Source organism: Vicugna pacos, chromosome 33 (assembly GCF_048564905.1).
Source record: "Vicugna pacos chromosome 33, VicPac4, whole genome shotgun sequence".
In the NCBI taxonomy this organism is placed as follows: Eukaryota; Metazoa; Chordata; class Mammalia; order Artiodactyla; family Camelidae; genus Vicugna; species Vicugna pacos.
Window position 1 is genome coordinate 11,974,411 of NC_133019.1, and position 1,143,766 is coordinate 13,118,176.

A 1,143,766-nucleotide genomic window follows, 5' to 3' on the forward strand; every position below is an offset into this window, starting at 1 on the left:
AGGAACTGAATTGGAGCAGTGTCATTTACAAAGTCAAGGACAACGTGGGAGGAGAATCAGCTTGGTGGAGGGTCAGGTGATGGATTCAGCAGGGGCACCGCTGAGTCCCTGGAGATGACTCTCTGGGTCTCTGGGGGAAGGACCAGGCTGGAGAGCCTGGGATCATCAGCACTAAGTGGGTGGCAGAACCATGGATGTGGATTGGATTGTGCAGGAACTACTCAGGGCAGAGGACAAAGGGCCCAACACAGCTGCTGGAGGGGGAGAAGCCAAGGAGTCTGAGAAAGAAAGACCAGGAAGGGAGGGAAGGGATCAGGATCAAGTGCTTTTGAAGGCAGCAGAGCTCTTTCAGAAAGGAGTTAGGAAATAGCTCTGCCCTAGGGTTTGGGGGCTTAGCATTTGGCTGAGGTCGGAGAGAACACTCTTTCAAATCTGTGCAAAACGAAGTATGAATGGACCCAAAGTAACAGTCGATGGGCAGGGCCTGCTCTGGTTCTGCAGTCTGCTCCCAGGGATGAAAAAGCACCCAAAGCTTCCTGTGTCCACTGGGACCCGCTTGGTGGGGCAGGGTCTCCTTGGACGACTCCTGGTCTCCACCCCTTTAATTTTCCCTGTGGGCCCTCTGCTTCCTGTCTGTGGCAGTGTGACCCAGGCACTGACATGTTGAAGGGCTATTTCTTTTCTTGTCTTTATTTTTTTGATTGAAGGATAGTTGATATATTAATGTTGTGTTACTTTCAGGTGTACAGCAAAGTGATTCAGTTTATCTACCATCTATCTATCTACCTACCTATCTATCATCTATATTAGTTTTCAGATTCTTTCCCATTATAGCTTATTACAAGGTATTGAATATAGTTCCCTGTGCTATACAGTAGGTCCTTGTTGTTTATCTATTTTATGTACAGTAGGGTGTGTCTGCTAATCCCAAACTCCTAATTTATCCCTCCCCCCTTTCCCCTTTGGTAACTGTAAGTTTGTTTTCTATGTCTGTGAGTCTGTTTCTGTTTTGTAAATAAGTTCATTTGTGCCATTTTTTTAGATTCCACATATAAATGCTATCATATGATATTTGTCTTTCTCTGTCTGACTTATTTCACTTAGTATGATCATCTCTAGGTCCATCCATGTTGCTGCAAGTGGCATTATTTCATTCCTTTTTATGGCTGAGCATACTGAGGGCTATTTTCACCGCAGCACAAGGAGGCTGGGGGCAAGTGTTATCTGGATGGGTTTTTAGCTGCACAATTACAAGGTATGTAGTCAGCTCAGCACAAGTTTAAAGCATGGACTAGTCCTTTATGCTCTCAACAGTTACACTGTCCTTCTAAGCGCTAGGTCTTTCCATGGCTCTTATTCGGGGGCTTGGGGAGGGTTTTAGGAATAGTTTTTGTATTTTTGCGTCCTACTCCCGCCATGGCCAGGCACCCCTGCCCCAGCTCTCTCTTTGCTCCTTGGCCTCTAGAGAAGCAAGGCTCTCTTCAGTTGGGATCCAGGCCCATTTCTCATCTTCACATTAGCACCATTCTCCTCACAGGTCCTGATCCTTGACTGTAGGGTCCCCCTACTTCCAGAACCAGCCACTCCCTAATTCTGGCTTGCAATAGTTTTCTTAATGCCCCTTAGAGGCTTCCCATTGTCCTGGGGATAAAAGCTGGATTCACTCAGGAGCTCTCAGGCCTGCTTGGTCTGGCATTTGCTTCCTTCCTCTGTTCCAGAGCCACAGTGGCTCCTTTCATACTATGTTCCTTCTGCCCCAGGGCCTTTGCACATGTTGCTTCTGTTCCTGTGTCAGGATCATTTCCCAACACTGCCTGTCACTCCAATTCTTGGCTCTTTCACTTCGTCTCCTTAACTCCTCCTAACCCTTCAGCTCACTTCTCAAATGCTACATCAGGGCTCTAAACCCTGTTTTAATTACACACTTATTCATGGGACTATTTGATAAATCTTTATCTTGTCCATTAGCTCCAAAGGACCATGACTTTCTTTTCACTATGTAGCCTGGAGCTTGGCCCCGGGCTCGGTACCCAGTAGCTATTCATACTGATAAATGTGTTGAAAGAATGGAGCAGCTGGTGACCTTTTTTTACCCACGCCCACTTGCTTCACAGGGGCTAGATGTGGTTAGAAGTGAGACAGGATGCCCCCCAGAACAAGCTTGGGTGTGATTTTGTTGCTGTTACCCCAAACGCCTTCAGCAGTGCCTCCAGGTGGGCTGGGAAGAAGCACATTTGAGGGGCAAACAGGGGCCCTTTCTCGCGGGACTGGAGCTTCTGCCGCCTCCCAGGGGCTTTTTGCTGCTCAGAGGCACCAGGGAAGTAATTTGGCCCAACACCTTGGAATTCTCTGGCAAGAAAAGGTCCGGTACTAACAGGTGGCTCGGCTTTGCAGTTCCAACTCCTGGCCCGTCCTTTCCCAAACAGGCTTGTAGAGCCCGGGCTTGACATGTCCCCACCAGCAGGAACTCCAAAAAGCAACACAGAGAGGCGGCAGGCAGGCAGCACTCAAGGACATCTGGGAGGAACTAATCTACTTGCCCAAGGATACGGGCCCAGCAAGTGATGGGGCTTGGTCTCTCTCGTCTAGAGGGAAAGGAGGAGGACAATTGTAACCAAGACCTCATATGGAGAGGAAAAAACATGGACAGAAGGGTTACCTGATCTGTGTAAAGTCACATGGCTCAAAAGAGTTAGGTTAGGTTTTGGGGAAAGAGCTCTGGTTTTCACAGGCACCCAAAGAAGTTTGGGGCTGGGCCGGAGCAGCATCCACTCTGAGGTTCTGTGTCACAGAGTCTGAGCTGTCCTCCCAAGGGTCCCCACTCTTTCTCAGTAGCCACTTATGGCTTCCACATCTGTGCAAACCTTCTGGAATCCATATATATTCCCTGCCTTCGGGTTTTGAGACTGGACTAGTAAAATAATCCAGTCATTTTGGGTTCAAGCTGGAAGGGGTGTCCAGATTATCTGGTCTGTCTCCTTCATTTTACAAATGAGAAAACTGAGGGCCAGGGCTGGGGGTGTTAGAGGTAGGGATGGGCCTGTTCCTGGAAGTACCCATCCTCCCAAGGTTCAGGGTCTGTAAGGAAGTCTCAGGATTAGACATTTATAGCCTCCTTCAGGAGCCACCCTCACCCCCGATCCTGCCAATCCCCCTCTTGGCTCAGGCCAGCAGCCTCATGGCCACCAGCCTCATGGCAACCAGCATGGTTTCCTGGCTATCAACCAAATGGCCAGCCCTTGGGGCATCTGTGGTTTCTGCCAATGCCTGGCCTCAGGCCCTTCCCACAGCCCCTGCTCCCTGCTGACTTGCTGCTTATTGATTACTCACATTGAGCACTGGGCTCAGCCTTGGGGGTCAAGTGTTCTCAGACTCATTTCACAGGGGACAAAACTGAGACTCTAGAGCTTCCTTCAGTGATGTGCTCAGGGTCCCATCACAGGTCGAGCTGCAGAACTAGGACTTTAATCTTCTAATTCAGTTTGTCAGTCTTGTGTTTGGACCTGAGGAGCGAACTGGGGAGGGGAGTTACTGTGACCTGAAAGGGGTAGGATGAGAGGCCGTGAAGCAGGGTATCTCGGCAGCGCACCTGTGGTTCTCGTGAGCCCCCGCCCCCAGCATCCCACCTGGCTCCCGTCAAAAATGACGACTCCAACCAGAAACGGCTCGCGCGCCTACGACCCAGCCATTCATGCTTTTGGTGCACATCCCCCTTAATTGCCAAGTCTCCCAATTAACGTGGGTTGCTGCGTCTGGTGTTTTGTTATTTTCTCGTATTTTCCCGTGTCTCCCTCCCGACCCCCCTCCCCCACCCCAGTTTACTATTTCAGAGACACACTAGCTCTGTCATCGTGTTTGTCTCGCTCCCTCCCCACCCTCAGCAGAGGAAAACCGAAAAGCAACAGCTGGTGGCGGATGCGCGCCGGCGCTGGCCCGCCCCCTCGGCGACAGTCTCCTGTTGCTTCCCGAGCCACCCTGCCCTTTGAAAGAATCCCTCCCGCACCCGGGAGCAGCGGCGGCGCGCTCGGAGGAGAGGGTCTGCGCGCGGACGCGACCCGGAGGCCAGCGGACCGTGACACCGCGGTCCCCGGAGCCCAGCCCCCGCCCACCCAGCCCCGCCCCTGCAGAACGCGCCTCTCCAGCCCGCCCCACCCCTTCCCAGCCAGGGAGGCGGGAAAAAAGGCGAAAGCCTCGCCCACCGCCCTGCCCCCAGCCCCGCCACTCCCAGGCTCCTCCGGACTGGGCACGTCCTCCTAGATTGTCTCGGAGGGACCGCGCCGTGCAGGTAAGCGGCTGCGGAGGTGGCGAAGTTGGGTTCTTCTTCCGAAGAGGGAGAGAGGCTGGGATGGGGACCGATCGCGAGGCGCCGGGATGCCGCCGCGTTTTGTTTTTCTCGGTGGGTGTGAGCGGTCCTCCCCAGGCGGCCGCCGCTTGGGCAGCGAAAACCAGGTTGGGGATGGAAACCAGGAGGTGGGCGTCGGAAGAGAAGAGGGGCCTCCGAGGGGAGGCAGGCCGTGGCGATGGGGGCGAAGCTGTTCTGGAAAGGCGCTTGCTGCTGCCTGGAGCTTGGGGCAATGGTTTCAGGAAAAGAGGAAAGGGCTGCTCCCCACTGTATCTAGGGAGAGTTTTCCCTTTGTTACTTGGAAGCTGTGGCCACTTGAGTGGAGTGTGCTGATGTGAAGACGGGGAGGTGGCTGGCTGTGAGTGTGCACACATGACCAACACAAAATGGAACTTGCAGGCTTGGCGCCTGGGGGGCAGGGGGAGCTGGAGCTGGGCTGTGAGCATGGGGAGGGGGGCAGGTAAAGAAGGGCTGGGGTTCCAGGGTGTGGGGTTCATGAGAATGTCTGCGTCAATTTTCTTCTCCTCTTGTCTATCCAGTCCTGTTTTATTCCAGTGCACCATGACCCCCCCCTTTTCCTGGTGCCCAGCCCTCTTTCCCCAGCAGGGCTGGCCCTGGCAGGGCTGCCCCCATTGTGTCTCTTGGGCTTCCCGGGTAAGTTGGAAGAGCAGCCTGGGGCTTCTGGCACTTGCTTCTGGGCTCTTACAAGTGGTGGCTGGTAGAGAAAGCACCTGAGGGTGGGAGCAGTCACCCTGGAGAAGTGGGCCTGGCCAAGCCCCTGCTGCCAACCTCCAGACATGGGAGGCTGTGGCTGCCAAGGCTTCTCCCCATGAACGTGGCCTCTGTCTCCACTTCCTTTGTCTCCTTGGCTCTGGCTGGCTGGCTGGGCCCAGATTTCCAGGTTTGGAGATGGACCAATGGTCCCCATGCCCTCTGTGAATGGACCCCATTCTGGGGGCCCAGCGCCCTCATATTGTGTATGTGTGGATGTGTATATCTGTTTCCGCAACTTAGCCTTTTTCACGTGACCTTCCTGGTAGTTGCCATGGAAACTCCTCTTCAATTCTCAGCCTCCCTCCTTTTCCTGCCCATTCCTCACCTCTAGATCTCCTCCCCTCCCCCCAACATGGTTGCCTAGATACTGGTTAGCCCTGACTTCTCTGGGTAGGAGACCCTTGAGAGCTAGCTCCCACCTCAAACTGATGTGGCCCCTACCCACTGCAGGACCCTCCAAAACACAGCACGTGTCACAGACACACGCCAAACATGTATACACTTGCCACACTACACACATACACACACATCACACATCCTACTTGCCACACACACTACATAAACACACTATACATACACATATCTCATACCACATACACACCATATACACACCAAATACACCATATATATACCACACCACAACACACCACTCACAATGCTACACGTACGCCCTACCAACGCACTATGTGTGCTTTCGCATACACCAACAATAACATGTACCATTGCTTCCCCCGACACACACAGATATACACACACACGACTTCTAAATAGGTCTCCAGCTGGAAGACAGAGGGCAGCTTCCTGCCTCACCTACTCTGTGCAGGGGAAGGCTCAGGAAGGCCAGATGGAAACATCTTCCCAGGAATCCTGCAGAAAAAGGTGGAGAGAAATGCGTGTCCAGATTCCCTCAGAGAGGACCCGTCTCCTGGGCGCCGTAGACTCAAGAGGCTGGGCATGGGCCAGAATTCAAATCTCTCCACGGCTGCTTTCTACCTGCCTTGACCCTGAGGACGCCCAGGGCTCCTGGCCTGTCCTAAGGAGTCTTCCTTCCTAACGGAGGATCAGGCAGCTCAGGAGCCAGCAGAAGGCTTCAAGCCTCCGCAAAGGAGGGAGGAAAGGTCGTGACTGTGCTTGGAGGGCAGGAGAGGGGCAAGGAGAGGGGACAACGCCGGGAGGAGGGCAGAGAGGAGAGGGACAAGGTGAGTTTAGGAAGTAGGTGGGACGATGCGGGGGAGGGGGTCCAGGCTACCCTCTCTCCCCCAGGAACACTTCCCTGCATCCTCTTTGGCTCCTCCAAGCACATCTGTGCTTCTAGGAGAGGAAGCAGGTTGGCAAGGACTCGTGGATTGCCAGGGCTTTCCCAAGACCTGTAGCTGCTCTGGGGGTCTGGTGGTAGACACCAGAGGCAAGGGTCTCCTTCCTGACCACCTGCCGAGGACCCATTTCACTCAGTCATTCAGTGAACTGCTTAAATTGCCTACTGCGTGTTAATTGCTAGGGTCTTGTGGGTGAGGTGGAAGACGTAGTTCCTGACCTCAGAATCCTAGATTTCTCAGAGCTGAAAGGGGAACTTCTGATCAGGACATCACATAAATGGGGAAACAGGCTCAGAGGTCCCACCACCCCGCAGTGGCTGAGGCCTCTGACTCTTTAGCCAGGACTTGTGACCCCACACTCCCACTTCTCTTGCTGTTTTTTCTCTATTGCCAGCAATCCTCTGGGGACTGGGATGTCCCTTCCAAAGTGTGGGTGCCCCAGTGGCTGAGGAGCCCGCTCCATTTTATTTCCTTGGAGGAGAGGGTGAGGAGGAGCAGTTCCCTAGACCCTGGGAACTCCGCACAGTCACAGGAAGCCAGCCCACCAGATGCCCCCTAAGTCAGAGCCCGGCCCTGTTGGACCTAGCTGGCTGCCATCTGGGTGGCAGACTGTGCCAGGCAGCCCCCAGGACTCCCTGTCTAACAAATCACCCACTAGCTTCTGCCCAGGCGCCTTGGAGGAAGCAAACCAGTCATGACAGCCGCAGCCACTGGGGACAGAGACCCGGCAGCATAAAGGCAATGATCCCGGAGGTGCAGACTCAGGTTCTAGTCCTGGCTGCGCCCCAGGGGCAAGTGCATTCATCCCACAGATGTCACTTTGGAAGCAAACTGGCTGTCTGGTGAAAGTCTTCCAACTGAAAGCCTGTGAGATTTTATGTTCTTATTTTTTATTTTCTTCATACAACTTAAGAATATGTCTTTCCGATTTCATAATGTGGAATTTAATTATTCGTAGTGTGGAATAACATGACATGTATTATAATATTTTACTTAATCATGACCCTACAGAGTCCTTTAAGGTTTCCAACTTTTAATTATTATAAATAAAACTTGATTAAACATCTAGGTACATGAAAGCAGCCATTTCTTCCTCTAAATTTTTGTACAGTCTTGAAAGAGATCCCTTTTCTCTCCAGGAGCCAAACTGCACTCATGATTTCATAACACGGGGTTGCGGCTGAGCTGAGCAGGAAAGAGGCTGGTGTCTGGTTCCTGGGGAGAAGGCCTCCCCTCTCACCCCTTTAAGTTATGGAAACCGAGACTGGGTTTACTTCTCTCAGGCTTCGGCTGCTAGCGCCTCCTGAGCTCTGTGTCTCTCTGGTCTGTTCTGCTAGGGTGGAAACTGGGGCGAGGTGGAGTCTTGGGAGACGTGGTCTCTGGAGAGAACGGGGTCCAGGGCCATCGTTTGTGCGTCTGTGAAATCCTTCGGAGGAAGAGCCCTGGGCCAGCTGGAGGTGCTGGCCAGGGCTTTCTGTCCCGGATGAGAAGAAGATCTCTGGCCGAGACGAAAGCATAGAACCATCTTCTTTTCTCTGGAATGGGAGGGAGGAGGGGGGACTCTGACCTGGGAAAGTATGAAGTCAGCTTGGAGCCCACACAGGAACACACTTGTTACAAAGATACGTGGGGGTGCTGGAGGCTCAGGATTGGGGCTGGGGCCATGGGAACGTAGCTGCTTCAGCTCAAAATATCTGATGTGAGGCCAGGGATGACGTAGGATCTGGTTGGAACGACAGTGACTCCCCACATAGCTGGAGTGCAAAGCCAGGCCTTGGAAGAGACCTGAGACAAGGTCTTAATTCATACATACCTGCCTTTAACAAGTGCTAATTGAGTCCCTCCCCTATGCCAGGCTCTTGTGGGCTTCTTAGGGCCCACACAGAGCTGTGAAATGATGGTTTCATTCACCGGAACTCTCCCGCTCAGGTAGATCATTGATTTGTCCTCTCCCCGCCTCTCTCCCCGCTGACCCCACTCACACTTCCCACCAGGAAAGCTCCGGAACTTCCTTCTTCGACAGGAACCTGCACTCACTCTCCCTTTCTCACACATACATAATCTTCCAGCCCTGACACACAGGCACGAGCTCGCAGGTTCCCGTGCACCCTCTCACCTTGTCCAGCTGCAGTCTCTCACCTAGACTGGTGACGGCCTCTTCCTTTCCATTTTCTCAGCCTCCATCCTTTTACCATCAATCCTGCGGATCAGGCCCAGCGTATCTGACCTTCTGGGCCTCTCCATGGCCTGTTGATGAGGACAGGTGTCTGGCACTGGTCCCCAAGGGCTGCAGCTACCTCTCCAGGCACCCTCTCCAGATGGTTGTCCAAGCCTGATACTTCCTACCCTCTGCCTCTCTCTGCTCAGACCTGACCAGGAATGAGCTCTCTCACTCCAGCCTGCTGAGGAGGGGTGGTGGCCTTTGGAGACGCATAGACTTGGGTTCTAAGCTGGGTGCTGACACTTCCTAGTTTTCGTAACACTTCTAAGCCTCAGTTTCCTTATCTGTCAAATGGGCATGAGGATTGAGGGGGTAAGCTATGTCAAGTGCTTCTCGGGTGCCTAGCTCGTAGTAAACACTCAGTAGATGTTAGTTGCTGTAATGATGATGATAATAATGACATTGTTATTATTATTAGAATGACAGTATTGTTGGTTATAGCATCTTCTGAGGCTCCCTCTTTCAAACAGCTTTTCCTAATTTCCAGTAAACAGATATGCTTTCCTTCCCCCTCCTCGTACCCTGAAATGCTCTGTTGATTCTTCCCTGAGAGTACACACCCACCATGCCTGCATTTAGCTACTTAAGTACACGCCTGTTCCCCACACCCGCTCCTACCTCTTCAAAAGCAAAGTCTGTTTGTCCCTCAGACAGTGCCTGGCATGGTGTCAGGCAAATGGAGAAAGCCCAGTGAGCGTCCGTGAACTGAACATATGTGGGAAGAAGTCCTCACCCACCAGGAGATGTTGAAAGCCCACTTGTCCCCCCAAGCTGTCTCCCGCCTGTCACTCATAGCCAGGTGCGCACCACGCATACCTAAGGGGGACCTTCCTTTATGCCCCTGTGTCATCTCAGTCTGTCTGCTCCTTTGATGGAGTCTGAAAATAAGAATTTGACCCCATCAGAAGCCTGGGAGGCGCCTACGGGCTGAAGTCAATGGAAGGAAGCTGATTCATCCTAGGTTTTGGTGATTGGGATCTGCCAGAGACCTAGTGAACGGAAGGAAGAAGTGGGGTGAGGGGTCACGGGAAAAGTTTTAAAATTCCTTAAAAATTCCATACAGATCCTCAGGTTGTTCTGAGCTTAGATTGGATTATGACTTAAAGGGATAATGATGCCAAAGCACCCGTTCATTCCCGCATCAGCCTTTCCTGAGCAGCCACTGTGCAAAGTGTTGGCGATTCAGAGATGCCTAGAATGTGCCTCTGCTTCCACAGAGTTCATAGTCTAATGGGGGAGACACACACACGAGTGATGGAGTACCTGGAAAGAAGCGTGGGCCTTGGCTCTGTGGGAATGGGGGGGAATGAATCATGTGGCTGGAGGTTGGGGACAGTGTGTTTCACAGTGTGTTTCCTGAAGCAGAGACAAACAAGGTCAGGTCAGCCTCCAGACGTGCACGTGACCAGGTGGGCAGAGGGCCTGTCCCCATGCCTTTTCCACCCCAAGCAAGACAGTGTGAACATATACACATGCTCAGTAGGCTCAAACATGCCGGCCAGAGCTGTGCTTTCAAGGAGGTGGGCTGTTGGGCAGAGAGAGTGGATGGGGCTGGTCAAGCTACCTGGTACTGTGGTCTGGCTGTGGGCAGGGTCGCCTGGGCCTCTGGCCCTGGCAGCTGCTCTGAGTTTCTGTTTCTGCTGCTGAGACTGTTGGTCTGGCCTGTCTTGAATGGGCCTTTGTCAGCAGGCTTGGGGAGGAGACGATCCCATCACTGGCCTGACTTGCTCACGCCCGCCCAGCCTGCCAGGGCCCCGGCCTAGGGCTTCTGAGCAGTGCTGCCCACCATCCAGACTCCCTGGAACTGGACTGAGATCCCCTCGGGGGCGGCAAGCCTGGTCCCGCTCCCTGACTCACCCTGGGTGGCTCGTGTCATTGGCCTGTGCTGGAGGCTGGAGTTGGCCACACATCCCTGCCTTATGTGCCTGCCTCTGAGCGCTGTCAGGAGAAGCCCACGGGGTGATGGCTGGGAAGGCACTGCAAAGACTGTCACAGTCAGAAGTGATGGGGGGGTGAAGTGGCAGCAAGGCCCTGTGACTCAGCTGATGGGCCAGCTTGGGGTCTTTGTAGAGACTCTTACTTTTATTTTTGTTTTTGGAGGGACGGTAATTGGGTTTATTTGTTTATTTATTTAAATGGAGGCCCTGGGCATTGAACCCAGGACCTTGTGCATGCTAAGCGCCCACTCTACCACTGAGCTGTACCCCCCCCTCCCAGACACTCTTTTTAGAAACCAGTCCTGTGTTTGTGCTTTGTGTACTCCAGGGAAAGGCCTTATTTCTTCTCATGGTCAGTTCCTTTCTTCCTCTTCCCCAGAAGTAATTCCTCATTAAAGATAAAGGTGCCTCCGAGTTCAAATAGTAAGTTCTCTGCTACATGATAAAGGAGTTCTGTCCCTCCCCCTCCCCCTGTACAGCCAGGCTGGATTGGGTCTGGGCTGGAGAGAGACAGCTTTGAGTCATGGGGACCAGCGGGGGTGCCCTCCATGAATGCAGGGTGGTGGGGCAGACCCAGAGATGGGGCTACTCAGGGCAGTCCTGCCAGGCCCGAGGACCCTGTGATGAGAGGGACCTGATAGGAAGGGGACATCCTGGAGGGTGTCAGCAGTGATGATCTGGACCAGAGGCCCCTGCCTTGTGCATAGGCTGTCCAGCTGCCTCGGGGCAGTGCAGGGAATTCAGTGACGGCAGCCCCTGTGAGCCCCTCGGCCCACCAGAATGTCACCATACTCTGCTCTCTCTTCAGTCCCAGGCTTGAGTTCTCTCTGCCCTTTAGCCCTTCTCTGGAATTCTGAATTCTGTAAGGGGGCCAGTCATTTCATGTTAGGCTAGTAAACAGAATTATTGATGTTCAATGCTTGTTTGATGGCATTTAACATGCAAATTGAGGGAACAGGTTGCATTTTCCTCCGAAGGCCACAGATCCATCAATGACCTCTGGTTGGGCCCAAAGCTCTTGTTTTAAAAGACAGCTTTAAAAGCCTTTGCTGGATTTCAGCTCTGTGGTTCTGAACCACAGAAGCCCAGCCCCTGCTGCAGAAGCAGCGGACACCACCGACAGGCCGCTGGGCTGCGTGCTGCTTGCCGGGAAGGTGAGCAGATGTGGGGGTGATGGGATGGGGTTGGAGAGCTGTTTTGTTTTTAACTGAATTAACATTTTTTAAAAATTATTTTTAATAGATCTTTTTTTTTTAAGAACAGTTTTAGATTTACAGAAAAACTGAACAGCTAGTACAGACAGTTCCAGTATAACCCCCAGCACACAGGTTCCCCTATTATCTTATGTTCATATGGTACATTGTTGCCATTGATGAGCCAGTATTGATGTATTATTATTATCTATAGACCACACTTTATTCAGACGTCTTTAGTTTTTACCTGATGTCCCTTTTCTGTTGCAGGATCCCACGCGGGTCACCACGTTACATTCAGTTGTTATGTCTCCTTAGGCTCTTCTTGGTGTGACAGGTTCTCAGCCTTGCCTTGTTTTTGAAGACCTTGACCTTGACAGTTTTAGGGAGGACTGGTCAGGCATATTGCAGGATACTCCTCAACTGGGATTTGTCCGATGCTTTTCTCACAGTTAGGCTGGGCCGATGGGTCTGGCGGAGGCAGATCACAAAGGGGAAGGGCTGTTTTCGTCACATCAGATCAAGGGTACGTATATCAGCCTGCTTCATCACCGGTGGTGTTGACGGGACTGGGTTTTCAGTCCCTTTTAGAGCCACCACTCCAGCACGATGCCAGGGCCTCGTGATTGGAGCTGTGTTCTTTCCACTCCCCGAGACAAACATCAGTCTGTCAACCAGCCCTCACTGGCTGTCTGCACTGCCCCAGCTCTTGCAGGTCCTGGGGTCACACAGAGACTTTTCAGCCAGGAGAACCTTATTAAAGAGAGCATGAAACAGACTGCGCTGTGTGCCAAGTCAGTGCTAATGACAAGCCACAGGTGCTCTTTGAGTCTGGAGAAAGAAATCTATAGTTCAGCCTATGGGCTGGAGTGGTAATTGGACAAAGATAGCATTTCTCAACCTTGGCTGCCCGTTGGAATGAGTGCGGCGATTCTAAAAATTACTGATGCCTTGGTCACACCCCCAGAATTTAGAATTTAATGGGACTTAGTTGATTCTCAGGCATTATTGTTATTATTTGTATTATCGCGATTATTAAAAAGCTCTCCCTGTGCTGGGAGGGTGCAGCCAAGGTCGAGAACTGGAATAAACAGGGAAGGGAAGGGCATTCTAAGTGGAGGGAACAGAATATACAGTGGCCTGGAGATCAGTACACACATGGCAGGGGACGGGAGTAGACCATACGAGCTGAAAGTAATGGAAGAAAATACTGGAAGGGCAGAAAAGGGAGAGGCTTAGAGGTATTCAGATGCCAGAGTAAAAAGTTTTGATTTTTAAAAAGTAAAGAGAATATAGAAGCACCATGAATACATTTGTGTTTGGGAGAGAAGTGATCAGAATATACATTAGGAAGATTAAATCATACAGTTGTCAGTGTCCAGGAGCAATTACTGGAAGCAGGTTAAGGGCGGGTGCAGCTAGCACAATATTAGACAAGCTACCTACAACGGCCCCGGTGGGTAAGAATGAGGGTCTGAACTAGACCGAGCAGTGGGAGAGAGGATTTTAGACCTACTGCGGGAGGAAGCATGTCTAGGGCTTTGCCACAGGTACAGTGTGGAGATGGGACGGGAAGGGAGGGAACCCTGTGAACTCAGACTGTGAGCTCCGTGAGGTAGGGACCGCGTTTGTGCAGCACGCCCAGCGATGACTACGTTCTTGGGCAACAGCAGGCTGTCAATAAATGTTTGTTAATTTGGTTACTGGAAGAATAATGATGCTCTTCTTTCCAAAATTACACCTTGTCCCCAAATTACTCTCTTTTTCTCCACCAATTTCTTCACCTAAATGCAGGCAGATCTCAGCTGTTTGAAAAGCAATCTGATTGAATAACTCAGGCCAAGATGTAAATGACTGGTAGGATTGGAAGTATTTACCTTTTAAATGAAGCATTTGGTGGAATTAAGAACTCTCTCCCTGGGAGAATGTCATGGGTGTGGATATATTTTTGAGGAGGGGTGGTCTTTATTTCAATTCTGTAATTCTGAGCCGTACCAGGAATAAAAGGGGTCTGTAGCTCGGCAGCCCGCTCTGAAAGGCTGCCAGTTGGCATCCCCTGTGAGCCTAGCTTCGATGGACAGATCCCCCCTCCAACTGGTCTGGGACACCAGACCATCTAGCTCCCTGCAGCAGCTGCTGTGAGGAGGCTGGGGAGGGAGAGAAGAGAGCCTGAGCTGGTGCTAAAGCTCCGCTGGGAGTGATGGGAAGGCCTGTGAGTCGCTGGGGACCAACAATGGCTGATGGATGTGCCAGACCTCCTCCCGCCTCCACGGGGGCTGCCGGGTCCTAGCCTTAACATCAGTCATAGTGGACAGAATAGAGTTGGGCAAGAAACCGGGAAGGGGAGAAAATGACCTTATGCGTGCCAGAGTTAAATAAACGTATTTAACTTTATCTGGATTATTCTCACCCTGGTTTTTCTGCCCTGGCCTGGGTATGAATGCTCCCATCCAATGAGCCCTGCTTGGTCTTGAGTCAAGGTCAGCGTTTTCATGTCCCTTAGCCTCCACGCGTTGCCACTCTTGCCAGGGAGGCAGCAAGGAGGAGTGGAAAGAACATAGCCTGTGGCATCTGCAGAATTAGGATGGTTAGCTGTGCAAGCTTGGGCGGGTGACATGACTCTGAGCCTTGCCTTCTCTCATCTGTAAGATGGCAACAATACCCAATGCCTGCCGTTGTGATGTTCCTTTGAGCTGATGCTTTGGAAGTTGTCTGGGAGGTGAGGTGTCTTACAGATGCTTGGGGTTATCAGCATCACTACCATCTCCAGTATCTTCCCCTTCAGCCATCGGCGGTGGGGAGGCGGGTAGAAAATACAAAACACAGCTGGTCCCCCTTTTCTCGTGACAGCTGCAAGTACTCTCGAGAGTCTGGGGCTGAGGACCCAGGAATCTCTGTCCTGATGTATTTGCCCCAACCTCCCTTAAACCCAAGAGGCAGGAGGACCAGGGCTGCCTTAGGCCCAGCATCGCGGTTTTACTGAAGTCCACTTAGCCTAGGAATCTCAAGGCCCAGCCCTCCTAGGGAGACACACCCAAGGGGCCCCTTGAGGGAGACAGTGGCTTCTCCTGGAAGGACTTTGGGTTAGGAAGAATACTTGGCACACTGGCCAAGGGGGTGGGGCACCTGAGGCCCTCCAGGGCCAGGCCTCAGGCTCCTGGACCCTGACCAGCAGGCGGCTTAGACAGCAGAAACCCTGTGTCTTCCACTGGGCAGCTGCCCTGCAGCCGGAGTGGCATGATGTTTTTTCCTACAAGCAGCAGCTGTCTGTTGACTTTACCCCCCACCGACACCCCACGCTGGTGCATCTCTTGCTCAGTTTCTGCCAGGAACGCCTCCCCTTGGCCAGGCTCCCTTCTGTCCTGCAGCCTCTTCCTTTCTCTTCCCTTTGCCTGCCTCTCTGGCACTTCTCTTTGGCCTCTCTCCTGTTCAGTCACTCTTCCTCTGGGATTCCTTTCCTCTCCTGCCATCTCATGTCCTCTCAGTCTTGCTTCTGTGTCTCTTGGTGGGGGCTCCCCCGTTTTTGCCTGGGAGGACGTGTCACCGTCCCTGGCTGCCCTAGGCAGGTCTGTGCTCCCCACACCACCTGTCTGTGGCCCTGGATGATGCAGCCTGTTTTTCTGGAGGGAGGAGAAGGCAGTAGCTCTGGGAAGCCTTTTGCGTAGATAACGCCATGCTCTGCCTGCATCTGCTGTGGCTCGTGGCCATCCCTGCCTGTGTCATGGGGACACTGGAGCCTTCCAGTGATGAGAGACAGTTAAAGGAGGAGGGAAGGGAAGTGAGAGGAGGCAACTGGGGCCTTTCCCCAGCTCCATTCTCTGTTTGTCTTCCCCATTTCCCAAGAGAAGCTAGAACGTGAAGGTGGAAGCTGAGCAAAGAGTTGGGGGAAAGATGATCTATCAACACTTGATGCTTAAAAAGCAGTTGCTGTTTACCAGGCAGAGCGCTCAGCTGGGATGTGATATCTCTTTTCATTGCAAATGACAGAAACTGAGCTGCATCGGTTTCGGGCAGGGTGGGGATTATGGGTTCTTAGAGCCAGACTGCGGGACGGGCAGGGCAGCGCTGGCTGCGGACAGACAGGCCAGAGCACCGCCAGCCAGGACTCTCTCACTGTCCTTTCTCTGGCTCCTATCTCCCGCCAGCTCTTCACCTGCAGGATGCTGACTGAGTACCCTTGCCCCGTAGACTCCTCCAACCCCACATTTCACAGCCTGGCTGCTTTGACCCTTCTTCCCTTGGTTCAGGAGGATGTGACTACCCGTGGGGGAATCCTGAAGTCTCAAACCCAGGCCTTTTAGCAACAAGGGAGGGGCTGCAGTTGGCAGTCCCCAGTAGGTCTACAGGGCTGGAGCTGGGGAGGAGCTGTCTCCCCTGCAAAAGGAGATGCCAAAGGGGCAGGTGTGGGCAGACAGTGATGCAGGGAGTCTACGTCATCTAAGCCTCGCAGCTCCTCACATGTCGGTTACTATTCCCGTTTTACACGTTCCGAAGCAAACGCTCCGAGAGGTAGAGCGACTTGTTCAAGGTCACAAAGCCCCCGAGTGGCAGAGAGGCAGGATGGTAGAGTGGTTCAGAGCAAGGACTCTGGAGCCAGATTGCTTGGGTTGAAATCCAGGCCCTGGGGCTTTAGGCAAGTTGCTTAACCTTTCCGACCTCAGTTTCTCCATCTGTATAATGGGAATGATCATAATCAGAGCCACTTCCTAGAGCTGCTGTAAGGACTGAATGAGTTAGTACATGTAAACCACTTAGAACAGGACTTGGGATGACATGAATGCCTAACAACTGTTAGGTACTGTTATCACAGTGCTTTACAGTTTACAGAGAACCTCCACATGTATTATCTCACTTGACCTTTATAATAGCCTTGGCAAGTGGACAGGGGAACTGGCTGATCCCTTACTGTCCCCTACCCCGTGCTTTCCCTTCCGGCCGAATCAGCTGCACAAATTCCATAATCTCTTTTTTAAAAACTCCCCTTCTCAGGGGAACAGCTCTCTGTGCAACAAGGGAATAGACATTCTCTCTTGGGGGTGAGCCGGCAGGCACTGTGCCTTCTGCTCTCTTTTCTTTCATGAGTGTGTATGAAGCTAGTGATGTTTGGAGGCTTAACAACATGTTAGGGTGACAAAATGTTCACCCAGAGGCAGGAGCCCCCTCTTTGTAGAGTTCACATGACTCTCTTGTTTGGCCGAGCCTTGCAGCCTAAGCCTGCTGGACGGGTATAGCAGCAGGGAGCAGGGTGGCAGCCGCCTGGGAGGTGATCCCTCTGGGAGCCAGTACAGGTAGCCCCTCTTGGCCCTTTGTTCCTCGGTGGGTGTGAGCCCCCCTGGAATGTGGGGCCAGGGGCTGGAGTCCAGGGCTCCCAGCAGGAAGACTACCTTCCTCCTCCAGCGGGTGGGCAGGCTGAGCTGGGCGGAAGTCTGGAATCCAGCTTTCTCTCACCAGGGGACCACTCTTTCCCTGCCTCAATTTCTTCCCCTTTAAAATGGGTTTGATGCAACACATATTTCATGGGCTATTTTTAAGAATTAAATGAGAACGGATATTTAAAGTAGTGAGAATAGCACTTGACCTGTATGCTGTTTGTTGTGATTATTATTATCATCTCTTACATCCAATCTGGTCCCCAAAATGGGCTTCAAATACGGGCTTCCCATCCCAGAATTTTCAGCTCCTCTCATTTCCTTCTGTGGAGTCCATAGGATAATTCCGATGCTCACCAGCACCTTGCTTATTGCCACAGCCAAGTTCACTGCCAGAAGACTCACCTAGAAGACTCAGCTGTCCTGGTTTTACCTTTTCTTTCACACTTCGGTCACGGTTGCTGCCCCAGGAAGTGGAGCTTGGCTCGTGGAGCTGCAGGAGCTTCAGCCCTGAATGTCCCCAAGGTTCATGTCCAGCCATGGGCTCAGGTCCTGCCTGACGCGAATGGACCTGGGGGCGGGGGCACACTGGCCTGGAGGGCAGCATTGGGTGGAAGCTTTTCCAGTCAAGGAGGCTGCAGCTGTGTCTTGCAGCTGTATGAAGAAAGGGTGTTTTGAGCCTTCCAGAAGGGGCCAAAGATGGAGAAGAATCCACCCTGCATTTTACAAAAGCAGATGATGAAACTTGGTCTTGGCTCTGGGTCACTGTGTCTGGGAGCCCCAAGGCCAGAGAGTGTAGGGCACACAGTGGGGATTTGAGGCCACAGGTTGCATGGAACACGAGGTGAGGGGCAAACTCCCCATCCTGAAAACAGAGAAGATGGAGGGGAGTGCTGAGCTCAGCCAGGAAGGACCCCGGAAGTGCCCTCGGGAGTGCTTCTAGACAGAGCAGTCAAGTAGGTGAGGACTGTCCTTTTGTTCTTTGCTTTCTTTTCACGCCTGTACATCTTAAGTTGGGAGGCAGAAGGTGATGAGCGGTTTAGGGAGGAAAAGTGCAGCTGCATGTGAGGGGAGGCGGGGGTTCACTTGAGCGCCAAGGACGCCCGGCTGCCCCAGCGTGGATGGTGGAGCAGGGAGACACCGGGGTGGAAGGGGTGCCAGAGAAGGTCCAGGAGAACATTCCAGCCTTTCCAGCCCTGTGGCATTATGACCCCAACGTTCTCATAAAAGGACAGCACATCCCAAAGCCAGGCCGCGGGTTGGGCCTCATCAGCCGGTCTGTGCTGACCCCTCCCCCAGGCCTTGCTCGTGAGCACGTGTGACTGAGAACTGAGGTGCCATTCAGACTGTGCACGTGTGGCCCTTTCATAGAATCTGAGGCTAAGGAGGCCTGAGAAGTCTGCCAGGGCCAGTCTCCTGTCCCCAAAAAGATCTTAGCACAAATAGATCAGGCTCCCCTCCCCCTATTTCCCTCCCAAACATTAAGACTTACTAATGTCTTAGAATGTAAAAAATCCATCTCTTTGCCCAGAAATCAGACCAATTTTCTGTGATAACTTTCAGTCCTGGGCCTTCTCTGTTTTCGAGCCTTAGCCCAGCCTTAGACCACTCAGATCTAGGCCACAGTGATGCCGCCTACACCAAACTCCCCCGCACTGCACTTCACCAGGATAATCAGAAAGGGCTTTTCTGACCATCTCTTTGCCCCCTGTTCAGAGAGTGAGGAGGTGGGCTCCAAGCCACCTGAAGACCCTTTCTAGACATGATTCCATCACTCACCTTCCCAGAAGCGAGCACTGGCCCCCCAACATCTGAGCCACCAAAGGTGGTCTTCTAATGGGAGAGCCAGGAGCCTGTCCGTGCTTCTCTCCTACCCCTCTCACTGCCCTGGTCCCCCTCATTCCTGTAGGTGCCGTGTCTTCTGTCCTGGCTCTGGCCAGGCTGCCCGAGGACTCTCAGGCATTGCTCATCCTTTCCTACCACCCCCATGGAGCTTTTCCCTCCAACCCTGGCTTCCCCACCTCCAGATCCCAGCACACCAGCTGGAGGCATGGGTTCTGGGCCCGGCTCTGCCCCTGATCGGCTGGATGACGTGGCTCCATCACTTCTCTGTTGGGGCCTCATCTCCTCAAATAAAAAGTAGGAGCTTTCATCTCAATCATTGTAACTTGCTGGCATTCGGTGAGTCTAACTCCATCTGGAAAACCTCACATCTTGGTTATGTCCTATTTATACACAGTGGAATCTTCTTTGTTGCAAAGATTTGGATACATCACAGGCTAAATCATGCCCCCTTGGCATGTGATAACAGTCTAGGGTTGGCATGTGATAACAGTCTAGGGTTGGCATGTGATAACAGTCTAGGGTAACCAGTTAGCCTAAACAGTGGGGCCCAGGCATTCTGTGACCCCATGAAAGTCTCCCTTCTGGTGTGTCCTCTCTGGAGAGGGGATCTTTGGGGATCCTGCCAGGATTCAGTCCTTGGAGACCCTTCTGGGCATGTTTTTGATGGGCTGAACCCAAAGGAAGGCAAGCAGATGGGATGCAAGGGAAGGGAAGGGAGGCTTTGGGGGCCGAGTGAGAGAGATGAGGATGAGATAATGACGGTCCGCTGTAATCTGGAGCCTGTGCATTTTAAAGGGCGGTCGTTTCTGAGTTATTTTCACAATAGAACTGGGTATTCTGATCCACCTCACTGCTGCGTGGAATCAAAAATAATATAGCATGATGCTATATCATCAACTGGTGGCTTCTCTTTCTGAGCAGCTTTTACCCAGCAATTATGTGAAATTATGTGACTCAGTATAGAAAGATAATCACCGGAGAAACTCTTCTGATTGCTTTCTCCTGCACATTCAGAAAGCAACTGCGCAGTCGGCAGGAAGATCAGGGAAGAAAATTAACATGGACGTGCTGTTGCCGCCCGCCCGACGTGTCAGCTGTTTCCCAATGTAGAGATATGAGAACATGGAAAAGAGCAGAAAAACAAGTGGGAACTGAATTCTTTCTCAGAAGGTGCTACAGAGGAAGTGAAGTGTGGCTAGTCCTGTTTTCCAGATGGGGAGGATGGTCTGAACCATCTAGAGTTTGAGTCCCCCATCTAACAGTCATGATGTCACCATGAGCCCCATCCCAGGGAGCCAAGCCAGGTCCCCAGGCCCATCCAAGCAGAGGGGTCCAGGGCCTCCCTTGCACAGCAGGCTAGTGTAATGTTCTAAAACCCCATCTCCCGACTCCACCCAACTCTGCCTTGCTTTCGCCTCTTCCAAAGATCCCTCCCTTCTCTCTTCCATCTACTTCTTGGACCTTGTGGCCTGAAATGAGATTTACCACTGCTATCCCCTCTTAACCTCCCCCTCCCCCACGCCAGCCCCAGGCAGCCCAGCTTCCTTTCTGGGAGAAAGGAATGTGCAGTAACTGGGAGGGTGTAGGACTCGGGGTGGGGGCAGTTGTGTGGGAGGGTGGGGAGGCAGAGAGTTTCCTGGTGCAGCTGGGGGGGGGGGGGAAGAACCCCCTTCGGGGATTCTGCGTGTGTTCTTGGCCACTCGACTTGGGGGCAGTGCCAGTGGTATCAACGAGATTTTTAAAAAGGGTGGAGGGGCCACGAGGCCCCTGAGGAGGCCTGTGCTGAGCGCGGCTGGTGCAGCCCAGGCCTGGGCAGCAGCTTGGAGGAGGAAAGTTGGTCCCTTTCCAGTTCTATAACAGGATTCCTTTCAGCACACTGTAACTTGATCAGAAATGTTTTCTTTAGAATACAAAGACAGGTCTTTATTCTTGAGCTTGGCATTCAAGATCCTCTCCAGGCTGACTCTGACCGTCTTATCAGAATTCTTACCACCCACACCATCATACTTTACACAACTAGATCATTCACTGTTTTGGAAGGTGTCTTACTTGGGAAAGGGCAAATACTTGGCAGATTTCCGTCACAGCTCCCTCCTGCGCTGTGCAGACCTTACTAATGGACGAAGGCCCTCTCTCTTGCTGGACCTCATTCAGAATCCCCAGGAAGCCACTTCAGGTGGCCACTACTGAATGAAGTACCTTGAGGTTCCACTGGGTCTGACTTGAACTTGAATTGGATACTGTTTGTGATCCCTGCCTCCTGTTTCCCCTTCTTACCGCCTTTGCTCATGCTGTTCCTCTGCCAGAATGCCCTTCCTTTTCTCTCTCCTTATCCATGTCCGTCTGAATCCCATCCTGTTTTCAAAGTTCAGCTAAAATGTCAGCTCCTCCATGGACACGTCCCAGGCACCCTGTCATGTTCCCTGCTCCCCCTTTCCATGCCTGGCTAGATGCCCCTTGAATGTAGTCTTGACTTCTTGTGAAGTTCTCTTCACATTTGCTGATATATCACAGCCCTCTGTTTTCAGACTCCCGCCTCCCTGTCCTGTTCACCTGTTTATCCTTTGCAGAATCCAGAAGTGTATGGTCCTGTCTAGGAACTCAGTGTGCGTGTGTGGGACTGACTTGAGCCTGGGCATCAATGGAAGTGGTTGGGGAGGAGCCGAGGGAAAGGTGCAGCAGCCTGGAACTTTTGACATGCGTCCTTCCTACTCCCAGGAGGGGCCCTACTTGCCTAATAGCTGCTCTCCTGGCTAGAAGCAAGTCCCAGCTGCTGCCCCCGCCCGAGGAAAGGGGATTCTCCAAAGGCCTGAATACCAGACAGTTGGAATTATTGGGGATAGCGTTAGAGTCTGTCCACCAGAAGGGTGAGATGAAAAATTTTCAGATGAACAAAATCTGAGTTTATAACTAATAGATCTTCTTTAAAGAGAATTCTAAAAGGTGTTCTCCAGGAATAAAGAAAATGGCTTAATGGGTGTCTGAGATTCGAAAGAGCAAATCAGTGAGTAAATGCTTTATGTTAGTTATCTGTTGCAACATATCAAGTACCCCCCAAACGTAGTAGCTTAAAATGACAAACATTTGTTATCTCACACAGTTTCTCAGGATCAGGAATCAGGGAGCAGTTTAGCTGGGTGGCTCCACTCAGGGTTTTTTTTTTTTATGAGGCTGTAGTCAAGCTGTTAGCCAGGCTGGCAGTCAGTGAAGGCCGGAGGATCTGCTTCCAAGCTCACTTCCAGGGTCCCTGTGGGCTTTTGAACTGAGACCCACGGTTCTTTGGCACGTGGGCCTCTCCACAGGGATGCCTGAGTATCCTTAAGACATGGCAGGTAACTTTCCCCAGAGCAAGCGGTCAGCGAGTGAGCGAGCGAGCGAGAAGAGAAAGCTGTGGTGCCTTTTATGATATATTTTCAGTGACCTATCAGTTCTGCCATATTTTATTGGTCACACAATAAACCCTGGTGCACTGTGAAAGGGGACTGTACAAGGATGTGAAGACCAGGAAGTATTGGGGGCTAGCTTAAAGGCTGGCAACTGTACACATGGGTAAACCTAACAAGCGTTTCTGAGAAATACAAACACTGATAACTACTTCATAGGATTAAGAAAGCTGAAATTTTGTACAATAATAGCATATATATCAGGAAGGAGATGCTTTGTATTTTTCAAGAAGAGTATTTTACCTAATAACTATTATGTTTTAACTTTAGATTTTTAAAATCTTTGTTAGATCGAGTACCGTCTCAGTCTGTTCAGAGGCTGCTATAACAGAACGCCATAGACTGCGTGCCTTATAAGCAATGGAAACTGATTTCTCACAGATCTGGAGGCTGGAAAGTCCAGGATCAAGAGGCCAGCAGATTCAGTGTCTGATGAGGGCCTGCTTCCTGGTTCATAGATGCTGTCTTGTCACTGACCCCTCACATGGCAGAAAGGTCAAGAGAGTTCTCTGGGGTCTCTTTTACAGGAGAACTGATCACATCATGAGGGCTCCTCCCCAACCTCCCCCCACCTCCACTCATGACCTAATCACCTTCCAAAGGCCACCTCCAGATTCCATCACATGGAGGACTGGGGACACAAACATTCAGTCTATAGCAAATACAAATGATAAAATTTCAAAGGTAACCACTAAAGGACTACAAACAGCTTGAATAATTTCTCAGCCTGGAGAGGGAGAAAATGAATAAGAAAGTCAATCCAAAAATAAAAAAAAAGGTCAAAAGAGAAATACACACAAGAAAAGTAGGGGAAAACAGATGGTAGACATCAGACTAAATATGTTAACAGTCACAGTAAAGTTAAACAGAATAAACTTGACAGTTAATAATCAAATTGAATGTTTAAGGAAATTTAACTCTTTACTGTTTATAAGACACACCCAGTGCATAGACACAGAAAAGCGGAAAATAAAATAGAATTTAAGACAGGATCCCTATATAATCATAAAAGATCCAACTCACAGGGCAGTATAATAATTTCAAACTTTCTGTTACAATATTGTAAGAAACACAGGGATAAATTTATAAATCCTTCCTCATGGTGGTAGATTTTAAAGAACCTACCTCAATTTTTTGATAGGTTACATAGTCAAAAAATGAGAAAATACATAGAAAGTTAAATAACAGTTAATAATCTTAACTTAATGGGTATACAGAACTTTCTTCTCAACAATGAAGGAATTAATAATTGAATACATGGAATATAATTTTTAAAATAAGTAACCCCAGCCTAGATCATAAAGCAAATCTCTGTAAATTTCAAGGCATCTGATTCCTACAGACCACATTTTCTGACCCCAGTGCACATTAAGTTGGAGGTCAATAACAAAAGTAAATTAAAAATCACTATATATCGGGACATTTAAAAAACATCCTTAATGCACAGGTTAATTAAATTATAATGCAAATTTAAAGTACTAAGAACTAGGCAATAATGAATTAGCCACATTTCAAAGCTTGTGTTTGGAGTGAAAGTAGAACTTAGAGGGTTATAGTCTTAAATGTTCATTAAAAGATGACTGGATAAAGAAGATGTGAGATACACATATATATATACAGTGGAATATATATATATATATATATATACACACACAATGGAATGATACTCAGCCATAAAAAGAATGAAATAATGCCATTTGCGGCAGCATGGATGGACCTAGAGATGATCATACTAAGTGAAATGAGTCACTCAGAGAAAGACAAATAGATCATTCATATGTGGAATATATAGAATGGCACAAATGAACTTATTTACAAAACAGAGACTTACAGACATAGAAAACAAAGGGAGGGGAGGGATAAATTAGGAGTTTGGGATTTACAGATAATAACTACTATATATGTAAAACAGATAAACAATGAGGACTACTGTTTAGCACATGGAACTATATTCAATATCTTATAATAACCTGTAATGATAAAGAATATGAAAAAGAATATATATTTTTCATATATATAGTCTTCACATATATATATGTATAACTAAATCACTTTGCTGTACACCAGAAACTAACCAACACTGAAAATCAACTATACTCCAATTTTAAAAAAGATCAATATATACAAATCAATTGCCTTTCTCTATACCAGCAAAAATTAGACATCACACACGAGATGGCATTTAAAATAGCAATAAAAATGGTAAGATACCTAGCAATAAATCTAACAGAAGATGTGCAAGATCTATATGAAAGCATTTATTGAACTTTATTCAAAGACACTGAAAAGGACCTAAACAAATGAAGAGATTTATTGACGGATAGGAGACTCAAGATCACAAAAAATTTCGGTTCTCCCCCAAGTTGTTCTGTAGATAGATGCATTGCAATTCCAATGAAAATCCCAACAGTTTTAGGTGAATTTGACAGGCTAATTCTAAAATTGATATGTAAGAGCAAAAGATCGAGAATAGTGAAGACATTCCTGAAGGAAGGGGCAGGAGAGGCAGAGAAGAAAGGAAAAAAAGAAGCGGAAACTGCTCCCACCACGTGGAAAGATGACCACAAAACCTTAGTAACCGAGACACTGATTTTGATGCAGGAACAGACACACTGGCCAACAGATCCAAAGAGAGAGCTCAGAAACAGACCCACACCTGGACAGAAACCAGACCCACCAGACACAAGTGGCCGTGCACATCACGAGGGAAGATGGTGACAAATGGTTCCAGGACAACTGGTTGTCAGATGGGGGAAAAGCAAGAATGCGATCCCTACCTCATGTCTTCCATAAACATCAGTTCCGGATGGAATAAAGATTTAAATGCAAAAGACAAAACTTTAAGATGTTTAGAAGAAACTGCTTCCTGACTCAGAAAATTCTGACAAGGAATTTTAAACAAGACACAAAGATCATTGCATCTAATTACACCGGAGTTAAGAAATTCTGTTCATTGAAAGACAATTTAAAAAGTGGAAAGACAAGTCACTAATTAGGATGGGTTTCTTTTGGGGATGATGAAATGTTAGTGATGACGGTTGCATAATTTTATGAATATACTAAAAATCGTTGAGCTGGACACTTTCAAATGATGAATTTCATGGTATGTGAATTATATCTTAAATTTAAAATTTTTTTGAAGAGGAGCAAGGGACTGATTAAAAATGGATATTCAGGATATTCAGGGACTGTTTACCTCTGGGAGTAAGGCAGGGGGTTGGGTTGGAGGAAAATATAAAATGTAGGGGTATTTGTAAAGCTCTAGTTCTTAAGTTACTTGTTTATGCGTGTTTTCTTAGGGCCATGCTTCATTATACGTGTGTTACGTATACTTTTATATGTATAAAATGTAATGTAAAACTTAAAAGAAATACAAGTATTAGATGAAGTAGCACTAAAAACAAACGACTGCCTTTTGATAAATGCTTCTTGAATCACCTGTGTCCGTGTCCTGGGTCTGTGCCTTGGCCTGACTCTGGATGGAGCGGTTCTGACCTCTGCTGGCTGAGAGGTGAAGGGCAGCTGGGGGCTGCGGGCTGGCGGGCGGCCCCCCCCCCCCCGCCCCCGGGGCCGGGAGAGTAGGGCGTGGTCCTGACCATTGGACAACGTGTAGGGAGTCAGGCCCCGGCTAGTCTCTCTCCGCCAAGACTTGGGCTTTCCTGGTTCAGGTTTCTTTCCCTTTTTCCCGCTGGCTCTTTACCATGCTCCTTTAAGCCCAGGAAAGAGGTGTGTGTAACTCTACCGAATTCCATCCCGGGGAAGGACCCACTGGCCCTGCCTTCTGCCTCCATCCAAGTGGCCCATCCAGGGTCCACTGACCCCGGAGACCAGGGGCTTGAGCCCGTGAGCAGAAGTCTCAGGCACCAGCTGGGGAAGGAGAGGCCAGGGCGCTGATGCTCAGAGAACCCCTCTGTCCCCACGCTCCCTTTGTTTCATCAGACCAACGGAGGGCTATGAACTAAAGTCTACGGGTTGATTTGGGCATTTTAGAAGGGAGAGCGTGATGGGTAACGAGGAAGAGCTGTCAGCATTTCAGGGTTTACCATACAGAGTCCGGGAACAGCAGGCCTCCCGCCTGAGGGGCGTTAGTTTACCTGCCTCATTTAATTTAACTTCTGCCAGCAGGTCTTGGCTATAGGGAACCAGGCCAGGAAGTCCCAGACATCTTAATGAGCTAGAGATGGCCACGTGTCTAGGCGCCACGGAGAGAGGATGCTGGTGAGGTCATCTCATAAGTCCTCAGGGTTTTATGCTTGGGCACCAGAGAAGCAGCATGGTGGAGGCGTTCCTGAGCTGGGTTAGGATGTGGGCTCTGCTGTTTACTACTGTGTCATTTCACCTCCTTAAGCTCAGGCTCTTCACCTGCAAAATGGGGTAGCCACAGTGCTTGCTAATGGAATTGATTTGGTTGTAATTGAACTGCTGCCTGGAAGGAGTCTATAAATGTCAGCTGCTTGCATTTTGTTGTTTGAACTCGCACGGTGTGGAGAACGCTCAGTGTAGAGGTGGGAATCAGACTGGGGCCCTGGTCAGGCTGCGGCTTATAGTGGGGCGTCTCCTGCCCAGAGGGTCATTTTCCTCCCTCCGTCTCTAGACGTCATGGAGGTGGTGCTGATTTTCCTGTGCAGCCTGCTGGCCCCTGCAGTCCTGGCCAGTGGTAAGTACCCCTCGGGGACCTGGCTCTGACAGGAGAGCAGCCATGGCCCTTTCTGGGGCAACATCCTGGCCCTTTGGGTCACCAGGGTTGGGGGGCCCTCAGATTCTACGCGTCTAACCAGTTCCTCCACCTTTAGTCAGCAAAGAACATCCTGGAAGGCAGTGGCTATTCACAGACCCTCATCCAGCCTGCTCGTCTCCTCCCGCGGGCTCCAGCCCTGAAGCCCACTAGGGCCCTGTAGGCTTTTAACCTGAACTTTGGGAGCTAGACCTGCCTATCAGTCTCTAGATTGTGCAAGTCACGTGTCCTCCTTTGGTCTCAGTTAACACGCTTGCAACAAGAGGAAAATAGACCCTGTCTTTTGGGGATGACGTGAGATAAAAGGGGGCAGTAAATGTGGATGCTGTGAACACTGACCCTGGCAGGCAGGCCCATCCTTCCCGGCTACTCTGGGCATCTCCTCTTCATGGGTCCTGCTTCCTAGGAATCCCTCGGTGGGGAGTGAGGCGTGTGAGACGGTAAGATGTTTGGGAATCAGGGTGTGCAGCTGTCTTCCTCATCATCACGCGTGTTTGTTTTTCCAGCAGCTGAGCAGGAGAAAGAAAAGGACCCTTTTCATTATGGTGAGTGGTGATGACGACCCTGGGTGGGAGGGACAGACACACTGTCCCTGGCTCTTCCCTCTTCCGTCTTCTCACCCTTGTTCCTTTGGCAGACTACCAGACCCTGAGGATTGGGGGGTTGGTGTTCGCTGTGGTCCTCTTCTCCGTGGGGATCCTGCTTATCCTAAGTAAGTTTGTTTGCTCCTGTGTTTGCTCTGCATGGGCAGTGTCTGCCGCTGTGAAACAGGTGTGAGCGGTGCAAGAGCCTGGCTGCTCTCTTTCCTGGAGGGGAGGGAGCCTGTCCATTCTGGTTATCTCCGGCACCTAATACACTGCTGGGCACATAATAGGTGCTCAGTGAATCAGTGAAGAATGAACAAAATGAGTGCTCGGTGAAAACAGGCACAGATAAGAAGGGGCGGGGTGGCCATCCTGCTGCTGTGGGGCATCACAGGAGACAGGAGACGGGGGCTGTCCTTAGAGTGCCCCGAGGGATGTGCCCCCATGTTTGTCCACATCCCCCGCCTCCCACCATGGACCCCTCTGCTCTTGGTATCACCATCCAGAGTGCTGAAGGGTGAACCTTGGCCTCAGAAGGACCCTGCTCCAACCAAGGATTGCCATGTACAGCTCTGCAAGCTGTGTGCTACCCCGGAGAAGGGCTGCTGTTTACCCAGACTCAGCGCGGCCCTGCTGTGGCCACCCCGGGAGCATGACCTTGGATGGTTTTTTGCTTTTCAGGTCGCAGATGCAAGTGCAGTTTCAATCAGAAGCCACGGTAAGGATGCCATGGCTATGGACCTCTGGGGTGACACTAGGAGGGGACAGGGAGGGGTCCGTGGTGTGTGACCCCAAATGAATGTCCTTTTGAATTCTTGTCTCAGAAACAGGCCGTGTGTGTTGGGGTAGGGGTAGCAGTTTTGAGGATTGCAGGTAGCCCTTGGGAAAAGGAGAGGTCAAAGCATCAAGGTTTAGCCCTCCCTTCAATCTTCTGATGTAGGGGTGGGGGTGGGGTGGGGCAGGAACATGCTGGATCCTTGTCTGGAGGCCCTTGAGACAGCTGGGCTTGGGAGAAGGGAGGCAGAGGGCCTCAGGGCCTCTCTTGAGGTCCGTCCCCTCACTGCCCTGCTTGTCACCTACTCATGAGGCTCTTTGTGGAAACCTGGGCTCCCATTCATTCACCGTTCTACCCACACACAAGGGCACACCCCACTGGTCCACCGTGGTAACCCAGGCCAGCCCTGGACCTCAAAGTCCAAAGTCTGCGGCAAGACACAACCCAAGGCCCCAGGCGGCCGTAGGCCACCCCTCCCCAGTACTTAGCTCTCTCAGGGACCGACCTTGAAGGGTGCCCGTAAGTTCCCCTGACTCCATCCCCTTCGGCCCTGACCTCCCCGGGCCCCATGTGCCGCATGATGGAGAGAGATCCACCGGGACTCAGGAGACTGATGCCGGAGCCCTGCCCCAGCAGGGCAAGAGGGACGCTCTCTGGGTTTGCCCTGGAGACCTGATGGGCCTGCATCCTATTCTCTTGCAGGGCTCCAGGGGATGAGGAGGCCCAGGTGGAGAACCTTGTCACCGCAAATGGTAAGTGTTAGGACCGCCTGCCCAGGTGAGACAGAGGGAGTGGGCAAGGGTCCTTGTACAGCTCAGGGGTGGGTAGCCGACAGCTGCCAGGTGCTGTGGCCTCTTGAGAGCTGGCTGGCCAGACATGCTTCCATAGTTATGCCAGATAGGGGTCCCCAGGCGTCGGCTCTGCGTCACCTCCTCACCTCCACCAAACAGGCGGCTGCTCCTGACAGCTGCTGTTTATGGGGACTCTGCTTAGTGTCAGGCAGGATACAAGGTGCTTGACGTCTCATTTAAGATGTGAGCATGCAGTCCCATGAGACAGACGTCACTAACCACATCTTAGAACCAAGGGACTCAGAAAAGTGAAGGAAACTGCCAAGTCCTCTAACCAGCAAGTAGCAGGACAAGGATTTGCACTCAGGTCTGTCTGACTCGGAATCCACGTGAGTCACCTCCACCGTGCAGGTCAGGCTCCCCCAGAGACAGGCACAGGCAGGGCCGCCGCAGGGGGTGGCCTGCTGGGATGAGGGGTTCATCCACTACCATCCATTCTGGTTCTCTTTCCAGCAACAGAGCCCCAGAAAGCAGAGAACTGAAGTGCAGCCCTCAGGTGCAAAGGTAAGATGCTGCCTGTCTGCATCTGTTTGTCACCATCTGACTGAGGTCTGGCTGCAGAGCCAGCAGGGAAGAACTGGGCCAGCTTTTGCAACATGCACAGCTTTTATTATGAGCTGCGCTCTGAGGAGGCTTGTGTCTGAAAAGGGTGATGAGACAGACAGACTGAAACCTCCTTCAGGAAATAGGGCTTCCATTCAACCCAGTGGTCCAGGTAGCAGGGTGTCATCCTTTTCCCTAGAGTAACAAGGGAAAGTAATAACTTAATTGCTTTACAGTTTTCAAAATGCTGCCCCGTACACAAACTCACTCAAGCCTGCCAGGAGAAATAAGTAGGACAGGTGGGGTTTAGCCCCATTTTATAGATGAAAAAACTGAGGTCAGAGAGAATAGCCATAGAGATAGTAAGTAAGAGATGGAACTTGAACTCAGGGCTTTGTAGTTGGGTCTGGATTTGATCACACCCCGCTGCTCCTGTCTTCCTTTATGACATGTCCTGGAATATACTGGACTGTGAGGTTGGGGGAAATCAGTCTTCTTTCAGCTCACTTCTGCCTTTTTTTTTTTTCATACAAATAAGGCATGATAGAGAGGTATATAACTTTCTCCTAAAAAAAGATTTCTGGGTGTAAAATGCCCGGTACACCAGCTCCGACTGTGATAGTAATAACACAGTATACTTGGGAGGCATCAGAATTCTTTCCTAACTGCTTTCTTGCCGCAACGACAGCCCCTTGGAGGTGCAGCATGGGCTCAGTACCTCCATCTTCTAGCTGGGCCTTGGGAACGTGGCCATAGAACCAATCCAGGGGGCACGTGTCCCAGCTGCAGCCCCGTGTTGTGTCCGAGCCGTGGCAGCCGGCAGCTCAGAATCTGGGGAGCAGTGTGCAGAGGCCCCCGTGACGGAGTCTCCAGCCAGCAGTTGTCTTTTTTTTTTCCCCCTCACTAGAACTTCCTCAGAAACCCTGTTGTCTTGAGTCTCAGGGCTATGAGCAACTCTCGGGGTCATCCTGATATGGAAACCCCGAGTTTGACAGTTTCCTTTCTGTGTCCACCAGGTTCCACCCCCCTGAGAGAGCCCCTCCCCTGAGTCCCACCCTCTCCGCCCTCATCTTTCCCTGCTTCTCAGACTTACCCTCCTTGCTTTCCCGAGAAGTGGTCTCATCCTGGGAGCTTCCGCGGGCAGAGGGGCTTTCCGGGAGAGGAGCAAGTAAAGACTTTTGAAAGGAAGCCAGAATTTTGATTTAATTTAAATTCTCTCTCTCTTCAACCTCCAGAACCTGAAGGCAGCTGCTTGAACCTTTAGATGCAAATGCTGATGCTTAAGAAAAACCAGCCACTTCAGCAACAGATCTTTCCCTGGGAGAAGCCAAGAACTTGTGTGTTCCCCTGCCCTTTCCCCAGCCCCTCCAATGCCTGTCCTCAACTTAATGATGCAACACCGCCTCCCCTACCTGCAGCCTGTGGTCTCATCCACCTCCTGTGACGTGTTGTGTGTGTGTGCGTGCGTGCGTCTGATGACTGTGGTCTTTGTGGCTGCTTGTTCGTGGATGATGATGTGTTGTGGTGAACCTGGACTCACTTTCCTGGGCAGGAGCTGAGCCTTGTGGCCGTCAGCTCCTCCCTGCTCTCCGTGGCCCCATCCCCTCCCACTTCCACGAGCCTGCTTTTTCCCTGAGAGGCCAGTCCTTCTCTGGATGCAGGGATGGGTGCAGGGGTGGGGCACGGGCGGGAGTCTCCAGTTGTCCTGGGACTTGGGAGAGTTTACATCACGTTACAATCATCCTGCCTGGCCGCTCTTCACCCCTGTTACAAGCACCTTGCTTCCGTGGTCCTTCCTGGACCAAGTCTGTTCTGAGGTCTTTGGCAGTGGGAGGTTCCCAGAAAGAAGCTGGAAGCCCGTTTTGCCCTCAGGCGGCTACTCCCCTTCCCTGGTCCCCATCTGCCCCACCCCCCACTTACTCTGCCCCCGGGGAACATGTCCCTTGCCTGTCTTCTCAGCAATAACCCCTTGGGCTCTGGAACCCTACTCCCCACTCCAGCCTCCCCGGCTCCCGAGGCTCCCATCTACAGCCCAGCTCGCCTGGACTCAGACTCCCCGTCCCTGAATTGGGTCTCTGGCAGGAGATGACTGAGGGCTGCATTCAGGTGAGGCCAGTGCTCTGGGGAGGGGCGGCAGGGAGAGCAGGGGTCCTTTGCTTCTCTGTCCACGTCCCATTGGCCAGGCAGCAGCGGTGGCTCCTGGGCCCTGTGTTCTGCCCTTCGCTGGTCAGAATGGCGAGGGCAGCAGCCGTGCTGCGGGTTGGAGACCGGGCAGGGCTCCGCGCAGCCCTGCTGCGGACGGAACAGCAAGAGGTTGAAGGCCGTGAAGAGAGTGGAAGATGAGACCCCACCCCTCCCGCCCATCGTGTTCTCGTGAAAACTAACCAAACCCAGACCGTGCCGCCGTGACCAGGACTGCTGTCCTCTGTGTTGTGCCCTCCTCTCCACAATGACAAAAAGGAATAAAATACCACTTGTTTCCTAGTGGCTCTGAGGTGTTTTCCTTTCTGTGAAGGAACCCGATTATTTGAAGGGCCAAAGGGACCGTGTCCTTGGTCAGAGGGAGGGAGCGGTGGCTGCCGAGGCAGTCGGGCGGTGGTTATTTCAGCTGCTGGACCGCTTAGTTCCTCCGGGCTTCCCCTCCCTCCCCTGCCCCTCCCCTCCCATATCCACACCTCTCCTCCTCACCCCTTCCTCCTGCTTCCTCCCCAGGTCAAAGGGCTCAGGCTCCACCCCTAGGAGGACCTCTGCCTCCTAGTGTCCTGGAGAGAAGGGAGTCATGATGGCCTGACCCAAGGCTTGCTGGCCTGGAATGAAAGGTTCTAACTTGCCCCTTTGGTCAATTCTGGGGCCACTACCTAAGGACTTGACAAAGAGGAATGTGGTAGGTCACCTGGGTAATGACCAAAGCCCTTACCCCCTTTATCTTTCTCTAAACCCAAATACCCGCTTCTGCAAAGCTGTCTTGGCCTTCCGGTAGAATGAGTCCCTTCTCTGTGCTCCAGTCTCACTGGTTCCTGCCTTTATCTTCACGTTTGATGCTCTATTTCTTGGGTCCAAACTGTAGTGGTCAGGAGGATAATATCCCCTTTGTAGTGACACGATAGATGGGGCCTAGGGGCCTGGAGTCACCTAGAGTATCCTCCCAAAGACATTCCAATTCAGTTTTTTAAAAAGTACTATTGGCCGAACAAACAGCTGTGAGCTGGTTCCCTTGGCAGCCGCCCGTGTGTGGCCCCCACCCCTACATGTTCCGTGTCTTCATCATGAGACATAGTTCCTGGAGGGAAGGGCTATGTCTTGTTCTGACATAAGAATGTAAGGAACACCTTACAATCTCAAAAAATCTTCGTAGAGTCTGTCTAGATTCTGTGAGTTGTTTGGGACTGCAGAATCACGAGGCCCAGGTCCTGAGGAGTGCGGCAGGGAGGGGAGTGGTCCAGCCACTCTCTAGCCACCCCCAGGACATGCATGGTGCCTATCCTACTTCTGCTTGGACCCCCAGCTCCCCCAGGGCTTTGAAAAGACCAGGGCTTGTAGTTGAGATCAAGCTCAACATTGACAACCCAGAGATCACGGTGGTTAAAACATCTCCGGTCACGCTTAGACTTTGTGAATAAGCCAATGACCACCATTCATGGAACACTTCTGTGTCAGGGAAGATGGAGGCTTTGCAGCAATGTCAGAGAAAGGCCAGATAAAGATCCTTTGAGGCCCCAGGTGCACTAAAGTTGGTGGGTATCTCCTCATATTCATTATTAAAAATGAAACATAAAGAGTGAGGAAGTCCGATGAAGAGGTTCTGATTTTTCTCATAATAATTATATTAGCAACAGTTCTCATTTCTACCGCATCCTGGTATAGGTATGAAATTGTTATCTCTACTCTGCCGGAGTCTAAGCCCCCATCCTTTTCTCCACGTGGGAATCTAGCACAATCTCTGAGCTAGATACTCACAATTCACAGATTCTCTGATGAATTTGTGGCTGGTCTAGGGCCACACAGCTGGCCGAGGGAGCAGCCAGGAATTGAACCCAGGCTGTCTGTCTGCAAAGTGCTTTACAGCACCCCACGCAGCCTGGCCTCCTCTAGAAGGCTGATACCCAGGTGGAGGAGGAGGATCATCTGAACCGATGAGGCTACACCTGGAGCCTGGCCGTCCCTTCAGGACATGAACTAGCTGAGCTGTGCTCTGAGGCAGGTCCTGTGGGAGGTAAGTGGTCTGAAAACAACACACATAAGAAACAGGCAAAGAAGCAGACTGTCAAAATAATGATGAATGAATGCAGTTAACATTTACCAAGCACAAACTATGTACCAAACACTGGGCTGAGGACTTCGCATGTACCAACTCATTCAGGGCTCACAACCTTTCACAATGGCATCCCTAGCTTACAGATGAGGAGACTGAGGCTTGGTGGGACTTGCCTGAGTTTGCACTGCTGGTGGCAAAGCCAAGGTCTAGCTTAGACCTCTCCAGCTCCAAACCAGGGTGACTGTGCTGCAGAGGAGAGGACTCAGGCCCATCAGGTGAATGTGGGAGGGAGGCAACACTTGGCCGAGTGTGAGCGAGTCCTCGGTTCCCAAGCCACGATGTTCCAAAACTGGAGTGAGCTCCCCATCACTGGAAGTGTTCAAGGTGAGGGAGAATGACTGGTAGGTGGGATCCTCTAGGCAAGATGGACTCTGAGTCCAGCCCCAAATGGAGGACCCCCTCACGCCCCACCTCTTCTCCCTCTCTGGTTTAGCACCGCAGGGCCAGAGAAGAAGAATCTAGAATCCAGGAATGAATTGCTGCTTAATGTGTGTCTACCTTCTGGAGCAGCACTCTGTGCAGGCAGGACTAGGTCTGTCCACTCAGCCTCTAGGCACGTGACATATTTGTGATCTGGTTGGAGTTTTTGTTGTTGGGGGTGAGGGGTGTAATTAGTATTTAGTTATTTATTTAAATGGAGGTACTGGGGATTGAACCCAGGACCTCGTGCATGCTAAGCACACACTCCACCACTGCGCTATACCTCCCCGCTGAACATAGCAAGTGTAACTTGGTTGAACAGGAAAGCTGTGGTGCTGTGTCATCTCCCAGAAGGGAATACTGAGTCCCCTGGTCTCAGAGATTTCAGGTGTCCTGCACATCTTACCTCCCAGCTACTCCCCTCCTGCCACTCCTCACCCCCCATGAATTCCACTGCAAAGATTTTTCAAGGCTATTTACATGGAACTGTTTGTGCTATTTGACACCAACAGAAAAATAGGTCAATCTGCCTTCTGGATCCCCCCGGGCTGTGGCCCTCCCCATCACTTTTTTTTTTTTTTTTTACAGGTTGTGGGACTGGAACTTGCCAAATTGTTCTTGGAAGAGAGTCAGAGGCAGAGTGCAAGCAGCAAGGTGGGGGTGGGTGGGTGAGGGGGACGCCAGGCTGGAGCACGCCTCAAGGTCACCGGGCCCCTTCTCCCCTTCCTCCAGGGAGGAGAGCTCTGCCCTCCCCAGGATCACAGGCTGGCAAGGGTGGCTGGCAGAGCCGGGGTGGGAGAGCCGTCCAGCTCTGTCTGGTTCACCCCACCTTGTCCCTGGCTGCTCTGCATCACCCTGGGCCCATAGAGAGAGAGAGAGAGATGGGGCGGGGGGAGATAGGTCAGATGTGTTTGCCTGAGCCAGTAGCGGAGCCTTGGAAATACCTGTCTCCAGGCCACCTCTCAGCATTAGTGTGATTAATTGCTGTCACAGCTAAACTCCAGGGGGCCAGAACCAACCAGCTCAAGCCAACCGACTGTTGATTTTACGGAGCCAGCCCCAGCGCTGTGCCTGGTTTCACAATAGTGGGGCACCTGCCAAGGCAGTGATGGCAAAGCAGGTGATGCTGCGATCCGGTGTCCTGAAGGACTTGGAGTGGTAGGGGCTGCCGGGGGGTGGGCCCCCTGCACCATCTAGAAGAGTGCGTTCCTGCCCTCCAGCTAGGCTTGGAGGTGATCTGGTGGAGCAGAAAGAGGCTCAGGGCATTGCCTTGTGTTCCTTCTAGCTGTGTGAGCAGGGGCAGACCCCAGAACCTGTGTCAGTTTCCTTCTCTGCAAAATGAAGTCCTTCCTAGCCTTCAGGTAAGCTGGGCTCCTGTGTAAACTGGGGAAGCCACTTAAGCCTTGGTTTCCTCTACTGTACAGTGGGTCTGTCAGTATCGTTCCTATTAACGCACAGCATCAAAATGATACAATGGACATAAAAACACTGAAATTTTTAATGTAGGTATTATCTTATTGTCAACTGAAAAAAAACCCCCACACATTCTGAAAGTTGAGAAAGAATTGTTTTATTCAGGGACACTGCTGAGGACTATAGCCTGGGAGACAGCCTCTCAGGTGGCTCTGAGGAACTGCTCCAAAGAGATAAGGGAGGAGCCAGGATATAGAGGAGTTTTTACTAGGGGGGAAGAAAAGCCCATGTAACTGAACTTGAAAAGATTACCACTAATCACACAAAAATACAAGCATCTCAAGTTAATGATTTTAGTGCCTTCCTGTGTATGGGGAGATGCAAGAGTCTGGGCTCTTTGAAATTATCTCTTTGATACGCATCTTAACTATCTAGGGCCAGTATCCTATTTTTCTCCACCCTGAATTCCCCTCGGGGTGCATGGTCACTGGCAGTGGCAGGTGGTTTGATGGTGGACAACATTGGTTGTTTACCGGAATGGCAGGTAACATTCTTTGTTTGTTAAAATGACAGCAAGACTTCTTTTGTCCACATTAATGTTTATGTTACCATCCACTTCCTTATGTGCTCTTTCTTTGATAGCAGGATTCCCCTTCTGTCTTTTAGACCTGGGTTCAAGTTCTGGCTTGTCCAAATACCATTGGAGTTTTCCTCTTCTGTAAGATGAATATCACAAAACCTGCTAGGCTGAGTCTTTGGGAAGAACAAAGCAGATCAAAGAGACAAGGGCTCTCTAGAATTACTGAGAACCAGAAAATGGACAGAATTGTTACCAAGTCACCAGACTCACTGAAGACAGATGTTTAACAGACCCCATGATCTGCATCCCCGAAGAAGCCAGGATAGACTAGGCAGTCTGTGAAATAAATGGCAAAGGTGGTTACAAAGCCGAATGTGAACCGCTTGGGCCATGTCGGTGGAATCCAGAAGGTCACTGAGGGAGGGCAGGAGCAGCAGGGGGCGGGCTTGCTCCTGGAGGCCTTCTTGGAGGCGGTGAGTCTGGAGCTGCTTTTCAGAGATAAAAGAGGGATGTGGTTACTGGAAGGAGAAGGACTGCAGCTGGAGAGAAACAGCCTCTGTTCTAGTTCAAGCCCAGATGTGAATTTTTAGAAAAATCAGGAATGCGTTTCTCTCCAGGGTATTCACTGTGGGAGAGGTAGGTCAAACGAGGTTGCCTTTGTACCTTCTGTAGAAACAGAAGAGGACGTCCCCATCTCCTGCCTGCTCAGGGAGCAGAAAGGCCTGGGTGACCTTGACTGAGTACATTGCCCTTTGGCAGCTCCCAGGACCTGTGTGCCCCATAGCTTGCACCATCCTGAAGGCAGCAATTAAGAAATGGACCCTCCAGGTCCCACCTCTTCCCAGCCCTGCCTTATAAGACCCCAGCAACCCTGCATCCGCAGCCATAGCAGGAGACAGGAGCCAGCGTTCCTTGGGGTTCAGGGACTCTGGGCAGCACAGAAGGGGCCTGAGAGCCACCCGCTTCCCTGCCGAGTGACCACGCATGCCACACAGCTGAGGACAGACCTGAGCCAGGAATCAGGGCTTTCTAGGGGCTTCTGGCTTCTCTCCAGCTGCAAGCCAACACCGGGAGGATTGACTGGGGACCTGGAGTCCAAGGCCATGCACTCTGCCACGCAGACTCCCATGCCCGGGGCTGGTGGAGCTGGAGGATCCTGTCTCAGGGAGGCTGGTGATGAGGGCCTTTGCCTCCAGCACCAGGCAGACAAAGCTCAGCGATGTCCCAGCCTGTTAGCCCCTTACCCCACTGGCCCAGCAATGACCATCCCAGACGGCTGCCCAAGACTGAGGAGTCAGGGAACAAAGGAGGGGAGACTGGAGCCGAGCAACTGAGGACATTGTCCCTTTGGCCGTGACAGCCCTGAAAGAGGGCTCTGGGAGTTGGGAGTACCTCTCCGTACCTCCCAAAGAGCTCCTTGGGTTCGGGGTCCTGGGAAAACGGCAGAGTATCCTTCCATTTGGCTCCAGCCTGGTACAGTCAGTAAAAGGGAGTCTTTGGCCTGGAGCCTCTCTGGGACACAGAGTAGCCCCCCTGCCCCAGTAGGCCCCATGTTCCAGGGAGGACTAGAAGAACAAGAAATGGGGCCAGATGCCAGCAGGAAACAGGCACGCCACGTGGGGTGTCCGGGGAGGAAGCGAAGGTTGGGGACGCTATTTGGGTGGTAGGCCAGCAGAGACCATGCTGTGGAAAAGGCTCTCTGAGAACCTGCTTTAAAGATCACACCACTGGGGACTAAGCCCAGGGAAGGGACTACTGTGAGTGTCCTTGTCTCCTGGGAGGCCAGCTCGGGGTGACAGTGATGAAGTTGGCACTTACTAGGACCCTCTTGGCCAGGCATTCTACCTACATCATCTCTATTCCTGCAACAGCCCTGCAAGGTAGGTGCTATCATCCCACTTTACAGATGGGAGAAGGGGACTCGGAGAGGTGACCTTCCCCAGCCTCACACAATCCTTAAAGAAGAGTCAGGATGCCACAGGATTTAAGCCTGGAGGCATCTGCCGGCAGGGGGCCCCCTACCCTGCTCACAGAGATGCCTCAGGGGGAAAGGGATGGCCTGGGCTTCTCTCTGGGGGATCATGGGCCTCACTAGAAGAAAGTAGGGTGTCTCTGAGGGAGGGGCTTCTTGTCCCCAGTGTCAGCTAGGCTGATGACTTCAGTTAGGACTTGGGCGTGAGTGAGGGGAGAGAGGCAGGACTTCCTTGACTCTTAACATCTGCCTTCCCCCGAAAGGACAAATGAGCTTTCATGAAAATTGCTGCGTGGCTCCAGGTGAAATGCTGGAGTGGGGGAAGCAGAGGGGCAGGGATGTGGGACTCCCCAGGAAGCCCTCTGGTGAGCTGTCGGCAGGGTGTGGGGTGCTGGTCACCCACTGTCTCTCTGTGAAGACAGACTAGTTCTTGCTAATTACAGGGCAGGTGATTTCATGGGAAGAGGCTACATTAAGCAAGTTCTAGGTCTGCCTGTGCCTCTGGCAAAATTACTTCACCTGTGTAACTGATTTTTTTCATGTAACAAAACTGGAGGGCCACCAAGTGCCAGGCCTGGTTCTAGGCCCTGGGGATCTAGGAATGACCATAACAAACATCCTTGCTCTCCTGAAGCTTATATTTTAGTTGGGAGAGAAATGAGAAGCAAGATAAGTAATATACATGATTGATCAGATATAATAAGTGCTACCAAGAAAAAAATAAAGCTAAGAAGAGATTTGAAATGTTGCAGAGTGGGTGTGTACCTTTTAGGCTGGGAGGCAAGGAAAGGTCTTTGACGTCAGTCTATGAAGAAAGACCTGAGCAAGTTCAGCCAAAAAGTTCTCTGGAGGAAAAGTCTTTGGGAAGAGGAAACAGCCAGTGCAAAGGTCCTGAGGCAGGAGTGTGCCTAGAGGGTTAGAGGACCATTAAGGAGACCAGATGGCTGGAGTGGAGAGAAGGGATAGGGAAGCCATTGGAGACCAGGTCAGGCCAGTTGAAGAAGGGTTTCTAGAACACAGGAAAGGCTTATACTCAGCCCTCATAGTGTGTGAGCAGGAGAGTGAATCCTTTACAAAGTGAGGGGGTGTTGAGTGGGATAACCTGGGAGGTGCTTTCCAGTTAGTTTATGACACAGGGACTCCATTTGGGATGGAGATGCCTTTCTTCACAATATTAGTGTCTGGGAGTGTGTGTGTGTGTGTGTGTGTGTGAGAGAGAGAGAGAGAGAGTGTGTGTGAGTGATAGGGGTCGTTCTGGCTGAGGTCTCTTCTTTTGGGATCTCTGATGTGTTTGGACCAGGCAACCTCTAAAGGTGAGATTTAGGAACATCTCCAGCTGCCCTACCTGGGGAAGTTCTGCTCGGAGGCTCGGGGCCATGAGTGTGCAGGTTTCCACTTGGGAATGTGGGTCGAGGCCTGGTCTGGTGAGCAGCTGGGCCCCTGGGCAGGTTGGTCCCTGCCAGGTGGGTGGTGGGGAGAGGAGAGAGGAGGCAGGGCTGCCTGCTGGGGGGTGGTCCCCCAGGACAGATCTCAGCAGCCAGACAGCCCCTTCCAGGCCTGCCTGTTTCCATTTCCAGAGAGTTTTCCAGCCCCAGGCAGCTCTCTGGGGGGTTCATTAGTCATCCCCTCAGGGCAGAATGTGTTGCTAAGGAGGGACAGAGTGGTGGGTGTCGTCTGACCAGAGCCAAGGGGCAGAGGCTGGAGCCAGACCAGCACCTCCCAGACCCTGCTTCTCAGTGTCCATGTTGGGGCTGCTGAGCAGGGTGGCCCACAAGGGACCAGAGGAAGATCCTGTGGTTCTAAGTGAACCACACAGAGGCTGCTTGTTGTGCAGCCTTACTGCAGACCCTGTCAGGGGCCCCTGTGGCCAGGGAACAGGGGCTGGGCTGAGCCAGTGTGAGTGGCTGCTCTGCCGCTCCTGCTTCCACTGCCGCCAGCTGGGAGTCAGACCCTTCACACATGCCTTTGCGCCAGAAGTGCTGTCTTCCGGCCACTCCCCTTGTGGCCCCGACCAGCAGCCCTCAGAGGCCTCATTAAACTGCTGGTGTCTCCAGCTGCTGAGGTGTCAGCCGCTTATGATCTCACAGCCTGAGGTAAAGCTCCAGGAGCTGAGTGAGGGGTCCCAGCCGAGGGAGAGCAGGTTACACGCCGGTGCCCCACCCCCAGCTGCTCCCCATCTTCACCTGCTAGCTGAATGACAGGGGGCTGCCGCTGGTGCCTCGGGCCCAGGGCTACGGCCTGAAAGCATTCCCATCCCACCCAGGGCAGCTTCTGAGGGGCTGCTGCTATTCTGCCCAGTCTTAGGGGACTCCTAGCTCCAGGACGGGCCCTGGGGGCAGGACACATCAGGGCCAAGGCCAGACTGGGCTGGAGGAATGAGGTGTAGCTGAGTGGAGGCTTGGGGGGCGGAAGGGGCGCACGTGCCCGTGAGTGTCTCCCTTGGCTGCCACCGGCCCAGAGGCTCTGATTCCACTGGCTCTAGCCCTGGCCAGTGCCCTCCTGGCTTCTGGTGACCTTTGTAGGCACCTGGGCTGCATGGAGGCTGCTGGCCTTGGCATCTTTCCCCTGGGGCCAGGGGCCAGGGTCGGGGCTGCAGTTTGTCCACGGTGGCTCACAGCTTCTCCCTTCCTCGGGTACCCTTGGAGGTCAGAGAACCTACCTGGGCTCTCACGTGGTTCCTGGCTCCCTTGCCAGCCCCTCCTCCCTGCCTTTGTCTCTTTTTGCCTGTGGGTTTGGCTGGGCCGTGGAGGGAGGGCCACGCTTTCCATCCAGGCCCTCGGGAACCAGCACCCCACAACCTTCTCTTCCACGGAGGACACAGCCAGCAGCTCCTGCCATGGACAGGTGGTACCTGGGTGAGTCCCCTGAACCCCATCCCCTACCTTCTCAGACTCTGACACAGGTGTCCACTCCATCACTTTCAAGTACACCCCCAGCTCCCCAGAAGTGCAGGAAAAGCAGAAATGAGAGGCAGGATTTCTAAACAAGGCGTCTCAATAGAGAGTCCCAAGCGAGCCGTCGTCCCTGCTTCCTGCATCTCTGAGCTGCAAGGGTTGGGAAGGCAACTTGTCCAACAGCTCCCTGTCTGTGTGTCAATCCGTCTGTCCTTCTGCAGGAACTCTGAAGCCAGGCTGCTCGGTTCAGAGCTTGGTTTCCCCACTTCCTAGCTGCCTGACCTCTGGCAAGTTGTTTAACTTCTCTGTGCCTCAGTTTCTTCATCTATAAAATGGGGATGATGATAATGCCTTCCTTGCCTCATAGAGTTGTTGTGATGATTAAATGAGTTAATTTTTGTAAAGTGCTTAGAACAGTGCCTTGCAGAGTTTACAAATGCAGCTGTTGACTTCTCTCACTTATTTCTCTTTTTATTTTCCTTCTATCTCTCTCTCTCTCTCTCTCTCTATCTATCTATCTATCTGTCTATCTATCTATCTATCTATCTAACTTTCCCCCTACTTTTATATTGCAGTGAGACTCCATGAGAGCTTACAAAAACAGACAAAATGTACTAAGATACCAAGATAACGTATAACCAGGGGACACCAGCGTCTGTGGAGAGCGGCGGGAGCTTTGGAAGCACAGCCTTGGGGGTTGGGTCTGGCTTTCTAGCCCTGGTTTTGTCACTGACTGGGTGTTTCAGGCAAGCCCCTCAACCTCCCAGGGCTGCCCAGCGGGACTGCCCTGGCCACCCCTAGGGGTCGTTCCCTTCGGGGGGCAAATGACCAGCTGAGTTTCTCTATCTATGGAATGGACAGCAGGACAGTGCATGCAGGAGTCTGACCTGTGCTCAACCCTGACCAGATGTTAGCTCTGTTGTGCTTTCGTAAGTATTTGTCAGTTGGCCCTGAAAGCAGAAGGGCTGAAGGGGCATCTCTGCTCCTGGGCAGCAGGGCTGCGCCATGTTTTTTCCAGCTCACCCCCGGGTTCATTTTCGCTGGAGGGTGGTTGGCTTTTGCGGGTTGAATAGCATGTAGCAGTCACAAAGACTGCATTTACTGTGTACCAGGCCCCCTGCCACATGCTTTACTTATGTACATTATCTCCCCTTCTCCTCACAACAACCCATTTTACAGAGGAGAAGACTGAGGCTCACAGAGGCTCAAGAGGCCATACACTTAGCAAGTTGAGGAGCCAGAAATGAACTCAAATCTTGATCCCCTGCCACTGCTCCAGGAGGGTTAGCAGATGGAGTTATTCCCTTTGGGAGCACTAAACCACCCTTGGTGGACCTTGACCTTGGGCCTCCGCCCTTCAGCTACAACTGAACACCAGCCTCTTCTGAGACCAATTCAGTTGACTAGAACTCAACCAGGATGTGAGCACCCATGGAGGACCCAGCGCCCGGGTCCCAGAGGTGAAGGGGGCCACAGTAGAGGCTGAGGAGGCCTCAGAGTTGTGGGAAAGCTCCTGACTCCGAAAGCTGGGAGCCTGCTGTCAGTCTCCACCTTACTGCTCACTGGCTGTGTGACCTTGGGCCAGGGCCCTACCCTCTCTGTGTCTCAGATGCCTCATCTGCAAAATGGGGAAATAATACAAAGCACAAGGAAATAACAGTAAGGAACGTGCTTTGCGAATCGTAAAAGCAAGGCATTCTCCCTGTGGTGGGGCTCGGCCCCTTCCCGAAGGAGCCTACGTGGGACACTGGCATGGGAGAAACTAGAAAGGGCCACTTCACGGCTGTAGAGGGAAAGTGCCAGGGGCTGCAGGGAGATGGGGATGAGTTAGGGATGACTGGAGACTTTCTGACTGAGGTGTGAGGGGCTAGATGTGGCCTGGATGGATAACAAAGAGAATAGAGCAAAGGGCATTCCAGGACATTCCAGACACACATGGACGTGTGACCGTTCGGTGGGGGTGGGGGGCTCAGGTGGGCTGTAAGGTGGGAGGAGGGCCAGGCTCCTTGGGACCGCCTTAGGGAAGCCTTGAGTGCCAGGCAAGGCACCTCAGCCAAAACAGTGATCTGGACAGAGGTGGGTGAGGTGGGCAGGGGCCGGGGCGGGGGCCCCTGTGGGACGTTGCCCCCCTGCCGTATGTACACAGAGTATACTGGGAAACTCTCACTTCCCCACTGTCGCAGCCCCGGCCGTGGCCCCTCCAGCTGGTGGAAGAACACCACACACATCAGTCGCTGGCGCTTCTCTTTGGAAATTTCCTTGGCAGGGGTTTGGAAAGCTGTCCAGCTCCCCCCGCCCCTCCCAGGCCTCGCACCTCCTCACGCCTCAGCGGGAGCCCCACCGTCCACACCAAGGTTTTTCTTGTGACCAGGGTAAATATTACCTGGCACTGTTAATGTTTAATGCCCCCACCTCACCCTGGCCACCCCACCACCGGGCACTCTCCCTGAAGCGAAGGCAGTGGGAAGAGGGCAGCGGGGAGAGGCCAGTCTGCTGGGGACATGGCAGGGTTGTCGACAGATGACGGTGAGTGTGTGTGTGTGTGGCCTCTGTTGGACCCCTTTGCAGGACAATCTGGACCCCACTCTTTTGTCTCCTGGCACCCTTGCCTTCCAGGGTACCTGGCACCCCTTCCTCACCCCATGCCAGCTTCCTCTCTAAGAAAACTTGCTTTTAAAAGAGGATCCCACCTTAGCGCCAAAGAAATACAGCTGAATGGCAGAACCTCAGGCGCCAAGTAGGAGCTGGTGGAGCATGGGGGTGAGCTTCTATCTTGACTTTCCTGCTTCAGTTCATCTTCTGGACTGTCTAAGCTCAGAGCAGGAGGTGGACAGGGGTCAGGCTGGGGAAGGAGCGGGCCCCTCTGGTCAGGCTGGCTTTGCGGGATAGCCCCCCACAAGCTCAGGACACGCTCCCTGAAGGCACCCTGCGAAGGAGGGTGGTCAGGCCCAGAGCCCAACAGGGCCCCTGTTGATGGCGGTCTTCGAGCCAGATCTAGAAAAGGTGAGGGCTTGGGGTGGGGACAGGCTCTTCCAATGAACGCCTCCAGACAAGGTGATCAGGGAGGAGGCAGTTTCCTGGTGTGATCACGGCTCTGACACTAATGCCCCATTTGACCCTGAACAAGAACTGAACTGAAGCCGGGAAGACAACCTTGGAGGCCTTCCACATGGGGACGGGTGCCTGGGTCCCCCACAGCCTCCCCTTGGCCTTGGGCCCTCTAGGCCTCGGAGTTGCGCCGCCTCAGCCTGTTTTCTCCGGGCCGAGGAAGCAGGCCGTCAGGACAGCTGGGCTCACCAGGCCCCGAGGCCTCCCACCACCCAGGGCGCAGTTCAGCACGGCCTGGGAGGTGCCGACTGGTGCATTCCTTTGACCTTGGGCCCTGCTTCCCTAGTGCCAAGAAGAGGCTCAAACAGGGCAGGGAAGAGGGGTCACTCCCAGCCTCAGCAGAAAAGCTCAGGCCAGGTGCTCTCCAGCTGCCCAGCGGCAGGTGTGCGCAGTTTACAGGACTGGAGGGCAGAGCCATGACATCCGCTGGGGGCTGGGCCGCTCCACGTCAGGGTGGGAATCGCTGCGGGAGGCAGGAGATGGGACCAGACCACTTGGCCTTGAAGTGTCTCCCTTCTCCCAACCATGTGAGAGGCACATAGATTCTTAACACCCAGTTGCCTGGGTTCAAAATTCCAGCCGTACCCTTTCCTAGCTGTGTGGCTGTAGGTGAGTGGCTTAACCCCGCTGTGCCTGCATCGTCTCATGGATCATATTGGAACAATATTGATGCCTCACAGGGTTGTTATGATGGTTAAATGAGCTACTGCTTTGTTAGCCTTGGCCTGGCACAGGGTAAGCACAATATATTAATGGTCCTTAAATAAATTTGCTTCCCCCTGAGGATAGCAACACAGGAGAGAAGAATCTAGAAACATGGGTTCAAGACTCAACTTTCACTGGGAATTTAGACAAGTCTTCAAACTGGGCCTCAGTTTCCTCCTTCTGTTCAGTGAACATTACAGTTCTATTTATTGATTCATTCATTCATTTCACAAATATTTTTAAGTACCTTGTAGGTGATTAGTCATATGGAGAGAGGTGCTCAGCGAGTCTTACGGGAGATGACTCTGTTGGCCTTTTCTTATTTTTTTTTAATTTTATTGAAGTGTAGTTGATTTACAATGTTAATGTCAGGTGTACAGCAAAGTGGCTCAGTTATACACATACGTATATATTTTCTTTTCAGATTCTTTTCCGTCATATGTTATTACAAGTTCCTGAATATAGTTCCCTGTGCTGTGCAGTAGGTCCGTGTTGTTTATCTGTTTTATATGTAGTCATGTGTGTCTGTTAATCCCCAACCTCTAATTTATCCCTCCCTGACCTTTCCCCTTTGGTAACCATAGTTTGTTTTCAGTGTCTGTAAGTCTGTTTTAGGTTTGTAAATAGAATTTGTCTTTTTTTTTTAGATTCCACGTATAAGTGATATATGATATTTGTCTTTCTCCTTCTGACTTCACCCAATATGATCATCTTTAGGTCCATCCATATTGCTGCAAATGGGGCCTTTTCTTACTTTTGCATGAAGCAAGGACAGGAAGGAACTAGCTCCTTCCAGAGTCACTGGAGGCCCCCACAGGCAGCATGGGTCCCTGCTTTGGATGCACAGTGTCGGGTCCCCAGCGGACTCTTAGGAGCTGTCAAGGGCAGATGCCCCCCGACTCCAGCAGTGCAGTTAGCAGAACCACCAGCATTCCCTCCTGGGATCTTTCTCCACTGGCCTCTCCTGGCCCACTTGGACCCTTGGTGGGGCTGGGGTGGGAAGGATGGGAGTTGTCCTGTTTCTGTGGCTGCCACACACCCCCATCTGTGACTCGCCCCTCACCCACCTCTGGGTCTCTTCTCAGGTGGCAGCTCCAGTGGGGACGTGGACCCATTCTACTACGGTAAGCCTGGTGGGCCCTCCTCCCCACCTTTCCTGAGTGCCCTCCAGGTGTCCCCGGTTTCTGGCCCCTCCCAGCCCTGTGTTAGGTGCCCCTATCTTCTCCAGTCACTGTGGAGCTGCTGCTGGGTGGGCTGCCAGCAAGGGTGCTGGGGTCACCCGCCCCATCTCCTTGCCATCCCCCTTCTCAGACTATGAATCCGTTCGCAACGGGGGCTTGATCTTCGCTGCCCTGGCCTTCATCGTGGGGCTCATCATCATCCTCAGTAAGTGGGGCCTTTGGGAAGGGGGTGTGGGGGGCACATCTCTTCTCAGAGCCATGAGCACACTGGCTTCCCAGGGGAGGGTGGGGAGAGCCCCCCTCCAGATCCTGAAAGAAGGGAGTGAGTCTCCTGGCTCCCCTCCTCGCTCCCTAGAAGGATGTGGGAACTGATGGACACCCGGATGGAGAGAGGGGTCTTGGACCTCTCCCTGCTTGGTCCTTAGACCACCCAGAGGAAGTTCCCTCGTCCTCAAGTGCACCCTCTAGTGGACACAGGGGAGCTGCAGAGATGGGAGAGCTGGTTCCCACAGGCCCTGCAAAGATCCAGGGTCCATGTGGGCCAGGGGAAGAGAGGGAACCAGCCTCTACTGGACACCTCTGTCCCCAAATCTGGACACTGTCTTGGCTTGAGCTACATCTCGGCCCATTTAATCCTTTTGGCAACACTGAGGGATGTCCACCACTGTCACCATTTTCTAGATGAAAAACCAGACCCACCCTGACAGGTGCAGCCACTTGCCTAACATTCTGCAGCCAGTCAGGAGAGTGGGTTCAGTTGTACCTGGAGGTGTCTGCCCCTCCCGCCTGCTGCCGGAAGGCAATGGTGCCTGAGAGCCAGAGGCCTTAGGCCCCCTCTGAGTTTACTATGGAGCCTCTATTCCTTGGTTTGCTTATTTGTTCAATGGGGAGGATCCCACTTGCCGCATAAAATTAGGGCTGGCAGCCAAGAAGGCAGGCACGGGGTGTCTGGGGGAGAAAAGTGTCCCTGCCTCATCCCCTGCCCCAGTGGGCATACAGCAGGAATTTAATAAACACTCGTGGACTTGTTTTGGTGCAATCAGAATTAAAATACACAGAAACACACCAGTGAAAAGAAGACACAGAATATAGCAAACACAGCTCTGGGTCCTGGGATTCTAATACATCCATGAGTGGTGCCACTTGGGTCTGCAGGCGTGGCCAGTCTCCCCGATTCACGTGGAGGCTCCCCGAGGGCAGCACTGTGTAGCGGTTGAGCACACAGGTGCGGGAGGCAGGCGGGTGTGAGCAGGGATATTGGCCCTGGACTTCCTGCCATTCTTCTTCAAGAGCTTATTGAGCGATTTCTCCAGGCCCAGCACCGTGCAGGGGGCACCACGGTGGGCCAGGCTCAATCACCAGTCTCAGTGTGCTCACCGTCCTCCACGGAGCCACTGCAGTAAATGCTTGTTGATTGGCCAATTGACTGACTTGGGCTCCTGCATGCTTATGATTCAGCTCCACATAAAAAGAGAGACAGTCTTCTGGGGCCTCCAAGTGGGACACCGTGTGTGGTGCCGGCAGGAGGGAGGAGAGACAACAGAGCTGAGTCCTCCGGGGTGGAGATGGTCTCCTTGCATGCTAACCTCCTTTCTCTCTTTAAGGCAAACGGTTCCGCTGCGGGGGCAAGAAGAGACACCGGTAGGTGCCTGACTGGGTGGGATGGAGGTGGGCGGGGTCAGGGAAGGAGGGGTGGGGCTAGGAGTTTGGTGTTTGAGACCCTGTGAGGAGGGTCCTCAACCTCAGGATGCCTGGACTCACTGCCTCCCCATTGCCCTCTTGTCTCCTCTCCTCCATCCCAGGCCAGTCAATGAAGATGAGCTGTAATGAGAGGTAGGTTTGCGTGGGGCGGGCGAAGAGGGCAGCCTGGATGGCTGCGGGATAATAAGGAAGAGCTGGGACTGGGCCTCGGCCCGGAAGGATTTTAGGGTCTTCCATCTGTCAGCCAGGCATCTGTCATCTTCATGTGTTTGTTTCGTTTCGTTTCGTTTTGTTTTATATATTTACCTTCATGTGTTTTTAAATGATGGCCGAGTGCCTGGCGTGGTGTGTGTAGCCAACGGTGGCTGCAGAGATGTGCTGGAGAAAGGAATAAGGAACCAAATGAGAGTCCCTGCCTCTGCCCCCTCACAGCCCCAACCATGCCTTTGTCTTTCCAGAGTCAGCTGTGCCCCCCTTCACACCAGGGCCTCTGGGGAATCCTCCTCTGAGCTGTAGACCTTTGTCCCCCGCGCTGCCAGGCCCTCGGGCTGAAGGAAGCTCCGGTCTCCATGTGACCCCTGGGTGGGCACCTCCCACCCTGTGCTAATAATAAAGCCCAGCCTCAGAGGTGGCTCCTTCCCTGGCCTGCCTCCCTCCCTCCTCCTCGCCTGTAACTGCTGCCGCCCACCCCTCCAAGTTGGAGGACATACCGCCTGGTCTCTTGTTGCTCAGTTGTTTGCTCAGGTGCCCATCATCAAAGCCAGACGTTCAATATCATCATCTGTAGGCCTCTCCTAGCCCCGGAACTGCTTTCCAAACGCCACTTAAAGAGAAAGCCGGGAAGGCTGAAGGTTGCAGGTTCAGAGCTGTTGGTCTGCCGGAGCTGCTCGGGCATCTGTCCGCCCCAGGCCTCGGTGGCGCTGCTGGAGCTGTCCACTGGGAGTGGCTGGCTGGGTGGGTCTGGGGTCTCAGCACATGCTCTCTCCCTATCCCCATCCTGACCCTGCTGCTAAGCTCTGGCCACCCCCTTTCCACTCTTGGGGCAGGGGACCTCAGCTGGACCTACTCCTGTCCACCTATTTAGGTGCTGGCTTGGTTCATCCCAGCACCAGGGGCCAGAGAGTGGACAGTGAGGGCAGGGCCTTTGTGAAAGGTTCCTCCAGCCCCTTCCTGACCCCACCCCCATCCCGACAGTCAGCCCCCCAAGGGCTACTTCAGCCCTCCTACAGTGCCTGCCCTCTCGTGGCCCCCTGGCAGCACTGCACGCTCCCTTCGTGCAGTTCCTGTTTCTGGAAGGAGCACATCTTCCCTCCTGCTTCCCTGACAAGACCTCTGGAGGCTGGATGGGATGGTGGGATCACAGCACCACCTAGTGTCCAGTTTCCTCATCTGGGTCTGCAAGCATCCGAGGGAAGGAGGGGGAACTGGCAGGAGAACCCAAAAGAGCAGCAAGTTAGGGGAGTGTAGATTGAACAGGGAGGGCATGTTTGGGAACCAGAGGCAGAGTAGGCATCATTCTGCTTGAGAATTGAGTTCTCTGTCTTAATCCACTGCTCCCAGGCCCTGAAGACCATCAACCCTCATGGAATCACGGAAGACTTGAGCACCAAAGTTCCTTAGAGAGTAAAATAGACAATTCTCAATTTTCAAAAAGAGAAACTGAGGTCCTGACTCAGGCAGTGACTTGTCCAGGTGACACAGCCAGCCTGTGTCGGAGCCAGAGCTACAACCCAGGTCTCTGGCTCCCATTCCAGGGTCCTTCTCACAGGCCCCGTGGGGTTAGGGGGAGCTGCTCCAGGGAGACACAGAGGGGAAAGCCTGGCTCCTACAACTCAGGGCCAAGGTCTTTGTGGCACCCTGCTCCAAAGGTGGGCTCACCAATGACAAATAAAACCTGAAGGCCAAACTCCTAAATAAAATTCACTGTTTCCAGACACAAGACAGGGGCACACTGGAGCCATCCACAGTGGTGGGAGAAATGAACAGGAATGGGGCAAGTCCAGCCAGGGGGGATTTTGGGAATGGGGTGGCTCCTGAAGTTTCCTGGATGTTGAGCAAGGCAAACAGGAAGAGGGGTATTCCAGGCCTGTAGCCCACCTGGGGAGAAGTAAGACCGTGGGCCGGAATGCTGTTTCTAGAATGTTCCATACACAGGCCCTGAGCCTACCAACCCAGAGGGGAATTCCAGCTGCTCCGAGGGAATGGTCCTGGGTTAGTCACTTCCGCCTTTGCCCCTGCGTCAATGTGAGGCCCCACTGGGTCCCAGGCTATCACCCTGGAGAACCTGGGGTGCTGTTCAAACCACCAGCTATCCAGCGTCCCCTCCAGAACTGCTGAATACTAATCTTGGGGTGGTTGCATGCAAGCTGATGCTTAACCAGCTCTCAGGAGAGCAGCCAGTGCTGAGAACCGCGGATCCAGGTGACATTCAGAGCCCTCATGAACAATTTCCCTTCCCTCTCCGTGAAGGTCACATGGACTGGAGCTACTGAACTTTTGCTTCATTTGGGGATTTTCCACGATTCAAACGCAAATTTAGTCACGAATAACAACCAAGCCTGGGAAGTGGTTGGGCGAAGTACCTTTCTTCACACGACAGCAACAAGAACAGCCCGTTTGAGGGGGTGAAATTCCATTTGTCACCACCAGAGGGAGCACGCATCTTACGCCAAATCCCTTTACGTGTGTTTTCAACTCAGTCTTCCTAAGGGCTGGGGTGGGGGGGCCTTTGCTGGGAGGAGGGGCCGCTCAGTCTGCCAGGTGCCTTGGTTCTGGGAAAGCCCTGAGCACTTCTTATTCCGTTTGCACACCCTTCAGGTGTGTCACTTGCCCTGCTGGGGTGGGGGAGGGTAATCCTTGGCTGTGGGGTCTTGAGCCTTCACTCCCTCTGGAAGGCAGAGCTCAAAAGTGACTTGCACATCTTCCCCAGCTTGGGGTAATCATAAAGTCCCCACCGCATGGTTTGAGTTAATCAGCGTCCTGAGCAGGACCTGGAGAGAGGCGGGCAAGGAGGGTGCGTCCCCAGGAACCCACCCTCACTGTCCTAACCTCGTCAGAGGCAGTGGGTTCCCTGACGGGGAGGTGCTGAGCTGAAGAGGGGCCCAGGGTGGAGGGAGATGTTGACTCTTCCCCCAGCCCTCCTCCCACTCCCCCTCCACCCCTGCTGGAGAGATTAATGGCCTCCCTGTTGATCCGTGGCCCCAGGCAGCTGAGCTCTGAACTGCAGTTCAGCAGGGCCTCTGGGGCTGCCGTGACCTGCTCCTTGCCAGGCACCCATTCTTCATCGCCCTCCTGACAGACACCGGGCCAGGGGAGACCAGAGGCCAGTGCCATGGCTGCCCGGCCTTGTTCTGTCCTCGCAGTGAGTCTCTGGCTCGGAAGATGGATCGGGCCCGGGCCTTGGAGTCAGGGCCACAGCAGCCTCCATCAAGGGCCTTGGGGAGCCCCGGGGCTGGGCTGGGAGGCTAGGGTGGCACCCAAGTGACCCAGCCTTGGAAGAAATCCTCGGTTTCCCCCTCCCACACTGGGGACACGTGATATCGTTTGCAGTTGAGAGACTGAGGGCTGGGGAAGAAATCCCATTTATAACTTGGGACCTTGGTTCCTGGGACTTCAGCCCAGCCACTGGGGGCAGGGGGGCAGTGGGTTGGGGAGGTGGCCCTGGAGACCAGGGTGAGGGTTTTCCCCAGGTGTGGACGGGCCTCATGCCTGGAAGGCACTGGAAGGAGCTGCATCTGGGGCGGCAGCTCCCCAGACTCTGAATTGGATGCTTCTTGGCAGGGCATGTTGGGCCACCTGCTTGGCTCGCATGGCCTCCCCCAACCCCCTCCCCCGCCGGCCCTTAGACACTCCTGGTGGCCATTTGTCTCCAGATCTCTTAAACTTGGTTCCTTTTTCAAGAAGTTCTCACTGTCGCTTCCCTAAAGGGGTTTGTTGGTGTCCCCAAGAGGAATTCCCCAGGTGAGGTGGCAGAGGGAGGGTAGAAGAAGGGAAATTCCAGGCAGCGCAGCAATTCGAGGCCCAGGAGCATCACCCACAAGTCAGTGCATCCATGCTGGAGCCAGTGGGAAACTGGCCTCTCGGCCAGCTTTGCCCTCAGCCAGCGGTGTGACTGGGAGACTGCCCTTGTCTGTCTCTGGACTTGAATTTGGGAAAAGCAAACACAAGACCAAAAATCCAGGCGTTGGCTTCAAAGCCAAGAGGCTCTGGGAAAGGGCAAATGGAGACCTGTAGCTCGTCCCCTTGTTTCCTCCGGCCCCCGGGAGAGTGGTGCTCAGGGAAGCTGGGTGTTTTCACGTGTGCGCCTGTACACACACGCGCGCGCACACACACATTCGCTTGTAGTTAAAACAGAGGCGCCCAGCAAGTAATGAAGGCAGACAAAAAGACACACTTGACAAAGCAAAGGAGATGAGGCTGGCTTGGCCCAGAGCCAGGAGCATGTTGAATTCTCCCGTGGTCTTTGTTTCCTGAAAGGCCTATCAATCAGTAACAGAGTCGTGCCAAACCCAGCCCCCGCATGGGAGCCGAGTGTCCCCCGCCCTGAAGTAAATAAAATTTCAGGCCTCACGTCCACTGACCATATGCTCCTGACGCTGTGAATCACATCATCAGGGAGTGTGGCCTCAGCCCTTGGACACCACCCAGGGCAGGAGTAGGGTGGGCCCTGCTGGGCCTCCGTGACTCCCAGACCCTTCCTGACCCCTCTTCCCAGGACCCCTGGGGAACTGCTGGGGATTCCAAATTTCCAGCGAGTCTGACCAGCCCTTCCTGTCTGTCTGCCCCACAGCCTGCAAGCCACATGAGGGCAGGGGTGGTGTCTGATGGTTTACCCACCAATCCCCAGAGCCTAGTCCATCCGTGGCATATAGTATGTGCTCAATAAATGTTTGTTGACTGAGCACACAACCAGATGACCAGAGGAATGACTAGTGATTACTCACATCTGGACCCACCACTTCCTAACTTCTTGGGGCAAAGAGAGCTGCAGGGCATTGCAGCCTGAGCAGGTGGCTGGGTGGTGAGTCTGGGTGCCCTCAGGGAGCAGGGATGGGAGGGGGCTTCTAGGGGCCTGTCCCAGTGACAGCTGGCATTTCGCCTCTGGCATCACAGTTAAGATCACAGGCTTTGGAATCAGCCGGTCTGGATTTGAGCCCTGGCTTGTGAACTTTGGGACTGTGGGCAAGCGCCCCTTGAGCCTCAGTTGCCCTAGGTGAAGAAACAGTGTCTAATGTGTGGAGTTCCTGCTCCTGACCGGTCGTCAGTGACCAGTGGCTGCTGCTCCCTTTCCCTGGACCCCTGCAGGCACCCCAGCCCTTCTCATGAATGCTTTACTGGCCAGCGCATTCTTCTCAGGACATGGTTCAGGACCAGGAGGCAGAGGCCCCTGAGTCCACGCTTAGCACCAGACACTCCTCAGCACCATCTGAGCCACAGCGTGGCCTTGGCCTGGCCCATCCTGGGGAGACACTGGCCCCCTGCCCTCTGCCAGCTTGGGCTCCCACGTTCCTTTGTGATCAGTGGAGGCCACTGTGCTGGGACCAGGGAAGTTCACCGTCCCACGCAGTAGTTCTTCGAGGACACGTGGACACACCTGGAGCAGGTAGTGAGCCCAGATTCCAGCTTCACCTGTGCAGCACGACTAGGGGCAAAGGGCTGCCTGTGTGGTAGAGGATCTGAGCTGTGTTGTGAGTGCAGCAGCCTGGGGTGCCCACCCCCCATCCTGTGGCACTAGGGGGAGGCAGATAACCAGATTCCCTGCGCAGAGGCCTAGGCATGGAAGCGTCCGCAGGGGATGTGGAGGCCACAGTGCAAAGGCAGTAGGATGTCCCCTCCAGAGAGCAGGGCCACACCCGGGACCGGGGGTGGGGGAGTGGGCTCCTGGGCTTCCAAAGTGCCCTCGCCAGGAAGTTCTGAAAGACTCACCCACTTCTAGATCTGATGTTTTTCCTCCTCTCAAACCATGCATCAGAAGCAGGAATAGTGCAGTGAGAGAGGCATTGGAGGGGTGCAACACAGACTTGGTCTTGAAGCTTGGCTCTGCCACTGACTAGCTGGGCAGCACCAGGCAAGTCCCTGAACCTTGGTTTCCTCATCTGTAAAGTGGGAATCGCAATGCCCAACTCCTTAAAGAGGCTGAATGAGATCATGTGTGTAAACAAGATACGTAATCCACAGAGCCCTGCGGAATGCCATGTGGGTTTAACTGAGGGGCAAAGCAAAGTCAACCAGAGTTTTCATTGGGCTGGGTGATTGCATGCTTTCAATACAATTCAGCAAAATATGTATTGATTATTTGAGTATCAATTATGTGCCAAGCACTGTGTTCAGTATTTGATGAGGCTTCAGTGGAAATTGTTTATGAAACCAAGGAGCACAAACTCATAGATCTTCTGGTCACGTTTCCCAAATGCCAACCCCAAGACCCCAGCTCAGCTGCTTACTTTCAGATTACCTGGGGAATGTGGAACACAGATCCCTGCTTCTGTAGCCTGGGATCTCTCTCTCTGTCTCCCTGTCCCCACGGTGTGTGCGTGTGTGAATGCAGTTGTACAGTGGAATCTGGGAACCACTGATCTAGTTCAGCCCCTTGCTGCCCATCCGTGGAATCTGAGCCCCAGGGAGCGGAGACACTCTCAGAGCACAGCCTGTCACATGCCAGGGGCTCTGGGAGCACCTGTGCCTTTTACACTTTTCCGAGGGGCAAGGATAGTCAGTCCCAGTTCTCCTCAAAGGTTTGGCCTCAAAGGATGTGCCTCAGCAGAGCATCTAGAATGTGGGAGCAGAAGACTCAAGCTGAAATCCAAGCTCTGTCATTTAGTGGTTGCTTAGCCCTTAGCAAGTCACTTGCTTCTTGAAGCCTCAATTTCCTCATCTGTAAAATGGGGCTGTTGATGCCTGTCTCTCTTTGGGATCTTCCGGTGAGCACACTTTGAAGGCTGCACAGCTCCACTTTTGATCTTTGGGTAGCACCAGACCCAGACTGACTTTTCTAAGGAGAAACCCCACAGGCTGAACTTTCTTCCACTTCCCCCAAGTCCAGCTGGGTCTAACATGGAAAGATTCTCCTCTCACTGGAGCAGATGCCAACCCCACCCCCACCCCAGGTTTCAGGTGCTAGCCTTTGGGTGCCACCTGCTGGCCAAGTCCAGTACCGCACCTTTCCGTAGCCAAAGGACTCCATGGAGAAATTTGCCTGTCTCCTTGAACTTTCACAGCCACCCTGCAAGGTGGGTGTTACGCTTCCATTTTACAGATGAGGAAAGTGAGACATGGTCCTTCCCGTTCATGAGAGGCACAGTGATTCTCTGATTCCAGGTGCTTCAGCTCCATCTTCTCCATCCCTCTTGCGCTTAGACTGAGCAGGATGGGGAGTCCTTCTCTCCTGGGCAGAGGAGAGCATCCTAAATCACCCTGAAACAGGAACTGGGATTAGGGGATGGCCAGAGTTGGGGGCCAGGTCCAGGCTGGTCCAGACTGTTGTCATTGTGGCAACAACCCCACCAAGCCGAAGACCTGGTGCTCCCCATCTCCGGAGGAGGCAGACTGACGGCAGGGGCTTCCACTGCAGCAAGACATTCTGAGGAGGCCCCGGGAGGCTGTTTGGCTTGGCTGTGAGGTGAGGGCTTGGGACAGGCTGCCCTGGGAGCTCAGCCGTTTGGGGAGGAGGCTGGCCTGAAGCCCCTGCGTGTGTGTATGTGTATGTGGAGGGGCTGCTGGCGGGTTTTACTTGATCTAAGCTACTTCTCAGTCAGCATGGCATAAAGTGTAGTGATTGAGAAAGGATTCAGCCTTAGCTTTTAGAGATGTACGCTCAAAGAGCTATGGGTGCATTTATATAATGCGTGAGATTTGCTTCAAAAAAAAGTCCTTGGTGATGGGAAGGGTGGGGTGGTATGGAAATACAGATAAGACATGATTGACCATGAGTCAACAATTGTTACCTCTAGAGGATGGGAAGATGGCAATTCATTATATACCCTTCTTTCTACTTGTGCTATGTTTGAAATTTTCCGTACTGAAAGATGTGACAGCAGAAATACAACCAATGGCAATAAAGAGAATGAAGACTCCGAAGTCAAACCACCCAGCCCAGCTCAAGGCTTGGGCATCTGACACTAGCTGTGCTAATTTCTCTATATCTCAGTTTTGGAATCTGTAAAATGGGGATAATCATTATACCGGTCCTATAGGTCGTTTTGAGGGTTGACTGAGATTATGCATCTTGAAAACTTAGCACCGTGCTGGACCCATGGCAAGTGTTCAGTTATAATAATTGTTATTATGGGTCCATGGCTCTGGTTATAATTTGCCAGAAGAAAAAGCTACTTTGGCTGATTCGGAAAAACAGTTGGTCAATTCAGTTCAGCTCCAAGATTTTAACCAATGAACCTTGGAAGACACAGCCCTGAACCACCTCGTGCAGATGCGTGGGTGTTGTCTCAGATGGGTAGACACACATCGCGGAGCCAAGTTCATGAAACCCCCACAGGGAGGCCCTTCTCCTGACACCTGGTATGTCCGTTTCCATCCAGCTTTGACTGTCCAGGCTCCTCCCATTACACAAGCCCATTTACATCCTGCTTGATTTTGCCTGACCACTCCTTTCTCCGAGCTTAAGCAGCTGTCTTCACGGACTCACTGAATCTCCGCAGGTAATTAGGTTTGTTTGTTTTCAGAGGAGGATTGAACTCAGGACCTCATGCTTGCTAAGTACGCGCTCTACCACTTGAGCTATACCCTCTCCGCTAGGTGGGATCTTTAAAGTCTTCGTATCCAACTCTATGGCTGCTGGGGATGGAGTGGTGAGCAGGCTACCCAGCTGTGGGCCTGAGACAGAGGATAACACGACCTGGACCATGAATGCCACAGTAGACGGAGTGCAGGCCTCGGGGTCAGGAGCCCTGCATCCAAATGGTGCCACTGACCTTCAGGCCACATGGCCGAGATGTTCTTCATCTGCACAGTCGCTGTTTCCTTCTCTGACATGAGGTGCTCGCAGGAGATGGCCTCCAGCTCCCTTCGCGCTCCGACCTGCAGGCCCAGCACACAGCCCTCCCCGTGCTGCTTTCTGTGCCTCTCCCCCCACCTGGGGAGTCAAGCTTCCCCAGGGCAGGGGCCGCCTTAGAGTTTCCAGTGATGCTGGGAGCTCCTTGCACAGGGACTGAGCACAAAGCTGCTGAAAGAATCAACAAACCCACAAAACGTGCTTCCTCCAAGTTGAGCCAGTGGAAGGACAGAGGTTTTAGCCCAAGAGAAGTGGGAAACATCCTCAGATGCCTCATCCTGTGCCCACGACTAGGAGGTTCCCAATACCTTTAAGGGTACAGATAAGTTTCATTCTTTTTTGGGAGGAGGGGAGGTAGTTAGGTTTATTTATTTATTTGTTTGTTTGTTTATTTAATGGAGGTATTGGGGGTTGAACCCAGAACCTCGTGCCTGCTGAGCATGCACTCTACCACTGAGCTATACCGCCCTTCCCCACAAAACATTTTAAAGGCTCTGGGAAGTCCTGCCTGAAAAGAAACCAATTTACCTTTGGTTATTCTAGTGTTTTCCAAACCTATTTGACCATAACTCAGTTTTTGCACATCCTCTCTTCCCGTCCCACGAAACACTTGGGAAGAGCAGTATTAGATCTTTTTTCCCTTTCAGCTGGGTTTGTTTAAGGAAGAGCAAGTCTGGTAGAGAAACTAAAATTTCAGTGCCATGTGGTCTGAAACTGGGCCCCCAGCTCCTCATCCCTGCAGTCCCCAGTTGAGGTCTGCCACCCTCACTGCAGCTGAGCTCGGACTTCAATGGTTGTCCAGAGTCCTTCCCCACCTAAGTGATGCCACCTGACCCAGGCAGGTTTTCCTCTTCCAACATTCAACAAAGAATGTGTCTAATCATGTCCTCCTCCCCAATAATCCACATCAGGGTCACAGCTCAGCGGCAGCTCATTGGAAAGAGGCCCAGCTTCATTGGCGTGTCAGCCCCAAAGAGCCAATCAAATCTCAGGCAACAGTAAGAGAAGGTCAGATACCTCTCAAGGGGGCGACAGTTCTTGCCTTCAGAGCTGCTCAGACCTCTTCTGGAGTGCTGGGTCCATTCTGTTTTTAAAAGTTATGTTGTTGAATTTGGAAAAGGGGAAATCAGGACAGGGAAGTGTCTGGAAATCATGTCAGAAAAGGAGAGGTCGACAGACCCGCGATTTTGAGCCTGGCAGAAGGAAGGCTTGGGGCCGGGGGGGTGGGGTGGGGTGGGGCGCTGTGGTGGCTGTGCCAGGGGGGTGGGGCGCTGTGGTGGCTGTTCTCAAATATTTGAAAAGCTGTCATCTGGCAGATCCTGTGAGCTCCAGAGGGCTAAGGCAGATTGGGTACAGTAAAGAAAAGAGTGTGTGCCTGACCGCAGATAGTAAAATTAGGATGAACGTCTGTGTGGGTTGGGAGCCCCTTGTCCTGGAAGCATTAACCAGTGACTGCGTCAGCATCTGTTCAGGGTATAGAGATAGCCCATGGGTGTGAGATGGGACCGGTGAGGTGAGCCAGCCCCCTTGCTGCATCTGTGGCTTTTGGGCTGGTTTTGCCTGCTGTCCCCACACAATGTCTGTTTCCTGTTTTGTTTCCAAATAATGTTCCACCCACAGCAACGGCACCCTGGCTCTGTGACTTTGCCCCTCACCCCACCACCCCATCGCAGGTGGATTTTCCCTGCTCACCGTGGCAGGAGGGGCTTCCTGGTGTCTTCCATGACCCTTGGGCTTTGAGGGACAACTCAGTCTTTCATGCTGGTGGCCCCCTCCCAGTGATGGGATGGGTGTGGTCCCACAGAGAGGTAAGGGGACTTGGGCAGCATTAAGCTGTCGTCCACCCTTGAGATCCTCCGGTTTGTGGACTGACCAGTCAGGCCTGTGGTGAAATGGCCAGGTTTCCTAAGAAGAGGACTTTCATCATCCAAATCAAGGCCACTTCCATCACCTCCCAGGTTTTGATCTCCACGTCACCGGGCACTGTGTGTGTGGCACTATACAAACCTGCTGTCTGACATCTCTGAGGCAAGGGACTGTGGTGGGAACAGCCCTGGGCCAGAATCCAGAAAACCTGGTTCCTGGTTCAGCTCTGCCTCCACGGTGTGAGCCAAGATACATCCCTGAGATGGACTCAGGTTTTGTAGGACCTGAAGCTTAGACCGTTTGGAGGGACCTCATTAAGGAAAACAATACACAATGATGAATACAAAATTAGGTACAAACGTGATCATTTAGAATGCTAAAGAGAAATGGCTGCAAATTACAAATTCTGAAAAAAAATGGACAAATACCACAAACATCACAAAATCTGGAAAAATAACATGATATTTGTGTTAAGTTGCTGACTGACACACCTCTATAATGCCTTTTTTTTACATTTTTTATTGATTCATAATCATTTTACAGTGTTGTGTCAAATTCCAGTGTTCAGCATGTTCAGCACAATTTTTCAGTCATTCATGGACATGTACACACTCATTGTCACATTTTTTTCTCTGTGATTTATCATAACATTTTGTGTATATTTCCCTGTGCTATACAGTGTAATCTTGTTTATCTATTCTACAATTTTGAAATCCCAGTCTATCCCTTCCCACCCTTATAATGCCTTTTAATTCTTATTTTTTAGCATTTCTTCTGCTCACAATTTTACAGACGAGGTTTTGGCTCAATACCTTTTCAACCTGGTTTCTCTTCCACTAAACACACATCTCTGAGTGTAGGCACCTCAGGCCATAATCATGTTGTGATACAACTCCTGGCCTTGCAGCTTTATGTCACAAAGCCAAGTGAGCTGGCCCAGTGGGTGGTCGTATTCCTGCAGCCGTTCCCTACCCTGGGATGGCCATGTACTGGTGCCCAGAAGTATATCTCGCCAATCCCAAATCAAATGAATTCCTCTCTCACTCGCTTTGGGGGATCCTGAGTCACATCCCCAAATGTACACCAGACCCCAAATGCACACTGAGCAGAAAAACAGTCAGAATTGAGTGTAGGCTATCCACAGTAGTCAACCGAATTACTAGTACTGCTTGGCCATGTGAACACATTATCTGGGCGCTACAGGACCCTGGAGCTTAAGTTGTGTTTGTTTCATGGTGGATCTGCCTCTGGGCACATCACAAACTTGTCTGAGTTTCAGTTTCTTCATCTGTACAATGAACAAAACACTTGTGGCCTGATCTGTTTTTGATGAGGATCTGAAGTGAAAGCAAATGTGAAGTCTTTGGATCCCAAAAGCCCTGCATGATGGTGACAACGAGGAAGACACTGGTGATGCTGGCTGAGCAGGGATCTGCCAAGACTGAGGCTTCAGGTCAGTACTCCTGGAGCTCCTGGCGCACCCTTCCAGGCCAGGGACTCTCACATGAGAAGGGCAAAGCTTAAGGCTTTGATTCCCCTTTAAGGACATGCCTCTGGAGGGCATGACCGGTGAAGCTGCAGTGAGGTACTTGCAACCCTCTAAGACGCTTAAGAACAAACTTGTCTGGTGGTGAAATCGACATTGAGCGCCCCCTAGTGCAGGCAGGCATCAGGCTAGGCTCTGCAGGTACAGACTGAACGTGCTTGGAGCCTAGTGTTTGGAAGAGGAGACAAGTCAGATGTGTGGGTAAATAATCACAATGCAGGACAAAGGGATGAGAGCCACAGGCCACTCGGACGTCTGGGGCAAGCGGAGCCCAGAGGAGGGCTGGCCCGGGCTGGTCCAGGCTGGTCCAGGATAGCTGGGGGTGCCTGACCAGGAAGAGGAGGCTTACACAGGTGGAGAAGGGGCCCTGGTACTTGAGAAAGGAGTGAAAAACATAGTATATCCGCTTTCCAGGAGAGACAATGCTTAAATATAATCTGATGAACGTATTTGTGAGTGGCTCGTGGGTCAGAAGAACTGCAAGGTGACCTGGGGAGCCAGCAAAATTAGCCCTCATTCAGGGAATTTTTGTCTTTTTTTCTTACTTAGACTCTCCCCATTCCTCTCCTCCCCACCCCTAGAGAGACACGTGGCAAAGAGCTTCAGCTCCACGGCATTTGGGCTTCATGGACCATCTATGGGTTGGCCTTTCATGCAGTTTCAGGGTTGGGAGCAGAGAGGATGGCAGGAGAGAGGTCATGGCTGATGAAAGGGCTCCCTCACACCCTGACCAACTGTCCTGAGACAGTGTCCTGAACAAGGGCACTGAGACCCCAAGGACCTATCTGTTGGGTGGCGGGGAGGACGGACTCAGGGATTTGGCCTCTTTGTTCAGTGGACTTAGAACCACGATGCTACAAGCCAAAACGTTGAGAGGATAAGTGGTGAAACACACCTAGACATCCTCTGAGCTACATGTATAGAATTTTGGTTTAAGGAGCATCTGGGTAATTTAATGACCCGCACTACCTTCAGATATAGGTATCGTAGTCTGGGAACTGCAATGATTCACCCTGTCTCAAGAAGACAGAAGTGTTTAAAATATACGTGTGTGCATTTGAAGGAAAGGTGGTTTATTTGGTGTGGGGTTTTGGTGTTTGTTTGGTTCGGGAGTGTTGTGCATGAAAATACGTATTTTTGTTTCTTTGCCTGCATTAGAGAATGTGTGTAGGTGAGGAAACTGAGGCTCTGAAAGACAAAGTGACTTGTCCCAGATCACACAGCTGGCTAAGGTGGCAAAGATGGGACTAGAACCCAGGCTTTCTGAATCACAGTCCAGGACTCTTCATATAACATTAAATCAATTACAAATTGAAAAAAAAAGGCAGGGAAATCCTTATTTTTTTTCTCCTCCAATCGATAAATAAGTACTATGAAGGTCAATCCCGAATTAGCTCTATAACCCCAAATGTCAAGTTTTTACCATTGACCTGGTTCAGTATTGATTCCTTTTATGACAACCGTATTTATACTGAACTTGTTAAAAAAAATTTCAGAGCACATAAGAAAGCTTTGCTAAAATAATTACATACCTTGGTTTTTGAAGAAAAGTATCTGAAATATATAAGCTGTTGTTTGAGTTAAACAATAAAAACATCTGTTGTTTTCTCCTGATGGCTCTAGTCCTAATATAACATGGCAAAATATTACCCCCCAGATGTCCATGATTAACCTGAATTGGGAAGGATTCGCCTCCCAGTGCCTTCATATAGCTGCTTCAGCCATCATCAGTAAAACACACACATACCCACCCCCACACCTTCCGGCTACACCATCACCCAGAATTCTGACAACAAAATATTCAAATTAATCAGTGTTTAAATGGACGGTGTGTCCCTCCTGGAAATACATCCCACACATTTGAGGCTTAAAAAAAATATATGAAAGCATATGCATAGGTGTCAGTGCAGAGTGTTTGGATTGTATTCAGATTGCGTCCGAGCACAGGTGTGTCTGTCATTGGTGTTTCTGTTTACCTATGCACATGGGTGTTTGCCTGGGCAACTGTGTTTGTTCTCACATCGGCGTGCATTTATCTGTGTGTGGGTGTGAGGGCTTCCATCCAAGTTGGGACTTTGAAGAAATTATCCCTTTTTTTCCAAAATAAAAAAAAATAGCCCTTCCAAGATGTCGGCTGTGGGAGGAGAGCCTGAGGCTTTGCATGGGCGTGGGTGAACCAGCATCCCAGTGTCTTCCCTGGAGGCCTGCTTTTCCCTTGGGTTCCCTTGCTAGGCTTCTTGCCGACTCTGCCAAGCTAGCTCCCCCTATACAGTTCCAGTCAAGAGGGGACTTCTGAACACATCTGAGCCAGAGTGTCACTTTCAAAGATATTTCCCAAAATACTAAGGAGGGACCAAACCTGGGAAATGGAAAATACAAAAACATAAGGACTGTCTGTTTTCAGGTCCTTTCCATGCAGACGATCACTCCGTGTTCTTCCAGGTCCGAGTGAGTGCACCTTCCTTCCGTGTTTCCGTGGTCTCTTCCTGGATTCCCAATTCCTGGCCTTGTTGCCGTGTGGTGTACAGGACATCATTCCAACACCCCCTCTGTTGAGCTGTTCCCTCCCCCATGCCTACAGGTCAAGGTCCTCTGAGCAAAGCCAGTAACATTAGTGATAGACGTATTTAAAGGGCTTATTGCGAGCCAGCCACAGGGCTTGTCTTATTTAATCCTCATAACAGCTCTCCGAGGCTGTCCCCACTTTACAGGTGAGGGGACGGGGGCTTGGCCCACAGTAATTCCTCAAGGGGGCACAGCTAGAAGGTGGCAGTGTTGGGCTGAGACCTCAGCACTGATTCTAAAGCCATGCTCTTAATGTCTCCATGACACTATAAAGCCCCCTCATGCAGGAGAGTCTGGAGTCTGCCCTCCTCACCTGCCCACCCCCAATTCCCATATCCACGCCACCTCTTCAGGGGACAGTGAATGACCTCACCCTTCAGGTAACACCTGACTCTCTACACATAGTGCTGGAGTCCCTCAAAGGCCTGCAGGTATAGCAGCATAAAAGGGACACTCGGGTTATAGGATGCATTGCAGGTAAATGGAGAGAAGAGGGTCCTCCTCTCTCCTTCCAGCACGTGGGGCACGAGCAGCTGTGCTGACACCCCCAGGCCCACTCGGGGCCCACCCCCCCCAACAGACAGCAGCCCCTTTCATCCTGTCTGACTTAGCAGTTTATTTTAGGCATGGCCTGACCAGGTGCTCTGGGTCAATAGGCTTAGTTTTAAATAACTGGATTCCTCTCAGCAACCGTCTCCTTTAGAAGGGGAGGGACATGATGGAAGAATGAGCCTAGCAGGCTGCAGGCGGGGAGGGAAGCTCTCAGCCAGAGGACTGTAGATGGCTGGCCTCTGTCACTGCCTGCGTGACCTCAGGCGGGTCCATCACTCCTGGCTCTGGATCTCAGCTTCCTCGTCTGTACAGCAGGGGGCTGGGTCATCTCAAACACCTGTTGCAATCTGCCCCGTGCCTCTGTTCACAGAGGACAAAACACCTCGTGGAGAAGCATCTGCCTTGGAGTGGTGACTTAGTGTCTCAGAACTGGGCCACTCCGGGGACAGCGCCGGGCACAGCAAGCAGCTCTTCTCACAGGAGAGTCAGGTTCTGGTCTCGCTTGTGATACAAACTGGGTGCCCTTGAGCAAGCTAAGCTTTACTCTTCTCACCTGTGTTAAAAGGTGGAGCTAACCTTCACAATATTTTCTGGAGCTTTACACAGAGCAACCACAGGTGAGAGCCCTTTAAACTCTTAATGCACTGTGCAAAAAAAAAGTCAAGGCACCTGGCAATTCCTCAGACAGTTAAAAATAGATTTATCATACCATCCAGCGATTTTCACCCCTCAAAGAGTTGAAAACAGGGTCTGGAAGAGATGCTTGTACAGCCATGTTCATCACAGCCTTGTTCACAATTGCCCAAAATTGGAAGCAACCCAAGTGTCCACCAACAAACCAACAGATAAGCAAAATGTAGTCTATACACACAATGGAATATTATTCATCTGTGAAAAGGAATAAAATTCTGACACATGTTACAACATGGATGAACTTTGAAGACAGTATGCTAAGTGAAATAAGCCAGACACAAAAGGACAAATATTGCATGGCTCCACTTATGTGAAGTACCTAAAAGAGGCAAATTCGTAGAGACAGAAAAGCAGATTAGTGGTTACCAGGAGCTGGCGGGGAGAGGAGAATGGGGAGTTACTGTTTAATGGGTCCCGAGTTTCTATTTGGATGATGAAAAGTTTTGGAAATGGATGGTGGTGATGATTGTGCAACATTGTGAATGTACTACATGCCACAGAATAACACACTTAAAAACAGTTAAAGCGGTAAATTTTATACCATGTATATTTTAACAAATTTTAAAAAGTAAATTCCCACTTTAAAAATTTTAGTTAAAATCTCTAGGGATATTTTGGCAAAACCTGGGATTCTAGTTCTCCTGTCTGATCCAGAGCAAGGCATTCTGGGGAAGTAAATTTTCTTCCTCTCAAGTGGAGCTAAATTGCAGCCTCTCTCCTTCTCTCCCTCCTCCGTTCTCCAGTCCCACTGCACACCTAAGAGAACTGGGTCAAAATTGTGCCCAGCCAAGTGGCCAGGGGGCATCAAGGTGGCCTCCAGTACCCTTTAGGAGAGGAGGTCCAGTCCTAGCTTATTCCATTCACAGGGCTACGAAGGACCCCTCCTCTGGATCCTGTGCAGGCCCTTGTTTTGGAATTACGACATGAGGAGGGCTTGCCAACCATCACAGCCTTTTCACAGCGGTCCTGACAGCCATGCCTCAGTCCCCAGTGCCTAACCCATTGCTTGGCACACAGCAAGCACTCAACATTCCTTTTGTAACTGAAAAGATACCTTCTCTCAAGCCCTCAAGTTTAATTCCATGCCAACTTTATGCAGATTGGTATAAGGAATAAACCAGTTTCTGCATAGTGACAAAACTGTAGGGTGGAGGTAGTGGGGGTAGGTGAAGATAAAGGAGGAACATGCGATGTACGAGATACAGCAGACATTAAACTATTGCAAACAATGTCTAGCTAATCATCATGTGCCCAGTGCGAGGAAAATTCCCACAGAGTGCTGGGGTGGCAGACTGGCAGACGTAACTTGGGGTTGGAAGGGCATGCAGCTTTGAGGTGGGGCAGCACCAGAGGGTCTCAGTCTAGATTTTACTCCCAGCATCCATCCTACGCCTTCCAAAGGGGTAAACTGAGCCCGAGAGAGGTCAGAAGCATCGACCCCAGGTGACTGGGCTAGGAGACACCGGGCGTCCTTGGCCCGAACAGGGCGGGCTCTTGGCACACGTACGACACAAGCCTGTGTGCGACCGACCGCAGGCTCCTAGCCGGTGGGTGGCGGGAACCCTCTCGCCTCTCAGACGGCACACCCCGGTCAGGGCCGTCAGGGCCGGGCCCCCGCCCCTGTGCCCGGGCTTGCGGGGCTGGGGACGGTCCGGGCTCAGGGCTCGCGCGGCGCTCCCCAGCCGGGGTGCCGCGGGGGGGGAGGGGAGCGCGGCCGCCTAGCCCAGCCCCGCGGATGACAGGAGCCAGGGAGCCGAGGAGGGAGGAGCCGCCGCCGCCGCCGCCGCCGCCGCCGCCGAGCGCCGGGCTGAGGAGCGGAGAGAGCGGGGCGCGGAGTGCGGGCGGCTGGGAGCGCGCTGAGCGGGGGAGAGGCGCTGCCGCACGGCCGGCCACAGGACCACCTCCCCGGAGAAAAGGGCCTCTTTATGGCATGTGGCTGGTAACTTTACTCCTGCTCCTGGACTCTTTACACAAAGGTGAGCCCCGCGCGGGCAGCAGGGCGGCGGAGGCAGCGGGGCCGGGAGGCGTGCGGCTGGCGGCGAGGCGAGGTGCCGCGCGGGCCCCAGGGGCCCGGGGGGGACCGACCCCAATGCCGGGTCCGGGGTGGGGAGCAGCGGGGGCGGGGCGGGCGCCCGGAGAGCGGCCAGGTGAGAATCCGCCCTGGACCGCTCGGCCAGCCACCCGCGCCTGCGGTTTTGGGGCGCGCCCGGTGGGGCGGTGGTGAACCAGCCCCTCATCTCCCCGCTCCGTGCCGGGCCGCGGTTCTGCCCGGCCCCCTCCCCCAGCCCCTGGCCCGCCTTCTGCGGCTGGGTGGCGCTGGGGCCCCGGGGTGCCCTCCGAGTCCAGGGCTCCTCAGGCCGTGACTGTTCACCTGGGAGTCCTGGCCGAACCTGGCCGCGGACTCCGCGGCTCACTCCCCCTCTGCCGCCGCGCGCCCCTCAGCCGCCCTGGACTCCCTGCACAGCGCCGCATGGCGCTTATTCGCGCCTTGGCTGGATAGAGGGCGGAGAGAGCCGGGGGTCCCGAGACCTGGGGTCCCGCGAATGGCAAGTTTGTTCTCCAAACCCAGAGGTCGACTTCGCCCAGCCCCACCTCACCCCCTGCCCCGGGCACTAGCCCTGGCTTCGCCGCGCCGCCTGGCCACCTCCGGCAGCGCACCCCAAGGTGCGAGATCTCCGCTTCGGCGCCTGGTCAGCGGACATGGGGACGAGCCTTCGGTTTTGGGGGGGGGCGTGTCGCTTTCCTCGGAGAGAAGGCATTGCTAGGGGTGGGTCCAGGTGTCCAGCATGTCCAGACCTGCTGCTGGGGCGCTGCGCACCTGATCCTCGAGGTAGCTGGGACTAGGGGTTGGAAGCGGCCAGACATTTCCGACCAGAGTCACCTGGGCACCGAGTCGGGACCAGGCCTTCCCCGGCGGTCGGGCTTCCAGGAGATCGCGGAGGACGTGCCCCCCCGGGCGCGCAGATGGCGGGAGATGAAGCGGCCGAACTCCGCGCCCTTGCGCGGCGGAGCACACACGCTCGTGCAAGCTCGGCTTTACCTGTTCAGCCCTCTAACTTTTCTCCTTCGCGCCCAGAGGGACGGCCTCTCCCTCTTTAGCCCAGGCGCCTGCCCTGGCCCGGCTGCAACTCTTGACCCCTAGGCGATGGGGGAAGGGCAATCTAGCGGAAGGTTGGCGCTCCGGAAGGGGTCCAGTCTTTCCTTGACGACGCCCCAGGGGTCTGGAGTCTGCAACCTGCCGGAGCTGACTGCCATATCTCTCGGCTTTGGGGGACGAGGGTGACCCTTATTTTATTTGTAAATACCGCTAGGTCAAAGCCAGACTGAAGGCCGAGATACTGCTGGGGTTTGCCTAGAGACCGAGGTGCGGCGAGGCTGGCCTCTGAATTGTGGACAAAGTAGTTGAATTTCTCAGACCCAGTGGGGTCCACGGGGTGACACACCAAGGCTGGTCTAGGCCGATTAGGCCCTTGCCCTCCCACACAAGCACCTCTCACCGCACCTCAGCGGAGCAAGAAGCCTGTCTCCGGTTCAACTGCGGACCCCCACCCCCCAAAGTCTCCCTCTCCCCAGGCTCTTCCTGCCTCCCTCCGCCCCCACAGGCTGGCTCCGCTCGCAGCTTTAATTACATTAATATTAAAAATACATAAGGTGAGGAGCGGCAGCTTTCTCTCTGGATGGTTCTCTCTCCAACCACCACCCCTTTCGGGTTTGTCAGGGGAGAGAGCACAGGCCAGAGCTGCTGCCACACTCTTGCCCAGCTTTGTCCACTCTACACCCCCGCCCCCTTTCTGCAGACTTCTCTGGGAGCAGCCCATCCCCAGGCGTGGAGGCCCCTTAGCAAATACCTGCTGGACTCTCCCCACCCCCTTCCAGAAGCCGGGCATTAATAAATAAAGCCCAAGCCATCTGATAGGGAAGGGGCGGGTAGGGGTGGGGGTGAAGAAAGACCCAGAAGGCCGCTGGAGAGCCTGAGGGGCCAAATCCTTTCCGAGGGGAGGAGGAAGTCACCCTGGCCTTGGGCCGGTGGGAGGCTGCAGGTGCCAGGTGAGGCGGCACCTAAGTGGCCTTTAGGTCTGCAGATCCCTGGCGTCCCTGCCATTCAGAGGCTCCAGCGTCTGCGTTGGGCGCCAGGGCGATTTGCCAGACAGGCCTTTCTTTGCCTTCGTGCCTTAATTGGGTCTTAGGTGCCAGGCTGGTCCCCAGGGCCTGTTCTCCTTGGGGTGGCGTGGGGGTGGGGGTGGCGGAGGCGGCTGGGGGAAGATGTCGATGTGGCGAGAGCAGCGGAGATGGGGTTTGGTGTATTTTTCTCTCCCGTTGCCAGTCACCCCCGCGGCACCAAGAAAAATGTAAATTTGAGTGTTCGAGCCTGTTACAGAAAACAATATCCTCTTGCAATAATTTGTACGTCCATCTGTGAGGAGCAGGAGGAGACAGAGAGAGAGAGAGGCGAAGGAAACAAAATGAGATGGAGCGTCCTCTGGATGGAATTAAGCAGTTATTGAATGTGTTTTAAGCTTCTGTTATTTCCATTCCTCTCGAAATACCTTTTTTGATGAAGCCTGAGCTCAGACCGATTCCCCAGAACTAAACTGGGAAGGTGTTTTAATAATCGGTTATCGAGTCTCCAATAACTGCCTTATTATTGCCAAAACAAATCCAGGTTTGGGCAGCCGGATGAACCCCAGCGAGGCTGTCTCCGTTGTTCCAGCCAGCGTGCCAGCATCTGTGTTGCCTGCATTTGCATTTTTACTGTGTAAAAGAACAAGCTTCCCCGGCACTAAAATTCCTGTTTTCTAAAAGCCAAAATAATGGGTTGCATTGATTTTTTTTTCATTTCCCACCCCAACCTCTCGGATGGGGACTCATGGTTCTCTCTTGAGAAGACCAAATTAAAAGCCTTCTTCAATCCATTAAGAAAATCTCTAACACTCTGTTCAGTGTCTAATTAAAAGGTGTGGGGGGGTACTCGGGGAATGTGTTCTTAAAATCTTGAAATGGCAAACACAACTTAAGGGAAGCAGGTTGAAGGATCAGTGAGCATTGCGGCCGGGGAGGGTGGGGGAGGTGGGCAGAGAGGCCCTGGGTGCAGAATAACATGGGGGAGAACGAGATTGCCATAATTTCAGATGCTTCATATTTCTGGGCATCAAAGTCAGCTGCCTTGAATATATTTCTGCAGCAGACTGGGGAGCTCAATTAGAAACAAAAAGCAAGTAAGCAGTTGACCCAAAGGCAGCTCTTAAGTTGAGCAGATCCTGGGAGACTGGCTGAAGAGGCTTATTTTTCTCAGATTGAGGAATGGAGAGGAGGTGGGCAAGCAAATGGGTAGGGGTGGGGGGGTTCGTCCAGCAGTGCTTTGCTGAAGAAGCAAGCCCCGCCAGCAGGCAGGCTTGGAGTCCCGAGACATAGGGTGGCTGTCTGCACAGGGCACCTCATGGGCTATTGGCCTTTGACAGAAGGGTGCAGACCTCAAGCCCCCCTTACCTTCTCCAGGTCTTCCAGAATTCTATCCTTGTGACTTGCTTGGTGCCCTGCTCAGCCTGGTGAAGGATAATTTTATTTGTGGATGAGTTGAAGGGAGGGTGGACGTTGAGCCAGCTTTTTTTTCGGGGGATGAAGGCCAGGCTGGGAGAGTCTTCCCTACCACATGATCTTGGAGGAAATGTTTCTTGGGGACATTGGAAGCAGTCAAGAGGAAAGCTTTCTCAGCCCCTAGCTCGGTAGATTCTAACCAGCACCCAGGTGCCTGAAAGGGGTGAGCCACAGGCAGGAAAGATGGCAGGGTGCCAGGAACCCAAGGGCAGGCCCTGGGTTTGCATATAATTTGCATACAGATTTGCATGCTCACCTAGCCAGGCCAAGAGCCCTGCCCTCTGTGAGGAGCATCTTGCTGTCAGCCTCAGCAGCAGTCAGCCAGTGAGTGGCTTTTCCCTTGCGTGAAATGGGGGTGGAGTAAGAGTGGGGAGAAGGATGGTGTTTTTGGTAGTGCGTCTCTCTTGCCTCTGAGTTCTAGGCCCACAGGGGGCTCAGCACTGAGTTCTCCTGGCAAGGCCACCCCTGAGCTTGCAGTTGGGGCAGAATGGGTGACAGCAGCAGAGACACCCAAAGGCGAACCAAACTTGGGGGGATGGATGATCCCTCTTGTGCTGCAGGAAGAAGAGAGGGGCACATCAGCTAAGGGAATCTGGGCCAACATTAGCCTTCTGGTGAGTGCACCCCCAGAATAGGGGGAGCTTAGGGCTGTGGTCAGTGGATGGAGAAACAGCAGCTGATGAGAAGGGGGTATCAAGGGAGGCCAAATGCTCTTTCACCCTTTCGCTTTGTCAACATCCAGCTTGGGAGGGGGTTGTGGCCTCTGAAGGACTGGAGGGAGAGCCCCCAGTTTCTTATTCTACCATTGTTAAAGTGGCTTCTGGCACGTACGGTGGGGGTGGGGCAGTGGGAAGGCAGGCACTGTGGTCGGAAGGACGGTGTGTAAAGAGTTGGGAGTAATGCTTGAAGAGCAAACAATTCGGGGCAGCTGGGGTGCTCCTTCCAGGGAGCCAGCTGGGATGCCCACAGTGGGGAAGTGACTTTGGGAATGATTCTGTATGCATTTCCGGGGTCCCTGGGCAGATCCCACCCTGGCAGGTGCAGCTTCAAGGCCTCCCAGAGTGTTTTTCTGCACATCTAATAATCCAGGAGGGCCCTGGTCTGACAGAGGGCACAGAGGTTTCTGACGGATGCAGGGTGGAACCTCAGGGGATGGCTGGAGGGAGAGATGGAGAGGGCCAGTGGGCAGAGCTTCAAGCCTCCTCCTTCAGTTCTTCCAACCAAGTTTTGAAATTGTGAGGAAAAATGAAAAAGATTGCAACTCATTGGTGTGGCAGACATTCTGAGTCAAGGCACACCTGTCATTTACATCCTGGTTGTGCACTTACTCAGTGTGTGACCTTGGGCCTCTCTGAGCCCCACTATCTCCAGCTGTGAAATGGGATTAAAGGAGAGATAATGCATATAAAGTAACTAGAACATAACTGGTTCTCAATAAACATAAGACCTCTTTCTTTTTTTCTGCACTGCTCCCACCCAAAACAGATCATCAGATTCTGTCCCGAGGCGTCGTGTTAATGAGCCACAGTTTTGGCCAAGCCAAGTGACTTAGACTTTGTAGCAATAAGAAAGAATGGCGGTGGCCAGGGCAGGAGACATCACTGTTTGCTTCTGTCACCTGCCTGGGTAGTCTGAGGGACATCCTTTGCCAGACAGCTGGGGCCATGCAGGCACTTCGGTGCCCCTAGAGGGCTCAGCACCCTCCCTTCCCCCAGTCATAGCTGGTGGCATACGTGGAAAAGGTGAAGGCACAGGTTGGCTCCAGACTTGGATCTGAGGGTGAGGCAAAGGCCAGTCTCATACCTGCCAAAGGCAGGCGGGGGTTGGTTGGTAAATCTCTACCACGCTTGGACAGAGTAGGAGCAATCCTGGGTGTAACGCCATGAACCTATGTAAATGGGCTTCACAGGGTGAGCCCCCATACCTTGTAGCTGGATGGATCTCTCTGTCTTTCCCTGCTAGGATGAACTTTGAGGTTTTTCAGGTAGTTTTGTGTATAGAGAACATCCTTGAAGGCCCATGACCTTGGGGGTCCCCAGACCCCTCTAACCTCCATAACCCAATCAGCCACAGGAAAGCAGCATTTGACCCAGAGGTCAAGTGCTGCTCATGGCAGGTTGTGGCCTGTGGTTCTGTGAGTGTGGGGGAGGCTGTGGCACAACAGCCTGTGTGCCCTGTTTAACAGATGTTTGTCCCGCGCTGCTTTAGCGTGAATAGCATTAGCCTTGGGCACCGCCCCTGCCATCCAGCTGCTATCCCTTCATCCGTTCCGCCACCCACCCTGCCCCACATCCCCATGTCCCTGCTCTTCTTGACGCCAGCATTGACAGTTTCCAAGGTCACCATCTTCATTGGGAACAGTTATTCAAATGCTAGTTGCATATCCGTTAAACTCTGTGTATGTATGTGTGTGTATCTGTGTGCTTGAGGAAGCATTGTCCATGGACCTAGAAACAAAGCTCAGCCTGTCTAAATCAGACAAATGACGTAATAGTTCATGTGCCTCTGTTTCCTAATCTGTAAAATGGGCAAATAACCCCTGTCCTGACTGTCCCCCAGGGCGATTGTTGTTGCATGTGCACAAGAAGGGTGAAGGCCGTACAACTGGACAGCGTGTGACAGCGCTTTGTACACTGAAGAGGGCAACATATAAACACACATGTACAAACCACAGCAAACCGGTTTTAGCCTTTTAAATGCTCCACTGAAATGTGAGGTCTAATTACTGTCATTTCATCATACAGGAACAACGGAGGGCTCACAGCTGTGTGTGGCTGGCTCCCCCTCCCTGGGCCCCCCACATTTGGAGAATTTTCCTAGCCTTTGCTTTTCATCAACATGAGGAACCGCTGATGAGGCACCGGCAGGCTGGCAACAGTCTTCATGGAGCAGACTTGACAGATTCCCTGTGGCCCCAGTGCCCAGGGGGTGTGGGGAGAGCTTACCTCTGCTCGCTCCCAGGTCCTGAGATGCGACTTTATTCCACAGTCCTCTGGATACTCTCCCCTGAGGGTGTTCTCCCTGCTGGGAACCCACAGTCTTTCATGGGAAGAGCAGTAGAAACAGGGTCCCACCTTGAGTGACCTTGTTTGAGGTCACAGCAGTTGCTGGCATCCAGACCCTGAGAACCCATCTGAGTCAGGGTCATGGACACCCTGTACCTGGGGTGGCGTCCCAGAGCCATGGGGCTGGGGAACCTGCTTTGAGGGATGTGGCTGACACAGGTAAAAGTCTTTTCAGGTTGTCAAAAACAGACTCAGCCACAGGAAAGCAGCATTTGACAAGGAAGCCAAACTATGGTTACTAAAGGGGAAAGAGCAGGGGAGGGATAAATTAGGAGTTTGGGATTAACAGATACACACTACTATATATAAAACAGATAAACAACAATGACCTACTGTATGGCACAGGGAACTATATTCAATTTCTTATAATAACATAGAAAAGAATCTGAAAAGAAAATATATGTGTGTGTATATGTAGAACTGAAGCTCTTTTGCTGTGCACATTGTCAACCAACTACACTTCAGTACAAAAATTTTTTTTAAGTCTTCCGGGTTGGAAGACACCTTCAGGGACGTGGGATCTGTCCCCTGTTCGGCTACCTGATCCCCTCTGCGCTGCTCATTCCCAGCAGCATTGCTCTTCCTCTGCTCCCGTGCTTCCAGCCAGAGGAAACTCCTTCCTTTCCAGGCGGCGCACCCCTGGTCACGCAGCTCTGACTGTTACAGAGCTCATCCTCAGAATCTGTCCTGGTCCTGTACCTTCTCCTCACTGGTTCTGGTTCTACTTTGAGGCTGCATGGATCCAGGTGAAACCCTCTTCCACTTGACAACACTTTGACCACTTACAGAGAGGTGTCCTGCCCCTCTCAGCCCTCTCCTCCAGGCAGCCAGCAGCTGGTTCCTCTTGTGCTCCTTCATATGACATCATTTTGTTTCTCCATGATGCCTCTCCGTGCCTGGGTTGCTGGGTTCTGAGAGTGGAGTGGCCAGAACTGCAGGAGCAGTGGAGACACGGGTCTCGTCCACCCAGGACGTTGGCCAGCTGTGCACCTGGGGTGAATGACTCTACCTCTGTAGGCCTCACTCTCCCCATCTGTGAATGGAGGAGATTGGACAAAATAATCTCTTAAGTCCCTCAAGCGTGAACAATCTAAATCTGGGAATCTCTGGGGACAACTGTACTGTCTGAGCCAACTCCCAAGAAAGACCTTTCTGGCCATAAGGGGCCTTCCTTTGACAGGCCCTGTCTAGAAGGGACTGGAAGATTAAAGAGTCTGTTTGACTGTCAGCTGTTGCTCATAACTTCTCCTGGAGCTGATGGTGAGAGGCCTTGTAGGTTGAAAGATGACTGATCTTTACTGGATCACATAGGTTGCTGGGTACGGGAACTATGTTTGCGCTAAGAATCTTAAAAAAAAAAAACCCATGTTTCTGATGGATAGAGGTGGACACTGAGGCACTGGAGCAGTGCTTCTCATTGGGGTGGTACTGCTTCCTTAGGGCTGTTTGGAAGTTGAGGGGATATAATTTTGGGTTATTTGAATGACTAGGGTAGGGAGGATTTAGTAGGGGGCAGGAAGCGATGACTAGGGATGAAATGCCTGATGCCTAGGGCAGTCCCAAATAACTTGGAACTGTCATCCCTAAAAATGCTCTCCTTCTTCAGAAACCGCTTATAGGACGATCACATCTTGGAGGCAGTCTGAGAATAAAGTGCAGTCTTTCTGTTGAGAAACGCAGCCAGAATAAGGGAAACCCGGGTTTGAAATGCTGCCCTGCCAGCCCTGGCTGTACCACCTAGGAAATTACCTGATTTCTTGAAGATCCTGTTTTCTTATCTGTAAAATGGGGTCTTGGGCAATAGCTACATTAGAGGGTTGTTGTAAAGATTAAATGCGCTGTAATGTGAGAAAAGGACTTCTTCCAGTGGCTGGCATGGAATAAATGCTAAAAAGAAATGGTGGCCTTGATGATGGTGAGGATAGAGGTAAATTAGTTTTGCCGGGTCTGGGGACTGAAGCTATGGGACTTGGTCCCAGCTGCTCCACCCTGTCCCAAGGAAATACCAATTCTGGTTGCCCGTAGATGTTCGGATGCTGTCTGGGTAGACTGGCCCTTCTCCTCCTCCCGGTCTAGACTCAGATTATCTCCCAGATGTGAGCACACCATAAGGGGGTTTTCTGGTGGAGGGGCCAGACCCTGTCTCCCTGGTCCTCACCTGAGTTTTGGATGTACATAGGTGTTGAGCTGAGGCCCCACTAGTTGATCCTTTCCAGACCCGGTTTTTCCAACTGTGGAATAAGATCAGACTGAAGACAATTAATATATCTCTTTTATGAAAACCTTTGTGTGGAAATGCGGTGGAGTAATCAACCTTGCAAATTAAGAAAGCTCACCGGGCCACATCTGCCTTAAAACAACAACAGCTCTGTGTGAGGCCTGGGAGCCGCAGCAGTGTGGTGAGATGCTCTGCGTATTGATCACACCACTATTACTTTATTAACTTGATCGCCAAATTAAGTTAATTAATGTGGTGCTAAGATCCTCTCAGCCAAGCCCGTAATGGTCTATTGTTGGGAGAGGTGAATTGAAGTCCTGGATGGCAAATCTACTGTTTTCTACAAAGTGTTATTCTGAGTGTGGACAGAGGACCACCTGCCTCAGAAATCTTCCTGGCCCTATGAGAGACACGGTGAATCTGGTATCTAAGGATGTGCATGTTTAACAAGCTCTCCAGGTGGTTCTTCTACATCGTAATGTCTGAGAACTATGGTCTGAAATTGTTATCCTCATCATCATCCCCGGTGAGAGCTAAGTGTGGCGTGGGATACTTACTCCGCAAGTACTTACTGCTTACTGCTGCAATGGTGATATTTATGACAGTGGCGAGGAATACTTAGGTGTTTATCTACACCACTTACATATACTGAAAACTGTCATGTATATCAACTCATCCAACCTAACAACCCTTGAAGTAGATATGATTAGCCCCATTTTGTAGATGGGGAAACTAAGGCACAGAGAGGCAAGGTAATCTCGCCTGAGATTACACTACTTCTTAGTTGCAGAGCAGGGATTCAAACCCAGGGAGCCTGGCACCAGAGTCTGGGCATTTAACCACTGTGCTAAGACCGCAGTGTTGTGCTAGGCTAGGGGACAGAGTGGTGACCAAGACAGGGAGCTCAGAGGCCTGCAGGGGAGCCTTGCCAGTTCCTCCTGTCTCCCCACTCCCACTCCCCTCTATCCATGCTCACTATACCCAGGCCTGGATACCCCTTGCAGGCTCTTGCCCATCTCTCTGGGGTAGGGGAGTGGCAGGGGCCCCAGCATTGGCAGATGCTCCTGGATGAAAGATCCAGTAAATAAGACACAGAAATATTGTAAAGGAAGAGAAAAAAGGGTTCACTTCACTCTGTAGAGGTGGCGGGGGGTTACTATTTCAGTCCTCTCGGGTGGTCATTTACGATGATTGGAGGTGATGACATGTGGGTAATTCAACGTGCACCTGAGAGGAAGCCTCAGTTGGCCAGAAACCTCCATCCCAATGCAGGCAGGTGGGGTGGGGCCCCTGGGTGTTGAGTTTCCTTTGCCCAACTAATCCCAGACAGCGCAGGGCGGGTGGGCGAGTTGATGTTGATGGATATTTAGGTTTCAGGGGTGACCCTGGGGCAGCCCAAATGCCTCGGGGCGATTTCTGGTTTAAAAATATTGCTGTGCTATTTCTACACGTCTAATCTCCCAGCCATTTGGAGCCTGTTTTATGAAACGCGGCATCGGGGTGGTGCTCGATGTTAAACGGCAGAGAAGATTAAATGGGTTTAAGTCTGGGCGTCTGTCACATCACAACCAAGCCCATAACTTCCATTTTCTATTAAAAATCTATTTCCCCCTTTGACCAGAAGAAGCTTTGCTGTTGTTGATCTGATCTCTCTCTATTTATGAAGTGTTTTTCCCTCCTCTCGTTCTCTCTGTAAATATGCCTGGTTCTGTCTGCAGAGGAGAAAGCCAGGTGGGGTAGGGCTATGGCTGAGATTTAAGGGGAAAGTCAGAGTTTCCTGTCCAAGGATTTGCTGTCCACTGAGGACCGGCTTCCCGAGAAGAAGTGAAGGAGAATCCTTACAAGGCCTCGAACTTTGAACTCTTCTGTGTTGTGATGGAAGAAACTCAGGCTTGGGAGCCAGGCAGACCTTAATTGACTGTTGGCTTTGTCTCCTTCCGGCTGTACAATTTGGAGACTCTCTCCCTCCGTGAGCCTCTTTTTCCTCACCTGTAAAATGAGACTAACAGGACCCACCTCATATGATCTGCACGAGGATTACGTGAGAAAACACCCTTGAAGCACACAGCAGGCACCCAATCGATGTTTGTTTCCTTTCTTCTGAAAATGCTGTGCCATCAGCCAGGCCAGAAAGCCTTCAGGGGAGTAGGTGTATGGCCACAGTGAAATTAGACCAGGGGCTACAAGCCCTTCTGCTGACCCTCTGCCCTGGGCTGTACCTTTCGTGCTAGGTTAACCCTTTCCTGCTCTTCATCTTCTTTGCAAGCTCCCAGGCGGTGGGGGGCCATTCTCCCTTGCTTTTGATGCTTTCCACCACACCTGGGGTCCTGCTGAGCACATGGCTGGTGCTGGAGAAAGATCTGAAGGAACAAAAAGTCTTCCCTGGTCCCAGGTCAGGAAGGACCTAGGAGAGGAGAGTGCTGAAGGGTGCAGGAGTCACCTGTGGGTTCAGGGCTGCAGAGTGGGGCCCTGGCCATCCTTTGCAGTAACCTTCACCTCCCTGGTCCCCTCAGGGAATCACTGGGACACGAATCACAACCCCACCCCTTATATTCACTCATCCTTATTATGGGGAACCACATAATTTTCCCATGTTTTTACCTGCTCGGCAGCACTGGGGAATGGGTAAGACGGTACAATCCTCCCCCTTTTGTGAATCAGGTTCAGAAAGGCTATGTGGCTTGCCTGATGTCACACAGCAGGTCAGGATTGAGCCCCAGAACGAAGCTCTGTCAGACTAGTCCCAGGTCTCCATCAATTGACCCACACTTCTGTGCTCCTCTCCAAGCCAGCTGAGGCTTTGTCACTTCTCTGAAGATTCAAAGAGGAGCCTGAGAAGGAGGGAAAATCCCCACCAGAGAAGTCTCTGTAGTCTCCATGAGGTCGGAGTGATGCCCCCAGACCCTTGCTAGTCCCCCTTCTATGACTAGTGACTGAACGTACCCACTGCTGCTGCAGCCGCTCACAGGTGCCCTGCACCAGCCTTCATCTTGGCACGTGGCAGAGATTTGAGGGGGATTCATGCCTCAGTTTCCCCTTTGTGGAGTTGCTCACTCCTTTCTCCTGGCAGGTGGGATGAGGCTGAATTAATGTTTATTTAAAGGCTTCTGCATTCCAGGCTGACAGGTGCCTTGTGATGGTAAAATGTGAGCCCAACATAAGTGCAAAATGCTATTGTTTTACACCTGAGGGTGATGTTTCATGACGGCAATGCACTGTCAGAGCCTTAAGCAGAAATGAATGGTTTGTCTAATCCTCCCCAGCTCCCTCAGACTCGGAGGACAGCAGCTCACATCCAGGGGTGGGAGAAATATGAGGCTACTTACCTTTTGCTATAAATCTGCCGTTTCTTCAGCCCTGACAGGTGATTGGACAATCCCAGTCAATTCATCAATTAAATCTACCCATTTGTAGCTGCTGAGAACCCAGTGTCCTTGGCTCCAGCAGGATCCAAGGCCCAAGTACAGGAAGGCTGTTGCTATTATGGTTGATGGTCTTGCCAGGAGCTGGTCGCCGAGGGAATTCTGTGGAAGGGGTTGTCTGCCAGCAGGACAGGTGGGGTGGATTTCCAGCCAGGAGAGGAGACTAGGAATGTGTATTTAGAGTGGGTTTGGGATGGAAGACAGGATGGGGAAGGGTACCCAGACTGGAAAACCAGATTTTGTGGTTGGATTCCTCTTGTCTTCAGCATGGATCATACAATAGAACAGTTTCGTACCCCCCTTCTCTGAAGTCAGGCAAAGTTGGGACCTGGCCCAGATCCAGCACTTACATTCTGAGTTACTTTGAGTAAGTTAGTTAAGTTCTCAGAGCCTTGATTTCCCCATCTGTACAATGGGAATAATAATAATAACATCCCCTAGAGAGTCATGAGATTATGTGAGATGTTACCTAAAACAGATCTAGCGCCCAGCCTGGCCTGTAGTTAGTGGTCTCTGTGGTGTCTATTATTAGTGCTGCTGGCATTACCATCGCTGAGGGTGACAGTGTACTCTTCCTTCAATATTTTCTTACCCTGCCCCTTGAATCAGATGATTCCTGAGTTCCTCTCTATCAGGGATCTTTCTCAGCTTCCTAAGTCCATTTGTCAGGCATAATGTAGAGTCTTTCTGTTCCTTGATGGATTTTGGCTTCCAAAATCCATAAAGCTGCCACGGTGAGGATGTCTGATTAACTAGGTTGTCTCAGGAAGTACCCAGAACCCCGGAGTGATATCCCTGCTCCCATAGTCTGAAATGTCAAGTCCAACAGGAGCCCCTCCTGGGATGAATGTGTGTGTGTGTGTGTGTGTTTGTGTGTGGCTGTATTAATTCAGGTCCTAGCCAGCTGAATATGAAAGTTGGTGGCCAGGTGGTGTTTGAGGAAGGTATCTTTATAATTGCAGTGGTTACAATCACCGAAAGGTTAAGAAATCAGACTCTGGGCTCAGATTGCCTGCGTCTGTGTCCCAGAGGCCCCACTTACCGGTTGTGCGGTCTTGGGAAAGTTGCTTTGAAACTAAGTGCCTTAGTTTCCTCATCTGTGGACCGGGATAATGATAGTACCTCCCTCATGGGGTTGTTGGGAGGATTAAAAGAGGTCATATAAGTAAAGTGCTTACAATAGTGTCTGGATGTAGTTAACCAGTCTTTGTTGACTGAATCTCAGTAAGGAAGTCTTTCAAAAGGTGAGCAGGCTCCTGCCAGGGGAAGCTGGTGAGTGTGGGTCCTAAGAGAAGCTTCCGAAGCCTCAGTCTGCTTACTTGTGAAATGGTATGATTTCATGACCTTGGAGGATACTCTAGCCCCTGCGAGTTGGACAAGCTTCTGAGGGTCCCCTTTGGGTGGGCCACTTCCTCTTCCACAGAGCAGACTGGCTCAACCAGCCACACGGGGACTGTCACAGGAGAGGCAGCGTGCGGGGGCAGATGGAAAGGCCGTGCTGTCCCCCTCTGCAGCCGCTTAGGGCACAGGGCCAGGTGGGGACAGCAAATGCATTTGCTGCTAAGAGGAGGCCCCTGACACCGCAGCAAGGAGCCCACGGATGCGTTTTCCAGCACTGCTGCTAATGGCTTCATCACAGCTTTTTATGAGATGATGTGAATTGCTCTGACCAATGAGGCTTAATGGCCTTCCTCAACGAGCTGCCCGGTATATTCTCCCTGGAGGCTCAGCTCAGCGCTAAGCCGAGAATATTAATATGGTCCGGATGCGGGCCCTCCCCCTCCCCATAAAGTTGTGGAAATTGAGGTCAAGTTGGGTCCCCGCAACGTTCTTTAAACAAGCAGCCGAGTGGTTTGTTTGCTCCTTGATCTTCCTGGTGGAGAGGGAGTGGCTTCCAGCTGGAGACCGGGGACCAGGCCCCCTTTTCTTCTGGGTTTGCCTCCACTTGCTCAGAGCTGGCCCTTCTGAACAGGGCAGGCTGCTTGGAAGGGAAGGCGGGCCCTGATACCACCATTCAGGGCCGCTTCCCACAAGGGTAGGGAAGACTGGGGTCTGATGCTGGGATGAGAGTTGCAGACAGGTGTCCTCCTGGTCTGGTGGCCTTGATGTTGTCAGATAGCTGCAATGGTGAGTGTGTTCTCCTGTGTGGTTGAGTGTTGCAGTGGCAACACGTCAGAAACCCACGGGGTCTTTGCAGCCTTGTGCGTCCTCCCTCCATTTTACGAGTGAAGGAGCAGATGGTCAGAGACGGGAAGGGAATTCCACCGTTGGTCAGTGTCAGGGCTGGGTTTAGAACTAGGGGTGGGCAGGGGTGGCGGTCTCTTGTTCCCGAGCTTGGATTCATCTCCCCACGGTACCACCGGTCCTCAGCCTGCCCTCTGGGGCAACACATTTTCCAAATCGACTTCCAGAGGGGGGAGACAGCTCCTAAGGTCTCCCGCAGTCTTCTCTCGTTGGGGCAAGCACTCCCACTTCCTGCAGTGCTTCCTCTTAGAACGAAGTCTCAGACACTTTACCTTTCAGCTATGACATGGTAGAAAGTACGCTCAGGTGCTCCTTAGAGCAATGAGTTCAGATTTCAGTCCTGTAGCTTATTAGCTGTGTCATCTCAGGCAATTCACATAACTATGCTTAGGCTCCAAAAAGGAGTGACATAAAAGAGGTGAGACCATCTCCTCTCAGGATTGTACGGATGAACCGAGGGACTCGGTGTGAAGCTGCCAGCGTATAGTAGGAGCTCAACAAATATTCATCATCAAAGCAATTTCAGTGTCTAAGTGTGGATGCTGGGTGTGGATCATGGCTCAGACCCTTTAATATAGCAGAGTAGTGGCCACCTCTGTCCATGCACTTGGCATGGAGGATGGACATTTTAACGTGTGACACTCCTGTGCTAGGCTGGAAACTTCTGCAGGGCGGGAGCCGTCTCTTAGTCACTGTTGCTGGTGCCTGGTGTAAAGTGAGTGCCCAATAGTGCTTATTGAATGACTGGTGCTTGAGCGTTTTATGAATGAGCTGCAGCCTCTGTAACCTATGAGGGTATCATTAGCTGGCGCTAACCAGCCTCTCCACTCCCCTCTCCCCTCTCCTCCCCTGCAGCCCGCCCAGAAGATGTCGGCACCAGCCTCTACTTTGTAAATGACTCCTTGCAGCAGGTGACCTTTTCCAGCTCCGTGGGGGTGGTGGTGCCCTGCCCGGCTGCGGGCTCCCCCAGCGCGGCCCTTCGATGGTACCTGGCTACGGGGGACGACATCTACGACGTGCCGCACATCCGGCACGTCCACGCCAACGGGACGCTGCAGCTCTACCCCTTCTCCCCCTCCGCCTTCAATAGCTTTATCCACGACAATGACTACTTCTGCACCGCGGAGAATGCTGCCGGCAAGATCCGGAGCCCCAACATCCGCGTCAAAGCAGGTAAAGGACCAGACGCCGGCTCCTCTCCTGGGAGAGCTCACTCTGCAGGGTGGGAATGGGGAGCAGGCAGTGCCTGTCATTCTGAGGATGTGTGTGTCACATGGAGGAAGTCAGCCCCTCAAGGAAAGTTTTGCTGTTCTTTGGAATCTTAGCTTTGCTGCTTACTGTGTCTTTAGGCAGAGAACACACCTTTCTGAGCCTCTGTTTCCTCATCTGCAAAGCTGATGCCAGCACCTACCCCATTCATCACTCCATGCGATGCTTACATGAGCTAGCACCCCTTTAAATTAAGTAATGTGCTCATTTCAGTACTTGATTCATGGAAAACATTCAGTGAGTTTCTTTTGTTAAAAAAAAAACCCTTTTACTGAAATAGAACATATAAAAAGAAATGCACACATTGTAAGTATATAGCTTGATGAATTTTCACAAAGTTTAACTAATATCCAGATGAAGATAGAAGTGCCTCCAAAAGCATCTTTGGGCTTTTTTTTCCAGTCACTCCTCCCTTAGGGGAAACCACAATCCTGACTTCTAACAATATAGATGTTTGCCTGGTTTTGCACTTTATCTAAATGGAATCCTACGGTACGGATGCTCTTGAGTCTTTCTTGTTTGTGGGGTTTACCCCTGCTGCTGTGCGACGTTACAGGTCTTTCGTTCTCATTACTGTGTGGTCTCCTCTGACTACACTGCACTTTATTTATCCATCCCACTGTTGATAGACATTTGAGTAGAGGGTATCTCATGAGAACAGGCATTTAGGTAAATTTTTTATGATGGAAAACTCTTAGCAGTGGAGGATCTTGGTCTTGGGAAGAGTTGAAGGAGGCAAGGAAGTGAGGGCTTCTCAGCTGGTCTCTTTAAAGATGCTAGAAAGTCTCATTTCTCTGGGTTAGGTCTGGAGGTGAGGGAATGGCTTAAATCACTTACTCTACTCTTAGCTGGGGTGTCATGATAAACTGGTGTGTCCTAATCCCTTGTAAAGTGTACCTCAAATAATAATAAAGCACTGAAGTTTGGGGAATGCTTTTCTTAGAAGAGTTTTTTGGTGGGAGAGGACAGGGAGTGTCCTAGCTAGCCCACGTGATGGCACCAGACTTTGGGCGCGCCATCTTTCCTGGAGATTGTGTTGGGCAGAGGAGAGTGGGTTCCGGGGAAGTCTCCTCAACCTGCACGCCTGGTGACAGATCCTGCAAGATCTCTGACTTCCTGGGCTTGCAAGAAGTCAGCCCCTCAAGGAAAGTTTTGCTGTTCTTTGGAATCTTAGCTCCGCCACTTGCTGTGTGTCCTTAGGTGGAGAACACACCTTTCAGATCTTCAGTTTCCTCGTTTGCAAAGCTGATGCCAGCACCTACCCCATTTATTGTGAGATAGTTAAGTGAGATGGGGCCCTGTTGAATTAAGGTCCTTCTGCCTCAGGAGCACCTCTCACATGTACAAGTTTCCAGGTAGCTGGGAGTGGGTGTGTAGGGGTTGAGGTGGGGTGAGAGTTCTTAATTAGAGCTAGTCTTCATCCCACTGGCTTGTTGGTGGGGAGGGCGGGCATTCTTAGAACCCAGGGCCATGCTGAGGTATCTCCCCTGGGGCTCCCATGGAACCTCTTTTCAGGGGGCGGCACCATTCCTCTAACATGACACGGGTGCTGGACTGGGGGCCCCGAGGCCTGGATCGGGAGCCCAGTTCTGGCTGCCAAAGCCGGGAGGGTTGGGCTGAGAGGAATTGATGTCCTGTTTCCTATTACACGCCTGTTGTTGGGTTAGGATGCAGTATTCGCAGTAATCCCGTCTAGTGTTTCTTGCCAGTGAGGGAACTAAGACAAAGGAAGGTTAAGCCACTTGCCCAAGTGTACATCGCCAGGTAGTCACGCCATGTGGCTCTAATGACAGCGTTGTCACAGTGCTTTCCATGTGCCGGACCTTCTACCTGCTGCTGCTATTACTATTATTTTATTACTATTATTTCCTTTTACCAGCAGGGAAACTGAGGCTGCAGAAAGTTAGGTAGCTCTTATGCAGGGTTACACTGCTGCTCAGAGGAGGAGGCAGGACCTGCTTGTTTGATGCCCCTAACCACAGGCCTCTGCTGGCTCTTGGGGACTGTCCCAGCGGTGTGCTTTCCACTCCCCACTCTGCTTCCCTCCAGCACTGACTCCCCTTCGCCTCCTCTGTGCTCTCCTTGCATCCACATCCTCATGCACAGACAGTGCCACACCCAACCCACGAAAGGGCGGACCGTAGCCCCTCGGAGTGGGCAGTGCCTCTCTCCACGCCTCTCCCCTCCACCTCAGCTGTATCTCTTCCCATCACAGCCACAACATGGGGAAGGGAAGAATAAAGACCTGGGGAGGGCTGGACAGGGCTGGCCCGTTGGGAAACACAGCCAATTAAGAAGCTCTAGATGAAGCCAGAGGGGCTGCAGGTGCACAGCCGGAGGGGCTGCAGGGCCCTGAGCATCACCCTGGCAACCGTGGCAGGGAGAGCAGCAGGGCACGCTGCCCAGGTGCCTGCTGAGGGACAAGGTCGGTAGGCAGGGGGGTCCTGGCTGCACCAGCTCTGCCTGGCAGAGAAGTGGAAAGACCGAGGAGGTCTCTGGGAGAGGCCAAGCTGAGGAGGACAAGAGAGAGGCAGGCCCCTTGGCCCCACCCCTCAGGTTCGTCCAGCTGGCCAGAGGGACCTGACACATAGAATGCCTGCAGGTGACAGTGTCCCGGAAACCATCCCTGGGACCGAGCCGGAGGCCCCCACTGCACACTGTTGGGGAAGGGATAGTCTGAAGGCAGGGCAAGACTGGGGGTGAGGTGGTAGGTGGTGTCAGGAGCGGAGGGAAAAGCAGCAAGGATTTTTGGTGCGAGGAAGGCAATTAGGTTTACTTATTCATTCTCAGAGGAAGTATTGGGGATTGAGCCCAGGACCTCATGCATGCTAAGCATGCAGTCTGCTACTTGAGCTGTACCCTCCCCACCAAGGATGCTTTGTTTTGGAGAATCTTAGAGATGGCCCTGTCTGTGGGGTTCTGCATTTTCAGAGATAATCACAGTTTCAAATATTCTTCCCCATTGTCCTTGTAAACCACCGACTCCTGCAGAAAGTTCGGTATGTAAACTTACATTTTCCCAGGCTGCCTTTCACATTGAAGTGGTACGGAAATCTGTTGCTAGATCATGTGTCACAGTGGTTATTTTGGCAGATGATGGTCCCCATGCCCCAAACTCTTACCACCCTGGGCCCAGGAATAATGTAGGAAATCAAGTGTGGTTCCCTTGGAAGGGTTCCGGCCTGTCTCCTCATTACCCACACATTGTTGAACACAACCCCATTGCAGGGCAGAGGTGCTGCCCTCAAGGCCTTTACAATCTAACGCCGTTTGCTAAAACTCACCAAAATTGGCAAGGCTGGAAGTTGGATTTATGGTCTTGCGGAGGGAGGCTGACTATTTCTGAGGGAGAGAGGGTGCCGGCTGGAGCGGGAAGGGGTTTGCTGGAGAGGAGGTGTTCAGGCGGGGGGGGGGGGGGGGGGGGGGGAGGAACTTCTGAGCCAGGTGAGGTGGAGGCGGGGAGAAGAGTTAATGGGGGGCGTGGCCTGGGGTTCTGAGAGGTGGCTTTCTTGGGCCCTCCACTGTGTCCCAGCCGATCCTGTGACACCCTCTTCTTTCTGCCCCACCCCCAATCTCTGCAGTTTTCAGGGAACCCTACACCGTCCGGGTGGAGGATCAAAGGTCGATGCGTGGAAGCGTGGCCGTCTTCAAGTGCCTCATCCCCTCTTCAGTGCAGGAATACGTTAGCGTTGTGTCCTGGGAAAAAGACACAGTCGCCATCATCCCAGGTAAGCGAGAACGGCAGGGTCGCACAGGCGGGGGCGCGGTGGGTGGGGTGCGGCCGGAAAAGCAGAGGTGCTGAGTTGGTGGTTGAGCTTAGCCAGGTCTTGCCATTGGTTCTGGTGAGCGCTTTTTATTGTTCTGGTGATACTGTGGCAAAAAAAGCGTGTTTGGTCTTGGCTTGGTGCGTCTCTGTGTGGCAGGGTGAAAACCCACCTGCCAGTGGCTTCTGTTGCGTGTGAAGGTCGCGTCAGACACTGGGTGGTCCTACTCTCCCAGAGCAGTGGGGTCACCATCTTTCCTGACCACCGGGTCTTTGCTTGCCCTTGGCCTTAGGGATGGGAAGCAAGGCTGGAAGGAAGGACCTTTTCTGTGAATGATCTGATATGTGGTCCGTGTTCCTGTGTTGAATGACTTGAGCAGTGAGCGCCGGATTCTCGGAGGACCAGACTTGAGTGAGCACGCACGTGGGACTTTTATTTCACGAGCTGCCTGAAGACCCCATCAGAATTCTCGCCAGCCTCACGCCAGGTCTGGTGGTGGGAAAAGTCTGATACCATGTTGTAGGGCCACCTTGTTAGAGCCACTGTGATTGCAGGCTGGTTCCTTTTCCCTATCCAGGGTTGTTCCATCAATAGGAAAGCAGGTCTGGAAACCCAAGAGAGGCCCTCAGAGCCTTGAAATACCTCCAGGCCTCCAGTTACAAAACTATGGGGTTTGTCCACCCATCCAGCTTTTCCCCTCATCCCTGCACATTGCAGAGGCTCTGTTGATTTTTCTTCCTTTCTCTACCAAGGACGTTGGTTTTCCTCTCTGTAAAATGGAGGGATTTGACCAGATGCTCTGTGAGTGCCCCTCCAGTGTTGATGGCCCACCAGCTGGGTTCTAGCTGCTCAAGGTCTTCAGGTTAGTTGGAGAAGATAGACTTCTATTTATGAAACCCGTGAAGCCAGGGTTCTCAATCCTGCTGTGTATTTGGATGCCTGGGGAGCTCTTTGAAAAGCAGCAGTGCTTGGGCCCACCCTGAATCCGTGTCTCCAGGAGTGGATCCTGGGCGGCAGCAGTTTTAAATCTCCTGAGGTGGTTCCAAGGTAGAGCTCTCAGACAAACCAATGTTTAGGTACCGTGGTCGTGAACGTGGCAGGATACTTTTTTTTTTTATTTGAGACAATGATTTGTGTTTTGCTCTTGGAACTTCTTCCTTGTCTCATCCCCCAGCGGACGCCCAGGTCAGTGTATCTCTTGGTCTCAGAGCTTGTAGGAGGACCGGAATCAGAAGCTACTTGAAGACACCTGCTCTTTTTGCCTCATGTAAAGCTATAAGTGAGCAGGAAAGGTTAGGACGGGTGTTCTGCCTGGGGAGGAGATCCTCTGAGAGCAGTGAGCAAACAGAAGACAAACGGATGCCAGAGGCGGGGGTGCTGTAGGGTACTCAGTGGGTGCAGCTGGAGGAAGTGGTCGGACCTCGCAGGGGTGGCGGTGTGTGTCTCCGTGGGGTCTGGGACTGAGGCCAGCCAGGCTCTTGTGTCCGAATGAGGCATAAAGTGCCCAGCTCAAGACCCAGAGTGACCCTGCAGGCAGGGAAAAAGGGCTAGTGAGGACCACAGAAACCCTGCGCCTTGGTACATCCCTGGCTGGAAACCCCAACAGTGATGCAGATTGGATGTCCTGTCTCTCCAGCAGAGTCAGACTGAGGGTGATTTAAAGAACTGTGCTATTTCTGATACACTTGAATTTATGGACTAAGAGTTATACTCATTCTAATAATAATATTAATATTAATAATAATAATAATAATAATAATTTTGAGTACTTTCTATATGCCAGGCACTAGGCTAAGAAACCTTCATATATGATATCATTTTATCCTCACAAAATGTCCCTCAGTGTATTTTTTTCCCTTCCACTTTACTGAAGAGGAGACGGGCTCAAAGAAGTAAAGAGACCTGAGGGTCACGCACCTTGTCAGGCAGAGGGCGGGGGTGAACCTGGGTCTGTTCTTTCAGCCTGTGCCCTGAACCCCGCACAGAACCTCCTCCCGGCCCCTGTGCAAATGTACCCAACAAAGCGTTACTTGGAGCACAATGGAGGCTCATGTGCTGCAGGCATGAGGGCCTTGGCCGGAGGGGGAAAAAGTCAATGTTGGTTTTTAGGGAAAGGTCTGTGGAACTGTGTTGCGCATAGTGGTTAAGAGCCCAGACTCTAGGATCAGACTGCCTGGGCTCCAAACTCACTCTTCTGGGCAAGTCTTTTACCTCTTTGGTGCCTCAGTTTCCCAATGATAATAAAATGGGGGTGATGATGGAACGACTTCAGAATGAGTTCATGTATGTCACGTGTTTCCAGCGCCGCCTGGCACCCACTGAGGCTGGGCTGGAGCCGCGATGGTGATTATTAGGGGGGAGGAGAGCATCTTCCGCTTTGTGCCGCGGTTTCCTGTTGCGGTGTCTGCATTTCTGTGTGACAGGGTCTGCATCCTCCACTAGACGAGTTTTCCGAGGGTGGGAATGGGGTTGTTTTTGTGCACACATCCCTGGCTCCTAATGTACCACTTTGCACCTCCAGGACAAATGCTCACCAGATGTTCAGTGGGTGCAGGAATGGATCGTTGGGAGAGTTCTGAAAGAATATGGGAACAGCGTGCACAGAGGCACTGAGATATGGACGAGTGCCGGGGGCATGGGCTAGTCAGAGGCTCAGCTCAGCAGGAGAGACGGAGGTTAACCTGGCTCCTGGGCGTAGGAGCTGGAGGCAGTGAGCTTCCCCCAGGCTCACTGGGGCTGGTGCTTATAGTTGGTGCTTCAGGGCTGTCTTTGATGTCGAGCCTGGACTCGGGGCCCCAAAGGGCATAATTATCAGGGAAGTGGGCTGGACGCTAATCTGTAGGGCTCTGTTAAATGCTGGTTCTGTAGTACCCCGTCCTTTCCTTGAGCCTTGGAGAATTTGCCTCCCCTGCCCAGCTCTCTGGCCCCATCCAAAATCATTCTAGATCCTTGTATAGCTATGTTTTAGATCCATGGGTGGACTTCCCAAAGCACACGAACCCAACTAACATGTTCCCAGAGGACCCCCCGAGGACGAGAGCGGGTGGAGTTTTGTAGGTGAGGGGCCAGAACTTGGGCCCACACGCAGCAGGCTTTACTTCTGGAAAATGCAAATTGTTTATTGATTCTTTTTTTTTTTCAATAAAAATAGAATTCTATGTCATCCATTCCACACTGTACTGAGTGTGTGTGTATGTGTGTGTGTGCTGGCTTGGATGTTGGACGGCAGCTTCTCATGGCGGGGGTTGCATTGAGGTTAAGTAAGCACCAAGGAGCCTGAGTTACTGCCCTCTGACACTTCAGGATCTGCTTCTGGAGCAGGGAGAACGAGGCTGACTTTGCTCTCTGGATATGCAGGGCTGGGCTCAGATCTCCACAAGCCACAGGGCCAGCAGGAGTAGGTGCTGGGGAGCAGGAGGAGGAGCAGGAGGCTGGTGTGGGCCAGTCAGGGCCCACAAAACATCTCCTTGGGGAGAGCAGGTGCTCTGGGAGGAGGGGCCCTATGGGGTGGGTACAGGCCCCTGTAAATGAGGTGCCGGCCCTCCAATGCCTCTCTGAGGAACATTGGGAGGAATTAGAGCCTCAGGTCCTCAGCAGGCTCCAAGAGTTGGGCACTGGCTCATGGGTTGGCTGTCCTAGCTGTCCATGCTGGGAGGGGTAGGCAGGCATCCAGGAGATGGCCTCTGAAACTCTGAGCACCCTTTGGGCTGTGCCTTTCACAGGGTAAGGAGAGGCTGGAGAGACAGCCCAAAGTGCTCCTAGAGCGGCCCGCTGCACCTGCCCCTCTCCTCCATCCTGTCCCCGAAGCTGGTCATCTTCCTCCCATCTGGCTGTTCAAAGAGGTGTGTGTGTGAAAGCACAGAGCCTCTTACCTATGAGCTGGCCGACTCCTACTTCTTACTTCTCTCCCTGGGGACTTGGTCTGGAGGTGAACTGGCTCTCCAGAGCAGGCAGGGTGGGGGTAACAGGGCAAAGGGCCGTGCACAAACATAAATTAAAATTAAGGCCTCTGGTGAAGCCAAGATGTGGTTTAATTTCCCATCTGCATGATCACCATTACAATGCATGTTATTGGATATAAAGATAAATCCAGCCCTGTTCCTAATAGCTTTTAATTTCCACCAGACCTGATTATATTGATGCAGGCTCCTTGTGGGAGTTTCCCAGCATGCCCTTCCCCAGCATCCTGACTGGCTGTCTGGGCCCCAGCGGGGAGTTTTGGACACTGCTCAGATGCGGGCCAGATGTATCTGCCAGTGCGCTGGGAGACCAGCCTGGAGCAGCTCCCTTGTCTGTGTGGACGGGGCTCTCGTATGCTGGGTTGTCTTCATGCCTTGGTCAGGTTGGGAGTGCACTGGGGACACTCTGTGTTGGGGGAGGGGAGAAGCAGGAGCAAGGAGAAACTGGCCAGGGTAGGGGGGTCCTTTCTGAAAAGTGGGCGGTGCTCCCGGACCACTTTTGAGAGTGAGAGTCAGTGAGCTCCCTACCCTTCTCCCACCTCCCTGTTTGTCTCCAGGGTTCCAAGTTGCTCACAGGTTTTTGTATCTGAGTTTTGTCCTGCGTCTCCTCTGCCTGGTCTACACTGATCCCCTCTTCTCCTTATGAGAAGGATGCTGTGCTCCTCTTTTGTCCTTTAAACTTGGTTCACATGTGTCCCCTATCGTGAGGCCTTACATAAGCCTTAGCAGAACTTACCGCTCCTCTGATTCCATTCTCGGAGCACTTTATTGCGTCTCCCATTATAGGCAGTTGATTCTGTGTGTCTGCTGCAGGAGGGTGTACAACTGTATCTTTTCCATCTCTTTATCCTGAGGGCCCTCATAGCACTTGTTAAAACAACAACAACAACATCATAATAATATTCACGATAATATTTATCATGTATTGAGACCCCCTTTGTGTTAAGTGTTATCTTGAATCCTCACAATAACCCTTTAAGAAAGATAAAGTTTTTTTAACTGATTGGAACTTTTCCCCTACTTGTATGAATGAAGACAATGAGGCCCAGGGAAGTTAAGTGACTTACCCAAGACCACGCAGCTAATAAGTGGCCTGGGTTTGAGCTGGGGTCCTCTGGGTTACTCTACTTCCGGCTGCCTCTACAGAGCAGACTCCTCATTGAGAATGGACGATCCTCCATTTCCAGAATAGGAGGAGGGCCTGTTCCCTGTCTCTTCTGCTTGCTTGGGGGCAGAAATGTGTCACCAGGCCTTGCATTGACTTCTGGCTCTGTGTGTGGTGAACAGAAAGGCTTTGGCTTTTTTGAAGGACAACAGCTCTCCAGCTGAAAGATGGGTGAACAAAACAACCATTCTCACAGGGAGGCTTTATCAGGCACTGGCTCTGTTTTTGGGCCCAGCGGGAGACACAAAGGCAGTCCTGATCTGGGAATTTAGGATTCTGTTCATGTTGTCAGCTCTGATGGACAAGGATGGATAATCCTGGCACAATAAACAATCAAACATGATCTTGGTTTGCTTTGGAATGCAGAGTCTGTATATTAATTGCATTTGGCTCTGGCTGATACTAAAACTACTTTGATCCCATGAGTCTCCTCCAACTTGGACAGGAGATGGCACAGACATGAGAGAGCCCAGGTGGTGCCCGGAAACTAGTTGGACACATGTAGGCTACAAATGGATGAAGTCACTGACTGTCAGAGCTGGGAGGGCCCTGGAGGTCACGTGGTCCAGCCTCCTCCTTTAGCGATGAAGACTCTCAGGCCCAGACCAATGCCTCTCATTTCCCCTCCCCTTCTCTCCAGCCCATCCTCAAAGTGCATTATCTTAATACCCATGGGGTGCTTTTCTTTTACTACCGGACTTCTTTCCTTCTTTATCTGTCTAAAACCTACCCATCTTTCAAAGTCTGGTTCAAATACCACTATTTCCATGATATCTTTCCCAATTTCTGCTAAGAATGGATTTAAAAATTACCCAGATTAACCTCCTTCTAGGGGATCCTTTTCTGAACTCCCTCTGAACTTTATCAGTTCTTCACTCAAGACACTAATCGTATTTTGTCCTGTAATATTTTAATATAGGTTTTATCCCCACTGTGAGAATGTCTAACCGTCAAGAGTGGGAACTGTATTTCATTCAGACCCCTTTCCTCTCCAGTGCTCATAGAAGATGATTAACAATGGAGATGAAATGACAGTCTCTCCTCTACTGGACTGTCCTGCGGAACTGCCTAAGGTCACATGAAAAGTGGTGGCTTTACAAGATCTAGGCTTGGTGGTCCTTGGCCTCCATTACTCTGAGCTGCTTCGGAGCTACCCAGAGAGAGGCCACTTCTGTGGGTTCCTCCTGTGACACTCTGATGTTTAGTTGCAAAATTGGGCATCCCAGCTTTCTACTACTTAGGGGCACGGAGAAAATGGGCTGGGATGGCCAGTCTGTGCTAATATGAAATAGATGATGTGTTCAAGGCAATTTAACCAATGGGGTTTGGGCTCCTGCTGAGTGCTAGGCAGAGTCTCAGGCCTTGCAGAGAAATTACACTGGACCATGATCTGTTTCTTCCCTTTAGCATCTCCTATCTAGGGGTAATACCGTCTTCCCAAGAAGAAACGATACAACAGAGGCTGGGATCCTTTCTGATGATGGCAGCTCAGCAAGGCTCCTGAAGTGGGGGTGGGGGGAGGCTTGCAGGCAGGCCTTGGAGCAGAAATAGCACGTTGGGTGAGGTGACAGCGTGGGGAAAGGCAAGCAGGAAAGGAGAGGATGGGGTGATCTGCAGACATGGCCAGAGGGTAAGTAGAAGTGGTGAGAGACAAGTCAGGAAAGGACGCCAGGACACTTAACTCACAAAGGTTCTATCCGGTTCTAGAAAAGTAAAAAGGACAACTTGATAATAATGACCGATGTGGAGCACTTACTAAGTTGCCAGACTCTGTTCTAAGCATTTGACATGTGTAGCCCATTCAACCTTCCCAGAAGTCTGAGGTTGAGGGAACCATTATTCTCCCATTTTATAGACAAACAAACTGAGGCACAAATATGCTGAATAAATTGCCTACAGTTAGCAAGTAGGAGAGCCACAATGTAAACCTTTGCTTTCAGACTCCATTCTGTGTGCTCCTGAGCGCTGTACTAAGTTGTCTCATAAAAAATTAATATACAGAATATATTTTCTTAAAAACTGCTGCAAATCAACAAGAAAAAGACAACACAAGAAAAAAATTGGATGAGCAGACAATTTATAGACAAGGTAGAAGTAGGGGATGTGGCAGAAAGAAGACAGGCTGTGAAGCCTGCTGGTCCTAATCGGTGACCTTGAGGAAATTACTTTCAAAGCCTCAGTTTCTTCACCTAGGAAATGGGAGCAGTGACACCTCCTGCATGTGGAATCCTTTAGATGAAAATTAGGACTCTGAGGAGACTTCAATTCTCTGATGGAGAAAGAGTGGCCTAAACTCAGCAGGGAAATTGCGCCCCCAGCTTCATGACGCAGTCCAACCTTGGGCTGGGCTACCCTTTCTGGGTTCTGGGCTGGAGGCAGAACATGGGTCAGCTAGGGATGCTGCCTCCCAGGGGAGCAGTGGTACTGGCATCATGGACTGGAGAATGCCTTTCCCTAAACGTGATCTTGAGAAAGTCATAAACAGCTGGGGCCAGGGAGATGACCCCTGTGGCGTTTTTAACTCAAATAGGCCGCCGTACTACTTGGGCAGAATGAGAGAAACAAGATGTCGTATTATTCATCTCTGTGTTCACTTGTGCCTTGCGTGGTACCTGATCAAAATTATGTTGAGGAAGGAATGAAGGTGGGTGGTTTGGTACCAACCCAGCAAAGATCAGCTCCACCAACCACCTGGGTCTAATCTGCTCAGTCTCAAACCCTGGTTCGGTAATTCCTAGTATCTCCACAGCAATATACAGCTGACAAGGGGCCTTTACGTGATGCCGTTAGTTCCTCACAGTAACCCCAGTCCCTTCCCCATTTTACAGATGGGGAGACAGATGCAGTGACGTTTAATGACTTGTGCAGTTAGAAGAAAGGTCAAAAGAGCAGATGAACACATATTAAGACATATGTGTATGCAGGGCCATGTGGCAGGTACCTGGATGTCATCTCATTTAGTTTTCCTCCCAACCTTGTGAGGGTGGCATGCTACCCCCATTCTTAGGTATAAAGAAATGAGATTCAGAGAGGCCAAGCAATTTCCTCTAGGTCACACAGCTTCTCCGTGGCAGAGCCTGTGCCTGGACCCAGAGCTTTGTCCCCCAAGCTCAAGCTGTTTCCTTGTAACATACTTTAGTGACTGCAGCCTGAGGGCTCTCCCAGGACTCATGACAATTTCTTTCATCAAGGCACTTGCACAGAGGAAAAGGCAGCGATTTTGTTGTTGCTGTTTGCTTATTGTTTGCTTCTATGAGGAAGGGAACATCTGATTCCAGACAGCCTAGTCTTCCTCCTCTGAGTGCAGAGAGAAAAAAAAATCCCACCTTCTAATGCCTCAGAAACACACTTTGCAGGTTAGAGATTACGAGGAAGCATCCAGTAGCAGCAAAGGAATTCTCTCCTAAGTCAGATGGCCTAAATCAGAATGATAATCATCGTGAGAATAACAGTAAGAAAATAAGAGATCAGTCATTGAGCTCTTATGTAAGTGCTTTTTACGAGTCATTTCGTTTCCTCCTCATGAGTGTGCTGTGCAGAAGGTGGTATTTCTCCACTTTGCAGATGAGGACCTTGAGACAGAGAAGCCGGCCACCTGCCCAAGGCCATAGTGTGAGGGCGGGTTGGGGCAGGATCTGAGCCCAGAGCAGTTCGATTTCAGCTCTCAGAGGTGACTTGGGCCACCTCTCCGCTGTGCCCTGATGTCTGTGTCACCTTTCACTTACATGATGCTCTCTGGTTTATAAAGTGGGTTTACAGGCAGCATCTTATTGAATCCTTCCAACCCCATCCAAAGGAGGCACATCCTTCACCTCACTTAACAGGCAGGGAAACCAAGGCTTGGGGGAGCTGAGGGGTCCTCCCAAGGTGACACAGCCAGGGAGGGGTGTACCAGATCTCTGGTTTGATGCTTGCATCCCAGGAGCTCTTGAGGCCCCACCTGGAGCGCATGCCCACGGCTCCCCTTCCAGGCTCCCGGCAGTCGGGCTGCTCTGCATTTGCACGCCAGTTGGTTAGTTCCAGAACCGTCAGCCACAGCTCCTCGGTCAAGCAGAAATGTCTGTGTTCACAGGTGCCTCTGGCGGCGTGTGCATGTGTCGTGTTTTGCTTTTCCATTTAGTTCATGGCAGGTGCTGCATTTCCAGAGCACCCACTGGGTGAATTTCAGTAGATTTAAGACAATTGCAGGCAAACGCTCTGCCCCAGGATCACGTCGCGGCAGTGGACACAGAGCAAACGGCATTGTTTGGTTAAGTTGGCACCTCTGTAAGTTACCCTGAAATCAGAGCAGAATTCTTTATAGAAGGTTATCCTACACATAAATCATCATTAGACTACCTCATTTTTGTTTAATGCCTACCTAACTGTGCTGTAGTCTAAAAATGTGTGTTTAGTGAAGTCAAGGGTTGCAGGGAAATTATAGGGTTTTCAAAAACCCATTTGCTTTGCTGGTGTTCACATCAGAATCAATCTTGCCTTTAGTTCTCAATCTCATTGCAAACATGCTGTATTTCTCGCCGAATTCTGGCATTTAATGTAGGGTAGCATTTATTCAGAAGAAGCCAACGGTGCTTACAGAATGGCAGAGCTATGTATAGATGGCACTTCCTGCCAAGCCTGTGATTTTGAACTCTGTTGTGTGTCAATGAGACGTCGCAGCCATAGCTGGAGCTACGTGGGGAGGGACAGAGCGGAGGCCCGCACTGGGTGGCACTGGGAGGGGAGCCTGCATCCATCATGCAAGCCTCATTGTGCCAGCACATAGTAGGTGCTCAGATGATGTTTCTTGAGTACTTGGAGGAGCATTTAACCAGGATGGTAACGGACCTTTGGATTAGGTTGTAAATAAGATGAATTTAAATGAAGGGAAAGGTGTGGTTCTGTGGCTGCTAGAATAAAGCCTTCATTTACTCCTGTTATGTCCCCAAATCATCAGGGCTTGTTTGCCTTTTTGGTGGAGTGAAGCTGGGTAGCAAAGCTAAAAGGGTGTGGACTCTGGCCTCAGAGATACTTGGGTTCAAATCCCAGCCCTGCTCCTTACTTTCCACATGATCCTAGGTAAGTCCTTTAACCTCTCTGAGCTTTGATTTCCTTGGATGAAAGGATTAGAAATCATGTACTTTTTCTATATAGGGAAAACATATTTTCCATGTATAGTTCATATTTTTCTACATAGCTCTTTCCTATATACAGAACCTTTATATGTAGGTTTCATATAGATCCTCTGTACATAGGTTTTCAGTTTTTCCTAGTGCTGAGCAGACATATGATTAACTGTCCCAGGATTAATCATCTCCTTGAGGAGTGAGTGTCCAGGTGTGAGCATCTAGGTGTGGCTGCCCAGGAGTGAGTATGTAAGAGTGAATGTCCAGGAGAGAGCATGCAGGTGTGACCATCCAGGAGTGAGCATCCAGATGTGAGTATCCAGGTGTGAGCATCGAGGAGGGAGCTTATAGAAGGATGTGCTTGGCTCTCATCCCCCTGGGGGTCACTTGGCCACGAGGTTAGGAGGGACAGAAGACAGCTCTCACACTGGCAGAGGCAGGGGAAGCCCCTCGTGTCTCCCCACATGGCTGAAGCCCAGTCCCTAACATTATGACCTTGGCTTTGTGGTCTACCTGACATCTTGCTGTGTGCAAGATTCTCAGGAGTTTTGACATGTGTCTTTTGGGGCTGCAGAGTCTGCCTTTTGCAGCGGAACCAGGTACAGCCCTCTGCCTTCCAGTACAGGGGGCAGCGGGGCTCTGAGGTGTCCTATAAATTGCAAGTATTTTCTTCTCATACGTGGAGATTTTCCACTCTCCATCTCAGGGTCAGAGCATATCTTTAGGGACATGGAATGTGCTAGAATCTGGAGAGTCAGCTGAGAAGCAGATGACAGAGTGGGAGAGAGACGCCTGTGACAGTGAGTGGCAGTGGTGGTGGTGGCAGCCGGGAGGGAGAGGGGGGCTGTGGCGGAGTCTGGGCTCCAAGTGCAGTTTCTTCTTGTGCACCAGAGTCAGCCAGGCATTGGATGACTTTTATCCTGTGTGTGGTGGTCTGATGGGCTCTCAGACTTTGTGAAGCAAAGGAATCTCTTCCCAAAGCACATGGCAGGGGTCCCTGTTCACTGCCCTTCAGAATGGGACACAGAAAAGGAAAGGGCTTATCTCAGGAATATTCTGGAGCCTGCTGTTACTGACACAGACCTCAGGAAACAACTGCACGATGCCTGATGGGATGAGCTGTACCCTTGGGGCGTGCACCCAGGAAGAGGCACAAACTCCGTCAGGCTGCACCTGGCAATGCCATGTCTTATGTTGACTTACACTGACTTCATCCCCTAACTCTCTCTAATGGCTATGTTGGCATAAGCAACAATCAGTTGGTTGAATTTTCAGTTCATTATTTAATTTAGCAAATGTTTTTTGAGCACTTCCTGTGCGCAAGATGCTGTGTTATGTAGACAGTGATTCCCAAGGGTCTTTGCTTGAGGATCTCAAGGGATTTGGAGAAATTCCTCTTCCCACACACCAAAGAAATTCATTTTAATTAAAACCCATACATGTGTATTTATATGAGTAATGTGCACACTGTGAATTCCACATGTTGGCTGTGCACACCTGTGTACTCACACTCACCCTTCTTTGCTGTGGAAAGGGAAGAGAGAGTCACCTGTGTAGGCCCCCAGAAGCACCTCAGAGCAGAGACACCTTGGCCCACTGTCCATGGGGAAGGGCATCCCCATGGCAGCATCTCTGGCATGAGCACGTCTGGGTGAGTGTGCGGGTCTGGGCCTTTTTCTCCTGAACAGAGAGGACAGCTCCTCCTTCCTTCCTCATCTTCTGGGTGGGAACGTGGGCAACCCATGTGTTCTGAATTTCGTGGACAGTCTTTGGTGGTTTGCTATTTAATGAGGCCTGTTCGGTTCAGGGAGGGTGAGCAGAAGCATGGAAGATGTTGGGATGCTCTGCCTCTCTTCAGGGGCTTGCTGTCTTGGGACACAGGTGACCCCAACACAAGGCAGAGTGTGATGCGGGGACGCCCAGCCTCTGGGGCCTCAGGGACGTGAGCCCTGCCTTCTCTGATTAGCGCAGGTACACTGCTCTGTAAGGTGGCTTTTTCCGTGGGTCCCAGACAATGGGTGTTTTCCTCAGGCTGAGCTCCTGCAGGGGAGAGTGTTCTAGACCTGTCAGCTCTCAACTTTAGAATCACCTGGGGAGCTTTTAAAACACACTATTGGCCAGGCCCAACCCCAGACAATTAAGTCAGCATCCCTGGGGGAAGACCCAGGCATTGTATTTGTGAAGCCCCCTGTGTGAACCTGGTGAGCAGCCGGGTTGCAAACTCCAGTTCTGGTCCAGGAGGCCATCGGGGAGCGGGGCTAAAATCCGGGAGTTCTGAGAACAAAGCCAGTGCTCTTGGGGAAGAAAAGCCTGGTTGGGCTGGAGCTCACGACCCATTTGACGGTGGGGTAGGGTTGATGCTGCACTGAGTTGTGTGTAACTGAACGGCAGTGGGGAGCCACTGAAGATTTTGAGTAGGAAATGTTCTGAAAGGACTTTGGGATTTGGTCTTCAAAGATTAAGGATGTTCATAGAAACAGTGATTATCCCTGCTCAGCCTCCTGGAACCCAGGTCGGCCCTTGGATTTCCTAGGACCTACCACTGGGCCTCACTCAGGCCAGCGGGCTGCAGGCAATCTCTGCCCCACACCCTACACTCTCCTCACTTTCCTGCCCCGTCCCCAGGCAGCTGTCCCGTAACCCAGGTACTGGCCAGGTGAGGGTGGGAGCTTGCCAGTGAGGCCTGTGGGATGTAGGGCCCCACAATTCACACCCAGAATTTAAGCAGTAGAGGGATCTAAAGCAAACTCAACAGTCTCTTTACAATATTAGTGAGCAAATTGGAACTGTGCTTTTAGAGTTTACAGGTCACTTTATATATGTTACACTTCGGCTCATAACAATTCTCGGGTAGCATGAAATGGTTATCCCCACTTACACATGCACACACAGAAGCTCAGAGAGCTTCGGTGGCCTTACTCTGCTGCTTCTCCTATACTTGGGAGAAGAAAACCTTTGTGACAGAAGTAGGTAGCAATGCGGGCCAGTGTCTACTCGACTACTGGACTGTGGACCAGACACTATGCCAGGCACTGTCACAGCGGTGACCTCCTGTTTTAAAGACAGAGTATCTTTTCTGTCTTCCTCATGGTCCGTGGCCCATGAAGAATGGGAAAATACTTGGCTCTATCAGCAGTTGTATGAGTGGATAAATGAAACCATGCTACTCTGGGTCTCTTTCAAGAGTGTACCTCGTCAAGGCCCTTTTGTGTTGTTTGATCCCATCTTATTCTTGTGATGGTTGGTATCAGCCTCACTTTCAAATGAAGAAACTGAGGCTCAGAGGAATGCCTCTCTCCGGCCAGGTAGCAGAGTCAGAGTGGCAGGTGAGGCCGTGCTGTGCGGAGGCATTGATGCTGCATGTACCTGTTGTATGGAATTGCGGGTGGGAGGAGGTAATAATAAAACACAGAGCACCTACCTAGCCATTATGGAAAACAATGTGGAGGCGCCTTAAAAAACTAAAAGTAGAGTTGTCATATAATCTAGCAATCCCACTCCTGGGCACATATTTAGGAAAGATGAAAATTCTAATTTGAAAAGATACATGCACCCTAGTGTTCATGGCAGCATTATTTACAATAGCCAGGATGTGGAAGCAACCTAAATATCTATCAACAGATGAATGGATAAAGGAGATGTGGTGTATATATACAATGGAATATTGCCTGGCCATAAAAGAGAATGAAATAGTGCCATTTGCAGCAACATGGATGGACCTAGAGATTATCATACTAAGTGAAGTAAGCCAGACAGAGAAAGACAAATATTATATAATATCACTTACACGTAGAATCTAAAAATAATACAAATGAATCTACATACAAAACAGAAGCAGACTCACAGATACAGAAAACAAACTTATGTTACCAAAGGGGATATTAGAGGGGAGGGATGAATTAGGAGATATGGGATTGGCAGATATAAACTGCTATACATAAAAGAGATGAGAAACAAGCATTTTACTGTATAACACAGGGAACAATATTCAGTGTCTTGTAATAACTTATAATGAAAATAATCTGAATTGTGTATATAACTGAATCACTTTGCTGCACACCTGAAACTAACACAGTTTTCTAAGTCAGCCATGCTTCAATAACAAATAAACAAAAAATAAATAAAACACACAGCACCTGCCATGTGCCAGGCAGTGTACAAATTGCTTGATACAAACTAACTTGCTTAGTCCTGCCAATATCATGTTAAGGTAGGTAGAATTTTCATCCCCATTTTAAAGATGAAGAAAATAAGTCACCTGGAAGTGAAGTAACTCACCTCAGGCTACACAGCTAGTACGAAGTAGACTGGGACTCAATCCTAAGCTACCTGGCGCCAGAACCCACACTTCACCTCCAGGCCACCATGTCTGTGTCTCCTGGTTTCCGGTTCCAGGCTGTTCCACTGGGCGGGGTTAGGAGGGCGAAGGGAAGACACAGAAGGCAGGCTTTAATCTGGGCGCTGAGTGTGCAGATCTGAGGCAGCCTCGTTGGGAGGGGGTGTGCCCAGGTGGGAGACCACCCCCCCAGAGGCTGGGTGTCCAGGTGTGAGGCCTACATCTGGAGGTCAGGTAGTCCTGATGTGACCCCTTTAAGCACTGTCTGCCCTCTGCCTCTTCTGTATCTCCTTTGGATCATTCGTTCTGATAGTCGCCAGGTTCCCCGGAGCCTGGTAAGAATCTGGCTAGAAAGGAGGGGAGGGAGTCCGGGGTTTCCAGTTCTAGCTGTCTCACAAAATGACTTTATGCCCTCTCTCTGGATGTCAGTTTCCTCATCTGTAAGTGAAGGGGCTGCAATGAGTGATCCCATAGACCCCTTCCAGGTTGGTTCAGTTTACAAATCCTACCGAGCTCCATGTGCCCTCCATCATGCTGGGCACTGGGCACACGGTGACAGGTCTGTGACCTGCTGGGGTGACAGACATGTTAAGAAAAGAGCTCCAACATGTATATGCCTTAAAGAAACTGGCACAGGTGCAAGACAGGAATTGTCACGGCAACCATGTTTGTGATAGCAAAAAAATGGAAACCAAAATGGATAAATTAAATCCATTGTATTCCTACCATGAAATACTATACTGCAGGGGAAATGCATGAACCAGAGCTTTACAAATCAACCTGGACATGTCATTTAAACCCGTTGAATGGAAAAGCACATTGCAGAAGGATCGTACATTATGGTACTATTTGCGTAAAGTTTGGAAACATGCAGAACAGTATCCTGTATTGTTTCTGGATACATACATATGTAGCCAAAGTATAAAAACATGCTTGAGAATGATAAACACCATATTTAGGGTAGTGCTTACCTCTGAGGAAGGAGGCAATGGGCTCATGGAGGGAAAGACAACTGTTTTCAGAATGTCTGATTTCTTAAAATGTTCCTTCTAAAACAGACCTGAAGAAAATATAGTCAAAGTAAATATGGACATTTTCATATTATTTGTTTCCTTTTTCTATATGCGTGATATGTTTCAATAGAAAAGTACCCGTTTCAACACCATATGCAAAATGCCAGGAGAGGGGTGAGGTCGCTGGTTGGGTCCCTCTGTGACATTCTAGGGTGGGGGCGGGGTACTGGGAGCTGGGAGAGGAGGCTGTTGGTGAAAGTGAGATGTGGGGGCTGATCCTGGGGGGAGTCTGTGCTGGTGGGGTTGTGGAGGGGCGGGCACCCCCCCACCCCCCACCTCGGCTATGCCCTCTGTGGGCTGGTTCCTGCTGCCTCGGCCTCGGCCACCTTGGCCCAGCAGCTATTAAATAATAAGAATGAAAATGGTACAAATATAAGAGGAGGAGAGACATGTCTGTCTCAGGATCCCATTGTAATCTGTTTCCCAGTTTAATGAGAACCTGGAGACCCAGCATGAGACCACTAAAAATTAAGAAAACCAGGAGTATTCATGGGGCTTCGAGGCCCCCTTGCTCTGCGAGTTTCCAAAGCCAAGAACCAAGGAGAGTCCTCATAGCCTTCCGTCTGTCCTTCTGCTCTGAGGGGCAGCCATCAGTCAGTGTCAGAGGCCAGCTGGGTAGGGATAAGTGACTTGAGGTGGGGGGTGCCCAGATAATTACCCTCTTTGAGAAGTCTACTCCCAATTTCAGCTCAAATTACGAGAAAAAGCTGGGAGCCCAGGTCATAGCCCTCAGGGAAACCCGAGCAAGAAAAGTGATCTCCTGGTTCTCCCAGGGCGCAAGCTCTCCCTGGGGCTGGAGGACTCAGGGTGCGCTGGGCAGAGGGCGTGCGGGAATCACCAGCTGCCACCTTATAGAACATCCAGTTTTATTCCAATTTGCCCTGAAGCAATAATTTCCCCTGTCCTGCCCTCCCTCTGTTTCCCCCACCCTCTTACAAACTCGAGTTCCCAGGTGGCACGTGCAGACGGTGGAACTGGTTTGTCAGGGCTGGAAGGGGCCTTGGAAGCTGTGAAGCCCAGTCCCCTTCCTGCCCATTTTCTAGACGCCATTGGTGGTCTTGACTGGGCCTGGGACTCAGGCCTCCAGAAACATCCTGCTACAGGACGAGGGCCACCGTCAATCTAAACAGGGTGGAATGGGATTGAGACGCCCCAAGGTCTGGAAGGTTTGCCAGAGTTTTCAAGGAGCAGAGAAGGAGCCAGTGTGTGTATCAGGGTGTGTGTGCCGGTCAGAGCTTGCACCCTGTTTATCATAAGCAGGCAGATAACAGACGTGTTCCTGAAAAGTGTGGTATCAAATCTCATCTGAAAATGAAGTGCTCTTTTTAGGAAAACCTTGAGGTGATGTTGGCAAGTGTGGGCAGAGTTGGGCAAGCTCGCATGCCGCTGATGCAAGTAGACACCAGGACAGCCTTTCAGGGAAGCAATTTGGGAATAGGTAGCTGAAGCCATGAATGCCATGTCCTTCAGGCTCTGTCCTTAAGAAGTGTCCAAAGATGGCAATGAAGATCTGTGAACCACAATGTTATTTACAACAGTGGGGAAAAATTCTAAATATCTAGTAATGGAAAGATTAAATGATTTATGATACCATAATAGAAATGAAATATTCCAATGCATTTTCAGTTACTGAAAAAAAGATCACAATATGGTGTTAAGTGGAAAATACATTATATACATACGGTAGGTTCACAACTGGTTAAAAAATACACACGCACGTGTATCATAGATGGCTATCTTGACCTACTTCAAAGCTATTAGTGATTGCCATGGTTATTTCTGGGTGGTGAGATGAGGAATGATTTCTGTTTTCTTTTCTTATAATTTTCTACATCCTGCAAGTATGTTTTGAGGAGATTAAACATGAAGTGTTTTTGAAAATGGAAAAAACCATATTTAAGTGTAGGTACCTTGCAAAGGAGCAGCGACTTCTACTTACTTAGGAATTTCCTCTTTTATGAAGTTCCTTCTTCTGCTGGGCTAAAATTTGCTTTCATGAAATTCATCCCTTAGGTCCTCACCCAACCCCTGCCTGCCCCCAGATTCCCACAGAATTACACAGTTTCCTTGTTTCTCTGCGGCGCCCTTCAGTTACCTAAGGACAGCCCAGCCATCATCCTCTCCTGCCCCCACCACCCCCTCCGGTGTCCCATTCTCCGGGCTCTGTTTCTGCAGCAGCCTTGTATGATGTGATCAGATCTGATCTCATCCTGGGTGCCACCTCTCGTCACACTCCAGTTTGTCAATGTCTTTCTCAAAACCCAGGCTCAGAGCGAGTGCCCTGCACCACAGATGGTAGGAACAGAGGGTTCTGTGGTGTGCTCGCCCCCTCCTTGGTGGGAACACGCTGTTTCCACCAGTACAGCCTGGGATCAGCTTTCCCATCATCCACCTCGTGGTGTCGGCTGCTTCTGAGCTTCCTGGCTCTCAATGGTCCTGGGCTCTTTACCTAAATCTCTCAACCTCCTCGTTTCTAATAGAAGAAGAAGAAGAATATTCCATAACCCAGGTATCAATAGGTTGGTCTCTGCCTCTTAAAAGCTATCAAAGCTGCCTCTAATCTTAGTTCCACATCCTTGGGAATGTCCTATGTCCTTCCCGAGATGTCTGCTAGTTCCTGGGAAGGTTAACAGCCTCAGAGCCATCACTCTCTCCTGCTTCCCAACTCTTCCAAATTCTCATTCTTTGCTCTGTGTTTCAGGGATGCTTTGTCTCCGTCCTGCTGCTGACCAAATGTGGTCTTCCTGATTTTCACAAAAATCCTCCTCTCTCATGGGCCCACATGTATCTTGCAAGACCTACCTGTGGGCTTTTGGCTGACCAGGTGACGTGGAGCACAGAAAGACCTCCTTGTCCCTAAGGGTCCATTGGGTACCCACCATGTTGAGTGGCCTTCCTTCCTGTCCCCAGGTCTGAACTGGGACTGCCAGTCCCATCTCTGGGAGGAGCCCAGCATCACTTTTCCTTTTTCAACTTCCCAAATCAACCTGCTAACAAGAAGGACTCAGAGGGTCACTTGGATGTTTCAGAGGCTTTACCAAAGGACCTGCTTCAAAGACAAAGGGCCTTTTCCCCATGGGGTAGAGGGTGTAACAGGGACTCCAGACATGCTGGTGGCTGTGGTTTCAGGGGCATGGCTGCAGGTGCATCAACCCATCTCAACAATGGATGGGGGACAGGCCCTCAGTCCGTGGCCAGGTGCTCAGTGGTGTCAGCCCCGACCCACAGAGCCCACTGCTCCACCTTGGGTGGGGAAAAACTGACAATCTAATTTTGTGACTCAATGAAAAGGAAATGTCAGAATTTCTTAAGAAGGTTACAAAACAAAACCAAGAACTCTTTAAAATGGCTCATTTTGCATTTCTGACTTGACGCCGCAGTTTGATTACAGTCAAGAAGGAGATGCTGTTTGGTTGGCATTTCTGAGCAAGTGGGGATCTTCCAAAACAGGGACGCTGTGGTGTAGAGGAGAGAGAGCCAGCCGGAGGAAGAAGGCGCCCAGGGACTGGGTCTCGGCCAGGGCTCACTTTGGGCAATCACTTACCTCTCAGAACTTCCTCATCTGTAAAATAGGAATGTTGATGAAAGTTACTGTTTCACTAGTGTTATTTCGTTGGCTAGACCTACCTCAGCCAGCAGCCTGGATCTGCTGTTCATTTTCCTTTGGGGGGATCTGCCTCCTCCTTTTGGGGCAGTTGCCCCTTAAACCTTCCATCATAAATGAGTGTTCACATCATCCACGTTCCCTCTCCCTGGTCTTAGGAGTGTTATATTTTTCCTTACAAGCCCTGGACAAATCTTTCAGGGCTCCATGGAGAAGGATGAATTCAACTCAAGTGCTGTCCAGTGATTTACAATGAAAGTCACTAAAGGCTTTTGAAACATTGTTTCCTTAGAAAGACAGATCTCAGTGTTTGGTGGCCTAGGGCAGTGCTTCCCAACTGGGTTTCACTTCTCAGCACAAGTAGAACAATGATCGTATTGATTTGGCATCTTGGGGCCAAAGGAGACGGTCACCTCCAGTGGGGGTGACCGCTTCCCACGGGTGGCGGTGAGGATCTGCCTGCCCCAGGTCCTGCCCTGACTCATCTCAGGCTGAGGGAGCTCTGCACATGGGTCACCCACCTGTGGAGTCAGCAGGGAATGTCACGGGTAAGTAGGAAGGTACCTGCAGGCAGGTGAGGGGGTCTCTTGGGAAGCTATGATTTTCCCATGGGCGAGGCAGTGCTGTGACTGTGCAGAGAGGCATGGGTAGCTTCCCTGCCGCCCCTTCTCTTTTTCTTCCTCCTCTGTCTCCACATGACTCCTCCCAAAGGGACTTTAATTATAAAGTCACTGTTTCAAGAATAGCTCAAAGGAGGTGAGCCAGTGAGCTGTCACTATCAGCTTTCAAATCCTTGTTTCTTCTGCCAGTAGTGGGGAAGGATCCGTCACAGCCGTGGTCCTTCCTTCACCTACTTCCTACGAAGATGTGTGTGTGTGTGTGTGTGTTAATCCATCCACCCACCCACCCACCCATACATCCCCGCTGTACCCTCTGGATCTGGGCCCTGGGTCCTGGCCCTCAATATAGTCATAGCACAGGTGACAGTCAAGGGAAGCTTGCCTTCTCAAGGAGAACTTTCGACATGAAGGTGGGGGAGATCAAGGAGCAATGGCTGTTGAGGGGAAAGGGTGACGGAGACAGAGTGACGGCAGTGAGTTGAATTAATTCCCTGGTGTCAGATTTAATGAAGGGCTGCCTTCTGTGCTGCCTCAGAAAGGCACATCATGGAGCGATCGGTGCTGGATGCACGCACAGCTCCAATTAAGAGTTTCTGCATCGCACAGGGCTGGGCTGCCTTTGAATCTCTAGACTCAGGGGGCTTTTCGGCCCCCTCCCCCTTCCAGGCTTGCACAGCCCTCATCCCAAAGTCAGGGATCTTTGCTTCTCTTAAAGGGAAAGGACTCTAGGATCTTTTTTAGCTGCATACATACATCCCCAGTGGTCCTTTCTTCTCCCGTCTCCCTTAGTTGTTCTCAGGTGAGGCCCAAGCCTCTCCTTTGCAAATGATGCCTATTTCACCTGGTCCCCAGTGGCTGACTCCTAGAATCACAGAGGTTTAGCAGTGGGAGACCTTGAAGGTAATCTTACCCAGAGTCCCATAATTAGCGACAGAGCTGGGGCGAGAACCAGGCTCTCTAAGACAATCTCCCTGGCCTCCTGTCTCTGTTCTGGCAGCTCACAGGGTGAGCAACAGCTGCTTCGAAGCCCCACTAAGTCACAGGTCTCAGCTGACGATTCAGAGTAATTCTCAGCAACCATCGCAACTTAGCCACGTATCACACGTGACCATGGACAAACGTGTACATGCATCATCTCGTGTTATCCTCGCTGCACTGAAGGCCAGGGAGATATTCTTACCCTTGGGTTTGAATCCCAGCTCAGTCACTAACTAAGCCGTGACCTTGTGCAATTTCCCGTGCTTCACTTCTCAAAGCCTCCTTTTCTCATTTGAAAATCAAGAAGAATAACACTTACCGCACAAGTTCATGGCAGAGTAGACTCATTTTGCAGATGAAGAATAAGGCTCTGAGATGAAGTGATGTGTCCCCAACACAGTGGCAACAAATGAGAAAGGGGGAACTATAACACAGGGCTTCTCTGTGCTGTGTTTGCATCACCTTTTGGTAGAATGATGTTGCCCCCGCCTCCTCCAGCATCCTCATCACCATCTCAGCTACCATCGATTGAGCCTTTCCTATGTGCCAAGCACTCTACTGAGTGTTTATAGATTTCATACCATCTAAACCTGACCATAAGCATGCAGTAGGTTTTACATTTATTCCCATTTGGCATCAAGGAAACAGAGGCTCAGAGAGGCGGTGTGGCTCAAGGTAAAGAGCTAATAAGTGCCTTCTGCAAGATTCACAGCCAGGTCTGCTGGACTCCCACGCTGTTACTCCTTGTATCCCCACCACTTCTGCCACCATCCCAGGGTCACAGCTCCTCTGGGACAGCTGCATATGAACTGAATGAGAGGAGAGGCTTAGAACTCGCTCTTGCCAGCTCGCCACCCCCAGGTGTCCCTGCATGCCAGGTTCTGTGCCCAGCCGGGATCGGGGACCTGCCAGGTCCTCCTTCACCACAGGCCCTTGCGTTCACCCTACCCCTAACATTTGAATTTGCAGTGTTTCTCAACAGTGGCAGAAATAGGCATCTTCCCCCTCGTTCTCAGAGCGGGCAACTGAGGCCCAGAGAGGAAACAGTACACAGTAGGTTCACACAGAGTCTTTAGCAAACCACAACACGCCGGGCCCCAGACCCTGGCATTTCCTCAGGCTGCTCTGCTGAATGTGCCCTGATCCCTCCGAGCAATTCAAAAGAGACCATCCTCTGGTTAAGAAGTATTCTCTGGCCCAGTGACCAGCGCTGGGCTCATTTCTTCGATGAGTGCTGGCCTGGAGGGGTTGAAATGAAGCCCCTTCAGTGACTCAGTGTCCTTTTCTGCCCCCCAGGGCTCTCCTTCCCTAACTCACGGCGGGGTCGGGGTGGGGTAGGGGGACGCTGCCATGAGATACACTCACAATGTTATATGCCCCAACCCCCTCACTCTTTATCGCTAGGATTGCTAAGAAGACCCTAACATGACCCACCGGAGGAGATAAATGCAAATCATGTCCTACCCTGCAGGTCTGGGTTGATGAAGCTTTCCCCTTCTTGCTCAGCTATGGTTTTCATCATGAACCTCTCTTGGCTTTTATGGGCATGAGTTCAGCTTCCTGAGGCTTCAGTGAAAGAGGCCTCCAGGAATGAGAGCTCAGATCTCCTATCTCCTCTACCCAGGAACTGGGACTTTTGATAGAAATGAGAAAGCTTATGCTAGTGAGGAAACTCCACTTTCTATAATATACTCTGGATCCTTTCAGTTACACAGGCGCACACACAACACACATACACAGAGATAACAGAGGTTCATGAACTGCTGGTGTTAAATAACAATTAGGCCAATAACGCCCTTTACAAAAACCTTTTAATAAATTGCATCCATTAATAATTAGCCCCTGTGAGGATCTTGGTCTGGGGAAGCCTTGATGGAACATGGATCCAGATGCGGACCCAGTGCTGGAAGATGAGACTCTCCCTTCCAGGAAAACCTCTTTCTCTGCTCAGCTCTACTCGGGAAGGGCAGAGCCACGGCCCTGGGTCAATTTCTGCAACTCCTGTTGCCTTGACCTTGAACAAGGGCACCATCTTTCTCCCCCTGGGCCTCCATTTTTCTCCCCAGGTGGCTCCAGGGGTTGCTGGGGAAGCTGTGAGTTGAGGACATGTTGCCAGTTCTGTGGCTGAGGGCACAGCTTGTCACCAAAAGCATCTCTGAAAGATGAGCACTGTCCTCTGCTTGTCCAAGTCTTCCCAAAGAGGTGGTGTCTTCTCCTCTTGCTTGCCTTCCTGCCCAAGCCCAGAGATGGTGCCCAGGCATGTTACAGAGAGAAGTAGCTTGAGAGGGGTGAGAAACTGTCTGAAATAATTCCATCCTTCCCTGGAGACTTGGCGTGAATTTTATCTAATCACCATGGCAACAGATAAAAAAAAAGAAAAAAGGTGTGAGCATATCGCCTTTGCTGTGATAATTCAGATTTATATATTCAGATCAGATTGGAGTTGGAGATTTTTTTTTTAAGGGAGCAGATGCAGCAGAAGGTGTGACTGCAAATAATGTAGCACAAATGTTTGATGATCCTGCCCTTTAAGAAGTGGAACGCAGTTTCCTGCAGTTTTTCCAGAATATAATTATTCCATCAAACCCATTGCAATGAGGACTCATTACGGGCCTGAATAATGCAGAGTCACGTCCGTGCCAACAACACGCCTGCGCACACACAAACACACACAAACACACTTGCATGGGCAGCCCCAGCCCCCGCCCTCAGCCTCTGGCCTTCCCCACACAGAAACCTTGGAAAGCACCCAAAAAAGCATGAGGCCCTGGCAAGGGGCCTGAGAAGGCTGTGACCAAAGGGCCAGAAGGTACATCTCAGACTCCATCCTGCAAGGGAAGGTATTTCCAGCTGGTGCGCGGGGTGGAGAGCCCTCCTTCCCCTACTGTCTTGTAGAACATAAACCCTTCGAGGGCAGGGGTTGGGGCTGGATGGTCAGGTCATACAATCTCTGTTCAACCTGGGGGATTAATTCAGACATTAAAATATGTGATTCTGCCCATTTGTTCAAGGTACCATCTGATCTGAACCAGTCTGCTGACTCCCAGGCCAAACATCTTCCAGTAAAAGCCTCACTTTGGGATTAGTTAGCACTGAGGCCTACACTCTGTTTTCTTTTGCCTCTGCCTTGCTCACTCCGGGGAAGACTGGTGTGCATGCAGTGGCCCATGTGCTTGGCAGAATAGACACTCAGGAGACGTGCTATCAGTGTTTATGGGGCATTATCTCCCCCTTCTGTGTCTGACACTTGTGCCTGCAGGTATCACCTTTCAGTAGCTGACAGTTTCCCTGGATCTCTTGGTCTCCAGGCATTGGGAAGTTCCCACAAAGGGACCACCATCCTAATTCACGGCCCCTGGTAGAGACTGAGAGTCTTTCTCCCATTCTTCCCAAGCAGCAAAGTCCCCCTCAGCTGCACCTCCCCTGGGCCCCACAAAGGCACAGGTGTCTACCTGCCCAGACCAGCCCTTCCCAGCTCCCCCTAGTAAAGAGTAAGGGCAGTGCCAGGATGTGCAGCAGGAGGAGGTAGGAAGGGGGGGCCTTGAGGGGTCCCCTCAGTGCTGCCCCCATGTCTTGCTAGAGGATGAGACCTCCGTTATTCTCTCTCTTCCACCACAGACACCCCTGAACCAACATTTCCCAAATGAGAAAGCCAGGCCCAGGAGGGCCACAGGGCTCGTTGGGGACAAAGTGAGAACACGGATGCAGGACCTCCAGCATCTAAGCTGTCAGTCCTCGGTGCCTCTTGTCAACCACGTCAAACCCTGATATGTCAGTGGCCAGACACAGGCTTGTCACCCTATGTGCCCGTGTTCCCTCTCAGCGTCCCTGCTGGCCTGGGTGTCTGCTATCCTGAAGACCAGGAGAGCTCAAGTTTGCACAGACCCTTGGGCTGTCTTTCCTGACACCTCCCCTTCATCAGTCTTTCTTGGGGTGTGGCCGCAACTCTCCCTGCTGGAAGGGGAGTTCCTTCCGTCCTCTGGCGGAGCTCCCAGAAGACCTGCCCTTCCTGTGATTCAGCTTAGCCTGACTGAGTTCCGGGCCATTAGGAACCCCCACCAGCAGCCTGGGTTCACCCGTGTCTCGGCCCCAGCATCTTGCCAAGAAGGGCCCAGGTCACCCGCTGCCTCCTCCCCGGCAGACGGGCTGGTTCCGAGGGCTAAGTTCTGCTGATTGCATGGTACTATTCTCTGCTGCCCTCTCAGCGAAGCACTCGGAAAGTTCCTCTTCCTGTAATTTACCTGAGATGTCCAGGCTAAAAGGTATGGAGTGCTTGAGACAGGGGGACAGTCCCTACCCCCCACGAGGAAATAAAGCTGCTTCTCGGAAGACGGCTCATTCCCTGCGTGCACGCCGCCCTCTGAATGGGGAGAGGCAGGCAGCAGATTGTTTGTGTTTGGTGTGTAATTTATTTACCTGGGAAGGCACAGCTCCACGGCAGCATCTGGTTACCAGCATGTTTCTGGGCCCTCGTCCTGGCTCACGCCCCACCCAGCCCAGATGAGACCAGGGAATCAGGGTGCGGGATCTGGAGGAGGAACCCATAGTCCTGGGCCTAATCCTCTCTTCCGCGTCCCTGGGCTGTGGGTCCTCTCTAGGAATGGGAGTGTTCCACCTGCAGAGGGGAAGGCTGAGAAAGAGCACAGAAGCCTTCCCTCAGAGCCCAGCAGGGCCCCACAGGGCATGTGTAAGGGTGGGTCCTGGGTTGTAGGAGCACAGAACCGGCTGGAGCTCACCTGACCTGCTCTGCTCTGCCAGTGGCTAGGCCTGCACAGTGGGGCCCAAGAAATTGCTGCCCACAGCACCGCCCGCATCTCCTGCTGCCACCTCAGGGGGTCAGCCCGACCAGACTGAGGTGGGCAGAGAAGAGGCAGACGATGCAGGCCCCTCTCTGCCTCCCTACATAGCTGGGTCTCCCTAAGTGTGGGTCAGCCGAGCATCCAAGCCCCAGGTTCCTGCACACAGTAGCTGGGATGGGCCACATGCAATGCCACCAGCCTGGAGGGAGTCCCAGTCCCCTCTCCTCCAAGCCACATCGCCAAAGGGGACTGCAGGCAAGAGAGGGCCTGAGCCCCTGCCCTCTGCACCACCCAGACCCCTTGCTCCATTCAGAGCCACTCCAGGAAGTGTATCAATGGCTGGAGACCAGGGAGAGTCAGATCTTATGAAAAAGCTGATGGAAACAGGCTGTGTGGCTGGAGATGGGAAGGCTTGGGGCACATGGTTCCTGACTCCCTTCCGATGTCTGAGATGTTATTGGAGGGAAGGGGGAGCAGGCCTACCTCCCTGGCACAGCAGGCTCCAAGAGGCAGAACCAGGAGCAGTGCACAGGAATTACACAGAGGACGGAGGCGGTTCAATATCAGTATGACTTTTCCAACAATTAAATCGGTCAAGCAGTGGCTCAGATGCCCTGATAACGTGGTGAGCTTGCCATTACTGTATCTAAGGCAGGACCAGGTGGTAATAATATTAGTTACATTTACTGAGTGCCTACTATGTGCCAGGTGTTCTTGCTCTGTGTGTTTACTTTCTCATGACAGCCTGCCATTTAGGTCTTACTGTCCCCATAATGCACTGGTGGTAGTGAGCTCAGAGAGGTTAAGTAATTTGCCCAAGATCACACAGCTTGTAAATAGCAGAGCAGACCTGTTCCACAGAGCCTGTGCTCTTACCAGCGTTTTATGAGACTCATGGAAGGGAAACCAACTGTGTGGGGGAAAGGGTCCCCTGATGACTTCTATGAGCCCTCTTACTAAAGATGTGGTGGCTTACTCCCCTGTGAAGTCATCTTTGCTTAACCTTTTGCCTCTGATCATCTTGCATTTCAGCCTGACCTCAACACTTGGGCTCACCGGCCCCTTAGGACATGGCTGCGGCAGCTTATAAAACTCTACCCAACAAGGTACCGAGTTCTATACACACTGCATTGTGTGATTTGGGCCTCATCTTCCCCCTGCATTACTTGAGGGAACTGAGGTCCAAGGACTTGGGTGGTCCACCCCAGGTCACAAAGCCGCAGGTTCTGTGACTAGATAGACCCGCTGCGTTCCCAGGTCAGTTTGCCATCTGACTGCCATAGTGTGCCCAACCCAACCTCCTCCACACAACTCAGTAGGGCAAGCTGTTTTTATTTGTTCATTTCTTTTTTTCTTTCTAATTGGATGGATTTTCAGAGTCACCTCGAACTCCAGCCCTGCCCTTAGTAATGTGCTGAAGCTGTGGGAAGGCTCCCTCTGGTCAGTGCTGATCCACTGCTGTGTGGAGGGCAGAAGGTGGCAGGGTTACTGCTCCCCTCACCCTGTCTCTCTCCCCTAACCGCACCCCACCTTGTCCTTCAGGGAAGGAAGGCTCCCTTGGGATAGAGCAGCCCAGACTCCCTTGGGAACCTGCCCAGGTTCTGTTTTCTTTTGGCAGCCAGATTTTTTTTTTAATTGACTTTTTAATGAAGTATGACTTATACACAGAAAAGTACCCAGACCCCAAGTGCACGGTTCAATAAATCTTTACAAAATGAACATACCCAGGTGGCCCCTCTTAGATGAACCACCCCAGCGCCCCAGAAGCCTCCTGTGTGTCCTTCCAGCTGTTACCTCCACCCCTCAAAGTGACCACCCTCCTGACATCTGTCACTGTAGATCAGTGTTGCCTGGTCTTGGACTTCCTACGAAGGGAAGCAGGGGTGTGTTCGCTAAGCCTGGCCTCTCTGACCCAGCGTGACATCTGGGAGGTTCTCCCAGGGTTGTCGACCTGGTCTTCAATCCCTCCTGCTGTCAGGCAGCCCCTGTCCTGTCCACCTGCACCTCCTCTGGTGTAGCCCGCCCTCCGTGGTGAGGCGAGGTTGGCATAGGACCTGTTTATCTCAGAGCCGATCTGCCTTATTTCTGTAACTTCCTTCATTTTCACCTGTGGTTTTGAGACCTTTGCCTTACGTTACCGATAGGAAACCACTGTCTAGATTCAGGACCGGCCTTGGGGGCGGAGGCTCCCTTTCCTGCATCCTGAGTGGGAGGCACAGACCAGGCAGAGAGTGAAGTTGGTGTGGTGTGGACTTTGCCCCCCTGGGGCCCTGGTTATTAGAGAGATCAGTGGCTGGGGCTAGTTGGAGAGTGAGGGGAACACCCACCACCTCAGGCCTGGCGGGGTCTGAGGAGGCCTGAGGGATGGCGAAGGTCCCTTCCAGCTCAGAAATCCCAGGAATCCAGGTTGCTTGCAAAGACCGTCTTTCTGCAAAGGGGAAGATGCTAATGTGCACCCTTGAGGCCTCAACCTGGCATCCCTGGGGCTTGTCAAAATGCAGAATCTCAGGCCCCACCCTGTTCTACAGGATCACAAGCTGCGTTTTACCAAGACGTGTTGCTTCAGCACTTTAAGGTTTGAGAGGCTCTGCTTTAGGTGGTGACTGAGGTGGTCAAGAACTTGGACTCTGGAGCCAGACTGTCTGGATTTGGATACTGGCTCAGCCACTTACTGTGTGACCTTAGGCAAGCTGCCTAACCTCTCTGACCTTCATCTAGAAAATGAAGGTAATAATAGTACATACTTTAAGGGGTTGTTGGGAGATTTCATTGAGATAACCCACGTGAAGCCCTTTGAGCAGTACCTAACCAGGGTTAGCGATGAATATTATCCACAGGAGCCGGGCAGGGGGTAAGGCGCTGTTCTCCCATCGTCTCGTCCAGCTCTCATAATAGCCTTAGGGTCAGTAGTGTGATTATGCTCATTTTACACATCAAGGAACTCACCTCTCAGATGAAGAAACTGAGGCTGATGAGCTAAACTTTTCCAAGAGACGGAAGGAACGGAGTTTGAAAGAGGAGTTCTCTTCTGGCTTGGGATAGAGTGGAGGAGTGGCCAGTAGCTACTTGCTCCCCAGATAGGTCTGTGGATGTGATTGATACCTGCAGGCCATAAACAGGCTGCTGGTGTGTTTGTGGATATTAAATTCTGCCAGTTAATCGTGAAGGATTAATTGTAAAGGATAAACACAAGGTGTTTCTCTCCCAGCAAGCTCTAAATTAAATGAGAAAGAGGGAGGAAGAGGCCTGTTGGAGGATAAGAGAGAGACTACTCAGAGGATCTGAGCTTCGGGAAGGACCTGCTGCTCAGGGAACCGGGCCGGGGACTAAGCATGTAGATATGCCAGAGAGCGGGAGACAAGGTGCCTGGGGTCCCGGGCTCCGCTCAGCATCCTGCATCTCAGGGAACTGGTGGGTCGATGGGACAATGAGCAGCTGGCTTCCTGGGGAGGGCCCTGGCTGCTCAGAGATGAGGCTGGAGACGCCCAGGGCTGAGGGACATCTGTGAGGCCTGGGGCATAATTTGGTCACAACTGGGCTCTGTGTCTGGTTTCGCTCACGTGTGTGTGCAGCCAGGTTGTTCCTGTGGCTCTCAGGGGGGCTGACCTGGCCTCCTGCCTGGCACGCAGCTCCTCTTCCTCCTCCTTGGCCTCTGCCTCTGGGCCTGGCTGTCTCCTGCTGCCGCCTCCTGACCTCTATCTGCCTCCTGCTCTTTCTCACCACCTTCCCCGGGGTCTGCTCCTCATCTGTGCTACCTGAGGCTGGGTTGTGTTGCCCATTTACTTGTCTGTCTCCCCACTGACTGTGAGTGCCTGGGGGACAAGAAACCCTGTCTTATTTTTCCCTGTGTTCCCTCACCCTCGCGCGGGGCTTGGCACAACACGGATTCTCAGTACATGCTGGCTGGCTGGCTGGATAGATGAAAGGAGGGAAGAGTAGAGTGACCATTTCCACGGATGCCCTCCTAGAAGGGACACCAGGAGACAGGAAGTGGCTACCCGAGGCCACAGCATCACGAGTAACCCTGCTGTCATCTGACATGGGTCTTTCGGTGTGCCAAGGGCAGAGTGTAGACAGCCAGTTTTGAGAGACAAGACCAGCCCCCACCCTGCCCCAGTGGCCTTCTCCTCCTGATGTTTTTCTCTGATCCAAATGAATTGACTCTCTAAAGACGGAACTGGAGCTGAGGGGATAAACCAGCCCAAATGCTGCAGGTGTTTGCTGGTAAATGGAGTCCCTGGGAACTCCATTTCCTGGGAGTAACTGGGTATGTGCACAGTGCAAGGGCCTGGGAGGCTGATCGGTTGCAGGTCCCCTCCTGGCTCGCTGCGTGAAGTTGCCCTACTGTCTCACCCCAGACACAGTCCACCAAGCCACTCCCTCCAAGCCCAGGGTGTCACCAGATGCCCTAGGTCCTATTACTTTACAGAGCATTTGAGATTCTGTGTTTGTGATCAGGAGTGTGCCACCACCAGGCTTGAGGAGGGGCCCCAGGACAGGTGCAGTGTCCCCACTGTCCCCAAAGGAGCCTCTGACACGCCCTGAGTACTTGGCACTGTTGGTGGATCAGTTCCATGTTTGTCCTGTCATCCCCGGACTGGGAGTCAGGAGCTCAGGTTCAAATAGAGGCTTCCCGCTGAATGTAATGTATGACACTGAGTGAAGTCATTTTGTGGGGTTTTACAACTCCTCATCCATGCATCCCTGAGATTCACATGAACCCAGTATGAGAGGGTGTGCTGTCACCTAACAGGGGGCCAGGGGGGCTCCAAAGGCCTTTTGTCAGGGACCTGGAGCCCAGGAGAGACCATGCCTCCTTGTGCTTCCTCCAGAGTAACCCCTCCGCAGCATGGAAGCAGTTCGTGACCATGCAGTAGGGACAAAATCCAGCAGACACCAGCATGCACTCTGCCTTTCCCCGCTTGTCCTCTTTTCCCACCATGTAGGTGAAACTGAAGTCAGCCCAGGCTTTGCCTGAGGCATGGAGCTGGTATGGAGTAACATCCAGCCTCCCTCAGGATGCAGGCAGCTCTCAGGCTCCTGGTGATGCTGACAGGTCCAGGATCAGAGTGCACAGTCCTGTAACCTCGGGGGAGGGGAAACTGGACTTGCTTAAATACAAAGAGCATCGTGCTGTGTGGAGGAGCCTGGAGAAGTGGAGGAAACGAGATTGGAGTTCCACCTCCCCTGATTACTGTGTTCCTAGGAAAGTCCTGAGCATCTCTGAGCAAAGTTTCCTCTGCTGTAAGTGGGAATAAAACTTTAATCATTAAGGTGATACAATCTGTCATATTAGAAAACCCCCAAAGCTCGGTGGCTTAACACAGTAAACTTTTATCTTGCTCATGGAGAATCCAATAGGCAGTGGGGTCTGCTCCGCACGGTCATCCAGGGATCCGGACTAGCTGAGGGTCCACCGTGTTTAAGGATCCATGATTTCAAGGTTGCACAGGATGTCACCATCCAGAGGTGGTTGGTGGAAGAGAGAGAACGTGGAGAAGAAAGGGAGGTTTTTTAAATTGAAGTATAATTGGTCTACGATGTTGTATTAATTTCTAGTGTATAGCACAGTGATTCAGTTTTATATATATATGTATGTATGTATGTACACACACACACACACACACACAAACACACACTACATATTCCTTTTCATTATAGGCTATTACAAGGTACTAAATATAGTTCCCTCTGTTATACTATGTGACCTTGCTGTTTATCTATTTTCTATGTAGTAGTTATTATCTGCAAATCCCTAACTCCCAGTTTATCCCTTTACCACCCCCCAGTCTGTTTCTGTTTTGTAAATAAGTTCATTTGTGTCCCTTTTTAATATTCCGCATACAAGTGATATCACATGGTATTTTTCTTTCTCTTTCTGGCTTACTTCACTTAGAATGACGATCTCCAGGTCCATCCGTGTTGCTGCAAATGGCATTATTTTATTCTTTTTATGGCTGAGTAGTATTCCATTGTATCTATACACCACAATTTCTTTATCCAGTCAACTGTTGTTGGACATTTAGGTTGCTTCCATGTCTTGGCTGTTGTAAATAGTGCTGCTATGAACACTGGGGAGCATGGAAGTGTGGGTTTAAGGTCTGCCAGGCCCAGGCTGGTGTTCATCGCATCCACGATCCTCCCACAGGCCAGGAGTAAGTTACATGCCCCACTGAGATGTAAGGAAGTCCCTGGCTGGGCAGGTGCTTCCCAGCAACATCTTCACGCTGTGGACGGCGAGGGGGTTGGGAGGAGTGGTCCACAGATCTCTGGTGCATGGCTCACCGTCTCTACTGGAGCACATGCCTTCAGGATTGTTGTGAACATTTATCAATAAGAGCACAAAGAAAAGGCGCCGGCACGTAGTGGGTGCAAGGTCAGTGTCCTTCCGCCTTTTCTTCTCAGACAAGGAAAGCCTCCTTCCCTTTGCCTGATGTCTCCATTTGGATCAGGAGACCCGCTCAGGGAGCCTGCACATGCCCAGGCGCTTGTCACAGGGACATCCTTGGCCTTGGCCTTGGGCTAGCTGAGCCAAACCCAGCCGTACAGGTCCTCCTAGCTGAGCCCAGCTGTGGCTTCTCATCAGCACGCTCTCCTGGAGATGCACATGTGCCAGCAGCAAATCCTATGGCCATAGTTATTGGCAGACGTCATTTCTTGAACAATAAACATACAGCCTCAGAGTCAGGGAGGCTCAGGACGCGGCAGCCATGGTGAGGCCGTGGTGAGGGCTGGTCGCTTCCTAAGACCAGGCTTGTTCCTTCTCAACATGTGTTAGGTTGCTGGCATCACTGGAAGACAATATCAGAGAGGAAGTGTGCAGGAGTGAGCTTTTCCCACGATGCAGCATGCAGCTGGACAGAGGTTTTTAGCATCAGTAAGGAGGTCCACTGACTGCAGCTGGAGTTGGAGAACTCTCAGTATTAGACAAGGTGACCCCTTATCCCAGTAATTTCCTGGTTTTAGCACTGGTTTTCCATGTTCCAGGAGCCATCCCAGGCAAACTGAGATAGGTGGTCACCCTAGTGTTGGATAGCCCAAGTCTAAATTCTGCCTGTGCTATTCACTGGCTGCACAACCTAGGGCAAGTTCTGTATGCTGTCTAAACCTCAGTTTCCTCATCAATAAGATGGGGTTAATAGTGTCTATTGCACAGAGCAAGTTCCAGGATTAGATAAAATAATATGTATAAGGGGTCTGTTCTCCGTTGCTGTGAGTAATTGTCCAGCTTCTGCCTGAATCTTCTCTGTGACCAGGAGCCACCCCCCCCCCCCGCAAGGCAGCCTGTTCTCTCTGCCTGGCTCTGGTTGTTGAAAACATCCCTTTCAGGAATCTCTACTCACTGATTCTTCTTCTGGACTGGTCCACATCACAACCTCTAAACTCTGAAGATGATGGTCATGTGCCCAACTATGTGAACAGATGGATCGAGTGGAGGTTGAGATGTGCCGTCTCCAAGGGGACTGGTGCTGGGTCTATGGTGAGGAGTCCAGGGGCTCTAGAATTAGAACCAAAAGGCTCTGGGGATGTGATGATGCTAGGTTCCACCCCCTCATCCTGTTTCTGGTCAATCTCAGTTTTGCCCATTGACACCACCATGTGAGACCAGCAGCATGGCCACTGTGCATGGCCACCCCAGATGTCTGTGCAGCACATCTCCAAGGGCACTGCTTCTTCTGAGTTGTGCAGTGCACAACCTGAATAACCATCCACAGTGTCCAATACACACTGGAGGTTTTCGTGGGTAACTAAGGCTGACTTCAGGGAGAGGACTCATACTGTGTACAGTTGAAGTAAGCAACCACCACCTGCTCTCAGGCACTTCCTGTGTGTAGGCTTTGTGGGATTAAAGTCCTTTTATCTGTTTTATCTCATTATCCATCTCCCTGTCCTAGGAGAGTGTTCTCAAACTTGTGTGCGCATCCGAGTCAGCTGGAGAGCTTGTTAAAACACAGATGGCTGGATCCCACCCCCAGAATGTCTGATTCAGTAGGTCTAGGATGGGGCCCAAGGATTTGCATTTCTGGCATCATCCCAGGTGATGCTGGTGCTGCTTGTCCACGACCGCCTTTGAGAACTGCTGTCCTAGGTTGATATTTCCTGGTAACCTGTGCTATGGGAGACAGGAGACCAGGGTTCAAGTCCCTTCTTTGGCTCTTATTAGTGGTAGCAGTTTAGGCATAGCATCTCACCTTTCTGTGCCTTAGTCTCTTTACCACTTAGGAGTGGAAATGCCTGCTTTGAGTACCCCGGTGTGTTGTTTGGAGGACCAGCTTAGACAATATGTATTCAAGAGCTGTGAGTTGTTTGCTAACTGTGTAGTGTGGTTTGCAGCTGGTCATGTCTTCTCTGGGCTGCAGGTGTTTTCAGTCTGTCTTCAGGTGGACTCTCCTTCTAGTCTCCTCCTTTTAGGATGTAACAATACATCTCTTCATCTCTTATCATAAAAATTACCATGATTCAGGGAGAGGGAATGGTGGTACAGGGTGACTTCTGGCTGGATACCTGGTAGATGTCAAAGTTAGCCCTCCCAAAACAGAGATACGGTTGTACTGGTGCAAATCTCCAAACAGCACAGGTCATGGAAGTCAGTCTAGGAGAGACCTGTGCTAAACTTCTTCTCTGGGAACCATGGAAATCTTTGCAGAGCCAGGGAGAAATGCAACCCAAGGCTTTGGACCTGGAACCTCAGTGGAGAAGGCCAGTAATATGATATTTTTAAGAAGACACATGTTGGTACATTCTATAGAGAGATCTGAGCAATGTATGTGGGACTGAGTGTGCACTGAAACCTGTGCGCACAGACACATGATGGCAGGTGAGGATGAAGTGTAGCTGACATTGACGTTGTATGACTAATGCTGACATCAGCCAGAGGGGCGTCGCTGATATCGGCATCCAAGGAAAGACTTGAGAAACAGTGAGCTAATTACTGCTAGACCCACAGAATTCTTTGTAGGGAGAGAATGACCTAAAATGCAAAGTAGGTTTCATTCTGTTTGGGAAACTGGGAAGATTCTAGCAAGAAAAGTCCTGAGAAGGTAGGAATTGCTAGGGTGGTGGCAGAAGGTGACAGAGGAGTTCAGAGTGTGGGTGGAGAAGAAATGTGTAGGTGCCATCTGAAATGGCCTTATTCTAGAACAATGCAGAAAATGTGTCTGTGTATAAATGTATACTCACACATAGTCATTCAACAACAAGCAGCTATGAGGTAACCTGAATTCTGCAGGTTTTAGGCAGCCGTCATCTTTCATCCATGCAACCTGCAATTGCTTCCTAGCTGATTTTGGTGACTCCAATTTCTCTCCACCTCTATCTAAAATAGAAATCTGATCATATCACTGCTTGGCTTTAAACCTTTCATGACTCCTCACCATCTATGTAATAACGATGTATACCTGCTGGACTTCTCCCAGTCCCTGGAGCCCACCACATCATCTCCCGCCTCTTCTGGCCTTTCTCAACATGGGAACCCCAAGTAAATCCTTCATGAACCCTCCTCTTTGCATGTGTCTCTCAGGGAAGTCTTCCCAGGGGCCAACAAATGAACTCATCATGGTTGCTGGCTTGTGAAATGTCATTGATTCTGAGCTGGACCACCATCTTTTTCATGATGATAAACAGCACCTTAAATGTATCCTTCCACCATACCATGTATCCCAGGTGTGGACCAGCATGCCTCTTAGAATGGTACTTGTTCTCTGCGCTGAAGGCCCGAAGCTCCCTGTTGTAGTCTCATAAAGCATCACCCTGAGTCCCATAACGGGTGCTTGGTGTGTATCTTTGCTGACCGAGCGACAGACTGGACTCTATGTGGACATAAAATGAAGCAGATGCCGAACTTGGCCCTTGTTTGCAACACTCAAACTTGAAATCCTGAAAGGCCTTGTACCCCTATTCTTCCTTTTCCATCCTAGCATTACTGGAAAGGATAAAATAATTGAAAATGATTTTTTCTAACTTATAACTGGGGGAGTGGAGGCCCAGAAAAGTTTAAAGCACCTCACCCAGAGCCAAGAACAGAGATGGCGCATCCTGACTCACAGAGTGTTCTTGCAGCTGGACAGCGCCACCCCCTTAAGTGGCGGAGATTAAAGAAACACTGACGGGAGCCATGTAACCATGCCATGTACAGTGTTGTACTGGATTCCTACTATGTGCAGGGGGCTTAACACACATGATCTGGTTTACCCCTAACAACAGCTCTGCATGCTGGGTCTTTTACCCCCATTTCCCAGATCAGAGACCTAAGGATGAAGGGTGACAAATGACTTGCCCACATTTACAGCAGCTCAAAGAGGGTGGGCTCTGCATCCAGGTCTGAATGACCCTGGTCGTGGTTGCTCTCCTCTCCCACTTTACAGCCATCATCCGATTACTGCCAAAGCCATTTACGAACCAGTAAAGGGAGGGAATGGAGCTAGTGGTCCTGTAAAGCTTTGGAAATGTGTGGGGTTGGGGGGAGTAGAGGGGTGGGGAGGGAAGACCAGGGGTATGTTTTAGCTGTAGTATGCCTGGAAGAAGTATTTTTCTAAAAGTCACCGAAAGAACTTTTTTTTTTTAAGGAAAGTGTTAAATAGTCTTAACTTATGTAATAAAATGCGCCCATTTGTACATATATCCTTGTCTATTTAAATACCTGCCCTCAATTGGCATTTAGAGGGCAGGGGCCCAATGCCACACCCAGTGAAGAATTGACTCAGCCCAAATGCTGCAGCACCCCCATGGCAGCCAGCCTCCAGGACAGTCCCCAAATCCTCCCTTTCTTGTATCCATACCCTCGTGTCATGCCCTCCCACCTTGCACCTGAGTGGTCTCTGTGGCCAGCAGCATTTGACCAAAGTGATGAGGTCCCTTCCAAGGTTAGGTTATAAATGACTGCGGCTTCTGCCTTGGTCTCCACCCTTGGGTCACTGGCTCTGAGGAAGGGCAGCCAGTAGGTTGCAGGCTGTCATAGAGAGATGCCCACATGGTGAGGAACTGAAGTCTCTAGCCAACAGCCAGAAGAAATCGAGGCCTAATACAACCACATAAACAAGCTGGAGATGAATGGAGTTGAGCATGGAGGTGACACAGCACCCATGGCCAATGGCTGTACAACCTCATGAGCCAGAAGTGCACAGCCCAGCCACTCCCAATTCCTCGCCCTCAGAAACTGTGTGAGGTTATAGATGATAGTTGTTTTAAGTTGCTCAGTCTTGGGATAGTTTGTTATGCAGCAGTAGCTAGCTGATACAGCCCCATTAAGAGGTATTGCCAGTCTATGATTTCTATATTTGGAGTTAGGTTCTGAGAATCAATAATACTATTACTGTAGGAGTGTGAGTCCCTGTTTGCTCCTGGATAGCTGGGCTCTGGGCCTTCTGGCTCCTCTATCAGTCCTGCCTGAATGTGGCCATCTTTCTGTACCTCCCCTGGAGCCCTGGAGTGAGAGGCAAGCCTGGGTGCAGAAACAGCCTGGCTGCTGTCTCCTCAATGGTGACAGTGATAGGACATGCTGGGCACAGCTCCACAGCCGACATAGACTATGCTTTATTACAGCCCCTCTTGTTTTTCAAAACCTCTTTCATTTTGTATGAGAAGACAGATGTGAGGGCCTTGCAGGCTCCCACGGGCTGCCATTCTGGGAAAAGAAAAAGATATTTTGTGTTCCCCTCTCTTTCTATGGAGGTCCAGGCTTCTTCTTGCTTTGTTTTTTCAGGTGCTTTTTAAAGGGGTGATTGTTCCCTTCTTGGACACACACACACACAGCCTCTACTTTCTCGAGGGGCAGGTGTCTTGGATCTGCCCTTTTAACCTGTGTGACCTTGAACAAATGTTGCATCTTCTAGCTGTAGTTTTCTCATCTATAAAATGAGGGTAGTAATACATGCCCTGTGAGCTTTGGAATAAGATAATGAAAATGAAAGTCGTTTCTAAACTAACATTGTGGCTCTGCCTCTGGTGTTCTTGTGTATCTGAGCAGAGTTCTCTCTGTCTGCCTCCTCCCTCCCTGGCCTCCGAGGGAGGGTGGTGGCTGTGAGCTCCTGGGGAGGGACTCGCTGTGGGACCCAGACAGTCTGTCTCCTCCACTCTCTGCCTCCTTAGCTGTGCAGTGTGGTCCTGGCCCCTCGGGAGGAGAGGGGAGCAGTGAGTGCCTCCTGCAGCGTGACTTGGAGTCCCATTAAATAGCACCCAGGCCCCGGGCTTTCTCATGGGAAGGTGACCAGCCACCCAGATAGGCACGCATCAGCAGCTTCAGCAGCCCCATCTCCTGCTGAGTGCCGCGGCTCAGTCCTTACCCTCCAAAGCTCAGCCCCAGCCTTGCCTCCTAAGCCATGTTTTCCCCCTCCCTGCCTCGTCTCTCCATCCATGAACTACTTATTCAACAAGTATTTAGGGAATGAAACAGTCATGCACCTGCCCCCACGGAGCTTACAGAAGAGAGCAGGAAGCAGACGTTAACCAAACACCAGTGCAGTGAAGGAAGAGCTCACACAGAGAGAAAAGGAGTGGAGGGGTGGGGGTCCCAGAAGGCTTTTCTGAGGAGCTGCCCATGAAGCAGAGGCTTCCAGTGCTAGTAGGAGTTGGCCAGTTTGAGTGGGACAGAGAATCCAAGGTGGCCCAAGTCCACTGAGAGCTTGGTGCTGGCTGGGAGTGGGTGAGCCAGTGCTGGGGAGGGGAGTTCAGGAGGTGAGGGAGGAGAGGCAAACAGGGCTTTCTGGGGTCCTCGGTGTTTTGGAGATTCAAGGCAGCTCCACTTGGCCTTTCCTCTCTCCTCACCTTTTCCACCGCTGGGTTCCCCTCCCTTGCTTGCTAGGGAGACTCCCCACCTTAGGGCACGTAAATCGGGAGACAGCCTGTGCCTTTGGGGGATGTCCCGGGAACTGACTGGGTGGTGGCTCAGGGAGGTAGGAGAAGAGGTGACTTTTCCAGATGGTCTCCCAAGAGGAAAGACTCATATGTGCCTGCTCCGGAATCCTGAGACCACCAAGGGCTCTTTCCCACCCCTCTCCCTGCCCCCTCCCCACTGCCTGCTTCCTTCGGTGGCTCAGGAAGGGACCCCATGCCCACTGTGTTCCCCTGACTGCCGTGTGACTAGGATTGGGGCAGCAGTCACCGGCAGTCCATCCGTAATCCTTTAGTAGTCAGTGAAACAGCCTGCTGCCACCTGAGTCCACCACCTGGATGCCCATAGGAACAAAGCAGCTATTTGCAGGGAGCAGAGAGCCATGAAAACTCAGCCACATCACTCCGCCTACACTTACCGGGCCCTTTCCGGGTTCTGAGTGAGGGCATGCAGGACGGGATCTCTGCTTCCTTCACCATTCGTTTGTGATTTGTAGAGAGCCTACGGCTTGCCAGGCAGGCACTGCATGAGGCCTAAAGGGGGAATATTTTGAAGCACTTTCAGCAGGAGTTTCACAACATAGAGCCAGCTAAGGGCCAGCTGCTCTGGTTTCCTGAGTTAGGCTGGGCCATGGAACCCCCTCCCAACTCCCCATCCATTCATTTTGAGTTTCCCAGAGGCTGGACCTAAGAGAACCTCTAGCAAGTCAGATGCTTCCCACCGCAGCACTCTCCGCCCCCAGCCCTCCACTCTCCCAACCAACCCTGCCCACCCTGGGCTGGCTGTCCTTGGTCACCAGCTCCTCCTTCCTGCCTCCACCTTGGCCACAGCCCTTCCTGTCCTCCTCTCTTGCCAGTTTACTCCCATGATGCTATTCCTACTTAAAAATAAATCGCTGTGATCTTTAATTGCAGACTAAATAATTGCTTCATTTTATTTAAATGTGGCTCTTGGAGGCTCTGGGAACAATTAGAAGAAAACATAGGGCAGTGCTGGGTTCATGTTTTCAAGCATATAATTTTTTTTTATTATTATCATACCAATGTTTGCAGGGTCTGGAAAAAGAAAGTGCGCCCCTCCTTCCGAGTTAGTCATGCACAATTTACATGCAATAATAACAATAATAATGATAATAATAATAATTCCTGGCTTTTTCCGGATTTCATGCTTGGCTCCCAAGGAAGCTGGGCAGTCACCGTGCACTTCCCAGGAGAGAGGTGAGAGCAGCCCCAGCTGCTTCCCGCAGGCCTCGGGAAGGGACTCATGCCCTGGTGCTTCCTGTTGGGGTGCTGGATTTGACGTGGGCTTAGAGCTGACCTTCCATGTGCATTCTGGGACGTTCTGGGAAGGTTCAGTCATCTGTCCTCGGGACCCCTCACCATGTCTAAAATTCCACCATTCATCCAATAGTCATCATAAAAGCTGGATGGAGCCTTCCACTCCAAGAATGTCACTGACATTCTTCTTTTTATAATGGAGGAAACCAGGGGCCAGAGGAGTGACCTTCCCCTCCAGGTCACAAAGCTTGTTAGCAATAGAACCAGAAAGCATCCTCTGCATATGAAATAGGAGAACGGAGCCCTTAGGACCTGGAAGACTAGACTCAAATACCTGTTCTTCAAGTCACTATCAGTGCGACCCTGGGCACATTTCTTCATTTGGAAAAATGAGAAATGCTGACATTTACTTATTGAGGAATGAAGAGTGTAATCTACATGAAAGTTTTCAGACCAGCACCTGCAGATAGGAGATGCTCAATGTTCATCTTCTTTTCTTCTTTCCAAAGCTCTCAGCCTTTGAGTCAGGTAGTTGTATGTAACTATCCTGGGATGGCTGGCAGCTTTGACATTGGGACTAGATGACAGCTGGAGGAGAAAGAGGCCACTGAGCACGGTGGGGGGGGGTGCCTGCTAGAGGAATGGGGGTGGGCATGACACTATCCGGGCCTTGTGGGGGCCCTGAGACACCCTCTTCTCCCCCCAGTCCTGATGTTGTGCCTTCCTCTCTGCTGGGTGTCCCAGCTGGGTCTCCCCAGGTCCAGGCTGGGAATATGGCCTGTCAGTCTGATTAATGCACATTACTGAGAACCTACTGTGTGCCGGACAATCTAGATAGTAACTCAACAAAGGCAAGTAAGAGGTGGCTTCTACCCTCAAGGAGCTTGAAGTCGGTGGTGAAATAGACATGGAACGGTTGTATTTATTGTGATGTTAAGTGATCGGCAGGGCATCTTCAAGGAGCTGGGGAGCCTGAGGAAGCATGGGGGAGGGCAAATTGCCCAGCCTCTGGGGATTCAGGGAGGCCGCTTAGGGAAGCCACACCTGAGAGGGGTCTTGAAGGATGTGTAAGAGTTGGGCAAAGGAGGTTTATGAGGAGAAGGGGCAGCCAGGGTGTGTAGAAGACCTCAATGGTTCAGAATTATGGCCTGTGCGCTGGAAGGCTGGAACAGCGGGGGACAAGGCTGGCGAGGTGAATAGGGATTTTTGTGGACGGTTTTCCAATGTCCATGCTGGGGACTGTGGGCTGTGGGAAGGCAACACCTACCGTAATCTGAAACCACAACTCAGGCCGACCAGAGGGCTGCAGCTCTTTCTATTGGACTTGGTTTGCTTAAGTGGATCCGAGGGGCCTTTCCATGATTAACTACCTCCCTAGGGCAGGACAGGGTAGGCAACCTTTCTTTCTTAAATAAGAACTTTATTGAGAATAATTCACATACCATACAACTCACGATTTACAATTTTAAAGTGTACAATTAAATGGTCTTATTGTAGTCACAGATTTGTACAACCATCACCACAATGCATTTTAGAACATTTCATCCCCCTCAGAAGAAACCCCATCCCCAGCTTTAGTTATTCCACGTTTTCCCTCCCACCCACATGCTGACCTAGGCACGTTCTCATCTGTGCCTGCATAGCTTTGCCTGTTCTGGACTTTTCACACGAGTGGAATCATACCGTATGTGACCTTTTGTATCTGGCTTTTCTCACTGAGCATGTTTTTGAGGTTCACCTATGTTGTAGCACGAATCCACATTTTATTTATCCATTCATTCATTGACAGACATTGATTTGTTTCCACTTTTTGGCTATCGTGAATAACGCCACTGTGAACGTTTATATACAAGTTTTCACATGGACGTATATTTTCATTTCTCTTGGTAGACACCCAGGAGTGGAATTGCTGGGTAACACAGTAATTCTTTCCAACGTAGCTCCCCCATTTTATACTCCTGCCAGCAGTGTTGAGGGTTCCAGTTTCTCCACATCCTCATCAACTCTTGTTGTTATCTGACTTCTTTTAGTATAGCTGTGTTGGTACCCTGTTGCTGCTGTAACAAATTGTCACAAACTTAGTGACTTAAACAACACAAATTTATTATCTTATAGTTTTGGCAGTCAGAAGTCTGAACAGGGTCTCATGGAGCTAAAATCAAGGTGTCAGCAGGGCTGTGTTCCTTCTGGAGGCTCTAGGGGAGAATGTCTCCTTGGCTTTTCCAGCTTCTAGAGACTCTCTGTATTTCTTGGTTCATGGCCCCTCTGTTTTCAAAGCCAGCAATGGCATCAGTTTGACCCCAGCATTTGTAATCACACCTCCTTTTCTGATTCTGGGCCCCCTGCCTGTCTCTTTCACTTCAAAGGACTCTTGTGATTACATTGGGCCCACGTGGATAATCCAGGCTCCTCTCCTCATCTCAAGATCCTTGAGTTAATTGCATCTACAATATTCCTTTTGCCATGTAAGGTAACATATTCACAGGCTCCAGGGGATTAGGATGGTGGACATCTCTGGAGGGCCATTATTCTGTCTAGCACAACAGCCACCCTAGTGGGTGTGAAGTGGTATCCCATTGTGGTTTAGATTTCTATTTCCCTCATAGCTAATGATGTTGGCCACCTTTTCACGTGATTATTGATCATGCATATATTTTCTTTGGCAAAATGTCTTCTCAAATCCTTTGCCTGTATTTTAATCGAGATGTCTTGTTATTATTTAGTTTGGGTTATAAGAATTCTTTATATATACTAGATACAAGTCACTTTTCAGTATATAATATGCAAGTATTTCCTCCCTTTCTATTTGTTGCCTTTTCTCTTTCTCTGTGGTGTCCTTTGAAGTACAAAACATTTTAATTTGATGAAATCTCAATTAACTATTTTTTCCTTTTGTTGCTTGTGCTTTTGGTGTCGTAGCTAAGAAACTGTTGCCTAATCTGGGGTCAGTAAAACTTTACCCCTATCTTTTCTTCTAAGAGTTTTATATTTTTAATTCTTACATTTATATCTTTGATCTATTTTGAGTTAATTTTTTATATACGGTATAAGGTAGGGATCCAACTCCATTCTTTTGCATGTGGATATCCAGTTGTCCTAGCACCATTTGTAGAAGAGACTGTTCTTTCTCCATTGAATGATCTTGGCTCCCTTGTCAAAAATTAATTAACTCTAATTGTGAGAGATTATTTCTGGAGTCTTATTTCTTTTCCATTCATTTAAATGTTTATTCTTATGCCAGCACTATACTATCTTGTTTCTGGTAGCTTTGTGGTAAATTTTGAAATCAGGAAATGTGAATCCTCCAGCTTTGTTCTTTTTCAAGATTGTTTTGGCTTTTCTGAGTCCCTCACAGTTCCTTATTTATTCTAAGATCAACCTGAGGATCTCTACAAAAAAAATCCAGCTGGAATTCTGATAGGGACTGTGTTGAATCCACAGATCGGTTTGGGGAATATGGTCATCTTAACAGTATTATGTATTTCAGTCTATGAACATGGGCTATCTTTCAGTTTACTTAGGTCTTCTTTAATTTCTTTGGATAATTTTTTATACTTTTCAGAGTTTATGCTTGGCATGTCTTGTTAAATTTATTCCTACGTATTTTATTCTTTTTGATAATATTGTTCATTGCTAGTGTATGAAAATACAATTGATTTTTGTGTATTAATCTTGTATCCTGCAACCTTGCTGAACTCATTTATTAGTTCTAATAATATTCAGTGGAATCTTTAGGACTTTCTATATATCGGATTATGTCATCTGCAAATAGAAAGAAGACAGTTTTGGTTCTTCCTTCCAATATGAACGCCTTTTATCTTTTATCTCCTTGTCTTGCCTAATTGCCCTGGCTAGAACCTCCACTACAAAGTTGATAGACATGAGAGTGAACATCCTTGTCTTGTTCCTGATCTTCAGGGAAAAGCACCTACTCCTTCACCATTAAATAGGATGCTAGCTCTAAATTTTTTTTAGATACCCTTTATCAGCTTGAGGAAATTTCCTTCTTTTTTTTCCCCTATTCCCTTGCTAAGAAAAAGCAAATCAGGTTGCAAGGACAGTGAGCTCCAGGATTTATCTTGGTTCTGAAATTCTTCCTAGGATCTTGAACTGAGTGGCCAGCCTTATCCCCTGCTGACCAGTGCTGAGGGTAGCACATAGGAACCAGGCCACTCCTTGATGATACAGGCAGGAGGGATCCCTAAGACCGTTGTGAAGGAAGACCCCACCATGCGCAGAGGATCACTTGACCAAGAAATAGCCTCATGGAAACCCTCAGTTGCAAGAGACTGCAAACAACCATAATAGCAATAATCCAGACATTAGCATGGTTTACAAAGCCCTTTCGTGTACATCATCCACTTCTGGTTTTGAGTTGCCCAAGAGCCTTGCAAGGCAGGCAGAGCAAGGTCCTGAACCTTCACATTATACATAAGGAAGTTGAGACTCAGAAAGATGAGTGACTTAGCCAAGGTTACACAGCTGGTTAGGACTGGACCCACTTCAGGGTCTCTCAACTCTTATCCAGTGCTCTCTTCATGCTGCCGTGTCTCCACTCTGCCCAGGCTCCCCACCTGGACTCAGGAGCTAGTTAGACCCCAGCACTGAGCACCCTGGAAGGCTTTAGAAGGTGACTGGCCAGCAAGAACCTCCATCCGCAGGCCAGCAGCAGCAGTTCAGGCTAAGTCAGCAACAATGACAGTGCGCCAAAACCATCAGCAGTGGGAAGGCCAGGAAAGGAGGACCCCACCATTTCTAGAGACAGCCAAGCCCATGGTGAACCCTAATCTCTGGCCCCCAATTATCTTAAGACCTCCAAGAAGCACCTGACCCCCAGTTTCTTTCCCTGAGTAGTGGGTGTGAGGATTGCCTTCTGAAAGATAAGAACTCTTTGATTGTGACCCCCCTTTGCTGGAAGCACTCCAACTTTTGTTGGGCACCTTTGTGTTGTTCAGGGATAACTCCCTGTTCTAAACCAGCATCTTCGCGGAGTCAGAGATAAAGTACAAAAAAGTGAAATGGACCAGCCAGGTCCTTCTAATGGGAGGAGGCCAAGATGAACTTCTTTAAGTGGACCAGGCACTGCTTCTGACATGGGCTGTGTCCAGACATGCATGAAGGGATTCTTGACCCCTGCCAATGTTGGCCTGGCTTCCCTCACCTCACTGGGCTCTGATATCCTGCAATTAGAGGTTCATTCCTTTGACTTAAGAATTTATCCCAAGTTAAAAGGCAGATACATCAGAAGTAATGTGCTAAACTGCAGTCACATCTAACCTACAGCGAATGAATCCATTCTCTCTGGAGAGAGGGTTTTGCTTGGGGTGCTGGGGAGGTAAGGACAGAGGGGAGGTGCTAGGATCATTGTTGGCCCCTGGAAGGTGACCCACAGTTTTCCTGAGGCTTGTCCAAAAGCTATGGATTGTCTTAATCCTACAATGTTTCAAAGGGTAACATGGTCTTGGTGGTTGGAGTAGGGGAAGATAAAGTTTTATCATCACCAACGATAAGAGTGAACCTGGATTTGAATCCCAGCTGTGTGACTTTGAGTAAATTATTTACCCTCTTTGTGCCACTTTATTTATAAAGTTGAGGGTAAGAATAGTACCTGCTTACTAGCGTTTTATTAGAATTAAATGATTCAATGAATGTTAAAGGTATGGAACTATCTGACATACAGCACATGCCCAAAGGATTTCAACTAGCATCATTACTAATGAGCCAACATTTATTGACTACTCTATGCCCAGTATCAGGCTGCATGCCACCTGAGGCATTCATGATACCGCTCTGCCTGCTATCCTGCAGTCTCCTCTTCTTACAGGTTGCTTCTGCTGGTCCAGCTCCCTTATAAGTCCAGAGGCCCCCACACCTTGGAGCCAAGATCTTGGCCCCACCATCATTTCCAAAGCTCATCCTGATACTGGTGGTTAAGCAGATCCCTCACTGTAAGTCCCCCTTTGTGTCCCTTGGGGTCCTGTCCTGTCATCAAACTTCTGCAGTGCCACCCTAGTTTACTCAACAGATAGCTTTAACTTCAGACATTATAGAGAAAGAGTTGAAGTCTTGGTCCCCTCCCTCCTAGAAGACCCTTGAGTCCTCCTACACATGGTCCACCTTCCCACAGTCTGTACATGTGGGGAGGGGCAGCCTTTCTAATACATAGAGAAAATGGCCTGATGGACCCTTTGCTTGAGCCAGGAATTTCTCAGTGACCTTATATTTGTATAAATACAAAATGTAATATGAAATAAATATAAATAAGTCACCCAAGTGATTTTTCCTATATTAACAAGAACAGCAACAAACAATTGCCCCAAGTTAATGTCTCTCCTCTCCCTTCCAGAAGAATCTGGCTTATTGGTTTAAACATCACCTCCTAAAGCGCCCAGTGACACGACCTCATTTAATCCTTCCAACAGTAGATATTGTTACCTTTCTAACAAATAAGGAAACTGAGGTTCAAAGAAGCCCAGCAGTTTGCCCCAGAGCCAGTGCTCTTGACCCCCCTCACTGTCCTACCCTCACAGTGGGGTGGCTTGTGGGCTGCACTCACTTCTGGGGGTGGTGCGTCCAGAAAAGGTGGCCAGTCTGGCTGCAGGAGCCAGGGCTGAGAATGCCAGGTATGGCTAGGTTTCTTCTGTCCCCTGGACGTGGACCTGCGGGTCAGGGCAGGGAAGATGTGAGTCTGGGGAACAGGCCCCACCGGAGCAGTTTTGGTGGCACAGGGCACACTGGGGTAGGTAAGGGGAACAGTGAGGCCTGAATGGATGAAGCCTTGGGGGCTGGGCCTGTCAGCTTCCAGCTCCCACCCATCCTCTCATTTTTTTTTTCTTTTTTTTTTTTGTCATAACTGTGGCCTGTTCCCTTCGCATAGGCTCCCAAAACCTCAGACACTCCACCTCCCACCCCCTGAAGCCAGGGTCTGGGGCCAGCCCAGTCTCCAGGAGGGTCTCCCTGAATTCTGCAGACCTCTCTGCCCCAAGGCAGCAGGAGGGGTGCACTCTTCAACTCTGCGATCAGAGCCGATTGGAACGGATGATCTGTTTTCACTCTGGTGTGTTCAACCGTGCGGATCGGACAGGGAGCGGAAACGGGAAAGATAAGTGGGAAATAAATCACCCAACTTGATTTAGTCATAATAGTAAGGAGAGGGTGATTGCCGAGCTGCGATCAGAGCCGCAGTCAGCGCTCCGGGGGCAGCCGGTGGAGCTCCCTCCGCTCTGCGCCAACCTTCCAAAGCGGCCCCTGCAGAAGGAGGTGCTGCAGGGTCAGAGACGGGGTGGCAGCTGTCCTGGCCACACTCCGAGCTTGCTGGGAGCCCCCAGGCACAGAGGCATGCTCTGCCGATAAGCCTCTGTCCTCCGAGGGGACAGACAAAGGGAATACAGCGGTGTGGAGAGCCAGCCCCAGCCGCCTTGTCCCATGGAGACCCCTGCCCAGCCAGGCCTGGGAAAGTGCTCTGCCTATGGGCCTTCCCAGTGGGAGGCAGTCAGAGTTGGTGGGAGGGCGGGGAAGTGCTGGTGGAATGTGAGTCCTTTTTTTTTTTTTTAGTTTTTCTTTTTTTTTAATTGAAGTACCATCAGTTACACTGTGTCAATTTCTGATTGAGTTCTCTTATTTTTAATGATCTCCAAAAGGCACCTTAGCTTTCCATTTTTCCAGGCAGGACTGGGCCAGTGCTGCCAGCCTGGCCTTTGGGACTGTCCAGAGAAAAAGGAGTCACACTGTCCCTTTGCCTCTCCGTGCTCTCCCCTCATCATATCCCCATTCCGGAGTCTCGCCCCGTGGAATGAGCCCAGGTCTAACCCAGAGCGCCCCCCCCCACTGCATTTCTAGGCCATTTCCCTTCTGCCTGTGTGCGGTGGCAGAGGGTGACTGCCACATTCCAGGAAGACAGGCTCTGTGTTCTTCCATATGCCCCTCACCAGGGTTCCCACGTATGGGCCCTGGAGCCCAGTGTCATGGGGCTGGGGAGGAGGGCAGTGATTCTAGAGGCCTGGGCTTTACGGAGAAGACAGCTTAGGTGACGCAGGAATATCTATTCCAATTCACTAAGGGATATCTGCTCTGGCAAGTTATAAAATACCATTTCCACCGAGGCTGTGGAATTACTTACAGGAGCCACAATGAAACCAGACAACCTTTCAATCAAGCTGCCTGTTGTTCCCGCTTCAAGGCTGGCGAAATAAATACTGAGCAAATAAAGTTAGTCGGCATCTGAGCATTTTAATGAATAAAGAGTAGCAGGCGGGCCTGGGGAGTGGGGAGCTGCGGCACGTCCCCCGTGTGCAGACAGATGAGACCCCTGTGACAGCTCCAGGCTGCGTCCCTCCTGCTTCCCATCCTGCCCATCCACAGCCCAGCCCCCTCTTCCTCAGGCTTCCCTCCCTCCGGCTCCAGAACTCCACCTCATCTCCTGAGGTGCCTGGCGGGGATGCCTGTTGACAACCCAGCGGGGCCAGGGGTTCAGGTAACCTGCCCCATGGCCTCATCACCGTTCATCCAGCCCCTGAGGGATTCACATCCTCAGCAGACTCTAGGAGGCCTTTGGGGTCAGCCTGTTGCACTCCACAGGGCAAGGGTCAGGAAGGCTAAATCGCAGATGAGATGAGACGTGAGGGAAAAAATGACATGAAGGCCTTAAGAGGGACTTTGAAAGCTGCTTTCGTCGTCGAAACAAGGTGCAGGGGTGCAGATGTGTGCAGTGGTGTGCCTTTCACGGGAGGTAGGGGGCAGGCAGCAGAGCCACGCCCTGTCTGAGAGAAGGATGCTTGGGCTGGGAAGGAAGGACCTGGTTGGAGGGAGCCCAAGGTGACACAGAGACCTGAGGTTCCTGGGTGGTATTGGGGGAGATGCTCCGGTGAGCTGGCTGAATCACTGCAGGCCTCCCTGGGGACCTGTGCAGACCTGGAAGGAGGGCCATGAGGGGAGAAAGGTAAATGTTGTTGTGCTTTTCAAGGCAGGAAGCAGGGGAGGGCTGCAGCTGGTCTGCAGTGGGGCTCAACACCAGCCCCAGGCAGGCTTCGGGCCCAGATGGGGCGTGGATGACTGTGGACGCAAAGGGAAGGTGGGGGGGTGGGCTCGCTGAAGGCTGGCTGTGCCAGACAAACCTCGTTTTGTTTTGTGAAGTACAGGTAGGTCAGAAGAATGTTCTGGACGTAGGACGAGGATTTCAGTTTGGCATTTGTCATAACTTTTCATGGCACCCCTGTGGACAAGCTGGTGATTTGTAACCTGGATGGTTTCCAAGGAGGAGCATCTGTAACAGGGCTAAGACTGAGGGGAACGATGCCTAATGATTGAGATCAGCCTGAAGGGAAAGTTCTCAGGACAGGGGGACACCCTTTTCTTTCCAAGATGTGTTCTCAGTGACTTTGGTGAAAATGTGGAGGACATACTAAATAAGATTTGTGAATGACTGAAAGCTACAAGGAGGTAATAAATACCTTGTATAATAGTAATGAAAAAAATAGCTAATACTCTATAGCACTTACCACATGCCAGGCTCTGTTCTAAACACATTGCATGTGTTAACATTTAATTTTTTTAGTATCCTAATGAAGTAGGTAACATCATTATTCCCATTTTACAGATAAGTAAACTGAGGACAAAGAGCTTAAGGTAACCAGTTGCAGGACCAGGATCTAGTCCCAGGCCATCTGACCCCAGAGCCTGTGCTCTTAACTCCTTACTATGAAAAAAAACATGATACAAAGCAATTTTAGTTACTAGAATTATGGGCAGACCATGAGATGAAATCTAATTGGAATACACGAGAACTGCTGTTTCTAGAGTCAGAGGGTATTGAGACAGGATAGGGTGTGAGGCTTGTCAGCGGCATGTCTGAAAAACTCTTAGGGGTTTGATTCGCTGCATCTCGGCCTAAATCAACATGTTGACAAGGCCCCCAAGAGGGCTCTGGGCGGTGACAGGCTAGTCAGTGCATAGCTGTGCACTCCAGGCTCATGTTTTTAAAAGGACATTGACAAAATGAAGCAGGCCGCGGAAGAAAGAGGGGTCAGGAGAGTGGAGTCCAGAACCTCTGACCATAATAACTAAATAAGTAATATGTCAACCATTGCAGGGTGGTTGAAATAACCAGAGACAGGTTGGGGGAGGGGTGATTGTTGTCCTGGGACACCTGGGGGGGGCCTGCACATCACCAGGGGCTGGACCGACTGCACATCTCCAAAGAGAAGACCCAGAACTCATGCGCAGACAGTACAGAGAGATACATTTTGGCTCAGGGCAAAGAAACACATTCTAGCTCTTGAGGCTGGTCAACCCTGGGCCAGCGGCTGGAAACTTGTTTGGCGAAATGGTGCCTACCTTGCTTAACGAAGTGCTCAGTGCATTATAAGTGTGCAAAAGTGGTGCCATTATTGTGGTTATGATGATTAACTTCAGCATGTGAATCCCGAATCTACCACTTGTCAGGTGTTTGATTCTGAGCAAGTCTTTCCATCTCTGGGCCTCAGTTTCCTCATCTGTAAAATGGGGATTATAAGGCCTACCTTGGACAATTGTTGAGGTTGAAATTAGTGAGTCTGCCTACGTGAGGGGTCTAATTAAGAATCTAACATTTAAGAGGTGCAGTGAATGAAAATGCATGAAACCGTGAGCGTCACAGCAGCCGTTTCTTTCTTAAGCGCTTACCGTGTGTCAGGCGCTTTGCTAAACCCATAGAAGGCATTTGCTCCTTTAATCCTCATGACCCCAACTCGAGGTAAGCAAGGAAAGTGGAAATTGGATGGCAGGAGAGCCCTTGTTTGAATGTAGGTCTGGCTGATTCAAGTGCACGACCTCGGCATCACTCTGCTGCCTCCCCGGGACTCAGCAAATTATTCCAGGAGTGAGAAGGAGGCAGTCCTGCTCCAGGTTTCCCTCTTTATTCAGTCACTTTCGAGGAGCCCTGGAGAGGGGAGCTCGGCCCGCCTCCTGATTCAGCCCCTGGCTCCCTGCCTCCCTCCCCTTCCAGCCCCACTGCAGGCGTCCCTCTTGCAGCCTGTCTGACTCCATCTTGGCACTTTGTCCTGCTAATTCCGAGGCTGGAGGGCGTGTGCACTCTTGATGCTGTTCAGCCCTAATTAGAAGTTCCTGACAGCTTGTTTGGGGCCCTGTCAGGCTCTCTGACTGGCCTTGCACCAATAAGTAAAAAGGAAAATTGCTATCTGCTCCGTACCTGGACGCCTGGGTGTCATTCTGAGTGGCGTGTGCAGGCGGCAGGCGCCCGCTGGCTGCTCCTATTCTGGGACTCCTACTCTGTGCTGATTCTGTGCTAACTCTGCACCTGCGGGGCTGGCCAGGGCCCCTGTCCCTCCAGGGTCCACCCAGGGCTCCGGCATCTGGACCAGGAGGGACCTATTGATCGAGCCTTGACAGAGCCTGGAAGAGGGTGGGGACAGACTGCTGGGATATTCTCATTTAGATTTCAAGTCCTTTCTGCCTTGGAAACCCCACCTGTGTTCAGGGCCAGAAGGCCACAGAGCACAGTTGGCTTTTTGTTTTTCTCATGATCTATTACAGGGGATGGGTAGGTGTGGTGTGAGGCGAGATTGGAGCTTGTATTTTTTCAGTGATGATGGAATGATATAGCAGATGCCTAAACTCCTGGACCTTTCTGCCCACTGACCTGCCTTGAAGAATGCCTTGAGAGTTAAAGAGTTAAGACCCAAGGCTGTGAAACTATACCACCTGGGTTCAAATCTCTGCCACTGATAAACTGTGTGCCCTTGGGAAGGTCATTTCACCCCCTCTGGACTTAGTTTCATCATCTGTGAAATGGGAATAATAATAAAGTTGTAAGGATTAAATAAAAAACTTCAGGATAGTATATGACTCCTAGAAAGCATTCTATAGATGTCACCTAAGAGTATTATTTTTACAAGATTTTTAACCAAAACAGTATAGTTAAATAGTTTGAATTCCAGCTACACTGCATACTAGCTTTATAATCTTGGGCAAGAAATCTAACTCTGACCCTGGATTTATTTCTAAAAATGAGTTTAATAATGGTACCCATCTCCTAGGGATATTATGAAGATTAAATGAGAATATGTGCCTAAAACAATTTGCACACCCCTTAGAACAGGAGTCAGCAAGCTACAAGCCTAATCAGACCCATCACCTGTTTTTGTTTAAAAAAAACTTTTATTTTAACTCAGCCACTGTCTTTCCTATAAGGATTGTCTCTGCTGATTTCTTGCTACAATAACAGAGTTGAATCTGGCTCACAAAGCTGAAAATATTTCTTTTCTGCCCCTTTGCAGAAAAAGTTTGCCAACTCCTAGCCTAGAACTTAGTAAGGGCTCGTTAATGCTGTCTGTTGTTTTTGACAGGTAATTGTCATTGTCATCCCCATGCTGTGTCACAGAAGAGTTTGGAGGCTAAGCTTGCAATAGCAGGAAGCTTCTAAGATTTCTAACCAGAGAGGTTTTTTTCAAAGATCTTATATGGCAGGGAAGAGGAGGGGAGGAGGATTTTTTTGAATGTTCATCTTATTTGTGTGCAGTCTTAGAAAGGAAAACTGGGCGTGGTATTTAGTATAGCCATATACTTTCCCCTAGTCATGTATTTTCTGTTTTGAGGGACGTCAGTCATTTGGGAGCCATTAGATTGATCAATGAATCTCATTGATGAATTCCATCAATGAGGAAACTTTCACATTCCCCACTGCACCTGCTCCAAGAAAGTCCTTGCTGAATTTCAAATATCCAAAGCTGTCTGAATGACTGGACAAAGGCCACTGCAGCTGGGCTTAGAACTGAGTTTGTGGTCCCCTCCACCCACGTGGTCATCCCAATGTGGGGGCTTGTGAAGGGTCCCAGGGGCTGCCTTGGGGTCATTCAGGCCAGGAGAACCCTGCCTGTTCAGAGCAGTTCAACAGATGAGGTGTGGGCTGGTGAGGTGAGTGTGGCTCAGGGAGAGGCTGGAGCTGGCGCCAGGGATGCCCCACTGACCTCACGTACAGCCAGACTATTATCACTCAATTTTTACTCTGTGTTCCGGACACTGCTCCGCCTGCCAACGACATGCAGCCGTTAAAATATTAATGTCTGGCATGTGGCAAACATTTAAAATATGCTAAGATATGGGAGCTGTTGAACTGGGCCTGGTTGACACACTGCCTCACCTGGGTGGTGTTTGCTCTGTAAATGCCAAGGATTCCTCCCCAAAGTTGGAACCCACACTTCTTTTCCGACCTCCCATTTCCTCCTGTGATCTGATTGGTGAGGCGGGTTTGTTTCCTGACCCAGCAGTGCCTCCCAGGGCAGTTCTTTGAGAACAAGCCAAATAGGCGTGTTTTAGTGCCAGTTACCAGGAGGCATCTGAATGGGCTGGTGTCAGGGTATTGTCGCTGGCAGCTCCCTGTGGGGCTGGGGGAAGGGGATGCCCTGAGATCAGCGCTGGGCCAGGCACAGCAGGGGGGCCCAGCGTGGGGTGGACATGGCCACTGCCTGCTGGGAATTCACAGTACATAAGGAGGAGTGACAACATTCTCCAGTGCTCAGCACACAACAGAAGGGAGAAAGCAAGATGCCCACACTGGGCTCTGACCCTCCGTGCTCACAGCAGCCATCCCTGGCTGATCAGGACAGTCTTTTTCGCTCATCTCCAAGCAGCCTCATACTCCTTATCACACAGGAAGCCACCTCCAGTCAGTCAGAACGGCATGAGATGAAACCAATTTGCTGTCTTCGATGGAGGAAATGATAAGGGATGCCAGGGAAGTTCTGAAGAAGTGCTAAGGGGCTCTAGGGGGATGGATCCCTTCCAGATGGGGAGAGGCAGGGCTTCATGGAGGAGGTAGCCTTTGGGCTGGGGAGGAAGGGCATTACAGGGAGAGGGTGTGTTTGGGCACAGGCTTGGAGGCAGCAACATGCTGGGTGGGTGCAGGAGTGACCAGCAGTGACTTTGGCTGATCTTGCTCTACCAGGTGGTGGGAGCCAGCTGGCCCGGCCATCCCAGTGGTGGAGGCTCAGGGATGTCTCATCCCTGGCTTCCCCCAGCGAGGTTTCTTTCACTGGTAAAATCCTCAGGAGAGCCTTTCTTCCCGCTAGGAGTATCTCCATCCCAAACTAAACATAATGCAAACACCACACACCCAGACACAGGCACGTCTAGGATGGAGATGTCTGGCCTCGCCAATCATCTAGCCAAAGCTTGGCAGACTTTTTCTATAAGGACCAAAGAGTAAACATTTTAGGCTTTCGGGCCATACGGTCACTGTCACTATTCTTCAACTTTGCTGTGCTGAGTAAAAACAGCCAAAGACAATATATGACCATTGGGTGTGGCTATGTGCCCCCTAAACTTTATTTACAGACACCAAAATTTAATGATGCAATATTTACGTGTGATGGAATATTATTCTTCTTTTGATTTTTTTTTTCAACCATTTCCACCAGGTAAAAAGCATTCTCAGCTCTCGGGTTGCACAAAACAGGCAGCGGGTGGAACTTGGACTCCTGATGTGGTCAGACCATCTTGTCTGAATCTTGGTCGGCACGTCTGACTCCTCTGGGCCCGCTTCCCCACTCTTGCTCAGTGAGCTCACCTGCTCCCACAGGTGGGCTGGTTTTGCAGAGCTCCAGCCCCAACGTGGAGAGTAGGGAGTCGGGGGTAGAGTTGGCCGGGTTAGGCTTTTAAAAGGCGAAAGCCATAGCCCTTGTGAGGGGACAGCTGTGCAAGCTGCCTGTGCCCTTTCCCAAGACCTCAGTGGTCAGAGAGAGTCAAAGATGAGGAGCCGGAGGCCCAGAGAGGGGAAGAGCTTCGCTCAACATTGCTCAGCTGGTTCACAGCACAGCTGGACAGGACCCCTGCCATCCAGGCCTGGATTCTTTCCACTCGACTCGAGATAAAAGGGTCTCCAGGTTAAGCGTCTTCTTGTCCCCCAGCTCCAGGCCGTCAGGAAGCGGCCCTGGACTTTGCTACCGTGATCGCTCGTGCCCGCTTGCTGCATCTTTCTGAGAAAAGAACACAACCAATGGGCCTCAGCGTTGGGTAGTAAAGGGGGAAGTAAACCATGATAAATTGCTGCTAATGCTGCTGGGTGACTGAGATAAAGGCTTGATTGTTTGGGCAGCATAAATCAACACCCTGAGCTGGATGGGGAATAAAGCAATAATTTAAATCTGTTTTCAGGGTCTTGTAGGCTGAGTGACCGACCAGGAATTGATATCGGAGGATGAAATAATGGATGGGGAAGGGTTATAGATGTTTACACCACACTGAGTGGATATCTCTGTACTCTCCTACGCTTGTCGCAAGTCCTGTGGGTGGGCTCCAGGCAGAACCATAATTCCTGGCCTGCTCTGTAAAGAGGTCCCTGTAATCCACCTACCTGCTGTCTTCTGCAAACAGCCACTGCTCCTCCTCCAGGCATCCCGGCCACTTCCTCATCACATTCATAGAGGAACCCGGGACTGGGCTCCGAGATTCAAAGATGCACAGCGCGAAGTTAGCTCCGCTAGATCGTAAGTTCCCTGAGGTCAAGGACTAGGGCTGTCTAGTTCACCACCATGTCTCCAGTGCCTGGGACAGTGCCCGGCATGCAGTAGGTGCTCAATATATTTTTTGGTGAATAAAAGATGGACCAAGCCAAAAGAAAAAAAATCACAGTGAAGTACATTAACTGCTGTGTAAAGAATGCACTGTGGCAGGGACACAGGGAGAGAAGAGGGGAGGATGTGTTGTTTCTGGGAGTCCTCGGGGGGTTAAGAAGCTGAAGAAGTGGTGAGACTTGAGCTGAGTCTTGAGATAGGAGTAAGGGACCAAGGAGGAGAGGAGGCCACTCCAGGAGGAGGGAAGAGCCCACGCAGAGACTTGGAGAAGGTTGCACTGTGGCTTCCGAAACCAAAGAGCACCGGTATCTTAAAGAAAGGGGAGGCCAAGCTAGTGGCTTATGATTTCCAACTTCGATTCGTATTTTCTTAACTGACTTTCTCTTCACCGACCACCCTTGGTGCTGTTTCTTTGCTTGTGATAATCCACGTGGGTGGGAGGGTGGGCAGCACTGCATGCCAGGCATGGTGCGATAGAAAAACACTCGGACTGGTCAGGGGCCCTGGGTTCTCCCTCCAGCGGTGTCACCATGTAGCTCCATGGTCCCTTGGAACCTTTTTTGTTCCTCCTTTTCCTCCTGTGGAAGATGGTGAGCTGGGAAGAGTCCCCTCAGGTAGCCTACCGGGCTCTTGCTGATGGCTTTAAATCATTTCTGGGCAGGCACCAGCTGCGGAGGCTGGGGTGCCTTTTCGGCCCCTAACCAAGGGTTAGGCACTTAGTAGACTTTAACAAATACTCGGTTATAGGTTACTTGAGGGCAAAATTCCCTGTCTTTTAGAAAAAGAAGAAAGATGAAGTTCCCCGAGAAATACAGAAGATGGTCTTTATCTACGCAAATATCAGTAACAATAAGGCCAAAATAAACACGGGTACCGTAGCGAGTACCACGCACCAGACAACAGTCCAAGCACCTTAGATGCACTCAGTTAATTCCAGCAAGAACCCCGGGGGGTAGGTGCTATTATTACCCCCATCTCACAGCCCCAGACAGATGGGCTAACTCACCCAACACCATAGAGTTAGTAAGTGGTGAAGCCAGGGTTTGGACCAGGCAGTCAGGCCCAAGAGGCTGGGCTGCTAACCAGGATGCTATGGCCATTGTGCTGACCTTTGGTCTGCGGGAGAGACAGGTGTGATGAGCAGCCTGAGACAGCCAGGGTTTGGACCAGGCAGTCAGGCCCAAGAGGCTGGGCTGCTAACCAGGATGCTATGGCCATTGTGCTGACCTTTGGTCTGCGGGAGAGACAGGTGTGATGAGCAGCCTGAGACGTGGCTCTAGGCACTGCCCTCAATGGCAGCATCTGAGCTGCTGGGGTGATTCCGCCTCCACTTCCACCACCTCCCACTACCTCTACTCGGCCACAGGCCGTTGGCTCTACCAAGTGTCGGGACGGATGGGCTCCACTGCACCTGTCAAGGCTGGACAAGGGGACACATCTGAACCAGTGACGGAGGTCGTAAATTTTTCTGTTCATTATGTTTGTTTTGTTTGGTGTAATTAATGGATCTGTTAAGCTTAATCAAGCTCCAACCTCTTTTATAACCATTATAAATCAGCTCAAATAGCTCTGGGAGCAGGGTGGTGGTGTCATTTTGCAGGCCTCCCTGGGAGGGAGTGGTCATTCCATGGAGTGAAGTCTCAGAAATGAGATACCGGGCAGGGCGAGGGCGGCTCACGTGGACTCTGATTAGGGATGGGATTAGAAGCTATCACCAGGGCATTGAGAGCGGAAGGGAAAGGAGCCACGGAGAAACCGAGGCAGAGAGCCTTGTTGTGTGAGCCCCACCGTAGTGACACTTAATCATTGGTGTTTCTATGAGTCCCGGCTGGTTGGGAGTAGGGGCTTGCTGCAGAAAGGGGTGTAAGCAACAGAACGTCTCATACTTTGACCTCTTTGCCCTACAAATGACTCCCTGACAAATAAACGCACTCCATACAGTCCCATGGTAGGGGCTGGGCATGGTGGGGGCCGGGAGAGAAGACGGGAGAAGGAATGGGAGGCCCAGAGCCGCCAGCCCAGAGTCTGCAGCCGAGGCGATGACGTCCCTCTTTTCCGTCCCTGCTCTCGCTGGTTTGGTGAGCAGAGTGATTGAGTGTGATTGAGCAGGGCTGCAGAAGCTTGTTCTGGGCTATTAGGATGCATGGATCCCTGGGATACCAACAAGGATGCTGTGGGTCTGCGTGCGCTTTAATAATAATAATAAAATAAAAGAAACTAACAAAACACCATTCCCCATCATTAAAATGCAGAAGCAGATAAAAAGCAGCTTCTGTGTAATTACCCAAAATTCTTATTTCCATAAGAAACCAGCACTTCATAAATGTTCCAACCTGAGCCTTTCTCTCCAGGGAAACTGGATTTCTATGAATATAGGGAAATTTAGTAATTGCCCCTGAAACTGCTTTTCTGTGTTAATGAATAGCAAGAGCTTGCTTTTGCTTACAACCCCAAATGGAGCAGTTTCCTTTCCCATCACTGGGTCACTGAACACCCACTCACCACCATCACACACATCACACCCATTAGGGACTCAGGGCTTGGGTTTCAGGAGGAGTGATTTCTTCTGCAGGGGAAGAAGGGAGTGGGAGATGGCCTGCCAGTCTGAAGCCTAGGTCTGCATTTTCCCAATTGCATCTGTATTCTTTCTTACCATAAGTATACATTTTATTTCAGTGCAGTGTGTTTTTAAAAAATGAAATCAAACAAATGCACTGTTAGATTAAAAATATGTACAGCATTCTATAGCTCATAATGCCACGGTAGATTTTAAACCTCTAAAAGCATATGCATTAAAGCAATTTTCTAAACTAATATAGCAAGAGGTCCACAAAAGCACTGCAACATTTGATAATAGTTGCCATCTTCAGCTGAGGATAATGATGTTAACAAATGTAATGGGAGTAATGAGTGGAGATTCAAAAAGCTGCTTTTGTTTAATTTTTTGTAATGCAAATTAGTTTGGGAATGAAAGAGGGGCGAGTGGGGGGGGGCTCTTATTTGAAATGAATCTTTATCCTAGCTGATGGTAGGCCAGTTGTAAGCAGAAGTGGCTTCATCATAGAATTAAACAATCCAGAGATGGAATTGTTAAGGTGATGAGGATGAAATTAAAAAAAAAAAAAAAGGAGAAGAAGCAGCTACAGAATCGAATCTTCTTTCTCGAGCCTGGAACTGCAGATGTTTGAATAAAGAAGCCTCCAGATGCCACTGGCATTGTCCCTGGAGTTCTCCATGCCAGTGACTGGAGACCTGTTCCTGGTGGACAGAAGGGTGGGGACTTGTAAACTTGGTTTTAGGAGCAGGTGGTGTATGGAGAAAGGGGTGGTGAGGGTGGGGACCACCCTGGACCTTCCCCCAAGCCAGGTTGCTCTATGAGACCCTGAGGTACTTTATCAAGCCCCACCCTGGTTCCCTTCAGGGACTTCAAGAAGCTATTCTGCCCCTCGGCTTTTCCCTTCTGTAAAATGGGAGGGCGCTTTTTTTTTTTTTTCTTTTTTGTCTTCCTTGTTCCTCTGTTCTCCTTTCACTGCTCAGGGCGCATTTTTGAAGGTGCTGGAGTTCCCATCTTAATTTCTCAAAAGAAAGGAGGGTGGCACAAAGCAGAGCAGCCATTAACATCTCCCAACCTCGTTTTTCTTTGCCCTTGGTTGAGCTCAGCCTGCCTCGCAAGGCAGAAATCACCACCATGACTTTGATGCACAAAGGAAAAATCCTGTTCAAGAATGCCGTCCTGGAAGGCTCCTCTGTGGTCACTCAGAAGTGTGCTCAGTCTTCTTAGTTTTCTCTAGAGAAGGCAGGAACAGCAAAGCTTGAGCCACTGGATAAGGTTCTCGAAGAACCAGCCCATCTTGGGAACAGGGATGGATGTAGATGTAGAACAGCCCTCACTAGATACAGCTATGTGGCCTTGAACTGATGACATGTACCAGGCGGGTCAGGGCTTTTATGTTCTCTCTTTAGAGTATGTTTCATTTCCCCGATTAGATTGTCAACTTGCAGAGGGGATGCTACTGTCTCTATGGTATTGTCTGCAGGGGCCCATCCCCATGCTGGGCCCAGCAGACACTGCCTAACAGTTACCAGTTCCTGAACTCTTTACAAGCAGGCACTTTTCTAAGTGCTTTACATAGTGCATTTCACACAATCATCCCCATTTCACAGCTGGGGAAACTGAGTCCCTGGGAGGTTAAGTCACATAACGGAAGCAACAGAGCTGACCTTGAAACCAGGAGTCTGCTTCCCAGGTTCTAGTCCCTAAGGATCATGCTAAATGCATTAGTGGGTTGTTAAAGTTGGGGGAGGAGTCTCTTTGCCCAGGAATGTGTCTAATTCCACTGCCCACAGCCAAAAAGCCATGACTGGAGTACAGCTCTGCCTGAGGGAGGCTGCCCACTGACTAAAGGAAGGTTTGGGGAGATAAAATTACTTTTAGGGAGAGTATCGTAAAATGATATGATTTTGAGAGGGTGCAGAGAGGTGGGGAATATGACTTAGAGTCACTGGCTTGCCCAGCTTACAGCTTTAATTAATATGAAATTGCAACATAGATTTTTATGATTAGCAGGGACGTCTCAGTGAGCAGAGAAGGAACCTTTAACGATGATCCCAAGATGAATCTGGGAGATGAAATATCCATGCAATAAACAAGGCAGTGTTAGAGGAAGCAAAGTAAATGCAAGTCCCAGGCCATCAGAACAGTACTCTGTCAGCAGGACGAGGCCTTCCTGGACCTGTCCCTTGCAGAGGGGACAGCCATCCTTGCACCAAGGGCAGGACCGCACTGAGGCTGCGTCAAGTCCAGTGATTTATTCTTTGTATGTGTTACCAAGAAGGCCTAGTCTGGGAGCAGGAACACTGAGGCAGCTCCCTGTTCCTTTGGTCTGGTTTGTCCCTTTGTCATTGTCACCTTCAGGGACTGGCTCCTCAGGGACATGGGCCTGGACCAGCTACCTGCGGGGGAAGGTCTCACCGTTCTCATAAATGCTGCTGAGGCTGAGGGATCAGGAAACATGCCTGTTGCCCTGAAGATGCTGATCTACTGGCTTCTCTTTTATGAAGTCTTACCCCAGAGCCAGTGGACTGAGAAGGAAGAGGCTCGGGGAGGGGGGCGGGCTGGGGTTATCTACCCGTCTCCCTCTCCAGGAAACTTGTTGAAATGAATAACCACTTAAAAACTGCTTTTGGCTAATTTTATGGACTGAATGTTTGTTTCCCCTCTGTTCTCCCTACCAAATCCACATGTTGAAGGCCTCTCCTCCCCATGTGACTGTATTTGGAGGTAGGACCTCTAAAGAAGTAATTAAGGTTAAATGAGGTCATAAGGGTGGGGTCCTCATTCAGTCGGATTAGTGCCCTTATAAGAAGAGGCACCAGAGAGCTTGCTCTCTCCTCCCTCTGCCACATGAAGATGCAACAAGAGGGCAGCCATCTGCAACCCAAGGAGAGCACCGTCACCAGACACTGAGCCTCCTGGCATCTTGATCTTGGACTTCCAGTCTCCAGAACTGTGCGAAAACAAATTTCTGAGATTTAAGCCATCCAGCATGTGGTATTTTATATTATGGCAGCCTGAGTAGACTAAGGCAGCCCATCTTGTTTTGCAGTGGCTAATGGCTGACTGGACCACAGACTGATACTAGGCTGTATCTGAAGCCCTTAAGTAAGGGACAGAGTTTGGCGTAAGTCAGGGACCTCATTTCAGTTTATTCCAGAATGAAAAGTCCATGAGTTGTGTGTTATTAATATATTCATTTCACAGATGAGGAAACTGAAGCTCAGAGAGTTTCCATTTCTTGCCCAGGTCAAAGAGCTAGTGAGTACACTTGAAGGAGTTTCTCCGACTCTGACAGGTGATGATTCTGGGATAGGACTCCAGCCTCGGATGAAATCAGGATGATTTCCTGGGTGGCATGTCATGGGAGCCCACAACCCTACCCACCCCCTCAACTCACGCTCTGCCGAGTGTCTGCGTCCTGGAGTGAGAAGGAAGAGAACGCCTGTGGATAGGTGGAGGGGTGTTTCCCTTGGGAGGCTCTCCCAGCCTCCAGCAGGACCCGGGTAGCCTTGGGCCCTGATGGAATAATATTGTTCCAGCCGGTACAGTGTGCCTCTTCTGACACATACCCTCTCCCACGTCTCCAGAGCACCTGAGAGCACCCACTCTCAGGACAGTGTGTGTCCTTTTTGAAAATGAAGATATCAGGAATGCCTTCTGTACAAAGGAACCTATCAGTTCCTCCAAAGCAGAGTATTAGCCAGTAACATTGCTCTAAAGCTTGCTATGTGCCAAGCACTGTATATGTGCTATTTCATGTGACCTACACACAGTCCTCTGAGCCTGGTATTACTCTTATCCCCACTTTATGAGAAAGGAAATTTGAGGCTGAGAGAGGTTAAGAAACCTGCCCTAAGTCAAGCCAAACAGAATTTAATCGGTTAGGGAAGAGCAGGAGGACCTTGGGTATCTAAGATGGCTTGAGATTTGACATCAAGCCCACTTTACAGCAGGGCTGTCCAAAGAGATTTGGCACCTTGGCAGGTAGTGAGTTTCTTGTCGCTACAGGTAGTCCAACAGAAGGGAGACACTCACCTGATGGGGATGGGGTGGGGATGACAACAGAGCTGGAGCTTTGGGTGTTGGGGTTAAACCAGACAGGTTTGAAGTCCTTTCCAACCCTGAGTCTCCTCGGGATTATGGGATTTGATTCTAGGTCAGGAGTTCTGTGAAGACTTCAAGAATCCACACTTTAAAATAAGGGCCCCAGATGATATTTATAATTGAGCAAGTTTGGGAAAAGTGAATTAAGGGACTCCCTGAGATATGAGTGGCCCAAACGGAGCTAGACACCAGGCCTCCTGCCTCCGCTCACTCTACGTGTGTGTGTGAAGATGAGAGCGTCTGCTTGGGCACACAACTGTTTGCACAGATGTGTCTGCCTCCGTGGATGGCTGCCACATTCCTGGCTCATAGTTCACCAGGAAAAGTCAGTCTGTCCCAGAACGCAGGTGATGAAAGGACTGGCCACACAGAGGGTCTTCCCGTTTATACCTCTGCCTTCTAGCCCTTAATCCTGCTGGATTATCTAAACTAAACACTGAGCTCTGATTGCTTTCCTCTCTGGGGAAAGGCCTGCACAGAGTCATGGGAGAGTTAGGGGTGATCTGAACTCTGATCTCTATCTGCCTGTAGGCTTCAGTTTCTCCCAGTATAAAATTGGAGAGGCTGACTTGAAACTAACCAGCCAATCAATAAAATCAAACCTAGGCAAGACCACCTCCCAGCAGGGACTGCTCATGGAAGTTGGAAGAGGAAAGATGAGCGTGCTGGAGAGGGCCACTGGGAGGGGTGATTTTGGTGTCCATAGTCCGCTGGAGGAAGTCTGGGTTGGTATGTGGAGATGGGGATACTCAATGGTTGATTGAGGGCCCTTTATTCCTGGTGGTCTCTCAAAATAATGCTCCCTGGGCCGAGAAACCCTTATGTTTCCAACTCTATCAGGACCAGGTGAGACAGAGAAAGGAGCATATGTTCTGAAGTTGCTCTGCCTACCCAAGTTCACGAACAGAGGTCGAGAGTGAGTCCCACTTAAAAGCACAGCTCTTCTGTGCAAGACAGGGTCCTAGACACATCACCCTGCATGGTTCATATTCTGTCCCCATTGTACAAGTGAGAAAATTGAGGCTCAATGAGGTTAAGCATTGGCCTAAAGTCATACTTCCCACCCTAGCCTGCTTCCCATCTCCCCCACTACTGAACACATGGGAACTTAGAATTCCAGACTTGATGACTGAAGTGGCAAAACATTCTGAGACTCTGGGAGGAGGTGGGTGGAAGTAATAAGACATTCATTTGTGTGAGATTAGTTAGCTGTAGTTCTGCTTAGAGGCAAGTTGGTGGACAAGACATGTGGTTGAGTTGATTTGGCCCTTATCTGGCTCTCTGAGTCTCAATTTTTCCACTCCTAACTGGATACAATTCCAGGGTGCTCCCATGATGGTTTTGAGCCTTGAAGAAGTCCCTTGTTTATCACAGAGGGAGTCTACTGTACAGAACATATGTTAATCATGGTAGATGGTGGGGGTGAGAAGAAGAGGAATTTTTAGCAGGGAAAGAAAATCTTTCTCTTCCTTGTCTCTGGAGGATGAAAGTTTCTAGTTTCTAACACAATTAAAAAATGTAATATTATCTTAAAGAAAAATAGTATTCATGCATAGAGTAAATTGGCTTTGGATTAGGACTGTCCAAGACAAATTTAGACTCTCAGGTTGGATTTACCTTCCCTGGCTTCCATAGCCATCTGAGTGTTCTCTGAGAATGCAAACTCATTTTAATAACAGCCGAAGCAAAATAAAATTAGAAAGATGATTCTGCTGGGGGGAAAATCATATACTGCCAGTCAAAGGCAAATGCACACTATTTTTAGGTTATTCATTGTAAGGGGTTATCTGCATTCTCCGCCCCTCCCCAGCCCCCAGACTTCCCTCCCCTGGCGTGGGTACTGGGGGTTGACACACCGCACACACATCCGGGGCGCACGGGCATACCTCGACAGCGCTCTACTTAGCTCACTGCCTTCACCACCCACCTAATGCTCACGGGGAAATGGAAACGCTTTTCCAATATTCCTCTGAATGAAGAGCTCGCTATTAGTCACCACCAGCCTGGCTCGGCCCCCAGTAGATAGTCCCATCCCCGCTATGAGGTACCAAAATAAATGGCTTTTGAGGCACCACGGGGAAATAGGCTGAGACTCACATACAATTAAAACAGTTATTAATACTTGCATTGTTCCTGGGGTGTCGGTGTGCATGACATCTACCTTTTCCCTTTGGCTGGAGTGAAACAAGAGAACATATGTTCTCAGCGCCGGGACTCCCAGACCCGTCACTGGGAGGAAGGCAAAGTGTATGGATGCTCAGCCCCTCCTCCAGCTCCTGGAATCCCCGCCAAGCTGCCTGGCTTGGCCCATGACGTCTGGGCTGCAGATGTCCGAGTTTTTCCAGACCTCAATTTTGCCATCAGCCTAAACAAATTTTTTAAGTGTGTGTATGATATGGGAGGGGGTGAAAGTAGGGAGGGGGGGCGGGGAGAATGAACAGACAGACTGACAGCTACTCTGACCCACCTTGTTGGGTTGTAGGAAAGAAAGGAACAGATGTGAGGGCTCTTTGCGGTTTGCAGAGAATAAGTCTGAGGAATGATAATTAAGTCTTTACCTTTTCTTTCTTTTTTTTTTTTTTTTGAGTTAATTTCATTATCGTCATCTTGCCTGGTTTGCTTCAGGTCAGCCTGTTTTTCCTTCCTCCCTTCCTCCTTCTTTTCCTCTATCCCTCCTTCTCTTCATTCCTTCCTTCCTTTTCTATCCTTTCTTTCTTTCTCCCTTTTCGTGTCATTTTCTCCTTTTTTCATAGGAATTAGGAGCAAGAACTTGGGAGTCTGCTGTGTAATCCTAGACAAGTTATTTAACCTCCTCAGTTTCCTCATCTGTAAATGGGCACAACAATTCTTGTGAGAATTAACCTGGGTAATACAAGTGAAGAATTTAGCACAGGGCCTGGCACGTAATATGTAGAATATAATATGATGTGTCCCTTAAAATGTGGGGCCGGGGACAGGGTAGTGGTAATAGTTACTGTTGTTAAATTATCATCATCATTCTCTCTCCTTCCTCCCATCATTTGTCGGGCAGCTTCTAGGTGCAGGTTCTAGATCAGGCTCTGGAGATGGACCATCCAAAGTCCCTGTCTTCAGGACACCCACAACCTAACAGGGTAACATGTTTGCTTCCACTCAGCTGCCTTTAGAGAGAGAAGATTCTGGATGGTCTCAGGCTGACAATTGAAGGAGAAACCTTGATTCACAGGTATTAGGAAAGGTCAGGAGTAGAACAGAGATTTATACTTTTGTGTTTTGGTGATAGGATCGCTAATAGGCCTAAAACCCATTTGTCACCTGGGAACCGAGGTTTCCTGGGACCAGAAAACTAGCAACCACAGAAGCAGAGTTGGTTTCAGTGTCAATATTTGCCACAAGTGGTGAGTAAACAAAGTCTCCCAGGTCAGAATCCAGCGTCTGGGCAGGGGAGAAGGTGGCAGGCAGGGGCCAGAGCGCAGCACAGGCTGCTTTCTGAATTGCAAGCAAAAGGATTCCAATGAGACCAAGAACAAGAAATATCTCCCCAGTTCCCCCTTAGAGCATAAGGTGGGTGGTGAAGGCAGCCTAGATAATCTCGAGATGAAATAGCCCTGGGGTAATTGAGAGTCAGAGGCCTGAGCTCCGAGCAATATTCCTTCAAAATCACAGGTTTGCATAATGGAGTTGCTAAGCAGCCCTGGAATTCTTTGCAGACTCCCTTCTCCTTTCCCCCCTGTTTACACGCTCACCCCAGGCTGCTGCACTGGTTCTAAGCCCCCTTTTCTGCATCTTCATGGGATGAGACACAGATGCAGTCACAGTGTCTGAGAAAATGCAAGTTTGCTCTGCTAATTTAAGGAAACCTCCAAATTCAAATTTACCAGGTAGATAAATTAGGAGATGGTTGTAAGCATTCCAGAAAGTCTCCTATTTTACAATGAGGCTTAACCACAAGGATCCTTTAAATATCAGCTTCTACTAGATCATTTCGGGCAGGAGTTATACCTGACAGAGGCTTTGGGGGAAGACACATAAAGTTAAAGAATTAGAACTGTTGAAAGTAAGGATAAGGGATCTCTGATATTATAATGAAGCTCAATGGGACATACTCTTTGAGTCACAAAAACTTGATAATTACACAATTTTTATAAAGCTGTATTAAGCATCTGTCCATCCATTCATGAAACGAAAGTATATTGACTACCTACTATATGCCAGGAAATATGATGTGAATAAGACATAGTCCTTGTTTTCAAGGAAACTTCAAGGAACAATAAGTCAGTGGTGTGGAACAGGAATTGCTATGAGAAGGGTAAGCAAACATAGTGGACTCATGGAGGAGAATCTAAATCAAACCGGAAGAGAAGCAGTCAGGGAAGGCTTCCTGGAGGAGGTGAAGTTTATGCTACAGAGAGCCGGTGTTTGTTAGCCAAAGAAGAGGGGAACAGGCAATTCTAGCAGAGGGAACATCCCACAGGAAGACGGCATGTTCTAGGAGACACCAGTCGACAGTGTGTGGAGTATGTGTGCATGAGGGGAGATTAGGTTAAGAAGAAGGGCAGAGGCCAGCCCAGGTCATGAGAGGTTTTCCATGACTGACCAAAGAGTTTGAACTTTTCCTAAAAGTAATGGGGGCCATTGAATGATGTCAAGTGATCCTATTGGCATTTTTAGAAAGATCATTCTGGCAGCAGCAAGGAGAGTTGACTCAGGAGGCAGCAGGAACGAGGAAAGCTGGAAAACAATTGGTAAGGGCCTGATGAAGGTATCAGAAGGACCGGAGGAGCAGTCTCCCAGGCCAGATGAGGTGGCTGAGTCCTTGGCACGTGTGACCGGAGGGTGTGGATGGGAGGGAGGGGAGACACCTACACATAGAGCAGAGCAATAGTCACAGCTGCCAGGCATGGTCTGTTCACCCTGCCCAGTGCCATGCCTGTTGCCTCCTGGATGTTTGGTGTAGGGTGAATGCCCTGGGAGTTAGGAGGCTGGGTGCTGGGGTGACATCCCCAGGATGTCCAGGCCACCAGGCCTGAGGGTAGGGAGGTGGAGACCTGAGCCAGGAGCTAAAGCAGCACAGCCAGGAGTCAGTAGGTGACGGAGCAGGACAGCAGAGGGGCTGGTGGCATTTTTGTTTGAAGATATGGGAATAACCATTTGGAAGTGGGAAGGAGGATGGAGGAGCAGGTGACTCCCACTTCCCCACTGGCTTCGCCGAGGCGGACCTTTTCCACCCCCCCGCCAGGGGCTTGTCCCTGGGGAGCATCCAGCCCTTCCTCCTCCGAAGGAGGCAGCCTCGCCTCCCACCTGCCACAAGATGCAGCTCATTCCGAGTTCAGTGGCAAATATTGAACTACTTTTCAGGAGTGTTAATTGGGATTTTTAATTGACCATAAGCAGGTTATCAAAGCCTGTTTGTCTCTGGCAGTTGTTTATTCTCCAGGGGACAATCCCACCCAGAGTGGTGTCACCTCTCAGCGAGCACGTGTTCCCTACCCCCCAGTCGCTTCTCCTGCTTTAGTTTTGCCTCACTTAAAAATAAGAACAGAGCAAACTCTGTTCTGTCCCGGAAGGCAGGACCTGATGCGGTTTAAGTGCTGTCAGTGAGCACTGAATGGCTCTGTCCCTAGTGGCGATCCGGTGCTGCCCCGTATTGTTAGAACATCCTAGAAAGGGCTGCTCTGCTCCCGGCTGGAGGGGGCCCCTGGCCTGGTAGGGCTTCTGCTCCCAGCACCCGACACGGCACTGCCTGTGCATGGAATTCACCTCGATCCCAGTGGCCACCCCTGCTGGGGAGTTAGCAGTGTTCCTCGCTTCTCCATACTGACCTGGGTATCTGGGTTGTCATGATTGAGATGTTAGTTATTACGGTGTAAATAGGCCAGCCAATTGCTAGTTGGCCTCACACATCCTATTTGGGGCCTGATTCTGGCCTTGTGCTCTAAGCTGCTGCTTCTCTGGGCGTGGATTGGAATTGGCTGGGGGCTGGGGAGCAAGGGCCATGCGCTGCTGTCCGGGGGGCTCTACGTGAAAGCGCTTGCTTTCTTGGCATGAAGGAGGAACAGGAAGTAGGGTAGTCTAATCTGATAGAAAGAGCCTCGAGGCTGCAGTCGACTTCCTCAACTTCTCCGAACCTCAGTTTAGCATCTTTGAAACCGTCTCTGCCCAGAGGAGAAAATGAAATGAGAAGCTAGGCTTGGAAGATGTGGGGAAATGTTCGAGCACTATTATGATGAATAAACTCATTCATTCTTCAAATATCTATTGAGCAGATGCCAGGCACTATTCAGAGCCCTCTGGATTCAGAGTTGAATATGGCCAGGCTTCTGAACCACCCTCCACCCAACTCGTGAGTTCCATGAACACCACCCAAGTGTGAGGTTGTTACCCAGTCCAAACTCGTTCTGCTAGCCGCACGATAGGCCAATAAATTGAGAGACAAGGTGTTGGGGCAAGGAAAGCGATTTTATTCGGAAAGCCAGGAAACAGAGAAGATGGCAGAATAATGTCTTGGAAAGCCATATTACTCAAGTCAGAATTCAGGCTCCTTTTATAATAAAAAGGGGTTGGGAGCGTGGCTGGTTGGTGCAAACTTCTTGGTGTAGGAATTCTTTGTTCTTGTAGCTGTCCACCTGGGTCAGGTCATGGTACCCCTGTCAAACCTCTAAGAAAACAAATGTTATTTTCTATTCTGCAGCTTGTTATCTTTATATAAGTACAATAGCATCAATATCCTTAAAGGTCAGAGCCTTGAGAATAGGCTCTCCTGTGTATTTCAGGCTAAAGGCAACATTCTTTTACAAATGGTGCAGAGCAAGCAAGACTGAGCCTAGAAAACAGGACACAGGGTTAAAGCCAAAGAAACAGATTTAATACGGAGTCAGAGTTGTTCTTTTCTATTACAAGTTCTCGTTATTAACTGTCCTCCTACCCACTGAAAAATGAATGCATTGGTCAGCGCATGCCTTTGGCCATACTTCTTGTTGCTAATTCTCCATTGTCTATAAGGCCACCCTTGTGGTGATTACCATTCAGCTGCTGGAAGTGATGATGAGGTCAAGCCCAGGATGGAAGTGAGCTTTATTGGAAAGCCAGGTTGGTGGCGAGGGGCGGGGTGTGTGTGTGTGTGTGTGGAGTGAAGGGTGGTGTTTAGATGGCTTCTGTGTCAGTTTGCATCCTCCAAGAAGTAGATGTTAAATGGAATTAGAGGTGCAGCCAGTGTACTGGGAGAAAGTTCTGTGGAGTATCCAGAGGGAGTGAAGTCGGCGGGGCGAGCCTTCAGTCCTGATGCAGGTGGGGAGCACGTGAGAGGAGAGAGGGATGGCGGAGGACTGGGCAGGAGGGGCCTTGGAGGGCAGTGCAGCTCAGAGAAAGCCTCAGCCAGGCAGGCGGGAAGCCCTAGAACAAACGTCCTCTCTTCCAGCGAGGAGGCCTGTATTGAGCTGCGATGGCCAAGCTCTAGACCCTGTGCTGTGTTCCCTTGCTGGCTGACAGTAGCCAGGAGAGAGCCTGGTCTTGGCATCAAAGCTGCTCTGGGTGAGAAGGTGCACCAGCTGGTGGCTCCTCACAACACTTTTCTTGTAAAGGGAGGTGGGAGCAGCGTCCTCCCGTGGCTGCCACACCCTGTTTTCCCAGCCAGCTCCATTTGGCTTCTGGCCCCTCCATCTCCTTCCACTGCAAAGCCGACCCCTGTGCTCTGGGGCGAAAACAAAAGCTCCCATCCACTCGCCTGGACCAAAAGTCTCTTCCCTTAAGCCCGTCCTCACCTTCCTCCTCCCATCTGAGACCGAGCCTGTTTCCACCTGCTTCCTGTATAATAATCCCTCCACACTCTGGTCATCAAGGCGGGCTTGTCCCCGCAGGTCGGCTTCCCCGCCACCTTGGTGAGCCCCTGCTCTGTTGGCTCAGACGCTTTCTGCCTGGTCCCCTCTCCTCTTCACCACTCCATTCCACCAGGGCCTGCCTCCAGCCTGTCAGGAGTTGCCTGTCCGGTGGCCCTTTCCTTGATGGATGGCCAGGTCTCTCCACAGGTTAAGGAATCTAAGCTACAGTGTTAACGAGTCATGGTGACTTGATGAATTACCTCTTCCGGGTAACATTTAATACGCAGACAGATCTTTTCAGTGCCTTAGCCCCAAACAGTGTGGTGTTCTGCATAAATGTTCTGTGCTTGGCAAACCTAGTAGGATGATGTGGGGCAGAGGAATTCCTTTGGCTCCCTCAGAGCGCTGCCAATGAACTGTCATGGGACAATGTGTGGAGATACAGAGGGCAGAGGGTCAGGGTTTTTTGTTTTTTCTTTAAGTCATAGTTTAAAGAAACCCGATTCAAAAATGAGTTAAATAGACATTTCTCCAAAGGAGATATAAAAATGGCCAATAAGCAATTGAAAAGATGCTCAGCATAACTAATCATTAGGGAAATGCAAATCATAACCACCATGAGATAGCAACTCACACCCATTAGGATGGCTACTATCAACAAAACAGAAAAGAAGCACTAGCGAGGGGGGCAGAGAAATAGGAGCCCCTGTGCATTGTTGGTGGGAATGTAAAGTGGTACAGCTGCTATGGAAAACAGTATGGTGGTTCCTCAAAAAGTTAAACAAAGAATTACTGTATGATCCAGCAATTCCACTTCTGGGTATAGACCCCAAAGAATTGAAAGCTGGGTCCTAAAGAGACAATTTGTACACCCATGCTCATAGCAGCGTTTTTCACAATAGCCAAAAGGTGAAAGCAACCCAGATGTCCAATAGCAGATGAATGGATAAAGAAAAGGTGGTCTGTTCATACAATGGAGTATTATTCAGCCCTAGAAAGGAAGGACATTCTGACACGTGCTACAACATGGATGAACCTTGAAGACATTATGCTAAATGAAATAAGCCAGTCACAAAAAGACAAATACAGTATGATCTGACTTATAAGAAGTACTTAGTCAAGTTCATAGAGACAGAAAGTAGAATGATGGTTGCCAGAGACTGAGGGGTGGGTTGGGAATGGGGAGTTATTGTTTAAAGGAGTATGGGGTTTCAGTTTGGGAAGATGAAAAAGTTGTAGAGATGGATGGTGGTGATGGCTGCACAACAATATGAATCTACTTAATACCACTAAACTGTACACTTAAAATTGTTTAGATGGTTAATTTCATGTTACGTGCATTTTATCACAATAAAAAAAAATTTAAACCAGAAAAAAAAAGTCCACTTTACCATAAGAGAAGAAAGAGACAAATAGATTGACCCAGATTTGCCTGAGGATCTGCATTTGTATCTTGCAATCAGAGAATGTGACAGGGCAGCACCAAAGGCCTGAAGCCAGGGGGAAGCCAGGAGGGACTGCCAAAGGGCACCATCCCTGCCAAAGAGGAGCTGCGTGAGGGAAGGCAGCTGGGCGCAAGAGGAACAAGAGTCAGCCAAACCACGGTTGTATCTCAGTGCTGCCAACCCAGGGCTGTGTGACTTTGGACCACTGATCATACCTCTCTGAGCCTTCGTTTCCTTGTCAATAAAGTAGGGAAATGGTGTTAACAACACCGGAGCTGTTGTGAAGCTTAGTGCAATCTGTGTGGGGTGCATAAGGAGGTTCCTAGCAAATAGAAGGCCCTTGTTAAATGTTAGCTCCCGTCTTAGTCCCTGAAGTTTCTGCGGAGGAGTTAGGGTTTTCAGGCTGTTTAAATGCCAGCGGCTGCTTCAGATGACAAGGGAGGTTGTACTATTAATGGGCGAGCATGTGAGATGTCCTTTTCCATGGTGTTGAGCAGAAATTTAACATGTTGGAAGTGAGCTGAATCGTGAGCACTGAGCTTGTGATTGTAACTATGGGAGATTAGCACTTCCAGCCCCCATGTGAATCTAGATAACTTTGAAAAGGAAGTAATTAAATACGTGCTTGGGAGCCTCTGCTCTCTGCTGGGCACCATGGCAAACACTGCAGGAGCACAGATGGGAGGAGATGGGTCCTGCCCACCAGCTGCTCCTAGGCTCAGCAGCGTGAGATGGAGGAGCCAACAGCCCACCCTGGGGGGGGGGGGGCTTCAGGGAAGACAGAAGCAGCCTCTCTTGGGAAGATGATGTCATTGATGGATGACCAAAACCAAAATGCACCCCCGACATGTGCCCTAGCCTTCATTCAAATTAGCTGCTCATGGGTCACTGGAAGTAAAATGTATATTCATGCCGGCATCACAGAGCAGGCAGTTGAGATCTATCTGTTGCCTCATGCTTTCCTCAACCAGGATGGATGGCTCCCTCCTCCTCCAACTTAGTTCAAACCACCAACGTGGTGCTTTACACAGATTTTATGGCGAGTTGTTCAAATGTATGCATCTTTGACTAGATGGGGCAAGGCCCTTGCTCTTTTCAGTTGTGGCTCCCCGGGGTCCAGCACTGCTGTGGAAGTAGATGGCATGGAGGTGTAGCACATCTCAGGCGCTCTCTAAATGTTACTTTCCCATTGTTTTGACACATAAACAGAACAGGTGCCAGGAGATTCTAGATGGAACCATAGCTTACGCTGCAAAAAAAGCCGTTAAGCCACACTGCCTTTAGAAAAGAACCAACTTGTGTTCAATCAGAACAAGTCAGGCCAAAAAATTCATCTCTTGTTTGCATAGGGATACTGAACTGGTAGGAGAAGAGAACACTGGAGCCACAGGAGACCTTGTCTTGAATAAGGCTTTTGACAAAGTCTCAATGTTCCTTGTGGGCAAGGCTGGGAACAGAGGTTGCAGGAGAGTCATTGATCTGTTGGTTGAATGGGAAGAGAACTTGGAGCCATCCAATCTAACCCTCCCACATTACAGGTGAAGAAACTGAGACTCTAATGGCTCATTTTTTTCTGAAGAAACAGCTTATTAGTGGCACAGCAGGGCCCAGGGTCTGCCTCTTTCAGTTCCAGAGCCCCTGCTGACATAAGGCCTTTCCTAAGTCTATTGGTTTGTAACCCACTAAGCAATCATGCCCAGAGAGCTTCCTCACCGGCTGATGGGAGGTGTCAGATGAAATTCTACGGGGCTTGAGCCTTTACTCTGCCCATGCAGTAATTGATCAGACTTTGGAATAAAACCCAGAAGGTGTGTTTTTCAAATAAGTGAATGACACAGATGCGGAAGGGCTAGCTGATATGTGGGGGTCCAGAATCAGGATCCAGGATACATTTCAGGCTGAAATGATGGGCTGAGAGTAAGGAGTCGAAGCTTAACACAAATAAATGGAAAGTAAGTCTTGCACTGAGGTTTCCAAAAAAAAAAAAAATCGATTCCATAAATACAGGCTGGGGAAAACTTGACTTGATGTAGGTTCAGGAATAAAGGCCTATGGATTTGAGTTGAGTGCAACAGGATCTTAGCTGCTACAATAGCCACAGCAAGGTGCTAGGGACCATTCTTGTTCTGAAACAATAAAACACAGATTCCAAAGCAGAGAATGGAGTGCTTCTCCTGTACTCTGCACTGGACAGAGCCGGGGCTCCAGTTCTGAGCATCACACTTTCAGAGGGGTTTTGACAAACTGAACATGCTGGAGGCAAGTGCTCAGGATGGTCGTGAGTCTGGAAAGCCTGTCAGATGAGGAACACTTGGGAAAATGAGAACCCTTCATCTGGAGAAAATATCAAAGATAGTTTTTATGTAGCAGGGTGGGTAGACTGGCTCCCTGAGCTCGAGAGGGCAGAACTTGGGAGTTGGAGGTCCACTTGGTTCCACGCAGGGAGAACATTACAGCTGGGTTTCCATGTCCTGCAATACATCCGTGCAAATCATGAGCTCTGTGTTGCTGAAGTGGTGACCCTCCACTGGGGAAACAGAGGGGAGTCACTGTTGGGAAAAAGGTTGATTTAGGTGATCTTGAGGGTCCCTTCCAATTATCAGCTGCTATGGTTCTATAAGCCTACATACTTTCATAAAAGCAGACTTGGAAAAACAGTTCTCCCCTTTCTTGGCCCAATCCCATTCTCCAGGCTAAGTGGTAGTTTTAGTTTCAAATTCCAACCAACATTTAGTCATTGAGCATCTACTATGGACAGAGTCCTAAGTGTCTTTTTTAAGCTGAACAAATTAGTTTACCAGATGACTAAGAAAAGAGGGCAGGAAACAATGCTGATTGTAAACTTAGGGTGTGATTCATGTTCTAGGCACACTACACAATTTACACTCATAAATTTATCCTTCTATTGATCCCTTTTAAAAAACATTGAGATATGATTGACACTCAAAAACCCTTCCATATTTAATGTATACCACTTAATGAGTTTGGAGGTAAGTATACCCCTGTGGAACCAACACTATAATCCATGCCATAAACACATCCATCCTCTTCGAAAGTTTCCTGCCCTGAATGCCCCCCTTAGGGGAGGGAAAGTCAGCAGAAAGAACGGCCTGCACCCTTCTGTATCCCAGAGCAAGGCCCAGTGCGCCGGCGGGGGGCCGGCGGGGGGCGAGCACGGGCCGGCCACAGGAAGCAAGACTGAGGCACAAGGGGCTGATTTAGCGAAGTGAAAAGACGGCTGGGGGAGGGGGCGGGAGGATACCTCAGGCGGGGGGGAGGGGCGGGGGAGAGGCCGAGGTGTGGAGGGAGGGAGAGCGGGACCTGGCTGAGTGTGCTGTGCCCGAGGACTGTATCATTAGGAGCCTTGCCTCAGGAGAAGGAGGGCACACGCGTCCCGCTGCAACGTGGCTTAAAGACTTCGCGCTCCCTTAGGCCCCGCTCTCCAGCCGAAATGGACTTATTTATTTTTAATAGAGCCCATTTGAGGTAGTCGTGTTTTCAAAGGCCGATGTCCTCCTAAGTACTTTTCCTTCTCACAGGTTTTAAAAAAAAATCCTTTCATGGTGGGAATGCTGAGCTGGGGTTGGGTGGAGGGAGGCACCCCGCAGCCTGACGCACTTACAGGGGGGTCGCACGCCCACCGGCGAAAACCAGGGACCAGGGATGGTGGAAAGGAAAGTTGTGATTAAAGCGGCAGCGAAGGGAGGTGGAGGAGGGGAGGGGAGGACAGACCTTCCCACCCCTCCCCCATCCCTCTTCCTGAACACGGAGTGTCGATGTAGTCATGGCTTTTAAACAACATTACACACACTTGTCGTCCAAGATAAAATGTTATTAAGATTAAACGCCGAGCAGGGAACGGAATCCGACTTCCCACTGTCATATTTCAGCTCTGGTGAGTGATTGCCTTTCGGTAGCCCCAGCTCCTAAGCAGGGAAACGGCATTATTATCATTAATAAGCCCATAATGGGGAAGAGAAATTATAAACATTTCTGCAACAAGCGGCCCTCCAGTGTTAATATTTTATGAGCACACAGAGAAGACGGCAACTGAATGTAAATGGCAGAATTATACGTAACCATAATGTAAACACGCATAATTGGGTTGGGTCGGGGGGAGGAGGGGAGGCCAGTGGTGATGGGCGGAGGGTGGCACTTAGGGGCCCCGGGGGCAGGGAGGCTGCCATCTGCCCCCACATCCTACACGTCATCCCTTGGTACTGGGTCGCTTTAGACTTTACTTACTCAGAGGATGGACAATTATGGGACTAAATGTCACTTCCTGGGGCTTTCAAGTCTGCTCACATGTGCGTTTCCTCACTCTTAATGTAGTTTATGTGTCTGAAGGACAGAGAGCCTGTTTTCTACTCCTTGTAATTGCTAAGTGTACTAGTATAACATGTGTTGCAGGAGCCGTGTGTGTGTGTGTGTGTGTGTGTGTGTCTATTTGTTGTTGTTAGTTGTTTTGGTTTGGGTTTTCAGCCATGGAATCCTGACTTGTTTCATGGGAACCCAGTGAACAAGGGAGCTGCTCTGACTAAAGCAGGGTGGGGGCCCAGAGCCCCCATGGCCAGCCCCCTCCTCATCCAGCGGTCCCCAGAGTCACCTCTATGGAGCACAGCATGGGGACTAGTGAAAAGCGCCCCCCCCACCCCATTTCCAGATGACAGAACTGATTTCCAGGGAGCTGTGACCTGCTTGTCCCAGGGACTAGAACTGAGCCCCCCGCCCCCTTCCAGGGAGATGCACAACTTGGTGGAGGAAAGGGAGTTGGTCTCTTCCTCCAGCTCTGCCATTAGCAGGCGGGTGGCCTGAACAAATCTGGCTGCCTCTCTGAACCTCCCTTTCCCCTTTGTAAAATGAATGAGACAACTAGAGATCTCCTACACTCCTTCTAGCCCTGAGGTCTAAGCCACGTACGGTCCTGCAGAAAATTACATTGTCCAGTGCAGTATCCAAGGTGACAGATGTTGAAAGCCCAACAAGGGACAACCTGGAGACCCATGGATGTTTCCATACCACGTGAGGCCATTAGTCATTTGCCTGGGTTCTGCCTCTTGGGCTTTAAGATTCCTAGGCCGGGATCTTGATGGAGACTCCCCGTGGCTGTGTTTGCCCACAGCGGGCTCAGCCCAGGACTTGAACTGGCCAGGAGAGCAGGGACTGTAGTACCCAGCACAGTGCCAGACTCAGCAGGTACTCAGTAGACTCTGTTGAACAAATGAATGGTTGGATTAATGAATTAATGATTAATGGATGAGTTAGTTAACAAACTGGAGCAACTCTCTCTTCTGCTTTACTTTGTTGTTTTTATTTTCAATATAGTCTGTGGCTTTCAAAAACTTTTTTTGAATACCTATTATGTGCCAGCACCATCCAATTGATGTTATAAAAGGACAAGAATGCCGCTGGCTGGAAAACGGTCTCTTTTCCTTCCCCGTCCCCCGTTCCCCGCCTCCTTGATTTTCCCTTTCCCTCTGCTCCTATTCATTATTTCTCTCTGCAGTTATGTTATTATTGGCCTTGGCAAAGAGTTTCAGGGGTGTCGTTTATCTGAGCAACATTATGCAGAATTAAGTTCCAGGGTAATTTCTGATGCAAATACCTATCCTCCAGGAGAATGTGAATTAAGCCTGCTGGTCTCAGCTCCCAGAGGCGGCTGCATTTGAATCCAGGTCTCTAGCATCAGGGAAGCTGACTCCAGGGGTGTATGGGACCCCTTCTCGCTCCTCCTCAGGAGCCCACTACGTGGCTCCCACGGTGGGAGGGAGCCTTGCACAATCGAGATGTTCATCCCCCATAGCTCATCTGAGCATCCCAGAAAGCTGAGGATCTCTGCCCTGGCCTCTTCCCTCCCCTCCATAAGCATATTTTATAACCAGCTGGCAGGAAGTTTTTCTTCACAGTTAACCCAATCTTTCTTGCGATGTGCTGTTATCCTTTAAATACATGCTTCTCAAGTCGCTGTGTGCCTACCAGTCACCAGAGGATCTTGTTTTAAAAAAAAACAAACCAGATTCTGGGGCAGGGCCTGAGATTCTGCATTTCTAACCAGCTCCTGGCTGATGCTGTTCTGCAAATCACACTTCCAGCAGCAAGGCTTTAGAAAATAGATGGGCAAAACATACATAAAGAAGGCAAAATGAACAGAAAAACAAAAAACAAATAGCCCTGCTTATTTGAGTTTATCTGTATGGTATGGTCCCTTAAATATTTCCGTCTCTGCTGAAACTACTCTTTGTCTCCAAATTCCTTAGCCTCTGTGGGTCTTGGTTTCCTCATAAGCAAAACAGTAAAAACTCTCTCTGGGGTTGGGATGCGGGTTAAGGCACAGTACTTGGCATGAAAGGAGAACTCAGGACCTGTTGAGGTTACCTGCTGAGACAGAAGCCCCTGGAAGGAGTGGGGACGGTGGTGGCTATGCCACTTCCTGGGGTTGTTAGGGGCTATTAGACAGGGTCCATGCAGCTCAGGAGTCTGATCCAGCCTGTGGACCAGTGTCCTCAATGGCACCTGGTAGCCACGCACTGAAAAGGTACTCAGCTCCCACGGGGAGTTCAGAGAGTGCCAGCAGGGGAGAGCCAATCTCAGTTTGGTTAGGTTGACCTTGATTTAAAAGGAAAAGAAAAGATGATTTGTATAGCTCAGGGTATCTTAGTTGCACTTAATCGATTTGAAGAAGGTGCTGGTGATTAGATTGTACTCATTTAGGGCTTTTATTCTCTTAGAAATTTTCCTATGGCTTCTCTTCACAGCCTTTTAAGGGCAGGTAAGGCAGGTGTTTATCATCCCCTCTCCCCTTGCCATACCCTCACTGCAGATACAAGGCACAGGGGTTCAGGGACTTGCCCAAGGTCACACAGGTTGTCTTTGGTGAAGCCCAGCCCAGAAGCCTGTCCCCTGCCTCCTGGTCCTGTGTTCTTCCTGCTGCCCTTAAAGAAAGGGGCTGCAGGTGTGTGAGGGGAGGAGGCAGGGCAGGGGTGGCTCTTTGCTCTGCTTGGCTGATGTTGGGCCGAGGAGGTGGGAAGGAAGCCACTCCCCTCCCCAGCACCTTCTGACTCTTGTCCTGCTGGGACTCAGGACCCTTGTCAGGGTACACGGGCCTGACCTGGGCCCAGTTCAGAGAGCAGAACCTCCACACTCCCCTGCCTGGAGATGAAAGGGGATCATGGACTGTCGGACCCAACTAGGAGCCGTACTCAACGGCTCATGAGCACAGCCAGCTGTGTCCCTCCCACTCTGCCCCTTGGGGCTGGCACCTCAGGGGCAGTTTTACAGGCCAAACTCCGAGTCAGTATCTTCCCAGATACCATTCTCCCCCCTGCCCTCCGCCACTGCCCCTTGCTATTGCTGCTGCTGAGAATTCATCCCTCCCTCCCCTTCTCCCAGCGCTGGCCTTCTCTCCGCTGGGGGTGCTCCAAGTAAGCTGCTCCCTCCTCCGACAGCTGTCAAGGAGAAGGCATTGGTTGACCTGTGCCTGTCCTGGGCCTGCAGGGGGAACTGCCTGGGTTCCATCTCAGGGCTGCCCTGAGACTCCCCCTTAGGACTTGGACCCCATGGCTTGTCCGGTCACAAGGACAGTTGTGGTCAGATCCGAGGTGCAGGCCACCTACCTGTCTTTCTTCTGAGGTCCTGGGGGCCTTTGTGTGGGAATGCAGGTCACCTGCTTCTATAAGCTTCCTTTAACAGTCTTGCTAATTTTTCAGAGCTGTGATTTCTTCCCTTACAGCCTAGAAAAACCACTTTTCTAGGCTTTGATTCCCTCCCTTTTCAAACCAAATGGTAATATTAACCTCCCAGGCTTTAGGGGCACGTTCAGGATACCATAAGGGGCTGGGCACACAGTGGATGCTCAGTGAATGGTTATTGGATCAAAGCACTACAGAAGAATTGGGGATTTAAATTCAGACGGGTTCCCAAATCCAAATAGCCCTTGACTTCTCCCTCCTCTATTAATTTCTTCAACTGTGAGTTTTTTGGTTTCCTCTTCCCTACTCTGGTCTCTTCTCCTTTCTTTCCTGTCCTGTGCACCCTCCCCTACATCCAGTCCTTGGCTGCTTCTCACTGGTCCACATTCTGCGTGACTTCCTGCACCCCCATGCCTGCAGCCCCTGCAGAGTTGGAGTCAATAAGACTCCTCAGCCAGCAAACTCCTCACAGAGTCACGGCCTCTTAAAGAGTAGAAGACACATCCGGGGTGTCACAATCCACTTTCCCACTCTTGCCTGAATCACCCGTTCCTGGGGACAACTTGTAAAGACTTTGCAAAGACAGAGCTAAATCAATGCAGGCCATCATCATCATCACGTAAATCATTGTCACCAGACTGGTAGAAGGTGTGTGAGATGAGGCCAGGGTGGTCCTTGCCTCTGTGGTTAGATTTCAAGGCCCTGGGGTCCTGGTGACCACCCCCAGGAATATGCCTCCTCTTTAATAAACCTCTGAATCCCTTTACACCACGTGCTCCTAGGAGAGCCGACTCGAAGGCTTTACAGTCACCTACACCTGAGTAATCCTGAATTGGCCACAGGCAGCGGGGAGAGAACTTTGCTCAGGAAGGAGACACCAGGTTTCAGAAGCGCTCATAACGGGGACTCTGCAGAGGGGGGCCAGGACCCTGGGTGGGGAGGCTGTGGAACAATCACACCTCTAGACTAGGTTGTGCCCTTGGCTCTGCCAGCGGCATGATTGTGCCCAGTTACTTTTTTCCCGAAAGGAAACCCAGTCGCGCTGTGCTGTGCTCCATAAGTGGCTCACAGGTGACCCTCACGGAGGGCTGTATGAGCACCTTCATGGCACCTCTGGCAGCGCGAGGGGTGGCTCCACCCACGTTGAGGATTTCCCCCAGCTCCTGAGCTCTAAGCCGAAGAGCATCCGACCGACCGAGGTCAGCACCCCTTCCACCCTCCTTACCCCAACTGCTGTTCAGAGTCAGACTCAGCTCTGCTGGTGGCTTGCAGGTCTCCGGCCAGGAGCTGGCACCCCTAGAGTCAGGAAAAGGAGGCTAGGGCCTTGATTCCAGGTCTCAGCTTCTCTCCAGCTCTATCCCAACAAGCTCTTGCCTCTGGGTTTGGCCTGACAATGCCCGTCAACTGGCAGGGCAGGTGCAGCTGCAGGTAAGAAAGTCTACCAGTGGAAAAACCTCCCAGCCTCAGAGAAGGCGGTCACAGCCCATCTTCAGGGGACCCGGCTCTCCCCAGGTCCTTCTTTCCAAAAGTAAACTTGAAATAAAGTGGATACTAAGTGTCCACGCTCACTACCCATGGGGTGGCCCTCATACCACCCCCAGCCATCACCATTTCCCTCCACAATGACAGGACTGTGCAACTTTCAAGATTTTCCAACCCACAACTTCCTGGTCACAACACTGGGAGAAGGGCAGATAAGGAGAGGCTCAGAGAGGTGGAGTTGTTCCCCACAGTCACTGGGAGGTAAGAGTGCTTTCCTTCTCCTCTGGGGGAGCTCAGAGCTCACAGCAGTTCCAAGGGTACAAAGCAAAGCTTTGTGCTTTTCTAGAACATCTGTAGGTACCCATCCAGAAGCCTCGTCCCCTCAGCCGGCAGGCCTTACATCCTGCCATAGGACCTCTTAGCTGGAGGCAGTGGGGCTCCAGACCTGCTGCTGGGGTCATGTGTGCCCGAGCACCCTGCCTGGACTCAACTCTGCATGCCCTGCCCGTGACCCTGTCCTTGCCCATGCTGACCTGACCAGAAAAGGTGGGGAAAGCCAGTAGGGATGATTGGGAAGTGGAGTGATGAAAATAGCACCTACCTGGGAACCAGGAGGCCTGGATTCTAACTCTGGCCATTAATTTCCTGTGTGACCTTGGCTAAGTCACACAGCCTCTCTGAGCTTCACTTCCTCATCTATAAAAGGAAAGGACTTGACTGAACAACCCCTAAGGTTCCTTCCAACTCTGAAATCCTGACGCCTACAATTTGTCCCACAATTACGTTGCTCACTGTATGATTCGATGCCAGTTAACATTGAGAGGTCTGAAGGAAGCCATCTGGAGATCCCCAGATGCCTCCCTTTTGACAGGGGACCTGCTCTTCTGCCAAGTTTCCTGTGGCAGATTCTAATCACTGGCCAGACTGGCCCTGACCTCCACTGGGGCTTTTTCACAAGGGGATGTCAGAGCCTTCTTCCTCCTGAAAAACTGCAATTAGCAAACAAATTCTAACCCCACATTTGGCTTAAGATTGGAGACTCCGGCAAGTCCCTGTGATATATGAAGAAAGGGGTCAGTCACTCAACACCGAGTTCTCTATTTGTTCTCCAGCACTCACACAAATACCCTTCAATTTTACATTATTGACTAATAGTGTTTAACATTCAGTAATACATTTTAAATTACACAGATGCATCTTATCGGTGGAGAACAACTAGCACAAAGACAGAATGGGCCACCTCCTTCTGAACCTGGTCTTTTCTTAATGAAACTCCATCCTTCCCCGCCACCCTGCTCCTGGTTAATGCCACGTCTCCGTATATAATTCAGTTAAATGGATTTGATATGCTGGCATCTTCACCCCACACATCCCTTTCCTCTTTTTTTGGCTACTGAAATGTGAGCAGTTTACTCTCAGCTGAAAACCAGCTCCGATGAAGTTTCATACCTTTCTGCGTAGGAGGGAAAGGCAATTTCTGAAGGAGGCACTGGCTGGCCGTGGAGGAGGCAGGGGAAAGACCAGTACAGAACCTTGTGGATGATGTGTCCTCTTGTATTCTCCCCCTGGGCAAACCCCACCACGGTCCTTCTGTTCAGTGCGTGGGGACTGGAGGTGGGTGGGGTGGCCCACCACTCTTTTCAGAAGTGAATCAGCACACCCATGGCTTAGGAGGAAGGGACTGACACTTGGGATGGCTTTCACAGGAGAAAAAAATCCTCTGAAGGGTTTATTCCTTGGTATCTATTCCCAGGGAGAGAAAGCAAGGATGGATAAGAAAATTCCCGTTGTCTGGCTTGGGGATGCCAGCCTCACACACATATCTGTGTGCATTAGTGTCCGCCCTTCTGTGTTTTTCCTAGAAACCCCTACTGGACTTTGATGGGGGTCAAGGGCAGGAGAGAGCCAGCTGTGTGATCAAATAATAGTAGCGAACATTTATATGATACAACCTCATGTAAGCCAGGAGATTTAAGTGCCAGGCTCACTTAGGAGATGTACCTTATTTCCCCCATTTTATGCACGGGGAAACAGGGACTTAGAGAGGTTAACTTGCCCAAAGTCACACAGCTTTGAAGCGTTGGATCCAGGACGTGAACCCAGGCATATTGCCCCCCTACCCCCAGTCCACATGCTTAACTCCTTGCTCTACAAGAAAGGGCCTGGAGGCAGAGGCCTCTGCTCCCTGTCAGCTGGGTGGCCTTAGGCTGGTCACTCACCTCTCTGACCCTCCATTTCCTTGCTGGGTTATTAGGAGACTCAAAGACAGAAATGCATGCCATGTGCTTTGCAACTTTTGAAGGAGTGTTGTTAACTCCTGAATAACTGAGCCCAAGCTTTCGTCGCTATGTTCCATCACTATGTTAAAGGGATAACATACTTGATACATACTTTAAACATAGTAGGTCTGTCACTTCCTTCCACTTAGAAGCATGCAGTCCAGTTTGTATTGACCTTTAGGAACAATCTGGGTCTGGATGCCCTGGATGTCCTGGGGACCAGCCCTCCATGCACGTGTCCTGGTCCTTCAAACATCAGCACTCTCTCATTTCATAACTTGTCCCACATTTCATCCGATTTCATGATGTTCCAGGTATCTTTGGAAGCTGCCTCTAATTCCTGCTAGAGCTGGATAAGACACAAATAGTCAAACAAATAAATATAGTGAGTGATTAGTAAATACTTCTCCACTGATGGAATGAAGGAATAACTGAGGGAGAATGAGTGAATTGATTAATGAGGAGGCGTAACCAGGGACGGGCACACTTTCTCCAGGGGAGCAGAGGAATATTGTGGCACGGTGGGGAGTAGGGCCCATGTGGGTCTGATTTCTGTTTCAGCCATTGAATAGCAATGAGATCTTGGACAAGTCACCTATTCTCTTTGGGCCTCAGTTTCCTCATCTGAGGAATGAGGGATGATGGGGGCAGAAAGGGCAGAGACGCCTGCTCAGAAAGCTCTCTCCCCTCCCCTCCATGGCTACTTCAGGCAGCCTTGAGCCATCCTACTCTTCCCCAGGAGGGTCACATGCCTGTTACATACCTGTCTGTCACCCCCAGTCTTGGGGACGTGGGCCAATCTCCCTCCAGAACTCTCTGCACTGCATGGCAGCTTCCAGTCCCAAGAGCCAGAGTCGGCTGGGGTGAGGGGCGCATTCTCCTCGTTGCTCCACGGGGAGGGAAGACAGTAGAAAACCTCTACCAACCATCCCTCTGTTGGAAGAAACCCTTTCCAACCTTGACTGGAGTTGGGCCTTGGGTCAAGGCTGCCAGACACATCCAGGTTGCCTTATAGCAAGTCCCGCAGAGGAGGATCTGTTTCCTCTCCTTAGAATGTGGGAGTTCTTGTCATCTGTTGTGTTCAGAGTTGGGCTTCAACTGAAATTCAAATACATGTTGAAAAGTCTCGCTTAACCTCTGGCAGAGGGAGGTGGAGGTTTGTGTCAGATCTGGAAGAAGGATGAACAGGAACCCATCAAATTGAGGCAGGGAGGGAGCATGGAGGCTCTTCCAGGAAACAGGGAGTGAGTGGTTCCTGTGCGAGTGAGGGCTCCCCGGCTGGAGCAGGTGAGAAAGAGGGAAGGCAGCAGGGTGGGGGTGTACAAAGTCATGGGGAGACAGGACCGGAAAGGCAGAGGCCAGGCCAGGCTAGGGCAGCACCTTGCTCGCACACGACTCTCAACGGGGCACTGCTAGCATTCAAAGGGTGATTCTTTAGCATCCAGGCTCCCCATCTTTGTGATGACTAAAACCCCCCAATTTCCAAACCCCCCCAAGGAGGAGGGACTCACCCTCCTTGAGAACCACTCTGTTGATGATTAGGGACCACTGACGGATGAAGCCTGTGCCCTGGAGAGGCCTCTGGGTACCCAAGTGGGGATGGTGGAGACACTGGAAGCCGGGTGCCAGTTAGGAGTTTAAACAGTTCTATGCATTTATGGTAATATTAACAGCAGAGGCTCCTGCGAGCTGGAGGGTTTTATGTGGGTGTTTGTGATTCTGCCCAGTGCCTTAGGAGGGCTCCCAAGGAGGCAGTGAAGAAAAAGCCCAAGGATTCATATTTTAAATTAATTAAAGAAACTATATCCATTTACGACATCCTCACGTGGGTTTTCTGTTTTCTTTTCAGAGGGTAAGAGGGGAGGCTGCTGGCCTAGGAAAGACGGGGTGAGGGTGGGCGTGGCCGTGGAGGAGAAAGCAGCCTTCAATCAGTCATCACAACTCTGCAAATTAAAAATGGAAATTCAATTATGGCCCAGCATGTTGAGAGATTTTTTTTTTCCCCAACTTGAAATCCTGCTGCTTGTCCAGGGGGCCTGGCTTGGTATCGTCTGTGAAAAGGAAGGGCTGCTCTGCTTTCCTGGGCTCTGTGGGACTTCCCTGCCCTGTGGTCCAGCCAGGGGCCTCCCATCTGAGGACAGCCTGTGTGCCCAAAGCGAGGCTTCTTAAACCAGGTGATGCTAACGCTGGACCACACTCTTGAGTGACAAGACCCGAAAGCCTTGTTGATCCCACCAGGCCCATCCATTTGCAGAGGAGCTATGGGTATTGACAAAGTTTGGAGAGCATGGGAGGAAAAGAGAAGGGCAGGTCTGAATCTGAATGGGGTTTTTATGCCTCTGGTCCAGAAAATGCCAGGTGAGAAACTGAGCTTAGAAGGAAGATGGACGAGCAGGCACAGAGAGCAGAGGCCCCTCCACAAGGCTCAGCTCTGAGTAGTGACCCCTCTCTGCGCCTTTGGAATAACTTGCCACCCTGGGGGCTTCATCATGTCACCCCTGTGCTTCCAGAGCTGATCATTTCCTGAGCAGGAGTAAAAGCTTCTGGCCAGATGTCCCAGGACCACTCCCAAGCTGCTTCAAGCCCCATCCAAGCTCCCCTGAAGGGGAGGGGCCCCCGGAGACCCTGCCTGGTGGGGAATGAGGGGCTGCCTGAGCCGTCAGATCCGCCCAAGGTGCCCTATTTGATCTTTACCTGGCCAAGTGGGCAGATTTGGGAAGCATGGCCCGGGGAGGAGCAGGGAACAGCTCTAGAGAGGAACGGAGGCCTGAAACCATGAACAGCAGCCTGGCCGGCAGGGCAGGGCTTACAGGGATGAGGAAGATGCAGCGCGGTTGGCTGCCTTGTTAGACTCCAGCCTAAGTTACTACTCCCAGGTCCCAGGCAATTCCAAGCAGTAAACCAGAAAGTCCCTTCCAGTCCTGGACCTCTGCTTCCGAGCCTTGTGGGGAGAACTTTCCAGATCCCTGGGGAGGCCGCTACAGCTCTCTGAGCCCCTCTGCAAGAGGGCTTCTGCCCCTTCTGCTCACGGGCTTGGCTAGTATACAAGGACACCCTGTATGGTCAGATGGCATGACCGGCGCAGGGTCCCTCAGGGCTGGGGGCTCTGGGCCCCCTGGGCTTGGGAGTGGAAGCTGGTTCTGCTTCTCGCTGGCGGCGTGGTCTGGGACAAGTCACTTGGGTTTTCTGACTTTGAACCCCACATGCATAATAGAAAAACCGGTCCTGGTCTTGTTTTAGCTCAGGACGATGGTAGAAGGAAGAAAAGTGTGTGGTAGAACTGGGCTAGAACCCCACAGCCCCCATGGTCGGACACCTGCCTTCAGCCTCAGGAAGGTGTCACCTTCCCCTGAGGGCTAAGCAAGGATGCAGGCGGCCCTGATGGGTCACCTAAGCTGTTGAAAGGGAAGGAAGCAAAGTCTAATACACAAAGCTCTTGCCAGCGAGGAACTGTCCATGTCCAGGGGATTATGAGACAGCACTTGTGAGCCTCCCTGTCCCTCACTGTCCCCCACTGTCCCCTACACATCTGTCTCATGGAGAGCTGGGACTCGGATCCAGCTTCGAAATTCTTTGTAACCACTGGCGAGGGAAGTTCTTCGTGGTGAGCATGTGGTATCCATTCTTACTGGAAAAATTTGCTAAGCTTCATTTCCTCTTTTGAAGAGTAAGCTGCTGGTGGGTCCGTAGGCCTCCCCTGTTGTTCTGGAATCCAGGAGAACTCGGGCAGGTTTTTGGTGGATTGCATTAGAATAGGCTTCCCCAGGCAGCAGAGAAGATGATGGTGTTGGGCACAGAGGCCTAGGGACCCCCCTCTCCCCGAGGACAACCAGGGATGGGGGAGTGCCAGAGGTCGCCAGGAGTCTGAGCGAGTTATGCTGGGGTGTGGGGCACGGTCAAGGTCATGGGGGCATGGCTGCTATTCAAGGGCCAGAAAAAGCACCCATCACCCATCAGCAGCCAGATTTCAAAACAGCCATTGCGTAGAGTTACGTTTTAATGTAACCCAATCTCAAGGCCTTCTCAAGTGCCCCTCCTCCTGGAAGTTTTCCCTGGTTCCCTCAGGAAGGAAGGGTGACTGTCCCCTTCCTGCTGCCCACTGCTGCCCCCTGCCTCCTTGCTGTCTGGTGGTGAGAGCTGCTGGAGGCCAGGACCTGGTTCACGAATCCTGGTGTCAGCCAGGGCCCTGCCACCTGCCAGACTCGGCGGGTCTAACATCACCTGTAGCTCTCCTTTTGCTCGTGCCTAGCACTGATCGCCAGATGGCAGACTAACCCAAAGCCATCCTCTGGGGTGGCAGCAAGCTTGTCTCTGTCCTGGTCGAGTCCCAGAGGTGGCCCTTCCATCCAGCAGAAGGCTTTGTGGCCACAGAGCCTGGGAGCTCTCCCGATGTGTGTCCACATATCTTAGCTTTGGCCACGGGTGACCTCAGCTTGAATCCTGCATCTTGGGTCTTACTCTGCTCATCTGTAAAACGGGGGACCTATCCCTCACTTGGTAGTGTTACAAGGATTCAGTGAGACAGAAAGTGTACATACTTAACACAGCACCTGGTACCATGACGTGCTCAGTGAAGACTTGCTGAAAAGCTTTCCCAGAATCGCATAAATCAGCGCTAATGTCTCCACTTTATTGAACAGGCTGGACTCATAGGGTGTACTCCGGAAGTGATTTGAATGTTTCCCCCACTTCTGCCCTTCCAACCTGCTCTGTTGCATTTTCCTTCTCTGCTCTGCCTGGCATCTCAGGCAATCCTGTGGCATTTCTTCCCTCTGAAGTTCTAGGATTAAAAACTCTAGTTATTCCCTCACTTAAAACCCTCTGATGGCTCCCATCTCATTCAGAATCAAAGGCGAAGTCCTTGCCTGCAGACCCTGGCCCCTGCTCCCTCTGACCTCAGTCACCCCCTACCGCCACCCGCACCCCCGTCCAGGCACAGCGGCCTCTTGCTGAGCCTCAGACACGCGACTCATGCTGGCCTCCGGCTTTCCTTACACCAGATATCCACGCGGCTCACTGCCTCACTGCTACTTGGACTCTCTGAACTGTTGGGAATTATTAGAAATGCCTTCCCTGACCCCTCTATAAAAATAACCACCCCTCCCACCCATACTTTCTCTGCTCAGCACTTCCCCCGCCCCATACTACTAAACTCCACCCGACACACACATATTTACTTGTTCATTTATTGTTTGCACTTCCTCCCCTGGATTATAAGCCCCAAGAGGACAGAGATTTTGTCCACTTTCTTTATTGCTGCATCTTCAGGACCTGAGACAATTCCTGCACGTAGTAGGTGCTCGAGAAATATTTGTGAATCTCAGTCAAAACTTCAGTCTCTCATCCATCAAGGCTTCTCCTCTCCTCCTCCCCCAAGCCTGGACCTCACCTGGGCCAAGCCACCTGCAAGGAGAAGGCAAGGTGATATTTTTGCACACGCCTGGCTTCACCACAGAGGGAGCCAGGGAAAGGGCAGGAGGGTCACTCACTTGGCCGCTGCTGCTGTCGCTCCTGGTGACTTGTGAGTTCTCCGGAGGCAGCTCTCTGGAGCCGGTGACACTGCACCACTCCCACATGCTGGTGATGACCTTTACAGTTGATGCCTCCTGTGTTTTTGTTAGCACCTGCTCTAGGACATGCCACGTACATAGCCTCTTTCTTTGGCCCCAGCTGGCAGTCCTTGGGAGCAGTTTCCTTTAAGGCAGCTCCTGAGAGGGGCAGTGCAGCACGGAGGGTGATGCAGGGCTCAGGAGCAAGGCTGCCTGGGTTCCTACTCTGGCTAGATATTTAGCTGCTCAGTGACCTGGGGCAAGTCCCTGCACCAATCTGAGCCTCAGTTACCTTACCTATAAAATGGGGTATTTTGTAGGTGTGATTTTTAAATGAGATGATATGTGTAAGGTCTTTAAAACAGAGCCTGGCCCATAGGAAGTACTCATAAAACTTAGCCATGGTTATGGCCCCTTGTGCCCTTTGCGGTGTCTTACTTGACCCCTCAGTGAGCAGGAGCCCCCGTGGCCCCCAACCCCAACCCTCCAGAACCCTTTCTACTTCCTCCACCCTGGGCAGGGTCATCACCAGCCCCTGCCTCCAGTCCCAGAACTCATATCTAGCACACCTGAGGACTTCCTTGAACTCCCCTACCAGGTTTCCAGAGCTGCCCTGGGCTCACAGAGCCCCTCACTCGGCCACACACATACAGAAACCCAGAGCATTCCACTCTCTTCAAAGAGACCCTCAGTCTACCATCTCATCAGACATCTGTGCTGCTTTGGCCTCTGCTGGAGTGATGATGGATGGCCCCGGGCCTCCGCACCAGCTCCCCCAACCCCTGAGCAAGCCCTTGTGGAAAGCCTAGGGCTTCTTAGACTGTGCAAGTCCATCCTTGTCCTGTGATTCTTAACTCTGGGCTTCACGAGAAATTCTGAGACCAGGGGAAATGTCCTGTTTTACATCCTGTTGTAATAAATTTGGGGTGTTAGAGCAGAAAGGAGACTTGATAACCTCCTGGTTCAAACCTTCCTGGAAGATGTGACAAAACCAAGACCCAGAAAGATGAAATGATGGACCCAAGAGTCCTCCATGTGTCAGTGCTTTGTAATGTGCCTCTCAAGCAGAATGGGGCAGCCCTGTCCCTAGGAACGGCCCTCCTTTGGTTAGCAGCAGTCCCCGGGGCTTGCCACCACCCCTCAGGAAGGAACACTGGCCAGGGTCCAGCTGGGATGGGCAGGACCCACAGCCCGCCCACATGCCTCAGCTTCCCCATGACGGTGGCCCTGGACTCGCTAGGAGGCCTAGGGCTCTGGGGGCTGCCTGAGGGGAATTGAACACGGCCCTGCCGCCTGGCCTTGTAAAGTGAAGCCCCAACCTGGCTGCTTGTTTGGCAAGACATCTCCTGAGCAGACGCTGGTCCTTCCAGATAGCTGTAGGCCCTCCTGGGTACCTGTGATGGAGGCTGACTTGGAGGGCAGCCGCAGCTCAGGAGGGCAGAGAAGGGCTGGTCTTGGGAACGGCCTCCTGTCTGCACAATTGTGGAAACGCAAAGCCCTGGACCCTTTGGAGGAAGAGGGCCTGGGCTGTGAGAGGCAGGTCTGGGGCCTGCTCTCGTGACATGGGACATGGGTCTGGGAAAAGAGACCCCTTTTGTGCCCTACAGTTGTCCAGAGGTACTTGCATTTGAAATGCAGTGTTAAGATACTGACACTTTGAGAAGAGTTTTCCTAACTCTGGTCCAAGCTCTTTGCTGCTTCCCTTTGTTAGGTTTGATTTGTAAAAGCTCTACTACCTGACATGATTGTTTTCTGCTCTCTTCCTCCCTTGCAGTTACTTTCCTTGGGGGGAGGGAGGGAGGGTAATCAAAACCAGCAATGATTTTTTTCTGCCAATTTGTGATACAATCGCCAGTCCTTTACTTGGCTCTCCACTCTATTTTATCCTCTCAATCATAAGGAACTTTATACGAAAATCTGGTAGGTTTGGAACCCATTAGCAGAATTGCAACCCAAAAGCTCTATTTCCTCTGCTCCTTCTTGGTCTCCCCTTCACACCCCTGGCCCCTTAGTCATAGAAAGCTGTCCCCAGCATGGGGATCACTCAGTGTGAAGAGAGAATCACAATCAGGAGAGGGAACCATTCAATGCAGCTTGCATTTTACCAGGAGGAGATATTGATAAGACGGAGCCTGAAGCGGGCAGCTGAGAGTCTGCGGGTTACTTTCGGGACTGCTGGCAGATGAGGGATGAGAGCAGATGTCGATAGCTGACCTTTACACGGAACAAGAAGCAATGCCCAGGGTACTCCAGCCTGGGCCTCTGCCAGGGAGTGAGGGGGGACTGGCCCTTAGAAAACCAGTGTCGCGGCCAGGCCTGTCTGTATAGTGATCACGTTCGTGGGCAGCTTTCTTCCCCCAAGTCCAATTGCATACTAGGAGCCAAGCAGAGAGAAAGAAGGCCCTGATGGCCAGGGGTGTGAAATGTAACCCTGGAGTTTTGTGGTATGTTTGAAAGTGTCTGGAGCCGTGGTGTTCTGTGTATGTGTGTGTCCATGTGTATAATTACAAAAGCTACACTTACACAGACTCTGTTCTATGTCCTTCACGTATAAAACTCATTAAATCTGCAGGACAACCTTGTGAGGAATTGGGCTATTATCTTCATTTTACAAATCGGAACCTGAGGCGCAGAGTGGGCAAAAATTTACCCAAGGCCACACAGCACAGCCAGGATCCAAGCCCCGGCAGCTGGCTCTGGTGTCTGTTCTCTTAACTACTCCATCATACGCCTAATGAGATACTTTACGTGGTTGGAGACAAGTATGTCAGATAGTAGAGCTTTTACAAATCAAACCTTCATCTCCTATGGTCCTAAATATCCCACTAGGGCAAGCAGCCAGGGCAGATTTGCCCCATTTTACAAATGCAGAAATCCAGGCTCAGAGAAGTCATCTGATTTGCCCTAAGTCGCACGACAGGCAGCAGCCCAGAGACCGGAGCACACAGGCAGGAGAGATTTAAAGGCCACTTCTTTGAGGGCTTTTGAGGACATTCTTTGTCTTGCACTGCTCGCTCAGCCCTCTGCAGCTGTAATCACCTATCTTCAGTCCATTCTGAAGAAAGGGGGACTTGGCAAGGTGCCCTGTGAATGATGGGGGGTCCTAGATCTGTACAAGGGTATTTAGGGTGCAGGGGCACTACCTTGGTGAATATTCCATTAATATCCAAGGGAGGGCTTAGCACATGGACCACTTGGCACAAAGCATGGGGACACGATGCTCTTGCCATTTCAGGGCCCCAGTGACTGAGGCGAGCATAGCAGCTCTATCTGGTCCATCAGAAATGCCTCTACCTAGAAATGCCTCTTCCCTTGTCACGGAATGGGAATACTGCTTCCACTCCCCCTCCACCAAGAATCCAAAATATGCCACATCAGGAGTGACTGCACCCCACTGCCAACCTAGAAGCCCCCAGTCCCTGGAGACAGGCCTGGCTGGGAATCCTCAGAAAGCAGCACCAGCTCTGTGCTGGGTACTGTCCATAGCACGTGCCTTGCGTGAGTCAGGAGGGGATGGGGCAGACAAGCAATCACACAGAAATATGTTAAGGCGAACACAGAGGACCCAGACGAGTATTGACAAAGTAAATTGTTCTGGACGTAAGCACCGCTCTCGCTTCCTCCCGTGGAGAATCCTCTATTGAGGGCTCACAAGGTAGGGGAGTTGAGGGAAACACACTGCAGAGGCGAGGCTCAAGGAAGGGCGGGAGTCTAAGGGGAGAAAGCGGAGTGTACGCTTCTAATTGAATCCATTTCTTGGCACCGTCTTCCCAGTCCTGGTCTAACTTGCACGTGTGCACGGAAATAGGAGATAAATAAATGGAAACACCGAGTTCCAGGGCAGCCTAAAAGGTTGGGGAATGAATCGATGTTCTCCCCAGGCAGCTGTCCGAATGAAGTGTAATAGTTAATAAAGGCTGATTGTGCACACACAGCTGGGCCAGCAAACAGAGCGAACCCAGGCCTGGGAGGCTCATCCTTTTCTCCAACACCCCCTCCCCTCAGTGGCGATCACAGGCTGATTAAATCAGATTTCTCCGCAGCGGATCCAATTAGGGGGGGAGCGGGAGCTTGGACGTTACCAATGGCTGCACAGAACATGTCCAGTAATCCTTAAACTCTCTGATCTGCTACCCTGGGTGTGGGGGCAGGGGGTGGATTTGGTCGGTGGAGGGTGGGGCAGAAGGGATCAGGGTAGGAGATAGACCCCAGGGGAAAGAAAAAGAGCATCTGACCATTTGCACTTGGGGTAAGCCCTGTCGAAAGCACTGTCTCGAGCACTGTGGGGGAAAAAGGAAGAGGCAGGATTCCTGCCCTTGGGGAACTGCCCAGCTCCTGGTTGGAGTAGCCCACACACGGGATGCCTCAAGAAGGCGCTTAACATAAGCAGAAACACCAGCAAAGATCTTACAAAAGCTGAGGATAATTCACAAATCATTGATATTTGGCTTTGGAAGGCATTGATTTTCCTCCCAGAAGATTTACCTACCTAATTCCGCTTGGCTTAAGCAGGTAATAAAAATGTGTTTGCCTTTCTTGATCACATTTAGACTGGCAGCAAGGGGCAAGGGGGCTCCGAGTCCTGCTGGCTGGCTGGAGAAAGGTGCTTTGGGTTTACAACTTGTCCGCAGAGAGCTATAAAAGCAGGCGGCAAAAACCGCCTGGGGAGGTGGATGAGCACAGCAGAGCTTGAGTGGTCTGAATAGACCGGCCCCTGGCAGGTGGTCTAGGGCGGCTTCCTGGAGGAGTTTCCACCTACCTTTGAGAACAAGTACAGAAACTCACAGCCCACCCAAGTGTTTCTCCCTGCCCCCTTTTACTACCTCCAGATATAGGTAAACCAAATGGCATTTGTCTCCTTCCCTGGGAAAAAGGCCACCCCATCCTGCGTGGATGATGGCCCTTCAGTTTGTCACAATACGCCTTCAGGTCTTTGAATCAGTTCAACAAGTATGCCAGGCCAGTAGTGGTACCCAGTCTAAGGGTACAGAGGAAGAAGCATCAGGCGGAAGCCTGAATGATAAAGACGTGGGCTATATAAGAAGTTGAAACACCTTCCACATACAGCACAGAACCTGGACTTCCGTGTGAGTCGTCCACTCGTGGGACCGCCCTGCTTGCCCGTGGGCTTCCTCTGAAGTTGCTGCAATTGCTTCTCTAGGAACTGTTTCATGCACGTGTGCTCATGTTGAATTTCCTAAGTGGTAGCAAACCCTCATCCTGGGAGCATCTTTGCTTCCAACTTTGCCCAAAGAAGGGCTTTGGTATAAGATGCCTCCATGAATCTCTGTGTTAATGGAGAAACCCTGTGTTTGGGGTGAGGGGAAAATGGTCATTTGGAAATCTAGTTAGCGTCCCCAAGGGAAGAGCTGCTGGAAAAGCATTGATGTTACGGCCACACCCCAAACTGTCCAACACGGACTGCCTGCCCTTCTATTAAGGGGCACTGGGCTGGTAGGCAGGATGCCTGGATCTAGTCCTTACTTTGACACTAACACACTGGTTCCCTTGAGCACAACCTCAGCCTCTAAGAACCCTGGTTCCCCATCTCCAAAATGAGGGTGTCAGACTGGATCCTCCCCAAAGTTTCTTTTGACTCCAAAGACCTATGATGCCATGAGATAAAGCCCACCCCACCTCTCTATGACTTTCTAATACTATGGCCACAGGGCTTCTATTTTTATTTCCTTTCATATTCCAGGATCTGAGCATCGCTTTTGACTGACTGTAGGTGTAACAGAATTTGTACTTTCTTGAAATTTAATTACTAGCAGTAAACGATCAATCAATCCATTGATTAACTGCTTATTGATTCCCCCTGACAAGGCTCTGAGACAGTTAGGCTGCATTTGGAACACAATCCTTTGGTAATTGGCTTATCCTGCCGGGCGCATAGCCTCTGTTAAAAGGCATTTGGGTCTTGGTAAATGGCTTTTTATCTAAGTATTTATTTCTCAGATCCCAGGACTGCTGTTGGGAGGCATTTTATGTGTGCGCTGGGTTTGGTAGGTAAGCCCTGAGATGTAAACATAGACTCCACGTGGCTGCCTGACAGCTAGTGCAAGAGATTCAGACCCTTTAACTGAGGGTCCCAGGATAAGTCATTTCAGCTCAGTGCTCCTCTGGCAGCCAGTCTATAAAATGAGCGTGTGGGGCTGCATGACGTCTAAGGGCTCAGATTCCTTAACTCTGATTCTAACTTTCTGTTTCCCAAACAATCTAGCTTAAAGGGATGGGAAATTTGCATATCAAACACCTCAAAAAACCTCAGGTTGCCCAGACTTCATTCCTCTTGGGGAAAGATGTGGACCCTGTTGGTGCTTTGAAGTATGAGCGTTAAGCGCGTTCCTTATGCCAGGCTCAGGCCACAGGGAACTGGCCCCACAGTTTCCGAACGTGCGCCACTTTCAAGGTGCAGCTAGCTCTCAGTTATCCATATGGACAGAAGCAAGGAGAAAAGAATTCTGGTCCGACGTCCTCTGCCACCCACGCCCTCTGGGTTCCTCCCTTTCTGTCTAGTTCTTGCATGCCCGAGAAGGCAAATGCATTTCACCATCAACGTGGGCAAGACGACACTGCAGATTAGATCTGTCCCTTCTTCCCTGTGCCTCTGCCTAGACCCTTAGTGGATGCTAATGTCAGGAAGAGAGGCCCTTGGATTGTCTGTTGGAGTGCTGTGTCAGATTAGGACACTGTTACAAGTAATTGGAATACACTGGAAGCAGGAACAAAACACCACCCGAGCACAGAAGTGCTTTCGTTCCGTGCTGGGAGTTGATGAATGCCTCAAGGAGGAGTTGCCACCTCTCACTGGACAATCAGAGTGGCCTTGGGCTATAGCCATGGTGGACCCGTCTGGTCCCTCCACACTGCAGCCAGAACCTCCTTGTGTAGCTCAGATCTGAGGCTATCACTCCCTTGTTTCAAAGCCTTTGTTCAAAGAGTCTCCAGGGTCCAGAGTCAAGTCCATGCTCCCTGACGTGACACCCAAGGCCCTCCCTGATCCGGCCAAACTTGACACTTGCTTCCTGCCTGCCTACCTTTCTGGCCTTCACTTAGTAGGTGTTCAGTATTTACTGTAGTAAGTCAGTGAATGAGAGGGTTTGGTCTAGAACAATAACAAGAAGTTAAGGTTCATAGAACATACTTAAAATTCTGGTGACAAACATCAGAACTGCTGTTGTAATTTCCTTCCTTTCCTTCCTAAAAGGCAGCAAAGGTCCCTGAAGACCTGGGCACCAGGAAGTTTCCCTCCTTTAAAGAGGCTCTAGCATCACAGGCTTGGCCAGGCCACCAGCCCAATCCTGATGTTGCCACTGTTAAATCCAGGTGTCACTCTGGAGTCCTAAGGTCCCCATGGTCTGGCCCTTGCCATTCTCTGACTCCATCTCATGCCTCAGCCCTCCTCACTCATTGAGCTATAGCCACACCTATCTGTTTCTCAGACAAACCAGGGTTTTTCGCCACCTCCCCCAACCCTGACCTTTGCATGTGCTGCTCTTCTGCTGGAAAGCCCTTCCCCCATGCATTTCACATTTAGCTCCATACCACATCCGTCTGTCTTGGACACTGGTATTTCCCCATAGCCTAGAAGAGTGCTTGGCACCAAGAATATCTTTTAAATAGTTGTTGAATGAATAAACGAGCCGACATAGAAGGCTTGGATTGGGAGAAGCAGCGTCGGTTCCGGCCTGCCTCCGTGTCTCACGCTCACCCAGTTCAGGCAGATGGGGATGCTGAAGTTCTCCCAGGGTGAGATGCCACAGCCAGCCATGCACAGCAGGGCTTTCTCAGAGCCTGCCCGAGGGCCCGGCCATCTGCTCACCTAGTACCCATGCAGGCCAGTGCTCCCATCGAGGCTGCCCTTCAGTAGAGGGCTTGCTTTGAGAGCCGCTCTCCCCCATGGGAGCCCTTTGGCTTTCTCCTTTTACGGGGACTTTTTGCTGCCGGATTGACTGTAATTGTCAGATTTGCATTTGGTACACCTGCAGCAAGAGGCCCTGGGGGCACATAGGCCTTTGGAAATCAATAGGAATAAACAAACAAATATATTCATAGGATGGGGACCTGGAGAGGGGCGGCTGGAAAGGAAGGGAGAAAACAAATCAAAGTGCCCGGCTCACCAGCTCACTGACTGCAGCAGGGGACCCACCCCCTGCCGCCTCCACCAGACAGACCCACGCCGCGCTTCTGCTAAAGTTCCTCTTTCCATCACCACGGTGAAACTGAGACTGTAATTCCAGTGCTAGCCTGAATGGGTTCGTTTCTTTTTAATTACTCCAGCATTGGGGTTTTAGGCAAGTTGGATATTGTTCAAGCCACGCTCTTCTCCACTCTGCTCCCCACACTTTGAAGCAGCAGGAACAGCCAGAAGGAGATGGCACTGAGTGGCCAAAGTAGCTGGTGTGAGACCAGGCGGCCCTGTAGTCAGTGGCGGAGTCATGGAGGTAGAGCTAGGAAGGGCCAGCTCTCTCGGCCTGGGACCGAGTGCTATTCAGGGAGCGGCCCAGGCACCTTCCTGGGCGCACCGATTGGGGTCCTGCAATTAGAAGAGGACCTGGCCAGGCTCCTTGGCACCCACTGGGCTCCAGCATCGTGAGACAGAAAACCAGTGGCAATCGTGCTCTGTAGCTTACGAGATGCCTTTACACATCTGCGTGCATAAGCCAGTTCCTGCTGAGAGCTTGCACCAGACTCCTGAGACACCAAGCAGCTGGGGTGGGAAGTCCCGCTCTGGCATGAACTAGTCCCATGGGGTTTGTAGACGGCAGAGCACCCTGCGGAGAAGTCTGAGGCATGAGATCACTACCAGGGACAGATATTACATGGCTTTAGCCAACCTCTCTGGGTGTCAGTTTCCTCATCTGGATTGTAAGCTCCTGTGAGCACAGCTGTCTTAGTCATTGCTGACTTCCTGGTAGTAGACATTTTAAAATACTTTTAAAGGAATGAATAAATGAAAAAAGAAAGAAAGAAACTGGGGATAATAATACCCATCTCCTAGGACTGTTGTAGGAACAAATGAGATAATGTGTCTAAAAGCCTTAGCGCAGAATAAATGCTAACGGTGTTTGGTGGTTTTCTTGTTCTCGGAATGGTTAAGTTACTTGCTCCAACGTCAGACACCTAGTGAACGGTAGATCTTCTGGTGCTCGGTCCCATATCCCTTCCTCTCCAGCAAAGCAATCGTAAAAATAAATGCAGCTTTAATGTGTTTAGATACAGGGTCACTCCTGGACAGGAATAAGCACTGGAAAAAGCTTTGAGAAAAATGAGTGGATATCTGCATCTCCTCCAACAAGTGCTAGGGACAAGAGCCAAGGCAAAAAAGGGTGCCGGGCCTGGGGATCCCCAGGGCACTGGGCGAGCCGCAGCTGCTGCTGATAGATGTGGCTTTGAGGTGCCTAGCAGACTTGCAGCTGGGAAGGGACTTGGTAGCTGCTGGCTCAGCTAAGGTGAAGCCGGGATGGATGGGGACCCAGAACTCCGCTGTCATGGGTCCGTGGGCTTATTCGTTCAAAGAGAGCTGGAGGCTTTCGAGAATGTCAGGTCTCCTTCACTGCACTATGTATTGTCATTAGCGCATACACCAGGCCATTGGGAACCGGTTCTGCAGATCCTGTGAATATTCGCAATATTCACCAACTGAAAATGCACTGGGCTGTCTTTCTGAAATATCCATTAGGTTCTAGGCATTTGTTTTGTTAATTGAGGTGAGATTTACTTAAAAGTGCTGGATACTTTCTTCGACATGAATTTAAGGCTCCAAAACAGCAATGCATGGTGGGTCTGAGTAACCCCATCTCTGCACAAAGGGAAACTGAGCCTCAGGGAGATGATGTGACTTGGCCCAAGCCACGCAGCAGGGAGGACGGCAACATAGATTTGTCTGAATCATAAATCCATACACTTTCCATCACACCACAGTGTATAAATGTGCATATTTATATAAACTATGAGATAAAATATCTGCTCATAAAGCCTGTCACTAGCCAATGCTTCCTCGAGCATCACTGTGGATTTGGTTACTGGCCTGCCCCAGCCCCCTCGTGAGTCCAGGCCTCTGGTTCTCTGCAAACTTGGCTTCATGGAAGCTCCTTAGCTCCAGCCTGGAGACACCTACCATCTCACCCTCTCTCTTCCCAGGCCCTGCCCCTCTGTCCCCTGGTGCCCTCCTGGCTGCTGGGAGCCACAGCGCCTTCCCGGATTCACTGGATGCACTGCTGTGTATCAAATGCTTGGTGTTCGTGCTGAGTGCAGCCTCACTGTACTTGTTACAGCTCAGTGGAAACATCCGTGCTCTTTGGAAGAGCAGGGGAGGAATAAATGTTTCAGTCACGCTATAAATAATGTAGCGAGGAAAGATGTTGTGAAAGTGGTGCTCTGGGTTTTGCCAGGAGGTATGTTTTCCTTCTTTCTTTTTTTTCCCCCTTTTACCTTCCTCCCCTAGCCCCCCTTTATTCAGGCTGATACAGAATGCCTCCCACCAGGGATCAGAGGAAAAAGCCCTGCGCCAAGGGGAGGAGAAGATTAAACTGTTGAAACTAAACAAATCAATTCCTGTAGGGAGAGGGCAGAGGGGAGGGGAGAGTCTGGCCGGCCAGGCCCTTGGCAGTGATTTGGGGACTGAAAGAGAACCTCCTGGAAGAGGCTGGGTGTCATTCATGCCAACGGAGGGTGGGAGAGGAGCAGAGAGCTGCCTGGAAAAGGAGGGTTGGGATGAGATTCTAGACCTCTCATCTTTCTTTCTCAACCCAGCAAGTGAGGGAGCTCCTAGGGGGAGGCTGGCTGGGTTCTGCTTGCAGGACTGGAGCAAAAAAGGCAAAGGGGTGATGAGGGACAGCCCCCAAGGTGTAGGGGCCTGGCAGTCGGGATGGATAGCCAAAGACAATAGAACGAGAAGCAGAGCCCAGATCACAGTAAAGGTGGGAGCCAAAGACTGAATCCAGGTAGGAGGGCCAGGTGGAGCTGTAGACAGGAAGGTAAGCTGCAAGACCAGAAGCATCGAGGAGCTGGGCAAGCTCCCAGGACCGAGTCTGTGACGTGGCAAGGGTATTGAAGGCCAGCTTTTCCGTGGCATCAAATGTATTGTTTGGGGATGGATCTTATGTTGAAAAATGCCTTCATCTCTTTCTGGCTGCTCTGGGCTTCAGCCAGATGAGATGGGGCCTCTCCTTTCTCCAGGGGCAATTGGATGTGGAAAGTCAAAGGCGGTGGCAGCTCTGATGGTGCTGATATCAGGGAACCAGAAGAACCCAGGACTTTTTATTCCGGGTCTGCAATTCTTAAAGTGTGATCTGGCAATCCCAGGCATAGGCATCATCTGGAGCATATTTTAAAACACAGGTTTCTTTCTCCCGTTCTAGATTTACCAAATCCAAATTTGAGATGGGGCCCAAGAACCTGTGCTTTAAATAAGCATTTACACGACCCCTATTTGCATGAATTTTGATAGCCCCTGTTAGGAACTACATTCATTACCTTTGGTTGGAAAGAAGTTTGCTAGAGAGGGTCTTTACCATCAACTTGAAAGCTGATTTCCTCATATAATTTAACCTTATCCATTTGGCAGTCTGGAAACATTGATTGAGTACTTACTGTATACAGGGTGCTGTACCAGGGCTATTGCCTGGAGTCATAGGGTAGAAAGGACCTCAAAGACCATCTGCCACCCAGAGAGCATCCTCTATGGCCTCCCTAAGGAGTGACCATCCACAAACTCACTAGCTTGTGAGACGGCCAAGTCCATGGTTGGCTGGCTTGCAGGTCCCGATTCTGCCTCCTGGCACACAGACAAATCTGCTCCCTCTTATACGCAACAGCCACTGTCATGTTCCCCTGAAATCTCCTTTCCACGCTAGAAACTGTCAGTTCCCTGAAAGGAAGGGTTGGTCCAGACTTCTCATCTTCTGATTTCTCCTCTCTGGGTCCTTGGCTGGGTGGCTATCCTTCTTAAAGAGGAGGACTTATTCCCGGAAGTAGGTTGACCAGCCAAAGGGAGAGACAAACAAACCCACTTCCCCTTTTCTGGATACAGACCATCCTTTCCCCTGGAAAGTTGCTTTTAGAATAAGGAGGCTGGTTCCCCCTAGGATGACTTTTGAGGGTAGAGGGACTTCAGAGGAAGGCAAGAAACAAGTGGATGCAGGCCACTCCAAGCCTTCCTCTCTCCTGGCCCAGAGTTTCTGTAACAGCATCCAGCCTTCGAGGAGCCAGCAGATGAGCCACAACCCTGGGCCACACTGGAAGGTGCTGATCCCTGGTTCACAGGCTACCTCCCTTCTTCATAAGCCCAGTCTCCACGACTCTGTTCATCACTATCTGACATCCTCAGCTCTTCCCCTCCACCAAGACTACACCAGGAGAAAGCTGCTCATCAGCAGGGAAAGAAAAAGGGAGGAAAGTACCCTTTGATGGAGATGAGCCACAGAAAGAACTATGCCCCAGATCGTGCTCTGTCACCTTGGCCTTGGAGAGGGATGCAAGAGAGGAGACCTAAGGAGGACCAGGTGGCAGGCGAGGAAAACGATTTGAGCAGTGGCATTTGGATCTGATTGGAGGGGAGAGAGTCTGGGGCTGGGGAGGTTCATTATAGTAATTGTATCCTTCCCCTGTAGTTACAACCTTGCAAAATGTAACTTGATGTTTGTAATGAGCCATAATTAGACAATCACCAAAAGTTGCAGTGAGTAGAATGAATGGAAAACCCAGCCAGCAATGGAATTCACTGTTCTTGCACACCTGTTTTGTTCTCATTTTCCTTCTCCCTGTGATAGAAGCCCCAGGAAAGACCTTCCATTGCCCTGACTACATCCTCCACTGCTCTGCGTTTACTTGGCCAGGATCTGTGGTCCTGTGAGGCGCCTGCCTCTGGTTCCCAGCTCTTGGATTTCCTCCTGCCGTTGGGGTCAAGTCCCAGGATCATCAACACTGAGAAGGCTGAACACAAGCTGAGGATCCCAGGTCCCGAGGGAGGGAGTCCGGGGCCAGGCTGCGGTAGCATCCTTCCTCCCTGGAAATGAGGCCTGGGTGTTCTCATCACTCTTTCTAAGAAAGCACAGGACTGGTGCCCGAGTCTGCACAGCTAGGAAGTGACCAGTAACAAAACCTATTACCTCTCTTGTGCTATTTGCCTAAGTGACAGGAGCACCATCCCTAACTCAAAGGAGCCCTTAGTGATGAGATTTTATATAAAATGTATAAATACAATATACACATGTGCAAAGTGTATGCATGTGTATATGATAGGATGGAAAGATATTTAGGGACAAGGGCTCTTTCTCAAACTCAAGCCACAAAATCACCTCTAGATACAGGTTGCTAGAGGACACCCCATCTCTCCTTGCATGGGTGTTCCATGTGTTCTATGCGAGGTTCCCACATAGAATTTTGCTTTGGCACCAGTTCAGGGCACCTGTTAATGCTGATCGTGGCAAATGGTGCTCTGACCTCTCTCAGCAGCTGGGCCCGGGCCCCTAGGGTGGAGCGAGTTTGAATGTTTACAACATTTACATTTTAATTAAAACCCTTTTTGGACTCTCCAGAGTTTCCATGAATCTATTAGTCCCTGCTACATCCTCCCCTTTATGACAGAGTCATTTCAGAACATGGAATTTATACAAAGGCTTTGCTCTTACTGCTTATCAAATGAGGCCTTATGAGACTCGGGAAACAGGAAGGAATTGAGAGATGACAGGATCCAGCACATCATTTTTTAGATGAGGAAACTGAGGCCTGGAGGAGGGAAGGCCATTTACCCAAGGACACATCGACCGTGGCTGACCTGGGTCTTCAGTTCAGACCTGGCTCCTCACTGGAGCCTTAACATTCGACCATGACCCCTTCTCCTTCCTGGAGTGGAGGGACTAGGGAGGGGCAGGCCTTTGGTGGCTTCAGGCTCCCTTTCCTGGGGCTTTGAATTCTGAGCTCCTTCTCCAGGACTGGAGCCCCGAGAGGGGACTTGGACTCTGAAGCAGGAGACTCTGCTGATGCAGCTGGACCGTTTCCTACAGCCTGTGTCAGGGAGGAGAAATGGAGAGAGAGAAGCAGGAAAGGAAGGGAGGGAAAGAGAAATAGTTCTGGGTGAGTAAGGACACGGGTTGGGGGCAAAGATGTAGGGGAGGGCCAGGCAACTGAGGAAGCCCAGGAGCTGAGATGCTCTGGCCCAGAGCAAAGCCAAGCCCAGGGGCCTCCTCCCCCTCTGCCTCTGCCTCCCCAGGGGATGCTTAGGCAAGCTGACTCTTGTCCCACAGACTGGGGCCTTTGGACCTCAGAAGGGCCTGTGCTTAAACAATAAAAATATCTTGCCCAGCTGTTTTGGAAGACAGTCTCATTTTGCTAAAGAGGCAGGAAATCTGATTTGTGGTCCGGACTTTTCCATTAGCTAGGTAGCCTTGGTCAAGGTCTCTGACCTCTGGTGGCCTTGGTTTCCTATGAGAAGAGGTTTCCTATGACTAAATGAGAAGAGTGTTAATGGCTTTGTACTCAGTGGTCAGGCTTCTGTTAGGTACATGTGAGAATACTCCATAAACTAGAAAGCACCATAATAGTACCCTAGGGCTGGGTGGATTACCCCTGCCAGGGAGCCTTTCCTGTGACATCTACCTCTGGGGGCCAGGGGAATGTAGTCTAGGCACACAGGTAAAAGCCTTTCAAATTACTGGCCCCTTGTTACTGCAGGACTACGCTCAGCTAAGCTCACCTTAAATCTCAACCACTTACGCATCTAAGAACTCTGAAATACCAGCAACGCTTACCCCAGATTGGGAGGTGCGCGCGGTCCCCATCACCTGAGCAGGCTGCCCAGAAGTCAGAAAGGAAGTGTGGGTCAGTGATCTGTTTACACTTGAGTCATGGTCTGGGAGCCAGAGCTGCACCCAGCCTGGTTGTAGGGGCAGATGGGCTGATGAGAGAAGCAAGAGGCCCCGTCTTCGCCTGATGACCCAGTTTACCAATTTTTGCTTGAACGGCACAAATAAGAAGTATCTGGACGTTGGGATGCTGGGGAAAAGGCACAGATGCCTCGTTGACACTTTGGTTTATGGAGATGGTTCCCGGCTAAGGAATCTAGTTGACCTAAGGAGAATCTTTGCCACTTGAAGATGTGTTTATACTAATCCTGAACTGTTCATTGCCTCTTTCTCTGGCTGGAATGGGTTGTCTAGGCTTCTGCCGCTCTCTTCTGAGTTGTTAACGCTTTGTTGGTCCAGTTCATAGCTATCGACTTGGGCCCTGGCATGGGGTCTAGCCTTTCATGAGCCCTGCTGTGAACTATATCTTCTTTATACAGACAACACCCTGCCAACGCCCAGTGTAAGACCCCAGGTGATCTCAGATCTCACTCTGAAAACACGGGTTTTAGTTCTTGCTCTGCCAGTAGGCTAACAATGTGACCTTGGGCGAGTCATAAATTTCTGGGCTTCAGCTTGCCGATCTATAAAATGAGGGAGCTGGATTTCATCGCCCTGAGGAAGTGGATCGAGAAAGCCTCTTTGACACCAGAATGTGAGGGGGGCACCCCATCACATGGGCATGGTATCGGCAAACCGCTCAAGCTAAGACCATCTGACTCTGTGCCTCAGGTGAACATGTAGTGTAAGCTCTGAAGACTCTGAAGGGACACCGGGGTGGCTCCTGTCGGTGCTTAAACATCGATCCTAACAGAGGCTCACTTTCTGTTCTGTGCTTGTTGGAAAGACAGCCTGGTGACTCCACAGTCCCCGCTAAGCCTTTGTTGTCAATTAACAAGCAGCTGCATTGTGGAGAGACCATTGTTCTTAAGTGTTCAGCTCCCTGTGCCGTGTGCCAGCTGGCATCCCTGTGACCAAGCCCAGCCCCAGCGCCGTAGGTGACGCCGGCAAGAAGCAGGTGTGCACTCACTGTGCTGGGCCAGTGCTCACACCAGAGTCCGTCACTCTGACATTCCAGAAGCAGAACGCCCTGTTCCAGGAGGCAAAGAAGAGGCTCAGCTATTTTTTGTGGAGGAAGAGTACGGCAGACTGCTGATCACAGACCCAGAATCTCAGAGTGAAAAAGGGATCTTAAGAGGTTGCCAGTCCCACTTCCTCTCGACGCTAAAATCTCCCTCTGTAATCCAGCTCCTCCCCACTTCCAGAAAGGAGAAGTGAGACCATGGACAGTTACAAATAAAGTCAGAAAAGGAGATCCCCTATCCATGAAAGGATGGGGTGAGGAGATTGTGCTGCCAGGGACCTAGGATTAGATGGTTACTGACAGTGAGCATTAAATTCAAATCTGAGCTCCTTGGGCAGCAAAGGCAAAAATGGAAATGTGATTGTTATATGGGTGTCTGACAAAAGACTCATGGCAGCAGAGACACTCTTTTCCCTGGTACTAAATTCTAAAGCAAGCCACAATCATTTACCGGCCAGGGAAGGGGACCCTGGAGGTTGGAACTTAGACTTCCTGTTTCCCTTTTCTTACTCCGATGCCGTATGGTCCAAGATTCTACACAACTTCACAAGGCTTGCTCTGACTGGTTCACTTTTCTCCATTTCGTCTTTGGGGAGCCCACTGACTTATGTGTGAGCCTGAAGTCCTATGGGGGCAGGTCCCCTTTGGAAATTCCACGGGCTTTTGAGAATCTGGAAGGAAGTCGCTTGACTTGGGATGTGGATGCTGGTAGACAGGGCAGGGGCGGGGACATCACCTGCAAGCACCGGCTGCTGTGGAGACTGGGAGCCCTGGGAAGCCTGGGTGGCGTGCACTGTTTCTGGCATTTCAGCCCACAGACCCACAGACTCACACAGCTGGTGGGTTCTACCAGCCTTCAGAAGCTGGTTTAAACACCCCTTGTATGAATCAATAGTTAAGTGCTTTATTTTATTTTTTTTTTTTTTTTACTTATAGAGTAATAAGTACATTTCCAGTTCTTCATGTAATTGGTCAATGGCTAGATCCAGGTGACATCACACTGGCATCTCCTAGTAAGCCTCCAGTTCCTCCAGGTGGCCTGAGGTGTTTGAGGACCATATATGTGTCCCTACCACCGTGAGGCTCTGTGCTGGACACAGTCTGGGCACCATTGCTAGACCCTCCATGTGTGGTCTTCAGAGACCCTGTAAGGTGGTGATTAAGACCACAGACTCTGGATTCAGGCTACATAGTATTCAGATCTCAGCACCCCCACTAACTTGGTTCTGTGACTTGGGTTAACCCTTCTGAGCCTGAAATTTTTTTCATCTATGAAAGGGCAATAATAATAATACCTTACTGGGTAGTTGAGAAGCTAAGCTGATAGATAGATAGATAGATAGATAGATAGATAGATAGATAGATAGATAGATAGATAGATAGAAAGAAAGAAAGAAAGATAGGCAGGCAGGCAGGCAGGCTTAGAGATATTTTGATAGACAGTTGTCCTCAGCACACAATAAATGTAACATCAGCCTCTGACTATCCTCATCGTCAGCATATCTCAGAGGTGTAGACGTTATTATCCCATTCTATAGCTGATCAAACTGAGATTCAGAAGAGCTAAGTTCCTTGTTGAGGGAAGCGTCACTAAGTGTGGAGCCAGGATGGGGATCTGGCCCTGCCTTACTCCAGACCCTGATCCCCCGTTCTGAAGCCTGTGACCCTGTTCATTCCACCTTCTGAGCTGGCAGGTGAACCCTGCCCTGTCCCTTGGTCTCGAGGCACACTGCCGGCTCCACACCAGCATGCTGACCAGGAGCTGCTTCTCACAGGGCAGTGAGAGGCCAAGGTGGTCTCCACAGCTGTGATACAAGGAACTGAGGGGCAGTGCTGTGGCCAGACTCCTCCTGAATCCAGGTTTACCTTTCAGCCTAAGCCCTTCAAATTACATCTTCTCTCCCCAGTATCTCCACCTTGAGGTTAAACAAAATCCCCTCTTGGCACCTGACAGATGTGGCTTGAGACTGAACCCAGCCCCAACAGGGGCTGGGGCAGAGCTGAGATGGCCCTCCACAGGGCAGTGGTTTTCAGGATCCCTAGGCTTTCCGGCACTGGGGCTAGGGTATGGATTAATATTTTTCCACCAATTTTGCTTCAGACAGATCTAGTTTTAAGTCCTATGTTTACTGTTTACTAGCTGTGTGACTTTGGGCAAGATACTTAACTTCTCTGAGTCTCGCTTGCCTCATCTATAAAATGAAGATGATAATATGTCCCTCATAGGTTTGTTTTAAGTACTGAATCATAATACCTGCAAATTCTATGCCTATAATAAAGTAGAAGCTCTTCGTGTTTAATATTGTTTTTATTAGTAGTATGATCATTATGATTATTGTATCCTGCTGCCCCATGATACACAGGCCCCAGCAGGTGTGGGTACCCCCTGCAGGTGGACCCCAATATCAGGGTATCAAGATGGCAGCTGGGACTTCAGGCCCAAGGGAGCCAGGCCCAAGGGTGGTAAGAAGGCTCGCAGCCATAGCTCAGCCTTGGGCTGTGCACGTAGGCTTTGGACAGAGGGAGTGTGCTGAAGGGCTGCCATGACATCTGGACACCTGGCATTGGGGCTGGGAGGCAAACGTGGGAGGAGGGTTTTCTGTTTCAGGGAGGTTGTTGCATCTAATTCCTTATTTGAGGAGAAATGCCATTCCAGGTGGCCCCACTAGGGCACCCTAAGAAAAGCACCGCCGTTCCTTCCTGCTGCTTCTCCATCATCTCAGTGCCCTCCATGCTTCAGATAAACATTTGTGGATAGTGGGGGGAGGGGGAGCACGTGTACTTGGGCAAGAACAGGACAGTCCCAGCTGTGTTCTTGATTGATCTCTAAGCTCCCCTGCAATTTAACATTCTGCGGGACTCGGAGCCCGTAACTCAAGGATGCTACAGCTTCCCAGAGCAGTGACATCTTGACAGTAAATCTCACCCACTTAAATGATGCTTCTGTTCCTATTCCACTTGCCAACCTACCTTCCATCCCCTGACTCCTCCTGATGCCCCTCAGAGGCAGGAGTCTCAGTCTCTCCTGTCTCTTGAATGGGCCAGCAGAGACTCAGGGAAGGAAACGGCTTTTCCTGTGTCACACAGCAAACTGGGGGAGTCTCCAGAACGTCAGCCCACATGTTTCAATTCCAGTATAATGTCCTGGTTTTTCACATTTTATAACGACTTTATTGAGATGTGATTCATGTACTGTACAACTCACCCACTTGAAACATACGATTCAGTGGGTTTTACTACATTCACAAATATGTACAGCCATCATTACAATTTTAGAACACTTTTATCACCTCAAAATGAAACCCCTTACCCTCTAGATAGCACTCCTAAACACCCTCATTCTCCCCTAAGCCCTAAGCAACAAACAGTCTACTTTCTATCTCAATGGGTTTGCCTATTTGGGACATTTCATGTAAATGGAATCCTGTAATATGTGGTCTTTTGTGTCTGGCTCCTTTCATTTAGCATAATGCTTTCAAGGTCCATCCATGTTGTAACATGTACTTCATTCCTTTTCATTGCTGAATAATATTCCCTTACACAGATATATCACATTTTATTTATCCATTCATTAGTTAGTGGACTTTAGGTTGTTTCCTTCTTTTGGCTATTACGCATAATGTTGCTATAAACATTCACATACAGGTTTTTGTGTGGACATATGTTTTTATTTCTCTTGGGTATCTGCCCATGAGCAGAATTGCTGGATCAATGGCAACTCGACGTTTAACCATTTCAGGAACTGCCTGACTGTTTCCCAAAGTGGCTGCCATGTTACATTCCCACCAGCAGTGTATGAAGGTTGCAATTTCTCCTCATTCTCACCAACGTTGCTGTTCTCTGAAATCCTCACCTGGCTTATGAGCAAGCTAGGGGATCTGTGGGGAGGTGAGGGTGAAATGAGACAAGGCTGATTTAGGCCAAGTGATAGATGAGGGGCTTGGGGGAGAGGGAGTAGGAATCCCTTCTAGAAGGCGCTGTGTCCAACCTTCCAGAAGCCATCCTCGTATCAGTCTTGAGCAAAGACCAGAGCTGGTCTCCGCGGAGATCATCTGAAGCCAGAATATTGGATTCACTTAGTGGCTGGGGTAAAAATCACAAGATAGGTGACTGTGGTTCCATGTAGCTGATGATAACTTCAGTATTATAGATTTTGTGTGTGAACTGGCCTGGCTGGGGACCTGAGTTAGTAGGCGAAGCCCTGCTTGTACTTTGGGTAACTCAAAACTTCCCAGCAAGGCCAGGGAGCGGGCTGGTTGTCTTAAGTGGCAGGAGGCAGAGAAGCAAGTGCACGAATTTTATGCACATCTTCTCCCATCACCTTTTAGATACCAGGACCTTAGATCATCACCCCAAAGTTAAGCAAAGCTGCATATTGAACTCTGAAGAACCTGGGAACAGGCTAGCTTTGGTGAGAGGAAGAAAAACCATAATGAGCTGAAAAAATGGAGAAAGAGGCAAAAGCATCATGGTGGGAGAAACTGGCCCCAAGCTTCCCATGCCTGTGAAGAGACACTAAGCCAGCTCGTGCCTCCAGCAGTAGCTGAGGGGATGGTGACGAGAGGACATGGTTATAAACGTGACAATACTTTATGGCTAGTCGCAGGCCTTTGTCTGCTAATCCAGATGCTTCTGGAGGGAAGAGCCAGGGTCTCATGGCAGTTTGAAGCTGAACACGTAGATTCAGTCTTCCATGGGTCCCCTCACTCTCCACCACACCTTCTACCCACCCTGGGTCTACCCAGACCAGAGCTGTAGCTGCCATGAGTGTCAGTGTCTCACTTTTAAATGGGAGCGTATTGGAGCTGGAAGGGCTCAGTCACAGAGCAGGAGGGGAGGCCTGGGAGGGCACGGCAGTGGTGGGACAGGAACTCTGGAGGAGTGGGCAAGCGTCACCTTCTCCATCCCCTGGTCCTCTCCTGTTTAAGAGGATAACACATAATTGCCTTTCCTGGCACAGGGGTAACCTCATGACAGCCTCCAGTCACATTTCTGCATCCCAGGTGGCTTCTGATTGAGAGGGAGTCCTGGGACCAGAACAGGCACACACTTGAGACTAATTCCACCAGTGCTCTGTCTCCAAAAAGCAGAAGACTCTACAGATGCTGAATATCTGTTTCAAAGTCAGGGGCTTCCCTGCTCAGAGGCTGCTCAATCAGTCCAGCCTGGTCCAAGGATCCTCTTTCAGCCTTATAATCTGAGAACTCTGGTGAGGAAGGTGGTGCAAGGAGGAGCCAAGGCCAAAAGCCCAGGCCTTGCTGGTTTAGAGGGACCACTCTGAAGACAGAGAGGTGAGTCTGGGCTACCCTGGGTGATAAGAGATGGTGGTACCCACAACTACCTCGTGCTGTGGGCACTGGCATCCCTGATGTCCCTCTGGGCTACGTGAGGGCCTGAGAACATCTTCCTTGAAGGGATACTCAGTATAAAACCAGACAATGGCAAGGAAGTACTTTGAAACTCTGAGGGACGACAACATTTTAAAGGTCTAATGATTCTTACTTTGCTCAAATGCAACGCAGGGCTCAGACAGCTGAGCAGAGCATCCATGAGCATTGGAGCTGGGAAAACGGGGGCTACAGGACAAAAGTACTGCTGCTGTGGCCCCTTCCAGGGTCTTATGAGCCATTTCTCTTCCTTGCCCCCTTCCCGGGCTGAGACCAGGGCAGTGGGATGGTGGTCTGGCAGCTGTGGACAGAGTCTGTAAGAGCAAAGCACCCTGGACCAAGACTTCAGTCAAAATGTGCCCTTCGTCTGCATCCTATGCTTGTGGGAAATGGCCCACAAAACAAACCACAGTCACAGGGCCAACCTCCAGGGTCCCTCACCGTTGCCCATCCGCCAGGGACAGTCCTGCTTTCTCCCTGGAGGTCTCCGGGGAATCCACACCTCCTGGATTTCCCTGCGGCTGGTCTGGGCTGTTGGGAAAACCCACTGTGACCCCACACTCACTGCATGTTCCCTCTGGGCTTGAGGCCCTGACTGCAGCCACAGTGGGGAGCTGGGCACTTAGCTGCCTCGTCCTGAGCAGCCCTTGGCCAGTCCCAGGCATTACGGCAATCCTAGCAGGCCACCCACCTGGAACCCCAAGCCCCACCACGTACATTTTAAACAGACTGATTCAGACCGGCTCCGAGGAAAGCCTCTGATCCACAGCTCAGCGCCGTGCCCTTCCCTTAGGTGTGTGTTCAGAACGTCAGGGGCTCTGGCCACCCCTTTGCATGAGGCCGCATGTGATCTTTTCTGGCTTTCTACTTAATTGTCCTCAGAAAGCTGGCGAGGAGGGTTTCTAAAGAGCTACAGCTGCTTCTCTTCAGGGCATTCATTCATTCATTCATTCTACTAACTTTTATTGACCATCTTCTGAATTCCACCGCTAGGACTTGGGAGCCTGCTGTAAAGACATGGGTCTCATCCTCTTGACATCTGTTGTCTGCAAAAGCCATCTACACTAGGCCAAGCCATGTTTATAGCTTCTCTAGTCCAGGGGTTCCCCAAACTGGCCGTGGCTCCAAATTCCCCGGGGGGGAGCGTTCCTGAACTGATTCCTGGGCCCCACCCTGCAGATCCAGACTCAGAAGGCCCAGGGTGGGGCCTGGAAATCTGTGCTTTCTGAAAGTTCCTGGATGATGCTGCCAGGAGCCATATCTGGGGACCGTGGATGGAGTCCATTCCCTGAGTTGATAAATGAGAAATCTGAGACCCAGAGAGAATTCATTAGCTCTCCCAGTTAGTGGCGCAGCCCTCTCTTCAGCACCCTTTCCAGGATGATCTGCCAACCAAAGGAAGGATGGGATCAACCAAGCCAGGGTCTCTGGCAAGGGACCATATAAAAAGCCTCCCACGAGGCAGCACCTGGGAGGGTGTGTCTCAGACAGGAAGGAGGAAGGTCTTTGCAGGCTCTGGGGGCATAAAGGGAGCAAAAGTCTAAAAGTGTGGATGGCCTGGGCCTGTGGGAGGAGGGGGAGTGAGAACTAGGAGAAAGATCCAGAAAAGTAGACTGGGGACAAACTTGAGACCAAGGAATTCATATGCTATTCAGGAAGCATTGGGAAGGTTTTTTAGTCCTAGGTATTTTAAGATAAGTACTCTCCCAATAAAATGAGCAGCTCGGAGCAGGGAGATGAGTGAGGAAGGAGAGCAAACCTGACCCTTGTGTGGGTGGGGGCTACGGTGGGCCCAGGAGCCAGGTCCGGAGGCTGCAGGTGATGGTGAGTCAAAGATGTGATGGTTTGAACCTTTGTGGCTGGAAGATCGGGAGGGTGACTGGTGGAGATGGGGAACCTGTCCGGGCTGGGGAGAGGGATTTTAAGGAAAAGGCTTCTGCTCTGGGTGTTTGGCAGAGATGATGTAAGCAGAGCACGAGGCCAGAGCGAATGCTCAAGAGTTTGTTGTTCTACAGACAGCCCAAGTCCGAGCCTGTGGGAATCCGCATTCCCCACCTTGACTGATTTTCAGTGGTGGACTCCCACCTTCCCGGGGATGACCACGGCTTTGACTTTGCAAAGATTTCAGCCCCTGTTTCTAGAGGAGCAGCCTCGGAGTCTGGGCCGCCTGGGGTTGCCGGAGCCTGGAAGGGGTGGGAGAGGAGGGGACGAGACATTTATGGAGGGACTACCAGGAGGGAGTCGGCCCCAGGCCTCTGGCTGTGCATTATTTCTCTCACTCCACACAACCACCAGCGAGGGGTCACCACTGTCCCCATCTTGCAGAGAAAGCGAGTCACATCTGGGTTACTCTGTGACCTGGGCTTAAGGCACTGAGCCAGCCACAAAGCCAGTGTCTGGTCTGCTGACCCCAAAGCCTGTGCCCTTTTCCTGGCAAGGGCCACAGCTCCGTCGAGAGTCCTTTTTATGTTCCTTGCTCACATTTGATTTCTTCTGACACATGAGGAATTGAACTCCGCTTCTGAGTGACCCGCGGCCGGCCAAGGTCAGCTGCACAGAAGCCGATCCCACACTGCTCTCGGTCCTCTTCAGAAAGGGCTCCGGTGCTCGGGCAATGGCTGCCAACTCAACCTTGAGCCTGCCCCTCCAGGGAAGCCCAGGAGCATCCCTTGCACTCCCACCCCTACCCTTCCCCTCGGTTTCCAGAGTGGAACTAATTCACCCCAGGGACACACAGCTGGGCAGAAAAACTGGTCCTCCTGTTTTCCAGGTCACTGCGGCTCCTGATGCAGAGGGTGAGAGCGTGGAGCTGGGCACAGATGGTGCTGGTGGGGAGAGGGGGTGCAGGCAATCGGGGATGGGGCGGTGGTTGATCGCTTATAGGCGTGGGCTGGGCAGCGCCTCGGTGCAGGGCTGGATGACCCAGCCACTGGTGGGCTGCTTCTGGGCCCCATCGTTTGTGTTAGGGCCCCCTCAGAGCTTGTGTGTGGACCGCTGGACTGCAAGCTCCAACAAGCAGGCCACTAGGGCACAGGGTCACCCATGCTGCCATGGGGAAGGGGAGGACGTCTGAGCAGAGGTCAAGAAAAGCTCCCTAGGGACAAGTCTCCTTTGCTCACCATTTTCCTTTCCGGGACTCCCTCAGCCTCTCCCACTCCATCCTCCTCCACTTTCTCTGCTCTCATCTCTCAGGCTCCTGCCTCCTCTTTGCTTTCTACTAACCAGAGGATTCTTCTCTCCCCATCTCCCTTCCTTTTGTCCAACTCATCCCTCCTCTCCCTCCTCCTCTCCCTATCCCTTTCTCTCTCCCTTTCAAGTCTGTTTTTACTTGAGCGCCTGCCTCTTCCTCTGTCACGGGCACCATGCTCATGCTCCAATGACATAAAAGCCCAGGGTGGCACCAGTTTGCTTGCTCCCATCTCCTTTATGTCTCTCTACCTCCTGGCTCACACCTCAGTCTGGGGAATGAACCCCTGCCCAGATCATCTCGACACTGCCCACCTGCCTCATTAGCCTGAGTCCATTCAAGAGCCTGCTAAGCACCTACTAGCCCTTTCCTGGGAGAGCAGGGTGAGGGCAGAGGGACAAGAAGTGCTCAATGTACCATCATTCCCATCTGGGTGCCTTTGCGGACATCACTTGGGCTCTTCCTCAGGTGACTTCCTCTCCAGCTCCAGCTGAGCATGCTCAGGAGGAGGCATAGGATTGAAATACAGTGTAGAAAGTACTAGGAAAGGAAGTTGTGAATTTTTAAGCCCACCTGTGACATTAATGAGCTTTGTGACCTTGCGCAAGTCACATAACCTCTCTAGACTTTGTTTTGCTTTCTAATGTGAGAGGATTGGACAAGATAACTTCTAGGGACCTGTCTAGCCACAAAATACTGAGCAGTCGCTGCTTGCTGAGGTGAAACTCCTCTCACTCAGTCTCAAATCTGAAATTTGACCATTTGTGATTCATTCCTTTGGCTATTGAGTGTTTTTCTTCTCTAGGAGAAACTCTTGAATGTAGGTATTCTTGGACCAGTTAATACCAGTGATGTGCTGGCAAATGGTTAATAACCAGCTCTCAGGGAGAGGGGAAGCCCTGGTCTGTAGTGTTTGCAGATTGATTTTCATGACTTAAATACCGCTATTGTGGCCAATTACAAGCTATCAATATGATATCCCTGAATGAGAAGTTGGAAAGAGAGGCACAATTGGCTCTCGGAGCTGGTATGAGCAGCTCCAGCACACTCCATTCATGATGTACTGACACCTTGACAGTGTGTGTAACAGATGCTAAATGAAAGCTGTAAGGAAAGAAATATCTGGCAGTGGCCAGGAGCACAGCCTGCAAGAAGGGGACAGAGGAATGTAATGGGATGGAGGTGGGAGGAGGAGAGGAAGTACTCTAGGCAGGCAGGGGACCCAGCAGAGCCCACCCAAGGTTGAGCTTCCTACTCCTGCCTCCCTTCCTCTCAAACTCTTACTTCCTCATCAAACATTCTGGATAGGGGTCCATCCCAAAAGCTTAAAAGAAAGCATTTCCCAGGGATTCTGCCTCTCCAGAGCCTGGGAAATCTGTAGCAACTTCCCTCCCCTCCCATCAGGCCAGACCACAGACCCAGAGACCGACTTTCCAACAAAAAATCAGGACCCCTGGTCTGAGAGAGGGCTTTCCCCAGCCCTGATTTTGAATGTATTTAAATGAAGTCTTCCAAGCTCTAAAAATTAAATCCTGGTTATACATTTAATGAAATGCCTTTATTGAAAAGAATAAAATTATTTTACATTTGAATAGAGCTATAAAAATTCAGCTAACCATATAGCAGCTAACACCATATTTGAAAATAGAATTTGCTCAAGTTATTAGGATTTGTTAATACTGAGTAGTGGGTACACAGATGTTGGTTATATAATTCTTTATGCTCTTCTGTACATTAGAAATATTTCATAATGAAAAAGAAAAGAAATGACTCAAGAAATCAAGAAGCTTGGCTTTCCTAATTTCAGTCCTAATCCTCTCAGGAGTTTCTCTCCCCATCCCTTTAAATCACACGGTGGGGAAAAAAAATAGCCTCAATTGTCCTGGGTTCTTGATAAAGGGGCACAAAGGGGACCTGGGTTCCAGGAGGTGAATCGGATGTGCCCTAGTGGGTTTAGGTGCAGGACCCGAAGCAAACCTCTTTTCTCGCTGGGACTCGTTGTCCTCACCCATCAAGTTGGGGAAGGAGCTTCCGGAGCATCTGAGATCGTTTGACATCCTTTGAGATTGCAGCTCTATCGCCAAACCTCCTTCCCTGGGCCGGATGAGTCCTGCAGGCTTCTGTGGAAAGTCTTTCCAGGCTCCAACGTGAACCACCATGTGGAGGGATCTCCGAAGTCATGTCCCTGTCTGAGCTGGGACAGCTCACACTGGGGGATGTTGGTCCCCATATCTATTGGCTCCCGGATCCCATCTGTGACTCTGAGGTGACCTCATGGGGTCTGGGACAGAGTGGGAGCGTATTTTCTCTTCACTGCAATGTTTGAGGTGGGGTTCAGTGCGTGGGAGGCGGGTGGCCTGCTGGGTGGGCTCTGTCCTTGGCTGGCCAGCCCCAGCTGAGATCCCTTGGCCACTCCACTGTGGTCCCTGAGTGCCAAGTGCATCAGAGCTTGTGGTGCCCCTTCAGCTCTGCTGTTACAGAGAAATAGTTGCCGAGGGGGTCCCCTACCCGGAGGTTGAGATGCAGGCTGCGTGGCTGAGGGAGCTCCCAGCCTCCTCCTCGGCTTCTCTGTGACAGCTACAAATAGGCTCTTGAACGTATTTAATAAACCCAGGGAAGGAGTTGTGGCCGCCTCGCCTCTGCTGGGGAAATTGATGGATGTCTTCAGTGGGGAGAGGAAAGAAAACTTTCTAAATGGGCTCAATTTAGGGAAGGAAAGCGGTCTGGAGGGAGCTTTCGGGTGCCAGCAATGCGCGTGAATGTGCAGGGGAGTATAAGCGTCTTTGTGGCCCTGGCTGGAGTTGGGGTCACCCGGGAGCTGCCTGTGCACACACTCGGCGCCCAAGACAAGTGATCACTGCCTGGAGATCCAGGCAGGCCCTGCAAAACTCTTCTCTACTCAGGCCTTTAGGTGCCTAGCTTTTCAAGTGAGGGTTGGAGTAGACGAGGTTTGGCACTTTGGGATTCCAAAGTCACCTCCCTGTTTCCCAAGAGGAGACTTTGCGTCTTGTACCAGAAACTTTGCAAGATGTGAGTGATGTGGTTGCCGAGTGTGCTTCTCTTGGAAGAGAAGAAAGCATGCAGGGCGAGGGGTCAGACAGACCTAGGTGCCCGTGAGCATAGGACATGACCATGGACCCTAAACAGAGCCCATCCTCGCAGGCTTCCTAGGAAGAGCTGTGACCCACAGAGAAGGAAAACTCTTTGGGTAGGAACCGGCGTAACCGACAGGTGTCTGACCAGCCTCTTCTCTGACATTAGTTCCAGAACCCAAGGGAGCTCTCCATGTGCTTGGCACCCAGACGGGCATGTTTGTGACATTTCACTCCGCCACCACCCACCTTCTGCCTGTGAGCTGTGATGGGTCCTGCTACTTTTCAAACCACTTTCCTCACCTAGGGAGTACAAATAAGGCTTGTCCAGCTCACCCCACGGGGTGAGGGTGAGGATCACCAGATCGGAGGAATGCGGGGCCTCCGAGCCTGCTGGAGGGTGATAAGTGTAAGTGTTAACAGGGTGTATGATGACAACCAAAGCATTGTCTCTATGGGGTGGGGACGCCATCCGTGCTGTCCCCTGCAGAGATGAGCATCTGAGCCAGTACTGAGGCTTAGGCTGGGCCACCCAACTCACCTAAAACTGGACAGGCCTAGACTGGGTAGGATCAGTATTTTAAAAATGATCCAGCAGTTCTTCTTGGGCGAGTAAAGGGCATATAGAGAAGAATCCTCCACGTTCAGGAAAAATAAAATAAAAGGAAAATTTGCTGAATTCTTCAAGCGATCAGCCTTGAATTTTCCTCCCCGACACCAGCCTCAAAGAGTAGGGATGTGGAACAGAAACATGGGAATATTTATTGCGGGGGTGGGAGGTACTCCCCCCGCCACATACACGCACAAGCTAACAGCCAGATGCACAGACAGTCACTTTGGTTTTCTTTAATTATCCATCATAGTCTGACATCCATGAAATGAGCTCAGCCCTTTCAGAAGCTATTTATATTTTCAGCTTGCCTCACCTCTTGGGGTTAGATGTTCCCTAAGTTTGCAAGCTTCCGTGTGAAGTCCCACTTTCACAATCTTAAACTAGCCCCATAAAAGCTTCAAAGAGAACTACATGGAAACAAGCGGATATAAAGAGAACACAGGGTGGATAAATTCAGACTCAGAACTAGGTAACAAGTATACCAGGGCAAAGTCTGAAATCCCTGCAGGTTGAGGGGTAAAGGTTTTAGTGGAGAGCTTAGTGCGGGCGAATCAAAGGAGTTTTTTGTTTCTGGAGAGGAAGGTTGGGGAAACTATCCTGACTTCTTCTCCTGTTGCTCCTGGAGGGCATCCTGGAGGAGGCAACATTTCCCAAGCTGTTTGAACATGGGGTGGCTTTGGCAACCTGGGCCAGGAATGGTGTTCCAGATAAAGGGTCAGAGGTGGAAGGAGGAAGGTGGAATCCTAGAGCAGGATGGGTGTTTCTCAGCCCCTCCACTCTGATGTCCTCATCTTAGCAGCAGCAAGACCTGGGATCAGGGCAATCCACGGCCCAGGAAGGAAGCAGGACCCGCAGAGCCCACTCTGGGCCACCGCAGCCATGGCTGTCGGGTGCTCCTTCCCATCCGCAGGAACACAGCCCTCCTCTATCTCAGAGCTGCTCCCTTTCAAACCCCTGCCTGGAGCCACGGTGTGCCTACTCTCCCAGCAATTTTCTTGCATTGCCAACCTGGGGTCCCACCAAGCTCCTTGGCAGTGGGGCCAGATTGTTCCCATTCTTGTCCCCCAGACTGTGCCCAGGTGGCCTGTGGGGGCAAGGCTTATGCACAGACCTGTATGGAAATGCAGGTTCTTGCAGATAAGACCAGAGCTTGGACAAGACCAAAGAGGGCAGGTAGGAGACCAGGAGGAAGAGAGCTCAGAGCTGGACAGACGGAGGTAATACCACCACTCACCTCCTAGGGGCGCTGTGGGGATTAGAGAGACCGCACTTACCGTACTTAGCACAGTGGCTAGCTCGTAGTAAGTGCTTAATGAATGGCAGCCGGGAGCCTGGAGCCCTAGAGGAGTCGCCTGGCCTCACTCATGTGACCAGCCAAGGTGGGGTCTCTGTGCTTGTGAGAGCTCAACCACTTCCTGTTTGTTTTCTGCCGTTCAGGGCTGTGAGAGGTGGGCTGTCTCCTAAGGGAAGGGAATTCAGTCTCTGGGGAACATGGAAAAGGAGAAATACAAAACTGAAAATAATTTAGTGAGCACCTCGTATGTGCTGGGGCAAAATCCTAGATGCTTTTAACATATCCTTTTCTCTTGAGTGTGTCATGTTTACCTTTTTTGGTATTATAATTATGAAAACAATTTCAAACATACACAGAAGTCGACAGGCTACCCAGTGAACCTCCTTCTGCCCGCCACCCTGTTTTCACAATGAGCGAGATTTTGCCCCCTTCATCTTCTACTTTCTTGCTCATTTAATTTTGACTTTTGCTCAGCGATTTTAAAGCAAACGCCAGATGTTTCATCATTTCACCCCTGTATGTGTCAGTAGTCATTTATACAAAAGATGGACATTTCCGTACCTGACCATATGCCACTAATCACACCTAATAATAATGACTTGGTGTCTTCTGACACCCCAACCAGATTCAAATTCCCCCAACTTTAAACACATTGCTTTTTTAAAAAATAATTTTTTTAGTGCCTATTACCTCCCTGTTCCATCAGGATGTTTATTTACTCTCATTTAACCACACAACTCAGAGAGGTTAAGTGATGTACCCAGGCCCCAGCCATCAGGAATCGGCCAGGCCCCACTGAGTGTGGGCTGTACCCACATGCTCCCCCAAAAGCCAGACTGAAGGTGGGGCGGCCTGGGAAGCCTCAGGGACCGAGGGAGCAAGGGAGTTGCTCGCACTGACATGTGCTTGTGCTGGCCCTGGTTCACTCTGGCTGGTACCACGGGTCTCACGTGATAGCCGTTTTTAAGGCCTGAAATCTGCTTGGTGAACAGCACTATGGCGTCCCAAAAGAGCTAGACTCGGATACAACAGGACCCCAAGTCATGGCTTCTGCCCTTTAGGAGTTTATGATTCAGTGGTGTTGGGGGGTGGGGCTTACAAACCACAAACAGTTCAAGTGCAATGGTATAGGCTAAGTGGGAGGTGGAGTGAACCCAGAGGAGTTCAGAGGAAGGACTGGTGGAGTGGGGAAAGGTGCTGCTGGAGAGAGAGAGGCAGGGGGCATGTGGCAGGAGGACACTGGCTTGGCAGCCAAAGACATGGGTTGGAATCCTAGCTCTGCCACTTCCCAGCTATGTAACATTAGGCTTCCAAGCCTCAGTTTACCTCATTGGTAAAATGGACTCAATAATACGTCTTCACAGCCCACGAAGAGCCTAACTGTGAGTGATAAGCAGTAATTTCTTGTTTCCTTCCTCCTGTAGTTCCATGGGGGTGGCACGTCCTGGAATGAGGCTGGTTGTAGGGCAAGGTCACACCCTCAGCCTCAGCTCCATTCGAGTCCTAGGCCAGGAATCAGCAATCGGTGATGCTACTGCCCTTTCCCCCAGCCTCGGCCTCTCCTCTCTCCTCCAAATCTGTCTCCCTCTTCCCAGGTAGGACCCTCCCAACTGGGAATTTAAGGAGGTTCTGATCTCTCACTGTAAGGCTGATGCTGGCCCCACATGCTGCATCCCTTCCTAGACAATTAAAAAGCCTCCCTTTCAGTACCCGCCGGCCAGGTCACATGGGAAGGCTGCTATAGTCACACGCAGCTGTGTGTGGAGGCAGAGTGGGTGTCTGCTGGCGGGGTGGGGGCAGGGGAGCTGGGTGTACGCGTGCATGAGACACCAGGGAGGTCATTAAATCCTCATCTTGGATGAAGACAACTAACCATAAGAGGCATTCTCGCACTAATGTGATCGCAGAGGATGCTGAAATGAGACTTGAAAGATAAAGAGCTAAGGCTGGCGTTGCCCCCCTCCCCAGCAGTCCTGCAGCCTTCGGAGTGATCAGCCTCATTGTTACGGGGTGGGGAGAAGGTGGTACTTAGCCATCTGTGTCACAGTGATCTCTGTCTGGGACCCTTGGGTCAACAAGCTCCCAGTCCTGGCATCTGATCAGACCCAAATTACTTGGCAGGATGGCAGGGGAACTGAGATGTAGCCTTGCCCCTACTGGAAACATGCAATCTCATCTTGCCAGTTGGAGTGGTTCTAACCTGATTAGCTACAGGATGCAATGTGTGTCTTCCCCTCTCTATAGAAAAAAAGTAGGGGTAGGATAAATAAGCTTTGGACAAGAGTAATGGCTCTGTGCCTGGGTTTCATATTCTTTTGGTTGAAGCCAGAGCTCATACGTATGTGCTCATGGACACACGGGTGCAAACACATGCACATGCATACACACAGCAGGAAGCAAATCTTGTCTGGGTTACGTGGCACATCTCAGTGAGTTGCAGCTCTGGCCTCGCAGTGTATTAGGGGGAATTGAGGTTGGAGAAGAAACTTAAAACACAGAAACAAAGGAAGAAGCAGGAGTGTGGCTGGCCTGTTTTGGAGGCCAGTGAGGGGTTGCAGGAAGACACAGGGAAGACATGTATGTGAGAGAAAATGGTGGTTTGGGCCATGGTGTGGGGATGAGAAGTGATCAGGTTAAAGACCTATTTTGAAGATAGAATGAGGAGGATTTTCTGATGGGTGAGAGGGAGCTGTGTGAGAGAGGGGTCAAGGAGGATGCCCAAGTTTTTGGCCTGAGCAACTGAAAAGGGGATAAATGGACCAGACTCAGAGGCTGGCTTTGAGTCCTGACCGTGGCACTTACCCCTGGATGATTCAGAGCAAGTCATCCAAATCAACTGAGCCCTTCTGGAAAGGGAGAGCAGCAATCTCTCCCCTCCTTCCTTCCCATGATTTTCCTAAGGACGGGACAAGATCTCAGACATCAGGGTTCCCTGCCAACAAGGGGTTAGGATAACAATGGTGGTGAGTTGCTTAGCAATTGAATGGGCTGCGGGGCAGGGAAGGAGCCCTTCGTCCATCAGTGGCTGGGATGTGGGTTTTACATGTGTGTGGGAAGGGGGTGAGGAAGAAATTAGGAAGGAGAGAGCCACTGCCACAGCCCAGGCACTGAAAACTGAGCCGTGATTATGCTGTGTATTTAAGACTGTGACAGCCGAACGAGATGCAGCCACCGCCTCTGAGGCTTTCCCGACAGCCGCCCACCCCCACCCACCCAGCCCGGAGCACCCTGCCTGGGCTGCTCACTTCTTCATGAGAGAACATTCCTGTGTTAGCTGAAAAGTCCTTTCTGTGGTGACAAGATAGAAGCAGAAAGGCCAGGTGTCAAAGGGAAGAGGAGCAGATGGGCAGCAGAGCCCCACGAAAAGCAGGCAGGAGGTAGAGGGCGGTGGCAAGGGCAGGGTGGTGGCCGCAGTTCCTGGGATCTCTGCCACCGCTGCCAATTCTCCCATGCTGGGCAGCGCCCGCACCCCGCCGGCCACACCTGAGCCATTTCTGCTTCCCACAGCAAACCCACGGCAGAATCAGGGTGCAGCAAGCAGGAGGGTCTGCACCCTCCCCCCAGCTTGCATTTGGATTCCTTCACCATCTGTCCCCCTTCCCGAACCTTCCTCCAATCCCCTCACCTGCAGGAGTGGGGAAACAAAGCCAAAGACTTTTAGACCTGTTTTCATCCAAACCCCCAGCCAACGCAGGCAGCCCTTCTCCCAGCTCATCTGGCTCTCCTGGGGTACTTGTGACGTCAGGGGTCTCACCACTTTGTGGGTAGCCTAGTTCATTTTCTCGGGGCTCTGACTGTTAAAACATGCTGGCCACACCTGTTAGGATGACTATCCTTTATAAAAGACAGATAATGCCATGTCAAGGACGTGGAGAAGTCAGAACCCTCGCACACTGCTGGTGGGAATATAAAATGGTGCAGCCACTTGGAAGAACAATCAGTTCCTCAAATGGTTAAACATGGAAGTACCATAAAGAGAAATGAAAACACATCCACACAAAAGCTTGTCCACGAATGTTCATAGCAGCATTGTTCATAACAGCCAAAAGCTAGAACCAACCCAAAAGTCCACTAATAGATCAAATAAATGATAGATAATGTAGTCTATCCATCCAAATGGAATATTATTTGGCTGTAAAAAGAAATGAGCTACTGATTCAAGCGACCACATAAATGAAACTTGAAACATGATGCTAAGTGAAAAAAACCAGTCAAAAATACCACATATTATATGATTTCATTTATGTCAAATGTCCAGAACAGGCAAGTCTATAGAAATACAAAGTCAATTAGTGCTAGAGGACAGAGAGTTTTGCCCAGGACTCAGGGGTTTCTCAGATGTGGGACTTTCAGGACTAAAACTGAGACAGTCCAGGGCAAACTGGTTGGTTCATCACCCCATGCAGAACAAATCTGCCTTCCCATAATATACGCTGATTGATTTAGGGTCTCCCCCTGGAGTCACCAAGAACACATTCCAGTCCCTGCCTTGCCCCATGACAGCTCAGCTTGAAGAGAGCCCTTTGAATGGGTGGGTGGGGCCAAAGTACCTCTGCAGAGCTAACATCCTCAGACCCTCTGCCATGTCTCAGTACATGAGGATGGGGTCCCCTCACCATCCGGGAAGGGCTCTGCCTTGCAGGTCACTGTTGAACAGAGGGACCTGGAGCAGCACCCACTGTGATTTACCTGTGCAGGGGAGCAGAGCCATCACCCCTTCTGGAGATTATTTCTCTATTAATGCAACCATGTTGCATTGCCTTTGCAGGGGAAGCTGTATCTCAGCGTGTGGTCCTGGTAAGACCCCCTCAGTTGTTTGCAGGTGAAATTGTCACTTCCACTGCTGCTTTTCCCTACTCATTTTTATCCGGTTGTATCTCACTTTGTCTCATTGCTCTCATGTTTCTATGTATGGAGCACCTACTGCGTACAGTGACGGGGGTAACACCACAGTGCCCAAGGCCTGGTCCCCGCTCTCAGGGAGCTCACAGCCTCCAGGGAGGACACCAGACCCTTACACAGACGTCTCAGAAGCCCTGAGAGGCTGGGACTCAGTGAGCACAGGCCCCTGGGCATGCGGGTGGCAGGCCTCCACCTCGGACAGGGAAGGCTTCTCCCAGGAAGCGACTTCCAGGTCCGGAGTTGATGGATGAGCAGGAGTTAACCAGGCAGAGTGGGCAGGGACGTGGGGTGAAAAGTGGGTTCCTAGTCAGGGAACATCATGAGCAAAGGCCAGAAGCAAGAGAAAGGGCGACCCACCCGCGGGGACAGTTCATTGGAGAGACCGACGTGGACTCATGTGCTCAGGAGACAAGGTGTTTTATCAGGAGCTCCTGGAAGGCGTTCCTTGCTCTTGTCTGCAAATGAAATGATACTAGGCAATGAGAATGGCTCCTGTTGCCTGACGACTGCTTAGGCACTGTACCAATTTCTTTTCATAAAGAAGTTCTAATCCTTTCAACAACCCTACAAAGGAGATGTCAAGTTCACATTTTAAAAATGAGGAAATTGAAGCTCAGAGAAATCAAGGCGTTGCCTAGGGTCACACAGCTTGGAGGTGGGGCCAGAGGGTTTCAGCCCGGGACTACCCCATTCTAAAGCAGACTTCTTGCCAGCAGTGTGTTGAGTAGGAAGCTTTGGAGGAGGAGACATGGCTTCCTATGGCCTCCCTCAAGGAGTGAGAGGAGCATGGGCCTGCCCAGGATGGAGCTGCTGGAAGCTATTTACTTCACTGGGACGGGAGGGGCAGGTGTAGAGATAATTTCTGAGGAAAATATGTCTGGTTACTGTGTTCATACATGCTGAGTTACTGGGTCTCAGGTGCTGGTTTTTGCTAATCCCAATACATTGGGAATTGTTTAATAGGATTTTTCCTTTTAATTAAAATATGATAATGAAACCTACTGCTTCGCTCTTAAAAAGGGATGCTTGAAAATACTCACCAATTCCCCAAATGTCTGGCCAGGAGAAACAGGGGTGTAATTTTATTCAGTGTAGCCATAATGCCAATGAGGGGCTCAGCTTTTCCTCAAATGCAGTGCCCCCATCATTAACCCTTCCCGTGTCTGACCCTCCTCACCTGCTGGGGCAAGGCCCCTGGCTTCAGGGAGCAGGGCAGGTGGTCAAGGCCCTGGGTGTGAGCAGAAGAGCAATTATCAAAACCCCTGTGTCTGAATACAGTTTGCTTGACTGCTCTTTGGGAGGGGTAGGGATGAAGGGATGGAAGTCCCGGGAGCCTAGAGAATGGGGTCAGCCCTTGGACCAGTCGTTTCAATGACTGGGGCATCCTCTGTCTCCCTTGCACCCTGGTGGGTGAGTTTCCATGATTTTAACCCAGTTTGGGCTAAAGCCACATTTCCCAACCAGTATGATGGCTTTGCTACATCATCACCTCCTCTTTTGCATGTCATAAAGGATGGATTCCTCTTTTTCTCATTTGTTCTCTTTTCTCATAAACTCTGCTCTTCCTTTCTCCTCCCCACCTCGATCCATCTTGTTTGTTCCTTCTTTTTCCTCCCCATCTTCTTCTCGGTCCCTCTGTCCTCCCGTTTCCTCTTTTTCTATCCTTCTCTCCTCTCTTAGACACAAATAATGCTGAGGCTTGTCCCTGTTCCTCCCTCTGAGCCCCTGGGGCACCCTGGGAAAGGGAAATTGACAAATGAGTCACGGAATTTAAAAAAAAAATACAAAACTCTCAGAAAGTTCTGTATTTAAAGCCATAAAACCCAACCACTGGCACCACTTCCCTCGGATACCCGTGATTCTGGTGCTGTGGAAAACAACCCACAGCTTGCTGAATTCCTGACCAGCCAGGGATGAAATGGTGAAACTGAATTTGCCCGGAAAGAACAGGCAGACAGAGCTGGGTTTGCTCTCCCCGTCCCTGCGCCCCCTCCCTGCGCCCCTCCTTCCTCCCCCCACCTCTTGTGCACCAAACCGAATGTGATTGTTTGCCGCTGCAGAACATCAAAGAGCAGAAGAATTGCTTAAGAAGAAAATATTGGGGTTATGCATTTGAGAGCAGCCTGATCTTCAAGTAACCTCAGGGACTGTACATCCATCTTTAATCAGCCCCCATAAGGATGATTTGCTCACTGTTGAGCAGCCTGTCCGGGGCTTGGTGGGTGGCAGGCATGGCTGTGCCAGCCAAGGAAGGACAGAGTTTATGGCTTGGCCACAGTGCTCCCCATGCCTAGCCCCAACCCAGACAAAATACGATTTTGAGGCCTGTTTTTAGCCAAAGGCCTTGGCTCTTGAGAGCTACCCACTTCAGCTCCCTCTGCAACCAAGAAAGGAAGGCCCTGCTCCTGTGACTAGGGAGGCTCAGGACCCACCAAGCTCTGATCTGTGATGACGATATGGGGGCCACCTTGCAGCGGGGGCCCAGATGTTGATGGGAGTGGAGGGGATGGGGGAGTTGGTAGGAGGGAAGAGGATTTGTGAGGGGATATGGCTTTGGGTCCCAGCTGATCAGCTGCTGCCACCAGAGCATTAGGACAAATCACTAATGCAAATTCCAGGCAGCACAGACTCCAGCCTTCCTCCAGGGCCCTGAGCAACCTGGATGAAACTCACAGGCCTGCGGCATCTTACACAGTTTCTTACCTTTTCCTGACCTTCTGAAGCCTTGTAGTGGAGCCGGAAGGGGCCCTAAAGATGGCTGGTTCTACCAAGCCTGGCAGGAGGCGGGTACTGCTTCAGCTGAATGCCACAGTATGAAGCACAGGCTGGGAGGGTGTGATGACACACCAGAAGTCACACAGCTAGTGACAGTCTTGCCCAGAACCCAGTCTGCCTGATTCCTGCTGGCCCTCTTTCTGCTCAGTACAGGACAGCATTTTGAGACATCCAAGCTTCCAGCCCACAAGAAGCACAGCCCCCTCCATGTTCCCCGACGCCTCCAGGAAGCCTTCTAAGAGAGCGGAAGAATCTCTTTCTCTGTCATCTGCTGCTCTGTTGTCGCCCTTGTCCCAGCCTGCCCTGTGTTAGGATTCTCTAGGTACGGAGCTGCCTTCCCTGATAGGCTGTGATTTCCCCAAGACAAGAGTTAAATTCATTCATCATTGTGTCCTCCAACAATCCCAGCACAGTACACGGCACACGATAAGCTATTAACATGTTTGTTGAACTTGAATTTGAACCTGCCCTGTTGCTTCCCCGCTTTACTCATGGTACCACTCAGAGCACAGGGTCATGGTTAATGCCAGCCGGTGCCAAAGCCTCCGACCCTCCCTCCTGTCACAGAGCCCTGCTCAGCAAGAGGGAAGGTCTAGAGGACAAGAAGGGTCCACGCCATTAATCAGCCAGGTGGCCCTGCACCTTCGCCTCGCCTTCCAGGAGGACGAGCTTCCCTTTGCCGTGTTGAATTTTGAAGAGACAAGTGTCTTCCCCAACCCTTCAGTCCCGAGGAGGGATTTGCACTTTGATTATTTTGGAAAACAGGTTTGTGTAAAATTTGATTTGAGAAAACATTCTTCTCCCACATGCTGAAGGATTGCGGGCCTGTAATCCCTCTCAAATCGCCCAGACGAGGTTGGTATTGCAATGTCGGCATCAGAGCTAACAAAGGGGGATTAGCAAGGAAAATTCTACGTGAAAACCTGCCATGCGCTGAAGGCTTTCAGTGTAAAGCAGATAAGATAGGTGCAGCCAAGCCATTTTTAACCCAGTTTTTAGGGCACTCAGAGCCCTCCTTCGGCACTGACAGAGAGCAAGGGCTGGATTTAGTCATGTCTGTCTCTTCCCTTCCCCTCCCGCCCTCTCAGCTGGGAGATGTGTTTTTCTCAGGAGGACGAGGATCTCCTTCTCTGAAGGGTGATCAGAGCCCAGGCTGGCCGAGGTGTCTCCTGCCGGCTCTCTCAGCCAAGGGAGGTCACTGAGAGACACAGACTGTTCCCCACAGCCCACCCATCTCCTCAGCTGTCACCCCAAATTCCAGACAATAAAGAGCCCTTGCTTTGTGTTGACCTTCCTGACCAGAAGGCTGACGGATGAGGAGTGGTAAGACGCTTGGACCAGCCCTGCCTGGTCCACCTTCTCCTGAGAGGTCGCAGAGCCTCATGGCAGAAACTCTGGCTTTGAAGTGACCACACGCTGTGTGTGTACATGTAGGCACCTTACTTCCTGTAAGTGTCAGTTTCCTTTCCTTTAATAGACAGTGCCCACCTCTAGCTTTGTTGGGAGAATTAAATGAGGTAATACCTGTAGAGCTCTCTTCATGGTGCCTGGCACATGGTGAACAGTTAATAAATGGGTAGTAATGGTTATTCGGAGTGAATTTGTACCACTATTACATACGGGGAAATCAAAGGGAAAGAAACCCACGATGAACCTGATTTTTTTTGAGGAGGGAAATCTCTTGGGCTCTCTCCCTTCCGCAAAACCCCGTTGCAGGCGGAATATTGCGGCTGTGACGTAAAACCCAATGCAAGTCTTGGCCACCCTCTAGAGTGACTTTGTAGGCACCTGTCTTTTGACCAAACTGGCTGGTGGTGTCTCAGCTCCCAGATTCAGTCCCTTTGATGGCCTGCTCCCCACCAGGATGAGGGGGTTCCCGCCGATGAAGGGACAGAAAAGTTTAGAAGAGAAGGCTTAGAGGAAGCACAGCACCTACCCTCAGTTACCTACAGGCCCAGGAGAAAGCAAGACCAGCCAAGGGGTAGGGGTTGGAGAGACCTGACTGTTTCCTATAACCCGGTAGCTGGGGCAGCCTGAGAGCGCAGCGGCCTCTCTGGAGGGATGGTGAGCCTCCCATCCCCTGGGAACGTCTCAGACAGCATGTGGATAGCCTCTGATAACCAGGCAGTAGGAGGCATTACTTTAGGGGGTGGAAGCTACAGCTAGTTTACTGCCAATGTCCCTCCAATGGTCCGTGGTGTCCCGGGGCCATCCCACTTCTGGGCTCCAATGTCCTCATCAGCAAGTGTGAGGCTCTGCTGCCCCGCCACGGCCCCCTCCTGCTCTGACCTGGGACAAGCCTGCAACTCAGCCAGCTGTTCCTGTCTGTACACCTTCCCCCCTCCACTTAGGGGGCTTCTCCCAGGGACAGGGACCAGTTTGCTGTCCTGTCACCCCAGAGCTTAGCTCAGGGCCTGGCCCAGGGAAGAGGCCCAAAAGTGGAGGTAGTTGGATGGTTAGATGGGCAGATGATTGGCTTAAGGAGTAATGGATACCTGAACACACACTCGCACGCCCATACCTGTACACACACACACACATTCACAGAGGCATGCACACACTGACAGGTGCAATCATACACACAAACACACACATCCACACCGGCACACTGACACACGCACACACACGTCAAAGCTCACTGAAATAGCTGTCTGCCCCCAGTGTCTGACATTCTAATGTAGTCTTTCCTGGTAAGCATTGTTCTCTCCCTTTGGGCTTCTTTCAAAATGCAAATGTCCCCAAAAAGACTGCCTTTTAGGCTGAGCTGAATGAATTTCTCTTGTCTCTGAGAGTCCTGGGATCCGGGGGAGGGCAGACTGTGAAATGACTGTTCAGGGTGGGCTAGTGAACATTGGCTGGGAGCTGCAGCCCCGGGGTCTCCTCTCAGGCTTCCTGGGGAGCACTGGGCATAGAAACAGGTGAGGCCGTGCTTCCAGGAGCCCTGGTGGAACTCCCACCCCCCATCCCGCAGGGCAGGTGTCTGCAGGAGAGGCTGTCTGATGGGCCCCATCTTCTCCACTGAGCGGGGGTAAAACGGGGCAGCAGCAGGAGGACCAGGAACCCAGATTTGGGGCTTCTCCTGAATTGACCTCTGGCCAGAAGGCTCTGATATGGGCACGGTTGTCTTTCTAAAGACCCCCTTGCTCTTTCCTGAGGGCCCTTGCTTCTCTTTCACGGACCCCGCCACACCTCTGCCACCGGTGCTCTCCTGCCTGTAAAATAGCAACAGCTCTCATGTGCTGAGCACCTATGATGCGCCAGCCACCCTTCTGAGCACGTTATGCACCCTATTTCATTTAATCTTCACTACCGTGGAGCTCAGTGCTTTTGTTCTAGTTTTATAGATAAGGAAGCTAAGGCCCAGAGTGGTCATGTGACCTGCCCAAGGTCATACATCTAAGAAGCGGGTCAGAGCCAGGATTTGAACCAGGCACTCTGTGCTCTCGGTCACGCACTAAAATAGTCCAATAAGGATGCCCTCTAGGACAAACTCGTTCTCTCTCCTAGGATGTAGAATCTCTCGACCAGACGCCTGTTTTCAGACCCTGGCCCTCCCCTCTGCCCACTGGCTAACCTTGGGTGGTGTGTTTTGTCCCTCTGTGCCTCTGTCTCCACATCTATAAAATGGGGGCAACACCAGTTCTTATTTCTTGGGGCTGCTGTGAGCCTCAGTTCAGCAGGGCCGTCAGCTCCTGCCAGACTCACGAGCGTGTGGTCAGCACGGGTTAGTGGTGGCTGGGACACAGCCAGGACTTCCCTTTGCCCTCAGGGGGAGGCTGCTTGGCCAGGTGGGCTGTCTGCCTCCTGCCCCCAACTCCTGCCATGTCACCCCCATCCACACCCTAGAGCATTCTGGGAGCCCAGAGCCGGTGCCTTTCCCTGGAATGGCAGAAGTCGCTGCTGGGTCTTGGGATGGAAGTCTGCGTGGCTCCGAGGCCTCTGAGCCAGCTAGCGACAGGCATACTAAGTGCATTCAATGACCAGTCTAGGCCATGCGGCCGGGCCCCCTTTGGCCTGTCTTGCTGTCTCTTGCTCTCCTTCCAGCGAGTTAGGAGGAAGGAGGAGCAAGGAGGAAGGGGCTCTGGGGTGGAAGATGGCATCCCATGCCCTACAGCAGGGGCAGGGGCGGTCTGGCTGCTGCTCCAGCAGGACTCTGAGTGGCTGTCTGCAATCCTGCTACCTGAATTTGCTGTCTCTCAGGTCCTGCGAGGCTGTCTGGGCTCCCCTCTCTTTTCCAGTCTCTTTCTGACTTCCCTCCCCTCCCAGCCGTTTCTGAGCCTTCTCTGAGTCTCACTGACTGTCTCTGTCTCTCCCACTGTCTGTCATTTGCCGTTTCTGTGGCTCTCTCTGACTGTCTTACTAGCAGTTTCTCATCATCCTTGCCGAGGTCCCTCTGGCTGCTGCCTCCGGAAGTGGGGGAACAGTGTCCTCTGTCCCCAGGGCTCCCCGAGGGCTGTCCCAGATCCCAGAGCAAGCCTCGCGCTCGCACGTGACCCTCAGGCCACCGCACGGCCCCAGCCGGGGCTCAGCACAGCAGCCATCAGCTCTGAGGCTTCCTGGCTTAGGGAGGAGAAACCTTGGAGCTTCCTGGCCCAGTCAGGAGAACCGGGTGGGGGCGCGGGGCTGCGGTCTCTGCACCAGGGAAGGTGCCCGGCCAAAGGCACATGCCCGTCAGCACCTCTGAGCCTCCAAAGCAGACCTCACACCCCGCGGGGACCCAGCACATGCACACCCCACCCCTCCCCCAGGCGGTGACGTGTCTCAGTGAAAATCCCCAGACTCCTCTCTGTAGAGCAGACTTAAACTTGAAGTAGAGCTGACTCTTCTTCATTTTTTTCCAATCCCTCAATCTGTTGCGATTTTCTTTAAGCCTCATTAACACTGATCAACCTGCCATTTCTAATTTCCATCTGAGTTTGGGAGGTGCGTGTTCCACGTGGGTCAGCCATGCTCGGGGCCAGGCTGGGGCCACACAGTGGAGGGGCTTGCAGTGACTTTGGCAGATGGAGGCAGGAGCAGGACTGATGTGACAGTCACGTGGGCACATCAGAGGGAAGGGAAAGCAGTGGCAGAAGTACAGATTCTGGGAAGCCAGGGTGGTGACCTAGGTGTGGAGAAGACGGGGAGGAAACGTAGGTGGGTGGGTACGTGCAGATCTGGGGGTGGGGCATGCATCCTGGAGAGGCCAGGTGTGCCGGCTGCGAGCACCCCTGCAGGGAGGTGGCCAGGGGGCAACAGCCCGGGCAGACGGTCAAGTCCCATCTGGGAGCAGCAGATCTGGGAGGAGAGGCAAGCCTGCAACCAAGGGGAGTGGAGTAAATGGTCAAGGGAAGGAAGAGGGTCCGTGCAGGGCACTGGTGGGGTCTCTGTCAGGAACTTAGCCGTCCTCCAAGGAGTGTGTCCCTGGTGCTGGAGGTACATGGCCACATGAGGAACCACCTGGGCCCACTGGTGGACTTAATAGGACTTGGCAACCCATCAGCTGTTGAGGGCAAGAGGGAGGAAAAGTCAAAACAAGCCAAAATAGTAAAACGCTGATGCTAATTGAGTGCTTACTACACGCAGGAGGCATTGTCATCATCATCCCCATTTTACAGGTGGGGAAAAAAAAGCCTGAGATGGTCAGTATCTTGCTCAAGGCTATGCTTCTGAGAAGTGGGGGCTGGAATGTGAGTCCAGGCCTCCTGGCTCCAGAGTCCAAGCTCTGAATCATGACAGCTACGTTATCCAAGTCTGAAACCCAACTGACAGGGAAAGTGACGGTTCTATGAAACACCAACACGAAGTTCATGCTGATAAAATCCGAAGTCCGGTCTACAAGCCTTCAACCATCTGGCCCCAGCCCTCTCTCACCCTGGCTCACTCTGCTCTGGTCACACCGGCCCTGGCCTCAGGGCCCTTGCACCTGCTGGTTTCCCATCAGGAGCACCTTCCTCCCAGCCACCCATGTAGCCCCCTCCATCCTGCCTTTGAGTGTGTGCCCCAGTGTCACCTTACAGCAGAGGCCTTCCCTGACCCACTGTGTGAAATAGCAACCCCCATGTCCTTGTCCTTCCCTCTTTGCCCCACTTGTTTCTCTTCCCAACGCTCATCAACCACTGGGCCTACAATATCAATTTCCTTGTACGTTTATTGTCTCTCTGCCCCAAATAGAATGTAAGCTTCATGAAGGCAGGAATTTTTTTCCCTCTATTTTCTTCACTGCCATGTCCCCACAACCTAGACCAGTGCCTGGCACATAAAAGGCACACAATAAAGCTTTTTAAAATTAGTGGTAAAATATACATTACATAAAATTCACCATTTTAACCAAAGTGTAGTTTTGTGGCATTAATTATAGTCACCTTTTTGTGCAACCATCACCTCACCATCTTCCACCCCAGAACTTTCTCATCATCCCAGACTGCAACTCTGTACCCTTTATACGGTAACTCCCCATTCCCCCTCCTCTCAGCCCCTGGGAACCACCATTCTACCTTCTGTCTCCATGAGTTTGACTACCCTAGGCTCCTCATGTAAGTGAAATCGTGTAATAGTCGTTCTTTTGTGACTTATATCACTTATCATAGTGTCTTCAAGGCTCATCTATGTTACAGCATGTGGTCAGAAATTTTTCCTTTTTTAAGGCTGAATAATATTCTGTTTATCCATGTGTCAGTGGACACTTGGGTTGCTTCCATCTTTTGGCCATTGTGAATAATGCTGCCATGAATGTGAGTGTACAAGTATCTCTGAGTCAATAAGGAATTTTTGAAGGAATGAGTGTAGTCTGGAGGAGGAGCTGTGTAGGGTCGGGGAGAGACGGCAGGGGACATGTGTCTGAGGGGCAGGCTAAAGCTCAGGGGAGAGGCTGGGGCTGGACCCAGGTTGAGGGGCCGGCAGTGCAGTAGTGACAACTATAGCCTTAGGAGGGCAAAATCCAGGAGGCACAGGGTGTGCTGAGATGGAGAGCCTTGTCTTGCTCTAAAACCAGTGGTTCTAACTGTACCAGGAATCTGCGCAGGGAAGGCAGGGCTGCCTGGGACACGGGCTCCTACTGCTCCCTCCACAGCTCGGAGGACATGGGGATGTCTGCTCTCTCACCCTGGAGAGGGGCCATGTGCAGGGGCTGCCCCTGTGGGTTTGGGGGCAGTAGGCAGAAGGCTTCATGGCATCCTTTATTCAATTCTATAAGCTGATGTGGCGGTAGGGATATCCCTGGATGAAGGGCAGATCTGATTCTAGTTCTGTCTGTATGTCCACCCAGCTGAGTCATGCTGGGCAACTCAGGCTCTCATCTTTGGAATTGGAATAATGACGTGCGGATGTCCCCCTCACGGGAATGCTCTGAGGTTCGAATGCAGTATGTGATGAGCAGGTTTTATCAAACATAAATCCCTTTAACATATCAGGATAATGACTGAGAAATGCCCGGTGCCCAGGCCCACAATGGTCTCTGGGGAAACACAGGACAATGGAGTGTGCATGGTCCCCTTGGGGAATAAGAGTGGTCTTGAGCAGAGCTGGAGGAGTTTGGGAAACCAAACACTCATGAGGTCTGAGAGGGACACAAGGAGCCCAGGGTGGAAAAAGGAGTGTCAACAATGGGGCCAGGGGATCAGGAGACCGAGCATGGGCTCCGGGCCACATGCCCGTCCAACTTGGCCACATCCTCAGGTGTGTGATCTTGGATGAGGCACTTAACTTCTTTGAGCCTCAGTTTTCTCAGCTGCAAAATAAGGGTGTTGAAACCTCCTTCAAAAATGTAATGAGATAATATATGCAAAGTGCCTGGTGCAGGAACTCCCCGAGTTCCCTGCTGAGCACTGCACAGATATGTTCGTGCAAAGAGTTGTGGTTATGGAGCTGAAAGCTGAGTGAAGCCATGGTCCTGGACAGGTTTTGTAGAGGAACCGGGTGTCTAGACATCCAGATGGTAGGGCACACGAATGCAGTGGCTCAGAGGCGGGAGTGCGTATGGGGATGGGGGCAGTGAGCGACAGGCCGGCTTTAGCAGGTCCTCCACCAGGAAGAGCGTGAGACAGGCCTTCAATCAAAGCTTTGAAGATAAGCACCAGCCCATGTGCCCAAGGCCTCAGGGAAACTGGGCAGATCTAAGGAAAATCATCCTCAGATGGTGACAAGGAAAGAGCCGTTGCATGAGAACTACGTTTAAGGGGGAGAGGAAGGCTGGGGAGCTCCTGCAACCTCTGGGAGCCTCTTGATGGACTAGAGGCTGGAAGAGGAAACCTTTCCCTGCCACCTCAGGTTCTGGTGGGAAGGATGATGGGATGTCCCCTGTCATCTGCCCAGGAAGAAACGGAATAAATTATGTTTCTCTTGTAATATGGGGCCAGCTTAAAAAAAAAAAGAATTAGAAAATTAATTATCTGCTGTAATTAGTGTAATGACCTACACCATTAGAGGTTATTTACCATAGAGATAAAACTTCCCACCATAAATGTCAGCTCATCTTCCTGCATGTAAAGTCTCATAGGAACCACTGCTGACGGGCCTGGCTGATTTCTTTTGCTCTGTCTGTCTTCCTAGGGAATTAGGGTGCTGGTCATGGACAGGTAGCAGGCAGCATGAAGTGTATTGTGAGATTTGCCCTACTGTGTGCCTGCTGCTTGTTGCCAGGCCCCAGGTGAGCAAGATGTGGGGGACAGTCCTTGGGGATAGCAGGCCAGGGAAGGTGGGCCAGTCCAGGCCCAAGGTTTGCAGGAAACCAAGGGGCATTGAGTGCCAGGAAAGGTGATGAGAACACAGGCACCCCCTGTGAAGAGGGGACTTTTCTGTGTAGAGCTTTAGAGCTTTTGTGTGCTCTGCCTCATCTGAGCCTCACTGTGATGGGACCAGCAGCTTGCCCACCCCCTTGATGGATGAGAAGACTGAGGCTTAAGAGGACATGGGATGGCACAGTGAATAAATAAAATGGCCCCGGACTTTTTTTTTTAAGGTTGATTTTAATTGGTTTATTAACTAAGATTAAGTATTATATTATTACTGAATAATTTTTTGCATTTAAAAATTATTTTTAATTTTATTTTTTATTGACGTGTAATTGATTTACAATGTCAGTTTCAGGTGTACAGCAAAGCAGTTCAGTTCTACATATGCATACTTTTTTTTCAGATTCTTTTCCATATAAGCCTATTACAAGAAATCAAATATAGTTCCCTGTGCTATACAGTATGTCCTTGTTGTTTGCCTATTTTATGTACAGTAATGTGTATCTGTTAATCCCAAACTCCTAATTCATCCCCCTGCCTTTCCCCTTTGGTAATTATAGTCTGTTTTCTATGTCTGTGAGTCTATTTCTGGTTTGTAAATAAAATTTGTTTGTTTTTATTTTTTAGATTCCACATATAAGTGATATCATATGACATTTGTCTTTCTCTGTCTGGCTTACTTCACTTAGTATGATCATCTCTAGGTCCATCCATGTTGCTGCAAATGGAATTGTTTCTTTCTTTTTTTATGAAAATAGCTCTGGACACTTAACTACTTGCTAATGTCCCATCAGTCTAACCTCACCTCACTCTCAAATCAAGAAACCGTAAACACCTTAGACTAAGAGAAGAGGGGTACCTCCACTAGGCAATAAGGCAGCAGCCTGGATGCCCAAATTCACTGATCAGTGTCCTATCCATTCAAGAAAGGGCAGCTCTCCCTGGCAAGCCCTTTGCTTCACGTGGTGTCCACAGGGGACCAAGGACACTTGGGCTGATTCGGGGGCAGATGGCTATTTGATCTGACTCTTTGCCTAGGTCTGATGCCAGAAGAGGGGAGGGGCTCAGCAGGAGCAGACTGTGTTAACACCACCCAAGCGGCGTTTGTACCCTCTGACCTGAAGCTGGTGTGGGGGTCTCCAGCCTCCCTTGTATCCAGGGCTTAGCTCCAGATAATGGGGCAAAGTGGCAGATGTGGGAAACCCTGCTGCCCATGGGCTGGACACACAGTGCCTGGGGAGCCTTCCTGGGGGTCGTTGCTTTCTCTGCCGACATCGTGGCCGAGCCCAAGACATGGGACCAGCATTCCTATAGTGGGTTTAGGGGAAGGAGGGCCTCATAAGCTGCTGTAGCCCAAAGATGAATAGTATTTCTACAAAGGACACTGAGGGCGTTGGGGGCTAGACTGTTCTTCCTTGGGCCGCATTGGCTCACAGATTACAGGACACTTGGTGTCCCTGGACCCCACTCACTGATACCAGCAGCACCCATAGGTGTTGTTAACAATCAAAAAAGTGCCCCAACATGGTTCCACATGCCATTTGGTGGGGGCAGTACAGTGTCTAATACAAAACTCCACTGTGGACCCCAATGGGGTGCACATTCATTTTTTACAGTCAAGGCCAGGCCCCCATCAAGTTGGGTCAAGGACAAAAAGGATCCTCTCTGGCCCCAGGCTCTATGGCTGACCTGCCAAACAGATGACCTTGCATCATCCTCCTTAATTCTCACAATCACCCTATATAGTCATTATTATTGTACCCATTTTGCTGTTGAGGAAACTGAGACCCAGAGAGGCTTAGTGATTTGCCCAAGATCACACAGCTAACAAGTGGTAGAGATGGAACTGGAATTCATCTGTCTGACTCCAAGTTCACTCTTTCTAGCTTTCTACACTGACTCTTAACTCCGTATATTTGGTCTCCACTTGTCCCTGTGGGGTGGGCACCCCCATCCTGCTTGTTTGGGTGTAAGATGGGTTTTCAGGGGCAAGGGTGTTTCCTCTGTGACATGCAGGAGGTGTGGCAAAGGGGGAGGCCCGAGTCCAAACTGATGGCAAGCAGACAAGCCTGTCTGCGCAATGGCTTGGAAATCTCCCCCTCTGGAGTTAATTTCAATCACAGTGTCTTTCCTATTAAATGGAGCAGTTGGTTGGCTGTAGGTGTCAGAATGGACTTATAAAACTGGAATCCAATCTAATCTTAGGGAGAGGCGAGTGTGTGTGAGAGAAAGAGAGAGAGAGAGAAAGAAACAAGAGGGAGGAAGGAGAGGGGAGCGAGTGGGAGCTGGCGGTGTGTGCATGTACTGGTGGGGTAAAGAGAGCAATTTGTTAGTTCTCCACTGTTGGTGGCTGATGAAATTCAGACCTACTTCTGGTTTGTACAGAGAAGCTGGATCATGTCCCCACATCTGCTGGTCTGGGCTGCTTCCTCATCTACTTGAAGAGTGGTAGCCAGGCTTTACCTGCTGTTCTGGGGGAGCTAGGACACTGTATGGGGACTGTTCACATTTGAGGACGTCAGAGTCACAAGGCTGTAATTGACCAGGCTGATCTTTATTCAGCAATGATTTCTTGTTTCCAGGGAGTTCAGCACTGTGCTAAGCATATTGCCAAATTGTTTTTAACAAATTATCTCACCACATGTATGGCATTGGAATTATTATCCCCGTGTTATGATTGGGAAGCTGAGTCTCAGGGAAGTGGCCCAAGGCCACAAAGATAATAAATATAAGAGTGAGAATCTGAACTCAGGTTTTAAAAATTATTTCCCCTACTTCATGCCTTTGAGTGCCCTGTCAAAAGAATTTGCTGAAGACGGGGCGAGAGAATTAGGTACCCTAAGACCTATGACCTGCTGTGGATGTGTGAAAGCATATAAAGATGTTTCTATAGACTGCTTCTTCACTACCCGAAAAAGGAAGATAAAATAAGAGAAACCTTGCATTTCCCAAAATGTAGCCATGTTTTTCAAATCTTCATTTATACCCCCGTAAGTATACCAACATGAACATTTTGGAATCAAAATATGTTATCCACAATCCACTTTTAAGTTCTTTTGCTAAAAAGGAACTACAGATTTGCAAAGGGCACACAAAAAAAGATTAAACATCTTTTCCGTTATCTTCCAAATCTTCATTTTTCTGGAATGGATCTCCGCCCTGTGGTCTACACATTCACAGTGAGTGGGACTCTGCAGCTTGGGAGGGTCTTGTTTGTTCGTACTTTTCCAAAGACCTGGGTCCTAAACAAGGGGCAGCTCCCAAGGAAAGTGGCCTGGATGCCCATCAGGTGTCCCAGGCCAACGGCCATGGATGGCCCTGCCACACCACCACCGTGTGGGGGCCCCGCCCTGATGCAGCAGCCAGGCTGTTTCCTAGCGACCCGATTGGGCAGAGGAGGCCTCAGACCAGCCGCCCAGGCTGGAGTAGAGTCACTGAGCACCGGGCCTGACTTGGCAGTCCTTGCGGGGAGCATGTGGGACTGAACAGATGGGCTGGCACGGGTGCCCCCGAGCTAGAAACATAAAAGCAAGAGTGGAGCTGGGGAGGGGACAGAGAGAAAGGCAGAGAGGACGGGTCAGGAGTTGGCTCTCCGAGCCAGCCCGGGCGAGGCGATTTGGGGCAGGCTCGGCGCAGACAAAGGACACAGTGGAGCCCTGGATGGAGGGTCCCATTTTCCTGGGGACACCTTTCCCCATGAGTGGTGGTAGCACCTGGCCATCCCAAGAGGGGGCTGAGGGACATGCCTGCAGGTGACAGTCTTGGGCTGCCTAAGGGAGCCTTACCAGCAAGAGGTCCTGCCTCTCAGGCCTGTGCCCCCTTTTTCCCCATTGATATGTCTCTCCCCTCCCCACCCCCCGTTTTCCCCAGCCCAAATGCAAGCATCTATTTGCCGACAAAGACTGATTCTTTTTTCTTTTTTTGAGCAAAGTAAACCTGAAAAAGAGAGGATGATGGTCACATGAACATTTTACCCTAGGGATCTTTTTTGTTTTAGGGTTAGAATTTGTTTGCTGTTTAGATGGATGGGTTTCGGAAGCTGACTTGGAATGGTAGGAAAGGTTATAAGAACAGAGGCTCACCAGCCTGCAGAGGGAAGACTTGGGGTGTTCAGGGGAACACGACTCACAGGTGATGAGAAACTGAAGAGCTGTCGTATGAAAGAGGGAATTCACTTATTCACCAAAGAGTGGAGCCAGCAGGTGGGAGTTCCAAAATGGTACGTTTAAGGTCCATTTATGGAATTTTTTCCTCATAATTAAAGCCATCTTGAAATGGAATGATGCCTTTAGAAGGTAGCAAACTCCCCACCAGTGGAAGCATTTCCGCAAAGATTGAACATCCACCTGGTAGAGTGTTGGAGAAGCCATCCAACCACTGAATAAGATTAAGGCCCTTCCAGCCCTGCGTGTCTATAACTGTATGAAAGGGGCTATACCGAGCAGCTCGACATTTTGATTCAAGTAAGGTTGAATTCCGTGTTCTTTGGCAATTGTCCTTTTTGAATAAGAAGTTGTCCTGGAAAAGGTATTGTTGAGATCAAAGGTAGCATGAGAGAGCGGGCGAGCGAGAGAGACTATTATACTATTACAGACCTAGTATATTAAGGGTCTTTGCCAATCACTCGGGGGCGTTGTTTTGCATGGTCACCTGGGCATGGATAGACAGTGTGTCATTCAACAAGTGCCAGCAGGACCTGGCTTTGGGTCTCCTCTTCCTCACTAGGTGGGGTGGAGGGAGGGAGGGGCGAGGTGTACTGAAATGTGACACTAGCCATTTCTTTTCTAGTATCTCAGAAAAGCCCCATCATCCTGTGGCCTGGAAATGGGGACTTGTTCTGGGTCACAGGACTGCAGGGAGCATGTGAGCATGTGTGTGCGTGTGCCTGTCTGTTGTCTTGTGACAGTGTGTTGTAGCTTGTTGTTTTTTTCCTAAATGCTTTAATACACCAATGTTTGTGGAGCATCCTTGGAATCGAAGCGTCTTTGGCATAATTATTGTTAATTGCTTAGACTATTCTATAAACTCATCCAATTAAGAGAAAGTTATTAACTTTATAAAATATCTCAGGCATCCCACAGTGCCATGTGTAGATGGAATAACAGTTTGAGAGGCAGAGTCAGCGTGAAATATCATGCAAATCAGGAGGCTTCTTTTAAAAAATACAACAACATCCACACCATGGGGGTGGGTTTCCTCTCAGTTGGCCAGAAACCCTTGGGCCAGTAGCTGAGCCTGGAGGGCTTCCCAACCTGACCCAGCTTCCCTAGACCTAGCCTGGGGGCACCTTAGTTGAGGCATCCAGGAGCTCAGAAGGTGTCCCCAGTAGACTCCAGAATCCCTGCTTTACCACTTATCAGCTGTGCAACCTTTCAGTGCCTACCTAACCTCTCTGGACTTCCATTTCCTTCTCTGCAAAATGGGAATACTGACCTAGGGTTGTCTAGAGGAGTCAATTAATTAATACACAGAAAACATTTGGAGTAACAGATGACATGTAGTAATAATCAACAATTTTTGGTGAATAAGGATATCTTTATAATTGCTGGACTTTTCACTGTAACTCTGTGAAAGTGTCGGTATGTCCCATAGAGTTCCTCTCACCTGTTGTACCTTAGTAAGAAATTGTAAAGTCCCATAACGCTAATCATTATAGTACTATTATTGTAAGAGTAATCATGGTTGGGCTGAAATTTTTTAAATAAACATTTTAATAAAGTATAACATATATGTGTCAAAGAACATAGTTAATAGATGTATGGCTTGATGATGTTTCACGAACTAAACATATCTGTATAATCATTGTTTAACTCAAGAAATAAAACATCACCAGCACCCCAGAGCCCCCTTATGTTCTCCTTTCATTCACTAACTTCCTCCTCCTTGAAAAAAGCATAACATCAAATTTTACAAAGTGTATTCTTTTGGGGAGATCTGACTTCTTTTGCTCCACCTTATGTTTGTGACTTACATTCATGGGAGAGCCATTCACTCAAGACTGGAACAAATGTCCATGAGCAGCAGAATAAACAAACTGTTCTGTATTTATACAATGAAATACTATACAGTAATGAAAAGCAACAAACATATACTCCAGTGGCCGTATGATCTTCCCATTGAGGACTTGAGGACTATTTGTCAGCACTAAGATTACCCAAGATTACTGAAATTCTTGGGCCACCAGCTGTGGCCACATTGATGAGCCCATGTGTCAGCTCCAACAGCGGGCTCAATTTCTCAAGCTCCAGCTCTTCCAAAGGTCATGGTCCTGGTGATGCCAAGCCATGTCCCCATCCAATAAGACAATGGGTAGTGCATTTCAGTGCAAGCCTTAGTAGGTAGTGAGCACCCCATCACTAGAGGCATGTAAGTAAGCACTAGAAGGCTGCTTGTAAAGAATTTTCAAGCATCAAATGGCCAAAAATGGGCTACAGCTACAAAGACTGGCAGTGGGACAATCTCAGGGCTACCTGAATTAGATAAAAATGGTGATTGTGAGCTGGCCACTGATCCTGGCTCCATTCAAGTGAGCAGAAGCTTTCCAGTAAGAAGTTGCATGTTCCTGCTCTGCTGGGACTCCCTCTGCTGCTCCTAGCCTTGGTTGTGGGAGTAATATTCAGTAAATGAACACTCACCAATGTCCAAAGGGTCATTGATGAGGACACTTAGGCAACAGCTACTTGTTCACCTGGTCCAGTTCAGCTATGGGAAATTCCATTGGTGAGGATTGCCTTCCAGGAAAGAGATGCTGCCTTTTCAGCCACCAGAAGTACCTGCTTGGGGCTTAAGAGGTCCACTGCCCAGATGTATTCCCTTCTTTATAACCCAGCAAGCCACATTGTCTCAACAAGAATGGGGGACATCTGGGAAGCTGCCCCCACCTCTCCCTAAAAATGACTTTGAAGACCCACAGGTTCAAGTCATTGGACTTCCGTCCACCTGCTCCCCTGTATACATGCCTGGTTCCATGAAATCTTCCCCAACTTCAAGAAGGAAACTCACTCTGATCTGAAGTACTTACAGTGAGGGTCACAAGTAGATTAGCCAGCTCCCCTGGCGTCCCAGACTTCAGGGTGTGATGGGGGCTCAGGGGTGCAGGAAAAGGGGACAGAGGCCAACAGCTCTTCCCCAGGATGAAGGTCACAAAGCAGCATCTTCTTTCCGTTTCAGTGTCATTGTCACCTTTGTTTTCTCGTTTTCCCATCGCAGCAGCCCAGGAGGGCACATCTGTCCCCATTCCCAGGGGGAAACAGATCCACCAGGGACCTAAGTCACTCTCCCCAGTTGGACAGATCTCTGAGCCAGGTGAACAAGGGGCAGCCTGGGATGGGCTGATCCACTGTAGATTCTTTACCAGTTTTCTCCTGGGCACAATTATCTGACCACAGATTGTGCCCTTGTCTGTCAGTCAGCATCGAAGCCACCCCCTTGCCCTGGGCTATCCTCCAGCCTGTCTGCCCGGGGCCAGGATCCCTGCAGGGGGGGTGCCTGCCACACTGTGAAGGGGCAGGTGCTGGGTCTTGTTTGGTGACCCATGGCTTCTCCTTGGCCACCTCGGCTTCTCCTCCCTCTCCTCCAAGAAATGAGCCACATTCTGTTGCAGGTCTACTTTCCTGAATGTCCAGATCCCTCTCATGGTTTCCACTGGAGCCAGGGAGGTCAAACTAGGCTGGGCACTGCCAGGACCCAGGCCTCCGTCTCAGCACGCTTGTGCATTAGCTGTGTGACCTTGAGCAATTCTCTCAGCTATTTCGAGCCTGGCTGCTTCTTAAGTCTCACAGGAATAATGCTCCCTGCCCTGCCTACCTCAGGAGATTGTTTTAAGACTCGACAATAGGGTATTAAAGGGAGAGGAGGAGGAGAAAACAAGAATCAGCTGAGAGAATGAAAGCTTTTTCATTAGCTAAGTGGCTTCGCTTTAGAATCACGCCGGGAGCTTTTAAAACTCCGGATGCCCACGCCGTGCCCCAGACCAATTCAGTCAGTATCCAGGTATCCAGGTGACCCCACTGAGCACAGAGTCGAGAACCAGTGTTACAAAGTCCTCTACCCACGTGAGGGGTATTGGCAAGACTATCATATCATCTGCTGATTCTCTCACCAGGAGCCTCTCCACACTGGGCACTGGACTGGATGCTGGGGGTGGAAATGTGAGCAGACACATAGCCCTTGTTCTCAAAGAGCTGCAGTCTATGGAGAAGACAGACATCAGATGAATAACCATCCATGTGGGTGCAGAAGTGCCAGTGGGGACCATGCTCTTTGGGAAAGACGTGCAGAGACATACAAATCTTGGGGGTCTTTTCTTCCCTGTAGCCCCTTCCCTCTGCTCATTCCAGGGAAGCATGCAGGAAAAGTAATCATAAATATCCAGAGAGCCCCTAAACTTCCCCAAAGCCCTGCCCACCCCAGCAGCCAGATCAGGATGCAGCCAGTAGAACTCAGTGACCCTCCCTCCAGACTCCTTGTATTTGTATAAGGGGAGGGGTGGCAGGGAGGGAAGTGGGGAGAAGGAGTTGCTTGCCACCCAAACCTCGGTGCTCTGCAGGGACTGTTCCCACCCTCCCCTGGTACCCTCCCCTGGCTCTGGCAGGAGGCAGCTGGGAAGAGCAGCCTTAGTCCCACACCCCCTGGGGCGGGTTATATTTGGATGTTAAAAGTAATGATATATCTCCACGCAGTCCTCCCTCCCTCCTGCCTAACACGGTGAAGTCTCCTGGCAGGGAGGGGGCTGGCTTATATTTAGGTCTGGCATTCCCTGGTAGGCATCCTGTTCCGAAATGGAAATTCTTTTAATAGCTAGCCAGCCCCGAGCATTTAATGAGCTGGTGTTTGACTTTTTGATTTCTTGTTCTTGGTGGAGGACTGTGAGCTGCCTCAGCTAATTAGAGGGCCCCCCCCCAACAAAACATCGTATTTTTTGAGTACGAGGAAGAGGAGAGAGCACTCTATTATTCCTCAATGCTCCCTTTCCCCTTTAGGTTTCTGCCTCACCTGAGAACTTTGATTTCTTATAGAAATTCACCTCTTCCAGGAGGTCTTCCCAGATTTACCCATCTGCCTCCAACCATCTCTTTACCATTACTCCAAAAGTGTCATTGAGTCTTTTTCTGAAGTGCCTACTATGTGTCCACGGCAACATCCGCAGCACTGCAAGAATGCCTTCTCCTTTTTGGAATCAAAGAACGTTAGGGCTGACATGACCATCTATGGTCAAGGAACCCTTTAAGAATCTGATTTTAAAGGGGAGGGGATGGTCGTGGGGGATGATAGGGAACATGGACCCTCTACCCAGAAAGAGATATGCATATATACAAAACTTGAACACAATTTCAGGGGTACTCGGACCCTCAAAGCCATCCATGAACCCTAGGTTATCTAGTCTAATCTTGATTCACAGTAGACGTTATGACCAAATCAGAGATGGAAAGTGATTTGCCCAAGGTCAAACAGCCAGTAGGTGGCAGAACTGGGATTCGAACTCTGGCCTGCTCTCTGCCCCCCTCAACCCACCAGGCTGCTTCTCTCAGCACCACCCTATACTGCCTCTTCATAGGCTCTTCACCCACCCTTCAGGCCATCAGCTGACAGGGTCCAGCTGACTCTGTACTCAAAGGACGCTCCCCTCCTGATGATAACCAATGACTTCTCAGTGAGGCAAGACAGGCTGGCTTGGTCCTGGGCACACTGAGCCTCTGCAGGTGCCAAGGGTACGGAAGGAGGGAGCAGGGAATGGGGAGGGCTGCTCAGTGTGGTTCTGGCGGTGGACAGTGGCAGGGATGTCACTCCTGAGCATTCCAGTATAACCAGTATTGATCTCTTTATTACCTCCTGGAAGGGCAGCTTCATTTGTCAGGCAAAACTACCTTTGTATCTGCAATGTAGGAATTGATCCACAGAGGAGCTAGTGGTTGGGGTGTTGGGGGAGGGAGGAGAGACAGAAGAAAGCAGGCTGGAGGAGAGATTGATAGCACGATGCTGATGTGGAAAATGAAAATAGAAACCTTCCAGACTGATGGGAAACATCTGCCTTGTCTGATGATATTTCCTGAGTTCTGGGATGGGGATAATGCAGTTTGAAAGTTGGCGAGCCATGGGGTTTGGCGTGCCTGCGCTGGGGAGAGGGGGGAGGAGGGAAGAGGCTCTCAGCCTGGCCTGGGAGCTCTGTCTGGAAAGCCTCTCCAAACGTGTGAGAAGCCAAGACCGGCTCTTTTTGTTTAAGCACCATTCGTTTCGATTCTATCCAGAGTTTATTGAACAGCTATTGTGTAGAAAGCGCTATGCCTGAGGCTGAGAGGCATTTGGAAATGCACAAGGATGGCTCCCTGCTTCCCAAGACCTCGCATCCAATGGAAGGACATGAAAATCCATAGGCTACTCCAAAATTCAGCCAAGGAAAAGGCCCTGCAGAAAGGATTATAGGGCTGTGGGCGAGGTTAAATTCGACTGGGGGAGCTGGCAGTTTCTTAGAGAAGATGCAGTATGTCTTAAGGAAGGAGGAGGGGGCACTTCAGGGGAGGAAAAGACATAAACAAAGGTCTAGAGAGGAAGGAGGAGTTTCTACAGTTGTGTAAGGTGATTTGACAACTGCTGGATATGGAGGGAGGAGAGAAAGATGGAGTTGAAGAGAACCATACGTTTCTTGCCAGGGTGCTAGAGGGGTTACTGAGCTTTTACTAGGAAAATGAGCACAGGACGAGAAGGTAGGAGGGGGAAATGTTGAGTTTGCTTGACTCCTGTTCTGTCATCAAATAACTGTGTTTTTCTGTAGACCAGAGTCTGCATGTTGCCCTGGGAATACCATGGTGGTCAGACCTGGTGCCTGCCCTCTTGGAGCTTAGAGTCCAGTTAAGAGACATTTATCAAATAATCCATCAAACCACTGTAGAGGGCACCGCACACCGAGAGCTCAGGGGTTCAAGAACTTGCTAGAGAAGTGGTGCGTGGCTGAGATCTGAAGGATAAGTAGGACAAGGCAGAGAGGATTCTGAGCAAGGGAATGGTGTGTGCAAAAGAGGGAGGGGAGAAGGGTCACCCTGCTGAGACTGAGAAGAGGCAGGCTGGGGCAAGACATGGGGGGCTTCATGGGCCACACTGAGAGTTTTGTCTGTTTCTAATTGTGCTGGCTGGTATGGGCAGAAGTGCTCTTCTGTGCTGCCACTGGGGAGGGGGGTAAACAGGTGTTACCTCTCTGGCTGGGTGACTTGGTGGGAGATAGAAACGGTGGGGATGTGGGTACCCTTTGACTCAGTCATTCTACCTCCAGCAGTTCCCCCCACAGAGATGTAAATATCCACTAGCACGTGAGCAAGGAGATCTACAGACGGATTTGTTTGGGTTTCTGGCATTATTACTTGTAGTCGCAGAAACCTAGAAGCAACTTCAATTCTCAGGAATAGAGAGAGAGCTGGTTAAATAAATGAAGGTAGCTGTGTGTAATTGAATACTGGGCAACCGTTACAAAGAATGGGGTGGTTCTGTGCATACCAATAAGGAGTAAGCCCCAAGATAGCTTAAGTAGGAAAAGAAAAGCAGAAAAGGAGAGACAAAGTACACAGTGGACTCCACCAGGAGGTCCGTGTTGAAGACCTTACCCCCCCCCCCGTTAACCCTTCATTCTGAGCCTGTCCTCACTGCCTGCCCCCAGCAGCCCTGGCTCCTGCTAACTGATGCATTGTCACCTCATTTGGGGTGGGGGAGAAAAGAGGTCCCCCACCAGAAACTAACTAGAGATGGTGGTTGACAAGGTTTCTGTTGACATAGCAGTCCCATAGTCAGAGAACCAGATAAGAATCCCCACCACCCACTTAACACCTAACGTCTAAGGTCTAGGGGGCGGGGACATGTGCGTGGAATGTGTAGCTGTGGGGGAGGAAAAATGTGTGACCAGAAAATACTGTTGTAGCAACAAAAGCGCGCAGGGGAGTTCCCTGTTGACTCCAAGGGAAAGGAGCAGAGTGGTCAAGAGTGTCTTATTGGCATGAAGAATGTTCCCAAACAATCCATGGAAACCAGCCACAGTTTCTCACCCCAAGCCCTTGGCTGGGGACAGCTGGGCAGCACAGATGCGGATGGTGTTGGAGGGGCAGGTTGCTCTGCTGGGTTTGCTTGGGTGTCTGTTCCTCTTTTCTGGGGAGGTGGGAATGGGATGGTTTTCAGGTCAAGAGTGACTGCTGGGGTACCCTCAGAGGTTCGTGTAGGGAAGTTCAGCAGGGTAGGCTCTGAGGAGCACAGGAGGAATGGCTCAGGTCCATAGACTGTCTCTGCACTGGCCCATTACGGCCATGGGGGAAGCCAGAGTGCAAAGCCAACTTCCAGACCCTTAACCATTACCCCTACCACTTCATTTCATCCAACAGATACTGAATATAAAGTTAAGAAGCAAACTAAAAGCCAAAAAAAAAAAAGTGTTTGAAACAAATATAGCAATGGGTAAAAATAAAAACCCTTAAATATAGTACCTCTTCCAGATCATTAAGAGAACACTAACACTCAAAAAAAAAAAAAGGAGCAGAGAACGTGATAGGGAGTCACAAAAGAAATAAAAATAGTAGAAACAAATATATTTTAAAAATCAGCCTCACTAGTCGTCAAACATGCAAATTAAAGCAAGCTGCCATTTTTGCCCCTTCAGTGTGGCACAGATTTTAAAATATATAATGCTCCATGCTGGCAAAGGTGAGAAGGACACTTTGGCAAACTGCTAATGATAATGAAAATTGATACAATATTTACAGTGATATGTATCAACACTTATGGCAATATGAATCAGAGTCTCAAAAACAATATTTCCTGTAGACCTAATAATAATTTCATTTCTAGGAATTTATCCTAAGAAAATAAACAGAAATGCAGATAAAAATTTTTAATAGTAAAAAAATCAGAAATAGTCCAAATAGCAGGAGATTGTTGAAATACATCACAGTACTTCGGTACAGTGGACTATCCCATGGCCACGATATATACTGATTTATGAAGATTGTTTAAAGATATTAAAATGTTCTCAGCTGATTGTGAAGTAAAATGAACAGGAAATATAACTGTGTACAATTTCACTGCAACTGTACTGAAATATGTGTGTTTGTGGATATGTGTTGTGTATGTGTGTTTAAATACACATATAAAAATTTGAAATAATATTAAGGAAATCCACTGAACTATTAATAGAGAAAGTTGGATTGTAGGTTTCAATTCTTTTTTTAATATGTTTCAATTTTTTATAATAAGTATATTTTATTTTTACGATCAGAAAAAATTACTCAATAAAAGTTACATCTATTTGCAAGGTGGTGTTAACTGTACTAAATCTTTAAGTATTGGTGTCATCTCTCCAGTGTGGAATTGCTATATTCCACAGTCGCATTGCTGTTAAACTTTTCATTTGTTCATGCATATGTCCCACCCAGATTTCCCCCAAGGTCTCATCCGCCTTGCCATCACCCACAGTCTTGGCTCAGTGCTTTTACACAAGAAGTCTCAAAGCACATGTCATGGGCCAAATACATACACCACAATGAGGATGAGACTTCTCTTAGCTTCCATGACTGAGTTCATTTCTCAGGAGCTGCCTTCCCTCTGATGTAGGTGGAGAGAGGCAGTTTTAAACTCGCCACTTAAAGAGACTGCAGTCTCTACCAATTTAAAATAATCTGTTGGGACTTGATGAATAAATACTTTTGCAAGGTTCCCATTCGTTACCAGGAGTCTTTCTCCCCTATTAACCCAGCCCCTGGACTCTTCCTATCCAAGATGCCTACTGGGCTCAGGGAAAGCACCCTTCCCTGTGGCATTCAGAACAGACCCCTCCGGGTCCTTCACTGCCCTCTGGCTGCGAGGTCCTCCCGCACCACCTGTCCTGCTAAGGTCTCCACAGCTGGTATGACCCAGCATCTATTCTCTCAGCAAAAACAAGGCGTGGGGACTGCTTGCTCCAGCCAGGCCCCCTCCACCTGCTGCCTAGAGCCCCGCGTTTCACAGAGGTGCTGTGAATCCACTCGCGCCTGGCTGCAGGTCTCCAGGTGCACCAGCCCCCTTGCCCACACCTCTGTAGCCAGTCCCTTCCTTAAAGCCTCTGCTTTTTAAAAAAATTTTTTTTATTGAAGTATACTTGATTTACAATGTTGTGTTAGCTTCTGGTGTACAGTATAGTGATTCAGTTATACATATATATATATATATATTTTATATTATTTTTCATTATAGGTTATTACAAGATATTGAATGTAGTTCCTTGTGTTATATGTTATACAGTAGGACCTTGTTGTTTATCTATTTTATATATAGTAGTTTGTATCTGCTAATTTCTCCCTCCTCCACTTTTTCCTTTTGTTAACCATAAATTTGTTTTCTACTTCTATGAGTCTCTTTCTGTTTTGCAAATAAGTTTATTTGTATCATTTTTTAGATTCCACATATAAGTGATATCATGTGGTATTTGTCTTCCTGTGTCTGACTTACTTCAGTTAGTATGATAATCTCTAGGTCCATCTATGTTGCTGCAAATGGCAATATTTCATCTTTTTATGGCTGAGTTGTATTCCGTGTGTGTGTGTGTGTGTGTGTGTGTGTGTGTGTGTGTGTATTTATGCTGCTTTTGAACCACCTAAGTTGAATTCTGTTTCCTGCTGGGGCCCCAGTCTCTGCTGTGGATGGTGGTCCCCAGGTGGCCAGGATTTCTTAGGAGCATGAATGGCACAAACCCAGACCAGAGCCACAGATGGGGTCACTTTGGTTCTGCACCTACACGTACACACCTTTTTTCTGAGACTGATAGGCTGACTTCCCACTCGGGGTCAGTGGGCCACCACCCTGTCTGCCTCTCCTTTTCCTCCCTCTAAAGCATGTTCTGGCCTAGTCTCCCTGGTGCATAGACTCAGCCACACAGCACCAAGAGTTTGTGCTGAGGTCAGGAGACAAGGTAACAGGGAACTTGCCACTGGAGTCATGGACAGCCAAATGGAAAGAGTCAGTTCTGCCCTGTCCCCTCCATCAGCTCCCAGGCATCCTTATGAAAGAGACCCCTACTTCTAGGTGAGCTGGCACCCAAAATACCGCTTGGTCCAGGGAGTGGTGAGCTTGCTGAGGGCAGGACTGTGATTTTTGTCGTCTCTGCTTCCTCACCACTCAGCACTTTGCCTGGCACATGGAAAGTTCCTATTGCCTGACTAAATGAGTCAAGGCCCTTCCCCTAATCAATTTCCCTTCCAATTCCACCCTCCCTCAGCAGCCCTCTTCCACAGGAAGCCCCTCCCAGAGGAAGAAGCCGAGGTCTGATTAGCAAATTTGAAGAACACAGACATCAGAATCTGAGTCCAGACTCCCTCCTTGGGTGGCAGTGATGGGATAGATGAAAAGCCATGGAGAGAAATAAGATCCCTAAAATCTCCTGTAGACGCAGAGAAAGGGGGGATCTGACGTACTGATTACCCACGGAACCAGAGCAGGGTTGGAGTCAGGGGGATGAATGGGATCCGTGTCAAATTAAGAATTCACTCACAGGAAAATCTCAGGAGGGAAGGAAAGAACCCTGAGGGTGGGAGCCCCCAGCCCCTAACAAACCTGAGAGTCGTCACCGCTCCAAGAATGGCTGCCCACACACCCAACAGAAGAGCCTTTACATTACACAGAAGGGAAGACGGAGACTGCAGAGTGGAAAGGATGATAAACTATTGCTGTTTTGTGAGCACTTACCAGGCCCTGAGCCAGGTGTTGTGCACACACAGCCTCTGAACCTTCCAACTGCCCACAAGGAGGTCAGGGTTGGCCCCATGGACAGATAGGGAAACCAAGACTCAAGGAGATCAAGTGACTGCCCCGCCCCTGGTAGCACAGCGAGAAAGAACCCATGCCAGGGTTCAAATCTAGGTCTGCCTGGTTCCAGTCCATCGCAGTGCTTCCTGGGACAGGAGGTCCTCACTCAGAAAGCTTGAACCAAGGCCAGAACCTCCCTCCCACCCTCTCACCTCTCCCCATCACCCCAGCCTCCCCACCACTTGTCCAACACTCCCTCCCGAAGCACCTGCCTCCTCCCACTGCAGGCTACCCTGACCTAATGCAGAAATCTAGTCCAACAAAGACAGACTCCATGTGCCCAGGACTAAAAGAAGCCAGGTGGCAGAGTAAATGAAAGTTGGCTGAGGGCCTCTGCTTAAGTGCTTTTCCATTCTGCCTTGTCTTTGCATTCTGGGCTGTGCTGGGTTTCATGTGACTTCGTGCGTGGTGAGAGAAGCTGTGCTTGCTGCAGAGGGAAGCTTTCTGAGCTGGTGATGCGGGATTGGTACCAAAATGTGGGAGGCCTGAGCTGAGCTCTGGGAGATGAAGGCGTGGTCAGCCCCATCTTTCCCGACCCAATTAGTGTCCCTAGGAAATGTCAGACCAGCCCCGCAGTGGGGTGGGGGTAGAGGGTATACAGGCAAGGAGGAGGGTCATGCTAATCTAAAACCCGGGAGGGTGGAGGGAGGCAGAGCCGAAGGAAGAGGTGGCCCTTCAGCCGCCATGGTCCCCATCAGTAAGAGCCCCCCGATCAGGTCCCCACTGAGACCCACAGCCAACAGACAGCCTGTGCCACAGACTAGGCAATGGTGGTCCCCAGAGCACCTGCCTCGAGTCCCCATGGCAGGGAGCCCTGGATCCCAGACAGGCCTCGTTGCCAGGGAGGCAGGGCAGGCAGACTGGCATGGGAAGAGATCTCCTTCCATTTCCGTCTCTGGCGCCTCCATCCTGGGCTCCCAGGACAATCAAGCTACTTCGCTCCCCACCTCATCCTCCACTGGAGCCCTTGGAGAGAAGCTAAAGGTGGAAGGAGAGGTGGGTGGAGAGCAGGATTCAATGAGGGAAAAGATGTCCATGAACGGGCTTGCCCCACCCCCCATGGATTCAAGCATGAATAAATAAACAACTGCAATAATGAGGCAGCCGCCTTGCCACACAGTCCCACCGCCAAGAGAGAATTCCTTCAAAAGAAGAGAGCGGGTGCGGGTTCATTATTCATGAGCAGGGCCCTCCAAGGTGGGGGCCTCTGTTGTTTGCTGCAATTTAACACGGGCCTTGGTGGAGAGGGAGGGATGGGGGATACAGGGAGGTGGGTAGATCTCTGCTCAGCAGCCAAATACATTAAGAGGCCAAGTTCACAGAATTACCTCCAGAATCACGGTCGTGCAGTTTGTCCTCTCACGATGGTTGGGGAGCTGTAGCCATGTTGGACCACTTCGAAGACACGGCACCCCTCCATCCCCTGGTACATGAAATAGTTTATGCCGCCAAATGTTCAATTCTTTGTCAAGTACTAAACTGACCATGGGCCAGACATGGCGCAAGCATGCGGGGCTCCTGAAAATGAATGAGACGCGTGCATTACCTGCAAGGATCTTGCGCTCTGGTGATACCAGGGTGTGGAAGGCAGTCTACTTAGAAGAAAGACCTGGGCTTGGAGTCAGACAGGCTTGGGTTCGAATACCAGCTCTGCCAGTGCCCAGCCATGGCCCCTGCCCATCAGAGCTTTCTCACCAATTAAATGGGGATAAGAATGCCTTCCTTGAAATGTCATTTTGAGGATTATAAATCAAGTATTTGGCACAATCCCTGACATATGGTAGATGCTCAGTAAATTAGAACTGCTCTTGGTAGTAGTAGTAATAGTAATAGTATTTGACCTTCCTACAAATGCTTTCATCTTCAGGATCATTCGGGAAATTGCCTAAGTGTTTCTGTTTCTATCGAAAGGTTTGACATGTCTTAGAGTAGCCCTCTTCGTCCTGAATGACACCGCTGTTGCACCTTGCTGGAAGAGAGGAGTTGACCTGACTTCTCTGAATGTAAAAATCTTCCTTCAGGATGGATTCTGCTGCACTACCCTTATGACTTTAGCCTTATGCTTTAGGAAACGATGAAATTAAGTAGCTAACATTTATTGAGTGCTCACTATGCATCCGGCACTGTGCTAAGGGACTTATGTCCTCTGTCTCATATAATTTTCACAGGAAGCTCTGACACAGGTGGCTCTCTATCACCATTTTACAGATGAGGAAACCGAGGCCCAGAGAGGTTCACTTGCCCACAGTCACTCAGCAAGTGACAGAGCAAAGGTTCAAGTATGCCTGAGCATGGTGCTCAGCCACCATGGTACTTACATGTGGGTTTCCTTCAGCTTGGAAGCCATGTGAGTGGCCTGTGATGCAGGAAAGGGGCACCACAGATGGACAAGATTAGGACCAAGTTTAGTGGCAGTTTTAGGGTGAGTGTTGCAGCACATTGAGAATTCCCAGGCCACAAGCTAGAAGGTTCTGTCTCCCCTCCATAGCCAGGTCAGTAGACTCTGTCTTCTCCCTCTCCTGTGGGGCCGTGCTGCTCTCTGAATCTTAGCTGTGTGTGAGGTACTTGCCTTTCTGAAGACTCTGCATTACTCAATGGCAGGGACTGGCAAACAATCAATTAGCACTTATTGAGCACCAGCTGTGTGCCTAGGCTTGTGCTGAGTGCTGCAGAGTCAAAAGAGAGGGACCCTACCTTCAAGAGTCACAGGCAGGGGGAGAACAGACAGACACACATGTGCCAAGACACCAGGCTCCTATGCCCAGGTCCTGATGTGGAGCAAAGGGACCACTCTTGTCCAGCACCAGATTAACCATCTCCCTTTATCTGGAGGCACAAAGTAGAGGCTTGTACCTACCTGACAAACTGAAGTTCCTGTTTTTCGAGATCACCAAAAGGCAGCCCCTCTAGGCATGCCCAGCTAGATTTGCTAATTCTGAGGTGGGAACAGAGGTAGGAAATGCAGTTGCTCTTCTGATAAATTTATGCCTTTAAAAGAGAAACGAGCTTGGGCCTGGTGGGCATGTGGCCTCATCACAGCAGCAGGAAATGCAGTGAGACTGAAAGGTAATCCTTCCAGCTCCTGTCTGTCTGGGGATTGAATACAGGACCCTGCTGTTCTGGGAGACCTAATTCAGAGAGAGGACACTCCACTGGGTTGCCCTGGACCACAGCGTGCCCAGATCTCTTCATCCCAGAAACCAATTAATCAGAACTGGCTCTGGGAAAAAAAATATGAGGAAAGCCGGGCTTCCCAACACAGATTCCTCACTCTTCATTTTCCCTCCTACTGGTGAAAGCTGCACCCACCCATTCAAGGGTGTGAGACTCTCATGTCCCTCTCCCTTCCTTTATAGTCAGTGCTTATTCTCAGCAAAGGCTGGAGAAATTTATTCTACGGAGTAAATAACCAAACACATTTTATAGTGTTGCCTCTCTTGGGGGTATTTGCATTTAAACCAGGATCAAATGTTTAAGTGAAAGGAATAAAACATGAATAGTGGAATTTCAGATCATAGTGGATGCTGAGCAGCATTTTGGATGGTGTGGTGGTTCTGGATCTTTCCAAACCCTACCACCTACTCTAACTCAGTATAAGCTTGTCCTGACCTTGGGGGCCTCAGCTTGGCCTCAGAGGGTTAAAGTAGGCTCCCTGCTGAAGTGTTTCTGCCCCCTCCCTCTTGCCAGCCCTGGGAATATGGCCTTGGGACCCTGGTTTCATGATAGGCTGGTTTCATGCTGGGTTTAGGATGCAGGGTTGGGGAATCAATATAAGATTCTCAGCCTTTAGGTCTTTTTTGTCTCTCTTTTCCTGAGACCAGAAATGCTGGACCAGCACAACTAGGCATCGTAGCATTTGGATCTTACTGTGGTTTATTTAGAGCTGGAGGTGGGGGAGGGACAGAGGGGAGAATTAGTGGGTGTGGGTGGGAGAGGGGAACAGCTGCCACGGAGCCCGCTCTGTGGGTATACAGCAAAATTGTGGCTTTTAATGATTTTTGAGGGATAATCTCGTTCAATAAATTCCAGCTGAGGAGGTGGGAACTACCCTCCGATGATTCCTGCCCTCCCTCTGTCCTCCTGCAATGTCCTCCAGAGACCCTCCCCAGTGCCCACACTCTGGGTCCATAGGGTCCTATCACTTTATCACCACTTCACCTCCTCCCCCAGCCCTAGCCCCCCGGGGCCTCCTTCAGAGGCCAGCTAGGGCAGGAGGAAAAGTCCATGGCCCTTTGTCAATCGCCTCTCCGGGGCTGGCAGTACCAGGGAAGGGAAGCCGCCATCTCCGCAGCCACGTGGCACAGTCACCAGCAATGCCAGGAGATAATGACAGGTTGAGTGTTCTCTGCCTGGCGAGGAGTTGCATGCAAATGACTCGGTTCTGAATGGGTTTAATTGTCACTGCCCGATGTGGTGGCTCAGACCACCCCTCCTCCCTCCCCTGAGGGGTGAGAAAAGAGAGCAAGGAGCAAAGGGGATCCTGTGGGGTGGGGAGGAGTGGCTTAGAATGGCCAGTGGGACCTGGAGCCCACGGGCGAGGGGAGCTAGCATTTCCCCTCTGCAGGGCCAGCCTGCTAGTGCACAGCTGTGAGCAGGGAGTGGGAATTCACTCCCGGACATGATCCAGAGTGAGATGCGGCTCTACAACCGTAAATCCCTTTACGCATCGCAGCTCAGCCGCGAGAGGCTGTCACGTGCCTGCAAGATGTTCCCGCTTGGCCAGCCAGACTCCCGGAAGAGAGGGGAGGGGCCGCAAAGAACAGGCAATAAATGCCCTCCCTCTGTGCTGCACGCAACCCTGCCCCAGCCCACCCTCCAGGAAAATGGGGCACAAAGACAGACAGGGAAATTGTGAGGGTGATCAGCAGTAGAGACAGCCGACGCTTATGGAATGCTTCCTTCAGTTCAGTCATTTTCCTAAATCAGTGCTTATGCTCAGAATAAACTCATCCACTCCTCACCGTATCTCTATAATGTAGGCGCTATCAGTGTCACCCACTGTGTTTGCAGATAAACAAAATGAAGCATACAGAAGTACAGTTGTCCCTTGGTATCCTTGGGGTATTGGTTCCAAGAGCCCCGGTGAATACCAAAATCCACAGACACTCTGGTTCCTTATGTAAAATAGCATAGTACAGTGAATACTGTCAGCCTCCCATATCCACAGATCCAAAATCTGTGGATACTTGCTCCAGATCACACATATTGGCAGAGCCAAGATTCAAATGCAGAATCTAGCCCTACAGTTTACACCCTGCCATTCCCCTGTGGATGGTAATACACTTATCCTGTGCTCTCCTGGAGTCGCTGATCAGTCCTGGATGCTATGTGGGGCTTTAGTGTCTGTCTGAGTGCACATCACTGTTGGTCTGATGTTTGTACATCCGTGTGTGTGTGGCATGCCCATCTTCTGACCCAGCTGGAAATCATCTGACCCAGCCAGAGCCAGGGTCTTGCAGACCTTACTGGATTGGATCCTGGATTGGAGTTCATTTTGATGAAGAAAGCACAGGGTGGTGGTAGATGTCTTGTGTTGAGAAGAGAAGGCTGGGTAAGAACTCAGTGAACATGTTTGTACAGTGTGAACAGGGACTGGGGTGCTGCTGAGCAGAGAGGGCTCTGAGCTGCTCCCAGGGGCTTTATCCAGAGTGTCACCTTTTTCACCTGTTCTACACCTTGAAATCCACCTGGGATTTCATTTGGAGAAAGACTTCTATACTCCAAAGAAAAATATCTGACACTAGAAAGTTTCTAAGGGCTCATTCCTTAGTTCTATGAGTCTAGGTAATAAGGAAACACTCAAGCCTTTTGATGGAGGGAAACCATTTGGAAATCCCCTTCTAGTCACAGGCATCCCAGGGCTAGGAAAGAGTTTGGACCAGAACTAAACTTGGACATCCAGTGGCCAAGGGCTGGATGACAAAGAGGAGGTAGCTGCACATCCCCAGTAGCAACTGGATCTGGGTCTGAATCCAATGTCACATCCTCAGAGTCATCATAGGAAATGGGGCAAGATGTGGGGGATTCACCTGTGAGGTGCTAAGGTGTCTGGTGTTGCAGTTTACTCGAAGCTACAACAAAACGTTTCATGTAATTGGTCAAAAATTCTCTAATCACCAAAAGGAAACTGATGCTGAGATCTGTATCACTGTGATAAATCTGTGAGTTTACCATATTAGTGTTATTAACTGTCACTGAGTGATTGCTTTCCAGGTGTTTAAATTCTTAAGTGTTTATCCTTTCAAAACTTTGGGCACTGATGTGGAAAAAAAAGACACCAGAGACCCCACTCCAAAATGAGATAGTAAGAAGCCTTCCTCCAAAATCTCAGAGCTCTTAATCAATTTAAACCAAAGCAATTCAGCCCTGATTGTTAGTTGATGACAAATGTACTTTGGATTCTGTGTAATTGTTTCCCCAGGATGCTGTCGTGAAAGTTGGTACTGCTTCCCCTTACCACACAAAGTGCCTCCCTGTTCCTGGTGCCCATTCTCCAAACCCTTTCCCTAACCCCCATCCTAAACCCGGGAATTATATAAACAAAAGCAAAGAAATGTTTGGAGAATAATGTTTGGGGAGGTGAAATCAGTTTTGATGGACCAGAATGTAGACAGAGTTGAAAAAGCGAGAATTTCTCCATAGTCAAGAACTTCCAAGGTAGGTGAAAAGCACAATGGAGCCCAAACGCAGTTCAGCCTAGTTTCCAATGCTGTGCGCAGCCTAGTTTCCAATGCTGTGCGCTGGACACTGCCATCTCCTGAATCATCCTAGACGCCCATGATATAGCAAGATGTACCTGGGATTGGAATACTAGGAAACCTGTGTTCTAATCCTTTCTTTGCTCTTCAATCTTGGACAAGTCACTGAACTAATTCCTATTCTTTGGTTAAATGGGGTAATAAGTTCTACCTGTAGAATATGGGAAAAACGTGAAGATTTTATGAAAACTATTATCATTTTTCATTTTTATGTTGTAAAAATACATTATACCAAAAGATAATCCCCTTGGAAAGGACCAGGATGCAGAAATCTGTTGGGCTGAGATTCCAGAGCTCTTAAACTTATACAGTGTAAGAGAGGAGAGCTGGAGAGAATGTTTCAAAGTATTATATTCTGCTTTCCGTCATAAGCAGCAACCATCCACCCTGCTGGGAGAAGATTTTAAACAATTAAATGACCAACAAATGGTTAGCTTCTCCATTCTATATTTCTTGTATTCCTCCTACAGGTCCCTATCTAAGTTTATGGATAGGGCTATACCCAATGTGCTCAGACTTAATGTGTCTTTGGTTGAATTTTTTTCTTCTTATTCTAAATAATGACAATATTCCCAAAGGTGCAAACAAAAAGTGATTTTATGGAGGATGATTCTGGGGTTGACAATTGTCTTTTCAAGTTAGAGAAGGAGCATTTAAGCTGTGAAAAGAGGAGATCAGGAGAAGGTACCACCCAGATGAAAAATCAAAAGTAATCCATGGCAGCTCCTTCTCCGAGGTTGACAAAGGCCTTGGCCTTGAACTCAGGTTGGATCTTAACTCCTCATGGCCCTGCTCACTCACATCTTCCTTCCAGTTCCCGTCTTGCAGAAATCTTTCTGGCCAGTAAGGTGACTTGAGGCCCTTCTGGCGCTGTCCCAGGTCCTGAAATGCCACGGGTTCCCGTCCTGGTGATTAAAGTGGGTCTGGAGCTCTCCCCTCTAGTCAGCTGTGTTGTGTGGAAACTAATTTCCATATAATAACATTTTGTTATTTGTAATAAATCATGCCCACAGTAAGGTGACTGGGTTATGTCATTATTTGCAAACCTACAGAATGTAATTATAATATGTCTGAAAAACCTCCATGCAGAACAGTGCAGTTCCAGCCACAGCACCATCCAATAATAATAAAAATTTATATTGTGCTTTATGTGACCGCTCATCACAGTAACTGTTCTATGCCAAGGGAAAAGAAAGCCCAAAGCAGTGACAAATTCACGGATGTGGAAACCTTGTAAATGCCAGGCTAGTTGATTCCAAAGCTAGCCACTGGGTTTCCTCCTCTTTTTTCCTATGAACCTTTTATAGTAACAGACTGGATGTCCAGGTTTGCCTCTGCATTCAAAACAATGAGCTCTTTTTGGAGTTCCCTTTTTATGCATTAAATGCACGTGCATCCACCTTCACTGATGTTGGTTCATAAGGATTAGCTTTTTGAACAGTATGCCTGTGTTGCTCCCTTTCATGTCTTTTGCCCTGTGTCCTTGTCTCCCACCTCTCATGCCTCATCTTATTTTTCTAGAATGCATAGTTCCATTGTTTTCTGTGAGCATGGTAAAGCGCGTTCCATGGGCCATAATTGAGACACATACTGTATTCATCTTGCGTGTGTTTCCAGCATTTTCTCTCTTGTTGAATTTCACCCAAGCATAGAAATATATTATTACACAAAGAAGTGGGTTCTCCAATGCTACTGTCTCTCCTCCCCAACCTACTACTTCTCAGGCCTTTAGCATGCCCTGCTGGGATTTTTTTTTTTTTGAGAGAAATTGCAGATATGACTGATCAGAAGATACTCTGAACTTCCAGGGAGGCTGTGTTTCCTGGTAGGAATCCCATTAAGAGCAGAGCTTATAGTTTCAAAAGATCTGGATTTAGAGTAGAATTCTTCACCATCCGGTGCCTGGAAATATTTTATAATGTTCCCGCATTTTAGCTGCAGTGGTCTTACTTTTATTACATGTGTGGTGATGGCAGATTTCTAAGATATGCTTAGGGCTGTGAAATTTGCCCTCAAACCCAAAATTGAATTCAGTCCACTGCTTTCAGCAGGAGCAATGGGCTTGTGTATAACCTCTTTCCCAGGTATGTCTGCACTTGCTGATGCTGAGTGTGGCCGTTTATTATGGACAATACAGAACAAAAAAGAATCTCTTAATAAGTCTCCTACTCTCACGTGATTTTGTCTTGGCACTTAAGACATGATACTTTGTTTCTTAGCCACTTTTTCCTGCATATTTCCACAACTGCCTCCTTCCATCCTTTCACTTAGGGAGGGTTTTTGAGGAAAGGTGTTCTTAGGTTGGTTGTAATAGAATTAGAGCTTGAAAGGCTGCTTTTGTTACCATTCTTGGGGTTGGAAAAAAATCCAACAAGCTTTTCTTGGCTGTAAAGTAAGGTAGGAAAATGAAGAGATTTTGTAGAAATACTGGGCAGAGCTAACTCTAACACCTTAGGGCTCTGGAAGATCTGGGAAGTCTATCACAGCCTTAGAAGGGAATATTTTGTAGTCCTTAAAATGGTATTTTTGAAGATGATTTAATGATACAGAATAAAAGTTCTTACCATAATATAAAGTAGGGAAAAAAGCAGCATATAAAATTGCATAGACAGTGTGATCTCAGCCCACCTCCCCCCGCAAAAAAGACTGGAAGGAAATGTACCAAATGCACCAAAAAATAGTAACTCTCTCTCTCATGTTGGTGGAGCTACAGATAATTTTTATTTTCTTATCTCTGCTTTTCTAAATTTTCCAAATTCCATACAATGAATATGTATATTTTAATCGGAAAAGAAACATATTTTTAAAAGCCCTTCAGAGACAGGGGCTTCCCTGACTTCCTTGATCCCTATTCTAATGAGTCCCCAACCCTCCCCCATCCCCACCAGGAAGAAAGCCTTCCTCATTAAAGTTCCCCTACAGCCTTCCCTCACCCTCATCTCTTCAGAGAAGAGTCTTAAGGAAATATCAAAGGGTGTGTGTGTGTGTGTGTGTGTGTGTCTGACTGTGTGAGTGAAAGAGAAAGACAGAGTAGTCATTATATCAGGAAGGAAGAAACCCACCATAGAAATGCAAAGCAGAGCAGATGAAGAGAAAGGCTAGGGTGAACTGTAGAGGAGTTCCATCTTGACAAAGGTAACAATGAGGAATTAAAATCCCACCACAGAAACTGTCAGAGGGCAGGGGATGACAAGAGAACTGAATAATAGAGAGGATCTTTCCAGGGGGTGAAGGGACACGCCCTTTACCCTTCCCTCACCCTCTTCCTCCCTTCAGCTCCAACCACATATGACTAATGATAAGACCTCTTGGGAGAAGGAGGAAGATGTTATAAACCAGGGAGGGGTCTGGGGAGTCCATACAGGGAGTGAGGACCAAATAACTGGAATCAGAGAGAGAGCTGGGGCTGCCACAGGACATTAGATGGCAGTCATCTGACTCACTGGGGACACCTAGAGCACAGATGTCAAAGCCAGAGTACAGCTCCCTGTTTTACAGAAGAAGCTGATGTCCAGAGGAAAGACATGACTGTTTCTGAAGTCTTGGGACAAGAAGCCCAAGCAGGTGTGTGTGCCCTGCTAAGAGCATTGCAAGTTGAAAAGGGCAGAACCACTCACCCCCAACCCCACTCCACCCCAACACGACATGGGTGTTTGAACATGGGTGGCGGGGGGTATATCTTATTGTCACAAGTGACTGAAGGTGCTCCTGGCTTTTAGTGCATGAGGACTAAACGTCCTTCTTTGCCTGAGGTAGACTCACAAAACCAAGTGCCTGCCCAAAATGCCAGTGTTGCCCCACATTAAGAAACAGCGGAAAATTTACTCTAGGTTTGAAATGGAGCCAAAAAAATGGACCCAATGTTGTACACCTCTCCTGCAGTTCCTTGAGGTTTACCTTTAGTGCCCCTTGCTCCTTTTTCTGTCCTCTGATGAGTCTGAGAAAGGCTGGTGTCTCACCTCCCTAGATAAACGTGCCAGGAGAGACCTGGCTGCCTTTTTTAAGGGGCGCTTAGAAATGTAGATGATTCAATACAGTGGCTTGAGGAAGATGGGCACCCCATCCCTGTGATGGATGGAAAGGGGGTTCCCACTTTGCTTCTCTGAGGGTCCCAAACCCAGCCCTGGGTCTGTTCCTAATAAATGAGGCTCTAGCGCTGGCCTGGCCCCAGACCTCTGGGACTGGAGGTCGTAAGACGGCTGTGAGCCAGCCGGGGTGGTGGTCAGCCTGATGCCCCGACTGCACGTAGCACAGGAGCTGCTTCCGAGCTCACATTTTCTTTGTCAGACTCTCACTAAGGGGCCCGCACAGCAGCCTTGAGGTACCAGCCCAGTGACCCGGGGCCCACAGCCCCAGTGAGGCACAGGGAGAGGCAGCTGTGCTCTGCCTGGGGGAATCTGCCTTTTTAGGGAGAGAGTGCAGGAGGTGGGAATGGGTTGAGGGGTGGGGTGTGGAAGAGCAGAGGGCTGTTTTTCTTGGTACTGAGACCAGTTTGCCCACCTCTGAGCATCTCTCTGTGTGGAACAATTTGGTCAGATACTGCCCAGGGCAGGACAGGCAAACACATGGCCTTTGACCCTTTAGCTGGGCTACTGCCCCCACTGTCCCCTCGCCCCTAGTAAGTGATTCATAAGTGCCGGGTCCTGTGCTGGGCACTTTGGGTGTCTTACTTCATCTCATCATCACAGTCACCCTCTGAGGGGGTTGTCATCAGCCATTTGTGGGAGAGAATCCCAAGCCTGGAGAAGGTGACCACACACGGCCACCCCATGGGACGGAGTTCACGCCAGAGCTGCCCGCTGTCAGAGCCCTTTCTCCTGAGCCCTGGTAGGGCAGCAGTTTGTTCTGGCGGCCAGGAGCTTGGGCTCTGGAATCAGGCTGCCGGGGTTCAAATCCTGCTTCTCCATTTGTTAGCTGTGTGACCCTGAGGCAAGGAATCAATCTCTTTATGTCTGAGTTTCCCCATCTGAAAAATAGGCTAATAACAGTACCTATCTACCTATAACACTGTAATTGAGTGCTGTAGAGCACTTAGAACATTGCCTTGCACATAGTGGATGCTGAGTAACTAACTCTTAGCTGTTAGTATGATGACTATTGTCCATTAGTGAACCCAGGCTTCGATAACCTGTCTTGGGTAGTGAGAGGCCTTCACTGTTAGACATCGGGGGTTGGGCGGATCTTTGTAATCCTGTGCCAGTCTCCAGGGGAGATTCGGAGAAAGGAAAAGACACAGACCTAGCCCTCGGGGGGCCTTCAGGGAGATGAAAGGCCCTGGACCTGCGTGCTAACATACACGCGCACACACATTCAGAATGCTCAGGACACCAAATGGAGACAGGTCTGGGTGCCAGTGCTAACCAGCTGCACTGCCGTGGCTCCATCCAGGCCGTGAGGCATCCTTAGCTGAGATGGTGTCCAGGAAGAGGTGCACTGTGAGATGGGGAGCAGTGGGGTGACAGGCTAAGACTTGGCAGAGAGAGTGAGATGGCAAAACCAGCAGCCCAGTGCTCCCGAGAACCCAGTCTGGGTCACTGGGGCCCCAATGGCTGGCATCCAAGGCTCCTGCCCTCCCAACCAGTACAGCTCCCATCCTGACCCAGGGATCCTCCACCTGCCCCCTCTTACTGGAGATGATCGGCTCAGATCAGGGGCCCATGGCCCCACCTGGCCCAGGGCATGCAAGCCAAAACCTGTGGTTGAATCCCTAGACTGTGGCCTCTCCTGCCAGGTCCTTTTGGGATGCCGCCTTCACCAGCCCTGCCTCTCCTTTGTCCAGACCTGCAGAAACCCACTTGGAACCAAGGACAAAGCCTGAACAGCCTGTAGTCTCTGATTAGGAGCCTTCAGTATAGAAGTGGACCTGTTGAGGGGCCTGGACGCACCAGGAGGCAGAGTCCTGGGGAGAGAAGGAATCCTGGGAGCCACCTCCCTGGGAAGTGCTCCTCCCTCTTTCCAGAATGTGCAGTGAACAGGGCTGCCTGAGGCTTCTGTGACACAGACGCCTGAAGGAGAGGAGTTAGACGCCAGCGCCGGAGTCCACTAAAAGCGCGTCAGAGAGCAGAGGTAATTTATGAGAAGGACGCCGAGGCAATGCAGGCAGAGCGAGGGAGGCAAGAGGAGTGCAGCCTGGACACATAAATATCAAAAACAGGAGCGTGGGTTCCTACCTCTGCACGTCCCCAGACATTTAATATTACAGATCGCAGCTTGCGTGGCGCTCGCCTATTCCTGCAGCTCGGCTACGATACAGTAAATGCATTGTGACAGTAGCTGAGTAGATTCTATGTGCTGAACAGATGTCTCCTAGCAGACGAGGTTTCTGTGACTGTATCACATTGTGCTTTCATCAATTATACATCACTCCTCATTACAGAGGCAGGCGCTCACGACGGCATGCGGTAGCCAAGTGAGAAACCTGGCCAGGCTGAGAAGTGGAAGGCAAACTTTGGGGGAGCCAGGACGTCCATCACGTTCTGAGGATGTCAGAAACACCTCCTCTCCCCAAGACCCCCAAATCACCCCTCCTCCCTGCTACCTCTGTCTAGGTCTTAATGTCCCCTTTCGTACACTAGCTGAGCCAGCGTCATTATTTGTCCACTGAAAAAATAAGGATTGCAAAATATTTCAAATTGCATAAAATAATGAATTGCATATGCCCATCACCTCATCACTCAGTTTAACAGCGATTAAGCTTTGTCCACGTTGGTTCTTATCTCTCTTCTACTTCGTGCTGGGGTTTTAAAGTTAATCCCAGGCCTTCTGTGAGTTCACTTCTGTGCAGCTCAGTGTGAATCTTTAAAAGAAATGAGGCTGTCTCCCATAGAACCGTATGGTCATATCACTGCTTATGAAATCAACAATACTTCCTTGTCCTCATATAGTTCTCAGTCTGCATTTGAGGGTCTTGGTGGCTTATGGCCACATGTCTCAGAGCCATTGCTCTGGGACACTCCCCCAACCCCACTGCACTCTCCTATTAGAGTTTGACCTGTAGCCCTTTCTGCAGCGGCTCTGAACTCCCCCATCCCCAGACCCCAAACTGGGCTCAGGTAGATTCTGTCCTCAGCCTCATGCTCCTCCTCTGGGCTATGGCAGGGTCACAGGTCTGCCAAGGACGTACTGCAGACCCCTAGCAGGACTCCCATGGGAGGAACAATCCTTTCTGGCAGGTCCTGGGGGCGGGGCAGCCAGTAATGACAAGAACATCCGGGTCTTGCAGGCTGCTGCTTTGGGGTGTAAGCCAGTACTTCTAAAAATGTGGTACCAGTGCCCTCGTGGTACACTGGGTGATTCTGTGAGGTGCCTAGACAAGCAATGAAAAAAAAAAGAAGTTTTGTATTTATTCCAATCTTCATTTTGAAAAAGTTAGAACCAGCTCATCAAGCCCGTGGTTTCATAGATATCATTGTAGATGAGGCCAGCCCCAAAAGTCTGGTGATTGAAGGTCAATTTTGATGATATTAAATAAATAATAATGCAGATGTATTTAGATAAGGCAAAAAAAAATTCCTAGTGGGACCCAATCCCTGAAGTCTAGGAGCCCAGGTATGGGGAAAGAAATGGGAGATTTGAACCAAGGTCATTTGAATTTCAGTCCATTACTAGCCAGTAACCCAATCACTTCACCTCTCGTGGCCCCACCCTTTCACCGGGACAATGGGGCTGTGCCTGTGTGTCTTGTTGATATCAACCTCAAAAAGGGTAATAAATTATTTTTAAACAGGGAAGCCCTCTATAAAGACAAGTTTTAAAATATGCTAAGAACTCCCCAGTTCCAAGCCTTCTGTATCTCGTCACTTACCCCACTCCCAGGGTCCTGTGCAACTCAAAATTTGGATCCATCCACTCTGATCAGCTCTAAGTGCTGCAGGTCATTAAGCCTGGCCATTGTAATAAGCATCGATTATCATTATCAACATTATTATATTTACCTAAGATCCCTGGTGCATACAAAAAAGCAGAGGGCTCTCACGCATCTTCTGCTTTACAAGGATGATTTGCCATGTCTAAAAACCATTTCTAGAATTAATTTGCCTACTGCAAACAATTTATATTAATGAAAACACATTGAGTTGGGGGAAGTTGGTGGATGGGGGTGTTCTGCCTGCCGAATGTGTTTGCTTTGTTCACCTAGAATGAAAGGAGTTTGAGCGCGTGTTTGTTTTGAATAAATGAATAGCTGGGTGACAGGAGGAAGGTCTGCCCGTGCATCTGATCCAGCTTGGTCTAACAGTCTCTCCAAGGCGGAGGGGGACATCGGCAGGAGGCAGCGCTGTTCGCTTGCATTTTAATACGCAGTGATGCCTGTCATCTGCTTCTCTGTATTTACAGACCCCCTCTCAGGCTGGTATTTGATCATGGTGGAGGAGGAGGCCGCCATCCACTTCCCCAGTCTCATCCCAGTCTTGGAATAAGCCAAAGTGGAAGCCTCTGAGTCCCCGACCCCAACTCTCCCTGCCAGAGCCTCCAAAAATTGTGCCTTGTTCTTCGCAGCAGCTGCTCTCCCCCTGCGTGCACTTATTTTATTTATTTGGGTCGATGAGGCTCATTTTCCTCTCTACAGATGACAGCAGGGTCCCCTGATCCTGCATGATGCTCTCAATTGTCAGAGGGAGAGGGAGCTGGGAGCAGGAGGAAGAGGAGAAGGAGGAAAAGGATCCAGTGAGGTGGGCTAGCTGTGGGGACGGAGACAGGAACCCCAAGCTGACCTCTCCCACCCACTTCCCATCCTGGGTGTTGATGTCAATGTTTGGAACTCAGCCTGCCCCACCCCGCCCCATTGGATCCTTCTGTTTGGATACAAGCATCTCAAATGTTTAGCACTTGACAGTCCCTTGATGACAATGTACTTTGGAGCTTTCTCCAGCAGCCCGGCCGGGGCTGTGGGGTGTGAAGGCTCTGGCTCTGCCTCACTGGCATCCAGGGCGCATGTGTGTTTGCATAATAACCTACAAAACGCTTCAGGCCCCTCGATGCACCCGCTCAGGGGCCTCGGTGGTGGGGGAGGAGGGCTTTGTCAACACGGCTTTGTGTGAGAGCTGCAGCCCGTGTTATCCTGGGTTAATTTGCCCCTGCAGTTTGCATGGACAACCTAAGGCAGACTGGAAACCAGAAGTGACCAGATAGGCCCCCTGATGACCAAAGGGGCACTTGATCCTCAGCGAGGGGACCCGTTTGTCCCAGAGGGACAGGAAAGGCACTAGCATGTTACACCTTCCGAGAGGGGCCCCTGACGAAGCCAGCAGAGAGGCAGCCTCAGGGGTAGTTAAGGGCACAAACCCTGGTGCCAGGCTGCCTGAGTCTCCTCCTGGATCTGCCGCCTTCTATCTATGTCACCTTAGCACCCCAGCCTCCTCAACCTTGAAATGGGGGTGACAGTGGAACCTAGCCCAGAGGGTGGTCATAGGATTAAGCAAATTCAAATCACTGACGTGCTTAGAATGGCGCCTGCCACGTTGAAGTGCCATGTCAGTGGTGATGGTGAGTTACAGTGAGGTTTAGAATGATGGTGTCACCAAGTCCCAGGATGTCAGACTTTGCTATCCGAGGATTCTGGGCAGAGAAGGGCAGTGACTCCTTCAGGACCACGGGGCTCCTGCAGGCACAGAAAGACTCAACACAGCCCTCCCACTGCCCCCGGGGATGGGACCCTTCTGAAAGGCCCCTGTCAGTACAGGCTTGCTCTGCCTCTGACTCTGTCAGGGTGGGAGTAAGGGACAGAGAGGAGGTGTGAAGATCAAGAACGGCTCTAATCCTGAAAACCAACGGAGACTTTTTCTTTTGTAAAGTCACATTTTCCTTCCCTTTCATTTTCCACTCCCAGAAGAGTAACTGCTCCGAACCTGTCCCCTGCTCCTTCAGTTCATCATCTCAGTGATGGCTCTGCAAGACAGCCGGGGCTCCAGGCTGCAGAGAGACCTCGAGAGCATTGGTCTGACTCAGCTCTGACAGGCAGCTCCTCCATCTGGGGTCCCAGGCTCCCTGGGGAGGCGTGGGGGTGGTGCGGTGAGAGGGAGATGTCATCAATACTCACAGCCTGGACCAGGATGACAGCAGTCACTGGCATCCCGCAACCTGCAGTGGGGCTGAGGAGCAGAGCAGGTGCTGGGAGGCAAAGCCCAGGGCCACAGAGAAGTAGCGGGGAGGGGGGCAGCGTGACGGGGAGGTTGGAAGGAGCACAGAGTTGAGTGTCAAGAGCCTGCCTCGGGGGATTCCTGGCTCCGGCATTTTCTAACTGGTTGACCTTGAGCAAGTTACTAACCTTTCACTCCCAATTTCTTCAACTATTAAATAGAGATAGTGTCTACATCATGAGTGGGGAGATTGAGAGAATTAAATGAGATAATGCTTGTAACACTTATTCATTGCCCCATGTGTCAGCTCTTTCTGTTACCGAGAGGAGTGGGCCATGGTGACAAGGTCTTGGCTTCAGAAGGCACCCCGGGGGGAGCAGCAATAGGAATGACCTCTTGCCAAAAAAAAGAGAAAAAAGTTGCATGGCTACCACAGTGTGTGGCCACCTGCCCGAAGAACTTGTCCAGAGAGGGGCCAACCTGGCTGTGTGTCTGTCCTAGAGGATAGGGTCAGATGGGACTGCAGGATACTGAGGGGTAGCGCCCCACGGAGCTTCACTTTGCAGTCATCACTATACTCCAACAAGGTCAACTTGGGCTTGGCGCTGGGCAATCTTTATCCCCCGAAGCTAAGGTGCCCGACAACTTCAGCAAATCACTGAAACACTGGGAAACAATCTGAGTCTGGAAAATGGTTCCTCCTACAGGAATCTGCCTTGAGCAATGCCCTTCAGAGGATGAGAGAACATTGTATTGCCCAGCTGGTAGAAGAGCTGGATCCTGAAGGCTCCTCCCTGCCCTTGGAAACCCATCCTGGAAGCATGAGCAGATGTGACCGACTGGGCAGAGGGAGAGAGGGAAGGCTGCAGGTAATGAGAGCCTCTCCGGAAGTTTCTAGCTGGCTCCCTAGACCCAAAGGGGCTTCCAGAAGACCTTTTCTCAATTCTTTTGATTGAGCATATAAGGCCCTCCTATCCAGCATTTCCCCTCCAAGCAAAGAGAAGCGAGACCAGAGAATGGGGAGCTGAAAGAAGCAAGGCATCAAGGGGGAGTCCCTCCGCCGCTGTCAGGGAGGAACACTGGGGAGAGCTCAGTGACCCTGTGCCGTCAGCCCCCTCCCCAGCACAATTTAAGCATCACCCTGTGCTTTAGGTAGGGAAAGGGGAACTGGAGAGAGCAGGGTTAAATCCAGTGCTGCTATGGACACCCGATCTCCCGAAAAGGTCCCAGATTTGGATTTCATGTCTCGTGGCAAGCTTGGGTCTCCCCAAAGAGATGAGCTGGATGTGTCTCTGGAGCATGGGAAATAGGGTGTCTGGGAAGGGAGCATTAGAAAAAGAGGGTGTTGCTTCCAGGACTGAGTTGGGGGAAGGAAGAAGGGTGAGATGCCCCTTTAACTCAAGGTGGGCTTTACCAGGAATGATACCCCACTTTGTGGACCAGGGCATGTCAACGGGCAGGCTGCCCTAAATCTAGGGGTGGGAGGTTAAGGACAAAAGTTGGTCTCTCCACTGGAGTGTTGCAAAGGGGTCCTTCCCCACCCAGATGGCTATCTTGTGGGGTCACAATGGAAGACTCTGAAGGATTGGTTGTTTCCTGTGCCTTGGAGGTGGGGTCCCCAGGCCCCACACATCCATCCTCCACAGAGCACAGATCATGCTCTAGTGTCCACAGGTGGAGGAGAGCGGGTAAGATGGGAAGCAGGGAGCAGGCAGCTGCCAGGTGCAGGATAGAGTCAAGAGACCTGCATTCTCATCCCAGCTCTGCCACCAAACATGTGATCTTAGGGACATCACTTCCCCTCCCTAGTTTCTGTAAAAGGAGGAAGTTGGTCCAGTTGGCTCTCAGGTCCCTCCCCTCTGCCTTCTGAGGTTCTAGAAGTGGCCAGTCACACAAAGGGCATTCATGCGTTTCTCAGCAAACTTACTGAGAAGTTCCCCTGCTCCAGGCGTGGTGCTGGATGCTTAGGACATTTGGGTGAATCAGAGACCAACCTGTCCTCGGGGTACTCAACAGGACTGTCAGTGAAGTCTCGTGGTATAAACACAAACGCTAGGAGAGCATGGAAAGGTGTGATTCATTCTGACAATAAATTGGCCAAGAAGGTTTCAGGGAGGAAGTGACATTTCAGCGCGGCCTCCAGGAATGAGTGGGGTCCCCTGGCCTGGCCACTCACACTCCCTGAGCTCCACGACACCCGTTTTGCCACCAGTCTTGTCCTGCTGCCGCACCCGACGCATTACCGCTCGGTGAAGATCAACAGGGTATGCTATTAGAAGTCAGCTGTGCGACCTCAGTGTCCCGGCGACATCCCTGAAATATCAGCGCTGCTCCACTTATGCACTTGCACAAGATGTATTTGTAGAAACTGTGAAACTGCTCGCTTAAAACAACAGATAACCGCCCCCCCAAATCATCTCCATTTGATTTAAAATGCACTTCTGGGGCTAGAAAATATGAATTCCTAATTCCGTTTCGCTGAGCATCAAAATGAAATGAGTCACATGGAAACACTGGATGACTGTAAAGAAAGGAAGCCCAGAATAATCCTGGGGTAGAATATTGACAAGGGTGATCTGGATCGAATCATCAAAATGAGATGGTAGCAAATAGTCAGGCTAGCCATGACTAGCCAGTAACAGTTGCTCTGAATCCAAGTCATGTTATAATAACAAGGGCTACCATTTACTGCAGGCCTGCCGTGTGCCAAGCGCCATTCTGGGTAACTTCTCCTCATCCTCCTCACAACTCAGTGGGTGAGTCCTGCCGTTAAAACATTTCACAGATGAGGAGACAGTACCATGTCCCAAGCTCATGCTCTTTGCCACTGTGTTGGATGTGCCATATCCTCTCTGTCCCAATTTAATAATCAACATGCAAAGCTGTTCAAAACCAACACGGGATGAAGCACACATCTGATTTTTCCTGACTCAGAACCCAGAAGCTACCTGGGCCCTGAGAGCTTTGCTCTGAAGACCCTGAAAGGTGGAAACAGAAGCAGTCTAGTTTCTCCCTGAGCAAGTCTTACTGATTCCGCCAGGTAACCAAGGGGCGCCCTCTGGATCTGGGCAAACCCGGTCCCTTGCAATGCCTTGATATAGGTCTGATGCAGACAGATGTCTTGCTTTCTCACTCAGCTTCGGGATTGATTATTCCTCAAAAAGGTCCCACCTTGGGATGGAGTCTGGCCCCTGAGGGCTGGTAGGTAGGACTCTAGCCTGGTTGGGGTAGGGGCAGATGGTGAATCAGATCAAGAATCCCAGCATCTGAGTTTCAGATGTGAAAATGGAGCTAGAACAAAGACTTATTCCTGCCCCTTGGGGTTAGAGCCCCGAAGTTAGAGACAGGGGAGATGAGGCCGGCATGAGTCAGTCATCTGAATGCAAGAGGACAGAAGCGGAAAAGAATTTAAATGTGTTTCTATTTTCTTAGTTCCCTGAGGATCCCTTAATGCTGCATGGGGAAGTGGGGGAGGTGGGGGAGGAGGGAGTGGGGAGTAGAATAATCTCCACAAAGCAGGCTTGGCCCTGGGTCCTGAGGAGATGGCCCCCCGCAGGGTTCTAGGAAGCACCCCACCACCACCACCATCCAAAACGTCAGTGCTTCTTCCCTTTGGCCGAAAGCCTTGCGCCTGTTAAAATGCAAATTCGAAGAGAAGAGCAATGTTAGCCGTATCAGTCTTTACACCACTGTCCGCGCTGGACCACAATCGTCGGGAGCGTGGAGTTAGAAAGGGCTGCTGAGAACTCCGGGTTCAGCCGCTCCCCACGCTGGGGAGGAAGACGTGGAGACAGTGCACTACAACCGGTCCCAAGGCAGTGGGGGTCAAAGGTATAATGTCAGACGCTCCCTGGAGGGCTCACGGGCTAATGGGAGGCAGGCAGACACGTACATGGACAGGGGTGACTAGCAATGCAAGGCAGAGAGTAATGGCGCTTGTGACAGGGTTAAGGGAGAGAGCAGCGTGGGCTGGGATAATCCAGAAAGTCAGCCAAGGAGGCGGGACTGCAGCCGAGCCTTGAAGGAGGGCAGGCATTCCGATTCCAATGGGCACGGGACTCATGTGGGGTGAGCCGAGTCAGATCGCAGAGGCTAAAGGGGCAGGCTTGCACTTTGAGAGCATCCCTTAGGTAAAGGGGGGCAGAGGAATCTTGAGCCAGAGGGATGCTGAGGTGGGAGCAGTCTTGCCTGGCAGAGGAGCAGGAGGAATTGGAAGGGGACAGACTAGAGGCCAGGAGACTCAGATGTGAGAGTTCTGGTGACAGAAGAGGCAGTAAAAACAAAGAAGAAATGAGAGGCGAGGATCCCAAGACTGTCCAGACCCCCCGACCCCCTGCAGAGCAGGGTGGGGAGGGAAAAAGGCTATGGTATCATGAATTCAGAAACCCCCTAGTCACTGGGTGACTGTGTCATTCACTTCATCCCCCCTGGGCCTCAGTGTTCTCATCTGTAAAATGGGAATGACAGTGCCAATAATATCACTGCCTCCTGTGCAAACTTGTTGTAAGAATGAAATGAGATTATAATACGGAAGTGCTTGGGAAAGAGTGAAGGACTGTTAACATTTTCCGGTCTACTGTCCCCCTCAAAAATCAGTATTGAAATTTCCATCCCAGCCCCCGCCCCCCTCCCCAGCCTTCTTTACCTTCAACCTTATTTACTTCAAAGCACAAAAAGAAAATCTTTCTTTCCAGATCACTGGGAAGAACTGACCAGGCTGCTGGCAGGCCGAAGTCACTAGTTGGGGCTTTCGGGGGCCACCCCACTGTGCAGGCCAGACCCGGGGGGACCGAGGGGGTCCGCATCCCAGCACAGACATGATCCACTGGCCGGGGCGCCAAGCTCAGCCAGTCTCAGAAACAGACGGTCCTGGCACTGAGGCCAGGCCCTGTAGGTTCTTTCCTCTCCCTCAGTCTAGTCCTCTCCGGGTTTCACTCGGCAGGCTTGAGGGGCCCCTCACTCTCCATCGAACCATGAGCAACTCTCTCCCTTCCTCCCCGCACACTTGCCCAGGCATCCTTAGGCGTAACCATTTAATTTATTTATATTTATGAAACCTCCAACTAGGTCAATGCACTTTCATGCACATCTTAATAATTGTTGAGATAGTGGGGGGTGGGGGGAGAAAAGGGTCACGTGGGCTGTAGAAGCCGGCTCATCCCTCCCTCCACCGGCAGGTCATCAGGGACCCAGCATGAGGAAAATGCCTTTGTTGGTGCATTAATTGCCGAGTCCGTATCAACGCCGCCTTCCACCGCCCCCGTCAGCACTTCTCCAAAGAAATGGAGAATGGTTTTGTGGTTTCAAACCACATTGCACCCCAGATCCCACTGGACTTGTAAATGGCTACAGAGCCCAAACTCAACAAAGCAGCAGCTGAAGTAAAATGAGACACCGAGTCCAAAAGAGAGCAGGCTGTGATTCTTACAATGCAAACAGCTTTGCCCTTCTTTTCTGCAAGTCCCAGATGCCCCCTCTCGTCCCCTGCACTCATCCTTATCTTCTCAAAATACACTTGCTCTTACTTGATCCAGAGTCCGCATCCCACGGTCACGCGGGTTTCTGCCTCTGTGGAAACTGTGGTGTTTCTTATAGGAAGTTGTAATCTAGGGCTCAGGCGTGGGTCTCTAATTCACATACAAGAGGAAGTGAATTTTAGGAAGATGGAAATGAACTCAGGGGACAAGAAGGGCCTCTGGAAAAGAGGGTAGAATCAATTCAAACAATGAACCAAGTTTGCCATGTTGGTTTTTAGAAAGGCCATACCCTGCTATGCCTGGGGATTGCCACGGTGATATTAAATCCACGGGCTTTGAGATCAGAAATCTGAGTTTAATTCTAGATTCCTTGATTTACCAGCTGTGAAACCTTAATCAAGTTAACTAACATTTCTAAGCCTCAACTTCCTCATCTATACAATGGGGATACTAAGAGTACCTAATTTGGAATCGTCTTGAGGATGAGAAAAGGTAACATGGGCATGTAAGATTCTCGGTGCGTGGATTTTACATGCATAAATCTTAATGCATTATGCTCAGATGCATTGTACTAGGTGAAAGAAGCAAGTCTTGAAAGGCTACCTGTGACATAATTCCGTTTATATGATATTCCAGAAAGGGCAAGACTACAAGGACAGAAAACAGATCGGTGGTTCCCAGGAGCTGAGGATGGGGGAAGGGCTGACAACAAAGGGACATGATGGAATCTGGCAGATGAAGGAATGTTCTGTATCTTGATTTTGGGGGTGGTTACAAGACTATCGATGTATGTTCAGACTTTCAGAACCGTACCCTAAAAGGGTGAGTTTTACTGAATATAAATAATTCCTTGATAAAGTTGACTCCTGTGAAAAAGAGAGAATGCATTCATGTAAAAATCCTGAACGCCAGGCATTTACTAGATCACTACACTTTCATGGCGAGTCGGTGATATGTGGTAACTGGTGTTAAGTACAATCACTCTGGCCAGGAGTCCCTTCCTGTGTCGAAGCCACAGGCACAGCACATCCTTCAAAGGGGCAAAAAGGCCACATTGGTTGCAGTTCTCTTCCAAAGAAGCAGCCTTGGCTCAGCGACCTACGATGGTCCCTTCCAGTCTGTGACATTTGTTGAAGACATTCAGCCTCCTGGGCTCACCACGGAGTTTTGCATTAGAATGACTGTGAGTTTTTTGTTCTGGCTTGAATACCTTGGCAGGCTGGCAGAGCTGGGGCCCCAGCCTCAGAGCTTAATAGCCACTTTCTCAACTCTCCTCATTGTTCTGTAATCTGTATAATTTTAGGACCCTGTTCAGCACCTTCTCTCTGCTTGTGGCTCCCATTAATAATCATGATCAGCACTTACCTAGGTGCTTTTCATTTTCAAAGCCCATTAATTAACACTAATTAATCCACACAGCGGTGCTGCAAGGAAGGGGAGCTATCATTATCCTGGTTGTAAAAAAAAAAAAAAAAGGCAGAGAAGAGGAAGGCTCCAGATGACTTGCCTGTGGCTGCAAAGGGTGAGGAGAGATAAGGAAGTCCTAGCAGAGCATCCTGGTACCCAGGTCCCAGCTTAAGGTGGTAACTCTTAATGATGATTAAAATGGCCAACATTTATTGAGCAACTATTGTGTGCAAGGCACCCCACAAGGAGTTTTCAGACATTTCCTCATGTCATCATCACAGCAATCCTGTGAGCACCTCTGACTGTGATTTATTCTTTTTTACAAATAAAGAAATGGAGACACAGAGAGATGAAGGACCTGCCCAAGGTCACACAGTGCACTCACGGTCCAGACTTAACCCCTCACCGGCCTTACTCTGTCTACCACCAGATGGCCCCTTGGAGCTAAAGTTGACCCCAGGTTCCTAGAGCCGGCGCGCAGGTGGGACAGGTGCTGGGGACTTGGCTCTGTTCTCACCGTGTACAAGGAAGGAGCTTTAGAGGCAGCCAGCCCAGGAGGTAGAGAGCGGGGCTGACCCAGAGGCCCAACCAAGTAGCGATAGCATCCTGACCCCACCAGGGCACATTCCTCCGTTCTTCACCCCATTTCCTTACTTAGCCCAGGAGAAGACCATCCATTCACTCTCTTAACAAATACTTGTGCAGCTCAACCCTGAGCTCTGGGAACACTTGAGGATGAGTGATGCCTGGTCCCTATCTTCACAGAATTCACCGTGTCTCCGAGAAGCACAGCTAAAACATCCAGAAAGCTCAGTGCCTATGAGAAACAAGGAAACACTTCCCAATTACTCCACATTCAAAACTACATTCGTTATTAAATAATCTAAATATATCATGTACCTCTAGAACTGAGTGGGATCTTCCATTTACTCACTTACTTAATAAATATTTATTGAGTACCTACAACATGCCAAGCTGTGTTCTAGGTACTCAGCATATTGTGGTAAACAAAACGAATGATGTTCTAGAGGAGACAGGTAACAAACCAACAAGAAAAACAGCCCGCATGGACGAGTAAATAAATATCAGGCTGTGGCCAGTGCTGTGCAGAGAATGGAAACAGAGTAAGGCAAGAGAGGGTCTGGATCCACTGCAAAGCAGATTGTCAGCAAAGGCCTGTCTGGGGAGGTGACATTTAGCTCAGACCCAAAGGACAGGAAGGAGCCAACTGTGTGAAAATCAGGGGCAGGGAACAGCCAGTGCAAAGGCCCAAAGTGGAAATGGTCTTGTCCTCAAGGGAGCCACGGTGGCCGGAGGAGTGTGAATAAGAACGAGGGGGCCATACAGCTGGGGGGCTTGTAGGCAGGGACCAGATTACGCGAAGGCTTTGATTAAGTCATGGGAAGGAGTTTGGATTTTAAGTGCTGTGGCAAGCTACTGGAAGAGATGACAGGTGTTTCTTTTGTTTAGTTTTGTTTGTTTTTAAAGAATGCTTTGGCTGCCGAGTGGAGAGTGGATGATAAGAGGGCAAGAATGGAAGCAGAAAGAACAGTCAACCCCCCAGGGCCTGGGTAGGAAATAAAGGAAGCTTAGACCAGGTCATGGCAATATACTCAGAGAGAAGTAGATGGATCTGGGATATATTTGGAGAGCAAGCCAACAAGACTTACTGATGACTGGATGGGGGCATAACAGAAAAAGGACAATGCCTCTATTTTTGGATTAGCATCTGGAGAGATTAGAAGGCCCTGTATGGAGAATGGGAAGACTTGGAGAAACAGGTTGGAGTGCCGGGGTGGAGCTAAAGGTTCTGTTTGGGACATGTCACTTTGAAATGACTGTTAGACATCCAGGTGAGGGTGAAAAGGAAGCAGTTCTTTTCTTACTTTGGGAAGATCAAGGTAACATTTGGACCTGGGAAGCCATTGGCATATGGGTGGGATTTAAAGCCATGGAAGTAGATGCAAAAACCAAGGGAGAGAGTCTAGATAGAGAAGGAGGGTTAGGACTTTGGGGCACACTCACATTCGGTGTGGGACAGGGAGAGGAATCAGGAAAGGGGACTGAGCAGGTGTCGCAGGGAGGGAGTGGGGACCTGGGATAAAATGGCATCATGGAAGCCAAGGGAAGTTAAGAATCTCAGTAAGAAAGAGGTGGTCAGATGGGTAAATGCCTCTGATGGGACGAGTAAGATAAAAATTCTTCCCCTGGCCACATAGTTCCCCAAACCTGGCTGTGCATTAAAATCACTGTGGGGATTTTTATAACTATAGATGCTCAGGCCCTACCCTAGAGCTGTTCTATGTTGTAGAAGTTTAACTCTAAATAAAGGGCCCAATTTTGAAATTAAGCCCAAGCCATGTGGAAAGTGCGTTGCCTTGGTGTAAGATGCCTAGAATAGCCCAATCAATGATAATTGGCCTTTGAAGGCCACCGTGGCTGTGGCTCCAGCCCAGTTCTCAATTATCTGCACTTGGATTATCCACTTGCACTGATGAAAATGTTGACTCTGCAGCTGATTGTTTCCTGACACTCAGGACACAGCTGGATTCCTTCTCTCCAACATCTCTCCTGCCTGCTCAGGAACTGACAATGAAAAGGGTTTGGGGTACAGAGAGAAAAGAGATTGTTGAGATCAATCAGGCTGCACTTGCATTGTAAGAGGCTTTGGGAAGGGGTGGCAGGGAGATTTCCATTTCTAACCACGGCTCGTGTGCCAGACACTGTGTCACGAGCTTCATGGATGCTCTCTCCCTCCATAAGCACATTAGTTCTCTAATTCATTTCCAGTGGCTAAAAGGACACTGGAAGCTAGAGGATGATGAAAATGCTGGCAATCAAATGAGACAGGCTGGAGTAGAAAGCAATGGAATAAATGTGAGGAGAGTCCTCTGCCGGGGAAGTCATCTGCTCGCCAATGGGATGGTGCGGGGCTAGGCTGGCCCTATTGGATGAGCCAGGTCAGTGCCTGGGGTCCCTGGTGTCAGCCTCCTCACATCCAGGAATGGTAGGTTGACCCCTCCCCAAGGATGAAAACCCCTCATTGACCAACGTGGCATTAGTAAAGTCAAGAATGAGGCCCCCACCCCCACCAGGCCAACTGCCCTCCCAGGGCAACTTCCTTGCCGGTCCTGGTTTGAAGTGGGAACAGGTGGTCCCAGAGGATTTGGGTGAGGGCACAGCTGCCTCGGCACCAGAGCCGTCACAGGGAGCCTGCGGGATCCAGCTCGGAGCCTGGGCCCTGCTGATGGAGGACAGGACAGAACATCACCCCAGCAGCAGGCAGGCCTTTTTCGAGGCAGTGCCTGGGTATTCGGGCCTCCATGCATCCTATCCAGAGCCCAGTGAGAACCCAGCCACCCTTTCTCTGTTCTGCAGTTCACACAGGCCTCACCCCAGTCATAAGGGCACAAGACTCTTCTTTCTGATCGCCACCCGACAGCACGCCACCCTGTGTAGAGAGAAGAGCTCTGCCTGCTTTAGAGACCATGATTCACAGCATCTTAGTTGGGGTGGCTGGAGGGTGCAGGCCTCTCAACCCCCGCCATGCAGCAGGATCACATGGAGAAGCTTTATACAATCGGATGCCAGGACTTTATCCCAACCTACAAACTCGGAAACTTCAAGGGTGGAACCTAGGCTTCTGAACTTTACAAAGTTGTCCTAATACGCAAGATTGAGAACCACTGATTTTTAAAATTGAAGTATAGTCAGTTTACAGTGTTGTGTCCATTTCCGGTGTACAGCGTAATGTACATACATGTGTTCCTTTCAAGATTCTTTTTCGCTACAGGTTACTACATGATGTTGAATATAGTTCCCTGTGCTACACTGTAGAAACTTGTTGTTTATCTATTTTATATACATTAGTTGGGATCTGCAAATTTCAAACTCCCAATGTATCCTTTCCCACCACATTTACCCTCTGGTAACCGTAAGTTTGTTTTCTATGTCTGTGAGTCTGTTTCTGTTTTGTAAATAAGTTCATTTGTGTCATTTTTTAAGATTCCACATATAAGTGATATCATTTCTCTTTCTGGCTTAGTTCACTTAGAATGATGATCTCCAGGTCCATCCATGTTGCTGCAAATTACATTATTTTATTCTTTTTTAGGGCTGGATAGTATTCCACTCTATATATACACCACAACTTTTTTTCCAGTCATCTGTCAATAGACATTTAGGTTGTTTCCATGTCTTGGCTATTGTAAATGGTACTGCTATGAACATCGCGGTGCACGTGTCTTTTCAAATTAGAGTTCCCTCCAGATATAGGCCCGGGAGTGGGATTGCTGGATCATATGGTAAGTCTATTCTGAGTCTTCTGAGGAACCTCCATACTGTTTTCCATAATGGCTACACCAAACTACATTCCCACCGGCAGTGTAGGAGGGTTCCCTTTTCTCCACACCTTCTCCAGCATTTATCATTTGTGGACTTTTTAATGGTGGCCATTCTGACTGGGGTGAAGTGATACCTGATTGTAGTTTTGATTTGCATTTCTCTGATAATTGGCGATACTGAGCATTTTTTCATATGCCTATTGGCCATTTGTATGTCTTCATTGGAGAATTACTTATTTAGGTCTTCTGCCCATTTTTGGATTGGGTTGCTTGTTATTTTGTTATCAAGTTGTATGAGCTGTTGAAATATTCTGGAAATTCAAGCTTTGTCTGCAGCATCATTTGCAAGTATTTTCTCCCATTTGGTGGGTTATTGTTTTATTTTGCTATGATTTCCTTTGCTGTGCAAAAGCTTGTTAAGTTTAATTAGGTCCCATTTGTTTATGTTTGCTCTTATTTCCATTGCCTGGGTAGATGGCCCTAGGAGAGCATTGCTAAGATTTATGCCAGAGAATGTTTTGCCTGTGTTTTCTTCTAGGAGGTTTATAGTGTCTTGTCTTATATTTAAGTCTTTAAGCCATTTTGAGTTTATTTTTGTGCATGGTGTGAAGGAGTGTTCTAACTTCATTGATTTACATGTGGCAGTCTAGTTTTCCCAACACCCCTTGCTGGAGAGATTGTCTTTTCTCCATTGTATATTCTTCCCTCCTTTGTTGAAGGTTAATTGACTGTAAGTCTGTGGATTTATTTCTGAGCTCTCTGTTCTGTTCCATTGATCCAAGTGTCTGTTTTTGTGCCAGTACCACACTGTTTTGATTACTGTAGCTCTGTAGTATTGTCTGAAGTCTGAGAGGGTTATTCCTCCAGCTTTGTTCTTTTTCTTCAGTATTGCTTCAGCAATTCTGGGTCTTTTGTGATTCCATATAAATTTTAGGATTATTTGTTCTAGTTCTGTGAAAAATGTCCTTGGTAATTTGATAGGTATGGCACTATATGTGTAGATTGCTTTGGATAATATGGCCATTTTAACAGTACCAATTCTTCCAATCCAAGAGCATGAGATATCTTTCCATTTCTTTAAGTCACCTTTAATTTCTTAATTAACGTTTTGTAGTTCTCCATGTATAAGTCTTTCACCTCCTTGGTCAGATTTATTCCTAAGTATTTTACTTTTCGGATGTGATTTTTAAAGGAATTGTTTCTTTCCTTTTCTGATATTTCATTGTTAGTATAAAGAAATGCAACTGATTCTGTATATTAATCTTGTGTCCTGCTACCTTGCCAAATTCTTTTATCAGTCTAGTAGTTTTAGTGTGGAGTCTCATTGATGCTGATGGACCTTGCCTCCTGTGTGACTCCTGGTCCCTAACAGTGTTCACCTCTTGACTGTTCCACCGAGTGTGAGGGACTCGTAACAGCAGGGGAAGGCAGTAGTAGCCGGCAGACTCTGAGCCCTCTTTTTCAGCTGTGCTGGGGTTCCCAGAAGGATGTGGTGGTGGGCTGGGTCAGAGAGAGGAAGATGAGGTTCTCCTTCACCAGGAAAGGAGGGCAGGAAGGGGCATTCCCCCTCCAAAAACCTCCTTGGGATGCTGCCCATGGGCTCTCACCTGAGAAGGCGTAAGGGAGAGCTTGGTATAAGGGAAGACTTAGCACTCCAAGGGGGTCTGAACCAGCTTTGCTCCCCTCACATGGAGCTGGTGTGATGGCACAGGAAGCTGCAGAGGAAAGAGGCTGCTGGCTTCACAGGGAACCGCTGTCTCTGCAGGACCCTGCCCCACCTCTAGTGTTGTGACTCAGGAGTTCCCACCTGAGAGCAGGATCAGCTGGGGCTGGCGGAGCCCAGGGGTGACACTGTCTGGGGCCTGGGACTAACAGGTCAGGGAATGCTCTGGGTTGGAAGGTAGATTCTGCCTCCCTGCAACTGCCCAGAGATGAGAGGGTCTGGGGAGATTCCTCCACATTGGAATCTGATTGATCAGCATCGAAATCTATAAATGAGGCCCCCTGGAGGCTGGACACAAGCTTGCAGAGGGCAAATGGACAGTCGACCCTGGGCATCACCTGTTGACAGTAGCAGATCGGGCTTGGATGTTCAGACCCCTTCCGACTGCCTCAGCACGTGTGTGAGCTTTGAGTGCTGCCTGGCTCCCCTTAGTAGCAGCAGCGTGAACTTGAACAAGTCCCTTAATTTCTTCTCCCTATTTGGGGAAAGGGATGCTAAAACAGTGCCTCTCACAGGGCTGTTAGGAAGAACAGCTAAGACTGTGAACTCACTGGGCTTGCAGACTGTTAGCGGGCATCACTGTGGTCGCCACTGTGACCACAAAGGATGGAAGGGACCAGTACATGGAAGATGTGGAGGTCTCTTCCCCTCCCTCTGCCTGGGGCAATAGCTAGCAGTCTGTGAGAGCAGGGACTCTGAGGCCCTCCTGCAGGGTCTGGTTATATCTGCACTCGAATTGGCAGTGGGGATTTTGAGCAACAACCTCTTATCTGAGGAGGAGGGTGCGGCAGATAACGCACATTTATTTCCCCTTCATTTGACGAAGACCAATCGCTCATCTTCACTCAAGTGAATTTTGAGGAACAGCTCTTTGCCAGGCCCATCCCCTAGACGTTGGTCTTCCTAATAATTCACCCGTGGGGACTTTTGGAGCACCTCTTAAGTGCCATCATTGGTGTTAGTTTGGAACCAGAGCTAGGATGACCTGAGCACACACCCCAGGACCAGATGAGGGTAGCAGGGCAAGAAGGCCCTGGCAGGAGACCAGGAGTGGGGAAGGGGAGGCCTGATTCCACAGCAGGAAATCCACATTGATAATGATGACAGCAAAATGCCAGATCAGAAATCAGGATGCTGGTTCCTACTTTTGGCTTCCCCACTGTGGACTGGGTGACCTGGGGTAAGTCGCAGCTCCCTTCTCAGCATCACTTACCTCCTTTCCCAGGACTAGGCTGGGAATTCAAAGAGGCCACAGCTGAGTGAGCCCTCGTGAGAACTACAAAGAGCTGCTGCCTGGGGAGAATTCTTTTTTATTTGAAGACGAAGGCCAGTGGGGTGAGGACCATTCTCCCCCCACCACCTTCCTCTCAAATCACCATTCTGAGCAGGAGAGCAGAGATCCTTCTGGGGCCCAGAGTCAAGGTTTCACTGGGGAATGCCTGGATCACAGCAGCACAGAAGGTTCCAGGAAGCCACAGAGAGTAAAGGAAAAAGCACTGGGCAGGGAGCCCAAGACTGGGTTCTTCCTCCCAGCCTGGCCACTCACTCACTCCAGGATCTTGGAGAAATCTCTCTCTCTGAGCTTCAGTGTCCTCATCTGTAAAATAAGGACAGTAACACTTACCTCTACGGTTGTTGCGAGGACTCTCTCAGTGTCTGGTGCATAGTAGCTGCTCAATAAGTGCTAACAATGACTGCAGTGATGAGGGTGATCTCCAAAGCCATCCTGCTCTAAGGCCTCTGCTCCCACCCCAGAGACACTTCTCAGGCCCCCACCACTATGGGTGCTCAAGCAAAGTGGGCTGAGCACCACCGCAGGCCTTCCAGAGCTCTGCTCCCTACCACCACCCCCACCTTCCCCACCAGGCCTGGGCTCGCTGGGCCTGCTGCTTCCCCCGATGAGGCTTGGGTTTCATTATCTCATTTCTCTGGGCTCCTGGTGCCCAGCTGAAGATCCTTTGACATGGGAGCTGGGTCCCGCACAAGGCCAGCATTAATCCTTGAAGCTTAGCCTCTTTCCTCAGCTGCCACGTGTGGAAAGCTGGCCTTGCAGCTGGCGTGGAGCCAGGCTGGCAGGGAGCAGGAGACCTAATCCTGCTTTGAGCTCTCCAGGGAGCGAGGCTTCAGCCTCAGCACCAGGTTCCGGCTGCCTTGGCCAGTGGCATCTTTGCGTTTTAGCTGAACGTCTCCACCCCCAACACCACGAGGGGGCTTGTCCCTCAGGGGCCCCTGGAGTCGGTCAGCAAAGAACTCTACCTTCTGCCACTGGCCACTAGAACAGCATTTACGAAATGTGTTAGTCAAGGGAAATGTTAATAGGTTTTACACACACAGGAAACCAATTCTTTATACAGGACTTCTCAGAGCCTTTAATCGCTGAGTCGCCAAAAAATATATTGCGCACCTATCCAGGGCCAGGTCACCATCCAACTGCTGGGAATAGGTGGTGAATAAGACAGATAAGTTTTATGCTGTCAAGGGGCTTATATTTCTCATGTAAGGGGAAGATCAAAGATAAATGTGTAAGTCAATAAGAGCTTCAAATAGTGGCGAGCACAATGAAGAAAGTAAACCAGGAAAGGCTAGAGAGGGATTGATGTGTTAATGTGCATTGTGAATCTCCAAGGGCAAGCAGACCTGCATTTTCTATGAACTCTCAGGACTGGAATTCCTTGGAAAGGTCTTGAGGAAATAAGCTCTAGAATGATCCTTCTAAAACTCAGATTAAATGTGTCCGTCTTTGGCATAAAACCCCCTAAGGGCCCCCATCATCTCCAGAATAGCATCTCAGGACTTCTCTCAATTGGCCCCAACCATTCTAGCTCATCTCCATAAATGTCTGCCCACCCCTCTCCCATCTCACAGAAGGAACCTGCTCTTCTGCAGCTCTGAGCTCCAGCACACAGGGCACAGGGTCTGCACTGTCCCTGATCTGCCCACACCCCCAACTCAGTCTTCCAGCAGCCAAGCTCTGAGTGTGCCTGGTCATGCCTCTGTCACACCCAGAGGGTGAGCACTGTGGCCAGGCACTCCTGGGCCCCGAGACAAGAATAGCCCACAGCCAGCCATCATTGAGGGTGAGGAGAGAAATGGGACAGCCACCATAAAGGCAAAATAATGGTCCTAACTACAAGGACCACAGCTGTTTTGTTTCATACATAATGAGCCCTTCTATATGGTGGATCTGAACCGAACCAGGACCTTAGGACAAACCAGTGGGTACAGCAGGGACCCCCACCTTCATGGGGCATATATCCCAGTGGGAAGAGACAAACAGCCAACATAACAAGTAAGCATATTATGTACTGCGTATATAAGTCCTAAATGCTGAAGGGACAATAAAGCAGAAGAAGGGGCGTGAGGAGGACACATGAGGGTGGGACGCAGAGTGGTCAGGGCATCCTCACTGAGGTGGGGTTTTGAGCGAAGACTCCAAGGAGGTGAGGAGTGAGCAGGGAAGACCCAGGGGAGGGTTTCCTGGGCGGGGAGCAGCAGGGCCTGAGACAAGAGTGAACTTGGCACGTTCAGGGCACAGCAGCAAGGCCGTGCGCCTGGAGTGGCCACACCACCAGGGCTTCACCGCCTGTGGACTAAGACACGATTCTGGGGCAGAGAAACCTCCCACTGGCCTCGGAAGGCGTATTTCCTCAGGGGAATAAAGATAATAATTAGAGCTAGACCTGCCTTCCTGAAGTGTTCGAAGTATTTCTGTGGAAAGTAGAGAAGCTTCTCCGCTTACACATGTGTCCGTCGTGAAGGCTGTGAGCCGCCCCCTCACTCTTAAAACCACAGTGACAAGAAGAGGTTCAAGTGGCTGCCCCCACGAAGCAGGAGTGTGAGTCATCCTTTGAAGCTTGAAGACCTTCTTGCGGATGTGACGTTTCACAGGCAGCTTTCCCCAAAACAGACCTGTTTGCTTGACATTGAAGGCCTCCTGAAGCGGTCACCCTCCACCTTGCTGGCCTCCCTGTGCCCAGGAAGCTCCATCTGAGGCAGCTACTCCACCAGCACTTGCAGTCCCAGCTCAGCTGGATGGCAAGAGGATCCCGATGGGCCTCGGACCCGAAGAACCAGGCTTGGCTTGTTGCAAAACCTTCGAGCTCCTGGTTAGACCAGCATCCGGCATCAAACACTGCCATTTTGTCAGTCCTCTTACCTTGCTGCTTACTTCTATCACCAGGTTACACGGGCCTGGCCCAGCCCTTTTCACATCTGGTAGGATTTACTTCCTGTCCTGGGAGGGGTCCTCGCTGTCAGAGTTCATCCCGTAGGCAAGCGGCGCAACATCACTCTCTCTCAACTTCTCGTCTTTTAGATCCGCCGCACTTTGCTGTCCATTCTCCTGGTTTTCCTCTTCTGCCCGGCGTTTTTGGCACTTACTGCTTTTACACTTTCCAGGCAAGAAGGGGTTAATGTAAGAGGGATAAAATGCCCTAAAACTAAGCACACACAACAAATGCGAGAGATGCGCATTGTGGCAGAGGAGACCGCAGTGACACGGAAGGGCATTAAGAACTCCCAGGACAGCCGATGAGACTCAGTTCCCCTCTGGCACAGAGCTTTGTTCACCTCGGTGAAAGTTTGGAGGGAGAACTTCACAAGGAGAGGAGCTTTTATCACACACTGCTGGCCCCTGAGCCCTCCTGTCCAGCTCTTCCTAGTTTCCACCTCAGCTTAAGGTTCAGAGGCTTTGGGGGAGGTAGGTAATTAGGTTTACTTATTTTTTAATGGAGGTACTGGGGATTGAACCCAGGAGCTCGCGCATGCTAAGCACACACTCTACCACTGAGCTGTACCACCCCCACCTTGCTCACAGTTCAGTATTTAACAAGCTTCTAGAGCTGGGGGTCGGGAGCACGGTTGGGGGGCCAAGCCGAGCTGCAGCGCCGTCCATCTCAAAGGATGCTGGTTTGTTCTTTGAGTTTATTTTTTCCTCTCTTTTCTTCCTCCCCCTTTTCCTGAATCTCTTAACTTTACTTCAATGTGCAAGAAATAAGCATACTCTGACAAAGCGGCAAACTGCCCCCCACCCCCAAGTTAGCTGCAGGCGGCCTCCTCCCCAGGACTGGGGTTGGTGGGGGTGACACGGCCAGGAAGGGGGATTGGTGCTCCAGTGACAGCTTTTGACGTTCACCTCATTTCAGTAAGCACTAGGCTGGGCTGGGGGCACGGGTGGGGGGCTCACCAACGCGGAGCAATAATAGTAACCCTTTATTTTCTGTGCTGGATCCTTCCAGCCAGTATCTGTCAGCCTTACCACATCCCTGTGATATGGACATGATGATCCGAGTTTAGAAAGAAGGAACTGGAGTCCAGAAAAGTGAAGCACCTTCACTGATTCACTCATTCATTCACGAAGTGCCTACTCCATGTCAGCTACTGGCAAAAATCTAACATTCAGCCCAAGTCTGCTGGTTTCCACTAACTCATGCTTCCTTGACCTCGAGCCTCAGAGAACTTGCCTTCCACCAAGGAGTCCCAGATGTCAACATTTCAGTGCAGTTCATAAGACAGTGTTAAACACATACCATGCGTAATGGCTCAGAGCAAGAAATGGTTCCAGGGAGGTCTGGGAGGCACACAGAAGAGGTGGCATTCGCCTGGGCCTGGGCCTTGCATGGAGTCCAGGCACAAGGCAGGGAGAGGGGTTGTGATGTGTCTGGGGAGAGGCATACCCTAGGTCTGGAGCGAGTGTAGGGCTCAGAGGGCTGCCTGGGGACCTGTGACGTGCTATTAATGAAAGTTTGGACTCCTCAGGCCCCACACGGCAGGACAGCATCTGAGAGGGCCATTTCTGTGCCCTATCAGACCCAGAGCCCCAGGAAGCCCGCCCCTCTAAACCAAGGCCGCAGGCAGAAGAGCTCCCACCATCGGCAGCCTGTGATACCCTGTTCTCTCTCAGCATGGTCTCCCCAGCAGAGGCTGAGAGGCTACTCTGACTGACTCCACACCCTACTCTTTCCCTCACCCCCCATCCCTGCCCTGCCACATGTTCCTCCTGGGCTTCTGTGCCCATTGCATGCAATCATCTCTTCATTCCACGTCTACCAAGCCACACTGTGCAAGGCACTGGGGATACAGCTGGGGTCAAAACAGATGCAGCCCCATCTTCAGGGAGCACGTACTTGAACAGGACAGCACGTCAAAGGCAGACACAGGGCAGTGGTCCTCAATAACCCCTGGTGCTCTGCGGCCATGCACAAGAGGTGTCCCTCCCGTCCTGCGTGGTCCCTGAGGGGTTCTCCGTGAAAGTGAAAGCTAGCTACAACTGAAGACAAGATGCTAATGGAGGGGGTGGGGGGAGTGAGAAGCAGAGACCTAGACCTTCGCAGGCAGAGGGACCTGCATGTGGAAAGGCCCCGAGGAGAGGGAAGGAGAACCAGGGGAAGTACACGTGGTTCTGGGTGGATGGAGTAAGGGGCCAGGGACAGCTGGAGATGTGGCTGGAGACGCAGCTGGAGACGTGGGCAGCACCTCGTCATGAAAAGGCCCACTGAGGTTAGAAAGGAGTTCAGCTTTCATCCTGCAGCAGCGCAGAGCTGCCACGGGGTTCTAGAAGCAAGAGTGGCAGCATCACAGAGTGCTCTAACTGGGCAAGGTCTAAAATGTCCTCTGGCACCAGTCCTCACTCTGCACAAAGAAGCCAGGCCTGGAGAAGGGGAAGCATCGGGTCCGAGATCCCTCGGCTGAAGTGGTCAGAACACAGGCCTCCTGGCTCAGGGCCCAGTGCTCACTGCCCTGGGTGCAGTCTAACTTCCAGTTAGTGGGGAATTGAAGGGACCCGAGGAAGAGGGCTCCCACCCACCTTGTGCTACTCTGGTGAGAGGAGGGCCTCGTTCCCGGGGGCTGCCATCCTGCACGGTGCACAGGCCCTCTTCACTGCGTGTTCACCAGAGCCCTGAGCCCCGATCTCCTGGGAGGGTCTGCTCCTGCAACCCGAGCTCTCTTGACTACCTGTCGGCCAGTGGTGGTGCCTGGGGGCCCCGGCGCCCACCCTCCATCTCTGTCCCTGAGCAGCCCAGAGCCCAGCCTTCAGGACAGCTCGTGGTCCAGGCCAGCAGGGACTGAGGAGTTTATGCTTTGTTAAGCACTTCCTGTCACTGCCTCATGAATTATTTAGTAAATGAAGATTAATTTTACAATAATGAGTGAAGCCTCGAGGGGATGGGCAGTGGGGGAGAAGGGGTGCCGGCGTGCCCAGGATGAAAGTCCTTGCCCCTGAGGCAAGGATGGCTGGGCAGGATCTTCTGCCAATTTGCTCTGACACTCAGAGCCCAGGGCCTCTCCCAGATGTGGTTCAGGAAGCTGGTATAGGAAGCTGGTGGTGGCTCTGGCAAGCCATGCAGGAGCGAGACTCGGTACCACCCCCATGAAGAGGCAGTGGCAGAGCAGGGCAGGAAGGGTTGCCGTCTCCGAGTTCTAGAGAGTTCTGGAAACAGCCCCAGCTAGGAGTCAACAGACTGAGGCCTGGTCCTGGTACTGGTACTTGCCCAGGCTACATCATGGGGTAACGTGTGAATCAGATGAGAGGGTGGATTTGAAAGCACTGATACAAGTTATTCCAAGGTTATGACTGTAGAGAAAAGGGCCTTGGTGGCGGCAGGGCTGCTTCTAGACAGTTTGGACCATCACTTCACCCCTCTGGGCTTCTTAGGAGCTGCCATGCTGATTAAATGAGATCTTTTATTAAAACACCTCCCATTGTGCCTGGCACAAAGCAGGGGCTCCACAGACAGCAGCTGTATTAGATCTATTATTATTCCATCATCCTCATTATCATTACTAATAAAATGCAGTCCATACAGCCCTTGAATTCGTCAGTATGTCCCTAGACAGAGTGGTCCCTCCTCCTTTCCAAGAAGAGTCTGACCTCAGCCCCTCACCTGTTCATTCTACCCCCAACCCTCTCCCAGCAGCTGGAGTGGTCTGGTTCACTTGGGGAACTGGCCCCAGGAGCTCTGGCCTGGGCTGTAGCTTCTCTGGGCTTGGGGCCCTGGCCCTGACTTATACCAGCCAACCCGCACCTCTCTGTGCCAGAACAGCCCCCGCCCTGTGTGACCTTTGGCCTTTTCCAGGTCCGTGTTCCCGCCATCCTCTTTCTCCGTTCGGAGCTTGGTAACCCTCCTCAGCCCGCCTCCTCCTTACTCCTCCTTGCCCCCCCGGGCAACTGGACCTGGCACAGTGGGTCCTGACAGTAGCCTCTCAGCTTGTACACAGCTTAGACGGCCACCACTCCTTTCGTCAACCCCACAGGACCCAGCATTGCCCTGTGCCTGGGGGACACTGGTTAGATTTGACTGTCCATCCCCCTCTTCCCTGCTTTGTTCCTCTCTCCTCTGATTCTGCCCCACCAGGGGTTCTCAACCTCAGTACAATTTTTTTTTAATTGAAGTATAGTTGATTTACAATGTTGTGTTAGTTTCTGATGTACAGCATACTGATTCAGTTATACATATCTATATACATATTCTTTTTCGTATTATTTTTCATGAGAGGTTATTGCAAGCTATTGAATATAGTTCCCTGTGCTATACAGTAGGACCTTGTTGTTTATCTATTTTGTATGTAGTAGTTTGTATCTGCTAATCCCAAACTCCTAATTTATCCCTCCCCCTCCCCACCTTTCCCCTTTAGTAATCATGTTTGTGTTCTGTTTGTGAGTCTGTTTCTGCTTTGTAAATAAGTTCATTTGTGTCATTTTTTTAGATTCCACATATAAGTGATATATGATATTTATCTTTCTCTGTCTGACTTACTTCACTTAGTATGATGATCTCCAGTTCCATCCATGATGCTGCAAATGGCATTATTTCATTCTTTTTTATGGCTGAGTAGTATTCCATTGTATATATCTACCATAGCTTCTTTATCCAGTCATCTGTTGATGGACATTTATGTTGCTTCCATGTCTTGGCTATTGTAAATAGTGCTGCTATGAACACTGGGGTGCATGTGTCTTTTTGAATTAGAGTTTTCTCCAGATATATGCCCAGGAGTGGGATTGCTGGATCATATGTCAACCTCGGTACTATTGACATTTGGATCTGATAATCCTTTGTTGGGGGGCTGCCCTGGGCTTGTAGGAAGGTTAGCAGCATCCCTGGCCTCTACCCACTACATGCCACTAACAACTCCCATGACCTAGTTGTGACAATCAGAATGTCTCCAGACACTGCCACATGTCCGCTGAAGGGCAAAATCGCCCCCACTTGAGAACCACTGTCTAGGCCTTTCCCCCCTTGGCCTGTAGCGCCCACCCCCAGCCTTCTCCCTATGCTTCATTCTGTCTCACTGCCCCCCTCCTCGGCTCAGAGCAATGCCCCCATCCCTTCCCACTACCACCACACACTTAATAGCCCAGACTGGACTAAGCACCTTCTCTGGTTTGAGCCACCGCTGTTTCTTCTGGCTGCCCAAAGCCAGGCCGCTCAGGATGGAGACAGAAGATGTGAACTGCACACAGCGAAATGCTTTGCTGGCACCTGGGGACTCTCCCTTGGTTTCTGCTCAGATGAAAAGCAGGAAGAGGGGCTGGGGCTCTGGGAAGCCACAGGTCTACTCCCTTTCAATCCCTACTGCACCATGTGGGATTGGGGCTGCAGGCCCAGAGGGGCCTGGTTCCCTCCTGGACAGGGAGCCGGGGCCAGTTCCCTGCTCTGCAAAGGACCAGAAGGCAGGTGGGAGCAGGATGGAGCCTCTTCCCTGGAAGTCAGGGGTTCTGAAACCCAAATCTGTTCCAGGGAAGCAGTCTCATCCTGGAAGGTCCTCTTCTACTCTTGTCAGAGCCTCTCCTCCCAAACTCTGCCTTTGTACCTGCATCCCCAGGTCCCCACAGAATTGACTTCCCATCCATGACACTTGACCCTCACTAGAGTTTCTAGGGGACATTTTCAATTCCTTCAGCATCACATGAAGGGCTTAGAAGAAATCCGTATGCCTCTTTTAAAGATCCCACATCCAAGGCCTAGTCCAGCTTCTAGCCTGCCTGGTCCTGTCTGGTTCCCTGCATCCATCTCCAGGAAAGGTGTTATTCCCTTCTGACTGGGGAGATGCTAACATGCACCTCTTTATCTAGCACCCTCTTCCCCACCAGAGCCATTTAAGCTGACAGAAGTGGGTCAGCACCACTGCTAGGAAGGTGTAGGTACGTGAGCTGTTAAGCTGTAGGTGGGTGGCTACAAGAGGGTGCCAGCCCTTCCCCAGTGCATGTAAAATCCTGCTGGACAAGTTGCCTTCTCAAGGCACTTGACCTTCACTGCGAGGTTGAGGACATGACCACATCCACTCTTTGCTCTTAGCATTCATGCAGGCACGTGGTGGTGTAGCTGCAGCCCCAAGTAGAGTGCCCAGGTAGTGCCTCGAGTCAGGAGGGATCTCATGTAGGGCATGTCGGTAGGATGTGTCTTTGTCTCTAGCTTTTCTCCGCATCGCCTCCACCTGCTTCCTCTTGGACCCACTAGTAGGGCCAAGTTGGGAGGTGAGAAGAGACTGGACAGGACTTAGGTATAAGCCGGAAAAGGAAAAGGAAAAGGAAAAGGTCTGGTCTTCTCTCACACACCTCCCTGTCTCCAGCCTCTCTCTCTCTCTCTCTCTCTCTCTCTCTCTCTCTCTCTCTCTCTCTCTCTCTCTCTCTCTCTCTCTCTCTCTCTCTCCTGCTTCCCAGAGGCTCCCCACCCTATAATGCCTATGCCTTCACCCCCACACTGGGAGGCAGACACTGGTGCACTGGGAGACGTCCTTCAGGCCCCAGCTCAGTGGTGACATCCTCAGTGGTGATGTCACTTGGTCCACTGGGCTTCAGGGCCTCTCCTCTCAGGGAACTGTTTCTGGATTTGAATCCTCCTCCTCTAATTGTGAGCCCCTAGAAGTCAGAAGTGTTCTGGCCCATCCATCATTAGCCAGCACCTGCCATCTGCCTGACACCCACGCAGCACTGGGGTCCAGACCCGAGCAGATCTCGACCTCCAAGGAGCTCGCTGTCTAGAGAGGAGAGAGCACGAAAATAGCCCACTCTTGAGAACAGTGGTAGGTACCATGCGAGAGGTGGGCCTGGGGTCCTAGCGGCTGCAGTGCCCAACCTGAAGGCAGAAGGTCACGGAAGAAGCTGTCGGGCTGAAAAAGGAAGTCGATCAGAAGGAGGGGCTCACAGAGGGCCTGGCATGCACAAGGCACAGAGCCTGGAATTTCCAGGAGATACAAGGTTCCATCACGGCAGAGAAGTTTGAGCAGAAAAACAGTCGTACAAGAGGCAGGAGGGGTGGAGGCAGTGTTAGAAACCATCTCCATTAGGATGGCATTTGGCTGCATGTAACAAAAAGTCATTGGCAGTGGCTCAGCCAAATTGGAGAGTTGTTTTTCTCATGTGATGAAGTCTGGGAGTAGGCAGCTCAGGGCTGGCCCAGTTGCTAAGAAACCAGACTCCTTTTCCCTTCCTGCTCTGCCATCCTTATGACTACAAGGCAGCCTCTGTGCTTCTGAGCCACATGTCCATCTTTTCAGCAGGAAACAAGGAGGAAGAGCCAAGGTTAAAAGGTTTATGCCGATAGAATCTGCCCTTTTGTTGTTACTTTTAATTATGCTACAATACAAATAACAAAAGATTTGCCATCTTAACCATTTTTAAGTGTATAATGCAGTGGCATTAAGTACATTCACATTGTTGCGCAATCACCACCATCCATCTGTAGACAGTGATGTGTAAGTTCAGTTTCATTTTGCAAAACTGAAACCCTGTACACATGAAACAACTCCCCATTTTCCCCTGCCTCCCCCCGAGCTCCTGACAACCACCATTCTAATTTCTGTCTCTGTGAAGCTGACTACTCTAGGTACCTTTTATAAGTGGAATGATAAAGTATTTGTCCTTTGGTGACTGGCTTATTTCACTTAACATAGTGTCCTCAAGGTTAATCCATGTTGTAACACGTGTCAGAATTTCTTTTCTTTTTAAGGCTGAATAATATTCCACTGTATGTGTAGACTGCATTCTGTTTATCCATTCTTCTGTTGATGGGCACTTGGATTGCTTTCGCTTTTTGGTTTTTGTGAATAATGCTGCTATGAACATGAGTGTACAAATATCTTTCAGAGTCCCTGCTTTCAATTCTTTGGGGGATGTGCCGAGAAGTGGGATTGTTCTATCATATAGTAGTTCTATTTTTTATTTTTTGAGGAGCCACAAGACTGTTTTCCATAATGCTGCATCATTTTGCATTCCCCCCAGCAGTGCACAAGGGTCTAATTTTTCCACACTCTCACCAGCATTTGTGAGGGGCTTGGATTTGACCTTGGACTTGACCTCTAAAAGGTTTTAAGCATCTTTGTATCTGTCCCTAATTTATCACAGCAGCAAGTGCATGGTAAATGTTCCATAAATGTCTGTTGAAAGTTCCCCTGATTTCTCTTTATCCATCCACATCACGCACATTCTTTAAGACCCACCACGAGTCCTGAGTCCTCCGGGGGGCCCTCCCTCGTGGCAACAGCCCAGGGTCTTTGCCCCTTGTTGTGCATCCAGGGGATGTTTTGTCTGGCCCTTTGCACTACGCCCTTGGGTATTTGTGGGGTGAGGGAGGCAGCCTGACTTGAACCCTTCCCCTTGCTCCTTGGATCTGACTTCTCCTCCCCACCTGGATGCCAAACTCCTTGAGAATCAGTGCTTTGTCCTTGACCCCCTTCTTTCCCCAAGCCAGCCCCAGAGAACCCGGAGTGTGTCATGGGCCCTCGGTAAACAGATACTCAGGTTTGTGCCAGTGGAAGTCCCTTGTGATTGTCTGGTCAAAGACAAGATCATGGAGTGATGTCCTGGCAGTAGAAATGACCCTGGGTTTGAAACTAAAGGTTCAAGCCCTGCCTTCCCACTTCTACCTGCTTACATCCAGGAAGACATTTAACGTATTACCTCAACTTCAAAATGACCATAACTCAGGGACGGGGAGGGGTAAATCAGGAGTTTGGGATTAACAGATACATGCTACTATATATAAAATAGATAAACATGGACCTACTCTACAGCACAGGGGACTGTATTCAATAGCTTGTAATAACGTATAATGGGAAAGAATCTGAAAAGGAATGTGTGCGTATGTGTGTGTATAACTGAATCACTTTGCTATACACCTGAAATTGACATAACATTGTAAATTCACTATATTTCCATTTTTCAAAATGGTTAAAAAAAGAGATCTTTGTGCAAATGGCTCCCTGAGAGTTTGGACTGTTTGACGCTAAGAGTTTTCTCCTTTGGGCCTAAAGTATCGTATACATTTCTATCTCTTCTTTTTGAAACAAATCTTTTGATGCTTTGGGAAAATGACAAACACTCATAGTAAAAAGAAAACTTCAGAGACTGTCATAAGGAGAATTTAAATTACCTGGATGATTTAATTATGTTTTTTTTTAATGGCCATAGCAACCACTTCTTACCTTTTTTTTTCAGTGTTTAATTCAAACCTGTATTTGTAGTTTCTAAAACATTGATCCACAGACCACTTTCTTGTTACACATGTGCACCAGCAGAAATGCAAAGAGAATCGCAGCTGTCCCTACAAAAGGAACGGCTCCTTTTCTAACCGTCTTTGAAATTCTATGTCCCCAGGTCCCAGCGCCCGTCCAAAGGTGGCAGTGCAATGAACACCCGGCCCGCCCTGCTCCCCTCAGTTCAGCCGGGCCCACCACTACCTGCTGTGGGGCCTCTCCTTGGCTCTCCCCTCAACATCTGGGGGCAGAACCATCTTCCCTTGGGCTTGTGGGTCAGCCCCATGCGGGAGAAGTGGAACCACTCAATGGGGCACTTTCATTGTCACCACCGATCATCTCTCCATAGGAGACCTGATTGCGCACACAGTACATGGGCTAGTTTGGGTCGATGGGAAGGTCTTCGGGGGAGGCTTCCCTTTCGGCCTTGGCCTTGGAGCGTTTCTTCTTCTTGGGGGCCTTTGCCTTCTTCTCCTCAGGCGTCGCAGAGGAGATGTCTTTGTGGTCATGATTATTCGCTGTGTTTTCCTGATTCTCACTGTTATGCTGTCGCCGGGATCTGTTATCATTGGGCACTTCTGCCTGCATGATTGTCTCATTTTTTGACTTCTTCTGGCCAGCTTTGCTGTGGCCAGTGTTGTCGCTGACCTCCTGGTGTGCCTCAAAGAGTTCCACGTGACTGTCCACCTGCCTGGTCCTGTTCTTCACCACCTCTACCATCTGATTCACGATCTGGGTCATCACGTCGCCCAGCTCCTGGCTCCAAATCAGGGCCCTCCAAATGCAGGGCAGCACCCTCCTCTTCTGGGCGCCGTCTGTCTCCCACTTAAACTTCTCATAATTCTCATCCAGGTCCTTCAGGATTGCTTCCACTGTTCCTGGGGCCTGGGCAGAAGGCCCAGATGCGCTCTCGGCAGTCCCGGCAGGAAGGACTGCCAGCCTCGCCCTGTCCTCTGGGCTCCACCATTGCTCTGCCAACAACCACTTCTCTTTATGTAAATGGTTCACAGATCACAAAGTCCTCTTGCCTACACTGTCCTTTTTAATCCTGACGAGGACCTTGTCAAGTAGGTAGGGCAGGATTTACTTAATCTCTGTTTTCAAGACAGAGATGATTGCTCAAGGAGGTTAAGTGATTTGCCAAAATGCTCAACGGGTAAGCGCCAGAAAGGGCTCTCTAACTTTCTAGGCCCTGTAAACGCCTCCCTGCCCATCTCACAGAGAACAAGTGAGAACCTGGACAGGAAAGTGCTTTGTAGACACATGGTGTTCTTCGCCTGGGCAGCGTCTGCAGAGACAGGGACGGTCCTCTTTGACCTACGGGAGATGAGACAAGATGTTGGATTCGGTCAAAGAAAGGGGGCTGAGAGCCTGCTTCCTCCCTCGCACCTGTGGGTTCAGACACCCGTCAGGAAGGGTGTTCCCAGCAGCCCAGCAGGGAGTTGGCTGCCAGGGAGAGTTTTTGCCCCGGCCTCCTTTTGAGGAGAGCAGAGACGGCGCAGAATCTCGTCCCTCTAGACGCCTGCCACTCACACGCCTACTTCCCGAGAACCTGCACTCTCTGTAACCACAGCTCCCCCACCTCTGTCCTTCCTTCTCCAGGACTAACCCCCCATCACACCCTCCCCCTACCTCCTCTTCCCCGTCTTGCTCCCTCCTTTCAAAAGCGTAATGAGTTTGATAAGAAATTGTCTTGTTAACAGGATTAGCCACGGAAATCTCTGGTCCCCTCCCATTCATTCTGTAACGCTCCTGTCTCATGTCCTGTAATTTTCTGCTGGTATCAGAGGCTCTGGACCACCTCAGGGATATTAATTCCGACTTGTTCTTTGATCATGCGACTGCTGACATGCCAGGACGCCCCCCACCGCCACTGGGCTGCCAAGGCCTTGTGGGTAAATTACACCGGCGCCCTCCCTGGCTGTGTCCCTCCAGTGTCAGACGTTCCCTGATTTTCTGCTGCTGTGACCACCCTCCCCCCAACTTCTACCTGCCTCAGCTGCCGGTTCTGGGTCAGCAACTAATCTAACTTACAGGCCCAGGAGCCAGATCTAATGCTAGACTTTATGTGGCAGAAGAATGATAAATGAATGCCCCTCACCCTGCTGCCACTCCTTCCCTTCCCTTCCACCCCTCCCTACACACATCCCTAGAATACTCAAGTGAGGACGAGTGCAGAGGTGGCTTGGCACAGTGCATGAGACCTGGGTTCACTCCTTGAGTCTGTGGCACAGACAACAGCTTGCCCAGCCTCTCTGAGCCTCAGTTTTCTCATCTGTACATTGGGGATGACCATGGCCATCTGGCAAGGCTGTGGCAATGCGCAGAGTACAGTCTCTGACACACAGTAGGAGCTCAATTCCTGCTATTTTCCTATTCTGCTCTTTCAAGACTGGAATTGGTGGGGGTGGGGTACACCGTACTTGGAATGTATCAAGAAATTCTTGTTTCAGCTTTAAGTTATGTCTCCACACTCTTTCCTTGCACTGATTCCCTCTGACCTTTCTCCTCCCAAATTTTCCTTCTCTTTACATGTTTTTAGGGACCTATACAGAGGAATCCTTATGGCTCCTTCAACCCAAAACATTAATTAAAAGAAAGCTCAGTGTATAGGGTGCATACCAAGAAGAGATAGCAGGAAAAGGAAGAAATTGCCTGTTCTATGCCCCTAAACCCTAGCTGAGGGCAGAGCAGAGAGACATCCTGAGAAAGAGACCCCGAATAGTCCTCGACCAGGGGCAAGAGGGTCACACCGGGCAGGTACCCAGACGCTGGGTCAGCAGGGAATTTTCAAGGAGAGACAGAGATACGAGGAGCAGTGCCTGGAGGAGGTAACCTACCTAGGAAATTGCTAGAGCTGAAAGAGGGGAGACGCGAGTTAAATCTAGGTTAACTTGGAAACAGTTTTTTGATCGATCGAGCAGAAGGTGCCAGAGAGTGAGAGGTGAGAAATCACGCCTATCCGGTGAATGAGCTCAGAATTCCTGGTGTGTGGGGAAGCTGGGGAGCTGGCGCCACTCTGGGCAAGATGGGGAGGCAGCAAGTGCCCAGGGAGCTGGCAGGGCCAGTGTCCCACTCGGAATACACAAATACACACGTGCAAAGAGCCCAGCCTTCACCATGTGCCTGGCCTGGGGGAGGCCTTACCTACATCTCCTGTTTCTCCTTTCACGTTTGTACCTCCCTGAACAACGGCCGTTGTCAACAGCTACAGTCGATCTCAGACCTTGGGCTTCCAGGCCAGGCCCATGGAAATCCCGCGGGGTGATTTGAGGCCTCTGTCCTCAAGGAGCTGAGGAGTCAATCTGGATTCAAATCCCAGTGGTGTTCTAGCTGTGTGACCTTGGGCAAGTTTCTGCATTTCTGTGAGCTGCTTTCTCATCTATCAGATGGGGTAATGTTGCCTGCTCTCGGGGTTAAACTGAGGCCATGCACATGAAGTAGCTGGTCCTCTGACGGGCACCTAATGGAAATCCATAAGTGGGAAGGGTACCGCCCCATCGCCCTTCCCTTTTCCTCCCCTGTGCACTGCCGCCAAGGAGGACAGCCACTGATGCATTTTTTTTTAATCAATGGTAAAAGGGGGGTTTGTGATGAAAGCTGGGTGAGGGGTACAGATACCACGAGTTTGGGGAGGAAGAGCTGAGGGAGGGCTGGGCAGGGGAGGGCAGGCTCCCAGAGACGTCGGATGTAACTTAGAGCCTAAAGGTGCTGAAATTGCGTGGCACTAGGGGAAAGCGAATGGACCAGTAGAGTTGGGGCAGAGCGCTCGCTTGTGTGTTCACGTCACGTCAATGGGACAGACTTGCGCTGGGAGCTGCTGGTAAGACACAAACGCCAATGGGACTCTGAACATTTCTGCCTTTCCTGATCATCACAGATGTGCGTGCAGTCAGCTTATTAGCCTGAAAATAAAAAAGGTAGATGCTCAACATAGCAGAATTGCCTTGCTGTTTGAACAGTGGTAGAGGATTTTTAGGGTTTTAAGAAGAGAGAGATGGGACTCGGGAGCCATGCAGAACCAGCAACACGAGTGGTCCCTCCAAGCCCCTGAGTGGGCTGAAGTGGACGGTAGATGGATCTACCTTCCCCGGAAGCTGGGGAGCAGCAGCAATGAGAGCCATTGCTCATTGAGCCATCACTGCGCAGGCGCTCAGCTCTCATTCTGGCCACAATTCCAACTCTGTGTGATTGGAATATTATTGGCACAGTTTTAGAGAAGAGGAAATTGATCAGCGAGGTTAGGTAAGTTGTGCAAGATCACACTGATGGAGCCAAGGTCTGGCTGAGTTTAGAGCCTAAGTACTGACCATGGAGGCGAAAAGGCAGAGATTCATACACTCATTCATTCATTATTCCACTCATTATTCATTCATTCATCCATTCATTCAACAAATATTTTTTGAGCATCACCACATGCAGGTGTGGTGCACAAAACTGAGCCTAGAGCAGTGGACAGACAGGCAGCCCCCACCCTCCTGGAGGTCGGGGGCTCATTCACGAACATGCACTGGGCCAGGCCTGGGTGGTGCTAGTGACTGGGAGGCAGAGGTGGACAGACCTGCCAGCTGCTCTTGGCCCTCTGGGGCTCTGACGGCTCTTCATAGGAGCATCTTCCCTCTGCGAAGTGTGGACACTGCCTCTGGACCAGGCAGGCCTCGGGGGTAGGAAGGTGGTAGATCAGGAGGCAAATACAGGAAGGACAGGGGGATGGTCTCCACTGCCATTGCAGGGCCCTTGGAGCCACGTCAGATGGCTGTGAGAGGCCACATGCCAGGCCCCCTGTTTGCTACATCCCCTTCTGGGTAGGTAGGAATGGCAATGCAGTGTACTAGGAAATATCCTAGCAAAAGCACGGCTTTGGATTCCGAGGGCTCCAGCTTTGTGATTTGGGGCACATTGCTTTGAACTCTGATTCTCAGTTTCCTCATCTATTAGATGGGGAGAAACCACCCCCCCACACCTCAATAAGGCTGTAGCAGGATGAAACAAGATATCATATAGGGAAATTCCAGACCAGTGCCTGGCTTCCATCCCATTGTACTGAGTCTTTACCCCAGAGCAGGGGCTGGGCCCACAGCTGTGGCCAGGACCCACCCTGCCCTGCCCTCAAGGGGCTTGCAGTCTAGGGACTGTGCCAAGTCTCTGATGACTCAGTACAGCGGTGACAAGCATGCAGGGAAGAGGACAGGAGACAGAAGACTGGATCTTCTGGAGGAAAAGAGTGTGAGCTGAGCTCTGAGAGGTGGGTCAGTGGGAACTTTGGGAAGCAGGTGAGAAAAGTGCTCTGAGTAGCCACAAGGCTTGGGGAGGAGGATGGAGCAGGCAGTCTGGAGGACCAGAGGGAGGCCAGTGTGGCTGGAATTGGAGCCAGGGCCAGAGATGGGACTAAGTTAGGTCAGGGAAAGTATGGTGAGCTTTGGCTGCCCCGTTAAGGACTTCGGTCTTTGTCCTAAGGAAAAGAGGAAACCACAGATGGTTTTCAGTGAGATCAGATGTCCGTTTTAAGAAGATCTGGCTATAGTGAGGGGAGTAAATTAGGTGAGACCACAAGTGGATATGGACACTTAGTAGGTTGGCCCTTGATACACAGTAGGCTGTTTATGGTGCATACAGTGCACCATGAGGAGTCTGCTCTCTAGGGAGAGGATGGAGCAGGAAGCAAGGCCTCTTGGAGGGCCAGGCCCTGGTGTCAGAATGGATCTCCTTCTCTGCCTGACACTTCAGAGCCAACCGGCATAAAAGAAAAGCTCCAGCCACTTAGTGGCCCATAGGGGTTTGGGCTGCAGGTGGTCGTGCAGGGAGACACAGAAGGGTGGGGGCCACGCCTTAAAGGTGAGCCCTGTGGTCAGGGTTGGTGAGAGGAGAGTCACCATCCCTCCCACTTCCTGCGTTCGGTGGGGGCATGGCCATTGGGGGTCTGTCGAAGCGAGGCAGCCTTACCAAATTGTAATAACAGTCATTTCTATTACACCATGAGCATCTGACACATGGCTCGAGGAGCCATGAAGCCCCCCCAGCGGGCAGCATAAAAGTCGGGGTGGGGGCTCCAGGGGAGGGCTGGAGGCCGCAGCTCCCTGGCTGGGTTCTGCCTTGTGCAGAGGAGGAGGACTGGGGAGAAAGAGGCTTATTTCAGCACCCTGTTATTATGGCATCTTGTTTTCATAGTTTGTTCAACAAACCTCTCTCCCTCTCCCTCTCCTCCCCTCGCCTCTCTTTTTTTTTTTCATCTTCCTCTCTCAGCAAATCCATTTAAATGCAATTCTATTCTTAAAGCGCCCCTCTCATGCATGTCTAATGAATGTCAGGGAAATGCTATTACAATGGGGCCGAGGAGGATCCGATCGGCAGTGTGTGTACAAGTCATTTGAAAGGAAGCCTGGGAGCGCTCCAGTTTTATTACAGCATAATTAGAAATAAAATCTTGTTGCAATAGGAGAATGAGAGATGTGTGCTAATCCTGTGGTGGAGGAAGATAGAGATGTGTTTAAAGGAAAGGGCTCAGGGAGAGAGAACCAGCCACTGTCCCTCTGTCCCCCTCCACCAAGGCTCTCCTGCTTGCTCCCCTCCCCCAGACGCTCCATCCTCACCACCCCCACCAACACCCCACCCCTGTGACCCCCAGCTTCTTGGTGGCCACTCCAGAGACAATGCCAATCCCCTTCTAGAGCTCAGCTGCCCAAAGCAGTCAGTCTGCAGGGTCCTGGGGAGCTAAGCCTGATACCTCCCTGGAAATCCACACTCTCCCACCTATAAGAGGCCAGTTGTGAGCAGCTGGGAGGTGATGAGAATGATTGGCTTGGAGACTGAGACCCAGGTCAAGTTCTGAGTCCCCTTGCTTAGGAGAGTTATACATTCACTTATTCGTTCAGTCATTCAGTCATTCAACAACCACTAACCCACCTCGTATTACGTGCCAGGCACTGCGTTGGGTACATTCATTCACTTAATTAATTCTCATAGGAAACAGGTTCAGAGAGGTTCAGTGGCTCACCCAGCATCATCCAGCTCAGAAGGGGAACACAGTTCGAATCCCCCTTCTGACTCAAGCCAGGTTTTTTCTGCTCCACCATGTTATCCACTTGCTGGGTCCTCCTGAGACCTCAGACACCCATCCCCCGCAGTAACCCCATCTGCTGTAGAGCCCCAAAGGCAGAGATAAAGATGGGGCACCTGGCTTACCCCTCTTACAGGGCAGGCAGGGGCATCGCTCCATAGTCCCATGTCTTCTTCTCTGACCACTCGCCCTCTCACCTCAGAGGTGGTGGTGGTGGAGGATGGACAGGGGCCGCTTCCCCAGGCCCCCAGGGACCCATGTGGTACGTTTGGCCACCTACCCGGAGCCTGGCACGTCAAGGCCCTGCCCAGCCTGGCATCGAGCTTTGAAGGTGAATTTGAGACCAGGGTGTCTTCCCAAGGGCCTGGGAGTCCCTGAGCCAGGAAGCAGGTGGCGGACCTGCCACCTGCCACGTGGAGCTTATTATCTTGTGATGTCCCCTCTAGCTGGGCTGCCCACCAAGCTCCCGCTGTCTTCCCCTCGCTGTTTCAGCTGGCTGAGGTGGGCCAGAGGTTGCAGCTCTGCGTGCCTTGTGCAAGCTCAGATAGCGAAGGTCCCATCCATTCTGGCTCCTTGTGACCCAGATATGTCCCCTCTGCCTGCTTTCAATTCCGTGGGGAAAGAGCCCTCTCTCCTTGGTTTGCAGACGGCTGCCTTCCCACTATCATCACAGGGTCTTCCCTCAGTGCCCATGCATCCTGCTGTCTCTTCTTCTAAGGACACAAAGTCCTACTGGATTAGGGCCCCACTCTTGTGACCTCATTTAACCTGTATTACCTCTTTAAAGGTTCTAGTTCCCAGTACGGTCACACCTGGGGTTAAGGTTTTAATGTATGAATTTTATAGGGACACAAATCAGTCCATAACAGGGAGGATCCAGGACTTAGAACCAGCCAGGCCAGAGCTGGGACATGAATCCAAATCCCGAACTCACGGGCTGTGTGTTTCCACTATGCTTTAAATCTCTCCCCAGGGTCTGGGGTATAGGGCTAACAATCCTGGGAGTCCAGAGTCCAGGGGGAGCAGAGGAGGCCGAACAGAGCCTTCGCCTCCCTTGGACTTTTCAAACCCAGGCTGGCAGGTACCCCCAGGGCCCCCACCCTCAGCAGGAATAACAAAGGAGGGAAAGGAGGGAGCTCTGCAGAGCCAGCCTCAAATAGCTCCCAGCAGGCTGCCCTGGTGCTGGGGCCCTGACGGGGCTGATTTCTGCCAGCCCAGAAGTACTGATCACCCCCACCCACCCTGCCTCTGGGAGGAGGGAGCAGCCCTGCCATCGGGGTGAGTTATCTCATTAGTCTCATGAACCACCCACAGGCTCCAAGCGGCAGGATGACCACATTGTTTTTATAAATCTATATTGGATAGAGCAGGAACTGGTAACCTGATTGACTGCAATTTCTCTTTTGGAATTGGGAGGCCCCTGGGGGCCAGTCGAGGCATCCAGAGGCCACCCAGGGAAACTTTGAGCTGTGACAGATTAAATGTCTCTTCTCTCCCAAGACAGGTTGGTTTTTCTGCCCTGGCCAAAGCCTGATCTCAAAGCAAAATTCCATCCGTTCTTACCCCTGCTCTCCCTCCCCGACTCCACACCTCCTGTGGCCTCCTGGGAGCTTCCTTGTAAGGGTGGATCGAGGGGTGGTGCAGGCCAGGAATACAGGAATTCCACCACCCCCTCCCATCCCCAAGCTTCTGGCTTTCCTGCTTCAGGAAAGGCCAGGGAGGACGCTGCTGCCCCTGCTTCATTCAGTAATCCCTTTCCCTTGTTCTAGAGGCTGGAGTGGGATCTGTCCAGTTCATACGGTGCAGCAAACCCTCGGCTTCCTTCTCTGCCCAGCACCCTCTCCCCACCAACTCACCCTCACGTCTCGCTGAGAGCAGGGAGAGGGGGCCCCACCTTTGCGGAGTACAGATTTTCTCTTCCAGCCCTCTGGGGCCGCCAGAAGCCCTGAGGTTTCTGTCCATTACCTCTCCATGGCTCCTGCAGCTCTGAGGAGTCTCCAAGGCCCAGCTCTCTGACCTCTTAAAAAAAGACAGAAAAGATACTGTCGGCTCACTTAGCACCTGTGTACAGGGTCTCTGAGCTGCCCAGGAGGGCCTCCTTATTTCCAGCTCCTGAGAGGAAAGGGGAGACTTTGCAGGAGGCCTGACCACAGGGAGGGGTGGAGAGCCACCCCGACCCCAGTGGCCCCCAGCCCTCCACCTCCCTGAGATGGAACCGCTCATGCTGACAGTTAACGAGCACCACCTATGTGCTGAAGGCTTTCTTACACAGTAACTCATCTTTCATTTAATTCTCCCAACAACTCTGTGACCTAAGTCCTGTTTATTATCTCCATTTTCCTGAAGGAGAAATGGGACTCAGGTAAGTCTGGTGTGATCCCAGAGGCATCAGTTATGAGAGAAGGGGCCTTACGAGTTTATCTAGTCAGTGGTTCTCCACCCTGGCTTCACGTGACATCACCCAAAAAGCTTTTTTAAATGCTAATGCCCAAACCACACCCCCAGAGATTCTGAGTTTAATTCTAAAAGCTCCTTAGATGACTCTAATGTACAAACAGTTAAAAACACACACCTACTCCAGCTCTTCCCTCTTTATACAGACGGAAAAATTGAGGGTCAGAGAGGACTGGACTTCCCTAAGGTCACCCTGTTATCAGTTTCCCAGGGCCGCATTAACAAATTACTGCAAACTGGGTGGCTTAAAGCAACAGAGATTCCTTGTGTCCCAGCTGTGGAGGCCAGAAGTCCAAAATCAAGGTGTGGGCCGGGCGCGCTCCCTCTGCAGACCCTAGGGGAGGGTCCTCCCTTGCTTCGCACCTAGCTTCTGGGGTCACTGGACATCTTTGACTTTTCTTTGCTCGTAGGTGCATCACTCCAATCTGTGCCTCTGTCTTGACATGGCACCCGCCCTGTGTGTGCACCTGTGTCCAAATTTCCCTCTTCTTCTAAGGACACCAGTCCTACTGGATTTAGGATCTAACCTAAGCCAGTATGGCCTCATTTTAACTTGATTTTATTTGCATTCACAAGTTCTGGGTCAACATTAATTTGGAAGAGACACTAACCCAGTGTATACCCCATCATTAGTGGCCAAGCTAGGGCTCCAACTCAAGTCTCCTAAGTTCCAGGACTGGGCTTATCCTCCACCGCGGGGTGGCTTGGCCCCTTTTAATCCTCGTCTTCTCACTAATGGCTTCCATTGAGCTCCCTCCTCATCCTTCACTAGCCCCCAGCACTTAAGGCCAAACCTTTCCTGGTAGAAGGATATTGCCTTCTAACTGTGGAATCCCAGAGAGCAGAGACCAAGTTCAAGACTTCTCCGTGGAGCCCTTTCTGGTACCTAGAGATGCTTCATAAAGACTTTAAATTGAGCCAAACTGAATTGAATGGATGAATGCTCCTTCATGAGGAGGTGAGGACCCCACTGACAGAAGCTACCAAGCAGAGGCTGGCTGGATGTGTGTCCCCATAAGAGGTGCTGTTATTCTAGGAGAGTCAGCCTAGCACAGAGCTTTGGAGGAGCATTGGAAGTAGACTAATGGTCCAGGCTCTACCACTTATCAGCTGTGTGACTGTGGGTGGGTTATTCAACCTCTCTGTGCTTTGGTTAGTAGTAACAGTAATATCCATTTCAAAGCAGTGTGGGGAGTAAATGGGATACTGTTTATAAAGCCTTTGGCCTAACATGTAATAGGTGCTCAATAAATATTGAGCTTTACGAAAAGGAGAGGCCTGCTCCAGATCAGCAGGGGAAAGGCTAGGGAAGCTGGCGTGTGCGAGTAATAATAAAAAGAAGGAAAGGATTGATTAACCACGCACAGCGCTTCCCTGGTCATCGGCGTGCTCACAGATGACACCGCAGACTTTGAGGTAACAGTCAAGCAGCACCAGTGGCAGAGTCCACGTTTAGACACAGTTCCGTGTCCCACTCCTAGAGCCCAGGGGAAAGTGACCCTCCAGTGGATACCTGTAGGGACGCAACTGGCATTTGGGATTGGAACATTGTTGTTACTCTAAGCTGACCGCTAAATGCCATTAGTGCCCCCCAGGTGTAGAGTCAACCAAAAATGATCCCGGACACACATGTCCAAATGGCCTTCAGAATGGGGGCTAGACACGATGGTCTTGGCCGCCACTCTGCCCTTCCTGCAGCTGGACACAGCCTACCCCAAGGAGGAGGAGCCAAGATACGGGATATCGGCTCCTCTACCCAGTCCTAGACGGCTGGTCCCATTTGGGCTGCCAGACTGCCAGGGCACCCCTTTGGAGCCAGCTTTGGAGGCCAGCCGTGTTTGGAGCCCCAGTCCCTCTGAACCCCCCACCAAATGGCTGTGCCTCCTCCTCTCTCTATACGGTACACCGCTCACTCCACAGGCCCCATTCTCCTTCCTTCCCCAGCAGGGCCCATCATCTGATTCTCATCAAACATGCAGAACTGATGTTGCACAAGTCCCCCCCAGTGGGGATTAACATAATACCCCTGATTTCTCCTTCCCCTCTTGCTTGCTCTGCATCCCCCTGGCTGTGGCCCGCCTTTGTTTCAGGAAGAGCGATACACTGTATCTGGAAATGTTACTGCAATTAAATATGCACAAGAAGGGGGAAGGGAGGGGGGAAATGAGGACAATGAAGGATGTGAAACATCAGATGCAGCAGCTGCTTGTTGCTATAGAAACCCCAGCTCCCCACCACCATCACTGCAGCACCCCTCCCCAGCTTAAAATTCCTGAGGGCCAAGCACATCATTGTCAACACCATTGTCATCGTCCTGGGGATAACATGGTCCTCCCTGTCCAGGCCGGAGCACTTGTGGTTGCTAGGGTTGATTTTAGGGATTTTCTTGCTTTTCGTTATCCCACCACTACCACCACCACCACCACCTCCAACCCTGGTACCTCTGACTGGCAGCAACACCCTCCAGTAGTTCTGCATTCCAGTCCCAGTTACATAATAAATGACGACAGAGCTTCCGCCTTTGACTTTGCGATGTCACAACATGGAGACAAAACGGCACATGCAGAATCAGGCTGGGGAGCCAGGCTTTCTCTGCACTTCCTGTGGATCTTCTGACTGCTGGCAGTGGTGCCTGGCTCCCTCCTGCTTCCTTTTCATCTTTTACCCACAGCACTGAGTGGGGGTCTACAGGGTGTGGTCTGTGCGTTGGAGGGGGCAGGGAGGGGGTCCAGAAGCTCCAAGCAGGCTACCAGCTGGCCAAGTGTCCATGTAGGGAGACCTCAACAAAATGCCACTCAATAGGGATCCATGTGAAGTCCCAGACCTGGCCAGGTGTTCAAGGGTGGAGAGCAAGAAAGTGGCCTAGCAGCAGCTCACAGACACACGACCAGGGCCTTTAGCTAAGGACAAGCAGAGTAAGAAGCAGTGGTGTAATGGGGCTGCCTCCCACTCCCACTCCATTACCCCTAGAAAGTTAATGCAGCTGAGGCTGCTGGCTGGTACCCTGGCTCTCCTCCACCCTGGTCAGATAAGCTGATCCCCACCACTTGGCAAAGTGCTTGGCACATAGTAGGTTTAGTCCTGTACGAAGATACATGGGAGGGAGGGCGGGAGGGAGGGAGGAGGGGAAGGAGAGAGGGAGGGAGGGAGGGAGAGAGGGAAAATTCGGAGATTTGTAGGTAAATCAAAGTTTATTAAGAAGACAGGAGACCAACCAGATTAATGAAGTTATTTGAAACCATACTAAGTAACTATTAAAAACTATAATCCTAAGACTGCTTAGCCTGAAGAAACATCAAACGGCATGCCAGCTGCCTTGTGGTTCGTGAGGCAGTGTAACATGGATTTAGGTTGGTTCTGTAGGGGTCCAATGAGTAGAACATAGTATCTCTCCATGGAGAGAGACACAAGAGACCAATGTGACCAAGGAAGATCTCTCTAAAAGTCAGAGCTGTCGACTTTGGAATGGGCCACTGATTGCAGTAGTGAGTTCCCCACCCCTGGAGGTATTCAAATAAAGGCCGGACAAGCTTTGTCAAAGATGTGGTCAAGCACATGCAGCTTTCAGCCCTGCAATTCTACAGCGTTCGTTGTTGGAAAGTCTGCTTTGATGAAGTCCCTGTCTGCAGGTGCTGAGGTCTTGAACTTGTGCTTGGAGGGGTGGTCAGAGCGCTTGTCAGTGGTTGAGAGGGCTCGTTCAACCCCCAGGTGGGAGGAAGCAGACCTCTAAATAATACAATTTGAAGGGCATGGGCTACCGCAAAACATTTCCCTATGAAAGCCTGACAGTCCAGTGTTAGCAGGTCCTTCTTGTGAGGTCATCCTTACCCCGTCCCCAGCAGCTTTCTTGCAAGTCATTATCACTGTCCTGATTCTGATGCCCCCTCTGCTGGGAATGGCAGCCTGAGGTCTTCTGTGGCCACGGTGGGGGGGGGGGGTCACCCCGCCCCTAGAGAGCAGGCAGAGGGACTCAAGGTTAGCTTCTCAGCCTCCTCCTGGCTGGGTCTTGAGAGGGAGGCCATGAGCTTAGAGAGTCCCAAAGCCAAAGGCAAGCCTCTCCCCAACTCTCAGGTCTACATTCTCCCCTTTTAAGATCAGTCCTGATTAATTCAGAGTTTGCCTTAGACCTTGGACAAGAAAACCCACTCTACCTCGGAGTGGAGTCTTCTAATCAGCCAAATGGGTATACTCTGTCCTTTCCCCGTCTCTATGAGTCCTGGCAGTGAGACTGTGGAGAGGGCAGGGAAAGTAGCCGGCACCTTTGCCTTGCACAAAATGGTTTTAAGAACTGTATGATGAATTAGTATCTCAAATCTGCATTGTCACACCCGCACTCCTGGTGCGGCTTAGCCTCAATAACTGTTTCTGGGGTGAATAGGAATGCAGATTAACAGAAAAGGATATAGGCTTGTGTTTGGCTCAATGCAAGGGGAGAGCTGGGAGCCGGAAGGCCTGAACTCTGATCTACTTACCGACTATGTGACTTAAAAATGGAGACAACACTTCTAACAGTTGTAAGAACAACAAGCAATGAATGTTAAAGCTTTGCAAGCTCTTGCAAAGAGATAGGAAAGATGAGGACTAATATTCACTAAGTGAGCACTTACTGTATGCCAGATACTTCATTATTTTTTTCATTACATCCACTCCAGGAAGTGTTATTTGCTCCCTGTTACACCAATAAGGCTCAGAGAGGTTAAGTAAATTTCCCAAGGTCACACAGCTAATAAGTGAAAGAATCACATTGGAACCCAGATCTCGGGTCTGACTCTCAAGCCCCACACCTTCCCATAAAATGCTGAAGCATCTGCACTTAAAGGATAATTACCGTAATATCTATCTGTTTGCACATAGAAAATCCTCATCTACTAGAGACGCTCCCCTGCCTTTGGGGCTGCACCAACTTCACCCCCTTGCTTTCCCCATCACCTCCCCTCCCCTGGGCAACAATCCTGGGCTGAGAGAAGGCCAGCTGCAGGTCTGAGTTGTGTCTGGGGGTGTGCCCAGCCAGGGGAGTAATGAACTGTGTCCTGATTATGTCTCCAGAAAACAGGTTTTTTATTACTTCCCACGGCGGGCTGTACATCTCTGACGTGCAGAAGGAGGACGCCCTCTCCACCTACCGCTGCATCACCAAGCACAAGTACAGTGGGGAGACCCGGCAGAGCAACGGAGCCCGCCTCTCCGTGACAGGTAGGTGAGAGGGCTGCGGAGGGAGGGCGCCAGCCCGCCCCTGAGACGGGGCGGGCATGTCTGCACCGTGGACCAGGGAGTCGGCTCTGTACTTAGGGGATGCCGAAAAGAAGATTAAAGAACACAGGTACAGAAACCACTGGGGCAGACCTTGTCTGGTTTGGTTTTGGGTGTCCTTCAGATAAGGACTCTACAGATGAATTCTTTTCAGAAGTCTGTACCTGAGAAGCTTGACTCTCCTGAAGAACTGATATATCCTCTCTTTTTTGCCTTTGTTGCCAGGAAGCCCATAGATAAAATCTGTTGCTCAAACATAGCAGTGATTCAGTTTGATTTGGTTTGCTTTGATTTTTTGATTTGATTAGAGAGATCTTATATTTCCTGGTGTCTCTAAGTGTTCTTTAAGATTCAATTTTATCTATTTATGAATACGTATATATCTGTTATTATAGCCCACCTCACAACATTTGAAAGTAGACAAATAATGGGTAAAAATATATTTCTAAATTAAATAAAGGATTTTTATTCTGGAGTGATTGTAGCTTCTATGGAAGGATAGAAGCTGATATTTACTGAATCCTGCTGTGTGCCAAAAATTTCACTCACGTGCTCTTAGGCACCATAATAGGGTGAGGTGTCCACTGCACTCCCTATTTCTTTGGGTGAGAAAACTCAGTGAAGCCAAGCAACTTGCCCCAACTGTTTAATCAGTGGGAGGCACAACCAGAATTCACACTCTGAGCCCCCAGTGTCCTCCAGCTGTAGGCCCCCATGGAAGGGGCTAATTGAACACCACACACACACCCCAGTCCAGAGCAGGGAAGGGCACTTGGCGCTCTTCAGGGAAAGCATTCTGCAGTAGCGCTTTTTAAACTCCTGACAGCGATCCACAGACATCATAACCTATGCAGTGCACGCTGGTGTTTCCTACCTCGTGCATTGCAATGCACTCTGATATTTTTTATTCTGTTCTGTCCCATTTCAATTTCTCTAAATGCTGGTTGCAACTCACCAAATGGATTTCATAACTTCCTAACAGTTTGCGACCTGCAATTTGAAAATCTCTGCTCTTGAGGACTTGGAATTGGAGTGGCTTTGGGAGGGAAGGTAGACTGATAGTCAGAACACCAGGGTTTGGAAACAAACCCCACCATATCATGTAGCCTCTCTGGGTCTCTGAAACAGGAACTAGATTAAGTGACCGCTCAGATTCTGTTGACCTCTGACATTCTGCGGTTTGGTGATGACCTATCCCAACCAGCAGATGACTCTATTCAGGACTCCCTCTTAATTGGAGGCAAGTCCAGAAGAGTGAGAGCCAGGAGGGCAAGGAATCAGAGAGCCTGGCTAAGTAAATATTTGTGGAATTAGCCAATGCCCAGGGAAACTGTGCTGTCGTGTGGGGAGGAGACGGGGCTACACCATGTGGCCCCATCTTTGTGGCTAGACTTTGCAGTCTGCAGCCCAGTTCCCAAATGTGTCAGAGTGGTTCCCTTCCAAATTATAGAGACTTCTTTCTGTAGTGTTTTGCATCTCATTTGCATGCCTCTCATACAATGTGGGAAAGGCACAGAAATCCAGCCCTTTGCAGGCCTGCTCCTTCCCCCTGCACAGAAATTTAGCCCCTTCATCCTATTAATCTTACCTCCAAATTGAAATTTAGCCCCTTCATCCTATTAATCTTACCTCCACTTTGGAGGGAATACCTCCACCTTTTTTTAAGATAAAGTTAGTGTATTTTACCTGCAGCTCTTCCAATATAAACCAAATGTAAATGCTGATACTGAGAAGTATTAGGAAGAATTACTGATAGGTGTCAGAATACCATGCCTTCCAATCCAGCCTCAAAAAAAAAAAAACACTCTTTAAACTGGAGGATATGGCAACAATTCTCCTTCTGCTCTCATTGCCCCCGACACCCCGCTGGGTGGGAGGAGGATGGGAGATGCTCCCCAAAGACAAAGCCCAAATAGAGAAACAGAGATAGCAGAGATAGGGAGGTACCCAGCCAGACAAAAGGGGAGAGAGAAAGACAGAAACCTAACAGAGAGACAAGGACAGAGAAGATGACAGTGACAGGGTGAAGGAGACCTAGAAGAAGACAGAAGAAGTGGAGGGGAGCCGAGGGGAAGGGGCCCAGGAGTGACGCCGGCCCTGATGCGATGTGATATGATGTGACAAGACGATCTGCAAGCTGCTTGTCTCGGCAAAAATGCAACTGATACCCGAGCAGGCAGTGCAAAGGGGAGCTCGTGTTGGGGGGCTCAGGCCTCAGCCCCCAGCCTCACCTTTCAGATCCACTCTGAGTCAAGGGTGGGGGTCAGTCCTGAGCTGAGATGCCTTACTCCTTAGTGGCCAGAGCCCTGTGAACTCCTAGGGCTGGTGGCCGGGAAAAGCATCATCCTGCCCTGGCCAGAAGCTCCTGGGCCACCCACTGGATTCAAGGGCAAGGAGATGCCACTGCATGTCCTGGCAGAGCTAGGTCCCACCAAGGCACCTGGTGGCTGAGGAGACCTGAGCCCAGCACGCCCTCAAAGGACGGCCACCTCTCCTGTCCCAAGGCCCAAAGGCAAGAGGAAGGGGCAGGTTGATCTCCGTGGCATCGCCTTGTAGACGGTCCTTGGATGACGGCAACAACTACCCTTTGGGGCCTCTCAGCCCTTACCAAGTGTTTAAGGAAGAGGGAGGCGAAGGGTGGAAGGGAATGAGACGTATTGAAAAACGGACTTAGGAATCAAGTTGAAGTTTCAGTCTTAGCCCCACCACTCAGCAGCTGTAGAACCTGGCATAAAATAAATAATGTCTTCAAACCTCAGCTTCCCCATCTCGTAAAATGGGAGCGACAACATGCTCTCCTGGGGTTGCTGGGAGAATTAAACAGGATGCCACACGTAAACTGCTTCCTGTGGGGCCAGAAACCAAGGAAGCGCTCAGCAGGGCGTCACTGCTGACCTTGTTGTGGTCCTTGTGGCTGTTGTTCTATTGTTGCTGCATTGTTATTCCTAGCACATTTCGGGGAGGGGCAGTGGTGGGCAGGGGGATCGACTTTTATTCTTCTGTATTGCCCAAGGTAGAAGAGGAGGCAGTTACAAAAATATTCTAATATTCCCCTAAAATACAACCTAGTAACAACCATTCTATGCATCGAGATGCTTTTTAGGGTTTACCAAGTGCTTTCATGGGCATTAACTCAGAGGAAGAGGCACCATCATCTGCATTTATAAAGAAGGGAACCAGTGACCAGACAGGCTGAGAGACTAGACCAAGGTTCACCAGCTCACAGGGTGCCGATCCAGGTGCAGAAGCCATCTTCCATCACAGCACTGTCCTGACCACCCCCCACCCCCACCCTGAGCCCAGTCCAGCCTCAGCCCCAACCTACCCCAGCGAACCCCAGAGATTTCCCAGAGCCAGGCCACCTGTCTCCCCTAGCCCTGCACCGGCCCTGGCGGCACCCGATCCCCCCAGGCTGTCGCCGAACACGCCACAGCATTTTACTTCTGCTCTGGAGTAATGAAAGAGGTTTCTTTCCCTCAGAATTTAATTTCACGCCTGAGACTCGGTGATTAATTCCCTCCCCCCGCCCCTTCCTCCACCGCCCCGTCGGCCCCTCCGCTTGTAAATTCTGCGGTGTGCCACAGAATTTGTGTATTTTGCATCAATTAAGTGTCACATTGAGTAATTCTTCCCTGGCACTGGATTTGTTTATCCCAACCATTCCCACAGGGTTGTGGGGGGAAGAGGCCGCAGAAGCTGGCAGGGAGGGAGCGTGGCGGGTGCAGAATAGTAATCGCCCAGCACATCTGCGGAGCGGTGTGGCGTCAGTGGGCTCTTTGACATACAGTTTGCTTTGTTCCCACAACAGCCTTATGAGATCTGGAGGCATGTTATCACCTCCACATGCAGAGGAGGAAACTTGGGCTCTGGGAGATCAGAAGACTCACCCAAGGTCACACAGCTTATCTGTGATCCAGGCAGACTTGCACCTGGGTCTCCTGATTTCTCATCCCAGGCTCCTTGTGAAAAGCCATGCATGGTGGGAAAGGAGCAGAGAGTCTTCTAGAAAGTCTTTACCCAGCAGGGAGAATTCCTCGCCCAGCCCCTCTCTCAGGGAGCTGAGCTCAGGACAGAGGAAATTTCCCATGAGTCAAGGAGGGTCCCTACTGATGGTCAGCTGCTCTCTCCATTCCGTCTGGAGCGAAGTCCAGTATTAGATTATTCTGTCTCAGCCCCCGCATAGTGAACATGAGAGAGGGGGACTGGGTTTCGGATCTTGGCTCTGCAGTGTGATTCTGGGCCGGTCCTGCACCTCTCTGGTCTCAGGGTCTGCATCTGGGTGTGCTCTCCAAGGTCCTTAAGCCAGCTCTGCTACTCCATGAGCCTATGACGTTCTGCACAATGGAAAAATCAGACCACTGGCCCACCTCGTGCCCTCCTGCCCCTGTTCATCCTCCCTCAGATGTTAGTGGTCCAGCAGCCCTACTCTGTGCCAGGCACGGGGGACGTCGCCTCAAGGAGCTCGCCATCTGCCAGGGCAGACAGACACGAGGCCTGGTGCTAACTGTTGTTGGCAAGGGCCGCGGGGAAAGAGGCGGCAGTGGTTGCCTCTGGGAGGGACATGGGGTGGCTGGGTGCAGGGGTGAGGGGTACATCCTTTTCCCTGTCTGCTCATCTCTGCTTTCTGAAGTTTGACCATGTGCATCTATTGCCCTTTAACTTTTTTTTCCTTTCAAAAGAAAAGGTTGCTTGAAAAGAAAGGAAAAAGGAAATTTTATGGGAGTCCAATGAGAGTGGGCTGCGGGAGACATCCCAAAGGGGTGACATTGAAGCTGGTTTGTGAAAGATCAACAGGAATTGGCCAAGCAGAGCAGGCTAGCGGGGCACCCAGGTGGAGAACAGTGCAATGAGAGCGTGCCACGAGGGGGGACGAAGTGAGATCAGAAGGTGAGGGAGGCAGGCTAGGCCAGGGACCTGGCAGGGGCAAGATCACAGATCTTGATCGGGAGGCCTGATTCGGGATAAGCAGTGTGGATTGGTGTATGTAGGTAAACGGGGCCTATGGCGGTTTTACAGCAGGGGCAGGTCCCCACTGGGCAGAAAATCCAGGGAGGCCTTTTAGAACTAGACTGAGGCAGCAGCCAGAATGCTGCTCAGAAGTGGCACAGGCATCGCACACAGAATCCCACCAAAGGCCATGGCTTCTGCAGGGGAGGGCCTCAGTCCTCACAGTCACCGCTTTCTCTTGGTTTGGGAAGGCAGAGGAGAGGAGCATTGTTGGGGTGGCAGGTGTGTTTTGTAGAAGGCTTCCCTTCTGAATCCTTCTGGAATGGAAAGGCACTGCCTCCTCTGAGCCTGCCCAGATTGCAGGGGGGAGGAGACAGGATGCAACAGGGATGCCCATCCCTGATGGGGGCCTCCAGTCCAGTCTGAGTCCCAGATGGAGACTGGCCAGGAATTACAAAGCCAGGATGTCATGATTCTCACATCACCAGGACTGTTTGTGTGAAAGTCTCTCCCTCTCAGTGCCTCTTGCTGTTTCCCTTTTCCCCTCTATCTGTCTGTGTTTGTAGCCTGGTCTGCCCGCCATCCTCCCTGCTCCCAGCCCCTGCTCCCAGTCGTGCTTCTCAGGCCTCCGTCTGGCCTGAGAAAGAGATTTGGGCCCAGAGTCTGGGGCACAGGGAAACAGAGTGAGCTCTCCTGCACTGGGTATCACTCACTCCAGACATCAATTCTGGGTGCCTGCCTTCCCGCCCCCACTCAGGGCTGCCCAGGACCTCTCATGCTCTCTGCCTTCCAGACCCTGCCGAGTCAATCCCCACCATCCTGGACGGCTTCCATTCCCAGGAAGTGTGGGCCGGCCACACCGTGGAGCTGCCCTGCACCGCCTCTGGCTACCCCATCCCTGCCATCCGCTGGCTCAAGGATGGCCGACCCCTCCCAGCCGACAGCCGCTGGACCAAGCGCATCACGGGGCTGACCATCAGTGACCTGCGGACCGAGGACAGCGGCACCTACATTTGTGAGGTCACCAACACCTTCGGCTCTGCAGAGGCCACAGGCACCCTCACGGTCATTGGTGAGCAGGGGAGCCCCTCTTCCAGCCACAGTAACCATCGAAAGCACCACGTGTGATGGGGAGGGGCACGGGGGCAGCTGTACCTGCTCTGGCAGGCCCCAGGGGATGACTCTCTGGTTGGGAAAGGCAGGTTGGTGTCCTGGGGAAAGCACTGGGTTTGAAATCAGAAAATCTGCCTTTTGATTCTGACATAATCAGATAGTAACTGGCTTTGGGAAAATCATATAATCGTGATGATCACCTCCGTGCCCTTTTCTGTCAAAGGGGATGATAACCCAGGCCTTCCTACCTCCCAGAGCTTACGAGGATCAGAAGGTGATGTGATGAGCTCGTGGGCTTCTCAGCTTGTTGGGAGGAGGCAGTGTCTGTGCTAAAGTGCTAAAGGAAACGATGCTGATGTGAATCCACTAGAGGACACATAAACCCATCAGAGGTGACCTTCAGAATATTTAGCAATAATTGATAGGAGTACTGATCGATCAGAGCAGACACTGGGGGTAAACAACCAAGGCAGACTTTTTAGGACCTAACAGTTAGGCATTAACTCTGGTCCCTCCTGTTCCTGCCCTGTCCCAGAGCCCAGGGGTCCAGGGAGCCCACGTGGAAAGCAGGAGGCCTCCGTAGACCCCTGCTGCTGCTGAGCATCTGGAAGGGCAGAGAAGTCAAGGCAGAGGGGCTGAGGCCAGGGAGAGAACCCTGGAGGGGGTTCATGGAACCTGGGAGCATCCTTTGCACCCCCAGCCCCTCCCTCATGTGACCCAGTCTCAGGCTCCCATTTGCAAAGTGAAGAGGCCCCTTCTAGCTCTGGCTTCCGAGTCTGATTTCCTGAGTTCCCTGCTCTCGGGACTACAGGGAAGGCATTGGCAGCAGTGGGGCTGGGGTTTGGAGACCCTTGTGGGGTCTCACGCCTGTGCAGCAGCGATAGCCTGAGTCCCTGAACCTTGTACCTGATGGCATCATGAGGGCCTTTCAACCTGGGCAGTGGGAAGAGGCTGTCCCGAGGTGATCCCACCTCCATCCTGCAGAAAAGTTCCCTCTGCTGTGAAGACTGACCACAGATGCTCCCCTCCCGGCTCCCCACCTGTCTCGTGAACACAAAGCTGCAGGTCTACGGACCAGAGAACCACACAGAGCCCACCCCTTCCTGGGCTGACCTTCTGGCTTTGGTGTCCTGCCACCTTCAGCCTAGATATGAGCCCAGATTCCTCCCCACAGTCGAGAGGGTCCTGCCAGTTGGAGAACGTTTATTTGCCGTGCCAGGAAGAGACCCTCCCCGTGTGAATTCACTATGAAGCCAGAAGAGCAGAAAGAGCCCCAAGGGAAGCTCTTTCAGTGATAACAGTGCTGTGATACACCTGCTTAGGTTAAAAGGCTGGGAGCTTGGAGGCAGGAGGCTTCCTCTCGTACAAACAAGCCCGACCACAGAGTAGGCAGGTAAATGGACAAGGATCAGCACCCACTTCCTGTCCTAAGCACTGTCCAGAATTGTTTGGTCTAATATTACCTTCTTCCCCGCCCTGTCCTGCTACACACATACGCACAAACACAGACTCATATTCACATTCATACAGACACGCCATCTTAGGCTACCGATCAGGAGGGCTGCATACCCCCAGATCCTCAGAAAATTGGCAGACCTGACTCTGGGTCACTCGGCGCTCATAGCCCCTGCCTGTGTACGTCAGGCAGGCAGGTACTTACACACGCACACACACAGGCACGTGTGCTGAGATTTCCCACGCCCACTTCCCCATGCTCACGTGCACACATATATGGCGCCTTCAGACACACATATCCCTCTGCATAACATGCTCTCATCCTGGAACGCACACAGACATGCGATAAGTAGCTGTTTACAGCTGTAAGCACCCTCCACTGCTCCTGTGTGCACAGGTACCCCAGATCCTCCTCTGGGCTCCCCACCCTCCCCTACACTGGGCTTGGCTGGACAGCCAGGTTCTGGGGGAAGTGTCATGGCTTTTCTGTGTCTTCCATCCTCTTTGATAGCCCCTCTCTGCCAGGTTCATGAAGAGGAAAGTAATGCTTTTCATACTCCCCCTCATTCTGCCACCAAACCTCCCAGCCATCCTGCCGTGAAGCCCGTGCAGGGGCAGTGAGGAGAGAGCAGCTGGCTGGCAGGGCCCTGGGTGCCCTGGCTGGTGACTGGGACGAGCAAGATGCCATCTGCATCATTGTGCACTGACATCGCCTGTGTAGTGGGCAGAGGCTCTGGGAGCCACTAGGGAGAACAGAGAGTGAGCAGACTCGTGTGTGCTTTGACTGCGCCCACCAAGACAGGCCTGCCATGCCCCCCTCTCCTCAGTCTCGTTCACTGGGGATTGCAGGCTCCTGCAGGCCTCGGGCTCCTATACAGAACTCCAAGCTCGTGGAGATCAGAGAAGAGAGACTGGCTCGTGGCTGGTAACCAGCCAGCCAGCCAATCAATAAACATGACCCAGACAGCTGTAGGGATGTAAAGATGACAGACACTGCCCTGCTTTCAAGTGGCTCACAGTCCAGAGGGAGAGACAGACACAAAGTGGTGATCAGAAGACCCTGTGCTTAGTGTGGTGTTAGTTACACACAGGGCACCCCAGAAGAGAGATCCTTAACCCAGCCTGGGAGGGGAGTGGTGCCCGGGAAGGCTTCCTGGAAGAAATGCCACCTGATTTCAGTGTGAAAAGATGAGTAAGAATTAGGCAAAGAGGGCAAAGTATACTCTAGGTGAGGCCCTGGGTGTGCAGGAACCACAGGCAGGCTGCTGCCCTAGAGAAAACAGCTGAGAAGAGGGCCGGGTCCACAAGGGCCTTGATGGTGTTGAATGCCACTGAGTCGGGCACCGTGGGAGTTCCGAGCAGGGTAGTGGCTGGCTGCAGCGGGGAGGACTGATGGAGGGACACAGGGAAAAGGGAGGCGGAGGGGGGTACTGCAGCAGGACAGGGCGGTGTAGGGAGTTGACTGATGCATCTAAAGGAAGTCAGACCAGCAGAAGGTGGCGCCTGGTGATCTGCATAAGTATGGGAGACAGGTGGCTGGGCTACGGGGGCCTCCCTGGTTTCTGGGGGTGACAGCAAAGACGATGAGCCAGACAAGCTCTCGTCCTCCTCATGAGCCAGAAGGAGCTGCACAGCCCTGCCCAGGCGAGGGGCCCACATCAGGAAAGCACAAGCCATCAGAACGAGAGGTGCAGAGACACCTCCTGGCCTGACCAGGCCATTTAACAGATGCGTTAACTGAGGCCTAGAGCAAGGAATTCACTAGTCCCAGGACCCTCGACAAGGATTCTTGGAGGCAGAACCAGGGCCTCCTGAGTCCTGGGGCCATTTATGACCACAGCCCACCCCAAGCCACACTCCACTCACAGTGAGTCCTTTTTTTCTCCCTCCCCATTTCCCCTCACCTCGCCCCTGCCTGGCCCGGCCCAGACCCCCTTCATGTGACCCTGACACCAAAGAAGCTGAAGACCGGCATTGGCAGCACGGTCATCCTCTCCTGCACCCTGATGGGCTCCCCAGAGTTCAGCATCCGCTGGTACCGCAACACCGAGCTGGTGCTGCCCAACGAGGCCATCTCCATCCGTGGGCTCAGCAACGAGACCCTGCTCATCACCTCGGCCCAGAAGAGCCACTCTGGGGCCTACCAGTGCTTCGCCACCCGCAAGGCCCAGACCGCCCAGGACTTCGCCATCATCGTGCTCGAGGGTGAGCCGAGGAAGCTGGGTGGGTTCAGGGCTTCCACAGCCCGGCGGGGAGGCGCCCTGCCCCAGGCCCCGTCCCAGCCCTCCTGACAGAAGGCATTCATCCAGCACTCACAACACACAGGCAGGTGCCCGCTCTTATTTAATCCTCCCCAGGGCCTTGTGTGGGGATCCTTTTTTTTTTTTTTTATATTACCTATTTTGCAGTTTGGAAAAAAACTGAGGCTTCAGTCACCTGCCCAAGGTCACACAGCTCTGCGAAGGGACAAGGCTGGAATTTGAACTCAGGCCTCTTAACCATCATACTTGATTGCCTCTGCCCTTCGAAATTACTAGAATTTCACTATTAGAAGCGTCTTCTTTAGGGTCTTAAAGACTCTCAGTCTCCCAGAGGCCCTGGAAGGCTACCAGGAACCTCTGAACTCTTGAATCCTCTCCTAGCCTGGGGTCTCTTCACAGCAGGCCCTGTTTCTTACCACAAACCCAGGTTTCTTCCTGCTTCTCTCTCCCTTTAAAGCTGCCACCCCCTAGATTTCCTCACCCAGTACCTCTGTGTATGGTTGTTCAGGTTGTTCACTGAACAAGGTGCCCAACCAAGAGGGTGAGGACTGAAATCCAGCTTTCACTCCACTGATCAAGCCATGACCCTACACCAAGCTGCGACCACCCAGAGGAGGCACCTCTTATTTGTACAAAGATGAAGCAGGGGTTTGAGAAGGCCCGATCCTTACCGACAAATTTAGTGGTTCCCCAGCTCCTTTGTCGCTCCTAAAACCAAAACCAAAACATGCGTAATCCTATTCCTTCCAAGGACTTTTCACTATGGTAACAAAGACACCAAACCCAGGCAAACCCCACGGGCATCAGTCTCCCTGTTACAGCCCGTGGGTCCTCGTCCCTCAGGAAGTGGGACGTGAGAGGTGACTACCCATCGAACCTGAGCCCTCGCCCCTCGCCAGTGCCCAGCAAACTGCCCTTCTCAGCCCCCACCTCTTCTTGTTCTGCCCAATCTCCGCTCTCTCTCCCCACTGAGGAAGCCCAGCAGCTGGGTGCAGACTAGTGGGAAATGGGTGCCTTTCACCTCAGGGGACCTCCCGTCTGAACTACTCCCCACCCAGGGGAGACCACCCCACCACCCAGCACATTTTCTCTCTGAGGGGCTGCCCCCTCACAGTAGGTGAGATTGTGAGCTCTTAGAGGACAGCCAGGGCTGGCCAGTTCAGACCAGGGAATATGGAAAATGAGGCTTGTGGGAGGGCGGAGAGTGGGAGGGGCAATGAGCTGGAAGGGAGGGACAGCCAGAGAGGGAGGGCCGGGGAGAGAGGCAGGGGAGAGGCCAAAGGCCGTCACCCCCCAGCAGGCAGTCCCAGCTCTGCCAGGCACCAGGCTCTCCCTGGATTGGAGACATGAGTCTCCCCCAGAAATAGGGCCAGGGGCTGGCAGCCTGGGTTAACATCAGCATTTGGGTGTGAAATGCGGGTGGGATGGAGAGTGCCACACTGCATTTGCCTTGCTTTCACTTTTTTTTTTTACTTTTTTTGTGTTTTACTTTTTCAAGGACCTAGCACCTATTTTAATCCTTTACAACTATCCTTTGTGGAAGATGGTCAGGGTTAATGATTACATTCCCCCATGATCCAGCGGGGAAGTGGGGGCCCCTGGGGGAGGGTTAATTAACTGGACAGGTTATCCTATTCAAGGTTATTCTGCTAACCAAGACTTTAGCCCCATCACAGATCCCCACCACTACCATCACTGCCTCTGGGGAGCTTCCATTTTAAGCCTCAAACTTTTGCTAACAGGACAACAGCACCACCACTGCTCCTGCTGGAATGAGGGCTGGAATCGAAATCCAGACGTCCAGCCCGGTCGGGACCTGGTTCCACATATAGTTAACCTCTGAGCTTCTAAGTCTTTATTAATAAAGGGAGGAGAAAGAAGCAGAAAAGAGAAAGTTGAGAGGAGCTAACATTAATTAAGAACTTGTAAAGTGCTGTGTAAGCATCTCTAATGCATTAATTCATTTCCTCCTCGCAGCATCAGTACCAGGAGGATATAATCGTTATCCCTTTTATCTCCATCCTCTACAGAGGGGAGGTGGAAAGACTCAGAGAGGTTAAGTAACTTGCCCCAAAGACACAGAGCTTACAGGTGGTTGAGGGATGATTCAAATCCAGGAGTCTTCATTCACATGCAGCAGGAATGGGCACCAAACAGGGTTTTGTGGATAGTGCATGAATCGAGGTACACGGAAGTTCTTTGTTAGTATTATGGCCGCTGCTTTGCCTCCTCCCCTTGACAAGGTGGGGTGCCTGGTGGGACGGTCTCTCTGTGGCTCGGTGACCCTGAAGGGGGCTCCTCGCTCCCTGCAGACGGCACGCCCCGCATCGTCTCGTCCTTCAGCGAGAAGGTGGTCAACCCCGGGGAGCAGTTCTCACTGATGTGCGCGGCCAAGGGCGCCCCGCCCCCCACTGTCACCTGGGCCCTGGATGACGAGCCCATCGTGCGAGACGGAAGCCACCGCACCAACCAGTACACCATGTCCGACGGCACCACCATCAGCCACATGAATGTCACGGGGCCCCAGATCCGCGACGGGGGCGTGTACCGGTGCACCGCACGGAACTCGGTGGGCAGTGCTGAATATCAGGCGCGAATAAACGTAAGAGGTGCCTGTCTACATTTAAATATCAGAATAGGCTTTTGAGTTCCTTTGCCATCTCTGTGGTTACCATTATTCTTGTGGTGATTAATACTTCTTATTAATCGTCATTTTGAGTTTAGTAGAGGTCTCTCTCCTCTTTGTCTCCCTTTTCCCTGCCCTCTGCAAGTCACATCATCCATTCTTGTGTGTGAGTGTCTGGTACAGTTTGCCCCCTTTGCGTTCCCACCCCCTCCCCCCTTCACCCCTCCCACAGTCCTGCCCCCCCTCCCACTCCTCCCCATCAATCTGGCCCCAGGTACACTAAACATCCCACTAGGGCCTTGCAAGGACAGGGGTAAGGAAGGAGCAGCAGGGCCAGGCTTGCCCTCTGACAAGGATGCCACTGAAGCAATATCCCGGTGTCCTCCCACTGAGCCGCCCTCCAGATGCTCCAGGAGGTGTAAGCAGCCAGAAGCCAGGGCACCATCTCTCAGTCCACCATCCTCTGACTCCCCTTACTCAGCCATCAAGAGTAGGGGACTGAGGCTGGGTGGGGGTACCCCAAGGCAGGTACCTCCCAAAGCAGGGGAGGGAGTCCTCAAAGTGGCCATCTCCATGCCTCAGTTCTTCAATGTTGCTGTGGTGAGAATAGAGGTTCCTCTGAAGCTTTTTGCAGCCCCATGGGGTCAGACTAGTCCTCACCTGACACTACCAGTGAGCCCTGATCCAAGAGCAGAAGAGGAACAGGGGAGTGGGAGAGATGGGGCACTGGTCAAGGAGGGCTTTGGGTTGCCACGGGAACAAGGGGGGCAGTTCATGCTAAATTCACCTGTGCCAGGTCTCCAGCTCCACAGCAAATGTGGCCTCCCTTTGTCCACCCTCCCGCCCTCTCTGAATTGGAAAGGAACAGAGCTGCAGGGTCGTGGGAGTTGCCCTGGTCCAGCCCCTCATCTACTGGGTGGCGAGCCAGAAGCCAGAGTTTCTGGTACCCACTCCAGCACTATCCAGGCCTGATGGCTCTGAGCCCCCTTTACAACACCCACATGGCTGTCTGCCCAGCTGACCTAGCTGATGACACTCCCTCCCTTCTGCCAGTGTGATCAGAGCCTCTCTTTTATATCCACTTCTCAGAGGCCCGCACAACATATTTACCTGTCAAAAGACAACCATCAACTCATCCAATGAAGACCTTCCTATTGTCCCTTAAATATTTAATGTGTCTAAGATCCTTTTTAGTACAAGACCATTATGAGCGAATTGAATGAAAATAACAAAATCTCCACATTTTCATTTTAACCCCCAAATCTTCATCTCCTCATAAATGAGGACTCACCCTCCCAAATCCCAGTCACTTCTTGGTGAGGCTTCAGTTGGCTCCTCTAGCCCAACCCATTAGGGGAATGGATTCTTGCCCCGGGCATGAATCAAACGTGTCTGTTTGCAACTATTTGAAGTTCATAACAGTGTGTTCTGGAGAGACCACAGGTGCCCCCATTCCCAGCATTCCCAGCCTCTGCCTTTATTTAGCCTTGTGAAAAAGGCCTCCCTCCCACCCCACCCCCTGCCAAATTTCCATCTCTTAAGAGTTTCCGAGGCCAAGCAACTGAGAAGCGCATCACGGGGCAGTGTCTGGCTGTCCCTGGCTAACCACACCATTGCTCCTCCTCTCCTCCTCCCTCCTGACTCCTGCCCAGGCCCCCCCAGCATCCGGGCGATGAGGAACATCACAGCTGTCGCTGGGAGGGACACCCTTATCAACTGCAGGGTCATCGGCTACCCCTACTACTCGATCAAGTGGTACAAGGATGCCCTGCTGCTGCCTGACAACCACCGCCAGGTGGTGTTTGAGAACGGGACCCTCAAGCTGACGGATGTGCAGAAGGGCATGGACGAAGGGGAGTACCTGTGCAGCGTCCTCATCCAGCCCCAGCTCTCCATCAGCCAGAGTGTCCACGTGGCCGTCAAAGGTAGGCTCCCGCCCCAAACCAGAGCCCTCCTAGTCACCCAGGATTGCTGGCCTCTCTCCAGCCGGCCGCTCGGGCCGCAGCAAGCAATCCTGAGTGAGTGGAAGGCCAAGAAAGATAGGGCTTCAGAGTCTGGGGAAAAGGGGACACGGTGGAAGGTTGCAGGGGACACAAGACAGCCGTGAGTAACCTCTACACCCAGGTTCGCTCTGTGGGCTGCAGGTGAAGGCAGCATTGACCCGGGGACGTGAGGGGTCAGTGACACACAAAGAGGAGTCAGGTCACCTGAGCAAGAGGCCCAGGTCAGATAGGGCACGCTTATTGTTCCCCTGATGTCAGCATGGAGCCATCCAGAACTCAGCAGGGCCCGCCAGAGATCAGCAAGTAGAGGGGCAGGGGACAGGAGCTCGGAGAGCGGAAGCAGCAGGGCGCTGGGTGCAGGGAGCACATGCTGGGTGCTGAGACGCCCTTCTGGGCTCCGATTGGCAGGGTGAGGCTGCTTTTACAGGATTGGCAAGGACCTGGAATGATGCTGGAGGCCTGGAAAGCACCGCCAGGTGCCTGAAACACTCCTCCCTTCCAGGCCCTTCATGCTCGCCTGGGTGAGGTCAATGTTTTGTGCAGGAGCACCTAATACAGTGCCTGGTACCTGGCAACCATCCAGTAAATGTCCATGGATGAAACAAATGAATGCATATAAATGAGCAAACGAATGCATGGCTAAATACGACGTCCAGGGCTGTGTGCGGGTGTGAAGCTCCATCCCCAACATGCTCTTTGGGACTGACAGGCCTGGAGGCTGGACAGTGGGTGAGAGCAGGGTAGCCTGGTTGCTCAGGGGGCAGGATGGAGAGGACAGACCTGCCAGGCCCGGCTGAGGAGAGATGAGTGAAAGCCGGGCAGCCAGGGTGGAAGGTCACTGTGTCAGTGGTGGCCATGATGGGTAAGGGGCTTATGGCCCTTTCTGAAGAGCCAGAGTGGGCTCAGGCATTGGGAGGATATGCAGAGGTCTGTCCCCTGCAACCTGAGGCTCCAGAAGCAGGAAGGCTTGGGCTGGGGTTCACGTGGGAGGAAGGAAGGCCGTGATTTCCAGCCACCGTCTTGGCCTCTTGCGCCAGGCTGTGATCATTACAGTCATATGACGATAGCATGATGGAGGGTCCGCTCGACCCCATCGCTGAGCTTGATGCTCTATACACTCCATTCCATTTAGCCCTACCCCTGCCCACTTATCTAAGACAGCTACCATTTTAAGTAAATTGTCATTTGGAATCAGAATTTTTTTTCCGGATCTAACTCCAAACCCTGGGCTCTAACTCAGAATGACCCAGATCCTGGGGTAGGGCAGGCTGGGAGGAGGAACTTCTGCCCAGCTCAACCTCAAAAATAAAGAGAGTGAGCTTCCAGGGCTACCTGAGAGGGAGTCAGGAAGAGACAGGGTCCCTGAGAGCTCTTAGAGCACCTGTCACCAGAGCATCTGTGTCACCTCCTCCAAATCCCTAAGGGACAGCCTGAGCCCAAAGAGGAAACTAGGCTGGACCTGAGGCCCAGGGATGGGGAGCTAAAGCAGCCTGTTAAGGGGCCCTGGCACAGGAAGGCCCCAGGGGTTCCCAGACTCCTGAAACAAGTTGGAGTAGAGGCCTTCCTTGTGGACAGGAAGAGGGGAATTGGGGAGAAGGAAGGGTTTAGGAGACAGGTGCTGTGTCTGTTTGAGGCCCTTTCAAGCGCACAGTGATGATGGGACATCCAGGTGGAACTGTCAGGAGAACAGCTGGGAAAACTGAAGGTAGCAGCAAAAGATGCGATCCGTGCTTTGCTCCTTTGCTGCTTGTCACCCGGGCTCACTCTGTTTGGCACACAAGGGCCGTGTCACATGCCTCCTCGTGCACCTACCACCCGTCACAGTGCCAGACAGTGTGTGTTCCTTGAACTGAAACTGAGACATCCGTCTGGGTTGGAGTGACTGACTGGGGAGCCTTGCTTTGAGCCAGAGCACTGGGGGAGGGGCTGTCTCTGTGGCCATCGCAGGCCTGGGGAGGGGAGAGGAGACCCTAACAGCTCCTGGCTCCCTGCCTCTCCACTGCTGCACCCCAGCCAGGCTGAGGGGCACCCTGGCCCCCCTTTCAGCCTAAGAACCACCCAGCCCAGGGGCCTTGTGCCAGCAGAAGCCTCACAACCCCTAGGCCACATCCCCAGCCTGCTTCCCTCCTCCTGGCATGACAAGGCGCCAGTATCCATTTCTGTTACAAGCAGTGGACCGAGAGTTTACAGTGTAAACATCACATATTAAAACATCTAACCTTTGCTCTATTCCCTCATCCTCCCGCACCAACGAGCATTTGGCCGGGTTTGTTGGCTTAAAAAAATTAAAAAAAATAACAGGGCTCCAGCAAGCCTCAGAGTACGCAGAACATCCTGAAAGCTGCTTCTGCTCATCAATTATTCAACCCCATTCAGGGAGAGATCAGTCCTAATGAATTGAATCTGATGCATTCCGTCTCAGCGACTCACTGGGCCTGTTGTGATTGTGCTGAGCGACAGTGTCTCCCAGCCCAGGGAGAGGGAAGCAGGGGGTGTGTGTGCAATCCCAGAGGGCAGAGCCCCTGCACTGGGCACGTGTGTCTCCTGGAACGCAGCACGAGCTTGGTGTTCAAAAGCATGGGTGTGTGTGTGTACAGTGCATAGGCATGTGTAAATGCATGTCCCCTTTCCTGCCCTCAGGGTCTGCAAATCCAGCCCCAGAAGGGGTAGAGTCACCCATTTGCTCTCCTAAACAAGAAGCGACATTTGTATGGGGGCTCTGGGACCCTGTACCCCTGCCCATCCAAAAGCTCAAATTTATCATCCCCGCTCTTTCCCAGGCTCCCTCCCCTCCACCTCATTAGAATGCACTTTTGCAGAAGAACCCATCAGAGCTGATTATGAGCACGCTGCTTGATTAGCTGATGTGCTGTTCTAAGAGCTACTCCAGGAAGAGGGTGGAGGAGGTGCCTCTGGGCGTGGAAAGGGGCCCTGACTTGGGCAGAAAGGGACGGGGCCCAAGAGTAGCACTCTTGACTCCTTCTCTGCTGCCTGGCTGGGATGTGTGTCCAACCCAGAGGATCAGAGGAGAGACCTGGAGTGTAGGAAAAGGCGAGTGGGGGCAGGATGAAGCACTAGAAGCTTGAGATCATTTGGAAATCCTACCCCCATGTCTCTGGGGTACCCAGAGCTCGTGGGCAGGGCAGGGCAAAACCCACCCTGCTCCATGAGCTGGAAAAACCGCTGCTGACTCCATTCCTTCTGGGACTGCTTGTCTTCTGATGAATTTTCAAACACTGAGCTGAGAAAAGCAGAGCACAGCAGGCACACATGCACATGCATGCACACACGTGCCAGGACCTGTGTGCCCGAGCACATGAGCGTGTACACGCTGTGTGCACTATACGCCTGTGCATGCAACCGAGAGACACACATTAGCCCGTCCACACTTGGACACACACATACATGCCTGCCAGCAGTTGCAGATGTACAGATGTTTCCTCTGTCCATACCCTCCTGTGAGGCAACATTCCTGAGCCACAAAAGGTGGCTGCAGGTGCTACCTTATTAAATATTGCCCAAGTGAGCCTGCTGTGACCCAGCAAGGTGGGAGGGGCCGAGGGGAGAGAGGATGAGGATGTTTTGAGGACTGCCTGGTCTTGGGTGTGCATGACACTGACCGGCAGGGGAGAGCCAGGCTACAGGGAAGGAGAGTGCTTATCTCTGGGCATCCGGAGAGATCCTTGGCAGGATGCTGAGAGGCAGGCACAGAAATCCAACCTAGATTTGGTGTCTTCAGGGCCCCCTGTAGCTGAAAAATAATGTAACATAAAAGCATCTCTGGGCACGCAGGCTGAATGTTTAATTAACTCACAAGGCAGGGCTGCAACTGGGGCTCCTTGGCTTTGGCTCAGTGAAGGAACATCTCCATCCCCACATCTGAGGCTGCAGAGCCAAGTCAAGGGTGCGAGGTGCTTTGTGCCCATACTCAGTGAGGCCAGGACCCAGACGTAGTGCCAGGTCCCTATGGAGAGCCAACAGAGAATACACACACACACACATGCACACACGCACGCACGCACGCTCGCTCGCTCGCTCGCTCACTCACTCACTCACTCACTCACTCACATATACCCCCGCTCCCAAGTGCCCTTTCTCCTCCCCGACACTCATTCTTTCCTTGCTGCTCCACAAGTCCCTGCTATGTGCTTGGAGCCTTCAGAGGAGGCCCCCTTTCACCCTAGAGAATGGATTGGGGGTTTCTACGGTCATGGAGCTTAAGAGAAAGCCAGCCCCCTGGCCAGATGCCTGCCATTGGCACAGGTGGAGGTTTGGAAGGAACCCCCTGGAATCTACAGGAAGGGGGCGCAACAGGTTCTACGGGGGCAGATTGCCCGGTGTACGGGGCGGGGGAGGGCAGCAAGGATGCTGCTGCCGTCAGCCCTGTTCCTCAGCAGAAGGAGCCAGGAGCGTAGGAGCCAGCATCCTCCTTACTGGACAGACAGGGCTCGCGATGACGGCCGTGCTCATGACGAAGGCGAGGATGATGAGGAAGAAGCATCTATTTATCCATCCAGTGACGTAGCGCACCTGCTAGATCCCAGGCCCTCTTCTATGAATACAGCTGTGCTCAAGGCAGACAAAAATTCCTGCCCTTGGGGAACTTACATTCTAGAGGGGAAATGGTTAATACACGAAATACATGAAAGAGGTCTCATGTCAAATAGGGAGCGGGGATCAGAGCACCAAGGGGAAGGGAGAGTGGTTTGCAGTTTTAAACAGGGTGGTCAGGGAAGGTCTTCCCGAGAAGAGAGGGTTGCATAAAAGAAACTGAAGTGAGTTATTATTATTCCTAAAATATTAGACTTGTTACAACTGGAAAATTGGCACCAGCCTTTAGAGATTACTTGGTCCAACTCCTCCGTTTTGCAGATGAGGAAACTGAGGCTCAGGGGCAGAGGCAGGGTGATGGGGAGGAGGCAGCTTGCTCACATGACTCATGGATAACAAAGTCTTTTCCCATCTCCGTGCTCCACAAGCAGAGAAGCTCCAACTGTGCACAGTGTCCATTCTCTGCTAAATAGGTGCAATAAATAAAAAGGTTCAGTCTCAAAGAGAGATCAAGAGAGACACCATGAAGTGTTTATGGGCCGAGCTGGTGATCAGCATGCCCTCTTCTATGCAACACCCCCAAACAAGTGGCTGTCCTCGTGTGCCTGGAGTTATGGGGTTGTTGGAATGCCAGCCTGGAGCCGAGAAATTGTGTGAGCAGCTCTGGTCCCTGAAGAGTTTCTAGGGGGCACTTATCCCCTCACTGCACCACACCTGCCGCATCAACCCGTAGCAGGAGGGAGGGAGAGGGGAACAAGGAGCCTGCCTTGGACCTCTGGGGATTGTCTGCTCATCTGCCTCCCACAGGACAGCAGCGCACTAGGGAGCTCCGGCCAGCCCAGGTCAGTGTCTGACCCCCTAGGACGGATGCCAGCTACTCTCTCCTTCGCTCAAATTGCAGAAGACCAGAAAAGAATGACAGCCCCCGATTGGCCTCTGCCTCTTGGTTCAGGCTTTTCCCGCTCTCTCACTCCATGTATTACTTTAAGGCATGTATGTCCTTTAACTCTCAGTCCAAATGCCACCTCCTCCATGCAGCTATGGTCACCCAACCAGATGACACCTCTCTCTGCTCTGAGTTCAGCATCTATGTGTTCCGGTCGTGCTTGTCCAATGACCACAGAGGGAATGTCTCACCTTCCCGAGCAAATGCTAAGCTTCTGGGAGTTCTAGCCATGTTTTAAGTCTGCTTCTACTTTCCCCAGCTGACACAGAGCATAACGCCTTCGTGGAGCAGGCATTTCATAAATATTAGATGAATTAGTTAATTAATGAATTAACCTGCCTTAGTAACTTTTCCATTATCTGAATCCCTCCTTACTGAGAGAGCCAATCTTCCCCTCACCTGAGCTAAATCTTCCTGCCTCATTTCAATCTCCACTTGTTCTCTGCTTGTTCTGTCCTCTATGGAAATGCAGTACTTGACCATCCATCCCTGGGGCATGGCCCTCCAGGCTTGACAATCCCTCCTCCCTCTCCTCCCTACGCAGCTCCTGGCTCCGTGCTCTGCCGGCACCTTCCCCTCCACAGTCCCTTGTCTCTGCTGTGACTCTCCCCTTGTCCACAGGGCTCTTAAATCAAAGGAGCTGGCTCTGGTGCTGGGACAGCAAGGGCCTGACCCCCAGGAAGAGCCAACGGACAAGCTCCCAGCTCCAAAATTCTGTGGCATAAATACAGCATCTTGAAGAACAGCATAGAGCTCCTTCTTCTTCTGGATGAACCCCCACCTGTGCTCTCCCTGCCCCTTGCCCACCTCATAGGTGAACTTCTAAGATCAACCCAGGAAATGCTATCCAGACATATACTTATTCATTTACACATCCCACAAGCTTTACTGGGCTCCTGCAATTTGCCAGGTAAATAAGTCCTGGTTACTGCCCTATAGGAGCTCCCAGGCACACAGGGAAGGTGGTGATGCAGTTACCCCACTGGTGTGTGATAAGGGCCTTGATCAAAGTGTGATCCAGGAGCTGCAGGGCTGTGCAGGAAGAGGGCAGGCTTCACAGAAGAGGTGGTACTGGAGCAGGGTCTGGAAGGATGAAGAGGAGTTTCCCGTCAGTCCTGCTGGGCCTTAGCTTTGGGTCTCTGTGGGAAGACTGGACCAGAATTGATTCTGCTAAGCCTAGGGAGACAAACTGGGTGACAGATCTGCAACAATTCCATCAAAAAAGTCCAAGGAGGCCAGAGGACTCAATCTGATATAAGTGCCCCAAAGAGGGGGAAATGGGAGGCTCCGCGAGCCCAACAAGGAATCTCTGGGAAATCACAGCAATGAGCAATGGGCCATTACTAGAGTCAAGGTTCCAGAGACATCTATCCGGAGATATCCAAGGCCCTGCAAACCACTCAGAATCCTGGGGACAAGGCCCTAACCCAGGGAGTAGTGGCAGCCAGAGATTGGGATGGGGAGATCCGGACAGTGACCAGAGCCCCAGAAAGTCTGGCTGGACTTAAGACCTGGGTTGGGTCCCACAGTGAAGCCCATGTGGTGGGACCGGTTGTGTCCACCGGCCTGGGCTGAAGTCTGGAGCTGTGGGTATTCACATCCACAGCCAAAGTGAAGGGTGGGGTGGAGATGACACTGAGGTCAGTTAAGGGCCCTGCGCAGGCATATGGCTCTCATCTCATAGGTCATGGGGGCAACATCCACCTAAACATCACTTCCTCTGGAGCCAGAGCTCTTGGTCAGGAACTTTCCCATAGATCCAAAGAGCTGTCAAGGGTTTTGCCTTGTCCACACCTGGCCGCTTCCCAGGGGCAGCTCCCTACTGAGCCCTGAAAATCCTTGGGGTGCAGGGAGAGCCTTGGGCATCATATGATGTCACTCATCCTTTTTCCCTCTGGGTTCATCACCTGCTGTGGCCGCTCTGGGTGGGGGGAGTAGCAGGCTTGCTAGGAGGGAGGGGTGGGGCTGGTGCCTGGGAGAAGGCTGGAGGACTGTGGACTGTCCTGTAATTTAATTATTTGACTGCAGAAAGGAGATCGCATCTACTGGGTGCTCATCCTTGTTAAGCTAATTGTCTGTCTCCTTCTGTCTCTTCTCCCCCCTCTTGCTGGGGAAGTGGCTGTGGCCTAATTGAGTTATCATGAAGATAATGGCTGATGCTCTAGCCAGAGCTGAGAAAGGAGGACCCCTCTCAGAGGCCACTCAGATTCCAGACAGGCCCCTCCAGGGGCTGAGATGTGGGTGGCAGGAGAGGGGAGGGCCGATGAATCTCTAGGGGGAGGGAGGCCTTGCAGGTGAGTTTATGAGACAAAAGGGTCTCTGGTCTGGGCACGTGTGGGGCTTTCTCAGAGGCAACCAGGCAGCATAAGGCAATGCACTTGGACTTGGAGACCAGATCAGGTTTCAAATCCCACTGTCCCCTCTTAAAACCTGGGTGATCTAAGGCAAATTACTTTTCTGCTCTGAACCTCAGTTTTCTCATCTGTAAAATGAAAATAGTTAAGCTCACATCACATTTTTGGTGGTAGGACCCAGTGAGGTGGTGTGTATAAAGCAACTGAAACAACCAGTGATGGGAGCTTCCACTCACCCGTCCGAACCCGTGATGACAATGGAAAGGGCTGGGGTGGGTGACAGGACCTCCACAGGAGGAGACCAGGGTCCAGCACTCTGGCTTTAGATGAGCAGCTGTGGGGTATGGACAGCCTCAGCATCTGGGGCACATCATCTCTGTCCATTCCAGGCCCCCAAACAGCTAGGAGATGCAGCTCTGGGATAGGACATTGGGCACAGGGGCGCCGGGGAACGGCTGGGAAGTCGCGGTAAAAGCTGAACAGTGTCAGAAAACAGACGGGAGTCAAGAAGCACATGAGTCATCACCATTCAAGTTTCAGGACAGATCTGAAAGTCACGATTATGGCAGGCCAGCCCAAGCCCTGAACAGAAACAGTGGGTCCAGGCCTGGGAAGGCAGAGGGATGGGAACCAGAGAACAATGGCAGGGCACCCCAAGAGACTGCATGTATAGGAGAACAGGCACCAGGACCCAGGGAACTCTATTCACAACCCACCACAGTGTTGGGAGGAGCCCAAAGGCGAGGCAGGTGAGGGCGTGCTGTCAGCCAGGCTGGGGCAAGTGGGGGCCTGACAGCAGCCCTCCCCTTGCCTTCCCAGTGCCCCCTCTAATCCAGCCCTTCGAGTTCCCACCTGCCTCCATCGGCCAGCTGCTCTACATCCCCTGCGTGGTGTCCTCGGGGGACATGCCCATCCGTATCACCTGGAGGAAAGACGGACAGGTGATCATCTCAGGCTCGGGCGTGACCATCGAGAGCAAGGAATTCATGAGCTCCCTGCAGATCTCCAGCGTCTCCCTCAAGCACAATGGCAACTACACGTGCATCGCCAGCAATGCAGCGGCCACCGTGAGCAGGGAGCGCCAGCTCATCGTGCGCGGTGAGTGGAGACAGGCCAGCGGCCGTGGGGAAGGGAGGGTCCAGCTCTGTCTGCTGCTAAAAACGGCCTCTCTAGAGTTCAGGTTTGAATGATGGGCTCTGGCAAAGTTGGCTCTGGCACGTGCCTTAAAGATCAAGTGGTTCAGACCTCTTACTCTCCAGACCTGGAAACCGAGGCCCTGATAGGGGATAACACCAGCTCAGTTGGTCACTGGTGAAGTCAGAATTGGACTCAGAATTCCCAACTCCCAACCCAATGCTACTGGCAAAAGCCCTCAACATCTTGGGTTTCAGAGGTGCCTGCTCCCAACTTTAGAATGGTCCAGGCAGGGCTGACGTTGAATGGAAGTTGTCCAAAGCCGAAGAAAACCTATCAGAGGCCGAGATGACCTGTTCTTCCCCACCTTCTCTCTTTCTGCAGTGCCCCCTCGATTTGTGGTGCAGCCCAACAACCAGGATGGCATCTATGGCAAAGCTGGTGTGCTCAACTGCTCGGTGGACGGCTACCCACCACCCAAGGTCATGTGGAAGCATGCCAAGGGTAAGCCCCTGCCAGCCAGCATCTCTAAGTACGGCCAGGGATGGGTAGGGGAGGATGCTAATGTGACTTGGGCCTGGCCCCTACCCACAATTCCTAGACCTAGGTTCTGAGCTCTAAGGGGACCCCAGGCTGTACCTGAACTGGAGGTTATCCTCAGCCACCCCTAGGGTCTGTGGACCAGGGACAGCTGTCATGCTATATCCAAATTTCCTCTTGTCCCCATAGGTTGACCTCTCCCCCTCTCCAGCCCTAGAACTCAATATAATCCACTCTCTCTATTCCTCCCCAACTCTCCTCACCCCATCCTGGGGTCCCAGAGTTTCATTGGCCCATGTTTCTCACCAGTCAAACTATTCTGGGATCTTGATCTTTTGTGGAACCCAACTTCATCCCAAGGATGCATTTGGTGTCTGACTAAGCCCCGGGCCAACCTCTTCTCTGAGACCATGTCCATGGCCAACTCTGGGGGACCTGGAGGAGGTACCCAAAGCCCCCCGTTGTAGGATAGCTGGCCTCTTTCCCAGGCCTGACTCCTAAGGCCAGAAAACTGCCATCTGTGGGCTCCATCGTCCCTCTGTCTACTGCTAAGTGGCCCAAAGACAACTCTTTCTTCTTCTCCAAGGAACTCACCCCAAAGGAAGCTAGTGCTAAGACAGACATTGAGCTGAGGCCCCCAACTCCATCTCCCTACCTCAGATCTGGGGCAGGGTCAGGCCTCTGAGAGGATCTTTCCTATTGCCCAGGACATGTGAACTGTGTGAGCCCACAGCACTTTGGAGATGCTACAAAATGGCCCTAGATCAGCAAGGGAAAGGTATCAGAGCCATTCCTTGGGGTACTCCAGTCCACCCCAGCTTGCTTACCCCTCACCTAGACACCAGCCCTCCTAACTGCCACCTCGTTTCAGGGAGCGGGAACCCCCAGCAGTACCACCCAGTGCCCCTCACCGGCCGCATTCAGATCCTGCCCAACAGCTCGCTGCTGATCCGCCACGTCCTGGAGGAGGACATCGGCTACTACCTCTGCCAGGCCAGCAACGGCGTGGGCACCGACATCAGCAAGTCCATGTTCCTCACCGTTAAGAGTGAGTTCTGCCCCCGTTCCAGCCTCCCGGCTCCCCCAGTCATAGGCCAAGGTCCGTCTCTGTCCTCACCCCGCCTCGCCACTTGGCTCCCATTGTTCCCTCTTTGAAGGGGAGGCAGGAAGAATTCCTAGACGGAGGTGGGCTTGGGAACCTTCAGTGAGGGATTCAAAAGCACTCTCATCTAAAACAATGACCTCACACTGAATGACCCAAGCTCACAGCACTGCAGTCATGATAAGCTCATGATTTGTTGTACCAAAGTATCATGTGACATCGCAGTTACTTGGCTCTGTAGGTTGGCAATTCCGTCTGAATAGTCATATCAGACAGTTTATCGCTGCTATTCAATGTGCACGTGCTTGTGTATAACCTGTCTGTGGTTTAGAAAGGAGGAGACAATACACAATGTAGGAGAAAGGTCTGTGGGCGGAAAACCTGGGTTCCAATTCCAGACCCACCTGATGAGCTCTCTGGCTTTGGACAAGTGACTTCACGTCCCCAGGTTCCTTTTCTCACCTGTGTTAGAGGTTCCTTCCCAGCCCACTCAGCTCGCAGAATTGTCATGAATAACACAGGTACTGACTGGAAAGGGAAAGAAGCTTCAGAGAAGCCAAAAGAGCAACAAAACTCGCTATAACTTGGTGTCTTTGGCTTCTAAATCTCCAGACACAGAGCCAGCATCAGTGGCCTTGGAAGTCTGGAATATCCCTGAATTCTGTTAAGTCACACACAGATGTTCCTACCGGGCGAGCCTATTCCCTTATGCTCTTGGGGGTCTGTATAATGGGCCCCCAAGAATCATGTCAGGACACTATCCGTCTGGCCCTCTGTTATGAAATGGACCACGGGCCATGGGGAACAGCAGTAAGAGCCTGAGTTAAAGCATCTGACCAAGCTGACTGTGAATCTGGGCACTGTGACATGATTCCTGTGACCTGTGTAAAGTACCGGATCACGTGGCCTTGCTGTACCTCATTTCCCTGATGCACAAAAATGAAAGTCACAAGATCACCTTACCTGTTATGTTTTGTAGCAAGAGCAAGTCAGATGACATGTGTAACGCAGCCAGGGGGTACCTGGCACCCAGTGGGCCGTCAGAAATTCCACCACCAATTTTGTTTTTAACAGGAGACCCTCCAGGGTCCATGTAGGAAAGGCTGCTGAGAGCAGCGCCCGGTGTGCGGTCTGCCCGGCATCTCCCCAGAGTCCCTTCCTTTAAGAATCATAGCTTCTTTATCGCTTGCCAAACCCGTGTTCAGCTCAGCACAAGACAGGGAAGCCCCGGCGATCGATCGATGCTCCGGGAGCTCCAGGCGCCGGAATCCCCGCCCTGGGGAGCGGCTTCCCTCACACTATCAAAAAGCACTTTGTCCTTAATAAACCCAGGCAATCAATCTACATCCCTCAGCCAGGGAGAACTTTGCTAATTCTGCCTGCGTGAGGGGAGAGGAATGGTAGGCGCCTCGCGGAACTATCCTTGGTGTTTGATCCATATCTCTCCCCTCTGTCAGCAGGAGAGAGAGCCCTAACTCGCAGGCCTTTTTTTTTTTTTTTTTTCTGTCTTTGCTCTTTTTCTCTAAGTTAGGGGATTCCACTGAGCAGGTGTGGCTGTGCCTGTGTGGCCTGGCAATGAGGCGGGCATGGGTGTGGGAGACGCGGTGGCCAGGAGGTGGGCTGTGTGCGAGGAGACCCGGTTCACATCAGGCTGTCCGTGAAGTCCTAGGGGGTCCTGGGCAAGTCGCCTCCCCTCTCCGGGCCTGCATTCTTCTGTGCCATCCTCACTTCCCAACCCACGCAGGAGCCATGAAAGCACATTGTGTAAATCCAAGGCAGCCTCGTGAACACGTACAACACAAAATGACGCATGCGCACACACGCGTTCCCGGTGGTGGTGACCGCTGGCCCCTCCTCCCCAGGGGTGATGGGAGTCTCGTGTTCCTCATCACCTGTGGGCAGAACCTGGACCTCGTTCCTTCCTCCCCCCTGCCGCGTCCTCATTTCGGCTGCTTTGCCACTCTGCTCTGCTTCCTTCCGTAGTAAAGCACCCACACCGCCTTCCCTACATCTGCTGCATCTCACAAACACCTCCGGGTCATGTTTTCTCACTCACTGCAGCTCCCTCCTCCACTGCCTGTGACACAGCCTCTCCTCGCTTCTCACTGGGCGCCCCCTGCCTCGCACAGCCCTCCCCCGGCGGCTGCTTTCCAGCGGTGCCCCCACCCGCTCTCTGCACACTCGGGGCCTCCAAACCCTCTCCCGCGTGTGCTGCCTCAGGTGACCCTTTCCTCACACCCCCTTTCTGTCACAAACGCCCCCTTCCCCCTCTGCCTCACTCTCCCCAGTGACCTGCCAGCCATGCTAGAGGCCCCGTGCCCCCCTGAGCGCCAGCAGGAGAGGAAGAGGCAGGGCCAGGGGTATCTGAGACCTGAGGGCAATCGGCGTGGAGGGCTGAGCATGGCCAGGGCCTCTGCCTGGGGTTGGAGGGTCTGACTGCTTTCCTGTAGCAGCCTGGATCATTCCACCCCATATCTGGCTCCCAGAAGATGCTCCCGTGACACTGAGACAGTGTGAGGGGGTGGGGCCTGGGTGCTCCTAACCTTTGGGAACTTCCCTGCTGCCTCCTGTTGCCTTTAGGTGGGCAACCGGCTCCAGATAACCCACCCTCAGCTCCACATCCTTCCCCCTGCCTGCTCTGCCCTCTTCCTCCTTCATCCTCCCTCAACCTGCCTTCCCAACTCTGACTTCAGTTGAAAGAACACAGGTAGATGGGGAAGGAGGTGCAGGACCTGGGCACGTGGGTCACCGATGGGGTTGCCAGGGCAGAGCCCTTCCTGGTCATCCTTCAGTCCATCTCATACACCCCACACCACCAACTCTCCCTCTCACCCAGCTGCAGAGCCAGCAACAGTAAGACCTGCCATTTGCAAAACCAACTTCCCGTCTTCCCTTGATGCCTCTAACACACTCAGGAGAATGTTGACCCAATTCGGCTCTACCTTGTCAGATCTCATACTTGCATGAACTCTCAGAAGGCAAACTGACCTTAGTCTCCACTTTTGCCACATAGAAGTAAGGAGGTAGATATATCAAAGGAGGACATACATCATAAAAAGCATTCAAGTGTCAAACTGGACATTTGTGGTTGGCTTTTGTTGGGGAGTGTCTACACCATTGACCCCAACATTTTCCAATGATAATTTAACAGATGCTCACTGAGCACTCACTGAACACTCATTGAACAGTCCATAAAGCTCCGTGGCTAAGAGTATGGACTTTGGAACCAGACAGACTTGGGTTCAAATCCCAGCTCTGCCACGTGGTAGTTGTGGGTTCTTAGACAATGATGTCTATAAGCCCCCATTTCCTCCTCTGTAAGTTTAGAATTACAATGCTTTTGACTCGTTGGTAAGATTCAAGTGAGACATTCAGTTAGAGAAATAAACACAGGATCTGGCACAAAATACACATTCCATAATCATTAGCAATCATTAGTTTTAGGTGCTGAAAAATCTAGTGATGGGTGAAATGGAATTGCTCCCCCCAGGGAATTTAGAATCTTGAAGAGAGGAGCTGGGCAGATACCCAAAATAACTATAATACACAAAATGGTAAGCGCCTTAAAATGCAGCAAACAAGATGGTACAAAGAGAATCAGGAGTGGAGGGATCAATTTTAGTTTAGGGGGCCAACAAGGGAATGTCAAGAAAAGCTTCACCAAAGCAGTAGTTGGCAAGTAGGTCTTGAAAGATGAGAAGGATTCTGACAAGAACCAATGGGAGCAAAGGGCATTCCATTCTAGGATGAGGACAAAGTATAGCAAGAGGGTGGAGGCAGGAAAGTCCGTGCATGTCAGTGGATGAGGTGGGAACTTACAGTGTCCGGTGGAGAAGGAGGGGAGGGTGGACAGGGAGAAAAAGTGTGAGGTGCTTACGAGCTTTGGAAGCTAAATGTTTCTTTCTATGCAGTAGACATTTCTTTGACTCCTGATAATCAGGCACCAAACCAGAGTTCCAGGAGCCCAGGGGTCTAGTGGGGGCTGGGACTCCAGAGCTGGTTCTTGGAGAACTGCCATCTAGAACCTTTCCTCGGGGCCTCAGATTTCTAAGAGTTTGTTAGAGGAAGCAAAATGCTTTCCTAGTCCCTGGACACCCTTGCTGGCAACCATCGAGGCCCAATTGATCCCCACTCCTTCCTGACCCCCAGAGTGTGTTGCTGAGCCCATGAAGTCCTGAGCACACAGCCCAGCCTGATACAAGTACAGCGCTTGACAGTGTACAAAGCTCTTCCTGTATCTTTTCTGAGAGGCTGGCAGGGAATAGTGTCCTCTCAGGGAAGGGAAGGTACCGGATCAGTCATTGGGTGACACAGCCCCAGCTAGACAGGAGCTTGCCTCTGTGGACTCATGGTTTGGTAGAAAGAGCACAGACCAAGAGACAGAAGCCTGGATGCTGGTAACAGCTCCGTGACTCATTGGCTCCGTATCCGGGAGCCATCCCTTCCCATCCCTGGACCTCAGTTTCCTCGTCTGTACAATAAAAGATCTGGAATAGAATCCACCTGCAGCTGATCCTGAGACCCCTGCCATCTCAGACAATCTATGATTCTACCTTTGTGCGTGGTCCTTTCAGGGCACCAGACTGCCTCCCAGAACTAGGTTGAAAAATAAATGTAATTAAAAGAGGAAAATACTACATCTGTAGAGCTACCTTTTATCTCCCTTTTAAAATGTAAAGTTAAAAAAGGAAGATAATGACCAAATGAGGAGGAGGCAATCCCTCCTCCAGCTGACGTGGGGTGGGGGTGGCGGGGAATAAAGCATCTTCAAAGACAATGCTTCACTGAGAGGCAGGTACAAAGCCGGACTGCTTAGTCCAGGGTGCAGGGGGCTGGCTGTGTTTTGATGCCACCACTGCATGGAACTTGGCAGCCCACTTGTGCCAGAGGTTACCTGATTAGACAGGTCCTATTACATCCCCTAGACTCCCCTGCACTCTGTGAAGGCTCCAGTGGTGGAGCCAAGGCAAAGCCCATGGCCAATTAAATCCATAAGGGCTCTTTGTTTGGTCTGAGTTTTGATTTGTTTGTTTAGCAAAATGTCAGACCAATTAAAGGCAAATCCAAGAGCCCTCCAGAGCGCACATGCAGCTGCAGAGTCACAGAACACAGGAGGGAAGAGAGGAGAAGCCAAGTGGGGAGTGGGGGAGTGGGGGGCCCACCCTGGTAGAGGGAAGCCCCAAGCCTGGTTGGACAGGGTCACCCAGCCAGTGGTTCACCATTGGTGCAGAGGTCTGGATGTAAAACCTTGGAAAGACAACTGTGTATCCGATGACCTGAGATTGTCCTAATTTCAAATTTGCCCAAAGGAAACCCTTCCTTGTCAGGCAGAAGCAACACCTCCCTTACATCTGGTGACTGGGGCTCCTGCCCTATACACAGCAGCCCAGAGCCCACACCTCCCCTTCTAGCCCATGCTCAGGGCACCTACGCAGGGAAGTCCCTGCCCCGATGCCCCAAGCTGACTTCTAGGACTTGCCAAGGCATCTTTTCCAGTCTGTCTTCCCAAGGACACCCTGCCACCAGCGAGATCTCCAGACCTGGGTGGTGGCTGTTTGCAGGGGGAGCTGGACATGTGGGTTGGGATGTCCACACGTGTATTTGTAAGCCTCTCAGCTCATGGAGGAAACTGAGGCCCCAAGAGGCCCAACCCACAAAGCAGTCACCACCTCTCTACCCTCACCCCCACAGTCAGTCCCCAAGACCGTGAGCACGCAAGAGCTTCCAGGTGGGTCTGGGCTCTAAGGCGTCATTCAAGGCTTGCTGTGTTCAGCTCCAGCAGGTCTAGCTATGAATAACAAAATTCCACTCGTCATACTTGCCAACCAAGGAGAATGTGCCAGTAAACATTTGAACTATCACTGAGCACCTCCGTTTACTAGATCAGAAAACACAGACAGCCAAAGCAGTGCCTCCAGCCCCTGCCCAAAGTGGGGAGCCTAGAACTGCTCCCCCAGTCAACGATCAACGCCCCTCTCAATCACAGGGGGAGGAATAAATGATCGGCAGTCAAGCCGTAAACGCGTAATTCCTAAGTAGCCCCTCTGTGCCCAGCATGGGGTCAAGGTCTGAGAGAGAAGGGCAAGATGAAGTCAACTTCACTGCCCTCAGGGAACTTACAGGCTCGTTAGGAAGCTGGAACTAACCTTCAGGAAACCAGGCAAGATCACACGCTAAAAATTTTGGCTCTACACGTGCAGTGTTGGGTTTGAGAAGGAAAAATCTGGTGTGGACAGACATGGTCAGGCAGAGCTTTCTAGAGGAGCAGGACTCGGAGGAAGCCTTAGGAATAGGCAGGGCTCAGATAGGCAAAGGGAAGAAAGTTGGGCAGGCAGGTGGGAGGAACAGGAGGAGCCAAGACACTGGGGTCGGAAATCCATGTGGGAAGCAGCGAGGAGGACGTCTGCTGGGAGGGCAAGGGGGTGAGGTGGGATGGATGGAGGCATCAAAGTCTGGCTATGATACTAGGACCCTGAGCAGGGAGTGAGAGAAAAGGGGGAGCCTAAGAGTCATTGAGAAGGAACAGGGGATGACAGGTCGCGTTGTCTCCTTTTGTGTCTGAAAGGATTCTGATGTTCAGGGTCATTTCGGAGTGGAGTGTTCTCTCATCTCGAAGACAAGGACGAAAATACGACCTCGTAGGGTCGACGGGGGTGGATTTCATGAAATCATTCATGTAGAGCATTCACCAGGGTGCATGGCACATCATAAGCATTCAATAAACATTAGCTATTTTAATTATTACTAACATTTTCCCGACATTCTGGGGAAAGTAGAAGACCAGAGGCAGTAGAGAACCAGGTCCCACCCCCATTAGAGGGTACTACCCCCAGCTCCCAACCCCTGGCCAAGGAGCCAAGAGAGGACCAACGGATCCACTTTATGGGTGGAGAAAGCAAGGCCTGGAGAGCTAGAGTGTCAGCCAGGCCCACCCTGCGGCAGATACGGGGCTCCAGTCCGAGTCTCAAAGGTCCTGCCGTTGTCCGTGACCGGCGCCCCAACCCCCTTCACACACCGACTGCTTGCCAGCTCTGCTCCCCTTGTACACGGGCAGTGGACAGCTCAGGTCCCTCGGCCCCCGGCTCCCTGGCACCTCCCCACCAGCTCTCAGAGCCGAGGCTGATTGCTTCCATGCAATTTGAATTAATCTCATGCTTCAGGTGGAGCTTGGCTAATCAGGGGCGACAAGAAGCCGAAGTGGGTGCAATCAAATTAACAACGCTAGGCCCTGGCTCTTTAAGAAGGGAAAAACAAAGCTGGCACCAGAAGGCTCCCCCCCAACCAGCCCTTCCCAGGGGAAGCCTGGAGCTGCTGCCAGGGCTGAGCACAGAGAGCTTCTCCTGGGGCTGCCACACCCCAGGCCGACCACCCCACACGCCAACAATGCCCCTTTGTGGCGGCTTATCTCACGCCGCCAAACAGGACTTCGGTTCTTGTCAGGATCTTGTTAACATGGAGCAGGGACACAAGCCTTTCGGAGGAGGGAGGGGAGTGGGCTGGGTTCGGGGAGGGAGGGGCCCACGCACCTCAAATGGGTCCATGTAATCCATTCAGAAACAAAAGGAGACAAGAGCCTCTGAGCCAGGAGGCCCCCTTCTCCCCTGGCAAGGTGGGTTTGCAGAGCTCTCTAGGGTGTGTGCTGTCCCCTGGAAAAGCCTCTCCAAAAGCAAGGAGGAGGACGTCCAGAAAAGCATTTTTGTGTGCCCAGAGAGAGCATCCTTTTTAGCAAAAAACTCTGAGACTCCTGGAGAGACTTCAGTTAGACTCTCAGAGGGACTTCCTGAGAAGGTCAGGTCTTGCCTTGGGATTGGGAAAGAACGTCACTACTTTGCTGCTCTTCTTCCAACCTCATTGGCTTTGAGGTCATCTTGCCTGAGCTAGAGGAAGGACCAGAGGGGCATTTGCAAGGGTGGGGGTGGAAGAGGAGGGTCATCCTACCCTATAGTTCTTCCTTCAGACTCTGTGAGATGCTCTCACCCCCCTCCCCCAAGCCCATCACCTAAAAGAGCAGAACAGCCTTACCCCTCGCTGTCCGGGTTCCCAGACCCATCTGCTTTCCCCCAAGTCTGACTGTATTTCTATTCAGAGAAGCTGGGCTCTTTGCACCCCCATTCTGCTCCCCTGCCCACCGTCCTTCTCCGACCAGCGTCACATCACAGATAAAACAACAGATGCCCTCAATCCTGGCTCTGCCACTTACTAACTCTGTGGCCTCAGTTTCCCCATCTGTAAGGTGGAAATAAAAATAGGGTTGTTGTGAAGATTGAGTTACTGCGTGTAAAAGAATACAGAATAGTGCCTAGCACAGAGTAAGCCCTGCAAGGATTATAATATACTTTGCCCACGAATGGAGTTAAAAAGTGCCCCAAGCTTCCTTTTGGAAATAACATTATATCAGGCCTCTCCCAGCAGCTGGTGGCATTCCCGTCCATCTTCTTCCACATCCTCCTTCCCACACAAACACACTGCGCCTCTCCTTTGGGTATTCATAACTGCATTTTCCCTCCCTGGTGACTCGGGTACTGTCAGAAACACCAGCTGAGCTCCCATCACCAGCAGGAGGAGAGGGAGGGAGACGGAGACAGAGAAGTCCTGACTCACCACTCCCCTAACCCCTGCCCCAAGCCCCGGCCGACCCTAGACTGGCCTCCTGGCCCGGCCAAGCTCTACCCCAGTTTTCAGCCAACTTCTGCACTCCCCTCAGAATCCCTCCACACCGTGTCAGCCCCACCCAGCTTCTCACTCCTGGGACAAAGCCCGGGATGGAAGAACAACCCACCAGGCAGAAGGAGAAAGCTGGATGAAACCAGAGGAAAGGGCGCCAGTGAATTATCAGCCGACTTGGGGCTTCGTCATCTGCCTGTGGTTTTCCAGCTGTGTGACTTTAGACAAACCACTTAGCCTCTCTGAGCCTCCGTTTCCTCACTGGTACTCTGGGGGCTAAAAGCTCCGGGACCACTTCCTTAACAAGAAGGAAGCTCCTGATCAAGGGTGTGCTGGTGCTGTGCAAGCTGCAAGGAGCAGCTTATGAGGTGGGACCCCAGAGAAGGGGGGAGAATGAGTAAGGGAGGGACCAAGTAGGCGCAGAATTTATCACCCCCGCGGCAGGATCTAGGGGCCCTAGAACTCCATCCCCAAGCCTGGGGGTTGGACTGAAAGTCTGTGGATGCTGGGGGTGAGCAAGGAAGCAGAGCTGTCTCGTGGTGTTTTTGAAAATCTATCAGCCTCTCACATCAAATTAAAATGTAAATAGCAGCTGGTCCGGGCAGGACCTGGGGGTGACAGGAGCCGGCCTGCGTGTAATTTCACAGACAGGAACCGGTTACATCGGATTCTGACAACTGTCTTGTTTCTGAAATTGATTTCCTCTCCCCTCGGCTTGCTGCCCCAGGAGGGCCCGGCAGCGAAGGGAGGGGGTGGTTCCACTGGCCAGTACCCATCTCTTCTCTGTGACTCCTGCCAATAAGGCCCCATCAGAACCAGGAGGAGGAAATCTGAGACTTCTACGGGGCTGTAAGGCTGTGGCCTGAGCACCCCCGGTGAAGCCCCTCCCTTTCCCTGGAGTGAATCTGACTGTGGACCAGGACAGGCTGCCCAGGGACCCTGGGGGAGCAAGACAGGCACCCAAGGCTTGGGAGCCGGCCTTCTTTCCACAAGTGCACGCGAAGTCCTGAGCGGGGATGCTTTTCCCCTGGAGAGGTTCCCAGTCAGACAAGGAGCCAGGGATGCTGCAGTATGACACGTGCCGTGCTGGGGGTGCTCAGTGCCCAGAAGAGGGGCATCTGCAGTGACGGGGGCGTCAGGAGTCATCAGGAAGCCTCTTGGGCTTCTACCAGGCTTCACCCCAATTTGGCTGTGTGCAGACTGACACTGTACCTGGCACTGAGGTTGTAAAGCTTTGAATAAGACTGGCCCAGCTCACCCCAGGACCCCAGGGAAAAGCCCGCTCTCCCCACCTGAAGAAGCTGTGTTGGAAGGAGCTATGTATTAAGAGGCAGCTCACCCACTTGGGTCTCCTTGATGCCCTTAAGCCCAGCCCCTCCCTGTTCCCAAGTCCCCAGAGAATCTCCCACTGCATCCCTCTTTGTAAAAAGAAATTAGGTTTCCCTGGCTGTTAATTGAATTACACTGCAGGGAAGCAGAGAAGTTGTGTCTCATTAAAGCCTCCTGTGTTCTCCTGGAGCACTGTGTTGCCTTTGTGGCTGCTATCAGCTCTGGTCACGCAGAACTCAGCCCTGCGTGTACAACCTCCTCTCCCTCCCCAGCTCCCCTTCCTGTATCCCTAAAGCTGCAGTCCCTGGTGCCTGCCCTAGGAGTGGCCTGCTGAGGCTGCCCACCGCAGAGCAGTCATAGCGTTTTGGTGACAGCCAAATTCCACTTCCCAAAGCCAGATACTGTGTGCACATGTGGCAGACAGTGAGAGGTGGCCTGCCCCTGCAACCACAGTAGCACAGGCTTGAAGAGGGAAGCACTGCTTTCTGGAAGTCTCAGTTTCCTCATCTGAAAAGTGGAGATAGTAAGACTTACTTCTCACAGCTGTTGTTAGGGGAGGTCAGTGAGCAATGAACCAAGGGGCCAAAGCATCCAGCGATTGCCTGCTCCATCAGGGCATCACGGCCACAGGGAGGCCATGGCACCGAGTCAAGAAATACATCAGGACCCAGGCTTTGGAGCTGGAGAATAATAACAGTACCTCCCCCACATGACTTTATTCATGAAAAGTACTAGAATACTGCCAGCGTGTGGTACACAGTCAGTTCCCAGTAAAAAGTAACCATAAAAAGTGTGTGTGAGTGTGTAGTGGGATCATGCACTTATGCAGTGCAAGACTGTGAGTAGGTGCGTGTTAGACAATCACATCAGGATACTGACATGCAATTGACAATTGCATCAGGTTACATGTGTGACACCACATGTGAGTTTACAGTAAGGATATCAGAGTGCAGGCTATGAGGGTGTGACTGTGTGTGTGTGTGTGTGTGTGTGTGTGTGTGTATCTGTGCTTCTGCAGGTGACTCCACATGAACATCTCTAGGGAATTCTTGGGATCTGCCTTCAACCCAGAAAGCGCTCTGGGGCACAGCCGGGTCTCAGTGCAGTGAGGGTTCAGTCATGTTTACTGCTGCGATTCAGTGGAGCCGAGACCTTGTGGAATAATACCCAGATTTCTCGAGGAGCCGCTACACGGCAGGCACTTTATATAGATGGACTGTTTGCCCCCATAATGACTCTGCAGGGTCAACAGCCATATCTTCACATCACAGAGAATGAGCCTGAGGCTCAGAGAAGTCAAGTAGACTGTCTTGAAGCCCACACAGCTGGTAGAGACGAAGGTAGAACTCACATCTGTCTGGCCTCCAAGCTCTTCAAGCTGGGTGGGGTCCTCAGAAGCAATCTCCTCTTCTTCACTGATGGGCTCCCCTGAACCTGCTGTGACAACATCGGGTTGTGCCACATGGTGCTCGTTGCCATAACAGTGGTGAAGGGAGCCCACCCCTAGCCCCAGGTGTGGTTATTACTCGGGGCTGAAGGACCAAGTGGGCTCTTGAGGTCCTGTTGTCTCTGGTTTTCCCTGTCTGTCTCTTCAAACAAACCTGATTGGGAAGACTCTGTGAGGTGGGACGGGCACGTATGGATACACAAGTTGTGCACTGCTCAAAGGTACGTAGCCTAAGGGGCAATTGGAGCCTGGGCCCCAGTCTCTGCTCCCTGGCACCATGTTGCATCCTGCCAGAGGGGTGCCTTTATAACTACACACAGGCCCTGGACAGGCTGATCAGTCCTACCTGGAGAGCAAACAGGGGTGAGCTGCAGATTTCTCACTCTGGTGCAGAGCCTTGAAGTTCTCCTACCAAAGGAAGACTCTTCCTTTCCCCTCCCTTCCTTGGAACTCTGAACTATGCTGAGGCTTGACCCTGTTATTATCCCCCTTGTGCATACATACGCACATGCATGCACACACACACACACGCACACACACCTCGATATGAACATCTCTCAGCTCCTCTGTGGCTTTAGCAGCAGCCCCTTGGGAACAAGGACTCCTCTTCCCCAGGAAGGCCTCAGGGCTCAGGCCCCCCAGCGGTGCTGGGCCCCAGTCTCTGATCGACTGATCACAGTGGGGAGAGCAGAAACAGCCCACGTGCCCCTCCCTCCCACACCCCCTCATTTCAATCCTCTAGGAAAAATGGAGGCTTCTGCAATGCAAGGCCTGACTTGTTGATGTAAAATCTTACTCTATATTCCACCCAGGTTTATACGAGTGAATTATGCAAATCTTTGATGGAAAAATATTCCTCCGCACATCCTTGAGAGTGTAAAACCTTAGTCAATAATTCATACTCGCATGTCTCTGACTGCAGGCTTTTTCTTCATTATAACTTGCACCTCGTTATTTGTCTTCTGAGTTTTATTGTATATCCTGGTGTAATGCCGTGCATTATAAAATTTATCTGCTTCATTATTTGATGAGCCAGTGCTAGGGATTGTGCTGAGATGCTGGTGCAGGGGCCGGGGGCCAGGACTGCCCTTAGTATCACGTCCCACACGACAGAAGACAGTAGGAATGGCTGGCGGCATGGTGACTTCAGGGATGCCAGAAACCACCCTTCATCCCCCACTCCTGTTCCCCTCCTGACCCACTGACTGGCATCTCAGGTTGCACCATTGCAGCCCCAGGCCTTCCTTCCTTTCTCCAAAGGCTTATTTGTCCTTAGAAGTCCAATGACCCTGGAGAGTTTGCTGGGAAGAATGTTGTTTAAAACTGGAGGGGAAGACAAATCCAGAGGACCCTAGGAGGGGAAGAAAGGGCAGCCACTGAAGTGGAGCAGGGACGTGGTACCCAGAGGGGATCCCCTGGGTTGAGGAGTATAAAAGGAGAGAAGACAGAGCATCCTCTTGTCCCACCGTCCAAGCAGGCTGAGGGGGATACGGTGAGCGGGTGAGCCGGGTCTCGGCTCTGCAGAACTCAATGTGAGGAGGCGTCCTCCCCGCAACAGCGGGTGGGGAATGCAGTCTGATTCTTACAGGCACCACAGCGCCCCCCAGCGTGTGTACTCCAGGATGGTTCATGGGCACTCCCACGACAAGAGCACTGGAGACCTGCACTCTGAGAGGCAAGGTTTCCCAGGAAGGTGATGAGGGAAAGGCAAGGGCAAGGACAGTTTCCCAGCTGCATCAGACCCAGTGTAGGTCTCTGGGAACTGCCCTGCACATCGCTGCCTCTGGGCCTTTGCTCCAGCAGGTTCCAGCGCCCCGGTTGCCCTTTCCTCCGCTCTCCCCGTTGGCATCCTGCCCCGTCAGGCGCTGAGCCCCTCTCCTAGCACAGAACTCGGCAGTCATTCCTGGAATGGCTATTTTGTTGTCTGTTCTCACTACTGCAAGGAAAGACCCTGGGACGGGGTTTGTCCCGCTCACTGTTGGCTCCAGAGCCCAGCATGAGGCCCAGTACATAGTAGGTGTGCAGTCATTGCTGGCTGAATGGCTGGCTGATGCCTCCCCAGACACCCCTCTGCCAAAGTTAGTTTCTCCTGCTACCTCTGTGAAACACACTCATCAGATTTTGCTCATTTTCATGTTGCTCAAGCAAGTCTCAACCTCCTCCCCCCCCTTCCCCACTCCCAGGGGGGCAAGGACCCCATCTCATGTCATGTGTATCCCCCAGCCTGGTACCGTGCTGTGTACTGGCATAGGTGCTGGACACGTGTTTGTTGAGTTGATGAAAGAGAAAGGGGACAGAATTTGACTGGCAGCAGAGACCATCTTTCCCTCTGCCCCTCCCCTCCCCCTGCTGCTGGCCACGGTGCTCAGGCCTGCGGAGGGTCAGGACTGAGATTCCTCTTGTCTGGGCAGTGGGAGGGCTCTCTCGATGGCTAGCCAGGGCCTTGGCTGTCCCATGATGATTTTCTCAGGTGAGTAGTGGGCAGGGGGAGGGAGCTGTTAGTGCACTTGAAAGAGCTTAATTATGGTGCTGCTCGCCAGGGTTTTCCGTTGCATTTTGTTTGGAAGAACAGGGGAGTTTCTCAGCTGTTTGGGAGGGCCCTGCTGCCTAGAAGCAGGGGGTAAACCATCTGACTGCTGTGGAAGAAAGGGCTTGAGCCTGGACACAAAGCAGAGGCCCCAGTGTTTTAGAGCAGTGCTTGCAGCCTTGGGTCCACAGAGGTCCATGCATCCAACTCAAGGGGTCCATGAATTTGGGCAGGGGTAAAATGGCATCTTGGGTTTTTTTCACTAACTTCTAGTTGAAATTTAGTACTTCTTCCATTTTGAACATAAGCAACAAGCCACTGCAGTAGCAGTACCTGTGACTATGACCAATAGGTATTTTCATCACAGCTGTTGCAGAATATCTCACAATACGTTTATGCTCATCACTACTACAAAATTGTTCTCATGTGGCCCGGCAATAGGTCTTGTTTCATAAGGAGTAATAAAGAGCATGTATTATAATGTGATATGCTATTTCAAAAGCTTGCTTTTGAGTGTCAATATTTGTATGACCATACTTCCATACATCTGGTTTCCTTTGTCATTTTATGTATGTTATGCATTTTAAAAGATTCTGAAAAGGGGTCCATGGGATATCAGAACCCCTGGTGAAAAGAGAGGCTACTCCCGCCATGATGGGCAGGGAAGAAAGGGGACAGGCGAGGGGCTTTTCTGTATCCCACCCCCAGCCGTTATTAGACCCTTTCTCTGGGGCTGAGATGCTCTGCGGGAGGGGCAGCGGGGGCGGGGCCTCCGCGCTGGGCACCTGCCCCTCCCCCGCCCGGCCTCCCGCCCTCACTGGGACCTCCTGCGCCTCTTCCCCTTCCCAGTCCCGGCCATGATCACCTCCCACCCCAACACCACCATCGCCATCAAGGGCCATGCCAAGGAGCTCAACTGCACCGCGCGGGGAGAGCGGCCCATCATCATCCGCTGGGAGAAGGGGGACACGGTCATCGACCCGGACCGTGTCATGCGGTATGCCATCGCCACCAAGGACAACGGCGACGAGGTTGTCTCCACGCTGAAGGTGAGCATCCACGGCCCTGTCTCAGGGGGACCCCGACTCTCAGAAAGTAGGGAGCTGGCAACTATTACATCTATAGCCAATGGAGATAAATGGGGAGTCTGGGAACCCCTCTCCCACCCCCAAAAGTATCTTCCCTTTCCTACCCATTTCCCTTCTCCATCCAGGAACCTCTGCCTTAGAGCACCGCTCTATCTTCTTTCTGACAACCCCACAGCCATTAAATGTGTGGGCCCCTCAGCCCCTCCCTCCTGGGACCCCTCAGCCCCTCCCTTCCTCCTGGACCCCTCCGCCCTTCCCTTCCTCCTGGGATTGCCTTAAGCACCTCCCTGCATGGACTCTTCTGCACCTTCATTCATTCTTTGAACTTTCTGTGAAGAGGAGCCCTTGACAAACCGCTGGTGGATTCCCTCCCAGAAGAAGGTGGCCTTGCTGATGCCCCCTAGACGGGCCCCCTTCAGCAAACTGGCTCTAAAAGTCTCTCCCCATTTCCTCCCTCTCTTCCTGCCCTCTGCCCCTGCTGGCCACTTCCCAGCTCAAGCCTGCTGACCGTGGGGACTCTGTGTTCTTCAGCTGCCATGCCATCAACTCATACGGAGAGGACCGGGGCTTGATTCAGCTCACTGTGCAAGGTACCTCACCTGCCCCACATTTCCAGCCCCTGCCCCAGGGACCCTGGGTCTCACTGCCAACCCCCTCAAGAGCAGGGACGCCACGCACACCTGGTGGAGGCTGACAGGAGACAGCTCTGGGGAAAGCCTCTGTACATGCTCCCTCCTGTGCAGAGTGAGGCGATAGCATTCTTCCAGGCGCACGGCAGACAGCGAGGTTTGCAATGGCTGTGGTCCCTGTAGAGCACACTGCGGCTCCCACCAGTGGGGGGCCTGGGTTTGTGGGGCCAGGCCCCGGAGGAGGTGCGGGAAGGGAAAGTCAAGCTGGGAAAAGTTGGGAATTCTGCATGGGGGATAGCAACTCTGAGGTGGAAAGGGGCCAAGGAAGAGACGGAAACAGAGCAGGAACCAAGCAAGGCCCCCTCTGCCTCTGAGCCCTGCTGACTGGCCCCCACCCCCACCCCCATCCTGCCTTGCGTGAACTCCAGGGTTCCAGGGCCCTTGGATAGACCACAGGTGACACCAATACCCCCGGGGAGGTCCCTGGTCCCTTGTGGGGGTCGGCAGGAGGCCAAGCTTCCTGCTGCCATCCTCACTGCTGCCCCCTTCCCCTGCCACATCTCAGAGCCCCCCGACCCCCCAGAGCTGGAGATCCGGGAGGTGAAGGCCCGGAGTATGAACCTGCGCTGGACCCAGCGATTCGACGGGAACAGCATCATCACGGGCTTTGACATTGAATACAAGAACAAATCAGGTGGGTGAGGGGCGGGCCCGCTGTGGCCCCTGGCACCGCGTGCCCGGACATGCCCCTCCGGGGGGACAGCCCCTGGGCCGCAGGGCTGCCCATCTAAGGCGGACACACCAACATCTACCAGTGCAGAAGCTCCTGTGTCTTCCAAACGGAGAGAATTGGCCTGGCTAGGAACCCGGGGGCAGATGGAGGGACCCCCAGCTGATGGAGAGGGGGTATCAGCCCCTTCTTCTCAGGACTATGTTTGGGCAGGTCCACAGGGTGGTCTGATTAAAAGCAATTTAAAGGCCCTGAGCCAGGGACTATGGGCTGTATCTGTGGCGTCAGAGACATCACAGGTTTAACTGGGTCATCTGGGCACTCCTGGTTTGGGATAATGGGGATACTTGAAAGTCAGAGAGCTGGTTCTTGCCAAGAGTGGATCACTGGGGGTTGGTAATCCCTGGAAAAGCTTAGATCTAGCTTCTTCCTCTAAGAAGCCCTACCAGACCCCTCCCTTGGGACCCTAACTAGCTTCTGTGAGGCTGCTCGACCCCGTCAAGCACTGTGGAGCAGAGTGAACAATGAGACCCAGGGACCCACAGTCAGGTGGCAGGAATGGCAAGGAGAGTGCCTCAGAGGGATCAAGAAGCCTGGAGTGGACCAAGCCAAAAAAGAACCATACGCGATCATGTTTGTGTCTGTGTGACTGTCTCTAGAAGGTACATGAGGAACAGGTGACAGAGGGCAGCCCCTGAGAGGGCATCTGGGTGGCTGCCACCAGGAGGGACGAATGAGAAACATATTTCCCCTCTGAATTCTTTCCTACCTTCAGAATTCAAGACCATAAGCCCATATAAGCTTTTCAAAATAATTTTAAAATAAAACACAGAAAAAAAGTCTGGAGAACTCAACCCTCTCCAGCCCCCCTCCCCCCCACCAACTCCAATGCATCTTTCAGGTCTTACCATTGATCCAAGGTTTTGTTTTCCTCAGAAGCCTTCCGGACCCTTCCTCTCTTCCATAGTACAGTACATGGTCACTGGCCAGCTGGCTGTCCTCTCCTCTAGCGTGACCGAGTCCTAGTCTCTGCTGCTTTCCCAGCACCCAGCCCGGAATCCACAGCAAAGCTCAGAGCTGTGTTCCTACTCTGTCCAGGGCACTGCGTTCATCACCCTTGATACAGGTTTCTACAGGGAGGAGCCCTGCCCTCAGAAGTTTACAGTCTGGTTGGGGAGAAAAGTCCACTTGTAGCCAGCCACTCAGGAGGTCACCCTCAGTGCAGGACGAGGGCCGCAGAGAGAAGGAGGGGTCATCAGGGAAGCACCTCTTTGGTCCCTGTTGACATTGCATTGAGCTGGGAGATGGTTGAAAGATAATCGGCTTAGATTCAGGGCAGGGGGAAGGGGCAGCCCTAGCAAGGAGCCCTGTGCTCCAGGCAGCAGCATGTCTAGCAGAGCGTTCACAGTCCAGTTCCAGGGCAATTAGATTAAAAAGTGCTCAGGACTCCAGGTTGGGAGGGGGCCTCAGGGCTGAGCTTTTACTTTGTTGGGAGGGTCATTGAAAGCCACTTACAATGTCTGAGGTCCCAGAGAGAGACTTAGGCAACATGGCACCTTGGAAAGATTCAGCTGGCGTCAACGGGGAGGAGGGGTATCCAGGAGGTGAGCAAGCGAGCGGGCTGCCCGCAGCCCCGCAGCTGGGACAGGTGATGAGCAGCAGCCGACCTCGGTGGAGACAGAGGGCACGGAGAGGAGAGGAGCCCAGCTGTGTCCATCTCACACCTCAGGACTTCCAGGAGCCAGATGAGAAAGGAGGGGTCTGTATGCAGGCCAACGTCTCCCTGCCAGGCTGATAAGACTGGCAGGACTCTGCTCCTGTCGGGGGTAGGGAGTGGATGCCTGGCTGTCACTCATGCCCCTCTCCCACTGCTCCTTGTAACTGTCTCCCTGCCCTCTTCCCCCATGCTACCCTGTTATCCACCCTTCCCCTCCACTGACCACCCTCTAATGTGTGGAAACTTTTCCTGGGGCACTGCTCAGCAAGGCAAAGCTGAGAACATCACATATCTGGAGAGCAGGGCAGAAGGGGAGGTGGGCAGGAAAGATGCTATTTTCAGAGCTCAGCCATGTCTTCTCCCAGTCCCCTTGGGCTCTCCTGAAAGATGAAGAACTGCCATGCCCCACCCCAGAGCCAGAGCCGGGGCGCTAGGATGGGTGGGCAGGGTGGAGGGGAGGGTGATGAAAATTCAGCCTCAGACTCTCCCATCCACAAGGGCTTTGCACCTATAAAAGACGTAAGTCACAGGATCAAGAGCACAGGGAAGCCAGTTGGTCCTTTCTCCTGCCTTTGGGTAGGACTCCTCCAGACCATTCCACTCAGATGGGCATCTATTCTGGCATTTAGTTTCCATCAGAACCACAGTGAATTATCACTGGAGACAGGCGGAGGCTGTGAACACAGCAGAGCTTCCTCATCTGTGAGATGGGAACAGTAATGCCTACCTTGGTGGGATTGTTTTAAGGATTAAAGAGAAAGCACTTGCACAGAGCTACATTAAACTTTTAATAAATGTAAGTTCCTCTCCTCCTTCTAACTCAAGTACCTCATGTGGCAAGTTATAGTCCTGTGGGACTTGCAGGCTGAAATAATTTATCTGTCAGTCAGCAACATGTATTGAGTGTCAGTAATTTTTTTTTGCAGAATCATGCACCAGCCATGTGGTAGGGAAAGAAAAAGAGGAGACAGTGTTGCCCTTGGAGCTTACAATGCAGTTGGAGTGAGACCATACATTGTGTACACAGGCAGGTGCATACCCAGGTGTGCACATGTGCACCCACGCACATACTTTCAGAACCATTACAAAGCAATATCCAATCATGTGTAATACACCACAGACTGAATTACATGAGAACTGAAAAAGGTATCCTAGGGAACGGATGGCTGACTCAAAGGAAGGAGGGGCATGTGTGTGTGTGTCTGTGTGTCTGTGTCTGTGTCTGTGTGTGTCTAAGTAGATCTTCCACCTGCACATGGAATAGTGGAACAATTCTCAAAGCAGAAGACTTGGGTTGACCAAGTGTCAGAGCTGTGTGATCTTCAGCAAGCTACTTAAGGTCTTTGGACATCTCAACCTATTAAATGGAGATGATAAGACATAATTCAGGATAGTTGCAAGGATTACGTGAATGTGGTAACTTATGTGGGCATGCCCAGCACAGAGCCTGGCACAGCCTCACCCTCCAAGGAGCTCCATCCTGTGCCTTTACTCTCCCTTCCCCTCCTCCTCCTGCCACAGACCAAACTCATCCTGGATCTGGACCGCCTAGTCCTGACCCCCTTCTTTGTCACAACTGTGCCTTTGCCAGGCTTTCTGCCATGTTGCTCATCGTGTTAATTTTCCAAGGGAAATTACTAAGTCTGCCCTTTCTAAGCCATCCCACTCACGCTGACTTCTCCTGGCCCCAGGCAGCAGAGTAATAATACATGAATGCTGAATGATAAATAGCACCGTCCACACAAATCTATCAGATGGCGCTGTGCAGATTTAAAAATGCAGATGCCACATTTCGCCCCTGTTCCCCAAGCAAGGAGCAGGGATGGGTTCTTTGAGGATGGCCTTTCAAGGCCAGAAGGCAACTTTGTGGTGCGAGCCGTCAGCCACCGTGGGGTGAGCCAGCCTGGTGTGGCATGGCATGGTGTGGCATTCTGTGTGAGCTGGAGTGGGGCTGTGACCCAGGGAACCTCTTCTCAGTGCTGCGGAGAGATTGCCATGTTGGGCTCAGAGCTGTGATGCAGGGAGGAAATCAGAGATGCAGAATGGATTTGTTTCCCAAGCGCAGGCAGCTGAATGCTCCAGATGTGGCTTTTGTCCAAGCTGCTCCCCCTCCACCATGAACGTGTCTCCCAAAAAAACCGAAGGCCCCAGGTCCCCTCACAGCAAGCAGCCCACAGAGTAGAAGGCACTGACATCTCCCCAGCCACTTCCTTATTTTTTAAGAAGAATATTTTGCATCATAAGCCCTTTGATGAAGAAAGGGAGAGAGAGCCCTTAATGAAATATGTTAATCTGGGTAAGCCAGGCTCATATGAAAGGGAATATTAAAAGAGACAATATTCGCCAAAGCCAGCTCAGTACTCTGAGAGCTGAAAAGGAAGGCGAAGAAAATAGGGCCCCTAATTTCAGCTATTCAGGTCAGAGAGATGGCAGTGATCAAGTTGGGAAATCAGCTAGAGCCCTCCAGATCTGACTCTGATGCATCAGCCTGGGAGGCTGGGGGGAGAGAGCTGTTTTGTGCCAACATCAAAGCTGATTTGGGAACACAAGGTCAAATCCACCTGCAAACGACTGGCAAAAGCAGAAAAAAGGGGGGCCACTTTCTGAGATATCCCCCAACCTTCCTATGATTGGCAGCTGAATGAAACAAGGGAGGGGAAGGCAAAGGGTACTTATTCTGTCTACAGAATGCAGAGGAACTGTCAGTCTAGAGTCCAGGACAACAAAGTGGCTCTAATCTAAAACAATTGGTGGGTTTTAAGCACCCATCACATGCCAAGTGGGGGAGATGGGCAAGGTTTTAGACATGGGTTCCTGCCTTCAAGGAACTTAGTGTCTCCTTGGGCAGTTGCCATGGAAACAGTGTGCCATCAGAAGAAGTTACTGTTTAATGAAGACGGGTTCTAAATGCTGTGGAGTTCAGAGAAGAGTGGCAGGGGACAGATCTTAACCCAAGTCAGGTTAAAAATTTTTCTTCTTATCCCAAGAGCAAAGAACCATTGAAGAGTTTTATTCAAGAGGATGTCAGTACAAGGTTTGTGTTTGGGGTGATCACTGTCAATGCCAAGAGTGTTTGGCCTGCAAGAAGTACTCAATCATATTTATAGAATGAATCATGGCTGAGTGTGGAGGGCAGGTGGTAGGGGGCACACTGGGTTCTGGGAGGCTGGCTAGTTAGGGTGTTATTTCTCTTGTCAACATGAGAGATGACAGTGACTTGGCCTGGGGTAGGGCTGGAGATGAAGAGAAGTGGAGAGATTCAAGACACACATGGAACTCGAAAGCTATAGGACTTGATAGGGAGAGAGAGGGAGAAGTCAAGAAGAACACCGAAGGCTTGGCACAACATGATGGATGGTGGTGCCATTTCCTGAGACAGGGAACCTAGGAAGGTGACGAGTTTACAGGGTGTACGGTCAAGACTCCTGTCTTGGACGTGTTGAGTGTGAGGTGCCTTTGAAACAACCAAGAGGAGACATCAAGCAAAGAGTTGGCTGTTAGGGTCTGGAGTTCAAAGGAGAGATCAGGCTGGATATGCATCTGTGCGTTTTCTGTGTGTAGATGGAAATAGGAGCCACAGGTGGGGAAAGTGTAGGGAAAGAGAGGAGAGCCTAGGATGGAGCCTTGAAGGATTCGAATTATTAATGGTAAGGTAAGAAGAGGCACCTGCAAAGCAAACAGAGAAGAAGTGACCGAAGAGATAAGGAAAATCTAGAGAGTGTTTTATTAGGAAGCCCAAGAGAAGAGTATTTCAGGAAGGGAGCAGTCTAAGTGTTGAACAGACCTGAAAGGCCAGCTGAGAGGTTGGGCCTGATGACATGGGCATCATCTACACCGTGGAGATATGGTTCTGATGTCAGGGGAAGCTGTGAGGAGTAAACAGTGACCCGCACTACGCCTGGCACATCACAGGTGCTTGGTAAATATTAGTGCCTTTTTTTTTAGCCCCTCTGTTTTCAGACACATCATATGGGTCTCCTCCCCCTGCCTGCACTCATCAAAAATGAATGCACTGACTTGTGATCACTGTCCCTCTCCTATAAACACGGGCAAATCAAGTATGTTGTGTGAGCTGGCACCAGCTCCCAGGATGCCGCAGAGAGAAGTGAACACCTGCCTCTGCATCACTAGCCCATTTCCTCCCAAACCAAAGCGGTGCCCACAGCAGGTAGGAGCCTGCATATTGGCAGTTCTGGCTTAACCTGCCAGCCACAGTGACTCTTGGGCAGTTAGGGTGTTTTAAAAAGAATGAGAAAATAATGTTTTTCTGAGCATCCACATTCTGCTGTTTGTGACTTTGGCTCATGAAACCAAAGAATTAAATGCAAAACTACAGATGGGGAGCTGGGCCAGTGCCCTTCACAGATGCCAAGTCTGTGCGGCTGAAAGTGGTGTTTTGAAAAACGTCAGGACCTCAATTAACCAGAACCTGGGAGGATGGGGCAGTCTCTTCGGGTGAGCCGATTCTCCTGATTTATCAGGCATTAGCTTTAAAAAAAAAAAAAGGCTTCTTAAAACTCTTTCTAGAATGTGCTAGCCTCCCTCCCTGACTTAGGGATTAAATGGTAGTGAATACAGTTTAATCTTTCCTACTGAGAATTTTCAGGATCCTCTGCTGTGGATTTAAAAGACATGGAAAATTAGACTGAATAGTGACATCAGGATGTGCCCTGGGAAGATTTTTAAGCCCCACTATCAGCTAGTTTCCTGGGGCTTTGCTTTTTTTTTTTTCTCTTTTCAAAGCAAAGTGCCAATAACATAATCTGGTTATGAATTCTGAGTTCAGAAAGTCCTAGCTGAGGCATTGCTGTAACTGAAACCCCTTCCCATTTCTCTCTGGAATCCCCTGGTAGGCACACAGCAAAAATATATTGAATGAATGACTGGATTCCTCTGGAGATCTAGAGTGTTTGCTGTCACAGTATCCCTGAGTGGTATTTATCCCATTCTATAATTTTGCTAAACATTAGCCCTGGAATGGGCTGCCAGTTCCCCTGGATGAATTGGGAACGTGCTCATCCCTTTGTTGGCTTCTGACTCTAAAAACTCAGAGACCATTCTCTTGCTGATGAGACAGGGTAGGGTTTGGGCTAGGGACTCTGGCACTAGGTTTGTCCTCCTGACAGCCCGAGCCACACTCAAGACCACCAGCACACAAATGCACAGGGAAAGGAAATACAGAAGCATACATAGAGAGGAGGAGAAAGGGGGAGAAGACTTGGCTTCCTCCTTGGCACTGGGATCCTGGGAGGATGGAGTGTCTCACATTTACAACAGGTCACTGACGTAGTATGAGAAACAAGGAACAAAGACACTTGACAATCAGACCCTCAGAATAGCAAGCAAATGGGGATCTTGGAAGGGACCTTGGGAAATATCTTGTCCAACCCCATCTGAGGTTTGAGCTCACCAGCCGGCCCAGAACAGAGAAGGGTCAAGCTTCCTGACTCTCCAGCCATTGCATTTGCTGCTCACATCCTCAGGCAGCCCTTGGTCCCTTGAGCTTCATGGAATAGAACGCTTGCACACTCTGTGAGCTTGCTGAGGTCTGTGCCCTCTTGCTGCAGTCTGCGTGAGCAGGACCTCTCCTGGGCATCAGTGTTGAGACGGGAATGTGCTTTAGTGAGGCTGGGGAGGGGTTCTGGAGTTTGCCTGGCTGTGTTTAGTAACGGGTGTCCTCTCTCCAGATTCGTGGGACTTCAAGCAATCTACACGTAACATCTCCCCGACCATCAACCAGGCCAACATCGTGGACTTGCACCCAGCATCTGTGTACAGCATCCGCATGTACTCCTTCAACAAGATTGGTCGCAGTGAACCAAGCAAGGAGCTCACCATCAGCACTGAAGAGGCTGGTGAGCACCTTGCCCTACCACCCTTACCCATGGGCTCAGGGATCAGAGACATCTGGGGCCCACACCCACCCTGTCCACTGGCAGTAGGCTTACAATTAAAAGAGGAGAGGGGGTAGATTCCAAGGTGTTTGTTAGTGTCTGCCTCTAGGCCTTGGGTCTAATCTTTTCTGGATGAGGTTCTAGATATGATGCTTTCAGGAGCTGTCCGTGGTCCTACCCAACTCCTCTGGCCCCAGCCTGTCTGGAAAGGACAAATATGCTAGATCTGCAAAGGATGGGGGTACTAGTGCCCTGGGTTATTCTCTGTGACTTTTGTCCTGGAGTTTTCCTGAAAGTTTAAGCAAGATCACCCTTGCTGTATTTACTCCCCTATCTGTCATTGCAAAATATAAATTAATGCAAAAAAGCACAAAAACATATATGTGCCATTTTATAAATAATAATAAAGCAACAATTAGTATAGTCAATGGTCACTGTCACTTACCAGAGGTTCTCCTTATGCCCCTTCTCAATCATAATCCCATGCCTCTCCCTGAAATAACCAGTTTCTCAACTTTCTTGCTTTTCTTTTTCATACTATCACCACAATGTATGTACACATCAACCGTACAGTTTAGTGTTGCCTATTTTCCCATAGAGAGTATGCATAAAGTCATACTGCATAAGTTCTCTTGCATCTTCCTTGTTTTGATCGATGTATTTTTGTGAGTGTCATGTCATTGGCACAGCTGTATCTCGTGTGCATTTTCACTTCCCTCAGGGGATATAAGCAGTTGTAGAATTAGAGTCGTCAGATGGACATACTTCAGCCTTCAACCAAAAAAAAAACAAACTAAAACGTCTCCCAAAGTGTTGTACCCACTTTCTCTTTCATGATTAGTGTGTGAGTGTTCCTGCCACTTCATATCCCTGTTCACGTGTTGCACTATCAAACTTTAAAAAATTTTTGCCAGCCTGCTGGATGTAGAGCAGTATCTCATGGTCATTGCTATATTCTCAGCAAATTCTGGAGAATGAAGAGGAAATTTAAACCCCATGATTGTTTCAGGGGGGTCTCAAACAAAGATTCCCTGCTTCTGTAGACAAGCATTTCCTTTCTCCCTAGCAGTCCTCCAGCTCAAAGATAGGAACAAGAACATAGGACTCTTTTCTTCCAAGACTTGACTTGTAATGTTGTTTCTCCCCACCCCGCCCCAGCTCCTGATGGGCCCCCCATGGATGTAACCTTGCAGCCAGTGACCTCACAGAGCATCCAGGTGACCTGGAAGGTAAGTGAGGTCGGCCTTCCTAGTAGATACATAGAGCCATACTTCCCTCCAGATTCAGATCTGGACTCCAGGGCTTTCCTCCAAAACTGGGAATGAAGCCTGGAGACCAGTCCCCAAGTCTTGTCTGCATCCTAGCTCTGGATGCATTTCCTAGAAATACTCCAAGAAGCCTGGAGGTGGGGCGTGGGGATGGATAAGTCTGTAAAACACTGAGACATTTGGCTACAAAGCTCCAACCTGGAGGTCGATAAAAATTTAGAATCAGATTTATTTCTCCAAAGTCTCATAATGAAAAATAAAATTGATTAGAAAGTTAGAACTTCAGAATGAACCAGCCCGTCAATAAATTTTGGGCTGACTTCTCAGGGGATTTTTTTTTTAACACCAAGAAACAGATTAATGAAAAATAAAGATTCACTTGAAAGATAAGTCACTTCATTTTAAGACTCTTTCCATGAGATGGATCACCACTGCTTTATGACATAAATTTGCAATCAGCCCTATTGATTTCTTAATGCTTCAGAGAAATATTGTTAAGATTGATTTAAATCCTGAGTATGCCTGTTGTTGGGGGAGCAATATAGGAGAGAGAGAGAGAGAAGAAAGGAGAAGGGGAGAGAGGAGGGATGGGGGAGGGAGGGAGGGAAGATCTGTCAAGATTTGTATGAATGTGTAAATATCTATCTGTATGTAGCAGGGTGGGCCTGAATGCCTGTCCAAGGCCTCTGCCAGTGTGTGTTGATGTGAATGAAGGTAGTGTGAGCTTGTGTGTATCCTGCATATTACAGGTATATATCATGGTGCAGGTGACTCTGGGTATCCAGACATGTGTGTCATTGTGTAACGATGTGTATATCAGTGTGTTTCGATATGGAAGTGCATCTGTAATCTGAAAGTCTGTGTCAGCATGAAGACGGGCATGTTGAAGACACGTTTGTATCTATAACAGATGTCTGTCTGAACGTGTGAGTGGGCAGATCCCAGACTCACATTCAGAAATTCGCCCACTTACAAGCTAGCAAACAGGACTGCCCAAGTGCAGAGAGAAACATTATTCAGACATTAACAAAAAGTCAAGTCAATTAAATACACACACACCTATTTAGTGAGTTCAAAACAATTATGTTAAATTAAAAACTTCCTTTTATTGAGTTAACAGTGAGCTTAAAAATGCAGTTCATTTAAAACATTCATTCAATTTAAAAAAACTGCTGTTTTACTAACTTAATTGTTTTTGATCGCACTATTTTTTAGTACAATAAAAGGTGGGCTTTTAAATTAACTTCGTTGTCTTTAAAACCCTGATTCAAGCTGTTTTTATATGCACTGGGTTGTGTTCTCTCTCAGTATGTAGATGGGCAAGTCCCCTCATTAAAGGAGCTGGTTTCTGTTTGTGGGTCTAAGTGTTTCTGGCTGTGGGTATTTGTGGATTGGGATGTTTGCTTTGATGGGTCTGGCTGTGTGTGTTCATGGTTCTGGATATGAGGGGATATATCAGGATCCTGTGTGTGTGTGTGTGCGCGCGCGTGCGTGATCATGTATGAGAATGTCTGCGTCAGTGAGTGTTTACCTGTTGGTGTTTCCTCTCTATGTGTGTGTCTGGTTGTATATCAGGGCTCAAGCTGGGGGTGAGAGCATGTTTCCAAGCCCCCAGACTGATGTCAGTGGAGTTTTCTCCATTCGCCTGGCTGACCGAGATCAGCCCTTCATTCTGGCCAGCCCAGGCAGAGCTCAGAGATGCCCTCTTCTCACCTGCGTGTCCTTATCCATCTCCTGTCCCTCCATCCAGGAGCGAGCTTCAGACCTCAGTCCTCAACACACGCCTTAGCCATTGGCCAGGGTGTTCTAGGGTAATCCAACCCCCAGAGGGGCTGGACCTACACCAAACTCAATAGCTCTTTTTTTTTTTTTAACTTCTGGTAAAATATACACATGACTTTGTTTACTTAAAACTGATCATTGTAACCATGGTCATGTGTACAGTTCAGTAGCATTAAGTACCCAGCATTGAGCACCCGTCACCACTATCCATCTCCAGAGCTTCTTCACGATCCCAAACAGAAACTCTGTGCCCATTAAACACTAACTCCTGACCCACCCATCCCAAGCCTCCGGTAACTTCTCTTCTACTTTCTGTCTCTCTAAATTTGAATGTTCTAGGTACCTCAGAGAAGCGTCATTACAGTATTTGTCCTTTTGTGTCTGACTTATTTGGCATAGTATTTTCAAGATTCATCTAAGCTATAGCCTGTATCAGGATTCCATTCCTTTTTAAGGCTGAATAATATTCCACTGTATGTATATACTGCGTTCTGTTCATTCATCTGTCTATGCACATATGGGTTGCTTCCACCTTTGGCTACTGTGACTAATGCTGCTGTGAACATGTGTGTACCAATATCTGTCTGAGTTCCTGCTTTCAATTCTTCTGGGGTATATACCAAAGATGGAATTGCTGGAGCATAGGGTAGTTCTACACTTAACTTTGTGAGGAACTGTCAAACTGCTTTCCACAGTGGCTGCACCATTTTACTTTCCCACCAGTGATGCACAGGGGTTCCGATTTCTCACATCCTTGCCAACACTTGCTACTTTTCGTTTTTTGATAATAGCCATCCTAGTGGGTGTGAAGTGGTGTCTTGGGACTCTCTCTTCTTACAGAAGCCAATTGCTTACCTCCTTCTCCAGTCTGGTTACATTTTGTCTACTGTTGCATTTCTCCCAGGCCCCCAAACCGAGGCCAAATGATATCTCTATTCATTCATTCATTCATCTATTCAATGAGTCATTCATTCAGTAAATACGTACTGAGGGCCTGCTACATGCCAGGCACCATTCTAGATGCTGAGAACACAGCAGGAAACAAAAACAGACAACACTCCTCATCCTCATGGCACTTATATCCCCATGGGGACAGATAGTCAAAGACACAAGTGAAATAAACAGACTATCAGAAGGCGCTATTGCTGTGGAGAAAAAGAAAACCAGGAAGCAATGTAAGGAGTACTAGGCAGAGGGCAGGGAGCAATCTTCCCTAAAGAGCTCAAGGAAGGCCTCACTAAGAAGGAGGCATTTCAGCAAGGACCCCACAGAGGTGAGGAGGCAAGCCATGTGGATACCCAAGGAAAGAGTGTTCCCCTGCATGGAAATGTGCCTGGTGTGAACCACAGAGAAGCGTGTGCTGGACATAGGAAACATAGTGGGGAGGAGACGGGTCCAGGAGGCAATGGGGGCAGGGGGCAGATCATATAGGGCTCTGCAGCCATTGTAATGACTTTGGCCTTGACTCTGAATGAGATGGGAGCCCTTGAAGGTGCGGGAGCAAAGGAGTGACATGATCTGACTTTTTAAATTATTATTTATTATTATTATTATTATTATTATTATTATTATTATTATTATTATTAAAGTATAGCCAGTTTACAATGTTGTGTCAGTTTCTGGTGTACAGCACGATAGTTAGTCATATATATATATATATATGCACACATATTCTTTTTCATTATAGGATACTACAAGATATTGAATATAGTTCCCTGTGCTATACAGTATAAACTTGTTGTTTATCTATTTTATATATGGTAGTTAGTATCTGCAAATCTCAAACTCCCAATTTATCCCTTCCTACCCACTTCCCCCTAGTAACCATAAGTTTGTTTTCTATGTCTGTGACTCTGTTTCTGTTTTGTAAATAAGTTCATTTGTCTTTTTTTTTTAGATTCCACATATAAGTGATATCATATGGTATTTTTCTCTTTCTGGCTTACTTCACTTAGTATGACAATCTCCAGGTCCATCCATGTTGCTGCAAATGGCATTATTTTATTCTTTTTTATGGCTGAGTGGTATTCCATTGTATAAATAAACCACAACTTCTTTATCTAGTCATCTGTTGATGGACATAGAGGTTGCTTCCATGTCTTGGCTATTGTAAATAGTGCTGCTATGAACATTGGGGTGGGTGTATCTTTTTGAGTTAAAGTTCCCTCTGGATGTATGCCCAGGAGTGGGATTGCTGGATTATACAATGGAGTGAAGACAGTCTCTTTAGCAAATGGTGTTGGGAAAACTGGATAGCTGCATGTAAATCAACGAAGTTAGTATACTCCCTCACACTATACACAAAAATAAACTCAAAATAACTTAAAGACTTAAACATAAGACACTATAAACCTCTTAGAAGAAAGCAGAGGCAAAACATTTGACATAAATCTTAGCTATGTTCTCCTAGGGCCGTCTACCTAATAAAAATAAAAGCAAGCATAAACAAATGGGACCTAATTAAACTTACAAGCTTCTGCAGAGCAAAGGAAACCATACGTAAAACAAAAAGACAACCTACGGAATGGGAGAAAATATTTGCAAAAGATGAGACTGACAAGGGCTTGATCTCCAGAATATATAAACAGCTCATACAACTTAATAAGAAAAAAAAAACAACAACCCAAACCAAAAATGGGCAGAAGACCTAAACAAGCAATCTCCAATGAAGACATACAAATGGCCAATAGGCACGTGAAAAAATGTTTACTATCGCTAGTTATCAGAGAAATGCAAATCAAAGCTACAATCAGGTATCATCTCACACCAGTCAGAATGGCCATCATTCAAAAGTCCACAAACAATAAATGCTGGAGAGGGTGTGGAGGAAAGGGAGACCTCCTGCACTGCTGGTGGGAATGCAGTTTGGTGTGGCTATTATGACTTTGGTTTTAAGAGCATCATCTCAGAATATCACTGTGTCTTTGTCTCCTCCCCACCCAAGGCACCCAAGAAGGAGCTGCAGAATGGAGTCATCCGGGGCTACCAGATCGGCTACAGAGAGAACAGCCCTGGCAGCAATGGGCAGTACAGCATCGTGGAGATGAAGGCCACCGGGGACAGTGAGGTTTACACCCTGGACAACCTCAAGAAGTTCGCCCAATATGGGGTGGTGGTCCAGGCCTTCAATCGGGCTGGCACGGGGCCCTCATCCAGCGAGATCAATGCCACCACCCTGGAGGATGGTGAGGGCACCAGTAGAGGGCAGTGGGTACAGATCTCAGCTGTGGGCAGAGCAGGGTTACCAGGGAAGGCTTGGGGCACTTCCCTGTTCCTGGGCCCCACTATGGTCCTGTTGTCCACACAGGCTCCCTGGTTCCCTTCAGATCCCTTCATCTCCTCTCGTGCACTGGCTCCTCAAGGGATGCTTGGTCCACTTAGCACTCCAGGTCTCTCCATCCGTTGGATGGCTCTCTAACCATCACTTGCTGATGCTCTGCCCATCAGTCTCTTTTGACCTATTGGCCTGTCTGTGCACCTGTCTCACTCTCCATCTATGCTTCTTCCTCTTCTTTTTCCTCCTCCCTCCTTCTGGCCTCTCACTCATCTCTATCCCCAAGCACTTTCATCTGTACTCCGGGTCCTGTTTTCCCTCCCTTACAGCCTCCAGGTTGGAAACGCCTGGCTTCATCCTCAGAGATTGCCATTTAATTGTTCTGGGGGCACGAGGTTGGCTTTGAGAAGGAGCAGACTTCAGTAGCTCCAGAGCACTGGGGCCCTGGGGAAAAGAAAGATCACAAAAAGTTGCGTAGGATGCAAGGAGATACAGAGAATTTCCAGAGTTACACTGCTGTCAGCTCCTCTGCCCCCTCAACCATCCCACACCCTCACCATCAGCCTCTTCCCCTCCATGACGCTGGCCACCAGCCTGGCTGGATTGAGGAAGATCAGCTTGTTACCTCTTAGTACCAGCAGTACCAATCCCAGACAGTGCCCTGACACAGTGGTTCTCAAACCTGAGCACACAGCAGAGGACTGTAAACAGTTTGCTGAGCCCTCCTCCAGAGTTCTACTTCAGCAGTTCTGGGGTGGGGGCCAAAAATGTGCATTTCTAATAAATTCCCCAGTGATGCTGATGCTGCTGGTGCAGGGAGCACTTATGAGAACCATGACACTAACGGCCAGCTCATTACCCTAACAGGAGCCAAAGCTCACAGAGATTAAGAACCTGTCCAGAATTGCCCTTCTAGTGAACTTCTTCCAGGTCAGGTCAAAAAATCCAGGCCTGACCCTGAATCCCATACTTTCTACCTCACCACGTGGTTACCCTCTTGCTTGGGAGCAAGGCTGGATGCGGGACCAAGTGACACGGATGCAGGATGCTCGGGGAAGTCACGTCCAGGGCGAGTAGCTGCTCTGAGCCCACACCAGCATGCCTGACCAAACACTGAACTCCACCCACCAGGGCCGTCCCAGAAAACAGCCAGGCCAGGCCCGCCTTTGGCCTCCATCAGGGCCCCACCTCCCTTGCTTTGGGAGGGTAGGAGGCGGAGGCAGGGCCTGGAATCACCAACAGGGAGAGATCAGCATGGGCCATGGAGTCATTTTCCAAACAAAGGAGGAGAAGGGGGAAGAAAGTTTCCAGCAGCATTTGCTCAGCAGTTTTTCATACTTAATTAAGGCCCTCGTTAGCCTGTCAGATCCTGATCGTTTCCTGGCAATATTAGCACTCCTCTTGGGGTATTCAAGGGCCCCTGCTTTAGCAATAGTGTCTTTTCCATAATTATATTACCTTCATTTTGTTCCAACGGGCGATCTGTATTAGTTTATTACACTGGGTCCCTAATTACATGGTGCTTATATTTTTACACCTAAGTAATATGAAACAATAATCATTCTCAAAGAGGATCGTTAGGATGATGTATTATCAGTTAAATGCTCGTAAAAATTAAGAGTTGCCTCTTGTGGGGCAACGGGATCTAATTACCTTCCATCCAGCCTGTGCCTCCTTTCTCCCACTCACAGCGAAGAAGACGTGGCCTTTCCATTTGCCCCCAGCTCCTCAGAAGCCAGTGGAAGTGCCACCAAAGTTGTCCCTAGCCAGGGTGGCTCCTTAGGGCCTGGTGTCACCACTGTCGTCTCAGAAAGGGCGAGCTGCAGCAGGGCCACCCCCAGGAGTGGGACTTAGGTTAAGCTCAGAGGTAGCTCTCAGATGGAGAGGGTTAAAAGTGGGGCGGACAACCCAAGTTGGTCTCTGAGAGTCTTTTCCCATCACCTGAGCCGTTTTGGTGTGTTCAGGTGCAGGCACGAGGGATAAAGATGCAACGACCCCCGAAGTCCTAAAGGTGTCTGCAGCACCTCTTCTCCCCTTCCCTGGGGTTGTTTGAGATCCTCTTTCCTTCCCTTCAGCTTGGCACAAGGACACAAGTGTCCCTAGAGCCAGGCCTTGGTTCGGACCCGTGCTCAGGTGTCACAGAGGGCTGGCAGCCATCAGATAAGAGCATCAGTTGCAGATCCCTCCAGGGCTTGGTCTTCTAGGTTCTGTTATGTTCAGCAGAGGGTCTCCCTGGTGCCCGCAGGTGCATCCCAGGGGCTTGTTCCCGGAGCTCATCACCTTCTTTCCCCAGCATTTACCCAGGACCAGGAACATGCCACCCAGAGCCCAGGAACCAAGTCTGTCAAGATCTCTGTTTACCCAAATCTCCAGGAAAGATTTGGTTCACTTCCCAGCCACTAGCCCAAAGTCTCCTGACTCACTAAGTCAGGAGGGGCTCCCACTGCTCTAACTCGAAGCTCCTCTGGCTGGGCCCCACCTCTGGACATGAACGTTGTGCTGTATCTCCCTGACTGTGCCCTTTGGCTCTCTCCCTGCCCCCTGCAGTGCCTAGCCAGCCCCCCGAGAACGTCCGGGCCCTGTCCATCACTTCCGACGTGGCCGTCATCTCCTGGTCAGAGCCCCCGCGCAGCACCCTCAATGGTGTCCTCAAAGGCTATCGGGTCATCTTCTGGTCACTCTACGTTGATGGGGGTGAGTCTAATGGGAGTGGCCTGCCCTGGTTTCTGACCTCCTGGAAAAGGAAGTTTCCACTGCTCAGCCGCCGAGGTTCCCCAGCACTGACCTGGCATCCCTCAGGCTGGGCCTGGCGTCCTCACCCTCTGGACCATGGCAGACTGCTGCCTGCCCCTGGCCAGAGCCTCTGCGGGGCTTTGCCTGTGCCAGGTCCCCAGCAAGGCGCCAGGGTGGGTCTGCCAGCACTTGTCCTCTACAAGGCACCCCGTGGTCCGGGGGTGGGTGGTTGTCAACTCAGAACCTCTTTCCTCCCTCTAAGACTCTAGCTGTCTCCTGGGACCTTCTCCCTAAGCTCATCTTCAAGCAAGTTCCTTGGCAGAGCCCGGATGATGGGTCCTCACTGAGCCTGAGGATGGCCTGGCCCTTCCTGGCTGCCGTCACTCCACCAGCCCCGCCCACATTCTCTGTGCGGGGTTCTTTGCAGGGAGGGTGTCCTCGATGACGCGGAGAATGTGACTGGGACTCAGCCCTTATCCTCTTGAGAGTTCGGGGTGCTGGCCCAGGAATGGTCAGGTGCAGGGGAGGCAGCCTCAGCCTCTCCTGAGTCATCCAGATGGAGCCACTGCCTGGGGAGAGCCGAAAGCCCAAGGAGGCGCTGGGCAGCACAGCGGGATGGTCATCTTCCGTCCACCAGGCGCAGACTCCCCTTCGGGTCCAAGTCACTCCTGGGGTCCTTTTCATGGAGAGAGGGTTGGGTGGAGAGAGGGAAATGTTGCTTGGAGAGATGGAACTATCCTATCAAGAGAGTATTGAGTTGAATTTGGCACAAGGTTGCCTAGGGGCTCTGGCCCCGCTGGCATTTGTCATTCACCCTGGTTGAGCCACTTGGGGAGGGATGTGGCCTGTGAGCCGTGCTCCAGATCTTCTCTGTCACCTTTAGGTAGAGGGTCCCCTTAGGAGCCACCACCACCATGGAGTCCAAGGCTGAGCCCAGTGGAGCAGGCCTGACCAGAGCCCAGGCGGCAGAGGGGCATTGGTGGGGGGTACCGAGGCGTGGGCGGCCTGGGCCGCACTCAGAGGCTGCTTGTGTCCGGCAGAGTGGGGCGAGATGCAGAACATCACCACCACACGGGAGCGGGTGGAGCTGCGAGGCATGGAGAAGTTCACCAACTACAGCGTGCAGGTGCTGGCCTACACCCAGGCCGGGGACGGCGTGCGCAGCAGCGTGCTCTACATCCAGACCAAGGAGGATGGTGAGTGCTCTCCCGCAGCCCGCGTGGCATCAGCCCATGGGGCAGGCTCCCCGGGCCTGTTGCTGAGCACTGCCCTTGAGCTGTCCCACAGCTCCTTCTCTGAGGAGAAGGGTAAGAGCAGAGCACCATCCTTTCCCCTCTGATTTGCTGTATTTGGCTTTGAGGATGCTGGAGCCCAGCTTTGGGAGAACACAGCTTGCTGTAGGTGGTAGTCACATGCTCTGAGATTCTTGCATAAATATACAAGCCACTGTCACCCCCTCCCCCTGCAGCATTGGGTCAGAGGCCAGATAAAGCCTCTCCTCCCCACCCCCACCCCAAGATCATCTTTTTTGTGGCATCTGCTCCCCTGTAGGGTTCAGCCTAGTTTCCTCTGGATACAGATGGCAGGGGGAGCATCACCCCTCACATCCCGGGTTAGGGACTTGGCGGTCAACCCGCGGAGGCCCCAGAATGAGCCAGACCTTGGACTCTGGTGTTGCTGGGGGCTCTCAGGGAGGAAGTGAAATGTGCCTTTATTCACAGCTAATGATCTGGAAGCCCTTTCTTCCCCATACTGGGTACAGCTGGAAGAAAACCGGAGATAGAGTCAAACCTTAAGGGTAGAGTGATGAGGTCAGGTGAGGCTGGGAGCTGAGCCAGCCCAGGAGGGAACAGGTGGGGAGAAGAACCAGACTTCCCACCTGGGCCCAGAGCTGCACACCTCCGGGGGTCTGCCAGGTCCCGGAGGTGCCATGTATGACCATGTGCAGCTCTGGGCTCCTCTTCCACTTCCTTCCTCACCCCCCAACCCCATCGCTTAGTTGATTCTAACCTTCCTGAACCAGGTGCTATATTGTTACAAGAGTCTTTATATGAAGTGGCTGGCATACAGTGGGCACTTAACAAACAGTAACCATCATTGGCCCTTATGGCTTCCTTCCCACTCAGCCTCAGTTTTTTCAAAGGATACAGAGACCCACAGTCTAGATCCCACTCATCCACTTTGGCAGAAGGAGCTGGAGGGGTGAGGGGAGTTAAGAATGGGCTGGGAGTGATGGTGGAGAGGTTCCCAGCGCAGCCCAGTACTTGGCTCAGTGACTGGACCGGCTCGCAGCTCAGATTAATGCTCCCCACTTGCCGTCAGATCTGCCCCCTCCCCTGCTTAAGCGCTGAGCAATTAAATATTTACCAACCTGCCTGCCCTACATTTCCTGTCATTTGTCCCCCCATCAAGATTTCCTGGGATGGCTCCAGGCAGAGCCACCTGCTCTTGTGTGGAGATCGAACAGGGATGATGCTCAGAGCTGGCCCTTTCAGGGCCTCGGGGACACACACACACAGGCACCTTCCTGGCCTCTAGAAATTAACCGCCCAGACCCCCAGACTTCTTGTGTCCTATTCTGATGCAAGGCCTGAGCCATAAGCAACTCCACGTGTTTAACTGACCAAAGTGAGACCCCACGAGGGAATTCAAGGGTCTAGGACCACCATCCCTCCCCACAGGGAGCTGTCACCCTGAAGCTGCCTACAGAGCCACACACAGGGACATACACAGGCAGGGGCCAGGGACCTGGGGCAGCAGCTTCCCAGAGCAGAAGGGACACTGAGAAACACAGCAGATGTGTGTTCCCCAGCCCTGCCGCTTCTTGACAAATCACTTAAACTTTCTGACCCTCAGTTTCATCATAATAAAATGGGGACAGTGCCTCACTGAGATGTTGCAAGAAACTAAATAGCTGTAGAATCCTTTCTAAAATATCAAGGGCTAGCAAATGGTAGTTGCTTTATACCTACCAAGAGCTGGCAGTGAAATGACTGCTTCCGGTAGACCCAGGTACCCTGAGGGAAGGCTGAGCAGAAAGGAATCCACTGTCAGATGAGATGTTATCCAGAACAGGGATCATAGCTTGACACATGTGTGATATGCCATCACATACATGATTTAACCTTCCAGTCGCCCTATGGGTAGAGTATTGTTCCCATTTTAGAGATGAGAAAACTGAGGCCAAGAGGTAAAGCAACTTGCTGAAGGTCAAGAAGCTACTGGGTGGCAAACCAAGGCTTTCTTGCCTCTGTAGCCTCTATACTTCCTATCATACCACTTGTATCAGTGAGGAAGATTTGGGTTGTGAGTAATGTAACTAAAAAAAAGGCGTACGCAATAAGAGCACTGATTATCACACATAACAAGACGTCTCAAGTAGGGCAGCTCCAGGGTCGGTTAACCCAGTAGTTCCCATCTTTCCGCTCTGCCGTGCTTAGCCTGTCAGCTGTTCCTCCCGTGATTTCAAGATGACTGCAGCTCCAGGCATCATGCCAGACAAGACAGCTCCAAGTGAAAAAGGCAGTCTCTTCCTATGGGCCTCTCTTGGGAGTGAAAGAAACCTTTCCCAGAAACCCCCTCAACAGATTTATCCTCATTTCCCATCGGCCACCATGGGGCAGTATGCCTCTTGCTAAGCCAGTCACTGAAAGGAGAATGGAATTATCATGGCTGACTTACTCTAAGCATGATAAATCCTCTGGTGGAGGTGATAGAGACAGCTTTCTCTGAGGGGTGGAGGAGCATGGGTTACCCATGCAAAAGTGAGACTCCGTTTGCAAGGAATAGGAAGGGATGATGGCAGCGGGGTAGACGGACAACCATGCCTGCCTCACCAGTGCTGCTCCGACTCCACCAGCTCCTCCCTTTTGCAGGCAGCAGTCATGACAGTTTTTACTCCCCTGACTTGGAAGGCAGACAGCCCCACGTTCCAGTTCCAGCTCTGCCATGGGACCTTGGGCACATATCGTAATCTGAAGACGCTCCCTACACACCACCACCACACCTCCTCAGAATTTTGCATTTTGCCAGAGGAAAACATTACCAGGAAATTGAGAGAAAAGCAAGACAAATAAAAGGATAAAACCCAAACATATAAATTCAAGCTCATTTCTTAAGTCCAGATCTCTCAGTCTGAGCTTGATTTCAGACTGGCTTGGCTGCAGTCAGTTTGTGAGCTACAAAACCTCTTGCCTACTGCTCACCTCCTTGGTGAATTAACAAATCTAACCAAGTGGCCTCAGAGTACAAAGTTTGTTTGGATTTTAGACCACTTTCAAGGTCTTTAACTGGGGAAGAAGCTTGAACTAGACCTGTGTTTTAGGAAGGTAACTCTCGTAGAGGAGTGGAGGATTGATCACAGGAAGGGGATGGGGGATAAGGACTCGTGTCAGAGAGGCCTATTAGGACCTGTGGGCATCTGGGCAGAGAAGAGGGTGGTATGTGCTAGGGCAGCAGCAGTGAGGATGAAGGGAGGAGGATGGACAAGTTTAGAGAAACATATCAGAGGATTTCCACTTCTAGGAATGGTAGATGAGATAACTTAAACCCTCTCTCCTCCTTGCTGAGGACACTAGGAAATCTGGATAAAAAAATCTTAACACTTGCTTGAAGGCATCAGAGAGCTGGCAGGAAAGTGAAGAGTTACTGGGCCAGGAACCAAGGGAGAATGGCAGTTCAGGAGATAAGCCAGGTATTTGGAACAGGTCTTCCCCTGGGGGATATTTGCTGAATCTGGAGGCAGTGACTGAAAAACTGAGCAGTACTAGACAGACATGAATTGGAGGCTGGAGTCTGCTAGGAGATGTGGGTCTGTCTGGTGAACCACGCCTCCACTTTGAGTCGAGATCATGAAGGACAGAACTCTAAGAGTAAAAGTGGACAAAAGTAGACAGCTCAGCCTCAAATCATGTCAGCGCTAGAAAGCAGATTGAGGTGAGCTCAGGTTGCTAGTGCCCCAGATTGCAGGTGCATGTAAGAAACAAACATGAATTCTCTCTTTAGAAAGATTATATCATCTGAGACCTCAAATTATTTTTGCAAACAATGTTGCAAATAATATGTCTGCCATGCAATAAAAAAATCATGAGAACAATGTGAACAAAAACCAGCAGGAAAAAAGACAAAAGAAACAGAGCCACAAGAGGTCCAAATATAGGTTTTATCAAATATGGACTTTAAAGTAATTATTCTGAACAAGATTGAAATTTTAAGAGTATTGGAAACTATCAAATGGAAAATCTAGGAAAAAAAAGCTACAAATGTCTAAAATTAAGAACTCGCTAGATGGGTTTAGTAACAAATTAGACACAGCTGAAGAGATAACTAGTGAACTAGAAGATAGGTCAGGAGATAATATCAAATGAAATGCAGAAAGACGATTGGAAAATAAAAGAGCAAGTAAGAGATACAGAGCAGTGATTTCAAACTTTATTGTGCGTACAAGTCACTTGGGGATCATGTTAAAATTCAGATTCTGATTTAGCAGGTCTAGGGTGGAACCTGAGATTTTGCATTTCTAACATGCTCCCAGGTGACACTGCTGCTGATCCATGGACCACATTCTGAATATCAAGGAAAAGACATAGAAGATATGAGAAGATAACCCAAAGAAAAGGAGAAAGAGAACGGAACAGAAGATAAAACTTCTGAAAACTTTTCAAAGGTGATGAAAGACTTCAGGCCACAGATGCAAGAAGCTCTACAAACTTCACAAGCAATGACTTAAAGAAATCCACACCTAGGCTCATCACACTGAAGCTGCTTGAAAAACAAACACAAAGAGAAAAATCTTTAAAGCAACCAGAGAGAAAAAAGACCAATTACCTTCAAAGGAACAACAATTAGATTGTCAGCTAACTTATCAGAAACACTGGAAGCCAGAAAACAAGACAATGGTATATTTAAAGTATGTATGAAAAAAATAGTTCTCAATCTATCATTTTATACCTAGCAAAAATAGTTTTCAAGACTAAGATTTAAAACAGACATTTTTAAACAGAAACTAAAAGAATTTATAACCAACATACCTGCCCTGGAAGAAATATTAAAGGGTATTCTTCAGCTGGAAGGAAAGTGGTCCCACATGGAATCTCAGTGATGTAGGAAGGAAAGAAGAGCCATTAACGGTGAATATATGGGAGGGATCAAAGTCAATACTGATCGCATAAAATGATGATGACATCATCTTAGGGGGGGTCTAAAATATATACAGAATTAAAATATACAACAATGGCATGTAAACTGAGAGAGGGTAAATGGAAGTTCTAAGTCCTTGCATTGTCTGAGAAGAAAAGTACCAATTAATGCTATTAGACTTTGGTAAGTCAAAGATTCACATTGTAATCTAAAAGCAGTGAAAGACGGTATAATGGCAAAACTAACGTAGAGGGAGAAATAGAGTGTTTTTTAATACTCAATCCAAAAGAAGGCACAAATACAAAGAAATAGAATAGGTGGGACAAATAGAAAGTGTTTAGTAAGACGGAATATTTAAACCGAAATATATCTATAATTGCATTAAAGATATATTGACTAAATTCTCCAATTAAAAGGTAAAGACTGTCAGGCTGGCTAGCAATGAAACAAAACCCAAGCATGTATTGTTTACAGGAGACGTCTAAAACATACAGGTATAGAAAAGTTAAACATGAAAGAACGGAAAAAGATAAAGACTATACGAAACTAAGAAAAAACTGGAATTTTGATATCAAATATAGTATGCATTATTAGAAGAACACCTTGTTATGATAGAAGACTTAATTTACTAGGCAAAACAGTTCTAAATTTTATGAACCTAATAATATAACCTCAAGATACACAAAAGTCAAAACCAACAGAACTAGGGGGATAAATAGATAAATCTACAATCATAGTGGGAGATTTCAACATGTTTCCCTCAATAACTGATAAGAAAAAAAGTATGCAAGGATAGAGAAGATTTGAACATTACAATTGCCTGGTAGCCATCCGTAGACCCACAGCCCCACCCCACATCCCCAAACTGCAGAGACCCCTAGCAGAGGCAGCAGTGGGAAGGGCAGAGTCGAGGATGACTGCCAGCCTCTGGGCTCAGGCCCCTGGGTAGATGGTGATGCTGTTTCTAGTTATTTTACTGAATCTAGAGTTGTTGACCACTTAACGTTTTTTAAATTGCGATAGGTGCTAAAAGCTGAGAGGAGGAAATGCAAAAATAATCATTGTTACAATTTATTGAGCGTCTTCTTTGTGTTAGGCACTGTGCCAAGTGTTTTATTTTAATTGGTACTAATTCTCACTACAGACCTTTAGTGTGGTTGTTATTATGTCCATATAGATGGGGAAACTGAGGCTCAGAGAGGTAAAATCAGTTGAATAGGATACCATCACTCTCTTCAAAGGAGCATAAAACCTCCCAGGAGAGAAGACGAGTCACAACAGTACAAGGGGAAGGCAAAGGAGAGTGTGGGAGCTTCCAGTCTCCCAGGCAGAGCCCTGGGGTCCCAGCCAGGCCCAGACATGGGGTTGAAGGGAAGGTCAGAACCCATGTGGACTGGGATCCACATAGGATGGACTTCTGAGCCAATTCTAAAGTAGACTTTCCCTCCTGAAAGCAGAAAGGGCCTAACCATCACCCCAAGGGCAGTGACCTGAGCACGTGGCAAGAAACGCAGTCACACACTGGCTGGCCACCAACCTCTGACCTTCAGGAGGAGGCCTGGTCTGTGAGTCTCCAGGGTCCCCAGCCAAAAAGAGCAAAATGGCCAGCATATTTGGCTTAAATGCAAGCCACTTGTAGAGCATGAGAGCTGGGATCTAGTTAGGGTCATAGAGGTCAAGATTAATTCCTCATGGGTTCTGTTTCTTTCTTGTGCTTCGTAAGTCCTTGGTTCTGGCCAAAGAGTTCTGAAGCTGTCCACTCCCTATGCCACCATCTCAAAGACTTTGTTCCACCCCAAAATGATCACCTCTGTTCTCCCACCTGTTTGCCATGCTAGAACCTCCTCCTTTAAACCATAGCTCAAGGATACCTCCTCCAGGAAGCTCTCCCAGATTGATCTCCCCACTCTCCCAACCCTGTCATTCTTTCCCAAAGGCTGTGTTCCTCCTTTCTCTAAACTGACCCAGCCTTCCCCCTGCTCAGTTCCAGGTCCCCCCGCTGGCATCAAAGCTGTCCCTTCATCTGCTAGCAGTGTGGTCGTGTCATGGCTCCCCCCCACCAAGCCCAACGGGGTGATCCGCAAGTACACCATCTTCTGCTCCAGCCCTGGGTCTGGCCAGCCGGTAAGTGGGCTCAGGGCCGAAAGATGAGCAGGACAGGAGAAAGGAAAAAGTACCCTACAGATCAATTAACTTCCAGGCCAAATCCTGGGGCTGCTTATATCTGTATTTCTATAGGATTCATGGAGAAGTATGGGCACTGATCACCTAAGAGTGGCTGAAGACGTACCCAAGTCCATCTTGGGTCAGTCCCCTGTTCCAGGGGCTGCAAGCTTGTCACAAGCCCTGGAAGTTCCTTTGAGTCAGAGGTCACATTCAAGCAGGTGGGAAAGGGAGGACAGAGCCTCAGTTAGGAAGGTCGTAGCAGACCCCAGAGGGCTGCACTGGGGACTGGCTAGTCCATGGCCTCTGGAAATGAATCACTTTTCAACATGGTCAGTCTGGGCTTGGAGGGTGGCTGGAGCTCTGCCCTGAGTGGCCCCCTTGGCATGGAGCCAGTTGAAGAGAGGAACAGATGGGGGATAGCTGAGAGGAGGCAAGGGCATCTCTGGGCCAGGGGTCTGGGGATAGCCGAGGGGAGAGCCCTGAGAGATGGTGCTATCTTCCCAAACCCGGGAGCACAGTGGGCAGCCCCCAGGCTGGGTCACAGTGCAGGGGCTGAGTGATGCTGAGAGGGGTCCGAGGGGCCCCAACAGAGAGGTAGGAGGAGATGAGGGTGGATACAGTGAGAAGTGCGCCCATATCCCATAATAAGCATCCTTCCCTCTGCCTCTTATCTCCTGCCACTCAACCACACACTGAGTTCTACTGAGTGACTGCTCTGGAGCACACCTGTTCTAGTTAAGAGAGCAGGTGCAAAGACACCTGCCCTCAAGGCGCTTCCAGTCGAGTAGGGGAGGCAGGGGGTGCTCCCTGAAGGGCCGTGAGTACTATCAAGAGATGTGCTTGGGACAGGGGAGGGCAAAGAGCAGGAAGAGGCCAGCTTCTCCCTCCATCAGCAGCTTATGATGTGACAGCAGCCCCAGCACCTGCAGATGAGCTTCTGGCAGCCTGGAAATCTAACCCTGAAATTGCTCAGTAATTGTGTCATCATCTTGTCCTCTGCTCTCTGCTTTCCTGTGGTCTTTCTGAATTACCCTCTGAGCCGTAGGTGGCCCCGCTCCTTGCCAGTGAAGTCAGAGTTCTATTACCAGAGAGGAAGCCCAGAAATATCTTTTTAGTGATTTCGTCCCCTCCTCTCCGTCCTCATGGCCACCACCTCATGTGCAGTGTGAGGTGACCATACAGCCCCATGAATTTTTACAGCGCACCCAGGCAAGCAGCAGGGGGTCCCCGGAGCAGGGAACAGGACATTACAACCCCCCAGAAGGCTTTCTTATGCCCCTTCCAGTCACTACCCCCCACCACTGCCAGCATAACCACCATCTTGACTTCAGATTAACATTGCCTCTTTTTAAATGTTTTATACACACACACACACACACACACACACACACTGTTTGGCTTCTCTGGCTCAACATTATTTTTGAATTTGTGAATTTCACCCATATTGTTGTGTGTGGTTAAAGATTATTCACTCTCACTTCTGTATCATTTTCAGTTGCTTGTGTGTCTCACAATTTATTTATCCATTGTGTTATCCATTGATAGGCATTTGGGCAGTTTTCCGTGTGGAGCTATTACAGTCGGTGCCGCTGTGAGCACTCTTGTCCATGTCCCTTGGTGCTCGTGTTGTGCGTTCCTGTAGGGTGTATGCCTGTGAGAGGAACTGCTGGGTCGTGGGGCCTGCAGGTGTTAGAGGGCGAACACCCTGCCATTGTCGGGGGTTGTGCCAATTTTCCAATAAACTTACTCAGCCATGTCTTCTGCTCCTCTTTCCCCTCTCCTCCTGCCCCGCCTCCCCACACACATTCTAGGCTCTTGTTACACTAGGCTTGTCACCGTTCTGGACACCCGCTATGACTTTTCACTCCCCGGCACCTCTGCCCCTGCTGATCCTACCACAGCATCCTCTTCACCCTCCAGCACAGGCTGAATGCATTAGATGGCGATGAGCTGTTCACTCATCTGTCTCCCCTGCACTGGTCTGTGGGGCCCTGTGAGGACAAGGGCAGCGTCTTTTCATCTTTGGGCCCCTGGCTGCGGAACACTGTGCATGGAACTTCACTGTCACTGAATACATGTTTGATGAATGAATTACTAGCAGCCTGGCAATTGTAAAGCCTTAGATGTTGGGCAAGTTTCCCTTCATAAACTGATGAGAGGGTGGGTCCTCATTCTCCAGCTTGGGTTCTGCAACCATGACCTTGTCTGATAATGAAGTCTTTCAAAGGGATTGTATCAGGGAGCGCAGCCTCCTGATTAACTCAGGCCACCAAGCCCCAGTCCCCTGGTGGAGGACACCTCTTCCAGGCCCCAGAGCAGAACTCCTGGTCCCCGTCCCCTCCTCCTGCCACTAGAAACTCTCCTCTTTGTGTCCCAAGCATGGAGGAACCTCCTCTCTTCTGGGGAGATTTCCCATCAGACAATGTCACACGAAGGGCCAGGTGTGCTAGTGTCATGAGGACTTAAGTTCAACCACATTGCAAGGTAGGGACTGGGTTTAGCAGGGAAATGAGGGGACCTGACTATCACGTGTGATTGTGTGATGTGATCACTTTGCACAAATATATTCCAGATTCCAAACAACTGCATTATAAATTCATTTATGAAAGAGCTCCAGGAGGGAGGGCACACTTGTACGTGCCCATTTATAAGTGACAGTGCAAGATGGTGGATATGAGTGTGAGGTGAGAGGCAAATGCACATGAGTCTGAGTGTGCCCAGACACACTGTAGTGTATGAACTTGTGTGTGCGAAATCCTCAGAATAGATGTGGGAAACTGCATATGGTGCAGGCTCCCAGGAATTACACCCTGGGGTGGCCAGAGCTGCATTGTGTCCTGTTAGAAATTTTACCAAACATTTTAGTATGTTTGTTGTTTTTCTCTAATAATCAAAATAATATAATTTTATTGTAGAAAATTCTATAAATATCTAAAAGAATAAAGTAAAAATTGCTTGTACTCCCATTCCCTAAAGAGCAACACTGGCAATGTTTTGGTATATAATCTTCCAGTCTTTGATCTGTACTTATATGGTTCTGTTTTGGGGATTTTTTTTTACAAAATTAAAATAAAATTTTGCATAATGTTATATAACCTACATTTTTTCATGTAATCTGTGTAGGCACTTTCCCACACCATCAAATATTCCTTTTTATTAAAACATAGTTGCCATCAAATATTTTTTAAAAATATTATCTTGAATGCCTGTATGTACATAATCTATTTAACCAGTCCCCCAATTATTCTATTATATCTATTTTTAATTTTTCACCATTATAAATGATGTTTCATTGAGAATTCTTTGTAAAAGACTTCATGCACATGTTTTATTATTTTCTTAGGGTAAATTTCTTAGGAATTCCTGGGTCACAAAGAGTATGAATATTCTTAATGTGCATTCTTTGCATACACATTTGCAAATTACCCTTCAGAAAGTTTTCATCTATTTATGCTTCTACCAGCATTGTTAAATAGCATATACCTTTTCCTTGTGCCCATGCTAATCCAAGGTATTATGTATTTTTTATTTTTTGATAGTTGGATTTGGGAAAAAAGATATCTTGTTTTAAGCTATATTTCTTTGATTACTAGTCAGGTTATGTGTTTTTTTGGCTGTTTTATTTGTCTTTGGGTCATTGTCAATTCATGTCCTTTGTCCATTTTTCATTTGGGTGGATCATGGTTTTTTCTTATTGATTTGTAGGTGCTCTTTACTTATGAAGGATAATAACCATTTTGATCACATAGGTTGCAAGTACTGGCAGTTCATTACTTTCCTTTTGATTCTAGTTTTATTGTACCATAGGGTTTTCTTTTCATATAATTCATATTTATAAATCATTTCCATCTTTGATGTTTGCCTTTATCTTTTTGATTAGAAAGACAAATAAATATTTAATAATTTCTTCTTTCATAGTTTTGCCCTTTTTTAACCTTTGAGGCACTGGGACTTTATTTGGGAGTACAGTTGTGTGTTTGTAAAAGTGATTTCAGGAGATTCTTGGCAAGTCCAGGTTAAAAAGGAAGGCACCCAGGATCTGATACCTCCAAGGGGAAGCCAAACCTTTGTTGCTCTCTGTAGACACAAATGCACTCATGTACACACTGACACACACAAGCAAGTACACTCAGCTTTTCTCTACATATGTACACACACATACCCTCCTCAACTCTCGTAGGAAAATGCACCAGGAGAAGAACATGTCCCCATTTACAAAGGATTTGCACACCTCTTGCCTCATTTGCACTTCGTGGTAACCACACAGGGTAGGTAGAGCTGTATTGCTGTCTTAGTTTGCAGGAGAGAAACCTGAGGCCCCAGGAACCACGAGAGACACTATGGGTCATACAGTAAGAAGGCAGGCAGATGCCTCGTGCTCAGATGTGACCTGCAGATATGCACCCGATCCCCGAGCACTGCAGCCTAGCCTGAAAGGACTTCCCAACTACCAGGGCTCAGAGTGGCTTTCAGGAACCTCCTGAATTCAGGCCCAGATCTCCATAAGGAAAAGGCAGGAGGAGGAGTTTGCCGGGGAACGCTGTGTGTTGCGGGGATGCGTGTGCCTTCTCCCTGGCCTCTCCCGCAGACAGCCTGGGGCCAAAAAGGATATTTTTTTCCTGTTATAAGTCACTGGGCCCTTCAACCCTCCCATGGGGGACAGAGAATGTCCCTCTGACCCCGTATCTGTCCCTCAGCATGTGCATGGATGTGTCCACATGTCCCCTGTGCGTGTGAGTGTGTGCATATAAGCATGTGTGTGCAAGGTCCCGTGACTGCAGAGATAACTAATTATTAGCTCCCTCTGGCCTCAGGGCCCCCCATCTGTTCCGGGGGCTGCTCCCCCTCCCTAGACTTCCTCCCTGATTTCAAAGAGGCCCTGGTGCTGTCCTGCTTTCCCTTCCCCGCGGCTGACCAAAAAATAAAATAAAATGAAAGTCAGCCCCATCCCGCCTGCACCAGGGAAGGGGCTGACAGGAGGTCTGCAAACTAGCGCTTATCAAAAGCTCCTTCTCAAATTCATTTCAATATCTGAGCCTCTGGTTTCCAAGGCAACATAATCTTTTCATCAAAGCAACTGGTAAAACCACTGGGATCCGATATTGTTTTGTTGGCAACTTGTCAAAACTGTCATTTGGCTAAAAAAAAATTTATAGATTTATATAACCTACAAATACATACAGTGATCTATACCACTAATAATCATTAATAAAGTGTTGCCCCATTACGCTTTCATGGTTCCCTCTCCCACCCCTTCCTCCCCCGGACAGAGGAGTGAAGGAGCAGTAATAAGATGGCAGGGGTGGGAGGTGACTCTGAGCAGGGACAGGCTAGGGGAGCCTGTCTACAACCCTAATAAGGCAAATGCAGTCATTAAGCTTCTTCCCAGGGACCCTTTTCTCAGGGCTTTCCTGGGACCCTCCCCCCTCCATTCTCCTTTTTCCTGACTCCATCCATCTCTCACCTAAAACACACTCACGTTTCCTGGCCTGGAGCCATGGTGGTCAGTGCCTGGATCAGTTCCAAGAGGTGAACTGAGGCTGACCCAGCAACACTCCAGGTCCTTCGGCTCCCAGGTGTTGCTCCAAAACCAGAAAAGGCAAACTAGGCAGGATCCTGCCTGCCCTCACCCCTGACCCGGTCATCACCTCTGCTGAGCCCGGGGTCCCCAGGAAGGTTGGAGTTGGAGGCTGGAGGCCCGGGGGCCTCGTCTCAGTACACATTCGCCTCTGCCCTGCAGGCTCCCAGCGAATATGAGACGAGTCCAGAGCAGCTCTTCTACCGGATCGCCCACCTAAACCGTGGGCAGCAGTACCTGCTGTGGGTGGCCGCCGTCACCTCCGCCGGCCGGGGCAACAGCAGCGAGAAGGTGACCATCGAGCCTGCTGGCAAGGGTGAGCGGCCTGGGGCTGGGGCTTAGGGCAGAAGCTGCCAGAAGCCCCCTTCTAGAATCCTGGTTCTCCCCAAGTAGGGGAGGTCTCCCCTCCATACTATCTATGACCTGGCTGTAAGGAGCTGGCTGGCCACCTGCATCCCTCCTGCACCCACCAAAACTGGGCCTCTGCTGCCCCCTGACTCCCAGAAAGCCTCACAACAGGCTGGAGGCAGCACCGTTACCCAGGGGCTCAGGGCATAGCGCACCCTGGTCCCCGAATCCAGACTCTCCCCTGGGGTTGCAGGAGGAGGCATTAGCTCCACCCCCAGCCCGATGCTCAGCTCCTCCAGTAGGGACTGAGGTGGGGTACGCTGCTTCCACGGAGCAGAGAGCTGCAAAGACAGCCCCCTCATTCCAAAGCCTGGACACCTCAGGCAGAGGTGATCCTACAGAAGGTGATTCACTCGGTCAACAGACATTCATAGAGGGCAAACCATGAAGGAGGCTGCGGGCTGGATGGGGCGCACAGGGCGAATAAGATTTTATTTGTTCTTGTGGGGTGAACCCATCAAATGCCTGACCTGGGCATAAGTGTGGCACAGGGGTACGAACACCCTGACTTTGCAGGGAATGACAGTTCTCCTCAACGCCAGATCAAGACAGAAGCCGTCACTCAGAGCTGCTAGGCTGCCCCCCATGCCAACCCTGGGGCGTGGGATTTACCACATAAGCCCAAGACCCCAAGCCTCTACCTTAACTCTGGGCCTCCCTGGGTCCTTCCTCTTGGCCCTGCCTCCCACCTCAGCCACCCGGGCCCCAGCACCAGGACTCAGAGGGGGTGGTGCCTGCCTCAGCCCAGCCGCCCACCTGGGGTGACGTGCTTCCTTTGGTTGAGAAACAAGAGGCATCAGCCCTCCCCTGCCTCAGGGTAAGAGTCAGCCAGCACTGAATTGAGGGCCTGCAGTGGCCCAGGGCCTCCAGCTGCCTGCAAGTGGAGGTTGTTACCCCATTTTCCAGGGGACATTCTGCAGAAGGAGTGGCACAGCCTGTGAAGCCGGCTTCCAAGGGGGAGGGGCCCCTCTGGCTCCAAGTTGGGGCTCTTTCCCCACGGCCTCAGGTTGCTAACCCCCTGACCCCTCCTCCCAGAGGTGCTACCTCCTCCTGAACTGTCTCCTTCAGGAGGAAAGGGGCCTGGGGCCTCTGATCCTCGCAGGACTCCTGGCGCTGGCCTAGAGCCGGGCCTGAGGGTGCCTTCCCCTGTGGACATTAAACGTAACTCATTCAAGAGGGCATGTCCTCCTCTGACCTCACAGCAACCCTGGATAGCAGCCCCAGGAAGTGTTGTGGTAGAAGGTTGCTGAGGTAGGAGGGACGGGCCCTGCTGTTTCCTCTACACACACACACACAACCTGAGACACTGAGAGGTCCCGGGAGCCACCCCCAGCCACAGGGTAAGAACTAGGTCTGAAACGGGGTCTCTGTAATCCCTGCTGCTCTCCCTGAGCGCCCCCCACAGTGGAGGCCACCTTAGCTGGGGCCCGTCTGCCCAGTCCAACTCTTTCAGCCCTCTGTGGTCCTCCACCGCCCTTCTCCTCAGCAGCCCCTCTGGACGCCACTACTGTCCCAGCCCATCGCCCCTGCACTGCCCTCACAGGAGAGGAGCCTCTATTCCCTGCACCCAAACCTCTAAGCACCGCTTCCCCGGCCCCCTTACATCTTCCCTCTCCCCAAGAAGGGACCCATGGCAGTTCGGTGGGGCTGGCTCTGGTCCCCTGAAGCACATGGTCACTTGGTTAATTTAACACTTTCAACTCCAGGCCTGGAATTCACCCTTCCCCACCCCAGTCACTGACCCTGAGCTTTGGTCACCCCAAAGGGTTTAGCTCCTCCCACTTGCCCTGTGTTTCAGGCGTCCATGCCTCTCAGTGCTGTTCCACGTCCTGACATCCTTTCTTTCTCTGCATGGTGACTTCCTTCTTAGCCTTCATGATTCAAGTCAAAGCTTCCAATTCCAGAAGCCACCCCTGGCCATCACTTCCACCGACACTGGCCAAGTGCATTCCTCCCTCTTCCTGCTTCTGGAAAGAATTGTATTTTTCACCCTAGTGATTTTTTTTAAGTGTCTGTCTCCCTCTTGCATGGTGAGCAATGTAAGGACAGGGAATAGGTCTTATTCATTTTGTGGGTCCTCAGAGCCGCCTGTGATGCCTGGCCCAAGCAGGTATTTGATAAATGTTTGTTGAATCGATGACTCCCATCAGAAATTCCCTGCACTCAGCCCCCACCCCAAGCCCAAGGTAGCAGTCAGGTAGGGGAGGGAGGATTTGAATTGTAAAGTCAGGAGCCCTGAGAAAGGGGGGCCAGTGCAGTGCTGGGGGTAAAAGTTGGGTGGCCCTCTCTTCCCTGTAGCCCCAGCAAAGATCATCTCCTTTGGGGGCACTGTGACAACACCCTGGATGAGAGATGTCCGGCTGCCTTGCAATTCCGTGGGAGATCCAGCCCCTGCTGTGAAGTGGACCAAGGACAGGTGTGTGCAGGACCCTGCAGGGATGGACAGAGCAGAAGAGCCATGAAGAGACCCGGGTGTCCTGCCCTTCCAGCTGACTCAGTCACCCCTAGCCGTGTGGAGGCCCTGCTGGATACCCAGCTACCACCCTCACAAGCAGGCCTGGCCTCCTTGGCTCCCCTCTGTTGGCTGCCAAGGATCTCTCTTCCCTAAGTGGTTGAAGAGGCCAGGGTTATTGGATAGCAGCCCCAGGAAGTGTTGAGTAAAAAGCCAAGAATCCAGGGTCCCCTGGCCAGCCCCCTAGGGCTCCCAGCTCTAATTGCCTACATGCCTGGGGGAAGCTCCAGAGGAGGAGCTGTTTGCCGTAACCCATCTCCCCCGCAGTGAAGACTCGGCCATCCCCGTGTCCATGGACGGCCACCGGCTCATCCACACCAACGGCACGTTGCTGCTGCGCGCGGTGAAGGCTGAGGACTCGGGCTACTACACCTGCACGGCCACCAACACTGGGGGCTTCGACACCATCATCGTCAACCTTCTGGTGCAAGGTGAGATGCTGCGAGGCCAGCAGGGCTCTGGGGGGACAGGGATGGAGAAGGGGGAGGAATTCCATTGGGTGAGCGAGAGGGCCATTGAATGGAAGACCAGCTTCTGGGGAGACAGGCTCTCAGTGGGTCAGAGGGACCACTGGAAGAGGAGGCAGGAGGGGTGGGGCGGAGAATGAGCAGGGGTGAGGGAGGCACCAAGAGGGTACCCTCATCCCCTCATCATCAGAGGTTAACCCTTTGTGGTGAGGGCTCGTGGCTCTCCCCTCACAGTTCCCCCGGACCAGCCCCGCCTCACTGTCTCCAAAACCTCTGCTTCATCCATCACCCTGACCTGGATTCCAGGTGACAATGGGGGCAGCTCCATCCGAGGTGAGAAGGGTCTGGATGAGGAGCGGGAAGACAAGGGAAGGAATTATGGGCCGAGGGGCAGGGGAAGGGCTTCACCCACTCCCACCACTTGTCCCCATAATGCTTACTTAGCAAATGATGGGGGGAGGGGCGACTTGGACCACACGGAAGTTACTCAAGGGCCATGGAAAATATACCAGCCTAGACGTCTAGGCTTTAGAACACCCACCCCGCTTGTCACTGGTGGGCTGTGCAAGCCTGAAGAAGTCAGTTTTTGTCTCTGGGCCTTAGTTTCCAAATCTACAGAAGTAACAAGTGTTCCAGACAGCGCTTCTCAAACTTGAACTTGCATAGGAACCACCAGGGGATCTTGTAAGAATGCAGATTCTGATTCAGGGGGTCTAGGGTGGGGGCTGAGAGTTTGTCTAACAAGCTCCCAGGTGATGCTAATGATTCAGGGTCAGGAGTGGAGTAGTAGCAGGGTCTAAATAGGACCCCTTTTCAGCCTCACAGCTCTGGCTTCTACTCCCCTCCCCACCTTGGAGCCGAAGGGAGAGAGCAGTAAAATTCACTGAAGGTCCTTACAGTTTTGCATCTAATTTGCATCCGCTCTGTCCCAATGGCCAGAGGCCCCCCGCCCCCTACAGAGCCCAACCCCATGATGCTTGTCAGGGTACCCCAGGCCCCGCCCTGCCCCCCCTGAGCCAGGCAAACCTCCCGGGCAGGCTTCGTGCTTCAGTACTCAGTGGACAACAGCGAGGAGTGGAAGGACGTGTTTGTCAGCTCAAGTGAGCGGTCCTTCAGGCTGGACAGCCTCAAGTGTGGCACGTGGTACAAGGTGAAGCTGGCGGCCAAGAACAGCGTGGGCTCCGGGCGCATCAGCGAGATCATCGAGGCCAAGACCCACGGGCGCGGTGAGGCCTGGGCCTGGGTGGGAGGCAGCCAGGGTACGGAAAGAGGGAGGGCACAGGGAAGCATGGAGACTCAGGGAGACCCCACCTAGTTCCCATCACTGTAGCATCTGGATGAATCATAGCGGGAAAAACTGGCCCCACTTCCCTGCCAGGGGTAGCAGATGGGCAGCCCTCCTCTTCCTTCTTCTTGCATCTCTCTTCCTCCTTGGCTGGGCCTTTCTCCCCAGGTCCTTCTTCCTCTCCTCTTATTCCTCCTCCTCTGCTTCCTCCTCCCATCCGGGCCTCCCTTTGATCCCCCAGTGCCACTGCAGTCCCAGCTGCCCCAGGGAAATCCTTCCCAGCGTCTCTAACCGCTGTCTTTCCCTCTGGCCCCCTCAGAGCCCTCCTTCAGCAAAGACCAGCACCTCTTCACCCACATCAACTCCACGCATGCTCGGCTCAACCTGCAGGGCTGGAACAACGGGGGCTGCCCCATCACAGCCATCATGCTGGAGTACCGGCCCAAGGGCACCTGGGCCTGGCAGGGCCTGCGCGCCAACAGCTCCGCCGAGGTGTTTCTGACCGAGCTGCGAGAGGCCACGTGGTACGAGCTGCGCATGAGGGCTTGCAACAGCGCTGGCTGCGGCAACGAGACTGCCCAGTTCGCCACCCTGGACTACGATGGCAGTGAGTGGGAAACGGTGGGAGGGGCCGGAGCCAGCTGCTGCCAGGGGAGCAGGCAGAGAGGCAGACAGATAAAGAGGCAGACAAGCAAATAGAAAAAAAGGCAGGACTGTAGTCAGGGACAGAGGCTGACAGGTGACTAAGCTAGCAAAGGTCAGGCAAAGAGGGCAGGACACTGGTAGACAGGTAAGTAGGTAGACGCACCTGTGATCCACAGGTCACAAACACTAGGTCAGTAACACTAAAGACAGAGGGTCTTTGAAGGTGCACTTGCTCTCTGTTGCTTCAGTGAGATGGAGTTAGAGGTCCTGCCATGTAAGAACCCTCTGCTAAGATGGTATATTAGTCAGGATTGGGTAGCCTATGTTGCAGTAACGGATAAACACTAAAAGCTCCTTGGCTCAACCCAATAAAGATTTGGTTCTCACTCTCATAACATCTTGTGAGGGTTGGCTGGCCACCAAGTTCTAGCTGTGCCATGTAGCCTTCAAGGTCACCAACAAGAGAGGCAGAAAAGGCACACCAGTTCCTAGCAGCGCTGGCCAGGAGGTGACACTCCTTACTTCTGTTCACACTCTGTTGTCAGAACTAGCAATATGGTTCTCATCGAACCACCAGGAAGTCTGGGGGATGTAGATGAGCACGTGGATATGTGGTGAGCACTAATCGGAGTCTGCCACGTGGGGATACCTCACACACAAGCATTTAAGGCACATAGAAGGCTGAATTCACAGGGACCAGTTGTCACAAGCTAGATTAAGTCTACCTAGGTCTTAAGGAAACAGAATAAAAGTGGTATCGGAAGGGGTTGGGCTCCAACAGGGAAGCCTTCATGAAGGAGATGACTCTTAGGTAAGGTTTTGAAACAAGCAAGCATCAGGGCTTGGCAGAAAGCTTGCCAGCAGGAGAACTCATCATTGCCTCCTTGCGGCCCCCAAGGTTAGCGGATATTGCCTATGAGACTAGGGGGAGGGAGAAAATGCAGGGTGTTTAGTGGCTTTTGCCCCCATCACCCAGGATCCCACTGCCCTGACTTCTCCCTACTGTGAGCCTCACCGTCCCCCCCACAGCCTTACCAACTGGATATGGGAATCTCAGCCCATCAATTCACCCTCTAGAACTGAACACTGAACTCCAACAAGCAGGAGACTCTGAGAATTCAGGATAATTCTAAAACAGGCCTAGTGAGTCATTAATATCATCCCAATATAAAAAAAAAAACTGTTCATGGCTGTCCTGATGGGAGCAGAATTTGAGGGAGCAGAATTGGGGGGTTGGGGCTCTGCACCAGGAAGTAGAGGCCAGAGTGAGACCAAAGGTAGCAAGAGAGGTCAAAGGGCTACCTTGCCCCTGAGACAGCATAACACTCAACTCACAAGGGACATCTGATCTGACTCCCTACGTCACCTCTGTTCAGGCACCATCCCGCCCATCAAGTCTGCACAAGGCGAGGGGGATGACGTGAAGAAGCTGTTCACCATCGGCTGCCCGGTCATCCTGGCCACACTGGGGGTGGCGCTGCTGTTCATCGTGCGCAAGAAGAGGAAGGAGAAGCGGCTGAAGCGGCTCCGAGGTGGGCGAGTTTCCCACTGGCTTCCTGGGAGGGAGTGTTGACCCTCAGCCCCGCCGGCCACTTCCCATGGACTCTCAGCACCATCTGCACAAGAGAGAGTGCCTGGGTCCCCTTGAAGGAAGAGCTGCCACTCCAACCTTCTGAACCCTCCTTAGTTGTTCACTGCTTCCTCCTCTATGCCCACAGGACTTTGTGCCCACCCTAACCAGGGCTGACCTTTAGAGGTACACCTTGGTGGAAACCATATTGCTTGTTAAAATATTTAAACATTTCCATGTTGGTTGTAAATAGATGTTGCTCCCTTCTACCCTGGATGCTTCATTCTCTTATACAGGATCCCTGTGACTTCCCTATGAACCCGGCCACTAAAGAGTAGACCTGCAAGTTGTCTCTAGGACCTTGACTAGCTTTGACTGAGCAGTTTCCATGCCTTGTCAGTTGTTAAATATTTTTAATGTCATCCCCTGTCCCAACACCTGATACCATAACCTGGCATGAATGGGTTTGATTTACCTCAATTTTTCCAAGGCCAATTAGTTGCTTGATGAATGTCCATTCACTCATTTGGAAAACATTTATTGAGTATCTTCTGTATTGTAGCTACTGCCAGACATTGGATATATAAAGATGAATGAAGAGGAAACAGTCCATGCCCTTCTAGGGTTTATGGTCTAATGTGAGAAGTAGGGCACAGTAACATCACAGAAGAGGGACTGACTAAGACTACCTAGGGTGTTTAGGAGTTGGGTAGATGAACGGATGGTTGGATGCATTGATAGTTGAATAGATAGATGGTTGGATCAATGGATGGATGGATAGATGATTGTATGGTTATATGAATGGATGATTGGATGATTAGTTAAATACATGAATGAATAATTAGATAAATGGTTGGATAGATGGTTGCACAGATGATTAGATGGTTGGATGGGTTGATGGTTGAATGGATGAATGGTTGGATCAATGGATGGATGGATAGATGGGTAGGTAGTTGAATGAACTGATGATGGACAGGTAGGTGGATGGTTGGAAGAGTGGACTGAAAGGTGGATAGAGTAATGATGACTGGGTGGATGGGTGGGTAGATAGATGGTTAAATGCATTCATGCAGCTAGATTTGCTCTAACAAATCATTCTTCATTGTCTGAGGTCTAATGGATTAACTAGGGCCTTTGCTTCTTCTCTCTTGTCAATTCCTAACCTGAGAGTCCAGATCCTATTCAAGGCCCCTCTGAGACAAAGCAGTGACCCTCAAATCCATCCATGGACTTTTTGAGGCCAGATGCTCTAGAGAAGGAAATGAAGCTTCTTGGTTGATGTCATCTGGAGGTGCCCATTCACCACCTCTACTTCATCCCCCAAACTCTCCTTTCTCCAACAGATAACTGAGGATAGACCCACCACTGATGCCCATTTCCAGCCTGCTATGATGTCTTGTTTAATTAGAGTCAATTCAGGAACCAGATGGAGCACTTTATATATCCTCTTCTTTGGGAAGGACCGCCCTATTAGATAAAAATCTGAGGAAAGGAAAACAGACCTGAGCCAAATCCTGAACTGGGAGTAGTGAGACCTTATCATGTGTTGGACTATCTCAGAGGTCCTTACATTGCCTCCCAGGAGCCCAGCCCTGGCCCCATTTTAGGGAATTCTCCCACCTTGTTCCCCATGCGTCTTTCAGTTCTCATTCTTCTGAGACTCCATTCTCACTCAGTCTCCTCTCTCTTCTGTTTTGCAGATGCAAAGAGTTTGGCAGAAATGTTGATAAGGTGGGTGTCACATAACTTCATCCTCTCTCCTCCACCCCCCTCCCCCACTGCCGGGCTTCCAAGACCCCGCTATCCTGCAAAACCCCTCCCCCACCCCTTATGGCTCTGAGTCACCCACCTCCAGCTCTTCTCCCCACAGCAAGAACAACCGAAGCTTTGACACCCCCGTGAAGGGGCCACCCCAGGGCCCGCGGCTACACATTGATATCCCCAGGGTCCAGCTGCTCATCGAGGACAAGGAGGGCATCAAGCAGCTGGGTGAGTGACAGGTGCCATGAGCTCTCTGTCCTGTTCTGAGCATGCTTTCCCAAACCATAACCCATGAAGGGCAGCCATGGGTCCTCATACAATGCCCAGGGTTCTAGTATTAGCCCCGCCAACAACTCAACAACTTGAGAACTCGTTGAAGCTTCTCTCAAGAGCTATGTTTCCTCCTCTGTTAATGGGAAGAATTGGCCTGACCTTTCTTGGTTTCAGTGTTGGATAAAGACAGAGAAATTTGGGAAGCAAAGATGGTGCCCAAAGGGAAGGCTTCCTGCTGATTTTACTTCTTCCTCCAGGAGATGACAAGGCCACCATCCCTGTGGCGGATGCTGAGTTCAGCCAAGCTGTCAACCCTCAGAGTTTCTGCACCGGTGTCTCGTTGCACCACCCAGCCCTCATCCAGAGCACAGGACCCCTCATCGACATGTCTGACATCCGGCCAGGCACCAGTATGCATTCTCCCCAGGGAGACAGCCCTCCTCCCACACGGGGATTTTTGGGCACAGCATAAGGCAGAGGTGACTTTTATTTTTTTTAAGTAGGGAGGAGCAGGATGGAAGAATGGAAAGAGCACTGGAATTAGAGTCCAGAGACCTTGACTGCAGACTCACTAGCTATGACCTTAGGCATGTCACTAACCTTCTCTCTCTGGGCCTCAGTTGCCTTACCTAGAAATTTTAAGAGGGTTAGGTGTTCTTTCTCTCCAAGGGCCTTTTGTATCTGCCACTGTGACTCTGGACATAAAGCTAGACCACATCAAGGACTGTAGGGAATGAAGAGAGAGTCATGAGGCAGCAGGAGAGAAGGTGACTGTCTTCCCAGGCTGAAGGAAAAGATGGGGTGTCTGGGGAGGACGAGGGTGCCACCCACCGCCCACATGCCTCCACACTGTGGCTCTCCCCCTCCATGGATAGCTGTGTGGTCCGGGAAGGCGGCGCACTCAGCATTCCCAAGGGAGCTCCTGTGGCTGCTTCTGCCTCTTCCCTTGCTCCCCGCTGCCCTTTCTGGTAAATGCCAGCTGCCCAAGCCTGAGTGCCCTCAGTTGGGAGGTGCTAGCTCTTGCTTCCTCTGTGCAGATCCAGTGTCCAGGAAGAACGTAAAGTCAGCCCATAGCACCCGGAACCGGTATTCAAGCCAGTGGACTCTGACCAAGTGCCAGGCCTCCACACCCGCCCGCACCCTCACCTCCGACTGGCGCACTGTGGGCTCCCAGCATGGTGTCACTGTCACTGAGAGTGACAGCTACAGTGCCAGCCTCTCCCAAGACACAGGTAAACCAGGGATCTGCCTTCGTCCTGCTCGCTCTCCTCCAGCTCCCCCATTATTCATTTCCACCTTCTGTTTTCCCAGCTCCTACTCACCCGATCATGGGGTCCAAGGTCCAAGTCAGTTTCATTTCCAGCTGCCCACTGACTCACTCTGTGGCTGTGACAAGAACGCTTGACCCAGCCGAGCTCTGCTTGGTGAAGGATTTCATTTTGCCCTCCCAAAAGATGACAGAGCTAATGGTACACAGAATGTTTGCTGGAAAAAAGGCTGAGTGTCACTCAAGAGGTGGTTGCATATTATCAAGAATGAAGGATGTTCGGCCCTTCATTAGTCACAGATCTGCCACCACCACTGCCTTCACAGGGGGAGAGCAGGATCTTGTGAGCCTGGTCCACTCCATAGTCCGGCTTTCAGTGGCTGCCAGGGGGAACTGCTCAGTCTGGTCTCATTTACACCTTTCTGCCCATAAACCCACTCATTCCCTTTATTTTTTATTGAGCTGTAACTGACATATAATATTTAGTTGCGGGTGTACAACATAATGATCTGGTATTTGTGTATATTGCAAAATGATCACCACAGTAAGTCTAGTTAACATCCATCACCACACATAGTTACAGTTTTTTTTTCTTATTCTTACAATGAGAACTTTAAAGATCTACTCTCTTGGGGAAGGGTAACAGCTCAGTGGCAGAGCATGTACTTATCATGCACAAGGTCCTGGGCTCCATCCCCAGTACCTCCACTAAAAAAATTAATAAAAATTAAAATCTACTCTCTAAGAAACTTTCAGATATTCAGTACAGTGTTATTAACTATAGTTACCATGCTGCACATTACATCCCCATGAGTTATTTGTTTTATAACTGGAATTTTGTACCTTTGGACCACATGCACCCTTTTTGCCAGCCTCTCACCCCCACCTCTGCCAATCACCAATCCATTGTCTATATCTGTGAGCGTGGGGGTTTTGGTTTTGGTTATCAGGGATTTTTTTTCTTTTTTTTTTTAAGATTCCACATATAAGTGAGATCATACAGTATTTGTCTTTCTCTGATTTATTTCACTTAGCATAATGCCCTTAAGGTTGATTCATATCGTCTCAAATGGCAAGACTGCCTTCTTTTCTAGGCTGAATAATATCCCATTGTATGTATATACACCACAGTTTCTTTATCTATTCATCCCCACCCCACGTGGAGACTTAGGTGCTTCCATGTCTTGGCTGTTGTAAATCATGCTGCAGTGAATATGGGGGCGTGCCGCTCATTTCCTCTTAACTCTGTGCCTTCCATCCCCCCAAGACAAAGGGAGGAACAGCATGGTGTCCACTGAGAGTGCGTCTTCCACCTATGAGGAGCTGGCCCGGGCCTATGAGCACGCCAAACTGGAGGAGCAGCTGCAGCACGCCAAGTTTGAGATCACCGAATGCTTCATCTCCGACAGCTCCTCCGATCAGATGACCACGGGCACCAACGAGAACGCTGACAGCATGACATCCATGAGCACGCCCTCAGAGCCTGGCATCTGCCGCTTCACCGCCTCCCCACCCAAGCCCCAGGATGCTGACCGGGGCAAAAATGTGGCTGTGCCCATCCCTCATCGGGCCAACAAGAGTGAGTACTCAGACCACCTCCTTTGCTGTGTCCCCTGCCCCCAAACCCGGTGAGCCCTGGCTCGACCTAGCCCTAACTGCGCCGGATCCTGCCAGCCCAGGGTGGCTCCTGGGCAGGGGTGGGTGGTGCAAAAAGCAAGGACTTGGGAACAAGCAGATCAGGGTTCACATCCTGCCTCAACCGCTTAACATTTCTGTGACCTTGCAAGTCATTTAGCCTCTCTGGCCTTAATTTCCATGTTTGTAAAATGCAAATGAGAGCACGTACTTTGCATTGTTTTAATGAGCATTAGAAATGATATATGTGCCTGGCACATAGCAGGTTCGCATTAAGTAGTGATCATTCCCTTAATCTGAGGCTTTGCCAGGATGGAAGGAGACTGCTTACAGGCTCAGCTAACCAATGGCCATGGGTCTCAATGCTGTTTGAAGTTAATCTAGACCCAAAGGAGCCATCCTGGCAGCTCAGCCTGTGGTCACCAAACCTCATGGTGGTCCGTGACCTGGCCTGACTGGGAACCATCTGACTCCAGGGCCCTGGCCAGAGCATATGCCCTTTGGGGTCAGCAGGGAGGGTCTAGGGTAACCCGGAGGAGGGGAGTAGGGAAGCCCACCAGCAGACATTAGGGCCATAGTCTGCAAGGCTCAGACTGTCAAACCAGGCAGTCTGGTCTGCTCAGCACGGGCCTATGCTAAGTGACCATGCCAGCCCAGGGGCTCAGGGTCATCCAGAGAAGAGCCTGGGGTGACAGAAAGGACAAAGACGTGGGAGACCAGCAGCCCGGAATGGCCCTCTCACCCCTCCCAGCTGTGTGAATTTGGGCAAATTACTTAAATCTCTCTGAGCCTCAGTCCCCTCACTTGTAAAATTCGGGCAAGTATTAACCTATGCGGTGGGGGGCTGAGGGGACTAAACGAGGCCCCTGAGGAAAGCGCCTGGCACAGTGGGCAGGATAGAGGCATGTGCAAGGCCCGGGTGCTCACAGAGCAGAGGGATCAGGATGTGGGGTTCCCAGAAGCATGTCCCCTGGAGGCACTTTAAGAAATTAGGAACATTCTGCCTTGAGAAGCAGGATGAAGGAAAGGGATGAGAAAATGCAGCTGACGTCATCCAAAAGGCTGCGGTGGGAAAGGGGTGGGGGCGGCCTGGCCCTGTGAGTCCTCAAGGGCCGGAATCAGGGTAAATGTAGGGAGGTGACAGGGAGTGACATTCCTTTCCTCCTCGGGGTAGAGAAAAGCTTTCTAACAGCCAGAGCTCTCAGGAAGTCCCTGTGTGAGAAGTGAACTCTGCACCCGCTGAAGCTGACCAGCTCTAGGGAGCAGTTAACATTAGGTGTCAGTTTACTGCGCAGCGTGGCAGCCGCTGCCTAGAGGCACTTTCTGTACTTTGTCTCATTCCCTCCTCCCACTATTCCTGTGGGGAAATGTGAATATCCCCATTTCCTAGATAAGGAAACTAAGGCTCAGAGAGGCCAACTAACTGATGTTTACTTGACTCTCCTGCCCACTGGGTTGGAGGGACGCCTGTGCCAGATCAGGGAGAGGACTGAGGGTGGGCGTGGGGGGACAAGCTGGTTCCCAGGGGCCTCTGCTGCTGACACCCTCACCTGCTGCCTTCCAGGTGACTACTGCAACCTGCCCCTCTACGCCAAGTCGGAGGCCTTCTTCCGAAAAGCAGAGGGGCGCGAGCCCTGCCCCGTGGTCCCGCCTCGCGAGGCCTCCATCAGGAACCTGGCTCGAACCTACCACCCCCAGGCTCGCCACCTGACCCTGGACCCTGCCAGCAAGCCCTTGGGCCTCCCGCACCCAGGGGCCCCCGCGGCCGCCTCCACAGCCACCTTACCTCAGAGGACTCTGGCCATGCCCGCCCCCCCAGCCGGCACGGCGCCCCCAGCACCCGGTCCCACCCCTGCCGAGCCCCCCGCGGCCCCCAGTGCTGCCCCTCCGGCCCCCAGCACCGAGCCTCCGCGGGCCGGGGGCCCACACACCAAAATGGGGGGCTCCAGGGACTCGCTTCTCGAGATGAGCACGTCGGGGGTAGGGAGGCCTCAGAAGCAGGGGGCGGGGGCCTACTCCAAGTCCTACACCCTGGTGTAGGGGCCCGGCCGGGAGGGCAGCCCTGCGCTCGGACCTCCATGCCTCCAGCCCTCGCACACCAGCTCGCCTGGTTTCCTGCGTTATTTATATTCAACTGACAGACAAAACCGACAAGGAAGAGAAACCCCCAAGTCATGAACGCTTGTACATAGAACTCTTTTGTACAAATGAAACTATTTTCTTCTTCTCCATGAAGCCAGGGCACAAAGAATTTGACAGTACGAGTCAAATCCCCCACCACACACACAAAATACGTGCGGAGAGATATATACATATATAGACAGATAGGAACACATGGACAAGCTATGTATCTATATATTTCTCTCACCTTATTTTGAGACAGAGGCACAAAGACTCAGCAATTTTCCCCTCCTACTCACCCTCCCTCCAGTCTAGGTGGTTTTGACAAAGACCAAACTCCCAACTCAGAGACACTGCATGCGATTTTACTGTTCCAAGAAAACCAGGAGTTGCTTCAATTTGCAGATGCTTATGTGTTAATACCTTTTTCTATGAAAAAAGACCCAGCGCGGTGTGCAATAAAGGTTATGTTTCTACGTGGTGGCTTTTTTCCCATCTGGCAAGAGCCAGTGGGGAGGCAGGGAGGCGAGGCCCCTGTACCAGGCCGCCTGGCTCTCACGGAGAGACTTTGAGAAGCCCGGCTTTAGCTCAGCATGCTAAACTTTTTTAAAGGCTTTCCATTAGCTCAGGTGCCTCCTCGAGCACCTGCTCTGCTCTCAGATCTGCGCTGGGCCCTGCAGGAGGCCTGCGGTGTGGCTCTGTGCAAGCTTCTAAACCTCTCCAAGCCACAGTTTCCTTATCTGTAAGATGAAGCACCCTTGGCAAGAGCTCTGGGGGGCTTGTATGGGGTTGGGGGGTTGTGTCTACTGGCTTCTCTCCTTTGGGAGAGTGCAGCGTAGCCAGGGCAACAAAGCAGATCTACACTAGTGGGCAGTTAAGTTGTGTAAGTGGTGCCTCTAAACTGGGAAGGTGTGGGGAAGAGATCAAATTACCCTGGGGGTCCAGCCAGAGCCTGAAGTTCTGGGCTGTTAGGGCAAAAGGAAGAGTGAGGTCATTAGAGGTCAGAGAGGTGAGAAGGGCTCCTGGAGGAGGGGAATGGAGTTCAGCTGAGGATGATCAGGCCAGCGGGCCCACCAGGTACCTCACCTGGTGTGGGAGGAGCTGCAATTAGGTTCCGGGTTGAAAAAAGCGCACCCACATGCAGATGCGCAGGGGAGCCGTTTCTGACGAGCGGGTCAGAGGGCACGTGAGCTGGGCCTCCTAGGATGTGAGGGTTTGCACAGGCAGAGGAGAGGGAAAGACCCAGGAGACTGCAGAAGTCAGAGGCGTGGAGTTCATGGTCTCCCTTCACCAAGGCCAGACCCCCTGCATGAAAAGAAAGTGCCCCTTGGAAGTACAAAGGGGGCTCCTGAGGTCAGCACCCCAAGTCAAGGCCGCGGTGTGGATCGGGAATTGGAAGGAAGGTGAGTCTGGGTCCTGCTGTTCCCCCAAAGCTGAGAGGAGGAGCTGGGGAGGATACCCAAAGGCTGGAGAGGGAGGAGGGGGCCGTTTGTGCAGGAGGTGGGTTGTACCTATCTGCCCAGGCTACAGTGAAGCCCTCCCTGGGGTGCATGACCTTGAATGGAAGCATTTCCCAAAAAGCAACTCAGTTTACAAACATTTCCTAAGCACCAGCGAGTGTGGACACGGAGCTCCTGCCCGTGGGTAACTATATTTAAGGGCAAGGGCTGTCGTCCCAGCACGAAAGAGGGGAGAGAGGGCAGAGGTTATGTGCGCCTGGGGAGCTCCACACCCAGGAACCACCCAGGAGAAGCAGCTAACAGCATTAGTGAGGAAAGTCCCTGCCCCTTGACTGCTGGTGACAGCCCAGCTTCCCCTCCATTGCTGGAGGACAGGTCTCCTCCCAAGGTTCCATGCGCCATCTGCAGGTCACCTCCCAAACTGCAGGCATAATGATCAAGCGTTGAGTTCTTCCCCGAACTTGGCTGAGCCCCTCCCCTCGACCCCCACCGCTGCAGGCTGGACATGGGGAAATAAACAGGAATAAAACCCAACTCCGACCAGCATGAGGGAATGAACAAATCCCCAGAGGCTAGAGTGGCATGGAGCCACTCTCCTCAGGGCTGCAAAGGGGAACTTTGTCATGAAAACACATCACTGAGCCAGCCCTATACTACACTCCGGGTGCTGAGTAAAAAATCGCTTTCCTCATTGAGGAGTGGTTGATGTAAACTCATTGCAGGTTTGGGAAGCAAGCATCATGATCTGCACCCAGCAGGTGAGAAAGCTAGAGCCCTAGAGAGTTGAGGAAGTTATCCAAGGTTAGAGGAGCAGGAAGAGACAGAACTGAGGTTCCATCTCAGGGGTGTCTGAATCCTTAAAACACTGAGCCGTACCGCCCCATGTTCTGCTTTTCAGAGGCTGAATTTCAGTTCTACCCTAGGATGACGCTAGGTGTAGAATCCACAAGGACCAGGTGAGCCCGCTGGACTTGCAGGAAAGCAGCTGGTGTGGAATGTTAGTGAGCCGTTCAGGGAGGGACGCCAATACCACATGCTGGGCTGCATGGACTGGGAAGCTCTGATGTGCTGACTTTGATGAGGGGCAGTAATAGTAGGGGCAGGATTCAGCTCTAGGGGTCTGTGGGAGAAGGCCTGGGACCAGAGGTGGACCGGGTAGGAGGAGAAGGACTTGAAGCAGGAGTCAGTTTCACTTGTGTTCAGTTGAGCTGGCTTCCTCACTACGAAACACAAGTTCTGGGAATTCAGACAGACTTGTGCAAAATCCACACAGTGTTGTAAGCTGGTAATCTCTTACCTCGATGCGTTCTTTAGCTAAACCACAAGCCTGCCTGTTTGAACTGCACCCTGGAGAGTTCAAGGAGCTCTCCTCTAGAAGGGCTCCCAGAAACCATGCCCCTGCTCTCTCCCTTCTGCCAAAAGGCAGAGCTAGACCAGTGGGTCTCTTAGCTACACATCAGATTCACCTGAGAAGCTTAAAACAAAGAAGCCCAGATCTCACCAATCCCATTGACTCACAATTTGTAGGGGAGGGGAAGTCCTCAGCTCAGTGGTAGAGTGCGCGCTCAGCGTGCAAGCGGTCTTGGGCTCCACCCCCAGTACCTCCGCCAAAACAAACAAACTTAATTACTCCCCAACCGAAAAACAACAGAACGATCTGAGTGTGCAACCCAGGCAACTGTATTTTTTTCCATGGTAAAGATACACAACATAAAATTGACCATTTGAACCATTTTTATTGCATTAATATTTTATTGTTTCAAATAATAATATACTTGTTTATACAGGCAAATAAAAGTCTGGAAAGATGGTGGCCAACCTGTTAACACAGGCTGTACATGAAATGTAGGATTACAGGCATCACTGTTTTTCTATTTTGCATATACATATATATTCCTTAAATATTCTTCCAAGTATTTTTTTTTTAAATATGGTGAATTTTCATTTCTGATACTGTATTTTTCCCATCTGGAAGTTCAATTTTGGTGGTTTTTTATAATCTATTTCTCTTCATCGTGCTCCAATTTTTCCCTCCTGTCTGGGGCATACAAAGCACATGTAATATGGAATCCAATGTTCTAATCTGCTAATTCCATCATCTTTGCCCTTTCTGGGTCTGTTCCTGTTAATTGACTTTTCTGCTGGCTATATAGTTCATATTTTCCTTCTCTGCAAGTGTGGTAATTTTTTTAAAATGGATGCCAGTCGGTCATAACTTTATGATGTTAGGTCATTCAGAAAGCGTTGGATTTTATTCTCGTGAGCAATGAAGCTAGTTGAAATCAGCTGGATTCTTCTAAGTCTTGCTTTTGGAGTACCTCCACAGCAACTTACATCTAAAGCTAATTTAGGGAGGAAGGTATAGCTCAGTGGTAGAGTTCATGCCCAGCAGGCACAAGGTCCTAGGTTCAATCCCCAGTACCTCCATCAAAATAAATAAACCTAATTATCTCCCTCTGCAAAAAGAAAAAAAAGGCACTAATTTAGCCCCACTACTAAGACAATCACCTATCTATGGATACTACCAATATTTCCCATGTGATGAGGTCTTTCCACTTCAGCTGGGGAAACAAATCATTTCTAGCCCTGTATGAGGTCCAGGAATTCTTTTGACATGCTGTTTTCCATTAGTTCGCTTCCTGGCCGTAGGCATGTCTGTTCTCACCCAATGGCACATCAGTATCAACCACAGAGATGAGCACCCTCCCTGCAGGTCCACACGTGCTCTCCGCAGCTCCCTTCTCTCTGGTACCCTAGCCCACAAATTCCAGCGGCCTCGGCCTCTCAAACTGTAGTTTCTGTGCTACAGTCGGAAAACCAATTGCATGTAATAAACTGGGATGATCACAGGACTCATGGAATTTATTGCCTTTCTCTCAAGGTTCAAGTTTTGCATATCGTGTTACCCAAGCGTCTAAAAGCAAATGTTTCATATATTGTATAACCTTGTCTAGTTTAAGGCTTCTGCCAGGAGGGGACCTGTATAACAGCAAGGTTTAAAAAAAATTTTTTATTGAATTATAGTTGATTTACATTGTGTTAGTGTCTGGTGCTCAGCAAAGGGATTCAGATATATATACACATTCTTTTTCAGACTCTTTTCCATTATAGGTTATTACAAGATACTAAATATAGTTCCCTGTGCTATACAGTAGGTTCTTATTGTTTATTTTATATATAGTAGTATGTATCTGTTAATCCCAAACTCCTAATTTAGCCCTCTCCCCATTCCCCTTTGGTAACCATTGGTTTGTTTTCTATGTTTGTGGGTCTATTTCTGTTTGGTAAATAAGTTCATTTTATCATTTTTTAAATTCCACATATGTTACTGCAAATGGCATGATTCCATTCTTTTTATGGCTGAGTAATACTCCATTGGGTGTATACACCACACCTTCTTTATCCAGTCATCTGTCAAAGGGCATTTAGTTTGCTTCCATGTCTTAGCTATTGTAAACAGTGCTGCTATGAACATTGGGGTTCGTGTATCTTTTCAAAATAGAGTTTTCATCTTTTCCAGATATATGCCCAGGAGTAGGATTGCTGGATCATTCTACTTTTAGTTTTTTATGGGAACCTCCATACTGTTTTCCACAGTAGCTGCACCAATTTACATCCCCACCAACAGTGTAAGAGGGTTCCCTTTTCTCCACACCCTTTCCATGCATTTATTATTTGTAGACTTTTTAATGATGGACATTCTGACCAGTGTAAGGTGATACCTCACTGTAGTTTTGATTTGCAGTTGTCTTATAATTAGCGATGTTGAGCTTCTTTTCATGTACCTGGTGGCCATCTCTGTGTCTTCTTTGGAAAAATGTCTATTCAGGTTTTCTGCCCATTTTTTATTCAGATTGTTTGGGTTTTTTCTATTGAGTTGTATGAGTTCTCTCTATATTTTGGAATATTAACCCATTAACAGAGGTAAGATTTGCAAATATTTTCTCCCATTCAGTAGGTTGCCTTTTCATCTGTTAATGGTGCCTTTTCATTCTGTTAATGGTGTCCTTTGCTGTGCAGACGCTTTTTAGTTTGATGTAGTCCCACTTGTTTATTTTCACTTTTATTCCCTTTGCTTTTGGAGTCAGATCCAGAAAATCATCACCAAAAATGATGTCAAGGAGCCTACTGCCTATGTTTTTTTCTAGGAGTTTTATGACTTCAGGTCTTATATTCAAGTCTTTAATCCATTTGGAGTTAATTTTTATGTGTGGTGTAAGACAGTGGTCAAGTTTCATTCTTTTGCATGTGGCTGACTGATTTCACAATATTTATTGAAGAGACTATCCTTTCTCCATTGTATATTTTTGGCTTCTTTGTTGTAAATTAATTGAGCATATATGTAGGTGTGGCTTTATTTCTGGGATCTCTTTTCAGTTCCACTGATCTTTGTGTCTGTTTTTATGCCAGTACAATATTGTTTTGATTAATGTAGTTTGGTAATACAGTTTGAAGTCAAGAAGCATGAAGCCTCCAGCTTTATTGTTCTTTCTCAAGATTGCTTTAGTTCTTTGGAGTCTTTTGTGGGGCCATACAAATTTTAGGATTGTATGTTCTATTTCTGCAAAAAAAATGCCATTGGAATTTTGATAAGGACTGTATTGAATCTGTAGATTTCTTTGGGCCGTATTGATATTTTAACAGGATTAATTCTTCCAATCCATAAGCACGAAATATCTGCCCATTGATTTGTACCTTCTTCAGTTTCTTCCGTCAGCATCTTAATAGTTTTCAGAGTACATCTTTTATCTCCTTGGTTAAATGTATTCCTAGGTATTTTATTTTTCGATGCAATTGCAAGTGGGGTTATCTTCTTAATTTCTCTTTCTGATAGTTTATTGTTAGTGTATGGAAACAACCGATTTTGTATGTTAATTTTTGTATCCTGCAACTTTACTGAATTTGTTAGTTCTAACAGTTTTTTGGTAGAGTCTTTAGGATTTTCTACATACAGTATCATTATTATCTGCAAATAGTGATGGTTTTACCTCTTTCTTTCCAATTTGGAAGCCTTTTATTTCTTTTTCTTGCCTAATTGCTCTGCCTAGAACTTCCAATATTATGTTGAATAGAAGTGGTGGGGGTGGGCATGCTTGTCCTGTTCTTGATCTTAGAGGAAAAGCTTTCAGCTTTTCACTATTACATATGATGTTAATTGTGGGTTTGTCTTATATGGCCTTTACTGTGTTGAGGTATGTTTCCTCTATACCCACTTTGTTGAGAGTTTTTATCATAAATGAATATTGGATTTTGCCAGCTTCCCTCTTAGAATTGCTTTTGCTGCATCCTATAAATTTTGGTACTTTGTTTCCCTTTTCATTTGCCTCAAGGTTTTTTGTTTTTTGGTTTTTTTTTTTTCACTTTTGATCTGATTTCTTCATTGACCCTTTGTTGCTCAGTAGCGTGTTGTTTAATCTCCACATATTTGTGAATTTTCCAGTTTTCCTCTTGTAATTGATCATTCAAACCATTTTTAAGTGTACAAGTCAGTGGCATTAAGTACATTTGCCATGTTGTGCAACATTATTGCTATCCTTTCCAAGAACTTTTTATCTTCCAAACAAAAACTCTATACCCATTAAGCACTAATTCCTCTGCACTCTCCACCTGGCCTCTGGCAACCACAATTCTGTGTCTGTCTCTATCCATGTGACTAGTCTAGGTTCCTCATGTAAGTGGAATCACACAGTATTTCTTTTTCGTTTAGGTTACTTCATTCAGCGTGCTTCCATGGTTCACCCATGTTGAAGCACGTATCAGAATTTCAGTTCTTTATAAGGCTGAATAGTATTCCATTGTATGTATACAGTACATTATTTCTTTGTCCCATACACTTATTGATGGACGCTTGGGTTGTTTTCCTTTTGTGAATTATGAATACTGCTGCTATGCACATTGCACCTGTTTGAGTCCCTGCTTTCAGTTCTCTGGGGTATATAACTAGAAGCAGGATTGCTGGATCGAAAGGTAATTCTTCATTAGGAGATTTTTTATTACTGATTCAACCTCCTTGCTAGTAACTGGTTTGCCTTCTTTCTGATTCAGCCTTGGAAGTTTTATGTTTCTAAGAACTCTTCCATTCCTTCTAGGTTGTCCAGCTTGTTGGTGGATAGTTGCTCATAGCAGCCTGTTAGGATCCTTTGTATTTGTGTGGAACCAATGGCAATGCCTCCTTTTTCATTTATAATTTTGATTTGGGTTCTCTTTTTCCTTGGTTAGGCTAGCTAAAGATTTGTTAATTTTGTCTATCATTTTAAAGAACCAACTCTTAGTTGGGTCAACCTTTATTATTTTCCTGTTCCCTGTCTCATTTGTTCCTGCTATGATCTTTATTATTTCCTTCCTTCTAACTCTAGGCTCACTTTGTTCTTTTTATCCCCCCCCCCCCCAGCTTCTTTAGGCATAGGGTTAGGCTGTTTATTTGGGCTTGCTCTTGCTTCTTAATGTAGGCGTTTATTGCTATGAACTTCCTCCTTAGAACTGCTTTTGCTGGGTTCCATAAATTTTGGTCTGTTGTGTTTCTGTTTTCACTTTTTTTCCCTTTTAATTTCTTCTTTGATCCACTGGTTGTTCAGGAGAGTGTTGTTTAACTTCCACATATTTGTGAATGTTCCATTTTTCTTCTTACTGCTTTCTCGTTTTGTACTCTCGTGGTCAGAGAAGATACTTGGTATGATTTCAGTCTCCTTGAATTTGCTAAGGCTTGTTTTGCAGCCTAACATATGTAGAAAATCCTCCATATGCACATGAGGTTAGGGTTAGGGTTAGGATTGTGACAGAGCATCGGTGTATGGCTATTAGAGCCACCTGGTCCATAGCCGTGTTCAAATCCACTGTTACTGATTCTGTCTAGAAGATCTGTTCATCGTTGAGAGTGTAGTATTGAAGTCCCCAACTATTATTGTCTTGCTGTTTATTTCTCCTTTTAGGTCTTGGCTTTTGCTTTATGTATTTAGGTGCTCCAACATTGGGCATATAAATATTGATATATTGGCCCCTTGATCATTATATAATGATCTTCTTGGTCTCTTTTGACCATTTTAAGTTTAAAGTCCATTTTGTCTGATAAGTATAGCTACCTCTGCTTTTGTTGTTGATGTTGTTACAATTTGCTTGCAACATTTTGCCATCCCTTCAGCCTCAATCTATGTGTCCTTAAGGCTGAAGTGAGTCTCTTGTAGGCAGCATATCATTCATTGGATCTAATTTTTTTACCCATTCAGCCATTCTATGTCTTTTGATTGGAGAGTTCAATCTGTTTACATTTAAAGTAATTATTGTTAAGTAGGGACTTGCTATTCCCATTTTGTGAACTTTTTTCTGGCTGTTTTGTAGATTTGTTATTCCTGTTTCTTATCCTGCTGTGTGTGTGTGTGTGTGTGTGTGTGTGTGTGTGTGTGTGTTTTGATGTCTTGAGGTATCACAATGCTTTAAATTCCTTATGTTCTTTTGTGTAATTGCTATAGGTTTTTCCCTTGTGGTTACCATGAGGCTTATGTAAAAGACTTTAAAATTATAACACCTTATTTAAACTAATAACTTTAACTTCAATAGAATTCCTAAGCTTTACACTTTTACTTCTCCTCCCCCTCACATTTTAGACTATTGTTACAATTTATATATTTTACACTGTAACAACAGATTATTGTAGTTATGGTCATTTTTACTACTTTTTTTAAACTTTTAAACTAGAGTTGTAAGTGAATTATGCATCACCATTATCGTATTACTGAATCTAACTCTGTATATTTACTCTTACCACTGAGTTTTACACTGCCTTCTTATATTTTTATGATGTTAATTAGAGTCCTTTTATTTCCACTCAAAGAACTCCCTCAAACGTTTTTTGTAAGGCAGGGCTAGTGGTGATGAATTCCCTCAGCTTTTGTTTGTGAAGTCTTTATCCCTCCTTCATTTCTGAAGGACAGCTTCACTGGGTACAGACAGTACTGCTGACTGACAGTTTTCTTTCTTTCAATATTTTGAATACATCATCCCATTCTCTCCTGACCTGAAAAGTTTCTGTTGAGAAATTTGCCAACAGTCTTATGGGGGTTCCCTGGTTTGTAACTTCTCTTTTCTCTTGCTGCTTTTAAAATTCTTTGTCTGTGACTTTTGACAATTTAATTATAATGTGTCTCCACGTAGCCCTATTCAGGCTCAACCTGTTTGGGTTCTCTTGGATCTGGAAGTCTGTTTCTATCCCCAGGTTTGGGAAGTTTCCAGCTATTATTGCTTTAAATATACTTTGTGTCCCTTTCTCTTTTTCTCCTTCCAGAATTCCTATAATGAGAATATTCTTTTTTCATTGTGTCCCATAAGTTCCATAGGTTTTCTTTACTTTTTCCTTTTTGCTCCTCTGGACAATTTCATATTTCCTGTCTTCCAAGTTACTGATTCACTTCGCTGCACAGTTGAGTCTGCTTTCTCACTCTCTACTGAATTCTGCAGTTATTGTATTTTTCAGCACTAGGATTTTTTCTTTTTTGATGGTGTCTATTTCTTTGCTGAACCTGTTTTGTTCATGCCTTGTTTTCCTAATTCCATTTAGCCACCTGTGTGTTCTCATAGTTCACTAAACTTCTATAAGAGCACTACTCTGAATTCTTTGTCTGACAGATCACAGGCCTCCGTTTCTCTCGGGTCAGTTATTCGAGTTTTATTGGTTTCCTTCAGTGGTGTCATATTTATCTGATTTTTCATGATCCTGGAGTCCTTGTGTTGGTATCTTCCCATCTGCAAGTAGTCTCTTCTTCCAGACTTCGCAGGTTTGCTTCGGCAGAGACAGTTCTTCACCTGTCAGCTCAGTTTGGGTTTCTGGATGTGTCTGCTGGTAACATCCTCGGGCGGGTAGGGCCTGCTACGAGGATCTGTTTTTGTGTGAGGCAACTGTTTAAGCTCTGAGGTCGGAGGCGGGTGTGACTGGCTAAGAACAGCTGGGTAAGACTGCTGGCTTGGTTCCCTAACCGCGTGAGGCTATAGATGAGCTCTGTGGTTGCCTGAATTCTGTGGTTAGGCTTCCTACTTAGTTGGGACTGGGTACAATACCCAGCAGTAGGTGGGGCTCTGAATGAGCACCCCTGCCCTGGAGGGCAGCAGGATGGGCCCCAGGGCCTGCATGGCTCATCTGGGGACCTAAAGCAGGCAAGAGCGCATACCGAATATCCTGGTCGGTGAGCCACCAGTTTTGCTCTGCAGACGGGGAAAGCCATGGGATGTGCTCCCCATCCAAATGCCACTGTAAGCAGTGCTGTGGGATGGGCCACACAGCTTCCAGTGTGCTCTAGTCAGCGTCCCTGGTGAGATAAAGGCTGCACTCCGCGGTAACGGGGGCTATGAATTACTTTCTCTCCCGGGGGCAGTGGGAGAATAGCTCCAAGGCCATTAAGGCTCATTGTGGCCTTGACTCAGGCCAACCTATGCCCCAAGTTCCCTGGCCCGACAGGGCCACGAGCTTTGCTCTGACGGCAGGCAGTTCTGCCTACCTGCCTCTCAGGTCGAGCTTTGCTGAATGGGCAGCAGCCTCTACGTGTTCTCGGCAGCCCTTCCCATTAGATGGCTCAGGAGCCAAACCCAGTGGGTAGGGCTGTGTCTGTTCACCTGCCTGGGAGGCCCACTCCTGCCAACTCCCAGATGTTCCCGAATAGGCTTTTCGGTCGGGAGGGGCTGGGAGGCACACTTCACAGTGGGTGTGGCTACGACTCCGCTCTTCTGCCTGGAAGTGAGCTGACCAGCGCAGGCTCCAGGGCTGGTAAAACTCCTCATTTGAGGACCTGAGTCCTGCAGACCTGCACCCCACCAAGTTCCCTGGTACACACTGCACCATCAACTTGGTTCTGCAGCTGAGCAAAGCCACAGGCTGGGACTATTACTTGGGCTCTCCAGGTAGGAATCTGGGCTGTCAAGACTGAGGGCTGGAAGCCCCTCCTGCTTCTCCATCACGATCAGATTCCCAGCGGTTGAGCCCTGCAGAGTCCCCTGTGATCCCAGTGGGATGAAACCAGAGCAAGGGCTCCCATGAAGTGACCCGCAATGCTGGGCATGCTGGATGTCACCACTGGGTGTTCTTTTCCCTCTGGGGGCCCATAGGCTCAGGGGAGACCTCTCGGTTTGAAGCTGAGCTGGCCTAGGGGAGGGACTATGCGGTCAGCATGCAGTTGCTCCTCTTACCCTCCTAAGGTGTTGTCTGTCTCAGTCTCTGAGGTACAGGGGTTGCTCCAGCCTCACTGCTGGGCTCTAGAGTTCTCTGAGGTGTCCATCCACGAATGGTTCTCTTAAGGAGGGAGGAAAGTCAGGAACACCCTACGGCACCATCCTGATGACATCATCCCCCTTACTATGCATCGAACACTGTCCTGAGAACTTTATATGAATGGACTTCTTTAATCTTCACAACCACTTTATGGGATAGTCACTGCTATTAGCCCCATTTTACAGATGTGAAAACTGAGGCAGAGAGAGGCTAAAGTGGGAACTTTTGTTTGATTCACACCTCCTCCACCTTTAAACCTGAGCAGGACCCCAAAGAGCAGACATCCCTCTCCACCATCCTGGCAAACAGTGTCACACTGCCCTTCAGTAGGCCCTCTGTGTACATACCTGCTAGAGATGGCAAAGCCAATGGGAGAGGCCGAAGTAGGTCGGAGATGCAAGAGGAAAGGATGAATTTCCAATTCATCAGCTCTGGTGATGGCAGATACTATAATTTTTAAGCATCACTTCCCCACCTCCCCCGAAGAAGCTGCTGGTGGGACAGGCAACCCCCCTACCAGCACCCCTCCGCACCTGAGCCCTATTTTAGGCCACCGGAGGTGTTCCAGCCCGTCTCTGGATGCCAGCAGCACCCTACCCAAGGCAGACCCCTCAGAGTCACTGAAGCCTAGGCCGCCCTCCAGCGTCATCGCTGGAGTGTGGATTTGGGCTTCAGGGTTTTGACCAGGGCAGACATGGGCCCAGAAAGGATTTATTCTGGTCCCAGAGCTTGTAGGTGCCAAAGCCAACAATAAACCCGGGGTCCTGAGGCCAGGGTTCTTTCCCCACTCCCCGCACTGCCATTCTGGGTGGGAGTTTTTGTGGTCAGGGGGCTATTACCATGCCCAACGTTGCTTCCTTAAGAAATCAGGCAATGAATGTCTCACAAAAGAGCTTTGGAAAACCATCTGAGCCTATGGTAGGAATGACCCTTACCCCACCAGTAAAAGGGAAGAGACTCAAAACAGTCTCTTTTTTTCCTTATATTTGCATAAAATCTCTAGAAAGAACTGGTACATTCATTACCATCAAGAAGCCCACGGATGGACTGACTTTTGTACCATCTGAATATTGAGATGTGAACACAGAGCCTCTTCAAAGTGAGTATCCTTTTGAAAATACTCTTCCCTGATGCCCCAGGCTAGGAGTCAGGACAGCGCAGATCTGGTCTCATGTCTGCCACACACAGACCGTAACTCTAGCCACTCACATCATCTCTCTAGGCTATTCCCCCCACCCCCGTGTAAGGGCCGAGTGGGCCGAACAAGCCAGCCACAGGCTCCCCTTCCTCAAAGCGGCTCGGACACTGGGACACAGAGGAGGCTGACTTCGTTTGTGCGTTTTGTCTTAAATCGGTTTTCTTAAGCAAGTCCCTGAAAATGTGCCTTCTCAGGTGGTGGTTCTAGCAATTTTGTTATTATAAATCCAAGACTACACAGGCTGTTCACACTGCTGGAGCAGGAAAAAAAAATCCCTAACTTTGCCAGCTTGGGACTTCCAGGGGGCTTAGCTCTCATTTGTCTGCATGGAGTAAACAATGCCAGGTGGCCTTTGGGAAATGGTAGTGAGTCTCCGGCAGCGGCGGGTGGAGTTGGGAGAGACAGAAGGCCGGGGAGCTCTGGGGGCACAAGGATGGAGTGTGAGGTCCCGATTTGTAGGGAGCCCAGCTGCTTTCTCCAGAACCTCAGGCCCTTAAAGATAGCTTTGCCTTGGTTTTCTCATCCACAGAAACAGCTGACAATCTCTATCACAGGTTTGCAGTGATTAGACCTGATCCCTAGACGTTCCATGAATATTAATTTTCTTTCCTCTATTCTTAAGAGGAAGGAGGCAAAGGCCTTCAAAGAGAAGGAGACACATTCACACAACTGCCTGGTAGCAAATGGACCTGAAGAGATTTAATTGATGTAGAAAACACAAGACGGTCACCAGAGTTAGCTGTAACACATGAGTTAGTCCCAAAGCACGCAGCATGAACCAAATACAAAAAGGATGTTCTTCTACATGGTAGACCGAAGCCTAAAACGTATCTGCGGGGTAAACAGGCCAACTGGATCTTAGTCTTATTCCATGACAAAGACGAGGGGTGGGGTGGTAGAGTTGGCTGCTTTGCATTGGAGAGGCAAGGGCAACCCCACAGCTCTCAAGGCAAGAAAAATGGGGGTGTTTAATGTAAACAATGGGGCAGATGTCGGAGAACACCCCCTGCAAGTCCCCCTGAGGAGCCCGCTGAAGGGAGGTGGAGCTGCTGCCCCTGGCACAAGCGCCCTCCCCGCCAGGCCAGGCCCAGGCCCGGCCGCTCGCCTCCTCCACAAGAAGTCTCCAAGCTTGGGGATGGGGTGGGGGGTGGCACAGTTAGAACAGACGGAAACAAGAACCCATGAATGTACCAAAGGTGGTCCAGGAAGAGACAACCAAGATGAGGACCAGAAGCCATGCCAGTCTTGTCCTACGGCTTGTTGGCTTCCTGAAAGTTGGGTGCTTGCGCCCTGAGAATCAAGCTGGGACGGGTCTGGGGAGGAGCCCCAGGGAAGGGAAAGGGAGGGCTCCTGAGGAGAGCCCAGTGCCGGGAGGGGGAAGACATGCAGCCAAGCTCCAGCAGCCTCCCCCAGGGCTCTGGGCCTAGTCCTGAGATAGTCAGAAGGAGAGACAGAGCGCTCAAGAAAGGGGACATTTTAAAAAAAGGAAAAGGGTCAGGTGGCTACGCAGCTGAGGTATTAGAGAGAGAGAGGCCTGGTCCCTGGGTACAGACAGGCTGGGGGGCTTTGTTCTGAATTAAGGACCGCACACACGACCGTGGGAGCCCCAAGCAGGCCTGGCAGCCCCAAGAGACCAACTCTGCTCTGAAGGGAGTCCCCTGGCCTGTGAAGGAAGCTCTTTCAGTGCCACTTCTCCTTAAGGTGCCCCGGTCCCTGCTGCCCCACAGCAGTGTTGCCAGGTCCACGCAGGAGCCTGAGCTGTGCTACGCGGTCACAGGGGCAGCTTCCTGTTTCCGGTCGTTCTAGCCTTGGCCTCTGTGGTTCCTCTAAGTTGGGTAAGGCGAGCAGCAGAGGGGACAGGAGAATGTTTTATCCGAGGGAGTTAAAGTGCAGGCAGCTCCTCGGGCCTCAGTAGTGATACACCTTCAGTCTGCTGTTCTCATCCAGGCCCAGCTGCAGGAAGCCGGAGCTGGCTGTGGACTTGGGCACCGAGGAGAAGAGATGTCTGGCCACAAGGTGAAGGAAAACTCTGCAGTCAGCTGAGCACAGCCAGGCAAGGGTCTAAGGTTGAACAGGATCCTCCTCGGACCACCCAGGGCCCACATACAAGTCCTGCAGCCACCTTGGCATTTTACATCAGGAAGGGACTGGGGTTTGGGAAGCAGCTAAAAGGATACGACTTGGGGTCATTCCTGTAGCGTTCCAGCCACTTTCGGTTAGCCTCCATCATGTCCTGGAAGTTGGTGCTGCCCGCCTGGGGGACTTGGGAATGGGAGCGCTGCAGGCAGCGGAGCTGCTCACTGAGGAGAGGGGAGAGGAGGCAGCAGTGCCGGAGGGAGGGGGCTCCTTGACCAGGCAAAGCTCCCTCCACGGGCGAGAAGGCTTCTGCAACGATGAGCATCAGTTCTCGAAAGGGCAGCAGAGGGGCACCCCCCACCCCGGGTGAATGTTCCTGCCAGGGAAGCGCCCACATCTGCCCGGTCCCAGTCAGTCTCTTCCACGCAGGCTTTCCTCTTGGCCAACTCACGTACCTTCCCCGCATTAGCTCCTGAACTGGCCAAAGGGTGAGGGGGGTTGTACTTGTGGTTGGGGGATACATTTGGCAAGGAATAAGATGAATGGGAAATTAATAACAGGTTTAATTGCCCATCTGTCTCCCCCACGGGGCGCCCCCTCTCGCTCCAGATGCTGCTCAGCAGGCCTGGGGGGAGAAGGGAGCCATGTGAAGCACACAAAGAGCTCAGTGGCAGAGACGAAAGCCCTACTCCAGGGCCAGAAGGGGCAGGGTGGTACCTGGGGCCAATTTCTCCCCCCAGTGCTTCCTCATGGGGCTGGACCAGGTCAGGCCAGCCCGGCCCCCACTGGGACCGGGGTGGTGTGGACTTTTCTCTGGTTAGGGGGGAGGGTGTGGGGTGCCTCAGACCCAGGCAGCTGGGTGGACTGGGGGTCTGCCTAGCCCCTCTGAGCGACGACCAGATGGCTCCACCCTGAGCCCATGTGGAGGCTTACCTGGCAGACACGTATCCCAGCCTGTTCTCCAGCGGGCCAGGGCTGCTGCTGAGGAACGGGATGCCAGCTAGAACAGTGAAAGGGAATCGTTCAGAAACGGGCAGTGGTTCAGCTGAGCCAGAGCCAGCCAGCTACTTCCTGCCTCCCCCCAGACAGAAACAGGAAAAGTTTCTGTGGTTGGAGGTGAGACATGACAGACAGCACCTGTCCTATTTCTAAAGCTTAAACTTGGGTCAGGACAAGGAGATGCAACTTTTTCCTTCAAATAACTGTTTTTATGGCTTTTCACATTCCTTAGCAGGGCTATGAGACCAGGGCAGGCCACATGTAGCCAAGGGGTTATAAGGAGAGACATGAGGTCAAAACCCAGACTGCTGCTCACTTTCTGGGTATCCAGGAGCATATTACAGTTACCTCATCTGTAAGGTGGGGATAAATATTATAGAGACCAAATGAAAAACCATATACAAAAGGCCTGGCCCATAACACACGATGGCAGCAATCATGATGATGACAACAGGGACCTTCTGAGTTCTGCTGAGCTCTAGAATCCATCATAAGGGCCCCATTAGGTAAACCATCATGACCCATAGGGCCTCCAGTGACCAGCAAGGTCTTCCCAAGGACCCACAGACCCCAGTCAATGGACTATGGTTCCTGTCAAAGCTGGGGGACAAAGGGTAGGCAGAGGAGGAAGGCGGGGAGGCTTACTTGGAAAATACTTGTGCCACTTCTCCACCAGGAAGTCGTCCACAGTCTGAGCCACGGAGGAAGAGAGCCTAGGGCCCAGCCCTGGGTCCCAGGCCCACTGGGTGGACATGGGGGTATCCGAAGACAAGGCTGAGACCCGAGCCGAGGAGGGGCAGGGGACAGTGGGGGTGCTCCTGGAGGCCCGGGGAGGGAGTGGCGCGGGCGTGGAGGTGAGGAGCGGGGGTACTGGCTGCGTGTTCAGGCTGCCCAGCACGCTGAGGACCCCGTTGAGCTGGCTGCTGATCCGCTGCAGGGAGCTGCTCAGGTAGTGGATCTTGTGGGGAAAGGTGGGATGCAGGGTCGGGCCCACTGGAAGGGAGGAAAGATCTCCGGTTCAGGGCCCTGGACTGGCCCCAGGCTCAGCTGGTACTGTGCGTCCCGGGGGCCCGCCCCTTTGTTCCTCCAGACAAAAGCCCCAGTGCTGTGTCACTGGCCGTGAGAATGAGCCTCTCAGGGACCAGGCCCTCCCCTCCGCTGCAGCCAGGAGCGGCTGAGAGGGACACTCCTCTCACTGTGGGTGCTCTGCATGGTCATGAGGCTTTCCCTGAGCTTTGGGCTGGGTGTGCTGGCAAACCCAGAGTGAGTTCACTCCCACCTAAAGCATCCCCTGAGCACTAGCTCCCAGAGGCCCACCCAGGCCGGACGGCGTGAAGGGGGCCACATCTCTGCTCCTTCCTCTCCCTGGAGACTGGGGTCCTCCCCCACCACTCACTGTGAGGCAGGGGCCAGGATTCGGAACTGTCGCTGCTCGGGTCTTCCAGGTCGCTGAGGTCAAAGGTCACCTTCTTGGTGGGGGGGCCTCTGAGCGTGTCCTCGTCTGCAGCCTGGCAGGTGGAAGGTGCAGTTAGGCCTGGCGCTTGCCCTGTGGCTTTCTGCCCGTTGCCCTCGTGACATGTGAGGGCTGAGGACTTGGTGGGTAGGCTCTTTGGACCCAAGGTTCTGGGAGAAGTCAACCGCCTAAGAGGAGCAGTAGGGCCACTGGCACCAAACTCCCCACCCTTCCCCCATAGTGTCCCTCCACCTAAGCTTCCCTTCTGTCGCACCCACACCTCAGGCATCCAAGGTAAAGTCTTCAAGGTCCCAGGGAAGACCTTCTAGGAGCGTCTAAGCCTGACAGCTGGGCCACACCTCTCAGGCACCAGGGCATAGGGTAGGGCAGGGGCCACGCTGCTCTCAAGCACCTACAGCAAGTGGCTCCAGGTCCGCTCAGGCGCACTCGGCCCAGATAGCTAAGCTCCCAGATTTGTTCACCAGCCCAGGAGACCTACCTCCTGCCGATCCTGGGCCCTAGCGGCCTGGCTCCCCCGACACAGGACCAAACAACCCAACCGAATCCCAGGAACAGAAGAGGGACGCCGTGGCTGTGCTGGGCCGTACCTCTTCCCGGAGAGAGGACTCCAGCTGATGCAGCTTCTCCTCTTTCTTCTTCAGCAGGTTGTGGCCTTTCCGCATGGCCGACCTCATCTCATCCAGGTGCCTGGTCTCCTGAGGGAGAAAGGGGAGAACGATGGTGTCTAACCACACAGATGCAGGAGTCCCAGCTTGGCCGCTTATTGGCTGGGTGATCGTGAACAAATTACTTCTCTCAGTCTGAATACTCATCTGAAAAAGAAAAATACTTTTCACATGGGTCATGAGAATTAGATGAGACAGAGTCTGCTACATGCCTAGCCCTACGCCCACACCCAACCAGGTCTCACATGGTTTCTGTTAACCAAATGGTTATTGTCATCACTGTTCCAACTACCACAACTCTCACCACCATCACCAGGAGGATGCAGCAGATGTCCCTGGGAAGGCTGCCCCTCTGCCTGTACCAGCCTCTTGCCCTCTGCCGCCCCCAAAGCCGGGCTTAGGGGCCACAAGGCCTCAGCCCCCTCATCAGCTCTGAGCACCATGAGAATTCTAAGGGACCAGACATGATCTTCTGCCAAGACCCTCAAATGGCACTAATGATAACCACCAAGTCTCTGCTTTTCACTGCCAGTTAAGGGATGAGGAGGAGAACAGAACTCAAAGTCTTGCGTGTGAGAGAACGGACAAGCGAGGCGGAGCTGTGAAAATCTCACGCGTCCTCTTCGCCTAGAAAACAGGAATGATCCCACCTTACGGCTCTTGTGAGGACCAATGACTTCCTGCGAGAGACAGCATTCCATTCCTCACACTGCACTGCCACGTAGATGTCAGGTGCTTCCATCCTCGTGGAAATACACCATCTGCATCTCAAGACTTCCAGGGACCCCAGGCCTACACGGCCACTCCGGTGGAGTCCCCAGAAGGACCAACCGCGGGCAAGCCCAAGGCGAGTGCTCCAGGTTCCTGACCTCCTCCAGGTTCTTGCACACGTCCTCCAGGGCCTTGGTGCCTGGGGGGTCGCTGGCCAGTTCGTGGCGCCAGTGCTGCTGGGCCGCTTTCAGAGCCGTCTGCCGCCTCCGCATGGAGCGTGTCTGCTGCACCAGGAACTCCTTGGCGCTGCGCAGAGCCATCCCCTCGGCAGAGAGGTAATGCCGGACGCTGTGGGAGGACAGGCCAGGGCAGGGATTGGGAGGGGGAGACGCACGCTCTGGGAACCCCTGCTGTGGAAATGCACATCCTGAGCACAGACTAGGCGGTGGGGCCGGGGGGCCGGGCAGCGCGGGGACGCCGCCACTGAACACCCACAGTGTGCCGCGTGCTACACTGAGTCCTCCCACCCTGGGTCTGAAAGGGATCGTGCCTGGGACCTCCAGAAGGACAGCCAGACACTCCCATGAGACTGACCCTCCAGCATGCTGTGTCCATGGTCACAGTGGCTGCCTTCTGGGCTTCTCAGAATAGATTCCTGTCTCCCAGAACCCCTGCCCTAGACCCAAGCCCCACTGGTGACCACTGTCACATTTCAGTCCACCCCGGCTCTGTGATGTAGGCACTCACGCACCCCTTCCTGGCATCCTCAACCCAAAATAAGATAGGTTATTGGAACTCACCCGTCCAAGGACAAGTCGGTCTCCTCCTTGCTCTCAGGGAGAGAAAAGGCTACCTCTTTAGGCTGGTTCTAAGGACCAGAAAAGACCCAATGACTGTAACATCAGACACACTACAGGCGCCAAGGACCCCGAAGCCCCTCCTAGTGGCCTAGACACGGAAATGGCTCTGCCGGCCGTCGGGCAGGGCACGACTCACTTACAGAGAGATAATCTGATGGATGGAGGAGGAGGACTAGGAATGATACGAATAGGATGCTAAGGTCCCATACAGAGCAGAGCCAGGACCCCTCCCGGAGCCTGGCCAGGGCCCAGCCACCCTGACCCTCCCAAGGCACAGAGAAGCTTACTGTCCCTAAGGATTTCCTCAGGTCCTCAATGTGGAGATCTGGCTCGGAACGTGGGGAAGCACTGCTCTCCTCTACTGCCGGCTCTTTCAACAAGTGCTGCTTCCTCTGAGCTTTAGCCTCCAGGTCACTGAAGTGGGAAACGGGAGTGGGGACAGGGGTGTGAGGCAGGGTCATATGATGAAGCAGGCCGGGCAGCACAGTCAGGACTGACAGGAGGTGGTGGCAGGGGGTGGGGAGGGCATCTCCAGAGATGGACCACCTCATCCCTTGCTCCTGTCAAAGACCTTGAGGCAGGGCTGGGTGTGAGTGTGAATGGTAAAGCAGGGACCCCCAGGCTATTCACAGCCTCTTAACACCCCAGTCCCCCACCTACTCCCCACCAAATGTAGCAGGCAGCCCTTCTGCCTGACTCCACCTCAGCCTGTTAACTGGGCGGTGGGCAGACAGGGCCCAGGAGCGGCAGAGGACCAAGGGCAGGTGAGAGGTAGCAAGGGGGGCTAAGTGCAGGGGCCCAGACCACCTGATGTGCTTCTGCAGCCTCTGACTCTGGGTCTGCAGCAGATCCACCTGGGACTCCAGCTCCAACTTGCGGGCCTGAAGCTCATCAAGAATTTTTTGGAGCTTCCGGTTTGACTCCAACAGGTGGGTGTGCTCCTTCTTCGCCTCCTCCAGCTGCTGATGGGTGGTGGTGGCTTTCTGGGGACAGAAGGAAAGATAGACACACCCAGAAACGTGGGTGGGTGGTGAGGCAGGGAGCAGGCAGCACCAGATGACAGAGAAGCCGGAAGAGCGCTGGAGAGAGGGTGGGACCAGGCCCACTAAGGCCTGTGTCTGCACCAGGAGGTGCTGGCCCCTTCCCCCACCACAGGCCCCCTCCTCAGAGGGCCCTACACTGCGGTGCTGTTTGTGGAAACCGGGAGCCCAATGCCCTGAATAAAGGGTGGTGGGGAGGGAGTCAGGAATGGGAGTAGGGGAGACAGAGAAGAAGGACAGGAGAGGCAAACAGACCTCACTCTCCAGCGCAACCTGCCTCTGCACATCAAGGAGCTGCTGCTGCTTCTCCTTCCGGGCCGCCTCCTCCTATGAGGGAAGGAAAGGACCAGGCTCTGTGGCCGTCTCGGGGCCCCAGGGCTAAGGGGCAGGAAGGCCCATGCCCTCCTGGGGGAGCTGACTCCATGGTCCAGGGCGCCTGAGAGCCCGTCCTCCGCCCCTACTCCCGCACCTGGATATCCAGCTGAGCCAATCTGGCCTTGACATCTTTGGTTCTGGTTTCAAGTTCCACCTCTAAATCTTGGAGCTTCCTTTCCTGCACAGAAGTGTAGGTGGAGAGAAAGGTGTGTGTAGAAAGGGCACAGGCCCGAGCTGAGGCACGGGAGGGCAGGAGGGGCTCCTGACCCCCCACGCCATACCACATGCTCCAAGCCGGCTGGGCTCCCCCATGGTCTCCCCACAAAGCATCACCCCTTGGTCATTTCAGCTGGGGCGAGGAGAGGCAAAGGCACCAAGCCCAAGGCCCTAGAAGAGCTGACCTCCTCCTCCAATCCCAGGGATGCTCCCTGGCCCAGAAAACAAAGGAGCAAAGATGCCCTTGCTTGGGGATGGCCAGCAAGAGACACCCTCCCCAAAGCTGTTGGGCTCCTTCCTGCTGCTGCCGCAGTGCCCGCCCCCAGCACTTTTCTACCCTGTGTGGAGGTGTCAGAGCTGGTGGGACCCAAGGGACTGTCCAAAGACCCCACCTGCTCCCGGTGCCGCCGCCGCAGGTCCTCGAGCTGCCGGTCCTGCTCCTGCCTCACGGTCTCCAACTCCCGCTCGTGGGCCCTGCGCAGGCGCTCCAGCTCCCCCATCAGGTGCCCCAGGAGTTCAGCCCGCTGCTTCCTCTCCTGCGCAGAGGGTGGAGCCACTGGTGGGAAACCACAGTGGCCCCTCACACTCCTAAAACCACAGCCCCACCCCAACCCTGCAGCCTAGGGTCAGTAGGATCAGGGACCCCATCGGCCCCCTAAGGCCGGTTCTTGGAGGGAAGCAGGAGAGCACCCAGGATGGCACAGTCCCACCCCCAGAAAGCCTATAGCCTCTCTCTGCACTGACACAGACCCTGGTGAGATGTCCTAAGCAAATGCCCGTGGTGGGAGCCTGCCTCTCCTACTGCCCCCACACGTACAGCCCTCCTTCCTTAAGGGAAGCAAGATCGTTACTAAATGATCACTATCCTTCAGCAAGGGCAGCAGTGGCTTGGGAAAGGAGCCAACAACTTTGCATCACAGGCCGCTACTCCTGCCCTGGGCGAGACTATACAGAGTCAGAGATACCGGCTCCAGCCGCAGCCTAGAATCCCCGGGCAGAGGTTCAGCTCTGGGCTCAAGTCAGCCACCATCCCTCCCCATCACTCACCCCTAGTGTCAGCAAGCTGGCAGGCCCACGCAAGTCACTGAACTTTCCCACCCAAGGCCAAAGGTGGGCAGATAATATTCATCTACTTCTCGGTGTCCTGGGATTTCGATAAATCCTGGTGGCATGGTGTTGTTGGGTGCTTAAAATTAAAGGCTTTGGAGTCAGCCTGGCATGAATTCTAGCTCCTCTGCTTACTAGCCGGGGTAGGCCTGGGAGAGCTGCTCACACTCCCCGAGTCTTCGTTCCCTCATTTTTAAAATGGAGATGATGATAGTCCGTGCGCCCTACGGGTGCCGTGAAGACTAGATGAGTGAACACCGCTAAAGAGCTCAGGAGAGGGCCCGGCACACAGGACAAGCTCCATACACATCAGCTATTATTACCATGAGAGCAAAGTGCAGGCTGCTAGGGAGGAACCACTCCTCAGCTAACGCTTTAGTAAAACGGCAAAACGCGATTTCCCCGCTGCAGGGTGTCAGGGAAGAAAGCCTCCCACCACCCCGACAACAGTCCGTCCCCTTCCCAGGCCCTCCAACCAGCGGGGAAGGACCCCGGGGTGTCTGCGTGTGCACGTGCGCACACGTGCCAGGGCACGCGGCCAAGTCACCTCGGCTTCGTACTGCTCTCTGGCCTCAGCCACCACGTGCTGGTGCTGCTCCTTCATCTTGTCCATCCTCCTCTCGTGTTCCCGTTCCACCTCCTGGCGCCTCTCTCTCAGGAGGCCACTGAGCTGCAGGGCAAGTGGCAGAGATGCGACATGTAGGACAGGGTGGAGCAGCACCCGGGGAATGAAGCACTCGAAGGTCTCACATGCAAACAACATACACCCGCCTCCCCAGCATCCCTGCATGCCCACCACATCCACATCACACACACATGAGACACCCACAGCCACATCCAGCACCCCCGCTCACGTACAGGGCATGGGGGCCTTGAAGGAACTAAGGCATAAAAATGGACCCAGAAGTCCTAACCCTAGCTGAACTATCTGAAGCAAAGCAGGGGCCCGTGGGCCAGGACAGAGCGTGCAGGACAGGGGCACACAGACTGGAAGCAGCGGAGCAGCATCTACCTCTTGCTCGTACTCGAGCACGTGGTGAACCTTCTGAGCCCTCTGCTCCGCCCGTCCAAGGCTCTCCTGCAGCTGGGCCTCCTCTTTCCGTTGAGCCTCCTCTATCTTCTTCTGGAGGCTGGAGACCACCTGAGGAGACCCCAGCCCAGGGGAGCGTGACCCTTAGAGGGCACTGCAGAGCGGCTAAGGGGCACCCGCTCCCCAGGGGCCCCTACCCATCTCCATGGGGCTGCGGGAGAGGGAGGCTCCTTCTTTAGGGGCAGGGACGGGGTGAGGGGGGAAGGTCTTCGGCTGACCAGCCCAGCCATGAAGGGGGTTCTCAAGGCTCATACCCACCCTGGGCCAGGATGCCCAGGCTCTGCCCTGCAGGCCAGGGCCACCACACCTCACCTCTCTGTGCTTGGCCACCAGGGAGGAAGAGAGCCGCTCTAGCTCCTCCTGGTGCTCCCTCTCCAGCGCTGCCACTGCCTGGGATGCAACAAAGGGCGTTTGAGGAGTGCAGGGCAGGCTGGCCGGGCTCTGATGAGCCAGGAAGACTAACCCAAACACCCCTCGAGCCCCAGGGCCAAGGGGAACCATGGGCACATCTTTGTTCCTCTGAGATGACTCAGTCCCTCAAGTCTGTAACTAGCAAACAAACAGGGCTGTGAAGGCCAGAGTGGAGGGGCTTTTTATAAGCCTCAGTTATGGCTTCTACCCACCGCCTCTGGACTGGGCCACAGGTTCACAGGTGACACTCCGGCCTGTGAGCAAGGACAAGCCAGGGAGGCCTGGAGGTCTCGGCAGCACCTCCCCGCGCACGTGCACTACAATGGCGTTCTCCCCCTGCCTCGCTGCAGGCTCTCCTGGCCTAAGAGCTGAAGCTCCACCTGTCACCAAAAGTTCCACGTGGCCTGACTGTTACTTACTTCAGCTTCTTCCCTAGAGACAGACCATCAAATTGGAGGGACAGGGAGTAAGGACAAGAGAGAAAAAACTCCACTAAGTGCGCTAGCCTCTCCCTCTGAGGGCACACTCTGTGGGGCTGGAGGAAAAGGGAGACATGAGAGGTGATCACAGCTGCCCCTCAGGGACAAGGGCAGGGACAGGGCACTTTTGTCTCAAGATCTCTGGTCGGTTTAAGTTCTTTCAGTCATGAAATCTTTCTAAATCCACGGGCCTCGTCCCCTCAAACTTCCTCCCTGCCTTTGACAACACAGCTGCTGCCAGCCCCATGGGCCCTGGAGGGAGCCTGTGGACCATGCAGCACCCTCCACTATGCCCTGGAGATCAGGGCGGCACCTGCCCCGAGACACGCCAGGTCCACATGGGACACGGGCCCAAACAGCGGGCCCACTGTCTCACCACCCGGCCGGCTCCCCGCCTAGCGCGCCCGAGACTGGCTCTTCCCCTCCCGCAGGGCTCAGGCCCTCCCCGGCAGCCCAGGGACACATCAGGGCCAGGGGGAGGTTCCCATCTACATGCTCACTTCTTTCCTCTCCCCTTCCAGCTTCTCCCTCAGCTGCTGTAATGCCCTCTCCTTCTCCGCTGTCAGGGCAGCCTGCTCTCTCTTCTCCAAAGCCTCCATCTCGTCCCTGAGCTGCTCCAGCGTCTGCTTGTTTTTCTGCTCCAAGCTGGCCCTCTCAGCCTTCTGCAGAGCCTCCAGCTCTTCTCTCAGCCTCTGCAGGGAAGCCTCTTGCTCGGCCCTGGGCAGACAAGGGGACAGCTGTGGGCCTGGGCACTCGGGGAGTAGGGGAGCCTCCGCGGGGCTGGGCAGCCCACAGTCGGCGCTCACCTGATTTGGTCCTCATCTGCTCCCATGCTGGACTGGACCTGGGCCCGGAGCCGGGACAGCCTCTGGCTTTCCTGCTCTCTCATCCGGGACTCCTCTTCCTCAGTGGCTCTCTGCAGCTGCTCCTTCAGGGAACTGCCAAGCAAAGACAAGTTAAGCTCGCTGGAGGGATCACAAGGTCTACCCTCTTCTACTCATCATCCCTGGCTCCTGGCCTACAAAAGCCCAGAGCCTGCCAGTGAAGCCTCCGAAGTCTTCAAGTCAAGTCCGACCTCAGCCTCCGGGTCCTGCAGCCTCCCTTTAATATCACCCAGGGGAAAGAGGGGCTATGAACCCCACCTGCCCTTTGCCACAGGAAGCAGATTGCAGGCTCCTTGGTCCCAGAACACATTTTTTCCAAAGGCTCCCCTCTGCCTACAGGTCCACCTTGGCATGGCACTCACTCAAGGCCGGATCCAGTCTGAGCCTAACCCAGCTCTGGTTCTGTACCTGTTCACTCCCCACCCGACAGGCTGCTCCAGCCACGTCAGCCGGTCAGCTGAGCCACCGCTTCTAAATCCCACCACCCTTTTCCCTGCCTCTTGGTCTTTGTTCATGCTGGTTCCCCCGCCCAGAATTCCCTTTTCTACCTGACGAACCCATGTTCATTGTTCAACACCCAGCTCCCTCCTCTTAGACAAGTCTTTCCAACTCCCCCCAAGTTTATTACCTTTCTGTTCTCCACACTTTATGGGAAGCCCTTTCTTACGCATGCAACTCTGTGCCATGAATCATTTTGCATCATAATTCTTTTCTGTGTTTTCCTTACAAGTCTGGGAGCTTCTCCAGACAAAGAATCTTGTCTTAAAATCTATTAAATCCCAAGTGCCAAACACAGTAGCAGATATGATATAGGTACTCCATAAATGTTTGTTGCATTCCAACAGTTATTGCCCAGGCCCAAACCGTAAGCAAGCTTTTTCCATGAAGGGTGTCTTACTTACAGACCAACAATGGTAACCATCTCATCCCAAGCAGACACATCAACCCTCTGCTTACACATACCAAACCACGCCCCCCTCCCGCAGCCTCTACATGATCAGGGGCTGTGTGCTGTGCACCCAGGAAACCCAAGCCTGAGAAAAACATGATTCAGAAGGTAATTTCTTTGAAAAGCCTCTGCAGTGAATTCCAAAGCCAAAAAAGATTTAGAATCATTTTCTACTTCAAGTTATCAGCACTACCACTCTCTTCCATTATGACAGAAAATTTGAGTTAAGTAAAAATCCTTCCTTCTAGATTTCCCAGAAGCCCTTTCTCTTGGTCCTGTGGCTAAATTTTACATGTAGCACCACAGAATGGTAGTGCTGAAAAGGTCTTTACAGGTTAAGTCCTGCATTTTACAACTCTCTCATCTTACAACTAAACTCATAGTCTTTTTGTTTTATAACTGAAGAAACTAAGGGTCAGCCTGCTTGTCTTCCCTGCCTGCCTTCTCATTCGAGAAATATTTGCAACAACGTCAGCTTCGGCTTCCAGAAATTTCTACCAAGGGGAAGTTTCCCAGCAGAGAGGAGGCCCCACCCCTCAGAAAGGCTCATGTGTAAACAGAAACAGGGTTCTCACGATAAACTATTTTGAAGACAGCCAAGCAAGGAGAAAACACTTAGTCAAGAGTGCCGAAACTGTACTGATTTCAACTGAAAATACAGTCAAGAGCCACCATTTACTGAGCAACTACTGTGTTTCAGGACCTGAGTCAGACACTTCTGGCATGCTAGTCTTCACCACAACCTAGGAGGGCTGTGGGATGCCCTTCTAGAGTTGAGGGGTTTGGGGAGGGGACAGAAAACACAGTCAGCCAAGCTCAGGGTGGCCAGGGAGAGAGAGGAGCCTGGTAGATCAGCAGGGAAACACCACCAGGATTCCTCCTAGGCACTGCCTCTCAAGGTGAGCTGAGTGGCACCCTGTATGGATGGGCCTCTGCCCCAAGTTTCAGTTGGCTGGAAGAGGAGGAAGATCTGCTCTTTGGGATGCTCCCTGGCAGGGGATCCAGGAGGGGTGATACAAGGATGGACCCTGGGTCAGCAGACTGAGAGGGCCACTGAGAGATCACCCCAACCCTCTGGGTAGCTGGCTGTTAGTTTTCTGTTAGTTTCTCTAAATTAAGCAAAATATTTTATATGCTCTTTGCCATGTGTGCTATAAAAATAATTAGTCTCTACTACTTTTGGGTGTTTAGTCTAAGAGGACAAGATTTAGCCTTTAACTGCCAAGTAAGTGAAATACATTAACATCTTTTTGTAGGTCCTTTCCTATCCTGGGAATGTAATAGAGAGTGCTTATTACCATCTCAATATCCATTCTCCCATTTTTCTTTACTAAGCGAACCCTGATTTTATTCTATCAGGTACAGAGGATCAGCTAAAGGACTACATTTCCCAGTCACTCTTTGCAACCAGGGGTGAGATGTAAGTGCAAATTACCAGGTCAAGTTTCCAGGGAAACACCTTTAAAGAATAAGTAGAAGTTACTGGGTAAAGTTTCCAGAAAAGTGCCTTCAAAGGGACTGAAAGCACTAGAAGGTGCCCCTGTTCTTCCTGCTGGAACACAGATACAATGGCTGGAGACCCAGCAGTTATACTGGCCTGTAAAGAGACTCTGAGAGTAAAACCCAGCACTAATGAAGGCAGAGAGATTAAAGAAGTCCGGGGATCTGGTGAATCTGTGGAGCTGCTATGCCAGCCCTGAAGTGCCTTTTCTTATAAAAATAAAACCTGAGCACATATACACACAGTCACATACGCAGAGGCCCAGCCCAGGCTTAAATGTTGTTTGTCAAGGGCCTCCCAGCCAGCAACTCAAAGAGTAGGAACCCAAATAGAATCTTCTGGATCTGGGGCAAAAGCACTTCACACCATACCATGTGGCCCCTACCCACCTCACTGGGTCCCAACAGGGCCCTGACTCCCAAGAGAGAGGATGACGTAGTCAAGAAAATGGGCCCCAGAGACAAGCTGCCTGGGTTCATCTGGGCTCTGCTGTTTCAAGTCCCAGGACCTTCGACAAGCTATTTAACCTTTCTGTGCCTCAGTTTCTCCGTCTGTATTATAGATTCTATGAAGCAGGGCTGATGACAACACTTCATAAGGGCCATTTTGAGGCCTAAACTAAACGAAATCATAGACATAAAGCATGTGGATCAGTGTAATCTCTCAAAGAATGTTAGCTACTCCCTCATTATCACACCTCCCAACTCCCTCCCCAAAAGGGGACAGGCACGAGCCTTGGCCTGGGAGCCAGCTCCTCCACGTGGGCCACCGAGCAGGGGTCCTGGAGGGGCCTTGGGCATCCCAGTGGCCGCCAGGGCAGGAGGAGGGTGCCACTGTGAGGCCCAGGCAGCCGGGCTCAGGGGGTTGGGGGGCAGGACCTGAGCGACTTCTCTTTCTGCCGGTGAAGCTGGAGGACCTCCTCCTTCTCCTCCCGCCACAGCTTCTCCCGCAGCCGCTGCATCTTCTCTCGCTTGGACTCCAGGAGCCGCCTCCGGTCTTGTTCAAGTTCTTGGGCCACTGCCTCTTCCATGGCCTTCAGTACGGCCTCTGAGGGCTGCGCAGAGGAAGGACGGGGAGCCGCAGGCTCCGCAAATCGCCTACCAAGGGGGAGAACAGCATTTCACTAGGTTTACTATCCACCTGCCCTTTGGTACCAGGACTTACACAGATACAGAACATCACACACAGAACCCTGACAGAAGGCCCAGGGTCAGGAACCATAAATGCAAATGAGGTCACCCAAGGGTGGCAGCAAGGCTCCCCTCTCGAAGACACAGACAGCATTTGTTCTATAGGACGAGCCCTACCTTGGCCATCCCAGGCCCCGAGAGCCTGGGGAGGAGGGTGGTCCACAGGAGGCTCTCAGGGAACCTGGCAGGTTGTGGCCCGAGGTGAACCCCCAAAGCTGTGGCCCAAGAGCTGGCAGCAGAAGAAAGAGTGAAGCCCTGTCCCTCATGGATTCCTCCCCAGAGTGGCTCATGGCCCCGTTTCTGTCTCCCCACCAGGGCTCTGCCTGCTACTGAAGGCTCATGCCAACAGCTTGGGAAGTCCCCAGAGGCCGCTGTCTGACTCCCAAACTGAACCGAGGCCAATGCATGAGAGCCAGTGAGAGCAGCAGCATGTCTGCAAGCCCTGAAACCTAGAATAGCGCATGGAGGTCCAAAAATGGGAAACCCTCCTCCCATGCTGCTGAGGGAGGCAAGCAGGAGCCCCTTCCTGAAGCCAGAGAGTAGCAAGAGCATAACCAGAATGCTGGCCAGGCTCCACATCCCCCCGATGATGCCACAATTTCATCTTAGTGTGAATTCAATGTTTGGAAACAGGTAAAAGAAATTCAGGGCTAACTTGGATGCCTCAGGTGGATGGTAAGATACGGAACAATGGTATCAGTTACACAGGTATGTAAAGTAGTGAGGTTGTTATGTGGCTTGTATTCTGGTTCTTGAAGGAAATACACAGAGAGAAACCCCAAGAAGATTTTAAGCGATGAAAGCGTAGGTGGGATAAAGTATTTTGACTCCCAGAGTGGCTTTCCTAAAGGCCAGGACATGTCTGCATTCCCATGTCCCTAAATCTTACATTAGAAATTGGTCTGACCACCCAACCACCTTCTCCCTGGCCTGGCAAGGTGGCCCAGTTGGGGTCCAGTTGACCTCAGCAGCATGTGGGTGTGGTCCAAATCAAGGAGGAGGGGGACCAGAGTCCAACGGGGGAGCCAGCCCTGCTGCTGGGGACACAGAATCCTCTCCTCCCTCAGCTCCCGCACTGCAGCAGATGGATGGCAGTGGGCAGGATCAGAGCAGAACAGATGAAAACAAGGGCTCTGGAATTCCATTTCAACCCACCCCCCGCCCCAGGCCAGAGACAGAAGGAAGACACAAAAGGTGACTGACATCTCTGAAATATCAGTGAGATCTTTCCTAAAATCGTAACTCAGACCAGAACAGTCTTGAGCCTTCAATTCTTTTCTGCTCTCAACCTCAGCTCCCTCCTTCCATTCCCGACTTCCTTTCAGTCCCCTGACTCAGCCTAGATGTAAGTGGCTGCCACCTTCTCTGACAATCCCGCGCTCGGAAGGCGCCTCCCCCCACAGCTCTCCGCCTCATCAACCCTCCAACTCATTTCCAACCTGAGCTGAAAACATCTTTTTTTTCCCTGAGATGGTACCTTTTAATGTCTCTCCCCTCTGTGAGCTGTGGAGCTACGTGGAGCCCCAGGGACAGATGCTGCGGAAAGACGGGGCATCAGACGGCGTGACAGCATGTGCCCAGCTGCACGCACCAGTGAGCCTGCTGGCACACCTGGCAGGCAGGCAAAGGGGGCCTTTTTCAGTGGGACTCTTCTCTGTGTCCCCATTTTAAAGATCTAGGATCCCAAAGTCCCAGCTGAGGTCCAAGGCCGTCAACAATGAGCCTGAAAGATCTATGAGACAACAGGGAAGCAGAGGACTCCAGAGGAAGAGGCAGGTCGGATTTCCAGGCCCCTTCTTGGGTTTTGGCATCAACGAGACCCAGTTTTCAACAGCGAGTGGCCAAGAGGAGGCTCTGTAGGAGCAACACTATTTCAGACTGGCCACCAAGTAACTCTGAGACACGTGGAGGAAAGCAAGGAGGGAAGGCAGGCAAGGCAGGACAAGAGGGAGGAGGACATGGTACCCACGGTCCCGAAGTGGCTACAGAACCCCTTAAACTGGAATCCGTTAGCAGGGATCTCATCTCTGCTCACTTCCAACCCAGCGGTTCTCATTCTTTTACCCTCTCTCTATAAACCTCATGAAAGATGCTAGGATGACCAAGGGAAGGATAGCCTTGTTTCCCAGACCCAGGCCTTCTGGCCATAAAGCATGCAGAGCGGTGGCTGCCTGATGGCCCTGCCTATGCACTCTCATCTGCCCTTTGTTCTTAACTCCTTCAGATTCAGCTTGACAACATCTATGGAGGTGACACTCTACTAATCATGTTTTTTATTTTCTGTATTTTATGATGCTTTGATGTCTGAGAAAGCTTGCAGGTCAAGGAGAGGATGCCCCTCCCAGGATGAGTCAATCTTTACAGAAAGCAAAGGGAAGGTGCCTTTCATGTGCAAATCAACCCAATTCCTACACCCCCATCCTCTCCTCGTCTAACTCACACCAAGCCATATTCCCCCCCACCCCAAAATCACCCAGGGCCAGGCAGCAGACAACTAGAGACCATGTCCATAGCTCAAAGCCCACCAAAATTATTCAAACTTCCCAACACTGCACTCACTCAGGGTACTTACCCTGCCTCGCCTGCTGCTTCCCACAAAAACCCCAATTCAGGCTCTGGGTCACGCTGTTCCTTCTTGCCTCCTTCACCTCCTGACCAACTCCGCCCCTTCCCCACGTGGCTCCTCTTCTCTCTGGAAATGTAAGCAATAAATTCTTTTTTCAGTGGTATTGCCCTCTCCATGTTGTCACTCAGTCTCCTCCGCAAATTAAAATCCTACGGGTACAAATGAGACACTCCCCACAAAACCCAGAAAATCAAGCCATTCTTCATACAATCGTAAAGATGAGTAACAGGGAAGTTATGGAGCCTGCAAAGATTCAGGAAAGGAAGAGAAGACATTTCCGAAGGGCACTGTGTAAACTGAAACTGTGTGCTCAAGGAGAGTGCCCCCAGGCAGGGGCAGCCTCACTGGGATGGGAGGAGAAATACAAAGGATGGGACCCTCAGCCCAGGCGGCTGGGAGGAGCCTCACTGTTTCTCTCCCAGAGGCCCTGGGAAAATGCCCTCTGACCACTGCCCAACACCACTCTCTCCCCCGTCCACATCAAAAGCATCCTGCTCTGGCTGTCCAAAGCCACCAAGGAGACCTGCGAAAGCCACGTTGTTCCTCAGGGTCAGAGCTGTCACGGTGGGATATATCCCCACCCGAAAAATGGGCTACCCCTTCCCTAAGTCATTCCTGCAGGGCCATGGTAATGACGCGAGACTGTGAGCTCCTGTGCCCTGCCAGCTCTCGGTGCCACTTCCTGGGAGAAATCAGTGCGCGAACCTGTCTGTGCTCAACGCTCGGCCTGAATCCTGAGGACTCTTAATCCTTTTGTACTGCTCAGTTCACAGGCAGGAAAAATTGGCTAACCCTGACCCCTGTTTCTCTCCACGCAGAGAAAAGGCACAGTGGCAGCAGACCAAGAGCCAGAAGTCCAGGCTCTGGTGACTAGAGTCTAGTCCCAATTCTGCAAATGACTAGTGATGTGAACTTGGGCAAATGCCTTTGCCTCTCTGAACCTGTTTCCTCATCTGTAAAAGGGGTGAGAGAGGGGAGGAGAAAACGGGAGGAAAAGAGCTCTGAACCCAAGCACAGAAAATATAAACTGGGTACTATGTAATTCTACTCATATGAAGTTGGAGAACCAGAAAAACAAATTTATGGGACAGAAGCTAGAACAGCGGTGACCTGGGTGGACTGAGGAAAGGGGCCTGAGGAAGCTTTCTGGAGGGGTGGAAACATCCTACAGATGAGCTGGGTGGCTGTGAGACGGTATATACACATGTACACACTCTTGATTTGTACAATTCAGGTGTATGGACTTCAATGTATATAAATACCTCGATGATTTTTTTCTTTTTTTAAATATAATAATTTTTTTCTTAAGAAAGAGAAAAATAGTGCTTAGTAGAGAGGCAAACATTGGTTACTGGGTTTCTGCTAATGACCCAGAAGGTACCCTACCCCCTCGCTTCCAGCCTCATACCCCAGGAGCTGACCAGGGGAGCCCTGGGGCTGCTTAGGGGTCTTAAGGCTGCACACCGAACCAAGGCTACACGCTCTTCCCCTTGAGCCGGGGCCAGAGCATCCCCTCCCACCATCCAAGACTGGACGGGCACAAGCAACCCACACACAATGGAGGACAGGGACAGACATGAAAACTGGCCCTTACGCCTCTGGAGAGACTGGCGGGGTGGGGCTGACCACCACCTTCTCCTCAAGCTCCTCGGCCTCCTCCTGCCCAGGGCCCGGCCCCTGGGCCTGGGAGCGCTGCTCCTTGCCCTTCTCGTGGGTGGCAGGTGGGCTTGGGACCTCCTCCCTTGACAGCAATAAGGAAGCAACTGTGTTAAAGCCAGAGGAAGGCGAGAGGCTCCAGACGTACCCCATTCGGGGGCAAAGGGCTGTCAAGGATGGAGGCAGCCCCAGCAAAGTTTCCCTACCTACCTCAGGTCTCAGATCTCATCTCCCCTCCCTGCCTCTTCCCGAGCTGTTTACACTGAAGACCAGAGACTCACATCCCAGGCGGGATACAGAAGGGGTCTGGAGCCCTAGGAGCAGCTCTGCACACAGCAGGTGCTCTGTGGATGCTGCTGAGAACACCCCCGGCTGCTCAACTGTCCCCAGGACTCACTGCACCTGGATGAGCGCTATGACCAGCGCCTTTCTCTAGTCAGGGGAACAAACTCAACACATATGCACAAGGCTCTGGGCCAGGCTAGGGAGTAAAGGTCCTCTTAGCTGGCCCAGAGAGGCCTGGAGCTCACGCCTCCCTCTCCCTGGGGCCGGGCACACCACAGGGAGTGCGGGCTTGCTAATGACAGGCGGTGGGGTGACTGCTGGGAGGGAGGGGGCTGGCAGGTGGGGACGGGGAGAAATACCCACCTCCCCGGCCACAGCAGGAATGGCCCAGCCCAGGGTGACAGCAGTCCTTGCCCTAGCCTCTGGAAGGGAGGCAGCTGGGTCAGAAGTTTCTAAGCTCTAATCAGACTGTGCACCCCAATTTTAGCTGCAGACCGTTCACTAGGAAGAGGCAGTTTCCCTCACTCCCCAGTTTGTGTGAAACACTAAGCAGAAACCTCAGTTGCTGATGCTCAGGCTGCAAACCGGCCCACTCTCCCCACCGCTCCAGGCCTGCCCTGGGGGAGGCTCTCGGCTCAGCCTTACCTCTGCAGGGCAGCAGGCGGGGCGGGGCTGCCTGCAGAGCCCTCCCGGGGCTCCTCCATCTCCTTCCGCTCAGGCTGCCCCTGCTGAGGCCCTTCTTCAGGGGCTGGGCTGTGAAGGGGACTCTGGAGCCGCTCCCCATGCAGAAGAGGAGGGGACAACCTGGGCAGAGCAGCAGAGTCAGGGCCTCCACTCGGAGAGCAGGAGGAGAACTGAGGATGTGGTACGTGGACCTAGGTCCATGCCTCCACTAGGCTGGACCCCAGCCCTGGCCCCACCTCCATGGAGAGCCCACAGACGGCAAAGCACCCAGAAATTCAGTAAGGAGAAACTCCCTACTGAGCAGCCCCCTGGTCTGGACTGGCCTCAGCCTTCCCAGGTCCCTGTGCTGCACCTGCTTGGCCCAGGAGTGAGAGCCAGGCACACTCACAGATACACATGTTCCCACCATCCCTGGGGCCAGGGGATGGAAGGACTGAGCAGAAAAGAGAGAGAAAAAGAAAAGCCAGACTCCAGTGGTCAGACTATAGAAAATGCATGAAGCGGTAGCTTTAAGGAAGTAAGAATGCTGATAGCTTTTCAAGGCCCAAAAAGTAGAAGGACCATCGAAGTCCCTGTCTATCTCACACATGCACATACACACACACACACACACACACACATTTTGCACACACACACACATTTTGCAAGGCCATCCAGTCAGCTCATTTTCTGCCTTCAGGCAGAAGCACATTGAGCTCCACAGCCCAAAGCCAGGAATTCTGCCCAAGCCCATACCATCCCAAGGGCCCCTAAGGGCGGCCTCCCACGTACTGTACCTCTCCGAGCCTCTGGACTGCTTGCTCTGAAGCTCATCTCGGCTGGACTGGCTGGCATCCTTGTCTTCTCTTCCCAACCTCTGGGCCTGTAGGCAAGCAGCAGTGGAAAGTGTATATGGCGAGTGGGGGGTGGGGGGGTTCTGCACTGTGTCCTTCAATCCTCTGACTCCCATGCCAGCAGGAGGCACTGAGAGGTGGCTTTTGAGTGGATGAGGACAGGGCGGGATGCGGAAGAGGAGGCCTGTCCACTGTACAGTGAAGACCCTGGGGCTTTGGCTAAGCCCCCGGGCTCACAGCTGCTCCCAGGGCCGACCTTGCTGGCCTGGGGAGGATGAGTCAGATGCCACAGACACTCAGGCTGAGCCAGAAGCCAGTGGCTGAAGGACACACAAAAAGAAAGTCCTGCCTCCTGCAGGTGGAAGGCTTCACTGCCAGCTGCACAGAGAAAGCACAGACGTCCATGAACGCCCCAAATCCACAGAGGCCCCAGACCTCCAGTGCCGAAGACATACAAGGGATGCTAGAATTAAGACGGCAGGATTAGGGGCAACAGACAAGTACGTTAAAAAGGAAGGATCGTGGAGAGATGGAGACCTGGTGAAACGAGAGAGAGCAGTACTCCAGACAAAAAGGGCACCATTTGGGCACCTGAAGGAGGAAGACGGAGTGCTCCTCTGCTCCATTCCGAGTTCCCCAGCCCCCCGGTGACAGTCCCTGCCTCGTCAGGGATTATATCACCCATCCATTATAAAAAAAAAAAAACAACCCACACACAAACGGCCCAAAATCTCATTTTAAAGTTTGGGTGTCTGGGCAAATTTAGCAAGCTGGTAAAAAAGGACATTTTTGATACATTCAAATACTTTCCGCAGGGGTGAGGTCACGGGTATTGTGGTGCAGTCAGCCTGGACCCAATCCTTTCTCCACCACAAAATGCGACAGTAACCCGCAGCTCACAGGGCTCCTGGTGAGGATTAAAGGAGATCATGTACGTAAAACCCAACCCCGGGCCCAAAAACAAGGCGCACCACACGTGAGCTCTACCCACACTCCTCTTCCTCTCCCCGAGCCTGGGGGGGGGGGGAGAAAAACACCAAAAACCCAGCTGTGCCAATGCCCGTCCCCATCCCAGGACCCGCACTCCTTCTGGCACACTGACAGGAACCCCGTCTGTTCCGGGACACGAGGGTTAACAGGAGAGGTGGGACAGGAGACAGCTCACTCTATCTTCCCCAGCGGGGTTCTGGCCGGGCTGGCACACCTCCGTGTCCCCAGCCCCGTGCCCTCAGCCCCCGACGCCTCTCCACTGGCAACCTGAGCCCCAGCAGCTGTGGCCAGCTGCCATCTGGAGGGGTGAGGAAGGGCAGGGTCTGAACTAAGAGCCAGCTCCCCCAAATTACATTAAAAATAGAACTGCTGCCTGGGAGTACCTCCCGGTGCCGGCAGCAGAAGGGCTCCCCGCCAGCGCTGCCACTCCTAATCGCGTCAGCCGGGCAGAGCCCGCAGACAATGGCAGGGCGGGCCGCCCCTCTCCCGCCCCGCTCCTTCCCTTCCAGTGCACAACTCACAACTTGTCCTCCCCACAAATCACACCAGGCTTAGCAGATAGCTCCCTGCTCTCTTTTCAAGGAGAAAAAAAATCACATAGGCCCATCTATTTCACAAACTAAAATATACGATAGGACGAAGTGCAGTGATCATAGCAAATACTGGCAAGTGAGCCCTGGGTCAGAAAGGACAAGGTGCAGACAAGGTCTGTCTCCTTGTTTCATCTTCTCTATTTCTGCTAGAAACTCAACTAGTTCCCCTGCTAGGGGGCACCTTGGGAAAGTACCCAGACAGAGATCCTTCAAGCAGAGTTTCACTTGCTCCCTAGAACTTTTCGTCCCAGAAAAGGAGTCAGAGGAACCAGACGAGGAAATCAGGCATGCCAGCGCTCTTCAGAAAGGGGAGACAGCAAGCATGCTCTAATAGGCCTCTGACCTAAGACTGCTCTAACCACTTCCCCATCCTCAACTCAGCTCCACGGTTTTGCTTTTATGATCCAGTTCTCAGTTAAACGGTGCATTCATTAAACAGAATGCTATGCAACCAATAAAAAGGGAGGCAAGGGAGGTCTGAAATAGCTGAGAAATAAGTGAAGGGTCTATTCTCAAATTTAAAGAGCATACACTGCCAAGTGTATTTACAGCATAATTCTAATTTTTGTAGGAAGAAAAAAGATTAATAGAGAATAGATATATGCTTATATGTATACAGAAACATTTCTGGAAAGGCACATGGAAAATGTTAATGGAAACGGTTAACAGTCCCCGCCTGTGGGAGCAAGGCTGCAGGAAGTGGAAGACTTTGACCTGTAGTATTTGAAATAACCTTATGGTCACTTTTATAATCTATTACAAAATTCGTCATATTTATAATACATTACAATCATTATCTTGACTGTGGTGATGATCTGAACGGTGTATACATATGGTAAAACTTATCAAATGGTACAATTTAAATCTGTCCACTTTACTGGATGTCAATTATAGCTCAATAAAGCTGAAGAAAAAAATTTTTTTAAATGAACTGAGTTTCGCTCAGTTCTAAGCCTCTGTACTGGCCCTGGCCTTGGGAGAGATCCAGGGAATATGGAATATGGGCAAGAGCCCCCAGGAAAGACAAAGGGGACTGTACTTAAGGTTTGATCTGTCCCATAAAGAGGCTGCTGCTCCTCCCTATAGCTGCCCCCTCACCGCCGCCTCACCAGCTGTCTCAACCCCTCCACACCCTCAGGCGGGAGAGAGCCGGATACTGAATTCTGAAAAGGGCTCTACACGGTCAGCCAACCTGTGCGCCCAGTGCTGCTCCACACCCTGCTATGCTGGTCTTGAGACACAGCTTAGGGCTTCCTCCGCCAGGGCTGGCTGCCTCAGAGGGTGCCTCGTGAGAGCCAAGTCCAAGCCAGGTCCTGCTACTGCTTTATACCAAGTGGCGTGACCCAAAAAGAGGGTGCTCACCTCATGAGGTCTTAGGCAGGACCCAGAGATCTATCTTTTTTAAAACCCCCCAAGTACTCTAATATTGGCCAGGTTCTGGAGCTGGAGCAGTGAAAATTCACCCTGCCTGGCCCACTTGGTAACTTTCCCACTTACCTGCTGCCAAAGGTGCCCCACAAATCACCTGCTCCAAACGCTTCCTGACTAACCCCACCTGGCCTTGTTTGTGCCTTTACAGTCTTCTAGGGCTGCAAACAGAGGGACCAAGGTCAGGCAGGGACCTGGTGGCTCAGCAGTGGCCCTGGAAGGCTTCTCAGCCAGAGCAAGAAGAACATGTGAGGCTCAGATGCAACCGGCCTCACAACTCTGCCGTGTCCCAGGCCTCACTTCACTAAGGGCTCCCAGCTTGATTCACATTAAATATCTTGTGTGTTTCACCTAAACCAAATGTTCCCTTAAAGTTGCAGAGACCATGTGCCAGAATCTCTCTCTTCTCAACAGCCCCACAGAGGAGGAAAAAAGGATCTTGACTTCAAGCCCCCTAAGGTCAGGATCTGTGTCTGAGTCACCCTTACACATACCCTACTCTGCGCCCAGCACCACCCATGCCTGCACAGAGCTCACAGGGGAGACAAAGAACCATAAAACAAGAGCAGCAGCACTAAGGGCAGCAAAGGGAGGGAACGATTCACCCTGCTTGGAGGAGGTGACACAGAGGTGGGCCTCCAAGACCAAGAAGGAGCCTGCCAGGACAGAAGAAGGAGCAGCCCGACAGGCAGAGCGGTGAAAGAGGTGGATGGTGTGGCCCCGGGAATGGTGAGTGCCAGGCACAGCTGGGGCATGGCAGGTGGGCTGATAATGAGGCTGCAGAGGTTGGATGGGCCAGGCTGGGAAGTACCCTGAAACCCACAAACTACACCATGCTTTGCACAGGAGCGAGTAGTCAGCGTTCAGTTGCTAAATGAATGGATAAGCAGACAAATATATGGGGGAGGAGGGCAGGGAATGCCTTAATTCATGGCAGCCACACGGCACGAACGTCAGAAGCCCCATCATGGCACAGGCAGGGCCCAGCCTTAATGAATTAGAAGGGAGAGAACTCCCAGAGATGCACCCTAGGATGGGTAGGACTCACCTCTCGGTTATTCCCAAAATAAAGCCCCAGCCCAGCCCCAAAGAGACTCACCTCCCAGCGGGCTCCACCCAGTACCGAGGAGAGCATGTCCTCACCCAGCAGGTGCTCTGAGACCTGGCTGCGAACACCGAAGTCCTGGAGACAGTAGAGACAGGGAGGTCAGCTCTCCTCCGTCACGGTCAGTGCCCACCAGAGATACAGGACCTCTCCTCCACCCCACCTTCCAGAAAGATGCCTACTATGTGCCAGGAGCTGTGCCAAGCATTTCATTCACTTCATCTTCAAAATAACACCGTGACTAGATGGAAAGGTGTGTGATAAAGTAAGTACAGTAAACTGGTCATGGTAGACTCTAGGTGGTGAGTATGTGGGTATTCGCTGTAAAATTCTAATTTTTCAGTATGTTTGCAATTTTTCATCATAAAATTAAAGGGAAAAAAATAACCCTACGAGACTGATCCTCTTATCCTCATCTCACAGATGAGGAAGCAGTTTGAGAGCCCACGCAATTTGCCCAAGGTCACACGTACAGAAAGCAGGAAGCCTGAGGGGGTCAGATGTGCCCTGGGCCGACTCCAAAGCCAAGCCCTTTGCATGACACATGCTGCAAAGCAGGTCACTTCCCAGCTGTCCCTCCCTCCTGCTGCCCAACCAGGAGGCCAAAGTGCCCAGAAGACCCGTGGGCAGCTTGGAAACAGGGCCTGCCAGGCCCCTCCCGGCTTGTTCTTTCCCTTCCCATACAGGCGCCCCTCTGGACAACGGGGACTAATTAGTGACACATCCTCACAGGCTTCTCTTTGGGATGCGCAGCAAGTGCCCACACAGGTGCCAGCTCCCCGCTGCCCTCTGGCTGCTGCAGGGCCACGGCCCCACCCTCTCCGAGCCCACCATACCCACTGGGCCAGGTGAAGGATTGCTACCTGACAGCATGCGAACGGGGACAGTTCTGTCATCGCCCTGATAAACGACGGGCCATGTGGCCAAGGTCTGGTCCTGCTGTCCATGGCTCCCTCCGCCCACTCCCAGAGAGAAGAAAAATGCCGACAGGCACATTTCTCCACCCCGTGACTCCTTTAGAAGGGCCAGGGCCCTTGCTTCAGAGGGTTCTGTGACACGGCGATTCTTCATGACGGTTTCTGCCAACCATGACTTTGCCTCCCCTTCCTAGCTTGTGGGTTTTCTTTGTTGATGACATTTTCCTTTCAGTGTGAGTTCTACTCCACTCAATGCAGCTGCCATCTGGCTCCTAAGCCCAGGACTCAGTGAGGGGCTTGAGCACACAGCCTCCTAATTCCTCTGCACCCCCTCATATCATTACTGTTCATCCCTGACCCTCTCCACTAATCCCTTCCCTTTGATCTGCCTCCTCCAAACAGATGGAGTGTGGTTTCTGGAAGAAATGCTCTGCCAAAAAAGCACCCTGAACTACTCCCCTTAGATACAAACCTGGCAGTGAAGCCAGGATACAGCAGGCTGGGTGGAAGGGCTGAGACAAAGACACCATGGATGTTGGCATTCCAGAACAAAGTCTTAACTTTGGAAATGACACCACACCACAGCATCCTTCTTGGTCAGAGTCTGAGGACTGGTCCTCACTACAGCTCAGTGATCACATTCACACACACACACTCACACACACACACACCCGGTCTCTAACCTCCGAATCACGTAATGTCCCTGCTAGAGCCCAAAGGCAACGACCTCACCTGATCTCCCAGGCAAGTCACAGGGCAATAATGGTAATAACAGTTACATTTGTTTAATGTTTATATGATAATGTTTTATATCCTTTACCTACTCTTTACCCCACTTTTTTCTCACAACAAACCCATAAAGTATGTAGTGTTATCCTTAGTTAATGGGCTGAGAAAATGCAGTTAGGATAAGATCCACGTTTGAATCTTACCTTTCCCACTGACAAGCTGAGAGGCTGGTAAATTACTTAACCACAGGAACTCGCAAATCCATGCCCTTCACCACCACCCTGCTGCCTCCCATCTCAGACTCAGACTCACCAGGCCAGGTAAGGACTTGGGATCAGAAGCAGTGGAGTCTGAGAGCTGCAGTTCCTTCACATGTTCACTAATCTCCAAATCCTGGGGAGACAGACCCACAGAGAAGTCACTGGAGCAGAGGACAGAGGGTCATGATCACTACCCATGGTGCCAACACAGGGCTGTGCCCAAACCCAAATCCACCTCTTCTGGAAAACCTGAAAGAGGCCTGTGGATCCTCCCATTCTCTCTGGACACACCAGCCGCCAGCCCACTCAGGCTGCGCACACAGCTGGGTACGGACAACACTCCTTACACGTGGAGGGAGAACCGAGTAAAGGGGAGCGAAAGATGCTTAGAAAGTTGGCAGTGGGGAATGTGATGGTATCCTAAAAAAAAAAAAAAACAGAATGACAGCAGCTCTCTGAAAAGCAGCTAAAAGCTCTTTAAATGAATTCTCTCATCAGCCACCTGAAGGAGGAGCAGGACTAAGGTTTGAAAAATCAAAAACGCCAGCGCTCTCCCCACGGGGTCCTACTTCTGTCCATCTGGGTCACTGGCTTGATCTCGCCAAAGCAAGGGTTGTTCCGAAAGAGCCGCAGAAATCAATGAGGAGTCTTCTTGTACCCAAACGGACACTCCCAAGTGTGCCCCCACATCCCTCAATATTCTCCTCTCTTTGTAGGAACACAGGCTGCAACCAGGGCTGACCCCAAACTGATGTCAAGAAGCAGGAAGGGGAGGCAGGAAATGGCAAGAGGAAATAAGTGGGAGACAGAAGAACATGAATATCCCAGGAGGGTGCCGATGGAAAAGCAAATTTCTGCTCTGAATTTCTAGTGCCAGCAGGTTTGGAGTTTCATTCAGGATTTTACTGCCTGCTGGGTCTGGGCATATTTGTCACAATTAAGGCTTCTGGCTGCTGTTGACAGCCCGTTGCAGGGCCTGCAAATGAAGCTCTTGACTCAGTAATAAAGATGAAGGGACAGGAATCTGCACAAGAGGGCAGCACAGGGGTGCAGCCAGCGACTGCCTGTGGGGCAAAGTGACTTACTTCACTCACCTCTGATCTGCTCTCTTTGGAGACAGAAGCCTCCTTCTTTGGCTCCGTTGCTGTCTCTTCCTTCCTGGACCCCTTCTCTCCTGCATCCACCAGGTCCTCTGGTGCCTCTTTTTTATTGGCTTTGGCAGGCTGATTGCCCCCGGGGTCCACCAGTCTCCTGGACGTCCTAGACTCATTCTTCTCATTCTTTTCTTTTTCTGGGAGCCAAGCTGCCCCTCTTCCTGGCCGCTCTTTGCCCTCAGCACTGCTCAGGCTGCTGTCTGCGCCTTGGCTGAAGAGCTTGCCAGGAGTAGGGGGGCCGGCAGCATCTGAATCAAGAGAAGCGTCCTTCTTCTCCTCTGGCTGGCTTGTTCTTGGAGATTCCTAGGGAGCAGCAGGCCATGTCAGAAAGGAAGACGTCAGGAATTAATAAAAGGAGTTTAGAGACTTGCCGCAAGACGGAGGTGCCACTCCTTGATGCCTACAGGCCAGTGCTCTAGCTCTGATACCAATGGTTATCACATCCCCTCCAAAAGCTTTTAAAAACACAGATTCTTCGCTCCAGCCCAGATCTACTGACTCTGAACTTCTATGGTGATTTGGATACTCTCAACCTGACCCTCATCCACTGAGGGGCTTAGAATCCACTGCACTGGACTCTGCAACTTTGTCATCACCCATCATGCACTCAAGTAATAAATCTCTCTCGTTCCAGCCCCATCAGCCACACCATAAGACTGCAGGCTCACAAGTCAGCATTTGTTTACAATGATGATGATGGAGAACCACATGAGAGAAAAGTACCAAAGTCAAGAATTTATATTTTTCATTTTTAAAAGGCAGCAAGGAAGAACTGTCAGGAGGGTGCCCTTCTTCCACGGCAACGAGGTTAGCTCTCTCCCTAAAGCCTCCCCTTTCAAGAAGCCCCACAAGCAGCCCTGGAGGTGGGCTCCTCTGTTGGAGGACCATCGAGTGGGTCCTCTGAGCAGCAGGTGCCAGGTGGGGCGAGGTGTGTAGGAGACCCATGGGGGAGATGCCTATGGAGGATAAGGGAGGTGAGGAGAGGCTTCGGAACACAAGCCTGAGGCCTGTGACAGGGGAGGGGGAGGAGGGGGCTTGGGTGAGAAGAGCCTCAGGCCACAGCACAGTTTTGCGAAGGTCCCCAGTCCTGGACAGAGTCCAGGGCAGCCAGGCAGAAACGACCCTGCACGAGGGCCCTTCCTACCCCATCAACTTCATCAACAAGCCCAGCTTCGGCAAGAGCCAGGGTGGATCAAAGGTGCAGCAGCTGCAGACTCTCAATCCACTCGGGTCCCTTCCACAGGGTCTCTCAAAAAGAGATCGGAGCAGCACCCCTTGCCGGCTGCAGCATCCTATTCCTCACTCACAACCCTCATGGTAAAGACCAGGAAAAACCTGTAGAGCCGGCACGACAGACAAAGGAGTCCCTCCCTTGGAACTACAGCCAGCCATCTCTCCTGGGCTCACGCAGAAATGCCTTCGTCCCAGAAAACATCTATGCTAACACTTGGGCTGCCAGTGTAAACAACTTCCCTGCTCACAGGGATTTCTGAGACTTCCTGATTCCTGACCCTGGAGACTCCAATAAGGAGCATGATGACTGGAGTCCAGAGGGCCAAGGAGAAGCCCCAAACACGGCATCCATCAATGCTGTTTGTTGAAGGAGCCACTGAACCCAAAGACACGACCATCCGCCTGCAGGTCTGGCAGCCGACAGACAAGCCAACCCAGACTCCAAGGACAGTTAAGAGGCAGGAAAGCAGAGCAGTTCAGAGTGCGGCTTCGTAGACAGAATCCCTGGGTTCAAATCTTGACTTATAAGATCGCACAGATGGAGGTATGTGACCTGCCAGTGACCTTAGGCAAACTGTTTAACTTTTCCATGCCTCAGTCTCTTCCTCTAAAACACGGGGGTACAGTAGGGCCTGCCTCACAGGATTGCTGGGAAGATTAAATGAGTCAACCCTCATCGAGTAAGTTACGGAATGGAGAACTGTGCCTGGCTCACCGTGAGGGTCCATAAATGCTAACGGATGTTTTGTGATGAGACAGACACACACGTTCATTCACTGAGCACCTTCTGGATGTGCCAAACACCACCGTGGGGACCCGGATACAAAGAACAAGACATAGCATCTGCCCTCGAGGAATTCAGCCAAGTACGGAGAAAAGGGAAATGTCCCAGGTGACCCTAGCTAATGAGCCTTTCCTGCCCAAAGCAAAGGGCACTGGACACGGAGGTGATGCTGTCATCAGCCCCAGGCCTGCCCCAGGGAGAAAAGCAGAGGACAAGAGAAGGGTGAGGTCTTCCCTCAGTCCTTGGCAGCACAAAGACAGGGAACCCTCCCAACACCCACAGCGTGGAGGGAATCTGCACGGTCACTGGGCTCAGAGGGGCCGAGATGAGCCCCTCCTCTTCGAGAGGCATCTTCAGAGTGAGGCCAGGCCTCCTCCCCTCAGTGTCCACACAGCGGCCAGCTCTCAGCAGTGGCCAGCACGCAATGACCAGCCTGTGGGGCTCATGGACTCCACGAAGGATGTGGGAGTGTCTCGGGGGAGGTCAGCAGTGTCTGACTCAGTAAGCTGGGCCAATCCACCCTGGCCACACGCATCTCATGGTGAATGAAAGGCCACGGACCTTGGATTAGGGGACAGAGGTGTCAGACCACAGGTTCACATCTCCTCACATGGCCCATGGCCCTTCTCACCCAGCCCACCCCCTGCCTGCCTCCCTTCGAGGTCATCTCCAGCCAGACACACTAAGCCTGTAAACAAACATCACTATTTGCCCGCTTCGCCAGGCACATTCTTAACACACACACAACCTACCCCAGCAAACTCCCATTAGTCCTCATAGCATCCCGTCCTGCAGGGAGCCTTCTCCATCCTCATCCTCTTTCACAACAGCTACTATATTATAACTGCGGACTTCCTGGCCTGTGGCCCTCACCAAATTAGCCCCCTATTATCCTCAGCGCCTAGTTCTTGGCACATAATAGGTGCTCAGTAAATGCCTGTTGACTGAATTTTTAAAACCGATTCAGTGCGTCAATGGACATAGGAGTTTCCACCCTGTAAAATGGAGGTGTGATACTTACTTTACAAAGTTATCCAGGGATCAGACTATATTTGTTATAGAGCTTCTGGAATGGGAACCAGCCAAACAAATGTGAACTATTAATATTCAAGAGGATGGAAAAACAGGCGACCTATCAAAAATCAGAGGACACAGATCCAAGTAGAGACTCCGCTGCTTACACATGAGAGAATTTGGCCGGACTCTAGGAACCCCAAGCCCAGTTCCTGCCATGCTCAAGCCAAAATTGTTTTAAAGAAGAGTTTCCCACAATGGAGCTTATCCTATCCTGTCTACCTAAAGAGTAAAATATTAAAACATGGCTAATATTAAAATAAACGAACTTGCATTCCCTGTGCCCACATCAGCTAACTGCAACGACAGGAGAACCAGAGGGACATCTCAAGGGCAAGGACAGCAGAGGGGGCATTCGTTGTGGGTCATCCGCAAATGGCTGAATGAGAGCTGAGTGTCTGGAAAACACCCAGTCAACTCCACACTCCTCTCCTTTCACTGGGCCCCTGCTCCTTATCGCATCTCGGGGCCCACGGCCTGAGGCCCTGCCCAGGATGCACACCCAGGGCCGGGCATCCAGTGTGGGGTATACACAGGCAAGGACAGGGGGTGGGACCCCAGCACGGCTCTGCTCTCAGCTCAACCCTGCACACGCTCTTCCTGTCTCTTCCTGTCACAGCCCCAGTCCTTGAGTATCTTAAGGCAAATTCCTGCTGTTTTCCCCAAAAAGACCTTGCCGTCTGCATGAAGACAAGGGTGCAAGGAGAGTGTTCTAAGGACCGTTTCATGAATATTTAACATACCCCCAAAAGTTACTAGGTCTCCCATAGCTATCATCTCCTTCTTCCGGCCCAAAGCACAAAGGCAGGGGCCCTGTAATCCACACAGCTCAGGAGGGAGGGAGTGGGGGACGGGGCAGCTGCACACGACGTCCATGCATTGATCCCATTCTGGGGAGACCCGCACCAAGCCAACCATCAGTCTGGTTTTCTTTCCATGTCTCCTGCCCACTCAGTCGGTCTCAGTCCTTTGCGCTGCTCCCCGGTGTTGTTAGCGCCTTTGCAATCGCACTGACATCATCCTGTTATTTCTAAGCCCAGCTCCCTCCCTCCCCTCTGATCTGCTGATGGGCTTTTCACCGACACCATGAGGCCACCTGCTGCCTGCTCGCCTGCCCTTCCCTTCAGCCTCCCTTCTTTCACTCCCCATCCGTGCTCAGTGTCTGTTCCAGGAACCTATCCCTTTTGATTCTGTAATAGACTGGAAACCAGTTTAAGTTGAAGGCAGGAGAGGAGGGGGAAGGAGACAGAGAGAGAGGCATTCTTGTCATCCTACTGCCCTCTCGTGGAATCATGAGCAAAGTGACTGCTGACAGCGAGACAGTAGAACAAACCACGGGATAAGCCCTCCAGCTCGGGCTGCCAGGGATGCCCAGGAGAAGGAAGAAGTGGGCCACTAAGAGGACCCAAGGGCTATAAACTAGGACAAAAGCCATGTTAAAAGGCATGGTCCAAGCAGCTTTGTCTGTGCTGAAACCCCCGTTCATCCCCACCACTAACCTTCCCCACCAGGAAAAGCCCCAGTTCCTGCCTGAAGTTATAACACAAGAATCCAACACTCCGTGGGGCAAAAAGAACTAAATCTGCTGGGACACCAGAGACAGGGGTGGGGGGGTGTATTCAACACCTCCTACTCCAGACATTTCTCCCCATCACACCAGGTTACCTATTTATATTAAAGAGATTATTAAAAAAAATATGTTAAAAGCTACCACTCCCCCCAAAGAAGCACGTTAACGATCAGAAGGGAAGCTTTTGAAAATCCAGGATGCATCAAAGATGAAAACCCCTTTTTTTGTTGGCATTTATAACCTATTATAAAGTAAAAAGAAATTAACTAGCACAAGTCAAAGTACATTATGACTGATTCACACTGGGATCTTTAGTCCACCAGCTGAAGCAGGGACCAAGTGTCCACTGTACCCAGGACCTGGGAAAGCCCAGGGAAGAATAAAACACAACCAGGATACCCTCCGGTCCCAGCATGGCTCATTCATTCATTCATCTATTCGTCTCAACTGCTCAGCAAAACATACCCACGCACTTCCCAAGTTCCAGGCAGTGGGCCAGGTGCTGGACCTACAGACATGAACAGGGAGAATCTCTGCTCTGTTCTCAATTTGCTTGGCCTTGTGCAGACTGTCCTCTTTTCCCAAAATCCAGCATGTCCTCCTGACACCCCATCCCTGCTCCTGGTCATCCTTCCAGGCTCAAAACCTGAGCTACTGATGCCATCAGCATCATAAGTCTTGGCGGTAGATGAGACGAAATCAAGTTATCATTCCAGAGAAACAAAGAGATGGAAGGCTTTGGATTTAATGCCAACAGACCAGGACCAGGCCCCATTCAGAAGGAAAAGTTTCAAAGTAGACCTGGATCAGGTGGATGACTCTCCGAAAAAAAAAAAAAAAAAAAAAAAAGAAAGTGTTACAGCCGCAATTAAAGCATATCTGATTGAGCAGAGCCAAAAATGAGACAGTTTCTGAGGCAACAGACAGAGCCTAAGCATAAAACGGGGCCTGTCCAGTGGCTAGAGCTGGACCAGCAGAGAAGACCCACCTACACCTCAGGGCCTCTCCTGGAAGAGGCATCCTCAACCTCAGCCAGCCTGGGAGCTTCACTCTGGCTCTTGAGGTGAGCTAAACGCCAAGAAAAGAGTCAGAAACAATATGAATGTGGAAAAGAATGATAAGGACATAATAATAAAAGATAATAAGGAAACATTTAAGTCCATGACATAGGCACTGTTGTTTCACTGGTCAGTTTTGTGATGATTCTAACAAACCTGAGTGATCTCTCTCATTTGAAAGTGTTTAAAGTCTTTAAAAGAATTTCCTGTTCTGTGAAATGTTTAACTGACCCTGCAATCAATATTTAAATGTCTGGGGAAATCTGAGCTGATGTCGTGATTTACTGGTTTTGTGAATACTTTGGAAATATTTAGAGAAAGTTTAATTGTTAAAAATTAATAAATTAGACACTAGACCAAGAACATATAGTAGTGAATGTTCCTTCTCAAGTAGAAAAATGCATGGGGAGCTTTTGGCTATTATGATGACATGATGAGTTTTGGGGTTGGTTGGTTGGTTTGAAAAAAATATTCCGGTGGGAGTGGAGGACAGACCGGAGAAAAAGATTAGAAGCAGCAGGACTGTTGAGGTGATATTCTGGAAGCTATTCCCACCCATGTTCTGCAATTCCCAGGCCTCATGCCTTTGCTCAAGCTGTTTACTTGCCTAAAACACCCCTTACACCCTCATGTCTAAAATTACCTATGCTCCAAGACCCGGGTCGAAAGTTGTCTCTTCCAAGCTCTCTCTGATCTCTAGGCAGGTAATTTCTCTCCACTCAGAACTCCTCCAAACAGTGTACCTATGCTAGAGCTCTTTAAACACTCTGCCCTGCGTGATAGTTTCCTAAATATTTATTTAAGCAACAGTTACTAAGCGCTCATTAAACACAGAGTACCCAGCATCCTTCTCTCTCTCCAACTGCACGCTCCTTGAGGCCAGCCCGGACCATACCTCACTAGTGTCCGTATCTCCCACAGGGTCTAGCACAGAGGCCACTACACAGCCAGCATTCAACAAATGTTAAGAATCTGGATGGCATCACACCTCTGTTCCAAACCGTTGATGGCTCCCAATGCTTGTGTAATCCAATCCAGACTTCTGAGCTAGCACTCAGGTCCTCCACCATCCAGCCCAACCTACCTCAGAGTCCCATTTCCCACTCTTGTCCCACACGCGCTCTGTACTCTAGTTGAAGGAGATGCCCTCGTCCTGCTCTCCTGCCCCTGCCTGTGTTGTGCTCTGCATCTGGACCTCTCTCTCACCACCGTCTGCCCAGTCCTGCCCATTGTCCTCCCTGGCTCACCTTAGAGGTCAGATTCTCAGTGAAGCCTTTCCTGGTCAATCCAAGCGGGCAGGAGACCCTGATTTCTCTCTGCCCACGGCACCACATTTTACCTTCCCGATGGCCTCACTGCATTCTATTCTGAGTTCCAGTTATGTAAGTCTCTCTTTTATGAGGCTGTAAACTCTCAGAGGGCAGTAACCACAGCTAGTCAAGGCTTGTGTGGCCTTTGCACCCTAGCAAAGTGTCTCATGTAGAAAGAGTCAGTAAATGGTGGTTACTTGATAAACGATGAATGGATGAACTCCTTTCCCCATTTATGCTTCCCCAAACCCCAGAAACCCCATCTGGACAGGACGGAGACAAAATGGTTCTCTTTGCAAATATGTCTCCCACGAGGAGAAAGGATTAAGAAGGAAGGAGGGAAATCCCAGACATTAGCCTACAGGGGCTTCAGGCTCTTACCTCATACTCAAAGTCACCCCCCAGTGCCCCAATGTCCAGGTGCAGGTTCTTGAGAAGCTCACTTGAGCTGCGGGCACTCTGAAAACAAAAATGATGGAGGAAACTGGTCAGCCCAGGGTGTGGGCCAAGAAGCTTCTCGCCAGTTATGCTTTCTGGGTCAGACTCAGCAGGTATAGAGACTGGGCAAGAAATGAAGCTGTGGGCTAGAAAATCATTTCCACTTATTATCAAAGTAGCACAGAGTTTAGCCAAAAGGTGAAGACAACTCAAGTATCCATCAACAGATGAACAGAGAAACAAAATGTGGTCTATTTACAGACTGGAATACTATTCAGTCATACGTGCTACAACCCGGATGGACCCTGAAAACGTGATGCTACATGAAAGAAGCCAGACAGAAAAGGACAAAGACAGTACATGATGCCACTGATATGAAGTATCTCAAATAGGCAAATTCACAGAGACAGAAAGTAGAAAAGACACCAGGGACTGGGGAGAAGGGAGAACGCAGAGTTAGGGTTTAATGGGTACAGATTCTCCATTTGGGATTATGAACAAGTTCTGGAGATGGACAGCAGTGATGAGTGCATAACATTGTGAAGGTACTTAAGGCCTAATTAAGAACTGTACATGTAAAAGGGGTTAAAATGGCAACTTTCACATTATGTATGTTTGACCACAATTTTAAGAAATCTTTAACAGCACATAGGATTTGCAGGCCACGAAGAGGATTTGTCATTACCTGGTTGTCACTCTCCGCCTCATCCTCCTCATTGGTCTCCTCCCCTAAAGCCAAGAGGCCGAGAGCATTCTTGTCCTTGTGGACGGAGCCCAAGAGCCCCTTTGCATAAGCAGACGTCTTGAGACCCTGTGACGGCTCCAAAATAGAGAAGGAGAGTCAAGGCACTTATTGGGAAGATCTTCAGAGTGCTTCCCCCTCTCTTTCTGTTTAGATGTCTCCCAGAGCAAGCCCACCATGTCCAGGAAGCTGAGCCCGACAACTCCCAACTTACACTGACCCCCTCCCTTTCCAACTCCTACCGCCCTGGCTGCAGGGACTGGGAAATCAGCACTGACGTCCCTATGGCCTGGATCCATCCTCCACAGCCCAGAGTCCATGTTCAGCATCATCCAAGTGTGATTCACCTTCCCCACTAGATTATGATTTGAGGAGTCAGCCCATGCCCTCTATTTCTCATCTATGGGCTGTGGTTCCTAGCATGGAACATGGAGGCTTCACAGTAACTACACTGAATACAAGAAAAAGCATTTACCAGCGAGAGTTCCCTGAGCTGACCGGACTCCACCGAGTTCCCCAGGCTCACACCTCGAGATCCACGAAGAGCAGAGGGTGGGGCATCCACCAGGCCTCGTAACGGAGCCAGGCCCCCAAGAGAAACGTGGACGGGGGCTAACGAGGAGCCCAGGGCCTGGGCAACAGAAAACATCCTGTTACAAACCCAAGAAACCACAGGGCTCTCAGAGTGTGGAGAAGGATATAAAAATAAAACATCTAAATCCTGCCCGTTCCAATCTAAACCACCTCCGTTCAGAGGCTGCTAATGAAACACAACATCCAGAAATTATCATCGCGCCGACTGTGTGAGACTCACAGGCTGCCTTCCTGATTCTCGAAACTCTGCCATCTCACAGAAAGCAGGTCCTTCACATCTGGCAGATGCGGCAGACGGTTCTGCTCTCCTTTCACACAGGAAGTGGGGGGAGGGGGAGAGCAGAGACAAAAGCCTCATCTACCAGCATGAGAAGGCTCAATAGACAAAGTTTAAAACTGATGAATCAAGAAAAAGCAGCCTAAGCATGTTATCCACAAATATGGAAGCAAACACCAGAAGACAGCCACTGCCCCTGGGGAGGGGCACACCCACACCCCAGAACTGCTATATTCTGTTGTACGCCTTCTGCTGAGAGCTGACATTGTTTGACACGGGCACGTATTATTTTGATTAGAATACTAACTATGAAAAATGCACACGAGCCACAAAAGAAGAACTCTCCTTCAGCTCTTCACTGATGAGGAACGTGGCCAGAAGGAACCTCACCAAAGGACTGAGCGGGCCCCTACTTCCCCGTTCTCAGGATGACCGGACGAAGGCTTCGCGCCAGCGAGGACTGGGAAAAGCACCCACCTGGGCGTCAGAATTTGTGAGACCTTGGGCCACTCACATGCTCTTGGATTCTCAGTTTACTCATTTGCAAGACAGAAGTGAAGTGTGTCTTGCCACTTAGGAAGGTTTGCTGAGAAGTTCAAGTTCCAGCGAGATCCTGAAGGCCAGGAGCCTATGTGTGTGGCCCAGGACTACACCAGCGCTAGGGAACTAATGCTGTTACAAGAATTCACGTTACAATAGCCTGGGCTCAGAGGCAGAGGCAAGGATAGCATTCTGGGGACAAGTTACAAAGAGCTTGTTAAAACTCTCAAACTAAAAATGCATATACACCACCACATCTGAAAGGTGACATGAGATCCCCCTCCTGATTTCTAATCATCTGGCTTATTGCAGGGTTAGGCCATAAAGTTTCTGATTATAATAAAACTGGCCTGCACTGCCTGAGCCCTGGGCACCGGGGTAAGCACCTGTCTCATTTCACTCATAACCACCTAAGGCCTCAGTCCCCACAAGAGCAAATAGAGACCGGTGAGGTCAAGATCGCTGCCTCAAATCACAGGGCCAGCACGGGGGCGGACGAGGGATGGGAACCCAGGGCAACCTCCAAGCCGGTATTTTACACTTACAGTTGCAGTGGAAAAGGAGCCAGGAAAGCTGCTCTGAGGTGATCTGTGAGCAAACCCAGCCTGCTCCTCCTGGCTTCTGCCCTCCCAACCAGCCCAGCGGATCAGCAAGTAAAACTCTTCCCACACTGTATTTATGGAAAATTACAGGCTCCTAACATGGCTAATTTGCAAACGTGCTGGGGGCCTGAGGGAGGGAGACGGGAATGCTGAGGGCTTTGTTCTCCCAGGCCTTTACCAAATCAATGGTTAGCAGGGAAATTATACATCCCTGGCTCCTAGCTGATCAGCTTCTATAGATGGCCATTAACTCTGACTATGGGCTGTGCGTGGCGTTGTCCTTCAGAGCGGATAAACTTGCTGCCATTGGGCTAATTAAAACTTTCAGGATCATCTGCAGCTTATCTGATATTTATAGCGCTACAGTAGTTCTCAGAGCTAACGGAGAACCAGTGCACGCCAGCAATTAGGAACCCGGGGTAACAACTGGGTAAAGGCACAGCTGGGCAACAGCAAAGAAGAGCTGGGGAAAAGCAGCTCGACCCCTGGGGTCTCTAGTCCAACCTGACTTCTGAATGAAGATGATGACTCTTTAAGGGACAAAGGGTCAGAATGACAGGGTAAGCCCAACCCTTGGGTAAATCCCGGTAGCAGGGGGTGAAGGCCCAAACACAGTCTGCACAAGCCCGAGGTTATTCACGTGGTTCTGGAAACTCTGGGAAGCAAGGAGCGGAAGAGCTCACTGAACGGTAGAAATCTTCTAGGCTTCAGCCTCTCACGACAGTATTAACTCTCCAGTCCTCTGTGATTCTAAGAAGGGGCTACGTTCAGAGCCTGGGGGTAGGGTGTCTACTTGGGAGGACTCTTCTATAATCAGCTGATAGGGAAGGCTTCCCAAGTCCTGGGACAGTCCCTACATCTTGCATGAGTGCCAAGGTCAGCACCACTTTGCTCACTCTCAAGACTGATCATCTTCAGAGCACGTGAACCACCCGAATTACACTGAGATCCAGGGAAGGGAAGTCTAGATACCCTCAGCCCGTATCTTGCAGGTGATGGGGTAAAAGCAGCAGGAAATGCATGTCATCCTACAATTGACCATCCTGGGTGGTTATGGGATCGACAGTTACCAAGGGAGGACAAAGAACAGGAGAGCAGACCTGATGGCTGCGTTAAGATGGTCAGCTCAGCCTGCTCCCTCCCTGCCAAGTTCACTGAGGCCCACAGGCCATGCTCTCTAAGAAGCCTACCTGGTTGAGAAGCTGCATCTTGCCTGGCTCTGCAGCGAGCCCTCTGTTGGAACTCAGTTCAACCAACCCCTGCCTGAGGGGGCTGCTGCTTGGCTGGAAACAGGCTTGCTGAGAGGCCTCCTGCCCAGCCGGGGAAACGGCCACCTCCTGAGGATGCTCCAGCAGCTCTGGCCCCCAGGGCAGAAACCTGGAGTCCATGGCTCCGATGGCCTCGTGCTCGCCCTCACTAGACATCCTGGAAGACTCGGCTGCCGGACAATAGACCATGTTGGTAAGATCTTTGCACGGAATTTCCTGCACACTCTCGGGCAGCCCCAGGCCTTCCAATCGCCTAGAGATCTTGACCGTCTGCAGGATTTGCTGGTAGAACCTCTGATCCTCAGAGTAGTCTTCACTCTCTGACTGCTCATCAGCGGAGCTTTGCATGTGGGACAACTGGGGCGCTAGGAAGGGGCTGGGGTGCTGCTCTCTGGGCCCAGGGCCTGACTGACCCACATCCTGCTCAGATTCCTGTGAGCTCTGCAGGTCCCATAGGAAGTTGGTCACCTCGCCCAGGATCTCAGAGCCAAGGTGAGAGGCCAGGCTCCTGCTGCTGGTCTCCAAGTCAGGCCCAAACCCACTCGGCTTCCTGCCTTCTTCGGGCGGCTCTGGAGAGCCTGGGGGTGGTCTTTTCTCACTGGCAGGAGACTCCCCAGGGGCACTTCCTGCAGGGGAGTTCTGGGCTGGTTCTGAGGTCAGGGTACCAGGGGGGATTAGCAAGGGTGGGCCTTCAACTGAGGTCTCTGGAGACTCAAGGTCATCAGATTCTGTTTTCTTGCCACTCCCAGGGGTGTCCTTGTGGACAAATTTGGAGACCTGTCCCATCCACAATCCCAGGGGCTCTCTCCTCCTCCTGCCCCTGCCCACGCTCCCACCTTTTCCAGACACGCCCTGCCAGCCGAGGTCTCTGGCTGGGATGCTATCTGACAAGAACAGCTTGCTCTTCCTGGAAAGCAGCATGGGGTCAGAAGAACAAGGTAACAGGGAGGGGTCCTCCTCGGGGGATGGTGAGGGGATGGGGCTCTGACCCTTGTCCCCCCCAGGGCCAGAGGAGATCCTCTGGGCCACATTGTGGCTGTGCTGCTTCCCTTTCAGCTGTGGGCCTTTGAAGGTTTCCGAAAGCTTCGAGCAGACAGAGGCCTGGCTCCTGCCCTCTAATATATCCTGCCTGTTCCGGAAGGGCTCGGAGTTCTCGGGGCCCAGAGGGCCAGGTTTCCGCTGTCTGGTCCTCATCTCCAGCTCTTCTATTTCAGGGTCTGAAAACCCCAGGTAGATTTTCTCTGCCAGCTGCTGGGGTTTCTCCAGACCCTGCTGATCACCTAACTCTGTCCTGCAGTGGGCTGGGGCCCTGCCTAAGATTTTCTCCACGTTGGCAAAGATCTGGTGGGTTCGGGAAGCTTGGCCTTTGGAGAGCGGCTGTAGCTTGCTGGGCAGGGAGCCCATGAGAGGCCAAGGGGTGTCACCCAGCAGACACGGGCTCTTTCCTTTCTTAGAGGAGCCCTCACTTCTAGCCTGCATCTCTTGATTTAAGTCCAGGTCAGCAAGCCCAGGTGCTAGGAGAGGGGGTGGGCCGCGGAGAAAGGAGGAAGGAGGCAGAAGTCCCTGCTCAGGCTGTGTTTCCTAGATGGGTATATAAATAGGCAGAGAAAACTAAGACAAAACACTTGTAATTTCTACTTACTACCTCCATTTCTGGTAAACCTTTAGCAGAAACCCACCCTCCATTTAAAGTAAAACACAAACCCAAGAGGGAAGAAAAACTAAAAACTCCCTTGGGCTTTGTTGTTTCCCGAGTTCTAGCTTCTTTATGTGTAAAGAGGAGGCTGGGCTAGATCGATGGCTTACAAACCTTCCTCCATGGAACCTTGGGGGTTGGTTCCACGTGGTACCTTGGGGGCCACCTATAGGGTGCATGTGACGGGAAAGGGGTATCCCCAAGACCCACACCCCCAGGTTCAACCATAGCAGCTCCACTTCTTCTTTATATGCTGGACCTCTATGAAGGAACTGACTGGAAGACAGACACTACTAACAGAAGCCTGAAAATCACCAACTAGGTCATACGGAAGGTAACATCAAGCTCTTAATTCTGTGATTGGTCAATGTCATAAAATCCACCATCCTTATTACGGACTATCAGAAATAGTCTAAGAAGGGAGAGAAGAGGGGAAACATAAGCAGTGAGCTGAGCCTTGGAAACTTGGACTGGGTCTGCTACCAAAGGCACAGGGGTTGAAACTGCTCAAGAGAGGTCCACATGGTCAGAGAGTCTTAGGGCAGAAAAAACCCTAAAAGATCAACCACATCCGGCAAAACATTCACACTGAACTCCCCCCAGCTCATAAGCACACATCTCCAGAGAGCCCAAACCCCCTGAGCCTGGTCGCCCACCTGGTCAGCTCCAACCCCTGGACAATCTCCGGTTTGAGCTGCCTGTTCTGAGCCCTAAGATCCAGAACGGCAGCCCAGGGCTGTCCAACTGCCCTCAGCTCCTGAAACCACAGAAGGAATCCTTTTTCACACAGCGCTCCAGGAACTCAGTCACACACCTAGAACTTGGTCCGTTACCCGGTCCTCCACCCAGAACCCTCACTTCATTCTCTCTCTCACCTCTAGTCATGCCAGAGCCTGCCCAGATGCTAACTATCATTTAAAAGAGTTCTGGGTTGCTGAGAAGCCCATTATCCATCTTTTATCTTTCAAACACACGCCATTAGAAAATGTCCCCCTTTGGCAATTACTTGTCCTCTTGTCTCTGTCTGGAGGAATGGGCTTGTTATCTTATTTCTCAGAACCATGACTGGTAATATGGGGGGCGGGATGCAGTAGTATCTGTACAGCTTGGAATGATAAAAAGGATAAATTCAAATTCACTAGCAACCTTCAACATCAGAACTGACACCTTGGGAAGGAAGGAAAGAAAATGGAGGAAATCTTCACTGAGAAGTCAGCACCAGGAACCAGTGGGAAATAGACAATAAGTAAGAGCGCAAATCGACTGGACCATTAGGAGGGTTGAAAAGATATCCCCACTGCTCCCCACCTGGCTACCTGGGTTCCCATGTCCCTCCCTCTCGTCATCGTGGCCCACCAGCCGCACACCTGGGTGAAGGGAAGAAGGCCAGGTCCCCAGCACCACCGCAGTGTTCTGGGAGAGCCTGGGCCTCGCCTCAGTACAGCCCCAAGTCTCAACTTCTCCACCTATAAAAGAAGGGTGATAGCTCTGCTCTCTAAGTTCAGACACACTGGAGGGACAAATACAACCATGACAGGAAAGATCACTTTCAGCTCTGAGCAGAAAAGCTACTGGAGATCAAGGTGATCACACTGCAGTCAAATTTCAGCTACCCACCCTGAGCCGAGGACACCAGCAAAGACGATCCACGGGAGCAGATAAAGCCCCAAGCTTTTCTTTTTGGATCTTGAAGGCACTGGTGTTCTGAACACTGAATTACGGCTCATCAAATGTCTAGGAATCTGCACCACTGAGACACAGGAGGAACCCACACCAGGAAGGCCTGACTCTGAGAAAAGAGAGGCACTCTGCTCAGCTCGGCTCTCTGGCCTATGCCAACGGCTCCCTGTGCTCCGGATCTCCAGCAGGGCAAATGGCATCCCTTCTTAGACTGCTGCAAAACACCATCCTCAGCAGAGCACGTGCTCACTAATCCTATCATGCAGTTTGTGCCTCCCAAGGAGGAAAAAGAAATTGCTTAGAGAGAGTAACAACTTCTAGAAACTGAAAAGAAAACTTGCCAGAAGAGAGACACAATTCAGATGATATGCCGTCAAAAAATGACTGTTGCTGCTGCTGTTCTCAATCCCCCGGCTGTGAAGAGCTAGAGCTTCCCAGCATGCCCTTGGGTTCAGGCCTGGCCTCTGGGAGCCGGACCCGCTGACTCACCAGGGGGCTTCTGGAGGTCTCTTTGTCCTTCTTGTCTTTCTTTTCCTTTTTCTTTTTCTTTTCTTTCTTCTTAACGACCCCGGGAGTGGAGAGCTTCCCTCGCTCTTGGATCACCAGGTTCCGATAGTGCTCATCACAAGGGTGGTCCCACGTGGACTGCCCATTGGAGAAGTTGAAATAGTAAATATCACCTGTGATATCCTGGCTGGGGATGAGCAGAGGTCAGAAGTTAGTCCCTGCTCAGGTCCAAAGCTACATATGGAAAGAAGAAGAAAGAAGAAGGATGGGGGAAGGAGGAGGGAAGAGGAGAAGAAGGAGAAATGACAAGGAGGTAGAGAAGAGGAGAATTATGGGGAGAGGCATAGAAGGAGCGAGAAGGAAGAAGAGAGGAAAGGATTAACACAAAATTGAAGGGTACCATTTGGCTAAGAATGAGAACTTCCCTTAGAAACAAACGACTGGGACACCTAAGGACTTCTCTAGAATGGAGACACCCCCTGTTCCTGAAGAGAAAGATTCAAGTCTGTAAACATGCCAATAATCCCCAAATTAATGTACAAATCCAATATAATCCTAATCAGGCTCCTTAAGAAACTTGACCAGCTCAACCTCAATTCAAATAAAAGGGAAAATATGCAGTAAAAACAGGAAAAATATCAGGGGTAAAAGAGAAAAAGAAGACATGCAAATGGCCAAGAAGCACATGATAAGATGCTCAACATCACTAAACATTAAGGAAATGAAAATTAAAACCACAGTGAAATCCCACTTCATCCCCATCAGCATGATTAATATTAAAGAAGCAGAAAATAACAAGTGTTGGTGAGAATGTAGAGAAACTGGAAACTTTGTGCACTTCAGGTGGGAATGTAACATGGTGCAGCCACTGGAAAAACAGGATAATAGTTCCTCAAAAAATTAAAAATAGAATTACCATACGAACCAGCAATTTCACTCCTGGGTACATACCCAAAAGAACTGGAAGTGCAGATTCAAACAGATATTTGTACACCATTGTTCACAGCAGCATCACACACATGGCTAAACAGAAATTCTCAGATGCCAGAAACAGAAAGAAAACACGAAATCTGAGTAGGGGAGGGGGAATGGAGGAAGGGTAAGTTAGGAGTTTGGAATTAACAGATACATACTATTATATATAAAATAAACAAGGACCTACTGTAGAGCACAGGGAACTATATTCAGTATTTTATAATAACCTATAACAGAGAAGAATCTGAAAAAGAATATACATACACACCTGAAATCACTTTGCTGTATGCCAGAAACTAACACATTGTAAACAAACTATACTACAGTGAAAAATACATTGATTAATTATTAAAAAAAGTTATCTTTTAAAAAAAAAAGAAAGAAAACATGAAACCTGAGTAATAAGTCCATGAATTGACAGGTCAAGATCAGTATTTGACCTGGACACAGGCCCGGGAAACTTGGGTTTTAAAGTCCATTCAGAGAACAATGTGGCCTTAGGCCTTCATGAATTTGTAAAGTGGAAATGAGACCCCTGGTGCATCTGGGGCCCTCGGGCTGTGCCGTCCACGAATAAGAGGACCTAGTGGGCCATGGAAGCAGCAAGGAAGCGCGTCACCCACTCCAGGTTCCAGGCAGGTGCAATAAAATTTCATGAAAAACTGAAACCCCAAGACACTTGTGGGTATATAGTTCAAAAGATGGTAAGGAAATCCCACAAAAGATGGTAAGGAAATCCCAAGTCAGGAAATCAATGTAAAAATTTAGTCCTAAACCACTGAAAAGCCCTTGCAGAAACCCTTGCAAAGCCACCCAACAATGTAGGAGTGAGACCTCTACAGGAGATGAACTCACAAGATGCACAGTAAATAATTACAAACCACGTGAGGCAACATGTCACCATAAGGGAAAATCAGTGACACAATGAAGAGAATTGTGAGAGCAGAATGACCAAAGACAACTAAAAATAACAGCGTTTAAAATTACTGTGGGGAGAAAAGGGGTGGAATCCATAATGAAAGACAGACCTCTAAAAAGAAACCAGACATGTTGAAAAGAACATAACAGAACGTGAAGGAATTGGTAGAGTCATTAAATTAAAAACAAAAAGAAAAAAAAAAAAACCAGATGGGTTAAAGAGCAGATCTGACACAGAAGAAGAAACAAATAGTGACTTGGGAAATACATATACTAAAGGAAATTATAAAATATAATTTTACATTTTGTAAATGTGAAACAGAAGTTAAGAGACCTGGAGGATAAAATAATAAAGTCCAATACATTTCTAGTAAGAGTTCCAGAAAAGAAGTGACAACGGTTGAGAACTTTCCAAAATTAAATAGAGACGTGAGTCTTCAGAGGAAGAAAGCACTCCAAGTCCTGAACACAGCAAATAAAAATGAATCCATACCTAGATACATTGTAGAGAAATGACAGAACACTGAAGATTAAAAAAAAATATAAAAACTGGAGGGGTGGAGGTTGATCACCTATAAAGACAACAAATGAGACCGAAAAACATGTTTAATTAACGAAACCAGAAGTCAGAAGGTAAAGGTGCACGATATTGTCAAAGGGCTGTTCCACAAGTAATTCTGTACTCAACTAAACCATTATTCACGGGTGAGACCAGACAATAATTGCTCAGGACACAGCAAGATGAACACGTTTAGAAGGCTTGATATAAAGGACATTTACTTAAGAACCCTGTATCCAAAAATGAGAGACTACATTCTTATCAAGCACATACAGAAACTTAATATAAACAGGGCCACTTACTGAAACACAAAAGAACTCTCAACATATAACTAAGAATAGAGACTGGGATATTGTGCTGTACATCTGAGAGAGACACACTGTAATTGATTCTACTTCAATTAAAAAAATAGATATAATAAATAAAATTGGAAATCAGTAATTTAAAAATTACCCAAACTCTATCTCATCCCCTTCAAACTATTATTTTGAAGCAAAGACACTTAACACAATTTTAGAAAATCAAATCCAATAATGTATAATCATTACCAAGTGGAGTTTACCCCAGGAATGCAAGGCTGGTCTAATCAATATAACTGACCATATTAATAGACAAAGAGAAAAAAAAATCATATAATCCTATCAATAGATGAAGAAAAAGTACTTGATAGAATCCAACATCCATTTCTGATTTAAACTCTCAGCAAACTAGGGATACAAGGGAACTTCCTCATCCTGACAAAGGGCATTTACAAAACCCTACAGCTAACATCATACTTGATAGCTTTCCCTGTAAGATCAGGAATAAGGCCAAACATCCACTGTCACCACTTCAGTTGCACTGGATGTTCTAGTCAGTGTAGTAAGGCAAGATATAGAAATAAAAGGGATCCACGTTAGAAGGAAGAAGTAAAAATGTCTTTATTCCCAGAAGACATGACCATCTATGTTGGAAATCCTCTAGAATCTACAAACAAGCTACTAGAACTGACATGAGTAAGTTTAGCAAAGTTGCAGGCTGTAAGATCAGCATACAAAATACAATTTTATTTTTATATGAATGCAACCATCAACTGGAAACTGACATCCTAAAAGATACCATTTACAGAAGTATCAAAAAAAGAGATAAATCTGACAAAATATGGGCAAGATGTGTACACTAAAAGCTATAAAGATTTCTTAGAGATATTAAAGAAAACCTAAACAAATAAAGAAAGACTGCGTTCGTGAGTTGGAACACTCAGTATGACTTAAGGTGTCAGTTCTCCCAAATTGACTTACAGACTCAATGTAATCGCAGTCAAAATCCTAACAGGATTTTTTTTGTAGAATTTGACAAGCTGATTCTAAAATTCATATGGAAATGCAAAAGACCTAGAATACGACTTTGAAAATGGACAACAAAGTTGGAGGATTTACCCTAAATGATTTCAAGATTTATAATAAAGCTATAGTCATCAAGACAGTATGGCGTTGGTATAAATGCAGACAAACAGATCAATGGAAGAGAGCAGAGAATTCAGAAATAGACCCACATATAATGGTCAATTTGGAAAGAAAGCTACAGACTTTTCAATATGAGAGCAGTTAAGTAAATCAGCATTTTTAAAGTGTAATACATCTATACATGGAAAAGTATGCAGCTTATAAGAATGAGGTAGACTTTCACACACTGACACAGAAGAGCCAATGTACACTGCAAAACAGGTTTAAAAAAATAACACTGGGGGGTGGTGGCATTAAAAGACGTGAAAGGAATTCCCCAATTAACAGCAATTACTCATGGGATTGGGAATAAGGGTAAAAGATAACACGTATACATAAGTTTCAACAACTTATTTTAAAAAGTGAGAAACAGTTCACGCTTTCCTTCCAGGATGAGAAAGCATTAGCCTCTCTGATGTATGTGCACATTAAGGTATTATTCTACTGATTACATTTCTCATGTGGTTTTTAATTAGAAAATGTATCCAAAGGCAGAACAGCACAGACATATACAAACTTAAAAGCATAAAGAGAAGAAAGAGATTAATAGACAAGACCAATGCGGATATTGGGGGGGATACTGGAAACCAAACAGAAACGGCCATCCTACAAACTTTTCCTACAGACACAACTGTGAGTCCTCAGCACCTGGAATACTGTGTGCAGTGCTGACGGCGTCACAAGAAAGATGTCACAAACTGGAGAAGGTCCAAGGAAAGGTGGCTAAAGAGATCCAGAGAACAGGGAGCCTGCCGTGTGAGAAGCTGAAAGGATTACGACTGTGTGGCGGAGATGAGTAAGGCTAGGATGGCAGTCGTTTTGAAGCATGGCCATCGCATCAAGCGGTACAGAGGAGAACAGGATAATTACACTTGGCACACAAAATGCACAATACTCGTGGAAGAGGCGACCCCCTAAGACATCTGGGGACTAGTCTGGGACAGACACAGGAAATCCCATCCTCCGGCAGGAAGTAAACTCAGGGCACTGACCGTAGGGAGACAAGTGGAGAGAGGTCTGTGCATGTGATGAGAACGGAGCAGCGTCAACAAGATTGGGGTCCCCAGGGGGTGAAAAAAGGCAGCAGCTGCCCCCTCCTCGGCCAGTCTGTCTCCTCACCATCAACCTCTGCTCCCCTGAGACAGCCTGAGCGAATGCCTGCTTCTCACAATCCAAAGAGCTCAAACCAAAACTGGAAACACGCACGGATCTACAAATATGGACCTATTCGTGAACAGGTTGCCCAAATCCAGGGATGGGCTGTCAGGGGAGACAGAAACCACTGCCAGTCGGTGTAGCCTCACTACAGACCTCTCCAGCACCAGCATCCACTGTGGACCTCTGAGGGGTCACTACCCATCTCAGTCTGCAAAGAGTAACAGTGACAGCTCCTCAGTGGGTCTGAAACTGATGCTGGCCCAGAGGACCTGACGCAGGGCGGCAGCTTATATCCTGGGACCCTGGATATCAGCACTGAACCCGTCCAGGGACCATCAAGGTGACCTGGGCTCAGGCCCTAATCAACAGGCAGCCCATCAGAGGACTGGCCCATGGCTGCCCCCAACTCTATGCAGGACACCTTTCAAAAGGTGGCCGGCTAAAGCTGATGGCTGGTGTCAGGCCCCCTCTGCCTGACAGGCCAAGCCGGTGGGCTGCACCCGTGTTGACTCACCATGGTTTCCAATCCACAGGCAGTGGGGCCACGATCCCCTCCCGTGCCAGCCACATCAGCTCAGGTTCCTTTACCGGATCAATACCGATCTCTTTGGCAAATTCAAGAATTTCTGCAAAGAGGGGCAGGAGGGTGGGAGAGTAAGAGAGGTGGGGGCGGGGAGGGAGGTGGTGGTGGATGCAAAGAAGGGAAAATCACAGTCTTGTGAGCTGATAAGACATACACTGGTCTCTGCCCCAGTTCCTGTTAATATTTGGTCTCTGGTCCCAGTTCCTGACACAGAGCTCTTAAATTCCTTGGAACTTCCTGAGTGATAGGAGAGTCTTTGGTCCCAATGAGGTGACTCTGGGTATGCTCCTGGATGGCTCCCGATCACCAGAAAGACTAGGCCATGATTAGAAGCTTGGAACTTTCAGCCTCAGCCCCCACTCTCCAGAGAGGGGCTGGAAAATGAGCTAACAAGGGATCATACCCACACAAAGAAGCCTCCATAAAAATCCCTAAACAAGGGGTTCAGAGGGCTTCTGGCACCTCCACTTGCCGGGAGGGCGGCACAGCCCAACTGCATGGGGACAGAGCTCCTGCACTTGGGACCCTCCAGGCCCCCGCCCTGTGCATCTCTTTATCTGGCTGTTCACCTCCATCCTTTAGCATATCCTGGATGGGTCACCTCAGTGGAGGAATTTGAAGGCTGACATACCTGGGGACTAGGAAAGACAAAAAGGACCAGCTGGAATTTGGCTAGCCGAGAACTAACTGGTTCGTTCACTTTGCAAATATTTGAGTGCCTCCTATGTGCCAGTCACCCTGTGCTGTGACCAAGAGAGAAATCGCCTCTGTCCCTATGGAGCTTACATTCTGATAGAAGAAACAGCCACTGAAGATGAAAACAGATAAATACACAAGGTATTAAAGCTGATGACAAACACACCAAGGAAGCAAATGAGGTGTGAGATACAGAATGTCAAGGTGGAGGGGCGCTCCTTTAGAACGGGTGGTGGGAAAACCTGGCAGAACAGTGACACTTAACTAAATCCTATAGGAACCACAGAAGCCAGCCATGCAGAGCACTGAGGAGAGAGCATTCAGGCAGAAGAGCAGGTGCAAAGGGCCTGTGACACATCGCAGCCTGGCCTGTCTGGGGACAGGCAGAGTGAGGCACAGAGGGGCAGCGGGTGAGCCTAGCCAGGTGGCAGGGCCAGGCTCCTCAGAGGCCTGCAAATCCCACTGAGGCTGTCATGCTGAGTAAAAGGGAAGATTATTAAAAGCAGAGCCCTGATACCACGTGCTTCACACCATAAGGTCACTCTAGTGCAGCACAGGCTGCAGAAGAACATGAGGAGAAGCAGCGAGGCTGATTAGGAAGCTGCTCCAGAAGAGTCCAGAAGAGAAAATGGCAGCTCAAGCTTAGGACGTCTACACCTGACTGAGCAGAAGAGAAGTTTTATCAATCCTTAGAAAAAGTTAGACCCCATCTATGACAGCAAACCAAAAAAGATAAAAGATACTTAAGAAATAAACTGAGCAAGAAATGTGCAAAACCTAAATAAAGAAAACTTCATCACTCCTGAAGCACACCAGAAAGACACAAATGGAAAGGAATTCGATGTTCTTGGATCAACATCCAAGTTGACTTGAATGAACAATGTAACCGCATAAAGATGTCAATGCTCCCCAGGTTCATTCATAAATTTAACACAATTTTCTCTAAAATACCAACAGTTCCCAGACACACAGCCCTCCCCAGAACTGGACAAGATGATTCTCAAGTTCATGGGGCAATAAAACAGACAAGATAATCAAGAAAACTTTCAAAAAAGAAGAGCCATGAGGGTATGTCAGCCTTATTAGGTATTAGAATTTATCACTGAGCCTCAGTTAATTAAGAGCATGGTACTGGCATATGACTAGATAGCCCAATGGAACAGAAGAGAGAGCAGACTCAAACACACACGGGCGGCATGCAGCTGGCGAGGGAAAGGTGCACTATTCCATGAATGGTGTGGGAACAAACCTGAGAAAATGTGAGAGCAGGGAGGCCTTTTTAACTATGATACAAAATTCAGGGGCCACATGAGGATGGACTGATACATTTAACATAAAGATTCAAAATTTCTACGTGGCAAACATACAAAAATCCCATGCTGTAACAAATCCTATCCTGTCCTAATGTGGGATCCACGGACTCCTCCACATGCAAGAGTTCTTCCACAAAACTGGCTTGTAAACCACCTAAACTATAAGCAAAATCTGTGTGCCTGGGTCCACGCCCCTAAGAATTTCAAAGAAATCTTCACTCCCCCCCAAATAGCACAGTGCTGTAAAGTGCAAGCCCCAAAGCTGTAACACCTGGGTGTGGATGCCAGCTGCCCCAATTAGCACACTCTGTGACTTCAGGGAAATTACTTAACCTTGCTGTGCCCTGGTTTCCTCATCTGTAAAATGGGGATAATAATAGTACCTAACTCATGGAGCTGCTGTGAGGGTTGAAAAGGAAACACATGTAAAGTTCTTAGTAGAGACTGGCACATAGTGGCACTCAATTAATGTTGTTATTATTGTTATTAACAATGTTATTCTTGTTTTAAAAAACCACTGCTTTAGTTTGTTCTTAAGCAATTCAGTTTTCCCTGGCCTCAGAACACACTGTATTTCATGATATCCCCTACGATAGTTTCATGTAAAACTAATCACTGATCTGACCCAAGGTCAGCCAAGCAACAGGCCAGGTTAGGCCTACGGGCTGCAGTTTGCCAACCCCTGATCCAACCCAACTATCCTGACAGCCCTGTGCATGTACTTCGCACTGGAAGAACAAAAGTAAATCAGACATAATTGCCCTCAAAGCACTATTACAGTTCACCCAGGCCTCTTACCTTGCTCACTGGGGATGTAGGTCTCATCATAATCTTCCTCCAGAACCAGCTGGTCTCCTATGCGAATGGGTCTTCCGGCCATGATTGGTCTGAGCTCGAACGCCTAGATCCCAGAGACCCCCACCCAAAGAGAAAACCAGTGCCCCAGCTTAGAAGGGGGAAAGCTGGGTTACCAACACCTGCAGGCCAAGTGAGCGGAGGGTGGGCCTCAGAACTCAGGCCTCACAGGCTCTGCACCAGTGACAGTTCCCTGGGACACACTTCCCCCAAAGCCTTGCCGAACACTCCGTGGACCACAAAAGATCTGGAAACTTAGCTCTCTCAAGAGTTAGACTTCATACACTCCCCCTGAAATAGGAGTAAGAACTAACAGTATAGAACCCCCTGCTAGAAAACCCTAGTGAGACACCAAAATAACTAGCAGCACACACACCCCCGGATACCAACATACGCCACGCTGTCCCAACACGTACCCCCATATACATTCAACAACACCCTAGGGAGCTTAAAGTCTAGTGGAGGTCAGCACGCCAACAGTAGTAGAAGGCAGAAGGGACAAAACACATCCTGCTAGAAGTAACATATGCCCCCTGAAGGGATGAAGGAAGGCTTTGTCAAGGGGCTGGGTACCAAAGGCGGGCAAGAGTTCTGAGAGTGGAGAGAGGAATTCTAGGCAGAGGGAACAGCACGTGCAGACAAGGTGTTCTGGAGCAGCGATGCCAGCGTGCATGGCAGGGGCGGGGGTTGAAAGCCAGGTCTGGGTCTGGTCGTGGAGAGCCTGGTAGTCGATGCTGAAGGACCCTAACTCTGCTCTGTAGCAAAGGGGAGTCACTGTAGGCTTTGGTGGAAGAAAGTGACATGGAATGGCCTTTTTTTAGGGTGAGAACTCTGGCAGGAGAGGCCTGGCTGGACTGGAGAAATGAGAGACTGGGGTCAGGAAAACCACTGAGGAGGCTGCCGGCCCGGGGAAAGACGATGAGGACTTAAACCAGGGCAGAAGCAGAGGAATGGAGAAGGGACAGACACGGGGAACAGATGCTGTGATGTGCGGTTTACTAGGACCAGGATGGGGTGGGGGGGAGAGTGGAAAGGAATCAACCTGAATCCAAGGTTTCTAGCTCCAGAGACGAGGCAGAGCCACAGTCTTCAAGTGACAAGTGTGCACTTCTAAAACTGCTCCTCCCTTCCCATCCCGACTCCGGCAACTACCTCGGGACCCCAGGTCACAGCGCCTCTCCCCTACAGCAGCTCCCACACTGAAGCCTGAGACAAGTCACCCTGTAAAGCGGCTGCTGCAGATGGCCCTGCGGAGCGCCTCCCCAACCGAGGGGGTGTCTGCCACACTAGGGCGACCAAAGGCGGACTGGAGGAGCAGGTCCTGACCTCTCCCGTAGCCACCTCTTCAGAAGCTGTCACTGCTCCACCTGAGGCAGCAAGCGTGACCCAGCCCTCGCAGAGCAGGGGAAGCGAGTAGGAAGACCCTGTCATGGAAGAGAAAGTCGGGGGAGGGGGATATATATAGCCGAGTGGTAGAGTGCATACCTAGCATGCATGAGGTCCTGGGTTCAATCCCCAGTCCCTCTGTTGAAAAATAAACAAACCTAATCCCCCATCCCTACCCCCCCCCAAAAAGAGAAAGAAAGTCGGGACATGGCTTGTAATGAATGATCAGGGAACGGCCAGGTCTGGTGACACTGGAGAGGGATCCCGGTCTTGCCTTAGGACTCACAACAGACGGTTCCCTTTGTCAGTAACTGGACTCAAGGGAGCCAGGCTCTGCCCCCGCTCACTCCAACCATGACACCTCCAAGCAGTAACTTCCTGTCTCAGGAAAAAAGGCTAAAGGAAGAGGCATTCTTCCCAGCTGGAATCTGCTCCCTACCCTAAGAACCCATAACGCCTTGAGGACGCGATGCTTAAGCAGGCGCACGTGAGGAGATGAGTGGGGGCCGACCCAGACAAAGTAGATCAGAAAAGTAGCAGGAACCAGGGCGAGAGATGTGGCCCATGGCCTGGTGGCTGAAGGAGTCCTCGGAATCTTTAATCCTGAGTCAGGGAGGAGACGGCGAGAAAGTGGGAAAGGACCCCTAGGGAGGGAGGAATCACAGCGGCCTGAACATTAGGCTGGACATTATTCACCAGGCAGTGATCTTACAAGGCATTGTACTGACCAGCTCAGAGCACGTGAGAAATTCTGCATTGGAGAAATGTTACCTATCCCTCGACACGTCCCATCTCCAGAAAGTATGGGGCAGGTAGAACCTCTGTCCTCGTGGCAAAATGCCTAATTATCTCTTTACAGAACGGTCTGTGTTTAACTATTTAAAGATCAGGAAGACCATGGAAAATCTAAATTCATGAGTCACTCAATGTCAAACAAATCTCCTGCCAGAAAAAGATTAAAATAAGGGGAGGGTATAGTCTACCTTCTTTCCTTGCCTGGCTTCAGGAGAGATGTGGGCAAGGCCAGGGACAAAAGGGCAGGAGGAGGGAGGTGCAGGGATGGGGAAGGCGGGGGAAGAGAGACCATATTTGTTCAATGGCTCCTAGAGATCATTTACTCACTCGAGAAATATTTGCGCAGCTACTAAATTTATTTACTGCTGCACTTGAGATGACAGGTGATTAAAAACAGATTTAGCTGCTACTCCCCTGGAGCTACAGTTGAGTGAGGAAGGGAGACAAACCAATCCAACAGTCACAGAGAAGTGTATGGTTTTAAATGAGGTTAGAGCTCTGAAGGAAATGAGCGTGATTTAGATGAAGCCTAAGCTGAGAGATGAAGACTGAGTAGGTATTGACTAGAGAAAGAGAGAAGAAGGTGTTCTAATAGAAGCAGCAGCACGTGTGAAGGCCCTTCAACAGGAAAACAACACTAAGCGAGAAGCAGCATCGTTGGAGATGATGCTGGGCAGGTGGGTGGAAGCCAGGCCATGCCGAGAACCTGGCCCTTAAAATAAGAGTTGGAAGCGGGGAAAGGGTTTTTCCAGACATGCATTTTGAAAAGATCACTCTGGCAGCCCTTGGAAATACAGACAAGAATGGAAGCCAGATTGGAAGGAAGAAAATCAGAGTGGCTGCAAAGAGATGAGGTCGGAAACCACAAGCCCGTCTAGATGAGAGGTGATGATAACCTGGCCTGAGTCGTACCAGAGGGAAGATGAGCCGTCTAGGAAAGCAGGCCTGAGATCAGCCACGGCAAATACACGGCACACAGCCTGACACTTCCCTCCAAGCCCGAGACTGTGAGGGACATCACCGTCAAACACAGCACCTCAGACATGCCTTCAGAACCGTCCACACTGTACTCCATGTAGCGCTCAGCCACAGATCAGAGGAAGCCTGATAAGATGTGCCTGAGACACAATGTGAGCCACAGAGCTGTGGGGGACGGTCACCAACTGCACTTACCCATCTCCTGCTAATCCCTGAATCTAGCGAAAAAGGAATGGTCCATACACCTCCTCTAGGAAGCCCTCCCGGCTTAACCTCAGCCTCTCCTGTCAACTTATAACCACCTCAGCACAAAGGACACAGTCTTCCTTTGTTCACAGGCATATTTTTCTCAATTTTACTTTTTTCATGGGAACGTGTTCCACCTCTCCCTGTTAAACCACAGACGTCTGAGGGCCATGCCTCTGCCCCCTCCTGCATTCTCCAGCCAAGCCTAAAATAAGATATGTAAACTGTAGGAGCTCGGCCACTGCTCTAAACCACTAACATAAAACCAAGGAATCTCAAGGGCCAGAGAAAGCCCGTAAGACCTTTGGTCAAACTGCTCTTCCTCTGCCAAATGTTTCCTCTCTATGCTTTCAGTGACAGACAGCAAAATGGTTGAAGCACCAGTTTGGGGACCAGAAAACACCTGAACTAAATCCTAGCTCTCACTTACCAGCTGCATGACCTTAGGCAAAGTACTTCACCTCTCTAAGCCCCAATAACCTCACGTGTTTAATTCAAACCATCATGATGATCTACTTCAAAAGGCTGTGTGAGGGTGAAATGAGATTAATACTTGTAAAGGGCCTAGCACGGTTCCTGGTACACAAAACATGTTCAATGAATTTAGCAGTATTACTGATGTTATTGCCAATTCCACCGTTAGATCATTCTTAACTGTGAAAAGGTCTTTCTCATATTAAGCGAAAAATCTGTTTCTAAGAAACTTCCTATTTGTCCTGTTCTGCCCTCTGGATCTACAGAAAGCGCCCAAGGCATCTCTACTCCCAGCTAAGTATTCTCAGCTCCCCTCTGTTCAATATAAACCAGTTTCCCAATCCCTTGACATCATGCTTACCCTCCTATGCAGAGGATTATGACAACAAAAGCTTATATTCACTGAACACTTCCTATGTTCCAACACCTGTACTAATGTTATATATGTATATATATCATCTCACCTCATCCTCTCAGCTCAGTAGGGGTTATTATCCCTACTGCTCAAAAAAGAAAACTGAGGCTCAGTAAGTTTTAAAAAATGTTTTAAAAACTTGCCCAAGGTTTCACAGCTAGTAAATGGCACAGCAGGACATGCATGCACCCACATCTGACTCCAAAGCCCTGAGCTCTTGGCCACTCTGACATGACCAGCACACAGGGACAATGGGAGGGGTGGCAGGAGAGAGACTGCTATGGAAGGCAAGGAGCACATTATAAAGGGCTTGGGAGGACAGACGCTGTATCCTGCACATGATGAGGAGCCATGACAGGATCTCACAAAGGAGACTGGCCTGATCAGATCTGTAGTTTAGGAAGATGATTCTGACAGTTTTATAAGAATTAATTAGAGGAGGACAAGAACAGAGGCAGAGGGAGCCCTTAGAAACTTATCCTGGAAATACAGGCAAGAAATTATGAACTAGGTCAGTGGATGTGAGAATGGAAAGAACAGGTCAGATTTCAGGGGTATGAGGAGGCAGAATAACAGTCCTTCACGTCATGTCTGGACGCAGGAGGACAACAAGGGCACTTAAACCAGTACACTGGGATTATCTGCTCACTTCTATGCCTTGCCGGACAGCTCCATCTAGCCCACTGCCTAGATACAGGAGAGGTCCAACAAATGTCCGCTGCGTATATTAGATGAATGAGTTCCAGATGTAGACGGTGGCTGACTGAGTGAACAGTGAAGTCCTCATGACACAAAAACTACAAAGGAGTGACAGATCTGGAGGACCAGGAAGGCTGGGGCGGCATTCAGTGAGCGATGATCAGAAAGTAAGTCGGAGCTCAAGAAAAGAAGTCTGGCAGGAACCATAGTCTGGGGAGTAACCGTTAAATAGCTGGTAACTGAAACTGCGTGAAATCGCCCAGAGATGGTGTATGTTGAGTAGAAAGGAGAGGCTTGCAAAGGCAGATGACGCGGGGTTGGGGGGGAGGGGAGGGGAGGGGAGGGGCGGTTGGAAACCCGACAGAGACGATTCGTGGAAGGCAAGTGTGGAGAGCGGTTCCAGACAGAAAAAGGAGATTTCTGAATCACTGCAAAAAAAGTAAAAACAAACAAACGAAAATAAAAAACTTCCTAACTTCCCCAGCTGGCCAAAAGACGGCATAAGGTTGGGTCAGCCGTGATTCGGGTACGGGGGGAAGCTTCCCCACAAGAGAAGTGTTCAAGCAGAGCTCAGAAGGCCGGCCTTGCACAGTTAAGTCTGAACAGGACAAACAACGAGCGCTCCCGCAAGCTCACCCCGAGGCCCAGGGCCCGCTCTCCCGGCCCCGCCAGCACCCCGGCCCAGGCCCGTCCGCCGCTCACAGAGATTGCGGATAGAGGCGCACTGGTCTGGCCGCTCCGTCTTCACTTTGAGTTCCCGCCCACACTGGTGCACATCCCGCTCGGCGGCACTCTAGTGTACCTCGACTCTCTCGCTTCCCTCCTTCCCCCACCACCCAATCCCTCCCTCGAGGGGTTCCTCACCTGTCCCCAATCCCCGGAGGCCCTGGGCGCTGGCTCCCGGCTTTGCGCAGCTTCCCCAACACCACCCCGGCTCCCCGCTTCCAGGGACGCCGGGGTGTTGCCCTGCAGCGAACAACAACCACTTCCGGAAAGGGTATCAATCTAGCAACTGAGAGTCCCGCCTCTACTCGGAGTCAATAGGTCGCCGAATGAGAGCTCTTGCATCGGATTGGTTAAAGGTCCCGTCGGATCGCTGCACATTTCGCGTTGCACGATGGGAGATGTAGTCCGAGATAGTTGATGCGGCTCTGCCAGGGATTAAAAGAGAGTTGTGAATTTAGATATGAGGGAAATTTCTTCCCGGGAAGGAAAGGATCATTCACAGTATTGACAGTAACGTGAATTAACTAAGGCAATTTATTGGCCATAATTTTTAATAGTGTGATTCTTATCAGATGAATGATAACACTGATCATCAATAATCAACGCACTCAGGCTTTAATAAACAAAAAAATGTGAATGTCAGGTAATAGAGACACCGCCCCCCTACCCCCCGCCAACATACATACACACACACACACACACACACACACACACACACATTACTCCGCTGTGCTGTGACTAAACCAGTGCGCACCTGCCCAGGAGTTGAGACCATAGTCCATCTTTTTACCAGAGCACAGAACTCAGTTTGTGTGGCTGCTAGAAGGGGATAATATCTATCATAACTATGACAAAGAGTCTGTTTACGAAGAAAAAAAAGTAGAAAGAGAAAGACAAATATCATATGACAGCATAATCTAAAAAAATAATACAATTGAACTTACTTACAAAACAGAAATAGATTTATAGACAGAGAAAACAAACTCATGGTTACCAAAGGGGAAGAAGGGGAGGGGATAAATTAGGAGTTTGGGATTAGCAGATACATTCTACTATATACAAAATAAATAAAAATGTCCTGCTGTATATAGCACAAGGAACTACATTCAATATCTTGTAATAACCTATAATGAAAAAGAATACATATATATTTATAACTGAATCACCGTGCTGTACACCAGAAACTAATACAACACTGTAAATCAACTATACTTCAATAAAAAAAGAAAGAAAACAAGTGACATAGTGTGTAGCCCCTCCACATACCCTGTCAGAAGGGTTGCTACTAATAATTTCAAAGGTTTAGTTTTGTTTGCACAAATCTTCCTTTCTCTCACATGTCCTCAACCTTCTGGAGAAGTTAAGAGGGGCGAAGACTGCTCTGGCCATTACATCAGCGAGAAAGCTGGAGAGCGGAAAAGTGAAGCTACTCGCTTGGAGAGGAGCACCTGGAGCAGCCCTTGACAGTCTCCATTGTGGAGAGGCATCCATCTCCGGCTAACTCCTGAAACTGGTCCCAGCACCACTCAGATCCTGATCCCAGACCCAAAGCAGATATTCAGAATGTATTCCTCATGTTTCACTTCAAATCTTTTCTGTGGTACTTCTGCCTATACTTCCTTTTTTCTGCCTGCAGATGACAAATCATTGCTCCCCCTTCCTCTCCACCCTCCTTAAAAAGTCTCACAGAGGGGCCAAGGGACCAGACTGGGAAGAGACTCTGAGAGCTCTCCAGTTCATCCACCACAGATCTTGCACAAAATAGGGATTCAAAAAATCACTTGCAGATTTGGTCCGTCTGTTCAAGAATTTGTAATCAATCTGGTTGACATTTATTGCCACCATAATTCTTAACTTTTGTTCCTTATCTTGGGTCCTTGCTCTCTCACGGGAGGAAGTTGATAAAACAACGGTTACTATGGGGTTAATGGGATTGCCCCACATGGATAAGCAATTTGCATTTTATCAGGTTTCCCTATAGGTTTGTACTCAGAAATGCAAGCTCATTTTTAAATGCCCTTAGGCAAACATAATTAAGAAAGCAAGTCTCTGGGGGGAAATAACAAAAATGACACACCAATTGATATGCCAGAAATATGCCCAATGAGTGAGGAAGAGAAACTGAGAGTTTCACACATTGTAGATTATCTTCTGCAGTCAGGAATAAACACTTAGAAGTGATTTTGCAAAGATGGGGAGAAAAAAAAAAATCAGTCCCAAATTTTATGCTCTACCCTCAGGTCAGAAATTCCATTGTGAGAACTTTTTCTTCTCTTTTCATATGGTTTACTTGTAATATACAAAAAAAAAACTGCCCACATAATAAGAAAAAGGCTCAGTCCTACTATTTTTCCAAGAAGTATAAAAAGATGTGAAATGTTCCCTTTATTCTTTCAAGCCACCTTATTTAAAATTGCAAACTGCCCTTCCATCTTCCTTCTTCCCCCATAGCACGTATCACCATCTGAAATACTATGTATTGTACTTCTTTATTGTCTGTCTCCCTGCATTAGAATGTAAGCTACATGAGAAGGGGGACTCTCTCCATTTTATTTCCTGTTGCATCCGCAGTGCCAGCACGTAGTAGACATTAAACACATTTCCTGAATGAGTGAATGAATGAGCAAAAGAAGGAAGGAAGGAAGGAATCCCACACTTCAAAGGAAAGCACTGTTGACATTTGGGTTCCCACCTTCGCTGAAGACTTTTTAATGCTTATGCAGATGTAAGTTTATATGCATACATGTATATGCACATATGCCTACTTTTTAATCTTTACAGAAATGAGATCATAATGTACACACTGTTCTATGATGTGCTTTTTTCATTTAACAAGTCATAAACATCTTCCAAGGTGAGTTCATAAGAAATTACTCTGCTCTTTATAATGATTACATAAGATTCCATTGGTTAAATGTCTCATTTCCTTACTGATACTAATTTATTCTGCTTCCAAAGTTTTGATGTTATCCACAAGGCTGAAAATACTCTTGGATTTTTGTTGGATAGGATCCTAGAAGTGGTATTGCTCAGAGCTTAATTTTTCACATTTTGATAGACATTGCCAAATTTCTCTCTAAAAATGGAATAATTTACAGTCCAACCAACAACTTCACCAAAACCAAATATTATCAATGTGAGAGGCAAAGAAAATGGTGATGAGGGTGTCTAAATATTGTTTTAATTCACTGTTAATGAAGTTAAACTTTTTTTTCATTTATTTATTGGCCATTTGAAGTTCTATCAATTACAGCCTGGGGTCTACCAGTTACTAAGTGGCAGAACCAGAATTGAAATACTGGAAGTCTAACTCTACAGAAGTTTTAAAAATTTAAGTAGTCAAGCTTGTCCTTTTTTTAAAAAAAAATCTTCTGAGTTTTGTTAGAGAAAACTTCTTCAATATAAGATTATTAAAATATACTTCTATTTTTCCCTGTAGTTTTCTTTTTAATTTATTTTTTATTTTTTATTTTTGTTTTATTTTTAATGTTAAGCTCTATGACTTATCTGGAGTTTATTTTTAAATGAGATAGGAATTTAGTTTTCTTTTCTCCAAAAGAATAGCCAGTTTTCCCAACAAGAGTTACTGACTAATGTATCTATTTCCCTCTAATATGAATGCCAGCTTTATCATATACAAAATTCCCACACATACATTGATCTATTGATTTTTATTGTTTAACCAGTATCCAGCCACCTTATTGGTTAGGATTTTTCTATCCATATTACATAGCCTGCACATAATTTGCTAATATTTGCTCCGTTTTCTCATCTCATTGAGTTAGCTAAACTGATCTACACTGTGTGGGATGAGTAGTGATAATGACCTTCTCTTTCCAAAGCCTGACTTTCATGGAAATAACTTTAGCCAATTACTATTGTTTTCTATGATTTTCTGTTATCTTGTTTAAGAAGTTTCCTCGTGGTTTTTATCAGAAGGACTACTGAATTTTAACAACAGCTTTCCACATATGATAAATAATAGTACGTTGATATAATCATACGGCTTTTCTCCTTTAAGCTATTTTAGCTCTAAACCTTTCATTTTAAGGCTCTTACCAATTAACATACAAGATACTTCTCAGAGTAATAACCTTTTAAAGCTGACAACAGTGATTTACCCTTAGTTCACCGACAGCACAGAAATCATGACGATCCTGAGGATTCACAGCATCTGGGGTGGAGGTGAGGGCAGGTAAAGCACCAAAGGCAAAAAAGATTCAGCTGAGAGAAGCCCCGACTGTATCTCACCTGCCTGCAGTCTGCAGGCTCCAGAGAAGGCAGGTTGCCCCTGCACCTTCCTCCTTTGGCCCTTGCTTATTCCGTTGGCTACCTAGAATCCCCTCCTACCCCCCTGACTCTTGCTTCCCAAATCTCTGCTTTTGAAAAATCCACCCATTCTTTAAGGTTCAAATTAAATACCACCTCCTCCCTTTGAGTCTTCCCAGTTCCCCCAACCGTCCCCCAAATCCCTTCTCCTTAATGCCCCGTCATTTTGTAGGTGCATGTGCATTTAATTTCTCTCTGTGGCCCCAGGAACTGGCAGAGTGCCTGGCATACGGTGGGTGCTCCAGAAATGCCGGATGAAGGGCTGACAGAACAAGAGAGGTCAGCCACCGCTCTCTCCCGATGGCCCTTCTCGCCCTGCCAGGGCCCAGGAAACCTTTCCCGCCAGGATCCTGCAGGGTGGACTCCGTCTCGGCAGAGGGCATCCCAGACCCCTCACCAACCCCGGAAGCCGGGCTGCCTGCCATGGGAAGACTACACTTCCCAGCGATCCCAGGGAAAAGCGAAAACCCTTTGGCTTTGACAGCCGCCGCCACAAGTCTTTCCGCCTCCCCAGCCTGCCTGGGAGCTGGGAGCGGGATTATGGTGGCCTGACCAGCAAACGCAGCCGCAGGAGCCCGGAACCCCTGCCCCTTCCCCTGCTGCCCGCTGCCGGGAGGACCAGGAAAGCAGCCTCCGACCTGCCATGCCTGCCCCTCCCAGCCCCCCAGGGGGCCCAAGTCGTCCTCTCCCGGACCTCTGCTGAGGCTGGACCACTGGCCAGATGTAGCCGGGCTCCGGATCCGTCTCCTCCCCTTCTCTCTCTCTGCGGATCTCTCCTGCCCGCTACCCACAGCCTGGACCGGGGGCTGGTGGAGGGGCCTGCAGGCTCTGGAGCCCCGATGCATCAAAGCTCACTCTCCTGAGAACCACCTCCAGCACCCGGAGTTGGGGGCAGGCCACAGGGACGGACGTGGGCCGGAGTGAGCCCAGGGCACCCCAAGGCCAGGGCCCACCATGGCCCAAGCGCTCCCCTGGCTCCTGCTGTGGATGGGCTCCGGAGTGCTGCCTGCCCACGGTTCCCAGCCCGGCATCCGGCTGCCCCTGCGAAGCGGGCTTGGGGGGGCCCCCCTGGGGCTGCGGCTGCCCCGGGAGACCGACGAGGAGCCAGAGGAGCCCGGCCGGAGGGGCAGCTTTGTAGAGATGGTGGACAACCTGAGGGGCAAGTCCGGTCAAGGCTACTACGTGGAGATGACCGTGGGCAGCCCCCCACAGACGGTAAGGTCGCCGGGCCAGCTTCCCCCTCCCTCCTGCATGAGGAGACAGGCTGGGGATGCAGCATGCTGGCTCCTGCTAAAAGGGGCTGCATGGTGCGGGCTGGGGGGACCCACCCCCAAATCTGATCTCTGGGATCATATTGGCAGCAGCTGGCCCGAAAGCTCCCCTTTCCCACTTCCTTTCCCCACAGAGGCTTCCCAGCCTGGCTGGTCCGACTGCCCTCCCCTCACTCCCCTCACTCCCAGTCTTACACACAGCCCCCTCAGTAAGGATCTGGGGCAAGAGAAACACATCAGTGGGGGGAGCCTGACCTGGGGAAGAGTCCAAACCCTAGAGACACTGTGAACAGGTGTCAGCCCAAACCAAGCCTGCGTCTCCCAACCCCACTGCTCTGGACCTCAGTCACCCAGTCGCTGGCATCTGAGGTTCTGCCCATGGTTCCCAGCACCTAGAGGAGCAGGGACTCCTGGTACAAGTTGGCTCAGCCCTTTTCTCCCATCTGGGCTGCCACGAGACAGCGAAGTGAGGTTTCCGAGTTCCTTGTGACTGCCACTGTAGCCCAGAAGCTCTGACAAACTCTTGCCCTCCCCAGCCCCCGCCCCTAGCTCCCCCTCCCACCTTTGCATTTGGCACTCCAGCCCCTCCCCCACATGATGCCTGCCCAGGCATTGGCCAGAGGGGACTGAACAGAGCCTTGGGAAAGGACAGATCATAGATGGCACAGAGCAAAGGAGTCAGAGCCCCCTTCTATGCATGAGATTCCTTCCATGAGCTGCTAGGTGCTGGGGTGGGGGATGGTAGTGGAGAAGTCCCTGCTGCCCGCTTTTCCTATCCCTTCTGATAATTCTCCAAGGTACCTCCAAGGTGGCTGGTGGAGGTCACACCCTCTGCGCATCTGGCCAGGTAGGATTGTGGCCCTGAGCAGCCCTCCGCGCAGTGCTGTCTGTGGCTGACCTCTGTGAGCATATGCCTCCTCTGTGGGTGAGCCTGGGCACCAGTGGCAGGATGGCTCTGGGTGTGCTGGTGTCACCTTGAATCTGGGCCTGCACATCTAAGCCACCCCCTCCCCCAGATCTGCATCTGGGAGGCTTGTCCTTGGGAGGGTCTGTGAAGGTGGGAGGGTGTTTCCGTGTAGGGGGAACCACCACACTTCCCTGGAATGCTCAGGCAGCTCTTACATGGGATCTAACACTAACCTCCACTTCCCAACTGCCTGACAGAAGCAAGACTTCCTAGGTCCAGGCCGCTGAGGTCTACCTCCCACCTCCCAACTGATCCAAGATTCTGGTCTCCCCAGTTTATCTCTCCTCTTGCCTATGCCTGTAACTTCCCCAGAAATAGTCCTGAATCAGTGTGAGGACAGAGCCTGAATCCAGGCCTCTAGCAGCCTGAGCCAACAGGAGCCAGGTGCTGTCAGGGAGCAGGAGAATATAGGAACCTGGGACCTGCTCTCTTTTCTGCTACTGATGTGCTGTGTGAATTGTGCATGACCCTGGGACATGGACACAGGATGGGGCAGTGGGACCAACAAGGGCTCTGGGGTCAGATTGACCTGGAATTCCGGATCCACATCCCACAGCTTTTCCTCTTCCCAGCTGTGTGGCCTTGGGGAAATTATATAACCTCTCTGAGGCTATTGCTATGTCTTTAAAATGGGTGAAGTGAGATCTCCTTTGCCAGGTTATGGTGAGGATTAACAGAGGCTATGTAGGCAAAAGCACCTAGAACAATGCACCTGGACAGAGACTTGTCCTCCAGTAAATATGAAGTCACTTTCTCCTAACTTCTCCGGCCACTTCGCTCTCTTCTGCGCTCTGCAAGGAAGCAAAAACACTTGGGTGTTCTGAGCCCCCATGTTTTATGCATAAAACATGTAAAAGCCAGGGACCCACTACTCTACTTCCCTGGACCCCTGAAATAACATGGACACCCCCCAGCCCAGAAATTGGCAGAGAGCAATTGCCCCCAGAATGTCAGTTTCTTCTTGGGAGAAGGGGAAAGTGGGCTTAAAGTTCCGCACTAGCCCAAGGAGCCAGTGTCAGGGAGACCACGGTTAGAGCAGCTCTGTGGATTGGCTTATGGCCCCAAACCCAAGCCAACACCAGCCAGTCTGCGCTCTTTGGTGACTTTGATTCTCCCCGCAGCAGTCTATAAGAAGGATGTACACAGTACCCTGAACAAGTAACAGTGAAAGTTGTGGAGCACTTGCTATGTACCAGGCAACTGGGCTGGGAGACTGATCCACAAAGAGACAGAAAATACATTTTCTGCTCCAAAGAGCTTAGCATGGAAGTGAAATTCCAAGTACTTGGTCATCTGTAGCAGTGGTACTCAAAGTGAGGGCCCCAGACCCTTGTCATCAGAGCCACTTAGAAATGTAAATATTTGGCCCCACCCCAGAGCAGAATTAGAATCTCAGGAGCTGAACGGTGAGGTAGAGTGGTAGAGTGAGTGCTTCACATGCACAAGGTTCTGGGTGCAATCCCCAGTACCTCCACTAACAAAAAGAAAAGAGAAAAAAGAATCTCAGGGCAGTGTCTCAAGTTTGAGAAGCACTGATCTATAGCAGTAGAGTGGTACAGAGAGTGAGTGCCACAGGTGTTCTGGAGGAAGTAAAATAGGGGAGGCCTCACGGAGATGTGCTGTGAGTGTGGTCTTAAAGGATGGAGAGGAGGGGCGAGGCCATTCCCAGTGGAGAAAGGGTCCCCTGAACTGTGGTTGCACTTTACTTATATGTCCACCCCTTCCTGCCCTGTCCCCTAAGACCAAGCAAGGACACCATGAATGAGAGGATGAGTTATGTGTGTTTGGGCTTATGCATGTTTGTTCAGGAGTCAGTGAGAAACCCAGTCCAGTTAATGTTACAGGTTTGGGTAAATAAGATAGAGCCAAATGGCCAAAGCCTTAAATGTCAAGCTATAAGGTTTAGACTTTAGTCTGCAGAAATAAGGAGAAAATTGAATTTATGTGTACAGGGGAATGACACCAAGAAAGCCATCTTTTAGGAAGATATGTCTGAATTTTAGAAAGAATGGTACTGAGAAATGCAGTCAGAAGGAGGCTCTGTCAAAAAGGTCTATGCGTGAAGCTGTGACAAGGATGGCGTGAGGCCGTGATAAAATGGAAAAGGGGGGGCGGGGACAGAATGCAAGGAAGGGTACAAAGCAGATGGACCGATCATGCTGACATTGATGTGAAGGGTGAGGAGGAAGACGTCAAGGATAATTTCAGGATTCTGATCTGGGATGAATTAGGATGGCAAGACCACTTGTTAGTTGGCAGGAGGGGATTGTTCAGGAGTACAGGTATACAGATATATACTTGTATGTATGGTTACAGTTTATACAAGTTTTAAAATATATTCTCCAGAGATTATTTTGTTCTTTACGGTAATTCCTGCAGTGTATAAAGCGGTCTTATTCATAGCTTCTAGCAGAAGAAATGGGGTCTGAAAGGTGAAATAATTGGCCAGTTGGCCAGGTGGCAGGTCAGTGGGCTGAGACCCTGTCTCACCCTTGACCTTCCTCCTCTGTCATATCACCTATTGTGTGTCTTGGGGGAGAAGAAGAGTGTTTCAGAGATCCTGCTTCCATTCTCCTGACATCTACTCATGTCTCCCTTACTACACTTATCAGAACATGTCACTGTTTTTTGTGTTTGTTTCCCTCATAAAACATCAAGCTCTTGAGGACAGTGCCTTTTTTAATTAACTAATTTTTGCAGGGTCTTATCTCTCTTTATCTCATATCTATGACAGTGCCAGGCTCAGAACACGCACCTAAAAAGTGTTGAGTGAGTGAATCAATAAAGTGTAAGACATCTAAATAGAACTGTTGGGGGAGGGTAAGCTCAGGGGTAGAGTGCGTGCTTAGCACGCACGATGTCCTGGGTTCGGTCCGCAGTGTCTCCATTAAAAATAAATTTTTTTAAAAAAATAAATAGAACTGTTGATGGGCTATTGTAATTGCAGAGCTGGAGCTCCTGGAGAAAGCATTTGCACTCTCTTCACTTAAACGAAAAGATGTCATCTCATTATAACCGTATGAGCAGCACCACTCAAACACAGGACAATCATCTAATTGCTAGGATTGAAATCTGGTGATGGTCAATTTTCAGTTTAACAAATATTTCTTGACCACCTGCTGTGTGCCGAACAGAAGACTATGTCATGGTCTTAGCTCTTGGAGCACTCACGATTTGGTGTGAGACACAGACACGTGAACGCCCAAATATCACACAGGACCAAGTGCATTTGGTACACATAGAAGAGTGAGTCTCGGCAGTCTAAAGAAAGAAGCAGCTGCTTCGGACAGAGTGTTAGAAAAGGCTTGCTGGAAAAGGGTGGCATTTGAATATGGCCTAGAAAGATAAGAAAGCTTTGCTATTTGGGGAGAAAACTTCAGAAGGAGGCATTAGCTATGCTAAGGAGCTAGAAGTTGTGGTGGGGCTGCCGTGAGTGGAAGTTGGGTTTCATTCTGAAGGCTGCATGGAAATGGTTTAGTGTAATTGTGGCTCTAGGAAAACAGCTCCAGGGTGGAGGATAATTTGGATGGTCTACAGTCTGAGCCAAGAATCTCAATTAGGACAAGGGCCTGAAAGAAGGTACAAAGGAGAGGTCCTCAGAGAGCCAGTATTCACCTGTCAGCTCAACTGGATGTCCTCTGCCCCTGGTGGCGGAGAGGGAAGAGAAGAGGGCCCTCATCTTTTAAGCTCTCTGACTCTGTTTGTATCAGGGTACACAGCAGAAGGAGCAAGGTTTTAAAGCTCAGTAGAGTTGACCAAAATTCCATGTTTATTTTTCTGCTTTAATCATAAGGACAAGGTATTTGCATGTCCATTTTGGGGAGGAGGAAACTGAGTCTCAGAGAGATTAAGTGGTTTGCCCAAATTTACTCAGCTAGGAGAGAACAGAGCTGGGGTTCAAAGCCAGGTCTTTGGATTCCAAGTCCAAATACTTGGTTCTTTCCAACGATCTATAGCCTGGGATATGTTGGTTGACTTTGAGATGACAGTGGACAATTCCTGTGGATGTGTCAGCAACCAGATGGGAATGGGGATCTGGAAACCAGGAGAGAAGCTGGGATTAGACAGGAAGACTCGTGAGTCACCTGCAGAGAGGTGACTGTGGAAGCCAAGTTAGCAAACGGGCTTGTCCTTTGAGAGAACGGTAAGAGAAGAGGAAAACGATTAGGTGTAGATTAGGGGTCAAGGCAGCAAAAGAAAATGATCAGAGAAGTAGAAAGCTACGAGGATCCAGGGTCTCCAAACCCAGGAAGATGCCAAATGGTTTTCCTGACCCTCCCCTGAGAATGGTTTTCAAATTGTGATTTATGGGGTCTATAAAGAGTCCTCACCTCTGTAAAGGGTGAGAGAGAAGCTTAGGAGAAAGGTAAGCAGGCAAGACTATACCTTCCACTTTTCCCATCACCACGCCCTCCACTGTCCTACCTGCCCCCAAATCTCCCGGCCCTCTCAAAATAGGTCAGCTTTTGTTGTTTTTATACAGAGAAATTCCAGGTTGATTGGTTTGGTTGGTTGGTTTGTTGATTGACTGGTTGATTGAATTCTGGTACTTAAAAGGTCAAAACCCCTTGAACTCAAAGAGCCACCCTCCAAATTAGACAAAATAGGAGAGATCCCAGTTCTTTAGTTCTCCTCCAGTCCCTGAGAGCACAACTGTCTTGCTGGGGTTGGTGGCACATAGGCGTTTGCTAGGTCTCTCAGGCTGCCCTTGCACTCCCTTTTCCTCTGCCTCCCCAAGTCAGGAAAGAAAGAATTCAGCTGGGAGTGGGAGGCATTGAGGAAGACTGCCCTCTCACTCAGGTAGATGGTCAGAAACCCATCTTGGGTAGCTCCGGTAAACTGCTAAGCTGAAAACTTTGGTTGAAAATCCTGGAAGATAAACATCTTTCAGGCAAAGCCCTCCTACCTGACAAGTAACTTCTCTGTCTGCTGGGAGCCATCTCGCTTGGGGGCCTGGGCAGTGGGGAATTCTGGAAAGGAAACACCATTCCTCTGGTCCTAGAGCTGCCCTGAGCTTCTCCGGGCAGGATGAGTTCTGTGGCTACCCTGTCTGCTGGCCATTGTGACCCCACCATGCCCAGGCTGGATGGCTCCAAGATTGGCCTCTCGGGTTGGTGAATCCCACCAATTGTCCGACTCCAGCACCTGTGGAGCCTTTACCACGTAGCACAAGGAGTGAACCCTGGCATCTCTCTGTGGCTCCAGCGAAGAGGCCTATGTGCTGAGCAAGAACAGGCGCTGGGGTGGTTGCGGGGGGAACGGGGAGAGGGGGTGAGAAACCTGGGCTTATGCCAGAGATCAGCTTGATTCTCACCTGAGGACAGACTCACAGACGATTACAGTCCTGTCACCTGTAGATGGGACCAGATTAAACAACAGGAAGGATTTACTGTCTGACGATGAAAAGCAGGTAGCAGTGGCTCTGATACCCTCAGGGCGAGTTTTCGCAGGTGGGTTCCTTGGAGACTGAAGGTGCTAAAGAGACACCTCCAGAGCCACCATTGGGAGGAGATGGAGACAGAGGAGGTAAAACCTCTCCCTCAAGCAGAACATCTCTGCTTTTTTCTCTTTGGTACATTAGGATCCTGCATAAGATTGGAAAAGGGTTCTGCTGCTTAAAAAATTTTTTTAATCTGCTTTTTAAGAACATTTAAGTTTTTTGACCATTCACATTCATCATCTCATTTGACTAGAACGCACTGATAAATATTAGTTGCGTGTAGTTTGAGCGTGGGGGAAATGAAGCATCCTGTCTAAAGGGGAAGGGTGCCCTTGATAAAGTTTGGTGTGACCTGGCCACCCTGGGATTCGTTTTTTAAAAACAGCCCAAGAAGGGGTAAGTGGCACCAGGGAGCCTGCTTGCTCCCAGGTACTGATTGCCAGCCTCGACCTGGAGAGAGAAGTGGAAACAAAGGATACGTCTGGGAAAGGAGTCCATTTCCATCGGGTCAGCTGATTTGGTCAAGGTGGGAGGAACCTGGGCGGGACCCAGTCACTGGACTCAGTTCGAGGCAGGAGCTGTGTGCTCAGCTGGCCCTCAGCCATGCCCAGCTGCTAACTTGAGGCTCCTGGGGTCCTTCCTTGCCCCCTTGTCCCAGCCTTGGGTAGGCTCAGGTTTGGGAATATCTACTTTGGGAAGCAGATGACTCAGAAGGCTCCAGGACTAGCGAGTCCTGAAGTCACTCCAATTACTTCTAAGAACCTGGGCAGCTACTCATTCAATTTCATGGGTACGGTGGGCATCCATTGTCATCATCACCACACACACTACCCTACCCTCACTGAAAACCACCCCTGCAATGACCCTCGGCTGAGAATTAACAGCAAGAGTCTGTGGAGTCACAGAGACCTGCAGGAAATGAAGCAATTACTGTCAGCTTAAAAAAAAATATTAAGGAGCAGCTACTGACGGCTAGAGAAGAATTGGATAATAAACACAGAAACCTGCTTCCTACAGTTTTGGAGCTTCTAGTGGGTGGGACAGACAGATGCTGGATTAATGATTTCAAGTTTAATGAGTGATAGGCAAAGAACCACAGGTGTTACTGAGGACCTGCAAGAGGAGACACCTAATCTTGGCTGGGTCATCAGGGCAAGACCTTTAGGAGAAAGGACGTTTAAACTATGACTTGAAAGTTGAACGGAAGTCAGACAAAACAGGGAGAGAATGTTTCGGGCAAAGGAAACAGCATGTGCAGAGGTGAGAGATCATTGTGCTGAGAAACTTGGGGAGAGGGGGGGAAAGTGACAAGAGATGGTATTTGGAGTTGACATATGGGTGGTTAGGTGCCCCCAAAGTCAAGGATCTCAAGATTTAATCCAGGTAGTTTTGGATCAATTATCTGATGCAGGATATCAAACTACCCCCAAACTTGGTGGCTGAAAACAACCACCGTTGTTTCTCAGGATTCTGTGGTTGGCTGTGGTTCTTCTACAGGTCTTCCCTGGGCTTCTCATATGGCTGCATTCAGCTGGTGGGTCAGCTGGGAGCCAGGCTAAGTGGAGGCAAGACTGAGCTTCCTCATATACCATCTCAGGGCCACACTCCAAGAGCTCGGTGCCCCCACTGCACAAACACTTAACAAGCCTCTGCTTTCCTCCTTTACTGATGTCCCATTGGGCCATGCAAGTCACATGGCCAAGCCCATAGTCAGTGTCAGCGGGGATCACACAAGGGCATGGATGCAGGGGAGTGTGACTCATGAGTGTGGCGAGCTACCATGTATTTCCTTTCCAAATGAGAAAGGAAAGTTAAAGAAATGAAAGGACAGACCTGGGGTTAGTCAGAACCAAGGGACCCTTGTCCTAGCTTTGTGGCTTATGTGCAAGAGGAGCCAAGTTCTTACTCACCCTCAGTTTCAGTTTTCTCCTCTGAAAAACGGAAGAAAGACACTTCAGCTTCAGCTGAAAGACTTGTGATACGAGACTATAAGGGCTCTCCCTTCTAAACTGAGGCCCACACAGAAGGAAACAGACTTTCCTTTGGTAGGAAGGATTAGAGTTTAAAGCCCCCTCCCAAAGTTATATAAAAGTAGTAAGACCCTGGCATAGGCTGCCAAGAAAGGCTGTGGATCTTAATAACTAGAGATCTTTGAGGACTCAAAAGAGTCCCCATCTCTCCAGGCTGATGGACAGATGACTCCTGAAGGCTCTTTTCATCTAGCAGAATCTGAGCAATCCCCATGTGCTAGTGAGAGCTGGGGCCACGACAGGTAGCATATGGGGAACAAAGAGCTCACCCTGAACTCACCAACCCATCACCCAACATCTATTGCTGAAAACTCCTCCAGGGGAATCCTGCTCACAGAGTGAAATGGGCAGGTGTGCCTTTCCCTGTGGGGCTTGTTAGCACTTCCCGTGAAGCTGCCTGTCCCTCTGAGGTCCTCAGGGGCACGTTTGTTTGTTAAGTGATTGGCACTGACCTAGCCCTGACCCCACACCGTGGCCCTCTGGGCATCCAAAGACAAGGGCTACAGAGACTCCTGAGTTGGCCTGGCCCCAAGGGATGGGGAAGAAGTAAGATGGCTCCAAGCCCTTGGGCTGCTGGTGTCAAACCAGGGAGTCTGGTGAATGGAAGACAGGTCGCAGCTCAAGCCACACCTATAGCCTAAAAACACCCACAGATCGGGGGCCACTGAGAGATTCCTCCCTCGCCCCCAAAATAGGGCAAATTTGCTCTTTCCCCTTTTCCTTCCTTTAACCACTTATTGACCCAGTCTTTCTCCCTCAGGAAGTCCCCTTTGAGCTCAGACTGAAGGATGAGAGGAGAACACAGAACTGCAAGTGGAAAGGAGGCCGGTGCAGCCGGAGTGAATGGTCCATGCAACAGTCTTTGGGGGAGGGACCAGGGCTGATTGAAGGACGAGAAATGAGGCCTGTGTGGCTGGTGGGCAGAGGGCTTGGGGGAGTATGGGACCAGCTAGGCTGGCTATGGACCATAACAGGCCATGGAGGAAATGTTAAAGCTTTAAGTTTTTATTATAATAGCAAAGGGAAACCATTGATGTGGGAGGGTGACATGGTCACATTTGTACTCTGAAAAGGTCATCCCAGCCATCATGCAGAAACATATCGGAGAGGTCAAGGGTGGTCAAGGTGCCAAGACCATTTGAGAAGCTGTTGTGATATTCCAGAAAGAGATGATAGGTTGGCCAGGGGTGGCAAAGGTGGTGGCAAGAAACGAATACATTCAGAGGCTTTTTAGCAGGTTAACTGGACGGGGCTTGTTGATGCTTTGTACAGAGACGTGAAGAAGAGGAAGGTATTAGAATGCCTCCAAAGTTGCTGATGTGGGGAACAGATGGATGGTGACTAACACGGGGAACATTGGGGAAAAACAGATGGGCAGGACCATGTAAGGTCAGCCGTGGACATCCTGAATTTGAGGTATCTTTGAGGCAGTTCAAAGAGGAGGAAGGGGACATAGTGGGTAATTGCAGCCGCTGCCATGGATGAGATGGCTTAAGGAGAGAGTAGAGCAGGAGAGGGAGAGGGCCAAAGCCCGAGCCTTGAGAAGTGAGCCTGCAAAGTAGACAGAGAAGATACCATCATAGAGTGGGGAGGAAAGCCTGGGATAGGGTGGCCGGGAAGAGTGTTTCAAAGAGGGAGGGGTCAGCAGCATTGAATGCTCCGGAGAAGCCAAGTAAGATGAGGATTGATTTGAAAACTGTCTTTTGTATTTGGTGACATGAAATCCTTGGTAGTAAGGGCTGTTTTATAGTGGAGGGAGGGACAGAGGCGAGACTCAGTTACAGGATGGATTGGGGAGTGAGTAGGAGGTGAAGAAAGGAAGACAGCTTGGCCGAGAACTTTGGTTGTGAAAGGAGAGGAGAGAGAGGGTTAGCTGGAGGCGGATGTGAGATTAAAGAATTTTTTTTTAATGAAGAGACAGCATTTGTAAATGCCAATAGGACGAACCCAGTTTGGGGGGGGCAGGCATGATGGTTGAGTCCACCTGAGGGAAAGGGCTAATGACTAGGGCAGGGGGCCTGAGAAGGAGGGAGTTGGCTCCAGGTGGAAGTTCTCCTGCGCCAGGAGGAGGGGCCACTGGGAGGAAGGCTGGGGCCCAGGCATAGGCAGGTGGGGTGACGGTTGTGGGAGATGGGGGAGGTCCATCTGATGGCCCCATTCGGTGGAATAAGAGGGGAGGGCATCGGCGGAGGTTTGGCTGTACACAGACCCTCCTCGTCCAGGCTGCCCTTAACTGCCTTCTTGATAAGGAGCGTGGTGCTAGTTGCCAAGGCCTCTGCCCTGCAAAAGGCCTCTGGGAGCAGGAAGGAGAGAGAGGCTGCCCGGGGGTAGAATTGTTGGAAGGACAGGACCAAAGTCACTTCTCTCAGAAGCAGGATCACAGTGCAAAGGGCAGAGACAGAAGGACATTTGCTCAGGAGGAAATGGCAACTGTGTACTTTGGTTTCCCTTTTTGTGTGTGGAGGGTGGAGTGGGGAGGCCAAGAGAGCAGTGGTGGCCTGAATTCCTGGTATGGAGGCGTGGGAGTGGTGGAAGGGGTCGTTCCTCTCTGGGCTTGACCCCTTGGGGGCAGAAGGGGGAGACATTCCTTAGGTGAGGAGAAAGGCTGGGGTAGGGAAGGCAACACGAGTGCCAGGGCCTCGGGGCTGAGGAGGGAGCAGCCTGCAGAGAGGAGTGGGGAGGAGGGGTCCTGGAACAGCTGGGACTCGGAACCCCCAGAGGAACCCTCATTCCACTGTGAAGGATGGTCTGATCTTCCTGGAGCCGGCCAGGTGCACACTCCAGGTAGTCCCCCTTTGCACAGCCACGGGCACCAGCGTTGTGGGCAGACCCTCTTTCTTTGGGGTCCAGTGAGCACAAGGTCCCCTGGAAACAGGAGGCCAGCCCCTGCACTGGGACCAGAGTCCTGGCAGGTGGGGGAGGGGGCTCTGGGGAGTGGGTGGGTGAAGGCGCCTTTTTAATCATTAACCTGGTTGATTGAAATCTGAACTGCTCGCCTCCAGCTCTATTGATTCTCTCTGAAAGCACAGCATCTGGGGCTGGTGGCTGCTTAGAGACCAGGGAGTAGGACAGTGGGGAGAAGTAGGGGCAGAGGGGCTGAGAGGGAAGTGGGAACCAGGCCTGGAGCGGGGGCAGGGAAGGAGGGAGGAGGAAGGGTCAGAGGGCTGGGCGACAGTGGAGAGGAGTCTCTGGGGCCCTGGGGAGGCCAGGAAGCCAGAGCGGGTGCTGGGGGAGGTGCAGTCAGCAGAGCCGCAGAGGACCACTGAGCATCCGGGAGGAGGAAAGTGAAGCCCAGAGCAGCACAGTGACCTGCCCAGGTGACAAGGTCAGAGCCTGCACCAAAGCTGGTCAGCTGACGTAACTGCACTGAGGGGAGGTGATGCAGAAACGGAGGGCCCCCAAGGTCAGGGGTGAAGCAGAGGTGTTGAGACGGCAAGTCCACGAGAGAGGGTTCACTTTACAAATAACTGTGTTTCTGAGGATGGGCGTCTTTCCTTTTTACCCATGAGGATGTAGGTAGCATCAAAAAATAGCTCTGGACTGACCAAGGAGGGTCAGGCCATCTCAGGGTGAAGGAGGGCCGGGGTAGAAGAGGTGTAGAAGGAGCCGCACAGCAAGGAACAGCAAGATGACACCTGTCCGGATTCATTTAGCCAAAACCAGGGCCCTGGCAGGATGGCTTTTCACCAGGACCTCATATGGGGCTTCTGGCTCCCCACTCTTTCTGACAGTGGGACGCGCAGGTCTGTGTCACCTCTGAGACAGAAGGGGAGGCCTTCATGGGGAGCCACATTCTGGCAGGCAGGGTCAGAAACATGTGGGCCCCAACGTGCCATCCTGGTCCCCACAGCTCCCCTCGCCAGTGCCAGCTCCTAGAATAGCTCATCTCTGAGCTGGAGGGGGATGAGCCAGGCAGCCCGCTGGTGACGTGCTTCCTAGGAGGACCAGAGAGGAGGGGAAGGGGCGAACTCTGCAGACAGACTGGGCTAGCACACAGAGTGAGTAAGGGCAGCTGACGGTGGGGAGAAATAGGAATAGAAACCACACACACACACACACACACACACCAGTTACATTTCTCTGATACACAGAAAATGTTTCTATTCTGCAGAGAAGACAGAAGCAAACACAAGGTTTCTGAGGCCATGATGACGATGTCACAGGACCCTGTGTTCTGTCTGTGGTCGTGGTACTAGCAGGTGCCAGCCTGTCTAGTCCTGCATCATGAAAGCTTCACCCTGGACACTCCAAAGGGGTTGGGGAGTGAGGGTTGCAGGATGATGATGGGGGTGAGTCCAGGCCTCCTGTCCTAATGTCCTTCTCTCCCCTTTCTCTGACAGCTCAATATCCTGGTGGACACAGGCAGCAGTAACTTTGCCGTGGGGGCTGCCCCCCACCCTTTCCTGCATCGCTACTACCAGAGGCAGCTGTGAGTGCTGGGGAGGTGGCGGGGGTGCCCTTCCCAAGGATCCAGGGCCAAGGAGTGTTGGGGAGGGCTTCAGGGAGGAGGACCAGCTCCTCACATCCTTCCTTTCTGCTGGGGAAGAGGAAGGGAAAAGAAGGCAACAGTGGCCAGGAGAGAAGGGAGCTGGGGGGTCAAGGAGGTAAACTATGCAAAGGGTAGGTTGAAGGGCAGCCAGGAAGTGCTTAGTACCCAGACAGAGCAGCTTCCTGGGGGAGGGAAAGGAGGAAGGAGAGCAGCCCCAAAGCTCCCAGGGCAACCTCGGGGCTCCTTCCCTCAATCTGAGTTGGGAGGCCTCGGGACTTCATCCCACCCGCTCCGTGGTGCTCCATTTTCTGACATGACCACCTAAGTCTAGGCTGAGAAGGCTGCAGCGACAGCCCCTTCGCTGTGTTCACGCCCAGGGGCTACTCTCAGTGACTCTGCACGGTTCAAGGAAAAGAAGGAAGAGTCGTCCAAAGCCCCACTGCCTGGTATCAGGGACTGAACGCTAAATGCCTCCTTGCCCCTCCCAGAGGGGCAGCTGGACTTACCCAATGGGTGGGAGAGAGGGTGGAAGTGGGTTTTTAAGGTAAGAGAGGCAGTGAGGGATGACCTGGGAGCCCTTTTAACAGAAAAACAGGAAGTGGAGAGAAGCCATCTAATATCTGAAGCGTATCTGTGTGTGAAAACATGCGGGTAGAGGCTGACATCCCATTCTTGGACTTCTAGGCGGATGCCAAGGCCACCTTCTTGCTCCTTCCCCTTTAACTTCCCTATCTAAAGAAAGCAGTCAGGGTGTGGGGCACGGTCAGGGTCAATGAAAGGGAATGCGTTCCAGCGCCCTGTCCCTGTCCCATCACCGCCCTGTCACATACACATGAGCCCTGGTCCATGACTCCACACAGGTAGGGATGACACACGTCAATGAGGATGTTCCATCCAGGTGGTGTGTAATGAATGCCCGTTTGCCCTGCCGAGATGCTTGTGCAAACCCTCTCTTTGGAAGAATTTGCTGAAGTTGCCCCGCCTGGTACTTTCTCTACCACTCAGATGGTACCACTGGGTCCCAAGACAGCAAAAGAGTCAATGGCTCCTTTTTTTCTTTGGGAGCATGATAAGGCTGGGGGCGGGGGGAAGTAGGGGGAGGAAGAGGTGCCCGCTAGCTGTCCCTTCAGCACCAGCAGGCACAATACACAAAGCCTAGGCTTGTTCTTCGTAGGGCCAGAGCTCCGGACCTAGGAATACAAGCTGCGGGCACAGGAGAGCGAGCCCCCGTCTGCAAGGTCACCTGACATTCTGTTCTGGTAAAGGATCCTAAGGGTGTTCTGTTGAGCGGCCTGACAGCATCTTATCTTACGCAGACGCCCCTGAAATGAGATTAGGCCTCTGGGAGTATGTTAGATGACAGATCCCTGTGCCAGTTGTGGTTATGCACCCACACTCTCTGCCTCCTTTCCGCAGGTCCAGCACGTACCGGGACCTCCGGAAGGGCGTGTACGTGCCCTACACCCAGGGCAAGTGGGAGGGGGAGCTGGGCACTGACCTGGTGAGCATCCCTCATGGCCCCAACGTCACTGTGCGTGCCAACATCGCTGCCATCACTGAATCAGACAAGTTCTTCATCAATGGCTCCAACTGGGAGGGCATCCTGGGGCTGGCCTATGCTGAGATTGCCAGGGTGAGAGGAACAAGGCCTAGCCCTGGGCTCTGTCTGCACATTGCACACTGCATGCTATACAGGAATGGAGCCGGGAGAGACAAGGGGAGGGACCTGAATAAAGGAAGGAAACAAATCAGCTTAAAGAGTTACTTTACAGGGGCACTGGGTGGCAGTCGTAATTTCATCCCTATAGAAGGGAGGGTATAGCTCAGTGGTAGAGCACATGCTAAGGACTCGCGAGGTCCTGGGTTCAATACCAAGTACCTCCATAAAAAAAGTTAATAAATAAATGTAATTGTCTCCCCCACCAAAAAAACAAAGAAAGAAAAGTGAAAAAATAAAGTATGTGGTAAAATGTGACTTTCATCCCTATAGAGGGCAGAAGTGTGGTGAGAGACACTGTGATAGGCAGAGGAATAGGCTGTTTTTTCTATTGACTCTACGACTTTAAAAGAAAAAGACAAAAAATAATAATAATAAAAGCAGCCCCATAAATCTGAAACAGGTTAAGCAGACAGGGCGCAGCGATCTTACAGATCTTTCCTGTCTGTGCTGCCCATGTGTCTTGCTCTCCCAGTCTCCACCAGGTCTCAGTACATCAAGATGGTCTTGCCCAAGGAACATCCCCCAAGTTTTGCTCTTGCCCTCCAGTTCAGGCAGGAAGCCCCTTCCATTAGGGCCTTCCATGCGAAGATTCATTCCTTCTCTCTTCCTGTCATAGCCTGATGACTCCCTGGAGCCATTCTTCGACTCCCTGGTAAAGCAGACCCACGTGCCCAACCTCTTCTCCCTGCAGCTCTGCGGCGCTGGCTTCCCCCTCAACCAGTCAGAAGTGCTGGCCTCGGTTGGAGGGAGCATGGTGAGTAGGTCCCAGGAGAGGGGAGGTCCCGGCACTGTGCAGAGGAGTACCTTCTGAGTCCCCACCCTCTAAGGCTACACCACAGCCGTGGGCACCTCTTGAGAATCAAGAGAAACCTCTTTATACTCTGCACCTCCCCTCTTCATTTTCTGTCCTTTTCTTCCTTGCATGATTCCAGAAAGGCTTTGAGGCACCTATGGTAAACTTGGAAAGCACGAGAGATGTTTAGGAAAACTTCAAAAGAAGTGAAAAGAAGGCCTCTCAAATCAAGATTATTCAGTCTGATGATCAGTAGGCAGAGATGGAAGGAGTTTAAAAGCCTATTTATTAATTAATTAGGACAACTGGTGAATGGTTCTCTATCTCCAACATGCAGAGGAAATAAAACTTATAATAGAAGCAATTATCATTCACTCAACATTTATTGTGCCAGTTTAGGTTTAAATAACTTTACATCAAGGGCTGTGGGATTCTGAAACAAGTAATTAAAAATCCTGGAAAGCCTCCTTCCCTGAACACATCCTTAACATATTTAAGAAAGTATAAATCGCTTCAGACTATGATTTGATTAGAGGCAGGGATTCGAGAAAAGTGACCTGCAGAGGGCCTTGCTACCCCAGAAATGACTGGTCCTCTTGCTTGCCCTCTGAGCGACTTGCTGTCCTTCTGTGTCGGGTCACGGGTACTGCCGCCTTGTCTCCCTAGATCATCGGGGGTATCGACCACTCGCTGTACACAGGCAGCCTCTGGTACACACCCATCCGGCGGGAGTGGTACTACGAGGTGATCATTGTGCGGGTGGAGATCAACGGACAGGATCTGAAAATGGACTGCAAGGAGGTAATAAAACCAAGGGGGAAGCAGGGAGAGGTAAGGGGGAGGCCACACAGCACAAGGCCAGACCCTGAGTTTTGAGGCTGGGAGAATGAGGCAGGGGTGCAGGACCTGCAGAAGGGCTGGAGGCTGAGCCTGGAACAGTCAGGAGCCTAACAGTCGCACAGCGGGACCTGAGGTCTGGGGCTAGGAACTGGCGGGCACTTGGTCTGGGGCTGCGTGGCTTGCGGTCTGGTAAGGAGAAAAGCACCCCTGGACGCCAGTTACCGCCTTGCTTGACGACCTTAGGCAAGTCATCCTCGAGGCAGTGTGACATGAGAAGAGTCTGGCTTTGGAGTCAGAAAGACCTGGGTTTCCAGCTCTGCCATTTACTAGCCCTGTGCCCTCAGGCAAGTTACTATCTTGTGTTTCAGTTTCCTCATCTGCAAAACAGAAGTAAAAACAGCTTTTTCCAAGAAAATGAGTACAGCGTGTATCCAGGTGCCTGAAACACAGCAATACCCAGTACACGGCAGCTAAACCATCTGGGTCTTCCTTACCTAGATTCTTAATGTATGTTAAATTAGAACAGATATAAATGTACTATGAAAAGCTGAAGCATTATACAAGATATGTTTACTTTCAAGATTTGGAGCACGTCTTCCCACCTAAGATATTAAGAGTTAATGTTTACTGAATGCTTCCTATGCACGGGGCACAGTTCTAAGCACTTCAAATATATTAATTTATTTAATACTTTATAATAACTCTTCGAGGTAGGTACTATTATCCTCACTTTAAAGATGAGGAAACTGAGGCACAGATGTTAGGTAACTCGCCCAAGGATATGCACCTAAGAAGTGGCTAAGCCAGGATGCCTACCCAGGAAGGACCCTAAGCAGTCAGACGCACCCCTCCAATTCTGGCCAGAGCCTGGCTTCTAAAAGGTTTTCGATCCTCTAACCCTGTCTTCGCCCTCAGTACAACTACGACAAGAGCATCGTTGACAGTGGTACCACCAACCTTCGTCTGCCCAAGAAAGTGTTTGAAGCTGCTGTCAAGTCCATCAAGGCTGCCTCCTCGGTCAGTGGGACTAAGAACAAGGGTACAGATGACACAGTGTCACAGGAAGTCTGTGAGAGTCACATTCTTCAACAAGAGCCAAGATACCTACACTTAGATCCTCCTACTTAGATCTCTAAAAAATGGTTCTCTGCTCTGGACCTCAGTTTGCTTAGCACACAATCCCCCTGGTCCAAAGTTCCGGCCTTATGCTCCCACTCTCTTCCTCTAATCCTCGGGTTTTGGTTTACTTCTCCCCAGTTTGGATATTTCATGGAAAAGCAAGTAAGGGGCCCAGTAAGTTATTTCAAAATGGGAGCAGCAAGATGGTGAAAGAGGCTGTTTCCTCATTGTTATCCTTTTCTTGCCAACACAGACGGAGAAGTTTCCAGACGGTTTCTGGCTAGGGGAACAGCTGGTGTGCTGGCAAGCAGGCACCACCCCTTGGAACATTTTCCCAGTCATCTCCCTCTACCTCATGGGGGAGGTCACCAATCAGTCCTTCCGCATCACCATCCTTCCACAGGTATGTCCCCGGCCTTAATCAATGGGATCCCAGGAAGAGAACAAAGTATATATTGGGATATAGTGAACAGGCATGCTTCCCAGGACTCGGAAGACAAAATAGATGAGGGTCCAGTGGTAAAGGGCTCTTGGAAAAAAGTCAACCCCTCAGAGCTCAGGGACGACGAAGAGAAGTGCAGCCTAAGGGCATCAATACCTAGAAGGCAGAGATGGGGTGAAGGATGAAGACATACTTTCTTACTCTTTGACTGCTTATCCTTAGCAATACCTGCGGCCAGTGGAAGACGTGGCCACGTCCCAAGACGACTGTTACAAGTTCGCCATCTCCCAGTCATCCACAGGCACTGTCATGGGAGCTGTCATCATGGAGGGCTTCTACGTTGTCTTTGATCGGGCCCGGAAACGAATCGGCTTTGCCGTCAGTGCTTGCCACGGTGAGAGCACTGGGGATGAGGGGGTGGGGTCTGTCTGTCCACGTTCACCCCGGCCAGCGGTTAGGGTAACCGGGCCCATGTCAGTCTTGGAGACAGTAACAGTTGCCTCAAGCCGGAGTCCACATGTCGTGTAAAAGCTAGTGTCCATGCGTGTGCTTTCCTGGTCTCGCCCGGCGTGGGGAGCCCTGCCTGGACTGGCAACCTCTGTGGGAGATCCAGAGCAGCAAGAGCTGCCGCGGCACTTTGGGAAGCTCTGGATCCAAGGGCAGCAGGCTGAGCCTAACGGACCCTGCCAGCTGCTGCACGCTGGGCCTGAACGCTGCTGCCAGGGTCTGGCAACTGAGTTTCAGCAGCAGCAGGTGAGTTTACTAGGTTTACGTGGGGCTGGCTTTTTGGTCACCTCAGAAGGACTGACTTTGAGGTATTACTCCTACTGGATGGGTATACTAGAAAGGGTTGTTGCCCCAGTGGCCTGGGAGGAGAGCCTCCACCTAGCAGTGGCTTCCTGTCCTGCTCCCAAATGTCTCCAAGGAGGGAGATTCTACAGCCACCTCAAGGGCTGGTTGCAAGGCCTATCGGGAAGTCCTTTTCGGTGTATGATCCAAACTGCTCTGTGACACTGAGAGCTGCCCATTCACATTTGCCCTTTCTCCAGTGCACGATGAGTTCAGGACAGCGGCGGTGGAAGGCCCTTTTGTCACCCCGGACATGGAAGACTGTGGCTACAACATCCCACAAACAGACGAGTCGACCCTCATGACCATAGCCTATGTCATGGCTGCCATCTGCGCCCTCTTCATGCTGCCGCTCTGCCTCATGGTGTGTCAGTGGCGCTGCCTCCGCTGCCTGCGCCATCAGCACGATGACTTTGCTGACGACATCTCCCTGCTGAAGTGAGGTGGCCCATGGGCAGAAAAGAGAGATTCCCCTGGACCACATCTGGTGGTTCCCTTTGGTCACAAGGAGGAGACACAGATGGCACCTGTGGCCAGAGCACCTCAAGACCCTCACCCACCCACCACATGCCTCTGCCTTGACAGGAAAGAAGGAAGAGCTGGCAAGGTGGGTTACAGGGGTTGCCCCTGTAGGAAATAGGAGAGGGGAGAAAGAAGCGCTCTGGTGGCAGGAATACACTTGGTCACCTCAAACCTGGGAAATTCTGCTGCTTGAAACTTCGATCCTACACCTTTGCCCACCATCCCTTTAGAGTCTCCAATCCAACGTATTCTTTTCTTAGTTCCAGGAATAGTGGCATCGCACCCAGGTGACCCCAGTGTGTGTCTCTGCAGTGCCCTGGCAGAGAACCAGTCGTGTTCCCCTGCTGGCCAGTTGGCCGGAACGGGTGCATAGTTCGCCATTTGCTTTAGAGATAGGGGCTCTACAGACAAGCCTGACATTGGTGCAGAGATGCCTCTTGAATTAAAAAAAAAATTAAAAAATGTGTACAAATGGAGGTGGTTGGAGGAGGAGGAAAGGGAGTGCAAAGACAGGAAACAGCTGGGATCAGAGCTAGGAAAGGCAGCAACATGACCGCTCACCAGTCCCCGTTTTAGACTGCATCTCCAAGATAGAATCCCATCTTCTAAGAGGGGTGTTGCTTCCCACTGTCTCTTTTCTGTGGTTGCAGCCGGACCAAAAGTGCGATGGGAAGAAGGGCTTCTCCAGCCAAAAATCTCTTTCTAGCTCTCTTAAGTGAAAAGCGCCCCCCAAAAGGCCCAAAAGTTTCCATCTAACAAATAAATTTCTACCTTATTAATTCCTGGTCTCCATCTGAACCCTCTACTCTACACGTGACAGGCAGCACTGAAACACCCCGGACCCCAGAAGCCCCAGGTGCCCTATGGGAAAGCAGCTGGAATAGAGCACATACAGCAGGGCTGCGCTCTGTCTTCCTGGCTACGTGTTCACCCCTCCCCCAAGCCCCTACTCCTCTGGAGCTTTGCAGCTGAGGTGCTAAGAAGAATAGACAGGAGACGTCTCCTATCTAATCCTTAGAATCAGAATCCTGAAGATTCATTCAACAGGTGCCCTATACCCTGCCTGGATTTCTTCCTGTTCAGCTGTAAGTAATAGTAAGATCTTGACATAATACAGAGCAGTTTCATTGCCTTCTCACCCTAAGGTCCCCCGCATTTATTTGGCTAAGGCATCCCACAGTGGCACTAGTATTATACCAGGAGTGTCAGGAACACAGGGCCTTTTGGCTCTAGCATCATCACCTTCAGTATCAAGGCTGCGTGGAGCAAGGATGGCAGCTTCAGGGATTATTTCCTTCACCCCAAGAACCTCTTGAGGGAGGTTATCCTTTGCCCCTATCCTGCTCTCTACTCCCTGCTTCTAATAGTACTCGGGTACCCAGGCTGGTTCTTGGGCTAGACAGTGAGGACCAAGTTCATTTCCTCCCTATCGATTCTAACCCAGCCGCCTATGATAAACCAGTGTTAGTGGGAAGAGCTGAATTTTCTTACTGTACCACTGGATCCCATTCCTAGCTGCTCAACACACCACTTCCAGGTATGGGACCTGCAGAGTGTGGAGTTACCTGATGAGGGAGAGGGAACTACAAGGAGGGCCTCTGGAGACCCTGGCCTCAGCCAGCTGCCCACAAGCCATAAACCAATAAAACAAGAATACTGAGTCACAGTTCTTTTTTCAAATCTGAGTCTTCATTCCCACTGCACTTGGTGCTGCTTCGGCTGACTGGGAACACCCCATAACCACAAAGACTGACCGGAAGACTGGGGGCCATCCACTTCCAACTCGGAACTTACTGTGTAAATAAACTTCCAGAATTGCTACCGTGAAATGAAGATGCCATATTCTGCTTTAGAATTTCGACCTATGTTGGGGAAAACTGGCTTTTCCCCAGCTCTTTCCAGGGCATAACACTCAACCCCTTCATTAGTAAGTCTCATCATCCAACTTTTTTTCTTTAAAAGAGAAAACTTGTACTTACTTTCCTTTTTACGGTTTTTCTTCCCTTCTACCCTGAAATCACGAACTCTTAAGCATAAATAGAATCTTGACCACGGTTTCTTGCTTGTAAAAATATGTATTATATATTTCTATTTTTAAATTCTACTCCAGAAAAATGACAGTCCCATCTCCACTCTGCATCAGGGGCCGTTCCCATGGGTCTGCACGGCTTTTACCAGTGCAAGCAGTGGACAGAGGGAGAAGGGAGGACCAGGGCGGCCAAAACTTAAGTGTTGCTCTTGGACTGACCCTGAACAAGAAAGAGAAAAGAGTGCCGACAAGGCCCGGCTCCCGTGCACACCCTCCACCACACAGTCCTGCGGCCGCTGGCTTTCCAGGGCCTCTCACTAGGAAGCAGTTAAGGCCCCCCTATTCCCTGGGTTTTTCTCTTTACTTCTTTGGTGTCAAAGATTTGTGGAAAAAGAAACAGAATATTCTTTACACCCATTTCTAATTTCTAAATTTTCATCGGATACTGAAAAATACTACAGGTGGCCCAAAGGCTGCTGCAAAGTTGAGGGGAGGTAAAAATCTGAAGAGTACAAGATAAAAAATGAATCCCCCCACCTCAGATGAAAAGAACAAAAGAAGTGGTCTTCCATTTTGCCACATTCCCTGTTCATGACAACTACCAAACTGGAGACATTAATATTTCATTAACCAAAGAAAGTGGGTTGTCTGACCTCTACAGTGGGGAGTACTCAGGCCATTTTAATCACCCTACAAGATGCCAAGGGGACCCCAGGAAGTCCAGCTCCTCATACTGGTACCAGTCAATAAACCTGAGCAAGTAAGACAAGAGAAGACAGAGTATGTTCATGAGCTGATAGGCAAGGATGAAAGACAAAGGAAAAGGGTAACAAAAGCAGAGAGGAGAGAATCATTTGGATCTGAAAGGAAAAGTCTCTGTTACACTGACATGTACTGCTATTTCCCAGGTCCCAGAATGGGAAAAATTCAGCTGTTGGTAATATAATAATATCTTTCCCCTGGAGCTAGTTTTTAAAAGTTAATGCTTAATTTGTACTTGTTTAATTCCAAAAGAGAAGAGAGCTGAAGCCATTTCCTTTAGGAATAAAGATAAAAGGATAGGAAAACATTCAAAGTTCTAATAGAAACACAGTTTTCCTAGGTATCAGACTAGAAACTGGAAGTGCTCAATAAGCAGAGGTGGAAAAATGATCCGGTTCCAGACAGCTATCCATTGAACAAATGGCTTATGAACTGGAAATCCAGACTTCCCTCTTCATGTCATTTTGGTCTCCATTTTTCCCAGGACAGAAAAGATGTCCCCATAGCGTTCTTGCTTCAAAAATTCAAACTCGTATCTCAAGATCATTCTGAAAGTAATTTTGCACAGACATCTCCTCACCCCAGTGCCTGCCTGGAGCTCACCCAAGGTCACCAAACCGCTTGGTCGTGAACCAACTGCCTTAACCTTCAGGGGGGAGGGGGATAGCTAGACTCAGAGACCGGAAGTGAAGGGGAAGAGGTGGGGACTTCACGATGTTGGTCTGTCCAAGCTTGATCAGAAGCCAAGTCACTGGTGGAAAGGATGGCTTGGCCCAGGAAAGACCTGTGAGCTGTGCTAGTTTCTAAAGAGATGACTATCCAGGAAGTAGGGTGCACAGAAGTTTGTGGGAAGCATTGGGGAAATGGGACCTGGTTATGTTGTTACTCTTGGACTGTGAATTTTGCTGACGTCAAACAGAATATTCTGTAAACCTACTGTCTATGTACAGATAATGAGTGTTAACACAGTAAAATATTCAATGAAAAGTCAAACTATTAGGGTTACATTTTTTTTCCTCAATCAATCTCATTTTATCCATTTGGAGTAGAGGGGCTAGAACAACACACTGAGGCTTCCGGAGGCTTTCAGTAAGCAAGGCATCTGGTTGGACAGCAGGTGAGCACCAGGGTTCAAATCTGCATACATGAGCCTTAAGAAAATGGACTAGAGGCTGAGCCAAATCAAAGCAGGATGGCCTTAAAGCAATAGCAGTTTCCTAGATGGTTTTTATATTGTGTTTGAAAACAGCCCTAGGCAAGAATATCATAATTTCAAGGCCAAACTAAACATCATCTTACCTACAATCTGCTTCCCCTGAAGGAACTGCAGGGTGAGGGGGACAGACCATTTCTGCATAATATACATACTTTCATTTACGAACATATGAATACAGACTTTCTATACACACATCACCTATATAATAAAAATGTACATGGCATGAGTATATGTCATTGTATAAATATAGAGGTTTAGAAATCTTGAACCCGTGCTTCCTGTTCACATCAGTTTCTCCTCTTCTTCCTCCCCAGTCAGGTCCATCATTTAAGAGTTGGACAAAAGGGACAAGTGTCATTTGTGTTGGTCTGGGCCCAGAATTTGATACACTGGAAAGAAAGAAAGACATACCTCAGGATGATCTGGAAAGATGGAGAGGAGGCGAAGAGAGTGCCGTTAAGGTTCGACAGGTCTAAGGAACGTTTACTAAGTCAGAACAGCTCCCTGTGGGGGACCAGACAGGCTGTTTCGTCGGCTCTTACCTCCCAGAGAGCCTTTAGAGCAGGTGAACCTGTTCTTTTTACAGGGAATGTTAAAAATCAGCTAGCAAGTGTAGGAAGCTGCTTTTTGTTGACTATCTAGGCTTGCTCCACTTTATGATCCACTTAGGCTGAGATGGGTTTCCACCTCTTAAAACCCATCAACTTCGAATCTTATTCAGGATTTTCCCTTACCAAAAGTTTCAATGTAAATTCAATTTCTCCCTCTTAGAAAAACAAAATGAACAAAATGGTAAAAAAGAAATCATCCCTGCTGCTAAGAGATTTCTCTCTGTCTGGTAACATAATGAGAGAGGAATAACTTGTCAGTTTGTGAAGATCATCTCTAATAGGCAAGCCTTCACACTATTCTGTTAATAGAGGTACTAATCTCATATTCAGGTTCCCTGTTCCATTCTTCTCATCTAAGCAAACTCTCCTGGCAATGGGACATCTGAAACAATGGATAGCTATGTATACCTTACTGTCAATCTTCCAAGACAGTGACTATCAGTGTTCTAGTCTGTACTGTTTATACAGCCCAGTCCCCTACAGGGGATGGGGTAGAAGGAAGGTGGGAGATCCTAGCTGCCGGTATTCTGAATGCTGCTGGTGTAGAAGCCACAATTTACTGAAAGCCTTATGCTCATGTTTAGACATTAATGACGAGCATCAACACTACAAAGTGTTCAAGAAAATTAAATCATCTCAGCTGTCTAAAAGCCAGAGTGGAAAATGAGGAAGGTATGTAGCACCCACCTCCTTGTGTAGCACGTGGGTACATGCCATTGGATGCAGCTCGCTGGGCTGGACAAGTTTCTGGCACATTAGACACAGCTTACAGGTAGCTGGAGCCTGCAGAGCAGAGGCGGGACCATCAAAAGAGTAAGGAACCTCTGATCTCCTTGCCTTTTATGCCCATGATTCCATCTACTATTTCCATGCAGCAACAAGATTTTACAAAAGAAAGAAAAATTCAAATACAGAGCTCTTGCATTTTCCCAGATGGGGCTGTCAACAAACCCAGCTGCTGAGATGATGGCTCCTTCCTGCACTCCACCTATAAACCCACTCCCTCCTCACCCCCAGCAAAGAAAAGAGTCTTACATGTGAAGACCTCCCAGGATATGAAACTTGGGCAGAAGGCAAGAACATTGGGGTACTGATTTGGGCCAACGGAGCAGGGAACAAGGCCCGGATCCGACCAAGTGGCTGTGGGCAGAAACGTTGTCAGAGTGAGGGAAGAACGTCTGAGTAACAGAGCGTTTAACAAAAAGAAATCATTTATTTCCCAGCCTAGCAGAGGAAGAAAGCAGGTTAGATACCCCTGGCTGCAGTGCTGCTTCCCACCCCCGACTGCTCTGAAACGCGCCTCTTTCCCGACACCTCAGCAGGTCTGAGTCCCCCGCCAGCTCTTCTCACCTGGGCACTGGCTGCCGCTCGCTCGTGCTCGGCCAGTCGCGCAGCTACCAGCTGGATCAGTTCCTCCATGGTCAGACCTGCCATGGTGGTACGTGCTGTCTTGATCTGCTGAAGAATGTTGGTCATCTGGGCCCTAAGAAAGATACATGTTCAGGGGGAGAGATTCTATGCTAGACTCATGGGGAAGATCTATGAATCCTCTCCCATTTTAGCCCATAAACATTTCTCTGAAAAACATTTTTTAGTTAATTCTTAAAGATACTTACTTATTGCATTGTGGGAACCGAGTCAGCAGCTTCTCCAGAATCTTCTCCAGTTTGTCTACTGGTTGGGGCCGGGGAGTTTCACTAGAAGCCTTAACACCACCCAAGCCTGGGGGAGGCGGGATGGAGGCGGCAGGGGGCACGTGTGGACCATGGGGGCCGACAAGGGAACCCAAGCCAGGGCTGTTTCTTCCGTGGGAGCCGGGAAGGGGAGGGGAAGGCTGGTTGGACTGAGAAAGGGCAGGGTTCAGGATTGGGAAAGACAAGGAACGGGGATCTGCACTGGGCATGACCATGGGCATCGTGACCTGCCCAATGGAGAAGGGCATCCGAGGAGCCAGAGAGGGATTGGGCTGAAACACCTGAAGCATGAAGTCTGTCTGCAGAGGGGAAAAGGCAGAAGACAAGAGAGAAAGGAAGAAAACGAAGGTTTAGGAAACTGGGGCAGAAATCCATGAGCAACTCTTTCTTGTACCAAATAAGGATGGTCCCGATATCTTCATAAAAAGAACAAGTGAAAGACTCAAGGCTCGGCCGCCAACACAGAAAGGGAGCCTCCCCAAAGCAGCCCTGTTACCTCTGATGGGGGTGGAGGCAAAGTGGGAGTAGGGATTTGAGGAAGGCTGCTCAGCTTGGCTCCGTTCCTCACTAGCTGGATATGACTGTTAAACTGGTCCTAGAAAACGGAGAAAAGAAAGAATTATTTTTTACTGCTGAGCACAGCAAGCCTCTCTACAAAAGAGCACGATCCTGTAGCAGAAAAACAAGGCGAGTGGTAGAACAGGCCCTACACGCCAAGAAAAAGGTCCTTCCCTATTGCAGTGTTTAAGCACAGATTAACTCTGACTCAGTGATCACCCATCACTACACTTACCCGAACGTTCTTTTTCATTATCCGAACTCCATTCAGTCTTGTCTCCCACTCCTGTTTGGAACGAACTGTCTCTAGTGTTGGGGGAGTTGACCTTTCAAGAAACCAACAGTAATTTACAGAATTAAAGAAAGCCCGACTCCTAACTCTCTGAGACAGCAGGATAGCAGCTGGCTAATGGGCCTGGAGTGAAGAGGCTGGAGAAGGTGCAGGAGAAGGCCAAGGTTCTAAGTTGTCTGCCTCACTTAAACTCCAGCATCTTGTAAGCTAAGCATTGGAGAAAGAGGACCAACCGCAGAGAGGGTTCCTGTCTGGCTGAAAATGCCACAGGGGTCCTTCAGATTTCATGGCAGAAAGAGGAGAAATGACTGTATGAGAAACAAATCTCCAAAGACATATTTGTTACACTTGACAGCACAAGAGATACCATTTATCCATCTGGAAATAATACAATAAAAAGTACGAAACTGTAAAAAAAAAAACAGTAAAAGGGAAGAGTCAGAGAGTGAGGAAGTTCAGAATATGGGAAGATAACTCACTGAACAAAGTACTACCACACAGAGATGACCTCCTGTGAAGACAGAGTTAAGTGCCAAACTAGCTGGCCTAGGGTTTCAAAAACCTAAAAAGAAATCCCAAAAACCTACAAAACTGCAGGGCCATTAATACCCCTGAATTGGAAAGTACTTACTTGAGGTAAGTAAGGTGCAGTTCTGCCTCTTTTTCTGCTTCTTCTAGTTTTAGTACCAGCAACTCTTTCCGACTCTCTAGTGATAAGATCTAAGGAAACCACACACAAACACTTTATTAATTTTTACATACACAAAGCTACCTCTAGCTGGTTAAAACAATGCCTAGCGGCTCTATGGTATAATATTTAAAGAGCTCAGTGGTAATAATATGGTACCAAAAGTACACACCACCTGGAACCCCAAAATCAAGGCCTTAGACATAGCAGCTCAACTCACCTCTGCCTTCCAGGCCCGTTCCGTCTCTTCCATAATGTTCCGATTTATTTCACCATCCTGATTCTTGAGTCTATCCAGTTCCATCTCCCACACTTCTCTGTAAGATAAGAAACCAAGAACAAGACTAAGAGGAGAAAGACAAGCTTGCTAAGGGACACTGAGGCAAAAGTAAAATCCCAAATCAGTCTGCCAGGTATGTTACAGGAAGTGTTATTCTAAGCACTGACTACAGATATATACAAATAATGTTTAAAGTGGCCTGATACTTGAAAGTAAAAATATTCACATCACCATTTGCTAAGGTTGTCCAGAGCAGGAAAAAGTGGAGAATGGAGAATTGGTTTAACATTTGAAAATAAATCAATATAATTCACTGTATTAACAGAATTAAGAAGAAAAAACATTTGATAATTTTAATAAATGCAGAAAAAACATTTGACAAAATTAAGCATCCATTCATCTTAAGAACTCTCACAAAATTTGAAATGAAGAGAACTTCTTCAATCTGATTAAGGGCATCTATTAAAAAAAAACAAAAAAACAGAGCTATTGTCAAAATTAATGGCAAAATGTAGAACAGTTTTTCCCTAAGAGCAGGAACAAGGTAAAGATGTCCACTCTACCACTTCTGTTCAAAACTGTACTGGAAGTTCTAGCCAGCGCAGTAATATTTACACGAAATAAAAGGCTTAAGATTTGAGAGAAAAAATAAAACTATATATTCACAGACGCCATGATTGTTTCTGTAGAAAATCTTCAGGAATCTATAAAACGACCAATACACTAATACATGAATTCAGCAAAGCAGCAGATACAAGTTAATATACAAAAATAAATTTTATTTTTACATACCAGCAGGAAACAACTGGAAAATTTTAAAACCTTTAAATCCTAATTATAATAGTGTCAAAGAACATAAAGCACTTAGGAATAATTTTCTTTAAAAACGTAAAGAAAGATGTGTGAGACCTGTACACTAAAAATTATAAAATGTTGCTAAGATAAATAAAAACCCTACATCAACAGAAAGATATTTCGTATTTATGGATTGGAAGACTCAATATTATTAGGATGTCAATTTCCCCCAAGTTGATCTATAGATTCAAAGCAACTGTGTTCTCACCAGTTTCATTTTTGTTTTTACAGAAACTGACAAGCTGCTTCTCAAATATATACATGTGTGTGTGTGTATGTATATATATGTAAATGCAAACAACTTAGACTATCCAAAGCAATCTTGAACAAAAAGCAGAAGACCTTGCATTACCAGACTTCACGACATTATAAAGCAATAATAACTGCAATAGTGTGATCTGGCATAAAGATAGGCAAATATATCAATGCAATAGATTGGTACGGTACCCAGAAAAGACCCAGTACTTATACAAATGACTCATACTACCATTTGGTTTTTGGCAAAGGTATCAAGCAACCTAATGGGGAAAGGAAAATCTTTTCAACAAAATGTGCCAAACAACTGGATATCCACATGGGAAAAAAGTGAACTTCAACCTCTACTTCTTAACATACACAAAAATTAATTTGAGGTAGACTGTAGACACAAACAGTAAAGCTAAAATGACGAAGCTTCCATAAGAAAACAGAGAACATCTTTGCTACTTCAGGGTAGGCAAAGGTTTCTTAGGTTAGAGAATGCAATAATCATAAAGGGAAACTTGATAAATTAGACATCACTGAAATTAAAATTTCTGTTCATCAAAAGATGCTATTCTAAAGTGAATAGCTAAGGCAGAGAGTGGAGGAAAATTTTTCACAGAACATGTAACTACCAAAGGATTTCTTTTCGGAATATACAGAGAGCTTCTACTACACAATAATAAAAAGCCAAAACCTCAACCCCCAAAAAAGGAGTGGAGGCCAAAAATCTGACAGGACACTTCATGAAAACAGATAAATGAATGGCCAACAAGCACGTGGAAAAAGTAGTCAGTATCATTAGTCACTGGGGAAATGCAAATTAAAACCACAATGAAGTACCACTGCACAACCACTTGAATGGCAAGTATATGAAGCGACCAGAACTCTCAAGCACTGGACAGAGAGAGTATAAAATGGTATATCCACTTTGGAACTATGTCTGGCCTTTTCTTATAAAACTAAACATGCATTTACCCTATAACCCAGCAATTCTACTCCTAGGAATTTACCCAAGAGAAATAAAAGTATATGATCAGACAACAATTTTCACTTGAATATTCACAGTGGCTTTATTCGTAATAGTCAAAAATCTGGAAACTGCTTCTTGCTATCAACAGGAGGATGGATAAACAAACTGTGGTCTAGTAACAAAATGAGTATCACTCAAGAATAAAAAAAGACAAAATGAAAAAATATCTAAAGCACTATGCTGAACGAAAGAAGTCTTGTACAAAAGAGTGCATATTATATGACTTCATTTCTGTGATGTCCTAGAACACGCAGAACTGGACTACGGTGAGAAAATCAGAACAACAAGCACTTTGGGAGAGTGAGGACAGAGAATGCCTGGGAAGGTGTGTGACGGACTATCTGGGTTAATGGTGTATCCTCTCGATGGGGTTTGAATTACACAGGTATATACGTTTGTCAAAACGCACTGAACGATACACTTAAGATTTATATAAAACTGCATATATAATTTATTACCACAAAAAGGAAACACAGACAATACTGAAGTCTAAAAACACAAATAATATTAACTTCTAATTAATAACATACATGTTTATGGGTTTAGAGGTGAAGTTACTGATGACTACATCTTACTCAAATATGCATAAAAAACTAAGAGGGGTGGATAAAGAAAAAGATACGGCCGAAACAAACTTAGCAGAACATTAATTGCTGAATCTAGGTAGTGAGTGTTAACTTACAATACCTATAGTTTCTCTGAATGTTTGAAATTTTCATAATAAACTATTGGGGGGGGAAATAAATCCAATAACCCAATCCCCCTGCCTAAAAATCCCTATTGGCTACATTCAATAATTATCAATGGCCTTTATTCAGACCTGGTTCTCGTTTACTATCCTATAGTTTCTGACACTGTTAACTATCTCCTCCCTTCTGAAATCATATACTACTATTCTAAATGGAACCCCTTTCTTTCTCGGATTATTCCTTTTGCCTTATCTTCCTCTTTCTCATCCCAAACTGCAGTTGTACCTCCAAGTTCAGGACTAAGCCCTACTCTGTACTTTTTTCCCACAGAAAATTCACTTCTATCACTTTAACTATCACCTAGATGCAGTCAGTCAACTCCAAAGGAAGACACAGCATCTCTTCTATATTCTATATTCAAGTCTCCCATATCTAATCACCTGCTGAGTTTTCACTCGAGTGTCCCATATCATCAAAAGTATTATTTTACCATCAAAATTTAGAAGTGGTATTCTACTTACCAATTACTGTCCATGGCAGCACACAGTTACCCAGGGTCCAAACAGTGAAGCTATTTTTGACTTCTCTCTCTGTCCTAATCCTTAAAATAATCAGACGCCAATCCCTCCTGAATCCATTTTTTTTCCTTTTCATTCCACCACCATTAGTTTTACAATGATTCTTATAAACTCACTTTCCTGTAAGAGCTTACTTGTTGATGTCCCAGCCTCTGTCTCTCCCCATAATTCACTCTGCATATTTCTAAAACATCTCCAACTATGTTACTCCTGTTTACAGAACTTCTGTGATTTCTCGTATCTAAAATATCCTATTACATGCTGAGCAGAAAAAGTCAAGTAAGATGTGTTCCTTGCTGTGGTAGCAAATCTCCAAAGATGGAGCCTCCCAATGAACCAGGCCTCCTGTGCTTATGTTGTTCATAGTCCCCTCCCACACTGAATCTGGGCTGGCCCTGTGACTCGTTTTAACCAGCAGAAGGCCACAGCAGTATCACCATGCTCGTCCCAAGTCTATGCCTTAAGAGAGCCTGGAAACGTCCACTTTTGCAGCCCTGGGAGCCCTGAGCCACCAAGTAAGAAGCCTGGCTCCTTGGCTGGAAAGACCACCTGGAGAGGAAAAAGTCCTGAGACAGTGTGGAGACAGAGTCATAACGGCCTAGACATCCCCGGGTCCCACCTGAGCCCAGCTTTCCAGGTGTCCCTGCCAAGGCACCAGAAACATGAATGAAGCCATCCTGGATATCCCAGCCCCAGAAGCCATGTAGCTGCACCTACAGGAATGACTCCAATGGAGACTAGAAGAACCGCCCATCTGAGACTCAATCAACATAAAGAATTGCAAGAAATAATAAATATTGTTGTTGTTTTAAGACACTGAGGTTTATACTTTTTTTTAAAAAAAGACAGCAATAGATAATTGAAATAACTGCCCTCAAGAAGCTAACTATATAATGGGGGAACATTCCAGTAAACAAAAAAGACCATCAGGTGTGTTATGATAAAGGTATACACAGCACTAGATGAGTAGAGAGGAGGGTCATCTAAATAAAATGGTCAGGGTGTGTGAGGGGGAAGATAAAGGCAGTGTCTGGGGAAGTTTTCTAGAGCAGTTGATATGGGCTGTATTTGAAATGAGTTCAGGATACTCTATGAGTAGTTAGGTATAAACTAGCATAGTGTTTGGGAGCATGGTAAAAGATACAGCTAGGGGCCTAAACAGGGACTGGATATTTGAGGGCCTCTTACATTAAACTAAAGAGTTTAATACAGTTCTTTACCCTAAGAACTATGAAGAATTTTAAATAGGGAAATGACATTATCAGATTTATATCTTAGAAAGATTTCTCGGGTAGCTGTGCACCAGACAAATGAGAATGGAGGGAGACTGGAAGCAAAGGAAGTACAGCAGCCTACCTCAGAAAGCGAGGAGAACTGATAAGAACCTGAACTAAGAGTGGCACAGAGAATGGAGAGCAAAGGACATTAATGTTAAGAATGTACAGGACTTGGTAAAGCAGACATGGTGGAGAGGCGCTGAAGGGAGGAATTTACAATGACTCAGTTCTTCAGCTTAGGATTGGAGGAGACAGTGGTGCTGCTTAATGGAGAAGAGTGAGAAGCAAGAGGGAACAGGTTTCACACAGAGGCAGAAAGTTTAGACTCAGATACAAGGGCAGGAAGAAAGGATGGGTGCATCTGCTGACTGGAAACTGAAGGAAGTTTTACGTGATGGCCCCTATTTTTTTTCAGTGAAATAAAAGGCAAGATCATCTTCTGAGACTAAGGAGAGAAATACTGGACATAGAAAGTTCAGAAAGAGAGGTAACAGGGACAGCCCTTAAAGGAAGAGGGAGCCCTGAGGATCCAGGTGTTTTTGGAAGTCAAATTTATCCGGGCCCCAAGACACACAGTTGTATGATTTCCTCCAGCAGCAGTGAGCAGCGCAAGTATAAGAATAAAGAGGTGAGGTGGCTGACTTGACTCAGGACTGCAGCACTGTGGAAAAATGAAAGGAACGGAACAAGCATCAACAGAATTGATGGTAATGGTTAGGGAGTAATTCAAGTAATGGACTGCACATCTAGGCTGGCTAGGGAAAGAAATACTCCCCAGGAGCTGGAAGACTGGTGGAAAATGGAATGAAGTCAATAAACAAGAAAGAGGACTTGATGTGGTCAAAGTGTACATTTCCTGGGAATGAGACAGAAAGCTGGAAGGACTGAAGGCTGTGGTCAAAATGTGGGATGTTGCAACAGTCTGACTCACTGCTTTGCACCCAAGAAATACTCCCTAGATTTACTGATTGCCAGACAAGTTATTAGGACTTCAAATTATACCAGTTAAATATACTAGCATTTGGTGAGAAATTTCCCAAAAGAATCCTCATGCATCCTGTCAATTTCAATTTAACATAAACTTTTGTATCACATCCAAAGGAACGCTTCCAACATTAACTCCCCTGATCTGCTATTTACCCATCATTCCATCACGAGTTCATCAGGCAAACTCAGAGCATTTAAAAAAAGAAGAATCTTGCTTGATATTGTAATGTTTCTGCTACTTGTCCCAAGCTCTCTCTATGAATCAACTGATGATGTCCTGAAGCACAAGTTCACCATCTTTTATTCCCAAAGAGCCCTACTTGCTGCCATTCTCGATGAGTCACTATTACAGGCAGGGAATTTAAAAAGAAGTTCAGCCCTAGAAAGGAACTGGCATGGAAGACTCACCTTTCTAATGCCAGCAAAACTCTTGAAGGATGCAAGCTGGGAACCAGAAAGTGTCGCCCAAAAGCAACACAATGTCCATTATAAAGCATCCAAGAATCAAGGAGGAAAAAAAATACATGACTAAACTGAATATTTGGTCTTTTTTTTTTTGTCAATTCAAAAACAGGGTGTCTTCTTTAAAAATTATCATTACATTAAAAAGTGACTACCTTCAAAGAGCACAAACCCCTTAGCACATTTCTATTAAGTAAATTCATCTTTATATAACATCAATGTGAAATTCTCTTAATTTCCTATCCAGTGATTCAACAAATACTTGTCAAATAATTACCAGATACATAGTACTGAGCTAAATGTTATAAAAGAACACAAAAGAATTTTTTTTTAATTTTAAATACACAGAGAGAGAGAGAGTCTAGTCTTTCTCCTCAAGAGGCTTACGATATCAATGGCCAGCCAAGACATACACAGGTAGGAAAAAATGTAGAGTACATTATAATATAAAAGTAAGTGCTAAATGGGCAGAGGGCTGGATAGGTGTTCTGAGGAGACAGAAATTAATTCAGGAAGAAATGGATAAGGAAGATTTCATAAAGGAGGTAGAATTTAAGTTGAAACTTGTAAAATGGGTAAATGGATAAGACATTTTATAAAATAACCCTATAGGAGTTACCCTAACTCTTCCCAGCCCACCTACTAGTGCTACCACTAACATCTTACAGATGTGTTCACTTCTCTCCTCCCCACTGCACTGCTTCAGTTTTGACCATTATTCTAATGTAGGCTCTGACAGGTAAGTCTCCTAACTGGTCCTCTACACTCTCCAATCCGTTTTCCAACTGACATCATCATCTAACTAAATTGCCAAATCTCTACTTACAATTGCCAAAACATGGAAGCAACAGATAATGTCCAGCAACAAATGAATGGTTAAAATGGATGTGGTGTATGTATATATATATATACATATATACATATACACATACACAGACACGCACACAGACACACACACACATACTGGAATACTACTCAGCCATAAAATAGAATGGAACTTTGCCATTTGCAATAACACAGATGGACCTGGAGAATATTATGCTTAGTGAAATAAGTCAGACAAAGACAAATACTGTATTACTATTTACATATAGAATCTAAAAAATAAAATGAATGAATATAACAAAACAAAAAGAGACTCACAGGTACAGAGAACAAACAAATGGTCACCAGTGGGGAAAGGGGGTGGGGAGGGGCACAACTTGGGACAGGGTACAAACTACTGTGTATAAAATAAATACACTGTAAGGATATAGCAGTGCACAGCACAGGGACTACAGCCAATATTTTATAGTAACTTTAAATGGAGTACAATCTATAAAAGTTTTGAATTACTATGTTGTACCTCTGAAACTAATATAATATTGTAAATCAACTATACTTCAATTAAAGAAATTTTTAAATTAAAAATAAATAAATAAAATGCGAATCTCATCCTCTGATACCCGCCCTCCTCTTTAAAATCCTTCAGTCTCTCACTCTCAGGGGAAAAAACCAAACTCTTTAATGCAGTATATGAGCCTTCTGTGATCTGTCTTCTGATTACTTCACCAGCCTCATTCCTCACTGCTTCGTGTCTCAGTTGCTACCCACTCTCACCTGTAGGCCCACTGCCTGCAATGTCTTTTTCCCTATTTGTTGCCTGGCTAATTCCACCCTATATCTACCCCGACCCCTGCAACTTTTTCTTCGAAAATTTCAAACCAACAGAAAAGTGAATAGAATAGTACAATGAACACATGCCTGGATCTGGATTCACCAGTTGTTATATTTTTTGCCATATTTACTTTACTTCTCCCTCTAAACCATCTAAAGTTGGTTTAGTTATAAGACATCATGATACTTAATCCCTAAAACTTCAGCAAGTATTTCTTAAGAACAGGAAACTTTCTTTTACATAATCACATAATACCATAATCACACCCAAAATATTTACCACTGATACAATATTATCTAATATGTGATCCACATTCAAATCTTCCCAATTATTCTAAAATATCCTTTCACAGTTACCATTTTTCATATTTGGGAAATGATTTAGCAAATGAGCCTGCTACTTTTCACTTAGCTCTCAGACACATTAGCAAGCTAAGATTTTCTTGATAAATAAAAATACATTGTAGTAGAATTTAAATAAAATCACAATATTCATAGCTATTCTGATTTCCTAACAGGTCACATTGCGAAACTTGGAAAATTGAAAATATGACCAAATTCTCTGCCCACCTTAGTCATGCTATAGTACCCAGAAGAGGACACAGATCCATTAAATAACTCTTTCCAAACACCTTACAATGCTACTATTTGAAATTTGCTTTTGGTGCTGAATAACATAAATATAATCAAAGTAGTCTCATAGCTTGAATTGTAAAATGTCAGATAAAGCAGGCGAAATACGTGTTGGATATATATCAAAGTCTTGATCATAACTGGGACCCAACAATTAGCTGCTATTATTCCAACATATTAATGCGGCCCTGAAATACTTTTTTAAAATTTTAACCTTGGGTGCTGAAAAAGCTAAAGTCATTGGAGTATTTTAATTTGTGCACTTGTTTTTCAAATAAAAATTAGACCGAAAGAAAAGAAGCTAAAAACACAAACAGGACCAGCCCCTTATGTACAAACATACATATACATACAGGGTTTATATTCTCAACAGCATCATTACCTTCTGCCCTTCTCACAAAGCTTCTCAATTTCAGCTTTCAGATCCTGCTCCTTCTGCAAGAACTCCTTCTTTTCTTTCTCTATCTTCTTCTTTGTTTCTTCTCGCTTTATTGTTACATCCTGGATAGCCTTTAATATCTCCTGAGTCCCACACAATTACAGTCACACACAAATAAAGAAGGAAATGAATTAGTTCTTTTGGTCTGAAGCTTACCTTCAACTATCACAAGTTAACATACTGACTTTATTGAGTTTGAACTGAACTGAAGGAACCTGGTTGATGAGTAGTTCCAAAAGCCAGTATTTAGATGTAAGGGAGTAAGTTACAATAAAGCAGATTTCAATTCAACAGGAGAAAGAATTTCTAACAATCACAACTGTTCAAAAATGGAATTTACTGCCTTGTGAAGCAATAAGCTCTCCATTACTGGTGCTCAAATAAAGGCGGAATGACGAACACCTGTGAAGACTGCTGAGCAAGGCATTCTTGCATTGGGTGGGAGTTTGTTACTTCCAGCAAACATGGTCTTGCTTTATTTGGTTATGGTTCTTTATTATGCATAGGGGTTACCTTTGTCCTTTTTAAATTATCTAACTATATATATATATATATATATGTATATGTATATATGTATACACACACACACATTTGTAATTAAGAAGTCAAACAATTAAAAAATGATAAAGTTAAGTCACCCTTAATTCACACCAATTCCACCCATAAAGTAATCAACGTGTTAACTGTTTTGTACCACGTTTTCCCAACTTTCTCCATTCTCACACAGATACATGTGTACTTACTTACATATTTCTCTGCTTTTTTGTTTTTTTATAATGAGGTCATTTTATGTACATTATTCTGCATCTTGATTTGTTCACCTGACATGGACATACTTTCAGTAAATATAGATCAAACTGAAAAATACCTGCATAACACGACATGATATGTATATATACAATTTATCCAATCACCCTCTGGTAAAAGTCCATCAGGTTGATTCCAGGTTTCTTGTAACTACAAACAACACTGCAATAAACACTCTACATGTCTATACTTTCATACAAGACCTTTTACTTCTGTAGGATAGACTCCTAATAATGAGATTGTTAGATTAGGGTATATATACATTTTAAATTTTCACTGACAATTCCTAATATCTTTTCTAAAAAGGTCTTAACAGTTCATTCTCTGCCAATGTCTGAAAAGAGTTCATTTTTCCTTACCCTTGACAACTTACTTCATTTTTGCCAATCTCTTGGGAAAGAGGGAGGAATGGTATCTAGTAGTTTTAATGAGCATTTCACTACTTCCCATTCTTTTACTGTTTTCATTGTCTGTTTGCTCCAACTAGAATAAACATTCAATGAAAGGAGAAACTATGTTTCGTTCACTAAATCTTCAGAGCCTAGATCAGGAACTCAAAAAATATCTGCTGTATAAATGGATCAACACTAGTAAGGCTGTTTATTTTCATGTATTTATTACCCATATGCTTTTCCTCTTCCGAGAATGACTGTTTATAACTGTTGTAGGCAAAACAATCCCTAGCGCCCTCCTCACAAAAATGCCCATGTTTTAATCCTCAGAACCAATGTTACCTTCCACAGCAAAAGAGACAGGGAGATAATCCTGGATTACCTGGGTGAGCCCAATCTAACCACAACATGGGTCTTTAAAGCAGAGAAATTTTCCCAGTTGTGATCAGAGGAAGATGTGATTAGGGAAGAACTGTCAGAGAGATGCAAGCTGCTGACTCTGAAGATGGAGAAGGGGACCACAAGTCAAGGAATGCAAGCAGCCTCCAGAAGCTGGAAATGCAGGGAAATGCATTCTCCCCTACAGTCCCCAGAAAGGAATGCAGCCCTTCCAATACTTTGATTTTAGCCCAGTGACACTCATGTTGGATTTCTGACCTACAGAACTGTAAGATAATAAATTTGTGTCATTTTAAACTCCAAGTTCATGACAATTTGTTACAGCAGCAACAGGAAACTAATACAATAAACTTTCCTGGTTTTTCTCTAGACTATTTGGCTTTTACTTTGAATTTGTAGGAATCTCAGAATGTCATGGATCTTAAACCCTTCATCAGATGTGCTATAAACATTTTCTCTCGGCCTAACATTGATCTTTTCACTGTTTTTCATTGCCATACCAAAACCTTTAATTATATGTAAGTAAATTATATATAATAAATTTTTTTACATCTTCTGAGGTTTCTGTCTGGATTGAAATGAACTCTTGAACTTGAGGTATGCAAATATTCTCCTAAATTTTCTTCTAATTTAAAATTTTTTCCCATGGTAACTTTCTAATGGTTATCATAGAATTCTAAGGATAAAAAAGAATCTTGAGGGCATCTTGTCCAAACTCTTATTTCTGTTTTAGTTCAGGACACGATGCCCTCAAAGTTCTTTTTATCCTTAAAATTCTGTGATAACCATTAAAAAGTTAAATACTGCTTTTTTATTTCTATTAATTTGAAAACAAAATTAAAGTTTGATTATGGACTGTAGCTTCATTTATTGGCAATTTTAATATAAGCAGAATACCTGGTGATTCTTCATTTCTTCTTCTCTCCTTTGCTGAAGTTGCTTTAACTGCACTTGGAGCTGATTCTCCACTTGCCTCTGCTTGTCCAGGACCTCCTGGTAACGCTCCTTCAACAGAGTTCTCTCTGTCATCATTTTATCCTATTGGTAACAACAGAAGAAAAGTTTAATCTCCCAATTTAATTGCAAGAAACATTCACCATGTGCCTGTTCAGGGCACCAGGGAGAGCTCTGTGGCTACAGTGCCCAATACTGGAGCTGCTAGCCATGCTCCTAGTTATGTAAATTTAAGTTAATTAGGATAAGATAATTTAAACATCTGGATCTTCAGTCACCTTGCCACATTTCAAGTGCTCAGTAGCTACAGATGATTAGCGGCTACTATACTGAACAGCACAGATAAAGAACAGTTCCACCATTAAAGGAAATTTTATCACACAACACTGCACTAAGATAGGGGTCGGCAACCTCCGGCCGGTGGGCCAAATCCAGCCAGCACCCGTTTTTATAAATGAGAGTTTCAAAGGGACACAGCCATGCCTGGCGGCCTGCTGGCTGCTTTCGCACTGCGACAGCAGAGGGGCAATTACAGCAGAGCCCGGGCAGCCTTCAAAGCCGGGGATGCCTACTATCCGACCCTTTACAGGGAAAGTTTGCCAATCCCAGCTCTGCGGAATAAGAGAAAGAGGGTATTTTACTATCCGTTAGGAGAAAAAAAGAACAAATGAAAACAAAGAACAGATACCTACTCAAAATGCATCCATAAACAGGACTCCTTACAGGTCAGCAGCTCTAAAAATTGACAGACCCACCGAAGAGGTCTGGGGAACTTGGTATTCAGATTGGGCAAATCGGCAAGCTCACATAAAAAGTAGGGAGCAGAAGGAAAGCTTCTGAGGGCCACAGCTCGCTCTGCCTTCCCCACATCAGTAAAGCAAGAAAGGTAATGATTACCTTCCAAGGGGACACTAAGTTAGAGGGTTACGTAAAACACATTTGGTATCAGGTAGCCCAAGTAAAATGTACACAGAGCATTAAACTGAATTTGTTCAGCAGACAATAACTGTTTTCTTTTTTTACCTTTTTTTTTTTTAAATGGAGGTACTGGGGACTGAATTCCTGACCTCGTGTGTGCTAAGCACACGTTATACACCACTGAGCTATACCGAATCCCCAGTAACTATTTTCAGAGAAAGGAAAGGTTTTAGAACTGAATGGGGAAAAACTTATCACACTGACAATAAAAAATAAATTTTCAAAATGGGACTTTAGCTTTGAGATCAGCTAGTCCTTAGTCTATGTACTGAAATGTGACCAAGGCTCTAAACAGATGACTCCTTAGCATTGCATCTTCAAAGGGATTCTGAAACTGAGGTTTATGGGTAGGTGTGTATAAAAATTTTAGATGAGAATTCAAAGTTTTCCAAAGATTCTGAAAGAGAACCTTAACCTAAGAAAAGTTAAAGAAAGGTTAGGAACCAATTGATGAAACTAATAGATTAGAGGATTCTTTTCTTCTCTCTTTACTTTTTTATGGTAACTTCTCTGTCCATAATGCATCTTTCTAACAACACAGGATGGGGGAAAAACACTAGGCTTCATGGAAAGATGTCTCAAGGTACATACTCTTAGTACATACAAATGGATAACTTTAAGACATAGTCAATTACTTGATCCAATTCATCTATCTTAACAAGCCAAAGGGTTACACATTGTTACTTCGTTTCACTGGTGCCGAATTGGTTCCAAGAAACACGAGTCACAATTTCAAATGCAGGCAGTGGGCAATGACTATAAGTGCATGAAAAGGGTAGCAAATAAAACAGGAGCCAAGTTCCTTATATTGCCACCAAGCTTAATATCTGCCTAGTGCCACTGCCCTTTCAAAAGCATGTGGGCCACACCACCACCCAAAAGAACACAGCCAACCAAAACACAACCCTGGGCCTCTCTTGGCCCAGTGCTTGCCAGTTTCCACCCCTGCTTCAGACTGATGCTTAAGCATATTTACAACTTCTTAGTTGGTCCCTTCAATTGCTATATGGTGATCCAAATCCCACCTTACAACTGTGAGGACCAAATAAATACTCTACGTAAAGCGCTCAGAGTAAGTGCTCAAGAAGAGGCGACGTCTCCCCCTTTCCCTGGAGGTTCTCCTCTCGCCTGGTTCTCACCCAGCACAGCTCCAGCAAGCCTCTCATCTCTAGGATCTTTTTACTCGCTTGCTATAAATAACTCCTGAGTTCTACTCCCTATTTAAAAATTTTTATTGGTTTCATGTGATTAATGTGCTCCAATAACTTACTTCTTTCCCACTGCCCCTCAATTTCTTCAACTTGCATCAAATATCCACTTTCTTATCTGGTTTTCCTCTTTATTTTCACCCAATTAACACATCTTACCCTAAAGACCTCTTCCTGATCCTAGAGTGCCCTTCCCTGCATTATCCTTCCTCTTGAAAAACAGACATTTAGATGTCCATACACACACATTTTGGCCACAAAATGCCAAGGATGGAGCAAGGGGACCACTTTAACAACAACAAAGTTCCCTAAGGTTTTAAAAACCAGTTACCTAGGGATAAAATGGGAAGACACAACTAAACAATACAGAGGAGGAAGACTTGAGGGAGTTTGACTGAAAGCTCAACACTGTGACACGACAGCCAAAATAAGCCTAGGTAAGCTTAAGAAACAGTGTCTAGAACGAGAGCGAGGACAAGAGTCCTATTGTGCTGTGAAGTAATTATACTGCATGTGCAGTATTACATCAGTTCTCAGGATCACACTTCAAAAGAAACCCTGAGAAGATGGACCATGTCTAGGTGAAAGAGCAACCAGGATGATGAAAGGACTGAAAAATACATCCTATGAAGAAAAGAAGAATGTTAAAACATCTGGGGATGTCTTACCTGGAAAAGTTCAGACTTGCAGGGTAAGAAGAAAAGGCACTAAAAAAAAAACTCCAAATGTATTTTGGTCTGACAAGTAAAAAGGATTTAGATTTACTGCACAAAGCTCAAGAGAGAACTGTAACAAGAAGTTTTAGTGGTTCTGTCCTCCTCACAATAAGATCTAACAGTAAGGGCTATTTTCAAAATGCAACATGCTGCTTCACGGGTAGTAAGCGTCCCATCTCTGGAAGTGACCTAGCAAAAGTCAGCGGACCATCTGTCAGGGATTTTGTAAAGGAGATTCCTGTACCTTTTCCAACTGAGATGATGTGACTCTAGATCTTTTGCATTAATGGCTTCATATGTCAACAATGACAGTTCAAATACTTACCAGATTCTTTTCAATATCTTGATCTGTGTTTACCTCTGAATCAGCTGTCTTAAAGTCGGTCTATAAAGAAAGAAACAATTACATTCAGAAATGTTCAAAGACATTTTAAGAAGCAAAAGTACTCTGGCACTTTCACCTAGAAATCTGTCACAAGTAACTAAGAAGTTAACTTTTTGCTCATTCCCCTTATCAGTTTCATAGCAAGAGAACTGTAGTTCTGCCAGGTGTACACTAATATCCACATAGCATTAAGCGTTTATCCCACAAAATAACCTGATCAAGACCCAACAACTGATCTCAGCCTCAAGACTGAGGTAAGAATTTGGGCCCCTACAACCTAGGGACCAAATCCTTCCTTCTATGACAAAGCACAGCAGTCACTAGAAGGCAGGATACACTGTATGTCTAAAGATGTAGGTCAGAGAATTAACCAGGATTCCTCCTGCAAGGACAAAGATGGGAAACATGAATGCTAATGACCTACACTCATCATTTCCTCAGTGAAAGAGATTATATGTAGGTCATGAAGTTCCCAGTTGCCATGACTGGACATTGGCTGTTACTGGTTGAACACTACAATGAAGTCATTGCAGAGCACCGTATGAAAGCACTATCAGAGTTGCCAGTAAAAAAAAAAAAAGAGACAGAGCAGCTCTCCACGAACTATGAAGAAATATCTCCTGCCCTCCAAAAAAATAAATCAAAAGCCCAAATTCCATTTAGTAGTAGAAACTTGATACTTGACCTGTACGGCAATGTTCTGAGAAAGCTTCAGGGAAGAGCTATCCTGATCATCATCCTGATCCACTCTGACTCCTTCAACCCCATTTGCTGGAGGCACTACAGGTCGGAAATCCAAGCCTGTGTCCCTGCTACCTTCCTTTAGGATGGAGGCTTGTGGGGACTTCTCTTCAGGACAATTCCCGGAGGCCAGCTGCTGTGTATGGCACCCTGCCTTAAGAGACCGAGTGACAGGGTGGAGGCTCTCCCGGAGGCATGTGTCCCCCTCCTCTCCTGCTGTGTTGGCCACGTCCTTCAAATCAGACTGAGACCCACCGCCAGAGAGACAGAGGGCTGAGGCTATCAAGTTTTCTCCTAAAACCGCCCGGTGCGCTGCTGAGGTGTCGCCTGCCGATGAACCAGCATTCTGCTCTGGGTGTTCCAAATGGGCATTTCTGTTACTCTCCTTGGTTATCGTTTGGCTACTTACACTCGACAGAGGTGGGTTCTTGTGCTTCTGTGCGGGGTCTTTGGGGCTATCAGAAACAGAAGATAAAAAGTTTCTCTCTTCACCCAATCTTCAAGAGGCTTAAATACACAATGGTTTTACCATAACCACCAGAAGAACAAAACTAGACTGTATAACCCCCGCCCCCAAATAATCAGAATGAAAAGGAATTCAGTTTCCACCCAGTAATTTTTATCCCACATGCAGGGAGTACAGGGTGGTGGTGAAGAATTTGGGTTTTAAAGACAGTCTGCAGTAAATGATCACACAAAAAAGACTCTGGAAAGCCAAAAATTGTGGGGGAGAGACTTGAGGGGATGTAAATGAAATAGCCTAGTGTTAGAATATTTCATTTCAGTACATATACTAATTTGGTTACACAGGGTATTTTAATCAATAAAGTATTATTTTATTCTACTTTTATTTCACAAAAATAACTTTCATTCAAATTCATTATACAGATCTTTGACCAGAACCACTTTTTAGGTTCTTCCAACAGTTTTCCAGAGCATAGCATCTTCCCTTCAAGTTGTCTGAAGTAGGCAAATTTCATCCAAAACTGAAGCTGCCAGTAGAAATGTTATCCCAGATGACAAGTGTCAAGTTATCACAGATAACACCAGAAGTTGTTTTACTGTTTGCCACAACCATGTAACACACTGCTTTTAAAAGAGATCTTCAAAACCTGTTTACAATGACATCCAACATTCGCAACTGTTGAGTCTTTCACCCAGGAATAAAGACCAAATCTTGTTAAATTTCCTTGCCTTTTTTTTTTTTTAAATAAAACTGACTCTATCAACTGATGCACTTAAGTACCCCCAAACTACCACTGACTGAGGCTCCAGGTCATTGTGCCTTTCTTACCTCAACAGTTCTTCCTGTCCAAAATAAAATGATGCAGAGAGCATCTTGTGACATAAAAATCTTTATAAACACTATAAGCTGACTCCTTGCTGGGAATTAAGTGGGGTGTGGGGGACTCTTAATTATAAATTTGGGCATAGACAGTAGCTGGGTTTGGATCCTGACTCTGTTATTTATCAGCTGTTTAACTCTAGGTAAGTTGTTGAACTTCATTTGTAAAACAGAAATAATATTACCTACCTAACAGGATTATTGTGAGGATTACATAAGATAAAGCATATGAAGCATTTGGCTCCGGCACACAGTAAACACTCAATAAAGCTTAGCTGCTCTTATTATTACCAGTAGTATGCGGCTGATTTTATTTATAAAATGAAGATCCAAGTTTATGGTTAGGTTTATTTCACATTTTCTCCACTATGCCTCACTAACAAACTTCTCTTCATTTAAACAAATATTTATTAAGTATGCTGGAGTCAGACAAGCCTGGGTTCAAACACTGACTCCAACATAGCTTGGTAACCTTGGGCAAGTTACTAGCCTCTCTGTAAATGGGAATGACAGTATTAGCACCTACCTCCTGGGACTGTTATGAGAATTAAATGTGTTAACACATATAAAGCTGTGAGAACAGTGTTCTCTATTGTCTTAGATGCTAGGTACCCTACAAAAGAGTTGAAGGAGGATACATCGTTAACCCAGTACAACATTGTAACCTAGTAAAATGTAGGGTTGGGTAATCATAGTTCCTGCCCTAAAGAATTTAGATGGAAGGCAAAATACATACATGAGGCAGGAAGCCATATTACCAAAGCTATCTATTTATCTATAGATAGATATAGATAAATAAGTACATATAAATATACGTGTGTACATATATATGTGTCTACGTGCATGTATATAATGTAGAATGAAATACATATATACAGGTATAATATAAAGACATATAATTAAATAAACATAAGGTGGGAAATATTTGCATTTTCAAATGAGTTTGGCCCCTGTGTTCTATTTACTCAACGAACATTTAGCATGCCTGCTGGGTGTCAGATACTGGGTTGGGTACCAGAAACACAAATACAGATCAGATAATCCTTAGCTTTAAAAAGCTTAATCTAATGCAATGCCACTAAAGCCAAAAAGGGGAAAGGCCAACGACACTTCCAGAAGAAGCCCATCTCCAAAGCCCTTTACCCAAATGAAACCTTGCAGGTCGGCAATCCACACGTTACCTTAGACCATCTGGGAGACCTTCGTCTGATTTGGAAGCACACGCACTAGAAGAGGATTCTGGAGGACTGGGAGCGGTGGCCACCGCGCCAGCCACCTCAGGTGCCGCCATCATGCTCTGTTCATTCAGAAACAAAATACAGGCCACAAGTTCCAAAATTTCAAAGCAAATGGATCTTTCCCCCTCAGGATGTCCATACAACAGAGTCACAACAGGAACGAAACACAAAGAAAAAGCTGGGCTCCAGGAGAAAAGACTCAACAGTATTCTCTAGTAGGGTACTAAAAAGGTCATTACTTGCGACAGGTCTCAGGGGACATCAATCCGCAAACATCACCGTATACATGTATCTGTGCAAAGCTTTTTCACTTTAGGCAGAAATGCAGTCTCACAGACAGCAGACCACATAGTCTGTGAGACTCTTCCAAATGGTGCACAAACCTACCTTGCCTATCATCACTTACAAAGATTGTATTTTGGGGCCTAATAACAAGTCATTTAAAATCACTCTACAGCCGTTACATTAAAAGCATTCTTCATTGCCTTAAGTGAATATTTTTGGAGGTGTTCGTGTGTGAGAGAAAAGCCAATACTTTATTGGGCAAAGGATCTTTCACTTTTCCTGTGTTCCCCACAGACGGGAAGAATTTGACAACCACTGACTGAGGAAGGTACAGACTCTTCCAGACTTACTACAGAGGTGCAAGGGTATGTGAATCTTGGTTACCCCAGTATGAAAACGAGACGCTGAAAAACAGGGTAATCCAAGTAAGGGAACTGGGACAGATGATTTTCTTAGATCAAAAGGTCATTCTTTACGTTACAGGACAAATTCAGGGCCCTCTATGATGAAGAGAAATGATAAAAAAATATATGTATCTGGGGGTGGGGGCATGGGGCGTAACATGGGCTTAAATTCTTGTTTTTATTTTAACAGCATCACAGGCACATCTCTGGCCCTCACAGAGCAGGCAGGGAGACTGGGCTGTGTCAACACTTCAGTCCCAGGCCAGAGACACTCTGTGCCTCAGTTTCCCCCATCACACAAACTCCCAGGAGAAAATGGGCCCCAGGTCGCCTTTCCTGCTCGCTCAGATGCAAATATCCTGCCCCAGCAGAGCCCGGGTCAGGGGTCCTTGGTGCCTGGTAAACGGAAGAACCACAGGGCACGGGTTCTACGTGCAACTCCGTGGCTGAAAGCCCAGAGAGGAGGGGGACAAGGGACATCTGGCAGGAGGCTGCGGTGGGGAGCGGAAAGCAGAAGGTGCCCAGGGAAGCCGCGCACCGCAATCCGGCGGCGACCACCAGCCAGACGGCGACGCCAGGAGCGACGGGTCCTCGGGGAAGACTGGGGGACGGTCGCGATGGGGACAATGGGGGGAAGCAGCGCTGGTGGCCGCGGCCGCCCTCCGCAAGGGGCTGGCGCAGCTGGCCGCCTCCTCCGGCCAGAGCCCCTCAGCACCTGGCCCTCTGCCCACCGCCCGGCTGCCAGCCCCCGTCCCACTTCTAGGCCAGGACCCCCGCCCCCGTCCCCGCAGCTCCCTCCACGCCCCCCGCCTCGCCCCCCTCCCCTCGCGCCGCAGCCCCCCAGCCCGCGCGCCGGCCCCGCACACACCTCCCGCGCCGCGCCCCCGGGAGGGAAGGGGGGAGGGACGGGACGCACCTGAGCGGGCGGAGCGGGGGGAGGGGGCGGCCGAGCCTGGGGGGGAGGGGTCGAGCGCCGGCCCGCGCGCGACACCTCCCACTTCCGGCGGCACGAGCGGCGGGGGCGAGGCCGGGCCCAGGGAGGAGAGGCCGCAGTGGCACCGCGCCGCCCCCGACGGCGCCCTCTGGCGGCCGGAGCCGGCACGGTCGCGGGGACGCGGACGCTGCGGAAATCCCCAAGATACTAGTGGACTCTCTCCCAGCGCAGGGACCCAGGTAGATGCGACGGGAAGAAGGAAGGAGACCTGGTGGGGGGAAGACCCTCCCTAGGAAGGTTACAGGGAAAGTCAGGGTCATGGCGATTAGAGAGAGAAGAGGAACGAGGTGTTTTTAAAGGTCGCAACCGAGATGCCTTTTCCAGAGGACGCCTTGAAGGAGAGGACGGTCCCTATGGAGAGGGCCCCTCTTGAAGATGCCACGAGAATTCGGGGCGGTGGGGCCCGCCGAGGAGCGCCCACCACACCCGCACGCTGCTCTGTCGGTGGAGGATGCCCAAAGGAGCCTGCTCCCTAGCGCTGGTGGCTCCCGGCCGGTCCGCCTGGCCGGGGACCCGCCGCTGATTGGCTGCGCCGCCGAGCGGAAGTGATGCTACTGTCACTGGCTCCTCCGGCTCCCGGGAAGCCGCGAGTTTCCGCAGGGAGGCGGCGGCAGCAGCTGCGGCCGGGCCGGTGAGTTGGGAACTCGGTGGGGGTGGGGCATTGGAAGTCGGGTGGTCTAGAACTGGGCGCAGCCGATGTCTGAGGATGAGGGAGCTGCCCAGACGGCGCCTTCGGTCCCGGCGTGGGGGAGTCCAGGGAGACGGAGTCCCGGGGTCGTGGATTCCAAGGTAGTAAGGGTCTTCTTAGGAGAGGGGCACATTTTACGGGGCAGTCGAGGCCAGGGTGGAGGAAATCAATGAAACTTGACCGCTGCACGCAACCTGGTTTCTAGGAACTGGGTGTAGAGGTTGCGAGGACAGTCTCTTGGGAGCAGAATCTTGGACTCTGGGCTGCCCGTATCATTCCTTTTCTCTCTTGACACCTAAGAGCTGTAAAGACACGCCTAGCAGTTGGGTGAAGTTGAGATCTGCTTTCAGAGGGTTTAAGTTTCCCTTCCCAGAAGCCTGGGGTGGGGATGGAGGTGAAGTACTGCTCTGCCAGGGGGAATGGAGGAAGAGGTGGTCAGCTTTCTTCTCTCTTCCGGAAATCTATGGGATCTACTGAGACTGAATGAGCCTGCCTACTTAGGTCACTCTCAGGCTATCTAACGAGATTTTCTTTTGCTTAGTAAAGTATGTAGACTGGGAAAGACACCTGAATATCTTGGGACAGTGGAGGCTGCTGGAGGGCAGGCAGGAATTTGCCTGGGAACCTAAAAGGAAAAAAGAGATGTGAAATGCAGCTTTTTGGAGGGAAGTATTAGGTGGTGGAAGTTCCCTTCTCCTTTACCAAAGAGACTTAGATAGAATACCCACGTTTCTGTAATGTGTTGAGACTGACCCATTTGGGTATGTGTGTGGGTACTAAGCTCTGCCTCAGGGTGAGCCCCATAGAGAGCAGATGCTTCTGAAGGAGCCCGGCAGCCTATGGGTACACAGGTGTTCCCATTCACCTGTCTCTGTCCCCACAGATGCCCACCAGTTCTCAACTGGCCTTCTGTCAAACCATGGGTGGCAGTCCCAGGTTTGGAGCTTGAGCCCTCGCTTCTAAGCCAACTTGCTGAGCTAGTGACTAAGGGTAGCCCTTTGTGCTGCTTTGCATTCATTCCTTCTCCCCAGGGTGCTCATTGGCCGCCTGTTCAGTTTTGTTTGCATTCTCTGATTTTCCCCATTTCCCCTGCCTCCCGCCTACCCTTATTTCCCCTGGCATCCTTCAGAGATACAGAAATCAGGAAGTTAACTACCACTTGGATTTCTGGGACACAGTACTTTCAAGAGGGGTTTTTGGTAAGAGTTCAAGCCCTCTTCTAGACATCCAATGAAAAGAAAAGAGGGTGGTGGCGTGATGGTTAAGCAAAGAAGGAGGGTTTCTGGGTTTCGTACTGATTTGGCCTTACTGTTTCAGTTCAGTCCCAGTCTATGACCTCTTTGAGATTCTTGGAAATGATACTTGATCATTGGCAGTTTCTTTGGTCACAGGTCCTGGAGTTTATGGCTAGCCTCTGCTTGCTCCCCTGGCTTTGGAAAGACACGTTTCTTTTCTTGGGCCTACAGGTCTGCCATCTGTGCTTGGAGTCAGCGCTGTTCACAGGGAGAGTGATGCCCTTTCTCCATTTGCACAAAATGAGCATGAGGTGGTTAGCCAATCCAGGAACTCGACCTCACTCAAAGACCAGGTGGGAATGAGGCTCCACAGTGAGGGAGTTAATCTTCAGGACAGTGGGACTGAGAAGTCATCTGGGGGAAGTTTTCTGTCCCCTCTAAATAAAGGAGGAGGGTCTCTTCTAAAGAAATGTCGTGACTCTGCCAGGAGTTTTCAGGAGTGATGAGACCTTTGAGCCCTTTTCTGGGCCACCATGGGGAAGAGCAGTGTGGTGCCTGTTAGCAGCTGGACCTGCTGCTTGATTATCTTGTGATAAGCATGCTATCGAGGTAGCCACTGGGGTTAATGCGGGCCCACACTCCCCACTAGGGGCTTATCCCTGGGGATAAATGTAAATAAAAAGAGAGAATCAAATGTTTAATGATTTAAAAGGTGTGGATTAAGGGTTTCCAGGTGTAATACATAGATACTCAGTTTCCCTCTCGGATTTCTGCAATTATCAGCACTCTTATCTCTGATGTCCTTTCTCTCCATCTACAGCCTACTGCTCTGATGCCGAAGGGGAGGCAGAAAGTGCCGCATTCGGATGCCCCCCTGGGCCTGCCCGCTTGCCTCTGGCTGGAGTTAGCCGGGCTCTTCTTACTGCTTCCCTGGGTTATGGGCCTGGTTGGGGCAGGTGGGCCCAGGGCCCAGGGTCCAGGGGGGCTAAGCTGGGCTGTGCATCTGGACGGCCCCAAAGGCGAAGGGGAGGAAGAGGCGCTGGAGCAGCGGGCAGATGCTCTGGCCCAGGCAGCAGGGCTGATGAATGCGGGACGCATCGGGGAGCTCCATGGGCACTACCTTTTGGTCCAGCCTGCTGGGCACCAGCAGGCCCGGCAGGTAGCAGCCCTCCGGCAGCAGGTGGAGGCTGTGCTGGCCAGGCATGAAGCTGTGCGCTGGCACTCAGAGCAGAGGCTGCTCAAGCGGACCAAGCGCAGCGTCCACTTCAATGACCCCAAGTACCCACAGCAGTGGCACCTGGTGAGTCCAGCCCTGCAGCTTCCCGCTTCAGATAGCTAGGTCGGGGGCGTCCCGTGCTTTGGTGGGCTTTTGTCTGCGTGACTCCAGTAACCCCCATCCTTTGCTTGAGGAGACATTTGTAGGGGTTCAGTGGTGGGCTTCATCCTCGACTCTACGCCCCTCTCCCCTGTGCTCACTCCTAGAGAGCCAGCAGACTGCATTGTCAGGGGGTAGGTGCTGGGGCAGGCTGCCTGGGCTGCCTGCCACTTACCAGCATGTGCCTTTAGGTGAGCTGCTTAACCTCTCTGTGCCTCAGTTTCCCCCTCTGTAAAATGGACATTTTTAATGGTTGTGGTTAAATGAAATATACATTGTACCTGATGCGTGGGAAACACTTTGTGAGTTAACTACTAGCGTTATAGTATATAATGTTCATAAAATATGTAGTATATGGCACGAGAATTGTACTGTCCGACCCTTAACCCTAGACATCATTTCCCCTTTTTTGCCTGTGAACAATGCCAAGCTTTCCTGAAGACCTACATTGTGGCAAAGCTCTCACCTGTCTCTCCTTGGCTCTGACTCCACTTCCACCTGCTAGTCCACAACCTATCTCTGGCTCCTTGATGGCAGCCAAGAATGGAAAGGGGCTACTCGCTATAACTTGTCCCTCTGTGGGCTGTGCTGTGCATCACTGGATTCCCAAGGCTCGGAGAATAATTCTGAACCCTGTTTCTCTTACAGAATAACCGGCGGAGCCCCGGCAGGGACATCAACGTGACGGGTGTGTGGGAGCGCAACGTAACCGGGCGAGGGGTGACTGTGGTTGTAGTGGACGACGGCGTGGAGCACACCATCCAGGACATCGCGCCCAACTATGTGAGCAGCCCTGGGGCAACCTGCCCCGCCTGCTTGTCTTTACCTGGGCCCTGACATTGCCTCAGACTCGTCCCCTTTCTTTGAGGCCACTGGGCCAAACAAAAGGGCCTGCGAGGTGGGGGAGTCTTCACCTGCTCCTAGTCCCCAGCCAGTGTTCCAGCCTGGCAGTTAAGATGCAGAAAGTGGCTCCAGCTCAGCAGGGGAGAGTGTCCTGAGCGACACTTCCTGGTTCCTGCTGCCACTCCCTGTCCTGGGGAGTAAGGAGTGGCCCATGCCAGCGACTTCCCTCTCCAAACAAGTTCTGAGCACCTTCCGCTCTCTAAAGCCTGGCCTTCAGGTAGCTCTCAATCCCCTTTTTTCCAGCTTTCCCAAGCACATTTCTGTAATGGCCCAGAGAGAGGTTTGTGGAGAGCCATAGCACTCCCCAGTTCGGCCCCAGTGTGTCCCGTCTTCCTGTCTCATGGCCCACGTGGCCTGCTGTGCTGGCTCCGAGCCCCAAACCCCCAGCTCCCTGCTCTCCCTGAGCTCCAAGACCTGACCCCTTGTAACCGGTGAGTGACCACTTGTCACTCCACCCCTGCAATGTTTCAGAGTCCCGAGGGCAGCTATGACCTCAACTCCAATGACCCCGACCCCATGCCCCACCCAGACGTGGAGAACGGCAACCACCACGGCACGCGGTGCGCCGGAGAGATCGCTGCTGTGCCCAACAACAGCTTCTGTGCCGTGGGGGTGGCGTTCGGGAGCCGCATAGCAGGTACCTTCCAAGCCAGCCTCACAGACACATCCTGTGTTGAGTCTTCCTTCTCTGCTCCTTTTGCTTATCGGTGTTGTCTCTGTGTTGAGGTTTTTTTGGGGGGTGGGGGGGTAATCAACTTTATTTATTTATTTTATTTTAACGGAGGTACTAGGGATTGAACCCAGAACCTCGTGCATGCTAAGCATGCCCTCTACCACTGAGATCTACCCTCCCCACTCTGTATCTTCGTAATTTACCACTTGCCTCCTCAGCTGCCCTCCTTCCTTGACCCCCTGTCTCTGGAGGCTCCTCTCCCAGTTTCCATGTCTCCCAGCCCTTCTGATGGTCACTGTCTGCTCTCCATCCTTCCAAGAGAGCTGAGCAGCTCTGGTCCCTGCTGGCAGTGGTTCTAGGGCTCCTTTGCCTCTTGGTTTTTGTCCATCAAGGCGGAAGGTGAAGGAAACAAATGGGGATGCCCTCCCTGTGATTCCTCATAAACACTCATAAAAGCTGGTATGGCCTTCACTGCCTGGGTGTCCTACACTTGTGAGGTTGGACTGGGGTGGCTGTGTTTTTCTTATACACCAGCAGAGGTCAGCAGCCCTCTCTGGAAATGGGGCTACAGAGCGAGCCAGAAACCTTCAGGGCCCAGCTCCCTTCTGAAAGCTCCGTTTATCCCTGTGTGATGACCAGGGTGTGACCCACCCATTTTAGAGGGTGAGAGTGGGCGTCCACGGGAGTGGTAATGGTAGTGAGTGCCATCTATTGAACACCCTCCATGTGTCTAGCAGCACAACAGTGTTTTATGGTTAAGGATGCACTTAAGGTGGGAACCTGGGATCCCTGCATTCTATCCTGTGCCTCTTCCCACTCTACCCCATGATCCTTAAAGTCTAAGATTTAACACTACATTAAAAAAAAATTTCTGGAGATGTACGTGCCCATGGTATAAAAATTCAAAAAACATCCAAGAGCACTTAGAGGGAATAGTAAGTCTCCACACAGGCCCCCACCACCCAGCTGCCTGTCTAGGGAGCAGCCTTATTGAGGAGCTGGTGTGGCCTTCACTGCCTAGGTATCCGGGTACTGGATGGACCCCTCACAGACAGCATGGAGGCCGTGGCATTCAACAAGCACTATCAGATCAATGACATCTACAGCTGCAGGTGAGACAGAGCCAGGAACAAGGTGAGAGGCCGGGGCGCTGGGCGCATCCTGCAACCAGAGAACAGCAAGGTGGGCTGACTCGGGCAGGTCCCCGCAGGGAGAGGCTGTAAGTCCACTGCCCTCATCTCTTCAGACCCCAGCCACTGGGTTCTCAGTCTTAAGCCCCACATCACCCCAGTGATCAGGTCGCCACATGAGAAGTGCTCCATCCTGCCTCATATTTATTTATTTGAGTTATTAAACTCAAGGTTCTGGAAGAAAGTGGGCATTCCTCTCCAACCACAGCTGAGCTGAATACCCACCACCGATCCCCACCACCCCCCACATAGAAATGCTCCTGCAGATTCAGGCTATGGTTATGGCGGGGAGGGGCTGGTGATAAGGAGGAACTGAGGTTGGGCCGCCCCCACAGCATTGATGGTTCCCGTTCTTCTCCAACCAGTATCTCCTGTCAGTCCATGACCTCATCCACAGTGTACTTTTCCTTTTAGAGGAAGAATAGAGAACTCCTCAGACCTGAGAGCTTACACAGATTGCATACTTCTTCGCAGGTGCTCTGCCTTCAGGCCTAGTGTTAGTTCCCTAATTGGGAGAAGGGTGGCCTCCCAACCCTCTCTACCAGTATGTACTGTCCCCTGCCCCCTGGGACCTGAGAAAGGGTTTTTATGGGGAAAGTGAAGTAGCCCTAAACTGGGAAAGTTTCCAAGGAAAAGAACCTTAGCACGTACTTCCGTTTTCCGCTTTGGAGTGAGGGCCAGACCTTTGACCCCTGTGTGCTTTAATTGAGGGAGTCCTGTGCTGGCGCCCTGGGGAGGAGGAGAAACGCCCAGGCGGAGGGGCAGCCGCTAAGACTGGGGAGTCTGGGTGGGCAACCACGGCCTGGCTCTGGCTCTTCCCACTGGGTATCTCCCAACAGCTGGGGACCAGATGACGATGGAAAGACAGTGGACGGTCCCCATCAGCTTGGGAAGGTAACTGGGAACCACACAGAGGCTTTGGAGACCTAAGACGCCCTCTTCATTCAGTTCCTACAGCTGCTCCCGGCCCACCTCCATCCGCAGTGCCAGACCTGCGCCACGTGGCCTTACCACCTCCTTTGGGGACGAGCACTTCTAACTTGGGGTGGGAGTGCGGGGGACACATTCTTAGAAGTGCACCAGTGCTTTGAGATTGTTTGCTTTTGTTTTGTGCTGGGCTCCCCGTTTCCGGCTCCACCCTCTCTGATAGCAGAGCACATCTGGCCAACAGTTGTTCCACTGAAAGCTTCCTCCCGCTCTGGTGTCCACCTTTAAATCTCTGTGTCCCATGCCCCGTGTCTTTGAGCCCATTTTTCTTTTCCTTCTAGAAAGGGAGGTGAGGGCGGCTGGCAGGATGGTCGGGGTCTTCCTATGAGCTCCTTAACGGACCCGGGCGTTTTTGCTCCTCAGGCTGCCTTGCAACATGGGGTGATTGCTGGCCGCCAGGGCTTTGGGAGCATCTTTGTGGTCGCCAGTGGCAATGGGGGCCAGCACAACGACAACTGCAACTATGACGGCTACGCCAACTCCATCTACACCGTCACCATAGGTAGCGGCTGTGTCCCACTGCGCGTGCGCCTGCACCTGTGAAATTGTGTGTGTGAGAGAGAGAGAGAGACTCAGTGTCTGGGTGTGTGTGTGTCACTCAGTCATGAGGGGACCGTGTCTCTGGGTGTGTGTGTCACTCAGAGGTGAGGGGCCCATGTGTCTGGGTGTGCCCCCTGCTTCCCAGTGTCTATCTAAGTGTGTGTGCATAATCTCTCCTCTTGAGGCTCTGCCCTGCTCTCAGAGGATCTCAAGACCCCCTTACCTGGGAGCATGTTCAACCCATCCTCTGGAGATACCCCCCACCCCGGCCAAAAACGCCCACAGGTGGTTAGACCTCTGCTCTGTACCTCCTTACCATCCATGGGTCACCTCCCTCCTCCTTGAAGCCTTCCCTGACCCACCCCCCTGACCGGCCTAAATTAAATGCCCTTCTCCTGTGCTCCCCACCGTAGCTCTGACCAGCCCAGTTGTATTTGTTCACTTACCCAACTTCCTCCCTTGTCTGTAGGCTCCTTGAGATCAGGACTGTGGCCTCTTCCCATGGCCCCAGTGCCTCAAGCGTGTGACTCACAGTAGGTCAGTGATAAGGGCTGAGGAAGACGCACGTGTGAGTGAATGAGTCGGTACTGAGGCCGAATGCCCCCAGTTTCAGCCTGGAGCCCATTGAAAGTATAGTCTTAGGGCACAGAATACCCTCTGCCATTTGAGGTGGCCTGTTCAGGTGAGGATGTGGGCCCTCTGAGGCACTTGGGCCACTGAGATCATTTCTTCAATTCAGGACAACCTCCCAGATGATAACTCAAAGATGACTCTAATGTCATCAGGCCCTTATCTCAGCTCCCATGTCCCTGACTCTGCCCCCAGGTGCTGTGGACGAGGAGGGACGGATGCCTTTCTATGCGGAGGAGTGCGCCTCCATGCTGGCAGTCACCTTCAGTGGTGGGGACAAGATGCTCCGGAGCATTGTGAGTGTCCCCCTGGTCCCCACTCCCTGCCCCCACCCACAGGCTTCTCTTCCCTAGCAGGTCTGTGCCCCTAAGGGTGTGCAGCTGTTGGAAGGATGGAGCTGAGGACTCTAAATCTGTGTCAGTGGTTTTTATCTTTAAATTTTTAACTTACAAACATAGTGGTATAGAAATTACCAAGCATCCCATTGATTAAAAAAACTTCTTTGAAATGCCTTCCTTTGGTAGAATGGGAGCTTTGGCTAATTTCTGTGGGCTTAAAAAAAAGATCATCATTCTATTGCTTTGCAGCCCTTATGTAAATACTGTGAGTTCTGGTCATGTTCTTTCATCCTTGGGAGTAAAGCTAGTGGTTGTCCTCACAGAATGGGCGGGAAAAGGAGTCAGGAATGTCTCAGCCAGCCCGAGAGACAGCTCTTTCTTGGAGCTGGAACTGGAGCCACAGCAAACGAGAGGTTGGGGCGGGGAGTGGAGCTTCTCAGGCTGTGGGAACCTGTGAAAGAATTCAGGGTCCAGCGCCGACACCCGGCTGGCCCAGCTCCATCCCGGCAGGTTCAAGCCAGGTCCCTGGACCCTCGTCCTAGAGCTCCCTGCCTGTGTCCACGCCTGTGATCTGGGCACAGGGGGCTCTCGGGAAGAGCTGGGCCGGAGCCAGGCAGTGTCGGATTTCTCCAGTGGCCCAGGGTTGGGAGGTCTCTCTGGGGCCATTGGGAATTAGGCTGCTTTGTCTTCCTCGGGGTCAAATTCATTTTCCAAAACTGAGATTTTGTTTTGCCACTAAATGACTGCTGGTCAACACAGTGTTCCCAGGTTCTGTGCCAGATGACCCCAGCCCACCCCACCCCCAACCCCGGGAGAAGGGAAAAGGGAGTGGACTAAAAGGGCAAGAGGCTTTGCTCAGCTGGTGGGGGGTCTGGGTGCAGAGGGCACCACCCCTACCCCAGGCCAGGCTGGTCGGGAGGACGAGCAGGGACTGTCCGAGCAGAATCCTAGGGAACGCGCTCACCCCGGGCCCTTCCCTGCCCTTTCCTGTGGCTGCCCAGGGGCTCCTGCCACTCTAGGCAAGTTCACAGGCCTCACAGCTACACACTAGACTGTCACTGTGAGGCTGTTTCCTTAACAGGAAAAAACCAATCTGCTCCCTGGCAGAGACCAGGCTTCCCACTCTCATTGAGACTACAGCCTGGAGTGCTTTCCCCTCCTCTTCTGTGAGTGCGTGGTGTCTGAGTGAAAATGACATCTCTTGGCAACTGCTGCAACAGCTGGAAGGCAAACAGTCAGGAAAAGGGAGGAAGGGTAGCTCTTGGCAGAAGTTAGCACCCTCGTCTCTGACCCAGGAGAGAAGTTTGGAAGTAAAAGATTTTCTGGTCTTCACATTGGCACTGCGTGCTAGACCCGGAGTGCCACATCGTGGAGCCGATGTAGGGAGAGCCCTCCTCAGCTAAACCGTCTGTGGCTCCAGGGTTGATTAGAACATGAAAAGAACTTGGTGCCAGACAGATGCCATGTGTGTCTCCAGGCAACGCCCCACCCCCACTGTCACCTCCCAACTCAGGACCACAGGTAGAGAAGGGGACTGGAGGAAACCACCCCAAGGCACCAGGCCCAGAGCAGGGAGGCCTCTTGGCCTGTCGATCAGCGCAGGTGGGGCAGGCAGTGTAGACGTTGCTAGGCCCATGCCGAGCCCACGGGTGGGCAAGGGGGCAGTTTCCTTTCCCTGGGAACACACTCCCTTTATTCACACTGATGTCACTCCAGCCCCTATCGCTGAGCTGCCAACTTGGATTTCCTTGAATGGTGCCGTCACTGTTGTCCCAGCTCCAGCTGGGGCCCAGGGGCTCCCCAGCCACTTCCTCTGTCTTGAAAGGCTGTAGGGGTTGGAGGGTTGGGGGCTGGGGAGGTGGGTAGAGAATTTGGTAAGGGGTCATCAGAGGAGCGGGAATCAGGAAACTGTCCTCCACACATGGGGCCTCTCCCCTGCCTCCATCCCCTTTCCCCCTACAACCAGACCCTCATCTGTAACACTTTCATTTTTATTCCCCCTTTCTCACTTCTCCAGAGATTCTCTTTTGAGGCCTGGAAGGATGAAGGATCTCCTTCATCCTGACCTGCCAGCAGGCCTCGCTCTGGTCTCTCGCAATGGAAGGGCTCCCCTCCCCTCCCGCCCAGAGGCTGGTTCTGAGGCCCGGTCCTGCGCCCCCTCTCTCCATGGCACCTGGGAACTCAGTCTCTAACTCAGTCCCCCTCCACTCCATCCCATTTCCCAGGTGACCACAGACTGGGACCTTCAGAAGGGCACAGGCTGCACGGAGGGCCACACAGGGACCTCCGCTGCAGCCCCTCTGGCAGCGGGCATGATAGCCCTGATGCTACAGGTGCGGCCCTGCCTCACGTGGCGTGACGTCCAGCACATCATCGTCTTCACGGCCACCCAGGTGAGATCCTCGCAGGACAAACGGCCTGGCCCCGCCTACCCCAGAGCTTTGATTATAAGGACTTGCAAGTATCAGGAGGCTTCAGATTCTAGAGGTCCCAAACCTTAGGGGCCAAATCCCTCCCAGAGTTACATGTGTGTGGAACAGATGTGGGGACCCCATCAAGACCACAGACCTAAATTCGTTTGTCCCCGTTCTGCTGCCACCATTTTACCTGCAAAGGAGCGCTCCAGCCAGGCTCCCGGTGTAGAGGCAGCGATGGGATATCACGGGACTTTGACCCTTTGTCCAACTTTCCTTGGGGAATCCATTCCTAGCAGCCTTGGTGGGAGAGTCTGGACGGGATCCGTCAGCAGGGCGAGCAGGGAAACCTAAAATCCCAGGGGCTAACCAGGACCTCTGTCCTCTCAGTACGAGGACCGCCGTGCTGATTGGATCACCAATGAGGCGGGCTTCAGCCACAGCCACCAGCACGGGTTCGGCCTGCTCAATGCTTGGAGACTCGTTAACGCAGCCAAGGTGAACAGGGAGAGGGGGTCCTGCATGCGGTGACCGAGAGTTGGGGCTGAATGACAGAGCCTGTGACATTGTCAGTGCTTAATGAATGTTGATGTCGTCTGAGAGCCATTTTACAAATGAAAAAGCAGGTTCAGCACTATAGTTAAAGTTTCTAAACTACTGGTGGAGAGTAAGTGGGCCTGAGTCCTGTGTGGGCCCCTTGGGTGCTCTGTTTCTCCTCTGCCACCCTGGACACAGCATTTCCTCTGGTGCCTTGATTTGGTGCCATAGTGAGCACTCCAGGGTGTCAGCAGAAGCCTCCAGGGTGTCAGCAGAAGCCTCAGGACTGAGAGAAGATGATGAGGAGGCGAGAAGTAGAAAGGGCTGGTTCCTAAAGATCAAGTGATGAGAGTGTGTGTGTAAGATCTGTCTTGTTGGTTCATTCGCCCACCCCTTCCTTTAACAGGTCTGGACGTCAGTCCCTTACTTAGTGTCCTACGTCAGCCCCGTGTTGAAAGAGAACAGGGCTGTCCCGCTGTCTGCCCGCCCCCTGGAGGTCCTGTGGAATGGTAAGTAGTCAGCAGAAAGGGGGTTAATCCTGGGCCTGAGGTTTGGGGCGGGGTGATGGAGAAGTTAGACTCATCCTCCCTGCCAGGTCCTACCCCCTTCCTTTAGGAGCTGAGCTCCAGCCAAACCTGTGGAGTTTTCTTTGACCATTTTAGGACATGTTGCTGCTTCTGAGTTGGCTGGCCCCCTGGCTGCTTAAACAAGACCTTTCTCCCGAGTTGCTGGTGGTGGGAAGTTGCTGCCGAGCAACCGATTAGAAAGGCTGGCGGGAGGGCCGGGACTGGGACTGGGACTGGGAGACAGGCGAGAGCTGAAGGATGTTCCATTGAGTTCCACACTAGGAACTTGCCAGGCGATTCTTCTCAGCCCAGTAGCCTTTGGATGATGTAAAAGGGTTGGGGGGTTCTTCCTTTGGTTTGCAGGCTTGCCCGAAACAGAGGGTCAGATGGGATCTGCTGGGGGTAAGACAGGGGAGTCCACGGGGGCTTCCTAGACTGTGGTCGCCCCCCCTCCACCCGCCTCCACTGCACCCGGGCCACCAGGGTTGTCTCTTGTCAGTCAGAGATGCAGTCTTATGTTGAGCAGGGAGATTGAACCCCTTCCCAGAGGAGAGGACAGCCGGACTGGGATATCGTGATAGAGGACTGTCTGTCTGCAGATTTCCCGGGGTTCGCACTGGAGAATTTTCTCTACCACCAGTTCCTTGGGGAATTTTTCCCTCAAGGAGTTTTAACAAACAGAGTCATTCACTACTTTTTTGTGAAGATTGAAGCATGTCATGCTTTGTACCCAAACGGAACTTTGTCTTCACTTTTTCCATCCTCCTAGGAAGCAATCAAACCAGAGTAATGGCGAGAGGAGGAATGGCCAAAGATGGGATCTCGGAAGGGAAGGTCCGGGCAGCTCCCCTTGGGCGGAGGTTTCACTGGGAAGAGTTCCATTGTCTCGCTCCCCAACCATGTCCAGCACTTGCCCAGTTTCCCTCTACGTGGAAGGAAATCCATGGCTCGGTTCATTGCATTTTCCGTAAAAGGAATGCTATCTTGGAAAGGGCATGAAGCCTCAGCCCAGGCAGAGGAGAGCAGGAACATTCCCAGGAATGCAGTTCAGTAGGAACCCCAGGGCTTTGTGCTCGCCTGTCTCGGAGACAGTATGCTTCTTAGCTTTGACCTCCCATCTAGGGCTACTTCCTCTCATTTGAGAAACAGAGTAACCCACAGTCGCATCCATCCAACAAGGGGATTGACTTAGAATAGGGTTAGGGTCCTTTCCAGCTTCACCATCCTCTGCTTCCCACCAACCAGGGATGTTCCCCGGCATGTGGACAAACCTCCCTCAGTATAGAGGCATCTGGCAACTGCCTGTGTGTCACTAGGAAGCAAGAGAAAGAAGGACAGGTTGTCCTGGGCGGAGGAGGGCAGGAGATGGGATAGTGGAGAGAGTAGGATGGAGAAAAGGGGGGTAGATACTCAGGGAGTTTTGCTGATGGAACTTCATTGGTTTGGAGGGCGGTAAGCAGAACTGCTGATTTCTGAGGTCAGCAAAGGTGGCTCCCCTCTGTAGTGACTTCATTCACCCCCGAGCAGACAACAGAATGTCCAAGCTTGTGGGTGTGCTTGGAGGCTCCAGGAAGTATGTCCAGTTCATGCAGAGCTGAGCAGCTCAGTCCCGGACAGTCAGGAAACCTCTTCCCCTGTAGCCAAGCGGTAGTCTTTTCCCACCAAGACCCGGGCAATTCAGTGTGCAAGGGCTGGAAAGTGAACTCTTTGTAAGGCAGAGGGAGTTGAACATCCTGAGATGGAAGAGGAGGTGAAATTCCACTAAGACTCCAGAGCCGTGGTGTCCAAGAGAACTTCCCACGATGATGGAAATGTTCTCTGTCTGGGCTGCTCACATCACGTGAGGCTACTGAAGACTTAAACACGCGGCTAGTGTGGCTGAGGAACTAAATTTTTCTGTTATTGTAGTTGAATGTAAATAGCCACGTGTGGCTGGTAGCCACCTTCTGGGGCGGGGCAGCTCTGGAGCAAGACAGCTTGTCTTTTCTCCCCTTTGGCAGGAAGATGTAGGGGGAAGGGGATTGGGGCCCCCCGGTTCCTTCAGCTCTGACTCTGGGTCTGAAATCTCTACCAGAAGGTAGGAGGGAGGGCAGGCTTTGGGGGGAATATCTAAACACAAGGGCGCCTGTGTGGATTTACTGAAGATTCCTGAATGTGGCTTGCAATTACCCTCTATCCTGGTTCGCAGTCCACATGCCGGTTCCCCCCTCCTCCCCCTGCCTCTGCTTGAGTCCAGTTCCTTCACTTCTCCAAATCTTCCCCTCCAGCTCGGGCTTTCCCTCCACACAGATTCACCCTCCTGCCTTCAAAGCCCCCCAGCACTTGTTAGGAAGCAAACTGAAGTCCCTGCCACCCTCCAGCCAGTAAGTCACCTTTTCAAATGAATTAACCAAAGCAATTGCTGACCTGTATCACACCCGCTCCACCCTTCATGGCCACAGATTTCCTTCACCACTCCCGGCGCCCCTTTCCTGGTCAGACCCAGGGCCAGCTCACAGCTCATCCTTCTCTGCCTTCTTGTCTGACCTTGTCTGACCGGACTAGCGGGGCCTGTGTGGCAGCCTCCCTCCTCCTCCAGCTGCCTGCCATGACCTGCTTTGCATGGCCCCCTCCTGGATTCTCTGCCCTGGGGAACTTGGTCTTTTTTTTTTTTTTTTAATTGAAGTATAGTCAGTTACAATACCACAGAAATACAAAAAACCGTAAGAAAATACTAGGAACTTAGTCTTTTTGTTCTCTCTTCTCACTACTCCCAAACCACCCGTGCCTCAAAGGCTCATCCCACATCCTTGATCCTCCCTCTGCGTTTGCTTCCTCGACTGTGCAGCTGTGTTTGTGGCTTCAGCTCTCCACAAATGATTCCTAGATCAACATCTCTTACTCTGATCTGTCACCAGTGAGCTTGGCAGGGGGTTGGCGGGTAGAGATTTTTGTAGCTTCCATAAGATTATGAGCAAATAAAGCCCTAGGATCTTACGGTGGGGGAGTTGAAAAAGACCCCAACTTGCCAAAGGCAAAACAGTAATAATGATGACCATCATCGACTAAGACCTGAGTGCTTTTTATGTTCCAAGTGCTGCTCTTAGTATTAGCTCATGTAACATACTGACTCATTTAACTCTAACAATGTAATTCTTGTGTTCTCACACGCGTGGCTGCCCCAGTCCCTGTACACACCAACAGGGACAGGCATGTATGCAGCACACCGCTCTGCACACCTGCCAACGCAGACAAGCTCTCACGGGCCCTTTTGGGATTCCATCCTGTTCTGTAGTGGTCTGCAGCATGTCACTTACTCTCCGTTAGCCCCGTATCTGCCATGTTAATGCTCCCCTCCAGCTACGCCAGGAATATTTTCCTCCGTCTTTCTATTCCTAAATCACTGTGTGCTGTTGATTTTTTCCACCAATACACTACACTTAAAATGTACACAGTTTTAGATGTCATTATCGCCTCTCAAAAACCAGCTCTCTTTCCAAGCTGCTGTCAGTTCTGTGAGTGCCATCCCCATTCCCTGGGCCCCCAAACTTGAAACTTGGGAGTTTTCCATCTGTCTATATCCCTTGCCTCTCCCTAGGACTTCCCCTGCAATTTAGTCTTCCATTTATTTTTCTGGTATGTCTCTTGGTTGATTGACTCACTCATTTTACAAGTATGTGAGACCTACCCCATCCCAGGCACTATACTAAGTTCTAGGGATTCAGAGATAAGGCATGATTCTTGCCCTCAAAGAGCTCACAGTCTGGGAGGGAAGACAGTCCTGCCTGCAGGTGGAACACAGGGTTACAGGCACTGCCATACAGATGACGCAGTTGCCTCCTGCCACCAGGGAAGACACAGGAGGGTTCTCAGAGCAGCTGTGGCTGACCCGAGTTCTACCAGGTACACTGGTCAGGAGATGAAGCGAAGAAGGGACATCCAGGAAGCAGGGGCAACGCATGCAGAGTCCGTAGTGTCTTCAGGGAATGCAAGTCGAGCGATGTGGCTGGAGCATGGCTTGTGAGGGGCAGAGGAAGACCTGAAGCTGGGCTGGCAGGACCACGTAGAACTGTGTCTGCCATGGCAAGGAGTTCGGCCTTTATCTTGGGGTCCGTGGGGAGCCTTTGAAGTGAACTGTCACCAATTGATGTTGGCAGTTAGGGAGAAGGAGAGCAGTCAGAGAGATTCCCAGGGCCTTACCTTTTAGAGATACATGCAAAATCCTCACTGATGCAATGATATAATGCCTGGGGATGCTGTCAAAAGAATCTGGGAAGGGGAGGAAGTGGGGGTCATCGATGAAACAAGATTGACCATATATTGGTAATTATTGAAGTGAGGTGTTGAGACCATCTATTCTCTCCATTTTTATATATGTCTGAAATTTTCTATAGTGCAAGTTTATATATAAATGTGTGTATATATTTATATGTGTGTATATATATGTGTGTGTGTGTGTGTGTATCTTTTGTGTGTATATATATATGTTTTTAGCTTGAATAACTGGTTAGATGGTGATGCCATCACATGAGATTAAGAACGCAGGAGGAAGAACAGGTTTGGGCAAGGGCACGGAGTATGAGGGACTGAGGAAGAGAATTTTGGCCCTGCTGTGTTTGAGGCTTCTGTGCAACATCTAGGGGTGGTAGCCAGAAAACAGTTGAATAAATAAGTTTGAAGGTCTAGACTGGAGGCCATGGTTTGGGAGTCACCAGCCTAAAAATGGAAGAAAAAGGTCTGGGAAAGAATGAGATCACTAGGGTTGGGGGGTAGACAAGGATAAACGAGGACCTAGGACACAGCCTGACATTAAAGGGGTGGAGAGGAAGGGGGCCCTCAGAAGAGAATGGAGAAGAGATGCCTGAGAGGTTGGAGAAGAACCAGGAGGGTGGTGTCACGGGAATCTAGGGCAATTCAATGAGAAAGGGCAAGTGGACAAGGACTGAGGGCGTCCCTGGTTTATCAAGGAGGCCATGGTGACTTTAAGAACACAGTGTTTCAGTGTATTCATGGGAGCAAGAGCTAGATTGCAGTGGGTTGAACAATTCACGGGAACAGGAAAAGGATTCCGTTTACAGATGGTAAATTGAACACATGCTTTTATCTCTGCTTTCTCCCAAAACTTCACCAAAGTAAGAATAAAGGAATAAAAGTGGTCTAAGCACAAGGACAAAGAGAATGAGAGAGGAGACCACAGCAAATGAGAGATTTCAACACATTTTTGGAAGATGGAAAATGACTGGAGAAGTGAACAGGGCTAAGAAAATTGCAAACCCAATACCTGCAAGGGTGATACTAACAACAAGCCCATTCATGCCCCAGAGCCCCCAGAGGCTCCGGACTCGGAGGCCCCATGTCCTGCAGAAGACAGAGATGAGGTATGAGACTAAAGTGAGGGCTCCACTAAAAGGTAGACTCCCAGGTGTCTTGTCCCATCCTTGGTAGCCAGGTGACGGCCCCTTCGTTATCCAGGCAGGAGCTGGGAAATTTATTCTCCAGAACCCAGGACCCCAGGTACAGCAGCAAGTGGGAGACAGAGAGTGTACCTTAAATTGATAAGGCATGAAATATAATGGGGACATCTCACAGAGAAGGAAAGTAACCTAATTCTCAGAGCTAGCAAATGGCAGAGAGGGATTTGAACCCAGGCCGGGTGGCTCCAGAGCCCATGCTCTTAACACTAGTAGGCGGAAGGGAAAAGTTGAGAAAGGGTTTGTTTGTCTTTCCTTTGTCATAGGAAAGACGTAAGCAAGAAGACCCAGCCAACGAGAGGTGTAATCGGGCTGATCTGGTGTTGGGCTTTGGCCAGAGGCTTATTGTGAAAGGAAAGGGAGCTTGAGTGTGTAAATAAGAGAGTGTTGGAGGGATGGGCTCTGGGATCTTAGGCAGTTAGGAAAGGAGCTTGATGCATCTCTTGAGGAGCAAGAAAATGAAGGGGCCAGGAAGGCAGGGGAGAAAGTGGAGAGGCAGGAGGTCACGTTCTGAGAAGGTGGGACATCGGCTTCCGTGAGTTGACAGAGTTAATAAGAGACACACCTGCACACAGACATGCCCAGAGAGAGGTCTGGAAGGATGCTTAACCAACGTGTTACCAAGAATTGCGGGAGCCTTTCTGTTCTCATTTGTGCCCAACTACTTTTCTGATTTGTCTTCAATTAATTTGTGCTGCTTATGTAATAAAACCCACAATGGAAGTTACTAAACCATTCGTAAGCAAAGCAGTCCCAGGTGATGACAAGGCCCGGGGTCTGGCCGTGGGAGTCTGTGCTGACGTGGGATGGAGGGAGGTCTGTGCAGGTGAGGCGGTAAAGGGATGTGAAGTGATGACATCAGGGTAGGTAGTCCTGGTGAACACTGGTGTTGCAGTGGATGACGGGAGGTGGTCCTCTTCCCTGACGTGAGCGCAGTGAGAGAGGGCTGAGCGGGAGGCCGGGAGGCACAGAGTCTAGGAAGGACAGACGGGGAGTCACTGGGAGCCCTGAGCCTTACCTTTCCTCTTTCTTCATCGTTCCCTGAGGTCGCAATGCCTCACCCCTAGAAGAGGCAGTAGCATTTTAGCTGGTCTTTCTGCCCCCCTTTTTTCCTTCCTTCTCCGATTCAGCCTACCCTCAACTGTTAAGAGTAACCTTCCTTCAGCACTCCTGTCCTGGCTCATTAATCTGTAATAGCTCTCAGTTGCTTGTTTAAAATAAAATTTTAAAGCCCTTCCCATCCTAGGTCTCCTGCCCATACTTTCAGCAACTCTCTGAGCCGCTTCATCTGTGAAATGAAGGTGTTGGTCTCTGCTTTGCCTGTTGGAATGAATTAGCGGAAGAAAAGTTGCTTTAGAAAGACTCATTTCTCATTGCAGCCTAATTGCTTAATATTTCCCAATTGAGTCTTCTACGTCAGTAGCTGTTTTGTTTTTTTTTTTAACTTTTTATTTTGAAATACTTACAGATTCACAGGAGGTTGCAAAACAATGTTCAGGGAAGCCCTGTGCACCCTTCTCCTGATGTTAATGTCTCAAACAATTCTGGGACAACATCCAAACCAAGAGAATGACATTATTCAGATTTCACCGATTGGACATGCACTTGTATTTGCACGTGTCTGTGTGTGTGTGTGTGTGTGTGTGTGTGCAGTTTTGCCACACGTGTAGCCTTGTGTAACCACCATCACAACCAAGATCCAGAACCAAACCATCCCAAGACTCTGTGTCAGCCCTTTAGGGGCACAGCCATCCCCTCTGCCCCATCCCTAGCGCCCGGCAACCACTAACCGTTCTCTGTCTCTATGGCTCTGTTATTCATGAGTATTATGTAAATGAAATCATTTACTATGTATGCTTTTTTTGTATTGGCTATTTTCGCTCAACAAAATGTCCTTGAAATTTATTCATTTCAGTCGATTTTTTTTAAAAATTGTGTATTGCCTTCAATATGAAACTTGTTCATTTCCACTTCTGCCTGTACACATGCCACTTCCCCTTCTAGAGTGCCTTCTGCCAACGCTCTCGACCAGTCTGTGTTCATTTCCTTCTGCAGAGTGTGTCTCCCTGCTGTGTGCCTAAACCTGTCTGACTCATCTCTGTTCTACCATCAGTTATGTACATGCTTCATACCATATCATTTTCCACTTGAAAGAAGAAGGCAGAGACCGTGTCCCACTTACCTTTATATTCCCGGCATCTGTTTTGGTGCCTTAACTGTAGGAGGTCCTCTGTAAATTATTCTTTGGATGAATGAATGATGGAAGTTGCTCCATTTGGTTCTTGTATTGTGTCTTGGGGATATGCTGTCTTCCCAACTAGACTCTAAATTAGGTTGTAAACTTGAAAGCAGCGACTTTCCATTTATCAGTGTCCGCTAGGCCCCACTTAGGGTTGCTGTAGACATTTGTATGTGTCCTCGGTGAGTATGTGCCTCTGTGTCTGTTGGGGTGAAGTGAGGGCAGAAGTGTTGATGGGGCTGGTTTCCCAGTCGCCCAGCCTGACTTCCCACAGTCAGCAGGACGGACCTGGAAATGTCGGGGCTGAAGACCCTGGAGCACGTGGCAGTGACAGTCTCCATCACTCACCCACGACGCGGCAGCTTGGAACTGAAGCTGTTTTGCCCCAGTGGCATGATGTCCCTTATCGGCGCCCCCCGCAGCATGGACTCGTACGTACACGTGCCCTCACCTTCTGAGCTCTCTTTGCAACAAGGGCCTTTTCCAGAAGTGGACACTGGCATTGTCCTGAGCTACCTTGGCACCAGCTGATGTGGGCACCTGACTTATTACATGCTTTGTTCAAGCACTTATAATACGCTCAGCACTGCATTTTACATATGCTTTCTCTCATTCTTACAAGAACCATACAGAGTAGACTTTGTCACCTCCTTTTACAAATGAGGAAACAAGCCACAGAGCGAGTAAGTGCCTGGGAAAGTAACAGTAAGCCTAGATCTATGGGACTCCCAAGCCTGTGTTCTCGGCACACTTGCTTTTTCCCATACACCACAATGACACAAGTACTCGTCCCCTGAGATCCCAGGAGCAAGGGACAGCACTTGAGGACCCTCACAGCCGGCCCCCCTCCCGATGGCTGTAGGTCAGATAACTGCTACACCAGTAAGAAAATGTCTCTGGGCAAAAGGTCAGTTCCCTGCTCCATCCCTCCCTCTTTCTTCTGTCCTTGCCCCAGGGATCCCAACGGCTTCAACGACTGGACCTTCTCCACTGTGCGGTGCTGGGGGGAAAGAGCGAGGGGGACCTACAGACTCGTCATCAGGGATGTCGGTAAGCCTGCCTGTCCCTCCAGCAGGGCCCTGTCTCTCATGGTTGTCATCCGGTCCCTCTGGATCTCAGAGTCCCCTCGGAAAGTGTCCCAGGTGGAGTACATAGGGTTGCCCTTGGACCAAGAGGGTAGATGCCAAGAAGTATGCCCCATCCAAAAAGTGGGCATTGATACCTAAACTTGTTCATTTATACTACCTCTCATATTCCTTGGCGAAGTGACTGATCCATTTTTCCTCAGGATAGCAACAAAAATTCCTTGTTGAAACCACATTTCAAGTTCTTTCACATATAACCATCTTCCGGCCAGCCCTGGTAGGCAGGTAAGGGCAGGACTAATTTTCACCATTTTTTTTAAACTGAGGCCCACCCAGAGGTTTGAAGTGACTTGTGTGAGGTCATGCAGTATTTCAGTGAAGAGACTGGAAATTGAACCCAACTCCCCCAACTTCCAGCCAAGTTAGGGATTCATCACTGGACTGGTGGTTTTCAAACCTTTTTTTAATTTAGCAGAGGACTTTTTCTTTTCCCCCAGCAAAATCCCAGCTGAAGCCCCAAAATGTGAAAGAGGCAAAACTTCTCTGCTTTGGGGTACCACCTCTCACCTTCCCCCTTTCTGTTCCGCGGGGCACCCCCAGAGGCACGTCTGCAGAACCCCGGGGTCACTGGCCCGCCCTTGTGGTCTGAGTCCCTTTAGGGGGCGGGGCAGGCGGGGCCTCTGCTGTTCGAGTGGCCACCAGCGGGCTCGGCTCACGGGCTACCCCACTTGTGGCTCTAGGAGATGAGACGTCCCAGGCCGGCATCCTCCGGCAGTGGCAGCTGACCCTCTATGGCTCTGTGTGGAGTCCAGTGGACATCAGGGACAGACAAAGGTAGGCACTTATCAGAGGGAAGGGGACTCGTGGGGTAAGGGGACAGAGGCCACTGAGGGTGCTCCACCTCCCTGGGAACGCACGGCGCAGCCCTCCCCTTCTTGCTATGGGACTTCTGCATCTGTAAGGCGGGAGGATGTACAAGGCAGATGGTAGAGGAACCGAGTAGGGCCCGTCCCTGACTCCCTTCTCCTCCACAGGCTTCTAGAAAGTGCCATGAGTGGAAAATACCTGCACGATGGCTTCACTCTGCCCTGCCCTCCTGGGCTGAAAATTCCCGAGGAAGATGGTTACACCATCACCCCTAACACCCTCAAGGTACTAGGGCCGAGACTCAAGCTGCAGGCGGGCAGGAATGTCCCGGGGAATTTAGTCCTCCGTGGGGGACTCAAGGCGACTTGGAAAGTGAGAAGTCAGGAAGGCCTGAGTCCTCACTCTACTGGGCTAACTCCTTGAGGGGAACAAGGGGAGCGGGGTTGTGATGAGAGAGGAGGCCCCTAGAAGGAGGGGCTTGAGCTCATTGTTCGGGGCAGAGAAAGGCTGTAGGCTTTTGGGAAGCCATCCCTACCTGAACAGGTGTTTGACTTTCCCCCAGACCCTGGTGCTGATAGGCTGTTTCACCGTCTTCTGGACCATTTACTACATGCTGGAAGTATACTTGAGCCAGAGGAATGTGGCCTCTCACCCAGTTTGCCGGAGTGGATCCTGCCACTGGCCCCAGCGAAGCCGAAAAGCCAAGGAGGAGGGGACAGAACTAGAATCAGTGCCCCTTTGCAGCAGCCAGGATCCCGGCAGAGTCGGGACAGAGAGCGAGTGCCCTCCCACCACCTCCGGGCTCCACGCGCCGGACCTGCTGGATCAAGGGGACTGGGGCCTGCCCCAGCACCTACCCCTAGACCTGTTGCAGGGGAAGGAGGAGCAGATTTGCTGACCTAAGGCCTGACAGCCGACATTGGACAGGCTCTTCCTTCCTAGGACTGGGGAAGCTTGGAAAGCTGCTCCAAAGTCCCAGGAGCTCTGGGGAGAAGGCAGCCCCGATGCCCCCATCTGGGACCAGAGGCCTAAAGAGCACCCTCTGGCTAAAGACTACGCTCAGGGAGGGCAGGGGCCTTCTGAAGGTACGAGTGGCAGAGGAGTGGTGCCGGAGAACAGCCTGGCAACAGCCACAGGACCGTCCTCCAACCAAACAGGAGCTTTTGGGGAGCGGGTTTGGATGAGGGACTGGCGCCCCCGCTGGGCAGGCCTCCGTCCTCATTCCTCCGGGGCAAGCCAGGGGCCTGGGTCACGGGGACCCTCACCTGTGTGTGGCCAGAAGAGCATCTCAGCCGAACCATCACTGGGGTCACTTGGGAAGAGGGCTTAGGGGTGGAGGCTGGGAAGAGCCCTGGATATACCTGTCCTTTTAATGACCCAGGGGCCAGAAACAGCTGACTCTCCCCTTCTCTCCCTCACCTTCCAGCCTAAGCCTTCCTTGGACCTTGAACATATTGGTGTGGCAGTCAGCCCTTAGCTCAGCAGTTGCCCTGAAAGCAGATGCCTCGTTATCCCTGATCAGAAGCCAACCTGGAACACAGCCCTGACGCTGTCAACCGTCACCCCCACCCTTCTTCCTGAAGGATCGGTACGACTTGCCTGGCAAGGCTGGGGACAGACATGGCCCCCAGGCCTGGGCTGCTCCAGCAGGGGAGTCTGTGGCTGGACTGCCCCTCCAGCCCTGCGACCACCCTGTCTTCCTCTGCAAAGTGCTCAGGGAAATGGCCTTGCCTGCCGGAGGCCGGCCGTCTGCGGACAGGCTGGGCCTCTTCCTCCCCTTCTTGACCTCCTCCCCTCTTCTGAGCTGGTTGATTGGTTTGAATTTTGTTGTTGTTGTTTTTAATGCTTCAAATTGGGTTTTCTCTTTTCACAGCAACATTTTGTTGAATTTTTTCTGCACACCTTTTCCAAAATAAAGACCTTCCACACAGTCCTGCCCCTGCCCATCTCCTTCCCTCCGCCTCCCCAGAGCTAACTCAAGGGGCCTGGTTGCTCCCCTTTCCCTTCAGTCCCCAACAGTCATTCTCCTCTTCCACCCCCTGGCATCCTGGAGCGCAAGGGCTCCCTCAGAGGGCAGCAGCCAGGAACACACGTACACCTGAGCTGCCCGCCTGTTCCCTACTCAGATTTCCTGGAACCAGAACAGAAGTAGCAAGGGCAAATCAGACTCTGCCAGCCAGACCTGAGAAAAGATTGATGTATACTTTTTTTTTTCTTTTTAAATTTCAACCCCCAAAATATTCCAGCAAAGAACAGGGGGAGTTTGGGCCGGGTTTCCTTCAGTTGGCATCTGTTGCCAACAAGGACAGTGGACCTGCCCACACCCAGGCCACCCCCAGCCCACGTCTCCCCGCTCAGCCCGGGATGGGGAGACAGTTGAGCCAGCGGGGGAGCCCGGAGGCGGGCCAGGGGAGCAGTGCTTGGGGATGAGAAGTTGGGCTGAGGAGTGGGGGCGAGCTGCCCAAGTGCAGTCACCTTTGCTCAGTGACAGAGCCTCGAAGCTTGGCCGGGGCTGAAGGAGCTACACGGGTGCTGGTGAGGCGGGCTAGGCGGGATGGCTGCGGCCAGCGAGCTGGGCAGGGGCCGGGCTGGGGGCCAGCCTGCCCCCTCTAACTGATGATCTGCCGAGGTCGTCCGTAGCCCGTCATGCCAGCCTGGGAGGCCCCTCTGTTGCTGCCCATCTGTAGGCCAATGACGTGCTTTCCCTCCTGCAGTTGGCTCTCTGTGAATTCCCTCTTATGCTCCTGGGCTTTCCTAAAAGAGGAGGAACCAGGACAAAGACTTGCCAGGACTGTGCATTTTCCACCTGTGTTTTGTTCCCTCGGCTACCTCCTAGCCCAATCCCAGTGCCTCCCTGTCCCACTGCTCTGGCTTCCTTAATCTAGCTTGTTCCTCAGCACAGGCAAGATACTGGCTGAGACGGGAGGGTGGAAAGGGCAGAGTCAAGAAGTATTAGGGTCCCATTCCCCCCATCCTAGACCTTCCCTTCATACCTTCCTGGCTATCAGCTTCCCCAAATCACTGCACTAACGGGTTAGCCCAGGCCACTGCCCATCTCGTGCAGAGACCCGAGCTCAGGACGCAGGGAGACCCTGGTGGCCACGTACTTCATAAACCAGTTGGGATCTCCACGGTAGTGTCCATCGTTCTTGGTCACTGCCAAGCTGCCCAGGGCCATCAGGGTCCTCTGCACTGCTGCCAGGTCTTTGCCTATGAAAGTGGGGAGACGGGATGACCTTCAGGACTGTGAAAGCAGGACTCCAAGGCAGGGCCTGCCCACACCTCAGAAAAAACAGCCAACCCAGGGGCAAAGTTTGTCCTAAAATGGAAGGAGGCACAGCAGGTCCTACACCCTCGTGGCTGTGGTGTTGTCTTGGCGTTTCCCATCCCTCCTATGCAGACCTGTCATCGTGGTTGTGGCAGGTTCGATCATCCCTTGCCCCTGCCTCAGCCTCCTGTCCTCCCCCTGCTTCCTCTGCCCCTCTTCTCTCTGTACCTTCAAAGAGGTCAACAGTCTGGAACATGTCAGTCTTGGTGACGCCATAGTCCTCAGCCGCCTTCAGGAACTGAGCCACCTGCTCCATCTGCTTGAAGACCATGGAAGGCGGGTTCTCGGGCACCTTCACTGGCTTGGAGCCATCAGGATACAGGCTGTTGACCAGCTTGCTCAGAATCTGCCAGGCAGAGAAGGTAGCTTGGCCCTCGGCTCGGGGGTTCGGGGGGCCTGCCCCACAGCTCCAGCACAGCCCCAGCCCCCTGCCCGGGTGCCACTCACCACGCCATTCTTCAGCCAGACCTGGAAGCCCAGGCGCCCGCGGTCTGGGCGCCCCACGTCAGGGCCGCACTGCACTATGATCCACTCCACCAGCCGCTCCTCCAGCTCCTCATCGTACTTCTTCTCAATTTTGGATTGCACCTCGCGGCTCATGCCGTAGGAAGGACCCTTGTTGGCCATGTTGGCAGGGAGCTAAAGCAGCACAGGCCAGAGAAGGGAGAGGGCCAGAGGGTCAGAGAACATCTCTGATGTCACTTGTGCCAGGCAGGCCTTCCAGCTTTGTCTGGGGGCAAGCCGGTGTCTGCCTCCCCTTGCTTCCTGACTGTTTCCATGGCATTGTTCACCAGCCACACTCATCCCCTCAGTCCTGGGAGCCTCTCTAAACTTGGGAGACTAGACTTTTGGCAGTCTAGGGCAGGAGTTAGCAAACTCTTTTTTTGTAAATTTAACCAGTCGTTTTACTGACAGTTATATTTTAGGCTTTGTAGGCCATAAGTTCTCTGCCATTGCAGCATCAAAGCAGCCTTAGACAAATGACCCTAAACAATGAGTGTGGCCAGGTTCCCATAAAACTTTATTTACACAAACAGATGACAGGCTGCATTTAACCTGTGGGTTAGACAAGCCCTGGTCTAGAGCATTCTTTCTCTCCCAAGACTGGCCACACAGGTACTGGAGAGGACTTCCAGAAGAGGCCAGGCTCTCCCCCAAAATAAATCCAGCAGATGACTTTGTCCAGCCAGGTATGGAGGTGGTTTGTCGGCTCTTCCTGAAGTTATGAGGTTCGTCCAGCTCTTAACTCCTCCCCCCACTTTATCCTCTTGCCCAGAAGCGGAAACTCCAAAACTCCAGCTCTTTGCTGGTCAGCTCAGCCTCCGCCTGCAGCTACAGAGGCTGAAGCTTGCCCACCCCTGGTAAGGGCTGGGAAGCCAGCAAGGCCCAAGAGCTCTGAGCCAAGAAGCTGCATTTCCTCAGGGGAACCAGATGAGAGACAGAGAGGGCCTGAGAACTGGTATCCCCATCCCCATCGACCTCCCCTGGTGCTCTCAGGCTCTCACCAGTCTGGTTGCTTGAGTCATCAGGAAGCCCAAGTTCTCTGGGGATATGAGCCAAGAATCTGCCCACCAGAGCCTGGGAAGCCCTCCCTGTCCAGCCCAGCAGCAGCTGCTGCCCTAGGGCCTAGGGCTGGCCCTGCTCAGGACACCCCTACTAATGGAGGCGGTGGGGTTGGGGGGAGGCCCCTCAGGAGGAGGGCCAGGTAGGTAGGCCGCTGGGTAGGCACGGGTGTGGCTGGTCAAGAGGAACCTGACCTGGCCACAGGCATCGCCTAGAGTCCATCGGAAGAGCCCTTCCGAAGAGGAACAAAATGAGGCCAAACCATCCCCTGGCCTGAGGGAGATCAGAGGTTGGGAGGAAGAGGATGGTCGGAGGATGGAGGTAGTCAGTCAGGTCCCCTCTCCACTCCATCTCCTGTCAGCTAAGCCCCTGCCCTCACCCACCCCCGTGGGAGGCAGTGACATCGTCACTTCACATGTCCCAGCTCAGCTGCCAGACCCCATGTGCCCCACCCTTTCCCCACAGCTGACAACTTTTCTGAGCTCAAATTCCCCGTCTGTGCAGTGAGGGTAATGTTATCTTCCTCAGAGGGCTGGGAACTGCTGGTGACTTCCTAGCACACTGCCTGTCCCTCAGCAGAGCTCCTTAGAGCCAGTCTCCTGGTGGTGACCTGAGAAAGCCGGCCCCTCATCAAGTGGTAAAAAACAGTGTTCTTCCCGCTCCAGTCCCCACCCCTGTTCAGAATCATTCCCTGAGGGTACAACAAAGTTTGAGAAAGAACACAGAGAAGGGCTCCTCTAAATTCCAACCATTGGGCAACTCACTTCTCTCTGAGCCTGTTTCCTTATTTGTAAAATGAGGGCCAGGCCATCTCTGAGGATATGGTTCTCAGAGCACCACCACCCCTCTCCCAGCCAGCGATGCCAAAGAATCCAAAGGCCAAGTCCCTCCCTTTCCCTCCCTGCTGTGTGTCTCATCCCTGCTTCCCAACCACCCAAGGACTCCTGGGCAAAGAACTGTGGTCAAAACACACAAGCAGCTGGGGCCAGGAGATTTCAGCCCCTCCTTCATCCTGGCCTCCTACCCTCCCTCCTCATCTCAGCCTTCACCCCCACCATCCCAGGCAGACAGCGGGCATCCCTGTGGTCCAGGCACCACCCCCCATTCCAGACCCAGCCCTCCTGGTGTTCCTCTACCCACCTACCCTCCCATCTGCCTTCCCCTCCTAGACTTTGCGCTGGGCATGTGAGGAACAGGGTGCCAGCAGAGTGTGTCGCCCACCCCAGCTTTCAGTCTCAAGAGATTCAGAACAGTCAAGGCTCACAGTGACAAGTACACAAAGTCACAGCCCCTAGATTCAGAGACAACATTTGGATTTTGATCAGAACAAAGGAGGAGGGGTGAAAGACACCCCACCCCCACCCTCCTCCCTCCTGGTGCAGAGTCTGAAAGTGGCGGGTTCCCAGAAATCCCTCAGCGGCCTCTGATGAAGACCTCTGAGTCCCACGTTGTTGCTGCTGGAGACCGGGGAGGGAGAGAGCGATGGTGGCAGGGGAGCCCACCAGGGGGCCTTTCTAGGCCAAGGCTCCTGGGACAGGATGGACAGTGCAGCCCGATGCTCTGCTTTGATCCCTTCTGCCCTGTGGCTCCTGCCAGCCTCCCCTCCCAAGAGAAAGAACACAGTCCAGCTGCAAAGGAGCAGTGGGCACCTCCTACCAGCAGGAACCCGAAAAACTGGCAGAATTAGGGGTCCCTGCAGGACTGCTCTGCCCCTTCTCTCTTCAGAACAAAACACAGCATGAGCACACATGGATCTGAGGTGGCAGGAGGGGTGGCTCATCTAAATTCTGGGGACAGAGGAGACCCATCCTACTCACTGCTACCCTTTGAATAGCAACCTCTGAGGGGAGCCAGCCAAACCCTTCGGGAGGGCCCTGCCGGGTTCTGTCTCCGTCGCCCAGGCCATCACTCCAAAGCTCCTGGCAGTGTCCAACCCCACTCCTCTGCCTGTGGTGGGGTGACCTCCCATTTAGTATGGGGGTGCTGTGTGCCTGGTAAAGCAACTCTCCCATTGTCCCTGCACCCTGCCACCCCAGCCTGTTGCAGAATGCGAGTCTTGTGTCCTTCCCGCTGCCCCAGTGGCTACCCAGGGGCTCGCCTATTCTGCTCAGGCCCTGGGAACCCACCAGAGGGACACTGCTCTCCAGAAATAGTGTACCACACCTCCTCACCTCCTCAGACATCCTCCTAGACGGACAGCAGATCACAAGCCTTGGGTCTAAACCAACACCACCTTGACCCTATCACACCCTCCATGGGTGTGACTATGGCTGAAAATGGGGAGCCTTCCTCTCACCCCAGGTCCCAGGTTCCCACTGTCAAACCCTCTGCACCAGCCAAGTCACCCTGGGCATTTCAGTGAGCCCAAGGCTGCCCAGTCTGAGAGATACAGGATGCTAGGAACCCCATCCCACCCATCAAGCCAGGACCACTTCCCCAGGTGGAGATTAGGAAAGCACACTGACTCAGAGGGTGGGCTTCCCCAGCCGGGGAGTCCGGGAGCCCTTCCTACAATATACCCACTGCTACTGCCAAGCCCCAGCCCAACTCCCTTCCAACCCCGGGACAAATGCACTTACAGGGGTTCCTGGGGCTCGCAGGAAGGAGTGAGCTCTGTCTGGACTTGGACAGACAGGATGGGGCGCTGGCTGGGTGAGGGGTTTAAAGGGCCGCTGCCGCAGTGATGTCAGCCTCCCCCGCCGGCTCACCCCGGCCCCCTCCCTGCCAGAGGAAACCGGCTCCTTCTCCACCCCCATTCCCCCCAGTGACTCCACACAGGCTCCATATTTGGGGAAAGACACCAAGTTGGAGCAGTCTACCGGGGGCTGCCCGAGACATTCTCCGCGTGCTTTGGAGATGGAGCCGGCGGGGGCGGGGCCGCGCTGCCGGCGGGGAACGGCCGGGAAAAGCCTTTTATGGACAGGACCATGAAGGCTTTCCCTGCCGTCCGGGGCTTAGGGCTGCTTCTTTGACACTGTTCCCTGCCTCCGAGCTTGAGGAGAGGGCAAGAAAAGAGGGGCTGTCCAGAGAAAGAGGAAAGATGCTCGGGGGGAGGGGGGGAGTCCCGGGGGGTCCCGCCCTGAGGTTCGTGGGGCTCACCAGCCACCCTCTCTTCCCTCTCTTTCTGGGGCTTTTAGCTCCAGTGGGAGACAGGAACTCACCTTTAGTGAGGACCGGCTACATGCCAGGCACTCTGCAAACGCGCTCCTTTTATACTCACAGCACCATCGTGACAACGCAATTACTGCCCCATTTTACAAATGAGGAAACAAAGGCTGGGAATGCATCTTACCCAAGGCCACGTGGTGGGTCCTGAGTGGCAGAACCTGGGCGTCCCTGTTGACCCCCTGCCGCGTGGCGCCTGCTCAGATTGAGAATTTGCAGTTGGGGTGGGTCTTGAGTCACATGCTTTAGTCGCGGGTGGGAGTTGAGGATGCAGCAGCAGCTCAGTCAACCCTGGCCCCAACCCAGAGGGCCTCTAGGGCCTGAGACACCTACACTGGGCTAGGAAGCTCAGAAGCTGCTATCATCCCTCCCTCCCTTTTAATTTTTTTTTTTTTTTGATAGGAGGAGGTAATTAGGTTTGTTTATTTTTTAGAGGAGGTACTGGGGATTGAACCCAGGACCTCGTGTATGCACTCACTCTACCATTTGAGCTATACCTTCTCCCCTCCCTCTCTTTTAAATAGTCCCTACCTACCCTGGAAAACAGACTGGAACCTATCACCCAGGAGGGAGAGCAATTCACATCTTGCTTCAGTGATCTAGGAAGGGACAAGAGGTCTGGAGAGAATCCAGTGGGGCTGTGGCACCACCCCATCCTAGGGCAGCCTGGTAGGGGGGCCCTAACACTGTCCACCACACACACGCCTGGCATCACCAGGAGGGGCAGCCAGGCCAGGCAGTCAGGGGAAGGCCTATCAACCTCAGCCAGCCTCCAGACGCCAGAGCCCAGAGGCGCGGAGCTACAGCGCCCCCTAGTGGCGTATGCTGGGAAGATCAGGGAGAGGAGCCCGGACCTCTGCCTGTGTCCTGAATTCACTAACTTCCTAACCTCACTCGACTCCACTCCCCATCTTGTCCTCTTTAGCCTGCCAAAACCTAAATCAACCTTCCAGGGTCATTTCAAAGCTCCCTCCTCTTGGAGCCTGCCCATCATCCACGTGTCCACTCACCCACCACCCAACACCATCTTGTGTTCCCCAAGCACCACCCTGGCCTCGGCTCACACGCTCCTGTCCATTAAAGTCACTGTCCTGACCTTTAAGTCAGGAAGCACTGCCCCTGCCAGCAGCCTGCCAAGCTGAGAGGGGCTCAGCTCAGAAGTGAAGCTGGCCTGATTGCTGGATGGGGACCAGGTGGGCAGAGGCCACTGCCATCTGCCAGGTAAGGAGGGATCTGAGGTGAGATGGCATAGCTAAGGCTTTTTCACTACACTAGCCGCCCCACCCATATGACACCTAGCATGGAGCAGGCCCCTTCTAAACTGAATGGATGCCATTGCTCAAAGGAGAGGAAAAGTGTGGGTGTTTCAAGGGACTGGGGCTTGGAAGAGAATGGTAGACCAGAAGGCCTGGGAAATGGTTCCCGGCCTCACTCCTCATTTTCAATAGCTCTACCCAGGAAGAGGGAGCAAAGAGGGGCCCAAGAACTGCATCTGGTTGTTTCTTTAATTGAATGCAGACTCATTCATAGAAAACAGAAATGCAACCATAGCATGGAAACAGACATTAAATAGAGCTCTGAAAAAAAGATCCAGACCCACCTCCTCTCCCCAGCCCAAGGGAGAGCTACAAAAACAAACTGGGGAGCATAAAACACATTCCCATGCCCCAGGCAAAGGCCGGACCTGACCTCCCCCAACCTTGGCATCTGAAACAGACCAGGTAAAGGGAGGGATCCAAGGTCCAGAGTAGCCAGGAGAACCAGAGCTGGGGCCACTCAGTGTAAACTCCAAGGTTTCACGTGTGTGTGTATGTGACTGACACAGAACTCGGCTGAAGACTGGACGGAAACTTAGAAGCCAGCCCTGCATCCTAGAGTGAGGCTGGACCGGGACACGGAGGGGAGTTATCACGTCCCTTCCCTGAGCCCTGATCTAAGACAGGCACTGGGGCCCCTGTGACCATGGAGGAGGCAGGCCAGGCTTTGTGTCCCCTCCTTGCCTCTAGACATTCTTGGGCAGTGTCGATGGCACTGAAAGGCCCCTGTCTGGGGTTTGGCAGGACTAAGGGCCTGGAAAGAAAAAGGAAGGAAAAAGATGAGTTACTTTTTCCTTCCAATATTGATGCCAACATCAGTCTGGGGGCTGATGAGATAGGAAAGTGACCTCTGAATTCAGTCCTTCAGATTAAAGGCGGTTCTCCCATGTGGGCTGACCCTCATTGCTAAAGAGCCAGCCCTGAGCACAGGGGGAGGGGGCAGCACTGCCCGGGGGCCCTTGGAGGCCTTAGCACCAAAAGCCTGGCACCAGCTGGCCAGCCCCCAGAATCCTACACCCCCATCCATCCTGGCTGACAGGAGTGGGCAGTGATGGCAGCCAGGGACAGACCCAAAGAGAAGTGGAGCGAGCCCAGGTGCAGGACAGGGAATCAGGCCCCAGACCAAGGCCCTGAGTGGGGGCTCAGGGACGAGAAAGCGCTTTGGGTCCCAGACTGGAGGGCAGTGGAGTGACGAGCAGAATACAAGGCATGAGATGGACAGGGAACACTTCCCTCCTTCCTCCTGCAGAAGGATAAACAGAGAGCCGATGGACAGGGACCCATGGAAGGTCCCAACACTGAGAAGAAAGCAGCAATTTGGCCAACATCCAGGGTTTCGGGGGAAGCAGGCTTCCTCCCCAGCAGAGGGAAGGAGCAAGGCTCAAGGCCACCCCCGTGACTGTCCACGGCCAAGCCTGGGCTAGACCTTGCTGTCCCACCGCCACCTGGCACAGGGCAGCAGGGCTGGGACTCACATCCCTGGCACTACGCAAGCTCTGGGCAGTGCAGCCAAGGAGCTCAGAGTCCCATGAGTGAAGCAAGGGGCCCAGCTCCTGCTAGAAGACGTAGATCTTGTCCCGATGCACGGTGTCCAGGTCATCATCAAGTGTCAGCAATACCTGAGGGGGATGCGGAGTCAAGCACAGGACAGGAGGCTACCTCTACCTCCTGTCTCCAGCCTCCCCGCCTCCTGTCTCCAGCCACAAGAGTCCCACGCACCAGGAACGACCCAAACATGGCAATGGAGGAGAGGAAGTGCCAGATGTCGTGGTCATCAAAGAAGTCGAGGAGGATGCAGTCCCGGTTGTGCTCCCGCGACTCCGCAGGGGTTTTCTGTGGAGGAAGGGGATGAGCTGCCTGCTGACAGGGCCCCCACGTGGCTGGGCCAGCCCCGCTCCCATCTCCCCCGGGCACTCTCTGTTCCCGGCGCCAGCTCAGGCAGAAGGGCACCCTCTTTCTGGCTTACTCCTTGCCCACCCCCCACCCCACCCCCATCTCCCACATCTAAGAATTTGACCTTTTGTTGCAAATTTCTCCCTAAGAATGCTGGTCGGGGTTCCCTTGAAGGACCAGAAGGCCGCCAAAGCTTCCCAAGTCCGTTCCCTGCCTTGGGCTCCGCCCCCTGCTCTAGGCGGTCCTCCAGGGCTCCCCAGGCCTGCTTTCTCTCCAAAGCACTATTGTCAGGTCACAGCCCTGCCCAAGGACGACAGGAGCCATGACCTGTGGGCAATGACCCACAGCACTCAAGGTCCTCCACGCTCTCCCCATAACGTCCGTCCAGCAAACACCAGCTGGGCCTTACTGTGTGTCTGGGGCTGCCAGAGTCACCCGCTGAGGCTGCAGAGATGACCAGGGAAGACCTGCCCTGCCCTCAAGGAGCTCACAGTCTCCACTTGGCTCCCAAGTGAATGCATTCACTGACCCCAAGGCTGCCTCTGCCTCATTATTCAAGTACCAACATGTCTAGGCCACAGGGCCCTTCTCCATCACCCAGGGTGTCTAAGGCCAAGAGCAAGGCTTGCCTCCCCTAAGAAGCTTCCCTGGACCTCCTAACTCACAGAAGCCTTCCTGTCCTCTGCCCTCCTGCACATTCCCCCGCCTGTCTTGCCTACCCCCTTCATCTCATGTATCACATTGTAAAGAGCAAGCCAGGAACGGACCGTCTCTCTCCTGAACTAGGTTAGAAGTGCCTCAAAGGCAGAGACCCTGCCAGATTTGATTCTGATCACAGAGGGGAGAGGCTGACATCTCTGGCTTCAAATCCCTGCTGTGTGACCTTGGACAGGTCCCTTGGCCTCTCTGAGCCTCAGCTGCCTCACGAGTAAAGCAGAGGTACCTCCATGCTGGCAGGTTGAATGTTAGGAGAATTAAATGAGAAAGCAGCTGTGAAAGAGCATGGCAGACGCTCACAAACCATTTTTGAAAAAAGAACTGGCCGTGTGTGGGCTCATGGTGAGCCTGTGGGTGACTCCCCCACTCTCTTGGCAGGAGGACGACTCACCTGCCAGGTGCTGAGTCCCTGGAAGAAGAAGAAGAGCGCAAAGCCCCAGACCACCGACGTGCAGACAATGCAGAGCAGGGGGATAAGCTTGATCTTTTCCCCGCTCCGGAGCTGCGGGAAGGGGGAAGAGCAGCTGGACGGCCCTGACACGCTTCCCGGCCTGCCCCTGAAGCCACCGCCAAGGCTTTCAGGACGGATCCTTCAGGAAGCCTTGGATTCATCCCATCACCCCACACAGCTACACAGCTCAACTTGTGCCCTACACCAGCAGCCCGGTGTCCTCACCCCTGATGTCCGCCCTGGCTGGGCCTCCACGTGCCCCGTGCTGGTGGGATGCACTGGCCGGGGGCTCCTCTCACACTGGACGGCATGAGGGCCCCTGGGAAGCACCTGGCCCTCGGAGGTCCAAGCCCACCACATACGTGAGCCCCACCTTCTGAACCCTTTCTGCACTGAACGGGGCTCCCACCAACTGCAGCCTGAAGTGCCACCAGTTTCACAGGCCAACACAGAAGGGGCTCAGCAAATGGGTCTTAGGATGTAGCTGGCTCCCAGGGAGGACGTACAAGAGACGTTAGCCTCTCCCCTCCTCAAAACTCACTGGCGTAGAGAGATGGACAGAAAAATCCTCACTGCCTCTGAGTGCTGCCCCAGGCAGTCTATGCCCATCTCTTTCCCCCAGAAGCAGAGCAGCCAGCTGAGGAGGCTCAGCCATCCCCACTCACCTTCATAATAATGTAGAAGGCAAAGTAAAGAAGCAGGTTGCAGATGCCAATGGCCAACAAGTAGGAGGCGAAGTCATTGGGACGCATGATGAGCCCATAGGCAGCCCTGGCAGGAAAGGAGGAGCTGGTAAAGTCAGGGGGCAGGGAGAGAGCAAGAAAAGGTCTCTCCCTCACCCCTACCCCCTGTTTGATTATGATGTAGGGCTGGGTTCAGAGGCCCACAGAAGATTCTGGAACCCCAGGGGCCAACAACTCTCTCCTTTGTCCCCATTTCTTATGCCCAAATTTGTCTGTGGCCCCCAAGGCAGCCAGTGGCTGGCCAGGTCCCCAGCTGTCCACCCAGCCTGGCTACACAGACAATGGCTGGACTCACAGTGACCAGTTGATAATGTTGCCCATAACTAGCAGCACCATGCGGTCCTGGAGGGAAGCAGAGACACGGTAACTGAGGGCCAGGGAGAGAAGTGGAGGGAAGCCCAAGTCAATGGGTCCCCATTCCTCCCCTGGGCTCTCACCCAAGCCCCGCCCCCCACCAGAGGGAAGAGCACAGATGGAGGAGGAGGGGCCGGGGAGCTGGGCAGGTACCACATAGAGGGGCCCGCTGCACTGCCGGATGCAGTCTGTGTAGAGCACATGGAGAATGCGACGGCAGATCCCCGAGTCTGCAAGAAGGGAGGTGCTGAAGGGCGTGGGCATCCCCAGTGGACCCAGGGCCTTCAGAGGGCACAGCTAGGCCAAGAGCCTTATCATCTAATTCTGCACCCAGTGATTCCTCCAGGGCCTCCATGAGAGGGCAGAACCCAAAGTCTCCTGTGAGGCCATGTCCCCGAGGCCACCAACCCCAGCAGGCCCCAGGCGTGCCCTCACCCAGCTTCCAGCGGCCCATGTAATAGAGTTGTGTGCTGAGCAGGAGGGTGGCAATGATGTGAATGATCGAGAAGACAATCCAGAATGCTGTGTTCCCTTTGCCGAAGACCTGTCGGGGCCACCGAGGGCAGGGGTGAGGAGGCGCAGAGGAGCTGGGGTGCTCTGAGGGGCCCAAGGAAGGCACCTTAGGGAAGGAGCAGGAATCTCTCCTGCAGGGGTAGATGGGTGTGTGTGCACACACGTGCACCTTTCTCACGGGGTTAACAGAGAGGGTCGGGTCTCACCACGCCAAGCACAGAAAAGAAGATGACGATGGCCAGGCAGGCATAGGCGCTGTAGGCACTGGCGTTGATGTCTGGGTGGCGCTTCTGGTAGAGCTTCAGCATGCAGAGCCCAGCGATCATGTACATGAACGACGTGTCTACGTTGAGAGACATGGACGTGAGCTACACAAATATCCACTGAGCCCAGGCATGGGACCCCCAGCCCGCATGACCAGAGTGGAAGAGAGGGCCCCCACACCTCACTGTGGCCATCGAGCGAGATGGTGGCAGGCTGGCACTTGAACTCCAGTTCCTTAACTGTCCCTGCCACACCACACTGCTGCCTCGCTGGCTGAACCCACAGTCTGACTTCCCTTGACAAGGACCACTCAGTCTGAGCACGCTGAGATCAGGGACCGTATCTTAATCATCTTTGTTTTCTCAGTGCTTGCACAAGCCTTTCCATAGGAGATGCTTGACAGATGAATGAAAGAGCATCCAGACGCCTATCTTCTACAAGTGAGGATCGTGCACACACAAGCCCCCAGCCCAGAGTCTCCCACACAGCAGTCTAGGGGATCCTGACCCCTGTGGGTGACTGGGGATGGTAGAGGACTCAGGCAGGTCCCTGCTCTAGGTTCAGCCAAGGAAGAGGGAGTCTCTGCTCACCAAACTGGAAATTGGTATAATTGGGGCAGACGTGATAGCAAGCGCTAAGCAGCCCCTCCATCATCAGGGCCGTGCCCATGGCGTAGAAGAGGCCAAAGTGCTTTGGGATCCCACATTCCTGTTGGGGAGAAAGAGGGGGGAAGGGAGAGGGGAGGGGAGGTGGAAAGGGAGGAAGGAAGGGGCCCAGAAGAGGGAGATTATGAAAGAGAGGTGGGATAGGGGTCGAGTGGGGACTTAGGCATGGCAGGGCTGGGAAGGACAGGGCAGGACAGGACAGGACTGAGCAGAGCTGGGCAGGGTAGGGCAGGGCTAGGCTGGGCAGGGCTGGGCAGGGTAGGGCTGGGCTGGGCAGGGCTGGGCAGGGCAGGGCTAGGCTAGGCTGGGCAGGGCTGGGCAGGGCAGGGCTGGGCTAGGCTAGGATGGGCAAGGCTGAGTAGGGCTGGGCAGGGCAGGGTTAGGCTGGGTAAGGCTGGGCAGGGCAGGACTGGGCAGGATTAGGTTGGGCAGGATTAGGCTGGGCAGGGCTAGGCAGGGCAGGACTGGGCAGGGCAAGACTGGGCAGGGCAGGGCTAGATGGGGCTGGGCAGGGTAGGGCTGGGCAGGGCAGGGCTGGGCAAGGCGCCTGCTAGGAAGGGTCTAGAAATGAGGCGTCCTCACCAGAGCGTAGAGGTCGTTCCGCAGCACGGCCCGGTTGTGGTTGATCTCCCGCTGCAGGATGATGAGCAGGAAGAGCAGCCCCAGCAGGATGTAGCCCAGGTTGCTAAGGATGTTGTTGAAGGCGCTGGAAGGGATGACACAGGGCATATGGCCTCAGCCTCACACCCTGGCCGCTCTCCCACCTGAGGTGGGTATTCACAGAGCCCCTGTCCCTGCTCTGGCTCACAGGGCGATGGGAAAGGGGGCCTCCCAAGATGATCCCCACCTGAGGTTGCCCAATGGGTGGGCGCAGAGGAAGTTGTAGTAGCAGATGTCCTGGTTCCCCGTGACATTCACCACCTGCAGCAGGGAGCAGAAGCAGGGAGGGGGGACGCTAGGGTGCCTGGCTCAGCCCACAGCCCACGCCACCACCAGTTCCGCAACAGATAGGGGGTGCCACCACAGCCAGCACCAGTGTGCACATGACACCAGCAAGTACCACTTTTGGTACAGTCACCACCGCCCTTGCTAGATGCGGCCAAATACCCTGAGGCATGACTGTGACTGAGGTTCATGCTCCATAGGGCAGAGAAGAAGGAAGGGAAACCAAGACTTACAAAGTCCTGGGGCTTTTGTTTCATAACGAAAGGGAACCTGGGAAGGTGCCATAATCCCACGTGCTGCCCCCGCGGTGCAGATGAACCAACTGAGGCTCAGGGAGGTTGAGTGACTTGCTCAAGGCCACCCAGCTGGTAAGGAAGAGTTGGTATTGGAACCCAGGGCCAGTGACCTGCGACCTGTGGAAGGCTCTGCACTTGGGGCCATGTCCCAAACTGTGGCAGAGGCGAGCCTGCAGCCCCGCGAGGGCACTTAGCACCAGGCCTGGGAGCCGGCCCCTGCCCACTCACCGTCTGGTAGGTGATCACCAGCTGCACCACAGGAAGGGCATAGAAGACGGCAATGGTGGCGATGTTCCTGAGGAGTGGGAGGGCGGCAGTGAGGCGGCAGGACCGAGAGACCGAGACCCCACCACCCCGCGCCGCCCGGCCTGCTCCGCCCACTCACCAGAAGTAGATCTGGTACTTTTTCCGCAGGACACGTTTGTCCTTGCGGGCCAGGTCAGCCACGTAGAGGTATTGCTGGAAAGAAGCTGGAGTGAGCCTCCTTCCCCGCCGCCTGGGAGAAGCCCCTCTCACCCAGCTTAGGGGAGGATAAGGGGGCCACGATTCCGGCGGGCAGGGCTCTGGGCTCACCCACTGCTGCTGGCCAAATAGTTGGGAGGGCTGGGAGCGGTCAGTTCCTCTGGCATCCATGCCACCCCGGCTGAGCTCTTTCTCTTTGCTTCCCTAACATGCCACCCTCCTCCTCCTCCTCTTCTTCCTCTTGCTTCCCTAACATGCCACTGCTGGGGCTGAACACAGAATCTCCCTTCCCTGGGCCCCACCTGACCAGGGCCAGCCCGCCCGGTGTCAGACCTTGGTGCGAATGACATTCTTGTCTGAGTCGATGTCAGCCAATGTGTCATAGTCGTCCTCCTCCACAGAGCTCATGGAGTCCAGTCGTGGCCGAGTGCCCATGGGGTCAAGGGAGCGGTCTGAGGCAGGCAGGAGGAAAGGGTTAGCTGGTGGGCCCAGAACCCAAGGTCTGTCCACACCCACCTGGGGCAATTGTCACAATTATTAGGCAGTAGTAAGAGGCAAACTGTAGGCTCGGAGCTGGGGTGGAGGTGGTCTCAGGCCTGGGGTGGAGGAATCAGGTGCTCCTAAGTCTTTGAGGGGAACAAGGATGGGGTCTATGAAGAGGCCACCAAACAGGGACCACTCCAGCCCTGCCCCGTCACTGAGTTAGGGCTTCCCGGCCAGGACACCCAGCAGACCTCAGGCCCCAGACGCGAGCAGCAGGACTGAATTGGGCACAAGTCACTCTGATTAGAAGATGCCAGCTGTGTGTGTTCTGAGAAGACACTGCCTTGGCCCCTACTGGATAAAGACCCAGGGGCCCTGGAGTGCAGGTAAGGGTGGAGGATGCCTCTGGGGAGAACACCTGTTCCTTTATCTTGTTCTTTTCTCATGCTTTCAGAAGATTCCTCCTGCAACCTTGCCTGACCAGAGTCCCCAGAGACCAGGACAGGACACTCCTGCCCACGAGCCCTCCCCAGCAAGCCAGGGAGTAGAATGCTAGAAAACACAACAGCAAGCCAGAACACACAGCCTGGAGACAGCTGGGGTGCCAGACTGCTAGCATCAGGGGCCGGTGCCCGCCTATCTCAAAAGACACACAAGCTAGCAATTATGAGCATTAGATGGGGAAGCCATGCACCAAGCAACTGTCTGGTCGTAGAGCCTGCTGGCTCCAGTCAACTGCCCTGGCAGGAGGTGATAGGCACAGCAGTGCTCCCCCCTCACATCTACCCATGGCAATGCACAGCTGCCGCATCTGGCCCAAGGGGAGGCGCCGCTTGAACTGGTCATGCCCTTCAAAGGAAAGGGAAAGTTACCGGGGAAGTGGGGTCAAGGAGGAAAGGACGAGGGAGGAGAGGGGTGGGGAGACAGCAAGCCCTTCCCTGGTTCCAGCGTCTGGCAGCAGAAGCAACCGCCCACCATCACAGTTCACGCAGCCAGCACCAGCCCTGCACCGCACCGCTCTGCCCGGCCTGGCCCACTCACCCTGGTAACTGTAGGAGAGGTCCCCGGGGCCCGCGCTGTCAACCAGACCGTCAGTGGATCCGGTGGAGCCACAACTATTCCCTGCAGGTAATGGTAAGTGGTGAGGCAGGCAGGAGAGACCTCTGGGAAGGGGACTCTGGACCCATGCCCGGGGGCGCTGAGGAGGCCACCACGGAGGTGGCAGCCGAAGGAGACTGGGCTGGGTGGGCAGGCACGAGCTCCAGCGCCGACACGTACCAAAGGAGCCGTAGTTGTAGCCCTCGTACGGGGAGCTGCCAGGGAAGGGATCGGCCAGGACCCGGGGGTGACCTGCAACGAGAAGTCAGGGTCCCCTCAGCCTTGGAAGCAGAGACAGGCTGAAAGCCAGGGGGAAGAGGGAGGGAAGAATCCAGAGAAGAGAGACACAGAGGGGTCATGGCAGCGGCAAAGAATAAGTACCCTTCCCAGCAAACCCAGAGCACTCCCACCACCACCACTGCTGGGGCAGGACACTCACCACCCCCTGTCCCCCCACCCTCCCCCGAGAGAGAAAAAGGTCAAGGAACTGACAGCAAGGACAGACAGCATCACCTGCCCCAGTCCTACCCAGACACCCCTGTACTTCCCCTCCCTTCCCATTCTGGACTCCAGCTCCTCTGCCCACAGCGCCGGGAGCTTACCAAGGAGAGAAGCTGAGACAGAAGGTCCCAAGCAGGAAGGAGGAGAGAGACAGAGAGGGATACAAGAAAAGGGAAGAGAATGAAAGGTTAATAATACCAGAGATGGTGAGCCGCATTGTCTGAGGCAGACAGTGTAGCTAGACCCAGAAAACGAGTGAGTCAAGTGGCAGCCTTTAAGATGGGCACGTTAGGGACTGACGTCACACTATCCATCCCAGCCCCATTTCCATCTGTAGCATTCCTCCCAACCTGAACATCCAGAAGCCCCCAGTGGGCCCTTCCTCCTTCAACTCCCAAAGAAACCATCACCACTCTCCCCTCCAAAACACAGAGCAAGCTCTGCCCTCCCCACCCAGACCCTCTGGAGGTACCGCTTTCTGGGCAGGCTTGATCCACAGCCACCAGAAGGGTCTTCTTCCTCTGCCTGCAGGGACAGAATCCAGAGGCCAACCAGAGGGGCAGGATGAGGATCCCTCCTACGCTGGGCTGGACTGCCTTCCACCCTCTCCACCCCAAAACCATGTCCTCTGTCTACTATCCCAGAGGTCCTCCCAGGCTGGGAAGCAATGTGGGGTCTCCCTGCTTGGGAAGAAGGTTGAGGGGAGAGGTTGGTTTCCAGAGGAGAGGCCCATGGACCACAGGCCCTAACAGGGACCTGCTTTCCTATGCCCCATGGATGGAGAGTATCTGGGCCGCTCAGATCCTGCCAGGCCACTTCCCCCACGCCTCCTGCTGACCCATCCCAGAGCAGGGGAGGACCCAGCGGTTCCACTTTACCTCCAGTTCTCCCAGCAGGCCAGAAGGACGGTTAGCAGGTAGAAGGAGAGAAATATGCCCAGACAGAAGAGCATACCGCCAACGTAGGCCTCGGCTGCGGGAGGGAAGCGGGGAGGGGAACAGGCCCACGCTTTCCTAGGCTGCCTGCCACGCACACAGGGCCCAGCCTCATCTCTCGCTGCTTCTCCCCTCGGATGGAATGACCCAGCTGTGCATGGCTTCCTCTGCTAGAACCTTCTCCTCTACTTCTTTCTCCAAAATGCCATCTTGACTTAACCTTCAAAACACAGCTGAGGAGCTGTGCCCTCTAGGAGGCCTCCTGCACCGTGAGCTCCAGGCCTGGGCCCCTCCCAGCCCTCAGGCCCCTGCACAGCAACATGCTTTGGGCCCTCTAAACGGGAACACCCTAAGGTCAGCAGCCGGAACACGGGCCCGGGGACTGGACACACGGAAGTGCTGAATAAAGAATCCGTGTAGGAGAGGCAGCTTCTTTCCCCTCCAATCACAATCCCTTATTTTTATCTGATACTTGCCAGTTTACAAAGGGCTTCATTCAATCACTCAGTAAATATTTACTGAGCATGACTATGAGGCCTTGTACTTTCCTACTAATTTTGTGCTAAACCAGTGAGACTAATGGGACAGATTCTATTGCCCCCATTATAGAGATGGGGAAACTATGACGCAGTGAGATTACACTGCTCATACGTGGCAGAGAGAGATCTAGAACTCAGCACCTCAGTCTTTACTCATGATGCTCTGTACTGCATTGTGCCGGGACTCACCTTCCGCCTCCCGTCATCAAGTCTGCCAACAACACTCCCCTCTCCAACCCTGGCAGCCTGCTCCAGTAGGTCCTCCTCACCCGTCCCATTCAGAGAACACTCCCTACCCCAGGCCTGAAAGAAGAGCCAGAGGCCAGGCCATCTCCACTCAGCCACCCACACTCACAAGTGACTGCTCGCGAGACCAGCACGGACAGGGTTTTCTGGCGATGCCCTTGATCGACCGGTTCATCTGGAAGTAAAATGTCAAACGGGCAAACAAATTCTTGTCTGGACCTTGGCTAGAATTGGTAGGACCAGGCCTGGGAGTGTCTGGGGCCAAAAACTCACATCCCATCGGATCCATCAATCAGCCACGCAGGCTCTTCTACCTTCCCGGAAGTGCCCAAGTCCTCTCCACTGCTAGTCAGGCCCAGGGCACAAAACTTACCTTCGACAAAGGGGTAGAAAGGCAGGGAACCCCCACAGGCCTGGTCTTCAGTCTTCACCACCACCACCACGTAGAAGCTGTTGCTGGGGAAATCTTTGCGCTGCAAGATGAGGATGAGGATGGGGGTGATGACAACAATGACAGTGACTGCCATCACCAGCACCATCCTTTTCTGAATACTTACTTCAGGCCAGACATTATGCTAAGCTCTTTGTGTGTATATGTATATATCATTTTACTTAATCCTCCCAAAGATCCTATGGGTAAGCACTACCATCATCCCTGTTGGACAGGCTCCGAAGTGAGCTTAGGGTCACACTGCTAGTAAGTGGTAGAGCCAGGACTATCTGGCTCCTGAGCCCAAACCCTGCCTCTATACTACTGCCAGGTGGGTGAACGTGGGTATGCCCCGACATCCTGGAACCCATGGGTGTGCTGTTACAGTCTGAGCATCAGCCAGGAGAAGTGGAGGGAGCACGGTGTCTCCATCAGTTGCATGACTGGATGTCATGAGGTGATCACATGGTCCCCCAGCTCCCTGCCCACAACACAGGTTTCAGCCTGTGCCAAGGGCAGCCCTCGGCATCAGCCAGGCCACTTTCCTCTCCCAGCAATGCTGTGGTGGATGAAGCAGACATGATGGCCAGAAAGGGTACTCTACTCTTTCCTGTCCCCCAAAGCGATTATGATTGTGATTCGATGCTCACATATATCAAGGGATGCAGAGTCTCGGGGATTGGCAAGCTAAGACTCAGTCCTGTGAGAAGGGAGGAATGGAGTAGGGGAAAGGAGCAAGGGTGAGGAAAGTGAATCACCTGGCCACACCCCTCACGGGGCCACACGCATTTCCTACCTGCACGGTGATGGCTGCCTTCTTGGTCATAGTCTGGTACATGCCAATGAAGGCTACGTTGTTGTCCAGGTCATAGACAGGGCACTATAGAGGGACAGGGGGAGAGACAGGTGGGCAGAGACCTGGGCCCTGTCCCCTCTCTGTAGCAGCCCTGCTATCCCCTGGTGGAGAGCAAAAGGATGGGCAACTTACCAAAACATCCTGGATGGAGATGACTGAGCAAGGGAAGGCCTTGTTGGAGGTCACCTTGACAATGACTGAGTCCACTCCCTCCGGGAACTCATACTTGAAGTACTGAGGGCATAGGGAGGGCGGGGAGAGCCCCATCCCATAAGAATGCTCTCTTTGCCCCTCTAGAAGGAAATAGTGTGAATCCTCCCAGGGTTGGGCAGTGGAGGCTCTCTGGGAAGAAAGGCCTTGACCACAAGCAGCCCCATTTTCTGCACCCCACTCCCCTCACCTTTCATCTGGGCACTCAGGCCAGTGCCCAAGAGGTAGCCAGTCCCCACGTCTCTGCACCTCCCATGCTGTCTCCCCACCACCACCTAAGGGTCAGAGCTCCTGTTTCCAGAGAGTCCCTCCATGGAGAGAAGAGCCAACTTGATACTCCTGGCAAAGACTGCCGACTACTCTCATCCCCAACTTCACGCGTCCCGATTTCTCCTCTGGGAGGTCTTACCTGGGGCTGGGCTGCTGTGGTATTAAAGTTGAACTGCTCCCCAGTCCTGTGGGGCAGAGGAGAGCCCCCACGGTCACCCCCGGAGCTAGCGAAGGAGGCCAGTCCTGGGGCCCCTCACTCTCCTCTACAGACCTGAGCACGAAGTCGTCCATTCGGCTGACCCGGAGCTGGTACGTGGTGTTGACTGGTGACAGTGTAGACACATCCACGTAGAAGAACTGGACCTCGGACTCGTTCTTGGTGGGGGGTTGACACAGTGTGCGCTCCACCTTTTGGTAGAGGTACTTGCGCTGAAACCTATGGCCCGGAGCAGAGTCAGGATGTGACTGTGGTCCTGCGACAGCCAGCGTGCCACTCCAGAGGGGCAGGGCCCCAGTTCCTCCACTCTGATCCCACCGCCTCCCACTCCCAGCCCCGGCTAGGCTGACAAGCTCCTGGGCAGCTGGCTGGCTTGGCCGCTGACCAGCCTCCTGGCTCAGGGAACAGGGAGGAGAAACAGAGGAGCACCCGAGTGAGGGTCTGAGCAAGGCCTGGCCTCAGCCCAGCTCCTCCCTGGTCCCCAGGTCCTACTTACATCCCTCGCAGGATTAAGGGCACCTGGAAAGACACCACCGCCTCCTTCTGGCGGACTACAAACAGCAAAGGAGCCCCCTTCTGCTTGTTCAGGACGTTGACGGACACGCGCACACCTTCCGTCTGCAGAATGACATGGAAATGCCCTCAGCCAAGCCTGTGGGGATTCTGCCTTCGCCACCGGAACACATGGCTCCAGAGACTGGGAGCCCTGCCCTCCCTCAAGCCAACCGCTTTGTTCTTTCCCCATCCCAGTCAGGCTGGGGAGCTCCTATGCCCCTTCTTCTGCCAGAGCAGCCCCCAGTCTCCAGAAGGGACTTAGAGGACAAGAAACATAGAGGAGACCTCGGGTGTCCCCAGGACACCCCATTGCTATCCAAGTTCATGGGATGCACCTGTCTGCACACACAGGTGCATGTACACACATGTACACACAGGGACAAAGGAGACAGAGACGCACTCCCCGATCTTTTCCTTGTGAACCAGGACGCTCCTATTCAACTCATCTGGCGGCCAGAGGCTGCAGGGAGGTGGGGAAACAAGGGCTGCTGAAAGCCAAGAAAGCCAAGTTCTATCCTTAGCTCTGACCAAGGGATAGGGCTGTGGAGAAGTCACTTTACATCCCTGAGCCTCAACTTCCCCTTCTGTAAAATGGAGACACTCATACCTTTGGCACCATGGAGGAAAGTATATAGCACAGTCAAAGCTTAAATAAAAACTAATCTAAGTAAATCTTGGGAATGCTTGTTATTGGTCTGCTGGAATCCCAGCCCTAGGGCAGCACTCCCAGAGGGGGAGAGGCCACAGCTCTCAGGGTAATCCCAGATACGGGGGAAAAAGAGAAAAGACTCTAAGCTGAAAGAGATCAAACTTCAGAGAACCAGACACTGGAGGCAGATTCTGGCTGCCATGGGAAACCCAATCCCTCCTTAACCTGAAAAAAAAAAAATCAGATTCCCATTCTGAACTCCACTGCTTCTTAGTAAATCCAGTCCTGATGAGAGCTAAGACCATCAGCCAGGCTGCAAGAGTTCTCCAAATCTCAGTCGTGCCTGGGGTCTAGACTTCCCAGACCTATCTATGGCCATGTTCAACTCACAGTTGGGGAAGAAATGAAAAAGAAATAAGGGTGAGGAAGATTCTCCACAGTAAGCAAACTCCCTCTCTCCTCCCACCCTACCTGAGGTTGGCTGTATCTTCACCACCTTCAACTTAAACAGCTGGCTTTTGATGATGGGAAGTCCCAGCAGTTACACCCTGGGGAAACTCAGCTATAACTTCCCTGGGCAGAGCATTTCAGTTTGGGCCTGTCTCATCCCCTGAGGTTTTCTGGGCCAAGGCCAGTAGCAAGCCTGCTTCCCCTAGCTCCCAGACCCCATAGAACTGTCAGATTCTGGGTGTTGGGTAGGGAGCAGGCCAGTCCTGCTCAGACCACAGCTGGTGGAAAGGAGGGAATCAAAGAGAAGATGGGAATGAGGCAACTTCAGAAACTGTCCAGCGGAAGCTGCAGAAAAAACACTGGTGGCAAAGGAAGACGGGCTGGCAGGAGGGTCCAGCGTGGTTCAGAGAAACCCAGTAGGGCGGCCGTTCACGGGGACTGCCATGACCGCCTAGCCCGGGGCTGCTCACCCACTCACCATCACCAGCCCCCAGCACAGCCCCTTCCCTCACCCGGTTGCGGGTCACAGTATGGTTGAAGGTGTAGATGTTGACCAGCTCGCTGTTGACCTCATCCACGTAGATGCGCTCAAACACGGCGTCTTTCTGCGAGACGTTCTTAGGCCCCAGAACCCCCAGATGGCTCTCGACCGAGGCCACCAAGAGTGCCAAGAAGGGCAAGCCCAGAGCGAACATGGCCCCGGCAGGACGGCAGTGGCGGCGGCAGCGACGGCGGCGGCGACAGGCGACAAGACACCTCCAGGGCTAGTTGCGGCTCTGGCCGCAGCTTCCAGCATCTCACCAGGACCAGAACTTTAACCCCGGCCTGAGATTAGGAAACGTCCCCTCCCTGGAGCCGCAGACACGCTTTCCAGGGCCCGGGAGGGGAGGAGGCGGCTGGGACGCGGAGGTGGGGGTTGTGGGTACGGGCCACAGGAAGGGGCCCCAGCTCGCGAGGGGCCGAGGAGCACGGCTCGGAGACCCAGCGGGCGCCGGCCAGGGCCGTGGGAGCGAGGAGGAGGCTGGTTGCTGGGAGCCTGGAGACGCCGGGAAATGGGAGGAAGGGAGGGGAAGCCGGCAGTGGGGGCGGCCCCAAAGGGAGGAGAGTCTAAGGCTGAGGGGCGTGATAGGTGGTAGCGACCGGACGCCGCGCGGAGAGTTGTTGGGGCGCCAGCCCTTTAAGGGCAGGCGGACGCGACGGCCGCGGCGCTCGGAACTCCGGGGAGTGAGCAGCGCGGCGGGGCGGTAAACAGCGGGGTGGCCGGCCCGCCCGCTGACGTCAGGGGAAACTGACACAGATTTAAAGAGCCAGGCCTCGGATTGGCCCTTAAAGGGGCCACAGCCTTCCAGCTGGAGGCCTCCAACTCCTCTCCCTACTGCCTCTTCCTTCATTATCCTGCCCGTCTCTGGAAGCTCACTTTGGATTAGGTAGATGTTTCCGTGAAGTATCTCCAAGTGTGAGATTCTCGTTGACAAATTCTTCTCTTTGCTCAAACGTAGGGATCTCCCCCCATCCCTACCCACACTACCATTACCACTAAACATTCTCCACCTCTGGGCCGCTTTTTTTTTTTTTCTTTTCCCCTTCTGGTATTTTAAGAAACGAAGAACTTCAAAGAACTAGGAAACACGCCGAGGGGAAGCTGCGACCGAGCTGCGCCCATCGCACTCTGGCCTCCCTCTGCGGCGGCCACACAGTTTCGGGGATGCCTTCAAGCATGTCGGGTTGTTTCTCCTCTTCTCTGGTGAGGCAGCTACAAAGCTCACTGAAGGATAGTGATTTCCAGTGTAAATTGGTGAAAACTTTTCTACAAAATATTTTGACACCATGCCTCAAGAAGCTTACAGAGCTTTACATTCTGACCCTGTAATTCCATTTCTGGGACGCTGTCCTAAGGAAATAAATACAGATAAAAATGTTCGGGGAAATATCCTTATCACTGTGATATTTATAATATAAAGCATAAAGGAAACAGCTTAAATGTCCAAAATGAGGGAGTGGTTAAATGTCCTAGTGTCATGAAGCCATTGAAAGTGATGCTTAAGTCTTTAAGGGGACATGCAAGCAGACGATTTAGGATGTGGCGCTGTATAAACAGTATGTTTTCCAAATACATAGACATGCATAGATGAATATTGAAACTGCATAATAATTAAGCAATGATTATCTTTGAATTACAAGTGACTTTTAAAATATCAAGTATCATACCATTTTTCTCTGATTACAAAAGATAGACAAGGAAACAAAGAAAAGAAAGAGAGGGAAGGAGGGAAGTAGGGAGAAAGATAAGAAAGAAAGAAAAGAAAAAGCAAAGTCATTGCATGAGTGGTTTTTTAATTTTTTAAGTACCTTTTAAAAAGTTACAAATTTTCTACAATATACACAAATTCCTTTTATAAGACAAATTAGATATGTTTAAAGGAAAGGAAAGGCTATGTGGCTACTTCTGAAGTTGTCAAACACCCCGATGAAGCCACCTAGGACAGTGATTTATCAGAGTCCTCTTGCTTGGAAGTTTCCAGCAGCCTCAATCCCTGCCGTTGCCTTACTACCTGAGCATTGTTTCAGTGAGGACTCCTTTACCTTATGACCATTTATAAATATTTGATGGGCATCTACTGCGTGCCAGGTAATATTCTAGTTAAAGTGGGCAAACAGTTGAGGGAGAGAATTAGATGTGGCCCCTGCCCAAGCATTCATACTTGAAGATGAAGACAAGAAGCAAGCTACAGGGGATAGAGAAATCTAGAAACTCAGATCCAGAAGAACCTTAGCATACTCCTGGGCCTCGTTTTACAAATAGGTAAAGTCAAGTCCAGAAAAAGTCAGCTCATGAGTTGCTCCCCAAACTCAAGCCCCTGCACCCTGGTCCAGTACTCCTTCTGGCACATCTAGACAAACCTGAATCGGAGGGATCCTTCGGATTACACGCTGTATCTTCAGAATGAGTCCCCGGTGCAGTCTGCAGCCCAGTTTGGAGAGTCAGTGTAGGATTTCCATATTCCAACTGGACTTCACTTTCTCATCACGAGCCCCCTCCTCATCTTGCAGTAAATCTGGAACTCTAAGAATCACTGCCTCCCCTGAACTTGAGCTTTGCTTGATGTGATTTCACTGGACACCCCTGTGCCAGGAACTTTCCCGGGTGCCGTGAGAACCACAAGTTGAGCAGCACATCTCTGCAACAGGTTGTATTGAATAAGACCAGGCTGGGGATGGGGGTGGGGGGAAGCATTCCACCTCTGCCTCAGGCTTTGGAGTAAAATGTACCCCTAGGCCTGTTTAAAATGCACATCCAGACACTACTTAGTTTTTGAACTACAGTCCCTAGAGGTGGAGCCCAGGAATCTGCATCTTAAGAAGCACGCTGGAGGTTTGCTCTGCACACTGAATTTTGAGAACTATTACCCTGGGGCCAAACAACTGTGAACAACCAATATTTCTGTTTGCTCCCTTTCTCCGGGCAATATCTTGGGAGAAATCTATTCAAATAAACCCAGAGGGAATCTTTTCCCTTTTGTGAGGTCTCAGGGGCTTAACCCTGAGCATTCAGACAGGGTAGGAGGCCAGCAACCCGTGTTTTTTTGCTGTTCTCAGGTCTGCAGAACTTCCCTCAGCCCTCTGCCCTACCCATGGCTGTTAGGGGAGGAGGATGGGGAGAGCAGTGCAGAGCTGTTATATGAATAGGCCCTTTCTGAGGTCTGGTGGCCCTGGGAGGATGGAAGGCTTTTTCTGTTGGCTGCAATAGTCAGTGTAAAAGCAGGGCTGCACTGGGTCTCAGAGCCAGACTTGGGAGTGCAGAGACAGACATCAAGTCCTGATGCACAGGGCCTTCTGCACAGGTCCAGCTACTGCATTCTCTGCCATGTTATATAAAAAGCTCAAGGCCAGCCCTGGTGATGAAGGGGGCAGGGTGGGGTCACAAGGCTAGCTGACCTCTTTCCATTTCCCTGTGGGCCGTCCTTCTGAGCCTGAATGCAGAAAGGATCTGGGAGATGGGGCCATTCACCAGGCAGGCTGACAAGGTTCCCAGCTTTCCACGGGTCCAGCTTCATTTTGTCACAGGATTTTCGAAGTTTGGAGCAAGAGGATGGGAAGGAAGCTTCAGCTGCTCTGGGGTAGCATATGGTTAAAATGACCTTAAGACTCACCAAGAGCAGGATACTGTAGGAATCACAGTAAATGGATTAACTGAATCTGATCAAGTAATTTAGGAATCTGGGGGGTAGGTAGAAGCCATGCCTGTGGGTGAGTGGCAAATTCAAATCAGACTTTAGAATTAAGTAATGGTATAACTTTGACCCAGAAAAAAAAGGTTGTAAAACAAACCCCTCTGAAGGAAATGGACTTGAAGTTCCCTATTTTCATTTTGACTTTAAAGAGGGCTCAGTGTAAAGGGCTGCAAATGGCAAAATATCCTTCTTTCTTATGGGTGAGTTGTATTCCATTACATATATATGCTGCCTCTTGTTCCATTCATCTGTTGATGTGCACTTAGGATGCTTCCATATCTTGGCAATTATAAATAATGTTGCTGTTAATAGTGGGGTGTATGTATCTTTTTGAATTAATTCTTATTTTGTGGTTGGCTTTATTCCTTTGATAACTATGTAAGTTTAAAAAGCTAAAGCTCTAAATGTTGTTAGAAACAATGAACAGTACATATACGTAAATTTTTAAAAATATGTGCAGCATATTGTGTATATGTATTTACATGCAATATTGTATATATGCAGTCAGATTGTAACAATTCTACCTAATAAAACTGAAAAAAGAATGAAAAATAAATAAATAGGGCTCAGTGTATCCACTTGGAGCTCAAGTGGAATTGTCCTGATACAGGCGGCCCTGGAAGCAAGAGTACAGAGCTTTTTTCTGTCATGCAAATTCTGTTCTTTCCCAGGGTTGCCCTTGTGTCTGTTTATCTCTCCTTCAAGGACAGTGGAAACTGGGTGCACATCAGAGTAGGAATCAGTTACAGATACAGTGTCTATGCTGTCATTCGGGGGATAAGGTCCCAAACCAATCCCATGGCTTCATGGTATTGTGGAAAAAGCAAGGACTTTGATGTCAGAAAATTCTACGTTTAATCCCCGCATTGTGCAAATTACGTCATTGGCAAATTACGCTTTCTGAGCCCTTCAGGGTCTACCTCTCTTCTCCATTGTCCTCCTAAATGCTGCACAGTGGAGCTGGGCTTGACTGCATTCATCATCCTGAACTGTTGTCGACAGCGCAGGAGGGAGAGCAGCTTTGACTGAGTGGGCAGGACTTTCTGCCAGAGACAGATCAGCCACTTTGCATTTCCTAAGCCCGGGCTTTCACCATTCAGAGGGGAAATGTGCACAGTGTGGTATGTTCAGGCCCTGCATCTGGTTCCCTGTGGCCATGTGATGGAACCAACATCAGGGCTTTCCAGGAAATGAGGCTGGTTATATGTTGCTGAAAACAAGCAGATAAATAATTGATCAACTCAAATCCGTGTCTCCAAAGATCACTGATAAAAGTGAGCCAGCCATCCTCTGATTTCAAGAAAGCTTGGGTCTCCGGCTACAAAATCAGAAGATGCAAATGGAGAACCTTTTACTCCTCTCTGTATCTGAAGATCACATGCAGCTATCCAGTCCTTACTCCAAATTGTTCTTAGTAGAACGAGTCCCCTCTCTTTACATTCTGGCTCGGATACAGGCCACATGCCATAGCTGCTTCTGATATTTCATTGGTCCTTGGAGTCTTCACAAAGGTGATTTTCTCATTCACGATAACTTTGTTCCTCTGAACCGATCTAGCTTTTTCTTCTAGCTTCACTTTTCCTAGAAACATTACCTTTAATAATTCCATGTAGTTCTTTTTTTATTTCTATTTTTAAAAACTGAAGTAGAGTTGATATGTGTTATAGGTGTACAGTACGGTGATTCAACATTTTTAAAGTTTACATTCCATTTATAGTTATAAAATATTGAATATATTTCCCACGTTGTACAATATATCCTTGTAGCTCATTTTATACATAACAGTTTGTACCTCTTCATCCCGCACCCCTATACTGCCCCTCCCCATTTCCCTCTCCCCACTGGTAACCACTAGTTTGTTCTCTACACCCGTGAGTCTGCTTCTTTTTTGTTATATTCACTAGTTTGTTTTACTTTTCAGATTCCATATATAAATGATGTCATGCAGTCTTTCTGTCTTATTTCACTTAGCATAATACCCTCCAAATTCATTCATTTTGCTACAAATGGTAAAATTTCATTCTTGTTATGGCTGAGTAGTATTTCATTGTATACGTGTTTGTGTGTGTGTGTGTGTGTGTGTGTATACACATACACATACATATATACACACACACACACACACATCTCCTTTATCCACTTATCTGTTGATGGACACTTAGGTTGCTTCCATATCTTAGTTATTATAAATAAATTCTGCTATGAACATTGGGGTTTGTGTATCTTTACATAATTCCCTCTAGTTCTAATCAAACAATTCCAGAAAATGTCTCAAGAATTTTTGTAATAGGTATATACTGCATCTATTTTTTTTTAAATATCAAATGATTTTATTTAAAAAAATGAATCATGAATTATTATGCTATTATGCACGGATCCAGCTGGAGACAGAGTTATGAAGATTTTTCTCAGGTGAGAGAGAGTATCCTTATTGGTCAACAGAGTTAGCAATCATTCGACACTAACTCTCTCAAATCTATTTTCGTTGTTCTTAAGTGAATTTAGTTTGCCCTTATCACTAGCCAGAATAATGTTTATTGTTTCTTACAAGCAGCAGCATGGTACCATTCGAAAGAACAGGAATTGAAGTCAGATTTGTATTCCAGTTTCAATTCTGGCCATTACTGGCTAGATGATCCTGAACAAATCAGTCTCCTGTTCATTCATTCCTTCATTTATTCAGTACCTAGTTTGTACTAGTCACTAAGCGAGGTGCTGGGAACACAAAGATACTTAACAGACAAGTAGGACCTGGCCTAGCAAAGGGGCAGGAGCTGATTCCAGACAGGGGGGTCTCAACTTGGGGCAAAGGCATAGATTCAAAGTTCAGTGCTATTGGCATGATAGTTCAAAGTAAGGAGCGAGAGGGTATGTACTGAAGAGGGCCAGGTCATGGAGCACATTGGATGTTGTATTTAATAGCTTGGACTATCAGTGGTTAACAAAGAGCACGCTGCATTACTGATGTGTCATTAATTTTTACAAGGGTTTTGTCAAGGCTTGATTGGTGTGTAAAATTTGTTTTTTGATATATGTATTTGATGTGGTTAGTTAAGTTAATAAGCCAGCAGACAAGCAAGAGGCAAGAGGCATAGCATAAAACCAGGCCAAAGAAAGCCTATGTGTTTAGCAAAACATTTAAGATCTTTGCTTTGTGGCTATGTAAAAATATTAACTGAATTAAGGAAGCAGGAAATGGACCCTCCTACTGCCTTTTTCCCCAAATAGATGCTGGTGAGGAGGCTTCCCCTTCTATTGATCACCCTCCCTTCCAACTCTCCTGGGTTATCGAGGTGGTTCACATGGAGTAGTCTGGACACAATCAGGCTTTCTGAGCCTCAGGACCCAGGCTGCTTTCACCACTGCCCTGTGATTTTGGAGGAACCTGTAAGCAGCTGACAAGGCGGTGCCTGGGGGGTTGGGGGTGGAGAGGAACTTGGAGTGATTAGACATTGGGGGAGGGCAAGTAGAAAAGCAAAAATACCTCAGTTTAGTATCTCCAAATTTTATCCTTTTATAGGAGTAAATCATTTTAATCCAGTGGCCTCACCGTGGTGAGATGCGATCAAGTGAATGTCACAATAACCATAGAAACTTGCAGCTGCTAAGGAGTATTACATTGGTCTATCAATTTGCTGTAATTATTGCTGGCGTGGTTGGTGGTGTTAGTCATCTGGATACGCTCTAATGGGCCAGTTGAGCAACTGACCCTTGCTCTGGTCACACAGCTCTGAAGATGTTGTACTTGGGGTAGATAGTATGAGCTTGGGGCGAGGCGAGGGTGACAAAGGAGAACTGTGTCCACACTTGTTTCCTGTCCTGCACTCAGTAGCCACAATACTGAGTCTGCAGCCATTCATCCAGGTCAGATGAGGTGGTCCACAGCACACACCCAGACTAACCTACCTGCAAAACTGGGCTCGTGCGTAAGAGTGGTCTTCAAGGGAGGCGGCTGTGTTTTTGAAGATCTGTGGACCCTCATTCGGTATTTCCATCTGCTTCTGTGGTCCCCACCCCAGCCCCTCAGCATATGGAAGCTGGCAACTCCTATTTTAAAGTTATCTTTCTGCCATTTATATTGTCTGTACTTATACTTTCCTGGTTCCTTTAGATTTTAAATCTTGTTTCATTTACCCAAGTAGTGTCTTCCTGTCAATCTGAACATACTGACAGGTTAATACAGCAGCCAGGCAGTCTTTGAACCCCCTAACGTGTATCACCAAAAATTCTTGGCTCCATAAACACAACATAATTCTACTGCTGGTTTTAAGGTTGGAAACAAGATGGCCAGATAATGAATTTTAAATAAATTCTAATAATTCTGTGGCTGTGTGGGGGATGGAGTTGAAAAGGAGTATATTGGTTGCAGGCTGAAGGACGCTGTTGCCTTGGTCCAGGTGAGAGGGTTAACTTCATTCCCAGGACCTTCAACTGAAAGGGAACCAGGGATGTAGCTGCCATAAATCAGTGAGTCAGAACCTAGAGCTAAAAAGATTCTCCGGGCTGAATGGGTAGTGGCAAGGGCGAGGACTTTGAAGTCAGGTAAAGCTGGGTTCAAATCCCAGCTCAGTCACTGACATGACATGACTCACCTTGGACAAGACAGAAAACTTCATGGGCCTCCCAGTCAACAATAAGGCGGGGGCGCATCTACCTAAAGGGCTTAGGTGAAGAGTACGTGGGGAATGTTGTCCTGAACTTTTCTCCTTGATGGTACAGAAACTCAGAATAACTCAATTAATTTGAAGCACTTAATTAAGTTCAAGCTGGGGGCAACAGTAGAAATACTCCAAAGTACAAAACAGAAAAAACTGGTGATTATTAGTGTGAGGAACAGCAAAAATGTGGAAACTGGGACAATTAACATAAAATTCTAAAGACCGAAATGAGGAAAAAGGGTCAAAAAGTCAATTTAATGACTTAAGAATTAATTGGTTTTAACTGTCAGATACTAACAAATCTGAAACATTTCGTTGGACAGTACTTCCCTTTATCTATTTAGGATTCTTTTCATCTGCTCATCCCACCCTGCCATCCTACACCCCCAAGGAGATAAGTGATGAAGGTCAGCTTGGTACATTCAGTTCCATAGAAAAGCAGCAGGAGGATCTAAGTATCTAATTTGCTCGTGATAAGATAGGAAAAAACATCGCTTCTCTCCACTGGAAATCAAACTATGATAAAGGAGACAGGAAGACAGCAAGTTTGAGTGAAATGTTTACATTTATATTGAAATATGCACTAAAACAGAATGAGTTCTACTAGTCAATGAAACTGCCAAAGCGGAATCACAAACTTCCACTGGGGAGGTCCAGTCAGCTAGCAGCGGGGGTCCCCAAGTAGGAACACCAAGGAGAAGCCTGGGAGACCCCACCCGAAAAAGCCTCCTTTCAAGAGACCCCAACTCACTTCTCCCACATGCACCCACACAGATTTAGGAGCGTGGCCATGCTCCTCGTTTCCATATATCTTTAGTTTCTTCCTTGCTGCAATAAATATAAACTTGGCAATGCTCATACATCACAGCACAGACATTATTTCAGGCTTTAGCACACAACTGTAAACAGTGACTAGGTTAAACAAATAAAAAAGGAAGTTGAACATTATAAACAACAAGACACAGAATTCCTAAGAGCAGAGTATGAGCTACTTGATTTGTTTTGATGGGTTAAAGTTTTTGACAAGATTAAGGTTTAGACAAAGTCCAAATAGACTCAAGGTGGTAGCAGTATGTCTAGAATATGTGGGCAGCACATGTCCTAGAGCACCCCTGGTAGTTTTCAACCTGCCACATTCAAGATGGGACCACAGAAATCTTTATTGTGCCATCATCAGCTGCCACCTAGTGTGGTGAGAATGAGTGGGCAAAGGAATTAACATTTGCAGGGAGACAGAGTAACACTTCCTTTGGCTGCCTAGAAAGTTGGCCCCTTAATCACAACTACATTTCACTTGGACAGTGCATTAAATTTCATATATATGTGTATGTGTGTATATATATATATATATATATGAAAACCAAAGATTGAGCGTTAAGTTCTGATACTGCAGCAAACCAGGGTGTCAAAGAAAAATAGATATTTTATGCCTAAAGCAGTACAGAGAAAGCTGGCAAGAAATGAAAGTGGACTCAAGGTCTGCACATTAGCAATGGGGTAGACTTTTATTTAAAAGGCTAGTGGTTCAAATACTATTGCTCGAATAGCTCTGGTAAATATAAAATGTAGTAACATTCAAGGTTTACACACAGAAGCAAAGGAGCTGAAGGCCCGCTCACAAAGGGATATTTGATCCTTAGTCTAGAGAGAAGCTAAAAGCACATGCTGCAGGAGTAACCTAATGGGGTTTGTTTGGACCATACTCCCACCCTCTGACAACAGAAGACCTGGATAGGAAACTGTCTCTTCACACACAAAATTGTGGCTTAGTTCTCCTCCCTAGAACTATATCTCAGCTAAGAAAAAAAAAAATAATCTGTCTTGAAAAACTCAAGAACCTGGGCTACTAAAAATAAAAAGGAAGTTTTAATGTAGTAAACAAGTTTAGTAAACACAAAGTATATTTTCAGTTGTTAATGAAGACATGATACTTTCAACAAAGTATGTTTTTTTCTTTTTAAAGACAAAAAACAAAATTCCTAGAAAGAGCCTTGACAAGAAAAAAATCAGCCCAAATTCTATCCCTTTCAATCAGAAGTGGCTCTTAGCACAAATCACAAATCCCCCTCCAACATACAAAAGCAATGCCATGTGCATCGCAAGCAAAGCATGAAACACAGGCCTTAGATATTGAACTCGAACATTAAGCAGAATCACTGCAGAGCATTTTGATGGGTTACTTCAATATCCACCTGGTCCAGTTTAAAATATGTTTGTAGATCCAGTTTGTACATATTCCACAGGTATGTTCAACAGTAAACCACCTGTTGTCCTATCATTTTTCAAATGGCAGTTCCTGTAGCTCACAAACCATTAAGATTATAAAGAGCTCTCTTGAAAGTCTCAGACGAAGACATATTAAGGAGAAATTCTGAAGGTTAAACAAACCTAGTTCTTTTTTTCACTAACACGGTGGGATCAAGCAGACAGTCTCTCCTGAAGAGCAGTCTCACCTACTTCCCCATGAGAAGAGGCCAAATTTTTCTGGACTGATAATAATTTAAAAACTAAGCCAATAAAAAAAAATAAAATAAAATATACATCTTAAATGGTACAAAACTTGAAATAACATCAGGGCTTATGGAGTGGGAAACAGAGTTCTGATTTTTCCCCTCCAAAAAAGAAAAACTGTAACAGGTTTTAAGGAAAAAACAAACAAAAAACAAACCAGAACTCTGAATATGGATAGCACTACACAGACTCGATAGCACAGAACACCACACAAGAATGAGTCACACATCAGTAATATCATGAGAGTAACTGGCTGGGGACTTACACTCCCAGCAATAGAGCTCCTAGGTCAGAAATGTGTTAAAAGCATGTAATGTCAACAACGACCCCCCCAAAGAAAGAGGGGATGAGGGGGAATAGAGGAAAGGCTGCATGCATGGGTCTATTACAGACATGATATTCGGCAGCATATAAATAACACCCTCCGCAGAGTCCCCCAAATGGGGCAAAACCTATTTTTCACTGCTAAGCATGGGAAAGATTAAGAGAGTGGAACAAATTCACTTGTAACTATAGCATCTCCCATATCTGAGTCACAAGCATGTTCAATCTGATGTTGTATGTTAAGATAACATTGAGAATACATACGAGTAAAGCAAAATAAAAACAAAGGGCTAAATTATGAACTGGAAAAACATCTGTTTTAAAGCCAAGTAGGTGTGATTCTGATCATTATTATATATGACATAATCCATACAACAAAAGGCCATGAAAAGAATCTTCATTTTGTTCAGTACTTAGGCTTCATGTTGTCCTAGGAAAAACAGTGATAATTCAACGAATGTGTCACACATACAACTAAAAAGCTCCTTCTGGTTTCAAATGAATTTAAACAACCATCTTCCTTGGCTAATTTTTCTCCTGTGTCAAACAAACCTTCTATGTACAGGACCAGTTTAAATCCCTCCTCCCCTTCAAACACTAGATATGAACATCCAGGAACATTCTACAATGCAAAGTGCCTTAAGAAAGAGAAGGACTCTGTAGTGCCAGTGATAGAACTGATCTGAGGAAGCTGGGACACTATTAACACTGATGGGAGCCAGTCAGGCAATGGTGGTTTGTTTTTCCTCAGGTGTTTCCTCCAACAACTGCATGATCAGTTCATGGAGGGGTTTGCAGATCTTTGCGTAGCCCCCTCCTGTGAGATGCAGAAAATCAAACATGTCGTGGCAGGAGATGGCACCGTCCGAGTGCACGAAGCCCCCATCTGTATCCAGGAGCTGAACGTTGGCAAGCTTCGGCAGGGCAACTTTGAGGAGCTGGTTCACCTTGGCATTCTTTTGCCTCAAAGGGTTGGGCTTTTCACCTCGAGGTAACAAACCCTGGGGCAGAGCAGAGAAGAAGACAAGATGAGAAGAGTCCTTGTTTCTCTCTACTTACTGGTGATTTCAAATATCCCTGGGACTCTCCATTTGGCACTTTTTACACCTTTGATTTCTAGAACACTGGACTAGACTGGTTTTAATGGAAGTTCTATAACCATTCCTTCTCAGTTTCTTCAGGAGTTCCTCTTCCTTCTCCTGTTCCCTAACTGTTGGTATTCTTCAGGGTTTTGTCCTCAGCCCATTCCTCTTCTCACTCTAAACACTTTAAGCCCAGATCTCTTCCTAGAGCTTCAGAACTGTATCCTGAATGGCCAGGTGTAGCAGACCGGAATGTTCCTGAGGCACTCCCAACTTCACGTGTCCGAAAGCGATTCATCATCTCCTTCCCAAACTCCGTTCCTTCTACATTCTCCGTATCAACCAGTCATTGCAACATCCCTGAGTCTTTCATCCTACATACCTTATCTACTTACCATTAAATCACTCAGCTTTTACATCCTCAATATTTTTCTAATCCATTCTTTTTACTGAGTATATACACTGCTATGGCTAGGGAACTCATACTACTTACATCAATTAATGTAAAATCTCCTGACCTGTCTTTCTACCTCCAGTGGTACTTTTCCTTCAATTCATCCTCCATATAGTCCATCATACAGCTAGAATAATCTAGCTCAAATACGCATCTATCCATTAATGCCACATGGAACCTACACTTAGTGCACATGAGAAACAGAGCTGGAACAAATGCTGTCTTGATGAATCAGAGCCACATGATATACGCTCTAGTATAAAACAATGGTGTATCCTAAATTCATTTTTAACTTATAACCTAATGCAAATCTCAGATAAATCAGATGTTTGTCCTTCTACTATAGTAAATAAAAGCCAGCTCTTTCATGAGCAAGATTTTAGCATTTCAAAAAAAAAAAAAAAGATTTTATCATTTCAAACTAGAAATGGCCTTTACAGATCACTGATCCTATTATAAAATTGTCAGAAATCTCCAACCCTTTAGTTGGTTTATAGCTACTGATGCCATGCAGTAAGTTATTCAGGCAAAAATTTTGCCCCCCGTTTCTCCTACAGGGTACAAGAGGTCTTATTTCATACAAATAGGTTTTCTGTGGGTATTCTTCTAAAAGAACAAAGAAATTTTTATGCCCCAAATTAGTACTTCTTTATGTCTGCTTTAAATTTTTTCAGCAAAATGCTGGAGCCTTGATTATCAACTTATTGTTTGACTGTACAGTTCCAAAAGAGAATTATAGAGAATTATGAGTACGCCACCCTAGTCCCTCTCCTTCTTAGCCCTGTTAAGTGCAGATGAGGTAAATCCTAAACCCTAGTTTATATGACTTAAAAAAAAAGTAAGGCTCTGCATCCAATAGTTATCAAAGAAAAGCAGCCCTCAATGCTGGCCTGGTTTGAGATATAACAAGCAACTAGGAAGGATGGCCAGTGACTAATAAACACTTTGTTCTGATTTTCAAAGAATACCACAGCAATCAAAGCCAGAAAAAATGATAAAGCCTCAAGAACAGGGAGCCATACCTATTGGGATTTTCAAGCAAGGATGAGAAAACTACTTTATGTATTTGCATAATGTGTGACTATCAAGCGTATGCCATGTGATTTTTTTCCTCTGTAACAATTAACTGCTAAAATATTATGTTAAAGGAGACAAAAAATTACACTCCTAATTCCTTTACCATGTAACAACTATTTTGTTTCCTCTTCCACTTGCATATTTACTTTTAAGCAATTCTAAATATAATATACATACTGTTTATTATTTGGACTTTTTGCTTAAATGTATCATAAATTCTGTTTTCACACAGTCCTCATAATCATTGTATGATTAGTGCTCTTAAATTCAATGACTTGTGTAATCATTCCCTCACGGGGTTGATTATTTAGATTATTTCCAATGTTTCAGTACCGTATATAACATCACTGTATATCAAATTGAAGTCTGGTTGAAACAAAAAAAAATTTATGGAGGATTTATTGAGCAATATCTATGCAACAGTATGTCCTAAGCAACTAATATGTACCAGCCACTATACTTCAGAGATGGACTCAACCATAATGTAATCCTTTCTGGAATAAGTCAGGATATAAACAAATACAGAAACAAGTAAATTAAGTTAAATATCATATAACAGAAAAACAAGACCTGGCTCCCCAGCACCCTGTTATAATACCCAAACTCCTAACATGGGACTTCGCTGTGGCCTCTTTCTCCTAACTATCCTAGTCTTAAACTTGATTCAATGAGAACCCTAAAATTCTTCTAGCACCTTCCTCACTCACCCAACAAACACATACATGTAGTTTAAGTCTTTGATCATTTCCTTCCTCTTCTCTCCTTCTTTCTTTCTTTCTCTTCCCCTCCCTCTTTCTCCTCTGTAATATCTCCTCTTCTTTCCTTTCTCTGGAGACCAATAAATTCTCTTTTTACTGATTATTTATACATATATACACTATATTTATTATAGTAAAATGAAAGCAAAGACAAAAGGAAAACTAACACACAACCTATGCTTTGGTACTTTAGTAACTATGAACACTGTAATATTTTCTATTAGGGAAAACGGAACACACAAGTAGGAACAACATAATCATTTATATTTCAAACTCAGCAGAAAGCTTGAGGTAAAGAAATGAAATTGATATTTTCTTTTATTAGTCCTTATGGTCTCTTCCAAGTGACATTAACATTCTGTAATCATATCCTTATATTCTATTTCTTACACGTGCTTTCTGAGTGTTATGACCTTAGTGCTTGTGTTCCCCCAAATCCGTATGTTAAGTCTTAACCTCAATGTGATAGCTGGAGGTGCAATGATTTCTTTAAAACTCAACTCACATGTCAACTGTTACGTCTAAAATATACCCTGTTCTCACCTTAGAATGCAGGATAAGCCTGTTTATATTGCTGTGTTCGTCCACCAGATTGTGAGCTCCTTGAGAGGGACTGTCTTACTATTTCCTGCCTGCTCAAGACCCAGGATAGCGCAGTGTGCATAGTGATCCTCACATGTCTGCTGAATGAATGACTACCTTCTTAACCCTTTATCTCATTAAAGAACTGAATATATATTAGAGTTCACAAAGACATACATTTTTAGCTGGGCTAAGAATATCAACAGGTAACCGTTAACACTAAAATAGACTGCTATTCATCTTTGCGATCACAAAGACTTAATGCTCTGATTCTACAAAGGGTAACACTTCTTGTTAGGGGTAACATTATGAAGTACCCATTTTCTTGCTGATGGAATCTTTGACATTTTATAGAATTCAATCCTAATAAATGTATCACCTTTACCATATTAACAGTGGAGCAAAACAACCCTTCTAAGCTAATCCAAACACAAGTTTAATAAAAAGAGACCCAGGACTAGGAAAAGTCTCATATGCAATTTAAAAAATTATCAGAAGACAGTCTAGGAAAAAAAAAATCTAAGGCTACCTGAGGCAACAAAGATTTCTAATTCTAAACAAGGATGAGCAGATAAAAGATGATCCCACAGAGGAGTGGGTACAGCTCAGCAGTAGAGCGCATGCTTAGCCTGCAGGAGGTCCTGATTTCAATCCCCAGTACCTCCGTTAAAATAAACAGATAGGTAAAAAGAACAATTATAAAATTGTTTTTTTTAAAAAAATGACCCCACAGCTGTTTTGGGAAATGGTGAGACTGGTGAGATGAAAGGACACATCACAGAAGAGCTCTCAGGAGCATCACAAACTGCTTCTACCTAACGACTCTTTATATTCATGAATGATCACATTTCTAAAAAGGCTCCTCACCTGACCTAGGTATCAAGGTTTCCTCCACCAAAGATTACATACCAGCACAACAATCAAGACTACATACCAGCACAATGATTTTGGCCTGTGGCTGCCTTGTGTTGATAAGCTGTACAATGGCCTCGATTCCACCTGCTACTTCTTCTGCTGTATTTTCATGGTTGTTTGTTCCTACCCAGACAACAATGACCTAAATTGAGGGAAGGATAAAAAAGAGAAAAAAGATAATCAAGAGTGAGGAATGTCTAATATTTAGTTCAAAATCTTATTTCAAAAATCAAAGAAGTTGCTGTGAAACTGAAATATATGTAAAGAGAGCCTTTTACCATACGAAACTTTACAGTACTTCCGAGAAAAATTCAATTTGATTTACACAGTGTATTATTTCTCCAGGAAGCATCCAAAATTCCCCAGAAAAGGCTTTTGCCCTCATCAGGTGTTGGCCCCAGCCCTGGGACTATCTGGGACTGTTCTATATTAAATTGCTGCTAGGATCTTATATCTAGTTAACTCCACTTTCTAGAACATATTCTCTATTAATGTTACTGAAACCAATTTCTACTTTATACAGATGTTTTTGCAACAGCAATTAAAGTTTTCCTTCCATGAAAAAAAAATCAAAGAAGAAATGATCAACTTCTAAATGGTATTGGTAACTTCAACAGGGCATGCCAGAAGAATTGAAGATTAAAACATTAACGTACACCTCATAAACGTCAGGATAAATTCCAAACAGATTAATACTTAAGTGGTGAAAGTGTACTAGCAAGAAACAATAAAATTCTTTTATCATTGCGGAGTTGGAAGTTAATCTCTTAAAATCCAGAAACTAGACAAAAAAGATCATACATTCAACTGTATAAAAATAAAACCTCTGCACATAAAAAAAAAAAAAAGAAAGGAATGGAAAGAAAGTGCAATCTAAGAAACCTGGGGGAAAATATTTGTAAGTGACATGATAAAGACTCCCTGACTAGAAGTACCTTCTAGAAAAAAAAAAAAATAAAAAATTAAAGTACCCAAGGGAGTGTAATGGGCATAAATACATATTTCTACTCAAGGAAGAATCAGTGGGGGTGGAGGCTGGATGGATGCAGCCTTAAAACTTTTAAATGAGTTTTTGTCTCTTTAAAAAAATAGTTTTACAAGGTGGCTATCACCTAAAGACATTGATCTTATATGACCCAACAAGGTAATTTCCACCCATCACAAAAGAGAGGAATATGGGTGAGTTTTTCTATTAGAAAGGCAAAAAAATAAAATTCTTTCAACTAAAACAATTGTTATCAATGGCTTAGCTTTGTTTTTTCTATTTGGGGTTGAAAAAACTTACATGTAGTCTGCCAACTCAGGACGTTTATGTGATAAGGCACTGGGTACACGTCTGTGGTGAACATTTGTTCACATCTGCTTCAAATTTTCTCAAAATAACCTGGAGGCCTTGATTACCAATTTGTTTATATAGTTAAATGGATCCAAAATTACTTCCTAAAGTGAGTCATGGCCCTGTTCCCATGGCCCTCTGAGCAATCTCCCCTCACACTGCCTCAGGTTCACAGAACAGCTGCCTCATGAGTAGTACATCTCTTCCTACAGCTGAAGAAGAATTAACAATTACAGGCACAACCCAAGCAAGCAATACACGGATTCTTAATTTAAGCGTGTATTTAAAATGCTCTTAAACAATGACAATATCATTCATCTTAAAGGGATATGAAAGCAAAGAACAATGATGAAATAATGCTTTACAGGAGCAATTTTTGGGGGGGAGGTATAGCTCAGTGGTAGAGCACATGCTTAGCAAGGGTCTGGGTTCAATCCCCAGTACCTCCATTTTAAACATACAAACCTAATTACCACCCCCTCCCAAAAAAAGAAGCAATTTTTTTTGTATTACTAGTTTCTGACAATTTAACTATCTGTGAAAGACTCAAGAGTAAGGATATTCTTTTTGAAAAAAAGCTTCATTTCACCTTAGGTTTAATATTCTCCAGTTCTCCATTCTTTAATCTCCACAAAACATGTCTTGTCGTATCTCCCCCAATTCCAAAATTCAGTGCATGAAGTGGGGAAAAAAGCTCTCGCCATATCTAAAAAGAGAAAAAATTATTTACACTAAAATTAGTGGGAAATAAAATCCCTCAATTGCAGTATGTTGTGAGGCATCTGAAATAACACTTTCCCTTTTCTATATTCAAACACTGCAAGCGGTGTGCTACCAACTGTTGAAAGGGCTTTGAAGATGTCACTGTATAACTCAGTTCTTAATGGCAGCGTTAGGTCTCAACTCAAGACCTGAGTCACAACTTAACTTGATGCCATTCAAGAGATATCAACATTTATAATTAAGTTGCCAACTCAATAAACTCTCCTTTCCCTTTATTCAACCATTTAAAGGAATAGGGTGAAGTAGAAACACGAGATGAAAAAATTTAGAGTGCTCTGGCCAAACAGATATAAAGCTATCCTTCCTTTTAAATTTCCCTTGGAAGAATGCCGATCCTAAAAAAGATTCAAAATAGCTCACTACAAAAATATATAAAATTTAAAAATGGTAAAACACAAGTAGTAAGAATTGAGAATCATGACTAGGACAAACATAAATGAGCAAATACAAGTAAGAAAATAGTAAAATACAAAAAAGAACTTAAAACCATGACTAGGACAAACAGAAATAAACAAACACAACGTGAAGCTTCTTGGAAGCTGAAGGCAAAGAGGGAGTTTAATTAAAAATAATGTTAAATTTTTTGTTCCATCATACTTGATGGAACAAAAAATTCTATTAGATAGGTCTGATTTCCCTTCTGCTCTGAACTAGACTGTCATGAATGAAAGTCTGCTATCCATGAACGTGATGACACCAGCAGCCAAGGACCACTCTCACCCTCCCACCTTTACCTCATACTGCTGCATCAACTGCACCATGGAGTCCCCCACAAACAGGACATCGGGCTCTTTGTCTTTACAGTCCAGGACAAATCTGTTGTGCTGGTTTAAAGAAGACAGAACAATCAGAAACTGGCATTTTTTTTCCCTGTGATACTTCTTGGCCTAGACAGAACAGTTGTTCAACCAGTTACTCTGCTGTTAAACATTCAATTTGGTCAATGCCTCAAGTTGATTCCTCTCAATCTGCAATTAACTGCTGGAACTTTCTTCCCACTCTTACGATACTGATCATACTAATATGCTAAAAAAAAAAAAAACCCAGAACTTTACTGAAACCAAGAGAAAAAAAGTATTAATGTGTTCTTAAGCAGTTTATCTTTTCCTTCAACTCTTCTAAAGAAAATTTCAGATATTCAGAAAAGCTGAAGTAACATAATGAAAACCTGTACATATGCCACCTACATTCAACAATAACATTTTTCCATATTTGTTTTATCTGTGTGTGCTTGCTGAATCATTTGAGGGTAAGCTGCAAACATTGATTCTTCACCTTTAAATATTCCACAAGCAACTGCTAAGCATAAGTCCCCTGTACAACCATGGATCTATTCTCACATCTAAGAAAACGAACAATAATCTCATAGCATCTAGTTTTCAATCTTTACAACTGTTCAAGAGTTGGAAAGTGTTGTATGTATCTATTTTTTGAACTAGGATCCAATCAAGAGGCATGCATTTTATTTGAATGATTTTATTTTTAAAAAATTTGTGTGGGCGGGGGAGGTAATTAGGTTTGTTTGTTTGTTTATTTTTCGAGGACGTACTGGGGATTGAATCCAGGACCTCGTGCATGCTAAGCTTGCGCTCTACCACTTGAGCTACACCCTACCTCTTGAATGATTTTAATATGGCCTTTGATAATGTCCATTAACCTCTAAATGTGAAATGGCAAACTAGAACTCAAGGCTTTTTTTTTTTTTTTCAGTCTACTCCAAATTTCTAAGCAGTGGTGACCTAGTCCTGGAATGCTTCTTTCTGCTCTAAAGGCCTAAGGCTTTTAAAAACGATTTTATCCATCAATGCTAAAGGACATAGTTTAAATTTTTAAGTTCATCCCTGAAACAAATGAACATGATGCTTTGGGCAAAAGGTCTCTAACCCAGTTCTAGGGAAAGGTCCAAACGCTTTCTTTTTCTCAAACTCTACATTCAATTATGCTTTCCCTAGGAATTAAGATAGAGTTACTATTTAAGTATTTCTGCTGATAATACTAGTGCAGATGACACTGTGGTGGAACAGATATCCCACCGCTATTGGTGAAAACACAAAATACTTCTGAAACAATCCGAGAATTGATTAAAACAGCTTCTCTTATAGTGACAGGATTTGGGATAGATTTTTCTTTTTTCTTGGGTTGGTCCATGCCTTGTGAAAATAATTTTTAAAAACTCAGTTGTTTCAGTAAGTATTTTTAAACTGAACAGATAAGATGAGCAAGAATACAGCTTTGGCTAGTTTTACTGAACAGGTGCTCCTTTACACTGTCACCTCTCCAGTGGTGTACTCAAGTACCAACCACCTCTCCATACCAACAGCTCGTGTTTAAATAGCTCTGCTGTTCTCAAGGTTTTAGTACCCTACATTTTCTTTTTAAGTAAAGAAGTAGTTGCAATAGATTTGGAAAAATAGAAATGATCGAAACAAAGCACTTATAATCTTACAATCTTAACCCAGTAACTATTAATGTTTCAGGGTATTCTCTTTTATTTTTTCACATGCTTCCCCCATCCCACCCCTCTTTTTTAAGCATAGTTGAATTGTTACGTATGGCTCCTGGCACAATGGCTTTGGGGACAGAAAAACCTAAGTTCAAATTCTAGCTTATCTACTTTCTAAGCCGGTGACCTTAAGCAACTACATAACCCAAGTCCTGTTTTACACATCTGCTGGCAATTCTGTTTTAGAGTTGTGAAGATGAGAGTTCTAAAATAGGGGGCTCAGCTTTTGGCTGGTACCCAGTAGGTACTCAGTAAATAGTAGCCATTATACCTGCACTTAACATTACACCAGTAGTATTTTTCCATGTAGCTAAATAATATTCATAACCGTAATTTTAAATGCCACACGCACTTTTTAAAGCTCTTTTTCCTAATGACAGACTTGCCAGAAGCCTTCTATTGACTGAGATGAAGAAACTTACACACACGCATATACATAATTTTTTTTTTAAGCTGGGAGTTCTTAGGTCAAAGGGAATTAACACTTTCATGGATCTTAGACATTATTTCCAAATTCTTAACAAAATGGCTATGTCTGCTGACTCTGGCAATGTGTCAGAAGTCACTTTACCAACCTTGCACCTGCACTGGATTTTAACATTTGTCTCCCTCTTCTTTCTCTTCCCATTGTTTTAATCTGCACTTTCAGAAGTTAAATACTTTTTGTCATGCTTATTGAGCTACTTGTCTAGTGATACTCTGAAGACATTTTTACTGATAATATATCAAAAAATATCAATGCTTCACCTGTAATATTCACTGCAAATACTTCCCTCAGCCTGTTGCTGAGAGTTCCTAAACTGGCTAATATGTTTTGACATGATTTGTTATTAAATTTCTCTACAGTTAAGTCTTTCAGTATCACCCTTAAAAAAAAAACCTTTTATTATGGAAAGTATCAAACATACAGGAAAGCAGAATGAATAACAAAATGAATCTCCATGTATCCATCACCAGCTACAGTAATCAAATAATTTATGGCCACTATTATTTCAACATTCCAGAAACTACTGCCCCACCCCATTTGCAGATGATTTTGAAGCCAATTGAGAATACAGCACTTCATGTATTAAGTATTTCAATACATACCTCTCAAAAGATTCTAAAAATATATAACCATAATACCAATTCTACTCCTCCAAAATAGTATGAAATTAATAGTACTCTTTAATATCAATAATTCAATGTCACAAAATTTTGTTTTACCATGTTTTTGTTTGTTTGAACTGATAACCGTATTTTTTAAAATCAGGATCCAGACAATTTGTCTCTTAAATTCCTTTTAATCTCTGGGTTCCCCTTCCCTCTGCCAGCACTTCCCAAACTTACTTTTTAAGGAATATGATTGTTTGACCTATAGAATCTCCCATGGCCTGGATTTTGCTGATTGCATTCCTGTGCTGGTGGTAGACATGCTCATCTGCTCTGGGTATTTCCTGATATGTGGTACTCACGTCTAGATCAGGGCTGGCTACTTTGGTAATACTTCATGGGTATATGCCCAGGAGTGGGATTGCTGGATCATACGATTAAGTCTATTTTTAGTTTTTTAAGTAATCTCCATACTGTGTTCCATAGTGACTGCACCAAACTACATTCCCACCAACAGTGTAGAAGGGTTCCCTTCTCTCCACACCCTCTCCAGCATTTATCTTTTGTGGACTTTTGAATGATGGCCATTCTGACTGGTGTGAGAAAAAAAAAAATGAATAAACTACAGCCACATTTTTAGCATGTGTGATATACTGCAAAAAGAATACATTCAGATACTATTTTCATACTTTCAAAACATGTGAAAAATACTATACACGTATTACTTAGAGATTATATATATGTAGCATATAAATGAAAAAAAATTCAAATTTAGGACACTGGCTTGGGGTGAGGAGGTAGGAAAGAGAAGGAAATGTGATCAGTGTGGTTATGCAGGGTACAGCAATTCTATTAGCAATTTTTTTTTTTTAAGGCTGAGTAGCAAATACACAGAGGCTCAAAATATTTCATAATACTTTTAAAAAGATATAAACAAATGAGGTAGATTAAGAAAGAATAACCAAGTAGTTGGTCCACAGGAGGACAGTCAAAATAGAAAACTACCACTCAGAATAAGCTGATTGATTTTTAAGTCTGAAAAGACAAAAACAGAGAGCAACTATACAACTATGGAGAGTATAAACAGAATCACTAGACACGAAAACATGAAACTTTGGGGACTTAAAATCATTTCAAACTTTATTAAAGAGGTAATATGGTTGGAAAAAAATAAAGGTTAAATATAGTTATTGCTAACTGATAACGGTTTATTAAAAGCAAGCTACAAGTACTGAAGGAAAAAAGTGCTAAAAAAAATCTAAGAAGACAAAGGGGCCAGCTTGAAGACATTTCCATTTGCTAAACTTGGGACAAATTGAGTTTCAAAATTACAGTGGATTTTATAACCCTCTTGAATAAAACAAGAACCCATGAGTCCGTATTATAACAAATAAGAATTGGATAAGGCCAATACTATCTTAACCAAGTGATCAAAGTTAACATCACCAGTGAGACAAATCAACATCACCTGCCTTCTGTGTGATACACTGAACACATCACTTCCCTGATATTCCTGCCAAAAAGCTGTAATCTGAATCTTGACTGTGAGAAAAAAGACAAACTCAGACTGAGGGACCTTCTACAAAATAAATGACCTACACCATTCCAAATGGTCGATGTCATGAAAAATAAAGGCTAAGGAATGTTTCAGATTAAAGGAGAAGAAAGAGATATGACAACCAAACGCAATGTTCGATCCTAGACTGAGAAGAAAATTGATAAAAACAACACCACTGGGACAACAGAAGATACCTGAATATGGTTTTTGGATTAGGTAACAGTATGTCAGTGTTAAATTTTCTGATTCGAATAACTATACTGTAGTCATGTAAGAAAATGTTCTTAGAAGACACTGAAATATTTAGGGGTAAAGGGGTATGTTGACTGCAACATGCTTTCAAATGATTCAGAAAAAACTGTATGTTGGTAAATATTACAAATAGATACAGAATAATTAGGCAGATGTGGCAAAATGTTAACAAGCGGCAAGTCTAGATGAAGGATATAAGAAGTTCTAAAATGTCTGTAATATTTGTACAACTTTGAAATTACTTCAAAATTTTTAAAAGCTTAAAAAAAGAATACTGTACAAACATTACTGTCTTTTAAAATTAACCGAGAGCAATGACCATGTTTTCAAAATATTCCTCAGTTCCAACATCAGATGAGGATCAGGAATGACATTTCTAATATTAGATTTTCACTTACAGTAATCAATTCTTGTTTTCCACTAAAAACATTCCATTGTAGCTTTGGTCAAAAGATTCTAAAAATTGAGGAAGACTCATCTCATGTGAATAATAAATGTGCACCTCCTTTTACCTGAGACATCCATCTGTCATCTCCTTGAATATCTTCTGCTGCATGTGGAATGGCTGCTGGGTTTGAGTCTCCTTGGCTCATTCTACACCTGGGGAAAAAAATGTCTATGTCATGTTTAGGAATGTTTCTTTGTTACCACTTATTTAAATATTACACGTCAAGTTTTAAATAAGAATAGGAATTAAATAACTTTCATTGTGATTTTGCCCAGAAACCAATCAACTGGAGCTTATTTTCAGCAGAGATGAGTTCCAGACATGACTGCTGAAGTCTCATAAATATCTAGTGCTACTAAACTTGAATATCATTTAGGAAGAGTGCAGTGCATTTTTAAAATATCTGCTCCAAGTATAGACTTTACACCTATATTAATTTTTTATGAATACATGTTAAGGTAAGAACCAAGTGACACAAGGAATTAAATCCTTATACTTCAATGACATATACATAAGAGTCTTTTAGGCTGCTAAAGTCATAAGAGTCATACACTTAAGAATTACTATAGCAATGATTAGAATCCACTGATTACTAAACATCACACAAATACCTGTACTACAGATTATGGTAAAACTATTCATTAGTTTTTGACAAATGTTTTACTAGATACTTTTATTTCTGATGGGTCCCCACGCAAAAAAATTTTTATTAATGATGAGCCCAAGTATGGCAACCGATAGTGGAAAAGGAATAAGTGAAATTCAGAAAAATTAGAAATGCTAAGCTTCTAGAAAGACAAACAAGAAATCAGACTCTTTTCAACCAACTTGAGATTACATACTAGAGACATGAGACTTAACAGGTCACTCAGCAAAAGCAAAGGATGATGAAAGAGAAAAATCTGGGGGTTTGTGGCTTACAGAAAAAAAGAGGCCATACTCTCTATTTCCTTCCTTTGCCATCTGGAAACACAACTAAACTTTCTCAGAAAGAGGACTGAGTTATATTCAGTGAGTAAGTTATATTCACTGAGTCAACAAAACACGCTGGACTGCCAAAGCAGTAGTTTTTGAGGATCAGAAAACAAGCCCTGAACATGAAAGAGCAAACCTTCATTCATGAAAAATAAATCGCAGAAGCAAACAATTTTAACACTAATTATGCAAACACTTCTGCTCAGCTCTTAATGACACTAGGTCTTAAAAAACACTGGGCTCAGGGTTAAGCCCATATCTGACTAAAGACATAAGATATCACTAACAACTGTGTTTATTTCTTTAGATTACTAAAATTGGCAACTATCGGAAAACAAGAGCTATGTATGAAGAACTACACGTGCTGTTTTATACATACCACCTCCAATTCTCACAAAAGCACTGCAAAGTGAAGAAAACAAGGATCAGATAATTTAGGTAATTTGGGCAGTGACTGACTGAAATTAGGTTTGTCTGACCCCAGTATCGTCACATCTAGCCCCCTGATCACAAACCAGTTCAGGCTGACTCCCTAAAGGGGGCCTGCATCTAAGCATTTCACCCAAAAGATTTATACTACATGGAGCTAAAAACATCAATGTAAAATGCAATAATCAGGAAGAACTGCAAGATGAATCTGTAAAGTTCCAATTAGATTATGGTATTTGTTTGGAGTTTCACTGTCTAATAAAAGTATGAAAAGAATTAAAAGATACATAAAGGAAAAAGAAAAAAATGAGAGGTTTAAAACAAATAGCTACAGAGAAATGTTTTGGGTTTTTTTGAGGTTCTGCTTTTGTCTTTAACCAATAAAACATTCTAAACCTTCTATGTAAGTTTCTTGAGGGTCTAAGTTCAATTCTTGATCTAAGTCTGCCTATTCAGGTTAAATCTGACATGGTGCTTAATATTATTTTTAAAAGTTTCTTCCCTTCTGGCTGACCAAAAAGCTCTATTGGCCTTCAGACAGATAAGGGGCAAAAAACTTTTTTCCACTTTCTGGATTTCAAAATCAGGTATGTAAAGAAATATAGCAACGAACAGCTCCAACAAAAAGTCTAGTTCTTAAACTTTTAAAGTAGATTTTAAAAACCTGACCATTTCTCATTTATTTTCCCACCCGGAGAAACACTTAATACATTTTTGTTAGGCATTTTTGAGGCAAAAGTTAACTGACACAGGTAATTGAGAGATCATTGCTGAAAAGGAGAAAAATGATCTGTCCTACTCTTGAATGATTATGTAATTGAAACCATTTCTCCAGGGGATTAAAAAAAACAAGGATGACACACCGTGCATGAGGTGCCTCCGTAATAAAATGTATTCAAATACATCCCTCACCACATAAAAGACAAAACGCAGGCACTTCAACTACATTTCAGTTTTTGGAATGCCATGCTCAGATCCTGCTGAAAAACTTAAAAAGAATTTTGACAAACCAGAGGGTGTTTCAAAGAAAACAGTCAGGATGGTGAGAAATTCAAAAACCTGTCATATCAAAAATAGTTGAAAGAAATAGTTTATAATCCTTAGAAAAACCAGTTGGGGAAGAGAGAACACACAGGACATAAATAGCTGTCAAAGTATTTGAAGATTACTAGGACGAGACATTAGGTTTATCCTGCATGTCCCCAAATAGGAAAACAAGGCCAGTGAATACCATGTACAGCGAGACAGATTTCTAGCAAATAGAACTGCAAATGACATGATCTGTCCCTCAAGGCAGATTGTTGAAATGGGGACTCAAAGAGAGACTAGGTGAACACCTATTAGAAAAGCATAAAGTGGGGTGGGGGGTATAGCTCAAGTGGTAGAGCACATAGAACCCATTTCCTGGGTTCAATCCCCAGCACCTCCTCCAAATATAAATAAATAAATAAATAAATAAATAAATAAATAAATAAATAAATAAAGTGAAAGAAAGCATATGGGTAAAGATTGGTCCGGATTAGCAGGGCTAAAACATTTTTCAATGTTTTGGAATCTTTTTGAAATGCTCCTCAATATATGTGTATTTATAAATTAAATGTGAATTGTTAACCTGTATATCAAATATCAGCAAAGTTAATTTCCCCCCCCAAAAAAAAGAATATAAAAGGGTTCTAAATTTTTTCCTATATTCCAACAGATCACCTTATGCATCCCAGGGCAGTGCATACTCTATTTTCAAGACCAATGGTCTGTATAAACTGTAAGATCTATGATTCAATTTATAGACATGCATTTTTAGAGTTCCTCGAACAGGTAAAAAACTGATCTAAAATAATCATTACAATTAAGATTTATTAAGAACTTACTATTTACAAGTCACTGTGCTAGAAGCTTTGTTATTTAAATAAAACTAAAGCTCAGTGAGACGTGAGGGCACTGCTCTGTGACAGGGAGAGCGGGAGAGTGAACTCAGGGTGACATACTCTCTCCAAAGCCTATTACTTTTGAGCAAAGAGCATTAGGCTCCACATAGAAACGACTACATGAAACAATGATAAATTCTAATTTACTAACTCCATTCACTTATACCTATTACTACCACCCAAATTTACCGGCATTCTGATATTTCAGTCCTAAATTGTGTCACGGGCAAAATGAAAAAGCCATATGGACAGAGAAACTGAGGAACAAAATGTCACTTATATGATGTTACCTGGCAGAACCGAGAAAATTTCACACAAAATTCCCAATTAACTTTTTTTTTCCTGCTTTAACTGTGAATACAAGGTCACCCTCCCTCCTTTACAAGGGCAATGTGAGTAAAAGTTTGTTTCTTTGTGCCCTCAGACACTTGGATTCTGTATTATTTTGCCAAATCAAAATTTTGCAATACAAAGTAGCTTTCAGTTTTACCTGTGACTTGGCAACATTTTTAAACAGTAGGTAAAGAAAAATTGAAGGGCAAATCCATACAAAAGGAACCAAGCCAGGGACTATGCATTTAGGGATTCAAATAATTTGGGAGTTAAATAAATGGTTGTACTCTTTACAATAAAAATGAAGAATGAATCAGGAGCCATCCAGAGCCCAGCATGTGGTAGGTCACAAAAACCTGACTGGTCTAGGGTGTCCAGCCTCTGGCAGGCAGCTGTATCATCACACATAAGTATTCAGTATGGTGACGCTGTAATCGGTAACAACAGAAAAAGTACCAATAGGGAGGATCTGACTCCCATCTCACCTTACTAATTCCTTGTGCGGCAAGTCATTAACTTGAGATCACAAACAGTAGGTTCAGAAACAGAAAATCCCAGCCGAATGGAGATAGAGGTCCGATGAACAAACGTCTTATTAATTTACCAGGAGACTCTATTCCAGGGAAGCTTTAACTGTCTATTAAAACGAGTTCTCCAGGAAGATGAGGAGTAAGCGACTCGCACAGTATTTCCCAATTTTCCCGCATTTTCGCTCCTCTACTTAACTTGGACTGCAACAACATGACACCAGAATCTCCAGATGCTTATACGAGCGCGGTGTACTGTCTCTAATCAAAAACCAGTTTCAACAACAAAGAATTATAAATCCTCAGGCTGAGCTGGATGTTTTAGTTTAACCAGGAAACAGATGGAGGGGGGAAAATTGCACTAAGAATTAAAAGATTTAGAATGTTTCCACTCTGACCTAAGACTCTTCGTTTTGTTTCAGAGAGAGCTGGCAAGGGTTATTCTGAAGGGGAAAGCAGGCCTCATCCTGCATACCCTGCCTCAGTGGGCTGGTGGATGGGTCCCCTGGTTCCAGCACATCCATAATTTATTATCAAATGCCCGAGCCAACACATTAAAGCACAATGATTTCATACTCCTCCCCTGCTCCTCCACAAGGAGGCAACCTTTATATCAGAACAATGTGCCCAGGAGAAGACTCTAAAGACACAAGGCATATCCAAAGCAAAGGATATTCAAATACTCAGGGCAGACAATCTATTTTCTCCACACCTTTACCTCTCCCCCCAGCCCCCTCATTTAAAGCCGTACAAAATGAGGCCCTAGGGTGGGTCCAGGCGGTCTTCCCTTTCTCCGCGGGTAAGCTTTAAAAAGAGACCAAAGCTTCATGTGTTTGGTTTTCGTAAGATCTGTGTAGAAATCACAAACAGCAACGCTGGCCTGGGAGCTATGGAAAGCAGAATGGTGAGTCGCCGTGCAACGGGTACATCACAAACCTGCAGGCCAGAAGGTCCTGATCCGCTAAATGGACATGAACCGGGTAAAAAGCACCTAAAAAAACCTGTTCACTGGCGAGTTTAACTAGCTGGTTGACCTTGGGCCAACCACCAGCCTCGCTGGGCCTCATCTCTAAAATAAGGTGCTGGACAGGACAGCCCTCTCAGAAATAACCCCTTCTGAGTCGTGACGGCCTATGGCTTTCTGAATATACTAAAGGAGGCAACGGAGAAGTTTCTGAAGAGTTGAAATTTTTCAACAAAAGGGGTAGGAAAAAGTGCTCAGTCGAGAAACAACAGAGTAACTGGTCTGGGCCCGCGTTAACGGCCTCTCAGACAGAGAAAAGGGGAGGGAAAGGTCAGAGGTTCAACCTCGGGGATGGAGGACAAGGCAGCAGCTGAGATCCGAGTAAGAAGCGTGGCTGGAAATGGGGCTCGCAGTGGCGAGCATGGGGCCGGGGGAGCCGGGGATGCAGGGCGGCCTACTCCGGGCGAGTGGGCAGGGCAGGGCCGGGTCGGGCGGCGGTCCCCACGGCGGTGCCGGGCCGCGGGAAGAAGCGGGAGGCGGGGCGGCCGAGGAGGCGGCAGGTTTAGGGGTGGGGTGCTTGGGAAAGGCTCCGAGGAGGGAGGCGAGCGGCCTGGAGATGCGGGGAGCGGCGGGGCAGCTGGGGAACCGATGCCTGGCCAGCCGAGAAGTCGCGCGCGCGCGCGCGAGGCCCCCAAGGATCCGGGGGAGGGGATGGCGCGGGGGGAGGGGCCGGCGGAGTGGGGGAGGGGCGGTCGCAAGCCTCTCACAATAACAAATCGCAGCCCCTTCCAACCCCTGCCTCTAAGCCACCGGTTCTCCGCGCCCCGGGATGCACTCACTCAGGCAGTGGGTCCGTACGGGCCCCAAGCGGCTGCGGAGTCGGCGGGTGGCGCGTCTGTCGCTCGCTCAGTCCCGGCGGCCCCGCTCCGGCGCGTCCCTCCTCGGGCCCCAACACCCGCAGCAGCGCCCCCACTTCCGGTTCCCCTGCCACTCAGGCAAATGGCTTCCGGAAGTCCCGCCCCATCCTGCCCCGCCTCGGCTTGGCTGTCGGCTCGGCTTTCTTTGCGGGCGCTCGCTGCGGGCGCCCAGGTGTCCTGCTGCTCCTCGCGAGGTTCCCCGCTTTGTTCTCTATCCTGCCCTTGTTTTGTATGTAATCTGCGCGACTTGGGCCTCTATCATTCCTCGGGCTGCATTCCTCAATCAGGCTTTCATGTCACCGCGGTGTGGAGATGGCATTCGGGACAATGTGGCGTGACCTCACACTGACGCCATTCCCTTCCCACCCCGCCAACCTGGCTTCCTTCTCCACCCCATGGAATAAACCAGATTGCTGCAAGTGGGAGGGAAACAGTGCCCCCAAGGTTAATGAGGCAGTCTCTTTCATTTATGGATGGAATTTCTGTTTCTATGATCAATGTACGGATTTGGGGTGACCGCCTTTTAAGGTGATATCATAGGGAGATGGAGAGTCACAATTTTTTTTCCCTTTAGAGATCCATCCAGTTTCTGGGAAGACATATACACAGTATCGAAACGATGATGTGCTTAATGCTATATAAATGCGGGATCTGTAACAGAGAGGACGGGCAAAAGATGTACGCAGGCTATGTTAGCAAAACGTTTGGTAGAGCAGCGTTCTGAGCTGGCCCTTTAAGGATGGATGGGATTCTATCAGAGCCATGTCGGGGAAATAGGTAGAGCCTTCCAGACCTCTAAAATAAAAGATCAGGGGGGGTTGCTTTCGCAGACAAAACCCGTTACGAATTACTGTAAAAACCTAAAGCCTAAAGTTTCAAGATATATCAAGTTATTTTTCAGAACACCTGTGCTGTCAAGTAGTGCTAAATTTATCAGGCATACATAATCCAAAATTATTTGTCCTCCTATAAAATGCTTATTTCCCTCGGAATTCTCTGCAGATGTTCACACAACATGTGGCACACCAGTAGGTAAGTGTGGCTTTAAATATTTCATTGAAAATAATTTGTGTTTGGGGAACTCAAATGATGGTATAAAGAAGCAGCCCAGAAATACTGATAACAGAAGAGACCCATCTTCAATTATTCTCCAGGGGTAAACCCATACAATCCTGAATTTCCCCATGTTAACACTCATGACACATTAATGGACACATTAATGTAATTACTTCTTTGATACAGCCTTCCCTTCTATACTGTAAGCTCTGAGGAAGCAGAGACCTTGTTCTGTGGATTCCCAACACCTGGCATGGTGCCTGATGTATAGTAGACTCTCATTAAATACTATTCAATAAGGAATGAATGATCAAGGGTTGAATTTTTGCCAATGTGGAACCCATGGCCTATCTTTATATTTTCTTTCAACTTTTTAATTAAGAAACATAAACAAGGGAAGTGTGCCCCAGGAAACACTAGACATAGTTAAACTAGACTCTGCAAATATTTGAATACCTCTATGGCTCAGGCAATTTTTAGTGTTTTGGCAAAATCTCAATGTCACAGAAATGTACTGAGGTTGTCTCCTAATACATCTGTTTTAGCTTTATAAAAAATTCATTAAAAAAATGCACATGGTAGAGTGTAAAGGACCCTACACTAGGCTTCAGGGTACCCTGGATTCTTGTCTAAGAGCTGCTGCTGATTTTATTTCTTTGAGCCTTTGTTTCTTTGTAAGATAAAAAGGATGGGCGAGGTCATTGCTAAGGTCCTTTTGAGCTCTAAGCCTCCACGGTCCCCTCCGTTCCCTGCAGGAACATAATTCTAGGGCATACAACCCTATCTCACTCCTCCTCACTTCCCACACACAACCTCCCCTTCCCCTGGGCCCCATCCAGAGTCTGTGTTTTCCATACAGTCCCAGTTGGTGGTAGGTAAAAATAACTGTTTTCTGACTATGAGACAAATTGTCTGAAAACTATCAGGAGAGTTTGCCCTTCCAGTTGTCATTCTGTTAATGATGATGGCTTTTATTACTCCATCCAGATTTTTGGTCTGATCTCCCTCATAACTTAATGCTAACCCAAAGGGAGAAAATATAGAAACCCTGACAGAATGTCTCTGCACTGATCAGAGTAGCATAAACATGATCAATTGTAAACCCAGGACTTTGAGAATAAGATGTGTCAAAATCCTACCCAAGTGGCCTGGAATTTAGGGCACTGCTTGGCATTTCATTACTTACAGTAATTAAACCGGGAGATTTTATGGGACCTGGCATTTCAGACATGAAAAGAGGGAAGAAAAGCTATGTGGACTGAGAATGGACATGCAATATGAATTCAGGGAATTTCTGTGGGTAGAACACAAGGCCAGATGGTTTACAGAAAAAGAGTTTCAAAGTTTTATTTATCATTAAAACAACACTACTTACTGATTGTTTTAATAGAAAAAAAATTTCATTCCCATCCTTACCAATTAACAAATTTTCATTTGCCTCAATTCTTTTTGATCAATAACCATATGGTCAATAAATATTTTATTTCTCAACTTGAAGATCTTGGGGGTCAAGCTGAGATATTGTTAGAAATAATGTAAAGAAAATATTGTAACAACATTTTTGTTTTCACAACTGAAAATTGTTAGTTTGTCCTATTATTTTTTTAAACTGTGTGTGTGTGTGTGTGTGTGTGTATGGTTTAGTATCATTATAAACTCATGGACTGAAACACATTTGGTATGTTTCATTCATCGCAATCATTATGCTTATTGATAACCAGATTGTCCCAAAATGATCCTATTCAAATTGGCTCCTGAGTCATTTTGACATGACCAAGCTTTATCTGCTTTTGGCCACTTTAGTTTTGCTTTTTCTACAATTTCAATAAATAGAATCATACAGTAGAATCAACTTTTGTTTTGGCTTCCTCTATTTAACATGATATTTTTAAGATTCATCCATACTGTTATGTGTATCATTCCTTTTTATCACCAAGTAGTGTTCTGTTACGTGGATATTCTATAATTTGTTTATACAGTCAACAGTTAATGGACATTTGGGTTGTTTCTGGTTTTGCTTCTTGTGAATAAAACGAAGATGAAAGCTCCTGTAGAAATCTTTGTGTGGACATGTGTTTCCCTTACTCTTGGATCTCTTGGATGGAATTGCTGAGTCATAAAGCAAGTGTATGTTTAGCATTATAATAAACTGCCCATCTGTTTTCCAAAGTGGTTTATCATTTTACACCCCCACCAGCAGAGTGTGAGAGTTCCAGTTGCTTTGCATCCTTTAGCCATTCTAGTGGATTGTAGTAATATCTCATTTGTGGTTTTAATTTGCATTTCCCTGATGATTAATACCATTAAGCATCTTTTCATGTCTTTTTGGCCCTTTATGTATCTTCTTTTGCAAAATGCCTATTCAACTCTTTTGCCCATGAAAAAAATATTAGGTTGTTTTTCTTATTACTGAGTTGTAAAAGTTCTTTTGTATTCAGAACAAAAATTGTTTGTCAATATATGTATTTCAAACATTTTTCTCCCAGTCTGCGGCTTGTGTTTTCATTTTCTTAACAGTATCTTTTGAAGAACAGAAGTTTTTAACTTTAGTAAAGTACAATTTATCTTTTTTTTTTTTCATTTATGGTGTATGATTTTTGTGTCCTATTTAAGAAATCTTTGTCTTACTGTTAGGTGCAATAGAATTTTTCCTATGTTTTCTTCTAGAAGTTTTATAACTTTAAGTGTTACATTTCAGTTAATAATCCTTTTTAAGGTAATTTTGTGTACAGTGTGAAGTAAAGGACAAAGTTAATTTTTTTGCATGTGGATGTCCAATTGTTGCAGCCCTATTTGTTAAAAGAGCCTTTTCTTTTTCATTGAATTATCTTGGCTGCTTTATTAACAGACAGTAGACTATGTGTGGGTCAATTTTGTACTTATATTCTGTTCCATTTATCTCTATGTCTACCTTTACAGCAATACCAGACTATCTTCATTACTGTAAGTGTATAGTTACTCTTGAAATCAGGTAGTGTATGTTCCTCAGCTATTTTCTTTTTTGAAATTGTTTTGACTATTCTAGGTCCTTTTCATTTCCATACACATTTTAAAATGAGGTTCTCGATTTCTACAAAAAGGCCTTTTGAAATTTTGATTGGGATGCATTGAATCTGTACACACTTGGGGGAGAATTGACAACAAACTACATCTTCTGAGTCGTGAGTATTGCTTATTGTGCCGTTAGTTTAGATCGTCTTTAATTTTTCTCGGCCATATTTTTTAGCTTTCATTGTACAGGCCTAATTTTGACAAATTTATCCTTAAGTACACATATCTATCACATTCATATAGAACATTTTCTTGAGTCTTGGAGAACACCACATTTGGGGAACCCCACAACAGCATATAATTTCAGAAAAATTTAAGCAATCAACTTGATGTCTGTAATGAGTATAACAATGTGCTAGGGGAGGAGTTGAGAACCCAATGCCAGGCCAAAATACACACCCAGTCTAGACATCGGGGCCTCACTTACTGGCTAAGTGCTTTGCTTTCATTGCCTGTCAACCCTGAAGATAGTTTCATTCAGATTTCCACCTCATTAAAATTACAAATCCTTATATCGTGGGTTTTCAGGGTCTCTCTCAAGACAAAATCCTGAATTCCAAATGCCAGGAGTCCATGGATGTTTCTGTTACAATGTGTATCTCACTCTTAACCATTTGTTTAGAAGTCTCTTTCCCTGACTAAACCAGCTCTTCTGGGGTATGGGATTCCTTGTAACCCCAGTGCCAGGAAGTTCCTGGCATAATAAATATTTTTTGGTAAATGTTTGATGGATGAATAGTCAAGGTCAGTTTTCAGGTCTCAGGAAAGAAGACCATGAAAGCTGAGGGGAGCAGATACTGCAACCAAAGTCAAGAGTGGGAATCAGTAGCTGGAATCCTAAAAGCCTGCAATGCATTGGGAGGTTGGAACTCAGGAGGTAATCTGGCATTGTCCAGCTTAGTTCTGGCAGACAGTTTCTTGCATCTTTTTGTAAAAATGGATATTAAGAAGCTGGATAATCCTAAAGACAACGTCCAAGTAATTGACAGAGTGATCCTAGGCCCATTAAATTTCTTTTCATTTCAGTAGATGTTTATTGAATTCTTACTGTGTGCCAGGCACTCTGTTAAACCATGGGGAGAAAAGATGAGTAAGGTAACAGTCCTTTCCTTAAGGAACTCACTATCTAGTGATAGATAGGGACACAAGGACAAATGAGTCTAATAAAATACACAATGATGAGAGCATTGAATGCTCTAAGAAATGAAAAGGGGGGTGGTGGTCAGAAAAGGCTTCTAGGAGAAAATGATACCTGATCTGAATCTTTATTCTTTTTTTTAAAGACAATTTTTTTCAAGAGCAGTTTTAGGTTCACAGCGAAATAAGAAGGTATAGAGATTTTCCATATACCTCTTTGCCTACACACATGGACAGCCTTCCGAACTATTTTAACAGAATGGTACCTTTGTTACAATTGATGAACTTACATTGACACATCATAACTACAAAGTTCATGACTTGTATTAGGGTTCACTCTTGGGCCTTATACATTCTTTGGGTTTGGACAAATGTATAATGATCTATATTCACCATTATAATATCACACAGAGTGTTTTCACTGCCCTAAAAATTCTCTGTGTTCCACCTATTCCTCCCTCTCCAAACCCTGGCAAGCGCTAAATTTTTTTAATGTCTCCATAGTATTGTCTTCTCCAAATGTCATGCAGTTGGAATCATAGTATGTAGCCTTTTCAGGTTAGCTTCTTTCACTTAGTAACATGCATTTAAGATTCCTCCATGTCTTTTCATGGCTTGATACCTCATTTCTTTTCAGTGCTAAATAATATTCTATCGAATGGATATACCATTCACCTCTTGAAGAATATCTTGCTTGCTTCCAAGTTCTTGAAACTATGAATAAAGCTGCCTTAAGCATTCATGTGCACGTTTTCACATGAACCTTAGTTTTCAATTAATTTGCGTAAATATCAAGGAGCATGATTGCTGAATTATATGGTAAGAGTATGTTTAGTTTTGTAAGAAACCACCAAATTGTCTTCCAAAGTGGCTAAACCATTTCACATTCCCACCAGCCAGTGGCACATCCTTACGAGTATTTGGCATTGTCAGTGTTCTAGGTTTTGACCATTCTAATAGGTATATAGTGATAGCTCAATATTATTTTATTTGCAATTCCCTAATGACATATGATGTGGAACATTTTTTCATATGCATATATTTGCCATCTGAAAATATACAGAAAATATCTGTATATTTCCTTTGGTAAGGTGTCCGTTAAGGTCTTTGGCCCATTTTAGAAACCGGATTGTTTGTTTTCTTATTGTTGAGTTTTAAGAGTTCTTTGTATATTTAGGATAGCAGTCCTTTATCAGAAGTGTCTTTTGCAAATATTCTCTCCCATTCTATGGCTTGTCTCTTTATTCTCTTGACATTGTCTTTTGTGGTAGAGACTTTTTTTATTTTAATGAAGTCTAGGTTATCAATTATTTCCTTCTGTGCCTTTGGCGTTGTATCTAAAAAGTCATAACATACCCAAGGTCATCTAGGTTTTATTCTATATTATCTTCTTGGAGTTTTATACTTTTGAATTTTTCTTTATCTTTGGTTTTCTGTAGTTTGACAATGAAATGCCTAGGTGTAGGGTTTTTTTGCATTTATCGTGCTTCTTGTTCTCCAGTATTCCTGGATCTGTGATTTGTTGTCTGACATTAATTTGGAGAAATTCTCAGTCATTATTATTTCAGATATTTCTCTTGTTCCTTTTTCTCTCTCTTCTCTTTTTGATATTCCCATTTTACATATGTTACACCTTTGGTAGTTGTCCCACAGTCTTTGGATGTTCTATTCTGTTCTTTCACTCTTTGTTCTCTTTGCTTTTCAGTTTTAGAGGTTCTATTTTTTTTATTTTATTTTATTGAAATATAGTCAGCCCAGCCTTACTCTTACACTGTCGAATAAATTAGAATTGCCTCAAACCATGGATGGTCCTGTTACCACTATTCTTTCTACCAGTACTACTGTTACAGCCATGACAACATGTACACAGAAGGATGGTAGTTTATACATACTTTATACAATGTATATACTTACATATAATATATAAATAATAATTTGTGTACACACATATAATTACAGCTTCCAGACTCCTAGAGGAAAACATAAGCAGACCATTCTTTGACATAAATCACAGAGGTTTTTTTTTCAACTCATGTCCTAGAATAATGGAAGTAAAAGCAAAAATAAGTGAATGGGGCCTAATTAAACTTTAAAGCTTTTGCACAGTGAAGGAAAGCATAAACAAAATGAAAACACAACTTACAGAGAAAGTATTTGCAAATGATGAGACCAAAAAGGGATGAATTTCCAAAACATACAGACAGCTCACACAGCTTAATATAAAACAAACAAACAAGCAAACAAACCCAAACAACCCAATCAAAAAATGGGCAGAAAACCTAAATAGACATTTCTCCAAAGGGGACGTGCAGATGGTCAGCAGGCATATGAAAAGATGCTCAATATCACTAATTTTTAGAGAAAAGCAAATCAAAACTACAGTGAAATATCACCTTACATCAGTCAGAATGGCCATCATTAGAAAGTCTACAAGTAATAAATGCTGGAGGGGGTGTGGAGAACAAGAACCCTCCTGAACTGTTGGTGGGAGTGTAAATTGGTGCAGCCACTATGGCAAACAGTATGGAAGTTCCCTAAAATACTAAAAATAGACTTAGCATATGATCCAGCCATCCCACTCTTGGGCATATATCTGGAAAAAACTCTGATTTCAAGAGATGCATGCACCCCAAGTTCATAGTAGTACTATTTACAATAGCCAAGACAGGAAAGCAATCTAAATGTCCATCGACAGATGAGTAGATTAAAGAAGTGGTGTATATATAGAGAGAGAGGGGGGAATATTACTCAGCCATTAAAAAATGAAATAATGCCATTTGCAGCAACATGGATGGACTTACAGATCATCATATGGAATGAAGTTAAGTCAGACAGAGACAAATATCATATGATGTCACTTATATGTGGAATCTGAAAAGAAAGACACAAACGACTTTACCTACAAAACAGAAACAGATTCAGAGACATAGAAAACAAACATGGTTACCAAAGGGGAAGGGGAGGAGGGACAAATTAGGAGTTTGGGATTAGCAGATACAAACTACTATATACAAAACAGATAAACAACAAGGACCTACTGTACAGCACAGGGAGCTATATTCAATATCTTGTAATACTCTATAATGAAAACTATAATGGAAAAGAATCTGAAAAAGAATATATGTATGTGTATATATATAACTGAATCACTTTGCTGTACACCTGAAACTAACACAACATTGTAAATCAACTATTGTTCAATTAAAAAGAAAAAACCCACAATGAGAAGCCACTTATACATCCAGCAGAATGGCTAAAGTTGAAAAAAACTGTTAACACCAAGACCTGAGAAAACAGGAAGTGGTGGAAGCTCTGATTTCATGCTGGTGGAAGTGTAAACTCAGGGGAGCTAGACATAAGCATATTCTCCTACCCCACCATTCTATTCTTAGAAATACCCAATACCTGCTGTTCTATTTTTGACCTAGAAGGTAGTTTCATTTTGGGAACATTAACCTAACTATACAGTTACAATGTGTGTGCTTTTCTATGTTAATTTTATACCTTGATAAAATTTTATTAACTGGAAAAAATTATGTCATTTATAATGTATTTAGATTCTTTTGTCATTGTCTATTTTTCATCCTAGGATTCTTCTGTGCTCCTAGTTGATTTTTAAAATCATCCATTTTTCATCCATTAAGATTCACTCTTTGTGCTGTAAAGTTCTATCAATTCTTATAAATGAATGGTGTCATGAACAATATATGTTTCAGGCATAAATTATGACAAAATATAAGAGAAAAACCTGCTGAAGGTGGGCAAAGGAAGAAAATAAGGAAGAAGCAAATAGATAAATGTAAATTATTGGCAAAGTTCCATTTTTTAAGTTAGGCAGTGAGTTCATTATATCAATAAATAAATACGGCCATACAGGGACCAATGTTAGTAGTATGTATATACCAAAGATTATGAATCAAGACAGGAGACCCAGGAGCTACAAAAAAATAGATTTAATAATACCAAAAGAAACCCTAAAACTGGGGGAAAAAAATCCATAAACAAAGTCAAGAGATTATTAACATGTTAAGAATTATTTTGCAACACAAAGAACGTATAAGGATTAAGAACTATAAGTGTAAAGAACTTTTACAATTTAGTAACCAAAAGACAACACATAGAAAAGTGGGCAAAAGATGCGAATGGACAATTCACAGAAAAGCAAATACAAATGACAAGAGAGCATATAAACAGATGCTCATCTTCTCAGCAGTCAGAGAAATGCAAATTCAAGTACAATGCTGTCATTTACCCCTATCAAATTGGCAAGAATTAAAAAGAATAATAATGCCTACTGGTGACAATGACCTAGAGAGGTTGGACTCTCATGCTAGTGGAAATATGGACCTTGTTGACTCTTTGAAAGCAATCTAGAAACAGCTGTTAAAATTTAAGATTCACGTACCCTTCAAGCAAGCAATCCCATTGCTAGGAATTTATCTCATGATAATTGAGGGTGACAGTTATCGAGTATTTATTTCTGTGCTAGGTTCTGTTCCATGCACAATAATATATTATCTCATTTAATCCTCACAGCAACCCTGTGAGGTAGGTACCATTTTTATCCTTGTTTTGTAGGGAGTCATGAGGAACCTGTGGCACAGAGAGATCACATGACTTGCTCCAGGAGATGCAGATCATAAGGGAAGAGCTGGGTTGCAAATCTAGGCTGTCTGAATCCGAGGCTTGTACTCCTAGCCTCTAACTGAATCTTCCTTTCATAACAGAAATAAAAGCACTAGTGTGGGAGGAAATAAGTGCAAGGGTGTGCACTGCAGCATTGTTTGTAATGGTAAAAACCAGATGCAAGGGGAATATCCAACCACAGCGAATGTTTGAATAAACTGTGGATCAGTCATACCATGAAATGTTACCCAGCCATGGAAAAGGATGTACTAGATCTGTATCAGTTGATATGGAGGGATTTCCACGATGTACTAAGTGAGAAAAGCAAGGCAAAGAGAAACATACATGATATAATCTCCTTTTGTTTTATAAAACAAAAACTAACCCCCTCAACAATATGAAAACAAATAACCCAATTTAAAAATGGACAAAAAACATACTGTGATTTAATTTATACTACATGCCCCAAATAGCCATATCCATAGAGATGGAAAGTAGCTTAATGTTTGCTTGTGATGGGGGTCGAATTCCGAATAACTGCTAAAGGATACAGGTCTTTTAAGGGGTGGTATTGAATGATAATATTGTGGTTGGACAAAGTTGCAAATATACTAAATCCTACTGTATCATTCATTTGCAAAGCATGCATTTTATTGTATGCAAATGATGCAATAAAAAAGCATAAGCTAAAAACATTTTTAAATTAAAAAATGGGCAAAAAAATCTGGACACCTTAACCAAAGAAAACATACACATGGCAAAGACTTATATGAAAAGATGCTCCATATCATATGTCATTAGGGAATTGCAAATAAAACAATGATAAGATATCACTACACATCTATTAGAATGGTCAAAATCCAGAAACCTGACAACACCAAATGCTGACAAGGATATGCAGTGACAAGAACTCTTATTCATCACTGGAGGGAATGCAAAACTGTACAGCCGCTTTGGAAGACAGTTTGCTGATCTCTTACAAAATGAAACATACTTTTACCATGTGATCCAGCAATCAGCAATCATGCTTCCTGGCATTTATCTAATGAGTTAAAAACTTGGGTCCACGTGAAAACCTGTGCATGGATGTTTAAGGCAGCTTCATTCATGATTGCCAAAACTTGGAAGCAACCAAGATATCCTTCAGTAGCTGATTGAATAAACAAACTATAGTACATCCAGAGAATGGAATATCATTCAGCACCAAAAAGAAATGTGCTGTCAAGCCATGAAAAGACAGAAGAAACTTAAATGCATATTGCTAAGTGAAAGAAGCCAATCTGAAAAGGCTATATACTATAGGATTCCAACTATAAGACATTTGCAAAGGCAAACTATGGAGACACTAAAAAGATCACTGGTTGAGGGGGTGGAGGGAGGGATGAATAGATGGAACACAGGGAATTTTTAGGGCTGTGAAACTATTCTGTATGATACTGTAATGGTGGATACATGTCATTATACATTTGTCCAAACCCGAAGAATGTACATCAGGAGTGGTCCCTAACAAAAGCTCTGGGCCATACATACATGGACTTTAGTTAATAATAATGTATGAATATTGTAACAAATGTACCACACTAATGCATGGTGTTAATAATAGAGACAATGTGGAGGTGGGAGTGGTATGAGGTATATAGAAACTGTATACTTTCTGCTCAGTTGTTTTGTAAGCCTGATAGCTCAAAAAAAGTAGTCTGTTAATTAAAAATGAACAAGCAAATCCTCTAATATGTCTTCCTGTGTCTAGGTATCAATACATGTGCATTGAGAAAGCTAAGGGAGAGAACACAACCAGCTTTGGGTGATGGGATGATGGTGGGAGTGAGAGCAGGGTCCAATACGGACTGAACTTTGAGTAAATGCACAAAATTCAGAATCCTGAACCAAGAAAACCTTCCAGCTAAACAAGGCAGAGTCTGATTTTACCCCGGTGAATAGACACCTAGATAGACTTTGTTGTAAGAGCAGTCAGCATCCCCAGAAACACTCTGGCAGGTGTTTCTTTCCCACCGTGAAGTGGACTCCATTAGCTCCCCTCTAGATTAGAAACCCATTGGGGGGCAGGCGCTGGGTCTAATTTATCTTGGTGCCTCTCATAACATCTGTAGCACAGTGTCATTTTCATAATGGATTAAGTCAGTAACAACTTACCAAATGCCCACAAGCCAGGCATTTTACCTGATGATAAGAATGCCAAATAAGTACAGATTTTGCTTTCATAGAAACTATTTGTCTTGCTTTGGCAGTTGGGACCAATGAAAAAAGAGTGGCAGAGAGTTGATAATCAAAAAAAAAAAAATAAGAGTTGATAATTGAGTTGGCTGATGGGCAAATAGGGGATAATTGTACTATTCTCTTTACATTTCTGAGTCTGAAAATTTTCATGATGAAAAATTTAAAAAGTTAGAAAATGGGGTAAGTGTCCTGGGCAGAAAGGGACTCTGAGAACTTAAAAAATAAATAAATAAAATGATCAACCAATGTTATGGACTGAATGTTTGTGTTCTCCACAAATTTGTATATTGAAACCTTAACCCCCGATGTGACAGTATTTGGAGACTGGGCCTTCCTGAAGTCATTAGGTTTAGATGAGGTCATGCAGGTAGGACCCTGTGATTGGATTAGTGTCCCTAGAAGAGACCAGAGCTTGCTCTCTATCTGCCTTGTGAGGACACAGCCAGAAGGCTGCCTCCTCCAAACAAGGAAGAAAGCTCTCACCAGAACTTGACCATGCTGGCATTCTGAACTTGGACTTCCAGCCTCAAGAATTGTGAGAAATAAATTTCTGTTATATAAGCCATTCAATCTATGGCATTTTGTTATGGCAGTCTAACAGAGACAACCAATAACCAGAACTACGTAAAGGATGTGGTCAGAATTGACCTTATACAAATTCCATCAAGAATTTAATGATTTGAAGGTCATCAAGGCAGTATCTACAGCCACCAGAAGCCTGACACTCACTTTTACATGCTTAGAGGAGGACAGGTACCTGAAGCCTGGATGGGGCTCTAATTTTCTCCTGTTCACCACTTCTAGCATCGGTAGCCCAGAGCATAGCTATACTACAGCAGTAGGAAGAATGCGCTGGTAAAATCCTGCCAACAGCTGTTTTATCTCTCTTGCTCTAGATGTATTCAGAACTTCCCTCAATCTCAGAAGTGGTGGATGGGAGTGGTGCCTTGGGGCAGGAGTTTATCAGTGAAAGAGTCAGCATCCAAGGAACAAATCAAGTCTTCAGGCTCCTATGTTTTATGAATTTCTTAGCTTTCCCCCAATCATTTCAGCAAGTCTGTTGAAGGCTCCAAAGTTTCAGTTGAATAAGTTGCTTGCAAACTCTTAACAGTGGTGGAAACCCTGCCTACGCCTCAAATCAAACTTACTGAATTAGAATTACTGAGGCAAATTCCCTAAGTGGTTATTACAGACTTTCAAAATTAAGAACCACTGATGTATACCCTTTTCTTTGGTTACATTCAGGTAACAAGCTTATAGACCTTGAAACTTTTATCTTCATTAAGTTTCATTTGATTTACTTGTCACTTAGCTAGATTGCTGGTTATTATCTCTCCCCCAAAACAGAAGACTAATAAATCCTTTCCACCGAAATCCTAAAGGAGATTCAGCTTCCAGTTCACCTTTAAAATGAATTCAGGATTAAGGACAATCAATTTTTCTCCTTACCCCCATAGCTTCGTCCCCAATGTATTAAAGATGCAAAGGGAGCTCTTGTCTCTTGTTTTCAGGGAAGATCGAGTGTTGCCTATGGCAACCACCAGGCCACTTGAGATTTACTGCTGCACGTTCCCTGAGCAACCCTGGCAACTATCTTTGCAGGGACTCTTCAGTGGGCAAGAGGTATGGATAATCTAGGTCTATCACATCCCCAGCTACCACTTGTTTCTGACTTTTCCTGAGAGGCATAAGGGACTCAAACAACCTATTCACCAGGGGAAGAGCTAAGGAGCCTCTGTCTCCTTTGGGTCCCTGGGGCAGAACACAGAAAAGGCTTTCTTTGGGAAAGGCAGAGGCAGCAGCTTCTCTGGTTATAGGCAAATGGCGAGAATTACTTGCCAGGGAGACTTGCTGCCCAGCTCTTGATCTGGCACAGTGGCATTAAAAAGGGCTCTTTTAAAACTCAGTTGGCACTTTGGGTGCTGGAGAATTAATAGTTGAATGTTTGCTCTGTGATTTGTGGACTAAGAGGCATCTTTTCATATTTAAACACGCATGGTGAACAACTTTGAGGTCCAGTGGCCACCTCCTCTATGAGGTCAATGATTCCAGTCCACTGATTTTTTGTTGTCTGAAATGACTCTGTAGTACATGAACTTTTGCTGGATTTTTAAGGCCCACCTGCTAATAGAGGGGCCCCATCTCTCTGCAAATCCCACCCCCACCCAATGTTACCAGAAGCTCCATAGGCTAACTTCCTTCATTCCCAAAATATCCACAGTGCTCTGTCAAAAGCTGCTGCTGCTGATACTCTAAGCTGACCCACGGACACTGCCTCCTACCAGGCTGCCTGGCATGGCAGTTTCTGTTGGGGACTGTCACTGCTCTGAGTTGAACAATACACACTGTCGCATTCAATTACTGTGCTGCAGTCCTTGCTGGAAATCGACACCTCTACAGGCTGGCACTGTCATGACTCTGCTCTTTCTCCTGGGTTCTCTGGGTCTTTCCCACTGTTCCACCGGATGCCTACTTGGTATCAAAGAAGCATGTCGTCTGTAGCAGAGTAGGGAATCACTTCTACCACACTTTTGTGATATACAATCAGAGAGGGGTCCCAAAACATGTTTCAGCCCCAGGGTGTTATAGAGACAGGGATATAGCTCTTTCCATATCTACAGAAGACTTGCCTTTTCTATGAAGCCTGGATCTTCAGCTAAATGTTTGGGGCAGCGTTGCATTTGAGTATCAACCACCACACTCCACCCTAGGGACCAAGGCACTAACTCTTGGCTAGCCTATCATGCCTGGCTCCATATTCCCCTAGGAGGAGGTCTCTGAAGTGAGGAACCGCAGGCTTCTTGCAAATAAGCTTCCTTAATACCACCCTACCAGCTAGTCAGACACACCCAGCCATACCTGAGACACCTGCAGTGGACAGGAAGAGATCCCTGATCAGCCCTGTGCCTCCAAATTGCCATCCTAAAGACTTTCCATGTTTGTAAGCCTTGTTTATATTCATAGGATCACAAGACACTTGAGATGTGAGAACACGTTTTCCACTTCCTTTGTATCTGTAAAACTAGCGTAGTCCCAGAACTATCCTGACATTAAGCAAAATAAACCGATATAATTTTTCATAATTTACAAAGCAATTTTGTAAACATCTCATTTTGTTTTTACAACAATCCTGTGGTTAGGTTATTATTATCTTCATTTTACAGCTGAGATGTCCCAAGCTGTCCAAGATCACCAAGATATTTAGTGGTGAAGCTGAGACTTGACCCTCATTAACTGACTAGAGCGCAGGTCTCTTTCCGTTACACCACTGCTGGTGCATCCAGGACCAGCTAAGGTGCTTATATTCTCAATCTAGCTTCAACCTTCCTTCTATTCGACCTCTCCTTATCCTCTCCATCTCAGCAGGAAGTATGTAAGAGGATTAAGGACAACCCATTTTTACTTCATACTATTCCCTTCCTTTTTCAACTTGCCCTCTTGTATTTGGGGTCTCTTCTGGCTTGGACCTCTGAGACCTTGTTATGGATGGAATGTTTGTGTCCCCCTCCCAGATTTGTATATTGAAGCCCCACCCCCAATATGACAGTTGTTGAAGGTGGGGCCCTTGCAAGGTAATTAGGTTTAGATGATTTCCTGTGAATGGGGGCCCCCATGATGGGATTAGTGTCCTCATAAGAAGTGGAAGAGAGACCAGAGCGCTCTCTCTCTCTCTCTCTCTCTCTCTCAGAGGTGAAGACACAGCAAGATGCCAGCCATCTCCAACCCAGGAAGAAACTCTTCTTCCTGGAACCAAATCTGCTAGCACTTTGATCTTGGACTTCTCAGCTTCCAGAATTGTGAGAAATAAATTCCTGTGGTGTAGGCCACCCAATCTATCTATTTCGTTGTGACAGCCTGAGCTAACTAATACAGACCTCATCGTCTACTCTTTCTTTGCCTATGACTCCCCAGATCTCTAGCCTGCCATAATCATGGAAAGGAGAGGATTCCTTGTTGTTACTTTGGTCTTTTGATTTCTAGGCTTCTCTTGACTTGCTCCTGGGAGGAAACAGTATGAAGGCAAAAGTGCTGGCTTCATAAGGAGAGAGTCAGAAGATGTAGCTTCAGATTCCAACTCACTACCTGTGTGAGTTCAGACAAGTCCTTTCATAGCTTCACCTCTTTGAGGCTGTTTTCTCATCTGCAGCGTAAGGGGATTAAAAAGCAAGATCCAGGACCATTTCTGGTATAAAATGTTCTGATTTTATCAATTTGGATTGACATCCCAAATTTCTTCTCTTTTGCTTTTAGTCTCTTGACTACCCAGCATTCCTTTTTATCAGCCACAAATTCAGACATTCCATCTGTCCCTCTTCCTAAGTCCTGATCATACATTTATTATCAGATGCAGTGCTAAAATACAGCCAGATTATTTCCCTGGGAAAGGGTATTTTTGCTACAGAATCAACTACAGCATAGTATCGTCTTTGCAAATTAAAAAAATAGTTTTTTAGACCAGCTTCTCAAAGATGGGGAGTTTACTTCACTGAATCTCATTCATGTACACCATTTAGGAGGTGTTTATGGTTTGTTGGTTTATAGAACTTGAAGTCAAGTGGTCTGCTCTGTTTTGCCTTGTTTTGGGTCTTTTCCTTATCCCACTACTTTTGAGGCACTGAGCACAGCCATGCTGTACTTCTGTTTTCTATGGAAGCCCTGATAACCTCTTTCCATTATTTTGGGGAGGTAAGTAAAAAAAATATCGTTCTAGTTATTTCCCCAACTCATGCCTCATACTCATCCCAGAGGAGACATAATTCATCATGTCATCTTAGCTCTGTCAAATACTCCCACAGCTGGTCCTGTGGCTGCCTCTTTGCTGCTGTGAAACCCCAGCTTTAGCTGTATGCATATTCAACCTTCTTCCCCCCAGGTCAACAGGGTCGGTTTGCAAACTGGCCCCCTTACACAGAGGGCAAAGAGGGGCTGAAGAACGAGGCAGACCTCTCCAGGTTGGTAGGTGAAAGGTTTAATAAGCAAGGGAACTTACTTACAAAGCTTGTCTTGGGCAGAGGCAGGACAAGTAGCTCTCTGCATCCCCACACTGGAATCTTAAAAGTTTATAGAGAAGTCTTAACTGGGTTCAGTCACGTATTCAGTCCAGACAGTCTCAACAACACCCTATTCTCTCAAGACTGCATCCTTGGAATAGCAGCCACTGTGAAAAAGGTAGGCAGAGTGTACATTCCAAGGACAAGGGAGGGAGTGAGGAGGCTCCAACTGCCTGGGGCCAACTGGAGGGTCAGCCGGCAGTCACATCCTTTTGATTACCTCCTCCAACATCCAGAGTACTACGTAGACACATAGTGGCTGAAAATAACACAGCCCATGAGACTACCTCCAATGAGACTGCAGTCAACAACCCCTGAGGTCTATCAACAAGGGATAGACAAGAAATGAGCAGACATTGCTACTGCCACTGAACCAGATGAGCTTTTTATAACCATCAGGGATTTTTTTAAAATATATTTTTATTGAAATATAGTCAGTTTACAATGTTGTATCAATTTCTAGTGTACAGAACAATACTTCAGTCATACAGGAACATACATATATTTGTTTTCATATTCTTTTTAACTGTAAGTTACTACAAGATATTGAATATTGTCCCCTGTGCTATACAGTATAAACTTGTTTATCTATTTTATATATAGTAGTTAGTATCTGCAAATCTCTAGCATCAGGGATTCTTTAGGGACTTCGGGACAAGGTTGCCGGTACTCCCAGAAATCAGTGGGACTAGCTGTATGACCTGTTTAAATCATTGCATATGAAGTGGGCTTTGTATCTTCGAGAGCTCTTGTTCGATAAAACTGATGAATGAAGATGGGGAGAAATTTTATTTCTTTCTCCTGTGGACGTCTCTATCCCTGAGGTATTTTTCATACACTCCTCTTTCCCTGCAGTATGTGTTCTTTATAGGAATAGAACTGACCTTAATTCTGGACTCTACGGGTCAGACAGTAGTTCAGACTTTAACCCTCCCCACTGGATTCCCTAAAAGTGCCTCTTCTTACAAAGACCTTAGTGCTTAGACGAAGAACTTTTTTTTTGCCCTCTCTTTAGTGAACTCCTTTTAGCTGGGTCTTCATTGGTAGAGAATTTCTTCTTGATGGCTTTTTTTTTTTAATACTTGACAATTATTTTATGGTTTTTTTCCCCCACTAATTTTCGATAATTTTTTTATTGAAATATAGTCAATTTACAATGTTGTGTTAGTTTCCGGTGTACAGTAAAGTGATTCAGTTATACATATATATATTCTTTTTCATATTCTTTTCCATTATAGTTTATTATAAGATATTTCATATACTCCCCTGTGCTATACAATAGGACCTTGTTGTTTATCTACTTGATGGCTTTTTTTAATCAACAAAATTTAACACTTTTATTGATATATAATTCACATACCATAAAATTAACCTATTTAAAATGTACAGTGTAATGGTTTTAGTATATTCCCAGATTTGTGCAATTATCACCACAATCTAAGTTCAACTATTTTCATCATCCTAAAGGGAAAAGCCATATCCATTAGTAATCATACCCCACTCTTCCCTACCACCCAACGCTGCCAGCCCTAGCCAACCATTAGTTTAGATTCTGTTTCTAAAAATTTGCCTATTCTAGACATTTCATTTATATGAAATCATACAATATGTGACTTTTGTGTCAGGCTTCTCTCACTTAGCTTAATGTTTTTAAAGCTCATCCGTGTTGTAGCATGTATCCGCACTTCATTTCTTTTTATTGCTCCATAATAATCCATTGTATGGATATGCCATATTTTATTTATCCATTCATCAGTTTGGATGAACATTTGATTTGTTTTTGCTTTTGTGAATGCTGTTATGAACACTTATGTACACATTTTGTATGAATGTGTTTTTGTTTCTCTTGGATATACATAGGGGTTGAAATTGGCCTTATGGTAACTCGTGTTTGACATTTTGAGGAACTGCCAAACTCTTTTTCTAAAATAACTGCGCCATTTCTTATTTCCATCAGCAAATGAAAGTTCCAATTTTACCACATCCTCATCAACTCTTTTTATTGTCTGTCTTTTTAATTTTAGCCATCCTGGTAGCCATTGTGGTTTTGATTTGCATTTCCCTAAGGAGTAACAGTGTTGAGTATATTTTCATGTGCTAATTGGTCATTTGTAGATCTGCTTTGAAGAAATGGCCATTCAAATCTTTTGCCTACTTTTAAAGTATATTATTTGTCTTTTTATTATTAAGTTGTAAAGATTCTTTATATAGTCTGGATACAAGTCTTTATCAGGTGTATGATTTGCAAATATTTTCTCTCATTTGGTAGGTCATCTTTTCACTTGATGGTATTGTTTGCAACACAAATTTATTTATTATTATTTACATTTTTATTTTGATGCAGTCCAATATATCATTATTTTGTCTGTTGTGTTTTTGGTGTCATAGCTAAGAAACTATCACCAACCCAAACTCATGAAGACTTACTTCTACATTTTCTTCTAAAAGCTTTACAGTTTTATCTCCTATATTTAGGTCTATAATCCATTTTGAGTTAACTTTTTTATGTATGATTTGAGGTAGGCATCCAACTTTATTCTTTTGCATTTATATATGATTTTATGCCTTGATTCTACTGACTCTATTGATTACTGTAGCTTTGTACTAAGTTTTGAAATACAGACGTATGAGTCCTTCAATTTCTTTTTTAAGATTGTTTTGACTATTCTAGGACCCTTAGATTTTCATGTGAATTGTAGGATCAACTTGTCAATTTCTGCAAAAGAAGTCAAGTAGGATTTTGACAGGGATTACATTGAATCTGCAGATCAATTGGAGGAGTATTGCCATCTTAACAATATAATGTCTTTCAATCTATGGACATCTTTCCACTTATTTAGGTCTTCTTTCAATAATGCTTTGTTGTTTTCAGTGTGCAAGTCTTGCATTTTTTTTGAATGTATAAGAATTTTATCACTTTGGATGTTGTTATAAGTGGAATTGTTTTCTTAATTTCACTTTCAGAATTTTCATTACAGGTGTACAGAAATATAATTGATGTCTGTATATTTGTCTTATAGCTTGCAACCTTGCTGAATTCACTTATTAGTTCAAATGTTTTTTTAAATAGATTCTTTAGGATTTTCTATATACCAGATCATGTCATCTGCAAATTGAGATAGTTTTACCTTTTCCTTTTCAATTTGGATGCCTTTTATTTCTTTTTCTTGCCTAATTACCTGTTCTGAACCTCTGGTACAATAATAAAAGAAGTGTAAAAAGTGGACAGGAGGGTTTTTTGAAGGCTTTATTTTCCCTGGAGACCTGGTTAGAAACTAGAGTCTAATAAATAACAAGAGTGAAGAAATAGAGCCAATGGCTGCCCATTTGTCCTGGGGGCAGAATGAGATTAAACTACCTCTTTGGAGAAACTATTTTGAGCTCTTTCTAATGCAGCCTTGGGTCATGTTTTAATAGCAGTTGGGACTCTTTCATCTTTCCTTTCCCTCTAATCAAAGTCAGAATGGGATCTTTGCCAACTACGCCTTCTCCTGCCCTCCTCCCACCCTTCTCCCAGCCTTCTGTTTTCTTGCAGAGGCAGAGTTCTATGTTCTTAGTTTTCTGGAGGGTGCCTAATTGCCCTGCAAACCCTTCACTTTTCTCTTGGCTTCTCAAGAAGTGTCTTGGGATCCCCATGTTCCTGCAAGTTAAAGTGCTCAGAGCAAAGTTAGATTTTGAATGGCAGCTCTAGGGCACCAGTCGTGTTTACCTGAGCTCTCAGAAGAGAAAATACACACTTTTGGATGAAACTTCCCTCTCTTTCTCTTGCTTTATTTTTGCCCATATATGCTGAGTGCTTCAAGGTGCCAGTACTGTGTTAGGTTTTGGATATATAGAAATGAAGTGATGAAGAAATTCTCTGAGCATACGAAAGTCTTTGGCCTCAAGGAAATCACAATTTAATGAGGGAGACATTCATTTATTTAAGGAATATCTATTGAGTATTTATTAAATCTCAGGCACAGTGTTAAGAGTCAGATATAGAGTAGTGAACCTAACTTGCCTTTTGGGGGATTGCAGTCTAATTAAAGAGATTGCAATTAGATTGCAATCTGATTAAAGACAGCCATACATGTAATGTAAGTTAAACTGTTAAAAATGCTGCAATAGATTGATAATAATAATGATGATGATGATGATGATGATGATGATGATAATAATAATAACAACAACAACAACAACAATGAAGCAATCATTCATGGAACACCAAATGTAGGAATTTATTCAACCTTCCCTACACTCCTTTCAGATACATGCTATTATGCCTATTTTACAGTTGAATAACTGAGGCCCAGAGAGGTTAATTCGTTTTCTTAAGATCACACAACTAATATGTTATGGAGCAAGGATTTGAACCCATGCTTGGGAGACACAGAAAAAAAAAAAAAGCCTTGTGACTAATTTTTCACAGAGATTGTAAAACTCCTGAGCTGAACTGTACTTTAAAAGAGTAGTAGAATTTCAAATAACAGATGCATGAGCGTCAAGGGTGTTCCAAACACAAGGAGAAGCAGGAGCGAAGGTTAAGGAGAACGTGAAAAATGTACTTCCATAGTAGAGTCCTCAACCGTCCTGGGTAGGGAAGGGTTGGATGGGAAGATTCATGAAACTTGAGAAGCTGAAAAAGGGGTTGGAGCCAGGTTGCAAAAGTTTAAGTACTCCGCTCTTGAGAGTTTGGACTTAACCAAACAATGAATCCATAAATACTTGATGCTTGGAAGTTCACTGGAAAAAAATCTCTAGAGAAATCAAAACTGTTATTACAATTGGTATGAAATGCAAGGGTAGAGGATTTGATTCCTGCTTTGGTTTCCACATCCAACTTTTATTGGGATGTAGCTCAACTCACAGTTTAGAGTTGGGGTAGGGTCAGAGGTCAAACTCTATTACCCTACCTCATCATAGCTTGCCCTTATTTTTAACTTAAAATTTTCATATTATAATCTTAATTGAGAATAAAAAGGAATTAGAGCATTTTAATTGTATTTAGAAAAACAGATCTAAAAATCACATATGGATTTTGAGTTTCTTAAAAGCAGATTATTACATGAAATAAAGCCATTAGTATAAATATAATTTGGAATTTTTACACACATGGTTTTCAATGAATTTTAGAAGGAAAGAATGCCGCCAGGATTGAACTTTTCTTTCTCATAGAGCTCGTACAGAATTCTTACAGAGCACTTGCATTCTGCAGAAAGTTTAGGAATGCACACAATTCCTTAAACAGATTGTTGCATAGCAATGATATAAATATTGTAGTATTTTTCTTACATATATACTTTAAATAAATTTAAGAAGAAAAAATCACTGTCATCTTTTTTTTTTTTAAACAGACCACAGATACTGGAATACTTTAAAGTTTGGGAAGACAACTTGCTTTGGAGACTAAAAGGCCTGTATTTGCTTCCAGAGTCACCACTTCCTGGCTGTGCGAGCCAATCATGATGGGTCAAGTAAACTGGCCATATATAAAGTGGGGATAATAACTTCTTAATAAAGTTATGAGAGTGAGAATGTTTTCATTGGACACAAAGGGTTGCATCGTAAACACAAATGTGTCCAGCTTCCAAAGATTGAACTATCCATGTTTAGTCAACTAACCAAAACATTTAAAATTATACTTTTCTCCTCTTAACTCTGAAGTTTATCCACTTTCACAGTCCTGATTCTATTCTTAATCATTCTTAATCTCTTGAAAGTGATTTGGAAAGCAACATGTTATTGTTTACATACTTTTAGCATTTAGAGGGAGGAAATTAATACTTGAGTGCCTACTATGTTCCAGACTCTAATCTAGGTCCCTGAGCATATTTATGACAGTTGAGTCTCCTAACAATCCCATTAGGTTGGAGTGATTTTCCAGAAAAGGAAACTGAGACTCAGAGATGAATCTGTAAGTGGAAAATCCCATTGAAAAGTGTAGGTCTAACTGTAAAACTGTCGCTCTTTTTACTTTATGCCAGGCTGCCCTTTAAATGTGACAAAAGTATGAAATTATTTTAAAAATAGAAACCAACAAATTAATTTCATCCTTAAGAAGTCTTTTAAAAACGCCATGAGAACTCTAGGGATAATTGGAGACATCCTTGGGTGGCACAAAACCACAGTGGTGGACTGTTAACTCAGCCCAAAGCACCACTGTAACTTTAGCCCACTGTACTTTCTGTTTGGGCATAAAGACATGCAGCTTCCTGGAGCCGGCTTCCATTTGGATTCCAGCTTCCTGGCTCCTGATGTGGGTTTGTGGTTTTCAACTGCCTGCAGTTTAAATATAAAGGACTAGAAGGCCTTAGTGGAATGGAAAAGGGAATCCAGCCAAGCATCATGTAGCTTAGAACTCTGACCAGCAGGTGTCTCTGCAGACAAGGAAGAGGATTCCTTTTGGCCTTAGAGGTGGGAGATAGTCTAGTTTAACTGAGGAGTATCGTGGTGGGAATGAAGCAAAGATAGATCAGCCACCTACAAAAATCAAGCCCAATTGTATAATTTTTTTCTTAACCAAGAGATGGAAAGCCTGGTAGAAAACCTAAGCAAACCCCAGTCTTAATGCAAGGAAGCAGAGTCTGTGTTTTTCAAAACATGCAAGGCTGTTTTGAAGATGAGCACTTAAAACTGAGAGGAGATTGCCAAGATAGGTGCAGCAGAAAGGATGGCTTCTTAGGAGAGATGTGAAGATGAAGGGAAAGGAGGAAAGATGAAGTTCTCTCACCATAAGAAGCATATCCTTTTGTGAAAAAAGTTGTTCTGAATGTACTCTTTTTTTGTACTAACTGTATTTTCCCACTGATTTTCCTTATAAAACCACAGGTGCATTTACCTGAGAAAAACATTAATCCCAAATGATAATATAGTCACATCTAAGAATGCAGAAAACCTTTAAAAAATCATACTTAAAGATCTTTTGAATGATCTAAAGGGTAACTATTTAATAATAATCTAAAAATGCTTAAACCATATCCTAGAATATATCTAAAGTAGTAAGATTAATTTTTATGTTTCATTTAGTAGCTTGAATGGTTCCACTGAAAAGAAAAATGTGGGCAAGCAGAACAGAAAATCCTTGGCTGAAAGCTTATTTAGCTGCTCTCAGATCCCCTCCCCAAGATGTTTTACAGCAGGAAACTATGTACTTTACTTGTTTATGTATTTATCTATTACTGAAGTATGGTTGATTTACAATGTGTTAGTTTCATATGTACAGCAAAGTGGTTCAATTATACGTATATATCTAATTCTTTTTCAGATTCTTTTTCATTATAGGCTATTACAAGATATTAAATATTATTCCCTGTGCTATACAGTAGGTCCTTGTGGTTTATCTATTTTATATAGAGTGGTGTGTATCTGTTAATCCCATACTCCTAATTTATTCTTTTCCTCCTTTCCCCTTTGTTAACCATACATTTGTTTTCTATGTCTGTGAGTGTATTTCTATTTTATAAATAAGTTCATCTGTATCATTTTTTAAGACTCCACATATAAGTGATGTCATATATTTGTCTTAATCTGACTTACTTCACTTAGTATGATAATCTCCAGGTCCATCCATGTTGCTGCAAGTGGCATTATTTCATTCTTTTTTAACAGCTGAGTAGTTTTCCATTGTATACATATGCCACATCTTCATTATCCTGTCATGTCGATGGATATTTAGGTTGCTTCCATGTCTTGTCTTATTGTAAATAGTGCTGCTGTGAACATTGGGGTGCATGTATCTTTTCGAACTAGTGTTTTAATCTTTTCTGGATATACGCCCAGGAATGGGATTACTGGATCATATGGTAATTGTATTTTTAGTTTTTAAAGGAGTCTTCATATTATTCTCCATAGTGGCTGCACCAATTTACATTCCCACCAGCAGTGTAGGAGGGCTCCCTTTCAGGAGACGATATACTTACTTCGACTGTGCAGACCTGTTTCTGAGCACCCAGTGGAAGCACTCAGACATGACTAGGTTGGTCTGAGATAGAAGGAGGAAAGACAAGAGTCACACAGCCAGGATGATAATGCAGAGTATAACCCCAACAAAGAGAAGGTGTGCATCCAGTTCACCTGGAAAACCAGGGCACACTGAGTGTCCTGACTATGTGTATCCAACAATGCCCTGATTTCTACATAATGGCAGAATTTGTAAGTGTTTAATAATTTCCTTGTTTGGCAATATGTGGCATGTGAACATTCTATGATGCTGCCTTTTGGCATACGGATTTCTGAATAATGCTTCTGTATCACTGAATGCTCATATAATGCTGGCTTCTTCCAGAGCAGTAATGAATTGGGCCAATGTAAAATGAGGGATTGGACTTTCTTCAAGGTCCTGATGCCTCTGAGAATCTACGGAGCTAGGATGTGAGGCTGCAGGTTTTTTGGGCGGGGCTTGCTGGTAAACTGCTCTGTGGACAGGCTAAGTGGGCCTTTAAAATCATAGAAGAGTTAATGTATTATCTCCTGCGTTTATATCACTCCCCAGTTCAGACCTTGAGTCCTCAGAGGTTTGGCATTGCTTCCAGAAGTTTCTCAGGCCCTATCCTATCCATCAAGAATGCCTTGGTTTGCCCTTTTCAAATTTTGGAAACAAGACACAATGACAATATGGAGGAAAATGTCTCGTTTCCATCTTCGAGAAAATGTCTCAGTTTCATCTTTGACTCTATCTTTTGCCTTTCCAGAAAAGAGTGAATTGGTTATGGAGGCTGATTGGGAGCTGGGTGGTGGCTAGATCTGTGGCTCCACCCTGGACTGCTGGGCTCTGAGAATTCAGTCCCCAAGCCACTCCTCCAGGTCAGCAGCAGGGCAGGAACACACCTCCCCAGCTGTTTTCCAAGGGCAGCGACACTCCTGCACAGTAAGCAGCGAGTCTCTTCATGGAGCTACTTACACGTGAAGCCATCACTTCGATCAGTTTTGCTATCTCTTGTTCTTCATTGATATGCTTCGGTGCCTGCTCTGTCCTCTCCTCAAGAGCTCTCAAAATCTACTTCCCTGGGTCTAAACTGAACTCAGTCACCCTAGCTTTATGGAGAAACTACATTTCCTCCTAGCTCCTACCTTGATGGGTTTATAATCCAGTGCGGGCGGAGCTCAGGTGCCAGGGGCTGGCTGCCTGGGTTCGAATCCTAATTCTACCACTTTCTAGTTCTATGATTGTGACCAATTCCCTTAATCCCCCTGTGCCTCATTTTCCTTATCTGCAAAATGGGGATAATAATATACAGAGTTACTTAGGGTTGTTGAGGATTAAGTCAGTTCATTTTTGTAAACTAGTTGGCATAGTGCCTGGCAGATTGTTGGTGTTATTGACTGCGAGTTCCTCTCCAAACTTAAATCAGTCCTTAGTATTCAAAAAATCCTTATTAAATACATGCATTTAAACTGTTTTCCTTTTCCCCTGATGATCTTCATTGATCAATCTCCTCCCTAATTTTCTGTATTCTTCTCACCAAAGAGGACTCTTCAGGGAAATCTCCAGCAAATCTTTGTCCAAGTCTCATTAGGACGTAGGATCTCCTGGCCTTAGCCCATATCAGCATGGAGCTTAAATCACATGACACACAGTGTACACATTCTGGCCATTATTTAGGGGCAAGAGTGATCTGCCTCTTCTCTTTGGAAGTGGGACCAATGCTCCATTTTCTAGTTTCTCCCCAGAGGCTTATTTGTTTTTGACACCATCCAGAGAGCAGCAAAATTTGCTGTACTTGATGTTCAAATGATCTCCATGAGTGGAAGAGGGGCTGTAAATTCACTCTGAGGGTTATTTCAGTACTGCTCCTGCAGCCCCCAGAGCAAAAATTTTTTCTTTTGCCTTACCAACCAGCTAAGTTTTCTGTTGAGCACCTCATCCCCTTTGTCTTCTCATGGAGATGGTAAAATTGGGACCCTGAGGCCCTGCACCAAAGTTAATATACAGTCCCTGCTAGAGGCAGGCAAGTAGGGTTGCAGTGGAAAGAGAGGCTGGCCACATGCCATAATTTATCTGGGATTGAATGAGCTCAACCAATGAAAAGGCTTAATCAGTGCAAAAAGCTGAGGACCACTTCATCCTTATCCTTACTTGCTAGTAAAGGAGCCAGTTAGTGTTAATTGTGTTGGCAATTTGAAACAGCCACCAGGGAATTGATTCAAGACAATTGTGTAATGACCTCTCTGTCCCATCTTAGTCTCAGCGATTACTCATAGTCAGATGGGGAATCAGAGAGTTAGTAAATACCTTTTGGTTAGATAAATAGGTGCTCTCCTTCTCACACATTCACAGTGCCCTGCGTGTCAGGTTTCAACATCACACATGCAGTGTCCTGACAACACATTTCTGCCACTGAGAGAGTCATAGACGGGGAGGGATCAGGACTGGCTTGAAGGAATACATTTTAACACTGGCATATTCATGGTCTTGCCTCCACCACCCCTAACCTGCCAAGACCATCTCCTTATTGATAGCCTGGTAGCCTATCCCTCCTCATCCCCACCTAAAGCTGTTAAGTCAATGTACTTAACAAAGGGAGGAGGGAAAAGGAGGGGGAGACCTGCGAGATACTGAGGGCTCTGGAGGATGTGGAATGGCAGACAACAGAGGAGGGAAGAAAAAGGGACATGAGATTTATCGTTGGAATTATAAATTTGATCACCTTTAATGTCCTTGGAGAGTCGCTAGTAAGGATGGAATTTTTATTTTATTATTTACTTATTTATTTTGCCCAAAAGACAGATCGTCTTTAACCATGACGTGGCTCACTGGACAATGCGCACCACTGCTTCATCAGGGTTATTATACAAGTGACAGAAATAGGACGCAGGCACTCTGACAATCATCTAGCTATAGAATTGTTCAGAGGTGGGGTGGGAGGAAGGAAAATGACGTCCCTGCTCTGGCCCTCACCCACCCAATGACTGGAATGCATGTTTGGGCTGGTTCCTCCGCCCTTGAACACGAAATCCTAGTTTCCCCATTCCTCTATATTCGGTGACAGTTAGCTTGGTTGGCTGTACCGGGTGAGTTGGGTTTTGTAAGAGGAAGGAATTTTACTGAAGAATTCCCCTGCCTCGCTACCAACTTGGTTACAGCTGCTTCAATATTGTAGCTATTGCTGCCTTTGGGGCCTCAAGAGCTAAAGTGGGACAGGGCTTGTATTTTTGGTGATGAGGAATATTTTGTTTTAAAGGAGGTTGGGTGATTGCTGAACTGGGACGGAGGTCACAGCAGGGGTCACATTAGCGGTTCCAGAGGGATCAAGGGCGGGCTTTTGGGTCAAGCACAAGCACCCCCCGACTCCGGCAATGCTGCGGCGGCTAGGAACCGGCTGGCATCCTCGCGATGCCCACTGTCTCCTCCCCGGAGGGGGGCACCCGGGAGCCGGCGCCGGAGGAACAGGGCCCACGCGGAGAGGTCGAGCTCGCCGGTGAGGTCACGGTTGCCATGGCTCTGGGCAGTGACGCGCGTCGGCACGTGACGAGCGGTTGCCATGGCGTCGGGCCCCGGCGGCGCGGGCGCTCCGCCTCCCGGAGTGACGTCTGCCGACACCCCCCCTCCTTGTCCCGCCCCCCTGCCCCCGGCACCCCCCCTCGCCGGCTCCCCGCGGCCCCGGAGGTTTCACTGCACAACAAGATGGCGGCGGCGGCGGCGAGCGGAGCTGGCGGGGCTGCCGGGGCCGGAGCGGGGGGAGCCGGGCCGGCCGGCCGCCTGCTGCCTCCGCCCGCCCCGGGGCCCCCGGCCGCCCCCGCTGCTGTGCCCCCGGCGGCTGGCCCGCCGCGTCCCCCAGCCCCGGCCTCCCGCGGGCCGGTGCCTGCCCGCATCGGCTACTACGAGATCGACCGCACCATCGGCAAGGGCAACTTCGCTGTGGTCAAGCGGGCCACGCACCTCGTCACCAAGGCCAAGGTAGTGGCGTGGTGGGACCGGGCGGCTGCGGGGCTGCGCGGCCCGGGACCGTCCGAGTGTGGCGGGGGCAGGACAGACCCGCGACACCGAGGCTGAGGGGTCGGCGCGGCGAGCCGGGCTCAGGAGATTGGAGAGCGTTGGGGACCCGGGAAACGGGTGGGGGCTGTCGGGCGGGAGTGAAGAGGGACGAGCAGAAGGTGGGGGACACCGGAGCACCCGGGAGAGGGTAACTGCACGGCAGAGAGGGCGCAGGGGGCCACTTGAGCTCGGGGACCTGGGGAACTAAGGAGCCGGGGATGTGGAGGGGGTTCCCAGGGCTGTGCGGAGGGTAGTAGAAGGGATGATTGGAAAAAGAGATTTGGAACTCTCCCGGAAGCAGGGGACAGTAAGCTAAGAAGACTGAAGAACCGGCAATTAGGAAATCCTAAGGGAATGAGGACGGGGCATAGGAAATGTGGACCAGGAGGATGAGGGGAAACAAGGGTAAAACTAGCAGATGTGGGGTTGTGAGGGGAACGAGGGTGGCAGGGACACGTCCGGGGGGTATGTGATGGGTGCAGAGTACTGGAGATTTGAAGGACCTGGTACCTTAGGACAGAGGCACCAATCAGCATTTGGTCGTCCAAGGCCGGTAGATGGTGGGAATTGGGAGACTGAGGACAGACCAGATTATTGGAGGAGGCGATGAAAAAAATGGGGAAATTAGGAGAAAAAAATTACTTTGCTTTTCCGCAGGAAGAGGGTCAGGGAGCTGGGGAGGGGGGAGCAGGTTTATGGTGGCACTAGGTAATTGGGGGTTAAACAATTTGAAAGAGCTGGATTGCCGGTTATTTTTAGTTGTTGGAGGGTCCTAAACTGTGGGCTTTATAGAATCCAGGGGGCTGTCAGGGGTGAAGGTGAGGAGATGTCTGAATGCAGACACTAGAGAATTACACTCATTGGGCCCTTTGGTTCCCATGGGATTTGTGGAGCTGAAGTGGTGAAATTGGCCAAGGTCAGTTAGGAAGCCATCTACATCTACATATAACCTTTTATATATAAAGTTCATTTTTGCAGGAAGTGTGGCTAGCACTTCCCTGTGGCCTTCTTCACTGGGAGTGTTGGAGTTGAAGACGTTAGGAGGAATTGTTTGGTTCTGATAGGACTCACAAAGCCCATTTGTACTCCCGATTTCTTTCTTTGCTCAGTCTCTTACTTGAATGAATACTTTCAGTGTAGTCATTCATTATATTTAAAACTGCAATTTGTATTTCCCTCAACCTGACTAATGAAGAACCCTCATAGCTGCCGCTGCTTCCTCCCAAAGCCACATCAATTCCCCTCAACCTCCTCAGCCTGGCCTCTGGTTATTGTCACCTACCCTGTTTTTGCTTGTTTTCAGCGAGCAGTGAAGTTACCTCTGCCTTCTCTCCTGCTCACTTACAACCTAAACTTCCTTTTTCCCTCCTTTCTGTCAAAGACTGCAAGGCACCCATCTTACCCGGGGTGGGTGGCTGTGGAGAATTGATTGGTCAGTTTCACTTCCTCTGGGGGGCCCCCTTCAGCCTTTTTGTCAGTTTTTATCAGAGGGCCTCAAGTCTGCAGGTCTGAGCTGAAAGAGATACCAAAGTCCAAGGTTTCCTGATGTTACCCTCAGACCCTGAGGGGAGTAGACTAAGCCACGACTCTGGTGCATCTCTGCGCCTTCTGAGTGTTTCCAGTTCTGTGTACTGTTAGCCAAAGCAAACTTGTGTTTACAAACAACTCTAATTGTCCGAATCTTGTTCCTTGTTTTGCCGTTTCCTTTCTCCACGCTCTCCCCCTCCCACCTAAGTAATGACAGAGCTCCTGTGATTATTTCGCTCTGACCTCTGGGGGATGGACTCTGAACTTAATCGGTTGCCTGGTTTATGGCATCTATGATTTAAAGAATTTTGTATCTTCCAGCCCTTGGATACACCAAAATATTAATTAAAGAAATCTGTGACAGAGAGGGTTGAATGTTTTTGTAAAGATAATTGCAAACAGTTAGTTGATTCTTGGCTTTATATATGAGAGACATTTCTATCTTCAGTAGTCAGCAAAGCCAGTGGCTAATTATGGCTGGTCTGCCCACTTTCTGATTTTCCAGTGTGTGTGTCTTAGTTTTTCTCTAAGGCTTTGGTATCCTTTAGGACTGCAGCATTTGAAACATCAGCTTGTCAGCTTGTTTATGAATGGGTGTCACTGTTTGTGTTGGTTTTTATCTTTGATCATTTGTGGTGTGCAGTTATGTAATTCCTATGTATGGAAATATTTAAAATCTTGATTGAGGCTGAAATGGCTTGGACAATGAGTTGCACGTGTGACAGGACCACACCAGCACTCATTTGTGTTTCTGTGGCAGTGTGCAATTTCCTAGTTACAGTTACGAGTACCCTATCTTTCCCTGCTCAAATTACTCTGACGACATAAGTGAAGCTTAATTCACAAGGAGTTGTCATGTGCTCTGGGTAAATGATGAACATATTTTGGCCAGCTCCATGCTTATCTGAATCCACTTTGGAAGGGTTTCTCAAATGCTGGCAGCTCAGACATTGCTAACAACTGTTGACATACAGTATGATGGCCTATTAAGGCCGCGGTTTGGTTATATAATGGCGAGGAAGGTGCCTAGGTATTGGCAGTTGCAGAAGCTGCTGTTCAGTTACTCAGGTGGATAGATTTTTCTCCCATGCACTGCAGCATTTATCTTCTGCAGTCAGGTCACTTGCAACCAAAGAGAGCTAGCTCTTTTTTCTCCCATCTCCTTCCAGAATGTATCATTTTTTGGTTTTGTCTTCCAGAGGTACGTGATTTCTTTCTCTTTCTCCTTTTTCTCCCACCGAATGGTCTGGGTTTTTCCTATAACCACACGTAACAATCAGACTCCAGTAATTCAGATGGTATTTGTGTTGGCTGCGAGAAGTTAGGTAGTAGGTGTTTTCTGAACATCAGAGAAATATTTATGGTCACCTTTTCTTACACACACTACCTATTCCAAGGGCCAAGAGGATGAAGTAAACTTCATTTATTGACTAAGCTACTGCGCTCCATCCAACAGTTTGCAGCACGGCACTCATGAGCTCAGACTTCATATTGGCAGCACTGCAGTGTTTCGAGCGTCACTGCAGAACAGTTAACAGGGGAGAATATTCATCTGTGACATACTTTGGTCAGCAGCTCACCCTGGCTGTCTTTGTCCAGCCTTCTTTGAGCTTCCTTTTTTGGAGGAGCCTTAGTCTGAGATTCTCTGGCCCTCTTCTTTTGGTAGGGTGCTATAAAATATTGAAAATATTTAAAAAAGACTTTCTGCTCTAAATTCCTTATAGTTGCTAGCCTGTGCTTAATTATACTTTCACTGGCTGGATGAATGGGAACAAGGAGTGGATATATTTTGTGTGCATTAAAAAAAGAAGTATAGGTAACTATAAAAGCCTCTGGTCAAATATTTTAAAGTGTATTTCAGCAAATATATATCACTTGCCTGTTTACTGGTTTGTAGTAAGAACTTGAGCTTTGGATAAGACTGCCTAGGTTTGGACCTTCTGCTACTTAATAGCTGGGTGATTTAACCTCTTCGTGCTTGGATTTCCTCAACTGTCAAATGAGATGACATTAGTACTTACCTCACAAGTTTGGGTGTTATGAAGATTAAATACCATAATTTATGTGAAACTCTTAGAACAAATGTGCCTGGCACATAGTAGGCATATGGTAAAAGTTATCACCACCATCATCATCAGATGCTATGGTAACAAAGATGAGTAAGACATAGTCCCCCTGTTTTGTTTTTCACACTTTTAAAACAGTTCATGAGTGCATATGCCATTCATTTTGTGTAGGTAGATGTCATGCTAATAATATGCTTTCAGGGTCAAAAAAATAGTTTGCTATTATCTCAGGGGCCTCTTTGAGAGAGTTGGATTTAATTCCTGTGGACTATGGGCTAATTTCATGAAATGGACATTTTAAAACATAATTTTCCATTAAACTCTTTGAACAGTTACGAGACTTGTCTGATGAAAACTGTGACTAACACTGGTTTTTATTTAGGCTGCCTTGGCCATTCAGTATGTTTGTGTTACTACTCTTTGTCACACTGGTGACAGAATAGAGCTTGAGTGCAGTTCTTTCTCTAGAGATTCACTTAAATTTCGTGGAGAATGTGAAGAAATATTTCTACAAGCTTAAGGACACGTTTGCACTTTGGTGCAGGGTGTGCTACTTAGAGGGCCAAGGTCAGGATTCTTAGCTTTAGATATTGTATGAGAAAACATTTTGCTCCATGACCCCAGTCAAAATATTGACCAGCCGGAACACATCTGTGTGCTGCGTGGTGTAGTGCAAACTCATTTCCACGAGGAGAACAAGTCAAAGTGGGCTCATGGTAGTCTTTTCACTTCTCAGGATGATGCTTGTGCTCATCAGAAGGGTGAAAACAAGATTCATTAGTAAATAGAAAAGAGAATTATGTCAAAAAGAAATTGAAAGCAAGGTTTACAATAGTTACATTTGAGGAGGATGGTTCCATCCCTAGGTAATCTAGAAATGACTATTGCAAGATGACCAACTTCACAAACTGTACGATTCCAGCCAAATGACCTTCTGGAAAAGGCACAGCTACAGAAATAATAAAATGATAGTGGTTTCTAGGGGTTTGGGGAGATGGAGGGAGGAATGAATAGATGGAGCACAAAGGATTTTTAGGGCAATGAAATTATTCCGTATGATACTATAGTGGGGGCTCCATGTCATTATACATTTGTCAGAACCTACAGAGTGTACAACATCAAGAGTGAACCCTCATGTAAACTGTGGACTTTGGTTGATAATAATATATCCGTGTTGGTTCATTGATTGTACTAAATATGCCACACTGAAGAGGAATGTTGAGGGTAGGGGAATATATATGTGTGGGTGGGGAGGGCTGTGTGTGAACTCTGTATTTTCTGCTCAATTCTGCTGTGAACCTGAAACTGCTCTAAAAAAATAAAGTCTATTAATAAAAAAAAAAGAAAGATGACTAACTTCATTTTGATACAATTGTGATGGGGTTACTAGCTTTGTTGAAGCTTTGTGAAGAGCTAAGATTGATCTGGACTAGTCTCTCCAGAGTCAAAATATCAATATTGCACTTTCAAAAATGTTTATTTTAACATTCTGACTTTGGTGCCAGCTCCCTAGAAAGTCATAGATCTGGCTCAAGGCAGAGGTGCCCAGACTAGTTATTTCTGTGCCAGAAGTGCTGTTTTCATTTTCCAGGCATCAGTCTGGCTCATGTTTTCTAGTTCATGGCATAAAAGAGAACAAAATGGATGCTTTGAAAAGAAAAAGAGACATACTTTACTTACCAGAGCTTCTGTAAGTCTAAAAAACACCTAAACCATCTCTATACAGAGATGGAAACTTTCCCTTATCCATTCATTCATTTAACGTGTATTTACTCACTGCAAATTTTGTGTCAGGTTCTATTCTGGGCTCTCGAGTACCCCCTGAATAAGAGAGAGAAAAAGCTCTTGAAACTTATTTTCTGATGGGAGGAGACAGGCAAGAAACATGCAAACAAATAACTTTATCTAGAGGCAAATACTATGAAGAAAATAAACGGGCTAGAGAGCGTCTAAGGGAGGATGCTGCTTCCGATAGAGGGTCAGGGAAGGCCTTTCCTGAATGATGAGAAAGAGCCAGCTTGGGAAGCTTTGGAAGACCGAATATTCAGTAGAGAAGGAATGTCACGTGCAACGTGGTGCTGGGGTGGAAGTGGACTTGGTTTATCCAAAGATTAGACCCAAGGTCAAGATGCCTAGAATTTAGTAAACATGAGAGAGGATGGTAACGAATGAGCTCAGAAAGTTAAACAGGGGCCAGGTCACATAGGTCTTATAGGCCATTTTATGGAATTGGGTATGAAACAAGGGATTGACCCCAGAGAATATCAAAGCATCAAAGCAGAGCACTGATGTCATCTGATTTACGTTTTAAGAAACTCATGCCGGTTATCTTATGGCTAAGGGTAAGTTAAGCTTTTTCTGATGCATTTCTTCAGATAAGAGGTTACAATTTCTTCAAATTTGAACACCTTATAGTCTTTCACACTGTAAGAGACTGGCATACGTTTTACATATAAATTAAACATGATCAGCCAATAAATATCTGTCAGTTTGAGGGCACTAAAAAGATCTTAGAGATGTTCTGTTTCAGTTCTTTCTTTTCTAGAGACTAGAAAGATGGACTTAACGGAATTTAGAATCTCAGGCTTTTAGGGGCTAGTAAAGTAGTTCAGGCCAATGATCTATTAGACTCATGGCTCTCTTCTGTATCTCTCCCACCTCGCTCTTGCCCAGAATCCTGCAGCTGGTTATTGGGGAGCTAGAAATAGAGTCCAGGCATCCTTTCTCCCTTAGGGATAGAAAACATTGCCCCCACCCTCTGAGCTCTTGCTCATTCATTAGAGAAACAAGATACACCTACTAATTAAAGTCTGAAACCTATCCTTTCTATTGAAACAAACTCCAAAAAATGAGTTGTCACAATAAGAGGAAAACTTTCCAAGTAGGGAACATGCCAACACTGTTTTTTCACCTGTCCTTTGGTGGTGGTTCGCTTTGTCACCCCCCCCCCAACCACTTACCCGCAGTCCTCCATGGGTGCACTGCTTTGCCTTTAAATCTCCTACTCAGATGTCCCTTGTTACTGCCTTGACATGACTGAGGTGTCAAAAAAACCTTTCAAAATGCCAAGGAAGCAGAAAGAGAAAGGAACACAGAAAAGGCAATGACCATAAATACAGTTTGCCTTATATAGTTTTCTTTTGCCGCAATATCTCGCATACACCCAGGGAATATGAGTAATTATACTTTTGCTCTGTTGGGTTGGTCTGGTCTATCTTTGAAGGTACCTGTCTTAGATGGACTCGTCCTTTACCAGATCACTAGCAGTTTCCAGGGGATGGAGCCATCTTATAACTCAGTAAGAGAACTGGTCACCAATATACTTACCTTGATGATGCAGCTGAGGGCCAAGATCTTGAGCCATTTATCTAGGGCTCCTCTTACGTAGTTCTGGTGTCTGACCTGTTCCCCAGGTGAATGACCTCACCTATCAGGTGAGTCCCTGCCCTCTTCTAATAGTGAATAGTTCGGTCCCTTCTGGCATAATAGGGCAGTCGGATTGTCTCGTGGATGACTAGTTAACATCCAGAGGATAAAAATTATATACATTCTCATGGACTTTTGTCCTAATGTAATAAATATTTGTTAAATAAATGGCCTTGGCAATGTGTTTGAGAAGCCTCAACAGTTTTAGATGAATTAGCTTGAAAGGGTTTCTTTTGGATCTGTTCAGAATAAAATTCCATGAGCTAGGACAAAACAGCTGGATAAGCTGTGACGAAATTATGTTAGCACATTTCTGGTTAGGAGGTGTGTGATCCACTGTAGACAAGGAGTCTCCGGCCACACTGATAAGCGTTCCATCTCAGAACGTAGCTTGTGAGAGAGGTAGGGATCAGATTGCGAATACTCAGCCTCATTTCCCAGAAACTGCAAAGGAAAGAGACGCAAACATATCGCCTGTTTAAGCTCCTCTGTGTAGGCTGGGCTCACTCAGTTGGATACTTTTGGCCAGTTATCTTAAACTATATTTAGGCTTTGGTTAGGAATTTCTGAGAAATTATGAAATTTCTGCCTAGTTTCAGCACCAGGACATGCTTACCAACAGTATACTTTACCTCTGTTTGCTCTCTCCTGAAAAATTTGAATGTGAAAATTTGGGTTAGCTAACCCCATTCCTTGAGACTGAATTTTTTGGAGGAGAAATTTTTCTTTCATTCATTCATTCATTCATTCCATCCATCCGTCCTTCCAATAAACTTTTGGAAAATTATTTATCAAAAACTAGGAATAGATATGGCACAAAATTCAAAAAGTACAAATTTGTATATAGTGAAATTATCTGCCTTCCACTCCAGTACCTTAGCCACACAGTTTTTTAGCCTTGTTTCAAATATTTAAGGGCTTTCCTGGATCAGTCAAAATGCTAGGTGCTGTTTGTTTTCTGACAGTGCTTGGACGTGCTTAAATTTTTTAAAAATCACTTTACTTAAAAAAAAAAAAGAAGACAATATCTAACTTGTTAAGAGACACAAGCGTGATCATTTAGTGTCAGCCCCACGAGGGCAGGGATTTTAGGCTGTTGTTTGCTGCTGTATTCTCAGAGCCTACAACAATGCCTGCAAGCATTCATTTAGTGAATGAATATAAGGATTATAAAAAAGGGGGAGCTGAGTTTGTTTTTATACTCTTAGTGCATCTTCGGATTTTGTGATTGAAATGCCCTGTCTCCAGTTAAGATGTTAAAGAAAAGTAATTTTCTATCTTTTTCTCACAAATCTCTAGGTAAGGAGATTTCACAACCTTTTTAGACAGGTAATTTTTGGCATATCTCCAACTTTCATTATTAAGAAGTTCAGTATAATCTAAAGAAAATCCTGCAATTTAAATTCAAGTCCTTCAATCTAAAGAGAAGTTTCTTTTATATCCAGGCTCCCAATGGGTTGCTTCCTTGAGAAGTTCCCATGGGTTTATGGATACAGTCCAGCCAGTGCCTCTTGTCCTTCTGCCTTGGAGCTGACCCTCGAAGCTGACTTGGGCTGCTGGCACTTCCAGAAATAACTTCACACTATTTGTTGAGTTACCTCTTTTTCTTTTCTTTATAATAAGGGATCTGATTAAAATAGCAGCTACTTTTGTTTCACCGGTCCTTAATTTCAATGGGTTACTTAAAAATTTTTTTTAATTTATTTTTTGGTAGGGGGTAGGTAACTAGGTTTATTTAGTATTTACTTATTCTTAGAGAAGGTACTGGGGGTTGAACCCAGGACCTCATGCATGCTAAGCATGTGCTCTGCCACTTGAGCTGTACCCTCCCTTGTCAATGGGTTACTTTTATTGGTCCTTACCTTTAATGGACTAATTCAACTGGGTTTTTTTTGTGTGTCATCTGTAGGCAAAAAGCAGCAACTTCTGATAGTAGATGACAAGAAGAAAAGTGTTGTTCTTGCCAGGGTGGGCAAAAGGTTAAGTTAAAGGAACAGTTGAGTGTTTGCAGACTGGATCTGGTAAGAGGAGGAAGACAGAGGGCCCTGAGCATAAATTCTCTTACTTCAACCTCATTGCTTATTGCTATTGGCTCTCTTTTACTTCTTGCCATATTTTTTTCTGATTATAAAAGTAATTTGTGCTGATGGAAGAAATTTGGGAAAACTCAGAAAATTACAAAGAAGCAGAAGGAAAAAAAATCACTTATAATCTTGCCACCCAGAGGCAACAGTTATTAATATTGTAAAGTACATCATTCAGATCATGTTGATATACTATTTTATTCCTTCCCCCATCATTATAAACATTTCCTCATCATTAGAAACTATTTGTAAACATCAATTTTAATGGATGTATACTTTGCTATTTATGACCACTGTTATTTTTTGAATCTTTTTCATAATTTAAGGCTCTTCCCAGTTTTTCACTGTCAGAAATTTGCTGTGATGTCCATTTTTGTGCATGGATCTTTGATGCATTTCTGATTTTTGCTCAGGATAGACTGTTGGATGTGCAATTACTGGGCAGAGGGTATGCATGTTTTTGAGACACCTGATACATACACTGTCACGTTGCTTTCCAGAAAGGTTGTGTCAGGGTTAGCGTCCCAGAAGTGTATGAGAAGGTCTTTCTTTATCTTGTCTCTCCTCTGCCTTTCTTGGCTTGGAAGTATAGGGCTTGTAAGTCCCTGTTGCCCCGCGACCCCTAGGGTTGTAGATTTGGGACACGCTAAAAGAGGGCTAGAGAAGCTGACAGTTCTTTCCTTGAACCAAACACGGATGAGGAATGAAGAGAGTGTCACTCTTATCTCTCGATTGTTTTTTTATGAATCATCATTCTCTTCTGATTTTTCCCAAAGAGATGTAAACCTAAATTGGAGAAATGACTGAAGGGAAGAAGAAAAATTAATGAGAAATAGACTCTGAGCACTTGAACCTTTGATTTTTAAATAGCTATTCTTTGGTAATCACTAGTGAGAATTTCAAAGATTGATAAAGGTTGTAAATTACTCCTTTTTTTAAATGATAAAAAATTGGTGAAGGAATTATAAGAGAAATAATTATGTGAATAAATATGGTGACACATCAGTCTTACTATGTTTGGATTTGCTTTCTGCAGTATACTTTATGTGTTATTAAACAGATTTTCAAGGGTAATTGGGCCATATGGAATATTGTTCTTGGAATGTTTTGGAGTTACCACTGCTGTGCTTTGGGCATCTGACAATATGATCTTTTCTTTTATCTCCAATAAAAGGCCTTTTATACAATAGGTTTGGGCTATGATTTGCTTAGTTAAGTGGGGGGAAAAACTAATGAAACAGAGAAATGACACCTAATGGTACATATACTTTTAATTTTTATTTTAATTAAAATACAAATATGCATTAATTCTTTAAAAACTAAAATTAAATTTTTTATTAAATTCAAAATTTAATTGCAAATTAATTAAAAATTAATCTTTAAAAAAGTTTGTTATGGAAAATATCAAACATAAGCAAAAAAAAGAATAGTATAATGAACCCCCACCAACCTGTTACCCAGCTTAAGCAGTTATCACCTCATGGTCAATTGTTCACGCATACCACTTCCAGCTTCTCTTTCCTTCCTGGTTTATTTTGAAGCAAATCCCATAATCTCATCATTTCATCCGTAACTATTTTGGCATGTATCTCTAGATGAGGATTCTTCTTCTCATTCTAAGTGAAGTGGGCCAGAAAGAGAAAGAAAAATGCCACATGACATCATTTATATGAGGAATCTAAAAAATAATAACAAAAATAGTAAGGATACAAATGAACTAATTATTATTTTGATTTCTTGAATATGTGTAAGTGCATTTGACTGTCCTTTATGATTGGATTACCACATTTTGTTGATTCTTACTTTGTAGTTGGCTTTATTCCTTTGATAACTATATAAGTTTAAAAAGCTAAAGATCGAATCTGTTCTTAGAAACAATAATTAGTACATATATGTAAACTAAAAAAAAGCGCAGTATACTGTATATATGTATTTACATGCAATATAATGTGTATTATGTTGTATATTGTATTGCAGTACAGTTGAACTGTTATAATTCTACCTAAAAAAACTGAAAAAGGAAAAAACATGTAACGACAGTACCATTATCCTGCCTAAAACAATTAACAGTAATTCCTTAATGTCATTAAATATCAAATAAGTGTTAAAATTTCCCTGACTGTCATATATATATGTATATATATATATATATATATATATATACACACATGTATATATATTTGTTTTTATTGTTTTTTAACCACTTACTTATTTGAATCAGGGTCTGATTAAAGTCCATACATTATAATTGATTGATGTCTCTAAAGTTTTGTATTTAAAAAAAAATTTTTTTTTACCGTGTAGCTTTCGCCCTCCTTCTCTTTCTTTGCCGTTTGTCTAAGGAGCACATTTGCTAATCTTTTGATGTAGGCCATTCTCTGTATGTTGACGTCCTGGTTAAAGTTCTTCATCTTGTTTGTGTTAAACATATCCATAGTTCATCATCTGTGATTTCCAGTTTTGTTTTGCTTTTTAAAAGCCGATTAGGAATTTAAAGTTTTTTGTGAAGCAGTACGAGTACAGAATCCCTCTTGGGTTTTTTGATTTTCTCCCCATGGTCTTTTACACTTGTCTCATCCACATCTAATTTGATTTTACCAAGTCTTTTTAAGCATTCAACTTAGTTTTCAAAGAAACGTGTCTTTTCCCCCTGATTTCTCATCAAAACTGTAAACACATAGTGAATTAAATTGTGTACTTATAAAAACAAGAGCAACTGGTATAAATAGGTTTGGGGAAAAAAACAATTAATTCTCGGTAAGCATGCAACTTAATGGGTAGGAGCAGCAATATCCAGGAGGAAGAGGGAGTAGCTGTTAATTGGGGCCCCTGTGCATGCCTGGGCACCAGTTGTTTTACAGAAGAAAAGGGAAGCATTCGTTATTTTGGCTGGTTGGTGGAGAAGTAGTGGGTTAAGAGAGCTTCTACATTCATTTTATAATTATAAATAAGCCAAAATTGTTAGAAATTTGAGGGCAAGATATTTTGCAGACTCTTTCACTTACAGTGTATATTTCAGTGTAGTATTTTTGTCCACTTGTGTTAGAATTTGCATTAACCGAACTGAATTTGATAATGGGCCAGTGATGTTGAAAATTTGGTGAGGAAACAGCCCGAACTCTCTAGTTTGAAAGGTTTATGTCTGTTCACTGCCAGTGTAGTGTTCCATGGAACAAGTTGACATTTTCATGGAGTAAGTTGTTTTCTGTTCCTGGCAAAAGAAACCTTGGTTCATATACCAAAGAAACAGGAGTGTTTTTATCGTGAAAGGCAGGAGCAGAGCTGTGTGTTTCTTATTAGGATTAGTTGGGCACCTGCAGGATTTCTTCTTTCTTTCTGCTTCCTGCCTCCTGTTGCCCTTTCCTTCTGTCAGAATGTTCTAATGTTGCATAAGCAGTGTTCTGACAATCGATGAGTTTTTTTGTAGCTCATTTTTTTAAACCCTTGAAATAATGTTTTTGGTGATTGTATGTTCTTGGCTTACTTTCCATTTCTACATCAACAGTGATATTGTTATTCTAGTCAAATGGGGCAGTTGTGTTCCAGCAGTGATCTCTGTTTCCAAGTCAGCTTGCAGAGACATCACGTTCATATATTATACCTATGTGTGTAGTAATTCTGGGAGATAATTCAATTTTGAGATGATGCTTTTGGATCTCTGTAAAGGATTTTACGATGCTGGAGAATAAAATAACTCGTTTGAAGCATTGTTACTCACTGGCCTGTTTGACTTATGCAGAAGAGTGGCCAGTGATTTGAGCCTGCTGGCTCTTCTGATCTCATTTTCCTTCTTCCTTTCAGTCAGCAGCTGCATCCCGTGCCCGGCTCTAATTGAGCCCTTAGTAAAAGGGGCACTGTTATACTGACTCACAACCTCTTATGTCAATGGTTGTTATATTTTGTAGGCCAAGAATCCATTTTAGAACTGCATTAAGATTTGAAAACAGCATTTCGGTTGTGTTACCTAAATTCCTCTTCCTTTCCTTATGCGAGTCGCAGTGTTTTCTGCTTTTCCAACTCTTTGGGGAACTTTCTTGGCTCATCAGAACTGCTCGAGGCGGTCTCTAGTAATGAGCTGAGCATTGCGGTGGGAGTGAGGGCACGCGTTTCCAGTTTCAGCTTTTACTAGCATGGCAGTTTTCATTGGGCAAGTCACAACCTCTTGGAGCATCCAGTTTCTGTTTAATGTATATGTATTTTCAACAGTTTTGTTGAGGTAAAATTCACATACCATACAATTCCACCCAGTTCAGTGTTTCTAGTATTGACAGAGTTGTGCAACCATCACCACAATCCATTTTAGAACATTTTCTTTCCCCTTAAAAGAAGCGACCTACTGCCACTTTGTGCATTTCCTCAACCTCCCTCCCCCAGCCCTAGTCAGTCACTCATCAGTCTCTATACATTTTTGTTTTGTTTTGTTTTGGGAGGTAATTAGGTTTGTTTGTTTGTTTGTTTTTAATGGAGGAACTGGGGATTGAACCCAGGACCTCGTGCATGCTAAGCGTGCACTCTGCCACTGCGCTATCCCTTTCCCCATAGTCTCTATAGATTTGCCCATTTTAGACATTTCATATAAATGGGATCATACAATGTATGGCCTTTTATGTCTGGCTTCTTTCACTTAGCATAATGTCTTCAGGGTTCATCTATGTTGTAACACATGTCAGAACTTCCTTTTTATGGCTGAATAATTTTCATTCTATGGATATGTTACATTTTTTTATATCCATTCATGAATTGATATGTATTTGCATTGTCTCCACTTTTTGGCTATTATGAACAAGGCTGTTATGAACATTTGTATATGGTTTTTACATATACATATGCTTTCATTTCTCCTGGGCACATACCTAGGGGTGGGATTTCTGGATCATAAACATTCTATGTTTAACTTTTGGAGGAATTGCCAAACTGTTTTGCAAAGTGGCTGCACCATTTTACATTCCCACCAGTAATGTTTGAGGGTTTCAACTTTTCCACTTGCTTACCAAAACTTACTTTCTGTCTTTTTGATCTAGCCATCCAAGTGGATGTGAAGTGGTAACTCATTGTGGTTTTGATTTGCATTTCTCTTACGACTCCTGGCATGGAGCATCTTCAAGTGCTGATTGACCATTTGTAGATCTTTGGAGAAGTGTCTTTTTAGATTCTTCACCCAGTTTATACGTGGGTTATTTGTCTTTTTATTGTTGAGTTGTAAGAATTCTTTATATATTCTGCACACAAGTCCTTTATCAGACATATGGTTTACAAATGTTTTCTCCCATTTTGTGGGTTGTCTTTTGACTTTTATGATGAATTTGCAGCACTAAAGTTTCAAATTTTGATGCTCTAGTTTCTTGATTTGTTAAAGTTAGTCTGACTCTTCCTTTGTACTCATTCTGTGTCTTTCTGCCATTTTGGGATAGTTCTCCATTTTGCATGACATTTTATAGCTTCAAAGTCTCTTTAAAAATACCTGTGTATGTATTTGATACTGTGTCTTATAAAATAATCAACTGCAAAATATATAACGTTGGAAGTGAAAGCTTCCTCTCTCCAGAGAACATTGTTAACATATTAGAACTAGATTTTTTGTATTCACATGTTAACATTTTACGTTTTTTATTAAAAAGGGATCGTACTACACATCCATTTGCTACTTGTTTTTTATTTTCATTTACTTATTTCAGTTTTATTGAGACCTATGTGACATACATCACTGTGTAAGTTTAAAGTGAACAGCATAATGATTGGACTTACGTATATCATGAAATGATTACCACAATAAGTTTAGTGAGCAGCCACCATCTCATATAAATAAAACATTTTAAAAAATTGAAAAAAAATTTTTTTCCTTGTGAAATTTTTCCTCTTAATATATACTCGCTTAATAACTTTCATATATAACCTACAATACTGTTAATTATATTTGTCATGTTGTTCATTACATCTTTAGTACTTATTTATCTTACAACTGGAAGTTTGTACCTTTTGACTGCCTTCATCCAGTTCTTCCTCCCCCTACCCCCACCTCTGGTAACCGCCAATCTGATCTCTTTTTTGTTATGAGTTAGTTAGTTAGTTAGTTTGTTTTTGAAGTATAATTGACCAACAATACTGTTTGGTTCTTGTTACACAACATAGTGATTCAGTATTTCTATACATTTCAAAATGATCACGTCAATAAGTCTAGTTATGCACTGTCCCCATACGAAGATATTACATAATTACAGACTATATTCCTCACACTGTACATTTCATACCCGAGACTCATTTATATCACAACTAAAAGTTTGTACCTGTTAATCTCCCTCATCTATTTCTCTTCTCTCTCCCCACTCCCTCCTCTCTGGCAACCACCTGCTTGTTCTCTGTTTCTAGGACTCTGTTTCTATTTTGTTATGCTTGTTCATTTGTTTTGTTTTTTTAGATTTCACATGTAAATGAAGTCGTACGGTATTTATCTTTCTCTGCCTGACTTATTTCACTTGGCAGATATGCTCTAGGTCCACCCATGTTGTCATAAATGACAAGATTTTGTTCTTTTTTACGGCTGAGTAATAATATTCCATTGCATATATATTCCACATATTCTTTATCCATTCACCTATTGGTGGGCACTTAGGTTGCTTCCCTATCTTGGCAATTGTAAATAATGCTGCAATGAATACTGGGGTGCCTATGTCTTTTCTAATTAGTGGTTTTATTTTCTTTGGATAAATACCCAGGAATGGAATTGCTGAATCGTATGGTAGTTCTATTTTTAATTTTTTGAGGAATCTCCATACTGTTTTCCGTAGTAGCTGCACCAGTTTACATTCTCACCACCAGTGCATGAGGGTTCCCTTTTCTTCACATCCTCACCAGCACTTATTATTTATTGTCTTTTTGACCTGCTATTCTGATAGGTGTGCAATATCACACTGTAGTTTTGATTTGATGCTTAGTGATGTTGAGCATCTTTTCATGTGCCTGTTGGCCATCTGTATGTCTTCTCTGGAAAAATGTCTATTCAGAGTCTCTGCCCGTTTTTTAATTGGGTTGGTTTGTTTTTTTTTTGATGTTGTTTGAGTTCTTTGTATACTTTGGATATTAACCTCTTATCTGGTCTATCACTTGCAGGTATCTTCTCCCATTTAGTTGGCAGTCTTTTCGTTTTGCTGATGATTTCTTTCACTGTGCAGAAGCTTTTTATTTTCATGTAGTCTCATTTATTTATTTATTTTTGCTTTTGTTTCCTTTGCCTGAGGAGACGTATCCAAAAAATTTTACTAAGACCAATGTCAAAGAGTGTACTGCCTATGTTTTCTTCACTCCTTGTGGTTTAATTTAATATCTCCCACATTCTTTCATGTCAGTACATTTTCCCCTAGTCTCAACCTTTTTAATGGCAGAGTATTCCATTTTATGAATATAATTTATTTAAGTAGTACCCTATGACAGATTTAGGGTTGTTTCCAGCTTTTAATTTTTTTACAAATTATATGTCACTTAATAGTTTCTACATGTTTATATTTGTACACTTGTGCTAGTGTTTCTTTTCTGTTCCATTTGTTTTGCTGTTGCAAGACTTTTAAGTCTCAGATTTAATTTAATTTTTAAAAATATATGGGTTTTATTAGGTCCAACCTAGAGTAAACTTCCCAGAAGCTATGTATCCTTTTCCATTATGATTTATACAGTGGATATATCCTTTAGATTCTTCCTTTAAAACTAAGTTCTTCATTTTCCCAGTAATTTAATAGAATAAGGCACTAGAAGTGGAAAGCCTGAGTCAAAGTGTGAGTGCTTAAAATTTTGTAAATGTCGCCAAATTGCCCTCCAAGAAAGGCCAGGCTAATTGACTCAACTCGAGAGTGTATGACAGCGCTCTTTCTCTTCTCTTTTAACACTGGCAACCAGCCATCTTTTTAGGGAGTCAATCTGACAGGTAAAAGTAGGTCAGTTTAGCTTATTGTTATTAGTGAATTTAAGTATAATTTAATTTGTCTATTTGTATTTTTTTCTGTTGGATTTTTTGTGTCCTTTGTCAATTTTTTTGTTGAGCTTTTTGGCTTTTTCTCATTAATGTGCATAAGCTTTTTGAATATTAGAGAAATTAATTACATCTTAAATATTATAGATATGTCTGTTTGTCTTGACAGTGTGTGTGTGTATTTTTTTATACTACAAAATGTAAAAATTTTCACATAGTCAGAGTTTTCTGTTTTTCACTTTATGGCCTCTCAATTTCCTTCTTCATTCTAATCTCATAGAAATATTTACCCATGTTTTCTTCAAGTTCTTTTATGGTTTTGTTTTTAACATTTAAATCTTTGCTTTATGTGGAATGCATTTTGGCTTAAACCAACTGAGAAAGGGATCAATTGCAGAATTTATTGGACTTATAATTTTACATTCATTTCTGTGGTTATTAATGGCTTTTGCCTTCGCCTTGACTGTCAGCTCCCTGAGGGCAATGGATTGTGCAGTTTCCCCCCTTGTTTTTGTTTTCAGTTTCTAGCATAGAGCTTGCCGATGGTAAGAAATCTGTCTTTTTCTCCGGACGACTAGGTGGTTGTCCTGACACAATTTGTTAGATAAGCCATTTTTTCCCTCTTGATTTAAAAAGCTGCTCTATCTACAAACTCTCCAGATCTTTGGGTACATTTCTGAACTCTTTTAATCCGTTGGCTGTGCTGCCTTTACTTGCTTTGATACTGTACATCTTTAATTATTCTAGATTTATAGCCCTTAAAGGATATTTCGAAGGCCAGCCTCAAACATTCTTAAATATAATACCAGTTAGAGAAGCACTGTATTCTCCTTTAGTGAAACTTCTTGCTCTCCCTTAGAAAACATTCATTTAACTTACCGATTAAATATTTAATCCATTCTGAGAGCCCACAGAGTAGAAAGGACTTTGGGGTGTTACTTGCTGAATAGCTTTTCTGGGATATGACATACTTGCTTCTGGCTTGACGTCCTTAAGTGTCTTTTAAAAAAAACTTTCATTTTGTAATCTTGAGTATCTCTGGAAAAACGTAACAGTTTCCTCACAATCTTTTTTTCATGTAGAATACAAAGAGAGATGGTAGGTGGCAGAAAAGGCATCAAGAAATTGTAGTGGCACCCAGATGAAGTCAAAGCAGATAGCAGGAAAGAAACTACTTAACAATGCTATACAGAATTCAGTTTAGTGACCTTAATTTCTCACCTGTGCTTCACTAGTTTACTTCCTATGGCGTGCCATAATAGATGGGTTCATCGCATATGACTTGAGTGAAGTCCAGGTAACACTGAAAAATAATTGCTTTCTTTTTTCACTATTTTTTTTTTTTTTAAAATAGAGGTACTAGGGATTGAACCCAGGACCTCGTGCATGCTATACCCACTCTCCATCACTTTCTTTTTCTTTCGTGTAGCCTTCTTTTCTCTGTTTAACATTAGAAATTCTTATAGTCTGAAATAGAGCACTCTCTTGGGGTTTTCTGTCATGCCTGTCACATGCAGGAACCAACTTTAGGGTCTTGTGAGTATTAAAAGAAATTTAAAGCAGAGAAGTTTGATGTCTAGGGAACGGAGCTGAAGGAATAGGGCATACCTATTGTGGTAAGATCCTTGCTTTCTTTTCAGTTGGAACATTATTCTAGAGTGCTTCAGTGAAACTCTGTTCTAAATAACTGCTAATTTACAAGTATATTTTCAGATGATTACCCATTCTCTTAAAAAAAGAAAGCAATGATTTTGTCCAACTCAGGACTTTTCCTTAATAAGCCTAGCCATGGACTTTAGAAACATTAAAGTAGAAAAATACTCAAATAGGTTTGTTTGGTACCCTTATTTCTCCACCCTGGAATTAAGAATCACTGAAAATAACCCGAGGATAAAGGGTTTTTGTGTGGCAGAGCTCGTTGACTTAACGTGATTCTTCCTTTTGCAAGTTTTCTGTTGATGGAAAACGGGCTTCCTTTTCTTTTAGTTGTTCTCCTTATTTTTCTCAATGCTGGTCTTAACTGAGAGGTTTTTCGGCAGTTAGCTGTCCCAGTGCACCAATAAGCACCTTGTTAGGAGATGTTATCTCATGTTGATTCGTTACTCCTGAGATTTACTGTGCTTGCAGAACACCTGTCTGTATTTGAGCTTTGCTAGGTGGCTGGCTTTTGTGTCTGAAGATTTGCTCCAATGAAAGCAAATAGCTATTGGAAAAAGAGAGAAGGGACAAGGAGTAGGCACATTTCTGTATGCTTTCATTGAGCAGATTTCCCAATTAGTAAGCTTTTGGAGGCTTGACCTTTTTGCACTAAAGTAACCCAGCATTTCATTATGTATTCCCTTGAGGTTTTGGAGCTCTGTGCCAGAAAGTGAAGAACTAAGGTTGAATGTGAAAGGAATATTCAGAGGATGAAGCTCTAGTCAACAAAGTGCTGCTTCATAGGCTAGGTCCAAAAATAACCTGCTTGCCATAGGAGAGGAAGCATGGAGGTCGCACTTGCTGCTCTTTTGAGCGGTGTTTTAGCTCCTGCCCTGTCATCCCCGCATGGTTACAGTCATGTTTAAGGCAGTAGCGTTTACAGTTTAGGTTTGTAAGGATGTTGCCTCAGTACATTTTATTTATCCCCATGGAAGAGTTATTCTGCAAGGTTTGGAAGGAGAGTTCTTCTGCCAGATTGGAGGCAATTAACATAATCTGCTCTTCTCTAAGTAGGGGGATGATCTGCAGTAGTGCCATCTAATTAATGAATTAATTGAGTAGAGACTCAGATTAGTGATTTGTTTGAGTCCTTGAGTGATTAGGAGGAAGACTTCAGTCTTCGGTTCAGAAAAGTTAGCATTGGAATAATCCCTGACCAGCCTTGAAGGTGGAAAATGTTAAGGTTCAGAGAGCCTTTCTAAGATTTGCAGTAGATCCCTCAGGACAGTATGTTTTAAAAATTTGTAAATAACGTTGCGTGTGGACATGCATAGCACATGGACACATAATTAGCAAGTCAGGAAGTTTGACTAGAAGGAATAAATTAACTTTAGTCACTTGATGGAATGAGATCATGGAAGGGAATGAAGTTTGTTGTAGGTGGTGGTAATTGTGATGTTGAGGCTGGCCCCGGAAGTGAGCTGTCAGATACGCTGTCATCCTCATTAATGGCTCATATTATTTCTCAGGTTTGTAGTTGTATGAAGAGATGGTTTTCCTATCCCATCTGAGGGCCAGGGGTTCAAAAACGGAAAAACTACAAAAAAGTGTGGAATACATAGAAAAGCTTCCTGTCGGCACATACCCCATGGCCATCCAGGTCCCCTTCCTATGTACAGGCAGTTGGTGTCATCAGTGTTTTATATACCCTGTGGTTATTTTATGTGTATATGAGTAAATGTGTATATCTATTTACTTACTGTACCCTGTCTTTTAAAACAAATTGTAGTGTATTATACTCACTGACCTGCATCTTTTTTCACTATTATTTCTTGAGGATTATTACATGTAACTGTATAAGGAGCTTTCTAGTTAAAAAAAAAATTCTATACAGTTTTCCCATGAAAGGATGTATCATAAATTTTTTTCAGTTAGTCCCATAATGGATGGCTGTTTGAGTTATTTCCAATCCTTTGCTAATATAAATATATAAATGATGCTAGAGGATTTAAAAAATATGTTAGGGTTTTGTATCCAAAAGCAAATGTTGAGTCATAAGAGAAATTTGTTATAGTTATAATAATATTTTAGATCTGTATAACATGCTCAGAGATGTCTTATTTGAAGTAAACACAGCATTTTATACAGAAGAACAAATCTGAGTGACAGAAGTAGAGTGGAAGAACCAAGGTCTTTTAACTCCGATTTGTGTATCTTTCCACTTTACCCGAAATAGATACTGTTGTGGGGAAGTGGGGAAGTGGTGGAGGGAGAATAAGATGAAATAAACCTAGGGGAGGCAGGCTTGTGAGAGAGGGATGTGCCTGTCATTCTGGAAATCAGGATCCTGCTTGCCAGGGGAGAGAAGAGCTGGCCATCAGCCTGCGACAGGGGCGAAAAGCTGTTTAGGCAGTAGCAGAACATGATGGGCTGACTACCTTCTTGCAGTATAGTAGTATGGCAAACCAAAACTTGGTGGTTCTTGAGAAGCTGGATACTTTCAGAGTTCCCTAGAATAGACTGGGGGCAAAACTGGGCATTTGAAGTCTGTTAAGGAAATGTATTTAGTCTAAGGTTGTGAAACAGAAATAGGCAATAAGAAAACAGGATTTTCTAGGCACCCCCAGAGTCAGGGAGAGGATGATAGCATTGCAAAGAGATGGCTGTAATGTCAAGTCAGTTTTGGCCTCAAGACTGATTACTAGCAAGGGGCCTTTTTCCTCTACAGACCAGATAAGATTATAAAAGGGTAGGCAAGTCATCTCACAGCTGGGCTGATAAGAGTGAGGCTGATAAATGCTTTCGTTATATAGTTAGCACTGTTTGGAAACCTGAGTATAGGCCTGGTCACCAGTCTTCCATCTTAATTACCACATGGCCAGTGCCTACTGTGTTCTGGATTCGTCATATAATTCACGTTGACCTCCTAACAGCTTTGCAGAGAAACTGTTGTTACACTTAGTTTCCATGGAGGAAACTGAGGTTCAGTTAGGTCACTTGTTCAAGGTCACATATCTTTTAAGTAGTAGAGCTGAGTAGGTCATTATGACTCCAAGGCTCTTGTTCTTTCCATTATACGAGGTATTGAACAATGAAATGAATTGAACAAGGAAATTATAAATAACCAGAATTTATGCTGTGCACCAGAAATTGACACAACATTATAAACTGACTATACTTCGATTAAAAAACCCAAAATAAAACAAGTTTCTACTGTATAGCCCAGGGAACTATTTCAATATCTTGTCGTAACCTATAATTATGAAAAGGAATATATGTGTATATATGTATGACTGAAACAAACTAAATAAATAAATAACCAGAATTCTACCACTGTCATTATAAAAGCGTTAATAAATAAGCAGACACCTTGCATGATTTCACATGATTTGGGCTGGAAGAGTGGAAGGAATGCTAAGAAAAATGACCACAGGAGATGCTAACAGATGGCCATACTCACTCTAAAAAGGCATTTAATTTAAATGAAAGTCATGCACTTGCCATGCATATGGAGCTTTATGTTAAAGTCTCCACTGTCCCTTCCCTCATTAGATTGCAATTGCTCAAGTCCTTCTATATGGAGATTATATAGCTGCCACTGAAGACCATAGCTGGTGGTACCCAGGACCTGGAACATTTTGGCGGGGGGATGTCTGGGGAATCCATATACACTGAGTTTATACCATAATCATGAATTCTCCCATTGTGGAGTTTGAGGTGGTAAGAATCTCCTTGACTTAAAAAATTTGGGCTTATAGCCTGAAGACCCTACTAGATTTTATTGCCTTGAATACTCTAGCATTATCCTGCAAAAGGTTGGAGAATACTTACTGGATAATACTTTCGATGTATTTCCAATGACCGTTGCAGGGGAGTGTTAATATGGAGGTTAACATCGTGGTGAAATAATCACTTGAAGCTGTGATTCAGCATTAGTCACTGGCTTTTGTGCTGGGTTGCATTCAGCTGTCTCTCGCTTTAATTGTGGTGAGTCTCAGGCATTTGATTACACAACGACCAAGGAGACTGACCTTAGTGATAACCCAGTCACATTTCCAGATAGTAGAAATATTCAGGAAAAAAAATTACTCATCTGTACCAGCTAGTGGTATTAGTTCTCCTCTGGGGAAATGCTAGCACACTTTCTAGATTATGCCCAATAATATTACAAAAATGAATGACTATTTTAGGAAAAATGGCCATTTATACTTTCATTTAGTGTTCTTAAAAAGTGGAAACATAACAGAATGTGCTTTGGGGACATATTCGTTTTGGTTCTTAATGTGGGATCAGTTTTGTATCTCTTTGTCTGACTTGTAAAACCATGGATGGGGTGGGTTCATTTTACCCGATTTCTCACCGTTCTGTGTTTCCTTACTGCCTAATGCAACTTCCATGTTTAATCTTTCATTAAAAAAAAAAAATCCCGTATCTGGAATGCCTATTCCTTTTTTCTCTTCTCTTCTGTTCCCTTCTGTTCTGTTCTCTTCTCTTCTCTTTCCCCTCTCCCTTTTGTCCTTCCTTCTGTTTGTCCTTCTGTTCATCCACAGATGTTTGAGTGTCTGCTGTGCTCCAGGCTCTGTGCCAGGCATCGGGGTGTAATGGTCTCCACCCTCATGAGCTTACAGTATACCCTAGTGCCCCTGATTGCTGGTCTGCCCTACCTTCAGCTCTTCTCCTGACCGTCACACAGTTCTCCTGGACTTCTTTAGCCCTTAGCTAACCCATCCCTTCTGTGAGCTCCACTACTTTAAATCTGCTTTGCATAGCTAAGTGCTTATGATATATCTTAGTCTCATCTTACCAGAGTGTAAGTTCCTTAAAGGCAGAGACTGCCATGTTATTTTTTGTCCTCCACAAACCTGAATCTAAGCAAGTGGGTAATAAAAGGGTTTTGATTCATCCTGCCCTGCTGAATGTCCAAGTCACTAGGTCTTGGGATTTAGAAGTAGTTGTGAAGATTATGCTTTTTATTTTTTCCACCCCAGTTGTTTGCCTAACATTTGCTGTCTGCTTCTGTTAATCTATGTTGAATGTGAATGAAAATGACCCCACTGATTCACTGTCTGCATTTAGATTATTTTCTAGTGAAGGGTTTGCTTTTGAGCTGATTATTACATAGCTTCTTATCTGGTTCCTCTTGTGACTGGTGAGGGATGAATTTCATGGCTATGGAAGAGAGCTTACCTAATGTTGATCTCTTAGCACTGTGCCTGTCATCTTGTGGGCTTAAGTGCCCTACCAATTATGCCTTAGTTCATGAAGTGTTAAGAGTGGCTCACTTAAAATGGGAAGCTGACAATGTAATAACTGAGATTTAAAATTGAGCTCCTCAGAGAGATTCATAGAAATGGAAAAATAATCATTTAATGGGACCTACATTATTTACATTTACATGATATTAGAGTTCAAAACTTTCAAGTAGTAAATGAAATGTGGCAACTTAACTGTGAAGGAAGGAGGCTGTGTCATTGGAGTAAATGTTTTTCTGAATGTGCTGAAAGCTCTGAGGTAATGGCAGACTTCAGTATTGGGATTGAGGAGGGGTGTTTTTATAAAGAAGGAGAATAGTGGATGCTGGAAAAAGGAAATGCTCTTCTGCCTACACCTAAAAATTAAGAGAGTTAGTATATGAAAGTGCAGGCGGAGAAGACCGTCAAGTAGGAGAAAAGAAACCGTTTTTTTCTCCTGAAGTAATCCAAATCCTGACTTGAACAAACCAATGGATAAAAAAAAAAACTATTATATGACAATAGAGAGATTTGAACATTGACTTGATATTTGATGTTAAGGAATTATTATCTTTTTAGGTGGGTAATAATATTGTGGTCATATTCCAAAGAAAACGTACTTACCTTTTAGAAATATGTGCTGAAGTACGTACAGATGATGTAATACTACAGTGTCTGGAATCTGCTGAGGAGAGGAAGAAGTGGTCAGGAATATAGATACAAGTGGCTAGGTATTTGTAATTGTCGTAACTGGCTGATGGGTAACAGGAAGTTCATTATGCCGTTTCTTTCTACTTATGTGTATATTTGAAAGTTTCTGAAATAAAAACGAAAAAAAAAAAAACAAACCTCAAAACACAAACATCCCACAAAAAACCAAAAACTGCAACTGAGAAATATAACTGTCAAACCTACCCCCTATCTTCTTCCAACTTAACTCTGGCTGGGGCAAGTACAACTGTAGACTCTTGCTGATGTTGCCAAAACGGAATGTGGATCAGATTTCCATCCCCTCAAGTTTGTAAACTGTCTGTAATGCAGCATCACTGAGAAAGCAACAAGCCCCACTTTCTGTCTTCCCAGCAGTGTGGTACATTACAACAGGGTAGAAGTCATACTGTCTGTCTTTAAGGCTCTTTCTTTCTGTAGGTGGAGAAATAAGATTTAAAAGGCAACACATGATTAGAGAATAGGAAAATGTGGTTTAAAATTAAGTGCCGTATTTTATAGTGCTGACTAAGCACTAGAAATTGAGGAAAAGGAAAGAACATTTTGGGCTAGGCTAAGCAGTTTTTATTAGGTCAGTGGACTTTGGGGGTCACCTTTAAATAAAGTATAGGAGTTGGATTGCTGACAGAAGTATGGAGACAGCATGTCAAGGGAGGGAAAATACTACATTTGGGGGTGTGGGTAGATGAATATGAATTGCTAAAAGATGTTTTAGGTAGATGGGATGAGGTCAGTTCATAAAAGACATGAATTTTTAGCTTAGGCATTTGGGCTTGGGGTGGGGAGCCATTTTTGACTCTTAAGACACCCCCAGTTACTAATTTGATTTGATGATAATGTAGTATATTCTTAGTCACCTGCTTTTGCATGGAGAGTATATAACCTGCCTGTATAACTTAAAAATTTTTTTTCACATAAATGCTTTATTTCTGCAGTGTCTTAAAAGGACTATTCAGGGACCATAATTAATACTTCTGTTTTGAGAAGGGGAGGGACACTGAGGTACTCAGAGTTAATGATCTTAATAAAGTGTGAGTCATTGGCAGATCTGGGTTCAGGTCAGAGATCCTGGGTGCTGAGCTCCTTCTGCCCCCTTTGCTTATATTAAAGGGAATTGTTTTGCATATAACTCATTCTCTTTTTTATTTGAGATGTGTAGTACAGGTAGGTAATGTTGATTTCAGGCATTTTCTGCCTTTTCTCACCTCTCCTTCTTCTTGGGAATATATATTTTTCTCTGCCCTTTATTTTTTTTAATGTGGTTCTAGCCAGTCTTTTTTTTTTTTTTTTCCAGCAGATTAAGACCTAACACTTTGTTTACCCCTGTCCTGTCAGTTTGTTTCATGGTAGTTGATTCATTACCATTGATAAATCTGCCCAATGTAAAGTTACGTCCCCAACTTATGCTTCTGACTGCTACCACTGTGTTATGATGCTTCCCCTCCGCCCTGCAATTCATAACATGGGATGATAACCCCTGCCTTTTCTGAGATTCTTTGTAACTATCAAAGATTTGAAATTATCTACATGATAGTTTTATAGATTTTTTCTCCTCCCAAATAACATTTTTATATTCTTAGTCAACTTGATTGAGGTATAATTCGCATCAGTAAAATTGAACCATTTCAAGTATATGATTGGCATTTTGACAAATACACACCCATATAATGACCACACAATCAAGATATGAGAATTTACCTATAATCCCCAGAAGTTCCTTTAGTGCCCTTTGCATTCATTCCTCCTCTCCTCCCAGAAATCTACTGAATTGTTGTCACCATAGCTTAGCCTGACGTTTTCTGAAGTTTCATGTAAATGGCCTTTTCCAAGATGTACTCTTCTGTCATCAGCGTCCTGTGTTTAAGATCATTCATTGCTGTCGCCTGCGTCAGTAGGTTGTTACTTTTGATTGCTGAGTGGCGTACCTGAGTACTGTCGCATTGCGAGATTACAGGATTTGTTTATCTATTCATCTGTTGAATGTTTGAATAGTTTCTAGTTTTTGGCTATTATGAATAAAGCTGCTTTGAACTTCATGTGAAACTTTGGGTAGACTGATGTTTTGGTTTCTCTTGGGTAAACACCTTGCAGTGGAATGGCTGGATGGTTGGTAGGTGTGTGTTTGACTTTTTAAGAAACTGTCAAATTGTCTTCCAAAGTGGCTGTACTCTTCTACATTCTGTCTAGCAATGCATGAGAGTTCCGGTTGCTCCTTATCCTCACCAATACTAATGTGATAAACTTTTAGCTATTCCCATTCTAATAGTTGTGTAGTGCTATCTTGCAGTTTTAATTTACATTTTCCTAATAACTCATGATATTGACATCTTCTCATGTATTTATTTGCTAGCTGTTTATCTTCTTTGGTGAAGTACTTGTTCAGATCTTTTGCATATTTTAAAAATTGGTTTTTCTTAATTTTGAGTTTTGAGAATTCTTTGTGTATTCTGGAAACAAGTCCTTTATCAGACAAATGCTTTGCAAAGATTTTCTTCTAGTCTGTGGCTCATCTGTTCATCCTCTTAACAGTGTCTTTTAAGAGCAAGTGTTTTTAGTTTGAATTCCAGTTTATCCATTTGTTCTCTTACGACTTGTGCTTTTGGTATCATATCTAAGAAATCCTTCCTTGCCTTTAACCCATAACTCTAGCACGTGAAAACCATCTTTTATTAACTCCTTTACATGAAATAGTGTGCTTCATAGCAAACCTAAGGTACTATGCTCTCAAATGAAATACACTGTAAGGTTTAAAATTTGTTTTCATGAATTATTTTCAAAAGTTTGTGGGTTGTCTGATTTGCTATAAAGAAAATGGAAAATTTATTTCCTTCATTAATGAGATGTATTATTTCGTGTGATTATTCTTTTTATTTTATTGTTTTAAGTAACCGATTTTTAAAGTTAAAAATTTAGTCTTCATTCTCGCCTTTTATTCTTTTAAAGTAATAAAATTTGGGGTTTATTAGAGTAGGATGAGAAGTCAAGCCACATTCCATTTTATATTGGGTAAGAATCATTAGAGACATTATTTTCTACAGGATCCATTCCTGATTTTTCTCTAGCCCAAAATTTTTAGTAATTTAAAGTCAAATGCAATTAAGATCTATTACTTAACTCTAAGTAATATTTTGAGTGTTTAAAGAGAATTTGTAAGCCATTTAGTTACTAATTGCCCTGCCTTTTCTGTAGAAAGAACTTAAGTTGAAGTTCTGTTTTAAGGTGCTTTTTCAAAAGGGGCTGTTGTAAGAGTAGACAAATCAAGATCTGGGTAGCAGCTGGTGATTATAAGTACACAGTCTGATAAAATAACATGCTAAATTGTTTTGTTAATCCTAATTTGTGGCAGTGTTTATCAGTAGAAAAGAAATGAGAACTGTGGTTAAATACTAAACTACCACTGAAGGTAAAATGCCTGGTAGATGAATTGGAGGAAAGGTGAACCAGTCTCTGTTACTCAGTTTTGAGAGTCAATAACCCACAAAGAATCAAGAAGACAGTTAAGAAAGGGAGGTAGTACGTAGTATGCTGTCTTCATTTAAAATGTCTTTAAGAGGTAATTACAAAGGCATAGGGCTATGTAACTTAGTGTTTCTCTGATGATAATGAAGTATGTTATAAATTGGATTAAAAAAGCACTCTGTGTGGTTTAAAAGATTTTCCTTGGCAGTTGCTGACAAATTACACTTGAGAGCAAGCTTAGGAGCTTGTCCAGGACAGGAACAAGTCCAGCGTTAAAAATACTGAGGGATTTTGACCTTAGTTTTGAGTCTGTGTTCTCTTGACCAGTCTATGAATTCTTAATGCTGCACTATGACAGGTGCATTTTTCCTAGATCTTTCTGAGAATATACTCATTGGCATATGATAAATTTATCAGCGTACACGAAGAGGTTTCTTTCCCCCTCCCCCTGCTGAATGTAGACTGTGCCATTTCTGACATTATTGACAACGTTTGTGTTTTTCTTAAGAAACTTCACTGAGAGCCTGAGAACTTAAAACCTGGTATGCTTTCCTCCTGATAGTTCTTTTTACTCACATCTTTATTGGTAAGTCAGGCCAGAGGGATTGTTTACCTTTTGAAAAAGAGAAACTAGGTCCTCCCGTTTGTTTCAGTTGCAGGTATCCTGGCAGCTGAATTTAGATTGAGCAGAGGTGTTGTCAGGCTTAGTGGCTCTGAGTATGGATGCTCTAGAAATCAGGGTACCGTGCCTGTTACATCTGTGGGGAAAGGTAATGAATCTTTGCAGAGGAATTCCAACCTTGCTAACTTAAGGTTTCATTGTAGTTATGGCCATATCTTCTTAAGACCTGAATACTGGTTTTTTTTAGCTTAAACTTGTTTGAGCGACAGTATTAGGGAAAGGGGAGAGTGTTTAATTCCAACAACTGGTAGGTTTATTTATTTAATAAATTCAGGTCTAATGATGTGAAGCATGGTTAGTGTTAGGTAAATCTACATGTACTACATTTTGTTAAGTGTAAGTAAGAAAACCTCTAAAAAGTCATATACTTCATCAGAGCAGCTAAAAATTTCGAAGTGCATTATACGAAACTAGTAAAGCTCATTTCCAGTTCATCCAGAGCAAAAGAATTTAAAATTCTAACATCAGCAAAAGGCAACTTTTTAAAACTTTAAGATTTGAACCACTTTATGTGCTTTCAGTATGTAAGATTTTTTTTATCTTTTCTCATATGTTTTATTTCTTAGTCATTGACTTCCAGTAGTTTCCAAATTGGTTGAGGGAATTAAAGTGGTAGCCGAGTTAACCGCTACACAAGATTTTCCTGCTGTGTATGCGAACCTCTTTTTCTGGAAAAACCCTTCCATTGGCAATCTTCTTGAGGGCATGTACTTTTTCCACACTGAGTGATTTGGGGGCTAAAGCCTGTGTTTAGTCAGAGGTGGCAAATGGCTCAAAAAAATTTTTTTTTCCAGTTTAGTAAGAAATGATTCAGAATTGAAAGTGAAGTGGATATGGAGTCACTTGCAATTACTCTTTATTTTTATTTTTTATTTTTTTTTACTTGCAGTTACTCTTAAACAATTGCTGTTGGTTACTTGCTGTTAGGCACATTTTGGACATGTGGGTTCCATATCAGTATTTTGTGTTGTGTTGCTAAATTTCTTGTCTGGTTTAGACACTTCAGTTTTGTTTTGTTTTTTCTTTTTGTTTTTTTGGTGGGGAGAGGTTAATTAGGTTTATTTATTTATTTATTCTTGGGAGAGGCACTGGGGATTGAACCCAGGACCTCATGCATGCTAACCATGTGCTCTGCCACTTGAGCTATACTCTACCTGAGGACACTTCATTTTTGGGGTTAGTTTGGAACTGACTTTGAACACAGGGCCACTGGAAATTGAATATAGTGGCCTATTTGGGGAGGACAAAAAGTTGGCATATTTTTACTTGAGAATTCAGGACAGTTTTGATAATGTGAAGGTATATTTTGCAAATCTTGTAAGATTTTGAAATTAAGTAATTGTTGGGAAAACCAGGAAGCTTGTGATTCCTACTGAAAATATTAGCCTTTTGAGCTAAAACATCATTCAGTATTATTTCTTTTATAATTTAACAGAGGTAAGTTAAAAAAAGCACATTCATTGTAAAAAGTTCTCTGTCTATGTAGAAATTTATTCCCAAATTTTGCTCTCTAGCAACAGCTTGGTATATGGTCTTCCATACCTTTTTCTATGCACATACAAACATTTGTAGGTCGATTTTGGGGGTTTTATTTTATTTTGTTCTACTGCAGCTTTTGTAACTCAGTCTCTTATAAAACCTCCACCCTCAATTTTCTGTTAGCTCTTTGAAAGATTATTATTTGTTTTCCTGTTCGTATGTAGGACCTTTAAAAATCATATTAGTGGTTATTAATCCTTTGTTACATATGGCTTAAGTATTTTCTTTCCGTATAGCATTTGTCTTAACTTTTAACTTTTGTGGTATCTTTTGTCATATAAAAGTTTTTTTTTTAACTTTAGTTCCAGTATAACGTCTGGGTTTTATGGCATACTTAGGAATGTAGATACCCACCTGAACGTTTAAAATATCCTGTATATTCTTCTATGCTTTGTAAATTTATTTTTAATATTTAGGTTTTTAATCCACTTGGAATATATTTTCAGTACAACTTGAGATTGTATAGTGTGACTTAAAAAAATATTGATAACCAGTTGTCCTAGTAGTTTATCATTTACCTCTGTACTTGAAATGGTCTTATTAACCTGTACTCCTAAAACAGGATACTTATCATGTACCTGTACTGCATGTTTTAATTACTGTCACTTTAGAGTACATTTCAAAATTCATTAACTGTAACAGTTGGTTCACTCTCTCTCTTTTTTTAGACTATCATAGTCATCAGCAAACAATAACTTGGGCCTCTAGTATTTATGTTCCTGTTTTAGTGACGTTGAAGAATAGCTAGATGATAGTAATACCATCCAACACATGATTCTCAACTGTATTTGCACAGAAATTGCCTGGAGGATCTCATTAAAAAGCAGATTCAGTAGGTCTGGGTGGGCCTGAGAGTCTGCATTTCTGACAAGCCCCCAGATAATGTTGATTTACAGGTGTATAGACCTTGTTTTGAGTAACAAGGAGCTAATATTTATTGAACACCTCATTTGTCCTAGTCACTGTTCTAGGTGCTCTATGGATGGGCTCAGTTAATCTTCTTAACTCTGGTATGATTATCATCCCCAATTCACCAGTGAAGAAACTGAGACTGAGACAAGTTTATAACTTGTCCAGAGTAACACAGTCAGTACGTGGAAGAGCCAGATCAAGCTCAAGCAGTTTGTACCCTTAACCTCTTGCATGTATTTCTTCACCAGTGGCAGACGTGATTTTCTCTTGTGTGACTCACATGGTAATGCCCTTAGTTTACTTTTAGTTTTTAATTAATAGACTTTATTTTTTGGAGAAATTTTAGGTTTACAGGAAAACTAAGCAGAATTTAGAGAATTCCCATTTACCTCCTGACCTCACCTCTCTCCTCAATTTCCCCTAATATTGGCGTCTTGCATTAGTGGGGTACATTTGTTACAACTGAGGGCCTGATATTGATACATTATTTTTACCTGAAGTCCATAGTTTACATTAGGGCCCACATTTTCTCTTGAACATTCTGTGGGTTTGGACCAGTGTATAATGTCCTGTATCTACAATTATAGCATCACACTGAATACTTCCACTACCCTAAAAACATCCCATGCTCCTCTTATTCACCTCTTCCTCCCCCACCCCTAGTCCCTGACAGACACTGGTCTTTTTATTGTCTCCATAATATTGCCTTTTCCAGAATGTCAAAGTAGTTGGATCATAGTGTATGTAACCTGTTCAGATTGGTTTCTTTCACTTAACGATATTTATATAAAGTTCATCCATGTCTTTTTGAGGCTTGGTAGCCCATTTCTTCTTATCACTGAATAATATTCCATTGTCTGGATGTACCACAGTTTATTTATCCATTCAGGTACTGAGGGACATCTCGACTGCTTCCAAGTGTTGGCATTTATGAGTAAAACTGCTGTAAACCTCCACATACAGATTTTTGTGTGGACTTAGGTTTTCAGCCTATTTGGGTAAATACCAAGGAGTGTGACTGCTGGATTGTAATGTAAGAGTATGTTTAGTTTTGTAAGAAGCTACTAAACAGTCTTCCAAAGTGGCTGTACCATCTTGCATTCCCACCAGCAATGAATGAGGGTTCCTGTTTCACATTTTTGCCAGCATTTGGTATTGTCAGTGTTTTGGATTTTGACCATTCTAATAGGTGTGTAATGATACCTCATTTTTTAATTTGCAGTTAACTAATGACATATGAAGTTGTGCATCTTTTCATATGTGTATTTGCTATCTGTGTATCTTCTTTGGTGAAGTTCAGATCTTTTGCCCATTAAAATTTTTTTTTCTTATTGTTGAGGTTTAAGAATTCTTAGAATATTTTGGATGCTAATCCTTCTTCCGACACATGTTTTGCAAAATTTCCTCCTGGTGTTTAGCTTGTCTGTGCCTTCAGTTTTTATCATTACCATGAAGGTTGCTCTCCAGTTGTGACAAATAATCAAGAAGGTTTTCTTCTCTGTTTGTCTAAGAGCTTTTGTTGGGGATGCCTGTTATAGCAGGGAACAAGTCTTTGAAAATTTGGCTAAATGAACAGATGAAGCTTTGTTTTTTAACAAGGCATCTCTGTTTTATTCCAGATACTTAAAAACACATTCCTTATGGTATTATATATAAGAATGTAACTGAAAATTTAATTCTAACCCTTGTAAATAGTTTACCCTTACTCTTTCCATGATCTCACGTGCCTTTAATGTCCATGCTACTTGCTTGTCCAATCTCCTAGTCTCATTCTGGCTTGGTCTTCTTTGTTTTGGCTGTCTGTCCCTCCACTTGTCTGTAGCAGTCAGACTTCCACCTCTGAAATCATAAATTTGGAAATTTTGCTCTTTGAATACAATTTCCTGTCTTTTCAGTTTGCCCTTTGCTGAACTTTTTCTGATTTCACCAAGGCCCCCTAAATCTGTTTCCAAATTTGTGACATTCCTCCGGGCATCACTTTATCCCATATGGACACCGTAGTTGGTCACTTTCCATGAGTCATGAGTGTCCTCAGTTCTCCTGCACCTTTGTGCTTCTCCCCGACATGTCATGCAGATCTCCAGCTGTGGAAGAAACAATACTGCCCATTTTCTGTGGTCCTGCTGTAGGGCTTGAAGAAATGATTGAATCATATTAATTTGTTCTATTACTAATTCATGAGTTCTCCCTCATCTAGGCTTGTTTTTCTCTTTAGTAGTCTTCTGACTTGCCTGCAGTTGATTTCATTTCTCCTCCACCAGAACGACTGTTCTCTCTAAATCTTTACCCATTTTGGTTGAGCTCACATTCACCTCCCTCTAAGACAGAAGATTCCACATACTCCAGTAAAGTGATCTTAAAAGAAAAAAAGAAAACCCAGCCAATCAACTATGTTATTTCCTCTGTCATATCTTTCGTTATTTGAATAAAGATGAAGTGTTAAGGTTAACATGCCCTTTTCAGTTTTCCAGCCTCATCTCTCTCCTCTCAGAGCCTCAGCTCCACCAGCCTGTTTTTCGATCCTTAACATGCCTGGCTCATTCTTAGCATCAGGTCATTCTTCATGTTCTTTGTTCTGCCAGACAGGCTTTCTCTCTTGATGTTTAATTCAGATTCCTCTTGGGAACTTATATGTTACTTCCTCAAAGGAGCTTTTCCCACCCTTTCATTTGCCTGAAGATGGGTTAGATTCTCCCTGAAATAGTACGTGGTAATGAGAGTAACAACAGTGACAGCAAACGGTCGAGTTTTTGTGTGCCTGGCACCGTTCTAAGTACTTTATACGTATGGACTCATTTGGTTTCCGCAGCAGCCCCGATGGGTCAGATAGATGGGTAGGTAAATAGGACCTAGAGTTGTCCCTATTTTATAGATGAGGAAACTGAAGTGAGGAGTGTTAAGTCATTTGCCCAAAGTCACACAGCCATTTGATAGGGGAGTTAGGATTTGAACCCAGGCAGTCAGGCTCCACAGCCCAGGTGCTAAACTGCTGTGCTGTAACGGTAATCCTGTGTCATTACTGGTTAATGTTCACCTTCCTTGGTAGGTGCTGAGTGCCCTGAGTTCAGAGATTGCACCTGTCTGGTTAATTTTTAATTCTCCGGTGCTTAGAACAGAGCCTGGCAGTGGGTAGGCTGTGACTGAGTGAGTCACAGCTGCCGTCCTGCTTCTTTAACTGAGTAAATAGAGGCTTTCAGTGTGATCGGACGAATAGATGCCCTATTTATTTCCAAAGTTAATCCCTCTATGTCTACCTTCGATTTCCTAAAAGCAATGTATGCACTTTGTAAATAAGAACAGTTAGTGTAAATGTACATAAAGTAAATGTTCTCCATTTTCTTTCTTCCTTAACGTTTCTCATTTTCCAGAGTATCAACCACTAGCAGTCAAATGTCTGGACATGTCTTCTGGACATTTACAAACTCTGTGGATGCTTAACACACACGGAAGAGGGTAATATGTAATATGCATACTATTCTAAATTTGTTTTCTATGTTAAAAGTTAACTTATGATATTGAACTATAGTTTTGTGAGATGTTGCCATTGAGGGAACTGGGTAAAGGGTCTGTGGGGTATCTCGATTATTTCTTAACAACAGTTGTGACTCTACAATCATCTCAAAATAAAAGTTTAACTTAAAAATTAAATTATAGGAATGTCTCCATGTCAGCATATTTCTCTCCTTCATCTAAATGACTGGATAAGACTCCATTTGTATAGATGTGCATTATTTTATTTCACCTCTTTGCTAGTGATGAATTTTTATTTATCCATTTTTTAATTTTACTGACACCACTGAAGGGGGGATATCCTGTATTCATAGCTTTCTGCCTGCTTGGGGATATATGCTCAGGCAAGTTTTAGGAGAGGAGAAAGGATGAAAGGTGTACACAGTTGAAATTTTGTGAGAAGTCGACAGGCTGTTCTCCAGCTTGATTCTTGGAGCTGCACTCCATGTGCTCACCTCCACTGTCTTGATCCTGTTTCTCTGCTTCTTCTTTGGGACTTTTTAGAATTAATTAGCCTTTTTCTATTTACTGTATCTCCCTCCCTTGTTGGCTGTCTTCTGTCTGCCGAGCCTCTCACAAATCCTCCACATCGATAGGGCTTTTCTTATATTTACTTATCCTTACATAAGACCCTGGAAGTCACTCCTGTCATTAGCCCCAGTTGACAGGTAAGGAAGCTAAAACATAGAGAAGTGAAGTGACTTTCCCAAGGTCACCCAGATAGTGAGGAGCTGGATATTAACCCAGGCAGCCTGGCTCTGGAGTATGTGCTTTTAACCACCGTGCTCTGAGAGGGGGCTGGCGTGCTACTGCTGGCTGCCCACATTTGTCCTGCAGCCTGTTTCGTGCTTTTTACATTTTTAAAGGGTTGATTAAAGAAAAAAACAAAGGAAAATATGGGACAGTAGATGGGACACTGACCCCTGTTAATACCTCTTTTTTTTTTTACCACTACTTCTTCATCTGTCTCTCCTCCACCCATGGTACTCTTATGTCTGTCCCAGCAGTTCCACTTAAACTGCTCTGGGGAGGGTTTTCAGCGCCTCTTTTCTAATCCTAGTTGCCTAATTTAAACTCTTGTTCTATCTGAGCTCTTTATATCATTTGACACTATCAACTACCCTGTTCTTTGCAGAAAATTTCCTTTCCTTTAGTTTTCACGTTTCTGATTTTTCTCTTCCTTCCCAAATGTACTACTGCGTCTTCAGCCCCTTTGCTACTCTGTTTCTCTGCCTGCTTTTTAAGTACTTAATTCTTCTGGATTCAGTCCTTGGCCCTTCCTCCTAACTCATCTTCAGCTCCACTTCCGCTTCTCTTCTCTCCTCTAGGTCAGAGAGCCCCAGGTGTGAATTTGATTCCATTTTCTCTCTGAGAGGTCTGAATAGATTACTTCATCTCTGTTTCTTTCTCTATAAGAGTGAGAATGGTGATTCTTATCTCGGGAGCGTGTGGATTAGATGAAACAATGTTTGTAAAATACTTAAATAGTGTCTCATTTACAGCAAGTGCTTAATAAATAGTAATATTAGTATAGTTGTGTTGCTATTGTAACTCTGTATCTCTAGGACTCCCAGCTTTCCTGAGGTCCATGCAAAAAGATACTCAGCTGCCTACTAGAGATTCACGTTTGAATTTCTCCCCAAATAAGTTAAACTCTATCCATCTGAGGTCTAAATCTTTCTCTGGCTTCAATGCTTAGTGACTTTGGCCTTAAGTAAATTACCTATTTTCTTTAAAGCTCAACTTCTCCATTTTGGAGTGTGATAATAATAGAACTTACCTCATTAATATTTAATGAGATAATTCTTATACTATTTAGCATAGCACTGGCATATAATTACAGACATTATTATTATCATCATTCTTAAAATTTGATCTTCCTTTGGTCTGTTCTGCCCTGAACAAGAGCGTGAGAAATGGCTTTTTCTGATGTGCCTTCTCTTCCTTATCCTCCACGTGCAATTAGTCACCAAGGACTGTGTGTTGCTTCTTGCAGAGGCATCTGCTCGCATTCATCCAGTCCTTATCACTCCTTGACAGAATTATGATGTAACCTCCTAATTGATCTCCCGGCCTCCAGGCACCTTCCACCTTTCATCCAGATTTGTCTTTATTAAAGGCAGGTCTGGTTGTATCACTCAGCGCTGAGGGCATCAGATGCGTCCCTCTCACCTGACATAAGAACGTGCAAGGCCCGCGCCCCAGTTTTCTTTTATGAAAGCCTTTCCTCTTGTTCCTGGAGCCTGCGAGTCCTGCACCGCTAGTCGCCAGTCGGTTAGACTGCTGACCATCCAGCGAATGCACCACACTCTCAAGTCTCGAGCCCTTGCCCCTCCCCTGTTATTGCTGCTTCTTTATTCCTTTTGCTTAGGGTTTTGTCCCCTTAACCACTCTCTGTAAATAGGCACCCAAACCTCCACCCCAGACTCCTTGTCCATCTGGTGATTTCCTGATCATCCTTCCTTGGTGGGTGGATAATGTTGATAAATGTGTTATCTACTCTTTTTCCTCTCTTTAGTCTTAACTGCCCTTCCAGGCAATATTATTTGGTCCTTTTTTAAGAGGCAGTATAGTGAGTAGCTAAAATTCCCGAGTCAGTCTGCCTCGGTTAATAATGTTGCTGTAGAACTGGGATAAAACTGTTTAACCTGTCTGCCTCTAATCCATAAAAAGTGGATAACGTTACTCTTACTGTGAAGATTAAGTGAATTAATATAGGAAAAATGCCTTGAATAGAGTGCATATACTAAGTACTTCATAAATATTAGCTGCCATTATTATTCTCAAAGCATCTCTTACGTACCTCTACAACAGCATTTACCTCTTTATTAATGTACTTTTTTGTGTATTTTTCCCACTAGACTGTGGCATCCTTGAAGGCTGGACTTCTGTGTTAGTCCTCTCTGTGTCATTGGTCTCTGGGGCACAGTGGCCCCTCCGTAAACATTCAGTCAGTGGTGCTGTTTGCTTAGCCCATAATAAAGTGCTGGATGCCCCTGCATTTCAGTGATCAGTATCTTCCATCTTCTGGAAATGACTGCTTTCTGGCAGTATGGCATTAAAGACACACAACTGTTTGTTCAGGACCTCAGTGAGCCCTTCAGCCAGAAGTCTGATATTCCAGTGACGCTTCCTGCCTATAGCATCAGAGTGCAGCTTGGTAACGTGTGGTCTTTACAGAAAGTTTCTCACACAGTATAAGAGAACCTTTAACGTTCTTTGTTGAAGAGTCCCAGTCCAAGGCTAGAGTGTCTGTTTTCTATCGGACCTTTTTTGTTTTGTTGTGTGTAAGTAGAGCTGTTAATGCTTTTTCAACTTTATTCATTTATTCAACTTTATTTATATAGGCCTGCTGATGATTGGAGTGTTAAAACTTTCCCCTTCTGGTGATTCAGAGGAGATTTCTTTATTGTAAATGTGATACAGAGCTTAGTCTGGTTGCCAGATTTGGGCTCTTTATAGACGATTCCAGAGTATTAAGTTATTAAGCCCCATATGGTCGGGTTCCACTGCGAACTTCTGACACCTCACCATGCCTGGGCTATTGCAGTAGTAACTGGTCTACCTTTAGACTCTTCCCTCCAGTCTGTCCTCTGTACTGCTGCCATGTTAGCCTTTCAAAAGTCCTGTTTTGATGTTTCTCATACATTAAAAAAAAAATCCTGTAAGAGTACCGCCTTGTACACAGGGTGAGTTCCAAACTCTTTAGTTTGACTTTCAGGACACTCCACAGTCTGAGCCTCTTACCTTTCCGACCTTATATCCCACTGTACCGTACGATGAACTTGGTGACTTACCTGGGCTAGTTGTGATTCTTGTAATGTGAATTACATTTTCTTTTTTTACCTACTGGGAGTATTTTCCTTTCTTTTTTTTTTTTTTTGTAAATACTGCCACTCTTTTAAGATCTGTATTTTAAACACTTTTTATTTTGAGATAATTATGGATTCACAAGAAATTACGGAATAGTGCATAGAGTACTGTGTACCTTCCCCCAGCTTTCCCCAATGATGACACCTTATATAATTGTAGTATAATCAAGATCCATTTAAAAATACTCCATTTTGAAGAATATTTTCAGCAGTAGGAAAAAACCCTACCCTTCTTTCTTTCTTTTATTCTTTCTCTCTCTCCTTCTCCTTCCTTCCTTCCTTCCTTCCTTCCTTCTTTCCTTCCTTCTCCTCTCCCTCTCTCCTCTATTTCTCCCCTCTTTTATGGCTGTTTTGGATTTGTGGAAGTGGTCAGGAGTCATCTGGACTCATGTATGTAAATAGACGAGGTGGGTGATCAAGCTGGGTAGTATGGTGTCTGGTCCTTCACAGGAAAAAGGTGTGGCTATATGATATCATGACAGTGATTTTGTCAACCTTTATGAACTGGCCTTGAAAGTAATTTCAGAAGCTGGGGTGTCCAAAATTGGAGTGGGTGTATAACCTCCTTAAGTATAATTAGATGAGGCACAGTACTCATTTAGATGTGAATATTCTAGTATGTTGGTTAAGGTACTCTAAATATTTTATAGCCATAGCATTTATATTCTCTTTTAATGCTTCTGTTCTCCATAGAGAATATGTTTTCATAAAATAAGCTAGTTGTTAAAACACACATTGGGTTGTGAAAAAAAAAGAGTTTATTTTCCTCATGCTCATTTTTTAAAGAAGGCAGAAGGCTTGTAAAGGAAGAGATTTTGGAAAATAAAATTTATTTTCTGAATTGGAACTCTCATACATTGCTGGTGGGAATATAAAATGGTACAGCCACTTTGGAAAACAATTTGGCAGTTTCTCAGAAAGTTAAACATAGAGATACCATATGACCCAGCAATTTTACTCCTAGGTGTATACCCAAGAAATCTGTAACATATGTTTACACAAAAACATGTACACAAATGTTCATAGCAGCATCATTCATAATTCATTCATAGGCAAAAAGTGGAAACAACCCAGGTGCCCATCAACTGATGATGAATAAACAAAATGGAGTATTTCCATAAAATGGAGTATATTTCAGCCATAAAACGTAAGGAAGTACTGGTAACACAGTAACATGGGTGAAGCTTGAAAATGTTTGGCTGAGTGAAAGAAGCCAGACACAAAGGCCATATATTGTGTGATTCCATTTATATGAAATGTCCAGAACAGACAAACCTATAGAGACGGAAAGTGGATTAGCGATTGCCAGGAGCTACAGGGGAGTGAGAGAGGAGGGCATGGAGAGTGGCTGCAGTGGGTGCAGAGCTTCTTTTGGGCGTGATGAAAAAATTCTAGAGTTAGACAGTGGTGATATTTGTACACCCTTCTGAAGATACTAAAAAGCCATTGTATTATATACTTTATTTTTTTAATCATATACTTTAAAAGATGCATTTAATAATATGTGGACTCTATCTCCAAAAATGTGTTATCCGACTTCCTGTATTAAATTATGATGTGGTTTAGGGTAGTACCTGTCTGCCTGGTATGAAGAAACATGAATATAAGATACTTAAATTTTGAAATCCAAGTGAGGCAAAAGATTAAGGGGAGAAGGGAGTAACTTTGTCAGATTTGAGCCTCGTAACTGCTCATTGCCCTATAATCCTCATGGGCAGAGTAGAGATAGAAGCAGATCAGATAAGTATGGAATTACTATCTCTTAGATCCCAGACAAATTTATTAACACAGAGAAATCAAGAAGTATTTTAGACAAAGCAGGTTCTGACCTGTTAAATTCAGTAGGCGGAAATTCTTGCCACTCTGTCTTGGACTTAGACCTCACAGATCTTGAGAAGTCTGTCTCATAATGAATTACAAGTGAAGTTTTAATAGGCCTTATATTTGTAGAATTAAAGTGTAAATCAATTTGGGTTTTCATAAAAGTGTCAAAAATATGATTTTCCTTTAAAAATGACACAAATGAACTTATTTATAAAGCAGAAACAGACTCACAGATGTCAAAAACAAACTTATAGTTACCAAGAGGGTAAGGTGGTGGGGTGGAGGGATAAATTGGGAGTTTGGGATTTGCAGATACTAACTACTGTATATAAAATAGGTAAACAAGTTTTTTCTGTATAGCACAGGGAACTATATTCAGTATCTTGTAGGAACCTACAATGAAAAAGAATATGAAAATTAATATGTGTATGTATATATATAACTGAAACATTATGCTGTACACCAGAAATCAACACATTAAGAACTGACTATATGTCAATACAATTTTTAAAGGAAAAAAAATGATTTTCACCAGTGACATACTTATTTTTTCATATTTGCATAAAAAATCTTTTAGTTTTTCTCAGAGTAATCTATGTGATGTAAAAGTCATAATATTTATAGAAGTGGTCTCAAGATGGTAGCCATCTTGAACAGTGATTTTTTGAGAGATATATGTATGTTTTAAAAACAAATCATACTGCCATATCTGATTAAGACTTTTATTACATAAGTATATGAGAGATGGGAAAAATAATATTTACCTAATTGCACTGCGTCTTACTATCTGCCAGGCACAGTTGTTATTTTATTGAGACCCAATAGATGAACGCAGCTGGGTACGTTAGAGCAATGATCTTCGGATTGGAGTGCACGTCTAATGGTGTCTATGTTGGATAGCTTTAAGAGTTCTCAGCATTTACTTACACTCTTCCTGAAACGGATTTGGCAGAAGATAACACAGGCATGATCTCGTTCTCTTTTCCTACCCTCCCTTCAGTTCCAGCTCTTCTTAGGATTGACAAGAGAAAAAGCCAGACCTTCCACTCACCTTGAACATCGCCGTTGTACGTTTCTCTGAGGTATAAAGTCCTTCAGGGATTCCAACAAAGGGATACCTGAAACAGTGGAATCAAGTGGGGAACTTCCTTTTATTGAGGTATAGACCCTTCTCCACACATTGTATTAAGAGCTGCACCTCCAAAACAAGAAATTACTTTTTATGGTTAGTTATCAAGATTTGTAATTTATTTGCTTTATTTTCACCAGTTGTATACTACTAATAACAGTAACAGGAATGCAGTCCAAAAGAAATACTTTAAATAAATAAATAAAAAAAATCAACTGTACTTAAACTAAAAAAATACATTTTTGTTATAGGAAAGTATGATAAGAGAAATTATGTTAAAATAAATACTGTGGAAGAAGAAGAGTAGAAATATATTTGCAAGGAGAAAAAGAAATAACGTTTCATGTAGGAAATGAAGATTCTGTTATAGTTTTAAAATGGAGGATGGTGAGTATCCAGTTGCTCAGATGTTTAGATTTCATTGGATGCATTTAAATTAGTGATGTAATTGTTTTATTTTTCTAGATAGCAGTTTTAAATTGGCCTATGTTGATCTATAAAGGAAAGTACAGCCTTTGCAGTGATTTAAACTTTCTATAAAAAATTTTAGATTATCAACTTTAAAAATATTCAAGGAAGGCCACCCCCCATTTTATTTTAGGGGGTATATGAGCAAAACCTTTTGAGGATAATGCTCCAAAGGAGATAGAAATCAAGAAGAAACAATTTCTGCCCTCAAGAAGCTTTGTAGTTGAATGATGGAATGGGGACATATACACATAATTTGGCTTAAATAAAGCCTTTATTTGGTTATGTTTTGCTGCTTATTTAACGCAGGCATTGTGCCTCAGTGTTGCATCATGCTTGTTAAAATGACCCTTGGATAGTGATTCAGCTCATATGTGCTCTGTTTCCACACAGGCCATTGTGCAGAACAGAGAGGGATTGTATCTTTTAAAAGACAGATGGATAGGAAAAGTGCCCACTGCACTTAGCAGTGATGAATAGTGGGGCTGTCTCGTTGTCTAGGTCCTGTGGTCATAAAGAACATGAGACTGGAGTCAGGAGACCCCAGTTCTTGTTCTGACTCTATCCTAGGCCATGTGACCTTGGCCAAATCACTTAACACATTTGAACTCTAGTTTCCTTGTACAAAAAAGTTTAAACCGGAGGATGATATAGCTCCAAAATTTAGAATCCATCAGTTTAATCCATACATTTTTACCTAGTGCCTTAGTTTTAGAAGTGATAACTGTAGCAGACTTTAAATTTTAGATGCCAGAATAACAGAGCAGGTTATTTGCTTAATGTAGTTCTGTGGAGAAGAATAGCCTGCTGCTGGTTATTCATCTGAAGTGTGATGAAGACAGTCTGTTACACTGCCTGTCAGAAGTGTTGTGGGTTTCACCACTGCCCTTTTTATTTAGGGGGAAAAAAAGGAGAATTTCTCCTACTTTTTTGGCAAATTCTGCACAGGATTAGTAACCGCGAATCCCAGTTTCAGCTTCATGTCAGTGCCTTTAGTGAAAACCACGTTTTCGTGTTGTTCTAGAAGAATATTAAAATGGATTATGGATTACAGACAGCTCCAAGCTTTGCTCTTTATAGGTCAGAGGCGGAAACTATCAGAGCAGTTACTGTTCACTCCTGACGTGGACTGGGCCTCTTAGGTTCTTCAGGGAGCTAAAGTGAAACTCTCTGGAACAGTTCCACTGGAATGGCTTTCCTAGGGGCTTATGAGGCTTACATTCTGAAACCGATACTCTTGTAGTACAAGAATAACTACAAACTGATGTGGAATTAGGACGCCATAGAGGGGAAATGCTATATGCAGCTCTCATTCTCGAAAGTCCCTTGGCTGGTGAACAGAGATTTTTCCCGTCAGTAAGCAGATATTTGGTTATATATTGACAAATCCCCTCCAAACAGCTTTTAGAATAGAAGACCCTGCTTCTGTTTTGTGTTTTTGGAAGCTAAGAAGAATGATGAAGGGTGCAGAATTAACTTGTGGTGGTTTAACATATACAAATACGATCTATTTAACTCCCGCCTCCAGTCATCATCTCTTATGTTTGTTCTTGAACATCACCTCCATTGTTTGCATTCAAGAAAGATAATTGAATAAATTCTTATGGTTGATTAGCAGATATTACTGTCTTTCATTTATTAGCCTCAACATTTGGTAGTTTGACTGGTTTGCCTCGGTTAGGTGGATACTTAAATTGGACCCTAAGGTGTAAACATTTTTTTTGGCAGCACAAAATATGGGGTGAAGAAGTCTGTCTTTAAAGTGACTAGGTTTGGTGCCATTTGATGCTGAAGAAACACTATTACCTGGCAGAATTTATTGTGTTTTGTATCATCAGATCTCTTAGGTCAGCAGTTTACTTTTTGTTTAGTAATATGTCTTGGCTTGTCTGAATGAGTCATAATTAAAATATAGTCACCAGGACTCATAATCTTGTCCAAACAAGAATTATAGTACAGAGATACACTATGCCTTGCCATGCACAGAATTAGAATCATACAGGTCTGCTGTTATCAGTGAGAGAGATTTTTATAAATACTAAATCGCTTTGGAAGAATTTTAATAGGTTTCTTTGTCACCTACCCAAAAGTAAAAGCCTAGAAAGTGAAAATAAACAGAAAAGTAAGTAAAAATAATAGTTATTCAAATTGAAATCTGAAAATTCCTTTCATCTACTTGAGTTTTTATATTTATTATATAAAAATGAAATGATTGCTTTGTTTTTTTTGAAGAGATTCGAGGAATAGAACACTTTTAAAAACAGTTTTGACATGGACAAAAACATGGTCAAGAGCACCAGCTCAGGGCATGTAGCTTCTGATCCATGGCAATAAATTATATTGCTAAGGTTTGCTGTGGTCATTTGACATAGGTATTTTATTGAGCTAGAACTGCCCTCAAGTCAGTCAACATAAATTAAGAACTTACGTGTCAGGCACTGCACTAAATATTGAGGTCACAGAGGTGAATAAAACATTGTTTATACTGGGTTTTGTTCTGCAAAGGATTTGGAGTGCTGACAGGAAGTAAATATAATAATACTTTAAAATATAACTTAAGTTCAGAATCAGGGAAAATAGAAATTAGATTTGGAGGCAAAATATGGTTGAATAGTAAGTCATGAGCCATATGGCTGAGCAGCTCAGTTTAACATCAGTAGCAACATGATACAGAAGCTAAGCTTTGTTGTGTTCAAGCTATGTTAAGGCGTGATTAGTTAATATATTTAGCAGGATTATGAAGAGTTCAGGCATTTTTGGGGAACTCCCATGAAAATGTCGTCTGGAGTTGGTTTTGTAAGTGGTAGTGTTTTTACTATTTAGTTATGAGGGTTGAATATCAGATGGATTTCAGTATTATTTTAAAATTTTATTTAAACCTCCATCGTGTTGAGGGGACAGTCCTGGTGCCCAGGCTGAGGAGCTGAGGACTGAAGTTTCACTTTACTGTTACGTGGTCTTGAGTTTTTGTTTACATGATAAATACACATTTAACATTAAGATATTAGTAGAAGTTGAAAAAGTGTTCTGTTTCCCTTCTGTTTTTCTTTTAGTTATTATTATTAAACTTCCTCTTTTCCTCAGCTTCTAGAGTTGTTTCATTGCATCTTGGTGCTGCAGGATGTGATGCTTTGTGTTGAATCAGACACTGTTGTTCTCCAGTTTCACAGGTTAGGGAAACTGATCAAGTAAATAATTGGTAATTTGAATATAGAGTCTGTTTTGAGAACTCTCGTGGGCATATCTTGATTTCAAAAGGGCAAAAAAGACTTACTGTTCTAAAAGGGATATATAAACACAACTTTATGATACTAGCTTTAGATTTCATTGGTTCAACACATAGCATGGTTGCACAATACATAATCTTCCACTGTGGTAGCTAATGAGATATAAAACTGCATAATTACACCAACAATTATTTTCCTTACAGAATTTGTGTAAACAGTTTTTTTTTAAACTTTTCTTAATTAGCTTAGTTATGTGCTGTCATTGAACGAGTCTTGTATTTTCCTTCGTGCTGCTGCACTCTACATTTTTAGTTGAACAGAGAAAGATATTAATTATTTTAAAAGATGGCTTGCTCTTAAAGCATTTTTGCCAATTGGCTTTCCTTAATTACTATGGGTAACCATATTTAGATGAAATCTGACTCAGGAAGAAATCGTAATGAAAGACATTCAGTTAGTCAAGGTGGAGGAAAGCCTTGTAGAAGCTAAAATATTTCAAGGTTGTTTGAAAGTTTATCCTCATTGTTTTTATTTATCCTGTTGTGTGTTGACTGTACAAAGGTTCCTGGTTCGGTGCTGACATTTAAGGAAGGGCCTGTGCTGTGTCTCAAGCAGTTCCGGTGCAGGTACTGACTTTCCCATCCCAGACTCGCGTAGGTGTGCAGCCAGTCACCGCTCCAGCCTTCAAGACCACCCGCGTTTCTTTTCTAACCTTGTGAGTTGTGTTTCCTAGTGCATTTCACATTTCAGCCAATGGAATCTAAAGAATGCAAACTGGAATGCATAGAACCTGCCTATAAATCGGTTTTCCTTTCAGGAGATTGGAAAGAGCACTGTGGGTTTAGTGGGAAGGAGTGAGTGCTTCGAGGTGGTGGGCAGTGTCTCCTGGGTCAGAATGCAGAAACTGCAGCATGTGCTCCTTCTGCCTGTCCTCCCTGGCGTCACCTGTGTTGAACACGTTCTCTGGTCATAATGAGAGCCCGTAGACTCAAGGAAGTAATTTCAACAGGGACCTGGGAGAAATAAAGAGGATAGCCCTACACTGGACAAAAGTGGGCCAATAAAGGGAAAATCACATGTGGATGGAAGAATAGAAAATGGTGAATTGGAAAGAAAAGGATGAAAAAGACATGAGAGTAGGGATAAACAGGCTCTACTAGTCTTTTTTTTTTTTTTTTTGAAATTCTAGGGGCACTTTGGGCAAGGAAGTTAGAAGTTAATTCAAGTTGTATTGTTGTCAGAGTATAGTTTTAAAATTTTTATTGTTCTCAAGGTAGAAAAAAAAATATGATACTCATGGCACTCCTTTTAGTTGGTTTATTTGCCACTTAGGATAAAACAAAATAAGGGAGGCTTCCAGAGTAATCTGTGATCTTAGAAGAGTCTTTTGAAAAATTATTATGTGGCTGCAAGGTATTTCCTTTCTCTTCATGTGGTCACATCCCATTTCTTTTTAGATATTTAGTATCAGTTTTCTAGCATGAGTTCTGTAGAACACTGATGTCCCTCAATATTTAAATATATGTTCTAGGGGAAAAGAATCATTAGGTAGTTTGGGGACTGATAGGGTTCCACAAGAAAATAACAAAATAGTCAACAAAATTAGTCAGTTTGTTTGCTGTAGGACATCTGAGAGCTCTTAAAATACCCGTGTGCCTTGTGAATCCCTGAAGAGAGAAACGGGTTGGAGTAGGTAGCTGTTCTCAAATTTAGTTGACACAAAACAGTTTGAGAAAAGCTGGCATATCTAACGTTGTTACCTGTAAGCCTGGGTTTCTACAACAACTCTGACTGCTTTGCTTCTTTTTTTTTCTCCCCCCCAACAAATTGAGGAAATACTCTGCTGTGTCATTTACACATGTATATTCCACCTGGGGGGCTATTAATAGTAGTTTAGGGAGAGGGGATAGCTCAAGTGGTAGAGCGCATGCTTAGCATACGCGAGGTCCTGGGTTCAATCCCCAGTACCTCCTCTAAAAATAAAGAAAGAAATAAACCTAATTACTCCCCCCCCCCAAAAAAACCCCAAACAAATAATAGTTCCAAATTGTAGTTTCCATTTTAAAATATGATGTTATAGTATTTATTGAAACTCCTTATTTGAACTTTTGGATTTCTTGATAATCAGACCCCAATCTTACCTACATTTTCAGATTTCTTCACCTCTAGTCTCCCATGATAATTCTTCACTGGAGCTCAGTTTCTTTACCATTCCATGGTTATATTCTGTACTTAGAGTGTTCTCTACTTTTATATTAAGGTCTAGCAGAAGTGCTGCCTCTTCCATGAGACTTTTCCTGATCTCTTTAGCTAGAAGTAATCTCTTCTTCCTCAAAACATCTATAGCGTTTATTTACTAACACCTGTAGTGATAGTTATAGGTTGGTTTGTGGTTGTTTATGCACACGTCTTAGATCGCAAGCTTGAGAAGAGAGGGCCTACTATGCGGTACCACCCGTATCACCCACAGCTCCTGGCTTAACTGTCCCCACACAGAGTAATAATACAAGCTAATGTTTAGGGTTCACCAGGTGCCAGGCACTGTTCTAAGTTCTTTACATGATTAATCTTTTTCTATCTTATAGTCCTATGGGTATCTCCATTTTATAGATGAGGAAGCTAAGGCAGTGAGAGGTAGAATAAGTTGAAACTAAGTTAGAGATGGAGCCAGGATTTGAACCTGGAGCTCTTGCTCTTAATCATTACACAGCACTGCTTCCTATAGTAGGTGCTCAGTGAGTATTTGAATGAATGAATGAATGAATGAATGAATGAGCAAGCGAGGCTTTGGGAAAGAGGCCCATCAGCTGTAGCTCAGGGTACTTACTTTCCTTTTCAGAAACCTTTTTGAAGTTGACATTTATCCAGCCACGTGAGAAATTCCAAATGACTAAGAGCAGTTAGCAAGAGTTCAGGTGGTTCGAGGGAGCGGCCGAGGTGAGTGTGTGGGGAGATGCAGGATGTTGTGTGTAGTCGGGAAGCTTCGTTGCCGGCTGGACACTGCTGCTTTCCTCGTGGAGGGGGTAGTGGAGTTTCAGCTTCCTCACCCACTAGCAGTTTAGCAAGTTTCTTAGCTGTTCTAAACCTCAATTTTCTCTGTAAAATAGCAGGAGCTACCTCATTAGTGTCTTTGTGAGAATTTAATCAGATAATCATGGAAAGCACTTAGCATGGTGCCTAATACATATTAAGTACTCAACTAATGTTACTTACAGAACGGGAGGTTTTACTTAATATAAAACCAGCTGCTTCTCTCTTTTCAAAAAAATATACCCTTTGAACATATACTTTCAGATTAAAAAAATGTTTTTTAATGGAGGGACTGGGGTGTGAATTTAAACTTTTTTTTATTGGGGGTACTGGGGATTGAATCCGGACCTCGTGCATGCTAAGCACGCACTCTGCACTGAGCTGTTCTTTTCCTCCCGACCTTCAGATTTTAGTGAAAATATTAAATAGGTCTTTTTTTAAAAATGATTTTCTTTTTTTCCCACTCCCCTTTAGTCCAACGTTCGGTTTATTTGTTCTCTATTTTATGGAGAGTAAGTGAGCACTAGATTAGGAGCGCAAAGCAGTCGGTTCCAACATTTTCGTATCCAGTCAGTTCACGTTCTGTAGGTGCTGTTGGCTGTTACTCAGCTTGTGGCTCTGGTCATTAATCAGTGACTTTCAGTGCTTTCATCACCCCTCTTGATGAACGTAACAATCTCGGATCTTATCGTTTTTTGTGATATTTTGAAATAATTACAGAATTGCCTCATTTAAAAACTATTACCTTAAAATAAAAATTATCAAATTTAAACTATCATCTGCAAAGAGGAGACGTTTCTATTGATGATACGCACGAAGAGTTCTGCTGTACGTTGCACCGTGTGTGCACTATAAGCATCACACGTTAATGGCAAGCCTGTCATAGACTGAATTTGTTCTGAATATTTTCTCGTTGTTGGGTTTTATTTTTTGGTGTTTGTAGTATGAAGACAATGGGTATCTTTTTATTTATCAAATAAGGTTTACTTTATTAATTATGCTCTGTCTTCTAAACTGTGCCTTCAAGAGTCGATTCCTACCTTCCTTTGCTGAGAGTTGCTGTAGTCTCAATGTAGAGCTGACGTGGTTCTGATCTGAGAGATTCTGCATGAATGTGTGGGATATTTTAAAGAATCTTAGCTCTGATTCATGTACAGGGAAGAAATCTGAGATTATTAGCAAAGATAAGAGGAGTGGAGAGTCATTGCAAGTAAAGAATCTTGTAGTAATTTATTCTAGACTGGAGCCAGGGGTGTGTTGATTTGGCTATACATGACTACAGTTGGTATTCTGTGAAATTTTCTTTGAGTGGTTCTTTGTTTGGTTGAGCAGGTTCAGATGAGGCTGAGAAAACAGGAAGATTGTGCTTGGAAGGGGAAAAGGTTGTCTTTAGGCCAGGCCAGGTCAATAATCTCATAAGAGTCCCCAGACAGGATGTTTCTGTTTTTAAAAATATTGTCTGATGTGTAAATTCACATATCTGGTGTAAATTATTCTGGCTAAGGTTTCTGCTTTTGATTCAGAAATAAGACAAAGCAGATCTCAGCCACAGAACACACAACAAAAAAGAGAAATCATGATACTTTTTAGAACTTCTTAAGGGGTATGATTTCTTGATGCATTCAGCATTTAAAAAACTGTGTGAAAACAGGAAAAGTATTTAGCATTAGGAATTAACTTGTTTCTTGGCAAGGAAGCCAGGGAGCCTTTCAATCACTGGCTCGTCTGTGGTGGTTCTCTTGTTCTGCATGCATGTGTGCCTGTGTGTGTGTGTGCCTGTGTGTGTGTGTGTGTGTGTGTGTGTGTGTTTTCCTGCTTGTCGTCTCTTTTATAATTTCTGCCTTGGAAGATGTCTCTTTATCTAAGGCAATTACCCTACTGACACAGGAAGCAAGTTCAAAGCAAGCAGTTGTTTTGTTTAACTAGAATTTCGTTTACAGCTGGCTCTGAGCTGAGTCACTGAGGTTTGTTTTATCCAGTTTAGGTCTTGACGCTTGCTTGCTTGCTTTATTATTTGGGAGTGGCAGGAACCTGGAAATCAGTTACCTTTCTTTTCCATCCTTATTCATTAATTGCCTAATGCTGATAAAAGGTGTGAGATCTGCAACCTTCCAGCATAGCCTCCTTCATCAGGACTGGAGTAGGAAGGAGCTCAGTGCGGGAGTGCCCTTTCTCATTAAAGGGCACTTCTCAGCCTTAGGGAAGCTTTATTCTGGCCCAGGTGATCCATTCTCTCCTTTGAACTCAGATAGCCTAATTGTCTCTGAGTCATGTGGCAACTAATCTTGTTTTGCTTTGTGTTCTCTCTTGTAGTTGACTTTTATTGTTAATGTCAAGCTGCTTGAAGACAAGGGCTGTAGTTAATTTATTATTTCCTAGACAGTTTACAGTGACTCAATTTTTCCCTGGTCTTACCTTGAATCCTTTAGAGCATTTCATAAAAACTCTCAGAATCTTTTAGACTTAGGCCACGCAGTGTTTGCCTGTGGCCTCGATAAAAGCAGTTTTCCCCCTTGCAGCAGACACAGCCAAGATCCTGGGGTAAAAACCAGGCACTACAGTCTTCCTAGATTGACACTTATATTGATTAGTTTCTTGGTTTGGAGATGAAATGATAGTATCCTATACGTAGGCATAATTTTCACCACCAAATATTTTAAAGATGGAAACAAATGGCAGGTGAACTAGCAAACATTTAAAATTAAGGTCTTGCATGACTAATTAATATTATATAAAATACGTTCTGATTTTGCTGCCCCTACTCTGTAACGTTGGAAACGAATGATCGGGTTGATACGGCGCTCTGAGTTTCTTAATGAATTGGGGGTTTCAAATTTAAAATGAATCTGTATATTTTGATATAATACCCCAACTTCCATGAGAGTTATTTTATCTTTATCATCACCCTGTTGGAAACTCTAACTAATTTGCCATAGAGTCATTTAATGTATTTTCCACACTGACTTTGGCTTGGTGGCATGTAACAGTTCTGAAACAACGAGCCATACATTAGTGCAGGTTACCTGTGATGGCATAATGACAATAATTACGTCAACTTTTGCTTGGGGAGAAGAGTCTAAAATTCTACTTTAAAGGAACTATTATTCTGAGCTCTTGAGAGGATTTATTTAGATCTTCATTTTTTTCCCCTTCTCCAACAAATTGTGGGGAAAACATTAACCTTGAGTTATTTCCTGAAATATTTCCCATGATAATTGCTACCTTAGGTTTTAAGGCTTTTCTCTTCAGGAGTTCTGACTTTTCTGTGAGCACGGTCGGAATGCTGGCTCCTCTCTGAGTAGAGTCAGAGGGAGCCTTCCGAAGCTTGGTATGAGCCCACAAAGCCATGACTTGTCCCCACAGCATCCATATTTCTACACTTCCTTTTGTTACAGTTATTTTTTTCTGAGGACCATTTGCAAAATATCTCCATACCACAACATCTTGACTTGCAAGAAAACACAGCTGACATATTCTTTGTTGTTATGAGAAACAGTTTATTACTTACACTATTATTTTTCAAAATTTTATTCCCTGTTTCTATCTTGTCCAAAAAGAATGGATCTTGGATTTTAGGGAAGTATAGATATATGCTATGCATGGGGTCATGGAAAATAATTTGTTTTGGTTTAAGTAAAAATTAAAATTGTAGTGAAGTAACATTTTTTAATTTGGATGAATTATCACTGTTATCTGTATCAGGTATTTTAAAAGTTGAGTATAAGACCACTTCTGCTTGGGTTGGTTTCTGAAAGAACATTTTTATAGCCAAAATTTCTGTCCTGAGCTCTTTGACTTAGTCTGAGATTTTGCAAATGAAATTTTATCTGGAGCCCTAATAAGTGTGAAACTGACAAATTAGTATAAATCTCTTTATAAGTTTGCTGAATTTTTAAGAAAGTCAGTCTATGTTTGATAAGCTCTGGGAGCTCTAGGTTATTTTTGTGTTTTGTTTTGGTTACACAGTGTTAAAAAGAAAATCCTAGTTCACGTAGAAAAATCCTTGTAAATGGTAACAATATTTTAGACCATCTTGCCTAACAACACAACAACAATACAGCATCTAACATTTTTGAGCACTTAAGCACTGGACTCCTGATAAGAGCTTTATATGTATTATTTACACAACAGCCCAATAGGTAGTTACTTTGATCTCTGCTTTTACAGATGAAAAAATTGAGGCACAGTGAATTAAGGTAACTAATACAAAACTTATGGATAGTAAATAAGTGGCAGAGCCAGGCCCAAATCTGGTGCCCTTCACCGCTGTGCTGTGTTTGTATTGCTCTGAAAACATTTCAGTTAATCCAATGTAGAAGCTGTAAAATGAAATAGCAGGGAATTCTAATTTCCAAGTAGAATCACTACTGTTCCTTAATTCATACTTGTTCAACTTGGAGTGATTGTTGAATAAGTTTCTTGGCTAATTTAAATCTTCATTATGTGTTTGAAAATATTATCAGTGTCATTAAAAAAAATCCTCATTGCCTGTCTTTGTCTTTTATTCACTGAAAAATTTAAAACATAAATATATTTTGTTTTGTATGTTCAGTTCAGATTTTGTCTTAATTTTATCATTGACATTATTTGCAGTTGTAAAGCTTTGGTAGCATTACAATCATGTGTGACAAAATTCTTTAAAATATTAGCAGGAAATACCAGCTGGTGCAGCTGTGTTGTAATTGAGAGATACTAAAGGATTTTCTTGGTAATGAAAAATGAAAAAAAAAGGGCAAGTTTTTTTGAGGGGGGAGGAGGGTGCTTTATTTGAACTATTTGTAATAGAACTGGCTTTGGATAGCTAACAAATTTCACAAACGAAAGAAGAGGTTCTGGAACTCATTATATAGTTATAAATAACTGTGAAGTCTGAAATTTAAAGAGCATGCCTTAATAAATTGAAAATTTGGATCATGCTGGCATCATCTTAACAGCTCGTGCTGGTCTGTGGAGCTGCCATTCTTACTTAAACTCCATTCAGGCAATAGCTTTGTAAGAACCACTACTTCTGCAGTTTCTCCTGCCATTGTCTTATTACCACTAGTAAGTATCCCATTACATTTTGACCAGCTTATTTGAGGGCCTCCTAAAAAGTTATTAGGTATTTCTGACTTTTTTCCCTCCTATCGTGCATAATGCTTTATAATAAACCTTTTTCTTGTTACTACCATGAATATATCATTTAAAAAATTGAGATTTCCAACATTCATGTCCTTGCCTAGTTATAATGTAAAGGTTTCATGTAGTTTTAGCCTTTCAATTATTCAAGTATTGTAGATGCTTTTCTCGCTGTCTCTTGTTTTCAAATAATGGTTGTAATTATATTTAAACAGTAGTGTATTCATGTAATAAACTTGTTTATCGTGTTAGTATAGGATTAATATGCTTTCCCTCCAGAGGGTGTATTAGTTATTCATGTTCTGTGTAATAATTTGCCTTGAAAAATGCTGTGGCATTCTTACTGTTAGATTTAAATTTTGTTTGAATGTTCCCTCCCCCTGCAATAACCTTAAGCTTTCTTTTTATGCTTATTTCCCCCCTCCACACACACAATGTCATAACTTGACAGGGATCATAATTCTAAAAGTTTGTAAGATTTAACTTCATTAAACTCATCAGGGAGCTGGGATGTAGATTTTTCTTGCTGTAAACTCCAGTGACATATGGCTATCATCTTATTTTTATGAGATTCTTTCATTTCATATACTATATCAGTGTATTTGATAATGGTTGAAGAACTGATTGGTTTTGGTTTCTAATGGTGTTGGTTGTTAATTTGCCTTGAGTCTGATCAATCTTATTACATCCATTATCAGATGTTTTTCTTAAACCTCAGGTTTGAAAAAAATATATTTATTTAATTTTTTCTTGGAGTTGGGGAGGTAATTGTGTTTGTTTGTTTGTTTGTTTGTTTATTTATTTATTTATTTATTTATTATTTATTTATGTTTAGAGGAGGTGCTGGAGATTGAACCCAGGACCTCATGCATGCTATGCATGCATTCCACCACTTGAGCTATATGCTACCCACTTAAGCCTCAGAATTTTAATCATATTTTGAGATGGTTCATTGATATGGTTGATTAATCATTTTACCTTACCACAAACATTAAGTTATTGAAGAAGTATTGAAAGCTTAAGATAATGCTATCATAAAATATGAAAGTAGGGCAAGAAGGACTCAAACCTTCCTGTTATAGGTTCAGTTATTTTGTGACAGTCATGCTGTGTCATCCAGAGCATGTGCTGAGGCAGCGTTGCGTGATACTTAAAGGAGTGCAGCATGTGCGTGCGCTTGTACCGTTTTGGTAAGTGGGTGTATATGGTCCTGAGTAAGAAGAACAGCAGCAACAAACACCAGTGTGCAACCACAGTCTTTCTTTTATCAGCTTTATTATTTTTTTTTATTTTTAATCTTTTTAAAATGGAGGTACTGGGCGTTGAACTCGGACCTTGTGCATGCTAGGCAGACACTCTACCACTGAGCTATATCCTTCCCCCCACAACTACAGTCTTTCTAATCGAGGGCATATTTTAAAGAATTTCACATTCAGCAAGTGGACAGAAATGGCTGGAAAATCTTATTTTGAGCGCTGCACAAAAGTGAGTTAGCTTGGTGGGTGAAATTGCCTGGAGCTTGTCTCCATTTTATTAAAATTGGCATATAACACATCTGTGTGCATCTTTGTTATTAAAATCTTAAAAATAACTACAATTTATTGAGTAAATGAAAATAATCTAAATGTTTGCAAAAAGCCCTGATGTTTTTTGACCGTATTTTGAAAACCATTGTCCTTAGATAACTTGTTCTAAGCCTAGTCATTGTCTCAATTCAGGGAGGATAGGGTCTTCACTAACGAGGCGGAATTTCTGTCCTGAGTTAACTTGACTTAAGAGTGTTTTTGTGTTGAGAGAGGTTGCATTATTATTATCAGCCAGAACGTAGATTTTGGCTCTACAGATTTGTTAAATAATTAAGAATGATTAAAGAGATGAATTCTTTAAACTGTCCTGTAAACCAGTATTAAAAGGACATTGACAAAAATGTATGGCTGCTCTCAGCAGTACTGGGCATGGATGGGAACTGTCCTCTTTCAGATAGAAAATCTTTTAGCATCTGTAGTGGGAGCTTGAATATCATTTAAGACTTAATGCTGAAGTTTTCCAGCAAATGGATCAACCTGAGTGATGTTGGCACAGGATGATGTTTAGGTGTAGGATTTTAATCTCTTTGTAGTATTGAGGATTTTCTTTATTGCCTGCAGAATTAAAAAGTATTTATCAGATATGATGAATGATTGCTTTATAAATAAATGAAATCTCAATTATATATTTTTTGGTGTTGGAGAAGTATGGAATATGGAATATTTAATCATTAAAAGGCCCTCTATTGGCTTTGAAATATTTACATTTTATATATTAATGCTTCTTTTATTAATAGTAATGGTAAAATATTCCATATAGTGAATGCTACTGATAAATAAATCTTAATTATATACCCTATGGTTTAAAAAAATATGTGGATTATTGCCCCAAACTTGAAATGACCAACAGAAAGTGGTGGCATATCCATGCAAATGATTTTTTATGATTTCAATAAAATAAAGAAAAACTTAAAATTTATGTTGAATAAAAAATTCAGACACAGAAGGATACATAGTATATAAGTCCATTTATCTGAATTGTAGAAGTGATGGTTATAGAAATCGGAGCAGCAGTTGACTCTGGGTAAATGGATGGAATTGACTAGAAAAGAGTAAGAGGGAACTTTCTGGAAGAAACACCCTACATCTTGATTGGTGTGGTAGTTGCATGGGTGCATATATTTGTCAAAAGTCACACATCACAGAGCCAGTACATGCATCAGTCCACAGATTTGTTTGACTAGTGAGCTTAATAGTGACACTTTCCTGAATATGTATATTTAATGTATTAAGTGTTTTCTTATTTTTTAAACAGAACATGTAAGTATAATTTAAATTTATATGATGAGTTACAGTTATCATTATGAACATTATTTTTTGTTTTGAAGTGTATAGGGCTTTTTCCCATGAATTGAATGAGCTAAATGTTTTGTTGGATTCTGTTTTGTAATACTTCTGTCTCTTCCCTCACTGCTACTCTAACGGATTTTTTCTCCCCTGGTTCCCCTTTCTACTTTTCCCCCCTTTTAGTATGCTGTAGGCTGGAAGTGAAATGTAATAATGATTTTTATATAAAATAAGATTTAACTAGGACCCAAGACACCCTTTTCTTCATAATGCATGAGTTTTGGTTGCATGAACCTTCTGATTTTTTTTTTTTTTTTTTTGGCTGTTTAGAGCCATGTTTGCCTGTGCCCTCCCCTCTTTTGAATTTACCTTCTGGGTTTTGGTTGTGTTCCAGTTAGAAGCAAGATGAAACTAGGGGGAGTAGAAAGAGCTTTTTTTTTTTTTTTTTTTTTTTTTTTTGTGATGACTAACAACTAGTACTTAAGCATTAGGCCCATTGTTTAGTTAGCAAATTAGTGTGGGTCAGTTGATTCTAGGCCTGGAAAAAAAATCAAACTATAAGTAAACACTTATCAAATATTGGAGCTGGGATGGGAACTTACAACATCCGTTCTGCTTGAACTGACAGATATTTATCGCTTTCAGTTATATTGACATATATATGGTTAGTGCTTTTATGTAAAGAAACATTTCTAAGTAGCTTGTAAATAAAATCTTCGAAAAATTCTTTAATTTGTGGCTTTGTCTGACTTCCTAATAAACAATGGATATAAGAAGTTTTAAAGAAGATCTGCCTTTGTATGCATTTATGTATTTTTTTATTTTATAACGTGTCTGTACAAAGCATAGGGGACACACTCACACACACACACACTTTGAATAGAGGCCAGTCTGCTCATTTTGAGCCTTTCCCACCTTTATGATAGCCGTGGGAGAAGAGAATATTTTAGATACTTCAGACTCTTAATGGAATCTTGGTTAATGGAAAGATTCCAGAAGGAATCTACAAAAAGTAGACACGTAATTTTTATTATTATTTTTGCTTCATCTTAAGTCTTTAGTTGGTATAATTTGAAAGGGTCATTTCCCCCCTTTTATCTAGTCCTCTCTTACTACATGTGAAAAAGAAGCCCATTTTTATTACTTAGATGAGATATTTGAGAAGTGGGAAACCAACTATGTTTCTCTATAAGTTGTAAATATCCATCGTACATACGGTGATAAAGTTATTATAATTCACATTGAAAGGGTTGAAACTTTTGGCCTTCAATTTTGAAAAACTATATAATAATGTCATAAAATAGTGACAAATCAATAGCTTTATTTATTGCTGGCTCTATTCAAGGCACAGTGAGAGTATAAACAATGTGTGGCATAGTCTCTGCCATTAACGTGTTTAAAATCTAATTGTCTAAATTATCTAGGTTACCAGTTTAAAACAGAAAGTTGTTGTCTTATCTTTATGACAGAGCTATTCTTGTAGGAAATGCCTGATAGGAAATATTGTGGTTGAACTGAATTAACATTGTTAAAGAGTCAACTGTAGATGATTTACTGGAGAACAGATTGCTTAATAGGACAGTACATGTATTGCCTTGTGAGGTTAATAGGGCTGATCTTTGGGTATATATACATGAGAGAGAGAGAGAGAGAGAGAGAGAGAGAGAGAGAGAGAGAGAGAGAGAGAGAGAGAGAGAGAGAGAGACTTTCCTCTTTATGAGTAGGTGAAAAACTGAATGCTTTTCTCCTGATTGGAAGTAAGGCAAGGATGAGTGTTTTCATTACTCTTATTCAACATGGTGCTAGAAGTTCTAACAAGTGCAATAAGGCAAGAAAAAGAAAAGCTATATAGGTCAGAAAAGAAGAAATAAAGTTTTACTGTTTACTGATGTCATGATTGTCTCTGTAGAAAACAGTCTACTGATAAACTCTTAGAGATAATGTGTGTGTTAGCAAGATCAGGATATAAGACAAACATAGGAAAAATCAGTTGCATTTCTATATACTACAGCATCATTTCAGTTGCTCAAATAAAAAAGTAATACTTAAGTGTATATCTAACAAAGCTTGTATGCTTTGAAAGCTACAAAATCCAATGAAAGAAATCAAAGGTCTAAACAAATAGACCTACTGTGTTCATGGATTGGAAAACTCAGCATAATAAAGACGTCAGTTCTTCACAAGTTGACATACAAGTTTAGTAGAATTCCTATAAAACTTTCAGCAAGAGTTTTTTGTAGATGTAGACAAGATTATTATAAAGTATATGTGGAAATACAAAGGAACTAGAATGCTAAATATAAGAAAAAGGAGGAAGAATCACTCTGCCTGATTTTCAGACTCACTATCTAGTTACAGGAATCAAGTGTGTGTGATACTGGGGGAGGGAAAGACACATGGATCAGTGGGAAGAATGGAGAACCCAGAGTAACAGAATAGAGACCTATACCTGTGTAACTAGTGGATTTTTTAAAAAATTGAGATATAACTCACATACCATAAAATTTTCCCCTTTAAAGTGTACAATTTGGTGGTTTTTAGTATGCTCGTGGAGTTGAACAACATTCACTACTCTAATTCCTAGACATTTTCATAACCTGAAAAAGAAACACTGTACCCATTGGCCGTTGCCCAGCTGATTTTTGACGGATAGGCAGAAGCATTTCAGTAGAGGAAAGAGCATTTTCAGTAGCGGTGCTGGAGCAGTTGGACACCCATAAGCAAAAATAAAGAACTTTGTCTTAAACATCACACATATAAAAATTAACTCAAAATGGACCATGGACCTAAATGCAAAACATAGAACTATAGAACTTTTAAGAAAAAAACAGGAGAAATTTTTGGAATCTACAGCTAGGCGAAGACTTCTCAGGTTTGAAACCAAAAGCAGGATTCATATAAAGAAAATGTGGTAAATTGGACTTCATGAAAACTAGAAACTTTTGCCCTGCTAAAGACCATGTTAAAAGAATGAAAAGACGAACTACAGACTGGGAGGAAATGTTTGTGAACCACGTATCCAACAAAAGACTAGAATATATGAAGAACTCTAAAACTCTATGGTGAAAAAAACAAATAATCCGTTCAGAAAATGACGGAAGACACGAAGAGACATTTCACTGACAAGAATACGCAACTGGCACGTGAGCACATGAAGAGACGGGGTCAGCATCATTAGTCATTCAGGAATTGCAAAGTAAAGCCATAAATATCTTAAAGGGGTTAATTTAAAAAGAAGGGAAAAATAATCCATGAACATTATTAAGTTTGGTAAATGCAACAAGGAAGGCTAAAGAAGAAAACAAGAAGCACAAGTGATCCTGCTACCAGAATATAACTTCCACTGACACTATGTTTTACACCTTTTTCTGTTTTCACTCCGTGCGTTTTGATTTTACATCGTTAAGCGAATATGCAGGGTTGTGTCCTGCTCTTTTCAACAAACACTGTCATAAATATTTTTTCATATCACTGACAATTATCCATGAATGTAATTTTTAAATAGTTTATAATATTCATTGTATGGATGTACTATAATTTACTTAACCATTCCTCTCTTATACATTTAAAATATTTTCATTCTGTTGCTATTATAAATAATCCGGTGGTGAACAATTTTTGCGTCTAAACCACTGTCAGGATTTCTGGTTCCTTCCTTAGAATAGATTCTTTTAGATGTGGAATTACTGTGTCACTGGGTGTGGGCATCTTAGAGGCCTTTGAAAACTACACATTGCCAAATACAAAATACTTTACAGAAATCCTGTTTCAGTGTATGTCCCCCCACACTCCCCTCTTTCTTTTTAAAATTTTATAATTTATTTGTTGTTTACTGTAGTAATTCCTGCTGTTTCTTGAATCCCCTTTCTCTGGGTTTCCACACGCCTTATTTGGGGTCTCCTACAGCTGTCTTCTCCTCAGTCTTCTGACTCTGTCTCTCTTTATGCCCTCAATATTTGGGATCCTTAATGTCCTCTTCTCACTTTCCTCTATTTACATTCTTTCTGGACTAGCCAGAACAGGCCCCTGTCTTCAACGACCACTTACACCCTAATGATTCCTAAATCCCGTATCTTTTCTGCGTTTTAGCGCTGCATTTCTAACTGTGTACTGGACATCTTTACCTTATGACACACACAGATCACGAACTCCACTCAGTTAGCTACAACTGAACTCGTTATTTGCCTAACCGAAGCAGCTTCTTCTTCGCCCAGTGGTATAAGCCAGAAATCTGAGAGTTAGCCAAGATCACTTCTTGAACCTTGCCTGGCCACTTCTTGTCAGTCACTAAGTTTTAAGATTCTGCTTCCAAAATAGATCGTTAATTTGTTACCTCCCCTTCATTCTCCTTTTCACTGTCTTAATTTAGGCACTCATATTTTTGGTACTACTGCAGTAGAGTTTTAACTGATTTGCCTATTTCTGGCCTCCTATCCCTCAGTTCCATCCTCCACACTAAAACCAGTTTCATCTTTTTAAAGCATAAATGTCAGCATGTTGTTCACCATCTTCTTTCTCCGGTAAAACAAAGTCCATTTTCCTTAGCACTGCGTCGATGAGCCCGTCCTGTTTGCCATGGCCGCTGCCTGTTTTCCATCCTCATCGCTGGTGGGCCTGATGTGGCTCCTGGTCGTGCTGAGCTAGTTTCCTCAATATGTTATATATGAATTTTCTGGCCTTTATGCCTTTGCCCATCTTGTTTTTATTTCCTGACATCCCCCTCCTTCCCCTACTCACTTGCCAGATTTCTTTCACGGTTCAAGGTTCAAGTAACATTATCACCTCCCATGGGAACCTTTCTTGCCCTCTCTGGGAAGAGTTAAGAGCTCCCTCATCTGTGTTCCCACTGGGCCACATCCCCATTTCTGTCTGCCACTTTCCGCGTTGCCATCTTTTTCTTAGGGGTTACTCTTTCCTGGACCATTATATTATATTGTAATACACACTCCCTACCACCACCTAAAGCAGGAATCGTGTACCCTTTTTATTTCCTAAAGAGGAGAATAGTGAGCAACATATAGATGTGTGATAGTTATTTCTTGACTAGATAAAGAAATGAATGAATGAATGGAAGGTTTCATGAATGGAGGATTTCATGCTGACATATGAAAAAAGTTTAAACTTTAAGGAGAATCATAGATTTTAGAGGCATAGCACTTGCGTTTGAATCCTACCATCATCTGTTTGTGGCTTCTTTTAGGCAAGTCATTTCCCTTCTCTGAGCCTCAGTTCTTTTGGAAAATGGAGGTAGTATAGTAGTGATATTAATACGAGTACTTTTTAAGCAATGAGTAATCTGTAAATTTAAGTTTGCGTTGTTAGCATAATAAAAAGCATCCTGTATGTTCAGGCTGCACGTGTGTAGTGCACTCTCTTCATTGAAATAAGAGGAGAATTACTCAGAACTTAGGGAAGGCAGACCCGTCAATTATAAGATCAGCTTCCCTTGCTTTGCTGTAATTTGGTTGCATTAGTGACGCAGTGCTTTGTTCTTGCATTGTCTAGTCACATGTTTAGACACTGAAGCTGGGTCAGAGTGAGTCAGTTTCAGAAAACAGCCTTCCCTGAAAGCAGTTCATATGCTTATGGTCTATGATGTGAAATTTCCAGGATGATGAACCGTGCAGATGTGAACAGAGTTCCATGTTATTTTCCAATGTGGTTTGACTTTTCTAACCATTGTCAGTGACAAACTTGTGTACTAATAGTCCGCCCTGTTTTCCGTGTTTTCTATACAGAGATATATAGTTAGAGCAGTGATGAGTAATATGTTTTCAAGAAATGCTACTATAACCTTTAAGTCTAGATGGGTAGATTGAGCATTTAAAGCTGTAATTTTTTCACTGCTTCTGGATGACTGTATGTTCCTACCAAATGAATCACCTTATGAATATGCATGAGCTTATAAACACAACTTTTAAAAAGAAATTTTTGTGTTCTGGAAAAAAAATTACACTGGTAGTATTTTCCAAGTTTTTTTTTGTGTGTGTGTGTCTAAGAAGAAACTTTCCATTAGTCTTAGGAATTTGAATAATATATAGAAACACACACATAAATTTTTTTCCCTACTCATGCTGCATTTTAATGGCATCTCTGGCTTTATATTCTCCATCCTTTTTCCATCAAGTTTTTTAAATTCATTGTTTCCTTCTCACCCTTTAGACAGGTGAAATGGCAGTGACTCGTTTTAGACTTATGAGTAGGGGGCTCAGTGGCTGGGAGACACTGGAGCGCCAAATGGCCAACACCCAAGTGTAAGGCTTGTGGCAGAGATGTGCCTATTCAGTCTTCTGTTAAAGTGTAATTTGTAGGTTAGATTTCTTTGTCCAACTGTATTTACATTTGATCTAGAGTTCAACCATGTATTGCTTTGGGACATTTTTAACTGTTAAAAATCATACTTGGGTTCTGATTAATGTGTATGCCCTCAAGTTATTATTACTCAGCCCCATCATGGGCTTTTCTTTTTTCTTCCGCACATCAACAGCACACCGCAGTTCAGAATGGTCAAAATTGTTTCATTAGTGCCTTAATGAGCATTCACAGTATATCATCTTACAGAACATAAGTACAACCTTTAACCGTGTTTCCCCCTTTTAGCTTGCAGAAACTGTAAATCCCTTGCATTTACATTTATTTCATGCAATCATAAAGATTTTGTTTTGTGCATGACACCATTTTGTTTTCCTGGTAAAAACGGTGATTATTGAAGTTGACGAGAACGGTTTAGCAGTGAACACAAGTATTGTGTGAAGTAGTGGGAAAAGCCTTGAAGAGGCAGTCAGGAGACCCAGTTCCAGGTCTGGCTGTGCTCTTGACTCACCATGTCATTTAAGCTAATAATAACCTAACAATCAAAATAACACCTTAATGTATGCAATGCTCTGCCCTTTATAAAGCAATTTTATAGAAAGTACTGGGCAGAGATGTGATTATTCCTGTTTCATGATGAAGAAACTTTGAGTTTAAGAGATTTGCTGAAGGTCATATACCTGGCAAGAGCTCGGACCAGAGTTGACTTTTATTCCATGGTCTCCTTTTCAGTTACAAGATACTGCTTCTCATCTTACTTTTTCTTTTTTTAATGCATTTTTACTGACGTATAGTCAGTTTACAATATTGTGTCAATTTCTGGTGTACAGCACAATATTTCAGTCATATAGGAACATACATGTATTCGTTTTCATATTCTTTTTCACTGGAAGTTACTACTATTGAATATAGTTCTCTGTGCTATACAGTATAAACTTGTTGTCTTATCTTATCTTACTTTTAATTATAAAATGAGAGGTTGGACCAGATTGGTGACTTTTTCAACTTATATTTACCCAGAGTCCTAGGATTCTGTGGTGTAGCTTCCCTATTTGCTTGTGAATAAGGACAGAAATACGGGGAAAGCTGTTCCCACTGTGAACACATCGGGTTGGGTGGTGGTTGCACGTTTCCAAATGACCTGTGAGTCTTTTTCTGCATCTGCTACAATGGATGGATGATTTTGTGTCTTTTTGGTGTGATGAGGCAGAAAGAAGGTGGAAAGGTATTTGATATAAACTTTGGTTTTTTAAAAAAAGGAGGGGAGATTCCATAGTTTCTTTAACAAGTTTGAAAACAACTGTATTAGTTGATTTCCAAGGCCATGTTTCAGCCTAGGAGACTGAAAAATGTTGCAGCTTTAACTTTGGTGGTGTCACCAGATGAGCCGGTGGCAACTTTGCAACCTTACATCAGTGTAGTGTTATAAAGCGCTGCTGAAGCCCTGTTTGTCTTGCAGGGTAGTCTCTTCTTACATGCGAACGTGGCTATATTTAGTAGTCTTTAGGGAAGAGAGGCAAATGCCAGAAATGAGCTTGTAGCCAGTGTTGGTAATGCATTTGTTTTTTTTTTTTTAAGATTGCTGGTGAGAATGACTGCCTTTGGAGTTGTGCTGGGGTTATTTTAAAAAAATGAACATGTTGTTCTTTAGCCTAAACCGGTTATCTTGAGTGTCATCTGTGGCAGAGTTTGTGTTTTCCACAACCTGCCAATGGTTAAACCCAGCATTTCGGTCAAGAAGGAACTCCCCTTCCCCCACTTTTTTCTCTTTCAGAGTAAAGGTGTTTTTATTACCCCTTGAAACAGAGATCCACTGATGTATTCATTTCTGTGCTTATTTCTGAACAAAACAGACCTGGCTTTTCAGCTGAAATATTCTTTTAGCTACTTGCAGGTGAAAGTGGCGGTTTCCATTAGTAATATGAATTTTTTACATTGTGCCATTTTGCATTCCTCTCTTGCTCTCCACAACCTGATAAGCATCTCACTGACAATTATGAGAGACTAATTTGGGCCATGTGGTTATCAATGAAATTTCAATTCATTTTTTTTCTTAATCTGTCTCACAGGGGATATCTGCTCTTTTCCCCGTGATGCCTTTGACACAGGGATGGTCTGAGGGAGCTCTGGTTGATAAGTGTGGTTTGCACACTCACAGGCGGATGCAAGTGTCCACGTTGCCCTGAGACCCTCTTCTTTCTACTTAGTGGAAGCTGTGAAGGCCCCAGGACATTTGATTCCTTAAGAATTAATCAGTGCATACAAAATGGAGATACAGGCTGAAGGGAAAAAAAAGCAGGTTTTTCCGCTGGGATTTTTGTCTTTTTTGTGGTAGGATATGAGGCTTCCCCTTGGTGCTTTCCCAAGTCAAGTGTTTGGCTATTAAATAATCATCTCTGATGCTTGTATTTTTTAGGTAAATTTATATACTGTGGAATGTACAGGTCTTCAGTATACAGGTCAGTGAGATGTGATGTATGCTATAACCACCCTTTTAATCCAGAGGGGCTTTCTGTCATCCGCGTTGTTCGCTGATGTTTCCTTTAGTCAAGTCGCCAGATGATTCACTTGTATAATAAAAAGGTTTTGACAGCTCCCAGTACAAAATGATCAGGCCTTTTGTTTCTGTGGCAACTGGTAGTATAACTAATACAAAGTAAAATTTACTTATGAAAACAAATGTATGTATGTATATGCGTGACTGGGACATTGTCCTGTACACCAGAAATTGATGTTGTAACTGACCGTACTTCAATTTAAAAAAAAAAAGTAAAAAAGTAAAAGTAATTTTCTTTTGTAGAAAAGCCTGTATATATAGGCAGAAGGCACTCAAAAGCTGCTTCCTTAACTAATTAAGGGAATTTTTGATCATCTTTGATAAAGTGGTAAGCACAGCAGCCCTGCTTCCTTTGGTATAGACTTGTATCTTTTTTTTTTTAATTGAGTTATAGACAGTTTACAGTTTTGTGTCAATTAGACTTATTTCTTAAAGCAGGCTCTCTTACGTGTGAAATTGAGAGCAGCTTTCTACAGTAAAGTGGTAAACACAGAGGCATCAGGCCATCTTTTTTGAGTAGTCTGTATACCAAGTCAAAGGCAGAGAACACATTGGCCCAGGGGCCAGGTCTTCACTTTTTTTTTTTGGTACCCTCAGGATGTATTCCCTTTTTCGTGAAACCTCATTTACCTCAGGAGGCTGCTGTGGGCTTGGGTTAATGTTTGGAAAATTCTGTGTGAGGAGTGGGTTCTGTCCATGTGCTCTTTACCAAGGAGATTGAGCAAACTTGTACTACGTGGTTGACCTTTGATAAGCACCACTCCTTCTCAGCCCAACTTGATCCCATTTTTCTTTTGTGCAAATAGTTCTGGAGGTTGAATGTTTATTTTTCACTACGCATGCAGTGTGCTGGCTCCTCTGGTGTAGAAACTGCCCGAATGACCGTGGATGACCCTGGCTCTTCTCAAGGGTGTGCTTTGTGAGAACTGGCCAAGTTGGCTGTTACACTTACTTTTTCTGAACAAACGAATATATAGTTTCATCTGGCTCATGCAGTCAAGCCTGTGGTTTGGGAGGTTGTTTTTTCAGTTTTTGTTTTTGTTTTTGTTTTTGTTTTTGTTTTTGTTTTAGCTAGTAGTAATTGATGTGGTTGAGGTGGGGCTTTTCTTTGGGGAGGGTGCCACTTTGAACTTCCCTTCCTTTTCAGGTAGAAATACTATAGCCCCTGTTTGTTCAGTGGTATCAGTAAACACTTGTGTTATACCTTCTTCTTTTAAGGGCAATACAGGAGCTGAAAATGATTTTGTCTTGTGGTCCTGCTGTTAGTGATTTCCTGAGATACCTCTTAAACACAGTGTTTAGCAGTATTATCCACGTACATTTTGGAAAAATATTTTTATTTCATATTAAGGAAAGAAGAAACGACATTAGCCCTCTGTTCTGCTAAGCCTAGAGTTCTGTTAGTAAGTAGTATGGTCTCAGATTAGTAGAGATTACATGTCTGGTTCTGGTAATATATGTCTCTGGAGAGCAAGGTCACAGCAAAATGATACAAATGAATGGGTACTGAAGAATGGAAATGTGATATGAAATTCCTGCAAGCTTCTTAATCCAACCCCCATCTTGTGTCAAGGGAGATGGAATTTACGTCACTGTGCCTCACATAAGGCCACTGCTCTACAGTTTCACTGCTCCTGAAATTGTGTGGAGCATGTGAGGCTTTTGTTTAATTGGTTCGATGTGTGCCTGTTGGAAACCTCTATATACCACTTAGATTCAAAAATAGCAAATTTCTCTTTCTTCTTTGAACGGATTATTAAGGGAACAAAAAATCATTTGAAACAGTGTTCTGGTGATTTCAGGTTTTCCAAAAAATCTATTCTATTTGTTTAGCCTTGTGTTTATGTGACACCTAAGTATTAATTTGTGACCCTTAATATTTATTATTTGCAATAACTTACAGTTTTTGGATTTGTCCAAACCTAAAATATAAATTAAAGTTTATCTCAATCATTTTAGTAGTTGACCTTTCTTGAAAGGAGGTTGATGGACAATGACCTACAATTTCCTAATTAAATTAGCTTCATTCTTACCCCATTTGATCATCTGTTGCACAACTTAAAGAATATTAAGATTCCTTTTATTAAAAAAGGCTATTAAGTTTCCTAATCTACTTTCCATTTTGAACCTCAATGACCAAAGTATCAGATTCTTTACTTGAAAAATTTCATTTCCAGTATCTGCCATTATCATTTAAAAAGCTCTGTAACTGCAGGATTTGCTGTTGGCTTCCCTAAAGTCAAACCTTATTGCTTAATAGTGAACAAAATCAGAATTAACGAGAATGTGGCCATAAAGATGCTGAAATCTACATTTTGCAACCTGTTAAGAAAAGGTTGACTTCTAAGCTTCAGTAGTGGGAGAAGGAGAAGAGTTCTGAGAGGAGATTTTAGTTTCTAAAAGAGCTTTGTTAATTGTGAATGAGTCTTAACTATTTATTATGGGGACTTTGTTTTGAATTCACTTTGTTAATTATTTACTAGTAAAATTGCCCCTTACAGTGACCTTCAGTAGGTCAGCTCCACTCTTTGGACTGATTTTTTGGTTGTTTGTTTTTGTTTGTTTCTCTTCTCTTCTCTTCTCTTCTCTTCTCTTCTCTCCTCTCCTCTTCTCTTCTCTCTCTCTCTCGCTTTTAATAGACTTTATTTTTTGGAGCAGTTTTGAGTTCACAGCAAAATTGAGCAGAAGGTGTTATAGAAATTTCCCATATACCTTTTACCCCTTCTCATGCATAGCCACCCCCATTATCAACATCTCCCACCAGAGTAGTACATTTGTTATAACTGATGAACCTACACTGACACATTATTTTTACCCAAAGTCCATAGTTTGCTTTAGAGATCCCTTCTGGTGTTGTAGGTTCTATGGCTTTGGAAAAACATTACGACATGTATTCAACATCATGAATTATATCATGCAGAGCAGTTTCACTGCCCTAAAAATCCTCTGAATCTGCCTATTTATTACTCCCTCCCCCAAATCCCTAACAACTATGAATCATTTTACTGTCTCCATAATTTTGCCTTTTCTAGAATGTCATATAGTTGGAATCTTAGAGTATGTAGCCTGTTTAGACTGACTTCTTTCACTTAACAATATGCATTTAAGTTTCCTCCATGTGTTTTCATGGCTTGATAGCTCATTTCTTTTTATCACTGATTAATATTTCATTCCAGATGAACTTTATTTATCCATTCACCTATTGAAGGTCATCTCAGTTGCTTCCAAGTTTTGGCAATTATGAATAATGCTGGTATAAACATCTATGTGCAGGTTTTTGTTTGGATCCAAGTTTTCAGCTCATTTGGGTGAATACCAAGAAGCGCGGTTATTGATTGCATAGTAAGAGTTTGCTTAGTTTTGCAAATTGTCTTCCAAAGTTGTCTGTACCATTGTACATTCCCACCAGCAATGAATGAAAGTGAAGTTCCTGTTTCTCCACATCCTTGCCAGAATTTGATGATGCCAGTGTTCTGAATTTTTGCTACTTTAATGGCTGTGTAGTGGTATTCATTGTTGTTTTAATTTGCATTGTCCTGATGACATGTTATTTAGAGCAGCTTTCCATGTGCTTATTTGCCATCTGTGTATCTTTGGTGAGATGTCTGTTAAGGTCTTCAGCCCACGTTTAAATCATATTTTTTTTAATTGTTAATTTTAAAGAGTTCTTTGTATGTTTTGGATAACAGTTCTTTGTCAGATGTGTCTTTGCAAATATTTTCTCCCAGTCTGTGGTTTATCTTCTCACTCTCTTGAAGCTTCACATTTTTCCACTTGTCAGATTAGGACTTGTATCATGATATCTAGTGTCCATTCCATTTCTGGAATTCTGTGATCTACTCATTGCCTTTAAAATGTTACAATAATTCAGTTTTTCACATATTCAGAATTACTGTTCTTTGAGCAATATGGTCATAGCATTTCTTCTTCTTGCCTTCTTCCCAGCAGCATTTGCCTACTTGCCGAAGATTGAAGTTGATTGAACTGGTAGGGAGCACTTTTCTTTCTGTTATTCTATTTGTGTTACATCTAAAGCTTCTATAGAGATGTTAAAATTAAAATCAGTTCCTGCCACCAAACATTATACATTTTAGGACTAGGTCAGTGGCATTTGTTGAGTGGTGTTTTCTTTTGGAATTGTCATTTGGTTAGAATTAGTGCGTGCTGTTGTATTTAGGTATCAGCTGTACTGTTTCCCCGAAGGGGCTATTCAATTCTCACATTTTCTGGGGTTTCATCCTTTTTCTCTTACCCTTTCAAATTTTGGTGCCAATTTAGGGTCATCATCTCTTTCTACATCTTAAATGAAGTATTCACATTTTCGTGTTCCATAGTATTTTCTCTTTATGCTTGATTTACTTGTCCCTGAAATAATATTCTGCAATAGTTGAATAATGCTACATGTTTAGTATTTCACTAGTCATGAAGTGCTTTTACAAACATTATTTTATTTGGAACTCATAATATGCTATCTAGGTAGTAGGAAAGATAGGAATGTACAGGTCATTTTTGGGGACAGCAAAATGAATCGGTTTAGCATTAGAAGATGATGAAAAAGAGGTTCGTGGTTAGAATAGAAAAGATCTTCAAACATACGGCTAAACACAGACAGCTTTGGAGAAGTTAACTGTTCCAAGTTTGAGTGTATAGTGAGGGTTCCTGTTCAGTAGGCCTGCATAGAGGCCATTAACTCTGTGCTCCCATATAGTAAATGGTGGTGTCTGGCCCTTGAGAAAAAAAATTTTTTTTTAAAACTGGGAGATAATCAGATTGGGATTGTATTGACAGTCAAGCTACAAAAGCTGGAAACCTTATTTTATGGTAGTTGTTCAGCTGTATCTTTCAGAATTTTATGTATAAACGAAGCCACAGTAAATCCCAAGAAGCTTCTCTCAGTGCTAAAAAGTGGCTGATCAGTGATGTTGATTTCTTTGTGAATCTCGCCAATCTCAACAGAATTTCTGATTCTGGGGAAAAAGAGGTTTCTGTTTAATTTCTGTAGAGAATCACCACTTAGGAAAAGCCCGCTCCCTATTATGTGTAACAACAATGGAAAGAAATTTTTCTCTGGATGGTACAAAACAATGACTCATCCAAAACCATCTCTTGGAATTTAGAGTGTAATCATAATACACCCCTAAATGCTCATATAAACATGCTTAGACAGTCCCATCCAGCCCTCCTTTTTATTACTCCTTCTCCCCCCATTGTGGTTTGGCCTGACTAATCTGGTTGTAACACATCAGCAGTCTCAGTACAAAACTTTTACAGCTTCAGTTTGGGGGAAATAAGAGGGGTGTGGAGATTTCAGATTTCATCTCTGACAGTGTTCCTCAATCTAAACTATATAGATATATTTCTTTAAAAAACATAGTAACCATTTTCTTGGTTGACTCATATAATGTAATTTAATGGAGTTAGATAACTTTGGGCTTTCTCTATAGGAATAGCATTTAAACACTTAAAGGAAAAGTTCAAGAAGACAGTGACCTTGGAGACAGGGTGTGGGAGTGTGATTGGCATACGGCCCAATAAGCCAACAGAAAAGAGAGGAGTCCACACTAAGCTGAGGAAACACTGGTGATGTAATAGGCAGAGTCCTTGGGGACTAGAAGAGGGTAGTTGAGGTGGAGAAAAAAGAAAAGTCAGATTTTGGTATTCTTGGTAGGTCTTGCATTCCTCACCTCCAATATTCTTGAGAACATAACAGCCTAGCCCTCTTGTCTCTGGTCTTATCAGCTCTCTGCATGTAAGGGATACCTGTCACCGCTTTTACCCCAGGACTGGAGACGTTAGACTTCCTATCTCACCTGTCCTTTTGCAGAAAAGAATCTCTACAACCCTCAAAATGTATGCAGAGAGTACTGTAGGTTTTTGGAGAGGCGCAGGGGAAAGAGTAAGTTCCAAGCGCAATGAAGCCTTAAGTGCTGCCCTTCCTCTCCTTCTCTTTTTGATCTTCAGAAAGGCGGCCTGTTGTGAGCAAGGACCGGGGGAAGCCTGTCTGGGAGAGGCTTCTGGGAGACAGGGCTTCCACAGGAGAAGCCTCTCCCCCGTCCCCGTGATGTTGGTGTGGCCTTTTCTCTGGGCAGCGGAGTCAACCGCTTTGGGGCCAACCTGGTAACGGGTGTTGTCTTTAGTATTCTTTAAAAATTTTTATACTTTTTTTCTGCACGTATTTTTTAAAATTTACATATATGTACTGTTCATTGTTTCTAAGAATGTTTAGAGCTTTAGCTTTTTAAACTTACTTAGTTATCAAAGGAATAAAGCCAACCACAGAATAGGAATTAATTCAAGAAGATACATATACCCCACCATTGACAGCAACATTATTTATAATTGCCAAGATATGGAAGCGTCCTAAGTGCACATCAACAGATGAATGGAGAAAGAAGATGCAGCAGATATGTGTAATGGAATACAACTCACCCATAAGAAAGAAGGATATTTTGCGATTTGCAGCCCTTCATTCACTTTTTTTTCCCACTTCAAAAACCAGAATTTTATAACTGGCATAAATGTTTCTATTGCATCAAAAACAGCAAAATACCTAGAAATAAATAAAATTTTCATAGTTTTAATATATATATATTTTCCCCCAATGCGTCTTCAATATATAGGCTTTGGAGGTAAGTAAAGTTTTGTAGGATTGGTTAATGCTGATCTAGAAGTTGAAGAGTAAACAAAAATGGTACCCTTTCAGCATGAAGAAAACATTCTTGAGGAGTAGTTGAGCATCCAGTTGGATGAAAATCTGGATTCAAAGGGAAAATTTTCAGGAAGAGGATAAGGTGTGAATTATTGATTGAAGATCTCTGAAGGATTGTTAAGGTGTGTTGCTTTGGTGCAGATGTTAGAGCAAGCTAGTAAGGATACTTAGTGTGATGGCCCAGAAAGCGATTGTGACTCTTCTGGTATGTATGTAAAGGCACATTTTCAACAACAAATTCTGACTTTATGCATTATAGTTTCTTAAAGATACCAGCTCATAACTCTGTCTTCCTACCTTTAGGTGGTCTAATTTTGGAATAGTTTATTTCTGGGTTTCTTTCTGTAGACTTGGGCTAATTGCAGACTCTTAACATGCTTTAGGAAAGTAATTTTACCAAATGTAAGGCTATTTGCAATTTAATTTTCTGATTCATAAGCCATAATGATTTGATAGATTTAGTTTTTGTTTATTTAATCACACATTTCAGTTTCCTTATTTTCTGTCTTTATAGAATTAAGCACCTTGCCAACAGAATTTTGAAGCATAATTCTGGAGTTTGAGATATTAGTTTTTTTAAAAAGAAACTACAGTGCCATTTTCTGTAGGAAAGGTTTTTAATCAAATATACATATAGCGCACATATTTAGTGTGCTTACCTGAATTCAAGGTTTTGACTTCTCTCCATAGAGAATATGAATGGAATTTTTGGAGTTTTGCCTTTTCCTCCTTTGTTTCTGTATTAAGAAATTTGTGAGTTTGCAAGGTTATAGTAGAAAAAGTGTAGAATTTGGGCTCAGAATGTTCCAGGTTCAGAGTTCTACCTTGATGTTAGGCATGTTACTTAACTTTCCTGAATTTCAGATTCTTCAGCTACAGATGGGATAATATACTCATCTCTTGGGGTTTTTGTAAGGATTAAACCAAAAAAAAGTGCTTAGCAATAAATGTTAGTTTGTTTTCCTTTGGCAATCATTTAGGCTTAAGGGTCAAATTTTCTACTTGTTTTGGAATAAATCCAAATTTTATGGTTATATGTCAGGATTTTTTTCAAATCAGATTTTTTCGTATGTCTTCCTCCCGCCCAGATTTTAAAACTGGGTTTTCTGTCTGCCAAACAAGTTTCTTTATAACATGTGTTTTCCATAAGTGATGGATTAGTTATTGAAAGGAAGATGGTGTGCATTTTCTAGTGAGGAAAATTGAGCAACTTGACAGTAAACTGAACCCACATTGCAAACTCTTGAAGATTGCCTATTGTCAAATTTCTAGAAAACAGTTCTCTATATCTGAAAGTTACCGTGAAACACCATAACATAATTGTGCGCCCTGGCGTCCCCAGGGCTATGAAGATATAATGTTGCTCAGGATCCCCACAACGCACAATCACTTGACAGATGCACCTGCATACATTCCCTGCTCTGTCGTTGATGGCTTTGCTAGGACTGCTTTCAAATCAGTTCAGTTGCTTTTGTGGTAATTGGTATGTTCGGTAACAAGACTAATCTGAGACAAGGGCTTTTCTGTGAAAGTTGCTGTTTTTGTTCTGTGGGGAAATAGAACTGAATGGCAGCTGTGCATTTTTCTTATCCAGTCCCCAGGTAAGTGAGCGGTTAAGGTAGCCTGAACAGAAAAACCTGTATTTGCAGAAACAGCAGCATTCCCTCCGTCCCCATTGTTTTACGTTTAACCATTTCACATTGTGGAGATCTCAGTTCCTGTTCTTTTAACTCTATTCTCCCTTTCTCTTCCGTCCTTCATTGTTTTATATGAAGAGCCTTTGTCTTGAGTACACGTTGAGTGGAGTTACTTAGGAGAGACTCTCAGTAAATCCTGGCCCAAGGTTGACCACCACACTTGGTTGTGGAGCTTACCTGGATTCTGCTTTTGCAGCGGAATTGCTGCCCATCGAAGATCAAAGCTGCGGTCCATGAGGAAACAGCCACTGAGCCTTCTTCTTAACCTTCACTTAATAAAGTTCAGTTAGTTTCATTTTCTGGTGACTTTACTTTTTACGTTGTATTTTCCAGATGCTAACCCGGTTGTGCCAAAGCTCATTTGTCATGTGTGTGTGTGTGTGTGTGTGTGTGTGTGTGTGTGTGTGTGTGTGTGTGTGTGTGTGTCTGCGCGCGCGCACGCGTGCTAGTAGTTAACTCTAAATGAAAGTACACAGCTAGTTAGTTTGAGCAAGTTCAAGGAACACTGTATTTATTCATTAATCAGCCTCTCCTTTCTGCCCCTCTTCCTTCCTTGACACCTACTTACTGTGGCGTCATGATGCTTCCTTGCTGGATGCCTTTTCCTTCCCCCTGTGCCCTGCCTTAACCCCCACAATGGAGATAAATGGCGTGCATAACATACCAGATATCCTAACTCTCTCTGATTAAACATCTTTCCTGGGGTCATTTAGACTTGCTACTTATATAAGTATCATGTTCTTGGGGTTGTGATAACCTTATGTTATCAAAAGAAGCAAAAAATAGTAATCTAAGTAAGATTTTAGTATGTGCCATATAAAATATACTCTCCTGTTTACTATTGCTGTCAGTTTGTGAAGTAGATGTTGTTATCCCCATGTTAGAGATAAGTAAATTAAGAGAGTGATTGAACCTTAAGGTTAGTAAGTGCCATAGATGGATTCAAACCCAGGTGGGTAGGACTTCAAAATCGGTGCACTGACCCCTGCTGAGTCTGTAGGACACTGAACCAGTGAACCAGCCACTGTCTGTTTCTAAGAAAAGCTCAGGTTCTGTCCCTCACAGGGTTCCTTGTTGTCCTTGTAATTTAGGATTCATTTCTGAACCACTTGGTGCTTAGTTTTCCCATTTTACAAGTTTATAATATTGGCAGTGGTTCCAATATTAATGTAACAGAACCAGGACTGGTGGTGCGGTGGGCATTTGTCGTTTGAAAACGAGTCTCTTCTATTGTTGAGGATCACTGTGTTAGAGTTGGTGAGAATATTGAAAACCGGGAAATGCATTCCACAGATCATAAGACTATTATAGAAATATTAAATTCCCTATAAATGCAAATATCTAAGAGTTCCTATAAAAATACTCGTGAAAGAAAGCACAGCTTACTCAGTTTATTTATAATCTTCAGTATGCAGACAAGTTGTTGGGGGTATTCTTTGAAATATTTTCTGAGGCATCTTTGTCTGGAATGGTCTAGGTGTGACTCTTCCTAAAAACAGGTCTATATGACCACTCAGAATTCCTTTAACTCTGGTTCAACTCCTAGATGACAGACAAGCTTTGTAAATAGGAAAGTGATCAATTTTAAAACTGTCTCAGTTTCATCTCAGACTGATTTCAGGGTTGCTCTTTCTGAATTAAGGAGGTTTCTCTGTTCTTTCAAGTATTTCCTATTCTTCCTGTTGTCTTGAGACGATCACACCTTGATTTCATTGAGCATAGTTCTTGTGCTTCTCTGAAATCGGTATTTCACCTTGTATGCACTCACTCTATTTCCTTGTGGGAACGGCAGCGTCATGAGGTTTCAAAGTCACTAATCGAATGTGACTGGAAAACAGGATCTTTAACCCAGTTTAAATAGCAACAGATTTCCATATGGCAAGGATGGTAGTCATTTTCATCGTATCTTTTTCCTTGCAAGCTTGAGCCCTTTCACTGGATACTTGCGTCTTACTTTAAAGGGTGTTTTAAACTTGAAACCCACTTCATTATATAGCTTGGCTGGAGTTGCAGTTCTCTGGGACTCCAGTGTTGGCTCGTGAAGGTTAGTGTGTGGAGGGCTGCATTCCTTACAGTTGGGCTGTGACCATGGCTGCCATTCTGAAAATTTCCACTTTTAAAGGAGAGTTTGCTGAGTGGAACAGGCAGCTCCCTGAGTTGGGTTGAAAAGTCTGTATGATGAAAACTCAAGAACTGGACACAGTTTTTGGAGGGCCTTCAGATTTGTAAATGATCTTGTTTGTTGCGGCTTTCTACTGGTCTTTATGTTTGTTGGCAAGGAACACATCAATGAAAAAAAGGCAAGTAGGGGAGAGGAAAGTAAGAGAGAAAATGTGGATGCATATAAAAGTGTGTCTTTTTGTTTGTTTGTTTTGGTTTTGTTTTAGTAAGGAAAATCCTCTTTTGGGCTTCATTCTTGAAATTAGAAATTGAACCAGTAGCCTAACAGCAGAACAGTACTCTATCCTTGTTAATTTTTGATTATTGCAGCTCTGTCAAAGCCAGATATAAATCAGATCTAGATTTTACTAGATTTTGCAGGAGTATAATAAGCCTTGAATCCCAAACAGAAATCTCTCTTAAGAGATTTGATTTCTTGAGGCCCAAATATAGTGTGTTTGGAAGAAGGAAATTGTGTAGATATTGACTAGATGAACTGCTTTACTGGTGATATCTTTTTCTTTTTGCTTGGCTACTTATGTGTGGGCTCAGGGGTCAGACTGAGCTCAAATTCTAGGTCCACCATTTACTAACTGTATGACCTTGGGTAGGTTATTCAATCTCTATGTGCCTTGGTTTTCTTATCTGTAAAAGGATGCTAATAATTGCACCTACCTGTAGGGTTGTTTTGAAGATTAAAGGAGACGATGCACCTAAGTGTTTAACAGAGTGCTTGGCATGTAATAAGCTCTCAATAAATGTTAACTGTTAGTATGTTTTATTTGCTTCATCCTTTGTTGACATTTAAAAAAATATTCTGAGTATTATACAGTAAAAATGGAGAAGTCATTGACATAGTCTTCTAAAAACTGATCTGAGAGATTTAGCAGGAAAAACGTTGGATTGGGAGAAAAGAGTTTTGGGTTCTGTTCTTGAGTTTGACATTAACTAGTTGCATGAGATTGGGCAACTCTTAGTTTCCCTACTGATTAAATTGAGGTAGCTGCACTAGATGTCTTTAACGAGCCTTCTCGTGCTTAAGTCTTGTGACTTTAAGCTTTAATTAGAAATCTGTGGTTTGGGGACCTCTTTATTATCCTGTAGCCTTTAACCTTGTTTCACTTCTCATTGCCCAGTAGGAATTGGACTGGAGTTGATGGAAGGTGAGATGAGGAAGAAGAGGTAGGAGTCCCATTGAAGTTGATTGGAATAAAGTTATTGGCTGGTGGGAGAATGTGTTCTTGTGACTCTTTGTTTATTTAACTATTAGGATGAGAAGGAAGGAATTGAGACAAGTCTTAATAAATAGTGTCATTTGGGTCATTTCTTCCATATCCCTTCCTTATTACCTTTTGTCAGAACTGCCTAACAAAATGCATTTACCCAACTGTTTTCAGGGTTCCTGTTTGTAGAGTCCAAATAATATTAGTTACTTTTATCAACATGTGCTTCTAAAGGTAAATTAGTGAACTTACCTGTCAAAGCTTAATTAAGGGCAAATTCCCGTCTTAGTTCAGACTAGTTAAATCCAGGGTTGTAGTCTGTCAATTTTGTTTCTAATCAGTGGATGATAGGATGTTATTTGGAGTGGATTTTTAATATATACGATTCCTATGGTAGCATTTTGCTATATAATAAATACCTTAGTCTGATTTCTCACTTCTTTTGCTTTTCCTTCTCCACAGTTTCTGTAGATGCCCAGATGAAGGCAGTAGTATGTTTCATCGTGGTTTATCATTTTGAACATTAAATTCTCAGTTTGGATTGTTTCCATTCAATCCCCAAAATCCCAATTCCCAAAAAGGGGGAACTTAACAACCCTCTGTGATATTGACCCTACCTAAAGCAAATAGAGTAGCTACAGAGGCAAAATCGAAATGATAGTAGTAATAGCTTCTATTTACAGAGTGCTTACTGTATACCTGGCATTGTGTTGAATAAATTATTCTATTTAATCCTGAGAACAACCCCGTGAGCTGGGTATTTTTGTTATATACTTTTTACATTAGAATAAATTGAGCCTAGAGATGTTAAGCAAATTTTGCAAAGTGTGAAATTAGTAAGTCATGGAGCTTGAATTCCAAACCAGATCTGACAGAGTCAAACCTTTTATGTTCTTATTCACTAAGGACTTATTGAACAGAAAGGAGTGAGTGTTGGGCACATGTAGCTTGGTAATTATCCTGTCAGACTCTGAAGAGTGTCGACCTGATAAAGTCATTGTGTACTTCTCATCATTACAAGGGACTCAGTGTAGCAAAAATCAGTATCATGGGAAAGATGGGAAAGAAGATGTTAGAGTTGTAGGCGGAGTAACTTTCTTGGGGCGTTGTTGTTGTTGGTTATTGCTCTAGCAACTACTACAAAGGCAGCATTTACTTGACGAGTTATGTATACTTAAGGCAAAACACTGACTGCTTTTCATGCTGGCAAATCTGTACTTTACCACCACTGGCTACCTGTAAGGAATGTGAGCATGTTGGGTTTTAGGACAGGAAAAACACAACTTCCACCTCATTTCACAGTCGAGTTCACTTAGGGATACAGACTTTTTGGTGACAATAACTGGCACTTTCTGCTTGTTATTTCTGATCCTTGCATAATGCTAACCTGGTAGATATTGTCAGATGACAAGCCTTCCTCCTACGTGTTCTTCGTAAAAGAACTGTTAGTGACAAGCGTTTTATTATATGGAGAGCTCGGCTTGATACTGCTTTAGGTTGAAGTGTATTTATTATGAAGCCAGTATTATGAAATGTTCTTTCTTCTTCCGGAATGTGGCATTTTGTTTCCTCTCAAATGGACTAAGGTGCAAGTGTATTGTGAAGCAGGAGGAGTTTTTGCCCTGATGGGCCCTGGTGCAAGTGACTTAAGTATGTAAATAGATTCTGCTTCTATTTGGGAAAATGATCTAAGATGGATGCTGTGGTTTTTTCTTGGGAGACTAATACTTTATCCCGATATTTGCAACTTAAGGTCAGCATCTACTCCAGAGTCAAGAAGGTTTTTAGATGTGATACCATAACGTTCAGAACGTAGGCTTTACACAGTGGGGAATGGAGTTTAGGATAGATGCAAAGACAGGCTTGAAAAAGCTACTAAGTTCAGGAAACTACCGATGGTTTCATGAGGTCAAAGCGCAATGACATTGTGGGGAAGTGGCAGGAGATGAGAAAGGATAGGTTAATAGAGGCCAGATAATGAAAGAGCTTTGCATTTTATGCTAAGAAGTTTGGATTTATTCCTGTAGACCATGGGAAACTTTTTATATCTTTTAAGAAGGGGACAGATAGAATCAAATTTGCTTTCATTAATTCATGTGGCAGTGTCGAAGGTGGATTGAAGGTAGGGAGATGGTTTTATTCATTAGGAGACACGTTCATTGTTAGGAGAATGTTATAATCATTCAAGCAAGAAATAATACCTGAATTAGGGAACTGTTCTTGGGGTGCACGGAAAAGTACACTTTATTCATTCATTATTGAGAAATGTCTATTAAGTTCCTGTTATGTGTCTGATACAGAGTTAGTTATACATTGGGTTAACAAGGTGAACAAGATACAGTTAATGCCCTCAGGGAGCTTACAGTCTATTAGGAGATGTGACAAATAACAGGCAGTTACAGTTGTCAAATACCCAGTATTTGCCAACTAACCAAATCACCCAGTCTCAGGGGACAGGGAAACATTTTTAGGAGAGAGTGAATAGAAGTCAGCTAAGTAAAGTTACACAAGATTTAGGGGTGGGGATTTGGGGTATTGGAAAAACAAATGTTTCAGTTGAGGAAATAGTATCTGAAAATGGCTAGAGGAGGTGAGAGAAAAACCCTGGCTTGTTTAGGGAACTATGGGTCATTCAGTGTGGCTGGATTGTGGAGAGCAAGGAAGTGGGCTGCGAGAAATGAGGCCAGGGGAATTAAAGTTACCTTATAAACTACATGGAGGTGGTTCCTTAAGAGCAAATGAACTGTTTTAAGCTTGAGAGTGTCGTGATCAAATTAGACCTTTAGAAAAATCCCTCTGGCTGCTGTGTGGGGGATTGGAAGAGGAGGAGGAAAAGAGTAGATAATAAGGAGGTGCCAGAGAGGTAGGGGAGGGTTTTTTTGTTTTCTGTTTTTTGTGTTTTAAGCAGAAGGAAGACTTTAAAGAAGGGAGTGGTCAGTTTTGTCAAATACTGCTGGGAAGTCATTAAGATAGAGACTGAGAAGTATCTACTGAATTTGGTACTTTTGTGGGTCAGTTGATGAAATAATTCGGTGAAATAGTTGAGGTGGGAGGCAGATTTCAGGGACTTGAGGAGTGTTAGTTAAGGAGGTAGCACTGGTGATTAAAGACTAATTGTCCTAGAAACTTGACTATGAGGAGATCAAGATCAATTGGGAGAAGAGGGGAGGGGGAGGGCAAGCGATTGAAGGTTTTAATGAGGTTGATATGGTTGATACAAGGGGAAAAGTGAGGTGGGGAAGAATTAACATTTTTTTGAAGCCTTGTTTGAAGGCTTGTAGGTAGTTTCTCATAATTTTGCAGGGCAGATGTTATCATTGTTAGAAATTGGAACAGTCTGTCCAGCTTACTGCAGATAACTGAACTTTAGGATTTTAAGACTTGGAGTAGGTATGGATTATGACTAATCCAGGAGTGGGACTGGGATAACAAAGTAGAGTGGACATAAAGATTCTTGGCAGTAAGGTCAGAGTTATGAGAAATTGCCTACAAGGATCGTTGTAACTGGTATGGAAAAGACAGAGACAAATGCCAAATTATTCTTGTAACTTAAAGGAATAAAACAGTCAGTTATTTTACCAGCAAAACGGGTTTATTTGGGAACAGCAAAGAATTGCAATTTGGGACATGCAACTATGGTGAACCACAAATGGTAGTGTGGTAAAGCAAAGGAGAGGAAACTCTTTTTTAGAGGAGAAGGGGAAGTTGGGAGGGACTGTTATATACAAAAAGTCCATTGCAGGAAACTGGGAGTTCAAAATATAATGACTTTTCATGTACTGAGCTGTAAGTCTCCCATTGGCTGAGCTGTTGCCAGGCAAGGGGAAAATCTTTCTACCTTCTGCTGGTGATAGTAAAGTAGCCTCACTTCCTGTCGGAGATGCAAAGTACATCTCTTCCTGCTGAGATCTGTATTGACATCAAGTGGTACGTGCGTGACAGCTCCCCCTTCTGGCCTCCTGACGCCATTTTAGTAAGGTTTCCCTTTATTGATTTTCACGTTCTCCGTACATTGAAAGATAACCTGAAAATGAGTTATGACGTTGACTTAGATAGTAGTATAGTTGGGTGACATGAACCTCTGTGGAGAGGAATGTTTCCCTTCTTTTGCTGAGAGATCAATGAATACTGTTTTATGAATAGATTTTAGTTTATGATTCTCTGTGAAGATTACTGTCAGTTTTTTTTTCTTTCCTCATACGAATGCATTTGGAAGACTGCTGCTAAGCAACCTGTTGTCATTTCCTAATGTTGTTGTAATCTGGTGTCAATGCCTAATGATCTCATTGGGCTAGTTACCTCCCCTCCAGCTATGCTGGCATTAAGTAAATTACATTAATAAACTTAAAGAAATGCGTTCATTAAAAACTAGGTAATCACTTTGGAGCTGGTCTTGGTAGTGTCTGAATGAGTTGGACAAGTTAGAGAAGATCTTGAGCCTGAAAGCTGCTTTGTCTTTCAGGTTGGTTTGGGCAAGGTAACAAGAGAGCAATCAGTCGTAATTTAATGGGATCTGATATTACTTTTATAAGAGTGTCACTTTAATATGATGCTTTGTCATTAATGTTTCAGTAATATGACAGCATTAAAGAGAGTTGATACTCCCCTTGTTTTATTATTTCTTGGCTCCACGACAGGGCTATGCATTAAAATGCACTTAAGATTTTAAAAGGGATGTCTAAGAAAGTAGTTAAAAAACAAACATCCCAAGTGGGTTGATCTGCTTTATAAACTCTAACAATGTGTAGCTAATTGCAGATAGATTTTATTATTCAAGGTATTGTGTCAGCTCTCTTGTGTATACCTTCTGTATTGGAGCATAAGTAATAGAAATGTTATTTTGCCCGACATAGGTTTGAGGAAGTAGTTTCCAAGACAGGAATAGCAGAACAGTCTTATTTTGCGCTGTACTTTCCCTTTTATATAAGCCTGCTAAAATTCAGAGGTTAGGTAAGAGGCTTTTGAGCTGATAGGGAGCTGATAGAAATGTTTACATACAGGTAATGTAAAATACATATCGAATGGTCGATGGGCCTTGCATATGTATTACCCGCAATGAAAGAAATGCCACTTATAATGACACCCTTTTCCACTTGCCCCGAATAGCAAAGCTTTATTTAACAAAAGATTATACTCAGTGTTGCTGCGGTGGCGGGGGACTGGGTGGGCACAACGTTAGGGGTATGTATCCACAACGTGTCAGCAGCTTTGAAAGTGCATACTCTTTGACTTAGCAGCTTCATTTTTATAAGTTTGTCTTACATGAATAACTGTTGGTCAAAGCAAGAATATACCCATAATATGAATGTTTATTGCAACATTGTTTGCAAGAGCAAACACAATGAAGCAAAACAAAAAACTAAAAGTCTAATCCTGGGAGAGCAATTTAAAGTTATGACACATTTTCATTAAGTTGTAGAAAACTATTTAAAGACATCGAAAGATAAACAATATGTGTTCTTAAGTGGAAAAAACACATGTCATATGGTAAGTATGCATAGTATAGTTTCACTTTCATGTTGATAAACATACACATAGGAAAGAACTGCAGGCATGTTCGAGGAATTTAGGGTGAAGTGCTAAGTAGGTATCCACGTGGACCTGGAAGAGGTTGGGGTGATGACAGGGCTGAGGTTGATGTGGGAAACATTGAGCCAGGTGAGCTGTACCACTGTTCACTAGACCAGTGACACCAATGGTTGCATTCCAAGAGTGGTAACATTAGTGGCTTAATTCCTTCTTTTTTGATCTGTATTTTCTAAATTTTCAACAATGAACATGTATTACTTTGTAATTAAAAATGCAGCATTTTAAAAACACAAAAAGGTGATAGGGTGCTCAGCCTTCAGTGAATTGTCAGAAGAGTTTATGTTGTGAATTTTATCAAGTAGACTAATTGCATATGATGTGATGATGATGAAAATGATTATTAATTTTTCTTATTTTTGTACTTTTGCGATGCCAGTTTATGGGATTCTTTTGGGAAGACATTAAAATAAAATATGGAAAGATGACTTGTATTTAAAGCCAGATTTCTAGATCATGGAAAATTGAAGCATTTTAGTGAATTGCTTCCACAGATCAAGAATATTTTTCAATTAAAGGTCTTCTTAGAGATCCAATTTCCTCCTGTGTCTCCTAAGATTATGCTCTTACTGCTCTGATAAGACCTACAAACATGTTGAACTTGAAACATATGTAGAACAAATGTTCATCTGTGCTGTCTAGTTAACAATTAGGATTGTAATTTATTTTCCATTGCTGATCTGCCCTGAGCTTAGAGGAATCATAGATTTTAAAGAATTTTAGAGGAATTGAAGTTGTAGTTTCAGGAAAGTTGCAGACATTTAAGTTTTAGAACTGGAACTGGAACTGGAACACAAACATCTGTCTATGGTTTAATTATCAAGTACCCGCCCTGTTATTGCAGCTTTGTGTAAAGAAGTGATGGCCCTAAAAGTTAACTGTATCTACCAATAAAAAAAAATCAGAACGCTTGAAACTTTACATTTGAATCCATGATTCCAAGACTGTTCTGACATTTTTAATGATATGGTCAAACTCTAGGGAAGTTTGGTTCCCTTATGTTTGTGAAAATATTATTTTTCATAAATCTTTTGAAGTAAGAGATAAGATTTATCATTAGTTATGTAAATCTGGAATCTGATTTGAAATGTCCCTTGATTTCATATACCTTTGCTTCTGAGTAGTGACTGTTAAGTTGTCAACATTCTTTTTGATTTATTCAAAATGGGTCAGTTGATAAAATTATTTTTCTGTCCACTTTTAGCTTGGCTAAAAGCAGCTTTTTGGACTAGTCAGAGATTATGGCTAAATTTCTGTTTTTATATGCTCAGTAATTTATATTTTTACTGTTTTTATCAAGCAAAAAGTTTATGTAACTGCACATGTACAGATTAATGATTCTCTGACTATTTCTGAAAATTGTCGGTGATCTTGGAGTTGTGGTAAGAGCAAAGCACTGGATTAGATGATACCTGTGTGTGCCAGGCTGGGCTTTCTGAGGTTCAAGTATTTTAAGGAAATGATGAAAGTCGTACCTTTGTCCTGCCATTTTGTTTCTTTATCCATGAGATCCTGGTCAAAGTCCCTGACTCTCATTGTCGTGAAATTGAGATTTTAAGCGTTTGTTTCTCTTTACGTACAAAATTCATCCTAGGTAAGAGGAAGAAGAATTACAGACACTTTCAAACAGCAGTTATCAGTCTTTTACCTACTTTCCTTCCCTTGAGCCCCTGGGCTCAATCTTTGGAATATTATATATAGCACCCTCATAGGATACTACGATGGAACTTTAATGAGGTGCCACTGTCTCAATCTGTTCTATGTCCCCTGGGCATTTCTAAAAATGTAAAAGGGGGAAAAGCTTTTAATTGACCCCAGAGGTTAGTGGAACCATGAAAATAATTGCTCTGTTAAACTGATTCAATAGGTATTCATTAAACACCTACTGTGTGCTTGGTACAGTGATCTAGGCATTGGTGTTTACAAAGATCGTGAAACTCCTGGAAGGAAGGAATAAAGTTACGTAAAGTAGTAAAGGTGCACAAATGAGGAGATGATCAATTCTGTTCCGGAGTTGTCTAGTAAAACCTGTCATATATACTTACTTTTTTAGTGCAACAGTATTCAATTTTTAAATTCAAAGTTATTTTAAAAAAGGGATCAACATTCTTCGTCAACAATGGCATTGTTGTGCCCTTTTGGGTCCCAGCCTTCCCTCACTGTCCTGGTTGGATGAGATCTGTTGCTTCTCCAAATTCATAGTATTCTGTCTGTTTTCTTTACATTGTACATTTGCCTGTCTCTGGGAAAATATTAAAGATCTTAATGTTCTCATCTTAATATATAAACCTCTTTTCTTTATCTTATCTTTCTAACCTCATTTTCTCTCTCTTTTTTCCTTCACATTTTACATTTTATCCATGTATTTATGTGAACTATCTTACACATTTTCTGAATCCAAATGGAATATAAATAAATAACATATTTGCCTTTTTAGTAGTATATGTCTTTTATTAGTAATTTAAGCCAGTATAGAATGAGGCTGTGACTTAAGTGCTTTTAATCCCACAATACTGAGCAAAATGCATTACATATGGTATATAGTACATGGAAGTAAATATGCATTTAGTGCTTTGCATGTTTGTTGAATGAATGATTGATGTACATACAAGGACGTCGGCTGTTGAAGGGTCTTCTCTGCGTCTGGTTTGCCTATCTAGCAGACTGCCTGCCCTGCTGGATCCAGATGAACTGGCTGAGTATATCACCAGTGTTACGCTGAGCACACTTCCTTGTGCGTATGGATTTATGTCTACTCCCGGACTCAATGTCAAGGAGTCAGGTGCATGGCAAAACGAAGGAAGAGTGGCAGTGAGGAAATCTCAAGAGAGGTAATCTAGTAATGATGGCCGGTGGTTCCTCTAAATCTTGTTTCCTCAAGTTGTTAACTTCGGAGAGAGGTAAAATTGCTTGCATCAGGGTAGGTCTGAGATTTCTTTTTTGATAATGGAATATGGCGAGAAGGTCCTCCATGATATGGTTGTAGATGAATATGACACTGGTCAGAGTACATGGGCATGCCGCTTTTAAGCCTGCATGTTTCCATTAACAACTTAAAAATAGTAAAATGATTCTCTGTTGCTTATTCTTCTTATACCAAGGATAGAGAAATGCCATATTTTCATCCTGTTGAATCTGCCTCTCCTCATGTCATTGGGTTTCGGCAAGTTTATATGTAACTGATCTTTATGTGATCATAAAATTATAGCTATATTTAAGAGAATATTTTCTAATTTCCACCCACCTGTTGTAGTTAAGCTGCAATATGGAATTAAGAGGTCTACTGTTTATTGTGTTTATTGAATAAAATTTTGTTCCTGATTTTTAATTGTGAAAACAAATGAGTGCAAGACTCATTTTCAAGGTGTGCAGCATTTTGCTGGTTCCTGTGCACAGTGTTTAAAGGAAAATACAGTCCCTGCCCTCAAGGAGTCTGTTGCCTTTATCCAGTTAGAACTAACAGATACCGTTAGAGAACAGTCAGCGGTTTGTCCTCGGGAGCCAGGTTGTTGAGAGGATTAAGAATGATTACTTGGAGATCAAAGTACTGGAGTCTTTTCAAAGAATCTGAACTGATTTCTAGAAGGGTGGTTAATATTCCCACAAGTAGAAAGTGGGGGTAAGAGGTGCCTGGAAAGTGGACCTTTTAAAAAGACTGTAGTTGCTACAAAGGTAGAAACAAAAAAGTATGTTTTGTGTGAAGACAAGCGAAGAGCAGCAGGACTAACGCTGATTGTTCGGGGGCAGGAATTGGAGAGATTGTGTGGGGACGGGTTTCAGAGGATCCTGAAAGCCAGACCCGTGGGTCTGAGTTTAGTGTCAGTGAACACGGTTCCTGATAACACTGTGAAAAGAGGGTTTTAGGGAGTTTAGTCTGACAGTGATGTTCTGGGGGATAGCTTGCAGTGTATAGAATCATGGTCAGGATGAGGTGGTTAATTAGATAATCTCAAAGGGAGTTTGTGGTCATTAATTGAATCCCGACCAAGCACTGTTTGCCCTAAGTACTTTGATCATTATTTCATTTAAACCTCACACTACCTTGTGAGTTAGGTATTGTTACTCGTTTTACCTTAACAGGTGAGGAAACCGAAGCACAGCAGGGGCAAGCAACTTCCTTAAGGTCACAAAGCTAATCAGTACAACAGTCAGTCTGGCTTCAGATACCATAGTCTTAACTGCCATGCTCTAAAATCTTATGTTTTCCAAAGAAAATAAAATTAATGTTCTTTTCTACTGTGTAATTTTTTCCCCTTATTAATTCCCTATCTCCTTAAGTACAACATGCTTTAGTGGCCTTAGAACAAATGTTTGGCTTGGGGATTTCAAGTAGGTTTGCTCATTTCAAACTCTTTTCAAAGCCAGTAGTTAACTACGAGCTACTTATAAATAATACTTTGTAATTTCCCTTCTAAACTGCGACAAATCATAACAACTTTCGACTGGATTTTAATGCTGGAGGAAGGGAGGCTAGTTGATTTCATAAGTGTTTCTGGTTTGCAGAGTTTCTTTACCTGGGTCGTATATAAACAGTAATGGTTTTCATATTTATGTCTTTTAAATATACCATTTATACCTATTTCAATACTGAGCTGACAGAAGCTCTTTTAAAAAAAATAACAGACAGATTTTTGGTTTCAGCAGTCAAAAGATTCATCATCAATTCTTAATTCATTCGCGGTCACTCTAATTGATGTATCTGTAACGCATAATTTAGAAAAGGCAGTTGCCTGGCAATTGATGAGCTTGCTTCAGGTCCCCTTTGTCATTCGTGACTATTGGTCTGTTTGCTGCACATCTTTTAGGACAGGAGATCGAACTCTTGTAAAAGCATTTCAGAGGTTTTCCAACTAATGATTTTTCCTCTTATTCTTTGCTGTTCGGTTTCTTTGGCAACCTGGCCTCCCCAGCACCCTGCTGACGTCTTACAGTCCCTGTTCCTTTCTCCAACCCCTCCCGTTATTTGAGTTGTTTTTTTTTCCCCCCCTTTCTGCTTTAGGTCTGCGCTGGAAGAATATGCATGTTTTCTTAAGTCTCCATTCCTGTATGCTTCTCAGACTGTAGAAGAAGGATTAGAGAGAAAAGCAATCACTTATATAGAAATTAAGTAACCTGTATTTTGGGGTTTCAGGGTTTCAGCCATAAAAGGCTCAATTTATTCTGTTGTCTGTAGTGTTGGGTTTGTTTTTTTTTTCCTGGTTAAGCAGTAGCAAAGAAAATGTTTTCCAGTTAATACAGACATTTTATAGTTAAAATATTTTAGGAATGCAATTATAGTGTAGAAGGAAAAACAGTCTGGAAATAGTGTGCAGAGTTTGGTGACTATAGGGTTATTCTGTGATTTTTTTAAAAAAAAAAAGTCATTTGTGTCTGAAAAGCGTTCCTGTTACTGTGGGGAGGGGAAAGGAAGTAAAGATCTAAAAATCTATTGTTCATATTTGTTCCCTTAGTGATGCTTCTTGAATCCCAGTTCTTTGACTCTGTTTATTACTTCACTATCCTGGACAGAGGTGGCCATTTCTACTACCTAAAGCACAGTGAAAAGTCCTATGTTGTTCAATACAATTGAAACAGTTTGTACAGTTAATATATATTAGGTGCTGCATGGTAGATCCTAACTGTAGTGTTAGTTGCTGGCCATTTACTTTAACGTTTGGAAATATTTTACTTTGGCCTCAATGTAATGCAGTTTGAAAACTTGCCGTAGAGTATATGGAGTGTAGGTGAGGAGTGGGTAAGAAAGGAAGAGATAGGAACAGAGATAGTGAGAATCACTACACAAATGCCTTTCCCTGCAAGTACAAAGTATACGAGGTTTATGTATGTGTGTCTGAATATATGGGAAGATAAGATGACTCCCTTTTTCAGGATCTGTAATAACTTGATAATGTAGGTGTATGAGTGTCTATGTACACAGATGTGTGCAATATAAGTTAGGAATGGAAAACCTGCTGTAGAAGCAAGAAGAGGAGGAATTAATTTTGCCCAAAGAAGTCAGGGGAGGCTACCTTAAAAATATTGGCCACAGACTTGGCTTATAGGATTGAATGAGAACTACTAGTTGTATGTGGTGATTATTGCCAAAAAGTCTTGGGCTGGGAAAGGGGGCAGTAGCTGGAGATACTGGAAGATGTAACTGAAAGATAGGTGGCAGGCAGATTGTGGAATATCATTTAAGCAGAAAACAACCACTAAAATATACTTTTGGTTTGATCTTTTTAATCAGATTTGTGCTTTGAGAGTGTCTCTAATAATATAAAATTATGTGTATTTCATCACTGAAATTGTATGGCAGATAATTAATTAGTAACTTAGTTTTTAGGGTGATCAAATTATACTTGGTTTTCCCCTTCCCTCCATTAAAAAAAAATTGATAATGAGGCAGCTTTATATAGTGATTAATAGTATCTGATTAAACTCCTAGCCTCCTGCTTCTTAGCTGCGTCTGTGACTTTGGATAAACCTCAGCCTTGGTAAAACAGTCATAATAACATCTACCTGAAAGAATTATTTTGAGGATTGGATTGAATGAAATAATAGCTATCAAGTCCAGCCACTTAACACAGAAAACATATCTATTAAAGAGTAGCAATTACTATTTTGTGATAGCGCTTTCATGATAGAAGAACATTTTTGGAATGTGAGGGTTTAATGTTGCAGGAAGGTGAAGGGGGAGATCTTTGGTAAGTGGATTAACTAGGAAGTAGATTAATTATCACTTTATCCAAACAACGCTTTTAAGTAACAAGGGAATTCAGGGTAAAAGAAGAGATTTGGCAGAGAAGAGAAAATGTGATCGGTTTAATTAGGGATGGGCTAACTTTACGGTAATGGAGCGCATGAGGGTGATATCCAGGGGGTGATGTTTGGAAATGTAAAGCCTGGAAATACAGGCATGGAAGTTATTACGGTCTGATTGGAGATACCTGGCTCTGGGAAGAGTGAGTTAGTGGCAGCCTAAGCAGAGAGAGAGCCTTGAGGAAAACTAAGTTTTAAGAATTAGGAGCCTGTTAAAGAGATGAGCCCTGTTTGACTCTAGGGATCTAGTTCACTGGTCTTTTGTCCTTTATTGAAGAAACTAGAGAAATAATATTTTTATGTACTTTAAAATACTTATTTTAATAATCTGGCTGTGTATTCTGAAGGCCTTTAAGTTTAGATCTGTTGCTTAACTCATTAATGTGTACGGATATACCCAGCTTTGGTTAGCCTTCGGGCCGTTGGGCCTCATTCATAGCATTTTTCTCTGGTTCTCTCTCAAAGGGGGAGAAAAGTTCACTCTTTGAACTGGGGAAGCTCTCTGATGTTGGCAGGTTTCCTCCTTCTCAAGTCTAGACACTTGGCCTCCATAGTAGTTTTTTATTCAGGAAAGTTCTCACCTCTGAATCGTAGCCTCAGTGCAGAGTTGCTGGCACTTGGCTAGTCAAGAGCGAGACAGTGATTGGTGTTAGTAAATCCCATGAAATACTGCTTGCCAAGCAGCTTGCATGGTCAGTGTGTCCGGCCGGAGCCTTTTCTTTACATGACTGCACCGTTAAAATGCAGACTGTTACTGCCTTCTCACAGAATGTCTACTGTTTCCAATTTATGTTTGCCTGAATAGGGGGGAAGTTGGTGGTGGTGGAAATCTTTTGCCCCCGTCTTCAAAATGAAATTTAAGTTTCAGCCGCTTTGGATCTGATGTAATAAAATATTAAAGAGACTCAAATTACTCTATTAGACGTTTCAAATTGCTTACTTCCAAGTTTGCAGTAAGGTTTAAACAACTTAAGCCTTATGTGTGTTTTTAGTTACCTTTTTGAGTTAAACTGTCAGAAACTATCTTGCTTAGGTTAAAGATGTAGTTGTTAATTCACGTGTCAAAATCTATACATGGGATTTTAATTTGGAAACCCACAGTAATAGGAAGTTCATTCCATGGGGTCAGGTCTAATTTTTCATTTTAACTTACTCAATCCCTTCTTTACCTTTAAACTACTAAGTGAAAATAACTTGGGTTGCCTTTAGTTTTAATGTATAACCTTTATTAAGATTTTATGATACTGTATCTTTTTGGTCCTGGAGGTGGGGGTGGGGGGAGCTGACCTTGTTCTTGACCGTCAGGGACTTAGAAGGATAGTTTGTATTGATGCTGAACCAGGAGCATCCTGCTTGTTTTCAGGAAGCACAGTGGCAGAATACTGAGTTGCAAGTTTGTGCACTTTAAATAAGTGTATCGAGAGCTATAAAGTTACGACATTAAATTAGTTTCTGGCCTGCCCACATTGTTTCCAAAGTTCACTTTACGTTTTAAAAGCCCTTACTGATTTTGAAAGCGAATATAGAGAATTGCATAAAAACACAGATCATTTGAGGGACATTTGAGCTTGCAAAAAGTAATAAACATAGAAGGAAGCGTGCTGCTGTCACGCTTATAGACTAGAAACCTGCATTTAAAGTTTAAACTGCTTGAGTAAGGTGACTTACTTGCCTGGCTTATCCTCATATTTCCCCCTCTGTGTCCCCTTGCCATTATCACCTTGCCATTATCAAAAGAATATTCTTTTATTTATTGTAGTTTATTTGGAAGAGAAACTAGAGTGTGTCTTACTTAGGGGCACGAGGGAGAACTGAGGTCTTTTCAACATTAGGCATTTCTGTTTCTGTCTATGGACATGCTTTGTGTCTTCTTTTAGGTCCTTTTCTAATGTTTTATAGCTTTCTCCATAAAACTCTCACAAATTTGTGTAATGATTTTTCGCAAGGCTTGCGATAATTTGTGGTAATTGTGAATGCGTTCTTTTAGAAATTATCATCATCACATGTCTTACAAATTAATGTTGGTATATTAGAAAGTCACTGAATTTTTATGTGCTGGAATCTCCTAAGTTTATTTTGTTCTTAGGTTTTACGTATCCCTTCGGTGCTTTAGTTTCATCATCTGTGAAACAAAGGGGTTGGGTTAGAATGAGCTATTGCCAAAGACCTTTCTAGTGTTAACATTACGCACTTCTGCGTTGCGGTAACGTCCTTTATTTACATACTTCACGCTGTGAGCGCGAGTTACACCACCCAAGCTGCAGGTGAGTCCGTGAACTTCCTTTCCTCGTATGTGTTTGCATGTATTTAACACACTCTGTCCTCTGAATACTGATCCTTGAACATCTTGAGGTAAAGAGTGAATACTTAACATTGAAAAATAACTCTCAAAACTACGGTTTCTTATTCTTGTTGAAATGGTTTACTCTTATCTCTTCACCTTGCATTTTAGTTTGTTGCAGTGTTAGTTTTTACTGCATATTTTTCCTTCTAAAAATAAATGGTCTTTAAACCATAGTTTTTATAAATATTTGCATCTCAAGTTAAATTTTTTCCTACAACATGGATTTCATTTGGTGAGTTTCATTGGAGCAGGTTACGCTAAGAGAGCTCTCTACTGCATATTTATTCCCTTCCATCCCTCTGTCCCAAGGATCCTATGTGCAGATGTCAGAAGATTCCACTGGGAGTGTGAGTAGTATTCTTGGAGAATTATTTTAATATTTATTTCTGCTGGGTGGAGTGAAGCAAATGCTGTTCTTGTTATTTCTGAGAATATATTCAGTTCTAACCCCAAAATATACCTCAACAACAGGCCATCTTTTTGATCTTTTGTAAAAAGGTAGGTTTCTGTCTAGATGCTGGCCAGGAGTTTGCTTGAAGAAACTGAAATGACTTAAGTGAACTTTAACCCTAACTTAAGTAGGGTTCCAGAAAATGAATTCAGGACAGAGGCTGGCAGAGGTCATATTAGGATGGCACTGAGTTAGTACCAGTATGTATGTATATATCTATGTATTTAAATTGTGGTAAAATTAGCACATAATATGAAACTTATCACTTTAACCAATTTTAAGTGTGCAGTTAAGTAGTGCTAAGTGCATTCACGTTGTTGTGCAATACACTCCAAAACTTTTTTCATCTTGCAAAACTGAAACTCTATAGCCATTAAAAAATTCCCCATTTCCCCTTCCCCCTGACTGGTGACAACCACCATTCTATTTTCTGTTTCTATGAGTTTGAACCAGCGGTTATTTTATGAGAACCTGACCTCCTTTATGCTAGCTAAATGGATTTTGAGAATGAAGAAGAGAGTAATCCAGTAAAATTGGTAGCCATTCTCTGTAATCGCATGAGTGTTGGTAGTTGCGAACCCTGGAATTGGAGCATCAGCCGGGCTTCTGTGATGTGGAGCCTGGAAATTGCTCTTCCTTTTGTTTAAGGAGGAGGAGGAGGTGGAGGATAGCTAGTGACTAACAGTTAGTAGTTGTTTATTACTTGCCTGGGGTTGGAGGAAAGCCCTGCTTCTTCTGGAATGAAAAAGAAAAGGCAGGTTTGGGTGCATGAAGATGTGTAGAGACATAAAAAAGGAAACTGAAGGAATTCTTCATGGCTGTGTTCTCTGTCAAGCACAAGACCAGGTCATTTGTTGAAAGTTAGGGATCTGAGGTTAGTGAGAAGGCTTAGAGAAAGTGGCAGAAGTTTGGCATTACTAGGAAACGGGGTGCAGACCCGATCAGGGATAAATGGAATAATAATAATCGTGTTGGTGATGATACCAACAGTAAGAGCAGCCAGTCTGTTAGCTCTCTGCTCTATGCCAGCGGCTGCTCTAGGTGATTTATCTTTTACCCTTTACAGCAACTTTATTAAAGATGTTGTTCTACAGATAAGAGCCTAAGTGGTGGAGTTGGGATTCCGAGTTCATTCTCTTGCCACTTCAAGCCCAGGCTCTTTTCTTCTTTCGGCACCGTTAGTGACACTAGGAATGTCTGCTTGACATCAAAAGCCGGAAGTTTAGAGTGTAGTAAGAAATTGTTCCTCAGAGAAAGGAAGAAGAGAGTGGACTGAAAAAAAAAAAAAAAGTATGTACCCAAAATATAGCGACTATGTTGATGCTTTTATTTCCCACCCAGAATGACTGATGCCCTTGGTGGGTGCTTCACAACCTGAAGTGACCTACCGCAGCCCTGTAGAAACCCAGACGTGGTCATGTGACTTGACAGTTAGGGGTATCTGAAATTATACTCTCATTTTCTCCCTAAAAGCCTGTGTGATTAAAATACTGGCTTGAGGTTAATGCTAATAAGTCTTTCAATTTCTATGCAGGGATAAATGAGGACCTTTTTATTTATTATTATTCTATTTCATTGAACCAGGTATTAGTGGTACTGATTTTTTGTGTTAAGAGTCTGCGATACAAAGTATAAACTTCTTAAAAAACAGTAACATCTCTATGCAAGTCCATTAATGTTCTAAATAAATGCAAAATTTATTAAAAAGATAACCCCTTAGCTTAAGTTTCTTGTTTGTTTTTATTTGACATGTGTGAAGGAACTTCCAAAGATATATGTGAACAAATGGAGGACAAACGATTTTGATGTAAAGCAGACCAAAGCAGATCACGTTATAACTGAACCTCTGTCCTGACTAGCATTTTAATGTCCAGATGGACAAACAAGCTCTTAGTAAGTCGCAAGTGTTAACTCATCTAGTGTGATCGATTCATTAGTTTCTAGGCTGTAGTAAGTTTATATGAATACTCTTATTCCTGAGGTGGGAAAATCTGTTGCTGTGTTACAGGCTAGATTTACATTGCCTGCAACTGCATGTCAGATTACTTGTAATTCAGGCTGAGCAGTTACCTCTTCTGGATTCATCCCTTTTAAACTTGGTGACGTGTCATATGCTAAATGTGTCCTCTGTACTCTCTACCCTGTTACGATGCTAACTCTTTGATTCTAATATAAGGAAAAGAATTATTGATAAAGAATAAGATGGAACATGGTATAGATGGACACTATCAACTTGGTAAACACAAGCTACTATACAATGGGGGTTTGTTGCAGACTCTTTTCATAAGTGGAAAACTCTTCCAAAAGACATTTTTGAAGTTTTGCTATGAAGAAAGATGGCTGGTGAATGAAAAGAACCTTTTGTAGGCCTCTGTTTGGGAGTCTGGTAACTGGCACTTTGGGATTCTATACACAGAGCTCCAAGGCTGGGAGAATATCTCAGGGTAAAGCTATCTAAGTTTTGTATCCAAAGCTATTAATTTCTTCAATTATGAGAAGGAACCACAGATTGTGTCATGGCCTTGGAATTTTGCTGGTACGGAGAGGATGATCTCAGAAGACTTGTAAGCCTGTGTTGGGATGTGTGTGACACGTGCCTTTTTTCCGATTTTTAAAAATTTCAACAGTTGTAGACACATTTTTGAAACTGTAGATATCCTAAGTTAGCGAATCCAAATCAGCGCACAAAGCAACCATTTTTGCCAGTGCCAAATGCATGCTTTGCTGAGTTTTCTAATCTGGGCTCCAGAGTTTATACATAGCAAATTCTAACATCTGCCAAGTTCTGTTATGACCCAGAGGAGAGGAGAGCGAAGTGGGATGAAGAATCTGGAAATGCATGCTGCCTATAGGGTAAATCGCATTTTGGAATTTGCTTCCATGTGGATTTTCCCCTCATGGACCACTGTGATGTTTCGCAGGCTGAGCTGGAAAGGTCATATTGCACAAGACGAAGAACAATAAATGGTCTGTTCAGTGACTTGCTGTTAACCCTCCTGCCAGTGCCGACTAATGGTGGTAATAGCCATTTTTCCTCTGGGATATAAGAGTTTGGCTCTCATCTTTTCGGGAATATGGTAATTTGTAGCCATTGCTTTTGGCATGGTGGGGAGAGCTAATGTTCAAAGGCTCTGTTCCCGTGGCTTTATAGCTCTTTTTTTCATGAACTGCTGATTTCTTTGAACCTGAAGGGTATCTGTTTCAAAAAATGTATATGAATATTAAATCCATTTAATTCATTTTTATTTTGCCAAAGAGAACTTGAATTTACTTCTTCTTACAAGAAATTGACCTTACCTCTTTTTTTTTTTCCAAATCATGAGACATTGGCCCTAGAAATAATCTGTTGTGTTTTTCTTTTGCTTTTCCTTCAAATCAGTACAATTTCCTTTCCCTTGGGTTGTGGTGCAGTTCCAGTTTAAAATACGTACAGGTGTACAGAATAGATAAGCAACAAGGTCCTACTTTATAGCACAGGGAACTATATTCAATGGCTCATAGTAACTTGTAATGAAAAAGAATATATGTGTGTGTGTATGTATATATATGTATGTGTATATAACTGAATCACTATGCTGTACACCAGAAACTGACACAACATTGTAAATCAACTATATTCAATAAAAATAAAATAAAATATTTACGGGGTACAGACCCCAATAAGGCTTTAAAGATATGAAGAATCTGGAGCAGAAGTTAGTATTTCTAATAAATTTAACTTCCCTCAGATTTGCTGTAGAGGAAATGTATTAATTTAGGACATTTCCCAAAGTATTTCCATTAAAGTAGATATATTTTACATAGCTGCCTTTAAAAAATAAAGATGCAGTGTGATGTTATTTATCAATTTTTAATATGTGAAATAGTTTAAAATGAATGGCGAGTAATTTCTTTGACGGTGGATTAGATGTGCAGAGAATTTCCTTCTGGTCAGAACATTTTTCAGTGAAGCCGAGGAAAGGAAAAAATATGTGAATACGTTTAAAATATATGTCAAATGCCAGAATCCTGTAAGAAGAACAACCGAAGGCCTTGAAAGGACTAGAAAGCCTGATTTCATAAGGTCGAGTAAACACTGAAGGTGGTGTTGTGCTGAGGGTTTCTTACAGGATTAGAGAAAAAAGGAGGGGACAAGAGAAAAAAATAGTGTCCAGGGTGAGAGGTCATACTGGAGACCGCCCTGTATGGAACTGGCACCCCAGAAAGGTGACTTCTCAGTGGATGAATAGGGGAAAAAGATCCCCTGCATACGGAGACTTGCTTGTTAATGTCTTGAATCTGAATGGAGCTGGGAAAAAAGTCTCCCAAGAAATTGCTTCAAAAGAAGCCCGCGCTCACCTGGATGTGCAACCAGATTCCATACTACCTGTGAGGCCTGAAGGCCTCAGCTGGTAACTTTGTTGATAGGACTCCTACCTGGCTGTGATTCCCAATGTGTGGGGAATCTAGTTTAAATCTCTGTAGACTATCCTTAAAGAATTTTTATGGATAAAGTTGCAAGAAATGTGAGCTTGCACAAGAAAACAAGCACTGTGAGTTAGTCAGATACAGCAGATATATTTTCCAAAGGTGGCTGCAACAATGTTTCTCAGCCTACAGGCTCTTCTAGAACCTTGCTATTCTGCTGTCAAGAAACAGAATCTGGAAACAAACAAACAAAAAGACAACCCCCCAAAAGAAATAGAGCCTGTCTCATTCCGTTGAACCTAGCCAGGCCTTTCTGACTTCTTTGATCAAAAGAATACAGCAGAAGTTGATAGTGTGTGAATTCTGAGGCAAAGTCATAAAAATGCCACACATTTCTTCCTTATTCTCTTGGGATGCTCATTCTTGGAACCCAACACCATGCTGTGAAGAAGCCCATGCAGTCCATGGAGAGACCCATTTGGAGAGGAACTGAGGCCTCATGTCCATGGCACCAGCTAAGCTGCAACCAGCCAACCAAAACTAACTTACCAGCCTTGTAAGGAGCCATCTGGAAAGTGGATCCTTCAAGTTCCTGTCAAATCACGCTAGGTGATGCCACATAGAACAGAGACAAACTGTCCTTTCTGAGCCCTAGAGAGATTCCAGTTTTTGAGCAAAATAAGTGATTGTTGTTGTTTTAATCCACAGAGTTCTGGGGTGGTTTGTCACACAGTGTTAGATAACTAAAACATCACAGTAATCATTTGTCGTGTAAAGACTGTAGATGTTTAAAGAAATGAAAGAGGGGATTTAAAGATACACAATGAAGAGACTCAGAATTGATGAGGAAGGTGTGAAAGAAGAGCTCAACCTCAGTAGAACTTCTAGAAATAAGAAACAAATGAAAAACACAATGGAAAGGTGATACAGATTAGATAGAGTTCAAGAATGAAGTAGAAGATAGATCTGAAGAAAATTCCCAGAATTTAGTACAGAGAAAGAAGAGAGGGGACATACGAGATTTGGTGCCATGGAGGTGAGAAGATACCACATGTTTGACTTAGCAATTCTCAAACCTTTTGCTATTAGAACCCCTTACATTCTTAAAAATTACTGAGAATCTCAAATTGCTTTTTCTTTTCCCACAAATAGGAATTTTTAAATTTGTTGCTATTAAAAGTCTGAATTTTAAACAGCTTCTTGGACTTGTGGCTCATATCCACCAAGCTCATTCAACTTAAGCACCTGTCCCATCCCCAGTAGCATTTCCAAAACTACTGCCTTCACCATGAAGCTCTGTGAGTTTTCCCAATTCAAACTTGGACTGGTTCAGCACTTTTACTTCTCTAACAAACACATCACTGAGTGGATAAATAGATTGACAAGCCTTTTCTGGGTCTTTTCCAATGCTCTGTGGAATCAGCTTACTGACCACCTCTTCCAAGTCATTTTTCTGCACCACTTGGGTCGTGATTTCCACCATTATTTTCCGAATTTGGCAGACCTATTGATGCTGAATATAAGAGGTCTTCTGAATCTGATTATTGTGTTCTTTAGTAAAACCAACACAGAATAGACGAAGCAGGTAACCATCCAGAGGCTTGACATCAACATGTGCTTCAATCATGGTCTGCCATTTTTGACCATGGAGCACATTTTGTTACTGGTAAGATCTATGCCATGGAAACTAGTCAGGCAGTTTTTGCCTTGAACATCTTCAGTAATTAGCTTGAATTCTCTAGCTGCAACTTCATCATTCTGCAGATCAGCAAGGCTCACTTGAAAAACATGACCCTTGAAGCCATCAGGTGTGATTTTCATTCCTTGAGTTCTTGTGATGAGTGTTTTCCCAATATATCTTATATTGAACATAGCTGGTGCTGTCACATCATACCAATCTTTCTTAGACAATGGATTAACCTCTTAACGTCTTGGCTTCTGTTTTGCTTCCTTTTGTAAGGTGGTTGTTCTTGCTGACCACCGTGGTGCTGCTCAGAGTCAAAGGGGCCAAATGGCTTTTGAGTATGTGGGTTACACTTAAAATGTGGTCATGTTTCTGCATATATGTTACAGTTCAATAAAAAATTTTAGTTTCAAAAAAAGACGAGAGTGAAAAAGTAAGCCACTACTTGAGAAGATGTACTGACAAAGTTTATCCAGAATATAGAACTCTTCAAATTAAAAAAAAAAAAAGAAAAAAAGGAAATAAGAAAGTTACGAATACGTTTATTTCACAGAGGCAGAAATAAATGATCCGTGAGCCTATAAAAAGATCCTCAACCTTTTTATTAACCAAGGAAATGCAAATTAAAGCAACAAGGAACTGTTTGCCCCCACCAGCTGGGAAAAATTAGAAATAACAGTTGTTGGAGATGATATGGAGCAGTGGGAACAGTCCTACTATTGGATGCAACCATTTTGGAAAACAATTTGGCTTTACTTACTGATTCCTAAATATATACCCTAGTGAAACTTGCACCCATGGTTTAGGAGACACATATAAGAATATTTAAAACACTGTTCGTAACAGCTAAAAATGCCAACAACTTAACTGTCCAGCAACTGTAAAGCAATAAGGAAAGCCGGTGTATTCATAAAAAGGATGACTGTTTAGCATAAAGTGAATTAGGTACCACTGCACGCATCTTTGTGGAGGAATATTATAATAAGCATCAAAAAAAAGGCAGTTAAAATAGTAAGTATGGTCATCTTTATATAAAGTTTGAAAACAGGCAAATCTAAATAATAGGTTGCTTGGTGAGATGTACACGGTAAAATTGTAAAGAATAGCAAAGGGATGATAATATAAATTTTAGGATAGTGGTTATTTAGGGGAAGGGGCTGGAATGGAAAAGCACATCAGGTACTATGGTTTGTGTGTGACAATGTTTCACAATAAAAATTTCTCTGAGCATATTATTAAAAAGAATCCCACAGTGATCCGTTTTCTAGGGAAAGAATTTTGGTATTGCAAATATTAGTTCTTAATTAATTTTTTGGTAGGTGTCCTTGCATATAAAATCCTCTGGTAAATATATTTTGAATTTATTTTTCAAGGTTTATGTCAGCCTTGCCAAGCAGGGAGCATGTCTAGGAAGAAGATGAAACTAGGAGGATTTATCCACAAGTTCAAGTTCAGTGTTTGTAGCTTTAGAATGAGCAATTAGGCCTCCTGTCCTACCTGTCTTAAAATTGACTTACTGTTGTTAAAAACAAGAGACTGAGTCTTAGTCTGGTTCTTTGGTGAGCAGCAGAGGCTCTCTTTTGCCTCTTGCCCTAGCCTGAGTCTGCTGTTTTTAAAAATCTTCATGCATTGACATCTCTTCCTTTTCTGAAGGAATGTGAAACCCAGTAATTACACACAGAGCTGACCTACTTTAGAAGAACCAGAGGACAAAGAAATCTTCACTTTTCTTCATCCTTTTTTGGTTAAAAAGCAGAGATTTGGGGTGGTGAGGCCCGAACTTCCTATATCCTTTCTTCTTTGAAGAGTCTAACACAGTTTGTCCCTGTCTCATATATTTTATGTTGCTTGTAAGCTAATGGCCTTGATGCTTGCTAATGAATCTTTTGCACATCTCCTGATCTGGAAATGTTTGGCTGTTTCCCAAGGGCAATATAGCTTTGAGAAAATAAGGATGAAGGAGTCTATTGATTTGTTTTTATTTTTAATTGCTTTATTTTGTGTATTTGACTCTGTAAACATCTCAGTCCTATTTTTCTTTTTAAAAAGAAGTAGTTAGAATTTAAACAGACACACATGTTAATGAATGAATCAATTGGAATAAAAGTTTGGACTAATCCTCCCATTTAGTTATTGTTGTCGTTGCCTGGTAACTGTTATTCCGATTCTGTCTTAGTTCTATTTTTCTGTTGTTATTTTGCTAAGTTGATAGTTTATTTTCACCCTAGTTTTTAACATTTGCTTATACATTGACTTTTATTTAAATAATTTTTAAAAAGTTCCCCCTAAGCCACAACCAAAAGTCTTTTTGGTTTGGTTCATTAATAGTTGCTAAGTCCCAGCTGGGTTTTGGGTTCTGGATTCTGGTTCCTGGGTCCTAGGTCCTGTATGGGGTGCTTAAGACTTTTCTAAATCCATTGTTTTGTGTAGTAAACACCAACCTTAACAGTAAGGTGAATATTAATATCTGGAATACCAAGAACCAGGAGACAAGACAGTGTGCATGAGTACAGACTTATAGCTCAATGAAGTGGATTCAGGAGTTCAGAAATAACTCTTTACATTTATGGCCATTTGACTTGACAACAGTGCCAAGACAATTAAATGGAGAAAGAATAGTTTTTTTTCAACAAATGGTGCCAGGACAACTGGATATCCACATACAAAAGAGTAAAGTTGGACCCCTGGCTTTACACCATACACAGAAATTAACTCAAAATGGATCATAGATATAAGAGCTAAAACTATAGAACTCTTAGAAGAAAACACAGGAGTAAATCTTTGTGATCTGGAGTTAGGCAATGGTTTCTTAGATATGTTACCAAAAGCACAAAGGACAAAAAACAAACAAACAAACAAAACAAAACACCAGATAAATCAGACTACATCAAAATTAAAAACTTTTGATGCTGCGAGCAATACCATCAAAAAAGCTTTCTGCAGTGGCAGTATCATAGGCAATGAGGTTTATCCGAGGCACAATTATTGCTAACTGAAAAAAAATAGTGAGACAAACTACAGAATGAGAGAAAATATTTTCTAAAAATCATATATCTGATAGGGGATTTGTATTCAGAATACATAAAGAACTCTTCCCAACTCAATAATAAAAAGACAGTCTAATTTAAAAATGAACAAAGAACATTTATAGCTGGCCACTAAAGACAAAAAAAGATGCTCAACATCATTAGTCATTAGGAAAATGAGAATTAAAACCACAGTGAGATTCACTTCATACCCATTAGGATGGCAGTAAAAAAGGTTGGACAATAACAAGTATTTGATGTAGAGAAATTAGAATCTTCTCTTGCATTGCTAGTGGGAATGTAAAATGATATAGCCTCTTTGTCGTTTCCTTAAAATTTCAACAACAAAAGTTATATGTGGAGTTACCATATGACCCAAGATTCCACTTGTTAGGTATAAATCCAAAAGAAATGAAAACACATCAACGCAAAAATCTTGCGTGAATGTTCATAGCAGCATTATTCTTCATAGTCAAAATGTGGAAACAGATGGCCATCAACTGATGAATGGATAATTAAAATGTAGTATATCTGTACAATGAAATTTTATGCAGCAGTAAAAAGTAATGAAGTATTGATACTTGCTACACCATGGACGCCCCATGAAAACATCATGCTCAGTGGAAGAAGCCAGTTAGTTCAAAACTGAGAACTGTCTAAGTAATGATTTTGATTTATTTTATGTGAATGAACCTTAGAACTTAAAAAAAAAACTTTAATAGGAGCAAAACCACTCTGTCAGAGTTCTAATTAGAAACTGACACAGTGAGACCATGTCTTGATAACTCTGCTTTCAGGTCACTTACAGGCACACTTCATTTAATAGATGAGGACCTTGAGGACTGCAGGGGCGAAGTGATTTCCCCAAGGTCACAAACATTCTTAGAGACAGAGTTGGGAATTGAACTCTAGATCTCAACTCTCAGTCCCTTGCTCTTTTTGCTACTCCGGCGATTTCCAGATTGTTCCCAGAGCCCTAGGGCTCTCAAAAGTTTTGTCTGTCTCTGAGTCTTTTGCCCAAGTTAACTAAAGTAGATTTGGTTCCCCCCACGACCCCATCTTACATGTTACAGTTTCTATGAGTTTTTGTTCAGAGGGAAAAAGATTGTGCTACTGTATGTGTCAGTTTTTGTCTTTCCTACATAGAGCTCTTTATCCTGTGCTGTTTTACACTCAGAAAAGCACATTTGGCTTATTGGAGGCATTTTCTTTGACTTTTTCAAAGAATGCCAATGTGATCTCTGAAAAAAGTCTGTGCCTAGAGATTCCTGTGGGTCTCTTTGGCAGTGAATTAAGGGCCACATCAATTTACTTAAAAATAATATTGTCATAAAAAACCCCAATTTTGTCATAAGATCAAGAGAGGGCCCAATAAACAGTGGAGTAGGTTAGTTTTTGCTTAAATTATGGATGCTTATAATTATTTAAAAAAACTCTATTACTAACTATATTCAAAATTGTAGTCAGTTAATACATAGTTATGATAACATTTAAAAGTAAAATTCTTGATGGTACTTTAGTAGCTTTTCAGAATTCTAGACTCATACTATAATGTCAGTTTAGAACTATTGTAGAAGGTCAGAATTTAGGTTGCATGTAATCCTGCTAAGGGAAAGGAAAAACAATCTTATTAAATGTTAACTCTGTTATATTAAGTACATACTTCTTGTAGTTGTGTTTTTACATTTAATGTGGATATAATAATGTTGACATATGTGATAATATGTAATATATATAATAATAATCCATATACTAATGAGTTCTATTTTAATGAAACCATTTTTCATTTTTCTCTGTGGCACTGTTTATCAGTAGTCCCCCTCCTGCCTTTAAAAGAAATGTCAGAAATTTCAGAATTAAGTAATATTTACCATTAGATTATCCAAGGGAGTGATTTAAATTACTTAAATGTAGCATGAAACAAACATTTGTTATGGAAATAAAATCTGTGATTTGAAAAATGTGATGACTACTCAGTATAAGGAACTCATTGAAGCGGGAATAAATGCAAAAAGCCATCACACAAAATATCCCCATTTTTTGCCACTGATGGTTTACAGCTGGTGTTAGGAAAATCCCTCAGAAGGTGCTTGCTGCAGTGTTCATGGTGGGCACAGGGAAGCTGGCTCTTTAACTCAAGACTGCTGCAAGGGAAGACAGCCCAGTGTTATAATCATTCAGAATAGAGATGCTTGGTTTGACAAAGATGTACATCTTGACAAACAGTTAGCTCATGGAACCTGCATCTAAGGATGCATGACAAGTAAGAGTTTCAGAAATAGGGAAGGTAAGATGCTATCTGACAATGGAGACTTCTTCCTATATTCCCTTAGTCTTCGTTACCAAGTAATTGGGAGATGGAAAGAGATGAGTAATTTAAAATAGTTTTTCAACTGTTATTGTGTTCCCTTGGTTCACTCAAATTCTGCTACCTCAGGCTTTGTTATTGGGCCTTGGGGACATACTAATATAAGTTAAAATAATAAAATATGAACTGTTGCTGACTTTGTTCACCAGGAACAACACTACCATTGTAGGGTTAGCAAGATGCTCAATGTACTCAATCTCCATTGGGGAAGTTTAAAAAAGTTACGCTGTTCCAGTTGAGTTTAGCTCTCTTTCCAGCTGGTGCTTTAGAAAAGCTTCGAATGTTCTAGATGCTACATCTAAATGTGCCTGACAGTACACAGGCCCCTTGACAAATGCCGTTCTTGGGAAGAGCACAGTCCTTCTGTGAGTCGGTGTTATTTTTACCTATGAGCTGGCACTTCAGGAGAGAGTAGCGTGTGCTTCATTAAGAAAACTCATCTTGAAATTCATTCAGCTTTCTGCTTCCTTCTAACCTTACAGTCCAGGCCATTGCCAAGTCCTTTACCCACATGTCACACATTTCTTCTCCAGGACTAAGATTTCATCCTTCATAGCTTAATTTCCCACCATAACTTTATTTTTTAATTTTAAACATTTTTTTTTCCCGGTAAAAGTGGGAGAGTAGGATAGAAAGCTCACTGAGGTTATTTATTATTTATTTATTTATTTATTTATTTATTTATTTATTTATTACCATAACTTTAAATTTTCCCTTGGATTAGCTGCTGCCCCATGTTTTTCTTTTATTTCAAAACATTTCTGTAACAATTACTATGTTTCTTAGATCCTATAGCCAGTTTAAACTGTTAAAACTTTCTTGTCAAGCCATTTAGCTCTTACCCTTTTCTTTCCCATTTCTCAAAGCTTTTCTGCCCAATTCCTCCTCTCTTTTCAAAGCTCTTGTTTGCCCTCCAATCCTCCTTGGGCCATTCGCCCTTTCCTGCTTTTCCTTTAATGGCTTCAGGGCATCCTTTTAAAGAGCGCCCTTACAATTAAGCCATCAGTCCCATTCTCCTTCTCCCTCTTGGACTTCTGAGATCTGGTCATTCCAAAATCAATACTCGAAAATGGGATGGGTACTGATGTTTGGTAAATAATTCTTGCCTTACCTTCATGGTTACTGTCCAGCTCTGTCCTCCTCTCTCCTCCTCTTCTCCCCACCCACCCTCCCCCAATTATCTTTTTGTTCAGTTCATTTAAGTGGTAAACCTATAGGCCAGGAGTTGATTTAATGTTCTATGGAGCATACAGAATATTGTTTGTACCATGTAAGTGTCAAAATAACAACAATAACAATGTCAGTCAGGCTGAGAGAGTTGCCTGTTGTGTTAGAGACACTCCGAGGACTTCTGTTTTCTGAGAGCGTAAATGTTAATCAGATGGGAGCTGTTGGAACTGAGAGATCATTTTCTTTTTGCCTTAAAAATTTCCCTTCTATGCCTTGAATTCCAAATGGTCACCAGAAAATTTCCATTTATTAATTATGTGCAATATACATGTTCCACCTTAGAAATGCTTCCAAGACTGATGCATGTTTCATAGTCTATTTTTTCACTTCAGTAAGCTCTCAATTCTCTATCCTGCAGATACTGTGCATGCATGAATTCTTTGATTTTCACTATTCAGTACAGCCCAAACAGAGAATTATAGAAAAATAAAATTCACCTAAAGACCTGCTAGATATTTTAACCTACAGTTGACTCTTGAACAACCCTGGGATTAATCTGCTTATGACTTGGCAGTTGGCCCCCCACATCTGTTGTTCCTCCATGTCCATGGGTTCCACCAACCATGGACCATGCAGTATACAATTGAAAAAAATCCATGTATAAGTGGGCCCGAGCAGTTCAAACCTGCATTGTTCAAGGGTCAACTGTAATTCCTTTGGGGTTCGTTGAGACTCAACTGACCCTTACGTTTGGTGGTCATGTTGAGTCCTCCTGTCTGAAGTTGGCTAGAATCCTAGTATCTCAGTCACTCCGAAGGCTTGACAGCTGCATATTCCCCAGAAACAGTTGTAATTGGTGTGTAAAATGGATGGAGTAACTGGTTCTTTCCAAAAGGGCATGTTTTTGCTTTGCCTTTTAGTACTTGATTTGACGACTTGTTACCAACTAAAATATGGACTCCTTGATTGGTTCCAGGGCAAACATCAAGTTCTTCTCAAGAAAATGGCCCTCCTGCATCCTGACTGTGGCTGTGCAGTACATCTTTAATCATGGCCGTTTAGTGCCTGTCAGATTGAGCCTTATAGTCTAGTTTGTGTAGTTTGTGTTGGTTTGGGGTTCCTTTAAACCTGTTTCCTGATGACAATTCTCTTTTCTAGTAAGCTTAAAAGAGAAAACCTTTTCATCAAGGCTGATTGCAAAGGCATTTACATTCCTTTTCTAGAAGCCATCTCAATGGGGACTGAATAAGCCTTATAGAAAGAATTAAGTTCTACAGAGAAAAAAAATTTGAGTGACTAGTTTGTCAGTTTTCCCAAAGGTGGTACTATTCTTGATACATGGGAGAGAAGTTGAATTCATTACATATAGTGGATGATGCCTTAGGGCAGCTGTTCTCAAAGTTTGATGCACTAGAGTCTAGAGTCTCCAAGACTTTCAGTGAGTCCCCGAGGTCCAAGTCGTTTTCATAAATATTCATTTTTCAGTCTCATTCTCTCACAGTTATACAGTGGAGATTTCCAAACATGATGTTTGATGATACAGTTACTCTGATGGCTAATGAAATGTGCTGAGAGTATTCTTATGTTTTAAAATGTTCCGTTTTAATCTCTGATTATAATTTTAACCCAATTTCTAAGTAAATGTGGATAGATATTACCCATGAAACAAAACTTTTTTGAAAGTTCTCAATAATTTTTAAGAGAAGGAATCCTGAGACCAAAATATTTGAGAACTGCTGTTGTAAGAGTGTAAATCTTAATTCTCTCACAGCACCCCTGTTGAGAGTAGCTGCCAGCAAGCTGCTTGAAGGCACTGCCTTAAGCCAATCAGTTGTTCAATAAACATTTTTTACTGGAATTAAATTGAGTTCTTGGAATGCAACTTTTCAAACCTTATTTAAGATTCTCCCGAAAAGCAGTGTTTGAGCATTGAGTGCCTTGCAGCCTGCCAAGTTTCTTCGAGATAGGTGACTGGCGGTTCTCAATATTAGGTCAAATATTTCGGAAGTCATTTTCATGGAATACCTGCTTTAACTGGTATTGGCAGCATCTAGACCAGTGCTGTCCAGTAAAATGGGGGCTGCGTATATAGTTAAACATTTTCTAGTAGTCATATTTTAAAAAGTAAAAAGAAACAGGTGAAAGTCATTATTCCCCCCAGCTTTATTGAGGTGTAACTGACGAATAGAACTGAAAGATATTTCAAGTGTACAGTGTGATGTTTTGATATATGTATACATGGTGAAAGGATTCATCCCATTGAGCTAATTAACATATCTTCTACCTGACGTATTTATCTTTTTGGTAAGAACATTTACGTTTTACTCTTTTAGCAAATTTCAGTTATACGATATGGTGTTATCAACTGTAGTCACCGTATTTTGAGATTAGATCCTCAGACCTTATTCATTTTATAACTGAAAGTTTGCTCCATTTTGTCAACTTCTCCCTGTTCTCTGTCCCACCCACCCTCCACCCCAGCCCATGGCAACCACTTTTCTACTTTCCATTTCTATGAGTTTGCTTTCTCTTTCTTTCTTTCTTTCTTTCTTTCTTTTTTTTTTAGGTTTCACATGTAAGTGATACCATGCAATGCGGTAATGTGGTATTTGTCTTTCTCTGTCTGGCTTATTTCACTTAGCATAATGTCCTCCAGGTTCATCCATTTATTGCAAATGACAGAATTTTCTTCTTCGAAAAAGAAGAAAATCTTAATATTCTGCCATGGTATATATACACCACACTTCTTTATCCATTCATCTATCGACAGACACTTGGGTTATTTCCGTACCTTGGCTGTTGTGAATAATGCTGCAATGAGCATCACGGTGTAGATAACCTCTTTGAGATAATGATTTTGTTTCTTTTGGATATATACCCAGAAGTGGGATTGCTGGATCATATGGTAGTTTTATTTTTTATTTCTTGAGGAGCCTCCATAATGTTTTCATAGTAGCTGTATCAGTTTACTTTCCCACCAGTGGTATGCAAGGGTCCCCTTTTCTCTGTTTCCTTGCCAGCATTTGTTATCTTTTGTGTTTTTGATAACAGACACCCTAACAGGCAGGAAGTGGTATCTTGTGGTTTTGATTTGCATTTCCCTGATGATTAGTGATGAGCACCTTTTATGTACCTATTGGCCATTTGTATGTCTTCTTTGGAAGAATGTCCATTTAGATCCTTTGCTCATTTTAAAATTGGATTTTTTTTTCTGAATTGCATGAATTCCTTCTATATTTTGGATTTTTAACTCCTTATGAGATTAGATATTAGATATGTGATTTGCAAATATTTCCCCCATTCTGTAGGTTGACTTTTCATTGAAATTAGTTTTAATAATATATTTTATTTAGCTTAGTCTGTCCAAAATATTCTTTCTACGTGTACTCAATATAAAAAATTATCAAAGAGATGGTTTATATTCTCTTTTTAATATTAAGCCTTTGAAATCTGGTGTATATTTTCATGTATAGCATATCAATTTTGAACTAGCCACATTTCAAATGCATAATAGTCACATGTGGCTGGTGCCTACTGTATTGGACAGCACAGTTCTAGGCCATAAAATGATTCTACATCTGAGCTGAGAATAATCTAGAGTACTAGATAAGCTTTGTTATAGAAATAAGAGAATAAAAATTTAGCTACAGAAGTTAATGTAAAAAGAACCCCATTGAAAATAACTCCCAATGGCGAAAAACTGGATACCTGCCTAAATGTTAGTGCGTTTCAATGAGAAATAGACTTATTTCCTTAAAAGAATATACTTTTGTTTAACAAAATAAACTTTTCTCAAAATAAACCTTTCTCCGCACTGTCATAATGTTTTCTCTTCCCTTCTTAAAAGCATTCAGTCTGTTTACTGTATTCTGTGAAATTATTATCCATGCATCTGCATACTAGTTTAAGGGAGTGCTCTTTCGCTTTTTGGAAGAATTTTAGCACCTGTGGTCTTTGTGTGTTCTTCCTAAGCAGTTCCTTTTAAAAAACTGTCCATTTGTCACAGCATATCCCTGAAGAAGAGATCTACTTATTTCTGAGGGATGAGGAGGAAAGGTGATTTATTTTGATCTTCATTTTGAACCTTTCCTTGGCTTGGTTTGTTTTTATTGTTACCTTATCTTGCCGATGAACATACTACCAGAATATGCAAGTGAATTACTGTCTGTTGTGAGGAAGACACTGTTTTCTTCCATTTCATTCCCTAAGAGCATTACTGCATTTGCAAAAATGAGGTAAGAGTTAAAGGAACTGTGATTAGAAACAAGAACTAACAGGGGAAAATAGCTATTTTTCCTTTCTAGAATGAATAAAGAACTATGGCTTTAAATTTGGCACCACCTGAATTTAACTTTTCTTCGTACCACATGCCTATTAAAAAAGAAATGTATTGAATGGAAATATCTTGGGTAAGGAAATTCTTAAGGACTTCCACAATCTGTATCTGTCTAACAATGTATTTGATGAAGTGCCATGTTTAATTAATACTAGTGTCGGTTTGCAAGATCAGGCTCCTTTGCAGGATAGAAGGATTCTATGTAGAGCCAGCAAATTTAAGAAATATATGCTCTGTTGATAATGTGTTACAAGTGTCCTTCCTTACTTGTTATGTTTTTCATATGTAAGTGCAAGTATGTGATTCATAGATTTTTAGCACCAATCTAAAAACATTCTTTGAGAGTTTATCATCTTCTTACCTGCCAATTTACCTTTTGTTGTGGATACATTTTATTTTTTAATCAACTGATATGTACCACTTTCAGTTAAAACCTTATTACATAGCCTCCAATAACCTGTAGCTGTGGAAATGCATGCTCATTGATCTCTTCAGCTCTTCTGAAAATAATCATACCTGCTTGTCAACAACCTGCTCTCTGACTTTTAGTTTCTTTCTCTCATCGGTATTTTTCAACTTTTTAGAAAACCTCCACTTCCCAGTTTGCAGCTAAGGTAGGAGCTAAACTTGAGGACTTTCCTTCTCCATTAAGTGGTCCTATGTTAAGTGGTCCTATCAGGAACGTGTCCAAGTGTGCGCCGTGGCCTCCTCCCTGGTGTTAGCTACTTAGTGTGGACGGAAGGGGGCCTGGCCGGCCTTGAGGAAGCAGACCACTCTCTGTCTGGTCTTGCTGTGGGTTCCATCCTGTGGCTCACTGTGACTTGGCTGAATGGAATGCATTTTCTTCCCAGCTCCATTCTTTCCATATTCTTCCTACATCAGCTGGAAGCAGCCTGTTCTGAATGCTGCCCACAAATTGTTAGCTCTTTAGCTTCTAGGCCTCCCAACTTGCCCCTTGAGAAAGGAGTTGATGTGTTTCAGATCCAGGATTATGCCACTTGGTGAAACAAATCTAATCCTTGCCAAAGAATGCCTAACATCTAAGGCTTGATTCCAGAAAAAACAAAACAAAATAATAACAATAGCAGTACCTGTAATTAATGTACATTACTTGCCCAGCATTATACTGAGTAGGTTGCTTGCATTAGTTTAGTTAATCCCCAGCAACCTTTAAAGTAGCTTCTATTGTTGCCCACATTTTATAGTTCATCATAGAAAAATTAAATAACTTGCTCAAGGTTATATGTTACAGGACAATTCCAAGATTTTGAACCCGCACAGTTTTACACCATATTCAGCTGCTGGGCAAAGCCTCTCTCTGTCTTCTTGAATCTTGAATCTCACTCTAGAGTAGACAGGAATTTAATGTTTTTATCTGTTAAAACCTCTCTGTATCTACTTTTAAGATTATACTTAATGCAATTTTCCCCAAAAGATAAGAATGTGTTTCAATATGTAGGACCATGTTCCTTTTATGTGAAATCAGATATAATTGTTATTAAATTAAAATATCTGTTCAGTGCGTACTATATATTATGAGGTTTTCATCGCCAACGTTGTTCTCATAGATGATTAAGTTTGATTTTCTCTTCATCTTTATGAGAGTTGTTTTGCCTTAGAATGCAAATGAAACTCAGAATGAGTCCATTGTGAATCAGGAGGCCCTACTGTATGACTCTCCCAATTACATCATGACCCAGTGCTTTCTTGAGGGTGAAAAAGTGCAAAAATATGGCCGAATGCTTTGAAGGCCCTCCTTCTGCACCCCCACCTTCCACCCCCTTACTTTTCCTCTGCTTTCCATTAGTAAGCATGGACAGAATAAGGGACTTTCAGGACCAATCCTTGGACAGCGGATGATCGACAAATCCTTAAGAGTGCTTCCCAGCCTTTTGTGTGCCGTTGGCACACTCAAAATGATGGTATTTTCTCTGGGGTAAATACTTGAGGTTCCTTGAAGCTGGAGGTGATCCACTGTCACCTACCATGGCCTCCAGTGCACCATTTGGGGAGCTCTGCTTTGGGTATATGTATGTAAGTTTCTAAGCTTATATATATGAAAACATCCTGTAAACTATAGTGTCCCATTCATGTGTAGATTTTATTAATAATTAGTTACTATTAAGGCCCAGATATTTGTTCTATAAAAGGACATTGTGTACTGTGAATTTTTTGGTTTGTTTTGGGAGCTGTTCTTAGAGAACCAGGTACAGATGCCGGACCAGTTGCCAGAGTTGAGGTCCTAGATGTGACCTGGCACAGTGCTGAAAGGAGAAGTAGAAATGCTAGTGGTCAGGGTCATATGGTTCAAGACTTCTTATTAGAAGATAAGTTGCTGAGATTTGTTAATGATTCTGCTGTTTCTCCTCATAAAATTTCCTACCCTCTTTTCTGCCCATCCCAATTCTGTCTCTTCTTAAGTTCTGTCTTCTTTGTCAATCTTTGCCTATATCTGCTTATTGTCCCCCAGGTGAAGGTCACACTTCATCCTCTGTTCTACTCTTGTGCCTTGCACGTGGCTTTATTGATTGTATCTCCAGTGCCGTATTGCTGGCTGTTTCATGTATGTCTTGCCTCTACTAGATTATGAGCTCCTTGAAGTTAAGGCTACGTCTGGTTAATCTTTGTAGCTCAAGCTACACGCAGCTCATTTTATCACATTCCAACATTAGCCAGGGCTTAACTCTAAATTGTGCTTTAATTTCTCTCCTTGTGCCTTTCCCCCATTAGTCCTCATTCTAACATTTGAACTAACAGCTCCAAACAAAGTTACTTTTATTCTAGTTATTCATACATTTGAATCATCTACCATGTGTGATTCATAGTCTTTATTTCTCTGGACTAAATTTTTTAGTATTGGTATTTTTGCTTCCCTTTTTTTTCCCTCAATAAGTAGACTTTTTCTTTTCCCCACCCAGTGTATAGAATCATAGGATTTTAAGAATTGAAAGGGGCTAGAATATGCCTAATCCTAGTCCTTCATCCAGCTAATATTCATTGATTATGTACTAATTGAATAATTGAAACAGATACAGAGATATTTTGGGGCAACCCAATATTTTGCATATTTCACTAAGAATAATAAGGAAGTTTAGATTTAACAGATTAAAAAAAGTCATCTTTCATTCTGTTTTTAAATATATATGCTGCCGGGTATCTTAAAGGAATAATGAGCAGACTTAGAAAGATGTTTTATGCTGAAGTAGTGTATATACAGTGCAGAAAGATCTTCAAATTCTTACAGTGTTATCATGAAGAATTCGACTCTAAAGCCAAGCAACCTGGGCTTCAGTCCTGGATCTACTACATACTATCCCAAATTAACTTCATCTTGGGCAATTACTTAATCTCTGTGTGTCTCAATTTCCATATTCGTAATACAAGGTTAATAATAATCTAGGGTGTTGTGAGGTTCAAATTTGTTCATGCTTGCAAAGCACAAGGAATTATGCCTGGTACGTAGTAAACGTTCAGCATTTAGTACCTGCTGCTGCCCCCACGGCGACCATTACCACTACTTCTGTTACCGAGTTACAGAAGCACCCGGTGAGATGTGAAATGCACCTGTGAAGGTTCTGGTTGGACCTTTACCGAATCATCATGTTCTTACAATATAAGCTTCTTGTCTTAATAAGAGGCCCTATGCACCGTTCTCTGCACCAGAGCGTGATTTGCCTAGACGGTAACCACAGCTGTAGGGTAATGAGGTGTTTTGTCACGGAGTCTTACTGCAGAACAATTTAAGAAACGGCAGGAGACCCATTAGCTTTTGGAGTCTGTTCTTTTGAGACCAACTTGCGAGGAATCCATTTCCTGACTTTCTAAAAAGAGTAAATTTATTTTCTTCATTGATGTTCTGTAAACAAAATGCCAGCAGTCTGTCTTTTGTGGAATATGTTTTAAAGTGGATTTAATTTTCCTTGGTAAACTCCTTTTAATAATGCATCAGAGTAAATTTCCTTTCTCTGTTTTGTTGTCAGGTTGCAATCAAGATCATAGACAAGACCCAGCTGGATGAAGAAAACTTGAAGAAGATTTTCCGAGAAGTTCAGATTATGAAGATGCTCTGCCACCCGCACATTATCAGGCTTTACCAGGTAGGATCACTGGTGGTGTAACAAATGGTAACAAAGGCCCAGAACGGTCACTTGTATCTGTGGTTGCCTTTGAAGAGAAGGTGGTGGGTGAAACTGGGTTGAAATCTGCAACTTTCTTTTGTTTTATATTCATATGTTCACCCTACTATTTTCGTCACCCTTTTACCCCCCGTTCAGTACTTATGTTTCCGGCTATTTGCTGGTAAAATCTAACTAACTTGCCCAAATAGGCCTTTTAAGTTTGTTCTTTAAAATTTGGATGCCATTCTTAGAATTACACAAAAAGATTATTTAGAGGATAAGAACTTATTTATTTAGGTCAAAATTCTAAAGCAGAATGGGAAACCCAAAAGGAACAGAGACTTTTGAGAGATGAAAAGCTAGAGATAAATGTAACATAATTTTTTACAACATTATTTAAATACTAATTGCTGTGATCATGTTATGAATTATGATGGCGTAGGATATTTTAAGTGTGGCTTCTTGTATCAGTCAGAACCTACCTCCTTTCTATTCTAATAGGGTCTTAGACTTAGTTTTCCAAGGTAGCATTTGATTATTTTGATAACCAAGTGATTGAGTCTGTGTAATAGAAGAGATTTCTATTCTAGTTTTCTTACCTTCCCAGGAAACATACATACTTCATGCATCATCAGAAGTGATTCCCTAGCCTTACTGCAAAAGCAGTCAGTCAATCTAAAGGCTGGAATTTTAAGCCAGATAGTAGAGGAGGACTTGGCCTTAGCAGGCTGCTAGAAGAGATATTTTGGGAAAGGCGGGGCTTTGGGGTGCTTCTCAAATTGCAGTGTGTTGGCAGCCACAGGTTCTGCCTCTGCATGGGGCCAGCCCTGCTCAGTGCTTTCTGCCAGAACAGCCATCACCTAGTTCTGGAGGAAGTGGCCACCCACTCCGTTCACTTGCTGATATTAGTCTGCAGTAAATGGTTACTGGTCCAGACTTGGGACCTTGTATGTGTAAGAGTGGAGGGAGTACATCCAAGACACAGTGAACAAGTTTTCCTAGTCTGTTACTTTTATGGGAGAGAAAGCATGTCATGACAGTAGTGTGTGTGGTTAAGGCTCCAGCTTAGGGCCCTTCTCTGGCATCAGCTGTTCACATAATGAGTTGAATTAAATCAGCAGGAGCAGACTTGCTGAAATTTATCAGACTAGATTATGCTGAAGCAAACCTCCATTGCGTCCCAGAAGCAAACCCATGAAAGCTTCCTGGGGTTGTCTGAAGACCTGTATCTGCAAACTCAGAGGCGTCTAGCCTCTGCTTCCTTCCTATCCTGACAGACTGAGTACACTGCTTGACCTCACTTTTTAAAATAAATCATCTTTAAATAATTGTAGAGCTTATTAGGTTGACCTTTCTCAAGAGGTTAACTTGTAGGTATTAACCTTACAACTGAAATCTGCAAGTTTACCTTTCTTACCTTCCAATCAGCCTGTAAGATTTCCACACTTTCAGTCCTTACTTTGAACATTGCCCTCTTTTAAGCTCTAATTTTGCTCTCTGGCAGCTAGTATTGTTAATGGGAGATTCTGAGCTACCAAGGTGAGAATGGTTGTCAGATTGTCTTCATATAGTAGCAAGGTAGTTTCAGGTCATTTGCCAAAAGCTTCAGTCCCCTTGGATTTATAGAGCGAGCCAAATATAGGTAACTGTGTAGGAAAGCTTTTGAACTCCTATAAAGTTTAAAAATAAGAGAACATTTACAGTCAGTAAAAGGCCTGATGGTACAAAGGAGATATACAGTATGACATTTATTTTTCTCTTTTATTTTTTTCTAAACACCTGCATATATTTAGGGTACTTACTTTTTGTTACCTATGTCAACATATGGAGAGAGCTTGGAAGCAATACATGTAACAAACAATGGGTATCACCAATGTATAGAGGGTTTTTAAAAATTAAAGAGAGAAAAAGACACAGTTATTAGATTAGAAAATTAAAATAATGTGCACTTATACAATGGAGTACTATGAAACTATGGAAAAGAAGAGAAAGATCTGTTATTATAATGTAATGCATAATACTGTTGTATGGTGCTAATGTGTGAAAGATGTCACAGACAAAGTGGCCAGGGAATAATTTGACAAAATAATTAACTGTGAAGTATAATGGGAGTCTAGAACTGTATTGCCTCCTATGATAGCCATCAGCCACGCGTGGTTACTGTGTATTAACACGTGGCTGAAACGAATGAGGAACTGAGTTTTAACTTTTATTTAATTTTAATTAATTTAAATATGAAAACTAGAGCACTTTACAGTTAAAACCTTTTTGAAATGATAATATTCATGATAATAAAATATAGTATTAGAATTGATTTCACCTTTTTCATTTTTTTTAACATGGCTACTAGAAAAGTTAAAATTATAGCCGACACTCAGATTATATTTCTCAAGGACAGCACTGCTCTAAAATGATACAGAATAAGCTATTGACAGTGTTTCCCCAGGGAAGAAAGTGAAGGTGGCTGGGAAGAGGAAAAGCTTTGGTCTTTTTTTTTTGTATACTAGGTATTTTAAATATTTATAATGAACATATGTCCTCATATACTACTTCAATAAATATTTAACAAAAAAGGTAAAAAGGAAGAAGGGACTGACAACACGCAACAACTAGTAAAAAAAAAGCAAAATAGAGACTAGGATAAAATAGAAATGAGTAATTTATATTACTTGAAGTATTGAATATTTATATTATTGTTCTCGGTTTTGAATAAATGGATAGTGGACAGGAAAGTTGTCAGTTCCATTAAAAAAAACTCACAGCCATATGTGACTTCTGTGCAGTTCTTAAATGAGTCCTATTGTTTTCCATTAGTTTTGTTTTGGTTGAATTTTGGGGGGACATTTTTGTTCTTCAAGTGATCAGTGTTGAATGTGAACTTTTTGGTTCTTAGCAGCTTCTTGGCCTCTCAGTTTTGTGGAGCTTAAGAGATTGCAGAGGCCACATGGGATAACCAGAGGACTGTCTCTCTCGAGTAGTAAATATTTCCTACCTCTTAAGAACGTGGAGGAATACCTATATCCCTATTTTTTTCTTAATAACATTTGTTTCTGTCACCCTTCCAACCCCCCAGTGTTGTAAGTCTCCTTTAAGCAGTAAGGATTATTAACACTTCAAATGACAAAAGAAGAGTCATTAGTTTCTCCCCCTATGATCTCAAGCTGTCATTTGTGTCACTGTCACTTTCCTGCCTTTGCACCAGGTTATGGAGACAGAACGGATGATTTATCTGGTGACAGAATATGCTAGTGGAGGGGAAATATTTGGTAAGTACATTGATTGCATTCTTTAAACAGCTATTGCACACACTATGGCAAACCTAAAATAGCTGTTCAATGCCTTTGTCACTTGAGCAGCTGTCACTTGATGCTGTCCCTCAGTGCTGTCATTTTCTATCTGCAAAGTAATTTTTAATTATTTTTGATTCACTCATTTAAGTCCTTCCACCATCTTTGTTTCCTTAGCAAAGGTGTTTTGTTTATTTCAGTCGCGTATTGACAGTTGAGATGAAAGATCTTCAAAAACAAACATTCTTTTGATCATGCGACTAAGTGTCTTTCCTACTGCCAGCTTCTAACTGGGGTGACCACGTGTGACAGAACTCCCACAAGTGTGTGGGCCTCTGTTGTGTGAGAAAGAGCCACTTGGAGCAAACAGTCTCACCCTAATGCATTCTTTAAACTTTGTTTAAATATAATATGTAACTATATTCCGTACCATGTGTTCACAGTTCCCTTGATGAGTCTTGTAATTTGGGGGATTTTGTCTTCAGTAGCTATTTTTTCCTCTAACACTTAGCTTAGCACAAACATCAGAAGTAAGCAGGATAATTTGTTACAGGGAAATCTGACTTTGAGGTGGTAAAAACTGGCCAAAACCTTTTTTTTGGTAACAGTGATAAATGGAGTCAAGTAAAGATAAAGGTTAAACTTCCAAATCTAGATTATGATGTCTTTTTATTTTAAAATCATATTTATTTTTGGCATGTGAATACAGAATAAAACCTATATATTTTAGATTTATCCAGTTAATTTTGTTGGTTTAAATCTGAATGGTAAGAATTTTTAAAATTTTTAAAATCTTGGTACTTACTAATTTGAAATATATTTAAAAGCATGAAGTCACTTTTAAAAGAGGAATCTTATTAGTGACTAGTCAGTTGTGACTGTGAATTTTTTGATGCGTTAAACTTTTTGATAATTTTGTATCTAAGAATCTTCAAAATAAACATGAGTCTTCTTTAAAGGAGGTGCCATTTCTTAATAACCTTTTAGTTGGCTTTGTATCTGCTTTTGCACAATGGTAATCTCGGAAGCACAGAGACCTTGTCGTCTTAATGTTCATAATGATCAAAAAACCAAGCACAGTGCACATCAGACCTACCTTGCTCTTTAGGAAAATAGATTTCAAAAGTACCAAGATGGTAATAATCCCCTGGTCATGGATTCTTTGTGGGAATGCAGCTCAGGGCAGGAGGAAACGGAACAGTACTTCTCACAGTGTTAATATTAAAGACTCCGAGGAGGAAGATGATGATGTTCTACTTAAAGACATCATTGTGCCCGCACAGGGATATAGCTGTCTCATGAGGTCTGGTTTTTAAAAGCATCAGTATCAGAGATGAAAAGACCGGCTTAATCAAGAGGCGGTTAGGCCTGGTTTTGAATCACATGTGTGCCACCTATTTGCCTTTTTACTTGGGGCAAGTTACTAAATGATTCAGAGACTTGGTTTCATGGTCTATAAAAGTCAGATCTGTAATGTCTGTTTCGGTTGTGAAGATTACGTGAGATGGCATACACAGAGCCCCAGCACCTTGCTCCCTTCACCTCCATGTTGAAGGACAAGTGGGTGATGCCTTCTGCCAGGCTAGCACAAAAAGTTCCTCTGACTTGCTCCCAGTGAAACTGGTGAAAATGATTTTAACACACCTCCCCACGCCCCACCCCCCAAGCCCCAGCCATTTAAAATCTCTGGAAATGGTACTAAAGGTGAACAACAAATGAAGAAACATTTATTCAAGAACATCTATGAAAATTTGGTAAGAAATGGAGAGTGTGATTTTGAAGCAAAGACCGCTTCTTTCTTCCCCCTTGCCAGCTCAGCAAGGTAGAGATTCCACTCAAGACTACTATAGCCAAGAACACAGGCCTGCCCACCCCCATCCCCTCCTTTAAGCTAGACTAACGACTTTCTTCCCCGAGGAACAGGACATCAGAATTTCTCATCCTGCCCTCAGCTACCTGTTGCTGTTGCTAAGTCCTGGGTGAGTGCAGTTGGACTCCTTTTTCTGTCCAGCCCTGACTTGGCATGAGTGTGGCATGCTGAAAATACTGGGACCCAGAACACTTTTGTCTTGGATTATAAATTGGATGGTCAGCTCAAGAGAGTTTCAAGCTGAGAGAATTCCAGACTGTGTTCCCTTTCTCTCTAGTGAGCTCAGCTCCTAGGATGGGAGCATCACCCAGAGAAAACTTTACCCTTGTCCCCACAACTAGCTCAGAGCCCTGTCTCAGAGATTCGCCCGAAGGGATAAACTGACCATAAGACAGACAGCTCCTGATTTCTTCCCAAAGGAGCTGACTTCATTTGCAACATAAAATGAAGAAGTTCAAGCCTGAAGGCGTCCACAAGAACAGTGGAGATTGTGGTAAAAGGCATTTCAAAGGAGATTCAAGATACAGGCTACACTACAGACAAGCTAGTTTGCAGGAGAAAACCAGGGAGGAAGACATCACGAGCTTTCTTAAGGTCAGAACAAAATACACACCGATCCTTCAAAGGCACTGTTCCTTCAAAGGAACCAGAGTTTGAGTGGATGGTTTATAGACCAACTTATGCTCCAGGGCATTGTTGAAAATAAGAGTGCAACCAGCCAGTTTGGGATTTTAACAGCTGGGCATAGTCAAGGAAAGACAGGAAGAGAGCCCTACCCAAACCATGGTGATCCAGTGGTCTGAGGGTGATGGTGGATATACCAAGGCTGTGCCTCCCCGAGGAACAATATTGGAAGCTGACACTATGTATGGGGGAATAAACTTCACTAAAACAATCCAGCTAGTCACTAAAATAAATAAGCCAGTAACAATAATATGCTCTAGACGGGCAGAGGTATACCAGTACCCAGGGGTGTGACACTATATGATCTAAAATGTCTAGTTTCCAAGAACAGCAACAGATTGAGGCATATAAAGAATCAGGAAAGAATGACCCATGCAATGAAAAAATTCAGGCCACAGAGACTGCCTGTCAGAGACATCAGATGTCAGATTTATCAAAAAAAGGCTTGAAAGTAGCCATTATAGACATGTTCACAGACAAAAAGGAACTCACAATTAAAGTAGTAAAGGAAGATATGATGGCAGTGTCACATCAAATAGAGAATATCAGTAAAGAGAAAGAAGTTTTTTTTAAAGAGGAATCAAATGGAAATTATGGAACTGAAAAGTAAAATGACTGAAATAAAAAAAAGTCATCTGAGAGCCTTAACTGTAGATTTGAACTGGCAGAACAAGAAGTGAATTTGTGGAGAGATAGGCATTATGCAAGTTGAAGAACAGAGAGAAAAATGAATTAAGAACAGTGAACAGGGCTTTAGAGGAATGTGGGACACAGTCAAATGCACCAACATATGTGTAACGGAAACACCAGAAGAAGAAAGGAGCAGAAAAAATATGCAAGGAAATGATAGCTGTAAACATGATGAATTTATTGAGAAGCAATAACCTACATGTCCAGGAAGCTCAACAAAATCCAATTAGGGTTAAATACAAAGAGATCCACAAACAGATAAATCATAATAAAAGCAGTGAAAGTCAAAGACAGGGAGAAACCATTGAAATATTGAAAGCGTTGAGAGAAAAACGATGCATCACTTGAAGGGATTCCCATAAGTTTAATAGCGGACTTTTCAGCAGAAACAATGGAAGTCAGAAGACAATAGGATAACATTTTTAAAGTGCTCAGAGGGAAAAAAAATTATTAAGCAAAATTCTATATCCAGTAAACCTGTACTTCAAAAATGAAGGTGAAATAGATAATCAAAAACAAAGAATTTGTTGCTGAAAGACCCACCTTACAAAAAATAATAAAGGAAGTTCTTCAAGGTGAAAGCAAGTGATCCCAGATGGTAATTTGAGTTCATACAAAAAGAGCACCAATACAGGTAGTTATGTAATTATAAAGAGAAGAGATACATACTTTTCTCCTTTCTTCTCTTAACCTATTTAAATAAATAACCTATTGAATATAAAAGACATTGTTAGGCCTGTATTGTAATATATGTGTAATGTTTGTCAGTAACAGCATAAAGGACATATGTGTGAAAAAAACTGCATTAGGCTAAGGAAGTCATTACGGATGGCACAGAAATAATTATAGCAAGGTATTGTTGGATTTGTAACATTAATTGATATAATGTTTATTAAAGAAACTACGAAAGGGGGTAAAAGGAATCTGGCTGTAAAGGAGTAACACTTTTATGTAATCACTGGAATTAAGCTGGTATCAATCAGAAGCTCATTTGGATAACATGAAGTATGCATGCTGACACTACAGCAATCACTAAAGAAAAAAGCCTCAGAAATTATACTGTAAAAAATCATTAAAGCGATTGAAATACTTCATTAGAAAATATTCACTTAATGCAAAAGAAAGCAGTAATGTAGGAATAGAATAACAAAAAAGACAAAATATAGAGAAAACAAAAAATAAAATAGCAGACCTAAATCCAGCTGTTATCAGTAATTACATTAAATGTAAGTAGATGGAATAATCTAATGAAGTGGTTGAAGTGGTTGTTAGACTGAATCAAAACATGTGCTCCAGTGATGCTGTCTACAAGAGACATACTTTAAATTCAAAGACACAAATAGATGGAAAATTATATATCACACAGAGAGCAATGACAAAGCTGGAAAGATTTATGTTGATAACAGACAGAATAGACTTTAAAACACAAAAGACTTTCTCTCTCCTTACTAAAGATAAAGAGGGACTTTCTGTAATGATACGGAGTCAATACATTAGGAAACAATAACAGTTATAAACATATGTGTCTAATAAAAGAGCACCAAAATACATGAAACAAAAACTGATACAAATGAAGGGAGAAATGGACAATGATGATCGTTGGAGGCATCAGTAGCCCACTTGCAATAATGGATAGGAAAACTGGACAGAAGATCAGCAAGGAAAAATAAGACTTGAACAATACTATAAACCAACTGGATCTAACAGACATCTGTGGAACACTCGGATGAGGATAAGATTTTGGCATAATCTCAGAGTATCTCCCCATAAAATATTAATGATTTACAAAGGGGAAAATCAATTATCAGGTGGAGGAATTGGCATACCCCAACATGATCAGGTGTTTAGTATTAACATCATGGGTGGTGAAGGCTTTCAAGAAGTAATACAAGAACTGTATCTTTGGATGCTGCCTGGAATTAACCAGGGGGAGCAAGGTATTTCAGAAATACCGTATGTAGCATGATCAAAAGATTTCGTGATGTATGTAAGTCAAATCATTATGCTGCTCACCTTAAGCTTATACAGCACTATCTGTCAATTATATCAATAAAACTGGAAGAAAACGTAAAACCTGGGAACATGTGATCCACAATCAGAGAGAAAAGTAGTTAATAGAAACTTTCTCTGAATGGGTGTATGTAGATGTTATTTTTAGCAAAAAAACAACTTCTGTCAATTATTATAAATTTGTTCAAATAATCAAATCATGTTTAAATAACAAAATATGATGATGATAACAATGACTTAACAAATAGCGAGTCTCAATAAGGAAATAGAAACACCCTGAATTCTACCCTTTAAAATCGTAACCTTTATGGTATATACCAGGCAGTAGGCTGGATTTGGTCCATGGTCTACAGTGTGCCAGTCCCCGCTGTGGGATAACTGTCAATTTTCTGACTTGGGTTATTGGATTTATCATAGTGCTGCCAACATAGACATAGGAAATTAAAGGAGGAACAACAGGTTTAAGGAGAGGAAATGAATAATTCAGGTGAGGAGTGTGAATGGGAAATGAGAACGGCATAAGGCATTTTAGGGATGCTCAGCTGGAGATATATAGGAAATATTGGTTGTATAGTTTTGGAATTTGGTATAAGTTTGGCTAACCATAAAACATAAGTAGTTTACTAATATGTAGATGGCCTTTAAAAACCAAAGGAGTAAATGTTATTCAAGGGAAGTGTAGAGAGAGAGTGAGAAGAGGAGTGACGGGAAAATCACTGTTAAAATAGCAGTCAGAGGAAAGAGTTCCAGCAAAAGATAATAAGAAGGAAGAATCAAAACAGTAGAAGGAGAATCAAAAGTAGAACTTCATGAAGCCAAAGGAGGGAGCTTTGGTAGGATATGATCAAGAGTTTAGATGCTCCAAAGAGGTCAAATAAAATAAAGATTAACTGGCAACTAGGACATCATTTGTGACTTTGGCAAGGGAAATAAATGTCAATGGAATGATGGAGGTAGACGCCAGATTACACTATGTTAAAGAAGTGGAGGCATTGAGTAGGGCTGGTATTTTGAGAAACATGTCTCTGAACAAAAGAATAGAAAAGATAGAAGCTAGATTAGGAAACAGGATGTTGGGAGAGAATTCTCTATGGGTATCTCACATTTCTTCATGTCTTACAAGTAAGGTACTGGTTGCCTTTGCCCCAGACCGCCTTTTGAAGGATGCTTATGTACCCAGCAGCCTTGGGAGATAGAGATAGTTTCTCCCTCTGGAGCTAAAGGATGGATCTAGTTATTTCCCATTATAAAAGACTTGGATTCTCTAAGCTCAGGATTCCTCTCTTTAATGCGCCCAACTGTATGTGCAGGTGGTACCTGACCCCCTTCACACCACCCTGTAGGAGTTAGGAAAAGATAATCTCTACAGCCAGATCAATGAGAAATAGGAGGGCATTGAGCTATGAGCATAGTTGCTAGGAACTGGCTTTTCACAAGAAGGATTAAAGGTAAAGGATGCATGTAGCTGTAAGCAATTTTAGGTAGAAAAATGTGAAGTAAGTTACTAATTTTCTACTTGAAGTAGGAGGCTACATCATCACCTGAGAGAGTCAAGGGTGAGAGGGTAGGGACCTGGATGAGGGTGGAGAAAGTGAAATTGACCCCTTGGGGGAATGGGAGAGGAAGTGATCAAGCACGGCTAAAAGAGCTGATTGAAGGCCCTAGAGATAGGAAACCATCAACTTGTTTCATTATAGAGTATTGAATGCTTTTTTCCCTTAGCAATGATCAGTTGCCTGTGGGTAAATGGGGAAAGACACTGGATTGATCTAGGGTTTGGGATTTGGGGGACATGTACAAATAGAAGAAGAAAAACAGTTGGCCAAAAAAAAAATGAGGCCACTAACAATAAAGTGGCCTATAAAGGGGCCGTTCGCCTCAGAGGAATTGGTGGAAGGGTGATTATCGGTAGGAGGTGTCAGAACACAAGATACAAAAGCCCTGCTGTCCTTTGCCCTGTTAGCTGCTGCTAAAGTTTAATGACCCTTCTCAGATGTTATTCATTCTGTGAACTCTGCCCTGATGGTGCTAGAGAGTTATTGCCTTTTTCCTTCTTTTCTTGAACATACCTCTACTATAGCACTATTTGTAGTAAGGTTTTTTCCTTTTGTGTTTCTGCGTCTGATATTTACTGACATTGGACTAAGTATATTGTCTAAATTACTTAGTAATTTAACCTTACTTATCAACTCTATTGATCCAGTTGCTCACACCAAAAACTTCTGTAGAGTCATACTTAATGTCTCTTTTGCTTTTCATGCCTCAGGCCAAATCCATCAGTAAATCTTGGTGACTCTACCTTCAGAATATATATGCTGAATTTGAACACTTTTATCACCACCTCCACCAGTACCAACCTGGTATATGTCATTGTCATCTCTTCTGAGGATCGTTGGAGTAGCCTTTAACCAGTCTCCTTGAATCTGCCCTGATTCCCCTATCACACCTGGAGTGATTCTTTTAAAATGAGAGTCAAATCTTCCCAGTTACTTCTATTGTCTTTTCCATCTGTTTGAAATAAACACAGTCTGTAAAACTCTATATAATCTGGTCTCCAGCTGCCTCTTTGGCCTTAGGTCCTAGTCTCCTCCTTTTTTCATTGGCATCTCTTTCTTGTTTATTAAACTCTGGATTTGTTCCCACTTGAAGGCCTTCATATATTCCTTCTTCCTGAGATACTCTTTCCCCAGATACCTGCATGGTTCTTTTCCATTCCTTTCAGGTCTCTTATCAAATGTTACCTTATTAGAGAGGTCTTTGCTAGCCATGCTGTCTAAAATCTCACTCTTCCTACTGGCCCACTACTCTGTATTTCCTTCCTTGTTTTGTTTTTCTTCTTGGTTCTTATTACCAGCTGTCATATATTTATTTATCTATTTGCTTATTGTCTCACCTCGCAAAAATATAAAAATAAGGACTTCATTAATTTTGAGCCCTGCTAATAAATCTCTAGTACTTAGAATAGTGCTCACAGAGAATACGTGCTCATTAAATATTTACTGATCAGTTGAATGAAAGACTGAATGAATCAATGAATGTCACTAGATTGCAGATTGTGGCGTTTTAATCTTACTCATCTGTGTCTTCACTGTTTAATGCAATGTCTAACATATAGTAGGCAGTCAGTAAATTTATTTCATTGTGTCACAGTGAAATATAACCAAGTTAAGCATGGAACTTTGATCTTACTCCATAACATATTTTAGTTAAATGAGTTTTTGACGTGGGAGGAAAACACCTTTTTGTTTTCTGCATAACTGCAGAGAAAGACATATTAAAGACTATGAATTCCAGGCCCTGTAATAGGCTTCAATAAATGGTTACTGAATGAGCATTTATTATGCATTCAGTGGATTTATTGAAATAATAATTGCATACTATTCAGCCCTGTATTATAAAGGGGCAGCCATGACAATGTGGGCTGTTTAATTTTGCAGACAGAATTGAGAAACTGGTTAGTTCTGTAAACCACTAAACTCATAATTTAAAACTTCCACGGAATGATTTCTTTAGATATATATCCCCAAACTTCCTATTTGAGACCGTCAAGTCATAAATCCAGCACTTTATCAAGAAGAGTTTCCTGAATACCAAGCAGAACTTACGGGCATATAAAATAAATTATTAACTTAACAGTGCTTTGTTGAAATGTTTATGATTTATTACGAACATTCTGAGTGCCTTAAAAATAACATTTCCTAATGGTGCCAACATGTATGGAACCCAAAACTTCTCATAAAGCCATTTATTTATGCTATGGGATACTCAGACTCATGAATAGAGCAGAGGATGGGAAGGACTGAGCTGCGTAACCATCGTGCAGCAGATACTGTGTTTAGTGTTAACAGTTATGTTATCTTGCAACCTTCTAGATGTTCAAGAACACCATCACAGTTGCTTATTTGAACACACTACTATGTGCTGGTTTGTTTTTTTAATAACATGTTTTTCTTATTTAAACTTCGCAACAGTCTATATATTTTTATAACTAAAATAATGTTTTTTCGCTAAATCATTTACTCCCTTTGGCTATAAAAACTGGCTGTATTCTAAGGCTTTACTGACAAAAGCAGGTAACTATATCACTGAACTTCATTTAGTCATTTGAAGTTAAAACAACCTCCAACTCCTTCCCCAGTTAATTTCCTATTCATAATTCTTCGTGTTTTGGTTTTATTTTCTTAATGTTAGACTTAACTTTAGCATTTATTTTCGCAACCTACCCAAGATGTGTGCGGAAGCCACTTGTGCTTAGTGTTTAAAACCTTAACAGCTTGATGATCTCACTTTACTGCTAAGCATGCATTCAGAGTTACCATCTAATCTTCCTGATGGTTCTGCCGTGACATAAAAGTAAATGCCCCAGAGAATGAGCAAAAGGAATATTTTTACCTGGCTCCTATATCAGTATTTTTTCTGAGGCTTTTCTGAACTTTTTTTTTTTTTCCTTAACCCTCTTTGGAAAATGAAGTTTTTCTGACAAAGTGAAACTACTATTAAAATAAAGATATTTTAGTCATAATATTTAGAAATATTTAACTTATATAAAGAGATTTTCAGCTCATTTTTGGAATTAGTGTGCTGTATTTCAGCGTGCCTTCAAACTTTGATGTCCTGAAGATATTTTTCTGGGCCAGTGTGTGTGTGTGTGTGTGTGTGTGTGTGCGCGCGCGCATATGGAGTGAAGGCAGGGAGAGGGAGGGAGGGAGATTCCTGTTTTTTTAGCTGTGGTAGAATACACATAGCAAGAAATTTACCCTTGTAACCATTTTAAAGTATGCAGTTTAGTACAGTTAATTTTGTTTGCATTATTGTTCTACCATCACCACCATCCATCCATAGAACTTTTTTCACCTTGCAAAACTGAAACTCTGTACCTGTTAAATAATAATTCTCTTATTTGGGAGATGTGGAAAAGCTAAATAATAATAATAATAATTTAACTATATATTATTATTGTATATTATATTATTAATAATATATATTATATGTAATAATATATAATATGATATAATATATAATAATACAATAATAATTTACCCTACCCCCAGCCTGTGGCAACCACCAGTCTATGTTCTGTCTCTGAATCTGACTACTCTAGGTGCCTCATATAAGTGGGATCACACAGTATTTGTCCTGTTGTGACTGGCTTATTTCACTTAGCATGAAGTCCTCAGGGTTCCTCTATGTTGTTGCATGTGTCAGAATTTCCTTCTTTTTAGAGCTGAACAATATTCCGTTATATGGACGTAGCACATTTAGTTTATCCATTCATCCATTCACGGACACATGGGTTGTTCCTACCTATTGATTATTGCACATAAAACTTATGAACATAGATGTGCAAATGATACATTCCATTTCAAAATACTTTTTTATAGGCGTTTTCCAATATATATGAAAGGGAAGAGAATACTATATGAACTCTGTTACACTCATCACCTCATTTTGACAGTTATCAACATTTTGCTGTTCTTGTTTTATAATTTTTCCCAACTTTTTAAAACAAAAATTTTTTGGTGGGAGGGAGTAATTAGATTTGTTTATTTATTTATTTTCAGAAGAGGCGCTGGGTATTGAACCCAGGACCTCATGCATGCTAGGCAAATGCTCTACCACTTGAGCTATACCCTCCACCTTTCCCAACTTTTTTTTTGTTAAAAGTGTTTTAAAGCAAATTCAAGAAATCATACCATTTCACTCATAAATACTTAATATTTTCTCTTGTATTTAAGGATTTTTAAAAAACTTAAGCATACTATCTGTCCCAAGGTCACCAATCCTGTCTTTTGCTGCGCCAGCTGTTAATGTATGCCATGAATTCTCAATTTCAGATGTTTTGCCATTTTAGAATATGTTTATAGATAGTATATATTTTAGAGATTTTGATTCTCCCTCAACGTATTCCATTTTTTAAAGCTTTTTGTACGTCTTTTCCTGATTAATTCTTTACCGTATTAATCCTAGTCATTTTGAAGTCCTTGCCCGCTAACTCTAACATCCGAGTCATCTCTGGTTCTGCTTCTGTTGACTTTCATCTCTTGATCATCAGTCACTTTTCCTGCTTCTTCCCGCGGCTAGTAATTTTTTATTATGTACTGGCTCCTAAGAGCGGCAGGGCTTATGGTGTTTTCTATCACGTGGCATCTGTTCTGGCAGGCACTTATTACGATGGATCTCCTTGTTCGTGTTGAGGCTTAGCTTTGGGCGTTGTTAGGTTGGCTCTGTTTTAGTTTTGCCCTTCCTTTTATGGCATAGCTCTTACTCCCCAGGATGTTGTTTTCTGGGGTCTCAACTGAGTACATAAAATCTTCATCAGAGTCTTTCCTTGTAAGCTGAATCTGAACTCCAGCATCCCCTGAGCACTATATAACCTCTAAAAATTCCTCTTTAGCTTCCATCTTCCCAGCAATTTTTTAAAGCTAAGCCTTTCATAGTTTTGCTTTGTTCATGCACAGTTTGATATTTGGCCAAGACATGATCAGAATTTCTATGCTCATTTTTGGCGTTTGCTTTTCCATCCTTCTCTGCTATCCTGCCACCCAAATTCTAGCTGCCTTACCAGCCCCTAACGCTGGTCTGTTTTCTCTCTCTTTTCTTTGCTTGGGTTCTGTCTCCATAGATTGTGGTTTGGGGTGAATAAGGGGCTCAACTCTTGAGCTTTCTTTCTCTGAAGAATCATAGACTTTTGTTGGTTATTGTCCACAGTCTGCAAACAGTCCAAATGTTGTATTTGGTTATAGTGGGAGAGTAAATCCAGTATCAATTACTCTTTCATAACCAAAGCTGAAGTCTACAATACCATTATTAAGCCCAACAAAATTAACTAATAGGCAGGACATGTTTATAGCTTTCTCCAATTGTCTCAAAACATCTTTTTATAGTTTGTTCAAATCATGATGCAGCAGAGTCCATACATCCACTGAGTTGGTGTCTTAAATTTTTTATAATTTGTAACAGCCCCTTCTCTCTCCTGCAAACACACACTTTTTTTCTATGCCATTTATTTGTTGAAGAAACTGGATGGTCGTAAAAAATTTCCCACATTGTGGATTTGGATCCTTATTGTGTCATTTAACTTGTTCTTCTGGCTCACTATTTCTTGTAAAATGGTTTGGTTTAAATATGGGTCACTTTGGTGGGGACAGAGGCAGGAACAAGTCATGGTCTTACTGTTGCATCATTTGAGCACTTGTATAACATCTGATTTCCCCACTTTAGTGGTGTATAAAGTTTTATAAGTTTGTATGAAGTTTCCCATCCACTTTTGACCTAATGTTTTAGCCACTCTTATTATTTAGTTGCCTAGATACTTTACTTCATTAGAAGTTGCAAAATGATGATTTTTAATTCTCTCATTCTTTTTACATTTATTAGCTATAGTTCTTCTATAAAGAACTTTGTCTATAAACTATTTAGAAACTACAGTAAATACAAAATAAATGCTTGATAGTTTTCCTTTACGTATTAAATTTCAGAATAATGAACTGGTATCCTTACAATCACCAGTGGTAATCAATGAATTTGACTTTATTTTGTAATACATTTTGAACTTATGGACTTTAATACATTTGGTATGTTTCAGTCTATCAAGTCACTATTTTTTTGGTGCTCAAGTGATTCCGCTTAGCCAGTGGGAGCCTCTTTAAGTTGACCCCTATGTCATTTTGACATGATCCCAATAGTCTTTGATAGCTTCCTTGCATTTAGGTAAGATGTCCCAGGCTTATCTTGAACACTTCCTGTCACAGACCTGGAATCAAACATTTCTCCTGGGAGCTCTGGGTCCTTCACTCTGTGCCCAAGGGATGCTTACATTGCTACAGTTATCATTGCTTAAAGGCCCTTTCAGGGCACAGAGGTAGGAAATATGTATTTTTTTATAGCGAGAAAAATAAAACGTGAATTTATACTAACAGTCCAATTGAAATGTAAGTTTCAGTGTTTTTTAATTCTTGAATATTGTATTGAATTTAATGATACTGAATATTCAAGAATTGAATATTAGAAATATATAATATTATATCTCATTTCTCTTATGCTAAAAATTGTGGGTTCAAATGACTTTAACATAATTACAGTATTAATTATGAGAGTGAGGGCAAGACTGATTCAGAATAATACCAATATTGTTCCAAATATTAAGGAGACTACTGGTTCTTTTTGTCCTTAGGACATATCCCATTAAAGATGCATAGGCAAACTATTGTGTTTAATTGTCACTTAAAAAAATTATTCTCTGATTATGTCACAACTTAACTTAGAATTAGGTTCATTTTTCTCCAATTTGCTTTCAGTTTGTAGAAATTAGTTTTTCTTCTATTTGATTCAATTCTGAATTATGTGAGCTATTTACGACATTGCATGTTTCTAAGATTAAAACTTATAAAACATTCAGCCATAAAAACCGACAACATAACGCCATTTGCAGCAACATGGATGCTCCTAGAAAATGTCATTCTAAGTGAAGTAAGCCAGAAAGAGAAAGAAAAATACCATATGAGATTGCTCATATGTAGAATCTAAAAAAACAAAAAAAAACAAAGCATAAATACAAAACAGAAATAGACTCATAGACATAGAATACAAACTTGTGGTTGCCAAGGGGGTGGAGGGTGGGAAGGGATAGATGGGATTTTAAAATTGTAGAATAGATAAACAAGATTATACTGTAAAGCACAGGGAAATATACATAAGATCTTACGGTAGCTCACAGAGAAAAAAATGTGACAATGAATATATATATGTTCATTTATAACTGAAAAATTGTGCTCTACACTGGAATTTGACACAACATTGTAAAATGATTATAAATCAATAAAAAACGTTAAAAAAACTTATAAAACAGGGTGCATTCAGGAAAGTCTAGGTTTCCATCCCTTTTCCATGCCCCTATAAGAACCATTTTTAGAAGTTTCTCATTTAACATTACTTACTTTAGAAAATATAAACAAATGTATACACAGGTATACCTACATACATGTTTGTATTTCCTTTTACTTGCTATGCAAATGGAAACACACACAGTACATATTTTCCTGCTAACCCTTCCATGGACCAAGAATCCCTGGTCTAGGAGGGAGATGCACATGTTAAGAAACAACTGTGATATAGTTGTTCATTGATGTCACAGAGGTATATAGACTAAATGCCATTAGACACAGATTATGGGCCAGTTCCAGAGTACACGAGTAGGTTGAGGACAGCTTGGGAGATATGACCTTTGAGCTGGATTTCAAAAGAATGAGCTTGATTTGAAACCTGCAGATTATACGAGGAATTAGGGAAGATCCTCTGTGTTACAAAAGTAGCTAACCCCACTTTGCTACTAGATTGGTGTAGAATGAGAAGCATCTGTACTATATCAGAAGAGTCTGAGTAACATTCTTGAAAGGCTTTCAGAACATATGGGATCCTGTTTCATAGGCTGCCTGAACTTAAGCTTAGTCTAGAAGTACTTTTTTAAGAAGCTATGAGAAAGCAAATCCTCCATTGTACATTAATGTGGGTAGATTTCTTATCAAAAGAATAGCATTTTTTAATAAAGACTTAACATAAACAATGCCTAATTTACAGACTTTATTAGCAAAATAAAAATAAAGAGTAAAACAATGAGTTTTTATAAAAGTTTATAGTCTTTCCTCTGATTGATATTCCTTGAGTTAATCTGTTATTATTAAGCATCCATCGTATGCAGAGCACCCTTTTGTGTGTACTAAGGAGGCACAGGAAAAAAAAAATAGTTCTAGCTTTAAACTTTCAGAACTAAAAGCATATCCTGTGACTGTAAGTGTTTCACAAAGAAATTGTGTTTTCTCAGAATCCTTAAAGAAAAAGTTTAATTTATTTGGGATAGACAGAAAAAAAAATTATGTGTGTTTTGTTTTTAATGCCTGCAAGGGTACCCAGTAATGACTAACTCCAAATAATTCTGTATCTTTTTTTTGTAGAGGGTAGGGAATTATTACTCTGGCTGTTGTTTTGAGAGTAGATCATGGGGGGGTGCTCAAGGACAGAATCAGGGATATGGTTGGGAGTAATATTCTGAGGTTATTACAATAATCCAGGAGGGAGACAGTGGCTAGTGGACTAGGTTGGTGGCACTAGAGTCGGGTAGGGGTAGGGGTGAGGAATAGTTGAATTCTGTGTATGTTTTGATAGCAGAGTTAATAAAATGTGCTGATGAATTGGACGTGGGTATGGGAGAAAGAGAACGAAAGATGGCAGCAAGGTTTTTGGCCTGGACCCCTGGGAGGATGAAGAAAAGAGCTGGTGTCAAGAAGCAGCAACAAGTAAAGCAGCTTGGTGTGAGGTTGTTGGATTTGGGCAAAGAAAGCAAAATCACAAGCCCTCTTCCTCTGGTCACGGGCGGCATGGGGCCCCCGAGAGCTGGGTCCGGTGTGATGTTGAAGAGGATGCACTCTTGTTAACCTGCTCTCAGGCGGCTGAGTTATCTTGGCCTTGCCCCGGCTGCCCCGGCTCTTTTGGGAAGAAGTGTTTGTTTGATAAACAGGAAGTCGTTTCCATGGGTGTAGAAAGAAGAAATGATAGAAAGGAGTGGCCAAGCAAAGAACTGCTTGCTGTGGTTCGCTTGGAATTGGAAGAAACTTTTTCAGGTGCCCACCTAGGCTTAGCACACAAGCCGCCTTTTCCCCATTCTAGACTGGCTTATTTCTTCATCGTGAAAAATGAAAAGTTTCTGCCCTGTTGCTTGACCTGCTGTCAGGGTATGTTCATTTTCAGCTAGTGTTTTGGATCAGTTATGAGTTGTAGACCTAGCAGACAAATGGAGACACTGTCTGTTTATAGTGGAAAAGTGACTTATTTTAAGAAACGTTGGCTCCCCACCACTACCCCATTAGTGGCATGCCTCTGACACTCCAGTGAAGCTGCCACTGGCCTCGGGAAGTTAAGACTGCCTTATGTGTATTTTTGTTCTTTGAAAGGTTAGAATCTAAATGTACCACAAGATATTTCTTCCTGAGTCAGATTGGGACAAAATTACAAACAGTGAATTCTGAAGCAAACTTTATAAATGCTGGCGCTCTAATATTTTTGAAATTTTAGAATTTATTCCCCCCCACTTCTAATAATATACTTCTCATGAGGTATATAAATCCCTTCGTGACACTAATATTTTTATGTTTTGTGAAGTAGAGCAGATAAAAAGGATTACAGAAATCTAGTGCCAAGTGATTTATGGTGATTGGAAAGTGAGAAAGAGAACTTAGACTCTTTCCTCTTGGTAAGAGCTTGGAAACAGGAGAACCGTTTTCTCCTCTTAACTGAGAGTCATCTCATCCTTGTCTGGGTTGAAATGGTTGAAGTTGTGATAGAGAAAAACTTTAAATTTGCCCCAGAGGTATAGTGGCGACTAAATAGGTAAGTACGTGATTGATGGTGAAGAGAGACTTAACTGTGATGGGTTGAAGATTGTCTAGACTCAGGGGTGGAGTGAAGCGGGCGGGGATCCGGGAATGCAGGGGACTAGGGTCATGGCTCCAGGGTGGGACATTTGGGACAGGAGACAGGGGTGGCATCTCGCACAGCATTCAGGAGAACTAGCTCACTGAACAACTCTTCAGAGTTCCCTGCAACTAGGGTTTGTCCTGACAAGATTCAGAATATATTTTACTTTGAATATTGAGTAATTCAAGAGCTGTTTGTTTCATTTGCCTTCTGAAACTGCCCCAGTGTTTATTCAAATGCTGTGACTTTGTGTTGAGTCCAGACGGGGCTACTGCTCTGGGTTTCTTTGCTGAAAGTTCAGTGTCCTACTTGAGCCTGAAGAATGTTTGCTGCCTGCCTATGGAGCACACACGAACATAAAGCAGCCATTTGTCAGCAGGCAGCTGAAAGGCAGTTTCAGCAGGGACTGGAAACCACTGCAGGCCGCCGGCTTCCTGGCACACCCACCAGACCCTGTAGGTTTACACTGAAAGCAAACTTACGGGATAGGAGGAGGGGTGGTGGTAATAAGATGGGCAAAAATAAAAGCAGAGACTAAAGTGTGAATGACACCGAGCCAGTGTGATGGTCTTGAATGTGAAGAAGAGCACAGTGCTGCCAAAGAAGAGGAAACTTAAACATCAAACACAATGGCTAGAAAAAACATCTGGTGTTTGCAGCCAACACCTTAAAAAAAAGTGGTTTGTATCCCTTCTTTATATTCATAACTATAGGGACACCCTGGGTATCTTTAGGGAAAGTACTATACAGTTTTAACCAGTGTGCTGTCATGATAACCTTTTAACCAGAACCGTCTAACAGTGACAATTGGTGTATAATAATAATCACCTTCAAGCACTGCAGAATCCTGAACAAACCTATTAACCAAATGCTGAAGTAGTACTTGTGTACTATTGAGTGGATCTTTTTTTAAAAAAATAGCTTTTTAAGTGTTTGAAAGTTAAAATTGTATATTACGACTCTTAGAGTACAAGTTTATTCCCAAATATGCTGTACTTTCTTTGGCCATAGCATGTAACAGAATTTGTTTCTATTTAGCAGATCAAGAGGTGGAGATATTGGCAGTATGAATGATGCATCCAAGGACAACCAGTGTGTCATTGTAGAGATAAAACAGAACGAGGCTGCATTCCACCAGCTCCTGGCCTCTGTACCATTTTTGAGGACTTTCCAATCATTTTAGGAAAACAAAGTACTTAGAAAATATAAAGAGGTTTTTTTTAATAAAAGAAAGTCACTTATTTTGGAAATCACTAAATTAATCATTCTGTTGTATTTAAGAAGCTCTTTGATGTATTCTGGTAATTAGTATTTACTGCCAGATGAATGTCTCTTGGGCATTTTAATTAATGGGTGGTTTGGCCAAATGAGCTTCTGATGGTAAACCTTCATAAGGGTTTATTTTTATGTTTCTCAAGAATAGCTGTCTCTTCAAAGCTCTTTAATTAGACAAAGTTTAGCAGCTAAACATATTATTAGAATAATTAGGCCTTGGTTTAAGAGAAATAGTGGGTCAAAGGAGCAGGTACTGTTAGAGAATGGCCTCTCAAAATGGAACACAGCGTCCACATCTGACGGGTGTCCAGGTTTCACAGCTTACATGCACTCACTGTCCCTAGTTAGGGACTTTGTGTTGTTTAAAGTTAATTTGACAGATCTCACCAGGAGCCTAAACATACCAGAGTGTGAGCTCATTTATCACCACCTCTAAACTCCTGCAGAAAGCTGTATTCCCGTCCTTTTCACTTATAAGCTAAAAACCTCTTATTTTCTTTATTTTTCCTACTAAACAGGTAATCTTGGGTACAAGAATGATTGTTTTTGAGGGAAATGCTTCAGAAGTCTTGTGTGTGGGTCAATGTTAACTCTAACAATTAGAACAACAACTCCTTTGGGGGGGTCTTAGTTAATAATTTAAATAATACATTTACAATGTTCTTAAATTTACTATAGTATTTGGTCTCCAAAGTTTTATGTTTTTTGTGATCAGAATATAGTTTGAATTACTTGAAGATCTGCTCTGTGGATGGAGTGTCATTTAACCCCCCTTCTTCACAAACCCCCCCGTCCCCCCATTTTTTTCCCCAAGCTCTTAATCTTACCCATCGCTATTAGAACATACACTTTGTCTCAAACTTCCTCTTTATGATGAAGAATAGATATACTGGTCCTGACTGGTCTTGTGGGTGACTGAGATGGTGCCAAAACAATTGGGTAATATTACTGAAACTACTGTTGATAGACACACAATAATATACTTACTTAAATTGTCTAATTTTTCACTTTCCCATCGTCTCCGGATGATTATGATGGCAAGTGTGTCTTTTTCCAGCTCGATCAGTTGGTTTAAGGATAGTGCTAATGAGACTTAGAAATTTCAAACAGAGCAAACTGTGCTGCTAACATTTCTGATCCTATCAGCTGTCGTGCCCCATATATGCTGTTAGAGGAAGAACTGGGCTAAGGATATGTATGTCATTGGATATGTATGTCGTTCTACTGCCACTATTAGAAAAACGTAAAGAACTTATGATCTTGATTTGATGCCAATCTATTCATTTTTAAATATAGTAGGTTGCATGGTTTGTAGAATTACAAAGTTTTATCACATGTAAATTCTTTGGCTATACCTTAGCAACTTAGCCAATGAAATTATTTCATTTAAAGTGGTAGTAACTTCACTTGATTTTCTATTGGTGTTATCTGTAAAAATTAACAACATAGTTTAAAAAATATTTGGTAAGCACAATAAATGCAGATGTAAAGATGCAGGTGTATTATAATGTATTCCAGAGAATTAGTCACCAAATAAGTACATTTTTATGTCAAACTGTAAACTTTTGAGAGAGCAGAAGAGACATTAGCCTAAACAGAGTCCTCTGTAAAGCAGTTTTCCCTCTTAGCAATGACTAATTTCTGTCTACTCTTTCCTAAAATGATTGATTATTGTGACTCTGCTTTTTGACTCACCCTGCAGCACAGGAAATATCGCTGATGCTTATCTTCATGTGCATGTTTGCTGTGTCTGTGTAATCTTTTGCAACAGAGATATGAACAGGAAGGTGCTGAGTGTTACAATCCTTGATGAATGCCATTGCATGCATCCTCAGAACTCTCTTTCTTATGGTAGAGCAAGTGTATTCTTGTGCATACGTATGTGTAACGGAATTTATACTGAACAGAGTTTGAGTACTGACTACTGATGAATTTTTACAGATACAGATCAGGACTATAAGTGTGTTGTTTTCCATGTGTTTGTTTCACTTCTTTGACTCACTCATGTCCTGGGCCCCCTTGCCTCCCTCCTTCCATCTGCCTTTTGAAAGTGTACCACTGTCCGAAATGAGAGCTGAAGGTGTTCTTCTCCATCGCAGACCACCTGGTGGCCCACGGCAGGATGGCAGAAAAGGAGGCCCGTCGGAAGTTCAAACAGATCGTTGCAGCCGTGTATTTTTGTCACTGTCGGAACATTGTTCATCGTGATCTAAAAGCTGAAAATTTGCTTCTGGACGCCAATCTGAATATCAAAATAGCAGGTAAGAAGTGTGCTGAGGATGTGAAATAGGAATAAAGAGCTTTTCCTTTCAGGTTCTTAAAGCAAGGGGTTGTCTGTTTCCGTCTATTCAGAAAGTATTATAAAAAGGACTGTGTGTGTGTGTGTAGGGGTTGAAAATTAATAAGCTTTCAAATACATTTATGCTACTTTTTCATATAGTATTAAATGAAAGGTTGGGGAGAAAGAAGAAAATGTAATTTTTAAATAATAAAGGATAAAACATAGAATAAAGTAGTAAGAAAAACTGCTAAAAGTGTTATACCCTCTCAGCTTCACTTGAGAAGGTTGATTTGTGTCATTGCTGATGTAGCACATGCTCATTCTTAAGATGGATTTTATGATCATTTAGGAAGAATAAAGTTCATCGTGGTTTAAAGGCAGTCCATCTCTTTTTATCCTCAAATTTCCTTCATCTGCTCATCGGACAGTGCCTGAAAAGCATTTTTCACTGCCTCAGTCTACTCATACTTCAGTATTAGTAAGCTGTCAGCATTTGCCGAGCCAATGCAAGCTCACCACCTATTGATAGAAGAAAGTGACTGCAGTCTGTATAGAAGTTATAAATATGAAAATAAACCATTTTTGTTTTCTGACAATTTTCTATATTACATTGTGTGTGTCCCTCATCTCCCAGATAAAAAGGGAGGGAGTCTCATATAGAAAACAGAAGTGTTGAAAAAAAAAAAAAGGAAAGAAGAATACAGAAGTGTGGCTAGAATATAACTGTCTTGAAAAAAAACCTAGGTAAAAAGCAGTTCTAAAGATTTCCCTCCTTAATTGTATAGGAAGTGAGAGTTCAAGTCCATATTATAGGTCAAAGTACCTGCGTGTACCCTTGCAGGTTGGTGATTCTCCTGACAGTTTCTTTTGTGTACATAACTCTGCTTACTTTCCAGGCTCTAAGTTTACATCCTTGGATTGTCACCCAGCCTTTTATTTATCTCAGTTGGGCTGATTAGAACTTTTATAGTTGCAAGCTCTTTGAATCTCGTATTTGCTCAGTATATAGTAGACAGGAATTAGATGCTTTCTTTATCTTACGTAAAATCATGTTTTTCCTTTACCCTTATGTTTGTTTTATGTTCTCTAAAGCTCTCTAGATGCCGGCAGTTCTCACAAGGGTGGGTAGGATGGAAGGACCAGACAATTTGAAACCCTGTTTTATAATTATTTGTTGTAGCTTCAGTTAAAATAATGGTAGTAAGACCTACTAAGCCTCACAGTCCTCAAACGTATAATAAAATGTTGTGTTAACTGTCTTTTGTTGCCGTAACAAATTACGACAAGCTTAGTGGCTTGAAACAATGCAGAGTTATTATCTTATGGTGCTGGAGGTCAGAAACCTGAAATGAGTCCTGTAGGGCTGAAGTCAAAGCGTTGGTGGGACAGGTTCCATCAGGAGCCTCTGCAGAATTTGGCTCCTCCCCTTTTTCAGCTTCTCAAGGCCTCCTGCATTGCTTGGTTCCAGCCCTTTCCTCATATCGCTCCTCCTCCTCCTCCTGTTCCCGTTGTCATCTCCCACTCCTAGTCTCATTCTCCTACTTCCCTCTTACAAGGACCCTGTGATTATACTGGGCCCTCCTGGATAATCCAGGATGGTCTCCCATCTCAAGATCCTTCACCTGTTCACGTCTGCAAGAGTAGGTAACACATTCACAAGTTCCATGGATTAGGACAAGGACGTCTTGGAAGGGCTGTTATTCAGCCTATTACGAATGCTATCGCAGGGTTCTTTGAATTATGGATTAGGGTAGTGAGTTAAAAGAAGGCTCTCTTTTTCTGCTACAATCTGATTCTACCCTCACTGACCAAAGCCTAAGAAAAATGTTTATGCTTCCTTAGTTCTTGATTTTAGAACCATTTTGATTTAGTTAGGGGAAATATTTATGGCTTTTAGTTTTTGCACTGGAAAACCAATATAAAAGAAGAGGTTGGTGATAATTGAAATTAGAAACTCTTCTGACAAATATTTGGGTAAGGGGATTTTTTTTTAATGCTTTCCTTTGTTAATAGTTAATAAAAATCCATGTAGTCACAATGTGAGTCTCTACCTGCTGGTGTGTAATTACAAACTCCTAGGGTGCTGGCAGTCAGCTTTGGGCTTTCTGTGTTAATACGTATACTTTGGCAAGATTTTTACTTCATTAACCCAAAGTCTGCGTTTTTATTACTTGTTTTCAGAGCAAAGCAAAGAGTAAATGAGCACCTCTAGTTTGGTGCCCTGCTACAGTATCTGGCATTGTCTTTGCAGTCTTTCCTACACGCTGTCATTACTCAGTTTCTCAGTCATTGCCTGAACTTCCTTCTTACATATAAATTAGATAGAAGGCCCGTTCCCATCTGTCACGTCTTCTTTGCACTTAATGGAACAGTGGGAGAAATGCTTCTAGCTGAAGCTGACTACAGTGTGACTAATTTTGGAGAGGGAGGTTGGATGATTCTGACAGGATAAGGTCAGATAAGTAATGAAATCAACTTTTTATTCTAAAAGCTAAAAGTGACTTTCAGATCCCCGATCTTTTCAGTGATTTATTGTAAATCTCAGTCTTTTTGATGAATTACTGTAAATCTCAGTAAGAAAGAACTGCTATATATGAAAGAAACACATGAAAAAGAGTGGCTTTTTTGTTTTATTTAAAATATTGTTAGTCTTAAGCACCTCATTTTTTAAAATCATCATATATGTTACAGCAGCAGATTAACATGGAATTAATAAAAATTCAGATTAGGAAATTTAAGGAATTCATGTTTTCCTCATGCCAGTGCTTACCTAGTGGTTTTGATGAAAAGACTGCGCATCCTGTTCAAATGTAGATGAATAAGTTGTTCTGGGAATGTTTGTATTTACAGGAATTTATTTTTACTTTTTGTATGAAGTAATGTGATAATTTACATGTAATACTTGGTACTATTATAAAAATCTAGCTATTATAGAAGCTTATGCTAGCCCTCTTCAGGCGAATGTGTGTTCCCTGGACATAAGAGGTAAGTTTCAGTTACAAATATTAAGAGATTAAACATCATTCCATGGTTTAAGAGTTTTTGTGCTTAAATTCTTACCCATGTATTTTTGTTCTAGTGCTATTTCTAAAGAGAATGAAGCCCAGGTGAACATTTTGTTTTCTTTCTGGTTTTAGAATAAAATAGTTCTTCTTAATGGCGGTCACAAACCTGTCTTCTGTAGAATTAGTTAAAAGATGTTTCCGTCATTGGTAATCCAGAATAAGTATTGATCACTTTCACAATAAAGAATTTTGTTTCTGAAAGAGTTACCAAATCTCGAACTAAGAATTTATAGTGGTTATCTGAAATCTTACCTGTTCTTAACAAAGGCTCGTTGCTCCAGTATCAGGGAAGAGAAAAAAAGAAGTCTTAAGAATATGACTCCTACCTTCAGGAATTTACAGTCTATTTGGGCAGCAAATGCTTAGACCTTTGAAAAGGTTAGATAACACCGAAATTATGCTTCACATATATAAAATTGCTTTGCAGAGCATTTTCACATGTATCATTTAATTTCATCATGTTTGGCGTGCAAGTAGAACTTATTTGAAAACATTCGAGTTTTCGAAACACCTTTAACTTGCTAAAACTTTGAATTTCTTATAAAGAGCACTCATGCAAATTGCTTTCACATAGAGAGTTCAATGCTGGAAAAAGAATAGGGTTCTTGGTGTCTGACCTTTCACTTTTTATGTCTCAGATGTGTGAGATTCCATAGAGGAGCAGATGAAGGGGTGGGGAGGCACAACGTGGCTCTCTCAGCATGTGTCCTGTATCCCTGGGTGGCAGCATGTCCAGCAGCTACCAAATCATAGTTTGATACAATAGAAGAGATGTTATAAAGCACTCACGATTCAGTATCGCATTAATTGTGTAGTCTAGTTACCACCGTTCAGAGGATGGAGAAACCACTTCAGTTTGCAAAATTCCATTAGATTGCAAGTGTCACAGAGACTGTAACCATATCTTGTTTCCCCGCCCCCCGCTGCCTCGCACACACCTGTTCAGTAGTAGGTGCCCAAAACCCTTGTTGATCTGAACTTTACACAGTGGTGATGAGGACATAAACACCCTTTTGAGGATGTAACATTTGTGGTGAGTCTTAAAGAATGAGTAGAACTCTTAAAGGATCTGTGTAGGGGAGAGAATTGCAATAGGGTAAGTCACTCGGCAAATGCTGATAAAGCACCTGCTGTGTGCAGACACTGACCAAGGCACTGGGGATTCAGCAGCAGATAAAATAGTCTGTTGGAACTAACATTCTGATGAGGGAAGATAGGCAGTAAACACATAAATAGGCTCTCATGAGGGCTGTGAAGTGATAAAATCAAGAAATCTGACAGAATGACTTATGGGAGGATAACCAGCGTAGTTGGAGCCTGCCAGGCTGAAGAGCAGTGCTGACGCCTCAGTGAGGTGAATGGACCATGTTTGAGGGGTAAGAGAAAGGTTAGCGTGACTGGAGATGGTGAATAAGGTGAGAGTGGAAGGCTAGGGGGAGAGGGCCGGCAAGGGCCAGTTCACGTGGGGCCTTGTGCACAGTGTGCAGGTTTGGGGTTTGAATTTTGCTTGCAATGTGAAGCAGAGTTAGAGAAGCCAGAGCAGCAGTGGAAGGCATGCAGTGTATTTGCAAAAAAACTTGGCTGGAGGGAAGACTCAGGTGGGGAGTCATGCCTGAGAAGGCAGGAGGGGTACGTTGTGAAATTGTTTGAATACCAGGCTTAATAAGTCAGATTCAGGATGGATAAGAAAAAAAAAAAGGTGGGAGTAGGGAGAAGGGACAGGAAGGCACTGGGAAGACCGGCTAAAAGGCTGTGATTTGATTTGCCGTTTGGTAAACCCTGCAGACAGGTGGTGGTAGTGGACATAGGAGGGAAGAAAAGAACAGCAGATACAAGAGATGGGCGCAGTGGAAGAACTTCCAGGATGGGATCACCAGTCACACATCTGGGCCAGAAAGAGGAAACTTCTGGTCAAAGATATGTTTAGAAATAGAGAAATCAGATTTTCTTATTGATGGATTATGTTAGGCTATTAAAGAAAAATGGTGTTGTCTTATTTTGATGGTTGATGCACTCTTATTTGAAAGTAATTTTCTTCTTATCCCCAAAGATTAAGTAGAGAAATTTCTATATTTGTAAAAGGTTGCCTAAGAAAAAACCTAAATGTAGCTGGCCTATTCCGTGAAGCAAAGTTATTTGAAATACTCAGACGTTATGAGAATGTTTTGAAAATTGTGGAAACTTTTTTTTTTTTTAAACCTAAGGAAGTTGGAAACTTTTCTCTTAAATGTCGACTCCCAGAATGGTCTCCATGAGATAGTTTCCACTCCGGTGTTATTGTTTTAGTTGGCAATCAGTAGACAGCAAAGATCTGAAGTTCAGCTACAGCAAAGCCAGTATTTTGGAAAGAATTTCCACAGTACATGGATTTAAGGTACTGTGGAAATTTTTGACCTTTATATGTTGAGATCTAGACTATTTCATTTTTTCAAAAGCGAGAAACTAAAACGTTTCATAAGTGCATTGACCTTTCACCCCAGAGATATACTGAGATATAGTCATATAGGAAAAGAGTTTGGAAACCTTGGATTTCTGAGACTCCTTCCACGGTGTGGTGATGGAGAGTGTTCCTGTTGGGTCACAAAAAGTGGTTATGCAATATTCATGTCAGTCCCAAATTTTATGTCATGATCCTAAAGCCCTTTGTTTAGGTAATCTTTCAGTACACCTCCCTGGTTGACAGGTAGTAAACTGAGACCTAGAGAGGCCATGTGACTTTCCCAAAATTAGGTCATTATAGAACCTAGGAATCGTAATGCCACAACCTGTGTCCTCACCCTGAAATGGTAAATGACCCTCAACTAGCAGGTGCTAAACAACATTAATTGGCCTTTGGGAAAATGCAATTTGAAAAATTCTCTCTTCTGAATCCTATTCCTAAGACTGAAGCTTTTCAAATGAAAAACTAATGTACTTTCATTTAAAAGGCACTTCAGGTACACAGTTGATTTGTGAAAAAAATTCTAAAATTCAAATTCAAATGAACTTAAAGGTGTTAAAAAAAAACTTTCAAATGAGCAGATTTTTGTCAATCATGGTTCTAGGTTATAAGTGAGGTCTTGCTGATTCTGCGAAGTGCTTGTGCTTGCTAGGATCAAAACCAGTTTTCTGTGTAGAGGGCCTCACTGACAACAGCTATGCTATCAGTACAGAAGCATTGCTTCTCAGACTTTCTCACTGTGATTTTCCTAACACGGAGGCGATGAACTCACACAAGGTGAGAGGGCGGGTGGGGGACAGGTTACATGGTCTGAATGGCTCACTTTTTTAGTCACATGCTTTATTTTTAAATTCATGAACATTCTGTATTCCTCTAATGTCATACCCACATTTGTCTTAGTATTAAAATTATTCAATTTTATTTAATATAGAAAAAAAATGATGTCCCAGGAAGGTGTATTTCACTTACCTTATAGTTTCACGTAAGTCTTGGCGTACTGCAACATTATGCCCAGAATATGTAAACACAGACCAGTTTGAGAAACAGAGTCAAGAATTTCTTCCCCAACTTTAAGTTCCTCTTCACAAACTGCTGTTAGTTGCAGATCATTTTGGGGGGTATAATTGTAAGTAGATAAATGGAATAGTGAGTTAGGTCTCCCCACTCTCCTTAAATGGAATCGTTTGAGAGCCTCTGACAGTAAATCAAGCGAGTCTACCTGGTAGTGAACTAATAGGTATGCTTGTAACTAAACTGTTGCATTTATTGCTCAGTTACCTGGTTGGTTACCGTGGTAGTGTTGACCAGTATGCAGTTTTTCACTGTGTATTGTTAAATTTACATGGGTCATTGGACAGTATAAACATAAGGAACACTTATGTTAAAAATTTAGTTAATGATGGAGAGGAGGGCAAAGCTCAAGTGGTAGAGCGCATGCTTAGCCTGCATGAGGTCCTGGGTTCAATCCCCAGTACCTCCTCTAAACATAAGTAACTAAACGTAATTACCTCCCTCCCCCGCCAAAAGCTTTCTAATTTGGTTAATGAAGATAGAAATGATGATTCTACAGTACTTTAAGACAGACCTTAACAAGTTCATGAATTGTCTTCATTTGATCACAGTTCTTTTATAGATATTTCTAGGTCTTCAAAAACCAAAATTTTTATACACACACATATAACATCTGTTTTGCTTTATTGCAAATAAAGACCATCTACATTTATAGTATATTATTTGCAAAGAAGTACAAAACTTGCTTATCCATTTTACCATTTAAAAACAAATCATAGCATAGAATACAAACTTACGGTTGCCAGGGGGGAGGTGGGTGTGAAGAGATAAACTGGGAGTTCAAGATTTGTAGATACTGACAGGTATATATAAAATAGATAAACAAGCTTATACTGTATAGCACACGGAAATATATTCAAGATCGTGTAGTAGCTCATGGTGAAAAAGAATATGAAAATGAATAAATATATATGCATGTATTACTGAAAAATTATGCTGTATACCAGAAATTGACACCACATTGTAAACTGACTATAATTCAATTTAAAAAAATTGTAAAAACAAATCATGGAAATAATTTAGATAGACAGGTTTGGTTTTTAGGTTCAAAAATGTAAGCATTCCAAGTGCCAGGTCATGAAAAGTTTTTGACTATTTTGGATGTTATCATCTCAATATATACATAGCTCCCAAACTAAACATGATATATCAATTTTAAATTAATACTTTTTCTCACATAAATAATGTCACTTGTAAAATGGGGAAAAATGAATTTTTCTTGTTTATAATGTTTATAATGTTTATAATGAACTTTTAAAAAATTGAAGTATACTTGACTTATAACATTATGTTAATTTCAGGTCTATGACATAATGACTCAATATTTGTATGTATTGCAAAATGATCACCACAATAAGTCTAATTAACATTCATCACCATACATGGTTATGAAAAATTGTTTTTCCTTATGATGAGGGCTTTTAAAATATTCTCTCTTAGCATCTTTCAAATTTACAATACAGTATTATTAATGATGGTCACCATGCTATATGCAGCATCCTCATGAGTTACTTATTTTACAACTGGAAGTTTGCACCTTTTGACCAACATTGCCCATTTCACCCACCCTGCACCCCCTACTCTGGCAAACACCAGTCTGTTTCTCTGTATCTGTGAGCTTGGTTGGTTGGTTTGTTTTTAAGATTCCACACGTTAAGTGATAACATACAGTATTTGTCTTTCTCTGTTCGACTTCTTTCATTTAACATAATGCCCTCAAGTTCCATCCATGTTGTCAAAAATGGCAGGATTTTATTCTTTTTTATGACTGAATAATATTCCATTGTGTATATATACCACATTTAAAAATGCATTCATCTATCAGTGGACACTTTTGTTTCCATATCTTGGCTATTGTGAAAAATGCTGTGATGATCATGGGAATGCAGATATCCCTTTGATACCTGTTTTTATTTCCATTGGATATACACCCAGGAGTGGAATTGCTGGATTATACGGTAGTTCCATTTTAAAATCTTTGGGGAACCTCTATACTGTCTTATATTGACTGTACCAATTTACATTCCTACCGACAGTATGTATGAGTTCCCTTTTCTCCACATCCTCAACACTTGTTATTTCTTGTATTTTTGGTAATAGCCATTCTAACAAGTGTGAGGTGATATCTCATTGTGGTTTTGATATGCATTTCCCTGATGATTGGTGATATTGAACATCTTTTCGTATACCTGTTAGCCTTCTGTATGTCTTTGGAAAAAATATCTATTCAGATCTTCTGCTCATTTAAAAAGTGAAATTGGTTGTTTTTTTGCTATTGAGTTGTATGAGTTCTTTATACATTTTGTATGTTAACCCCTTTTCAGATATATAATTTGTAAATATTTTCTCCTGTTCAGTAGGTTGCCTTTTTATTTTGTTGATAAATATAAATATTATTTATAATGAACTTTTAAGTCAATTTTAATGATGTACTGATATAAAATAAAGTATTTTACTTAAAGTTACATCTTTATCATAAATCATACAAAAATGGCAAATATTTAAAAATTTTCCTTCCTGTTAAGATAATATATTCCTTTGAAAGAAGTTTGTTGAGTCAGAAAAGTTGAAAGATACTGGATACCTGTAAAATTAAGTAGGTTACAGTTATCTTTACATTGTAGTCTGAATATGACCTTGATTTTTTTTTTTATCAGCTTGGGAGATTCCCTGAACTTTTAATAGATTCTTTTTCAGGAAAACCCTTCTTCTCTATTATATACCAATTGCCCCCAACCTTTTGCCTAAAACTCAATTTATGTGTATAACTATATAGTTCGATTGTGATTGCGTCATGTGTACCCTCCCAAATTAATCTGCTCCATGGGGGCAAGGACCATGTGTGCCCCTCTGTGCGTTAGTGGTCCCTCAAAAACTTGGGGGGTACTACTCCTATTACGTTTATACACTACCTTTTAGGTGGGCTCCTTTTCAGATGTTTCCTCACATTTGAGTTCTTTATTCTATTAACTTTAACCTAAGAGGGTATTTTCTTTCCTGCTCTCAGTTTCTACTAGTTTCAGCTAGTTCTAGTTTCAGCTTAGAACTTCTGATATGTAGTCATACCTTCTTTTCTCCAAAAGTAGCCTTCTGCTTATCAGACCATATGCCTTGATTTTTAATTTGGAAAATATTGTTATTATACCTACATAGTATATTTCCATTTGGTATCTTTAGTTTCTTTTGCAACTTTAAGGAGACTTTGATTCATCATGGTCTATAAAAGGCACACTAAAAATTTGTGTAGTATGCTTACCTATCAGTGTTAGAAACTTACCTGGTTGAGTGGACTTTTATTTTTCTAAATGATATGATTTAGAATAATGACTATAATGGTATGCATTAGTATGCATTAATATTTTCGGGAATTCTAGTCAATATTGTTTGTTGGTCTTTTAGAAAGTGTTTCATTAACAACCTTTTCCTGTATACATCTACTCTGTTTGATGGAAAGGTCCTGTGTTGGGGAGAGTTTTTTGTTTTTCATGAGAAGGGTGGGGGTAGTGCTATCTATAATAGAGCAGAGGGGCTTGGCCTATTACCTCATTTAAAAATAGCTGAGGTCAGTGATCCTGACTGCTAAGGCATTTTAAAGCTTTGGGGGAAATATGTAAGTCATTAGTTGAAAAATATCACTATAATGCTGGTTCAGCATTTTTGTTTTTAAACTTTCATTTTCCCCAGAAAGAGTCATCATACTATATAGATATGTAGTGCTAGGAAGTTGTGGAGGGTCGGGAAATTACTAAGGTCAAGTGATGGGTGTGGAGGAGCCCCATATATGGTGAAATAGTAGGAACTGCAACAAAATGGTGCTACAGTACCTCTCTAACACGTTACCAAAACGGTACATAAATTCTGCCAATTTCCTGAATATTACCCTCTCCCCTCCTCCGATTCTGACCTCCCCTGATTTCTTAAACTAAACCAAATCCCCCCGCCCTCCCCAAATAAGCTGATTACTTGATTTTTTTTTTCATTTTCCCATGAAGGAATTTCTCTTGTGTATAAATGCTCAAGCTGTGAGTCAGTAGTTTTTGGCATTACTTCTCTATTAGCTCCTAGTTAGGAAGTTCAGCCAGGGGTTGGAGGGATTGCTAAACACTGAGGACTTCCCAAGACCCATTTTAAAGAGTAAACTAATGTTGAGACTCTTGGGAACTTTTTAATGCATCTTCGTCACTACCAATGTTCTGAGAGCCTCACAGTTGACTCTTGTTCAAGTCCAAATAAAGCTTTTGGGTCGCACGATCTCTAGGCTAGTAATATTGTGTAGGAAAGCGAGATTAGTTCCTTATCTGTGTCATGTTCCATATTGACAGTCCATATGACAACCCAAATCCTGTTTATGAAAGTGTTCTTTCACAGGTGTTGATCTTTGGTTCTTCAAGTCATTTCCAGCAAGGCTACCTGACAGCTTGTGGCCCCCACCCCATACTTATTAGTCCATTGAGAAATTAACCAAGGGCCAAAATCATTTCTATTCTTGGTCTTTGTCTCTAACTGTGAGTCCAGTCCTCAGAAGCTTTCAGGTTTTGAAACAGGAAGGATCTTGTCACAGTATTTTCTGGCGAGGTTTTCTAAATAAGGGGAAATATTTTCCCACTTCACTTTTTTCCTCTGTCCCCTACTTCCAAGCTGTTTACTTCTAACAGCAAGAACGTAAAATTAAGCACAAGTTACTCTTGGAGGGGTTGGCGCTCACTTGTCGCTGTCCTTCTGTGTTATCTTCACAGGCAGTGTGAAAATTTGGAACTGGCTGCAGGCTGTGCCTGATCTATTACATCTGCTTTGGGATGCTCCCTGGTCAGCCAAAAAAGAAGTCAAGGGTATTGCTGTGAGGTGGTGGGGCAAATAAGAAAATTTCCGGTTGCAGTTGTCCTGATTTTTAAATTAATGCCATCCGTTCCCTCTTTCCCCTCACCGCAGAGACATACTGCCCTTCTAGCTCCTGGCTCCTGATCTTGCTTAGAGCAAAGAATTTCAAGTTTCAAAATTGATAGTAAAGCTCTGGTATTTAAACCATCCCTAGAAGACAGACATATGGTTCAAATTAAAGTCTGCTGCTCTGTATTAAGAGAAAGTGATATAAGATACCACTTCAGCCTGCGGAAAAATGCTAACCAACCAGGGTGTTGGGGGTTGGAAAAGAGACTTAACAAATTATGTTAGGAGCCACTCATGAGTGGAGAAATAAATGACCATAGGCCACATGAAGAGAACAGCTCCACCCATGTGGCTTCGGTCATGCGGGTGTGAGTGTTCCCTGTAACCAGTTCCTTCTCCTTTCCCCCTTTTCTTCTGTAACTGTTTAGGATATTCATTATTTTAATGTTGAATCTCTAGGTCATAAAATTTTCCTGTTGCCTGTGAATAAAGAGTAAGGGATATAAAGTATCTTCATGTCGTATTTGTACCTGAGAATTTTCAGTGGTTTAGTTCTTATTATTCAACATGGTATTTTAAAAGTCTTTACGTGTAAAAAAAATTTTTTTACATATAGAATAAGCAATAATATAAACATAGAATAGGAAATGTAAACAACAAAGTATTTTTAAATAGTCAAACTGGAATCCCACCTGCAAAACTGTCATTATCATTTTGAATGCATTTCTTTTTTTCCATGCATGTTTTTCATAATAATAATCACTATATTATAATTTTATATGTAGTTTTTATCCTTTATGTTACGTCAAGTATTTTCCCATATAGTCATTGTTAATGACTACATATCAAGTAGATACACCATCATTTACTTACTCTATCCCGTATTGTCGTAAGAGCACAGACGTTCCTGTTAGAGGTTTCTGTTCACTTCCCCCTCCTTCCTTCAGCATTATTGGTGCACTTCAGAACCGCGAAGTACGTATACTTAATCTGTATCTATTCTCTTCTCTGCTGTAAGTTTCTATGTTATTTTTGTTGCTGCTGCTGCTCTTGTTTTTTACTTAACATTGACATGGCCCCTCTTCTGCGTTTTCGTTTGTATTGCACCAGAGCTCTTCATCCTGAGCCATGTGAATGAAACTTGCGAGGATGTGGTTTATTTCACTTGTGAACCCTCCTTGTATTCTGGTCCCTGGTTGACCTGAACCGCGGCAGGACAGCACTTCAGTATTCCTTAGAATGACAGTCACGGAAGGCTAAAAGAAGATAGTGACTGAATATAAAGTGCCTGAGGTTGTAAAGAAATGCTTAGGCTCTGTCCATTCACTGGCCTCTTATGGGATTTGAATTGTTAAAAAGTTATAATGCAGCTTAAAGACTTAACATAAGACAAGACACTGTAAATCTCTTAGAAGAAAACATAGGCAAAACATTATCTGACGTAAATCTTAGCAGTGTTTCCCTAGGGCAGTCTACCCAGGCAACAGAAATAAAAGCAAAAATAAACAAATGATGGAGAGGGTATTGCTCAGTGGTTAGAGTGCATGCTTAGCATACACAAGGTCCTAGGTTTAATCCCCAGTACCTCGATTTAAACAAACAAACAAATCTAATTATCTCCCCCCCAAAAATAAATTAAATATTTAAAAATAAATAAACAAATGGGATCTAATTATACGTATAAGCTTTTGCACAGCAAAGGAAACCATAAGCAAAACAAAAAACAACCTATGGAATGGGAGAAAATATTTGCAAAAGATGAGACTGACAAGGGCTCAATTTCCAGGATATATAAACAGCTCATACGGCTTAATAATAAAAAAAAACAAACCACCCAATCCAAAAATGGGCAGAAGACCTAAACAAACAATTCTCCAATGAAGACATAACAAATGGGTAATAGACACATGAAAAAATGCTCGTTATCACTAATTAGCAGAGAAATGCAAATCAAAACTACAATTAGGTATCACTTCACACCAGTCAGAATGGCCATCATTCAAAAGTCCACAAACGGTAGATGCTGGAGAGGGTGTGGAGAAAAGGGAACCTTCCTACACTGTTGGTGGGATTATAGTTTGGTGCAGCCATTATGGAAAACAGTATGGAGATTCCTCAAAATACTAAAAATATACTTACCATATGATCCAGCAATCCCACACCTGGGCATGTATCTAGAGGGAACCTTAATTTGAAAGATACATGCATCCCGGTGCTCATAGCGGCACTATTTACAATAGCCAAGACATGGAACAGGTGACTGGATAAAGTAGTGGTGGTATATCTATACAATGGAATACTACTCAGCTATAGAAAATAATAAAATAATACTGTAAAGCACAGGGAAATATACACAAGATCTTATGGTAGCTCACAGAGAAAAAATGTGACAATGAGTATATATATGTTCATGTATAACTGAAAAATTGTGCTCTACACTGGAATTTGACACAACATTGTAAAATGATTATAAATCAATAAAAAATGTTTAAAAAAAATAATAAAATAATGCCATTTGCAGCAACATGGCTGGACCTGGAGATTGTCATTCTAAGTGAAGTAAGCCAGAAAGAGAGAAAAATACCATATGATATCACTTATGTGTGGAATATAAAAAAAAAACACAAACTTATTCATAAAACAGAAACAGACTCACAGACATAGAAAACTAACTTATGGTTACTGGGGGGAGGTAAGTGGGGGTAGGAAAGGATAAATTGGGAGCTCGAGATTTGCAGATACTAATATGTATATATACACACACACACACATACACTCGCTGAAAAAACAAGTTCATACTGTATAGTACAGGAAACTATATAAAATATGTTGTAGTAACTTACAGTGAAAAAGAATATGAAAATGATTATATGTGTGTTCATGTACGACAAACATTATGCTGTACACTAGAAATTGATACATTATAAACTGACCATACTTCAATAAAAACAATATATACAAGAGAAAAAAACTATAATCAGAAAAAAAATATATTCTAAAGTTAGGGGAGAGTTCAGATTATTCATCAGAAAGATTTGCCAAAATTAGATTAACTCTGTTATCTAGGTCTGTTTTGTTTCGTTTTTTACTATCCCATTTTGGTTTTTTCTTCCCCCTCCCCTTTCTTCTGGCTCTCCATGTTTTTTGATTTGCTAGTTTCTCAAGCCTTTTTACCTTAAGTTGGACATGTTGAAGGAAAAGAAGGCAAATCTAAGTCTCTGCAGTGTTAGCAGCTCTTGCTCAGTTAGGGACGACAGTGACAGTACAGACAAAAACGAGTGTTTAAATTATTTATCAGTACTGTGTCTTAGTCCATTTGGGCTGCAGTAATAGGATAGACTGAGTGGCTTATAAGCAACAGAAATTTATTGCTTACCGTTCTGGAGGCTGGGCGGTCCAAGCTTAAGGCACCATCATGGTCACCTTCTGCTGAGGGCCCTCTTCCTGGTTCATAGCTAGGGCCTGTGCCCTGTGTCCTCACGTGGTGGCAGGGCCAACTGATCTCTCTCGAGCCTCCTTTATAAGACACTAGTCCCATTTGTGAGGACTCCACCCTCATGACCTAATCGACTCCCAGAAGTCCCACCTCCTAATAACATCACACTGGGGATTAAGATTTCAACATGTGAATTTGGGAGCATGCATTCAGACCATAACATAATGTATGCTACCTTCATCATTTAACATGAGTTATTTAATATGGATTATTGAGAAATAGTTGTTTTATTAGTATAATGCTAATATCAATATTTTTAATGATGTGAATTGCTTATCATTTATACCTAATTGCTATGATATTATGACAGTGGTTCTATGTATCATTAAAATATTAACTTAAAAAAATTTTTCGAACTACAGCTGTAAACTTTATCATTACATTTCAAGTCTTCACAGTTTGCTGTTCTTCTTATATTATCGTTGCTGTTTTCAACAAAACTTCATGGGATTCCTGTTTCAGCAAGCAGCTCCTAGTTCCTACCCTCTTCGCTGTTCTAAGGGCTGCTCTGAGTTCTCATACGTTTATTTCCTTTTTAACACTTCTCTCTTTTCCTCCCTCCCTCTCTGTTCTTAGTTAATCGATGAGTCATTTGTAAGATATTTAATGAGCGCCTTCTCTTCTGCCAGGCACTGTTCTAGGCAGCAGAAAATTAGTGGTGAGAAAAATAGCCTGATCCCTGCCCTCCTGAGCCCTGATGATAATGGAGCTTAGAGTCCAGTGAAATGGCCCCAAACGGCAAGAAATAGAAGTAGGGGAGAAAAAGAATCCTATTCCTTTCTCTTTTTTCCTTCTCTTATTATGAAATATTATGTATGTAGACAGAAATGTGCATTAACCATGTATGTACGCTTTAATGCATCACTGTAAAGCGAACATCTGTGCAAATTACCACTTAGATAAAGAAATAGATAATTCCATGAGCCCAGACTGCATCCCCCATCACAGCAACATCTTTCCCCCAAGAGGTGATCACTGTCTTGATTTTCATGTTAATCACTTACTTGCTTCACTTGATAGTTTTTTCTTTTTACGTAATTTTACCACCTTTGTAATGCATCTCTCAGGAGTTTTGTTCTAAGAGATGCCATTTGTATTGACTATAATGTGCAATGAGCCCATCTTTAATGTCGTTGGCTTGTTTTTGAACTCCAGGTGAATGGAATCATACTGAATATATTGTGTTTTATTTCACAGAGCACTGTTCGCAAGATTTATCCATGTTTGTGTAGCCGTGACTTATTCACTTTAATTTCTGAGTAGTATTCCATGACAGAGCTATACCACAAAGGTGTTTTTCCATTTTATCTATTGATGGATATTTAGATTGTTTTTAGTTTGGAGCTCTTACTAAAATTGCAAAGAACATTAATGTGCATTCTTACACATTTAAGAGTGTGAACCCAGGAGTGAAGTCACTAGGCTGTACCGTGTGTCTGTTTTCAGAGTTTACTTTGTAACCCCAAAGTGGTGTGTCGCGCGTGCGTAAGGGCTCCTGTTCCTGCGTGTCCTCACCAGTGCGGGGTGTTATTACACTTTGTAATTTTTGTCATCTGGTGAGTGTGTAATGGTTATCTCATTGTGGCTTTTAATTTTTATCTTTAATAATGAGATTGAACTCCTTTCCGTGTCTTTTGGCCTTTTTTGTGAAGTGCCTGCTTATGTGAGTCTTTCGCCTGTTTTTCTATTGTGTTGTCTGCCTTGCTGATTTATAGGAATTTTTGTTTCAATAATAAGTAAGTGTCTTTTGTTTTATGCGTTACAAATAGCTTCTCTCGTTTTGTGGGAATTTCACGCTCTTTAAAATGCCCTTCAATGAATAGACATTTTAGTATAATTTTAATGTAACCAAATTTACCACCTCTTACTTTATGATTTATGCTTTTTGTTTCTCGCTTAAGAAATCCTTCCGTTCTCCTGAGGCTGCAAAGATAGTCTCCTTTATTATCTTATTCAAAAAAAAAAAAACTTTGTAGTTTTACCTTTTACATTAAGTCTGTGACCCACCTGGAACTGATTTTAGGATATGTGAGGACGATGTCTTATTTAAGTTTTTACCGTATGGAAAAATCAGATGCACCTATGCCACTCATTGAGAAATTCCTCTTCGTCCCAGTGATGTATAGTGCCTGCTGCTCTTTTCAGTGCAGTGGTTTTAAAGAAACTTGTAGGGACACAGTGTGTCTCCAGCCCTGTATGCCCTTGGGAATTCCATAAGCAGGACAGAGGGTTGGCAGTCAGGAATAAAATGAAAAACAGTAGAATATAATAACCAAGGAATCTGAATAAAAGCAGGCCACGTGTGGAGCAGTGATGAGAATACTCCAGGAACCAAAGATTATAATTAATTCATAATCAAATTCCTTGTATCTGAACTCTAATAAAATTTAAGTTTGGGGGAAATAGAAGAAAAGGAAAGAAAGAAAAGCAGAGCCCACAGGATGGAATCTAAGGTCCTCGTTCTATCATTTTGTCTGACCTGATGCTGCTGTAATGTTATTTCTTGCCATGTTCTCTGTGGGCCCTGTATCACACTCAGGACAGTTTCTTTACTGTTGTCTCAACTTAGCACACTAGTTCTGGGTGATCTGCCTTTGCTCTGCTTTTCCCCAACCACCGCTCAGAATACCCCGTGCGTGTTGCCTCTCTGCTTCTGCAGATCCCAGCCACTCAACCTTCAGTTCTGCTTCCTTTAGGGCCCTTCCATAGGAACAGCTCTTTTCTGCCTTTGACGCTTTTGTAGGCACCAACACCAATGCTCTGCCAGTTGGGAGGGTTCCAGAAATCCATGTTAAATACAAGAGTGAAGGAAGTGGAAGAACCTATTTGGAGACAGTGAAAGAGACATTAAGAGTAGGAAGCCTTAGTAGAGCTGCTGAGCCAAAATAAGACAAGCAAGTCCATTCCACTGAATGGAACGAGGCTTTCATAGGTTCAAGGGAACTGACCAAACTTAAGTTCTAAAAGCTGTTCTTTCTCTGCTTCTTTGACATTTCTGATCCAAACCAGCAAAAATTCTTCTTCATTCTTTCTTAAACATTGCTTTAAATTTGTCATGAGAATTTTCTCTTCCAGTTTGGGTCATTGTGCAGTTTTTTCAGTTGTCTGTAGGTGTAGATAACTAAAAACCAACAAAAATCTCAGTAATTCTGTCCCATGTCTTGTCTGTTACCCACGTACCCTCACACCTCCACATCCCAGCAGTATTCCCCCAGTACTTCCCTCAGCTCCCAACAAAACCCAAAAAAGACTAGTTTGCGTTTTAACTGCTCTAATTTTTTCCTTCCAGTCTTCTTAAAATGTGTAGCAAAATGTCCCCGAAGGTAAGCAGCTGAGAGAATGGAGGAGGGATCCTTCCCTTCCCAGTTACTCAGTCCCTGAAGTGGTGATTAGAAGGAACTAAACTTTCCGAGTGAGTTCCAGATTTAGTACATGTCAATAATTTGAGGATTCTCTCACATCAGTCATTTGAATTTTCAGAAAATATGTTATAGCTGAATGGACTGTGAACTAGCCAGGATTTTAACTTACAAGTTGCACAGCAATCTTGAAGATGAGTATGAAGTACTTGTGAAGAGGCACTAGTCGGGAAGACAAGACAGCAGCCTGCTTTCCGTGAAACTGAATTTAGAGGAATGTGTGTGCTGAAGAGGGGGCGTGGGTCAGATTCTGTTAGGTTTCGTACATTAAAGAATGAATTGGGATACCCCAGGGCCATTAATCGGAGGAAGCTGGTTTTCATGGAAGGAAAGTGTCACAGCAAGCAGGGAGAAGTAGATTTTGCTTAAATGTGTAACACCTTAGCGTTAGAAGAAAGAGTAATACTTGGAATGGTTGTAGGAGACCCCTTGCCAGGTTTACAAGGCTAGGGGATTTTTGCTTGCTCTGTAACAGAAGATAGGAGCTGGCAGGTGGGGGAGGGGGTATTGTTGAATCCTTGCTGCCCATCACTGGGTCTGGCTGTTGGAGCCAGCTGTTTGGCTGTAACATGTTGAGGAAGCAGGTGCTTCCCCCGACGTGGCCCTCCCTAGATGTCAGGCCCTAGTCACATCGTTCATTCTTCACTCATTTCTCATATAAACACCTAATAGCAACCCAGGTCTGTAGCCATCGCTGAAGATGGCTTCCTTTCATATCATTTCCCTTGTAAAGATTTCCTGTTTGATAGATAAAATAAACAAGCTCGTGCCATTAAGTCTGTGCCTTCCCCTCCCTGGCAGACTAAAAGGGTAGACAGGTTGCTAACTGTAGATAGAGCATTCATGGTTCAAAGTGAGAAATTTCCTATATACTTTAAGCTGCTTTAGGAGGAAGTTATAAAATCAAGTGGTTTTAATTCACTACTTGCCCTGTCGCATTCTCCATTCAAAATACAAACAGAATACTCCATGACTCTCTCTTCTGGACTTTGCTATCCAGTCACACCAATGACAGAGTCCCTCGGTCATTACGGATTCCATCAGCTCTCTGTGCAGAGGAGGACCAGTCGTGGGAAAAGACCCGGTGAAGGTCTCTGCCAACCAGTTGAAAAATATATTATGGGTCCTCTTTCTAGATTCTCCCCAAAGATATCTGCTCTGCTGAATCTCATTTGTTGGGATTTTTAGCACCCTATCCCCAAATCTCTTAAGAAAAACAGGTTTCAGTGCATGCAGACTTTAAATTATAAATTAAAATTATTGAGTTTCAAAAGTTGTGGGTTAATTGGTAGGGCTTTAATTGCAGTTGCATTCATAGTCAACGCTTGTTGAACAGTATGCTAGGTAATGTGAGAGAGTCAGAGACGAGTAAGTTTTTCTTAAGGAACTAGAAAGGGGATATTTTACTACTAGAGAGATAGGGCGTTTTTAAAGTGCTAGAAGAATAGGATATTTGTATATGGAAATAACCAAAATAAAAGAGAAATACGAAGTAATAAGTGAGTGCGAAGAAGGTAGAGCAGATTTCCTAGAGGAGATCTAGGGGACTTGGCAGAAGAGGCATTTATTTTGCGTTGATGAGTGAGAGTATTTGATTTCTCTTTGGAGCAGCTACAGTGATTCTAATGATGGCCCCGACCTGAGCCCCTCCTGATCGTTAAGTGTTTTGAAACCTTAGGAGGGATGGCTAGGAGGTGGAGGCTCTGGGAGCTGGCCAGCTGCCAGTCGGTATGAAAAGGCTCCAGGAGCCCAGAGGTGACAGGACTGGCACAGTGATTTTATTGTGACTTGATTGCAGTTGAATTTACTGACCCTTTCGTGAGTCCCTGCTATGTGTGAAAACACTGTGTGGCGACTAAGATAAATAATCCCTCCCATTTACTAACTATTGGAGGATAGAAACACATAATACAACCAAGGGTAAAATAAAGCAGAGTTGTCATTGGGTTGTAGAGGTATAAACAAAGGGCCGTGGAAGCACAGAGGAGGAAGCCACTGACGTGGTGCTTTGTGGTGGCAGTCAGTTAAGGCTTCATGCAGGAAGTAATATTTGACAGGACCTTGAAAATGGGTGATATTTCCAATGTGGAAAGGAAAGGAAAAGGCTTGGCACAGAGAGGAAATAGCCTAAGAAAGGCATGTTAACACAGGATGTGACTAGTCTAGTAATGCTGGAATGGCCAGGATGAGTTGGAAAGGTAGGGTGGCCCTGGGTTGTGAAGGACCTTAAATGGCAATGCTAAGAGAACTAGACTCTTCTGTAAGTGGAAGGGAGCACCAATGTTTCCGATTGAGGAGGCAGCATGATGTGATTGGTGGAATGTTTGCTGTGCTCCGAAAGGGTGGCTGAGAGGGAAATGAAATAGTTGGGAAGCAGGAGCGTCAGTCTGGGTTAGAGGTAATAACAGTGTGAACTGAGATGGTAGGAATGGCAATGGAAAGGAGACGAGTTCAAGACACGCTTAGGCACTGGAAGTCGGACCACCAGCTTGAAATGGAAATGACAGGGAGAGAGGAACAGAGATTCCAGTGCTCCTAGTAATGGGGCGGTAATGCCATTAACGAACATGGGAACATCACTGGACAAGCAGATTTGATTTTGGAAAACAGTGAGATGTTTCTTCTCAGGCAAGTATTGGAAGTTCACGTCAGAAACTTAAGAGTGGTACTGGGGCCCGAGACGTAAGTTTGGAGAATTATCACCAAACAAGTGATAGTGGACGCTGTGGGGCCAGAAGAGCTAGCCCTGAGAAAATACAGGTCAAGGTCAGCACGTGCCTTGCTAGAAAACACCTTCTGGAGAAGGTAAGAAGGAGATAATCATATAGCAGAAGGAGACGGAGTTGTCAGCAAGAGTAAAACTAGGAAAGGGGGAGCGTTTGGCCGGGAGGCAGGTGCTCAGTGTCTTCAGGTGCTGTGACTGTGGGAACGTGGTGGGCCTGGGGCAGGAGGGAGTTCCAGCCTGTCAGTCATGCACACTGTTCATGTAAAGATTTATGTGCATAAAAGCATTTCTGAGTCTATGAGACTATCCTTTGGCCTGCCATCCTTGGTCATTCTCTTAGTATTCCTCACCCTTCCTATCCTCCATCTACTCTGTCTTCACACAGTGGGACGGGGAGAGGGGAAGGGGGGAATTTAAAGGCAAAACAATTTAAAGCTAAAATGTACACAGTTCTTGGTTCAACTGTAACTAAGTTGCATAGCCTTTATTTTGAAAGCTACCCTGATGATAATAAAGTCACTTTGTCTAATTTTTAAAGTCACTGTGTCTCAGGTGATCAGACATGTGTTTGTCATAAGAAGTAAAAAATAAATCTGAAAATCCTGGGTCCAGTTGAGTAGACTTAACACATTTTAATGATTCTGATGTAGTCTTAATGTCAGTCATCATCCAGTTTCATTTTTGTTCTTAAAGGAATAAGTACTACTCGCCTCACTCAGTCCAGGTTTGTGAAGGGGACGACGGTGCTGGTTTTGCCGACATAAACCAATCACGTTTACTTTTAGTTAATCAGGTATCTTTTACATTCCAGTCCATCATTTCTCTTTCACTATTATTTTAAGTGGCTGGTTATGTCATTTCTAAAGGTTCTCTTTTCGTTTTTGATAGTCAAACTCAGTGATCCACAACCTTTATTCCAGTGGCTAGAAACGAGTACTCACTGGGTAAAGATACCATGAATTATGTCCATTTGCCTTTCTAGATTTTGGCTTCAGTAACCTCTTCACTCCTGGGCAGCTGCTGAAGACCTGGTGCGGCAGCCCTCCCTACGCTGCACCTGAACTCTTTGAAGGAAAGGAGTATGACGGGCCCAAAGTGGACATCTGGGTACGTAACTGCCTTCTCTTACACCCTTGATTGATGACAGCTGTCCTCATCCTGGACAACACACAATGCTGCATGAGAATTGAGATTTTTTTTTGATCACCTGTTCTTTGAATTCCCACTGCTTTGAGACTTTCCTCCAACATTCATCTTACAGACTGAGCCACAGATTTCAACCTCCTCCTTTGCATCTGCAAAAAAAATAAGATAAAATCCCCAAGGCAAGCTTGGACGGGTGCCCTTGCCAAGAGCAGAGGTTCTTTCTGTTGTTGCCACTTGCCTTCTCCTTAGGATGGGTACTGAGAGAAATTCTAGATATGTTACCTAAAATTAATGTCTGGAGGCAAAGGAGAATGCTAACTATTCTACAGATGATTGACCTTGACAGTGCCCCATATTATTTCTCATAAAAAAAGAAGAAAACGTTTGTTGCATTATCTCGTGCATGACTCACTGTCGTCTTCACACACACACTATAATGGCCTCTTCTGTTTGCGCTGATGTGATTAATTGTACTGCTCTCTGTCTGGGGTGCAGAGCCTTGGAGTCGTCCTCTACGTGCTTGTGTGTGGTGCCCTGCCGTTTGACGGGAGCACGCTGCAGAACCTGCGGGCCCGGGTGTTGAGTGGGAAGTTCCGCATCCCGTTTTTTATGTCCACAGGTAAGGGAGTTGCCAGCACACAGCTATGACTGGGTTCATGGAGAGTCAGACATGCGAAGTTATCCCAGGAATTGAGTGATGGAGTATAAGTGGCCCATTTAACAAACTTTCTTAGCTCCAGTTTGCTGAATTGACGTCTCCGGAGGCAAGGTTCTCTGGGAACAGAGAGTCTAGGCTTTGGCATCGGGTGGCCCTGCCTGAATTTGCCCGAGTTTGGCTCTGGGCTCTGCACAGAGCTCCTAGTGTTGTGTGGCAGGTTGCTAAGTCTGTCTGAGCTTTAGTTTCCTCTTGGGTAAGTGGTGACAGTTTCGTGAGGGCTGCTACTATGAGGACTGAATTAAACCATGTCTGTGGGGTTAATAGACCCATCACGTGGTAGCAGGGCAGTGGGTATTCCTGTTTCACCCCGGCTTCACCCCACCTGCCACCCTTTCTCAGGCTAATCTTTCCATTTACTGGGGTCCCACTGAGATGCGGCAGTCAGATGCCAAGGATAAAGCAGGCTGGCATCTTAGTCTTGCTGCTGCTACATTTCCTGCTTCTGTGACAATCGTCCCCAAACTCAAATAAAGAAATACTTTTTAAAAGAGTGTGGGCAGTGGGGTAGGTAGCTCTTGGGAGAATTTAACACTGGAAACAGACACCAGACAGCCAGAGTCTACAGGATTTCATCACCGTCCGTTTTCGCGCCCATTAGAAAAGACTGTTTGGAAGACAATGCTGTAAGCCACCTACTTAGTTTTGCTTAATCATATTTTTCAGTTTAAGGAACAATGTACAGAGTGTATGTCCAATGGGTTGGCAACACAGTATAAGCACATGGGAATTGCATTTTAGAATAAATGGGAATGGCATTTAGAATAAATTTTAGAAATTTTATTTCTCAACTTGCATTTTAGAAGAAAGATAAAATAAAGAGGTGGGTTTAGGGATGGTGGGTGGGAGGTTATAAAGTATTTCAGCGAACCCCTTCACTGAGAAATCGACATTTCAGCAAAGACCTAAAGAAGGTGAGGGCGGAAGCTGTGCTGGGTAGGGAAGAACTTCCCAGGCAGAGGGACCATCGAGTGCAGGCTCCCCAGGGAGGGAGCATGCTTGTGTGTTACAGGAACAGGATGGAAGCCTCCAAGCTAGAAAAGAATGAATGAGGGGACAGGAGAGATGAGGTCAGGGGAACAAGAGCACACTCACTTCAAGGGCCCAGTCAGTCAGAGACAAGACCTTGGTTTACAGTCTGAGTGAATTGCAAAGGATTGGAGGATTTCAACAGAGGAGTGACATTATCTGACTTTTCTTTTTGTTCTAACTTTTATCAATTGACAATTTTCTACCATACGAAAATATAGAAAGAATTTTACGGTGACTTTTGTTTTAAAAAAAAAATCATCTTGGCAGTGCTGTTGGGTGAAAGGTTCGAGGGCCAAAGGAGAGAGACCAGTTAGGAGGAGTTTTGCAATAATCCAGATGAGAGATGTTGGTGTGTAGTTCCCGGACTAGGGTGTGGAGGTGGGGACGGTAAGAAGCAGTCCGATTCAAGAGATAGTACCTGCTGTGTGGCAGGCACCGTTCCAAGCATTTCGCAAGCATTAACTCCGTAAGATTATTTTAACAATCCCGTAAGATACATGAGACCATGATCCCCATTTTATAGGTGATAAAACCGAAGCCGGGAGACGTTTAGCAGTTTTCCCAAGATAACACAGCTACTAAGTGACTAAACTGGAATTTGAACCTAGGCAGTCTGGCTCCAGCAACATTTATGTTGGATTAAATGTGAGAGAAAGAGAGTAATTAAAGGTGACTGCAGGGTTTTGGGCTTGAGCAGCTGGAAGGAGAAATTGCTGCTAACAGAGATGGGGACGGCTGGGGAAGAATCCTTACATTTTGGAGAGATGTTTCAGCTGTGTTAGTCTGAGATGCCCATTGGACGTCTAGGTTGAGATCTTGTGTGGGCAGCTGACTATAGGACTGTACCTGAGTTGGGAGTTACGGGCTAGGGATGTCCATTTAGGAACGATCAGTGTATGGATGAAATTTAAAGCTATGAGATAAGATCTCTTTTTAGGCTGTGATTATAGAGAAGACAAGAGGTCGGAGGATTGATCTCTGGGACACACGATATTCAGAGATCAGGAAGTATGAAGGGGGATCAGCATAGAAATGGCTGGGAAGGTAAGCCAGAGAGTCTGCTGTCCTGGAAAACAAGTGAGGAAAATGTTTCAAGGACGAAGAAGTGAACTGTGTGGAGTGCTGCTGACAGGTCAGATAAGACAACTGAGAACTCGCTGGAGGATGGAGGGCATGAAAGGTGCCCACCGAACTGAGAAGGCATCTTGAGACCGAAAAACAAGGCAGGCTGCTCCATATGACCAGTGGGTAAGCTTACTGCAGGGAAACTTACTCACAGGGTAGGATCGAGCAGACAGTGATCCAGAGGCATTCACAGCTGTACCCCACGCTGCCAAGGGGACGGTTTTATAGTTAACCTAAGGGTATGAAGGTATGTGCTTGGAAACAGGAAGTGCATTCCTAAGTCAAGATTTGTGAATGGGTAACTAGTCTCGTGGGCACTGGGAATATGTCAGTGAAGGTCTTTATTGTTGTTTGCAATCTGCCAGAGCATAGAGGCCACCTGGACCTAACGATCGTAAACAGTGTCTGTTAACTACAGTGCCCTCGACACGGTACAGTCCGAGGTAGGGTCAGTGGAAGGACAGGAGGAACTGAACAGACCCAGGATGGCATCAGTTACACTAACAGCCAGACAGAACTGAATGTCGGATTTGGAAATTTGGAGCTCACTGATAATCTCAAAGTACAGTTTTGGTGGAGGAGCAGGAGCAAAAACCTAATTCATGGGGAGACAACTGAAAAGGAATAGAAGGGAAATGGAGAAAGGAAATAGACACAACTCTTTCCGATTTCACTCTGAAAGGAAGCAGAGAAGAGGTCTAGTAGATTGCTCTGGCCAGAGTCACCAGTGATCTTGTCATCATCTGCTGGACATCCTTGGTCTTTATCTTAATGACTGAGCAGCAGTATTTAATGCTAAATGCTAAAAATGTACCACTCCTATCTTTCTTTTTTTTTAAATAAGCTTTATTTTTAGAGCAGTTTTGGGTTCATAGCAAAATTAAGCAGAAAGTACTGAGAACTCCCATATACTCCCAACTGCCTCACACAGAGCCTCCTCTTCTGTCAATATCCTGCACCAAAGCAGAACATTTGTTATAATCGGTCAGCCTGCATCAACACTACATTAGATTAGCATCTGAAGTCCATAGTCTGCATTAGGGCTTGCTCTTGGTATTGTACAAATATATAATGACATGTATGCACCATCATAGTATCATACAGAGCAGTTTCGCTGCCCTAAGAATTCTCAGTGCCTATTCATTCCTCCCTCCCCATTAACTCTGACAGCCAGCAGTCATTTTACTGTGTCCACAGTTCTGTCTTTTCCAGAACGTCATATAGTTGGAATCATACAGTACGTAGCCTTTTCAGATTGGCTTCTTTCACTTAGTGATGTGCATATAAGGTTCCTTTATGTCTTTTTTTTTTTAACATTAATGTCTTACATCTTTTTAATGCTGAATAATATTCCATTGTCTGGATGTACCACAGTTTATTTGTCCATTCACCTGCTGATGAACATCTTGGTTGCTTCCAGGTTTTGGCAGTTATGAATAAAGCTGCTATAAACATCCATGTGCAGGTAGCTATTGTTTGTGTAGACAGAAGTTTTTAACTGATTTGAGTAAATACCAAGGAGCATGATTGCTGGATTGTATGGTAAGAGTATATTAAGTTTTGTAAGAAACAGCCAAGCTATCTTACAAAGTGGCTGAACCATTTTGCATTTCCACCAGCAATGAGAGAGAGTACCTGTTGCTCCCATCCACATCTTTGCCAGCATTTGGTGTTGTCGGTGCTTTGGATTTTTGTTTCTAGTAGGTGTGAAATTATATCGTCTTATTTCAATCTGCAGTTCCCTGATGATGTGTGATAGTGAACATTTCATATCTGTATGTACCATCTGTATATCCTCTTTGGTGAATGAATGTTTTGCCCATGTTTTAATTGGGTTATTTGTTTTCTTATTGTTGAGTCATTCCTTATTTTTTAAAACACATTTTTTTCATTGCCTCTCAGACACCACATTCTCCAGTTTTCCTCCTGTCTCTCTGGATGCACCTTGTCTGCCAGATTTCTCTTTCTCTGTTCATCCTTTAAATCTTTTCTTCTTTATACCATCTTTCTGAGCCATCTTATTTACTGCCGTGGCTTCAGTGATCGCAGTGATGTTCAGTCTCCAGGTGACACTCAATTAACTCTCTGGCCCAGACCTCTCCTCTGGGAGGAAGGGCTATTTATCCAACCAGTTGCTACCAGTCAGCTTCACTTGCATGTCATGAAATCATATCAATGGAAACATTTTTGAAACTGAATTTAACTCCCTCCCTACATTTGCTCTGTTCCATGTTCCCTGTCTTAGTGAACGGCATGAACATCTGACCAAGACAGAAACAAGCCTTGATTCCTCCTCTCTCACCCTTACCACAGCCACTGTTACCAAATCCTGTGCTTTCAACCCTCCATTCCTGTAGCCACTTCTGTAGTGGCCCTTACCTTAGTGAAATATAACCAATTAAATGGATTCCTGACTTCCAGCCTTATCCTTCTCTAATGCATTCTCCACACAGCTGCACGAATAATCTTTCTAAAATACATACATCAAAACAAACAAAATACCCCACCACACACACAAACACACACATACATCTGATTATACCATTTTCCAGCTTAAAGTTTTCAGTGGTTTACCGTTGCCTCTAGGCCAAAGTTCACTCCTTAATATGGCTAGAGCACTGACTTCATTTTTGACCATGACCATAGTAAAAAATACATTTTATACTGTGACTTGGAAAATACACACACACACACACACACACACACACACACACACACACACAGTTGAACGAAAAAAAGTTGTAAGATAAAGTTTTTTAAAAAGTTTTTTTAAAAAGCAAAAAACCTGCCTTTACTATGTGCAGTGCATACTAATACATTTTATTCTATTACATTAAAAGTGCTCATTAGGACTTACTAAACTGATCTCATGACTGCTGTTTGGAGAACAATGGCAGGGAAATACCTCCGTGACCCGGCTCCTGCCCATCTCTTGGGCCTCAGGTCCCACTGTGCCGTTCCTGCTCGTTCCCCAAACGAGTGTTGTTCTCTGGAGCAGTTCTCTCTGCCTGGGACCCTTTTCCTCTCTCCACCGGACACCGCCCATGGCTGTATTCTAGAGTAAGGGACAAGATGGGCTAGAAATACAAATCTAGATAATGTCTACCAAGTTTTCTTTTATCATAGGACTTCCCAGACATTTTATTGAAATTATTTCTTTCATTGCGCGTCTTCCACCCCAGACTGTGAGCTTAGAGAACTAGATGAAAGATGCTTTGTTCACCGTTGTTACAGCTCAGCATAGAACCTGGAGTGTGGTAGGATTTACTAAATAATAAAGAAATAGTAGATAGAACCCCCCCCCCCAAAACCCTCCAGTGGCTCTTATTTACACTTAGAAAACAATTCAGAAAGTCATTATCATTATGGCCACAGGGCACAGCTGTGCTTCCCCCATGCCACCCAATCTCATTTCCCTCTGCCCTTCATCCCCTGCCCTGAGCTCCAGTCACACACATGTCCTTGCTGTTTCTCAGGCTTGCCGAGCGCACGCGTCCCTGTTCCCTCAGATATTCACACGGCTTGCTTCCTCACCTCACTTGAGCTCTCTGCTTCGGTGTCCCTCAGAGGGGCCTTTCCTGACTACTCCATCATTCTCTTCCCATCATTCTGCCTTCTTTTTTTTTTTTCACAGCACTCACCGCTACCACTACAGTATGTGTTTATTGTGTCCCCAGTCCTCATCCCCACTGCCTCTTTTTGTTTGTTTGTTTGTTTTGTTTTGTTTTTGAGGGGGTTGTTTTGCTTTGTTTTGTTTTGTTTCTTAAATTTTTTCGTGGTGGGGAAGTAATTTGGTTTTCTTATTTATTTTTAGAGGAGGTACTGGGAATTGAACCCAGGACCTTGCGTACGCTAAGCATGTGCTCAACCACTAAGCTAGACCCCCCCACGCCCCCACTGCCTCTTGACTGTAATAAGGTTTTGGTTTTGTTCACTCTCAGGGCTTAGGACAGTGCATGGGTCCTGGTAGGTAGGCGCTCAGTAAGTATTTGTTAAATGAATGAAGGAATGGGTGCATGGGTTTGTTACAGGGCTAACTACCAAATAATTCAAATAATAATATCAGTGACAGTAATTTACATTTCTTTAGGGCTTTGAAGTTTGCAAAATATTTCCTGTACTTGGTCTAATTTGAGCTGTGTAATTGTACTCCGGAATTGGTATGGACACACGGGATTTATCATTTTGCCAATGAAGTTTAAGAAGCTGAAGTTTAGAGAAATTAGTTGACTTGCCTAAAGCCACACAGGTAGTAAATGACTAAGTCGGTGCTCAGATTCAGTGTTTGTTCTCCTCCACCACACTGCTGCAAAGAAAGGGCAAGATAAACAAACCACTTCCTCTGCTTTTCCAATGTCCACAGTATTTCCTGTGAGCAACTTGGATCCCTCCGCCCCTCCACCCCCGCGTCATGGCAAAAGAGTTTTACTCAAGCCTTACCAGAGCTGGCTTCAGATGCTGGTGAATAGCTAACCATGCAGTCAACCACGTTGTCTGTTAGTACTTAGAAATAAACTATGTAATATTTTAACTACTTAGAAAGAACTAATATTTACAGTATAAGTTCACATGAAAGACTCAGAGAAGGCCAACAGAAGTATCCTAAATGTGGCCACTTTTTAATGGCAGACAAGTAATTCCCTAAATTGGAATAAAAATTTTTGTAGGATTAAGCACAGAAAATGAGAAGCAACCTAATGTAGGAAATGAGTAGACAGTTGCTGCGTTACCCGTATGACCTCCCTGCCCGCAGGGACGCACACGTGCTTGGCGGTGCCTACCATCATAGGCCTGCCCAAGGCTCATCGGAGAGTGCTGTCAGAGGATAAGGCAAGGAGAAGATGAATGCAGATGATTGTTTAGTCATTTCTCATCTTAGGCATCCTTCAAGTACCATAAAGTTTCAAGTGCATGTAAAGGAAACCTGGAGTCTGACCCTGAGTCCTTCTTCTGCTTACACCTCTAGTTTCTGGGCATAACTGCACGCCATTAGACCTAGAGTTAATTCTCTGTATGGAGGCTGTAGCCTGCCACCTCCAGCTCGTCAGACCTGCTGGTGCTGTCCTACAGAAGCTAAGGTGGTTGAAGGAAGTCCTAAAGAACAAGATCCTTTTTTCCTTAGGCTGCTGTCATAGACTTGAACTGAGTTCATCCATTTTTCTGCCAGAAGCATCTAGAGACTCCAGCAGAGCTGGTGTAGTATATAAATCAGCACTTGGGTGGTGAGCGGGGAAGGCCCTATTGTCTAGCTTTTTTAGCCAAGTTGAATTCCACAGTATCTACAGCTGTGTGGGAGGCCATGCTGTACAAATGGATACAGCTAGTTCAAGAATTCTAAGCATCTCTTTATTGTCAGTAATGTGTGGAATGAAGTGTCCTCGCAATTAGGGGATATTTCTAGGCCTGGTCTTGTTTGGTTGTTATAAACTTCCCTTCATGGACATCCTGAGACATACTAAAGACATACTCTCAAGTTGAATGACAGTGGTGAAAATGTTAAAGAGGATTTATTCCAGGCTGGATCGATTTTATATCACCTAGCTTAATAATTAGGTAGATGTCTTCCTCCCCTCTCCCCTGGAATGCAAGCTCCTTGATGTCGGAGCTGTTTCACACTCACGTAAGCTTCCCTAAGACAACAGCATCTAGTATGGGGTCAGCATTCGGTAAATTTTTTTTAATGAAAAATTGAATCATCACCACTTACCTATAGAATCTTCCATCAGACTTTTGTGTTTTGTTTATTAAAGTGAGAGCTAACTCACTGATGACCTGAATTATTAACTGGGTTTATGAACTTTTGTTATATAGATTATGATATAAATGACCAGGCCAAGTGGCTTCTAGTTTTAGAAGAGTTTTGATCTACTGTGGAGTTGGCTTTCAACGTCTCAAGTGAGATTAGTTTGATCGAGACCAGTGTTTTGGGATTAAACGTCTCCGAGCATCCCAGACAACAGTTAGGTAAAAACCCTGAGCCTAAATTAAATCAAATATAGAAGGATTAAAAGTTGGAACTTGCTGTGTTTTTGAGCCACTGGCAGAAGATGAGACCTGGCCCAGCCACCTGTGTTGGAGATGCCTCCCCCTGACTTCCGCTCCCACTGAGGGAAGCCAACAACATGGATTTTTTGAGCACCAAACTCATTCACTACCAGTATATTTTTTAAAACTATCAGAGGCCTACTTCTTAAAGCCTCGTTTGTCTTACTCACCAGTTATACTACCTGCTAGTGAGTGTAGTAAGATCAGTCATTTATTTAGCTGGAGGAAGATTAATTTACAGTGAAAAAGCTGCACTGACGCAAGTGCATAGTGATCTCTTGTGGACAATGTTTTTGAGTCCTTATTGATTAGACTTCATTGTGACTTAATTAATTGTGATATTACATAAGCATTTGATCACTGGGAATGCAAGAGCCAGGCTTGCATAATGCTCTGTTGGAGACTTTTGTGCAGCTACTGCCAGAAAGCTTCTGCTTGGATGCAAACAACGCTGCCCTGATCGGCTTACTCATCAGGAACCACACAACGTCTTGCTTGGCTAAAAGCGCTTTGTTTAGAGGGGACGGGAGAGGAGATTAAAGTAGCTCACCCATCAGTCTCCATATACTAAGGGACTCAGAGTCCTCAACACAGTTCCCTTCCCAGAACTCTTTTAAGGTTCGCTCTGCCTTTGGGGAGACAGTGTGTGTAGCGCTTTCATGTTAGTGAACACAGACTGTCAGGAAAGAGGCTAGATCTCCCTGGGAGTTAAGCAAGCCTCCCCTGACCATCTTCGTGATCTTACCTAATATGATAGAAAAAGAATGGGGAGGTATGGGTACTGCCCTATTTAGGGTTACCCTTTTCAAGCACTGTCTCCTAGTCTCAGCAGCTCTGTAAAGGAAGACAGAGTAAGGGAGGAAATTCTAAGTGGAAGGAGTCCAGGGATTTGTATAACAGCTAACATCCGCTGAACACTTTCTCTGTACCAGATATTGTTGCATTAACCTATTTAATATTCAAAACAACCCTGTGAGATAGGCTTCTCTTGTCACTTGATACACAGTTGAGGCGAGGTATGATTAAGGGACACACCCGGAATTACACAGCTAGGAAGTGGCAGAGCTGAGATTTGAACCCTTGCACTCTGACTTCAGAAGCCACCTGCCTTTGACTATTTTAATTCTCAATGAATGCGTATCTGGCAAGTTATTCTAAGTATCAAGAGAGTCCTGGAAATAGGTGTCTTTGTCCATCTGCATCTGGATTCTTTATGGAAAAAAGAATTATGTAGAATAGATAAACAAGATTATACTGTATAGCACAGGGAATTATACACAAAATCTTATGGTAGCTCACAGAGAAAAAAATGTGACAATGAATATATATATGTTCATGTATAACTGAAAAATTGTGCTGAACACTGGAATTTGACACAACATTGTAAAATGATTATAAATCAATAAAAAATGTTAAAAAAAAAGTGCTTAAAGAAAAAAGAATTAATATCAAGGACTGTATATTGGACTCTGATGTAAAACTGAGCCAGAATTTTCTTTTACAGTAATGATGGATATTAGGACTTAAAAATATAGTTGGGTAATGATAAGCTAGTATGAGCGACGAATTTTTTTATTTTAAAAATGTGAACTGGAAGTTGGACAGCCTCTAGTCTAACAGGGTAGTGTGGGAGCATCTTTTCAGGGTCAGGGCTGGAGGAAAATGTAGGCGGCCCCAGCCTTGAAGCCAGTGGCTCCTAATTTCTGAATCTTCATTCTGGCAACATCACAGCCACCTAGAAAAACAGTTGAAAAGAAGGAAAGTTCAAGGAATAGGTGTTACTTTTCTAATGAGTTGAGATCTATGGGTCAAGCACTCGCTTCCCCCCCAGGCTATCTTAGGTTGATAAACTGTTAAAACCGAAGAGAAAGGCCTCTTGGTCTAACTTTGCTGACTCCTCATAGAAGCTTTTCTTATCAGCGCCATCATTACTTGTTAAGTTATGCGAAGCCATCTCCCTTTAGCCTCTGTGTTCAGCCACAGAAAGTGTCTCACAGGATTTAGTTATAAGCAACTTTATTTCTGCTCCAGAACATTCTGATGATAATTTGCAGAAACCAGTGGTGTTGGGATTTATATTTAAATCACTCTCCACGTCCTTGTCTGATCTCTTGCTGTTGGACTGTCTTTCTGAGAATTTTACTGAATACTTCAGTACTAGGATTCCCATTTTTTGTTCCCCAAAAGAACTGAAAGCAAATGGTTGCAAAACAAGACATTTTTTCCCCCAGTGCCATTGTGTTGGAGGAGCTGATCTACTGCATATGTATGATGAGTCAGGTCTTATTACAACCATAAACACTATAATAGATTAAGTTCCGTTAGAGTTAGTTCCAAGATTATGTATTTGCTTTCAGTGTGTAAAAACTGTGGTATTGACTGTCACTTTAAAGTCCCTTCACTTCACATTAGAAATGTTTATGTATTTCTATTGTGACAGTAAAGTATCAAAATTTAATTTCTATAGAGTAAAAGTCTTCCTATCTCTACCATTGTTCTAGCAGTAACGAATATAACAAAATTTCATGGCAACAGCAACAGAATACCCCAGTATTTTATATGATTGTAGTTAACATTTCCATGACCTCTGGATGCATCTGTAGGACAGCACATTCAGTGTATGTCTTTATACACAGAAACATCTGATTTCAAGATCATTTGCCTACTTTGTTTAGATTTTAAAGTCGTCACTGTATAAAATAGATTGGACCTCAGGTGACAGCTGACAATGACAGGGTTTCCTCGGGCATGTTAAAAAATATGATTTCTAATTTCATTTGTACTATTGTTCAGATTCCACATGTAAGTGATATCATATAATATTTATCTTTATCTTACTTTACTTGGTATGATAATTTTCAGGTCCATCCATGTTGCTGCAAATGGCACTATTTCATTCTTTTTTATGGCTGAGTAATATTCCACCCTCTTTATCACTCTCTCCCTCTCCCTCTCTCTCTCTCCACACACACACACACACACACACACACATATATATACACACCGTGTATTTTTTATTTATTTATCTGTTGATGGACACTCAGGTTGCTTCCATGTCTTGGCTCCTGTAAATAGTGCTGCTATGAACATTGAGGTGCATGTGAACTTATTTACAAAACAGAAACAGACTCACAGACTGAACAAACTTGTGGTTACCAAAGGGGAAGGAGTGGAGAGGGATAAATTGGGAGTCTAGGATTAACAGATGAATATTACCATATGTAAGATAGATAAACAACAAGGATGCACTGTATAGCACAGGGACCTATATTCTATATCTCGTAATAAACTATAGTGGAAAGAATTAGAAAAAAAGAATGTAGATACAAAATTTTACACATACATATATATTATATAATTTCTAGGACTTAGTCCACAAGCAGAGTGTGGATTACTAACTCTGGCCAGCCTCTTACCAAAAGAAGAGGCAAAAACACCTATGATTTCTTTTTTTTCTTTTTAAATTATATTTTTGAAATTAGAAAAAAAATTTTTAAATTTTTTGTTAATGGAGGTGCTAGGGATTGAACCCAGGACCTCACGCATGCGAAGCACGCGCTCTACCAACTGAGCTATATCCGCCACCCCGTCTACAATCTCTTACTGCTTTTCTTTTTAATTGTTTCTACAAGGATCATGACATTGTAAGAGAGCACACTGTTTTAGCCATGATTATGACAGGATCAGGACTTTATAACAGACTTTTTTTTCTTTTTGGGAAATGGCAGATAGCATTAAAGAGGAGTCATAAACATTTGTACGTCCAGAACATAGGCTCTTATCAGAGCCATGTTGCTCCATCCAGAGACTGTCATTGCAGACCATTCATCAGTCTTGTTCTGTTTGACTGTTTATCAGTACTCCCCCAGACTGGTACCTGAGCTGGACAAAGTCAATGGATAGCAGGCAGTATATCACATAGTATCCTTGTTCTGAAAAGCTTAAGTCTTTAGTGCCATTTAAAAAAAGTTATAGAGTTACTCATTTGTCAGGGAAACAGACATTTTAGAGATTTAATAGTCAATTTATTGTTTTCTTTTTGGATTTTGAGATTTGAGAAAAATAGAGCCCTCTTTGAAATTTGAATTGCACTGGAGAATTAAACATTATTAAGAAGTTAGTTTAAATTATTGAAAATAAAGAGAATTGGGCTAGGGGCTTTGAAAGCACCTTTGAACAGACCTAGAATTGACTGGAAGGAGTACAGGAGAAACCGGACCATACCCTTCTTCTGAGCACCTGTATGAAACATGAATTTCCTAGGTCACTGCTTCTTCCTCGCATTCCTCCCATGCCTCCTGGCACACAGATGTCTTCTGTTTCCCCATCTCCAAGCAGTTTCATGTGGTCAGAAAGAATCTGTGACTCAGTTCCTTTCAGACCACTCCTCTGCCCACAGAGCTGAAATGATTGCTTTGCCATGTCCCATACTTTGGCAACACATGAAAGGTTTAAAGGGACAGTTGGCATTTCCTCCATCATGGATCAGCCCAAAGGTTCAGAGGGCCAGTTCTCTGAATTTTTGCCTCCCCCTTCTCCCTGCCTGTGATGCCTGGACTGGGGCATCACCATTCAACACCCCGTGCCTGTAGACTGAGCTCGCTCCTCTGTAGTACATCTCAGCCTCACCGTCGTGTCCCTGCCTTGACAGTTCATCTTAATCCAACTTGCCATTCCCTGTAACATTGCTTTCCAGCTAGTTCATAGCCTCCTGACCATGAATTTATTACCTAGCCCACTTGCTATGAACTTGGCTTGTAGGTGACTCTGTCATGGTGGAACCTTGGACAGTACATGGCATTTAATCTGTGGGAAGAGGAATGAAATTGATTTGATATGTTTTTATAAAGATGTGCTCGCTCCTACCTAAAACAGCAACAATAAATTTAGATATCATTTGGGTTAAAAACTCTGGCTTTGGAGTAAGACTGACCAGAATTTGTATCCTGGCTTTGCCTTTTATTATCTGGTCAAGTTTCTTAACTTCTCTGATTTTTAATTTCTTTATTTGTAAAATAAGATATAATAATAATAATAAGGACTAGTATGTGAATTAAATGCTGAAATTAATTTAAAGGGTTTAGCACTCTGCCTAGCATATAAGTGCTTGATAAATGTTAGTAATTATTATTACATAATATTTTTGAACGAGTTGCTGTTAATCTTGCACTCCCTCCTTCCCTGTGTTGTTTTTCACTCTTCTCTCTTTCTCTCACTCTCACTCTCACTCTCCTAACAGGCTAAAGATAATATTATTAATACTTTCAGACAAATCCACAGGGTTTATGGGGAAGAATTATCTGCCAGGAGCTGTTTTGGTTTGTTGTATCATAACCTTGACGCTATGGCCATGCCCACATGCAGATGTCTCCTCACGTGGTAATCTGATCTACATATTACTCTGTACAGCCTCAGAAAAGATGAGTAAGTACCCTCTGTGTGAGTAAGACAAAGAACTCTAAAGCTACCACGGGAGGTCTTGGAAATCATCTGATCCAGACTTTTGCCCCAGACAGTGCCACATCTTAATCTTCTGTAAGTTGAGAGTTGTCTGGTTTTTCTAGCTGGAGGCATGGAGAATGCCTGTTCTATTGTGGGTTCTTGGAACCAGGTTATTAAGGTTGTTAGGAGGAACTGCAGTCACCTAGTCCAATATTTCTTTCAGCTGGCATTACCGAGGGCCTGTTGCAGGTCGTGTGCCATGCAGGCCCTGGGGATACACAGCTCAGCGAGACACTCTCTCTGTCGCTGAAGGACTCCCAGTCTTCCTCACACCTAATGCTGGGAGCCCTTCTAATATCTTAAATGCCAGCCTCTGATTAGACGTTTCTAGTGACTATAAGGATACTATTTCACAGGTCAGATTGTTCCCTTTTCAGTCACATGGTTTTTAGATTTGGAGGAGACCAAAGAGTTCATCCTATCCAGTTGTTCTGGGCTTCATTTTTTGGTTGAAATCTTACTCAGATTAACTGATCGGTAAAATGAAGAAAATGAGCTGTGCTCTGGGTGTGGCCCTTCTCGTGCTCCTTCTCACTTCCAAGGCCCCTCCTGAGAGCCCTCGGGCCTCGATCCAGTATTTGGATCAACTCTAATAATTAGAAAGATTCTTCCTAAATTGAATTTGTTACTTCCTATGTTGTTCCAGATTCAGGCCCGTGGAGCAGCAGAGCATAAATCCACTTTGTCTTCTTGATAAATACCTTTCAGATACTGGAAGACCGCCCAGGATACCTCTTCCTGTCTCCACCTTTTCTTCTCCAAGATAAATCAGCCTCCTTGCCTTTAACCTGTCTTCAAGGGGCATGTTTTCAAAGTTTTAGTCAGGAGATTCTTCAGTCATTCTGTTTCTTCTGTCTGGGAAACTAGAGACAGAACTTCGATGAACTATCTTGCGTGAATTTGAAGTTGGTTTTTTAACTCCCCTTCCTCATCCTTTATTTTCACCCCCGGTCAGGCTGAGAACTTTCAGCCTTTTAGAGAAAGCTGTTTATTATCAAGGTCAAAAAAAAAGAGATGTCAAAGCCCCGGCCTCAGATGGAATTCCAAGTTGAGATGGCGATCTGAACTTGATTCCCGTGTGTGTTTTAGGACCCTGCCCACACAGCCGCCCTGTCACCCGGATGCCTGTCGGCGCCGCAGGGCAGGGCCTGAGCTGGGCATCCCCTAGGTCCCATTCTGTCCCCGCATCAGGTTTCACAGGCCCACAGCAATTTTCACCGCGGGGCTGCCTGGCGCTTGCGCAGAGCAGCCTGAAGGGAAGCGCCCCCCACCCCCCCGGCACACACCAGAATGTTCCTGCACCGCCCCGAGTGCTTCAGTTCCACTCAGTATCAAAGGCTCTGCCCTTTGAGAGGGAACAAGTGATGGGGCCACTTTTGGGCATTAGAATAGAATTCTTTTTGGCATCTGAGAAAGTTGATGTTTTGTACTCTTTGATCGTTTCCTTTCCACTCGTTTTAATCGACGGTCCAGGGGTTGATTGTGTTATTAGGTTGGAGAGCATGTATTCCCTTTGTTTTCACCCTCTTTCCAAATTTTATGTAGAATGGTGCATTCAGATTTAGTTTGAATATAATTTCCTGAGCTATATATGACACTTAGGAAGCATGAGTTGATAATAATACCCTGAGTTTCCGCATTTTGTCATACTTTACCATCTGTGCCACATACAAAGAGTGTTAGACTTCTGTTCCTTTGCTTGCTGGGGATGATGTAGGGCACACAGATAAAAGTGTCCCGTAGGTGTTGCCACTGCAACAAGGAGTTCTCCACCTGGGACCTGTAGACATCTGGGGCATCTGTGACAGGCTCTGGGGACTCCTTGAACAGACTAAGATTATTGCAGATTTGGGTGCATAAATTCTTGTTCACAATTTTCTGGAGATTTTTCAAGGCATCTGGAACCAGATAATGGTTAAGGATGACTGACTAGATGTTTCAAGATCCTGAAATTGAACCAGATACATCTTCTAACCAGGGCTTGTGGTGGTGTCGATTTTTGTTGGTTTATTTTTAAGAAAATGCCTTCAGAATTCTGTTTCAAAACAAGCCTGTAACTGAGCATCCTTCAGCCATGGTCATCTGATTCAGGACTAATGTGGCTACCTCTTCTGCACCAAGTGCTATATGGAAACCAAAAGAAAACAGTAGGGTGCCACCTAGAGGTCTTAACAATGTATTTCACAGCTTTGGAATCAGGCCCGGGCCTTCTCCCTACACGGGGCTCTTTAGTTTTAGGAACTTTCTAAATTAAGAACATTCTTTTCCTCTCAAGTAATTGCAGACCCTAAAGGTGTGTGGCAGTGGTATTTTCATCTATACAGATGCTACATTTGTGGGTTCTAGCCTTACTACTCCCATAACTTAAATGAAAGCTTTATGTTATAAATGGCATTTGTTTTATAGGGATGTAGGAACCACAGGCTTTGGGATCCGCACTGCAGTTGAATATACTTTTAATCATAAAGCAAGAACAAATTGATGCCTGCTATAAAATCATTTTTGGTATATTGACTTTGTTGTATTTTCTCTGAAAGTTAGAATAAATTAAAAATTAAGGGTAATTTGTCTTAATTACACTTAGTATTCCTTTCAGGATGGTGATATAGAATGATGTTTGCCAAATGGTGCAAAAATTGTGGGGTTGCAGAGTTGAAGTCCCTCTGGAAAAATATAGCAAACAATTTGAATCCACCTGAAGGTGTATGAAGGGAAGTCCGGAGCCTCTGCCGTGACTGCGTTAATTTGTTTCTTCTTTTATAATTGGGGCTAATCACAGTGTCTTAATACAGGGTTCTTGTGAAGATGAAATGAAATGAAGTTGGTAAGCGCAGTACCTTATATATAAAAAGTCTTTTAACTTAATAAATTCTCTTCAATTTGTTATTATTATCACTGGCCAGTTTTATTTTCAAGACAGCTGTAGTGAAAGAGAAACAGACAGTTTTGTAAGTTAACAGAAAATTTTGTAGTTTTAAAAAGCATTTCCACAAATGCAATGTTTGATTAGAGTTTCAGTAAATATTTATTTATTCATACATTCAGTAGCTATTTATTCAGCTCCTGTTAGGTGTAATAATCATCTTTGGTTTCACAGGTTTGATATTGGGAACAGCAGTAAGAAAGATGTGGACTTTCCGTGGAGATAGATGATAAACAAGCAAATAAACGAGGTGATTTCACAAAGAAGTCCTTCTTGTGAAGAAAATTCATGTGTGTCATAGAGCGTGGCCAGAGGCCTGCTTTAGGTTAACAAGGTGGCCGGGGAAGGTCTTTCTGAGAAAGTGACATTTAAACACTTTCCCGGATGACAGGGAACTAGCCGCATGAGGGTTCGAGGAGCAGCCGTCCCAACTAGAGGAAATGGCAAGTGTACGTGCCATCGGTGGGAGTGTGTTCAGCACGTGCACAGACCAGGAAAAGGCTGGAGCTCAGGGAGCCGAGGGGGCGTGGCAGCGGATGCGGTAGAGGACTTTGGACTTTATTCCGTGGGTCATGGGAAGAGATTGGAAAGGTGTAATCAAGGTGGTGATATACTCAGATTCGTATTTTGAGAAAGATCCCCTTTGCTTCTTTATGGAGAATAGGTGGCAATGGACCAAGAGTGGCAACAGAGAGACCAGTTGGGAGACTTTTATTATAGTCAAGTCAAGTCCAAGTCAAGATGATAGTGGCTTGAATGAAGATGTTGAATTAATGGTTCAGGAGCTGGGGTCCTGCCCGCAGCTCTGTGCAGGACAGCATGTGGTTCAGAGCACCAACCAAAGGGTCAGACTGTCTGGTTTGAAGTCTGACCTACTCTGTGGCCTTGGACAAAGTTCTTGGCTCCTCTGTGGCTAATTTTACCATCTCCAAATGAGAAAGAGGATAGTGCCTTCCTCCTAGGATTGCTGTGAGGATTAAATGAGATCAGGATATTTGTAAAGTGCTCAGAACAGTGTTACTAGTGCTGTTTGTATTGTCATCATCACCACCTTCAATGCAAGTACTACTCCCGCATCATCCTCACTACCCCCAATTTACAGATGAGAAAACTTAGACATAGAAGGTGGTTTTGAAATCGGAACATAGGTGTCTTGATTTTGAATCCATTATTTAATTCTTTTTCCTTCCAGTTTTATTTAGGTGTAGTTGACATACAGCACTGTGTAGTTTTTTGAGGGGGGAGGTGGAATTAGGGTTTTTTTTTTTAAATTTTATTTATTTTTAATGGAGATGCTGGGGATTGAACCCAGGACCTTGGGCTTGCTAGGCATACGCTCTACCATGAGCTATACCCTCCTCCCCGAATCCATTATTTTCTCTGTAATGTATTATGTAGCATGAGCTCAGAGTCGTATCTCTTGCTCTGAATCTCTTTAGCTCAGAGCCCAGTTATTTGCACCTGCTGGTGTTTAAACAACATGGACAAAATGGTAAGTAAGGCTGGCGGAGTCCCAGTGTGCCGCAGGGAGGCATCGAGCGCCTGCGCCTTTTTCCCCCACACCTTGGACCATCAGAAAGTTTAATTCCCTGTGTTTTGGAGAGAGAGCGTTTGGACACCTAAGCCGAAAGCGTTAGTAGGCACATAGTAATGAACAGAGGGGAAGGAACTGACCATTTTGAGGACCTTGTAAGTTACGAAATCTCTCCAGAGGACATTCAACTCTTCACTAATGGCATTAAATGGGCTCATACATAATATAAACACATGAAACCCACAGGTTATCCCCAGACTTTTTCTCATCTGACTTTCAGTGACCAGACTACCAGACTTGAATTCCCCTCTCCTCCCCACCTGTCTGCCTTTGCTCAGTCCCTTCTGGAGTCAGCCACGACATAGGTAAGGGTCAAGGAGCAAGAGAAACCAATTAGAAGCAAGGAGCTTGAAAATCTCCCTGTTCCCCCAGCCTCTGGTTCCTCAGCCGCCCTGGTGCTCTTTGTTGCAGAGTGTGAGCACTTGATCCGCCACATGCTGGTGTTAGACCCGAATAAGCGCCTCTCCATGGAGCAGATCTGCAAGCACAAGTGGATGAAGCTGGGGGACACCGACCCCAACTTCGACAGGGTAAGCTGGGAACCCCTCCTAGGGCTACTGCCATCTCTTTTGCCTGTGACTGCAATCAGACCAGTACCTGAAAAGGCGGGCCTGGATACGAATGACTGTGCAATACTAAAGCAGCAGGTGACGCCGACAAGAAGGAATCTTAAACCAGCTGAGTTGGAGAATAGTGGTACCAGGAACCTTCCGCTTGTCCCCAAATCATAGTCCCTCCCTGGATCTTGGGACAGTACAGGCTCCTCTGGTGAGGCTGTTTCCCTCCTCTTGTCCTCGGGTGCTCAGTCCAGTGCCTCCTATAACATACCTTTATTTAAACCGTTATACCCATTCCAGGCACCCCGAGTTGCTCAGGAAAATAGAGATCTTATCTGCTCATAGCTGAGTACCCAGCACTTCCTTGCTTAGGATTTGTCTGAGGCAAAAAATATCCCAAGCTAGGGGGCATGGAACAGCTTGTTCGTTGTGTATGATATGCCATCTTGACATGGTTGATTGGGGGATTGATAGCTTGCCTTTTTATCTGTTACAGTTAATAGCCGAATGCCAGCAGCTGAAGGAAGAAAGACAGATGGACCCCCTAAATGAGGATGTCCTCCTGGCCATGGAGGACATGGGACTGGACAAAGAGCGGACACTACAGGTATCTCCAAAGGAGTGGAGAACAAGGTGGGGTGTAGACATACTCCCTGTGTCCTGCCTCTTCCATTTTTTCTCCTTCCTGGGAACGTGGACCTTTTTGTTTTCTCCCCATTCTCCTTCCTCTGCCCCTCTCTGGGGCTTGGAAAGAAGGCGCTTTGATCTTCTAATACTACTGTTAAAAGGGTTTTGGTCATTGACATGCCATTTCACCAGGGTTTTTCACTCTTTCCCCTTTTCTCCTGGTAGTCGTTAAGATCAGATGCCTACGATCACTATAGTGCAATCTACAGCCTGCTGTGTGATCGGCATAAGAGACATAAAACCCTGCGTGTTGGAGTGCCTCCTAGCATGCCCCGAGCCATGGCCTTTCAAGCACCAGTCAACATCCAGGTGGGCAGTGACTCTAGTGACCGGATTCAGGATAAGTAACATGGAGGAGGGGGTGGTTAGCCCTTGCTCACTAAGCCTTAAGTCAAGAGAGTTCCTGTTCTTCCTTACCTCCATCCCTTCCCGGCTGTCGTCTCTTCCTTTGTCAGAGACCAGGCAAAGAACTGAGCCTTTCTTTGACAGAGAGGATAGAAGGATATTCCATTACCCAGGATGGATAACGATAGTTGAATTAAAAAAAAAAAAGAAACAGCAAATCATTCAGAGAGACTGTCGTCTCTAAAGAATGCTTCCTTGTTGTAGCTTCTAAGGGCAGAGGAACCAAAGACTCAGAGGTAGAAACACAGACTTTAGCAATCGAAAATACTTTGAAAGACTATCATTATTTCCCTCTGGTGCTGAAGGCATGTGTGTGCATGTGTGCATTGCTTTCCAGGCGGAGCAGGCTGGTACCACTATGAACATCAGCGTTCCCCAGGTGCAGCTCATCAACCCAGAGAACCAAATCGTGGAGGCAAGTAGCAGCCTCAGCCTCCGAGAGTCTGCTGTCAGCCGAGGCTACTTTATTCCCCATAGCCGTGCTTCCTTTCCTTACCTGTCATTTCTCCTTTGCGTGTGTTTCTCCACCTCAGCCGGATGGGACAGTGAACTTGGACAGCGACGAGGGTGAAGAGCCGTCCCCCGAGGCACTGGTCCGCTATTTGTCGATGAGGAGGCACACAGTGGGCGTGGCGGACCCACGGTGAGTGTCGGGCCAGCGGCCCTGATTAACACCCCGGCCGGGAGGTCCCACCAGAGCTTGCGTTCCTACCAGGGCACATTATTCCTACTTCATTGTATCTGCCAAATGAGGTCTAATCCAGGGGCCAAGACATGTTTTTAACCCAGTTCAGGGTCCCTGGTAGATCAGACTTGATTTGACTAGAGAATCGCAGACCTGTCCCAAGTGGATGGTGGGCTGATAGCCACCATCACGCCAGTTAATCACAGTACTTTGGTGAAAAGCGTATCTTTTCCCACAAAGATTGAGGTCTTCTGATCTAAGCCAAATGAAAGTTAAGTACCCCTTAAAATTCATCTGAATTTGACAGCTTTTAGAGATATTTGTCATATATTCTAATTCAAGACTCGTCTAAGGAGTGAGGACAAATAATATATGATTTATATATGTTAAACGTGAAATTAAGTCAACAAAAATCCAAAAAGCCACCAAATAAGTACTAGTTTCCCAAAATGGTTTCCCAGAGCTGTCGCTCAGTATGTCCCCTGCTGCCCTCGCTCTGGGGAAATGGACAGAAGGCGTCCCCGGTGTTTGCTCCGCACTTGAACAGCCCCTCCCTCTTTTCTGGCTGTCTCTTTTACTGAGTAGGGAGGAAGACGTTGTGGCAAGAGTTCTCTTGAGAGTTCAACTAGGGGCAAAGCTAGGTTTCTTTTTTCTCTAAATGAGTTCCGAAAAAGCCTGCCCAGCCCGCTGATGAGCTTGCTTCTCGTTTCTCGTTCTCAGCCAGGGCAGCAGGGGAAGATTCTGGCTCCAGAGGCTGTCAGCTGCCAAGGGGTGGAGTCCCATGTCGCTCTGTTAGTGGAAAGATGTCTTATTTTAAAGTGTGCCGTAAAACCCCTCTGGCGGGGCACCACAGCCCGGCACATCACTGCTTATCTGTCCCATCGGCGCTGTCAGGAGTGACTGCATTCTTTCCCTGATGAATCAGCTGCTACTTCAGGCAGCCATTGTTTTAGTGGATGGCGTGTGTCCTCCAGAAGCTTGCTCTTCACCTCCAGTCTTTGAAAACCTCAACTGGACTGGGGCCAGCATTTCCTCTTGGCTCAGAGCTGTTGGTTTTACATGAGTGGGCAGTGAAGAATGGTGATCCCTAGTCCTGGAAGCGAAATGGCGGAGATTCCACACGCTAGGCTGCTGCTGGCTTGGGATCTCAGAGAGAAATTCAGATTTGGGAGGAAAGAGAAAAAATAAAATAAATGGCGCTGACCTTGGCAGTTTCGTCAGTTTGGGGATAGAAGTTGTGAGTGAGCACATTAACCAGACTTTTGTGTCATCTGTTTCCCATCAGCACGGAAGTTATGGAAGATCTGCAGAAGCTCCTGCCTGGCTTTCCTGGAGTCAGCCCGCAGGCTCCATTCCTGCAGGTGGCCCCTAACATGACCTTCATGCATAACCTGTTGCCCATGCAAAATCTGCAGCCAACTGGGCAGCTGGAGTACAAGGTACCGGGATGTGGGGGAGGGCTTGCCCCAGAGAAGCACACCTGAGCTTCCTTTGAGAGACTCTAAGGGACCGTGCCTGGGGTTTAAGGGTGTCTGTCTAGAGAAGGATTACTTTGCTTGTAAAAGCAGCTCGAGTGAGAGGATGGATTTCTCTAGTCTTCACCACCGTCATGGGACCCCTTCATTCCTGTGGATTAGTTCTCTCCTCCCGTCCCCCTCACCTCAGCAGTCTGTCCTTCACTGTCCCCCTGACAGGAGCAGTCCCTGTTACAGCCGCCCACCCTGCAGCTGCTCAATGGAATGGGCCCCCTCGGCCGGAGGGCATCAGACGGAGGGGCCAACATCCAGCTACATGCCCAGCAGCTGCTGAAGCGCCCACGGGGACCGTCCCCTCTTGTCACCATGACACCAGTGAGTTGCAGCGCAAAGCCCAGCTTGCTTTTCTCAGAGGCTTTTGATAAAGAGGTTGTGGGCCCCGGGTCAGGAGCCCAGGGTTTCCAACCTAAATTTCCGAATTTCTTCTTTCCCTCAACTTATGATGTTCAAAATATTCCTCTTTCCTTCAGGCCAGTAGTATTTTCCAGACTTAAATTTTGGTTAACTTCTTTACTTAACCAAATAATTTCTACACTGCAGCGTGCTCCTGGAGAGCGTCAGCCTCAGGGGCCCTTCTGGGCACCGTGGGTAAGGATGGACGGCTGCTGTCCCGCCGGCCCCAAAGCTGGGAGCCGCAGCCTGGCTCACAGCCTTCTCACAGATGACCTTCCCTGCCAGGGGGCAGCGGAATCTAACTGTTTTCTCTGGCATTAATTGCTTTTTAGGCAGATTTCCAAAATTACCTTCTCACCAGCCCTTTCTGCTGTAATTAACGCTGCTTCCACTTCCGGTGCGGCGAGGACCGGGGTGACTTGGTGGTTTCGCCTCCACAGGCTCTAACCTGGAAGCTGGTCTCTCTCAGTCCCATTTTTTTTGTTTCTTTTGTTTTTTTAATATGGTGGTTACATTCAGAGATTCTTTTCCTCTCCTGAGTTCTGTTTATTTCTGATTATTTTCCTGTTGTAAGTAAATTCATTCATTCCTTCCTTCACTGATTTATTCATTCATTCAGCCGCATACTGCCTTAAGGTTGGGTGCCCATCACAGCGCAGCCCTGACCGGGTGTGCCGGGGCAGTGCTTCTCAATGTCTCTCTAGTTGAGAACCCTTTTTCCCTCTTCAGTCCATCCATCATGGGTTAATACCTTTGTGAAATATAATGTAAGTGAATTATTAGAGAAATGCAAATTTTAAAACATATGAACTACAAGGCTAAATTTTATTCGATTTAACAGAAAAAAAGTTACTCCATTAAGTTGCTATAAAAGTTTATAAATCTTACCCTCTATTTGTTTACTCACCTTATCTTGGATTGGTAACAGAACTGTTTGTGGACTGGCACAGGTCCACGGGCCACACTTTCAGTAACACTGCTGTCGGGGAAAGGAAAGAATTTCTAATCACGGTTCCTGGCCTCACTGAGCTTACGCTATGGGAAGATGAAGCCCGCATATGTGAAGTATTGGAACAAAAGACCACATGTGATTAAGCCGGAGCGAAGGCCAGGGATTGTAGGTGGCAGAGGAACTCAGCCAAGGGCAAGCTTCATGGGACGTGGAGGGACTCACTCTGTCCACTGTAACTGTTTTTGCCAAGGTCACTAACAGGCATTTGTTGACAAATCCAGTGGCCATTTTTAGTCTTTATCTTTTTGGACCTCTCAACCATATTAGTCACTGCAACCATTTTCTCCTTGAAATATTATCCTCTTTACCCACATTCTCCTTCTTTTCCTCCTGCCTGTCCTTCTCAGGTTCCCTTTCTGCTTGTTCCTTGAAGTGGGTCAAACCCAGAGTTTTATCTGTGCCCTGTTTCCATCTCACTTTACAGACCCTCTCTGGGTGGCCTTTTCCCCTTCCCTAATTGCAGTTAGGGTGACTCTCCAGCCCAGAATGCTCTTCTGAGTTCTGCACGGCTGTATCTGAGACTGCCTACTGCCCAGATTTAGTTGGTTATTCGACGTACACTCACCATTGTCACTCAGCATGTCCCCAGATGAACTTACCCAGACTCTGTGAAACCTGTGTCTCCCCCAGATGACAGTGAAAGGCACTGTCACTCTCCTGGTTGGACAAACCAGGAATGTGAGCTTTAGCTTTCGGTCTTCCCTCTCCCTTGTTCCCCATATCCAGTCAGTTATCTGGTGCTTGCGAAGTAAGCATCTTACTTCCGTCCATCTCCACTGCCCTTTCCCTAACTCACTGTCCCCCTTTGCCTAGATTAACACAGTGCCTCCTGGCTGGCTTCCTTATTTCAGTCCTGTCTCCTCACCCCTGTCACCAGCCCTCTTCACACTGCAACTAAAGCCCGCCAGCCTTCTAAAATATAACTCTTGTAACAGCGTGTCCCGGCTTAAAATCTTCAGTGATTCACCGCTGCCTTTTCTCAAAATAAACTTCTTAATGTGGGTATTCAAGGCCATTTATAACTGGCCACAGTGTTCGTCTCCTGCCTCATCTGTAGCCACTTCCTGCCTAACCCTGTTCGCTCCAGCCTTGTAGAATTGTGGTCAGGGATCTGGAAAGCTTAGGAGCATTCAGACAGTGGAATTATTCCAAAAGTTTGTTTTGCTTTATAATTATCGTCCATTGAAGAAAAAAATGCTCTTTTGTAATAATTGAAGTACGATCTTTGCACTAGTGCCTGAGGCTTGGTGATTATGTGAGCTGCCAGGCTGTCAGTTCGCATAGGATGCAGAGCATCCCGGTCCACGTGCAGAGGGGAGGAGTCCCAGCAGTGCACGCAGGTGGTGGGCCACGTTTCCCTTAACGTGTTTTGGTGGATAATAGCTATTGTAAAGCATTGAATTGCAATTACACAACTGTATGTTACGTACTAAAATGTACTTTTTAAAAACCAGTATGCTTCTCTGGAGTTCAAGACATCTAAAGCCTGGAAATAACATTAATATGAAACAACAGGTCAGTTCCTAGACATTCAGGGTACACAAGCCACTGCTGTATTTTCAGGTCCTCCAGCACCTGCAGGCCTTCTCTCTCTTCTCAGCCTAGAAACCTCAGATGCTTGCAACCCCGTTAGCTCTTTGCCCGGCAGCTCGTCCTCTTCCTTCAGGTCTCAGGTTAGGGGCCACGTCCTCTGGGATGCCTTCCTCAATTCCCAAGCTGCCTTTAGACGCCAGGGGTGTGCGATTGTGTAACTGTGTTTGCCTACCTCTGTCCTCCACGGGGCTGTAAGAGGAGGGCAGGAACTCTTATCTGTGAATCCACATGTTATCCTGGAGCCTAAGTGGGCATTCAGCTCTTTGGTGGATGAATAAATGAATGAATGAAGATGAATCAGAGGAAGCAATTCAAAGTAAAACCAACTGAGCAAGGTAAAAATGGGGAAATAGAAAGGTACATGAGAGTTCTCTCTAACACAGGGATCCTCGAAAAGTTCTGCAAATAAAACAGTTAACAGGAAGGCCTGCCCCGAGCCCCGTTTCTCGAAGGAGCGCCGCCTTGAGCTTTTCCTTCCTGTCTCTCTTCAGGCAGTGCCCGCAGTTACCCCTGTGGACGAGGAGAGCTCGGATGGGGAGCCAGATCAGGAAGCCGTGCAGAGGTAATGTGACATCTGGCAGTGCTTGCAGAACGCCCTTGGGCAGGCTCCCCCTGCAACCAGCGAAAGGTCACCTCTGCCCAAGGAGGTGGTACAGTGCAGCTTCAACATTTGTGTGGTCTCTTTGCTCAAGCCAGATGGCATGTTCCTCCCCACATGGAAGTAACAGAAGACTACCCAGAAAATTTCATTTCTGTAAGCACCATTGGAAGTCCCCTAAGTGACAGCAATAACCATAAGAACTTTTTCTCTCCTCCCTCCTTCCTTCCTTGCCCCCTGCCTTCATATTGCAACTCTGATAGTGTTCACAAGGCACAAAGCCTGCTCCTACCTGCCAAGAACTGTTACTGAAAAGGAATTGGAGATTTGGGATGACAGTGATCCTAGCTAGTCTGGCCATGGACCTCTGGCATGGACTCTTCCTTTCCAGGAGAATGAATACCTCTTGTACTGTTTGCTGTGTGCTTCTTCCCAGGGACAGATGCAAATAACCATTGTTTGCAGAACCTTGTTGAGAGATGCCTAATAAACAGGAAACGGCAGTGACCACCAGGCATGCTGTACTGTTCCCATTAGCCGTGGTCCTCTGCTCCATGCATGCCCCCTGGTGGGAGTTGACTTTCTTATTTTCCGGGGAAGGGGAGTTTGACCAGAATCCAGCATGTATTTCCCCAGAAATACAGGTGTTCTTCAACATTATGTGTTTTTTTTCCCTTGAGGGAAGTTGAAATAAAATGGTTTTCATGGGCTCTTGGGGAAACTTCGGGTGTTTTTATCAAATGGATATTAAACCACTAATGGCTTACTCTTTGGCAAGTTTACATAACACTAGTTACTTGAGAGTCTGTCAACTGTTTTTAGCTGAAATGGACAAAGTAGTCAAGAAAGAAATGAGACCACTTTTTAAGAACCTGACGGTTGCTGGCCAAGGTTCTGTCCCTACCCCTAGCAGCTGTGAGAGCCGCTGTTCAAAAGGAACAGCATGTGGAAAGAACAGGGGCAAACCGGGGTGTTGGCAGGTGGGCCAGCTCCTTCTGTAGCTTAGCGGATAGAAGAAAAATCGTGTGAACTTTTTTTCTTCTTGATGCTATTTCTATAGTTTGCCGATAACAGGGTATATAAAGTTGCACATGGGCCCTGCTGGTGTCATGAAGGGAAATTAGGAGATTTACTGCCCTCCTACCTGAATTAGACAGCAGCATTTCATCTTACCTTCTTTGTCTTGTACTTTACTTCCTCTGGCTCCACCTTCTTTCTTCTTTAGACCAATATTTAAAAGGTAAAATGCCCGTCAGTTTTGATGTAGTGAAAAGGAGTAATGCTTCTTTTATTCATGCCGGAGAAGAGCAGCAGTGGTGGAGGAAGTTGTCAATCAGACAGAGGGGGACCAAGATCTTATTAACGGTATTGACTAAGGGGTGGATCTCAAAGATCTTCAGAATGAAACTCATCAGCTTGTCAGCTCTTCAGCTTTTGAAACTTCTGTTTTCTTGCCTTGCCTTTTTTCCCCCTAAAAAACATTCTAAACATTTCATGTGGTTTCATTTCTTCATTCTTTAGAGAGTGTTGGTTCACGGGACAACATCAGTTTTTCTTCTCTGATGGCGGAGTTGCAGTCATGGGGTGTGAGGGGAAGGGTGGTTTGGAACCTGCTTAGCCCTAAATGGAAGAATCTTGTAGTGAGATCAGCCTCAAACCCTGGGGGCCAGTGGCATCAGGAGACATATGTGAAGTCCTTCTGAATATATCTCTTGGCTCATCTCTGGGAACAATCCTTAGGCTCATTTTCTCTGACTTGTATTTTGGAAAGTTGGAGGGAAAAGAGGAATAAAATTAACAAGTAGGAAATAAATTCTTCTAGTGAATGGAATGAAGTAAGGAAAATCCATCTTCTTTGTGAGCTACAGCTGCCTTCTCTCTTCTCTTAATGGCTGCTCTTAGGTCCAAAAACTCAGCCACTTCAGTGGAAAGCCAACTTTTGTTGGCTTTTCAGACTTGTTTCCCTTTCGTCCAGTCAGGGATCTGTCTGCCCTTGAGCCCTTTTTGAGCTCTGGCACTGTCTCATCCTGAGTGCTTTGGATTAACTTCTAATGCTTCTTGCTGAGGAATGTTCCTGTCTGTCTTTTTTACTATGAAATCTGCTCCTGCTTGTTGCAGGTACTTGGCAAATAGGTCCAAAAGACATACACTGGCCATGACCAACCCTACAGCTGAGATCCCACCGGACCTACAGCGGCAGCTAGGACAGCAGCCTTTCCGTTCGCGGGTCTGGCCCCCTCACCTGGTACCTGATCAGCATCGGTGAGTAGCCACGTGAGCTGCGTGAGCTCCTTGAGGCTCTTCGGACAGGCACCCTTCTGGCTGGTCTTACAGAGCTGGTGACCAGCACCGAGGCTGTAAATAGCATCCTGAACTTACATCTTCTCAGCTCCTTGACTAAGCAGTGCCCAGGGCAGCAGGAGAGTCTTCTTCCCCATTACCTTGTAGACGCGTTTGCTGCCTGCAGTTGATTCTCGTGATTCTAGATATTGACTCGTAGATGAAATTGAACTTGAAACCTGCAAGCAGGTGAAGCTCTCAGAAGGCTAACTGGAAATAGGGGGATTTGTAGCCAGATCAATAGGCTTGACTTTTAATAACCCATCACCATCAAAAGAATGGGCATTTCTTATCACATGACCACTGAACAACGAGCTTGGATATGGAGGAAGCTACATCCCTTTGTGAGTGGTAGAGCCGAGACAGTGCATCCTCTTGAATGTTGTGCTTGAGAAGTCATTCTTGCAATATTCTGATGGCAAAATCTTTCAGTAGGTCTCTGATATATTTATAATTCATTCTCTTGAAGAAAGAAAAATAATTTTAACCTTCCTGGCTGAGAAAACTTCACAAAATTGAATTCAAGTAAGCCTGGAAGCAGAGGGAAATGCCACTTTGCTAGATTAAGAAGATGATTGTCTTCTGTGAATACCTCGATGACTAAAAATTTTAGCTGTGTCCATTCCGAAGCTGTCCCCAGGCTCATGGGCCACACTTTCATTGCTAGAGCTTATTTTATTTCAATCTTTAGGGAGGACAATGAAAAGCGGTCTTACATGGGAAGGTTGGAAAGCAGATTCTGAGGAAGGGAAGTTTATAAATGTGTTGTTATTCAGTCTTGCAGCCGGCTCACACTGGCAAGCTTGACACAGTGTTTTTATTGTGGCTAGTTACCCATGGGTCATTAGAAGTAATCAGCAGAGACAGGTGACCTCTGAGCAGGCTGAGACATCATTAGTGCCACGTTGGAACTCTGAAAGAAGGAAGATAAGCTTTTATAAATGATCATGAATAACATAGTAAGAATGGTCTGTTAGGAATGACAGAAATAACATTTCTCAAATAAAACTCTGATGGCACAAAAAGACAGTATTTTTCTTAGGAAAATCTCTTAAGACCTACGTCATTAAGGTACTACATCAAGAGTACCTTGAGTGATTATTAGAGAGGTACACTTTCCACCCCATACATTTTCTATGATTTCTCTATATCGCTGAGCTCTATGCTATTATGTAATAGGACCTCTGTTACTTTGTTTCTCCTTGTTTCAGTCTTCCCCTCCTTTAGAGCCCCACACTTGATTTTTCAGCCTTTGTTAGGATCCGTTGCTAGTTTAAGCCCTTTGGGTGCCCTTGTTTAAGTCACGTGCTCCTCGGGACGCATTCTTCGGCCGGGGAACGTGAGGATCGGCACGTCTCCACAGTCTGCCTTTGTCACAGACCTGATACCCTGTTTGCACTTGTTACTAAAGGAAGACCACACTGGCCCACAGCTCCATTTGTGTGGTTTCCGCCCTGCCTACAGTCACTGTCAAGGCCTTGCCTGCTGGAAATCTGTCCGCTGTCTGTTTTCACATGAACACTCTAGGTAGAGTGTTTCAGGGGTTTCCTGTGGTCAAGCCAGTTTGCATTGGAATGAATGCTTTGTGAGCGGCAGACTGCGCAAGGTGGGGCGTTTGTGCAAACTCAGCATGTCTTGGTGGGGTTGCTGTGAAAATATGGCAACACGAGAGGATGAAGTTAGTCTTCAGGGGAAAAGAGAAACTTTCCAAGGCCATAAAACACTGAAAATGGGTGGCCTGGATAGATCATTGAACTCCTTTCATTTGCTGGAGGAAATGACTCAAGGACAGCGTTTGTATCGGTCCTTCTCAGTTATGACAGATGAATCCAACATGGAGACTGAAGAGGGGTCTGATCAACCTTTTCAATCCTGGAAGTGTGTAATTTGAGTTTTCTTTTTTAAATTTTAAGTGTTAAAAATAACAACAAAAAAACACAAGCTGGATTTTGCTCAGGTGGGAAACCAAGTCCCTGTTTGAAAAGTGTAGTGGGACTATCAGCCTAATATGAGGCTGTCCTGAATTTGATGTGATTCTAACAAAAATGAAACATGATTGATGCTGTCAATGCTTCCAAAATGAGCAACTGCATCAGAACTGTTCCTTTGGAGTTACCGTACTGGGCTGCCCTGGCTGTCGGTCTGTCCACAAGCAGAGCTTCTGGAAAAGTCACGGAATACCTGGACCTGGGGATATTGCTCTGATGGGAGAGGTTGGGTTCTGTGCAGACAGACTATATTAACTCCTTGAAGAACACAGCTTTCTGAATGAATCAGAAAATATTGAAAGCTTTAAGAATCAAATTTTAGGAGAAAACGGTATTTGCTTGCTTTAGCTCCAAAAAATAGAAATAATAAGTATTGAGGAAGTGCTCTTGAGAGCAACTCTCATGATCACTGTTTCTGGAGCGTGTCTGCCAAAATCATTTGTCTTTTGTGTTACTGAAACAGATACGTGTTTGTGCTCATTTCATTCGCTCGCTGCCGTGTCAAGCTTCAGTTAGAGTCTGAATCGGAAGTCGTCATTAGAAAAGAGAGGGTAAAGGGCTATCACCTGCTACCAGAGCTTTTTTGACTCCTCTGCACAGTCATCAGACCCTCCCTGTCTCTCCCTGTCTGCACTGCACTTGAACTTGCTTGTTAACCTGCTTCCTTAGCCCTGGTTCCGCTTCAGTTCAGAATGAGTAGCTGGCAAGGTAGTACATCATTTCACCCATAGCTCAGTGTGACGTCATCTCTGCCCTGGACATGAAACCCTGATCCTTTCCATCAGCTGCTGGAATGCTGCCTTGGCAGTCTTCTATCTGCTTCCCTCCACCCATGAACATCTCTTTCTGATGAGGTCACGAGCGCAGGCGTTAGCTTCTACCCCTGCTGCTTATCGGCAGCTTGTTCTTTCTTCCTGTGAGATACTGGCTGTGTTCTGGCGGAGCAGTGGGGCCGTTCTGAAGGTAATCCACATGCTTCCTCCTTCATTAGCAGGTGGGGAGGGTGCTGCTGCTCTGAGAAAACTTTCGCAGCAGGTAACCTTGTTTGCATTGACCAGGTACGTGCAGGGTCTTGAGGCCCACGTTCCGTAAGACTGCGCTGTCTGCATCTGGGGACCAGACGTCCCCATTTCCCCCACTTTAACCCTCTGCTTTCCAGCACAAAACCTGTGAATTTCAGACCTGACCTTTGACCACAGAGTTAACTGTAGCTTCCCTCTGGTCGGTCATATGGAGGTTACTGCTCAGGGAAAACTTCAGGTCAGATGGTGAATTTTAGGTTTCTAGAGGCATGAGATAGAGACCTGATTCTAGAAGCAAGAGTTCTTATACGGCTGGGCTGTGGGATACTGAGAAGCTCTTCTCTCTAACCCAGTCTATTTGTAAGCACTGGATATATTTGATCCCAGGACCTCACTGGGCTTGGAAATTAAGCCAACTCGAGGTAAGTGGCAATGGAGGATGGTCGCCTGGAGCCCTCTAAAGGGAAGCAGGCAGGGAAAGGCCTGGCCTCTGGAGATGGCATGGACGGGGTGTAATGTGCAGGGCTGCACTTGCCGCCAGCCATCTTTGTGTTCAACTGCGACAGCATCCCTAGGTGATTTGGTCAAAACCCCCGAGTCCTAGCCCCTAACTTTTTCTTCCCATGTATTCAGCTCTACCTACAAGGACTCCAACACCCTGCACCTCCCTACGGAGCGTTTCTCCCCTGTGCGCCGGTTCTCAGATGGGGCTGCAAGCATCCAGGCCTTCAAAGCTCACCTGGAAAAAATGGGCAACAACAGCAGCATCAAACAGTTGCAGCAGGTAATGGAAGAGGCGGCAGGTGTCCCTGGAGGAAGCGTGGGTGACCGCGACCAGTGTAGCAGGAGGACCGGGGGCTAAACTTCCACCCGCTCCATGTCAGCAGCACTGCAGTTGTAGAGGCTCAGAACCGCATAGCATCCTGACACTTCTTGTTGTGTTCAGCTTTCCCCAGGATCAAACTTACTTACCCTCTGGAGGCACTAAATTTCCCTCCTGTCTCTGCAGCTCATTAGAGAGGAATTTCTGGGCTTGGGTTTCAGTGGGAAGCACCAGGGAATGTCCTTCGAAGCAACCCTGGCGTTCCTGTCATGATTTATGGGCACTGGGTCTTGTTGGAGCCTGCTCTGCATTCTTACCACCTGGCAGACTCTCCAGTTGGTACGGAATGCTGCTCCCAGAGGAAGGAGGAGTATGTCCAGGCTTCTATAAAGGGCCAGTTTCCTTTCTGCCTTCTTGATGACCAAGCGTCGAGTGGCATGTGCTTGGTACACAGATTTCACACTGGACACTTTTGCTGATACACAGGCCACCTTGGCATTTGCCCTCCGTTCAGCCAGAACCGAGTGTGAATGTATCTAGTACACAGACCCCTACGTAAGTGGCTTAGTTGCTCATCCAGGACACTGTTCTTCTCTGTGGCTCTTCCTGCCCGTGAGACCTTGGGGCAGATCTGCATCTGCTGACGTCCCTGCATGGGGTGGGCCTGGCCGCATCCCATCTGTATCAACTGCTTTCCCTTCAGGAGTGTGAGCAGCTGCAGAAGATGTACGGGGGGCAGATTGATGAAAGAACCCTGGAGAAGACCCAGCAGCAGCATATGTTATACCAGCAGGAGCAGCACCATCAGATTCTCCAGCAGCAGATTCAAGTAGGCCTTCCCTCTTGGCTTTCTCCAGCTTGCGTGGAGTGTGTTTTCGGCTGACTTGCCTGTGAATTCTGGAGAAGATCACGCAGGGCAAAGTGCAGCTGAGTTAGATTTATAGTTGACGTGTTTGAGTAGAGGTAATCAGACCTTGCCATGAACGGCAGAAGCGTGAACCTCAGTCGCAGACAGTTCTTCCTGTGTCTCCCCTTCCTGAGAACAGCCCTGGATAACCTCCAAGCTCACGGTCATCCTTCTCTCCGTTCCCCCATGTTTTAGGATTCTATCTGCCCTCCTCAGCCGTCTCCACCTCTTCAGGCTGCGTGTGAAAATCAGCCGGCCCTCCTCACCCACCAGCTCCAGAGGTAATGAATCAGACTGTTTCATGCCTAAGCTGGTGGCCTCACTCATGTGGGAGATACTGACTGACTTGAGCATTCATCTGGGAAGAACCTATCTGGAAAGCAGGGAAACCAGCTTAAATTTCAGCAGCCTCCCAAAACCCTGCCTTCCTGTCCATCTTCACTTTCTTAGCCTCGTGAACAAAGTAGTCTCACATCTAATACAGGAGGCCAGACACTGGGCCACAGTGATCTCTGCCTCTTTGGGACGTCTGGTAAAACAAGACATGGATACTTTTTTTTTTTTTAAGTAAATTGTGGTGGGTGGTTTGGGTATGTTTTTCTAGCCTGGAGGCAGAAACTGCTGTCACCTCGGGAAGTTTATTTACTTACCTGGCTCTGTTGTTTTTTAAGGTTAAGGATTCAGCCTTCAAGCCCACCCCCCAACCACCCCAACAACCACCTCTTCAGACAGCCCAGTAACAGCCCTCCCCCGATGAACAGCGCCCTGATGCAGCCCCACGGTGAGTGCAGTGGGGCCGAGCCGTGGGGACACAGGCTCCGTCCTGGGGGCCTCCGGCTGCTGATGGGGTGGGAGGAGTGGGGGTAACACGGTACTTGAGGGCTGGGCTCCAGGGCCAGGCTGCCTCGGTTTGACTCCTGCTCCTACCAACTCCTCAGCTGTGAAACCACAGGTCAGTCACTTAACTTCTGGGTACCTCAGCTTCCTCAAACGTAAAATAGGGCTAATGGCGTTTAATGAATAAATTTGTATGTGAAGCACTTGAAATAGTCTCTGCAACAAGACAGCTCTCAGTAAAGGTTGACGATTATTAATATTTTTCAGAAACCCCCCACAACTCTACCAAATAAAAAGCGACTGCCAGACCCTTCCCTCTTGTCACGCCTGGGTTTGGTGTCCATGGTGCCCGTGGCTCCTCTCCCGTGGGGGTTTAGATGGAGGTGAAGATGAGTGTGCCCGGATCCGTATGGGCCTTCAGAGACCAGCACTCTGAGGATTTAGTTTCAACAGCTGAGGATCTCTTAAGTAACACCACCCAGTGTATGTCCCCTGGGGAGTCTGAATTGGTCTCTGGGCCCTTCCTACTCAAAGTGGGGTCCCCGACCAACAACGAGAACAGGAAAAGCAGAATTTCAGGTCCCATTCCGCACCTGCTGAATCAGAACCTGCATTTTAGTAAGATCCCAGGGCATTTGTGTGCGTAGCGTTTGAGAAGCACTGCCCTAGTCAGAGCTCCTCGAGGTATAACCCGCAGACTGGCTTTCGGGCAATTTACCAGTATTACAAATTCGCGGGGCCCTGCCCTGACCCCCTGAGTCGGCTTTCCATGGGTAGGGCCCAGGAACCTGTTCTCACGGCTCCTCCAGGGGAGCCTTCTGTGCCCTAGAGCTGGAGAAGCACTGCTCTGGGTGGTGTCCACGTGGAGTCCTTGCTGACTCCCCTGCTGTCCGGCCGGCAGGTAACCCGGGCGTTTAGTCACTCTGAGCTTCCTTTCTCTGCAGGTGCTGCATCTCCCCCCCAGTTTCAAGGCTTCCCCTCCCGCAGTGCCATCTTCCAGCAGCAGCCTGAGAACTGTTCCCCGCCTCCCAGCGTGGCACTAACCTGCTTGGGCATGCAGCAGCCTCCCCAGTCACAGCAGGTGACCATCCAAGTACAGGAGCCTGTTGACATGCTCAGCAACTTGCCCGGGGCAGCCGCAGGCTCTGCTGGTCGGGGCGTCTCCATCAGCCCCAGCGCCAGTCAGGTTCAGATGCAGCACCGCACCAACCTGATGGCCGCCCTCAGCTACGGGCACCGGCCCTTGTCCAAGCAGCTGAGTGCCGACAGTGCAGAGGCCCACAGGTAAGGCTGCCCAGAGACACCCAGCCATCTGTCCAGGTGACCCGGGTGGGAGGAAGCCCCTTAGCAGGGTGATGGAGGAGGAGGAAAGGAGGAGCCTGACTGAGCTGTGCTCAGCCTACCTTGTATCAGGGTGGTGGGTTTGGGATGAACTTGAAACTTACTTATTGACCCAGGATCAAAATGCTAATGAGACAGAGGAGATAAATAACAAGGCTACCTCACTGTGTGTCCCCAAGGAAGGAAACAGCTGATTAGAGGAGTCTGTAAAAATGCCAGTTCCCCTCGTCCTTTCTCTGTCACTCATATTCTAAGAGATTGGTACATCCTAGTAGTTCAAGTGATGGTGCTGCCTTCAAGCCAGAGCTGGATGCGTTGCACACAGTGTCCTGAGTCCCTTGGAAGTGACAGGATGAGCGAGTGCGAGGGTTGGTGGGGAGGACGCATACGTCCCCGTCTTCCCTGCCGCCCCGCGGTTCTCTGTACCAGCGGGGCTCCCTACTGAGGAGGAGTGGTAGCAGTTCCCCAGGGGAGTCTAGCACGCTTGTCGCACGGATGCCTGGTACTCACTCCCTTTTGTGTCTGCAGCTTGAACGTGAATCGGTTCTCCCCTGCTAACTACGACCAGGCGCATTTACACCCCCATCTGTTTTCGGACCAGTCCCGGGGTTCCCCCAGCAGCTACAGCCCTTCAACAGGAGTGGGGTTCCCTCCAGCCCAAGCCCTGAAAGTCCCTCCACTTGACCAGTTCCCCACCTTCCCTCCCAGTGCCCATCAGCAGCCACCGCACTACACCACGTCGGCGCTGCAGCAGGCCCTGCTGTCCCCCACGCCGCCAGACTACACGAGACACCAGCAGGTGCCCCACATCCTCCAAGGACTGCTCTCTCCCCGGCACTCACTCACCGGCCACTCGGACATTCGGCTGCCCCCGGCAGAGTTTGCACAGCTCATTAAAAGGCAGCAGCAGCAGCGGCAGCAGCAGCAGCAGGAGTACCAGGAACTGTTCAGGCACATGAACCAGGGGGATGCTGGGAGCCTGGCTCCCAGTCTCGGGGGACAGAGTATGACAGAGCGCCAGGCTTTACCGTATCAAAATGCCGACTCGTACCACCACCACCACGCCAGCCCCCAGCATCTTCTACAAATCAGGGCGCAAGAATGTATCCCACAGGCTTCCTCCCCAACCCCGACCCACGGGTATGCCCACCAGCCGGCGCTCATGCATTCGGAGAGTATGGAGGAGGAGTGCTCGTGTGAGGGGGCCAAGGATGGCTTTCCGGACAGGAAGAGCTTGAACACATTGACCAAAGGCTGCCACGACAGCCCCCTGCTCTTGAGCACTGGCGGACCTGGGGACCCTGAATCTTTGCTAGGAACCGTGAGTCACGCCCAGGACTTGGGGATCCACCCGTACCAACAGCCAGCTGCCGCGTTCAGTAGAAATAAGGTGTCCAGCCGAGGTAAGAGTCCCTGCGAAGTGCCCTCCTGAGCCAGTCTGCCCTAATTCAGTTAACGTGGCAGCGTTACCTCCCTTCAGCTAGTGCTCTGTGTTCCGAAGAGAAAAAGAATTTTCCTGAGAAGACCTTCACGACCTTTTAGAGGCAAAGCATATAGGAAGTGGGTATCTGGTAGGTGAGGGGGCGGGGTCTGCTTTCAAAATGAAAAGAGAGTGATGGAAAACTGACATTTAGATCAACAGTAAGATGTATTACCTGTTTCCCATATTCACTCCGTAGTTTCTTGGAATCCAGAATTTCTTGATGGTCGTGAAAATAGCTGTCTTTAACTTGTCCAGTAGAAAAAAGTCAGCCAGTGCTGAGGAAATAGGATTTAGTGTAAATAGCATCAGACTAAGAGTCAACGCACCCCCGTCCTGGACTCGCCTCTCACAAATGTGATAACCTTGTCACTTAAACCCAGGATTCTTACTTTCCTCATCTCTGAAAAAGGGGCAGGGGGAGCAATGGTCTTCTGCAGAGTATTTGTGAAGGTTAAAACATGCATATATGTGTCTGTGTTTATACATAAAGTTTGTGTATGTGCTGGGGTGCGGGAGGCATGCTTGATAATCTGAATGCACGATATAAATAATATGCAGATTATTATTCCTCTGATCACTTTGTTAATAAGCTAAATACAGAATATTACAGCATCGTAAGGGGCCCCTGCCATTTCATGTAGTGTCACTGTGTAGTTAGCGAGTGCGTCCGTCTCAGTCAGAAGGGGATCTGGATTACCACAGGTACGTTACACTCAGGAAACGTTGTTCCTCTCCTGTCGTCGCAGTCATTGTACACAAAGTCTGCACTGACATCTGTCCCATCATCATAAACCCTGAAAGCAAGTTTCTCCATAAAATACACACCCTGAATCTGGGCACGTCTTCCATACTGCCTTCTTGGAGCTACCTGCCTCTTCTGGCCTGTCCTTGAAAGTCAGCACACACAACTCCACTCCTGGGGGACTTGGGTTCCCGACACAGAGGAGAACAGAAGACCTTGCTCTCAATCAGTATACGTGAAAAAGACCCGGGGCCTTCAGGGCGTGCTGTTTAAGCACCAGTAGGCACGTGGTTCCAGTTAAATCCTGGGCTTTTGAGCAGATGGGTGCCGTCCAGTTCCAAGGGCTGCACTGGTCAGACGTAGTGTGTCCACCTATGGCTGCCGTTATTTCTAGGTAGACATAGCATAGTGAGAGGTTCCAGGACCAGGTCACGTGTGAATTGGCTGACAGACCTGGCGATGTTTAGGCTTTGGGGAAAAAACTAAGGAGAACCATCATACCTGTCAGATGAAACAGGATTAGACCTCTCTGAGTTCATATTATGGGGCAGAACCAAGATCAGGATTGAAGTTGCAGCAAATTTCAATTCTCTGTGAAAACCTTTATAAGAACTTTCCAGAACAGGCCGCTGCGGCTGGGAGTATTCTCACAGAGGCAGGCTGATGGTACCAGGGATGCTGTGGAAAATCTTCCTGTGTGAATGACAGCTTTTGCCAGAACAGGAGGAGAACCAACATTTCCATACCGTGTTCCTGGTGCCAGACGGTAGACCCTGTTCATATAGAGTCCTGGTTGTATGGTTTGTGTTGGTGAATGAGGTCAGGCTTGTGGAAGTTTTGATAAATAAATGCATAAAAATGTGGAAAAAAAAAAAAAAGCCTAGAAGGTGGTGACTCTCATTATCCCCATTTTATCAGTGGGACAACTGATTAAGTAATTCAGCCCCAAGGTTCACAGCCAGGAAGTGGCACTGAACCCGAGGGTCCAGCAGATGCTTGCTAAGCATGCCCTGGGTGTGCAAGGCTCCAGGAAGGAGTGAACGAGCAAACAATGCACACTCCCCGCCCCCCACCTGGGTTGTCTTGTAGTAAAACACCTTTTGAAACATTTTTCTGCAAAAATGATTCTAATTCCCTTCACTTTTCCCTCCCGTGTGACTCCCATGTACAGAAACACCGGGAGGCTTGAATTCACCTGTGTCCCGCAGTTGTCAGAGGAACCCCCCTTTTGGCTTGTGGTTGGTACAAGGGCCGTGAGAGCCCCCCAAGGCGGGCGAGGAGACCACGGTCAGAGCTGGGGGGTAGGTTTCCAGCAGCCAGTGACACTGGAGTTGGGTCTCGGTGGATGAAGTGGATTTTGCCATTTGGATTTCAGGGAGAAGCCAGAGGAAAGACCAGTGGGTGGGACTTTCTCAGGGATGTCTTTTGCCAGTAAGCAAGCTGCCTTGGTTGATTTGAAGTATAGTCTCCATGAAGGAATTAGTAGAAGCTAAGGGCAGAGGTTTCCTAAAATCCAGAGTATGAGCGGGATCCGCGGCCATGGGCCACGAGAATGGTGGCCCCGGCTCAGTCCTCCTGGCCACTTTCAGTCAGTTCACTTCACTTCAGCCCCAAACTCCAGTCATGATTCTTTTGACGAACCCCTCCCACCTCTTCCCCAGGCTGAAGGACTGTGATTACCTCTCTCCCTCTTCCTTCTCCCTGCCTTGCATCCACCGCCATCACCGCCATTATCCCCTACAAACATCCCTTCTGGTTTCGGGAAGAACCAAGCTATAAATATGCCCCTGAAGGTTTCAGCTCAAAACCATCCTGTCCTTGTTGTCTCATTATCAGTTCTGCTGGTATCTTGCCCCAAAGCCCTCTTTTTTCTTAAATCTCCTTTTCCTGACCTTCGATGCAAGCTTTCCTAGAAGCTGTAATCTTAGCTCCTGCCCTGTTTGCTGCTATGTAGTTGAGATGATTCTTGCTTCTCTCTGCCCGGTTTACTCTAAACTTCCTCTTTAACTTCACTACAGAGTATGCCTTTTCTTGAATACTGTTTCACCTTGCCTCTTTCTAACTTCTTTCTACTTCTGTTTTGAGACTTTTGGAATCACACTTACAATTATCTTTAACAAATAAAGCCACAAGTTTCTTACCACGTGAGTTCAGCATCCAGCATAGGGAAATAATGCAATAGAAGAAAAATGGCCTCGGGAAGCCCGAAGCTGCTCAAGAGTGAGTTAGAATCCCTCTGGGGATGTGCACCTGTGTGTTGAAAACAATTTCTTATCCTGAGGCGTCCCTGCTGTCCTCGCCGTGAACAGCACAAGATTACTCCAGGACTGCGGGAACCTCTCCTCTCTCTCTTCATCTGTGTAGCGAGGGATGTTAGCTAGATGCCCTCAGAGGTGTTTGTGGTGCATCTGCTCCGGGCGTGGTGCCCTCAGGTCAGTTATTCATTTATTTTTCACAGTCACCCTGGGTGTGTATTCAATGAGCCCTTTTACAATAGAAACTAGGCTCTCCAGTCTCCTTCTGCTTTAACCTGACATGATTCTATTCTTTTAAAAACTTGAGAGTGCACAGTTTTATATCAGCAAAGGATCGTCATATAATTTGCTGCTCCTTTTGCCAAGAAAGGGTTGCAATGCTCTCCCCCCACCATCCTGCAGGCGCGTTGGGGCAGCTCATCCTGGTTTATCTCTCTGGATATTGGGGAAAGTCCACTGTTGCCTTTAACAATACCTTGATCTCCGTGTAGTTGCACATTGGTCCGAAAGCACTTCATCTCTTATTTCTATGATAGAACAAATTCAGTGAAATTTATTGAATGATTAGGTCACACAAGACTGTATGGTAGGTGCCGTGGGAAATGCAGGGATGAAAAGATGGCAGTCCTGCCCTCAGGGCACTTACGCTTTGAGGTGGGGCGGCGGGGAGGGGACACAAACTCATGAACGGCTCGAACACGAACCCCTACATAGTGAGTGCTGTGAGAGTTACAATGAACAGAGCTGGTGTCCTCCTAAAATTTCTTAAGGGTAGATGGACAGGGATCACTGATGTTACCAGGGAAAATTAAATGTCATCCTGTCAGCATCCACGGTTACCTGTTTCCTTTATGGCCATTTGCCACTGATGGGGACAGGGCCAGGCGCCAGCAGAGCACTGAGCAGCAGCACGCCCGAAGTCTGGTGGAGACAGGTAGACGTTTCAGGGCTGGACATGCCCCATGCTGCCTGTAATCTCCCTGCCTGCCACTCTGGCTGTAGAAATCAGGTTTATCTTCCTTCCGTAGTATTACATACACTTGATTTTTTTTTTTTATCCTGGCAAACAGATATAACATAACCAGTTTGCACGGTGCAATTACCAGCTTGAGCTCACAAAGCAAACCCCGTCCTCGCCTCCAGGCCTGCTTAGCTTCAGCAGTGTTGGTGGATGGCAGGCCTTGGAGGTGGGTTAAATGATGACGGACCCGGAGGGTTTACCCCTCTGAACCTTTAAGAGGGATATGTACACATGTCATTTCTCTCATTTTCTGTTAAAACCCAGTAAATGAGTAAGGACAGTCAACATTGACAGATTCAACACAGAGTTGTGCAAGCCGCCCCCAAGTTCCCTGGGGGGTGGGAGGTGGGAGGGTGGGCAGGCAATGTGCCTTGTGTCTGCTTGTGTATCTTCTCCCCTTGCGTGATCAGATGGTCATCCTCTGCTCTGTGCTCTCTCAGCTTCACTTGGGTAAACACCTGAGAATTCTGCTCTCAGAAGCCCCCTTTCCCCGTTATTTATATATACTCTGGTGAGCTGGCCAGTTCCTCCAGCTGCTAAATTGCCATAGAGAAATGCCAAAGCTTTGAGCCTGAATTCCAGGTCCCTTGGTCAGTGGGTTGGTCTGTTTACTGCACCTTCCCCCCTAGCCTGGTCAGTGGGTCTCAACTGTAGAGTGTCGCAAAGGGCTTCTAGACTCAGGACTCAACACTCTTACTAAAAATAATACTTTTCTTGTGTAGACCTTTGCAGTTTAGTAAAGACCCTTTCATGTGTGTTATCTCTTGAGCCCCCAAACAACCCTCATTTTTCATTTTTCAGATGGGGAAACTGGGGTTAGGAGAGATTAAATGATTTACGCAAGTTCATCCACTGTTTGTGATGGAGCTGGATCCTGGCTTCAGGTTCTCTGAACTCCTGTTCTTACGATCTTTTCTTTTTTGCCTCCAGGCCTCCCATTCAACACCTGCCAAGCAGAAGGTGCTAGCCCTTCCAGATCTTTGACCTGTGGGTTATATTGAAACTTAAACAGACAGAGCCCTGGTTTGTTCCCCAACTCCTAGTAAAATGCTTCTTTTTCATCTAGTTTTTAGCTTACTTTGTCTGTCCTAAACCAGAGGCTTCTTTCCTGGAAATTAAAATTTCCGTGACTGCTTTGTTCACTTACGTAGGGGTAAATTGTCCCCATAATTCTGGAAGTTGGGCTCTGTGATACAGTCTTTCTCTTGTTTGTTTTTGTCACCTGGTTCAGTGCGCCCCTGTCCACTCAGGAAGCAACATTTCTGAAATGAGTATAACTAACAGCAGTCTTTACTGAGCTCTGACGGTGTGCCCAGCTCAAGTAAGCCCTTTACATACCCGTGGAGTAAGTCCTGTTTTACAAGTCAAGAGACTGAGACCCCAGGAGGTCAGGTCATTTGCCTGAGATCCCCCTCCCCAGGAATTCTGGTGAAGCCGGGCCCAAGCCCAGGTCTTCCTGACACCGGAGCTGGTGCTTCCGAGCTCTGAGCCGGACAGCCAGGGAGGCCCGTCGGGTGACCTGCTGAGCCGTGGCCTGCTCTGTCTTGGTGGCACTTTCAGGTGTGTTGGCCTCGGACCTGAAGGCTATGAAGAGAGTAGCCAAGGAGGACAGGACCCGCCGGTCCCTCCTGAAGGCAGGCCTGAAGTGGGGATGGGGGTTTGGGTTTGGGTTTGGAGAAACCCCATTCTCAGGAAAAAAAAATAAATTTAAAAAAGAGAGATGGGGGGAGGGTGGGAGGGAGAAGGAAACTTGGCATACATGCCCGACAGACACACTGTGGACTTACCATTGTGTTAGCTTTGCCATTTCCTCGTGTTTGATAATCATCCTTTAAAAATCTTGAAACCAGAGAGCTCTCGCGTCTTATCTCTCGGGGAGCGTGGAGGGGCAGCTGGGGCGGCTTGCTTCCAGCTCTGTGACCCCAGGGAGTTGAATGGATGGGGTTAGCTATCAAAGAAGAAAATAGAGGCATTCGAAAGCGCTTTGAAAAAGTAAGCAGCAGCTATTCATGTGGTTTCTTGGCCAAGCAGACCAGAGAGCCAGGCCCTGGCTCTGCAGGGCCAGCGCTGCACCTCTTCCTGCCCTGGGGCCGGCACGCGCCCACCGAGAGGGGTCCGCTGGGTGGGTAGGACGGTGCCCTCATCCCACAGAGCGAGTCCTGGTGTCGGCTTCCTTTCATCTTCCTCTCTCTGCTGGCTTTTAGCTTTCAGTAGCGCAAGAGGTGACTTCTGGCTGTTCCTTTGACCTCTTTGCTCAAAGAACTTTCAAAAGATTTGTCGCTTGCCTTCACCTTTGGTAGTTTGGAAGGTCCCCCTCCTCCCGTTTTCCTCCGGAGTGTTTTTGCGTTACCAGCAGCCTCCATGCCGCTTAGTTCCCCTCCCTTCCCATCCTGCCTCAGCCCCTAAGCCCAGGCCTTCACCTTGATCGTTTTAAGGAGACCATTTGAATATAGAGACCTGAAACTCCTTACCCAGCACTCCAGCAGTACGTTTTACTTTCATTATTCAAATAGATATTGGGATGGTACACTTAGCATTAGGGCTGTATTTCCTATGAAAAATGAATTTTAAAAATCTGGTCTCGCCAAGGTTCCGTTCCTCAGGAGATAAGCCCAAGCGTGGCCAAGGTGCTTTAACCCAGAAAAACCAGCCAAGCAAACAAAATGTATGTTCAAGTGCTAGGCTTTTGAGGACTAGAGCCAAAAAGTGCTGCAAGAGGATCCTGTCCCTGCAGGTGTGGCCCCGGTATTCTCCTCGGCCATCCTTGGTCAAGGAGAAAGTCAGTCTTCTTGAATTCCTCTTTCTCTCCAAAATCCAGTCCATAGGGTTGCATGACTCTGACAGGTTACTAACCCATAATAACAGAGCATTTATTAATATCAGTTAAAGAGATAATTATTAAATACTTACTGGATATAGGACAATGTTCTGGAGTACTGAAGGCTCACGGGCTATTCTTGTCCTCAGAGAATTTCGTCTCGAATGATTAAGACAAGTGCACAATTGAACATGGTGCCAGGAGTAATGTTAGAGTAATCAGAGTTCAATAAAGTCTCCTGATGTTTAAAGTGAGGAAAGATCTATTTCTGTTTGAAAGGGAAAGCTTCATAAAGATGACAACTTAGGAAATGCACCTGGAAGGCTGAGCTGAGTCAGGTTGGCAGGGATGGGCGTAGGAGAATCAAGCATTTCCAGGGAGAGGGAACAGCGAGAGCACAGGCATTGAATCGTGAATGAGAGGGGAAGAGGCAGGTGGTCCCATCTGACTGGAGCTTGGCATGTAGGAGAGAGTCGTGTGAGTTCCACTGGAAGAGAGGCTGGGACAGCGTGGTGAAAATGAAGCGTTGGGGCTCCCCTGTAGAAAGATGAATCTTTGTAGGGTAGTAGTACAAGGATGGTTAGGAGGCTGTTAGAGACCCAAGCAAGAGGTAACAGGACTTCCGTAGAAGCAGTGAGATTGGAAAGAAAGGGCCTGATGTGACCAGCATTGCAGAGGCAGATTCTTTAGACTTAAGGCGACGTGGAGCCAGGAGTAAGGAATCAGCAGGGACCACCCCCACCCCCTTGCCCTGGCTCACACCCAGATGATTAGGAAAACAGTAACCAAAACGAGGATGTCTGAAAGAGGAGCTGGTGTGGGGAAAGGTGATGAGTTTACAATTGGACATGGTAAGTGTGAGATGTTGGTTAGCTATCCAGGGAAAGATATCTAGCAAACAGTTAGAATTGTGGACCTGGAGCGTGAAAGAGCATTTCAGTAATTCTTTACATAGAGACAGTATAGTTGAAGCCATGAAAATTGCTGGTATTGCCAAAGTAAGTGTGGGGAGAGGGAGGAGGTCAAGGGTAGAAATGTAAAGAGTGGGAAAGCCATGGGAGAGGACGTGGGAGCAGCAGTTGGAGACGTGGAGGAGAGGACTAGGGGTGGCCGAGGTGGGAGCCAAGGACGGAGAGAGAAGGCATCCCCAGGATGGAGGCCATCCTCCCAAGCCAGAGGTCCTGAAAGCTCCAAGAATGATTCTTCTGTGCATCTCGGTTTGGGAACGTACCACTGTCAAATGAAGAGAGAAGGGAAGGGAAAAGACGAGTTTCAGCGTGATCCAGCCAACCACCAACACGCAGGATTGTTTTCTCCTAAGGGTGTGATCCCTGCATAGAGAGGCTCAGATTTGCTGTAGGACTTCAGGTTGGCAGGCTGGCCCAGGCTCCTCTAGACATCACCAGCCGGCTGAGGATTAGCAGAGCGTGCCCCCGTGGTCCTCACCATCACTCACTGCCCCTTGCAAGACATGTCTGTGATGAGTAGACAGTGTTGGGAGAAACTCTTGAGTGGGCTGATCCCATCTTGCTCTGTCTCCTCAGAGTCCGTCATAGGGAACTGCATGGAGAGAAGCTCTCCGGGACAAGCAATGGAGCTGCCAGATCACAATGGACTCGGGTACCCAGCACACCCCTCAGTCACTGAGCACCACAGGGCCCGGACCCTCCAGAGACACCACACGATCCAGAACAGTGACGACGCTTACGTATGTTGGCCCCCTCCTGCTTCTCAGAAGCGGGGTGCTACCCGTCCGAACCTTGAAAACAGCACTTAGGAACGTGGGGTAGCCCCTCCAGCTCCTTCTCCTCCACCAGAGTCAGCACCTGTGGGCGCTAAGGGAGCGTGTCTTTGAATCACCGTGACGGACCAGCCCTGAACATCAGGAGAATCTCAGTAGGACCTAAACTCCACATCCTGGACTGAGGAAGCAGTAGTTGCCCTCTGTTCCCTCTAGTCTTAGCTATTGAACTTCTCACCAAACAGTCTAAGCTCAAGCTCCAGCAAGTGAACCTTTAGGCTCTTGGTTAGTTTCCCGGCAGTTACATTGAATTTATTCAGATAAAGGAAGCGAATCCGCTTGGCAGAGCTTTGTTTCCTTAGGGCAGACTCCTGGGCAGCCCTAATACAGCAGCAACTAGCCACATGTTGCTTTTCCATCTTAAATATAATCAAAGCAAAATAAAACTGAAAACTTAGTTCTTTAGTCACACTAGTCGCATTTCAGGGCTCGATAGCCCCTTGTGGCTGGTGGCTCTGTATTGGACAGGGCAGATAAAACCTTCCCAGCCTCGCAGGAGTGCTGTTGGACGGTGCTGGTCTAAGACGGGCTCCTCATGGTGATGAGGTAGGTCAGAAATCTGGTTTTGGAAGGCCATGTAGGTGTCAGGGACATCTGACCACCAGCTGAGATTCACCCCCCAACCCCGCCATGGGGGAGGCTGAGTCGGCTTCCCGCACTGTCACGTTGCAGGGGGAGGGACTCTGGGCGGTACCGCTTGGGGGTGGTGAGAAGCCCCTCTTTGCCTGGGCTCTTTTGCAGGGAACAGCCATCTCTAAGGGTCCCCGAGAGTGGGACATTTTCTGATATCCTTACTTCTCTGCCTAATGGTTTCCTGCAGGTGCAGCTGGATAACTTGCCAGGAATGAGTCTCGTGGCTGGGAAAGCACTGAGTTCTGCCCGGATGTCTGATGCGGTTCTCAGTCAGTCCTCGCTCATGGGGAGCCAGCAGTTCCAGGACAGGGAACGTGAGGGTGAGGGGCATCACACAGGGGGCACCCGGAGAAGTTCCTGGAGGCGCCCCCTTCCATCTTCACCAGTGACTACTCCCCTCTTCTGTAGAAAGAGTCCATGGGAAGCCACAGCATCCCCCGGGGTTCTGGACACAGAACCGTCCCCCACTTCCCTTCCACCCAGTGTGAGTGTGTAAGGGAGCTCGCCTCCTGGTTGAGTGCAGGGGTATCACATTTCTGTTTGTAATGCTTTGTTAAGATACTCCTTCAATAACTAGTTTTCTGGTTCTGATTAGAGGGCACCATGCCCTAATGTCTACCTCTCTTTAGAACCAGTAAAGGGAGGGTATCATAGCAGACAGAAAGTGCAGGCCTTGGAGTGGACGTGCCTGCAGTAAATCCTGGCTGCTCTTTACTGGCTCCACAGACAAGGCGTTTGGCCTTTCTGGGCCCCAGGGTCCTCCTCTGTAAAGAGGTTGAAATAATAGAGCCCTTGTCCTGGATGGTGCCGTGAGCGTTAACTAGCTTGGGGGTTTAGAGCGCTTAGAGCAGTGCCCAGAGCACAGAGGATGCCTGGGAGGCAGCGTCGGCCCTGACAAGTCTTTCTGCAGGAGTTCTGCTTCTCCCACAGCACAGTAGTGGATCATGCTTGCCGGTGGGAGGCAGAAAAGGAAGTGGGAAAAACCAACACCCAGGGCCGCAGGAAGAACCCTGGTCCCCTGTCACAGTCACTGCCAAATTGAGGGCCTGCTCTGAGCTAGAATTCAGGGCTGACGGTTAGGCTACAGAATATTCAGACTTTCTTCCTCCTCTCCCTACCTCTTGCCTACCTACCTCCCCCTCCCCCAGTTCCCTTTGGATCTGACGTGTTCTTTCTGGTCTGGCAGAATGCGGGGAGAGCCTCGGAGGTCACGAGCACCCAGACCTGACTGATGGCAGCCAGCATTTAAACTCCTCTTGCTACCCCTCGACGTGTATTACAGACATACTGCTCAGCTACAAGCATCCTGAGGTCTCCTTCAGCATGGAGCAGGCAGGCGTGTAGCAAAGAAACAGAGAGTGAGTATCACCCTGGGCAGAGCCAAACCAGCCCTTTGGCCCAGTGCCAGCTTCTGATGCCATCAGGAGATTCCTTCCATGTGACTTTGAGCCAGTGAACTTGACACCACTCTTCCCTTCAAGGTCTTTGTGTCTTCCTGCTCCTTCATTAAGCACTCTGCTAGTTGTCCTGGGGTGCAGTTGGGGGCATCCAGAAGAAAGGCTGGCCATAGTCCCTTGGTTGAATGATGGGGGGGTTAGACGTGTTAGCGGGGCCGTAGCCTTCATATAGCAAGTGAGCCACAGCTTCAGAAGACAGAGCTGCCTCTGGCCAGGGTAATGGGAAAGGAGGTGGTCCTTGAACTCAGTCCTGAAGGATGAAATTCAGCAAGAAAACATGTCCAGCCAGATTTTTTAAGGCTATGCTGTAAGTAGCAAGATATTCCAGAAATATGTGATCAGAGGCCAGTGACAGAAAACAATTTGCCTGGAGTAATGTCTAAATGTACATAGTAGTTGGTATTAGTTATGTTTTTGAAAATTCATTGACAGAAAAGACAATGAAAGTTAAGCAGTCTGGCAAATCCATATTAGAGCGTCAATATGGCAAAACTCTTAAAATATCGGTAAAGTGACCCAGTTGGGTTTTTTTTTTTTAAGTTTTCAATGGAATATTTGAGTCTTTCTCTTTTCAAACTAATTCCCTGTGTCTGCTCTGTTGCAGGTTTATGTACAGCGCGGGGATGAAAAGGTTGACTTTAAACCAACAGTATCTAGCAGCGTCGCGCCAAATTGCCATTGTGTTTCCCTCCACCCAGAACGTCGGCTCCTTTCTTCACATTTAGTTCATCAGTGTGCTGTTCTTTTGGGTTCTGAGGGGGGTTTTGCCATGTTTGCTTGTATGACCGAGTCACCAAGGAAATAAACAGGAAATCCACGTTCGCCACCTTCTATGAAAGTGTATTTGGTGTATTTGAGTTGGTGGTTTTGGTTTGGGTTATTTTTAGCTGTTTTTTTTTTTAAAGTATGTTTTCTTTTGGAGGTGATTTTCTTTCTTTCTTTTTTTCTTCCTTTCTTTCCTTTTTTTGAGACAGAAGAGCAAAGCAGTTAGAGTTCGGTGGCCAGGGGCCCCGAGCCACTCCCCTCTCCAGCCTACATCCACAGAGCTCCCTCCAGTCCTCGGCACTGCTCTTAGCAGGAGCAAAAACTAAAGGATAACATCCTCTGGAATCTTAGCAGCTAGAGAAAGAGACAGAGGAAGGGGTGATAGCCTTTGGCCCTTGGAGAGCAAAAAGAGACACCCCAAGCCTGAAACTGGAGAGGTCGTTCTTGCTGGGATCCACTGAAAAACGTTTGTGGCCCAGCCAAGGTCATGTCGGAAAGTTAGCATGGAGACGGAGGGTGACTTGCGCTGATGGTTGCCAGTTAGAATGTCTCAGTGTGGGCCTTCTCTTCGGTGTGTGACTCAGCTCCCCTCTTGTAACCTGGAAAGTCGGTTGCCTTTATCATCCTGCCCGTGGACTGAACACCCAGCAGTGGCACACTATGCTTCTGTGTTACCTTCCATTCTCATTTTAGATTGTGCTGTAACAAGGATTGTTTCTCCGTATATATATGTATATATGTGTATACATACATATATATATATAATGCTTTTCCCTTCCAGCCTCTTGGTCACCGACAAGAAGAACAGGAGGTTGTCTTGGGTCCTGCCTCTCTCCTAACCTTCTCCTCCTCCCCGGGCAGCCTCAGCCCCTATTTTAATTCTTAATCATGTAGGAATTGTTTTTGGTAAATGTTGATATTATTGTTATTATTATTGTTATTATTATTAATAAATAAAAACAAAAGGAATTTTGTTTAAAAGAGAAATGTTTAACCAGATTCTGTTCTATTTGAATTGTGACTTGCACCTTTTGTTCAAAATATTTTATTTAGACGTTGCAGTTGTGAGCAGTTCTCACTCGTGCCAGTGACAGACGTAGTGGTCTCCTTCCCCAGCTGAAGCAGTGCAAATGCAGTAGCTATTGTTTGTGTCAGTATCTTTATTTTTCTTCACTGTTAGAAACCAAAGTCTTCTCTGCTGGCTGGGGGCTGACAGAGGATCTGGTTATCTCCTTCTGACCTTCAGAACAAGAAAGAGATGTTCAATATTCTGCCTCTTGATCCGTTTTTCTGGGAAAGCAGAGTAAAAGGTCCCCAGGCCCCCTCTAGTCTTTCATCCTGAATTTGCACAGAGGAAAGCGGGTGCCCAGTGGGGCCATCCTGATGTGGCCGCCAGGATCCCCGCGCAGCTTGGCCTTCTCACTGATATTGGCAGCTCGGCTCCTGGACCCGACATCCCTCGAGTGGGTTTCTGCAGCGCAAGAGCCTTTCTTGGGATCTCTCCGTGTTTCCATGGTCCCCGATCTCCCCTCCACTTGGTGGGGCCACCAACTACTCACCAGAAGGAGCAACCGAGCAAGCCCGAACAGCCACTGTTGACTTCTCTGGGCTGTTGCAACTCTGATGCCCCCTGACGGCCCCCCACCACGGGCTCAGCCTGTTCTGTTCACACGGTCCTGCGTCCATGGAGGAGCAGACTGCCGCCCTCCAGCGATCGCCCAGGTGAAAGCCAGTGACCCTATTAACCGTGCCATCTTGCGAACTACACTTTTAAAAAAAACCATTGCTTTGTATTGTAGTAACCAATATGCGCAGTATATGTTGAATGTATACGAATATACTTTCCTATTTCTGTTCTTTGAAAATGTCAGAGTATTTTTTCTTTCTCATTTATGTTGAACTAAAAAAAGGATTAAAAAAATCTCCAGACCCAAGTTGCAGTAAGACCTTTAGTCCTTTTTTTCATGTGGACACTTACATTAGTAACTTAGTTGGAAAGTCGGGGATTGTGACAATAAAAACCTGATTATGATCTTTTATGCTGATACGTTATTTGCCTTATGGTTCGTAGTCTAATCAGGAGAAACCATCAGGCACATAGAAGCCAGAACACTGGAGGCTGAAGACCAGCGAAGGGTGGGGCTTTGAGCAATCCATTATCTCACCCGCCTTGTGAGACAAGCATTCTCTAGAAGCCTGAGCTCAGCTCCGCACTGGGTCCCCAGACACCTGGCTTGGACTCTGCCCTCTCAGAAGGGAGCATTTGAGTTTGCTGAGCCAGATGAAGAACAGATTCCTTGAGAGGACTTTTGAAGGAGTAGAAGGAAGGCCTCCAAGAGCTGGCACAGGCTAGAGCCTTCATGGGGCACCCTCCATCAGCCCCGTGACATGATCACCAACTAAGTGTTAGCATAGAAGGGGACTTTTCCTGCAGTTTCCCCCCTTTTCCACACCTGGACTCCAAAGGGCAGGGTAGAATTTCCAGCATGGTTCCAGCCATGGCTAAGAGACAGCTTCAATTGAAGGTCTTCTATGAAGAAAGGTTACTCAAGCTGAGTTTGTAGAAAGATGAGTGAGAGGAAGGAACTTACGAAAGCTTTCGAGTGCCCGGTGGACCAGAAAGTTGCTGTGGGACTGCTTAGGACAGAAAGGAGCCCCCTCGAGAAGGGTCTTCTAGAAATCACCTGCGTCTGTACACACCCCCATGAGAGGCTGGGAATGCCCCTGAAACCAAACAGCGATAAACCCAGATGCCTTCAAACAATCTGTAAGAACCTTCTGCAGTAGGTGCCACGCCCTCCCATAGTCAGCGGGGATGCCTTTGAGATGAGCTCAGAACCCTCACTGCCTCCCAGATACAGACCCTGAGATCTGAGCTCTGGAAGATAGGAGCTTGCTGCTCTTTCTTTGTGACAGCCCCACCCTGCTCCAGCCACACGAATCAAGAATTCAGAAGGCTGGTGTGCCTGCCCAGGAGCCAGCCCTCTGCTCCTGCTCTGGCATCATCTTAGTCTTCAGGGCAGGAGGCCAAGAGAAAACCGCGTTTGGTTGGTTTAAGATGCCCTGCCCTCAGGCCTAAGCTGGGGCTCTAGCTATCACCAGGATCTCAACGAAACTGCCAAGTAGTGAATAGTGGGGGCAGGAGACGGGTCTCCTCTCTCCCCTGGTCAGTCCAAACCTCCTCAACCTCACATCTCCCATCCCATCCTGCACCGCATTCGCTCAGGGTGAATGTTCTGAGCAGGGTCCGTGGTACAAGGCTGAATGCTCCAGGCTCTTGCGTCTGACCCAGGGCTGCTCCTTCAGATGACCCTCCACCTTCTTGGTGACCCTTCCTTTGGTGTGCCAGTGTCATTCACTGAGCAAATATTTGTTGAGTGTCTGTTACGTGCCAGACCTAGCGGGGGACAGAGTCCTCCCAGTGCAGACTGACCGGTATGACGTTGGACATCAGTTGTGAAATGAATGGCCCAACACTCTGAGTAAAATCCACTCCTACAGCCAGCCACATTTCCACCCGTGTCAGGGTACCCACTTCAGAAACGGTCGCTCCAGAGACTCCCAAGATCGGGGGAGAGGGTGGTGGACTGAGGGCCTACAAGGGTACCCGCTAAACAGCTAGTCCAGTCCAGGCTCATGGTGCCTCCAGCAATGACTGGCTGGACCCCAAGTCTGGTCCTGAGATGCACTCGTTTGCTGTTGGTGGTAGTTTTCGCATAAGCCTCTGTCCAGAAAGACTTCCTCCTTCTCCAAAATGTTAGTAATGAGGAGCTCAGGCTGGTTTAACCGACTATCTTACAGTGAGGTGGATTAGACGCACCAGGGAACAAGTATATTGAAAAGGATGCTTCCGCTTGGTAGGACGCTGTCAAACAGCTCTCCCTAGCCCAGTGCCGTGAGATCCCCACGCCAGGAAGCTGAGGAGTCCTGGGCTGGGGTCAAGAGCTGTGGGAGTCAGGGGCCCGGCTGCTGGAGACCAACAGGCAACCATCAGAGAACTAGAAGCCAGGCCCCTTCATTCGCTTCCTGCCAGCAGCAGCACTAACGGCTGAAGGGTGTGGGGCAGCTCTCAGCAGCTCTCAGCTGCAGCCTTGTCATGGGCAAAGCAAGGAGAGGACCTGGCCTGCTGGCCTGAGAAGGGCAAACTAAGTTCATTGTGAAACAGCTTTGGCCACTAAAGAACTGTGCAGGTGTCAGAAGCTAGGTTGCCATGGTTATTTCAGTGATGAGCCAGAGCAGGGCAGAACAGCGGCAAGTACTTGGAGTCCAACTGGTAAGCTTCTGAGAGCCTCTGTATACTGGCTGGGCGGAGCTCTACCCCCAAACAAGAAAGGAGCCTCTCTTGTCCTGAGACACCCATGAGCTGCCGCAGCAAGGGCCCGGCCTCCCTCCCACTCCCTAGACAACAGGCAGAAAGCTGGGCTGGCCAAGTGGCAGCCTCCTTCTCTGTTGGATCCGCAGAGCCCTGGGGCTGGGTCAGTCCTGGATGAGACCTCCCTCATCTCCGCATCAGCACGGCAATGCGACGCAGAGCAAACGAGCTTCCCTGCCTTCCCCCACCTCTACTGCCAGAAGCTGAGGTCGTAGCTCTGGTCTGACAGTTGCAAGTGTGCTCAGTGGGAGAAGGGGGACAGAATGCCAGAAACTGAGATTCTGGGACACAGAACAATTACTGTTTACTAAGGGCCAAGTGTCTTTCAGTTTTGCTATACATGTTCAAATTTAGTGCTTAGCAACATAAATTTATTGTCTTAACACTACAGTTCTGGAGGTCAGAAGTCCAAAATGGGTCACAGGAGGCTAAATGCATGGTGTCAGCAGAGCCACATTCCTCCTGGTGACTCTGCTTCGGTGGCCCTTCCAGCTTCTGGAGGCTGCTTACATTCTTTGGCTCGTGGGCCCTTCCAGCAATCACATCACTCTGACCTCTGCTTCTGTCCTCTCCTCTCCTCCTCCTCTTCCTCTGCCTCTCCTGCTCTTGTGTATTAAAAACTCTTGTGATGACACGGGCCCACCTGCATAACCCAGGACAGTCACCCCATCTCAAGGTCCTTAAGTCACATCTGCCAAGTCCCTTTTACATGCAAAGGAACAGCCACGAGTTCCAGGGAGTAGGACATGGACATGTTTGGGGGGCCGTTATTCTGCCTGCCACACGTGCAACTTACTATAACTAGGAGGGGCATGTCCCAGCATCATCTTCATCTAACAGAGAAGAAACAGGTGTCGGGAAGGTCCTGGACTTGCCCAGGGTCCTACCGCTAACAAGTGGCAGAGCTGGGATTCAAACCTAAGCTGGTCCGGCTCCAAAGCTCTCCCCTCTGTGGAGAAAGGCAGGAGGCTGGCTGGGGCGGGAGAGGCCTGGAGCCCCGCCCCTCCGGGATCCGGCAGGGTTTTAGAGCACCAGGGAGTTTCCCGGGCAGATGGTGCAGGGCACATGTCTGCCCTAGGTCCTCAGTCCAGAGACCTGGGTTCTAAGTCCAGCCATGTCTCTAAATCCCAGGGAGACAGAAACATGGGGCAAATTCCTCCTCTTCAGCTTCCTCATCTGAAGATGGCAGGGCTGCGGAGAGGCTGGAATGGCTGATCTCCAAGCTCCCCTCCACTTGCACATTCACAGGGTCTACCAGCTGGGCCCTGTTGCTGACCCAGTGTTGGGCGTCGCAGGCCTTCAGGAGAAACCTTACAAAATGATGCTGCAAACACTAACCAGCACACAGCACTGATTTACAGGATTCCCCGGGTCTGTCCTCCAACAACCACACCCCCCATTCTTGTCTCCATTTCACTGATAGGAAACCAAGGCTCTGAGAGATTACATAACTTCTCCAGGATTTTGCAAATTGAAGGTCAAAATGAAATGAGAAACCAGGCTCCTGCCACTAGCATTCCAGAAGTCTTTCCCCAACACGGGCCATCCCTAAGGGCTGGCGTCCATTCTCACCTGTGTGGCACCCAGCATCAGTGTGAACAACACAAGGAGATAAGTTTTCCATTTAAGCAACTGTCCTTTATTCTGAGATTATGCCCTTTTTTGGTGTTAAAAAAATCTTTTCTTTTTTGAAGTGTTGGTCCCACTGGTAGGGTTTGGGTTAGGTTGGGGGTTGGCAGTGGGTAAGATCTTTACAGGACAGAGTGGAAAGTTGGCATCTCAGCATTGGGCTCTCAAGTGTGTTTGGAAATGTTAGCCGTCTCTGAAATCTCAAAGTCTGGGAGCCATTGAGCTCGGTCCTCTTTGCCCAGGCTGCATCCTAGCACATGGTTCCCTTCGGTTTAGGATCTGGGAGGTCTGCAAGGGCCCTGGGAGGGGTGGGGATGAGAGAGGCGACAGCATTGGTGGCAGGACCGTCTTCTGCCTTTGTGAGGTGGGGGCAGAGTGGGGGTGAGATAGTCTGCCTGGAATGCAAGGGGACGGTTGGGGGGGGGCATCTCCTGAGTGGATGAGTCCCTGCCAGCCCTGGCAGCGAGCATGTTTTCCTACGTTCCTTCTTCTTGCCTGCTGTGCCGGCACAATGGACAATGGTGGGCACACGGCCCCCACTGAGGAGAAGGGGCCGGGCTCAGCTGACCCCGACTCTGGGGACCTGCAAGCCTGCACCCACCCCTGCCTGAACCCTTGATCCCTGGCCCTGCAGCCCCCACAGCTTCCTGTTTGCCAGCTCTATTTGCCCGGCCCCAGGGACGGAGCTGATCCTTGAACTCTAAGTTCCACATCGCCAGGACCAGTGAGCAACGGCAAGGCCTGGGCTGGGCTTATCAGCCTCCCAGCCCAGCCCCTGCCCGGACACATAAATAGGCCGGGGGAGAGACGGCTGTTCAGAGACCACTGGAGCACTGAGGTGAGTGCCGCTACCTTCTCAGGTTACCCTGGCTCTAGGCATTCGAGGCTCTGGGATCCTGGCTTGAGCCTCTGCCCCACACTGAGACTCTGGATACCTGTCCCCCTCCCACTCTGTGCCCTTCCCGCTCCTCCCTGGCTGGACTGAGTAGGCGTGCGCGGGCTCCTCCACGCCCCACTCAGCCGGGCCCTCTTCTCCTCTAGGTCACCCACATCCCTTCAGGATGAAAGCCGTGGTGTTGACCTTGGCTGTGCTCTTCCTCACGGGTAGGTGCCCCCAGCCTAGGGAGCCAACCATCAGCGACGCCTTCTCCCTGAATCCCTGTGGTCTACCTTCCTGGGCACTGGGAGTAGAATTTCTCCATCACCCCGTCTCCCCTGAGCATTTCAGCTCAGATCCTGGCCCAGAGCTGGCCTGATCTGGGTCTCCCCTCTCACCCCCAGGGAGCCAGGCTCGGTATTTCTGGCAGCATGATGACCCCCAGTCATCCTGGGATCGGGTGAAGGATTTTGTCACCGTGTACCTGGATGCAGTCAAAGACAGCGGCAGGGACTATGTGGCCCAGTTTGAAGCCTCTGCTTTGGGAAAACAACTCAAGTAAGAACCCAGCCTGGGACTGGGTGCAGGGGTAGGGGGTGCCGGTGCTGGAGGGTGGGGAGGCCTGTGGGAAGAAGCAACCAGACTGGCTGGATTCCCACTTGCTATTTGATGGGCCCCGTAGAAGGCTTGGATGGAAAATGAGAGTGGGATCCCTATGCAGAATCACAACCAAGGGGCAGACCAGCGCTGCCCAGTCATTGTTCACAAGCCCCGTCCCATTCTTAACCCCTCCTCTGCTCCTGCCAGCAGCAGGGATGGCTGTGTTCAGAGAGGAGAATGGGCTGGAAGGGTGGAGATCAGACCTTTAAAAGCCCCGGCTTCAGAGATAGACAAGACTGGGCACCAGACTCAGCTCTGTCTCTTTCTAGATCCTCAGCCCACCTGGTCAATGGGATGCTGTGGTGGTGGTGCAGTGGGGGAACCCCGGGGGAGACCACAAATGGGAGAAGCTAAGCTGAGGGTCTGCCCCCAGTTACCCTATGTTCAGGGGCAGATGTGCCCAGGTCTCACCCCCAGGTAAATGGGGAGCGCTGGGCTGCAGCTCGGCGTGGGGGAGGTGCCCAGCGTCCCTGAGAGCCCTCCCCCGAGCCCTCCTCTCTCTCTCCCCCTTCAGCCTGAAACTCCTGGACAACTGGGACAGCCTGAGCAGCACCTTCAGCAAGCTGCAGGAGCAGCTGGGCCCGGTGACCCAGGAGTTCTGGGACAGGGTGGAAAAGGAGACGGAGACGCTGAGGCAGGAGATGAACAAGGATCTGGAGGAGGTGAAGCAGAAGGTGCAGCCCTACCTGGAAGACTTCCAGAAGAAGTGGCAGGAGGAGATGGAGACGTACCGCCAGAAGGTGGCGCCGCTGGGCGCGGAGCTGCGCGAGGACGCGCGCCAGAAGATGCAGGAGCTGCAGGAGAAGCTGAGCCCGCTGGCCGAGGAGGTCCGCGACCGCGCGCGCGCCCACGTGGAGGCGCTGCGCCTGCAGCTGGCGCCCTACAGCGACGATCTGCGCCAGCGCTTGGCCGCCCGCTTCGAGGCGCTCAAGGAGGGCGGCGGCGCCAGCCTGGCCGACTACCACGCCAAGGCCGCCGAGCAGCTGAAAGAGCTGGGCGAGAAGGCCAGGCCGGCGCTGGAGGACCTCCGCCAGGGCCTGCTGCCCGTGCTGGAGAGCCTCAAGACCAGCATCCTGGCCGCCATCGAAGAGGCCTCCAAGAAGCTGAACCCCCAGTGAGCCGCCCTTCACTCGCTCTGGGTCCCCTCGCCGTCGTGCGGTTTCTTAGAATAAACGTTTACAGAGCAGGACACCATGTGATGGGTTGTATGTTTGGGGAGGCTTCAGGGATGATGATTTTTAAACAATAAAAATTCTCCAAAACTCAGAAAAATTCTCTTTGGGGAGAATGGGGGCCGGGTTAAGGGGCGCTGGAGGGGACGTCCGGGGTCGGGGGTGGGAGGGGGGGCGCGACCAGGGATCAGGGACTTCTCTGTTGATTCCACCGAGTCATCAGCTCCGAACCCAGGTCTCTAGGGGCCTTAATGTTGGAGGACCTGCTAGGCCTGGGGCTTGGGAGTGAGGTAGTAGGCTCTTTGCTAAAGGAGGACCAAACGGAAAGGGAAATAATAGAAAACCAGGCAAAGCAAGAGATAACCCAAAGCGGGTTCCCTGAAAGAACCTTTCAAACAAGAAGTACTGTAGCCAGTAGCGCTGGCTTTGCTGGGAGAAGTGGGTTCCCTGTCCCCAGGTGTTTCCAGTGCGCAGGGGACAGGAGATACCCCCCCCCCCCGCCCTCCGTCTCTAGGGCCGCTGAGGCGGATGGATCTTAAGGAGCCACTGCGACTTGAAGACCTGCGGCGGATTCAACTGAAGTGCTTGGCGATTGCTCCTTCCTCCTTTATTAACTCAAAAAACGCTTTAACAAACACTTCCCTTTTCTGTTTCCACAAGGGTCTCGTTTCACTCTGCACACTCCCACCCTGCCAGGAAACAGCCGCTGTTTCCTCTGGCCCAGCCCGGCCGGCCAGCCGTCCCCTACGCTGGGCTCCCGCCCTGCCAGCCCCACTGTCTGCCAGCTCTGACCTGAGTCAGAAGAATAATCACCCCCTCTTGCAGGTAATTAACACATTTTTATTTCCAAGGTGCTTTCATATCCAACGTCTCATTGCATCCTTCCCCAAATCCTGGGTAGACTGCCGTTAAATCGATGGTGTGGATGAGGACGCTGGAGCTCGGAGATGCAGAGTCAGGTCCGAAGTTGGAGAGCAGGATGGGCTGGGTTGCCTTTCTTAAACCCATCTGCTCCTGGACATCCATGATTATTATTATTTTTTTTTAAGTGTGTGTCCAGGCACTCACGTTCATATGGGCTTGAGTGTTCACAGCTCACCCCTCTTCACACTCAGGTAGGAGTACCTCCGTATGCATGCGTGTCGCTTCCTGGATCTGCAGCGCTCTGGGCGGTGCATTCATGGAGCTTTCCCTTCCGTCTCCCCTCAGGGCCTTTTGCCCCTGGTGCTGGATAATCTGCCCCCCCTCCACCTCCAGTATTTCTTAACAGCTCTTGGATAGAGGGGTGAACTTTTGTTTCCTAACCATTCAGAGGTACAATAGACGCCAAGCCCAGATTTGGGTGAGAACATTTTCCAGGTGTGGGTGCTGGGCTCTCTGACCCACGTGGGCCCGAAGAGAAGCCCAGGTAGATTTCCGGAGGGAGAGCAGACATCTCCCAGTGGGGCTGCATATCCCGATGTCACCAATACCTGTCAAGGAGCCCTCTGACCCCAGGCATGGGAGTAACTCAGCTTTCTTCAGTGTCTGCTGAGCAGAATATGGGCAGCTGGCCTGGGCTTGAGGTCCAGCTCTGCCATTTGGTGACTCAGTGACGCGGGGCAATTGCCTTCACCTTTCTGAGCCTCAGTCTCGTCGCAGGAAGAGTAGGGCTGCTCAAGTAGTCTGTGGTTCTGGAACTATCTGATATGAATATCTGTTGGGTGGGGGGGGACACAAGGGACACAGCCAGTGTTGGGTGACCTTGGGTTCCTTCTTAGTTCCCAGGACACTGGCCCCCTATTCTGATCCTGGTCCCAAGGGGACAATCGGCTCAGCCTAGAGCGACAAGGGCAGCCATTCACAGGTGCTTCGATGGGCCAGGTGCTGTGCACAGCCTGATGTCCTTCATTCATTCTCAACAAACCTACAATGGGTATCATTGTGCCTACTTTACAGATAAGAAACTGAGGCTGATATGAAGTGATTGAGCCAAGACCAGAGCCCAGTTGTATCTTACTTCAATCACCACCTGACAGGCCTCCTTCCCTGAAGTGTGCTGAGAGGGCCGGCAGCCCCTGTATGCAAGTCAGCTCTAGAATTTTGGTGAACACACACACAGTATCAGTTTTGATGATGGCATAACAATGTCTGGCAGAGAGCACGCATTCAAGTCATGTTGCCCAGCACTTGACAGTTTATCAACATATTGTCAAACCTATTATCCCATTTGCTTCTCTATGCAAACCTGCCGAGGCAGGCAAGGTAGACAAGGTCATTACTACCTCACAGATGAAGAAACTTGGGCCCAGAAACCACCCAGCTGCTGCCTAAGTTGGAGTCAGTCCAGAGCTCACCCACAGAAGAACCCTGACCGGTTTCCACACCCAAACATACATGGCACGCGCGGGACATCCCACTTACGGCAGCTTCTCCTCCAGCTTTATTGGAAGGACAGCTCACCCTGGGGGTGGGCCAGGTCTGGGGTGGGGCGGGAGGGCACTGAGAATGTTGTTTCTTTCAAGGGAACTTTGGGGGCAGCCCTGGAGGCTGCAGGACCCAAGGAGCTCGCAGGATGGATAAGAAGGCAGACTTGAGAGACGGAGTTCTCAGGCGACTTCAGAGGCCAGAGGTGGTGTGGCCTTGGGGATAGGCTCCCAGAATTAAGAGAACTTTTCCTTGAATGTGCTCCAGTAGTCTTTCAGGGAGCTGATGCGTTCAGTCACCCAGTCCCTGGGGGTCAAATCAGTGAAGGGAGCAAAAGGGATGGGAGTGAGGGCTGATCTCTAGGCAGTGGAAACCATGGGCCCCCCACATATCCCCACTGCCTCTCCATGCCCCCTCCACCCCACCCAGCAATGCCCTGAGGGGGGTGTTCCTACCCCTTATAGCTGCCTCTCCAGAAAGACAGCCCAAGGTGGTAATGGGACCCCCAGCACTCGTTCAACCCATGTTTCTCCAGGCTGGGGCAGACCTTTGTGCCACCACGGGTGTGAGGCAAGCTGGAGAGGAGTGATTGAGTGGGGTGGGCAATGTGAGAAGTCAGGACTGTCATTCTGGAAAATGACGCCCCTTGAGTGGTAGGTACATCCCGGTGGCTCTGAGTGGGGTGGGGCAGAGGGAGGCAGTCTCTCATTTGGAAAATTGTCAGAGGATCGATTAGCTGTGTGATCTGGGGCAGGTCTCTTGGTTAGGTGAGATTTGATTCTCTTATCTGCAAAGTGGAGAAAATAACACTCCATAGCGGGTTGTGAAGACTAGGAATGCTTGTGAGCACCGTAAATACCAGCGGGGTGGAGGTGGGGAAGGGGGCTGGGGAGAGGAGAGAGCTAGTGGGCAGGGGCAGGGTGGGAGAGGAAGGAACAACTTCAGGTCACATGGGCCCTGGGGCTTGCAACAAGGCAGAAACACACACACACACACACACACACTGGGCTGAAATTGGGTCAGGTAGGGCCTTCCAAGCCAAACCTCCAGGCAGACTATTGGAAAGGAAAGTACAAGAGAGGGCTGAATGGCCTTCGTCAGAGCCACGCAGGGCACTGAGAAAGGAGGGACGACCAAGGGAGAAGAGGCGGGATGCAGTGCCCCCTCCAGCATCTCTCCCTGTGAGGGAGTCAGCTTTATAGACAGAAAGGAGGCTCAGAGAGGTGCTGGTCCTGGGTGGGCGTGGGAGACCCACAGCCCCCTGCCTGGGCTCTCACTGAGATTCTGGGGCAGGTGGGAGCTGAGGGTGGGGAAGTGATGACGTACCTAGCCTGCTTCACGTAGCCCTGCACTGTTTCCGCCAAGGAGGGATCCTCGGCCTCTGTAACTCCTGCGAGGAGAGTGGGGCTGAGTGGGGTGGATCAGCCTCTGGGGAACCCTTGGCTGTTGCCCGGCAGCCCATCGAGACCTGGCACCCCCAGGCCACCTCCAGGAGGCTGCCCCCTCCCTGCCGCAGCCCAGTCCCCACCAGCTGCTTACGGGCAGAGGCCAGGAGCACCAGGAAGACAGCCACGAAGAGGAGCCGGGGCTGCATGGCGCCTTTGTTCCTGCAGGGAAGTGTCCTGTGAGAGGTTCCCCAAGCCCCACCACCACCGCTGGGCCCTCCCTGGGCCTGAGCTGAGTCAAGCCAGGAGAAGAAAGGGCCTGCTCCCGTGCTAATAGACTAAGGGCTTTCTGGACAGGAGCCTCCGGGGACGCAGGCCCAAGAGAGGGAGGGGTGGCATGGAGCGGAAAACCCAGCAGACAAGGGATCAAGGCACCTGGGTTCTGACCGGGCTTCTGCCACTAACGGGCTGGGTAACTCTGGGTGGCTTTCTGCCCCGTCTAGGCCTCCGTTTTTCTCTCTGGACTAGGACTAGGGTATCTAAGGCTTCTTCCAGTCCTAAACATGCAGAATGAGGGGCAAATGTGCAGATCTGGAGCCACGTCCAGTCCCAGCTCTGCTACTGCTCTCTGTGGAGCTTTGGGCAAGTGACCTTCCCCCACGGGCCTCAGTTTCCCGGGAGTGCCTTGCGGGAGTGGGGGTTGCTCTTCTCCAGGCTTTGCCGGCTGCCCTCCACCCTGCGCTCCTTTCCCTCCCCCTCCTCCTCCCAGGGGGCATTACCTGGAGCAGCTGCTTCTTGGAATGAACTGAATTGGTAAACAAGAGGGTTCTGACCTGTTTTATACTGTCCCCAGGGCAGTGGGCACTGAGGGCCCAGTGAGCTGGGCAAAGGGCAATGGTCACCTGCTGATCAATCTTGATTGGCCCTGCGGCAGGGTGGCCAGGGACAGCCAGGCCTGCTGGGAGTTGGGAAATCTCTAATTTCCCAACTGTGCTGTGGGGTGTTCACACTGCTCCCCTGCAGTGGGCTCAGGACCTGGGGGTAGACAGGGCCTGGGGAGACCCGTTCCTCCTGAGCACCTGGCTTCCCAGGGAGAGGCGAGTGGGATGGGAGAAGGGACTAGGGGACAAGCTGGGGGCAACTGGCACCCCTGAGCCCTTCACACTCGGTTTCCGGGTCCTCCCCACCCACTGCCCAGCCCTGACAACAGCCTGGAAAGGATGGGGGTGATGTGAGTGGGTGACGGGCTTCTTCAGCCTTGGGAACAACTCAAGGGGGTGGGTTGGGGGGATGTCTAGAGTGAAGTCACAGAAGACTTATGGGCAGAGGTTTGTGTGGGCAGGGGTGACACAGTTGAGTGCACACAGCTCCCCTCCCCAGCATCTCCATCTCTGGGCTTCAGTCCCGGGTGCTGCTTACCAAAAGCCTCCTGGAGCTGAGCCCAGGGCAGTGAGTGGGTGGTGGGAGAGGGTCAAAGGCCGCTCTTATCCCCAGGCCTTTGTCCCATCACCCCCTCCTCCTCACCTTGCCCTCCGGACCCACTGATAACATTTCCTGGGCCATGATCCAGGCTCGTGGCTGGGGCCCTCCCCAGACTGTGGCGGCTGGGACTGACTCCTAGCGTGGCGAGCCTCTCACCTCGGGCCTCAGTTTCCTCGCTTGGAGACAGCAGCCCTCATAGTCCCCTGGCTGGGTAGGCAACTGGAAGGAACCAAGGTTGTGGTGAAGCCAGTCTTAGTGGGGAGGGGGAAGACATGCTCCACATAGGCAGTCAGTTATCAAGGAGAGGCCTTGGCCCTTCTCAGGGTGAGGTGTACCCTAGGTCCCCACCGCAGGAACAGGGGGCTTTGTCTTCTAGATGCTAAGACTTCAGAGCCAAGAAATTCTTGGTTTAAACAATGCCTCTGGCACTTACTCACATGACTTGGGGCCAGAGATCTGACATCTCAGTGCCTCAATTTTCTCCTCTGTAAAATGGGGATAGAATACCGATATACCAGAATTGTGATGAAAAGAAAAGAAATAGGTACAAAGCAGCTGGTCCATGGAGGGGGCTCAGTAAACCTCTCTCCCTTTTCCCCAAATACCTATCCTTCCCTAGGCAGCATAGTCTGAAGGCAGGAGGAGCCTCCAATGTAGAAATAGAGCTTTTGGCAGGCAGCCAACCTCCTAGGAAGAAGGAACAGTGTGAAATCAAAGGCCTGAAAAAGTGATCCTTAGAGTTCTTTATCTGTGGCTGAGACTTGAAATTTCTCTGTAGAGATTCACTCCTGTGACTTAGACCTTGCTATCTGTTAAAATGTAGATTTTTTACTTCTACTCCTATGAAGTAGACATTATTAACCCCATTTTATAGGTAAGAAAGCTAAGGCAGGACGCGAGATGTACCCAAGTGCCCACCAGTGGTAGAGCTGGGAACCAGAATCCAGGTCTTTAAATACACATGCTGGTACCAAACAGCTTGGAGAAATGAGACCCTTGCGATTTATCAGTTACTCATATCTCAGAGTTAATCAGTTTCAGACCTTTTGCTGAGCACAGATTTTGGTGGTGGGGTAGGGAGGAAAGGAAGATGATTAGTAGGTCACTGAAGGATTTGGACACTGGGGGAGGTAGAGGCAACTGTGTCCACTTCTCTCTTTTGTTCTGGTCTGTTCTTCAGCCCCAGAGGCGAAGGCCACAGTGGGGGGTCCAGATTCCATGCTGGGCCGGGGCATGCTCGAATGTGCTGGCTGGATCCCTTGACCCTGGTTCCTCTAGCTCCCTTTCCATGTGTGTGGAGGGTCCGCAGGAGGCTGTCCTCTCTCTCCTGCACGGCAGTGGGCCACTGAGCCCAGGGAGATCAGAAGACGCAAGCAGAGAGACCCAGGGGTGCAGTGCTGAGCTGGGTGGAGAACCCAGGTGGAGAACCCAGGTGTGCGGGCCCATGCACCTGGGCATGCCATGTGGCCTGGGACCTTATCTCTTTCAAAGGGCTTGGCACCTTTGTGTGCCTGGACCCCTCCTAGCAGCTCCACCGTGGTCTCAGTAGGTCTATCTCAGTAAGGGTCCTCTCGGTGGCCACCCTAAGCCTCTCCCCCCACTCCCTCCCTCTTTTCTTCCCTCCCTCCCACCATGGCTCCCCTGAAATGAAGAGATTGCTCCAGGCTTGGCCTACAGACCGTAACTGGTGGTGGTAGTTTGGGAGAAGGAGAAGGAGGAAGAGGAGGAGAAGGCTTGACCAGCTGGGACCAAAAATGGTCCTCTGGGGTTGGGCTGACTCTCTCTGATTCCACCTGTGTCTGAATGAGGCTTAGTACGTGAGCCTCTGTGACCCATGCCCCAGCCAGGCTAGCCTGGGCAGCCTTGATGAATCAGAGTCTGAGCCAGAGGCCCTGGTTCACCATGACCCTCCATGCTGGAAGTTCCTCCTTGTATCCCACCTAGAGCCACCCTCTTTAGTTCTGCCCTGGGATGACGGCCAGAGTGGAGCATATGTGGGGACATATGTCCCTGTGACTTGCGCATCCCTGAGCTTTTACCTCCTGACTCTGAGCTCTGGGCTGACCCCCAATTTGATCCCCATCGGTGGACGGGTGGGTGGCTGCAGGCAATGCTGGATTATCAGCCTTGTCACCTCACAGACAATTAGGTCTGTCTGTCGTACATACAAGGAGACTGAGGCTCAGAAAAGGACGTGACCCACCCAACATCACACAGGCTCTTTGTGCCCACCATGTGGCCGTCCCCTGACTCAGAGGGCCAAGTCCTGCCAGCACACGTGCCCAAAGAGAACCAAATGCTGGGCTGGAGGCAGAGTCTGCATTTTCCATCAGCATCTCCAACCCTCTAAGACTGGGCACAGGGGCTCTCATTCCCCACCCGCCACCCACAACAGATCTGTTCACAGACTAATACAAAGCATGTCCACAGACCTTGGGAAACATGAGCATTCATTACTGGCGTCCCACCCACGACAAGCTGGGAGGCGACATGCCCTCCTCGCAGCTGTGGGTGCACACGCAGGCCTGTGCTCCGCTGCATGCCTTAGCTTTATGCTTACAGACAGCTAAACTCATTGCGTCCTTATGTGAATCCTAGCAGAGGCTCTTGGGCATGCGCAAAGAGGCACAGTGTGTGTCCACCCGGGCGGGTGAGACAGAAGCAAACTCTGAACCCATCACACGCTGGCAGCACCTGTTGCTCAGACTGTAAGTCCAGGAGGCCAACGCAACTGAGTGCCCTCTGTGACTCATTGCCCTCCTTGCCTCTGGCCCCGGGGAAAGGGATGGGGGCACTGAGCACTGACCTTTGCACTTAGCCCGGGCTGGACTGTGCCTGATTCCGGAGTGTCGCAGGCAGGTAGAGCTTTCAGGGGTGAAACATGGCTCACGCTTGCTGGGCACTGTACCCAGCATTTTGCAGATTATCTCATTGAATCCTCGCAGCCCAGGAGGCAGGTTCTATATCCTGCTGAGGCAGCTGTGGCTCAGAGAGGTTAAGAGACTTGCCCAAGGCCACACAGTCGGTTAAGTGGGGAGCCCAGATGCAAACCCAGGGAGTCTGACTCCAGCATCTGAATCTTTAACATCTACTGTGAGACAGCATGGGCTGCTCCAGGAAGGAGGAGCTCCCTGACACTGGAGGTGACCGGGAGTGGGGTGGGACACTGCCTTGTAGTTGGGACTCTGCAGAGGGGTGCAAGCATCAGAAGGCCCTTTAGCTGTCTTCAATCCCATGAGACATCAAACCACCTCTAGTATATGAAGAAATGGAAACACAGGAAGTCAGGGTTAGCACAACTGTAGTCTATTCCAACAGCAGATTTCTGGAAGGCCATCTACACACCGGGCCCTGCATTTACAGAGGGGGGCCAAGAGTGTAATACGACGGGTTTCATCTCATAGTCACTCATAATGATGCCCGTGGTCCAGCAGAGGGGCCCAAGCTGATCATCTTTTTGATGGATGTCTTTCTGTGGTTGTGTGTGTGATCTCATTTGTAGAGAACGCTGGAAGTTCAAGTAGACCCCCCATCCCCCAGTGAGAGGCCCCCGAGAGCCTCAGGCCCCGTGATTCATCACAAGCCGGCTGCTCTTGCCCAGGAGGGTGGCCGGGGAGGTGGGCAGGAGTCAGGCCCACCCCTCCCCCTGCATCATGCCTGCCCGGCGACCCCCCAGGGCTGGATCTAACTGGTGCTCTCACTGGAGCAGAAAGCACTCCACTGCATTCCCGGTTTTGGTCCAAATCAGGAAAATCATAATATTATTATGAACAACAAAAACAACTATTTTTTTTAATGCTTACTCAGCCAGGCACTAGACTACTCACTTCACAAGCAACGTCTCATTTAATATACCCAATATACCCCAAAGGAGAAACCGAGGCTCAGAGCTAAGCCAAGTTGAATCACTAGACCAAGGTGGCACACTTGGCAGTGGTGGGACATGAAGCACACTTGCAGTGAACACCTTCAGCATAGGATCCCACCCACTCCACCCACATTCCCAAAGGCTTGCAGGGCTCCCCTCCTCCTGGGCACACCTTGACCAGGGCCCTGGATCTTAGCTTACTGCCCCCATCTGTGGCCCTGGGTGTCCCAGTCCAGCGTCTGGTGCTCTGAGATGGAGTCCAGGTTGGGGGATGTGGGGTGGGGGCCCTCCCCCGTGGGACAGCCAGAGGAGGTGTGAATTTCGCCACCCATGCTCCAAGCCCGGCACAGACACAGAACTGCCACAGAGCCGCTGAGGCATCCGTCCTGGACGCAGGTGTTCCTGAGGCCTCGTTTCTCCCCTGGCTTGTGGCTCCCCGCCCTCCCTTCAGTGCTGGGTGGAGCCACACACAGAACAGCTGCTTCTGACTGCAAGCCCCTATCTGCTGTCAGCTTCCACGTTGACTTAAGTCCAAGAGGCCTCCTGGGACTGTGTCACCTTCCAGCGTGGAGTCACACTGGGGAGGAAGGCGGGGAGGGCAGCCAGGTGGGGATTTAAATATCTGGTTGGCTGTGCGCTTCAGTCAGTTCAAACAGCAGCACAGGTGAGCTGCCTGAGAACCTCTTCTCCGGCCCCCTCTGATTCCAGGAAGGATCCGGTGCAGTAAGAGACTATTTCAGCTCAGCGGGGGACCCAGGATGTTCCTGAAGGCTGTGGTCCTGAGCCTGGCCCTGGTGGCTGTCACCGGTGAGTAGGAGCTGCCTTTAGATGGAGCTTTATGGCGGGACCCATCTGCTGCATCAAACAGGGAAGGGTGGAAAGTCTGGGGCCAAGGTGAGAGGACATTTCTGAGTGCCTGTCAGCTCACAGCTGGGCGCAGGGGGTTGTCTGGCTGCCACCCAGCTCATAGGCAAGGTCCATAAACGGCAGTGGGCCCCTTGGCATGGGCGCTATACCAGCTTCACACACTCCTGTGGCTTCTAACTAGCCAATCGCGGAGAGGGAAGTCAGTGGCTGTGCTCCCCCCAGCATCCAGTCTGCAGCTCAGGGCTGGTGCTGAGAGGCAAGGGAGGAGGTGCATCCTCAAGAATTGCTGTGTATTCCACCCAGGTGCCCAGGCTGAAGTCAGTGCCGACCAGGTGGCCACTGTGATGTGGGACTACTTCAGCCAGCTGAGCAACAATGCCAAAAAAGCTGTGGAACATCTTCAGAAGTCTGAGCTCACCCAGAAACTCAAGTAAGAGGGGTAGGGCTCATGGAATGGGGCTTCTTAAAGGCCATGCAATGTGTTGGCAAAGGCTGAACTTGGAGGCAGGAGACCTGAGCTTAGGATACCCACTGCCCTGCCACCAACTCACTGAGTGACCCCGAGGTCTCCAGATCCTGCTTGAACTTTCTAGAGTATGAAAAACGGCCACATCTTAGCATTGAGGCTCACAGAAGAAAGGGAGGGTAGCAATGTTACGTGATTCTAATACACTGCAGAAGGACAGGAGTCTGTGAAATCATGGAAAGGGAGTTGAGGGTATCTGGAAAGCCTCTGAGGGTGGACAAGTGTAGGAAAGCCAGCACCTGCTGTAGCTAGAAGATGCTGGAAGAGGTCCGGAACGTCACATTCTATTAGAGAATGTGATCTCTGTCACAGCACACCTGAGCTGAGAAGGACCTCAAAGTCTAGCCTTTTTACTTTACAGATAAGGAGAGGAAAGCAAACCGCTAAGGTCACATGCTAGGTAGACACTGTGACAAGCTCAGGGGGCGATTCAGAGATACAAGTTCGATTTAATACCTTAGTCTACTACATCCATTTGCTCACATCATGAGCCACCTTGGGGAAGGCCACAGGGAAAAGATGGGAGAACTCAGTATCCTGCACCCTCACCTGTCCTCGGCAGGTGCGCACCAAGTGAGTGGTATATAAGGAGAAAAGGTCCCCACATGGAACGCCAAGCTTAACCAATGCCAAGGTGACCCCCTTGTGTCCTTCCCCCGCAGCACCCTCTTCCAGGACAAACTTGGGGAGGTGAACGCCTACACGGAAGACCTGCAGAAGAAGCTGGTGCCCTTTGCCACGGAGCTGCATGAACGCCTGACCAAGGACTCGGAGAAGCTGAAAGAGCAGATTCAGAAAGAGCTGGAGGAGCTGCGGGCCCGACTGCTGCCCCACGCCACGGAGGTGAGCCAGAAGATCGGGGACAACGTGCGCGAGCTGCAGCAGCGCCTGGGGACCTACGCGGAGGAGCTGCGCACCCAGGTCAACGCCCAGGCCCAGCAACTGCAGCGCCAGCTGACGCCCTACGCGCAGCGCATGGACTCCGCGCTGCGGCAGAACGTGGGCCAGCTGCAGGCCTCGCTGGCGCCCTACGCGGACGAGTTCAAGGCCAAGATCGAGGAGAACGTGGAGGAGGTCAGGGGGCGCCTCATGCCCTACGCGGAGGAACTCAAGGCCAAGATCGAGGAGAACGTGGAGCAGCTGCGCAGCAGCCTGGCCCCTTACGCGCAGGATGCCCAGGAGAAGCTCAACCACCAGCTGGAGGGCCTGGCCTTCCAGATGAAGAAGCAGGCCGAGGAGCTGAAGGCCAAGATCTCCGCCAGCGCCGAGCAGCTGCGGCAGAAGCTGGCGCCCGTGGCCGAGAACGTGCAGGGGAATCTGCAGGACAGCGCGGAGGGGCTGCAGAAGTCGCTGGAGCGGCAGGTGGAGGAGTTCCGGCTCAAGGTGGCGCCCTACGGCGAGGTCCTCAACAGGGCTTTGGTGCAGCAGGTGGAAGAGCTCAAGCAGAAGCTGGGCCCCTTAGCAGGGGACGTGGAAGGCCACTTGAGCTTCCTGGAGAAGGATCTGAGGGACAAGGTCAACTCCTTCTTCAGCACCCTCAAGGAGAAAGAGAAGCAGGACCAGCTCCCCGCCCTCCCCGCGCAGGAGCCGGCAGCCCCTTCGGAGGGCTGAGCTGCCCCTGGTGCGCCTACCCCACTGCAGACACCTGCCCAGCCCCGCCCCCTGTCTGTCTGTCTGTCCCAAAGCAGTTCTTGTACGAACACTTGGGTACGTGTCCCGTGGAAAGTGACACTACTTCTCATTACTCAATAAATCTACTGTGAAACTAGCCCCGTCTGGTTATAATGTGACTTCTCGGTGCTGCGGGGCCGGAGGTGGGGGCGAGAACACTGCCTGGCAACACTTAGCAGGGGAGGGCGGGGGGTGCCTGGAGGGACACCGCGGGCTGGGAGATGTGAGGCAGGAGGGGTGAGGGCAGGGTGTTGAGAGGTGCGCGGAGAGCTCTAAGGAGGAGGTGGAGAAAGATGTCAGCGTTATCCAAAGACAAAATATGCAACCCGCTTATATTCACTTAGCTCACAAATAGTTATCACACGTCTTCAATGTGCCCGTCACTGTGCTAGGCACCGGACAATGAGCAAAACAACTTTTGTGCAGCGGGGGTCTGACACTGCGGCGCTTCGCCCTGGGGTAAGCAGGACAGGGTCCCTGGCTTTGGAGAGCTCAGGGCACAGCGGGGGAGCCTGTCCCTCCTCACATAAGCTCTTCTGTCCCTTTAACCTGACTTATTTGTGTGAATTTTGGTTTATTCCACCCCACCCCACTTGGATTATAAAATCGATTCATGCTTGTTTCAGAAATTTCTTGACTGCTAAACCTGTGGCTTCCAGAGTTGAGGAATGTGGTGTAGAGGCGTGGCAGAGGCCTGGGAGGTGGGGTGGAGCCGGTCCCTGTGGGGCCCGAGTGGGCTCTGCCCAGGAGCCTCCTGCAGAGGGGTTGCCTGCCTGTCTGTCTGGGGCTGGGGTTGCCAGACACTGGGGCAGGGGGCAGGGGAAGAGAGAAGATGGGACCCGAGCAGTGTCATCAGCACAGCTAGCTGTGGACAGCTGCTGCAACCTCTGGGGTGGGCTCTCCCCTGACCCTCAGAGACTCACAGACCCTCCCCAGGAGGGAGCCCCAGAGAAGAGCCACCTCAAGCCTTTGTCCCAAATGACTTGACATCCTGGCTGTTAGTTCTGACCTCAGGTCTGCAGTTCTAGCCCGGGCACCCCTTCCCTTCCCAGAATGGGATACAGGCCTTTCAAGGGAAGGACACTAAGGGACAACAGGGAGTAAAAGAGGAGGCTGCCCCCACCCAACTCCCCAAAATGATAGCAATAAGAAAGCCAGTGGCAGAAGTTTCTAGAACTTTTAAATACAGAGCTGACACTAAAGCTGACACTCTACTCAGGAGTGCTAGGGGCTTTAAAAACCATGGTCTATGTGCCTCATTGACGCACATAATTCTCACAACAGACGGTGACATCAAAGATGCAGTAGGTGGGGAAAAGGCCATACAGAATGATGAGGTACGTTATCTAGCAAGTGGTGGAATTGAGATCGGAAACCGGGCCATCCAGTTAGAGAACTTCACTTCAAACTATCAGGCTGTGGTGCCACCAGGGTGAGCCCAGCATAGTGAGATGTGTCAGCCCCGCCAAGAATGCCCTAGAGAAGGGGGGACGTCCCACACACGCGGGGCTTACACAGAAGAAAAAAAAAACCTCTAAGCTTAGGTGATAAACGCACCAGATGTCCTTTCAGGAGAATGAGATTTTGCTTTCTACTCTATAGATTTATGTATGTTGGGATTTTAAGATAATGTTTTAGTATTACTTTTTCATTGTGGTAAAATATATATAATAAAAAAAATCTGCCATTTTAACCATTTTAAGTGTACAGTTCTGTGGCATTAATTATATTCACAATGTGGTACGACCGTCACCACTGTCTCCAAAATTTCTTCATCACCCAAACAGAAACTCTGTATCCATTAAGCGATTCTCCATTCCCATCCCCCTACTCCAGCTCCTGGTAATAGCTTATCTACTTTCTCTCTCTCTGCCTTTTCTAGACGGTTCATGTAAGTGGAATCATATAATAGCTGTCCTTTTGTGACTGGCTTGTTTCACTTCGCATGATGTCTTCAAGGTTCATCCAGGTGGTAGCACTTATCAGAATTTCTTTTTTGTGTGTATGGCTGAATAATATTCCGCTGTATTTATGTACCACATTCTGTTCATTCATCTATCTGTCCATGCACACTGGGGTTGCGTCCATCTTTTGGCTATTGTGAAGAGTGCGGCTGTGCATATGGGGATAGAAATACCTTTTCAAGTCCCTACTTTCCATTTTTCTGTGTATTTACCCAGGAGTGGAATTGCTAGGTTGCATGGAAATTCTGTTTAATTTTTGGAGGAATCGACGTATCGTTTTTCACAGCAGGTTCACCATTTCACATCCCCACCAACAGTGCACAAAGGTTTGTTTTTCCTCACCTTCTCCAACATTTGTTGTTTTCTGTTGTTGTTAAAAATAGCCATCCTAATAGTATTACTTTAAAGACTATAAACGAGCAAAGAAATACATATTCACCAGAGCTTCTCAAAGATCCAGTTTTTACCACCTGGCAAGACTGAGGCACTCACATGCAGGAGAACTGTGTACTTAGGGTCCCTTGCAAGTGCCAGAGAAGGGTGTTTTCTGGACTCCAGTGCAGCCCACATCATATCTCCTAGGAGAATACCTGGAGCCCAGCCCAGACTTGAAGCTCCCCTGGTACCTCTGGCTCCTTGGGTGACTTGGAGATAACAGACCCCTCAGTGCACATGGGTCGGTGCCCCAGGAGGAGTGTTGGCCAGCACCAGTGTGGGCCAGGCTGAGACATTAGCCACACCCCGTGCCCATCCCCCAAACTCAAAGGTCAGAAGACATCTGAGAACGACGGCAGAAGGGTCACTGCCCCTGAAGTCTCTGGCGGATGGCATGGCTCAGATTCGGGCGAGGCAATGCATGGGTCTGCTCTACTCTTGTACCCACAGGGCCTTGCTGCTGTTGAGGGATTGCCCCAGCTGGGTCAAAAGAACTCCTGGATGGGGACACTGTGTTCTCCTGGTGTTGCCATAGGACACTCTGTGCTCCCAGGAGGAGGAGCACAAGGCAGTGTCATGCTCTGGGGAGAGAAACAGCAAGTGTGGGGTTATCTGGGGACTTCTGTGCCTGAGAGCACCAAGGGTGGCATCGCAGTTATCTCACTGGGTGATGACCAGCAGCTCACGGTGGGGACTCCAGAATTGCCCATGTCAGATGGGTGAGGATATGAGTTGCTGGCTCTGGGATGGTGGATTAGTGATATGGTAACTAAAGAAGTAGGACCTATAAGAACACAATCATAGGACACTAGGATTGGAGGGAACCACCTTGTCTCTCAGTCCAGTTCCTTTGACATCATCTCTAACAAATGATCATAACTCTACACCAACAGCCTCTTGTGATCAGGTGCCCCATTTGTTTGTTCGTCATTGTATCTACAGTGTGGTAGCCTGCCTCTGAGATCCATCTTCATCTCCAGTATTCACAGCCTTGTGTGGTCCCGCTCACGTTGAAGAGGGCTGATGTATGGGAGCGCTAGGCTGTAGTGGGTGTCATGGGATATGGCTCCCAAAGCTGGTCATAAAGGGCATTGTGGCTTCCGTGCTGCTTTCCCTTGGCTCACTGACTCTGAGGAAAGACGGCCATCATGTTGGATGACACTCAGGCAACCCTGCGAAGGGGTCCACATAGGAAGGAGCTCAACAGCCAGCACCAACTTGCCAGCCATGAGTGAGCCACCTTGGAAACAGATCCTCCAGCCTTGGTCAAGCCTTCAGATGACGGTAGACCCAGGCAATGTCCTGCCTGCAACCTCATGACAGATCCTGAACCAGAACCACACAGCCAAGCCATGGACCGACAGAAATTGTGAGAGATCATAAGACACTAAGTTTGAGGGTGATTTGCTATGCAGCAATAATTGACTAATACACAGTGCCTAGCCCAGTGCTTGGCTTGTGGCCATCACTCAGTTGTCGAGTGAATGAATCCTGCTGAATAGTGAACACCTCCACTGATAGCCAACAGACCACCTCCCCAAACGATTGAGTCTATCTTTGAACAACTCTGTCCAAGTTTATTAAAATTAAACTGGTTCTTTCTCAATACAGCCTTGTTTTAATTTTTACTCCTTTTTTTGAGCCACAGAATAATTATAATTTCTTTATGCACATATTCTGCTCACAGGAAATCTGTCCAGAGACTCTTTGCATAAAGCCTCAAACCTTGTGGACAAAAAGGCACAGGTGCCTTGGGATGAAGAATCTTGGGTTGATTTCTGAGAGGGCAAAGGTCTTGTCTGTCTTGTTTATTATTCTTGTATAGTCAGCACCCAGCACAAGGGCTAGAACTTGGCAGGTTCTCAATAAATATTTATTAAATAAATAAATGGATGTAACAAATCTTTTTTTCTTGCTCAGTTATACAGTATATGTATGTTCATCTTTACCAGGTGAGGCTGAATTATTTTCTAAGGTGACTGCAGCACTAGCTCTTCCAATAATTGGACCTTCCTGTTTTTCTTTTCTCTCATTTCTTCCCCGTTTCTGCATGCTCTTCTTCCTGGGAGATTTCCTCACCCTTCATTCAGTTTTCTGTTTTTGCAAGAGCTTTTTTCAAAAAAAAATTCTGTGGATGTTCTTTTATAGTATCCTGTTCTTTCTTCATCAGTGTAATATATTCTTTTAGCTCTCTGATGATATTAATGGTATTTTAAAGGGTCCTTCTGTCTGTATAGTCTCCATTTTCTTCAGGTTCCTTTTTTAATGTCTGTCTTTTTTGGTCTCTGTCTTTCATTTAAGAATCTTCCCTCAAATGACTGGTAAACTTTCCTTGTCTGCTTAAATTTCAGAGCGGGGATTTGAAAGCTGATTCGAAACTCCAAGCTTATGACTACAGAATAATTGTTGACTATGAGCTACACTGTTGGGTGATCCACTGCAATGTTTGGTTAGGGGACCCCTAGTGTAAAAATATTTAGGTCTTTTCCTTTGAACTGGTAGTGTTTCCCTAGAAGTTTCTCCTACTCTCCTGCCTGGAGGATAAAGGCCTGGATAGCAGTGCTCCTGGGGCCAAGTGGAAGAGCAGGATGGGACTCAGCATTCAGAGGGCATACTTCGATTGGACTTCTCTATTTCTAGGACAGTACCCCTGTCCTCAGCTCTGCCTGGCATTCTCCTTCTGCGTCTCTCCCTCTTCAGAGAATATACTTCCAGTCTTCAGCCAAGGTGAGAGAGAAAAGCTAAAGCTTTTCCTGCTTTTTAAATAGTTTCAGCCAATCTTTCTTATTGTACAACAGCCTCCTCTCTCACTTCTATTTTCAGTGGCACCTGGTATCTCCAGGTCAGGGCTGGTATATACGGCTGTGCAAGACGTGCACTGCACAATTCCAAGGGTACCTTTCCCATGCTGTAAACCTCACAGAATTGTACATTTATTCTGACAGACTTCTGGTAGATGGCAGTAACGTGTCTTCAGAAAGGAGAGGTTAGTTTTTAATTCACACACAGGTGTAACAGTGGCTAGCAGCAGATTTACTACCATTCCATAACCTTTTGAAAACTCAGGGTAATAAGTCGGGTGGAGCTCATCTTTCCCCACTCCCAGCTTCAGATCAGCTTACTCAGTTCCGCTAAATGAGCTGCAACTGGTCTGTCTGCTTTCTCACTTTCAAAATTTTGCTGTGGTCTTTTCTCCTATTCTTTTTGTCCCTACGGCTCTACTTCTTCTCTTTAGAAAAGCTTATCACTATAGCTTGATAGGGGTTTCAGGGAAAAGTGAAATTAGAGACACACACCCAGTCTGCCATGCTTGTCTGGAAGTCTGTGAAAGTACAGACAGAAAATGCCTGAAGGCTTTATGGTGCATCTTTCCGTTAGAGTCTAAGTCACTGGATCTATCCTGGGAGGTTAAATGTTTCCAACGCTGAGAGGTCTCTGTTACTGCAGAGGATGTGTGAATAGGGATGTGCTTGTCAAGATGTCCTTCCGTTGACAAATTTATGTTAACGGAATAACTACAGAATGTATGCATTTAGTTATAAAATTGTTCATTGCAGTGCTGTTTATAATTTTAAAAATTAAAAAAAAAACTCACAATGTATAAGAGAAGATTGTTAAATTATGATATGTCCACATTAATCTCCATCAAAAATCAGATTGTGAATGAGCATCAATTGACATGAGTGTGTAAGAATGATATACTCTTAGGGAGTGATGAGATAACTCAAGTGGTAGAGTGCATGCTTGGCATACACAAGGTCCTTGGACAGTCCTCAGCACCTTCTCTAAAAAAAAAAAAAGAAAGAAAAACCAAATAAATAAACCTAATTACCTCCGCTCCCAAAAAAGAATGGTATACTCTTTAAACAATAAATCAAGTTATTAAACAATCTGCATAAAAATAAATTTGTAAAAAAAAAATCTAAATATATGCCTAGATAAAAAAGTTGGAGAATAGACAAGTGTTGATGGTAGAATTATGGTGATTAGATATATTTTTTGCTTATCAGTAATTTATGCTTTTTCTATATTGTGCTCTTTCAGATACTAACAAAATAAAAAACAATTTATTAATATTAGTTAATGTTTTAGTGGGCAGGATTCCTACTCAGAAACGTCAGGCACTCTTAATTCTAGCCACAGATCTTGTCACCAGAAGCATAGATATTTGAGATACCTCACCTTGATCTTACGAAAAATTGCCATTCCTCAGTGGCCTTTTAATACGATTCAGAAATCCCTGTATATAGAGTTCCACAAGGACGTTTATTTTGCAACTCAGTGTTTGGAAAAGCTTTATTTTCCCTGGGAGTCTGGTCTGTTTTCCTCTTTGGATTACAATTATGTAACTGACTGAATTTCCCTCTTCACGGGCTTCCAGGAAACCCAAAGCCAATGTGTAAGTCAACTATTGCAACTTTGTCAGCCCTTATTGCCTGTGTTTGTGTCTCGTGCTTTATCAGGTGGTGCTTTCCATCTACAATTATTATTATTATTACTTATTCTAAAATTATTTTCAGGGGGGAAGTCATTAGGTATATTTATCTTTTAATGGAGGTACTGGGGATTGAAAGGACCTTGTGCATGCTAAGCACGTGCTCTACCACTGAGCCATACCCTTCCCTGCTCTTGTACAATTTTTATTTTCATTGGTCTGAAGATCTTCTCTCTCCCTCTCTCTCTTCCCCTCTCAGCCCCCTCCCCCCATCATCACCATTCTCATCATCATCATTTCAATTTTCAGTGCCAGTAGCCTCAAATCATCTTTGGTGGTGAAGGAGAGTTTATGTAAACAAATTCCAAACAACTAAAATCCTTATCTTTCTTGGCCCCCATCACTGTGTTGACTCAATGTGCCCAGTACATGTTGTAGTATCAGAATCCACGTCACTGGTCCCGCCCAGCTATTGCACACAGGTGTTTCTGGCCCAAACACCTAGCTGTGGGCCATTTCTCAGACATGATGGATCATGGCCCACGGAGGCCAGAGAGACAAGGCTAACAATATAAGGCCCTGCTGTTCTGGCCCTAACTCGAGCTGCTTCTACCTCTGTAGGGGACAGGAGAGGAGGGGAACTGAAGGGGGCATCTTTAAGTGTGAGATGGGGCAAGGAGGGAGGGGTGGACTCTGCTCCCTGGGATGGCTTGGCAGCTGTCCCCGAGCTTGGCTGTCCTTTCCCTGGCTGGCCCTGAGCTACTGTTCCTGTGCCCAGATCAGCTTACACATGGACCCTGGCCCTCCTGCATTTCAATAGCCCTCTTTCTCCCAAATCATAAATCCCTGGGACCTGGCTTTCTGCTGAGCACAGTGGGTCCCTGGCTTCCCCCAGTAAGGTGTGTAGAGGCTCTGGGTGGTTCGGGTCCCACAAGTGGGGCTCTCTCTTATCCTGAGCATGAGCTAGTGTGTTGAGCGTGGACTTCAGTGTCAGATAGTCCAGGAACTGGCCCAGGGCAAGACACTGAGCAAGTTCCCAAATCTCTGTGCATCTCAGTTTCTCTGTAAGGAAAGTGAGGATGACAATACCCACCCTGGAGCAGTGCCTTGAGCATTACATTACAGATAATGAAGGTAAACACCGGGCACTGGGAGATGCTCAAAAAAAAGTGACAACCGCTAGCCTCGACAGAATTGGTCACCTGGAATCTTATGAGACAAAATGATTCTGTTGATTGTTATCAATGCTTTATTGTTTGAACTATGGCTCTAGAACCACCCTACCCCATCCCCAAGGTGGGTTCACAGTTTTGAAGGCATTAGCCTCCTGGAAGTCCTGTTTGCCTGGCAAAGTAATAAGCTGCCTCTTTTCTTTAAAGCTCCAAGACCTGGTCTCTGAGTTATTTGGCTCATCAGGGCCCGGGGGTGGATCTTTCGGCAACAAATTGAACATGTTTATTTTTACCAGCTAATGTAAGACTCCATTCTGTGAATTCACCATCATTTATTTGTCTATCCACTGGTGGACATTTAGGTTGTTTCCCTTCCATTTCCTTTCCTTCATTTCTTCCTCCCTTCCTTTCTTTCTTTTTTATTTTTTTTTTGCTGTATGAACAATGCTTGGATTTCCCTTGAGACCTAGAATATACTCACTGATGGTAAAAATTCTGTTTCCCAGGGTGTGCAGTGTTCCTTATATATCAATTTTGTTGACTATTTTATTTTTCTGTGATACTATAATTTTTTAGAAAATAGCACTAAAATCTCCTATCAAATTTGTCATGTTCTCTTTGAAACTCAGCAGCTTTTAGGTTTATATTTTTTGAGGCTAAGCTGTTAGGTTTTATTTTCCTGGTGAATTTTTGTCTTTCCACTAATCCTTTTTGCCCCAAAGCTTGATGTTTATATATTATATTGTTATACTTGCTTTCTCTTGATCAATTTTTGTCTGGTATGTTTTCTTAACCACCTGCCCTTATCTTTTTCTTCTCTGGTATTATATTATAGGTATGTCTCTTTAAATAGCAAATGACTGGAATTTGAATAAAATCCAACGTGAAAACAATAATAACAATAGTAAACTCTTACAAAGCACTTACTATGTGCAGAGCACTGCTCTGAGAGCTTTTATTTTTCATGTGTGAAAACATTTGTTTCCCACAGAACCTATGATGTGCACACTATAATTGTCCTCATTTTCCTAATAAGGAAACCGATGTACAGAGAACTTGCCCAAGGTCACAGCGCTAATCCATTTCAGCAGGCAGTCTAGTTCCAGACTCACTGCTCTAGGGGCTGGTTTAATCTGTTTCCTTTCATTGTGATTATTGATTTATTTCTATCATACCATCTTATATATTCTATTTACCATGGCATTTCTTTGCTTCTTTTATCTTCCTGCTTGAACTTCTATTGATTTTATTATGTTCCTTTAAAAAACAGTTTTATTAACTTTTGCTTTTATCACACGACACAGTTTTAAAAGTCCAACAAATCTACAAGTTAGTACAGAAAAAAACAGAAGTCCCTCAAGTTCATCCCCATTTTCCATTCTGCAAAAACAACAGCTTCTGGCTCTTAAAAGTCTTGCGTTATTACTCTGATTTTTCAGCTTTAGGCTTATTTATCTTTAGGCTTAATGATTGCCAACTACGGTGGAAGAAAATTGGGTTCTCTTTTGCATATACATACACACCTTGTACGCAACACACACACACCCCCACACACCCCCACACACGACTTTATCTCCTGCTTTCCTGAAACCAGGTGAGGCCCTTTGAGTTACAAATCCTTTCTGAGTCTCCAGTTTCTCTTTTGCAGGAAAAAAGCTTCAACCTCCTAGACCAACTGTGAGTTCCAAAGAGCAGATTCAAACAGTTACTAATTAGGGAGCGGAGGTATTGCAGAAACAAAGGAGGAGCGGACAAGAAACAATAGTGCAGTGATAAAGCGGGGTCCTGGCTTCTCCTTGAGGGAGATGCCTAACATATCTGTAAGTTCTTCTGCAGGAACTCAGGCCCACACCCAGGTGGGGGATGGTAACTTCAGGCTGAGCCCCCGTTCCTGGAACACAGCCCTGTTATTTCACCACTAATCAATCAGAAAAGAGTCACACACTCTGTAAACCTCACCCCCAATTTTGCTTATAAAAACTTCTCCCCCCAAGCCATCGAAGATTTCCAGGTTTTCTTGGGCACCATTCTCCTTGCTTGGCCCTGCAATAACCTTTCTCTGCCCCAAACTCCGACTTTTCGGTTTGTTTGACCTCCTTGTGCGACACAACTTTGCCTTTGGTAACATTCCAATTTATGATATCATATTTCTTATTAAAACTATGGTATCAGTACTTATTGTGATTATGTACACATTATTCACATGTGGTTTACTATGGTACCTTTTGAAGCATGACTTTTTTTTTCTCCTTGCAGTTTATAATTGTCTTTTGTTGTTGTTTGCTTAGTTTTCTATATGTTTCAATAATTTACCCCCAGGTTCTTGCCCAGATGGGTAAATCTGGAACATAGGGAAGCCAGGCAGGGAGCAGAAATCAAGCCCGCCCTAGAAGGGGAAACTGACCTCCCTAAGAATCTTGAACATGGATGCATTTGAACAAAGTGCCACCTTTCTCAGTAAAATCAATCTAATTTTCTAGCACTGAAATTCTCCATAAAAGGAGGGGCCACTGGACCTTGCAACACAAACACCTCCAGATGTCCCTTTCTTCTCAGTGGGGCCTGCAGTCACACTAGCCTGAGGCCAGCTGGCTTCCTGGGTGGGTGGCTGAGTGGGTGGGAGCTTACCTTCATAATAAATGTTGACTAGTAGAAACAATGGAGGAAGGCTTACAAGGGTTGGAGACCTAGCCAGGTTTTATAAGCTAGATTCTGTGGATCGCTGGATCCCAGGCTTCCTCTTTCTTGGTTTATTTCCATATTTTAGTGGAGCACATCCTTCACTAGCTTTCTGAGAAAGAGCATGAGAAGTACCGTTTTGGGGATCTTGCGTGTCTGAACACGTGTTTATTTTACCCTCATGCTTAATTGATAATTTGGATGGTACAGCATTCTAAGTTGAAATTTTTCTTTTAGAATTTAGAAAACACTGTTCATATTATCTTTTAGCTTCTGCATGCACTCTTTTGTTGTCCTCGCTCTTTTTTTTTTTTACATTTTTTATTGATTCATAATCATTTTACAGTGTTGTGTCAAATTCCAGTGTTCAGCACAATTTTTCAGTCATTCATGGACATATACACACTCATTGTCACATTTTTTTCTCTGTGATTTATCATAACATTTTGTGTATATTTGTCCTCACTCTTTCTGAAAGTATCTTCTCTTTCTCCTTGTGGTCATAAAAATTCACGATGAAGTGCTTGGATGTGGGTCTGTTTTCAACCACTGTTCTAGGCACTAGTTGAGCCCTTTCAATCTGCAAGCTCATTTCCTCCAATTCAGAGAAAATTTCCTAAATAATTTCTTTAATGATTTCCCTTATTCTGTCTCTTTCTGAAATTCTTATTGTTTGGATCTTAGACTTCTTGATTGGTTCTCTAATCTTCTAAATTTTCTTTCTTCTTTCCCAACTTTCTTTGTCTTGTAACCCATCTACTAAGTTATGGTTGGTTTGTTTTGATTTGTTTTATTTCTGTTATATTTTTAAATTCCCAATTAAAAATCTTTTTTTCCCCTGACCACCCATGTTGTCATTTAAAAAAAAAATCCTATTCTAGTTTTATGGTTAAAATAGTTTTCTTATATCTCTTTGCATTTTTCTTTTTTCTCCCTGCAAAGACTCTCCTTTTTTCTACATTGCTGTTTACTGGTTTTTATTTTGGCTCAATGTTTCATATGAGAGACTCTCCTTAGATGTTCTATGATTCTGGGCTATCTGCTGACGTTTGTAAGTGGGAACCCTTAGGGAGCTGATAGGATAAAGGTCTAAAGTAAAACAGTGTGGTCTTGCTAAAAGAGACAGACCAATGGAACAGACTGTTAAGTCCAGAAATAGACCCCAAAGCAAATGGAAATTTAGTAATGAGAAACATAAGACCAAGAATAATGAGGAGATAGTATTGAAACAACTGCATAGCTATTTGGGAAAAGATAAAATTGGATCCATTCCTCACACCATACACTCATACACTCCAAATGCACCCGAGATAAATGAGAGCTGAATGGACTCCAAATACATGAGAGATCTAAATGAAAAGATTTTACAAGTACTAAAAGAAAAGGTAGATGAATTACATTATAACTTGGAAGTAGTGAAACTCTAATTATGACTGAAAATTGAAAAGCATTGCATGAAAAGATTAATTTGACTATATAAAAATAGAAATATTTTGCAGGGCAAAAAATCAAATCACTATAAGCAAAGTCAAAAGACAAATGATAAACTAAAAGAAACTGTTGTGTGTATTGTGGGTTAAAGCAAACTCATACATATGTAGAAGAAAAGGAGTAAAAATATTAAAGTTCTGCAATTTAAACTTTGAATTAGAAATATCTACCTGAAATCAGGATTTTTTTTCCTTAGATTTCCTACCTTTAGTTAACCGCAAGGGTCACAAGCAAAGACAATCCAATAGCAAAGAACACACCAAGCCCCAGAACCTAGTTTGTAAATATCGTTTTCCACTAAAACAGACCAGAGCACCTTAGAGAAATGGCTGGTGTAGTTCTGGGGCAAACTACAAACGAGGTGAGCTTAGGAAATCTAGTTGTACCGGAAATCAAGGAAGCACTGAAAGTGTCAACTTGACTGGCTAAGGAATACAGGATAGCTGGTAAACATCTTTTCTGGCTGTGTCTGTGAGGGTGTGTCTCTGGAGAGATTAGCATGTTAATTGGTGGAGTGAGTAAAGAAGGTTGCCCTCACCAGTGTGGGTGCGCATCATCCAATCATTTGAATGGGTAAAACAAAAAGGCAGAGGAAGGGCAAATTGATCTTTCCTCCTGAGCTGGGACATCCATCTTTTTCTGCACTTGTACTGTGAGGCTCCTGGTTCTGGGGTCTTTGGACTCTGGGACTTACGCCATCTGGGACACACCCCAGTTGATGGGCTTTTGAGTTTGTACTGAGACTTGCACCATTGGCTTCCCTGGTTCTCAGGCCTTTGAGCTTGGATGAGTTTCCTGGGCCCCTCAGTTTGCAAGTGGCAGATCATGGGACTTCTCAGCCTTCATAATCATGTGAGCCAATCCCTCATAAGAAACCTCTTTTTATATATCTGTATATATCCTATTGGTTCTATTTGTCTAGAGAATGCTGATTCATAAATGGGGTGTGTTAAAAGAATACAGGAGCAGCTTGAAGAGATTCCCACTGGCCAAAGGAGGAAGAGTTTGAGCATCAAACATAACTATATTGTATGTAATGACTGTAATTTATTATTAAAAAAAATCAAAAGAGAAAACAATTCCATGAGTCCATAGTAACTAAAAGAAAAACTTGCCACTGTTGAGGAGAATACACTGGTCAAGGCAAAGAAATAAGCACTTTTTCTTCCTCTTCAGGAAGAACGGTAATGCATTCCCACTGATGAGAGAGAACTCTTCTTTACAGACTAATGTCAGCTAAAACACGTCGAATGAAAAACAGAAATAGAAAATCATCATTCTGCACCTCCTCCAGTGAAATAATCAATTCAGGCTAAAATCTTGAATGTATGCTGAACTCATCAAGTTGCCAAGGTGCTACAGAGTGCCAAGAGATTTCTTGCTAATTACAAAGAGAAACAGCATTTCATTACAACTAAGAGATCTCCTAGTCACCACCTTGCCAAGTAATGAAACTTAGGATCACCAATAGCAGGACAGCCGGACACTGTGTCTCTCCTGATGTGATGTAATGTGACATTCTTGTTTCCTCTTTAAAGTGCTCTTGCCAGAAATACTTTAAACATAGCATGAATGTAGCTGAGTGTTTAGACTTAAGTCTTCCAATTTATGGGAAATACAGAAGATAGAGGAACAAAGTTAATGACATTACAAAGAAACAGTCAGACAAATTCAGAATATGGGACATTCTACAAGACAACTGGTTTGGTCTTTGCAAAAAGTTAACATCATTAAAAAAGAAGTAGGAACATTTTAGTAGAGTCTAAAGAGTACTTCAGTAACAACCAGGGGCAATGAATAAATGTTTCAATCTTGGTTCAAAAAAGTAATAAACAATAATAAAAAGCTTGTTAAAGGACAAATGAGGAAATTTGAGCATGGACTGAATACTCAATGATATTATGGTATTATTATTAATTTTCCTAGGTATGATAAGAGTGTTGTGGTCTTTTTTTTTTTTTGGATAGCTTTTTTTTTTTTTTAATTGAAGTGTGGTCAGTTACACCATGTCAATTCCCGGTGTACAGCACAATGTCCCAGTCATACATGAGTATTATGATCTTGTAGAAGCGTGTCCTTATTTTTCAGGATATGCAAGCTGAAGTTGTTTAGAGGAAAAGTGCATGCAATCTGCAACTTCAAAACGGTTAAGCATACATATAAGATACATATATAGAGAGAGGAGAGGAAGCAAACATCGCAAAATATTAGCAATTACTGAAACCTAGATAGTAAGTGTAAGGGTGATCATTGTACTATTCTTTCAACTTTTCTGTATAATGGGACATTTTTACAGTAAATTAGAAGAAAAAAAGAAGCTGACGTGAAGTCTTGAGTTCATGGGCTACTTTACAATAGACCATTTTGACCACATAAAACCCTCAAAAGAGTTTCTTTAGGTCTATTCCCTTGGGTTAGTCTACTTTCTCAGGGAGAATGTTCCAGTCTCCTTCCTGGAAGGTAAAGTCTAACTTGTCAATATTTTGGCCAATGAAAGGGATGGCGTGTGGAAGAAGACGGATCACTTAATATATAAAGTTTTACTTAAATCCTCTATTTTTGAGTACAAGAACCCTGGCCCCCAACAATATCTTGTTATCCCCAGGACACAGACCCAGTTTTACTCTCTCCAGAGAATAAACCTCTGGCTTCTTGCTGCTTAGGGGAAGGACAGTAACCCCGTTGAGCAAAGCTGGAGAGGACATTGGCTTCTCAAACTGACTCTTAACCAATTGTCACATTTTCAGCTTCACTGTCACCCATGCTTCCAGAGGAAATAGTTGCTGCTAATGTCTGAGCTTTCAGGAGTTCAGTAGTACAAATTAGGGCGTTTCGCGGGTTTCCCCACTGTTGTTTCAAAATTTATCTTCTCAGGTACCTCCAGTTACTACTGTTTAACCACCTGGAGGCTTTCCAGCTTCCAAAATGTCTTTTGTCTCCTTTGCTATTCTCTTTGTGGATCTATGCATTTTTTTTTTTAAAAGTGCACTTTAATGCCATTTTATTGGGATTTCAGAAAAGAGCAGAGCTAATGCATGCAATCAATCCCCCAGCCTTCACTAGAAGCCTTTCTGATGTTCTTTAGTCTCTTTTACCCATATGCTAGTTTGAAAGTTATCCATTCTTAGTGTTCTTTTAATGGGTTATCCTTGAAATTTTAATCTTCCTGTTTGATTTAACAAAGTCTAAAGATAAGATAATCAATATTCTCTTCTTCTTCTTGAATAATGCAAAGACTGCAGAATGCTTTCAGTTTGATCTCTCTCTTCCCATCGTCCATGTTACTTTGGTCTAATATTTTAGTTACTCATTGTTTATAGCACCTCCTCTAAAGTAGTCCCTTCATCAATAATATTTCAAAGAGATTTTGGGGGGATTTGTTTTCAAAACCAAAGATATGAACAAAAATGTTTAACCTCAATCTAGTGATGAGGAAACAAACAGTCCAATCCAGATCATTTTACAAGACATCTTTGAACTCTTCAAAAGAAGTCAATGTCAAGAGTTGGGAAGTACTGTTCTCAATGAAAAGAGAGGACAGAGGAAAAACAACTTGGTGAAATGTGTTGGATCCTGAATTTAAAAGAAAAAAAGAAAAATATGTATAAAAGGCATTTTTTTGGAGAATGGGGAAAATTTGAACATGTAGTATATATTAGATGATGTTAAAGAATTATGTTAATTTTCATAGGTGTGATAGTGGTATTCTGTTTATGCCAAAGTGTCCTTATTCTTAGGAGATGTCTGTTGAAGTAGTTAGGGTGAAATGTTATGCTGTCTACAATTTTTTAAAATGGTTTCACACACAAACCCCTAACGCATATACATATACAAACACCTCCAATCAACCCAAACATTAAAAAAACTAAAACTCAGATTTCAGCAAATAGGGAAGCATGAGCATGTCTTACATCTACCTATTGTATTAATCTAGGCTCAGTCAGAAAAACAGAAGCTACTCTATGTTTTTCAAGTGTGAAAGGCTTTAATGTAGAAAATACAAGGTTTATAAAACTTGGAAGGGCTGGAGAAGCGATCATCTCAGCTTGCACTTGAAGGAATGAGTCTCAGAAGCTCACCTGTAAGTGGGTACCAACAGGAAGATCACCTACTTGTCTTAGTCTGCAAAACCAATGCGTGTGATTCTTGAGAAAGTCACCCAGAAGTTGCTTTAAGCCCCAAGTCTGCCTATGCATCTGCCCGCAACTACCAATAGACATCTGGGTTCCAATGCTGGCTGTACCTCTTACTGTGTAATGATGGACAAGTCATTTGACAAAACCTCAGTTCCTTAGTCAGTTGAATGAATTCAGTCACACAATCTTCTACGTATTATACGCTGTGCCAAACATAAGAGGGGGGCATGGAGATGAATTAGGTAAAGTCTCTGCACTCAGAGAGCTCTCAGAGATGTCAGTAAATCACTGCACTGCAGGATAGTAAGTGCTATACTCCAGGAACACACAAAATTTTCTATGATTAATATGGAATTGTCTGTATCCAGAGGAGTGTGAGGGCAGAAGAGGGCATTCAGAGTGACACTGGAGCTGTGCAGCAGAGCCTACTCTCGTCCTCTCAAATCCATTCTTCTCTTCTTCCTGAGTAATATGGCTTGTTCCCAGCTAGGGAATCCAAAATAAAGACTACATTTCCCATTCTCCTTTCCAGCTAAGTATAGCTGTGTGATTAGGTTCTGACCAATGACATGTCAGTAAAGTGGTAAGAACAATTTCCAGGATGTGTCTTTAAAGAGAGGGAACATGCTCTTCTTCCTACTGGCTGGGAGGTGGACTTGATGGCTGGAACTGAAGCAGCTGAAACTTTGACATGAGGCTTTTGTTGAGGAGGATAGTGCAACAAGACAGAATAAGCCTTGGTTGGTCCATGTTTACATGGGAGAGAAATATAATTCCATTTTGTTTAAGCTATTCTCTTTCTGTTTTTTTTTTGTCACTTACAGCTGAGCCTAATCCTAACTAACACAAACTAAGTCTGAAAAAAATAAATATAAGTTCACCAAGGGATACTTCAAACAGAGAGAACAGCAGGTACAAAGGCTCAGTGTCCTGACAGATGTGGCATGCTCAGGGAATGCCAAGGATTTGAGTGGCAGATGAGGCCGGAAGTGAATAGGCAGGACTGGGGCAGAGAGACCTGGCCCAGATGCCTCTCATTATTTCATCTGCACCCCCCACCTAACTTCCCCTGCTTGTTCCAGGATTATTTTATAAAGTGGAAGGTGGGTGGCTCTTTAACCCTATAAATGCTGGCCCTTCCCAGGCTGCCTGAGTAGCCCACAGTGGAGCTGTCAAGGGCTTCTCAGGTTCAGGCTGGCAGCTGGACACTGTCCCTGTCTGGCTGGGGCACAGTGCCTCTGGGCAGTTGAGCAAAAGCAGGACCCTCAGCAGACAAACAAGCTGGTCTCTATTGGTGGGCCAGCCAGCAGGCCTGCAGGAAGGTTGAAGGTCATGGGGTTTGGGGGGAACTGGGTGAGGAGTTCAGGCCCACACCTTGTAAACCTTTCCAGGAAGTACTTTTCTACTGGGGCAGCACCCAGATCCTGGGGCACTCATTAACCCTCTGGGTACCAGGAAAGGGCAGGAGGTGAGCACTGGGAGGCAGCTGAGGTCATCCTTCTTTGAACCTCCACGTGGTATTTACTCAGAGCAATTGTTGCCAGAGGCCTAGATCCTGGACTATTAAGCGGAATGTCTGTTCTCTGTGCCCAGAACTGAGTAGGTGAGCAGCCGGGGTAGAGGGATGCGGGTTGGAGTCCTAAGGGCGGGGATTGAGGGGTCTCAGCAGAGAGCTGGGGGTGGGAACTAAGAACTAAGGATCTGCTCTCGGAGCACTTTGGCAGAGTTGCTTCTTCCTCCCGGGATACCTCAGTTTTCTCAGCTGTGAAATGGGGGCAGGAACAGGTCAGCAGGGGAGTGATGGCAGAAGTGGCCGGGGGAGCTGCTCCTGGGGTCTGGGGAGGGTGGGGGGGCGGAATTTTTACAAAGCAGTTTGAGCTCCACACTCCGTATGATGAAACTGAAGTGAAAAAGGAGCCCCCCAACCCCCCACAAGGAAGACACCCTTTCTCTCTGAGCCACGTTCACCTAGGTCAGTCCTCCTGAGCCCTGACAGCTCAGTAACCACAGGGAAGGATTAACAGGTTTTGGGCAGGTCCCCTGGGAGACGTCCTTTCTTCGCTTCTTCACCCTCACCAGGCCTCCATTCACCTTTCTTCTCAGAGTACATCATGGCAAGTGTGGCTGCATTTCTGACCCGGGCTCTGGTCCTCCTCTCAGGTGGGTCTCCAACCCTGACATCAGTGTGGAGGTGTGGGCGGAGGCTGGACTTAGGGGCCTGTCCACCTCGGGGGAGGAAACCTGGTCCCTATTCATCCCTTCCCTCTCCACAGTGCTATCAACCACCCAGGCACAGAAAGGCTTCTGGGACTACTTCAGCCAGAGCAGCGGGGACAAAAGCAGGGTGGAGCAGATCCAGCAGCAGAAGCTGGCCTGGGAGCCCACGTGAGTGGCCAGGAAAAGGGTGTGTGGGCGAAGGGAGGAGACACCTTGTGGGGTGGGGTGATGCACTGCCGGATTCCCTCAACCTCATGGTCCTCTCTGGGAAGAGAAAAGAGCGGCGCTGGTTCTGCCTATTATCCCGGCAGTCCTGGGTTGTTCAGCACCCTCTGCTGGCAGCAGCCTCCTTCTTGACTTCTCTATGGCTGGTGCCTCTTTGCCCAATGAGCTGTGGGACCTGGGAGCAGTGGAGAGGACCTCCACGCCCCCACCCCAACACTCCCCCCCCCCCCGCGCCCCCACCCCCACCCATCCATTGCTTTCTCCAGAATGAAAGGATTGTTCAGGTGCATCTGGGCTTCCCTGGGCAGTGCTGGTCTGAATACACATGTGCCTTGTGTTTGTGCTTCCTGTGGGAGGAGTTGCGGTTGGCTGGGGCTAGAACTAGAACCCTGGCTCTGGAGCCACGGCCCTGCAGCCTCCGTTTCCCCAGAGGATCAGTGAGCAATGTCTTTGCGGCAGAGGAGATGAGGCGTCTAGCAGTCTGATGGCCTGATTGTCCCCTTCCCCAGGAGCCTGAAAGGCAGCCTTGAGCAAAACCTCAGCGATATGGACAAGTTCTTGGAAAAACTGGGCCCTCTGAATGGGCAGGGGAGGGAGCCTCCTGGGCTCCCACAAGACCCGGTGGACATGCGGCAGCTGCTGCAGAAGGAGCTGGAGGAGGTGAGGGAGCGCCTGGAGCCCTACATGGCGGAGGTGCACAAGCGCGTGGGCTGGAACCTGGAAGGGTTGCGGCGGCAGCTGCAGCCCTACACCTCGGAGCTGATGGAGCAGGTGGCCTCGCGCGTGCAGGAGCTGCAGGAGCAGTTGCACGCGGTCGGGGAGGACACCAAGGCCCACCTGCTGAGGGGCGTGGACGAGGCGCGGGGCCTGCTGCAGGAGCTGCAGAACCGCGTGGCGCACCACACCAGCCGCGTCAAGGCGCTCTTCCACCCGTACGCCGAGCGCCTGGTGACAGGCATCGGGCGCCACGTGCAGGAGCTGCACCGCAGCGTGGCGCCGCACGCCGCCGCCAGCCCCGCACGCCTCAGCCGCTGCGTGCAGGTGCTCTCGAGCAAGCTCACGCGCAAGGCCAAGGCCCTGCACGCACGCATCCAGCAGAACCTGGACCAGCTGCGCGAAGAGCTCAGCGCCTTTGTCGGTGCCGGTGCGGATGGTGCTGAGGAAGAGGCCCAACCCGACCCCCAGGTGCTGTCCCAGGAGGTGCGCCAGCGACTCCAGGCTTTCCGCCAGGACACCTTCCTGCAGATCGCCGCCTTCACCCGTGCCATTGACCAGGAGACCGAGCAGGTCCAGCAGCAGCTGGCGCCGCCCCCGCCAGGTCACAGCGCCTTCGCCCCAGAGTTCCTCCAAGAGGACCCAGACAAGGCCCGGAGTGAGCTGCAGGCTCGTCTGGACGACCTGTGGGAAGACATCAACTACAGCCTTCATGACCATGGTCTTGGCCATCAGGGGGAGCCCTGAGGGTTTCCTTCCCAAGTCCCAGATCCTTATCTGGGGAGCCAGCAGGCTCAGTCCTGGACAGTGGCCTGTTGGGCAGAGGGTGGAGGGCCCTGCACGGGATAGCTGAGGCCACCGAAGGGGCTGTCATCCTTGGCATATCCTGCTTCCTGCAATTCCCCATCCAGATGCATTACATTCACCAGGCTTTGTAAACCCGGCTTCCCTTCCTCGTTTGGGAATCCTGAGTTGCTTCATTCTAGGATGGCGGGAGTGGGGAGGGAGGAGGCACTCAGTGTGTGGATAATTATGTATAAGCCTGTTACCATGGTGCTGGAAGCCTGTGCCTTTTCGTCCTCTGGCCTGGCTTCAATCACTTCTGGCCACCTGGTGGCCACTGCTACTGCTGGTTCGCAGAGAGGACCTTGTTTCTCCCTAGGGCTGCCATGACAGCCTCTGTTGGAGGAAGCGAAGGGAGAAAGGAAGAAAGTATGAGGAGTGTGTGTGTATACGTCCCTGCTGGTGGGGACAAATGGTGTGGGTTACCGTGGGAGGGAGTAGAGCCCGGATTTCCTCACCTAGCTCTACATCTAAACAGCTGACTGAACTCTCCAAACTCTGGAGGCTTCTTAAACCCTCTGAAGAGCCAACCTTGTGCCCTTCCCATCTCTGGCCCCTCCCTGCTGATTCCTAGGCTGAAGTCTAGACTTCTGACACAAATGAAATAGATGCTTATGATGGAAGCTTATTTGCCTGGTGCGACTCTCATGTGGACCATCTCTGAAAGCAGTGGCCTTACTGCTATCCCTAAAGCATATCCACCATCCCCTCCAAACCCTCGTTGTTCCTTCACATTGACCCCCTCCCGGCCCAGGTTTGTCAGAGGGCTTTTGCTCTGGCTGGGCTGACAGCTGCCTGTCATGCCTGGGGTGTCCCAGGTTAGAGGTTAGAGACCCTTTCTCTGCACATGCATTGTTCACCCACCTGCTTACCTCAGGACTGTGTGCATGAGGTGCAGGGGCCTGAGGTAGCCTGTCTCCTTTGTCACCACCGTATCAGATTTTGAATGCCCCTTTTCATGACTGACCTTCTTGGGACCCCCAAACTCTTAACTCCCTATTCCCCATTCTCCATGTACAGATTCACTTGAGGGCAACCAAGCTCCTTATAGATCCCTGGGAACTCTGAAATTGGGGGCGGGTGAGGTAGAGGGAGGAGGAAAAAGGAAAGGGTAAACACACCCAGGCCAGTACCCTTGGACTGTCCTGTGTGGCACTCTCTCCTCCCAGCTTAGCCCGCAGTGCACAGGGTTCTCAGCACTGCCTCACTCCTGCATAGCACGCACCCCACATGAATCTGGCCTCATCATACCTAAAAACTGGACTTCTTCCCTGACACCCTAGATTTAGCAACAGAACTGGGAGAGCGGTGCCCAGGGAGAGGAGGTGCTGGAAAGGAAAGTTTACCCCCCAAAGAGGTGTTTTTGTTGTTGTTAGTTAGGAAACCAGGAGGAGTGATTCAGCTGGAGTCGGATGTGGTGGGGATGAGGGGGTGGGAGTGAAAATGAGGGCCATGTATTTGAGGCTGGAATTTGGGCTGGTGTTTACGAGGACAGAAATAGGGAATGAGAAGAACAGGAAGGGAGAGACTGATGGAGGGACTAAGGGAGGGGGATCTAGAGCCAAAGCAGCGTCTGGCCCAACAGTGGATCCAAGCCATCCCGGGTCAGAGCGCACCTCCTCGGGGATACCGAGGGACAGCCAGATCCCTTGCCGTCAAGGCTCCTGCAGTCAGACTTGCGGACCAATAGTTAGAATCTAGTGCGACGGAGCTATTGCAAGGAGCAAAAAACTGTCCTGGGTCTGAGAGGACGTCCTGGAGCGGTGATGCCTGAATTGAGGTGGAGGCAACGTCTGGAACCAGCTGGCTATGGAAATCAGGATCAAATAATCCCGGAAACTGGGAAACCGTGTCAGGTACGGTTCCCCGAGGGCCCAGAATCCACGGCCTCTTTAAGAAAGGGCAGGGGCGGCAGCTGGCGGAAGTGCCGGAGGAAGGGGAGGGGCCACAGGGGCAGTAAAAGCCGGAAGTCGGCGCCTGGGTCGCGCGTGGTGGGGATGTCGGCCAGCGGGGCTGTGGAGCCCGGGCCCCCGGGGGTTGCCGCCCCCTCGCCCGCAGCGGCCCGGGCTCCGGGGCCGGGGCACTTGTTTCGACCTTTCAGCGCCGAGGACGAGGAGCAGCAGCCCACCGAGATTGAGTCGCTGTGCATGAACTGTTACCGCAACGTGAGGCGGGGGCGCGGCCATGGACACCTGGAGGGTTGGGCTGAGACGGGGTTGGGGGATTGGGGTCTAGGGGTGGGTTGTGGCGGGGAGAGTCGGCGACCCGGTCAGGTGGGCCCAGCTGGGGACCCGAAGGCGAGGTAGGCCCGGGGGCCGGTAGACAGGGGGATAGAGGTTTCATTGGCTCTTTCCTTAGCGGTTTTCTGCTTTCCCAGGGCATGACGCGCCTTCTGCTTACTAAGATCCCCTTCTTCAGAGAAATAATCGTGAGCTCCTTTTTCTGCGAGCACTGTGGCTGGAACAACACGGAGATCCAGTCGGCCGGCAGGATCCAGGACCAGGGAGTGCGCTACACTTTGACCGTCAGGGCCCAGGAGGTAAGAGGAAATCACAGCAGTTACCCTAGTGTCTTAGAGAAAGCCCGGGGACTGGAGTCAGAGCTCTGGTTCAGGCCGTCCGACCTCGAGCAAATTTCCTTATGTGTCCAAGCCTCAGTTTCCGCCTTTGAAAAATGGCATCGGTGCTGTCATCTGTTCAGGTGAGGTGAGACTTGTGAAAGTGCTTTGTAAACTTTGTCCGATGGAATCAAGTGAGCAGTGGTTGCTATGAGTGGTACTCTCACCATTTGGGCAGCTGGTTCCATCAAGGTTCTTTTCTACATGAGTAGTCTAGACTCCCTGAAGTGGAGAGAGGAAGAAACAGTGGGCCGGGGGCTCTAAGGAGGGCGACAGTGTGCTATTTCCTGCAGAGAACCTGTACTGTTGACCTCGGTGGACTGAGAATTTTTCTTTTTGCCTAGGACATGAACAGAGAAGTAGTGAAGACTGACTCTGCCACCACTAGGATCCCAGAGCTGGATTTTGAAATTCCTGCCTTCAGCCAGAAAGGAGGTAACGTTAAGATCAGAATAATTAGTCTGTTCATCTTCATGCCTAGCCAAAATCTTGCTTTCTTGCAAAATCCCTGGTACCAGGTGTAGTGGCTTGTGTATGGGTTTGGCCATGTAATCATTGTGATCTTCATTGGTTTCACATAAGCGGAAAGCTTAGATAAAACAGCTTGAGATGGTAGATAGCAATAGTAAGACTGTGATGTGCTTATTACAGAACTTTAACATCACTCTCATTAGATGTGAATGGAACCTTGTTCCCTGCCTCTCTATTTTACATATGACATTAAGGCCCAGAGAGTTCAAGTGAAATGCCCAGGCTCTTACAGGCACTTGCTAGGAGAGCCAGACTTACCTATCTTTTGTTCTTGTTGACCAGCTCTGACCACTGTTGAAGGATTGATCAGCCGTGCTGTCTCTGGCCTGGAGCAGGATCAGCCCACACGAAGGGTGAGCTGGGGTTTTCTGATTACAGCAGCTCAGGGAATAATTATAGTATATAGTTGTATATACTTGTTGAGCTTCCTGTGTAGCTGAACTGCCTCTGATTGAATGTTGGAGAACTTGGGGGGAAGCATGCTGTGGTGCTGTGGCTGCCTGGATGTTGCTTGTGTTGTACCACTGTCCTTTCCATTGCCCTTCCCCCAGTGTATTCTGAGGCTTCTTCTCAGACAGACACTGTAATATTACCTCTGAAGAGCCTTTCCTAATACCCTTGGGTTTATCTGTACTTCCTGAGTGTTTCATTGTATCTTATATATATTAGGATATTTCATACATATGTATGAAATAATATAATTGCACATTTAGTCATCTGTCTTCTTAACTGGCCGTGGAGCCCCATAAGAGGACTCTGATTTATATACTGTTGTCTGTAACCTGGCATGAGGGCCTGGGCTAAGTGGTTGAATGAGTGAGAAAATAAGGCTCGTCTGGCACCCCCCCATAAACTTCTAACTCACTTGCTACTTCTTATTGTGAAGCCTGAGTCTCTGTTTCCACTCAAACTAAGATGGACGGTGACTTCCTGTTGGAAGTGATGTGGGCATGACAGGGAGTGGAGACACGAGGTCTGTCACCAGGGTCGATGCTATTACTCTCTGTTCATGTCAGGCAAACGAAGAAGCCATGGCTGATAGGATTGATGAGTTCATTGTCAAACTGAAAGAGCTAAAGCAGGTGGCCTCTCCTTTCACCCTGGTGAGTACTGAGGAACTCTAGGTGCCCTAGATTTAGGGGAGGAGAGACCATTAAGACTGTCTGAGATTTTTCTACTATGGTGCCTGAGTAGTCTGATGGCAGGTGGAGGATTGCATGTGATTTCTTGTTGTAACTGCTCTCTTTACCCATCTGTTAGATCATTGATGATCCCTCAGGGAACAGCTTCGTGGAAAACCCACACGCTCCCCGGAAAGATGATGCCCTGGTGATCACACACTATAACCGGACTCGACAGCAGGAAGAGATCCTGGGGCTCCAGGTAAGTGCACTGAAGAAGCCAGAAGAATGCTCTGGAGTTATCTTGCACTCTGGATTGCTTGGAGTCAGTGGGAACTTATTTTGCTGCTGCCGTTCTGTGCACCCTGTCTCAGCACATGAATGCCTCTCATCCAGCTCATGGAAGGACTTAGGGTAAACTTTACAACACAGAACAGCAGGGGCTGTGATTCTGTCTTAAGCTCTGTTCTTCCCTTGACTGGGGCTTTGCTTTTTGATTTCTCTGTTAAACCCATGAGGTGGCAACTGACATAAACAAACCAGAGCATTTTCTCTCCCTCCAGGGTGGGGTGTTGGGGAGGCTGAGATCTATGTGACGTCTGATTTGCATCTCTGTTACTTTAGGCAGAGGCACCAGAAGAGAAGCCAGAAGAGGAAGATCTCAGAAACGAAGTGAGTCCCATTGGCTACAGTGGAGGAAGGAGCAGAGTTGTGGGCTGAGACTGGTGCTATTCAGTGTCTCTCTTCCTCACCACCAACACGGGCGGCCACCAGCATACCAGCTGAGTGTCTTTAGCCTGAGCAGGGTTCAGCCGCCTGGGAGGGCTCACCCTGCATCCCCATGTTGTGTTGCAGGTGCTCCAGTTCAACACAAACTGCCCGGAGTGCAATGCTCCGGCCCAGACCAACATGAAGCTAGTTCGTATCTTTTGTCAGGCAGTTGGGTTGCTCTTCATCTGACTCAGGCATGAAGATTATGTTCAGGCTGGAGAGTACTCCCTTCAAGGAAAGCACATGCTTTATTCTGAATGATGAGGAGGATGTTGACTTTGATGAGACTGTGCACCTTGGCTTTTGGGTTCAAAGAGCGTCAGGCCATGGTCTCTAGGCTCCTGTGTGTGAGCTGAGCCATGCCGTCAAACACTGGTGAACAGGGATCACCGTGGGGTGTGACCTTGCCCTCTTCTGGGGGGCAGTCTGTGTTAGGCTGCTTCTTGTGATCTGTTTCCTGCATCCTGGGACCAGCAACTATGTGTTTGGGTTTGTTCTTCCCCAGAGGGTGGTCTTGCTATCCTGGAAGCAGATTTCCTTAATTCCACCTGCCAGAAATCCCCCACTTTAAGGAGGTTATCATCATGGCCACCAACTGCGAGAACTGTGGCCATCGGACCAATGAGGTGGGTGGGCGTCATCGCTGGGGAAGGCTGGCTTGAGGGTAACGCCTAACTTTCATCCATTCTAAAGCTGCTTAGGGTGAGGAGCTCTTGAAGGGACTAGGAATTACAGAGGAAAAATTAGAGACAGCATAGCTTATTGAAGACGTATTTAAAGTTGGTTATGTGGAAGAGAGACCCACTTTTGACCTACCCCTCAGAGGAGTGGAATTGCAGGGAGGCAGATTTTGACTTAGTAATAAAGAACTTTCTAGATCTGTCTGAAAGTAGAATGGGCCACCCTGGAGGATTGTACATTCCTTTTCCCTGGGTATATTCAAGCATAAACTGTTTAAATTCTTAAACTAGAAAATTATAAAGGGGATCTACACATTAGTTGTAGTTGGAAGTCCCTTTCAACCCCAGGAGTCATTTTTTTTTAAAAGGTGAATTTAGTTTCTTGGCACTTTGGGGTAAGTTTTGGCAGCTTCCTGGGCTGAGTGTTCTGCGTTTGGTTTGGGTGACTGCTGAAACTGTGGGTTTAAAAGGCACTGTCCTTTGTAGCTGTTAGAGGGCCTGATTGGAGGTCCAGGCCTACCCCCGAGGTCTCCCCGCGCCAGGTGAGGATCGGGGTCTCCTCTCCTGCTGCCCCTGACACTGCTGTCTATGCAGGTGAAATCTGGAGGGGCTGTGGAGCCCTTGGGCACCAGGATCACCTTCCACATCACAGATCCCTCAGATATGACCAGAGACCTGCTCAAGGTAACAGCCTGCTTGGGAAATTCTCTGCATGTGGCTGTCCCTGCTGAGGGGAAATTCTTTCTTCGGTTATGTCCTGGGGTCATGGGGTGTCTCCTTACTTGGGTTTGAGGATCCCTGAGCATAGTTTATCTATGGTTGGAAGTGCAGATTCAGAAGGTGACCCAGAAAGAAAGGCTCTTTCTGATGACTTGGCAGCCTTTTGCCTCCTGTCTGTAAGAGCCCTTGTTTCTGGCCTCTGATGACAGGATGCTTGCCAGCTTGAAGCCATGACTCAGAATGCCCCCCTTTTTAGGCTGGTTCCAGGAGTGAGTCTGGCTTTAACTAGAGACTCAGAGAAAACTGGGACAGCTGACTTTGTCCCCAAGCTGTCCTTGGTGGTATTAATTTGGCAACAGGACTCTGGTTAGCTTTCTCTAGTGGCTCCTGATTTAAAGCCTAACTTGATCTCTCATCTCACAGTCTGAGACATGTAGTGTGGAAATCCCAGAGCTGGAATTTGAACTGGGAATGGCTGTCCTCGGGGGCAAGTTCACCACACTGGAGGGGATGCTGAAAGACATTCGGGAACTGGTGAGTCCCCTGAGTATAGTTGATGGCAGCTTCTGTTGGGTGGCTGTGGGGAAGGGGCTAGAAGACCCCAAATTTCTAGTTTTGGGGGCTGATAACTGGAGTTCCTTTGCTTTAAAGCTGATTTGAGAAACTTAAATGTTATTTTGGATTGTGATGATAAGTTTATGGTAAATTCAGAATGGAAATTCTCAGGCCTAAATCTTGGCCGATGGAGATATTTTGTGATTTTGCGTAAGTCATTTATGTCGCTGTAAAATGGGAGCATGAGGGTCCTTCCAGCACCTAAAACTCCTAGATGTACATGTATCTGTGTGCATTGACTTAAATCCATGTGTTTTGCCTCTTAGTGAATCATTTCACTTAATTGATTCTCAGTTGCCAGGCATTTTGTCTTTGTAAGTTGTACTTTACCTTGCATTTCTTCAAATGAGGACCATAGTTCCTATTTAAGAACGTTGCTATAGTTTTGTTTCACGTTGCCATTTTGGCAGATAAAGCCACACAGTCTTAGGAGTGGCTGTCCAGGTTGGAAAGGTGGTGTGGCCTGCATGGAGACCAAGCTTCCCTGCTGGGCCCCTCCCGCCAGCTTTATGGTTAAGCGTAACAAGCAAAGAGCCAGCATTCTAGCAGTTTGGATGCCATTTATTGCAGGTGACCAAGAACCCTTTCACACTGGGTGACAGTTCCAATCCTGGCCAGACGGAGAAACTGCAGGAGTTTAGTCAGAAGCTGGACCAGGTGAGAGGACTCAGACCACCTGGTCTGTGCTTGTGGTCTGGGGCTCCAGGGAACAACAGGCTGCATACCCTTTCCTGCCACATTTTAACATCTAACCAGAATGCTGGGGATTCTCCTGGTTTCTCTGTCCCGTGCTGTTTCCTTTCTTGGTTTTTTTCTCCTTTATTTTGTTGGAGCATCTTCACCAGTACCTCCTTGAGAAAGTGCATGGGAAGTAAGATTTCTGGGACTTTACATGTCTGAAAATTATTTCAGTCTCATACTTGATTGACTAATGGCTGGGAATAGAATTCTAGCATAGATATGAGTTTTTATCAGAATTTCTGGTCTTTCAGTCTCCCACTAATGTCTCCCAGTTTCGAGTTTGGCTATTAAGAAGTTTGAAGGCATTCTGATTCCTGATCTTTTGTTTGTGACCCAGTCTTTTGATGCCTTTTTGTCCCCTGTGATGTGAAATTTCAGGATGTGCTTTGGTGTGGGTCAACTTTCAACCACCGTGCTAAGCACTTGAGGGGTCCTTTGAGTCTGGAATATGGCTCAGTTCTAGGGAGCTCTTAAAAATGATTTTATTGCTCTCCCTCTCTTCTCTCTTTCTGAAACCCCTGTTTTGGTTGTTGGGCAGAGTTGTCTGGTTTTTTGTAATTTACTTATTTTTCTGTCCTGTTTTCAGTTTCTTTGTATTTGCTCTACTCTTGGAGATTAATTTTCCGAACTTTCAATTGAGTTTTTCATTTCCACTGACATATTTTTATTTTCCAAGACCTTTTTTGGTCTTTCAATACTTCCTGTCCTTTTTTTTTTTTTTTTTTTAAATAGCATCCTTCTGTTTAAAGGATGTAGAGTTTTTATTCTTGAGAATATTTTAATGTTGGGATTTTTTTTGACATTTTATTTTCCTTGCATAGTTTCCATTTCATCTTAAGTTGTTTTTTGTTTGTTTGTTTTTTATTTCTGTCTTTCAGTGTTAGAGGCTTTGTTCAGATGTCTGGTAATCATTGATTGTCTTTTAAAAGTAAAGGACTAAAACACCTGATTGGGCTGAGTCTTGTTGACATTGGACTCATTGGAGGGGGATTTAGCTTAGCCACGTCACTGAGGTAACTAATACCAGAGTGGTTAGGTGTGTCCTCTTGGGCTGCTCAGATTCCCATCACTGGGTGTCCCATTTCCTGGCCTGAGAGTGCGGGCTTGGCTGGCAGTGTTCTGAGAGCCCAGCATGGGAAGAGGGCTGCGGTGTGGGTATGTCTGTTTCCATTAAGGGTACAGTCAGTCTCCTGCTCTTGACTTTTTTCCCCCTCTGCCCTCAACTGGGCCAGTGTCCCCCAGTCCATGGCGTGCTGTGGTTATTTCTCCACAGAGTCCTCAGTCTCCTGTTGGGATGGGGGAAGGGCGGTTGTTGGTTTTTTTGGCGTGGTTAGGGATGCCGGAGTGCTTCTCAGGTAGCTTTCAGACAGTCCTTATTTTAGAACCTCTCATTCCATTTCTAGACGTACCTCGTTTCACAAGTTCTTAGAACTTTGGGGGGATTCTGCAGTGTACACTGGGTTTGTTCCTGTCTGGCAGACACGGTCCCTTCCTGCCAGGAGCCTGTGAGATTTACGTGCTCGTGCTGTGCCCTCTCTCCCTCAGATCCTGGACGGTGACATGAAGGCCCACTTTGTTATGGATGATCCAGCAGGAAACAGCTACTTGCAGGTACAGTAGACCTTCCCTGGTATTTCATAGAGAGATACTTTCTGACCTTCCTAAAATATGTATCATTTTTCCAGAAACAGAGAGACTTAATTCTGAATGAACTACTTTTTGTCAGGGAACCTCTTAGCAGAAATTGGAACATAAGGGAGGAAGCGGGAAGGTGGGATGGATTGTGATTATGTGTCAAGAGGGGAAAAAGGAGACCCCCAGGTTCCTTCCTCCTCTAGTCTAGCCGGTGTCCCCAGCTCTGAGCCCAGCAATGGAGTTTTCATCTTGCAAATCTGATTGTGGAGCAAGGAGGAATGGTGCCTTTTCCAGAGGCCAAGATAGGGAAACTGAAAGGCTATAAGCTATGACTAGTGAGATATTCTGGTGATTGATAGTAACTTCAACATTTATTGAGCAGTTATTATGGGCCAGGCACAACTGTTCTAAGGTCTCTCCACAATTTAGACTATGCTGCTCTCTTTAGATAGGAAGTTTTTTAGGCAAACTGTTCCCTCATTCCGCCTGGGACTGGACAGTCCTACTCTGAGCCCATGTGGGCTCTGTTGCTGCCTGTGAGTTGAGCCTAGCCATGAGGTGTTGGAGGCCCTTAGAAATAAAGAACTCATGAAGTTTTTGGGGAAGTGGGAATTGGAAGCTGCTGGGGGAGAGAGGATCTCAGGATGGCACAGGCACTGACAGTCTGGCCTTGCAGAATGTGTACGCACCTGAGGACGATCCTGAGATGAAGGTGGAGCATTACAAGCGCACATTTGACCAAAACGAGGAGCTCGGGCTGAACGACATGAAGACGGAAGGCTATGAGACAGGCCTGGCTTCCCCGCGGTAGCAGTGGGCGGTTCCCGGCCAGCCCCCAGCGCTGCTCAACCACAGGGTTATTACTGCAGTGGAAAAGGCTGGAGTGTCCCTTTCACCAGGCCTTGCCTGTGTAGGGAGGACACCTGGTCTGAGTTGGAGATCTGGGCACACTTTCTGAACAGCTTGTGATGGAAGTGCAAGCCTCTTGGGTTACTTGATCTTGGGTTGGAGGTTTTGAGTTGGCCTGGAAGAAACCTGGAAATGAGCCATCAGGCATGTCATTGACACTTTTTTTCCGATTAAGTCTTTACCCTCCCTCCACACAACACTTTCTCACCTAGGATTGGCACTCTGAAGTTGAGAAGGTAGAAGACAGCTACAAATGAAGTTTGGGAGTTGGTTTGGGTATATAAACACTGGCTTTCAACAGGAGAAAGAGTCTTCTGAGGGGAAGGAGTCTAGCTCAGGTGAAGAAGTTCTCATTAAAATGGTGGCTTTCAAACAGCACTGGCCTCTGAATTCATTCTGTCCTTGTTTGGTCTGCTGGTAGAGTTCAACCTCCTGAAGAAAATTTTCTCCAGAGTGAGCTGGCATTTCATTCATTCCTTTAATAGATGCTTATGTGCTCACTCTGTGCCAGGCACATCATAGAACTGAACAAAATAAAGCTCTGCTTTCATGCAGTTTCAAGTGTAGTGGGGGAAATTGGCAAGCAGAGTGGGTGGGAGGTTGACAATAAACCCACAAGTAAAACAGTGTCAGATTAATCACCATGTTATGGAGGAATGTTCAGCAGGGAAGGAGTCTGGGTAGTGCCAGGGAAGATGGGGGCATTTGCTTTTATTAGATGGAACTGCCAAGAAAGGGCAGAACTTAGACTGTGCCACTGGTCGTGAATCATTTGATCCTGCTTAACTTCCTTGTGAGATAGACAGGGTTAAGACCTGAGCTTGGGTCTTGTCAGGCTAAGGTTGGGTTGGATACTGAGTAGAACAGGTAAAGGTGGAACTGAAGACAGAAATGGCAGGAGGTGATGGGTTGAGAGGACTATACTGGTACTGTTCACTGGAACAGAAATGTGACTTCCCAAACACCTGCTGACACCAGGGTGGAGGCGGGGCTGTGGAGTTCAGTTTGAGATACATTGAAGTGGACTAGAAACCAAGACAGGGTTGTGGATGGGGGACCCATGGGGCCCTCCAGCTAGTGAAGTTCAATGCCTCTTCTCACTAGTCCTCAGAGACCTGACCTGCTTTTCTTCCTAGGCCTGTGCTGTGACCATTCAGTATAGCCCAGTGGGTAAAAATGCATGCTTCAGGGAAGTGATCTCCAAACCTGTTTTGTTATTAAATAAGTATTTTCTGAGCATGTATCCCAAGATATGTGTATTTATTTATGAAGTATAAAAATGTCTTCTTGACTATATATATATATAAATAGCAACAAAAATTTAACATAAATGGTGAGAGAAAATATACAATCAATTTTTTTTTCCCAAGAAATTTGGATTACCTCTTGAACTCCAGTTTGCTAGCCTCTGCTCCCAAGGGTCATATGTTGTGGCTGTGAAGCTGAGCAACTTAACCTTTCCAAGCTTCAATTTTCTCATCTGTAAAGTAAGGATAATAAAACCATCTGAGAATTGTGATGGTTAAATGAGATAATTCAAGTAAAGCTCTTAATGTCCACAAGAAGAAAAGACTTTTCTCCCCAGACTTGAGTATTAGAATTCAATCTATAGTTTCTCTCTTTTGCTATGCCAAAAATAGGTCCAGGTCCTTTTCATTGGAAAATTCTACACAAGAGATAGCTAGGGCCAACCAATAATATAAAATGTGGGGGAGATAGGTTAGAAACCTCCATGTTAAATTTTTTTTTGGAATATGAAAATGAATATATGTATGTATATGCATGACTGGGACATTGTGCTGTACACCAGAAATTGACACATTGTAACTGACTACTTCAATTAAAAAAAAGATTTTGAAAAATTGAAGTATAGTTAATTCGCAGAGTTGTGTTTCAGGTGCACAGGAAAAGTGATTCAGCTACACACATACACACACACCTGTTTTTTGTGGCCCTTGCGTGAGCTGAGGGTTTTTGCAAAGAAAAAAACACTCTTTTTCGGATTCTTTTCCACGATAAGAAACCTCCATATTTTTAATGGCAATTATATTGGGTTTGGAATTACTGACTTCTCTCTTGAATGGTCCTCGAAAGCCTGTTGAAGCAGATTCCTCTCCACCTAAACATACTAATAAGAATAACTGACATACTGTGTGCCAGGTGCTGTTGTAATCATTTTACACAGTAATAATATTACCTCAGTCCTTGGAACCATTGAGTTAGGTGTCATTATTATTCCATTTTGTAAATAACTTGCCCAAGGTAGTACAGCTACAATGTTACGGAACCAGAACTCAAACTTAGATACACTGCAACTCCAGAGTTCGTGTTCTTATCTACTAGCCTATGGTGCTTCTGAAGCTGCTGGGGGCAGAGGTCTTTTGGGGTCGTGGTTGTAGCCTCGGGGCTCCAACAGCGCTTGCTGTGTGGTCTGTTGAATGAGCAGAGGGACGGACAAAGAAGAAGCGCAGTTGTGCGATCTAAGGGATGCAGACTGGGCCCGAGAAGCAGGCGTGTTTCTGCAAACGCTCTCACCTGTCAGCCTGGGCGGTTCCAAACACACCCACTTCCGGTCCTGGCCCCGCCCCCCGAGTCGCGGCCGTCTGTTTCGCGTTCAAGAAGTTTGTCCCCAGCGCCGAGCCGTCTCCCCGCCCGCGCCGCTGCCATGGCGGCAGCTCCGCTGCTCTCCAAGGCCGAGTATCTGAAGCGTTATTTGTCTGGGGCAGATGCCGGCGTCGACGGGGGCCCTGAGTCCGGCCGCAAGCGTCGCAAAAAGCGGCCGAAGCCTGGCGGGGCCGGCGGCAAGGGGTGAGTTGGCCCCGGTGGCGCGGGGTCCGCGCGGTTCGCCGCCCCTCACTTTCCCAGCTCCGCCCTCGGCCCGGCTCTTCCTGGGCTCCTCGCCCGCGGCCCCGCTCTTCTGACTGCTCGCCAGACACTGTCTGAGCCCGGAGCCCGCTCAGGCCGCTCCTCGCGCCCCTGGGCAGAATCTTCGATGTGTTCAGGCCAGGCGGTAACTTTCACTATTTTCCCGCCTTTGTAGCATTTCGTCAAAGGCGTAGAGAATGAATATTGTGCCCTGAGAATAATGGTGGAGCGAATTCAGAGGCTCTGGGCTTGGATATTTAGGGCCCAGAACCTGTCTGTGGGGTTCTCTAATCCCAAAGATTATGGACCTGAGTCAGAGACCTGTGCTTTCTTCCTGTTACTCTTACTTGTCCTCCTAACAATAAGATTTACACAGTTCTTGTCGTGCACCAGGCACCGTTCTAGGTACTTTAGACCTAAATGAATTTATTTAAGCTTCATAACACTACCATGAAGTACATATTGTTGTTTTCCCCATTTTTCAAGCGAGAAAACTTGTGTGGCCCAGTGTGCTGCGTTGAATAGTGCCCTTTCCTCTCCAGTTGACCTCAGAACGTCAGAAAGTGACCTCATTTGGAAATAGGGTCTTTGCAGATGTAATTAAGGTAAAGTCATAGTGGGTTTGGATGGGTGCTAAATCCAGTATGACTGGTGTCCTTTTAAGATGAGGGAAATTTGGACACGGAAACAGGTATAGAGGAAAAACGACCATGTAAAGATGTAGGCTGAAACCCTAGTGGATGTATGTCACCACTAGCCAAGGTATGGCCAGGGCTACCAGAAGTTGGAAGAGTCAAGGAAAGCTCTTCCCCTAGAGCCTTTCTGGTGAGCATTCCCTTGCGGACACCTTGATTTCAGACTTGAAGCCTCCAGAGCTGTGAGAGAATATGTCTCTGCTGTTTTAAGCCACCCGATTCTTGATGCTTTGTTAGGCAGCCCTAGGAAACTAATATACCCAGTAAATTCAAATAGTTCCAAAGAACTAATCCAGTTCCTTTCCTGGTTTGGTTGTGTTATTCATGCCTTTTGTCTTCCTGCCCCTCTGACTTGTGTGGATCCTTTGGAGGCAGTGCCATGTAATGAAATTAGCTTGAGTTCTGAAGCAACACTGATCAGAGTTTGCATCCTAGCTGTGCCATTTTTTGGGCTGTGTGGCTTTGTGCAAAATGTTTCATGTCTTTAAGCTTCGGTTTCCGTATCTTTAAAGTGAAAGTAATACTGAATGATATCACTTATATTAAATGGTTGTTGTGATTAGTGATTTTGGCTTTTCAAATAATAACTAAGTACATCACGGTGGTCATTGTTATCATTTGAACTCATCCATTGTTTAACCATGTAACAAACACGTATTGAATACTTTTCTATGCCAATTACTGCAGGGTATTGAGGATATCACTGTGAATGAAAGAGGCATAGTCCCTCTTCCGATGGAGCTTATAGTTTAATGGGACTACAGCCTTTAAACAAGCTAACAACCTGTTGATTTATTTCTTTTGTAATAAATGAAATGAAAGTATTCCAAGAATGTGTAACAGGGGTTCCTAGCTGGAAGGGATAAGGGGGAATAGTCAAATAGTCAAGTTAGGTATGCATGCTCAAGGAGGTTATATATATGCTAGGTTTTTAAGAATGAGTAAGAGTTTCCCAGTAAAGAATGAGAAAGGTAGGTCAGGCAGAGGGAAGGAACTGGGTATGTGAAACTGATCTGGAAAGAAATTTGGCTCACTCTAGGCACCAAAAGATGACCAGCGAGTAGTGAACTGAGGAGGCAGTGGTACCAGATGAAGCTGGCCACATGGGCAAAGACTAGACCATGCAGGATCTTGTAGGATTTTGAGCTTTATCCTAAAACCAATAGGTTAAGTGTTTGTAGGCTGTTATCCAAGAGTGAGTCTTCTCTTTTGATCTTTTATCTTTTCACATTTAGAATGCGGATTGTGGATGATGATGTGAGCTGGACTTCAATCTCCACCACTAAACTGGAAAAGGTGGAAGAGGAAGATGATGGGGATTTGCCTGTGGTATGTATCTTTTGAGGCTGTGAGGACTTTGAAATCCAAGCTTCTCAATCTTGACTCCCAATGCAGGATAGATTTATGAAGGGGAAAGTTGAGGGCAGAGAAGAGGTGACATTTTCTAAGAACTATTTTAAAATAATCTTCTTTGATGATGCCTGTACAGTCTTTGTTTTAGAGGATCCATCAGCTTAGATATGGGAACTAATCACAGAGAGAGGCAGGACTCCTTAGTGTCAGTGATAGAGCCATGATTAGAGTTAGCCATGGTTCAATTTGTTGGAGTCTACTTCAGAAACAATGCACAATTTCAATTATAGGAAACTTTTTATTTGCTCTCTTTGTTCATTGATTCAGCTAAGCTTTAAAATTGTATACCTTGAGTACTGGAGATATGTAAATTAACAGAACACAGTGTCTATACTTTAGAGGTCATACCCTAGAATGAAAGACAGTTTCAAATGATTTGAGCCGTATGATAAATGTAAGAGATGTTGTTTACATATGCATCAAGTGCTATTAGAGCACAGGGAAGGTAGCACACTTTTTATTCCATTGGGAAATTCCACAAAGGATGTAAATATCTGAATTGAGTTTCAAAGGATGAGTAAGAGCCAGGGGGTTAACAGCATAAGCAAATAAGTTAGTGTTGGTATCGTCATGGGACCTGTGCTCAGAATTGCTGAGAAACAAGGTGATGAAAAAGAGAGCTGTTGTTAGGCTGTATTATACTAAAAGGTTGTAAAGATGAGTTCCAGGTAAGTATATTTAATGTTAATCCCCAGCATTTCTATACTAGGTCACTTAAAAGAAGATTTGTTAGTAATTAGATGGGAAATAGTGATCATAAGGAACCAGTGTAATTTCAGTCAGAATGAATTACTGAAACCTGATTAATATTTACAATATTTGTTGTTATATTTTATTTTTATAAAAGCAGTTCATATTTATTATAGAATGTTTTGGAATTATAAGAAAGTTGAAAGTTTTAAAAAGCATATAATGATCACTTACTTATAATGTGACCATCTAGAGATAACAACTGCTAGCATTTGGGTGCATCCCTCTTTAACTCATAGATTTTATTTATTAACTCATTATATTTTATTTTTTAAAATATAATTCAGATCATACTGTACATATGATTATGGAGCCTGCTTTTTCATTTAATAATATGTTATCAATACTTCAATAAGACTTTAAAATATTCTTTGAGAATGTGACTTTTAATGGTTGCATAGTAGTTCAATGTGTATATTAATTTAACCTGTCCTATTATTGGACATACGAGTTGTTTCCAGCTCTGATTAGCATCTTAGACCTAAATCATTGTAGGAATCTGCTTATTTCTTTATTCTCATGAAGTGAAATTAGTAGGTTGGAGAGAATGATCCCTTTTGAGCTCTTTCCCATATTGCTTTCCAAAAGGTGGTACTAGTTTACACTCCCACTAGAGGTATATGTGAATGCCAGTTTCCCCATTTCTCCATCAATACTGGAGCATTATTAGCATTAATAAAAACAACAGCAGACTTACTCCAGTTTGGCAGGTGAACCAATGGTATCCTGTGTCTTTGAAAAATAGTGAAATGAATAATTTTTTATTTGTTCATTGGACATTTGTGTTTTATGAATTTCTTGTATTTGTGCATTTTTTAGAAAATTGGAATTTTAATTTTTTCCTTTGATTTATTTGCTATTTGTGTAACAATAATATCTCTTACATGTCATAAGTATATTTTATCATTTGCTTTTTCATTTATAATAGTTTTTGATATTTAAGTGTCTTAATTTTTATATAGTCAACTCTATTAATTCTCCTTTAGAGTGTTGCCTTTTGCTCTTATCATTGTCCTAGAACTGAAACAAGGGAAGCTTTAGCCTCACTGGTCTCTATGCTGGTTAAAACAGATCTTGATTATTAAATTCACTTTTGTTACTGCAAGATCAGCACCACCATTAGTAACGGTAAAATGATTAGGACAACCACAGTAGCAGTGGGAGCGCAAGAGTAATAGGTATAATTTACCATGTACTGAGCTCTGCTGAGCTTACATGAATTATCTCATTGAATCCTCATAGCAATCCTTTGATTGTACTTTTGCAAATGGGGAAATTGAGGCTTAGAATATTTTGCCAAAGGTTACACAAAGTATATTACAAACACAAAATATTAAGTAACAAAGCTGGTATTTAGATCTCTGTTCATCTTGCTTTAAGCCTGTGTTTTTAATGCCCAATGAGAGACCTCAAAACTAGATTATGTGAAGAATGATGATAGGATCTTGGGAGAAGAGAAGAAGTAGAGGGGAATTATGACCTGGGTTAGAAATACAGTTCTGCCACTTACTATCTTTTAACATCAAGAAAAAGTTACTTCACTTCTCTGAGCTCTTTAGTAATGTGGAGCCTTTCTTTGTGGGGTTTTTGCGACGACTGAATAAGAAAAGCACGAAACACAGTGCCTTGCACATAGTTGCTCCTTTATATCTAGAATTTATTAAGCCAGCCATCTTTGAAGGGCTGTCATGTGGAAAGGGGATCTGTTGCTTCAGAGGTCAGAAACTAGGGTTGATGGGAAGAAGTTACATGAAGGTAGATACGCGTCCAAATAACGAAGAACTTTCTAGCCCCAAAATGTAGTGGTCTGCCTTGTAATATAACTAGTTCCCTGCCAGTGAAATGTTTCCCTGTCAGGGAGGACTCGGTGAATGATCATTTATCAAGGACTCTATAGAGAACATTCCAGATTTGTTTGGGAATTTGGATGATATAAAGTATAGTTTTATCCCTTAAAGCGTCTCTGATTCTGTGTACATCTTAATGAATTCTTTTGGTTGGATTCAAGAGAACCTATCATTATGACTACCTACAACAAGAAGGCTTTCACAAAGAACCTGAAGCCTTGATGAATGAAGGTATGACACAGAGCATGCCTGTGTTTTCACTCTGAATGTAAACTAAGAAAGGTGAAAGAAGTTAACTTTTAACTTACAAGTGGCAGTTGTCTACCTAGTAGGTTAATAAAAAAGGTTTGTAATGAAAGTAATTAACCTTGGAGGGAAATTGATTAGTCAGAGAAAGATCTGTAATTAAACCATCCAGTGACAGTCACATGTTCATGGAGCAAATGTAACTGAGGACCACTGTGTGTTTCTTCATGGTCATTTTGGGTCTGTGTGTGTCATGTATTTTTAGGAATGGGAATGGTCATAGCTTCTGGTCCCTGAGACATCGGTGCCCCTTGGCTGGATCCTGTGGGTTTCCTCAACATACTGCTCTCCCTCCACAGGTGGCTGAGTTTGTGGATGAGAGGCCAGAAGAGGTAAAGCAGATGGAAGTCTTTCGTTCGAGTGCCAAATGGAAGCTTCTGGGAGGTGAGTTCCAACAATAGATAAATCTGATTTCCCCGTTTATAGAGGAAGCCTTTTTCTCTGTTCTACACTTTTCTTCTTAAAGGAATACATAGTTTGTTTTCTTATGTCATTGATCCTGAAGAATATAAGTGAAAAAGAATTCAGAACTTCTTGCAAGGTAGTAATAAGACTTGGAAACTGAGAAACCAAGTATTCCTCTTCTACTTATGTATTGGTATTAGGGTTTCTGAGGTTAGGAGGTGACTCCTTTGGGGGACTTTGAGCACCCGCTCCTCTCTGCCCCAGAATAGGAGTGCACTTAGTATACAGGCAGGAGTTTGCAGGTATTTTCAAGAATCTGAGGAACAGAGTTTGGAGACTTCAGCAAGCTCTCTCCTCTCCCAGCATGATGTAGTTCATGTATGGGCTAAGGACCAATGTTTTCTGTCCTTTTTCTTTATATTGGTAAATCTTTCATTGGTCTTCCCTTGAATTTTGGTATTTTACAGTGCATTATCCTCCACTTGCCCACTCTGCATCCTCTCCCTAGGCCAATAATTTAACTCCCTATTTAGAAGATTTTTTGAATTCTTGAAAATTAGGCAGAAGGCATTTGTTATGTCTGGGCAGAAACGAGGCCTGGTCTTATTTGCCTTAGTATTCCCACTGCCCAGTACCAGGAAAGGCTGTTAATAAATATTTCTTGAATTGCAAATAGAGTCTTGATTCTTGCAGCCTACTGCTCTTTGCTAAATCATCACTGGGGGCTTAGCAGTCATTTTCCCTTTTCCAAAAACTTAGTGGGTAGGTCTGCTTAGTAAGAGACACAGACTTAGTCCCACTGAGTCGCAGCCCTGGTCCTAGCAGTCATTTGAGCTCTGTGTGGCCAGTGGAAGGGAGCTGGTTTTTTACTTGCCCTGTTCATTCCTCCATAAACACAGATCTTGTTTCTTGATAGTTGTTTAACTCCAATTTACCCTTGATACATGTTTGTTTTTCATACATGGAGGGTATAAGACTTTACTTCTGAACAGGATTTGTTCTCTCTGTGTTATATTTTGTGCCTTTAGTTTAATTATCCTACAATTCTGTTTAGAGAAAAATGCATAACAAAAGTGACAGTTGGCTATAGGTTAATAATCACTATGGCCTCAGTTAATTTTTAGTACATTATTATTATGTTTTATGAATGAAAACTTTATCACTGTTCTTTTATCAGAATCCTGTTCACTCTTAATCTGTTACTTTCAGGTGTATCCTGTAGTTGTGTTTCCAGTGTTTTTCATAATCCTTTTTTCAGAGAGGATCTTCTGAACTCCTTATCTATAGGCCTAGGAAGTGATACACACACACACACACACACACACACACACACAAACACACACAAACAGTTCTTTTTCCATTTGCTTCACTCTTAATGGCCCATCCCCATTTGTTACTGGAAATATCCTCACTGATCTCTGACCCTTATTTCCTTTTTATAAATACATTGGAATTTATCAACCTTATAGATTAATCATCAGGTATTCCACAGATGTCAGCACTTTTCTCTGGATGGATTCCAATCAGATAGGCCTGTTCCCCAAAGTAAAAGAGTTCACTTGGTTTCATTCATCCGTTTAACAGGTAGTCATTGGGGCCTACTCAGCTTTTTTTTTTTGTATTTGTATTTTATTTGTTTTTGGAGCTCAGTGATAAGAACTAGAGGAAGAGGAGAAACTGGGTTTTGGAAATGACCTTATTTGCTATAAACATTTCATTCTGCTGTGCCTTTGAACATTGAAAGTCGCAAACTCTTTACTTTTTGAAGATTATCATATGGACTCTGGAGTCAGATCTGGATTTGGATATTCATTCCGCCACTTATTAGCAGTATGATTTTGGCAATTTACTTAATCTTTCTGAGTATCAACTTCTCATCTATAAAATGAGTATAACTATTTATCTCTTAGGCTGCTTGTGAGAATTAGATGAGGTAATCTATATACAACATGGGCATGCAATAGGTGATCAGTAAATGCTGACCCTTCTTTCTTTCTGGTGCTCTCTCTGTCCCTAATAAGAAGCACGATGGCATGGATTAAATAGTTAACAGCATTTCATTTTGATGTGGCACAGAGTCAGTCATTTTGCCTTTTGAAACAAGAGTGAGTATAAACTATGAATTATCTATGCTCAGTATGAGTAGGTTCCTCTGCTGAGGAGCTCTGCACAAATGAGGTTTTGGGAAAAGCACTGGATTAGGGGTTAGAAGAGTGGGGTTCTAGCCTGTCGCTTCATCTTAGTAGGTGTGAACCTAGGTAAGGTATCACTCAGCTTCTTAGAGTGTCTGTTTTTATGTCTGTAAAATAAGGATATATGCCCTGCTTACCTTACAGTGTGTAATATGTAAAATATATTCAGAATGCTTTGCAGATTCATGGCTTGTTAGGCAAATCGGAGAGATTATTCTCAAGGTATTGTTGAGTGCTGGCTTACTACCCCTAAGTAAGAGAGTTGTACAGACCGTTCGGGCTTTCTGAGTAGTTTTGAGATGTGTGCTGCTGAGACATCTTTTTAAACTTTGATTACTGGGGGTGAACAGAGCATTTGTGGGAATCTGACTCTTTGTTATTTGTGTTTAGGCCACAATGAAGATTTACCTTCACACAGACATTTCCATCATGATAGCCCAGATCCGTCTCCTCCAAGGAGGGTCCGTCATGACACCCCGGATCCATCTCCTCCAAGGAGGGTCCGTCATGACACCCCAGATTCGTCTCCTCCAAGGAGGGTCCGTCACGACACCCCAGATTCTTCTCCAAGGAGAGTCCATCACGACTCCCCAGCTCCTTCTCCTCCTAGAAGGGTTCGTCATGATTCCCCAGATCTGTCTCCCCCCAGGAGGCCCCATCATGACTCAGACCCATCTCCCCTGAGGAGGGCCCATCATGATTCACTGGATCCTTCTCCCCTCAGGAAGCCTCATCGTCATTCTTCAGGTGTATCTCCTAGGAGGGCCCGTCATGACACACCAGATCCATCTCCTCCTAGGAGAGCCCACCACAGTTCCTCAGATAGCTCTCCCCTGAGAAGGGCCCGTAACAGCTCCCCTGACACAGTTCAACCTAGAAGGACTCTCGACTCTGTGGACACATCACAGCTCAGGAGGGCCCGTCATGATTCCCCTGATTTGGCTTCTAATGTTCCTCCTTCACTGCCCAGAACCCAAAGCAGCAAAGCCCCAGAAAGAGCCTCTAGCAAAACTTCTCCACATTGGAAAGGGCCAGGACCCTCTCATCCCTCACTCCCAAAGAACAGCAGATATGACTATGACTCGGACCTCTCTCCTCCACGAAGAAAGCAAGCAAGGTCCCAGTCTGGAAGTAAGCAGCATGATTCTAAAGGTGAGCGTTTGATTGCCCATAAGAGGGACTTACTCCCTAAGTGCTTTCTTTTGGACTTCTTAGTTGCTCTATTAGATATTTGTGATCTTTAGAAATGAGAATGGAGTTTTGGAGAAGTTTAAAAACTGTAGGGAAATGGTGAGAGATTGGGCTGAGGAGAGTTAAAAATTCCTAGTAGCAGGGAGGATATCTTTATGTATCCTTTTGTTTATTCTCTCCACCCCGTATAAAAGTACTGCGCGTCTGCTGCAGAAACTTTAGAATGTATAGAAATATGTAAAGAAATAGAAAAAGGTCATACAAAATTCTGTTATTCTGAGACAGTCACTGCTGGTGTTGTATCCAGTGTTCTTTTTAGCCTTTTTTAAAAATTTATTTTGGCTGTAGTTGAGACTTGTCTGTGCAGTAAATGCATATTGCATGTATGGTCTCGCCTGGTATTTTCACTCGCTCATGTCATAAAACATCTCTGTTAATATAGTTTTTGTTGGTGTTCTGTTACATAGAATTACTTAACCATTTCCCTAATATTGCATATTTTAGGTTATTATTTCTAAGTTTTTGATTTTGTAACGAACATCTTTATACATAAACTGTTGCCCTGTTCGGGATTCTTATCTACTTCTAGATAGATTTCCTAGAAACTGAAGTAACTTCTAGTTATGCTTCCTAGGAAACTAAGTAGAAATTGACTTACTGGGTCAGAGGGTTCTATATTTTTGAGACTATTTTAAGACTATTTCAGATTGCTTTTGGGGAGGTGGTTTTTGATACTTATGTCTGCAACTCAAGCCTGTGAGGTGAAATTTGTTTATCTTTTTTTTTTAATTGAAGTACAGTCAGTTTACAATGTATCCATTTCTGGTGTACAGCATGTTTCAGTCATACATGTACATGCATATTTTCCTTTTCATATTCTTTTTCATTATAGGTTACTAAAAGGTATTGATTATAGTTCCCTGTGCTCTACAGTAGAAACTTGTTGTTTATCTGTTTTATATACAGTAGTTAGTATCTGCAAATCTCAAACTTCCAATTTATCCTTTCCCACCCATTCTCTTCCCCCCCTTTTCTGGTAACTGTAAGTTTGTTTATTCTACCTTGTGTTCTAGGTACTGTTTGAATTTTCAAGTTCAAATACATTGTTATCTTCTAGTCTGAGGACATCACAGTATATTCTAGGTAGTCTTAACATTTACCGCAGCACTGAGATCTGAGTGCAGTTTGTTTGCCCCTTCTGTGTGTGGGTAAATATGGCACAGACGAGTATGCTGAGATCTCACATAGCAGTCACAGTCACTAGTAACTCGGGAGTAGAACTCCACATCCTGCCTGTGGGTTTTTAAAGTTGTCTCTGACTTTGATCTTCTCCCCAGGCATTTGTACTTGCATTTAGGTTGGTGATGGTTCCTCATGAGAGGACTCAATGAATATTGAAGGTTAGCCTGGTAAATTCTTGTTTTAGATTCTGCCAAGGGGATTAAAGATGTTATTCTTCAATTTCTAGGCTCTTCCCCCAGCCATAGGAAATTTCATACAAGTTCTTCACCCAGAAGATCTCAGAGTGACAAATTGGACTCTTCTTCCTACCCAGGTGACAGTCGGAAAGCCTCTGATTCAGATCTTTCTCCTCCACGGCAGAAACAAAGTTCAGGGCACCGGGATTCTGATTCAGATCTGTCACCTCCACGGAACAGACCTAGACACCGGAGCTCTGATTCTGACCTCTCTCCACCGAGGAGGAAACAGAGGGCCAAATCTTCTGATTCCGATCTGTCTCCACTTCGAAGGAGTCAGCCTCTGGGAAAGAAGGTAGAAATTTTCAGGAGCCATATCTTTTTTTAGAGTAATTCTTGTCTTATAGCTTATACAAGTCTCAGAGGTCCCAGAGGAGGAAGAGGTATCTCTTAGTGGTACAGTAAACCTAGCTCAGAGGACCTCTTTTCTTCTCTCTAAAGGTAGGAAGGACTGCATGTAGCCCAGCCCAGATGAACTTGCAAATACCAGATTTCCTAAATAGCTTCTGCCTTTATATCCTCTTAGTTTCACAAATCTCATTTTAATAAGTCCACAGAAACTTCTGTTTTCTTATGAATAAACTGAGAACTGTAGTTTACAGAGTGGAGTTAGGAGCACAAACCTTGTGTCAAACCTGTCGCGTATTTGAATCTGACTTCTTCTGTGTACCATCTGTGAGATACGAGGAAAATACATACTGTCTCTAATCTCAGCTTCTTCATCTTTAAAATGTGCACATTAGTAGTACATACTTTATAAGGTTCTTGTGAGAATTAAATGAGTTAGTGTAAGTGAAACTCTTAGCACAGTGCCTGGGACAAAGTAAGTGTTTAGTGTAAGCAATTACTGTCATAAATTGGACTGTAGGTCTCTATATCCAGAGCTTAACGAGAGGCACTTAAAATATAAAACTACTTTTAGAAATCGTGTCACCTGAGAAGTCAGTATTTTGTATTATTTTAAATCTATGATGAAGCCTAAATTAGCAAAAAAAGTCCTCATGAATCCTGAGTAATTGTGTTGTACAGGACATCAGTACTAGTAAAGGAATTATTCCAGTGAGTTAGGAGACAAAATGGTAGAGCCTGAGGCGTGCACGTTTCCTCCAACACAGACTTTTCAGGTGAGTCTCCCCAAAGCCCGCGTAGGCCTCGTAAAGGGTAGACCAGCCCGCCCCTAACCCAGGAAGGGCAGTTTTCTTCCGGGGAACAGAGTGAGGTCTGTGTTTTGACTGGACCCCTTGACGTTTTGTGTCTGTTTACTCTATGGACAATTTAATATTAATCAAATTTAGCACGTTACTTAAGCATATAATTGTATGCATCAATTGTGGGTTGGTTTGTTATCTTTCTGTAGAGTGGACTTTAGTGAAAATGTTTTGATTTGGTCATATCTTGTCATTATTCTGAAATATATCTAAGATCTAACGATCTTAGATTGGCTTGACCTTGTGATTTAAATGGAATTTTTACCAGTGTTGGTCTCTACTGGAGGACTTAAGAGCTTGGTACGGTTTCTGATCAGGTGACCTGAGAGTGAGTCTTCGTGTGTGTGGTGAACATGCTGAAAAGTCAGAAGCACAGATTCTTAGCCTTCCCTTCAGTATCCTGTTGGTCTGTGTTTCTGTTTACTCTTAAACTTGACAGTACTATTAATTTTCCATGAAATTCAGCTTTATTTCTTCTTTTCTATTTTGTGAATCTTGTTGATAGTGAGAACATAAAGCTAGAGTTTTTGGTTTGGTTATTGCCGGTCACCAGACAGAAGTGTACGTAACTGTGTACCTACACCTGTGGAGCCTGCTGCTGCGTCGTCTCGTTAACGCTGGATGCTCCCTTTTCCATTGCATAGGCTGCGCACATGTACTCTGGGGCTAGAACTGGGTTGGTGTTAACTGACATACAGCGAGAGCAGCAGGAGCTTGAGAGACGGGACCAAGAAACCGTGGCATTTGAAGGTAAAAATGTGACAGTGCAGAGGCCAGTCAAGACTCATGTAGCTTTTATTTTTTTTAATGTAGCTTATTCTACCTGATATTTAAAACTTTTAATTGCTATCAAATTTCATTTCTGGTTTTATGCATTATTTTAACTTCTCATTGGGTCCAAGTGGTTCTTTTCCTTCTTGAAAAATGTTTTTAGGCTCATCACCAATATGCACTTAGATATTGGTGGGAACTACATGTAGTCTGGCTGTGAAAGTTCTTATCCAGCATCAGAATCCCAGGCGGTTGATTTCAGCTGTTAGAATATACTAATTTCTGATTTTGATAACTGGTGTTTATCTTTAAAAATATGATTTTCCTTTGCAGCTGAATTCCAATATGCTGAAACTGTATTTCGAGATAAGTCTGGTCGGAAAAGGAATTTGAAACTGGAACGTTTAGAGCAGAGGAGAAAAGCAGAGAAGGATTCGGAGCGAGATGAGCTGTATGCTCAGTGGGGAAAAGGGTAAGAGAACCATGGAAAGGGAAAGCAAGACGGCAGTGACTGGAGGCAGTCATTTCTATACTCTTTCGACCAGTTAGTTCATTGTTCTGCCTTCAGAGCTGTTTTCAGGTATGGGAACTTCAGTGTGCTCAGTCTCTTTCTAAGGTCCTGACATATTCCACACTCCCAGTTGGTATTCTAGGAATTTTACGCTTTTCAGTATTTGGCCTAGGCTGCTGGAAGGAGGAGGTTCTCCAAGTGTAGCAGGCCAGTCCATCTCAGCCTAAGAGTGGAAGCGTTAAACAGCATAGCAGACACTCCTGGTTCTTTTTGTCCAGGCTTGCCCAGAGCCGGCAGCAGCAACAAAATGTGGAGGATGCAATGAAGGAAATGCAGAAGCCTTTGGCCCGCTACATCGATGATGAAGATCTGGATCGGATGCTGAGAGAGCAAGAAAGAGAGGGGGACCCCATGGCCAACCTTATCAAGAAGAGTAAGGCCAAGGAGAACAAGAATAAGAAAGGTGAACCTTCTGGGGATCATCAGTGATAGAGGTGACTTACGTGAAGAGGAAGAACCATTAGGTTATGATACATAGCTACGTGCAAGGAAGGCTTCCCTGTACAATTTCAGAGTCCTTGTATTTGGGAATTTAGTTTTAACTCAATAGAGATTTCTGTATTAAATAATGTTTCCCCCTGCCATCCAGCTCTGAATTGAATTATATCGGGAACTAACTTTTCTCTCTCTCCCCTGTCATTAGTGAGACCTCGCTACAGTGGCCCAGCACCTCCTCCCAACAGATTCAATATCTGGCCTGGATATCGCTGGGATGGAGTGGACAGGTGAGCCCGAGTGTTTGCTACAGTTTGTTTTCTCTCCCATCTAACCCTAACCTTCCCTAACTGTTCTCCAATTATTCTGCACTCTGCCTCATTCTCTACTCCAATCACAAGGTTAATAATATGCAGTTTGCTTGCTTCTGTTTTTCAATTCTACTTCCCATGCATAGAACATGCCATTTCTTCCTTTTATTCCTTTTTGAAGCTTTTTATAGCTCTGGACAAGCAGCTCAGGTGGTCCAGATAAGATACCCTTTGCTTTTGACTTGGTCTTGTCTAAAGGTTTAGAGGGGATGAGTGAGGGGTGCTAGTCTCTAGCCTTCTCTGTGTTGTATCTTTAAATGTAGCCCTTGAACCTTTTCTCCACTGCCTTAGGAGTGAGTTATTGTAATGTCTCCCTGACGCCCACCATCTTGTCTGTTCACCTACCTGCATCTCTACCCATATACACTAGCTTTCTGCCTGTTGTCATGGGTGAACTATATGTGCTGCTATGCAAAGTCACGTTAGATCCTGTCTCTTGCTGCTAAAGGACGTTGTTCTAGCATCTAGCACAGTCACTCTAAGTTTGTGATCTCAAGACCCTTTTACACTCTTCAAACTTATTGAGGACCCAAAAACTTTTGTTTATCTGGATTATATCTGTTAATACTTACCATATTAGAAATTAAACTAAGGTGTTTAAAGAGTATTTATTATTTTTTTTAAGAAAGCTACTACATTAGCTTAATTACCCTATTTTTAAAGAAAAATATATTTTCCAAACCAAAAAAAAAGTGAGAAGAGTAGCATTGATTTACATTTTTGCAAATCTCAGTGTCTGGGCTAATAGTAGACATCAGAATGTTTGTTTCAACTAGTTTATTGTGTTTTTCAGCTCTCAAGTTTCCGCTTAACATATTTCTCTGTTGAGATTTCCCACCCATTCATTCATTATGAGCCATTTTATTCTTCCTTGAGTATTTATAATTGGTGCTTTGAAGTCCTGTCTGCTAATTGCAGCATTTAAGTTATCTCAGGGTTGGTTTCTATTCGTAGTTTTTTCTTGAGTGTGATCACATTTTACTATTTTTCTGTACATGTCTGGCCATTTTTAAATGTATACTGAACATTTTGAATGATACGTTGTGGAAACTTTGAATTCTCTTGTGGATGGATTAACAGCAGCTCTACATTTTAGATAAGTGAAGCATGATAGCAGTCATATGACGGATTTGAAAGACACAGATCTGGAAGTAGAGAGACAAGATACAAGGTTGTTGCAGTAGGCTAAAGGTGATGGAGGTCTGAGCCGTGGCAGTGGTGGTAAGAACGGAGAGAGAAGAAAGTAGAAAGTTGGTTAAATGATAAGGTGGCAGGACCTGGGGACTGATTTAGTGAGAGGGAGAAATCACTGGATTTGGTATTAATGACTTAAAAGAGAGCTAACTCTGTAGCACAGAGAAATGAAAGCCAGGTTCTAATGTGTTAAGGAGTGAATTAAAAATAAGAAAAAAGTATAGACAGTAAATACAGGCTCTTTCAAGAAGCTTATATAAGAAGATAGAATACGTGGTATTAGAAGGGAATTGAGGTCCACTCCTTGAAGTTCACCCCTGTATTGGCTTCCGTGACACCCCGCTTCTGGTTATTTTCTCTTATTCTTGGCCACCTTTCTGAACTTCTCTTACTCTTTGTCCTCTTCAGTGTTTCTCGGGGCTCCATCTGTAACCCTTAGCTGTTCTCAGTCCACGTGCTCTCTCTGGCCGAATCTTGTCTAGTACACCTTCAGTTACCAGCTATATGTACGTGATTCCCAAATCTATAGACTCCAGCCTGGAGTATTTAGCTACGCATTGGATTTCTCTATCGATATGTGCTTGTGGCACCTTAAGTGCAACGTGTTCAATGCTGAACTCATCAGCTTCCCCTACTCTAAAGCTGCTCCTACTCTTGTATTCTGTCCTGGTTAGTGGCAGCCTCATTCATCTGGTCGCTGAAATTGTTAGCCTGTGAGTCAAACTTGCCTCCTCCCCCTCTGCTCTTACATACCTGATCAGCCGCTGTGTTACGTCCTTCTGTGTTTTCTCTCTGTCCCTCTTTTTTATCATCGCTTTCATCATCTGTTGCTTGGACAATGCAGTAACTTTCCTGCCTCCAGTCTCCTCCAGAGTGACCTCTTTGAAATGCGGTTTATGTTCCTGCTTTAAGTTTATTCCTAGTAGATGAAATCTAAGCTTTTTACCATGGCCTGCGGAGCTCATTATGATTTGGCCTCTGCTACCTTCCTAACTTTGTTCATGCTGCCCCCTCTTCATACTTTAGGCTCCAGCCACACCCGTTTGCCTTTGGTTCCCTGCATGTACCAGGCTATCTTTATTCTTGTGCCTTTGCTCTTGTTGCTGGTGCTGTGCTGTCTCCTGAAGTGCCCTCCTGATCCTTCTGGCCCTCTGGTTAACTGTCTTTTCAGACTCAGGGTAGGCGTCCCCTCCATGAAGCCTTTCCTGACCATTCTTGTTCATCCCCTTCCCAAGTTGAGTAAGATCCCCATTCTGCTTCCATGATACCCAGTGCGTATTTCTATCCTAATTTATGCTTTTTGTTTTAATTATTTGTTTAGATGTCAGTCTCCTCCACTAATCTGTGAGTTCATCAGGTCAGGTGCTATGTCATACTTGTTTTCATGACTCAGTGCCTAGCGTATATTAAGAATTCACTAAATGTTTGTGTAATGAATGGATAAAGTACAAGATGTAGACATCAGTTGAGAGTGAGTTGAGCTTTTAGAGAGTGGTAAATGTTTGAAACAGCTGCCAAGGAGTGGGAGAATGATCTGAACAAGGACTGATAAGAGGGTGATTATGGATTTTGTCTTTTTGATTCTGTTGCTTTTCTTAAATATTTTCACAAGACTGCATTACTTTCCTTTTTTCTCATTAGACTGTGAACTCTTTTTTCAAAAATAAATGTTCAGTTCAGGATTCTGGCTGATTAGTATCTCTTGATTGCAGATCCAATGGATTTGAACAGAAGCGCTTTGCCAGGCTTGCCAGCAAGAAGGCGGTGGAGGAACTTGCCTACAAGTGGAGTGTTGAGGATATGTAACTTTTCTGAGGCTGTCGGGTGGCTGTGGGTTGTTTTAGTGGATGCAGAGCAGCCAGACATCCAGCTGTAATAGTCCTCTGTGCTAATAATCAGGGCCCGCACAGACCAGCGACTTGCTGAATGCCAGGTGTGACCACAGAAGGATATTTGAGATGTGATGTTTGGACTGAGGCACCTGTACTTCTCAGGTGTGCTGACACTGCCTGTTGCTGGCTTTCAGAGGAAGCGTTTATTTCTCAGTGTCCCAGGGTTTGTTCTTGGTTAGGGTATTTCTTTTTTAATAAACATACATTTATTTTTTTAAAATAATTTTCTTAATTGGATATTCTATTTTTGAGAAGAATACAAGCTAATATTGAACCCCCAGGGATCTTGGAGGGTGATGGTTGGATTTGTCATTAATCTAGGAAGCAGTATGAGTAAAAACTTTACCAGTGATAGATCCTTCCTCTTAGAAGATAAGAATTATTGCTAAACTAGACTTAGGAATAGATGGCTATTTGGAGACTTTACTTGATAAAGGTAGTATCACAAGTTAGGAAGAGATGGATAATGGTGCTTAGAAAATTAGAGTATTATATGGACAGAAACAAAGTTGAATCCCTACCCTAGACCATATAAAGCAAAGACAAACCCCAAAGTGATTAAAGACATAAATGAAAGGTAATATGCTAAAGCTAGTAGGAACAAATGGAGAATGTCTTTGTGACCTTGGAGTGAGGATAGATTTGTTAAATAAGATCTCCAAAGCACAATCCATAAGATTTAATAGCTTTGTCTACTTCATAATTAAAAGATTTCTAGTCAGCAAACACCCTATAGTCAAAGCTAAAGATGGGGATAGATTAGGAGAAAATATTTGCAATGTCTAGAACTGACAAAGGATTACACTTACAACAGATCAAATATAGAAGGAACTACCGTAAATTGGAAAGAAAAACAAAACACAGAATAAAAAGAGGCAAAGAATATGAATATGTAAACTCTAAACAGAGAACCAGAATGGCTGATAAGTGTATTACCACTAGAATTAGAGAAATAGAAATCAAAGCATTAATGAGTTTCTACTTTGTATATTAATTTAGCAAAAATAAGCAAGAGAGTGAATTCTCATGGGAAATGAAAACCCATGGGGAGTTTTGAGCTGGTGCATCCATTTTGGAGAACAAATGGGCAACACTTAATTGAAAATAAGTAATATCTGGGATACAGTATTGCAGAATTTTTCAAGAAAATTACTCTGGAGCTATACTGTCTGAGTTTGAATCTAAGGTATATCTTACTGTGTGACCTTGATAAGCCACTTTTCTGTGTTTTAGTTTCTTCATCTTTGAGTGGATGTAATATTAGCCACCTTGTCAGTTTATTGTGAGCTTAGAACAGTGCCTGGCACATAATACATGTCACAAAATTGTTAGCTGTTTCTATCATCATCTTCCTAATCATCAGGTGTTGATAGGCAGCCTCCAAGATGGCCACCAGAGATCCCTGACTCCTGGTGCTTAAGCCCTTGGGTAGTCCCCTCCTACAGTGAATAGGGCTGACCTATATAACCGAAAGGATGTGCTGGAAATGTGGGACTTCTAAGGCTGGGTCATAGAAGACATTGAATGATCTGCCTTGTACTCTGTTGGGTCACTTGCTCTGGAAGAAGCCAGCTACTGTGTCACAAGGACATTCAAGCAGCTCTCTGGAGAGGTCCACGTGGAGAGGAAGGGAGGCCTCTCACCAGTAAACACAGCAGTTTCCCAGCCATGTAAGTGAGCCACCTTGGAAGTGGATCCTTTAGCTCCATTCACACCTTTAGATGTGTATGCAACCATTATCAGTAATGTGGTCACAACCTCATGAGATCCTGAGCCAGAATCACCCAGCTCCAAATTCTTGAACCGAAGAAACGGAGATAATCATTTATTATTTTTTCTTTTTTAAACTTTTTTCTTTTTTAAAATATTTATTTATTAAAATTTTTTTGTGTATTTTTTAATAGCTTGAGATGCAATTCACATTCTACACTGTTTACCCATTTAATGTGTGTAATTCAGTGGTTTTTAGCATATTGCAGAGTTGTGCAACCTTCCTCACAATGAATTTTAAAACATTTTGGATACAGAAAACTTTGTATCCATTAGCAGTCACTCTTCACTCATCCCTAACTCCCCCAGCCCTAGGCAGCCACTAATCTGTCACTATAGATTTGCCTATTCTAGACATTTCATGTAATATGTGAATGGGACTGCCATGCAATATGTGGCCTTTTGTATCTAGCTCTTTTCACTTAGCATAATGTTTTCAAGGTTCATCTGTGTTACAGTTTGTATTAGTACTCCACTCCTTTTTATGGCTGAATAATATTTCCTTATATGGATATACCACATTTTATTTATCCGTCTGTTGGTAGAAGTTTGAGTTGTTTCCACCTTTTGGCTATTGTGAATATTGTTGCTGTGAACATTCAAGTACACATTATTGTATGGACATGTGTTTTCATTTTTCTTGGAGATTTGCTGAATCATATGGTAACACCTTGTTTTACTTTTTGAGGAACTGCCAAACTTACAAAGCAGTGTATGAGAGTTCCAATTCTTGCTAATATAGTGTTACTATCTGTCTTCTTCATTATAGCTATCCTAGTGGTATAAAGTGGTGTGTCATTTTGGTTTTGATTTGCATTTCCCTCATGCCTACTGTTGTTGAACATTTTTATCTTCTTTGGAGAAAGGTATATTCAAACCTTTGCCCATTTTTCAACTGGGTTAGTTGTCATACATGCACACACATGCATACATACACACTTTTATGTAAAATTCTTTATATATTCTGTTAACAAGTCTCTTATCAGATATATGATTTGCAAATATTTCCTCTCATTCTGTGGGTATATTGTTTTAAGCTGCTAAGTTTTGAAGTAATTTGTTACACGGCAATAGATAACTAATGCATTAAGTTTGTACATACCTTCCGTCAAAGCAGTTCCACTCCTGGCTATATCCTTCAGAGTAACTTGCACAGATCCACAAGGAGTTACATATAAGGATGTTTATCTACATATAGTTTGGGTAACAAGAAGCTGGAAGCGACTTAGATGCCTGTCTCTAAAGGAAGTGATAAGTAAAATGTGGTATGTGCATATAATGGAATATAATAAAAAAGTAGTCAGAGGCAAGCTGTTAGAAGCTTAGTGACACGATAGACTCCCGGTGAGGAAGATGAGGAACAATGAAATGTACAGCAAAAATTAGCTAAGTAAACTGAACACTGGACGCAACAGAAACACAGCAAGTATTTCCGAGGAGAATATACACCTTAAATTCACTAGAACGGGTGAGTCTGGGAGAGGGAACAGAGTGGGACTAGAATGAGGAGTGAAGGAGGGAAAGGGAAACAAAAGAGGGGCCTTGCATGGATGAATGAGATAGTGTATCCTGAACTCAGGCATGTGATCCACTGAGTTCTTTGTGCCTAGGGCTCTAGGCACAGATCCAGAAGCAAGATGTTGCTCTAGTGGAATTGACATTTAGTACCTGTGTTGGTTAGGGCAGGCTCAAGTGCTGTGAACACAGCAAGAAGCTGGCTGGCTGAGGACCAGGAAGCTGGTCCTCACTGGACACCAAGTCTACTAGTGCCTTGATCTTGGACTTTCCAGCTTCCAGAACTGTCAGAAATAAACATTTGTTGTTTAAGCCACCCTGTCTATGACTTTTTGGTTACAGCAGCCCAAATGGACTAGGACAGAGGCTCAGACACTTTGAAAATCTTAAACCACTATTTTTTCCCCATAACAAAGGAATTTATTACCTGTTTACAAGGAGAGACTGAGGTGGAGGGGAAGCAGATAGGTTCTATTCCAGGTGAGCTTTGTGTTTAGTGGGCATTGGTGACAATTTATAAATTCTTCCTCTGATTTCTCTGCATTTACCTGTGTGAGCACAGCTCATTCTTAGGGCAGAGGCCTCTCAGCCTGTTCGGCTGGTAGCTGGCTGTCATTCCCTAGGCTGGGTGCTAGAGGGCAGTGTGATACATCTTTCCGGACTGGGGAAGCAGGGCCCTGGGGCCATGCACTCTTGAAAATAATAAGCCCTAGGATCTCTCAAGAATATAGGTGGCTAAATTCAGTTGCATTTTCTTCTACTTCTTATCTTGCCTCCAACTGGTAAAGACTTTCAAGAGGGAGACCTAGTATTTAGGTTTTGATCAAAATCTCCCTTTCTTTCCTGTGTTTTCCTCCTCTCCTATGCATTCTTCAGTCTGAAGTTTAGACTTAAGGAACAGTGAGGAATACTAAAAACTACTGAATTGTATGGTATATGAACTATATATACCTCAAGTAAAAAATATAGTGAATCTTATGGTATAGGAAATACATCTCAAATAAATGTAAATTTTAAAAAAAGTGGTAAGCAGACACTGTAGTTCAAATAAAATATGATTAATTGATGGTACTGATTCCAGGAGCCTTGATGCTTTACCATTGGTTCATTAGCAAGAGGGAAACATTCTGATCTCTTTTTTCCTGAGGTTTCTTGGAACACACTGATCTTCCAGGATCCAGAGGGCATCATTCCTTTCTAAAGAGGTGACTCACTCTTGCTTAATCAAAGAACTGGATTAGGGTTAGGGCATGCCTGGGAAATCCTGGTGAGCAAGCTGAATCTAGGCCATGAGGTAGCTATGTTGAGGCCTGGGTTTTAGGTTTGAGTTTGTTGAGAGATGTGTGTCCTGAACTGTGCATTTTTGCATAAGTTACTTGGGCAGTTTCTTTCTTCCAATTCCTTTTTTTTCTTTTTGAGTTTTGAGTCCTGTTGTTGGCATAAATACTTCTGGAGCCGGCTTTTAGGCAGCTGGACTGGCCTGTAAAAATAGGTAGAGAGATTTTTGGGGCCAGGCGGGAGCCAAGTCACGCCTCCCCTGTGACGCTGTTTTGCCACATGCAAGTGACATTACTGTGTGTGGGAATGACTCAGTCTTTCCTTTGTACCTGAATGTTTTCATCTGCTCAGTAGCGGAAGTATGTTTGGCTCGTATTTGATGCTGTTGACCTTGGGCTTACACAGGTTCACCCTTTCAGAAAACAAGGGCATTTAGAAGGTCCTGGTGGTAGTCTGAGCCTCAGCTGGTGCCTGTGAACCCATACCCTTGGGAGGGGACAGAGGGCGGTCAACTGGAAAGGGAATAAATCTTCCCCTTCCTGCATACTACGTTCAGCATCCTCTGTCAGGTAAGGAATTATAAGGAGTTGCAGGTAAAAATGCAATGTCTAGTGCTTAGTAAGCAGGGCCCATTTTGTGTGTTTGTTTCTTTTTTTTTTTCTTTTGGCAAGAGAGCTTAACTTGCTCAGAATTGCTCTGAGTTGGAAAAAAGCCAGAATTTAAACATTAGACTCCTCTCTCTGCCATTTTCCCCCATCCATCCTCACCCCAGTGGCTGGGTGAGAGGTACAGGGAGAGCCCAGGGCCTGTCCCCTGTTCACAAAAGGAGCCCTAACCCAGGGCTTCTCATAGCCTCTGTATTGAGGGTCTCCACGGCATACTTGGGGCTGAGGTCTGCAGTCCTGCAAGAATTGCTTGCTGGTATTTCACTTGGAGCCTGGCTCTGGAGACCCTGAATGTGCTAGAGGGGCACTTACTCTTGACTCTTTTTACCAGGGATTGGGGAGAAGGTAGATAAGACATCTGGGAAGAGAGGAATGCATGCCTAGGGAAATAATAATAGTAGTAATAATGTTAATAATAATGATTTTAATTGCTATCTTTTGTTAAGTACTTGACCACGTGTCAAGCTTATGTTAAGTGCATACATACCTCACCTATGTGGTCAGGGAGTGATCAGAGTCTGTAAGTGGCTGCAGATCTGGTTTTCCCAAGAAAAGTGGGATTCGGGTGTCTGGCAAAGTTAAACTATTTCCCGTGTTCCCTGCATCCCCCACCCCCTTACCTTAGGGTGACGGGGTAGTCAGGATCCTCCCGCTGATTACCTTTGACAGAGAGCTTGGGCACTTTACCCTGCTCACTGTGTCTCCGCCAAACTTGGCCGCCAGGATGGGCATCTCCTGCTTCAGCCAGCTGGGCTTCGGCTGCTGACGCGTAGCAGGCTGCAAGCTGAGGGCGGTGTCCCGCCTGGTCTGGATGTATTTGCTGCAGGGGGTGAAAGTATTTCTGAAGGTCAGAGTCTGTATCTGTGAGCCAGCCCAGGGATGCCGAATGGAAGGCCCTGGCCCCTGCGTGCTTCCTTTGCCTGTCATTTATGTGCCTGCCTGAGCTACACAGTACGTTTTCAGATAATTTCAAATGAAAATTTATTTCTTCTCTGAAAATAAAATTTTAATTTATTTTATCTGTTTCTTTTCACACTCCCCAGTTATCATGCTAAGAACCAGCAGAGAGGATGTGACACCTGCAGCCAAAGGATAGGGCAATGGAGAGAATTTCTAAATCACTCTGTTAGGCAGCTCAAGGCTGCAGCTTGTTAGAGAATGTGGTCTTGGGAAACAGGAGCTTGAAAGTGTGTTTGCTGGTGGGGTGGAGATGGGGGTGCTGTTCTGTTGCTAGGCTGGTGTCCCTGGGTCACTTTGGGGTGAAGATTATCTTTTCATCTACCGCCTTGGAACAGGACGGCCGTTTCTGTAACCCTTGTGTAACATTGTGTGCATATTACCGGCTTCGGTTTGGAGCTGGGCCTTCTAACTTTCAGGGCTAAGTCAGAGGTATGTACAGGGTCATTTTGAGCCCTAAGGGAAGTAGCTTTAATAGGGGAGAAGCCAGGACAAGGTCAGGCAAGTGGAATACCTGATTCTCTATAGTTTCATGGGTCCTGGATAAGCCTGGCTACTCTACCTCCTGGCTTGCAGTTAGAGTTCGTGTCTCCCAAGATGCACAGGGGAAAAGGCTGACCCCCAGTTACGAAGAGCATGCAACCTGTCCTCACTCAGAGCTTATGTGAGGTGAGAGGACTAAGTAGGTCTGAGCTAGACAGAGATTCAAGATGACAGAACAGTTAGTCCTTTGCTCCTTGTCTTCTCCAGCTGTGTCTCTCAACTGGACAGAAGACAGTTGTGATGCTGTTACCTTTGTCCTTGGGAAAGAGAGCCCTCCTCTAGCCCCCTCGCCTGCAGCAAACGTGCAGTAGGTTGCTCACAGTTCTGGTCACTCACTTGATCTCTTGTCCGCAGCTCTTGGCTGGGTCAGGTTCGAATATTTGACTCCACCCTGGGGCTTGGAAGTCACTCCGATACTGGTTGATATACTCTATGTAGCCTGGACGCGTTATTGGTGCAATTTTTCTGCCCTGAATGGGAACTGGGAACATTGACTGACCAAGAGGAGGGCTCTGGAAGGAAATCTGATGAGTGGTGGTCATGTGGTAGTCACCTAAGGGGAGCAAGAAAGTGTGCAGAGGGCCTCCTCTAGGTGGGAAGGTCGTGAGGTTAACAGTGGGGGTCTGGACCCCAGCCTTGGTGCCTGCACAGCCAGCTCGACCTGAGTGAGCCTTTTATGCTGGGAATAGCAGACCCAAAATATATCAGCATTGCCTCCCCCACCCCTCTGACCTTCAGAGTTGTCTCTCCAGGGCCAGAAATCAAGAGTCCTTAGTGTGAAACCCCTGAGTGGCCTCTCAGGCCTTTTGGGATCACTTGAGCTTTGAGAGCCTGGACTACAGGGCTGCCTACTGGTCCAGCCCAAATAGGAAGGAGGTAGGCTGGGATGGGGTAGTGTAGGGTTTGGTGCCCTTCCTGAGCGGTCCTGGCTAACCATGTAGCCAAGTATTGCCTGCAAGTCTCTTGGAGAGGGAGGGCGGAGGGTGGGGTGGGGTGGGGGCACTTGCTGCTTACTGTATTCTCCTGGGCTGGTGGCTCCCATGCCTGGGGGCTGCCTGGGGGACGGGAGTGGGCTGCCTGGGGGACAGGAGTGGCCCCAGTGAGGTGGAATTGAGTAGGCTGGGAACAGAGGGCTCAGTTTGAGCTTCATGCAGAGTGCCACTCCTCTATCCCCTAGTGTCCTGTACCCACCGGGCTGAGTCTCAGCTGAGTAGGAAGGCTTCTCTCCATGGTGGCTCACAGGCTCTAGCTTCCAGGGCTTGGATGTACTGAAGTGAAGCCATGAAGACTTGCCGTGCGGACGGAAGTAGCCTAGGTGGTGTATCCCGAGTGGAGTCTTGGGAAGAGGCTCCAGGCGGTATTTTACATCTTCTGGGGCTGTTTCCTTCTGGGCTTCCGACTCCTGAAAAGCCACCCCCTGCTGCTGCTTCCTCATCATGGGAAGTTCGCTCCTGCCTCTCTGTTCAGAGGTGTCCTTCTTATCTCCCCCTCACTGATGGTGGAAGTCAGTGGGAATCAGTCTCCCAGAGCGAGAAGTCGTCAGAAACTAGGCAGGTGCTCCCTGCTGTCTAGCAAGTTACTCAGGTTCTCTGAGCCACAATTTCCTTCTCTGTAAAGTGGATAACACATCCCTTCCTACGTTATTGAGAGGATCTGAAATAAAGTGCACAGCACAGTGCCTGGCATGTAGTAGGAGCTGAATAAATAGTTTCTTCTCTTAACGTGTAATTATTAAGATATTCCGAGAGTGCGTCAGTGGCCCGTGTGACCTTTCCTGAACAGCGGGGTAGCTTCTCCATGGCTGGGTTTGGAGAGCCAGAGTCTCTTCCGGGGTGGGACCCGGGGATGTGCCATTTGAAGAAGGGTAGTGAAGTGAGTGGGGTCCTCTGTCCCCAGGAGAGGGGCTGTCTAGAGCGGGGGGAGGAATGGTGACTGGCCTGATTCCAGAGGTTCTTTCCCACCTGCCTCCGGGCAGCCTTCGCTCGCCCGTCGCCCACTGAGGGGAGAAGTGGGGCGCTGCTGCCGCTGCTCCTGGGGTTAGTTTATTTGCGGGCGGATCAGTAAGGGCTGCGTGGGGGGGCTTTCTCTGTGGGTGAGGGCATATGGCATTTCAAAAGCAGTTCTTTTTAAAGAGCATTGCAGCTCTTTTTTGTTTTTGTTTTTTGGGGGTTCTTTTGGCCCTGGGAGTCGTGCCGGTTGGGGGAGGGCAGCTTACAGTGATGAGGGCTAGTGGTGGATCTGCGGAGCTCCAGGTAGGCGGCCGCTACCCTGCTCCAGGGCTTGGAGCCTTTGCTGTGGTGTCTGTGTTTCCTAAGGGGCGGAGGAAGGAGTCGGCTATGAGCTCAGGAGGGTTACAGCCCAGTCAGGGGTTCTGTGCCCTCCCTACTTCTGAGGCTGCAAGGAAGGAAACACCCCCAGGGGACCTGTGGAAGCCTCTCCAGGTCCTCAGGGCGAGGGAGGAAGGTGGCCTCTGCACCGGCCTCACTGACTCACCTTTGAATTTCACGAGTGGGAGGTGGGGAGCGGGGGGGCTGCTGCCCTTATAGAAACGCCTTTTTGACTCGTGAAGAAGGAACATTTTTAACTGGCCAGTGGAAGGGGGGGGAGGCAGGCTAGGGTATGTGACGTCCTTAGGATGGAGAAAGGGGCTGCCAAAGGGCCTTTTTACCGATGGTTGATATTGGGAGGCTGCAGTTGTAATGGAAGCAGGTGATGAGAACTCTGTGGGGACTGCGCTGAGCCAGAGAAGTACCCACCCATGACAAGAAGTGTCCTGTGTCCCCTGCCTGTCAGCCCTGCATGAGAGGACAAGCAGAGAGCAGGAGCTGTGGGGACAGGTAGGGGAGTGGGACGGAGGTCCCGTTAGAGGTGTGACTGGAGGACACTCACCCACAGTCACAGAGCCCGCAGAGATGGCTGGAGTGGGCACTTTGGCCCACTGGCTTTCTGGGCCATGTTGGCACTCGCTTCTCTGCCCAGCCCTGTCCTCTGTCCCCTGCTCCTGACTGAGTGCCTGTGCTTTGGCATATTGGCACTGGCTCTGAGCTCTGGTGACTTGGGTGCCGTGCTCCTCCTCAATGAATGTGAATGTGGCACGCGCACACACAACACACACACACAGATACACACCAGATACTATCTTGAGACAGAAGGTCGACCTGCATCTTGTCAGCTGTATAGATTGGCCAGTGGCTGACCCTCTGAACCTGTAATCACAAAACTGGCATCTCAGAGTTGGAGCATACCTTAAAGGACTTACATTCACTTCACTTTCTCCACATCAATTAACTTAAAAGTATTTCCCATCAGTTTACTAACTCAACTGCTGTCCCAGCCTCTGGTCCCATGGAGGTGCGGTGCTAATTACGTTAAGCCTGCAGTCAGAGTTGGAAAGCGTCTTAAAGCGATCTAACCCTCCCACCCGCTCCAGTGCTGGGACCCACGGGCAAAGCACACTTGCTGCTCCCACCATGCTTGAACACTTTGTCCTGCCGCCTCCTGCTGGGACAGAACGTGCCCATTCTTGGGCACCTCTAGCTGTTTTCAGTTGTGTTTCCTGTGCCTTCACCATCCACAGCAGGAGAGAGAGCCCCTCTCTACCCGACAGCACTTAGATGCGTTGGGGCGAATTTTTCTTCCCCTGCCCCACCTGCTTCCCTTCCTGGGGCCACACGGTTCAGGTAGCAGGAGGAGAGTTTTGTATTGAGACATAGTAGGAAGGAGGCAAGACAAGTTCTGTGTAATAAGGTAGGAACAAACCAACCTTCACACATAGAGGGGTTGATTCTGTTTGTGGATAGTTCTTTCATGTAGGGCCCCTTCCCTCCCCTTCACACCCAATCCAGCAGCAGAACCAAGCACGACAACCCAGCTGGAGGCTGACATGAGAGGAAGAGCGGGGAGGAAAAGGTGAAGGGCCGTAGGAGAGGGCGGAGGTGGTCGGCGGAAGGGGTCTGGAGGCCTGCTCAACATAACCTTGGAGGGTGGTCTCGGGGTGGGTCCCAGACTCATAAATAAAGATCAGGGGAAAACTGAATAGAGGAACTATTCCCGAACGCTGCCGTCCTGCAGGAACCGTGTGAGTGGGGATACATCACATACATCACGTGAGCCTGAAGCAGGGACCCGGGGAACGATCTCGGATTCACTGCTTGAGTGGCTGACAGTAAGACATTTCCCCCCTTAATTCTGGCACCACCTCCCTGTGATCAGGAAGTCATGTCACAGTTATGTTGACCTTAGAAGAAAGCTGTTGGGCCCATCGGATTCTTTCCCAATTCCTTCAATCATCCTTTTAATGCATGATTTTGAGTCCCGTATTACCTTCCCTGAGCTCACGCCAGTTTGCTGCTCTCTGTTTTAAAGAAGAGCAGCTGGTGTGGGACCTCAGGCTCGGGGTGTTCTGATGAGAGTGCAGTAAGACTGTCACTCCCCTCCGTCTAGATTGGGTTACATTGTAATTAATGTTATATGATAATCAGTGTCATCGCTGTTACATTGCAGTCAGTGTGTCTACAACTGACTTAGCTTTCATGGTGACCGCATCCCACCCCTGATTCCCGCTGAGCTTTACTGTCAGGAGGCCCCACATCTTCTACACTTATTGTGAGAGAGCGGGTGGAGCCGTGTTGCCCCCATCTCCTACTTTGGCAGCTTGTGTTTGGACCCATTTTAGTTACCTTCAGCCTCTAAGAGAAATCCCCTTTCTGTTCTTCTATGCTTTCTCCGCAGGCAAAGTGGTAGGATGGTGGGCTTTGTCCTGGTTCTTCTAGGTGCAGGAGGGGAGGCTAGAATGAGGGTTATTTGGGCCCATCCCTTCTCCTGAGGCTCAGATTAGCCCGGCCAACATGGTCTCATGCTGGAGAGGAGTTCACTTCTGCGTCACAGTTTGGGAAGTCTTTTGATGCGGACTAAAGAGAGAAGTGTTGACAAAGACAAACTCAAGCAACCACGCGAGGTGCCAGGAGACCCCCAGGTTACGGGGCAGGGGCTCGAAGGGCCTGTCTGCCCGGTTCTGCTTAGGAACTCAGAATGCAAGCTCGTGTTACTGCCCCCAGGGCAAGGTCGGCTCGCCTGTTCAGCCTTTCTCTGAGTTTTCGTGGCACTTTGTAGCCAACATTCATCATGCTGTTTTGTGGGTTATGAGGTCCTGTGGCCAGGACTCTTACTCATTTTCTGATCCTTATTTATTATTTTCTTATTCAGGTCTCTTACTCACTTTCAAATCCCCAGCTTGCAGCCTGAGGCGTTACACCTCAGAACTAAAGCTTTCATTTATTTACTGGAGGCCAGGCCTCTCCATGCACTAATCTCATAAAACCCAACACATTTGGTGCTAGTATTTCCATTTCGAAGGTGAGGAAACTGAGTCTAATGACCACAGAGCTGTCAAAGCCTGTGCTCCTTGTCCAAGTGAATGAATCAATGAATGAGCCTTGAGGGAGTTTCTCTGGATGAGAACGGGCCAAGGAGGGTTTAGATCCCCTCACCCCCAGCTCTCTACTGAAAGTGTCTGATCAGCTGGGCTAGTTGATCGTCCTGTCTGCAGCATGAGCTGAATTAGCACATGGACCTCCTGTCAGATATTCAGGGAGTGGCTCTGCCAGCCAACCCAGACCCAGACAGGGAGTCTGTGGCTTTGGTGGGAACAGGGTGTGGGCAGCAATGATCATCCCAGGGCTGGCAGGGGAGACTGAGGACAGGAATGTCCCCCAGGGTCACATGGGATGCAGACTGAGAACGAAGCCCTGTCTGCAGGATGTGTCCAGTCTCCTCAGCGTTCTGTCAAGGTCCCTGGTGGCCTGACCTGTGGACTCCTTGCTTGCACTCTCTGGACTTCTCACTTCCCTTGTTAAATGCCACTGGTTCAGGCCCCTGCGCTTTTCCAAGCTGCTGCTTCTGCACGTTCTTCCTCCCCGTAGCAGAACCTTACTCAGATTTAGGGCCCCCCCCAAATGGCATTCCCTTGGTGACGTTTTCCCTGGCTCCCTCACTACAGGCTGAATGAAATGATTCCTCTCGGGGCTTGCTCCCAGAGTACTTACTCTTACCTGATCTAGTCTAAATCTCTTTTTATTACAGTGAACGTGGTGCATTTTTCTCCCCCTGCCTGACTTAGAGCTTATTAAAGGCAGAGACCACAGTCTTGAGCCTCCAACACAAAGCCAGGCCTACAGGAGACATCAATAAATATTTGCTGAATTCAGCTGAATGCTAGGGTGAGGTTCTGTTGCAGGTAAGAGCTGGGCAAATGCGAACTTCCAGAGCTCAGCCACTGAGGCGCAGGTGCAGGCGGGGAGCTTTTGGAATCTTAGGTAGGGATTCTGCGATTGGTACTTTCCTTCTTCACAGTAATCCTCTCCCGCCTGGGCAATAGGGGGATAAAGATCCCAGTTTGGCCTCAGCTATGTGCGGAGAAGTCTTGGCATTAGGCTGGAGAGAGAATGGTGGAGGTGTGGCACTGAGGCCCCAGGGCCAACCAACCAGACCACGAGCAGCTAGAGTGCAGGACGTGACTTCCTTGCCTCCAGCAGAGTCTGGCCGCGTGCATTGGAGGGGGGGGTACCTGGGAGTGGGAAGCCGGTGCAGGAAAACCCATGTGCACCGGCTAGTTTCTCTTCCCACTAATCCCACAAGGCTCTGTGGGGTAGTTACTGCTGTCTGAGTCCCGCAAATGTCACCACTGTTGGTTCCTGATGTAGAATAGTGTGCATTCGTGTATTACTTTGCAGCCAATTTGCATTAACTTCTCCAAATGACAGAACGTATTGAAACCCCCCAATTTCTATGACTCCATTCCCAGCCCACAAAGAAACACGGTGGTTCCTGTACCTCTGCACTTAGGTATCCCAACCCAGATGGGTGGAGAAGGGGTTCCCCCAAAGAGCCTTGCATCAACCAGACAGCAGCACAAGAGGAAGGGATCCAGGAGTCCCACGTTCCCGAGTCTGGTGGCTCTGACTTCTCTTCTTCATCTCTCAGGCTGAGGCGTGTGTGCGTGTGTGTAATGTCTTAATTAATTGATTTTTCAATTCAGGCTAGGGAGTCAGCTAGGAAGAAGCGGGTGTAGAGTAGAATAAAGGAGAGAGAGGCTTTGTAGTCTAGATAGGCTTTGCAGAAGGGCAGGGGCCACACCCCAGAGCCAGACAAGACAGCCAGCTGGGCTGGGCTGCCCTGCTGCAGTGGGGATGGGTGGATGCAGACTGCTCTGTGTTGCCACCTGCTGGACATATGTGGAGATAGCACTTCACTCCCTCAGGTTTCCCTAACCCTTGTGCTGAGTTTTCTTTTATCTTCTTTCCGTTCCCTCTGTCAAGTCTTTCTCCTGATAGGGAAGATCTGCCTTTCCTCTTTCCCCAAGCAGGACTGTCAAGATGCCTCTGCTCTGGCCCAGGCTGGGGTTCTCAGTTTCCTCCTGTGTTGCCTAAAAGGGAATAACTTCATCTCTGGGTGGAGGTGGAGAGTCTCCATGCTCATCTTCTCCCTGGGCTCCCTCGGACCCTGAACTTGGCTGTGATTAGAGACCATTTAATTTATCGTCCAAACCAGCACACTTCTGAGAGTAAATGGTGTGTGTGTGTGCTATTAATAATTATGCAGAGACAGCAGGTATAAACCAGGCCTCTCCCAGGTCAGTGACTGGAACTCATGGTGGGCCTGGTTCTGAGGGTCCTCTGCCTTCTCTCCATCCCGAGCTCAGGTGTGAGAGGTGAAGGTGGCTAGCAGGCTGCTGCGGGACTAGCTTTCTGGGCAGCTGTCATTGCCGGCAGGGCTCCTTTGGGCTTCCACTCGAGGCTGTGGAAGGAAGAGGCTGGGGAGCAGAGGGCTGGGTGGGGTGGGTGAAGCGGGGCGTGGTAAGCGCTGGGGTCCTCCCAGTGACCGTGTAGCAGAGAGTGACGTCCCGCTCATCTGAGCCTGGTTTACAACCACATAAGAGGGTTGTGGGCGCCCTCTAGTCACAGTTGAGGATACAGCCCAAAGCCCCAGGGCCCAGTTTCTCCCTATAATTCCTGGGTTGGACTGTGTCTTCCCTGAATCCTGGCAGTTTTAGTCCTGCCCCTTCAGGCAAAGGCTGGGCAAGTGAGTGCTTAGCCCTTGTAGCTCTGGAGGCAGGTGCCTTCCTACGTGGATTAGCACTTGACTGGGACGCTCACGGGTCAGCCCAGGAACACCCTGTGCCATAGGCGACCCCAGGAATGCCTGGAACTTCTCCATCTGCCCTTGCTGACTGACGTGCAGGTGGGGAAGGCAGACTAACTGTGGGGTCCTGTGAAGGAGAAGGGCTCTCCTGGAAACTTGTAGCCCCCACTTTCTCACCCAGCTCTAAATCTGGCAGCAAGACCCCTCTTTCCTCTCCCCCATCCAGGGGACTTCCCTCCCTTGGCCCCTAAGTGCAGAATGGGAAGACCTTGCTCCTTATGGAAGGAAGGAATCTCTGTTGTAGGACTGGGTTCCTGTCCCCTGTTCTGGCCTTGGTTGCCACATGGAGTCTTCCCGCCTCCCCCCTGCCATCCTCTCTCCCTGCTCACCTGAAGGGAGAGGCCAGTGTCTGACTCTGCAGACCACGAGTAGGTGATCATGCCCAAATCTTCACCCTTTGTCCTCAGCAGGCTGCGGGGTGAGCTGCCTGCCCAAGCAGAGAATTCTGGAGCAGCAGTGGGTATCCAGGGCAGCCTCGGGATTACCATGGCAACAAGCCCACAGTGGTGAGGAGGCGGGGTTGGAGCTGAATTCCTGGGGTGGTCAGAGAGGGGATCGAGGGTGAGAGAGAAACCCACCAAAGCCCCCTGACAGAGGGCAGCGTGCCCTGCTGGTTGTCCCTAGTCAGTCGAAACCTGACACTCCCTGGCATGGCCTGCCAAGCGGCCAGAGAGCCTGGGCGGAGGGTCTGTCGGTGTGTGGAGTGGCAATAGCTCTAGAGGGGAGAGGGGGAGCCCACCTTAGCTGCAGGGATTTGTTTTCCGGGTCCATCTGAAGAGTGGCAGTGGGCTTTAGATGCTCCAGCCTGCTTCTCTACCTGGGGGACGCCGAGCCATCAAAGTTAACCTAGACTAGCATCCAGGGATCAATTACTGGCCTGTAATATGCTTTCCAACTTCCCCTTGCAAAAAACAGCCTGTTTGGGGAAAAAAAAAAGAAATGAAAGTGCTCTTTTGATCTCTGATGCCACTGAGCCAGTGTGACCCTCCCTCCGTGGTGTCTTTGCCCACTCCTCACTCATTCCCTCTACCAATTAGGCGAGGCTGGGTTAACCCCTCCAGTGCCGGATTTGGGTGCGGGGTGTTTGTCTTTGCCTTCTCCAGACAGGCCCTCCTCCCAGACAGTTCTCAGGAGCTCAGAGTGGGCCAAGTCCAGTGCCTGCCAGCCTCCTCCCCATCCTCCCTCTGGCTGCCAAATCTGACTTTGATTAGCGTGTGGAGGGGAAAGAAAGCAGGAAAATAGAATATTAAAATCTTAATTCAATTTAAAACACTGTCATTCACAGGCATGCCAAACAGTGAGATGACTAATTATTATGCAAATGAGGCAGATAGAAAAGTGATTAATAATTGCACAAATTAAAAATTATTGTAAACATCCTGTGACGAGCGATAAGTCCGATGGAGAGGCGAGGGCGGTGGGCCGGGGAGGCCATGCTGGAGCCAGCTCCTGCATCCTTATTTCCTCATTAGGGGGATTTAATTAGCACCTGATGATGGGGCGCGGTGCTGCCAGGGGTGGAGGAGTGGGTGGCTGCGGCCGGGGCTGGCTGCGCTGATCTTCTGTCTCTCTCTGGCTCCTCCTCATTGCCTGGTGGCTGGGCTGGAGCTGGCCGAGCAGGGGCGGGTGGAGGGGGGCAGGCCAGTCACCCTGAAGGGACAGGTGCTGGCACAGCTGCTCTGCTGCTTTCCGCTGGCCTGTACCAGCTGCCTCCTCGGGTCTGGGCCGGGAATGATGGTGAGGAGGCCTCCGGGTGGTCGACTGGTGGGCGTATCCTGGTTCAGCCACACAGGTCCTCAGGCCTAATGAGGGGATGCACAGAGCATGACTGCAGTGCTGGAAGTTCAGGTGAGGGTGGACAGGTGCATGCTGCTGCCTGGGGCCTCGTGGTCACCCTGAATCCAAGGTTCCCTAGATTCTGGGTGGGTGTCGGGGAACGAAGTCAGTGTCCCGAACCAAGTGACTCGCAGTTCTCCAGGTCCATCGACGCCTCCCCTGACAGGCACGCGTAGGAGCTGCTCTGGTGTGGGACGCCTTGGTTGTTCAAGGCCGGGGGCGGAGGTGGCCAAGTTCCTCTGGCCCAGGAACACCTCTGGTGCTTTCTAGGGCATGCAGCCATCCTGGGTCCCATCCGCTGAAGTCGGATGGCCACTGCATTCTCTGTAACAAAACGTGCCTGCCAGCTGGAGCACAGCAGCAGTGTGGACGGGGGCTGGGGCAGGCCTAGGGCAGGCAGGTGATCCATCCCGCTGCGCTCCCCCAGTCACCATGGGCCTCAGGGGGTGGTCTCCCATGTCTAGAGAGGACCACAGAATAAGCCTGGTGAGGAGCTCCTGTCATCCAAGGTGGAGTGCATGCTGCAAATGGGGAAGGCTTCAGGGAACGGGCTAAGCGGAGGAGAACGCAGAACATAGGGTAGGAGGTGGGGAAGAGGAGCAGTAGGGTTATCCAAGTCTTATCTTTCCCTCAAGGATCCCAGATTTCCCAGCAGCCATTACCAGGGTGAAGAAGCTGAGGTTTGTTTTGCACAGGCCAGAGGTCCAGCCTGTGTGTCCCCAAATTTCTCTTCCTGAGCTTGAGACACATTTTCCCCCACTGGGAGTGAGGGAGAGGTACTGCTACTTCAGGACTCCCACCGGTAGTCCAGGCTTAGTAACCTGCATGCAGCCTCGTCACCATGGCCAGCACTGGCTGATGTCCCCTGTCCTGGTGTCCTGTCTTCAGTCCCAGAGTCTTCTCTAGTCCCATTCTGATTCCCGGGGGAGGACACTTGCTTTCTGCTGGGACCTCAGTGATGTCTGCCTAAAGCCTCCTGGACTTTGAAGCCCCTGTCCCTCACCATGAGCTGTTTGACCACAGGCACGACCTTCCACAACCTTGGCTCTCTGTCTCCTCCCCCTGACCGCTGCTGACACCTGCCTGGGTTCTTATTCTGTTTCATCTTTTGTTTTGGGCCTTCCATGGCTCTTCTGAGGCAGCAAAGGGTGGCGGGAAGAGGTACTAACTCTGTGTGACCTCGGGCAAGTTGCTCCACTTCTCTGAATCTGTTTCCTCGTTGTCATAACGGGGGAAATGCTACAACCTCATGAGGTATTTCCTGTATCCTTTCCCGTGGTCATCTACCCGTCCAGTCAGCCACTTCTCTGTGCCAAACGCAGGCAGTCTCAAGGATTCGTGGGAGACAGACAAGGCAACAGCACGTGCAGAGGCCCAGAGGGGCGGGAGGGTTAGAAGTTTAGAGATTGGCAAGGAGTTTGGGGCGACTGGAGGTTAGATGGTGTTGGAGAGCCATAGGGCTGTAGGGCATTTTATTCCGTGGAATTCTGATACTATTTTGTGGGCTCTGAGATGGCTAGAAAGGGCTTTGTGCAGGAGGCAGGGACGCCTGGAATTGTGGTTTAGGAAGACCACTGCAGCAACCGTATGGAGGTGAGCAAGGGGCCCATCGCCATTGGCATGTGGGCGGTGATGAACTCAGGCCATGGCGTGGGGCCCACGTAGGAGGGGAGAGATGTCGGGGGCAGGAAAGGTGGGATGTGGCCATGAGGGGCGAGGGGTCCAGGGTGATGCCCAGGTTTCTGGCATGGAGGGCTGCTGTTCCGAGAAGAGGCACGTGGGGAGGGAGGAGAGATGGCATGTGGCCTGGGGACACCTTGGGGGCAAGGGCTACGCCTGGTGGGGTCACTGGGGATGTCGTAGCTGATGGATACCTGCTAGCTGATCCTGAACATGCTCACGTTCAGGGCTTTGCCTGTCTTGCCTCTTTCCCTCCTTGCTCTGACCATGTCTAGCTCTTCAGAAGGAGACTGGCCCTTTCCTGGAACTCGACCTCAACCTTCTCATTTCGACCTTTCGGTCAGGGACACCTGCTCCGTCTGCCTGCTTGTAGCAGGACTAAGTGCGGTGCCCTTCCCTCCTTGCCTCTAGCAGGTGGGGTGAGGGGTCTACTTCTGACCATTCTGGCTCCTCAGGGGGCTGAGTGATGCGCCGGAGAGTCAGGTACAGAGGGGAGGGGGCCAGGATGGTGCTGGGGGAAGGGGAGGAGGACAGGAAGTGTGGCCAGGGGTGTTGCAGGTGTCTCCGGGCAGCAGAGGCTTGAAGCGGCTGGAAGGCTGCCTTCCCACTCAGGCTCACACGCCCGTCCGATCTGCCAGCGCCCGCAGCCTGCGTCCCTCGAGGGAGACCCAGCAGCGCCTCCGTTGAGGCCCTGGCCCGGAGGCCCGGGCACTTGCACCAGCCGCTTGCCTCTGGGGGAGATTTTATGGAGCGATTTTTGGCGCTCTCATGTTGGCTCTTCCTGCTGGTTTACCCTAAACAAGGAACAATTTGGTGAGAACGGGAGACGGTTGTGACGGTTGTGACCCCCACAGGCAGACGCTTGACGGAGTCTGTGGGTCACTAGGTGTCGGGGACAGGATGGCCTCTGGTGAGTGTCTGCAGGAGATGGCCTCTCTGGTAAGGACCTTTGGGGGTGGCGTCCTCACCTGGGATCTCGTGAGCAGGAGCTGGGTTAGCCTGGCCAGCCTGAGGTGGGGGCTTCTCCTGTGTTCCCTCTGTGCCCTAGCCCTCGCTGCAGGCTTTACCTGGGGTGGGGCCAGTGGACGTGGGAGGAGGGGATGGGGGAGGATCGCTGCCCATAGATGGTGTCTCTGGTGGCAGTCCATTTAGGGCTGAAAAATCAATAATGCTGCCGTATGCCAGCCATGCTTAATTGTAGAATAACGGAGGACAATCCAAGATGAAAATCACTAAAAACACTGACTGGGGGCCTCAGGTTTGTGCCCCCCCCCCCGCCCCCAGTATGAAATAACCCTCGCTGCACATCTTTACGGTTTCTGCTGAGCCTTTCTCTGCGGTGTCTGTGGGTCAGGCAGCTTACTCCCCCGGCCTTGGTTCCCCTACCAAATGTCCCTGGCAAGTGGGCGGAGCATGTGGAGAAATACTGAGAGAAAGAAAAGCCGGTGATTGGAGCAGGGCCCGGGTGGGGGAGGGCCCCGCTCCCCCCCCCCCCCCCCCCCCCCCCGCCTCCCGCTCCCGTCCGCGATGGTGAAGAGAACAGGTGCCTGGAAGTGTTTATGAGCCTCTTTGCTCTCTTTTTCTTTTCAATTACAATGACACCTCAGGTAATTAACTGCTAATAACCTTGTTAATTTAAAATGGATCCTCTCCCTTCTAGCCATCTCAGGGAGGCTTAAGTCACAAGGAGTCAGCAAGTGTGCAGGAAAGGGGACGGGGCCAGGCAGAAGAGAGGGCTGGAGGACCCTGCATGAGAGGGCGTGCAGAGCTGCGCTGGCTCCTGGCCAGAGCTCCAGGCCCGTAGGGTGGGCTCCCGCCGGGGAGAGGCCTCTCTAGTGGGCCCCGTGGCCGTGGAAGTCCAGAGGCACTGGAACCACTGCTGGCCCACCACGTTCCCAGACAGCACCCCGTGTCACCTGTCACTCAGCTCAGGAGGAGAGTCCAGGGGCTCCAGCCCAGGACACTGGGCTTTTATTATGGTTCAGCACTCAGCCTAAGGTGTTTACCTGTTAGGAACTGGCGCTCGTGAGCCTGGAAACCCAGCCTTCTCAGTGGGGGCCCTTTCTCCCACCCTCACCCCTTCCCAGTCTCAGGGATTTGAGATCTATTCAGAAAGAAAATTAGCTTCTCATTCTACATGGTTTAAACATTCGTCAAGAATCAGGTGTCTGGATGAAATGAGTATCTGTGAGCTTTTCAGTTCAAAAGATTTATTCATTTGACAAACTTTCAAAGTGCAGCCCAGGTCTTAGTGATAGAAAGATGAAGGAAGATATGGTCCCTGTCCTCAAGGAGCTCATGGTTTCATGGCCAGAGTCTGTCGAGTAAACACATAACTACAACACAAATTATGCAGAGCACAGGGCGGAAAATAGCTAGCCATGTAAGAGGTGTGGGAATCAGGGAAGGGGCATTTGAAGTGGGCATTGATGGGTAAGGAGGAGTTTGCTAGGCATGTAATGTCGAGAGAAGGAAGGCTATTCCAGAAGAAGGAACAGCAGGGACATGTGGAGGGCCATGGCTGCAGGGGGAATGGGATGTGCTTTGATATGGAGGGAACACAGGGTGCATACAGGGATGAGAAGGTGGCTGGAAAGAGGAGCACAACCAGACGATGAAGAGCTGGTAGGATTTCTCCTGAGAAGTGACCTCCCTGGCCCATGGGAACTGAGCCAGGGCAACTCGGGGGCCACACTCCACAGCTGGGTGCCTAGGGAGACTCCAGCCTTGTGACTGCTCCCAGAATGCCTGGCAAGGAGCCCCCATTTCCCTGCTTTCCTCTTTCCATTTTGGAGTAAAGAAGTGTTAGGGAATGTGGTGAGGGGACAGCTGGAGATGTAGGGCTAAATATGTCCCTTGCTTTGGTTTCTGCCAGTGGCTTCTCTCTGTCCCACAGTGCTTTGCAACCATTTTGGAGACTTTGAGCATCGAGTCCCCAAGTGTGTGAGGGCATCTGCTCCCTCCCTGGGGAACCTCCTGCTCAGAAACTTGGGCTCTCTGGTTCCAGTGAGCACCTCACTCTGCTGTTCCGGGATGGGTGTCTGAGCTGAGTCTGGTGACCCCGCCTTCCTTCCCCAGACTTTGGCTCCTGCTGCAGCTCTTAGTGGGCTGGCAGCTGATGGGCATCATCCCCGTCCGGGAGGGATAAGGTGACCTCCTGGGAGCCCAAGCCTAAGTCTTGGGGGCTAAAGCCATCCTGGGGCCATCAGCTTCCTCTCCCAGCAGACCGTGTCACCATCCGCAGATCCCTTGGCCGCCCCCAGCGGACAGAGTCATCAGCTCCTGAGTAGGGCCTCAACAGTCTGAGCCTCCCTTCTCTTGTCCCCTTCCTGCTGTTTCAGGTTTTTTCTTTTACCCCTAAGACAAACAGCCGCAAAGCTCCATCTCTTAATGAAACTGTTTGATGTTGATTAATTATGCAGCTGCCTCATTTGCATGCACAGGCTGTGGCTTCCCAGTTTCTCTCCCACCCTCCTCTGCCAGGAGCCTTTTATGTGTCTCAGGTGAAAGAGAGACCAGGTAACTCTAGTGTCTGCCCGCTCTCAGGCCGCCCTCCCATCGCTCGCCACGCCTCGGCAGGAAGGAGAGCCTGGCCTGTAGGGTCACATTAGGGGCTGCTGGACAGACAGGTGTGTGCCGTGAACTCGAACCTAAGGAGACAGGGTGCTTGGGTCTTACCTCGTTCCTCTCCTTTACTTACCAACTGTTTGGCCTTAGATGAGCCATTAACCCCTCTGGTGTCAGGTGCCTTTTCTGTAAAGTAAGAACCACATGAACATCATCCCAGTGGACCATGTCTTGCCTGTCTATCTTCAGTGTTGGGTGGAGCAAAGATGCTACTGAGACGGGTTTCTGAATGATTGTCTGAATCAAATGGTCTCTTGGGATGTCTTTAAGATGTTACTCCAGGATTCTGTGGGATCCCCAGTTTTACCAGAGTTCCCAGTTCCACCTGCTGTACCCAAAGGCCCTTTAACTTCTAATGGTCACAGCTCTGATGCAGCATCCACTGTGCATTGAGTCCTGTCCTCACCAAAGAGACCCTCCAGGGCCTTGTACCCGCACGCCAGAAGGCTCTGTTTTGGAGGGGATATGGTGGAAAGGATGGTGGCTCCTAGTAGACCAATGAGGCCAGGGCCAGGGTGAAGTCACCGCAAGTCTGTGGTGCCTGTGAAATTGATGCAGATACCAGGCCAGACAGAAGGAATCTTGTCAAGTGGGCTTCGAAAGGGCAAAATTCACACTGAGTTTCAAAGGCTGGAATCTGAGCTGTCTGTCGTGGGTGGGATAAAAGGGGAATGGTGCCTCCAGGCTGTGAATCTCAAGCCTTCTGGGCTCAGGGAACCCTCCTGAGCTATGGGCTCTTTTCCTATAAAATGTGCATGTGGTCCTATAAACCCCAAAGTGTATTAAGGGCCTGCTTGGGGCTCCTGAACCTGAGGTAAAGGAGCCCTTCTGATCTGGGCAAAAAGTCTGGAAAGTTTAGAAAACCAGAGGGACAGCAGGTACAGTGGGAGCCAGATGGCCTGCCCAGGGTCTCTGCAGGGAATCTGAGGTGGCCTCCTGGAAGGGACAGAGCTCACCATGGGGAGGGGTTTTATGTGGAAACTGAGGGGTGACCATGGGAGCAGAGGGTGAGCAGGCTGCTGCACCAGAAACACAGGAGCTGAAGGAGGAAGGGCCCTCACGAGGCCCTTGGGGGCAGAGGCAGGGATGGGATCGAGATGAAAGAAGAACGCTTGGCCCTTAGGATGGTGGGTGAGGCCTGAGGTGGGGCAGTGAGGCTGCAGTGAGAAGGCTTCCAAATTGGAGCATGGAAGGCCTGGGTGGCATCTGTGTTGATGCCTGGGCCACAGGGTTCAAAGAAGTAAGGAGGCCGGGAGTCCAGAGAGAGCCAGGGAACTGAAACAAGGCCGAGGCTTCATATCATCACTGATGGACGCTTCAGAGAAACATGTATGATAATTATGGAAGGCGACTGAGACTTGGAGAGGTCGGGAGCCAGGGTCATTGAGATGGAGGGGAGGAGCGGGTAGACATTAACAGACATTGTGGAGGGGGAGAGCTGGGCTTTTAAGCCGTGTCTGTGTGACTCCAAGCCCTGGAGTTCACCTTACACCATCCGTTCTTTGGTGGGGGCTCATGCTGTGGGTGCCACCGCCAGCCTTTCCTCCACAGCCAGCAGTCAGGTTTTTTCAGAACAATGACCAGAGAGAGCTTCCCTGTCTCTAGTCTGTGGTCACTGGGCTTTGGGGATCCTGTTCTTTTTTTTGTGGGAGCCCAGTTGACAGGAACTTGATTTCTAAAAGCCCACCAGAAGAAGGATTAGACTCAGAGCTTCGGAAGGATGGCATTTCTTGGCTGAGCATATTTGAGAAACCAAAGAAGAGAGTCAGTTTTGGGTGTTGGGAAGTGTGCCAGCTGGGGAGCTGGTGAACTTGGACCCTGGTGCTGATCTGCGGCTAGCTGTCTGATTGGTCTTGGGTAAGTCACTTTTTCTCTCTAAGGCCTCAGTTTCTTAAATTGTAAAATGGGATAATTCATCATCCATCCCTTCCTCCCTCCCTCTCTCCCTCCCTCCATCCATCCCACCATCTGCCTGTCCATCCATCATCCCATCCATCATCCCATCCATCCATCCAGGCAGCAACTGTTTATTGAAAACCAGCTCTGTGTTGGGTGCTGTATATAGCAGTGAGTATATAGCAGTGAGGTCTTTCCCTTGTGGATCTTAGAGTGGGCCAAAGAAGAAAGACATTAAATCATCATCGTCTTCATCATCATCATCATCACCATCATCTGTCTCCCAGGGCCGTTTGGAAACTAAACTAATGAGGCGCTGTGGGAAAGGGCTTTGTGTTATGAAGCACTTTCTTGCTAGGAGTTCTTCTTCTCAAAGAGGCTCTGTCCAAGCAGGAGCTAGAGAGGCCTTCAGCTCACTGAACCTGTGATTCAAAGTTTAGTCCCAAACCCCTCCATTCCCTCCCTCTTACCCACCTCATCCAACCCCTGAGCCACTCTTCCCTCCTTTTTGCCCCTGCCTGCTGTGCCAGCCCTGCAGGAGGGAAAGGAAGCTTGGGCGATCAGCCGTGTTCCAGCCCCGGCAGGGGCGTGGGGAGAGCTGAGCTGATTGATGCTAATTAACAGCGCTGAACCTTGGAGAAGCCAGAGAGGCCGATAAAGGGGTGTGTGTGGGTGTGTGGTGGGGGACAGTACATGCTGAGGTCCTGCTGAAGGTGTAATAGATTCTCCAGGGACTGAGATAACCCTTCTCCTGTGCCAACCTTGGCTGTGTCCAGCCAGTGTCACCTGTGAATGTGCAGTGGAAAGGTAGAGCTATGATAGAAGAGGAAGAGGATGGTCCAGAAGGGAGGGCTCTTCCAACAGTGACCTTCTTCAGATTCAGGGGAGGGAGCCTACTCACTTTTAGTGGTTTTTTAAAAACTGAACTGTAGTTGATTTACAATACTGTGTTCGTTTCAGGTGTACAGCATAGAGATTCAGTATTTTTGCAGAATATACCCTATTATAGGTTATTACAAGCTAATGGGTATACTTCCCTGCACTATACAGTATATCCTTGTTTCTTATTTATTTAATCTATAGTAGTTTGTATCTGTTAATACCATACCTCTAGTTTGTCCCTTTCCCTTTTGGTAACCACAAGTTTGTTTTCTGTCTGTGAGTCCGTTTCTGTTTTGCATATATATTCATTGGTACTATTTTTTAGATTCCACATATAAATGATATCATACAGTACTTGTCTTTCTCTGTCTGACTTATTTCACTCAGCATAATATTCTATAGGTCCGTCCATGTTGCAGCAAATGGCAGTATTTCATTCTTTTTTATGGCTGAGTAATATTCCATTATATATGCATATACACCACATCTTCTTAATTTGTCTGTTGATGGGTACTTGTATTGCTTCTATGTCTTGGCTTCAGAAATAGTACTGCTGTAGACATTGGGGTGCATGTATCTTTTTTGAGTTAGTATTTTTGTTTTGCTGGATATAAACCCAGGAGTGGGATTCCTAGATCATATGGTAGTTCTGTTTTTAGTTTTTCTTAAGGAAACTTCATACTATTTTCCATAGTGGCTGCACCAATTTACATTCCCACCAACAGTGTAGGAGAGTTCCCTTTTTTCCACATTCTCTCCAACATTTGTTATTGGTAGACTTTTTGATGCTAGCCATTCTGACAGGTGGGAGGTAATACCTCATTGTGATTTGTGATTTGTATTTCTCTAATGATTAGCAGTGTCTGACATCTGGGAGGGTTTTACCTCTAATTTTTTTCTTTTTTTCTCAGGATTGCTTTGGCAGTTCTGGGTCTTTCGTATTTCCATGTAAATTTTAGGATTATTTGTTCCAGTTCTGTGAAAAATGTCATGGATATTTTGATAGAGATTGCATTAAATCTGTAGATTGCTTTGGGTAGTATGGCCATTTTAACAATACTAACTCTAACAATCCAAGAGCACAGGATATCTTTCCATTTCTTTGAATCATCTTCAGTTTCCTTCACTGATGCTTAATGGTTTTCAAAGTATAGGTCTTTTACCTCTTTGGTTAAGTTTATTCCCAGATTTTGGGTTTTTAAAATTTTTTTTGATGCAATTTTTAAATGACATTTTTTTTCTCTTTCTGTATCTGTACACAGCAGATTTCTATATATTAATCTTGTGTCCTGCTACCTTGCTGAATTCATTTATTAGTTTTGATAGTTTTTAGGTGGACACTTTAGGGTTCTCTATATAAGGCATCATGTCATCTGCAAATAGGATAGTTTTACCTCCTCCCTTTCAATTTGGATACTTTTTATTTTATAATAAATAAATTTTATTTATTTATTTATTTTTCTTTCTTTCTTTTCTTTCTTTCTTTCTTTCTTTCTTTCTTTCTTTCTTTCTTTCTTTCTTTCTTTCTTTCTTTCTTTCTTTCTTTCTTTCTTTCTTTCTTTCTTTCTTTCTTTCTTTCCTTCCTTCCTTCCTTCCTTCCTTCCTTCCTTCCTTCCTTCCTTCCTTCCTTTCTTCCTTCCTTCCTTCCTTCTTTCTTTTTTTTTTTTGTCTGATTGCTATGGCTAGGACTTCTAATACTATGTTAACTAGAATTGGTGAGAGTGGGAATCCTTATCTTGTTCCTGAATTTAGTCGGAAGCCTTTCAGCTTTTCACCATTGAGTATTATGTTGGCTTGCTGTAAATGACCTTTATTATACTGAGATAGCTTCCCTCTATACCCATTTTGATGAGGTTTTTTTTTTTTTTGTAATCATGAATGGATGTTGAATTTTGTCAAATGCTTTTTCTGCAGTTATTGAGGTGATCATGTGATTTTTATCTTTCTTTTTGTGAATTTGGCTTCTCACATGGATTTGACTTGTGAATGTTGAACCATTCTTGTGACCCTGGAATAAATCTAACTTGATCATGGTGTATGATCCTTTCTATGTATTGTTGGATTCGGTTTGCTAATGTTTTGTTGAGGATTTTTGCATCTATGTTCACCAAAGATATTGACCTTTAATTTTCTTTTTTTGTAGTGTCTTTGTCAGGTTTGGGTATCGGGATAATGGTGGCCTTGTAGAATCTGGGAGTGTTCCTTCTTCAATTTTTGCAATAGTTTGATAAGGATAGGTGTTAGTTCTTTATATGTCTGGTAGAATTCCCTTGTGAAGCCATCCAGCCCTGGACTTTTGTTTGCTAGGAGTTTTTAAATCATAAGTTGAATTTCGCTTCTAGTGATTAGTCTGTTCAGATTGTCTGTTTTTTCTTGACTCAGTCTTGGCAGCCTGTATGTTTCTAGAAATTTGTCCATTTCTTCTAGATTGTCCAATTTGTTGGCAAACAATTGTTCATGGTATTCTCTTATGATTTTTTTGTGTATGTGTCCCTGTGGTATCAGTTGTTACTTCTCCTCTTTCACTTCTTAGTTTGTTTATTTGGGTTCTCTCTCTTTTCTTCTTGATGAGCCTGGCTAGTGGTTCATCAATTTTGTTTATCTTTTCAAGAAACCAGCTCTTGGTTTCATTAATCTTTTCTATTTTTTAATCTATATTTTGTTTATTTCTTCTCTCATTTTATTATTTCCTTCCCTCTGCTGGATTTGGGCTTTGTTCTTTTCCTAATTCTTTTAAGTGGTAGGTTAGATTGTTCATTTGAGGTTTGCTTGTTACTTGAGGACAGCCTGTATCACTATGAACTTCTCTCCTAGAACTGCTTTTGTCTCATAGATTTTGGGAAGTTGTGTTTCCATCTTCATTTGTATTTTCTGTTTTCCTCTTTGATTTCATCATCGACCTCTTGGTTTTTTAGTAGCATGTTACTTCGTCTTCACATGTTTGTTCTTTTCCTGTTTTCCTTTCTGTAGTTGATTTCTAACTGTGTTTAGAAAAAAATGCTTTATATAATTTCTATCCTCTTAAATTTGTTGAGGCTGGTTTTGCGACCATGTGATCTGTCCTGGAGAAAAATTCCATGTGCACTTGAAGAGAATGTGCATTCTGTTGTTTTGGGATGCAGTGTCCTGTAGTTATCAGTTAAGTACAACTGGTCTGTTGTACCATTTTCACTCTTAGTATTCCTGTCTCCAGACCTCTGCTTGGGCCATCCCCTCTGTAGGAAATGCCCTACTCTTTCATCACCACATTCCCTCTGTCTTTCCAGACCAGAGCAGATGTCTTCTCCTCTACCACATCTGCCCTCCCCTCTACTTGGGAGCAGTACCTTCTTTCTCTAAATGCCCATAGCACTTGGTTCATACCTCTCTTATGACAGGTGTCCCATTCTCCTTTGAATCACACATGGGTATATGTGTTCTCTTCCCATCATTCTTAGGGAGCTCTTCATCCATAGCACATCACACAGTGCCTGACACTTAGTAAGCCCTCAACAAAATTTACCAAAAGATGAAAGAGTGTCTCTGAAGGTACGTTTTACAGATTAAGAAACTGGGGATTAGCGAGTCCAGAGAGTTTTGCTCAAAGCCAAACAGCCAGTGAGAAGGAGAGTTAGACTTCAAAGTCAGGTCTGTTTTAAGGCAGTTTATTATTTGGGGAGACTTTTGTAGACAACAGTTTCAAACATCTAAGTAATATATGATTAAAAAAAAAAAAGCCAAACCAGCACCACGTAAGGGAGAATGTCTTGACCCATACTTCTGATCCATTACTTGGATGAGCTGATGCTGGAGGGCTACAGAAGGGCCATCTCTCTTGGGTACAACATTCTGGAAATGAGTCCAAGCTGACTTCACTGGGTTTTGATGACGTCTTTGGGCCCCTGGGGAGGTCTATTTGTAGAGGAATTGCTGCCTACTGACCTTACACTCATAGCACTTTGGCTGTGAGGATCTTCGAGATCTACTGTGCAGAATATCTGGAATGGTTGGAGGAGTACACAATATGTTCTGATGTTACATGCAGGCCCTCTGATATTCTGAAACAGATCTCTTTACCAGTGAGGTTGCTAAGAATCTACATTAGCACCTCACTGCTGTCACTTTCTCCTATGTCAGTCCTGGGAGATTTACATGGCAAAGCATTTTCTGGTGGCTCAGTGTCTGACTCAGGAGTTCCTAAGACTTTCAGAAAGAAATTTTTACAGTGGGAGTGGAGGACTGACATCTTATTTTGCCAAGTGTAGTCGTGTGTGTTGTCTTTGTCTGTTGGCCCCATTCATCCCTCTTTTTTGGTTACCTTATCTCAATTTCCTTTAGGGCCTCAACTTTTCTCCTGTTTCTAGCGGGGCAAGAGGATAGTACAGTTACGTGGGTCTCAGGAGTAATCCCATGACTCAGGCCCAGTGTACCTGGCCACAGTGATTGGCCTAAAAATACACAGAATGGCCAAGATGGGGCAGTCAGAGTCCTGCCCTGGATTTCATATGTGGGTGCCAAGATTGCTTTCCTCTGAGATCCTAAGCACGGATAATGTAAGCCCAGAGCAGCCTTTGGTCCTGCCAACCCAGGAGTCATTCCTCCCATCCCATCTCAAGAGGAAGCCCAAATGTAGTGAGAAAGAACAAGAGCAATGAAAGAGAGATGGACAGAAGGAAAGGGGCCAACAATACGAGAACGATTCTGGTTTTATTCCCGTTCTTCCTTGTTACATCGGCAGTACATCTCCAGTTGTGCACTATCAGTTTAAATCCATCTCCTGCAACCAAAAGTGTCCTGAGTAATTACCAAGTAAGGTTATTACTATTTTTTTAAATATATTTTTATTGAAGTATAGTTAGTTTACAATGTTGTGTCACAAGAAAGTTTATATACGTAACTTTTACACACACACGTGCACAAGTACACGTATGGATGTAAAATCACAAGGCAAATAGGAAGGACAGTTTCAGAATTCAGAATGTCTTTAACATTGAGTCCATTTAGCTTATGAAAAATCTAATATATTATCCTTCTTTTTTACTAGTGGAAACTTCATTGAGTTGGCGCCTGATTGCATGGCTGTGTTTCAGAAGCACACATGTAGCGAACCCTTTCTAGAGAGCAGATTCTGAACAGCAAAGGGATCAAGAGAAAACTGGGATGGCCTGGACCCCAGAGGCAAACTTGCTATTATGCTTCATTTCATCAGGGCTGTCCCTGCCCTAGTGATAGCACTGGAAGGGGTGTGTGTGTGTGTGTGTGTGTGTGTGTGTGTACAAAGTTCAAGGCCCCCCTACTCCAGACCAGCACCCCTCTCAACCCCACCAATATTTGGCTCCTTCTGGCTGTCAGACCTGATTCCTGGGGCCACTCTGGGGAGCGCCCTCTCTGGATGGTGAGTGTGTGGCAGTGGGAGCAGGGAACCAGCAGTCAGTTCCTCGGGCTCGGCCTGGTGTGAGCCACGGGGGCTTTATCTTGCCATTAATGGTTTTCTAAATTGGTGGCAGTGGAGCAAAAAACCCAATTTGCGCCTGGAGCATGCATGATTACTATTGTAATAACCTCAGCTAATAAGAATATGATGTGGGGCTAGGCCGGGAGAGAAAACACATTTCTCATTAGCTTTTGATTAATTACTCGACATAATTTCTTAGTTGTGGTGGCCAAGGGGGTGGGGTGTTGCCATCTCCTCACCTGACCTTAACCCCGTGGGCTAGGGGTATGCTCAGGATCGTGGTACTTCCACAGTGGCCATGAAGGAGAAATCCCTTCTCTCTCCTCCTCGCATCTTTTCCCTGTCTTCTCTCTCGTTCCCCTCTCAAGCCCTCTCTCTCCCTGACTTCTTTTGGGGGGGTACAATTAGATTTTTTGTTATTATTTTTATTGGAGGTACTGGGGATTGAACCCAGGACCTCCTGCATGCTAGGCATGTGTTCTGCCACTGAGCTCCACCCCCCACCCCTGACTTCTTAATCTCGTCTTTTCTCCTTTCCCTCCCTCCTCAGCCTTTCCCTAGTCTTCACAGTATCGGACCAGCACTTGGTGACAGTCCACACTGTCCCCTTGCACTGCGAGGTAGGTAGGTGGTGGCTAGTGTGCAGGCCCTGGATGACCTGTTCTGATCCCTGAGCCTAGCTGGAACATTTCCTCCTGCTTCCCTCTAGTCAGTGCTCTGGGCCTCCCTGGTCTGACCTGGGGGCCTCTTCTTGGCTCACCTGCTCCTGACACTGCATCATTTCTGGCCTGCCTGTGGTTTGGAATTGCTCCTGTCCCCTTACCACCTTACCGCGCGCAGAGGGGCCTCCTGGCCTGAGGGCTTGTGTTCTTCTCTCCTGGTCCCAGGCAGCTAGTCTAGGTCCAGGCAGGACAGTCCCTCAGATCCTCACATCTGGGATCTACTGCTCAGCAGGACAATGGCTTGAAACATTTCCATCTTATTTATAGCTCAACAGGTTTCTGTTGACTCCTACTCTATACCCAGAACTGTGGTAGGCACCGTGTGGGGTGGAAGAGAAAGACAGATGTGGGTCCTGCCAGTGAGTTGGGAAGGTGTCAAGGCAGGACAGATACTGACACATTTTTCAGGAGCGGCATTACTCTACCTCCCCCTTGGGGCAGGACAGGTTAGGAGATTCCTGCAATAGTCCCAGTGAATGGAAATGAAGGCTGAAACCTGGGTGTAGTGAGAATGGAAAGGATGGGCCAGTGACACATCTTTTCAAAGGAAACCAGAGGATGCTCTATGACTGGTTGCAGGTGTGTGGGTTGTGGGCTGAGTGAAGGGGAAAGGAGGAGTTATCCTTGGACCTAGCCTAGGAAACAGGAGAAAGATGGTGACTCATCGGCCACTCTAGGAGGAGGCCCCGGATATGGAGAGCAGATGATGCATTTGTTTCAGGTAGGGTGACTTAGGAGTGACAGCACCTGCCAACCTGAATCTGTCTTATGAGCAGCTGAGAACACTCACCAGAAATATCAGACCAGGTGATACTAATCTGTGAGCTAGTCACATGACAGCAGTGGTTGAAGGCTTGGGGAGTGCGGGGGTAGATTGTTGTGTCCAAGGGAGACAGGGTAGAGAGGAAACTGTGCTGGAACCTGGAGGGATGACCCAAGAAGAGATTGGAGGGGGAAGAAGAGCTCGAGAGAGTGAAAGAGCAGGCACCGCCGGGCAGCTGGAAAGGAAGGCGGGGAGCTACGAGAGCTCCCATCTGTGAGGCCAGGCAGCACTGGCACTCAGGGTTGGGGAGGGCAGAGGTGTGGCAGGAGAGTGGGACAAAGGCCGCGAGTTGGTGATGGGATGGCCAGGGGTGTTAGACAGGACCAGGTATTTCTGAGTACAGGGGTCGAGGAGAGACGAAGTGGTGTGGAGGTGGAGAGTGGGAACACATACCAGGCTCAGTGGGGTCCCCAGGCACTATGTGTCAGCATGTGGGGAGGGTCGGGGCAAGGCCAGGGTGGACTGAAAGCAGAGCAGAGGAAGAGACTGGCACTGCTGGAAGGAGAGGGAGGGGTATGATTCAGAAACAAGGCCTCCACAGTGGCAGAGGCTGGAGTCCAGAGTGAGGGCCTGGAAAGGGGAGAGGCAGGGCCTTCAGGTGGGACTGACTGGGCATGGACCATGGGCCTCTTAGAACAGCATTTGAGGGCAGAGGCCTGGCCTATCGGGGGCGGATACAGAGGACAGAACCAAGTAAGGCAGCAGATGTAGGAGTCATTTCTACTTTGGAACTATTTTCTCTCCTCTGAGAAGGGGCCCCGTTCTCCACAGCACAAAAGCTTCTGGGGTGAAAGGAGTTAGTTTATTCAGAGGGGTTTGGGGAAAGGAGACATAAGGGTGTTTCCCCTGCCGAAGGGTCCTATGGGTCCTACAGGAGAGCATTGTCCCCCTGGCTTTTGGCTCCATCATCACGTGGTCAACCCCAGGGCCCTCCACATGCCCAAGGCCCCTGTGAATACCAGCCTCCCCGCCGCTTCTGACATTTCGCGGGCCATTGTTTGAGGCCTAATAGCCTGCCACAGCGCACTGCTCAGAGCCCCCGCCAGCCATTTCCCCCGCTGGTGCTGCGGGGCTGCTCAGAGCCGGCTCCCACTGTTCGCAGTGTCCTGGCGCCAGCAAGCAGGCGCGGGATAAACTGGCAGCGGCGGGCGGACACAGCCCATCTTTGTGGGCTCCCGATGGGGCCCCCCCCACGATGTGTGCGTGTCTGTGCGCGCCTGCGCAGACTTGTGTGCGGGGGATGTCCACAGCTCAGCGGACTTCAGAGTTCGGGGTGGCGGGGTGTCACAGAGGTAGTCCGGGCTGTGGATGGGCGGAGGGGGCGCAGAGGGGCCGGTGCGGAGACGGAGACTCCAGGAGGCCAGGCCCGTATTCAGAACAGAAGGGCCGGGGCAGGATGCCTGCAGAGAGATGGAGGATGGCCGGGGAGCCCAAAGCTCGGTACCGCTTCCCTCCGCCGCAGGGTCCCCGGGCCAGACTCTGAGCCTGCCCGGCCCTAGAGGCCACCCCCTCCCTCCCACCCGACCCCACGCCCTTGCGGTAAGCCCTCCGGCTCCCTGCGGGACCTCCCCACCCTGTGAGAGGAGAGGAAATCTCGCCAGAGATCCGTGTAAAAATAGATGTATTTCTGGATAAGCAGCGAGCCTGAAAAACGGCTGAGCCAGAGTCTGCTCCGCTGACAGAAGATCTATGTACCAAATTCCTCTTCAAAATCTATTTCTCGGGAGATTTATTCTTGCAAGGCTCTGACGAGCTGGGGAGGTTCTCGGCATCGGGCGCCCGGTCGGCCGCTGCTCTACCCTTTCCCTTGAGTGACTTTCCCAGCGTGAGCTGTGGTCTCGTTAGGCAGCAGCGGCAGCTCGGGCTCCGGCAGGAGAAAGAAAAGTCAAGAGGGATTTGAATGGCAAAAAGGTCATTCTCATGCATTACCCTGGCTGGGTCGGAAGCCGGCGTGATGCAGCGTGACACCCATCCTGGCGGCTGAGAGAATAAGTGATGGCTATATTTATGTTTCCATCTAAATGCATGGATCAAAGCAGACACTTTAATCTATTCAACAACAGCCCGAGGATTAAAAAGTTGCAGGCAGATCACACTCTTAAATTGGTAATATATTTTTGCTTGTCACTTGACAAATCATTTTAGAGAGTGACTCCAGGTCGGGTAGGGGTCCTGGAGATTTGAACCTGGCTCCCTCCTGGAGAGGGCTCCAGAGCCTAGGATATGACATGAAGCCCCTGGCTTGCTGCAGTCCCTGTGAGTCCTTGCATTGGACTCCTGGAGGGGGCGGGGGAGCTAATGGGGAGTATCAGGCCTAGGGTCCCATCTCGAAATCTGTTTTAATCTCCGTAAGAACCTAGCCAGGTGGACACTATAATGCCTCCCATTTTACAGACAGGAGAACCAGATGAGCGGCTTGCCTGGGGCACACAATAATAAGTGGGAGAGTGGGACACAAAGCCAGATGTTCCGCCCCCAAGTCCAGTGCTCTTGTCTCTGCTGGAGCTGCAAGGGCAGCAGAGAGGAGCAGAGACTGCTCTGCCACCTGCTCTGTAACTGTTGGCAAGTTCTTTCACTTTCCAGCGTCCTCATCTGCAAAATGGGGATAATGATGGCATCACCTCCTGGGGGTGTCGTCAGCAGTAAATGAGATGACGCAGGGAAGGCCCTTGACACCTGGTAAGAACACATGTTGGTGCTGAGCTCTGAAGGGCAGGACCAGACAGGAGAATGCCTGGAGGCTGAGAAAGGAGCTCACAGGCGTGACTTCTGAGGAATGGTTGAAGGAACTGGGACCCCTGGGTCAAGAAGAGAGAAGTCTGCCTCCTAATGTAGGCTGGATTGTGAAAAGAAAGGAAGATTGGATTTGCTCCATGTGGCCCTAAGAGGGACAACTGGGTCCTTAAGGAGACTGACGGATTTCAGCTAAAGAGAAGCAAGAACTTTCTAATCACCAGAGTTGGGCAAAGAGGAAAGAATGAGCTTAGGGTTTTGAGAGGTGTGCGGGTTATGGCCAGATGAGCAGCTGGTGGTGATGTACTGCTGTGCCTGCTCAGGTGCGGTATTTAGACCAGATTTCCTTAAAGGTCATTTCCAAGCAGCAGAGTCTAAAATTCCATAGTAGTAGGGTCAGCTCCCCATCATTTCCAGTAAGAGAGGACAAGAAAAGTTGGATAGTTTACTGGGAACAAATCATTTTTTTCAAGGCACATTTCTATGTGTTTCATGATTTAATTCTACTGATTTATGCTTGGCCCAGATCTTCACTAACCTTAGAGTATGTGGGGTGGCACCATGGTTCAGGAGCAGGCCGGGTGGCTTGGGAATGGCAAGGCAGCTGGGCTGGAAGGAGGCAAAGCTAGTCTTGGGTAAAGGGTGAAGGAAGAATTCCTGTCCCCACCAGACACTGGCCAGAGTGGTCCGAGGAACCAGAGCAGAGCCAGCCAACGGAAGAACCGTGGACTGGGAGCTCAGGAGACTCAGGCTTCCATCTGGCTTCATCTCTTAAAATCTGTGTCCAGCCGAAAGTCCCCTAATCTCTCTGCGCCTCAGTTTCTCCACGTGGGAAGCGGAGAGCCGATACCTTCCCCTGCTCACCCTTCAGAGACGGTATGAGAATTGAGGACAAGCTGGCCTTGCTGTTGCCTTGATCTTAAGAGAGGGGCGCTGTTCCTGGAAGGGAAGGGGCCCCTTGGGCACCCCGCGATCTGTCTGGAGCACCCGCGCCCTCTCCGCTGCCCGCCCCCCAGGACCCCGCCTCTCCCCCTGCTCCCCCCCCCCCCCCCCCGTTCTGTCCGCCTGCCGCAGGGCGTACGTACGTACGTGCGCAGGCGCGAGCGTCCCCGGGGCGTGGCCTACGGGCTGGCGCGCGGCCAGATCGCACCATCTGTCTGAATGGAAGTGGAGCAGGTGTCGGGTTTGGGGCGCAGGTAATTGCTGACGGCTGAGCCTTCCCTCCCCGCATGTGGTCCCGGAGCCGGCCCGCCACCTGGGCCTGCGCTCCGCGCCTTTCCATCGCCTTCAGTTGGTTCCCTCACGTGAGCCTCAGAACAGCTGAGCCAGGGAGGTCAGGACATTGTCGGATTTGTTCTACCAGCGTGGAAATCGAGAACCAGAGGTTGAATCGCCGGTCCAGGGTCCCAGAGCCAGTCAATATGGGCCTCAAGCAGCCCTCGGGGTCACCGGCCTCTTAATTCCATTTTCCTCGCGTGACCCGCGGCGCCTTGCAGTTCAGCAAACATTTATGGAGGCCTTATCTGGGTCAGGCGCCGAGCTAGGTGCGGGGGTCCAGACCTGAGCTCTGCCTCTGTTCTTGTGAGGGTGCAGTTTTAACCATAATGTTTGGCCCCGAGTTTCCCAGTCATATGCCATTACCCTGTGTCAGACACCGAGGTACCTGAGGTATTTCTCTGGAGCACAGATCTGATTGGTTCCCACACCTAATGATTCCCCGAGCCAAACTCCTTGGTTTGCTGGGCAAGGCCTTTCTGAATCTGGCTTCAGTCCACCTTTGTGGAGTCATTTCTTCCTGTTCCTTCCTGGACTCTAGCTGCACGCACTGTTCTGCAGCTGTGCCCCGGACCTCAGTGCCCCTTTCCAGCCAGGAACCTGGCTTGTGTAAACTTACTTGTGAGTTCCAACGTAGCTCAACTGTGACCTCCCTGCAGCTTTTTTTTTGGTTTCTCCACTTCTTCCTTATTCTTTCCCATCAATAAATGAATCCCTTCCGTGTGCTTAATGCACTTTGCATTGGCCTTTGTGATGACATGAGACTACGCGGTACACAGTTCCAGTGTGGCCCCCCCACCCCTTCCCTGCTGGATCGTGGGCTCCTGAAGTCCTGGGTCTGAGTCTTACTATGACTACCCTGCACCAGCCCGCCCCCCTTGGTGCCTGGTCCACAGGAGACGCTCAGGGACACAAGGGAGACGGTGTATGTGAAATTGTTTTGTAAAGTCCCACACAATGCTAATCCTGCTGCTGCTAAAACTGAAAAGTGTTTAAAAATCCTGTGAAATGACGTTCATCTCAACAACCCTCAAATTTTCAGTTCATTATCAATCTAAGATTCCAGTAGTAACAATAGCTTAACATATATTGACCTTTTTGTGTGTTAGCTATTATTATTATTGCAATAGGAATATAGACACATGTATGTACATCTTTCCATTTCTCCACATTAATTAAGTGATCATTAGGACAATATTGAAATAATGTCACAAATCTTCAAATGTGCTTCAAGAAATTCTCAGCACAATGTTCCCTCTCTCCCCTCAAGTGCCTCTGTGACTTCTGGCTTGCAAGGGCCTCAGTGGATGGAGCCATGGTTGTCAGATTTCCCCACTAGGTCGGGAGTTAACCCCTGGCCTAGCAAGATACTCCACACTCTGTGAATTTGTCTGTTTTTTCTAGGAGAGAAAAAAGCAGGCCTTTCTCCTTGCCTTTTGAGGCCAGTGGGCAGTGAACCTACCCGAGCTTGACCAGAGACGGGCAGCCTCTTCATGGAGTGGGACACGTGCAGATGTCTTAAAAAGGAACACGCATCTCTGAGTCTGTCATCAAACTTTTTATTTCAAGTCTGTACGACACGAGGATTGTTGGATTTCTGTCCTTTTGGTATTTATGGAGGACAGAAAAAAGAACTACTCTGAGTAAATAAACAGAAGATTAAAGGCCTTCCTCTGTGGGGGGCACCGTTCATGAGGCAGCAAGCCAGGAGAGTTGTGATGGGATTTTGTGCTGCTGATGCAGCGCTGAATTGGAACTACATTTCATTTGAGTTGTTTCAGGAAGTTTGGGCTCCTCAGCTTCTGTGTCTTCGCATCCGGGGGCTCTGATCTGAGTCCATGTGTATGTGCTGGGAGTGTCCCTGCAGGTACACCGGTGAGTGTGGGTGTGCATTTTTCCCTGTAAATGTGGGTCTGTGAGTGTCTAAGGTGAGTGTGTACACCATCTGTGCACATGGGTGTGTATAGAGAATGCGCATTGAGGGGAACATGGATCTTTCTAGGGGTCCATCTTATATAATGTGTATGAATGTGCATTGTATGGAGGGGCCTATTTCTGGGTGTGAAAATGGGGCAAGGTGTAAAATAGGGGTATATTTGATGTGAACAGATGTCTGAGTTTGTGAGCGTGAGTCTGCGTTCACAGTGGAGCGTGGAAGTGCATTTCTCAGCACGTGCCTTTGCCTGAGTGTGTGGGTGAGAGAGGGTCGTGGGTGGGCGTCCACACATATGCATTCATAAACGTGCAAGCTCTGCAGACAGGTCCCTGCAGACTCTGTGTGCCCGGCTCCCGTGGCTCCTCCTGGCTTGGTTGCTGCCTCTGGTCCCTGGTGGTTCTGCCTTGCTGGTCCACAGAGAGATCAACACCCTTCAAACCAGCTGCCTCGTTGGCTGCCGCTCACTCAATTGGCCTCGCGATGCCTGCCGTTGCCATGGAAACCAAAGTAGGTCTGTTTCTGTCTGCCACCGGGTCCCTGGGCTAGGGCAACTGTGGGCCAAAGCCACCATGGTGAGGGCTGGCCGGGGGGGAAACAAAGAGGGGTCTGGGGGCCCTCCGAGCCTGCTTCTCCTCACATCCTCTTGGAGCCTCTTTCCTGCCTCCAAACGCAAGGGCAGGTCCCTGCCGTCAGACAACTGGGATCCAAACAGCCCTGTTAGACAAGGGCCTGAGCAGCTGACTTTCACATACACACAAAATTCCTTCCTAAAAAAAAAATTTCGAGACGTATGCTAATTCCACACTACTGTGCATTATTAATTCAGTGCCTAAAATAAAGTGGCTTTTAGGAGAGAGCTGGTGCTATCTGATAGAACTCAGTACATGCTTTTGTGACCTGGTTTTATAATAGACATCTGCTCAGAGTTCACTGCATTGGAAGAACTTGAACATAATAGTGTTAAGCATTGAAGAGATCACAGATCCTGTTTAGTTTTGAAAAAGTGAGCAGCAAGCACAAACCCAGCTGTGTAAGCAAAGGGCAATACATTATTAGGGAGACACATAAAAGTGGCCCAACCATAAAGCAAAGCTGGGATGATTAATACAAGAGTTAGGATGGTGGTTAACAGGGAGGGTCATGGGGAGGGCAGGGATGGGGAAATGGGGGTTTTTAAGGCGCTAATAACATTTTATGTCTTAACCTGGGTGGTGGAGACTCAGACGGGTGATCGTTTCTCTTTTCACAGCACGTAAATATTTATACTCTTCTGTTTGTGTGATATGACATGGTAATCACAAGTCACCCATCCTGAGCTCATGGCCCCTGGCTTGATTTGCACAGGCGGCAAGAGGTGGCATGGGGTCAGGGAAAGAGGACAGGGTGGGGACCACGCTTTTGTGGATTCTGCTGCCGCCAGCACTGATCGGCAGCTTGTGACCTCGAGGAAGCCCCTCAGCCTCTCCCAGCTGCACTTTTCCTCATCTGTAACATGATGAGCACATTACACTTGTTCAAATGAAAATTAGTTTTGAGCTTTCTTTGTGCTGGGCACTGTGTTAGGAGACAGAGTCATGTAGAGATGTTCCTGCAGCACACGGTGAGCGAGGTGAGCACGGAAGGGGCACGGTGATGGGGGAGGCTCTGGTGGGGCAGAGCTGGGAGAAGGATGGCAGTGGAGAAGGCGAATTTTGAATTGGGTCTTAAATGTGCGGTCCGATTGGAAATGGCTGTGACAGGGAAGGAGGAAGTGAGGAAGAGGAGGCTCAGGGCTGTCAGGAGGGAGAGGTGCTTGAAGAAGAGCTCAGACCTGGCAGCTGGAGTGCGAGGGCAAAGGCGGCGATGGCATGACATTTGGGAGATTCCTCTGAAGTTACAATGAGAGACTGCCCTTACTGGGCTGGAGCAGAAGACAGCCGTCCTGGCAGGGGCGGAGGGTGGGGAGGGAAGGTAGCACGTGCTCTTGCCCGTCTTCCTGTCCTGGGTGCAGGTGACCACTTGGTTCCTAGGACCCTGATACTCAAGACTCTGAGCCTCTTGAGACAATCTGGGTGCCCTCACCCCCCTGGCCTCTGCATTGGCCAAGAAAAGACCCCTTCTTCAGATGAAAACCTTTGACTCCTGGGGCATATGGGGACCCCCACCACGCCACACATATGCAGACAAGCCCCATGGGTGGCAGCAACATTCTTTGGAAAGTTCCTGGGGCTAGGACAACACTGACCAGGATGTCTTGGGTGGCCTTCAGGTTGGCCTCACCCTGCCCTGCCCCAGGCTCCACACCGTCCTGATCCCTGTAACTCTAAGCACATGGTAATAAGGGAGCCAGAGAAACTGGGTCCACATCCTGGCTCCATCCTTGCCCCTGGAGGTGGGGCAAGTCTCCAGCCTTCTCTGACGGGTGTGAGGTGTCCTTGTCTCCAAAGTGAGAGGTGGACCAGTAGTCACACAGGAACTTTACATGTAGAACAGTTTTCCCCTTCCGGGGGAGTGACTTGCTCATCTCTGACCCTCACCTGCTGGGCACTTTTCTCAGGAAATCGTGTGGTTTTGTCTTGGTGGAGATGGTGTCTTTCACTGCGAAAGTGAGTAAAGTGTTTTTACTGTTGCCAAGAGTGTAGTGTCAGGACTCCAGAACGTCCAGAACGTCTCTTCCCTCGGGGATACCTGGATGATGACTTATTGGAGAGCCCCCCGGGGAAGCAGGGTCACCTGTGTTTGATTGTTCTTGGTGCACCGGACCTGGTGGGCAGGTGAACTTTGCAGGCAAGCCAGGAAGTGCAGGCCGCCCGAGGTGGGCATCGGGAAAACCAAATAAGAGGGAAGTTTCCCCAGACTGCTTGATGCTCAGAATCCAGCGTTGTAGATGGAAGGTCCCCCAGTCAGGGACCACTCACCTCAGGCAAGGTGGTGTCCACTTCAAGGACCATGATGATTCCAGGGAAGGGGGTCTGATGCCCATCCTTCATGCATCTGCGGAACACATGGCAGGTGCTCAGTATTTATTGAACAAGTGCCTTTGGGGCAAATGCAGTGCTGTTGATATTCTTGAGTTTGATGATTAGTGAAGATCTTAGGAGGTGGGGTCAGAGGTCCACCATCACTACTCTTAGTGGCAGAAAGCATGGGTTTTGGAAACAATTAAGGGTCTGAATCCTGACTCTTGTATTTACCAGCTGTGTGACCTTGGGCCTCTCCCATCCTCAGTTTCTTCATCTCTAGGCTGGGTGTTCTTAGTACCTGCATACAGCATGTAGGAAGCAGATAGAGGGCCCAGCGCTGTGCCAGGCACATAGCAAATGCCAGTTACTGCTCAGACCACAGCAGATGGCGGCATGGTCAGTGAGGTGACTGGGGTGGGAGGTGTGCAGAGTGGGGTGGAAGTGGTGGATGGAGGAGTCTGGTGGGAGAGCAGGTGGGTACACGGCGAGGCTGGTTTGTAAGTCAGGTGGAGGGCAGCAGTGGGTCATCAGGTTAGTGAGGTGTGGAGCTGGGAGTGAGAAAGATGAGCTTCAGTGAAGAGGAGGGGCGTGCTTAGCATCCGGCAGGATGTTCACCTGACGCACTCATCCCTCCATCCACGTACTCCCCCAGCAGAGGTGTGCTAAGCACCCGCAGTGCACTGAGCACAATTCCAGGCACTGGGGACGCAGCCAGGGGTTCACTCTGGTGACATCCCGTGGAGTGCTTTTATCATTCAACACGTGCTCAGAGCACTTGTCCCTTGCATGGTTGTGTTTCTCTGCCCCATGTGTTCTAATAAAAGTCTTTCTCAGAGTGTTCTAACCTCACCTGGGCAGAATATGAAGAAAAGGGAAAACCTATCCACATTTAGATCAGGAGAGATGGGGGTGTGGGGACAGGTCATGTCGTGGGACTAGGGAAAGTGGTAGAGCAGGGCGGCTCCAGCCCTGCTGCAAGGCCGGGAACGGCAGCGCTTCTCAGCTGGATGCTGTTGGGAGATTCAGGGCAGGACTTCAACCGAGCAGCAGATCCCCTTCCTGCCTGCTCCTGCTCCTCCACCCACCTGGGACCCTGCATCTCATGGCCAGCATGGCTGTGGCCTGCTGACTCCAGATTTTACCCAGTTCTTGACCATCAGGCTCTGGTCCCTGAGCCTTCTCCCTAAACCTTCCTTGCCCCGAAAAGAGCAGGAGCATCAGGACCAGAGAGAACCACACACAGCCTCTTGGAAATAGCCCCTTTCTCAAGGGTCAAGATTAATCAAGGCCAGTAGAGTTGGCATCATGATATGGTCCGGTGTGGTGTTCTGGTCATTTTACTGGCTCCTGTCTGCAAGGATACCTCGCTGGGTGGCTTAGAGATCCCCCCACGTTATGGCACACCCACAGGGCAATGTCAGTAATTCTGAGAGCAATACCCTGTCTGGGAATGCTGTATCAGTTGAGGTTCTCCAGAGAAACAGGCCAATAGGATATGGCGCTCTGGCTGATTATCACACGTATTGGCTCATGTAGTTACAGAGGCCAAGATGTCCTGTGATCTGCAGTAAGCAACCTGGAGAGCCAGGAGGGCCAGTGGTGTAACTGAGTTCAAGTTAGAAGGGGAGAGAACTAGGGAGCCAATGGTGTAACTCCTGGTCTGAGTCCGAAGGTCCCAGAACTAGGAGCAGGGATGGAGGTCCCAGCTCAAGCAGAGAGCAAATATGCCCTTCCTCTGCCTATTTGTTCTGTTCAGGCCCTCAACAGACTGGTTGAAGCTCAGCTTCACCCATATTGGTGCGGTAATCTTCTTCACTTAGTCTAGCGATTCAGATGCTCATCTCTTCCAGAGGCAGCCGCACAGACGCACCCAAAAACGATGGTTTGCCAGCCGGCATCCCTTGGCCCAGTCAGGTTGACACAAAATGAACCATCACACACGCACAGCCCCACTTCCTGCCTGGCTGACAGCCTGGTTGCTTCTTACAACTCATTTTATTCATTCATTCACATTTGGGCCTTTGCTCCAGTACCTTCCTTTGTTCTCAGCCTAGCTGAGTCCTACCCACAGGAGCGCTGGGTCAGGAAGAACACAGCTCCTGGAGTTGATGAATCCAAGTGTAAATCTCCGCTCTGCCCTTTTCTGTATGCGCTTGGGCGAGTCATGCAAGCTCTGGCCTCTGCTTCCTCCTAGGCGAGAGGAATCTTCCAGGCGGATGTGAGGATCGTAGGTGATGTGGGTAGTGTCCCTGGCACCTGGCAAAGTACTCAGCAGATGGCTGGATTCAGTGGCTTTGTTTCCTTTTTGGAAAAAGGCAGTGTGTGCAGACCTTATTTTAAATGTAGCTACTAAAAAGTCCACCTCCTCCATGAAGTCTCCCGGGCCACCAGAGCCCCCTCCGCCGTTCTTTCCAGCCCTGTGCTGCTTCTTGGCCTCAGGCCCTTGATCATGCCATCCCCGAGGCCTGGGATGTATATGTGTGCTTGGCAGAGGAGGGGTGTCTATCTCCCTTACTCCCAGTCATGGAGTACAAACAGTACATGGAGAGTATTTGCTGATCTGTGGATGGTGGGCAGGAGCTGCCTGGGGGAGAATGAGATCCGAGGGCTGGTCTTCTGGCCTTGGCAGCTGCAGGGTAGGGGAGGTGGAAGAGCCTGCAGCCATCTTTCTGACTTGCCCCCCATCTCCATTTAGAGGCCCCCACCCCCTTCTCCCTGACCTTGTTTCTCGTTGGCTCAACCCTGTCTCGCTAACGAGCTGAGCCAGCCGCTTGGCACCCGCCTCTCTGATGTGCTGACTCAGTCCTGTGGCTCCCGCTTCCTCTGCCCTTGTTGGAAACGCCAAGTTAATTGCTCTCCAGCTTCAGGCTGCACTAGTAGGGATGTGGCCCCCCTTCCTTTTCCCTTTCCACAAACCCTGGGAGGGGGACAGGCCAGCAGTCTCCAGCCCTGGGCCTGCCCTCTATGGACAGGGCAGTCAGGGGAGTGGGGGCACGTGAGCAGAGAGGGGACCGGGCTATCGCTGTCTGTTAGGGGGAAATGAGGAGGGTAGTGTCTGGTGCTCTTGGAGTCTGGCCTCTGGACTTCCCGGCCCTTGGGATCTGGGAGGTGCCAACTGCTGTCAGGGTGGCCCTGGCTGGGAGAGGGGGAGGGGGGCTGTGAGCCTCTCAGATCTGTATCAGAGCTGAGGGTCAGGAGAGGTGCTGGGAAGGAGAGGCCTCAAACAGGTAGGAAGGAAGGAATAGAGGGAGGGAAGAAAGAAGGAAGGAAGGAGGAAAGGAATGAAATGGGGGAAGAGAAGGAAGGAAGGGAGGGAGGGAGGGGGCCAGTGGGAACTCTCACAGAGAAGCTCTCATGTCATCCTCACAGAGGGGACGGCAGATGCCCTGTCCAGGGTGAGGATGACAATATTTAAGGACAGTCTGGCACCAGCCCTTACTAACCAGGATGGATGTGGGGCCAGGGGCTGGGCTGGGTTGGGGCCCATAAGCTGTGCCTGAAATTAACCCTTTGATTGCTGGGTCCTGGGGAGGGGGGCAGGGAAGAGCAGGGTGTTGTTAAATGTTCACCACCCAAGGGAAGTGTTGCAGTATTTTCACAGCACAAGCTCCACAGCAGCTTGGCTCCTGGTCTGTTTGCTCCCTGACCTTTCCCTGGGGCACAGCAGGGGCTCCGGCCTTTGTTGGGTGAGTTCAAGTGGAGGGTGAATGTCAGCCTAGAGCTGCCTGGTGAGGGGGTTGACCTCAGTGGGAAGTGGCAGGACGCAGACCTGGGTGACAGTGAGTCAGGCGCCATGTGACAGGCTGAGGGGGAGCCAGGGAAGGTGCCCCATGAGGGCCTGCAGGCCTACAGGGTAAAGGATGCTTGAGGGCAGGGGCTGGAGGTGCTCAGTCCTGGAGGGCACATTGGGACCCTTCCTTTGAGACGTTGAATTTTGGGGTCCCCCTCTGGAGATTGGTCTCTGGCTGCACTCAGGCTGGCTGGGAGAGGGCTCAGGAGGGGGTGCTGAGGGTCAGGCAGACCTCCAGAGGCCCTGGGGGAGGCCTGGAATGATGCAAGCTAATTCAGTTTTTTAAGTTATTATGACAAAGAGAGGAGGAAGGAAGAGACAGAATTAGAAAGGAAGCTCTAATCCCCTGGGGATGGTGAAGGCACACACAGATCAAAGAACCCACTCTGGCGAGGAGGTGGCTCCTCCTGGGGGAGCGCCTTGTGTTTCCAGTGGGTTTTGTGGCTTCGACATCCTTGAAATGACCTGGGTAAGGGGAACAGGCCCCCTTTATAAATTCTTTCCTGCCTTCTGCCAGAGCCTTGGAAGGTTGGGGGCGTGGTGGGGAGTGTGGGGCCGGGATGGGGGGGCAGGAGGAGAGAGATGGGGAGAACATGGGGAACCAGGTAGGACCACCGCCTTCAGCCTCATTCTCCCTGAAGAGCTGTTTCTGTTTATCTTCTCCTCTCCAAAAGGGGAGATGCTTTCTGATCATTTAACAACTTCTCAGACCAGAGGCTTTCTGCAGACTGCACAGCAGGGAGAAAGAAAGAAGGCGAAGAGAGAGAAGCCCAGGAGAGGACAGTGGGCGTCCCAAGTGCCCTGAGCTCTGCTCTGCATTCCAGACCCCAAAGCGCACCTGGGAATTAGCCTTAGGGCCCCGGGGACCCCTGGACGGGGCTGGCTCAGATCTTCCCAGGGCCCTGGCGGGAGTGCAGCCTGGGCCGGCTGCCCTCCCTCCCCACAGGACGCTTTAGGGGCTTGCCGGTCACGTGCTGCTCTCTCTCCCCTTCCTGGGTCTCCAGCCAGCCCACCGGCTTGATGAATTAGCCCCATAGATATTCCGTCGGGAAAGCAAACACATATCATATATATCTTTGACAAGTTATTATTCTCCCTTATCAGGATTCGGGTGCATCCCGCGCCCGCCATTACTCACACTGCACCCCCACCCCGCCTGGGCCCGGGCACCCAGCCCGCTGCATGGCAGGGCCCGGCCACGCTGGCCACGCGCCCCGCCTTGGGTCTGGGTTGTGGCCTGTGCCTGTGTCGGTGTGTATCTGTGCGTGTGTGGAGAGTTCCCACCCTGTCATCCAGGCCAGAGCCTGAGCAGGCACCATCCTGGCCCCTCTGGGCCCAATTAACTGGACATCACTCCCCAGGCAGAGGCTGGACCCAAGCTGGACCTGGTGGCGTTCTTTGTTTCTCTCACAGGAACCAGAGCAGGGGTTTTGTCCCAAGGAATGTGCTGTTTGGGCCTCACCCATGTCCACTTTGTGCCCCTCCCCGCCCTGCCCCTGTTCCCCTTTGCTGTGGGGGTTGGGGGGGGCACCCCTGATTGCTGGCAGGACGGACTGCTCCCTCCCATCATCCCAGGGCTTCCTGGAGCCCAAACAGGCTCCTCAAGGCCGGCCTCAGAGATGGCTGAGGCCCAGTGTCTGGGAAGCCTGGGGACACGGCCCCAGTGAATGAGATGTGATGTTATGCTCTCCAGCCTGGCCGCTGGGCCCCGATTTGTCATCTTTCACCCCGAGCACTCCCATTTCCCCAGAGGCAGGCTCCATATTAACAAGTCCTCTACTTGGGAATAGAAATGGGGCCTCTGGAATTGCTCCTGACAGTTGCTAATGCACTCAGGCTGTGGGTGGGGTGGGAGGTGCCCTCAGGCCAACCGCTGGGAGCCCGGCACCCTGGGAATCTGCCTGCTTCTGAGGTGGGGAGGTTCCTGCTGCCTGACAAGCTGAGCTGGGGGTGGCTCTCAGACCCCCCACCCCACCCTCCCCTCAGCTGGTGGGAACTGTGAGAGGCTGCCTCCCGCCACCCTGAGGCCCAGCCCTCCACCAGCTCAGTGGGAGCAGAGACCTGAGGCCCAGCCCTTCCCCCGCTGGAGTCTTCTGTGTCCGCAGTGTTCCAGCTCAGGTTCTGTGTTCCCGGGCACCTCCTCTCCCCTCCTTTGGGTCAACTGCCCAGCCTCTTGCTGTGCCCTGGGTCATGGAGAGGCTGGGAGAGGAGCCTCCCATCTGGGTGCCCGTGGCTGAGTCCTCCTAAGTGGACTTGGTGCAGCCAACTGAACAGGCTTCTGTGCCTGGGCTGTGGCCCAGGTGGGTACCAGGGACATCCATGGCTCAGTCCTGCCCTCAGGGGCTCCCAGTGTTCTGGGGGATGGCTGGGGGAGGGGAAGATGGATGTCCTGGGCCCAGCTGCTGAGAGGTACCCTAGTATCCCATCTTCAGATGCGGGTGGGGGAACTGTCAGCTAAGGAGAGGGGAGTGGGTGAGGGCACTGGAGGGAAGGGCGCAGGCTGTGTTTGGGGGAGTGCTATGACCTCCACTCAGGGTTCTCATCATTGCCCCAGGGCCAGAATCCTGCCCTCCAGGGGGGCCGTCCTCCTGACTTCTAATGCCCCCATCAGCTGGGGAGGATGGGAGGCAGATGAGGTGAAAAGGGTGAGCGGGAGTCTGGTGTGGTTTGGCCTTTTGGGGACGTCTCATCCAAGCCTGGCCTCCAAGCTCCAATACCTGGTAGGGTCTCGTGGATCTGGTGATACCACTGGGTGTGCAGTTTTCCTGGGGCTCCAGGTTCTGTCCTGGGACAGATGTGTTTATGTGTTGGTTGCAGTTAGTCTCACAACCACTAGAGGGCAGTCCCAGCCCATGTTTCCTTCTTCCTGACCGTGAGGGCCCAGGTAGGGATGGGAATAAAGGGTGTCGGGGTACCAGTGCTGAATAGGGGTGCCTGTTCTGCTGCCTCTCTGCGTTGGGGCCTACTATTGCCTGAGCATCTCGATTCCCAAGTTAGGGAGGAAAAAAAATCTCTGGAAATTCTGAAGAAATGGGGGAAAGTCATTTTGTTTAAACATTTTAATATGATACTCATTTTAGTGCCTTTTACAAAAATGAGTTATGAACATTAAAAGACTTTGTGGAAGACCATGAAGCTGGTGGTCAAGGCCTTGGTGCCAGACTTCTTGGTTGGAATCCAGCCTCACCACCTAATTGCTGAGTGACCTTGGGCAGGTTAAATAACATCTCCAAACCTCAGTTGCCCCTTCTGTAAAATGGGGAAATATTATCCACCTCGCAGGGTTGTTGAAAGAATAAACACTGTAAGGGTCACTTGGCACGCACCCAGCCTGTAGCAAGGGTTCCAGCGCAGCTCTTTCATTTTCACAGAAAGCAATTATGTTTGATTTAGATGCACGAGTTAAAGCCCCAGATTTAAAGGAACCCCCACTACCCAATAAAGTCAAAGAATTGGAAGGACTTCCAACCCTGACAGTTTCTAGGCTTTGCACAGAATGAACGAGTGCCGATTCACACCTTAATTTAGACCTCACGGTTCCTTAGGTGTGATTGACAGCTAGTAACCCCCCGGGGCCCTCTGAGGACACCTGGGCCCCCTTCGCCCTTGCCACATCATGGGTTGCTGGCTCCAGGAGCCAGTGAAGCCTGGTCAAGGATCCACCTTGGAACCCTCTGGCTCATGCTTCTCCCCTCCCCCAGCCACACATAAGAATCACATTAGTTTGCTGTAAAAGCTATTACTGCCTGAGCCCCGCCCCCGAGGTTCTGATTTCCTTGGTCTGAGGGGTGGTCCAGGCATCCAGGTGATTAAAGGCTGGATGCTGATGCCACAGAGAATGCAGGGTGGAGGATCAGGTGAAGGGAGGTGCCCCCAGTCCCCCAACCCTATGGCCTCACAGAATTCTGTACAAACTTAGGAGGAGATGTTTGGCTTGATGTAGGAAAGTCCTTTGGGTTGTTAGCGAGGAGGCTTGGTTCCAGTGCTGGCTTGGTGGTTAATTCTGTGGGGGCTGTTGGGTAAGCTCCCTGCCTCCAGGCCTCAGATTCCTCATCTGTCAGAGGGGAGGAGTAGCACCCGTTGGGCCTAAGTAGTCATCTGATGGGAGGATCAGATCCGGACGTGAGAGTGAGGATGCTTGGAAAGAGTGAAACCAAGATGCAGTTTTCTCTCACTTCTTTTTGAGAGAAAAGGAGTGTTTTAGTTTCCTAGGGCTTTCGGAACGAAGCACCACAGCCCAGATGGCTTAAACAACAGAAATACACTGTCTCACTGGAGGCTGGAAGTTCAAGATCAAGGTGTTGGCGGGGTTGCCTCCTCTGAGGGCTGTTGGGGAAGGATCTGCTCCAGGTCTGTTAGCTGAGATGCTGTCTTATTCCAGTGTCTTCACATCATCTCCTCTTAATGCGTGTCTGTCTGTCTGTCCCAGTTTCACCTTTTATATGGACACCTGTCCTGTTGGGTTAGGGCCCGTTCTAATGACCACATTTTAACTTTTCTCTGTAAAGACCTTATCTCCAAATACTGTCACCTTCTGAGGTACTGGGGGCTAGAAATTCTGCATAGCATTTTTAGGGGATACTTTTCAGTCCACAACAGGGAGTGAGCAAGTGCCCGAGTGCTTGATTCAGAAAAGAACAGCAAGAACAACACCCCCAAGCCCTGGGAGGGGACAGAGTCGGGGCAGAGACCAGGCTCAGCCTCCACCCCCAGCCACAGCTCCCTCCCTCTGCCTCCTCACCTGGGGCTGGTTTGCCTTCCGGGTGATGGGTGGATGGATGTGGTGGTGGGTGTGTGGTCCAGCTCCGGCGGCACCAGGCAGTCCCTGCAGGAGATGCCTCCTGAGTACGACTCTTACACAGTGTGGGGGTCTTGGGGGTGGGGAACAGCAGGGAGAGGAGAAGACTCTGCTTGGTGGTGCCTTTCAGTTACAAAGCAGGAGGGATGCTGCAGGCATGGCCGGCTCCCCTCTTGCCTTAATGTTGGCTGGGGAAGAGCAAGGAGATCAGGAATACTGCGGAGAAAGGGGCTCATGTAATACTCAGGCCAGGCGGGGCCCAGAGCTTGTTCCTGTAATTGACAAGCACACGGCTGCCTCCCTCCCTCCCCTCCCTGTCTGCACCCAGGGATCCACCAGGCAGAGGGTTGGGGGGTTTGTGGGGAGAGCCTGCTGCCACCAGGCCAGGTGTGCATCCATATTTATAAGGGGTGAGTCCCTGGGAGGCAGCCGGATGCTGAGTGTGCCGGGCAAGCTGTCTGGGTCAGCTGCTCCATTCCTGGCCAGCCACTGGAAGGAGGAGATTCTGGAATGTCAGCTGAAACAATGGTACCTTGATGTGTAGTGTTTGCCAATTTCTGTGGTGTAAAGACTCCCACTATGGCTGATTTCATGCTACCAACATGAAGTCAAAACGGGTTCACAGATCTCCTGAAAATTTAATATTGTGGCCCAACCCCCTTGGTATAAGGAAGGAGCTGAGGTCCAGAGGTGGAATAGCCCAAGGTCACATTGCAAGTTGACGAGGGGCTCATCTGGACTATGTTGCCAATTGTGCTGGAGTGTGTCTGTCTTTCTGGTGTCACCACTGACGATGGGTCCCTGTGACTGTGGGGCAGGGAAGTAGAGGGCGGATTGGCCATCCAGAAGGCTAGCTGTGGGAGCTGTGCTGCCCAGCCTGTCCCAGTAATAACACCCAACGTCACAGAGTCCCTTGTAGATTACCAAGTGCCTTCTTGTCTGTTACCTCTAAATTTAATTTCCATGGCAACCCTGGGGAGGAGGAGGGGCATATATTGTTACTACATTTTACAGAGTTGGAAACTGAGGCTCACAGTGATGGTATGATTTCTAGGTCCTATGGCTAGTAAGTGGCCATGTATTCACTCAGACCTAGGTCTTCTGAGACCAGTCCTAGTTCTCTCTGCTCCCCAGGGTGCTGAGGCCATGATGCCTCTTTAGCATTCTGACGACCCTCCACCTACAGGAAGCCCACCCAGAGCCCCTGTGCCATCCACCTTGATATCAGCTGAGCACAGAGGCCCCTCAGTTAGTGCCTGATGGGGGGTGAGCTGACCCTTGGACAATGGCCAGGGAGCTAACCTCTACTTTCTGTTGTTTCCTGAGGGTGGTGCTCTTGATGCCTGGGTGCTGGCCACTCTCATCCCCCCTTGGTTTCTTCTCACCCAGGACTGGGACCCCCAGCTCATATCAGCTCAGGTCTTCTCAGGGCTGTCCCCATGCCCCCAGCCTCAGCACCTCTACCCCCCCAGCCTCCCTAGGCCTTTTTTCCAAGGCTGTGCCTGGCACAGGTGAGGAAGGCATTCATGTATATGGTTTTACTGTGGTTCCTTTTCTGGAACAAATTCCTGTCTGATCCAGGGCAGAATACAGAGGGAAGTCTCAGCCTCAGGCCCATCTGCATCTCTTAGGCTGAGCCCAGCATGCTGAAGGGAATTGCATCTTGTTTTGGAGATAGGCAGACAGGCAGACAGACCAACAGAGGGAGGAAAAGAGAGAAAAGCACCAATGAAGAGAGCCATGAAAATACCATGTGTTAGAGAAACAGTACAAAGCAGATAACCAGAGCTGACATGTGCCAGACACTGTGCTAAGTCCTTACAGTAACCCTCTGAGGTAAATACTACTTGGTCCCCATCTGAGAGGTGAGGAAATTGAGACTCATGGACGTTAAGTATCTTGCCCAAGATCACACAGCCAATGACTGTGGCTCAAACCTCGTATGTCTATTCTTACCCATTATGCTACCAGGCATCCTGTTTAAGAAGAGGGAGGCCATAATGAGTGAGATAAGGAGAGTGAGAGGTGAGAGAGTGAGTGGCAGAGGTTGGATGTCCATCCCAATGCCCTTATATACCTGGGGGGCAGCTTGGGGTGCCACAGTCGAGAGGCAGTGTGGCAGTGCGATGTACCAAGGAGAAGGAGAACCTGATAAGGAGTGAGAATCACCTTTGCTGGCTGTGTGCCTTTGGACCAATCACCTCACCTCTCTCAGCTCTGTGGCAGGCAGCTGTGCACATGTTCCTAGAGCTGCCTGCACATAGCTTGCAGGAGTAAGGGTGGCAAAAAGGACTCTCTCCTCCAAATATTGGGAATCTGTGCTCTGATTTCTGCTTCTGATCACAGAGGTGCAGACAGGACAGGTGGCCATTTTTGTTGCATCTCTTCTATTATTGAAGGCCCCTCCCCCTCTGGCTGAAGTGACTTCCAGGGTATTTAAGGGACTGACACCTTTCCCCCCCTTAATTTTCCTATTTTTTCCTCCTGTTTGGAGCCCAATATTAAAAACTCGGACATTCAAAAGCAACTCTCTATATGGGGAAAATTAGAAAGTGATAGTGCCTGCCCAGGGAAAGGCTCAGAAAAGACCTGAGAAGACTTCAGATTTACATCTTAGGTGATCCTTGACACAGAGACCCACACTGAGGCATATTATAGTTAAAAACCAAACTTTCAAAATCCAAAGGCAGAGAATCTTGGAAGCAGCAAGAGAGAAGCAAATTGTTGTATACAAAGGATCCTCTATAAGATTAGCAGCAGATTTCTCATGAGGAACTTTGGAGGCTAGGAGGCAGCAGGCCAAGATATTCAAAGTGCTAAAAGGAAAAAAAACTTGTCAACCTATATCTGATAAAACCGTCCTTCAAAAACAAGGAAGAAGTTAAGGCATTCCTAGATGAACAAAAGCTGAGGGAGTTCACTAGGACCATTGCACTGTATTTGATGACAGGCCATCAAAATATATGAAGCAAAACCTGACAGAATTGAAGGGATTAACAGACAGTTTTACATTAATTGTTGGAGATGTCAATATTCCATATTGGTTAGGACAACCAGACAGAAGATAAGGAAATAGAGGACTTAAACAACATAGCCAACTAGATCTAAAAGACAGATACAGAACATTACCAATAACAACCTCATACACATTCTTCTCAAGTGCACATGGAACATTTTCTATGATAGATCATATGTTAGCCCTCAAATTAAGTCTCAATAGATTTAAAAGATAGATATCATATAGAATAGTTTCTCCCACTACAAGAGGATGAAGTTAGAAATCAGTAACAAAAAACCCTGAAAATTCACAAAATTGTGGCAATTAAACAACAAGCTTTTAAGTAACTAATGAATTAAAGGAGAAATAACAAAAGAAATTAGAAAATTCTTAGAAGTCAATGAAAATGAAAACACAACATACCAAAATTCATGGGACACAGTGAAAGGGCTGCCAACGGAAATTTATAGCTATAAATGCTTACATTAAAACACAAGAAATCTCAAATCAACAACCTAACCGTACAACTTAAGGAACTAGAAAAAGAACAAACTAAAACCAAAGCTAGAAGAAAGAAGGAAATAATAAAGATTAGAGCAGAGATAAACAAAATAGAATAGAAAACAATAGAGAAAAATCAATGAAACCAAAAGTTGGTTCTTGGAGAAGATTTAAAGAAAAAAAAAAGGACAAACCTTTAGCCAGGTGAACTAAGAGAAGAAGAGAGAGTACTCTACTTGCTAAAATTAGAGATGACAGTGGGTACATTGCTACTGATTCTACAGAATTAAAGAAGGATTATAAGAGAGTTCTGTGAATGATAGTATGCCAACAAATTGTATCATCTAGATGAAGTGGAAAATTCTTAGAAGCACAAAACCTACAAGATTAAATCATGAAGAAATAGAAAATCTGACTAGACCTATAACTCATAAAGAGATTGAACTAATAATAATAATAATAGTAATAATAGTAAATAATAATAATAATAATAAATTACCTGACAAATAAAAGCTCTGGACCTTATGGCTTCATGGGTGAATTCTACCAAATATTTAAAGAACTAATGCCAATTTTCCTGCAAACTTTTCCAAAAAACTGAAAAAGAGGGAACACTTAACTTATTTTCTAAGGCCTGGATTACCCTGATACCAAAGTCAGAAAAGACACTATAAGAAAACTACAGGCCAACATCCTTTATGAACATTGATACAAAAATCTCAGCAAAATACTAGCGCATGTAATTCAGCGGCATGTTGAAAGGATTATGCATCATGACCAAGTGAAATTTATTCCTGAAATTGAAGGGTGATTCATCCTATGAAAACTGATTAATGTAATACACCACATTCACAGAATGAAGGAAGAAAACCCCACATGATTGTCTCAGTTGATGCAGAAAAATTTGACAAAATTCAACACTAAGAATAAAAAACACTAAGAAAAAAAACAACAACTAGGAATAGAAGGAAACTACCTCAATGTAAACAATTTGCATGTGAAAACACCAGAGTGACTATCAACTAAATGGTGAAAGACAGAAAGAAACAAGGCTAAGATGCCCACCCTGCATGCCAGGGTTGGTGGTGGACTCATTAACCAGAGAGGGAGGACAGGAGACTTCAGGAAGGTGGCAGTGAGTCCAACTTTGGACATGATTGTTGGAACATGGAGGTGCATGTGACCAGCAGGCAGTTAGAAATGCAGGTCCAGATTTTAGGAGAGATCAGGCCAGAAAGGAGAGCTTGGTGGAACGCAATATCTGAGGTGGGGGTGCAGGGAGTTCACCAGGGAAGGACGGGGAAGAGGAGAAGGAAGGGAGAGAGGATGGAAGTTGCTGCTTGGGAAACACTGTCATTGAGGAGTGAGTAAAGGAGCCTTGACGGGAGGCAGAGGAGGTGAAGTCAGAGGAGTAGAAGAAAAACCAATGAAGCACAAGGTCCTGCAGCCAAGAGAGGAAGAAAGGCTCAAAGAAGGACTAAAGCAAAGTCATTGTTCTGGCAATTTTGTGGTCCTTAGAGACCTACAATTTCTAAGTATTTGGGTTGTGAGGCACTCAGGGGGACATTTTATTCAATTCTTCTCAACAGGTGGTTTGGAGAGCCCACTGTGTTCTCAGGGCTATGCTGCATCCTTGGTTTCTCCTCCCTACCAGAACATGTGTCTGGGTCCCAGGGAAAAATAAAGAGGGTGGTGAGAAAGAGCCACTTTTGAGAAACTCCACTCGACATTGGAATGTGAGGCTGCATTGCTAGGATGTACCCCAGACAGTGACTTAGAACATGGGGATGGAGGAGGGGAAGAACCTTCTACTGCTCACCAGAGTCCACAGCTGCTCCTCCCTGGGCTGTACATGGCTGGACTACATTTCCCAGCTTCCCTTGCAATTAGATGTGGCCATATGACTGAGTTTTGGCCCATGGGATGTGAGCAGAAGTGACGTGGGCACTTCTAGCCATGGCCCCTTAGAACCTCCCTTGTGCAATCCTCGCTCTCTTCTTCATTTGCTGCAAAGAAAGAGGACTCTGGAGACTTAGAGGAGGATGGAGCCACCAGATAGACTGGGTTTATGAATGTGTGAAGCCACCTCCCCACCGGGTTGTGCTGTGAGCAAGAGATAAACTTTTATTGTATTCAGCCTATGAGATTTAGTTATTTATCTGTGTAACAACTGATATCAACAAATCCAGAGATTTTCTCCCCTTGCTGTCCAGCTGCCATGCAGATATGGCACCTCAAGGCTTCAGAGCCTGGAGTGGGTGGAGGGGACCAGTGCAGGCCCTGAGGACTGGCCAGCGGGGAGGTAGCCAGGAGAAAGTTTGGTGCCACCTGGCAGAGGGTATGGTGCCAGGTGGAAACCCAGTGGTGGCCAACTGGGCCTCTGCTTTGTACTTGAGCACACGTGACACATTTCTTGGGGATGTCAGAAATACCACTGTCCTCTAGGTCTTGCAGTTACAATGGGGCAGAAATGCAGGTTACCATTCTAGTGCTATCCCTTTGCATTAAGTGTGTAATAGAATAGTGCCCAGCACATAGTGAATGCATCTTCATTGGAGATATTTACAGCTCTGAGGCTGGTGTGACCAGGGAAAACAGGTTACCCATGATGCAGTTCTACTGAATTTGTACCTTCTATGCCCCTGCCCATCTTCCTCTCCCAGATGCAGTGCTGGACATGTTGTAGAAGTATAAGATGGAAGTTGGAGTAGCCTTGGAGATTACCAGGTTTCTCTTCCACTTTGTATTTAGATTTGGAAATGGAAATCAACAGCATGATATTAACAACTCCTGAGTCTGCTTTAGACTCAGGCCAGTAGATGGCATAAGTTTGCATTTGTGTCACTGCCGGCACAACCCCGGTTTCCTGACTCCCTAGTCAGGGTTCTCAAAATTAGGACATTAACAAAATACTGATTAAGAAAAGAAATAAAGGAGAGATATCTCTTATGATCTGAATGCATAGACAACTATTGTTCACATTTTAGTTTATATCCTTCTAGCCTTTTTTCTTATGTGTGTGCACACACATATTACTACCTGGAATAATACATATGCAATGTATTTACACTTTATATATACATATATACATACATACATGAAAAATTAAAAAGCAAATGAATTCATGCTGCACACATTGCCTTGTAAATTGCTTTTCCCACAAAACTACAAGATAATTTTCTATATTATTAAATATTTTTTATAATATTTTGTATGGCTGTACTATCATTTATTTAACTATTCTCTTATTGTTGAACAATAAATTATTCCCAGTTTTTGCTGTTATAAACAGCTCTGAGGTAAACATTTATCACTGCACATTGATGATTGTTTTTAGGATAAAGTCCTACGTATGGAATTTTTGGATCCAAAAATAAAAAAAAAACTCTAAAATTTTAATTTTGATATGCATAGACAAACTGGTCTCCAGAAAGCCTGGGCTGACTTACACTTTCATCAGGGGAAGTGACGGGGAACGGGAGTTTCCATTTACTTATGCTTTGCCAGCACTGGGAGGTATCAGTTTCCTGGGGCTGCTTTCATTTGTGGGCTGTACCATGGGGAAGAAAGCATACCTTGTCCTGGGCCCCCAAGTGTCTTTCTCCTGGGAGTGGGCAAGCTTTGGAGGGATGGGCCAAGCTCAGGTGGGAGGGTGGGCACTGGGAGATGATGACTGGGAGGTCGTGGTACTTAGAAGAGGCAGGGCTGTGAGCTCTCCCATGGGCATCTGACCACCCTATTGGAGTTCTGGCAATGGAGTCTAGCACATGAGCCTTGTTCTGGGCAGTTTGGTTGGGCCAGTGGAGTGCTGGAGATGGGTCTGGGAGACTGGGTGGATGAGGGTGGAGCACAAGTGGACATGACTAGTTGTTGGCTCCAGGAGCTGTAACAAACGCAAATATTTGGAGGCTGGGATTGCTTAGTTTTCTCCTTGGAATCAGCAGACTCTCGGAGACTTGGATTAATTTGAAGAAATTTACTAGCGGAGTTTGTGGCAGATAAAACAGTTTGCTTATTTCACACTTGTATGGCCACCTGCTAGGAACTGTTTGTTCAGTTTCAGATTCTTTAATTAAAATCAACATAAAACAGATTGAAAACATCCCAAGAAGGGGATGCTTGATTTGCTGGAGGATATTGCAGAAAGATGGAGTGAAGTGGTTCAAAAGCGCTTCGTCACCAAGTAAGCAGGGGGGTAGATACATGCAGCCTAAGTATGGGTTTGACTGTGCGCATGCATGCGTGCAAGTGGCCATCAAGAGGTGTAGAGAATGCGAATGAATCTTTGAGCATTTACCATGATGATGGTGGGCTGGGGTGGAAATGTGAGTAAGTCCTCTTTGCTTCCAACACTTGGAAAAGGCCAACACTACTTTCTTTCTTTTTTTTTTTTTTACATTAAAAAAATTTTTTTTACTTTTTTTTTTACATTTTTTCTTTTAACAAATAGTCATTGAATCCCTCTGTGTCAGAAATTGTGAATAGCATGTAATCCCTGACCTCAGGACGAGAGACAGGAAGGTGAAATAGAAATGGTAACCTAGTGTGTGCTAAGTGCTGGCAAAGGGGAAAACACAGAGGGCCAGGGGAGCTCAGAGGAGGAGCACCTGACCTTGAACCGTGGAATTGGTGAGGGGCTCAGGTCAGACTTCTGAGAAGAAATGACGTCTACCTCAGCTGAGGTCTGATGAATGGATAGAAATGATTTAGGTTAAAATGATGTATCGATTAGCTATTACTCCCATTTGCTGTGTAACAAACATCTATAGTGTCTCAGTGGTATACAATAATTACCACTTACTTAGTTCATGCTTCTGTGAATTAGCTGAGGGTCAGCTGATCTAGGCTGGGCCTGAACAGGCAACTCTGCTCCGTAAGTCTCTTATCTTCCTCCTGGGACCAGTAGGCTAGCTTGGACATGATGGAAAAAGCACAAGAGAGTCAGTCCAATTGCACAAGCACTTTTCAAAGCTTTAGTCATGTCACTCTAATTAACATTTCATTGGCCAGAGCAAATCATATGTCTGGACCCAAGGTCAAGGGGAAAAGAAATATATTCTTCCTCTTTAGTGTGGTAATATACTCCACCTCTTTAGCATGGTGGCCATTAATACAATCTGTCATGCATGGATGGTTGTGGGGTGGTGGTAGTGGGGGGGTATTACAGGATAAGGATGCACAGGATTGGACTTGGCACATGGGGAACGTCTGGTAGCAGCACTGACTATAAAGAAGGGCTTACAAGCTGGAGGCTCCTGGGAAGGCCTGAAGGAGAAGATGAGGAAGGGTCTTATCTGTTAACAAAGCTGCAGATTTTATCCTCAGGGCAGGGAGGAAGCATTGATGGGTTTTAAGCTGGGGAGTGACATGGTCAAATGTAGTGATCACTCTGGCTTCAGAGCAGAGAATAGAATGGAGAGGACAAAGCAGGAGGGTTAGGAGACCAGTTAGGAGACTTTGAGTCACTCAGGCTTCCTTGGGAGTTGAGCTCATGATCAGGGGACCCAGGTTGTGAGCTATCTTCTGCTTTGTAAGGGTTTTTCTAAATGCTTACCAGTCTTTAACTCTTGGCATGTCAGCACGTAGCAAAAAGTCCCACTGCTGCCAAAGCAAATGGATTGGCTGAGCTTGTTAAGCGAGTAAGGGAAGTTTGTGTGTCCTGAGGCATCCCAGCCACCTTGACCTTGACTGAGTGGGTTGGTTCCTTGAATCTCCATCATCTCTCCATAGGCCCTACTAGCAACTGGAAAGCCAGAGGCTAGAGGCCTCTACCCTTGTAAGAATTGCTCAGCTCATCCTCAGGTGGTCTACCAGACCCCCTCCCTTCATTTTTGGGGCCACAACACTCTGCAGACACAGTTGGGCACAGGGACTGCCTGCCGGTGACTGTGGGTTCCAGGACGCTGTAGGGAAGTCTCAACCCACTGCCCATTTCTGAAAAGCCCGGTTTTAACTCCTGATTTTGAGCTAGCCACATTACATTTTGTACCCATATCTACTGGCCTTGGTACGATGGGATAAGCACTGCACTCAGGGTCCAGAGACCTAGATTTGGGTCCCAATTCAGCTCCTTGCAAGCCCTGTGATCTTGAACAAGTCATGGGAGCTCTCTGGGCCTTGGTGGCGTCATCATCAGTTTCTCCCAGCAGGTAAAGTCATCAAATGAGGTCATGGGTGTGGAGGTTCCTGGTGAACCTCTCATCTCTCAATGTCCTGCCCAGCACATCCCTATGCATCCTTGAAATGGCAGCTGAAAACAACCTCCTCTTCCTGAGGGCCCAGGGAGACCTCTGCTAGACTCTCACAGCTTTAAACATGGCTCCCACCAGGGTGGACCCCTCTCATCAGTGTCTTTTCATCTCTGAGCCCCCAGCCCCTAGCACTGAACTGGCAGGTCTTAGGTAAATAGTGTTGAAGAAATGAGCATTAACTCTTGCTAGCCTAATCTGGCCAGGAAAATTCATCCAATCTCCTCCTCCTTCCTCTTCTGAAGACATTTCCACCTTGTCCCCCAGACTGCCTCCCTCTTCTCTCCCATCCTCGCTCCTCCCCAGGACCACTGCCTCTGGCTTGGGCCTGAGCATGGCTGTAGGTCTGCAGTGTGCCTCCTGCCCTCCTCCAGCCCCGGAGGCCCCTGAGAGTGAGGACTGTCATCACTTCCGTCCCATCCATACCCCTGACTCCTCAGGACCAGGTGTCACGTCCCAAGTGCATGAGTTATGATGTTGACTAAGAAGTCAGCTTGTGGTGGGGAGGGGATAGCTCAGTGGTAGAGTGTGTACTTAGCATGCATGAGGTCCTGTGTCCAATCCCCAGTACCTCCATCAAAAAATTTTTTTTCTAATAAATAAACCTAGTTACCACCCTTCCCCCCCAAAGAAGCTAAAAAAAAAAAAAAGTCAGCTCAGGCTGCCATAACAAAATACAATAGATGGCATGACTTAAACAACAGACATTTAGTTCTCACAGTTCTGGAGGCTGGAAGTCCAAGATCAAGATGCCTGCATGTCTGGTGTTTCTTATAAGGGCACTAATTCATCAAGAAAATCCGACCCTCATGACCTCATCTGAACCTAATCACCTTCCGAAGGTCCCACCTCCAAAGACCACGCTGAGGGCTAGGGCTTCACCATGTGAATTTGATGTGGGGACACAGTTCAGTCCGTAGTGCCCAGGCAGCCCTGTGTTTGGATCTCTCCTCCCTCCCTCCCACCCCGGACCTGATCAGTGGCCGCCTTGTAAAGCACTGGACAACAGGGGGCCAGCGGGCCGGGTGTCGGTTTGTGGGTCTGTGGCTGAAGCCTAGGCAAGACACCTCAGTACTGCCACGCACTGGCTGTGTGGCTGGGAGAACTCACGGACATCCTCCGAGCTCAGTTGCTGCACGTAGAACATGGGGATGATATTGCTGCTACTGCTAACTGTGCCTTTTTGAGCCACTCTTTTGTGGGAGGTGCTGTGTGTGCTTGGCTACTGGGTATGAAAATCGGCACCACCACCACCACCACCACCACAGCACCACAGTGCTGGGGCTGCCAGTCCTTAGAGCTTGTCATGGTCCAGATGAAGCTGACCATGGATATTACCTCATTAACCCGCACTCACTCCTGCAAGGCTCATCTTCTTGTTTCCAGGCACCTCGCGCCTACTTTGGAGGTTGCTGTGAGGGGCAAGGGAAATGATGCATGTGCGTGTCTGGATGTTAATCTCTACTAGGGTTAGGGGTGGGCAGGCGGGACAGAGAGGGAGGAAGGCCCGGACGGGCCCTCTCACCTTGTTTTAGGGGAAACAGCTCGCATAAGAGACTGCTTGGATTCTGGAGGCGAAGACTGCAGGTTTGAATCCCAACTATGCCACTTTCGACTGTGAGGTTTTGGGGAAGACACTTAGCTGCTCTGGGCCTCAGTTTCCTTACCCTTGGACGGGGTACAGTTCCCCACCTCAAAGATTAAACGAGATAAGGAATAAGTACAAAGCAGTCAGCAGTGAGCACGGTGTGTACTGCGGACCCCACTGACTGTGAAGTTGTGGTCAGCCGACTCACAGGACGTCCTCAACAATGAAACTTCCTTCTCTGGATTTTACTTTTATTTGATCATCATCAAATGTGTTTTCAGGGCAGGTAATGAGGGTTCTGGTCATCCAGAGTGGAAATTGAGGCTCAGAAAGGTCAAGCAACTTGCCCAAGGTCCCAAGTGAGCAAATCAAAAGATGGCTTCTGACCCAAGCCTGTCTGACCCTGGGCCCCATCACTCCCCTCCGGTCTCAGCGGCCTTCCTACCCCAGCCACCTGCCTCCCTGGTGTCTTCCTGCTGATTCTGGGCCTGGGGCAAGGGTGGGACCCTGTGGTGTCCAGTTGCTGGCCTGAGCCCTCTGTCCTCTCCCCTGCCCCCCCATCACTGACTCCCCAGGGTCCGGTCCTTGGCCGAGGGGCCCACTGCAGTGAATCGGCCTCCTTTGTGGCGTTGATTAGAGGCCTCCTCCTACAAACATCAAAGCTTCAATTAACATGGGCCGCTCGCAACCCTCTTGCAAAACTCTGATAAGAATAGAATTTTCTCTTGGAAAATGGATTTTTATTTAGTTGTGTGTACTGTTGGTTAAATGACCTACTCTATACACTGGCGCTGAGATTCCGGGGACAATTAGGGGGCTCGTCAGGAGCTGGTTATCTGAAGGAAACAGGCGCCGGGCTGTTTAGCTGTCTAATATCCTGCCGGGGGCGGGGGGCAGAGGCAAATTAAAAAAAGCCTTCTCTCCTTCTCCAAACATGGGGTGCTGAGGGCGGTTTGCTGAGTTGGGGCTTTGTGGAGGGAGGTAGGGTGGCCCTGGCTCATGATCTTCTGGGGGTGTGGCTGGTTTGCGGGCCCGCAGCCTCGTATCTGGATGGCTGTGTGTGTGTGTGTCCATGTGAGTGTTTGTACTGGCCCCTTTCAGGGAGGCCCTGGGGGAGGCTGGCCGCTGGGTGGGGAAGGGCAGGGCCTCAGGCTAGGGGCACTCAAGGCATGGAGAACGGGAGGCCCTTACTTTTTTTTAACACTCCTGTTAAACATGGCCTCTTCTGAGAGATGGGGTGGGATAACTTTTAGGACTTTTAGGAAATACTGTCTTCTCAACCTCATTGCCTCTAGGGAAGGAGAAGAAACACTCTTCCCCCAGCCCAGGGTATAGATGCCTTTCTACTGAGTGGCAGAGACAAGGATCATTGGGTCCATGCTCCTGATTCAGGCCACCACTGTGCTTGAATGTTTTTGGTTCTGAAGATCCTTTAAAAAAGGATTCCTGCCAACTCTTCTTAGGCTTCAAAAGTTCTGCCTATTGTCTAACTACATCCCTCCAGCTGCACTCTAAGACTGTCTTGAATCAAGCAGATAAGACTGATGGACTGGGGGACTTAGGGTTCAGGGAGTGGCCTGGCTGGGAGGGGGAGTGTTTGGGGACAGGGAGGTGAGGGGACAGCTGGGGACAGCAGAGGGCAGGAATATGAGGAAAAGCAGCTCACAGACTAGTATCTTTTCCTCAAGTCAGGGATGCCTGGCGTAGCATGACTGTATTGATTCAATTATTCCCTACAATGTAATACTCTGCATTTGTGTGATAGCAACAAACAGAGTTGAAAGACATACAAAAATAAATGATCTGAAAGTTAATATGGATGAATGGGCATCTATGAATTCGAGGAGAGAGGTTTTGTTTTACATTGTAAAATCAATAGCGTGCAGAACAATGTCCTAACTTCCCCCAGGGACCCCAGCGAACCCTCCCGTATCGATCGCCATGCAAATTAATTGAATTCATGAAATCCACATTGCTGGGTAATTGATGCTTCTTATAATTACCTCCGAGTTATGAGCTTTTAGGGGATTGCATTGATTCCTAGGCAGCAGGGAGGGCAGGGGAGGGAAGAGGTTGGGTTCCTGGAACTGCTGGCAGTAGCTGCCTGAGTGGACAGTGGGCAAGGGAGGGAGGTCAAGGCTTGAAGAGGGGTTGGGCATTTGCCTGGTGGTAGAGGGATCCTCATCCTACAGTGTTTATTGACCCAGCCTGGGTGAGGCTGGGAGTTGGGACGGACCTGAGCAGCTACTCTTGGGCATTTGAAGGTCCCCCAGGATGGATGGCTGCTCTTGGGAAGCTGATGAGACCATCTTAGGGGAGTAATAACAGAAAACACTCATTTAGCATTTATTACATGCCAGGCATTGTTCCAAGTACTTTACACCTATAGAACTCGTTAAATCCTCAAAACAATGTAGGAGGCATGTATTATTACTGTCCCCTTTGATTACTGAAGAAGTGAGTCACAGAGAGGTTGAGTAAGTTGCCCAAGGTCACACAGGGGCAGAGCTGGAATTCTCCACCACCAGCTTAATCCATGAATGGGCTTCAGGAGCAGATCTCCTCAGGTCATATGAGCAGTCTGCATGTTGGTGCACATGAGTGTTTTTCAGAGGAAGGGTCTGTAACAGCATCAGCTGATCACGAAGGCAAGAATCTGTCATAGAAACATTGTTTCGGTTATTGTACAATAAAAGTGTTTAGATCCACATTCTAGCACAACAAAGTATATGACCTTGGAGAAGTCACCTAACTTATCTGGTCCTCTTCTACAACTGCAAAGCCTGGAGGGGCGGGTGTTCCCCTGGCTTGTCTGCAGCGCTGGAAGTCTCTGATTGACATGATGTGTTTACTTATGTGTACCTCCCAGGAAGCCCCTAGCTGAGGGGAATGTGGGGCAGAAATTATGCCCATTTTTACAGAGGAGGAAACTTAGAAGAGCTAGTGTTTTTCCAGAAGATCACATGGCAGGTTAGTGGCAGGGACATGATGAGGACAGGTGGAACCAGTCTCCAAGCCAGACTCAGCTCAAGCCACCATCTCTTATCTACCTAGAGACTCACCCGCCCCCAGCCCTGCCCACCTTGTGGATCAGTGAAACCCCAGGCGAGTCTGATGCTGGCTCCTGCAGCCTGTACCTTAACCCCTCTGCCTTAGAGCCACATCCCAGGTTGGCCCTGAAGAGCTTCCTGCTCCCCACTGCTGCTGCTTGGGAAAGTCATTGCTTCTCCCTGGGCTCAGCCCTTTCTCTGTGCAGTGAGCAGGCTTTGGGAGATGTGACTGGGGCTGGCAAGGGGTACTTGCAGCCACAGGGTGGGAAGGCTGGGTTGGAGCCCAGGGGAGGCAAAGTATCCTAACAGATACTGTCTCCACGCTTCCCAGAAAGGACCTGGGTGATGCCGGCCTCCTCTCGTTGTCCGTCCCTGGGCTTGGCCATTTGTGTTGCTCCTCCTGCCTCCCTGGCTCTATTTTGGAGCTGTTGAGGTGATGTTCAGAGAGACTCATCCCCTGATTGGTGGAGTCTGGCCTGGTGGAGCTGAAGTATGATGAGTCACTATCCATGCTGGGGACCTGGCCTGGCTCCATGTCCTTGCCAGGGCTGTCTGGGCTGGCCAGGTGGCACTCACAGCAGGGAGAATGGGGCTCAGAGTTCAAGGTGGTGACTGGGGTAGATTGGCAGCTTGGCCCTCCCTCCCTGTGTCTGGAGCTTCTGCCTGGCTCTTGGTAGGGGAAGAATGGGACTAGGAGCTCCTTGTCAGCACTAGGCAGTGGCCTGGCTCTCCATCTCCCAGAAGGTTCGGGGCTAGGAGGGTACCAACTCCTTCCAGGGCAGCCACCTGTGCAGAGAGGACGGGGTGTGTAGCATGCTCAGAGGCTCCCGTCACTGCTGTCACACCTCCTTGCCAGCCCTCACCCCATCCTCTTCCTTGTTGGTCTGAGGCTCCAGGCTCTGCTAGGGTGTCCTTTGTGACACCAGTCACAGATTTGGAGAAGGGACACGAAAGCTGAGACATCCAGGCCCCCAGGGGGCCAACCAGTGGGTGAAACTCTCCCTACTCCATCCTAGCGTCCCGATCACGAACTCTTGAAAGACCTTAAAGCTTATCCTCCGGACTCATGAGTCTTGAGAGATGGGAGGGATCTTACAGGATCATCCAATCCAAATTCCTCCCCAAAAATAAGGCTCCCAGAGGTCCTATGACTTGCCCACAGCCAGTACACATATGGTTGAGTCTTCAGTCCAAGGCCTCTGACTCTTAAGTTCAGGTTCTTTCCATGACACCAAAAGAATCTCCCAGCCACCAGCCAGCCCCATCTCCTCTCTTGATACTTCTGGGCATCTCTGGGCAGGAGTGGGGGGCATCCATTGAGGAGTCTTTGCTCCCCTTCCTTTCCCTTTCCTCACCCCAGAGAATCCTGAAGCTTCATACATACTGAGCACATGGTGGAAGTCTCCTGCCTTGCTGTGTGTGCCTTCCCTGCAGGCTGTTGGGCCCCCTGAACCATGAAAAGCACAGGCTTCTAGACCTAACCAGACTCCTTCCTCCCTCCCTTCTGAGGGAGAACAGCCCAGCCCCCCTCAGCACGCCCTAAGGCAGCGCTGTTCTAGGACAGCCTAATTAGGTGGAGTTGATGAACTCATCAGAAATGTGTTTAGTTAAGATTGAGAACAAATTGTGGGATGGCTGGTCTTCCTCTCTCTCCTCTTTCCCTGCAGGAGCGGGATTCTCTCTGTCCACAAAGAGCCCTAAGAATGGCCTAGGGTAAGGTCTGGCATGAGGCCTGGAGTGAAGGACACCCTCAAATCATCCTTACATCCATCCATCCATCCATCCATCCCTCCATCCCTCCATCCCTCCATCCCTCCATCCACCTATCCACCTACTCATTCATCCTCTACTTGTCCTTCCATTTACTTATCCATCCACCCACTCATCCATCCATCCGTCCATCCATCCATCCATTTATTCATCCATCTACCCACCCACACATCATTCAGCATGTCCTTCTCCTCCTCTGTGCAGGCATTGTGGTGGGAGGTGTACTCATGGGGACAGAGATGAATGAATGCTGGGGAGAGCGGGGCAGGAGGTGTGCAGGGAGGAGGACAGATTCTCACCCCATGTCAGAATTTCTTGGGGTTCCCAACAATTACCACTTGAGGAGAAGGCGTTGGAAGACTAGACTTCCCTCTATAAGTGAAATTAGGCTCCTTGAGTTGTTTAAATTCTGTGCTACAAAGACGTGGCGTTATTTAGTATCACACGCCTTGGTGAGACAGTCATCATTGAAGTCGCAATCATCCTGCACATTTGAGGAGGGCCCATCAGGCCTGTTCCCTGTGATCTCATTTAACTCTTACAGCAACACGATGGATCTGATGCTATTATTACCCCCATTTCATGGGTGAGGAGACTGAGGCTTAGAGAGGTTAGCAGAGCAAAGGTGGCTGGTGAGTAACCCAGGGCTGTGATGAGAACGAAAAGAGATTAAGGCCCAGATTTGCTCTGTAAACAAGCCTTCAACTAATTAGAATTGTTATAGGATAGGAATGACCAGTGTCCTCTTTTTTTTTTTCTTTTTTAACCTTTCCTTGTTAAGCTCCCCCTGCAAATTATTTCAGCCCCTAAAGGAAACGGGCAACTTGGGAGTCAGAAGGTAAATAGAAAATGGGAAATCCCTGGCCAGACCTGCTCTCCTGGCTTCAAGGGGTGGGAGTTCCAACCTTAATGGAATTTCAACTTTGTACTTAATGTTATATATTTATTTCTCATTTGCTTCTCATGTGATGAGGCTCTTTGCCACACCATGAGAATAATACCCCAGGAGGCAGGACATATCATCATTTTACCGATGAGACAAGGAGGCAGAGAGTCAAGGTCACTTGTGCAAGGGAACCCAGGTAGGAAGTGTTGGACTGAGGTTTGAGGCCACATTGGGTAAACATCACTTTGTTCTCACTTCTACCCTGGCCTGCCCATTGGCCTGGGCAAGCCACACCACTGGGTCAGTGTGGGAAGAGTCGGGGACTGTGGGGACCTCCTCACTCCTGCTGCCTTTGCCGGGAATCCTGAATAGCCCAGACACTGCCCACGCCTTCCACAGCCAGGCTGGCTCTGGGTGCCATTCACAGCTCTGTCTGCCACAGGACCTGGGGATGTCCTGCCTTGGTGCCTCTGCATCTTCTCCTTACCCTCCCTGCTGCAGGCACTGAGTTCAGCTGTTTACAGCACAGATCCCAGGGGCTGCCTTTGAGGACGTGGCTCTAGACCCAGCCATAAGCCCCTGTACTAGCTACCCGTTGCTGCATAACACGTTATCATACGATTTAGGAGCTTAAAATCATAATACGGGTTTATTATTTCACACACTTTCTGTGGGTCAGGAACTTAGGAGTGGCTTAGCTGGATGGTTTTGGTACCTGGTCTCTCATGAGGCTGCAGCCAAGATGTCAGCTGGGGCTGCATCATCTGAAGGCCTGACCGTGGCCGGAGGAGCCACTTCCAAGATTGCACACTCAAACATCTCTGTTCCTTGCTGTGTGGACCACTCCATAGGACCACTTGAGTATCTTCACAGCATGGATGCCACTAGATTGAGTGACCCATGGGAGAGCACAGAGGAAACTGCAATGTCCTTTATGGCCTCAGTTCAGAAGTCACTGTCACTCCTGCCACATTTTTGCTGTTAGACATGAGCCACTAAGTCTAGCCACTCATGAGTGGAGGCGAGTTAGGCTTCATCGTTAGAAGGGAGGAGTATCAAAAAAGATTGTGGACATATTTTAAAACCACCACATTCACAACTGCTCTTTTTTTGCTGGTAAAGATAAACCACCCAGTTTTTACCAGGTACCAACCAGGACACCACCAAACTGCTCTTTGGGGAAAACTCCATTGCTGCTCACAGCTGCCTCTGAGTGCTGGATGGGTCTGCAGCCTCATCCTCTCATCAACCCTCATTCTTGGCATTCAAGGCTTCCCTCTTTATGATTTAAACCTATCTTTCCAGCCCACCTCTAGCCACTTCCTTTTATTCTAGCACTGTGTTTCTCTTTCTTTTTTTAAATTGAACTATAGTTGATTTACAATGTTGTGTTAATTTCTGGTGTACAGCAGAGTGATTCATATATATATATATACACACACACACACACACACACATATATATATATATTCATTTTTGTAATTTTTTCATTATAGGCCATTACAAGGTATTGAATATAGTTCTCTGTGCTCTACAGTAGGGCCTTGTTGTTTATCTATTTTATATGTAGTAGTTGGTACCTGCAAATCCCAAACTCCCAATTTATCCCTCCCCACCCCATTCCCCCCAGTAACAAAAATGTTTGTTTTCTATGTCTATGAGTCTGTTCTTGCTTTGTCAGTAAGTTCATTTGTGTCCTTTTCTTTCTTTCTTTTTCAGATTCCACATATAAGTGATATCATATGGTATTTTTCTTTCTCTTTCTGGCTTACTTCATTTAGTAATGACGATCTCCAGGTCCATCCGTGTTGCCGCAAATGGCATTATTATATTCTTTTTAAGGCTGAAGTAGTATCTCCTTGTATAAGTATACCACAATTTCTTCATCTAGTCATCTGTTGATGGACGTTTAGGCTGTTTCCATGTCTTGGCTATTGTAAATAGTTGCACTGTGTTTTCTATTTATTCTTTATAACAGTAATGGCTGCCATTTATTGAGCACCTGCTACATGCCAGGCACTATACCGATACTGTCCATAATCCTTAAACAATTCGGAAATGTTGTGGTGCAGTGGGGCGGCCAGTCGGTGAGCCAGTGATGTGAGGGTTGGCAAAAGAATTTACCAGAAATAAAGTATGAGAACAGAAAGGAGTTTATTAGGGGTTCCCTGTCATAGACAACAGTGGGCCACGCAGATAAGAGGTCCCTGCGTGAGCACCGAGGGCCGGTTGTTGGGGTGTTTTATAAGGTACGGTCACAAGGTGCCCGATTGGCTTGGGCACAAGTTTCTGATTGGCTGTAGGTGAGGGTCCGTGGAGGGCGGTGGGGTTTATGACTGCTACGGTGGAGACATGGGCTGAAACAAGCCAGCCTGAGCTATTGAGAGTAGGCATTCCCCAGGGCTGTTAGTTTGTTAGGGCAAACGTGCCCAGTGAAGAATATACTTCATCTGTTGAGGGACCACAGGCAGACAGCTGAGAGCCTGGAAATGGGGGTCGTCGGACTTGGAAGGACTGCCCAACATGCAAGATGGGGAAAGAGAGGTTCCGAGAAGTTAAGTAACTTGCCCAAGAACACACAGCTAGTCAGCAGCTGTGGATTCAAATCAGCCTTTCCTTTCCTGCCTCCTGCGGGGCCTCCTGCCTCCCCTTCACCTGACAATCCCTTTACCTCCATCTCGGCCCTTCCCAGCCTTCCCAGCCTGATTCAAGCATAACATCCAGGGGGAGGCTTTCTCTGATGTGCCCCCATCTGGCAGCGACTGAGCCGAGTGCCCCGCCCCCCCACTTCTGGTGTCTATCAAGCTATGAGTGGCTTGAGGGCAAATGTTTGTCTAAAGGCCCCTGTGTCCCTGGAGTGCCTGGGCAAACACCTAGTACAGAGTGGGAGCTCAGCAAGAATTTAGGACACAGTGACTAGAATGGGCCCCCCGCCCACCGGCTTGGATTCAGAGACTCTGCATCTCCAGCTGGGGGTGGATGCTTCAGGGATGCCCCAATCAGCCCCAGGGCGAGGGTCAGAAATCACAGCACCTCCTGGCTAGCTGGCTGTACTGTTTTTCTGCCTGCGCCCCTCTGGCCAGCACCGACGTCCTGGCCCCTCCTGGCTCCAGCGCAGCCATCCGCGCTGGTTCCTTCTGGCCTCATCTCCGCCCCCTTCCCCCGCCCCTCCCAACCCCGCCTTCCTGTTATCACAGCTCCCAAACTCCTTGCTTTTTCTTCCCTAAATTGGTTCTCAGTAAGATCTCTCCCTTTATTCGACTCCTCAGGCCTCTTTAGGTTTGTTTCTGGAATCTTTTGTTCCCCCCTCCCCCAGCTCATCCCAGCCTCACTCCCGGGCCTCTGAGCCCCGCCCCCAGCCCCTCCGGCGGCCGGACCTGTTGCGGGTCTTCTGCCTGCGCTCGCCCGGCCGCCCTCCCTCCCTCTCCCAGCGCCTCTCCCAGCGCCCCTCCCTGCGCCCATCTCCCTGGCTCTGGTCTCCAAGGTTACCCGGCGACTTTGCCCAGCTCTGCTTCCTCTTCCCGCCCCCTGTTTCTTAGCTGTTCCAGAGGGGAGGGTGAAGAGGGGTTGGAGCCGCCTGGAGAGATGGTGCCGTCTCCCTCCTCCCCATCCTTTCCCTGAGGGTTCGTCCCTTTGTCTCTTTCTCTTTCCTTCCTTTCCCCTCCCTTGTAAGCTTTCCTTTTCCAACTGCTTTGTTAGCTTCTCTCCTCGTTTCTCTCTCCTTTTCCTCTACATCTTTGTTTCTCCATCTTTTTCTCTGTCTCTCACTTTCTGGGTAGCTGTCTTTGAGTCTCTGTCTTTTTGTCTTTGCTCTCTCTGAGTTCTTGTTTTAAATTCAGAAACAATGAAGAATTATGCCTGGCCGCATCCTTGGAGGGGCCCTTACCAGCACCTGTCTCCTTAGGTTTTGGTGTTAGAGGGCTCTGCAGGAAGAAATGTGAAGTCGGAAGCGCAGAGCAGGCCCAGGTGCTTAGGGGAGGGGAGTGGGCAGGAGCCCACAAAAGCATGTGCACTGATGCCAGGCCCAAGGCCAGAGCAGTGCCCCCCCCCCCCCACGTGGCTGGGACACACATGCCTGGTGTCCTGGTGTGAGCAGAGGCCCGAGGCTGAGAGGCTCCCCCTCCCCTGTGTCCGGGCAGTGCTGTCCCTTGGCTGAGGTTTGCTGTATGCGCCTGGGATCTACAGGTGTCCCCTTTCCATCACACCAAGTCATGCACATAATGAACCTGGCACAGAGCCGGGCACACAGCAGGTGCTCAGTACATGTGTCTCCCGAGGAGGGACTTGAGCGGGGCCTCTGGGCTCCTTGGCACACAGGTGTTATGTAACGTTTTAGGGGAAATAAAGCTTTCCCTTTTTGAGGGCCTTTTCCAGAAAAATTAAGAGAATGATTTTTTTTTTCCGTTAGGAAATGTCCATTTCCGTCTGCTGAAAATTTCCCATTTTTCTGTCAGACTTTCATATCTGTACTAAAACACAGCAAATGGCTTCTATATTTCAACTTGATCATTACATCTTAATGCATCTATGTTCCTAAACTAACAGTGATATTATAAAGGGCCCTAAAAATAAGACCTTGCGTACATTTGGACCCCCTCATGTTTTCCCCATAGCCTCAAAATTTCTGGACTTTCCCCCCTTCCCCATATGTCTCTAGACTAGAGAGCTGGGATGTCAGATTGAGATGATGGTGCTCGGTGCTCCGGAACGTGAGAGCAAAGAGGAAGCTGCTGGCTCCGCCAGCCTCAGCCAGGCCCACCTTCCTAGACCTGGTCACACCCCATCCAGTACAGTCAACCAGGCCCAGCTTGACCCCATCTGACCCAGCTAGGCTGCCCTGAGGCTTCACATCTCAGTGAGTCCTTCCTGGTCCCAGAGAGGAGCTCTTTCTGGCTCTGTCCCAGATTCCTAGGATGAGCTCACTCATGTCAATGGGAGGACAATCCATGTCATTCTGCCATTCTCCTCTCCCCCACAAGTATTTGGGAACATATAGTTACTGTTTGCCAGCTCTAGGCCATCCTCCACCTCCTGGGATGCTTACCATCTTCTCTGTTGATCTATTACCATTGCTTTTTCAAAAGTGCATGTAGCTCTCACCTCTTCCTGGAAGCCTTCCCTGATTAACTCCATTCATTCACTCAGCATGTATTTGTGGAGTGTCTGCCACATGCCAGACACTGTCATGGACACTGGAAATACCTTAGTGAACAGCACAGGTGAGATTCATGCCCCCACCAAGCTTACATGAGAGGGACAGACAGTAAATAGAAAAATGGGTGCTGTGGTGAGTAATATGGGACCCTACCTTGGCTGGCGGGTCAGGGAAGGCCCAGCCTACTCTCAGAGGGGAAAAATCCTGTCCTGAGAGGGAAGTTCTGGTCTTTCCACCAGCTAGTGGTGTGACCTTGGGCAGGTTGCCTACCTCTGAGCTTACTTTGCTCATCTGTGAAAGAAAGGGTTTTGGGAAAAGGTCTCTTTTTGCTCTAGAATTATTGTGTCTTTACTTAAAAGCAAGTTACTTTCAGGTAAGTTTATAAACATATCACTTTATTTCTTGAGGCTTACTCGGTCATTGCAGAAAACTGTAAAATTCCAATTAAGACAGAAAAAAACCCCACAACAAAACAAATAAATAGGCAAACAAATTAACAAAAACATCCACACTAATTACCCACAATTCCTCCTCTAGGGATCCCGGCTCCTGGCACTCTGGGAACCTGTCCCCAGATCCCTGGAGGTGCCCTCTCCCACTCACCGCCTCCCTTGTCCCGGTCCCTGAGCAAGCCCAGGCAGAGGCAGGGGAGGAGGCAACCTCAGGGAGCCCTGGGGCCTTTGGGAGCCAGGCACATTGTCTCTCTCCAACCTGAGCTGGTTTGGAGTCTCAGGGGCTTGGCCAGGACTCACAGAGGTGGACCCCTTCCTGGCGCGGACTCCGCAGGACTCGCTGGCAGCCAGCGCCTCTGGGGACTGCAGATGGCGGGTGGGGCTGCAGAGCCGCATGCGGCCAAAAGATGGCAGCACCGCACCACCTCAGGCCCGCGCTCCCGCGGGGAGGCAGGAAGGCGCGTCCAGCAGGGTGTAAGTGCGCACGCGAGCCAGGATCTGGGGAGCGAGCTTGTCCTTTGCCCTCCAAGGCTCTCCGTGGAGACCACCGCTTTGGCAGGGCCGCATGGAAGTTGTGGCTCATGTGGCCTTGACCCAGAGCGACAGGAGGATCATCACATTTGGAGGCCTCTGCCTTGGCCTCCATCCCCGAATTGCTCCCTAAACTTCCAGGGTGTTTACTGTTTCAGTGCAGAACAGTCTATCCTTAAGACCCTGGATAACTGTAACTTGACCCCACTTGCACTTCCCTCCCTCTCCCAACCCCTCCCCCCATCTCTTCCCTTACCAAGGACTGGGAGGGAAGGGGAGGCGGGGAGGATGCGCAGAGATGGCTGAAATCTCAGTTCCTGGCCTCCAAGCCCAGTCCCACCACTTGCTTGCTGGATTACCTTGGGTAAAAAAATTAACCTCTCTGAATTTTCTCATTTCTAAAAGGGGGACAATAAGAATAATATTAGGTTTTATTATTGCAGGCTATTTTAATCGCAGCTTTACAAGACCTCCCCTTCTCAGTATATTAGGCCAATTCAGGAAAATTTCTTAGTGGTCGTATTTCCTAATAATCCCTGTGCTTGTCCTTGTTCCCTGGCTTGGGGCCCCCAACCTCTGCATCTTTGCTGTCAGCAATAGCTCAATGATACCTGCCATTTATTGGGTGTGGACGCCATGCTGGGTACTAGGCATACATCCCAGTGAGCCCTTAGAAGAAACCTGGGAGGTGCCACCTTTACAAATGGAGCACCCGGGGCTCAGAGAGATGAAGTAACTTACTCAAGGTCACACAGCAGAGCCAGGATCCCTACCGGGGGTCCCAGTCCTGGACACTCTTCCTTCAGACCCCCTGGCCCCAGTGTGCCAAGCTGGGCTGCTTTCTCCTATTCAGATTCCAGTCAGGGCCCAGAGCCCCCTTCTCAGGGGTTCTGGCCCTGCTCCACACCCTGGGTCCTGTTGCTACAGCCACTAAGCTCCTGAGCACTGTGGGTTGGGGGAAAGGGCAGGACTGGGCCTCAGGCTGCCCTTGGGTGAGTGTCCTCTACATGGGGTGGGAGGGGGACAGAACTCCTGGAGGCTAGTGCCCCCCACTAGAGCTTACTTGTGAGTCTGAGGGAGCTGACACCCTAACAGTGCCTCTCAGACTCCAATGAGTTGACGATGTGGAAACTGGTTATTAAGTGTAATAACAGTGGTTTGGTTTTTCCACGGTTCTGCCTGTAAGTGCCTAAGTGACAGCGGGCTTATGCCACGGTGTTGCATTCTAAGTGGCCTGAGAATGGGATGTTGTAGAGAAGAGGGGGGCTCCAAGGCTTTGGGGGGAAGGAGGTGCTGCCTGTGCCTCTTCTGTGGGCGAGGCCTGCGCTCAGGTGGGAGGATGGACCCTGACTTCTGGGCCAGGATCTGGGATGTGTGGATTCAGGATGTTTCCAAACCTCCCGGATTCTCAGAGGCCAGATTTCCTTCTCTGCCCTGATCCCTGGGCCAACAGTTTATGAATTGGATTAGAAATCTGGAGGCTGGAGGTCTAAGCTTTACCTCTAACTGCTTGTGAGCTCAGGAACCTGGCTTAACTCTTGGAGTTGCCCCATCTGCACAATGAAGGGGTCGAACAGGGTTGATTTCTCCATTTAACTACAAGCGTCAGTGGATGGAAACTTGCTGTTAGGCGTATTTTGTTTGGCCCACACAGTGCTTTGCATTTAAATTAATTTCTAGACTTTCTACTAGAGATCCACATTTCTGGTGTTTCTTCAAAAATTGGTAACACTGAGCGTGCGTGCCTACACGGCAAGTGACTGGCTGCGGTAACACCTCCTCAGGCAGGTTTCTGTCCTCCAACTTGCCGCAGTCTCCACCACTCCCCATTGGACCCCGCACTGAGGCTGATGGCAGTGGCTCCTTGGCTTGTCACACCTGATCTGCCTCACTCGTCCGCTTTCAGGGCTTGCCCGGGCGTCGCGTAACCATCGGGCCTGCCCTGTGCGTGGCATCGCACTTTTCATTTCAGAAATTATGATGGCGAATCAAAGAGCTTAGAACAGGGAACTGAGCCCTGTATAAAACCCTAGTGTAAAGAGACAGGAGACATCCCTGTCATCCTTTTCAGCTTAAAAATTCCAGGAATCTGTAATACCGTGAGTCTCCGACGCTCGCTCTCTGAACCAGAATAATGAAATATTTCATTTGGGCTAATCTCCATCTCCACACTTGGGCCTGGAAGGGAGATTGTTCCCTTCCCCCTGTCCTCATCAGGCCTCTCCCTGGCCCTGCAAATAGCTTAGCCTCCCCGAGAATGTGTGAGGGGGACTGTCCTAATCTAGCCAGGTACTCTCTGCCTCAGTTTCCTCATCTGGAAATCAGGCTCTTGGGTGGTGGAGAATGTTTGAGCTTGGAGTTTGAGTTTTTCAGGCCACCTATTCCATGAGTGACTTTGGATGAGTCACCTCGTCTCTCTGCGTCTTCTCCTCTGCAAATTGGGGAAAACGCTAGCCTTCTTGTCTGGGAAAGTGTGCTCTGGAAACTGGAAGTTACCATACAAATGAATAATTGTCGGTATTCCTTTTATAAGTGTTACATGAACTCTGGAAGATATTTCCCCTCCCTTGTATCAAGGAGGTGGCAGGAGAGTGACATGAGGTGGGATGCATGGTGGTGCCTTGGAAGGGAAACTGTTCCAGTCCACAAGGGGTTCTTGTATTGTGATTATTAATATAGTTCCACCAAATAGTGTTGGCTGGAAGCCCAAAGGGGTAGCAGTCGCTGAGGCTCGGAGCTCTCCACTGTCCTGGCTCCTGTCTGGCTTCCGCTCAGGGCAACACCCATCTTCGCTTCCTCTCCAGGCTGGCTTTGCTCCATCCCTTAGGACTTGTCCCATTCATCCTTCTTCATCCAGTCTTCCTGGCTAACCCCTTTCTTCCTGCCTGCACCCCACATTGCCCCTTCCTTCTGGGCACAGATGTCAAGGGCCACTGAGTGCTCATCTCGGAGGGGTTTCAGTGATCATCTAATGATTCATTCAATGGACAAATTATTTTTTAAGCCCCTATATGTGCCAGAAACATGTGCCGTGTATAGAACAGGTACTGTTCTGGGAATTAGTGTTAAAGTGATGAATAAGACAGATGAAGTCCTTGCTTTGTGGAGCTTAGAATGGGAGGAGACAGACATAATATACAAGCAAACAGATGTGTACCGATGCAGAGATAATTTAGATAGTGAGAAAATAAAGCAGAGAAAGTACGCCCCAGAATGATGGGATGGTGGGGAGTGGGTGGTCAAGGGACCTCTTGGTGAATTGAGACCTGAAAGATGGAATAAAGCAGCCAGGGGAAAACCAAAGGAGACACACTCCAGGCAGAGGGGGTGAGCTTGGCTTGTCTAGACTCCTTCATTAACTAATGAAGAACAGAGAGGTAAAGTGTCTCGTACAAAGTGGCACAGCCTGTCAGCAGCGGCAGAGCAGGACTAAAACCCAGACTTGCAGGCAAGTGCTCTGCCAGCGCAGCCCCTATTTCTTCCTAATGATGTGTCAGCTTCTCAAGGGCAAAGCTGGGCCTCTAATGAACTCCCCAGCTGTCTGTCATCTCTCTGCACCCCAGGCAGGGTCCCCCTGTGCACTGCTCTCCATCCCAGGGCAGCTGTGATCCTGCTGCAGCCCTATCCTCTGGAGGTAAGAGGGACAAGGCAAGAGTAGGGAGAAAGCAGAGGGGCCAAGTGGTCCCTGCCGTTAATTGTTAAGCGCAGTAAACCCAGTGGAATCCCAGCCTTATAATGGCCTCGTTTAATTAATGCTAAATGACTGTGGGACCCGTATGGATTTATACATTAGATCCACATTAACACCAAATCGTTTGATCACGAATAACTGTTAAAATAATGAACACAGGCGCTTTACAACTAGATGAGAAGGATGGGGCCCAGCCTGGGGGCGGGCGCAGAGTGCTCATCTCAAGGGTCTGCCTCCTTGCCTCCTGCCCCTCCCTCTTGCTCTGTAAGTTATTCTTTCCAAAAGGCACATGTTGAACTGTCCATGTGGCAGGCATTGCGTTGGCACCGTGTGTGTACGTGTGTGTTTTACAAAACTTCCCTTCTAGAGCTTGCAATCTAGACGAGGAGGTGAGGGGTGGGCTTGAAAATGAAGCGTATTACAAGAGAAATACATGTATCAAGCATCAGCCAAGTTCTGGGGCTTTACAGGTATCTCATGTGTTCCTGTCAACATTGAGAGGTGGAGATATTATGGGCACTTCTCAACTGGCAGATGTGCCTGTGAAGGCTCAGTACGTGGCCCAAGGTCACCCATCTAGTTGGGTGGAACTGGAAATAAAACCCAGATTGAGCCTCCTGAGCCCTTGTTAATTCCACGGCAGGGTCCTGCTTCCTATGACAAGTGTCTGGAGATAGTGGTCCTCAACCTTGGTTGTGCTTCTGGCACTTCTGGCTGGGGCACTCCAGGAAGGCTCCAGGGAGGAGGAGGGCTTTGGAGGGTAACTGTAGTTGTGTGCTGGGGGTGAGAAGTCAGTGGAGAGATCTCTTAGATGGTGGGAAAGGGACTTTCTGCCTCTCCCCTTCCCTCATCCCTCCCTGCTGTCCCTTTCGTCCTCTTTGCTCACACTTAGCCTCCATGTAGTATCTGAGCTCTTCTCCTTCCAGATGACTTCACAGAAATTTCTTTTTCAGAATAAAGTTATTTGATTTACTCACTGGGAGGGTGATGGGGCTCCTCTCCCCGCCTGGCCCAGTCTTATGGCCTCAGGAGGGGATCACTCTTCCTCTGCCATCACACATCCTTCCCCTGGGCTCCATCAATGAGCAGAGCAGACCCATGAGTGGATGGACAGTGATGAGCTCAGCAGGAAACAGACAGGACAGGACCACTCCCTGGGCCTTGCTAGGAGAGAGGGACGCAGTGGCGCCATTCATTCTCTTCTTCTGGGACCGCTGATCTCCAGAAATCTTACCTCCCTGCTGTTTCACCCACTGTGCTGTACCGAATGGGTCTACCCTGGACAGGGGATATTAGGAATGTCACCGAGAGGGTCTGACAGTGGTCCCTAGGGAGCTCTTGGGACAAATTAGAAGTGCCACCTGGTTGGCAAAGGCAGGACAAAGATTACTGTCCCCCACCTCTAAGCTGGTGAAATGAGGTCATGGGCTGGAGACACACAGGCCCGGTCCTGGGGTTTTGAGCTCCAGTAGGTGCTGTAAAATATATTGAGTTCACTCCTACTTACATCCCTTGGCACAAGCTTTCCGTTCCCTCTCTGTTCTGCTAGGCCAACCATTACTTATCCTTCAGACCCACCTTAGTCACCTCGTCTGAGAAGATGTTCATACCAAGCTATGAAGATTTAACCACTTCTGCTTTGCATTTCCCTGGTACTTGGCCCAAACAGAGCACAAATCTTGTTGTATTACATGTATATATACCTGCCTTCTGCATAGCTGTGTGTAGGTGCCAGCGCAGAAGAGATGAGGGGTTGGAGTGGGGCTGGGTTCTCTCTGATCAGAGTCCTGGATGTGCCAGCTCTGGCAGAGCCAAGCCACCTCCACTTTGGGTGGAAAGATGTTGGGAAAGAGGAAAAAAAGGAAAAGTAAGACTAGGGAGATTTTCCCATTCAATGAATCCTGCACGTTGGGCCTGCGTGGACACACACGTGTGTATGCGTGTGTGTGTGCTTTGGATTCAGAAAGCCCTATGAGCAAGTCTTGGGGTGGGGGCTCCCAAGACGCCCTGTGTTGGCATTTCTCTGGGATCATAGGCTGGGCTTTGTCTTCTGGGCTGAGCCGCCCAACCCAGGAGCCTCCAGTGGGCACTGGAGGAGCCGAGAGGACCAGGCTGGTCGGCAGGTGAGAGATGACCCTGTTTAACCATCCATGGCTCAAATCAATGGGCACAGTATTTTGTGTTCCTTTTCCCATAAACAGGACATTAATCAGCTCGTGGAGGGAGTTCAGAACAGTATTTGGAATTGGGTTCTGGAGATGGAGGTGAGCCCAGTGGGAGCCTGAGAACTGACCAGCGGGGGCTCTGCCCGGGTGGACCTGAGAGTGACGGAACGACCGCAGGTAACCATGCTGCAGCTCAGCCTGGGCAGCCGTCCCAGTGCACATCAGCTTACTGTATTTTGCAACTAAGCTGAACTTTTTAGACTTGATTCTCTAGGAAATAGGACCATTGTGTGATGAGATTAGATTATGGGGGGTCTGGAATGCCAGGATAAAGAATTTGTTCTTAGTAACTTAAGGCAAATACCTGGTATGTGTATCAAGGCTGTGCTCTTTCTCATTCATGCCAAACATCAGGAATTGATCACAGCATCTTTCTCCAATGAATTTGTCCTCAGAATCTTTCTTAACCCAATGCTCCAGATAGCTGTCACAACTGATTAGATTTGGTACTCAAAGAAGATCTATTTGCCATCTCTCAGTCCAGGCTCCTCACTGTATATATAAAGAAACTGGGGCTAAGGGAGATGGTACCTGCCCAAGGCCTTCCTTAATTTAGTAGGCAGATGGGACAATGGTAAATCTTTGGGCAGGGGAAGGACATGATAAAAACAAGGTTAATTCAGCATGACAGAGCAGGGACCAGTGTGAGGCAAGCTAGGTGCCTGGGTGCAGAATTTAAAGAAACATCACTTTTTGCTGTTGGCTGTACACTTGCAGCACTCTGAGAATGATGCTTCTTTAAATTTTGTCCCCTGGGTGCCTTGCTGGCTTCACTGCAGTTCCTGCCCTGGCTGGGAGACTAGTTAGAAGCTAACTTGGCTGAGTATAGGCATCGGGTGGAGCAGTCACAGCAGGAATGCAAAAAACAAAACCAAAAACCAAACAAAGAAAACCAGGTCAAAGGTCAACATTGGCCTGATCTATTTTTCATTAATATTTTTTTTTGCAATATAACGTACATAGAGAAAAATGTACGCACTGAAGTGGTGGATTTTCAAAAAGTGAATCAAGCCACTTAACTGCTATCCATATCAAGAAACAAAACATCCCCAGCACCCCAGAAATCCCTGTTATGCCCACTTCGAGTCTCTACCCACCAGCCCCCAGATGTAATCACTGTCCTGATTCCTAACACCACGCATTAGGTTTGCTTGGTTTTAAACTTTATATAAATGGAATCTCATGGTCTGTACTCTTTTGTATTGGCTTCTTTGACTCGGTATTCTGTTTACGAGATCCATCCATGTTGTGAGTAATTGTAGATTATCTGTTCTCCTTGCTGTTGAATGTCCTATTGTGTGAATACACCATGATTTATTCACCCATTTGACTACTGATAGGCATCTGGGCAGTTTCCAGTTTTGAGCTATCGTGAATAGTGCTGCTGTGAACATTATCGTGCGTGTCTTTTGGTGATAATATGTATGCATTTCTGTTGAGTATACATATGGGAAAGGAATTGCTGGGGCCTGGGGTGTGTGTGTGTCATGCTGTAGTAGGTACTGTGCTGGCTGACCCCTGATTGTCATCATGGACCTCCAGGAAGCAGAAGCCAAGATGGAATTTAGGGTGCAAGAGATTTATTAGGGGAAACCTTGTGAAGGGGAAAGGGAAGGGAACAGGAGTAGGCAGAGTGAGCCTGTAAAAGGAGAGGGGGAAGGAAGCAGCCCTGGGCAGGGAGAATCTGAGACCCCAGCACAGCTCTAAACAGGCACTGGCCAGGCTGGTGGAGACTCCCCAGCCAAAGCTGCCATTAGGAGAGGCCAGTACTAGTACACCTGTGCTTGGTCATTGCAGGCTGCTGTGGGAGCAGCCTGGGGGAAGCAGGGCCTCGGCAGTGATGTAGTTTTGGATCTAGAGGAATGACAGCTGTGTTCTCTACAGCAGGAGATCTGAGCCATGCACATTCATGGCCACCGTGTGAGAATGATGAACCCTGTGGGTGACTGACAGAAGTATAGTGAAGCATTTAAGAGCCTGGGTCTTGGAATCAACCAGGCTGGGCTCAAGCCCCAGTTCAGTCATTTACTACCTGTGTGATTTCCTGTAGGTTGCCTAAGCCCTCTGAGTCTCCTGGTCAGTAAAATGGAAGTAATGAAGACTAACTCATATGGTTATTGACTGTAAAGGTTAAATGAGATGATACAATGAAACATGCAATACACAGTAATCACTTAATAAATAGTAGCTCATAGTTCATTCAGCACATTTATGGGGCACCTATAATATGTCAGGAGCTGTTCTATGCTCAGGGTTTGCAGCAGTGAGCAAAACAGAGTGAACATTCCAGTAGAGGGAGATAGACAATAAACAGACAAACAAGCAAAACATGAAGTGTGTCAGAGAGTTGTAAGTGTGATGGGGATAAATCAAGAAAAGAGGGAGCCTCTGTCCTCTGTTACCAGAGTGATCAAGGAAGCCTCTCCCCAAAGGCGACATCTGAGCAGAGACCTCAAGGAAACGAGGGACCATGCCATTCAGAATGAATGGGGTCAGTGTATTCCAGGCAGATGAAAACAAGTGCCAGGACCCTGGGGTCAGCCTGTGCTTGGCACACTTGAAACAGCATGGAGGCTGGTGGGCTGCAGCAGAGAGAGGGAGGCAGAGGGTGGCTGGACATGAGGTTGGAGAAGCAGTTGGACCAGGAAACGCAGGGCTTTGTGAGCTTTATTCTAAGCAACATTGGAGTCAGTATAAATTAAGTGGGGTCCCATTCTGCCACATTCTTGCCAACACTTGATATTACCTGACTTAATGTTTCTACCCAGTATTATGGGCATAAAGTAGAATTTTCCTGTATTCATTTGGATTCCTCATGTTATTGATGGGACCAAATAGCTCTTTATAAAATTTTCTTTATTTGGGTTTCTTCTTCTGTGGATTGCGTATTCATATCTGCCTTGTTCTCTATAGGATTTTCTGTTTTGTTGATTCACAATTCTCTTACATGTTATGGATAGTAACCTTTAATAATTTTAGGCTTTAAAATATATTCTATCAGTTGTCACTTATTTATTAATTTTGTCCATACCATCTGCAGTAGGTTGAATAATGTCTTTCAAGAATTCAAGTCCACCTGGAACCTTAGAATGTGACCTTATTTAGAAATCGAGTCTTTTGAATGATGGCCATTCTGACTGGTATGAGGTGATATCTCGTAGTTTTGATTTGCATTTCTTTGATAATTAGCCATACTGAGCATTTTTTCATATGCCTATTGGCAATTTGTATGTCTTCATCAGAGAATTGCTTATTTAGGTCTTTTGCCCACTTTTGGATTGGGTTGTTTGTTTTTTTGTTATTAAGCTGTATGAGCTATTTATTAAGCTCATACCAATGTCATCATTTGCAAATATTTTCTCCCATTCCGTAGGTTGTCATTTTGTTTTGTTTAGAAATAGGGTCTTTGCAGATGTAATTCGTTAAGGATCTCAAGATGAAATCAATGACTGGTATCCTTATAAGAAGAGGAGAGGACACAGAAAGACATGTAAAGAAGGCCACGTGAAGACAGAGATAGAGATCAGAGTTATGCTGCCGTAAGCCAAGGATTTCCTGGGGCCTTCAGAAGCTGAAAGAGGCAAGGAAGCATTGTTTCCTAGAACCTTCAGAGAGTGCATGGCCCTGCTGACACCTTGACATCAGACTTCTAGTCTTCAGAACTGTGAGAGGATCAGCTTCTGTTGTTTTAAGTCATCCGTTTGTGGAACTATGTTATGACAGCCCTAGGAAACTAACACAGATTTTGGCGCTGGGTAGTGGGGAACTGCTTTAACAAAAGCCAAAAAGGTGGAGGTGGCTTTGGAACTAGCTAATGGGCAGAGGCTGAAAGACTTTTGAGGTTTATTATAGAAAAAGCCTGTACTACATTCAAGAGCTCGTTGGCAGAAATGAGCCTCTTCTCACAAGGGCTCAGATAGCAGTGCAGGGCACAGTTGAGAAAGCTTCTGTCACTTTAGAGAACGCAGTGATCATCATGAACATAAGGCTGCTAGAAATACGAACATGAAAGGTGCCTCTGCTGAGACCTCGGAAGGACATGGGGAACATGTTACTGGAAACTGGAAAAAAGATAATTCTTATTATGAAGTATTAAAAATTTTGGCTGATTTATGTTCTGCTGTTGGGTAAAAATCAGAACTCAAGTTGGATATTTAGCTGAGGCGATTTCCAAGCAAAGTGTGGAAGGTGTGGCCTGGTTTCTCTTTATCGCTTATAGCCAAGTTCCAAGAGGAAAGACATAAATTGAAGAAGAAATTGTTAAACATAAAGGAACCAGGGCTTGATGATTTGGGAGTTTCTTGGCTTATCCTGATTGCCAAAATTAGAAAATTCATTGTTGAAAAAGCACCCTCTGGAGAGAGCACCAAGGGTGTGGCTGGACAACATTTTGCTGAAGAGATTTAGGAATGTGACTAATGGATCAAATCAACCATCTCAGCAGAAGCCAGAAACAGAAGCGGGGATACGCAGAAAGTATCTGTGGGGAACATCTGTGTGTAATGACATAGATCTCTTTGATATACACAGGAGACCCACAGGGTTGTGAGAATGTTATGCCAGCCAAAACACTGCCAGCTTGGACTGAAAGGGACAAAGACTGGATAAAACTAAGGGAAGCTATCAGACTTCTGGGATTCTACAGGCAGGAAACTAGGTGACAACGCCACTTAGCTGCAAACACGTGCTACCCTTAAAGGAAAAGATGGATGACTCTGAGGTCAGATCCACAGATACAGAGGCTGAGGCTAGAGAGGCAGCAGCTACCATTGCAGGCCCAGAGGACGGAGCATCAGGTCATGAGGATTATGCTCAGGACTTGAAGTCCACAGAAACTTGTCCTCCTGGGATTTGGCCTTCCTTGAGCATGGGGATCCTTTTATTCCTTTAAATTCCTCCCTTTTGAAATAGGAATGTCTATTCTATGTCTGTCTCATTATTGTATTTTGGAAGCAAATAACTTGTTTTCTAGTTTTAAAGGTCCACAGATGGAAAGGACTCTTGTACCCAAATAGATCATACCCAGAATCTTATCTATATGTAATTCAAATGAACTGAGATGACCTTGGGACTTTGTGAGCTGATAATGTTTAGATAAAATTTTAGACTTAGAATTGTTGCTGGAATGAGTTAAGACTTCTGTTACTGTTGGGATGGGGTCAATGTATTTTGCATGTTGGAAAGATGTGAATTTGGGGGGGCCATAGGGCATATTGTGTTGGATTGAACAGTATTCCCCAAGAAGATATGTTGAAGTCCTAACCCCTAGTACCTGTGAATGTGATCCTGTTTGGAAATTGGGTCTGTGCAATTGTAATCAAGTTACAGTGAAATCTCTAGTGTGGACCCTAATGCAGTATGACTGCTGTCCTTATAAGAAGAGGGAAGTACCACGTGAAGACAGAGACACACAGGGAGAAGACAGCCATATGATGACAAAGGCAGGGGTTGGAGTGATATACCTACAAGCCAAGGAATGCCAAGGATTGCTGGCAGAAATCAGAAGCTAGAAGAAGCAAGGAAGGATTCTCCCCTACAGGTTTCAGAGGGAGCATGGCCCTGCCAACACCTTGCCTTCAGACTTCTAGCCTCTAGAATGATGCGCCAATAAATTTCTGTCTTAAGCCGCTCAGTTTCTGGTACCTTGTTATGGCAGCCCTGGAAATGAATGCAGCATCCTGTCAATTAATATAAATCTTTAATTTTGATATAGTCAGACTCATCAATTTTTGCCTTATGGTTTTACTATTTGGATTTTGATTATGAGGTTCATCCCCAACAAAGATCACAAGAAGAATCTTATTCATTTTTATTCTATTAGATCTATTATTGTACCTTTCAATTCAGGTCTTTAATCTGTCTGAAATTCATCTTTGTATATGGCATCAGATAGAGGTTTTTTTTGAAAACCATCAACTAAATGAATCATCACTTTCCCACTTATTTGTGGCATTATTTTTATCATATATCAAGTTCCTATATATACGAGTATTTTCTCTTCTGCTCCATTGGATTTATATGTCTGTTCTTGAGTTTGAACCAAACTTTTATAAAATTAGATAGCTCTGTATTGTGTCCTAATATCTGACATAGCAAATCACCATACTTTGCTCTTTTAAAAATTGATTTAGCTGTTTGTGGACTTCGAGCCTTCATTTTTCTATATATTAATTTTGGAATTGATTCGTCAACTTTCGTTTTAAAAATGCTGGAATTTTGATTGAACTTTCATTGAATTTAGAGATGATTGAACTTTCAAGAAATTTCCTGCAAATTTCCAGTTGGATCTAGAGAGTTGACTGAATTTGATCTATATTTCTGTATCTGCATCTGTACCTAAATCTGTGTGTATCTACTTTTGCCTGTTTCCACTGATGTCTGCATATATACACATTTTTTACATGAATACCTTGTAAGTGGGTCATGTTCTTCCTTCAAGAGGAACATGACAATGTCTGGTTGATTCTCCTTTATTGGCTGTAGTAGCCATTGATGATCAACTGCTGGATCAATTAATTTATTAGGAGTTGCAGTGAGGTGATATTTTAATTTAATGCTTCTTTATTGATTTCTGTTCCTTTTTTGTTGTATTATTTTCTTCTTTGAGTTTGCTGTGTAATCTTCCCCACCTCCACTGCCAATTCCTGAGTTAAACACTTAGCTCATTCTTTCTATTTGTGTTGTTTTCTGGTAAATGGCTTTAAATATATTTAGTTAAAGCCATTAATTTTCCTTAAATCTTACCTTAGCTGTCCCCCACAAATTTTGACATGTAGTGTTTTTTATTGTCATTCAGTTCTAAGTATTTTGTAATTTTCCCTATGATTTCCTATTTAATACAAGTGTTATTAAGTAGCTTGGCTTTTCAGTTTGTGTACCTTTGAGATTAATAAAAACTTGTCTTTTTTGTATTGATTACTATTTTTATCATGGTCTTTGGAAATGATTGAATCATCATCCTTTGTAGCCTAATTCATGGTGTATTTTTTTTAATGTTCTATGTGAGCTAAAAAATAACACACTCCTTACATCTTGAGTGTAAATTTCTTCATTGTATCTCAGTTCAAGGTTGTCAGTTCTATTATTCAAATCTGTCTGCTCATTTTTGTCTTCCTGATCTGTTAGTTCCTGAGAGGAGTATGTTAAATTCCTTAACTGCAGTCTTTGATGTGTCTCTTTCCTCCCATAGTCCTTGTCAGCTGTTGCTTTATAGTCTTCCAGACTATATTATTAAACACACGTGTATTCATGATCCTTATATCTTCCTGACCTGTTATTCTTTTACAGTTTATAACTTCCTCCTTTGTCCCTTATAGTTTTCTTTTTGGCTTGAAATTCTACCTGGCCTGAAAATAAAACTGTGGTTTAGTTTTCCATGGAATATCTCTTATTTGTATTAGTTAGGTCCAGCTTCAACTGTAGTTAGAGAAAACCTAAAATACCAGTGTCCCAAAAAAGGTGGACATTTATTTCATGAAGGTCCAGAAGAAGCCTGGGGTGGTGCTGCTTAAACATGATTGAAGTTTATTTCTTCTTAATTAAGCATGAGCAGACAGGAGCCATTATGGCAGCCAAAGAAAGTCCTCAGGGATCCAGGGTCCTTCCACAATCCCTAAGTCATGTCCCTGTCCTTACAATTTAGTAAGAAGGAAAGAAGGGGAAGGAGAAGGGCTTGCCCTTTTTCTTTAAGAATATTTTCTTCAAGTTGAATACATCCTCACTGCTTACAACCCATGGTTAGAATTTAGTCATAGGCCACTCCTAGCTGCAAGGGAGGTTGGGAAATGTTGTCTTTATTCCTGGAAGCCATGTGTCCAGTTGAAAATTGTACTATACAGAAGAAGGGAAAGTGAGTATAATTGATAATTACCCATCCCTGCCATACCATCTCTTTATTTTTCAACTTTCCTGTAGATTTTGCTTTTTTAGTTTAAATTTTTTCGTAGATTTATATGCATTGTAAGAAATGATATGGAGAGAGCCATCTTACTTACATTTTAACCAGTTTCCCCTAATGGTAACATTATGCAAAACTGTAGTATAATTCCACAACCAAGATATTGACGCTGATTCAACCCACCAATCTTATTCCTCACTCAGATGTTCTCACTTTTACTTGTGCTCATTAGTGCGCGCGCACATGCACGTGTGTGTGTGTAATGGTTAGTTCTTTGTGTGTAGACATTTAGTTCTTTACGGTTTTATCACATGTGTAGGTTTGTGTATCTACCATCACAGTCAAGATTCTGAACAGTTCCATTACTACAAGGGTCCTTTTTGCCCTTTTGTAACCACATCACCTCCATCTTTCCTCCCCGACTAGAGGTTGTTGAAAAAAATTTCATTTAAATGGAATGATGTAATATGTAACAGTTTGGGATTGGCTTTTTTCACTCAGCACAATTCTCTGGAGATTTACCCAAGTTGTGTGTATCAGTATTTTATTCTTTTTTAATTGCTGAGTAGTGTCCCATGGTATGTATGTCCTGTGGTTTGTTTAACCATTCATTTATTGAAAAACATCTGAACTGATTCTGTTGTTCAGCTATTGCAAACTAAGCTGCTATGAACATTTGTGTACAGTTTCTTTTGTGTGTGTGTGAATGTAAGTTTTTATTTCTCTGAAATAAATGCCCAAGAGTGGAAATGCTGGGTTGTATGGTAATTGCATATTTAGTTTTATAAAAAAATGTTTTCCAGAGTGGCTGTACCATTTTACATTCCCACCAGCAATGTATGAGTGATCCAGTTTCTCCACATCTTCACCAGCATTTGGTGTTGTTCCTTTTTTTTATTTTAGTCATTATAAGGGGTGTATAGTGACATCTTATTGTGATTTTAATTTGCATTTCTGTGATGGCTAATGATGTTAAACATCTTTTCCTGAACCTCTTTACCATCTGTTCGTCCTCTTTGGTGAAATGTTTGTTTATGTCATTTGCTCATTTTCTGATTATATATTTGCTGATGTACATCCAATGGCTCCAGCATTATTTGTTTCTAATTGTGTGTGTGTGTATTTTTTTTTTTACAGTTTTGAGAGTTCTTTATATTTTCTAGATATTAGTCCTTTATTGGATATATGGTTTGCAAGTAATCTTTGCATTGTGTAGCTTGTCACATAGACTTTCATAGAGCAAAATTTTTTAATATTTATGAAGTTTAATTTATCAAATTTTCATTTTACAGATCTTACTTTTTATATAAAAATCTAAGAACTCTTTACCCAGCTCTAGAATGAGATTTTTCTCCTACTTTTATTTTTTTCTTAAAGTTTTGTAGGTTTAAACTATACACTTAAATTTATGATCCATTTTGAGTTCGTTTTGTATAAGTTGCAAGGTTTAGGTCAAAGTTCTTTTTTTGATTATGGACGTCCAGTTTTTCCAGCATCATTTGTTGAGAACGCTATTCCTTCTCCATTGAATTGCTTTTGTATCTTTGTCAAAAGTCAGTTAAACATATTTTGTATGTCTATTTCTAGTTCTCTATTCTGTTCCATCGATCTATATGTTTATCTCTCTGCCAATACCACATTATCTTGATTACTATGGCTATAAAGTAAATTTTAATACCAGGGAGAGTGGTTTCTCTCACTTTAGTCTTCTTTGTCAGAATTGTTTTAGCTCTTCAGGAGCCTGTGCCTTTTCATACACAGTCATCCCTCATTATCTGCAGGGCATTGGTTCTAGGCCATCTCCCTCTTCCCCCAGCCACCAGATACCAAAATCCATGGATGCTCAAATCTCTCACATCAAATGGCATAGTACAGTGGGTTCCCTATTTGTGGGCTCCACATCCGTGCATATGGAGGGCCAACCATAAATTTTAGAGAAAGCTTGTCTAATGTGATGGTTAATTTTTTATGTCAACTTGCCCAGATATTTGGTGAACCATTATTCTGTGTGTGTCTTTGAGGGTCTGTGGGTGTTTCAGCTGAGATTAACATTTGAATCCCTAGAATGAGAGTAAAGCAGATTGCCCACAACTAATGTGGTTTGGCCTCATCCAATCCACTGAAAGCTTGAATAGAATAAAAAGACTGAGTAAGGGAGAATTTGCTCTCTCTCTGTCTGACTGTCTTCAAGCTGGGACGTTGGTCTTCCCCTGTCTTCAGACTTGGAGTCAAATAGAAACTATATACTTGGTTCTTCTGAGTCTCCACCTTGCCAACTGTGGATCTTGGGACTTCTCAGCCTCCATAATCGCGTGAGCCGAGTCCTTATGATCTCTCTCTCTCTCCCTCTCTCTCTTATCTTACTGTTTCTATATGTACAGGGAACCTTGTTGATATGAATTGCATTAAACCTAGAGATCAATTTCAGAAGGACTGACATCTTTACTATGTTGAGTTTTCCAACCCATGAATCTGGTATGTCTCTCCAGTTATTTAGGTCTTTGATTTATTTCATCAGCATTTTGTATTTTTCAGGAAACAGATCCTGCACACGTTTTGTTAAACTTACACCCAGTATTTCATATTCTTTGGAGAGACTGTAAATGGTATTGTGCTTTTAAATTTCTGTCTCTGCATGCTTATTGTTAGTATATAGAAACGTGATTGATTTTTGTGTGTTTTATCTTTTATCCTGCAACCTTGCTGGGCTCACTTATTAGTTCTAGGAATCTTCTGTAGATTCCTTGGGATTTTCTACATAGACAATTGTGTCATCTGTAAATAGAGACGTCAGTTTTATTTCTTTCTTTTAAATCTGTCTGCCCTTTGCTTCTTTATTTCTCTTGCCTAATTGCACTGGCCGGAACATGCAGCATTATGGCATTATGTTGAGTAAGAGTGATGATAGTGAACATCTTTGCCTCACTCTTCTTAGAAAGAAGGCATTTAGTTATTATCCATTAAGTCTGGGATTAGCTTAAGGTTCTTTGTAAATGCTCATTATCAAGTTGAGGTAATTGCCCTCTATTCCTAACTTGCTGAGAGTTTTAATGATGACTGGGTGTCAGATTTTATCAAATGCTTTTTTTTTTACATCAATTGGTGTAATCAAATGATGGACTTATTGATATGGTGGACTATACTGGATGATTTTTGAATGTTGAACTTGCCTTGCATACCTGGAATAAATCCCTGTCAGTCATGATGTATACATTCTTTTTATATATTGTTGAATTGGTTGCCATTTTATTGAGAATTTTTTTTCCATCTAAGTTTGTGAGAGATATTGGTTCGTAGTTTTCCTTTTTTGTACTTTCTTTGTCTAGTTTTGTTATCAAGGTAACACTAGCCTCATAAATTTCAGAAGATTTTCCTCCTTTTCTGTTTTTGGAAGAGACTGTGCAAAAGTGATATTAATTATTCTTTAAATGTTTGGATGAGTTCTCCAAATTTCAGAAGCTTGATTATCAGGTGGTGTTATAATTTTTGTTTCAGTCATCAAATATGAGGAATAGGATAGTCTTTTATATGCACCAGTATTTCTGTTCTTTCCATTTGTTCTTTCTTCCTTTCTGATGCTCTGAGATTCTTCTTCTTTTTTTAAAAAAATCATTTATTTTCAGTTTGAAGATGTTTTTCTTGTCGAATCTGTAAGTATAGGTCTGGGGTCTGTAGCAAAACATTCTTTTGGTTTTCCTTTGTCTGAGAATATCTTTATTTTCCCTTCATTCCTGAAGGCTACTCTCACTGGACCTAGAATTTGTAGCTGATGGTTCATTTCTTTCAGCACTTAAACAACGTTGGGCCACATCCTTCTGACCTCCGTGTTTCCAGATGGCAAATCCACTGTCATTTGAACTGGTGTTCCCCTGTAGCTGATGTGTCTTTTCTCTCTGGTTGCTTTCAGGAATTTAATTTGTCTTTGGTTTTCAGAAGTTTAATGATGGTGTTTCTTGGCATGGATTTCTTTGAATTTATTCTGTTTCTTCAGCTTCTTGAGTCTGTAGGTTTGTGTCTTAGATCACATTTGGAGAGTTTTTCACCATTATTTCTTTAAATAACCTTTCAGCCTCACTCTCCTCCTTCAGTCTGGGATTCTGATGATGTGAATGTTGGATCTTTGTTATTATCCCCCACATCCTGGAGGCTCTGCTCATTTTTTCTCCCTATTTTTTCTCCATTGTTAAGTTTGGGCAAATCTATTTATCTGTCCTCAGGTTCACTTATTTTTTATCCTCTGTCATCTTCACCCTACCACCAAGCTCATCCAGTGAGGTTTTTTTTAAAAAAACATATCTCTTATTTATTTTAAAATTCTATTACGTCCATTGGTTCTTTTAAAAACTAACTTTAATCTTTGCTAAGATTTTCCATTTTTTCATTTGTTTCAAGAGAATTTGTAATTGATTGTTAAGATGGCTTCTTAAAAAAATTATCTTGTCAGATAATTCCAGCATCTGATTCATCTCAGTGTCGGCTTGGTTGATTGCTTTTTTTAAAATTCAAATTGTGATTGTCCTTGATTCTTGATAGGACAGGTGATTTTTAATTATTTTCTGGATCTTTTACATATTATGAGTCTCAGGGTCCTATTTAAATGATTTTAGCCTTTCAGCACACAGGTCCTGGCCTACATTTGTGGGTGGTTATTCTAATGACAGTAAGATTTTCAGAGCCCTTCTGGTGTTATTTGGTCTGCTTGTTTTATCTGGTGCTGCTGACAGTCTCACTGGTCCAGGCTGATGCTGCCTGAGTGGGTGGAAGGGGAGTCCCAGGCCCAGGATGTCTCTCAGTTGGGGAGTGGGGTCTCAGGCCCAGCAGGGCAGGAGAGTACCTTCCATGGCTGCGTATTGTTGGCGTGGCTCCCCGTCAGTCACCAGTGGCGTTGGGCTTACCTGATGTTGTCAGAGGACCTCCTGTTTGATTTGGGGATGGAATGAGCCTCAATCTAGTCTTCCAGTTCACCTATTTGTTCTTTAGTTGAATCCACTCTGCTATTCAAGCCCTCTCCTGCCTTCATTTCACCTGTGATGTTTTTCATACTGGAATTTCCAGTTGCCTCTATTTGTAACTGTATGTTCCCGCTTCATTCACCAGTACCCTCTCCTCTCTCTTAGATAATCATTATTATAGTTATTTTAAATTGTTATTTGTCTAGTCTTTTAGTTCCATTTTTGTCTGCTGCAGTTTCTTATCCTGTTTTTGAAAAATAAGAGTTGCCCTCCTCAGATACTTTATTGTTTTCCTCTGTGAACTTGTATTCTCTGGAGGTGTCAGCCATCTTGGCTGTTACACACACTGAAGGGGGAGCAGATGAATCCTGGGCTGGTCCCCTTCCAGGTGAGTTTAGGGTGTGTGGGGAGGGAGGATGGATAAGAGCATATCCATGCGCAGAATCCTGGTAGTACAGCCAGTGTCCAGTCACTGCCCATGGGCCACCACCATCCCTTTCTCCAACTACTAGGTGACACTGACCTCCAGGGAGTGAGCCTGCTTTATGTTTTAATCCTAGTCTTTTTGGTGTGTGTGTGTGTGTGTGTGTGGTTGGAGAGGCTCTCAAGATTCATCTGGATGTAACTCTACTGATGGCTTGCCCTGGGCTTGCTCTGCTGTTTTCTGCCCCACGGTGATGGCAGGGTGAGCAGAGGTCTCCTTCCCAAGGCAGCATTGGGGTCTCTCATCCATCTCTTGTCCACTCTAACATTCTTGCCTGTGTTTCTCCCTTTTGCTTCTGTAGTGTCCCCAGGCTTGGGGTTGGAGGATGGAGCCATTGGCCTCTGATTATTCACGGTCTTTCTGCAAACAGGAAGTTGGCACTCTGACTTTCCTTTCTATCCCCTCTCAGTTGTGATTTTCAAGGAATTCTTTGCCGCAAGTGGTACTTCACTGGTGTTTGCAAAATCTGGGGAGTGGGCACAGTTTCTGAGTCCAAGCAGGAGAGGTGGGGGCAGCTGAAGCAGGAACAGGGCTGTGTAGAGTCAGCCAAGCTAGGGCGACTCTGAGGACTGGAGCAAAGGTTATGAGTAGGATCACATGCCTGGTGACTTGGCCTTCAACGAGGGGGACCTGGGGAGCACTGGTGGGTGAGGCATGGGAGAAAGTGGTCCTGGGGAGGGCTGGGCTCAGGAGAAGGATGCAGCTTCAGGGCTGGACCCACTAGGCTCCTGCCCACCCCAGCTCAGCACTCAGTATTGAGAGGATCATGGGAGCAGCCAGAGAGAGACCAAGGAGATGAGAGGGCAGGAAGGAGCCTCCAAGGCCCCAGAGACAGATGACATGCAGAAGGAGGTGGTTCTGGACTTTCATTTCATGCATCCATTCAGTCATCTGAATTATTCAATAAATATTTATTGGGCACCTACTACGCACCGTTCTGGATGCCGGGGATAATGCTATGAATAGGATATGTCAAGTGCCAGCCTGATGGAGCTGCCAGTCTAGTGGTGGGGGGTGCAGAACCAGGCAGTGTTCGGGGCCCCAGGAGCAGAATCCTATTCCACGGGGAGGGGCTGGTCAGGGTCCAGGTGGGGACCTTGAGCAGGTCCCTGCTCCTCTTTGGCCCTCAGTTTTCTTCTTGAACCTCAAGCTAGATGATCCCTGTGGGGACCTCTCCAGCCTTGAGATGCCCAAGTAGAGCAGGGACCCCCATCTTCACCCTCCACCCCCCATCCGAGGAGCCCCAGATGCAGCCCTCTTTACACCTCTGACATGTGATTGAAAAGTGCAACCCACAGCTTCAGCGTCCCCCATGCACCCTTCCTGCTGTTGATTTGCAGCTCAGAGCGGGTTGACTGCCAAGTCAAGTAATCAGGAGGTAATAGCCTGGTATCGGATGAATCCCCAGAGCTGGCAGCCACGTCTGGAAAACTCCATCCCCATGCCTCCTGTGCCACTCACGACCAGGAAAATAATTGTGTAAAGCAGTCTGGCTCGGATCAAACCCAGGCTGACATAGTGCAGTGTAAGAATTGCCAGTGCCCTGGTCTGATGTGGTTATTACTGCCTTGCTTGGGGGCAAGGCTGCCCAGAGCACCAGGCGTGCTGTGATTCATTTGCCCATGCAGATCCGACGCTGTTCCCCAACCCGCGGGGATATCTCTATTGCTGCCTCCTTGCCCGGCATCACCTGGTTTCCCCCGCGTTCTCCCTCATCGCCTACTCCGGCTGCCGCTTGCCTTTCCCCGTCCGTCCATCGTTGCTGAAATTCTCGCAAAGTGCTGATTTTATTGAGTGCGACAAGTGGCAGTTCATTAAAAAGTGGGAGCAGATGGGGAACGGATTGTGGAAGAAGATTAATGATGCACACAGACCACTAAATAGGGCCAGGTTTGGGAGTAAACACAATCACTCGGCTCCCTCCGAGTGGGTAATCCTGCTCTGTCAGATCCGTTCTCGTTAGCTGGCTAACGTCGGAGGGCTCAGGAGAGTTAAGGCAGAGCGGAGCGCGCCAGCCTGCCCGGTGGCGCACGAGGCTGCGCTGGGCGGGGACGGGGAGGGGGCGGGGGCGGTGGTTGGGATGGGGGCGCAGAGAGGCTCCATAAAGCGGAGGAGCAGCCCTCTGCCGGCTGAGAGGCCTGTCCGGGAATCCCGTAGGAGAGGATTGGGGGAAAAACTGGTGACCTCTTTTAATAGTCCTGCCAGGTGGATCTGGGCATGGAAATTGGACCACCCTAGGTGGGATTTCTTCATGAACCCTCAAGATTTGGACTCCTGAGAGTTGCCTGACTCCTTTTAGAGTTTCAGGGAACAGAGGCCTGGCTATCCCTTCCTGAAACCACTCAGTCTGGCCTCAGGACTCCCCCAGACTGGCATGGAATTCTGGGTTGAGCTATCAGAGCCCGGGCTGCAGGAAGAAAATCTCTCAGAGAGACAAAGGTGAGCTGCCTGTGAAGAATCCTGCACTTAATAGGCCAAAAAAATCCTTCTGGAGATTGCTCTGCAAAGACAGCTGCTTGGGATGGAACAATAGGTGGTCATTCCAGACCCAGGGTGGAGGAGTTAGAGAGAGAGAGGACGTCTCTTCCTTTGACTGATCTGCTGGAGCTCGTGCCTTAATGTAATATGCAGTATATTAAGTACCTATTTTGTGCTAACCCAGGGATGACAATTAGCTGGAGTTTGCTCCACTACCCTTCCTTAATTTCCCGTGGCAAGTATCAAACTTGAATGCAGCATATTTTTTCCCCCATGGAGTCAAGAAATGTCCTCAGAATCCTTCTCAACACAGCATTTCAGATAGCCACTGACACTTTATTGGCACTGGATGGTGAATTCTGTTTCCCATCCCTATGTTAGACATTTTGGGAAACCCAGAGATTTGTGTTGTAAGACAAACTGTTGAGGGGAGCAGAGATGTATCAAGATGAGAGCTCATTTGGAAAAAGAAATAGCTGATCTGAATGGGAATAGAAGAAGGGGTGATGGTCATTACACTCGCTTGTACCCAAAGGACACACCCTTGCTATAAGGCATTCAAACTGTGGGCCCCAATTCCCTTTCTGGAGTGAGGGGAGGGAGAGGAGATTGAAAACAGCTATCCAGGCCTCCCCTTCCCCATTTCTCAGGCACTGTATTTACCACCGTCTGTTACTCTGTCCTGAGTCCCATTTGCCTGGTTTCCTCCTGCAGGCAGGTAGCTCTTGACACATGATGTCAGCCTGTGCCACGCCCCCCCAACCCCGCCCCCCCCCCATAGGATGAGACAGAGCCTCTGCTCCTCCACCTTTCATAGCCCTGTACAAGGACATCTGGTCTCCCAAGCCCTCCTTCCTAACCCCTCATCTCCACTCACCCTCTGTAGCCGAGAGTTATCCCCAAGGCTTGACCCCAAGAAAGAACGGGAGGCCAGTGGGAGCCCCCAGCTGCTGGTGGAGCAGGGACCCCACAGCAGATGTCTTTTCCCTAGCATCAGAACCAGGCTCTGTCTTCACCCCCAGACCTCCTCTTTGGATCCCGCTATTTTGCCCCTGGGCTCATTATCCTCCAAGGCCCCTGTGCGGACAGTCTCAGAGGTATGGCTGGTTCCCTGTGCCAGAGACTACCACTTGCCCTCCAATAGGCATCTCTCCTTTCTACATGACAAATCCTGAATGTATTCAGGGCACAGAGGGCCCATCCAAAAGACTCCATTTCCCACCCTCCTTTGCAGTGAGTATTGACCATGTGCCTAAATTCTGGTCAATGGGATATAAGAGGAAATGATGCAAGAGAAAGTGTTAGGGTTCCTTAAAGGGATCTGGCTCAGAGGGAGATTTTGCCTTCTCCCTTTCCTTCCTCCTGTTACCTAAAATGTAGAGACAATGGCAGAAGCTTCAGCAACTATTTTGGTCCATGAAGTGACCTTGGAAATGGAAGCTTTATGCTAGGATGTTAAAACAGAAAGAGAAGGAGCCAGGATCTGTGATATGTCTGAAGCCGCCAGATCAACCCTGGCCTGGCTTCCTCCAGACTTCTTTTAGGCACAAACAGTTTATCTTGGGTGTCTGTTAGATTTGGCCATACTTAATCCTGAATAACATACTCCTCTTTCTGTTTTCTGCTCCCTGCCTAGGGAGTAGTAAAGTCCAGTGGCTCTTTCTCCAATGTACCTCTGTCTTGCTATCTCCTGGTCATTCCCGCAGTTTTAACCATGTCATTACCCAAATCAAATACATTTAATGGATACTCATTATTTTCTAAAGAAAGAAAAATCACTTCCGCTGGCATCCAAGACCTTCCATCACTAGGTCCCAGCTTGCCTTTCTGGCTATACCTCCTGCATTCTGTAGTTTGGCCAGGTTGATTTCCCGGAATCCCCAGGCACCCCATGCTCTTTTCTCTTGTTTGGTTCTCTCACCTATCAAAACCCTACCCATCATTCAAGGCTTATCTCAAAGCTACTTCCTCCATGAAGCCTTCCAGTGCATCTGAGCTAGGAGTGAAAGTTCTTTCTGGTATTCTATGGTAAATTGTTTGGAGCTGTCAGGGTCTGCCTGCTAGTACTGCTGTCTCAGCTTTTGACCAGAGTGGAGCTTTTGTAGGACTGGAGTGAGTCTTATTCATTCCCAAATCCCCCAAATGGACTGGCCCAGGGCCTGCACATAGTAGGTCCTTGGTAAATGGCTTATCAAGGTGACACCCACTCCCATCTCTGACCTCTGTCATGATCAGGGCCCCTGCAACTGTGCAGAAGTCCTTTTCTGAGGTGGAGGGCTGGCTCGGCTCTCCATCTGACTGTCATACAGCCACTTCTTTGGCCCTGGCAGGTGGGGGTAGGGCCCAGCCTGGCAGACGGACAGGTCCTGCTGTCTGGGAAAACAGAGATGTCAGGGTTGACATGGGGGAGCTTGGCTGTTCATTAGATCTGCTAAACTGCTGTCACAGGCTCTCTCCTTTGCAGTGACAGGGTTCACCTCTCCCCGCCTGGGCCCCCCACACACTGGCTACCCTGCCCTCTCCTCTCTTATGACAGCACTGACCTACCTGAGCACTGTGCTCACTCACTAACCCAAAGGCCACTGAGTGTCAGGGCCTTCTCCACGGAATACAAGGCCATTTGTCTTTCTGTAGGGATCCCTCTCCCCCTTGGGGGACTGCTTGCAGCTTTCTGTCACTCTGTGGCTGTAGTCTGAAGAGCCAGGGAGAGAGAGCTGGCTTGGGCCAACCTTAGCCTTGGACTTGGGGGGCTTGGAACCCCTCATGCTTGCGGCAATGAGTTCTACGTAAGTGAAGTCTCAATTAAAACCATAAATCATTACCAGGGTAAAGTGTAGAGGGGCTACAGAAGGTTGAATCCCAATTTGAACAGGATAGGCCTATAAATTACAGAGATGGTGTGATGCTGTTCATTGGGGCCCCAGGAACTAATGACCAGGCACACAGTCAGCTTAGGGAGCACGGGGTTTGCATGGCCACGTTTGGGAGAATATATGTTTTTTGGAACTGTTTCACACTCATAGAATGCAGCAATAACACAAGTAAAAGTATAGTCTTGGAAGTTAACTGCCAGGGTTCAAATCCCAAGTCATTGAAGTTCAGTAGTAACTGAACTTAGGCTTGTGTCTTCACTTTTCTGTATCTCAATTTCATTATCTACAAAATGAGTGTTCACAGACCTCTTGTGCAGATTATATAAAATAATATAGGTAAAGCACTTAGCAGAATTTCCAGCAATGTAGTCAATGCTTAATAAGCTATGATTATCCACCGCAATATAAGCTCCCAAAACACCAGCATCTTAATCCGTATTGAGAATCTTAATATCCCTAGTGGAATCTCAATGAATGTTTATAGAATCAGTAACTGTGCACCTAGAGAATAAGCTTCATGAGGACTTTACAGTGTCTTTTTCTTTTCCCCCAGCTCCCTTAATACCTGCTATATAGCACACTGAGTGCAGCAGATGCTTCATAATTAATAACAAATTTAAGTACAAAATGCCCGTGCAATTTTGGAAGGTATTTTATTTTATATAATAAAGAGGACTTAAAAGATCTTAACCAAATAATATCCACATTTGGAAGACTTCACAGTCTTTCAGAGTCTCTCTTAGGTCCCTGGCTAAGTCACCTCCCCCAGAACTCAGCAGCTTGATCTAAAGTGAGGTGCGGTGGGAAGGGCCCAGGACTGGATGTTGAGAGACTTGGGTCTTGCTCCAAGATCTTTACTAGTTTTATCATTTGACTCTGGGCAAGCCACTTCCCAGCTCTGAGCCTCAGTTTTCTCATACGTAATGAATTGTTATCTTGTCTGTGCCAGCCAATTGCTTCCAAAGGACAGTTTTCTGTGCAGAAGTCTCATTGGAAAAGACCTAGATGGAGCCCAAATGTGAAAACTCTCCTGCATCCCAGCATCGCCTACTGCACCTTGTATCTGTGTACCATCCTTCAGCTGGTCATGGCCTTACCCTAGTATTGGAGCCTGGAAAACCAAGGATGCTCTCTCTCTGGAGTCTAGGGCCTTGTTGCCTTTGAATTCTATGGAAAGGATGTCTTGTTTTCTTAAGTCTCATGGAGTTACTTGCCCAAACTTTCAGTTATGGACATCCAAGGGTGGCTCAGCTCTGGGTTCTCTGCCCTCCCAGCTCCCTGGGGACTTCGTGGCCTGTGTGATGGGGCAGTTGGGAACCTGGACAGGGCAGAGAGTGATGGGAGCACCCTGACTGCCCAGGATCAAGCTCTGCTGTATGACTTTAGGTCACCTACTTCCCTCTTTTTATTTTTATTTTTTAAATTTATTTTTAATTTTTTTAAATATTTTTATTGAGTTATAATCATTTTACAATATTGTGTCAAATTCCAGTGTAGAGCACAATTTTTCAGTTATATATGAACATATATATATATTCATTGCCACATTTTTTTCTCTGTGAGCTACCATAAGATCTTGTATGTATTTCCCTGTGCTATACTGTGTAATCTTGTTTATCTATTTTGAAATCCCGGTCTGTCCCTTCCTACCCCCCACCCCCTTGGCAACCACAAGTTTGTATTCTATGTCTATGAGTCTGTTTCTGTTTTCTATTTATGGTTGTTTTTTTTTTAGATTCCACATATGAGCAATCTCATATGGTATTTTTCTATCTCTTTCTGGCTTACTTTACTTAGAATGACATTCTCCAGGAACATCCATGTTGCTGCAAATGGCGTTATGTTGTTGGTTTTTATGGCTGAATAGTATTCCATTGTATAAATATACCACATCTTCTTTATCCTGTCATCTGTTGATGGACCTTTAGGCTGTTTCCATGTCTTGGCTACTGTAAATAGTGCTGCTATGAACATTGGGGTGTAGGTGTCATTTTGAAGTATGGTTCCTTCTGGATCTATGCCCAGGAGTGGGTTTCCTGGGTCATATGGTAAGTCTATTCCTAGTCTTTTGAGGAATCTCCATACTGTTTTCCACAGTGGCTGCACCAAACTGCATTCCCACCAGCAGTGTAGGAGGGTTCCCTTTTCTCCACAGCCTCTCCAGCATTTGTCATTTGTGGGCTTTTGAATGATGGCCATTCTGACTGGTGTGAGGTGGTACCTCACTGTAGTTTTGATTTGCATTTCTCTGATAGGTCACCTACTTTCTAAGCCTCAGTTTTATCATTGATGAAATAGGGATTCTGATAAATACTTTGTAGTGTCTTATTAAGAGCAAATGAGATAATAAGGATGAAAAGGAGGCTGCAAGCTGTGAAGTGCTGGGCATAATAAGAGATGCACGAGGTGCTGACAGTGAAGGGAGCAGTCCGGCCTCCTGGGGTTGGGGCAGCCCCCTTTGGAACAATCAGCTCATCCTAACAGAACTTATTGCCTCCCCCTCCCCCAGAGCTCTCTGTTACAGTTTAATTCACCTAATTGAAAGACTGCTGGATTAGGCAAGGAATTCATTAAAGGGAAGGAAAGGAAAGCCTGGTGCCATTTGGCTCCCTGCACATTTGTCCTTTCAAATCCTTGTAGATAATTCCATTTCTGCATTAGGAAGAAAACTGGGATTTTGGATGGAAGGAGGGACAGGAGGAGGAATGGGGGAGAGTAAGGGATGAGGCCAGAGGCTGGTAGAAAAGCTGAGGTTGCTGCACCTGGGGAATACTTTTTAGGGGCTTTCTGGGCAGGAGACGCTGTGGCCATGGCAGGAAGCAGCCGTGGCAGAGGGGGTGAGTCTGGAAGGGGGCACTGCCCGGCTGAGAGGACGGCTTGCTGAGAAGGTCAGGGCAGGTTACACCAGGCAATTGTGGCTCCTCTGCCTTGCTGGGTCGAGGAGGCTCAGGCTGCCCTGCAGCTAGCTTCCTGACATGCCACTCCCTGCACAGAAGTCAGTGGAAACTTAGACAACCCTTCTCAAGAGACTCTGCCTCATTTGCAGGGGAAGTGGAGGGGGTGGTGGCAGAGGTCTGGAATTTTTCTAGGAGAATCCAGCCTAGCTTGATACAGGGAAGGCAGAATGTCCAGGGCAAGGGAGTAGGGGCATTAGGAGAGGAACAGGATTGAGGGGAAATGCAGAAAGTGAAAAGGATAGGGTCACACCTCCCGTATGGTGGATGCCACTTTTGAATTGAAAACCACACCCCTAAGAACTCCAAGAGGTTCTATCCAAGGTTATCAACCACCTTATGATTGGAGAAACTCGGAGAAATTTAGTGCAAGCAAGTTGGGTAGGCTGAACCTCCGAGGTCGAGAAATGTATGGGCACAGCACAGACAGGCTAGGGCAGGCAGGGGCAGGGCAAGGTTAGTGGGACAGATGAGGAGGGGGATGGAAAAGAAATTCTATGTAAAGAAAGTGCACTGTCCTCTGTGTGACTGGACACATGTGTTCATGTACCTAGCAGCATGGGCATGCCAAGGAAAAAGACACAACCCCCACCCCTGGGGACCTTGTAGTTCAGAGGGGAAGGCAGATGAGCATGTGAGCACATGGATAAATATAATGCAGTGAGTGTAGGGAGTCAGTGCTGGGAGGGGAGGTGTGTGCATTGCACTGTGGGAATCCCAGGGGAAAACTGTTGATTGGTTTCCTGATGATGGGACAGGTGCCAGGAAGATCTTCACAGGGGAAGTGGAATTGCTCCTGTAGAGAGTTGAGAGATTGGTTTCTAGGGTGTTGATATAAGTCAGTTATCTTCCAGAAGAAAGGAGTGTCTGCCCTGTGCTTCAGTATGTGATCACATACAATTCTCGTAATGGCTCTTGTGAGTTATTATTCTTACCCCCATTTCACAGAGGGAAATACTGAAGCTTACCTAAGGAATATGGATTGTGGCTTTTCCATCTCTATCTGCACTCTGAGAAGACTCGGTGTTAATGGGTCTTCTTACCAAAGGGGCACTGGTTACCCACAAAGGGACTGTGGCAACAGAGAAAAATATCAGTACCTTGGACAGGGCCCAGGGCCCAGTCAAGACCTAAGACTCAGGTACAAGGTGATGGGATCCAGGCTATGGCCAGTACCTCTCCAAACCCAGGAACCATGGAGTGGACACTATCATTTCCAAGAGGATGTAATTTGGGTACTTATGAATCTGAGCTTACAGATCACTGGGCTAGTCTGTGCCTACTGTGTTTGGATACAGGTCTACTCAAGCAGAGGGGATTAAGTAAGGTGTTTCTGAGGGACTCCAGGCCATTTTGTCCCCATTTTCCCAAAGATATACTACTTTTTGGGGAAGGTATAGCTCAGTGGTAGAGTGTGTGCTTAACATACATGAAGTCCTGGGTTCAATTCCCAGTACCTCCATTAAAAAATAAATAAATGGATTTTTAAAAAAGTTTAATTCTCTGCCTACTAAAAACCCAAAAATCAAAAAAAAAAAGTTTTTAAAGATATATTACCTTTGAGAGGCTGAGATAAGCTTAGAAATCCTGTAAAATGCAAATATATTAGCTGAGAGGAGCTGCACCACAGATGAGGTCCATCTCAGAAGGGGAATTGGAAATGTCTTGAGGAGGACCACTGCCCAGGAAGGGTGAGCTGAGGGTGTGCCAAAGTAAGGGGCCCTGTGGCATCTGAGGAGCAGCATGGGAGGTCAGGAGCAGGTGGGGAGGGCTCACTAGAGACAACATTGTGATTTTGCCTCTGGCTGGAAGCTGCACTGGGGTCAGGGTGGGATGGAAATCTTGGTCAGTGAATTACCCATTGCTGAGAAATCTGTCAGTGGTAAGGGTCACAGAAAGACACATCCATGCTAGGAGACACCAGGACAGAGGAAGTCATGTGTACATGCATGTTACTAATAGGCACAGAAATATATCAAAGACCTACTTGCACTTTTATCCACACACGTGATGTTGCCTGGTCTCTGAAGGCCAAGAATGATGAGGATTTTCAAATTGCTAGGTCTTGTATACATTGTCTTCTTTTGATCCCTCCTAAAAATCCTGTGAAGTAGAAAATATTCTTTCCATTTCTCGGATGAGAAAACTGAGGCATAAGTAGGGTTAAACAACTTGCCCATGGTTGTACTATTAGTAGGAGCTTAACTGTTATTGGGGGGGGAGAGGCAGGAGGGGTAGGTCTTTTAATTCCACTTTTTTCTTCTTTTTTTTTGTTTTTTGTGTTTTTTTTTTGGTGGGGGGAGGTAATTGGGTTTATTTATTTTAATTTTTTTAAATGGAGGTACTGGGGATTGAACCTCGTGCATGCTAAGCACATTCTCTACCACTGAGCTATACCCTTCCCCCCCCAATTCCACTTCTAAGAGCCACTTCTACTGCACCTCAGTAGTCCCAGAAGCCCCACCCCTGTGACCTGGAACAGTTTCTCAGGGCACATGGAGAGTCAGGCCAGTGGGAGTCTGGCCAGTGCATATGAGAGGATTTCTCTAAAGAGCACAGACGTTGGAGAAGGTAGACTCCCGTTTGAATGTTGGTACCTTCTCTCGTAACTGGGTGATCTTGGGCAAATTCATCAGCTTCTCTGAGCCAACGTTTCCTCAGCTGCAAAATGGGAATAACAAAATCTACCCAACAAATTGTACAAAATAAGAGGAAACATGGGTGACCTAATGCGATACACAGAGTTACAGAGGATTCTGTTTACCCTGAGTGTCCAGGACCTGCCCTGTTCAAGGAGGGATGAGGTCTACCAGGCAGGTGGTGGTGAGGGGCAGTGGAGTGCCCTCCCCTGGGGTGGTGTCAGTGGAGAAGAGGTGGCAAGGGGACTGTGGAGGGGCTTTCCTGGCCTGGGAGCTTACTTCTTTCAGACCTGCGAGCCCTCAGTCCCTGGAGATGCAGAGCAGGCCCTCAGGGAGATATCCCATCTGGGCTGAGACCAGCTCTCGAAGGCAGTGGCCAGGGCTTGCCAGGGGTAGTCAGATGGGGTTTTGTATCTGGAACACCAGGGTAGGGAAAGAGCACCCCCAGGTTCTGCTTGGGGCTCAGCCTGCAGTTTCCTGCCATCAGCAGGCAGCGTAGGCACCAGTGTGAGTGAGGTGATTACCCCTTTAATGTTTAATGTGCTGAAAAACCATTAGACCCAGATATGGACAAGTTCTCAGTTGGTAACTTTAATTATTGTTAAGACTCCGTCACGCCTGCTTATTAGCAATTATGCATGACATCTCCCAGGGTGCTGCCGGCCTTCCCCCTTTCTCCCGTCTCCCCAGGAGAGCAGGTTTGAGGACTGCTACCCTCAGGTGGCTGGAAAAGCAGCACCAGCCACACAGGTGGTTCCCGATGCTCCCCTCTGTACCCTGGACTTGCTTAGGACCGAAGAGGGCTGTCTGCTTCTTAGAGGGGAGGCGAGGGAAGGGCCTTCCAGCACAAATTGGGAGATCCCATGCACAGCCTGGGGCCCCTTATGAAGTACTTTTGCTTCTATTGCCTCATTTCCTTCTATCACCATCTCCACTTTACAGATAAGGAAAGGGAGCCTTAGAAAGGTTGTGTAATAGCTATCATCTCTTAGTGTGCCTGGGGTGTGTGTGTGTGTCCCCTTCTTAGGGACCCACTGAAACCTGGGGCCTGACTGCCATGAAAATACCCCTGCCCTCCCCTCATCCTGCCCCTCACTCCACCTTCATGGCCTCCTGGACCAGGGCTGGATTCCTGACCCAAGCTGGACCACTCAGAGCCTCTCTCCTGGAAACGGAGAGCTGGGACACAGTTGACTGGATGCTGGACGTGGGAGATGATGGAGAACCGGGAACCAAGGTGGCCCAGTTAGAATCATATACAAAGAAAAGAAAGCCGGTCTCTAGGGAGAGTCACTAGAAATAGATTCACAGAGGGGGTGAGAGAGAGAGAGAGAGAGAATATGAATGTGTAGCCCCAGAAAAGAGGCAGCATCTCAGCACAGACCACCAGCAGTGTCCATCATCCCCTGGAGAATCTTCCTGAAGGTCCCCCCCACCCCACCATTCCTTGCCCAAACCAGGAATCCCTAACACAGGGCTGTGCTCAGATACTCAGGCGAATGCCTGAGCGATGCCCTGTGCTGGCAGCCCTGCCTCTGGCCCTGATTTTTAAGAAAGGGAGGGGAAAAAAAAAAGAAACAGAAGGGAAAAAGTGAACATGAGTAATGGGCCTGGAATGAGGCATACGAGATAACACTGAATAATAACGCGTCAAAAACTACAAGATGTATTTTTTTATTTCCCAGTGGAGTTTCCATTGCGCTAATCCATCACTGTAAAGCAGGCAAGATTATGCTTCCCCCCAAAAAAACTCTGGGAGATAAATGTGAGTAAATTAGGGTTTATTATATTATTTGGGGTGATATAATTTCCAAGCGGGACCTTATTAAATTACTTCCTTTGGTGCTGACACCTCCTGCCTGGGTCTCTGTACTTCGCTCCACTTCCTCGTCTGAAGCTGCTTTGTATTTTAATGTCTCTCATCATTTTGCAGGGAGAGAGCTAGAAAAGAGTGCTGAGTCACTGCTGCCAGTCTTTTTTCTTGCTGGCCTTCCTATGATCACAGAACCACAGCCTCATATAACATTGATGCTGGAAAAAATACAGGAATAACCGAGCCTATGCCCTCATTTCACTGCTGGGGCAACTGAGTGAGTCCCAAGGAAGAAAAGTGAGTTGCATTAGGTCACACAAATGGGTAGGGGCAGAGTCGAGACCCGCCCCTCATGGGCTCACCCCTGGTCTACTGCTCATTCTTTGCATGAGGTCTTTTTGTGTGTGTCAGTCTTTTTGGCTAAGGGCAGCTTCAAGTCCAACAGCAGAAACCCATGGAATTTAGGAGTCTTGGTTTTCTACTACAAGACCTTCCCAAAAGGAGATATGACAGAAGACCTGTGGTCTGGTCTTGGTTTGACCACAAGGGCTGTGTGAACTTAGGCAAGTGACTTCACCTCTCTGAGCCTTTATAGTTAAGTATACTATCGTCATAGTAAAAAGGCTTGAAACAGTTTACTGGTTTCCAGATCATATTTTCAGCCGTGGAACTCCATTTTAGAACCTTATTTGGGACTCTAACATATAAAATAGTTAAATAAGGGGTTAGTCTGATTGAATAAGAGAATTGGAGATTGGATGGCCTTCCGCTCAGTCTCCCTCCATCTTTTACCAGCATCTGACCCTGATTTCACCCTGTGGTGCCCTGCTGGCCTCCTCACCAAGTCTCACTCAGTCTCTAAAGATGAATGCCAAGGTCTCTTCCAGCCCCAAGAGTCTCTGACCACAATCCACGAGGCCCATTCACACAGCTTTGTTCTCTTGGTCTCAGCAGGGGTAATTCCATGGAGCACAGCCTGCCGGCTACCAGATGGTTTTGGCATTTACTAGCTTGTGTGATCTTGGGCAAATTATAGTTGCTATGTTTAATCTCTGAGTCTCGTTCATCTTCTCTAAAATGGAATAATAATAATTTTGACCTCATGAAGCAGTGAGATTTAAATGAGAAAATATATATAAAACACTTTACCTAGCATGCTGCAAGTTACACTGTGTATTATTTTCATTATGAATACTGCCACCTCGGTGTTTTTTCAGTGAGGCTTATATAAGTGCTTATTATAGGACACAATAGGTGCTTAACAAATGGAAAAATGGTAGCTGTCATTTTTATTAGCTATTATGGTAATAGGCACCCTGGGGAACCAATGGTGAATACATTCTCGTCCCCGCTCTCAAGTGACTCCTGAGTTCTGTTCCCTCCCCGGACTTGGGCAGTGATTCTGCCCCTGACCGGTCTGGGCCTCAGGAGAGGACCCTGGGGGAGGAAGTCATGGACACCAACAGAGAGCTCGGCTCGGCTTCAGCCAGGTGGTGGATTGCCCTTCTCTTGCTGCAGAATAAATCACACAAGCTGAGCTGTTTAAAACAATATCTATGAATTCGTGGAGACGGGAAGCTGGAAAGTGGTTGCCAAAGACTGTGAGGTGAGGAAAATGGAAGTTATTGTTTAACGGGTGCAGAGTTTCTGTTCTGTGAGATGGGAGGGTGTTTGGGAGATTGGCGGCGCAACAGTGTGAATGTGCTTCAGATCACTGAGCTGGACATTAAAAGGCGGCTAAGGTGGTAAATTTTATGTTATATGTATTTTACCACAGTTAAACATAAAAAAGATGAAGAAAAACCACAGCCACGCTCTCCACAACACCTATGTATGGTTTCCCTGATCTGGAGGGCAGAAGTCCACCCTGGTTTAGAGTATCCACAAGGCTGAACTCAAGGTGTTGGCCAAGCTGAGTTCTCATCCAGAGGCTCTGGGAAAAAATCCACTCCTAAGCTCATCTGAGTACTGGCAGTTGTAGGACTGAGGTCCCCACTTCCTTGCTGGTGACTGGCTGGCAGTCACCTTCAGCTCCCAGAGGCTGCCTCTGATCCTGTCCACATGGTCCCTTCCGCTGTCAAGCCAGCAGCTCACGCTTCTAATCTCCGTGAATTCCCTCCTGGGACCAGCAGGGGAAGCCCTGCTCTTATGGGGCTTGGTGATTAGTTTAGGCCGCCAGATAATCTCTGTATTTTAAGGTCACTGATTTGGGACTTCACACACATCTGCAAAATTCCTTATAGCAACACCTAGACTGAGGTTTGATTGAATTATCAGGAGCCGAGGGGATCTTGGGGGAGCATTTTAAAATTCTGCCTGCCGTGGGAGGTGTCCTTAGAGTGAGGATTGAAGGGTTAGCAGGATTTCCAAGGGCGGAGAAGGGCATTCCAGGTAGAGAGCCCAGAATAAGGAGTGTGAGTGTTCTGGAGGAGGGGCGTGGTGCTGTGACGAGAGGTGAGACGTGGCTGGAGGTGGGGGGGTTGCGCTGAGTTGCTGAAGCTCCTCACTGAGCTGAGGGGTGGGGGAGGGCTCTGGGGGTGTTTAAGGAAGGACCGCCTGGGATGGTTTAGGAAGAGAGAGGGACTGTGTGTGCCCCAGGGGCCCCTTTGGACCAGAGCAGTCTGGGGAAAAGCAGAAATGTTCTTCTCCTTTGTCCTGAATAAGGATGGTGGTTCCTTTCTTCCTCCATTCCGTGACTCTTCATCCACTCAGTAAACACTATGGAATGCATACGATGTGCCAGACCTGTGCTAGGTTCTGAGGGCACAGCGGTGAAGGAGACGGGCGCCAGCCCTCCCCTCCAAGTGCAGCTTGGGGTCTGGATAGGAGAGAGGAAGCACGGAGGACATTCTTGTGCAGGGGGAGTGTAGCGACAGGGGAGGCGTGGGGGCTAGGAGAGCCCCCATCCCAGGTCCTGGGTTACAGCGGGGCAAGCAGGAGCCTCTCGGCCCCGCCCAGGATCAGATGGTGCCTTCTCCAGCAGGAGGCCTGGGCTGGCGCCGGGAGAAGCCAAGATTGGCCCAAGGTGCACAGTTCTGGGGACAAGGGGAGGCAGAAGGAAGGACAAAACTGTTTGATCAGAGGCTGGCCCTGGGAAAGAGCTAAGTGTCTTTTTGCTGGCAGCCGCAGCAAAAGTTACAATCATTAGAAGGTGGCATTTTGCATTAAAATTGTTCCCATCAGCTGGTGACATTTTCTTGTTCCTTCTGGTCAGGAGACCTTTCATTGCCACAGATTCAAATGACCCAAGCTTCAGAATTTCTTTCCCTCTGGAGGAGAAACCCGGGCCAGTCACCCTGGGGTGGACATACGCATTAGCTGAGGTTAAAACAGCAGATGAACTTGTGAGCACAGTGAGGACTGAGAGGTGTGTGAGGACACAGAAGGAGAAAAACGTGTGTGCCCGTTTTCTGTGCATCTGAACCATCCAGTGTCCATGAGGAGGGCCAGCCCTGGGTGTTGGGACCCGCATATGTGCCCTGTTCCTTCCTGTGGAGAGAAAGACCCACACTTGAGTCCACGTGTGAGTGTGGGCACAGGGGAAAAAACTGAGCAGGTGTGCATGGGAGCGTGTGCATACATGTGTGGCACCCATCAGCCCCTGGGCATGTGTGGGGCTTCAGCTCACGGCAGGTTGGGAGGTGGTCTGAGATGTGGGTGGTAGTTGGTCCATCCCTCCACTCATCCCCACCTGCCCACAGTTTTCCCATCTCAGAACAGGGCACCACCCCACGCCCAGCTGCCAAGTCTCAAACCCAAGAGTCCCTTCCCTCCCTTTCAGCTTAAGTTCAAAGTTCTCCTCTTCAGATAGACCTTTTTTGACCACTTCAGCTAAGGTAACTCACTCGTGCCCTCCACAAGCTTCCTCCACTACACCATCAACATTTTCTTTTACAGCGTTATTTCTACTGGAAATGATCTTGCTGTGTGTGTGTGTGTGTGTGTGTGTGTGTGTGTGTGTGTGTTTGTACAGATGGTGGCCTTCCGCCCCCTCCAGAATGCAGCTCCTCGAGACCAGGGCTCGTCCTTCTTGTTCGCTTCTATAAACCCAGAACCAGGATATAGCAGGCACTCCGTCAATGCTCTGCAAAACGAGGGACAACTTGCTTCCTTATGCTGCCCCAGGTCTTGGTGGGGAGTGCGCTTCAGTGCAAAAACACTGACTCAGAACAAATTGGCATGTGAGGGGGTGAGTTCCTTGTCATGGAAAGCATTCAAATAGAGATGGAGAGAATGCCGTTAGCTTCGCACAGCTGTGGGGTACCACCCAGGTGCCACATTGTGGGACACCAGGGTCGTGAGCGCTGGCCCCATTTTCCCTCCCCAGCCTCACTGCTCTCCGTGCTGTGCTCCGTCGTGCCTCCTGTCTGCACGTGCTGCTGTCATGGCCTGGGGCACCTTTCTTCTCTCCTTGACCGGAAACTCCTTCTCATCCTTCCAGCTCTACAATGTCATCATCAGTTTCCTAGACAGAACCAAGTCCCCCTTTGTCCCTGCCCTCGGCCCCTTCCTGTGGGCCTCATTTGCAGCTCTGATCACTGTAGTTTTGCTTGTGTACCCCCAAAACAGACCCAGATCTCTTGAAGACAAGGCATGTGGCTTGGCATCCCTGGGACCTAGCACGGGGGTGCCATGGGGCCCAGTGGATGCTGGGCAACTCTTTGCTGCTGGCGCATGATGCAAGGTCTGGCAGGAAGGTGAAAGGTGCAGCTCGAATAAGAGAATCTTCTGCTCCCTGCCCATTCCCCTCAGCCTCTCTGATTTTGCAGCCACCAGAGGTTGGTCCTTTCTGAGACACCTGGGCTTGGCTTGAGAGCCTCCAATACCCTCAGGGGATGACATTAAACAGGTGCTGGGGGCACCTCTCCCAGGCCTGGGCCACTGGGCAGAGGGACTCTGGCCTCAAGCCACTCAGGAAGCTTGCAAGGGTGCCCAGATTGATTATTCTGGGGAGAGCCCAGGAAGAGACAACACTTTCTGAAAGGCCAGGGCTGGGCTAGGATGGAAAGGTGAGCCCCAAAGTTGCCCACTCTCAGTCGATGCTCCACCAGAGACATCAAGAACAGGGACAAGAGCAAGTGTGGGGGCCCCTCTTGGGGTAGGTCAGCTGGGGCTGGTCCACGCTGAGCACTCAGGGCAGCTCAGGCCACCTGAGGTCAGATGAGGTCTTGGGGAAGGGTGTGTATGTGACATCTTGGGGCATTTTGGGCCAGGCTGGGCATCGGCAGTAGAGAGCCTGGGGAAGATGCTAAGGGACCACACCTTAAATCTGAATTCAGAAGCTATGACCTCCAGGCTGGCTTTGCCACTTCCTAAGCACACAACCTTGGCTGAGTCTCAAATTCATTCAAGCCTCAGTTTTCTCATCTGCAAAAGGGGATTCTGGGGACTGAGCACTGTGCTGAGCACTATCTCATTTAATCTTCCTGGCAACTCTGTGAGGTGAGCCCTATTACATTTCCCACTTTACAGATGAGGAAACTGAGGCCTAGGACAAATAATTCACACCTAGCCACACAGTTAGCCACACAGTTAGCCACACCGTTAGCCCGTGCTGGGATCTGTGCTGTGCCGTCCAACTGTAAAGCCTGTGTCCTCAGCCATTGCTCCCGTTGCCTTCCAGTTCCTGCCAGACCTGGTTCCCAGGATCCACGTCTGGATCTGAGGAGGTCACAGCTGACCACACGGTGTGAGGGAGGGGCTGAGCAGGGTCCAGGTGGGGGACGACCGCTGTGCAGCTGGGGCTCAGCATGGCCACTTCTCCCCACCCTGCTCCTCTCCCCAACCCGGCCCTCACCGGGCGCCCCTGGGGGCAGGTGCAGGCCAGTGCCCTCTCTGCCTGCTTCTGCCGCTGCTAAACTTTACACTGGGCTCTGTCATTAGCCCAACAACAAGCCTCCTGTTTGACTAGCCCTGTCCAAATTTGCTCGGCGCGAGCAGGAGCCCATGGTAAGTAAACGGTTTTCTGTTGATATTTGAGCACTAATGAAGAGGCAGCGAGCGGGCCCATTAATAACTGAGGAGATGATTGTGTTTGCACAAGGCCTGTATACGGCACGTCAGCTGCCTGGGCAGGGCCCACCTCCTTACTGATTGCCCAATAAGCTGCCTGTGCTCTTGTGCTCAGCACAGGCGGGGACATCCTCTCTGCAGTCCCAGGGTGGGATCTCCTTTACCGGCAGAGGCGCTCAGCCAGGATCTCGGGTGAGGGTGAGGATTTCATTCGTTCTTTATTCATTTCATTCAACATTCATGGATCCATCATCTTTTATACACAGGCCACTCTACCAGTAGCCAAGTCCCTATCGTCACCTAGAAACAGAGCCTGCTCTTGACCTTACCTGGGGCGAGGCTGGTCCCTGATAGCTCTGGGCAAACATACGGGCAAAAGCTGATTCTTTGTGGACCTCTGACCATGTACCAAGTGGTACCCCATCACCACACGCTGCCCATCAGGGCCCTCTGCCTACCCTCATTTCATCTGAAACTGGCCAATTGCCTGATCTCTGGTGGGTGATGGCCCCCTGGCTGGCTTCCCCAGATTGCCCTTTAATCATGAGATCCAGCAGGTTCACTTGGGAATTTCTGGCTTTGGATGGGATAGTCAGTGATGGAGAATGGCTTCAGGACAGAGCTGGAGGCCCGATTGTCCTCCTGACTGTGAACCTTCTGGGTTGTGAGCTTTCCAGTGAGATGGCATAGCAGACGGAGGGCCAGGGTCCTAGGAGGGCTTCCAAGACCCCCAGTCTGAGCCTGTTTGGGGGTAATTTCTGGCCTGCTTTGCAGGGGACATCAGGATGATGAACATCTGATGAGCTCATAGTCTGGTAGAGGAGATCAACCTGTAAACAGATAACTGGAGAAAAAAATAATAAAATATTGAGAAGCATGAATCCAGGGCTGTGGGAGCAGGGAGGAGGGTGCTAGAATGCAAGGAGGACTTCCCAGAAGCGGTGACATTTGAGCAGGTTCCTTAAGACTGCCCAGAGGTTTATAGACCGCTCCCACTGGTGGGGGAGGGAAAGACCAGGGTCTGCCACTGACTACAGCCTTGCAAAGAGAAAGATCCAGAAGAACCTTCAAGAGAGGAAACTGGAGCTTTCTCAGAAGGTGAGGGGCCTGGGGATTTAGACATGAGTCATCTTTGCATAAGAACAAGACCACTAGGAGAAAGGTGCGGTGACAGAGCATGGCTGGAGGTGGAGCCAGTGGGAAGACTCACCCATGGGCTCGAAAGGAGCTGGCAGCAAATGGCCAGAGGAGAGGAAACTGGAGAGCAGCAGTGCGGTATTGCTGAAATCAAGGACTGGCAGGGCTTTGCACAGTTAATGGTTCACTACCCTGAACTGACCTTAAGCAGAAAGGGATTGTCCAAAGTGAGAAACGCCACTCAAAAGTCACAGAGGGAAAGGACCGAGAACAGCTCTTGGATGTGGTCACTGGGAGGTCATTAGTGGCCTCAGCCCTATTATTGCCTGGTTGGGGTGGGAGTCAGACTGTGGGTGTGAGTCTGAGCGGGTCAGCAGTTGGTGAGAAAGAGGAGAAGGCAGGGCGCACCCCGTCTTGGAGCTGGGAAGGGAAGGGAAGGGGAGAGAGGACCAGAGCTCAGTAGCTCATGGGAGAAGCAGCGTGAGGGAGACTTCAGCATGCCTGTAGGATGGTCTGGACGTGGGAGGATGGGGGAGTGGGGCTGGGGTGGGGTTTCCTCACTGGAGTCCCTCATGGGAGTGTGATGCCTTCTTCCTCCTGGCAGGGATGGGCTGCAGGCCACATAGCAGCAGTGGTGGGGACAGAAGCTACCTTAGCAAAAACTGGCTGCCTGGGTGGCTGATCACACAGTGGGTGTAAGGATGAGACTCATGGGGAAGCATTTGGGCTAGAGAAACAGGTTTCTCTATGTCAATGAGTGATGGCTTCATTCAGGGCTAGTAGGAGGGGGCTGGGTTCATTCCTTTTTTTCCAGGTACCCCTGTCCTTGCTACATGACCCACAGTGAGGCAGTAATCACAGCTGCTCATCTGCTGTCAGTGCGGTGCCCGCCCCACCAATAATTCCCAAATTATAGATAAGATACCATGGACAGCTCCGAGCACTCAGAAAACCTGGTAGGGGCACTGGGTTAGTACAACAGGGATGCAGTGGTGTTCCTAATTAGAAGTATTCCAGCTCCCTCTCAGTTCTACTGGGATGTTCTCACATTGCCCTCAAAGCTATCCTTATACAAACCAGACTGTCTGGTTCCCATTGACTGAAGTTCAAGCTCCTTCCACTGCAGTGAGGGTCTTTCCTGTGTTACCCCTGGCCATCTTTTCAAACTGGTTTGGATTTGTCACATCACTCACGTCCCCCAGCACTCCAGTCTTGCCAGGCATCTCCTTGTCCTTTGTACATCTTGTTATGCTTTTGCAAATGCTGAGCCCAATTCCTGGCATAACCTTCTCCCTCTCTCACCAGTAACTGCTGCCCATTGTTAAAGCCCAGCTCATAAGTCAGCTCCTCTGTAAAGCTTTCCTGGCTGCTGACTCCTTCCTCGGGGATCCTATCACAGACATTGTGGGTAGTTGATCCAATTCTCATCTCTGTTTTTTGAAATTCATGACAGACCCTGATTTCATTTGAGTACTCACCACTCTCCCACACAGTTGGTGGCTTTAGGGGAAGCTGACTCCCCATGACTCCCAGGCCTCAGAGGTGAGTCTGGTCTAAAATAATCCCAGTCCCCTCACCAGTGACTGGTCCAGGAATTGGGAATGTACCCCACATGTGGACCAGTAAGCCACACAAAAAGAGGTAGACCAAGGAGCTTCTGGGAAAAGTCTTCCTGCTTCTAGAAGACAGCTACAAAAGAGAAAGATCTACCTTCTTTGTGTGCTGCACACTATCAAGTCTGGAAGGGGTGCCTTGAACTGCCCCAGCCGATCTCACCACACTGAAGATGAACCCAAACAGGGGAAGGCATGGAGGGGAGGCAGAAAGGATCTGGGCTCCCAGTCACATCCCTGAGCCCTCAAAGAAGCCAACTCTGGATCCTGCCTTAGCCCTGGACTTCCTGCTGCAGAAAAGAATACATTTTCCTTTTTATTTAAGTCTTCTTGATTGAGGATTTTTGTGACTTGCAGCCAAAAGCATGCTAACTGATACAGTTCCAATAGTACTTTTGCATCCCCATGGGATTGTATATTCCAGGCTTGGAGAGTCTCAGAAGCAGGCTGTCATAGTCACAGCTCTGTCCTTGGTTCCTAGCGCTGTTCAAATATCAGTTCAAATGTGGACTGAATGACTGAATGGATGAGCTTGAGGCTCATTTGGACTTACTCCTTATGGTGTTCTGCATTAGAGTCTGCTTTATTATCAGTTGCCCCCACCTAGAAGTTTCAGGTTCTTCTCAAGCATGCTGTCCCTGCTCCCTTCTGGGCGTGGCTGACACAGGGCAGAGAAAACCCTGGCTCTAAGGACTTGCATGATGCCACACAGTGGGCAGGGATCAGAGCAGGGGCCATCACCCAGAGTCTTCTCTTACCATTTTTTTTATACTTGTTCCATCACAAATCCACCTATTCATCTCTCCATCCATCCACCAGTTAGCTTTACTGTTTACCGGCTTTACTGTTAGTTTTATTTATATTATAAAACTCACCCATTGTCAGTGTGCACTCCAGTGATTTTTGTAAGTTTAGGCTGTTGGGCAGCTATCAGCACGAGCCCACGTTAGACCATGTCCATCAGCCCCAGAGTCCCTTCATGCCTGTGTGCTGTCAATTACTGCTCCTTCCCCCAGGACAAGACAAGCACCAGTCTGCTTTGTGCCTCTATGGGTTTGACTTTTCTGGAAATTTCATGTCAATAGAATCATACAATACATATTCTTGTGCGTCTGGCTTCTTTCACTTCGCATAATGCTGTTGAAGTTCACTCTTTGTATGTAACAGTAGTTTGTTTCTCCTGATTGCTGACTTGTGTTCCATTGGATGGATATACCACAGTTTGTTTATACATTGTCTGGCTGATGGGCATTTGGATGGTGTCCAGTTCGGAGCTGTTATGAACCATGTGGCTGTGACCCTTCCTGTGTTGGCCTTTGTGTGGACATGTATTTTCTTTGCAAGATTTTAAAGGCTAAGTAGGAGCTGACTAGGTTGTTAAAACCAGAGGAAAACATTCTTGGCAGGATGCATGTATGTGCAAAAGCTCAGAAAATTAAAGTGCCGGGTTGTACGCAGGGAATGATAATAGTTCAGTGTTGCAAAGAAAGAAAAACAGTTCTCTTTTCCTCGGCCCATCTTCGGTCCATTGCCTGGGGCTCTGAAAATTAGACTGACAGAAGACAGATCAATGAGAAAAAAAAAAACAGAGTTTATGAACCCATTCACCGTGCCTGCACACGGGAGAACTCAGTGATGAGTAACTCAAAGGGGTGGTCAGAACTTGGGCTTGTACGGCAGGCATCTTGATAAGGAACAATAAATTCGTAGAGAAGTGATAAGACAAAGAAACAGGGGCTCAGGCCTTTAAAGGTAGTAAACTGTGGGACGGTAAATATACGGAGAAAACTAATGGAAGATAAAGGTTGTTTTAGCAAGATTTGTTAGCTAGATTCCTTTGGTGCCATCTCTAGGCTGATAAGAGTCTAGAGTTGTCTCCTGTGATTAAAAACCATCCTGCCCTTCCTGGTAGAGAAGAGGAGGCCAGAGAGTTTGCCCTGTGCTGCTTTGTAAAAATTGCCTTCAGCTCAAAGTAATCCTTATGCCAGAGTGGTATGTTTTAGGATGTCATAATCTGAACCCTTTTGGTATCACGAGGGTGTGCGATAGAGAGGTGGGCAGGGGCTGGACCACAAAGCCTAAGTAAGGCACTGGGCTGGGGAGAGAGGGGTGTTGCAGTGTATCTTGAAGGCTCTAAGAAATCTCAGCGGAGTTTTAAAGGAATTGACATGGTCAGCTGTGCTTTGTAGAAGATCATAAGTTTGCGGCACAGAGAATGGGCCAGGTAGAAAGATCTTACAATTAATAGGTGCGAGATACAAGGTCCTAAACCTAACGCTGCTTCAGGGTGGGAGTGAATGGGGGTGAATTGGATTGAGACTCTGCGTATGTGTGTCCTTGGGGAGGGGAGGACAAGGGATGTTGCCAGGGCATCCCGCTGAGTGAGTGATTCAACCTTGCCCACAGCCCTACGAACACCCCTTCTCCAGCGAGGAGGCAGCCCCTAGCTCTCTTTTTACCTACAGGAGTGTGGCTCTCAAGGTTAGCGCCATGGGGGTCAGCGCTGTTTAAATGTTGATTACAGAGACGGTGGGAGCCGCTCAGATTTCTAATTAAGATTAAAGAATGTACCCGGCTTATAAATTGTTCTCAGGAATGTATAATTTGATTAGCCTGTTTTCTCCGGGCGCTTTAATTTCTGGATTAGTGAACGTGGCCTCTGACTACAGGTGGGGCCGCTTGCTCACCACACACAAAGTCCGGGACCTTGCAGGGCATTAGGATGGTGGGGAGATAGGACAGGAGGAGGAGAGTGAGCCTTGGCCAGCGAAGTACTTCTTCTTCTGTTTCTTCTTCTCTTCCTCTTCACTCTGGACAAGAGTGAAGATCCTAGCTCGGGATCAAAAAGTGCCCAAATATTGACTATAAAGTAAAAGCACTCACCTGGGCATCATTTACACTCATTTATTTCTATCGGAAGGCACAGAAGGCAGGTCCTCTTCCCTTTTCCCCAGCCCCTAGGGCTCCACCTCTTTAGGGAGCATTGCCCCAGTGTCAATCATAATCACCATGGTAACTCTAGGGCTGATTCTGCAGCTTCATCTTCCGACTGAGCCCTGGGCACTGCCAGGGAGGGGCTGGGCGTCTACCCATGGCTACCATGGATGTCGAATCTCCCCGTGGGAAGCGTCCTAGGCTCTAGGCCAGTCACCGTCCGCCTTCCTCACATCCCTCATCCTCCTGCCCAGGCTGTATTCTGACTTCTGTGACCCCTGGCACTCTTGTTCATACATCCCTTCCTCCATTAAAAATAAATAAAATGAAAATAAACAATTCTGTTTTACAACTGTACTGGTAAAAAGATGAAACAATTGATATTATATGTTAAAACACTGCATTCTATCTGAAAGTTGATTTGTTTTCTTCTAATTTTAAAAGAAATCAAAACATTTCTCGGGCTCCTAGGAGTACGGTGAACTCTGGGCCCTGTGCTCCCTGTGACTAATGGGTAAGGTAGCCCTGTCATACGCCCCAAATCTCCTCACCTAGTGACAAGAGGCAGGTCTCTGGAGTCCAGCAGAACAAATGCTGCTCCTCCCTGCAGAAGTCCTCAGAGGAAGCCTGCATCAGCTCTGCCATCAGGCTGTCCCAAGCCCCTCATCACCCCTGCTTCTGAAACCTGAGCCACTCTGGTAGAGGGGGCTGAATCTTTCCCAGCCCCCAACGGGGCTTCCCCAGATGACTTGCTTCCCTGCCTGGCCGGTTTTCTGCTTGAACGAGTGTTCTCCTTGCCGTTGCACTACCCAGGCTGACTGCACGATGGGATCTGGGGAGTGCAAGGGTCTGGGGTGGGCAGGGCTTCTCAAGGAGCGGTTGGAGGGACGCCTGGAGGAGGAGCTGTGAAGTGAGTATTTAAAGATTCCTGGGGCTGTAACCTAGGCTTCTACATTGGAATCTCGGGCTAGAGCTGGGAATTTGCCCCTTAAGAGGGTCCCCAGGTGACTCCCTGTGCACGTGAAAGTTGGCGAAGCCTAGTGTCAGGAAAGGGCCTGAACTTGGTTGCCTTGTCTCTCCTCCCTCCTCCCAGGCCTCAGGCTGCTGGCTTCTCCATTTCCCCCTGTGCGATATCAACCAACATTGCTAAACACCGAATTAGGAATAACGGATGAGAAAGGGATAGGTGTGGTCAGATCCCTCCTTCTTGGAGTTACAGTCCTCTTCTCAAAGGGTGAGGTACCCTCTATCTAACCCCACCCCGCAGCCGTCATTCAAGAGGCTTGTCTTTTCATGCTCCTAAGGAAGGGGTCCAGGGGCTCAGCTCCATCCACTGGCTTCTGAAGATGGTAGGAAACGTCTCTGGGCAAAAATGCTGGTTGACAGAGAAATGCTCAGTTTTACGAAAGCAGCATGAGCCAGCAGCACAGGCAAGAACTGCACTCTAAGAAGGTGAGCTGGAAGGTATTGCCCAGGATGTGGAGATGACGGCCCAGGGCTCCTGCCCCAGCATTGTCACTAACCAGGGTGCGACCCAGGGCAAGTCCCTGACACCTCTGTGCTTCCGTGGCTCCTTAAGACCTACTGAGATAATGCATATGGCGGCACTATGTAAGTGGTAATGAGCTCTGCACATTATTATTATTTTTCTAAGTATTGCTGTGGTTATTACAAGGGAGCAGTAAGGTGCCTTCACAGAGCACTGGAGAAGTCTGGAGACTGGGGTTCAGCTCTGCTTCCAACTGTTTGTGTGATATGGAGACCCTTCACCAGTCTGGGTCTTACAGTTATCATCCTAGTAAGGGTGGGAGAAGGACTAGATAATACTGTCTGAGTTCTACCACTTACAAGGGTAGTCTAATTCTAAGGGCAAGGCTGAGTTCTGCTGGAATTACTGCCTGGTACACCCAGAACCCACTTGAGCTGGGGTTTGTGCTCCTGTGGGCCTTTATCGCTGGTCCAGGCCTTAGAGGAGGCAGGGATGGGGGAACAGGGTCTCTGATCAGTGGAAGGCGTGGTTCTGGGGGCAGCCAAAGCAAAGACGGCAAGATTTAGGAAGACGCATTGTCCAGCGTCAGTACCAGGAGGCACTCGCCCCGTCCCTCGGTGGACTCCTAAACCAACAAAACGTGGGGCGCCTCCTTGGTGAAGCCTTCCTGGACATCCCCTCGCCCTTATCCGGAGTGAGATGGATACATCCGCAGTTAGTTGTGTCTGGTACCCCGCTCCTCTTCCTCCCCACATCTGTATTCCTGAGTTCGGATCTCCGGAGGGCCTGGGAAAGGGATTAGAGCCTCGAGTGGTGGGGGCTGCGGACCAGCAGCGGTCCCCGCGCTTGGGGTCTCTGTCCCTGCCAGGCTGCTGCAGCTCAGGCTGGCAAGGGGACTCTCCGGCTTTCTGCGCTGTTCAGGAAGCGTGTTGGGAGGGGGCTAATGATAATTAACACTTGGGGCGCGTTTTGTCTTCGAAGTGCTTTACAAACACGACCTAATTAGCCCGCGGGGAGGAGCGGAGCCACCGAAACGCTTGCTTTATAATTCATTTCTATACTGCCTGGAGCGCGCAGCCTTGGCGCGCAAGTGTTGGCGGGGGAGGGTGACCTGGTTGTGGTGCCTCCTCCCAGCACCTCTGGCTCTCGGTGCGGAGGGCCGCACAGCAAGGCGGATTGCGACTCCGGGCAGATCAGCCCCTTCTCACGCATTTTATTTAATCTCCGCGGCAGTCTACAGAGATGGGTAGGCACTGGGTCTCAGGTTAAGTGACACGCCCAAGACAACACAGCCCATAGTGGGGCTCTGAGACTCAAACCCAGTCCCCAAACCGCAAAGCTCTAGGTCTTCGCCACCTCCCCGGGCGCCTCGCGGGCCCGTGCAACGAGGCTCTGGCAATCCGGCCTGGCTCGCAGCATCCCCGCGCAACGACGAAGGCGGGCGGCGGGCGGGGGGCGGCAGTGCGCGCGCTCCCGGGCCGGCCGAAACTGTTGCCAGCGCAAAGCTCCCCGCTACACCTGAGCGGGGGACAGATGTGCATCAATATTTATTCAGAACTCCCAGGAAACCTGGATGAAGTGTAATTATCTCAGCTCAATCAGCTCGGATTAGCATAACATCAAGTCACCCATCAGACGGAGGGTTTGATTTCGGGGATCAAAGCGCCGCGCTGTAGCCGCTGATTAATCGGGGAGAAGAGAGCGGTGAGAAGAAAGCTGCGCGGGCTCCGCGAGCCACAGCTGCACCGCTTTGATGCGCCGATTGTGCCAAGTTCACTTTCTCGGCCCGCTCGGCGTCCGCCCCCGCCGCTCCCCGGACGCCGCACCCGCCAGGTGCCCGGGTTTTAGCGCCGCTTCCCCAGCAGCAAGCCGCTAGCTCTAACGTAGGCCACCACTCCGTCCACCCCGAGGCTTTACCGTTGATTTTCTGCTCCGAGGCCAGGGCGTTGCGGGGCTCGCCCGCTTGGGCCCTGGGCCAGACACCGGCGAGGCAGCGGAGGTGCACGGCCTTTGGAGGCTGCCCAGAGGCTGAGCAGAGGAGTGAAATGCTGGCGTTCAAGGCCTTCCCCAGGCCGGCTTCCGCTAACCTTTAACATCTCACCTGCCCCACCCCCTCTCACCATACAAAAATCGAAAAGAAAAAAGGCTTTCTTGATTGGTTCTGCTTCCTTGATTTTGTACCTTTGTGCAATGTTTCCCCGACTGGGATGCCCTCTGCCCCTTTCTTCATGTAACCAACTCTGACATCGTTGACACTCAGCCCAAATTAATCTTGCCTTGGCCAAGCCGGTCCTCATTTCCAGTTGTTTCAAGGAGCGTGGGACGCCTCTGTGGTGGCATTCTGGCATTGTGCTCTCATGATCTGGAGAGCCTCCTTCCCAAGCAGACTTGCACTGTGCACCGGGAGGGCCCAGGCAGCCCTGGAGCATCTTCTAGGGGATGAGGATGCGCAGATTTCATTGATTATCCACATGGCTGCCCCACCAATTTCAAGCCTTCTCCTAATTTGCACTGGCACTCCTCTCCTCCACCAGATGCGCTGAGGGCAGGAACCCTTCCTTACCCATGTTTCTGTCCCCTCGGAACAGAGCAGTCCTTGGCACAAGCAGATGTGGATTCTAGCTCTTGCCCTTTGCTGACTCTCTGTTTACTTGAACTTGAACAAGTCACTTGACCTCCTAGGAAATCCAGGTTGCACTGGGTATTTGTGGCTGTGACGTTCTGTGCCCTGTGATCTTCCTTCATAAACCCTTCCTTCAGCTTCAGTGAAGCCACTCCCAGGGGCCTGTGCCCAGTTGGTGTCAGGGAATCCTAGAATCTTAGGGTTGGAGGGGAGCTCACAACCCCTTCCTCATCTTCCTGACAAGTCTTCATCCTTTAACGAAGAGGGGATGGGAGAGTGGAATTTGGTACTGGGGCGGTCTGCCCTGCCACTGGCCCATGTGGGAGCTTGGCCTCTGTGATGGGGGCAGGGGATAGGAGGACCCACATGGCCACTCTTCAAGGCTCTCTCTGGCTGACAGGATGAAGGTATCAGCCATGGTATCACCTAGAGTGTCTGGACACCAGGATTCTCCTGGTTGGAAGAGCCTGGCCAGCAGTGGAGACCAAGGGAGTTCTCAAAGCTGAGACATGTATATGTCCACTGGCATTTTTCTTCAGAGTGTAAGCCCTTGAGGGCAGGGACCATCTCTAGTTTATTCCCAACTGTGCCCCATAAACAAAGCTCAGTGCCTGGCACATAGTAGGTGCTCAATAAGTAGATGTAGAAGAATGAATCAAAGAAGAAAGGAATAAAAGAGGAAGGAAGGATAGATGAAAGGATTGCAGCCCTGGCAGGGGGCTGTCTTGAGAGTGGGTGGGCTTGTGCCCAGGATACTGGCAGAAAGAAGATTTTTCTCCATTTCAAATCTCTGCTATGCAACATCGTGGATTTTTCTCTCCCCCTTAATTAAGAACTAAATATAGATCTTAATTAAGACACTGATGAATTTAATTTAGAGTGGCATTAGGGCCTTCACTTGCACAGCTCAATGCCATGTTTGTATAATGTGGGATATAAGCTAAATGAGTGCTTTCTTGTTACCACCATAAATAATTCACTTGCAAATCCCTTTCAAAGCAGGGCTCGCACTAATCCTCCCCCATCTAGAGGACACTATTGGACGCCCGCTGCCTAGCCCTCCTTCATTTGTGTACATCACAAGAAGGTCCTATCTTGTCTCCTATGTTCTGACCAAACTGGAATCGTCCTTTGCCCACTTCAACTGCCCTGCCCACTTCTTCCTTTGTTTACACAAGTCCCCTTGCTGGGAATGCCTTTTTCCTCACTTCTCACCCTGAGTTTGTCAGGAGAACTCCTCCCTTTCCTTCAAGTACCAGCGTCAAGTGTGTGGATTTGGTGAAGCCCTCTCTGCTCTCACTCCGTCTCCTGATCCCTACGCACTTCTGGTGAGAGCTCCAAACTCTCAAAGAGTTTTGCTGATTCCAGCACACGCTGCCACATACTGTTACTGTTTTGTTACCTATCATCTCCCTAGACCTCATCGGCTTCTGAGTGCCATGCACAGGTCCTCTGCACAGTAGGGATAAGCTGTGACTTCGGCTTTTATCCATGGTGCCCAAGGAGCCAACCTCCTATCTCAATCCTGGATGCCAGGTGCTGCACTGGAATCTGGGAGACTCTTAAGATTTCCGCAGTGGGTCAGGGCATGGCATGGGTAGGTGGTCCAGTTGTGTTGTGCAGAGAGGCAGAGCATGAAATGGATCCAGCATTGTTCAGACTCCAGTCTGATGCCAAGAGAGGAATTACAGCATGGACACTGAGCTCTTGCTCTAGAGTCTGGTGCTGGCCTCAGTTATTTCATCTATAAAATCGGATTCTGAGGTTTAATGAGATTTTGCTCATAGTAAGTGCTTAGTAAATGGTACTAATGTTCATGATGGTGTTTGGTTGACCTGCTAACCTAGTTGGAGACTGGGCGACCTTCAAGCACATGGAAGAGCAGAATGCATCATTCATACTTCGTACATAGAAAACTTGGGGTCCTTGAGCTGACTGTCCTCTTCAGGAACTCCGTGCTCTTTGTCCACGTTGTCTGTAGCTCAGAGCACTTTCTCTACCCTCCATGCTTCTCATTTGTGAAGTGAGGGAGTGGGATGGAGTGACTTCACCCCCTCCCTTTGTAGTTTTGGGTGACTCAGCTCCCAGCTCCTCCTCCTCTATTTCCAAACTTGCATCAGTGCAGTTTCATCACAAGTGTCTAGAAAGCAGGGATCCTGTTTCTTAAGCATGTGCCCCTGCGGTGCCAGGCACATTGCCCAGTTACATGGCAAGTAGTAACTCTCTGTGATTTGAAGAATGGAACCATTTCCCGGAACCTGCCGCCCTGCTACAGCATTGCTGTTCCCAGCTCTGAACAGAACGTTCACCTTTTGAAAAGTGTAGATTGAGGAGCTGCCTGCGTTCTCTCATTGCCAGCACTGTACTGAACACTGTCTATGAAGCTCTGGGCCAGTGTTTCTCAGCCTTGACACTGCTGACATTTGGCGCCGGATGATGCTTTGTTGTGGGGGCGGCCCTGTGCCCTGGAGGAAGTTTAGCAGCACCCCTGGCCTCTAACCACTCGATGCCAGTAGCAACTCCCCTCATCCTGTCCCCAGCTGTGACAACCCAAAATGTCTCCAGACACTACTGGATGTTCCCTGGGGGGCAAATTGTCCCCAGTTGGGAACCATTGCTTTATGCTAAGCACAGGCCATATGCATTATCTTATGTATCTACCTGCCGAAGTTCTGATACAAATACCATTCTAAAGCTCATTTTATAATAAAAGTTTCTAGAAATATATATATTTTTAAGAGCTCATTTTATAGATGAGGGAATAGACCGAGTAGGGATTCTGGAATCAGGTGTATTGTCAGTTGGAATCTGGGCACTCACTTCACTGCCTTTAGCCTCAGTTTCTCACCCCTTTAATTAAGCCATAGGTGGCTATTTAAATTAGAATTAATTAAAATGTAAAACCCAGCTCCTCAGTCACTCTACCCACATTTCAGGTACTCAGGAGCCCCAGGTAGTTGGTGGCTATGTACTGGGGCAGCTCAGACATAGAGCGTCCCCATCATGGTAGAGAGTTCTAAGATTGTGGGAGATGGATTTCTTTCCCTTAGGAGTTTTTTGATGTCTCTTTAGATAATTGGTGCCGGTCAATCAGCACTGTGTCCAGAACTGTATAACCAGAGTATTCTGTTCGTCTTACATTAAGATCCTACTGTGTATCTGGAATGGTATTTGGGATTGAAGATACAAAGATAAATAAAAAAATTAATATTGCATCTGCTCGTTAAGTGTAATTTATAGTAACTAGGTTGCTAATGGACAGAGCCAGGTGCTCTGTTTGTGGCACGTGGCCTAGGTGCTAAGTGAATGTGAGGGGCACTAAATTTGTGCAAGGGCCAAATGTCATGATAGCCAGAGTGGAGGGCAAGTCATTCTCTGAGAATTGGATTAGAGGACCTGGGGGACACCTTCCTTGAAGGATACTTGTGGTCCTTGGGAAGATGGGGACTGGGCAATGTTCTCCAGCTTCTGGAGTCACTTAGACACTCTTTGGCTGGAATTTCTGCTGTAGAAACTTGCAGCAAGGAGGGTGGAGCCATTAGAGCAGGTGGGTGTAATTGGAAGGAGAGTTTTTCAGCTGGTGAAGAAATTGCATTCCAGGTGAACCCCTAGTTGAGCACAGTGAGTGGGGTTGTAAGTGCAGAGATAGAAAATTTAGGGTATCACCTTTGCCTCCACCTTGGGAGACCCCAGTGTCCTTCTTCCCTAATTTGAAGCTGAGCCCTCTCTCCCACCTCCCTGGAGCTCTCAACCCCTACACTGCACCGTGTCAGCTGACCTTGCCCAATTGCCCATCTTCCTGCTCCAATTCAACACTCGCCTAGCTCAGAAATTGCTTGGTGATATTGGGAACAATGAGGCCTGACTCTGTTAGTTCAGAGAAAAATGGTTTTTTTTTTTTAAGGGTATTGCATTCCTGGTGATGTATGGACAAGTCAGGAGAGCAGAAGGAGAGCCGGGACAGAAGGGAGAGGTCAGATGGGACTCCAGAGAGGCCGGAGTCTCGTGGGGCGGGGGAGGCACTGCTACTGCTGATGCTGATGGTCAGGGCCCTGGCTGAGCCCGGCTAGAGGAAAACCCGGGGGTGCTGTGCTGGGAGGGGTGAAGCTGTCAGGGCCGCCAAGGAGCCAGGGGCCGTGGAGAGCTTATTCCTTCTTGGGGGTAAGAGAGGGATCTGATGTAGCTTCATCTCATTCTTCATCTCATGACAAGAGTGAGGCAGCGAGATGGGTGGGAGTGAGAAGTTTCGCATGAGGCTGCCCTGAGGCCCAGAAACTGCAGGTGATTTGCCTAGGGTCACATAGCACGCTGTGGCACTGTCACTGGGACCCCGGGCTGTGCTTGTGTGCGTACGTATGTGCGTGTGAGAATAGTTTCTGCCTTCTCTCGGTGAGCAGTAGTCCAGTTATGCATGCTCTGCAGGTTGTTTAACCATCCACCTGATAATGGACAGTTGGGTTGTTTCTAGAATTGGCTATTATTACTATTTTTAATTAACAGCCTTAATTGTTTAGAGCAGTTTTAGGTTTATAGGAAAATTGAGTTGAAAGTACAGACAGTTCCCATAATGCCCCCACCCCCTTCCTCCAGTTTCCCGTATTATTAGCATCTTGTGTTAGTGTCGGCCATTTGTTAAGATTGATGAACCAATATGGATATGTTATTATTATTAATCAAAGTTTACAGTTAACATTAAGGTTCACTCTTGGCTTTGTATCTTCTATGGGTTTTGACAAATGGTGATATCATATACAGAAGTTTCACTGCCCTAGAAATCCCTTGTGCTTCACATATTCATCCTTCCTCCCTCCTAACCTCTGCCAACCACTGATCTTTTAATTGTCTCCATGGTTTTTCCAGAGCTTTCTTATTTGCTTCTCTTTGGAATTTTCTAGAAGGCTCCCCTCTTGGATCGCAAGACCCGACCATGCCTAGCCAGAGAGCCTTCTCGGAACCCAGGCCTTGTGGGGAGCTGGTTCGGGGCTGTGTGAGCAGCCTACACATGAGTTTGAATTGCTTTCTTTTAAAGACCAACTATTGCTAAAGTTGGCTGATCTACCCCATTCTACTGGTTGAGCTGTGGCCTCAGGAGGGCTTGGTGCTCCAGGCCCTGTTTGGGGGTGAAGGAAAGCAGAGGAGAGGAGGGGGTGGCCCTGTCAACTGAGAGCTCAGCTCTGGGGCCTTTTCCAACCCTGAGGCCCTCAGAGACCCCAAGCATTCAGCTCCTTTACAACTGAGCTTAGAAGCCAGCTGCCTGGGCCTTCTCTCTCCCAGTGCCTCTGGCTCAGCCTGGGGCTGCCTCCTGGCTTGCAGGCTCCCCCTCAAAGTCCCACTTTCATTTCTAAACAGACAGGAAAATAAGCAATTGATTTTTGGATATTACATAAGCTGGATGAGGGAAACTTTACTGAGGAAAAGAGCAGAAGGAGGGATCCGATGATCTGAAACTCAAAACTACAAAAAGCCCACCATCTGCAATCCAAATGGAGACAGCTCCAAACCTGCTATGAGCAGAGAGAGAGTGAAGGTGGCCCCAGGCCCTTGGGAGAAGCCTGATGCAGCCACCTGGGGCTCTGTGACGTCCTCCTGAAGGCTGCGCCCAGAAAGTCTTTTCTCTCCCTCATGCTGTGGCTCCCAAGGTCATCCTGTCTGTTCCCTGGCTGGTCCGCACCTTCACAATCACACTTCATTTTGTTCTCAAACCACCCTTGGAGGCAGGCTGGGACTTCAGACAGTCGGGCACACACAGTATGTGAGGGTGGGAAGGGACCACAGCGATTTAAGTCAGTGCCTCTCATCATACAGATAAAGAAGCCTGGGGTGAGACCCATAACAGGGTTAGTGCAGAACAGGGGCTGTGGCTCCAGTGTCCTGGCACCTGGCAGTGCCCACCTGTCATTCCCAGGTGAGCTGGCAAGTGCATAGTCTTTGCAGCATATTATTAAACTCCAGGCCCCTGGAGCTTGGAGGCCAGGGTTGTTGGGAAGACCCGGGCAAGGCCCTCCAGCCCGTGCTCCTTGGAAGGCTCTAGATCTCTAGCTGTCCAGGCCAAGACCTCTGCCAAGTCTGAGACAGGCCTATCTTATCTCTTCCGGCCAGTCTGGAACTCTGATCCCATCTTGTGCGCAAAGACTGGTCCTTTCCATGGGAAACATGACAGAGAGCCCAGGGAAGGATGTAGGCCTGGGAGTCAGGCTTTGAAAATGCAACCTGGGTTGTAGGTGTCAATGAAAAAGTCATACTTTGAGATCTTGTCTGGGCCCCTCACTAGGTCCTAGGTTTCCTGGGTGCTGAACAGGGATCGGGAAATTTCTATTAGGAAACCGATACTTTGAAATCCACGGGGTGGGGCGGTGATCTCCCTGGCATCCTGCTTCCCTTCCACTCTGCCTTTCGTGGCCTCACCGGAGACTTCTCCCTTGAAGCCTCCTTTGGTTGGTTCTCACATAGGACCTTGAGGAGGGGGAGACCAAGACTCATGCACTGCCAGGCTCCTGGCTTGATCCTGCAGAGCCGGGCACCATCTCCCCGCCACCTCCCTCCACCTGAGGCAATGGGGTGGCCTTTCTGTTAACACTCCACCTGCCAGTGGAGGGGAGCAGGCCTGCCCGCCTCCTTTGGGCTGGCCTAGGAATCCAACACTAGGCTTGGGCGGCTGCAGAAGATTCCAGTTTTGGTCGACGGGGGTGAAAGCTGTGGGGGAGATAGATTCAGTATAGCAAGAGATAAATATTTAGGACCCAGCAGTTTGGCCTTATATCTCTCCCTCTTTCCCCAACCCTCGTGTTGATTCAAGTAACTGAAGGCTCAGTTGCTGGGCAGGGCATCTTTGGAGGGAAACTTGAGTGACTAAAATGGAACCTGCAGCCTGAGAGGGGGGAGTGGAGCCAAGTCACCTGCCCACATCACATCACATGGTGACTGGTCCCGTGAGAGAGGCCTCTACCCTCCAACCCACCCCAACACAGCCCACCAAACTGAGGTCAGGGCTGCTTCTCATGCGAGATTTGATTTAGCATGTATCTCGGCACCGCTCTGGGAGAGGTCTTTCTTGGTCTGTCCACGGGTTTGCTAAGGCATTTTTTTTTTTTTATGCTGTGTGCAGCCTAGAGCTCATTCTTAGGTGACTGGCATGCTGTTTACAAAACAGGCAAGTCTTACCACTTGCCACTTGTGAAAAGCTGGCGTTGGACTCAGGCGCTGAGATCAAATCCCAGTGCCACAGTTGGAGGCAGGGATGGGGCTTCAGGGGTCTATTCGTGGCTCCCTGGGATGGGAGTAAAAACCCCTGTGGGGTAATCCAGGGGACTGGCCTTGTGAAGTGTGGGTCCCAGGGCATAACGCACGAGGGCTCCCCTAGAACCAGGACTGAGCACTTCTGGTCTGCGTCCTGGACACCAGCCTGGCATTTCTGCATTCCTCGTGCAACCTGGGAGATGAAAGAGCACACAGACTGCCAGCACTCTGGCCCATGGGCCTCTGAACTGAGGAAATGGCTGAATAATGAATGAGGCCAGAGCACTTCAGAGAGGTGGCCCCAGGGACAGCGCAGGCAGGGGGAGGGGCATGGACAGGTCTGGGTTGGGGGGTGGGGTAGTGATGGCTCATGGAGTGATGCCAGGAGCCCTGATGAGGTCTGTGGCTGTGGCTTCCACTGCAGGTCAGAGCTGCAGCTCATACCGAGGAAGGTGGCGGTGAGTGCTCACATATGGATTGTGTCGCAAACTCGCAGCCTGTTGCACATTCAACCTGGTGCTGTCCTGATTGTCCACCCAGCTTGAGCCCCCTCCCAGGAAAAGCTGCCTGTGAGCTGGATATAGCTGGATCAGGGAGCCCCCTAAGATGAGGGCCGCAGGACAGCAGACTCCTTCTGAGCATCTAGCAAAGGGCCTGATTAGCCAGAAGGGTGGTTGTGGCACCTGTGACTTCCAGCAGGTGCTGAACAGAGGTGGCTTGCACAGCAGTCCCCAGGGGGGATGGAGGGGCCTCCAGGGCATCCCTGCCAGATACTCAATTGCTGCCAGTGGAGAGATGCTCTGTTCTCTCAAGACTGCAGTTCAATTATGTGGGCATCCATGTGTGTGACCTGGGGACTTCTTACCCCTTGTTTTCTCTGTCACCCCAACACTGTCCTCATACTTTCTACATGACCTAAAAGGGGCAGCAGCTCCCCAAACTCAGCCTGCAGAATTAAGGGGACACACACGTGCTGACTGCTTGCCATGTGTCTGGTTCTTTCCTTATCGAGTCCGTGTGATGGTTCACATATGTGAGCACGAGGATCTCCGCTTTAAAGAGAAGTAAACTGAGGCACAGGGAGACTGGTGCCTGGGCTCAGCTCACACTGCTCATAATGAATGGGTGCGTTGGGATCCAGATGTACGTGGCTGAGCTGGGACTGGAACTTGAGGAGGTTTGCATTCCTTTGTTGGGCATTTTGAGGGCCGTTGAGTCCGGCTCACTATTGGGGTACCCTGTCAGGTGTTGCCCCCTGCCCTGGTCCCCCAGCTCTCTCCAGCTCTTAGGATAAAGTCACTACTAGGGCCTGTTTTGGGAGCCGGCCTGGTCCTGGATCTCCTTCCCAGGAATTCTTTTTTCCTCTTCTTTGCAAAGCCTGTTGAAGCAGATGGATGTCCTGCATTTGCCAGGTGGGTGGGACCACCAGATAGCCCTTCTCTCTGGTCTTGCTGGGGAGGGGGGCACTTTCCTGGGCTCGCCACCAAAGCAAGTAGGAAACCCCTCCTCTCAGCTCAAAGTTGGCCTATGCCCACCCTCTCCCCGCATCCTTCAGGCAGGAGGCAGCATCCTGATTGGATGAGGGCTTTGCTGTATATCTCTCTTCCAGGTGGCAACCTACCTCGCCACTCTGGGCTGTGCTCTCCCAGGCCTGCCCTCGCTGATTGCAATAAATATTGGCCTGATCAGAACCCAACCAAAGCCCCTTTTTGCCAAGGGAGGAGGCTGGGCATCATGCCTCCCACTCCCCGGGGCCTGCAAACCTGCTGTGAAGAGCTGGAGGCAGGAGCCCCCACTTCTGGCTCTGGGAAAGATGGTTGGCAGAAAGGTTTTTCAGCTTTGGTGTGGGCCAGCCTGGATCACCAGGGAGCTGGGAATGTCTTAGAAAGTTCTTACCCACACACGGGGGCCAGGAGGTGAGGAGGCAGAGAGGCAGACCCCTCCTCAAAGGAGCCTGCTGACAGTTTGAAGCCATCCTGCCCCTCACTCCCTGGGGGCTTTGCAGAAGCCGCCCCCACTCTGCTGCCCAGCCAGGCCCTGCCTCCTCCACTGCTCCCCTCCTGGGCAGATCCCGACTCTGTGCTTCCTTCTGCCGCCCTGCCTTCCTCGGGCGGGGCGGGCTCCGAGTGGGCCTGCATAGACCGGGGCACCTGTGGGCAACGCCATGTGAGACCAACCCTCTGTGCTTGGAGATTCCCTTCAACCCAAGTGCCTGTCACCACATCTCACAACAAATTTCACTGTCGTTCATGTTTTATTAGTATAAGTGCCTTAAAAGCAGATCAGAGATTCAACTAATTTGCTCATTAGTAAAAGGAAATTAGCCATTTGAGATCTGTTCTAATAAAATTAGCTTGGTGACAAACGCTTTGTTGCCATGTTTATTAGATTACCATACTCCCCGCATTTTAAAGGCCAGAGCAGCCCTCAGCAACTCTTCAGGGTATTCTCAGAGCTTTTCTCTTCCCTGTTTTTATTCTTCCTTTCAGGCCTGTGGAGAATATTTTTTCCCTTTCAAGGCTAATTGGAAAGACCTGACCCAAATCTGTGTCCACCCACATCTCCCACAAGCCCTGTGGTCTCCTTTCCTCTCCTCTGCTCCCTCTTCCTCAGCCTCTTGGCTTGGCCCTGCCTCCAGCCCCACCTCTTAGGTTTCTATGTTGCTGGTCCTTTAATGGACTTAGCATCTCCCTTCCTCGAGTCCCTCGGGCAAGACCGGCCTTGAGGGAGGATCTGGGAAGCCCCTGATTGCCAGCTGGACCCCTTTCACTGTTCCTTGTTTGGAGCCTTCTGCCTTAATTCTCCAGCTTAAGACCACCCTGGCTTCCCCCAGTCATTTGCTCCTATTTCCCTGGAAGTGACCTGCCCCCATTAGTGAGGCCAGTGTCCCCATTTGCTTCTCTTCTGCCTGTGCTTGGCTCCCTGGGGCTCGGCTGGTGCAGACAGAAAATTCCATGAAGCATCCCATTTATACACAAAGCTGCCTAGGGGGTCCCACATGTGTCTGAGGTCAGGAGAGGGACGTGTGGAACTGTGGGGGAGCTCCTAGCTGCCCAGGACTCTCTGATATAGGAGCAGGTCCTCCCTGACATTGCCACTGCCCTCAGCGGGCCCCTCTTTTAGCAGCATTGCATCCTCCCCGAGGTGTCGCTCTCATGACCGCTCCTCTTTCCAGCACTCACTCTGCACTGGGCTCAGTCAGTGCTCTCTTTGCATCCTTCAACTTAGTCTCTGGCTGACGTGAGGAGGTAGATCACGTGGCTGTTCTTGTTCTGAAGATACAGAGGCTGATGTTTGGAAAGTTTCCCAAGGTTACCTTGCTGCAGAGTAAGGATGTGAACCCAGTCTTGTGTGTCTCCAAAGCACCCGTCTCAAACCCTGGGCTCTGCCATGTGCTTGGGAAACTGCTGCCTGCTCGTACCGGTGTTGGGGGGTGTGCGCTTCCTGGCGGGGGTGTCTGAGACCGGTGCAGTGCCTGGCACAGACCGGCACGTAGCGGGTGCTCAAAAACGTGACTGAGTGAGCTGGTAGGTAGGGGCGGGGTACTCCAGGGCTGGAGGCCTGTTGCAGGGGGACCGACTGGTCCAGCTTCTCCTTCCCTCCTTTGCCAACAGCAGCCCCAGGCCAGCCTCTCCCGGCCCCTCACGGCTCCCTCCTCTCTAAGTACAAATCATTGGCTTAGACAACAGCAATGGGTTTATCCCTCAGGATGTGACTCTGAATATTAGAATGTCAGAAGCAGCTGCCTTTGCAATAAGTTGCTGTCAGAGAGGAAATAAAAGGGGAGTTGCAGTTATTTAATTTGGAGAGCGCAGGCGACAGTCTGGGCCTGCGGACTCCCTGCTGTTTCCCCAGCTGCTGGGGCACCCAACCCCGCAGGCCCCTGCCCTTGGTTTTTATCCTCCTGCTGGCCACGCCTTCCTCCAGCCCTCTCCCCTCCAGGCCCTGAGTGCCAGCACCCACCCAGCCTCTGCTCATGCCTCCCCTTCCTCCAGGGCTCTCCTGCCTCCTCCCACCCCTCACATCCCAGCCTTCCTCCTCTTCAGATCCTCCCCAAACTTCCTGTCCTCAGTGAGTCCCAAGTTTCACCCTGTTCTCTCCCCTACTGCCCTGCCCTCCCTTCTCCTAGCATTCTATTACTTGTAATATAAATGATATTTAAACTTATTATCAATAATGATCTTATTAAGATTAATCAATGTGATTGTTGATGTTAATTTTTTAAAGGAATTAATATTATTAATACTTATGCTTATTATTGCCTTTTCCTCACTTTTACTACCTCTCCAGTGAGGGAGACAGGATTTCTCCTTTTCCCAAGAATGAGGAACCCGAGGCTCAGAAAGGCTAAACATCCAGGTCCTTTGATTCATATAAAAGAAGACACAAAAGATCCCACTGCTGCCACCAAAAAAAAAAAAGGCACAAAAGGAGGCCAGTGGTAGTGGCTGTGGTTCCGCAGTCACTGAGTGCCTTGCATGAGCTGCACTCTGGGAACTGGGAGATGAACGAGCCACAGCAGTGGGGCCCTCGAGCGGTGTGTGTGGGGGTGCCCGCTGAGCTCTTGTTCATGGTTGGGGGGACCCCTGGAGGGGTGAGGACCGTCCAGAGGAGGCTGTGGGGTGGGGCCTTCCTGAGTGGTCACTATTTGAATCTGAATTGCTCTGCCTCCAATGGCAGTTACATCTTTTTCCTTGGGTTTTTGCCTCAGATAAGGGGGTGCAGGGTGGGCAAAGTGTACTGGAGTGGGAGAGGGTGTCCAGGCTAAGACTGGGGGCTGGTTTTTTGATGGAGAATTGCTCCTCTTCCCAGTGCTGGGCTCTGCATTTGGAGAGCGGGCCCCGCTGTCCCACCCCCTCAGGAGACGAGTTGGGGGTGACCCTTTGGGGCAAGATCCCCAGAGACCTAGAGAGCATAGCAGGGCTTAGGAGTCAGTGCAGGAGGACGCAGATCCAGCCCATCATTTGTGTGACTTCAGGCAAACTGTCTAGACTCCTCACCTGCCATCCCCTTTTCAGGAGAGTTGTGAGCAATGGAAGTGTGAGTGGAGCTGAGAGGGAAGGGCTCAGGGAGTGATGCTGACCTGACTTGTGGCCAGGCGCAGGAAGGAGGCTGCTGGGCCTGGTCCTCCAGGGTGGGAATCAAGGGAGGCTATAGCTCTTGGGAGTCCTGTCCAGCCCCAGCCCTGCCTGCTGAATCAGCCCCTGGAGGGAGGGCCTGGCTCCCTGGGCGTGGGCAGGCCATCCTGGCAAGAGGCCCACCTCCCTGTGGAAAGAGGAGAGGGTTTTTTAGGGTCCTGCACACCTCTGTGCTTAGCCCTGTCTCCGGTCTGCTCCTTCCGGAGCTCCAGGCCCCCACTCGGCCCGTAGTCACACCAGTTCTCTCCCCCACTGCTGAGTCTACGGGGCGTGGATGTGTGAGCTAAGAGGCATCCAGTGCGGTGAGAGAAGAGGGAATTGGATTCTCCTCCTGGCTTGGTGAGCTGGGCGGTTGCTTTACCTCTCTGAGGCTTTTCTGCATCCTGAGACCGTGGCTTTCAAACTGCTCAGCCTCCAAGGGCCAGTGGACCAGTGTAAGTGGGAGCATGACACCCAGCACCCGTGAGTCCAATTTCCTGCCCTTGAGGCAGCTCAGAGCTGAGGCTCACAGAGCCTCTCACCACTCCCCCGCACCCTCTGTCCTTCCAAATCCAAAGCAGAGTGGTGAAGGGAACTTCAAAACTGGAACCACTCTTGATTCTTCAAATATTTTTTCTGCCCCCTTTTCTCCCTCCCCTCCTCTGGGCCTCCCATTGTAGGTATGTTGGTACAATTCATATTGCCCCACATATCCCTGAAGCTCTGTTTATTCTTCTTCAATAATTTCTCTTTGTTCTTCAGACTGGGTAAGTCCTATTGACTATCTTCAAGTTCACTGATTCTTTCTTCTGATATCTTAAATCTGCTGTTGAGCCCACACCGTGAATTTTTATTTCTGTTACTATATTTTTCAATTCTGTAATTTCCATTAGATTCCTTTTTCATAGTTTCTATTTCTTTCTTGAGGTGCCCCACTTACTAAGTCATTGTCATCATGTATCCTCTTAATTCTTTAGACATGGCTTCTTTTAATTCTTTAAACACATTTATAATAGTTGCTTTGAAGTCTTTGTCTACCAAACCCAATGTCTGTGCTTGCTCAGAGTTGGTTTCTATTGACTTTTTTTTCCTGATCATGGGTCATTTTCCTGTTTCTTTTCATGCTGCAATTTTTTGTTGCAAACTGAACATTTTAGGTAATATGTTATACAAACTCTGGATTCTGATTTTTCACTCTTGAGAGCTGCTGTTGATGGATTTTTTTTTTAAAGTAACTTACGTGGACTTAATCTGGGGAATTTGTCTCCCCAGCAGTACATGCTGCTGCTGTTTCTACTCAGTTTTTTTAAAAATTCTTTTTATTTTTAGCTTCCTGAGGGTTTTCTCCAAGTCTGCATAGCTCAGTGGTCAGCCAGTGATCACTCAGAGGTGTATGCAAAACACCAGCCAGAAGACTCCCACCTCTGTGTGTGGATTCTGGGGAGGGGGTGGACATTCCAAGTTCAGGCAATTTTCATGTCTTCCCTGCTTTTACTTTCTGAGACCATCCTGATCTTCCCCGCAAGCATGGAGCCTCCAGGGATACCAGACAGGGATGCTTTTCCAGACCTTCTGTGCCTCTCTTACTTCCAGGGGCTCCCTCTTAAGGTTCTGGTGGGTTTACTGCTTTGCTGCAGCTGAAAGGGCAACCTCAGTCCAGCAAAGCTATGGGCCTCGTCCATTTGCTTCCCCACTGATCAAGCGTCTTACTGCTGGACATGGCCTCCTCACCTTTTGCTCCAAATCAAGGCAGCCCTCTCCTGCAGTGAAGGTTATTGTTTTTTATGGTCAGCCCTGCCCAAGAAGAACCACAGCCGGGGGTGGGGTGGGGGCAGGGCAGTCTCAGGCAGAACTTTGCAGACTTTCAAGTTTCTTACCCATAGTTTAGTTTTTGGTGAACAAAGTCTTCTCAATGTATTGTTTTGCCTTTAGTTGATTTCCAGAGCCCAAAATGGTTTTTGACTATTTTGTCTCAGATTTTGGGAGGATTCTTTAGACCTGAATTTATCAACATGTAAGTTGAGTTTTACAAGAACCCTCTACCTGTTCTGTGTCTCATGAGCTCCTGGAGGCCTTTGATGACCTTGACATTTTCCCAAAACAAAACTGATTTGGACGTTTGCGTACTTATCTTGGGCCCTGGCTCCTTCCCCTGAGGTCTTCTCCACCATTGCCCCTTCTGTGTGGGAGGACCAGGCCCAGAGCCAGCCAAACTATTCCAAGACCTGGAGACCCTCCCCACTGACAGTCTGTTTGCCCATCAGCCCTACCCGCTGTATCCCCACTGCAGAAAGTGGAAGGGGGTGGTTTCTATGCAGGGCCCCTGAAATCATGACCCCACTTCCTATGGGGCTTGTCTCGCGAGTGCTTGCCTCAGAAGGGCATCAATCCAACTCCTCCCCCATGGAAGGGGTTCCACTCTGAGGAGTCCTTGGTCTTTATGACCTCAGGACCCCACAGTCTTTGTTCTCCCCATGTATTTTTCTAAAACACGGCTCTAACATATCATGTTCTTGTTTAAAGCTTTATTGGCTCAGCACTTGCTGTTAAATAACTTCTACACCTTCTAGCCTGGCAGTCAGAATCCTTCCTGATCTGGCCCCAACTCACCTTTTAGCCTTCACACCTGTTGGTGTCCCTCACACTCTGCTTCAGCCCAGGGGTCACCTGTTGCTCTTTGAACACGCCATGCTTGTTCACACCTCTATGCCCGTCACGTGCTGTTCCCTCTGCCTAGAATGCCTCCATCCCTTCTCCTTCTGGTCAACGCCTCCTGTTACGCCCCATCTCAGTTGTCACCTCGGCTGTTGAGCCCTCTCTGCTTCTTCCAGGCAGAGGTGCTGTCCCTCCACAGCACTCTGCCTTTGCCTGGGCTGGCCCATTGTCCTGTCACTGCCTTTTCCATGTCTGCTTCTCTCCCTAGCTTGTGAGTAAACTGAGGGCAGGGGCGATCTTCAGCTCATCTTGGTATCCCGGTGTCTGACACAGTGCTTAGCCCATGGTGGGTTCCTAAGAAATGTTTGTTGAATGTACGAATGACCTTCCTTTTCTGCCAGAGGTGAGTTCTCTTGATGGCATGTTGTATGTAGGTTTTGAAGTCTTTGGAGTATGATTTATAAACTGATTAAATTCAAATGTAGGATCTACCTGACAACATTTGGTTATGTTTAACTTTTTATCATTTTGGGTGGCTTTTAACTTATTTAATGTGTATTGTCAGTAGCAGTGGGAGACCTTCCCCGAGCTCTATATTTGGGCTATAGATTGCTCAATTTAGTTTTTTCCATCTGTTGTAAATAGCTGTCTTTGGAGCCTAAAGAAACATCCTTCCCCGACTCCCTGTCACAACCTCACCTTCACCTTTTGAGATCAGGGCGTCCTGGTGCTCACTGCTGCCACCATGGGCTTTTCTGGGACTGCTGGTGTGGGTGTCTGTGTGTAGGGGTGTGTGTGTGCACGTGTGTATGTATGTGTATGTGTGTGCATGTGCATGTGCGTGTAGGAGCATTGTGTTTGGTAGGAGGGAACCTTGTCAAATGATTTGGGCTCAGCTTGCTTTATTATTTCTTCTTTTAATAACCAAATTACTGATGCTGACAAGTATTAAAGATTAATCCCATAAATTCCTTTCTGAGCTGCAGTGATCCCTTAACAGACCCCGTCCTTGATGGAACATATCCCGGGAGGAAGGCCACAGGATGAATCCTGACCCTGTGAGGGGAATATGCGACTTTGGACTCCTCAGCCGACACCTGCCCCATCTGGTGTCTGGAGGGTGGCAGTCTGGAGGGAGTGGTGGGATATTGGTTGGGACCCTGCTCCCATCCCGTCCTCCAAGAGGGTGACCCCCTGGGTGAAATGGTGAAGCTGCTGATTACCACACCTGCTGCTCAAAGGAGAGGAAGCCAAGGGCAAAGTCAAGTGCTCTGGTGAAGTCTGGTGAGCTGGACAAGGGAGTGTTGGGGTTAGAGCTGTCTAAGGGCTCAGATGTGTCCTTCCTCAGCTTCCAGAGAGGTCCAAATCCAAATAGCCCCCCCCCCCCGAGAAAATTTGTAGCTGGGTGTATTGATGGATTGAATAAAAGACACCCATCTGGTTTCCAGGTCTTAGAGAGAGATGGACAAGCCCACTGTGCCCGTGATGACCCGTCTCACAGCACCTCTGAGACTCTGGCCCTAATTCTATGCATGTCCAACTCGACTCCCACCAGACTGCGAGTTCCTAGTGGCAGGAACAGTGTCTGTTTTTTTTTTTTTAATTTGGGCTTATTTTATTTTTAAAATATTTTTATTGAAGTATAGTCAGTTTACAATGTTGTGTCAATTTCTGGTGTACAGCACAGTGCTTCAGTCATATAGGAACATACATGTATTGGTTTTCAAATTCTTTTTCACCGTAAGTTACTACAAGATACTAAAAATAGATCCCTGTGCTATACGGTATAAACTTGTTGTTTATCTATTTAATTGACTTGTTTTTATATTTTGGTACCTAGCACTGTGCCTGGAATGTAGACTGGGCTCACTACAGATTTACTGAATGAGAGAAAGAAGGGATGGGTCAGGGGATACAGTCCTGGTTGGAGGAAGGACCAGACGCGAGAACCTTGACCCGGTGGTGTCAGTGGGCATGGGCTCCCATGGCTGCGTGTGACCCTCTTACGTGTGAAGATCGTCTAAGGCACTTCATATACTCTGCTGCCCTCAGGGCTTTTGTTACAGTAGCCTCACAGCAGTTTAGGGCTGAGGACAGGGCCCCTGACTGGCCTGGACCAAGGAGCAGGCCAGGTCATAGTCCCTGCTCCAGAGGCCTAATTTAAGAGGGGTTGTCTAATGAAGGGGCCATTGACAGAAGTGTCGGCAGAGTTAAAGAAGACCGACCAGAATGGTGAAGCACCCCAGGGCATAGCAATGGTGGGCATGGCATTACCACTCAGGCCTGAGAGGCAGCGGCAGCTGGAGGAGTTGTGGCCTTAGGTAGAGCGTGTGGGAGAGGGAGCCTGGAATAAATACCCCAACCGCTCGCTCCTTCCACCTCCAATTCCCTCACCAGTGTTTCCTCTGGTGAATTCAAATGGAAGCCGGAGAGCAGAGGGGTTTTAGTGGTACAGCCCATGCACGTGGGCCTCCTGGGTCACACAGCCGGGTGGAGGGGGGTGCAGCTGGGGTGAGGAGAGGGTATTGATGAGATGCAGTGCACAGCTATGAGGGAAGCTGAGAGTGTCAGCTCAGAGAGACTTGTGAATCCACAGGCCCCCCTCACAGACTGCCTGGGCTAGGCTGGAGGCGGACAGGTGTGGCCCTTGAGCTGCTGTCCCAGAAATACAGAACTATACCCCCAAATCGTCCAGCTGCCCAGCCCACCCCTCACCTGGCCATCCTGGCCTCTGACTCCGTGACCTAACAGAGTGTGTCTCTTTCTGTCTTATTAAAGACCATCTACCCCAGGCAAGAGAGCCAGCTGGCTGTCGATGAAACACCAATAGGCTGGTACTCTCTTGATCAATACTGGAGTAGAGAGAGAAACCATTAGTGACTTTTTATCTTCCAAAGTATGGGCTGCCTTTTATGGAGGGCAGAGGCGGAGGGCACCTGGCTGGGGACACTGAAGTGCTTCATGCATCAGAAGCTAGTGATTTCTGGGTCTTGTAAGACTGATGACATTTGCAGAATTGGTGTCTGAGTTTGACTGAGGGTGAGGAGTAGGAGGGAGGGTGACTTGGAGACCCTCGTCCTAAGGGATCCAGTTTGGAATTGAGGGAGGGAGAGAGGCATGAGGTTTCAGGGTCTGGTGGCTCTTCTTGGCCCACACTGGCTTGGCTGCGAGATCCCAAATCATAGAGTGCAGGACCTCTGGGCCTGAGGAACCTCAGTGGTCTCTGTGGCAAACCCCTCATTTTACAGAGGGAGACACTGGGGACGCAGTGACTTTCCCAAGGTCACACAGGGTGTCCGTGGCAGTGCCACACACCAGGTCATAAAATCCTTTAACGAGACTGTGAAGTGGGCTCTAGCCAACCTGCTTTACAGCTGAGGAGGCTCAGAGAGGCCAAGACCCTGGCTCCAGGTCACACCGGACATGCTGGGGGAGTCTTGCGGGGCCAACCTGGGGCCACCTCGTCATCTGACACTCTGTGAGCAGACTGTGGATCTTTATTTTGACAATGTCAAAGTCCCATATCACTAATTGCTATTGTCTGTCTGAAGTAGCACTGCTCTGTGTTTGGGATGATGCAGGAGGGTCGGCCTGGGGATAATGAATGGGATCCGTCCTCCTTTCTTCTGCTCAATTAAACTCAATTTGGGTGATTTTCATTAGTCCATCTGGAGACCTCATCCCACACAGGGTGGGAGGCTAATGGGAGAGTCGTAGCCCAGGGCCACCTGCGTCTCCTACAGCACGCGGGTGGGGTGGCACAGATCATCACTGTGAGGGACTGACTAGTGCAGAAACCCTCTGCTCTCCAAGGAGCAGAAAGAGGCCCCAGATCTGAGCTTGCGCAGGAGCCCCTGGGCCGCCCACTGCCGGTCCACCCTGGAGGCCTGGAATCTTGGAGGCTCTGAGCTGAGAGGGACCAACTTGCTTTCTAATATTTGAACTTTTTCTGCAGCAGCCTTTCTCCTCCAAACCCTCATCCAGTCTTTCCTTGCACACTTCCAGTGATTGGCAGCTCACTATCCCTAGAGTAGAACGTCTCCAATGTACTCCCATCCGACACATTTTGTGAATTCTCCTCAGCCACAGGGCTGCCACATTGGTGGTCAGAGCCCATTGTTGGTCACCCACGACTTTGGGCAACCTTGTCTATTCCCTTTCCCCTGGTGAGTGGTACAGATGAGATCAGTTTTTGTGTGAGCTGTGCTGTGAACACAGCCAGGAAGCACTGCTATGTGACATGCTTCTGGGTCCTCACATGGGGCCTAAATCATCTTTTTTTTCCTGCAGTTTCCAACAACAGTCTGAATTCCACACTTCATGGGCCCAATGGTCAAGTTCATTCTCTAACAGCTCCTTAAATACTGGTTAGTATGTCCCTGTGAGTCTTGTATTGGCTAAACTCACCCAGTTCCTTTAATGTCTCTCCGATGCCAGCAGTTGAAGTCTGTCTGTGTCCTGGTGACTCTTTTCTGTCTAAATCTCTCTAAAACACGTAGCACTAAACCCAGTTCCCAAGGAGGGCTTACCCTACAGAGACAGACAAGTCTATGACCTCCTTCATTTTGAACCTTTGTCTCCGTGAAGGTGGCTTATGCCCTCCCCTTCTCAACGCTGACTTTCTACTGCTTGGAGCCCCTAAGTTCTTTTCCCAGGGACCAGGTGAGACCTATCCCGGACCATCACCCATGGCCCTGGTGCTGTTAGAGGTGGTTACCACCTCCACTGTGTGCCCTGAGTAGAGAAAACCCAACGAGCAAGCATTTTCTGCACAGTTGTTCCTTGCTCAGCCTTTGGCTAGTTCAAAAGAAGGAGGCTTCTGCTCCCAAGAAGGAAGAGACCCACGAGGGCGATGTCAGTCAGGGGAGCATCCCATGAGCGCAGACCTCTCTCTGCTTTTGGTTCCAGTTTCACATTCTGTCCTTCCTCCTGCTGTCCCTGGCGTCCTGCCCTTTGCTTCCTGCAGGTCTACATCTCTCTTCTTCTTTGTAGTCACCTAATGGATCCTTACTTAGCCTGATGCAGGGTGAAGGGTTGGGATGGTGCACAGGTGTCACCAACTAGCATCCGACATCCCCAAGGCAGGTGAAGGTCATCCTCCCCCTCCAGGTGGGTTGAATTAGTCCACCCCAAGCTGGTGGTCAGAGGCTAGGAAGAAGGGCGCATCCTTTATTGGCCTTCAGAGGAGATTCACAGCCTCAGTCAGTGGGATTCTGATCACTGCATGCCAGATACTCTGCCAGCTCCTTATGTCGTGGTACCCTGGGCTTGAGTCAGACCAGGTCCTAACATGCTTGTTAGCTGTGTGTCCTCCGGAAAGCTACTTAACTTCTCTGAGCCTTGGTGTTAAAGTCTGTACTATGGGGCTGTCATTTCTATCTGCCAGAACTGACGTGAAACTTTAAAAATATACCATGTGACTTACTGCTCACATAGTGGCTTGACTTACTTTATTTTTTTTAACTCAGAATTTTTCTACTGATGGTGAGATAGACACTTTCCAGGGTGAGGCATCTGGGCTAAGTGGGATGACTTGAGGGTGGGTGGCTGTGGCGTGGTGTGCGGGCAGCAGCCGGTCCCCAGGGGCTGCCTGTTCCGGGCTGGGAGGCTGGAGACTTTTTTGAGAGTGGCTGCCATCAATGCTGGAACTCCAGGTCCTGCAGGAGCTGTCGACTCTGCCCCTGGCTCTAGGCTCTAGTGACACTGCCAGCAACCAGAAATTGTCAGAGTCGATTTAATGTTGATATTTTTATCACATATCAGGGCCTGGTGCCATGGCAAGAAATGACAGAAGCAGAATGCTAAATAATTTCTCTAAATAATGTACGTTCCCCTGGCTGCCTGGAGGGAGGAGACGAGGGTGGTGGTGGTGGGGTCTCTGGCTTGTTTTCAGTTTATGTGCGAGGGACACATTTAGTCCCTCATCCCCCGGGTCCTGCCGCTGACAGCCTCATGTGGGCTGGCTCCGGGGTGAGTGGAGCCGACCACAGGGAAGCAGAGTGGGGCGGAAGTGGAGATGAAGGGGAGACAGAGTCATGGAAGAGGAGAGAGAGGAGCGAGGAGGGCTCAGACTTAATAAAACTTGTGCATTGGATTTGAAAGGAGAGAAAGAGGGAGGAAAAGGGGGCAGAGAGGCAGAGCCTGAGTTAGAGACTGAGGGACGGAAGAGGGAGGCACAGACGGAGTGAGGCAAGGGGAGCAGGCGAGGCCAGGGACTAGAGAGTGAGAGAGAGAGGAAGTGGAGAAGACAGAGATGAATGTGAGGGAGGATGACCTGAGATGGAGTTGCTGTGGTACAGCAGGAAAAGGGGGTTGGCAAGGCAGCCAGGGAGAGAGGGAGAGGGGTGGGCAGAGAGAATGCATAGGGGCAGATTGGTGACCCCAGAGGGCAGCCTCAATGATGCCAGACAGGCTACAGCCTCAAAGGATGAAAACATCATCACTTGCAAACCTCTACCACTCCACTCCTTCTCTCTCCCGCCCCCAGCTTCCTCCTGGGCACAGAGTTATTCCTCTGGGCTTTGAGGGAGGCAGGAAGGTCAAGGCTGTGCAGGCTTAAAACCTTCCCAAATTGATGGCGCCATCTCTGGGGGAAGCCATGCATCCACGCAGCCCTGCAGCCGGGGTGGAGAAGTCCCGCCTCTTCTCACTTGCCCACGAAGGGCCAGAGAAGCAGGCTCTTCCCCAGGGATGGGCTCTGGCCGCCCAGCTCCCCCTGGCTGTGGATGATTCCAGGAAGGATTTCTGAGGGAGCTGCCTTCCATCTACAGTCCCCTCCGGAGAGCAACGTAGGTCTCTGGAGCGTGTCTTGCTCATCACTCTAATTCCAGCCCCCAGCAAAGTGCTGGACTGTGTTAGGTGGTCGATGCGTGTTCACTGAGTGAATAAATGGGCAAACGAGCCATCTCAGGATGAAAGAGACATCAAAGACATAGAGACTGTTCCACAGCACATTTGGGACAGACCCCGGGAGCCTGGAGGAATCTTTGGTCTAGGTGAGGGTGTAGCCTTGATCAATCCAGGCTGTGGCTGAGTCCTGTAAAAGTCTGATTCTTCCTACCTCCTCCTTTTCTTTCTCCCCTCAACCATCTTCCCATGTCTATCTCCTCTGCCAATCCAGTCTGCCAGGGAAATATTGTGATTAATTCTCATGGAAACCTCATGGCTGGCTAAATCCCATGATAGTGCTCATTCCTGCCAGCCTTGGTTACTGCATAAGAATGGTGATGCTGGAGCAGCAATAACCCCCAACCTCCACCGCTGAGCATAATAAAGGGAACTCCCCTCATTCGCTGAACACATGGCATCTGCCTCCATCTGCATCCTCATGCCAAGGCCCCCCAAGGTCCTGGGAACTTCACTGCCACATGGGAGACTCATCCAAAATCCTGGCCTCTCAGCCCTCACATCTCTTCACGAGTATATTGGTCCTGATCTTAACTCTGCTTTCAGCTACTCCCATAATGATGTGGTGGATCTTATCGTCCAGAATTATGCCCCTTCTGAAATCCTGCATCTGTGCTTGGACCACAACCTCCCATCAGCCAGATTCTCTTGTTGCGTTTCTTTCCTCCACTCTGTGTTTTTCACTGTCATGGGGTGTTCCTTGATTTCTTTACCTTTTCTGTCTTCATTTCCTTTCCCATCCTGCTTAAATTTTTTTAATTCACCATTTAACCACTGTATTTTTTGTTTGTTTGTTTTTTAAAGGGAGGTAATTAGGTTTATTTATTAAATTTATGTTTATTCTTTTTAATGGGAGGACTGGGGATTGAACCCTGGACCTCGTGCATGCTAAGTACACACTCTACCACTGAGCTCTACCCTTTCCCTTAACTGCTGTATTAATCAGGGATCTACAGAGAAACAGAATCAATAGGAGATATATCTCTATCCCTATCTCTACCTCTACCTCGACTCTGAGGTTTATTATAAGGAATTATCTCATGCAATTACGGAGGCTGAGAAGTCCCGAAATCTGCAGTTGGCAAGTTAAGGACCCAGGAGAGCCAATGGTATAGTTCCAATCTAAAAGCCAGCAGGATCAAGACCCAGGAAGAGTCAATGTTTTGGTTCCAGTCTGAAGGCAGGAAAGAACTGTTGCCCCAGCTTGAAAGCCATCAGGCAGGAAGAGTCTTCCTCTGTTCATGGGAAGGCCAGGCTTTCAACTGATTGGACGAGGCCCACCTGTCTGGGGAAAGCAATCTACTTTATTTAGCATGTGTTCAAATGTTAATCTCATCCAAAAACATCCTCATAGACACACCCAGAATAATGTTTAACCAAATGTCTGCGCACTCCATGATCCCACCAGTTAAAATGAACCATCTCAGCTCACTCTTTTGCAATATTCTCAGGCCCTTTGCTCCACTGTTTCTGTCTCCTGATCTGGAAAACCTCTAAACCCTGGATCAATGCAGTGGTCTACTTTCTCCACTTCTCAGTCTGGGGTGATGAGTGCAGCTGGACTCACATGTGTACACACGCATGGTGCTGGGCAGACAGGCACCTCCTAAATTTAGCAGTCCTTCTCTGATTCCCTGGGTAGCCTTCTTCCCATTTCTCCAAGAAGCTGTCTCAAAGTTTCTTTATTCTCTTTGAGCTTCCTCAACACTCTATCCTCTTCTCCCCTCATCCCACATTGACACCACTGAGACAACAGAAGCCCTTAGACCAGAATGCTGTCAACACACTTCCCCTCCCCAGTACCAGTTTCTCTGTATCTCTATCTGGTGTTTTCCTGGATCATTCCTGTCTTGGTGGACAGTGAGACCAACTTTCCTGTATCCTGTTCAGGGCCTTTACCTCACCCATCAATGAGCTCCTTTTTCTGCTTAAACTGCAGACACCCCCCTCCCTTTCTGAATCCATCCATGCATCCTTTAAACATGTACGTCTCCCTTTACATAAGCAAACACGCCCCCTCTTTGACTTCACACACCTCCCTGGTTATTGCCTCAGCTCTCTTTTCCGCTTTACAGCCAGACTTCTTGAAATATTGTCATAATTGCCTATTTTCATTTCAGTCACTCCATTGGAGTCAGTGGGCTCTCACCCACCACTCTGCTGAGGTCACCTGTGACCTGAATGTGTCCCCAAATACAATGGCAGGCTTCGCTCTGATCCTCTTTGCCTTCTCCAGGTCAGTAGACCTAGCTGCCTGGTCTTTCAGGACATGAGCTCTTTTCCTGGATTTCATGGTGCAGTTTTCTTTAGTTTTCTTCCTACCTCTCTGACTTCTTCGTGGTCACCATTGTAAACTGCCTTTCCTTAAATTTTTGATGTTTCTTAATATTCAGTTCTCTGCCTCCTTCACTTTTGCATCACAGTTCCTTCTGGGTGTTTGAATCCAGTCCCATGGCTTCAGTTGTGATCCGTCAGCTCCTGACTTTGGCATCTTAGCCTCTGTCGAGACTACCTGTGTATCCTCCTCTTTGCTGCTCTTTGTTTTTGAAGAGAGCTTAACTCATCACCTTCCACCCACAACAAGCCGGCTCTTCCTGCTGTCTCCGTCCCTTGAGGAATTCATTCATTCCATACATGTCTAGTGTGTGCCTGCTGTGTGCCCGGCAGTGCCTGGCAGTGCTCTAGGCTCTGGACACTCTCTCCCTGGCTGCCCAAGCCTCAAACCCTGAAGTCAGCTTTGATTGTTTCCACTTCCTGTCTTCTAAAAATGCCAACTTCTGCCAAATCTACCTCTGCCGTCTCTTTTAAATACTTCGCTGTCTTTCCATTCCTACTGCTTCCTGGATGACTGCCTTAGCCTCCAAATTTGTCTCCCGGCTTCCAGTCTTGCCCATCCAATCCCTTATCTCTATCAGAACCAGATAGTTCTCACTACTCTGTTGCTCCGAACCCTTTAGTAGATCCCCTTTACCCTCAGGCTTCCAGGCATCTAAAGACTTACCTGCCTTTGTGGGACATGGCCCCTCTCTCCTGGTCTGTCCCCACCCTGGTCTGTGCTACATCAGGATGAAATACTTGCTGTCCCAGGTTCGTTGTGATGTCCCTCCCGCCTGGAGTGCCCCGCCTCCCTCCCCACCACCACAGAGGCTGCTGTGAGGGCCGGTGGGATAAAAGATGTGCAACGACACTGTGGACCATAGATACTGTGTGAATGGTGAGAGTGATCAGAGAGGCCAGGCTTTGTGATGGTCTCCATGCAATTAGCGCACCCATCATAAGAGGAGTCCTGGTCAGCCCTGTTCAATCCTCAGCGCTGTAGTGGGATGTGTGTGGTGGGGGTTTGGTGGGAAAGGATTCCACAAAAAGGGAAACTCCCCCCTTTTGTGTCCACCAGTGTTGGGACTTCCTGGGATGTGTCTGTGGGGAGAGAGGGGCTACTGCCCAGTTTCAGGAGGTGAGGGGACCCACTGAGAGAGGGTGGCTGTGATCAGGAGGGCCCCAGGAGGGTGAGGATGGGGGACCCTGAAAAGCTGGCGGGCTGATGCCAGGACTCAGCTGAGCCAGAATTTTAAACTGGTTGCTTATATTTGAGTGTTTAAAGCAGTTTACTCATGGTGCCAACTGTTCTTGGATGATTTTCCCTAAATGTTTTATGTTTTGTACTCGTGCCCAGAGGCGGTTTTATCTGGTGGGGGCACTTCTGTCAATCTGTCACCATGAATGATTAGAGGAAGGAGGGAGGAGGGGGAGGGAACAGAACATGGGGAGGAGGAGCCCCGTCCTCCTAGGGTCCTGGGGCTGGTCTGCACCCTGTCAGGCAGATTGTCCAGTGGTCAGTCCCCCTGCTGGACTGAGAGATCTTGAACCCCTGAATGAGACTGAGTCGGGTGCCTGAGTCACAGGGGCCGGTGTCTTTGCCTTCAGGGAGCTAGGACTGAGTGATGGGTCTCTCTCTCCCTGTCTCACACACACACAGGAAGCAGGAAGCTTGGGTACAAGTTAACCTAACCAGTGAGTGGTTCCTACAGGGCACAATTTAGGGCATTCTGGGAAGATTCTGCATCATGAAACCTCTGCTCTCTCCTAGCACCTGGAATCCCTCTCCCTTGAGCAGTGGCTCTGCCTCTCCTCAAATCTGAGGTTGGCTACTTAGAGGCCAAGCCTGAGAAGCAGGGGGTGTAATCAGGAGGCGAGCAGGACACTGGCCCCAGCTCCCCTCTCTGTGGTTCCTGACTCAAGGGCTTAGCTGCCAGGGGGTGGCTGCTCTGGGCTCAGAGCTGGGCCAGGGCAGCTTCTGGGTCCCTGGAGGACTGCAATCAAAGGCCAGAACATCAGCTCCTGGAGGCCCAGGTTTGTGTCTAGTTGTTTCATGCCCAGAACTGTGCCTGGCACGCTATCCATGCGTTGTAAATATTCATTGGATGAATGAATGAAGACCTTCCAGGGTTCCAGAGTCAAGGTTTTACTTTGTGAGCAGGAGCTTTTACAGTGCAAATGCCTGGGAGAGAGGCAGGGCATGAGATTGCATCAGACGGATCCCAGTGAGAGTTTTAAGTCTGCAGTGACTCAGCATGTGGCCTCAGTTTCCTTATCTGTAAAATGGCTTTGCAGAGATGGGATGGGTACTTTGGGAGTGAGAGGAGAAGGCAGGCAGGAAGCCCTAACAGGAATGGGCCTGGAAAGCGGGAGCTTAATCTCCGAGAACTCTGCGACCAGCTGACCTCCTCATCCCCAGCGGGTCTGGGGAGCTGGGTCAGCCCCACTGGCTCAGTCCCGCAAGAGTGGGGATCTGGTATACTCCAGGCGGGAGCAAGTGGGGCTTCTTACCCTCCTGGTTAGTTATCAGTCAGTTCCACTTTACTGTGGGTGGGCTTGCAAGAGCCCTCCTTGCCTTTCTGACTGAGGAGATTGAAGTTGGTAAAAAAGTATGGAGGAGAAAGGAGAATTATTTCGGGGGCATGGAGGTGACACGTATAGAGGCTCACACAGGACACCACGAGCCTGGGAAAGAGCATAGGAAGCAGATCACTGAGGACATATTTTACCCTCCACATACTTGCCTGAGAACTAGAAATCACACCTAGTAACTCTCCATGTGGTGCTTTAAAACCTTCACTATTTCCCATTTTGCAGATGGTAAAATTGAAGACCAGAGAATGGAAGGGAATGTGTATGTCAACTTGCTTTGTAGGTGCCCAGCAGTCCCTGAAAAATGCGTTTCTTGGCTGAACTGGCCATAAAGTTAAAAGAACCCAATGGCCATTTGGGAGCTTTGGTTGCCAAGGGGCTGGCCCTTCCAAGATTAATTAAATTTGAACAACAGACACAAGGGGACAGTGGGGAAAGGTTCACCTCTGACTCAGCCACAGTGAAAGTAGCCACAGATAGATATGGAGCAGGGCCTTGGTCCTGGGGGATACTGAGTGGGGCTGGAGCTAGATGCTGTTAGGGCTGTCACCTAGTCCAATGGTCCCCACACCCAGGATGGCCTTGTGACAGTGTCACCAGCAATGCAATGTCAGGGTGTGATCCCAGACCAGGCTCTGGGATCTAGTCTGCACTCTCTACTTGTTGGATGCATGGCCTTAGGCACAAGCCTTGGGGTCCTCATCAGCACCGTGGCCAGCTCCCTGGGAGCGGACTTGTGCTGGGAAGGGTGGAAAGGCAAGACCAGAAGGGCCTCCTCTGACCACAGAGGTTTGGCTGCTAGATAGTAGGGAAACACCCCAGCGCGTGCAGTGTGTCGAGAAGTGGAATTGAAGTGTATCCTGGACAGAACCAACTATATCATTTGTGGAATCCCTCCATGAAGAATGAAAATGTGGGCTCCTTGTTCAAAAATGATTGAGGATTTCAGCATGGAGACAGCAGACCATCAAACAAAGCACAGGGAAAATAGATTTTTTACTGATCTTAGTCCATGGCCAGAGGAGTGGGGCAGAGGCCTCTTAGAGTTGAGGAGGGGGTCCCTGCTTTCCTTCTTGAAGGGCTTGCATTTGCCCTGCAGGTCCTCAGCTTGTCTGGGGCTAGGAGACACTTTCCTTGCAGACCTTCCTCCCTGAAAGAGGTGGGGGGGGGCTGGAGTGGGGCCAGAGGAATAGGAGGTGGTAAACGAGGCTGCTTTTCTTGAGTAGATGCAGAGGGAAGTTTCCCCACGTCCCACTCAGCACTGCTCCCTCCCCACCCCAAAGGCAGCACAAGGTAATAGTTTTCGACACATTTCATTGAAATATAATAAAATATTTGCATGGCGTTATTAGATAAATAAGGGATGACTCGAGGCAGTACTTATTGGGAAATGTGATATGAAAATTCATTTAATATGAAAGAACGGGGAAGCTTAAGTTTATGGTAATGGATTGATCGCAGATAGTATCTAATAATTCCGTACAAACATATTTCAATCACAATACCCGTCGGGGTGGTCCTCGGCTCCCGAGGCTGCGAGGCGATTGTATGCCCGACCTCCTCTCTTCAGGGCCAGATTAGAATTAATTAATTGCTAATATTGTGACATTACTTTTGTAATTAAGAAGCCCCATAATTTTCAGTGGCAGTGGGAATGAGAAGTGTTTATTATTGTCTCAGATGAGACTGGGGAAGGAAGAGACACAGAAAAATAATAGAGAGAAATCTAGAGTAGGAGGGTGCATGATTTAGTCCTCTGTGTCTGGAAGATTTCTGTCTTGCCTGCAGAGTAGGGAGCCCCAGACAAGATGCAGGGTCTCAGGGCCGTGCAGAGGCAGAGGTTCCGGCACCGGCATCCTTCTGTCTCAGACTTGCTCATCCCAGGAGGCAGGGCCGGGGGCCCAGCTGAGTGAGGGGCTCCAGTGTGGAGCTGAGGCTGAGACCAGGGAGGGAAAGCAGGGGCCAAAGGTGGGTCATGGTTGATGAGTCCATGACACGCCCCTTCCTCCCTTGATAAGCTGTGAAATCCATTTGTCCTTGGCCAGGATGAACTCAGTGAGGCGGCGGCTGTCACTTCTGGGTGTCCGCAGAGGGGCTGGAGGAGGGGGAACGGAGGCGCCTGTCTGAGGCCCATATGCTGGCCTGTCTCCCACTGCACGACCCCAGGAGTTTGCTTGTCTTTCTGCCTTTGCCTTTCCTGGGGAGAAAATGGAAATAATTTCCTTTGAAACGTGACATTTCCTAATCCAGCGCCCGGCCTGGCTGACAGCAGGATTAGTGTGCTCGGGCTGCCGGGCCTGGCTGGCCAGATGCACGCGCCTCCCGAGGGGCCGCCGTGGCCAGCGCCAGCCCCCTCCCCTGGCTCTTCTCCCACCCGAGTCTGGTCTCAGCTGCATGTCAGAAACTGGTGCTCAGGAAGCCTACTCAAGCCCTTTCCTGGCCCATGTGTGTGTTTGTCTGTGTGTGTGTGTGTGTGTGTGTGTTGGAGGCATGGGGAGTTTTACCCACTAGAAGCTGTTAGTCTTGTCATCAGGAGGAGGGAGAGGATTCCAGGTGCTGGAGAAGTGGTTCAGGTCTCAGCTCTGCATGACCAGCTCTGTGACCTAGGGCTGTTCAACCCCCTCTCTGGGCTTTAGACTTCTTGTCTTCGAAATGGGAGTATGATGGAGTCTTGCATTGGTTTGTTTCTACCCCTTTGGCTCCCAGCCGTCTCTGATTCTCTAGTCTTTGTTCGAGCTCTTTTGTTAACAACAAGGGCCAACAAATAATGGGAAATCAGTAGTAGTTACCACATGAGGCATCCTCCAGGGGCAGGAGCTGGCTGTGGTCTCCCCTTTCTCTTCTTGTCTCCTAAGCTGCCGAGGGCTGGTGGCTTTACACGTGGGGTCTCTCCACTGGGATGCCTGGCAGACGGCCCCCACCCCCTCTGCCACCAGGGGCCCTGCAGACGAGAATGCAGGATGTCAAACCTCACGACGATCTGATGAGTGGATTGTCTTCCTCCTTTTTAAGATAAAAAACTGGAGGATCAGAGGTTAAGTGACTTGCTCAAGTGATTAATTCAAGCAAATTTGAATCCAGACGGCTCAACTCTAAATCCTCTGCCACCTCAGCCTGCCTGTCACATGTCACATATGAGCTATATTTTCTCCACCCTGTATCCCCCTGCCAAGTCCACGAACTTTGAGAGTTAGCTACCAGCCCTGGGCTGCCTTGGCTGAGTGTGTAATTTTAATTCTTTTGCAGTAGGGACTGGGACACTTTCTGGGGTAGGGGGTGTGTCTGGCCCCTCTGCTCCACATTCTGGATCAGATATTGTGAACTCTGAGACTGGGACCTTTGGAGGTGTCCCCAGATGCAGAATGCATGGTCCCCAGGCTGTGTCCACAGATCAAGTTAAGACCTGAACATTCTGATTGGACAGCTGACACAGAGAACCATACAAGGAGATCTAAATCATTTTGTTGGGGTGGAATTTTTCTGAGCAAGTTGCAGGAGATCTCTTTTCTGGCCTTTGAGACCCAGAGAGGAAGCAGAGGGAGCCCAGGGGCAGACTAGCAAGGGGAGGAGAAAGCAGTGAGGTGTGGCCGGGAGAGCTCTGACCCGGGGGAGCTCTGATCCGGGGGCTCTGGACGTCTCTGGGGTAGAGTCTCTTCCTGCCTCTAGATCTGTTTCTACATCAGCAAATCAGACACTTGACATGGGTCTGAGATTCTCGGGTTTCTCTGGAGCGCTTTGAGGCCACTGGGGGAAGACCACTGGGCTGCATGTCCAGCCTCTCCTTCCTGTCAGTCCGTGTGCTGATGTTATAACACGTGGTTTGAAAATCTGAGAGTGTTTTATTCAGGAGGCTGGAGGGTCTGTGGTGGAAGCGCGAGAGGGGAGGTGAAGGGTAATTGTTGCTGTGATGGCAAGAGGAAGGAAGTGGACACGGGCAGGGCTCAGCTCAGCCGTCCCTTGTCCATCTCCATTGCAAACAGCCTGCAATCAAGCTCCTTCACAACAGTTCAGAATGACAGACGGAGAAAATGCTTCCAGTGCAGGCCCCAGGGGTGGAAGTAGACAGCTTGGTCCTAGAGTGGCCTCGTTGGAAACGGTATTTGTTGGAGATTAGAGTAGGGATACTCAAAACAAAATCCAAACACCACGGGCTGGGAGAGCTGGGCCCACCTGCATGAGTGAGGTGTGGTCCACTGGGAACGCCCATCCCCACTCCCACTGTGGCTATTTACCGGACCTGCTTCTTTTGAGTCTAGGGGGCCTTGCCTCAACCCCACACTCTGTCTCTTTCTCGCTTCGTCTTCCTGCTTGTCCTTTCTTTTCTTTTTCTCCTTTTCCTTTTTTTTTCAAATTTTATTTTATTGTATTTTTTAACATTTTTTTTATTGACTTATAGTCATTTTACAATGTTTTGTCAAATTCCCCTGCTTGTCCTTTCTTCTCGGTGTCTTCTGAGTCTCTTTTTTGGTGTTTCTGCCCCGCCCATTTTTGTCTCTCTCCCTCGCTCACCCTCCCCATCGATCTCCCGACCTCTGCATTAGCATTCACAACCTCGGGCACCAGCCACTTAGGCCAGAAAGACAGGTCCTTGGAAACACAATTGAAATATTTTTATAAATGACCAGCGGAGTTTGAGTGACATGCCCTTCTTAGGCTAAATAAAATTAAAGTTAAACCTTCTAAAAAATACATGAGCCAAACATCCTCTGCACATTTCATTATGCAAATGCAGCTGTCCGGCGCTGCGCAAATTAGCCCTCCTTTTGAAATTCGCTGCTGCCTCTTCCCTTCCCTTTGCTTTCCTCTCTTTTTTTTTCTCTGGGTTTTGAGCGAAAAGGCTTTGTGATTTTCGGCCGACAGCTGGAGTCTGGCGGGGAGACAGGAGGAGGCTGGAGGGTGGGAGGGCTCACTTACTCTTTCTGATTTCCTCTTTGTCCCCTTTCTCCCCTCTCTTTTCGGGGAAGGCGGTGAGAAAACAATGAAGGAGTGATGACTCCTCACCCTCTCTTTCAAACTGCTTTGCGGGGTCTGGCCAGGAGAGGTCAGTCTGGGGTTGGGAATGGGGCTCCCCAGAGTGGGGGTGCTCAGCAGTCTCTTAGTCTGGGGGCTGCCGAAGCCTGCAGCCCCAGGGATGGACTGGCTGATGTACGACAGACCCCCTCACATGCCAGATCCAGGCCCTCCTTCCCCAGGGCCTCAGGCATAATAAAGAATGTCTTTCCCCATCGCCTGACTCCTGGATGACAACTGGAAAATTTGAGAAGCATTCTAGATTTGGCATCTCCTCTGTGTCCAGCCTGCAGTGATTCATGCAGGCGGGAGAGGGTCACACTGAATTGGATGGATTGAATTGGATAGACTGGCCTCCCAAGGCTCACTGACCAGGTCAGGTAGGGAAGACCATGGTCCTTGTATCCTTCCCTGCACATGGACTGCTGCACCATTAGAATAACTTATTTGCCCCCGTCCCCTTAAGGGGCAAAAACACTAGGGAAAGGGAACAGAATAAAACACACGAAGGTGTAAATAACCTTCTGGAATCTCAACATTTAGTCGTGTCTTGGAGGGTTTCATGTTTCATGCCACAGGTATGGGGACTGAGCTCAAAGTGGATGTGTTGACTTGACCATAGGCCCCTGCTTCAATGGTCTTCTCCAAGAAAAAGCACAAAGGACTGGGCACAGAAAAGAGAGGAAAAATGATGCAGGGGCAGAAAGAGCCGCTGAGACAAATGTCAACTGATGCTCCTCCATCCTCAGATATGGTCCTGTCCTGAGCTTTTGGATGCAAGGCAGCACATGGCCTTACATCCAGCCAACCTGCTGTCCATCCATCCATACATGGTTAATCCACTCTGGACTTGTGGGACTGAGCGTGAATTCCAGCTGGGATCCCCCCTCCCTGGATGCCATGGGGTGGAGTTGATCGTGCCCCTGCGGTGCTCCTTCTGAATTCAGCTGGAGGAGGAGGTGAGGGTGGCAGAGGGGGAGGGAGAGATGAGAATAACTCAAATGAGTAGGCAGTTGACAGGCAGACAGTATAGCCTTCCTTTCCATTCCAGCCTCCCTGGTCTAGACCCTCCTCCCCTGAAACTTAATTTGCTCCCACCCTAAGCCACTCTTCCCCAGTTGCTGGCGAGACTCCTATTCGGACTCCCTAATTCTTATCAGTCACTTTCTTGCTCAAAAACTTTAATTGTCCAGCCTGGTACCATCAAACACTTATTGAATCTGTGCCATGTGCCAGGCATCGAGCTAGGCATGGGGTGTTGGGGAATGGGACACAGGGAGTCATGACCCTGCCCTCGTGGGGCTTGTAATCTGGTAGGGAAGCCGGACTTGGGCGAGTGGAAGGATCTGGTGAGAAGTGCAGGTCCTGTGGGGGCCTGTTGTTATCCTGACTTGCTACTCAAGGTACACTTCCTTAGACAGCAGCCTCAGTATCACCAGGGAGATGGTCAGGAATGCAAATTCTCAGGCCTCACTGAAACCGAGCCCCATAGGGTTAAAAAAACCCCATCCTGAAATCATGCCCCACAGAGTTAACGGAAACTGGGGACTAACAGGAATTCTTGAGCTTGTCTTACAGAACAGCAGGTAAGGGAACAGATTGTAAAAACCCCTCCGCTTGTAACCTGCCTTCACTGACCAGGCGCACCTTGGTTATTTTTTGATTCCTTAGCCATCCATATAGATAACGCCTCTGACGTATTGGTCACTATAGTAACAGGGGTGGGGGCGTGTGCTTAAGTTGTTTTCCAAGAACTTGGAGTTGGCTCCTGTCCAGTTCAAGCCGGCTAAGACTGGTTAGGGCCACCACTCCTAAAACTGGGCCGGTGCAGGTGTCCCGTGAACCACCTTTTGATGTTAGAAGGCCAAAAATTCCATCCTCAGATATGTTAAGTGGCTCCATTTTTGAACATGCATCCCATGAAGAAGCATGTAACTCATACACCTGCCCAGAACCCCAGCGACCTCACCTTTTCCCCACACCTAAGACCACCCTGCTTCTTTATCCCATAAATATCTCAAGGCCCTCGCCTTTGGGGAGGCAGATGTGAGATTTGTTCTCCCATCTCCTCATCTGGCTGCCTCGTGAATAAACCCTTTCTCTGCAGCAAAACTCTGCATCTCAGCGTTTGGCGTGCCGCACGTCAGGTAACCCCATGTCAGATCTACTAAATTCCAGTCCCTGGGGCCGAGCCCACAAATCTGCAGGTTGAAGTGTGGGAAACTGTTGTAACCAATGGGTCAGGAATGGGCGTGCCACTCTCGGGGAGCCCAGTGATTCCGAGTGGTTGCTTTCTTTCTCCTATTTATCAGATGGCAGATGCATGGAATTGAGTTAATCATATCCTGGAGTACAGAGCAGTTGTCATCATTCATCTGTGAAAGGGCCCTATTTTGTTTTGTTTCCTTATTTCTTTCCATCTCACGCCTACCTTACTTCTCTGTCTCCAATAGATATCAATATGGACATAGGCATATATACATATATATGCATATAACATCTACATATGTATTTTCTCTGTTTCATTCCACTCTGTTTTTCATACTAGTTCATGCTGCTGTAAATACATCTGTTTCATTACTTCTAGATGGTACATAGTTTTTCATACTAATACATCCAATAAATGTGGTTTTTGATTCTCTAGTGGTGGACACCCAGACTGCCTCAATTCCTTGCTGTGATGAACAATCTCAAGCATGTCCTCTTATGGGTGTCTGCCGTAGCTACCCAGGAGAGAGCTTGCTGGCCATGCTCAACTTTACTTAGAACTGTCGGATGGCTCCTGAGATCAGCTCCATCAGAGCTCCCTCCCACGAGCAGTGCCTATGGGTCCCTGTTTCCCCATATCTTTTCCAATACTTAGTGTTATCTGGCTTTCTAAGTGCTGCTGGGCTGACAGGGGGCATCTGCATCTCTCTAATTACCATGTAGATTCCATCTCTTCATGTACCTGTTATAGGGAAAGACTTTGCAGGTATCAACTTATGTGAATTACCTAGTCATATTTTTTGCCCTGAGTTGTTTCTAGTTTTTTGTTGTTGATTTAAAAGAATTCAAATATATATGATATACACTAAATATATACATATTCTTTATTTTAATTTTTGCAGTATCTTCTCCTGGCTGGTCACCTGCCTGTTAACTCTGTCTTTCCGTTTCGTCAGTGAACAGAAAGGCTCAATTTTATTCTAGTCAAATGCATCATTTCTTTTTTGCCTTATGGTTCAAGTCTTTTGGGGTCTTATTAAAGAAATCCTCCCACACCAAGGTCACAAAGATATTCTTTTTACACTTTCTCCATTAGTTTTATAGTTTTACAGATCTCATTTAGGGCCCTAATCTTCTGGAGTTCAAGTTTTAATATAGTAGAAGGAGAGTTTTAAAGTTGTTTTTCATTTGTGTGGTAGGCCAGCCTTCCCAGCACTACCCACTAAGTGAACCACTATTCTCCCCAGTGCTTTGTGATTTCACCATGCCATATGTCCAGTTTAATACATACATAAACACATCATATATATGTTTCCCCCACCCTGGCTTCTCTCTTCTGTTTCATTGGTTTGTTTGTTCCTGTACCAGTGCTACAATTTTCTTTTCAAAAAATGATCACTGTAGTCTTTAGGACTGTTCACAAGGAGTGAAGTTCTCTTCCCTTTCAGGAAAAATGGTAGGATTGCATTTCCCTGTCCACCTCGAGTTCCATGTGGCTATATAACTGGATTTGGACAATGAAATGTGAGCATAAGTGACATATGTCACTTCTGAGTGGCAGCTTTTAGAGCCAGTGTATAATTTACCATGTCCCCTTCCCCCTGCCATGACAACCTGTAATGTTCTGGCCAGGTAGGTGCTGTCAGCCTGGATCCTGGAGTGAGGGGACAGAGCAGATCCTCCAGGCGACTCTCGATGGACATGTAACGTGAGTGAGGAACAGATCTTGGTTGTTTTAAACAATTGCACTTGGGGGTTTTTGTTTCTGCAGCAAAAGCTAGCCTCTCCTGACAAAAACAATGACCTTGGCTGTATCATTTCTAATAGCTGATAGGACTTTCCCTCCTTTCTGTTCTTCTGTTAAATCTTACTTAGTTCTCTGTGGCTTTTGATTTTTCCGTTTCATAATTTGTCAATCCTCTAAGAAACTCCAGCTGGAAAAATCCACCTATACAAGAAGTTTTAAGCGGGGGTGTAACAGAAAAGGGAGAGGTTTATGCAACTGAAATGCAAAGAGATTTAGTTTTCACAACAAGCATCACGTTCTAAAGCACAGATACTGGTATCTCATCTCCAGCATACTTCCCTGACCCTCGACTCATTCCAACCTCTTGCCACTTTCCTGGCTCCCTTTTTCATTGTTTTCCATTCTCTCTCACCCTCTCGTTTATGTGAGTAACCACAAATTCCTTCTGAATCTCATTCAGAGAAGCCTTATCCAAATTTTTTGTGCCACTGTCACTTGGGCCTTCAGGGGATTCACCTTTTATTCCACACTTATCAAGAGAATCTTCTAAATAGTGACAGTTGTCCCCTAAGAGGAATTCTGATGCCAGCTGTTAAGATAATACAAAATTATCCACTTGGTTACAAATAAAAGATGCTGGGAAAATTAGATAGCTGTTGGGTGTGGGGAGAGGAAGACAAACGTTCAGGTACATATATTATAAAAGAAGAATAAACTTTGTATGAATAGAGAAGTTAATTGTGGAAGGTAAAGGGGGAAATGGGTGAAGAGGGTCAAAAGGTACAAATTTTTTATTAAAAAATAAATAAGTCATGGGGATGAAATGTACAGCATGGTGACTATAGTTAATAATACTGTATTGCATATTTGAAATTTGCTGAGAGTAGATCTTAAAAGTTCTCATAACGAGAAAAAATTTGGTAACTATAGATGGTAATGAATGTTAACTAGACTTACTGTGTGGACCATTTAGCAATACATACAAATAACGAATCATTATGTTGTATACCTGAAACGGATATAATGTTACATGTCAATTATACCTCAATAAAAAAAGAAGTTAACTAAAAATTAAATCATTGAAACATAGAACAAGTATCTGATTTTTGTTTCTAACCTTAAAACTAATGGAAGAAATCACACACATAAAAACTGACAGGCTAAACTGTATTACATAAATCATAAAAACTCCTAGGTACCCACATAATATAAGCAGAATTTTAAGGGTAATCAACAAACTTAGAGGCATTCCTTATAAACATGACAGGAAAAAAATGTTGCAACTTTAATGAAGTGTTCATCAAGTCAAGAAACCCCTGTAATCTTGGGGCTTTCGTTTTCATTTATAGGCCAGTCTTCCCAGCGCTACCCACTAAGCAAACGACCTTGTCCCCAGTGCTTTATGATTTAACCACATCAGATGCCCAGTCCAATACACACACAAACATGTAACATATATGTATATACTTTTTCCGCATTCTCTCTTCCGTTTTATTGGTTTGTTAGTTCCTGTGCCAGCGCTACCATTTTCTTTTCAAAAAATAATTTTTGTAGTCATCAGGGCTGTTCACAAATAGTGAAGTTCTCTTCCCTTTCATGGAAGTGGTAGGATTGCGTTTCCCTGTCCACCTGGAGCTCAGCCTGACTAAATGACTGGGTTTGGACAATGAAACATGAGCCTAAGGGACACACGCCACATCTGGGCGGCAGCTTTCAGAAAGTAGGCAATTGTAGAAACAGGCAATTCCTGTTCCAAAACTGAGTAACTAACATACAGAAAAGATATTGTGCTTCATTTGTAATAAACTAAAAACTACTCTTTACCAATCCTGCTGGAATTTTGTTTAGGATTGTGTTGAGTTGATAGTTTGATTTGGGGATAATTTTCTCCATTTATTTAGATCTTCTGTTTTACCCCCAATTTTCCTCTGTAAAAAAGTCCTTTAAATTTTTGGGTGGGTTGATTGCCAGATGCTTTACGTTTTGGGCTGATTGGACACTAACACCTGATTTCTAGTTGAATATTGAGGGAGGTGGGTCCTGCCACCTGCCCTGGAGCAGATGGGTTCAGCCCCCTTTCCTTTTCCAGCTTTGGACCTACTGCTGGTGGCAATTACTGGCCGTGGAGTGCAAGTGTTATAGCTTTGTCATTTCATAATGTTTTAATATCTGGTGAGGCTGGTCTTGCTTCTACCATCCCTCATTCTTCTCCAAAAAATACTTTTTCTAGTAATTCTTGCTTGTTTATTTCTAGAGGTTGTTACTCACTGCAGAATCATCTTTTTAGCCCCCGTCCCCCAAGCCCAAGCAAGCATAAATAAACAAACAAAATTAAAAAAGAAAATTGCAATTCTGTTGGTATTTGCAGGGGGCAATGTTACATTGAATCTATACATTAACTTGAGGGGAGTTTTCATATTTTTGACGCTAAATCATCAAATCCTAGTCTTCTACTGGTGCTTCACGTGGGTTTTCAGGGTTTTTTTCTCTTAGATTTTGCACGTTTGTTAGTTCAGTTCTCTGTATCTGATCTTCTATTGCGATTATAAATGGATTTTTTTCTTCCATTATATCCTCTAACTTGTTTGTGTATATATTTTCGTATGTTAATTTTATAACCAGCCAACTTAATTAACTTTCTTATTATTTGTAACATTTTTTTGTTGTTGTTGATTATCTTGAGTTTTCCAAGTAAATAATCACATCAACTGAAAAAGATGCTAATTTTACCTTGTCCTTTCTAATTCTCACACCTCTGGAACAATGTAAAGTAATGGTGGTAATACTGTTTGTCCCAGTCTTGTTCCTAACTTTAATGAGAATGCTTGTAGTGTTTCCCTGCTAAACATTATTGTGGTCATTGCCCAGACATATCTTTTATCATATTAAGGAAGTATCCATCCATTATTATTTTATAAGACATTTCACAAAATCAAGCATGAGTATGAACTTCTCAAATGTCTTTTCAGCTCCTATGAGAATGATCTATGTGATTTTTTTCTTTTGATCTATTAATATACTGAATTGCAAAATGATGTGTTGATATTCAGTCATTCTTGAATTCCTGGAGTAAACTATACTTGGTTATTATTTTTTTAATGTGCTGCTGATTTCTGTTTTCTAATATAGTGCTCCTTGTGATATTCAGTAATGATGTGGGCTATAGTTTCTGTATGTGCTCTTTGTCAGGTTTTGATGTCACTGTTATAGTACTTTCATAAAGAACACGTGTAAGTTTTTTCTTTTTTGCATACTCTGAAGGAGTTTGCGAAGCATCAGTATTACCCATTTCTTTTTTTTTAATTTTTTTTTTATTTTCGTGTGTTGTTTTATTCTTATTTTTGCTACAAATAATTAATAGGAAAAACACTTCATGGTAAACAACCAGAGATGAAGAAGGAGGGTTTCCAGTCTGACGTCCCCCTGAGGTACCACTAACAGAGAAAGCTTGAGACTAGCGTGGGAAGCACAAAGTGAGAACAGGGACCCTTCTCCCCAGAATAGGGCTGACTATTACCCATTTCTTAAAGATTTGTTAGAATTCTTCTGTGACGCTGTCTGGGTTTGGTGCCTTTTTGACAATTGTGTTTAGTTTTCTATAGCAACTGATGTATGAGATTGTCTAACCTTACTATGGTTAGTTTTGGCAATTTATATTTTCCTGGAAATGTATCCTTTTATCCACATTCTCAAATTATTTTGTATAACAATGAGCAAGATAGTGTCATATTATGTTTTACATTTGATCAGTTTCTATGGTTTTATTCCCATTGCAATTATTTATTTTGGATATTTCTGTTTTCTCCCTTTGGCTTGATAATGTTAGCTAATGGTTTATCTCTTTTATTAACTTTTTTTTTTTTTTCAAATAGAGTCAGCTCCTGGATACACATATGTATTAATTCTATAGTTCTTTAATTTGATTCATTGTTTTCTGCTGTCATATAACTAATGTCTTCTTTCTGCTTTTTTTCTTTTGCTAGAAATGATTTATTTATTTTTAAAACTTAAAAAAAATTTTAATACTTTTTTTTTTTCTCCTTAAGGGAGGTACCGGGGATTGAACCCAGGACCTCATGCATGCCAAGCATGTACTCTGCCACTGAGCTCTACCCTCTCCCCTTCTTTCTGCTTTTCTTTGCTTCAGTTTGTTGTCTTTTTTCTAACTTCTTGAGCTGAATGCTTAATTCATTTTTATCTGACTTTATTTCAAAATTCTAATTATATTACATTATAGTTCCAGAATATTGTTTGGATAGTTTCTATTTTGGGGAGCAGCATCTTGAGGTTATCTTTGTAACCTAAGATTTTCAGGTTTTTAAATTTTCTGTTTCAGATATTAAAGGTATTATTTTCAGGGTATCAGAATATCTTTATTAATTTGCTTGTTTTCTCCTTTATATTAATAATTGTTTTTAAATTCTTCTGTCATGGGCTGGGTGGTCGACTGTAGTTTCTGAGTACTGATATGTTTCTATTTTACTTTGTAGATCATGTAGTTTTAATTAAACATGTTGATGTGATGCTATTTTAAGTATAAAAATATTTATAACTGTTAGATCATCATTGAGGACGGTGCTCTTTATCATTATAACATTTCTCTTTTCTTTTAAATGCATCCCACTCCGTGCCCCCCAGTTTGAATCTAATCAGCCCCCAAAGCGGTGCTTCTTCCTTTCTTCATGTTTGTGCTTGCATGTTCCAGCTTTGCCCATTCTTTTGTTTCCAACCTCTCTAAGTAACTGTGTTTTAAAATATATGAGAAATTTGGGCCTTATTTCGTGATTCAGGCTGAGCATAAAAATATTGTAGTAGGTAAAGTGACCCCATTCACATAATTTAGTATGACAGACGTGTTTGTTCTTAGTTTTCGTTTTCTTTTAAATCATGTTTTATGTTATACTTTCTGGTTTTATTGCTGCTTCATTTATTTTTTTCAATCTTTTACTCCATATTCTGTTTTATTTGCTGGGTTTTTATGTGTATATTTCTTCCAATAATTGGAAAGGCTTTGATTTTCCCCCTAGCAGTTACCTTTTACACATATATATATTTTCTTGATATCTATTGACTACTTTCTCTAAGAATGAGAAAATTGCTACATTTCTACTGAATCCAACACTTCCTCCCCAACCACTTTTAGTTGATTATGTTATTACTGTTTTTCTTTTCTTTCTTTTTTTTTTTTTAACAGAGGTACTGAGGATTGAACCCAGGACCTCGTGCATGCTAAGCATGCACTCTACCACTGAGCTATTATCCTCCCCACCATCATGACTGTTTTTCTTAATGTTTCCCTTTTAGACCTTAAATATTCATGAACGCCTATCACTTTATTAGCTTTTAATGATATCTTTGACAAATTGCTATAAACAAAAATGTTACCAGCGTACTTACACTATTTTCTACCTTGAGCCAAACTTTGTTAGTTATAAAATTTCTACATTATTAAGGTTTATTATAACCTTTACGTTTGGTTCTGCAACTGTAGTTGCCATGTTGCTTTAGTGTTGGTCTTCGTATCAGGCACATGGATTTAGTGTCACCCAATTCTGTTGTGCGTTCTTCTACTCATCTTTAGATTGGCTGAAATTATCCTCTTACAGATTCTTCAGGCACACGAGACTGATGTTCTTGTTTTTGCATGTTCCTAAACATTGCCTTTATATGTAATTGATAACTTGCCTGGATACAGCATCTTAAGTTACACCATTTATTTCTTTGCACTGATAACGTTGTGGTGATATCTGAGATTACCCTGATTTTATTCTTCGCCTTTAAGGCAACTTGACTTTTTGGGCTGGGAGTCCCGAAGAATTCCTTGTCTTTGAAGTCTAGAATCTTTACGAGATTTGATCAATCTTTACCAATATTTTCCTAGGACACAATAGGTCTTTTTAATCTGTAAATTTGTTTCTTTTTTATTTTGGTAAGTTCTTATAAGTCACATCTTTAAATATCTGCTCTCTTTGTAGGACCATGAATTACACGTATGTTTGTCGATCTTCCACAACTGCCATTTGCTTGCTCTCATCTTTTTTTTTTAACCTCATTAATTTCTACCCATTTTTTCTTGCCTTTTACAATTCTGTCCTCTATAACCTTTCCGATGCTTTCAGCAGTGTCTGGTTTGTTTCGGATTTCCTTCCACTTCTTTTCTGAGCTCCACCTTCTCATGACTTACATTCTTTGTGAGTCTTGCCATATTTTTTTTTCTGAATATGTGTATCTATTCTCTGTGCTCTTGGTTTATGGAAGTAATTGCTTCATTAAGTTAAAAAACTTTTCATGATTGTAGGTTTGTTCATTATCTCCATGGCAATATTTTTCTGGTGAATGTTTTTTTATCTACTATTTATTTCTCCTCTTTCTTTGTCCCCTTTCTAAACTGCAGTATCTTCATTGTATAGAGTGTTTGGTCGTTCCTTTTTGATTATTAATTCATCTTTGAGTAAAGTGACTTCTTCTCGGACCAGCTGTTTGCATGAGCTTCTGGAGTGGAGGAGGGAGAGCATGGCCATGATCTAGGCTACCAGAAACTTCCCTATAGAGATATGCATGTATGGTCTTTTAAGCTTTACTTCTCCCTAGACAACTGGCAGTGATGTATGCTGCAGATGCTCACAATGTGCAAGCTCTCTCCTCTGTTCCACCTCACGGAGAGCCTGCTTCCTGCAAATATGGCTTCTCTGCATGATTCATCATTGGCCCACTTTGCTGTTTCTATTTCATGTCAAAATAGGGTCAGGAAAGCTCCTACTGCCAGCCCAGATACCCTTACCTGCTCTAATTATTCCTATAAGAGAGTGTTATTTTTTTTTTTGCTCCTGGGATGTAGCACTTAGCTGGGAGAGATGAGTTTGGCCAGCGTTACCTGGGCTCTGTGCCACAGCTGTTTTCTCTGAGCATCTTTCTGCACCCCAGTTATGTTTGTGTCTGAGCTTACAGATCTTTGCAAGCTTTGTCAAAGATAGAGTTTATTTCTTATTCTCCTTGTTGCTTTTTTGGGTGGTTCAAAAGAAGTGTTTATCTTTTAGAGAGAGAAACAGCAACCCAAAGTTCCATATATTATTTCTTTATTTTGTGTATTCTGTTATAGTTTCTGTTTACCCATATTTCCTGCTTACTCAAAACACACCTTATTTCCTCAGCACCTATTCCCACGTGTCTTCTTAGTTTTTAATTTTGCTACTAATTGGCTCATGCTCTCCCCATATTTTCGATTCAAACTTCTTAGGCAATTTGATTGGCCCATTACCTAATAACCATGATCTTTATTTAGTTAGAACTTTTGGCTCTCACAGAGCCTGGGAAGAGCCTTGGATCGAGTTCCTTCCACTGGCCAAGTAGCTGAGGATGAGGGGTCTTCAGTAACACAGCAGAGGACATGGGGTCCTAGACCGTCTTCTTAGCAGGGGACTGCGGGCACAAGGGTTTGTGTGGGCAAACATAGCCCAGCCAATGACATGGGTCGGGACTCAGTTTGGTTGAGTTTGGGGTGGAGCCCTCAAACCAAGCCTGGATGGGGTGAAACGAGGTGAGGGGTGGTACAAGATGAGACAATATGGAGAGGGGGTGGCAGGCTACAGAAGGCCTTGGATTCAATGCTGACCAGTTTGGACTTAAACTCACAGGCTGAAAACTGGAAAGAGGTGACGTGACAAAATGAAGAGTTGTCATACCCTGCCAAGCTAAAAGGAGGAAGAGAAGTGCATTTGCACATCATATTGTCCTAAGGAGTCCTGAAAAGCAACATCTTAGAGAGACTTCTCCACAGCAGGTGGCCCAGCCGCTGATCCTATAAGCATCTGCAACTTTATGGAAGTCCTTCCATCCGCTACTATATTACACATCCTGTTAATTCTCTCTGCACCAGCTCTCCAAGCGGCCCCTTCCTTGGTCGGGGTGGGGGGGGGTGATTATAGTCATTGCTGATTCAGGCCTCCCCACCTCTCACCCAGATTACAGCAATGGCCTCCTGTTGGTCTCTTTTTCTCCCCCTTGTTACCTATTGTGTCTGTTATGAGCCAAATTGTGTCGGGAAGACCATGTGAAGACACAGGTAGAAGATAGCCATCAATGAGCCAAGGAGAGAGGCTTCAGAAGAAACCAACCCTGCAGACGCTTTGATTACAGCCTCCAGAATGGTGAGCAAGTACATTTTTGTCGTTTAAGCCCCCCAGTCTGTGGCGCTTTGCTATGGAGGCCCTAGCGGCTAGTATGCCCCTTCTCCTCCTCCGGCCAGAGGGTTTCTGCAATGCAGAGCTGTCCCCTTGCTCTTCAGCACTTGCAAGATGAAGTCTAGCGTGGGCGGCAGCCCTTACATCATCTGGCCTCCACCCGCCTCTCTCCACCTCATCTCTCCCTGATGCCCCAAACCCAACCTCAGGCTTCCATTCCAGGGATATCAAACAGATCCTACTTCCCCTAGCAGGCCACACCCCTTCACACTCCATGTCTCTGCTTGGAGGGCCTTTGGCTCTTTTGTCTGCCTGGCTAACTCATGGCCAGCTGCAAAGCCCACTCAGACGTCACCTCCCCTAGGCAGCCTTTCCTGATTGCTCCCTCTCCTACATACTCAGCACCTTCTTCATCTGCTCTGTGGGACTCACACCGATACGATTGCCCTTGTTTGTGACCCTCTGCTACAGCGTAAGTGTTGGGAAGGCCTCACTCATCTGTCTTTGGGCTCAGACCAGACCAGGTGGCCCTCAATAAACTTCCGTTGGATTGGGTTCACATTTGGATCTGCGGGGGTCATGGGCCTGTAGTCTAAGGAGAAAATAAAAGAGAGGGGCCTGGTTACCATCTGACTCTGATTAAGCCTGACCTTAGCGAGGACGTCCCCTGAGAGCCCCCTGGGGGCCGCCTGGGGCACGTGGCTGGGGCATGTTTGTCGGCTGCACGCACAGCACAGCTCGTTGGGTGGGGGCCTGTCTCCATTTCTACAAGTTGGGTGACTTGGGACAAAGGCATTTCTGACGTTTAGCCGTGTCGGCCCCGGGCCCAGCACAGTCTAGTGAAAACACCAAACAGGTTTAACGAATGCTTCGGGGGCAGAGAGTAGAGATTAAGAATATTGTCTCTTACCTTAGAGAGGTATGGATTTGAATGTCAACTCCACCTCTCAGGAGGCATGTGACGTTGGGGTAAGTTATTTAATCTTGCTAAGTCTTATTTTTCTCATTCATCAAATGGAGATAATAACACCTACCCCCAAGCTGTGTTGAGAGGATTCAATGCAATAATCTCTCTCTCTCATCTACCTACTGACATCTGTCTGTCCATCCACTAATCTACTGATCCATCGGTCCATCTTTCTGTCTAGTGCTTTGCCCAGTTCCTGGCACATCCCAGGGCTTCGCAGATGTTAGTTTTGTAAGGTGAGAAGGGACCATTTTCTTCATTTCCCTCAGAGACAGAGGGGTCTTTTCCAAGGCTGTTTAGATATTTGACCTGAATGTGGTCAAATCAACCCTGGGCCCAAAGGAGAAGAATAATAGTAATAATAATAACAGAATAGTAATAATAATAGCAATAATAATAATAATAGCAACTGCACACTCTGTGGAGCACCTAGTAGCTCATAAAATGCTCTGCTGTCCACCATTCTGTGACATACCCCAGAAGTCCACTCAACCCCACGGCAGGAGGACCCCAGCATCCAAGTGAGAGGCGGTGAGAGCAGGGATGACCACAGCCCTCGCATCCTGGGACCCCGCTGTGACCCCTCTTGTCCATCACATTCAGCCCTTTCCCCTGCCTGGAGCCCTGAAGAGAGAAAGCTCTTCCAAAGGCCAGCTGAGCTTTTGAGGGGGGGTGAACCTTAAGCATCCTTTGCCAGGGCTTGGAGAGAAAGCGGAGGTGGCCGAGACCTGGGCATCCTCTCCCCACCTGCCTGCTACAGGAGCTGCCTTCCTTGCAGAGGTGCGCTCTCTCTCTGGCAGCCGGCCCAGGCAGCGGGCCCCTCCCGCGGGCAGTCCCGGAGGGCCGTGTCCTCGTTCACGGACCATTGGGTGCAGGCTGCTGCTCTCTCCTGCCTAACTGTCGTTGTCCTTGTTAACACCCTCCCTCTGCCTTTGTGCCTCACACCCACCCACCGCTCCCGGCTGCCCCCACGAGTGCCTCCTACTTGATGAACAAGATGTAAGTATACAAGTTATTAATCTTCCTACCAAGGCAATTACAGCCCCGCAAAGTTCCTCCCTGGCCACGTTAGCTCGTCTATGACAACATTATCAGGTTAGCAATTTCAGATCTGCATTAAGTGTTCAGAAATCAATTTTCAGCTTATTTTGTGTTGCAAAGTTTGCCATGCCTGAAACCGCACTGCTAATTGAACAAGAGCAATTGATGTTTTAGCAGTAATTAAAGATGGTAATTATGACCAAATCTCCCCCATGGCCCTGCCGTGTTTGCTTTTGGACCTGTCAGAATGGCGGGCAGGCCAAATCAATCTTAATAAAGTTGGTGCTTCAGAAGCCTCCCCCGAAATGGTGTCGTCCCCAGGGTGGGGATGATGGAGCCACAGGCAGCAAGGGGGACAGCCTATTTAGGGCTGTGGGGTGACGAGTTAGCAGGACAGTCAGGCAGTCATCAGGTATGACAGCTCGGCTGTCTGAGTGCTCAGCCTGCAGCAGGCTGGTGGTGGGGGAAGCGTTCCAAAGACACAGACGAGCATGCTATACTCTTGCCATTGAGATGCTTACAACACATTTAGGAAGATATGATGTATGTGTGTGCCCCCAAATGACTTCAGAACACCTATTTTCATTCATAAACACTACAGAGTACCTACTATGTGCTAGGTGCTAGCACACAGGCACAAAGGACTGTGACTTTTGTATCTTTCATCCAGGACTTGGAGTCAGTACATGTTGTTGGATGGTGTTGATCTGGTGGTCAAGGAGTGGCTTCCCCTTCCTCTCCCTGAGGCTCCTCCTCCTCACAGAGGCAGCTGGAAATATAGACAGAGCTCTGGACCGAGGTCCAGCCCTGGTGTGGCCCTCCCAGCACTGGCATCCTTGGAGCCATTTAGAATTTTACAGACTAATCTGAAGTGAGATGAGGAAGATGTGATGGGCGATAAGAGGTCTCACCCACCCTGTTCAGAATGTCAGTATCAGATCTGTCCTGACCCCTCAAGTTACTGTACCATGAGGATGCTCTGTGTGCCAGGCATCGTCCTTTGTGCCTGGGGATACAGGGATGACTTTCGAGTGAAAGTCTCAGGCAAATCCCAGCAGCTATTGTACTTGTAGGCAGAGGGTTAACATATACAGGACCACGTGATCTCCAGTCTCTCAATATGTCGGTCTCTTAAAATGTAGGTTTTATTATTACTCAGGTCTGATGGAGCCAACAGACTGGGAGGTGACTGTCACTGAAAAGATATTTTGCTGCAGTTCCCAAGGGGGCATGCCACATCACACAGGGCCACAGGGGAAGTCCCAGGGTCAGTCAAGAGGCAGAGGGAATGAGGAGGAAACTGGGCAAAAGCGTTTACCGTGGTTTCCGAGGGAAGGGATGGACAAGGCAGGGGAAGCAGGCTGAGCGTTGGCTAGTTTGAATAATTTCAGTGAGTTCCTGGGCAGAGGGGCTTTCCTTAGTTGTTTGGTACCCGGCCTTGGGGTGATTGGGGCAGGAAGGTAGTGGCCCAGAGTGTCTAAGAGCCCTATGAAAACCCAATAAAGGAGGCAGTTGGGTTCCCGGTTCTAGATTGATGCATCTGCGCAAGAACGATCCACGCTCGGTGAGTGGTTGCTGTCTCTACGAATTAGCTAGCCCTAGGAGGCACAGTCCCTCCAGTGTTAGCAAGACAATAATAAACTATCAGATGTCAAGGTATCAGAATGAAAAGACATGCTTAATACATGCTTGGGCTGGGCATGCTGGATGCATCACGGGCTGTGCTCCGGGAGAGGAATACCATGTACCACTGTTGTTCCTCTGTTTCATAGGGAGAGCTTGGGAGCAACTTTGCAAAACAATCTAAGCATGGGTGCCACATGCTTGAGGGAGTGTGTACCAGAGCCGGGCATGCCACCTGGCCAGTGTCAGAGCTGCTGGAAATCCTGGGAGCCACCAGCCTCCACCAGCTCATTGTAAGGCCATCTAGAGAGAACATCAGGTCACCCATGGGCGTTCCTGTCTGCATCTCCACAGTGACTAGCAGCTGGTGCCTGGCCATGGCAGCTATAGTCCAGTGGGGGAGAAAGACCAGTAAGCAGCTAATAAGAGAACAGTCCAGCGTCAGGACAGAGCTAAGCCAGGTTGGTGGGAGCAGTGAAGAAGGTCCTGCGTGGCGGAGAGAGCGATTCCTGGAAACCGATCTTTCAGGCTGAGTAGAAGTTGAGCGGTCTGAGATTGGAGGGGTCACAGCCAGAGGAGCACAGCAGGAGCAACAGCATGGCGGTGGGAAGCCTTGTGGCGCGTGGCAGGGGCGGCTAGAGTGTAGACGACGAGGCAGGAGGTGCCAGAGAAGAGTCTGGAGAGGGGGACGGGGCACACATCACATCGGGCCTTTGAGCACGCAGAGCCATCTGGAGGTGGGGAACGGCGTGCTGCCGAAGTGAAACACAGAAGGTGTCAGGTTGGCTTTCGAGATGGTTCATCCTAACAGTTGTGTGAAGGTGGCAAGGCAGGGACAGAGATAGCAGCGAGGGCTCAGGGACCTGCTCCCTGGCAGCTCTCTTAGGATGATTCCTGGATCTTTCTAGAGAGGTTAGAGGGATCCCTTAGACAAATGCTCCCCCCACTTTTGTGTCTGATTCCATGTAGCAGGTCAGTGCAGTTGAGCAGAGAGCTGACCTATGGCCGAATGAGCCCCACAGCTCCATGCTCAGGACAGCCTTCTTCAAGCCTCTGCTTCAGTGGGGTTAGGAAGAAGCAGACCCAGGTTGACGGCAGCCTGCCCGACAGCGGTGTTGGGCAGTGCTGTAAGACGGACTCTCCCAGAGGAGAGAGCAAGATGAGCATGATTTCTGGCCACAGAAATATCCACTAACCCCTGCCTGGCACGCAGGCTGTGTTGACCACAGGTGTGTTTCACAGCAAGGCTATTTAGGCACCATTCACACTCACAGACCTGCTGAAACAGACATGAGTACATGCATGTAGCAGACAGGCCTGTAACAAACATTCAGACAAGCCTGCTTGTGAACACACCAAGGTAGAGGTCTGCACAGTTACAGACACACAGGAGTACACGCAGCAATGCCTGCAGTCATGCATTTGTGCACTCACTGAAACACCACCCATGTGTCCGCCACGTGCATACACACCCAGGCATCCAGGGTGGACATGTGTGCATGCTTTCAGCCCTAATGGGATGTTTGCCCTCTGTCCAGGTGGCATCTTTAAAAAACAAGGTAATTTGAGCACCAGATAGGTCTTCAATCAGAAGGCTTAACTCTTCCCAGGGAGGCAGTGGGGATGAGGTGGGGAGGGGTGCAGAGGAAGGGGTGGGAGAGAAACTGAGGGCGGGTCCTTTGGCTTCCTCTGTGGGTGTACATCAGTCTTCCCCTATCCTGGTCTCTTGTGGGAGGTATTTAGACCCCTCCGATGGGTCCACCCTGGTCTTCAGACTCTAAATGTCTTCAGACTCCAACTTCTCTGTTGGGGTCAGGCCATCCTTCACTGATGACTGCAAGGGCTGGCAGCTGTAATGGGAAGATACTGGTTTCATCTCCACAATGATGGAGAAAGCGAGTCATAGAGTTTTTGAGTTTAGTGTTTCTCTTACTCAATTCCTGCATTGTTTAGATGAGTAGACAGAGGCCCAGAGGGGACAAGTGACTTGCCCAAGGTCAAACGGAAGCCATGTGAGGAGGCACCTTAACCATTCATTACTCTGAGGCACCCTTGTCTGCAAACCACACACCATGGGCTGGAAGAGGCTCCGTAGGGTCTGCCTAGCTGAGGCTTGGAGATGCGAACCAGCTCAAGCTCGGATCTTATTGGCCAGAATGATGCCACTTATAACACACTTTGGTACAAGTTTAGGACATGTGACCCTGTACCCAGATACTCCCACCTTGCTCATAGGCTACAGTGTGTATTTGGGCTCCTGTTTTAAAAGCTCTTCACTGGTCGACCTCATCTCTGTCCCCTCAGTATTGTCCCCTGAGTCATAACAGTAAATAAAGTAAACTTCCCTGGTCGGACACTTTCCCAGCAGACGGCAAGCCTCCCTGTCCCCGATTACTCAAGCTGCCTGTGACAGCTTAAGCTCCTTCCCTTTGGTGGCGTCTCAGGAAAAGCGAGAACAGCTGGTCATTTCTTCCTGCCATTTCCCGATGCTAATCCTTCAGGCTGGTCCAATGTACAGGCATAAACCTTGCAAGCGCTTTCTAATCTCTGACTTCCACAGGAAACAGCATCAACAGAGAAGACATTGGGGTGGGGGCAGTTTCAGCCAGAAGGCTGGTTTCTCAGCCTCAGCCTTGGAGCTGATGGTATCTGTGCCTTGATGGGGCTCTGTCCCCTTTCTGGGCTGGGGCTACTGTGGCAAGACCTTGGGGGAACCTGTTGAGGAAGAGCTGGGAGTTGGGAAGCCAGGCCAAGGCCCCAGGACAAGACTTGCTCATAACCTCCGGGTTCAAAACCTACTGAGGGTCCCCTAGACCCCACATTCTCTCCAGCTCCTCTCTCTCAGCCAGCCTGTCTGTGTTCCCGAAGCGCCTTCCCTGGATGGGTGATTGATTAATTGATTTACATATTTATTGAAATGTATTTTAGTAGCGTCTTTGCCTTTGATGCCAAATCTCATTTCCTATTGTGGGCTGCTGACAGCCGGCATTGTAAATGCAAAGACACTTTACAAAACAATTTAAATAGCAATTGCCACCAGCTTAAAAATGAGCAAAACAGACAAATAAAATACTGATGAGGAAATTGGCAGCTTCAGGACAAGGAGGGCCAGGGGTTTCTAAACAGCTAGCAGCTTGGGGTGCCGGGATGGTAAAGGCTGTGTAATTGCATCTTTAGAATGGCCCAGATTTTAGGTGTGGATGAAAGGAGGTTAACAGGCGCTGCTCAGGGAGTGAAAAGTGCCTTGCCCTTCAAGGCGACTGGTCTTGGGTTTTCTGAGCAGAGAGGGCTGCAGATGAAGGGAGCAGCCTGGATTTGAGCCCTAGATCTTTGCCCTGCACTGCCAACTTGTGAGGTTGTGTCTGCTTTCTCCGGGGAGCTCTGTGGGCACCAGGTCTGGCCTGAAGATCTAGGGGACCAGCAGGCCGCTTGTTCTTGTCCAGGCATTGGAGTGGGAAGAGTGTGGACAGGAAATTCGGCTTCTGGATTCTGGCCCCAGCCTGGCCCAGCTGTGAGTCTTGAGGAGGCTGTGTTCTCCTCTGGGTCTCTGCTTCTCTGTAGGATGCACTGGGGGAGAGATCCAGGAGCACTAGCCTGGGACACGGGAGACCTGGCATCTAGTCCTGCTCTCCACTCCCTGGCTGTGTGACTTTCAGTAGGTTGCATTCCCACTCTGGGTCTCCTCTATTGCATGAGAGCAAGGGACGCGATGCTTTGTGAATCCTTTTTTATTTTTTTATTCTAAGCTATGATGTGCTAGGGGCCCATGATAGTCTGTGGTCCCACTACTGATGGTCTGATTGTAGAGAGGGAGAAAGGGGAAGATAAGTGAGTGTGTGGTGGTAGGCGCAACCTGCAGAACAGGAGGCCAGGACCAAGCCGGAATTTGGAGTAGGACATGACTGTAGTGTTTTGAGAAAGGGCAGAGATGAAAGCTGTCAGAAAAGAGGGTGCACCCCTCTGTTCCTCGGTGCTACCTACGGAGGTGGCAGCCATCTCCTAGTTGGCATCATGGCTGCCCTCAGGCCCCTCGTGAAGCCCAAGATCGTCAAAAAGAGGACCAAGTTCATCCGGCATCAGTCAGACTGATATGTCAAAATTAAGCGGAACTGGCGGAAACCCAGAGGCATTGACAACAGGGTGCACAGGAGATTCAAGGGCCAGATCCTGATGCCCAGCGTCGGCTACAGGAGCAACAAGAAAACAAAGCACACGCTGCCCAGCGGCTTCCGCAAGTTCCTGGTCCACAGTATCAAGGAGCTCGAAGTGCTGCTGATGTGCAACAAGTCTTCCTGTGCTGAGATTGTTCACAACGTCTCCTCCAAGAACCGCAAAGCCAGAGAGCAGCCCAGCTGGCCGTCAGAGTCACCAGTCCCAACGCAGGCTGCGCAGCGAAGAAAACAGACAGCTCGTGCACGTTGTATTTGTGTTAATAAAACCATGAAACTCAAAAAAAAAAAAAAGAAGAAAAGAGGGTGCAGCTCTCCAAAGGCGAGTAGGAGTTTGCTCGTTCTCCTTGTTCTGTAATCCTTACTGCCCTCTGGGTGCGTCCTACCTCCCTGGCTGTACCTCCTCTGCCTCCCTCGTTTCACTTCCTCCCACATCCTTAGGGCTGTCGCCCAGGGCCCCTCCTGATGCTGCCTGGTCCTGCTGCTAGATTTACTTCCTGCATGAGCTCATTTTGCAGCTATTCTCTCTTTTTCCAGGATGCTCAAATTTTCATTTCCAGCCTTGACCTCTTACCAGAACTGTAGTCTCATAAATCCAGCCGCCTGTAGGACATCTCTCCCTAAATGTCTTCTGTCACCGTGAAATGGCTCAAACCACATTCAGCATCCTCTCTCACAAATCACTGCCTCCCCCCGAGACCCTCAGCATTCTCTTTTTAATGCATTCTTCTCTCTGTAGTTTCTTATATCCAGGCAGTTATCAAAGGAAACCTTTCTGTGGTGTTTACAGTTTTCAAGGTACGTTCCTGTGGATGATCATATTTTTTTCAGCCAGTGTGCATTGGGCAGCTATTATCTGCCAGGTGCAGGATGCAGGAGTGAACACAGCCCACACAGCTCCCTGCCCTCACGGGGCTTAGGTTCTGGTGGTCTCTCCTAGCCGCAGGCCTCCGACTGGGCTTCCTTGTCCATGGACACAGAAACAATTCTTGGCTTCTCCTGGGAAGCTTCCCGAGACTTCAAGCAGGCAATTTGGTTCACGATCCAGTTTTTTTTTTTTTTTTTATCAGAATGTGGGAAACATGTTGTGTAAGCATAGCATGTACTGAATACTGAGGGTTTGAAAATAGGGTCCCAACCCATAGGGAACTTGCAAACTGGGGAAACACCCACAGGGACTTAAGTAGCAAACCAAAACAACCATGCAGGATATTCATAAGGTAGTGTCCGTTCATTCATTTGTCCATTCATTTAACAGATATTTATTGAAGACCCCAAACATGCCAGACAGTAGGCTGGCTTCAGTGAATGAAGAAATAAAAGAGACAGTCCCTGCTCTTAAGGAACCCTTGATCTGATGGAGGAGAAACCTGTGTGGACAGGGATGGGGCAGTGGAGGCAGGAGGCGTGGATGCTGCGGGAGCAGAGATGAGGGGCTGAGGACGAGGAAGGCTACTGGAGGAGGGGAGGGCATGAGCTGGCCCCTGAGGATGAGCGGGCATGAGTCAGCAGGAGGCAGGAGCTGAGTGGCTGGTGGGGAGGTTGCGCTTCAGGGGGAGCAGCGAGCGTGCAACACACAGGGAGAGGGTGAGCTGGCGGTGTTGGTGACTGAGCGATTCTGCTCAGTGTAGAGTGGTGTAAAGGCTTAAATGTCTGACGAGTGGTAGTGACTTTAAGAGCAGCGGAATTCAGCAGAGAGAGCCTTTCTGGAGAGTTCAGCAAAGGCTTCCTGGAAGAGGCAGACTTTCAACTGCACGCTGAAGGTGAGGAGGATTTGGGCTGGTGGGGATGGAGGGAAAAGGCATGAAACTCTGAGGGGCTCCCCTTACACCTGGTAGCCAACCCCTCCACTTTCCAGCCCCAGCCCATCTTTGGCTTTCTCTCCTGCTGCCTGGCTTCCCTTACTCTGCCCCCAGGCAAGTGGGACAGTCCAAGCTCCCACCCTTCCCAGCATCCACGGATCACTCAGGTGGACCTTTCACTTGGAAGAGCCTTCTCTAAGTTTCTAAGTGTCAAGATCATCACTATTCTTCAAGATCAGGGAGTCTTCCTCCATGAAGACTTTCCCCTCCCGCCCATCAGGCAGTCTCTCTCCCCGGCTGAGTGTCCACAGCACTTTTCTCAAATGACTGTGACTCTTCTCTGCACCTCCCACGTGCTCCCCGTGTCACCACCGTCTGAAGCACAGCTGCCCTCTTCTGCTGGATTGCGAGGCAGGGCCTTTGCTGGTCATCCCAGTGACTCCCTGGGCCTGGCGTGAGGTCTGGGTGCAACCAGTGCTGGTTGAAAGAGAGAATCTCAGACCCAGGGGCCAGATGGAAACAAGGCGTGGTGATGGGAGCTGAGGCTGGTGTGAGGGGACTTTGGCATCTGGCTGTCTTGGCTCAGATTCAGAGAGGCAAGTAACCCCGGATGAATTGTTACACATGTGTATAATAAGCTCTTCTTGCACGTCTGGTATGGCTGATGCACGGGGGAGACACTATACGGGGCAGCTCGAGCCTGGGAAAATGGGGTCTCACCCTACAGATGAGGGCTTTCCTTGGATGCATGTCAGCACCTGCCATTCCACCTGTCTGAGTGGGCCAGGTGGCCTCTTAGCCTGGAATCCAGCACTGAGCGGACAGCTCCAGCTGTGTGGGAAACTTAGCCCACGTCTCTTTTGATTTTGTCCAGTGAGCAAGTAAGCTCTTCATTCATTCATTCATTCATTCATTCATTCAATCGATCATTCATCCAACAATTAATTACTGGCGAGACAGGCACTGAGGTGCAGTGGGAAATCAGTGGGTGCCTGTCGTTTATATTTGCTGTCTTAATTTACTTTTTGTTTTCTCTGAATATTTACGAAAGTCTTTTTGAAAATGCCAGCCTTCTTTGGCTGCACCACAGGGAGGAGATGTGGGGAGTTTTAAGGGCACCGAGGCAGGGGGATGGCAGCGAGCCAGGGAACCGTGAGGGGCGGTGGCCCTGAGGAGAACAGAGACTCTGCCAAGCTCCTGGGCACTCTGGTTTATCTTTAAGGAGGCTCCTCTCTTTTCATGAGACAGCATCGTGGAGCGGCTCAGATATAGGCTGGGAGGTGCACACCAGGGTTTGCCTCCTCCCACGAACTCATTACTTAAGCTCTCTGAGATATCATCTCCCTCCCGGGGTGGGGGGAGTAAGTGAGCAGGGTCCGGTGTGTCCTGCACTGACCCCGTGCACACATAGTGAGCCTGTACAAGTGACAGCTGTCGGGGTCATTGTTCAGAAGTGGAAAAGACATGGAGTTTTCTTGTCGGGAAGGAGAGAGACGTAAAAATGCCAAAGGTAAAGAAGGGGCTGTGGTCTTCTCTTTGTCGGGGGCCGGGGGCTCGCATTGCCTCTTCTGCCCTCTCTTGGCTCATCCTCCAGTGGCCTTAGTCACACACAATTTGGCCAGGGTGGCAGGTTCACACTGGGGCCCTGAACGCAGCAAAGGAGCAATGTGGCCAAGGGGAGGCTTGAACCCACAACCTTGGCTCTGTCAGAACTTGGCCTGCAGAGCAGGTGGGCAGCCCTGGGTACCATCTGGTCACATGAGCCTCCCTGATTAGGGGACTCTTCCTCAGGGATGCCTGGGAAGTGGCCAGATGAACTCTCCCCACCTCCCCACCTCTCCACCCCCACCCCCACCCCGTGAGGCCTCCCCAGCATCATCTCCAGCATCCGGGGTGGGATCGCCCTCCTGTTCCCTTCCCAGGGAGCACCATCCACGCCATCCCCATGGAAACTGTGACAGGGACCCAGTTCAGGGGTGGGGCTTGGGGGGGGCGTGGAATAAGAGAGGGATGTGGAGGGAAAATAACCCAGAATGACTTGTTTGGGGAAAGGAAAGAGGGAAAAGCAGAGTGGAAGGAGAAAAGAGAAAAAGGCAAGGAGAGACAGAGGAGGGAGAGAGAGAGAAAGAGAGTCTTTTCTTTGGGGAAAAATGGAAATTTAATCAGATCAGTTTTTATAGTGCAAATAGAAAATCAGTTTTAATAAAGCCAAAAGGAAATGCAAAACAGCCGCTTGAGATGGAGATTGTGTTAAACAGACAGCTCTTTAGGAGTAGCCGAGTCTGGGATGTTTATTGTGTGCAGACAGAGCAAGGAGGGGGACTTCTGGCTGAATTTCAAATAGGTGTTTGCTTTGGCTTTGAGGGTGGGGGATAAACCCCTCCTCGGCCATCCTCCCCCAGGCCCATCTGTTAGGGGAAGGAATTCTTCCAAATGAAAGGAAAGAAAGGAAGGAAAGAGTGGGGGCAATAGGGGCACCTCTCCGACTTGGAGCAGGAGAAGGCATCTCCCCGCCCTGCGGGGTGTGGGCCCCCAGCCCCCACCCCCCACCCCAGGCCCACTCCCTCTAGCCCTAACACTGGACTCTGCCCTCTAGTGACACGCCCACTGTTTTCAGCTGCTGATTCTTAATTATAGTTCTGGCCCAGCTCTTAGTTTTATTGCTTTCATTTATTATGAGAAGACCAGTGTCTGTTTTTTTGAACCGGCTATCTGGTCAAATCACAGTTGATAAGCAACACTGAGCTGTCTTTTTACGACAGGCCAAATTTATCACACTTAAAAAAAAAAAGCAAGCCTTCAATGGCCTATTAGAAAATCTCCCCCCCCTTTCCCAGAGTGACATTTTCGTAAAAGGCTTTATTTTTTCCCTCAGCTTCCACAAAGCCATCGCCTTGAAAAAGAGAGCGGGAGGGAGGGAGCGAGAGCAAGGCGCAGAGCACTTTTGAGGCAGTTCTGTGAAATATATGGAGAGGGCATCGAAGATAACAGAATCTGTCCTAATGGGGCCGTGAGCTCGGGAGGAAAGGAGGGGCCCCGGCACGTGTTTGTCGGCTATTATTTTTGTAATTAGAAGAGAAACTGCACTTTACATTTGGGAAAGGCAGCTAGCTATTCGAAGCTGCCAAGAAGATACACGGGGTCTGGGCCAGAAGAATAGGTTGGGAAGAGTGGGGATGGGCCGGACAGGGTCAGAGCCAGCCTTAATGAGCTCATCTGTCACCTGTGAAGCTGGCTCACAGCTGGGGAGGGCTCCCCTGTCCTCCTCAGATTTCACCCAAATAGGGGGAAGTCAAGCAATGGACCCACCAGGCTGCAGGGGCAGGGGGCGGGGCAGGGCCCAGGGAGCACTCTTCTGGTAGCTGCAGAAGCCTCTGGCCATCTGCCAGCACTGGAACAAGAGCTGGGGTGCGGCGGTTCTCTGGGCTCAGCTAGAAGCATGTGTTCACCCCTTGCTGCTTGCAGAGTTGGCTGTAGAAAGAACAGAAGTCCAGAGATGAGGGCGGGTCCCTGCTCCTCCCGAGTGCGTCGGGCATCCTTGGGGGCAGGGCCTGTGTCTAATTCACCTGCAGACCCGCAGCATCCAGGGTAACTATTGAAGGGCTGTTGGATGGAGAAAATCAACGGGCTGTTGGAGACTCACCTCCTGGACACCCATGGCCCTCATGCCCCTCCGTGTCTCCATCCAACCCTCCTTGAAGGCTAGCCCATTCCTCCTTTACCTCTTTCTTTTACATTTTCCTCCCCAGCAGCACTTTCCAGGTATACAGCAAAGTGATTCAGCTATATATTTTGTTTCTCATTTTTTTGATTCTTTTCTATTACAGGTTGTTACAAGATATTGAACACAGTTCTCTGTGCTATACAGTAAATCCTTGTTGTTCATCTGTTTTATATATGATAGTGTGTATCTGTTAATCCCATACTCCTGATTTATCCCTTACTCCTTCCTTTTGATAACCATAAGTCTGTTTTCTTTGTCTATGAGTCTGTTTCCGTTTTGTAAGTTCATCTGTACTATATGTTAGATTCCACATATAAGTGATACCATATAATATTTGTCTTTCTCTGTCTGACTTACTTCACTTAGTTTGATAATCTCTAGATCCATCCATGTTGTTAATGGCATTATTTAGTTCTTTCTTATGGCTAAGTAATATTCCATTGTGTATTTATATATATACACCACATCTTTATCCATTCATCTATCGATGGACACTTAAGTTTCTTCTGTCTTGGCTATTGTAAATGGTGCTGCTATGAACACTGGGGTGCATGTATTTTTTTGAATTAGAGTTTTTGCCTTTTCTGGATATATGCTCAGGAATGGGATTGCTGGATCATATGGTAACTTAATTTTTAATTTTTGAAAGAATCTTCATACTGTTTTCCATAATTGCTGCACCAAACTATATTCCTGCTGACAGTATTTTCTCCACACCCTCTCTAGCATTTATTATTTGTATGCTTTTTGATGATGGACATTCTGACTGGTGTGAGGTGATACCTCATTGTGGTTTTGATTTGTATTTCTCTAATAATTATTGATGTTGAGTATCTTTTCATGTGCCTGCTGTCCATCTGTATGTCTATTTAGGTCTTCTGCCCATTTTTTGATTGGGTTGTTTGTTTTTCTTATACTGAGTTGTATGAGCTGTTTGTATATTTTGGAAATTAAGTCCCTGTCAATTGCATTATTTGCAAGTCTTTTCTCCTAGTCCATAGGCTGATTTTTTGTTTTGTTTATGGTTTCCTTTGTGTGTAAAAGTTTATAAGTTTGATAGGTCTATTAGTTTATTTTTGTTTTTATTTCTTTTGCCATGAGAGACTGACCTAAGAAAATATTGCTATGATTTATGTCAGAGAATGTTTTGCCTATGTTCTCTTCTAGGAGTTTTACAGTATCATGTCTTATTTTGAAGTCTTTAAGCCATTTTGAGTTTATTTTTATGATGGTTTGAGGGAGTGTCCTAACTTCATTGCCTTACATTCAGCTGTCCAGCTTTCCCAGCACCACTTGCTGAAGAGACTGTCTTTTCTCCATTGTATATTGTTGCCTCCTTTGTCAAAGATTAATTGACTGTGGGTGTGTGGGTTTACTTCTAGGCTTATGATTCTGTTCCATTGATCTATACGTCTGTTTTTGTGCCAGTACCATGCTGTTTTGATTACTGTAGCTTTGTGGTATTGTCTGAAGTCTGAAAATGTTATGCCTCCAGCTTCATTCACTTTCTTCAGTATTGCTTTGACAATTCTGGGTTTTTTTGTGGTTCCATATAAATTTTAGGATTATCGGTTCTAGTTCTGTGAAAAAAATGTCCTGGGTGATTTGGTAGGGATCACATTAAATGTGTAGATTGCTTTGGGTAGTATGGCCATTTTAACAATATTAATTCTTCCAGTCGAAGAGCATGGGATATCTTTCCATTTCTACGTGTCATTCCGAACAAGCCAGATTTAGTTGTTAAACAGTTCCCTCCCTTTGTTCTGCTCCCAAGATCCGGGTTTCAGAGGAGCGCTGGGGACAGCGGTCTCCTCCCTCTGCTTATGGCCCGTCTCTTTCCTAGGGTGGATGCTCTCAGCTGTGCACCACTCAGGATCTCCTTTCTTCTCCCTAACAGTGAGCACCTGACTCATCAGCAGTGGTACACCTGACGTCTGCTATCTTGGGATGTAAAACAAAGCTAGCTTTGGAGAAACCTGGACCATAGCCACCAGGGGCTGGTGGTGGAGTGGAAAGGGTTAGGGCTTTGGAGCCAGAGGGCTGTGTTTGAAACCCAGCACTGCCATCATGGGGGAGCTTAGGAAAATTCTTTGACTTCAGTAAGCCTCAATTTTCCCATCTGTAAAATGACCCAGGCTTGTTGGGGTGATTAAATAAATAATAGAAGTAAAGCTTGTGTCTCAGAGCTTGGGACTCATTAAGTGGTGGTCTCCCTCTCCCTGCCGGGGTGGGAGGCACTGGGAAACATCTACCTGGCATGTTCTGCATCTCAGGGACAAAGGGGTAGACTCAGCAGGCATTCTGTGGAAGGCCTAAGACTGGAAGGCCTTGGACTGCCAGTCCAGTGTCCCTTCTTTCCCCCTTGATGTCCCTTTATCTTATGGGGCCACTGTGGGTAGGCCCCTCCATTCCTCCTCATCCTGCATAATCTCCAAGACAGTCCAGTTCTAAAAAGTCCAACTCATGTCCAAATCATCTGGCTCCATCTGGAACTCTGTGGATCCTTAGACCTGTATGATCGAGACCATGTCTGGAGGCTGGCCAGCTGAGCTGTGTTTCACCCTCCCTTGCAGACAGCATAGACTAACCAGCTAACCCAGCCTTGCAAACAGGTCTGACATTAGTGGAGGACTGCGGCCCTCAGCTCCCAGTGAGGGTGAACAGAGTAGGGCCACCAACCATCACGCTTTGCCAGGGACTGGTGAGTTTCCTACAGTATGGAACTTCCGATGCTAAAACTGGAATGAATTGGACACCCTATAACAAAGCTTGAATTCAGTTCTGTAAGCGTTAGTTGAATCCCCTTTATGGGCAAGGCACAAAGACATAGTCAATGACAGAAACAAGCCTTATCTTAAAGGTGCTCAGAGCACAGAGGAAGAGCTGTGACAGCACGTAATAAGGGGGCAGATTGCAGCCGGTGCAAGATCTGGGGTGACCCGAAAAGGGGGGTGAACTCTGGTTTAGAGGTGATGATGGGGGGGTGGTCAGGAAGGCTTCCCAGAGGAGGTGGTAGTTGAGGTTTTGAAGGCTGAAGAGACATTTGCAAGGCAAATAGAGTGGAGGGAGGGTTGGGAATGGAGCTCAAAGGGCAGGGTTTGGAAAGGTCTAAAAGGACACAGATGGAAAGGCTTGGGAGCAAAATGGTGTGTAATGGGGGGTGGGAGGCCAAGAGGCTGCAAAAGCAGAAAGGTAAACTTTCTCTTCCCTGAAGCGCGAAGTGGGATGTGGTTGGGAAAGAAGGAAGTTCTTAGGACCAGGGAGAGGTTGGGATGCCCTCCCTACCTAAGGATGAAAACAATTTCTATGGTGTTTGGGTTCCATCTCAGCCTTCCAAGGCCTATGACAATGTTACAGGGCTGCTCCATGCCAGTGCTGCTGGCTCCCTGGCATGGCTGGGTGCCTGGCCTGTGGCTGGAGGCCAGTGGCCCAGAGCCCAGGGAAGCCAGCTGGTGACAGGATAGAGTTGTCCTGGCTCTGGCCATGCAGACCGGTGGGCTCTGACCCAGGCTGTGATCCCTGCAGGACCTCCTCTTGGAGATACTTAGCTCTGCTAAGAGGCAAAGATTGTGGTCTAGCTTTGCCAAGAGGGTCCCCTTGCTCTGTCTCCCTTGCCTCAGGGAGTCTGAAGATCCAGCCTCTTTGCAGCAGGAGTCTGAGCTAAGTGACCTGGCCAAGGTTGATTTCCCCTCTTTCAGATCCTGCAGTCAGAGGGCCTGGGGTGATTAAGAAGCCATGGACCAGAGTCAGCCCGTGAGTACCAGACCTCCATCCATGCATGGACCAAACCTGGGGATGGAACTGTTGTTAGATGAACAGGAAATGACTAGTGGACAAGCCAAGCTTATTCCTTTGACCCCTGTAGGAGAGGATGCACTGTCTTGGTCCACTTCAAATTCTTTTTGGGATAAAACAGGGTATTATAAACAATGAACCAGTCAACCAACCAATCAGTCAACCCTCAAAAGTGTTGACCAGGAGCTTCAATCCAGCATCTCACAGGAAGGAACCCCAGGTGCCAGGTGCCGAGTGAGGGCAGGACTCAGGCATCTGGCTTCCATTCACAGCCCTCATCCTTCTTTATGTGGTGGCAGGACACTTGGCCTTAAGAGACTGGGTGTCAGAGACTTCCATATTTTTTTCTCCTGACCTACAGCTGTTTACCAACGAGGATAATGTTTTAGACCCAAAGCTAGAAATGAATTCATATGAGTACTTAATAGATCAGATAAAGTAAATGATGACAATACAATAATAGGTATGGGGGCACAGGGGGTGGGGAGGTGAGCAGGCTTAGGGCCCAGTCCTGGCCCCATCACTCACCTGTAGTCAGGTGACTCAGCCTCTCTGAGCCCTGGTTCCTCCCCTGTGAACGGGATCTCTTGGTCTCCTTGGCCTTCTCCTTTTCTGTTCACTTAGTAGGTCTTCCCAGTAGATTGAATTTGGGGGGGAAGGAGTCCTCTTTTATTTCCTTGTCTTTGTATCCCCAGGGCCTGGCACAAAGTAGAAACTAAATAAATGTTAGTCAAATGAATGAATAACCGTTTGAATAACAAAAATACCTGCTCTCTGGACCTCTCTCAGGATTATTGGGAGGATCAAATGAGATAATGCACATGAAAGCTCTTTGTAAATTGCAGAGCTCTATACAAATGCAAATCACTCACAGCTTTGGTGGAAATTATTATTCAAATTATTATTATTATTTTCACTGTGAAGGAGGACAGGAAAGAGAGGGCAGTGGAATCAGCCCCTAGTGGTGGAAGCCCAGGCACCAGCCGCCGGCAGCAGGGCAGCGCTCTGGGGCCAGCCTGGGAGCCGCTTTAAATCCTAGCCCGGCAGGCAGGCTGCCTCCCGGTAAGGTGGGCCTGGCAGCAGCTGCTGGGGTAGGGGCAGAAGTTGCTGTTGGAATCCTGCCCAGTATGGCGACAGAAGCTACAGCACATCTTACCCTGAACAAAATGAATTCAATGCCAAGCTCTAAATGAAAAAAGGTTTTCTTTTCTCTGCTGCTTAAAAAAAAAGGTGGAAAGGGTGGTGTGCTAGAAATGGGGTGATGGCAGAGAGGCAGACAGATGCCCGGGGCACACCAGAACTTGGGGTCCACCCCACCTCCCCAGCCTGAGCTCATATTTCCAATGCTATTATCCCACCTCTTCCAGCTCTGGCCTGGGAGAGGGAGGGTGAGCGGCTGGGTAGCCAGGAGACTCCGAGCAAAGGCGTGATTGATAATTGGCGACTGTAATTCTATAATTCATCTCCCTGCACCGCAGTGAAATTAAAAGAGTTTAGGTTCCCAAGCATAATGATCATCAATTAAACGCCGGGGAGATTTAGTGTCCTCATTTGAATTTTGTTTTATTTATTTAAATGTGTCTCTTTTGAGGGGGGGGTAGTGTCGGGAGCCGGAGCCGGGGTGGGGGGGGGGGTGAGGGGTGGGGCGGGCGGGAGGCTGCTGCAGGGCAGGAGGGTCTCCGAGGAGACCGAGTCGCGCCGGGCTGCCGGGGGCGGCGCAGGGTGGAGCGCGGCCCGCGGGGCGGCGGGCTTAGCGAGACAGGGGATCCATCATCCCGGGCCTAATCAGTTAATACTGATAAACTGCCAGCAATAACTGCCAATTGCGCCGCCGTTTTGGAGCTGCCAGTTCATTCATTTAGGGAGTGCGGCGGCACGTCGGGGAAGTGCTCCGCCCCCCCCCCGCCCCTCCCCGCTGCATCTTTGCTGTCTGTCCTCCGGGAGGAGATGATGCATCTGGTGGAGGCCTAGGGCCATCGCTGACTTCTGCGGGAAGGGAAAGGAATACTGGTCAGCTTAAGGGTGGCCGAGCGGGCTGCGGAGATGGATCTGGCTCGGGCTGGCCCGCAGGAGAGACCAGCCGGCTGGTTCTTCCAGCCCAGTCACCTGCTTTGAGGATGAATCTTGAAAGGAAAGATTTCCCCGCCAAGCCCCGGGTCTCCTTGAGCAGGGCCAGAGAAGGAAGCCTGATGAATCAGGGTACTCCCCCCGCCCCTGTCATGCCTGACTGTGTGACTCAGTTTCCAACTCCGGAAAAGAAGGGGGCTGGGCTAGGTGGCCTCTAGGGGTCCTTCTAGTCCTGTGGCTTTACTGAAGCCCCTTTGCTGTGCTGGCCTAAAGGTGGGATGGATACCTCAGCCTCTGCCCTGCTTTCCACCCAGGGGAAGTTTGGGATTCCATCTCTCCAGATGCCACTTGGCTCTTCTTACTGAGCGCCTCCCCCCTCCCAACTTTGCTGTCCATTTTTCTGGGTTGGTTACCACTGCCGGTTTTTTTCCTGGCATACTCTGATTCTGACTTCTCACTTGCAATCAAGAAGCTAAAAATAGAGCATAAAGGAGCTCTCCAGGGGAGGTGGGGGCGGGGGGCGGTGGGCAGAGGATGAGGAAAGTGCTGGGTTCCTCCTGGGAATGAGATCTCATCAGTTTCACATAGGGAGTTAGAAATCCAATCCAGACCATTGGCAAGGGGCGGGTGCAGGATGGGGAGCCTCCCTGATCACTGGTGGGAAGCTTGAGAGAAAATTGTGTGTGTGTGTGTGTGTGTGTGTGTGTGTGTGTGTGTGTGTGTGTGTGTGTGTGTTGGGGAGAAGGAGGGTGGGTGTTTTCGGTCCTCTGGGGTGTGGGCCAGAGCGTGCCTTGCCCAGTACTCGCCACCCTTGGTTGAGTGAGAGCTGAAATCCTTAGGCCCTGGGAGGGCCCTGTGGCCATCAGAAGAGCCTTGTGTTCTAATTCATCTGCCAGGAGGGGGCGCCCTATTCTAATTTTAACAAAGGCAGCTGGTGCCTGCTGAAGTACCTGAGGCTTGCCGGGACTAGCTATAGTTGTCCTACTGGGCTGGTAGACAGACTGGACCCCCGTCAGAGATTTCTTCTTCCGGACCCCAGAAATGATGTCTTTCAGATTGTAAGGAATGGTGGTGTGACAATATGGGCAGCTTGAAGGCGCTGGGGCTCTGCTGAGAGGCGGCCTACAGGAGACAGGGACCCTCCTGTTGGTGGGGAAGGGGTGGGAAGGCTAATTCCCAGAGTCTGGAGCCCTGGCTGCACCCCACCCCCCAAGCTTTGGGGCTATGGCTTGTAACTCTGAGCCTCAGTTTCTCCCCCGTCTAACAGAATGTAGTGCATAAAAGCTCTTGCGGGGGGGGGGGGGCGGTGTGGAGGTGCTCGACAGACACCGAGGATGGTAGTTACAACTTTCATCTCTCCCGCGTGAAACCCGGAAGCAATGCAGTCTTATCTTCTAAGGAGCAGCGCAGAGGGAGAACTTTATCTCCACTCCTGTCTGCTGCTGCCTCGCAGGCCCCTTTCTCACACTGGGCTGTCTTTGGGACCCACAGGGAGGAAGGGAAGTGGCTGATTTTAGAATCCAGAGACTTGCCGTGGTTTTGGACCACCGATTCAGTCTCCTCTCCGTCTTGCAGTACTCATTCCTGTTTCCTTACCAAGCCCATCTCCATGGAGAGAGAGGTTGGTCCTTGAAAGCGTGGTGGTTTCTCCAGTGAGGGCAGGCTGAGCTGTGAGGAGCCGGGCATCCCTGGCTCCTTTCAGTCTCTCTCATCCGCAAGGCTGTCTCCTAGTTTCTAAAAGAGCCCTTCTCACAGCCTTTTCCTCCAGGAAAGTGTTGTGGGTTGATGTGAGGAGAGATGAAGGTGACCCCGGTTCCCAGGGAACGCCCACCTCACTTTATGTATCCATCACATTTTGTCCTGTGCCTGGGCCCTCCGCACTCCCATTCCCATGTCTTCTTTTCCCTGACTGGTCCCATGTCAAGGGCTGCTCTGTGGCTCTCCAAGAAAGTCTTTGGCCCGTTGGGCAGATCAGCAGGGGTTTTGGGATGAGGAGCTCTGCGGGACAAGGACTCAGACAATTTTCTGTGTGGAATCTGTAAGAGCAGCCGACCCAAGTGGGCATGAAGCCCAACAAAGGCTTTTAAAAATTACCATGTGCTGTCCTTTTCTCTGATTACAAAAGTAATACATATTCATGGTCAAAAATTTGGAAAATACAGAAAAGCACAAAGAAAAAAAATTCATCCATATTCCACTACCCGGAAGCAGACACTATTAATATGTGAGATGTGTCACCTCGCCGGCCTTCCCTGTCTCTCTGCTCTTTATCTCTGTCTTATACTTTTTTGTCTAATACTTTTTTTGTCACCTACTTCAGCACGGTGTATTGTGAGCCCTTCCCCACACAGCAAACGCTACACGGGAAGGGTAGCCAGGTGTTTGGTCTGGGAACCGTGGGAAAGTGGGCTCCCAAGGGGCATTTCAGTGCTGGCAGATCTGGTTTTCCTCTGGCTCCTGGTGAAGACAGAGAGCCTTAAAATCCATCGGCCAAAGTGGCGGCCTGAGAGACAGGGCAGTGTGCGACCCGCAGTGTCCCCAGGACTCCCGAGGGTGTGCCAGGCTGATCCTGCAGCCTCGTCTGCGGTCCCTTCACTGCATCTGCATACTTGCTGTGTGGGTTCTTGCCTCAGCCACAGCAGGCAAGTGGGAGGCAGGGAGAGGGTCGAGGTACCAATCCCTGGAAGCTCAAAATAGGGCTAGAAATGTAAAGGCTGCACCAGCAGTCACTTGGAGTGAGGACAGAGCCCAGAGCCCTTTCCCTCAAAGGAACGTGCCCAAGAGATGGAGTAACAAGCAAGCCGGTCCCTTTAACTAGTGAGCTTCAGTTGAGCCAAGGAGGGTGTGCTTCTGTGCCCCTCAGCCTCTCCAAATGCTGAACAGACAGCTACAGGATCTTGGTTGGAGACACTGCCCACATGCATTGTGCCTCTGGTCAGCACAGCACACCTGATTCACCTTCCTTAACACTGGGTCATCCAGCTCCCGACTTGACCAAAGCCTTCTCCTCGCTACCTACTCAGACTTTTTTCTCCCTTCAGACTCTGCTCAAGATGCTCTTCCTTTAACAACAACTATTCCTCCACCCCAAAATTTAGAGAATCAGCAAAGGACGTGAATAGCTGATATACAGATGGCCAGCAAGCATATAAAAAGATGCTCAACGTCTAATCATTAGAGATGTACAAATCAAAACCACCATGAGACCCCACACCCATGAGGGTGGCCACTATCGAAAGAAAGAAAGAGAGAAAGAAAGAAAGAGAGAAAGAAAGAAAGAGAGAAAGAATTGAGGAAAACAAGAAATTGAAAACCTCATGCACTTTTAATGCTATTGTGAAATGGTCCAGCTGCTATGAAAAATAATATGATGGTTCCAAAAAATAAGATAGAAAATAAAACTACCCTATGATCCAGCAATTCCATTTCTGGGTGTATATCCGAAAGAATTGAAAGCTGGATCTCAAAGAGGTATTTGCACACCCATGTGCACAGCATTATTATTCACAATATTCAAGAGGGAAGCAACCCAAAAGTCTACCGATGGATGAATAGATGAACAAAATGTGATATAAACATACAATTTAATATTTTTTAAGCCTCAAAAGGGAAGGAAATTCTGATACATGCTACAACCTGGGTGAACCTTGAGGACATTATGCTAAGTGAAGTAAGCCAGTCACAAAAAGACAAATACTGTGTAATTCCACGTATGTGAGGTATCTAACGCAGTTAAATTCATAGAAACAGAAAGTAGAATGGCGGTTGCCAGGGCCTGGGAGGTGAGGTGAACAGAGTTGTTTTTTAATGAGTATAGAGTTTTAGTTTTGCATGCTAAAGGGTTCTGGAGGTCTGTTCCACAGCAATGTGAGTGTCCTTACCACTACTCAACTGTACACTTAAAAATAGTTAAGATGCTAAGTTTTATCTTACTATGACTATTATTTTGACCACAATTGATGGCTCTGCCTGCCTTCTCTGGCCAGCCCAGCAGGCAAGGAGTTTTCTTTTTTCAGAACCCCCAATGTGCTTGACTTTTCTGAGCTAGGCCCCCAAACTTACCTGTTACCTTTTTGTATGTTCACATGCGAACCTCCTTTCAGACAAGTTCTTTGACGGCAGGGATGAAGTCTTTACCTCTTAATTTTCCCCGTGGCACTTAACTCAGTGCCTTCAACCCAACCCAGTTGGTATTTGCAGATTGAATTGTCAGTTCCCTTAATAATATTCTGGACTGTGGGCTGCAGGGTGATGGGGAGAGATGAGAGCAAAGCCAGAGGAGAAAGGTGGAGGAGAGTGCCTGGTTGTGAGTACAGCTTCCACGCACACCCGTGGCTTGTTTGGGTGGCCGCGCTCTGCTCGTGGGCCAGCATATGTCACTCACAGTAGTTGTATGTGCACACACTGACTGTGTGATGGGAGGAGTGCCAAGAACATGGATCCCTAATCTTGGGCTAGAGTTAGTCCTGAGGAAATCATATTTTGAACCCATTTGGAGGTTTTGAGACAGGAGGGAAGGGGGCAGGGCACAACTATGAAAAGAATGACATACAATCAGCACCAAGGGTGCGGACGATTCAACTCCCAGTAGACCTTGAGCTTCAGGACCTGTTCACTGTAATACAGCAGCTGCTAAATGGCTCTCCCACAGGTGCCAGGGTGGTGTCAAGGCTGACCGTAAAAGGTCAAAAAGTGGGTGGTGGCCCAGTTCCTGGGAATCCCACCCCCTTCCCCAAAGTAGTTGGAATAAGCCTCTCACTTGTCAGCATATGAAGTTCCGAGCCCATAAAAACTAACAACCCCGAATCTTGAGGCCGATCTCACTTTCCTAGACAACCCGGGACACGGCCATCCTCTTGCGCCCCATTTTTCCTGTATCAGTTTCAGACTAAAAAATGTTGGAAGGCATTAACCTGAACCACCTGGGACATGTACCTAATTTTACTTTTCTTTAGACTTCCTAGAGAAACAGATTTAAGACTCTCCTCAGGAACATGGATCAGTGTCTTACAGCTCATCTGCCGGGGGAAGTGTCTCCTGACCTCTCACCCCCATCCCTCCAGCCGCAGAGAGTAAACCTCTCTGCTGAAAGAGAGACCGCTCCCCTGCACCACGGCTCTTGTAGGTGCTTTTTGAAAAACTGGACTTTAACAGAATAAAGATCCCTCACATCAGGTATCTGTAATTTTCTCTTCTTAGGGCGGCTCCTTGGCTAAATTAATTATCTGGTTCTCTTGAAAAGCCATCTTTTCCCCCAGTTCATGTTCCGTCCTTGACCCAACACGACCATTCTTGGCCTCTGCAATGGGATTTGCTGCTAGTGGGGAGTTAAATTTCCATAGCAACGCCGGCTGCCATCTTGAAAGGACTCTGCCCAGCCCTGTTTCCATCCTCTGCCACCTCCACCGCAGGCCAGTGGTCTGCCTGGTTCTAAGCCGTGTGCGTATTTATTCTCATTTCAGTCGGGGCAGACGACAGTGGTGGCAGCTCAAACTGCTGACAGGATGAACAGAAAACACATGAAGGGGTCTGCCTGCTTTTAGTTCCTGGGGGCCCTGGGCTCCTGAGGAAACATTGGTGTTTCCTTTTTAGCTTCACAGCATTTGGGGAAAAAAAATGCAGTGGGGACTGGAGGTTTTCATCTCATTTCTGAATCACCTGGGCCTTTTTCTCTAAGTGCGGCGCCCTGCTAAGCTCGAAGCAGGAGAAAGGCCTGAATCCTAGCTTTGGGGAATGTGTCTGTTTGTTTAAAGTTTATTATTTATGGCTGTTTTTAAGTAAACCAAAAGAAGTGTGAGGGTGATTTGTTTTTTGTTTTTTTTTTTCCCCCAAACGCACCGCTCAGCTCCCTCTCAGTAACTCTGAAGGAAATCTTAGTTGGCTGGGGAGTCAATTCCAAATTCTGGAACATGGCACTCAAGGCCCACAATTCTCCGGCCTCAATCTGCCTACCCAGCCGTAACTCCCTGCCTCCCGCTTGGGTTCCTACCCTCCTGACAAACAGGATATTCGAGTGCTGTCAGAATACACCCAGCACCTACCCCTCTCTGCCCTGTGCCCGTGAACTTGCAGCTCTCCCCCTCCCACCCCACCTGCTGGAGTTCTGCTCCTTCTTCACGGCAGGCTTCCCAACTGGTGTGTAATGAAGTGTTCATTCCCCTTAGCCCTGGGGACAGCCAGGTGGGGCCAGGGCCACCAGAAGCCTCCCTGGCCAGTGCTCCTGAAGTGGGAGGAAAGGGGGCAGAGCACAACCACTGAAGAGATGACACAGCAACTGAGGACAGGACAAACTGGTTTAGAACCAAGATGGCGGAAGATGCGACTTCCAGTGGACCTTGAGCCCCCTGGCACCCGCAGGCGCATGACAGTGCCTAGGCTGACCACAAAAGGTCAAAAAATGGGGGGGGGGACGTTTCCTGGAAATCCTTACCCCTCTCCCAAAGTGGTTGGAATAATCCTCCTACTGATTAGCGAATGAGTGAGACAGCCCCACTCTCTGTGGAGTGTGTGTCTCTAAATAGACTTGCTTTCACTGTACCGTGCCTTGCTCTTGAATTCTTTCCTGCGCGAGGCAAGAACCTATTCTCCCACAACACTCTCGTCCAAGAGCAGCATTATCCATTTGTCCCGGTGATCCAGCCAGCTGATACCACTTTCTGTGTGTGCCACATTGTGAAAAGGTTGAGAAGCGCTGCTTTGAGGCCGGGTTCACTGATCTCCTCCATAAATCCCCTCCCAGAGCCCCCAGCCAGAGGCTCCACCCCTCCCTCAGGTCCCACACCCAGTCCTTTTGGTCTGCTTTGTATCTTGGATATTTATTGCTCTTTTATAGGCATCCTCCCTGCTTCCCCAACCCTCCCCTCCCAAAGATGAGAAGCTCTTTGAGAAGTTTATTCTTGTTTAGCTTCTCACAGTGTCTATGCGATCCTGTGTTTTATAATAAGAAATACACATTTGGTCTTAGTCCCCACTTGTGGCACAGAGCTCCTAAAACCCTAGGAATTTCCTAAGTGGTGAGAGTGGTAACTGTGTCTTTTGTTATGTTAATGAGGTTGCGTTTAGAATGCCCCTAGGTCGCCTGAGGATGGGGGCTGGTTGCCAGGGGAACCAACCCGTGATTAGAAGGTTGGAACTGTCAGTCCCCCACCCCCACCTCCTGTGGGAAAAGGGGCTGAATCAGCTGCCGATGGCCGGTGATTTAATCAACCATGCCGGTGTAATAAAGCCTCCGTAAAAACTCCAAAAGGATGGCGTTTGGACAGCTTCCAGACTGGTGAACGTGGAGATTTGGGGAGAGTGGCTTGCCTGGAAACAGCATGTATGCTCTTTGCCCTTTCGCTATATTTTGCTCTGTGTTCCTCCATCTGGCTGTTACTGAGTTAGACCCTTTTTATAATAAACTGGTAATCTTGTAAGTAAAATGTTGCTTTGAGTTCTGAGAGCCACTCCAGCAAACTAACAGGACTTGAGGTGGAGGTTGTGGGAGACTCTGATTTATAGCCAGACAGAAGCATGGGTGACAACCTGGACTTGCGATTGGCTTCTGCAGGTGAGGGAGCAGTCTTGTGGGACCGAGCCCGCGACCTGTGGAATCTGATGCTGTCTCTGGGTAGATGGTGTCAGGTGGGCAGAACACAAAAGAGCCTGGAACTTGTCTAGCTCGTACTCTTTAAATGTCTGTTGATTTGAAACCTAGAGCTTCTAAACCGTGGTTTGTCCTCCAGACCTTGATATGCTGCTCTTATTCCAGTGACCCCCACCCCCACAGTGTTCAAAATCTTTCAAGAATTTCTTTTCTGGAATTACTCTCAGAGAAGGTTTATGAGCCAAAGAATACAACCAGCCTCTTTTCTTTAGAATCAAACAACATGCATTTAATTTTCATTTCGATGTCATTGTTAGTTGACAAATATTTTTTGAGCCCCAGGCACCTAGTTTTTTTTTTTTTTTAATTTAATATAAATGACTTGTCTACCTTATTGGCAAGATTTGGCTCTAAATAAGTTTGGTCTTTTTCCAGAAATCAAATCTACCCTCAAAACATTAAAGGTTTACCATTTTGGAGCAGATTCACAACAATGAAAGCCAGGAATATGAAACTACAAAAAAAAAAAAAAGCAAAACTTAAACCAAAACACAGTGAGTGGCAACGTCACTGGAATAAACGCAGACTCCCCAAGTTATCACCTTGCCAGGGACAACATTAACTTGCAAACATAAGCTCTGGAGTGTACGTGAAAAAGACTCAGTCTCCCTGGCTCATGTCTCGCCTTGTACAGGTATGTGTCATGTCATTCAGGGAGTGATGATGGGTCCGTACAGGGGGGCTAGATTATGCCGTTTGAAGCCAGCTGGTGCTGATCATGTCCTCGCTCTGTCGCCTTCCAGTGGGGCTGCTTTGGGCACAGTATCTGGTAGTTCCCCCACACACCCATATAATGGGGGATGGTGTCGCCTTTACAGGGCTGCTGTAAAGATGAATGCTGACTCTAGCACCCAGATATTCTGATTTCAAAGAAAACAGCTACACACATTTTGGATTATTATTTTTTTTTCCTCCAGGGAATAAAAGGGCTAAGGAAGAAATTGCTGCCTTCAAACTTTTGGAGACTTAGATTACAGATTGGGTTTAAACTTTTTCTCTGATTCCTCTGATGAGAATAGTGAAAGACCTGGCATTTGATTGCTGTCGAAGTGATGTGGGCTGGATCTCAAAGAACTTCCCCCAGAAGATGGTGAGGCAGAGGGATGGGGGAGTGAAGGAGGCAGGGGTAGTCATTTATTGAAAGGCAGCATCCTAGTCTGGCTAAGTGCATTAAGGTCATGCCTGACTTCTTCCAGCACAGTAGCTATCTGGACGACAGTTGGGACCTTCTGAGCGGTGGGCTCTGCTTTAGAATGCAGCCTACACCCAGCTGCCCTCCTCCAGGCGCTGGGCACCAGAGCCTGCTGTTTATTAAAGCTCAGCTCCAGGAAGCTTTCCCAGAGAAACGTGACTATGACATAATAGATGTGGTCACTTTCCACATGCCAGGCACTTCACGCAAACCTGCTCCCTTAATCCTAGAGGGAGGGATGTACTGCATGGTCCCTGTTTTAGAGATGAGGAAACGGAGGCCCAGAGAGGCATGCAAATTGACCAAATTCACACAGCTGGTTAGTGGCAGGGCTGGGATCTGAGCTGCACTGACCTCCCAGCAGCCTCGTCACTGCTTGACTCTGCCCGCTTTAAGAATCTGCAGATTAGTGTAAATGAATGAATTATTTATTTATCACATTCATTGCTTGCCCCCCTTCTGCCAGTGTCTGGGCCCCATGAGATCAAGAACTGTCTTTTCTTATCAACCGCTGAATCCCTAGTACCTAGACCAGCGGGAGTGCACGTAAGAGATGCTGAATAAATGTCGATTGAAAAAATGAACTTGTTAATATACTGTAATACATTAAGGCATTTAAAAAAAAAACTTCCTCTTTTTTGTCTTAAGCACAATCGCTTTTTAGGAGTTCTGACTTGCATGCTCCTGGAACTTCTGACAGCCCTGCATTGCACAGGACTGGATTTTAATCAATGTTATTAATCAAGATACCAATCCTTTTCCAGGGAAAGCGTATTCCCAGCCAAATCTTGTTTTCTGTGGGTACTTTTCCTAGTTAGAGGCGATCATAAGCCTCGGAAATCAACTTATCTTAGAGTTGACATGATAAATAAGCCCTGTAGACATGATTTTCTGGTGTTTGATTTTTTGTTTTTTTTAAGTCAAATACCTTTTGGTGGAAATCTGCTCATCTCTTTGCTGCAGCCCCTCATTCCAATGGTTTAACACAGTCATTTACTTTCCTTCCTGGTCCCTAAATGGAGTTACATGCTTCCAGTCCAACCCCATCATTTTACAGTTGAGGAAACTGAGGACCAGAGCAGGGGTGACTTGCCTATGGTTGTGTAGCTGGCAGAACCTTAGAATTGAGTGCTCACCCTCCTCCCACCCTGTGTGCTTTCTTCTCCACCACGTGCCCTGGGCAGGAACACCTTGTCTGAATAGGGATGAAAAACAGATGTTATTAATCCTGGGGATGGTGAGTTTGGGGAGAAGGGACGACAGAGAGGAGTTGAATGGCGACAATCACCTCTCCTTGTCCTCCACCACCACACGGCCACTGTGCACACTGGCTACCCCTTCAAATGATGGTATTTTCAGCAAACGGGAGGGAAGCAGGTTTTCCTCTTTCTCTCCCCCCACCCCACATTGTAATTAGTTGTCAAAAAATTTTAGATGGAAGGGGGAATGTTCAGGTCCTGATGAGATGATACAGCAAAGATTTCATTTCATCTTGAATTTGACATTAAACTTTAATAGTCTCAAGGACAAGAAGCCAAGAGATATCAGATGTAATGAGATAAAGCAAAGTTTCTCTGACAGCAAATTTGATCACAAATGGGCTCCGAGATTGCTTCTTTGATATAAATGAAACATAATTCATCTTCTAGCGCCCCGGATGGGCTTTCAGGCTGGGGATGAGGCTGGCATCTCTCTTGCCTGGTGCTGACGAGTGGCAGCACAGGGAGGAGGTGGCGTCTTGGCTGGACCCTGCCTGGGCATGGCAGCTGCTCCATCTGGGAAGAGATGGAACAGGCAGCCGCGGGAGCTGGAGGGCCTCGGGGTTCCAGCGGCGGGGCTGTGGATACCTTCTGCTCTGAGCTGGCTTTTGCCTTGGGAGGTTCTCCTTAAGCTCAGAAATGGCAAAGACGGTGTCAAACAGGGCGGGACCCCCTCACAGGTCTGGACTTTGTGGGAAACTGCTCTTTTAATACTTTCCTGGTTTGGGCATGAGAGGAACCCAGCAGTTTCTTTTTGAATGCCCTCTTCATTTTCCTCTGAAATGTCTTCCAGACACAGTCCTTTTCTGCACCTCCTGTGGCTGCCCAAATTCAGCCTAAGGTGGGGGGTGTGCGGAGGGTCCTAGCTTCACAGTCTCCATCAACTCCCCACTGGCTTTCTTAATCTTGCATAAATTACAATGCTAATGTGTTCAGGGACCATGCTGCACCTTTCAACAGGGTTACTGCCCTCAGCCTGTTTTATGCGAACACTGCAGGTGCTGCTCCCTGGGTCTGATGGGGGCCCTGGCCACAGCCTCCGGCTTCCAGCCTTTGCCCCTTCTGACCCCTCCTCCGCAGGTCACAAACCTGTAGATATTTTAGGACAGATGTTTTAACCTGATGCCCCCAGCACCTTTTTAGTCCATCCTCCACACCTGCCCTGAGCACCCACTTCATGGCAGGGATGGAGAGGGGAGACCACATCCTCCTCATGCTCTTGCTCCTGCCAGCCCCTCAGGAAGCCCTCCTCCTGCTCAAACACTCCTCATCCTCCTTCTGTCTTGATGTCACATCTTCTGAGAAGCCTTCCCTCCCCAGCTCTGCTAGAAGACATCTCCCCTCCACTGTGTTCCTGGGCCCCTGGAGGACTCAGGGTTCACCTTCCGTGTCTTACTCTGTTCCTGCACATATCTGTCTCCTTTTCCAGCCCGTGAGCTCCTCAGTCCATGTCTCGCTGATCTTCCTATATCCCTGAGTATGTCATGGTGGCTGGTATGGAGCAGGTATCCAGTGAGGATGTAGCAGATGAAAGCAAATCCTGGCCCATGGCATGGCCTTCTGGGATGTCCCGGGCTCATTCTGGCCCATAGCCCTCCCCTGGGGTTAAGAGAATCTATCTCCCCCGATGGAACAAACACACCATAGAGACCAGCTCGAAGACAGAAGGTCTGCTGACATCATCTCCTCTTTCCTGGGAGCCCAGAGTGAGGGCTCAGGTTAAGATACCTTCACCTTTCCCAGCTGAAGACAGCCTGAACACCTGGTGGGGAGGGGGCTTTCCTTGGAGAGGAAATGTTGAGTTTGTCACTGGTTGGGCTGTACAAACATGCATCAGGAGAGCAGTGCTAGAGTAAGGTGTGTATGAGAGATAGCCAGGCCCACCTGGGAGGCAGAATCCGAGCCAGGAAGCAAGGGCTGGTGTATTAATTCAAAGGGAAGGTGACTTTGAGAGCTCTGGCTCCAATCAGAACTATAGATATAGCACAAGTGTCCATCAACAGATAAATGGATAAGCAAATTGTAGTCTCGCCACACAGTGGAATATTATTTGGCCATAAAAAGAATCAAACACTGATGCTACAATGAGATGAACCTCAAAAATATGCTCAGTGAAAGAAGCCAGTCACAGAGGCCATATACTATATGATTCCATTTCTATGAAATGTCCAGAACAGGTGACTCTAGAGAGAGAGAAAGCAGATTGGGGGTCCCTGGGGGCTGGGAGGAGGGAGGATGTATATGAGGGTTTCCTTTTGGGGTGATGAACATGCTTTGGAACTGGACAGAGATAGTGGTTGCACAACACTGTGAATGCACGAAATTGTTCACTTTGAAATGCTTCATTTTGTTATATGAATTTCATCTAGATAAAAAAATTATGGAAAAACAAAACAGAGAATGTAGGCTTTTTTCTAAGGGACCCGGGTCGATTCTGCTGGTTGTCTTTCTCATCATCCTGAGCTGTCTTATCAAGCTGCCTACGTATGTGTGTAGGTGTCTACAAGGCCTGTCACTCTACACAAATTCAGGGGACACCATTGATGCAAAGGTCCATACAGATGGATCATGGTGGTCCTGTGTCCACCCTGGGGCACCACGACACTCTGGCCAAGAGCGGGGCGTGGCAGAAGCTCCAGGCCAGCTTCTCCGTCTACGTCTCTTGCTCCCATAGGCATAATGGGATTCGTTTCCTTCCCTGCTGCCACCAAGCCAGGGGACTGACCACTGATTATCAAGACCTAGTGGGTGGAAAGTTGGCCTCCCTCTCTGTGGCATCAATCTCCATCCCTGCTGTCCTTCCTGTCTCCCAACGCCATGGTCATTGCCAGCACCACTGAGATATAGTGAGCAAGGGAGGGAGAAGACCCTAAGTGTTGACAGAAGAGACCCAAAGTCATTATTTTAATGGAGTCTTTGGCTGTGCTTCCAAATCTCCTTATCAATGTTACCAGAATTAATTTGATTGCATGCTCTCTGTCTTCTCTCTCTCTCTCTCTCTCTCTCTCTCTCTCGCCTTTCTCATCACAGATGACTTTCCCCATAGATCTGTCACCCTGGGGCATGACAGGTTTCCACGCATGGGGACCTCTGAGGCAGTGATGGCCACATGCAGGAGCTACTGCTCACCCAGAGCTGCTGGAGAAAACCTCTTCCTTCTGGACACCGGCTTCCCTTGCTCTCAGGGGACCGGGGTTGGAGGGGATTGCAAAGGGCTTCTAGCCTATGTCTGGTGGAGCCTCTCTAGAGAACTAAGAAACCCTGTATCCTGCTCCCATCGGCCACAACAAAATCAAGGAACTGTAGCTCTAAAGAATCTGACTTTGCTCCTTAATGCAGAATTTTTAAGCTGCATGAAATTCTCCACCTTGGTAATAGACTCCCCTCCCACTTAATCCTGCCCTCATGGCCCAGGCTTGCAGGCCAGTTTCACAAGGGCTGTGGGGTAACCTGCATACCGTAGAGGGGTAGAGGTAGGAGTCAGCGTGTGCCGGAGGCCTTGGACTCTGCCAGTGGCCTGACCTCAGGGGGAGGGATCTGTAAGGGAGGGTGAGGGTGCCTTTGCCCTGGCAAGTATTGTCTACTGGGTGAGGCCCCCAGTGGTCCTTGTCACTGTCTCCTTAGAGCTGGCCTCACTGAGGCTGCAGGGTGGAAGGGGGCCTTCTGGGTTCTGGCTAAACTCCTACTTTCCCGCACCGGCTTCCTTGGGCTGCCTGAGAAGCCAGCCATGTGTTGTCCTTCTGGAAAGGCCCCATGGAAAGGTCCCTGATGCATTTGCTACCTGCCAGTTTGGGTTTCAACAGGGCTGGAAATACAGATACGTGGCAGCTGCAGACACCCAGAGTTAGTTCCTGCCCTGCTGCACTGTGGGCGCTGGCCTGGCCGGATGGTCCCGACAGGATCACATCGATCTGGGGGTCTGTGGATGGGACGCTGAGAGAGTGTACCCCTCTAGCAGGCCCTCTCTGGCTTCTGTGTCTGGATGAGTGCCTTGGAGAGGCCCCCTCTGCCTTTCTAGAGGGCTCAGGCTCGTGCCTCGGAGAGGTGGGAAGGGAGAGCTAGACTGTGGCAGTGTGCTGGGGTGAACGGAGCCCGGGAGGGGGTCTGAGACCTTCCGGAGCCCTGCTTTGGCCGCTCTCTAGCTGTCTGACCTTGGGCAAGTCATCTTCTCCTTGTGGGCTGTCTTAGTTAGCTCAGGCTGCTGTAACAAAGTGCCACAAACTGGGTGGCTTAGAACAACAGAAATGTATTGTTTCAGGGTGCTGGGGTCTGGAAGTCTGAAATCAAGGTGTTGGCAGGGCCGCGATCCCTCTGAAACCTGAGGGAGGCTCCTTCCTGGCTTCTTCCAGCTTCTGGAAGCTCCCAACATTCCTTGGCTTGTGAAAGCACAACTGTAACCTTCACATGGCCTCCTCCCCATGTCCCTTCACACGGCCTTCCCTCTGCGCATGTCTGTCTCCGAGTCCAAATATCCCCTTTTCATAAGGGGGACATCTGCTATACTGGATGAGGACCCACCCTAATGACCTCATTTTAACTTGATTATGTCTGTAACGCTTCATTTTCCAAATAAGGTCACATGCTGAGGCACTGGGCGGGGACAGAACGTCAACGTTACGTTTTTGAGGGGGACACAATTCAACCTGGAACACGGGCCTGGTCTCCTTACCTGCATACTGAAGGTTGAATTAGGGTCCCCTCCTTCGTGGGTCTTCTATGATCCCGTACCACTTTCCAGAAGCTTCCCCCCTCTTTTTTGCCAATGTAAACAAAAGAAAATCAAAATTCCCAAGCAGAGGAAAAGAAGGATTTTGCATTACTAGCTGTCAGACTGTAAGACTCTCCTGGCGAGTGGGTTAAAATGGCAACATTCTGGTCCCGCCCTTCGAGATCCGATGCAGAGGGATTGGCTGGGGCCCGGGGCTCTGTGATTCTGTAAGCTCCCTGTGACTGGCCCAGGCCTTAGTTACGGTCCCATACAGAGAGACCTGTGGCAGGGGATGCTCCCCAGTATGCATGCCTCCAGGATCTTGTCCCAGGTCCCAGGCAGAGAGTCATGGCTGTGTGAAGGAGGCAGGGGCTGGTGGGAGAGGTGGGCAGCCACCATGACCTCCAGGCCTGTGACAGACACCTTCCACCATCGCTGACAGGAAGAAGGCATGTTTTGCAGTCCCAGATATCTTTTCTTAATTGATGAGACGGGGCTGATTTATTTGTTAATTAACAGATGGTGGCGCATGCAATAATGTGGTTTGCTTTATTTATAATTGACAGTGGTGGGTTTCTGGACGAGCACCTGGGGATGCAAGAGCTGCCTGAAGGAGGGGCTGGGATAACGGATGTGATGGGGAGATGAGTCATCCTGGATGGGGACCCTCAGGGCTACACCTGTTCCCTGAGGTACAACCCACCTTCCTCCCCTGACCAGGCAATCAGTGTCTCTTCCCCACAGGACTGGAAAATTTGTTTGGTCAGGTGAAAAACCAAAGATATTGTTTATTAGAAAGCTCAAATTTTCCTCCTTCCTTCTATTATTTCTTATTCTCTTCTTCCATAAATATTGAAAATATCCACTCTTACACATGCTAGGCACCGGGCGAGATGTCGGAGAGCCAGTAGCAAGCACCATGGACACGGCTCTTGCTTTCAGAGATCAGTGGCCCTCTTCCACCCTAAAAAGGCTCCTTTTAAAAAATTAAGATATAATTGACACGTAACATTTGTGTAAGTTTAAGGTGAACAACGTGTTGATTTGATACATTTGTACATTGCAATATGATTTCTCCCATAGCATTAGCTAATTATCAAGCCACAGATTCATCGTTTCTTCTTTGTATTAAGAATGGTTAGGACTTAGTCTGTTAGCATCTTTTAAATTTATAATACTGTACTGTAGACTGTAATCACTATGTTGTGCATTAGAGCCCCAGAACTGAAGTATCTACCAGCTGTAAGTTTGTACACTTGAACAACATCACCCCCATTTCCCTACCCTGCAGGATCTGGTAACCACCATCCTACTCTCTGGTTTTACAAGTTCAGTTTTTTAGATGCCGTCTATAAATGCTATTATACAGTATCTGTCTTTCTCTGTCTGACTTATCTCACTGCTTAACACCTTCAAGGTCCATCCATTTTGTTGCAAATGGCAGGATTTCTTTCTTTCTTGTGGCTGAATAATATTCCATTCTCTCTCTATATGTATACACACACATATATACATATATGCCACATCTTCTTTATCCATTCATCCACTGACAGACACTTGAGTTGTTTCCATATCTTGGCAATTGTAAATAATGCTGCAGTGAACATGGGTGTGCAGATGTTCCTTTGAGATACTGATTTCAATTCCTTTAGCTATATCCCCAGGAGTGGGGCTGCTGGATCATATAGTTCAATTTTTTATTCTTTGAGGAACTGTCACACTGTTTTCCATAGTGGTTGTACCTATTGACATCCCCCCAGCAGTGCACAAGGGTTCCCTTTTCTCCACATCCTTGCCAACACTTGTTATCTCTTGTCTTTTTGATAAAAGGCACCCTTACAGGTGTGAGGTGATATCTCATTGTGGTTTTCCTGATGATTTGTGATGTTGAGCACATTTTCATATACTTGCTGGCCATTTGTATATCTTTGGCAAAATGTCTATTCTGGTTCTTTGCCAAAAGGGCTGCTCTGTTTACCCTGTTCCCCTATGCTCAGTGTGAAGGAGACAAAAATCCCATGATTGCAGGATGCTTCGTAGCCACTCGGCTCTAAGGCAGACCCCGCTGCACTGAATGCTTGGTAGCTGCCACCTCTGGATGGAAAGACCTTGTTGGGCAGAGTGAATCCTCCCCAGTACGATTCCAGGACATTGAAAGCCTTTCCCTTGAGGAGCTCACATGGGGTCAGAAGCCTGGGCTGGCTTGCACTGAAGGAGATTTGCAAGCCTCTAACCGGGGATGTGGGCATCCTGGACATGCCTCACATGGACATGCCTTTTTATTTCAAAGGTTGGCTCTAGGCTTCCAAGGGCTCCTTTCCTTTTGATCCATGGCTCAAATTCTTTTTAAGACTCTGGCCAGTAGATGGCCATGTCTGGGCTGAATATCAGAAATTAGCCAATGTCTACGTATTTTGTAATTTGAATTGCTTAGTGGCTTTTTCTATCACATTGTGCCTTAGCACAATTAATCCTCATGGCAAGCCTATCAGGACTGTTATCATTTTACAGATGAGAAAACAGAGGTGGGAAGAGATGAAGTTTTCCCAGGAGAGGAAGATGTCCGGGCTGGTGAAGGGTAGAATCACTCTGGTTCCAGAGCTGGTTGTTCTCAACCACCTCTGGTCCCCGCTCCCAGGACAGCGTCAACCTTGTCCATGGCCAGATCCGTATCTACACCCGGACCGAGTCTACCTCTGCTCCCTCCCTTTCTGCACGTGCTCACACCTGGATGAGTATCAGGACGCAGCCGGGCTTGTAGCCAAGCACACTTTCCTTGGCTGTTTGTCCTTTCCTCTCTGCATTGCCATTCCCCCTTCTCTGCGTATTGAGGGGCACGTGAGCAATGTTTCCAAATAGGCTGAAAGAAGAACCGTAGGCTCCTGTCAAGAGCAGTTGTAGGCAGGTAGCATCAGGGCCGTGGGCTTGGCTCCGGAGCCAGACTGCATCCTTGGTCTGCTCTGCCGTGCGCCAGCTGTGGGACCTTACCTCCATTTCTTCCTGGGTTAATGGAGGTAGCAGCAGTACCTCTCGTGTAGTTACGGCGGCAGTTAAGTTAGGTAATGCGTGTAAAGTGCTTATCACAGCTGCAGGCAGAGTAAGCAGTGGATGAATGGTGATGTGAGGATGCAGATGAAGATAACGATAATGGACATGAGGAAGATGAAGATGACGAAGAAGAAGGAAGAGGAGGAGGAGATGGAGCAGGAGGAGGAGGGGGGGGGCCGGGCCTCACGTGAAGACCTTTATAAATGTCCTCACCACCAGCTTTGGAGAGAATATGTTATCTCTCTGGCCTAGAACAAGCTACCTGACAGCTATGGAGGAAGCATCCTTTAGCAGATATACAGGAATAGCAGCAGTTTCAAAGTATTTCTGCATCCACACACATGCGCATTCGCCCTGGGCTCTGGGAGCGCTTTGACAGTGAGTCATAGAGAGTTGCAGTGCTGGCTTCCAACTCCTTCTGTTTTTATTTCTTATTTTTCATTGAAGTGCAGTTGATTTACGATGTTGGTTTCATGCGTACAGCAAAGCGATTCAATTATACGTATACATGTATATATATTCAGTTTCTTTTCCATTACAGCTCATTACAAGAAATTGAATATAGTTCCCTGTGCTATTCTGTAGGTCCTTGTTGTTCATCTATTTTATGTATAGTAATGTGTATCTATTAATCCCGAATTCCTAATCTATCCCTCCCCCCCTTTTTTTCAATTCTGCACATCTCTTTGCTTCAGTCTATGAAAACAGATGGTATAAATAATTAGAGATCCAAACAGCTTCGCTAAGACTGCAAGAAGGTAACTGTTTCTGCCAAGCATTTGTAATAGCTACCATTGTGTCCCAATTAGGTGTCAGGTCTTCCACACAACAGTTAAAATGATCCTGTTAAAGGGAAAATCAGATTGTGTTCCTCTGCTGCTCCTGTGGGATCCTCATTTCACTAAAAAAAAAAAAAGGAAAAAAAAAAAGCCAAAGCCTTCCAGAGGCCTCTAAGGTCCTATGAAATCTGACCTCCCACCCCCTCTCCATCTCATCTCTTTCTACTCTTTCCCCACCTCTCTCTGCTCCAACCATACCAACCTTGTCTGTACTGCGAACGTACCAGGCACGCTTTCACCCCAGGGCCTTTGCACTGCCTGTTTCTGCTGCCTGGGGTGCTCTCCTCCATATATTTCCATGGCTTACTCCCTCACTCCTTGAAGTCATTGTTCAAAGGGTTCCATTTCAGTCAGGACTACCCTGATCACTTTAATTTAAATTGCAAACCCTTCCCCACCCCCTTGCTCTGTTCTTCTTTCCTCTTAAAAGCACATATCTTCTAAATACTGAATAATTGTCTAATTTATTATGTTTTGCCTGATTTCCCAATTAGAATGTAAACTCTATGGAGGCAGGGATTTTTATCTGTTCAGGTAACAAGGTAGTCTCAGTGCTTGAACCAGTGTTAGGCACGTAGCAGGAGCTCAAGAAACATGTGTGGATGGATAAATAAGTGCTTTATATGTATTTTCTTACTTAATACTTAAAACAAATCTCATATATATATATATATATATATATATATATATATATTTTTTTTTTTTTTCCCAAAGCCACACAACCAAAAAATGGTGGAGCTAATTTTGAAACCCAGCATCACTTAAGAGCTGATGCTAAGGTCAATTATTCTATGCTGCTTCATCCATCCGTCTTTTCATCATCCATCCATCCACCTTTCTTCTCCCTGCCCACCCTGCTCCTGCCAGCAGATCTACTTTGTACCAGGCACTATGATGGGCTTATGGAGCCAGAGAAGAAATGACGTGTAACTGAATGATCATTGCCTTCAAGGGGTACACAATACATCAGGACCAGCCTCCAGGGGCTACATTCAGATCTGTAGGGAAGGAAGTTGGTTTTAAGCATGACTAAGCTGGAAAATTTGGGGTGATTTTCTTTGTGATCTGGCTTCAAGTAATATTAATCTATTTTCATCTTGTATACCACATCCACAAACTGCACAAAAATCTCCACAGGAAAGCAGAAGTCTCATTTGAATCTTTTATTTGGTACCCGACACGGTGTCGGTCCCCTGAAAGCTCTTGGTGGAAATGATGGGAGGTGGGGGGTGCCTGAAGCAGGAGTTTGTCATTTTGTTGCTGCTTCAGTTAAAGACAGCCCTGGTGGAAATTCACAATGGAGAAAAAAATTCACATTGTTCTACTTATGTGAAATCCCAAAGGCTAAAGGTTAGATTTTTTTAGTCTTGATCAATGAAGGGTCCATATAAGAAAGTAATTGAACCTGGTTTCTTGGTATGAGAGGCAAGTTTTTGTGAAATTCTTTCCTACTAGTGAAATGTCAACACAATTTCATTTGTTATTCTTGTTGTTTCTAGAAATAATAGTGAATATTTGTTAAGCATTAGCACTGTGGCAAGCCTGTGTTAAGGGCTTATATATGTATATATATATATTTTTTAATTTTAGAATTTTTTTTTTTACTGAAGTATAATCAGTTTATAAGGTTGTATCAATTTCTGGTGTAGAGCATAATGTTTCAGTCATACATATACATACATATATTCCTTTTCATATTCTTTTTCATTTATAGGTTTCTACAAGATATTGAATGTAATTCCCTGTGCTCTACAGTATGAACTTGTTTATCTATTTTATATATATTTGTTACTTTATTTAATGATCACCCCTCCCCCACCATAGGTGGGTAATATTTGTTCTATTTTACATAGAAGGAAATACGCCTGGAGAGATTAGCAGCATACCATGTTCAGTCTAGCCCAGTGCCTGGGACACAGTTGGGGCTGAGTGTCAGTCCCCTCCTTGGTTACTCTCCTTTATAGGACACCATGGCTGTCGAAGCCTTGAACTTCCCTTGACACACCTGGAGTCCATTAGTGTTTGCTGCCTATACCACCTCTTGGGTTAATGAGTTTTATAAGCTGACAACCAGCTGTGCCAAGTAGTAGTTCTTCCTTTCATTTGTCTTAAACTACCTCTTTCAGGCTTCAAGTGGAGCCTCCGGAGACCCAGTGATTCAGGAGCTGATGAGCACATTCATGTTTGTCTTTGACAGCTGTTAATCTCACGGCCATTTATTGTGCACCTGCTAAGTACCAGGCATTGTGTTCCTCTCTGCACATCCAAAGAAGAAATCTTCCCTGACCTTAAGGAGCTCTGACATAAAAGATGTTGATTACTGGACTCTGTAATGTCTTTGTGAGGAAATGGACTTCTGAACCAAGTGAGTGGAGGCACTAGGTCGAGCACATGGGTTGCACACTGCATGAGTGCAGGTGGCACAGTCCACATTAAATACAGTTGTACGCTGTGGATTTGTGCAGTGCACAACCTGCACAACTGCATTTGGGGCCCTTGTGGCTGCTGGGGACAGTGGGCAGGAGTGGCGGAGGGTGTCACAAGCAATTTATGAGTATTTTCTTTGAAATTCTCACTCTTTGTATGAGATATGGTAATCCGGCTTGCTTCCTCACAGAATCACCTTGAGGATTAGACGAGCTCACAGGCGCTGAGTGAAGATTACCAGGTCTGGCGGTCAGGGGCTGCTGAGTAAATAGTAGCCTCTATCAGCTTGTCTTTCCAGGGTCAAGAGTGTGCTTTGGTGTGGAGTGAGCTCTAAATAGGTCTGATCTTATCTCGGAAGGCTCAGGCGGAGGGTCCTACCTGAGAGCATGCACGTGTTTTATTGAGACCTTGGCACCAATCAATAGAAACGGTGTTCTCCATCGCTGCTGAAAGGTTAGCAACCTCATCTGAGATCTGAATGGTGAAGTGGCCGCACTGAATCCTCCCCCATCACTTGCTTGCCAGGCTTAGGCAAAATAATAATAAAATGATTATTATTGTGGTTTTTCTTTAATCAGTATTTGACATTGGTGGTTTGCTAAAATCTTTGTACAACCACCTGAGAGCTAGGTGATTTGCACAGATTTTGGTAATTCTTCCCAAGTGTAGTCTCACCGTTCTGGAGGTCAGAGGTCCACATCAAGGTGCTGGTTGCTTGGTAGGGCCCTGCTGCCTCTGAAGGTGCCAGGAAATAATCTGTTCCAGGCCTCTCTCGTAGCTCCTGGTACTTCTTTGACTTGTGGCAGCGTAACTCCAGTCTTCACATGGTGCTTTCCCTGGTGTGTGAATCTGTGTTCAAATTTCCTGTTTTTTAAGGACACTAGTCATACTGGCTTAGAGCCCACCCAACGACCTCTCCTTAACTTGACTACATCTCCAAAGACCCTATTTCAATCCATATCACCTGTTTCTCTTACTTTATCTCATTTTGGTAAATGGCAGCTCCATTCTTCCTACCGCTCAGGTCAAAAACTCTGGTGCCATTAGTGACTCCTGGGTTTCTTCTACACTGACATCCAATCCATCAGCATATCTGGTTGGTTCTACCTTCAAAATATATTCAGAATCCAGATACATCTCATCACCTCCACTGCTACCTCCCTGACCCGAGCCACTATCCTTTGTCATCTGAATTAGCGGCAACAGCCACCTAACTCGTCCCCTTGCTTCTATTCCTGCCCTCCTATAGCAGCCAGAATGACCCTTAAAAAATGTGCAGATTATCACTGCTCTGCTCAAAATCCGCCATGTCCTCTGCCCCACTCCCTGCCATGGCATGCAGAGTGAAAACCGATGCCATGCAAGGCCTTGTGGGGCCCACCCACTTGTCCTCTCTGCACTCACCTCTTGCTAACCCCTCCTCCCTCCCTCTGCTCCACCCACTCTGGCCTCCTTGCTGGTGCTGCCTCAGGATCTTTGCACTTGTTGCTCCCGCTACTCAGAGCACTCTTTCTCCAGATAACTGCCCTGCTTGCTCCCCTTCTTTCCCTCAGACCCTTGTTTAAACACCACCTTCTTTCTCTGTGTGGCCTTCCCTGAGCAGCCCTCCCACCCTCACTCCCTATCCTTCCCTCCCCACTTTATTTTCTCTCTAGCATTGAGCTTTGTCTGATAAACTTGGGATTTTACTTGTTTCTTGTCAATGTCTCTCTCACTTGAATGCATGCTCCTTGGAGACAGGGATACCCTCTGTTTTGATCGCTGCTGTATCCCCAGGCCTAGAAGAGGCCTGGCACATAGTAGGTGATCAGGAAATATTTGTACAAGGAATTAATAATAATCATAATTATAATGGTGAACTGACAGTGATTTGCAGCTTTCAAAGGATGGTCAACACTCAATTTATCCTCCAGGAGCCTGATGAAGTTGATATTATCTTCATGTTGCAGACGAGGAAACTGAAGCTTAATGTGATTGTGTGATAGGTCCCAGGTCAAGCTGCTAATAATCTGGCAAGAACTTGACCTTGGAATCAGACCATCTAGGTTCAATGCTCACCCTGCCTCTTTCTGTTTTATGTGTGTCCTTAAGCTTTCTCCATACTCTCTTGAAGACTCAGTTTCTTTTTCTATAAAATGGGGGTAATAACCGTTCTCATTTCATAGAGGTATTGAGAAAATAAAATGAGATGATCTTTGGGAAGTGATTGGCAAGTAGGAAGTACTTGATAACTGTTACATTTTATTGTTATTTTCTCCCTATTTATAACTGTTGTTGTTGAAGCAAGAATAAAATTGTGGAGAAGGAATTCTCTTTTGGAACCTTTGTTTTCTTTTGGTGTCAGCTCAGGATCCGGCGATGCAGCATTCTTCTATGATCTGGAAATTCAGTATTTAAAAGGGGAAAAAAAAGGCCCAATCTGGCGCTGTGTGAACAATCGTATGTTAGTGTTTGTGTGTATGTGGGTGAGTGTCTGTTGCTTGTGCCTGTGTGCCTTTATTTTCCATTTACCTAGAAAATTGATAGATTTCCAATTTAGAGCAAGGGGGGACCAGGAGCGGGAAGGGAAATGGAGCTGCCCATCAAAATTAGCAGGGAAGTGAGTAAAGGTCATTTGATCACAGCTTGGCTGCCTCTGAATTAACCTGCATAAGAGAGACTTGTTGAGTTTGCAGCTCTTTAAGGGGCATATTAACACCAGGAGTGAGGCAAGGAGACACCCGGAGAGAAGGTCAATTTGTGGCTGCTCAGATCAGCAGGGCTCCTGGAGAAACATGGCTGGAGAAGCCAGCTGTGGACCACTGGGGTGAGGAGCGGAGGAGGAAAAACTGGTCCCCGGAGGAGGAGGCCCGGGTGCCTCTCCCAGGGACGCCTCTGAAGTCTGGCTGGCCCTGCAAGCACCCTGGCATTGGAGCTGGGAGGGGCTTCCCCGTGCTGGAATGCAGCAGAAAGAGAATTAAGGAGACGTGAGTGCAGCATCCAATGCGGCAATTGCGGATTCATTAATCGTCTGTGGGGAGAAGAATAGGAGGCATTTATATGATAAAGATGCTGGGAAATTAGAGGGAGCAGCAGTGCTGTTTACTGTTTTTATTTTATTTTTATTGTCATTAAATTGCTTCAAGTCACCTGTAATTTTCCGAGGCTGTCACAATTACAAATCTTGGAGGATTACACAAGACACACACAGTCAGAAAGGTAGAATTTAAACTTTCAAAAGCCTCAGCTCCTTTTCATTACCTCCCGGGCAATTGGCCCTGATAGGTTGAATGAGGTGACCTGCTCCCGACCCAAGACTGGGTTCCAGCCCCCAAGTTTTGTGATTTTTTTCCCACCAACTTGGGGCCATGGTGGGCCATATGGCATCTGTACTTTGGAGAGAAGAGGTGTAACCTGGGGGTCAAGGACCTAACTTCATATTCCTGCTTTGCTCCAGAATGGTTCACTGCCTGTGGATAAGTCACTTACCCTCCCTGTGTCTCAGTCTCCCCATCTGTAATATGGGGATATTAATAGGTAACTTATAAGACTGTGGTTTGCCTTACATAGGACTATGGTTCCTGGGCTCTGACAACGACTCTCTGACACCAACTGACTGTCTACAATTCAATTCAATTGTGGCACTACCTGGGGTTAGCATCAGATCCCAGAGGGAAAGGCCAAGGTCCCCAATAAGACTATCCTTACCTCAGATGCCAGCCCCAAGCTGGGTCCCTATACTACCTGCACTTCTGTCTGACTTGGCTACAAATTCAGGGGTTCCCTCTCCCTCCCTTCAGGCTGGTTAATTTGCTAGAACTCCCTGAAAGTGCTATATGTACAATTAGAGTTTTGCTGTAATGGATACAACTCAGGAATAGCCAAATGGCCTCAGCGTAGGGGGTGGCCGCAGCTTCCACACTCTCTTTTTATGGAATCAGGTTGAGTTGCCCTCCCAACGTGTCAATATGTTCACCAACCAGGAAAGTCCAGTGAACTTCAGTGTCCTGAGTTTTCATATGAGTTTTATCTTGCAGGCACAGTTGATTAAATCAGTGGCTACATGGTGGAATTCGCTCTCCAGTCCCTCTTCCCTCCCCAGAGGGTAGGGGTTGGGAGTGAAAGTACTGTTCTTGGTCATTCTGGCCTGGCCAGCCTCTCCCTTGGAACTATCTAAGGGCTCACCATGACTGCAAACTCAGGGAAGGTCAACAGAGGCTTGTTATGAATAACAAAAGTCACTTCTATCAGGAAATTCCAAGGGTTTTTGAAGCTCTGTACCAGGAATTAGGGACAGAGATGAGATCAGACTATAAAGTGCCAACTTACAGTTGTCTTCAGAATCACCCCAGAGCATATTAAAATGTCAGCTTCCAGGGTCCTGGCTCTCCGGGCGACTGATGCAATAGGTCTGTGCTAAGACATACACATCTGAGTGTCCCCAAGTGATGCTGATGCTGGTGGTCAACGGCTCACACTTGGAGAAACGCTGATGTAATACAGTGTACAGTAACATGCATGAAATTGCTCTGAAAAACTGTGACATTCATCACAAACATTAGGCATTGTCTTGAGGACTGTCTCCTCCTTTGAACAGATCTGATTGTTGGATATGTGTTAAGTTTGATGGTGATTAAATATCAGAGCTGAAGGTAAGCCTAGGAGCCTTAGGGAGTCTGGTTCTGACGTTTGTAAAAGAGGTTTTAATGGTGGGAAAAGTCGGAAGATGGGGTCAGAATTGGGGATGTGCAAAGCCTAATGGAGATTAGGGTTGGACCATCTGCAGCGTTTCCCTAGTGATTCCTGTAATCAACCCCTTTGCCTTCTCCTGCTATTTCCTTATTCATCCCAATGATGGGTGAGCCCCGCTTACTGCCTCACCTCCACACTCCTATGAAGGATGCAGTCTGGGTCCTCTACAAATTTGGGGTCTCTGCTCTGACCCCAAAACTCTTGCAAGCTTCTAATTCAGTTAGACCACCTGTGGTCTTGGGACCCCTGGAGAGTGATCCTAATTTGGTATCTGTTGGGGATGGGCCAAAGAATTGGCATTTTAGTTACATCCCGAAGGATCCTAACCCCCTCTCCCTGAGCAGGTGGCCGTGCCTCCAACGTGCCGGAAGTCTGATGCAGGCTAGCGGCAGTCAGCCTCCTGCCTGGCACGTAGTAGGCCCTCAGTGGATGGTTATGGAATGAATGAGAGTATGACAAATAAATTCAATGTCCCTCCTCTCCACCTTAAGGTTCTTTTGTGTCTTCCTTTGTCTTGTCCTGACTGGGGCCCTGTGAAGCTTCTGGCCTCGTGCTGGGTCTGATTTCTTAGTTACTCTCTTTCCTGTACCCTCAGTGTCTTTTTTTTTTTTCTTTCCCACCAGCTCTTTCTGCATAGCCAGGTCTCCCCAGCCCTTCTTTCAAGGGACCTCCTGTTCTTTCTCCTTGTCTCTGATCAACATTTGCTGCTTCCCCACTGCGATTAACGGCGTCGCCCTTTCTCACCCCACCCCCCCACCCGCCATCTTTGACTCCTCTCTCCCCCTCAATCCACATCCAATCTGCGGCTCAGTCCTCTTTACCTCTGATCTTTGTCTAATATCCACTTTCTTCCTTCCCTCCCCCATGCTATTCTTTCTGTCAGCCTTCATTTGCTCTGGTCTCTTGCGGTATTTTCTACTCGCTGATGTCTGCCCTCCAAATGACACTGAACATTTGGTCCAATTAATCATTTTAAGTCTTAGGTCTTTTCATACCATTACCCTGTTCAAAATGTTTCTCTGACTTCCCATTGTTAGCAAAATAAGATCCCCGATCTTTACCCTCCACAATTTGACCCCTGCTTATTTCCCAGATTTATCTCCACGACTCCCCTAAACTTCCAGTCTTCCTCTAGTTCTAGATTCCTACCCTCTTGGGCCTAAACACTTGCTGAATTCTCTTGTGTCCTCATCCTTGCCCTTGCTCCTTTCCCAGCATCACTGCTCCTCACCTGCCCAATTTGTTCAACTCCTTTAACCACAGTGGTGCCTGTTCTAGGAAGCCTTCCATCATCCCCAGACATGAGGGCATCCTTGCACTTCCATAGCCCACGGCTGTTCTCCTCTCTGCTTTGCTTTGTGGTTATGTGTGTTATATACGTAACATATGTGTTATGTATATGTGGTCACCTATGTATCTTCTGAGATGATCAGCTCCTGGAAGGCGGGTAACAGTATCAGTAACAGCACACTGCATGACAGGGGTGACTGTAACTGACTGAGCACCAGCTAGGAGTAATAGGTCCTTCATGTGCAATGACTTTAAAACTTATCACCGTAAGTTGTTATCTCCACTTTAGAGATCTGGAGACTGAGGCTTAGAGAGGTAAAGGCCAAAAAGCCGACAAGGGGTGGGGATGAGATTCAAACCCAGCCTGACTCCAAACCCACTGTCTTTCTACTCCACAACCCAGCTCCCAAGGCAAAGAAGAAAACCCACATTCGTGGAGCAACCACTATGTGCCAGTGTCGGCAGGGGTCCAAAACTGAGCAAGAGAATCCCATGAAATAATAGACATGAAAGTGACTAGCACACTGTTTGGCACACAGTAGGTGCTCGATATCGTAGAAATGCTCACTGAGAAACAGACAGATGTAGTGTCTACCCCGCACCCGAGCTTGCTTCCAGAGTAGCGGCTGGGTCCTGCCGTCGGGTGCTGGGGAAGGGACCCTGCGGCCGAGGTCTCATTTGGGCTCAAATGCAGTTCCGATGACCTTGAGCAAGTCTCACAGCCTCTCCAACCTCATTTCCTCACGGTGAAATGAAAAAGGCAGATGACTTTTTTTCTAAGGTCTTTCCAGTGCTAAGAGGTGAGGTGATGTAGGGGCCAATGAGTTGCAAAACAGCAAAGCAAATACAAATGGAAGTGATTATTTTGATTCTTTAGATCCTTCTTGCAGCAAGGGCATTCCTCTGGTTTTTAGGCAGACAGGATAATTCTCTTCTCAGAAGCCGAGTTTCGGAGGTTGAAGTTCCCAGCACTCCTGGGCCAGCAGGGACAGAGGACAGATAGCCACCCCTCCGCGATGCATGTGGTTTGGGGACCCCTTCTGTCTCATGGGGGAGGCACTGACTTCTGCGGGATCTGGCCACGCCTGGCGGAGAGTTAATTAATGTCTGCAGGGCAAGTTAGCTGAAATAACAATTGCTCTCACAGAGCGAGGGAGATGGAGGGAGATGGCGGTGAGATTTGCTTTAAACAAAATGGACAAAGAAGGACTAGGAAACCACCCACCTGGCCGCCTTTGCTGGGCTCACTGGCCTTCCTGTGTCCTGAATGCTGACCCCTCCATTTTCCCCCAAGAATTGTGGCCCCGGCTCAGTCGTGCTTTCCAGGGACCCTGATTTTGGTTGTTGCAAACAACAAAAATCTTACCAGAGGATCAATACTGCTGTGGGTTTGTGAATGTGAATTTGGACAGGAGCCCAAGATGACCGGGAAAAGGCAATGATGGCCGAGCTGATGAAGCTGGGTGCTGTCAGGCACAAATGGACTGTTAGTCCGGCGTACCCTGGAGAGGCTGCCGCATGAGGGCGCTGCTCTGGGTGCTGTCTCTGCATTTTCTCCTTAATCTGAAACCCTCTGGTTCAGGTCACTCAGACCCTGAGTGATGGAGCCAGGACTCCCATGCAGGTCTGTCTGTCCTTATGATTCCTCCTTGTGGTGCACCTCCTCCTAGGCAAATGGAAGGTAAGGGGATGGAAAAGAAGAGGAAAGGAGAGACAAGAACATTGGATTTAAGAGGGGAGAGGGCTGAGTCCAGTGGTCCCCAAATGTGCCAGGGTTGGCTGCTGGAAGCTTCTAGTGCTAAAGTGAGTTGAGCCCGACTATGCAAGAGGCACAGTGCTAAGGGCGCTGCAGGTACCCGCTCACTGCATCGTCCCAGTAACTGACGTGGTCTTTTTTCTCACAGGAGGAGATGACAAACGTCTTGCCCAAGTTACACCACCAGTGAGAACGCCTTGAGTTTGAACCCAGTTCTGCCCTAACCTAAGGTCCATGCTGGTTCCACCATCCTGCACTGTCTCCCCCTTGGCAGAGTATCACAAAATGCTGGTAAGTCCAGCCTTGGCCTGAAGCAAGGGCGGGAGAAGGAGGGGGAGTTGGGTAGGGAGCGAGGGGCAGAGCTCTTGCTGAGTGCTTCCAAGCCCTGACCCCTGGCCGGGCACTCCGCCTGTGCTTAGTCTCATTTCATTCTCCTAACACCCAGGTGGGAAAATCATCACAGCCCACATTTTGCAGATGTCTGTATCAAAGCTCAGAAATGGCAACTGATTTGCTGAAGGTCATAGAGCTGGTAAGTGGCAGACCAAGGATTCCGATTCGGACGGGCCCAATGTCAAAGCCCAGCTAATTAAAAATAGAATTTTGTGCTAAATCAAGTAGAATCTCATGCTAGATCCTATTAAATGCGAGCTGCAGCCAAGGCCAACATTTGAAACTAATTTTGTCGTTGAAAAATCTATAATTAAGGCCATTGTTGATTAACTCGTTTTTCTGGGAATAGAGAGGTTTGCCGTTACTGAGTTTCAGCTGCAGAGGAATCTGGAGTCTCATTTAAGAACCAGGCCGTGTGCTCAGTAAAGCAGGAGTCAGAGAGCGCAGCTCAGGGAAGCTGACCCCGGCCACGTGCCCAGAAAGGGGAGGCGTTCAAGAGCTTTCTGGGCACGGAAAGCGGGTAGGAAGCACAGCCAGGTTCGCCGCTGCCTCGGAGAGCATTTTTGGCTTCAGTCTAGGCTGTATGTAGTGTCTGCCAGAGAAGATCATATGTTCTCAAAAAACAGGGACTGGGAACAAACTAATTCGATCATTTGTCTTCCCTGTCCCTGCTCAATAACCTTCAGTGGTTCCCCATTGTATCCCCAATAAACCCCTAAGCCTTACCTTGATGTTCACAGCTCAGCACAGTCAGTCTGGTCCCAGTTTACATACCCAATCCTATTCCCAACTCATCACCCCAGTAAACTTCATGCTCAGGTTAAACTGGTCCACTTATTATTCCATTAACCCAATTTTTAATCTTTCCCCTTTCCTTCCCTTCCCTTTCCATCCAAATCTACTTAGTAAACCCCTCCGTGTTCTTCAAGTTCCTTTCCAGGTTGACTCCTCCATGAAGCCTCCTCTGATTGCCCACCAAGAAGCAAACACCCCTCTATTTACATGTGGCGCTGATCCCAGGGTACCTTGAATTGAGATTATCTAGGTACATGTCTCCTTTTCCCTACTAGGCACAAGCTCCTTGTGGCCAGAGGTAATCCCTCATACCTGTGTGTGTTTTGAATAAACCAGTAACTAATGAGCTGAAAAGTTATCTTTGACGCCATGGTAGTTTGACTTATCTATGACGCTGTAATAGTTAAATAACGTTCAGTGTTTACATTCAACAATTTGAAAGGGCTTAGCCTGAAATTGCTTAAAAGTGTGTTAGAGACCTGAAATGTTTTGTGAATTAGGTTTTTTGGGAGTTCATAAATGATAAATATTTACTCATTCATTCAATATCCTCAGTATGGATTTTTTTTTTTCTGAAAATCTTTGAGAGAGCTTGAAGGTCCGAGTCTCTCCCTGAGACTGCGTCTGTCAGGAGACACAATGCCCCATGTCCTTAGCACTGTTAGAACAGTCTGCACGTGCACACATGCCCCATTTGCTGGGTCCTCACATTTGCCAGTCATTCCTATGGCTCCATCCATGGCTGCAGAGAGTGGCTTTCTAAGCAAGCGCCAAGGCTTGCCAGGCATCCATCTCTCCATGGTTAGGTCAAGCCAAGGCAGAGAAACTGAAGAATGCTGCTACTAAAAATACTTGGTAACCAGCCAAGTGGTTTCTCTCGAGTTCAATTCCTACATTGTACTCTGTCTATGCCTGAGAAGGGGAGACATTCCCAACCAAGACATACCTCTTGCCAGTCTGTGCAGCAGCGCTGGCTCTTGTCTCCAGTTCACTTGTAAGTTTGCAAAATTAAGTCAGCAGTGTCCCAACTTGGATCTGTCACAGCCAGTGGAGAGACAACCACACTGACTCTGGCCAAAAGCCAAGTGATGCTCGGTCACTCTCTGCACAAATCAGGACTTACCTGAATGAGAATCAAATCATTGTTCTCTTTGGCTCTCTCTGCTTTTGGAAGGTTGGAGAATGAGCTCATTTTGAGGGGGAAAACCTAGATGACTTTTGCTCTGCTTGCTGCATCCAGAGACAGGCTACACAGCGGTCCAGAACGCAGGGCTTCGGGTCAGTGCGAACTCAGCCCACCCTTCAGCTGTGGGTTTAGCTTTACGGTGTGAGACGCAAACGCAGCAACCAGGTTGTTGGCGCTGACCCATGTCACTGTCCTGCTGTATTTTAATGATGGTTTCCTTTCTCTGTTATCATCAAATTAAAACATCCTTCACATGGTAGTCAGTCTAGCAACATTGTTATATTGCCATTCTGCAAATTATGTGGAAAGAGCGAATTGTTTCAAGTAAATTTGTGAGCTGATGGACAAATTGCCCATTATTGCTTTCAAAAAAAATTTTAAGCACTGTCAGTGGACTAATTTTCAACTTTCAAAAAAAGAATACCATCTCACATGTTTCCGGAGCATTAAGGTTCATAAATCTCGCTGCTCTGCATCTTCCTTCTGAGTCCTGATGGTGACCCTGTGATATGGGAAGTCTTAAGTTGGAAATGCAGGCAGAGGCTGGAAAAGGTCAGGCTTGCTATGTTCACGTGGGGACTTGAGGTTCTGGAACCCAGGACCCCTGACTTCAAATCCAGAGTTCTTTTTGCTACATTACACTGTAGTCAAGAAGTTCCGCACCATTTCACTAACATTTAATTAGCTAAAAGTGGAAACAGATAACCTTGAAATGAATTCAAGTTACTGTTAAATGTTGCTAACTTTTTATTAGTTGAATGTTTCCATTAACTTTTCCAGTGACTGCTTTTTGGGTCTCCACTCACAGCAGTGAACAAAATTGAATAAGTGCTCGATAAGTATTTATTGAATAAACAAATAGCTTAGCTGGCCCGGTTTGGCTGCAGGGTGGGGTTAGAGAGTTGAGGCACCGAGGACAAAACTGAGTGTTTGATTCGGTTGGTGAAGTATTTATTAAGCTTCTAGTCTATGTATGGCACTCCACAAAGTAGAACATGGCACATGTGCGGCCCTTGGCAAGTTATTCAACCTCTCTGAGCCTCAGTTGCCTTGGACTTAAAAATGAGGAATAACAGTAGTGCTGAACTCGTGGGATTGTTCTTAGGGGCAAATAAATTAATGTATATAAAGAGCTTGGCACAGAGGCTACCACGGGTGGTGGGTGCTCAGTAAATGGTAACGACAGTAATTCTCAGTCTCTGTGCTGTATATTTACACGTGGTTCATACCCCCGGGATCCGGAGATTCAGCGCAGTGGTTTGCTGCACTCAGTAGCAGCACAGAATGCCAGAGCTGATTTGTTTTGGAGCAGAGGAGAAGAGAGGTGGGCTGTGAAAGCAGAGCTGCGTTCCCGTGGTCCTGATGAAAGAAAGGGGTTTCCCTTTTAATTTTAGGTGACAGTAGGGGAAGGGACCCAGACGGCTCATGTGCTGGTCACATGCCGACGCACTCCACATCGGGCCGCCTCTCAGCATCCTTTGGGAATTCTGGGCCCTGGGCCCTTCGGCCGATTGCCTAGATCAGATGTGTGTGCAGGGATGCAGGGATGGGGGCCTGTGATACAGGGACCGCTCTGGGTTCATGCTACAGAAAGACAAAGCTGGCCAAGCAGGGTGCAGGTAGATTGCTGCTTCTTCTGCAGTCCTGTGTCCCCTCTCTACAAGGCCCTGCGCCCTCCCTCGCCTTGATCAGGACTCTCCTGGGGCTGAGCCCTGGGAGGGCAGGGGAAAGGGCCGGAGTGCTGGCCTCATTCCCAGGGACCCTTCCCAGCCAGGCAGGAAGGGGTGAGTGTGGGCACAGAGACCTCCGTTCTGACTCCCCCCAGCTGGAGCGGCAGTCTGGGCCTGAAGCGCCGCATTGAGTTGCTCTAATGAATGGAGCTGCTGGTCAGCTCATTTGCGATCTGACACTCTTGCTGGCCCTGTCAGCGGCCGCCTCCTACTCTAAGTGGGGGGAAGCCACGTAGGAAGACAGCAAAGCAACCTGCCACTAACCTGTCAGCAATTGCCTTCCATTAGGGATGGGACTGCCCGCGTGGTGGGAGAGGGGCAGGCTGGGAGGGAGAATAAAAGGAAAGACAGCTCCGTCTGTTTAATCTCATCGGGTTTCCAAATCCCAAAGGGATGTTTGGGGGAGCCTCGGTGGACTGGGCAACGACTGATTGTCTCTGTGAAGGTGGCAGCTGGGTTCAAAGGTGTCTTCACCTCTCTCTCTCTCATGGAAAGAAAAGAACAAAATGCCAATTTTGCTGATTGTATCAATTTACGAAAGTGTGTGAGCTTTATCCTAGCCTGTCCTGGCTGCCCCCCTGGATTGTTTATCTGTCCCCATTTCTGTCTGATCTGCTGTTATCTGTCTATTCCCGCATCTGCGTCTCCCGGTTGGCCATGTCTAGCTCCACGTTTTCCTTCCCTAGGTGTAGTCTGAGCAGTGGTTGCCAACTAGGAAGGCGGTATTGCACACGGGAGAGGCCGTGCTTAGAAATGTGCGGGACTTTGGTTGTCTCGACGCTCTCAATAATCCGTGAGTAGGGACCAGGGATCGTCTAAACATCCTGCAAAGAGCAGGACAGTCCCACACAAAAAGACTCATCCTGCCCAGATGCCAAGAGGGGTCCTGTTAAAAGTCTAGGGCAGGAGGGACAAGGGTCCTCAGAGGTGACTGGGCCCCCGGGTGGCTGACTCACGCTAATCACAGGAGACTGAGACAGAAGAATTATTTACACAGAACAATTTATAGAGGGGCCGTTCCTTCTGGTGGACAGACTTCTGTCTGCTCTTTGGAGCTTCTCCTTGTACCAGGATGGTCGGGACAGTGACCCATCAGTCCACAGCTGAGCATGGATCGGGGGCTAGTGGAAGCCAGTGCCCTGTGAGGCCCTGTGAACCAACGACCCTTCGTCACTGTCACAAATGCCTCTCTAGGACCTGAAATACTCATGTTGGGGGTGTCCTTCCCTTTCAGCCAATGCTGGATGAACCCCAACAAACACTTGGGCCATCACCATCCCTAGACCTTGCCCTGAGCTTCTGCTTCAAAGAGCCTTGCTCAGGTCCTCCCTTTACCTAGGACCTTGGCATTCCTGCCCCTACAGCCCCAGGCTGGGTCCCAGGGCCTCCACCCCAGATCCGTTGGTGGGGTGCACATCCTGAGGCTGAGGATGGTCAAGAAGCAGCTATGTTGCAGGGGGTGGAGAGACAGAGCTTGGACACACGGCTTGAGCTCTAGGGCGGAGCTGAGGCAGGAAGGAAGCGGGCGGGGTGGAAGTGAGCGGGGATTTGCTTCTGGCTTCTTCTTCCAGCATCCAGGCCCAGCACTTTGTTCTATTAGTACAGCCTTACCCCCAGGGATTCCCAGACCTTAGCTTCAGTCATATCTCGTCCTCCTGGGAAAATACCTGTGTTACCTTGACTGGATTTGGGACCATTCACGCTTCACTCACTCAGATATGGGGTTTCTCGCCAGTGAATTTTCAGAAGGTTAATCGTGTGTAATTTGTTGGCTGAAGTTCTCTGTGGCTGGGGTGGGTGGTGGGAGGGGGTAGGAAGGGACTGGGGCACTGTAACTTCCCACAGTTACAACGATGCTGTGTTGTCGGCTGCTTTATTCCAGCTCTGTTCTTATTATGTATGTTCCGATGTCTGTTTAGCCCAGGGTTCTGTTTATTCTGCTTTTCTTAAAGGTTTTACATTTTGGGGACCAGGGCACAGGACCGTAAACTTATCCCATTAAGCAGTAAATTTGCAGGGACGGTACGGCTCCCGTATAAACATTAGAGGGTTTGATGTTTCAGGCTGCAGTGTTCCAGAAGTTTCTTTGATCTTTTACTGACCAGTAAATTATTTATCCGGTCTGTCATGAAGATAAACCAACATATATAAACTATATTCATAGTATCACAAACATCCCCCTCTACCTGGCATCTTCAGAGGCAGACTGCGGTCCTGATGGTGGTGAAGCATCCAGGATTGGCGGGGCATGAGGGCCTTAGCCACTTAGTCTCCCCTTTTTAATACCTTTTCTTCTGTCCTTTCCTTTGAGCTGTTTGCCTTCCTCCCACAATTTTGCTTCGTTTGCCCTTCCCTCTACTGTTTTTTTGGCTCCAGAGCTGAGATTTTTGTGAGCATTGTTGTTAAGATCCCATTGCCCCTCTCTAGCCTCTGGGATGCCGCATCCCCTTTCTGCTTGAACCCCAGGCCAATCTCAGCTCCTCTCTATGGAAACTGACATCCCCGGGCCCCAGCTCCCCAGTGCCAGGCCTGGTAGCTTATTCCTTCCCCTGCAATCCTTCTGTCTTGAAGCCCAGACACCTGTCAACCCCTGGGAAAATGAACTGTGCCCAATCAATGGCCAGTTCCAACGGACACTTTGGGTCGTTGGGAGAATTCATTACAGAGTGTGTGCGGTGTGGACGTGTGATTGTATGTGCAGGGGAGCAGATGACTGCCAGCCTTTAAGTCCTGCTTCTGTTTTCTTTTCCCTTTGGCTTTTAACTAGCAGCTTCCTCAATTAAAGTGGCAAGGCAGAGCAGACAAGGAAATCAGTGGATCTCTTCCTGAACATCAGTAACACCAATTTCTCTCTGGGACACCTATTTGTTGTTTGGGTATCAGACTGACTGTAATCTGTCTCCATTTTCCTTCTTTGTGTCCCCCGCCAGAAGCCAGAGGCTCAGCCCTGGATATCCTGCTGTTTCCATTTGGCTGAACGAGGGGATAGATTAGACTCCTATTTGCTTTGCCGCCGCTCCCATCTGATATCCATTAGATGTGTCAGGGAGAGCCTGGAATACGTGTCTCCCCTGTTTATTTTGGGTGTGGCGGGGTGGGATCATAGGGAGGGGGCTGCTGGAAGATGTTGCCAGCATCCTCAAAGATACTACCATAGTTTTCTTTCTTCCTCCGCTTGATAGCAAGTCATGGCCCAAGGTATTTCTATTCTAAGAGATAAGGACCTCAGGGACTGCTCCCTGCTGCTGCAGAGGAGTAGCTTGACCTTGGTGGGAATATTGGAAGACTACCTTTGATGCAGCATCCTGCAGGGAGAGGTATATAGTGCTCCGTTGCACAGATGAGGAAACTGAGGTCCAGAGAAATTAAGTAGACTGTTTTCATGGGACCGCCTAGCTTTCCCTTCTGTCTTCTTTCCTACTGCTCATTCTCCTGAGGGGTGCCTCTGGCCTAGCCGCTCCCCGCCCACCCACTCCCCATGAGCCCAGAGAACTCAGGCATGGATGCGTCATTGATATGTGGATTTGTGGCCAGCCAGGAAGGCAGGGCCACATGTAGTATTTGCTGTGTCCTACAAGTTGCCTAGCATGGTGCTTGGCACCAGGCCAGCTCACAACCCATCCTGGTCAGTTGATTGAGCCCTGGGACTCACCTATGAGGTTGCCGCCTCTATAACAATTGCTTATTGAGCCCTTACGATATGAAGTTTCATCCAAACCTCTGGTCCCGAATACCCAGGTCTTGGGGGTCTCTTTTCTGCCCTTCTGGAGGGCCCATTCCTTCTGCCTCGGCCGACAGACCTGCCTCTTTTCTCCTTCTCTGCTTGTCTGTTTCCTGTCCCACCTCCATCAGTGCTGTGTTACCAGGACAACCTCCCACCATTTACTTGGTCCTGCCCCCCACCCACCCCCATCCCCATCCCCAGCCCACAGGCTGCTGCTTTCCAGGTGTCCCCACTTCCGGGGGTCAGCTCCTTTTTAAAGAGAGCGTTGTTTGTTGTGACACCGGCAATCCTTCAGAATTGACAAGACCTGTCTCTGCGTCTCACACTCTGCCACCGGCTCTCCACCTGGGGCCTAAGTGACTTGTCATCTCCTCTTGTCAGTCGCCGGCTCTGGCTGGCGTTCCTTCTCCTCCCTCCCCACTGGAGCCATAATCCTCTCCTTCTGATATGGCAATTGTCTCCATGGCACTGAGCAGCCCGCACAACTCTGCGGGGGCTCTCAGCCCTTGGAGGAAGGTGGAAATAACAGCGACAAAGACCCTCTTAAGGAAAGGATAGCATCCATCTCCGCTTCCCTAGCCCTTCCCCCTCCCCAGAAAAACATTTCTAGTAGAGACAGTACCCAGGATCTGGGACAATGGCAGAAAGGCCCTCAGACAGAAGGCTCTGTTTGCCGCTGCTATTCCAAGTGGGATTATTTATTTTCCTGTTTAAGCAGAGCATCCAAGAGAGCTGGCTCCTACACCTGCTGTGATGGGGGAGCAGAGTGTCCAACAGCAGGAAGGACCCAGCTTCCAGCAGGGAGGCCCCGAAAGTGCACCCCTGAGGACACCCTAGGACTCGGGGTCTGGGAGGCAGGGAGCGGAGAGGGATGGGGCAACAGTGCAGGTTTTGGAATCCCCAGCGACCTCTACGTGGCGCTTGGCATGCGATATGCCCACACCTACTCACCTCAGACCCCCCGCCCAGGGTTAGTGTGTTACGGAGGTTCTACTTGGTTCCCCCAGACTCCGGAGGGCAGTTTCTGAGGTCTCTCTTTCAGGCTGCGTGGTCCGCCAAGCCAAGGGCACTGGGCCAGCTCTCAGAGTCTTGGGGACCCCTCCTGCCTTGGACACTTGCTACTTCCGTGCAGAGAGGGAGATGTGGTGAAAAGCTATACAAATCTATGTCGGTGAGCACGCAGCAGGATCCCTCACCTTAGACCATCATGTAATGTATGTAAAAACAGTGTTGGGAAAATGGAAAGCTTTTGATGCAACTGTATTTATTACACTGTTCTAGACAAACTGTTTTACCTCCTGGGTCTCAGTTTCCTCATCTATAAAGTGGAGCAGAGTGACCTCACTTGCCCTGGTATTACAGGATCACATGAGGAGATGGATGTGAAAATCCTTTCCGAAGCATGAAGTATGAAGGATGATTTGTAACTTTCTTTTATACCCAAGTGTGTCTGTCACTTAGGGGAGAAGGAATAGGACAGAATTTGCCTTAATTGCTCAGAAATGGTTTCCAGGCTGCCAAAGTCCCTTATTGTCCCCTCCTTGCCGATCCCCTTATCCCTAACTTGCTTTGTCCTCACAAATTCTGCAAATCCTGTTGTTGCTCCCTGCAGACACCCCGCCCCCGGGGCCATTGCAGACACCATGCCAGGTTAACAAAGAAGGCTCTCAGGGATCTGGCTCCCCCAACCTCCTCTCGGCTAATTATTCTCCCATTCACAGCTCTGGCCAATCTGAATTTTGACTTGTTAGAGAGTCAAGCAGAGCGGATGGAGCCCGCTGCACCTGAGGCCCCACACCGGGGCCCCCAGCCCTTCTACCTAAGCCCTGTGAGCTGACTGTCCAAGGCCAGTCTGCCCTTGGTCATTCCCAGCAGCGGTGTCTTGGTCCCAGCCCACACTTTCACCTGATTTCTTTCTGCCTTATCTGCGGATTTCTCCTGCAGAGCCGGGGCAGTGCGGGAGGAGAGAGGCAGGGCCACACCCAGCTAAACCAGCCCCGGGCTCCAGCCTGGCCCTGGGAAGTCCTATTGGAATAGCAACCTTCTGAGGAGGAAGCCAGTGACTGAATTTCAGACTTGCAAATAGGTTGGATAAATTGATTCTGCTGAGAGGTGGACAGACAGCTGGACTGAGTGAGCTATGGCATTGAAGGCAGCACCAGGGGGTGATGAAGGAAGAGATGATAGAAAAGCACACACTCATCCATACGCCACAGGTGGCTGGGGAGAATTCATTCATTCACTCATTCATTCCTTCCATCAACTAATTTGTACTGTGCACTCCTTCTGAATCAGGCACTAGGCTGGGTTCTGGGGACACAGCAGTGAGAAAGGCATTCCTTCCCCACTCTTCCCTGCACGGGACATGCTCAGACCCAGGGTGGACATTAGAATCCCCTCATCTGCTCAGTTTGCCTTCATCAAATCCAGGTCACTGTTCTATCCCAAACTGAGGCTTGCACAGTGGGCATATCACAGGGACACAGGGTGAGATGATCTGGCCCTCTGACCATCTTTGGATTCCCAGCACCATTTCTCTAAAGAAAAGAACCCAAGGTCATGTAGGGGATCCAGACTCTCTGTGTATCACAGCTCCTAGCTTGTAGGGTCCTGGTGCAATGTGTCAGCAAGGGCGCTCCCTCCTCAAGACCTATCACTGCCATCTGCTGGAAAATTGGCACAGTGAATGCACAAGTCTGCATGCCGACAGTGTGAGTGGTGTGAATGGTGCCCCCTAGGTTTGTCTGTTCTCCCCCTGCCTACCCCTGTGGTCATGGTCCACTGTTTAGTATGAACAACCCTGCGGATCCACAGGGCGGAGGCTACTGTCAAACAGCTCAAGAGAAAGATGCGGTGCTCTATCAAGTCCCCAGTGCCTGATACCGAAAGCCGTCTTTGTTTGCTATTAGCATATATTCCTAAAGTTCTATTAGGCGGAGGGCGACTAAGGGTGGAAATGTATACTGTTCCAGACCATGTGTGAGACTCTGACTAATGAGGAGGTGGAGAGTCATCCAAGGGTTCTCATTTTCTTTTCCCTCTTAATCCATTTCTCTCGTCTACTGTGTACCGGGAACAGAAAAAGCATCATCACTCAGGGAAATGCAAACAGTTGGCCAGAACCGTTCCCAAGTCCTCGGCTCCCAATACTCACACGTTCTTTGGAGGAGCTCTTGAAGTGTTTTTGTTTAAGAGCTGTTGCCTTATAGTTTGTTTGAAGGTAAATCTCTGGCCTTAAACACCTTTGTCCACAGAGAGGGTAGAGAAGCAAAGTAATGGATTTAATCAACAAGAGATGGAAACACAGGGCTGTCTTGAAGAATACTGAGGGCTTTTATTTCCAACCCCACAGGGGCTGCAGCATACACACACACACACACACACACACACACACACACACACACACACTTGTCTGTGTGCACAGGGATTGGGAGTAGATGAGCCAGTATATAAGTTGGTGCCTTTTGCCCACCGTGTCAATAAATGTTGGTTGATGAAAATGGTGGTGGTGCCACTGATGCCTGGGGCCTCCCCTTCCTTGGGCTTTGCGTTCCTCATAGGTGGAATAAACACGTTAGCTCTGGCGGTGTCTTAATCTGTTTGAGATGCTGTAACAAAAATACCATAGACTGGGTGGCTTAAACAGCAAACATCCATATGGAAGCTGGGAATTCCAAGATCATGGTGTCCACAGAGCTGGTGTCTGGTGAGAGCCCACTTTCTGCTTCATAGATGGCTGTCTTCTGACCATGTCATCAACATGGTGGACGGGGTGCGGGAGCTCTCTGGGGTCTCTTTTATAAGGGTACCAACCCCATTCACAAGGGCTTTGCCCTCATCTCCTAATCACCTCCAAATTCTATCACTTCGAGGGGTAGCATTTCAACATATAAATTTGGTGGTGGTGGTAGGCGGTGTTCACATTCAGTCCATAGCACTGTGGTGTCTTTGGCTACTCTGACCCCAGTGGTTCTGAGAACCATTTTGGGCGAGTGGCCACTACACCCCTGGGGACTGGTGGCTCCAGCTGCAAAGGCTCACCAGGCCCCAAATGGCAGGAGAGGGCTGACTAGGAGCCTGAATCAGTCAGAGACAACACATCCCCACACTGAGCCTCTGCGCCCTGCCTTCTCAACCATGCGGCTGCAGGGACCAGATCCCATCAGCCTCGAATGCCTCACCTGCTTTCTGTCTTGAGTTCTCCATCCCTTCCCTTATTTGTGTCATCTGTTCATTTGAGCCTAAGATCCAAGTTAAAGGAGCTCTGAGCAGACACACTGAGCCTGGCTGTGGGCCTTATGTAGCGTCAGTGCTGCTCCAGGGCAGGGCTGCGGCCTTAGTCCTGGGCTCATGGGGCTCTGGGAGGACCAGTGTGTTCTGGGACCAGTGTATCCAGAGGACGCGTTACCTGAATCCTGGCTTGTATCCATCCATTGGTCCACTTAGGTGCTGAATAAGCACCCACGAAGCCCCCCTGTGTGCAGGGCTCCATGTCCTGGGCTGCAGGGACTACACAGACGAATGAGACATGATTCCAGCCTAAGGAGCTCACACAAACCCAGTGCAGGGCTGAACTCGGTACCCAAATGCCACAGGCTTCCAGGTTGTGAGGTCTGGCTGCAGGGCCACCTGTGGGGAGGGAGTGAGAGAAGGTGGGACGGGGAAGGGGGATTGGGACTGGTCAGCAAGGCCCTTCCCTCTTGATCGAGGGAGTCATATCAGCCAGGCTTGGTGTGGTAGACAGACGATGCTCTCAGAGATGTCTGCGTCCTAATCCCCAGAACCTGTGGCTACCTCTCCTTACCTGGTAAAAGGGAATTTGCAGCTGATCAGACCAAGCCTCTGAGATGGAGAAATTATCCAGGTGGGCTCTGTCAAAAAATAAAATTCCACAGAGTAAATCTGGTCTATGTGGCTTTGTTAAGCAATTCGTGAACCTGCCTAACAAGTGGTAGAATAGTGCTCCGAGGAGGTGTACAGAATGGAAGGTTTTTACAGGCAGAAGGGTGGTGGGGCAGGGAAGTTATCAGCAAGAGAAAATGAAGAACTGTTTCAGGCCAGGCTGTCTTCTCTTGGGGGACAGGGAGATGCAGATCACCTTGTCGGAGCTGGTCAGGTTGTCTGTTTAAAGGCCACGTTCACGGCAGAGGCTGAAACTGAAGTTAAATCCTGATTTGTTGTCATGGGGGAAAATGACTTTATTTTGGACCTCTTGTTTCTTTTTTGTAAGAGCCCAATATAGTCACAAGGGTCCTCATAAGAGGAAGGCAGGAGAGTCAAAGGGAGCAGAAGGCCGTGTGTGAGGAAAGCAGAAATTGGAAGGGTGCAACCACAAGCCAAGGAGTGAGGGCAGCCTCGAGAAGCTTAAAGAGGCAAGGAAGAGATCCTCCCTTGGAGCCTTTAGAAGGAATGCAGCACATGATTTTAGCCCCACAAGACTCACTTTGGACTTCTGACCTCTAGAACTGTGAAAGAAGGAATTTGTTTTTTAGCCACTAAATTGGTACAGGCACCGAATAACAATAGGAAACCAATACAGCTGGAAACTCCTCCACTCTTGTGGCTTCTAACCTAAGGCAAGTTACTTAAATTTTCTATCAGATGCCAGTCTCCGCACCTTTTAAGGGGTTTAAGAGCAGGACCTACCTCGTAGGGTTTTAAGGATGAACTGAGACAGCAAATAAAGCAGCTGCCTGCAGACAGCAGGTATAGTTCATAGGCGTTGGGACTGTTACTCCTGAGGGTTCTGTGGGGCTCAGTAATATTCTCACCTTCCCTTCCTCCCCCCATCCTGGCCTCCTTTCTGCAGTTTTTCTCCTTTCTCACTCTCTCCTCCTGTAGCTCTATGCGATTTGGAGCTCCATGTTTTACATGAAGATGTTCATTCTCATCAATACCTCCCCACGCACTCAGACTACGGATCATTTAAAACACAGCGGGAAGGATTAGACGGCTGCTGATGTCTCTGCCATAAAATTCACAGGTCTTAATAGTTATTGATAAGATATTAATATTTTAAAAATTAAATATATATTTTATTGTGAGCATGTATAAAAAATGTTCATTTTATGTACAGCAGTCAATGAGGTCAACAGGAGAATCTTTGTGATCTACATGCGGCTGCATGTGACTAAGCTGAGGTTTTGGAAGGTGTGTTTGAATTGTGCTAGAAGTCTGTCCCTGATTGTTAGAGGTCTGTCACTGTTAGACACACGTTTTTATAAACAAATCTTTTAAACAGCTTATGAAAGAATAAGGAACTACACCTATTAAAATGTACAATTTGGTAAGTTTTGACATATCTATCTACCTGTGAAATCATCACCATAATTAGGATAGTAAACATATCCATCACCCCCTCCCCCAGATTTCCTCATGCCCTTTTGGAATCTATCCTTCCTGCCCCTGTCTGTCCCCCTCTATCCCTTTTGTCCACTCTCCCCACAGGCACACCATGGATCTGCTTTCTGTCACCAGAGATCAGTTTGCACTTTTATAATTATATATAAATGGAGTCATACAGTGAGTATTCTTTTTTTCTCTAGTGTCTTTCACTCAACATAAGATTAATCCACGGTATCCATAGTTCATTCCTTTTTTATTACTGAGTAGTATTCCATTGTCTGGATATACCACAGTTTGTTTATCCATCATTCCCCAGATGATGAACATTTGGGTTGTTTCCAGTTTGAGGCTAGTACAGATAAAGCTGCTAAGGACATTCATATAAGAGGCTTTGTATGGATATCTGCTTTCCTTTCTCTTGGGCAAATACCTGAGAGAGAAATGGCTGGGCCACTTGGTAGGTATATGTATGACTTTTTAAGAAACTGTCAACTATTTTTCCAAGTGGTTGTACCATTTACATCCCCAACAGCAATGTATGAGAGCTCCCTACCAATACTTCATATGGTCAGCCTTTTTCATGTTAGTCATTCTGTTAGTGGTATCTCATTGTGGTTTTAACTTATATTTCCTAATGACCAATGACGTTGAACATCTTTTCATGTGCTTATTTGCCATCCATATTTCTCCTTTGGGGAAGTGTCTTCAAATCTTTTGCTCATTTGAAAAAATTGTGTTGTTTGTAGAATTATTGAATTTTTAAAGCTACTTACTAATCCTGGATCAAAGTCCTTTATGAGATATAGTCTAAGACTGTCTCCTGGTCCATGACTTATCTTTTTATTCAATGGGGTCTTTTGAAGAACAGATAATTTTGATTTTGATGAAATTCAATGTATCTTTTTTTTAAATGAGTAGTGTTTCTAATGTCATATCAAAAAAATCTTTGCCTACTCTAATTTCACAAAGATTTACTCATATTTTCTTCCAGAAGTTTTATAGTTTTAGGTTTCACATTTAGGACTATCATTCATTTTGAGTTAATTTTTGTAAGTGGTGGTTTTATGGATAGAAGTTAATATTTTAAAATATGGATATCCAGTAGTCCCAGTACCATTTGTTGAAAAGACTACCCTTTCTCAACTAGATTGCCTTTACACCTTTGTCAAAAATTAGTTGCCCATTACGTGTGGATTCTTACAAATATTTGTATGTCCTCCTTCAAATATAAAATATGTGATGTGTTTAAATTTGCACATTGTAGAAATTCTAAGATTATTTTCAAAAAGTTATGGACAAAAAATTAATCAGCCAACCTAAGGAAAGAAATCGAAAATTTAATTCTAGCCAAATTTAAGGATTATAACCTGTGACGAGCATCTTAGAAAGCTCTGAGCTGTTAGCCAGTTAGAAATCAAGGCACAGTTTTGTAAGTTTTTTGAAACAGAGGGCTGTATATCAAATGATGTATTATTGACAGTTTACATAATCCAGATCTAAGCGTCATCCTGATGGGTCATGTGGCCCCGTACAAGATCAAGAAGGAATGTTATCTTTTAAGGAGTTGTCTTGTTGATGCTGGGAGAATGTTGCCCTTTATGGCTGAGTGGGTCTTCCTGCCGATGGGGGCGGTTTGGTCCATGCATAATGCAGATGCACCATGCACAGTGCGCGGAGAGGAGGCCAAAGGGCAGAGAAGAATTTGTCATGTTTAAATTTTTTCTTGTCTTGCCATAAAATATGAATTTTATTTCAAAAAGTTCAAGTGAGCAAATGCTCATAAATAAACACAATAAATTTACCTGTCGACTATTCTGCGCCCGTATTTATAAAGGCACTGCTGCTTGCTTTTATTAGTACTTTTGCTGGACCGAGTCATGAAAACCACACCTAGTTAAGCCTTAGGGAAACACACCTCAGCACTTTATAAATGCCTCGCAGTAAAATTTTGATATAAACTCGTGCCTTTCCAATTCTTTAACCCCCTCACTTCTCCGCCTCAACGCTCCAGTGACAGTAGCACATCTCTGCGCATCGCCCTTAGGGTAGGGACCATACAGAGGGAACAAAGAGTCCCTTTCCTGGCTTTTGAGCTCTTAAGTAGCCTTTTGTAAATCTATTGTAGAGGCAATGGTATTGAGAGCCACGGATTTCAATTCTAAGGGCAAGGTGCTTGAGAGAAAAAAGGGTAGTTTTGAATTTCAAAAGCTTGGCTTTAAATATCAAAAGCCAAAGCCAGAGGGCTCAGAGCACAGATTTTATATCATAAACCAGACTGTGGAGAATAACAGTTCTCTTTCTCAGCCCAAAAAGAGATAAGATTTCAACCAGGGGGTGAGGTGGAGCGGAGGAGGGAGCATCAGAGGGAACTTGATTAAAGTTTAAACCGAAACTGGTGGGCCTCTGGGAAGGGGCTTAGCACTGCATCCACTGAGCCCAGGCTGCAGTGTTGACAGGAGCCCAGACAGGCTTGACGGGTCCCTAGGAGAGGGGTTCTTGCCTGAGCACCCAGAGTGGAGCTTGCCTCCTCAGGAACCTCAACAGAGGTTGAAGGGCCCTGGCCTCCCAGAATCTTTGCGCCCTGGTACAAGGCGGGCACTCCCAAGAAAGGCCATAAGGCATTCTGATTGGGATAATTAGGATGCGGAGTGGGTGTCACCGACAATGGAATGCCATTGCTGGACCACAGGAGAGAACCTTGCTTCCCCTTCTCAGTGAGAGCATTTCGGAGGCAGCAGGATCCTGCTGGAGTGGGAGAAAGATGTGACACTGTAACCGAACTGAACTTGAGTCCACTAGTCCGCTGCACAGCAAAGCCAGTCTGCTGACACCAGGCTGTAGTGCAGGAAAGTACAGCATTTATTGCAGGCACCAAGCAAGGAGAATGGGCAGCTCATGCTCAAAAGACCTGAGCTTCCCGATGGCTTTCAAGGAAGGGTTTTTAAAGACAAAGTTTGTGGTGAGGGTCAAAGAGTGGATGAATTTCTTCTGATTGGTTGGTGGTGAGATAACAGGGTGGTGTTTCAGGAATCTTAAATCATCAAACTTCTGGTTCCAACCAGTTGGGGTCCACAGCTTGGAGTCAGCTTGAGGTCTCTGTCCTCCACCTGGGTAGGAACGGTTGGGTAGTGGTCTTATTTTCTGCAGAACAACTCAGACATAGGCATCAGATTGTTATGTATAGAGCTTGAAGAACTAGGATTCTGTTTTATCCCTGAACTATTATCATTACTTTTCTTGCTTAACTTCTTTCCCATTGTTTCTGCATTCCCTCGCTTCCCTAATTAGTAACTGCTTGTGCCTGCTCTTTGGAACTCAGGGAATGCCTAGGAGACTAAACCTGTTTCTACAAACAAAAACGGGGACACAGAGGGGCTTTTATAGCCAGGAGGGCCCCCCCAGGGTCCTACTTGATTTCAACACCAAATCAAATGGATTATTGCTGAACGTTCAAACATCTGATCTGAGATTGTGTTTACAGCTCAAAGTGCAAATGGGACTTTCTATTTCAGAGCTTCTTGACAGGTGGGAGTAGACATGGAGCCCCTCAGCTTTCAGAGTGACTGACTGGGGCCTAGGGGATGTTCCAGCCCCAGGGCAGTGCCCCCAGCTTTGGATATCTTTGCCCAATGTATCTTGTACTATACAAACATTATTTTCTCTTTATGCTTTGATAGAAAGAATGCTAGGAAGCTACTTCATTCATTTTCTACTGCTGTGTAATACATTACCACAAACTTAGTGGCTTAAAGCAATATCCATTTATTATCTCACAGTTTCCATAGGGGAGGATTCTGGGCATAGCTTGGCTGGGTTCTCTGCTCAGGGTCTCACAAGGCTGAAATTAAGGTGTCTGCTGGGCTGTGTTCTCATCTGAATCTTGGGATCCTCTTCCCAACCATTGGCAGAATTCAGTTCCTGGGGCTGTAGGACTGAGATCCCCATTTTCTTGCTGTCAGTTGGCTTGGATACTCAGCTCATAGCAGGAGAGTTTTCGTCCAGTCTGCTACGAAGGAGTCTTATGCAACGTGACATATGCAAGGGAGTAACTATCCCAGCATATTCACAGGTCCTGCCCATGCTCAAGAGGAGGGGATTTTACAGGGTGTGTACACCAGGGGGCTGCAATCTTAGAGGCCCCCTTAGAACTCTGTTCATCATAGCTACCCAGATGTGGAACATGCCCAGGACCAAGATTATAACCACGGGCAAAGGGAAAACAGCCCCTATTGAATAACTCGTAAAGGGACAGTGGGAAACCAAAATGTTAGGATTACATCCATGAATTGTTCTCGTTCATGGTCCAGTTGCGTATTTGGGGAAGGGGAAAATCTCCCTTTGCTCTCTCCTTTGATTCTTTTGGCTGCTTGAATAATTAAAATGACATAAGACAGATTAGCAGGAGGAAAAACTAATTTTAATTTGTATGTACAGGAACCTTACATACATAAGTGGGTCAGAGACCCCACAAACATAAGAGCTTCAGATACAGAAAGGTGAATTGGGGTCTGTAGATCATTCTGAGCTAGGGAATAGGAGAGGGGCCTGGGGCTCTCAAGAACAGGCAGGTCATTCACAGGGTGTATGAAGAAGAGGAGCAGATGTTGGATAATTAGATGTTTGCCCTACCATAATAGGGACCCACCTAGATAAAGTTTATCTCTGGTAATAACTCTTTTTTTCCAGGAAAAATCCCCAATTCAAATTCTTCTAGGCAACCGAAGGGCAGTACTTTCTTTTGAGTCCACCAGGTCTCAGTTGCCTTTAGCTCAAAATCATCCACATGCCAAAGTGGCACATCCTGGGGAGACCTGTTCTGAACCCCTCACATGTGACGTCAATGTTTTCACTTGGGTTTGGGTTCCCTGAGGTGGCTCAGACCTGTCAGTCACATGTATCCAATGATCCTGTGAAAGCAGGGGGCTCCAGGATTTCAGCAGTGGGTGGATTTCAGGGAGGTAACTTAGTTGAAGAGAATGGACAAGGAGCTTTTCTTAAGTCGTGAGAACTTTTCTTAAGTCATGCTTATTGGACATGCCTTTGGAAATCCTTGAAGGGGAAGATGGAAAAGCCATCTTTAAGTCACTGTTTGGATTTTCCACCAGTAAATGTTAGCAGTGAACTTTGGAGAAATACGCCTCACCCTTCTAGATGCATAGATTGAGTTCTCAGTATCCTGGTACGTGACGTCACTGAGGTTGACACAATGGCGTAGTGAAAAGTGACAAGTGCATCAAATGACAAGCCTGGGCTTCTAATTCCAGGTCTGTCCACCCATGGCTGGCCGTGTGCCTTTGAGCAAATCACTGTTCCTCTCTGAGTCTCTATAACACAAGGGATTAGAACAAAATGTTTTCTAAGGGCCGGCCCATCAGGCCCTTCTCTGTGCCCTTGATGCCAAGGGCATCTTGGATTTCCCAGCAATTTGAACACTCAGGAACAAGACTCCCAGGCTGTCAGGCCATCCTGAGGATGCTTGTCTGTAGACAAGTCAATATTCACCCTGATGCAGCCAGATGGGGCTCTTTTCTGCTTGTGTATGTCTCTACAAAGAGATGCCATGGCTTTATCCTCTAATCTACACCTATGTTTCACCGTCACCGACCCCCTCCCACTCCTAGGATGATTTCCCATTATCCCATCAATGCCACCTAGCCATATACGACACTGTATTCCACCAACAGCTGAATTAGTAGCTGGAAATACAGTCAAATTTATAGCTGCCACAGTCGGTTGGCAGGTTAGGAACAGGGAGAATATTTATTCAACGAAGACAAAATTCCTCCCACCCACATCCCCTGAGTATCTCCTGTGCAAGGAACACTGGCGTAGGTCCTGCTAGACACAGAATAAATACAAAACTCTGGCCTTTGTTCTTAGCAGCTTCTAATCTCTGGGAACAGTGGAGCAGAGCAGCAGAACGAGTTTCTAGGGCTCCCCAGGCCCACTGAACTCCATGGAGAGGCCCGTCCTCAGGAATTCTCATCCATTCCAGGTTTACAGGAGCTTGTGGTGACCAGACTGAGGCAGAGGACTGGGTCCTTAGGGAGCTGCCTCCGTCCATGTGATGGTCTCTTTGATGTGTCAGCTTAGCTGGGCTACAGTCCCTAGTTATTCAATCAAACACTAACCTAGGTGTTGCTGTGAAAGTTTAATGTAGATGTGATTAAAATCCATAATCAGGTGACTTTAAGTAGGAGGTTGTCTTAGATCATCTGGGCAGGCCTGATTCAGTCCGTTGAAAGGCACTTTAAAGCAGAGCTGAGGATTCCCTTAGAGAGGTAGACATTCCATCCATGGGCAGCAGCTGCTGGCCGTGGCCGAGAGTTCCAGCCTGCCCTAAAGATTTCAGACTTGCCTAGCCAGAACCTACAGTCTTGTAAGACAATTCCTTGCAATAAATCTCTTAATATTTACCTCCTGCTAGTTCTGCTTCTATGGTTAAACCCTAACTAATGTAGAGTTTGGTACCAGCAGTGGGGTGAATGTATTTGTGTTTCACTTGTAGGATGGATATGAATTTTTGGAGATCAGAGGGCAGACTGGTAGGCAGAATAATGTTCCCCAACCACCACCAAAGATGTCTACACTCTATTCCTGGAATCTGCGAATATGTTATTTAACATGGCGAAGGGGAATTCAAATTACACATGGAATCAAGGCGTCTAAATAGCTGACCTTAGAATAGGAGATTATTCTGGATTATTCAGTTGGCTCCAATGTAATCATCAGGGCTCTTAAAGGTAGACGAAGAAGCAGAAGAAGGAGAACAAGAGAGATGGCAGCGTGAGAAGGACTTGACACAATGCTTGACTTTGAGGGTGAAGGAGCTAGGGGGGTGACAGCTTCTAGAAGCTGCAGAAAGCCAGGGAACCGATTCTCCCATAGAACTTCCAGAAGGAAATGCAGTTCTGCTGACGTCTTGGTTTTAGCCCAGTGAAACCCATTTTGAACTTCTGACTTGCAGAACTGTGAGATAATAAATCTGTGTTGCTTTAAGCCACCAAGTGTGTGGTGACTTGCTACAGCAGTGATAGGAGATTGGTGCAGCCCCACCTCTCCCAGCAGGGCATCATTAACCATGATGGGGGGAGGGGGCTATTCTTCCCCTGCTGCCCCCCAGGTCAGCCAGGCCACCGTGCAGCCTCTGCCTTACCCCTGCCCCGGCAGCTTCCCTTGCAGGGCACTCAGGGCAGCCCTCAGCCCTTTGCCACAGCCTATCCCCACTCCCCCAGTCTGGACGGATCTGGGAAGGTCCAGAGCCTGTAGCCTGTCTGTGAACATCACCGTGTTCTCTAGTCTCCCCACCAAGACAGTTTCCACACCAGTTGCAGTGTCTATTTATAGGCTGTTGGTGCCCAGAAGACACTTAAGAGAAATTATACAATTCTGCCTCCTGTAATATTTTTTTTTAAACAGTGTTTCATTCTCTCTCCAAGCTTATGGGGCCTTTGGGATAGTCTAGCTTTACAGCCTTGTGTCGTTTTGTTATCTGAAGGGAACGTTTCCTCAGCATCACTCACTTTCTCTTTTAGGAAAATGCACCCAGCACACGTGCATCATGGTTCCTGCAAGGAATCGTCTCTTTCCATAACCCAGAGCCTAAAAAAGTCCCTGGCAACTGTCTTGAAGGAGACCAAGGGGTCAAAGGCAGTTTCATTTTCTTTCCTCTTTCGCTCTTTCCTCCTTTCCTTCCTGGCTTCCTTCTGCCAATATGGATAAAGTTCCAGCTCTGGTTCTGAGACTGTTATCCAATGTGGACTTTGTTTTCAAACCAGGTGGCCTAAAAGGACAGAAATGGAGTCTCTTGTTCTGGAGGCTAGAAAGCCCCAAATCCAGGTGTTGGCTGGGCTGTATTTCCTCTGGGTTGAATCCTCCCTGGCCTTTTCCAGCTTCTGGTGGTGGCCAGCAGTCCTTGACGTTCATTCCTTGGCTTGCAGCCACATCACTCCCATCTCTGCCTCCATCATCACATGGCCTTCTCCCTGCGTGTCAGTGCATCTTCACGCTGGCATCCTTCTGTGCATGCCTGTGTCCAAATCTCTCTCTGCTCATGGGGACAGCAGTCATATTGTCTTCAGGGACCACTCTGCTCCTATATGACATCATCTTAACTAATTACATCATCAGTGACCCTATTTCCAAATGAGGTCACATTCTGAGATACTGTGGGCTAGAACTTTGACATGTCTTTTGAGAGGACACCCAGTTGAACCTGTATTCAAAAGTGAACTTGAACTTGACTCATTTCTGCTTCTGGTTAGGGAGGGAGGAGGAAGATGCAACTGACAATGGCAACACAGCATGCCAATTACCGGAAGGGGATTATCACAGGGTAAATGGGGAGCACACGGTGGGGGCATCTCTATTAGTCAGGGGAGTGCTAGCTGCTGTAACAAACAAATTTGTACTAGGATTTATTTCTTGTGCACGTAATAGTTCACCATGTTCATGGGCAGCTTTTCTATGTGGTGGTTTAGGGACTCAGTCTCCTAGCCTGTGACTCTCCATCCTCTAGGGCCTTGTCTTCCACTCCAACCAGTGAAAAGAAAAATGAAGGCTAGGAAAAGGTACATTTGGGGAAATACTACTATTACTGCTACTAATAACATCAGCAGCAGTAGCAACATTTACGTAGCACTTCACAAATTAACCTGGGTCCCAGTCCTTTGGTCCTAAGTAACTCATTTCATTTGCACAGCAGTTTTATGTGGTAGGTGTTGTTATTCTTCCCATTTGACAGATGAGCAAACTGAGGACGGAAAAGTTACATGCCTTGCCCAATTGGTTGCGAGTAGATTGTAGCAATGTTAGGGGTCAGAGGGGCCAGAGGGCCCCCGGGGAGGGAGAAGACAAAGGATGTGGGGCTATAAAGGAAGCCAAGGCTACATCATGAAGAGCATTGTGAGCCATGCTGAGAAATTGGGACTTGAAATTGAGGTCAAAGAGAAGCCACAGGAAGGCTGACCTGGACAGATTTGCCGCCAGATCCCTCCAGCGTGGGGTTGTGGGGAGTGATTTCAGAAGTTGAGACTGTAGGTGGGAAGCTGTATTAGTTATGATGCCCCAAGTCATAGAGAACCCGGACTAAACTGCTTTAGATCATAGGAGAACATTCATCTCATGGGAGAGAAGCAGGGCATCGGGGAGTGTCTGGGCTTGGCCAATTGTGCAGCTCCGTCATGCCATTGAGAACCCAGGTCTTTCCATCTTTCTCATCCGCGGTCCTCAGCATGTTGGCTGTGACCCCTCCGGGTGTGAGATGGCTTCCTGCACAGACAGGACAGCCTCTGGTGGAACAGGAGGCTACGTCTCTTCCTGTGTGTCTCTCTTTATCAGTGAGGAAGCCCTTCCTCAAAGCTCCCCAGCAGATGTCCTCTTATTCCTCATTGGCTGGGTTTGGGTCCCCTGCCCCTTTCCTAAGTGAGTCACTGGCAAGGGGAATGAGTTTACCACAATTGGCTTTGATGAATCCAGACATACCTTTGTGCCATGTGGAAGAGAGGTGGATGCCTGAGCCAAAAAGTTGGGGAGGCAACCAACAGCTTCTGCTACAGAAGATCATGTAGGTGGCTCTCGTGGGAATTCAGCCTAGAAAGGCTGGTGGCCTGGGTTAAGGTTTGATGAGTGAGACAACAGTGAGAAAGAAATTCTAAACTATTAAGGAGACAGCACGACCAGACTTGGTGGCTAATCAGGTGAGGAGGTAAGGGAGAAGAGAAGTCAAGTGTGACCAGGTTTTCGCTTGGGCAGTTGGGAAGGGAGCCAAGGCAGGGGAAAGCGTCTCTCCTTGCCTCTAGATTCATGCACCCAACAGATATTCCTAATGGTGTTTCATGAGCCAGGCTCTTCCACTGGAGTATTTTTAGAGATGATGTTTTCAGATGAAAGAATGGAGGCTTAACTACATGAAGTAATTTATCCAAGGTCACACTGCCGATGAGTAAGCAGTGGGTCTGGATTTGAACCCAGGTCCTTCTATCCTACTCTAAAACCCATTTTATGGCTACAATTCCACCCTGCCTCTGCTAAACGGGCATAAATCACAGTCCTTGTGCCATTAAGAATAAGAGACAGAAGCACTCATATAAATATACGAAATGGCAGAATGTAATAAGCACTCAGAAGGAATTAGAAGGAACTGATGTTTTTGAAGACCTACTATACCTCACGCCCAGTACGAATCCATTACCCAGGTGATCTCTTAACCTTTGTGACAACCCTAGGACGTGGTTTTATTCTCCCCACTCCACGGATAAGGGACCATTCTGGGCAGAATGTAACAGTGACAGCCACTAATCAGGCACTGGGAGCCGTGCTTTATATGTAAGCCCCAAGACCGCCCGTGAAGGATGTGCCCACGCAGTCTGAAAGGCCGAGAGATGCTCCCAGAGGCACCCGGTACGGCCGACCTTGGCCCCACAGTGTTTCATCGTTTACAAAGCATGCTGTGCTCCTCAGCTCGCTTGATCCTCTCCTAAACCCCGTGCAGTGAGAATTATTGCTATCACATCTCATACATTTCCACGCTGACATTTTTTTCTCACTCTAACATCTCTGACATCGGGCTGGGTCTTACAATTGATGGCATGTCATAGTTTAATTGGTAGCATTTATTTGTTTTCTTAGTGGTAAAATAAACCAACCATGGGTCTTACAATCCATTGTATCTTAGAGGTAAGAAAATACAGAATAATCCCTGTTTTGCAGATAATGAGGCTGAAGGTCAGAGAGATTTGGTGGCTTTTCAAGGTACATGGCTCTGCTGTTGTTGTCTATGCAGGCTGGAGGAGCCCTGGAAAAGTCAGAGCCATGCCCAAAGCCATGGGACCCTGGTCAGAGAGAGCATCATCCCTGCTCTCAGGGGATTTGATTTCCAAACACATCCACAGCTTGCCGCAGTCATGTTTCTGCAGGGAAAGGAAGCTCTGCTCTGTCCCAGGATGAGCTTCAAAGGAAGCCTGTCCCCTCCTCGTGCCACCCAGCCCAGGGAGCAGCGGGAGTGTGGCTCAGACCAGAGTTAAGCGTGTGCGGGATCAAAAGAGCCCCCGTCTCTCCAGAGCACCCAGGGGGCTTGATTGAGCTCCCTCTCCAGTCGGCTGAGTGATCAGTTGACAAAATACATCTGGGCGAGGAGGAGGCCTCTGTGATCAGCTGTCATCTCCCCTAAACATCCCTGATGCATTTTCTCTCTTCATTACCCACGAGGTGTCAGCCCTTCCATGGTGATCTACAGTCTGACACACCCGCTTCCCTGTGGCTGGAAGGCAGTCACACTGCTGGGGGAGGTGGGAGAAGCAGGACCAGCATCCGATCTGGAGACCCAGAGGAAGGGAAGAGGAGGGAAAGGAGAAGGAAGTCTGACTGCTGTGGTCAACAGGGCTTTCTCCAAGCCCTTCTCTTGCTTCTTAGCTGATGAACACAGGGAGCAATGCTAGGTTTGTACGTACAAGTCCTGCTCCCTCAGCTTTCTTGTCCAGTCCTTCAGATCAGAGACCCTCATACCTGCAAATCCGCTGCTTCACACACAGCGGGTACAGTGGTACACGTGGCGATGTAAGTGTGGAATCCTGCTGGTGCCTCGCCGAAACACTTCCTGTTACAATAATTCACTCCACGCTCTACCTTCAGTTGCCACCTTCTTCGTTTTTCCTTCTTGGGGATCCCTCTCCCCTTTCTGCAGTCATTCACGATTAAATGTTAGTGGGTTAGATGAGAATCTTCCAGGGCAGGAGCTGGGTGTGTTCACGTCTGTGTCTCCGTTTCTAGCATGGTACCTGTCAGAGTAGATAACCAGCTGACTAGAATTGTGAAACTGAGCTCAATAAACATGTCTCGAGCCCCTAATGTGTACAAAGCATGTGCTAAGTACCTTAGGTTCCAGAAAGAAAATAAAACCAAACAGAGTCTCTAAGCTTCAGGAAACCGGGCCAGGCAAAGGCAGTAATAGTTCCCAGTTAACTGCAAAAAAATGCTGCATGGGTTGAAGTTTCCTTCTAGATAAGGGGTTATCAACTGGCAAGCCAGAGATGGTAGTCTCGGAGGAACATGGGACTTCTTAACGGTTATTAGGACAGGAACAGAATTCCCCATGAGCATATAATTGCCATTTTTGGAACACACAAACCCTTTGCTTCTATCCCAGTAAAGCTCAAGGTCTTCAATATTGTGACTGGCAGGTCACGGTTAGGGAAAGGCCAAGAGCCATGAAGCTTGGAGGATGCCAGCGCCTGCCCTGCTGGCCCCAGCTCCTCGCCTTCCCTCAGGTGAAGAGTGAGGGGTCTGAGGGGATAAGATAGGCCTGCCCATGGCTGCTGGAGTGGCAGCAGGCAGTCTTGTCAGCCGCTACCCTGCTGGAGTAATCCTCAAACCCGAGCGCCTCTCCCTTTGATCTGCCGGAGCCTGCAGGAGACCGTCAAATGCTTTTGGCTAATCTCATATGCACGCATAATTAGATGGCAACAATTACCATCTGGGTTCCTACCACTTGTTCCAACATCCAGGCCCTGGGCAAGGAGCTGGTGGGAGTGAGGAAGGGAGGCCTCCCCCAGCCCTGCCCGGCCTCCGTCAGCCTCCCAGAGAGCAGATTGGAAGCCTGGAGCCAGGGAGCGCAGCCCCATGGAAGGCCAGCGATGCTCAATGAAGAGTGACAACAGGCAGGTGGCAGAGGGGATGGCGCCACGGTAGTGTCTCCGCCAGCTCATGGGTTGGCACGGCCTCGCGGGCTGGGTGGGTTGCCATGGACGGGGGTGGGGATGAAGGCTCATGGGCAGCCCTCATCTCGGAGAGGGAGCCAAGTGTAGGTTTGAGGGTTCTCAGAGCAGTGGCAGCACTGATGAGATGCCATCTGCCCCGCCCCTGGCACCGGGTTCTTCCACCTCCTGACTGTTGGAGCTCCCTGCGGTGCCAATGACACAGGCATATGCTTGGCCAGGTCTGGTTGACATTTTCCTGAGGCTGGTGCTCAGACTTCCTGGCGGGGAAGGGGAGGTGGAGATGAAGGGAGCCAAGGCCGCCTGAGGAGACGGTCTTCGGTGCAGAAGAGGCTGAAGAGCGTGGACAAGCATGGACCCAAGCCCTCAGAAGCTTTATTATTTTGCATCCTGTGATCCTGCCGGGAGGGTCCGGCGGTGGCAGGTTGGCGCAGTCCCACTCAGCACTTGCTACCTGCTGTGCCCACGTTTAATCAACCAGTCGATTCAAGTGGACGTCCAGTAGCTTCTGCCCAGCGGCGGTGAGGCGGCGTGCGGTGGGGAGATCGCTCACGGGCTTTGGAGCGGGCCGGGGTGGGTTTGCATCCCAGCGCTGCGCTTTCCAGCTGAACGGCCTCAGTTAAGTTACTTAGCCACTCTGTTGCTCTTTCAGCAAAATGAAGTTGTGAGGACTGAAGGGGATACTCGGAAGCTGTTAACTCCATGTTTCCCTTTTCTTCAATGTAGGATTGAGCCTGTTACGGAGTTTTCACTTTTTATTCTTCCCTGATTGGCAAAGGAGTAAAGTGCAAAAAAAAAAAAAAATGGTGGGGGGAAAAAGTCATAGCCCCTTAGGGACCTCAAGGCTCAGCTGCTTGGCATCAGGAGACTGTGTGTGGTCCATTTTGGCCAAAAAAAAAACCTCTGAGCACTTCCAATGCCCTGTTCTCCACGACTTGCCCCAGGGAGAACCTGGGCTCCCCACGTGCCATCCCATAGCTCCACCGCTGCTTCTCTCTCATGCCGCTCAGCCCTTGGTCATTGTTTGTGTCGTATTTGTGTTTGAACCCTCAGTCTCGCAGAATTCCTAGCAAATGGTGAGATTTTGAGAAATGTTTGTTAAGTGGCTGATGACTGTGGTCTAACTCAGCTGATCTCACTGCAGACCCAAGCTGGGCTGTCAGGAGCAGATGGAAGGAAAACGGGAGGAGGCCAAGATGAAGATGGAAGGGAACCAGGACACTTGTGGAGTCTAACACATTGTGGTGGAAAAGAGTGCAGATTTTGGCCTCAGCTGCCCCAAAGGCTGGCTCTGATAAAACAATTGTATGATCTTGGAGAAGGTATTTATCCACTCTGAACCTCAGTTTCCTCATCACTACAATGGGTAGAATACCAACATCACAGTCACAGTGTTATTATAGGCTTAAAAAACCAAATTATGCAAAATTTGCCACATATTAGGTACTCAGTAAAATGGCAGTCACAGTGATTACATTTTAAGGTATGAGCTGGGACCTCTTGACCCTGAGAGATCTATTAAAGTTGACCAGAACCTCAATTCTGTGGCCTGTGACATGAGCCTGTGATTTCTTAAGCTCCTTCACGTATTGTTTCATGCCTCAGCTGCTCCGCTCCCTGGCCTGTCTGTATCCTCTCCTTTGCTGAATTTTTATCGAATTTTATTTATGTTTCCACATACCATCTAATCACTTCCAGGATTTGCTGAATTTTTATAGACTTGTTGAAGGTTAGAGGAGGCAGGGATTGAAGAGACGGTTCAGTTCGCTTGGTGAGACCCAACCCTTGGCCATCTTGCCAGCTCTTTCTCCTTTTCTTTTTTTTTCCCCTCTTCCCTCTTCAGAGTATCCAGCAAATTCTTGCCTCATGTAGAACAGTTCCCATCCATTTCCAGATCTGCTGGGGGACTCATCGTCCTTTGAGAATTCTGGAGAATGAAGCACTCTCCATCTAGCGCCTTGATGGCTGTTCTCTCACTCCGCAGTGTGGCTGGCTCCTGGTGAGGACCACTGGACACTCCATGCATAAGTTCTAAGAAGACTTGGGAATGACTTCAGGCTTTATTCAAGTTGGTGGCATAGGGTAGGGTCAGCAGTAGGCTGAGGTCAAGGGTTGTCAGTGCTGAAAGTCACGTAGGTGTTACAGACGGTCCAATGTAGGGACCCAGCCCACAAACAGGAGTTCTAGGGAACTGCACCCAGAACTCTGCATAGGGCCCGAGCTAGCGGGTGCATTAGGACTCCAGCCAAGCAGGGCGTGGCTTTACTCCCATAGAGAACTGGAGTGATGAGCAGGAAACCTAGACTGAAGACCAAGCCTTCAAGTCTCAGCCCTTTGCTTTTGAATCGTGTGTTTCTCGCTCCCGTGACAGACTATGGGGTGCATCTCTCCATGCTAATGATCCGGAGGCCTGCATGGTCAGGGGGCAGACGTGCTCCCCCCTGCAGATATTTGCTGGATATTCTCTGCCTTGATTATCCAGGTGAGAGGTGGGTTCTGGGCCAGAAGCTAGAACTCAGAAAGCAGGTCTTAGGTCGGTTGGAGGGTGGATCCCGTGTCACTTACTTGGACATGGACCTCCAGGATCCTGGATGAGAGGGGCAAAGGTGACCTCTGGCAAGGGGCCAAGCCAGGGTCCAGCCTGGTGGGGAGCAGCCACATGAAGGCTCCATGTGGAACAGGAACCAACTGTAGGTCCTGAACCAGATGATCTGGTTTTGTCCCTTTTGTTCCTCCTGAGCCTTTGATAACGTTTTCTGTAACATTCCAGCTCGATCTCACTATAGTGTAGAGAGGAGAGAAATGTTCGTTCCTACACTTGGGATTGTGAGGTAAAGGAGGGAGCACCCTGAGCTCCAGGCTGCCTCTTCTCCGGAGGCCTGAGTGGTCCAGGGCACTGTGACATCCAGCTTCCCTTTCACCCCAGCAGTTTTCCCCATCACAAACCATGGAGGAGCAGAGTTTTACTTTGCTAAGAAAGATGACTATTTCTTGATTGTTGGCAGTGGTGAGGCCGTGACTCAGGCCGTGACTCTTGAGCACAATGTTTATTGAGTCTGCAGAAGCTCAATCCACCCCTTTGTGTACTGAGGTCCCAAAAGCTCTCTGCACCCTGATGAGGCTCATCTTCAGAACCTGGGATGAGGGCTGGGTCTACCACGGAAGGACCCTGGGCTGCTGCCAGGCAGGGATGTAGTTGGCAGGGGGCGTGGAATCAACCTCCCATCCTCTCCCTGGCTCCCCAAGTTCGGCATGGACTGGCAGCCTGCCCTTCTCTGAGTTCTAGTCTGTGCTCTCCGCCTGCACTGAGGGGTCTCAGAAAAGTCCTTCTCTTACCTCCCTGCCAGCAATGTACCCCAGATGCCTGTACCAGCCCAGCCGGGCTGGCCTCGAGTGTCAAGGGCCGGGAGATGACCTCTCAGCACTGAACTCTTCTCGGGGGAATTCATCACAAGCCAGCATCCAATTAGGGAGAACAGGCTGGATGAGACAATGGTCCACACCCCTTGTTAAGTAACATCCCTAATTGATGACAGGGATGGTGTAGCAGCTTGGAAGCCAGCTCAGATTGTGTTTTTAAAATTCTCCTTTCTCCCGGGCTGCCTGCCAGAACTCCATGGCATGGCTCTTCAGGAGAACAAAGGAGGCTTTGAAAATCTTTCTCCCCCCTCCTTCAAATGCTTATCTGAAAGGACATCTTTTTCCCCTTAGTTGCCGCAATCATAAAAGCACAGGTGATAAACTGCTTCTTTATAATCATCAATTGTGAAGGTTTCCTCCCCCCAAAAAGCAGGAATTGCAGCAGCAGCAAGAGGAAGAGGACCATCTCGGCGCCCACACTGATGCCTATCAAGCCTCCAGAAAGGAGAGGGAGGGGGAAATGAACTTTGTTCAGTGACAACTTTTATCTCCAGGTCTTGGGCTGTTGAAATGCCAAGCGAGGGCTGAGATAGGGTTTCCTGACAGCGGCTGTGCAGCTGCCCAGCTCCGGGGGATAGAGAGCTGGCGGCGGGTGGGAGGAGGGCCTGGAAGTGAACAGAACACATCTTGAATTCTTGAAGCTAGAGTTGAGCCTTGGTAGGACTGTGTTCCCAGGGAGGAAAGCTGCAGGGACGGGACATCGGATCCCGTGTTTGCAATGACCTTGAGAAATGATCTCTAAAAGGACAGTTCCTAAGCCATCTGAGAGGAGAATCTGTCTGGTTTTTAAGCTTCCCAGAAACGTGATTGTAGAAGTGAGGGGCCATTAGGCCTGAGGTTTGGGATGGATTCTAGACACCTGGGTCCCCAGGTCAGCCCCTGCTCTGGCTCCTCCGCTTAGTTCACAGCTCATCTGACTTTCAGTCTCTGCCCTGTGATGTGCGGGCCACCCTGGGCAGTGTGGAGGGGAGCCCCCTGCTTGGATCATTTACAGCTAAGACAGTGCCACAAGCTCAGCTTAATTCAGTTAACATTTCAGATTTTTCAGATGACATCTGAGCTGGCCATTTTCTTTTTAAAAAATTCACAAAGCACCTACTAAGTGGTGGATACTGATCTAACGTGCATTATGCACATTGTATCCTCATAATAATCCTGTGAAACAGAGGAGGAAATTGAAGTGCAGAGAAGTTAATTGATTTACCTAAGATCACACAGTAATTGGCAGAATCTGAATTCAAGCCCAGGAACCATGGGTCAAAAGCTTGTATCCATTGAACAACTACTTTATGCTGGTTTTCACGCAGCTATGTTGGGCATTGAAGGATGAATAGGAGTTTGCGAGGTAGACAATGAGAAGGAGAGAATATTTGGTGGGAGTCAAGGCAGAAAGATGTAAACAAGGTTGGAAATAAAAGAAAAGGGGACTGATGTCTGTTGAGTGCCTATCTTGTGCTGGGCACTGTGGAGAGCATTTCACACATTTTTTTACCTAAATGTATTTTCAGATTAACCTTGTCGAGTAGATTTCACTCTCCTTTAACAGGTGAGGAAACTGAAGCTCAGAGAGGTTATATCAATTGCTCAAAGTCGCATGGCTCCTGAGTGGTCACCTTCCACATTGAATTGACCTGAGCCAATCAAGACTCCTTTAGAGAAGACCTGGACCTTGTTATTTCCTGAATGTTCCCACATCACTTGTACTTCCTTGTTTAGAACATGACTTGCCTTTGTAATTAATGTTCAGTATTTACAGTGGTCTGTAAACTCCTTGAGGACAGGGTTACTGTCTGTGTTAATGGCCAGTGTTTCTCCAATACCCAGCATTACGCTGAGTACACTGTAGGCTTGTAAATATCTACCGAATTAATGAATGGAAAATGCCGATTGTGTTGTAAACAGATGCCCAGTTCCTTATTTTCCCCCTTACCTAATACATGCTTTGCTCAGCAGTGTCCCGGGTCTCATCTCACTGGCTGATCTTCCCATCTTCCTGGGTGAGGCCACCAAATGAGGACACAATGGTCACATCCAGATGGTCAGAGGTGCTCTGACTGAGAGAATAGCTATGGTCAGGGTGACTCATGTCTCCATTTGCTAGGGACAGTCCAGGTTGGCACCTGCTGTCCCATTGAATAATTGACTAATTAATACTGTTCCCTTTCACTCTTAAAAGGGCCCCGATTGGCATGATAAATTCTACAGTGATCCTAGGCCAGTGACTGCCCACCAAGAAGCTTGTGTTCTTTCCAGCACTGACAGAAGTCCGCCGGGAAGGGCAGAACCAGAGTGGAGCTGAGGGGTAGGAGCACATGGAAAATTCCAGCAGTGTCCCTTTCCTCTTCCCCAAAGTCCCCACCTTCTCCTCCAAGGCTGGTCCTCCTTGGGGTGGGGATAATAACCGCCCTCTGGTGGAGGGCAGGTGTCTTAGAAGATCTGATCCCTGGCCAGCTGTGACTTTGTGATCTGGGGTTCAAGTTCTCTATCTGAATCTGAAGAGGCTTGTCACCTGTGCTCTGTGCAACCTCTGTCCCGAGAGGAGGTACTGACGGAGGATGTGAATCAGATGCCTGGACAGTCAGGAGGTGGGAGCCTGCAGGGAGCTCAGGACTGAGGCTCATCGTTGGCAGGGCCCCACAGAGTTGAGAGAATGTGCCCAGGTACCCCACCTCCACACCCACAGATCTCGAATTCGGGGCCACTGGGTGGCCAGGCTGAGTAGAGGAGTGGCTCTGAGGGGTGACTACAGGGGCTGGGGAGGGGGTGAGAAGTCACTGGCTGCAAGGTCTCCAACCAGCAACAATTTATTAGCCAATCAATGCACATCTATTTATTAAGCTTTTACTAAGTGCACAGGGGGCCGAGCTCTGGACTGAAGGTCCCCGTCAGAGAGTGCTGTGTCAGGGCTTCACTCTTCATTTGCCTCCAGCCCCATCTCCTGCCTGTGCTCATGTGGGGGACCTGCGTCCTGAGGTTGGAGCTAACTGCAGGGAGGGCTGGTCCAGGAGCCTGAGGGCAGGAAGGTAGGCTTCAAAGCCCACCAAGGGTTGAGGGACATGAGTTGGGAGCTAACTCCTCCTCTGGGCACCTGGCTCTCCCTGGGCCAGGTATCTCTCCCCAGGAACAAGATATAGACTATGGACAACTCTCTCACACCCCTCTGCCACGCTCCTCTCCTTCTCCCCATGGCCTGTCTTCTGAGGGGGCTCGGCTAGCTCCCCCTTGCCCTCTGGGCATCCTTTCTGACATCTCAATCCCCTAAAAGCTCTGGGAAAGGCTGATTCAATTTGCCTGAGTGACACTCTTGTCTGCCATTTGACTACTTCCTTCCTTCCAGCATTTCCAGACCTCAGGGGTGGACCACTGGGGTGCAGGAATGTCCGTGCAGGGTCTGGTTTGGGAAAAGATGAGGAAGGCAGGAGGTGTTGGTGATGGGGGTCCACAGAGCTTGGAGAAACCTTGAAAACTGCTTGGAGTCCTCGGGGAAGTGTCGGCTCACTTTCTCTGAAGCCGGCTCTGGAGCTGGGAGGAGATTCTGGCTGAAGTTCCAGGCACAAGACACAGGTGCTGTTTCTCTTGGATGCTGTCTGGCCCTCGTTCCTATGAGCGGTTTCCCACCTCGCAGGCTTCAGAAGGGAATTTCTGCTCCCGGGGCGAGATGGTGAGCTGAAGCAGGGAGCAGGGGGTCTCAGGGCCCTGAGTTCAGGCTCGGCTCTGGTCTCGGTCAGGCCCCCTCATGTGTGAAACGGGGAAAGTGAGGATACCAGGGTCCCTCCCTTCTCTGGGCTTCTGCGGTGCTGTGAATTCTAGATCTGGGGTGTGTCTTCCTCATTTAGCTTATGGAAACCAGAGAAAAGCAGTCTCACAGGCAGATGCTGTGTGGGGAGCACCCGGCACATGGCCAGGTGGTGCTGGAGTGGCCCTAGTGGGGCAGGGACCTGGCTTTGGGGAGCTCAGGCAGCTCCTAAATAGGATGGAATCCCCAAGAGAAGGGAGGTCACTCTGGACGTCTCTGGCGGGCTGAGAGATTAACTGCTATTCTCTTAATCAAACTGTGATGCCTCTTTTCAAAAGTACGAGAGGCTCATTTGCATGTCATTTGCATCTCATTTAAACACCAGCTCATTTATTGTTCAGGAACTACTGAGATTTCTTCCAAGCCCCTTCTTCTTGCTCTCCCCAGGTTGTTTCTCTTCCTCTGCTTCCTGCATCCTGCCACTGGTCCAGCCGGACAGGCTGGCCGGCTTGCGCGCAGCCTCATTGGGCCCAGCCTGGCCCAAGGAGCCCGCCCATTGGCTGTGGGAGCGAGAGGAGCCAATGGGGAAAGGGCAGTAGACAGGTCTCCAGCTGCAGCTGGGAAGGGTTGGCCGCCCCCTTCCCCTCCTGGCCCTGACCCTTCCCAAGCCTCTGGCTGTCCAGAGCGTCTCTCAAACGTCTCTCGGGCTGCTGGCGGTAAGAGAGAGTGGGAGTGGGGAGCAGTCCTAACATTAATTGAAAATGGGTTTGCTATTCCCCAGGGAGGAAGAGAAAACAGCTAAAGAATTGATAGTTTTGTTTTGTTTTGCCACCTTCGGGCTCCTGGGAGGTCTGCTGGGGAAGTCCTGTGTGGGAGCTGGGTGGAGGGCTTCTCTCCCAGAGGACCCAAAGGCTGTAGGTTCAGCGTTGTATTAATGCAGGAGGGAAGCTCCCCTGCCTCTCCCTGCCTCGTTCCTCATCTGTGGCTGGGCTCGAACCCAGCTCCATGGCAGATAAGCCTGCAAGGCAGGGCCTTAGAAACGGCTAGAGGAGGGGCTGAGTGGCTGGCCTAATGCCTTGCCTTGTCAGAAGCCAAACTAGAACCAGAACCTGCTTCTCCTGACTCCCACCACAAGGCTTTCAGAAAACCTCTGCATCTCCATGAACTTAGAGACCTGATTCCAAGTCTGAGTTCTTGCATGGTCACCTCGCCTCTCCTAAGTAGGGCGGGAGCTCATTATGGAGAGATGACATCAGTGACCCAGGCTGCCCTTCCCCCAGCCAGAGAGGGAGCCCGCTGTCCCTTTACTCCTTTGCTGCCCTCCTGACGTCACCTAACTCCTGTCATTGTGTCCTGTCTCTCCTCCAGAGCCCAGTGTAGCTCTCATCTCTTCCCTGCAGCCTCCACCCAGGCCTGGGTCCTCTCTGACATTTTGGCCCTTCAAGGTACACTTTCTAAAATACTCTATATTGTTCATCAGGGGCTGCAAGATCAGTGAGCTTTATTATCCCCTCGCCCTGAGTGTAAGCTCATGGAGAGCAACGTTTTACAGCCTCCTCTCTTTCAGTCTGTCTGTCTGCCTGCCTGCCTGCCACACACACACACACACACACACACACGCACGCGCACACACACGGCTCAGGCTAGGTCCTTTACAGCCCCTGTCTGACTGGCCAAGGTGCCTTAGTTTCTACCCGTATTAGATGCGGGGACGTGAGAACCTGAGGCTTGTGATCTGTCCGTTTCCTCGGGGAGCCGAGCCTCCGCCTTGTGAATAGTTTGGTTTCCTGCCTGTTCCTGGAGCTGGAGTTGGGGGAGGGGAGGCTAAGGCCTGAGGGAGCCTGGCGGGGAGGGGAGGGGAGGGGAGGGGGGGTGCCCCAGACTCGCAGGGGGGCGGAGCAGCCTCCCGGTTTCCCTGGCGCCGTGGGGCGCGAGTGAGCGCTGGACCTGTGTGAGCCGTGCGAGCAGCTGTCGGGCAGAGCTCATTATGGGGGGTAATGTGAGCAGAGTGACATGGAAGATCTGTTCTCTCCCCTGTTACACTTGTCGCTCGCTCTCTTCCTCTGGCAGGTGAGCTAAGGGGTTTGATGGCCTGCCTGTCGGATCTCTCCATAACAACCAGGCAAACGAGACAGTCGCTGCTCAGAGCACCTTGGCAGGAAGCCGCTTCTCAGCAACCCGGGGATGGAGAGGGGACCAGCCCCCCGTCCCTCCCCACCGAGGCTGCACGACAGCAGGGACACTTTCCCTTATTCCAAGAACAAGGAGGGTGTCATGACACTCGGCAGTCTTGTTGCCTGGACCCAACAGCCATTGGAAATGACTGAAAATGCTCTAGAGAGTCTGGTGGCAGGGGCCCTGGCCTCTTTCTCAAGAGGGTTCGAGTCCTGCCCAGGGGCCTCACGGAGAGAGATCTGTGAGGTGTCTGGCTCCTCTGTGGCCTCGAGGCTTTCAGAGGCACAGGAAGTTAGATCCGGAAGGGCCCAGGTTCCTGAAATGGCCACCAGAATTGCCCGGAGGTGCCCTGGTACTAAGAGCCTGGGCCCCACCCCAGAGCTGGCAGTCACCTCTCCCAGAGTGCGACCCGGAAATCTGTATTTCACCAGTTCCACAGGTGATTTTGCGACAGAGCAAAGCCCCTGACTTGTGTCCTGACTTGGACGGCTGATCTAGCTTTGTCCCCGCCTGCATGTCACAGATGGGGAGAGGAAGGTGGGTGTGACAGGGCAGGTCATGTCCACGTGCCGGGGGCCTGCAGAGCTGGTTCTGGGAAGGTGACTGAGTGCTGTGCAGTGTGACACTGACCACACAGAGGGCACCCAGCCTGGGGGCCTGGGGGGAGTCAGAGCACCACCCAGAGGCCCACCTGAAGGGCTGGTAGGGGATGGGGGGGTGGGACGTGTGAGATGTGCTGGTCACACAGGGTGCAGGTGGGGCCGAAGCATACAATGGGGACAAAAGGCCCAAGAACAGTATCAACCTGCCAAAGACGGGGGGGTCTTGGCTCCACTAAGGGTTAATGCGAGGCTTACCTGGTGGGTTGGGGAAACAGGAGGGACTCTCCTGAGACAGAACTGGGGCCATGGCCACAGAGGAGTCAAGAGGTTTTGAATGGGAGTTGGCACAGGAGAGGAAGAGGGTGACTGAATAACCAAAGGCCTTCCTCCTCCAGGCGAGAAGGGGAGCTGACAACAGTGGCTCAGGCTGAGCTGGGGGGTATGGTGTTGAAAACAAAAGGAAAGGAACGAAGCCAGGAGGCAACTGGGCATCTGTCTTCAGAGTATGCAGTCTTCAGAGTATGCAGTATGTGACATGTGCACAAATCAGCCCTGCTCCCCAAATCTCAGGAATAATCTAGCCTGGTGGTTCCCGACCTGCTAATAGTGAGAGCGGTGATAGTGAGGGTGGCGATAAGACCTGATACTTGATTCGTGCTTTCCACATGCCAGGCTGTCAACTGTGTGCTTTCTCTGTATTATCTCATTTAATCCTCACCCGAATCCTAGAGATGGCTTTTATCATGGCTCCCATTTTGTAGATGAAGAAACTGAGGCTTAGAGAGTTAAGAGACTAGTGCAACTTACTGTTATCTGTGGTTGAGCCAAGATTTGAATCTGAATGTCTGGCCTCTGAGCCTCTGTTCTTAACAGTCACGTAATCTCCCCCTCCCTCTGCACCGTGCGCCCTGTATTTTAAAAGATTTTTGTCTACCAAACAAACTACTTTTATCAAGTAATAATTTGTTTTCCCATTTTTTATTAATCAAAGCCATGTATGACTGCCAATCAGGGGTTCAGATCAGCGTGAGATTAGCAGTGTTATCACACTGAGTTGATATAATTCCAGCCAAAAGCAAAGAAATGATGTCTCAGTTAGCAGTCTGTGCAGCCTTATCTTTGGTAAGTGTGTCGTTTCTGCTAGGCATACAGGAATATTAAAAACAGCTCCTGAGTCACCATTACTACCTGTGGGAACCTGTGGGGGTCTGAAGACTGCAGACTGGGGCCAGTGGTCTAGATCTTCCAGACCCTTCTTATCTGCGCTGCTCAGGCCTCTGCGTCTCTGTGACCTATTCAGGTAGCTTTCCTCCACAGAGCGGGCCGGAGACCCCCCTCTGTCCCCAAGCACCACCGCTGCCAGGGACAGAGTGAGCAGTGTGACGCCCCCTCCTGTCCTCCAGTGCACGCAGACACACACACATGCACACACATGAACTCATGGACACAGCTGTGCGCGCATCACGACCACTGCACCACCACCGCCACCATCAGGAATGCGGTCTTGCAGATGGCCTCTTTCCCCAGATCGTTCCCTGATCCCTACTCGCTCCTGCAGACAGACACACGCACGCGCCAACACCACCCATCTTCCTTTCCAACAGAGGGAAGTTCAGTCTTAGTCTAAAATGTACAACGTTCTAATCTCGCATCACCAGAAATGTACAAAAGCATTAACACATGTAAGTGCGGAGGCTAATTCCTGACTATATGGAGTCTGAATTCTGTTTTTCACACCATGAATCTGGCACAGCGAACCCCTAAGCATCATTCATTTCCTGAAAATATATTTAATACTTAGCATTTGTCAGGCGTTGTTAGAGCCTAAGGATTTATTGCAAACCAGGACCAGGCCAGCCAGGCAAAAAGGATGTCTCCCGACAGCTCAGATGCCAGGCTGAGTCACAGGAACCCCGGGCTGAGGGCCGGAAAGCCTGGGACCACCCAGGAATGAAGGAGGGACCACCGCGGTTCCTGGTGAGAGTCAGCAGTGTTAGAGGCAAGGGGCCTTTTAGGAAGGCCTTTCAGGTTGATGCCCGGATTTCCTACCCTTTGCTGCCCTCTGAGCCTCCCCAGTGAGCCAGAGTTCCAGTGGTCTCCTTGGCGATAGTTCTCACCTGGGATGATTACTGGTAACAAAGTGTCTCTGCATCGGGCCACGGCTGCCTGGGGCCATTGGTGGAAGGGTCATGCCGGGGATGCTAACAGGACAGTAGGGGCCAGAAGCTGCGAGCCAGCAGCCGGGTTTGGATAGAAATCCTCCCCCTGCTCGTCACTGTGGGTGCGGGCCCGACCTGTCAGCATGAGGGACATGGGAATCACAAGTTCCCCTTCTGTGTCATCACAGGGACATACAGGCTGCAGGTATCACCTGCTTTAGAGCTAATAAAGTGTTTCACAGACAGAATCAAATGCAAATCTCTAGCAAGCCTGCAAAGCAGGCTGGACAGGCATCAATGTCCCCATTTCCCAGATGTGGCTCAGAGAGGGCAAGCAAATCACTTATGGCACACAGCTAGTGAATGCAGAGAGGAAACTGGGACCCCACTCTGTTCTCTTTCCTGTACACCCAGTGATGTCAGTTCATGACGGAGCAGTTCCTGATGGCTGAGGGGACACACATTAGCCAGCATATCAGCCAGAGTCTGGGGGCTCGTATTAGTTTCCAAAGGCTGCAGTAACAATTTACCACAAACTGGGCAGCTGCAAACAACAGAAGTGTATTCACTCAGTTCTAGGGGCCGGATGTCGGAAATGCAGGTATCAGCATCATTGCTTCCTTCTGGAGGCTCCGAGGGAGGATCTGTTTCATGCCCGTCTCCTAGCACCTGGTGGTTGCCCGCAATTCTTCTCCCTGGGCTGGTGGCAGTGTCACTCCAACCTCTGTCTCTTGTCATGACATAGAGTCCTCCCTGTGTGTGCCTGTGTCCACACCTCCCTCTTCGTATAAGGACACCAGTCACTGGACTAGTGACTCCTCTAACCCAGTATGACCTCATCTTAATCTGCAAAGACCCTACTTTTACATAAGGTCATATTCACAGAGTGGACATGAATTCTGGGGGGACGCTATTCAACCCAGTACAGGCCACTCCCTGGGGCTGATCTTGTGAGAAGGGAAATGTGGTCGTTAGGGGCAGGATGATGGTATGCCCAGGACTTGACCGAGGGCGTCCAGGCTTGATTTGGCCAACTGGGGCTGCTGCTCCTCTGTCTGGACGAGAGAAGAAAATTGTCCCCGCTCCAAGCCGCCCCCCTCAACGCTTGTCCATCCCCAGCTCTGTCCTCCTGCCCCATTGCTGTCTCGAGAGTCCTGACTTCCATCCACAAACACAGATGTGCTAGGATGGTCGACAGCGTGATTGCTACGGAACAACTACGATTCACTGAGCACTTACTGTGTGCCAGGGGCCGTACATGGAGCTTTATGTGTGTCATTTCATCTAGCCCTCTCCGTCACCGTGTGAGTATAGCACATTTGACACTTGCAGAACCAGAGGCGTCAAAAGGCCGAGTCATGTGTCTGAGGTCACAGACATAATAATGGGTGGTGTGAATAGGGTTCTAGCCCAGCTCAAGCTGGGACTGGGGGCGCAGGTCACTAGGTACTCCTGACTCCTTTCCTCCATCCGTGGCTATTCCCTGGGGAGTGGACGGTGATCTGGGAGGACTGTGCGGACCCCAGAATGGAAGTGCTGGGGAGCAGGAAAGTTCTAAGGGCCATAAGAGGGGAATGGGGTCGGGTGGGGGTGGATTTTTCCATGCCAAATGGCTTTGAGCTATTTCCAGCCAACCGAGCTGGCATCTTCTTTCCCCCTTCCTCTGGGGCTGATGGGGAACGGGGAGAGGAGGAAATGAGGCCTCTAGCTCCCTGCTGTTTCTGTGGGGCCTGGAGTGGTTCCCCACCCTATTTGCAAGGCCATAAATAATCGAGATGTATTACTCAGGGATTGCCATGGTAACATCTTCAGGTTACCAGGGATGCAAGATCCAAACAAAAGTATTCTATTAAATATTTCCGGCCACTAGAGGAATCCAGCCATGTTACAGTGGGATGTGGGGAAGGGGAGGGGCAAGGAAGTCTTACTGCTTCTTTCTCCTTTCTGTCCTCAGCTTCCTCCTCAGAAAATTACAGCCCTGCTGGGAGGGCCCTCTCCCCCCATCTCTTGTTCCTGGGCTTTCCCCCTGGGATACAGGGTTCCCACCTGCAAGCCACATCTCTCACATACAACCAGCATCCTGAGGCCGGCTCTAAAACAGATGCCCCTGGCTCTCCCACTAATCACACCCTCTTCTAATTGGTTTAGCATTGAGTTGGAGACCCAGCTAAAAACCATTCCCATATACATCATCCTTTAAAATGGAATCAGCAGGCCTGCAAGTTGCTTTTCCCCAGACGCCAGGAGCGTGATACAGGCATGGAATGATGGCAGAGAGAGGACACCAGCGAGTGACCCGGCTGGGTTAGGGCGGGTGGCTGGGGCCTGTCCTGGGGGCTGGGCAGAGCTGCTCAGCCGGGGTGTCTTCCCTGGAGCTGCACAACCATTCTAAATGTATCTCTAATAACCAAGTGGTGTTTGTTTAACGTAAGCTCGCTCTGCCCTCCAAGGTAGCCCAGGGAAGTGCTGCGTTCAGCAGAGTTCAGGCGGTGTGGTTTATGGTTGTGTTGGTGATGCCCAGGCCTGCCTCCCGGTGGCTCTGCCCCTAAGAGGCGCGGCTGGAAGAGGCCGCAAAGACCACCTTGTTCAAGGTGCGGGCATGCATGACCGGGATACTGCGTTGTGCGCCGGACGCTGCCACATTGTAACTGACTACTTCAAAAAATAAAGAGAGATCGAGTTCAAGGCCTTCATCTCAGGAGAGGGAACTCAGCTGGGCGGTGATTTGGGGAACATCACCCATCTAGGAGGGGCTCTACTCTTTCTCAAACCCGGTTTCCTAACCTGGTGCCCCTTCCCCTATCTAGGGCCCCCAGCCCTGGATGGGACGACTGGGGTCTGCACACAATCTGAGAATCTGTAGAAAGGGGGAAGGCAGGGGAGCAGAGGCAGCCCCCCGTGTCTGCAGGTGACCTACCTCGGCCCACCTAGCCTGGGTGATAGCTTGAGCCTCAACCCAGCGCTGTCAGCCTTGTAAGCAAGGCCCTCCTGGGCTCAGGTGCCTCTGGCGGACCAGTCGGCGTTCTCGGAGCAGGCTGGGCCTTGCAGACTACTGATGAGCTGTCCCGCTAGAAGAGCAAGTGTTCTTTCATCTGGGGCCATTGTCCCACCCAAGCGCCAGCAGCTTTGCCCCGGGGGCGGGGGCGGGGTCAGGGGAGCCCGGTGTAGGGCCAGATGATGGCCACCTCCTCTGGCACCTGTGTGCTCCCTCCCAACCCCGAGTTAGCATGTCATGCATTGTTTATGAAGCATTTGTCTGGACTCAAGGTGAGCCGGGGAATCAGTGAGACAAATAAATAAATAATTGCCAGCGGCACTGAGCGCAAGGGCCACGAGGGAAGGTGGCAGGGATTGTTTACCTCGGGGGCTTGCATATTTCATCACTGTGCAATCTCCTGACCCCCTCGTCCCTCCTCTCCCCCCCTCTTCTGATGTTGCTGTGATGAGAGTTTCTATTATCCAGCACACCCGTTTGTAAGTCTATTTACGACCCAGGCATCATCGGTTTGTGTGCGAGAGAGATGGCCCATCCCCAGATTAGTTAAATTGGAAATAGATTGGTTGTTAAATAGAAGCCCTCTGTGGGATGTGACAGTGATGAATGAGGGATGGCTGTGCCTGGGGAAGGGAGGGGTGGCTTTCTGGATTG

General features: G+C 47.5%; 18 protein-coding genes, 2 long non-coding RNA genes and 4 pseudogenes across 59 annotated transcripts; 15 read left to right on the forward strand and 9 right to left on the reverse strand.

Annotated features, from left to right (window-relative positions):
* The first annotated feature begins 4,151 nt into the window (after positions 1-4,151).
* On the forward strand, positions 4,152-32,412 carry FXYD6 (FXYD domain containing ion transport regulator 6). Of its 7 annotated transcripts, none has more exons than XM_072954081.1 (9): positions 4,227-4,285; positions 26,566-26,658; positions 27,035-27,097; positions 27,685-27,720; positions 27,813-27,887; positions 28,441-28,477; positions 29,237-29,286; positions 29,839-29,889; positions 31,164-32,412. In XM_072954081.1, the coding sequence occupies exons 3-8, from the start codon at positions 27,040-27,042 to the stop codon at positions 29,865-29,867; spliced, it is 285 nt and encodes a 94-aa protein (XP_072810182.1). In that variant the 5' UTR covers positions 4,227-4,285; positions 26,566-26,658; positions 27,035-27,039; the 3' UTR covers positions 29,868-29,889; positions 31,164-32,412. The 7 variants fall into 7 exon arrangements, with proteins under 7 accessions (XP_031526324.1, XP_031526325.1, XP_072810182.1 ...); XM_072954079.1 differs by having other exon boundaries at positions 4,232-4,285; positions 27,682-27,720; XM_031670464.2 differs by lacking the exon at positions 26,566-26,658 and having other exon boundaries at positions 4,152-4,285; positions 27,682-27,720.
* Positions 32,413-35,948: 3,536 nt separating this feature from the next.
* On the forward strand, positions 35,949-48,862 carry FXYD2 (FXYD domain containing ion transport regulator 2). 2 transcript variants are annotated; one of them, XM_031670463.2, is made up of 7 exons: positions 35,949-36,024; positions 36,743-41,483; positions 46,421-46,459; positions 46,647-46,721; positions 48,121-48,157; positions 48,319-48,349; positions 48,676-48,862. In XM_031670463.2, the coding sequence occupies exons 2-6, from the start codon at positions 41,465-41,467 to the stop codon at positions 48,341-48,343; spliced, it is 195 nt and encodes a 64-aa protein (XP_031526323.1). In that variant the 5' UTR covers positions 35,949-36,024; positions 36,743-41,464; the 3' UTR covers positions 48,344-48,349; positions 48,676-48,862. The 2 variants fall into 2 exon arrangements, with proteins under 2 accessions (XP_031526323.1, XP_072810184.1); XM_072954083.1 differs by lacking the exons at positions 35,949-36,024; positions 36,743-41,483 and adding exons at positions 44,021-44,282; positions 45,760-45,820.
* A 17,381-nt stretch (positions 48,863-66,243) lies between these two features.
* On the forward strand, positions 66,244-380,338 carry DSCAML1 (DS cell adhesion molecule like 1). The gene is made up of 33 exons (XM_072954182.1): positions 66,244-66,422; positions 81,846-82,163; positions 85,841-85,987; positions 293,756-293,902; positions 299,700-299,978; positions 303,404-303,679; positions 306,048-306,344; positions 308,014-308,286; positions 317,035-317,313; positions 317,734-317,853; positions 318,761-318,937; positions 333,808-334,007; positions 334,540-334,636; positions 335,241-335,369; positions 342,810-342,977; positions 344,175-344,245; positions 349,011-349,251; positions 351,888-352,034; positions 353,114-353,269; positions 360,196-360,335; positions 366,118-366,271; positions 368,662-368,779; positions 369,143-369,306; positions 369,577-369,675; positions 370,380-370,568; positions 370,947-371,234; positions 372,649-372,804; positions 374,543-374,573; positions 374,713-374,831; positions 375,134-375,286; positions 375,914-376,108; positions 377,411-377,722; positions 379,343-380,338. Exons 1-33 carry the CDS (start codon positions 66,377-66,379, stop codon positions 379,816-379,818), a joined length of 6,162 nt encoding a protein of 2,053 aa, XP_072810283.1. The 5' UTR covers positions 66,244-66,376; the 3' UTR covers positions 379,819-380,338.
* Positions 267,811-281,494, reverse strand: LOC102530803 (inhibitor of growth protein 1-like; annotated as a pseudogene).
* Positions 380,339-393,481: 13,143 nt separating the features above from the next.
* CEP164 (centrosomal protein 164) lies at positions 393,482-451,981 on the reverse strand. 9 transcript variants are annotated; one of them, XM_072953801.1, is made up of 34 exons: positions 451,868-451,981; positions 445,954-446,056; positions 443,078-443,189; positions 437,452-437,656; positions 433,509-435,167; positions 430,781-430,936; positions 430,249-430,374; positions 429,507-429,584; positions 422,037-422,399; positions 420,995-421,075; positions 419,031-419,114; positions 414,864-414,949; positions 414,049-414,207; positions 413,057-413,203; positions 411,409-411,528; positions 408,525-408,743; positions 405,119-405,250; positions 404,813-405,029; positions 403,735-403,812; positions 403,345-403,473; positions 402,880-403,002; positions 401,618-401,761; positions 401,104-401,187; positions 400,890-400,961; positions 400,402-400,577; positions 399,882-400,008; positions 399,535-399,602; positions 398,893-399,082; positions 397,946-398,053; positions 397,281-397,392; positions 396,530-396,877; positions 395,819-395,885; positions 394,987-395,109; positions 393,482-394,814 (listed from the first exon to the last, which is right to left on the reverse strand). In XM_072953801.1, the coding sequence occupies exons 2-34, from the start codon at positions 446,033-446,035 to the stop codon at positions 394,718-394,720; spliced, it is 6,072 nt and encodes a 2,023-aa protein (XP_072809902.1). In that variant the 5' UTR covers positions 446,036-446,056; positions 451,868-451,981; the 3' UTR covers positions 393,482-394,717. The 9 variants fall into 9 exon arrangements, 8 of the variants coding, with proteins under 8 accessions (XP_072809902.1, XP_072809901.1, XP_072809903.1 ...); XM_072953800.1 differs by having other exon boundaries at positions 430,249-430,383; XM_072953802.1 differs by having other exon boundaries at positions 393,482-394,818; positions 430,249-430,383.
* Positions 451,982-456,526: 4,545 nt separating this feature from the next.
* On the forward strand, positions 456,527-477,012 carry BACE1 (beta-secretase 1). The gene is made up of 9 exons (XM_006207778.4): positions 456,527-457,273; positions 470,107-470,195; positions 471,672-471,888; positions 472,592-472,729; positions 473,435-473,569; positions 474,524-474,625; positions 474,981-475,130; positions 475,392-475,563; positions 476,219-477,012. Exons 1-9 carry the CDS (start codon positions 457,013-457,015, stop codon positions 476,458-476,460), a joined length of 1,506 nt encoding a protein of 501 aa, XP_006207840.1. The 5' UTR covers positions 456,527-457,012; the 3' UTR covers positions 476,461-477,012.
* A 3,321-nt stretch (positions 477,013-480,333) lies between these two features.
* RNF214 (ring finger protein 214) lies at positions 480,334-504,391 on the reverse strand. Of its 4 annotated transcripts, none has more exons than XM_072953968.1 (15): positions 504,288-504,391; positions 502,626-502,741; positions 500,509-500,554; positions 499,299-499,358; positions 496,015-496,155; positions 493,463-493,602; positions 484,611-484,707; positions 484,334-484,422; positions 483,646-483,736; positions 483,349-483,447; positions 482,775-483,151; positions 482,509-482,641; positions 482,194-482,298; positions 481,846-481,941; positions 480,334-480,936 (listed from the first exon to the last, which is right to left on the reverse strand). In XM_072953968.1, exons 2-15 carry the CDS (start codon positions 502,736-502,738, stop codon positions 480,871-480,873), a joined length of 1,653 nt encoding a protein of 550 aa, XP_072810069.1. In that variant the 5' UTR covers positions 502,739-502,741; positions 504,288-504,391; the 3' UTR covers positions 480,334-480,870. The 4 variants fall into 4 exon arrangements, with proteins under 4 accessions (XP_072810069.1, XP_072810068.1, XP_072810070.1 ...); XM_072953967.1 differs by having other exon boundaries at positions 500,044-500,554; XM_072953969.1 differs by lacking the exon at positions 504,288-504,391 and adding an exon at positions 504,240-504,278.
* Positions 504,392-504,871: 480 nt separating this feature from the next.
* Positions 504,872-528,012, forward strand: PCSK7 (proprotein convertase subtilisin/kexin type 7). 2 transcript variants are annotated; one of them, XR_012066629.1, is made up of 17 exons: positions 504,872-504,996; positions 506,520-506,641; positions 507,109-507,588; positions 508,312-508,446; positions 509,038-509,203; positions 510,261-510,351; positions 511,269-511,323; positions 511,780-511,918; positions 512,782-512,882; positions 515,150-515,317; positions 515,729-515,836; positions 516,282-516,384; positions 524,405-524,561; positions 525,086-525,180; positions 525,419-525,500; positions 525,956-526,049; positions 526,250-526,292. XR_012066629.1 is itself a non-coding variant. In XM_072953964.1 (17 exons), the coding sequence occupies exons 3-17, from the start codon at positions 507,121-507,123 to the stop codon at positions 526,978-526,980; spliced, it is 2,334 nt and encodes a 777-aa protein (XP_072810065.1). In that variant the 5' UTR covers positions 504,872-504,996; positions 506,520-506,641; positions 507,109-507,120; the 3' UTR covers positions 526,981-528,012. The 2 variants fall into 2 exon arrangements, 1 of the variants encoding a protein (XP_072810065.1); XM_072953964.1 differs by lacking the exon at positions 525,419-525,500 and adding an exon at positions 526,645-528,012 and having other exon boundaries at positions 526,250-526,367.
* Positions 528,013-528,265: 253 nt separating this feature from the next.
* On the reverse strand, positions 528,266-533,704 carry TAGLN (transgelin). Its single transcript, XM_006207784.4, has 5 exons — positions 533,553-533,704; positions 529,858-530,049; positions 529,579-529,756; positions 529,190-529,292; positions 528,266-528,836 (listed from the first exon to the last, which is right to left on the reverse strand). The coding sequence occupies exons 2-5, from the start codon at positions 530,035-530,037 to the stop codon at positions 528,692-528,694; spliced, it is 606 nt and encodes a 201-aa protein (XP_006207846.1). The 5' UTR covers positions 530,038-530,049; positions 533,553-533,704; the 3' UTR covers positions 528,266-528,691.
* A 1,921-nt stretch (positions 533,705-535,625) lies between these two features.
* On the reverse strand, positions 535,626-551,424 carry SIDT2 (SID1 transmembrane family member 2). 2 transcript variants are annotated; one of them, XM_006207785.4, is made up of 26 exons: positions 550,709-551,423; positions 549,039-549,160; positions 548,597-548,761; positions 548,465-548,510; positions 547,978-548,079; positions 547,786-547,869; positions 546,933-547,032; positions 546,669-546,734; positions 545,718-545,811; positions 545,312-545,364; positions 544,519-544,590; positions 544,282-544,362; positions 543,091-543,209; positions 542,681-542,754; positions 542,524-542,590; positions 541,902-541,975; positions 541,637-541,760; positions 540,980-541,097; positions 540,332-540,468; positions 540,048-540,156; positions 539,766-539,842; positions 539,554-539,600; positions 539,181-539,286; positions 538,456-538,566; positions 537,174-537,287; positions 535,626-537,073 (listed from the first exon to the last, which is right to left on the reverse strand). In XM_006207785.4, the coding sequence occupies exons 1-26, from the start codon at positions 550,889-550,891 to the stop codon at positions 537,011-537,013; spliced, it is 2,508 nt and encodes an 835-aa protein (XP_006207847.2). In that variant the 5' UTR covers positions 550,892-551,423; the 3' UTR covers positions 535,626-537,010. The 2 variants fall into 2 exon arrangements, with proteins under 2 accessions (XP_006207847.2, XP_072810064.1); XM_072953963.1 differs by lacking the exon at positions 538,456-538,566 and having other exon boundaries at positions 550,709-551,424.
* Positions 541,622-546,202, forward strand: LOC140691135 (uncharacterized). Of its 2 annotated transcripts, none has more exons than XR_012066630.1 (4): positions 541,622-541,823; positions 542,265-542,367; positions 543,695-544,374; positions 545,371-546,202. It is a non-coding gene; the product is annotated as an uncharacterized lncRNA (long non-coding RNA). The 2 variants fall into 2 exon arrangements; XR_012066631.1 differs by lacking the exon at positions 545,371-546,202 and adding an exon at positions 544,927-544,991.
* Positions 551,425-560,566: 9,142 nt separating the features above from the next.
* On the reverse strand, positions 560,567-580,912 carry PAFAH1B2 (platelet activating factor acetylhydrolase 1b catalytic subunit 2). The gene is made up of 6 exons (XM_006207786.4): positions 580,754-580,912; positions 574,826-574,913; positions 569,643-569,732; positions 568,715-568,831; positions 566,809-566,931; positions 560,567-562,922 (listed from the first exon to the last, which is right to left on the reverse strand). The coding sequence occupies exons 2-6, from the start codon at positions 574,904-574,906 to the stop codon at positions 562,644-562,646; spliced, it is 690 nt and encodes a 229-aa protein (XP_006207848.1). The 5' UTR covers positions 574,907-574,913; positions 580,754-580,912; the 3' UTR covers positions 560,567-562,643.
* A 28,656-nt stretch (positions 580,913-609,568) lies between these two features.
* On the forward strand, positions 609,569-819,579 carry SIK3 (SIK family kinase 3). 4 transcript variants are annotated; one of them, XM_015242201.3, is made up of 25 exons: positions 609,569-609,868; positions 723,059-723,175; positions 726,399-726,462; positions 746,581-746,742; positions 768,848-768,972; positions 769,507-769,630; positions 788,359-788,477; positions 789,001-789,111; positions 789,357-789,500; positions 789,934-790,011; positions 790,130-790,239; positions 791,567-791,720; positions 791,976-792,131; positions 795,306-795,376; positions 797,531-797,674; positions 801,396-801,546; positions 802,289-802,414; positions 802,688-802,773; positions 803,164-803,273; positions 804,274-804,613; positions 805,199-806,073; positions 814,534-814,697; positions 815,611-815,743; positions 816,610-816,781; positions 817,485-819,579. In XM_015242201.3, the coding sequence occupies exons 1-24, from the start codon at positions 609,596-609,598 to the stop codon at positions 816,765-816,767; spliced, it is 4,095 nt and encodes a 1,364-aa protein (XP_015097687.2). In that variant the 5' UTR covers positions 609,569-609,595; the 3' UTR covers positions 816,768-816,781; positions 817,485-819,579. The 4 variants fall into 4 exon arrangements, with proteins under 4 accessions (XP_015097687.2, XP_015097689.2, XP_015097688.2 ...); XM_015242203.3 differs by having other exon boundaries at positions 805,379-806,073; XM_015242202.3 differs by lacking the exon at positions 797,531-797,674.
* On the reverse strand, positions 707,683-708,556 carry LOC102535756 (small ribosomal subunit protein eS1 pseudogene; annotated as a pseudogene).
* On the forward strand, positions 711,110-711,236 carry LOC116276803 (U4 spliceosomal RNA; annotated as a pseudogene).
* A 4,714-nt stretch (positions 819,580-824,293) lies between the features above and the next one.
* Positions 824,294-826,446, forward strand: APOA1 (apolipoprotein A1). 2 transcript variants are annotated; one of them, XM_072953848.1, is made up of 4 exons: positions 824,294-824,484; positions 824,688-824,750; positions 824,928-825,081; positions 825,698-826,446. In XM_072953848.1, exons 2-4 carry the CDS (start codon positions 824,708-824,710, stop codon positions 826,299-826,301), a joined length of 801 nt encoding a protein of 266 aa, XP_072809949.1. In that variant the 5' UTR covers positions 824,294-824,484; positions 824,688-824,707; the 3' UTR covers positions 826,302-826,446. The 2 variants fall into 2 exon arrangements, with proteins under 2 accessions (XP_072809949.1, XP_072809950.1); XM_072953849.1 differs by lacking the exon at positions 824,294-824,484 and having other exon boundaries at positions 824,686-824,750.
* Positions 826,447-828,943: 2,497 nt separating this feature from the next.
* Positions 828,944-830,355, reverse strand: APOC3 (apolipoprotein C3). Its single transcript, XM_006207826.4, is given in 3 exon segments — positions 828,944-829,067; positions 830,088-830,151; positions 830,301-830,355. Coding segments are annotated over 3 exon segments (243 nt in total).
* Positions 830,356-836,154: 5,799 nt separating this feature from the next.
* Positions 836,155-838,657, forward strand: APOA4 (apolipoprotein A4). Its single transcript, XM_031670472.2, has 3 exons — positions 836,155-836,303; positions 836,667-836,793; positions 837,552-838,657. The coding sequence occupies exons 1-3, from the start codon at positions 836,255-836,257 to the stop codon at positions 838,498-838,500; spliced, it is 1,125 nt and encodes a 374-aa protein (XP_031526332.1). The 5' UTR covers positions 836,155-836,254; the 3' UTR covers positions 838,501-838,657.
* Positions 838,658-856,400: 17,743 nt separating this feature from the next.
* Positions 856,401-858,963, forward strand: APOA5 (apolipoprotein A5). The gene is made up of 4 exons (XM_006207790.4): positions 856,401-856,475; positions 856,976-857,032; positions 857,146-857,257; positions 857,824-858,963. The coding sequence occupies exons 2-4, from the start codon at positions 856,984-856,986 to the stop codon at positions 858,773-858,775; spliced, it is 1,113 nt and encodes a 370-aa protein (XP_006207852.1). The 5' UTR covers positions 856,401-856,475; positions 856,976-856,983; the 3' UTR covers positions 858,776-858,963.
* A 1,852-nt stretch (positions 858,964-860,815) lies between these two features.
* On the forward strand, positions 860,816-869,589 carry ZPR1 (ZPR1 zinc finger). Its single transcript, XM_072953809.1, has 14 exons — positions 860,816-861,036; positions 861,249-861,410; positions 861,833-861,923; positions 862,302-862,372; positions 863,036-863,122; positions 863,280-863,402; positions 863,765-863,812; positions 863,996-864,062; positions 864,467-864,537; positions 865,186-865,275; positions 865,735-865,845; positions 866,497-866,583; positions 868,213-868,278; positions 868,979-869,589. The coding sequence occupies exons 1-14, from the start codon at positions 860,869-860,871 to the stop codon at positions 869,111-869,113; spliced, it is 1,377 nt and encodes a 458-aa protein (XP_072809910.1). The 5' UTR covers positions 860,816-860,868; the 3' UTR covers positions 869,114-869,589.
* Positions 869,590-871,829: 2,240 nt separating this feature from the next.
* BUD13 (BUD13 homolog) lies at positions 871,830-889,018 on the forward strand. Of its 2 annotated transcripts, none has more exons than XM_015242208.3 (10): positions 871,830-872,019; positions 874,007-874,100; positions 877,387-877,471; positions 880,075-880,836; positions 882,344-882,648; positions 884,206-884,311; positions 884,666-884,804; positions 885,122-885,306; positions 885,547-885,628; positions 888,616-889,018. In XM_015242208.3, exons 1-10 carry the CDS (start codon positions 871,877-871,879, stop codon positions 888,707-888,709), a joined length of 1,995 nt encoding a protein of 664 aa, XP_015097694.1. In that variant the 5' UTR covers positions 871,830-871,876; the 3' UTR covers positions 888,710-889,018. The 2 variants fall into 2 exon arrangements, with proteins under 2 accessions (XP_015097694.1, XP_015097697.1); XM_015242211.3 differs by having other exon boundaries at positions 882,431-882,648.
* A 4,099-nt stretch (positions 889,019-893,117) lies between these two features.
* On the reverse strand, positions 893,118-904,154 carry LOC140691074 (uncharacterized). 12 transcript variants are annotated; one of them, XR_012066531.1, is made up of 11 exons: positions 904,052-904,154; positions 902,355-903,317; positions 900,203-900,433; positions 898,653-898,729; positions 897,739-897,833; positions 896,715-896,925; positions 896,538-896,578; positions 895,860-896,076; positions 894,684-894,843; positions 893,688-893,844; positions 893,118-893,560 (listed from the first exon to the last, which is right to left on the reverse strand). XR_012066531.1 is itself a non-coding variant. In XM_072953793.1 (9 exons), the coding sequence occupies exons 6-9, from the start codon at positions 896,959-896,961 to the stop codon at positions 893,543-893,545; spliced, it is 642 nt and encodes a 213-aa protein (XP_072809894.1). In that variant the 5' UTR covers positions 896,962-897,176; positions 897,739-897,833; positions 898,653-898,729; positions 900,203-900,433; positions 902,355-903,317; positions 904,052-904,154; the 3' UTR covers positions 893,118-893,542. The 12 variants fall into 12 exon arrangements, 1 of the variants encoding a protein (XP_072809894.1); XR_012066525.1 differs by lacking the exon at positions 896,538-896,578 and adding an exon at positions 898,192-898,318 and having other exon boundaries at positions 896,715-897,176; XR_012066527.1 differs by lacking the exon at positions 896,538-896,578 and adding an exon at positions 898,280-898,348 and having other exon boundaries at positions 896,715-897,176.
* A 156,544-nt stretch (positions 904,155-1,060,698) lies between these two features.
* Positions 1,060,699-1,061,131, forward strand: LOC140691079 (large ribosomal subunit protein eL32-like; annotated as a pseudogene).
* A 16,471-nt stretch (positions 1,061,132-1,077,602) lies between these two features.
* On the forward strand, positions 1,077,603-1,102,685 carry LOC116276759 (uncharacterized). 3 transcript variants are annotated; one of them, XR_012066732.1, is made up of 5 exons: positions 1,079,412-1,079,562; positions 1,093,133-1,093,300; positions 1,101,288-1,101,430; positions 1,101,585-1,101,671; positions 1,102,462-1,102,685. It is a non-coding gene; the product is annotated as an uncharacterized lncRNA (long non-coding RNA). The 3 variants fall into 3 exon arrangements; XR_012066734.1 differs by lacking the exons at positions 1,079,412-1,079,562; positions 1,093,133-1,093,300 and adding an exon at positions 1,077,603-1,077,683; XR_012066733.1 differs by lacking the exon at positions 1,093,133-1,093,300.
* The last annotated feature ends 41,081 nt before the right edge of the window (positions 1,102,686-1,143,766 follow it).

Coding starts and splice junctions, on each gene's coding strand:
- FXYD6 (XM_072954077.1), top strand. CDS start 4,372: ATGCCGCCGCGTTTTGTTTTTCTCG. Junction 27,721..27,812: donor AAAGGACCCTTTTCATTATG/GTGAGTGGTGAT, acceptor TTCCTTTGGCAG/ACTACCAGACCCTGAGGATT. Junction 27,888..28,440: donor GGGGATCCTGCTTATCCTAA/GTAAGTTTGTTT, acceptor TTTGCTTTTCAG/GTCGCAGATGCAAGTGCAGT.
- FXYD2 (XM_072954083.1), top strand. CDS start 44,238: ATGGCAGAACCTCAGGCGCCAAGTAGGAGCTGGTGGAGCATGGGG. Junction 44,283..45,759: donor GGAGCTGGTGGAGCATGGGG/GTGAGCTTCTAT, acceptor TTTTCTTTTCAG/ATTCTTTTCCGTCATATGTT. Junction 46,722..48,120: donor GGGGCTCATCATCATCCTCA/GTAAGTGGGGCC, acceptor TCTCTCTTTAAG/GCAAACGGTTCCGCTGCGGG.
- DSCAML1 (XM_072954182.1), top strand. CDS start 66,377: ATGTGGCTGGTAACTTTACTCCTGCTCCTGGACTCTTTACACAAAG. Junction 318,938..333,807: donor CATGTTCCTCACCGTTAAGA/GTGAGTTCTGCC, acceptor TCCCCTTCCCAG/TCCCGGCCATGATCACCTCC. Junction 371,235..372,648: donor CACCCTGGACTACGATGGCA/GTGAGTGGGAAA, acceptor ACCTCTGTTCAG/GCACCATCCCGCCCATCAAG.
- CEP164 (XM_072953800.1), bottom strand. CDS start 446,035: ATGGCCGGAAGACCCATTCGCATAGGAGACCAGCTGGTTCTGGAGGAA. Junction 430,384..430,780: donor AGCTCAGGGAACTCTCGCTG/GTAAATGCTTTT, acceptor TCTATTTTGGAG/CCGTCACAGGGTCTCAAGAC. Junction 403,474..403,734: donor TGGTGGCCAAGCACAGAGAG/GTGAGGTGTGGT, acceptor GGGTCTCCTCAG/GTGGTCTCCAGCCTCCAGAA.
- BACE1 (XM_006207778.4), top strand. CDS start 457,013: ATGGCCCAAGCGCTCCCCTGGCTCCTGCTGTGGATGGGCTCCGGAGTG. Junction 471,889..472,591: donor CCTATGCTGAGATTGCCAGG/GTGAGAGGAACA, acceptor TTCCTGTCATAG/CCTGATGACTCCCTGGAGCC. Junction 473,570..474,523: donor TGAAAATGGACTGCAAGGAG/GTAATAAAACCA, acceptor CTTCGCCCTCAG/TACAACTACGACAAGAGCAT.
- RNF214 (XM_072953967.1), bottom strand. CDS start 502,738: ATGATGGCGGCACCTGAGGTGGCTGGCGCGGTGGCCACCGCTCCCAGT. Junction 493,603..496,014: donor AAGAAATGAAGAATCACCAG/GTATTCTGCTTA, acceptor TGTGGGACTCAG/GAGATATTAAAGGCTATCCA. Junction 484,708..493,462: donor CTTTGTGAGAAGGGCAGAAG/GTAATGATGCTG, acceptor CTTATCTTACAG/AGAAGTGTGGGAGATGGAAC.
- PCSK7 (XM_072953964.1), top strand. CDS start 507,121: ATGCCGAAGGGGAGGCAGAAAGTGCCGCATTCGGATGCCCCCCTGGGC. Junction 510,352..511,268: donor AATGACATCTACAGCTGCAG/GTGAGACAGAGC, acceptor ATCTCCCAACAG/CTGGGGACCAGATGACGATG. Junction 511,919..512,781: donor CATCTACACCGTCACCATAG/GTAGCGGCTGTG, acceptor CTCTGCCCCCAG/GTGCTGTGGACGAGGAGGGA.
- TAGLN (XM_006207784.4), bottom strand. CDS start 530,037: ATGGCCAACAAGGGTCCTTCCTACGGCATGAGCCGCGAGGTGCAATCC. Junction 529,293..529,578: donor GACTGTTGACCTCTTTGAAG/GTACAGAGAGAA, acceptor CCACTTTCATAG/GCAAAGACCTGGCAGCAGTG. Junction 528,837..529,189: donor GATCCCAACTGGTTTATGAA/GTACGTGGCCAC, acceptor CTCCTCTTTTAG/GAAAGCCCAGGAGCATAAGA.
- SIDT2 (XM_006207785.4), bottom strand. CDS start 550,891: ATGTTCGCTCTGGGCTTGCCCTTCTTGGCACTCTTGGTGGCCTCGGTC. Junction 548,080..548,464: donor CCACAGCAGCCCAGCCCCAG/GTAAGACCTCCC, acceptor CTATGCCCTCAG/TACTTCAAGTATGAGTTCCC. Junction 537,074..537,173: donor CCATGTTTGGGTCGTTCCTG/GTGCGTGGGACT, acceptor CATCCCCCTCAG/GTATTGCTGACACTTGATGA.
- PAFAH1B2 (XM_006207786.4), bottom strand. CDS start 574,906: ATGAGCCAAGGAGACTCAAACCCAGCAGCCATTCCACATGCAGCAGAA. Junction 568,832..569,642: donor AGTTGATGCAGCAGTATGAG/GTAAAGGTGGGA, acceptor TTCTCTTTTTAG/ATATGGCGAGAGCTTTTTTC. Junction 562,923..566,808: donor AGGCCAAAATCATTGTGCTG/GTATGTAGTCTT, acceptor GCTCTGCCCCAG/GGTTTGTTACCTCGAGGTGA.
- SIK3 (XM_015242201.3), top strand. CDS start 609,596: ATGGCGGCGGCGGCGGCGAGCGGAGCTGGCGGGGCTGCCGGGGCCGGA. Junction 746,743..768,847: donor TCTGAATATCAAAATAGCAG/GTAAGAAGTGTG, acceptor TTGCCTTTCTAG/ATTTTGGCTTCAGTAACCTC. Junction 802,774..803,163: donor CTCACCCACCAGCTCCAGAG/GTAATGAATCAG, acceptor TTGTTTTTTAAG/GTTAAGGATTCAGCCTTCAA.
- APOA1 (XM_072953848.1), top strand. CDS start 824,708: ATGAAAGCCGTGGTGTTGACCTTGGCTGTGCTCTTCCTCACGG. Junction 824,751..824,927: donor GGCTGTGCTCTTCCTCACGG/GTAGGTGCCCCC, acceptor TCTCACCCCCAG/GGAGCCAGGCTCGGTATTTC. Junction 825,082..825,697: donor GCTTTGGGAAAACAACTCAA/GTAAGAACCCAG, acceptor CTCCCCCTTCAG/CCTGAAACTCCTGGACAACT.
- APOA4 (XM_031670472.2), top strand. CDS start 836,255: ATGTTCCTGAAGGCTGTGGTCCTGAGCCTGGCCCTGGTGGCTGTCACC. Junction 836,304..836,666: donor GGCCCTGGTGGCTGTCACCG/GTGAGTAGGAGC, acceptor TATTCCACCCAG/GTGCCCAGGCTGAAGTCAGT. Junction 836,794..837,551: donor GAGCTCACCCAGAAACTCAA/GTAAGAGGGGTA, acceptor CTTCCCCCGCAG/CACCCTCTTCCAGGACAAAC.
- APOA5 (XM_006207790.4), top strand. CDS start 856,984: ATGGCAAGTGTGGCTGCATTTCTGACCCGGGCTCTGGTCCTCCTCTCA. Junction 857,033..857,145: donor GGCTCTGGTCCTCCTCTCAG/GTGGGTCTCCAA, acceptor CCCTCTCCACAG/TGCTATCAACCACCCAGGCA. Junction 857,258..857,823: donor AAGCTGGCCTGGGAGCCCAC/GTGAGTGGCCAG, acceptor CCCCTTCCCCAG/GAGCCTGAAAGGCAGCCTTG.
- ZPR1 (XM_072953809.1), top strand. CDS start 860,869: ATGTCGGCCAGCGGGGCTGTGGAGCCCGGGCCCCCGGGGGTTGCCGCC. Junction 863,123..863,279: donor TGGCCTCTCCTTTCACCCTG/GTGAGTACTGAG, acceptor CCCATCTGTTAG/ATCATTGATGATCCCTCAGG. Junction 865,276..865,734: donor TGACCAGAGACCTGCTCAAG/GTAACAGCCTGC, acceptor CTCATCTCACAG/TCTGAGACATGTAGTGTGGA.
- BUD13 (XM_015242208.3), top strand. CDS start 871,877: ATGGCGGCAGCTCCGCTGCTCTCCAAGGCCGAGTATCTGAAGCGTTAT. Junction 884,805..885,121: donor TATGCTCAGTGGGGAAAAGG/GTAAGAGAACCA, acceptor CTTTTTGTCCAG/GCTTGCCCAGAGCCGGCAGC. Junction 885,307..885,546: donor GGAGAACAAGAATAAGAAAG/GTGAACCTTCTG, acceptor CCCTGTCATTAG/TGAGACCTCGCTACAGTGGC.
- LOC140691074 (XM_072953793.1), bottom strand. CDS start 896,961: ATGATGAGGAAGCAGCAGCAGGGGGTGGCTTTTCAGGAGTCGGAAGCC. Junction 896,077..896,714: donor CTCAGCTGAGACTCAGCCCG/GTGGGTACAGGA, acceptor TGCTCCCCTTAG/GTGACTACCACATGACCACC. Junction 894,844..895,859: donor AGCTGCGGACAAGAGATCAA/GTGAGTGACCAG, acceptor CACCCCCTGCAG/CAAATACATCCAGACCAGGC.